Genomic DNA, 1,054,644 nt, shown 5'->3' on the forward strand with positions numbered 1-1,054,644 from the left:
TGTCCCACACCGCTCATTGTACCCCACACTGTCTCTCATTGCAGGGGTCCTCTAGGTCCCACGCCCCCCCTCACTGTCCCTTGCTCTCCCACTGTCCCATGCTGCCCTACACTGTCCTACTCCGTCCCTTGTATACCACGCTGTCACTCGTTGTCCCAGGTGACCCTGCTCTCCCACAGTCTCTTTCTGTCCCACGCTGTCCCACAACATCCCGGTCTGTCCCTCGTTGACCCTTGCTGCCCCACACTGTCCCACACTGTGCCACACCTGGCCCTCGCTGACCCTCCCACGCTGCGGCCTGTGGGCATCCTAGAGAGCGGGGCGGCGCCCTCGGACAGGGGAAAGCACGCAAAAACCGTCCCCGCGGCTGGAAATGATGGGAAACTCCGCGCGAGGCGCAGCGCCGCCTTGGGGTGAGGCAGGAACCGCAGCCGGAGCCGGGCTGCCCCCACTCTTCTTAGAGCCCGTAGGTGTTCCCGCGTTCGGCGGCGCCCGCTCGGGTCCGCAGAGCTGAGACGCGAGGCCGCCGCCAGCCAGATGCACCTCCCTAGGGGAGACAAAGGCGGCTTCCACGCAGGCCGCGCGACGCCGGTGGACCCCGACACGCGCGCGCGCGCCGCGTTGCCCCTTTAAGGGGCCGGCGGCCGGGATTGGCTGCCCCAGGGCAGGGGGCGGATCCGTGACGTCACGCACCGCCCACTGGCTATAAAAGCAGGCGGCGGCGACCGGGCGACCGCGGCCGAGTGCGAGAAGAGAGTGCGAACCGGGAGAGCCGCTGCGATCGGCCAGGCGCCTGCGCGGTGTCCGGGCCCCCGGAGCCCGCGGCGCTGAGCCAGCCGGGACGGACATGCGCGGGAGGGCGCCGTGGGGCAGCCGCGGCTCCGCGGGGTAAGGGGCCTGCGGGCTATGGGTGGGGAGGGCGGCGCTGCGCCCCCGCCGCTGTGGGCTGCTGGCGGCTTCCGACGCTGGGCGGGTCCCGGGGCGCGGAGAGGGTCGCCCGACGCGGAGTCTCCGCGGGACGGACGAGCGGAGGGAGGGCCGGCCGGGGCGTCGCGGCCGGGCCTGGGGGCGCCCCAGCCTCACCGGCCGCACACCGGGCCCCGGGACGCGCCTCGGCCCTGAGACTGCTGCGGAGGGCACGGGGCTTCGGAGCGGCGAACCGGGTCCTGCGTCCGCTGCTGGCGGCGGCGTCGCGCGCTCTGCTTGTCCACAATGGAGCTGCCGTCTCCTGGCGCGCACCGGGTGCCCATCAACCCTGTCCTGACAGCCGCGGTGGGCGATCGCTGCCCGCGCGCGGTCCCCTGCTCAGTCTTGGTGACCATGGTCCTCTACAGTCGGTTTTCCGTAATTCATCCCGTAGCTCCGTGCTCTCTTCCTCTCCTAGGAACGTGATTCTGCTCTGAGCGTCCTAAATACTGCTTCTCTAGGGAAGGAACTGCAGAATTCTCTGTTCTAAACGGGAACGCTCTTGGGTATTTCCCGGTGTACGTGTGTATTTATGTATATATCATAGTCTTAGTGCAAATGAGATGACTCCTTAGCCATGATTGGTGCTGTATGGTGCTTGCTAAGTCTTTATTAGGGTTTCGTCATTGCTTGAAAGAAACCAGTCTCTTACCTGATAAAAAATATGAATAGATTGTTAGTCATAAACTTAAGTGCAGTCAGAATAGAGACTGTAGCTTTAAAAGAGATGTGTTGGTGACTTTAGGTACACCTGCAACACAGGTAGGGCAGGACTGGTTTCTAGGCAACTGTCAGGGGTGAAGGAAGGTGAGGTTAAAACGCTTTTTTTTTCCTTGAGGACGAGTGTTCTGCAAAGTTTTAAGTTTTGCAGATCTGTAAGAATGCAGTAGCCATGTGTTTGTTGAGACTGAAACACCTATGTTCAGCATACCTAGTCTTGCCTTTTAAAAAACTCCTTTTTTTTAATGTCTGTAATTACACGGTTTTAAGTGAAGTGTATTTAAATGGATCAAAGACTGGCTAGGTGCCTGTTTCAGGGAATGACCAGATTTTGGTAAGACCAAAATAAAAGTTGGTTTGTTAACATGCTGACTCTGATTGTTATGAGTATGTTATCGACTGAGCTCTTTTTTTTTAAAGAGAATACATACAGGTTTTAGCGTGGACTTTAGCACACAGTCATCCCCCCTTCACACAGGTCTGTTTTCAGCTGTGCTCCATCGGATATACACTAATAGGTGAGGGAGGTCTTGAACAAACCATTTATAAACTAACAAGGACTAGATTGTAAACCCCTTAAGGGCAGGAACTCTGCTCCTGTCTTATGCACTCTTGCACAGAGTTAATGATTGATAAATAATTGCACAAAAGCAGATTTTACATTTTAAAGCTCAGCAGGATTGGAGCAGTCACTGATAAGGGCTGCAAAGCAAATCTGTTTTTTAATGACTGTTAGGAAATAGTAGGCAAAATTACTGTTTGAATGAATTGTTTATACTACTTCCAGCTCCCAAAAGATTCTGATCAGTCTTTCTGTGAGATTTAATATACCGTAGACTTGAATTTTTGTATGAAGACTCCTGCTTCTTGGCATCTGAACCAGATAATACTTCCTTTCTGCTGATATTGATGGTAGCTTTTAAAAGCAGTTGCTAAATGACAGGTACAATCGAACATGCTTGAAACTGACCTGAATGTCTGCATGCCATCAGGTTGCTTTAGAAAGGCGAGCAGAGGAGGGAGGAGGTGGTGCCAGGGTTCATTCCAGGAATTTGAATGTCGTAGGCTCCCTCTACCAGAGAAACCACTCTCTCGCAATCTAAATACATTGGAATGGCTCCTTCATCATCGGGGTTCTGTGGCGTCCGCTGGTGCTCGAGTGTGGCCTTGCTTTATAGAAGCTAATGAATAACGCACTAGGTAAACAAAATGCAGTCGCGGCATCTGGACAGTGTCCTCGGGGATACACACAGCTTTGTGAAGGCAGAGAAAACGGGAGTTTCGGGGCTCTGACTGTGAAGTTTAACAGAGAAGTTAGTCTGGAGGTAGGGAAAAGTTAGTGTTGGCCTCGAACTTCAGAAAGGAAACAAAAGATTCTGTGAGTTAGAGTCACTGTTGATACTTTAATTCAAGTCCTAATACCAGCAGTTTTCAACATTTCCATCTCACGACACATATAAACTAAGTACTAAAATTCTGTCGCACACCAAAAGTCTACTTTTGCCAATCTGACCCCAAAAATAGGTATAATTTTGATTCATTCACATCTGACCACTAGTGCTGTGTTGGCTATTGTCAATTTTTAAAAAATTGGACAGTCTAAGGGGAAAGAGGTCAGTGCCCCTGACTAAACAGTCAGGTATTGAATGTTTTAAAAATTCTTGCCGCACACTGGTTGAAAATCACTGCCTCATACTGTAAAATTGGGCAATTACTGAAAGGCCAATGTATACACTTTTAAAATATGGGTCCCCGGCTATATGGATTAGGCCTTTTCAGCTCCAAAGTGTGCTGCAGTTCAACAGGACATTACAGCGTAACAGAGGGAACCATAGGAAGATAAGAGTTAGGACGGCCCTGGCTGGTGTGGCTCAGTGGATTGAGCACCCGCCTGTGAACCAAAGGGTCGCTGGTTCCATTCCCCGCGAGGGCACATGCCTGAGTTGCAGGCCAGGTCCTGGTAGGGGGCACGTGAGATGCAACCGCACACTGATGCTTCTCTCCCTGTCTTTCTCCCTCCCTTCCCCTCTCTCTAAAAGTAAATAAATAAAATCTTTTTTAAAAAATTAAAAAGGAAAAAAGAGAAGGTAGTGTCCAATAACTCTTATTAAAAAGACCCACAGACTGGGAAACAACTAGATAGGTTGTCTGAAGGAGTATTACGCCCTGTGTGTGTGGCGTGTTCTCCTAACTCTGTGGCTGTCGCCTTTCCATCCTTTTACATGAGGATTTTTATATAAAAAGTCGCCTGAGAGAGGCCTTCCCTAGCCACCTGTTGGAGGTGACCGTGACCTGAAATGGCGGCTTTGACCACTGTAGCTCTCGCCACTAGACTGAGGCTTTAGCAGGAGGCAGCTGCGTCTCTTGCGCCCAGCATCGTATCTAGTCCAGAGTAAGCACCCGATAACTTCGTGAAAGGACTTCATCCTTGCCCTCTAAGAATTTGTGAGCTAAACACCACAAATTGAGTATTTTTTATCCCCAGCATTTCACATAGCCATCCTTTGCATCAGTTCCCCCATTTATAAACAAGAATGTGGGGAGGGAAAACGGGGCGGTCGCCCGAGAGGGAAGCGGCTGGGAAAAGGAGAGGCAGTGAGTGTAGTGGGGAGAACGCCGTGTCCATCCGTCTGTCTGTCTGAGGCAGAAGCGCTAACAGGAAGGTGCCACTTCATTTCCTCCTGTCTCTGAAATGGAGGTTATAATCCCTGCCTCTTCTCACAGGGATGCCGTGGGGATCAAGTGAGATAATGTGTTAGAAAGTGCTTTGTGATTTGTGGAGTGCTTTGCAAATACAAGATACCCGGTTATGGAAAGCCCACAGCGCTCCACTGTGGACCCGGCCCTGAGACCCAGGCCGTGAGCTCATACACTAGCAAAGGAGGCCTGGGGTGGGGGGTCACTAACCCCTTTCGCGGGTAAAGGCTGACCTGCAAAGTTGTGTCAAACAGGGTGCTGCAATGGATGTGGGGGCGGGGGGGGGCATTGGTGTATCATTAAAGATTGAGGGCTTCAAAAGAATTGTTTGAAGCAATTGAAGAATATAAACATAATTCCTTTTTAGAGAATAAAAAGGGCAAATCTGCAACTAATCACTTTTATCGGAGAATCTGAAGGAGTTGAAGTAAAACAAGAACTTCTGCAGGCTAAGGGTTACCCAAGAAAAATGATCCCCAAGCCACAAATCCCCAGCAAAGCCCGTCTGTACCACCCGACAACTTGAGCATTGTCGGGGTCAGAGCTCATCCTGGCTTCACTGCCAGGCGGCTTGAAGAGGTGGCACGCGTGGTAGGGGGGCTTTGATACTAGGCTCCCTGGATTAAGTCTTGCTCTACTGCTTGCCATACCCTCTGCAGACTTGACCTTGACCCAGTAAGGTGCTGACCTCTGCCTCTAGTTCCTCACCTGGAAATGAGGGTGGTAATAGTAACGCATGTCCCTGGGGTTGCTGAGGGTTCAGTACGTTAGTGTATAAATAAAGCACTTAGAACAGTGCCTGTCAGGGAAGCGTCCAGTGGATTAGTTGTTATTTTTACTGGTCTGAGTTCATTATAACAACTTAGAGCTACCCTCTGGGTGACTTAAGTGCTCATTAAGTAAATTTGAAGTTTTGAAGATACGCTTCCCATCATTAGACCACCATGCTTGTTGTCATTAAAATTAGAGTAGAATTTACACATGTCTTACAATTAGAACTACTACACACATGTCTGAAAGGAGTAATGTTTTTCCACCCTCTGTGTGCTGCCCCTGATTAGAGCGTTCTGCGGAAAAGGACAAAGGACCAGGTCTGTGGGGTCAGAGACCAACCGAACCAAAAGGCTATTGTGGTAGTTGAACGGATAGGTTTTGTTAGCTTGCCATTTCTTAATACTCGGCAAGAAAAGATTCTGAATGATTTAAGAGATCATGTCACTTAGTTTTGATTTTGACAGTCTGAAGATAAGTCACTTTCCTTGTTGCCGCGTCTACCCACATGGGTCATCACGCACCCGGTGTGTTGGGGACAAGTGTCGTCTGCCCTGGGTCCAGCTACACTTCCATCTTTACCAAAACCACCAAGCTCAGCTTGGACTCATTCACGACTATTTTACTTATGTTCTATTGACACAGTGTAAGCTTTTAAAAAGTCACCTGTGTTTTTATTTTTTTAAAGATTTTATTTATTTTTAGAGAGAGGGGAAGGGAGGGAGAGAAACACCCATCAGTTGCCTCTCGCGTGCCCCTTACTAGAGACCTGGCCGGCAACCCAGACATGTGCCCTGGCTGGGAATTGAACTGGCAACCTTTAGGTTCACAGGCCAGCACTCAATCCACTGAGCCACACCAGCCAGGGCTAAAAGTCACTGTGCTTTTCATGTGAAGGCTGTTTGTATTCTTCCCAGTGGCAGGATGCAGCAAAGGAAATATCAATAACTTGCTTGCTCCTCTCTCCTCTTCCCCAAATTACAGCCCTATTAAAAACCCTGGGAAGAAACCCTGGGTTGAGGCCTTGATTTTGAAGTCTTTTGCTCTTAGTAAATAACAGCTTTCGCAAACACTGATAAACATCAGATCAGTGCACTTTGTCATATTATTAATAAAGGCTGCGATTCTGTAAAAGAGGTCAGCTGAACGTCCGGTGTGTCGAAGGGCCTGGCTGCTAGTGGTTTAGACACGCCTCCCAGTAAAAACGGTGGGGTTGTGTGGGGGTTTTCCAAAGGTGATTATCTTAGAGATTTTCAAGGGAAAGACAGAAACACGCAGGTGTAGGCTGATCTGGGAGGATCTAAAATCATGGGATGTGTCACGTTCCTAAGTCAGTTTCTTTTTACACATTTTGCCCCTAAATGTAATTAATTACCTTATATGTCCTTGGGTCTGGGAACAGTTCTGTAGGTGATTGTTAAATGCGGCTGAAAAGACCATTTATCACCCTGAATAAACAGAAATCAGGTTCTAAAACCAGATTGAAAGAAGGAAATTACATCACACTTTTAAATAAGGAAGCACTGGGCAGAACTGGATGAGTGGAGTGACAAAAATGTGCCCCTCCCCCACTGTGGGCTGCTCCTGAGATTTATTAATGGGACCCGGTGGCCAGGTGAGCAGATCTAGGTTATTGTCTTAAGGTAGCCCGGTTTTTTCAGGTTCAAAGAGGCTGTCCTCCAGGTTAAGGCCTGTGGTTCACCTTAATAAAGAACATGCAGTGTGCTTACTGGTGTAGCTTTTGTGTCTTGTTGGGTTTTTTAGCAGCAGAAATACAGTAGACGCCTTATAATCCAGAAGAAATAATGTGTGAGAGCAAGGGAGGTGCAGCACGGCCCTGACTGCCTTAAGTGAATACACAGCCAGAGAAACCCATTCAGAAGGCCACACTGTTAACCGTTTAGGTTTACAATTTTTACCCGGTCTGCAGACTGTCCACTTTAGATTTGGGGGATGAATTTGAGGGAAATCGGCTGCTCCATACCCTAAATGTATTCCTTACAGTCCTTTGCTTTTTCCCTTAGTTCTTCGCTGGTTTACATTACATGTGAGTCTTTCACGTAGTTACTTTTTTTAAAAAAATGAGATGCACCTTTTCACAATGTCCATTTAGCAGCTATTAGAAATGAGTGACACCAGGCCTTCCAGGGAAAACCAGGCCCTGTCCTAGAAGGTTTGGAGGATGGGAAGCTAAGGCGGCACTGCACAAAGCCACTGGGACCGCTGGCTCTGCTCCGCGCACTCCTGGACGGGTGGGCTAGGAGCTGGCCCTCCAGGGGAAGCTGACAGATGAGGGGGAGAGAGAAGCAAGGGCCTGACTTGGGCAGATGGGGCCTTGTCGTGGCGGCCCCAGTGCCAGACCCGGGCGCTCTGGGTCAGAAGGTGTTGCGCAGTGACAGGTCTTCACTTCAGCTGCGGTCAGCACCGCTGACCATAGCGGCGCGCAGACGAAGGGGGCCTGGGAGGCCGTGGAGCTCTGTCACCGAGCCCTGTGGGCTGCAGCTCAGGTTTAAAGTGGCGCCTCTAGACAGTGTGGCCCCCCCAGACCCTCGCCTGGTTTGGGAAGGGGGGTAGGGTGCTGGGAGTGCCAGAGGACCCCCCCGAGTTCAAAGACAACTGCCAGACAATGGGAAATGCTGTGTGGAAGCCTGAGCCAGGGCTGGGGTCAAGATTCAGGGCTGTCTGTGCCGCTGCCGCCGAGAGGTGGGTCGAAACTGGGCGGGGCCGGGGCCGTGGAAGGATCTAAAAGGACCACCTCGAGGAACGTGGTTTTAAAGAGTATTTTTTCCCCCTTGAAGGAAAAAACATTCATGTGATGTTTAACAAGAAAAAGTAGTTCACATCAGGGATTGGAATTTAACGGCATTTTTAACACACTTAAAAGATGAAAGATTAGTTCATAAATTTTAGAAAAGTTATTATGCCTAAGGTTATTTAGACCCTGGTGTGTACCACACTGCCTGGATTGATTAATTAACATTGGTTCCTTTCAACCTGAGGCCGGCCAGTGGGTCGAGCCCCGCCCCCACCCCAGGAGCAGGCGGTGAATACTCAGACTTCTGCAAGTGGCTTAAAGCTTTCGGGTGGCTCTGTCACCTCAGTTTACCTGCCGTCGGAGGCACACACGCGCAGGTTTGTTTCCAAGCCCGAGGCGGGTTGCCCTCCAAGTCTGCAGTCAGTTTTCCGCAAGAAGAGAACACAAACTCGTGCTGCCCTGCTCGCTTCTCCCGTGCAAGCAAGTAGGAAGTTGCGACGGTTTCATAACGCGCCCATTCACAATTCCCCATTGAAATGGAGAGGCAGGTCACCTTCTATGAATACACAAAGACACTATTGTGGTCAGAAGTGAGCTGGCTCCATGAACACAATTCTTTTCAGACTAAAAAAATTTTTTTCTTAAGAAAGCTAACAAGTAGGTGATGGAAACAATGAATAAAAAAAACTTTTTCTAGAACATGTAAATGATTTTAAGGGACCCCGGAAACGTAAGCTTAGAACTGAGGCGGGCGGGCCCGCAGAGGCGGCCGAGGCGTGCCAGTCTGTGGAAAGCTTGGTAGATGGCAACCGGAGGCGGGCACAGGGGCGCTGCCGGCCTGCAGACGGGTGGGGGCGGGGCCCCAGGGGCCCCACTGCGCTCGCCTGTGAGCTCGCCTGTGATCTGCGTGGAACTGCGTGGACCGTCCTCAGACGAGCGCTCCCTCCTCCCGGCCCAACCCTGTGGGTGCAGGTCCACTCCCTGCAGCCCTGCCGGTGCTCCGGGGGCTCAGCACACGCCTCTTCTCTGAGCTCACAGGCTCATAGGAGGTGACAGATTTGTTCCTAAAACAAAAAAATAACCTGTGCTCCCCTGCCCTCACCTCTGTCCTCTGCACACCAGCTCACATACATTTGGTGAGAATGAGAAAGTGTACAAAGTCTGTTCACACACCTGAAAAGGGGTCACTGTTACACATGTGGTTGACAAATTATGTCCTAAACGTGTTCTAAGCCTGACATCGATGCTAATTAACATGAGCACTGATGCTCTAATGGCGAATAAAAGTGAAATTAAAAAGAGGCTCTGGGGACTCCGGGACATACCCACTGATGGGGGGGGGCTCCTAAAGTTGAGGATTAGTAGGTCAAGGAGAGGGCGCTTCCCTGTCCCTGACCCCCATGCCTAGCAGCCGGCATGTCGGCAGGAAAATGTGAAGAACGCACCTTTCTGTCTCTGAAAGGGAAGAGGAAGCTGTCCCGGGCTGCCACCAAAGCCAGTCACCTTGCAGAACTGGATTTTTACAGGATAATGGAAATTGGTACCTTCCTATATTCCTTTATTCTTGAACAAGTAATGACCGGAGAATTGTCTTCCTGAGGCCAACCCTGAAACGCAGAATCCGATGGATATTGGCTGTGGGCTCCCGAGGTGCCAGTTGTAGAGTCTGTGGTCTTCGGGAGGCGACGGGCTCTCAGGAATAGGAGCCCCGTGGCAGGGGCCACGGTGTGGGCGGTCAGACGCGGCCAGCAGGGGCTGTTGTCAGCTGTGGGCCCTGGCGTCAGGGGGTCCACTCTCCCTGGCCACAGGTTATTTCTCACTTTGCTCAAAACGTTGCAAATCTTGGATCAGGACTTTGGGGGAAAAATTACTTTTAATGTCTACATTTCAGTACTCTCACAAGAAGTACGAATGAGTGTAAAAATGTCAGAATTAAGCAAAAAGTCTGTCAGTTTTTCTGTTCAGCATCCCAGAAATTCTCTAGTGTTAGCCATTGTTAGACAATTTCTGAATTGTCCCTGCATCCTCTCGTCCCTCTCTGCCCCCTAGGGACCAACAGCTGCTGGCTGACTGAGACAGAGCCCTAGGGTCCGAGTGTGAGCACGATGTCAACCGCAGGAGTGGCTGCCCAGGAGATTCGAGTCCCCTTGAAAACTGGACTTCTGCACGATGGGCAGACCATGGGGAACCTGAGCACCTGCTGGGGCAGTCGCAGGGGGTTTGAAAAGTGAGTGTGAGACACGATGCCGTGGACTGTCTTGGGGCGTGAGAAGAAAACGAGAGTGATTGCTACCTGTTTCTGACCAAGATGTCTTTGTTTTATTTCAGTAACTTTTTAAACATTGACCCAATAACCATGGCCTACAGTCTGAAGTCTACTGCTCAGGCGCACCTGACATCTCTTGGTATGTGTCCTGTGGATCCTGGTGTTTGCCATTCGCTTGTCCCCTGGCACTGCCTTTTAAAAGGAGGACACGACCCAAGCTCCTCCAACAGTCTGACCCCTAGTGGCAACACACTCGGAAGACAGCCTGTTCTTCCAGGACTGTCGTCCTGATCCAAGTCACTGATTCCCAACTAGATCTACCTGTGGAAGTTCAAGAATTAAGTTCTGGTCCCAGTTGTGATACACACGAAACTTTCAGAATCTTTGGGTGGGACCGCTCATCTTTCTTAACTCACATCGAATGCCTGTTTGAAAGTGATCAAGGAGTAAAAATGTTGATAAAACCTTAGAAAGGGCCCTGGTTGGTGTAGCTCAGTGGATTGAGCACGCGAGCCTGCGAACCACACGATCGCAGTTCGATTCCCAGTCAGGGCACATGCCTGGGTTGCAGGCCAGTTCCCAGCAGGGGACACACGAGAGGCAACCATACATTGATATTTCTCTCCTTCTCTCCTTCCCTTCCCTTCTAAAGATAAATAAATAAAATCTTTATTAAAAAAAACATTAGAAAGGCATGTTAGACACCATGTAGTCCTTGTAACGTGGACATCACATGCCTTAGATTTTTGCAGGCAAGTCCACTCACTCCAATACCACCCTGGCTCAAACTGCAAGGGCTTCATCTTATCTCATGCAGGCCCTGCACACTGGGAATGGTCGCAGCTCGTAAGTGACTGGGCTGCCATACTGTGGTATTCATGTAAATTACATGCTGTTCATCTTCTGCAAATTTTGCACACGTCACAAAACCTGCCAGAGAGGTGTGGGTGTGTGCCGTGCACATGTCCAGAGGAGATAGAGGAGATAATTTGTTCTTTGAACCAGATCCTGTGCGCTAACAATCTCCGGGCTCTAATTACACCCGTGGTGGTTGCACGGGTGTTCTCAGGGTGATGGCGGCTGCCGTCCAGGCAGCAGTCCTGGGAGCCCAGGCAGCCGGGCTGTCCTCACGCAGGGGAGGGCCCTGCTGGTCCTTTATTCACCTTCCCATTCTTTCCAGGGCGCTCCGTGACATCTGCTCCGACCATCGGCCACCGCCTTGCAGAGCGGGGCGCCTCTCAGAAGTCCACCCTGCCCCCTCTTACTCTTCCTACAAGTGAAAACTTGGGACCCCATGACGAAGATCAAGTTGTAGGTAGTTTTAAGAAACTCTCAGTAAACGGAGGGTGTGCTCCCACCCCCCCTCTGACACCCATGAAGAACAGCCCGTCCCCTTTCCCCTACCAGGCGCTGGAGCGGGGCTGCAGGCCCCTCCCCCCGCTGCCCATCTCGGAAGGCCACCCTCTGGACGACACAGACTGTGAGGTGGAGTTTTTCACCTGCTCCGACACAGACCTGCTTTTGGAAGACTGCACACCTTCTGAGTTCGCCTACAGAGTCCCCGGCAGGCGGAGCTTCCGTGGGTGTGGCCAGATCAACTATGCCTATTTCGACACCCCGACCGTCTCTGTGGTGGATCTCAGCCAGGCATCTGACCAAAACGCAGGGGGGCAGCGCCCAGACCCCCCTCCACCTCAGAGCCACCGAAGGTTAAGAAGGTCGCATTCGGGACCAGCTGGATCCTTTAACAAGCCAGCTGTAAAGGCACACAGCTACGCACACAGAGCTTCTCCAAACTCCGATGAAGACAAACCTGAGGTCCCCCCCAGGGTCCCCATACCTCCCAGGCCCATGAAGCCAGATTACAGAAGGTGGTCAGCCGAGGTGACTTCCAGCACCTACAGCGACGAGGACAGGCCTCCCAAAGTGCCACCGAGAGAACCTCTGTCTAGGAGCAACTCCCGCACGCCGAGCCCTAAAAGCCTTCCGTCTTACCTCAACGGGGTCATGCCCCCCACCCAGAGCTTTGCCCCCGACCCCAAGTACGTCAGCAGCAAAGCTCTGCAAAGACAGAACAGTGAAGGGTCTGCCAGTAGGGTTCCCTGCATCCTGCCCATCATTGAGAATGGGAGGAAGGTTAGCTCCACACACTATTACCTACTACCTGAGAGACCGCCGTACCTGGACAAATATGAAAAGTTTTTTAGGGAAGCGGAAGAGGCAAACGCGAGCACGCGGGTGCAGCCCTTACCTGCCGAGGGCGGTGTCGGCCCAGCCGCAGAAAGGCTGGACCCGATGCCCAGAGCGGACCCGGGCGGCCACGGGAAGCGGAAGCACTCGGCCTACGTGGTCTCGCCCTAGGCGCCGGCTGGGGTCCGGCGGAGGTTCCAGGGAGCAGGGAGCCCTTAAGCCAGTTCCCAGCCTGCCCGCGGTTCACAGGAAGGCGTTCCAGGCTGCGGAACAAACTGCTGAACTCTGGAGAGAGAGGCTGAGAGGTGCTGTTGTGCTGGGGACCCGGCTTGCCAGCGCAGGAGGGAGTCTGTCCGCGCGCCGAGACGCGGCGGGGCGGGGCGTCACGTGCGCTCGTGGCGCAGCCTAGACCAAGTGGCAGGTCAGCCAGCTGGTGACTCCCTAAGAGTAACATGTATTCAGGACGTGAGAACTCGCGCTGGAGGGGGACTCCGGACAGACCGAGAACTGAGCACATAGAAGAAACCACAGTATTTAAATCGGAACCATAAAAATTATTTTTGCTTAGTAGTAAGTTTGCAGATTTCTGGCTCTTCGGTCTGTTATATTTTGTTTATGTTTGCCAGCAGTCTTTTCTTGGGGCGCGGGGTGTGTGTGCTCGCTGTGGCTGTGCCCACCCAGCTGAGAAGTCTCGCGTGCTCCAGGCTTCCCGTCCTGCGTCGCTGAGGGCAGGGCCAGCAGTGTGTTTGGCACCTGCATTCTCACCTGTACGTGTCCTTCCTTGGGCAATGAGGAGATAAGACGGCATCTTCCTCACAACTCCTGCTTCGTTCCACCTGCCAAAGCGACCTGTGGTCGCACGTGCCTCGCGGGAACGGTGGGACGCAGGGGACTCGAGCGGCAGACTGTCCACCAGGGCTCGGGACGCGGCTTTTACGCAATAAGGAAACACTTAGCTATGCGACTGAGAGTTACAGTGCAGGGGTGTGTGGCGGGGTTTTTGTCCTTTGTTTTTTTTGTTTGTTTGTTTGTTTTTAAGACTTAATAAACAAATCCAACACAAGCTGGCCTTGTGTTGCAGGTTCCTACTCAGTATTCCCTGAGGATTGTTTTTTAAGTAAAACCCTTCTGACCAAGGGCGCAATATATGTCTTACTACCAGAGGTCACATCAGCAGCATCTTTCTGCTTTTCACCCCCACGGCTGGCTGCTCCGCTTCGCTCGCCGAGACACACAGCTCTGCTCCCACTGCCACGGCTTGGACGCTGAGTCCTGCGTAGTCAGGCACACAGCAGGCGCTCGCTCATGCAGGCGCGCCGCTGCGGCGGTCTCGCAACAGTTAAACGGGCTGTTTACGGTTTAAGCTGCTGAGTGATTATTTGAGCTATTTAAAGCTATATTTTAGTCTGAACTAAATGAAGGTTAAAACATGCTTTAGAAAAATGCACTGATTTCTGCATTATGTGTACAGTATTGGACAAAGGAGTTTATTCATTTTTTTGTTGCATTATTTTGAATATTGTCTTTTCATTTTAATAAAGTTATAATACTTATTTATGATACCGTTAGTAATGTCTCTTGCCTGAACTCTCACCAAATTTTCTATCTCCAGCAATCTGACATCACCATTTTTAAGCACCCGGGGAGATTTTTAGTTTAATGCACACTTGAAACTTACTGTCATTCCCTAAAGTGACAAATAATATGAGCACGTTGTATTTAAATGGTATACAAGTGCACAGTGAAAATTAGCTGTTTGTGTTTACCTTTCATGAGAAAGTGAACTTGACTTGATGCCACACTACTATCCAAACAGGTGTCTTTGGGGAGGGGTGGCCCCTTCGAGGGGCAGGAATGGGAGAAACCAGCTCTGGTGGACTTGGTGACTCGTGTCTGAGATTCGGGACTAGGTCAGGATGACTCAGTCCCAGAGAGGCCACCGAGGGTCCCAGCTTGTCCCAGCATCATGGAAAGGGTGGCCCCCGGCAGCTGCGGGTGCAGATGGAGACTGCAAGGCTGGGTGGGTGTGCAAACACCTTTGCCCTCACTCTGCCTGCTCCCCACACTCCCCAGGCTCCCAGGCCCCCTGGGCTCCCCGGCTCCCCGGTGAAGCGGGGGAGGTGGGGCCCTCCTGGACCTTAACGGCGCGCCTGCAGGTGCTAGAACCCTCCAGGTCCCAAGTGAGGACTCGAGGACCAAAGGTCTGCGCTGGAAATTCAAGCGCACCTCTCCTGTGCGGTAGGTAGACGTGGAAACAGGTGCCTCAGTCTCCTCATTGGTAAGATGGGGGAGGGGTGATACCTACGACAGCACATTGTTGGTGACAACTGCAAAGGAGCCACGGTAACTACACAGTGGACTGTGGGGTCACCCGCCCCTCGCATCACCCTGAAACTCGGGTGTGGCTTCTGGCCTGGCCCAGATGCGGAGGGGCCTGGGGAGCTTGCTCTGCAGATGTCTGTGGAATGCCAACCACACGCTGGGCCCCAGGGGAGGAGGCACGTCCTTGTGCTGATGGCATTGAAAATAGTCCACAGGTACAATGCATAGTGAATGGTACAAAGGAATGAGCAGTGACAGTGACAAAGGGGCCGTCCCTCTCTGAGGTGTAAGAGTTGAAGGCTGGAGTCTATACGGAAGGTGGGGGGGTGAATGATGGGGAGAAGCAGCAGGGAGACCAGTGAGAGGCCGTTGCCATGGCAGCAGTAGGTGGGCTCCTCTGTGTAGGGGCTGGTGTGATCTAATTTGCCTTTAGAAGGTGATGGGGCTGTTTGGAAAACACTGGAGGGAAGCTGAAGGAGCCTTCCGCACAGAGCTGTCCTGACTCAGCTGAGTATTGGGCAGTGGGGATGGGGAGAAGCTGTCTCCTCCGAAACACACTCGGTGGCGGAAACCGGGCGGGCGACCTTGGGCAGGACACGGGCCAGCCCACGTGGCCCCAGAGCCAGGCGGAGCGGTGCCCGGCCCTCCAAACGGCCGAGTGTGGCCTTCCCACCACTTCATCAGCACCCCACATTTTTTTACCTTTTGTCGTCCTCTACTGCTTTCCCTTTGCACTGTGGTGGAAGCTATGAAGTAGTTACAGCTCCGTATTTGCTTCCCCCTTACCTTGGGAATTTCCCTTGAACTTAGGAGAACATACATCTTCCTAGTGTTTCCTGGTCAGGCTAATTTTTGCTGCCAGGCTAATGCCATGTGCTGAGGCCCTGTCCGTGACAGTGTTGACCAGCCCAGTCCTCAGCCAGCACCCCAAACACGCTGCGCTTTAAAGCGCCCTCCCGGCATGGGCTTGGCTGTGCCACTGGGGAAGCCGGGGGCAGGGGGGCTGCCACGTGGTGCCCTGCCACGTGGTGCCCCGCATTGTCAGGCATCACCTAGAAACAGTGTAGTCCTCAAATCGGGGAACAGGAGGCTCCAGTCTTGACTCTCGTGTCCCGGGGGAAGGGCCCCCTGAGCTCCCGGACCCTCCCTGCCCCAGCCACGCGGGACCACGCCAGAGCAGGACGCAATACCCTACAAACCCACGGGCTCTACTGTTAGGAACTTTCATGGCAGAAAGCAGAAGCTATGGTCAAGGGGACGCCTTTGTAAGTCAACTCCAAATTTGGATGATATTAAATGTTAAGTCTTCCCAGGCTGCAACAGTCAGTGTGCGTCACCCATGTAGCATGGCATTCCGTGTGCCGACGGGGGTGTAACCTCCTTACACATCGATTATGTCTCTCTAGGTCTCCAGGGAGTCTTCACTAGGGCTATGGAAAGAACTGTCTTTAAGAGGATGTTTCTCCACTGCCAGGGGCCCCATTCCGAAAAAGAGGCCCACAGATTCTTCTAGAGGGTTACACAGCTAAAGAAAATAGAACTATGTCCGTTTGTCTACTGGTTCAATGATCAAAATAGATATCAAGCTACTGTTACTTTAGTTCTTAATTTCACCACATAATTTATAGTTTTAGGGTATACGGAGCCTTTTTCCTAAAAAATAAGCTCCTAGCATGATTATTGCATGTACTATTTTTTTTACTTTTTATTTTGAAACAATAGGCTCCCAAGGAGTTTAAAAAACAGCACAGAGAGGTCCCCTGTGCCATTGCCGAGACTCCCCCACTGGTGACACCTCCCAGAATTACAGCCCCGTTATTAAACGAGGAGACACACGTTGTCACAACACACAGAGTGTTTCATCTGGAAACAGTCACTAGCAAAACGGACTTGGGTCTGACTTTTAAATTTCCAAATGAATGTTGGCATTGTTAGGCATTTTGTGCAAAGCCAATAAAGCTTTAAAAATACGGTGCCGTGCAATACGTCACGGTCACGGCAGCCGAGGAGGTAACGTGATGTTAACTTTGATCTGCCACGACTTTCTGTGCGACTCATCTGCCTTGGCCCTGGGAAAGAGCACTTCAAACCGAGGACTCGAGAGGGGCACTTCCCGCAGAGGCCTGCAGGCCTCCACAACCTGCAGGTTTCACATCCTCACCAACGTGACCAGGCAGGAGGTGAACGAATTTCCAAACCAGGACTAGAGCTCGCGGTGTTCTCGTCCTTAGGAAAATGCTTGGTTCAAACTCAAACCCACTCAGACGGGTTTTGTTTTGCTTTTGTGGACCAGACCATTTGACAAATGTTCTGGCCCTTTTCCGCTCCACACGGGAATCACAACCTTTAAGAGTGGTTTTGGGAATTCCTTGGGGGAGAGCTGAGAGAGGAGGGGAGCAGAGGGCAGAAGACTCCGGTGGGCCCTAAGCTGGCCTCGCCGTTCGCTCCTGTGGCTAAGGGAGCATGGGAGGCGTGTCCAGGGAAGTTGGGGGGTGTGACTTCTCGTGCTTTCTTTGCACTTGAAGAGGGGTTGGGAACATCTCCAGTTAGCCAATTTTAAGGGCCAACTTGAAGGCACTTCCACCTAAGACCCAGACAACCACTCACAACGTGTGTTTAAACAAGGTCAGCTCAAGCTTCACGGTCTCAGAGCTCAGGGGCCAGCGTGTGGTGGAGATGTATTTCCCTGAGGAAACCCCACTGCCACCTGAATGGCCCTTGGTACACTGCCTGGCAGGGGGGCCATGGGGTGTGGCCTGGGGACGGGCAGAGGCACCAGGAAGCCCGGGGAGGACACTTCCAAGGACTGGTGTCCACCTGCCTAGAAGTGCCGCTGTCTGACCACCGAGCCGTCGCCCCTCAATCTGTGATGCCAGAAAACTGCTGGGCACCCCCAGCAAGTCAGTCTGTAGCCAGTTCACTGAAACAGTCTCCGAGAGGACACCCAGTAAAAAGGCCAGGGGAGGGGCCAGTCCTTGGGAGAGAGTGTCAGTCCCTTGACGCTGTCACAGGCACCACCTTCATTCCCCAGAAATAACTCTGGACCCACGTCAAACATCTTAATCACACGCTTGGTGCAGATTTCATTTGCCAGTGGGCGGGGCCGGCCCGGTGCCGCCCCCGGGACTGCATGGCCCGTGGACACTCCCTTCTTGTGTAAGGCTAATGAGTGTCTTTCTGGCCTGAGCTGCGCTGCCTCGGGCATGGCACGCAGGAAGCTGCATGTACAGTGTGCCAAGTCCCGGTGTTCTTGCGAGAGCCAGTGTCCTCGTGCATGGCTTTCTGTTGAGTAATCAATGGAAGTTCTTGGCTGAGCAGCAGCAGCTTTGGACAGTTCTCTGGCTCAGCCAGGCCTGGGCCCAGATCAGCAGCGCGGCAGAGGGAGCTGTGCAACCACAGCAGCCCGGACGCGTGATAAGACTTGTCTGCGCATCACCCGGGCCGGGAGCCTCTAATTACACGTCTGGAACCTGCCGGAGCCCAGGCGGCCGGCTCACATGCTCCAGAACTGTGAAGCCAGCTCGGGCTCGGTTCTCACTGCCCGCACACCCGGTGGGGGAGGCGCCGAGTCCGTGCGTCACAGCCATACAAGTTGTAATAACCACATTCCAAAGACAACAGGAGTCCATTTACCCAGGCTGTTCTTTCTGCTCAAAGCATTGCCACAGCTTTATCTTCCCATCGATGTTCCAAGCCCTGCCTCTTTCACTGTTTCGTCTCAACTTCCCACCTGCCCCCGACTTACACAGCAGAGCACTGCTCGGCCCCTCAGCAAAGTGGGGAGCGGGGAAACGGACGGCGCTGGTCCCCAGGCCACTGCCGTGTTTTCTCCGCACTGCGAGGTGTCTGGGGTGATGGAACTTGGGTGGACTCACCCTGCTTGTGGGCGCCTAACTATAACCACCACCAGGTATCAAGAACTTGCCACTTGCCAGGGAGAGGAACACGGATGGGTGAGGTCAGCAGAACCACCCTGAGAACCAAGAGGTGTCATTCAAAGGAAAGAGCGCCCACACAGAGCCGGGGGGCGGGGGGCGGGGGGGTCGCTGCCACTGGCCCAGACCCGAGAGGGGACGTGCGGGACAGCCGAGGAGGGCGGCAGCTCGGCACGGGGCCTGCCGCTGCTGATGACGGCAGCAGCCAGGGTCTGGTTTTGGTTTTGGTTTTGAAGCTACGCTTTGTGTCCCCTTCCAAGCTGAGTGGATGCTGAATCAGTTCAATCGTTCCCTTTGCAAGAACCCACAGACTTTAACAATAATAAATAGATCGTCACAGGTCACCTGGTCCTTGATAAGGATCTCAAACATTGATTTATGGCACGGACATGCTCCTTTAAGATGTTTTCCTATAAAACCTGCAGTGTCAGTCTGTAGACAACTTGTATCCACGTAATTTTTTCTGAAACTGTATTTTTCTAATTTACTTATTTTCAGAAAGAGGGGAAGGAAGGGAGAAAGACAGGAGGAGAAACGTCCATGTGTGAGAGAAACATGGACCAGTTGCCTCTCACATGCCCCCCACTGAGGACCTGGCCTGCAACCCAGGCACGTGCCCTGACTGGGAATCGAACCGATGACCTTTTGGTTCATAGGCTGGTGCTCAATGCACTGAGCCCCACCAGCCAGAGCTAAACTGTACTCTTCAGGATTCTATGCGTTCAGTAATCCCCAAGGACAGTTTTCTGGACACAGAGTTGCCTCTGAACAGCCCATGGGCCAGAAGAGGCGTTGCCATCCTCCCGGCATGCAGTATGACTCTGTCCTTGCTTAACCCGCACCCAGATGCCCATGTCCACCGATACAAACTCACGTTATTCTTTCTGAATCATACATAGAGGCCACACCCTGAGTTGCACATAAAGCTCGGCCACGTTATTCAGACGTCGCTGTCTACCGCCACACGCTGGGCTGGCTTAGAATAAGGCTGCTCACGTGTTTCCGGACTTACATTTCACTTCTCCCCACGGGTTGCAGGTGCAAATTTCACCGGCGCACCTTCCTCTGAAATTGGCTAACTGGAGGGGGTGTTCCCAACCCCTTTTCTGGCCATCAACCCTGGCGCTGGCAGGTCTTTTTGCTTTAAACTCTGAACCTCACTCGAGACAGGCAGCGAGACTCAGAGCAGGGCAGACCCCGTTTCCGGTTCACAGCCAGCAACGCCGCTGACAGGCAAGGAGCGCGGGTCCACACACGGCCCGGGGTGTGCAGGCCCTGCCTCCCTGCTCAGCACGTCCTGAGATCTGAAATTAGGGGTAAATCTGCAAGAAAAACACAGAAATGTCCACTGGCACACGGGGCTACTTTAGGAATTCACAACGGGCACAGAGCAGATGGGTGGGGCTGGGGGGAGAGACGGAGTCAGAGGAAAAGGCTAACAGCGTCCCGGGGAGGTCTTCCGTGGAGGCCCTTCCAGGAGTTCCGAGAAAGCTCTGTGCTTATGGTGGTGGATCAGGACGGAGCCTGGGGCGGCGGTCACGGTGGCTATAGGGAGAACCACATTTAGGGTCCCAGCCCCTCCCCCACCCCAGCGTCTGCCTGTGCCAAGCTGCCTCCCCGAGTCCGCACCTACAGGCTAGAGCCTGGTGGCTTGACATGGCCCCAGTGGCCCGAAATCTCTAGGTGACATGGAGGGCTCCCATCCTGGCTCGCTCTGTCCCTAAGCCAGGCCCTTCCTCTCCCCAGCTATTAGGGATTTTGAAACACAAATATGAGCGTAAACTTTATAATCTTAAGGAAAATTAGTATTAAGAAAACCACAAATCAATCAACAGAGGCCAGCACCCATGCAAACGTCCCACAAATACATGTCCAAGTAATCCTCAGAGCTTACACAGAGTATTTCACCCGTGAGACAAGCACAGGCTTTCATGGAAAATGAAGAGCTAATGGGAAGCAAGTGTGAAGAAAAGGGAAACAGCACTTAGAGCTGGAGTAGACAGACAGACGGCCGAAGAAATAATCAAGATGTGGCCGAAGGAGAGCGTCCAGCTCTGGGGGACACACAGATCTCCACGGGAAAAGGACCCTCTGAGGCCAAATGACTTCCCTGGAAACAGGACCAGCCCAGACACATTTGCCAAAGCTTCGAAACACCAGGGACAAATAAATAAGTAAATAAAACCTTCCAAAGAGAAGAACCAGCAGAAAGTCAGCCTGCAGAGAAGTTAAGAATTGGATGAACCCCAGCCACAAGGGACGCAGAAGAAGACGGAGCCCTATCATCAAGGTTCTAAAAAAAAGTGAATTTGAACTCGGCCCAATCAAGAGCACCCGAGTGAGAGGTCAGAATCCAATGTTTCAGGCATACAAGCCTCAGAAAGTCTGTCCCTCCCAGACTTGCTCTCTGAGAACTTCTCAAGGACTGCAACACAGCAAGACAGACTCTGAGGAGGAGGAGGAGGAGGAGGAGGTGTCCCCAGTGGGCCGCGGCAAACAGAGAAGCCACCAGCAACTCTGAGTGACGTTTCCATAATTGTTCATGCAAAGTAACAAGTTGGTAATAATAGACAACCAAGACCCTGGATTAACTGAAGGAAGAGAATGAGGACGGAAGGGAAAGCAGACTAAGGTTTTGGTCTTTTTGGAGGAGAGAAGAGAGTTGACTAGTTGTGGATGGTCTTGAATGCCACGAAGCATACATTCAAGATTTAGGATAAGTTCCACTTCAGGTGACAGCGTAGAGGCGGTTCAGGAGAACCATCCTGCCCAGTACACGGTACACGGAGGACAGGGCAGAACCACGGGAGGGTCCCGCAGAGTGGCCACTGCCTGCCAAGAAGGCAAACAAGCTGGCAGAGGTCCTCGAGTCACCAACTTTACCAGGCACCTCCCTCACTGTCTCAGCACATGAGAAACCGGGTTTAAACAGAACGTGGCCATCTCATTGGGCTGAAAAGACAGGGCTGCCCGAGTAGCTGGGAGCTGAGGTAGGGCAGGCCCTGGAAAGGGGAGGCCCCCAAGTCTGCGTGCAAATAACCCTAAAATCCTTGGCGGAATCCTCAGCTGTCCATGTACAGGTCACACCTCCAAGGGGCCCAGGGGAAAGCGGCAACCAGAGGCCAAAACACTGAGCAGAGATTCTAGCAGCTGCTTGGTGCAGACACGGAGTTCGGAAGTCAAGTCCGGCCAAGTCAGAGATGCTTGGTCAACCTCGTGGGCTTTTCACTAACCCCACAGAGGGGCCACGTTTTAGAATGGAGGGCCCCACCCAGACTGAGTGCAAAAGTAAAATAAGCTGCCCCCGCAAAGCCAAGAACCAAGCCCCCGCAGGACTACATCATCTGTGGGGCCTCGAATGCCTTCTAGAACAAACTTCACCACTTTCCAGAGGACGGCGAGCATAACCATTGTTCTGAGGTGTCCCACCCATAACGTTAAGTATCTGACCAAAACGTGTGAGGCCGGCCACGCAGGAGAACGGACCCCGTAACCAAGGGAAACAGCAGTCGATAGAAGCAAAGCCACAGACAGGGCAGATGCGGGGACTGGCAACCACTCTGACGTGTGGGAAGGATTTCACAGGCTGAAGATGGCTGTAATAGATGGAGGCATAGGGAATTTGGGGACGTGATGGAGAAACCACAAAAGAGAACCAAATGGAAGTCTTAGACCTGAAAAATGCTGCATCCAAAGAAAAAATTTGTTGTAGGGAATGAAAAGCAGGTGGGATACCGCCAAAGAAAGGATTATAACAGGAACATGAAGACCAGGAAGTAGAAGGCATTCAAACTGCAAACCCAAAAAAGGGAAAGAGCAGGAAAGGGTCCCGGTTGGCACGGCAGAAACTGGGTGGAGAACTTCAAAGTCATTTGAAGAAAAAGAAAAGGAACTTTAAAAAAAATGAGCAATCCAACAGATGATAAGTAAAGAGAAGAAATTTAACATTAAAAAACCCGTGAAGTCTGGAGGGCTGGAGCTGCTGCAAGGCTGGTATTTCAGCAATTCTCTCAACTTTTCCCTCACAGTCACAGGATGGCTGCCAAGGCTCCAGGTGTTGCATCCGCATGGAAGGCGGGAGGGAGCAGGGAGCAACCCTCATCACATTGCTTCCTTTTCCAGGAAAAGCAAAAACCTTCCCAGAGCTCCCCAGAGACTTCTGCTTGTGTTTCATCAATCAAAATTGCTGTCTCCTGGCAAGAGAGGCGGCCCACCCCAGCCTCCCTAGTAAAAGAATACGAGGGAATTGGATGAGTGTCCAGTAGCCGGTGAATAGTGTCTCCCACAGGTTCAAACTGAGGGGGTGGGAAAAACACACCAGCAAATGCTGACAAAAGACCAGCAAGGGCCACTTGGTCACAGAGAGAGAGAGACTGCCGGGCAGTTCTGTCCTGTACACGATCACCGGGGCTGGCACATGTCTCCAACTGCTGCGTTGGGGTCAAGTGAGAGGTTCATTGTCAAGGCTCTTTTGCAGCGAGGTTCTAGCAATGAGGGCGCTCCTGCCCCTGCACAGACCTACGTGGGCTCCGGTAAACACACTGAGGCAGAGGCTGCTGCTGACCACCAAGGGCGTGGGGACGAGAGTGAGACTGTGTGGCTGGGCCGGACTGGGCAGTGCAGGGTCTGACCAGCAGCTGCGTGGGTAGACATGGCCACTGTGTCCCAGCCGCGGTGGCACTAGTGGCCTCCTAATCCCAGCTTCCTGGTGCCTGAGTCAAACCTACGGAGGTGTGGTCTCCAGCCCAACAGTCCAGGGAGACTTCCTGATTCCCACCCCTCCAGTCCTTCCAGTGATTTTATAGACGCCTCATCCCCCAGTTTAAATCCTTTCCTGCTGATGACGCATTGAGCCACTTCTATTTCCTGCGCTGAACTCTGAAACCGATACCAAACACACACACGTCTGGGAATGACAGGGCCCATGAGGAGGGCCTTTGGGGGGCAAACGCAAACCCTTTCCGGAAGAACCCAAACCTCAAAGGATTCCTACAGAAATAAATAAATAAATAAAATTGAGGAAAATAAACACATCCCAAGCAAAACACACAAAACCCCCAAGGAGACAAAGCACCGCAAGCAAAAACCGCAGGAACCACAGGACGCGGGAGCAGCACCGCCAGGACCTCGAGTTTTAGAACCACTGGCCACGGACACGTGAGCCTCGTGCTCGGCGTGTGTCAGCAAGTGAACATGTGCGCAGAGCAAACAGATTCGAGAAGGAATAAAACATTTAAAGATAAAATGTGTATGTGCTGATTAAAACGAATCGGTCAGTGGACGTACCGACCGCCAGACTGGGCACAGCCAAAGACTCAGGAACTGGACGATGGGTCTGGATGGGTCACACGGACACAGGACCAAAGACCCAGGGTGGAGGTTCGATGGGGCGGTTACAGGTGTGGAAGGCAGAATGAGAGGGAGTGACCGTACCATTGGGAAGGAGAGGTTCAGTGTTGTCCCCACACTGGCGACAGTTAAAACGTTGGACAGGAGCGAGTGTGTCAGGACACACAACATCCACCATTCTTATTCCCTGCTCCTGGGCTGGGACCCTCAGAAGATGGCACAGCCTCTGCTAGAGCAGGGTTCTTAACCCGGGGTGCGTGGCGATTACTGAGGGGGCCTGTGAACTTGAGTGGGGGAAAGACCCACGCCTGTATCTTCCATCCCTCCTCCCAGACTCGGCTTTGCCTTCTTTGGGGGTCCGAACCCAAGTAGTCTCAGTGGTACTTGTGACTTCCACCAGGAGAATACAGATGTTTGCCTCCCACAGTAAATGTGTCGCCGATGTCCCAAAATGCCACTGATGGTCACCGGGACTTCAAAAGGATGGCAGCTGTCTGACCGATTGCTACATATTACCACTTAACTGAAGAACAACATATTGCTTTACCATAAATTTGGTTTTTTAAATATTTTGAAAACTGCATTACAATGCAATTGGTTTCCCTCATAATCCTATGTATTTTATTTTACGCATTTTAAAATGCTATTCTAAGGTGTCTGAAGGCTCCCCTAGCGTGCCAAAGGGGTCCCTGGAACAATGGTGGTTAAGACCCCTGTCTACCATGGGATGTGAGTGGGACATTGCCAAGTGTCTACCCTGGAGAAACTCCTATACATGTGCGTCCGGAGGGTATGCATGCGAATACTGGAAATGACCCAAATGTGCGCCGAGCGTAAAGCGGCCGGACCGTGGGCGACTCCGCAGTGAAGCCATGAGAAGGGCTACTTCGGGGTAGGAGGTGGGGCCCCTGCCAGGGCCACTGGTCGGGCACTGGCAAAGTTTCTCTCCCTAACTCGGGTGGTGGGTACACAGGCATTCATTTAAAACTGCACATCTGCATTTTCATCCGATTTCTATAGGTAAGCTATCTCACAATAGAGATTTTAAAATAAAAAGATGGATAATAATCCGAGTTCTTGAGCACGGGGGAAACAGGCAAATTGGAAGGCAACTGTGATGTTATCTGTCAAAGGCACAAAGTGTGTGCCTGGTCTTTGATCCAAAAAATTCTCTGAAAATATTCACGCTTGTCCAAAAATATATGTACAAATGTATTCCCTAAAACATTTAAAAATATTTAACAACTATAGCCTTGGATGTACCAGTGGATTGAGTGCCAGCCTGAAAACCGAAGGGTTGCTGGTTCAATTCCCAGTCAGGGCACAAACCTGGGTTTCAGGCCAGGTCCCCAGTAGGGGGCGCAGAAGCCCCCCCAGAAGCAACCACACATTGATGTTTCTCTCCAGTTCTTTCTCCCTCTCTTCTTCTTTCTCTAAAAATAAATAAATAAAGTCTTTAAAAATTATTTAATAATTAAAAAATGCATTAATATCAACAAGAAAACTACACCCAATTTAAACATTAACAAAGGACTAGATAGACATTTCTCCAAAGAAGATGTGTGAATGGACAACAAGCACATGAAAAGATGCTCAACATCACTAATAATTAGGGAAATTCAAATCAAAACCACAATGAGATACCACCTCACAATGAGGGTGGCTACTATTTAAAAAAAAAAAGAAAAGAACAAGTGTGGTGAGAAGGCAGAGAAATTAGAAATGTGTGCGCTGTTGGTGGGGTGTGATGTGGCCCAGCTGCAGTGGAAAAGGGAACGGATGGCCCTCAAAAACCTAAACATCCAGTTACCACGGGACCCAGCAATGGTCACCAGAAGTGGCTACCCTTCAGGGTCCATACCCCAGAGAACTGAAAGCTCTCAGAGAAACCTGCACGCCCCGTGCTCCTATGAGCATTATTCACAACAGCCAAATGTGGAAGCAACCTGAGTGTCCGTCAGCAAAGCAGTGGATAAACAAGCTGTGGTCCATCCACATGGGGAGCGTCACTCAGCCTCAAAAAGGAAGGAAGTTCTAACACAGGCTGCAGCGTGGGTGGACCTAAAGGACATCATGCTGAGTAAGTCGGTCGCAAAAACACAAAGGCTGTATATGAGCCCATTCCTCTGAGGTCCCCAGAGGGGTGTGACTCATAGAGACAGAAGGCAGATGGTGGCACCGGGGGGCAGGGGCCAGGAGGCGAGTGTGCAGGGGGACAGAGCCTCAGTTTTGCACAATAGAAGTCCTGGGGACGGACGGTGGCAGCGGTGGCACAACAGGTCCTCGAACTGTACACTTAAAAATTAGAAGATGGGCCCTGGCTGGTGTAGCTCAGTGAATTGAGCACAGGCCTGCAAACCACACGATCGCGGTTCGATTCCCAGTCAGGGCACATACCTGGGTTGCAGGCCAGTTCCCAGCAGGGGATGCACAAGAGGCAACCATACGACTGATATTTCTCTCTCTCTCTCCTTCCCTTCCCCTCTAAAGATAAATAAATAAAATCTTTAAAAAAATTAGAAGATGGTAAATTTGATGTTGCTTATTTTACCACGATAAATAAAACTAGGGGGAAATGCATGAGCAGAGGAATGGTTAAAAATTCCGCAGCCCAGCGGTGCTGTGCAAATCTGTTCAACTGTTACATAAACAAGGCCGACCGCACAGGGCTTAGGTCTCTGAGACATATCAGGTGTCTAAACATTCAATTTGCAAGACAATGTACACAACAGGATCCTACTTATCCATTTAAAAATACCATTTAAAATGATAGCATGCCTACCTGTGAGCATGTACAACGTGTGAGGGTGTGGGTGTGTGCGGTCGCACGTTTGGAAGTTCACCAGAACAGACTGGAAGAGAGGAGACCCCCAAGCGGGCAGAGGGTGCAGGCACGAGAGGGGACAGGCAGGGGTGGCTTTACGCGTTCGTGCACCAGGTGAGTGTTTGCCGGGGAGCAGGTCATGCTGGATCCACTGTATAACTGAATTGGAGAAAGTGTTGTAAGACGCACACAGGTGGCATTAACCTTGGCTGGTGTGGCTCAGTGGATTCAGCACTGGCTTGTGAACTAGAAGGTCACTGGTTCAATTCCCAGTCAGGGCACATGCCTGGGTTGCAGGATAGGTCCCCAGTTGGGAGCTGCAAGAGGCAGCTGAGAGATCTCTCTCTCAGGGATGAGGGGCATTGAAAAAAAAGACGCAGGTGCACGGAGCTCGGGATCCCTTGGACCAATGACACAGTACGAGTACAATCCACGGTACAGCACTGACTCCGTCGGCCGGAAGCACACTGAGTGGCAAGCGGACTCTTGGAGTGAGGATGGAGAAACACACCGAGTTTGAAAGACAGAGTGGGCTCATCCTGCTGGTGAGCTTGCAGTTATTCTTGCGTTGATGCCCTGCTCACGGAGAAGCAGACGGACCGCTTGGGGTTGAAGGCTTCACTGCCAGTCCCCCGTCATCTTTTCACCTGCCTCTCACCTGGCGAGTTACCCATGACAAGGCTGCCACCGCACCACCCTACGTCTCCAGGGCTGGTCAGTCAGCACTGAACGGAGAGAACTCTGCTTTCTGTTTGAAACGACCACCCACCACACCTTGGTGGGGCCTGGAGGCACAAGGCCAGACGGACAAGGACAAGGCTTCACACTGAGACCTGGACGGAGGCTGTAAGCACAAGCCCTGGGGACGGGGACAGCACAGCAATGCAGGACTGATACACTGCATTCCATCCGGGTTTAAAAACAAAGCCCGACTTTCCCGTTGGTAAACTTGGTGAAATATTACTCTCCCTTTGAAAAAAAGAAACCCGAGCCAAGCACACTCTTCACAGCACAGTCAACTCTGCTTGGCTTTTGAAAAACCACTGGAGCAGACACGTGGACTGTGCTGAGGCCCTGACCCCGGTGGCTTTCCCAAGAGGCAGAGCCCTCCCAGTGTCTGTGTCTGCGGGTGGCTCCTGTGACCCACGACTTTTTTCGTTCCTGATTTTTTAAGACAATGAACTTTTCATTCTAACATTATTTGTAAGCCAAGCAAAAATCTCCAAGAGCAGGATGTGATCGCACGCGAAAATGAAAAAGCAAAACAGCCGCTGAGTGGAGAGGCGCAGCGTGAGGGCAGCGGGCGCACTGGCTGGCCCAGGACTTGGCTGGGAACCCGAAGCAGCCCCTGCCGGCCGCAGGAAATGAAGATGAGGGTGATGAGGATGAGACGATAGTGGTGATGGAGATGCAGTGGGAAAAGGGGTTTCCGGAAGGAAGGTAGCCTCACAGGGAGATCTGATCGTAAACTCCCGACTGGGAAGGTCACAGTGAGTAGTCATGCCCCATGCCTGCGACTTTTTAGTAAAAGGCTGATCTTTGGTGGAGCCAGCCCGGTCCGTGGTTTCTGTACACCCAGGTTAACACACCTTCGAAATAACCACCTCGGGAGCGCAGAGGGTCTTGTCAAGGACCCTGGAATCCAATCCCTGCACGCTTTCTCCCACTTCCATGCAAACGTTCTCATTTTCCCTGCTTCGTTTCAAAGGCATAAAGAAGCTGAAACTGTTCTTCTCAGGAGCATCCGGGGGCCTACTTGCCAGCCCATGTGATCTGTTTGGCTCAAAAATTCAAAAAATTTTTGATTTTTTTTGAAAAAATCTCCAAAAATTCTCTACAGGACTGGACGTTTTTTAACAATGGTGACAGTGGCAGTAACAGTCAATTCTTTGTCAGGAGGTGGTCCCATGAAAGCCTGGCCCAGGGGGGCCTTGAGGGTGGAGCTGGGTGTGAGAAGGGTTGGCTGTGAGCAGGGTGTGTCCTGCCCAGAAGCAACAGGACTTCCTGTGGCCCCTTCCTGCCACCTCACTGGCTCTGATCCCCCACGTCGCTAAAAAGAGGCCAGTAAGGGAGAGTGGCCCTGCCCCACTGTTACTGCGAGGGCACCCAGGTCCCTTAATTAGGGCAGAAGCAGGGAATTTTCCAAAGAGGGCAACAAACCCCAGCAAACTGTGAGATGATTCTGCAGGAAAAGGTTTCTCCCTTCCTCAGGGAACCAGAGTCCCCATGCAGCAGTCTCCAGCCTTTTTCATGTCCTTGCTTCCTGGAACGGACCTCCCCCTAACTCTCCAAGCGGCCATGGGCAAAGGAAACGCTGGAGCCCCCAGAGCCGTCCTCAAGTGAAAGAAACGATGCCCACCCTGACCAGTGTGGCTCGGGGGGATTGGACGTGGTCCAAGAAACTGAAAGTTCACCTGTTGGATTCCTGGTCAGCGCACACGTCACAGGTCCCCTGCGTGCAGGCCAGGTCCCAGCTTGGGGTGTGAGAGGCAACTGATGCTTCTCTCCCGCTCTTTCTCCTTCCCTTCCCAAAAATAAAGTCTTTTTAAAAAAGAAAAGAAAGGATGCCTGAAGGCCCTTGATTTCGGCCACCCAGGCTGAGGCGGCGGCTCAGGGCAGCAGAGTGGGCCGCAGGCCCAGACTCCAACTCCAGGTTGCTTCTGTGTCAGCAGCCCCTCCCACTTTGGTCTCCAAGTCCTCCTTCTCCCCACAGCCCCGCCCCACCCTCAGCCCCTTAACTTCCTAGATGGAAGGGGGCAGGTGTGTTTAGCTCAGAGACAAGCGAAGAGGAAGGGAGAGACTTTGAAATGTCATCGGTTTGCCTGAAGCCAGTAATCCTGGACTTGGTCAGAAAGGGCCCAGGCGGGCCACGCCGAACCCCCCCACACCACAGGAGGCTGGGGGGGTCTCTGAGAAATGCACTGTCTTGCCCAACCATCAGGGGTAATCTTCAGCAGGTCCCTTCTGGGAGGTCTCTCTGGAACTCCAGGGAGCTCATTCAGGGGCACAGGCTGCAGGGGAACTGCCTGTGCCTCGGGGCAGCTCCCAGCGCTCACCACTGAGCCACACCTTCCCTTAGAACTCCGTGGTCTCCATGGTAACAGGTCTCCAGGCTTCTCCTTTATGAAAGCTGTATTTTAGAGACATCTCAGATTCCTTGACCCAAACTCTAAATCTGCCCCGCTTGCCCCCCACACGGCTCAGGACGTGGACTCTCCATGTGCCCCGGTGTCCGAGTTGGAGCCTCGGGCCGTATATTCCTCTCACCTACAGGTGGGTGCCCATCCGCACCCACCAAAGCCTCCCACCTTGGGCCTCCTTCTGTACAGAGGGAGCCTTGGAGCCCAACAGGATAAGGGTCCTCCTGCATCGAGGGGGTTCCCATCTGAGTCAGTTCCGGTCTGGTCTCCAGCTCCCCCTCCAAAACTGCAGGTCCCCAGCCCAAGGGGCTGTTCCCTCGAAGCCCAAGCACTCCTGCCCTGGGGCCTTTCGCTCACAGGCTCTCCTGTCTGCGGTGCCCTCAAACACCCGGAGGCCTTCCCTAACCACCCTGTGGCCCGCTTCCCCTCACAGGATGTAGCTGTTCTTCAACTCGTGCTTTCTTCTCTCCCTCTCCTACAAGGCCCATGAGGACACTCTGTCTCCCAGCAGCTTATACCCAGCCCCGGGGACATGGGACATGCTCGGTACACAGTAGAATGGAACAGAGAGCCGAGAGGTAATGAAACCCAGCCCCCATCCCTACTTCAGGCCTCAGCTCCGGCGTTCCCCGGGGACCTACCCTACCACCCCGCCCCCCCCAGGGATGGTGTGGCCTGAGGCCTGCTCAGACCTTTGCAGTGCTCATCCCTGCGGGCTACTGCTGTGTCCTTATTCCAACAGTTACTGCCCACCTGGCCTTCCAGTCCAGGCTCGGCCGACCGGAGCCCACAGGCCACCCCCATGGCCGGCTCCCCCCTGCCCCAAGCAGCTTTGTAGATCGCCTACAGTGTCCACGACTGCTCCAAGGTCAGGAAGAGGCAGCAGCTGTGACCCCGACTTTGTGGCCCGCACGCCTATGGTATCTGCCACCCGGCCTTTTCGGAAAGTGTGTTGACATCTGTCCTGTCAGAGGAGGGAAAAGGAAGGAGGCAGGCTGTGGAGCAGAGGGCCCCTCTGAGTGCTCGATCGGCCTTCGTAGCTTCGCTGCTTTCAGAGGCCTGACCGCTGCCTCCCGCCTTTGCCACGGTATCTGCCCCTGGTGAGTGAGGAAACAATCGAGAAAGCCGGGGAACTGGGGCTCCTGTCCGCAGGGGCGCTTGTCATCTGTGCTCGGGCACAGCTGGGTCCGGCCCCAGTACCAAGCCACCACCGCACCCCAGGCTGATGCCATGCTCCAATGCCAGTGGCTCCAGACTCACCGCCGGCCCCCTCGCCCACCCAGCACAGGGAGAGCACACGGCGGTCCAGGCGGAGGCCCAGCATCAAGTTGCACTGGCTGACTGCTCTCAGCTGGGCCGCTCGGGCAGGGGTCGACAAGGCTCTGCCTGGTGGGGCCTGGGCCACCTGCCCAGCCCGGGGTGTGCGCCAGTCACTGCCATGGGAGCTGGGTGGCTCCTGTGTGTGAACAGCTAGGAGTTGTTCCCAGAGAAGGAAAAGCAGAGCTCACCCTGGACTCAGAGCTCCCAGCTCCGCCTACCACCTGTGACAGCCAGAGGGCAGCTGGTCCACACTGATGACCACTACAGCCCCTTACCTCGACGTGCACGTGTGGGGGCTTCCCCACACCAAGTAACACTCGGACCACAGCGGGGTGTCTGAGAACCCAGCTCCGCTGTGACACCACCCGGAGAAGCAACTGGATTCCAGAGGGAAAGGGCTCAGGCCCACAGGGCCGCCCTCCACTGGGCTGCCCCGTGCTTCTGACCCACCAGCTACAGGGGGAGGGCCCAAACTCCCCTCCTCCGTCCCACTGATTTGCTGGGGCAACTCAGGGAACTCAAGAAAACCCGCTCACTCACTAGATCGCCGACTTCTTACGAGGGACACTGAAGGGCGCAGATCAGCAGCCAGATGAAGACACGCACTTGGGGAGGTCTCAAAGAAGACGCTTCTGTACCTGTAGAGCTCGGGGCCGAGCTTGGTGACTCACGGAACGTTTTGCTTTCCCACCGTGGAAGCTCTCCGAGAAAGGGACCGATGACCTGTCCTTTCTGGGGTTTGTGGCAGCTTCATTACATAGTCACAACTACGTCACTGGCCATTGTCAACTGATTCAACCTCCGGCCCCACTTCCCCCCCCGGAAAACCCAGGGGTGCCCCTGAAAGTTCCAATCCTCTAACAATGAGCCGTCCCACAGGCCAGCAGCCCCCACCCTTGGGTGGGGTCCAAAAGCAGCTTTGTGAACCTAATAAGGCACAGGGATCACTCTGAGGAAGCCCCGAGGGTCTGGGAGCTCTGTGCTGGGGGACCTGACACACGTTTCTCACTGAAGAACGCCACACCACACGTGGCCACTGTGCCTTCGTTTCAGCAGCTGCGTCAACAGTGAAGGGTGAAGCCGGTAATGAATTTGGTCCCACAAAAGAAATGGGAGACAAAAAGGGACATCTGGTAGTTTGCTAAATGTCCTGTTTATTCTGCAATCGAGGCTAAGAAATGTGGGGACACAGCTGTGGGCAAGGAACCTGTGGAGGGTCCCTCACGACCACCCTTCACCAGAGTGGCGCCGCAGCTTCCGTGCCCAGAAACCGCCCGCCTTTGTCTACGTGCACATGACGGACGTGGAGGATGCGCGGCCTGTTTCTAACCCGTGATCTGATGCTGCTGCTCTAATCTTTAAGCACGAGCGGAGCCTTCACCTGCTGAGCCACCTCCTTGCCGCTCAGCGCCTCGACAATAGCAAGAGCGAACTCGAAGCTGGTCCCCGGCCCCCGGCTCGTGAGGATCAAGCCGTCCTTCTCCACGCGACTCTCTGAGTAGCTGTAATGACCTTGGGTGTAAAGACAAGAAAGGGTTACTTCCTGCTGGGCTCTGCTGGACAAGCGCGAGGATCACGCAGCAACTCAATTCCCTCGTTGCAGCCTATCACTGGTCTTATAGGAACACACTGAAAGGAACACCCGACACTCCAGCCAGCGGTTCAAAGCCAGGCAGGCGCTCCCAGCCTCCGAAGCACAGCAGGGAGATATGGAAGAAGCTGTCCCCGGAGGGCAGGGGCTGGAGCAGCTGGTGAACGAGACGAACGAATACAGGCGCCTGCAGCTACACAGGGCCTGCTCAGTGTGCGGGAAAGCAAACGTGAACTGCCCCATTCCCGCTGTGCAGCCCATGCTCAATTCTGTAACCGGAGGGGTAGCAGAACGTGGCCCCCAAGACGTGACTGTATGAGCTCAGGACACACCACCCCTAAGTGGGCCGCAGGGACATGTCATCCGAAAAACAGCCAGTGTGGAGGGAGGCTTTCTCCAAAGCCCCTCACCTGCACGGACACAGGTCCTGTGAGAGCGGCTCGGGGGCCATTAGTCCCTCCCAGGAGCTTCATGACCAGGGGCAGGTGGACTCTCATCACCGGAGAGGAGGCCAGAGCCGACCCACACCCAGACCAACGCTGCCGCTGACTATCATTCCCCGCCTCACCTCTCCTAAAGGCCCGTCCGTCTCCCTGAAAACCGCTTCCTCCCCGAGAGGCTTCTCCCCCCGTCCCCTGTCACTTATAATGGTATCTGAATCCAAACTCAAAGCCACATCAGGAAGTTACCCATTTTCCCCCGGGTAGCTCCCATGTATACATGAGTTAGACGTGTTAATACACTTCTTTTACTTCTTCTTTTGTTCATCGGCCTTTTACCACAGGGCTCTGGGCCAGGACTCAGCCAGGCAGAGGGTCAGTTGCTTCTTCTCTACAAAATGCTCGAGGGGGAGGGGCTGCGGGTGGAGCTTGCAGACAGGGCCAACCACCTGTGTCGTGCACTCTCGCTGTGTCCCACATACCAGCCACGGCAGCGGGACACGTGGGGTGGGAGAGACCCGAGGGACACCCCTTCCTTTCTCAGGGCCTGTGTTCCCGCTGCAGCCCTCACCGAAGGCGTTCTGCAGAGGGGAACCCGACTCTCCTCCACGCAGGTGAGACTCGGACCACAAAGGTGGGGTTCCTGCACATGGACTCCCAGGCTCCCTGCAGTCATCAGACCCCACTGTGCACAGACTGGCCTCCTGCGGAGAGCACCCCACCGCGTTACGGGCACGCCCCAACTTTCCTGCCCCAGGGAGCACTGCCCTGGCTGCTCCCCGGCCCAGAATGCTCCTCTCACCACCTCCTCCCTCACTCTTAGCGTTGACACTGAGAGGACGTCCGTGACCCCCTCCCTAACCAGGTCCCTTGGATCAAGGCCCCCACCCCGACCCAGCTATGAGCTGACCATCAGGCTCCCTGATCACTGGCCACCCTTTAGAAGGCTGGGCCTACAGTACCGATGGCCCCCAGGTACCTAGAGACACAACCTTACCACAGGCTCTGTGTATCACAGTCCCCTTCTGCTTCCCTTCCCCCCACTCCATGCTCAGCAAAACCAGAACGGTGACCTTTCCGAAATGCAAAGCCCCTCCGGTTCCCTCCCCCTTGAGAACATTTGCCAACTTTCTCCAGCACCGAAAGATGACTCCAAGCTCTGTGTCACGGGGTGCAGGCCCTCTGGGTCTGGCCTGACCTCAGAGACCAAACTGGAAGGAACCAGAAGGGAGCAGAAAAGAACCTGCCATCCAGGTGGGACAGTGGCAAAAAAGAGGAAGGGACAGTTTGAGATGTAGCTTAGAGAGAAGACACCCAGAACTTAGTGAAGGGGCGGTGCCACGCAGTGACGTGGAACACGAAAGGCAGACAGGTTCAGGGGAGGGGTTGGTGCTGAGGAGGGTCCTCTAAGGAACCCCACCACGCCCTGTCACTGCAGCTGGAGTAAGCAGGAAGGCAGCCCCACCCTGAAAGCAGTGCAGACCATGGCCCATCTCTCCCCACCACCGGAGGGGCCGCTTCCAGGGCCTAAGGAGGGCTCCCGAGGGGCCTGTTCAACGCACACACACGCAGAAACGCCACCCGAGTGAAGCAGAGGCTTTAGAGCCGTCACGTTACAGTGGGGTCCACCCTTTCAGAGGGGACCGGCGTGACCACCTCCAGGACCTTGCCTTCCTTTCCTCGTTAAAAACCAAGTTACCTGCTGAAGTAACACAACACAGAACATCAAGGATCTCCTAGGTACACTACTGGGGAGCTGAAGAGGACCCCTGGCCTGAGCGGAAAGGTCTTCACAGTCTAAGCCCCCTTGCTCATGGTCAAAGCAGGCCAAGGTCGTTCAAATGCTAAGCTAGAACACAGACTGAGCTGGGTCCTCCAGAGCTGTGGGGTGAGCTGCCTGCACTGGGGCAGTGTGAGGCGTGATTCTATAGAAGGGACTCACTGAACAATCGGGCTGCAGGTAAAATATTACAAATACCGCCTGAAGTAGTTAAAGATGTTCAAAGCTGCTCCACAGCACTTTTCAAAATTACAACCTGAGTCAATGGTCACTCTTGTCCACTACCGCCACCTGGTGGCAATCGGGAGAAAAACAGTGCAAGCAGCAGCTGCTGATTTGGTGCTTGGCAGTCACACCTCACAACTATCCTGGCGAAGAGCACTCATTTCCCTTAACTCTGAGCAAATACCCCGAAGTCAGGAGTCTCTTCAGAAATAAAGCACCTGGGGAGGCCAGGGGCCTAGGGTCAACCACTAACACAGCTCCTGGGCACGTGGTCTGGCTCCTTTGGTTGCTGAAAGCCTGAAACATTGACTATTTGGCCTTTCAAGGGGAACTGGGATCAAATCCCATGCCTGCCATTTAGTAACCTGACCTCTCTGAGCCTCGTTTTCTCTTCTGTAACATGGGGATGACACCAACCACACAGGACTGTGTGGGAACCCGACCAAACCGGCCACCAGGACAGAGCGGTGGCAGTAGAGTCTGCCCAGACAGTGGCCGGGCAGTGTTCTGAGTTGGAGATGCTACCTCGCTGAGCCACCAACAGCTGAGGTGCTACTGTCAACCGCAGACAACAGAGGAGGAGACTGAGGTTCGGGGAGGCCTGGGAGCCCGGCCAGCAGTCACCTTGCTCCAGAGAGCCCACTCCTTGTGGCAGGCACCAGGCCGTCGGCAGCTCACTAAAGCAACGGGCCAGGGGGAACTGAAACCAAATTAAAGTCAAGACTTATTTAAAAAGCGAGATATGGAAAGACTTTGCCCCTCCGATGGGACTGCTTACTTGAATAAAAGTTTCATACTGATCTGCGAATTCACGGTGATGCCCAGCGGGAAGACACCCAGGAAGTAATCCTGGCTCCATGTCTCAGAATGTCTGAAGGAGCAGAAACTTCACACGTTTCTTCTCCTAACAGGCTTCCTGACCCCATTCCATGCCAGGTAGCGTGGCTGCGTGCGGGAACCTCACGGGGAGGCCGCTGGGCCTGAGCTCCGGCCCGACTCCGGGCAGGCGGCCCGGCCTCTCCAAGCCCATTTCCTCACTGGGGAGGCCAACAGGATGGAGGATGGGAGATGGGGCCGGGGCCCGGGGGGCTCCACGGATGATACCTGCAAACGCCCTAGAGAGTGTACAGCCTCATGTGCGTCTCCACTCCCGATCAACCTCGGTGCTCCTCGGGCGTTACAAGAAAACAGAAGCAGCAACTACACCTTCAGGTCACGAGGAGTGTGCTCTACTCACGTCTTTGCTCTGCGGTGTCCCAACCACCTCGGGAAGCCAGATTCGGCTCCTCCCGGCCCTCCGACACCTCCCCCACTGGCCAAAGCCAATGAAATGCCTACATTAAAAAATGCCCAGAAGTAAAAGATATTTTTAGAAATCAGTTTTCGGAAGGGAAGTACAAGAGGAGTAAGTGGCAATGACATAAATAAATAAATAAATGTATGTATGTAAAATTTTTCAAAAATCAGTTTTCACGCAGATACTTCTGACAATTCAGTATCCTTCTAGCAACTACAACAAAATTATAGTTTTCAAGGAAACACCACCTGGAGCGAATTTAAGAATGTGCAGAATGTGCCGCCCCGAGAGTGACCCCCAATGTGAACTGTGGGCTTTGGGAGATGACGACAGGGCGATGCCGGTTCCCCGACTGTGACAGATGCCCCGCCTGGCACAGGAAAGGAAAGGGAGTGGAGGGAGGCTGTGGACGGGGGGCGGGGGGGGGGCACAATATATGGGACCACTGTGCTGTCTGCTTAGTTTTGCTGTGAACCTAAAACTGCTCTAAAAAGGACAATCTATTCATTGAAAAACACAGCAATATAACGAAAAACGCCATCGTTTTGCAGTGAGAAGGTAACACGCGTTAGTCGCCGTCCTCTGTTCCAATTCAGAGCGGCCCAGAGCAGGCTGAGTGCAAGGAGACACACCAGCCGCAGGGACCTCCAAGTCAGCCCCCAGCACTACCGACATCTGGTCTCGTTTCCCCAGTGACGTTTGGCCGGGTGGTATTTTAACTCAGTTTCCTCACTAGCTGCACACCGGCTGAACCACATTTGGCTTTTAACAAGGAATTTCTGATTCTCTTGCAATTATTTTGCACAGGTGTGATTTTTCTTTCTCTTTGCAAGTTCCAGGGTCTCTGCCTCTCTGTGACACCCACTCAAGGGGCAGATGACAGGAAGACACCACCTGTCTGACAAAAGGCACCTGGTTGGTGCTCGGAATGTCATGCTGAGAAGCAGTAGCTGTCACCGAGGAAACATCCATCATTAGGTAGTCGGACGTGCCGGTGCCTGGCCACCTTGTTCTGCTGTTAATTAGACACTACCCAGTATTTTGAAACTTGCCGTCTGTGTCTCCGTGAGCAGTTAACCCCTGCAGGGCAGGCACAGGGTCCTGCTGCTTTTACAGCCTCCACATCACAAGCCACACAAGGAAGTGAAACAAACAGTTGACAGATAACAAACAAAAATGTAAGACAGTGTCAAGGTGAAAAAGCAAGCTGCAGAGAAACATACTTAGTAGCTCTCACTTGAATAAAAATATTACACTACAAAGAATAATGCGTATGTGCAGAGAAAATTCTAGAGCTACACAAGAAACTGAACAGAAGTTACCTCTGGAAAGGAGAAAGGGGGTGGGGAGGTTAGAAGAGGAACATGCATTTACTTTACCCCCTTCTAGCCTGTTTTCGTTTCTTACCATGCAAAGAAATTCTTTTTATAAACATAAACTGATCAAAGTTAAATATCTAGCTGGTATTTTACAAAAGAAACGTGTCACTAAAGGACACGGGCCTCCCACCAGGCATTCTCTGAGGAAGAGGGCAATGTTCATTTTACTTTGGACTACAGGCAAAAGGGCACTTTCTGAAACTGCTGTTGAGGTTTAAAATTTACCCTCAGGCTGCTGGCAAAGTACCGGGTAAAACTACTAGTTACACTGGCACGTCGTCATCACCCCCACCTGCGGCCGCCGGGCGCCGCCCCCACCAGGCACGGCACGCAGGCCGCTCTGGCCCGCCGCCGGGCCTCTCCCCGGTGGCACACTCGCGGAGAGGGGGCCTCGGAGAGGCCACTGGGCAGCCCGAGAAGGCTCAGCTCTTTGAGAAGCTCTGTTCTACGTCCAACGCAAGCACACACTTACCTCCAGTCATCATTTTGTCTTTAGCAAGTGGGTGTGTTGTGACTTTGCTTCCAAAACCTATTTCATGAGCCAACAAAGCCGTAGGACCTAAAAAGAAGATGAATAAAAAGATTTAAGTGTAGACAGAAAAACCCATGTTTTGAAAATTACAAAAGCAATAGTAGTCTTCAAAACCAAGAGGCTCTTACCTAAAATATACTTACAATTCTGAAATTATATACTTCTTAGTATAAGAGATAAAATATATTTATGTATTTATTTTTAAAGATTTTATTTATTTTTAGAAAGGGGAAAAGAGGGAGAAAGGGGGGAAAAACATCAATGTGATGTGCCAGAGAAACACTGACCGGCTGCCTCTCACACGCCCCCAACAGGGGACCTGGACCACAACACAGACACGTGCCCTGACTGGAATCGAACAAGTGACCTTTCAGTTCAAAGGCCGGCCCTCAATCCACTGAGCCACACCAGTCAGGGCATGAGTATATTTATAATAAACCGTCCACTGAGCACTTCTGGAGAAGGTGCACAAATTCAAAATACTTCAAGAAGAGTAATCGGAAAGACTCACCGTGCTCGCAAGGAGCACACAGACAGACGGGCTGCCGCCCCGCCTTGGGGACGGGCAGTGCATGGGACACGGAACTGGGACGCCGCCGCAGCTCAGTGTCCTGCCTCGCTCTCAGCAGATGAAAATTTAGTTACACGTTAAAGGCAACTGGAACTCTCTGAACTTCTGGACTTGACTGCTATTTTACAGACCAATTTTATTTCTTTTTACTTGAAAATACTAGCACCCATCCATCCAAACATACCAGGTGGTAAAATAAATTTTGTATTATTTTATTTTTCAAATGATTTTATGTATTTATTTTTAGAGAGAGGGGAAGGGAAGAGGAGAGGAAGTGTGTGGTTGCCTGTCAAGGGACCCTATTGGCAACCTAGCCCGCAACCCAGACATGTGCCCTGACTAGGAATTGAACTGGCGATGCAGGCCAGCACTCGATCCACTGGGCCACACCAACCAAGGGTGGTGGTAAAATTATTAAAATGAAGAGAATACTGGCTAGCCCTGAAGGAGATGCCTGTGGAATGTCTGCAAGTCTGAGATATGAAGACATTACTATTTCTTTATTAAAACTAATTAAGAACCATGAACAAACGTCAGTGTGTAGTCCTCTATGCCTTCCCTCTTAAAATAAAAATGTGAAAAATATGCAGTTGCTAACAAGATTTATCAAAATGTACTCACTGAAATGGTCAACTTCACTGACAACCACAACATTTTTCGGGTGCAATGGCCCACCAGTAAGAACAGACCAGAACGGTTTTTAGACCTTTGTTACATTATCTTAAAACCTTTTGTTTTTGTTGTTGGTCCACTCACTGACGTACTCACTGACTGATTCTTGTGCGTGCCCTGACCAGGGATTGAACCTGCAACCTGGCATATTGGGACAATGTTCCAACCAGCTGAGCTACCTGACCAGGGCTTTAAAACTGAGTATTCTGCCTTTTTTCTCTAAGCCACACACACGAACTTTTCTAAGCCCTCATGTCACACCCAGAAAAACACGCGTTAGAACTGTCTCTTGACCCCGAAATTCGGGCACTGTGGCTGGAACACCAGGGCGGTCTGCGCACTCGGGCCTCAGCCAACCTGAGCGCAGGCTCTCGCTGACCTTTCATTCTGCAACACGGTTCCAAGGGAAAAGCAGTTACATAACAAACCAGCAGGCTGCCCAGACCGTAGCTGCTGCACAGGCAGGTCCAACAGTGTGCAATCACACGAGCCTCCTGCCGGCACCAGGGGTCAGTCTCGGACCAGGTCCTGACATCACTCGTAAACCAACAGCCTCCGGTATCTGATGTCTCTCTCCGCCTTACTCTCGTCCTCAATACGAGACAGCCATGTAGGACAGCAACTTTTAAAACTCTGTAAAACTGCATAATCACTCAATTCTTATTTGAATGAATCCATGAATTACCCTTTATTATAATTTTGTAAGACTTTAAGAAACAAGAAATAATTACCTACGTTATATTTTAAAGCAAACCTCAAGAGACGACTGTACTGTGAGCAGACTGATCACACAGTGACTCGGGGATTTTTAAGCTGCTCCTTTCAGGTGATAAAACTGCTGCCTGCAGTACCGTGCCAATACATTTACGTTACAGCTGAACACGGGGCTTTACTCACGCCTTACTCATGGGGTAAGCTCTTCATTGCTTCTGTGTGAGGCTTAAAAATTCTACTTGGAAAAATGAGAGAAGAGGTATTTAACCACTACCATTACCTCAAATTCTGCAGGGACTCAGCTCTGAGCAAGGGCAGAGGGAAAGGTGGACAACTAAGAGGGGAAGACATCAGCGCCACCATGTGGTGATTTGCAGAAAGAACACCCTGCTGGCTCACTTCTAGGCTTCCATCCCTTTCCCCCAGCCAGAGTGATATTTTATTTTGTTTTTGATTTTCATGATAGTCCCCCTTGCAGTTTCTGTCTCTCTCACTCACTTAGTATCAGGGGCTAAGCTACTATTCTTTCAGTTCAATAAACACCTTCCCGTCCATAACTGCAACACTTAAGAATCACCCGTTTCATCATACTTCCTCCTCTTCTCTGCAATACCCAGGAGAGCAGTCAGGATTCGTGACAGCACACATGCACTGCCAGAGCGCTGCCACTTTTTAACGCCGATTTAAACGATTCTAAGATCTAGGCACGCAAGCTCGCCTGAACGCAGCACAGTGACCCAGATGGGGCTGATGACTTGCAATCCTGGTGACACCACAGAGCAAACTGACATGCGGTTCCCACTTTTAGCAGAGTCATGAGAACGGCCCCAGCCCCAAGCCTTCCTTTCCTCCTCTGGCGAGGGCACCCCAGCAACCCGGGGTCGGGGGCAACAGGTCAAGTCCTCACACAAGTAAGAGGACCTTCGACTTCCTCCTCCCCAAAGAGGGATGCAGCTGCTTGGCTGCAGCAACTGCCCAGTCCTCCTGCAGAGAGAAATCCCTGTGCCCAAGGGCAGGTCAAGAGGCTGNGCTCGCCTGAACGCAGCACAGTGACCCAGATGGGGCTGATGACTTGCAATCCTGGTGACACCACAGAGCAAACTGACATGCGGTTCCCACTTTTAGCAGAGTCATGAGAACGGCCCCAGCCCCAAGCCTTCCTTTCCTCCTCTGGTGAGGGCACCCCAGCAACCCAGGGGCGGGGGCAACAGGTCAAGTCCTCACACAAGTAAGAGGACCTTCGACTTCCTCCTCCCCAAAGAGGGATGCAGCTGCTTGGGCTGCAGCAACTGCCCAGTCCTCCTGCAGAGAGAAATCCCTGTGCCCAAGGGCAGGTCAAGAGGCTGGTGCGGAGCCGAACCCAGGATGTCCATGGCTGGTCCCAGTCCCTAATGTAGCGGTTCTCAAACCCCGAGATCTTAGAACCCTTTAGTTTTTAGGGAGGTTATGTACCTCACTCAATAACTGCCCTGTTAGAAATTAAAACCGGGAAATGTTCACAACGCAGGAAAAGCCCACACGGCTGAAGAGCAGCACCAACACACTGTTGCTACTCCTGCGAGAACAAGGGAAAAGGCAAACGATGTTTTCACAGAATCTGCTTTGCCCTCTCAAACCCTCTGAAAGAAAGCCAGGAACCACGGCTCTGATGCAAAGTCCCGGGATCCCTAGCTGTTAACTTCTTCTAACGTCTACTGCAGCGAACAAAACATCGCTATGCCGTTTTATTAAATCCATCCATTTTTCATTTGTTCCACTCTCTCCTTTTTCATCCTCACCTGAGGACATTTTTTCATGCTTTCAGAAAGAGAGGAAGTGAGAGAGATCAGAAAGAGAGGAAGTGAGAGAGAGAGAAACATCGGTGACAGGAAAAAAACATCAGCTGGTTGCCTCCCATACGTGCCCTGAACAAGGATCAAACCTGCAACCTAGGCCCACGGCCTGACTAGGAACTGAACCCACAACCTTGGGTTGCAGGACAACACTCTAACCAACCGAGCCACACCAGCCAGGGCTATTTCACTCTTTAGACAAACACTTAATAAAGACCTATAACAAGGGAGGCACTGGTCAAAATTACAGTATGGAAAAAACACAAGGTGCAGAAGATCATCTGATATGAGAGCAAGAATGGACTTAAAAATGGTATCAGAAAGCAAAATACGACCATTTCAAAGACGTGGGACAGCTATGAAGCACCACTGGCCTCATTCTAAATTAGGAACAGATATGAGTCTCGCACTCAACGCCCAGGGTAAGGCAGGAAGTGCCCCGAGGCCGCAGGGCAGGCACAGGGCAGAGCGGGTATGTTTATGTCTGATGACTCCTGCTGACTGCAGGCAGAAACACTTCCTGGCCCAGAGATTTGCTGCAACAAGCTGTTTACTCAATTCCAGAGGGCTGCAATTTCCCCCAAGGTCAACCAAACACAGAAAACACTAAGTTTCACAGAATGCAGACCAAAGGCACGGAGAGGCAGAAAACAACTGTACTCATCTCTGAAATGACCCGTGTCATGCCTCCCAAACTGGACATGCTGTTCCAGATGCCCTTCACGCTTCACGAAGGGGAAGAAGTATTTTGAACAATGTCTCGTAAGTGCCAATCATCCCCCTTGCGTAGTTTTCGGAGAAAAGCAACAACACGCTGAACCCTGGGCGATGGGCGCGGTACCTGCACAGATGGCGGCTATGAGGCCCTTCCTGCTCTCCTGCTCCTTCAGTATCTCCTTCACGGCAGCAGACTGTTCAGAGAAGACCGAGAGCACGTCAAGTTCTCATCAAGCCACGAGTCAGTATCTGCTAGCAACTTTAGCAGAATCTGATTTCAGCTTAAATCACAAGATCTTAAATCTAACTCCTTTCAAGAATAGTTCTAAATGCTTAAAACAAAAATTATCAAAGTCACAATGTTTCTGCATTCCTAAACCCAATCAAGGCATTTATTGTAAGGGAAAGGAATCCTTTTCTTAAAACTATTTGAGGCTGAGATGAGAAACCTTCTCATTCCTTCCCTGGGCACGGTGATCGCGCCCCTCCCAGGGTCTGTACTGTAAGGAGGAAGCACTGGAAGTGAGGGACGTGGTGTTTGGGGCTCTTCAGGTGGCGGGGTCAGGAACGGGTGGCACAGCCCTGGTTGTCTGACTCCAGCCACTTCACGAGGCCGTCCACCTTCCCTCCTCTGCCCTCCCTCCCCCTACACTCTCACTGTGACCCTGTGACCTGTGGCCTCTCTGATACTGTTTTCGCTCAGGCCAGTAGCCCGGCCCCCAGGAGTCCCAGCCCCGACTCTCCAGGTGCTGAGGAGACAGCTGAGCTCTCTCTCCCCCTGCGTAGCACTTTACAGAACACACTTTCTCTCCTGCTGCTGAGTGGGGAACAAAGTAGCCTGACATTTGGACTGTAACCCCTAAATGTGTTCATAAATAATGTCCCCAATTCAGCTTACTGCTACGGTATGTATCACTGGAAATGGTTTTTAAAATTAAGTTAGGATTATTCATTTCACCTGTTCCTATTAGATTCACAACCTCCTTCCTGAAATATTTTAATACCAACAAAATCAACAGAACACAAGCAGATGCTGAAAGACACTTTGCATACAGTCCTTACCTCACATAAATTCTGTGCACCCACATTACCTCCTGGCAGAACCACTACGTCATAGGGTCCCTGTAACAGTTCAAGAAATAAAATAAGAGAGTGAAAACACTTCATGTATAATGTGCATTAAAGTGACAGTCAATAAAACGTTCATATTTTAGTCCTGACTGGTGTGGCTCAGGGGAACGAGTGCCTGCCCGCGAACCAAAGGTTCGCCAGTTCAATTCCCAGTTAGGACACATGCCTGGGCTGTGGGCCAGGTCCCTAGTAGGGGAGTGTGTGAGAGGCAACCACATGTTGATGTTTCTCTCCCAATCTTTCTCCCTCCCTTCCCTTCTAAAATTAAATAAAATCTTAAAAAAAAAACTTCCATATTTTCAATATGGGCCACAGCACAGCATACAGAAAATCTGTGCGCAGTGACATGGGAGACACTGTGCCCTGCGGGGCTGCGGTGCGGCACGACCTCACTCCTGTGAGAAAGACAACTGCACATGTGTGTATGCACACGTGTGGGCATGCCACACACTCCCATACATGTGTGTAGTGCACAGACATGTGCAGATGAGGGAGACGCCCCACATGTTAAAGGGGTGTGGATGGGGGCCAGGGGGAGAAACAAGACATTTAACACTGTGACTTTATATACATCTACACTGTATGAGTTCTTTTTCAACAGGAATGTACACAGTCATGAAATATAATAAAAAAAAACAAATTTTAAGTAAAAGGCAAAGAAAAATATTTTTTAACTTTCTGAAAAATGAAACAAGCCCTGGCTGGTGTAGCTCAGTGGATTGAGCATGGGCCTGTGAACTACAGGATCGCAGTTCGATTCCCAGTCAGGGCACATGCCTGGGTTGCAGGCCAGTTCCCGGTTCCCGGCAGGAGACAAATGAGAGGCAACCATACATTGATATTTCTCTCCCTCTTCCCTTCCCTTCCCCTCGAAAGATAAATAAATAAAACCTTTAAAAAAAACTAAAAAAAAAACACGAGAGAAATATGATGTACTCTTTTAGTGTCCTAAATACCAAACATCTGAAATCTAATGATTTCAAATTTGCTGAAATTACAAAACAAAAACTGGTTTAACAATATCTTCACATTTAAAAAAGTTTAAGAGATTTAGTCATTAAGCAAATTAGAAATGAAAATTTAGTATACTTAGAGCAAAATCTACTATTTAGAATTACTTTTAGAGACTACAAATATCCTGTTGTTTTAAAACCAAAGGAAACTGAATACTAAAAAAGAACACATGTGACGTACAGAATTTGTGACGTACAGAATTTCAGTTGAGATTCTGAACTGACCCATAAAAAGACACAAGAGGTAACAACTGTTCCAAAACACGACAGGATGAAAAAGAACAGAGAAAAAATATTTACTTCTACTTAGTTTTAGCATGCTATCTAGAAAGTTTTGACACTTGCATGTAAATAACATTCTAATGCTCCACAATTTACCACCGCAATGTCTGAACTTACTAGAAACTAGTAAACTTTTTTCTACGCATTTGAGGACTGCTAAGTATGGGGACTCATTCTCGCAGGTCCCTTAGGGGACACAGATGGCAGTCATGAGCTGGCCCTGCCTCCTTCTCCTCTCTAGAGGGCACAACCCACACGCCTGCCACACTGGCCAGGTAGGCCAGTGCCCTGTGAAAGGGCGTGCACAAGTGCCTGTGTGCACGTGGGTGGGCACGATTCTGAGGAGAGAGACTCCATCTCCACTGGGTTCCCACACGTGTTGGCTGCCCCCAAGAGTAAGGACCCAAATTCTACTGAGACTGAAAAAGTGACACCATTTAAGTGGAACCCCTACTCCTGCCTAATCCAACCACGGAGCAGCTGGAGCCGCTCCACGAGAACCAGGCTGCTTCTGCACCGCTGCAAAGGAGAGGGAAAGCGCTGCTCTGAAACACAGAACAGCAACGACTGGAACGCGCGCGCGCGGTGGCTGATGTCTTCGATCAAGGACTGAAGCTGCAATGGGAGGCACGGCTGCCTGTGTGCACCACAGAGCAGGGCTGAAGGTGTCCCATCCTTCTGCCTACCCTCCCAGCCACTCCTGAGTACACGAGAGGTCAGGGAACTGCCAGGTTCCAGCAGTGGAGAAAGGCAAAGTCCTGCATTACTAGGGCTTAGTGTGGGGAAGACAGTCAAGCACAATAACTTTCCTAAAATAAGACTGTACTAACAATAGCCTTAGATACACTCAAAGAATATCTCAAGAAACTGGTGAAGAAGCCACAGGGAGCAGTAATTCCACATTTGGAGAACACACCTCTTTTCTTGCATCTTCCAGACTGGCATCAGGGCAAATGACAACATCTCGGCTGCACTGTACGGGCTCTTTTCCAGCCAAACCCGCAACGGTGACCTTAATCTAAGACAAAGACATCATCGTGATATTTAAGAACACTGAAACGCAGAGTTAACATTTTCACAGCTACCCTGTGTGTTAAAATAACTTGGCAGGAAATAATGCAACAAAACCACGCTGACTTTAAGCTAATAAATTGGCAACGTGTATTTAATATTACTAGGTCTGTCTCAGTGTGTCTGGGTAGTGTCCTTTCCCCCACAGGTGTTCTGGTTTGGAAGATAAATTCTATGATCGTTCTATTCATAATCCACCCGCAGAGTTACTGCTGCCAATGAAAAAACGAAATGCCACTGCATCCTGCAAAAATCGACAAAGTTGACAATACCAAGAGCTGGAACCAGGAAAATGGGGATTTTCCTCCACGGCTGATGGGCCCACATGTTGGGTCTTTGGAGTCATTTAACAAAATCTAGTAACACCAGCCAGGGGCTATCCTGTGGCCTAGCTAATTCACTTTCTGACACCGAGCCTAGAGAAACTTTCACCGCACATTTGCACAAGGAAGCCTGTACAGGAGTTAAGAGTATTGTAATGCCATGAAACAAGGTATCAGAAGAATGAATTTACAAAGACAGACTGTGGCATGTTCACAGACTGTAACACCAAGCAGCAATTGTAAACAGACAACCCGGACCCACATGTATCGCCACTGCTGAGAACTGGAGGAATGCGGGTTTCATGGACCCCAGGGCCGGGCTGCTGGGGCCTGAGCACGAGCCCTTCACTAACTCGCTGTGCAGTGTGGGCACTGGGTCCGGTGCCTCCTGCAGCAGTTCCTTCGACTGGGAAATAAGGACGGTGATAACTCAGAGGGTCGTTGTATGACCGAAGCGGGTTTCTAGAAGTGCTCAGAATGACACCTAGCACTCAGTAAATGCTATTTAAGGGTTCACTATGGTTATATAGCACATATAGAGATATTTAGCACAGACACTCAAAGTGAGAACTAGTCTAACACTACTTTCCCTCCGGGTTGGAAGGGGAATGGGGCTGGGGAAATGTACAGAGTGCTGTGCAGTGCTTTATTTCTCTAAGAGCACGTGTTCTGCAAGAAACACTCTGAAGGAAATAGGGCAGAGTGTTAACAAGTACTGAATGTGGAGAGCAAATACAAACTGTTAGGTTCGAAAGACCTCATAAATTATTTTATTCCAAATGACTTTTTAAAAATTAAATTTATTAGGGTGACACTGCTTAATAAGATCATATGGGTTTTACAATTCTCCCACATCATCTGTATATTGTACCGTGCGTTCACCATAGCAAGTCAAGTCTCCCTCCATCACCACCAACCCCTCCCTTGCCCTCTTTCCTTCCCTCTACCCCCCCCCCCCCCCCGCCCAAAATGACTTTTAAAAATCAAAAAAGGTTTTGCAAAGCGGGAGAGCTAGGAAACACAGCGGGACTCACTCCAGCTCGCCTCATGACGTCCACAGGGATGACCGTCTCCATCTCCTCGGCTCCTTTAGCCAGGATAACCAGCGCTCTTTTGGAAGCCATTGTTATGAAGTATTTTGTCAAGACTTCAAAAAAAAAAGATTTTCAAAAACCTTTCACTGTGACCCTGGAAACAGCCAAGTTATTAAAGTTTAGACATAGATTAAAGCAGAATAACTAAGTGCCTCCCAGGGGGAAAGTTCTGCTAGACAAACACAAACGAGTCTGAAAATAGCATTTTAGGTGAGTATTGCTTCACATAAAATTCCAATTGCTGTATTTTTGAAATGAAAGCACATGGTTGCTTTCATTTGGTTTCATTTGGTTTCATTATGGTTGCTAACCCAGTTTGTATCAATTTCTCTTAATGTGTTTTTAAAAATCCAGTTTCTAACAATATACTGCAGATGAAGTTTTCTAAAACACCCGGACGTGGGTCTTGTGTTTCACACAATGCAGGGAGGCGGAGTCCTTTTTGAAGTACCATTTTGTAGAGGAATGACTAAATTTAATTTCATGGGCAAAAACCTAATTACACAGTCTTTAGCAATCAACTTTTAAGGTTTTGGGAGGGGATTTTTTTCTTTAGTTCTAATAGTACCAAAAATTCGGAGCGGGGTGGGGGGTTCACAGTGTTAAACAACTGATTACACGTTTTTTATTATGACGAATAAAGATGGAAACCCCCCCTTACTGAAAGCAACACGATACTTCTCATTGTAAACGACAGCTACACCAGGGGTAAAACAAATTTTAGCAGATACTTTTCTGCAGTGTTTGTTGCGCATGCAAAACATTTTAATACAAAGCGATTTCAATAAACACCGGGTCAACTAACTCCAAACTGGTGGAACGCTATGCACCAATTTTGAAAGCTTTAAAGTTGCTACCGCGCCCGCAGTCTAGCCTACATGCTTCCACTAGGCGGCCACACAGTCCTCGGACCCGGCGGAGCACGGTCAGGAGGTCGGTGTGTGGGGAGAGGTAGCTTCACGCCGAGGCCCCGCCCCGGCGGCCGGAGGCCCGGTGCCCACTCGCCACCCGCAGCGCCAAGGCATGCGCACGCGCCACACGCCCCAGGCCCAGACCTGAACCTCGCCTCTCCTCCTACAGAAGCGGCTTCTCGGCCAGTTCGCCTGTACTGCTGCCCCACGCACAACAGAACCAAAACCAGCCTAAACGGGCACGCACGGCGGGACGCACGCACGCACGCACGCACGCACGGCGGGACGCACGTGTGTACGCAAGCACGCACGCCGCCCTACTGGAGCCCTCAGCCCCGCACCGCGCAGACGCACGCCGCCGGGCTTATTTTCACTCACTGCGCAGACGCACGTTGCTCGCATCGCGTTACATCACGTCCGTCCATCCTAGATCACCTTGGAGAACCATGGGGAGTGGATCCTGTTTTTGCGTCAAGTGTGCGCTTAGCTTGATTCCGATTGGAACATCCAGCACCACGAGAATCCCCTGGCATCACGCATCCTTACGAAGCCCCGCCCCCTGAGTGGCGCGATCCCATCTATCCACAACACCTGTTAGATGCAACCTGCTTTGTTGCTGCAACCCATTGGTGCAATTCCCGACCGCAGAGTCGTGGCTTCTTAATTTAAGTTCGCATTTTCCAAAAGTAGAGTTGTTCTTTCACAATTAGGTCTCTGTACTATTCCTCCTGGAGCGCTTTTCCGTGTCGCCTCCGCTCTGGTAGGACTCTCATCAATGTTATACTGACTTTATCAACCCCACGCTCGGTCACCATTTTTTTAAATTGGCAATCGTTCTAGTTGTTTTTTTTATATATTATTATTAAAAAGGCACGGCCAGGAGGTCAGCTTTATTTTTAGAGAGAGGGGAAGGGGAGGAGAAAGAGGGAGAGAAGTATCAATGTGTGGTTGCCTCTCACGCGCCTCCTACTGGGGACCTGGCCTGCAACCCAGGCATGTGCCATGAGGGGAATCGAACTAGTGACCTTGTGGTTCACAGGCAGGCACTCAATCCACTGTGCCACACCAACCTAGGCTCTGTCCCATTCTTGGCAACTAATTTGGTAAATTCACGCGGGTTCGTGTATTCACGTGTATACGTTTTCAGAGTTGTGTTTTTAAAGATCCCAGTGCTGCTTTTGCATCCACAGAATTAGAGCAATACTGAGCACTTAAGTCTAACAAGTACTGGATTATATTTACTGCCTTTATAATCTCAAACTTTTAAAGAGCTTTTGAATGTTGATTCTTTTACCAATTTCAAAAACCAAGAGGATCCTGATTCTATTGAACAGACAGGCTCCTACCTGTCCGCATCCAGTTCCACTCCCATCCCCAACAGGTTGTTTGTTTGGGGGCATCTTTCCAGCGGCGATGCAAGCACAAGCAAATGCAAATATATACTGTTATTTCATTTCTCTACTTTCTCATCAAATTTTCCTCTTCCCCCAATAGTTTTTTAACTGGTGCCCTACTGATAACACTTAGGTTATTTCCATCGTTTTTTCTGCAGACAGCCCCGTGGGGAAACGCAGCACTGCCCTGAATGGCCTTATTATATGTCCTCTTGTGCAGACATAACTGGAGGGTAAATTCCCAGAAATGGGAAATACACTGGAGCAACCCCATCCAAGTTAAGTCACTTAGCACGCACACCAGTAATAGGTGAGGTCAAACAGTATTTTAGATGTGTTTATAAGGTTTCAATTTAGATGTTAAAAACAGGTTTATTTTCAAGAAATAGCTATTGTTCTTGCTTGGTTTACAGAACACTTTTATGTATCTCATGTGAACCTTATAATGTTGGTGAACTTTATAAAAATCGAAAACCTTTCAATTTTTAAAAACTGTAAATAGACTCATTTCTGCCACATGTTGCACTTGTGCAAAAATTTTAAGTGCCTGGAATCATTGTGCCTTCTCAGAATGAAACATTTTGGGAATTCTGGAATGACTTCGCCTTTGGCTGTTTGCAAAGAAAGCAGGCAAAAGCCACCCTCTTTCCGTTTGGAAGGAGTGTGGGGAATGGGAGAGACAGCAGGGAGAGGAGGCAAGTTGTAGGACACGGGCTTCAGGAACCGAGGAGGGATTTAGGTGGACGGAAAGAAAACCAAAAGAAGACAGGCTGTTTTGCTCCCCACAGGGCACTCTGGGAAAGAGAAAGCGATGCTGGTGACCTGCTGCAGCATGACAGCCACGACAGATAAAAATGGCAATGTGCTTCAGCAGTGAAAGAGAAAGAACCTGAGTTAACGCTCCTGAGACAACTGTATCACCATCCAGAACTGAAATGGCCCCAAGGGAGCATTAATTTTAATCAAATGACTAGATTACACACAGTTTTAAAACTCAGATATAACTCATGGTGGATTGGATTATATTTCAGAGATACTGGCTCTTTCATCCACACGAGTGGAAGGGACTGCTCCTTGACTTTGGGTCTTCCCTCATTTTGGCAAATGGAATGTTAGCGGACACAGCCGGATCAAAGGCGTGAAAAGCGCTGACCTGGTGATTAGACTTGCTCTCTTGTCTTTTCATTGCTGTAGGAAGAGCTTTCCTCCAGGGAAGGTGCTACAGGCTCCCAAACTGGGTTTCAGAATGAACACGTGAAACACAGCTGCCCCAGCCAGTCTGCCTGTATCTGAAGCAGATCACCACAGCCCAGTGACAGACTGTGGTACTCAGATTTTTAATACGACAATAGCTCATTGAGCATTAAAAGGCTCATAACAAAAAACAGCAGGCTTCTCACTCAGTCCTTCGTGCCCCTCAGCAGTGCTCTTCAGAGGCAAATATTTTCAACTCTTTAAATTATTTCATCTAGTAATTATCTCAGTATTTTTAAATAATATACTAATACTGTTACTTCTCACTTACTGGTTTTAGGCATCATATATGGACTTCCTGGCAGGTAGTAACAATTTTTATTTCATAGATGCAGAAGTTGAGGTCCTAAAGGGTGAAATGACTGTACAAGGTCCTGCAGAGCCTTTGCAGAAAATTCAGATACTCTGCTGCCAAACCTCACACTACCCACGGTAGACTCTATCAGTATTACTTAATAAGTCAGCAACACTCATGATACTTTATAGTTCATACCCATTTTCCATCACTTACAGTACAAAATAAAAAGTTAAACCACTTAACCAAAAACCATTGCTCTAGGGCTGGCAATGAACACGCTTCTTAGTTCAATCTCTTATTTCCAGGTAGAACAACCCATCCCATCCACCACATTTTTTATTCAACAATTCAGCACTTCGCCAGTGTCTATGCACTGGGGGAGGTACACACTAAAAGACTCACCAGATTCTTGCAGCACTTGCAACACTGAATTAAGAAATCCTGTCCTGCCCTGTGGAGCTCACAATCCAAGGATGGAGAAATGGTGTTGACAATGTGAGTGGTTTAGGACATGCCACTTCCAAACACACTGCCTTAGCATATGGATTATACTGTGTTAAAGACATTTGGGAAACAGCAGGTGCAAACAAGTCATTGCAATTCCATTTTTTTTCTTCCTGAAAGCAAAAAGTGAAACTCTCCTGTGAGAACAGCCCTCCCTATTAATACAAGTTGTTAAGACTTAACTTTTTTTTTTACCACCAGGGAGGGAGCTGAGTCTGGCGGAATTTGTTCAAAGAGATCTTGTTAAAATAAATAACTCTTAGCCCTGGCTGGTGTCACTCAGTGGATTGAGCACAGGCCTGCAAACCAGAGGATCATGGTTTGATTCCCAGTCAGGGCACATGCCTGGGTTGCAGGCCAGTGCCCAGCAGGGGAAGCAAGAGAGGCAACCATACATTGATATTTCTCCCCCTCTCTCCTTCCCTTCCCCTCTAACAACAAACAAATAAAACCTTTTATAAATAAGTAACTCTTGTCTTCCTTTAGTTGCTTCATTTTATTTTGCTTTTCCACAATCATCTCTCTCTGTTCAACCCAGTATATGAGCATTTGTTTTGCCACTTCTTGGGGTCATTTCCTCATGAAGGTTACCAGGTCATAATATAACTTGTATTAAATAAGTGTGTATGATTTATTCTTTCCAGGTATATTTAATTCTCAGGCCCAGCTAGAGATCCTAAGGTCGAAGTAACGTTTTTTGCCTCCCCTACATTAGCAACAGTCACCCATGGCCTTTCCCATCCCAGATCCAAAAGCAAATCTCCCTAGCATTAGCCTGATCACAATAAATGGCAAAGAAACTGCTACCGGGTTATTTTTTCCCATGTCATTTACATGTTGGATTGCATCTTACTAAATAACACAAGTATTTTCTATAAATCTACCCTTTTATTTCATTGATAACACTTCTTTAGCATTTGTTTGTCTTTTGTTTTACTTATTGTCTGTGTCTCCTTCATCCTGTGAATTCCATGATGGGATCTTCCTGTCTTGCTCACTGCTGAATCTCTAGCATCTGGTTGCGGACTATGGTGCAAAGCAGATGCCCAGTAAATGCTGCTAAGTGTCATCCCAATTTCACCCAGTAAGATGCTCCTTCCTTTCTTAGCCTAGAGATAGTTTACGATGATTTCAATCAATTTCTTATTCCTATTTTCATCTTATTTCCCACGTCAAATTCCTTTTACCAGACAGTGAATGGGAATTTCTTTGTGCTGAGGGAAGTTAACATTTGCATCCGTTTTCTATTCATTATAGAAATGGGGGCGAGGGTTAAACTGAAGTTACTGGGCGTAAGGAAGCCATTTGGGGCATTAAGTGAAGGGGTGGTTCAACATCCATTAAAGGCTGGTTCGGGGCCTCCATACACGTCCGGCAGAAACGGCGAATTTCCCCTCCGGAGCCCCCGAAAGGTTAGGTTGGCGAGACCGAGGAAGAGTGGGCGAGCCCTGACATTTGAGGCAGCGCTGGCGCATGGGGGAAATTCTGACACCGAAGCCTGTGAGGGGCCACGGAGGACGATTTAGCCCCTGCTCCCACCTTGGGTGACTGCCCCCCCAACGCGGGCCAACTAGCACAACTCCCACTGCCAGCCGGGCGCCGGAAGTGGGCGGGCCAACCCGCAGTGACGTAGGGTCCTTTCCGACCCCTGGGCGCGCGGCCCCCGGGGGCGCCGGTGATTGGCCGAGCCCGGCCGCAGCGGCGGACTGCGAGGGGGCGGGGCGGGGTACGTTCCCAGACGCCCAACCTTCTGCAGCCGGCTGGGGTCACGTTCGGGGCTGGGGCCAGCTGCCTGTGCTTGTTGGTGGGCGGTGAGAAGTATGTGAACGAGCTGGCCAATTCTGCTGGGGTTTCCGTAGCACCTCGGCGACCCCGCGGACTTCCGGGGAAAGCTGCGGCCTGGGAGTGCGAGGCAGGAAATCCCACCTCCTCGCCCCCCCCCCCCCTTAATTCTAGTTGACGATGAAAGATGAAGGGAACCAGGACTCAGAGCCTGTTCCCGGCCCCGGGAGCCTCGGATGTTTTTAACAATCTACATCCAGGCTCAGTTGCATTCAGTGTATTAACCACCCCCTCGATCGCTTAGGCACCGTTTTTTTCTCAGCTCCTCGAAAAACACTGCCATGCTCTACTGTTATTGGCATCTTATTTCCAGAAAAAGAGAAAGATCTGATTAGTGTTTCAGTAATGGGTTACGAAAAGGTTTAAAATCGCCTGCCCTTTGTAAAATGTGAATAGTAATGCCCGCCCATAGCTTGGCGAGTAACTAGTGAGATCATACATAAAACTTTTCACCAAACCCAAAGGAATTGAAATGAGTCCCTTCTCCTTATTTCCTACTGAAGTTTTTTTATTCTTACTCTGCTTCAGTGATGTTTTCGGATTCCAGTAATGTTGGAAACATAGAACGATCCAGGAGCCACCCAGTGTTTCTGCCAATGGGCAAAGTAATCAGCATTCCATCCAGGAGGACACATTCGCATTTAGCAAAACGTTCCTGAAGCCCCGCCCTCGCCCTTTGTACCTCGTTTCCCTTCCTGTTCTTGAGGCTCCACTTAGTCCGCGGATGGTTAGACCAGGACTGCTTTCAGGGTGAGAACAAAATATTTGGGCGACTTTCTGCATGTCGGCATAGTTCTGTGGGTCTGCTGACTTGACAGTGTGCTCCTAGGTAGGGGGTTCAGGTCACGGTAGGTATGCTGAGGACATTCAAATCCCCGTGCACTGTGTTCAAACATCTTTTCTTCCTGATCTTCCACGTTCTTACCTCTTCCTCTCCCTCACTCATATTCTGTGTTCCTTGCCCATAGGCTGGACTTTGCCTCCTTCATGCCTTCTGCCTCTGCGAGAGCAGTTTCCTCTGGCCTCGCCAGAATCTTAAAAGATTCTGCGTTCACACCTGCTTGTCAGTGTCGTATCATCCATCCTGAAAAACCCAATTACAGTGCCAATGCCCCCAGCAAACTCTTCCTGTATTCCCACAGCTCTTTGTCCTTTGTAGAATCTATAAGGCTGTGTGTTGGCTTTTTCGTAGTTATTTGTGTAAACTTCATTCTTCTCTAGGCTGTGAAGCCTATTGTGATGGTGCCTCATCTGTATATGACTCACAAGACAGAAAAACTCATTCAGGAAACATTTACTAAGTGCCTGTCATTACAAAGCCTGCCCAGCACTGCTTTGAATGTCCTGGATACAGCAGGGTAAAAATAACATCCCCTCTCGTGGGGTTTGTGTTTTTCTGGGGAGAAAATCGTAGTAGGTATTAGACTGGTGGAGTCAGAATAGATCTTGGTTCAGCAACCTCAGTACTTGAGTTCTGGTGGAGAAAGTCTTCAGAGCCAAGACTCAAACAGTAAGAGAACGTTTATTTAGAAGATCACAGAGGTAGAAGAATTGAGCTGTAGAAGAAATGGGCCCTGCAAACAAGGTAAAGCAAAAGAAGTGTGCCCTTGGAGCTTAGGAGAAAGAGGCAAGGAACACGCACCTGGGGGAAGGAGGTGGGGAAAGAAAGCCATGCTGGGGCCTGCATCTTGAAGGAATTTAGCTGGAGGTCTCAGGGGAGGAGCCGATAAAATATTGATCAGCTTTCCAGGTGTGTCCTTTCTGGGTGTGGTCTCCACTCATTGGTTGGTGCCAGGGGGTCATTAGTCAATACGGCTCGTCCTGATGTTGGCCATGGCGTTGCTGGTCTGGTTTTGCTGCTTTTCTAGGCCGGGCTGAAACACAGCTGAGACCTAGATGCATTTGAGAGAGAACCTCATTGTCCTGGGGGCTTAATGCTCAAGGGCTATTCTCTGGTCCCCTTGTTTGTCCTCCCTTAAGGAGATCTAATCCACAGGACTAGCAACATGCCCAGAGGGGAGAGGTCAGGAGGGCATCCTAATCGAATGACCAGCAATCTGAAAGGGCAGGGGGTCTAAACCGCATGCCCATCAATATACTACAGGAATAAAAGTTACCCTGAGGGTGAGGTCCTTGTCCCAGTTTTGACATTGCTAGAGTAACGGGGAGAGCTGTTCTGTCAGGGCAAGGAAGGCTTTTTTCCAAGGAGAAAACCTGAACAAGATGAGGGAACAAGTCACGTAGCAAGTGGGAGGAAGAGCATCTCAGACGAGAGCAGCAAAGACGAGGCCCCTCTGACACCTTAAAGAACAGCAAGCACGGGAGTCCGGCTAGAGGGGCTGGCAGGCTGCAAAGCAGAAGTAACCGGGGCAGATCGCGGACACGCTTGCATTAGAGCGTCAGTAAATGTGTGTTGAACCGAACTTACTGAATTGATAAGGAGTAGAGAAAAATGACAGTAACAAGGAAACCTGGAAATTACTTGAGTAGGATAGACCCAGCAGGCATGTATGATGTAGTCACAATTTACCTGTACGTTGGAAATCTCGCTTAGAGTGGCAAGGTTCAACCGAAAGAAATCATAATGAAAACTAGCAGTGCTGGACACGGTGATTTTCCATTGATAGGTAAACCCAGAAGAGGGGGCAGACTTGGTGGAGGAAGAAACAGATTGACACAGTGGGATGATTCGGTAGGTGATATTGAGGACTGTTGCGAAGTGTGGAAGGAAACAAACTCCATCTCCTGATGTTGTCTTACTTTTTATTTGGGGAAACATCCTTGACTGTTAGCTGACAAAAGCAGAGTTTATGAAATAATTGGATAAAATTGTACATTTATAACTTGAATAGCACTTTCCTCCCCAAGGGCTAAGGTGAATGCCAGGGTCAGGGGGCCAATACCCAGCAGGCAGTGCCTGGCCCTCAGCACAGGCATAAAATTCAGGGTCACGTGGCTCATTAGAGTGACGTTGCTTAGAACACAGTTGTCACTTGCAGCCCAAAGAACGTTTTTCCCCCAGTGCCATGTGGCAACTCTCCAGAAGAATAAAAACTACAGAGCACTTGTTCACTTAATAACTTTTAGTTACATGCTCTTAAATTTTTTTTTAGTCTGGCTCCCTCCAATAGGTGATTCCGCTCTTCATAACATTTCTCGAAGTTTAAATTAACCTTCAGTTTCTTGGCAATCATTCACATAGATGAGATCGAATGTGGTTTCCAAGTCAGCTCTCAAACCACACTGAGACAGCCCCACTCAGTCTCGGTTGCTTAGTCAACACACCTTTTGATTCATTCACAGGAATGAGTAGGTACACTGTGAGTAGCGCCTGACTTAGCCGTAGCTCTCGGCAGAATATTAAGCTGGCCTTTGAATGAGAAGGCCTGCGTTCCATCCCTGGTTTCTCCTTCCCTTAACGTGGCAGAGTGAGTGTTTTCACTCTGGGTCTGGCCGGTCTGGGCCCAAGGCCCGCTCTGCCCGGTGCTGGCTAGGGACACCTGAACGAATCACCTGCGCTTCGGGCCCCCAGGTCCCTGTCTAGAGCACAGGGACAACTTCAAAGGGGTGTTGCGAGGATTAGAGGGGTTAACGGCGATAGAGCTAGAACTCTGGCCTCCAGTAAACACTCAGACGTGCCACAGACACTTGGCTCAGTTACCCGAACTCTCTCAGCCTGTGCTTCCTTAACATTAGAAGAGTAACAACAGCCCTAGCTGGTGTGGCTTATTGGACTGAATTGCCAGCCTGGGAACCAAAAGGTCGCCAGTTCGATTCCCAGTTAGGACACATGCCTGTGTCGCAGACCAGGTCCCCAGTCGGGTGCGTGTGAGAGGCAACCAATCCATGTTTCCCTCACACAACGATGTTTCTCTCCCACTCTTTCTCCCTCCCTTCCCTTCTCTCTATAAATAAATAAACAAACAAACAAATAAATGTAAAAAAGAAGATCAATGATAGTTCTTACCCACAGAATGGATGAAGCTAAATAAAATGTTTCACGTGCTGAAGTACGTACAACATCCCCAGGGCAGGTGCAACCCACGTGGCTTAGCCCGTGTGAAGTACTGGAAACATTTATCAGCAGTCACAGATTATTCCATAAATTACATATTTTAAAAACTAGTACAATGTATTATTTCTGCCTTCATTTAATTTGTTATCAGTGAGAATTACACATCATTTGTGTTTTGTTGACAGCGCTGACTTAAAAGATTAAAAAAGTTATTGTATACTCAAAGTGTATAGAATTTGCATGTTGGTAATATAAATGAAGTATGTATAATTTTTAAATTGAAAGTACTTTTCCTATTTGTTTTTAGAAAGTCATTTTTCTTTGAAAATTGCCAAAATAACCTATTAAAATGGAAAAACCATAATTGATAAATAGAGAATATTTAAAATTGCTTAAATATAGATGAGACTTTTTATTTTTAGCAATGTACTAAAATGTTACTAAGTCTTTTTATAGCTAAAAACTGCCATTAATTCTGGGGTTTTAGTTGATTCAGTGAGGAGCCCATGTGACAGTTCTTACCCTACTTACGACCTATGGGGGGCGTGGGGGGCAGAAGTAGGTTACAGTTGTGATACAAATAAATAATACAATCATTAATCCATGATAACACAACTGGAACAACACATGAGACTACATGTATTAATACACGATGATACAGTTCCCATACAACTGTAAACCTACTTTTGCCTACCCCTGCATGCACACTTAGGAGTATTACGAGCTGTTCCGTACCATAAAGGCTTCCTCCGATCTCCCCTGGGCCTGTTGTGGATTCCATGCTAATTCGCAAGGATTTCCTGACCCACAAAAGGGGACATAAATAGGGCCAAGAAAACGGACACCTGGGACTTCTGGGAGGCCATGCTTCTTGTGAGTGTCTTTCACACGAGTGGATGGTGCAGGGGTCTCTTCCGCCCTAGGCATCTGAAAAGGACTTCACAAGCGCACCTATCTTTTCCCTGCTCCAGGACTTGGGTGGCTCCCTTGGGCGTGCTTGGCGGGAGCACAGCACGGAGATGCCGTCCATTGCTTTGTGTTTCTGAGACACAGAACGAGAACTGAGGGGTGTTTCCCTGGGGACCGACAGCACCATCCCCGAGGGCCAGGGCGATGGAGCTGGTGGCACAGTCATGTGTCCGCTGTGCCTGCACGAAGCGCCATGTCCCCGGTCACAAAGGCACCCATTTGTGATGGCAGGTATGTCTGTGACTTGTGGGCCCCGCCCTGGAGAGAACATACTTTATAACGGTGTGCTTGGCTGCCCTGTAGCATCTAGGCATCTGGACATGTGGGGTGCGGGCCTCCGTGTGCCCTTTCGCCCTGGCCGCACAGTCAGAGGGAGCCCGGAGTTGTATTTGTGAGCCATGGACATTCAAGGGGACAGAAGACAGAGAAAGTGTGAAGAGGGAGGAAAGTGGGTGAATCCGACGACTGTTCACGTCACCCCCTTGCCTTCCAACATGTGCTTCCTTCCCCCCCGCTGTTCTGCCTCCCTCCCTCCTCCTTCCCCACTCACTTTATTTTTTCTGGTTCCTTCTGAACTTACCCCTCCCCATACCTCCGACCAGCATCACAGGTATCCTCTGTCTCCAACAGTGACGACTGCCTGGCCTGGACAGAGGCCTGGAGTCCTGGTGGGGACACTGAGCCTTGAAGGAATCGAATCTTTGGGAAATAAGTATAAACGGTGAACGTTCCATGGACAAGGTCGCCTCCGACAGGTGCCCTGGGACAACAGAAGCATGTTTTATAGAAAGCTTTACCTGGAGGGGCTGTTTATCTTTCAGTTTCTAGATACTGTTTATCTTGTTTAGAGTTGAACCTTCGTGCTGTTTAGCCTCGAAGCATCCTTGCTTCAGATATTCAGTATTACACCTACCGTCGATAAAAATAAAACAAAGTGGACTCCAGGATTTAGGATGAGATGTGTAGAATGTGATGAAACATATTATTGCTAAATGTGCTAGTGCTGATGTTTGCTTGGGGTCATCTCTGGTTTTGTCTGGGAAGCCTTCATGGACGAGATGGAATTTTTGTTTGAAGGACTGGAACTCCATGACGAAGAAAGTAACGTGAAACAGATTTTAAAGCAAACGAAAGGCGTACAGAAAGAGCGCACCTTTGGCCAGCTCCGATGGCAGGCGTGTCTGGTTGGTCTAGAATTTGCCTCTGCTTCCCATGACAAGCTTATCAAACAGGACCGAGTCATGTGAACACTATTCTTTAAACACCTGCAGAAAACTATGCATAGCCTTCAGTAGGATGATTCTGAAGTAGTGCTTTTGTTTAACTGTAGGCTGTTAAAACTAATCTTGAGAATCTTTGAGCTCAGTAGAGACTTTTATGTCATTGGCTCAGCTTGAAAAAGTGAGCTAATTACTGTGCTGGGAAACTGCACATGTCATTTTCAGGGGGTGGCAATACCTCTGCCCACAGGATACCCTAAATGTAGATCAGTGAGTAGCATTTACTCACACGAGAGGAGAGTCCAGTTGAATGTCACGCTGCAATGTCAGACACAGACCGCCACAGAGAGAGGAAGAGGCCACTTGGTTAGGTCATGACTTTGAAAGCAGTAGGGGGTGATCAGCCATGTCATTTGTATGGAATGGCACAGAATTTGGGGATAAAAATCTGTAGATAGTCCATGCATTTTTCCCCCTCTCTTGCTACTTGCTCTGGGTTGTTTTACCGATGGGAGACTAGAAAAGGAAAATTTCAAAACAATAAATCCCAGTTACAAGAACTATTGTCTTGAGAACTGTGGGCCAGGCGTTGAGCCGAGTTCCCCACATTCACTGTTTGATTTACTCCTCAGTAAATGAGGAGGACATACAATGTCCCTGCATCTGTAAGGTGTGGCTGGAAAAACGGAGACAGGAAGTTCAGCAATTTGCCCAAGGTCACATGACCACCCACAGTCACAAGCCTAGATTTGACCCAAGCCCGGCTGAGATCAAAGCGTGGGCTCCGCACCGCGCGCTGTTGTAGTCCGCTGCTCCCCCGGGTCGAGGAGGGGTGGTGAAGTTGGGGTAAGGGTGCAAATCAAAACTGCAATGAGCTAGCAATTCACGTCTGCTAGGACAGATTTAATAATTTTTTAATTAAACAAATAACAAGTGGTAACAAGGATGTAGAGAAATTGGAACTGGGAATGTGACGTGGTGCAGCTATGGTGGAAACAGCCTGGTATTTTCTCCAAAAGAGAAGCAGACTTACCACGCGCTACAGCACCTCCACTCCTAGCTACCCGCTCGAGAGAACTGAAAATATATCCACACAAAAGCTCGTGCAAAGTTGATCACAACGGCGTTACCAGTAGGCAAAAAGTGGGAACAGCTCGAGTGTCTGCCAGCTGGCGAGTGGATAAACAAAATGTGGTGTCCGCACAGTGGAAAGTTATTCAGCGATCACAAGGAATGATGCATGCTACAGCGTGGATGAACTTCGAAAACACGCCGAGGGAAACAAACCCGATACAAAAGGCCAGATATTACGATTTCATTCATGTATGTGCCATGTCCAGAATAGGATCATCTATAGAAACAGGAAGTAGATTAGTGGTCACCAGGGACTGGGGGGTGGGGCTGGGGAGTGACTGTTAATGGTATAGGGTTTCTTTTTTTTTTTTAATTTTTTTAAAAGATTTTATTTATTTATCTTAGAGTAGAAGGGAAGGAGAGAGAGAGAGAGAGAGAAATATTAATGTATGGTTGCCTCTTGTGTGTCCCCTGCCAGGGGCCGGGAACTGGCCTGCAACCCAGGCATGTGCCCTGACTGGGAATCGAACCGCGATCGTGTGGTTCGCAGGCCCGCGCTCAATCCACTGAGCTACACCAGCCAGGGCAGTTTTTGGACTGAAGAATGTGTTCTGGAATTATGTCCCGGGAAGGGTTGTACAGCCTAGTGAATACACTAACATCCATCAAAATGTACACTTTAAAATGGTGAGATTTATGTTATGTGAACGATACCTTAACTTTCAAAAAGAGCAATTTTTTGCTCTTTTTGAGCAAAAAAGATCTCCAGATCCCGGAGGTCCTTGAATGCTGGACACAGGGAGCTGCTGGGCGTTTCCAAGGATGTCGGCGCAACGAGAGTCCCGGGAGCTTGGAAAGGGCTTGGCACAGAGCACATGTTCAGTGAACGCCGCTCTCCCACCCTCTCCCTCCACCCATCCCCAACTCAAGACCAAGCCCCCATGTCTCCTGGGGGGGAAAATAGCTGTTTTCTGTTTAGATCCTAACGGAAAACCCATCTGTTTTAGTCCAAACCACTCTTGCTGTTGGTTCCTCTGGGGGTCTTCCCATGGATGCTGGATACATCTTTGCATCTCTGCAGCGTCCTTCTCCTCTGCTTCCTCCCCGCTCCTCTCCCTGCCCTCCTCTTCTTCCTTTTCCTCCACTCCTTCCCCTCCTCCCCTTCTTCCCTCTCAGATCTCACTGTATCCACCCGTGTAATCCGGCCATCAAATTCTGTGCTTCCCCTTGTCTCCACTTTCCTGTTTCTCCTTCCTTCTCCTCCCCCCAGCTCACTCACGCAGCAAGGAGCACAGTACAAGCAAGTCAGGTTGTCCTGGCTTCTAACCCCAGCTCCCCACCCTGCTGACTATCTGGCTAGACGCATAGCCTTAATGTTCTCACTCACGTAACACTGTCCCAGTAACAGTAACTCCGGGGGTCCACTTGAGGACAGCATTCATGAGGGTGCTCATGGGACGCCTCGCACATCCGCTGCCCTCGGTAAATTATAGCAGCAGCAGCACCTGTCATCAGAGCGAAGGGACAGCGTGTTGCACAAGGGCTGGTCCTTATTCCTCTAATCGCAAATGTTTTAGGAACATATGAAGTGACAAAATCCTGTCTTCAAAGTCATCCGAGAAATGTCCTTACACTAGAGAGATGCTTCCAAGAAATGTCCCAAATGCCATTGTTAAGGGGGATTTTGGGGTCAGCAAATATCAAGTGAGCTGCTTCAGAGAGCTGTGGGGCGGGAATTTCCCCGTGAGGCCCGCCCCCGGGGCTGAGTCACTGGGGGGAGGTCTCACTGCAGCCAGTTGTTTCAGGCTGCAGAACCTTGCTGCTCCGCACAGGCACACACACACACGGAGTGGAAAGTCCTTCGCCAGCCAGCCCGGAGATCTCCAGGTTCGTCCATCCGGGGCAGGCAGGGAAGGGAGCGAGCTGGGTAAGGGTAGAGGCTTTGTGTTCTTGGTCCATTTCTAGACTTTTCCCCCTTCTAGTTGCTCATAACATCTCTTCCATAGCCCATTAAATAAAGATTAAACAAAGGTCTCTAAGGAGATTTTCTTTTTACTCCTTGGTCCTGTTACTGTCCGAGCTTCAAATCTCGAAATGGGCCAATAGGCGGATTAAGGAGATGTGTGCAGCAGAGGGGGTGGAGCCAGTGACATTGGGACGCTGCCAGGCAGGTGCCAGGCTTGGGGGGTCGCCTTGTGAGTTATACCAACGTCTAACCACTACGTTGTGCACCTGGAACTAATAGAATAACGAATGTCAACTGTCATTGAAGTATTAAAAAGGGTATTTTATTGTGATAAAGTGTTGAGCAGACAGGTGTTTCAACTTTTTAGCAATTAGCTGTTGAACTCTGTGCATGCCATTCAGGCAAGTGGTAATAGAGACAGCTTCTTATTCAGCTGAATTGCTAGGTGCCCCTGACAGAGTCTGTTTTTAGGGGTTATAGTTCAGGGTCAGCAAGCAACTGGTGTGGCTGAAGTCTGGATGCTAATGCCAAGTGTCCATGAAAGTCCCCAAAAGTTTTTGCCCTTGTTATTTCTGTATTTTGGCAAACGTGGTTGGGAACTGTACCCTCACACTGAGGCAAGCGTGCACGAAGCCCTGTGCTTAGTCATGGGTGTCTTCTCGTAGACATTTCTATGAATCTGTTGCCTTCCCTTCACTACTTGCTCCTGAAAGACTCTGAGCTGTGGTCTTGTGGAACTGCGAGGTCACGGCTGGGATGCGTCAGTCTGGAAGGAGAAGCCGCCTCATCCTCGTGAATTTCTGCCTTTTGCAGGGAGCTCCTGGTGAGACAGCAGCTCCGGTTAAAGTTCTTTCAGAGGCTGCTCTGACCCGCACCACGTCCGTGCAAGACTGTGCCATGAGAAGTGGGTATTACAGCCTCGTGGCCACCGCGCTGCTGGTCATGAACTTTGACAGGACGAGGTCCACGCGGGATTCCTGTAGCGACTGTCCAGCTGGTGAGAACCGAATTAATGCATGTGCTTGAGCTCTGTTTTAATGGCCTTTTATTCATCCCTTTACAGATACTTCTTGGATGCTGCATCTCAGCTGTGGGAACAGGGCCATGGCCCTTAATTCCTATGCCCCCAAGTTTGTCATCTAGAGACAATAAGAAAACCCATTCCATGGGATGGGCTCCCAGCACGGCAGGTGCATGAGTACCTGTGCTCCACTGGGGGGGCCCCACGGTGGGGGGGTGGGAGGCAGGGGTGGGGGCTGGGCGGGGGAAAGCAGACATGGGTGCCCAGGAATCCCGTCCTGTTGATCTAGCTCCATCCAGAGAAATCCCCGTGTTTCATTCCATAGATGAAGGAAACCATTTTCTTCCTCTTGGCTTATTTGCTGCAACGTCTATACTTTGCGATTCTTATTTCTGAGGTTACACTGAGGGCAATCTTGCAAATGTTTACTTTTTAAAAAGCCCATCAACAACACAAAGTGTATTGCTGTGGCGTCTAGAACACCAATTGTTGTTCCGTGTCCTAGTTTTCTTGTGAATGTCACAGTGCCTCGGGCGGCAGTAACCCACTGTCAAACGTGTGCAGCTGTCATCTGCCTTTCTCAGGTACTTTCTGTGGGAAAGACAAGAGTCAGATGTGTGTTCCCTGTCCTTCAAATAGCTTCTCCGACACCAGTGGACAAAAGGCCTGTGACATCTGCAGGCTGTGTGAAGGTATGAGTTGAGACATTGTCTTTTTTTTTTTTAGATTTATTTATTTTTTAGAAAGAGGAGAAAGGAAGGAGAGAGGGAGAGAAACATCAACATGTGGTTGCTTCTCGCGCGCGCCCCCTACTGGGGGCCTGGCTCGCAACCCAGGCATGTGCCCTGACTGGGAATCGAACCAGAGACCCTTTGGTTCACGGGCTGGTGCTCAATCCACTGAGCCACACCAACCAAGGCCCAAGATGTTTTCTTCATTCGGGTGCATGTTGGGAAGCCCAGATTTCCTCCTCTCGTGTACTGGCCTCTACTGAGAGCCAGGTGCCAGGTGCTGGTCGCCTGTCCATAGGCAGGTCCAGGAGAATAATGTACAGTAACGGCAGTTATTTGTGCATTGAGCTTTTTGAATATTAGAGGAAACACGCATTTTATAAGAGAAAATTTTCATCGGAAAGTATAAAAATGTCTTTCACTGGGATTCCGAAGGAAACGCTGTAACTCCGAGGTCAGTGGGAGTTTTTAAGTAGAGCGAGCGCGCTTTTTATGGTGGATGTAAGTTTGCTCCCTGGATTTGGAGGTCGACTCTCATATAACATCGGGGGGCCTTGCAGGTGTTTTCAGGACCAAGAAGGTGTGCTCCCCCACCAGCAACACAGAGTGTGAGTGCATCTCAGGGTTCCACTGCCGGGGGGCCGGATGCACCATGTGTGAACAGGACTGCAATCAAGGCCAAGAATTAACCAAAGACGGTAGGTGTGTCCTTCATCGTCTCGTGTGAGTCTCTTATGCAGACAGATGCCATTCGCTTGGGTCTTGGTCTTTATTAGTAATGTTTTATCTTTTAAAATTTTATTTAGCACAGATTTACTGTGGCAATTTCACAAGCTCATAGCAAACAGAATAATACCTCTTAATAAGCCAAAGAAAGAAATAACATACTCCACATAAGAGGCAGATTAATCACACTATTGTTGCAGGCAAGGGAGGGGAAGGAATAAAGCCCAGAGTTAAGGTGGGGCGCACCTTTTCGTGCTCGAAGGTGCTCGGGGAGGATGGCCGGCGGCGCCGACTTCCGGCTGCCAGCGCGCTAGCTCTCCATCTCCAAACACAGAATAAAGCACAGACATGTGGCACCTGAGAGTAACAAGCAGTGAGCCACTCAGTCGAGTGTCACCTATGACATTTACAAACTGTTTCTCGATCAGTGGCAGTAGTTGGGAGTCCCGTTTGTCACTCACCAGGACCATCGTTTTCATCCACTTTGCACAAACAGATGTGAAGCTGTGTCCGACTGGAGTGGAGACACCAGTCCTTAGGGTTTGCTTTCGAGAGTCAGTGGCCAGTCTGTGGAGGAGGAATTACGTCAATGGCTGTATGACGTGATTATTTCATCACAGGGATAGGGAGGAGAGGATGAAAATCCGTCCTTTTTAACTGTGGCTTTTATTTCTGTGCAAGGTTGTAAGAACTGTAACTTTGGAACATTCAATGACGGGAGATTCGGCACCTGCCAGCCCTGGACAGAGTATGTATGATTTCCTTTTGCTTACAAAACGAAGAATTTGGGTTAACTCTTTATAGACAAAGTATGTTATCGTGGAAGCTTTTACAAATCTGTCAAGTATGGACATAGGATGACACACTACTGGGCAGTGTGGGGACAGTGCAGGGTGACAGCAACCTCACACACGCCGTGGGCATTCGCTGTCTCGGGAAACAACACCCCGGGCGCCCAGATCAGGGCCACTGCTGGGGCTCTGTTCCCGTCTGCCCTGGGTGTCCTTCTGTTTCCTTCCGACCTCTGCACCCCTCTTTTTCTCTGCTAATCGGCTCGCCTTTCCGTCTGCAATGTCCACCGCTGAGAAGGAAATACGAGGATGTGACTGTCCTCCCAAATGTCACGTGTCCTCAGGCAAACAAGACCATCACAGGGAGTAGAGGCGGCCAGCAGTGCACTCGGGGATGTTCCCGTGGACTTGCACGGCTGGAGCTACTCCAAGCGTGGTCTGCGCCCAGGTGTGGGCCCAGTCTGTCCCGTCCACGGCGAGTGCACACAGGCCCCGGAGTCAGCAGGCAGACACTCTGAGGGCGAAAGGGCAGCCACGCACACCTGCCAACTCCGCTGAGAGAAATGCAGGTCTTGTGTTTTCTATGCCTTTGGCCTTGTTTCATTTGGGTTTCTTACTAGAAAATCATCTTCATTATTATTTGACACTTGTATTTTTATGATGTTTTACAAAAGTATTGGTTTGTAACAGATTGGAAAGTTGTGTGTGTTTTTTTAAGTCTTTCATCACAGATCATTCAGAACCGTCAAATGGGTCCGCATAGAAAGTGGCAATGAACTGGGCTTCGGGGGGGCGGGGGCAGGCTGAGGGACAAAGGAGGGACGTAAGGATGATGGTGGTGGCGGCTACCATTTACTGGGAGTGAGTCAGGCAAGTGACAGTGGTTTGTCAGTTTGCTCTTCGACACAGCCCTGGGAGCACGCACACCTTACTGTGCAGATGAGAAACAGGTTTAGGGAGATGTCCTCATTTGCCCCAGGTTGCTGTGCACAGGGACGCCCCCAGGGCTCCAGCCCTGGTCTGTCTGGTGACAGCACGTCTGGGTGTAGGATCTTCTGACCCTCGTCCAAATTGTCTGTCCTTCATGTGTCCAAGCAGTCAGGGTGGGGCTGAGAGACGGACCAGGCCGCAGTCGACACTGTCCCAGGACAACGCTCCGCAGCCGCGGAAGGAAGAACCCAGTTAGGTTAGGTCAGGTGGGGTGAATTGCGGAGAACCATGAAAGCTGAGGGAACCAGCTGGAGGAAGCCAGATGGTCAAGTGCACGTTTTTCAAAATATCTGGACGGAGCCAGACCCACACATCTTTGTGCCTAGGCTGATTCACTGGGTGGAAAATGTCAATGTTTTTAATGGGCATGATCTGTAGCGAAATTAATTATGGGAACTCTTTTCATTGGACTGCCCAGCTGTTCTCTGGAGGGAAAGACTGTACTTTTCAACGGGACAAAGGAGAGTGACGTGGTGTGTGCACCAGCCCTGCCTGACATCTCCCCAGGTACGTCCTCAGCCACTGCACTCATACCTGCGACAGAGCCAGGCAGCCAGTCTGTTGCTGTCAAATCAACGGGACCACATCCTGGCTCTTCCCATGGGAGCTGGACATGCCTCAGCATCCCGAGGCCTCCGGTCTCCACCCCTGACAGGCACCCCCAGCACACCTTCCTTCTCTTATCCTGCCATCAAGGGACTTGTTGGTTTTGTAGGTGCTTGTCATTTAGTCTGAGACACGCGTTAGTACACACAGCCAGGTGAGACTCTACCCGAACAGTACTACACCCTCAGCAAAGCCAAGTGAAGGAGAGGATGGAGCCCTACATTTTCTGTTTGAAATCCAGAAAGGCCCAGTATAGAAAAGCCAGAGCATCCAATTTCTGTAGGCCTCTAGGAAAATTACGAAGGCTTAAAGAAATGCTTTCTCAATATGCGGGCAAGTTTGCTAAGCCAGCTGATTGGAGAGGCCCAAGGGACCGCTTCTCCTCGCCGTTAGGGTTCGCAAATAGAAGTGCAAATGCAAGTGCACGTGCAAAGTGACAAGCACCTCTCCTTCCGCTCTTTCTTCCAGGCCACCCCTCCCAGGTCAGCCTGCTCCTCCTCATGCTGGCGGTGACGGTGGCGCTGTCCCTGTTGCTCTTCCTCACGCTCCGCTTCTCTGCAGTCCAACGGGGCCGGAGGAAACTCCTGTACATACTCAAGCAACGTAAGACTAACTAACCTAAATGTGTCTGTCACACAGGAGCTCTTAGGAGGCAAGGCTTTTCACGGGAGAAAGGAAAAGGTGGCGGTCTGTGGGAGTTCTAGAAGCTGGGTTAGGACAGCACTGTGGTTACCAAAGCATGGGCAGTTTTGCCTCCAAGGGGCCATGTGGCAACGTCTGGGGACGGTTTTGGCTGTCACTACCTGGGGGGTGGGGAGGATGGTGGGAGGGAGGCTTCTGGCATCCGGTGCGTGGTCCACGATGCTGATAAACACCCCGAGACACACAGGCCCGCCCTACAGCAAAGTTAGCTGGCCCCAAATGTCACTAGTGCTGAGGCCAAGAGAGCCGGCCAGAGCAGAACATAATCCAGGGGTTCTGGGGAAATGGTAATGGAAGTATGTGCCGTCTTGGATAACTCTGGGTGTGTGTACGGGTGTGCGGCCAGCCAGCTGTGCACACAGGACACGGGCAGAGAGGAATCCTAAAATAGCGTCCACCCCACTGAGCCTGGCTCCTCAGCCTGGCTGATGGCCTGAACCTGAGTCAGACCTGCAAGGGGAGGAGACACAGAGAATGTGGGGTGGGGTCGGGGGGCAGGGTATCTGAAGAAGGTTTAACGAAGTGGGTTAAGATCTGGATGAAATGAGAGACTTTAATAATGGTTTTCCTTCATTGAACTAAGATACTGTTTTCTTAAGGAATTTGGCACATGCCTACCAAGAGTGAGTATTCACAGAAGGAAACCTATTAGTATTTTTTTCAAAAAAGTTAACAGATGGGGCAGCCTGGTTTTTGTCTTCGTGGAAGACAGAACCAGAGACACAGGCCAGACTTGATCAGAGGGACTCGCCTGCAGGTGGAGCGCCCCGAGAGCACTGTGCTGGGCCCCGAAAGGTTAGAGAGAGAGCAGGGACCGGAAAAGTCAAGGCTTATCTAAAGACGCACCACACCGACTTGTGTAAAGGTCTTTTGAAAGACCCTTTGAAATGGAATCTCATGACACGGTACAATGTAACACACAGGAAAAACATGTAAAGTGTAGCCAATTGTTGTGGAAGGAGCAACTGCACCGCCCCACCCGTGTCAGGAAACAGGAGGGCCTCTGCTCCCCGAAGCCCTTCATGCCCCCCTTCCAGCCGAAAACCGTCCCTCCCCACCGGCGCTGGCCACGTCACAGTTCTATGGTAGTCACTTCCTTGCTCTTACAGGTTTGCTCCCTCACCACACAGTTTAATTTAGTGACTTGGGAACTTCTACAAGTGAAATCGCATGTATCTGTTCTATGCTTTCTGTTTAGCCTGTATTTTCTGTATCTATTCTGTATCTGCCTTTCATGCAACGCTATATCATTATGATGCACGCCTGTGTGGCATTTACCTTGCTGATTTCTACTGTGGAATACTTTGTATTGAATGACCATATCACTGTTGGTTCTCTTCTAATACTGAGGGATACTGTGATTATTTCCAGTTTGAGGCTGTTGCAGACAATGGTGCTCTGATAATTTCGCCTCCTCGGCTCAGCACACCTATGGTGCGTGTCTCTGTGTTGTTTTTTTCTTTTACCTTAGAAATAAAATCGCTGGGTCCTTGGTAGACCTACCAAGCTGTTTTCCGGCACGGTGGGACACCCCTCGTGCTGGCCCGGCAGCATAGGAGAGCTCCTCGGGCGCCGATCCTGGCCGACGCTCGTGTTATCAGACTTCCTCCCCGTTATCTGTGTGGTGGGTAGAAAGGAGATCTCACTGCGGGTTTCATTTGCATTTCCCCGATTTCTGGAGAGATGGGACTTTTGTCACATTATATTTCACATAAAAGAGGCAGTCCAGATTGCCTCTTTCGTGAAGTTTTGATCTAGTCTTTTGGGCATTTTTCTATTGGGTCGTCTGCCCTTTTCTTACGCGGCACAGGACCCCTCCGGTCCGTTTTCCTGCACAGCAGCCCTTCTCCCCCTCTGCGGTTTGCTCACCGATTCCCCTTCTGAGGTCTGAGCCTTTGATTTAAACTTCCGGGCTCCCCCCGAAACCTCTCACATAGAGAACTAACCTTCTCATCTTCACCCGAGCTGCAATAGAGTTCTTTAAAAATGATTTTCAAAAGTATTTATGAGTAATCTGTGAGTTGCAATGGAACTGCATTCCATTTAAACAAAGTTCAGGTCATTTTTAGAAGCTTTCTATTTTGAAATGATTGTCGATTCACAGGAAGTTATAAAGACAGAGCAGAAAAGTCTCACAGGGCCATTCATTGGGCCACATTTTATGTAACTATAGGGCAATATCAAAACAGGCAAGTGATGTTGGTGCATTTTGTGTGTGTGTACTCGTCTGCCGCCGTTACACGTGTACATTGGTGTAACCACTGGTGCGACCCAAGCACAATATTGCACGACCACAAAGATCTCCCTCCTGCTCCTGCCCCATAGTCACACCCACACTCTCCCCCTCAGGGGCAGTCCCGATGATGGCCCCTGAGCCCTGGCCACCACCAACCTGCTTTCTTACAATTCTGTCATTGAAGAATGTTATACATCAGTGGAATCATACAATATACAGACGGACCATGAATATAGAACCTTCTGAGACCGGCTTTTTTTCATGCAACTTCATGCCACTGAGACGTGGCCAAGCCGCTGAGCTTCCACAATTCACTCTTTTTACTGCAGGCTGGTACTCCCCAGCGTGGGTGTGCCAGTCTGCGCCCCGTTCACCTCCGGAGAGAGGCCGAGATTGTTTGCAGTTTTCGACTGTTGCCTTCGAAGCTGCTATGACTGGTTTTGTCCAGGTTTCATGTGGATATACGTTTTCGTATCTCTGAGATAAATGCCCAGGGGTGCAATTCCTAGTCATGTGGTAGGAGTATATTTGGTTTTCGTTAGAAACCACCAGACTAGTTCCCAGAGAGCTGTCCCATCCAACACTCCACCAGCGGTGCACGTGGCATCCGGTCTCTCCTCGCCCCCGCCAGCACTCGCAGGGCTGCGGTGTCTTACTTCGGCTTCCTAAAAGCTGACAGCTCCTTGTGGTCTCAGTCTGCCTTTCCCTAAGAGTCGAACACCTCTCCCTACACTTACTTTCCATCTGCGTGTCCTCAGCGGAATGTTCCTTCATGTGTTCCGCCCATCTCCCAACAGAAGTGTCTGCTGTTTTACCACAGACATTTGAGAATTCTGAGTATCGCCCAGCTGTGAGTCCTGTGCTGTGTGCATGGTTTGTAAGTATTTTCTCCCAGTCTGTAGCTTGCTTTTTCATCCTCCTCGCAGGTCTTTTGCAGAAAAAAAAATGTAATTTTGATAAAGTCCAGTTTTGCTTTGTTTTTTGCATTTATGGAGTCACAGCTAAGAAGGCTTCACCACGTCCTAGGTCACAAAGATTTAGATTTTCTCTTACGTTGTCTCCTACATGGTTTACATTTAACTCTGTGGTTCATCTTTAGTCAGGTTTTGTATAAGGCATGAGAGGGCCAGACCCAGACGCTTGCTGCTGCTGCGGCCTGTGGATGTCGGCGGCTCCGCCTCCCTTTGTTGGAAACGTCACGCATCCTCCATTGAATCGCTCCAGTGCCTTTGTTAGAACCCGGCTGGCTGTGCCCGTGTGGGGGCTGTTTCTGGCTCCACGCCTCCACCCCACTGATCTACATGTGTGTTCTTCCGCTAGCACGACACGGCCTGGCTTACTGCAGCCGCAGAACGCCTGAAAACTGGGTAGAGGTTAGATTCCTCCTGCCTCCTTCTTCTTCAAAATTGTCTTAGCTACTCTAGTCCCTTTGCACTTCCAGCTACGTTTCCGGATAATCTTATATGTATCTACTAAAAGTCAGCAGGGTTCTGGTGGCAGCCACGTTAAACCTGCACAGCAAGGTGGGGAGATGGCCATCTTTGCTGCCTTAGTGTTCTGGTCAATGAACACCGCGTGTGTCTCCATTTATCTGTAGTTCCTTTGATTTATTTCATCATCATTTTGTAGTTTTCGGCATACAAGTCCTGTACATGTTTTCATACTGACCTAAATCTAGGTCTTAGAATTTAATTTTTTATAACAACTCTAAATGGTATTTATCCTAAATTTTGGTCTCCATGTGTTCATTGCTATAGGGATAAAACTGATGTTTGTAGATTGATTTTGTATCCTGTGTTTTTGCTGAACTCACTTGTTACTTGCAGGAGTAGTATGTAGATTTCTTGGGATTTTCTGGATAGGCCGTAACGTCATCTGCAAATAGGGAAGTTTTGTTTTCTCTTTCTCTGTATGTGCGCTTTTATTTCCTTCTCTTGGCCTGCTGTGCTGGATGGAACTTCCAGAACTGCGTTGGGTATGAGTGGTGAGTGGACATCCTTGTCCTGTGTCTCATTCTAGGGGAAGCATCTCGTTTTCCCCAGTGTGATGTGTGCTGTGGGTTTTTGGTGGATCCTCTGGATCAGGCGGACAAAGCTCCCTCTCTGTCTCTCGTTTTCTGAGGAGTTCTTTAAGAATCACGAATGAGTGTTGAATCTCATCACATGCCTTCTCTGAATCAACTGATACAACCATGTGGTTTTCCCCTTTGTGCTGCTAAGATGATGGGTTACACAGATTCATTTTTTTAAAGCCTCGCCCAGGGACATGCATACTGACTTTACAGAGCGGGGAAAGGAAGGCGGGTGAGAGGGAGAGAGACATTGGTTGGCTGCCTCCTGCATGTGCCTTGACCAGGGTCCGAACCTGCAACATAGGCAGGTGCCCTGACTGGGAGTTGAACCCATGGCCTTTCAGCTCAGGGGATGATGCTCAACCCACCGAGCCACACCCGCCAGGGTCATGGATCCATTTTTCAATATTGAACCAGCCTTGAATCCCTGGACCAAACTCTGCTTGCTCGTAGTATATAATTCTTTTTCTAAGTTGCTAAATTGTATTTGCTAGTCTTTTGTTAAGAATTTTTGAAGCTACATTCCTGAGAGAGATTGATCTGCAGTTTTCTTTCCTAGTATTGTCTTTGTCTGGTTTGGGTGTCAGAGTAATACTGGTATCAAAGAATAAGTTGAGACATGACATTTCATTGGTATTTCTGAGTAAGTCTCGCCAGTTTTTCATAAATTCTTGGAGATAGTGCAGTTTGGGGGTTTCAGTTATTTTTTGGTAGTTAGCATGTAAAATTGGGGTAGGGCCTTCTCTTTGTCGGTCTATAAAAATGTCTGCTTAGGAGTAAATTTGATCAGCATCAACACAAATACTTGACACTGATGTGAAAGAAAACCTGGAAGCTGATGCGCATGAGTCCGTTCTTTACTTACTGACCGGTGGAAGCAGGGGCTTGTCTTTAGCATGTGGTGCCACGCACAGCGCACAGCGCTTGCTTTGGAAGAAACTAACGCGCAACTTAAGTAACCCTCATTGAAACTATGGTTACATTTGGAAATGATACATCTCACTTCCTTTGGAAGAAACTGGCTAATGTGTAACTTAAGTAACCCTCCTTGAAACTACAGTTACCTTTGGGACATGATACATTTTATGCCTTAGTGATTCATGCTCAAGAGTATATTTTTAGCCATTATATAAAATAGAGAATATGGCTTTTCAGAACCAACAAAAACATTTGGTAAAAAGAAAAAAATCTTAAATAATCCTGAGAAAAAAGTCCACGCTCACCATTCCCTCTTTTACTGAAGAGGTGGTTCGCACTCAAGTGGAGGATGTTTGCGAGTTAGAGATGTTAGTTCCACAACAAACACCTGGAGATTTCTGAGATCAACAAACATATGATTTCTAGAGATTGAATGTTAAATGATGCAAACAGACAACCAAAGATGAGTGTCTTTGAAATTACTTTTTAGCATTTATGAAACCAGTGCAAACCGCCCAAGAGGAAGATGCCTGCAGCTGCGGATTTCCGGAGGAGGAAGAGGGAGAAGAATGTAAACTGTGAATGGAAATCCCGTAACTGCTGGGGCTCTTGTGAGAAGAATCGAAGGAGCAACAGGAGGACCCGCGACCATGGCTTTTCCATATTGAAAAACACCACCCTGGACAATACCCAGGATTACCCACATTTCTTCTATAATGTTTACTTTATTTTATTATTTGTCTCAATTCACTGATTTTAGAGAGGGGAGAGGGAGAGAGAGAAAGCTCAATCTGCTGTTTCACTTCCTTATGTATTCCTTGGTTGGGTTTCATATGTGCCCTGATCAGGGATTGAACCCTTAACCTTGGCTCATCAGGAAAACACTCTCACCAACAGAGCTACCCTGCCAGGACCAAGTTTCTTCTAAATGCTAGTGAGTCAGCCTTTAAAAACACATCACTTGTGACGGAACAAGGATGGGACGGAGCTGGTGGTAAAGGGGCATTTTCTAGATAGTACTTGACAGACCTGGGCTAGTTTTTGTGAATTTCAAAGAGAAGTATATTTTAAATTTAACCATGAGGACAAATGGCCCAGCCAATATCATTCAGGGCGAGTGTATATATGGTCACAGGACACGTGGCAATAGGCTATAAGGTGCGGAAACAGCCCCAACCGAATGTTCTTTTGGCTCTGTCACTCTGCACAGTGGCCTCCTCCGCTTCTTCGGGCACAGGGGGACAGGGCCGGAGTTAGGGAGGGTTCTGGAAGGAGTTCCAATGTTGCAGTGTGCCCTGGGTGCCCTCCACCTTCGCATCCTCACTTCTGCTCCCCTCTGAGCCAAGGCTTACATTTTTTTAATTCTTAAACACTTTAAAAATAATATTTTCTGCCCATAAAGTGGTACATAAAACAGGAATAAAACACATTCAGGAAACAAAGACCCATGAGCCCAACCGGAGAGCTGAAGCAGGGGCGCCTAACTCCCTGGGCCGCCTGCCTTTGTAGGGCTCGGGAGCGAGGAATAGTTTCTATGTGGTTTTTACAATCAAGAGAAGGGCAATGTCTCACAACATGTAAAATTATATGATACTCACATTTCAGAGTCTGTAAATAAAGTTTTATTAGGACACAGAGCCACACCCCTTACTTATGCCTAAAGCAACCTTTGCAACACAATAGCAGAGCTGAATGGTTGTGACAAGGGACTCTGTGGCCTACCAAGCCTAAAATATTTATGATCTGACCTTTTCTAGGGTCAAAGTCAAGGTCAGAGCATCCGCCTGTGTGCTGCTTCTCTCCCTCATCTCCCGCCTACCTTCCCACCCCACCCCCACCCAACCTCTCTCAGGAAGGTGAGGTCTATCACCCTGGCTTTTAAAAAGATCATTTATTATTATAATTATACACTTTAAACTATTTTATTTACTTGTGTTTGTTTTTGAGATTCCTGAAAATGATACTGTGCCGTGTGGGGACCTCAGTGACTTTGCTTTAATGACTCAAAATTATATTTATACAACTCAGTCCTGTTGTGGTGTGCAGCTGCAAGGCATTTGTTTTGACTGCTTCATAATGTTGCAAATAAATGATGAATTATCCATCCATTTTCTACTGCAGGGCAGGCGGGCGGTTTCCAGGGTCCTGTGCCTGAGAACCATGCTGCTGCGCATGTTCTTTCCCGTATCCTGTGCCAGATGGCCTCCGGGAAACTTCCTTGGGGTTAAATTCCGGGTGAAATTTACTACTTATTTCTTACATGGTTAATATTTTTTTGTTTCCTGTTTAAAGAAACCCTTCCCTGCCCCAGTGTCATGAAGATATTTCTTCATATTTTATTCTAAGAGACTTAGAGTTTTGTCTCCCGTATTTAAGTCTGATCCATCAGGAAGGCTTATTGTATGTGTTGCAAGGTCATGGTCTGATTTTGAGTGTTGCAGATGGACAGCCGTGGTCCATTCCCATTCAGGCACTTGTTCCCTGGGCCGTCTCCCCCAGGGGTCTGCTGTACTGTCTGTCAGTCATCAGGCGCCACAGACCTAAGGCTGGGCTTCCATCCCATCGGCTAGTTGGCACTGTCTTTGTTACAGTAGCTTTAGAACAGCTCTTGACGTCTGGTAGGGTAGGTCTCTAATTTGATGCCCTTCAATAAAAGTGTTACAAAGTTTCTCCAGAATTTGTTTGTGCATTTCCTTTTTTGGTTAGGCTTCTTTCCATACTACATTGTTGCTTTTTAGACGGTTTGATTTGTTGTTGGAGTGTAGAGATGTTATGATTTGCTTATATTACTTTATATATGTCTCTTAACTAAACTTTTCTATGATTTCTAATAATATATATAGAGAGTATTTCTTGTTTTCTAGAACATCGTGTTATGTGCAATAATATTTTCTTCCTTTTCTAGTCCCTTGTGTTTTATTTCTTTTGCCTAATGCACTGCTCAACTTGTTGCTATGATCTCCAGTACAAGTTTTGGTTTTTTTTTATGGGGGATACTTTCAGAGTTTTTTGTTTGTTTTTGGAAATAAATGACCAGCTAAAGGAAGTTCCCTTCTACTCCTGTTTGTGAAGAGGATTAGTTTTTATTTTATTTTAAAATCACGAGGGGACTTCCAGTCAAGAAGGCGGCATGGGCAGACATGGCTCACCACTTTGCACAACCACATCAAAATTACAACTAAAATGTAGAACAATCATCACTCAGAACCATCAGAAATCAAGTTGAATGGAGCTCTGACAACTACAGAATTAAAGAAACCAGCTCCATCCAGACTGGTAGGAGGGGCACAGATGTGGAACAGGCTGGCCCCTCACCCTCAGGTGGCAGATAAAAATTCAGGAGGGATACCTCGGGAGTGAAGAGTCCCAGCCCCACACCACATCCCCCAACTTAGGGTTCCATGCCAGGAGGGTAAGGACCCACAAATTTTGTCTGCGGAAACCAGCAGGGATTGAGTCAGTGGAAGGAACTTCTGGAACCCCAAGCAGTGCCTCTTAAAGAACCCACACACAGATTCACCTACTCAGACTCACCCACTCTGAGCTCCGGCACCAGGGTGGCAGCTTGAAGGGCACCAGTGGTTCACAGGGTGAAACTGACGTGTCTGGCATCAAGGCGAGCAGAGGCCGTTGTCCCTTTTCTGGGCGATCCCCACAAAGAGCCAAAAGCTGCTGCCATAGCTGAGGCTCCATCAGCCTGGCTAACACTGATTGGCCTTGGAGACCCCCAGAGTCTCTGTCCCACCCAAGCTGCTTTTCCACATGAATGGCCGGTCTTGGTTCATGCTTCACAGCTTCCTAAATCCTATCAAACAAGCAACAGCGGGCCTCACTGAGCCCCAGGCCCGGCACTAGCAGCAGCCAGCCCAGATTCACAGCTTGGCTTCACCTGGGTCTCTCCGAGCCCAGCGCACGTAGCAGCCACCTCAGATCGCTTTATAGCTCAGGAAAGGGTGGCCCTGGTCAAAACATGGGTGGGGGCTGGCCTTGGTGGGTACCACCTGGGAAACCACAGGGCCAGAGCACCCAGTGGACAGCTACAGACCATGTCAGAGCACTACCACCCTGCCCCTGCACAACTGATCCTCCACGGAGGGCAGAGGTTGGTGGAAAGAGATCACAGCCAATTCTTAGAAGTGACTGCCCTGGGTAAATCCCTCCCGTTGACCTACTAACAGTGACTAAGAGGAGGGTGTACTCAGCCCACACAAAGCATGCACTTCAAGTACCCAGCCTAGGTGATAGGGGAGGCTGTGCCCCTGGACCCTACAGGACACCTACTACATGAGGCCACACTACCGAGACATAGAGTCAGAGTAGCTCTACCTAATACACACAAACAAACACAGGGAGGCTGTCAGATTGAGGAAACAAAGAAAGATGGCTCAAATGAAAGAAAAAAAAACAGAACAGAACTCAAGAAAAAGAACTAAATGAAATGGAGATAAGCAACCTATCAGATGCAGAGTTCAAAACACTGATGATCAGGATGCTCGAAAAACCCACTGGGTACAGCAATAGCATAAAAAAAGACTCGGGCAGAAATGAAGGTTGCAATAAGTGAAATAAAGAAAAAGCTGCAGGGAACCAACAGTGGGGAGGATGAAGCCAAGAATCAAATCAACAACTTGGAACATAAGGAAGAAAAAAGCATTCAATCAGAAGAGCAGGAAGAAAAAAGAATTTAAAAAAAAAGGATAGAATAAGGAGCCTCTGGGGCATCTCCAAATGTACCAACATCTGAATCATAGGGGTGCCAGAAGGAGAAGAGGAAGAGCAAGAAACTGAAACCTTATTTGAAAAAATAATGAAAGAAAACTTCTTTAATTTGGTGAAGGAAATAGACATACAAGTCCAGGAAGCACAGAGAGTCCCAAACAAGTTGGGCCCAAACAGGACCACACCAAGATGCATCATAATTAAAATGCCAAAGGTTAAAGATAAGGAGAGAATCTTAAAAGCATCAAGAGAAAAGCAGATAGTTACCTAAAAAGGAGTTCCCATTAGACTGCCAGCTGATTTCTCAAAAATACTTTGCAGGCAAGAAGGGACTGGTAAGTATTCAAAGTGATGAAAAGCAAGGACCTACATCCGAGATGACTCTATCCAGCAAAGCTATCATTTAGAATCGAAGGGCAGATAAAGACCGTCGCAGACAAGGTAAAACTAAAGGAGTTCATCACCACCAAGCCATTATTATATGAAATGTTAAGGGGATTTATTTAAGAAAAAGAAGATCAAAACTATAAACATTAAAATGGCAACAAATTCACAACTATCAACAACTGAATCTAAAAAACAAACTAAGCAAACAAGCAGGACAGGAACAGAATCATAAATAGGGGTATCATTTGGAGGGTTATCAGCTGGGAGGGGGAAGGGGGAGACTGGGGAAAAGGTGCAGGGATTAAGAAGCATAATTGGTAGGTACAAAATAGACAGAGGGATTTTAAGGAGAGTATAGAAAATGGAGAAGCCAAAGAACTTACATGCATGACCCATAGCCATGAAGTAAGCGGGGGATTGCTGGAGGGAATGGGGGTACTAGGTGGAGGAGTGCAAAGGGGAAAGACTTGGGACAACTGTAATAGCATTATCAATAAAATACATTTATTAAAAAGCATTCAGTTGCAGATGACTCCACTGGTGATTCTATCATGCTTGATTTAGATTTAAACTGCGGCAAGAAAATTACTACCTGAAAGAAATTCAATGAAATAATAGGTATCCCTCCCCTTTCTTTAAAGAATGTATTTTTCTTATGCTTGGTGTATGATATAATTGTATGTGTTCAGAACACTTTTGTTTTATTTATTGATTGGTTTTAGAGAGAGTGAGAGAGAAACATCAGTTTGTTGTTTCACTTATTTATGCATCACTGGTTGACTTGTGTGTGTGCCCTGACTGGGGATCAAACCCACAACCTTGGTGCATCAGGACAACACACCAGCCGACGAGCTACCTGGCCAGGGAAAACATTGGTTATTTTAGTGGGAATACAGTACCTTCACTTGGGTTTTTATCTTGTGCACCTGGTGTTCTGGCAGGAATACCATCATCAGGAGGCTGACCTTTTTAAACTAGGAGGCCGAGCGGACCTTTGGAGCTTGTGGGGCCACTTCAGGAACGGGGCTACGTATGAGCCTTCCTCCCCTTGCACACCAGGACTGCAGATTCGAACGAGGCTTCCCCCGCTGGCTTTGGACACCTGGAGTTCAATTCTCTGCTGCTCTTCGTCCACACTCGGGAGGAACGGCCCTGCCCCCGAGATGTGGGGCACCCGAGACAACCCCCTCCACCCCTTCGTCCCAGACCCCAGACACAGAAGATCCAGTTTGTTCTGCTTCCCTGACTGCACGGACTGTGGGAGGATTTCACCTAGTGGGTTTTGGTATAATGTGTGGAAGGGACAAATGAAAAACACAGGAATCTGGAGTATGAGTCACCTTTCCCCCCAAAGGACAGTTAAGAAGAAAGGACAGCAAAACAGAATAAAACAATACTCTCGGGGGGGGGGGTGTCTCTTCAGGAAACCCAATTATGGAGCCTAATAAAAAGGAATGTAACTTTCTGTGATCAAAATAAATGAACACATTTAGGGACATACATGTTGGAAATAGTTTTCTAAAAGCTTAAAAACAAGCTTAGGTTACTTCTGAAATAAATTTTGATTTTCTTCTGTGGTGGAAGATATCACTCTGATGGAAACTTCTGATATGAGGGGCGTCTGGGGCCAACAGTGGGTGTCTTCCTCCTGTGCAGGGCAGATCTTTCCACTGTGGGTGGGCCACACCCGAGGACCGCGGTTGGGGGTGAGTTACACGTGGTGGGGCTGAGAGAGTGATCGTTATCTGTGTTCTTAAACAGGACTCTTTAATAAAGCACAAAGCTGTCGTTTTCACCAAAAAAAATCTGAGAAAAATAGTTTATTTAAAAAAAACTTCATAACATTCTCGCAGTGTCAAATCATAAAGGCTAATCTGGAAATAACGTGCCATTCTCTGTGAGTCCTGGGAACAGACTTCCACGCTGAGGTACATGCACGACGCAGACTTTGGGATGCCTTTTGCTCTGAACAACTGACAGGCTGCTCACGCACAAACGAATCCTGCTTTAATGTCAGTATTGACCTCAACGGCTGTAGTTCAGATTGATTATCACCGAAGCCTCGCAAACACGTCTCGCAGAAATCCACTGAGGAGGCAGGTTCTGACAAACCCACCAAGGCGCTGACTGAAACACAAAGAGCCTCCCCCGAGCTGGGTGCTCTGAACCAGGCAAAGGCTCGAAGGTAAAGGACCCACCTGTGCCAGAGCGACTGACAAGTACAACCTGAAAAGAGACGCAATGGTACCCGGACCACTGTGTGCCAGGAACGGCTGTGCAGCCCTCCTGGAGCCCTGGGGCTGGGGGGGAGGGCTATGCGTGCACCTGTGCTGGGGGGGGAGGGGGCTTCCTGGGGGTGAGCAGGAGATACCAGGCTGTGTGCTTCCCAGGAGCAAAGGGCTCAGGAAAATGGGAGGGAGGGCCACTGGCTGGGACAGAGGAGACATGAAGGATGCTATGCAGTGAGCCAGGACTAGATACTCAGATTTTATCAGCCATGTTAAGAAGCTGAAATTTTAAACTATGGACATTGGATGAGGAGTCAGGGAAGGGCACTGACCAGATTTACAAATTAGGATGATTCCTCTGACTACAGTGAAGAAAAAGGGTTACACAGACTGGGGCTCCTCCAGGCGAGGGACTCATGGGAGCGGGCCCCCGGCTCCTGGCTTTGGGCATCTGGGGGCAGAGGTACCACCCACGGAGCCAAGACCCTGGAGGAGGAAGGTGCGCTCCAGTGTCAGCATGGGACACTGTGGGGTGCCCCAGTGGAAGGGCCACACGGTGGGGGAGAGGATGGGTGGGGCAGGGGTGGGGTGTCTCCAAAATCCAGCAGATGAGAGTCAGGACCATCAGAGGCCACCAAGAAGCTGGAGAGGGGACAATAAAATGTACACAGGGGGTCACAGCCGATCTGCGCAGCTGTCTGGCCTGCGTGAACCCTCCCACTGACCTGCTGACAGCAATCGAGACTCATCTGCAGGAGGAGGTGCACTCAGCTCACGTGCAGGCTGCACCTCGAGTGCCCAGCTTGGGGGCTGGGCGCTGTGCCACTGGACCCCACAGGGCACCTACTGCATTAAATAGCCAGGCTACCGAGACACAGAGTCAAAGCAGCTCTGCCTAATACAGAGAAACAAACACGGGGAGGCGGCCAAAATGAGGAGACAAAGAAACCTGGCCCAAATGAAAGAACAGAACAAACCCCCAGAAAAAGAACTAAACAAAAATGGAGATAAGCAATCTATCAGATGCAGAGTTCAAAACACTGGTCATAAGGATGCTCGAGGAACTCAGTGAGGACCTCAACAACATAAAAAAGATCCAGTCAGAAATGAAAGACACACTAATTGAAATGACAATATACAGGGAAATAACAGTACAGTGGATAAAGCTGAGACTCAAATCAATAATTGGGAACACAAGGAAGCAAAAAACCAAGCAAAACAACAAGAAGGAAAAAAAAAGAGGACAGTATAAACAGCTTCTGGGACAACTCCGAACGTTCCAACATGTGCCTCATAGGGGTGCCAGAAGAAGAGGAAGAGCAAGAAAAGGAAACTTCAGTCCAAAAAATAATGCAAGAAAACTTCCCTAATTTGCTGAAGGAAATAGACATGTAAGTCCAGGAAGCACAGAGAGCCCCGCACCAGATGGATGCCAAGAGGTCCACTCCCAGACACATCATAATTAAAATGCCAAAAGTTAAAGTTAAAGAGAGAATGTTAAAAGCAGCAGGAGAAAATAAGTTAGTCACCCACAAGGGAGTTCCCATAAGACTGTCAGCTGATTTCTCAAAAAAAAAAACACAAAAAAAAACCCAAAAAAACTTTGCAGGCTAGAAGGGATGGCAAGAAATATTCAGTCAGGAAAGTTGGGACCTACAGCCAAGACTGCTCCACCCAGCAGAGCTATCATTTAGAATCAAAGGGCAGATAAAGAGCTTCCCAGACAAGAAAAAACTAAAGGAGTTCATCATCACCAAGCCATTATTACATGAAATGTTAAAGGGACTTATTTAAGAAAAAGATCAAAACTAGGAACGATAAAATGGCAAAAAATACATATTTATCAACAGTTGGATCTAAAAACAAAGTCAGCGAAGAAGAAGAAGAGGGACAGAGTCATGGATACACAGAGGGTTTTGCAGGTTGCCAGATGGGAGGGGGTGTGGGGATGGGTGGGAAGGTGAGGGGGTTAAGAAGTACAAATAGGTAGTTACAGAACGGCCCGGGGGAGGGATGTACAGTGCAGCCTAGGAAACGGAGCAGCCAAAGAACTTATGCACCTGACCCATGGACATGAACAACGGTGGGGCACTGCCAGAGGGAGTGGGGGTGCTGGGTGGAGGGGGACAAAGGGGGAAAAATGGGGACAACTTTTTTGGGTGGAGGGGAAAAAACTGGGTAACAGCATAATCAATAAAAAATATACACTGGGTTTGGCAGCAAGGCAGCCACCTTCGTGGGAGCCTGCTCCTGGGAGTGCTGACCTCGCGGGAAGTGACTGCGAGTGTCCCCCAGCGAGTGTCCTTTCAGAAGTCACGAAAGCAGAGGGTGGGGAACTGGTGGCCACGTGGGGTCTGGGCAGGTCATCAGATTAAATCCAGACGCCCAGGAACATTCGACCTGCAGACAGACAACAACTAGTTTCTCAGTATAAACAGGTCCCGTGCATTATTCGGGACCCATTCTACTCAAAACTATGTTTCTTTCAGATCAGAGACCCAAATGTACCTGAGCATTCATTCCCTTTTCTATTTGCTAAAGTTGGCAACCCTAGTTAAAGGGCAGGTGCTGGCTCCCTTCCAACTGGACAGGATTGAGCAAGAAGAGATGCAGGTATCGGAGGAAGTCTGGAGTAGGGAGCAGGGGTGGGGTGCTGGGCGGAGAGAAGGGTTCGGGAAGGTCCGGGAGGTGCAGGGGAGGCTGCAGGGTGGGGAACAAGGAGCCCATTTTATTGGAGGCCTGGAGATCCCTTCGCCCCCGAAGGGCGGGTCCATATCTGCTGTGGGGCTGAGGCTCCAGCCAGGGCTCAGGAGGCCCGGGGGACTGTCACCAGGGAGGGATTTTCCAGAAGGGGGTGACAGGAGGTCAGCAGGACAAGGAAGTTGAAGATACGGACAAGAGAATGGAGAAAAGGATTCCAAGTTCAGAGTTTATGTGTTGACTATGTGCCTATTACAAAAGCTATTGGGATACACTCTTCAGTCTCTCAGAGGGGCTTTCTGAACACCTGTGCACACCGGGGCGGCGACAGGACCCCAACAGGCAGCGCAGCCCCCGCAAGCAAATGGGAAACGGAGTGGGGGGGGGGAGCCATCGGCTGAAATGTGCTCCTTCCCTCCTCCTCCACCCCATCTCTGTGGGACAGAAGAGGCACAGAGCCTTCTCAGCAGAAAGTGGCCTCAACAGTGACAAAGCTAAGCGGCACAGAGGGTTGTGTGCAGTATGTCCTGGAGGGAACTCACTGTCATCACAGGCCGACGCTGCACTGCTGACTTCCCCCTGTACCCTGGGAAATGCCAGTGGTCATGGGTGGAATGAGGGACTGAATGAGGCACATGGATGAGAGGTCCAGAGGGCCCTGCAGCGGTCCAGTCTGCAAAGACAGAATGGGAAAGGAGGCCAGGGCCTGAGGGGGGTGGGTGATGGGACAGTTTCAGTTTTGACAAGACTTCTGGGGATGGACAGCGGTGCTGGCTGCACAACAGCGTAAATGCGGGTAACGCCCCTGAACCGTACACTTCGAAATGATGACAATGACAGATTGTATATTACGTGTAATTTACCACAACTTTGAAAAGTAAATAATTTGTTTTTAATGTGAAGGGCAGAGACTGTGGGTTGTTCTGTTCACTGCTGTCTCCCCAGCACCCAGCAGAGTGCCCAGCACATAGTAGGTGCTCAATAAAAGTACAATGAACAAGTGAATGCTTTAATGACCAAAGGGCTAGAGAGTAAACGAAGAGAGATGGCCGTGTGGGCACTTTCCCTGCTTGTCTACTTCAGCGCTAGGAGAGATTTCTAAAGAGTGCCCATCGTGACAGACCTGTTACATTTTCCGGGCACTTCCGGGCGACAGACCTGTTACACGGAATCGAATACTCGGGGAAACACATGCTGGCTAAGAACTGCTCTGCTCTCTCCTTGGGAGCCCGCCCTTCCTCCTGCCCTCCTCCCCCACCAACTGCTTTTCCATTTTTCTGCAGCTGCGCTTCCCTACCCCTGGCTCGGCCCTCTGCCCCTCCGTGTGGGCTCAGGGCCACATTTCCTGGGATTTACATCCAAACCAACTCCCAGGATCACGGGGGCATGCCATTGTGCTTAGAGGCGCCACACTTTAGGGCCATAGCTTTACTTTTTATGTTTTATTTTTTGATTAGACAAATAGCTTTTGAAGATGACTAGGAAATACTTCTACATTTAAAATAATAAAACCCACCGTTCATCCCCGTGGCTTCAGGGCAGCTCCCTGCCAGTGTTCACAGCAGAAGTAAAAAATAGCTATCATAGTCTCTCAGTTTTCTTTTCTAGGACAATCTATCTGCTTATATTTGAACTGAAATTTTCCAATTCCTATCAGAAGGAGAAAATAAACATTTCCCCTGCCGGCCCCAAGCAGGTCACACTCAGAGCAACTTCCCTCCCCCTCCCTCCCTGCCTTCCTCTTGCTGTCACTAAGCGTGACACTCAGTCATTCATTGCCCATGCATTCACTGCTTGCTTCTTATAGGTGCCCTGACTGGGGATCGAACCACAGCCTTGGTGCATCAGGGGCAACACTCTAACCACCTGAGCTACCCGGCAACTGCAGGGGTTTGCTCCTTAACCCCGGATCTTTCAGATTTCATTAGGAACTTCTAAGTCAGACAATAAACTGAAAAGAATTAAAACCTTCTACCACAAGAGGGCAGTAGAGGCCCCTCAGTGTGGACGTCAGGTTTGGGACGGAGGGAGAAAGCACTGGGCTGCAAAGGAACCACAGGGGGTCAGACTCTACCTCCCCTCCTGTGGATGGGAAGAGGGAGACGTCTGAGATCATGGAGCTGGTCACAAAGTCAGAGTGTCCCTGAGGTGCCACTCTCCCCAAAGGTTAATGTGTCCCCAAATTAAAGAGAACGAAATAGGAGCTACCCTATTAGGAGCAGCAACTTAGCAGTCCAAATACGATGGAGAAGTCGTGCCCACGGATGGGAAATATGAACAGGGGAAAGCCATGCTGACAACTAAGGCCGTTTTTAAGGCCTCACAGAGGACACAGCGTTCACGGCAATGATTTCCAAGGACTTGGTCAGAATGGTAAAATTGTCCTGACTGACGCGACCTCCCCCAAGCCCCAGAAAACGACCCGTTCCCTGGCAGGACCAGCAAGTGGTCACCTCGATTGTTCCTCAGTCCAAGAGACAGTGTCCAGACACAGCCATTGTCTGGACGCAGTGCGGACTGCCAGAAGTGACGCCTCAACCTCACACTTCCCGTGCGGTCTGGGGCGGCAGGGACACAGCACTTTCACCTCCCGGGCCTTGGACGGGGCCTTGGGCGGCAGGCACTGAGAGAGACGGCCGGAGGACGCTCGGCAGCCAGATCCCCGCGTTGGCTCCTGCAGATACCGGAGCTTGGGAGCAGAAAACGAGAGGAAACCAACAGGAGGGCTTTTCGGGAAGCGCTGCCCTGACCTTGCTGTTGAGTGAACCCTGGCGGGGGAGGAGGAGAGCCGTGACTCATAGACGATGCATCTCAGGTTGAGGCCGGGGCGGCGGGTCGGGTGGGGTCAGGGGCACCGAGGCAGAGCCAGCCCGGGGGACTGGACCAAGAAAGCTGAGGCTGCCAAGTGCTGTTTTGGAAATGTATTGTGTGGCTGGAAACACAGGTTAGGTGAGAAAAGAGGTTTTAGAGAGACAGATGAGGACCATAAACAGAAGACGTAAAAGTTAAAGTTAACCCTTAAATACAGCCCACCAAGGAAAGGAAAGAATCCAGGTTTGGGGATTGTTTTGGTCTCTTCACTGGATGGAGAGAAGCAATGAACGTCTTAATTTTGTTACTGTGCCTGCCCTTCACGCGACATTGTGATTTATCACAAGAAACACATGCTGGTCTCTGTTTCCAGTGCCTGACACGAAGCTCCTGAAACCTGTCACTTCCTGGGTGATGGGCACACCTCTCGTTCTAATGAGCTGACTCCAGATGGGCTGCCAGAGCGGGGCTGGATGCCGGGAAGACCAAGCCGTGATTAGAATCATGGGACTTGCAGCCCCGCCCCCCACTCTCCGGAGAGGGGAGAAGGGCTAGAAAAGGAGCTACTAACTGACCCTAAGGAAGCCTCCACAAAACCCCAACAGCACCGGGTTCGGAGAACTGCCAGGTCGGAGAGCATGTGCACACAGGGAAGGTGACACCCCCCGACTTCACGGGACAGGGGCTCCTGCACGGGGGACCCTCCCAGACCTCACCCCGTGTCTCTTCATCGGGCCGTTCGTCTGTATCCTTTATCACATTCTTTAATAAACTGGTAACGTGAGCTTCCCTGAGTTCTAGCAAACGAATCAAACCCGAGGAAGGGGGTCGTGGGAACCTCAGATTCATAGCCAATCAGGCAGAAGCACAGGTGACAAGCTGGACTTGTGACTGGCCCCTAATGTGGGGCGGAGGCAGTGGCAGCCCCGTGGGACCAAGGCCCGTGGGATCTGCGCTGTCTCCAGGCAGGTGGTGGCAGCACTGAGCGAAGCTGCGGGATGCCCGGCTGGGGTCGCAGTGCGTTCCCTGGCGGGGAAAGGACCCGCATGTGCGGTGTCCGCAGTGGGAGTGTGGCGGGTGTGAGAGTCGGAGACACCCAGGAGGGAAAGACGCAGGAGGACGGTGCTGGGCTTTTCCAGCTGAGCTGGCAGGGTCCCCTGAAGTCTCGGCTCTCGTGGGCTGCAGCCAGGGCACGAACTCTTGGCATTTTCCACACACGCCCTCGAGGCTTTGGAAAGCGGCCCCCTTGCCTCTGTGGCGGATCATTTGTGCCTTTTCACCCAAATGGAAGTCAGTCCTGTAAAATATCCTTCTGAGTGACTTTCTTTCTTTTTTTAAATGGTCCCTCACGAGTTCACTGCTTTAAATTGAAGCTGTTTTTTAAAAAAAGAATGCATTTACTGCTACAGATAAAGATCGAAACTGATGCAATGTGTGATCACATACATTGTTAGAACAGTTTCACCCTTTTACTTCCTCAATCTCTGCTTTAGCCCCCCGATGCTAAATACGTGCCCAAGTCCAGAGGCGACACAGGGCTTCTTCCTCTGTCACGGACAACCTGCTGCGTGACCCGCACTGCCCAAGGGCCACTGCAGAGTGCCCGGAACGGAAAAGGCCTCCAGAAGCTCAACTCCATAGTAAAACCTGAAGAACTAGAAAAAACCCAGAGTGATGACTTTTGTGACATGCCAGGGTCACACTGACAAAACCCTGCCACACGCTACTTGGCAGTAAGAACGGGACAACGTAGAGAGAAAGAAATACAGGGTGGCCGCATATAAGAATGGCCACATGGGAACTTTCTTTTGCGATTGTCTTCTGACAACTCAAAAAAAAAACCCCGGCCAACAGGGAACTGCAGGGGGATGCAACGGCTGTCCTGAGGGCAGGGGAAGAGCGGAAAGTGAGAGCAGCACTGGAGGGCAAGAAGAACCCGCTCCAGGGCCAATGCCAAGGTCTTGGAGACTTAACTCATCTGGCAACTGCTGACAGCCCCTCTGTCATCAGCCACCCCCCACCCCGCCCCACCCGGCAGGACCTGCTCTCCTAAGCGCTTCTGTGAGCCCTGCCTTTCACGAGAACACGTGGAAGCCGGAGAGAGGAGATGCCTACTAAGAAGGACTCCTGGTGGCACCTGGACTCCAATTAAAAAAGGAAAAACAAACCAGAGCCTAGCAGCCATGTCTACACAGGAGCCTGTCACACAGATGGCACTTCGGGGACAAGTGTGCACTAAACTACTTGCCTTTGCACTTAACGGCCCACCTGCTCTATGGTTTTGATGTCTGAGCCAGCTCTTAAAATAGAGTTCCCAGAATCCCATTTCAACCCATGGGACTGAGGCTTGCCCCAGCCAATCAGGAATGCACAGGGACTTCTGGCCAAGATGGAGGTGTAGGTAGATACTCTTTGCCTCTTCACACAACTAAAAGAAGGACAATAACCAATTTAAGAACAAAAAACAACCAAAAATGCCCCCAAAATCGAACTGTGTGGAAGTCCGACATCAAAGAAGTTAAGAAACATTCATCCAGACTGGTATGAGGGATGGAGATGGGCAGTTGGGTGGCAGATGGGCCAGGCAGCAGCTGGCAGACAGGGTGGTCCCATATTTGCGTGCAGATAAACTGGGAGGAACAACTGGGCAGTGAGACAGACTGCACAACCCAGAGTTCCAGCGTGGAGAAATAGAGCCTCACAACCTCTGACTGAAAAAACCTGTGGAGGTTGTGGTGACAGCAGAAACTCCCTGCCTCAAAGTAGAGTTTGTTGGAGGGATCCACAGGGTCCTAGAATGTACACAAACCCATCCACCTGGGAATTAGCACCAGAAGGACCCAATTTGCTTGTTGGAAGCAGGGGAAGTGACTGAAATCCAGCCAAGAGCTGAGGAAGCAGCATTATTCCCTCTTGGACCCCTCCCCCCATATACAGTGCCACAACGCAATGATGTGGATTGCCCCGCCCTGGTAAATACCCAAGGCTCTGCCCCTTACTACATAACAGGAATGCCAAGAAAAAAAAATATTGCCCAAATGAAAGAACAGATGAAAGCTCTAAAAACAGAACTAAGTGATGAAGAGATAGACAACCTATCAGATGCAGAGTTCAAAACACTGGCAATCAGGATGCTCACAGAAGTGGTCGAGTATGGTCACAAAATAGAGGAAGAAGTGAAACCTAAGCAAAGTGAAATAAAGGAAAATGTACAGAGAACCAATAGTGATGGGAAGGAAACCAGGACTCAAATCAATGGTTTGGAGCAGAAGGAAGAAATGAACACTTAACCAAAACAGAATGAAGAAACAAGAATTCAAAAAAAGGGAGTAGGGGCTTAGGGACCTCTGGGATAACTTTAATCATAGGGGTGCCAGAAGGGGAAGAGGAAAAGCAAGAAATTGAAAACTTATTTGAACAAATAATGAAGAAAAGCTTTCCCAATCTGGTGAAGGAAATAGACTTCTGGGAAGTCCAGGCAGCTCAGAATCCCAAACAAGTTGGACCCAAGGAAGCACACACCAAGGCACATTATAATTACATTATCCAAGATTAAAGATGAGGAGAGAATCTTAAAAGCAGCAACAAAAAAGGAGACAGTTACCTACAAAGGAGTTTCCATAAGACTATCGGCTGATTTCTCCAAAGAAATCTTGCAGGCAAGAAGGGGCTAGAAAGAAGTATTAAAATGCATGAAAGTCAAGAACCTACATCCAAGATGACTCCATCCAGCAAGCTTTCATTTAGAATGGAAGGACAGATAAAGTGCTTCCAAGATAAGATCAAGTTAAAGGAGTTCATCATCACCAAGCCTTTATTATATGAAATGTTAAAGGGACTTATCTAAAAAAAAGAAGACAATCAAAAATATGAACAGTAAAATGACAACAGTCACAACTACCAACAACTGAACCTAAAACAAAAACCAAAACAGCCCTGGCTGGCGTAGCTCAGTGGATTGAGTGCGGGCCTGTGAACCACACAATCATAGTTCAATTCCCAATCAGGGCACATGCCTGGGTTGCAAGCCAGTTCCCAGCAGGGGAGACTCACAAGAGGCGACCATACATTGATACTTCTCTCCTTCCCTTTCCCTCTAAAGATAAATAAATAAAATCTTAAAAACAAAAATAAAACCCAAACTAAGCAATAGAATAGGAACAAAATCACAGAAATGGAGATCACGTGGAGGGTTAACAGCAGGGAGGGGGTGGGAGGAGAATGAGGGAAAAAATACAAGAAATAAGAAGCATAATTGGTAGGCACAAAATAAACAGGGGGAGGTTAAGAATAGCATGGAAAATGGAGAAGCCAAAGACCCTATACATATGACCCATGGGCATGAACAAAGGTGGGAGAATGCTAGTGGGAGGGGAAGTACAGGACGGAGGGGAATAAAGGGGAGAAAAAAAGGGACAACTGTAATAGCATAATCAATGAAATACATTGAAAAAAAAGAAAAAGTGCACACCTATGGCCTCACCCATCAATATCTTTACCAACCAATCAGAAGAGCTCCATTCTGACCAAACAGGAAAGTTTCTTTTGGACCTATCAAATTTTGAGGATTTGAAGTCCTCATTTACATGAGGATGGGCCAATCAGGGACCAGGGGCAGGGACTTGCGTCTATATAAGGCAGCTCCCCTGTGGCTTTGGGAGTGCTCTTTCCCTTTCTGTAGGAATTTGAAGACTGTTTCCCCAGCCAGACTGGCCGGAGCTGGAACACAAAGTCGTCTCCTAGGGTAGAGCAGAACCATCAGTTGCTTCATTAACTCCACAGAGGTGTGATTTCTCCACACCTTTAAGAAAACAAATACTACTGCTTTTCTTTCTTTGAAGGTAGAATGTTAACAGTGCTTCCAACTGCATCCATGGTAGACCCGGCTCACTGCAGCTGCAAATTGGTTTCCTAGTGTTCTCACCTATGGGATAGTTACATATGGGCTTTGGGGCTCCTGGAGGAGGTATATTGGTTTGGTTTTTTAAAAAAAGGAGGAACTGGAGAGAAAGGAAAACTACCCTGGTCAAAAACTTTTTAACTGCTTCTAAAGCTAATAAAACTTGAGTCCATTGGGAATATTTATTCTGAGCCAACATGTTATACGTAGAATACCCATTTAACTTTTATGAGATTTCCTTTTTATGGATTGTAGATGCTGGAGCCGTCATTATTTTAGATGTAACTTCTCCCCCAGAAACACCCAAAGGGACAAGTGCCCAGGGAGCCGACCAAGAGCTGGAGTCATGGGAAGAGCATCCCCCAGGCCAGTCACTGAGGCTGAGACCGTGTGGACTGAAAACGGAGCCGTGCTCTGGTGACGGACGCTGGGCTTCACGAAGATGTGCTCACGTGCCTCTGCCTCCACAGCCCCGCTGCCCGGCTGAGTCTGAAGCCCCCGCTGGGGCCAGCACGTGGAGAGCAGTGCTGTCACCAGGCAGTGATGGCGACCACATTAAGAGGACAGCCCTGAGAGCTGGCCCTGCCCGGTGCTCACTCCACACCACACACCGTGCTCAGCATATTTCCCCGTCATCTCCTGTAATCCTCCGGATGCCAAGAACGAATGCAATTCCCCTTTCACAGGTGAGAAAACTGTCACACTGAGAGATTAAGAAACTGTTCATGTCACCTAGGTAGTGAGCAAGTCATCAGACCTCAGACCCGAGCTTCCCCCATGATTCTGTATGGAATTCTATTCTCAACCTAAACAAGTTCCATCTGTCACAATTCTTAGGGAGAAATGATGTTTACAGAAATAATGCCTCTCAGGTTATAAATTATATATATGGGCTTATATGTTATATATATTTATAGATTATAAATTATATATATAGGCTTATATATTATATATACTTACATACACACATTATATATATATAGTGTGTGTGTGCATGGGTGTGTTGTGTGTGTATATATATATACATATACACTATTCTCACCCAAGGACACTTTTTCATTGCTTTTAGAGAGATAAGGGAGAGAGAAACATCGACATGAGAGAGAAATGTCGAACAGTTGCCTCCTGTATGCACTGACCAGGGATCAAACCCGCAATCTAAGTATGCGCCCTGATCAGGAATTGAACCCACAACCCTTCAGCTACAGGACAATGCTCCAACCAACTCAGTCACACCAGCATATATTATATTTTTTAATGTGTGTCATACTATTAAGTGGTAAGGAAGGGGAAGAGAGAGAAGGAAGGACAATTGAGTCATTTTTCACAGCAGGTCAAATGTATGCATGGAAATTGAGACCTAGATAAACCGGGGACAGTTTCTGATGGACCTGTAAGTCCTGCCCCCACCCAGAAACTCACAGGCTCAATGAAACCAGCCAGTTCCTCAGCGACACCTGACATTTCTCATTTCAAACCAATGTGTCTGTTTTTCCCTCTAAAACCTGTGGGCTTCACAAACAGCACACCTGGCCTGCATTGGGGGAGAGCGGCAGCCCCAACACCCACATGCAGACCCTGCGGAAGACCAGGAGCTGTGTTTAATGGAAGGGAGACCTCCTGTTGCAACGTAATGATATGCTAATGAAGGCAAAACACTACTCACCAAAATGCAATTCAGTTCCTACGTTGTACTGCCCCATGTATTTAGGTGAACAAAATGAGGAGGTATAGGATGCAGAATAAAGGTGAGGCCGACCTTGCAAAGGTCAAAAGAACAGTCGTTCTCTAGGCTTAATTTTTTTCACCATTCGCATAAGGAGAGTCTTTTCTTGAGAAACCCTCTTCAGGGGAGCTGGCCCACAAATGGGGCAAAGGAGGTAAGTGTGTTTGGAGCAGTCCTGTGTGCTTTGAACGCAAATGTTATTACCTGAGGGTTTGCACAAGATGTGACACTGAGACACCTGTGAAGACAAAGGGAGGAAATGGTCCGTTTTCAACCACACAGGATTATTATTTAGGTGGAGTGACTGCTCAGGCTTCTTAACATCTGTAAAGGAAGAAATCAGAGTACAAAGAGCAGCAGCTATTTGAGGACTCTGGGAAGTAAACCATGGGAGGGGACTGGGAGGGGACTGGGAGGGGACTGGGAGGGAGGGAGGGAGGCAGGGAGGCAGGGAGGCGTGCTGCAAGAGGCAACTTGTGTACAGGTGGTGGCGGGGATGGGGGGGGAGGAGTGACTTTTTAAAAAAATTCTTCTCTCTCTCCTGGCTTTGACCTGAGGCAGCCCCAGTTGAAACTGTGCAGCTCTGAGGTTTGGGTCACAGGTCCCAGAAACGGGGCTCTCACACAGCAGACCAAAGGTCTCTCGGGCAGGTGGCAGGGGGCGCAGCTGTCACTCCGAAGGAAAGTCAGGGTTTCTAGCCATAGGACTGAGGGAGGGGACCCTGGGAGCCACAGAGTGTCCAGGGAGTCACTGAGAGAAGAGACCGGAAAGGGGGAGAGGTGCATCTCCTAATTCTGTGTATAACTGGGCCCGAGTCCGCAGCTTGCCCTGGAACTCTGCATGTTCAGGCCAGGCCCCGGGCCACACGGCAAAGGCTGTGAGAACTGAACTACTAATGAAAACAGCTGCCTGCATCCCAGGCCAAGCTCTGAGCAGCCTGTCCGTGAGACAGACCCCAGGGCACAAGGCAAGGATTTTAAAAACTTAAGTGAACCACCCCTCACAAAAGGCAAAATAGAACCTGTGGTAAGAGCGTAACCAGGTGCCTGCTATACAATAATGTCTACAAACCAACACCCTCCTGAGGATTTTATCAGGACACAGAGTCTCCCAACAGAATCGTCAAAATGTCAAAAACTGCTCAGCCTAGCAGGAACCAGGAAAATGTGAACAATTCTCAAGGGAAACGAAAATCAATAGATACCAACCCCGAGCTGACCCAGGTACTGGGATTAACAGAGGTTTTACTGCGGCTGTTACAACCGTGCTCTGGGGAAAAGGTAAACACACATCGTATAAATGGAAAGAGAGACACTCTCAGCAGAAAATGGAAACTATAAAAAAAAGAAATGGAAACTGCAGAACTGAAAAATACAGTGTCTGAAACAGAACAGAGTGGGGTTGACAGAGGAAAGAGTTAGTGAATGAGAAGACAAATCATAGGAAATTATTCAATTTGAGGAACAGAGAAAAGATGATTAAAAACAATTGATCACAGAGCTTCACGGACCTCTAGGACAACATGAAAATGTCTAACATTGGTGCTATGGGAGTCCCAGAAAGAGAAGAGAGAGAGGTCGGAGCAGGAAAATATCAGAAGAAAGCCTGTCCCAAAACTCTCAGACTTGGTGGAAGATGCTGATGGACAGATTCAAGACAATGACACATCGAACAGGAGAAAGTCGAAGACTCTCGGACTCACACGCATCGTAAAAAATGGTGGAAACCAGAGACAAAGGAAAGCTTCTGAAAGCGGCCAGGTAAAGTGACAGGTGACTTACAAGGCAACGATGGGAACGGCCACGGACGGCTCATCAGGAAGTGTGGAGGACAGACGGCAGTTGGACAACATTCTGCAGTCAATGAAAATGTTCTTTGGGAATGACAGCAAAGGGGAGCCAGGCTCAGGAGACGGGAAACTAAGAGAATTCGCCGCCAGCAGACTTGCTGAAGAAGAAACGCCCCATGAAGTCATGCAAGCTGACGGGGAGAGATGGAAACTTGGTATTTCAGGGACAAAGGGACAGCAACAGAATCGGCCCCTATCTGACTAAATATGACAGACCGTTCTCTTAAGTTCTTCAGGACAAGATGACTGCTGAAAAAAAAACCCTGCAGCCTCGTCTGGTGGGATTTTTAGTGAATAAAGGTATAATACTGTACATAGGGCAACTAATTTAAGGAGAGTGAAGGGTTTGTACGTTTGTAAGATTTGTACACTTTATGTGAATTGGTAAAATATTAAATCTAAGTATTACTGTTAGATGACCTGTTAGAAGCGTATGTTACAATCCCTAGTGTGACCACTACAGAGTGATAATAAGAGGTATGGACCAAAAAACCAATGGCTAAATGAAAACAAAGAACTTAAAAAATCAAATAAAAATGTAGGAAAGGAGGGACAGAGGAACAAAGAACAGTGGACACAAACAGAAAACAAATGTAAATGGGGGCCTAAGTCCAACTCTCAACATGAACGGTCAACGATGCAAACACACCACTGGGGAAACAGACATGGTCACGTTCAATTCAATACAGAAGATGCAAATATGTGTTATGTTTAAAGAAACCCACCTTAAATATAATGACAGAGATAGGTTAAAAACAGAAGGATGAAATAAGATACTCTACAAAAGTACTAGCCAAAAGAAGCTGGAATAGCTACATGGATACAGACAAAGTAGACTTCAAAACAAGAATTACAACCAGGGACGAAAAAATCATTACCTAGTGATAAAAGGATCGGTTCACCACGCAGACGTGTCATCCCCAAATGTGCCTGCCAACAAAAGAGCTTCATAATATATGAAGCAGGACAGGAATGAACTGTTTAGCAGAAAGGATACATTGCACTGCATGATCTAAACCTGGTAACAGAAACACATTTTAAAAGAAATCCGCACTCCTCGTTGGAGTCCCACCTGCGCTCCCAGCCCAGTTCCAAAGATGGTGGGATTACAAAGCGGAGTTTCAGGTCAACGAGGGGACATTTGCTTTTGCTGCTGTTGTTTTTACTTTGATAAAACAATAAAGAAGGGATGTAAATGTGCTGTGCCACGTTATTAAATAGCATAGCAACAACTGTCAATAGATTTTTTAAAGTAGGAGAATATTTACCTTTAAAATAGAAGTAGTGACGAGCTGCATAAGGTGATACTTGGTTTCCTTGTATTACACACACAAGCAATTTCTTCCTCGGGAATGCTCCCATCGTTGGATTCGTTTCACTATTTTTCTTTTATTCCAAGAGGGCTACGGAAATCCTTATATTCCTCACCTGTGCTTGAAATAAAAATATAAAGAGTGAAACGCAGGCGGCCGGGAGCAGAAATAAGACCTCCATAGTGCCCCAAACCCGGCTGCAGCAGGCAGCCACAGTCACATCAATGCGTATTTTAGCTTCTATCTTTGCTACGTGACCCTTTGAACAGCACTTTGTCTTAGACATGGTGGATTAGATTGACGGGAGCTTGGTAAGGAGAGTGTTACGCACGCAAGTCTTCCCAACAGGGATGACCACTCGTGGGCCTCCAGTTGTGGCCAATTCTACCCACAAACGGCATGAGTCCATCCAACGGACCAGAACGTTAAGCAAAAATATGTCTCAGTGCTTTGTAGAAGGGAACGCTCTGTAAGGACTAAACATTTTTAAATTGCTTTTTAAAATGCCTTTACCAAAAAGGCAAAAACATATCATTTTCCTTAGCAATTTCTCAAAAATAAATTGTATTCCCATGGGATAAATTAAAAAAATTTAATAAGACAAAAATACAACTAAATGTCAAGTGTAAAAAAATATTAATATTGGCCCTGGCTGGTGTGGCTGAGTGGATTGAGCGCTGGCCTGAGAAGTGCCGCTGGTTCGATTCCCACTCAGGGCACACGCCTGGGTTGCAGGCCAGGTTCCCCAGTACCAGGCACTGGAGAGGCAACCACACACTGATGTTTCTCTCCCTTTCTCCCTCCTTTCCCCTGTCTAAATAAATAAATAAAATCCTTAAAAAATATGTTAATAGTGCAATAACTATGTATGCCAGGTGGGTACCGGAAATATCTAGGGATCAACTCTGTAAAGGATGTGGTTGTCTAACCACTATAACATACCCCTGAAACTAATACAAAATAATATTGAATGCAAACTGTAAATGGAAAATAAAATTTAAATTGAAAAAACTCTAGGCAATAACTAGGTATTATCTCAGTGTTTCTACCATTCAGCAGAGTGCTTGGCACATAATTTCTAATTAGCTACATTTTCCACGTGGTCACGGAGAATGGGTTAACTAATTGATTTAAACATACTATCATACTTTAAAATCTTAAAAAACAATCTCTGCTAAAAATTCTTTAATAAGATTAAAAAAAATACACGCCCCTGTAATTCCAAATGTGGAATTATTCCGTTTTTATTTACCTCTGACTGTTAGAGCCGAGTACAATTGTGACAATAACTTAGCGTCTATTATAAAATCCAAAGACCGGCCTCAAATAGCTTGAAAGCTTCCGAGGTCCCGGAGACTGCGTGGGCAGGAAGCACTGTCTCAGACCCTCCCCCACGTCAGTGTCCCATGAGGGGGGCGGGGGGGCGCAGGTCCGACGGAGACTTACACCTGGATACTTGGGATAACTAATACCGCGGGACAGGTTCTGTGCAGGTGACACCCGAAGGGCACAAGAGATGAGATGGAGCAGGAAACAGGGCCCCGCCCGGGCCTCACCAGTCTGGGTCTCTGACCCCCAGCACCCAACCCGGGGCTCCGACTCCCCACACACCTTCCAAGGCTCCGGCCAGAAAAGTGCCCCCTGCGTCTCCTGGCCAAGCCCCTCCTGACTTCCCACCTTGATCCTTCTGGCTCCGCCATTACCGAGCCAGGAGCTCTCGACCGGGCACCGACTAGCTCCGCCTCCAGCCCGGCCACAGGGCCGCGCCCCTCACCACGCCCTCCTATCCCCAGCCTTGGCCCCGCCCTTTCCCACCTCGCCCCGCACCTGTCCGACCCCGCCCATCCTCGGCCCAGGCGCCTTCCTGAGCGCTCAGTGCTACCACACAGCCTGGACTCCGCCTTGCAGCGTCAGGGTCCGCCACGCCCACCCCAGGCCCCGCCCCACCCTGGCCCGGGAGAGCAGGCGGCGGGACCCTTGGAGGCAGACGGTGCAGAAGTTGGCTCCGCTGTGTGGGTCCCCAGATGCGCCTCCTTACCCGGCCCTGGTGGTCTCCTGCATTTCCAGGGCGGCAGTACTTCAGGCCTTTCAAGGCCCGAGGGAAGTCCAGGCTCAGGCTGGGATCCCTCTTCTAGTCCTCACCACGCCCAGCCCAGACTAGGCCTTAGTTAATGAAATACCTGCCAAAGTGGTGCTATGGATACACAGTGACTTTTGAGGACTTGGACACACGGACAAGGAAGAAACAAGAAAGGAAAACTTACCTTTAGGAAACTTTCCAAAGATGTTCATTTTCCGAGTGAGATTTAAGTACAAACTAGTAAAAGCTGTGGGTGGGTAGATGGTGGGTAGATGATGGCTGGGTGGATGGATGGGTGAGTGGGTAGATGGGTGGTAGGTGGGTAAATGGGTGAATGGACAGTGAGTGGATGAATGGAGGACGACGTGTGGATAGTGGGTGGGTCCATGGAACTACTCTTAACTATCTCTTGGAAGAGTAACTCTGGGGAGCAGGACTTTGGAACATTCTACCAGAAAAAAAGCCCGTGTGTGACTCGCCAGGCATGTATGTATCATACAGATGAGCTCTTTAATTAATGGCCAGCATCGTCAACTGTTGGGGACCACTCTGCCTGGTTTCAGGAGTTGTAACTGCCCCCCATGGATAAGGCTGAATGAGGGACCTCCGGACTGTGAGCCACTAAGGGGACAAAGCTTGTCTCTGGCAGCAGCGCTGCTTCTGCGTCATCCATCTCTGCCCCCAACACTTGGTTGGTCGGTCAATGACAGGTACGGCCCCTCAGAGGGTGGGCAACCTAAGCTAGACACGATCATTTGGGAGGCCCTCAAGGAAGGACTTGGGGGGTTGCAGCAAAGGGGCTGATGGACCCTCGCCCCCCGCTATTCTGACATAATCCAAGTCCCCATTTCCATCTGGGAGAAGCACTTCCTGGCTCTAATCCACTTAAGCCTAAAAACCTATGATGGGAGAGGCGGTGCAGCCCCTTGCCCAGGCTAGAGCAGGTTCCGGGTGATCAGGCATAAGAAAGAATTCACAAAGTCCTGTGAAGCCTGCTTTGCTAAGAGTGCTTTCATTCATATGTTAAGGGTCTGAGCAGGAAATGAGTATGTCTCCGAAAGTTTCTGCAACCCCCTTTCCTGACAGACATTGACTCAGATTAAGTCCTTAGATTTCTTGAAATGTTATCTACTGTTTGATCCTTGCCACCTGTATTCCTGTGTATTACAACCCAAAAAAGCCCCTTGAGGAAGGGGCTCCTGGTCTTTCTCCTGTGAGAGATTGGCCACCTCTCCTCCCCAAGCAGATCGTGTCTGGGTGGTTTCACTTTCATCCGTGGTGAATGGGGGGACTTTTGGGCAAAGTTGCCCCCCACAGTCAACCATTATTGAGCACCAGCTGGCTCCAGGCAATGCGGCTGCAGCAGTGAGCAGAACAGACAGCCCCAACATTATGGAGCTTACCAGCAGCAACCCAACCACGAGCAAATGAGCCCAGTGCATGCCAGAGGGCTGGCGGGGAAAGCCAGAGCAGGCTGGGGGGGGCGGGGGGCGGGCAGGGGCAGGGAGGGTCCTGAGGCTGCATTTGATGAAATGAGTCCCTGCTTATGAGTCATCGAGTGTCCGTCAGAGAGAAGGTGTACCACGTTGCGTGTCGGAGAAGTAAGCGCATGAATGAACAGTAGGAGGAGACAGCCCCTGACAGCCGGGGTGGCCTGGCCCTCACAGCTGGGCCTTGGGGTTCTCCTGTGGGATGTGACGATTTCACAGGACACTATCAGGCAAAAGCACGCCATGTGCACCAATACAAAATGAGAACAGCCCGCAGTCGGGTCTGCTCAGATAGTCGGACCACAGACAGGGTCCAACATCCCCTATCCTGGCTGATGTGAGAGCTGGCTGCCTGTCCGGGTACCGGGCTGGCCTCACATGGTCTTCCACCTTCTGGCTAAGAATCACTAAGATAGCCAAGCATGAATCCTCCACTTCCATCCCAGAGCAGAACCCTGCTTCCCGGGGTCCAGAGCCCAGCCCTAACCATCCAACACAAACCCTCGAGATCTTTTTAATCCCTCTGGACTGAGACACTCCATGGTTCCCCTGGGGTATGTGTTTACGAAAGGAGGGAAGGAATCCATGTTACCTGGCAACAGGTGTGTGGTTGGTGGGTTTTGGCAAAGACATGGACACCACAAAGGTTAACACAAATCAATTCTTCCCAGACAGTGATTCAATATTCTGTCTTTTTTTAAACTTGGGGAAAGATTCTCTTCCCCCACCTGTACACGGGAGGACTTGGGTGGAGTAAGTTCTGGTCTCAGAAAAGGCCTGCAAGGCGCAGACTGAGAACCTGGAAACCTCAAAGTTTAGTTCCTATTCTGGGAACAAGCCGGCTTTCTCACCTGAAAACGCCAGTATGCCCGCAAAACGGGGACCCGGCGGCGCTGCACAGCAGCTGTTTGCAGTAAAGGATGTAGCCTGACCTCCCCTTCCATACGACGTAAGGACGGGAAACGGGAAAAATAGTCACAAAACTAAACCACCCAGCTCAGCACCGGGTCTCCTCACAGTGCCATTGCCTGGGCACAAATGCACTGAAGCTTTTCCACTCAACTTCACGTCCAGCTCCCAGCCAGAATTAATATTCCTCAGAAGTCTCCTCACATCAGAACTGTGGCCAAAGTGCTGGCGGAAGTGCCCGCAGGCCTCGTTCGGGGGACGTGTGAGTCATTTCCTTGACCCTCCTCCCACAACAAGCCTCCTGTGAAATTGGATGAATCAAATCAATAAATGGGGCTGATCTGCATTAGCCATTACCCTTCCGCCTCTGCTGTCACTCGCGGGGCCTGACGCGTCCCCTGGTGGATGACATCAGACCTGGAGTGTCATCCTTCCTGGCGAAGTGGCCTTCCAAGTAACAGGGATGGAGGGGGACGTCACTGCTAGAACAATGACACCTGAAAGAGAAGTATCAGTCCTCATATCCCCACGTCCTGCAGGAAGGAGGCCTTTTTAAGGTCAAGGTATGGACTTGTGTTTCAAAGCACATTATGGAGACCGAGGCCCATTGAACAGGGCTCTCTCATCACTAGGAATGTAGCCATTTTCTGGTGAAGTCACCCCGTTTCAGGAAGAGGTGGGTGAGCACCCCGGGCTGCCACCGAAAGGGGTCAGTCACACACCTCCCACCTTCCCACAATGTCAGGGTCATTGAGGGATGTCAGTGTGGCAGAACAAAGGGCCCAGCCAGACCTGGGAGTGCCCACGGCAGACCCAGCGCTGACCAGCTGCAGAGAGCTGGCAGGCCTCCTGCCCTTGCCCTGCCTCGACATGCCACCCGAAGGCTCCGGGGTCAGCCACCTGGGGTGAGAGACCACGTGGAGAGAGAGGCCCACTGCCAGCCAGCACCCGTCTCCAGACAGGTAGCAGTCCTCTTGGGAAGCGGGGCCGTGTGAGTGAGCCCAGACAGCCGTGGTGGGCCCTCCACCTACCACGAACCTGTCCAAGTTGCTGACGCCCAGAATCATGAGCCAATACGGTGGTGGGTGTCTTAAGCCACTAAGTTTTGGGGGTGGTTCCTCACAGAGCAATAGATGACTGGGGCGATAAGCTTCGGCTGGAAAGAATGCACAGAAAACCCGCACACCGGGCTAAAGGGGTGTCCAAAAATTCGTGCATTCGGTAGGTAGTGTTTGAGTACCTAGCATGTGCAAGCCACCGTGCTAGTCAGTCTCCCAGGGTACAGCAGTGAGCGCAGTAGAGATGCCTGCCACCTCCAGAACACCCCCCCCCCCCCCGCACAATAAGTAAATAAAACAGGCAACATTTAAAATGGACTAAGGAACGGGTGGGAAATACACAGGGAAGAGAGAGGGCAGGTTGTGGTTTTCAACAAAGGTTGTCACGGTAGCCCCACGAGCAGAGGCTCAAAGGAAGTGAACGAGTCAGCTGTNGCTCCGGGGTCAGCCACCTGGGGTGAGAGACCACGTGGAGAGAGAGGCCCACTGCCAGCCAGCACCCGTCTCCAGACAGGTAGCAGTCCTCTTGGGAAGCGGGGCCGTGTGAGTGAGCCCAGACAACCGTGGTGGGCCCTCCACCCACCACGAACCTGTCCAAGTTGCTGACGCCCAGAATCATGAGCCAATACGGTGGTGGGTGTCTTAAGCCACTAAGTTTTGGGGGTGGTTCCTCACAGAGCAATAGATGACTGGGGCGATAAGCTTCGGCTGGAAAGAATACACAGAAAACCCGCGCACCAGGCTAAAGGGGTGTCCAAAAATTCGTGCATTCGGTAGGTAGTGTTTGAGTACCTAGCATGTGCAAGCCACCATGCTAGTCAGTCTCCCAGGGTACAGCAGTGAGCGCAGTAGAGATGCCTGCCACCTCCAGAACAACCCCCCCCCCCAGGCACAATAAGTAAATAAAACGGGCAACATTTAAAATGGACTAAGGAATGGGTGGGAAATACACAGGGAAGAGAGAGGGCAGGTTGTGGTTTTCAACAAAGGTTGTCAGGGTAGCCCCACGAGCAGAGGCTCAAAGGAAGTGAACGAGTCAGCTGTCTGGGGCCCAGCACGCCAGGATGCAGGGACAGCCAGCGCAAAGGCCCCTGGGTGGAACGGTGTGTGGAGGGCCACGATCTGGGTGGGAAACCGCTGGGGGTGAGGTGGAGCCTGGCAGGCCGTTGTCAGGACTTTTCTCAGAACGAAGAGATCTTTCATTACAGACCAATATTCTAGAAACAGGCACCTGGGGCACCCTGACGTCCAAGCCCTGGCTACCACGGCCAAGAAGGAGTGTGAACAATGACTCGGTGCTGCTGCCCCACGTTCCTCACACTCAGAAACCTGCCAGGGGTGGGGCACAACCATCCCGGAGGCGTGCGTGCTTCTGCCTCCGGTCTGGGTACCGGGGCCCTGCAGTAGCCTGCTGCGGCTGGACAGGCAGGAGCCGGCGCCAGGCACTCGTCTCTGCCACGCGGGTCACCCTGGGGGTGCCCCGTGCAAAGGGCAGACCTGGTTGTGCGCCCCGCCCTCTGGGATCCCATCCTTCTTCCCCCACCTCTCCGGACCCCGGGTCCTCACCCAGCTGCCGCCCCCCACCTGCTCCCTTCTCAGCAAGGCTCCTTAGAGAGTTGTTCGTTCATTGCCTCTACTTCCTTATTTCTGTTCTTTCTTGAGCCCACTCCAATCAGCCTTTCAACCTTCTAGATGCCACCAAAACTCCTCTTGTTAATGTCACTAGGACCCTAGATTGCCAGCGGGAACCCACTGGTCATTCCTCATCCGCCACCTTCATCACAACTGATCCCTCCTTCTAGAAAGACTGACTTCATCTGCCCTCTCCCTCGGGTTTCCTCTCCTTCTCAGTGCCAGCCAAGTGGGAACTGTGCTGGTTTCGGGAGTTCTGAACTTGGACCCAGGTCTGCCTAAAAAGTGGCACAAGCGGTGCACTAATGAAGGGCGCGGACACATTCCTGAGAGAGCGTCCCAAATAACCAGATTGTTTGTCACTAACAAAGTTCTTAACGGGCGTCAAGAACCTGCCAAATTCCCATCCTATCAATTTCCCCTTGTGGCTCCTCACGCTTGAGGACAGTCAATATAAATAGTATGTTCAAAAGTTACGTCCACGTGATGAGAGGGCAAAGATGGCCGTAGAGCCCTGGCCGGTGGCTCAGCTGGTTGGACTGTCGTCCTGCACACCAAAAGGTTGAGGGTTCAGTCCCCAGTCAGGGTGCACACAAGAGGTAATTGGTGTTTCTATCTCCTCTCTCTCCCCGCCCCCATCTTCCTCTCTCTGAAATCAAGAAACATATCTTTGGGTGAGAATTTTATAAAATGATGGCGGTAGAGAGGGTGAGCTTAGACCAATTTCAAAGCAAGACTAAGAAGAGCTGGCCAATACTGGTGTTTTGTGGGCACAAGTTGCCCAAATATGTCCTGTTAGCTCTTTGCTCCTTCACGACACAAAAATACCTCTATATTTAAGAAGGTAATTTGCAACTGATTAAAGGGACCCCCTCATCAGTCAAATGTGCTCTGCCAGCAACATAAAGATAGTTCTCTCACACAGGGACCCAGGGACCGGTAGGGTGGAATGGGTATCCTCGGGACATTTCTGGGACAAGGTGACACTGTCATTGATGGGCTGTTGGAGGGAAGAAGCTAATTTTCTTAGAAGCTTCAACCTTTAGTAGTAATTTAATTAGGCCACGCTGTAAAATCATCACTAATAACTGTCAGAAGTGCTCGTGAGTCACCAGGGAATGACAAAGCTTGGCAGATGGCATCGGGCACAGAGGGAAGGCTGGTGTCCACGCCCTCTCTCTGGGCCGTCCCTGCAGGACGCCAACAGTGGCTCCTCGCCCGGCGGTGGACTTTCCTTCAGGAGCCTTGCACACACAGAGACACACACATACACACAACACAAACATGCAGAGACACACACGTGCACACACAGGGAGACACACAGAGACACACATATACAAGTATAAGTAGAATTTTAAGAAAAAATTCTTCTACCTTAACTATTCTGAATTTCTAATATTACATACCAGTTCTTGTCCAGTCCCCTTACACACAGTGTCAGTTACCTTCAATGTTATTCTATGTTCCAAGTTTTCTATAACCTTTAGCTACCACTTTCACGATTACTAAAATTACAGAAGCTCTATAAGCTACTAACTTGGACACAGATTGGGGCCATTTAGGCCTGCAGTGGGTGCCCGTAGATTGAATCACGGCTTGTGGATGCGTCTTGTTTGAAATATACGGGACTTTGTTGTAGCTGTTTCTTTTTTTTGTTTGTTTTTTTACTTTGAATTAGTGGACAACAGAATTCATGCATGACCCTTAAAATTCAGGATTCTCACATTCCAGCTGGGCCACGAAGTCCGAGTCACGGCAGCCTGCCTTTAACGCCAGCATCTGCTCTCCACTCTGCTGCAGTCCCCACCTACTGTCATGCCTGCCTATTGCCATCCCCGTGCCTGCCCTCCTCATTTATATCCTCACCTCTTGATTCCTGCAGGCATTTGAGTGGGCAACCTGTCTTGCCACTATAGATAAGGCTGTGGCTGATGTGCTCGGGTAATTTGCTTCTGTTGTGTTATTTCTTTAGGGGATATTTTGAAGGCAGACTCAGAATATTTTGGTTCCTGCTAAGAATCCATTTGGGGTGTCTGTTGGGGCCATGGCCCTCTCTTTTGCAGAGAGCTGCCCTTTTGCAGGGGAGTTAGCAAAAGCCTTGCTGAGCTGGGCCACAGACACCCTCTCTCCCTGGAGTTTGCAAATCGGACTTAAGGCGAAAGTGATGTGTCTGAGCTGATTGCTTAAATTTTGGCAGTGGGGCATATGTTTGGCCAAGTAGATGTGGGGGGCGGGAGAAAGAAAATCAAGTCTTGCTAAGAGAAAAAGAATTAGACATATATGGACAGAGAGATGGTAAGGCAAGGAACCATGGAGAGAGAGACAGACCGAGAGACAGATTCAGAGACAGAGGAGAGAAAGGAGGAGAGAGACAGGCGAAGTGGGGAGTCAGGTCACGTAAGGTGGAGGTCAACACAGTTCCCTGGGTTCTGGAAGCTATTGGTGTCTTTCTGATACGCTTTATTTTCTTAGGCTGGTTTCAGTCGGCCACCATCTGCCCTCAGGTTTTGGAGGGCCACTTTCTGTCCTCATGGTCCATAGCTTGTCCCCCACCGGGCTGCTGGCACACTACAAGCTGAGATGTCTGCTGAGCGGAGGAGACCGAAGACACCCTTGCCATCCCAGCAGACACGTGTGTGTATGAAACTGCCCGTGTGGCCCTGTCGAGGTCACCACTCCACGCTGCTACCCGAGTGTCCACGCTAGGCAGTTCCCAGGGGCTCTGGCCTGGCAGCTCAGACGCCTCCATTGGCGCTCCTCCAGCTGCCCTGGCCATTCTGTCTGGATTTTTCTCTGCAGGATCATCAGAACATACATTCCCTACTCCATCTGGGTCTCTGCTCAAAGGCCCCCTTCCCAGAGGCCTCCCACCCACCCTATCTGAAGCAACACCTTCCCTGACCAGCTGCCTTGTGGCACGGTGTCCAGAAAGTCATTCAGACTAGCTGGGGGGTGAGGGGCTGTAAGGACTGAGCAGTGTCCGGAGAAGTAAAGACTAAAATCAGGAGTCAGTGGAGATTAAAACACAGTCAACTTTATCCAGGTGTCATGTACATACAGTAACATGCATCGTGGTCAGTGGAGAGTGTGATGGGTTTTCTTCAAGATAGAGGACATTGGTGGATTGAGCGCAGGCCTGCAAACCAAAGGATCATGGTTCGATTCCCAGTCAGGGCACGTGCCTGGGTTGCAGGCCAGTTTCCAGCAGGGGACCCATGACAGGCAACCATACACTGATATTTCTCTCCTTCTCTCCTTCCCTTCCCCTCTAAAGATAAATAAAATCTTTTTTAAAAAGAAGTGACTTAAATACATCATCATAAAAAAAAGACAGAGGACATTGTCATTACCCCAGAAAGTTCCCTTGTCCCCTACAGTCAACCCTCCCTCCCCCACTGACCCTTTCTGACACCCCGCATTCATTCATCTTGCCTATCCTAGAATTTCGCTGAAATGGAAGCAGGCCCTACATCCTCTTCCGGGGCTGGCTCACTCCGCCTAGCAGGTAGTTTCGTGTTTATCAGTGGTTCATCTGCACGGCCAGGCAGAACTCCATGGAACGATTCAGCACCCCTGAGCTATTTGCCTGCTGATGGGTGTTAGGGCTGCTTCCAGTTCACACTATTGTGAGTAAAGCTGTTATGAACATCTGTGTACAAGTGTGTGTCAGACACACGTTTGCACTTCACTTGGTGGGTACCTAAAGAGGGATTTCTGGGCTCCACAGGTTAGTGCGTGTTTATCTTTATACGGAAGTGTCCAGCTCTTTCCCAGAGCAGTGCAATTGCTGTGTAAGGTCCCACCCTCTGTGTGAGAGGCCCACACGCTGCACCTCTGCCAACACTTGCTGTTGTCAGGTTTGCGGTGCAGCCGTGTGACGAGTGTGCAGGAGCACCTGACTGGGCTCTCGATTTGCATTTCTCTGATGAAATGATGTGAAGTGTTTTTTTAACATCCTCATTAACTACTCGTATACCTTCTCATGTGAATCAAACTGTTCAAAGTTTTTGCTCATTCTTTTAATGGGGTTGTTGGCTTATTAAGGTTTATTATTATTTTTAAATACCTTGGAGAGGTCTTTTTATTAGGCATGTGTTTTACGAATAGTTCTCACAGTAGTGGCTGGTCTTTTCATTTTTCTACCAGCGTCTTTCAAAGAGCAAATATTTTTAATTCTTATAAAATCCAATGCATCTGTGTTCTTTTGTTTTATTTTCCTGACATGGTGAGTCTCCTAGAAAATGCTTGCGTACCCAAAGGTTTGTGTGTCTGTTCATGTTGTTTTGCTGGTAATTCTGTAGTTTCAACTTTTCTGTCCAGATCAATACGAGTTTTGAGCAGAGAACTGATATGACCTGACTTATGTGCTAAGAGTGTCTGTGTGCTTCGCTGAGTGGAGGCTGCTGTGGCAGAAGGCAGCCTGGAAGGCTTTCAGGAGGAGGCTGCTGTCCCGGTATGGGCTTCCATAGGGCTGGGCAGTGGCCCAGAGCAGTGAAATCCTAGAACTTCCAGCAGGGCTTTCAGGCTTGCTCTTCGTCCTGGTTGATGAGTACTACCCAGCTTTAAGGAAGGTCCCTGCCCTGCTCTGAAGAGCCAGGTGCTGGTGGTTTTACCCGAGGTCTCAAGCATGCACGAACCCAGCCTTTGGCCTGGGTGTTCGCTGTGCGTCTTGCTGTAGCGTCACTATTTTATTAAATAACCGGGTTTTGGGTTTTTTCAAAAAAGATTTTATTTATTTATCTTTAGAGAAGAAGGGAAGGAGAGGAGAGAAACATCAGTGTATGGTTGCCTCTGAGTCCCCTGCTGGGAACTGGCCTGCAACCCAGGCATGTGCCCTGACTGGGAATCAAACCTCGATTGCGTGGTTCACAGGCCCTCGCTCAATCCACTGAGCTCCACCAGCCAGGGCCGGGTTTTGGTTTTAATCCACACACTGCCGCTCTTCGGGCACGGCAGCCCCGGGCACAACATGGCGTTCGCTGTGCACTCATGAAAGAGGAGTAAAGGAAGCCCCACACGTCCTGTGACACACGCTGTGTCCCTTGGGCTCAGACCCACACATCTATCTCTGTCTTGGCCACTTCAATTATGCCCGAATCCTTCATTTAACTCGTGATTCATTGCTCTAAGTCACTCCTCTTGCCAGATTTATAGACTTAACTGTTCTTTCTTTGTAATATCTACTTTGTACACTGGGCAACAAAACAGTGAATTTATTGTCTATGAGTTGTTACCTTGAAAAATTACATCAATGCAAAGTGATTGCCTTTTGGCCTCCACGGCCAATAAATCGATTTGACATTTTGGGGAGGGAATGGTATGAGGTCATAGGATAATATATACAGTCACTGATCACAGACAGAGAGGGGCAGATTGAAAGTTCTGGACAACAGAAGCCAGGAGGGAAGACTCTGTGGCTGCCAGTCATGTATAAGCTGGCCTCCTGCTGCTTGCTTCTCGTGGGATGCTTGAACTCTCTCTCCTCTCTCCCCGTTCCTGACTCCAGGGACAAGCCCCTGCGGCTGCTGGGTAAGATGAATTGTCTTCCCTTCCGTTAGTCTCGAAAGAGCCTTCCAGCTGGGGTCTTAAATGCAATGTTAGAGGGATGGCATCTTGTTACTAGTCCCGGCTATGGAAAGAGGGAGGGTCTCACAGCGTAGCTCAGATCTGCTGTTGGAGACAGCTGTTTTCTCCCCGACACGTGCAAGAAGGACGGTGGTAGAACTGCTTATTTCATGTCACTTCTAGGGTTCAAACGTCTGGTTTTGGCCAGTTTTTCCATTTTAAAATCTGACTTAGATTAGAAGCTTTATTTTAGTTTTTATTCTAAATTCACCGTTTGAACGTAGAAGTTGGTATTTCTAAGTGTAGGTTTAAAATATTTAATTTTACCTTCTATTACTTTAATTTAGAAAGTAATCATCTGACATGTGTTCTGTGGAACAAAGCTGCGTAGTAAAAAGCTTAGAAGTGACCAGCCGGAGACGTCCCAGACGTCCGAGCGCACTTATCTTTTCCTTCTGGTGTACGTTGCATTCAGCTCAGGTCTGAGTTGAATTTTTAAAGAACGTATCCGTCAAGCACACACACAGTTTGCTATTATCTCTTAATTTAGTTTAAGACATGAAAAAGTTGATGCTCAGGTATTAGGTTCCATAAGCATTTTTAACTGGATTTGATCTTATCTTTAACTCTGGGTACTTCTGGACATGTTTCTTTAAATTAAGGGAGAAAAGCCATTGATTTTGCCCTTTCTAGCCTCCGGACTGCCTGCCAAGCAGTTTCCTGACTGCTGGCAGCGCTGTTGCGTGTCCTCTGTGCTCTGCCCGTCCACTCCGAAGTCCCCCAGCTCAGACGCGCAGCCACTGGGAGGGCCAGGCCAGGCATGCACTGGACTGGCCCTCTCCTATTTAAAAAAGACCAGTGGAAAACACAAGATGGAATCAAGGATAAATATTCAGCTATTACTGTCATCTTCAAAGATCTGTGTGTCATTATTATGATTTTAACAGAAGTAGATGACATAATTATTTTTTTAAATAAAAACAAGCCCTGGCTGGTGTAGCTCAGTGGATTGAGCGCGGGCCTGCGAACCAGAGGATCGCGGTTCAATTCCCAGTCAGGGCACATACCTGGGTTGCAGGCCAGTTCCCTGCAGGCCAACTCCCAGCAGGGGATGCACAAAAGGCAACCATACATTGGTATTTCTCTCCTTCTCTCCTTCCCTTCCCCTCTAAAGATAAATAAATAAGATATAAAAAGAATACTTCTCTCTTTAAAAAAATAAAAATAAAAAAAACCAGATAGATAAAAACCTAGATAAAATGAGTATCTCACTCGAATTCTAAGCAGGTGGCATCTCACCTTAGAGTTTTGGCCTGAATTTTTTCCCCTCATTTATGTATTTCTCCATCAATGACCCTTCATGACACAGGCACCTATATGTGGCCAAGTTTCACAGATGTCCATTAACATTCTTCGGGAACGCCGTGTATCTGCTCAGATGCCTCTGTAATGGTCTGCGCACCACCCTCGGATGAAGGCTGCGCCTAAGGGCCTGCCAGCCTTAAGTGTGTGGGTGTCGTAAGAGTCCTGGAGCCTCCGGGCTCAAATAGCAGCACCGGCCACGGGACACACCCTGGCCCAGTCTCCACCCTTACACGCGCTTCCCATGTCGTGCGTGCACTTTCCCGGTGCCTTACTGGCATCTTCCATACATACCTTACATACCAAACAATTCACATGCCTTCTGTTGACCAAATTCACATTGGAAATGCTACTACCGAGCTCTTTGAAGAGTGTGTTCAGGCTGGCTCTTGTCTGGTAACCACCGCATCTCACTCTCAAAGGCCGGAGAGAGGCGACGCCTTCTTACCTGCCTCATGGGAAGAACACGATCTTTCAGAAAACGAGTCCTTTCCTTTCCTCTCCCCTTTTATCACCCAAGCCTCCAAAAGCAAGAGGCAGTGGCAGATGAATAGACTGGGGAACAGTCGCTTTTAAAAAGTGGAGACGTTTTAGTCCTGGCTAGTGTAGCTCAGTGGATTGAGCACGGGCCTGTGAAGCAAAGGTTCACTGGTTCGATTCCCAGTCAGGGCACATGCCTGGGTTGCAGGACGGTCCCCCGTAGGGGACACATGAGAGGCAACCACACATTGATGTTTCTCTCTCACACTTTCTCCTTCCCTTTCCCTCTCTCTAAAAATAAATAAATATTTTTTAGAAAGTGGAGACGTTTTAAACCGAACCTGTGGCTCAGCTCGACCCTCTTTGAGTCAGGCAGCGGACGGGTCAGCAGGTCACACAGGAATTAGGTCCATTCCTCTGAGCCCACTGTCCTTTTCTGTTACAATACCACTAATGGCAAATCACCAACTGAGCATTTGAAGTTTTTCTAGTATTATCTCCTTGTCCTTGGTATCCCCACCCCCGAAAAGACACTAGGAAACAGAAAGACCCAACTCAGGAATGAACTGTGTCACTAACGCTCCTCACTACTCTGCGCAGCACCTGATGGAGGCGTAAGACCGACTCTGGACAAGGGGGACAGAGCGTCCCCTCTGCACGGGCTGCTGCTGGCGTTAGGTGCAGAGATGGGAGATGGCCTCAGGAGAGCAGGTAAAAGGATTCTGGTGGGTAGAGGTTGTCTGATTTTATGGCTCTTGGAGTTACTCTCTATTCTCACCTCTCAGGTGAGGGAACAGCCTGCTCTGGAACATAAAGATGAGCTAATAAAATAATTACCCAACATTCCCTCTTCCTGGCATAGGGCCTCCTCCTGCCATCTTCTCTTTTCCTTTCTCAGCCGCTGCTTGCAAGCATCCTGCTGTACGTGGCGCCTTAGTTCTTTTTCCGTAAGGACTTCTATTTTGGTGGGGGAGGGAGCGGGATATTACGCCAGTTTCTATCAAATGCAGTTTTAAGTGCTGGTTTCCCACGTACTAAAATCTTCAACAAAGTACTTAATCCTTCTGTACCTCAGTTTCTTCATCAGTACATAAAGATACCCACCTCGGAGAGTGACGGTGACAAGTCAGTGAGAATATGAAAGTCCAGCACAGCCACGCACAGAGTAATGGACCAAGTGTCCGCTTTCACTCCGGGCAGACCTCGGAGGCTCCGTGGTTTCAGGTCCAGAGGCTGCAATGAAGCGGACGTTGCAATAAAGCGAGTCACACAATAAAAGGAAATTTTTGCTTTTCCAGTGCATACAAAAGTTAGGTTTACACAGTACTGTATTCTATTAGGCGTGCAAACAATGTACATAGCTTACTTAAAAGAATATTCCATTACTAAAAAGGGCTGACCTCCACCTGAGCCTTCAGGGAGTGAGACTTCTTTGCTGGTGAGAGTCTTGCCTTGACATTGACGGCTGCTGACTGGCCAGGGTGGTGGCTGTTGGAGGCTAACGTGGCTGCGGCAATTTCCTCTAAAAAAGACGATGACGTTTGCCGCCACGCACAATTTCTCTGTTGCATGTGATGCTGTTCGATAACATTTTCTCCACAGCAGAACATCTCTGAAAATTGGGGTCCTCTCAAAACCTGCTGCTGCCTTGTCAACTAAGTGTATGACATATTCTAAATCCGTTGTTGTCCTTTCAACCATCTTCACAGCATCCTCGCCAAGAATCGAGTCCATCTCAAGAAACCATTCTCTTTGCTCATCCACAAGAAGCATCTTTTCATCCATTAAAGTTTTACGTAAGATTACAGCAATTCGGTCCTATTTTCCAACTCCCATTCTAATTCTGTTCTCCTGCTATTCCCACCATATTTGCAGTTACTTCCTCCACAGAAGTCTTGAACCCCTCAAAGTCACCCGTGAGGGTTAGAACCAACTTCTTTCAAACTCCTGTTCACATTGATATTCTTCTGGCCTCTTTCCATGAAACACGCATGCTCTCGATGGTGTCTAGAGTGGGGAGTCCTTTCCAGACAGTTTTTGAGTGATGGCCCTGACCCATGAGAGGAATCACTACCTACAGACGCTGGAGCCTTACGAAATGTATTTCTCAAATGATGAGACCCGAGAGTTGAAATGACTCACTGACCCATGGGCAGCAGAATGGGGGTTGGGTGAGCAGCCATGAAAAGGTGTAAATCTCTGTCAATCTCCATCAGAGCTCTTGGGTGACCTGGTGCACTGTCAGTGAGCAGCCATGTTCTGAGAGGAATCTTTTTTGAGCGGTCAGCCTCCATCGTGGGCTCCAGCTATTCCGTAAACCACGTAGTGAACAGATGTGCAGTCATCCAGGCTTTGTTCTCCATTTGCAGAGCCCAGGCAGAGGAGACTGGGCATAATTCTTCAGGGCCCTAGGATTTTCGCACGGTAAAGGGGCGCTGGCTTTCACTTCGTCGCCAGTTAATTAGCCCCTAACACGTGAGTCAGCCCGTCCTCTGGTCAGGCACTGCCTTTTTCTCTCTGGCTATGAAAGCCTTAGATGGTGTCTTCTTCCAGGACAAGGCTGTTTCTTCTGCATCGAACACCTGCTGTTCAGTGTAGCCACCTTCATGGGTCATCTCAGCTAGAATTCTGGAGGACTTGTTGCTGCTTCACCTTGCACTTGGATGTTATGGAGAAGGCTTCTCTCCTTTCAATCTCATGAGCCAACCTCAGCCAGCTTCAGACTTTTCTTCCCCAGCTTCCTCACCTCTGACAGCCATCACAGAATTGGAGAGAGTCAGGAGCTTGCTCTGGACTAGGCTACGGCTTAAGGGAATGTTGCGGCTGGTGTGATCTTCTACCCAGAGTACTAAAACTCTCCCTCTCGACAATAAGGCTGTTTTGCTTTCTTCTCATTCGTGTGTTTACTGGAGTATCACTATTAAGTTCCTTCAGGAACCTTCCCTTTGCATTCACAGCTTGGCTAACTTTGGTGCGAGAGGTCTCTGTTGGCCTCTCTCAGCTTTCAACATGCCTGCCTCACTAAGCTTCAACATTTCTAGCTTTCAGTTTAAAGTAGGAGACTCATGACTTCCTTTCAGCTGAATACTTAGAGGCCACTACAGAGTTATTAATTGGCTTAATTTAATACTGTTGTGTCTCAGGGAATGAAGAGGTCCAAGAAGAGGGGGAAAAACCAGGGCTGGTTGGTGGAGCCGTCAGAACACACACAACATTTAAGTCACCACCTTATGTGGGTGGGGTCTGTGGCTTTCCGGATTACAGTGGTGACATCAGAGATCACTGCCCACAGATCACCATAACCAATCTAACAATAATGGAAAATGGTGGAATATTGGGGGGATGATCAAAATGAGACATAAAGACAGGAAGTAAGCAAATGCTGCGGGCAAAATAATGCCAATCGCTAGACGCCCTCAGTGCAGGGTGGCCACAAACCTACAACTTGTAAAAAATGCAAGGCTGGTCAAGTGCAACACGGCAAAGCCTGCCAAAACAAGGTCTGCCTGCGTTTCCCCCTGGACTGGACTTCTCTAAGCATGGACGCAAAGGCCGGGGGCATTCCAGGGGGAAGAAACGGAGGCTTTCAATACACAGATGAATGGAGAGGTGTTCAGTTTGTTATAAAATATTTTTGATAAACTACTGAGCTGGTAAGTTGCTGAGGAAAACGCAGAGCCCTCTGCGAGCTCTGTCGGTAAGAACAAGGGTGCTGCTTACCAGCCTTCAGGCAAATGCCACCACAGAAGGACAACCAGAAACCAGACAGAATTTAGTGACATACTGGTTGGTGTGTTTTGAATAAACCAAGCCTGAAGTAGTAACAATAGATCTGATGGTGAATGGTTTCAAAATACTGTTTTCCAGATCCCGACACCGACATTTTTAACCCAAGAGGGATTACAAGAAAGGTAAGTGACTATGAGTTAGGTTAAAAGGCGTGAGCATTCTGCACCTTCACTTCAGAGATCCTGAATTTATGAATTAGACTAGCGATCCTGGTAGAAACCACACCCTACAATCACTGCCAGTCGTCGTTATTTCGAAGCATTAACTTTTCCAAATTTTGACTCACATGAAATGTGTGAAGACGAGAGAAACTGATCCAGTGCTTGTTTTGGATAAGTTATTATAAAAGATAAGGTCCCGGACCTTAAGTTTGTTACCGCTTGCCGTTCTCACTCGCTGCCTCTGCACGCGGTCATGGATCTGCTGCTTCGGGGGGAGAGGCTGAGCCCCAGCGCCAGAGGAATCCCAGCTGGCAGTTTACCAGGGCGCCCGGGGGCTGTTTCAAGCTGAGGTTTGAAAAGCAGGGCAGTGCAGCATCCAAGAGGAAGGAGGAGCGCAACACTGGGGGCGGAGCATGCGCAGGAGCGAGCAAAACCGGAAGTTATTTTGAGTGACGATTGCCGCAGGGAATGATGGATGCTATCGAGTGGTTAGAGACGAGGCACAATTAGTGGAGGACTCTGAATGCTTAAAGAAAAACCTGTATTTGATCATTCCCCCCACCCCCACCCCACACCAAACTCTAACTTGGGGTTTTCCGGGTACACCAGTCCCCAGGGCCAGGCTACCGCCCAAGGCGCGTTCCAGCCCCTCTGGGCCATTCTCCGTGCACGCGAGCACAGGGAAACCCCAGGAAATGACGACATTGGCTTATTTAACTTGAAAGCAAACATTTCCCAAACATTTTGATTAGAAGCATCTTTTTCAGTGTAGTACCCATAATATCCTTGTAAAAATATACTCCGGAAGCACTGTGTGCTGGAGATGGAATACATGAGCCGAAGTCCCCCATGGCGGGGCACCACCCAGTCCGGGATGGTGTGGCTTCTGCATGTGACCAATTGGCAGTTATCATTCAGATGTTTCCAGTCTTCTCAGTAGAGAATTGTGGTTAAAGACTCTAAAATCATATGGGTGGTTAGTAAGATTTACTCATAAAATTCTAGGACTAAAAAAACCCATCCAAAACCAAGGTTCTAGGAAGTTAAGACAAATAAAAGACCTATTTTATACACAAGATAACAAATGTCCAGAACTCGTTACTGACAGACTATTTAAGCAGAAGGAAGTCGGCGAGCATCTAGGAAAATTCAGGGAGACCCCAGGACTTAAGAGACGGGACAGACCACCAGGTGGGTGCGGGCGCCCTGGGCTCCTCGTGCGATCACATCCCAGAGAATAAATGGGGAGGGCTGATGTCTTGAACCCAGTTCCTTTCTCCTGCAGGACCCTGCCTCCGCCGATAATCCATCTGTTTTTGTCTGTTTGGCTCTGGTTTCAGACGTTCTCTGGACAGGGGCCCAACGTTCTACTGAATCGCCTCTGGGCCAGAACCAGGAAACAGGACAAACGTGGACACCCCTCTGAATGCTTCTGGAAATACTGTGTCTGAAGGAAAACAGGCATCCACAAGTCAGCTCAAAACCCACCGTCTTGGAAAACTAAAGACAGAAAAGCTCGTTGATTTGAAAACAGCATAGAAGCAACGCTTGGCAAACTATACCCTGCTCGTTATTCCTCGGAAAATAAATCCTCTATGTTTTGCAAATATCATTAGTGGTTATTTTACGTATAAACACATCCTGGAGCATGTAATTCTCCCTCACATCAACTTATTTTTAAAGAATTCTCTGAAAATTTAAAAGTAAATAACAGAAGCAAATGCTAAGAAAAAGTCATGGGTAAAATTTAGTTAAACTAGTTAAACTGCAAATCATTTATTTAAATTGATTTAAAAATATCTTATTTATTTTTAGAGAGGGGAAGGGAGAAAGAGAAGGAGAAAAACATCAGTGTATGGTTGCATCTCACGTGTCTCCTACAGGGGAGCTGGCCTGGCTTGCAACCCAGGCATGTGCCCTGACTGAGAGTAAACCAGAGACCCTTTGGTTTGCTGGCTGGCCCTCAATCCACTGAGCCACACCAGACAGAACTAAATCATTCACATAAGCTACATTACCATAGCCCTTAAAAATGACAATGTGAGATATTGCCCTGAAAAAAAAATCAGTAACTTGGAAAAACCATTCCAGTAAAGGATGCCTGAGGGTTGGGGACAGTCTGAACACCCCTAGTGTCTGATGAGGGTGCCTCCCGGGGCTCCGATCCCCTCCCCTGCTAACCCAAGTGCTTAACATGTGGAAACTTGAGTCTCATAACACCAGACCTTGTGTGATCTCAGCTCCTGTGAGCTCACGGATCAGTTCACTTCTACCAGGAAAGTACCTTCACAACCTGTTTCGCATGTGTACTACTGTACATCCTATTCATCCATCTCTGTAAGTGTAGCTTATACACAGGCTGGGCAAAGTCAGGTTGACAGTGGTGAGTACACAGAACAGTCTATTCTTGTATTATTTCCTGATTACTGTACTATCTTATTATTTCATATCCTTCCGTGTGACGGGTCTTTTTCCACACCAACACTGTAAACCCACTTTTGCCCACCCCGGTACGTAGAGAACACCGTGTGAGCGGGGCGCTTCCAGCACAGAACTGGATTAAAATGTTAAGCACCCCCAGCGCACGCAGCCCCCACAGCAGCACCACTTTGGAGGGGCCAGGTGGTGCACCAGACTGCCACACCCATCGGCACTGACCTTGTCAACAATCACCAACGGTCTCTCACAGAGCACAGGTCTGATAAACCTTCACTGTCCTTACTGAAGATACCAAGAACCAACCTGCAGAGAGAGATACTTGAAACTCAGAAAACGGATGCGTCGCCCGGGAACAGGCTCACATTACGTGGTCTCTCTCACTGGTGAAACCGAATCTTTGAGCCCCAGGACTATTTCCCATTTATGACACCAGAGAGCGTGGAAGGTGGAGTCCCACGTCCCACGGCACGCAACCCTAAAATCGCCCCCTTGTTTCACTGACATGAGGCTACTTTCCCCACGCATGGGGCTCTGGAGTCCGATCGCTCCGTTCTGATTCCTGCTCCCAACGCACCCAGCCGGAGAGTCCTTGACCAAGTTCTCGGACTCTGGCTGCCAGACATCCTTCTCCGTAAAAGGAGGGCAGGAGCCCAGCTTCCCGGGGGACTGCGAGCATCACAGAGACAGTTCCCCGGGAGCACCTCGAACAGCTCCTGTGAGAGGGGTGCACACTCCACGCACCCTGGACGGTCTTTTTCTTCTAGCATTGCCGTTTGGTTACAAAAGGGAGCAGATGATTTACTTAAAAACCCTTGTGGTTCTCAGGATCTTGTTCTGTATTTTGAGATTTTGTTGCTACCAGTGACAGACACTGTGTAATACAGGTTCACTATGGAATCTCGAAGAATAATTTTGGTAACTGATTTTCCTAAATTCAGGATTAATATTAGTATTAAAAATGTGCACATATATTCAGGACCTAGTAAACTCTTCAGCGCTGAGGGGAAGACTCAGTAACAGCGAATCTGGGAACGCCGCACGGCCCACACAGGCGCTCACAGACTGGCGATGCCCACGCAAAGTGCTGTGGGGCAGCAAGCGGGCGTCAGCCCGAGTCAGCCCGAGTCAGCCCAAGTCAGCCTGAGTTGGCCCGAGCTGGCCCGAGTCACCCGAGCTGGCCCGAGTCAGTCCGAGTGCCGTTCAGCCCCTCGCTGCTGGACTCCCGAAGGACACCAAACCGAGCTGGCCCGAGTCAGTCCGAGTGCCGTTCAGCCCCTCGCTGCTGGACTCCCGAAGGACACCAAACACACAGCCTTGGCAAAGGTTTGTGGAAACAGTGCAAGAAAATTTCTTGAGTTTTACATGTACTTGGTTTATTTATTGTTTTTACTTAAAAAGATACCTAATAAAATATTAATAACCATTAAAAACAAGTGGATTCACACAGTTAATTGTATGTTCAGTTGAAACAAAATTTCATTTGATTAAGTCTGCCTGGTGAATCATAATGAAATTTCACCCAATTGCAAAACGATTCCATTCACACAGTGTTCTGTTTTTCATAAATCCTGACCTCTTTTCCAAGAAAATATAGCCTTTTGGGCAAAATTTATGTAAACATTGAAGCCTACAATACACATTTTTATTACCAATTTCTATAGTCATGAATACAGAAAAGTAAATGAACTTGAACAACACAGTGGACAGTTGGGCGAAGCCCCCGTGGGGGGCGGTGCTGAGCCTCCTCCCCCGCCGCCGGCAGGAGGACATCTCGGTCCAGCCTCTAAACACAGCGCTTGTCTACTTGCCAAAGTCCGAGGATGAGAATGGTCTGAGGACTCTGCCTACAGCGAGCACCGGCTTCAGAGGAAGCCTGGGGTAGCGCACACTCCATAAATGTGTCCCAAGGCAAAGAAGTGAGCACATTGAGATCAAATGAATCCCCGGAAAGAACGGGAAAGAAAAGCCTCTCCTGTGACAGGACAGAAGCTTTGAAACACACACCAGTGCAGGGGACCCCTGGCAGCGGCATGTCATTTTCGATTTGTGCTAATCGAAATCCAGAATTTTATCACTACAGAAGGTCACGATGGTTCTATTGATCGACAATATCCAGGATGATTAATTTTTAAAATTTGATTATTTTCCCCCAGGGGCAAAAAAATTAAAAAGTAGCACACAAAACAACACAATGAGGGCTTCAAAAATCACTGAACAATCAAGGTGGAGACGAATATGAGAGTTCTCCATTTGTAAAATAGGAATAGTTGCTTAACATTAAAAACTTCCAAGAAGTGTTATAGGTAGCATCTGAAAAAGGTTCTGACACCTTCAGACAGAATTACCTTCCAGGAAACGACTGCTTCCAAATGCGAATCTAAGCTACACTGAGAAGCAGGCCCGGAGGTCACCACGGACAGAAAAGTCGCTCCTCCTAGTCCCTCTCAGGGCGCATTTTAATAAAAAGCTACACATCTTGAAAGAAAAAGTATTTTCCTAAAACAAAATAAAACACAACAACACAACAGAAAAATAAGTTAGTTGGTGAAGATAAGAGTTTACCGTGACCTCTATTTTCCTCCACTTCCTCTTTCTGAGCCATGTGGGCGCAGCCTGCGTACGTCATCCAAGTCTGAGAAGGATTCACCACCTTCTCTAGAGAACAGGGCCTAACCAACCAGGAAACAACCCAGCCCCTTCTCAGAAGTCACAAGGACGGCCACGGAAAGAGCTTGGATTTCAGGGCATTCTGCGCCCACCCTGCCTGCTCCGGGCTCCCAAGCTCCCAAGGACCTCTGCCCACTGTGCGGCCCCTGCCAGACACTCACCCAGCCTAAGGGCAAACAAAGGCAGTGGCAGTCAGGCCTCGGGCAGCGGTGGAGACCTTCTTGGTGTACATTGGTTGAAAAGAAAGAGTTAACTATTAATTTTGGTTTAAACACATTTGAACACAGACACATACAAAGCCAGTATTAATTTTCACTAAACTTTTAAAAATCATTTTAAAAACAAAAGCATTCGAAAAGGGAAATGTCACTGGTGGAGTTAGAAGCTCTTTTGTCTTAAAATGATACATGCAAAAGCTAACTTCAACTCCCCAAGGGGTAAGTTCATTGTCAGTGGATCAGTTTTTAGGATGAGACTCCAAGTTTCTGTGGAAGGTGGAAAACCGAGGGGTAAGGCATCTGCGAAAATGAAGGCTGAGCTGCCCTCTTGGAGTGCGCCGTCCCCCACCCCCCCCACCTTGGCTCCAAACTCTAACAGAGGGGAAGCTGAATGAGGTGTGTGCTGATTACAGAGGGCAGATCACCTGGGCAGACGCTGCACAGATTTATGGGAACCGCGATGACAAGTGTATGGCCCACAGGTGGGATTTCTTCACATTCTCTAACAGGGAAATGATTTATGTAACAGCAGAGCAAAATCAGTGAGGCTGAGTTTTGGCTGGGGCTCTTTTCAGCTACTTTTCTCTTTACAGTATATTTTGGGTGACCCGTGAAATAAAGTTTTGCTGTACACATACCTTCTTCAGGGCCTTCCAATCTCTTTAGAAGACAGCTAAGCTAGGAAAACAGCCTGCGGACAGTTTTAATACATCAGGAACAGGGAGAAGGAGAAGACTCTATATACAAAGTCTGCCTTGGAAAAGCGATGTCTATGAAAAAGTCAGGGCGGAAAAACCTCAACATCCAACGGTAAGGTCCGGGCCATTTAAGAGCCAGGAGTGGACAGAGAGGCGCACAGAGGACCCCCGGCCAGCAGGTCCTGCGGAGAAAGTGCCACTGGCACCTCCACAGTCACTCAACTGCTGTCTTCTGCTGGGTCCTCACCACGGGGTCCTACAGCACCAGCGACCAGATCTTCGCTTTTGCAAGTGACACAGCCCTCCAAGAAAGAACAAAAGTAGGCAGGTTATTGAAGGCTATGTCACCTAAACAGGTGACATAGAATCAGTAAAATGCTGGCCAAACCAGGTCTAAGTCCCCCACCTGTTCCTATCAAGAATATCTGTTACGGCTTGTCCCTTATTATTAGAGGGCAAATGACGGCACCTTCTTAAACGCTTTTGCTTACAATGTCTTGCGGTTAATTCTTCCTATACCCTTCTACTCCAACACCAGAACACAGTATTTAAAAAACAGAGATGCTGAGTAACCAGCCCAGCTCCTGTGCTTTGGAGAGACCGTGTCCGGCCACCCTCAAGCGACAGGCACATGTGGATTCCCATGCCTTGTTTAACACACGAGTCTTACATGCCTTTTTTTGGATGCCTACCTTTCTATTTGCTGGTTTGAACTTTTAACTCCACTCATCCCCTCCCGTCACTGTCATGGCCATCACCCCAGACTGACCCTGGGCCCGCCAGCAAAGGGGACCCTCCCTGGGCAGGCTGCAGGCATCTGGGCTCACTGTGAAGACCTCTTGGGAGTGGAAGGCCCACCTGGCCCCTCGGAAACCCCCACTACGTGCAGATGCTGCCCTGGTGTGAAGCGTGTGTCTTGAGTTTGACCTCTTTTCATTTGTGCGTGCAGATCTGAGATGCAAACCTCCCGCACCTCCGGACCTGGTCAGTCACATGTTGGAGCAGGTGACTTCGCTCCTTGTGGCCCCAGAATATTCCAAGAGGTGGAATCAAAAAGTGTTTGCAGTCAGAAAGACCTGCACTGAAAATCCAGTGACCTGTGTAACCCTACGCAAATTCTTTAGCATCTCCACTCCTCGTTCTGTGTTTACCGGTGAAGCAGGGGGGACAACACCGAGCACAGCGGTGGCCATGGGGACTGAAGTTTTCAGTGGGTCATGCCATGCACATGCAGAGACCAGGACCCTGTCCGGACCCCCCTGACCTGTGACAGCTACTGCACTGTGCTTACTGGGATGTCTATCTCCTGGGGGAGAGTCTGGCTCTGGATCCAAGAATGCACCCGGGCAAGCTCCGCCCTCTGTCCGGGGGAGAAGTGCGGCTGTTGCCACCTCATGCCCTCCAGCTTTTCCAGGTCTTCTTTCAGGACATCTTCTGTGACCCTGAAACCAAACGGACACATGAAACTTCAACAGTCCCGAACAAAGCCCACCTAAGGATGGCCATTCTCCTTGGTCTGGAACAGGCTTTGCATCTTGTCATCACACACGAGGGACACGTTAAAGGCAACCGCATCATCTGCCTGGCAGCTGGTGAGGCTGGAGCTCTCGGTGGAGAGCACGCGCTCAGAGCTCTGGGGGGGCCCAGGGCCCTCCTCTGCCCGGAGTGCGAACGAGACCCAGAGCCTAGAAGGAGCCCCGCACTCAGGTGCCGCCTGGGCAAGCGGGCCCTCCTCCTCGTCCTCTCCTCTCACAACGGTGACGCGTTTGCTGAGCCTGGACCCATGTGCATGCGGCCCTCTCACCCCAGCCACTGCTTTAAGAGATCACTCGTCATTGAACTTCAAACGAATGAATGTGAAAATACATTTCCCCAAGAGTATGTATAAAAACATTCGAAAATCACTTTGTATTGAGAAACGTCTAAGAAACCACCCACAAGGCTTTCTCACCTCTCGGGCACCTGGTACGTCATGAGAACGCACTCGGGGGTCTCCTTTATCATCCTCCAGATGGACTCGTCCCTTAAGCTGGGAAGTGCTGCTTTTGTCTGCACACCCTGAGACTGCTGCCCACTCCGGGGGGTTTCGGAGGAATCCTCACTGCTAGCAAAACAAATGCTGCTCTCACTGGTTCCTGCCAAGAGTCAACATAACAAATTAGAACATGCCCATCAGGGACTGGTGTGCCAGGTTCTTCAGGGACCATGGCCATGACCTGATGTTCATCACCTTCCAGCACGGCCGTCAGCCAGGTAACCTCCGCCTGCGGTTCCTGGATCGTCTCCAGGCTTCTTCCTCAGCCCCCGGAGCTATGCCCTCTCATAGTGCCCCCAGAATGGCTCCATCCTGGCTCCCCCTCTTAAATCACCGATGTCTCAGCTCCCCTTTCTCACTGGCTTGTCCACTTGTTCATTTGCAGACCTGGGGCCGAGCCCTCGCCATTCAGCTCGAAGACCAGAGCCCATCGAGAGGTCACGCTCTCCGCAAAACCTCCGACTTCTTTCTCCTCAACTTGTGGCGGTCCAACGTCCGCCCTGATAGAGTCGGTGACCACTCTGTGCTTACCCACACCCACAAGAAAGCCACCGTCCCCAGAAGGAGCATCAGAAAGCCTGGTAATCCTGCTATAGGTCTCCATCAAGTACTATCGCATCAAATACGTGACATCCTCAGGGACAACTTCAGTAAAACATGTATGTGTGAGACTGGACACAGGAAACTGCAAACGCTGATGACAAAAATTAAAGACCTGCATAAATCAGAAACAGATCACGCAGGAGGGTCAGACTCAACTCTCGCAGGGTGGTAATTCCTCCGAAACTGGCCAGCAGAGTCAGAGCAACACCAGTCAAGTCCAGCAGGAGTTTTTTTGTTTGTTTGGTAGAAACCAAGAACCTGATTCTACAATTTACATGGACAAAAGACCTACAATATTCAAAATTATTTTAAAAAGAAGAATAAAGGTGGAGGACTCAAGCCAGCAGCACTGAAGACTTATCTGAAAGCTACATCAGAAGAATTCGGGGCAGCCCCACCGTTAGCCGGGAGGATCAACAGAGCAGAGACAGAGACAGACCCTGACACAGACGGCCGAGTTGTTTCCAGCAGAGGCGCAGCGGTAACTCAGTGGGGGGAGCAGTAACCTTCTCAGCACATCAGGCAGGAACAACTGGGTATCTGTATGTGAGGAAAGCACAGCGACCCCTACCTCACACTGTCTGCGAAAATCAACCGAAAATGGATCCCAGCCCTAACTCTAAAAGCCAGCACCACGAAACATCCGTCTCCACCGGACAGAGGCTGTCTGGCTGACATCTGGGAAGACGGGAGACTTCTCAGAGAGGGCACACAGAAAAATCTGATCCACCAGGTTTCATTAACATTATAAAACACTTTGCTCTTCAAAATGAGGCTAAAAACAAAAATAAAATGAAAAAGCAAGCCACACACAGGGAGGAAATTTTTGCAAAACAAATATTTGACAGAGGACTTATATCCAGAGTACGTACAGAGCTCTTACCACTCAACAGGAAACTAAGTCCCCCACATGGGCAGTCACACAAGACCAGAACACATACGATGGCAGGAAGTACATTGTAAGACACTCAACACTGCTGGTCACTAGGAGAATGCAAAGGGGAACCGTGAGGTGTCACTACACACCCCACGGGAAAGGCTGAGCTTCGACAACGGCAGTCCCCAGCATCGGGCAGGAAGTGCCAAAGCTGGAGTGCTCGGTCACTGCTGACAGGCACGCGCAGTGGTCTAGCCACTCTGGAGAACAGCTCGGCAGCTTCTTGTGAAGTTAGCCATACACATGACCCGGCAATTTCCTCCTGAGGTATTTACCCAAGAGAAAAGAAAACCTGTGTCCACAAAACGACTTAGACTAAAATGTTCATCACAGCCACACTGTGGCCACTAAGAGGCCACACTGGAAACCCAATGCCCACCACCTGGTGAATGGCCGGCCACACGGTGTCCCTCTGCTCCGTGGGGAAGAGGAGCAAGCCCCCGACGGGCAGTCAGGGCGGAACTCAGCAGCACTGTGGGCCCTGAGAGTCCCCACACAGAAGGCCGCACGCCGGGCAACTGCATCAGCGTGCGCTGCAGAAAAACCAACACTCGTGTGGCACGGGGCGGAGGGGCGGAGGCCCGAGGCCCGAGAGCCAGGGCCCCAGGAGTGCGTCCACCTGGCGACTATGGTGGTGGGGACCCTAGTACATTCATTTCTCAGGGATCTTGTTTTATATGCCTAAATGTGGTGCATCTCACCGTAAGTAAAGAAATAAACCCAATAAAGCTTATGGAAAAACGAAAAGGACAAGGAAAAACACCAGCGTGGAAACGAAGCAGCCCGTCCTCACGGTGATCCCCGGGGAGCAGAGCCCGGGGAAGGTGTCATTGGGACCCCACCTGATGCCGCAGAGGCAGGTCCAGATTCCCCGGGAGCCGACAGGGCACCTGCGGTAAAATGGTGGCTCCCCTTGCCACTGTGGTCTGTGACACACTGCTAGAAAGTAAGAACATGAGAAAAAAATGGTAACATGTTACAGAATAACTGGGAGAGCTCCCACTTCACAAACAGAATAAAATGCCAGGTAAAACTGAAATGCTAAATAGTGTCGGCCTGTCCCCAAGAATGCGGCCCAAGTTCCTCCGTATATAAAATTCAAGACACTGTTTTTTTGAGCACTTACTATGTGCTACAGGCCATACAGCTGTATGCATTGATGTCTGGTCGTTCAGAACAGATGCACCAAACACTTTATATGTTCTAAGCAGTGTCCCACAGACTAGGAATACAAGTGTAAACAAAACAAAGGTCCTGTTATCCTGGAACTCACACTGCCTGGGGGGGTGGGGAGATGAACTCCATAAATACTCGTTCATTTAATTCTCAGAATAAGCTATGAAGTATTAATCTTTCTGTTTTTCAAATAGGGAAACAAAGGCAAAGATAGGTTCCATAACTTGCCCGTCAGCTACCAAGTGGCAGGGCTGGGATCTGAACCCGTGTCTCTTCCGCAGCCCAGGGTCTGCTCCCTGGGATACACTGCCTGGCCTCGGACTTGCAGCAAGTGCACTCATGGTAGGCTTTTGAAATTACACACGTTCTCGATTTGCATGTGTTAAAATAAAAGGGTAATTACACCCTGAAGGGAAGACTGAGAACTTTGTGTAAATATTCACACTCATCTTGGATCCTATTCCAAAACATAACCTGGAAATCAGAGAATGCTTTTTAGGTAATGGGATGAAAAGTTAAAAAAAAACTGACCAAAAAATTCTCGATTTTTGAAAATGACACGTACAAATGTGAAACTGTAAACTGCCTTCTTTACTGATGAGTGCCGACAAGCTGCCAATCTCCTCCCCCTGCACACAACTGCTGTCCTCCAGGCCCCCAAAGGGAGACTGCTGAATTCCTGTCTTGTTGGTGGGCTTACTCCACTCTTACCAGACCACAACCTCAGTCACAGGTAAGGAAACGCATCTTACAGACAACGAACATGGTAAGTATAATGCATGGATATAAGACTTTAGAGAAGGATACAACTTAGATCACAAAGAAAATGGGGAAGTGCTTTGGGAAAACCACACGCAGTATTTGAGGATCCGGGACACGGCAGACCTGTCCTTCCTGTCTTCAAACCAGAGCAGGGAGGCCCGGGCCATTCCCGGGAACCATGGTGGCTGGCGTGGGGCCTGTCCTGCTCACACGCCTGCGCAGAGCCCAGGGTGAGAACCTCGATTTCAGTGGTTTCAGCAGTTGCGTGCCAACAGTGTGTCCCTTCCTGCCTCCGCTCTGGGTGCCACGCCTCCTCACCTGCTCTGCAGATGCGCAGGACCCAGGCAGGTCCTCCTGCAGCAAGTCCAGCTGCAGCGGCGAGCTGCCCCGGGAGCTGAGAAATGGGCGGTCGTCGCTCTGGCTGTCCCAGGGCTCCCCAGCCCTCTGGTCAGTGACTGGAGGTGGTACTGCCACGTGGGGAGCCACCGCCGATACTGAGGCTGGGGTTTCAGAAGGGCCTGCTGCTCCCAGAAGTGGACATGGAGGGAACGTTGGTGCCAAAAGATGACAGGCCGGGGGGTCAGGGAGAAAAATGGTCACGTAAGGCAAAGGGACAGCTGGGAAAGGCAGCCTGGGCAGACAGTCCAGTGCTGTCACTGAGGCTGCGTACTCTCTTCCCAGTGAGGTCACGGAGGGCAGGGGGAATGCTGGGATGAGGTATGGGGCCTGGCTGGGGGCTGCCACCACAGCCGGGAGCGACAGGCCAGGGGTGTGGAGAGCAGAGGTGGGGGCCGAGCACCAGGGCTGCGGGTTCTGTATGTCCACTCTGACATGGGGACAGAAGGCATCCTTGGTGCACTGGTCGTCAAGTGGCTCTCGCAGCTTCTTCCGCCTGTGCTTCCCCTTCTTGCAACCAGTTGGCCGGGTCTGCTTGGGAGTTGAGTCTCCTGAGAGGACAGAGAGGAGGCACGTGGTGGAGACCAAACTGTAGGGGGGAGGCTGCCTTGTGAGGGGAGGGGCGGGGTGACAGGGAGATTATGACACCAACTCTGTCTGCTCAGGGACTGTGAGCAGCTCCGAGGAGATGAACAAAATCCAAGGTACAAGTAATGCTAAAAATAACTGATGCCCTGGCTGCTGTGGCTCAGTGGACCGAACGCCAGCCTGCAAACCAAAGTGGAGCTGGTTTGATTCCCAACCAGGGCACATGCCTGGGTTGTGGGCCAGGTCCCCAGCAGGGAGTGCGTGAGAGGCAACCACACATGGGTACTGCTCTACCTTTCTTCCTCCTTCCCTTTTCCTCTGCCTAAAAATAAGTAAATAAAACCTTTAAAATAAAATAAAATAAAATAATGAACAGATGCCAGCACCTCTCCATCAGTTTCTCAATTCGTTTCATAGCCCCTACCTTCGGCCTACTGACAGGTGACTTACAAACCCGATGGCTACACACAGGAATGAAACACAGTTAAAAACTGAGTTACCTTGAACACAGAAATCTTTAGCCTTGCTTCTGCTTTCTTGCTGAAGATAGGAGCTGTAGGGAGACGACAAGATCTTTTCCCGGAACCTGTCCACGTAGTTCTGCTCCTCCTTCTGTGTGTGGGCCGACAGAACAGCCTTCGTGAGCCCCACGTGCCTGAAGTCTTCCGCAGTCAGCAGGGACACCTGTGTCGGGGGTGCCCCAGGCTCACAGGCGGCAGTGGCTTCCTCAGCTGGAATCAATTCTGCTGAGGAAGAAGAAGAAAGATTTAATTTCAATTGCTAACGGCTACTTGTATTTCTTGTTTTACCAATTTAACAACCTTTCAGGAACTTTTATGAACATTATTACAGCAGCCAGAACACAAAAACTTCATCAACCTAGCACACACACTCTGTTTTTCTGCCTGTCTTCATAGTCTTTGTATACTTGTGTATTCATTTCACAGAGCTGTAGTACCCGAACTTATGTATTTCTTTAAATTTTGCTTTTATTGTAAATATCTTCCTATCTCCCTAAACTTTTCAAAATATTCCTTTTCATCTTTGAATTTATTTTTTAATCTGTAATACATTCATGTGGTTTGAAAATCAACAAGCTCTCTTTGGCTCATCAGCAACACCATCGGATCTCACAACGGCTGGTCTCTGGCCTCTCCCCACCAGCCCACGGCCCCCTCAACGCTACACTCTCCCCTCAAGGGGGCGCTGTGAGGGCTACAGGAGGGTGCCTTCCCTGAGGACCACAGACCGGGAGGGGCGCAGGGTGACTGCTCAGCACAGGCTGATGAGCATACCATGGATGCAAAGGTCAATCAGAGCTAATCTGGAAACCTGATGTAACACACCTGTCACTGTTTTTTCCCTTCACCCACCAAACTGTGATGAGTAATGAGTAAGTCAAAAGAATAAGAGGCAGTAAAAAGGAATAAAAAGAAAATACCAGAGCTATTTACTAAGTTATTATATTGCTAAATGAACACAGTGGTCAAACACAAGATTTCTGTGTGTGTGTGTGCATTTCTGTAGACACACACACACACACACGTATGGTGTATCTAGGCCCAACTACAAAGTGTGAAACAGATGCCTTCTCTTGAGGTCAGCCGTCCGGTGGCCTGCCCGCGTCAGCAGCGGCCACACTGCCCGAGGGCTTGCCGCCACAGGCAGCATTCCAAGTGCTTCCCATGTGTCAGCTGATTTGACTGACAAGTGACATAACGAAGAAATAGAGTCTAAAGTACATGTATATATGTAACCAATATAACGAGACACTTCCCAAAATACTTGAACTGAATTAAAGAAAAAGTGTGTGTAACGCAGAAGTCGTTGCTCAGCAAAGGGTATAAATGACTTTTATTTCCTCACAGCAGCGTGTCTAGTGTGCAGTCTGTGTGAAGTCCAAGGTCAGTGTGGTACCTGGCTCTGGCGGTGGCACGTGGACCATGGTGCTGCTGTAACTGCACTGGCTGACGCCAGAGCCCAGGCTCAGCGCCGCGGTGGGCAGGCTCCGTGGAGCAGCCCCTTCGGCGTCGGCGGGCCGTCTGTGAGTGGGCACTTCCGACTTAGTCTTGGCTGGGAGCTGGGAAACAGCTGGGGACATGAGAACAATGGACAGTGAAAAGAGTTAACTCCCAGCGGGAAATCTATGTGAGACACCGGACAGTTCACAGACATTGGTAACTGACAAATGATAACCTATGGACCATAAAGAGGGGTTGAAACTGGGATCGGTTAACTACAATGAAAGAATTAATGCCACAAAATTAGAAAGAAACAGAGAGAAAGGGGTGGCTTTGTAATAATTCTTTTCATCTAACAATGAGAGGCACTGCTGTTACCTTGCAAAGCCTGGACATCATCTGCCTTGTGGTGCTGTCTGTCTTCTTCTGAGGATGATGTTGTATTTGTACAGGATATGCACTTCCTTTTCAAAGCGGGAATGTTGTAGCTCTTCAGGTATCTGTGACAACATACTGAGGTCAGGCAGTCTTACCTGGCCCCTAACTTCGTCACCAACCTCTTTGCTTTTTAACACCATTTCTGTTTGGGACGGACTGCACTTCCTTTTATTAAACAAATAAATAGAATACATTTGACATGTAACACTGTATTGGTTTAAGGTGTGCAGCACGTTGATACATTAATACACTGTAAGAGGACTGCAGATGTGGACACAGCTCACCTTACACAATGCAGTGTATTCATTCTACTGCGCATCACATCTCTCGCTTCTCCACCGCTCACTTTCGTTCCCTTAAACACCATCACACCCCCGTGCCCAACCCCCTGGTGACCCTCATTTTTTTTAACACGTTTAACTTTTGGATTCCATGTATGTGCTACCCTAAGAACAAGACTAACTTATCTTGCTTAGTGCTGACGGTCCATCCACATTGTTCCAAATGGGAGGATGCCTTCCTTCCTAATGGCTGAATTATACTCCACTGTGCACACACCGTGCTTTTTTAAATCCACCTGCTGGTGAGCGTTTGGGGTGTTCCCACAGCCAGGCTACCATGAATAATGCTGGGCTAGACACCGGAGTACATGTACCTCGTCGACAACCTGTTTCTGTTTCCTCTGGGTCCAACCCCAAGGATGCACTTCTGCAGTGCATGGCAGACCTCTCTTTAATTCTGGGTGAGCCTCCACACTGCCTTCCACAGTGGTTGGACTAGTTTACGTTCCCACCAACAGTGCATAAGGGCTCCCTTTTCACGTCCTCACCAGCACCTACCATCTCGTCTTCTCACCAATATCCACTCTGAAAAGGTGTGAGGTACTAGCTCATTACTGTGGTTTTGATTAGCATTTCCATAATGATTAGAGACGTTAAACATCACTTCACGCACTGATTGGCCACTTTGATGTCTTCTTTGGAAAAAATGTGTTTAGTTCCACCCATGTAAGTCAGATCTTTTTTGTTGCTGTTGTTGACTGATTCCTTTGTATTTTTTGGATATTAACCCCCTATCTGCTATAGGGCTCATGAAAATCTCCATTCTGTAGGTTGGTTTTAAATTTTGTTCTTTTACTATGCAAGAAGCTTTTGCGTTGGATGCAGCTCCACTTTGGGACTTCTGTTGTTGTTTGTGCTTCTGGCATCATTTGAAAAATCACTGCCAAGAACAGCATCAGTCAGCTTCTTCCCCATGTTTTCTTCCAGTTTTATGGTATCAAGTCTTATGTTTAGTTTTTCATCCATTTCGAGCTAATTTTTCTGAGTGGCATTGGATGGGGTCTAGTTTCATGGCTTTGAATATGTTTTCCCAATTTTCCCAGCATGATATGTTAAGGAAACTATCCTTTTCCTATTGGGTATTCTTGGCTCCCCATCAAATACTAGTCAAATATATTATACCTGTGTCTATATCAGCATCTACACATGGCATCACTGTGTTTATTTGTGTGCATACTGTTTTTTTATTACTATAGCTTTGTAGTATCATTTGAAATCTGGAAGTGTGATACATCTGGACTTGTCTTTTTTCCCCCTCAGGATTGCTTCAGAGTCTTTTGCAACTCCACACAAATTTTCTCTCCACACACATTCTTCCTCCTATTTCGGGGAAGAATGCCTTTGGTGTTTTGATGGGGGCTGCACTGAACCTGTAGGGAGCTTTGGGCCATACTTGGCCATTTAAACAGTATTACTTCTTCCTACCCATAAACATGGAATGTCTACATTTGCTTGTGTCAAGTTCTTCAGTCTCTTTCAGCAAAGCCTTGTAGTTCCCATTGCACAGATCTTTCACTTCTTTGGTTAAATCTATTCCTCTGCATTTTACTGTTTTGATGCTACTGTGAATGAGATGATTTTCTTCACTCCTCTCCAGATGCTTCGCCGTTGGTGTAAAGGAACGCAATGGACCGCTGTGTTGACTCCACACCCCGCCACTTCACTGACCCCGCTGCTTCATTCCGACAGGTTGTGATGGCCTCTTTGGGATTTCCTATATAACAGATCAGGTCATAGCAAATAGCAACAATTTTACTTCTTCCTTTCCAGTTTGGATGCCTTTTATTTTTGGATTTTTAGTCTTATATTGAATAGGAGTGGCGAGAGTGGGCATCCGTGTTACTGACCTTGGAGAAAACACTTTCCCCCCACTGAGTATAATGCTAGCTGTGGGTCTGCTGCTCAGGGCCTTTACTGTGTTAACGTATGTTCCTTATATATATATAATTTGTAAAGACCTTTTTTTTTAAATCCTAAAAGGATGTTGTATTTTACCAAATGCTTTTTCTTCATTCTGGGGATGGATCCTTGCATTCCAGGGATAAATTCCACTTGCTCATGGGGTATAACCCTTTCAATTTGTTGTTTAATTTGCTAACATTTTGCTAACAATTTTTGTACCCACATCCATCAGGAATATGGGTTTAGTTCTCTTTTCCTTTGGTGCCCTGGTTTTGGCACCCACGCAGTGCAGAATGCTCTACCTGGAGTGCCCGCTGTCCTCATGTTGACTTTTTGAATGGTGTCTGATAGCTCTTGTAGGGTTTATTCACCCTTCAAAAATCTTGGTTTTCTCTCTTCTTCAACCATAATCATTTTTAGATTCCTATCTCCACTACATTAATTCTTCCATCTGACCTGTTGTATTTCCAGTGCATTCTTTTTGTTTAAAGATTTTACTTACTTATTTTTAGAGAGAGGGGAAGGACTGGAGAAAGAGTGGGAGAGAAACATCAATGTGCAAGAGACACATGGATTGGCTGCCTCTTGCATGCCCCCAGCCAGGGACCTGGACCACAACCCAGGCATATGTCCTGACAGGGAATAGAACCCATGACCCCCTGATCCACAGGCTGACACTCAATCCACTGAGCCACACCAGTCAGGGCTCTGATGCATTCTTTATCTCATTTATTGAGTTCTCCAGTTCCAGAATTTGGTGCTTCTTTAGAATTTCCATCTTTTTGGTAATGTACTCCTCCTATTCGTTAGCTTCATTCCTGAGATCATCATGTCACCCTTCTGAGTTTTCTTGTAGCTTGCTGAATTTCTCCACACAGCTGGTTTGCACTTTTACCAGTTAGACAGCAATATGCCACGTCTCCACATCCGGTTGTTGGAAAACCGCTATCTTCTCTTTGGGGCCCGCCTTGCCGTGACGTTTCACGGTGTGTGATGTGAAGTGCCTCTCTCGCTGCCCCGGAGGCAGCAAACCCCTTCCTTACTCGGGCAAGGACTCGTCCACTTTGTTTCTAACAGTTGAACGGTTTGGTAATGACGAGCCCCCCTTTTCTTTCTTCCAGAAAGGGGTGCTACGGTAACAAGTTTGGGGTCTGTCTTACCAGTGCTAAGGCTGGGAGCACACACCTTTAAAAAAGCTGCCAGAAGGAAAAACTAAGCACAGAGCAGAGCAGGAGAACTGTGTACTCAGCACTGGGGCTTTAGGTGGGCCCGTGGCCTGAGAGAGGGTCCTCAGGCTGGGGGTGGGCATCCCCAGAGGTTCACGGACAACCGCCCTGCCAGAACCCCGAGCGGACATCTCCCTTCTGTTGTCTTTGCCTGCCCACGTCCTTTTCCTTTCCCTCCCCGAGGTCTCTCCTCAGAGAGCAACGGACCCCTCCAACTGCAGGACGCCCAACGAGGCCGACCCCAGCCCACCACGCTCCCTCTCCCTCTCCTCTGCCAGGAAGGCCGTGCGGGCTCCCTGCCGGCCCTGCTGCCACTGCTGTGGGCCCGCTGCCCATGTGTAGCTACAGGTGGACGGGCCTCCCGAGTGCACTGCTACGCCGTGCAGAGGTGCTTTCTCATAGTTAAGGATGCCCAAGAAATTGAAAATTGAAAGAGAGAGAAAAAAGGATGATGCTGACCATGTACTTCTTCCCTAATGGCATCTTCCCTGACATCCCAGCCTGAATTGCTGGGTGGCTGCCTCTCTTTTACTTTTACTGTGGGCGTGAATTGATCTCACAACATTAAAATTTGAAAAGTGCAGGTGTTGTCTTCTCAACTATTCAGTTGCTCCTTTAGAAAAGAAACGTAGCTTCTATTTTTTTGCATCCCCCCAAATCCTGCATATATTATAAACTGTATGTAGTAAGTAGGCAGTCCATAAATACCTATCAATTTATAGTGAAAAATCAAGACAACAGCTATAAAATACAGCTATATTACATAAAGGCTTCACAGACACAATGGTATGCGCCTTTGGAAAAACTGACATGTTATCTAAATGTGTTTCACACCTGATAACACTGTCGATGCAGTTTATCTGCTGATAGGACGGGCTATGCTGGTCTTTTCTCAAACCCTCACAAGGCTCCGTGTTCGTGCTGCTGTTTTTCAGTGTCCGTAAGGATGTAAAGGCCTTCTGCTCACCTAAAACAGAATGAAAGTATGTACAATGAAAACTAATCATTCTTTTTTAAAAAAGATTTTATTTTTACTTACATTTAGAGAGAGGGGAAGGAAGGAAGGAAGGAAGGAAGGAAGGAAGGAAGGAAGGGAGGAAGGGAGGGAGGGAGGGAGGGAGGGAAACATCAATGTATGAGAGAGTCATGGGCCGGCTGCCTCTCACACGCTCCAACCAGGGACCTGGCCGGAAGCCCAGGCATGTGCCCTGACAGAGGTCAAACCAGTGACCTTTTGATTTGCAGGCTGGAGCTCAATCCACTGAGCCACACCAGCCAGGGCTAAACATACATTATTCTTAAGGACATGTACTTATTCAGCAAAGTGAAGTCATGGTACTTCAGAATAAACACACTCCATAGAGTACCATACAGCTATTAAAAATGAGCTCCGTTCTGAATGCACTGACACAAAAAGATATGCGTATGACTGTATTTTTAAAAAGGAGAGAAACACTTGAGACGAACGGCATCCAGGAACAAAGCTACTGGGTGAAGGGTTGGTGATCTGAAACCACCTGCATGACTGGGCCGTCCTGGCACAAGTAGGTACCTGGCACTGTGCACACCTTAGGTGTCACCACGAGAAGTGCACAGTGCAGCCCATGCTGGCCTGGTGCCCAACGGCGCTTTCTGTGATGCCGGAGGGCAGATGGTAAGAAACTGAATAAAGCGGGACAGGACGCAGGATTTCTACTCTGAGAGCACACCCAGAGGTCAGGACGTAACACTGTGACCCTGATGCGAGGCCCTGGGACCAGACAGAGCACACAGCACTGACTGGACTGGGCAATAAAGAAAACACTTTGAAAACCTAGATTTTGCCCTGGCTGGTGTGGCTCAGTGGATTGAGCACGGGCCTGCGAACCACACGATCGTGGTTCAATTCCCAGTCAGGGCACATGCCTGGGTTGCAGGCCAGTTCCCAGCAGGGGACTCACGAGAGGCAACCATACATTGATATTTCTCTCTCTCTTTCCTTCCCTTCCCTTCCCCTCCCCTCTAAAGATAAATAAATAAAATCTTTTTTTTAAAAAGAAAGAAGTTTTAAAAAAACTTAGATTTTAAATCCGCCCAAAGAATTTTCTCTGCCAAGATGTGGGATAACGATACACAGCAAGAAAGACATTTAAGATGAACTCTCGTGGAGAGAGGGAATCCGACCCTTTCAAGGGACACAAAAAGCCGTCATTTCCACCTTGTTGCGCCCTCACATCACAGAAGGAACACAGAACGCTAAGCCCCCACCAAGGCGAGAGGAGCACAGCGAAGTGCGGGCTTGCTAAGTCTGGAGGGCACACTGCCGGCTCCGGGACAGCCCGGAGGAGCGGGCCCAGCCTTTCTGCTGTGGGCGCCACGTCCGGACCGGACGCGTGGCAGCGGTCACTGCCGACAGAGAGGAACCTCCCGCTACCGCGTGAACGGACAACAGTAGAGACCGCACGTCATGCTCAGGCGCCCAGACCTGTAACAACTCCCAAATCCACATTAATACTCAGGGAGGAAAATGAAGGGGAAGTCAGCTAAACCAAAAGCGAATAAAACTGGACGTCAACCTCACTGAACTCTCCTCTGTCACATAATGCAAGTAGGTTAAATTTTTCAAAAGAATGTAATTTATCATGATTGACCCAATTCCTATACAGTGCTGCTTACGTCATATTTGAAAAAAATATACATATATAAAGAAAAATGCCAAGTTTTTCATTCAACTTAGGTCATAAGTGTTCTCCATTTGTTTGTAATGACAGGTAGGGATTAGTATTTTACTATACTTTATTACCTGAAATGTATTTTCAAATGAACGTTTGGTTTATAGACAGTTCATGAGGGGGAATCTATGAATACGCTGGCATCAGAAACATCAATTCTTTACTAGAAGTACATTGCAATTACATTTTTTCTCAATTTTCTTTAATTTTTAGAGAAGAGAAGGGAAGGAGAAAGAGAGGGATGGAAACATCAGTGTGTGAGAAAAACATCCATCGGATGTCCCCAACCAGAGACCTGGCCTACAATCCAGGCATGTGCCCTGACTGGGAATTGAACCAGCAAACAACACCTTGGTTTGCAGGCCGGTGCTCAACCCACTGAGCCACACCAGCCAGGAGAAGCAACCACGCTCTAGTGCCCTTGAGTTTTGAGCATAGCCCTTGCTGCTGCCGTCATTATCATCACCATTACTACCCCAGCAAGTGACCCCCAGAGGGACAGCACGGCCTCGTGGCCTCACGCTCACACACTCACACCCACACCCATGCAGAAGAGTGCAGGGCGCGCCAGGGGCCCTGCCGACTCACCGCCAGGCTGTCCTGGCTGTGTCCGCAACGCTTGCTTGTTGGGTGATTTGGTCATTGACTTGATGTATAGCTGCTGGCCCAGATTTTTTATTTTGTTTACACTGGCATAGACCTGCTGCAAAGTCAACTTAGGGGGAAGAATAAAGTGTTTCAAATATTATAAAAATGAACATTAAAAGGTATATAACAAAAGACATTTAGCTTCTGGTTCTCTGAACACATGACAATGAAAAGCAGAGTAATAGCCTGAGTTCAGTCCCCACCACACTACCATAGTGCAGACAGAACTAAGTAAACCTGCTCACGGACTGGCAGCCATCAGAGGGGCGGGGCTGCGGGGGCTGGGGACAAAGGGGAAGGGAGTAAGCAGCAAACAAACAAACAGAAAACACAAACCCTCACAGACACAGATAACAGTGACTACCGGAAGGAAAGGGGGTGAGGGGAGGGAGAAGGTGAAAGGGGGTAACAAATGGTGATAGGCGCCTTGGGATGATGAACACAGAACACAGTGGACAGATGACATGTTACAGAATCGTACACCTCAAACCTGTATCATTTTATTAACCAATGTCGCCCCAATAAATTCAACAAATATAAACAAATCTCTTTACAACATGCTAATATATAGAAAGTATGCTATCAACCCAAATACCACTTTCTTTCCAAAGATGGTATTTTCTTTTCACATTTCCCAAACCAAACAAATGAGAATCTCTGCTAACACGGAGGGTCTTTATGTTAGGGGCCTGACCGAGAGGCCCAGTGCCAGGCTGCAGAACCAGCACCGCGGCCCAGGTACCGAGACAGAGGGGAGAAGGGTGCACACCCGCCCACTCACCGGCTCCTTCTGGGCGTCCTCCCTGGAGGGCCCGCTGGACTCACTCGAGGAGGCCACGCTGATGTGCTGCTCCTGGGACCCACTGCTCCCCAGGCTGCCGTAGCCGCTGGACGCGCTCACGTGAACTGGCTGTGAGGACAGAGCCGACTCGGGGGTTACTGGCCATGTGGAGGTCAGAGTTAGGCATCGGCTCCCCAGAGCTTATCTAAGTCATCACAAAATGAAGACTAACATTTCTGAAACCCTAAATTAGGGGTGTGAAGGTTGACGCTCCTCACTCTAACGCAGACATGAGAAACATTCCCCCGGCATTTCTGTAATTTTTAAGGGAAAAATCTAGTTTTCTAGTCTAAGTAGGTATTTCTGGAACAAAAAAAAAATTTTAAAGCTACATTGTGATTTACCAAAATCAGCAAGTAGCTTGTTCTTTAGGCTGCGTGTGGGACAGACAGAGGGAACGAGACACAGCGTGGCTCTTGCAGGAGCTCCCTCCGCAGGCGCCATGCGAGCCCCGGGGGTTGGCGAGACCGGTGACGCCCTCAGCACCTGCTTTCCAAGTTCACTGCTTGAATCTCTAATAGAAATCATTTTTGATATCTGTTTTCAACAAGCTGTTTTTCCTACTTCTGCCTTATAATAACCAGATACTGAGACTGGCCAGCCCTCTCCCCCACCTTAAAACTGGAATTATTCTAAAAAATACTCAAGCCAAAACCCAGAGGCTGAGCACACTGGTTGTTCTTGGAATACAAGAAGAATTCTCTCAGAATAACTTCTGTCCCACTGCTTACTCTGTTTTGTTGTCTGAAAATGAGTTATTACAAAATGTTCTGTGTATTTAATACAGAAAAAGGGAAAAGATTAATAAAATTTAATTTAAAAAACATCAGAGAGGAAGACAAAAAACCTTGGGAATACAGAGGATAAGGACTTCTCTCTGCAGTTTGTCTGTGAAGTGACCTTACTAAGACAGAATACTAAAATAAAACACTATCATGGGAATTTTGTGTTGTTTTTTCAAATCATTTGATCTCTGACCAGTGTGGCTCCGTTGACTGGGAGTCACCTGGCAAAGCACAAGGTCACCAGTTCAATCCCTGGTCAGGACACAGGCCAGGGTTGAGGGCCAGGCCCCTGGCTGGGGTGCGTATGAGAGGCAGCCGATCCATGTTTGTCTTGTACTGCCATTCCCGCTCTTCTCTTCCCCTCCCACTCCCCCTCTACCTAAAAGTAAACAAATGAAATCCTTTTAAAAACCTCTCATTTTACCTGTAACAGAAGTTTGTGAATTTGTTCTTGTAATTCTGTTATGTCTTTGTCATTGTTGTTCGCCTTTTTTATTCTGGTAGCAAAAACATCCTCATTCAATGGACTCCTACAAAATACCAAGTGCAGGTTGAGCCAAGCAATGTAAAATTCATTGCCAGTGAAGTCTAATGTGATTTTTAATATTCAAACAATAAACCTATGCTTCTACAAAGCAACTCTTTGACTTTGAATACAGAAAATACGAAGCTAAAATTCTATTCACAGAATAGACGAGAAAATACTGATCAATACATATTGATACCGATAAACAGGTTTCTATAGTCTCTCTGTAGCTGTAGTCTTTCTACAACTGTTTCAGCACCATTCATGTATATAAATCTAAATTCAGTGGCAAGGAACCTCCTTAGTTACTGAAACATCAACAACTACTGGTCTCAAGATTTAGCAGGAACTGAGTAATGCACTGTAGGGAATCTAGGACCCTAGGTTTGCCAAGCACCACTGAATGGCTGAAGCACCTAAGGACTTAAAGGCAGGTAATGAAGATGAGTTTGCAACACACCTTAGTGGTGACAATGTGGCTGTCAGCACTCCTCCAAGTCCTAACTCCGTCCAAATTCTAGAGCATTTTGCATCTCCTGCCCGCACTCAGTGAGGAGCAGACACGCCCGTGGAAGAACAAGGAAGAGGCCTGACGCCTCTCTGGGCCCCCGATGCGGAGGCAGTGGGCCGGCTCTACGTCGTGAGAATGGCCAGCGCTTTCTGAACCCCACGAGGTGCAAGTGCTCTACCAGCTGCCGTCTGCTTCACCTGCAGTGGACGCTCGTGCCAGGTCACCTAGCTGGTGTGGTCTGAGCAGGGAGTCTGGAAGGGACCAGACGTGCCCCCCATACTCTGCCCCACACAGAGATGGGGACGGTCCTGAACTCTCTCAGAGCCTCTCCCTTTCAACTGTCACTGTCCTAAACCCTGCTGGCCGTCTCTATTAACTGCCTCTCCACTGCCCTGTGGGCTTCATGACAGTCGCAAGACCATCTGTCATCTCATTCCCAGGGTCTAGCATAGTCCCTGTAACAGTATGTGATCTGTAGAAACTTATTTAAAAAAATAAATGCATTAAAACAACTTATAAATGTAACGGATAATTATTGTACAAGAGAGTAATACTAGACTCTTGAGTTCTTTCCCTTAATTCTAAATCGTGAGACATGAATATTGTTGTAATATATTTTTAATAAACACAGGTCTCAATTTACATAAAACTTTTAATTAACTTATTTTTTAGAGGGGAGGGGAGGGAGAAAAAGAGGGAGAGAAGCACTGATTGGTTGCGCCCTGACTGGGGACCCAACCCACAACCCAAGCATGTGCTTATTCCTAGTCGGGAATCAAACTGGCGACCTTTTGCTTTGTGGGATGACACCCAACCACCTGAGCCACATGGATCAGAGAACTGTTGTTAATTTTTAAAAATTAACAACAGTTAATTTTTAAATTAACTTGTGACAGCATTGTGAGTCCTTATATGTCAAGTTAATTTCATATGTATTCAATCAAAGAACTGAAAGGACGACTCGAGGAATCCAGGCCTTGTCGCCAGCACTGACTATGGAGAGCACAGAGACCAACCAACAGACACCCGGATGGACGTCTCCTATTCACTAGTCTAAATTCACGCTAAGCAAGCATCTGATTTTATGTTCATTTCCCAGTAAGTTTCCCTGCCAAGGAAAAAAGTCCTTTGTGACCAACATGCACAGCACTTACTTGGCAATCATATTTCTTAATTACTAAGTTAGCTTTTTGGCACATGTCAGTCTCTTGAGCTATGGTGGCAAGGAGCCCGTTTCTTCCATTAAGCTTCCAGCCCTGCTCTGCTGAGAGCTGAGCCCCAGAGGACAAAGAGGCAGGTGCGCTGTGAAGCCCATCTCTCACCATGGCTGTGCACATGCAACACAGTCTGAGATGTGGTCAAATGGGCCAGGAGGCAGACCAGCTGCTCTTGGGTTATGCTCATGCGCACACAGCCGTATAACAAAGTTCGAGAGACACCTCGGTCTCAGCACGACGATAACGTTAAATTCAATTTCCATCCTTAAAAAAAAAGACATCAAAGGGAAACCTATGGTCCAGTCGAGGAACCTACATGTCAATTTTAAATGGACCAAAAAATGAAGGGACGAGGAGCATTTTAGGCTCCGAGGGTGGTGGGCCAGGCTGCTCTCCATCCAGTTCCCGGATTATGTCAAATGAACAGGAAAGAGCAATCAAATAATCTTGAACCAGCCATGCAGGCAGGAAAACAAATTTTAAAGAATCTTTAAAATTTTAAAAAGGCAAAAAAATTTATATCTACAATCCCACTACCCGACACAAAAACAAAATTTGTATTTTATTTCCTTCTAATCTTTTTCATATTTCATAGTGTTTGCATTTTAGACAATTATAGGTGCATGGTATAAACAATTTTGTACACTGCTTTTTACATCTAACACATCACTTTCCCATGTTGTACAATCTATGTAAGAATTTTTAAATTGTATTTTATTGATTATAAAATTTGTAATCAATAAAATTTTTGATAGCAGACAATAATCAATAGCAGACAACTGCTATTACAGTTGTCTCAATTTTTCCCCCTTTGCTGCCCTCCACCCAGCACACCCCATTCCCTCAGGCAACCCCCCCCAACTGTTTGTGTCCACGGGTCATGCGCGTAAGTTCTTTGGTTTCTTCATTTCCTATATACTGTACTCTATACCCCCAAGGCTATTCTGTAACTACCTATTTGTATTCCTTAATCCCCTCACCTGTGCACCCATTCTCCCCCTCCACCTCCCATCTGGCAACCATCAAAATGCAATCCGTATCCATGATTCTGTCCTCCCTGTTCCTCTTATTGCTTAGCTTGTTTTTTAGATTCATTTGTTGAGAGATATGTATTTGTTGCCATTTTATTGTTCATGGTTTTTATCTTCATTTCTTAAATAAGTCCCTTTGATATTTCATATAATAATGGCTTAGTGAGGATGAATTCTTTTAGTGTTTTCTTGCCTGGGAAGCCCTTTATCCACCCTTTGATTCCAAATGATAGTTTTGCTGGGTATACGAATCTTGGCTGTAGATCCCTGCTTTTCATGACCTGGAATATTTCTTGCCAATCCCTTCTAGCCTGCAAAGTTCCTGTGGAGAAATCATCTGAGAGTCTTATGGGAACTCCCCTGTAGGAAACTACCTGCTTTTTTCTTGCTGCTTCTAAGATTCTCTCTTTATCTTTCACCTTTGGGCATTTTAATTATGATGTGTCTGGGAGTGGACCTCTTTGCATCCATCTGGTGCAGGGCTCTCTGTGCTTCCTGGACTTACATGTCTATTTCCTTCACCAAATTAGAGAAGTTTTCTTTCATTATTTTTTCAAGTAATTTTCAATTTCTTACCCTTTCTCTTCTCCTTTTGATGTACATATTGGAACGTTTACAGAGACACCTTACACTATCTTTTAAAAAAATTTTTTTTTCATCTTGTTGTTCTGATTGGTTGTTTTTTGCTTCCTTATGTTCCAAATCATTGATTTGATTCTTGGCTTCCTTCACTCTGCTGTTATTTCCCTGTAGATTGTTCTTTATTTCAGTTAGTGAATCCTTCATTTCTGACTGGATCTGTTTTATGCTGTTGAGGTCCTCACTAAGTTCCCTGAGCATCCTCATAACCAGTGTTTTAAACTCTGCATCTGATAGATTGCTTATCTCCATTTTTTAGTTCTTTTTCTGGATTTTTGTGTTCTTTCATTTGGGCCATGTTTCTGTGCCTCCTCATTTTGGCAGCCTCCCTGTGTTTCTTTCTGTGTATTAGGTAGAGCTGCTATGACTCCCTATCTTGATCGTGTGGCCTAATGTAGTTGGTGGCCTATAGGGTCCAGTGGCACAGCCTCCCGTCACCCAAGTTGGGCACTCAAGGTGCACCCTTTGTGTGGGCTAAGTATACCCTCATCTTACAGTTGAACCTTGGTTACCCTTGGCAGGTCAATGGGAGAAATCCACCCAGGCCAGTCAGCTGCAAGGATTGGCTGTGACCACTGACCACCAACCTCTGTCCTCCGTGGAGGATCAGCTGTGCAGTGGTAGGGTGGTGGTGCTTCAACACAGTTTGTCGCTGTCCATTGGGTGCACTGTCCCTGGAGTTTCCTGGGTGTTGTAGGCCAAGGTCAGACCCCACCTGTCTTTTGACCAGGGCCACCCTTCCTGAGCTATAAAGCAGTCTGAGATGGCTGCTCCTTGTGCTGGGCTTGGAGATTCCCAGGCAAAGCCAAGCTGTGGATCTGGGCTGGCTGCTGCTACCTGCCCTGGGGCCACTTAGCAAGAGGTATGGGGATTGGAGGCTCACTGAGGTCACAGCTGTTGCTCATTTGAAAAATTTAGGAAGTTGTGAAGCATGAGCCCAGACCAGTTATTCATCTGAAAAAACCACTGTTAAAACTTGTAAATTGGGTGGGACGGAGCCTCAGGGACCTCCAGGGCAGGACGGTGTTAGCCTGGTTGATGGGGTCTGATATGACACTTGCCTGCTGCCTCTGTGGGGGGAGGGTTGGGAAAAGGGACAATGGCCTCTGCTCACCTTTCCGTCCGGGAGAAAGCTGTTCCAGGGTTGGGAAAAGGGACAATGGCCTCTGCTCACCTTTCCGTCCGGGAGANATCTGGGCTGGCTGCTGCTACCTGCCCTGGGGCCACTTAGCAAGAGGTATGGGGATTGGAGGCTCACTGAGGTCACAGCTGTTGCTCATTTGAAAAATTTAGGAAGTTGTGAAGCATGAGCCCAGACCAGTTATTCATCTGAAAAAACCACTGTTAAAACTTGTAAATTGGGTGGGACGGAGCCTCAGGGACCTCCAGGGCAGGATGGTGTTAGCCTGGTTGACAGGGTCTCAGATATGACACTTGCCTGCTGCCTCTGTGGGGCGAGGGTTGGGAAAAGGGACAATGGCCTCTGCTCACCTTTCCGTCCGGGAGAAAGCTGTTCCCCAACTCTCACGTTGATGCCAGACACTTCAGTCCCCACCCCCCCCCAATACCACTAGTGCCTTTCAAGCTGCGACCCCAGTGCTGGAGCTCAGAGGAAGTGAGTCTGAGTAAGTCCATGTGCACATTTTTCAAGAGGAACTGTTTGGGACTCCAGAGTTTTCTTCCACTGACTCAATTCCTGCTGGTTTTGCAGCCATGAGTTACAGGCACTCATTTTCCTGGCACTGGAGTCCCAGCCCGGAGGGCCTGGTGCGGGCCTCGGACTCCTCGTTCCCGAGATGTCCCTCCTGAGTTTTTATTCACCGCACGTGGATGTGGGACCAGCCTGTTCTGCTTCTCCACTCCTCCTACCAGTCTGGATGGGTGTGATTTCTTTACCTCCACAGTCGTCAAACTTCCATTCAACTTGATTTCTCACAGTTTTGAGTGATGGTTGTTCTATAATTTAGTCGTAATTTTGATGCAGTCATGAACAGAGGTGAGCTGTGCTTACCTATGCCACCATCTTGACCAGAATTTGTAAAAATGTTTACTCACCAACATAATAACATGTCAAGCAAGTATTCTAGATTAGTTAACCATGTCCATTTAAGCTACTGTAAATCTGCCATTATGATTAAATCTCAAAATACATCTTTTCTTTCTACAGCTTTTCTGTGTTTACCCACTACTTCCTTAGAACATTTACGGATGAACCGTAAGGTCAAAGACAGAAATCTTTCAAGGCCCTTGATACGTATTGCTCAACTGTCCTCCAAAAGCACACAAAAAACCCTTTTGTTTTTTTCCATTTAGTTCATGTGTTAACTGATTCAAGATGGAGTAAGTGCATGAAGGAGTACTATTTGATAAAACAAGATTCTTTTAGACAATGTAAAAATGATGGGCTTACGTTCGCACTTTGTGCCGGCCCATGATGAATGAGACCTTCCGACTCCATGGGTTCACAAAGCTGGACCAGCTGGAGTCCAGGATGACGTAATCGCCATTCTGGGCACAAAATCTGATGGGCGCATGTTCAAAGGGAGGGTGGCCCGCATACTTCAGCACTATACAAAATAAGAGTTGAACACAAACATTACAAATATGATTTTCTGGCCTTTATTTATAAATTTTTAAGAATGTCAAAGTAGGAAAATAAGTTGTCTTAGCAGTTTCAATACATCATTGACCTGATTAAAGGTTAAGCTCTAATAAAAAAATGAAACAAAAAATCAGATCCATGACTAAGAAAATAACTTCCTCCCACAAAGAAGTCTGTCCTCACCTTTTTGGTGGACAGCGACCATCAGAGCGCGATCTTCCGGATGCAGGTATGTTAGGATGGACGTTCCGACCAGGTCCTGAGGGAGGTATCCCAGCAGAGGCACAGCTCTGGGCACAGACCCAGCACAGGCAACAGGTTACATGCAGTACTTTTTACACTCTACCTACTTTAACAAGATACTTGTTCACTTAATTTTAAATCTGGAAAAACGGTGCACAAATACTGTGGGAAAACAGTCACATAATCTAAGAAATGTCGGTTATCTGATTCACTCCATCAGAATCGTCTGGGGACTCCTGGGCTCACCGCAGGCTCTCAGGGCGGAGCTTCATGGGTGAGACCCAGAATCCACACGTTTCGCAAGTCCAGCTGAGGCCCTATGTCCTCCACTTCGCTGCAATTTAAAAAGCATACAGAGATCACATCCAAACACAGACAACGCTTATGACGTTAAATGAACACAGCACACTCTAAGTATGTATGGTATGATGCAAATGACACAAATGCAATATCCCGCAAAGGCCACACCAGACAGACAGCTGGCATGCGGCCGCTCTCAGGACGACAAGAGGTCTGGGGGTGAAGGTCGTGGTGAGGCCCTTGGGACAGCTTGGGAAGAACCACCCCACAGACATTTTCTGCTTCAAATTGAAAATAGTGTCTAATGTGGTAAAATTTAAGCTACTTTCAGAATATTCTTGGTTAAATTATCTTACTTTCTATAGATTAGAGTAATTCACCAACTACTATTACAGGGTATCTATTGTGAAATAAACCCATTTTCAGATGTTAAGATTTTTAAAAAAACAAAATTAACATATCATAACTGTACCAAGTTTGTAACATTTTTACTTTATGTTTATGTGTGATAATTGAGATTTCCCAAGAAAAAATTTGAAATAAATTGGGGGAAAATGGAGGGGTACTGATCAGGAGATGACATTTTATTTTTTCAAATAAAGACATTAAAAAACAACATCACTATTCTTTAAATAAAAAAGATTACTTTAACACTTAAAAAAGTAGGAAGGAGCTAAGTCAAAATAAATAACGATTCTTTAAATAAATTTAGTCTCATGCACACACACAATCCGTCTTTCCCCCCTCCCTTCAGACTAAAAAAAGCCATAAACTGGTTCGGGAAGCACCTGTCTGGTGGAAATAACCCCAGACCAGGTGCCGGGGCCCAGAGTCTTGGGGCCACCTTGTCTGTGATTATAGAGCACATCCGTGCTGGGGAAACAAGAGGATGTTCATTGTCCCTTTGTGTAAAGGGAACAGTAACTCCTGACTTACCTAAAGAGCAGAAATCAAATACAGCTTGCAAATCTTAGAAGTGTTTTATATTTATTTTTCTTACCCGAGAAGCTCCGCCCTGTGAGCCCGTGGCGAGCCCGTGAGTCCATCTGTTGGCAGGTTCCCCAGACGATTTTGATGCAGTGACTCAGATGACCGACATTTCTTAGATTATGTGACTATTTCCCCACAGTATTTGTGCACCTTTTTTCATATTTAAAAGATATTTATATTAAAAATTGAGACAACACAAATAATTTCAAACTAACAAAAATCAAAAGATAATGGGTAGGCAGCAGATATGTAATGTATAAGTATTAAGCATGAATAAACCTTTTCATACTTGTATTTATTTCCAGAAACAAATTTCTCTTAGGCTTAAAGAAGTACTTACCGTTCATCTATCTCAAGAAAAACACACCCTGGAGTGTGTGTTGTGGTAAAAATTCTTTTATCCACTGGGATTCGAGGAGCTATGGAAAACAGATATTCATTTAAAGGCAAATATGTAATTAATCATCCACTCAACTAATCACTTCACGCAACTGTTTTGTGAAATGGTGGAGTCTCACTCTGAGCAGACAAAGCTATAGTTAGATGATAATAATTTGCATCATTACCTACCTTTTAATTAAGTCAAAATGTCATGCCCACTAAAGCTAATTTCAGGGAAGGCCGTGTACACTGAAGAGCTCGCTCGTCACAAATAATCTTACAGTCAAAGCAGGAGCACCTTTCAGTTCACAGTCAGTTTAGTCATCTTTAGCGCTTGCATAGAATTAAACACAGAGGTTTTAAAATGTCAGTATGACACGAACATTTTATAATTTGCATGATAAAATTGGTATGGTCAGTTCTGCCACAGCTCGCTTTGAAAATGTGATTAATGTGTTAGAGAACAGTCAGAGCATAATACAAAGTCTGCATCTGCTTAGGCACGATTTCAGTGGCGAGCAACAAGAGGCGAATGCAGAAAACATCTAACCGACTGAGGTCATGCAGGAACACACGAAAACATGCTCACGCCCCAGACGGCCTCCCGCCTCCTAGCACACCCCGCGTTACAGGACATGTCTGTCTGTCTGACGCCGGAACTGCCAGACTTATTTCAGGAAAACTTCCTCACACTCCTCCCATCATTCCAACAGCCACTCCCACAAGCAAACTGTGAGGCTTTTTCATGGTGAGGAGCCCTGTTTACTGGATTGTGTGCATTTCTTTTTTCACATCTTAAAGTTTTTATTTTTCAATTACAGTTGACATTCAATACTATTTTATATTAGTTTCAGGTATACAGCAGAGTGATTAGACAATTACACCATTTACAAAGTGAATGCCCACCCCCCAACAACTCTGGTACTCACCAGACACCATCCACAGTTACTACACTATTCTGACCGCATTCTCGAAGCTGTCCTTTGGATCCCTCACGGCCGCCGATTTGTACTTCTCAATCCCTTCACCTTCCTCGCCCAGTCCCCCATCTCCCCCACGTCTGGTAACCATCAGTCTGTTCTCTGCACCGATGAGTCTGCTTCTGTTTCTATTTTGTTCATTTACAACACCCTTTAGATTCCACCTATAAATGAAGTCATATGTCTCTTTCTGTCTGTAGCTCACATAACATAACAGCCTCTAGGTCTATTCATGTTGTTGCAAATGGTAAGATTTTATTCTTTTTATGGCTGATTAACATTCCAATACACAAACAGGCGCGCGCGCGCACGTACCACCTCTTCCTTATCCAACTGTTTGTGGGTGGGCAGCGAGGCTATTTCCGTACCTTGGCTGTCGTGAACTACGCTGCAATGAACACAGGGTGTGTATCTTTTTGAATGAGCGTTTTGGATGTCTTCTGATATATACTTGAAAGTGGAATTGGGGGTCATACAGTAATTCTATTTTTAATCTTTTGAGAAACTTTCATACTGTTTTCCATAGTGGCTGCACCAATTTCATTACTTAACCATTAAATGTTTAAAACCGTTACTGTTTTTAATAGAGGCCTGTCTTACTTTTAATATTTGGTTAAGTTTTTGAGCACTGTGCCCCTAACTTCTTTTTCCCCATAAGCCCTGTGGTTTTTCTTTTGTGGATTTTTTTTTTTTGCATAGGCCTAGCATTTTTAGAAAAGCACATGCCACATTTCAGCAGAAGCGACTGTAATTTCAAATGATAATGGAAGCTGCTCTGCACTGGTGTGCGAATTTTAAAATGTAGTTCTGCCATCAGCCTAAAAAGTTTATATTTACACACAATAAAAACTAGGGGCCTTCACAACACTTTAAAAAATTAAATTCATTCTTGTGACCTCACTTTACGATGACTTCAATGCTCATAATTTCACACAAGACAGAAGCAAAAGGCCAGCGGACTGTCACCAGTAGAGAAAACATCCGAGAACCAAGTATGTGTGGCAAGTCCCGAGGCCAGGCCGTCCATGAAGGAGAGTACTGCGCAAGGCATCACGGTCAGTAAACATGGCCACCCGAGACCCGGCTACGTGTGCCCCACGTCCAGCTGCAGGCCTGCGTGCTCGCCGCTGTCCCACAGGCCCTTCCTGACATGGGGACACAGACACTCCAACTGACCTTCATAACCCGAGTGAATCTTCTCAGCCAGCGTGAGACAGCAGGGTTCCGATTCCGGCCGGGCAGAGCTGTGCACATGAATCAAATAGGGAATAATCCGGAACGGGTAGTAATGCTTCTCTTGCTCTCTGTTTTCACCTCCGCTGCAAAGAACAGAAATGGTTCATGGCCGAAATGACGCACTCAATCGGCTCAATGGGAACATGGCTGGAAAGATATTTCATTGGTGATTTCTAAAAGAGACACAGCCCAATCAAAATCACTTAAACGTACTTATTTTAGAGAGAAGGGAAAGGTTAGCTTAAATTTTCAATACCCAGGGCAACCCCAGCCCGCCGTTAAGGAAGAGGGAGAGGTTTCAAGGAGCAGAGGCGGGGCCCGCTGGGTGTGTCCAGACGGAAGGAGACGCCCCACGAGGCCTTTCCTGGCCCGCCCCGGGCTGGCTCCTCCGCTGGGGCCCTGGAGCCCTGGGCTCAGCACCCTCCCTGCGCTGGCGGCCTGATACCTGCCTCTGGCCTGGATTTCTCCCCTGAACGCCACGTGCACACACCAACGCCCAATGGGCACCGCGACACCTTATCGTGAGGGGAGCACCGGCATGAGTGTGTAACAGTAGTGAGCACGGCGGCAAATTCAGTAGAAAAAATCACTACTAAATCCTATGAGAAATTAACTACTATTGTAATTGTGGTCTATTTTCCTGTAGTTTAGTTATCTCTGGACCTTCCGAGTCTTTGTCGTAAACATACTGTCTTGCTTTTTTCAAGTTATTCAAAATTTCAAAAGTTAATTTTAAATGCGACCAAACAACAAAAAGCAAACAAATGAACGGGCCCCAACAACGGCCACGTGAAAGTGCCCTAGGTTACGAGTGTCTCTCTGATCTTTTTCCTGGCACATTATCTGCTTTTCTCATGAGGATGTTTCTTCCCCTCAATCAAATTATAAACTCCTTGTGGTAAGAACCAAGTCTTGTCCTTTGTATCCACAACAGACCTGGCGAACACAAGAGGGTCGAAGTAAGCGCTGAATAAAACCAAAGCCCGGTCCACCATGCGGCCTCCACGGGCCCCTGCACTTACCGGATCCTGCAGAAAAAGGACTTCACTGGAGCACAGTCATACTGCGAAGCTGCTGGGGACAATGGGAAACTGTCACTCACATCCCTGGAGACACCGCAGAGCAGCACTTCCTCAAACAATGGCACACAGTCACCACACAAACGAGACAGTGGTTTTTAAGAGAGAGATACTCTGATTAAAATAGGCCTCCCCCCACCCTTACTTTGAGATCTGGTCGCGTCCAGGGTTTTCTGTTCTAACGGGAGCCTCCAGGTAGGACGGTGAGGGCACTGGACTTAGTCTCCCCCTAACTACTTCCAACAGACCATCTGGAACTACCCAGACTCACTCCTAAGAAACGTCCATGCAATAATCCTTTGACACAGTTATTCTGGTGGTAACATTATATTCCACAGTGAGAGTCTAGATTCCACTGTCTCAAAAATTGAGAATTTGACTCCTTAGAACTTTTAGGTATATGATGTACAAATTTCTTTCACTGTTTCCTTTCCTGGTACAAACTCCCCTAAGTCGTGTCCCTCGGTGAAATGACAGTGTCATGACTCTCACCATGTGCTGGGAACTGACGTCCAGAAGTTGTTACCTACTGACGAACGCCATTAACCACACTGCTCATTAATTTTATTGATTTGTGAGGTGGTAATTCAGAAATGTTCACCTTTGTCTACTCTAGGATGGATTATAGGCTGAACCTTTTTCTAAGTGTTTGCTGACTGTATTTCCTGGGCTTAGAGTTCCCTGGATATATCATCTGGGTAAATATCTTGTTCACTGGAGCAAAAAGTCTTCAGTGATGGGAACCAAGGAAATGTTTAAAACCAAGAAGACATTAAAAATATATACTGAAGGAACATAAACAACCAAAATTCTAAAGAACCAAAACATGGAATCTGGTCCAGGTCTTTGCACTTCTAAGGGAAGGGTCACAGTAAGAATCAGAAAATGGGCTTCTGAAGGATCAAGGAAAATGTACATGAGTAAAAAACCAAAAAACTCCAGTTTAAAAGTCAAGGGACCAATGATCAAACTATCAAAATTCACGAAACTATGAAGGTTAGAGTCCCAGAATTCTGAAAGCAGAAAATAGTTTCCACAGCATGTCTGTGGGAAATAAGTGAAAGAACAACTCAATCAAGTAAGCTTAAGGAACTAATTGCGCAAAGATACACTCCAGTTTGCACGTAGGAACTGGAGGAATTAATGTAGGATGAGGACGTTTCACAAACATCCTTCATTTTTTGAGATGGTTTTATGAACAGGAACCCACCTCGGCGCCACTTCCAAATGCCGTTAGGTACAGTCCTGTTGGAGAGTAACTGTCACAGGCAGCCCTGCTGCTGAAGGGGTGAAGGGGCAGTGGCTATGAACAGGGGCTATGGGTCCCCCCCAAGGTGAAATTGGGCTCTGCGGTGTGACCATGGGTGAGTCACTCAGCTCTGTGCCTGAGGACTATGGTGGCTGAGACAGGACAGGGCTCCTGGCTTCAGGGAGCATCGCTTCCTGCAGGCTGCTCTGTGCACAGAGGGGCACTGAAGCAGGCCATCCCCTGGAGACCCAGGGCTCCTCCCATGCACACACACACAGCTGTGGCCTGGACTCCCTGTGGCTGCTGGGCCCACTGCTCTCTGAGCTGCGCTGCAGGCCAAGACTGCTCCTCCCATGGGGGTCAGCCCTGAACTGGGGGTGGGGGCTCCTCTCCCTAAGTCCTGGGCCTGGCTAATCCTACTGGACATTTGCTTCTTGGCTGACTTTGACCAACAGTCACCGTCTCTGTCAACTGGGGATGACGAAAGTATCCATGCCTCACAAGGTTTCTGTAAGATAAAACCCACTGACACATTAAGAAGAGTCTCTGTTCAATGGGGAATAGCAGTCAGGATGCTCCTTATGCTGTAAGATGCTCCCAGTCTCCAAAGAGCTTTCCAACCATTCGCTTTCTTGACCTTTACAGCAATTGTGTATTAGTACGCTGGTCAGAAACTATTATTTTTTACTGAGAAGCTAAATGGCCCCCAAGGTTTGTGAAGGGACAGAACTCAATTAAAATCTCAGATTTGCAGCCCTGGCCGAGTGGCTCAGTTGGCTGGAGCATTGGCCCCCGTAAACCGAAAGGCTGAGAGTTTGATTCCCAATCGGGGCGCATGCTTGGGTTGAGGGTTTGATACCCAGCCGGGGAGCCTACAAGAGGCAGCCAGTCGATGTTTCTCTCTCTCCCTCTTCTCATTCTAAAAGCAATGAAAAAATGACCTTGGGTGAGGATAAAAAAAATTAAAACCCAGATCTTCAGATTCCTAGCTTAATATTCTTTGCACGTAGAAGACAGTGCAACTCTATGTAGGCAAACTTCCTTACACTATTTGTACCTTACAGCAGGCACCTAATTCAACTGTCTCCATTCGGAGTCTCAAAACACAGAGCCAACCCCATGACCTCAAACACAGATGTGGCCGTTCTAACTTCCACACCTCAGCGGCAACATGCGACTGCTCGTTTTTTTAAGTGCATTCCAAAGAAACAACAGTCAGCTCCTTCTGAGGTCTGGACCACAACTGAAGTTGACACATGCTCTAATGCAGGGCCAAAGCCGACGACAGCTGAGGTTACAGCTTCCTGTGCCCTTGTTATGTTCTCGGAGCTCAAAAGAAGGGAGAGAAAGGAGGGGAACAGGGCCCAGCCCCCGAGTTTGAAAGCGCAGGGAGAGTGGGGTTTTGAGGATTATAAGGTAGAGTGCAAGGTGACAAGCAAACTAAATGCGCATCAGATCTTAATGAAGTAAATGTTTAGATTTAAAAGACAACAATTTCAGGTCAGATCATGCTTTCCAAGGAGGGGGCGTAGATCAGAATAAGTAATTAGCAAAGAGAAAAAGGCTGGAAGGGTGAGACAGCGACTCTACAGGCAAAGTGGAAGGAGAACACTGGGTGAGGGGAGTGACCCCGCCAACTCTGTCACGTCTGCTCCGCTCCCACTCTACCTCGGCATCTGGAACAGCTCCTGGCTCACAGTGATCGTGGGGTAAATGTTTATGGAGTGACTAAGTGACTGACAAATGCGGAGAAACAAACATGGATGCTGAAAGGCTGAATGTAGGTGTTCAGGAAAGGGGAAGAGGAGAGGAATCGATGTTTCTGAGTGATGACGGCAACAGGAGAGGGGCAGCCAGAGGAAGCAGGGGACAGGTCTGCGTTCTGAAGCTCCTGTACGACGTGCATAAAAGACGGGACAACGATCCGCAACTCGGAAAAGAAGCAAGACTACACTCTTCACTGGACCAAGCCCTGGATTAAAAAATAAGAATGGATATACAACTTCAGATTCGCAAGATAAGAAAGTTCTGGAGATCCGTTGCACAGCAACGTGAATGTGCTTAGCACCACTGAGCTACACACTTAAAAATGGTTAAGATAATCAATTTTGTTAATGAGGTTTTTTTTACAACAGTAAAAAATTACTGTATTTTGCTGTGTATAACATGCACCTTTCACCCAATTTTTGAGAGGAAAATAAGGATGTGCATTATATGTGGGTATAATGATTACATACCATGGGTATAAGTACAATAATCCCATGTACAATGCGCAGAAAAACATGGATGTGCATTATACAGAGCAAAATATAGTAATTAACATTTTTTAAAAATTAGAGAAAAGGGTTAGAATCAAAGAGAAGATGATCTCTACTAAGTTCTTAAGAGACATTTTACGAAGAACATGAACTAATAAAGAGCGACATAAAAAAGAAATGATGACTTGTTTAAAGATCATGCAGACTGTCACAAAGAAAATGGAGTAAACATGCCCAGGTCAGGAAAAGAAGCAGTTCAGAAGGAAAAGTAATGAGATTTGTGAACTTTTACGGACAAGAAAAAGTGGAAAAGAAAGCTGACCATCAGGTGTTTATCTCCAAAGCCAAGCTAAGATATAACGAAGTCATATAAGAGAAAAAACATTTAATTTTATTAACTTAAAAGAAACAGAGTCTGCATAGCAACTCACCTGCTTACTACACAGTATGCCAGCACTCAAACTATATTTACAATATGTAATCTATGAATCTAACTTGACTTCACAAAAGCAAATTTATTGAATCTTTGTTTTTAGAAGCATTTAAAATGTTTTCGCCAATTCTACTTTTTGGGAAAAAAAAGAAGAAAAGAAGCCCCAGTCTGCCTATTCCAAAAAATGCACACATTTCTGTGCTATTTCTAGAAGGATAAAACTGATCTTCACAAGGCAAGGCAGACAGCTGAACGTTGGTCGGCCCATTACCTGTTTGGGTCCCGTTGTCCCAGAAGGGAAGCTGAGTGTGTGCAGTGTGTGTGTAGAACATCCGCACGTCTTCAGGAGCAAGCAGTTCAACAAAATGAGAGGAATCCAGGAAATCTTTCTTACAATTCAGGATCGAAGTTGCTTGCTCGGAAATGTGCACTAACCTTCCAGACAGAAATGAAAAAACTGCCACAAAGGTATCCTATGAAAAACATTCAAAACAAATGCAAATATTGAGATACCAGCAATATCTGCTGAAAGGTACAAATGTCTTCTAGATTTCTACTGTGATCAATAGCTTAGCACGCACGCACACACCTGGCATAGGCAACACCGTAAAACCTGCGCGGCGCCTTTCGATGGCTCCATTTCTAGGTCAAAAAACCATAGCAGCTCATTTCACATTGACTAATAAGCGCATAGACCATCTTTTCCTTTTTTTTTTTTAAGGAGAGGCAGAGAAACATCAACATGTGGTTGCCTCTCGCACGCCCCCTACTGCGGACCTGGCCTGCAACCCAGGTGTGTGCTCTGACCGGGAATGGAACTGGCGACCATCTGGTTCTCAGGCCGGCACTCAATCCACTGAGTCACACTGGCCAGGACTAATACACAGACTTCTGAATCCTTCTCCTTTGCAAACTGTGCTTTAGACCTGGAGGAACTGCCTTCTCTTCACCAAAGCATATCCTAGGCTTGAAGACCACGCTCAAGAGTCACCTTGAAGATGTTGTCTTTAACCAACATCATTATATAAGCATTATTTCCTGAGCCCTGGCTAGTGTGGCTCAGTTGGTTGGACCATTGTCCCATAACCGAAAGGTTGCGGGTTCAATGCCTGGTCCAGGCATGTATAATCTCTGGTTCAGGCACCTATAGGGAGGAACAATCGATGCTTCTCTCTCACTGATGTTTCTCTCTCTCCCTTCCTCTCTCTCTAAAAGTAACGACAAAATGTCCTTTGGTGAGGATGAGAAAAAAAAGAATTATTTCTTGAATTTGTTCTATCAGTCATAAATATAACTTAGTTATTATAATCAACCTCTGTGTCTACCTGTGAGCATTGGCCGATGTTTTCCTCTCTAGCTTTACTCCCAGACCATCAAGGGGATATGTTTTTTACACTTTTTTGCCCTCAAATCTCAATAGCACCTACTACCCTACTATGAACACACTGGTTAGCAATGTAAGCACTGTTCTAATATTAGGGAGATAGCTCATGTACCCAATATTATAAAATCTTTAAGTTACAATTATGTTGAGAGCTAAACATAAAGTTATCTCCATCATTTCAACAAAACATGATGTGAAATTACTGAAAACATGAAGAGATTCAAAAAAGAAATACTAAATGTCTCTTCCAAAAGTTTGAAAAAAGGACAGCATCTCAACTCACCTGTTCTACCAAACCCAGTTGTTACAACTTGAAGTAGGAGGTATGGGAACTGAGAATGATATAAATAGAAATTAACAATTGGGAGATTAGGATAAGATGCAGGAATCACTCTGCAGGGCTCTCTCTGCTGTTAGTTTGAGAGAACGCAGGGATGCTTGGGAGACTGTGGAACCTCAGAACCAGAGCAAAGCCCTGCCTGCCACCTGCAGCCCTGTCCCCTGACCAGGGCAGGGGACACTGCACCATGCCTCTCTAGCAATTCTCTTGTTTACCTCACCCTGTGGCTACTGACACTCTCCATTACTGTTTTTAAAAACCTGCAGACGGACAGGTTTTTACCAGATGAGGCTGTTAGAAACATCACCCAGGTTCACGTGGCAAAATCTGTGAGTTCTTACTGTGTTTTTAGAAGTGTGCTCTGAAGCAATGGTGGCCAGCTCCTCAAGACTGTACATGGTCACATCTGCTTGAGGTGCTCCTTTTTGACTGAGAATCTGGAAAAACTCACTGTTTGCTAAGAAACACAGGAAAATAAACAGGGAGTCCAGTGAAAACAGTATCTTTAGGAAATCATTTTTACGACTAGTTAAGCTGGCTGCTTCTTCATGTGAGGACATGGCTCAGAGTCATCCTCGGAACCAGATCACTTTCTCCCTTCACCTCAAGTACTGATAGTTGTGCAAACTCAAGACTCTGAATTTTTCGGAATCCCGCATGTTCGAGATCACGAGGAACAGAACATTTCAGGTACCAGATAGGGGACCGGAAGCCCAATGGTGGCAGCATCACTCCAGCACTCGGGACCTACGTGTGACACTTGAGGCCACAGAAGTCTGAGCTCGAGACTGTGTACCTGGTGAAATCCCCCGAGAAGCAAAGTCAGAGCTAAAAAGGAAAAAGTGTTTACAACTGTTCATTTTTTAACTGGCTAAGTTCCTGACACACCAGAAGTGCATTTTAAAAGCACGTGTATGGCGGGGAAAGGTAAAATGTTTTCGGTCAAATGAATTTCCTCCCTAACATCTATAAGAGCCAAGGCTCCTTTTAAAAGTGAGTCTTCCAAAAGTGCTTATACTGAACTCTCCTCTCCTGCCACAGCTCAGCAACATACTGCAACGCCACCAATTCTGCCCAGATCAGGTCCTCCTGGTGCCCCTGGTGTGAGAAAACCCCGCTGACCATGCATCTGGCCTGGCTGACGTTTCTGAGCAGTGGCGGCCTTGCAGGGCTGTGTTCTCTCCCCCTCCCGTTTACCTTGGACGCTCTGCACACAGCGAAGGGCATAGTTGAGGGCATCGACAGTGCTTGGTTTATTGTGTCTCTCTGATGGGAAGTGTTTTTTCATTTCCTGGACAACCATTACCAGCTCTTCAGAAACTCTGTTTCGATCTTGCTGTTCACTGTGAGATAAAAATAAATTCACACTTTCCATTACTATAGGCCACGGACTTTTATTGAACGGGGTATTATGTGCCAAGCAACTTTCTAAGTGCTTAACATGTATCAGCTCTTTTAGTTCACAAGTTTATCTCTTTGTTACAGGCTAGGGAATCCCAGCCAAAGAGACGGGTCACCATCAAACATTTTCCACTCTCATTCCCACTTTAGCCTCAACTCAGCTAAACTCATTAACTACTTTTTATCTACTCTTTGGGAATTTTCTTCAGTTTCCCAAAGCATTTCATTCGAAGTTCCCTGAGTTTCCCCCTAAACTTCCTGCTAGACTTACTTAAAAACACACAAAAGAAAGCCTTAAACCCTCCTTTCCCTTTTAGTACTCGGGCCAAGAACAACAAACAAATCCGGCTATAAAGTATCACCTGTTGCTGCTCTCCAGGTATTTGCTCTTAACTTGGTATTTCTGGCTCCACATCTCATCAGCTTCTTTCCCCAGGGCCCCCGTGCTGCCGGCCTGTGGTCCCTTAAGTTCATTAGGTTCAACCCCGGGGGAGTCCGATTTACCGCTGGACATTTTTAGATCTTCACAAGGGTCCATGCTTTGTGTGCCAGTCCTAATCTGTCGCCTGCTTCTTTCTTACTTTGCAACCGGCGACAGCCATTTACTCCTCATTTTGATCCATGCCATTGCATGAGAGGTAATAGTCAACAGAAACCGGCAATTACTGATCTCTGGTCATCTGGAGGCACTTTTCTCTCTAGTGTTTCCATACAATTTTGGAGGTCTTCACTCACGGGAGGTCCAGCCTAGGGGGTGGGGTGGGGTGAGGCAAAGGTAACAAATGTCAAGTGGACAATCTGAATTTGGTGCAAGAATCTAGGCTGTGGCTCGCCAGCTGGGCAGCCCCAGGAACGACCCTCAGCCCCGGCGGCCACAAAACCTGACGGGCTCACCAGCTTGCCCGCCCGCAGCTCTGCACAGTTGCAGTGCACCCAGAAATGGGACCCGGCGCAGGGGGCAACTTTAAGCACAAAGTTCCGAGGACCCCAGGTTCCCGACCCGGAGCTCCACGACCGCGGTCCCAGAACTCACGGCAGCCTCTGGTTAACCTGCGGCCGGCGAGCCCCGAAGCCTCCCTGCCGGACCCGAGCACTCACCCTCCGTCGCCGCCGCCTCCGCTGCCGCCGTCGCCGCCCTTCGGCCCCTCACACAGTCTCTCGCCCTGCCCCGCGGGGCCCCGGAGTCTCGAGGCCCGCCGCGTGCTGGGCGGCCACTGGCGCCGCGCCCCCCGCGCGCCACGTGACTGGGCTCCGCCCCCTAACCGCACGATTGGCCACCGCCTCCGGCACTGAGCGGCCCCTATTGGTCCGTGGGCGGGGCCCGGGCTGGGGCGCCCGGGTTACATAATCGAAGGCGAGTGGGCGGGGGCGAAGGTCCCACAGCTCGTTACATAATGCGCAGAGGGCGGAAGGCTGGCCAATCCCCACAGGCTGGCTCGTAAGCAGGAGGTGGAGGCGCCGTGGCAGAGGCTCGAGCCCCGGCTGCGCAAGTGGAGTGCCCGGCCCTCTTCACGGCGCCGGGGGCGGGAGGGGGCGGTGGGTCGGCTGGGGCCTCTGGAACCTGCGCGTCCGTGATAGGGCGCTCCCGCGGTCAGTCACGGGGTGGGGGCGGGACCCTAGTTGGGGGGGGGTAGGCGGGACCGCCGGGGTCTTCCTGTGAGCGGCGCGGGGCGGGCCGAGAGGAGCGGGCGGTCCCGGAGTGGGGAAAGCGGGGCTGGGGGTGCTCCCTGGGGCGGTGAGGAAGGCGCTGGACTTCGGGACGCCTTTCTCTGTGTCTCCAACCTTTGAGGTTTCAACCCTAGTTTCAGCCTTTCTTTCCCTCGCTCTCCGTCCCGCCGGCTCTCCGTGAGGGGCTTGGAGGAGCCGGGCGGCAGAGCAGCCCTGGAAAAACCAAACCCCGTTTTTAAAGACGGAATTCTGGCGGTGGAGCGCAAACACGCCCCTGGTCTAACGACTGGAGGAGGACAATGTATGTAAAAGGGAGGACAACCCGCCCCTGGTTCAGACGAGGCGGGCGCGGAGAAGTTCCTTTCGGGAACAGTCGGGGCTCCTTGTAGATTGTGCCCCGACTGCTCCGAAGCGGAAGGCGCGGCGCGGGCCCCGCGCTCTCCAGTGCCCGTGCGTCCGAAACCCCCGTCTGTTGGCTGGATGCAGGGAACCGCGTGCGAAGGGAGGGGTGCCGCCTGCTGCTGCCCTGTATGGGCTAAACCCCTTCTTTTCCCAGAGGGTGGCCGGTCTCGCTCGCCTCCGGAGCGCCTTCGTCAGGCTGCGTTCATTCGACTAGTGTTTAGAGTGCGTATCCGGGGAGGGTGATGGTGGTCCCTGGGGACGTGGGGACAAAAGTCCCTGCCACTCAGGGAGTCTCCATTCTTTTGGCATACGACGTATGGACAACTTCATGAAATGAGTTCAGAAGGCTCCCTGAGAAGGTGAAACGGAAACCTGAGTGAGAAGGGGGTGGGGCTCCAAGCAGGTGTGTCGTCCAGGCGCAGGCAGTGTGCTTTGCCTGGAGAACGGTGAGAGGGTCGGGAAGTCAGGAAGGGCCAGATTGGGGCGGGGGGGGGGGGCTTTATCTCTATGGAAACTGGAGTTCTCTCTTAATGGTGGTGGGAAGAGGAGGGTTTTAAGCAAGATAGGGATTTGTATGGGTCAGACTGCTGCACAGGAAACAGTTCAAAGTTAAGAGACTGTTGATTACAAGGAGATACATTTGGGGCGCAGAACTGCCAAAGGGTTGAATGTACGCTGTGGGGGAACAATCGGGTGACTCCCTGGCCTGGTGTAAGCCGAGCTGCAGGTGATGGAACACACACTGAGATGAGCAAGGCTGGGGAGGTCTGAGTTGATGGAGGGCCGGCCAGGAGCTTGGTCTTCAAGTCGCGTTTGAGATGCACGCCGCACTTCCGTGGGCCCGGTGGGCTGCTGGTTTCCCAGCCATTCTCTGGGGTGCACACTGTCAAAGACAGAACAGCAGAGGCAGGGGCGTGCTCAGTTCTGCCTGGGGCGTGGTGAGTTTGAGGCCTATGTCTCGCAAGCCAGTAGACTGAATGGAGGTACCATGCGAAAGACAAGCTGGCTGAGGAATCAGGCCCAAGGACCCCTGGTATCTAAGGGAGGGGCGGAGCAGTGAAGCTCACATGTAGATTTTCCTTCCCAGTCTTGAAAATGATACCAGAAGTTCACACCGACATTTCTGAAGAAAGGCCCTGTACAAAAGGCACAGTTCTGCACATTTTCCCAGAACACAGCAGTATGTCAGACAAGGCAAGCAGTGGCCACTTGTCCAGGGCAACGGGGAAAGTCCACCTCTCCTCTCCCAATAGCTTTATAGAAACTGACATTTTATTGTGAACAGAAGCAAAAGTCTACTTCCACCCATACTGTACAGTTCCCTAGGGTTGCAGAATAAGTAGTATTTTTGAGGGGAAGATAGGCGGAATCACGAGAGCCGTGTGTTTGAAGATGTGCCTAACCCACCAGTTAAAGTCCCCATGTCCCATGCAGGCAGCTGTTGGATCACATACAAAGCCAGCTCTGCACATCGCTTTTGAAAGACCATGTAGTTAAGAAATTCAAAAGCCAAATGCTGAAGACAGGTATTCCTAAGAAAGCCAGTTCCTCACTCATCTACATGAAAGCACTTTCCCAACGCCCTGGTCTGCTTGGCTTCTGTTGACTAGCTATGGGGACAGGCTGGGGGTAGGGAGTTAGAGTACTCAGGGAGGGGACTGGTGAGAAGGGATCAGAGTGGTGTTTAGGGTTTCTAAGGGACAGGTGGGGGAACAGCAAAACGTGCCATTTTTTAGGACTTGGGTGAGGCGCAGCTACTCCTCCACAAGCAACACAGGTGCCAGGGTAATGTTTATAAACACTTTATTCAGCTCATTACAGTGGGCAAGTTCCCAGCTAAATGCAGACACAAGCGAGGTACTCCTGGGTTAATGTGGGAGCTGGTGGGTTACATGGGACTGAGCATCAAGGCCAAGGAGAGAGCACCAGCGTTTCAGTGTCAGACCCCGCCACAGACCCCCAAGCCGAGATGGGGCTACTGCCTCGACATTGACAGCTGCTTTCCTCGCCCAGTAGGGCGTGTGTTCACCATTACACCATTTTAGTGCTGACAGGGGAACAGATACCCAAGTACTGGAACCCGTGTCCTGGTGTGCCTCAACCATTGTTGCTTTGTAAGTCACATACTAGCATGTGGAAAACAATTTTAGAATATTCCAGTACAACGGGCCAGAGTGGTAAACCTCTGTGTTTCTCCCTCAGTGCCTCCTTGCCTGTGTCATTCGTATCTAATTCCTGTCCTTAGGCCACACAGCCTGATGTCGAAAGTCTCCACAAAAGTCTCTTAGATGAAAATAACTGTTTGCAAAGCAGCATCTTGTACAACAGCCCAGTGCATCGAAGAAGGTCTCCGGTCAGCTATTTCTGTGAAAAGTCAGCCACCCCTGACTAATACTAATTGAAAGCATAATTTAGGAGACAGACTTAGGAAGTGGAATATGAATAAAAATAGAAACAAACTCCAAAAAGCTATAGTCTATGAGGACTGGGCCAAGTAATGACCAGTTCACAGCTGTCTTACTTGAAGGCTAGAAAATTGTTGCTCACATAATTCTTAGAAACATGCTGGAGTCCACAGCTGGTGTTTGTTTTGCAATCTGTCTCTAGGCATGAGATAGGCAGAGTCTAGTTCGAGCTGTCTCTAAACCCAGGGAAATGCTGACTAGGCAGGGGAGCTGTACCACATACAGTATTTCACAGGCAGAAAGGCCTGTCAGGATACAGAAGCTCCACAAATAACATTACAACTTTAATTCTCAAGGGGCACCTTGAGTTCCATCTGTCCCTTTTCAAATTTATCTGTCAGGTCAGGAACAGACTTAAGGGCATTTTACTGGGATTTAACTTTTTGGCAAAATAGAAACTTTGGTTGTAGCCATAGTCCTATAAAAATGTTTTAAAGAGGTTATTTCTGATTAAAATATTTTTAGCAAATGATACAAAACAATAATGAGAAAGTAAACATCTTTGTGTCTAATGTAAGAGTAAAAATTCTTTACCAACATCTTATTTTAAATACTGCACAAAAGTCAGCAGTGCTCATAAACAGTAGAAGGCGCTCACAGGGCAGCGGGAAGGTAGCGGAATAAGGCACAGCCTGTCATAGTCACAGGCTTGAGTCAGACAGTAGTGTTTTCTCTGGAAGGCACAAACTGAGAATATGATTACCCAAAGGTTTAAAATGTGGTTCTAAAGATAAGGCCATATGACGAGGATAGCTCACTTAGCAAAAATTCCCCTGGCTGGAATTAATGGCAATTAATCAGACAATGTTACTTGTAAGTTACAACACTCTGGAGTTTACGAAGTCATCAGCCCATATGTAAATTTGTAAAGGCACTGTGCAAAATGTGGGCTGGACTGAGTGTACTTCTAGTTTGCAGTTATTTTTTTTAAAAGGCACGTTTTCTATAAATCAAACTTTACATTAACAGAAAATAAACATTTTAGATATTACAGTACATAAGCCTGATGATAAAGAAAGTTCTAAGTCAAAAATCCTGCAGAGGTTTCTGGAACGGAAGGCTGGAGCTTCACTGGTTCTTCACGGAGAAACGCTCAACACTAATAAGCAGGGAAATGCAAAAAATCAAGGAAAACAGCAGTTTAGTCTTTCAGAGCAAATCCAGAATGAACACTGAACACTAATCTATATGTGAACACAGATGCGATTGGCTTGTCTCGATTTTGTGGAGTGCTAGACGGGGCGATCCAAAGACAGGGTTGGAGAAGACGCCGTCCCGGGCTGAGATTGTCAGTGGGTTGTCCAATGCTGCACATGGCCCCATTAGTACTCACAGCGATGACGGGGCGTGTATTTATTTATTTATGTAACTATCGTCGTCATCACATGCCAGGCACCATCCTAAGCACTTTTGATGTATTCACCAGCTTTGTCCTCATACCAAACATATGACATAGGTCCTCTTATTACCCCATTTTAAAATGAGGAAACTAGAGTGCAGAGTTATGAACCTATTTCCCAAAGCCACACAGCCAGACGGCAGTGGGGCCAGGGTGGGACACAGGTGGCTGTGCATTCAGTCACTAGACTGCACAGTCTCTCACAAAGGGAAGAGCTGATGAAAATATAATCAGAGAGAAAACTGACAGGTCAGTGGAAGTGAGTGAGTTTTCTCTAATTTCAAAGCATTAATGTTTACATCAAAAACCTTAGGCTTTAATCGTACAATCATATTTAAAATATCAACTGAAGAAAAAGATCTTTGTACACCCACGTAGCTTCAGTGGGTTCAGAGCAGGAGCACTCACCGATGATGATGATGATGACGATGACCACGATGCTGATGCCTATGGCCCACATCTGAAACGAAACACACGTCCGAGTCACATGTCAGAAAGAGATTAGCGAGCTTCCTGATGAGTAGCAGACGGTACCATCCTAGTCAATGAAGGAGAACTTCAGGGGTGCTGCAATCGGAAATAATCCATAGTTTTTAAAGCCTAACTATAATGTTCTCCATGAGGACCTGAAGCTTCCTTACATGCTTTTCACAAGCTGTTCAAATGATCTGTGGGCCCTAAGCAGGCATGTTTGTGTACACAAGGTCTTCACACTGTGGGGGGAGGGGGGGAGCTCCTAAACACATCCATGTTGTGTTGGAAAGTGTCACTTCTACACCAGGATGGGGCAGGACATACTGGCGACTGAGGGCAGCACATTTCTTTGGTAGTCGTATAATATCTGCTTTGGTCTAGGCTCCTGGGTGGCTGCTTCCTGCTCTTCTGGAGCAAACTGTGGCTTTTGAGAAGCTCCTCCCTCGGGTGCTGGAGCCACTGACACAACCACACACAACCTGACCTCCAATTCCACCCTCTCCTGTCAGTCTGTGTTCAGGGTTCCCCTGGGGCGGACAGTGGGAAGGGGCGTATGTCTGAGATTGATTTTGGACACTCCCGTGTGCTCTGTAAGGTCCACCACAGCACGCGGAGATTCCCCAGTTGTGAGGAGAGAGCAAGGGCATACGGTCAGCGATCTGGACTTGGCGTCAATCCAAATTTCTATGTGTGGGGGTCCAGCTCGCCTGCAGGGCTGATGCAAATCCAACATTTAAGGGCTCTGTCGCCCCTTGGGGGTGTGGGGGAGATTCACTGTAAAGACAGGTCGAGGAGGGTTACCTTGCAGTTCTTCCACCAGTATTTTCTCTTCAACTTGGCAGCACTTGTTTCGAACTGGGAAGCTCCTGCCTGCAGTGCATCTGCGCGGTCGTCTAGCTCCGAGAGCTTCTGGTCTCTCTCCAGCACCTTGTCCACGTTGACTCTCATGATGTCCACCACCTGAACGAAGATGGTCACATCGAGTTTCACATGAAGAAATGGGGCAACTGAAGGTCAGCACTTTATTATTTAAGTCTAACTTTCATTAAAAAGGGGGCTGGGCCTCACCATTTCATCAAATAAGCTCTCAGTAAACTAGGACTAGAAGGGAACCTCCTTAACATGATAAAGGGCATTTATTTAAAAAAAACAAAAACCCACAACTAACATCCATGCTCCATGGTCAAAGACAGAAAGCTGAGATCGGGGAACAAAACAAGGATGCCCACTGTCATGCTGCTGTCCCATAGTGTACTGGACATTCTGGCCCGAGCAATTGGGCAGGAAAAAGAAAGAAAAGGTGTCCAAATTAGAAAAAGTAAAATGATCCATATTTGCAGACATTCCATATGTATAAAATCCCAAAGAATCCACAATATAAACTTAATAGGCTTAATAAACAAATTCAGCAAAGTTTCAGGGTACAAGATCAGCATCCATAAATACAGTGTTTCCATTTACTGAAATCAAACTGAAATTAATAAAATAATTCCATGTACAATAGAATCCCAGGGATAAATTGAACCAAGGAGGCAAAAACTTGGACATGGAAAACTACAAAGCAGCACTGACAATGGAATAGAAATGAGTGTCCAGAAATGAACCCAAACATCTACGGCCAACTGATTTTCCACAGGTGCCAAGATCAGTCAGTGGGAAAGAAGTTTCTTCAGCAAATGCTGCCGATACAACAGGAGAGCCATACAAAACAATGAGGTAGGATCAGCACCTCACCCCATATACGAACATGGATTCTAATGGGTCAATGACCTAAGTGTAAGAGCTAAAATGATACATTTCTTAGAAGAGTAACCCTTATTACTTTGGATTTGGCCATGGATTTGAAATCAAAAGTAAAAGCAACAAAAAAGTAGACAAATGAGACTTTATAAAAATTAAAACCTTTTGTGTATCAAAGGGCATTATCGAGGATGTGAAAACACAATGCACAGAATGGAATATTTGCAAATCATATATCTGAAAAGGAGTTAATATCCAGAATATTTAAAGAACTCCTTTTTATGACACTTTTTTTTCCTGTTTGAAGACCTTTGTGGAAGGCAATAGGAACCTCAGCTTCAGGCAGTGGCTTACTGGACACAATGTAGAAGTGACCCTGCTCACCCAAAGAATTTACAGACTCAAATTTATTGGGAAAGCTGCAAGCAGTGGAAGGAGGTAAAGAAATGGTGGATGGGGTGGGAACTAACCAGCGAGAAGGTGGCCGCACATCACTGGCAGCACTGGGTCACCAGACCAGGGTCACAGGACACGGAGCTTCCCTGCAAAGTCTAAACTATCTGCCATCAGTGGGCAGCCTCCATTTCCACACTGATTGACTTTGGAATTACATTCAAGAACGAGCCAAATCCAGTGAACTGATACCATGTCAACGCCCCCTGGTGGCTTTAGTTTCAGAATGTTCTGGTTCTCAGTAAACAGACTGGCCTGGTTCAATGGGTATGTGTTTTCTTTGCCTGCTCCAGAATGATCACAAGTGGGTAGCTAGTACCATAAGGTATTTGTGGTCATAAGAAATAAAAGAACTCAGTATTAATTCTCAGAATATGACTATTTTCTAATATCTCAATTAAATTTGATTATTAAAAACTGCATGATTATACCTAATTTGTTTTTATTAAAATTTTATCATGTTTGCATATTTTATAGGTTATTATTAGCTAAAATCCAGAATGATTATATAAAAAAACTCTTACTACTCAACAACAAAAGAGAAACTACCCAATTAAAAACTGCGCAGTGGCCCTGGCCGGGTGGTGCGGTTGGCTGGAGCATCATCCCAGTACACTAGTAAAGGTCGTGGGTTCGATTCCCCTCAGGGTGTGTACAGGAGGCAACCAATCAGTGTTTTTCTCTCCCCCCCTTCCTCTCTCTCTAAACATCAATGAACATATCCTCAGGTAAGGATTTTTTTTAAAAGTGCAATAGACTTAAATAGACATTTCTACAAAGAGTGTATAAAGATGGCCAATAAGCACAGGAAAGGGTATTCAACTTCATTGGTCATTAAAGAAATGCAAGTTAAAACAATAATGAGATGCTATTTTATACTTACTAGGATGGCTATAACCAAAAAATAAAAATAAAAAAGGAAAATAACAAGTGTTGGTGAGGATGTGGAGAAACAGGAACCTGTGGGCACTGCCACTGTGAATGTAAAACGGTGTGGCCATTGTGGGGACATATGCCAGTTCCTCAAAACGTTAGGTAAGTGCTACTCCTAACTACATACCCAAGAGAAATCAAAACATGTATACGCAGAAACTTGTGCGCAAATGTTTACAGCAGCATTACTGGTAAAGCTAAAAGGTGAAACAACTGAAAAGTCATCTAATGGACAAACAAGGTGTACACAAGCCCTGGAATATCACTTGGCCCTAAAAAGGAAGGAGCACTGATATCTGGTACAACTTGGACAGACACTGAAAATATTCTACCAAGTGAAAGAAGGCAGACACAGAAGGCCGCATGATCCCTTTCTTATGGTACATCTAGAATAAGAAAATCCATAGAAACAGAGAGCCGATGAGAAGTCAGCAGGGAATGGAAGGCGGAAGGAACGGGAGTAAGTACTAGACACATACGGTGTGTTCTGCGCTGCAGAGACAACTGTGAAACCAGACAGAGCTGATGGTTGCCCAACACTGTGCATACGCCCACGTGCCACTGGACGGTTCAGGTGAAAACGGCTCAGGTGCAACAGTGGAAAATTCACATTATATTATGTAATTTCAGCTCAATTAAAAAAAACACACAAACAAAAAAAACCCAACTCCTTAAAATTCCCTTTGACTAAGAAAAAGGACTCAATTTGATTTTGTAAGTAAACAAAAATCTCATGCAGGATGGAATTAGAATGGGTTTTTTAGCATGAAAATATAAAACTTTCAGACATTCATAAATAGCCATCACACCAAAGTATTGCCATGTTTAACCATCCACTATTAAACACAGCTTAACATCATTTTTATTTTTTAATTAAATTTATTGGGGTGACTTGGTTAATAAGATTATACAGGCTTCAGGTGTACATCTCTGACACATGATCTGTATATTGCATCGTGTTTCCGCCACCCCAAATCAGATCATCTTCTGTCACCAAACAGTGAGTTGGCCAAAAAGTTCATTTAGTTTTTCCATGCAGTGGCTCTAGTGGTGCTTAGCTGTCTTCAACTTCATTTGAAACAATTTGGTTAGAATGCACTGTGACAGCTGTCACAGCAGCATGCATTAAAAAAAAAAATCAAAATTGGTGAATTTTTGTGTAGCCATTTGAATAGTGAAGATGGAAAAAATATGCAACATTTTTGGCATATTATGCTTTATTATTTCAAGAAAGGTAAAAACACAACTGAAATACAAGATTTGTGCAGTGTTTGGAAAAGGTGCTGTGACTGATAAAATGTGTCAAAAGTGGTTTGTGAAGTTTCTTGGTCCTATTGACATTTTGGCCAAGCAATTCTCCGCTGTGGGGCCGTCTGATGCACTGGAAGACGTTCAGCAGCACCCCTGGCCTCCATCCACTAGAAGCCAATAGCAGGAGATAGCCGACACACTCAAAATACCGAAATCAACAAAGTTATTGGTGAAAATGAAAAAATGCGCCTTTATTCTATAGAAAAAAATGGACTTTTTGGCTAACTAAATATTTGGCCCCCAGTTTAACCGAAGTTTAATGCTGTTTTTTAAGGCAGCTCAAGGCAGAAAGACTAAGACCACCTTGCTGGCAGTGATGGCTTTTAGGAATGTGGAAATGCTAGTTTGAATTTCTCAGCCATTGTGAGTCTGCATATGTAGGGCAGAACAAAGACGCTGTGAGTGTCCTCAAACTTAAGAACTACAGATACAGATCCGCTGGGCTACAGCAGTTTGCCGGCACCCGCCCTCCCTGTGTCAGCGGGCAACAGCGGGGTGCATTCTACAGAGGCTCGCTCGGCAGAAAGGCCAGGCTACCGGCAGGGCATGGGATGAAGAGTCTGGTCAGAGCACTGGTCTTGGCTTGAACAGTCGACAGACCTAATTCTGAAAACTCTATTCCCCTATTTTATAAAGTGGCTCTCTCTTTTCCAAAAAAATGGGGTTTTTTACAGTGGCAAAATGTACATTATAAAGTAGTTTTTGAAGGAATGTTCTCAGGGAGGGGTATCTGTGCTTCAGGTGTGTGATGTGGTCACAGAAGAATACACATGAAATCAGGAGAACCTGTCTTCTGCTGAGATGACGGCTTCCAGAATAGTGGGGGCCAAAATTTTGTTACTTTCTGATACAGTCAAAATTTACTTCACGTCCACACTTTTATGACACTTTTTCTAAACAACTATTTCCACAGTGTTCTCCTGCTGATTTAAAATTAATCTTTTCAACATTTCAGAACAATACCTCATCCACTTGATTCTGAGTCTGCTGAAGTCTCCGATTACTGCCAGAGGCGGCGCTTGAACTGCTGGGCGCACCTGCCGACCTGAAAGGCAGAACCATTAGTAACTCATCACTGCAAGGACACTGTGGTAAGTGCGAAGATGTTGGGTGTTCCAGAAGTAAAGCAGAAAAAGAAACCCTTCCTGTAGCAATGAACCACGGGTCTTAATGACATTGCTTCTAATTCCTCTGTAACTCCCAAGATTCACCCACATGTTAAAAGTGATCAGGGTCTAAAGTAAAGGTGTAATAGGATCTACTCTATATCACTGATGAACCTGATCCTAAGATAGATAGACTCTACTTGCCAATTTTGGGTCATTTTAAAATAGCCACATATTTACTTAAATGCACTCAGTACTCTTCTGATCTTTTCACTGCAGCAAGAACTGTTTTCATAGTTATGAACAGTTACAGAATGCCCCTGTTCCACTGTGGGAGAATACAGTCATTTACAGAAGCAAAGAGCAACTCTCCCTCTCTTAAAAGGTTACTCATCTTTACATTTTTTTATTTTTAGAGACAGGGGAAGAAAGGGAGGGAGAGAAACATCAATGTGCGGTTGCCTCTTGCATGTCCACTGCTGGGGACCTGGCCTGAAACCCAGGCATGTGCCCTGACTGGGAACCAAACCAGTGACCCTTTGGTTTGAAGGTTGGCCCTCAGTCCACTGAGCTACACCAGCGAGGGCAAGATTACTCATCTTAAAAAACCTCATCAAATGCTTTATTTCTCCCCAGGCAGATCCTCCTTGACTACTCTGGGTTTGAAATCCTTAGTGTTTCCATTACTTTGTTGGCAATGCTTTGATTATTTATATATATGTATGTGCATATGTTCTCACCTTCCCTAAGAGATCACAGGCTCCTGTGTCTTAGAGGTCTTCCCGATGTCAAGCCAGCACCTAGCATGTGTCTTGCATACAACAGCCCCTGACTCACTGACTCAACAGGCAGCATTCTACCATGTGCCAATGACCATCTCGGCCCTCCAGTCTGATGGGTATTCGTGTGCTGGGGCGTTTTCTCATTTAGTCCTCATAACTGTTTGGGGGGAACACTGCTGTATGCCCATTTATAGACGACCACAGGTGAGTAAAGTGAGGTTAGAAGTCACCGCAGCTGGCGGTTGTGTTTAGACCCGCCGCCGCGTCATCCACGGATCTAGATCTCACCGCTGTGACCGGCTGGCCCGGTGACCTCGGTACTAACACCCCAGCGCGGTGTTCCCAAGAAGACACCGGGGCAAAGGACGCATTCCTTTCTCCTCTATGGGTGTGCCACGAACAGACCGCAGAGGGAACAGAGGGTTCTCTGATTCTTGACAGCGTTTTCTGAACCCTACCACAGGGAAGTCCCCGTGTGCAAGGGCTCCTCTGACCCACAGCCCCCTCCACTCGGTCCGACCGTGGGTGCCTCGAGGCAGCGCCGAGATTCTTTCCCTTGCAACTTCCGGAGCCCGGCCCAGCCTAGCCAGCACCAGGAAGAGCGCCCCCAGACCGCCCTAACTCTCGGGGACCCTGGGAGTGGGGACGGGGAGGAGTGACGGCAAAGGGGCGGGGACGGAGACCTGACCGCGGCGGGGAGGGGCCGCTTCTCTCCGGAAAGGCCCCAGCCGCCCAGCCTCGGCTCCTTCCGGGTCCGCCCGGCGGCCGCGAGCCCTCCAGGGGAGTCCGCAGGGCCGCGGGGTCGCTCCCCCTGCCTGTAGCCCCCCACTCCCGGGGCCACCGCCCACCCGCAGGCCTCGGGAGCTCCGCGCAGGCCCGTGCGGCCTCGGCCCGCGTCAGAGCGGCGGCCAGCGGGAACCGGGCCTGGCGGGGCTCCCAGTAGCCCACCGCCCGCCCCCTGGGCCCGAGGCCGCCCAGCTTAGCCTCGCGTCACTCACATTTTGGCGACCTCGGTGGTGGGCGAGTGTCGGCGAAGCGGCGGAACGAATCCCGAGGCCGGGGATCTGGTTGGGGCGGTGGCGGTGGCGCGGGACCGATGACATCACGGGGCGGGGCCAGGGGTGGGCGGGGCACGGAGGGCGTGAGGAGGTGGGCGGGGCCATGTGCTAGCGCAGGGGCGGCTGAGCTCCTGGGGCGGGGGCGGGGGCGGGGGCGGGGCGGGGCGGGGCGGGGGCGGGGCTGCGCTCCATCTTTCCGCAGCCTGCAAAGGGACTGCAGGTGAACGAGGATGGCCGTTTCTCTGGCGGCGACAATGCTGGAGACAGACAGCCTGTGTGTTTCTGCGCAATTCCCCACAGGAACCTAGTGGTCCCGCAGACACCGCGTTTTCCCAAGCAACCTGTTGAAATAGGGGAAGTCCATTGGGTGTACTCGTCACAGATAGTTGATTGGATTAGCTTCACTCTCTTTGTATTCGTGACAAATACTTGTCATTGTACAGTTATAATCTACTCGAGCCTTGCCCTGAGGCACTAGTTTCTCCACTGCTGTGTTCCTGGGCCCCGCAGAGAGTAGGTCCTCGACTTTCCATAGCGTGGAGGTGGAGGCAGGGGCGTCCCTTTGCACTGTCTTCCAGTTGTAACCGAAAGTATTCCTGCCAACAGACAACTCCTGCGTTAAAAAAACGAAGCACTAATGGGTCGACCGGCAGATTAGATGAGAAATGGGAATAAACGCGAACCTCTCTTTTCCACCTCTTCATGGAATAATTTGGAAAGGGAACCATTAGTGTAGAGCGAACGGCAAGGGAGGGTCACAGAGGAGATGGGATTTGAGTCGGTAAGTAACCAAAAGGAGGACGCTCCAGGCGAGGGTTGAACAAACGTCATGAAGGAAGATACCAGTGGAAACAGGCTAGCTTGCGCACCACCAGAGGGCGCAGGCGGGGGCACAGGTGAAGTAAAGCTGGACTGAAGGGTGAGGACAAAGCTGAAAATGTCATTTACTTGCGGCTGGCTGTAGGAACCACTGCGGCCCCGTGGAGGTGGGAGATCACGCAGACTGTCTGGCACTGCCATTGTGACAGGGTGGATGGAAGAGGGACCACCAGGGCACTGAGGCTCTGCTGTAAGAGGGAATGAAACGATGACAACGTCCTTAGAAAGGGAGACTGACAGTAGTCAGCTGGCAGGTGCCTTTTAACAAACTTCGGGGGGTTTTCACGGAAGGGGTGACTTTACACTGGTGTCTAGCTTTCAGACAACTGCCCGGAGACGAATGATTGACAGGCTATGTGGTGCCGGGAGCTGAAAAGCAGGAGTTCCAGGGACAGTGGCTGTACTAAGGAATTTTCTCCTTCGCAGACATGCCCCAGACCGTCCAACAGTCAGTATCGAAACATCGGTTCTGATACAAGGACACATTTGCGATGATTTCATATGGTTTGAAACATGCCCATCACCTTGTAGTATCAGGTCGAGTTAAAGCAACACACACACATAATATGGGGAAATTTTCTTCATTTTTAATTTACAGCAGAAAGAATATAAAGCATTCAGAAAACATTTTCCATATTTTAAGGGCAATTCAAAACATTTTGCATGGTTTCCAGCAGCTGAGTTCTTCAACAGATCCATTGATTCAACGATGCTTTACATGCACAATTACAAAAATAAAACTTACAAAAAAGAAGACATCTAGACTAGTTTTACATGCAAGTCTCAGGGACCCCCCATTGGGCGCCAACTACTGTGTGGAACTGCCAGAAGCGACCGTGCAGCCAGAGAGGGGTTCGAGTTAGTGTCTTTGTTTCGTTCACACAGTACAGCTGATTTCAAATGGGTAACAAGAATAGCAATTAAATCTTCAGGAGACAGAATAAGATTAGCTATTAATTTTATAATGAAATCCTACTCCTGGCACTTGGGAATTCAGATTATCCAAGAAAGCTGCGCTTATCTATCATCTTATATTCAAAATTAAGATTCACAACCGAGAAAAAGCGGTCAGAAATGCTTCGTTTCAGTGGAAGTGTGTTTGTACCTCACCTAGGATTCACAGTTGTACTGCTACTTCCTGTCCCTCCACGAGAACCCTCCTAATTCTATGTAAGTCTATATCTTCCGGAATTTTCTAACTTACTCAGCTAACAATGGAGCATGTGAAACATTTAAAAAAATAAAATAAATGTGAGGGTTAATGCAAACCCACTGAGGTCATTACTCTTGTCAAAAGATCAGTTAGTTGTTTGTACCGTAATAAATGGAATGAACATCTCTAACTTCAGTGTTAATGTAGGATATTCTGAGAGAGCTGGCTTTCACATTCTATTCCCACTGATGGATGCAATTGTGTTGGAAAGTTACTCAGTGTCCTCCTATAGGTCAAATTGTGGAAAACAATAGGTGTCCAGGGGGGACTGCAACAGCTGTAACACAACCCGCACATTGAAAATAACGAAGTCGAGTCAGCTCGGTTTACAAATGTACAGATGGCTCCTCATTGGGGGGCTGTCCGTGTTGTCGAAGCTGATCCCAAGCAGTGAGACGTATACTGTACAGTAATTTGAGGTTGGCAGTGAAAGGAAGGAATTAGAAAACAAGTACAATTATAGAAAAGGCACCAAGAGCACTGACCCCAGTTTTTACCATGATCTTTTTGTTTCTACCTTCCTTCTAGAGACACCAGTTTAAAAGCTTATTTGTGAATATTTTCAGGCTTCACAACAAGCCTGGAGTTTAAACTTACAGTTGGCAGCCAGAACCAAGAAAAAAAAAAAACTAACTTTTCAGCTTTACAGCAACTGGTCCTGAAACTTAACCCAGGGGCTTTAAACTGGCATCAGCAAATGCGAGCGTGATTCCCTCAATTTAACATTAGTAGTTTGATTTTTAAAAGCATCAGATTTCTTTGGCTCCTCATTATGTGAAATAGTAATACACCATGGCATCCTACAAGACCAGTTTGCATCTTCTTCACTTTTAGCTATTTTTGTGCAATTTTTATTACATATTCTGATTTCCAACAGGAGATATGAAAACGTGAGACATTTTTATGCCTTTCATACTATTTCTTTTGTCAGGTTTTGATCATTCTAAGTGTTCTTTGTTGGAGCGAGTGGATGGTGTTAAGCTGTATACTGATTCATCTTATGATTATCTGTTTAGCAAAAGTAACTTAATTTTCTTAAGCAATATTAGCATTCACATTACTTGGCACCATTGGCAAAAAAATTTTAAATAAAATAAAATAAACTCCTGGTAGCCAAAATTAAATGTAAACATATCCTTTTTTTTTAAGTAATGTTACTCTGCCTTTTTTCCCTAAGTCTAAATACAGTAGCTCTTTTTTTTAAAAATTTTTTTGCAGTTTAGTCATGCTTTAGCAAAATGTTCTTCTAAAGAACATTTAAAATAAAGTACTCTTATAGTGAAATAAAGTTTTTTGTTTCATTTTACAGACCATAGCCACTAATGCTTTGCTTTTGTTCGTTTCTTTTTTCTTGATTTCATGCACATATCTCTTTTGTTTTACTATATACAATATATACAAACAATACATCCACATTTTTCTTGCTCATTCAGACAAAACTATACAAATAATTTCATCTTGCCATGTTATTGACTTTTGTGAATAAAATATTTAGCAATTAATATAATCCCTTTCAAATATTTCTCACTTTCCATTTCTACCTTCTATATACACACGCTGCTCCGTTTGGATGAGATATAGCCAAAAATATGGAATTTACTGGCCAGAACGCAGCACCACACTGGTCTTTTAGGTGGCAAATGTCCAGGCAAGGTTTATGATTCCTTAGAATGACTAGAGTCTCCAAGGTTACTTAAAAAAGCTACGTGCTTTACCAATTCTCTAAATAATTCTCATTGCACATGAAAGTAAGGCAAAAAAATTAAAGTGCTGAACATGAGAAAAGGGACACGATGATTACTCGCAGGTTCTGGGGAGGCGGTGGGGACCAGGACATAAACTCTCACTCCAGGAGCTCTCCTTCTCCCCACACATCGCCCGCCCGCTGGCCACTCACCCGCCCCTCTGCGACTTTCCACAAGACGGTAAAACCTGCAGATTTTAAAAGTTGCATTAAGTGTGCTGTAGAGATTTAAACAAACAAAATAAATTAAACACAGTGAAGGAAATGAGAACACACAGACCCAATAAAGATCGGTACGATCAAAGCCCTCCACTGACAACGAGTCCCCAACATTCAGCTTCTCGGACATGACTGGCAGGTGTGGGAACAGCGTCCTCTTGTTGCTAGTGCATCCCCACCTTTTCTTAGCTATATTTTTGGTATAAATATTTGTACAGCTCCACACGATGTTTGAATACAGCCCTATGTGAGAAGGAAAACAGCTTCTTCCAAAGAAGAGGAAGCCTCTTTCGATTCCTCGTGGTGTCTTGTTTTCCCCGTGATCCAACAGAAGATTGAGTTCCAAGGTGTCTTGCTGATCAAATTAAAAGTTGTCCATGAAAGTGCAAATGCAATGACCAAAACATTCCTGTTAAAATCCTGCAGCTGATCTCCCCGAAACTGCAGAGGGATCGTGTGTGTGTGTGTGTGTGTGTGTGTTGTTGTTGTTGTTGTTGCATGTCTCTGCTAAAAACAGAAATGAAAACAGTCTGAGAAGCAATGTCACATTGCTAAGGGATGCTGCTGTATGTCTTCAAGTTCCTTGGCCTTTTTCAATTCTTTCACTCTGGAAGAGAAACAAAACAAAAAACGCCATGTGACGACTACATAGTGGAACTGGGACCAGATCCATGGAAGGACAATGCCACTCCCTCCAAAGTAAAAAGAAAAAGAAAGAAAGGAAAGAAAGAAAGAAAAAGACAATGACCACTTGAGGACTGAGGGCAAAAGAAATTCCTGTTTAACGGGGAAATTCTCTGAAGAGGAAGACATGGCCCTTCCTGAAACCTGATTCCATACCATCACATGCTCTGAACACAAACCGAAACCTACTGCACTGAATCGAGAGTGACAGCAACACACTCGTCTCAGAAAATGGTAACGGTTCAATAGCTGTCTTTTTAGCCTGCTGGATCACCCTCGGCACCCTATAATCCACGTGATGTGAGTTAGGGAAACTGCACACCAGTTTACGTAGCTTCTGATTCACCTAGGAAACGAACTGCTGCTGTGCTCACAGACTGGCGATTGATGTCTTAACCCTGGTCTTAGGCCTGCAAACCTCTCCGGCTCCATTCTCGTACTTTTCGTATTGCTGGCTCTCCTCCTGTTCCACGTTGCAGTGTTAAACTCCCCCCAGTGCTGCCAGAGGGGCAGCGACAGGGTGTGACGCCTATGAGGGGCTTACAGTCATCAAACATGGTGTAGTAACCAAGTTAAATGAAACTGCTTAATAGTCATGGAAAGTCTATAGCAGCAAATCATCCAATGATTACTTCTGGGCTTTATTTTTTAAATTAAAACTTTGCCTTGGTGTTTTAATATGGCCCCCTGATGTAGATGGGGTACAAGGAAGGGGCTGTAGCTATAAAGAGAGTTCTCTTTACTGACAAAGAACTCAGACTTTGCCTTAATCTCGGCATGATCAAATGTAAGTGTGGCTCTGGGGTCCAACTTCTGAAGTCCGAGTGCACAATGCCCAGCACCCATCACAGACGGTTTGCAGCACTGCCTGCCACGTGGTAGCATTTGTCTCCCAGCCGTGGGTGTGGAGGGTGACTGCAGCCAAAGAGCAGTGGCAGTTTCTCAGGACACGTTGCTCTACTTCAACAGCATGACCAGAAGTCCGGCTTCTTTTTCTAACATGGGCCTAAACAGAGGCAACTCCCAAATACAGTCCCAGTTCTCCAAGAGTAGGGCCTTGACTGTTCCCTGCAGTTACGCCAGTGCATCTAAATTTTATTTAAAACATGCTAGTTTACTTTCTTGATCACATGGAGCGGGAAGAAACCATTCAGAGGAGCCAGGAATGAGTCACTGCGACGTCACACAGGCTGGGACTCAAGGGAATGGCGGGGACACTGCAACAGCAGCTCACGAAGACCGTCACCCTCAACACCTCCACCCAGAACCGTCTCTCGGTGTCCTGCCAAGGTGGTCAGTCTCTTCAAAGAGAAGATGCTCTCATTCAGGAAAAAAGCTTCATCGTTTTATAATCAGTAAGATCACAAAGAATTACAATGCTTGAAAACTTGCTTGTCTGTCTGGTGTATTTTCCAAACTGGGCAAGCTCAGCGTGATCCAACAGTCTTCAGAACGGTTGCAACCTCCTTTTGTCACAGGCACATTCAGAACACATTGCTGTGTGCACACCTGGACCTAGGGAGTACTGAGTTATAAACTTTATCATTGAATGTACCATTGATTACTACATTTTCGGTTAATTTGGCTATTACCGTACAGAGTTGTGCATCATTATAGGTCCCTAATTTTGGATCTGCAGACTTGACAAATAAATGGCTTTTTAAAAACTGAATTTTAGAGAGAGAGAGGAAGGGAGAGAGAGGGGAAAGAGAGGGGGAGAGAGGGAGAGAGACATCGATCTGTTGTTCCACTTATTTTATGCATTCATTGGTTGATCCTTGTATGTGCCGTGACCGGGGATTGAACCCGCAACCTTGGCGTATCAACGACGCTCTAACCAGCTGAGCTACCCGGCCAGGGCTAAATGGCTTTTTAAAAATTGAAACATGCTGTATTCTGTGTTCAATTTTTAAACATGCAATATCTAAACTAGCAGCTCCTGGGCTGGAGAAATGCAAGGCATGCAGTGATGCCATGTGTCCTCGGGCATGCAATGTGTCTGCTCCGCGCAGACCTGGCTGCGGACTTGGGGCAGGTGTGCATGCTGCTGCCAAGACTCCGTCTCAGCTCCGCTCTAGTACCCGGCTCAGTCACAAGGAGGCGGCAGCGACTCCATCACTGCCGAGGCTTTTGGCCTGGGAACTCTTAACCCAGAATCTGATCCCGCACACACAAAGACAGCCGTTCACGGTTTTTCTACAGTGAAACAGGAATGCTTTAGAAATATTAAGTTCATCCCTGAGATGAAATAAAAGGAGAGGAAAGTATAACCGGAAATGTTTTATACCGTTTCATACTGAAGAATCTGCCATCAGCTGGTCATGATGGGTATCACCGAAACATTTTCCTTTTAGTTAAAATGGTCACACTTGTTTTTGTGGTTTCTTTCTGAACTAATTAAAAAGTCAACCAAGTTTTCCTAGGGTTTGTGAGTTACCATGTAAATACTCTGCTACAAAATGGGGCAGCTGCACAGCACCGAGTTCAGAGACGTGCGCGCCCGTGCCCAGAGGGCTGCGACTGTCCACGTGGGCAAAACGAGATGCTGGCATTTTCAGATAGATCTTCAGGTCTAAATTTAACTCCTGAGCCAAAGTGGGGAATTTGCCCTGGCATTATGGCGGAGCTCGAAATGACTGAAACGGCACACTTTTTTTTTTTTTTTACACCAGAAAATCACTGAAGGAAGGCTTGGGGAGGGGAGGAAGAGACCACTTGCGTTCCAACAGCCTACAGGTCTTTAGCGTTTGCTCCCTTCTCCAGCCCTCACGACACGGCCGTGGTGTGGGACGTGCAGGTGCAGAGCCTGGCACTGGCGGGCAGCGCAGCCTGCCCCCGTCGTGTGGCCAGTAAATGGCAGCGCTTGGACTTGAAGCCCCTGCTGCCTCTGATATCTCACTATAACACAAGTTTTTTCAAGTTCTTATATTTTTTCCCCAAAAGACTTGATGGATATCATGAATTTGGAAAATGTCCGTGGCCTGAGGGAAGTATGCTGTTGAGACGGACAATTACACTTTCTCAGCTCTGAGATGTCACCATTTATAACCCCTTGTTGATTTTATAACAATGTTTTAGAGAAAAAAAATGCAAGCCCATAAAATGTACTTCTCTATTTTCAACACAGATTTGAGATGCGAAAACAGTGGGTCTGAGAATGGAGGAAATGAAGGATTTTAAGCCTCATTCTCCAATTTGCAACGTGTAGACCAGGGTGATGATGACTTGCCTCCGAGAGTTCAGATGAAACCGAGAGCCTTTTACAATCGGCCCTCACTGGGGTCACAGGTGGAGTTAACGGGCCGTGAGGGCAGAGGATTAGGGCAAGACAGGACGCCTGGTTTTCTGTTTCATTGGGTTTTAAATCAAATGTCAGTCTAATAAAAAAAAATGTTTGAATGTTACATTGCCTCCAAAAAAACCCAGACAACAATAATTTCTATTACTGAGGTAGTTTAAAACAACATCTGAACCTAGAATTTTTGTTAACAAATTCTAAGAAACAGATTTTTCAAATCAGAGTGTTTCTGATAGTTAAAGAACTTTGTTGTTGCTTTGTCTTGGTCAAGACATGAATCACCTCTAAAGCACATAGGTTACCTACAAATGTATCTACCACAATAAGGACACACAACAGACGGCGAACAGTTATCGCCTCTCGGGATTCTCCTCGCTTATCTGTGTTTCCAGAATGAGCTATAATGAGTGCGTGCTCCATCTGTGATAATGGTTATTTGTGCTTGTCATTCTTTGAGGAAACAAGTTTATAAGTTGTTTTCTAGCTACCTCTTACCACTACTATGTCTAACAAATGTTGTATTCACATGACATAAAAAAAAGTTGAAAAAGTCAGTGGAGGGAAAAAACTTTTATAAACTAAAACCAAAGTCAACCAATTGAACTGGTTTCACTAATATTATCTGTATCGTCAGCACACGTTTTCAGTATGTGAGGTCGGTAAATATAGACCTGAGTTTCTGAAACTAGAATTATACTTGAAAATCCAGTACGTATGGCCACTATTTCTGTAGACCTTCGAACAGATGTTCAATAAACTTTCATTGGGTTAGGCCACACAAACTTAGCTTAGGGTTACTGAGTTTTGGTTGTCAAGGAATTATAACAGTTAAATTCATGCAGTGCTAAGAAGAAGCTGAACTTGACCATGTCCAGGTAAAACCACATCCTATTAAAATTACACTTACTCCTGACTTTCATCACACAGAAGACAGCAAAATGGTCTTCCCGAGTTGTAGAGACGGTCAACACGGGAAGGAAACTGGGGCTGCTGCGGGCACAAGGCTGTGAGGACTACGGGCGGCTGCGAGGACCGAGTTTCTGAACCTCTGATCGGTGATTTGGAAAACAGCACTCACACTGGCAACTTGGAATTCAGGGAATTAGGGCAGTGAGACCTTGACCTGTGACCATTCAACTATCAAAATTAAAGACAGTCCCGGGATTTCCCCAAGCATTCTAGGCTGAAGATACCTTTTTGGGATATTGTTGCAGTCTCAACCAAAAAAAGAAAAAGAAAAGGAAAAAGAAAAGTTGCATCATAATGTTCTGAAGTGATGTATAAGCAACAGCACTGAAAGCCAGCAAAAGCCCACGGGGTTTATTTCCATCAGACGTCCGGTGATAACTCATGAATCAATGAAGTAGGCCTGCTTCAGAAACTTGTAGCGAACAATGGCTCATGGGTAAAGCGTAGGCAAAGCTGCTTCATTACATCTACTCAGTAAGGCTCAGCCAGAGAAATGTGTCATGGGTCAGTGGATTTCAGCAGGTAGATTCTTGCGATGCTGGACGTCAAAAAGATACAGGGCAGCCGGATGAGGCTTTCGGGTTAGTTACCTGTTGCTCTGAGAGTTGCAATAGCTTGTGGGGGATTTAGGAAAAGAGAGATCTTGCCACTTTCCAGAAATCTCATTTGGATTGCAAAACAAAAAAGACAGAGAGGCCCAATAAGAATGACACAGAGCATGTTGTCTGCAATTTAACACACACCACTGTGTTCCAAAAATGTTCATTTCCTAAAAGAGGCAAGTGAGACAAAATTACTGGAGGTTTCAGTTACATCCGTGTCGACACACCCCACATTCAATCTCTTGCTCCTCCCTGAATATATTGGGCCACTCAGAAACTGTACCTCTTGTCAAACGGGGTTAAAGAGCTGAGATGTCACAACTGCCGACCTAGAACGCTGCTTACTGTTCACAGTTAAACAGTATGCTTTCAAGGTGTTGCTGGAGATCTGTCCCCTGGGCGAAAGCATCAATAACAAAGCAGACTTATAGCCGAGCTTGGCGATGGCCCACCGGAGACATTTCCTGGGGCCACGTGCAGTGCTCGGCACTGAAATCACTACTTACCAAGATAAGTGGCGGCAGCTGGCAAAGCTAAAGGTTTGGAAACCAGTGGTCAGATAGAGAGAAAATCTTTGGTTTCAAAATTTGTGCCCCAAAAGTGTTACCTTTTCTCCAATTCGAGTTCTCTAATTCCACTAGGATGGCCTCAGCCACCTTTACCGAACATGGGTAACCAAGCCAGCAGTGTACAAGAAACGGGGGGTCAAGAGCCGAACCCCCACTGTCTGCAGTGATGCCTGCTGTGGCGGTTGCGGTCATAGTGTTTTCACAGAAGTGCCGCCTCACGGGGGGAGAAAGGGCTTCGTCTGCGGTTGCTCTTCAGCAAGTGGTCTCTCTGAAGTATGGGGACGCTTCCTAATCCCCTGCCCCACACATACGAAAACGTCCCGAGGAGAGAAGGGGAAGCCATCTCCGACCAAAAAAAGAGGCACTGTCTTTTCTGTGCCTGTGCTCCTACCTGGAGGGCAGGCCGCTACGTAACCCCACGATTTTCCACCTCCTTTGTGTGTGTGGCCTCTGGTTGTCCGCTCTGAAGCGGGATGACACTGGGTCACACACACTGAAAACCCAACTGCAAAGGCGCGTTCTCAGCAGGTGTACTTGGGACGTTTCTTCAGCCTTAGAAGCCCTCAGTCATTTGCCTCGAGTAGTATAACACCACAATTAACTACTGAAGTAATTAATACTTTTGACTCTAATCTCCGTGTATAGTAAGCTTCTCTTACAGGGACAGCCACTGTGTCCAGGGCACCCCCTCCACAGGGCGGTATCAAGGACGGAAGATCCATGGTCAGGTGCTGAGTAAACTAAGGGCCGGGCTGCCAGAAAAAGGCAGCAGGACTCGGCGAAGAGGATTTGCTGCTTTTCCTTGGCCTTCCCCCAGTGACAATGAAAAGCGGGAAGTATTCTCTGACTGTGATGCAGCTGGAACCCTCCGACTGTGTCTTACCCCCACACCCGCCATGGCCCACCGTTCAAGGCAGCCTTTTGTTCCATTACCCTAGGGGCTGGGGGGAGGGTGTTTTACAGACTCTGTGCTGTAGAATTTAATTCTTCCAGGTTTTGAATATTTCTTTTGATGCGTAAACCTTACACGTCTTAAATGGTTTACCAATTAACAAAGCACATTATCTTCTTTGACATAAACTCCAGGAATATCAGTTCTCCTCAGAGAATGCTCTGCCTCCAAGAGCAATTTCAGCTTGGGGCCTACTGGAGGCGGGGGGACTGGTGACAAGGAGGGACAGAGAGCTCACTGGTGGTCAGACAGAGCCAAAGGCAGGCTATTCCTCAGTTCACAGTCAGATCAACATGGCCACTCGGGAAGGACCCGCGGCGTCTGGGCTCTCGCTCTCATGCCCCCTGCAAACTGGGAGGCACACGTAAGCCATGAAATTCTGACCGTCTGGTGGGGAGGGGGCGGGCATTTAGGGGCCAAGGACAGGATGCAACAGGCACTTAAAAAAACTAAGGTTGGGACTCTGGCATCAAAAAGCACCTTTTGAAAATGTGGTCTTAAAAATGATCCTTAACATACCAGAAACTAACAAGCCTCCAAAGTGCATAAGCAACCGCTTCTGCTAAAATGCTGGTTCTTTGCAGCAGACCAGTACGAACTGATACAACATGCAAGATAGTACAACTTTCAGTTCAAGTGAACAGTAGGGCATGCATCTGTTTTCTTCAAGTTTTTTTGACTGGACAGAAGTGGCATCTATGTACGCAGAGGATGAGAGGGAAGAGAGAGGAAGAGAGAGAGAAGGGGGGTGTTTGTCCCCCACTTCTCCTCTATTTCAAACACAGCCATCTCTGGGCCGGCCCCCCCCACGAGACATGAACTCTTTCAAGTGCCTAATTCTACACAGGATGCACTAGGCAAATGTTCAAATGAGTGAAGCTGCTCTAGTTTTTTAAACACGTCTCCTTTGATGACTAACCAATGTTTTAAATAGGCGACACTTTAAATCTTTTATAAAAGTAAGGTCTTGATTTAGGAAGAACTTAAAAAACCCAGTTCTCCTATTACCATCAGTTGGCAAATGGTAGCCTGTGGCCAAGTCCAGCCCCGTGCGTATTGCGCAATCACGTCTTGGAGGAGTGGCCACGCCCCCTGATTAGGAGCGGTCTGTGGCTGCTTGGGGCTGCAAGGGCAGAGCGGAGTAGCTGCCACAGAGACCATGGCCTTTTGAGGAAAAGCCTGCTGACCTTGGCTTAATGTGGAATGATGAGCATGAGCATCAACATACAAGTACTTGGGCGGGAACTACTGCTCCGGAAACATGTTTTGAAGCGTGCTGTCTTCCCGGGCATCCTTCGGACGGCTGTGTGAAGTGTCAGTGTGAGGCTGGGAAGGGGGACGTGGGCTTGGCTGAGCTGACAGAGCGAACTCAGGACAATGTGGAAGACAACAGTTGACAAGTTCATCTAGATTCAAGCCTGTATTTGGTGACTTCTATTCCTGGCTTTTAAGTCGGTTTTCTGGCACTAAATCCTCTATCGTCACTTAGGACGTGTTCCAGCCCCACCGGGCAGACACCCTCACGCCTCGTGTTCATGGACAGATAAGCCTCGTGTTCTCAAATCTACTGAGCACCTATCTGCCCATTGTCCTTTCCTTAAAATACCAGTTATTGGCCCACCCATTCTGAACGGCAACATAGCACGTACGGATTTAAGACACTTCACACCTTGTCTTTATTCAGCTTTGCCTTTAGATGCTGGACGTCACGCTTAGTCATTGTGTTACGACAACCGTCCCGGGCAGACTCTGAAAGGGCAGCTGCGTGCTGACTTACCTCAGAGCACCAGGCAGGGAGAGGTTTATGAACGAAACTATTGGGACAGGGCAATGGAGAAATGGTCATTCTGATCAAGAAACAGAGTAGTTTTAAAAAAGAGAAAAAGCCAGTATCGCCCAGTGAGCCTTCTTGACTTGGAAATTTGGACTCAGCAGGTGAGAAAATTTCGTGCGGCAACTGCTTCCTGTTTTCCTACGGTGCAGCCTTGCTGAGGCCCCTTCTCTACACCGGGGCTGCCCCTCCACGGCCTCAGCATGCCCGGCGGCCTGGTCGCAAGGCCCTCCCTTCACTTACTCATGCATCTGTCCGTCTGTTGCTCGTGACTGGTTTCCGCTCGTATGCAGTGGCAGTGTTAGTAGTTAGGGTTAGTTTTGCTTGTATCTCGTTTCATTCACAATGGATGTGAAACTCACTGGCAAACCTGGCTGCAGCCCCATGCAAGCAAGCAAAAAGCAAAATACTGAAATGGAAGAGAGAAACTGGCTAGCAGGCAGCTACACTCACCCTTTTGTACAGCCTATGGTCCACCAGGGGGCTTCAGACAGTAAAACAACACCAAAGAGCTATTAGCATGTGAGGGTCACAAAAGAGATCTTATCAATAGCTTTATTTCAACACAGAGGGGAGTCTAAAGCGGTCCTTCTGTGGAGAGAACGGCGAGCGGGGTCGGGTGTGTGACAGGAGCACGAGGGAACCGCACTGATGTATTTCTGAGTCTGAACACGTGGGGGCGTGTGCGTGACAGCAGGTCCTTGAGATGGGACACCCTTACCAGTCCCTGAAGCCTCGGCCCGCCGACCTTTCTAAGGGGGGTCAGGGGAGATTGTCCATTTAAAGCGTCTGAGGGACAAGCCGCACCGCAGCCTCTCTTACAACACTCAGTGACCCAGAACGGAAACACGCCCACGGGGGAACAGGAGCTCAACCTCCCGGGACAGGCCTGCAGGGTCCCTTCAAGTTCCTCCACTGAACACACAGGAGTGGGAAGTGACCGCTGATGGCAGGCAGTCGGGACCCGAAGCCCAAGGAGACCTGCCTGCACTCGCTCCTGAAATCTGACCTAGAGAGCGGCAAGTCACTGAAGGAGCCAACAGTCTCGAACCCCGAACAGCGAACAGAAGTTCCGCATCCACATCCGACCTTCTCTCCGTAACAAACTTTCTTGCTGGCCGAGGAGGCTGCTCCTAGTTAAGATGTGAGTGTAGAAGGTGGAAGCTTCCTGCACTCCTTCTCCCCGAGTTTCCGAAAAGACAGGTCTGAGCACCTGAGGGAGGCGGCCCTCTGTAACCCACCCAATGGAAATCCAGGGCCGGCTTTGGCCAAAAAGGAAAAAAAGAAAAGGAAATGCTCGTAACCACCAAGACTGCATTTCCCATCCATGTTTTCTAAGCCTGAGGATGAGACTAGTTCAAAGAGGAAAATTTAATGTGTGAACCTCTTGGTTTGTTCAAAAAGACCTAAAGAAGAGAAAGGGAAAGGCGATTTTCTGGAAAATGAAGCCTGCGGGGAAGGTGTGCGTGCAGCCTCAGCGCGCTGGGAGGGCCTCCTGCTTTCACTTCGTGGGGAGAAGAGAAGGGTGTGCCCCTGCGAGGGCCCAGGGCCCAGGAGCAGCCTTGCTATCGTTCCAAAGGAGAGGAAATGGCCTGCTCCGTGCGGAGGCTCTGACGCTCAGTCAGAGGCCTGCCCGCCCAGCAGGGACTGGCACTGGCGAGGCGGGGACCTCACTTCATTGGGGCGAAGCCACGACTCACACTGCGATCAGCCTTTCCCTACAGGCCTTGTGGCTGCAACAGAGCACCATACCGGCACCACACTGGTGAGCGAATCCCCTGGAGACCAAAGGGGCTGCAGGGGCACAGCTGAGCGATGTTACCTTTCTTCACAGCCTCTGGCTGACGGCACTGACTATACCCGAAAAGTGCCCTTTCTGAAGCTTCACTGCTGCTAACGTGTGGCTCTGGCCTGGTCCCTTCCACCCGCACAGAGAAGAACTCCTTCGTCAATTCAAGTGAAAACACAAGGGGCCAGCCGGCCCCTCGGGCGCCAGAGTCAGCAAGCAGATCATTTTGCAGTAAGAACAACAAAAGTAAAGTGACGCCTTGGAGGGGTCAACGTGGACCTGAACACTGGGGCTTTGGCGACAGCTGGCCAGGTGAAACAAGACATTAAGGAGCCTGCGTGGAAGCTGGCCTCTGTGAATGGCACAGCTCCCAATGCACAGAACACCAGACCACGGGGACAGTGGTCTAGACACGGCCCTGCCACCCCTCTTCCTGACACCGGACTGCATTCGCCTAAAAACAGACACTTCACCAGCCTCCCCCATCTAAGTAGAGGACCTACTCTGCCCGAGAAAGCTCCGACTCGAGGAAACAGAGCGACTCCCCTAGCTCCGCTCCACGGGAAGGTGCCGGGTCGCTGCGATGCGGAGCTGGGGAGCCCACTCACTCCTCAAGGAAAAGCTGCCTCTGCTCTGCCTGCGGGGCCTTTCTCGAAGAGCTCCTCAGCCTCCCCGCAGGCCTCGCTGTCCTCGCTAATTCCAGAGCCTGTGAGCTGCGGCACATCCAGCAGAGGGCAGCAGCTGCTTGGACGCCGAGCACAGCAGGACAGGGGGAAGGAATGCGTGTCTCTAAGAGGCCGGTCCTTGAGAAGAGGAACAGTTCATTTGCTGTTTGGACCACACAACAACTTGGTGCGGGGGTGGGAGGGGGGCTTTAGAGTGAAGAGCAGACTGCAATGGGGGCATAGAAACAACAGGGTAAAGAGAAACGTGGAATGACAAACTTGTCCGACTCTGCTGTCCTCACCCCTGGCAAGGGTCTCCACTGTGAACAGGTCTGAACGGCAACCAGAGTTCCAATGGCAGCAACCTCATCCCTAGTTAAGGAGTGTTAACGCCCTGATCCTTCGCGGGGTGGGGGTTGGGGGGCGCTTAGCCTCACACAGAAGCTAATGCACGGTTCAGAACACGGGGTGGTTTCCTTAGCTGTGATGCCTACAACGTATGCAGAGGAGGGTCCACGTACCTGTGACGACAGCGTCGTAGAAACCGCATTATTTTTCGAGCAGCTTGATCCTGCTTTTTGGTTAGCAAACTGCTCCTGAAAAAAAAAAGGGCCAGACTATTAATTACTGTCATAAGAAGGGTGCCGTGAAGTTTAATATGCAGAAGTTAGCGAGTTGGCGGGGTATAGGACTTTCCATTGACCAGCATGTGCAGCCCAGCCAACAGTGGGGTGCCTGCTGCTTCCGGGGCGAGTCCGGGCGCCACCACGAGAAGGCGGAGTGGAGGAGCACGGCCCCCACTCGAAGGGAGGCTGTGTAGATACAGGAAGTCGGAGGTCCCGGAACTGCTCTTCCTCCACTTGCGACACGCTTGCTCTGTTGAGAAAGGTGTTTTGGCATCATGCGGGCTTTCTTAGGTTGAAAGGTGACCTGGCTGACTTTGATACTCTTTGGGCTACTATTTTTTCTCAGCTGCTTTTCTCAGTGTGTGTGTTTTATTGCACAAAACGTTTTTGTCGCACAAATGGGATAGGTTAGCTGCACTCGCCCAAGGCCTTCCGTGGAGTACCGCTACAGTTCGGACGGGGTAGAGACTTGGGTCCTGCCAAATTCTGATATGGGTTGAAATTGGGCGAGGACATCAAAACAACTGGGTGGGAGGTAAAGAGAGAATGAGCTAAATAGAGGAAAGCAGATGAGTGACACCGGCGTGCCGCAGGAGGCCACAGCATTCGCGGTGGTCTGGAAGGAAAGTGCTTCAGAGGCCGCCAGGCCCTGACGTCTGCACCGGGTGGCCTTCCCAACAAGCCCGGGCTCTGTCCATGCAGGAAGCCACTCACCCACCTGAGCTTCTGCTGGACGATGACCGCCGTCCGGCGAGCCTGCCGCCGCTTGCCGCACTTCCGGTAACTGCGGTAGTACTTCTGTATGAGCACAGCGGCGCGCCGGCTCTGCTGGAACTTCTTCTGTTCATAGTAACTTCGGAATTTGCTCTGGATGAGTATGGCGGCCTGGGTCATCTTTTTATAAAGTGCATACTGCAGGGACGACAAGAGGATGCACGAGAGTAACACAGGAGCCACCCAGGCAGGTCCTGCGAGCTTCTGGGGAGGGCCTGGGAGAAGGGGCTTCCCCTTTACTCCCCGCAGTCCCGGCTTAGGCTTACTCACCAATGAGGTCAACTAGGAATCTTTTCACCGGCCTTTCCAAAATGCAAAATATCACTTTAATGGTCACCTTTAGACTATGTATTGCTTTTAACGTGCTTCCCCTCCCCCTCAAAACATCAAAATATATTGTCCTTCTTTAAAAAAAACTTTTAAAAAAGATTTTATTAATTTTTAAAGAGAAAGGGAGGAAAAGAGGGAGAGAAACATTGATGTGAGAGAGAGATACACATCGAGTGGTTGCCTCTCACACACCCCCAACTGGGGACCTGGCTTGCAACCCAGGCATGTGCCCTGACCAGGAATTGAACCAGTGACCTTTCGGTTTGCAGGTCAGCACTGAATTCACTGAGCGATAGCAGCCAGGGTGAAAAAAAGTTTTCAATATTAATCCACTTAGACACTTAGGAATCTTAAAAACATTTAGAGAAAGTAAAATTTTAAATGTTTACGATGAATATTTGTTCTCCAATTGTGAAACCTTTTCCATTAGCCCCTGTTATGCCTCCTGATCCCCACCACACACAAGTCTGCACAGCAGTCAGCACCCGACTCCTGTCGTCCCATGAACAGATTCCGAGTTACAAAGTCCCACTTACAAGGCTTATCATGAAACGCTGACACCTTTAAGCCATTTAACCTGCAAAAGGTTCCCACTCATAGGACCCACACAGTGGGGCAGGAGGGAGGCACAGAACCAGGACGCCGCGGCAGGCCCAGGGCAGCTCAGGGGCCAGGACCGCAGCCCTCGGCCGGCCTTCGGCGGGCTCTCAAAGTGAGGGATGAAGGCCTGGGAGAATGAGTCTCTTCCACTTCAGTCTCTGGGGGCTAGAAAGACAGCTCTCCCCACATTTAAAAAATGCTTTGAGTTGCTTGTGAAACAGAATGTGACTCGGGGGACAAGGAAGCACTCTGCTTACCAGAGGGCAACTTACCATCAGAGGGAGAGACTTTGCTGGGGACACCCTGCAACTACGCCTGCCTCTGCACGTATGAGGTGGAATGAGGGAAGGAAAGTGACAGCTCCGAGCGTGCGGCCCCAGGGCCCTTTGGCCAGAGCCACTCGGTCTTATCCGACCTGCTTTACACTAATGTTCGCCTGTCCCGGAGTCTTTTAAGAGGAGGACGCTGTATCCTGCAGAGTTGCCGTGGTTTGCGACAACTCTCATTCGGAACCGGGGGCCCCGCAGGGAACCACACTGGGCAAAAGGCCCGCTTACTGAGTGGCTCCCTGGGCTCAGGGGGCGTGGTTTGGATGGATTCTTTAGATTGACATTGGCCAAGAAAGCGTCCAAGTATAGTTCCTGGAAAATGCGCTCCAACTGAATAACTACGTGGTCCCCAGAGGAGAGATCCCTGCACTGGGGTGGCCTGGCCAGGGGGTGTGCCTGCCACCCTGACGGCCCTCTTGGAGCTGGTGATGGTAGGGAGTTTGTGACTCGGGTGAGATGGGCTGTGGGAGGGCTGGGAGGATCATTACCTTCAAGGCTATCCATGTCAGCTTGGGGGAGAAACAGAAAATACAAGGTTAACGTTAGATTGCTCGGTAGAATGACCTTAAAAAACCAGAACTGATAAAACTCCCACCACCACCAAAAAAAAAAAAAAAAAAAGAGGCAACCTGGCTGTATGAATGCACTCCACCTTCCAAAGTCTTTGTCTTATATCGATATTTTTAAAAAAAAAATGCCTTCCATCTTATTGGCTGTAGACAACACTTATTTGGTGGGAGATTTAAAAAAAAAAGCAAACTCATATTTTGGGATGAATACCTGGTATAATCACAGACTTGAAACTCCGATTCTGGGTATCGCTTGTGCTAACGTGAAGCCCACCCCCTAAAGGGAAGCCGGTGTGCGGAGCCGCGCCCGGCCTCCTCGGAGCTGCAGGAGCTGCGGTGTCAGCGTTTACACAATAAACCTTCGCGTTCTGGGATCATGAACTTGACTGGCTCAAAGCTGATGGCGTCCCCCAACCCCCACCCCACCCGTGATGAGGGCGTAATCCTCGAGAAACTTGCGACGATGGCAACCCCTATCGGAAATCAAAACCCTAGATCACAACAAGAGAACATAACCCCACATTTCTACACGGCTTTTACACATCTTGGCATTTAGCAATCCTTAAGTGCGAACTTAAAACCTAACGCCTAACAAAGGGTTCCCAAACCTACTGACGGGACTGGGCTTTATCTCATGAGCCATTCAAAACTCAATTAGGCAAGTTTTTATATTTTCTAACCACCTAGAAAGACCTACTATTTTCTTACTTTCTCTGAGCCTCGGCTTCTTTGTTGAAAAAATGGAAATAAAACTGTTTACTTTTAGTAATGGTCAGGAGTGGGTGAGACGCTGGGCCTAGGAGACCTGATGCCCTCCAGGGGCTCCGTGAAGGTCGGCCCCTTTCCCTGGGAGGGTGGTTATGGGGCCCCACAGGCTGTTCTGGACACAGTCATGGCCCGAAAGAGCACTTGGACATTCTTCTCACACCCCTAACCAAGCAACGCAAAAGCGCTTTAAGATTTTCAGAGATTTTTGTAATTCCTCATTATAACATGGATAAGAAGCTAAAATGGAACGTGTCTAAAGGTGAGGTAACTGCCTTGATCCAAGGCGGAGACAGCGGCCAGTTCTGCCTCCCCCGTCGCTGCAGTGGCTCCCGCAGCAATCCCGCTACCGTGCAGCTCGCAGTCCAGCTGGGGCGCGCAGACCCTCACCGACCAGTGTCAGAGGCCAAAAACCAGAACAGGACTCATTTTGTGGCATCGGTTTAGCTGCAGGTGGCTTTTTCCCTGCCCCTGTCCCCACCCCTGGAATGTCTTCCTCTTGTTTTGACAAGGCCACTCAAAGGCCGCCTTTGAGTGGGCCATGGACGCCCTGCGCCGGGCCAGCCCTGCACTCCCACCCTCTGGGGCCTGTGCGGTTGGCACGGCGCTCCTCTTGCCGAGACCCCAAACTTGGCTCACCTGTTTGTATTTCCTGTAGCAACGCTGAATGACAGCGGCAGCCACCTCCTGCTGTTCTCTCAAGGGTCGGCCCTAAAGGGTTAAGTCAGGAGAAAAAATCCACGATTTAGTGTATGAAACGTCAACTTGCCTACGAGTTAAAGAGAATTATCATTCATTTAATTAGCTTCCTCAGTGCTGAGACCCCAGGTTTACCAAAACACAGTGATAACTCCAAGTATACATGTAAAAAATTGAACGTACAGAATAAATCTCCAACTGCTGTTGCTTGTAACGGGAACCGTGACACTTGGATGTTTGGTGACCTGACCAAGGAAACCCATTTACAAGGCACGTAACTGAGTAGGTGCGGCTGGTCCAGAACCTGCCGGATCTCCTCTGCCCGCTAGGACACAGCAGCCCTCTACTCTCGCGCCTGCGAGTAATGCCTTTCACACCTCGCGGGGCGGTGGGTCCTGGACATCGGCGGGAGGCTGTGGACCCTCTGCCACCGAATATGCACGTACAGGTGCTTCGCCCTAAGCTGGGCTGCCTGCGGTCAGTTCCCAGGCCTCCAGTCAGAGCCCCTGCTTTAGGCCACAGATGCCTCGTGGTGGAGGCAGTGACTGGCTTTATAGGAACACAGTAATAGGTGTCCGTTTTCATGACCCAAAGTAAGTTATGATGACAACCACCACGACCTAGTGGGCTTCATTTCACTAGTGCGTCTCAAAATTATCAATAACTTCACGTGGCACAATTAATAATTTGCATAAGAATTCCACAAACTCAGAGGGACAAAAGAAATGGTCTATGCGTTAGCGGGAATGTTTCTGACTTCCACCGACCTCTGCAGCCCCCAGAACGTCAGAGCGCCAGGCCCGAGCCCAATTCACCTTGTACTTGCGGAAGGCTGTCTGGACAAGCCGGGCAGCTTCGTAGAGTTCCCGCTGCTCGTGATCAGACAGAGTGAGCTGAGCAAACTCGCTCTCCACCTTCTCGCTGGTGGACGCACTCAGGAACTCCGACCAGTCTGCTGCGGAGGGAAGGCTGGGTCTCTCGAAAGCTATTTCGCTGCCTGGAGAGCCTCCGGGGCTCAGGCTGGTACTGGAAGAGGGGGTCAGAGGCTCGCTGTACGCCCTTCTGAAACCGGAGGAGACACAAGAGACTGGTGATCAATGGCGTGACGCAAGCCCACACTGGTTCGAGACAAGGACATTCCTGGAGCCTCAGTGGGACATTGGGAATGTGCCTTCACTCAGCTGCTAAACGCACCCTGACTCGAACTGTCCCCGGTAAGTTCAAACCGAACACCTGGCACGAGTCCAGCACTACGCGACACACGAAACCCACCAAGTGACTGCCACACCCCTGTGGAGCCTCTAGGAATGTGGGGGAGGCAGGATGACATCGGCCATCCCATTCTCTGCTGTGGGGAGGGGTGGGCGTGAGCAGGGGCTCCAAACAGAGTGTGTCCCAGCACTGCCTCCTGGCCTGGATGGGCCCTCCCGCTACTTGGCGTCCCCACACCCTCTCTGTCTGCCAGGTACGCCCAGGACCTTCTCCTGGGGAGCGCCTCACCTGAGCTGCACGGCACTTGGCAGGTGGTCGACATCTGCCAGGTAACTGGCCAGCCAGCTCATCGTGCTGCTGATGGTGGTGGTCTCCGTCCTTTCCAAAGTCGGGGACTCCATGGGCACAAAGTTCTCCTGCTTGATTCGGTCAGGGGTGGCCTCGATGATGTGTTCTGCCAGGGTCATCATGTTCACCTGGAGCCCAGAGCCACAGAACACTCAGGTCAGAACGGGGCGGAGCCTTGGGCGTTCTCCAGGCGGGCCACCTACCTGACCCTGGGCGGAGAGAACTAAGGGATGGGGCTGCACCTCCGGCCGATTCACTCCAGTGTCATCGTGAGGCTCACACCACTCGTCCAAGTGGACTGAGACCTAGTCACATGTCCAAGTCAGAGTGTGGATAAAACCTTTAATCGAGTCTCAGAGCAGTGCTGGCTGATGCCCACCCTCCCCTCTCAGCAAGGGTCAACCACTTAGTGACAATGTGACACAAGGTGACTGGGCAGGTCTCCAGCAAGTTGTCACATGCACTTGGTGACAGCAGCAGTTACCTAACCAACGTCCACCCCCACTTCTTTGGAGAACCCCAGTTCTGCAGAGAGCAGAGATGACAAACCCCAGGAGACAGCCCAGCAATGATGAGCCAGTAATGCTAATGCCCTTCTCAATGTCCCCCCTTCCCGTGCACCGAGGGAGGCGACGTGACCCACTCTGGGCAACGAGACTCCACAGAAAAACAAATGACTTTTAAAAATTAAACCACTGTAGTTAGGTTACTGATACTTGCACCCCAAATACACCCCTATCGGAGACCTTAGGAACCCCCAAGACTACTCTGGAGAGAGACATCTATCAGAGTCAGGTGCGGCTGGCTTTAACAATTTCCTTGCATGTCTCTCAAAAATGGGAAGTGAAACACAGCAGCTGGAGTGTTTAAGTGAAACTGAGAATGTTCTGAGAGGAACTACACGGAGGTGACAACAGGCTCATCTTACAACACACATGAACCTCAGAAAAATTATACTAAGTGAAAAATGCCAGACTCAGAAGACCACATATTTTATGATTCCATTTACACAACATTTCTAGAAAATGTGAAACTCTGGGGAGAGAAATCAGATCAGGGGTTGTCTAGGGCTGGGATGGAGTGGAGACCAGTGCCTAAGGGCACTGGGGACTTTGGGGGTGACAGCAACATTCTCAACAGGGCTCTGGCGATGGCACAGAGCTGTGCTGTTGGCTAAACACATCACATAGGACACAGAAAGAGGATGGATGTTATGGTGACTTGTATCTCAGTAGAGCTGTTAAAACACTTATTGTGGCCATTTTTCTAAATTTTCCACACAGAGCCAGAATTACTTTTGTAATAGGAATAAAAATGAAGACATTCAGGGAAAAATTTCGAAGCTCCTCTTTCTTGATTTGTAACTCAGAGAGGAAAAAGTAGGCCCTGCCTTGATTTTTATCGCCAGAGACGCGTCCAGACATTTTATTAAAAGCGAAGTGGACTTTCTGGAGACTCCCTGTAGTCACACCCAAACCGTCCACTGCGTAAACTCGCACCCGTGTGAGAACACCTCACTGCCGTAGGCGCGGCACTCCAGGCCAAGCAGCTGCCTTTTTACTGTGAGGGCAGCAAAAGGGAAATGAAGTTTAAACAACTTCAAACCAAGTCTAAACACTCGGGTCTAAAAAAAGATCATGCCGTTCATTTCTCTGTCTTGGACTGTGGTCAGAGAAGATAGAGAGGGCCTCCGATGCGCAGCCTGGGGTTTATTTAGATTCTCTGTCTTTGTACAGGAGCAACATCCACAGATGTGTCTTGAACATCTCAAAGGAACAATCATGTAGATATTCGCCATGCGCATTCATCACCTACATCTGCATACTGGACCTCACCTACTAAGTACCTGGTAAGTGCAGTGAGTCAAGTCTTCCGATCGTGTGGCTGGATGTTCCCCGCCCTCCTCGCACCTGCCCTGTCACACCAACGCTGAGACGGCCGCGTGTCAGGCTCACATGCCTTGGGTGGTGGCTCCACACTCTCTGTGTTTACTAGTTTTTGCTTTAATGTTTAGAAGCTGTGTTGTTCACGACTGTCCTCTCTTCTTGGTAAATTACACACACACACTATTTCTCTTGAATTGTACTTTTTGTCTTTTTATACATGTCTGTTGTATCTTTTCTCATCACTTCATTTCCTTGTTTCATTTCATTTTAGTTGTGTCTTCTACAAGCAGCATATAATGTCTTTTTATCCTGAGAATCTTTTAATAGAATCACCAGTTACCATGGTGTTTAAAGATATTCCTACATTAACATATTTTCTGTGTATTATTTCCATTGTTGCTGTTCCCTTTCCATTCCTGAGATCTTCCCAAGTGAAGCAAATGCTCTTCCCCCGTCAGGACGCCCAAGGTCCGTAGCCGGTGTCCACGCCCCCGTGGACCTGGCTGTCTGATGAGCCGTCGCAGCCCCCACACCCCTCACTGACATCGCAAGGGCAGCAGACACCTGCCAGCTCCTGACCGCACGGGCTGCTTTACTGCATTTTTACCTTCTTCACTTCCCTCACCTCCTAGTTTTGTGAAAATAAATGAGAATTTTAGCTCTCAGTGATTTTTAGACATGATTCCCCCTCTAGGCAAAGAGCCCCTCGTAATGATGGCCTCACACGCAAACCGCACGGTCGATCGCCCCGCAGACGGGTCAGTTTTGCTGGTGGGGCTGCTCGCTCCTCGGTGAATGCTGGCTTGCCGTTTCCGGAATTGTTTCATTATTACTAATTGTTATTTTTCCACTGGCTAAAGTGCTTCTTTAGACTGCTGCTTTATCCAGAGACAAAGGACTTAATTTAGGAAAATATTAGGCTCTCAAGGCTCAGGTAAAACCTAAAGTGGATTTTTAAAGGTTATTTTCTCTCCCCTACATCCACTCTGTTTCAGCGAAGGCCAGCAGCTATAAAATAAAATTAGAAATTCAGTTCCTGGGTCACCCCAGCTCCATTTCAAGTGCTCGGCAGCCTCCCTGTTGGACAGTGAGATAAGACACCTCCATCACTGCAGAAAGTTCTAGAAGCTCAACTCAATTCCCCTCTTTGGAGCTACTGATTTTCATAGTCTGGTGATTTATTATTACATATTTAGAAATATTATTCCAGATGGCGTAATAGTGGTAAATGGTATGAGCGCCACCAGGAACTGGCAAATTATGGCACTAATCCACCTACTGCCACCTAATGTATAAATAAAGTTTTATTGGTATACATCCATACTTATTGGTTTAACATTGCTGAAGGCTGCTATTGTGTTATGAAGGCAGATTGAATAGTCACGCAGTCTGTATGGCCCACAAAGCCTAAAATATTTACTATTTGGGCCTTCATAGACAAAAATTGCCAACCCTTGTCTAAAATAGGATTTCATCTCCCTGGAAGGCCCCCCCACAGCAGCAGGGGTAGGCAGATCCGAAGTGGAGCCCCGCCCACCCACCCACCCACCCACAGGGAATGGGAGGGTGCTGGCCAGGGCCAGGTGCTCACCGTGCTCACCAGGTGGCGGGCAGGACGCCATGCTCACACAGGGGCTGCTCAGTGACGGCCCTCTGCCAATGAGCACTGGCCAGGCGTGAGGCCACCGGGCCCCTCACACGCCGTTTCTACAGGCGTGGGGGCCCTACTGAATTTCTCGTGGGAGCTTTTCCCCCTCGCATTTGTTTTGGGTTACATCGATGGGAAATCGGAGAGGGAAAAAGTCAAACACGCGTCCTCAGGTTGCTCACGCGGCTCCCCCTCCGTTAGTCCACCTTCGTGAACGGACTGTGTCTGCTGCACAGCCTAACCTCAAGTTCACTTCGGGATACACTCTCTTAACCTGTAACAAATTTAGTGCCCTAAAAGGACTCTGGATTTTCCAGGTCTATTACGAGGTGAGCTGACTACTAGCTACAGGGATATGTCACTGCATGTCCTAAGAACCTCACACCACACATGCCCTTTAGGTGAGATGGTGGCTGTGCCAATCACACCACTGAGATCGTTGAAATTCCCCCCACAGCCTCCTGTTCTAGCTATGACCAGGCCGCACCTCTGTTATAACTAATATATGAAACAGTGAACTCCGCCACCCTGGGCGGGAGGGAGGAGGGCCATGGGGAGCTCTGGGGGCTGGTGCTCTGCTGAGACCTGGGGTGCCTGGGCCCAGGCCCTGCCCACAGTGCTGACTCACGCAGTGAGCACGTGGCCCAAGGGGAGCGGTGACTCTCACCTCATGCACCAAATCGGACTGCTAACCCTTCGCTGGTGAGGACACCACACGACCTTTGGGAGTGGACCGCAGAGATGGCGGGAGTGAGGCCCCACGCAGCCTCAGCCGGCTTACCTTGTGTGCGCTCACCTGTATGTCATCCATGGGCTGGGAGCAGTCCTCGCTCTCCGCACTGTCCCGGTAGGGACCCATCTCTGCAGTCACCTCCCTGTGAGCCATCATCAGGACACTCACGGGCTCCCGTGGACGCACCTGTGCAGGTGCTGCCTCCTTTCCTACACTGGTCCCCTTCGGCTCTCCAGTCACCTGCACTGTAGACACACCAACGTAAAGACCTTTGGGGCGCCACTTCACTACGGGCTGAGGTCCAGCGGCTTGGAGTCCTGCAGCGCCTGGAGTGGGAGGGGAGAGTTCCCGGCTGCGGTCCCTCACTCCTTCACTGGGGCTGATTGTCTCGGGGGCAGACTGCTTAGAACTAGGGCTCTGCTTCCTGCTATTTGGCTGTTCCAGACTCAGTGCAGTGGACAGCAGCTTCTCCTGCCTCGCCTGGAAGTACTCGGGGTTCAATTTATGCTTTTTGGGAGCTGGATAATCTTTGTGGCTCTCACTGCTGTAGTAATTAGAGGGTTCAGACCGAGGTCTTCTCAGCTCTGCAAAGTACAGTAGAAAGGACAGTCAGGACAGGTGGCAGAAGTAGGAACCCTAAAGAATCAACACGTTCTCTAAGCCTGAGAGGCACAAAGTGCGAAGCCGGAACTCAAGAACCCTAACATTTAAATATTCCCCAGAAGTATACACTGTATTCAGATAATCCTCCTCCATAATCTGCATTTCTTTCTTGCATGGACACAGATTTTTTTTTTGCTACTTTCTGCATTGGGGGGCAGGTGGCAGGGGAGGAGCACTAGGCCTTCTTACCAGTAAAAGGCAAATCAGAAACACAAAAACCCCAAGCCCGTAACATCTGTGAGCACCCTATGGACTTTTCTGAGGGTCTCTGTGTGACAGCAACTGGGGAACCTGTCAAGTCTGAAATGTAATAATTTTGAAGTTTTACCTGGATTGGTACTTGCAATAACGGTGACTCCTTTGGGTATTTCTGGAGAGGTGATGGCTTCGCTGTGCCACTGGGTCATCCAGCTGTCTGTGCCGGGCTCTTCGTTTGGAGGACAGTGGACTCGGGGGGGCTGTCCAAGCTGAGCCTGCTCGTCTCTCTGCAGGTGCTCCAGACACTCGGCTAACTTCACGTGACCCCTGGACCTGGCAATTCCCAAAGGCAGCCTTCCGAGAGAGTCGGGGATGGAGATGGCCCGACGGTCCCACTTGTATAGCACGACCGCAGCTTCCAGGTGCCCTAGGGCACACGCCCACATCTAAAACACAACAAGACGGAGCCGCTTTCTTACTACGAGTTTAAGACACATCTTCCTTTGTCAGAGCTGCCAGTGGAAGACACAGACTCCTTGCCGGTGATCTCAATGGGGCCCGAGACATGAACGTTACAAGGAGCTGTGACGAAGGTCCCATGGCAGCGAGGCATGGCCAGGAAAGCCGGCAGGCATCGCTACGCCAGCCTGGGAAACGGTTCGGGGCCAATGAACACACGCCTTACCAGAGGGGTGCAGGAGAAGTGATCCACGTTCAGGGGGTCGACCTCCAGCTCCAAATCGATGCTGTCCGCGTGCTTCGTGCTGGAAGGGAGAGCGCCAGCGATCACTGCCCGGGCCCCCGCGTGGGCACGAGATTCCAGACGTGCCACATACCCCCCCCCCAGTGAGACCGCACTGAGCATCTAGAACCCCTGTTGTGAGGAAACAGGCTCCAAATCTCACAGGACGATGTGGACTCTCCATGTTGCTGGGAGCCCGGGGGAACCACACTGTGGTAGCATCTCACTCAGCACTCCTTGGGCGGTTCACAAAATGCCCTTGGAAACTGTCAGAGAAAGCCCTTTGCTCCCATGCTGGAACGTGCCCAAGTGGCTGGACTTCTGTCCACTGATGATTTGCTCGGGGGAAGCCGTACACTGATGAGTGAGCGTGCACACCCTCCCTGTGTGCCCTGGCCTTACCGCCACTTGATGAGGGTCTGGATCAGGGTGGCGTAACCCTGGGCTGCCGCCAGGTGCAGGAGGGTCATTCCGCGGAAAGTCTTTGAGTGGATCAGGTGCTTGGACTTTGCCCAGCAGGCCCGGCTCATCATCTTCTCACACACAACCACCACCCGGCTCTCGAAGCAGCTCCCCAGCGTCCCGGGGCCGGACGTGCACTGCAACGGAAAAGCCCACGTGAGGGTCGGCGCCCGAGGGCCCTCGCCCGGTTGGCATTCCGGTGTAGGGAGGACAAAGGCTTTGTGATTAGCGGCTCGGGAGACGCGACACGGAAAACGAAGGGACACTGTGCAACAGAAGAGAATGCACTAGGTCAGCTCTGCGGCTGGTGCCTGCAGCCCTGGGGCAAGGGTTTCCCACGACTCCGGAACACGTGAGTCTACCTTTTACTGCTGATGCCCGGTAATGAACTTCACGCCCGTCCCTCTTGGGGAAAGTGTGCACGGGGGAAAAATGACTGTAGCCCGGGCCTCCCTGTTGAAGTGAACGTTGCCAGCAGTGACCTGCTGTGACAGAGCACAGCTGGGCCACTTCCCTAGCGCCTCCCCCTCAGACACCTGGGCCCCTGACTCCCCCGCTCCTTCTGCAGGACATTCACGTCACTTAGAGGGGGATTTCACCCCCGTAAGAGACACCCAAAAGTATCCAGTGAGACATCTGGGACAATACTGATGGACCTTGAGGGCATCCTGCTAAGTGACAGGAGGAAGAGAAAGATAAATACTGTGATGTCACTTCTCTGAGAAATCTAAAGAACAAAACCAAAAAACAAACAGACGAAAGCCCCCAAGCTCATCATCGACACAGAGACTGGTGGCTGGCAGAGGTGGGGCTGCAGGGCGAGCAAAACGCTGAGGGGGTCAGAGGCGCAAACTCCCCGCTACAAAATAAACGCGCCCTGGGGACATGCTGTGTGGTGTGGTGGCCGCAGTCAACCCCGGAGAGCGTGTCTGAGGGTTGCTGAGAGTAGATCGTCTAAGTCCTCGCCGGGAGGAGAACACGTGCCACCGTGTGCGCCGCCGCCGGGCTGACGAGACGGCGGCGGCCCCTCAGACTGCCCCGGACCCTGAGTCGTACGTCCCCCGGGAACCTAACGCCGCGTGAAATGTCCACCACATCTACGTCTTAAAATACAACACTAACTCGGTCCTTCACACAAAACGAAAAGGACACTGGGGGAAGCATTAGATAAGATCATAAAACATAAGTGTTTTTTAGTAGTAACAGAGGAACACAGGAAAGACAAATCCACTCATTTTGACAAGATGGTTTTCTTTCTGTGGTTCAGTTTTAAGGGAAGAAAAAGAAAATTGAAGTCAGTAACTGCGATGGCTGATCTGAGTCTCCGTGGGAGCAGTTTTACGTGTAACTCTCCTCCTGAAGAAATGGCGTTTCTAACAGCATTCTCCCTGTAATAAACCCCGTAAGTCCAACTGCCACAGAAATATTGTTGCTCCTCCTCCTTTCGTATTTTTAAACCTGGAAAGAAATGCCTGCAAAAATAAAACAGTAGATGATGAACACACCGCTGCCTCCCCCAGAGATGCCAGGACACCTGGGAAAGCACAGCTGGGCGACCCCACCTGCAGCGGAAGGACTGGGATCGAGGGTCCCCGCTGAGCCGCTCGCCAGACGTGCCCGCGAGCACACGGGAGCCCCAGGGGGTGAAGGAAGAAGGGTTTGTTCTGTCTGCATTAACCAGAAGCAGCCACGCCTCCGCCACGTGAGCTGGACACAGAAATCCACTGAAGCCAACTCACACCGACGAGAGCGTGTTCCGCAGGAGCTCACGTGGGATCAGGCCATGACTGGCCAGCCGCGGAACGGGCGAACGGCAAAATGACGTTCTGTTCCATTCCCCTTATGCCACCTTGGTTGGTTACAGGAAAATGACTTCATGGGAATCGCGTATTTTAGTCATGAGCTACATTTAAGGACGACTTGTTCTTTTGCAAACTCAGTAGTCTCAGGTGAACGAGGGACCTATCCTAGATGCAGAGACACGTTACTGTGCGTCTGCTCTTTCCTTCTCCTCTGATGTCTGAAGGCGGTGAGAAGTAAGAAGAAGAAAAAGGAGTTAGTTTTTTAGGTGTGGTGTACTATGCTTTGTTTTCACCTATTCTTAAAACTGTTACTAACACCTGATATTCACGAGGATCACAAAACTCTAAGTGTTCAATTAAAAGTGTAGTTATCCGAGGAAAATCATCAACCGCCTTCAAGAGACGGAGGGGAAGTTACGTGGGTTTAGGCAATAACTCGGTAGCAGAGGGAAGGAACTGTTGGTCCCTTCGCATTTATTCTCGGGTCCCCTGAAGAACACTTTCTTCCTAGAAGACTTCCCTAAAATGAAGCTTCAAAAGGAAATTTATATAAAGCCTTCAAGACTAACAGGACTCTAACACAACCCTTGGTGATTTCTTGGTAAGTAGCGACAGGATACATTGTTCCTGGAATTTATAAAAAGGCATGTGTGAAAGATGAAAGAAGGTACAGCGTCATTTTGCACTGAAAAACCACAGAAACAGGTTTTCTGGGCCCTTTTCGCACCGATCTCCCCGAGTTTATAAAAGGTTTACAAATGACTGAATTCCATCACATTTTACATTTACGGTTAAGATGATGAAAGAACAGAAAAGACAAAGTCAGTTATCACCGACTGATAACATCCCACAAAACCAAGGGTGACTGTCGGTGCAGACGGGTACCTGGGCCTGACTTGCTCCGTTCCCGCTGCCAGCGCCCCCTCCGCTGCCGCCGCCCCCGCCGCCCTGGGTGTGCTGCTGGGACCCCGTCATCTCCGCCATCCTCCGCTCCATCTGCTCCAGGCGCTCCAGGATGGACATCCTGAACTGGTTATCTGGGGGGAGAGAGGGAGAGGGGCCGTCAGCACGTGGCCTGCTCCGGCCTGCAGGCCCGAGACCACCACCCACTCAACCGGCCCACGGGCCTGTCCAGGCCGGCTTTCTCCAGCATGGCGGCGAGGCGGTCACCTCGCACGAGACCTTGGCATCTACCACTGCCCCACGTGCTCAGCTGCCCGAATACAGACGTCCCTTTTTGTCAAAGTCCTGGTTTCAGGGTCCTGGCACCCCATTTCTGTCAAGTGCCCTGGTGAACCTTTACAGAGACTGGGCGCCGACAGCAACCAAACAGAGTGGTTGGGACCGAAGTGGTGTCAGGGGTTGGGAAGCAGCCACCGTGTCTCCGAGGCAGGACGGGTTTCTCGCAAACACTGGGAAACGGCTTTATTTCCTGACCCTGCCTCCGGCTTTTACAATTTGTCTTAGGAGTTGTGTCATTCGGTGCTGGAGACCCTTAGGTGTGACTCAGTCTTGTCATGACAAACACAACCGGGCACTTCCCCGCAGGCAGGAAAATCGCCGGGTGCTGCTCTTGGAGCCAGTCTGCAGCTCAGAGTCGCCTGCAAGGCTGCAAGCTGCTGGGATCGGAGCGTCTCTCCCCGCATTCGTGAGCGCGCACACACATGTGGACACACTCGTGCGTATAATAAAGGAGGGTTACATGGGTATGTGAACAAGAAATCATTAGTGCCTATGTTCACTCAACAGGTTTTCAGGAGTGCTGTGACAGGTACCAAATAGAGACCCGGACAGAGGAGGCGCAAGGAGGTTACCAACACAAGCAGGAATGGGTGGAGGGGGCACTGGGTTTGGCCGAATGACAAGGGGCCACACCTGCCAGGAGCTGGGGCGAGGTGACTACAAATGCCAAGACCCGAGGCCGGACATCTGAGAAGCAGGAGACGGGACAATGAAGGCGGCCACGTGGACAAGGGCCAGAGAGCACACAGCTGAGGGCCGTGGCTCAGCCACGTGACCGCCGTGCGACTTCACACAAAACGTGGTGCCTCAGTTTCCTCGGCTCTCAGACGTGGGTGGTCTCCCAGGGGGTGGTTGGGAGGATGAACTGAACTAACCCATGTCCGTGCTGAGAACACGCTAAGTTCCAGGGGAGTGTGGCGGCTGTCATCTTCAGGCGGATGAAGTAAGCGTCCTTGGAAACTGATGGGAGGACAGCTGTGACAACGTATTTCTCCCCCAAACTGCTAACGGCAATATATTTTCAAAATACGGCCATCTGAATCACAGAGAGGATTAACCCAGAAAAGAAGTATTTTATCAGTGTTCTCTGCCACCCTGACCCTAGCCAGCAGGGCTCACTGATTCTACTCGAGACGAAGCCAGAGACGGACGGAACGCTTCCCCGTGCCAGGCACCACCCTAGCCCCTCCGCAAACATCACCTCGTCCCCTCGTCCCAACAGCCCATGCAAGGTCCGTGCTGTTGTCATCCTTGGCTTGCGGGGAGGAAACTGAGGCCGAGGACTGAGCTAGCCTAACTGGCTCGGGGACCTGGAGCCACACCGCTATATGGCCACACCAGGAAGGACGGTTGTAGGAAGAGAACAGGCACAAGAATTAGACCGTCTTAGCCCAAAGAAGAGAACACTTTTCCATCAGCAAAAAGGCAGTATACATGCCTGTTTGCCCAGAAAACTTTCAATACCGAAGGTCGAATGGATCGCACTTTGCTCAACCACGAAAGCGAGAGGAGGAAGCCTACTTTCCAAGCGCTGTGGTGTGTTCTTACAAACTGTCTCCGGGAACAACGCTGGAAGGAAAACTCTTCCTCTTGGGAGGTGAAAGACAAAGTCTTTGTTCCAACTCCACACATGCAGACAGACGTGACAAACACTAGCGACCCTGCTGCCTCGTGTCACCATGGGACGCAACCCTGGGCGGTGCGCAGGGGAGGGACTGTACACAGCCGGAGTCATGCTGTCACTAGTGGCAAACAAAATGACTTGGGAGGTGGTACCAGAATTCTTGCTCCGTTCCCTTTCAAGAATGGGAAATTGGCAGGATGCGCAACACCTGCATTTGGAGCTGGCTGAAGACTAAGAATTTTACCTGTCGGTTAGAGTTGGATTCCAAGTAGCATGGCAGTCACCCTCTGTGGCACTTTTCATGACTGTCCCCCCTTATTAACCTGCTTGTGCCAGCCAGACAGCCAGCCCTGTCTGACCCTGCGCCCAGACACTCCTGCATCCCACTGACAGGGCTGAGCCCTGGTGGCTGTCTGGTTATTTCCTCAGCAAGCCCACAACTCTTGCATCCATTATGTGAGCGTCCAGAATCCCTCTCACTTGGTTCAGAGCACGGTCTGCAGTTGTTTGGAATCGGAGGCCAATATTAACGTTTCACGTCACGCGAAGGGGCAGAAGGGCGCAGAGAAGGCCGCCCAGCTGTCAGCCCCAAGCCAGCTCTGCAGGCGCGCCGGCCCGGCCACCGCTCCCCGTCCTAGGGAGGTGGCTTTGCTCGGGCTGGCAGTGCTGCAGTGCGCTGGCGTGTCATCCTGCCCATCCCCCTGCACAGACAGATTCCCTGACATCACGGGGCCAGGCCCTGCCCGTGGCATCTCCGCCCACAGCATCCAACAGTCACCACGACTCTGTGTCGCCACAGCCTGTTACTGGCTTTTGTTCCTGGGCTGCATGCTCGGCGCCAGAGGCCACCCCCCCCCCGCCCCCCGCTAACTACGCCCTGAGCTCTCTGACGTTAGTAAGCTGCTCTGAGAAGCACTTCATGAAGATACTAAAAGCAATTATTTGCCTCTTAACAAAATTATATCACAAATTACGGCATCTCTGAGCCTCTCAAGTCCCGAGGGGGAAGGGAATGATAAGTAATGTGAGAAATACTCCCCAACGGAAACGGAGGAGCTGGCACCCCTGCTGCAGGTCTGCCGGACCCTGCTGACCGGGAACCGGAGGCTTCGGCCGGCACAGCCAGCCCCGTCTCTAAGGCTTGCTCAGGAAAACGACGGGTGTCGCCTCTCCATCACTGCCATGTCAAACGCGCCAGCCTTGTGCCTGTTTCAGTTTTCCAGCTTTGTTATCACCATTAACACAGTAGCATAAAACCTTGGCAAATTCAGAGCTATCACCTGAGCACTATATTGTGTGTGTGAATAACGAGATAAAGGGAATACGATTTCTCAGGAGACATTTTTTTCTGATTACGTTACAGCAAAGAGAGTACATTTGAAGATTTACTCACTCACAGATTTCTGTGAGCGCCTCCTGCCTACTGGGCTCGGGGGTGGGAGCTGCCTTGGGCAGGAGCGAGGCCTCCCTGCCCTTGTTTTCGAGACAGCAAATAACTTCTGGGGCCCGAAGGAGCCAGGATTGTTTGATTCACATGTTGGGGGAGCGCGAGAAAGCAAATAATGATCCATGGGGCAGATTCGTTTGGCCCACTTCTCACCCATGATGATTCAAACCAAGACCCCTGTGACTGAGCTTTGAGGGGCTCCAAGCCCTGCGTCCCAGGCCAGGCCAGGCAATGCATGAAGCAACCGAGCCACCCCAGGTGGGAACAGACGGCCAGGGGTACACATTTCCACGAGCAGGTGGGGGCGCCCAGGGCCCAGCCTGCGCACGCACCCCCACGCAGCGGCCTCCTCTGGCTGCAGCTGCTGCGGTAGCTCCTGGCTCTCTGTTGCTGCCCTGAAGTGGCGGCTGCGCCCACCTCTCTGAAAGAACTCGTGACTGTTCGCACAGAAAGGCTCTCCCACCACCATCCCCAGGGAAGTCACGCTGGAAGTCCCGGCTCTACGGATGGGACGAGACAGGCTCCGAGTGCAGCTCCACTGCGGCGTCCCAGCTCCGGGCGTGCCTCTGCAGCCCAGCACCTGCGTGCTCAGCCCCTGGCTGGCCTGGCTGCAGGCCCTGCCGCCCTTCCCCATGGTTCTCTGACTCTGGTGGGTGGACCGAGTCACCCAAGGGCTTTCTAACAGACTGGTGGGCCCTGTCCCCGAAGGTTCTTGTTTTTAGTAGGTCTGGGGAAGGCCCAGAGGTTGCATTTCTCGCAAATTCTCCAGTGATGCTTGAGGCTTCTGGTCTGGGGCTACATTTCAAGAACTATGGCCCCAAGACCCCAGGCTCCTTCCCACCCAGGTAGAGAAGGGTTGGAGAGACACCTGTTGGGGCAGAAGCAGAGGTTCACCCACACGGACCCAGGAGACATCACCTTGTGAAACCGCGCCCGGCCCCTCCACACTGGCTCAGCTTGGTCCACAGCAGAGCTGGCACGCTCTCGAGTGTGCTAGGGGCAGGAAACCATTCGCAGTCTCCCACCTGTGCAGCTCCCAGCACCTTCTCCACCCTCCCACCAAATCCCACCTCTTCGGTGCCTCTTGTCTCAGCTGACTACATGGGAGCTCTTGCAGGCACCTGTCTCCGCCTCTGGCTTTTCTCTAAAGCTTTTTTAAGTACACGGTGTCAGGGGATGAGGGTTTCCCACAGTCACACAGCGGCTCCTTCCCAGGGCCTTCTGGGTGCCTGCGTCCACGCACCCTGCCCCAGACAGAAGGTCAGCGGTGCTGACGGGCCTGCAGCAGGGTCTGGCTCTGGAGCCGCCCATCCTACCTGTACCCGTTTCAGCAGAAGCAGCCTTTGTAGACCAGGCAGCTTCGTGGGAGTGGGAAGGGCGCCAGAGGGGAATGAAGAGCTGCAGGTTTAATCCTGTCACCACGTGACTTTGGAAAAGTAATGGTCACCTCGCGCCTCAATCTTCCCATCTGTACCACGGGGTTAGTACTATCTCTTACTGTAGTTTTGAGGATGAAATAAACTAACGTGTGAAATCTTGCTAGTGGTAAGTCTCTCTTAAGTCTGAGCTATTACATACCTATGGGGGCAACTAAGAAAATAAGTTTAAAAACTTTTAAATGGCTTTAGATTTATAGATGAGTTGCAGAAGGCAGAGCTCCCATATACCCTTCACCCAGTTTCCCCTCATATTAACATCTTACATAACCATGGTGCATTTGTCAAAACCCAGAAACTAACCTTGACATATCACTACTGTTAACTAAATTACAGGCTGAACTGGAATCAGAATTAATGTAGGCGCTCTGCTCCAGGATCCAACCGGACACCAGGTTGTACTTCACTGTTACATTTCTGTCTGCCCTGGGACAGGGTCTCATTGGTCCCTTCTTTTTCACGACGTTAGGAGTTTTGAGGAATGCTGGTCGGGCGCTCTGTGGCTGCCCCTGAATTTAAGTGAGCCTGATGTCTCCCAGTGACTAGATCGGAGCCCCCAGTCTTTAGGAAGAACAGTGTGGAGGTGAAATGCGCTGCTCAGCACATGCCACCAGGGGGTCGGGGATGACGCGCTGCTGCCGACCTCGATCTTCTGAAGAAGGTGGTGTCTGCTGGGCTGCTCAGTACAGCCACTGCTTTCCTCTTCGTCACTCCAAAAGCAAGTTAGTGACTAAGTCCAGCCCATACTCAAGGGGAAGGGAGTCAATCTCCCCTTCACGGGGGTTGGTATCCACAGAGATTATCTGGAGTTCTCCTATAGGGAAGATGTGTCATTTACTTATATCAGCATGAACTCAACGTATACTTATTTTACACCTTGGGTCAAAATCCAGTACTAAGTCATCTTCTTGCTCCAAGTCTTCGGCTTTGGTTACTGGGCGCTCTTCCAGGCTGGCTCCTTCTCTCGAGTCTTTCCTTACTGTCTTGACATTACAAGATGCTCCAGGTTCATCCCAGCCCTCCGATCAGCAATTTCTCTAAGGAGCCCTGGTTCCTTTTATTGGAGAATGGCATTTAGAAACCAAGATCCAGGTGCTGGATGTGCTCATTGCTGTCAGGGTGTCACTGCTTCTAGGCTCCCGCAGCGGACAGAGCAAGAAGGGATATGTAAGTGCAGCAGCCTGTGTGCACACACGTCTGCGATTACCTGTGTCTGCACACGCATTAAAATGAACACGAGTCTAACAGAGCACTGTGGTGCTCAGCCTAGCCTTCTAGGGGGCATGTACACAAACCCCAGCACAACTGACTATTACAAAGAGCAAGATGAAAAAACATTTCCAGCCAATCACTGGCCCAGAACACAATGAATGGTTAGTGGGGGGCTCATACCCCCTTTTCTTTGGCTGCAGTCATGGCCATCTTTTCATTTCTCTTTGATAGGATTCCTTTCCCTCAAAGTGACTCATTTTAAACATCCTAAATTAATGGTCACCTAAAAATTTAAAATCCCTAAGTAACCCCAGAGTTTTAGAGAGAGAAAATTTCATGAAGTCAGACACCCACAGAATGTTCTCAGTTTAGGAAGTTTGGGGTTTGCTGCTGGAAAAGCGGAGAACCCCCAGTACTCGGGCATCCGATGTAAGACAGCGCCTCCACCAGGAAACCAAGCACTGGCCAGACTCCTCAGGCTCTCAGCTGCACCACCGTTCCTCTGGGTTATGAACAACTCACTTCAAATCTCGGAACCTAGTTCATTCTCAGGGCCCTACTGAGCACGGCAACAGGAGGCAGTTTCTGACGTTCTATCAGATAATCTAGCTCAAAAATACGTAGATCTCTCCCCTCGGACCTACAAAATAAAATTTTAAACTCTTTGGTGTGGCATGGGATGCTCTCTCCAACAGTCTTCAGCTCCTTTTGGGGGGAGCGTTTCTTATCACTCACCGTCTCCCAGGCTCACCTGGAACTGACAAGCCTTGGGCGACGCCAGCCCTTCCCTGCGTCCACCTGGCAGATCTCCTGTTCTTCTGAGTGTGGCTCAGACTCATCTCCGTCTTACGATTTACAGCTGCTACTGAGCATCTGCAGCAGGCCAGGCATTCTGCATGTGTCATTCCTACTCCTCAAAATAAATCCAAAAGGAGAAATTTCCTCTTCTTTTCACAGGTAAGGAAACTGAGGCTCAGAATATGTGCTACCTGCCCCAGGTCACGCCGCTTGTGAGGACAGGGCAGGGATCTGAACGCAGATGGACCCCAGACGCACGCTCTCTCCAGTCCTTGGCAAACGCACACATCCTCCCCATTTCCCTGCACGTATTGTCTCCACAGAGTGCGCTTCCCGAGAGCAGGGCCTCCGTCCGGCGTCCCTGGCACCAGCTCTGGAGCAGGTGCTCCGTGAATGGAAAGAAATACTATTTTCTGGGTAAAGCTTCTCCTGGAAGCCCACTTACCAATGAGGTCGTCTGACCTCTGGGGCAAGGGCTCTGAGTGACCACTGCTCTGCACAGTGGCCTCCAGGAGGAGGACACCAATTAGTGGTTTTATTGCTTGTCCCAGTGGGGAGAGAGCCGTCAGAACCACCAAAACCCACTGGAGTGGACTGGAAAGCGCGTGAGAAGCTGTATCAGTTTACCTGGCTGGCTGCCACTTCCCTGGGGCTCAGGTAAGGGAATTATGTGACCACTGTGTTCGGGGCGAGATTGGCAGCCTGGAGGAGGCTTGCCGGACTCCCTCACGGACGCAGCTGTGCCATCACAGAAATGCCGCCTCGCCCTGCCCGAGGGGCTGCACATCACTCCCACGGGCCCCTGCCTCCTCGATGCCCCCACTTCTCCCCGAAATGAACCAGTATTCGGAACGCAGACGGCTGGCAGCGCACCTTAATGAGTGCCTATAATTAGCCACAAGAGTGCTCACGCAGTAGTCAGGTTAGGCCATTGCAGAAACGTGGCATTTGTATTGCATTATACGAGACACATTTTCCAGAGCAGTCTCGGAAAGTGTGCGTGGGCCGGAACACGGGTGAGTGAACAGAAAGTGTCCACGAGAGAACCCGTGAGGACGGTTGCTTGAGCTGAGCTGCCTTGGGCCTTGCAGCCAGAGCAGAAGGAAAACTTTTGCCTTGGCAGGTAAATGAATGAAGGAGCAATCACCAAATACCATCTGCTATTTTAAAACGCGTTATTTGTGGCTCAAGTGCACATGTGCCCTCCTGTTGCTATTTGGACCGGGAGCGAGAGGCCATCTCCCGTTCCATTTACAGCCCTTGGCCGCGCCGGCAGGAAGGGCTGATGAGACACAAGGAGGCATGACTGGAACTATTTCTGTAGAGAACTGTAATTGCTGCTTAGGAAGTCTCCTAAATTTTTTAGGAAGCTCGGAAAGATGGGGAAAATGAAGTCACTTAATTCCTTCCCAGAATAAACAGGGCCACCGGAGCGCATTAAGCCACTCCTGCCGGGCAAGCCATTTAAGATGTCCAAGTGCAGAGGAGAGGGTAAGGGCCGGCCGGAGATAAGGCACAAGCTGTACCACTCTGATTTTCCAAAGCAACGGCTAAATTTAGACTCAGGAAAGACGGCCACACTCCACTTCTTCAAAACTCCCGGCTCTGTGCCCCAAAACACAAGAAATGGAGCCAGCCGTTCTCCTTAGACTTCCTTCACCTGCAGTGCTTTTGGGTTCGTATTGCTTCTCCTTGGTCTGTGTTTTGCTCTGCTTGCAAATGCTGAGCCTCAGACACGTGTCGGGAAAAATCGGGGTGCCGCCACGATGACTCACGAGGCCAGGAGAGCAAAAGTCACAGCGCTGCAATCGACGACTACGGCTCATCTGAGGTCTCTCAGTACTGGGCTTGGAGGACCATGAGAGTAACAACCCACACGTGTTCAGGACTTGAGCTGCGGTCCCACTCTTGCTCCGCCCGCAAGCCTAATCTGCACGGACACGGAGGCTGACACGAGGAGCTCAGCAGTAGCAGAGCATGGCACCAGGCAGAGACGAGCCCCCCAAGTGACGCCAGGGCCAAGCACATGGTCAGTGAAGCAGCCACCCTGACCGGCATGCACAGCCGTGAACCTGCAGCCAGGGAGTGAGAGTGTGAAGGTGAAGGACGCCAGGGCCCTGACATTGTCTGCAAAAGAGCAGCTCTCCCAAATGCAGCCAGTTGGGAGGACCCTGCCGTTGGGAGGACTCTTTCCACACATGGTGAGGACGAGGGGCGGTATCGGCACGGATGGAGGCACTCCGAAGGAGGAATGGTGACACAGACGAGACTCGGGAGAGTAGAGCTCGTCCTTGAGAGAGCACCGGGATGGGTGAGGTCCTCATAAGTGCAGGAATGAGGCTCGGGATGCAGGATGATCTGACCGGGACATGCACACGTGGCAATGGAGTGACATCCAAGTGCACAGAGAAAAAAGGAAAAATACATCCATGAGCCGCCAGCAGGTTGGTCTGTGGGGCCGAACTGTGACCAAAAACCAAACCGCTTGACATCTGTCAGGAAGAACCACGGGGAACCAGGGCCAGACAGACTCGCTCTGCAAATGTCCCCCGAGCACCCCTGCTCAGCACGGAGACCATGGCTCTGGGATGCCACTGTGACCAAGACAGCTCAAGGTGCGACCACCACCAAATTCGATATGAGCCTTTATTTCAAGCACCTCCATCTAACACAAAGGTCAAGGGATACCCCGAGTTCCTTCTGTCCCCACTACATTCCCAGGGCCTAGCACAATGCCTGGCACATAGTAGGCCCTCTGCAAATATTTACTGAATAAGTGACTTCATTGCATCTGCTCAGAACAGACCATGTGAATTTCAAGAAGGCCAAGGGATAGGATGTTGGGCAGAACGAAGTTTTGCCTCCTTAGTCATTCCCATGAGGTGCTCTCCTCGGCCAAGCTGTGGAAAGCACAGCCGTGGCCTCTCCCACGGCCACCCCTCAGCTGATCCTAGGGAAGGTGCCTAGGGCCGGGCCCCAGAAGTCAGAGAAAACGTCTCATCGAAGCTGGTGCACAATTCCCTCACTTGGCAGTTTTCACCTTAGAAGTGTTCTCTGTCAAGGTTAGGGCAGAGGTAATGACAAAGCTCAAGAGAAAAGAAAACTGCTGGGAAGATGTGTTACGTGGTACCTGGGAAAAGATGTAAGAGAGAGAGAGGAAAACACTGGCCGCTTCTAGCTAACCCTCCTAAGTTATACCGGATGTTATCTGAGTTCCTGGGGGTTTTCAACATCTGACCGAAGAACCCACACGGGTTCAGGACGTGAGCTGCATCCCACTCTTGCTCCGCCCGCCGCCCGGAGGCCGCGCTTGGCAGCGCTGTGTGGTCAGAGCTGATGGTGGCAATGCTACCTGCACAGGCTTCCCGGCTCTCTTGCGGACTCGAGAGAGAGTGGAAGTCCAAGATGTTTCAGAAATACGTATTTTTTTTTAAATGCTAGATTCTACACAGAGAGCCTTCAGTTCCAGAACTCAACATTTATTAGCTACAATAATATTTGTTCACAATGCTGTAAGCTTTTGTAAAACGCTGGAATAAATAAAGGTGAAGTGCTTTCCAAGTTCAGAGGCTGAAATGCAGTATTTTAAAAGAAATAGGTGTATTACTTTAAAATACTGGCCACTTTATAATGTAGGTCTTAATACAGAAAATGATTTAAGAATACTATTTTACAATTTAGCACAGGCCTCTCTGACAAGCGATAGAGAATAAACTTTTTTTAAAAAGCCAAATTATACCACTTGAAACATTTTGTTCAGGAATAAAATACTTCTCCAAAGGAACCACCAGAGTTTTATTAGAAAGTTTTCAGCCATGTCACTCCTTCTTGGTGGTGTCGGGCTCCCAGGCCACCCAGGGACGTGAGGCTGCTCGATGCCTGCAGCCTGCCCCGCCCGCATGTGGCGTCAGGGAGCTGGGCTCGCACTCACGTCCCCCAGTAGCACTTGGCGCCCAGACCAGAGCAGTCTTCACGCTTCTGCGAATTCCAGATCAGTGAGGCCTGAATGGATGTATATTTGAGGCCAGTATTCAAACATCCCCTGGATTAGGGGCAAAGCAAAACACACAACAGTGTTTTCCACTAAACAGGGATACCCCCCGATTTCAGCCTGTCCTGCTGGCCTCAGGGAAGTCCCCAAACTGGGCTTCTCTAATTACCCCACTCAGAGTGTGGGTGGCCTAAAGGTTCTGGGAGCATTTGACAATGGAACAGAAGATCAATAACCAAGTCGAAGGGCAGTGGGCACTCTCCCTGGGAGCCACACGCCGCTAATCCCTAACCTATCCCAGGGGCCCCTCTCCTCCCCTCGTCCCCGCCAGCCCGAGTTCCTGGCCCTGACCCCTTCCCTCTCTGCCTCATTTCTCCCTCCCTGGATCCAGGTCCGTCTGTCTGAGGTGACTGACGAAAGAGGTGTCTGATTAACAAGAGATTAGGCAGGAGCAAGATTTTTCGATAAGACTACCATAAAGGTCAGGCAAAGGTGCCATCCAGAAGAGACAGGCTCAACTCTCCAGAACGGTTAACCGGGAGTCCCAGATCTGGCTGGATCAGCAGGCAAAGCAAAGGGGAAGCAATCAGTTTCAGGGTCAAGGTCAACTGCTTTGGATAGCGTGGATTTTCTTGGTATTAAGACCTGAAATCCTAATAAGAAAGAGACTGTCACTCTGACTGGGGCGGCTCCATGGGTTGGGTGTCATCCCGCAAACCAAAAGGTCGCTGGTTCCATTCCCAGTTGAGGCACAGGCCTGGGTTGGAGGCCAGGCCTCCAGGTTTGGGGGCACACAAGAGGCAACCAATTGATGTTTCTCTTTCTCCCCTTTCCACTCTCTCTAAAAATAGATAAATAAAATCTTCTAAAGAAGAAAGACATCATGACGTCAGTGTCTTTGTAACGAAGGCAATCCTGGGTTTCGAATGACGACGTCCGATGCCATTTGACTGTTAAAGGCCCAAGGCAGCACCTCATGAGGGTAACTTAACAGAGGCGGGGGTGGCCTTCACAACTCCTTCACAGTTCAGTGTGAGCTAAGGGTAAATTGAAGCATTTATAGGCAATAAATACTGTTATTTACGGCTTACTCTTTCTTGAACAATATTTTATGATCCTGATTTTTAAATCTAAAAATTGGCTAGTCGAGTGTTTTACATTTCTTGAAGGAAAAGCCTTCTACGCTTTATTGGGGTTTCAGCTGTTTATCATTAAGTAATTCCAACTGCAAGTCAGGGGCCCTTAACTTCCAAGCGTCTCTTTACTGCAGGGACTAGCACGTTTTCGTCTTTCCCTGCTTGGGAACAGAGGTATCTAGGGGTTTAGCAACAAGCAGTGTCCTGCATAGGTCATTTCTTCCCATGATTTCTCACAGAAAAAGCGTGGCGGCTGCCAGTAAACACAACGGTCAGGGACGAGCCGGCCCTGTTTACAGCCTGGTCCCTTCAGTGCCTCTGAGCGACCCTGGGCGACTGTCTGCTGAGGGCCGTCCCTGTGCTGACACAGGACAGACACGTGGGAGAAGTTTCACAGGGACCCAACATGGACTTCCCCAGTGAGGAAAGGACCCCTAACAGGGACTCTTACCCTTCATGCTGTGGCCCCTTCCCCAGACAGTACGCACATATACGACGAGTCCCATTCAATTTCCAGGGACTCCCAGACCCAGGGAGACCCATGGGTTCCAGCCTCAGGACCATCTTGTGGGGATGGCCTGTTGAAACATCCCCAAGCTGCAGACAGGAAATGCTCCCCAAGAGATGTTTGTAGTTAGCGGACCACACAAACCAAACGTTGGGTCAGAGATGCTTTGAAAATAACAGGTTAAATGAAACTAAACACATTTACATCTTCAGCGTACTTTTCTGAACCTTAATACGTATGCCTGTGCTTCCTAAACCTGCCTGAACACTTCGAATGTGGGAGAGTTTCTTACACGCCTTCCCTGTGACCAGAGCTCCCACACAGGAGTTTCAGAACTAAGACTAGTCCTGAAGAGCCCCTGGTGCAGACGGTCTCCGAAGTTAGGGAACTCCCTCCTGGTCCACACTCTTCTTCGTGGTGGGCTGGGCACTGCTCCAGCTTACCAGAGACCCCCAAAAGTGACGTGGGCTAAGGGGAGTGTCCCCCTGGGACCTGTACAGGAGACTGTTTGACCCTGCGTCTCTGCCCACCGTCTCCTCTCTTCCTTCCCAGTCTCTCCCCCCCGGCCCTGCTCACTTCGGACCGCCGCAGACACGCACAAGCACCCCTTAAACCAATTTTCTCCTTCCCTTTCAATTGCTCTAATGCTCCAGAAGGATTCTTCTCACTCTCTTACCTTTGTTCCATTTGAGAATAAAAATAAGGTTGTAACTATCATTGATAATAAGGATGCTAGGGTTATTAAGAAACTTATTCTCTCAGGGTTTAGCCTTATAAAAAGGTAGAGAGTTAGACTTTGAAATTTCAGAGAATCATGCAGAGTTCTAGCTATGAATTAAGAATCTTCCCCAAGAAGTTTCCATTTACTGGTTATTTTGCATATACACGTATTTCTATTCAAGCAACATCATTTAATATGCAAATGTGAAGCTCCTTGTTTCTTTTGTTTCGTTAACAGGAGTGTCTGCTATATATTTATATACCACGTAGATTATGCGTTGCACATAAAGTTTTATGGTATACAGGTGATATGTATATAAACACACATTATTTTAATTATTTCCCCCTGCAAAGCATAGATTGCTTCCTAGGGGTTTGGAAAGGGTTCTGGTCTCTGGGAGCCTGGGTCCTGCCTATCATTTGCTGTGCTGTTTATCTGGGACAAGTGACTTAGAAGCTTTTAGAATTTCATCAGTTTTAGGCTGAGTACTTCCTACTTTTCACATTAGAGGAAACATTTTTCATATACACACAAAAATGCCAGGGGCATTGATTCTGGCTAGAGCAGAATGAACGGTTTCTTTTGCTAGAAAAGACAAATGGCTATTTAAGTACATTCTCTGCTGATTAATCCGAACCACAGAGTGTAACGTGAAGGACACGGACCACAGTTCTAGAGACCGGCCCCAGGAACTGGCAGCACCACCAAAAGGCTTGCTGGAAGGGGACGGAGGTTCTGGTGTCACTGCACCGAGGTGGGACCACAGGGGGGAAACCGCGGAGTCCCGGTAGTGTGTGCCCCTGCGGTTTGAGAGTGAATGGCGGCCTCTTCAGGAATGGGACCATCACGGTGAAGAGTACAGCATGCCGGTCCCTGTACAGTCCGCCCGCCTAGCGTCCTCTCCCCTTCCCTGGGCCCTTGTGTCTCCCAGGGGAGCCACCCCCACCCTGGGCTCAGGTCAGGTGGCGCTGACCTCTGTCTCTGGCGCCAGGCCTCGCTAATGACAGCAGCGCCTTCTCTCATTCAAGTGGCTGGACGCAGGAGCCCCACCAGGACAGGGAGGACAGAACAGTTCCTGGAACTACCGGGAAAGAAGAGCCGTTTTCCCAGAGGTACCTGCCAAAGTTGTCCCGGCCGTCCTGCTGGCATTCTGGGAAATCCTGCCCGAGGACACGAACAACATGGAGGCGAGCCGGGGGAGGGGACGAGAGGCTCCTGCTGCCATCCTTTAAGTGTCCAGAACCAGCGGTACCTGAAGACGGCTCCGCGACAAGACTCCATCGGGGGCCGTGGACGCCCTTGTTCACAGAGGTCAGGTTCAGTTCTGACACAGCTAAATGAGGGGTCTAGGGTAAACCTATCAGTTGACATGTGGATCCTTTAGCTAAATAAAAATTGGGAAAGTCCTACTTCCGCTTACAAACTAAAAAATATTCAGTGTCATTAAATATGCCTTAGCAGTAGTACACAAATATCACCCGATTTCTCTATAAATCATGGGGTAAGTCGTGGCGGAAGTAAGCCCTCACGCTTATCTGAGCCATTTTGATCACCCACAGAAACAGAAACACAGGGAAAGGTGCCCCGGGCTCCCGCCTGGCGGGAGACCATCTGCCGCTGGATCGCACAAGTAGGGAGGCACCCTAACTCATTCGGCCTTGGGTTACTGCCACGGCGACTCTCATGACAGCCACGTCCCCCAGTGGGGACTCAGGACAGAGCCCGGATGTGCAGAGAGGACTCAGGAACTCGCTGGCCCATGGGCCATCGGCGGACTCTGACCGGGGCCACAGGAAGCCATAGGCCTCACACACATGAGGATCTGAGACAGAAACTTCCCAAATTGACACCCTCACTTGCTCAATGACCTGTGATTTTAGAAAACTGCCGACAGGGACCACTAAATTGATCTCCTCAACCACTACGGGTCGGTCCAGGAGACACAGCAGGTGCTGCAGGGCAGAGATGCAAGGCATTGACCTGAGATGTCTCATTTGGTTCGTGGCAGAGCTGACACGAAAGACCAGTGCTCACCCTACTGTGTTGCATCGAAGCAGACAGCTGCTGTCTACACACATTCCCAGACAGCAAGCTTCCGCCAACCCTGAGATAGCCGGAAAGATGATTCAGGTGTCGGGCCAGCTATCTGCTTCACACTGGTACAGGCCAAGACTTCAGGGCCACTTCAGTGAAAACCCAAGTCCACCGAGGACCTTGGACTGACCTGAAAGGGACAGCTGGTGGACCTGAAACGGACAGCCTGAATCCCCAACAGGCAACACTGGACTGAAGAACCCATTATGTTCTCACTCCATCCAGGGAGTAACACCGAGCATATGATCTTTTTGTCCAATCACATCATTGAGGAAACCCCGCCTCCCAGATTTCATCATGCTGGGGCGGTAGGGGTGCCCTCCAGAGAGGGGTAAATCTAAGGGGGGGGGCTCCCGGTGAGGGAAAAGGCTGCACTGATGAGGTGAGATTTGAGGCAGAATTCAGAAGGGAGCGTGGGGCAGGGGAGAGCAGGCCAGCCACAGCGCGACAGAGGCTCCCTGCCTCCTGCTAAGTAGTCGCTGCCAGGCAGGGGAAGGCCAGCAAATTGAGTAGGGTCAGATTTGGAGGGCGGTGCAAGTCAGGGGAAAGTGAAAAAAGAGAGAGACTAACTGCTTAATTTGAGAATTTGCTAAATGTTAACCTGTTTGGAGAAACACATTTCCATTAATGGCCATCTCTTTCCGCATTACAAAAATGTTATGTAAGTTTAGCATCAGCAGCTTAACTCCTATAAACATTTACCCTCCGTATTTTACCTTCCTCAAATTAATATTTAATCATTAATTACAATTTGCTTAACAACCGACACGCAGTAGGTGCTTAATGTATGTTGATTTCTCTATACATCTTATGTCTAAAGTGGCGATGTGCTTTCGAGCTTACAGGACAACACAGAATTACCCAACTTACAGGTACTGTGATGTACTTTTGAAACTAAAAATTTCAGTTAGAACTTGAGAGGCACTTCACTAAAATGCAGCATCCAGCAAGGTTACCCTGGCATTGTCTTACCCCCCCCACCCTGCTCCCCCCCAAAGTAGCACTGTGGTGGCAATGGACCCGGCCCTACAGGCTCAGGGGTGGAGAGCACATGTCTCCTGCCAGGAAGTAAAGGCATCTCCCCACCTGCCTGCCGTGCGTGCGCCCAGACCGAGGCATGTCAGGGAGGAGCAAAGAACTCTGGGCCATCTGACTTCAGGGCCATCCACTGGGGAGGGAAGAAGCCCAGCACTGTGGGTCCTCAGGGTCGTGAACTCGAGTATCTTTGTGGTGAGGTGACGGCACCCATGTGCGTCACTGCAGGCTCCTGAGCATTGCCTAAATGGTCAATGTGACTAACTGCTAACGTGTAGCTTTTAATGTGATTCAGTGCCTCTCACCTCCACGTCGCCCATCACCACTTAAAATTAATTGCTGGTTGTCAGAATGTACCTGGAAGATAGAAAAATGCACTGTCTGCAAGGTGTCAGAAAGACAAACCCCTGCATGGCTGCTTTTACCATAGCAACAAGCCTGGAGAGCAGCGCGCGGCCCGCCGCTAGAACGCGTGGGAGATTTTACGGAACGAACGTTGTTTCTGAATTAATTAGTCCCGCCCCCTCCCCCTGCCCCGTTTCACTCTCCTGGACCCTCACTTTCCTCTTGCCTAATCCTTGATTTCATCTCGTTTGATCTCGCCTCATTATGCAATGTGTATTTCTGTGAGCTCCCTTAAATCACTTTTTGAAAAAAAGTTGAGGTGTACACAAATCAACTTGTATCATGTGTGGGCGCCAAAAGCTTCTGGGCGAAGGAACACGTAAGTGAAATGAGCTCCCAGATACCGGGCTCACGGACTGCAGCGGGCACTGCAGCTGGTGTCTGACAGCGGAGGCTCGGAACCACTCAGAGTCTCCTTTTGAAAAGATCAATGGAATACAAATATTGAGTCCCTCTAAGGCAGAGGGAGCCGAGCCCTTAAAGATGAGAGGACACGGCAGGCACCTGGGAAAGGGGCGGGGCAGAGCACAGAGGGAAAATAAAGAACTTCCAGTAACCACTGCATAGGCTGAAGAACTGTGCCACCTTCAACAGAAACAGCTTTTTTCCCCCAAACCTCTCTGAGTGATACCTGAAGTTGTGTCTTAAATACGCATGAGCACTTCTCCCTCAAGCATTTAAAACACGGCAGCCTACAAGCACAGCTCTGCAACTTCATGAGTTCAGGACAGCAGTGACCAAAACAGCAGAGAAACTCGGAACAGCCCCAAAGGCAACTGCACCCCCACGTGTGCACAGCAGGCCCTGCCCGAGGACAGGGGCCTTGAGCTGAGCACTCGGCCCTTGGCAGTCAACAAGGGCTTCCCATCTTTCACTCGGAAACTTTCCACGTCAACCGATCCTTAAACGTCCCCATCTTTCTCATGTGAGGTAGGAATTCTCGCCCCACTGGCTGTCTGTGTCCCCTGGAATGGTCGCCGTGGAAGCACTGCAGTGGAAGTACTGAGCCGTCTGTAACCACGTCGTGGAAGTCCTGGCCACCGTTACAGACGGAGAGGCCCAGAGGGTCCCGAACAGAAGCCTGAAGAAAATAATACGTGCCTGTGTGTGTTTATCACAAAAACAGAAGACCTGGTGAAAACCCTTAAATGATACAATACTGCTATCAACTGTGGCCCTAAATACTGCATGTCCACTTGGACTGTGTGGACTGTCATGAGTCAGGGCGACCGAACTGAGGTCCCTGGGAACACGCAGCGGTCGGTCCTCTTGTTTGTTTTCACTACCAAGCTAAAGTTCTTTGGAGATGTATGTCCTGTGAGGAAATGCTACGTTCTAGAACACTAAATATTATTGCCCCCAAATCAAGTATGAAGAGAAACATAAGCTTGTTTGCTATCATCTAATTCTGGTCTTAAAATAATAAATATTTGCCTATAAACACACACCATGCAAAGTGCTACTGCTTCCCAGGTCTTTATCAGGTTCCCAGGCAACAGTTTCTCCCTATGACACAGACTTTAAGGGGAAAGAGAAAAGAGCAGCTAGATGTTTACCACATATGACAAAGTTTGTTGGAGCACACATTTAAAGTTCTGGGTTTGGGCCTCGCTGGTGAGAAAACTGCACTGCGCTGAACCAACTCCCAGAGGCCTTTCTGTGAGCTTCTGCGAGGCCTCGCCCCTTAATGCTTCGAGCTTTACTAATCAGAGGCTCCAGGCCAACCGACAGAAATCAACCAAGCACAGTGCGCAAAATACAAAACAGTTTAAAACTGTCATCACTCCCTTGTGAAGCAGTTGCTTAAGATGATAGTTTGCAAGAGTACTACAGTTTCAGAAACGTATTTGCCTGCCTACTTCGTGGAGAAATTTGTTTTGAGCCTGCAGAAATCGGTGGAGATAGAAAAACACCCCAGCAGCTCTGACAGCCTCTGACGTTCTGCAAGACCCAGGAAACCAGATCCCGAGGTCCTATAAATGCAAGAGGGCCCACCTGCGCTTGGCTGGGGGAAGCGAGGGTCACCTGCCCCAGGTGTGCAGGTAAGCAAAGCTCTTAGAAGTTCTTCCAAACTCAGTCTCTGAACTCAACCAACTTTCCCCACCGACTTCTACGCACGGATTAATAAAGCGTTCATTCACTCCATTGGCCTGCTAGGGAAGGCAGCCTCCAACCACCGCGTCCTGCGGAGGCGCCGGGCCCAGCCGCTCTCTTCCCGCGGAGGGGGCACCTATCCCGGCCCTTCTCGCTTCTCCCCGCACCCCACCAATCCAGCACCTGTCCGGACCCTTTACGCCGCGCCCGCCGAGGGCGAGAGGGCACCTATCGCCCCCCCTCTTCTGACGAAGGGGCACCTGTCCCCATCTCTCTCCCCGTCCCTGCCCGCCCATCTTCCTGCGCCCTGCAGTGGGAGGGAGTGCTTCTTCCGAAAAGCCCGCGGAGCCGCGCCTCGAAGACAAAAAACCAGCCGGCCGCCCACTGCTCCCGGCGGCCGCCGCTCCGCGGCCACTCCCCGCACGCGCGCCCACCACAGTCACTCACCCCAACACTCCCATTGCCCCGCGCACACACGTGTGTTCTCACGCCCACTCCTGCCCTCGGAGAAACACGCGCGCGCTTAGCCTCGCTCCCTAAACCCGCGTGACCTCACACCCACTCCGCGCACAACCGCAGACACACGCCCCGTCAACACACGCCCGCCCACAGTCCCTCGCGCCACAAAACGCACTCAGTACCTCGCTCTCCACCAGTACGCGCGCTTAGGCTCCCGCTGCTCCGCGAACACGCGTGGCCGCACACTCGCTCCTCAAACTCGCGCGCTATCCGCCCGCGCCTCGCGCACTCATCCCAACGCCCCTCCGTCACGCACACCCTGTCAACACACACCGGCCCCCACGCGCACTCACGCGTCAAAACACACCCCTCCCCCGCGTAAACAGGCGCGCCCCTCACCTTCCGCACCCCCTCCTCCACACACGCGCCTGTCCTCGCATCCACTTCTCACACCCGCCTGCTCAACGTAAACATGCGCGCCACCCGCCGCGAGCACGCGTGCTCCCCACTCCCCGGCCCCGGCGCGCGCGCCCCCGGCCCCGCCCCCGCTCGCCCCGGCCGCCCCGCGCGCCCCCGCCGGCCGCCGCCCTCGACCACACGCCCAGGGCCGACTCTCCCCTCCGCCACACGCACACTCACTCGAACTCGGGGAGCACGGCCACCGCTCCGTCGCGCTGGCGCCGAGCCGCCCTGGTCGTCCTCCTCCTCCCGCGCAGCCCCGCCCAGCCCGGCCCCGACAGCCCAGCCCGGCGCGACCCACTGAGCTCCACACACCGCAGCTGGAACACTCGGGCTCCGGGTACCGCTGTCTCCCCGCCACAGCCCGAGTGCGCCGCCCGGGCCAATGGCGGGGCGCGGCGGTGAGCTCACCGGCCTCGGCCCCGCCCGTGGGCCAATCGGAGGGCGCGACGTCACCTGGAGCTGGGCAGAGGCAGGTGTGGGGCGCGGAGCCGCTCGGCGCGGGGACTGCGCCGGAACTGCGCCGGACCGCGCGGCGCCGCGCTGGACGGCGGCGGGCCGGGCCCGGAGGGTGCGGGCGGAGCGCGGCGGTGCGGCCCCAGGCCCCCTCGGGCAAGGTCCCAGCGGGCCACAGCCCCTCCCAACGGCGCCGCTGCGGTCCCGGCGCAGATTCCGGGAGGCCCCCTGTGGGGGCGGCCGCGCTCTGCTCGAGGGCAGGGGCCGTTCGGAGCTCGACGGCAGCACCCGGGCTGAAGGCCCCGTGAGGCCTCCTTGGGGCCCCGCGCCCGGTGGCGGGGGTGCACGGTATGCGCGTTCCGAGCCCGCGGGGCCGCACCGCGCCCCGCCCGAGGACTCCCGGCCCCGTGGCGCCGTCGGGTCTGCGTGAGAGGCTCGAGCCCCGGGGCCCCTGCGTACCCGGGCTTTGGCTTCCGGTGCGGCCCCGGCGCACCCTGCGGCGGCGGCGTCTGCAATGCAGCCGCGGGAGGAGCGGCACTGCGCTGCGCGGAGCCGCGAGCGGGGGAGCGAGGAAAGCTGGGCGGAAAGGAGGGGCGCGGGGCGCGGCCAGCCGGCCGACGGCGGAGGAACCGGGCAGCGCCCAGAAGAACGCGAAAACAGCGGGCGGGTCTCGGGTCCCGAATGCGAAGGGGCCCCGGGGCGTCGGACAGGGCGGGGCCGAGGATGCTGAGGCCGTGACGGAGAATAGCGGCTCCGCTGGGAGTTCAAGAGCGTCCTAGGCTCTGGTTCCAAAGCTCCTGAGCTGGAGTTCCAGGGCCTCCGCCCACTCCTCGGGTTTAATCCTGGTGTCTAAAAGTTCTGGCTTCGGCTTTCTCACTTGGATAGTTCTGCATAACAGCCTCCCACCTCTCATCTTCCCGCCCCAAGCCCTTAGTTACACCTCTCCTTTAAGGCTACCTCCCCGCAGCCTTCGCAGGCATCCCAAGTGGACACCACCACCCCTTGTGTTTTGCGGATAAAATTTATAGCCCCGATATTCAGTTCCCTCCACTCCCCACCCTGGCCGTGCACAGAGAGTGCTTGACCCACACAGACTTGTGATGAAGCCATCTTTTTTCCCTTCATATTATCAGTTATCTTTGAAATCGATTGTCTCCTTTCTGCCATCTGGGTTCAAAGAGTCTCCCATCAAAAGATGGGGCGGAGTCTCTTTTCATTCTTTTGACCCTAGCCAAACACCCACGAAAACAACCACAGAATTTTGCGCAGTCCTTTAGCCTGTGCAACCAAAAATTAATGTTAGAGGCCAAGCCAAGGACACCCCAGGCGAGGCTGGGTCCTGTCCTGTGCCACACTTCTGAGCCAGGAACGCGTGAGGTCTCACTGTTGGGGGCTGACCACCGATTTTAAACCTCAGAAAGTCCCTCACCAGCCCTGGTAAAGTCAACACCCGAAGAGACTCGCAGCCCTGCTCTGACAAGTCCTCCTCTTGCTGTCCCCATCTGCCTCTACCCACTCTCACGGCAAAGGACCTCTGCAGCCCCATCTCTGTTCATGCACCCCCTTTCCCCTTTCTCTGCCAGACGCACTCCTTTCCATTCATTAAGGCCTGGCTCCAAAGCACCTCGCCCCACACCGTGGCTTTTCCAGACGCTCCCAGCAGAACTGCCCTGGGAGGGCTGTTTCAAAAGTGCATTCACATTTCAGCACAGAGTAAGCAGCTCCTGTTTATCTCGGGGGCAGCGCTGTAGCCAACGACAAGGGCTCTGGACAAAGCCGCCTGGATTCAAAGTTAGATTCTCCCGGCCGCCAGCTGTGCCCCACTCACCGTGCCTTCCCGTCTGTGGGTGAGAATTAAACGAGTCAACACATACACGCAAGGTGCCTGGCACCTAAATTAGCTCTTGTTGCTATTAGAAGCCAGGGCATCTTGGGGAGGTGGGTAGTGACTGGAAAGGGGGGCTGCTGGTCTGACCATGTTCTGGTTTTGCCCTGGGCAATGGTTTCAGTTTGTGGCACCTCAGTGTAGTTTGGGATCTGATGTCACATACTTATGAATGGGGCAATCTTCCATAAGTATATGGATATAGATGTTAATAAAAGGTGTTTTTGAAAGTTAGTTCTTACTACCAAAAACCGAAACAGCTCTAACCTCCTCGAGAGCAGGAATGAAGCCTTAACTCATCCTGGTACCTTGCATACATAGTGCTGGGTGTGCTGCATGTACTCAGCTAGTGGTTGGTGAATTACTTTGAACGGATTGGGAGCGACAGAGACCCGCTGGGGAGGTGGGCTGAGGAGGAGCACCTGGATCCCAGGTAAAGCGGAGGAGTCCCTGCAGACTTTTGTATCTTGCAGGTGGGGAGGGTGTTGTTCTTGTGTTCGTTGAAAAAGGCAGGGGCTCCGCCCTGGGTTCAGACCTGGGCACCCCAGCTGCCTGACAGGGGGCCTCAGGGAACCCCTGACCTTTCTTCGCCTTTCCTCCAGCAGCCCCATGCCCGTGTGGCATATGAGAAAGGCAGAGTCATGGAAGCTCCAGCCCACTGGCTGTGCCCAGGTGGCAGAGGTGGGCTCAGCAGCTGGGCGGTCTCCTTTCAGGAAACCTGAGTGGCAGTTCTGTGGGAGAAACGTCTCCCTAGTGCTGCTTGGGTGGGGCCATTCTCCTTCTGGGAGACCTGACACTCTGATTTCCCACTGCGCCCCCCGTCTCAGGTGGAAGCGGCCAGAGTGAGTGCCCTCCTTGGGCCTGGGCCCGTGCACGGGGGGTTAGGCAGAGCTGGGTGGGGGGAGCCGGATGGTCCTGAAGCCGGCTCAGAGCTCTGGCAGTGCGCCAGGACCGAGCACCCACAGGCTGTCTTTCCTTGTGGGTGTTCACGTGCCTCGTTTCAGGATAGGAAATGACAGGGTAAGGCATCGTGTGCTTCAAGCAAATTATTACACTGGAATTTATGGGGCTTTGAGTGTACCTGGGCCATTTTTTTAAAATAGAGAAAAGGAAAAACTCTGCCCGGTCGTGAGTCCACTTGGAAGCACCCAGACCACGTGCGAGTGTCGCCCCTAAAGTGGGCACGGTGAGTCCTCACCACAGCCCTGCCCCCTGCCGAGGGCCTTGTGACGAGCCGAGGGGGTGGAGGGGGTGGGTGGGCAGGAAGAGCACCACAGCGCCCGCCTGCTGTCGTGCCAGACACCCACCTACACTGCTGCTCTCTCCCCTGTGAGTTGGGTATTGTACGGAAGAAGACATGAAGAATTCCAGGTTGCAAGCCTGTGCTCCTTCTGCCCTACCAGCATGGTTCTCCGAGCTCCCAAAACTCTTGGATCATTTAGGTGCCATTTGTTGAAGAAGGCAGTCTGGAAATTCCCAAGAACCAGTGACCTGCCCACCACATTCTTTTCCCCAGCCCCAGCAACCTTGAAAGCTTGTTTATGTACAGATGTAGCCTCTGCCAGGCCAGGTCCCAGAGTGACTGGGGTAAGCAGAGCCCTCCTGACCAACTGGCATTGAACTTGGAGCATGAATGGGAAGTCAACCACTGAGACTGAGTTGCGTGCCATAACCTTGCCGCTCCTCTCCCAGGAAACCAAATATGTTTCTGCATATGTCAACTTCTAATAAAAAATCAAATAGGACTCCTCTCAAATGAAATAACAATTTAAAAATAAGTGCAAGATGTTATTTTGCGTATCTTTAAGGCATGAAGAATTTTTTTAAAGATTGTATTTATTTATTTTTAGAGAGAGGGGAAGGCAGGGAGAAAGAGAGAGAGAGAAACATCAATGAGTGGTTGCCTCTCTCGCACACGCCCTCCTGGGGTCCTGGCCTGCAACCCAGGTGTGTGCCCTGACCGAGAATCCAACTGGCCACTTTTTGGCTCACAGACTGGCACTCAATCTACTGAACCACACCAGCCAGGGCAGATATTTTTTTAACTGTTTAAAAAAACTATGGGTAAGGGTGAGAAAGCAAGTCAGTGGAGAAAGAGGAGTGTTTTCAGCAAACAGTGCCAGGCCGGCCGGCTGTCCCCAAGCGAGAGAATGAAGCTGGACGTCCTGCTTCACACCGCACATACAAATCAACTCAGAACAGACCAGTGACATGAATGGGAGGGCCAACGCCAAAAGCTTCTTAGAAAACACAGAGGTGAATTTTCCTCTCCTTGGATTTGACCACTGTTTCTTAACTAAGACAGCAAACGCATAAGCAGCCAAGGAAAGACACAGATAAACTGGACTTCATCAAAATTAAAAACTTCTGCCCTGGCTGGTGTAGCTCAGTGGATTGAGCGTGGGCCTGTGAAGCAAAGGGTCACTGGTTCGATTCCCAGTCAGGGCACACGCCTGGGTTGCAGGCCGGGTTCCCAGTAGAGGACACATGAGAGGCAACCACACACTGATGTTTCTCTCCCACTCTTTCTCCTTCCCATGCCCTGTCTCTAAAAATAAGTAAATAAAATATTTTAAAAAATCAAAAACTTCTGTGCTCAAAAGGCACCACAAAAAAGTGAAAAATTCAACTCAGCGAAGGGGAGAACATATTTGCAAATCATATCTGATAAGGGACTGGTATCTAGGACATAAGAAGAATTTCACAGTTCAAACATGAAAAGACAAATAATCCAGTTCCAAGGAATGGACGAAGAGTCTGAACAGACACTTCTCCAAGCAAGATGTACAAACAGTCGATAAACACGGGAAAAGACGCCCGACATCATAGCCAATGGGGAAGGGCAAGCCCAAATCACAAGGAGACTGCCACTCCCATCCGCGAGGATGGTGGGAATCTCAAGAAGGTGGAGGGATCGGAACCCGTACACCCTGCTGGTGGGGATGTCGAGTGAGCCGCTGCTTCGGATGGCAGCCTGGCAGTTCCCCCAAAGGCTACTTAGTCATGGAGTTACCATGAGACCCCACAACCCCACTCCTAGGTGTATGCCTGAGAGAAATGAAAATGTACGTCCACACATATGGACATTTATTTGGCAATAAAATGGAAAGCACTGGTAAAGCCTATAACTCGGATGGACCTTGAAGACGTTCCACTGAGTGAAAGAAACCAGACAGAAAAGACCGAATGTTGTGTGATTCCATTTACGTGAAATGTCCAGAATAGGCGAATGTATAGAGATTGAAAGTAGATTAGTGCTGGAGTGGGGGAGAGGCCTGGGGGGGGGGACAGGGCATGGCTGTCAATGAGAATGTTTTGGGGGGGTGGGGGTAAAATGTTTTCAAACTAGACGGTGGTGATGAGTGCGCAATCCTGTGAGTGCACCCAAAACTCTGCACTGTACACTTTACATAGGCGAATTGCGTGGTTTGTTCTTTGTATTTCAATACAGTTCAAGTCAGTATATCTCAACACACACAAGAAGAGGAGGAAACGAATGAAGTATACAAGAACCAGTGGGTCAGCTTTGGAAAGAGCACTGAGCAGTAGCAGAAAGAGGACCAAGGTCAGGAGGCCTGGTGACCCCGGTTCACTGTGCCCGTGTCCAGCCCTGCGTGGGAGGCAGTGGCACGTGGAGCATCCGGGCAGACAGGCCTTGCTCAGTGAGGAGACAAGACAGGCCTGGGAGGGGGGGGTCACTGAGCCACGTGATGGTGACCCCCCCAGGGCAGAGGTCAGAAGAGGGGTCTTTTCTAATTGTGTGTCTGAAAGGTTGTGAGAAGCCAGGGGTGGTCCTCCTTGGCATATAAGACCTTGAACTTGGGGTTCCCCTGGGAGAACTCCCTGACTTGTTGGGGTTCCCCCTGCAACGGCAGGTTGGTTTGGGGTGAAGGAGAGCTTTGCAGAGGTCGTGAAACGCCTCCTGCTGAGCTGCAGGTGTCCCTGCCTCTGAGCTCCTGAGCCCGATTCCATCTGAGGGAGGAGCTGAGGGGGAGGGGTAGGGGAGGGGAAGGGGCCAGGCCTGGGGTCAGCGGCTGGGCTCCTGGCCCAGCCCCACGGGTGACTACCCGTGTGGCCAGCTCCCTTCTCTTCCTGTGCCTCAGTGTGCTGCTCTGCAGATGAAGTCTCAGGGGGTGCTGGTGTGGTCTGGGAGCACACCCAGCACGACCTGACACACAGCAAGCGCCCCTGTGCATGGCCGCAGGGACTGGGTTTGACGGGACCAGTCCCCTGAATATGGCTGCATACGTGGACCCCTGCAGCTGCAGCAGATGGACAGCCCAGCCCACACACAGCACCAAGAGAACAAGCACGTGCTTGCTGTTTTAAGCCGATGAGCCCTCGGGGCGGGGTGGGGGTGGGGTTTACGTAGGGGACGGTGGTGCCAGGCTGCGTGCGAGAAGCAAGATGCTTGCTGGTTGGTGTTATCCTGGGAGAAGGCTTTCGGCTCTCATCTGCCGAGAGGAAGGAAGCCATGCGTTTGCCACCAGCTGAGGACCTGGGGATCTCCCCAAGGGACATAACGCCGAGAACAATGCAAAGAAGCTGGGGGAAAACTCCCTCGACTCATTCTCCCCCCGGGGCTCACACAGGCCCACCACTCCCTCCCTGGCCCTGCACCGGACGCAGGCGAGGTGATAAAACATGCCAGTCTCTGCGTTGGAGAGGGTGCACGCAGAGACACACTCTGCTTGCAGGGGCCATACATAGTGTCAAAAGGTAGGCGACCCAGAACGCACCCAGGAAGTGGTGACTCGTGGTGACACACTGATGGCCCTGGGAACTTCATCCTCGCCCTGGCCTATATTGTCCGCGAAACTCCAGCGGAAGCCCCTGGTCTGGGGGTCTGAGTCACAGGCCCCCCGTGAAGTCTCGAAGGGCAGGTCTGGGGCTTTGGAAAAGCCCTCAGGACAGTGACGAGTCCCCTGCGGGCAGGACTTCTCCTGTTCCGGAGAAAAGCTCTGGGACTGGCCGGACCATGTCCTTCCAAAGCCCCTCCATCGGCGCCCTGGCCCCCAGCACCGCAGCACGTGTCTGGGGACGGGGCTTTGCAACGGGGCAGGTGAGTCCCTATGAGGCTGGGGAGGGAGCCCTAGTCCAATCTGACTGGAGTCCTTACAAGAAGAGGAGACTTGGACGCACACAGACCCTGGGGTAAGCGCGCGCGCACAAAAACCGCAGGAGGACGGCAAGAACGCTGGCTGGCTGCGAGCGGAGGAGGGCCTTCAGGAGGAACCGAACCTGCCGACGCCTTGATCTGGAGCTTCCGGCCTCCGGACCCATTTTGGCCTCCTGGTCTGTGGCGTTTTGTTATGGTCACCGAGCTGACTGAGACAAACGCCTTCTTCTAAGCATGGCTCCCCGCTTGCATGCATCCCTGCCTGCCGATTCAGGAGCCGCTAAGGTCCCAGGTCAAGGCCACTCCTGCCAGGTCAGGGCCCAACGCCTGCACCCTGATCCTTCCCAGGAAGCTCCAGCATTCGGGTATGAGGCAGAATCGGGGTTGCTGTCGGCCTCTGCCCGAGGCGGGAGCCCAGCGAGCCTGCGGAGACGCCGCTGAGTGCACTGCGCCCGGATGGAGTCACTGCGCCCGGGAGTGGGCGTGTTGGCCAGAAAATAGCCTCTAAAGGCCCCTGTGGAGACTGCCCTGCTCGGCTGCCCTGTGAAGTCGGTACCGTTTTTTTTAAATGTGGGAACCTGCTTAAAGGTAAATGAATGGATGTATCGTCTTGTAGGTGATGATAGTCAAATAACCCAGTAGTTACGCCGAAAACCACTCCGAAGTCACTGAACTGGCAGTCGATGCCACCGAAGGCAGAAGCTTGTGCACCAGTGACCAGAGCTGCTACGTGCCCCTTTCAGGGAAGCCACTAGCTGGGACCAAGGACTGATAATGACTGAGGTCACAGGGGAGGAGCCCTGGGGTCACGTCAAATGGTGTTCCAAGTTCCCGAAGAGAAAAAAGCAATCGCAAAGGAAGGCGTGATTGGAGGCACGGGCACCTGGGGAGGCCGAGCTGCCACACTCAGTTCAGGGCGAGTCTGAGACACCTGGGTGTGTTCAATGCCATCAAGCACCACAGAGAGTGGCCGGTGAGCACCATGGCTGTGCTACGCGCACACGCGGATGGCGCCCTAGCGGGTCTCTCTTTGATACCCTCATCACGTTCCACTGTGCGCCCTCACAGTGCAGCCAGGACCCCACACAGGACAGTAGCTCCCTGGCTTTGGGGCCAATGAAGCCGAGGGACCAAGAAACACCTCCCACTCCAAAGAGCAGTCCCCTGGGGGAAACGTGGCCCCACCACGTGATCCTCCCGGCTTTAGCTCACTTTCAAGTAACTTAGAATAATGCCGGGGCTTTCCACCGACTCCCCGGGGGGCACCCTTTCTTCCTGGGAGACAGCGCAATCAGGGAACCCGCAGGTTCAAACTTCCTGCTGCTTGGCAGCTCTCTGCACAGAGCTCCTTCTTTCCTGCACTTTTCAAGAGACAGGAGGAAAGGCTGGTCATAAACGCACCGGCCATTTCAGGTGTGTGGGCTTCCCGTGCGTCAGGCGCACCTCCTGGGTCTGCGGCCTTCTGGGCTCACTCCACAGCACCTCCATGCGGGCCCCACTCGGCGCCACACGCTGGACCTTCCTCCCACCAGCTCCAGCTGTTCCCATGTGGCCTGGGCCAGGCCTTCTTCATCAGGCTAATGAGAGGAGAGCGTGGATGCAGTTCTATGCCCCCAAGAGTCGCACTGAATTCCATGTTGGCATCGCTGAAGATGGCCGAGTGCGGTGTCCGCATCCTCCCTTTTTCTCAAGGGTGAATTATTGAGCAGAAATGCTCTGCGCCCAGGTCCTCACCCTCGCGCTGAGATCCCTGTGTGCACCTGGCTGGCCACCATTTGCAAGGTCAGCTCCATTGCCATGGGTGTTGGGGGGACAGGGCAGGAAGCAGGGGGAGGAGAAGCCAGAGGGAGCCAGGGTGCCACCTGCGGGGTGGAGGCAGGCGGTAGGCTCACCATGCTCCGGGGCACAGGTGAGTGATTTAACAAGGTGATTGAAGTCATACGTTAGAATAATAACCTTAGCTATCAAAGGTGCCTAGAATTCTCATTAGTTTCGCATTGAGATGGACTGATCTGTAATCCAGTTAATTTCACATCTCTGCCCACAAAAGCGTGAACTTTGCACAAGATTCTCTGCAGATGACAGAGTGTTCACTCAAACCGTTTTCCATCATAAAGTGTGTTTTCTGGCGTAAAAGCACTGGAGGACTACAGGGGATCAGTGTAGGGGAGACACTGAAAGTAGCAGCAACAACAAGACACGTCTCCTCTGTCCACAAGGACAGCAAAGCAAGTTGTCCTGCCGGGCAGAGGGGGCGGAGGGAGGTGGGGGCAGGGGGCGGGGCACCCTTCTGCGCAGTAAAGTGTTTAACCTTGCCCCGGAGAGGTCTTGCTCTTGTCCTCACCTTCTGGGGGGATGATGGCTAAGCCCCTGGAATGTCATGCTTGGTGAGAGTGACTTTCTTTGCCTGGGGTCCTTGGGTCACCTGATAGTCTAACCGTATGGTTTAAGGGAGGGGCTAGCCACCAGGGATCGCTTAGGGGGCGTGGCCACACTGGAAGGACCAACTACATGCCTATGGAACCCTATGAAGACCCTGGATACAGAGGCCCAAGGGAGCTTCCGGGTGGGCCGCACCCCAGAAGCATCGCCACACATCCGAGCTGGGGGCGGGGTCACACTGCCCACGACCCCTGCGGAGAAGAGGAAGGAAGCTGGGCTCTGTCTTAGGCCTCTCTCCCTCGGCCTGCTCCCATCTGTATCATTTCCGTGGAATAAATGGTATCTGTGAGTGTGACGGCTTCCGTGGCTTCTGTGGGTCATCTCCGTGAGTTACCACCTGCATGTGGATTGTGCTCCCTCTCACTTGGCAGCTGGCCAGCTCTCCCACATTCTCTCTGCAGCTGAGGGGCACGCCTCGGGGCGAACAGTCCAGTTTTCACCCAGAATCAGCCCATCAGGGGCATCCTCTCCCTGACGGGGGCGCAGTACGGCTCCACCGGTCCCTCCCATGTGCTCCCTAAGGCGCAGAACCGACCCTGCCGAGCACGCGCCACACCACGTGTGTGGTCTCGTCTGCCTTGTGTCCTGTACCTGAGCTCCCAGAGGCTGGGCGTGACACGTACCCCAGGTGACACGTTAAGCCCCAGGCCCAGCCAAGTGACCCTCAGGTGGCTGTGCTCAGCGGGTACCTGTGACCACTCGGCTGCCTTCTACCAGGCCTCCTTCTTCCACTATGGCCTAGGACCCCTTGGTGGGGTGAGGTGCCTACCTAAGAATGACAGCTGGAGGTCACATGTGCCAGAACAGATGGGTCTTGTGAGGCTTCAACGGGGCAGTTAATGTGGAGCACGTGGCGTGGGGCCTGGCTGCTTCCGCCCACGTCACTGTCACGCCCTTGTGCCCGGGTACAGTGGGACTCTGTGGGGGTGGGGATGGAAAAACAGGTGCCGTGGCCCAACTCTGCTACCCATTCCTCTCCCCCCCTCCTCCCTCATTCATTCTCCAGGCTAAGGAGAGAATAGGTCGGCTGATGAGGGAGTCCGAGGGTCAGAAGAGGCCCTCTCCCAAGCCCAGGACTGTGACATACCACGCAGTGACTTGCTGAGGACCTAGCTGGCACCTACAAGTCCCCCTCTTTTCTGAGGTCAGCGGGTGGGCAAATCCGAGCAGCTCAGGGAAGAGGTTTGCTTGCCCCTCCTATTCCACCTCTGGTGAGTTGAGGGCAGAATTCTCTGTTCTCAGCAGCTGGCCCCTTAGCAATGAAAACGGCCGGCCCGGGGCACGCTTAGTAAAGGTGTTTGGGGCCCAGCTCCTGCGTTCTTGTCTTGGGTCATTTGCCTGAAGCAGGGGCCGGCTGGTTCGGGACAGTCCCCCCAGCCCAGTTCTGACACCAGGAATGCCACAGCCTTTTAAAGCTGAGGTCAGGTAGCAGTGAAAACAGCAGTCACAAAGTCCACCTGTCCGTCCACCCGTCCACCGGTCTATCCCTCGAAGGAACACCTATTGAGCACTTACTGTGTTCCCGGACTCTTGGGACACCATGATAATTAAGACTAAAGTCCTTGGCCTCAGGACTCAGCTTATTCTCCCTTTTGTCAGTTTTAGCCACGCCCCTTGACCCCTGTCATCCAATGCTACCTCCACAAAGACGCGTCACATACTTCTTCCTGCCCATGTGTATCTCTGTGCTCGGGAGCCCACGTCCGTGCACTTGCTATTGACTTTTTGCGTGGGTGTTCCAAAGGTTCCCACATCTAACCCACCTACATGCCTACTGATGCCACCTCCTCACTGCCTCTTGACTGTCCCCTTCTCTTCAGAACCTCCAAGTTCAACATCATCTCCGGCCTGGAGCACCGAGCGGTCTACCCGCACCTGTTCCGCACGCCTTCCGCCCACTCTCCGAAGCAGCTGTGAGAACTTCTCCAGCTGCAAACCGGGCCGTGTCACCGCCTCTCAGCCCCCCAGTGCCTGCCCCCTCCTTGGGATAAAGCCTGGCCCACTAGAGTGCCCCCTGCCAGGCCGGCCTGCCCCTCCCCTCCCTCTCCACCCCCATGGCCTTCGTGGGCTCCCTCCCACCACAGGCTCGCTGTGCAAGCTGCTCCCCCTGCCTGGAAGATGCCAGCTGCTCCTCCCTCTCCAGGGAGTTAACCTGGCTCCTCCCAAAGGGTCACTTCCTGAAGACATGCTCCCCAAGCAGTGGCCCCTCCCCCGCGTGGGTACAAGCTCCCCAAATGCTTCTTCACACAGAGGCTTGGTGGTCAGGCCCGGTTTCCCCCACTGGATGAGCACGAGACCCTCGCCTGTTTTTATTCATTTGCTCTGATTCCAGCACTGAGCCCAGCGCCCAGCCCCCGGTGAGGTCTCCTTAGCGAACACAAGACTGTGAAGAGGAGGCCTGGTGAAGCTGGAGCTACAAAGCGGGTAGGGAAGCCACGTCAAAAGAAGGCATCCTGCCCTCGGGGGAGTGGGACGAGGTGGGACTTCGGCTCCACTGTGGCGGGGGTGGGACTCAGGGTGGAAATTTTTGGCGGGGAAGCTCTTCAACCCAGCCCAGGGAGAAGCCCCGAGGCCCCGAGGGAGCAGCGTGTGCTCAGAGGCGAGAAACGTGGTTCACTCAGGGAGGCCCGAGCACTGGAGTGGAACGGAGGGCAGAGCATCCCGCAGGGGCAGTGAGGGCTGACCACGCGGGGGGACAGGTGCGGCTGGCTGGCCGAGAAGGGGCTTGTGTCCCAGGCTGGGGAGTTAGGGTTTGTCCTGACCTTCCCAAGGAGCGGGTGGCCACTCCCCTCCCAGCAACCCTGGGTGTCCCTCTCTAACAGACCCCACCACACTGGGTCCCAGGTGCTGGTGTTCCTGCCCGTGTCTCCCGGTGGGCAGTGCCGAGCGCAGCGCCTGGCACACCCCGTGCCCTGTCAGTCCTTTCTGAGAGCTTTGTGCCCTGTAGCGTGGGTAGAAGCGCAAGCGTCAGGAGGGCCCAGCCCAGGTACACAATGACACAGACCCGAGGGAGGAAAATGGCAGAGGGACCCAGGAGGAGGAAGCACTGTGGGTTTCGCAGGGCCAGACTGCAAACTGGGGAGAGGGGCACGGGGAGAGGGGAAGGGGGGGCAGTGGACACTTCCGGCTCTGGGGCCAGACGCATGGCTGGAGCTGGGAGCAGAGGCTCGGAGGAAGGCTCTCGTTATGTGGGGGTCCAGAGCAGGCTCGTGGGGTCGGCCACCTGGGTGTGACACTCTGTGTGCCACCCACTGGCCGCTGTGTCCGAGTGTCCTCATCTGCAGAGTGGGGACCTCACAGGTTGCTGAGTCCACACAAATGCTCTCCCCTGTGTTGCAGACAAGTAGACGCAGCTTGGTGCCGCCTGAGAGACACAAGATGTCACCAGCTCTTCTAAACGTGGCTCTATCAGACAGGCAGAGCCCCCTGCTCCCATCCCAGCACAGCTCTGCTTGGGCAGGAGAGAGGACGCTCGCTTCCCCGTCTGCCGAAGCCAGCGCAGGGCCTCTGCCCCAGGGGCCTGGAGCGCAGGGTGGAGCCAGGTGTGCACAGGTATTCAGTTGGTCAGGACAGGTGAGCATGGGCAGCAGCCAGGGCTCTCGCTCGCCTCTCACCCGCCTGGTGTCCTGGCTCCCAGGGCGCCGGTGGTTCTGGGTGCACTGGAGATGGGCAAGGGGACCGGAGGGAGGAGGGCAGGCCCAGCCAGGAACGAGGAGGTCCTTCTGTCTGATTCAGAGAAGGTGGGGGGCAGGCGCCGCTCTTCCCGCTGTGCAGACCCGCTCCAGGGGGATGAGGAGGTTGGAGGATGAGACAGCGGAGTTTTCCTCAAGTTCTAAGTCTCAAGATTCTAAGTTTGTTTCTGGCGTGCTGAGTATTTCCACTCCGCCACTGACTTTTTACAATGTCTCCTGTGATTCTTATTAAATATGGCAGGTGACACACACCTGCCTGTCCCTTTCCTTCTCAGCCAAAGGACCTCGAGCGCACAAGTGGAAAGCCTCAGCAGCTTACTGCGGTGGAGAAGTCACCCATCTATCTGACCATTTGGTGGAGTGCCCTGTCCTCACAGGAGCGGGGCTGCAAGGTCGCTGGGCTGCTTGGAAGGGATGAGAGACGTGTGTATTTTTAGGAGCTTTTAGGAGAGGCCTTGCTCTTGGCCCCAGCCAGGGGGTGTTTTGCCTTCTCAGTCCTGCCAGGAGCTGGACTTGGGGAGCGAGGGGACCTCCGGGACCCTGGTTCTCCTGGCGGTTACACCAGCCCCTGCTCCGTTTCAGCCTCTCTTCCTTGCTGCTGATGGGCTGAATCTCAAAGTCTCAGGCTGTGGGTCCCCTCCACTACATCAACAGATCAGCATCTCTACTCTTTCCCAGGAAGGTGGAGTCTGGGAGCCAGCTCCCAGGAAAGGCTGAGCCAGCCAGCCAAACACTGGCCTGGCCAGGCAGGATCCCCATGCCTGGTGGTCCCTCTGGTTTTGCCAGGAGGCTTGCCTTCGAGACTCCTGTCTCCGGCATCGCAGCTCATCCTTGTCCAGGTGACCTGGTTGGACGATGGCAGCCCAACACAGCTGACCTTGGAGCATGTGTCATCGCTCCTCGAGGTCTGGCAGGCAGGGTCCCAGCTGTGTGCAGGGCTCCTGTCTTCCACGGCAACTGTCTTCTATGGCAACCAGGCAGAAGGCTGAGTGCTGTCTCCTGGGCATCTCACATCCACACCCCGTTTGGGGGTGAGTCACAGTTTGTTCCCACTTTGGGGCTTGTTCCTGGTCCCTGCTCTCCGATGGGGACAACGGAGCGTTTTATCCCTGGCACTCAGAACGAGGTGGGATGTCACCAAGTCTGGGGTCCAGGGAAACGTCTCCCTGGGGCCCACAGGCCTGTCAGAGGGCTGACGGAGCTGGCACCAGAGGTCAGGCAGGAACAGCAGGCCCCAAGTCCGTTCCTTGTGCTTATGAGGAGGCGAGAGGTGGTGGAGACACGGGATCTCCTGGGCCCGGTGAGTGTGCCAGGCTCTTGGCCCTTTCTGTCGGCCCAGCTGGGGGCCAGCCACTGCTCTGAGCTCCCAGACAGGCTGGGCACCCTCTTATCCGGCATTTCCAGCCACTTCTCTGGGGTCTTCAAACTCATGTTGCTCTCTCGGGCGGTAAGCCTTCCCACGTGCTGCTTCCTTCACAAGGCTGCACCCACCCTCCCAGCCCTGCATGTGGCTGCCACGCCCTTCTCCTCGCAGTCTCCCCGGGATCACAGCCTTCCCGTCTTCCTCCTGGCCCGCTGGCTGCTTCTCCTCAGCCTCTCTGCAAGCCCCTTTTCTGCTGACACCCCCCAAAGTCCTGGGAAACCATGGCACCATCGCATGCAGTCCTGTGACTTTAAAGTCCCGGTCCGGGCTGCGGACTCCCAGGTGTCACCGCCACCCTGGACCTCTCCGTGGCCTGCAGACCCCCAGTCCCCACTGCACCCCTGGCAACTCTAATGGGGCTGCCAACCCAACTCGACCAGAACTGGACTCTGGTTCCCTCCACCCAGACTGCGTTCTCTCACTCCTTCACCTCGGGAGACGGCCCACGAGCCCCAGCTGTCCACGCCTAGTGTCCCAACGTGGCCCATCCCTTCATCCTCATCCTCTGTGTTCCAGTCACCAGCAGGACCCTGGGCTGCACCTCCAAACGTCCCCACGCTGTCCCCGGGAGCTGCCATCAGCTCTCCCTGCATGATGCAGGAGCGTCCTGTGGTTTCACGGCCCGTGGAGACACAAGTCAGTCCCTACACAGCATCAGGGGCTCGATAATGGACACCCAAGTGTGTCGGACCCCTGTCCTCCGGACAAACTCCCAGCTCCAGGCCTTGGCCAGTGGGCCCACGTGGCTCCTCCTCCCTCGCTGAGCTTTCTCCCATCGGCCCCACCGCAGCGGCCTCCTCAGCCCCCTGAACACACCAGGCGCCTCTCCCTGGGACTGTGTTCTTGTCACCCCCTCTGCCCAGAGTGTTCTGCCCATGACCTACGCCTGGCCAGCTCCCGCCTGTCACGCCGTCTTCCCACAGAGGCCTCCTCTGGACCCCCAACCTAAGGCAGCGCCCTGGCACCCTCTACCAGGTCACCCATTTTCATGGCCCTGGTTATGTTCCTTTGTGGTTGGTTTGTTGCCATAACAGGAAAGGCCCCGGAGCCAAGTACGGCACCTGGCATAGTGGACGATGGAAGCACCCATGGCCCAGTGGACGGAGCCTGGTTAGGGGTGTGAACTGACTCGAGGCTGAATGAAGGTGGTCCAGAGGGGACGGAGAGAAATGGGAGAAGTAGGGTGATGGGTTGGGGGAGTGGGGGGAGGTCTCAGGGGTGATGCTGGTCTTCCAGGTGGGCGGGACTGTCCCCCGAGGTGGGGAATGTTGCAGGAGATGTGGGGTTTGGGTGGGGAGCAGAAGTGAGGCACAGGTCCCATACGGGATGGGTGGATTTGCCCAAGAGGAATCCGAGCAGAGATGGCCTGGGGCAGCCAGACGGGTGGCCCTGCATCGGGAAGAGGTGCAGGGGAGGAGGTAGCCCCCACCTTTACACACGGCAAGGAGAGCCCGGGTGGGGATAAGCCCTTCAGGAGGGTGAGCCCAGGAAGCAGAGTGGCCAGGGCACACTCCCCAGGGCCTGTTTGGTCCCCGGTCGGTGTGGGCACTGTCGGCACCTCGGCCGCAGCTGGCTGCCCCCTTCCCCCTGTGAGCCCTCCGACTCCACCCTCTCCTGTGTCCCTCTGACTCCCAGGACGCCTCCTTCTCAGTCCCCATCACTGACACCTCCTCCTAGAATGTTCTGTTAATGTCCGTGTAGCCAGTTCTCCCCTGGGCCCTTCCTTCTCCCCTTGCTTAGGGATGTGCCCTTGGAAACAGGGTCTTTGTAATTAATTCATGACAGATGTAACTAGTTAAGAGGGTCCCGGCTGGACTAGGTGTCCCCTTCCCAGTGACTGGGGCCCCTGGGAGAGAACATGGAGAGAAAGAAAAACCTGCAGAGGGAGGGTGTCACAGGGCAACAGAGGCAGGGACTGGGGTTACGCTGCTGTGAGCCAAGGAAGGCCAAAGGCTGCCAGCAGCTACCAGGAGCTAAAAGGGGCAAGAAGGATTGTCCCCCTGAGGCTTCAGAGGCAGTGTGGCCCTGCTGATACTTTGACTTTGGACTTCTAGCCTCCAGACTGTGAGAGACCAGGTCCTGGAGTGTGTAGTCATTTGCTATATAGTAGCCCTAGGGAACAAATGCAAAGGTTGAGGGTAAGTCGGTGGACGCTGACCACCTGAAGGTCTCGGCCTCCCTCCTTGCACCTCCAGATGAGCCACCTGGCCCCAGGCGGCTGGGAAGCCCATCCTGCAAGAGTGTGCCCGGCTCCGGGGCTCCCCCCACAGCGCTTACTCAGCTTTCTGTCCCCACAGGCAGGGTGAGGCCTCTGCAGATGCTGAACCTGCTCCTCGGGGCCGTCCCTCTGCAGGGCACCGCTGGTCACTGCTGCAAGGAGGTGTGAGGCAGCCCCAAGGTGACCTGCTCCTTGGGGAGCAGCTGCAAACAGACCCTGACCTGGCGTGGCCCCAGCTGCAAACAGCCTGAGACGGCTTCCCCGGGCCCTCTGCCTCTGGCTCAGGAGCGCTGAGGACAGACACCCCCAGTGTGCAATGACGGGGCCAGCAGACCACAGAGGGGCTGCTCACGAGGAGGCAGGGCCCAGCTGGCCGGGCTGTATCTCCGAGAGGAGGCGTGTCCTTCCACCTGGCTTCCAGTCCCAAGTATAAGACTGGGTCACATCAGCTTCTTCCCCTGCCACCATGTCTCTTAGGTCCCTGCTGGGCTAAGAAGCAGGCAGAGATCCCCCAGCTAAAGGGCCCTAGTGTGCCCGTGGCAGGTGAATGCTGAAAGGCAGGCTCCTGTGTCCCTGCTTCTCCCAAGCGGCCTCCGAAGTGCCCCGAGGCAGCCCCTAGGCCACGACTGAGGGTGCAGCCCAGCAGCTCTGCAGTCCAGACAGGGCACCGCTGCGTGGTCTCACCCTAAAACCTCTCATGAATCTTGTTCTCTCCTCCCCAACGCCAACTGTGCTTGTTTCAGCGGAACTGACATTTGAGACTATGTGCAACCAAATTACTTTTGTCTTTCCTCTACACCCTCTAGCCAAAGTTCGGAATTTGTTCCTGGGTTCTGTACTCTCTCCCACGGGGACAGGTGAGGACACAACAGACCCAGATAGGGTGACTGGGTGACTGGGCAAAGGGCGGGCAGGTGCGCAGGAGGGAGGGACCAGGCCGGGAGGGGCGGGCACAGGCAGAAGCCCTGGGGTGTGTGGCAGCCGGAAGGTCCTTTCCTGCTGCCCCCGGGGCTGCCCCCGTGGTCCCTAGGTCAGGATGGGGCCTCTGCTCCGGGGGCCCGCAGGCTGCAGGCATGAGGCCCGCAGGCCCGTGGCCACGTGCCAGGGGCAGGCAGCTGGAGGTGGAGGGAGGCAGAGCTGGGGACAGGCCCAGCTACGGGTCTTCTGTTACCAGGGGGGTGGGGCAGCCCAGAAGGCCAAGAGGGGAGGCCAAACCGTGTTTGCTTCCTTTTCTCCCCTTCCACAGATGGGAGCCAGTCTTGTCGGACATCCAACCTGGAGGCCGGCTGCCCCAGAGGTCAGCTTACCAGACAACCCCCTCCACCTGGGAGCTGGAGGGGCAGGCTGTTTTGGGGTGTCTGCCCTGAGGCTACGCAGAAAGCAGGCACCTGGATGATGAGGGGTGAGACCCTGATCTTGTTCTCCCCTCTGCCCGAGATGGCGAGGTCCCTCACAGACCCCGAGGGTCACCAGGCCTGCCCAGGTGGTCAGCTGGCTGAACCCAAGAAAGCTGTACCCACGCCTCACTCCAATCCCCTCTCCCGGTGGGAGGCTCGGCTGACTGAGAGGCAATCGTAAATAAAGTGTAAGCGGCTTAGTGGGGTCCTGCGGTGGGGGCAGTGGGTGGGGGCGGGGCCAGAGAACCCTGGGGTCCTCTGATCCAGGTCCTAGAGCGAATGTGATGGCTACACGAGGATGAGCAGGGCACACAGAAGTCCCACTCACCTTCCCTCCCAGGGACAGGGCCGCCCTGCCCCCTCAGCTCCAGGGCCGCAGGGTGGAGGGCCTGGGTTTTTTCTCTTTGCAGACACAGGCCAGGCTGTCTAAACAGACGGCACGTGTCCGCGCCCAGCACAGCCCTGGCGGTGTGTGTCCACAGGACCCGTCGCAGGCGGCAGTGACGCTTCCAGAGTTGTCCCCCACCCCCCTCTGGCCCCAGGGTGAACCCTGCTGCCTGACTGCCTCTGCCCTGGAAGGAAGGGGTCCCCACGGCATCCCCAAGTGCACGATGGCCTACCGCCCCAGACCACCCAGAGTCCTGGTGCAAGTGGCCTGGGAAAATCTGCTCTACATCTGGGCCATGGGGGCAGGAAGTGGTGAAAATGGCAGCTCCCTCTTCCTGTCCCCTTGGGCCTGGCTGATGCCTGCGCAGCTTTGAGGTCTCAGCAAAGGGTCACTTACTCTGGGAAGCCTTCCTGACCACTAAGATCCTTTTGTGGGTCCCCGGGCATATATCCATTCATCCCCACGTGCGTTCATGACACACAAATTCCACGCCTGGGATTCTGGAAGGCAGGGCCTGTGCCCCCTAGAGCTCCCACTGGAGGTGGGAGAAGGGACAAGTCCTGAGGGGGGTGGGGGGCAGGGAGGTGTTGCAGCCCCGGGGACCCAGAGGTCTGAGCTCCCAAGGGCGCCCAGAGTCGCCTGGAACCACAGGGGTAGCTGCAGAGGCTGTGGCAACACCCCCACTTCCCTCCACTCCCATTTCTACACTCTATCTCTGCCTGGATGGCTGTACCCAGCTGAGATTTGGGGGATGTGGCGCCCCTGCACTTAAGCCCTTCTGCAGGGAAGGTCTCCCCCCGAAATGGGCTGGCTACCAGACAAAGCTTACTGGCCTGCTGCAGCCGGCTCACAGTCTCTGCGCACCGCCCCCACCCCACCCCCACCCCCGCCTCGAGTCTGGCAAACAAAGCCATTTTAAAACATCAAATGAAGGCAGAATCTCTCTTCTCCAAACATTCCCCCACCCCCGGGATGGGAGTAGGGGGAGGGACGGCAAGGAATGCTCCTAGGATCTCGAGCCTGGCGGCTGAAGGAGGGAAACGACCACGCAGAGCTGGTGTCGGCTGTCACTGCCTCTCCCCAGGGCCGGGAAGGCCGGCCCTCCCCCACGCGGAGCCCTGCGGCAGTCCTGGCGGGCTCTGCGGCCGCGGGTCCGCGAAGGCCCTGCATTGCAGCTGCGTGGGGCGGGTGTGCGTGTGTACGTATGTATATGTGTGTACATGTGTGTGCCTGCGTGTGTGAGCGCGTGCCCGCGCGCGCGCGCACTACCTCCTAGCTGCTGCGTCCTGGTTGGCTCGGCACTGCAGTCCCTCGCCCCCGCCCCTTTCCAACCTCCCACCCCCCACTCCCTGCCGAGCGCACTTCTCCACCTTCCACTGGCTCCCACGCAGAATTTACCCAGCAACCCGGGAAGAAAGGGCTGAGGACAGGAGCTGCAGAGACCAGAGCGGGGACGGGAGGGGGAAAGGAAGGTTTCCGATAGGCCCGTTGCATCATCATCCCCTACACCAAGTTCACTGCCAGGCCTCAGGGCTGGCCAGAAGCCCGCAGACCCCCACCCTTAGGGCTGCCCCAGCGGTCCCCGTTGCCCGGCGCTGCGGTCCTGCCTGGCCCTTCCCACTGTTATTTATCAGCTGGTGAAAGGTTCAGAAACGATCCCTGGGTGGATAAGTCACATGTATCTTTTGTTCAGGGAAAAAAGGGGAGGGGGTTTTCATCTTCCCCCGCTGCAGGGTGTGGCTCCTGGTTCCTCTGCCCTGGCCCCCCTTCCCCTCCTACGCTTGAAAGGACACCTGGCCAAGTCCAAAGGGAAGGGCAGCACGAGGTCCTTCGGGGCCCCAGTCTGTCTCTCCCAGGGGTGTCTCCCCCAGAAGTGGCGCTGCCAAGTCCCCTCCCAACTCCTGCCATCTCTCCTGTGTATGCCGCAGGGGCCGGGGGTGCTTATTTCACCAGAGGCCTGCTGGAGGGTGGGCAGAGCTCCAAGTCCTCCCGAGTGGGTTTCTGGAGAGTGGGTGGGTGTGCTGCCACGAAGCAGGCACGGTGGCGTACCCTTCCTGCCCGCAGCCTCCTCCCCTGCCCGCAGCCTCCTGGTACAGCTGGCTCCAGGGGCTTCCAGGGGGCCGGCTGGCTCTCCGAGGGGCTCCATCTACCAGACAGGTCCTACACTGGCCCCAACACCCTACAGGTCACCCTAGTAAGGTGACCTGGTCACTCAGGGAGAGCCAGGGCTCTGCAGAGCTCCCGGCTCCGTTTCCTCTGCAAAACTGAAACCGGATTTCCTGAACGGGAGCCCCCGGTCGTCCTGCCCTTCTCCGTTACACCCTGCAGGCCACCCTCACGGCTCCCGCTGGCTCCAGCCTTAGCCAGTACAGCTGCCAAGGCCAGCCTGGTGCTCCCAGGCAGCCACGGCCAGGGTGCANGCAGCCTCCTGGTACAGCTGGCTCCAGGGGCTTCCAGGGGGCCGGCTGGCTCTCCGAGGGGCTCCATCTACCAGACAGGTCCTACACTGGCCCCAACACCCTACAGGTCACCCTAGTAAGGTGACCTGGTCACTCAGGGAGAGCCAGGGCTCTGCAGAGCTCCGGGCTCCGTTTCCTCTGCAAAACTGAAACCGGATTTCCTGAACAGGAGCCCCCGGTCGTCCTGCCCTTCTCCGTTACACCCTGCAGGCCACCCTCACGGCTCCCGCTGGCTCCAGCCTTAGCCAGTGCAGCTGCCAAGGCCAGCCTGGTGCTCCCAGGCAGCCACGGCCAGGGTGCAGATGCCTGTTGACCCGACGCCACCTCTCAGAATGGCTGAGAAGGTTCAGTGGCCCAGGCGGCTGCCAGGCACCCTGTCGCTGCTGCTGGGGCCTGGATTGGGACGAGGCCGAGGTTTGCACGCTGGGTGGCCTGCGGGGGGAGGGGGGGCGGGGGCTGGCCAGGGCGCATGCCCAAGCCTGGAGGGCCTCCAGCAACCAGCATCAAGGGGAGTCTGAGGTAAGAAGGCAAAGGGCTCTGTGGACAGGCGAGGGCGCTTAGAGACTGACCTCTGCAGAGGTCCGTGGTCAGCTTGGCCAAGCCCCCATGCCCCAGGCTGGCGTGGTCCGCAGAGAAGTACCAGGCACCTCTTCGAGCTTCCCTGATGGCGAAGTCATGTGCTGCCACCCCTCCCACTCCGTCCCAGCAGGGAGACTGGGCCCAGCACCCCAGGCCAAGCCCGGGGCTTCTTCCAGGCACGTCCAGGCCTGAAGGACAGCCTCTGACCTTCGCGTCCCCCGGCCGTCTTTGGCGGCTTTCCTGTGCAGAGTCCCTCGTGCCCGGGAGCCCTGTCCTCGGCCAGCAGGTCCGGTCTCCTCCCTTGGAGCCTACGGGGGCTCCCCGACCCTCCCCACTCCGCCATGATCATAGCCCTGGGCTCATTCCTGATGCTCTCCAGGGCAGAGACCAAAGTGAACCCAGCTTGGAGACAGCAGGCGATGGCTGTCTGAGGGCTTCCCTGAGAAGGTTTGGCTCGTTCTCGATAAGGGGCAGAAGCACTGAACACACAGCCTCTCGGTCCAGGCCTCAGAACGGGAGCGAGTCCTGGCCTGTGCCCTTGCCCAGCCACCCACATTGCAGTCATCTCTTAAGAAGCTTGGGGCTCAAAGGTGGCCTCCAGGAGCTTCTGGGGCACCTCGGAAACAGCCCTGGGGGCTGGCAAGCAGAGGACACTTGGACCGTGCTTCCCGGGGTCTGTCAAGAGAAGGGCCTCTCAGCAACCTGGGGGCTTACGGGCCACTCAGACCCCCTGCCAGGAGTGCCAGCTGCAGGCCCAACATCACATACTTTACTCCCTCCCAGGGAGACACCCAGGTGCGGGCACAGCCCCACCGTGTCCTCCCGTGGTGGACACTTGCACCTCTCCACCCTCTCTGGCCAGAAACGTGGAGACCTGGCTGCTTCCTCCTTCTCCATGCCTTGCCCTCCACTGCCCCTCCCCCCCGGAGTCCGGCGAGCTGACCCGTGCGCTGCTCTTACCGTCCAGGGACAGCCAGTCGTGCTGGGAGGAGGGGAGTGTGGGCAGGGCCCGAGCTTTGTACTCAAACACCACCGAGTTGGAGATGATCTGGTTGTTGAAGGCAACTTGTAGGGTCACGAGACCAGTGTCATGGGCTGCAAGCAAAATACGAAGAGGTCAGGCTGGGGCGGGCACCCTGCGGCCTGTGTGCCTTCCTTATGCCCCTCCCTGGGCTCTCTCATCCAGGGCCTGCTCATCCCTCCAGGCCCAGAAGGCCTTGCTTGTTCTTCCAGAGACCGTCTCTGGACCCCTGGCTCCACCAGGCGCCCTGATCACTCCATGCCCCGAATTGTTGTCGCTTTGCCCTTTGGCTCCCCGGTGAGGGTGGGAGCTGGGAGCTCAGGGCAGACTGGCTGAATGGATGAATGAAGAGTGAGGAGGGAATGAGTGAACGCCCCTGTCCCTGCCCCTTGTCCTCCTGCCCGGCCTGGGCAGGCAGGGCTCACTCCTTTGTGCTTATTCCTGTTTCACCTTGTCCTACGGGCTTGTCCTGGCTCACGGAGCACGGCCTCCCCTGGATTTTCAGCAGTTCTTCCGCCTCCCCCGTGCCGACAGCGGGAGCCTGGGCTGCACCTCTGGGCCCCGAGTGCTGTGCTGCGGGTGCCGGCACGAAGCGTGTGCCTCTTCTGGCTCCAGGACAGTAAGCGGCAGGAAGGTGGCCCGTGTGGGTCTCATGAGCTGCTCTGGCCCCCACAGAGGCTTAGTGAAGGCTGTTGTTTGAAGGAATGAGTGAGTGAGTGAGTGAGTGGACGTTCTCATTGCCAGCAAGAGGAAGGCCCGGCCCGGGCAGAGAGCCGCTTCACTCTGGGGCTGAGGCTGCTGCTGTGGCGGGTTCCCGTTGAAATCTTGGGGGCTGCGGCCATGGCAATGACCTGGAGGCCTGTGCTGGGCACGCAGGTGGGCTGCCCTGTCTGCAAGGCCTTGTCCGCTGGTAGGCACCGGGGCCATGTGCTCTCTGTCCTGCTTTTCTGGAACACCAGATACCAGTGCCCAGGGCCTCCCAGGCCAGATTTCCAGGGAGGCCCGACAGGGGGATCGGGTTACTGTTTAGACTGCGGGGCTTCAGAAGCTCCCAGACTGGAGGAAGCCGTCCACATCAGCTGCTCCCCAGGGCAGAGTAAAGCCCCACTTCCCTCTGAGGACGTCTCATGTACACCTCACTTCCCGTGGGGACACCAGCTCATTGACCTGTGGCCTGTGTCCATCCCAGGTGCACGTATTAGGCCACCATCCCCAGAGCAGGTCTCCAGGAAGTCACTGCCCAAGGATGACCGGTGGGTCTGTTCTCCTGTGTGTTCTGCCCTGGTGTGGCCCCTGGGCTCTGGGCCACGTGCTGGATTATCTGGCTCTATGGCGGGTGCGGCCCCCTAGGACCCCCCATGAAGCGTCTCTGGGCAGGGACCTCCAGCCAAGTCCAGAACCTCCGGAGCTCTGACAGCGTCTCCGGGCGGATTTCCAAGCTTGTGGTTACCTGCCTGCCCTGGAGAGGAGCCCGGTTTACCAACAGGAAGGAAGGGTGGTCAGCACACACGCCACCTGAGCCCGCTCAGCTCTGTCCCTTGCCTAGCAAGCCTGCTGCTTCTTGGCCAGCCCCCGGGCAGCTCAAGGCTTCTCCCTACCAGGTGTCCCAGCCGGAGGGCCTTCCTCAGCTGTTGCTCTTCTCCCGCCGTCTCCTGGCGCGGGCACACCCTGCAGTGATGCTAGGACGGTGGCAGATTCCGAGGCATGCCTTCCTTCCCCGGAGAGATGGATGGGGAGGACCTGCCGTGGACCCCTGGGTGCCAGCCCAGCAGCCTGGCTCACACAGGCCCACCCCACGGGTGGGACGCTCCCTGGGTGCTCTCTTTCCCTTTCCCTCCCCCTGATTCGGTCCATCAGCAAGTCCCAGGTCTCCATCTGCTTCCCTCCATCTCCACTGGTCCAAGCGGCCATCATTGCTGGCTCAGACCCCCCTGTCAGCCTCTGCTGAGGACAACTTCCACACCCCCGAGGCCTGTTCCTGCTGGCATGGTGTCCAGGGCCACAGCCCCACGCTCCCACATCAAGCCCGTGGGAGCGCACTGCCCACAGCAGCCCTTCTCCGCAAGTCAGGAAGGGTGGCCCTCTGCCGCCTCCTACGGTTTCCGGCTTCCGCTCTTTCCCCTGCAATCCTGCAATCCACTCTCCCACACACCCAGAGTCAGCTTTTACGGACAGAATGTACGTCAGGGGTGTCCAGCCTTACGGTGTCTCTGCACTGTACCGGAAGAAGAGTTGTCTTGGGCCACAGGTTAAATACACTGTGACACACAATCACAAAAAAAACCTCGTGACATTTTAAATTTATGATTTTGTGTTGGACTGCATTCACAGCCATCCTGGGCCGCAGGTGGCCTGTGGGCCGTGGGTTGGACACCCCTGATTTACACCAAGTCACTCCCTACTCAAGACCAACCAACCCAGTTCTTCTTTGTGACTCAGGAGGAGGGACACGCCTTGGTCCTTGCTATCTTCTCCACCTTCCCGCCTCTGTATTCCTCCCACTTGCTAAGAAGCCTCTTCCTGCCTCAGGGCCTTTGCACTTTGCCTGCTGCCTGGGTGCCTCCCCCCTTCCCACGCTGGCTCCACCCATCATTCGGGTGTCAGCCTGGGAGAGCCCTCCCCTCCTTGGTCTCCCCGAAGACTGCCCTCCTCCCGATACTTCACCGCGTGACCCGTGTCCTGATGGAGTTTTCTCCAGTTATCTCGGCCATTTGTGTGTCCTTGTTTGTTGCCTCCTGCAGCAGAATGTATGTTTGGGAAGAGCTGGGAATGGGTCTGTCTCGATCTCTTTATGCCCAAGGCCAATATCAGTGCCTGGTATGCTGTGGCCACTCAGTAACTGATTAATGAATTGCTACAAAACACTCCTCATTTTGAATTTCATCTTTTGCCTTTTGGTGACTTGCCAGCCATCCAGGGTGGGGCTGTCCAGAAGCCCCAAAGTGAAGTCTTCTTGTTGGTGGCTCCTGTCTTCTCTTCCTAGCCCGGCTACCTTTCCTAAGCCCTGAATCCTCCCTACCCGCCGCTTCCCCCTTCGCTCAGGATGGACTTGCCCGTTTCCCCCTGACCTTGGAGCGCTTGGAGTCTCCGAGACAGAGCCTACAGCCGTGTATCTTCTGTGGCTCAGAAGACCAGTGTTCTTGGTCAGGGCTGGACTTTCCTCCCACACTGTGCTCGGGCAGGTGTGCTAGGCTGGTGGGCAGTGGTCATCCGTGTTCCCCGTGCCCCTCCCCCACTCCCTCCAGGTGCCCCTCCTCCCAGGCTGTTCCCAGCCCCTGCGCTGGCCTGCTGGGGCTCAGAGGCCTCTGACCTCTTCTTTTCAGTGAGGCTGGTTGGGTTCCAACTTCAAGTGCTCCTTCTCCGGGCTTAGTTCTAGTGTCCTCACGCCCTTGGGAGACCAGAATGATCCCTTAGGCAGCCAGCATTGTCCTCTACAGTCAGGGTTAGGGGTAACCCCCGGTCTCATGCTTTGGTTCCTTCCAGGCACCTACCCAGTACCTGGCAAACTATTTGATGGATGAAGAAATGAATGGATGAAGAAATGAATGAGTGAGTGAGTGCGTCCAGAGCTGCCTTGCAGAAGGTCATGTTTCCCTTGGGGCTCAAAGTGAGACGTCCCAAGGGGATCCCGTGTCTGCCGTGAGCTGTAGGACAGAACAGGGCCCAGCAGCAGGGCCCAGGTCTCTGTCTGCCTTTGAGGTGGTGCCTTCTCCTCCCCTGGTGTCTGCTGGTCTGAGCTGCAGTCTGTTCAAAGAGCGCACGGGGCGGTGGCCGGGGCCGTCTGCCCGCCAGCTCTGGGGACTCGGACGCTCTGCCTGCGAGGACCTGAGCGGCCTGGGGACTCTCCCACTCCCCCTTGGGCGAGCCGGAGTGAGGGCCTCACCGTGGAGCACCTACAGGGACGGAGCCAGCAAGCCAGGTGCTCTGGGGACGGTTCCTCATCTTGCACTCTCAGCTGCCTGGCAGGTTTTTAAAGATGCAGAAACTGAGGCCCAGAGATGTCAGCCAGAGAACTTGTCACATGGATGGTAGCTGGCTGATCTGTGCTGTGCTGACCTGTGTGACTGACCTGGCCCCCAGGATTGGCTGGGTCCTGGCCTGGGACATCGTCCAGAGGGGCACACAGAGGCCAGTTATTTCTTTCTTTCTTTTTTTTTTTTTTTGGAGGGTCAGATAGCTTAGGACAGGCAAAGTCTGGGTCCTCCGCCAGGCAAGGGCCAGGTATAGGAAGTGGCATCTATTTATAGGCCAGGCGAGTCCTGTTCCAGCAGCAGGTGATAAGTGGACAGTTTAATAACACGCTGCCCTCTCCCCGTCTCCCGTCGGCAGGGCTGGGGGCACCTCGTTAGCCTCACACAGCCCCCAGAGCAATGGGCTGACCCAGCCCGCTGGCATGCGGGATGGCTGCGCTCCAGGCCAGGCAGGGCTGCCAGGAGCCAAGAGGGCTGAGCGGACCCAGTGGAGCCTGCCAGGCAGCTGGTGGGGGCAGGGCCAGCAGGGACACTGGCCGAGGCTCCCTGGGATGTTTGCAGTGGAGGAAGTGATGGGTTCAAGTGGAGGTTGAGCATGTGAGCCCAGCTAGGCGGCATTTGGCAGGGGAGATGGGGAGAGAAGAGGAAGCACCTTCCCCATGAGCTCTGGAGCCCAAGCTGGGGGGATGGGGAAGGCCCAGGAGGCAGGCAGCTGGGGTGGCCGGAGGCTCAGGAAGGTGCACCCCGGGTGCAAACTGGCACGTGGCACCTGCTGGATCTGCTGCTGCCCTGGGGACTCCCACCCCCTGTCTCCCCTGCCCACAGCTCTCCAGAGAGTGTTCTCTTTCTCCTTCCCAGGCCTTCTGACTTCAGGTACCATGGGGTGGAGCCTCTGCCCTCGTCTCCCCACCTCCCGGATCTGTCCCCAGTCATGGCCTGGGTACGCTGGACAGGCTATCCTTGAGCCAACAGGGTGTGGGAGGGGCCGGCCAAGGGGCGCCCCCAGCACTGCCTGGGGGAAAGAAAGCGCGAGTTCCAGCGAGTGACTCTGGCCCAGACACCACTCTCCTTCTCTGGTGCACCAGGCACTTGTTGAGCCCTGGGGAGACTTGGACTCTGCCTTCATGGGGCCGACAAGGCCCTGGGGAGGTGGTAATGGCAGAGGTCAAGGGCAAGTGGATAAGACAGGGACACCCAGCTAAGCAGATGAAGAAGCCCCGAGGGACAGCCCCTGAACCCAGAAGCAAATTCTCCGTCCACACCTTCTGGGCACGGGGTGGACGGGTCATCAAACCTCAATGGAGTCCGAGTGGACTATTCTCAGTCTGACATCCCCCTCCCCGGTCGCCCACCAGGCCTTCCCCATCCCTTTCTGAGTTGCTCTGGGCCCCAGCGGGCCTGACCCGGCGGACCCCACCTGTGGGCTCTCTTGTTCTTATGGCTCTTGGTTGGCCTGGGCTATGGGTGCAAGGGCAGGGGCGAGGTCTGCCTTGCTGCCCTGAGTGGCTTAGGACCCCGGTGCAGTGCCTGTTGGGCCCCTCTACCAGCTCCGGCAGCCTGTCGGGTCAGGGGAGGCAGGGAAGCTGGAGCTTCCTGGGGTGGCGGTGTGCTGGTTCCCTACCCAGCCCCTCACCACTCGGAACCCCGCCAACAGCATCCGTGCCCTGTCTGATACGGGGTCCATGAGCCAGAACAGATGGCATGATAATGGCCAATTTGGGACGCACTTCCTCATAGCTGAGGAGAGTGAGGCCTGGAGTGACGACGCAGCTCTCCTGGGGGTCCCCCCAGTCCCCTCAGGCCCCCGGGGAGAGGCGGCGCCTCACCTGGGCAGTAGCAACGCAGCACACCAGGCTGGATCAGGGACGCAGGCACTGAGATCTGGTCAAACAGGCAGCTGTAGTTATTGCTGGCTTCCTGCCACGGGCCTGTGATGAGAACCTTCACTCCTCCCTGGAGGGAACAGACAGCAGGGACCTGTGTCAGTCCCCCAGGGTGGGGGAGGAGGGGCAAGGGACGCAGGCCTCTGAGGGCAAGCCCTGACTGTTCCTGACTGCAGCAGGGAGAGGGGGAGCCCAGTCAGGCCTCCTCGCCTGGTCCCTTGGGGGTCCCAGGTGCTCCGTGCCTTCCTCACTGGCATCGGCACAGGGACTGGCAGCTCTGACCTCTGACCCTCTCCGGCTTAACCTTCAGTTGTACACAGAAGGAGCACAGGACTTTCCAAGTGTTTTCAGCTCCTGAAGCACCCCTGGAAGGAAGCAGGGGAGAGGCTGCTTGTGGATGGATGGAGGGACCTTCGAGTTGGGAAAAGACGCCTGAGCATCTCAGTGTCAAGGCCAAGACTGGGGCTCTGATGGGGCAGCGGGAAGGGACGCAGGATCCCCAGGGCCTGGTGGGAAGAGCCAAGGAGGGGACGGGGAAGGGGGGATGGATGAAGGCAACCAGAAAGACAGCAGAGCTAGAAAAGGGGGGATGCCTGGGGCCAGAGAGGGGCTTAGAGTGGGGGGCTGTGTGGGTCTGAGCCCCTGTGTCTCTGTGCTGAGCCTCACGGAGGGGAGGGTGGCCTGGGCTGGAAGAGGGGGTGGGGCCTTGGATGATCTTGCTCCAGGGGGAAAGGCCCGCCCCCAGGGGCCCAGAAGAGCCCAGGAGCAGGAGAGTACAGGGGGAGGCGGGTACTGCCTGCCCTCCAGCTCTGGCGGGAACCTGCGGGGCCATGCCTGGTCAGTCCTGCTTTCGGTGCTGTCCCTGCGCTGTGACTCACAGTGCCTCTTGCACTGTGCCATGTCCTGTGTGGGTGATGGGGGTAGGCACTCCTCCAGGATTCAGACTGTCACCAGAGGAGAAGTCTGTCCTGGGGGATGGAGAAGGGACAGAGGGCAGGGATGCTGGCCTCTCTGGCTCTCCTTGGGTGGGCCTACCACAAGCTTCGTCCACCCTTCCCCGTGAGGGGGACCGAGAGCTGCCCAGGGCAGGGCCAAAAGTGCCGCCTAGGGTCTGGGCTGGAGGAGACCCAGAGGCACGCCTACTGGGGTCCAGGTGGTAGAGGGAGCGTGGAGTGTGGGACCCAGCCCTCCTTCCCCCACTTCTCCAGCCCGCAAAGGCCAGAGCCCAGCTCTCCCACGGATGCCCCCAGGCTGGTGAGACACACTCTTCTGCTCAGCCACCTGCGCTCAGGTGACCTCTCCTTGGCACCGGCCCATCCCTGCCCTGGACCCCATGCCTCAACATGGGGCTTGTTCCTGAGGCTCCCACAGTGTTCCTAGAACCCAGACTGAGACCTGGCCCAGGGCTGGCCTTGGGCATGGGAAGCAGGGGTGGTGCTTTGAGGAACGAGATGGAAGAGGCACCTTGAGCCTGTGCAAGTGCAGGGGGGAGGGCTCCATGCTCCTCCCTGGAGGGGCTGTCCCAGGCCGGGAGGAGTTCCTCCCGTGCCCCTGCGCCCCTGCGTGGGGCTCCCTCCTTGTTTGGCTAGAGAACGAAGTTTGAAGGGCAGGGGAGGGAGCACAAGACCAGGAGCCAGAAGCAGGAGGCCTGTCCTTGTCCCTCCGTGGCCATGTGTTCTCAGGCAAGTGGCCCAGCCTCTGTGGGTGGCATTGATCTCCAGGGTACCCTCTGGCCTTGCTTCCTGGATTCTGACCTCAGGCTCCATGCGGAGCCCTGGTGCCCTGCCAGAGCGCCAGAGCTGAGGGCGGGTGCCGGGCCCGGGAGCCGGCAGAAGCTGACTCCGGGATGTCTGGGAGCACCAGAGGCCAGCCCAGGGCACCATCCTCCCCGGTTCCTGGGAAGTGGAGGAGCAGTGACTTGAAAAGGCCACAGACAGTTACCATGTGAGAAAAAAGGAAAAGGAAAATAACGCCAGCCAACAGCCACTGGCTGGAAGCCAGGGCTGCGGGGGGCGGGGGGGTGGACAAAGGAGCAGAAATTACCGGGGCCAGCAGGCCCTTCTCCATGGAAACCGCTGCAGGAGGGGCTCAGCATCCTCCAGTTCTGGGGGGTGTTTCCATGGCAATGCTGGCCGTGCTGCCCTGGACTGGTGTGACGCAGGCACCTGAAGGCTCTTAGCTGCAGCCTCCTCTGCGGGTGCCGCAGGAGTGGCAGTGGAGGGAGATGACGCAGAAGGCTCGGGGGAGGGGGGGAGGGCGCAGCAAATGCCATCTGAGGTCACCGTGTGCTGGGACTCCTGAGACAAAGGACCCAGATTTCCCAGGCACCTAGGGCCCAGGGCACTTACGCACGTGTGCATGCGGGTGACCAGCTGCTGCTGGGGGTGAGGAGGTGGGCAGCACACAGAGGTGGAAGCTGCCTGTGGGAGTGGGGGCCCCTCTGAGAAGAGATGGCAAGATGGCCCTGGCCTCGGCATTCCTGAGAAGTGGGAGCCTGGCACCATCGGATTGCAGAGTGGAGTGGGGATGCTGGGTGGCAGCTTAGGGTGCCCCGTGTTTACAGATGGAGGCATCCCAGGCCTGTGCATCTCAGCACAGAGCCCTCCATGGGGTGGGCAGAGCCTGGCTAGAACGGCTGGGACACAGTCAGCAAGCAGGCCCCTGGCTGGTGGCAAAGGGGAGCAGCAAGATGCGGGCAGGGGGCAGGGGGTGGTTGGAGGAATGGGTGGGAAGGGGAGAGGGGGGTCAGTGGGGCTGGGGGGGTGGGTAGGTAGGGCCCCTGGGACCTCTGCAGAGAGAGGTCTCACCATTCGGCCACGCTGGCCCCAAAGGGCCCAGCTGGGTAGTGTCTGTGCATTTTCCAAAATCAAACTGAATTTGAGCTGCTTTTGTTTTGGGGCAGCTGGAATCGCTGAGGGGCTCTGGCCAGGACTGGCATTCCTTTCCTGTTCCCTTGCCGCCCTCATGTGGCCAGTGGCTGAACTGACTTTCTCCAGGCCCGGCTTAGGCATCTGAAGGCCGGTATTCTCCAGGGAGCCTCCAGGTGGCTGAGCACACAATCTCCCAGGCCCTAGAACTCAGAGGGCCTGGGGGCCCCTCTCAGCCATTTACAAAGGAGTAAATGACGCCCAGAGAGCCAGGTCACTGCGTCACTACGATGGCACTCCAGCTCCTGGCTCAGACCTCATGCAGCCCGGCCCGGTCCTTTCCCTCTGAACTGCTTTCTTAAGCTCCATGGAGGTGGGAAAGGCAAGCTGCTGGGCTGAGCTAACCTTTCACCCTGGAAAAAGTGGGGGCTGCTAGGAGAGTGGGGGTCTCAGGGTGACCCTGAGACCAGCGGTGCTGTGGGAGTCAAACTGAGCCACGTGAGGAGGAAACCAGTTGGAAGCTTCGGGAGTCCTGGAGGGCAGCGGGAGAAGCAAGTGGAGGCAGACGGAAGAGACAGGTGCGCCCGAGCACCTCACTCAGCCCTCACGCACCCCAGCGAGGCAGAGACAGGACAGGCGGCTCCCTGCCCAAGGTCACTGGCTAGTAAATGTGGGGCCAGGCTTGGGATCCAGACCCCTCCCCACACAGGGTGGCTGCCTCTGGACATCGGAAGGCTTTATAAACACCCTGTCCACAGAGGTGGGCCACTGGCTGGGCTGGTGTGGCGTCTCTGAGCCGGGGGTGCAGGTACATGCGTCCTTGCTCCACCATAGAGGTGGGGCAGGGCAGGTGTGTGCTTCCTGGTCGAGACTGTGACACTGAGGCCCACAGTGACCTCTCCAAGGCCGAACATGGCCAACCAATGGGCACCCTCTTCCCACGGCCACGTGGGAGGCCATGGACAGGAGGAGCACAGGACGCTGCGGGCTGTGTGGCCAGGGAATGATGGCCAATCCTCCCTGATTACGTGCCGTGGGCCCGAGGCTTTGCTGAGCGCGCCTGGCAGCACACCTGGGGCAGGTACTGTTACAGCCCCATCTCCCAGGTGAGGAAACGGAGCCACAGAGGCGAAGTCACGGAGAGCCAGAATTCACACCGAGGACAGCCCCAGAGATGGGCCCGGAGTCCCTCACCAGAGCCCAGGGGAGGCTCCGGAGCAGGGACTGGCTCTGAGGGGCAGCCCACGACCCAGGGCACCCCCCACCCAGTCCCGAGCTGGGCATCCTCTCCGGCCAATGCCTGGGTCTGGATGGAGCCGGGCTTTGTCTGCGCAGCGCCCCTGCATGCCCGTGCCCAAAGCCCTCTGGCCAGGTCTGCACCGGTGCCTCGGTTAAGCTGACCCACGAGGTTCAGGGTCACCCCTCCCTTGTCTGGAGCTGCACCCCCTGCCCTGGCCTCTAGGGAACGTGGCAGTAGCACCAAGGGCGCCCCGAGGAGCCACCGAATGGGGAGACGGAACCAGTCTGGGCCCCGGGCCCCAGGCAGGTGGGCTGGGAGGGATCGAGCAGGAAATGCCCAGGCCACCGCCCCTTCCTGTGTCTCTCCAGTCGGAGAAAAAGCAAAGCTCCTTTCCTTAAACGCTGTGCCGCTGTGGCCCAGCCAGTCTCCCCGTAGTCCTGGGCTTTGGGGCGGTACTTCCCTCTGTCAGACCTGAGACAGCGGGTGGGGGCTGGGGTTTGGGGGCTGGTGGGAGGTGCTGGGTCATAACATGCTTTTGATTTTGTAGAAGCCAGATTTACCAAGAAAGTCCTACGGGGGACGATTCGGAAGCTCTGCCCTCCCTCTCACTGTGTTGGGAGTTTGTTCTGTTTCCTTTCGTTTTGTTTAGGGAAGCAAATCGAGAGCAGTGGCTTTGGGGGGTCTATGGTGGTGACTTCTGAATGCTTTTTTCAGCAGACCCAGTATCCTTCTCCCCACCCCCTACCCCCAAAGCAAAGCAAAACATAGGTGGCCTCTTAAAACATAAGTCAGGGGACAGCAGACTGTTCTGGCTGGAGCTGGCAGGCCACTTGGCCTCCAAGGAGACTCCCGCCTTTATAGCCGCTCTGTGACGAAGACTGAGAACCACTGTTGAGGTGGGTAGAGGTATTTCAAGTGACCTGGGGACAGATGGAGGGGACAACGTGGCCTGTGTGGTCTGGAGGGCCACATGCAAATGGGGTCCCCTCAGCTTCACGGCAGAGGGTGAGCAGGTGGGGCAGGTGGGGAGGCGAAGCTGCCGCTTACCTCCGGGTAGGACCACTCTGGGGAGTAGTCGGTCACCATGAACACCCGTCCGCTCTGCTGTAGCAGCCCCAGAGCGCCCTGGGCCGAGGAGGCCGAGACCACCTCAGCGACGTGCATGTAGGCCATGGTGCTGGCCCCGCCCTCGGAGCTGCTGAGCTGCAGGCTCCCCTGCTGGGGGCTGCAGCAGGGGATGCACATCTCCGCCGGGGCGAAGGGGGCGGCGCGGGCCCCGTCCTCCGACTGCGAGAGCACCGCGCTGTCCCCCGACACCAGCTGGTGCCCGTAGATGGTGCCGCTGCTGCCCTCCACGGAGATGAAGTCGTTGATCAGGTCGGAGAACTGGTTGCTGAAGGAGAGGTCGAAGTGGTCCAGGCTGAGCTCCATGTTGGAGGAATTGCCAAGGCCGGGCTGGGCCACGGGGTACAGTCCCTGCACCACGTTTCCGGGGAGGATGGGGACGCCGCCCGTGCTGCGGATCACCCCGGGGGTCTCGGGCTGCAGGTAATGCTCGGAGCTACAGGCCTGCAGCTCCCCAGACTTGAGCAGGCCCTCGCCCCCTTCGGCCGCCTGCGAGGTCTCCATGGTGACCTCCCCTTCTGCCGCGATGGCCTGGAAATTGGCCTGAAACTGCATGAGGTGGAGGGAGGAGGCAGACTCTATTCGCGTCTCCACGTGGCCGCTGCAGGAGCTGGTTTGTGACGAGGCCTCCGTCTTCACCGTGGGCATCACGAAGCTGCCCCCCGAGTCACTCAGGCTGCCGTGGGTGTTCTGCTCGATGGGGAGGGGCTTGCTGGCATCCTGCAGGAAAAAGCTCGGGGAGGGGGTCTGGTGGACGTGGGGGCTGTGGCCCGTCTGGCTGAAGCTGGACGCGTAGTCCTTGTTGGAGTCGATTGCACTGAAGTCCATCTGCTCCAGGGTGGTGCTGGGGCTCAGGCCGCCACCTGAGGGCAGCAAGCCGGAGCCCGCGGTCAGGGTGAGGGAGCTGGAGGCCGCGGCCGCCGCGGAGGAGGAGTACGCGTCTTTGGCCATCTGCTGCTCGAAGGAGGTGTCCTCGGTCTTGATCTCCTTGGTGAGGACGGTGGTGAAGCCAAAGCCCCTCTCCACGGGTGGCGAGTGCCGGACATTGGTGCTGACCATCTCGGCTTTCAGGCCTCCACCCCCGTAGGTCTGGCCCTGCTTTGGGTTATTGAGGAAACAGTCGGGGTCAAAGTTCATGGTGGTTTCTGGAATCTTCCGGCCACCATCGAGGGTGGTGGAAAGGACCAGCTCTTCAGAGACGTTGCTGGGCAGCATGGACAGGCTTTCTGAGCTGCCCGTGGTGGGGAAGGCGAACTTGTGGCCATCGGAACTCATGGCCAGGACGAGGCCCTGAGAGGCATCGGGCGAGAGGAGGTGGTGGTTGGGGCCGGCGGTGGGGGACATGGTGTACACAGACTCGCTGGTGACCTCAGACATGAACACCGTGGCGCTCTGGGACAAGCTCCCCATCACCGAGGCCACCGCCATGCTGGACACGCCTGTGACCACAGGGCTGTCCACCATGTCGGGGTCGCTGTTGAGCCCGCTGCTGATGGACACGGGGGAGCTCTGGGTGGTGTCGGGGACCTCCACCTGGTTGGTGGACGAGACCTCAGTGCTGTTCTGGTGCAGCAGCACCGGCTTGGCCACCTTGCCGTTCCTCTTCTCGCGGCCGGCGCCCTTGCCGTGGCCGTGCTCGTGCTTGCCCTCCGACACGTCGTTGTGCTGCACCTCCGCGTGGCCGCCGTAGCCCCCGGCCCGCGGCTCCACCTTCGGCGAGATGATGCGGTGTTTGGCACTGTTGCACTTGTGATGGGCGCTGCTGCCTGCTCCTGCAGAGGTCAGAGGCACCACGCGCCCACGCACGCACGCACACGCATGCACGCACACACGCACACACACAGGCAGAGAGTCAGTGCTGGGCTGTGGCAGACCCCGTCTCTGAGCAGCTGGGACCTATGAAGCCCTGCCTGGGGGACTGGGCCCGCCACCAAGCCCCGGTGGGTGGCGAGTGGCCATCACTCAGGGTCTGGGGCCCTCTGACCCCGAGCCTTGGGGCTCTCATGTGCCCCGTGTCACCATCCTCCAGACCAGGCACCTTTGTCCTTGACTCACTTTTCAGGTAGTGACAGTAGTGTCCTAGTATGTGGCGAGCAGGAAAGGAGAGGCTGCAGAGAATGTCAGCCTCCAGGGAAAGCCCCCCCCCAACAGGTGTGCTCCCTGGGAGGGCTGGGGCTCCACTGGGGGCGGCGGCCGGGCCCCTCTCTGCTCCTGAAAGTTTCCATCCCTGCTCAGGCCAAGGAGCAGCACTTCAGGACGCCTCTCGGGTGGGGACCGTCACCATCTTGGGGCAGTGAGAGGGGCTGGAGCAGGGCGTGGAGAGCAAGGCACTCTCCCTGGATTAGCCCTTGGGCCCCCGGGGGCCAAAGGGTGGCCCAGACTTCGCTCCAGAGCCTGGGAGGTACTTGGGGCCACCACCTCTGCTCAGCTACCTGGACCTGCCCTCAGCTCTTTGCAGGACTGAAGTCTTTCCAAAATACAGCAAGGGCAGCACCTTACGCCCCCAGTTCAGAGTCAGAGAAGGAAAATGCCCCCGCGGGGAGTGTTTCTGAGCTGCACAGGTCAGTTCGCCCCTGCCACACTGCCCGATGGCTCCTCCCCCTTCCCTCTCCTGCCCTATCCTGGCTTTCGTTCCATCTGGTAAGGGCCACTTTGCTTTTGGTCAAGGGGTGAATTCTCCCCCGATCCCGTGACAGCCTCCTCACCAAGACTCCTCTATGCACAAAGATGTCATAGGGAAGTGAGGTGCCTCTGTAACGGAAATACCTAACGAGGCAGCCCAGGGAGCAGTGAACGCCTGTTTTAAGGAGCCAACACCACTATCAAAACAGGCAGAGGAGAGGGCAGACATTTCATGTCAAAGGGTTTGGCCTGAGTGGCCCCGAAAACTCGGGACCCAGCTCCCCAAAACTCCTGGCTGGGCCCGTGTCCGGGGCCCTGGGCTTCCTGCTGATGCAGCCCAAGGGCCCTGGAGGCCTGGAGGGCGCTGTAGTGGTCGGACAGGGGCCTGGAGCTCCACCCCTGGACACACCCCCCCAACTCTGCTGCCCCCACTTCTAGGAACTTGCTCTTTCCTGCCTGAAGGCGGGGCAGGACGAGGGTGAGGCTGTCCTGGGTCCATGCTGTTGCCTGATTCCTCGCAGACCTCCTCCCCTCACTGGACATCGTGACGACCCCCGAGTGGAAGAGCACCCTCGGCCCCGCCAGGCCCCCGCCCGCCGGGGGCCCCACTCACCCAGGCTGCCGGTACACAGGCAGTTGTGGGTCCGAGGCGGTGGCTTGGTCTGGTGGCTGTCCAGGATCTGCTGTACCAGCTGCTCCACCGAGAAGCCCGAGCTGCTGCTGCCATTGCTGCAGGTCCACTTGATGCCGTGGACTGGTGGGGACAGAGGCAGGGTGGTCAGGGGCCGGGAGGGGCGGGAGCATGGGCCCGGTACTCCGGGAGCGCAGTGGCTCGTCTCTGCTGGGAGGCTGGCTCTAGGGACCGGGAGGAGGGCAGAGGGAGCACCCGGCTGCCCCACCGGACCCCCGGGAGCTCCGTGCTCTTCCTCAGCAGATTCTGCCTCCCCCACTCCTTCCCCCATAATGCAGCCCTGGGGGCGGACTGGAGATTTGCTTTGGTTTTCCCCAAGTCCCAGTGCACCGGGGTGGCTCTCGGAGGGGCTGGAGTGGAAAAGAAAGGGACCCCCTGAAGCTGCATGTCACGGAGACCTAGAGAGGAGATGGAGGCTGGGGCCCCCCAAGGGGGCACGTTAGCCTCCTACTCTCACCGTACCTCTCAGCATTAAGGGGCTGCAGGGGACAGGACAGACAGGCCCCCGTGGCCTGGGCAGTGGGGGCCCACTAGCGACTGGCTGCCTGCATAGCTGCCCTTGGGTTTTGGCTCAACCCTCCTGACCCTGGACCTCTGCCACCCCTGGTATTGCAGTGGGGTCCCCCAATGGCTGAGGGCTGTCTCCCCACCTGCCTGGAAGGATGGGGCTGGAACCCTAAAAGAAACCAACTTCCTTCATGGAGTGTGGGGACTGAGTTTCATGCCCACTCTCTCCACTCTTTCTCAGCTGGAGCAGACCCAGACGAACCTGGGTGGCATGTCGGGTACCGGACAGCCCCCAGGCTCCAAGAGGGACCCAGGCTGCTGGGAAGGGGGAAGGGGGAGCAGACGTCTGGGAGGAGGAGCGGGGCCCAGCGTCTCGCCAGGGAGGCCAGTAGCTTTACCAACGTGAAAACAATTCCTCTCTTCTTTGGCCAAGCCTCTCTCACAGGCTCCAGAGTGAGGAGCCATCACAGTCACCTGCCCTCGTCTGCGAGGGACTCCAGGACACAGTGGCACAAGGAGATAGTCGACACAGCAGGTAGGAGCTGGGTCAAATTCACACCTGCACTCAAGTCCAGATTTTGCTCTTCACTTGCTGTGTGAATTTGAGCAAGTCTCTAAGGCTCTCTGAGCCTCGGTTTCCAGATCTGTATAATGGGAATACGATGCACCTGCCTGACATGGTGGCCAAGAGGCACCCTGACTCATCTCCCTGGTGCTTTGTCTGTACCCAACAAAGAGTTGCTGTGGTCAAAGGCGTTCACGGTGACGGTGGCGGCGGCGGCAATGGTAACGTGGAATGCGAACTGCTGGCCTTGCCCTGTGGCAGCGGATGCCACAGGAAAGGGGGTTCCTGCTGTGAAACCCACAGACAGCTCGGCCTTGGAGCACGGGTGGGGGCAGAGCCCCACGGTGCCCACCTCATGTTTCTGTTTCTCACCAGCACCTTCGTGTAGTTCTTCAGTGGTTTCACGAAGAAAACCACGCGTGAGGGTTGTGAGCTCCCGGGGACCCCTCGTGGGCACCGCTGCCCTCCTCTGCACACCTGCCCTAGGTGTTTGCTCGCAGTCCTTGCCCTCTGCTCCTGCCACAGGTTCCTGGGTCGCTGCCGCCAGCACTGTCACTAACTCTGGGGCCCATGGTCCTGGTCCTCACGGGTCTTGGATTCTGGTGGGTCATCCAGGGAATGGGGGCGGTGCTGGTGGCTTCTGTTCCCAGCTGGCTGAGCTGTCTGGATGGATTCTGGGTTTGAAGTCACGTGTGCCTGTTCAGAGCACCACCAGTGGGCACACACAGGGGTGGCGGTGGGTTTACAGCCCACCTTTCCTCAGACGCGCGGCCCCCGCCTCGGGATTCCTTGGGGAATTCGCCACCAGTCCCAGGAGGCCTGCGCTCCTGCTGGCTCAGGCCGCCTTGTCCTTGGCAGCTAGAGGCGAAGGCCCAGGCCAGGGGTTTGCAAACCTCATCACGGCTCCGTAATCCTTGTCTCAAATGAACCTTCGCCTGGAAATCCAGTATAGAAGACAGCCAATAGCAGAAGGGGCCTGGCTGAGGCAGGAGTGAGGGTCACGGTCCCCCCACCTGTCCCCATGTCCTGCGCCCCTTGGCGGAGGACCTTTTCTGGGTTCCTCATTTTATAGAGAGAAAAGAGAAGCTGGGTGGGGAGACAGAGTACAGGACCCCAGGACCTCCCTTCCTTACACAGGATAATGGTCCGTCCCAGCGTCTGGCCCCAGCCTGGAGAGCCTGATGCCCCCGGTCTGGGGTGATGCCCAGGTTTTAACAAAATTACTGGGGTGACATTAGTTAATAGGGCCATATAGGTTTAGGGTGTACATCTCTATGATACGTGGTCTGCATATTGCATCGTGCGCTCACCACCCAAAGTCAAATCATCCTCCGTCCCCATAGACGAGGACCCTTCTGTCTGCCACCTGCCTCTAAGCCCCTCCCTCTGGCCCACGAGTTCTGTGCTCTGTGCCCACAAGTTCCAGTTTCATACACCACATATGAGTGAGATCACATGACTCAGCTTTTTCTGGCTGGCTTGTTTCACTTGGCATAATATTCCCAAGTCCTTTCGTGTTGTCGTGAGTAGCAGTATGTTGTCGTTTCTGATGGCTGAGTGGGACTCCACAGCATACATGTTCCGTGTCGTCTTTGTCCAGTCCTCTACCGAAGGACACTTTGAGGGGCGCCTTGTCATGGCCACCCTGAGTAATGCTGCAGCGAACGCAGGGGTGTGTGTAGCTCCACAAATGCGTTTCCGGGTGTTTCGGGCGCTCGGGCTTCCCGAAAAGGCTCTCCAGGAGCTGCTCGCCTGCCGTCAGGGCGGTGGACAGGCAGCTCGCTCCTGAGCCTGCATCTTCGGGCTGCAGGTCTGGGAGTGGAACTGCCTCCCAGGCTCGTTGCCAGTCTGTCTACCTCTGGGCATCTTGGGCTTATCACAGAACCAGACCACAGGTTCTCAGGAAAACCCCCACCCAATCTGACCCTGGCCATTGTCTGATCTTAGCTGTCTGAAGAGATGCGTCCCACCTCTTTGGGTTTCGGCTGCATGGCCACACCTCACCCAAAGGTCTTGGGGGCAGGGGGGCTTGCTAATACCGAAGTGGAAGACACCTCTGTCATCCCTGCCCAGGGCCCCTGTGATCCCTGACACTGGGCTCAGACCAGGCCCCTTCTCCGGTCCCCGGGGGGTACGGCGACCGAATTCTCTCTGCTCTTCCTCTCCTCCTTCTGTTGTGAAGGTTATAAAACAAAAACCCGGTGAAGGGTGACAGATTGCCAGCAGAGGATTGCTGGATGCTTCATGCAAATTACCCACTGTCCTGGAACATCCGACATGCAGATTTGCCTCCCGCCCTCTCCGGTGGGAAGAAGCCCCCTCCTCGGAGGTGCTGAGTTGTTAGTACTGAATATCAAATACGATCAAGACGGCTTTTAAGATGTCACGCTCTGCTTCCTACCAAGTAATGAATCAGCGGGAAAGGAGATTTCCACGGGGGAAAAGAGTGCTTTGTAAAAGGAAGGTTAATAAATGCGCACGGCCCATCCCCTCTCTGGCCCTTTCCCCCTTCCTAAAAGCAGCAGAGGGGGAACTGCATTAGACATACGCTCAGTGAAAGGTAAGGTCATGACCTGGGGGTGGGGCACAGGAGGCCAGGGAGTTCCCAGAAAATAAGCTCCTGCTGGCTCCGGTCACGTGGGCTCTCTGCTCGCTGGATCTCGGCGCCGGGCCCCTCATTCCCACGGTCGGCCACCTCACCCAGGGACGTCTGGAGTGTTCCAGCCTGGCGGGGTGTCTGGGCTGCTCAGATGGTGGAAGGGGACCCGAGTGCCAGGAAGGCTGGGACAGGAAAGGTGCCAGAGAGGGCCATGCTGGTCACTGGAAGTGGGGTGCTGAGGGGTGCTCCCATGGCTCCCCCTGCAGTCCCACTGCTGCCCCAGGACACCTGTGCCCTGGGCCCCGCCCGGGCTGTGGCTGGGCCTGCAGCCGGCCCTGCCGGAGGACTGGTGCTTGGAGGTGAGGCTGGGTGGCTGTCACAGGGACCCATCAGCCCACGCCAGCGCTGACCTGGCCCGTACCCAACACTTACCCTAATTACCACCCATGGCTAGACAGCAGCCTCCCCCTAATATGAATAATCCAAGTGAAATCAACGGCAACAGCATGCGGCCCTGCTTTGGAGAGCATCTTCTGATGAACAATTTACCCAAGAGGCGACCGACTGCTGAGAGAGAGTAATTGAGATCTGGGGGAGCGGTGGGGGGAGGGGTGGCGTGAGCCCAGACGGGGCTGGGGACCGGCCAGGGACCACTTGGGTCTGGCTGCCCCACCCCCGCCCCGGGGGAGAGGTGGAGAGCCTCGGCCAGGTGCACGTGGCCTGAGCCCAGGTCAAGCTGCCCTGCTGCCCTGTGTGGACAGAACTGCATCCCCACAAAACCCTTAGGTCGAAGCCCCAACCCCGAGGTGACTATTTGGAGACAGGGCCTTTCAGGAGCTTCACGAGGTCAAATGAGGTCCTAAGAGCGGGTCCTAATCCAACAGGACCCCTGCGTGTCCTTGTCAGGAGAGGAAGGGATGCTGGCAATGTGCACTCACAGAGGGGTGGCCGTGCGAAGTGACAGGGAGAAGGCAGCCTTCCGAAAGCCAGGAAGAGCGGCCTTACTGGAAACCAATCCTGCTGCTGCCTTGACCTTGGATTTCCAGCCTCCAGACTGTGAGAAAATTAATTAATTTAAGCCACCCAGCCTGTGTCATTCTGACCCCCGGGCACAGCGAGATTTCATCTCTAATCTCTCAACAGTCCTTTGAAGAATTTTTGTCCCATTTATTAATTTGAGAACCAAGACTCAGAGTTGCGCATCTCGCCCACAGCAGAGAGGTGGGCGCAGGGAGGGGCTGCAGAGCCAGGCTCTCTCTGCCTCCCCGGGCCTCCCGTCCTGCACCCCTCTCGGGACTGGGAACGCCTGGATGGGTGACGGGTGCCGCCCCACCCAGCCGAGCTTGCTTCCGCTCACAGCGAGACTTCCCTCACTTCCTAGAGAAAGGGAGTCCGTTTTATGGGGGTGGAGGTGGGGTGTGAGGGCTGTGTAGGAAACCCAGAAACCTGACACTGGGCCCCGTGCTGTCCCCCGAGCCCAGCGCCCACCCTGCTGTCTCCTGCCCTCTCAGACTATGGAGGGTGCCAGTGTCTCAGAAGTAGGAGGGGGGTGGGGAGGGGCAAAAGCTCTCACGCCCCTGGCTTTTCCCGTGTGACCTTCCTCCCTGGGGCCAGGACACGGGGCAGCTGTGCAAAGAGTTTGGCCGCTGAGCTGGCCTGGCCACGAAGCCCAGGGCAGACGAAACCGGCCAGGCCCCTGGGGCGGGGCCGGAGGTGGGAGGGAGGACCTGCACCTGGCAGATAAGGAGCTGGGCAGAGGGACAGGGAGGCCTGTGCTGGGAGCAAGTCCTAGTGGCTGAACCTGTGCTGCTGGGGTCCTGGGAGGCCTGGCCACGTTCATCCCAGAGACGGCGGCCTTTAGGGGTGACCCAAAGCAAGACTCCTCCCAGAAAAGGTGGGATTTGCAGGGGGGCAGCCTTTGACTCTGAGATGGGGGCCCTTTGTCTCGATTTCCAGTCGTCGGGGATGGGCATGGGGCTGGGGAGGTGACCCAGTCAGAGATGGGGACCCAGGGGGAGCTTCTTCTTGGTTGTCAGCAGAAGCCATGGACGGTCTTTCCTGGCGAGGCCACCCCCAGCAGTGGTGGGACCTTACTGAGGAGCGGGGTGAGCCCCCGAGCTCATGCCAGAGCTGGCTGTGTGGGAAGAAGGGGCTGCTGGCCAGACCATGGTGGCCTTACATGAGTAAGATGTAAGGAACATCTTTGGTTTCTCTTGGCCTCCGTTTCCTCGTCTGCAAAATGGGTGCCTCTCCCTGGTTCACCTAACTACATGTCACTGTTCCCTAAGGGACTTGAATGACATACAGGCAAGTGTGTCCAACACCCAGGATTCTGGCTCGGTGGCATCCATGGGGGACCTGAGGCAGGGCAGGGTCCAGGGCCCCGAGGAGAGGCTTTTTCTGCTCCAAGATGTCAATCCTGCAGCGCTGGGAAAAGGAACTGGACAAGGAGCCAGGAAGGAGAGCTCTGCAAGGTCCCCACCCCATGGCGGCCCAGGGACTGGGAGAGCCAGCTGCCTGCCCCTCTTTGCTCTGTAGGGCAGTGACTTCTTGAAGGATGACAGGGCGTGTCAGCTGGAGCTTGGGTTGGTAATAGCACAGGTGGTACCCGCTGCAATCGATGTTTGTCCCTCTCTCCCCGGGAAGGGCTTTCTTGGCGCCATGTGGGCAAGTGACAATAACGTGTTGGTGGCAAAGATAATCCCACCCAACAGGGGCCTGTGGGTGCTCCTTCCTCCCGCCCCACCCGCCTGGGCCCCTCCAGCTCCCCGGCAATGTGCTCACCACTCAGTGAAGACCCACAGAGAGGGTGACCGTTTAGCTGGCTGTCCAGACAGGTCACCTTGGAGACAGACAGGGGTGCTTCGATCACGTGGCTGGACAATGGTACAAACTGGGACACTCCCAGACAGCCCGGGACATGTGATCACCCTATTTAGGGACCATGTGATGGAGACGGGCGGGGGTGCCATGTGCCTCTCGATGCATGAATGAACCCAATCGGATTCCTCCCAGTTGTTGACATTGGAAGGCTGTCTCCATGGCAACAAGGTCAGTGGGAAACGGCCGCAGTGCTGGTTTAATTTTCACTGTATTCTTGTTGACAGGAATAAAGGCCCTGCTTCTGGTTTCTTGGTTCAACTGGATAACATTTTCATTAGATTTAACTTCTCATATCCAGACACCCACATACTATTCAATTTCCCGTCTCGCCCTCAACTTGTATTCTCCCCCTGGTCCTGAGGACATTTTCAGAAATCTCATTTCAAGGAGTTCGGAGGCTGACTGGGGACAGGATGGCACGTGCGCTGGGGGACAAAGGTACTGTGTCCTGAACGAGCTTGCCGTTCCTGGGCCTGGATGTCTGGGGACCTGGGACACCAGGACCTCCCTTCCTGTCTTCCGGCGGGGGCACGGGCTGGCTCCTGTGGTCACAGCCAGGAGAGGGCAGAGGGCAGGGGACTTAACACAGCTGCTGCCCTCTTGCAGGCGGGACAGACCTGACCTTGGGGAGAGCACAGGAAGAGGGGCCCCCAGTCAGGAGCCATTACGGCTCTGATGTCAGGCCACGCAGGCCACGTGGGCACAGCGCTCCCCACGCTTCCACGCCTGGCTGCACAGATGGTCTCCCAGGGGCGCCTCGAGGTGACAAACCGGCTGGGCCCTGCGGCACCGGGCCTGCTGCCTGGACGAGACGTGGCATCAGGGGCCCTTCCAAGGCCCCCAGACTCTCCCGATTTGCCTAGTGTTGTTGTGACCGAGGCTGGGAATTCTTCATGGCGTAGGAAGAGCAGGGAACATGCTCGAAGGTCTCTGATTGTCTAGTGATGTCAGAGGTGCACTTTGGCCCCGAGAGGAGGAGCTTCGGCGGTTACCCCGCACCCAGGAGACACGTGGGCCCTGGAACCCTCCCCTCATTGGGGCTAATGCAGCCTCCCCTCCCAGGCCCTCGCCAGGGCCAGAGACAGCAGGAGCAACCCCTCTGGGCCCCCGGCCATGCGGACAGGGGACCAAGTAGGATTCAGATGGTGCCCATCTTGCTTCTTATGAGACCTTGGACTCAGAGGCCTCCTCCATGTGCCTGGAGGTGTCACCCGCAGGGAGGCAGGTGTCCCTGAACAATGTGGCCCAGAACCTTCGATTTTCAAAGAGAAGCTGAGAATCTGGAGATTTCAATGCTGGCAACGCATTCTTAGTTTAACAAAACCACCCCCCAGGACGAGCAGGGCTGTGTCAGCTCCCGGGACAGTCAGATATGGGATGTGGGTGGGGCTGCTGTGTCCCCAACACCAGCGCAGAGGCGCTCCCTGTCCCCGAGCTGGGCATTCCTTAACAGCAGGGCCGCGTGGCCCCCAGGCTGCCCTGAGTGGCAGGTAGCCAGGGAGCAACAAGAAATCAAAGGAGCGTTTCTCTTTTAGTTCTCCTACTTGGGGGCCAATTCCGCTAAACACAATTTAGCCAGAGGGAGAAAGGCTCATTTGCAAAACAAGCCTGGCTCCTCGCCGCTCAGCAGGAAGCAGAAACAAGCCCCTGGCCGAGACCAGCCTGCCTCTGCCGCCTGCCGCCTGCTCCCCTGTCCTCCTGGCCAGGCCTCTGGGAGGCACCCAGGAGGCACTGTGGCTGGAGTGGGGACTTAAGGGGACCCACCTGGCTTGATCCCTCAGCCAGCAGCTCCTAACTGAAGGGACATCCAACATGGGCTCCTGGGGACTGAGCTGCTATCCAGTTGCTGGGCCAACCACGGGACACAGATGTGCTTCCCTTCATGGCATTCCAGCGTTTGTGTCTCATGACCTCAAGTCAGTGTCTGGCAGGACCCCAGGATGTGTGCCCAGCCATACATCTGGCTTTCAACCCAAGGAAACTCCAGGGTAGCATGTCTTATCCCCGAGTCGACGGAAAGGCCCGCAGCACCCTGGAACGCCCAGAAAGAAGCGCCCCGTGCTTTGTGCCTGTTCGAGGTCAGCACTGCCCCCGGTGTCTGCCTCCCTTTCAGGGCTCTGAGGGCCCACTGTAACCCGTGGGGTCAGGATGTCTCGGAGGGCAGCAGCCTGCCTTTTCAATAACCTGCCTGGGTGTTTGTGATGTGGAACGCGGCTCCTTGCCCAGCCACCACCTCTGCCTAGGCTGGGTGGGCCTGGGGGATGAGGGGAACCTCCGCTGCTCTGGCTGCCCTGAGTCTCAGGGGTGGGGGGCCTGGGCCTGCCCCAGCTCATTCCTGTCCCCTGACCCCTCACTCCTAACCTGAGTCTCACTTCAGAGGTGGGGACACTGGAAAATGCATCCAAGCGAACACATCTGGCCAGAAAGAAACCCTCCAACCATTTCTAACAGCAGTCTCTCCTTCCCCAGACTGACCTCCTTTCCTCCCCCACTTTCACCTCCCAGCTCATGTGCCCCTGCCTGCAGCTCTGTGGGGGCAGCGCCTCTGGGACTTGCTTTGTTAACTGCCCCTCTGCCGCCCAGACTCTGGCCGAGCCCTGGGAGCACACCCTCCTTGTCTGGGGCATACGCCAGCCCCTCCACCTTGTGCCAGCCAGGTGAAGTCTGAGGCAGAGAGGAAGGGAGGTGCACATGCCTCTTCCCAGGGCCCCTTTCTGCTTCTTCCAGCCCCACCTGAAGGCCCCTGCCTCAGAATCACAGACACTAGGTCGCCAGCCGGGGCGGGGAGTCCCCCTCTTCCGGAGCGTTAGCATCTCTGAACCGCTCTGCTGCCACAGGCCGCCAGGTGGCGCTAACCGACCAGGAACCGGGTTTGGTGCAGGGTCAGGAAAGGCAAGCCTTTGTTGATTTTACTTCTTGATATTTCTATAATCACCAGGATTACAATCTAAGCAAAAAAGCAAAACAAGTAAACACTTCCCCTCTTACTGGATCTTTGGTCTTTGGAAAATTATGAGAAAACAACAGACGCACGGACTAGACCGCCCAAGGCCTGGGCATTGCAACAGCGAGGGCCCGGGACCAGTGGAGGAGGGGCAGGGGACATTGCAGAGGGAGGCCCCGTTGACCTAACTTGCCGGGCGGGGAGCGGCTGGGAGAGGCGGGTGCCTGCTACTCGGCCTGCTTCCCTCCAGTTTCTGCCACATCAGCCCCTTCTCAGCGACGTGTCGTTCTGTCTCCCGCTGCGCTGGCCTTTACTGGTCCCTAATGGCTTGTTGCTCAGAGGCGAGGAATGTGCTCTTCCTGAGAGCCCAGGGTGAGAGGCAGGCTTCAGGGCCAGAGGACCAAAGGTGACCGGGGCAGCCGAGGGTGGCTAGGAGCTGGGAGAGCACGCTCTAACTCACACTGAACATGGGCTCCACGCCCCTTCACGTGACCTCTACCCACCCCCACTCACTTGGCCTCCATCCTCACACAGCATGGTGCCGTCCATGTGACTTTTATCAATTTATATTTAACATAGCTCCCTCCCTCACACTCAGCATAGCCTTTATCACCTTTTCAACCTGGCTTTTGACCCCTCAAATGCAACATAAGCTCCACCCTCTCACACTCAGCTAGGTATCCTCAACACGGCCTCTGCACCCTTATACTCAGCAGGGCCATCTGCCTCCTCACCTTCAACATGACCTTCATCCTCTCACCCTTGACCTCCATCATTGCATATCATCTGCCCTTGAAACCACAGGCGTGACACGCTCCATCTCCTCAGTGCAATGCCACGTGTCTGCTTTTGCTTCTGTTTCCTCCGTCACGCTGCCGCACACAAGCCTTCCTGGGATCACCCACCTCTCCACCCCCCGCCCGTCTCTGAGTGTCCAGGCCAGGGGAAAGTCTGCCCCCCCAGGACACCTGGCTGACTGTTCCCGTGCTCGGTTTCCTGGATTTCTAGGTCCTTGAAGGCAGAACCATCTACGTTGCCCTCAATGTCATCTTTCTGGACCCATCCGCGGATGCGGCCTCTTTAGTTTGTCTTTCTGGGGGCCGGGCCTGGGCTTCCTCCCTCCTGGCAACTTCTCCAGGGCCAACGCAGGGCTGGGCTCAGAGCGGTCACTCTAGAAGCTTGTTCAGGCCCAGTGTTATGGGTGCAGGAGCCCCTGCAGGACTGTCCAGGGGCCTTAGGGTGCCCATCCTTGGCCCAGAGCTTGGCACGGCTCAACCACAAGAAAGAGGGCCGGCTTTCTGCCTCTGGAGGACTTCCCTGACCACGTGCAGCTGGGCGGTCGCAGCCCCAACACTTGCGTGCTTTGTCATTGGACAGCCACAGGGCCATAGGGCGGGGCCACCTTTCCTGAAGGAGGACGACGAGGCTCAGAGAAGTCGGGGGACTTGTTCAGGGCCACCCCACTGCTGTCGCACTCCAGCCCCAGAAGGCCTTTGGCACATCTTCCCCTTGTCCTCGCTGCTGCTCGATCCTATTCATTCGCTTTCAGGGGGACAGGTCAGGCACTGGCTCTGGTCCAGACGGCACCTGCCTCTCCACCCGAGTGCCCTGGCCTTTGCTCCCAGGAACCGAGGTGAGGCGGCTAAGTGAGTGTGGGGGATGAGGGCAATCATGTTATGAACGTGTGAGTGCGTGTATCAGTGTGAAACTGGGCACGTGTGTACATGGGGAAACATGTGTGGGTGCAGATCCTGGGGCTACACAGGCTCCCCAGCCAGCCCTTCTGCTCGGTCCATACAGTGCTACTGAGGACACCACCATGGAGGTCAGGGGACCTTGGGGAAAGAGCTGCAGGACCCCCAGGGAGGCCACTGTTGTAGAGCCAAGCCCAGAGGAGACTGGTGGGGCTGCCTGAGGATCTCTGGGGCCATGAAAGCTGTGGGAAGACCCGGGTTTTGCCCAGTAATGCAGGGCCATCAGGCCAGCCAGGGTGAAGCCCCCATCCCTCAGTCTGGACAGCAATAGCTCACTGACAGCTGGCTTGGATGTGGCTGGCCTGGCTGTGCCCTCCCGAGCTGCCAGGGGCTGGTGCAGGGGAGAAAACCGTGGGTACCCAGAGGAGCAGGTCCACTCCAAGGGGAGGGGTCCCACCTGGCTTCCTGCTGGCTTAAACAGACCTGGGGGGGAAGGTCCTGGCACAGTGGCCCAGAACCACTGTGGTTCTGGGCAGCCAGAGGCCAATGAGCGAGTCTCCCACAGGCCTGGCAGGACACAGGCACGGAGACTGTCTCATACTTGGCCCTACTCCAAGATCACCTGGGAGGAGAGGACCCCACCTGCCCGACCCCTGTCCCCCGCTACGGCAGTCTGCTGGGCCCAAAGCTGGTGCTTGCTCAGCGCAGCTGCGTTGGAACAGGCCCCAGAATTTCCAGGATGAGACACGCTGAGCTGCGGATCACGTTTGCTCCAATTCTGTAAACTCCAACCCGCAGACGGGAACTGAGTCAATCATCCTCAGGCCTGAGCTGAGATGAGCAGCTCTCGGCTGAGGTCCTACAGGGGCACCCGGCTGCGCTCAGGTCCCCTAGGCCCTGAATGGCTCACACACGGAACCCTGCTCCCCAAAGCACGTTAAGGTGGCAGTGTTTAGCAAAGGCTACACCTCCCAGACTCCCTTGCAACCAGGGTGACTATATGATCAAATTCTGGCCAATGACATAGGAAGAGAAGTGTGTGCAACATCTGGGCCCTGTCCTCAAAGGGAAAACAATTGCCCTCCACTTTCTCCTCTCAGCTGCCACAGGCTGGAATGCAGTTGTGATGGCACGAGCTGGAGTAGCCATCTTGGGCCATGTAGGAGAGGGCAACATCCCAGGAATGGTCCCTCCTTCCAGAGGGACCAGCTGGAAGGAGCCCGGAGGGTCTCTGACACTGGGGCTACCATGTCAACCTCGAACTGCTATGTGAAACAGAAATAACCTCCTATTTTATCTAAGCCACCAGTCTTTCGGTCCTTGTCACAGTAGTAGGACCCATATTCTAACTACCACTGAAGGGATTGCAAAAGACAGGAAGCATGCTGGAAACACAGGGGGAATTCCTATCAGACACCACAGTTAAAAAACAGATCTGGTGGAGGCATCCCTCAGATTTCAGGTCAAAGGCCAGCCCCCAAGGGGGCAAAGGACACAGCCGCAAGAGTCAAGGTGGGGTTCTCGAGCTCAGGGCTCAGTCTGGCTGCCTTGGCAACGTCTGGGAGGCCCCCTCCTCTTACAGCAGGTGAGGCAAAGGCTGCAGATCCGAGTTTCCCTTCACCACCGATAAGCACAGCATTTTGATTAAACCAATGACAACTCTGCTGCAGGGGCAGAGAAATTGGGAAACATCAGGAAATCAAACTGTGACGTCTTTGAAGGAATGTGATTTATGTGAAAACGTGATGAAGCTAATGTGTTTGGCTCCAGCACCGGGTGGCATGCCTGATTCTGGAACCAAACCTGACGCCTTCTTGGCTCCCAGCACCTCTGCTCTCCCCAAACACTGTTAGCTGTGCTCTGCACGCATCCCGAGCCTGGCCCGCGGTGCCAGAAGCTTTGGTCGGGGCCGCGCTTCCTGGGCTATTTCCAGGCTGGTGCGTCTGTGACCAGAGCCACGGGTACACTGTGTTCTGCGTGCACTGCTTGGCCTCCATCCCACACCCCGGAGAGCGCAGGGTCAACGAGGTTTATTTTGTTGTAGTTTTACAGTGTTCTGGGTGCACTGCAGACTTTTGGGCAGGCCTTTGTGTCCCTCCAGGAAAGCACCAGGGATCTGGTTTCCATCCCCTGGAGTTCGTGGAGCTCGCCCCTTGTCCACCGGGAGGTGACACAGCCTGAGCCCACAAGGACCTTGGGCCACCTGGTTCTAGGTTCCTGGTGGTGGCAGCCCTAGCAGCAGGGGCAAGCTGGCCGGGGCCTGTCATGGTCACTTGGCACAGGAGGGTGGCATGAGAAGGAATTGAGACAGCTGGGCTCCATCTTGGGGTCCAGCCCCTAGGCCAGCTGGGCCATTGACCTCCCTCCCCCTACGGACTCCTCTGTCTCTCCTAACTCCCATCCCCAACCTTGGGATCAGGGGAGGGTCCCCCAATCTGAGCACCAAGGAACTCCCGAGATCAGCTGGTTACTGCAGGTACTGCCTGGCCTTAGTGTGGACGCTCATTCCTTCCAGGGAGGGATTTCTCCTGCCACTCCCTGTATATGATGCCCACTGGCCTCTCCTCTGCAGCCCCATTTCCAAGGGTGGCGTGGGTTCCAAGGGACCTGCTATGACGACAGGTCTTTGTCCTGAGCCTGAGGTCCGTGTTCCAGAACCCCCGGCCCTGCGTCCAGCACTGGACAACCCATGCTCTCCGCGGATCTGGCAGATCCATGTCTGTTCTTCCTGAGCCCAGGTGTCCTGGGGGCAAACGAGGCCCCTAAGACCCCCTAGTGGCCATGGGGAGCCCTGGCCCACGGAAACAAGGCACCAGCCGAGGCCCACTTTCTGGGCGCCCTCGGTTTGGCCTGCGGTGATCAGTGCCCGACAGACGCTGCGGAAAGCCTCGCTTTGCCGACAAGAGGAGATCTGGCTCCAGGATCATCACCCATGTGCCACGCAGGCCGGGAGCCGAGGCCTCGTGTCCAGGAGCAGACGGGCCGAGCGCAGAAGGCAGCCAGCTCTGGCCAGCAGCCCCTCCTACGTCCCCCCAGGCCTTTCCCTCCCCGGACGGCCACCACCCGCCTTCCCATCTGCCGCCCAGGAGACCGCAGCCCCCCCCTCCGGGCTCTGCTCCTCCCCCACGTTGCTCTGTGTTCCTGGACCTCACTTTTCTATCCCGTGATGTGGCCTGATGCTCTGTGCCCTGCCCGTCCCACAGGGCACTTGGGAGGATCAAGGGCAAGTCGGGTGGGAGGGACCCCCTCCAGGCTAGTTCCTGTGCCGTGTGAATGGAAGGGGGCTCCCACACCGGGCCCCTTCCTGCCCCTGTGCCGGCGGCCGGGCCTACTCACACATGGGCTTCAGCTGCCCGACGAGCTCCTCCTTCGTCCACTTCGCCCACTCCTTCTTGTCGGTGTTGATGGAGCAGAGGATGGGGCCGCAGGGCTTGCCGCAGTCCTCGATGGCTGGGACGTTGAGATAGTGCACCAGGACGATGTCGGGGTTCTGGGGGCAGAGCACGGAGACTGGCAGCGTGAGGAGGCACGGAGTCCCACCAGGGTCCCCCCCAGCAGGCACAGGCAGGCTGAACGGCCCCTCCCCAGGTTCTCTCGACCCCGGCACCACTGGCGTGTGGAGCCAGAATGTGTTCTGTGGGGGGGCTGTCCTGTGCTCAGCAGCATCCCTCGTGTGTCTACCTGCGGTGGACCCCAGTGTGCCGTGGTGACCACAAAATGGCTCCAGACATTGCCCAGTGTCCCCACTTGAGGGCCACTGCTCTGTACGTGGTCTGCTCCGTGTGCGACGTAGGACCACACGTGGCGTCAAACACGTCTCTAGTCCCTCTGCCCGTGCATGCGGCCCCATCAGCACGTCGTCCCCTCCACCATCCCCCAGATGGCAACTGTCACTCACAGCCTCTGGGGACTCCTCCCCAAAACCTCCCTTCCAAAAACTGTCTGCAGGGAGACATGGAAGGCACAGTTTGTCCCCAAACGGTTCTCCTGAAATAGGTCAGCCCACTCCCATCAGATTCCACTCAAAACATCCTCTGTCCCCTTTCATCCACCACCAGCTCTCACAGCGACACGCCAGGGGGCATCTGTGGGGGTGGCGGCTTCAGTGCAAAGAGCTCAGGGCTCCCTTGGGCTTCTTGTGGCCCCCAGGAGGCAAGGCCAGTTTTGGTCACATCAGGCCCGACACGTTGGCCAAACAGCAGCCCCTCCCCCTTTGTAACACCCAGGAACGCCCCCGCCCCAAGCAGAAGGCATTCCGTGAACAGCAGGGGAGCTGAAGACGACAAAGCAGGGTGCCTCGGGGAGCTGCCGAAAGAGCCATGTGGAAGGACGCTTCCTGCACTCTTTCCCCAGGTGAGCGGCCTCTTGCTTTTTCCGTGTGACCCCTGGCCATGGGGCCTCGGTGGGCACGAGGACCCCAGGCACGGAGGAGGCTGGGTCCGCAATCACCTTTTTGCATGCGGTCAGAGCAAGTGTAATAAATGAATATGGGGATCAATCAATGCGTTAATAAATAGGCTTGAGATGACACATGACCAGTGCAAGAAAGTCGCCTGGTGTAATTTTAAAAGATTTTCAATAAGGTTGAAACACAGGGTTTTTTTTCTTGCCAACGCTCAGTTAACCAGGAAATTAAATCAACACGACCTGGAACCTTCTCCTTAATGGCGGCGGTAATCACCCTCCTTAATAACGACGATAATCCCCAACCCTGGGTGCGTGCTGTGCTCTTTCAAAAGCCCTCCCCGCAGTCGTCCCCTTTGGGTGCCTGCGCTGGCCGCGGAGCATGCCGGGCTGGGCCGGACTGGGTGCCCTCTGTCCACCACGAGGAGACTGAGCCCAGAGAAGTTGCGGCCTGTCCAAAGCTGTGTCTGGCAAGGGACAGAGCCTGGGCCGGGAGCCAGTGTTCTGACTCCAAGTTCAGGTCTTCCCAAGACACCTCGTGGCCCCTTCTTGCCTGGTCTCAGTGCTTTCCTACCTCCAGTTCACTGCATCCTTGCCACAGGCCCAAGAGGGGGGTGAGCTGGAGACCTGCTCTGCTCAGCACAGGGGCAAGGTGGCCCAGGGGACCTTCACGGTTTCTATCTCCACCACAGAGTCCCCGCCCTGTGGTCTCCCTGCAGCCCAGCACACTGCCTCCCTGAGGCTGCGTCTCAGGCGGGGCTCCTTCTGCAGCTTGTGCCCAGACAGGATCAGCACTGGCTGCTGAGCAAGACAGAGGAAGGATCAAAGGGCTGCAGGGCCAGCCGGCCTCCCAAGGCTTCCTCTGATCCCGGCCTCTGGAGCAGGAGCTGGGCCCTGCAGGAGGGCGCAGGATATGGGCTGCCTGGGAGGTGAAAGACCTGCAGCTCCTGCCTCCCAGCCCCACTGAGCGCCTGGCAAAGGCCGTGGGAGACCCAGGCCGCAAGCAGGGCGGCAGGCCGGGGCCCGGGGAGCCAAGGGCTGCCTTCACCATGCCCGGAAATCCCCGAACCAGGAATCCCTGCATAGAGCAGCCCGAACTCTCCTAGTTTGGAAAGCTCTGTCCCTTCCTTCACTGCCCAGCTCCATTTCTGCATGACCAGCCTCCATCTATTCTTTGAGGACAAGCATGAGGCCTGCCTCCTCCTCCAGGAAGCATTCCTTGATATCACATCCTCTGTATCTCTACCATAGCAGGATGGAGATTGGGTTGGCATCTTAACAGTCCGTACATCTCCTCTATCCCCTCAAACAGGGGCGATGCCCTGGAGCTACCAGTGTGTGGCAATGACCACTGCTCAGTTCACATCAGTAGAACTGAATCAGACTGACTTTGGACCTCCTGTCCTTACCCTCCCCAGACCCGTGTGCAACCGACAGCTGGCCTTGTTTTCTGGGTCTGTGAAGGGCAGGCAGCCTTTCTGAACACGGCGTTCCTAGGAGGCTAAGAGGCAAGGCTGGTTCTTAATCATTTCCGGGACTATGGCATCCTAGAATTCGATGAAGCTGCTGATCCTCCATTCCCACCCCTACCCCAAAATGCCCAAAGCTCAGAAATACCACACGTTAGGGGTTCACAGGCCCCCTGGTTCTGGATCCTCTACTGATGCTCTTGCATCGGGGACCAGGCCCCTCCCTGGAGCCCCGACTCCGGACCCGTGCTTCTCAGTGGCTTTGGCAGGACTGGGAGGAAGTCCTCACTCCTGCAGGTTCAGGAGGCTCCGTCTGGGGTCAGGAAACACAGAAGCAGGCAGCTTCACAGTTTCTATCTCAACCACAGATTCCATCCCAGGGCCTGGAGTTCCTGCTGCTGAAAGTCCTCAGGTGCATTTTAAGTACCGACTTCCTGACTTGGGGCTGGTTTTAAGACACAGAGTGATTGAGGTATTTTTGGAAATTTAGGACACGCGTTGCTTCTTGGCAACATAATCTCATTCATTAGTTGTACATTTTATCGGGCATTTTTGGCAGGAAAATGTATCAACCGTAGGGACCCAGTGTGTCAGTTTCCCAGACGGCTCACGTCAGATCTCACGGAGCCCTGCCCTGGGGGTCGGCAGGGCAGGCTGGAGGAAGGCTCTGGTGGCACCCAGCTCAGGGGACACGGCCAGCAGACCCTCCAGGACTCTGGGGTCCTGGTTCTGGATGACCGTGGAGCCGGCCTGCCTCGTCTTCCCTGGGCCGCTCAAAGGCTGCCCTGGAGTTCGCCGCCCAGCACAGGTCTTGTGGGCAGGCTGGACAAGGGAGCTCGTCCACAGGCTCCTCCCTGTGCTGCGGAATTTACACGAAGATGCTGGGGGTCACCCCACCCAAAGAGAGCGTGACCTTTGAAGACGACCCCTCAGAAGTCCCAGAGGCCTGGGGGAAGGAGCCCAGTGGGGTGGTCTGGGGCTGTGGAAAGGACAGCTGAGGATAAATAAGTCTCAGAGAAGTTCTAGAACCTTCTGGAAAGAGCCATGGACAAGGAAGTCCCATCCCTTCTTTTGTGCTTCAATCTCCTCATCTGTAAAGCCCCTGCCCTTCCCAGGAGCTGCTTTAAGCAGCCACGCTGGGGCTTTTGAGAGACAGAGGTTCTGTGTGGACAGACAGAAGCTCTGATTGTCCAACCTCCACCTGGTGCCAAACCCCAAACCAAACCAAACCAAACCCTGGTTGGTTTCCTGAACAAGCGCACTTCAGCTTCTGGCCAGCAGTCCACCCAGTGGAAACATACATGTTCTCTGTAGGCAGCCCTGTCCGTCCTGATTTCCTCTAACTGCGTGCAGACCCCTCCCTCTATGAACAAGCTGAGGACCCTCACGTCCTCAAGGCTGGATCTCTGTCCCCCCCAAGATGGCTGCCCACAGGCCAGGCCACCGACCTCGCCCACTTGAATGGGTGTTCAATAATCTGTTCCCAGTCCGAAAGTGTGGTGGGAGGTGTTCCAGTTTGCAGGAGGTGCCTGGGTCCTGCACGTCCGAGTGCCAGGCCCCACCCACCCCAGGTCTGCAGAACAGGCCCTGGGGCTGGGTGAAGGTGCCGCTGTGTGCTTTCCACCAGAAACCCAAGTGACCCAGAGCAAGAGTCTAGGGGACTCACGTCCTCCTTGTGGCCACTGCCAGGGGTGGGCTCTGGGCCGTGGAGGCTGGGGGGTACCACAGCCCGGTCCCCACCTCTGCCGGGGAGGATGAGGCCCAGGGGCGGGGGCACCCCTTTCTGTGGAGTAAGCAGGAAGTAACTGCGAGAAGTGGTTAAAAATGCAAAAAGCTGTTGTTTTTGATAAAGAAAAATGCAGCTGCAACATCTGTTTGACTCTTGTTTGCAGCTTCATCAACGCTAAGTGGTCAATAAATCAGAGTGGCATGGTGTTCCGTTTCTTCTGGGGCTCCGTCATTAATCTCGTGCCAGTTCTCATGAAAAATGGAGGAGAGGCTGTGCGATAGTGAGAATGTATACATTACCCAGAAAGTCATAATAGCATGTAATAGTGCCACACACCCCCCCAGTTGCCGCCGGGGCCCGGGGGCAGGCCTGCACACCCCGCCGGCCCGGGAGGAGGGAGGCTCCGGAGCGTAAATCAGCACCGTTTGCACCGCAAGCCCGTCTATTACTGCAATCTGTCCCATTAGCGCTGAGCCCCTCAGGCCCGATCTTCAGAGGCAGAGCCTTCCCCAACCCTGGGTGCTTCACAAACAGGGAGGCGCCCGTAAAATGGGAGTGCAAGGCTGGTAGAAAGGAGGGCAGGCTGTGTCAGGGAACGAGTGAGGAAGGGCGCCAGGTGGCGCAGGGCTGTGGGCGTCACTGCATCGCGAGGTGCAGAACAACGCCTGGCCGGGGTCCTCGCGGCCCTGGGTGGCTGGCCCAGCACCTCTCCTCTGCTCTGGGTAAAGGCATGAGGTGGTTGGTGTCCCCCCTGGTAGAGAGGCCTGTTGTACAGCCCTGGCAGGCTCAGTTCTGTGCCCCCTGTCCCCTGCTGATGGCTGCCAGCAGGCAGGGCGATGGTTAAGCAGGCCTAGGCAAATGGAAATGCAAGAACTGTTCCCCCCCCACCCCAAGGGCCAGGGTGGGTGGCCTGGCTGCTCAGTTCTCTGGGGATCTGCCACCTCCCTCCTGTTCTCTTCCCTGGCACAGACGCGAAAGGGAACCTGGCAGGCTCGTGAGCACAGACTGCCACGCGCATGGCCATCTCCGGTGTGTACTGGGTGATCCTTGGGAGCAGGGCGGTGCCTGCACCCCCAGCATACACCTCTGAGCGGGTGCCTCTCTGTGCAAAGATGACTTTCTGGGTGTTGGCTGTGTCCCGGACCCCCCCACCTTGAAGCCCCACCTGCGCCTCCCAGTTCAATCCCTTGAAGACCCAGCACCTGGGGGCTTGTCACATGTTCCAGGGACACAGAGTCTCACCACTCAGGACTCCAGGGTCCAAACCAGCCCGGAGCCCCTAGCTGCCTGCCTCTCCAGCCTCCTCCCTGCAGGGCCCCTGGGGCGCCTAGATGGTGGATGAGTGCTGTGTGCCCTGGGCAGCCATAACCCAGCTCGAGTCTGTGCTGGATCGAAAACAGGTCCAGGGAGCTGGGCGGGACCCGAGGGAGCAGGGAGCTGGTGGGAGTGGGGATGGGCCAGAATCCTGACCCCGCCTGGTCTGTGAGCACCTCGGGGCATCGTCCAGACAGCACAGTCCCATCTCCACAGCAAGGGGCTGCAGGGCACCCTCCTTGGTCAGGGAGGGGTGTGGAGGGGGCGGGTGGGACAACTAGGAGCTGAGCACCTGGCGATGGGGGCAAACCCAGGTCCCCAAAGTTGAGGGTGGTTAAAGAAGCAAAAAAATTAGAAACCAAAAGGGGGACCTGGTGCCCCAGTGGTAGGCAGAGCTAGCTGCCAGCCGTGTGTGCCCTGCAAGCCAGGCCTGGTTGCACAGTCTGAGGTGGTGGGGGACACAGGCAACCCCCCTACGGCCTTCCCAGGGCTCAGCAGGGTGGGACCCTCAGGATGACACCCGCGAGCTGCGTGGAAGGCCCCCCTGGGGCCTTCTCTCCTGCTGAATGGGGGGCGGAGGCGGCTACCCGGGGAAGCCCCGTGGCCCCTTCAGCCACCGCCCTCATTAAGCCCACGGGCACCAGAGGGAGTCTGGGCCGAAGCCCTTCCCTGCCTCGAAGGGAGGCTGGGAGACTTAATTAGTTGACGCGGCTAAAGTGGTCTGAAGATGAGAAACCCTGGGTAATTGCTGAGTGTTGCCGCCGCCGCCGCTGCTGTTATTACACAATTACAGAATTTTCCAGTCACGGGAACGTAGTTAAACAATTTCCACCTGGTGCAGGGGTCTGGGAGCCATGCGGATTTCAGGGCTGGCCGGCTCTGCCCTCTTCTGCCCACGGGCGATGTAGGAAGGACACAAAGCCTGCCTCACACAGCTGCGGCACACGGGGTGCGGGGCCATGGGGGGTGGTTGCCAGCCCTTCTGAGCAGCGAAGATGCTGAGCTTGAGGGTGGCCGTCGGCCCAGACGTCCCAGACGCCCCTGAGGAGGCCCTCCCCACGGCCACAGGACACCAGGGACAGTGGTTCACCGTGCGGCCACACCTGTGGGGCAGGGACTCCTGGGCATGCTCTGGATGGACACATGGAAGCCACGAGGTTCCCATAGGCTCAGGGCCAGGCCCCGCCTTACTGACAATTGTTATAAGTGATCCGGGGAAGAAACGCCCAATGAAGTCTCCATGTTTGCAGATGACACTAAACTTCTATGGGCAATGAAGTGTCGGGTAGTTTGTGACCGGTCACGAGAGGGGCTCGTGAGGTCGTATGAATGGGTGGAGAGGGACAATGGACTTCAGCGTGGGTGAAGTGCAAGGCAGTGTGCAAACTGATCCCACAAGTGGGTCTGAGGGCCAGCCAGCAAGCCCAGGATGAGCCCTGTCCAAAGCCACCAGGGGGACTAGAAGGGACGTATCCTGGAGAGCTGGATTCGCCTGAGCGATGAAGGCTCCTTATTACAAGCCGATCTCTGGAACAGGGAGTTCAGGGCCTGGGCTGGGCGGGCCCAGGAGGGGCAGGTGACCACGGGAAAATGGGGAAAAGAATTTTTTTGGCCAGAAAGACATGGCTGAGAGGAAATGTGACTCGAGTCTTTCAGGTCAGAAACGGGGAGAAAAGGTGAACACGCTTTTTCTCCAGATCCTTGGACGCTGACTATGAGGGTCCCCTTGGAGCACAGGAGGCAAGTTCAGCACACACTCTGCACAGATGAGGTGCCTCATCCGTGAGGAGCTGTGGCCTGAGAAGTAGAAATAGATCTTAAAAAAAGGGTGGCGTTAGTTCCCAGATGGCTGGTCCCCAAGGAGTTGTGGAAAGAGAGCAGGATGTTTGGGGTCTTCTCTTTCTGGGACCCGGATCCAGGAAGCACTGTGATGCGTGGCGCCCCTGCCAGGGCATGGCCCAGAGCTGGAAGCGTCAGCTGGGCGTGCAGAGTCTGCCCCTGGTTTCCTGTTCGCCAGGCCCTCACCAGGCACACAGACGGGCCTGAGTTTGGAGGAGCCTGTGGGTCTGTCTCCTGCTCCCACCTTGGGCTCCTTTCTTATTTATTCAGAGTCGCTGCAGGCATTGCTCTGGCCAGCCCTGAGACACAGAACTCCAGGGAAGGGGCTCTGCAGGGATGGAGAGGTGGCGGGGAGGGGCCGGTGGCACGGAAGTTGGGTGAGCTGGTCTCAGAAGGTGGCGGTCCCCACCTCTCCTCAGCCCACCTCTCCCCTCCAAGGAGCCAAATACACAGGTCACACAGCCCGCTCAGCTGTGTCCTGCTCAGCTTGGACACAGGACCCTTTCCTCACCAGCCTCAAAGGGGCCCTGCCAGAGGCGCAGACGTGGCCATGTCATCCTGGGAGGCTGGAAGCCAGGCTCGCTGCTCCCCCTCCCACTCCCTGGCTCTTGGAACACATGTGCCTCGGCGTTGCTCCTGGGGCTGCTGTGCCCACGCAGAAATGTGCCCTATTAGGCCGTGAGTCAGCCTCATCAGGCGACAGTGGCACCAGAGTCACACGGGCATCTCCAGAGGGACCCGGGTGCTCTGGAGCCTTCCCTGTCCATCTGCTCTTCGGATCCGGAGGAAGCTGGGCACACGCCAGCATCCCCATGGGCCACGTGAGTCCCCATCCGACTGAGAGGTGCCACGTGATCTGCTCACGCCCACGTGGCTGCTGGCAGGCAGAGCTGGGCACGGTCCTGGCACCTTTGGTGTTCTCGTGATAACAGCATCCAGATGCTCTTCAGTGAACAGAGCGCCTCTCCTGGACCCAGGCCGGCCAACCGGAGTGCCGCATTCTCTGGGCCGTGGTGACCGCCGTGTGTTCCTCCAACCAGGGGCAATCGGAGCTAAACCCTGGACTTGGCTAGAGGCCCCGGGAAGCAGGGATGCCTCTTCCTGCTCGACTTGAGTCTGGGATAATGAAGGCTAGTGATCTTGGAAGCCATCTCTCACCAGCACGTGGAGTCCAAGGAGGAAACCAACACGGAAAAGTCAGGACCCAGGGGGTAAGGCGCTAAGCCTCCGCGCCGTCGAGCTCCTGGTGCAGTCTCGCCCGAAGCCGGGCCGCCTCGAGACCTTTTCGTTAACGTGAACCGTCCAGCTACCCCTGGTCCTCGAGCTGGGTATTCTGTTGCATCAACCAAGAGCCCTTGCTCATCAACAAATCGTGTGGATTCCCTTTGCTACACCAGTCCTCACCCCACCTGACAATTCGGACTGTCCTCTGGTTACTATGACAACAACAGTCACCATGATTGCCACTCATTCGGCACCGGTATGTCCTGGGTGCTTCACAGGACTTAGCTCGTTTAACCCTCACGGCGTGAGGTGAGTGGTCACCTCCACGTTGCACATAAGGAACATGAAGAGGACAGAATGAAGTAGCCCGGCAAGGCCCCGCCCTTGAACCTGGGTCTGTCTGGTGCTACAGGCGGCGGTGAGGCAGAGCTGGAGTCCGGGGGCTGCTGCGTCCTTGGCCAGCACACCTCTGCCTCTGCTTTCTCAGCTGTGACACGGGCAGAAGAACAGTCCCCACCGCACGAGGTCGCTGTGGACACTCGGCCAGAGAGGCCTCTGTGCCTGTTGGGGTGGCACCTGACTCCTCGGACCGAGCCTCCCTTAGAGCTTACACAATGCACGTGGAGGGGAGCCAGGTGGATCCAGGCACTGCTAGGTTGGGGGTGCGGTTCTTTAAGACAGGAGCCCGTCCCGGCTGCGCTGAGCAATGCTTTGCAGACATCGGGGCTGCACTGTCGTCCCCGAAGGAAACTCAGACCCTTGGAGGGTTTGCATGAGCTAAACAGTAGTCAGTCATGCTGACAGGGTCTCTGGGACACTCCTCGGCTGTCTTCCAAGTGCTGGAAGACAACAACCCCCCCCCAAAATACCCTGTGACATGCATGTCCATGGATGCAAAGAGCTGTCTACCTTATCCTGCCACAGTATCTGAATGTGTGACTCTCCAGAGCCACTGGGGCCATTTCCAGCTGGAGGACATAGATGTGAGGTGACCTGCAGGTCCTTGAGGAGCCCGGGTCTTTCGTACCCGTCTCTAGTAACCACTGCTCACCCCTCACCCGCACGCTTTGTATGCTGCCATTTGTGCGTGGAAGCCCCCCAGGGACCCCTCAGATCACGGGCCTCCCCACCTCTTACGATTATTCCTCTCGGAGCAGAGGGTGATGGGTGGGAAGAAACTTAGGGGTCGTCCAGGACAACTTACCCATGCCCTCCCACTTCTGGTCAGGAAAACTGAGCCGAGAGTGACTATGACTCATGTGGTGTCCCCCACTGGACAAAGAGAGGGTGAGGATGGGGAGCCGCCCCCACCGCGGGCACCGGAACCACCATGCAGCAAAGGGTTGCCTGTCCCTTGCTTCGCAGGGAGAATGTGCAGAGAGGCAGAGCTGGACGCTGTCCACCCAACATGGCATCGCAGGGAGGCTGGCTTCCCGGCCCAGGTCCTCCTTCTAACCTTGGCCGTGAATAGGCTGTGAGGTCCTCGGGGGGTGGAAAGGGGCCCTGCTCCCAGCCCCCAGAGCCTGTGCTTTCTGTTCTGTGTTGTCCTGGTGACGGCGGTGGCCGGGAAGCTGCTCTGAGCAGGGAGGCCTGGGGGGCTGGGACCGGGCCACCTTCCCTCTACTCTGAGGGGGCATCAGGGGAGCCCCTCCCCTAAATCCTGTTAGAGACATAAGCCCCAAAGCTGTCCCCTGATAAACGGGCGCCGGCGGGGCTGCAGAGGAAGGTCTGTGCCAGCCCGTCAAGTGTCCGTGGGAGTTTTACGCCGTGGTGCCTGGTGAGATTCCAGCGACTGTTTGAGAGGGAGTCGTGATGCAGTCGGGCTGTATGTTTCCCTAATGTGCCCCCCAGCCCCTCTTTAATGCCTCGGCGGGACAGGGTACAGTGCTGTCACAGAAGTGATTGTAGCACTCGACAATTTGTATCTTCAAGGAGGGACTGGGGTTAACAAAGCCACTGCAGGGCCAGGTTTGGATTAGAAATTATGTTTTTTCTTTCTGTTACTCTCTTTTTTAAGACCCCCTTTATCTTCCTCCTTTCTCCAGTGGCTCCGGGAGCTCACTGATAACTTGGAAGCCTCGTGGGGGAATAACGAACCTGCTGTCCCAATGATGCAGGCCAATGAGGGGCTGCCTCCTCGGCAGAGCTGCTGGAGCAGGCCCGCCCCTTCCCCAGAGCCTGTGCCACCTTGGACTTGTCCCCAGCCCAGCGGGTCTAGGCATCCTGAACACCAACACCACACTCGGGGACCACTGACTGGAGACAGCAGCTGGGCTGTCAGGTGCCAGCCCCTTGCAGCTGGCAGAGGAGGACGAGCTCGCCAACCTTGACACTTCCTTACAATGTCCCTCTCTCCTGGCAGATGCCAAAGGCACCAGTGGGGAGGGGGCTGTGGCCCACGGGGACCCTGAACTCTCCAGATGGTGTGATGGGGAGACCTGGGCCTCTTCCAGCTTCCTCTGGGCATCTCAAAGCATGGCGCTTAGAGAGTAAGACCCACACCCGACAGTGGGCAGAGCTGAGCTGCAGAGCTGGGAGAGGTTGTGGGAAGGCAGCCGTGGCTCCCGGGCACGCAGGTCTGAGGTGCCGTGACCGACAGAGGAGAGGAAGGAGGGTAGAGTTGTGGAAAGGGGTGAGGCTTTTCTCTCTGTCCCCGCGGCCACTGCCCTGGTCTGGTCCTCACTGCCTGACCCATGCAGCCCGGCACTGGCTTTCTGACCGGTCTTCCTGCACTGAAACCAGCATTGTCCTTCTGACTCCCAAGTTGAAGCCCTGGTGGTGCTGTCTGCTGCTGCCCTTCCCTGGCTCCTCGTGCCCCCGAGTGTGGTCCATTCCTGAGAGCGAAGCCCCCATAACTGGCCAGACCCACCTCCCACGTGGCTCCCCTATCCCCTTCTTGCACCCTCGGCTTAGTCTTGGGGACTGCTCAGCCCGCTCTGCCCACCCGCTCTGCCCACTCTGGCCCCGAGGCGGCAGTGCCCGTGCTCACCTCGGCAAGCCCCCTTCCACCTACCTGCCAAGGCCCAGCTCCCGTGCCACGTGGCCCTCGAAGCCTCCCCTCTTCCTCCTAACCAAAAGCAACTGCATTCTCTTTGAACCCCCAAAGCAGCCCTCTGTCCCTCTTGCTCCTTTGCCCAGCCTGCCTCCCTCCCCTGATCTTCCCAGGCGTGTGTCCCTCCTCTGGACCCCAAGATGCCTGAGAACAAAGTCCTCATCAGAAGGAAATCCACCCCCCAGCAGGCAGCCAACCAGTACCGGCCGAGCACGTCTGCCCTTGGGGCAGTGTCAGCCGGTGGGTGGCTCCGGACTCAGGGCCCAGCCAGCACCCTCCCCCTTCGTTCGCCAAGGCCCTTTCTGGGAATTTCTGCGTCCGAGCCAACGTGACGCTTCCTTTTAACCTGATGTCACCTCTGTTTTCACCTGTGGGGACAGAGGCATATCGGAGTAATTGGTTCTAACCTCTCACACGCAGCCCCCCTCCCCACCTCGGCCCTTGGGATTCCACACAGAACCACGGTGCCTTTCCCTCTACGCTCAGAGGGGGGGTCCCAGGAACCTCAAAGCACAGCGCCGGGTAGCCACTGTCGATCGCTAAAACATGCTGTCTGTATGTGTGCACGTGTGTGCTCGCACACACGCACACATATGTGGGCACACACATGCGCACACACACACCCCTCACATGCATGTGCACACACATGCGCACACCTCCTTCAGTCGCAGGCCCACAGCTTCCTCCCCTGTTTGCTCTGGTCTCACCGAGGCTCCTGGGAAGCAGACAGGCGCCAGCCCAGGGTGACGGGGACACCCATGTTCGCAAAGAAAGCATTGGCCCAGTATGAAGAAGTCAGAACTGCACCGTTCGAAATCTGCGTTTAAATTTTGTTCAAAATGTTCTGTTTTGTGTCAGGCATAGAGCCCATTTAGAAACCTGCTTGCTGGCACTCGGGAGCCATTGACGCCGCGGGGCTGTTACGAGAGGGCTGCCCCCAGGGACGGCCGTGCGTCCCGGGGGTTGTGGGTCAGGAGGACGCTGGGGGGACAGAGGGCGAAGGTAACAGGCGAGCACTGAAGAAGCGCCTCCTCTGACTGAGGGTCAGGCCTGCACTGGAGCGGGGTGCCTCCCCTCGCAGTCTCTGCGCTTCCCTCGCTGCCCGGGAGAAAGGGGCCGGTGTGCGGGGCCCAGGCAGACAAGCCTTTCTCACCCTGAACTTGAGCCAAGGGGTCCCAGCTCACCCACTCCGCAAGCTAGGTGCCCTTGGGCAGGATTCTCAGCCTTTCAGAGGAAGTTACCTGCCGCACCGAGTGGAGATAGCTACAGCTCTCCCTTCATGGGGCATTAACTCATTCATTCATTCATTCATTCAGCAGATCCATGATGGTCCAGATCTGTCAAGAGCCACGATGTGCCGGGGCTAGTCTACGTTCAGAGTCCATGAGATTTGCTCTCAAAAAAGCATGGAAAAGCAAAGCTAGAAGTACTTGAAGAAAGAAGAAGGTGACTTTGGGTCGTGCTGGGTGCTAAGAGCATGACTGGGTGCTGGGTGCTGGTGGGGTGCTGGTGAGAAATTCAGCCAGCGAGCTCAGGGAAGGCCTCAGAGAAAGTGGCCTGGCCTTGGCCTGAGCCTGAAATGATAGGAATCCACCACAGGCAGACCTGGGGAACCAGGGGTCCAAGGGAGTGCGGAGAAAGGGCCTAGGGCAGCTGCCGGCCGCTGGGGAACATTCGGAAAGAAGGCTGAAAAGAAGAAACAGTTTCAGCCTGAACGAGCCATGCTGTGGTTGCCAAGGGTCACCTTGCATGAGGGTGTCTGTGCGTCTGTCTGCCTGCCCGGCCTCCAGCCTGGTGTCTGGCCTTATGTGTATCGAATAAGCAGAACTGTCTAGGAACACAGTAATGCTGAGCATAAGCATCGCCCTGGAGTGGAAGGGAAACATCCACATTCTATGATTAAGCCACTGCAGGCAAGGCAGAGTGTGGGAAAAAGCACACGATTCTACCTGTTCGTAGGAAAGTCAANGGGCAGACCTGGGGAACCAGGGGTCCAGGGGAGTGCGGAGAAAGGGCCTAGGGCAGCTGCCAGCCGCTGGGGAACATTCGGAAAGAAGGCTGAAAAGAAGAAACAGTTTCAGCCTGAACGAGCCATGCTGTGGTTGCCAAGGGTCACCTTGCATGAGGGTGTCTGTGCGTCTGTCTGCCTGGCCGGCCTCCAGCCTGGTGTCTGGCCTTATGTGTATCGAGTAAGCAGAACTGTCTAGGAACACAGTAATGCTGAGCATAAGCGTCGCCCTGGAGTGGAAGGGAAACATCCACATTCTATGATTAAGTCACTGCAGGCAAGGCAGAGCGTGGGAAAAAGCACACGATTCTACCTGTTCGTAGGAACGTCAACAGAGTTTAACTCGTTTAAAGCTTTCTGGGGAAGAAAGAAACGTTTTGATGGCTATCGTTCAATGAAGGCATAAAAGATGAGTTACAATGAAGTCAACTGTTTTCAGTAACTTTGGAATTAAAATTAGATAGAAGGAACACACCAACCTGTTATCTCGCCTGCAGCCAGATGATGGAGCAAACATGGACTTGGACTTGGACCCTGGCTCAACCCCCATCTGGGCCACTTTAAACGCTGTGTGACCTTGGGAAATTGACTTAACCTCTCTCAGCCTCCTACCCCTCACCTGTAAACTGGGAGCTTCACACATACCCAATGGGGTCAGCATGAGGATCACTCGAGAAAATGACAGCGCACACCCAGCACCGTCCCCACGGAGCCGTGCCACACAGTCACTGGTTCATGAGCTCACAAACCAGCCACCGTGGCCCCCGCTGCCCCCATACCTCTAGGGTCATGAACCAAAATAGCAAAGTCTGTTTCCTGTGCCTTTGGGGGAGAATAACTCCCCATTTGATGCTTGTTTCTGTAAAACCAGAGGTTTGGCAGTGACTCCGTGCCACACGAAGTCACCCCAGAGAAGACACCTTGCTTTGTCCCTAGCACGTTCTCTCTGGAGGCACAGAGGTGAGGTGGTGCCTGGAATCTTACAACCGACCACGACCACGTGAAAATGAAAGGGACGTCAGACGCCAGCGACTGCTTGTGCTGCTGGGCACGCTGCCCTGCCCTTCCAGGAAACTTCCGGAAGGGCCGGTGCAGCACCCGGCACCCTGCCCCTCCCCCCTTGTTATTTAAGCACACTCCCGATAATGCTGTCACTGCAGGGTAGAGGCACCTGACAGGGAATTGATCTTTTAGTCTCTTATTAACTTTGAGGGGAGCATTGCTACTGAGCAGCCTGCCAGGGCAGGGTGGATCGGGGACCCCAGCACTTCCAGAGTTGGAGACTGGCACCCGAGCTTGATGCCCGGCTTCCCCTGCCACCTTCTCAGGCTGGCACCTGGCTGAGCAAATGTCTCGGGAGCAGAGAGAAAATTCTGGCCATGGAGACTGCAGCTGCCCGTGAAAATTCTGCTGACGCTCCCAGGGGACAGTGACAAGATACTTCAGCTGTGGTGTCTTGCTGTGAACTGGGAGGGCTGGGCTCTTTGGTCCCTGCCCTTGTGGTCTTCCCTGAGTCCTCCCGGCTCTCTCTGGGTGGCCTGTGGCCGCCTCTCCCTGCCCCACCCCCTCCTTTTCCTGCTCAGCCCCTGCCCAGCTCCCTCCCTTCCCCTTCAAGGCTCTGCCGCCTCCGGTGGAGTGTGCCTCTTTCCCCTCCAGGGGGCGCTGCTCTCCCCATCAGGAGCTGGAGCTCTCAGACTCGGTGACCTCCCCGAAGGGCGCTCTCTCCTTGCTCCACCTTCTCTGGCCCTATTCACCTCACACCTGCCCTGGAACCTTCTCTTCTGACCTCCCCACACTTCCATCTCTCTTCCCAGCACTTCCTCTCGAGGGAGCCTTTGGCTTGGTCTGATTGGTCAGGTTCAATTTCTCAAGCAAAGCCTTTGAATCTCTCTGACCCTCCTCTTGAATTGTCTTTGTTCCCTAGCTAAGAATCCGCTGATCTTAGGCCCCCCGCTGAGGTCCCCCGCCCGCCCCCCCAACTCAGTCCCAGCCCTTGCCTCCCACCCGCTCTACCCTGCCCTTCTCCTGCCTCCTTCCACCCACGTTCACGGAGCACCTGCTGTGCGAGGGCCAGGCTGGGCTCAGGGCTGAGCGAACAGGACTCTGCTCCCCAAAGGGTGTAGTTTCCTAGGGAGACACTCGTGTGGAACAGGGAAGGGTAAAGTGTATTATTATTATTATTATTATTATTACTAATATTATCTTTCCAGCAACAAGAGACATTTCTGTGGGGGAAGGGGAAGGAGGGGCGAGGGCTGGTTCTGTGTCCTCCAACTCCTGTCCCCTCTAGTTGGGAAGCTGCCCTCTTCTCTCCTCTCCCAGGGAGCAAAGCACCATGGGAATATCCCGGATGCAGGCCAGGCCTAAATTCAGTTTCTCAACCTCACAACTGCAGACATTTGGGGCTGCATAATTCTTCTTTTTTTTTAAAGAAGGCTCAATAGTTAATCTTTTTACTGTTCTATATTCAAAAGAGTCAACCCTTCCCAAACAGTTGAGGAAGGCCCCACCCCTCTCAAATCCATGCAACTACCTGAATCATCCGTGAGGAGTGGGTTTTGGCTCCCAATGGCACGGAATACACAGCTACCACCGCTTGTGACCATTTCTATTTGTCACCACGTGTCCCCTGCTACTGTCTACCAAGGCCATCTTTAATGATCACATCTCAGCAAATATTTAGGAGACTTCGTTTTCCCCTCAAAATCTTAGAAGGCAAGTAAAACTCATGTTGTGCTAGTCATTACATGATCTGATAGGTTGTCAAAAAAAAATAGGCCCTTCCCGCTCCGGGGACGTCCCGACTGCGGGTCCTGGCTCTCCCTGTGAGTTCAGATGTGCTGATGAACAGGAACGAGTAAGTTTTAAGAGAAAAAAACCGTGGGTCCTTCTGCTATTAAAAACCACACCATGGTTTTAAAACGTGAGTCATTTTGGCTGAACATGGAGTATTTATTCCAACAGATTTGAAACTGCTTCTCGGAGCGTGGGTGTCCATGAACTCCATGGTAACCGCGGGGAAGCGGTTTTCTTCAATCTGATCTTTTCTCGTTTTTTCCCCCTTTTCACTCAAACTGGCCTCATCCTGCACCCTGGCTCACCCACCTCCCTCACCCTTGCATGTTCACGCCCTTAATCAGTAAGCCCTCAGGACAACGAGGTCCTGGTCAGCATCGAACAATCTTGGGAAAAAAGCCTCAGGCCAAGTGACCGCAGAGGAAGGTGATGAACGCCTAGGCCTCAGTTGTATTTCAGCTCTGGGCCCAGGAAAGCTGAAACATCTCGCAGACGAAATCCTCGTGGAGCTGGACAGAACAACGCCATGGCTGACACCAGAAGAAGGGACAGTGACTTACCCCTCCCCCAGCACCAGTCAATGGCGATGACGCCCCTAACCCCCTTAGTCACCATGATGAGTGGTTTTCCCCTCCACAACGCCTCCCCTCAAAGCCATCGGGCAGCCAGGTTTGAGGGCAATAGCTCACCTGTGCCCCTGGGCACTTCCTCAAATAATAAACCCTTTTTTACTGCAAGTGGACCCTCTTGGTTAGTAACACTACCAGTTGGTCCAAAGTTCCCTGTCTTGCCCTCTATCCCACACGTCAAGCTTCCAGGGAGAGGAAGCAGGGGGTCTGCATGTGTCCACCAATCACTGGCCATCGAGAAATACCATGGCTGGGGGTGGGAACTGTTACCCCCAAAGTTTAGAGGGTAAAGATCCCATCTGGGCCCAGAGAAAAGCAAATGCGACTGAGGGCCTGCCAACCACCTTCCAGGCTTCACACCCCCGATGAGTTCCCGGTGCCCCGCCATGGGGAAGTGATCACGTGCACTGCGGCTAGTTCTCCGTTCCGGACTGAGCAGTGTACTGTGGAGTATTCAGAAGCATCCCTGGTTTGAATGGTGACAACCGAAAGTATCTCCGGACATGGCCAAATGTTCCCTAGGGAGCAAAAGCAGTCCTGCCGGAGACCCACGGGGCTCCACGGTGACCCCAGGTCTCACGGACTCTCCGGGTACCACGTTGTTCAACTTCCAACACTGCGAAAGGGATGAGGGGAGAGTCAGACTGTCCTCGGAGGAACCTTCAAGGTGCTGGGTTTAGCTGTGGTCTGACCTGGGGTGCGCTTTATCGTTACTTCTCATTTCTTACTCCTATACTCTTTTGTGTTTGACCTTTAATAAGAGTGTTTCATGATTTTAGAATGGAGACTGCTGGGCCACATACACCCCATTTCTTGCCCATTCGAAACCCTTCCTCCCCACAGAGCCATAAGCCCTGGGTTGGGGGACTAAGAGCGAGCATGGGGGTGGGCCCGACTGGCCAGGCTCTCCCATGCCCTCAGTGGGGGTTACTCAGGAATGGGTGCATGACCCCGTGTTGGCTAAGGAGGCAGGAGATGCGTGTGGGATTCCTGGGGAGCGCTTCTCACTGGCAGGCGCAGGGGGCCGCTCACCACTCCTTCCCCGCGACACAGCTGGGTGCAGACCGAGCCGCTGCCGCCACTGTGCTCTCCGCAGGCCCATGAAGCCACCGTGAGAGGTGGCCGAGTGAAGACTCGGACAGAACCAGGTCCCAGGAGACACGCTGAGCCCCTGAGCATTGTCCCCAGTCTGCTCTCCCTGGGACCTTCCTTGTTGCGGTGTCACAGACTGAGCCGCCCCTTGGTGGCCACCTTGCAGCCACCGCCTGCCTTGGTTTGAGATGTCCATTTCCTAACCAAACTAGAATAAACCCCTTACTTCTCTTCCTGATGTCTAAGACGGGATCAGGTGGAGAGAAAAAGGAAAAAACCTTCCTGGGAGGACTGGGTGGCTCCGCACTGAAATCCAAGTCACACAAGAGCTTTCCAAACGGCATGTGCACTTGGCCTGAGCGAACCTAACTCAGTCCCGAAGGGATTTTAATGACCTTGTCTCTTAATGGGGGAGGACACTGGTTCTGTGGGAGGCAAACACCCTAAGCCCCACGGTGGCCCTGTAAATGACAATGCTCAACTTGAGCTGACAAGGAGAGGAGGTGCGTCTTCCTGTTTGATGGCATCCCCCGACAGGTGGCCTTTTACTGTGGCCGTAAAAAGGGTGGTAAATTAGCAAGGCGCTGTAAAATATCATCGGAACCGACTGGGGCCAAGCAGAGAGGCTGCGTTTCCAGCCAAAGCCTAGAAAAGGAGGGAGGCGTAAACTGCAGACGTCAGTCCTCGGGGCTGGGCCCCTGCCAGCGAGAACGCGGGATGCCACTTCAGAAGGGGCAGAGTGGCAAGTGTGCAACCACACACCGAGCAAGGGGACAGGGGCCACAGCCCTGGAGGAGAGGGCTGCCCCTCCCAGGAAATGGTCCCCTCTGGTAAGCGTCTGTTCCGGTGGGGTTTTGGCTCCAGAGCCAATTTGGGCTGAAGGGCCATCTTTCCATCAGTGACTCAGTGACACCTTCTTGGGTCACTGTGTGTTACTGAGTGACGGCTCCTGGGCGTGTGGAGATGGGACGCGCCCTGCCCGCAAGGCCCACGCGGGGCAGACAGAGGAGGCGCTGATTGCACAGTCTGACGTGCTCAAGGCCTGCGGAGCAGACAATGTGGGAAAAAAGTGACAACAGCCGGGTGGAGCAATGCCCGACTACTAGGGCAGCAGAGTCGAGTCCAGCTGCTCAGTCCAGGACTGCCACCCTGTGTGGGGGGCACGTCTGAGTTCTCGCCCCATCAGTGCGAACAAGAGCTTATCTGTGCCAGGCCCTGGGCTGCAGGCTTTCAGCACCTTCTTGTGTGGAATCTTCCTAGGAACCTTATCAGTCACTATTGTTACAATCAGCCCCACTTTGGGGCAGAGGGAACGGGCTCAGAGACACCAGGACAGCTGTTTCTGGTCACAGTTTCACGTTGGAGGTGCTGGCACTGGAAGCCAGAGCGATCTCAATGTGCCCTGATCACCTGGCTCTCCGACGAGGGCCGTGGGCATGGCTGAGACTCTTGACTCTGCAGCTGTTTGATTTGGACCCGAGAGCAAATTTCTCTGGGGGACGTGAGTCCTGGTCCTCTGGAAACAGTGCCTTACACCTTGAGCGTGAGTGTGTGTGTGTATGTGTGTGCCGACGAAGTTCTTCAGTGTGAACCTGACTGGTGGGACAGCCACCTGCTCCGTGGCCTTTCCTGGGAGTTGGAGTGTCTGATTAGCAGGGAAAGATGTCACTCCAAGAAGGGAATACTGGTCAGCCTCGAGGCCTTATTTGCTTCGCTGATGTGTTGGCCCAAGAATGGGGGAGAGAAGACTCAGGTGCTTCTGGAAATTCCCCCAAGCTCCTGCGGTCTTCCCATCCTTCCCCGAGTGCCAGGAAGGGCTGCCCTGAGCCACTTCAGTCAGAGTTATGTCTGCACTTTCAAAAGCCTGCAGAGGGGATGATGCGCCCTGGAGTTTTCTCCCGCCTCCCCTGACTCTGCAGCTGCACTGCTGAGTCCTGTTGCTTCTTCCTCCATTGGAAAGGGGAGGGGCCTGGCAGCCGCACCCTCCTGAGGGTGGAAGACAGATTGAGACCCTCCTCCACCAAGAACAGGCCTTTCATGACCCATGTCCCTCAGTCTCCTGGATTCCAGGTCACAGCTCAGCTCCCGCTGCCCCTTGGCTGGAGACAGAGGTCAAGGCCGTGGAAGAAGTCCAGAGCCCAGCCCAGAGCCCAGCCCAGGGAGGCCCCAGCTTCAGACTTGGCTCCCCCTCTTGGCTCCTGGCAGCCACCCTCCACCCTGGGCACTCCACCCACCACGTCCCAGAAGGGCGTCTTCACTGCAGGTGACAGCTGTGAGACGGCGAGACTCCTGCTGGAGACAGCTTTGTGACAAACCGCCTTCTTTACAGAGCCCCGGTATTTGCACAAACACGAGTCCTTCGCATAACTTGCCCCATTTGTCTCCCTGCTGTCACCAGGTATCTCTCTCTGTTTTATTACTTTATTTCCTAGTTCCTCCGGCTTCTGCTCTCACCTCTCTCTCTCCTCGTTTCCACGGCAGCGGTCACTCCCAGGCCCCATCTTCTCTCCCCTTCCTGTTTCCCTGCCTGCTGCTGCCCCACCCCCACCATCTCAGGGACTGGGCCTCCCCCAGCCCCTCCCTTCCTCCAGGATCCTAGGGAGCATCAGGAACTTGTCACAGAAGGACCGCTCTCCCAGAAGCTCCCGGATGACAGCTGGGGCCTGCCTTGCCTTTTCAGCACTCTGGACAGCGACCCAGGCAGCGGCCACTTCCACAGGACGAAGAGTCTCGCTGTCCTGTGGCTGGCACCTGCAGTGAAGGCGCCCCTCTAAGACGTGGTGGGTGGAGCACCCAGGGTGGAGCGTGCCCACGGCTGCTTCTTCTGTTTTACGAATAGCCCTTCCCCGAGGGGAGGGTGGCTGCGGCCTGGGCTACCGCCTCTGGGGCCTTAATAAGGCCTCTCTGCCTCCTCTCTCTCCACTTCTTCTATCAAGTAACCCCCCAGTGATGTCTAACTTCCCACCATCTCCTCCAGACAGGCTCAGGAACAGAGAGGTGCGGGGAAGAGGAGCCATTTGGATTTCAAAGTCCTGCTGACTTCTGAGGGCTCTCGCGGTTGACAGGGACAGGGCGCCCCGCTTGAAGTATCCCTGCGAATTCTGCCCGTGCAGCTGCGCCCCTAATGTGCTGCTGTTTTGGTTTCTCTCGGCGATGGTAGCCCTTGTGTTTTAATACCATTCAGAGGCACAGGAAAGCTGGAAAATTATAGCAGGGACTCCTGGGCTCGGTTCTTCATCGTCCAAGCTAAATTTGGCTGAATTGAGGGAAAGCACCCTTTTAAAGGGGTGGCAAATGGGAATGATGATATCTGTCACGAGTGGAACACTGGGTGTGTGCACGGCCCTCTCGAATTCGCGGGCTCATTAGGTTTCCATAGGGCTCCTGCTCGGACAGGCTCCACAGACGGCCACGGTCGGTGCAGGGCAGGAGCGGCCAACCCCAGGAAGCCAGCCTGGCCACCAAGGCAGAGGGCGTGTGACTGGCTCAAGGTCAGGCTGTGGTGGCCGAGGCGGGCAGGGCTGGGCAAGGCCAGAAAGTGGCAACACCGCCCCCTTGGAGCAGGCTGCCTCCTGCTCTTTGCCTCCCACACTCCAGAAGCGACCTTTCACCTCTTCCCCCGTCCAACACAGCTTCTCCAAACTGAGGCGCCATGTGAGCCCCTCCCAGGGACGTCTGCCTTTTTAGGAGAACTACAACCCAGAGGAAAAGGGGCAAATCTCTGAAATTAGCAACAGTCGCCAACAACTAAGTGTTTACTTCATGCCAAGAAATGTGCTGTGAATGAGTGAATGGACAAGGGAGGAAGAGGGCCTGACCCTGCAGGGGTGCAGAGGGGTCTCTGCGGCAGGAAGGTGGTGGCGGTCAGGCAATGTAACCCCTGCCCTGGTCCTGAAGGGAAGGCTCCCCCCCAGCACAGCCGTGTGTCCTGACGGCCGAGGCGAAGCGGATGCAGCTGGGCCCAGGGCTTCCTGCGTCCAAGGTGAGTGAGGCGGCTGAGAGACTCAGGGGCGGCACCGCGGCCGTCAGGTCAATCTGAGCGCATGTTTGTGGTCTAGCTGGGGCCGGGCGGGCTGACGGTGGATGGTTTCTGGCACTGTCCGGGGTGGTGTCATTTATGGGTTCTTGAAATTTGTTACTGTTGGTAACAGTGAGCAGCCGTAAACATCTCCAAGGGAGGAATGTTAATAACATGAGAGGCATTTTCTAAATGGCGGCTTTGGGAGCCTTCCTCATGTCCGTGCCCATGGGCGGCTGTCGTGGCTGCCGTGGATCCGGGAGTGATTCTGGGAAGGTCGAGCAGTGGCTCCATTGTCATCACGTACAAAATATTTCAATTTCCCAGAATAGAGTTCAATTTCCCAGAGTTGATTCTGGCGTCAGTGAATCTTCATCTGTTATCCTTTCTACGTTTCCCTGTTTGTCTCTGGGGTCTGGTGTGAGCAGGAGAAGACGGGTGGGAACAGATGGCTCAGGCGGCCACGGGACGCACCGCGTCAGGGCTGTGAACGGGGAGGATGCCAGGGGGTGTGGGCTGAGCCCCCAAGGCCCTCTGGAGGGGCTCAGGGGCCAGAGAGGAGCCCCCCCCCCACAGGCATGACCCCAACTCATCCATTCCAGTCACGCTGTTCCCGGATGCGGCCTGAACCGGCCTTGGCTTTTGTTTACATAGTCACTTCTCCTGCTGAAGTCCCCTCTCTGCCCGCCCACCCCGGGAGTCCCGCCTGTCCCGCCACCGACGCCTCCGACAGAGCCTGAGAGCTGGGTGTGATTCATCTGGCCCTCGATCACATGCTCTCAGTGCGGAGCTCCCCTCCCTGCCTGGCAATGGAGCTTCAATCTTGTTCTATTTAACTCGCCCCCAATTTGTCACCACCTCCTCGAGGGCAAAGGACCGTGTCACATGCGTTTGCACAGGACTGGGAAGGAACGGCTGCTGCTTCTGGCCAAACCTCGCTCTGGCTTTGTGGCCCCCCGGGGACCACCCCCGGCTGGGCTGGGCCCGCCTGCGGACTTCGGGCCAGGTCGCTAATCTGCAGGCCATGGGTCTGGTCGGGTACGTGCTGATGCCATGGTGGGGGACGGACGTGAAGATGTCTAAGTAGGTCCCTGTCCTCAGGACACACACACCCGCAGCAGGAGGCCAGGCGAGTGTACGCGGACGGATTAACAAAGAACACAGGCCCTTGCTGCGGAGACAAGCAGCCCAAGGGTGGGGATCCCCAAGAGGGGGCACCCCCAGAGGAAGGGGTGCCGACTGTGGTGCTTTGCTTCCACAGGTCCCAGAATCACTTCCATCGCCTTCTACACCCCTGAGCCTTTTGTCTGAGATGGCCCCTCAACCTGCAAAGGGCAGCGGTGCCCACAGCGGTGCCCTGGCGGCAGCTCCAGCCCTCCCCGTGCAGCTTTCCTGAATCCAGACCCTCCCGAAATGTCAGCGTGGCTGTGTGAGGCAGGCAGCGCTCCACTGGCCCGCAGGGAGCTCCGGGTGGGAGGGGCCGGCACTGCTGCAGGCCCAGGCCGGGCCTGGCAGGGCACAGGGCAGTGAGACCCTCAGAGCGGCCCTCACACGGCAGGCTGAGGGGGAACTGGAGGCAGCAGCAGCCCTCCCCTCCACCCAGGCTCAGGCGTGCAGCAGGCAAAAGGCACCCGACAGGCTGGGGACAGGAACGAACCTTCTGCTCCACGCAGCATGTCACACCCTCATTAGCGACTTGGGCCTGGCTGAAGTCTGGCTGCCCCAGGCCACCCGTCACATTCCAATGTCAGGCGCAGCGGGCCTCCTGCTCTCTCACATGCACCCTGGTCAGGCTCAGGCCCCTGGGCTCGGGAACCTTCCCCTCCCCTGGGGACCTGGGTCAGCACTGCAACCGGGGTTACATATGTGGTGTCCTGCACACAGGCCATTTAGGGAGAAAGTGAAAGCTGTTGGCTTCCCCAGTGGGACCGCACCCTTCTCCAGGGGTGAGGCAGAGGCTAGGTCTGGTCTGCAGGGGGTCTGTGGTTCTAGGTGCCTCCCCTCTGTGGGGTCAGGGCTGTGTATAAGACCCCTGTCCCCCTGTAGGCTCTGTGGGAGGGGCGCACCCATCCCTTTGAACAGCAGAAAACAGATCGGGCGGGGCGTCAGGGGTCTCCCATCTGGTCTCCTGCTGGACTCCACAGGGGAGACAAAGGCCGAGTGGGAGCTCCTGGCTGCTCGTACCACATCCGTCTCATTCACGGTGAGTCCCCAGGGGTCAGGACACATCTGCATCTCCTTTCATCTGATCTGTATTTGCTGAGTATTAACTCTGTGCCCGGCTCATGTACACATGATTGGGGCCTGCGGGAGTGATCACGGAAGACCCCCGCCTGGCGGAGGGACAGGCACGGGACAGGCCAGGGAGCGAGGGGGACCTGGAGAAGCCATGTTCTCCCTGGGGCACTGACTCCAAGGTCCCTCTGCGCTGACGGAGCTGCGTGGGCGTTTGAGATGTCCTCGTGCTTGGTCTGCTGCTGCTCTGCGTGTGACTGTGGGCATGTGTGTGTGAGCGTGCGTGTGCATGAGGTGCCTGCCTGTGTGTGAGTGTGCACGCAGGATCCCTTGCTGGGTCGTGCTTTTGTTAAGGAACGTTATCCAGAACCCGCTTGCCAGGCCGAGGCCGCACGGCTCCTTCCTGAAACTCACTCCTGGGAGGAATGAGCAGAGAACTGCTCCTGACTTGGGCTGAGAAGGAGGCCCGGGTCCACCTAGCACAGCCCTCTCTTTGCAGGTGAGATGGGAAGGCCGGGAGAGGTGAGGTAACAGAAGCGAATGAGCCAGGAACTGTACCCCTGGGAGCTCATCTGCGTCCCCTGCTGCCCTGTGGGGAAGCCAGCCCCAGGTGGCTTCACAGACAGGAAAGAGGAGCTTGGAAAAGCCAAGTGACCTGCTCAAGGTCACATGGACTGTGGGTGGTGGAGCTCCCGTGGGGTCTTGGGGCTTGAGCTCTGTCCTTCTCAGCAATGTCACCGGGTCACCGTGACAGTGGCTGGATGCCAGTCCCCCTTCCAGTACTGGGCTCTCCTCCCTGTTTGCACCGTAGCCTGGCTGGTAGCCAGCTCCCCCCTACAGGGCTGGGTCTGGGGGCGAGGAGTCCTGAGGGAACCCCAGGTCCTGAGCATCCCTGAGGGGGTGGGAGGCCAGGGCGCCCTTCCCGCCGCCTCCCTCTAGCTCCAGTGCCAAGGGGCTTTGATTTGCTGTTAACACCCCAAGTTGAGCAGAGCCTCATGAATCATTCATGAAGGTGCTCCAACAAGATCATTATTTTGAGTGCTGAGTGTCAGGAAAACAGTGTCTGACGGGTAAACACGATGTCTGATGACAGAACAGCCGATGGGGTGACCCGGCAGCAGGGCGCCTGCCACGCTGCTGGGAATTTTTAAACATTAAAAAAAATTCAACCCAGGATCAGGAAGAGCCATGGACTCATGACAAACCCTCTACGGGGGCGCTGGGGGGAAGGGTTAGGCGTGGGCGTGGACGCCCTCCCATAGGATGACTCAGCCCCATGGCCCGGCCGCCCCATGAGTCTCCTGAGCAACACAAAAAGCTTCCTGGTCAGACGGCTCCTGCCCTTGCCTTCGCTTGGAATCCCCCAGCAGACTGTCCTCTGGCAAAGCCCTGGAGGCCTCCAGCTCCCCGCCATCCACCTTGGACCTGGCCAAGGGCCTGGGCAGTTCCTGGAGACCCCTGCTCACCCAGCGGGACCTGGGGCTGCTGAGGGCTCGGGGTCCCTCCCAGGCGGCTGGCTGTGTCGAAGCCACTTTCTAGCAAATGACAGGTTGTCAATAGCCTCACCACCTGCATTATTTAAGCAGAACAAGGTGAACCTTGGCCGCACCCTTGAGCTCCGATCAAACTCATGGCTGGAGTGGAAGCCACAAGCAATTAGATTTTCTAAAGAGAAAGAGATGTTGAGGGGGACGACAGGGGTCGAACGTGGTCCTGCTGGGAGGGCGTGGCTCCTTTCCTGCCTCCTGGGGACAGGCCCTCCTGCCGTCCAGCCGGGAGCCCCAGCTTCTGTCGCAGGCCTTCTCCTGACCCTTCGGCCGGCTCTGACAAGGGGAGGGACGGCCAAAGACAGGCCCTGCCCCAGGAAGGCAGCCTGGCTCGGAGAATGCCCCAGGAGCCAGGCCCGGGCAGGCAGCTCTGCCTGGCTCTCTCCACCCCATCCCTTCAAAAGCTTTTCCCGCAGCCCCTTCTCACCTCCCCTCTGCCTCCCACACTCCCCCCCTCTGCCATGGCCGGGACTGCCTGGCTGCCTCACGCTTTCTGTTCTCTCTGCCCATCACTGTCCAGCAGGCATGCTGAGGGGACACCAGGCGCAGCATCTGGGGCGCTGCTGGCACGAGAGGAGAGGGACAGGCACACCAGGGCTTCAGCCAGGATGGAGTGCCCGCCCCGCCCCAGGGCAGCGGCGGCAGAGGCCAAGGGCAGGGCCCCTGAAGAGCCAAGGCCTGACCCGGTGGAGGACACAGCTCGAGAGGACTCACGTGGCTCAGAGATGCCAAGGGCCTCCTGCCAGCACAGGGACACCTCATACTGCAGCCAACACGCTCCTGTTCTTGAATACTTCCAGGGACAGGGGGCTTGCTCCCTCGTGCACCATCTATTCCACTAAAAGCAATGCCAGGCTTCACAAAGTTCTATCTCAACCTGAGGCCGAATCTGCTACCCTAGAAATCTGCCATGATTCTTCTCTTCTGGGTTCACGGAGAATGGGACTGTGCTCTTCAGGAAGTATTGGTCCTTTAAATATTGGAAGATAGATTTACATCACCCATCCATCCATCCATCCATCCATTGATCCATCCATTGATCCATCCATCCATCCATCCATCCATCTACCCATCCATCGATCCATCCACACATCTATTCATCCATCCATCCACCCACTTATCCACCCACCCACCTGTCCATCCCTCCTTCTTTCCGCTGAGCATGTGTTGAGAGCCTGTTAAATGCTGATGCCACCGTGCACACTGAAAGATGCAGCCTCTGCTCAAGGCACTTCCCCTCCTGGTGCCGAGGCGGACGGAAGCGGAATCGCACTATAGCCTGGGCATCAGACTAGAGGACTGAAAACGACATCTAAGGGTTCTGCAGCAGAATGCTCCCGATTCTCCCCCGATCATCCTGAAAACCCCTCCTCATCCGATCAGCCCGCCCTGGACGGCTCCCAGGCGGGGCGCTGCTCTTCAGGGGTTCAGTGCCTAGGGTCACGGGGGGCACTGTCTGGTTGGGACAGGGTCCCCTCCCACTGGTGTGTGCAGGCCAGGCCCGAGGCTGGGGTGGGGTTCTTGAGCTCAGAGAGGCTGGCAGGATACTCCCTGGGGTGTGAGGGGTAGGAGCCATCTACCCACATTCCCCCCCGCCACCCCCCGGGAGAGGAGAGCGTTAACGTGAAACACTCTCCTCCAAACCCCTCCGTAGAGCACGTCTGGTTGTTTTTCGACGCACCAAAGAACATTCAAAGGAGTCCCAGGCCGGCTCAGTCGGGAAGTTCTTTTGGCTACTTAAGATCCCACCCTCGGACTGTAAGGCATCCTGGTGGTAATTGTTCAAGAAAATCGAATGGAAGCAGATACAGCCAGTTTCTGGCTGTTTATCAGCCGTAGACGGAGGCCACTTTCATCACACTGCGCTCCGAGAAAACACAAAGAGCAGGAGAACTGACCTGAGTCTCTACGGGGGAGAGGTGTGCGTTGCTGGCATCCGCGTCCCATTCTAAAGGGACAATTTCCTGGCCAGTGTCCTGGCCTGGGTGGCAGCTGCCGGGTCTCAGGCCCTTCCCCACACTCCTCTGTGGAGGCGGTGGTGGTCTTTGACCTCTGGTGTTAGTTTGGCTGCTTCCTGCGAGGGCCCCACAGAGGCCCCTGCCAGCGAAGCCTGCCAGGGGGGGATTGTTGCTCCACGACCAGGGCTGGGGGCCTGTCCTGTGCTCCACTGAAACCTGGCCACTGTCTTCCCTGACCAACGGGGCACCCTCCTGAGCAGAGGCTCAGGGCTGGGCCTGGGTGCCACGACTCAGAGGGCAGTGGGCTCTGGTGTGGGGTCTGCCCTTGGCTGAAGCCCTCCCACTCGCCCCCCGCAGGTCAAGGTGAGAGAGGGAAGACCTGGCAGGGTTGGGCCGTGTGCCTAAGGGGCCATGGTAGATGATGGCCAAGAACACCGGGCTCCTCTTCCCTGGGACGGCTAATGTAATGGGTCGAGTTGGCTCAGCTGCAGCATCCAGGTATTTGGTGAAGTACCAGCCTCGACATCGTGGTGAAGGGACGTTTCAGATGAGATGAACGTTTACGTCAGTGGGCTTGGGGTCGGGGAGGGTGAGCCCCATCCAGTCGGCTGGGAGGCCTTACAAGACAGAGGTTGAGGTGCCCCCAGGAAGAGTACAGAAAGGACTGAGTCAGGAAGGGACGCTGCCTCCAGGCCCGAGATGGCAACATTAGGACGCGCCTGTGTCTGCAGCCTGCCTGGTTGCTTACAGGACGTGGATTCCCAGGCCCATACACGTGCGGGCCAGCTCCTTACCCAGCTGGCGATCTCTCTTTGTAGACACACAGGAAGCTACAGCTGCAGGCACAGATGCAGATCTGGGTACGGAAATGGATGTGGATACAGACAGACACACACCTCCTACTGGTTCCGTTTTTCTACAGGACCCTGACGCAGGTCGTCCCCACCCAGGTAACCCATGCTCTGCTCCACGGACCCCATCAGACCCTCAGAGGCTGCCCAGCCCAGGTCCGGCAATCTCCCCCTTCCCTGGCTGGTCCTGGACCAGGGCCGGCCATCAGTCAACCAGTGAGTAAAACGAGAAAGCCAAGGTGCTTCCTGCTGAGGGTTGAGCACTCATCCTGTGCCAGACTCCTCTCTGGACTGTCTCCCATGCCAGCTCATCCCCTCACACCCGCCCCAGGGGGCACATACTGTCATCGCTCCCATCAGAAGCACAGAGCAGACAAGCTCAGAGAGGTCAGCATCTTGCTCAAGGTCAAGTGCAGCTGGGAGCTGGTGGAACCAAATTTGAATCCCGCTTCACTGGAGGCCCTTGCCTGTGCCCTGGGTTCTAGTACTGGTATTCTTCTGGGAAAGCCTGGGTGTCATGAGCAAGCAGGCCATTATCTTGGGGGTAACGAAGAGGGAGGAGATGCCAGCAGAGATGAATGCCCAGGACTGAAAGGGGATCCAAGGTGGAGAAACACACATGGGGGACCTGGCCCCACCCCCTGTCCTTGGGGCCAGGAGTTCCACTCCGGTGGGGAGTCACAGAGGAGTACTGTTGCCTTGCGGCGGCGGCTCTGTCCTGCAGATAGAGACGTGGCGGGGGCAGGCAGGGGGAAATGAAATCAAAGAGCCGTGTCAACTTGAATGATTCTCCAGCCGCTGGCTGCCCCTCGCTGCTCTGAGAAAGGCAATAAAGCCAGGAGAACCTATAAAACCGGGTGGTGTGGAGCTTGACGGGTCTGGCTGTCCTCGGCAGCTGACAGCTGATTCAACCACGGAGGAAAGCGAAAGCAGGAGTCAGCTGTCCCAGGGAGGGGGTGACCCTGAGGACCCTGATCCCTATGGCTTGAGGAAGGGACTCTTGGTGGCATGTGTGGTGCAGGCTACATGTGGCCCCANCAGATAGAGACGTGGCGGGGGCAGGCAGGGGGAAATGAAATCAAAGAGCCGTGTCAACTTGAATGATTCTCCAGCCGCTGGCTGCCCCTCGCTGCTCTGAGAAAGGCAATAAAGCCAGGAGAACCTATAAAACCGGGTGGTGTGGGGCTTGACGGGTCTGGCTGTCCTCGGCAGCTGACGGCTGATTCAACCACGGAGGAAAGCGAAAGCAGGAGTCAGCTGTCCCAGGGAGGGGGTGACCCTGAGGACCCTGACCCCTATGGCTTGAGGAAGGGACTCTTGGTGGCATGTGTGGTGCAGGCTACATGTGGCCCCAGGGGGAGGGTGGGCCACCGAGCCGAGCCATAATTGGACAAGAGTCCTAGAGTCCTTGTGGATGTGGAGTGGGACAACGTGGGAGTGAGCAGGTGCAGGGGACTTGAGGAGATGCTGGGTGGACCCTGGGTCATGGACCCCAGCGTTCTGCCAGGGTTTGCTCCGAGTCAAACTGCGTCTCCTGAGAGAGGACCCTGCTTTCCAGGATCGAGCCAGCCCTGGCGTGGAAGCGCCCTCTGCAAACCTCCGCCATTTCCGCCCAGGCTCTAGCTGCACAGCTTGGTTGACACAGGGCAGGCCAGCCCCTCTGTGCTGCCCCAGGCCCCATCTCTGACTGCAGTGGGTGGACCGACAGGCAACCAGCCTCTGCCAGTACAGTGAGCCCGCCTGCCTCTCGCCCAGGTGGCTCCTGGTGCCGTCAGCCCCACCTGCATCAGCTGCTCAGCTCTGCTCCTCCACCCCCACCTGTAGGCCCTCAGGCCTCGTCACTTATTGTGGTGGCCTCTCATGGACTTGAGCTCCTTTCTAAGGATAGAGGGAGGAGACAGGGCCTGGCCAGCTTGCTGCTGTTGGGGTGCAAACCCCAGAAAGCCAGTGGGGGGGGCCAGCACTCAAGGGTGGCCAGGCCTTTGCACTGTCCTGTCTTTTTCCTTGAAAAGGACACCTTTTGGGGCAGACACCTTGCCTCCCTGGATGGCTGCCTGGAGGCTGGTCCAGGGCCAGGGAGGGGTGTCTGCGAGAAAAAGGCTCGGCATGCAGGGGTCAGGGCCTGGAGTCTGTGGGCCTCTATCTCCTCAGCTGTTCAATGTCATTGAACTGACACCCCCCTGCGGAATCTTTGGATCTGAAACCACACTTTATGGAGTGTCAGAATCACCCTGGGAGCACCCCAAGCGTCTGCTCTGGTGACCCCCAAGTTAGCCAGGGGAAGCTGCATGCTTTCACAGGCACTGGGGTGCTGGGGAGCTGGGGCCTCTCTGAGAACCCCTGCTGCAGCACTCCTGTGGTGAATCGCAACCCGGCCCCCACCCTGACCCTGACCCAGGGAGGTGCCAGGCATCCGGGTTCCCCGGGCCAGGGGGGAGCTCCTAGCGGGATTACGAGCGTGGTCTTTCAGATACAACAGATCAGGCCCCCCCCAGCCCCCTGGACTCTGTCACCTCGGACACGCATCCTTCGCTTCCCCTCTTCACAATGAGGCTAAGCCTGTTTAGCTTTTTGTTAGTCTGGGCCCCAGTCCCCCCCCCCCCCCCAGGAGGGCAGTTATACCCCTGGTTTCCCTCCTGGGACTGCCATGAAGATTAAATGGCTGAGCAGTGTCTCCTGTTTGAGCCGTGCCTGCCTGTACAGGGTGTCCCTGGAAATTTCCGGGCTCCGGGGTGTGGAGCGGGAACCAGCCTCCGCCTCCAGCAGAACCTCGGGGGGGGGGAAGCGGCTTCCCACCTTCTTTGTTTAAAGCCGAGCCAAGTTACGGCGCTAAGTTTACACACTGATTTAGCTACAGACGGGAGAATTTAAATAGCTTTCCGAAAGGTATTTTTAAAAACTGCCTGTCAGTGCTCTATTAAAAGGTTCTCTGCCTTGCCGGGTGTCTCTGCAGCTACCAAAAACACTATGGAAATTAATACTGAAACGCAGTCTATGTTGGCCCGACAAGGGTTTGCCAACTTGCTTCAAAGAATCTAAAAACGGATCCGTCTGAACTGAAACACAGGTGCTCATTTTGCTCAGTGCCGGGAGCCTCTCGGACACGGACACGCGTCCTCGTTCAGAAGTCGGCCCTGGCCCCCCTGGCCTCCTTCCTGAAAAAGCTCCCCTTCTTGGTGTATGGGCCCCACACCAGTCCGTTCGCTCTTGCCCCTCCTCTCACGACGTCTACTGTTGGGTGTCTCTGGGCTCAGTCTTTAGCCCCGTCTTTTCTCCCTGGTGATCGATCCCCCAACAGCCGGAGTCTGCACTCTCCAGTCCCCGACGCAGGTCCCGACTTCCCCACCCAGCTGCCTACAGCGCCCCCTGCCGGCCTGCAGACCAGACAGGAGCCCCTGAAGCCCATGTGTTGAAGCCCTAGCCTCCCTGTGTGACAGGACGTGGAGGAGAGGCTTTCCGGTGGGGGTCAGGGTTAGATGAGGTCATTGGGATGGGGACCCAGGATGGGGCTAGTGTCCTTGGAAGTCAGGGAAGACAGACCAGAGCCCCTCTGGCCACCACGATAGGACAACAAGAAGGTGGCTGTCTGGGGGCCAGGAAGCAGGCCCTCAGCAGGAACTGCACCTGCCGGCTCCTTGAACTTGGGCCTGCAGCCTCTGGGACTGTGAGACATGTGTGTGTGGTGTCGGTGCCCCCGTCCGTGGAACTGTGACAGCAGCCTGTGTGACCGAGATGACATGTCCACAGGGACGCCACAGGCACCTTGATCGCAACGTGGCCAGAGCAGCACCCGGAGTCCAGCCCTGAGTCCATCGGCGCCCGGATTCCTCGCTTCACCTGAGCCTCACGGGCAAACTGTTGCCGAACGGTGCCAAGCTCACCTCGGGACGACCTGGACCGCCTCCTCCCGCTCCCTCTCACGGCGTCTGCCCGGGCTCGGCCGTCCCCTCTCCTGGACCTGCAGGGCCTCCGGCGTGTCTGCCTGCACCCGCGCCCCTCCTTACAAACGCCTGTTCTGCCCTCACCAGCCAGAGGGGCTTTTAAATAAAGCGCATCAACCAGCTCCTGTCACCGCCCTGCTAAAACCGTCCCCAAACTGTCCATCAGATCCTGTCACCGCCCTGCTAAAACCGTCCTAAAGGTGCGCCCACACGTCAGGTGAAACCCGCACCCTTGTCCTTCCTCCGAGACCCAGGAGGTCACCCCGGCAGCCGGCTGCCCTGCCTCCTGTCCTGCACCCCCGCTTGCTTCCCCCCCCTCCCAGTTTTGGTGCCTTGCACTGGCGGGTCCCTCTGCCTGGAGTGTTCTGTGTCCTTCCGTCACTTCCTGACCCCAGATGGGTGAGACCACAGGCCTGACGCACTTCTCACGTGTTCCTGTTCATCTGCTTGTCTTCTCTGCTTCTTCCCATAGGACCCCGCTTGTGAGAGCAGGACCCCGGGCCCTAAGTCCCTGGATCTGGGATGGTGTCCCGTCAGTGTGCTTCAATAAACACAGCTGGATGAAGGACGAACCAGGGCAAGGGTCCGATGTCCCCTGCATGTCACCTGTGTGCTGGACGCCCCCCACTTCTCACCTAGTAGCAGGACCCGGGCCTCCACTGAGGGTCTCTGAGGCACAGGACTCAATGGCATCACTCCGTTGGCAGGGTGGACGCCAGAGTGCGGGTCTGGAGGCAAGCCCGGCGCCCACCGCTCGGGCGCTGGGACAGACGCCCTAAACTCTGTGTCGCCCTTCTCCAGGGCACGGCAGCCCCAACCGGACAGGCTCACTGAGGCTCAAAGGTGACACACTGTGTGAGGTTCACGGTGCTCGACCCTGCCCAAATGCCGCCCCAGTGACTGCGGCTATGTTCTTACTGTTGGTGTGGACGAGACAGCGAGGTGTCTGGGGCCAGGGAGAACTCTCGGAGAATCCTCGCTGTCCAAGGAGAGGGCCCCGGAGACCCAGCTGCCGCAGGGAGGGCACTCGGGGGCCCCCGGTAAAGGGCACAGACAGGCGTGCTTCTGACCTGATCCAAAGCCCCGGGCGGCAGCCCACTGGCGGGCAGCTTGTAGGACAGCAGGGACACTCCGGGGCCATGTTCCCCAGGGGTGCTGGCCTCTCCAGTGGGGCACTAACTGTGACTCAGGCCTCAGAGCTGTCACCATGCGAATGTTTGTTTCTCAGGTTCCACTAGGAAAGACCTGGGCATACGCTGGGGAGGGGGGCAGGGGGCAGTGCAGGTCCACGGGCAAGAGAGAGGTAAAACGAAGGCGGAGACACAGGAGGGGGGCCAAGGGGCGACCTGCCGAAACAGTGAGGAACTGACTAGCAGCTTTCATTGTTTCTGGAAACTCTGAGGCCTTGAAGTGATATGAAAGGCCACCTTCCATGTTTTACAATCACGGTCTTCGATGAACCCCAGGCCCGACTGTCCAGGAACTTGTTCAAGTTCCCTCTGTGCAGGCCCCCCATGGACAGTGCTCTCAAGACCCTTGACTCACCGATAAATTACAGTGGTCTGAGATCGTTAGCTGCCAAGTGAACTGTTTTCATTGATCTGAACTTCATTCCGACCCAAGGACTCCGTTTCTGCCCAAGTGCTCTTTCCGGAAGGGCCACCGTAACGGGATCTTTGTGGACTCCTGCCCCCACCGCGCTGGTCCTGCTGCTCAGAGGCCATGGAGGGGAGAGTCAATGGTGAGGGGCGGGCTGTCCCCAGACCCATCCAGAAATACTTCAGTTTGGGGGGTGGGGTCCCAGCCCTGGTTACTCCATCTCAGGGGAGAGGCACAGCTCACAGCGCCAACCACGCTCACATGCGTTATACCGATTACCGGGCCCTCCACGTGTGGGCTCACTCACCCTCTGCACGTACAGTGTGTGTGGTGATAACAAGGGCACGTGCAAAAGTGAAAACATATAGAGAGCTCAGAGGGTCTGTGTCCAGAACTGTAAAAACCCGGCCATTTCTGGTCTCCTTCCTGACTCTGCCAGAGCCTGACACCCCACGCCCGGTCGTGCCCGGGGTGTGCAAAGGTGCTGGCCACTTTGAAAACAGGACTTAAGTGACCGGGGCCATGCTTCGGGCCTCCTCCGGGTCCTTCAGAATTAGCCCTGACTGGTCAGCAGGGAGGAGAAGGGAGGCAGGGTAGCTGTCAGCTGCCACCCGCCCCAAGTATGGTTGTGAGAGGGCCCCTGCACTGCAGCCCTCGACAGCCACCTCCAAGTTGTGAGTGTCAACAGGGCCAGATTGTCCCGAAGCACAGTCCTGTGCACAGAGACCCCAGCTCAGGAAGCCGCTGCAGGGTCCCTGGACTGCTCTGCCCTCAGTTCTCTAGGACCAGACTGGCCTGGTTATATTGGGGGGGCACGGGGGGTCCCAGCATCCATGCAAGCTCCCTCAGCCTATGCCCCAGGCCCTGCCGTCCCTTTGGAATCTGCTGCTTTTTCTGCCTGGAATATTCTTTCCTCTTAACCCATTGCTCCCATGTAAGAAGCTCAAGATGTACCCACCAGGCACCCTCAGGGAGCAGCAGGCTGGATGGCCCCTGCCATGGGTGAGCCCTCCAGGGCAGTGGCTGAGGCCGCTGTTCCAGAGATCCCTTGCTCCCACGCCAGGATGCGGGAGCCCAGGGATGGTCCGCACGGGCCAATTGGGACCTCGGGGTGCAGGGTGGGGACCTCCAGGACAAGGGTCAGTTGCTGTTTCCAGAGCCTGCTCTCTGCAGACCCACCTGTGAGCACCCACCAGGGGCTCCACGCGCAGTGAATCCCGCCCACCTGTGCACAGCCTGCCAAGCGCACACGAGGGGCCAGGCTGCAACCACACAGCCAGGAGGGTGGCTGGGTGTCACTGTCACAGCAGTTCCTCTTGCTGCCTTGATGGAGGCTACGGAAGGGGGCGGTTAAATCTACAAGAACCACTCACATCTCAGCAAACGCCCCTCTTACTATCCCTGGAATAAAAGGAGAGACAAAGGGTTGGGGGTCTGTCCCAGGCCTTGCCTGCCTCCCAATGTCAACACCACAAGAACAGAGGGACGCGGGGGGGGGGGGCCCTGCCCGGTGGGGTGGAGGGGACTGAGCCCCTGTTGGGGCACCCTCTCCCTTTCATGCCCCAGGGCGTGGCCAGGTCTCCACCTCCGCAGGCACAAGGCAGAAATAAGGCAGGGGGACAGTGTTACGAGGGAGAGGCGGGAGGACCCAATGCCCCTCACCCTGTGGCCCTCAGGACAGAGGCACAAGGAGGTGGGAGCAAGATGTCTTCCGAGCAACGCCCCTCCCTCGGCCAACCCCGATCTCAGGGAGGAAACAAATGTTAATGGAAAACACTTAAAATGGAAAGGGAGTCTATTTCTCCTTAACTGTCTCTGGCGGCACAAAATTCGAGAAGCGATTGAAGGTAAATTGCTTGGTTTTCAATTTTAGGCTGCACTTACCCAAGCACGATCCATCTTCCCCGATAGTGGCAGAAAGCGATAAGCACCTCGCTTGGAGTTGCCCCGGTGCCCAGTAACATGGGGAGGATCGTATCCCATTTCATTATGGGGAGACAGAGTGCGCCTTAAGCAAGTTCACCGGTGTGATAAATTTGCCCCATCTCTTCCTGGTGGGTGACCCTCCTGCCTGGAGGCCGTCGGCCCTGCCCTGAGGCGGCCCTCAGCGGCCAGGCTCGAATCTCCCTGGGCCCGCTGCGTGGGGGTTCAAAGTCCAAATCCTGGGAATCTGCCAGGCCTGGGCCCAAACCCCACCCCCAGCCCTTGCTCTGCCACGTGACCCTGGGCACGCCAGCCTCAAACTGTCTTCCATTGTGCAACACAGGTGGTGAAGGCAGCAGAGAGGGCGGCATGAGGCAACCACGGAGAACCAGGAGCGCAGCGTAGCTCCCCGACACTACAGGAGTCAAGAGAAAAGACTTCACCCCGCCTAGGGCCCTGGGCCACACCTGTCCAGCCCTCAGCCCAAGCCTCTGAGCAGACAGCCCCTGCCCCCAAGTCCAGCAGGACCACGCTGGCTGTGGGTTTTGGAGGCAGCCGAACTGGGCGTGGGGGTGCCAGTCCAGTCCCTCCTGCTTGGCCTCCCGACCGTAAGTTGAGTCGGGGCCTGCCCCAGGCCTGGGCTTCCTCTTGGATGAGAGGACCAGCTGGCTCAGCTCCTCCCCAGCACAGCTGCCACACTCTGTAAATGTGTGCATGCATGCACACATGCATGAATGAATGAATGCATGAATGAATGAATGAATGCTGAGTGAATGAACGCTGGAGACAGACACGAATGGGGGGCCGAGGGTGTGCTTCCCCAAGAGCCGCAGCTTCCCTGGGTTGAGGGAGGGAGGCCTGCGAATGTGCTGGTGCCTTTTATGTTCCCCGGTAGCACTTTCCTTCCAGGAAAAAAAAAAACATTTAAAATCTGAACCTGACTTTGCAGTTCTGGCTCCCTCTGGGGGCTTCTGTGCCCCCACCTTCCGCTGGGGTGGGGGTGCCTCCAGGCCACAGCTGGCCCGGGAAGGGACACTGCCAGTGGCGCAGGGGATGGGAGAGGCACCCGCAGCAGCGAGCGGGCGTGGGGAGCCCAGGTGTCTGGGAGCCGCCTGCCACTTCATCTCCGGGCCCTTAATGTGCAGATAAATGGAGGTAAAAGGAGCTTTTCCCCCTCAACCGTGTGAACACAGAGCGGCAGCCAAGTAAGTAACATTAGGCCTGACATGGGGAAGCTGTGAGGTATTACTCACCCTGATAAGTTTAATGAATAATTTAGAAACATATCATCAAAATGGGAAAAAAGGGAAGAACCTCTTAAATAACTCTGAAAGATATTCAGCTCTGAAATCACGGGCGGTTAGAGGCGAGGGTGTGTACCACACTCCCATGCCTGCGCTTGGAGTAATCGGATTTAGATGGATCCTGGGACAGACTGCTTTAGGGGGGGCGGCGAGCGACCCTTCCTGGAGGGGGCGCAGGGGGCACCCTCCTGACCAGGGCCTGCTTGGGCCTCTGCTAGACAGCAGGGGCGCCTGTAGGAGGCAGGAGGATGGGGACAGGTTCAGCCTCGCACCTGCGGGCTCTACGCCCCGAGGACAGGGGTGGGCGGTGGGCCCACTGTGGCTCCTCTGCCCTGCTCCTTCCCCGGGGGCCTCTTCCCTCCCACCCGGAACCTGGGCGTAGCTGGGGGCCATGGACAGGCTGAGTGGCCTGGGAACAGGAACAATTCCTGGCGTGTATGCTCCTCTGCTCCTGGGAGCTGCTGCTGGGTGTGTGGGGGTCTTCAGGGAGCTAGGTGTGTGCAGGTAGTATATAAAATGGGATATAAGGGGGAGACTTCAGGGACACCCCAGGCCCCAGCCCTGAAATATCTGGGCTACCGGGGTTAACAAGAGCTTCTTGGGTGATGCAACCCCCTCCCCAACAACAGGATAGGGAGCCCCTTCCAGGTTGCTGTTGTATTTATCCACCCACCAGGCTGCCAGGCATCAGAACACTGGTCCCTGGCTCGGCCCCTCAGAACCCGTGTGCCCTCTGTGGTGTTTCCTCGGGGACAGACCACTGAGTGCCTGCTGCCTGGGGCACACAGCCCGCAGCTGCAGGGCCAAGACTGCGCACACACGACACCCCTCCTATGACACTCCTACTCCTGATGGTGTGAGGATGGAATGGGGACCCCCGCTCAGGATACAGTGCCAGGAGGGGCAGCTTCTCTCCTTTTCAGGTGCTTCTGTCTGACGAGCCCAGGGCAGCGTGCTGACCAGAGGGGCAGTCTTCAGGGCCAACGGGGGGGGGGGGGGGTGGGGAGGCTGGCTGGGGCTAGGGCTCCCAGTCCCTGCAGCTGCAGACCTGCCTGGGGCTTTATGTAACACTCTGCTGTTCGGGACAGGCTCTGATGCTGCTAGTGTCTGGACGCTCCCGGGTGGTTTTAATGAGGCTCCCGGGTGCAGAAGTCCAGTCTGGAGGCCGTGCAGTGCCCTGGGGCCCCTGAGATGGACTAGGCTTCGGCTCAGGCTCCTTTTCTGATAGAGGGGAGGACTCGAGTATTCGAACCAAGGGCATGCCCCTGGTTCCTGGAGTTCTGTCTTCAGAGCAAGTCCACAGCCACCATCTGCTTGGCTTTGACAAGCTGCTGACACCACGGCCTGGCTCTGAGGTGCAGCCACAGGAAGGAGCTGCTGTGGGCTGGGGCCCAGGTGTCCCAGGGATGGACTCAGAAGGTGCCTGGTCAGAAGAGGGCCCTGCTGGAAATGGGGTCCTCTTCTCTCCTGCGGACACCTCTGTCTCCAATTCCACCCCTTCTCCCCAGTCCCTGATGCCTCCCTGGACCCGCTCTGACACCCCATCTCTGCAAATATCTTGAGGCTTGCTGGTGTGAACCGCATGCCAGCACCTCTGAGGAGCCCTGCCTGGCGTGCGGGAGACCCAGAGACCCAAGGCTCAGCCCGGCCACCAAACAGCCCGAGCCCAGCTGGGGAGCTAGACATGTTGTCATCAGCAGGCCCGGCACAGGCCGGGGTAAGGAGCAGCTGAGCAGAGAGGCGGCAGGTGGGTTTGGGGGGTGGGCTGACTGGAGCAAAGGCCTGCAGGCAGGCAGCTTGTGGGGGATTCCGGATCTAGGTGTCGTGCCTGCCAGCTTGTCTGCGGGTCAGTAGAGGGAGCTGCTTCCCTTTCCTGCCCAGTGTGAGCCCTGCCCCAGCATGCATGAACCGGGGCCCCTGGTTCTGGCAGTCCCCACTTTGCCCCTTGAGGCCATCTGCTCACACCCCCTTGCAGCCCATTCTCCACCCTACAGCGAGCATGATCCCATGTTCTCACCCCCCACCCCCCGCACCCTCCTCACGTACACAAACCTCCACGTCCTTACAAGGGCTCCAGGCTGGGCCCCCCGCCCCTGGTCACCTCTGCAGACTCGTTCCCCACTTCTCTGCCCACCAGAGGAGCACTGGTCTGCTGGCTGTTCCTCAGACACTCCAAGCTCACTTCCCCCACTCCCAGGACCTTTGCACATGCTCTTCTCTCTGCTGGGATTGCTTTCCCCGGATGTAGTGCGACCGATTTCCCCCTTCACTAAGGTCTCTGCTCAGATGTCACCTTCACGGAGGCCCCTTCCCAGCCACTCGGTCTAAAACCCTGTGTGACTGCTTCCCTACTCCCCCTTGCTTTCCCTACAGCATTTCTCACTCCCTGAAATCACGGTGCAGGCCTGCGATCCAACTCCAAAATCCATGAAGCTCTGCAAACCAACACCGCGGTCGTAACTCACTTGGTGAGAAAACAGGATCTGAACTGACGTGGGGCTATTTATAGCCTCGGCCCATCCCTCTTGGGGTGCATATTCATACATTTTGCTGCAGAAATATTAATGCGTTTGATTATGGAGTGCTACTCCATGCCCCGCTGGGGACATTCCGTAATATGTGGTCTCTGTCCTGGAGCACGTTTCTGCAGTGCAAAGCCCGAACACCCAAACCAGGCTCCCAAACCTAGGCATTATTGGCATGGTGGGCTGGATCATTCTTTGCGGGAGGAGACTGTCCTGCGTGCCGTGGGATGTTCAACGGCATCCCTGGTCTCTTAGAAGCTTTCCCCAGTTGTGACGACCAAAAATTTCTCTGTATGTTTCCAAAATGCCCCCAACTGAGGACCACAGGCTGACACACATCTGGCCTAGGAGTTTCAAAGGAAGGAGGGTTTGCGGGCTTCTTACATGGAAGCATATTTGCATACTTATCTGGAACCCACTGGGGACAGAGCTGTATCTGTTCTGTTCTCTGCTGTATCCCCAGCACAGAGTTGGCACTCGATGAATAATTGTTGTGCAAGGAAATGAAGGACTCTGGTCCCTCCAGCAGGCACCTGGGGTCCTCGCCCCACGCGTTCACCAAAATGACTCTCAAGTCCCTCCCAACAGCCTGCAGTGACACCGCGCTGTCCATCCTGGCTCCTCCCCAGTGAGCAAACAGTACCCCCGCTGGGCAGAAGAAGCTGCCCAGCTCCGTCACCTGACCCCACTGCCACTAGGAAGTCTGGACATTGCTGACCTCAGACTGCTGATCCCTGGAGTAGGGACAAGGACTCTTGCCCACTTCTTGAGAGGGCCTTATAAAAGGCTCGACGATCACTTCCCATACAGAGTTAAGCTTCCCTTACTCTTCTTGTGAGCATGGGACAGGCCTGGGTGCACAGAAGGTCCTTGCAGACCAGGGCGGACTTGTGAAGGGTGACTCTCAGAGGGAGGGAGGGTCAGGGATGAGGGTCCTTGGTGAGCAGACTACATGAGGTAGGAAAGGTCACCTGGGTTACAGTCGCATCTCTGTCTAGTGGTAGTTCCAGCTCTGCTTGCTCACTCCTTGTTATGGGGATCTCATCCCCTCTGGGGGCAGCGGAGTACACCAGTGAATGGCTCTCACAGCTAAGACCTTCCTTTCACTGAGCTGAAATCCAGTAGCTCTACCTGCTGGTCCACCTGCTTTCCAGAGCTGAGCACTAGACTGACGCCCCCACACAGGGCAATGCTTCTCGCATTCTGGGGCTCCTGTCTCACACCCACACGGGCACCCCAGGAGAGTCCCAGTTTTAGTCTCTGCATTTTACTCACTCTCCCAGGGAGGCCACCTTTCATCCTAGTGTCCATCATTCCCACATTTTCCTCTGTAATGTGGAGCTGAGCTCCCTGCTCCCCAGTGCAGTGGGCAGGTCAGGAAGGAGAGCCACTTAGGAGACAAGACTTCCTGCTGAAGACAGAGCCCAGCCCCTCTCCACCAAGGGCACGCCCTGTCTTCAGCCTCACTTTTGTGTTCCTTCTTAGCCAACTTCCACTGGAAGGTTCTGGAGAGTGTGCACTCAAGGCCTGGGTGGAGGTCTTTTATACCCTGGGGGCCGACAAGAAGACGATGCTGAGCATAGAGGGACGGGCACGGGTGGCTCTGCCTGGGATACCACCGTGGATCCCATGGCAGAAGCTGCAGTTGTTCCCGGTGACCATTTCCTCCTTCTTCCTCAGTGCCCAAACTCCTGGGCACATAGCCACCTGTACTAAAATCACATTTCCCAGCCTTCTTTGTAGCTAGGTTTGACCATGTGACTAACCTCTGACCAATGGCATGCAAATGGAAAGGGAGCAAGTTTCAGGAAGTGTTTTTAAAAGGACGGCCTGTGCCTCTCCTTCCTGGTGGTGGGGATGCAGACATGACGGCAGGAGTCAGAGCAGCCACATTGGACCATTGTGGGGGGCAGAGCAACAAGACAGAAGGAGCCTGGGTCCCTTGGAGACTGAGAAGCTATAGTGCCAGCTTCTTAGAGCCTCTGTTAGGATGGGTTTTCGGCCACTTGCAGCTGACCCAACCTGATGCATCCAGAGACCATCTGCATGGCCTTTCTCCTGGAGAGACTCACAGAAGGCTCCACTGTGGCCACATCCAAGGGTGCAGGGCAGGGGGCTGGTGAAGTTAGGGTGGTGAGGCCCTCAGGAGTCGGGGTGGGGAGGGAACTAAGAAATCAGGAGGTCACTGCATTATCAGAAGGACAGGAAGCTCCACGCAAGCCAACAGGATACAGCTCTTTCTTCCAGCCCCTTCTGCTGTGTGGCCCATGTGGGCTCCCGACTATGGGAGTGGCCACTGCCTGGGAAAAGTCTCTGCTTCCCCGGACACGGGCTCCTAGAGCAGGCATCCCAACTGCGGGGGCATCAGAGCCAGCTCCACCTCCTGCTCAGAGTTTCAGAAAGAGCAAATGCTCCTCTGTCCTCCAGGAAAAGGCATCTGCCCAGAGACTGTGGTCAGAGCTGAGACTCGTGGCACCTGTCTGCCGCCACCGAGGGAGAGGGGGCTTCCATTCACCCACCAGCCCTCCCGTCCAGCTGTGACACCCGGGACACTGAGGCACAGGCTAACGGAGCTGCTAGAGGCTATCAGGACAGAGTTGGAAACCAGGGCTAAGCTGTTTAAACTCCAGAAACAGTGCTCCTTTCATTCCAGAAAATTCTCAGAGCCAAGAGGGAGGTGGAGGCCCAAGGAGGGTGGGGGATGCTTCCAGGGCACACGGCTGGTGGGAGGCTTGTCCCTAAAGGCCTGTGGCAGTGCTTAGCCTGTCTGTCCCTGAGGTGCTGGCCCCAGGCCCTGGCTCTGGGGGGCCTCGCCTCCTGTTTCCTGGTGCCCAGCCTGGCCATTGTTTCTGTACATTCTCCAAATTAAAAACCCATTGCTGCCCTTTCCTAGGTAAAAAGAGTTAATTTTCAATTCGAGTGTGTGGGAGGGTGTCCCTGGGGAACAGAGTAATGAAGCCGCTAGTGCTAGTTGCAAAACAAATAGATAAATCAATGTTTCAATTTTCTCCATGTGAGAGAACGGCTGCGTTGCTTAGCAATTCAAAGAACATTACTGCGGAGCTCGGAGGCAGCCATAAACGCAAAGGAAGTCGCTGGGGTTTGAGCCGTGTTAGAATGACAACTGAACACACATTCCCAGGGCCGCGGCCAGCTGGAGCCAAGGGGGGAGGCTGTTTCCAGGAGAAATCCCTTTGTCATAGGGCCCAGCGGGGTGGGGGTGGCAGCCCCCCAACCCCAGAGCTGGCAGGAAGGGCAGGACCAAGCCCTGCTCCCACCTGTGGCACCAGCGACACCCGGCGGGGGAGGGCCCTCTGACCTTTCTGAGCTGCCAGGGCGCCTCCACCCTCCGTCCTACACCTGCAAACATACCACCTGCCTCCACAGGGCCCCCGGCCTCAGCTCCCACACTCCCATGGCTCCCAGCACCCCGGGCACCCAGGCATCGGGAAGGACAAGCTGCACGTGACAGGCACAGATTAGCATCTTGTTTTCTCAACAACCTTTCAAGGTAGCTTCTACCACTGTCCCCATTTTACAGATGAGGAGCCTGTGGCTCAGCAAGGCTATATGGCTTTCCCACAGTCACGTGCTCAGGACATGGCATTGCCCACTATACCTTCCCACTATGTATGGGGAGTGCGATGGGAGCAGGGTTGCGGGTGATTTTGGTTGGGGGAGGGATACGCAGACCAACCCTCCTAAGGGAAAAGTCAAATCACAAATTCACCTTCAACCAGTAGCTGGATGCAGGGAGGCAAAGCACCTGAGGGGTCAGGCCTCAGGCCAGGTGCTAGGGACCTTGGACCTGCAAGCCATGGCAGCCATTGGTGTTATTGAGAATGAGTGATATTATCACACCCTGACACAATAGTCCTAAATCCCATGTGAACCTGTGTCCTGCCAGCCCAGGCCCTGTGTCAGTGCATCTGTCCTTCCCAGGCCCCACATCAGTGCACCTGCCCCTCCAAGGCCCCACATCAGTGCACCTGCCCCTCCCAGGCCCTGTGTCAGTGCACTGTGCTGAAGGCCCTTTGGAGGCTGTGGGTCTGTGATGAGACATAAGAGACAAAGCCCAACTCCCTCGGCCTGGTATCCCTCTCTCTATCTCTTCCCTCCCTGCTCCTCCCCCTGAATCTCTGCTGTCCTCATTCCCATCTCTGGTCACACTGTTCCCTGCCCAATATCCCCCACCCAGGGCCTCCTGAGGACCACTGGGAGCTCACGATTCCCCAAGCTGGCCAGCCTCTATCACCCATGTGGGCAACTCCACCCTTGTTAGTGGCGGCTCCATGTGTGGCTGTTCCATCTGCCACTGGCCCACGGGAAAGGGGCCACACACCTCTGTGGTCTCCCGTGCAGAGACAGGGCATGCTGCCCACGTGACCCCATCATGACCCCCCCATGCCTGGTGCTCAGACCCCGTCCACCCCTTGCTGTCCCTGCCTCCCCCAGGCTCCCCACACCCACAGGGCTCCCTGTGGAGAAGGTCCCTCCCTTTCCTCCACTTGCCCCACTTGAAAGCTCCCAGGGTCCTGTCCAGGTGTCACCTCTGGTGGAACCTTCCCCATCCAATGGGCACAGAGAAACTTCTGCTGGGAACTTTGGCTGCTTCAGTTCACATGTCTCTCCTCTCTTATCCTGTGAGCCCCGGGAGGGCCAGGAAGCCTCAGCTCCCAGCCTTGCACCCGGCCTAGACATGGCCTGAGAGCCGACTGGGCATGGGTTGGGACCGAGAGCCACCACCTTTCACGGGAAACGCCATGACTTGGCTGTTGTGTCCCAGACCCCAAGAACCGCACCAACGTCAGTGACGAAGAAACCCCTGTTTTCCTAGATTTCTGTCCAGAAACTTGAGAAAATAGACTTTGGAGTAAAACCGACCAGAACCAAGTGCTGAGAGCTTGGGAAATGCCTGATGCTGTAACCCTTGCTCTCCCGTGCACAGCGGCAGGGTACGACTGCGTGGTACAACTGTGCCTCCGCAGGGCCGTCGGGAATGAGGTCAGGGGAGCGCATGCTGTGATGTCCCGGCCCCAGCGGTGCCACCATGACTGCTGGGGGGCATGAACCGGCATTCTTTCTGGAAGGTGTTCTGACTGCTCCAGGCCAGGAAAGGTGGAGCGGGCCGAGGGTGGGCAGAGCTGCCGGGACGCTCATCTGGGCGGAGAGGGAGCCGAGTAAACAGCCCTCCCTCTTGGGAAAAATGATCCTGCTGGTCCCGGAGTTAAAAATAGAGGAATATCGATCGGGGCTGCGCCTCGCACAAGTTATCAGAGTTTCATTGGCAAAGTGACTGGCGAGAGTCAGAAGCTCAGGTAATTTACTTTTCTACTCAGCTGGCCAGGGATTGTCCCCTGTGCCCCCTGGCTGTGCAGAACGAGGCCTGCATGCACCCTGACACCACTCACCAGGCCTCGAACCTGGGGAGGAGGGGCTGCCCTTCCTCTCCAATTTTGTTCCAACACTGTAACTGTCCCCCAGTCACTGACATCACCTGGAAGTGTCTGCTCTGAAGGCCTAGTTCGCATGTTTAGGGACCAGCTCACAGCCCCAGCCCGAAGCTCAGAGCTCCGCACATGGCACTGCATCCCCTTCTGTCACGCCTGTGTGGACAAGTTACTGTCTCCTGGGCAGGCACCAGCATGGGCCCCGGTGGTGGTCAGACCTGGCCTCCAGCCTGGTGAGCTCTCAGGCCTCCTGGATGGGCGCTCAGGTGGTGGGGCTCGGGGTGGGGCATAGCAGTGGCTCACGCAGTGAGGATGCTGGGACCTGCACGGTGCCCGTCCTGAGGGCCACACCTACCTTGTGGGTGCGAGTTCCCTCCCCAGCTGATTCTCTCGGCTTTCCTTTCCCTGAGGGCTCTCCCCCGACAGGAACGCAGACTCTGTCATTTGGCTGGTACCCCAGGTGAAGTGGTGCCTCTGCAAAGTTCATGTCTACCTGGAACCTCAGACCATGACCTGACTTGGAAGCAGGGTCTTTGCAGGAGGAATGGGTTGAGGAGAGGCCATACTGGGTTAGCTGAGTCCCAGATCCAGTGACTGGCATCCTCGAGAGAAGAGGGGAGGTGGTCTGGGGGAGGGTCCAGGGGGAGGCTCCATGGAGACGGACACGGCAAGGAGAGAGACGCAGCTCTGCGCCAGGAAAGCCGTGGTGGCCAGGAGCCCCCAGCAGCCGCACAGGCCTATGCGGAGTCTCTCTCACAGCTTTCAGAAAGAGCCAGCCCTGGCGACACCCTGATTTCAGACTTCTGGCTTCCTGAACTGAGAAACAATGTTTCTGCTTTAAGCCCCGGGTCTGTGGTCACCACTTCACTATGGCCACCAGGATCAAAGAGCCCTTCCTGGAAAGTCCACAGAGCCCAGGGCACAGGGTAGCTGTTGTCCCCAACCCTCCCTGCTCCCCCAGCAAAGGCCAGGCCTCAGGCCACGGCTGCTCAGATGGTTCACTTTCCAAAGCTGCAGCTTCCATGACCCTCGAATGGGAAGGTAACCACCATGATCCCACTCGAGGGAGGGCCGTGCACATCCCAGTGAAAGGGCAACGGTGACACAGGGGAGTGGGGCTCAGCACTCGGAGGATTAAGCGGGGTGCCTTGCAGAGAGATCGCTCCTGTTCAGTTCCCACCCCCCTGCAGGGCGCTAACCTGCCCTAGTTCCTGCGAGCGGCTCCACTGCGCTTGCCTGCCGCAAGGGTTTCAGGCCTGGTCCAGGGAGACCCCTTGGAACTACAATCAGGAATACGGCTTAACATGAAGACATCACTTCCCAGCAGAACACAGGGCAGGAGTGAGGCATGAGGAGCTCAGACACCAGCTGCCTTGTCCGCCAGGAGAGGGAGGGAGAGGTTCGGGGGAGGGAGGGAGGCATCTGTACACATAGCCAGAGCTCAGACTTGGTCTCTCGTCAGACCGAGCCCTTGGCCATGCCACGGTCTTTTATTTTTGCTTTTCCTTTCTCTTCTGTCTTTACCAAAATTCCTTGCCTTCTGAGATAGTGGAGTGGGGTAGAGAAGGTAGTGGATGGCTGCTGAGCACTTACAGGCCTGGATCTGCGAGGGAGTCCTTAGTTAAAAACCACCATCAGAACAGTTTCCAGGGCCCTGGCTGAGGACACATGCAGCCAGACTCCTGCTTCTGCTTGTGACTGCTGGCACCTGGGCCAGCCCTCAGCACATGCGCAGATTGGCAAGAGTCTGCCCCTGACTTCCTCCTCTCTGTTCTTCCTCTTCCTACCCTCCTGGTCCCTAAGCACCAAATTTTCCCAAACGTCTTCCAGTGGGCCCTAATTCATACTACAGTGTAAATGACTCCTGTGAACTATGGGAGCCCTGTCAAGGAGGGTTACATCTTATCAAGGATCAAAACCAGAAGCTGGGAAAAGACGCTCTTTGATATGAATTTCAGGATTGGGTCAGAGAAAGGAGGCAGAGTGAGGGGTGTCTGGTCCTGCAGGGAGCCTCAGAACCCACACAGGGCCCACTAGGGGGGCCCTGTTCTCCCTCCTGACTAAACATGGGGGCCCTAGGGCCTATAGAATCTCTAATTATTAAAGCAGCAGTCGTTTTTAATTGACAGCTTGCATTTTATAATAGAGAAATGGATACATGATTTTAGAAACTTTCCTATTGTTAGTTAAAAGGGTTGGGCAGGACAGTTAGCTGATGGTGGTGATGACGGTGATGGCGACGGTAATGGTGATGAGGGTGATTATCAACATTGATTGGTCACCTTATCATCTGTCAGCAATGTAAGAACTTTTCGAATATTAACTCACTTAATCCTTGCCACATCCCCATTAGGTAGGGGATGATGTGGAAGCAGACCCCGAGACCACACAGACCAGGGAGGCAGAGCTCGCCTGGATCCCCTCTTCGCCGCTGGGCAGGTGGTGGGCAGCCGGATGAATGCACAGCATCGCCATGGGAATTCCCTGAGCTGCTCATGAGAACATAGACGCCAGGGCCCCTGCCAGCTTCTTGGTGGCGGAGGCCTGGGGACATGCATTTTCATGAGCTCTTTAGGTGCCCCTGAGGCCACCACCCAGGAACCCACTGTGGTGCCAGCAGCCCCGAGCCGCTGTCTCCAGCCTTGAGGGAGCCACTGGCAGCCCGGGGTACAGGAAAAGCTCTATCCTTTTTTAAAAAGTGCTTTCAAGGGCAACACAGACAAGGCAAAGCAACCCCCAGAGACGGGCCCTCTGGGGCAGTGCCTTCGCCCCGGGCAGTCGCCCAGCCACTGTTCCTGGCCTCCTGATGCTGTAGCATGTGGTCTGGGAGCCAGGCTGGGGGAGGCAGGGTGCCGTCACCAGTCCCTCTTCCCCCACCAGGGGCCTCACCCTCAATGTCCCACAGTCTGTCTCTACCGTGCCTGGTTCTGTGTCTGCCTGCATCTGTCTGTGGGGAGTGAGGACAGAAGGAGGCCCCACCTTGCCCCAGGGATGCCCTGGGGGGCAGGGTGTAGGATCCAGGCAGCGCAGAGGTGCTCAGAGACATCCTGCCCAGACCTCGTCTCCCTGCCGGCACCCACAGCCTTTCTCCTCCTGCCCCTTCCGTCCCCTCCCACTCTCTCTCGGCCTGGGCCTTTCTCATCCCCACTCTTCGTCGTCTCGCTCCAACTCTCCCTCCCCTTCCCTTTTCTCCTCCTTTCTCTTCTCCTCCACTCTCCTCTCTCCCCTTTCCTCTCCCTCTGTCTTTTTTCACACCACTTTTCATTGTCACTCTCCTTCTTGCTGCCTTCATCTGCGGCTCCTTCTTCATCCTCTCCTCCCCCACCCTCTTTTCCTCTGTTCCCAGGCCTTCCAAGGTTCCAGGGCACCTCTGTCCGCCCCTGTCCCTGAGTTCCCTCCACATGAGATGTGAAGGGCAGAAGTCTGGAGAGCTTTCTGGGTGCGGGCCATGTGTGGGGATCACACACAGCACACATGCACACCACTCACATGTATGCGTACACACATGCACATGACATGCACACAAGCACACACATGGTCCATCCCATGCTGGTGCACGGGGCTGTCTTGGGAAGCAGAAGGGGAGGAGGATGCTTCCTGACGGCGGCGGAGAGTCCAAGGAGCTTTGGACTGAACGAGCTCTCTGCTGGCTGCCGGGAGAAGACCTTGCCCTCTCTGATTAATGTCACAGACTTCCCCAAATTTGCAGCAGCTGTCCTGCCTCGGGTGCCTTTACAAAGCCTGTCAGTGGTGCTAATCCGGCCCTGTGCCATCTCCAGGACCGGGACGATTAGAGCTGAGACAGGGGCTCCCTTGGAGGGGGGCCCCGCTGTGGGAGCTGCCGGTCCTGCAGCCCAGGCTGCCCTCTGCGCAGGGCCTGGGAGGACCGGTGGGGAGGACGGTGCCCAGGGTCAGCCTGAGAAGCCTCTGGCCCGCTGCCCTCACATCCCATTCGGTACAGTGACGTTTAAGAGGAAAGGGTTTCACTTGTCTTCGCTTCTCCTCGTTTGAATTCTAAAACCTGGGGTCCGAAAGGGCCCTTGTCGGGCAGCCCCGTAGGCGCCCCTCCGCCTAAAAGTCCCCTGGTCCTCACACCGCCCACCCCTCCCTACTTTATTCTGTCTGAGGCACAAGCCACCGTGGACACTCCGCCTTCTGCTTGGCTCTCTCTCTCCTAAGTCGCCTTCTCCACGGGGCAAGGGTTTGGGCTGGCTTCATCCTCACTGCCAGTATGTAGTAGGTGCCCAGTGAATATGGGTTGAGTGGATAACTGAGCCCCCATTTTTCGTAGCTCTGTAGCATCCGGCAAGTCCCTGAATCTCTCTAGGCCTCAGTTTCCCTGATGGGCATAAGAGGTGCAGAGCAGGGCACTGTGGCTTCCCCGTACTTCTGAGTATCACAGCTGTCCCTCAGCTCAGATGACATGGCCATGGGCAGCACCCTGGACGCAGGCACTGTGGCCATGGGCAGCGCATGAGTTGCTGTCTGGTCTCAGGATGGCAGTGTGAACCCAACCCAAACCCAGGCTTCTGACACCCAGACCCTCTTTGGTGAAGACAAGACTTGCTGTAGCCACGGCACTGGCCCCTCTCCACATGCGACCGGCCATGGCCTGGGCAGCTGGCTATAGGCGGGCCCCTCCCAGCGTTGCTCACCTCTAGCCACCCCACCGATGGTCGCCCCCAGCGGGCCTGTGGGGCGGCCTGGCCTCTATCTCCCCGTGACGGATCCTTGAGCAGACTCAGTACCCCCTGGGTCTGGCCGGGCTGAGGACCGGCAGGAGCTCTGGTCATTGGCTCACCAGCGCCACGTGTGAGGACAGCCAGGAGGAAAGGGGCGGGGCGATGGGGGCACGGATGCAGCCCTGGTGCCAGGGAGGTGACTGGGACCCTCTGCCTCTGGGCTGAGGTCACACTTGGGTGTGTGTGGTGGGGGCGGGGGCAGGAAATATTCAAAGGCCACAGCAGGAGAGGGCTGTGGAGAGCTCTCTCTGGAAGGTGCGGAGGGCCACCCAGAACAAAGGGGCCCGAGGCCCAGGATTCGAGGCCCAGTGGGGTGTGTGAACCTGAGCTCAGGCTAAACCCAGACCAGGAAGCCCGGGGAGCTCTGGGAGGGGAACACGCACAGCAGTCAGGTGCGTGGGATGGAAGGCTGCTGCACCTGGCCATCCTGGGGAACGGAAAACAATTGGGCAGGGAGGGGACTGGGCGGGCCTGGCGAGGATGCCCCCTGGGCTGACGTGGCTGACCCCAGACCTTACCGGGGGCGAGCGCAGCCTGGGTGCCACCTGAGCAACATCATGCAACATCTCCGGTATCTTTGCAAATGGCAGAGGTGAACATCTCCGAAAAAGAGGAAATAACATTCTGGGAGGCGCACGTAGCATGACGGCGGAGTTGGGACAGCCTGGGGGCTGGGGGCAGGTGGCCGTGAAGGCGGGGGGCGGGGTGCTCGGAGCAGAGGGCGCAGGCAGAAGGAGAGGCAGGCAGAAGTCTCAGCGTTGGCGGCAAACAGAGCCTAAATTACCCAAACTGCCGCGGCCTTTCCAGTCTGCTGCTACAGGCCGCTGGTATCAAACTGAGTTATGCCTCTCAGCCAGCCCTGCCGCAGAGCGATGAATTAAACAGCTTAGAGACTCTGCATATGCAAACCAAGGCAAAACACCATAGAATATGCTGAGTAACAGTTGTCTAAGGGCCCCGGGGGTGGCGGGGGGCAGATGTGTGGTGGCCAGGGTGGCCTGGGCACCTTTTTCTGGGGCACAAGCTTCCTCTGAGTCCCTTCTCTGAGGCATCATCTTGGCCATGACCTTCGACAGGGGACATCTGAGTAACACTGCCCTGGTGCTCCTTCCCGAGATGCTGGGCTTGCTCTTTGGAGCAGGACTGGGCCCCGGGCAGGCCAGGGGAGCGCTGGAGCCTGGGCAGCCGAGTGCTGGTGACAAGTGCTACAGACAGGTAGCTAGGAGTCATTCTGGGACTGTGTCCTGGGGCCTAGGGAGGGGGTGGGCGGCTTCCGCGCATCCCAGAGATCCTGCAAGCCTAGCTACCGACTATGCAGCCAGCTCTGCCTCGGATCCCTGTCATGTCCCCTCCTCCCATGAATGGCCCCCTCCTGGCCTGCTGGAGCCAGCAGGGAGGGCTTCGCCCATCCTACAAAATGAAGCCTGGGCCCCGCAGGTGGCTCCAAGTGACTCCAAAGAGTAGCCTGCTGCCCACTGGCCCCACTGCCCACTCCTCTGCCCTCCCTCACCCCAGGGGCCTCGGAGGCTCCAGTGAGAGTGCGAACCTCAGGCCTCTGATGGCTGAACAGAGGGGCCTGAGGGGACCAGGAATCAGACGCTGCTGGTGAGACAGGGCTGGGCCCCCTGCCTTGCCTGGGGCCAGGACTCTTCCCTCCCACCAGGGCGTGGCCACAACTGGGTCGAGGAGGAGAGTCGCCCTCTGCCACCCGAGGTCAAACCCCATTTGGATCCATGGGGGGGGTGTGCTTACTTGACAAAGAATTCCAAATGACAAAAACAATCTCGTTTTCCTGTGAAGAGCAGAAAACCAAGAACCTGAACATGTTCCAAACTCGCTGGGAGTCTGACTTGTGCTTCCTTCTAGAACTCTCTTCAGCCAGGACCTGGGGTCCGGGCGGTGCCTCTATCTCCCGGAGGAGGGAAGGGTTGGCTTAGACCCCCTGGGACGGTGTGGTGGGGGCAGGTGCTGCGCCCACCTGGCGTCTTGGGGGCCTCCAGCGTAGCCCCCCACCTCCCCACACTGGTCAGCGGCCTCCCTTCCGCCCTCGCTCAGGCTTTGCTCAGTGTGAAGGGAGGAGCGCCGGCTGCCAGGCCCCCTGCTTGCCTCTGCTCCCTGATCCTTTAATCTGAGACTATTAAAACTTCATTCCGCTCCTATTGGTAAACCATCAATCACCGTCACCAAGCAGCCTCTGGCTCCTAGAGCCCAGTGGGGGAGGGCGAGAGGGAGGGGGAGCCACAGCCTTTGAAGGCAGGAGGCAGGAAGGACCCCGCCAACCTCCTCCCCTAGGCAGAGCCCTGGGCTTGGGGACACCGGTGTGACCTTGAGCAGGACAAGGCTGGGGCCAGCAGGCCCTCAAGAGCTGCTGCTCAGGGCCTCTCTCAGGGCGGGGCTGGCAGAGCCCCCCCCCCCCGTCCCAAGGGCACGGACTTCAGCAGCAGTTGCGCCCCCTCCGGGGCCACAGACAGTGGGGGGACCTTGGCCTTTCCCTCTGAGCAGCCTCCGAGCGTCCTTCCTGGCTTAGACCCAGAGCCCCTCTGCCCTTTTCCCAAAGTGACCGTGGCCTCAGGCAGGAGGGACGGGGCTTCTGGGGTCCAGCCCTTAAAGAGTAACTTATGAAAAGGCAGCACCAGGCCATGCTTGCAGGATTATGGGCCTTTTTCTTAATTAAAAAAATCCAATTAAATTAAGATATCAGAACTAAATAACGCACCAGTCATTAGTGTGACTTTCATCGTAATGACTGCAGCTGCCGAAATCGCCTTTAACTCCAGCATCCCGCTCCTTGCTACAGTGCCAGGGAGGGGCTTTCATTGGCGGTCTCGGGCAGCAGATCTGGGTGCGTGTGTGGGGGGGGCAGGGGCCGAGTTAACGGGAGCCCCTGCTTGCCCTCTGCCCCTGACAGGGGTGCAGCCCTGGCAGGCAGCAGGTGCTGGGGCTGGGTGCTCCCTTCCCATCACTTTCATTGCTGTGCCTTGACCCCACCCCGCTTCCAGCCCTGCAGAGGCAGCAGGCCAGTGGGGGAAGGGGACCGGCACTCACAGGCCCCAGGTGGCCCTGGCAGGCCTCATGGGAGTGCTCTGGGCAGCGGGAGATAAGAAGCTGCCTGAGAGTGGCAGGCCTGGCAGGGTTCGAGTGCCAGGAGGGGGCTGGGGGAAAGCAGGGAGCTGAGCACGGAGACGGAGATTTTTTGGTTGTCACTTGACCTCAGCAGTTCCAGAAAGACAGAGATGCAGAGAGAGAGTTTGGCAGTTGGAGGCCCCCCAGATACCTGGCTCCTCAGAAAGAAACGGTCCTGGAGTCTGATTAGGCTGATCCGCCTGCCCCCCCTCCCCTCCCGGCGGCCCTGGCTGGTTCTCCCACGACTCTATTTCCTCCTTCCAGATGCTCATGCAAGGCCCAGACCCTGGAGATACCTCCTGCTAACTCTCCCCACCATGATACCAGCAGGATCTGTGGCTGCGTGTGCCCCCGGGGGCAGTGATGCACTCCCTGTCATTCACCCCATGCCCCAGTCTGTGCCTAGGCTGGAGTCTGGCACACAGTAGGCACTCAAGAAACATGTGGCGACTGACTGATGGATGGCAAGGAGCCACGGTGAGAAATGGAGCAAATCGTCCTTGCATTTCCACCGTCTTACCGGGAATGTGTGTTCGCCAGTACTTTTAAAGCACAGTGACAACTGTATCTTCCATTTGCTTGTCCACTAAAAAACGAAGATCTACAAAGAAAGAGGCTGTAGAGCATTCTGGGTCTTAGAACGTCACTGCTGGGTAACAGCTGGGAAGTCCCTGGTCCAGTCCTCAGGGCCCCGCCGAGGAAGGCAGGCCTCAGGGAGCAGAGGGAGCTGGGCCTGCTGCCGGGCAGGGCTCGGACTCCCCGCCCAGGCCTCTCACCTGCTCCGACAGCCCCAGTGTTGGGCGTGGTGGGATCAGACAGGGCCCAGGTTAGGGCCCTGTGTCCCAGGTCCTGGGACACATCCAGGAGACACACAGGGGGAAGAGAAGATCCCCCTGGACTGGCTTGAGTTGGGTCCCCCCCAAATCCACGTGGACTCGGAGTCTCCGAATGTGACCTTATTTGGAAACTGGGTCTTTGCAGATCTAATCAGTTATACTAGGATGAGGTGGTACTGGACGAGGGTGGGCCCTAAATCCAACATGGCTGTGGTCTTCTAAGAAGGGCTGTGGACACACACACACACTCAGACACACAGGCTGTGCGGCGATGGGGGCAGAGACTGATGCATCTATGGCTGAGGAGTCTAGGGATCCTGGAGGCGAGAAGAAGCAAGAAAGCACCCTTCCCTGAAGCCCCCAGGGACTCCTGGACTTTCAGCCTCTAGACTGAGGGAATCACTTCCTGCAGGCCTACGCCCGGCACTCTGTGGTCCTTGCCACGCACTGTGAGGATGCTAATACCCCACCTAACCAGCATTCGGCGGGGAGAGGGCCCCTGCCTGCAGACCACTGCAAGCCCACCAATGCTGGTTCTTTGCCCAAAACAGAATACGGAGTCCAGGAGGTGGGTAGAGGGCACAGCCACCATCTCCCTGGGGGCTGGGCCTGGATGGTCCCTACAAGAGAAGGCCCCTGGGGGTGAGTGCAGCACAGGTGCAGACAGGGAGGTTAGGAACCTAGGAGCAAGACCGGCCTGGCGTGGAAACCTGGCTCTACCCCCCTTTGGACTGTGCGGCCTGGAAGCCGCTGAGCCCCCGAGCCTCCCTCTGCCCATCAGACTAATGGGGGAAAGCAGGAATGCCTCTCTCACAGGGCCACGAGAGGCTTAGGAACCTGCCTGCAAACATCTGCTACCAGTTTCTGCTGTGAGCTGCGCCTGCGATGGAGTGGGGCTGCCCTGGTGGGGCAGATTCTCAAGGGCAGGCGCTCCTGGACCTAGAATGCCACCAGCTGAGGTCCACTCTGAGACAGGGGCCTGGCTCTGGGAGCACCTTTCCCCAGGGACCGCAGGGAGGGGCAGCCGTGGCCCAGGGAGGAACAGGGAGGGGGAAGCAATTGTTTAGCTAGTTTGTGATTGTTTCAAAAAAGATTTTTTAAAAGACAATTAGTAATTCCAAAAAACACAAACATAATACTGGATAAGCAACTTACGGTTCAACTAAAAAGCAAGAAAAGTGAGACACAAGTGACCGCAATAATAAGTGAGACACAAGAGACACAAGTGACCGCAATAACACTTACGTTTTGGTATAAAGGCAAACTTCGGCTCCACAGTCCCGTGGGGAACTGCGGCGGTTCTGTGGCTGGCCACTGTGTCACTCGGCATAGCGGGGCCCACGAGGTCACCCCTCAACCTCTGCTCTCATGGGGACTAAAGACCCTTGTTGGTTCCAGATGGCCCTGACCCCACACCGGCAGGCAAGCACTCCGTAACCAGGCTTTGGGCCCAAGGAAAATGGGGGCAGCTTGTGAAAAAATGAAAAATTTCCTGAATGGGACGGTGGACGGTCAACCAAGTGCGGGGCCCCGTGTGACCGTAAAGATCGCACACCCAAGCCGGCTCTCACAGTGACGTTTACCACTGGCTGTGGTTGTAAGAACTGCCTTTCGGTAACGCTCAGGGCTGGGCTGGGAGTTCTATGAACAAGGTGGGTCATCAGAGGAGTATTCATAACGCTGAGCCCCCGGAGGGTCCTAACTGCGCAAAGAGAGGGACTGACTGTACAAATCACAGTCTACCCATAAGATGGAGTATTATGCAACCATTAAAAACCATGTTTTGAGGAAAACTGAATGACAGGAATAAATGATACAATGGCAAGTGAAACATTAAACTGCACATACATCACATTACCAATTTTGTAATTAAAAATTCATGTCTGTGAGATCAGAATGCCGGGTTACACCAACACGTAACCTGGGATTATCACTGGGTGATGGGATTATAGGTGAATTTTATTACCTTTTTAATAGCTTTCTGCATCTTATAAATGTTCTACTATGTGCATATCTAATTTTTATAATTAGAAAAATATTTTTAAATATTTAAAAATAATGTATTCATTTGTTATAATGAGCCTGTTTGCTTTTGTAATTAAAAATTTTTAATAAAGATGAAAGTGAAAAAAAAGCCATTCATTTCCACTCAGCCAGTGTTAACGGAGTCCCCCCCGCCCAGGCGTGGCGCTTGGTTCTGGAGGCGCCCAGAGGAACCGCAAGAAGGAGAGGCAGGGTCCGCCTCGCCGAGGTCATCCTCTTGTTGGTGAGGCAGCTGAAGGAAGAGACGCCTTCCAGGACCTGCCAGGAACCGCGTCTCGGGTCTGGGGAGGCCTGCAGTGGGCAGGGCTGCTGGTGTGCGGTCACCAGGGCCTGCCAGCTGGGCCTGGGGGCAGTCAGACAACACTGGGGGTGAGGGCGACATACCGTGTAACTTCTTTGTCTTCTAACAGTGCACGTCGGGGAGATTTTGTTGAATGTATCACCCTTTCATAGACTATAACTTAAAAAAGCAATGGCAGGTTCCCAGTAATCAATACCACATGGCAATAATTTCAAGCAAACAGAGATTTATATTCCGCGCACCTTGGACAGCAATTACTTTATGCTTCTAATGTACTTGCAAACACTGCTTTATTTTCGCTTAAACCAATTTGCTTTATTGACCAAATCAAGTCCTCGGCCCATAATAATATCAACCTTTCTCCCATCCTCGAACTCAGTCAGTCCAGTTTACATCGATAATTATGACAAGTGTCCCAGCCCAGACGCACTGATGAACTCTGTCTAGAGGGACCTTTTCCTGTGCCCCTGCTCCAAGCTCAGAGGAAGGCGGGGGGCTTTCCCACACAGCGGCCACCCGCCAACACGTGCAGACCCGGAAGGAAAGGGTGGGGAGTGAGAGAAAGAACAGAGGGCAGCTGGGAGAAGGAAGAAAAGCGGAAATTCCTGGCCACCCACAGTTGGGGCAGCAGGGGGGCCACCTTGTCCTGTTCGGCACAGCCCCCGAGTCCTTTCTTGGTGAGGGCCAGTTTGCAGGGGATCCTGCGCCCACCCATCTTCTGGGTCGCTGCTCCAGGGCCACTGGAAACAGCCCACTGGTCACGCCATTAGCTAAAGACCAATGACCTACTCTCTCCTTGTGGAGGTCAAGCAACTTTATGCAACTAATCAACTAATTCATTAGACTTCAGAGAGCTAGGTCAAGGCCCCTACGACTCAGTCAATTAATCAAGGACCAGAGTTTCACCTGGTATTTGGACCTCAGCAATAGTTTTCTTCACCTTTTTTTTTTTTTTACTATATAAGTATCCCTCAGAAGCCTTCAACTTTCCACATTTTTCACCCTCAACTGGTCCGTGGGTTCCCACTGCACACTAGGAAGGGCCAGCACCAAGTCCGTGCGTGCAGGCTGGTGCCCGTGAGAAAAAGGGAGGGTGGAGGGCCGGGGCCCACCTGTCCTGCAAAGTCAGAGCTGCGTGTTTCCTGCAGAGACCGCACACTCCCCTTGAGAAGTGGAAATCTGCGCGCGCAGCCTGGTGGCCAGGGAGCAAAGCGGACGCCTGGGAAGCAGGGCTCCTCACCGGCCGGCTGCTGCTCCCTCAGCTGGGGCCACTGTGGCAGGTTGGGGGGGTGGTAGGGCACAAGAAACTCTCAGCTGGGAGCTCAGAGATTGTGGTAAAATTTGGCCTTCTGGTGAAATTTGGTCCCCAAAGTGAACTCATCCCGACTAAGCCCTGCCTGTAGTTCAGTTCTAGTGCTGGGCCTCAGCCCAGGCTCCAGGGCTGGAGTTCTTCTGTCTCCCTTCCCTCCCTCCCTTCCTTCCTTCCACCCACCTAATTAACGGTTACCCATTGAGTCCCCGCTATATACCAGGCACCATCCTTGGCGCTGGGGCATACATGTGACCCTGGCACACGAACACGGCAGTAGGCCAGATCTATCTACAGAATCACAACACACAGAGCGGTTTGCACGATGTCTGCTGCGTGTGTACGGGGTACAGAGGAGTCCAGAATGGGGCGTGGCAAACTCCCTGGAAGCTAAGGCTTTCTGGAGGGGGCAGCGTCCTAGCAGGGTTGTGTGGGAAGAACAGAGGTTTGCCAGGTAGCCCATGCGACAGCAGGAGCCCACCGAGTGGAGGGGGCTGCGTGGGCCCCTGGCTGAGGTCTGCTTTGAGGCCGACCTTCCCTCAGCCATCTAGCTCCACTGACTTGGCCTTGCCTCTCTGTCCCTTCTCATGCTGCCCTGCAGGACCTTGCCCTACAGGCCCTGCCCTCCCACTCGGCCCTCGCCACGCCCTGCCAGGATTCCCATGAGAGCCTGGGGGCTGCACAGCTATGCAGACCACGCATGGGTAAGGTAGGCCAATGGTGTGCAAGAACAATGGCCATTTTAAGTGGTGTCATTTTGCACATTAAGCACAAGGAAGTCACACCCCAGGAGGCGCCATTCCCACCGACTGCGGGGCGAGTGTGTCCCCGGAACAGTGCGGTGCAGTGTCCCCAGGAGGAACAATTCTTCACTCCCACCAAGAAACAGGCTGTGGCATTTCTCTCGAAATGCGTGGCTGCTTGCTCTATCTTTCATTCCTCGAGTTTGAAAGACACTTGGGTAGGGGAAGTGCTGCTCTCAGGAAAACTGCAGTGTGGATGCCGGGAAGGGTGGTCTGGTGCACCCCAGCCAGGGCACTGGGGAGGTGGTGGTGGGCTGCGGCCCAGGCCCGAGGGTCCCAGTCCAGCAATGCTGCCTGGGGCTGCCAGGTGCAGATTTAGGCCAGCGAGGCGAGGTCTACTGGTTTTTCAAGAAAAGTCAGAGGTCTGTTTTTGTGTGACATTTATAGATTTGTATGTGCTGGCTCAAATCTTGACAAAACACTTTTTTAGCCAAACACATTGGAAGTTCCAAGGGCTTCAAGTTTGCAACCCTGGCCCTAGGCCGGCAGGGGTCGGGGGGAGGGCAGGCTGTGCGCATGAGGAGGCTGGCTCACAGGAGGAGCCCTGGGCAATTTGGGGAGTTGGCGGGGCCACAAAGCAGGCTGGGACCCAGGATTCAGACCCCTCGACCAGGGCCTGAGAGCAGGGCAGGGCCCCAGTGCATTTTGGGGAGGTTCAAAACACTGGAGGCCTGGGGACCACACCTCCCCTGGCAGAGCAGAAAGTCAGGCCCCTGCGTGCACAGGCCCACGCTGCCTGGTCTGAGCACGGCCTGGCGGGTGCCGTCGCCCGGGGCCAGGGGTCTCCCACGTGACTTCCTTAAGAAACCTCACTCCCACATCATACCCAGGGGCAGCCTTGGCCTGTTGGGGCCTGAGGTTTATGCAATTTGGGGACCCTTTGTTAAGAAAAAGAACACATAATTTAGCATGCAAATTCAGGGGCTGTGTCCACTTGTATGAGAGCCAATCATACTTACTTGATTGCTTTCCAACCTTGCTTTCGTGCTGGTAGCCTGACACTGGCCAAGCGGTGAGCATTTACACCTGGCCCATGAGACAAATCAGGCCGCCCTGCCCTCGAGCCGAGTGTGACCCCCTTGCCAGCACACCACTGCGCGCCCAAACCCAAGCTCCCTTTGCTGCGCTGTGGACCTGACCCTGATGGGAACCCAAGGCCAGGCAGGGTCCACTGACGGACAGAGGGAAAAAGCCAGAACAGGGATACCAAAAAGGAGGGAGGACTTTTTTTCTGAAACAGAAGAAAATAAAAAAAGATCTTTCTGAGAGGCAGAGGTGTTCCCTTCTCAGTTTGAGCTGGGGCGGGGAAGAAAAACCCAGAGACAAAAAAGCCTTTCTTCAATTCCCAAGGGCCCCACTGAACCTGGAGTTTCCCTTTGAAAAATGCATGGTTTGGGGGCATTTGCAGAATAAAATCATCCCAAATTAAAATCTCATTTCTTTCAAGGGGCAGGAGAATGTGTCTATTTGTCTGGGACTAAAAGATTAAAAACCTTTCAATGGAAAGAGAGTCATAAGCAGGGACAGGTTGAGAAGCTTCCATGTCCCGAAGCAAGTCAGCAGAGAGCGGTCCCTTCAGGGAACCAGAGCTGGAGGCAGGCGACCCCAGAATGTCCCTGGCCTGGCTCCCAGGGGATGGCCTCCTGGGCCCAGCCCCCCTGCCTCTGAGGCTCAGCCTGGCTGTTCCAGTCAGTGGCAGCCCTGGCGCACAGAGACACCATTAGAAAAAGGCCGTCAGGGTTTCTGTAGCCGTGGCCCTGCCGTGCACCTCCAGGGGCGGGTCCTCTGGTCATCTCCTGCCCCTGGGAAGCCAGAGGGTCCAGGGTCTGCAGGCCACTCTCCAACGTGGCTCATGCTGAGGGAGGGGGAGGCCAAAGGAGGTTAGGGCTTAAAGCGCCCCTCACTGGGCAGGGTCGGGGGACACTTGGCTGACTGCTGGAGTGGGGACTCTGCTGGCTCGGACAAAGGGGTGTGGGAAGGGTGTCCTCTTCCCAGAAGGTCTTGCTCCTCCATCTGCTTAATCATGCTTCGGCTCACAGATGGAGGGGCGATGTGTCCCTCCTGGCCAGGCTGTATGCCTCCCACTTTCCAAATGCTGTGCTTGTCAGCTGTGGGGAGAGGCCACCGCTGCAGCTGCTGCTCAATGTCACCCCCCCACACAGCCCCTGGGCATCTGCCTAGCAACCTCTCCCTGGGTGGATGAGTGAGCCCCTCTCAAGGGTAGAGAGGGCCCAGCATCACCTGACCATGGCTGATGAGGAGAGGTGGTCCTGGGAAGTTCCCTAGGGTGGTCGGTGTCTGAGATAGACCCAGGGGACTCAGCAGGACGAGGAGGGGTGAGCAGAGTATGGGAGACCTAGGCCTGGGGTGAAGAAGACCCTAGGGGGGTTGGGGTCACGGGGACCGGCTTAGGGACCCTCAGGTGATGAGGGTTTCACACGACAGGCCTGGGGTGGGGGTCGAAGGCCTTGGCCAAACCCATTGTTTAGAAAGAGCTTCATGCTGCTCAGAAGTCTGCCCTGGTGTGAGCCCCTGGCCTGAGACACACCCCACATCTGCCTGGGGTCCCACAGAGACCTCCCTTCACACACTTGGCTGGAGGCACCAGCGGCCTGGGCCCCGGCCCTGCCCCAGCCGCCCTTGCTCCAGGAACTGCGGCCAGGGCCCCTCCTAAGACCTGCCAGCCCCGGTGAAACCTCCTGCTGACGCTGGGGCCTCCGCCTGCTGTTCCCAGGACACCTGCCAGTGCCTGGCGCTGGGGGAAGCGGGGCGGAGCGAAGGCTAGGGCCAGCAGATCCCGAGAACTCGGCCTGGAGCCCATCCTTTGGTTGGGCCCCGAGGCCCCTCGCCACGGCCCACCCTCTTCAATGAAAGCGTAGTGCGACTTATTTGCTTGAGCATCTCCCGCTATCTGCCCCCCTGGGAGTCGGTGTGGGACGGGAGGGCGCCAGGAGTCCTGTGCAGACTTCATGGGAGCTGCAACTCGGCAGGGAGGGGCGCTCAGCCGGAGGCTGCCTTCCTCGGCGGGTAGCTTAATACCGGGTGGAGGTTATTACAGGCCAAGTCTATAACTACAGGATTTACAATCAAGGTTATGAGCATCAGGTGAGACCTAAACTTGGTAACCTTGCACTGCTCGAGCAGAAATCATCTTATACTGGGCTTTCTCGTTCTGATTTTAAAAATACTGACTAAAGCACCGGGGAGCTGCCCACTGAGACATGGCGTTCCCACACCGCCTGGCAGTGCCACGTTCCCATGGGGTCGGCGCCTCTGTGAATGATGCCTGTGGGTCTCAAAGAACCTGCGGCTGGCTGGATGTCACCTCCTGGGACCCCAGGCTGTGGCCGGGGGTGGCTGCAAGGCCCACTCCCCTAGACACCATCTTCGGTCGAGCCTGTGGGCGGTGTGCATCCATGGCCCAGCCCCAGGATTTCTCCGGGCGAATGTGAGGTGGTTCCCAGTCGCACACCCAGAAAGCACTGGGCCAGAGCAGCGTCGACCCCTCTCACGGGTGCCTGACCATCCTTCAGGTCCTTGCTGTAGGATAATGTCTCCGAGGCCCTGCGCCCACCCACACACTCCGATGGAAAAGTCAGCCCCCCCACCCCGAAAACCAGTGCACTTCTGTATAGAACAGATAGGGCTGTGGGAGCTGGGCACGGGCTCCTAGGGGCGTGCTCTCTGCTAGGGTTGCCTGACCGTATGAGTCACATGCCGGCCTATCAGAGCCCAGTGTTGCCAGAGCCATCCGTCCATTCATTCATTCATTCACTGAAGTTCATGGAGCCCCTCCTTTGGCCCCAGCCCTCACCCCTGGCTTGACTGGCAGTTTGGGGGTCTCAAAAGGCCCGAGTGGGGGTCTGGCCTGTGGTCCAGCCACCCCCATCACATGACTCCTCCTCCTCGGGCAGAATTTCCTCTTCTCAGCGCCCTCTTTCTTCCATTCTCTCTCTGTCTCCCTCCCACTCTTCCTCCTCTCACTTCCTTCATTTCTGCTAAAACCAGTCTGTCCCGAGCCGAGGCAGGCCTGCTCCCTGTGACCTGGAAGCCAAGGCACAAACGACGCTTTCTGCTGACCTTGCTCTAGAGCTGAGGGCCCCAGACAGGCCCCCTGCCTGCGAGTTCCCAGCTCAGCCATTGGTGGCATTTTGGGGTCTGAGGAGGGGGCCCCACTGGAGATTCAGCTCCTCTCTGCTGTGACCGTCCAGCGACTGCAAAGGGGGCAGGGCGCTGTGGTGTCCTCTAGGAGGTGGGGGCACATGGGGTGGGGAGCAGGCAGTGGCACCCCACAGGGTGGGGCCTCAGGTCAGCTTAGCTGCTTAGGAAGCTGGTGACTGCAACTTGTTTAAGGGGAAATGGATTTTGCATGGAAGGTGACGCAAATTTATCTGGACAATTAATACACCATTTTAAGCCTCTTCCCCTCCTTGGCAGCCTCCCCTCCCCAGTCTGTAGTGAGCAGGCTCTCCTGACGTGGGCAGAGGAGGCCCTGGGGTGTCAGGGAAGATTTAATTCTTCTCTCAGTAAAATGAACGCTCGGAGTGGGATGCCGGAGCAAACTAAAAATAGCCCTGCGGCCCCCAGCCTCGGCCTCCAGCCAGCTCGGGCTCTGCGAGGAGTGTTATGATGGTTCTCACGTAAAGCAAAGACTAATGGATTTCTTCCTCGAGGCAATTAAAAAGTGATTTGTCACACACCAAGATGTATGGCTTACGCGCTGGCAGATAGGAGGCTGCGAGAGGGCCAGGGCCAGGAGAGATGGTGGGCGGGGAGGGGTCTGGGGGCCTCTGTGTGGCTGAGGGGTCCCTGGGCTCAGAGGGGCTCCCAGCTACACAATGTGGGGCAGGGACAGGGGCGCACAAGGCCTCCGACGGTCCCTCTGGCTTGGCCACGCGGCCTCTGGACATGCGCCTCCCCTGGCTCCTCACGGCTCCTCCAGCTGGAAAAGTCCAGGAGCCCGTCGGCTCCCCATCTGTTCTCACCCTCCCCGTTGCTGGCCGCCCCAGGCCGTTCCTGCAGATCTGTGTGCCTTCGGGGGGCCCTTGCTCCCTTCCAGATGCTTCCCTCCTTGGGGAGGAACCTGTAGAGGATGAGAGTGAGGCTTGGGCCCCCTCCAGGTCCCCCTCACTCATGCCCCAGAGGGGGTCCCCAGACACAGGTGTTTGGGAGCAGTACAGGTGCATGCAGAGGGCACAGCTGGCCTACTCTCACCCTGCTCAGAGGCCTCCAGAGGGAGCCTTGGGACATCCAGGGGCAGGCCAGGGAAGTCCCGGCTGACTCTGGGGGCCTGGGTTCAAAGCCTACTGTTGCCCCACACCTGGGCATGCCCACTCCTGCCCCACACCTGGGCATGCCCACTCCTGCCCCACACCCGGGCATGCCCACTCCTGCCCCACACCTGGGCCTGCCCCACTCCTGCCTCACACCTGGGCATGCCCACTCCTGCCCCATACCTGGGCCTGTCCCATTACTGCCACACACCTGGGCATGCCCACTCCTGCCCCACACCTGGACACATCCCACTCCTGCCCCACACCTGGGCATGCCCACTTCTGCCCCACACCTGGGCATGACAGCTCTGTCAGGAATAAGTTGGGTGTTCATCTCTATGCTTTACACTTCCGTTTCTCTCCACAGGTTCAGAACTCAGCTGGAGACTAAGATGTTCGTTATCCTCAATGGCCCATCTGAGCCTACACTCCTGAGTTCCAGATGCAACCCCCCTTTCCCAGAGTTCTGCCCGCCCTGGCCCCGAGGACTGCTGGGGTCTTAGGGCCAGCTTCTCCGGGCCCCTCTGCAGCACCACCCTGCCAGGACCGCCTCTCTCACCAGCCTGCCTTCCGTCTCCAGTGTGTATCACAAACCTGCGCATTCCTCTTTCATTCTCTAGTTAATGATCAGTCTGTGCCGGGCCAGTGGGAGAAAGCACCGCCTTCCAGAGCCCCAGCAAGAAGACGGAGGACGTCCAGCCCTGTGCTTGTTCGCAGCCTTAGACACCCCCCCCGCCCCCGCCCCGGGTAAACCTCGCTGGCTGAGCAGCGGCCTGAGAAAGCAGCTCGGCGGACGGGCCGGAATGGAGGTCTTGGCCCATCTTGTCTGGAGGCACTAGTGGGCAGAAGGCCCCTCCTCCGAGGTTCTGAAGCCACATGGGAAGGAGAGCGCTGGCCTTGCTGCCCCCGTGGGGACCCAGAGTGTGGGCTCTCCGCAGCTGGCCACCCCCGCACCTCAGTGACAGCTGCAAAGCCTCCACTTTCGGTGTCACCTGACACCCTCCCTCCACACACTTCACCCCCTCTGCTTCTAGGGCCTTCGTTTCCCTCGTGGCATCAAACCTCTAAAACACCAGCGTCATTGGCAGCCACCAGACTGAGCCAGCAGCCTGTGGCCTCCTGTAGGTGGACTCAAAGGTCACTTTCCTCCACTGTGAAGCCAACGTCTGGCCCGAAGTTTCCACGGCTGCTGTCCACGGACAGCCCACTGGCCTGTAGGGTGACCCACTCCATCAAGGCCCCTGAAGTCACATTGAACGAGTCCACTGTGTGCCGGGCATCCAGCCCCAAAGTGGCAGGGACGTGACCCAGACAGACCTGGGGCTGAGTCCCAGTTTTGCCACCGACCAGCTGCGTGGCCTGGACAACTTCCTCAGCTCGAGAAGGACCCTCAGTATCATGTGTATCGGGCTGCAGGTGGCCTCCGGCTGGTGTCGGACGGTGACATTTGCGAGGCTACAGGGCTCTGTGGGGCGGGCTTGCTTTTCATAAATCACGGGGAAAAAAATGTGCATTCCCCAGCTGCGAGGGACCAACCTGAGCACCACTCTGAATTGAATCAATAGACTTAATATTTAATAATAATCCGCTGAAAGGCACTTCGGTCAGCTCAACGCACCACTGCCACACTAATAACAAATTACTTCTTAAATCATTAGCCTCGGTTCCTTTCATGAAGCTCTGGTTCAGTCTGTAACAAAGAGGGAGGAGGATGGGCTGGGGCCAGTGGTAGCCCGAGGGGCCCAGGTGGCTGTGCCCGGCGGAGCAGTGCACGCCCGAACCTGCAGCGGGGGTGTGGGTCGGGGTGGGTTGGGTGGAGCGGCAGAGCCCACCTGGCTCAGGAGCACCCACCTGTCCTGAGCCCAAAGCGGCCTGATCTGTCAGACACCCACCCCCTCTTCTGGACAGTGCTGGCGTGTGGCCCTCCAGGACAGCTTCACCTCTGGTTTGACCACTGTGCACTCCATCCTCTCCCAGGGCACGTGTCAAGAGAATGGGCCCTGAGGAGGCCTTTCTGAGTCAGGACAGGCCCCTGCTGGGACAAGGACAACAGTCCTGGCTGTAGTTAGGGGCCTGGGACCGCTCCCTCCGGCCAGTGTGGTGTGCCGGTTCCAGCTCCCACAGGGCCGCTCCCGGAAGGGAAATGCAAGGATGGGCTTTTGTCAGGCCGCGGTCAGAAAGGCAGGTAGTCCTGGGGGCCTGCCTGCATTTCCCCCCTCATCCTTTGACGTATGTAAACGTGGCCCTGAGCCATCAAGCCAGCATCTCCCACTCTCTGCCAGATCCTCTGCTGTTGCATCTGCTCCAGGCCCTGCCATGCCCCCCACCCCCTGCCAGGATCTGTCCCCAGTCAACCTGGCTCTCTGTGGTCATTGACTCCCTGCTCCCTGGCCACCAGGTCTGGACCTGGGACAACCCCTTCCCATCAGTGGGGCCCCTGCAACTGTGACTAGAGGACAGTCTTGCTGTTACCAGGGGCCTGCCTGTCTGTGCACCACTGCCTTGTCCCACATTTGTCCTTAACCCACTGTCCCTGACTGCTCCACTCTCCAGATGCTTTGGGGCCTTCGTGCTGAACCTCCACGGGCCCACCTAACAGGCAAGATCAGAGTGGAGTGTCCACAGCCTCAGCTTCCTCCGTGGTAGGGCCCTCGAAGCGGCCCTTGTCCAGCCTGTCCCTACCCTGCTGGCCGGGGAGGCAGGAGGGTGCAGGAGCTGTGGGCTAAGAAAGGAAGGTGTGGCGTGCACAGGTCTGCTGGGCACAGCGCTGCAGGAGGGGCGCGGGTCCCGGAGACCCCAAGACACGGAGGAGTCTGATTATACAGGGGAGCGGCGGCCGGACCAGGAGCCCCTTCCCCGTATCTCTCCGTCCTGCTTGCCTTTCTCCAATGTGGCGTAGTGACGACGGCCCTACTCTGGTCGCTGGACCACTGGCTTCCTTACAGTTTTGGTCCTTTGTTCATCACAATTTTTTTTACATTGACTTTGACGGTTAAAAATACCGTGTTCAAGTATTCGTTGGCTGCACTATGGAGTTTCGGTGCCCCTTACAGTTTGTGCCCAAAGTGAGTGCCGCACTAGTCTCCCCGGGTCCCAAGTCCAGGGGGGTGGATCCCACAGGCCCTGGGCTGGTGGGGTCCCGGAACTGGACGCACACCCTGCTCGGTTCAGCCCTCCTCTTCCTCTAGACTGTGAGCAGCCACCACCATCCCTGCCTCTACCCATGTGGCCTGGGCGGCCACCGGCCCACAGTGAGCAGGTGCTCAGTAAACGCTTGTGGAGGTGGGCCTGGCTCTGGGGAGCCTGCTGGCCAGGCTCATCCAACCTTGGCCTTGGCCTGAGCAGGAGGAGGGGCTGTGCAGGGAGCCGGGGACAGGGGATGATTTCTCAGACATTCAGAACTCAACAGCCAGGTATCCCGGACACCTGCTACCGTCTTTCCAGCTGACACTGTGTGAGGGGAAGTGGGCCTCCCCGTGCTCCCGGGCACCTGTGAGATGATTCTCGGAGCCATTTGTGCTGAAAACCATGAACTCAGCAGCTCCATCCACTTCAGCCAGACTCTGCCTGAGGCCACGGTGATAATGATATTATTATTATTATTGGGGAGATTTGCATATAGAGAAACTGTTCCCTTGATTAGGGGGAGAAAAAAAGCAAGAACATCAAGAGTATGTCATCCTGTGGCCTTGAGTGAAAGGTGGCTTGTGGCTCTGAAGAGGGTTCCAAGGTCAGGGCTGGGCTTGGGGAGTGTGGGAGGCTGGGGGCTCTGCCATGTGAGGGCCAGCAGGCTGCCTCCCCTGGGCTGCGGGGCAGCCAGGAGAGGTGGGCTCTGGGGGCTGTGTGGGACACACATTTCCCGGAACAGGAAACAGGTAAAGCTGTCCTGGAGCCACAGCCCTGGGCAGTGCCAAGGGGAAGGAGCCTTTGACAATGGGATGGGGCTGCGGTGGAGGGGCCAGTGGAGTCTGCATACTGGGCCGAGGTTCTCTGGGGCGAGGTGTGCATGCCTTCCTTCCTGTACTCCAGGGCCTGGAGGGCTCAGAGCTTACCGAATGAGTGCGGTGTGTCAGAGCTCCTTCTCCTGACTGGCTGGGAGCCTAGCCGGGTACAGAGGAGGGGCCTGGGCAGAGGAGAGCAGAACGGCTGGGACAGAAGATACGAGTTGGGAACCTGAGCGGAGAGTCCCGGACCCTCTTCCTGCCACGGTGGACCCTGGGGACGGAATGAGAGCCTGGCTGAGTCCCAGAGCTCCAGGTTTTACAGACGGCAAGGTGTAATAAACGAGGGACCTTGTGGTAAGCTAGGAATAGAAACGATCTCAACCTGATAAAGAGCATCTACAAAGAGCCAACAGCTGGGGCAGGGCAAAGGAAGGTTTGCAGTTCTGAGTGTATTCTCGCACGTTAGCATCCAAGAACACTGCGAGCCGGCTTTGGCCCCGCCCTGCACTCAGTGGTGAACGAAACAATTTCCCTGGACCATGACCTTGGTGCTGCCCAGGACAGAGTCGTTTCTGGTAACACAGCAAGGAAAGGAAATAAGAGGCTTAGAGGTTGGCCAGGGGGGAATCAAATGGCCCCTATTTGCAGATGGCGTGATTTCTACAGAGGAAGTCTCTAGGAATCTATAAAATCCACACAATAAATTTCCTAAAACCACACGCAAGTACATTAAAATTACTGCGTACATGGTCCACACGGAAAAAGCAATCGCAATTCTGTACACTGGTAATGAATGTGTGGAAGCTGAAATTAAAAACACTACACCATGCACAGTAGTGCCAAGGAAAATTAGATTCTTACCCATACACTTCCTGAAACGTGCACGCGACCTACATGCTGAAAATCACCACACACTGATCAGCGAAACCAAAGCAGAGCTAATGATGGAGAGGAACGCCTTGTTCGCGAATCGGAGACTCGGCACAGTGAGGCCGTCGCTTCTCTCCAAGTTCATCTACAAGTTCAGTGCAACTCCTATCAAAATCACAGCGACAGTTTGAATCGTCATAGACAAATGTGTTCTATAATTTCTGTGGAAAGGCGTGGGCCCTAGAACAGCTGTAACTTGACGAAGAAGAACAGAGCGGGAGAGACGCCTTCGCCCGACGCCAAGGGCAACGCCGTGTAAACACAGCCGAACACACACAGCAACAGGGCAGCGGAGGGGGGGCAGTCAGAGGAGGGGCAGACTCGCGGACCGGCGCAGAATCCAGAAGCGGCCCCGTACCACCCTGCTTGACTGATGTTTGACAAAGGCACAGAAATGAAGGGAGGAGGGATAATTTTTTCAACGCATGGTGCTGCACCCCCGGACAGCCATAGGCAACTAAAATAAAATAAACCTCTACCTAAACCACACGTCTGATACAAAAACTAGCCAAGAATGAATCACAGTTTTAGACATAAAAAGTAAAACCATAAAGCTTTTAGAAAAAAAACAGGAGGAAATACTTGAGACTGAGGGCTAGGCAGAGAGTTCCGGGACTGGATACTAGAAGCATGATTCATAAAAAATTGATACATTGAACCCCATCAACATCAAAAACTTGCATTCTGCACATGCCTGTTTCAGGAAGGTGAAAGGACAGTCCCAGACCGGGGGAAACGTCTACACGGCACACGCCCACAGAGCACCACTGCCCAGAGCACGCGAGGACCTCGCCGTGCCACGCTCAGATCCGTTAACCAATCCAGCTCGGAAACGGGCAGAAGGCAGGCAGAGACCGTTCCCTGAAGTTCATGGATAGACGGCGAGTGAGCACACTGAAGAGAACCTGCCCTTCACCGCCATCAGCTGCAAAGACGTGCGAACCAAAAGCACAATGAGACGTCAGACGCACCCATCAGAGCGGCTCGAAGGAGAGGCAGTGATACCACCAGATGCAGGCGAGGAGGCGGGTGCGGGGCCCTCACCCCTGCTGGTGGGAACGCCAAGTGGCCGGGCCCCTCTGGAAGCTAAACGCACAGCTACTGTGTGCCCAGCCGTGGAACATGTGGGCAAGGGCCCTGGGGAAAGAAAGACTCGGGTTCGCATAAAACCCGGCACGCGCTCTTCACAGCCTCTGTATTCGTTTACCCCCAAGCTGGAAACGTCCAGCTGCCCTTCCGAGGGGGAGCGTCCAACACAGAGGGACACTACTCAGCCACGGAAAGGGATGAGCTAACGCTGCACTCGGCGTGGGTGTCTGGCCACTGTCCTGACTGTGGGGGCGGGCACACAAGACGCATGTGAGAAACTCTGTAGGGCTGAACACAGCCACTCGCACCCACAAGTAACACGTGAACATGGGGAAAACTGAGACAGACTGGCAGACTGTATCAATGTCAGTGTTCTGGCTGTGCCATTGCACCAGCATTTTGCACAATGTTACTAGGTAAACGGTATTGGGGAACCTCTCTGTACTGTTTTGTTTTACAACTGTATATGGATCTATAATGACCTCAATAAAGATGTCCCGTTAAAGATACGGGCGATGCTGCCTTTTAATTTTGCCAAGTAAGTCCTTAAAAACAATCCCCTGGATGACTGCCACCATGGGGGAAAGGGTGTTTAAAGTGTGAAAAAGCAGGAAGGTCACACTCTCAGGATAAAAGACTGTCCCTTGAAAATGAATGTTTCGCTCATGAGGAGCTCACCCGAGTATTCACATCTCTCACTCCTCCATGTGGGTAAGAGCATCATCATAAGCCAGCGAGGACTGACGGCATGGCTCTGGGCGGAGCTTATGGACTGGCAGGCAGACACCACGTGTGTGTGTGTGTGTGCGCACGCGCGTGGGCACATCTGTCTGCTGGGAGAGATTCTGTGCTTGGGGAGGCTGGTCCAGAGACAGGCCCTGGTGCTCTAAGGCTCCGTGGGTACCTGGATAATCAGGGTGGGAAAGGGACCAGGACCTTCCTCAGGCTGCAGAGATCAGCCCTGACGTCCTCCTTCCACATTCTGCAACAAGATGTGGGCTCTCTGGGTCTTCAGCACGGGAGCCTGGGACACCCAGGGAGGGGCCACCCTCAGCTGCAGTGCCCCTGGGACAGCTGCCCCAGAGGGGCTGGTGAGCAGATTGTTCGTCTCTCCTGCTGTAGGAAAAGGGTCCCCATCAACGGGATCCACCTCTGCCCTGGGACACTCGTGACTGATAGCTCAGGGAGACCGGAACCCGACACGAGAGGCCCTGGTCACCCACCTTCCTGCCAGGAAGCTCACACTCAGCACTTCTGAGAGGGCCTCACCCGGGTGCCTGGCCACTAATTGAATCACTCTCAGCTCCAAGCTGTTCCATTTGGCCAGGAACTAGATTTCTCCCGGCCTGCTCCCGGCACCGTGACAGCAGGGCTTTCTCGAGGAGAGTTCCCGGAGGAGGCTGTCACCAGCCTGCGCCCGCTCCAGGGGGGCTGGTGGACACCACCCCCACACCAGCAGCCTCCCTTTGAGCAGGCCTTTGCCAGGACCCTCCTCGTGTGGGCTGTTGTGTGGCCGAGGGGCAAGGCCGGGCCCTGAAACGGCTGGAGAGGCTCGGCACCTCACTGTCCTCAGGTGGAGCAATGGGCAGAAGGCGAAAGGCAGTGGTGGGGACTGATGTGTCCTCAGCTAATGTGGGGCCTGTGTCCACGTCCCGCCTAAAATAGCCGTCGTGGGTGGGAGCAGTGATGCTCTGACCCCGAGCCCCGGGCCCGAAGCTGGACTGAGTATGTTTACTAAACACAAACATGCGTTCCTGCATCCAGGCAAGCAGCCTGTCCACCCACCCACCCACGCCTCCATCCATACATCCATGCGTCATCCATGCATCATCTGTTACATCCCAAACACCAGGAGGGAGTCCATCAGGATGTCTGAGCTCAGACTTGGAACTAGACTGCCGGGGTTCAAATCCCAGCTCCACCACCTACCAGCTGTGAATTCAGGCAAGTCCCTAAACAGCTCAGTGCCTCAGTTTCCTTGCCTGTCAAGTAGAGAGAACAAGAGTTTTACATTCTTGGGTTGTTTAGAAAATTACAAGTGATCCTGGAACAACACAGAATTGAACCATGTGGGCTCACTTATATGCAGATTTTTTCAATAAACACAGAAGATATATTTTCGCTTCCTCATGATTTTCTTAATAACGTTTTCTTTTCTCTAGCTTACATATATATTGTGCATATAACATTACAAAAACATACAAAATACGTTAATCGACTGTTCATATATCAGTAAGGCCTCTGGTCAGCAGGAGGCCATCAGCAGTTTAGTTCTGAGGGAGTTAAAAGTTAAACACAGCCCCGGCTGGTGTGGCTCAGGGGACCGAGTGCCAGCCTGCAAACCAAAGGGTCACCTGTTCGATTCCCAGTCAGGGCACATGCCTGGGTTGCAGGCCAGGTCCCCAACAGGGGGTGTGGGGGAGAAAACCACACATTGATGCTTCTCTCCCTCTCTTTCTCCCTCCCTTCCCCTCTCCCTAAAAAGAAACAAATAAAATCTTCGAAAATAAATAAATTATTAAAAAGTTAAACACAGACCTCTGGCTTCACGAGGTTTTGGAACCCGTAACCCCCACGTGGTTGAAGGGTCAACCGTGCATGAATCACGGAGTTTGGTGCAACGTTTGAGAGAATAACCCCCAAAGGAGGTAAAACACGAGGGTGTGCCTCCATCAGGTGCTGAGACACGGAGAAGACAAGACGCCACTCTGGCCCTAAGTAAACCCTAAATAAACGTACAGTCTGCTAACACCCAGCAATGGCACCCGATGGTGTTTCTGAACTTCAGTGCAGGGCGGGGTCTGCGAGGCTGGTTCTGGGCCCCAGCGGCGGAGGTTCTGATCCCATAGGCCTGCCTGGGCCCAGGACTCTGCATTGTAATCATCTCTGAAGTGCTTCTGATGCAGTTCACTGACCCCATGGGAGCCTGGCAGCCAGGGGGTGGGGGGAGTGGGTTCAGATGCTTGCCCAAAATTGGTTATCTTTTGGTTTTGAGATGTTTCTTGATAAAAGGAGAAAGAGGAGGAGGAAGAGGACGTAGGCAATCCAAGTCGGGGTGGGGGCTGCTGGTGGGTACAGGGGGAGTCCACAAAGGGGGAGGCCCTGTGTGGCAGCTGCCTTTTCTCCTATAGGACAAGGGCCTTTGTAGACTTCTGGGTGGGGAGTGATAAGAAGTGACGTGTTTTGGAAAGATCACCGAGGACAACAGCCGAGGGGGAGGAGGGCGTGGCCGTGTGGCTAGAGAGGTGGAGACGCACTGGGGAATGCTTAGGACAGAACTGACAGGGTGAGTTGCCCAGAGTGGGGGTGAGACAGCAAGGAGGGGGTGCAGGTGGGGGGAGAGGGTGGCTGATGGTGGGCCTGGTGTCGTTCTGACGAGTGGTTGGTCTGGAGCCTCCAGAGGGGAGTCCAGCAGGTGGCTGGCTGTGCAGGTGCGGCCTGGAGGTGGGCCAGGCCTGGAGACAGACACTTGGCCATCGGTAGCCCAGGCAGTGGCACAGGTGCTTCAGGTCAGTGCACAGTGAGGTGGAGACCAGGAAGGCCCCTGGCTGAGGACAATTCAACGGAGTCACAAAGCCAGGGAGAAGCCCTGCCTCCAGCTCCAAGGATTTCAATCAGGCTTCCCGGCTGCCCCGGGTCGGGAGCGCTCCAGGTGTGTGCAGCTCCTTCTGCCAAAAGGGCCCCCTTCCTTCTTCTCTGCCCCCTCCTTTTACTCTTCCTCTCCCTTCCCCTCCTCCTCTCCTCCTCCTCCTCTTTCGACTCAGCACAGAGCTGCTGTGAGCAGGAGCCACCCTTCCTGGGGCCTGGCCCGGGGCCCGGCCCCTCCTGCCTCTCCTAGCCCCTGCCCATCTGCCAAGGCCACAGGGAGACAGGTCAGGGTCTCCCCCAAACTCCTTATCAGCTTCGAGCTCCGCACAGGCACCAGGACACCTCTGGCATCTCACCCTGTAAATGAGCTTTTGATGATCTGAGAAGACTTCTAATTAGAGCATCTGTTTATTATCTCAACTTCAATTGCATATTAACACTTTTTCTTCCTTCTCCCTTTTCATCTGGTGGCAGGTGGGGAGGAAGGCAGGCTGGAGATTTCCTCGGGGACCACATTCCTCGCACTAGTCCCAGGCCCCGCCCCCTGGCACCCGGGCATCCCCGTGCTTACTGCTGGCAGGCGTCTCAGGTCATTTTCCTGGAGCCCCAGATGGGGTATTGTGCAGCTCGACCTCAGAGGGAGATCAGCATTCACTAGGCTCCCTTGCGCACAGGATGTGTGGGCCTCCTGCATTTTTGTTAGGGCATTTGGCTTTCAGACAGATGGCGGCTCTGAGAGGTGGGCACTTTCCGTATCAGGAAGTGTCAGCTAGACAAAGCTGTGAGCCACGCTGGCTGCCCCGAGCAGGGCCAGCCTGGCCCCTTCCCCAGAAGCAGCTCTGGGGGGCAGAAGCCCACCCCTCTGAGGGCAGGTGAGAGGGCCCAGGTTCCCCGCCCACCGGGATGCCTGACCCCATGCTCTGTTCACTCGGCTAACTTTTGTGGAACGGGCTTCACCTGCAGGGACCCCTCCTCTCTACCCTCGTCACCCAGCACTGGGGCGGTCACATGGGCACCCAGTGAGGGTCAGGCCCAGAATGAAGAGGCCCGGGTTCAGAATGGGAGCGTGCCTGCTTGTCCCGGGAACCTCTGAGCTTGAAGGCTCAAGGACAAACCCCAGCGATCCCCCCTCTGCCTAGCAGCTCAGCTGGAGGCGCCCACCCAGGAACCGAGCCAAGCCCTTCTTGGGCCTGCCCGTCCCTTTCACTTACTCTTCCCTTTGGAATAATGAGCGTGGAAGAGATAATGTGCGCTGAAGGGCTTTGAACACGGAGTCAGCACATGACGACCGAGGAAAGGAGACGACGTCAATGGCAGCACCCACTAAGTGCTGGCTCTGGGCTGGGCCCTGCCATCCTCATCGCACCTTGAAGAACAGCTTCACAGCAATTAAAACACTTGTCTAAGACACACGAAGAAAAAGCCCCCAGGGACCCAACAATACCACCTCCAGGAACTCCTTCCGAGGGTCTAACCAGGCCAACGTAATGAGTGAGATCAGAGGGTCCCGACTACCAACTAGGAGACGTGACAAGTGACCTTGTGGCCGACGACTGGAGGCGGGTGAAATAAACTACAGCACATCGGTACCGTGCAACCGCGATGTGGCCACCGACAAGGGCCGCGCAGATTTCTATCCGTTCGCCTGGAAAGATGCTCATGAGATGGATTCAGTGAAGAAAAAGCCAGATTGTGAGAAGGTACTATGTGATAGTAATACATTCTAATGAAAGTCCACACATAGCTATATGCCTAAAAATAGCTTAGAAGTTCATATGCTAAAAATATTAAGTTATTGTATCTGGAAGGTAGAATTTCACGAGATTGTGAATCGCTTTTTAAATGTCCTGTACTGTTGGCTTTTAAACATGGCCACGGATGACTTTCACAGTCAGAGCCTCATAACAGCGCGGTGTCCTGTCTACAAAGGAGAGACCACCAGGGGTCGCCCCCCAGGGCTCCCTCTGCTGGCAGACAGGGCTTCCTCTACTGTCTAGAAGCAGGCACAGCAGGCACTCTCTCCTCCAAGCGGGCCCCTTTCTTTGGACTGTGGGGAGTGGGGAACAGCTCTGTGATGGTCAGGTGGTCCTCTGCTGCCCCTGGGGGTGGGACAGCCGTAGCCTCTTCTGCTTTCCACACAGGGTTCCTGGGATGGTGCCCTGGAATTCCTCCCATCTTGGGGCAAGGAAACTAGGAATGCAGGCTCTTTGAGCATCAGAGCAGGAAGGAGCCTTGGGGGGCCATCTGGTCTACCCTTCCCCCAACTCCAGCTGTGCCCACCATCAACCCAGACGTCTGAAGCGTCCGTCTCTGAAGAGGCTGCTCTGCGGCCAGGGGGAAGCTTCGCCCAGGCCAGAGGAGGAGCCAGCGGGCTCTGGACCCCGGCCAGCAAGCTGCCCGGCCTCCCGCCACTGGCTGCCCCCACGTCCCTACCTCCTCCCAACCCCAAATGCCACAGTGTGACTTCAACAGGGGGCTTCGGGACAGCAGAGATTTAATTCCTGTTACAGTATAACAATTAATAACATTAAAATGTCATGATCATCCCACACTAATTAAGCATCTAATGAATAATTAGCTGTGGACACATCTGACATTTTTGGTCATTAATTTCAGCAAGTGTTTTAAGTTCTAAACAAAACCCGTCTGTGGTGGAGCTGCACTGTGTGTTAGTGACAAAGACTTTCAGGAGTGAGCCAGTCCGTGTCACGACAGGCTGTGTGGGGGGGTGTGCAGGGGCGCTGGTGCCCATCAGGCGCTCTCTAACCCAGGGAGGATGGGATGCAGGGCAGAGGCCCACGTGAAGACCTGGAGGCCCTCGGCGCCCTGGACCCTTGGTCCAAGCCATCAGGCTCTACAATCCCTCCACACAGGCGGTTCCCTGCCCAGAGGCCAGCATCAGGCAGACCCGGACAGTCTTACTGGGGACCTGTGCTCCCTGACTGTTGCCCTCAGGGCCCGTTAAATCTCAAGGAGAGACGAGAGTCACTGAGCAGTCCTGCCGTCTCCAGCAAACAGAAGTCAGGCCTGGTGCAGACTCATACCAGGTGTGCTGAGCAGGGCTAAAAGAAGAGTTACTGATACTCGGGAGACAGGTGGAGCCTGAAAGGCCCGCTTGCAAAGGGACTGCCTGGCATCCCAGTAAGAACCCTGGACAAGGTTTAAACCTAGGGGTCCGAGCCAGACTGAGTCCACCCTGACTGAGCCCTTGAAGTGGGTGCCGAGCTCCACTCAGTACTCACAAGTGTCACCCCTGGGGACACTGGGGCACAGAGAGGTTCTGTGACACACCCTGGGTCACAGAGTAGACAGCAGCAGCGCCTAGATGGGAACCAGACAGTCTGTGTCTGAGATACTGCTTCTTAGGGCCACTTTCTAACATCTTACAAAAGCTTCCAAGGTCCCAAGAGCAAGGAATTTTCAGAGCCAGGTGAGCAGTGCTGACGAGGGGAAGTGATTGCAGGTGGAGGGAGCCTGCCAGGACCCTTCTGGGCTCTCAGAGCAGAAAACCACAGCCGTGCCACTCAGCTGGTGCGTTCAGCCGTGGAAACAGCCTCTGATGCCCCAAGGCCCCCAGCGCTAGGATCTGCGCCTGGGCACCCCCCGTGGGAGGATGGCTCCCCTCCTTCTCCTGTCCCCCCATACCCCCTGTCTCATGCCTGACGACAGCTCCCATGGGCCTGTGCCCTGCACCCTGGGCCTGTGCCCTGCACCCTGGGCAGGGGCTCTGCCTGGCTGTGCTCCCCAAATGGCTGTTTCTCAGCGAAGGGCCTGTTCTTTCCTCTGAGGACAGATGTCCCCTGTCCTTCAAAGTCTTCTAAGGAGGCTGTCCCCCAGTCCTGATGCATCCCTAGTTCTCCAGGGTGCACAGCGCATAGTAGGTGCTCAGTGCTATGGGGGAGAACAGCAGCCTTTGTCTGCCCATAATGTCCCTGCTGGGGCTGCTCAGCTCCCGAGAGCAGATGGAGATGCTGGCGCCTGGTGCTGCCCTGTGTCCTTCCTGGGGGGGGGGGAGGGGGGCTGACCAGGAAAGCTACCAGACCCCCAGTCTCAGCCCTCAGTCTCACCCCCAACAAGGCCCAGTGACAGGAAGGTTCTGGGGAAAGAGAGGGTCCCAGAAACACCTCCAGCCTTTTGGGGTCTGACTCCAGGGCTGGCCCTTCTCTGACACCAGCCTGGGAGGTCACCTGGGGATCGTGGGACAAAATGGCCCAGACTGATCCAATCCATCCTGGCATGGGGAGGGGGAACCTGTTTCACAGGCCTCTGAGCCTGGTCTTCACTGCTCCACTTCCTGGGCAGGTGACAGTAACCAGCACGTCAGTGCCAAAGGGGATGTCAGTTTGAGTCCTGCCACCCCAGCGTGGGGGCTCTCCCAGGGTGGGACTGGTCTGATTGGGGTGTGTCGGTCCCTGGGCAGAGCGCTTGCTCCATATAACCTGGAGGAGGCATATTTTTAGGCAGGATGACTTAAGAGTGACGGTCAGAGACCGTGGACCCAGCAGACTCCCTGGTGGGCAGGGCAGCTTTTTCGACACTGGTCGCCGTCCGCCAAAAGGCATCCTGGCCTCTCCACCTGGCGACTAACCTTTATGGGCGNGGATGTCAGTTTGAGTCCTGCCACCCCAGCGTGGGGGCTCTCCCAGGGTGGGACTGGTCTGATTGGGGTGTGTCGGTCCCTGGGCAGAGCGCTTGCTCCATATAACCTGGAGGAGGCATATTTTTAGGCAGGATGACTTAAGAGTGACGGTCAGAGACCGTGGACCCAGCAGACTCCCTGGTGGGCAGGGCAGCTTTTTCGACACTGGTCGCAGTCCGCCAAAAGGCATTCTGGCCTCTCCACCTGGCGACTAACCTTTACGGGTGGCGTGTGGTGCACGCAGCGGGCCAAGGGAGGCCCTGGTTTCATACCCTCTCACACCAAGATGTGCGGCCCTCGTACCCCAGCCTTTTGTCCTCTGCCACACTTGCTGATGTCCCTGTGGGGGACCTGGAAGGGACCCAGGCAGCTGTGTCTGCACCGTGCAGGCCTCAGGCCTTGGAGCATTTTTATGATCAAGTTATAAACCTCTGAGAAATGGGGTTTGTAATGGAAACTCTGACACCACCCAAAATATATCAGCACTGCTGGGTGCTCCCAGAATACAGCTCTAATTTATAAACCGCTCAGGGGTCCTGGGCCATTTTGAAACTTATGGACAATAATCCAGAAATAGAGTAACCAGGAGGAGAAAAAATGGTGCAAGTGTCTGTGGACTATTAAGTCTGCTGCGGCCGACGGTTCAGAAATCAACCCGGTGCCACAATGTTTGGTCTCTGCTCTGAATCTGGCCTCCCCTCCCCAAGCGACATCAGCCCTGGTGCGGGCATGGGGCTGTGTCCTCTGGCCGGGCGCCACTCTGTTCAGCTTCCAGCTGTATTTTTAGCAGGATGATTGGACAGAGGGGAAGAGGGAAAACACGGTCCTCCGCTTTGTTTGATGGGACACGTGTGTTTGTCAGAAAGCCCACTGTGCTGTGATTTAACCAGAAAGAAGTGGAGGAAGCAGGCGATTCCTCCCCAGAGACACAGGTTTATCACTAAATGGGGGTGGAAGCCCTGAGGCGCACTGGCCTTGTGCCTTGGGCCCGGGGACACGCCTCATTCACAGGGGACGCTCTCCTGCCCTCCTGCCTGGGACAGGCCCACAGGGGACTTGAGGCAGGGAGGCTTGGCCAGCCTCCCTCAGAGCCGCAGGCCAGGAGGGGACCCCTCGACAGGCCCAGGATGGATGGCCAGGCTCCGGGCTGCCCACCGCAGTCAGTCCTGGTTTCAGCACTCTGCTGGCCCTTTGAGGGCCTCGCCTTCCTATTCACCAGCTGGGCAGGCTACAGAAATCAGGGTGAGGACAAGTGCCCAGGGGTCCCCCAAGTGTAGCAATTTCCTCCTCTTCCTCAGGGGCTAGTGCTGGGTGCCCTCTGATATTCCCACTTGTTCTCTTGCACTGGGACTCCTCCCAGCCCTCCTGTCTGCCTCCCTCCCTCCTCCTTCTTCATTGATTAATTCCCTTCAACACGCATCTGGGGAGCAGGCGCCATGACACAGAGGGCTCAGAGCCTGCTTCGTGGAGGGGCAGCTGGTAAATGAACAGAGGCACGAGTGTGGCTTCCCCACCCACTGCAGCCCACGCCCCCTTTGCTCTTCTCCTTTAATGTGGATTCTCAAAATTACTGCACTAACGATGAGCCCAAGTCACGGGCACTTTGGGGAGGTGGTTTCAAACCGTGGCAGCCCCACAGCCCAGTCTCCAAAGGCTCATAAATGCCTCTTCTGATGGAGATGTAGCACCGTGGCCAGGACAGGGGTCTGCAGGGGGTTCTGGGGGGCACCTGGCCTGGCACAGTGAGGGCCACCGGGAGGGCCCTGCCCTGCCTCAGAGACGAGTCCAAGGCCTGGGTCAACACCCAGTTCCACTTCCTCTTAGCGAGGGGCTTCTCTCCTCTGCACCAGCAACATGGCAGCAGTACTGATCCTCACCTCCTAAAGGTGCTGGGCAGGTCGCATGGGATGAGCAAAGTGCTTAGCTCCCTGTGCAGAAAAGAGCACTCCACAAGCTTGCCGGTATTGTCACGATTTGTTGCAGGGACTCGTGAGAGGGAACCTGCTGAGCAAAGGCCCCGAGGCACGAACCAGCACCGAGTCTACAATAGGTACCCACCGTCTGCTGTGTGCCAGGCAGAGCTGCCATTGTGTGACCAGCCGGGGAGACAATAAAGGCCCTTCCTGGATGAAACCCATTAGGAGGCTGGCACTGGGGGCTGGGGGTGGGGAGAGGGTGCACTTGCCCGCTGGGAGCCTGGACGCTCTTCGTGGGTGGGCAGCCCCAGGCACACTTCCGGGGATACCTCTGCTTGCGGGCCCCAGAGCTCCGCCACTGGGGCTGCTCGGTGCGGCAGCCGCCGCCACTCCCTCCACCCCCACTCCCCTCCCGCACTCCCACTCACGGCTCCTAGGAAAATGCAATTTGAGTCAAGCCACTTTCAATTACCGCGATGCAGTGTTCTGAGCCCATGAGGTAATAAAGGGCCTGCGTTCCCTCCTGGGAATGTTTGGGGTTTTCCAGGCGCCAAAGGAGACAGAAAAAGGAAGTGGAGCTAAGTGCTGCCTGGAGGAGCAAACAGCTTCGACGGACGCAGGGCTGGGCCTGTGCCCTCTCCCCTGCAGGCTGTGCTGGAGAGGGTGTGAGCGCACGGAGTGTGAACACAGGAGTGTGTGTGTGCAAGGGTAGATGACAGGCGATGAGTGTGTGAGTGTGCAAGTGAGCATGTGACCTCGAGAGGGAGGGTGGATGGGTATGCTTGAGGGAACATGAGTGTGTGAGGGCGTGCCCCTGGGGAGGATGAGCGTGTGTGGGTGAGGGTGTGCTGGGAGGCCTGGGACTCCACCCCCCAGGGCAAGCCTGGCAGGGTGCTCCCAGGGTGGGCTGCTCACCTGCCCTCCTCAGGGCCACTGGCTCAGGGCCCTCATTCTCCTGGGGCAGGGCCCCCAGCCCCACTCTCCCTCAGAGCACTACCAATATTCCTTCTGGTGTCGGGAGCATTTGTTCCACTCCTACCCCAAATCCTGACACTGAGGCCCCGTGGGGCCAGGTGGCCATGGGGCACACAGGAGGGCCAGGCCCGAGGGAGGGGCGTGGGAAGACCCAGATGGATTGCACATGCAGGAGACACGGGTGGGAGGTGCCGTCGGGATGTTCGGAGGAGAGGGAGTCTCTCGGGAGGGCCAACTGCAAATGATGGGCCTCCCTGCTTTCTGGCAGCTGCGGACCCAAGAGACGGTGAGCCTAGCCGCCCTGTCAGAAAGGGAAGCTGCTGCAAGAGAGGAGCTAGGACAGTTTCTCGGAGCCCAAGGGGACGCCTCCAGAAGGCCTCCAGCTTGGGGTTTGCTCCCCACCTGCTCAGCTCTCACACAACTGGACTTAGACACAACACTGGCCCCCACCCAGCTCAGCTCAGACACAAGCACTGGTAGGAAGTAGGGAGGGCAGCTGTGAAGGAGCTGGGCCTCCCCCCCGGGCTCCCTGCTCTGTGCTTTACAAATGTGACCCCACCGAATGTCTGTCGATGTGCAAATGGGCTGAAGGGCAGCAAAGGCCCTTACTGGGATCTGAGATCAAAGCCCATTTCTGTGTCCTCACCACTGCTGTCCTCGTGATCTGCTCCTGGGGGCCGTGGGCTAGGGTGGCAAGCGTTCCTTGCCCTGCAGGCTTCCGAGGGAGACCCAGCCTGGTTCCCCAGGCCTCTACCAGATCCTCCTCTGAGAGCTGCCCCTGCTCCCCTCACTAGAGAAGCAGACTGGCTCCTCCTCAGGGAAGCAGGGGCTGAAGACAGTGCTTGCCCCTCAATCCGCACCCCTCCCCCCACACACACACACCTGAACAGGCCATTCGCAGCCTGTCTCCTGGCTCCCACCCAGGCCAGGGACCAAACAAACACTTGGAATTCGTAAGGAGCTTCTGCTGAGCTGCCGGAGCCCATCAAATTTTTATTGAATGCATTTCCTCTGGAGAACTTCTGTACTAAATCCTGCCTAGGCTGTATTAGAGGAATAAAAATTCCATGCACAGACTTGACTGCAAATGTTTCTTCCCAGAGCAGGGGACACGCTTTCTCAAAGGCCGCTGCTTTGCACAGAGGCTGGGTCTGGGTTTGTCCTTGGTCAGGGGCTGAGGGAAGCTGAGAGTATGGGCTCCTGGGGGCTGGCTCTTCCCTTCCATCCCCTCATGGTGATCCCTGCTGGCCCCCACCCAAGGTTCCTGCTGACCTTGGACCTGCCCTGGCAGCCTGCAGTGTCTGGCTGCGGCACTGCGTGTCCTAACCCAGGGTGGAAACCTGCCTGTGGGCTGTCTTGCTGGCCTCCTCCCCAGGGGCCTGGGGTCACAGCTGAGACGAAGGAGCCCACAGCTTGCTCCCAACCCCCTCTGCAGCTTCCAGAGGCACAGGCTTGCTGGGAACACAGGGCAAACGCCCTGGGCTGGACACAAGCACCCCTCGGAGCTGCAGGCAGCTGAGGACCCTGGGGCGGGTGTGCATCCATCATACAGTCACCGAACTCGAGCTCAGTGTGGAGATGGTGGGCAAGCAGGGGAGGGGCAAGGAGAGAACCCAGAGCCGACCAGCTGCCGGCAAAGACAGAGACACCAGACCCACATGGGTTCCAGGCAGACGTAAATCTCTTTTCAGTGATATCCGTCCCAGATGTTGCGCGAGACGAACCTACATGACTTAAAAAAGTTGGTTCTCTAACATTCACATGTAACTGGGTATCTGCGACGTTTATTGGCTAAATCTGGCCTCCGGGATTTACTGCCCAATCTCTGTCCTTGTCCCACAAAACCCACACCCCACAGAACATGGCCACAAAGGGCTGCCTGGGCAAGCCCTCTCCCTCCGGTGGGCTCCATGAGACAAGCCCACAAGGGCGCACCAGCTGGCCCACAGCAGGCGGCATGTGTGGTCCAGGGGGTCCGAGAACAAGTCGAGGGTCCCAGGCCTCTCCCTTCATCTTGTGCACCAGGCCCATGGCCCACGTCTGCCACTCTTCTCATAAAAGCCCCCACCCCAGCCTCTGTTCATCTTTTCTCAGACTGCCGCCTGACTCTGGGAGGGCTGACTCAGGAGAATGCTCTAGAATCTCTCTTGGCTGTGGTTCCTGGCTCTCCAGCAGTGGCCTGTAAGGATGCCCATAATGACAGCAAACAATGGCAGGTGTCATGGGCGATGGCTTGCTTCTAAGCACCTTCCTCTAAAGGGGACAACAGGATGGGGCAGGGGACACGACAGTCCCTCTGCCTTTATTCTCTGAAACACTCACTTTTTAATGACGGCTGATACCAGGTGAGCAAGGCCTGACTGAAACGCTGGCGATCTGCTCCCAGGGAGATGCTGCAGTAGCTGTGACGTTTCAGCACAGTGGCAGTCACTAGGGTGTGGAGCCCATGCTGCACCAGTGAGCTCCCCTCTGCCCTGTCTGCTGCACAGGGACATGGACACATGTGAGCACACATGTGTAGTCAAACACACCAGCCCATGCAGTCTGTGACGGGCTCATGGTCATACCAGCTCACACGACACCCGCCCCACCCCCCACACTCTTTGGGGTGGACACAGCCATAGCCACGTGCTTTCTCTGGACTCGGAGGGGCTGCCTGCAGGCCGCACCGCACCCAGGAGGCCATGCGCATACGCCGTCCCACAGGGAGCCTGACGCCAGCTCTCAGTGCCCCCATCTCTTCCTCCCGTGCACCTTCCCACATGTGGGCTGCTTTTCAGACATCCAGCCTATTCAGGCAGCTCAACGACTCAGGCTGACCTCAAGCAAAGAGGGGGACAGCCATGTGGCTCAGAGCTGTCCCCCCGAGTGCAGCCAGCCAGCTCTGCTCAGGCTGCTGCGTGCTGGCTGCCAGGGGAGTTCAGAGAGCTGGCGCTGTCCCAGGAGAGACAGAGAAAGAGAGTCCCCAGTGCCGAGGGCCAGGCAAGGAGTTCTCGTCTACCTGGGATAAAATTATAGCCCGGAGACACTCTGAACAAGACCAAACCAGATAACTGGAGATACACATTCCTACTATAAATGCCCAGGGTTTGCTGCCTTTCCTGGACTGCTTCCTCCTTGAGGAGCTCTGGGAGAAATTCTGTTTGGATGAGATCCATGGGCCCCGCGTGAAAGGGTGCGGCCTGTGGTTAACAGAATCCTTGTCAGCAAACCTCCCCGACAGACACGCGCGTCTTCACGCCATACCTGGCCAGGGGCTCCTGGAACCACCAGTGAGGAGGCAGGCACAGGTAGAAGATATGGCTCCGAGCCCTCCACGGATGCTAGCGGGTCCCACCAGGCCTGTGGTGGCAGGCCAGATGTCCAGAGCTCAGCTTGAACTTGGACCCTGCCACGTTCCAGCATGGTGGACACTGGCAGGTGGTTGGAGAATAGAAAATTGAGACCCAGAGTTTGCAGAAGGGGCTCTTAGGTCACAAGTTCATGGCTCCCTCTCCCCACTGCTCCCCACCTAGCTCTGAACTTGGCCCTCCGCCTAAAGAACCCAGAATGCAATGCAGGAAGCAAAAGAACCCTAAAAATAATGACCTAGGAATGACAAAGCCCAACGAGAAAATGTGCTCAACTATAGTTTGTAAGCACACTCCTGGTCCCGTCTCTCCCTGGGACGCAGGGCACCATTGGGTATGAACCATGACCAAAGTCTTCATTATTTGTGAGCTTACATCTCTCACTCATCTGCAGCCACCGAGGAAGACTCTGATAAGTCTGAAAGAAGGCTTTAAAAGATGGGGGCTGTCTTTTGGGGGTGACAGCATGGAGCTCAGCAGAAGCTGGGATTCCTTCTGTCTTGTCAAGAAGCAGGAGTGGGGTTGACCCAAGTCAGCCCCCACCCTTGCCCTGACCCCACTCTAGGGACATACAAGCAGGGCAGGGTCAACGTGCTCTGATCCAGGACAAAGTGAGCTTACTGGCCAAGGCCAAGGCCACCAGGCTCGGGGGGCCCTTGCTGCTGTCCTTCTGGCTGATCCCTTGCTTCCTGTGTGGGACCCAGGACTCTTGACCCCTGGCCTACACAACCCTCTGCCCCCAGGAGCCTCCCTCAACTCCCCCCGGCCCCCCCCTCCCCCACCGCCGCCAGGCCTTCTGCACCAGGGAAACAGTGAGCCCTGGTGACGGGGCCTTTCTGGCAGATGCCCGAAGCTCAGGAGATTGAATTCATTCATATTTCCAGGTGCTATACATTCAGATGAAGTTCTTTGGGTCTCCTGCCCAGAAAAGGATAAATATTTCTGATCTATAGCAAATGTGTTTTCCCTTAGCTAACATCTTGGCAGGCAAGTACACTAATCTCCCAGGAAAATCTAGGGCCTGAATAGCAAGCAGATTTTTTTTCCCTGAGCAAATAGAAATTCTGAGTTGCTTTTTTAATGCTGCTTTTTTTTTTTTTAAGCTGCAGATCTGGAGAAAAATCACAGTCCATTAAATCTGCATCTCTTGAAAGAAAAACCCAGAAGGCCACCTTCCCATCAAAGGCAAAAGGCACCGAGTTTGAAAGTGTGTTTAAAATGCATCGGGGGACCAGCAGCCGTCCTGAGCTACCTCGCTGGCCAAGACAGTGGGGGCTTCTGGCAGCCCCCACGAGACAGGACAGGAGACGCCAGCAGGTCCTGCTCAGCCCGGGGAGCTGACGTGAGGAGCAAGGCCATGTGTCCCCAATGGCCCTTCTGTCACTGCCAAGGCCTCTGCTGCTCCCTGCCCCCTCCAGGTGCCATGTGATCTCAAAGCTTAGCAAAGAGCACACTCAGCAAGACCAGAGTCCCTGAAGTATTCTGCAATAAACAAGAGGTCGCAGAAGGACTCACAAGGTGTAGACCCACTGAAGTGCGCCAGGCGTGGGGCCGCGCTGCGGGGCAGGTGCTGTCGTCTTTGTGTTACTGCTGTGGAAAGGTCTCTCCGACCCACTCTGCCGCCCCTCGAGCTGCCCTGGGTTCTGCCAGTGGGAGCCAGGCGGGCGGAAAACCTCCATCCCACCCAAAACCTGCTCGTGTGCCACTTTGAGCTGAGGATCCCAGGCCTGCAAAGGACTAAACCAGTTCTTCCAGTCTGCACATGTGCTACCCATGTCCGCCCTGCCCAGCCCAAACCAGGGCAGGGCAGAACCTTCTGGAACAGCACCTTCCTTCCCTTCATCACACCCGCTCACTGGGAGGTTGGTTTCTCCGCCCCTTTTACTCTAAATGGGAGTCAGCTGCTCCTGCTCTACCTACTCAGGCCACAGGAAACAGCCCTGCCCTACCAAGAGGACCTGCTTGGCACATGTCCGCCTGGGCTGGCCCTGGTGTTCTCTGTGGGGAGGGTGTCCCTTGGTCAAAGAGGTGACTATCCCACCTAGACAGAGCCTCTGCTCGACCCCCCAGGCCAGTTGGTGGACATGAGCATGCAGTTCAGAAGCTCAGACCCCCAGGTGGAAGTGCAGCATGAACAACATGCACTGAAGCCTCTGAGAGACAGACTCAACTGGAGGCTCCGTGGGAGGGGGCGGTCCACCTTGCGCTTGGCACCACAGAACAGGTAAACAGCCGAGGAGGAGCTGCCCGTCACCGCGCTGGCTTCCCGACAGGAAGTGGTATGAGTGACTTCGTTTTTAAACATTATTATCCTCTTGAAAGCAAAAGATAAAGGACGCCTCAGAGCAGCCAAATTGCTTTGGCTCAAAAATCATTTTAAATACCATTTCCTTTAACAAGCCTATTGCCTGGGCAACGGATCAACACTATTCATTTTAACCTTAGTCAGTAGGAAAAAAAATCACTGAAGTGCTTGTAATTGTTTAGCTCCCTCCCTTCCTCCCCACCCAGGTATGTTAACTAGTGACCAAGACCACATCTACCCTAATCCCATTCTAAATGATGGGACAGTCAACGGGCACACTGCCTGGATCGGAGGCCACTTCCCTCGGTGTCCACTCCAAACCCAACACTGGGGTTCAGGGCTCTTTTTGGCTGTTCCCAGAAAGTGCTGGAAGCAGCCTTGAGGTCTCTATGAGGAGGGGGGAGGGTGGTGGATGGAGCCAGTCTGCCTCTGTCCGGGGCAGGGCAGGTGTGGGGTTACCACGCAGGCAAAGGCAGGGGGTGGACAGGGTAATCTTGGGGTGCAAAGTAGAAATGCTAAAAAAAGCTTGGGGGACTTGAGACGTACAAGTGAAATGTGCTACAGTCTCCTTGTTGGTTGGGAAAGAAAAAAGGAGTTTTCACCGGGGTACATGCAAACCAACCAACCAAAAGGCTCCAGTGCAGAGTAAACGGCGCCCGTGAAGAAAGCCGGGCTGGAAGTGGAGCCAAGTGGATGGGTTTGCGCTCGGCCGGTGGAGACACGTGTGCCGAGCACAGAGCAGTGCTTGGCTACTGAGCCGGGCAGCCGGACCCCCTCGGGGTCAAACCCTCGGCCTGGAAGGCCCAAGGTCTCCCCAGGGAAAGCTGTGTCCCCTGGGAGAAGGTGGCCCCTCCGGCTCAGGGAGGCCATCCCCACCTTCACGGGCCTGACTGAGCCCACCAGTCCTTTTTCCTCACGGGTGCAGGGGAAGTCCCCTGCAGGCAGCGGCACCTTCCAGCCCAGACCCGACACAGACAGGACACAGGCGTGCTCCGGTGCCAGTGCTCTGGCCCGCCAGCCCCCTCCTGCTGCCCCCCGCAAAGCAGAGAGGCGGTGTTCAAAGCCACTGCAGGTGTTTACAGTTTCACTTCCAGGAGGGCTAACTTGTGTTTCCTGCATCATTGCTGGACACAATGGCTGCCCAATTTTAACCGTGCCTGTTATAGAAATAAGCGGTTAAACTGCCCAGCGAGAGAAGCTTGACATCAGGTTTACGAGGAGAACAGACTGATTTTGGGTCTGGGAAAGAGCCATTTCCATGGACCACGCTCTGAGACACGGACCAGAGCACTGGGTCTATCACAGCAGAAAGCAGCCACCTGGAGTCAGTTCTTCAGCGGCAGGCGCACGGCGGGGCCAGCCTCCGAACATGCGGCTTCTCCACTGGGGCCCTTCGGTAGCTGCTGAGAGTCACCCATGTGGCTGCTGAGCAGCCAGAAGCAAGTTGATGGCGCTAGCACCTGTCCCCACTCCTGCTCAGGGGACTGGGCATGGAGAAGTATATAGGGACACGTCCCCACCTCATCTGGGTCACAGAATGTTGCTGTGGGATCTCGGTGTGGAAGCCACCCTCTCGAGCAGGGACCCCGGCCCTGTGGGGAGGAATGGACAGGGGGGCTGTGGGGTTGCCCTCTACCACGGCAGCCTCGGGAGGGTGTGCCTCACTTCGGAGAGTCCTGACGTGTGAAAGGATACACAGTGGTCCCCATTACGTGTTCCAGGACCCCCAAGGCATGCTTGAGACCACGGGTAGTACCGCACCCCATAGATAGTATGTTTTTTCCTCCATAAACATATCTTCGATGAAGTTTACGGCTTCTCTTGGGTACGCCTGGATCGCTACTCTCGTGCTTTGGGGCTGTTATTAAGCAAAATAAAGGTGACCTGAATGCAAGCCCTGAGGTATGGTGACAGTTGATCTGATAACTGAGACAGCCACCAAGTGACTCACAGGCAGCACAGAGGGTGGGGACACTGGACGAGGGACGATTCACATCCCAGGCAGGACAGCGAAGGGTTTCATTGTATGTAAGTTAGGCACAGTAAGAGATTAATAACAATAACCAATGATAAAATAGAATAATGGTAACAACCTACTGTCATAAAAGTTATGCAAATGCGGCCTCCCCTCCTCTCTCAAAACATCTCACTGTACTGTCTGGGCGGCATGGAGATGCTGGACGAAGGGGTGATTCATGTCCCGGCAGGGCACAGCCGGGCAGCAGGAGATTTCATCATGCTGCTCAGAATGGCAGCACACAGTTTAAAATTTATTCCCGGAACTTTCAATTTAACATTTCTGGGCCACAGTGGACTGTGCGTAGCTGAAACCATGGAGAGCAAACCTGTGGGTGGGGCAGAGGGCACTGAACCTGCTGGGCAGTAAGCCACAGGAGTGCCCTGAGCCCTGGGGGACGTGTATGCCTGCCCCACCCCTGACCAGCTCCCTGAGGTCAGGGACAGCATCTGCCTTGTGTGTCCCTGTGTCCTCAGCACCCGGCATGGGGCCCAGCTGCTCATGACATACACGGATGCTACAGTGTATGACCAGATCTCCAGGACCAAGCATTCCTGGGGTCCCTTCAGTTACCCGGACATAATCCTTATGAAGAAGTCTCCACAAACAGTGGTGGGTGAATTTTAGGAAGGGGACAGCAGTCCCACAAGGCCACCAGAAGTTCCGCATCGTAGCATCTGGGCCAGAAACACCTTCTGGACCATGCCCTCCAGCCCCAAGTCTTCTGGCCGTCAGGTGGTGAGTGTGGCTGTTGAGAGCTGCCACACTCTGTGACCTGCCCTGACACGGGCCCGGTGGCTCTTGGGTTTGTGGACCACAGAACTCACATTCAGTGGGCTTGTGGGGAGAGTGACAGGAGAAAGCAAAGGCTGTTCGGGAACACAAAAGCAACCTGGGCCAAGGCCAAGGCTGAAGCCAGGCCCCACTGGGAGCCTGAGCAGTTCTATTTTTTCCCTCCTTCTTCTGGAGGAAGCAGGGAACCTCGTGGGACATGTGAAGACTAACGGGGCCAAGCAAAGGCAGCAATGCAGTGGGGAGAGGCACCAGTGGGGAGTGGGCACTTCGGTTCCAGGCTTCTCCTGGCCGTGGGGAGATGCTATGTGATGCGGGGCAGTCCAGCCTCTTCGGGCCCCCGTCTCTATCTTTCAGATGGGGTCGCCCACGCTCTGAGGGGCAGGAAGGAGGGAAGGGGTATTGCTGCTCCCTCTCAGTCTCCCTGCTCATCTCCGCAAGCTTTGCGGCTCTGCCCACCCTTCCAAAGCCCTTTTCTGCGTTAGGAGGGACTCTGTGTCCAGTGTCGGTTTGGTGAATTGGCCCCCTCCCCAAAGCCCAGAAAGAGCGTGTGGTGCACAGTCAGGTTCTGTCTGCATTAATGTCCGTCATGCCCAGAGCAGCAGGTGGTGGACTGTCAGTTTGGACAAAGAAACCAGGGTGTGACATGCAATCAGCAGACAACTGGCCAGGTGATGTTCACACTGAGGATGCACCGGGCTTTCCTGGGACCCGCTTACCAAGCCTCCCCCCTTCGGAACCTGCAACCTTCCACTCACACAGCCTTTCCAGCCAGTTTCCGAGAAAAATGTAGCCTAAGTGTTGATGAATAATGTACAAAAACACCAGAGAGAAAACCTTGCTCCGTAGACTGTTTTCAGTCTTTGAGGCAGGACTCCCCTGCGTGCCTACACCCCCTCGTTGAGCAGAAACGGGACTCTGTGCACCCTGCCCTGTGGGCTGGGCCTTCTGCAGGGTGTGGGTGGTGGAGTTACGTCTGTGAGTCTCTGTGCGTGTCTCCATGTGCATCTGTGTATGTCTATGTGTGTCTGTGTCTCATGTTTATATGTACACATGTCTGCATGCATGTCTACACACTTGTCAGTGTGTGTCTTCATGAAGAGATGGGCAGAAAGGCTGGGTAGATGAGTTGTAGTCCCCGACTCCACCTCGTCCCCTGTCCCTTTCATCCCGGACACCCACGGAATGGAGCTGGGGCTGGTGTGGGCTCTTTGGAGGGGTGGGTACTGAGCCCAGGGTCTGGACCCGCCGCTGGCTGCTCCAGGCCTCCACTGCATCCTGCCAGGCGCACGCGTGGGCCCAGTCTCCAGATGCTGCTGGTAGAACGCCCCTGGTCCCCTGAGGCATTGCACTTGGAGGTCTGGGGAAGCTGGGCCCATGAGCTGCTACAGGACAGTTAAGTGGCAGCCACAAAGGGGACAGAGACCGCCCTGGAAGCCAGGTGTCAGGTGCCCAGAGCAGGCGCTATTCAGCCTCCAGAATCTCCAGGGGGGCAGCTTGCTTGTCCCAGGAGGGGGCTCTAGTGGAAGGCCCTGCTTTTCATTCCCCAGGGCCTGAGGTCTGTGCTGGGCAAGGAGTGGAGAGGCCCAAAGAGGTCCGGGGATGTGGGCCGACATCTGCTTGTCTGGGCTACACCAAGACAAGAGGGCGGTGCTGAGCGGGAGCTGGCTCGCACTGGCTTGTGCGAGCTGCCGGTTCGGTTTTCAAGAATGTCGCAAGCCGAGGGACATCGAGTGGGAATCTTGGCTATGGTGGGAGTATTTACACCACGGAAACTGGCAAGTGCTACCGATGGGGCGTCTGTTTATTCCTGGAGAGCTGGGTGTTAAACATTAACCCGCACACACTGCATTACAGGGTGAGCCCTAACCCCCAGGGACCCCTGGCCACCTCTCTGTCGCCCGACGGAGGAGACAGGGCTGTGTCTCTTCCCCAGCGGCACTCGCGATCCTGGCCGGCTCTATGCCAATGTCTTTTTGGGAGCTGAAAACACAGTCTGCCTCTGGCAGCAGGATGCCCTTTCGTTGGATTGCAGTTGGCACGCTCTGAGCAGGCGCCGCCGGCGGGCGGCTGAGCTGTGTGCTGGGGTGGCTGGGGTGCTGGCTTAGGATGTTAGGGTGCAGTGACTACCCTCAGTCTCCAGGGAAAGGGGTGCCCGGAAAGAGGTCTGGCCATCAGGAAGCAGGGTTCAAGCTCAGTTCTTCCTGCAATTCTGGGTACCCCGAGGTAAGTCACCCAAGGTGACAGCTTTCCAAATGGGGTTGAGCTAGCTAGTTTCTGAGGTCCTTTGGGCTCTGTCTCCAATGGAGCTGAAACCTCCCAAATGCAGTGGGGCCTGGCCTGGTGCGGGAGACTAAACCTGACTTAGTGGGAGGGGCTCTTCTGGACCCCCATCCACTCGGCCGTCCAGAGCCTCGCAGGACCCCTGCAACCCAGAAGCCCGCCGGTGCTGCTGACCAGGGATGGCGGAGTGTGAGTGCGGAGGCCCCAACTCCAGCGGCTTGGACCCCCTCTCTGCTGCTGCCGTCCGCCCAGCATTGCCCCGGCTGCTTCACTCGTCAGGACTAGGGCTTGGCTGAAGCAGTGCCCTGCCATTCCGGCACCTCTAACCCGTCTCACCACCCCCTGCCACCCGAGGCACCTGCTCCCAGGAAGCAGAGAGCCTGGTGTGTCAGGGAGCATCAGGGCGGCTGTCAGCACTGTGACGCCTGCCAGGAGGGCTGGCAGAGACAGGCCTCCTGCCCCCTCTGCCTAGGGAAGCAGAGCTGATGGCTCCCACACACCTGGAGACAGGGGGTGTGATGGAGCCTCAGGTGACACATGGCAGACCGCAGCCGCGGACGCCTGAACACAGGGGCTCATGGTTTCGGTTCCAGAGGTCAGTGAAGACCAGGAGGGCACCAGGGGAGCATGGGGCTGAGCTTCGGGGTCAGGCAGGACGAGATCTTGGGTCAGGATTTCTGAACCCTCACCTCTGGGAGACAAGAGAAGGAGCTGGTCCAGGTCTGGGCAGCTCAGGAGACATCGCCAGAATTAGCTGGGCCAGGCCTGCCCCACAGTGAGTGTGGACCCAGGCTCAGCCAAGGCCTTTGGCTGTGAATGCCGGCAAAGGGGTTAGCCAAGGCAGAGTTGCTGGCCAGGGAGGGTGGGGCCTGCTGGGCGTGGTGGCCCTGCCTGGGTTAGCCGGGGTTTGTAACAGTGTAACAGGGGTGGTAACAACTGGCACAATGTGCTGAGTGCTTGCCCATGTCAGACTCGGTGCAAAACGCTTTAGAATCTCTGAATCTTCACAACACCACGGCACCATTTTATGGGTACAGAAACTGAGCCCCAGGTTTGGGTCCATTGGCCCTAAGTGACACAGCTCCCTGGGCCTGTGGAAACAGGGCCGGAACCCAGGTCAGCCGAGCCGCGGCCTTCAGAGCTGGGCTAACGCCAGCCGACTGGCAGAGAGGCCTTCTCGTGGCCTCCGCGGGGCAGAGGCTCGGTTGCCTGGGAGGGTGGGCCGGCTTCAGGGGGCCTGGGGACCCCTCCCCGAGGGCAGAGCCTTTCCTGGTTGCTGGGTGGCTCCATCTCCTGCCCACTCTCAGGCCACCAGAGGGGGCTCGTTGCCACTGTTTTCCCAGGGACAACTCCAGGTGACACCCAGCACATTCATAGGCAGCTCACCCCCCGTGAGAGAGGAACAGGAGCCCCTGCAGGACCCGTGTGCTGCCACCTGCCCTCTGACTTCAATGCACACCAGGGACTCGAGCTGGGGTGTCTCCCCGCAGGAGTCTCCCGAACCCCCTCCTTCTCGCCACCGAGAAACGAGACGCGCAAAGGGCAGAATGGGCCCCACGGGAGTCCATTTCTTTCGAACTGACAGTGTTTTCTGAGAACTTCGCCTCTAGATGAAGAAATCTCCCAGGCATTCTGGGTCACAGACCCAGCTGCGCCGCACTTCCTCCTCAATCCTCTAAGCTAACCTCGCGAAGGTTCTCGGGCCACGTGTCCCCGGGTCGCCCTTCTGGGGCACAACAGAGACTCTGATGGCTTCCCTCCAAACTAAGCCGGTTTCATCTGGGTCTCCAAAGGGTGAACTTTCTCCCGTTTTGGAAGGGAGGAGACAGGAGGGAGGAGGAAAGAGGGCATGTGCTTCCGGAAGAGCCTGTCCACTCCGACTTCCGTACCAAGCTCTGCCTCTCCGAGCTGGGGGCCAGCTGGGGCCTGGGCCTGGTTGTGGGAGAGTCTGGGAGCATCTGGAAGTGTGGGGGGGGGCGGCCCAGCCCTCAGGAGGCTGGCCTTGGGCGTGGGGATGAACACTCGCCCAGTGAACAGGGATCCGTGTGCCACACGTGGTCCTAGGCATTCGAGACACGGCAGCAAACATGATGCAACGTCCCTGCTCCCCCAGAGCTCCTTCTGAGGGATGGGGGTGGGGGCGAGAGGACAGACAGGAAAGAAATAACACAGTTGACGTGGCAACAGCGGGACTGAATCGCAGGAGATGCGTCTGAGTGACCGGAGCCTCCCCCAGGAGTGCACGCTGTCGGGGTCCATTTAGGTGAAGTTCTAGAGTGGGAAGAGCTAACCCGTGGTGGGAAGCTGGACCTCTCGGGCGTGGAGGCTGGGAGAGACAGGAGGGAACATTCTGGGGTGACGGTGATATCTGGTATCTTGACATGGGCTGGAGGCATGTGGGGATGGGCACCGATGAAAACTCACCCACAAGCACATTCGAATTCGTGCATTCAGTGGTTCTCACTGTGTGTGCAGTTTACCTCAAGGCGAAAATAAAATAAAATAAAATAAGAACTGTACAGAAACATTGAACTCTGGCTAATGACATACATGCTGAAGTACTTGGGGTGAGGTGCCCTGCTGTCTGCAACTTAGTTTGAAATGCATGAAAAGTAAACAGGAGGGATCGCCGGAGAGACGGACACACGGTGATAAAACACGGTAAGATGTTCGTGCGGATCTGGGTGGTAGGGGTAAGGGTGCTTGTCTCAACTCTCTGCACACACAAGCACTCACACTGACAAGCTGAGGGGGCACAGTGGTGTCCCCTTCAGTGGGGTGCCAGCCAGACCACACTGAGGAGCTGACAGTTGAGCCGAGACATCAGAGACCCAGGTGGGCCTCTGGGCAGCAGGGGGAGCAGGCGCAGAGGCCCTGAGGCCGGAGCACTGGGCTCACCTGAGGAGCAGGAAGACGCCAGCGAGGCTGCAGAGTGCTGAGTATGGAAGGAGCAAGGCGTGCAGGCCCTGGGGGTCCCAGTAAGGGTTTGCTGTCATTGCAGGTATCAGGGAGATGTATTGAGCTGACCCACCGAGAGGGACATGATATGACATGACTTGGGAGGCAAGGGGCCCGCTCTGACTGCCCTGTGCGGAATGGACCATGGGCAAAGGAGAGACTAGAGCTGGTATGGGAGAACAGAGGTTTCAACCCAGTAGAAAACAGAGTGGGAGGAGGCCACACCTTTAGAACATATTTAGGGGAGAAGGAGGGAGGAGGGAGGAGGAAAGGAACGGAGGGGAGTCAAGAACAGCTGGCCAGAGCCCCGTGGTGGCTGGCAGTGCGTTTGCTTCAACAAGGGGATTGGAAGGGGACGGCTCACAAGGGAATCAAGAGTCCTGCTTCGGAGAGAGAAGCTGGGGAGGCTGACTCCGCATTCAGGAGGGAAGTGCTGAGGGCACAGCTGAGCCCGGCACTCCACAGTGAGGCCAGGGACCCACCCAGGGGACAACACGGAATCACTGGCATGAACGGAGCTGGAGAGGGGAGCCGAGGAGACAGTGCAGATGGAGAAGGCCTGGGATGCCCGGGGATGTTCCCCTGGCAGGGGACACAGGAAGTAGGGGGGCGGGGGAGCGGCAGAGAACAGGTGGTGCAAGAGAGGGCCGGGCATGTGACAGCAGCAGGAGAAGAGAACATTCTAGAATAAGGGAATGGCCAACCTTGGTAACTGCTGCTGGGAGGTCCAGAAAGATGAGGGCAGCAACCGACCTTTGGATTTTGAATTTGGAGGTTGTTGGTAGCTCATGACAGCCTCCTGGTGGCCCAGAGGACAAGCTGGACAGTGCAGGGCGAGGTGGGGACAGGAGGTGGGCGAGGGCTGACAAGCAGACACACAGCTGAGAACGTATGCCCTGAAGGAGAGTTTTCTGTGTGCCAGGTGACAGCGATGATCTGGAGGGAGGGACAGAGACCAGGGCCGAGAGAGGGCGGAGCAGCAGGAGGAGCCAACAAAGACACAGGCAGGACTGCAGAGGACAGCGTGAGACCTCGGCGAGGGCTGCTCTGCTGGCTGGAGGGGGCCCAGGCCTCAGTGCACCTCTCACTACATGTGTGGGCCCATCAGGGCCTGAGGAGGGGAAACGGTGGCCCGCGCTGCCTTTTCCCAGGAGCAGGGAAGACCGGAAGTGTAGATCCCTGCTACTGCACCTCTCCCCACCAAGGGGGACCTGGTGTGTTCGGGAAGGAGAGGGAGAGCCCCCGAGGAGTCTTATCTGTTTCTGGAGTGGCACTGGGGATGGCAAGAAGTCTCCTTGGGGTCTCCCGGTGCCCTTCACTGGGAGGGGACGAGAAAACCAAGTGGGGAGGCGTGAAAAGCAGTGACGCCTACACGTAGCTGTGCTCACCTGTGCACACCTGCCTAGCTGAACTCTTTGGCTGTAAGTCTGGAGTGCGCGGTGCATGCCGTGTGGAACTTCCTGCAGCCAGAGGGCCTCTGGGGAGCTAAGGGTGGTCAAAGAACTTGGGACGTAGGGTCATAGCTCAGAGCCTGTCACACGCCTGAGCTGACCGATGTCAGCTGCCCGTGCTGCTTGGGGGCCGGGGCCAGTGGCTGACACCCACACTTGGAGCTTTGCACCGAAGACAGGCACTTGCCACCTCACGCGATCGTATGACATCTGGATTTCAATCGTGGCCCTTTGAGTTCTTTCAGAGGCAAAAGAAAAAGCATTTCCTTGAGGCAAACTTGTGTCTTTTCTTTGGAAATCACTTTCCCCTTTGGTCCAAAGAGGGTTCGGATATTAAGGAGAGAACATCAGCAGAAATTACATGAAAAGGATAATTAAACAAAAGCCCCACATTATAAGCCATCTAGAAGGGAAATTAGGCAGCTTTTGCCTTTTCCCCATCTTTGAAGGAGGCTCTGTCAAAGGGGAGCCAGAATTGTTTGGCTTGATAAATAAAGATAGTAACCAAACGTATCGCCCATTGTTCTGAGTCCACATTAAAAGCAGCTGCTTAGCCAAGCTGACAACAAGCACCGCGTCGCACAAACCCCTCTGCAAGTGGAGGGATTAAGAGGCAGACAAGTGCTGGATGAAAAGACTAATTAATAATTTCCATCTCTCAGCGACTGCAGCTCCGGCAGCCACGTTCTGCCTCTGTCCTCTCAAGGCTGAAGGACAGAGGAGGGTTTGCGAGACGGCTGCAGAGATGGATGGGGGCGGGCCCTGGGGCGATGACGAGGATGCGGAGGTTCCATTTCACTCACCACGTGTCAAGTTCCTGCCCGAGACTGCAGAGTTTATGAGCCAGCGGGGCGTGCCCTCGCATGGTCCCGTGGGCAGGCCTGGTGTTTTGCCACCTGAAAGGTGGTCTGGACAGGACTGTCTCAGGGGCTCTCCCTTCCTGACTGTGCCCACCCAGTCCCCTGGAGCAAACGGCGACCACAGACACCACTGCTGGGGCTGCCGTGTGCCAAGCATGACACTAAGACCTTGGAGGGTTTTAGCTCGATTCATCCTCCCAGTGATCCCAGTAACGAGGTATTTGGTGCCCATTTTACAGACGAACAAGAAGGTTTGTAGGGGCGAACCCGTCTGGCCAGGGTCACATGGCCCAGTAAAGGGTGGAGCTACTCAGATCACGGCCCGGGTGGCCCTAGAAGGCAGCCAGAGGGGGCGCTTCCACTCGCCTCGCTGTCTTCCCCATACTCGGTGCCCCCGCATCCACACGGGGGTGGGGGCAGAAGGCCCCCCAGGGCTCCCGCAGCACGGGCAGCTGCGACCTGCTCACAGCAGACCCTCTGCGTTGGTGGCCAGCTGAAAAAGCCAGCTGCAGCCTCTTCCTGGATGTCCCCTGTCCTCGGATGAAGGAGTCTGCTGGAAAATGCCCAGTGACTTTCCTTAGAGAGAATAATGGTGCTTTTAGGGAGAGGCCCTATTTTTCTGGAGGCTCTAGGTGGGTCCGGCAGAGGCTCGGCACCGTAAATTGCCATCAAGCAAAGATGTCTAAGAAGGAACTAACATTGGCTGCGCATGCAGCCTTGGCTAAGATCCCGAAATCTTAATGGAATTGAGCAATTTTTTGCATAGCACAGTAAATTCCCGGTGTCTGCCTTGTCACATCATTCAAGGCGCATTAAACGGAGAAGGAAGCGGAGGCTGCTACTTGGAAAAAACCAAACCAGAAGGCAGCTCAAGATTGCCCCCGCTGACAGCTCTCTGACCACTCATGCTCCAGCTCTCTCGGACCCCCTGGTGTCCACTGCCCCGGAAGGAGGTTTTCCAGGGGCTGCCAGGGTGGCGTTGGCCGAGGGACCCAGTCCTGCAGCCCCCCTCCCTTACCACATCTCTCCGGCCTGGGGGCCTCCTTCCACCTGGCACGCCACCCTGTCCTCCCCGCCCCACGCTGCCTCTGCCTGGCTGGGCGCCCTCCAGTCACATGTCCTTCAGTGTCCATGCCGCACGTGGGGCCCTGTCCTGGGGCCCCGCAGCCCCTCACCCTTCTTTCCCGACCTTGACCTTCTCCCTAATTAGCTAACCACACAGTGTTTCCTGGAAGTTGGTCTTTCCTGCTCAACTGTCAGTGCCGTGAGGTTGGAGGCGGTGCCCGCGCAGGCGTCCCGCCCTGCCTGCCGAGGCCTCTGACCGGCTGAGCAGCGGGCCCACAGCTCGTTCCCTGGCACACCAGCCTCGTTTGCACGTGCTGACAATTACAAGGAACGGGCCTCGGTACCTGGGGCATGGAAGCTGCTGTGGATGGTGGCTACAGATGCTATAATAGACAACGAAAATGGTGATAACAGACTACTGCTATCACGGTCGCCTGGAGACGCTTTCACAGAGGCACTGACTGTGCAGCCTTGGCTGGCCGGCCCCGTCTCTACCGCTCTGTCCTCCTTGGCCCAAGGAAAGACTGGGGGTGGCGGAGGTGGCACAGGCCTCCCCACACTCCCTGCAAGTCCTTGCCTGGCACCAGGCCCAGGACACCTGTCCAGAGGCCTTCTTCTCTAACAGCTCTGGCCCACAGACCTGGAGCCCATGGAGGTGGGACCCCACCACACTTGTTAGTGTCACCTGTTGCTGTGTACCTAGCCCATGTCCCCTCCCTGTTTTTCCCACCCTGAGCTCGCCTCCTCCTCCAGGAAGACCCCTCTGATTGCCCAGCCCACACTATGTCCCCTTCTCTGGATCTACTGCATTGACTGGCTTCAGCTGCCACATACTAGGCACACAAGTCCAGGGTCAGAAATGACTTTGATGCCACCAGGTGCTGCACCTGCCACTTCTCACAGCCAGCCTCCCCAAATGCTTGGGGCCCAGCCGCTCCCTCCGCAGTGCTACCCAGTCCCTGGTAGACTGCAGGGGACCTCTACTCAGCTGGGAGGTGGCAGTCGGGAGCGAGGAATAAAGGCCCAGCACCAGATTCTCTTGTCCTTCTTGGCATCAGGACCCAGTCCCCGTGAGGTCACACCCAGGACCTGTGAGTCGTTTCCCTTCTCAGCCGTGCTGGCCACCGCACCTGTGCCCCTTAGACCTGGCCACTGTGGCCTGTGGGCTCTGGAGGAAGGGGCTGCACCTGTACGAAGAGCCTCGGCTCAGCCCTGCCCTCTCTACCCTCTGGGGCTCCCTGTTTCTTTTTCTGTGAGAATCAGGGTGAATTCACTCAATCCTGACTCCCTACCCAGGCAGCTGTGAGAACGAAAGACAGGTGCCGTGGGCTGCCCAGTGCCACCTCACTGCCAGGAAGACCCCCTGCCCCAGCCCAGCCCACACGTGGCATGTGCCCCGTCCTCCATGTTTTATGGCTGAGGGTATGACATCAGGGTGGGGCTCCTGCTATCATGGCGCCAGGTCGGCAGGTTTGCAGAGGTCTGGCTGCCCTGAGGCACCTTCCCTCCCCGCTGACTGGGCCGGGGACCCCCGCCACCAATTGGCTTCCCTTCCTTGAGACACATGGGTCGAACGTCCCCTTTGGGACAGAGAGTCAGCTTCATGAACACGCCCTGTCTGTCCAAGCCCCATCAAAGCCTCATCGGGTGGTCAGCCCTGTAGAATCTCAGGGTCTCGAGGTCACATGGCACCACCCACCCGCAGAGTGTGCCCCTCGGTGCTTTCCTTCCCAGCTGCTTCTGCCTCACCCTGGTGACACATAAATACGGCCACTGAGCAGGAAGCCTGGAGTGTTGTTTATGAAGCTATAATGCCCTCCATTGAAAAATATGAGAGCAAAAAGGAATAAAGGAAGAGAAAGAAAAAGGGAGGCAGGTGGGAAGACAGGAAGGAAGGAAGAGGAAAAAGAAAAGAAGACAGGAAGAAGGAAGGAAGGAGGGAGGAAGGAAGGAGAGAGGAAGGAAGTGAGGGAAGGAAGGTGAAATGGGGCCTGGGGTGAAGGCTCAGTGTGCGGCCTGGCCGGCAGTCAGTGCCCAGGGTGGCTCGCTGTGGTCACAGCATCAGAGGCTCAAGGTCATCAGGACTATAACCCAGCTCCTCATAACCCAAACGTCCTAAAACTCGGAGCCCACACATCCGCCATTCTCCAGTGATCCAGGAGCCCCGAGTCCCCGGAGCCCCTGGGTGTGCACAGCAGTGTTCACGGGCCCACAGGCATCTGTGAGTGTGGCCACGGTGGGCAGGGAAGGAGCCCCCATGGCCTGCACCCCAGAGAGCTGGTCCTGGATTCCAACAGCCCCTGAAGGGCAGTGGCAGACACAGAGATGCGCCCCTCTTCCGATAACGATAACCGAGCATTTTGGAGAACAAGGCAAAGAGGAGAACCCTCGTCGGCAGCAGAAAGTTTCCAAATGAGCCACCCAGAGCCGCCGGGCAGTCTGCAGGGGGCCCGCCCACCTCTGGAGTGGCCGGGGAAGTACACAGAGGGAGAGGCGGACATGGGAGGAGTGTGGGAGTCCCTGAGCCAAGTCACTCGAAAATCCCAAACAGGAGGGGCTACAGGGGGAGGGAGGGACAGAGGCCACTGGCCCTTGCTGCCTGGCTCCGCCAGGAGTTGCCCAGTGGGCAGGAGGGGTGGCACTCCCTCCAGGCCCCCCCAAAACTCAGGGCCCGACAGCTACAGAAATGACTACACCCAGGTCACACAAGGCCAAGATGAGAAGGCCCGACCCCAGCCTGGAGGCACCGCCCACCAGGTGGGGGCCCGAGCCTGGTCCTTCCCTCTCCAGGCCACGTGGCGGCGGAGCTGGATGCTGCTGACCTGCCGAGAGGGGGCGCGCGGGCCGGCCCAGAGTGGGGGCTTCTCAAGGTCGAGAGGCACATCTGCCAAAGGCCCTGATCCGGCTGGGGCAGTGGCCCAAGTGCCACTTGGTCATATGGGATCAGAGTGGCCTGGGGTCTCAAGATGCCATTCTGGGCAGGTGGCCTCATGGGGTGCAAGCAGTTATAGCAATGACCTTATGCAGCTAAGGGCTAATAAAGTGGCCTCAGTCCCTCAGTCCAGGGGAGGCCCTGCTCACATCCTAATAAAATACTTATTATCGATACAGACAGAGAGAGAGAGAGAGAGAGAGAGCACGCGCGCACACACATGTATTGTCCCCTGAAAGCCAGGTCACATGTGGAAGCTCTGTGTGCCACAGAGCTCCTCATAACCCAAATGTCCTAAAACTCAGAGCCCACACATCTGGGAAGCTCTGAGTACCACCTCAGGCCCCGTCCAGCTCCCCGACCCCATCTTGGGTAGGCCTGGTTGACCTCTGTGCTGGGTCGGGTCTGGCAGGCCCACTCAGCCCCTGTCAGGCTGACAGGCTGTCTGCAGCAGAACCATGGCCCCGCCCTGTCTGGCTGAGGCCTTGGGCTGGCTGCCTGGGGGATGGGGGCTGCTGGTGCCCCTGAGGTGAGCTCACAGTCTGGCCTGGCTGGGCACAAGTCCCGCTGTGCCAAGTGGCCTTGGGAGAGGCTGTGTCAGTGTGCGGATGGCAGAAGCCTGCCGGCTGGCACAGACAACCGTGAGCCGAGCCAGGACAGCAGCGGGGACAGAGTGACTGCTCCTTGAGGAAACCCTCCTTTACTAGAAGCCCACCCTCCCCGCCTCCTTTTCCTCCAAGCCCCCTTCCTTTCTGGAAGGCTCTCCATCCCAGCCCGTCAGCTTGCCCTGGGCAGTGGGGTGTTCGGTGTGTGGCGGGGCCTCTGCCCCTGCCCCCGGCAGCGTGTCCTGTGCAGGGTTCTGGTTGGCTTCTTCGGAGCCAGGCCGCACTGAGCAGCCCCTTTCTGGGCTCTCCGGCCATCACTGGGCTGCCCCCTTTGCTCCCACCCAGGCCTTTCTTGTGGTGATTGGTGTCAGAGACAAACTTGCGCCAGCGTCTCATAGCTTCTTTCCTATCGGACGTGGAAGCTGGCCCCGCCGTCACTGCCCTGGTATTGCAATCAGCACCAGGACACACCGCCCTGAGTGGCTGGCTGCCACGGGCACTCTCGGCTCCTCGAGGGACGTGAGCCACGCTAACTGCTTTGGCCTTCAGTCCTCAACCTCCCACTGCCCAGACTGACCACGGAGAGGAGCCCTGCAGCTGTGTGCCCCCCCTCCCGTCACCTGTTGGCAGAATCAAGAGTGGCACCCGAGGATGCAGCAGAGAGCGGGTGGACTGACAATTCCCCCGGGGACTGGAGAGAAAATAGAGGCCCAGATTAGCCCTGAAGAAACTGAATCCAGCGACGCGGCCTTTGGGGAGGCCTGGACACCTCCAACCTTCTGGAAAGTAATGAACTCAGACATACAGGATTGCCCCAGGTGTCTCTCCAGCCAGGACTGGAGCCCTAGGGACGGGGGCTGGGACAGACCAGCAGGACCCCCCGACTTCCTGCCTAGCCCTAGAAACAGGGCAGGGGCAAAAACATCTCAGAGGAACCTGGCTCGAGGCGCCCAGCTGAGCGGGATCCAGTGTGGGGAGTAATGAGCTCGAGCCCCATGGCTGCCTGATGGTGTCTGATTCCGGGAAAGTAAATTCAGGGGAATTAAAAAGCCACAAGAGCGTGATGCAATGAGAGGCAGAGGCAGAGGCGTGGGCGCGGGAGAGCAGGCCTCGGAGAGCAGACTGCTGGGGCTGCTGGAAGGCGAGCTGGCGGGGACGCTGCTCCGCCGCTCGGAGGTGCCGCTCCGCCAGGCGGGCTGCAGCCAGAGCAGACGGAGGGCGCTGGGCAGGTGTTCTCACGGGGGCACGAAAACCGCGGAGGGAGAAAGCCCAAACAGGCCCCACCAGCGGTTGGGAGGCCCAGGGAGGAGTTCCTGAGGGACAGAGGATGCTCTGGGTGCGCAGCCAGAGCGGGACCCTGGGTACACGGGGCAGGTCTAACCCCACCAGAACCCTGCTGTCCCCCACACCCACCCTTGCAGCCAAGCACAAGGAAAAGTCATTTGCCAAACTGCAGAATGCCTCAAGTTTGTCCTTATGAAGCAGACAGGACAAGTGTCATCCCACAAGTAACTGAAGGTCCCTCTCCCAAGGACACAAGGCGGAGCCATTATAAAACCAGGTGCAACCGGGCCACCCTCCAGGGGACACAGACCCTGGGAAACTGACAACGAACGGGGCAGGTCGCTGGGGAAGCGGTGTCTTTGCCCATCAGCATGTCCTCAGATAGTCTCGGGTGTTGTCTGCCCATCAACTTGTCTGGACGATGGACAGTGACTTCTGGGAACTTAAGAAGAACGGAAAGAGCTTGGAGGTGGGGAAGCCTTGGCATTCACACCAAGATGGCTCTGGGCCCTGTGGACACCCTCCAGGTGCCTTCCCCCGGGACTGGAGGCCTCCCTGTGCTCCACAGCATGTGTGGTTGTCATCTCTCTAAACACGTGTCGCTGCTCAGGGCAGGAGGTCCCCAGAGCCGTGGGGCCTAGGGGTTGGCAAACCTGAACAACAGGGACACAGACCGTGGGGCCCGCAGCGGGAAGGGCCCGCGGCGGGAAGGGCTGGCAGCAGCAATTCCCAGGCAGAAGCAGGAGCAAGAATTTGGACGACGGGTTCTAAAAGCAGCTGCAATCAGAGGCTACGCTTTGAGAAGGACCCAGATCCAGCCAGCCTGGACCACCCCACTCGCTGGGCAAGAGGACCACCTGTGGCCACCAATCAGCAAGAGGCTGGTGGCCCTGGAGCCGGCCAGGCCTGGCTCAGCAGGGCTGTGCCCAGCACCACCAACAGAGATCTGGGAGCCCCAGCCACCCTCTGCAGCAATGACACCCAGTGGTATCCCCACCCTTTCCCCATCCTCTACATGCAGACATCAACAATTGATCACAGAGCTCTTTCCTGCTGAGGCAGGAGCTCCTCCTCTCCCAACAACCGTCCAAATCAATCCGAATCAATCCAACAGCAACTGGCAAGCCTCCAAAAGCGATTTCCCACCTGCTAGTGACTGACCCACAGGAGACAAAGAAGGTACAGCTTCCAGCCGACAGGCACTTTGCTGTCGGGGCAGGATGCTCAGCCTTCCTTCTGCCCTCACCCAGAGGACACAGAGGCACCCTGGAAGCACCTGGTGGGGCTTTATTCCCACGGGGCAGGTGAGGACTTCTCCCCACCAGGCTTTCTCCACTTCCCGGCACCCACCACTGCGCCGTGCCGGTCACACAGCTGGCCTCAGCACCACACACCCATGTCCCTACTAGGAAAGCTGGCCAGGACCAGGGCCATGGCGTCGCAGCCCAGGTCACCTCTGCCACACGCAGGAGCCCCACCCCACTCAGTGCCCTCCGCAGCCCCTTCCCCACACCAGAGGCGGAAGAAGAATGCCATGCCAGCCACCTACCTGAAGGAGCCAGTAGCACCTCCGGTGGAAGGTGGGGATGATGGAGGAATGGACATAGCAGCCGTACAAGCACTAAGGAGAGAGGAAAAACGAGAATTCAGTTGGAAAGAGGAAAGGAAGGGAGGGAGGAAGGCGGCGCAACAGAGAAGGAGCAAGAAAGGACCACAGACTCGGCCAGCCCCCGAAGGAGACAGGGCAGGCGCCTCTGCGTCTGGCCCCGGGACCAAGAACCAGGTCTAGGTCTGAAAAGCACAGCGACAAACTTGAGGGACAGCTGGGGTGCTTACCCTTTGGGGGGCCATGGAGGTGTGTGAGAACCCAGAAAAACCAGGGGCCAGGGGAGTGCACACATGTACACATTTTGTCTGTAAATTCAGGGGCTTGGAGTTACTGAGTTCACTCACAGGACCTAGGTTAAGACCCCTTGGTGGACGGGGCGGGGCTGAAGGTTACAAAATTGACTCAAATACACGCACACTCCAGAACTTTCTGACCAAGGAGTGTCACGCCAGACAGGGCAGCCCCAGCTGGCAGGAGCCTCTAGGCACATGGGGCTGGGAGGGCGGCAGTCCCAGGTGGCCCCTCAGAGCCCAAGTGGCCCCGATGCGCACCCCCACTTTCTGCTTCCAACATGTAGTTCGTTTATCCTAAGTATAAACCTGCATCTTCTGCAGATGGACTTGGTCTTAGAAAACACCCAGAGCCAAGGTGGATAAAAGGTGGATATGAGTCAGGTGGGCGGGAATTCAAGGTAAGGATCTCTGTGCAGGGCCGACATGAAGTGTGGAGGGGCACAGACCTGGGGGGTGGAGCTGACTGGTGGGATGGGGGCTGGGCACTGCCCATGCACACAGCACTGTGGGGACACCACAGTAGGGACCTGCCCGTGGGCAGAGCTGCGGAAAGAGTGGGGAGGAGTCGCCGCCATCGAACTCTGTGTGTCTGAGGGCAGTTGAGGGGATTTGGCCTTCTCCTCTTGCCTTCAGCTTGGAATTGGACCGCTCTCCTTGCATCTCCACGGGGACCCCGCCTTCCCAAACCACCCGGTCCAGCAGGGAGGGGCAGAAAGAGAAGGCAGGGCCAGCAAGGCCTGGGGAAAGGACAGGCAAGGTCCGCCCTCCCCCGAAGCTGCTCCTTCTCCTCCCTCTCACCCCTCCACCCAGCGCCAGCGCCGCAGAGCTTTTCAGGGACACCCCTCACACGCTGCCACACCCACCCCACCAAAGCACCAAGTGTGTGCACTGCCCCGAGAGGCGCCCAGCCTGCTGGAGCCCTGCCTGTCTGATTAGCAGAGTGGGAAGAGAAATAATTTTGGACTGTGGGATTCTGGCTGCAAGGAAATCAGATTTCCAATATGTTAGAACTTTTACAGATCCCTGTCAGCTGGGACTTAAGCCCTGTACAAACCAAACAAAGCGGAAATTAATTTAAACGATTCCTTTGCAATTCTTGCCCACGGAATGTATTTATTATTAAGAAGGCAATATTCTTCCCTGACTTTTCAATACACTTTTTCTTCGTTTTTATTTTTCAAAAATTTTCAGTAACTCACTCCTTTCTGCCTAAGGAGATTCACATTTGGATATTTTTGTCCTGTAATCGTTTGGTTGCAGAGAATGAGCAGCCTACGGGCAGCTTCGATCGGCCCCTTTTCTTTGGAATTTGCATGTTGGCGGGGGCAGTTTGGGGACCTTTCCAACGACATCCATTGCTGTGAGAAGTGTCTCCTGTCCCTTTGAGATCAAAGGCTTCCCGCCTGCTCCTTCTCACTGCTCCTTCTCACTGCTCCTTTCTCTGGTGAGCTCGCAACGCCTTCCCCTCTTCACCCATCTCTCTCTTTCCACGGCTGTTTCCTGAACTTGAAAAGAACACAGTTGATTTGCAGCGCTATTTCCCCCTCGACTCGCCGCAGCACCCTTGAGCTGATTGTGAAGGGACCCTTGAGAATCTACCCAGCCCCTGCGGCGTCCCTCTGTGCAGGACGCCTGCCCTCCCCTGAGCACGGCCACCGCCCCCACTGGGAACTGCCCAGAACCACCCAATAAGCAGAATGATGTTAACAAGAAAAACTGCCGACTCTACAGCAAGGCTCATACATTTTAATCAGAGCCCGTGGGGTCTCACTCGGAACCCAGTTACTCTGTTTATAGATGTTACTCCAACCACCCTGGTGCTCTGAGGTCTCTGGGCTCCACAGATGAGAAGCACAGTATTAGGAAGGCGGGAGAGAGGAGGGGAGGCCGGCAGTGGACCCGATGAAGCCAGCTACGTCACAGGCACCCAGGGAGGGGGAAAGGGCAAGCCCCCCAGGGAGCCCCAAGGACTGGTTCTGTCCCTGTCGAGGTGGTGTCTGTGGTGAGCCAGTGGCAGTCAGCGAGGAGAGATGAATCTGACCTGCGGGTCGGAGGGGACCCTGCTCAGAACCTCTGCTCACCAGCTGGGGGTCCTTGTCATTCCAGGCTGCAGAATGGGCACCATCCTCCTCCTGTCCCCTGGGTGGCTAGGGGGGGTGAGAGCTGATGCCTGGAATGGGATGCCAGGACAGTCTCGGTGCGAGGGGGGTCAGAGGAGGCTGCGGAGCTTTTAAGATGGGCCCCACTGGCCAAGAGAATGGCAGGAAAAGCAGGAGGGGAACAGGAGGTAAGATGGAGCACACTGGGCCTGAGGAGCCGCCCGTGAAGACCAAGGATGTTGGGATGGACTGGAGTGTAACGTGCACGGGTGTGGGGTGGGGGTGGCGGCTGCCGGGCAGAGAGACAAATCTCTCAGTCACAGAAGGCCACGAGAGCCATAGCAGGGAGTCCGGCTTTACCCTGGAGCAGCAGGGAGTGAAGGAATGTCATGCGATTCAGAAGCTCACTGTGGCACCAGTGTGGCCAGGGACCGGGGTCGGGAGCGGGGGCGCAGGCCTGCCCTGTGAGTCAGAGGTGCCCCGCCCCTGACGGTGAGGGTGCAGGGGAGCTGCGCCGGGTGCTAGGACGATGCCCAGCTCTCTGGCTGGGTGGATGGGGTGTGGTGGTCGCATTCGTCGGGACAGGAAACATGGGGGTGCAACGGGCTGGGGAGAGGGACTGACTTCCCATGTCCACTTGGTGACTTTGAGGAGCTCCTAAGACATCTGAGTGGTGACACACAGAAAGTGATGAGCTGCAGAAACCTGGGGCTCAGCCTGGGTTGGAAATACCAGCATCACAGGCGCTGAGATGGCACTGGAAGTTGGGGAGAGGCCGGGGAGCAGGTGCCCACTCGGGCCAGTTTCCGCGATGCAGGGCCAAGCCCTTCAGGTGGACAGCACAGGCAAGGGGGCCTTGCCATCACGTGGACCTGCCTCACTGGGGACCCCCACCCCTAGCCCTCCCCCCCTTTCGCCCACTCTGCAACTCCTAGCCATGGCCATGGCGGCTCCCTCCCCAACTCCTGTTTCACCGTCGTCCTCGTGGTGCAGGCTTGCCGCCAGTTTCCAGTCCGTATGACAATGTCAGCACCGAGCCGACTGGGGATTAACTGCACGCCATTTCCCCAGGTAGCATATCCAGCCCCTTTCCTTTATCCACTGATCTAAAAAGCAGTCGGGTTTGTCCGGAGTGGTCTGTGTTGTGCAAACTCCTGGAGCTTTTCAGTCAGGCTCGGGAGTCCCCCTGGGGGCTCCCTGGGCCGAGCTTTTCATTTGGGGCCATGATGGGGCTGGAGGGAGAGAGAGAGCCACATCCTAAGGCTGCTGGATACAACTGTGTGTGCGCGCACACCTGCACACGCGTGTGCGTCCCCCGTGTGTGTACACAAAGACATAAATAAGAAAGCGGCCAGCTATTTATAGCAAACTCCGGAGAGCTTCACCTTGCAGAGGAAAGCAGCGCTCACATCCTCTCGTTTCAGGGAATTAGGGCCTGACAGCTTCCCTTTCTCATGACAGTTGAGTGAGGAAGAAGTTTTTCTTAAACATTCACTATTGCTTTTGTGACTCTGTGGGGCTCTGTTTCTTCTTTTCTTCTCAGACAGAAAGGAAAGACAGACTCAGAGGGGAAACCAGCTGCAAACAAGAGCTCCTTCAGCTCAAAACCGACACTCCCCTAAAGAAAGAGATGTTTCTAAAGCAGGCTTCGGCCGCACATCTCCCCGAGCCAACTTCTCCCCAACAGATTCAGCTGCCGGGGGTCCCCATGATGCAGAGGGTCCCTGGGACCCAAGAGCCGATGGCCTCCGAGGCCCGAGGACCGAGGCCCCAGCGTGGCTTTACTGGTTGGGAATCAGGCACAACCAGTGCTTCCTGTCCAGCGTGCGGTGGTCATGTGACTACGTGGACTCCCCCCTCTCTCTGCCCCCCCACCCTGGGTCGAAGCTCAGCCCTCCTCCCGCCCCCTCCGCTCTGGGCTCTGGCTCTGAAAACAGCTGACTCCCGATCCCCAGACGGACCTTCCCACCTCCACGCTCCTCCTTGCACAGTCCCGCACTTCAGGTCCTCCCTCCTCCGGGAAACCTTTCCCGACCAGCCAGCGGACAGGGTCCCTGGAAATGTCCCACTGGGGTCACGGGGCATGTGGGGCCTGCCTCGCGTTTGTGTACATCAGTCATCACTGTCATTCGACCTTCCACGCCCGCTGGCCTGCCTCACCCACCCAGGCACAGGCTGGGTTTCTGGAAAGAACCAGAGTCGGTACTTCCGTGAGTCACGTGGTCTCTGCTGTAACTGCTCGACTCGCCTCTGTGGGGCATCAGCGGCCGCAGAGGACAAGGTACCAGTGGGCTTGGCTGGGTCCCAATGAAATTTCACTCATGGACACGGTAATTGGAATTTTGCATACATTTCACTTGTCGTGAATATTGTTCTCCTTATGATGTTTTCCCCAACCATTAAAAAATATAAACAGCGTTCTGGCTCACAGGATGCACACAGGGAGGTGGCCAAGGTCCCTGGGCCGTAGGTTGCTGACCCCTGGACGTCAGATTGGAAAGTCAGAATTACACGGTCACAGTGATTTCACAGAGCAGGTGCTCAATAAACCTCACCATTTCCACAGGAGGCGAATACCTACGCGGGACAAGCTAGGGGCAGGGAAAACCGAGCACACGGAAAATACAGACCGTACACTTAGTAAACACGCGCGTGAATACTGGACAAATCATGTCTCCCCACAGCAGCCCCTCACCCCAAATGGCTTGTGTGAAATCGGCCGGCACCCAGGCATGGGGCTGGGACCAGGGACTTCTTGGCGGGTAGAGACCACTCCGGCAACGCAGGGTCTCCTCTCCCTGGTGAGCGCCTTCACTCTAGAAATTCCACGGAATCCGGTGAGCGACAGGGCAGGCCGCTGGCAGCCGCGCCTGGGCAGTAGGCGCGACAGCCCCTTCCCTCCGAGGGCAGAACACCCCCACGACCTGGGCCTCCCGTGAAATTTCCTCTCTGAGAGTTTTTCACTCTGTGTGTGGGGCCACCTCCCACAGCAGGCAGAGAACTGCCACAGTCAAGGCCTGCTGCTGACCTCCATATCTGGGAAAGTGTGAGCCCAACATCTTACCCCATGGATCTCGGGCACAAACGTCCCCTGTGTTGTTTGGCGGGCCTCTTCAGAGCAGGGACATCCAACGTGGAGGCCACGAGCTACGTGTGACTGCTCAGATTCGAATGCAGTAGAACGAAACAGAAGAGAAACTTCTGCTCCTCCACCACACGAGCCTCGTTCCAAGTGCTCAATGGCCACATGCAGTTGGTGGCTACCGCCCTAGATGGCATGGGATGTCCCGTTGTCACAGAACATTTTACTGGACTCGGAGGCTCTGGCGAACAAGGGCCGGGGGTGGGGTTCAGTTCAAGGGTGTTTGGCTGAGACCCTCGGAGCCTGAGAGCCCAGAGGTGGAGACCTGGGGAAGCCGGGGTTGGGGCAGACGACCTGGGGAGCTTGGGACTTTAAGAGGGACTGCGCTTTGGGGGGGGCTGGGATGTGCGAAGGCTGGGCCAGGGTGAATCAGTCAGTGAGTGTCTCCCCAGTCCCCTGCGCCCAAGAGCTCAGTCCCCCAGGCTGCCTCTAATTCAGGGATAACACCTGCTGCGTCCTCAGACTCTGGTGTTTACATCAAATCTCCATCCGTAATCCTCCTCATGAGGGTCCCCCGCTGCCACCTGCGCTGCAGACAGTCCTGCACCCACCCCAGGAGCGGGCTGCAGTCTGGGGCTCAGAGCTCGGTTGGGCTGGTGGGGGTGGCCCCCAGGGGCCCCCAGTGGCCTCACCTCTCTCCCACTGGGGAGGTAACCGCACAAAGGCAATCAGTGTGAAAACGGACTTTCAGGAGCCTGGCTTGCCTTGCACGCTAAATTTGATGGGCACATGACAGAGATGAATAGGGTTTAAAAATGTGTTCTGGTATAAAGGTGACAGGAGAAAACAAGATAATAGAAGGGAAAGAAAAATCCACAGAGAAGATAATGATTTCAGCCTGCTCTGAAGGGATTTAGGTGCAGTGGCCATTTATTCAGAGTGGTCCAGGCAGGGTCAGACAGAGAGGCAACCACGCCCCGCAGAAAAGGCCACCCTGGGCCGGGCTGGCTCCGGTGCAGGAGGCGGTGGTGAAAGGGGTTTCCCGCAAACGAGCTGCTCTGCAGTCCACCCCGTGCAGGCCTGCAGGCCTGTCCCCTGCCATCCCCCAGGCTCCCGTGGGAGAGAGGCTGGCGCATTGATGCTAAGCTCAAAGGGCCCCAGGAGGGGGTGGGATGGAGCCCCAAGGAGGGAAGAGCCCCCGTGTTCATGTTGAAGGTCAGCCAAGTCATCTAGGAGGAAGTGACATTGTGATGAGTCCAAAAGGGTGAGGACTTGGCCAGGCGGAGAAGGTCAGGCCGGGTAGACAAGGAGGGCATCTTTGGAAGTGGGGACAGTCTGCTGGGCAAGGCTGCCTACAGCTCCCTGGCTTTCCCATCTAAACCCTCCATTCGGGATGACATGGTGTCCAAGTCCGTGAACCCACAGACCGTCCTGCAAAATTCCCCAAGGGACCTATGATGAGTGGGAAGATGGCTTTACACTTGAGGCAAAGGCCCTGTGATTTTTACGGCGCGGCCCTTCTCCTCGGGTCCAGGCTCTGCATGTTGAGGCAGATTTCCTGGAAGGACCTTGGGAAGCTCGGAGAGTTCAAGGGACAAGTGCAGGCACAGGGCTGGAACTTCAGCTGCCCCACAGCCCCCCCCCCCTCCCTTCCTCCTATCGCTGCCGCGTGTCTCTCCCATCCCAGCCGGGCAGGATCGCATAGTCCATTGTGTGACTCAGGAGGCAAGAATGTCTCTCTTCCAGATCTGAGACGAAAGCGCCAGGGTGGGCCTCTCACCCACCTGGGACTCTCTCGGGGGCAGGAAGGCACCTGACTGGGCAGAGCTGAAGGACTTCAGGTGGAAGTTAAACACGGTCCTGGGGTGCCAATGTTCTGACAGCCTCAGGAGAAGCAGGTGACCCCCAAAGAGCAGGTGGAAGTGAGAACCACCCGGCGCCGTCCAGATCTCCCCAAACTAGCAGCAGAAGTCTGTCCCAGCAGCCCTGCTGCCCCCCAGGCACCCCGAGTCAAGCCGAATGGATCCAGGAAGGCACTAGGAAGGTCTCCTGTGGGGACAATGTGGGGATGACAGGGACTTTCCCTTGCTTCTTGTCTCATCTCTACATTTGTCCTGCACAGAGGCGTCCCCTGGGAAGACCCACACAGCCTAGCAGTCTGCCCAAGGTCACGTGTCTCAGAAGAGGCCCAGGAGGACTCCAGCCCACCCTCGTCTGGGCCAACACCCTGGCTCCTTCTCCCCCTGCATGCCTTCCCTGGCAGCCTCGCCCGGCGTCCGCACAATGGCTGAGGTCAGGCCGTCTGCAGGGCCTGTCTTTGTTAAAGAATGAAATGAAGTCCTGGGCTGCTCCCGGGACTGTCCTTGCTGCAGGATCTGGTTCATATTAATCTAAGATTAGACCAAATGATTCGATTCACATGCTGCCTGCAAAAGCACTGGGCCTCAGAACTTGTTAAACAGTGAATTGCTTTAAAATTAGTTTGCGCTAAATGGATTGTGGTCGGATTTGGCCTCCGGGGCTGGGTGACAGGGGAGATCTGGAATATTAGATCATTGACCAAGCACGCAGAGCAGCCTCCCTCCTCAATCTGTGACGGCATCTCCCAGAGCAGCGAGGCCCTGACACATCAGGGGACTCTGGCCACAGGGCCAGGACCCTACCCTGATGCCTGTGGGCCATGTAGGTAGATGCCAGCCCTGGCCAGGCTCAGGCTGCCCCGGTGGGGCCAGACCTTATCCTGGAAACAGCCCCTGAGCACTGCACTTCCGGGGGTGGATCCCCGGGCAGGGATGGGCAGGCTCCCAAAGGCTCATTCTCCAGGGCCTTGGGACCTCCTCCTCCCTGGGAGATGGCTACCCATGGCCTGACAGCCTGGTGGCCTGATCTGCTGTCACATCAAATCAGTTTTTTGGCCAAGGAATCGAATGTCCCTATGCTTGGTGCTGTGGGTGACCCAGGGAGCTGGGGTCTTTCTACAACCCTGGAAGAGGGGTGGTATGAGCCCCTGCCTGCAGATGTGGGAGCTGGGGCTCAGAGAGGCCAAGACCTTGCCCAAGGTCACCTCTGTCGGAATCTGACCACACGAGTTCATCCGCATTTCATGGGGCAGAAGGCCTGGGGGCACACAATGGAGGGACAGCCAGGACCAGGGGCCCAGCCGGGCTGTGGCGGTGGGGTCCTCGGAGCTGGAGGACTCGAGGGGCAGAGGGAAACCGGCAAAGGGCAGCAAAGGTTGGCAATTCTGCACCCCTCCTAGGCAGGCAGTGGCCCAGGGACAATGCCAGGAGATGGGGCAGCGCCGGGCAGCCCAGGACAGGGGTGCACCCACCCCAAGCCCTGCAGAAAGTGCCGGTAGACCCCCAGCCCCGGAGGCAGGAGAGCCCTAGATGACTCCATGGGCAGCAACTCAGACGCAGCACACAGGGGAGGGCGGCTCCTTGGGTGAGCAGAAGGGCGCTGCCACCACCAAGGCCCCTGGGACGGGGCGAGGGGCAGGAGAAACCCAGAGAAATGCTATGGGGCGGACCATGGAGAGAGACTCCCAGTGCTCACCCCGGAGGGTCCCCCATCCCCACAGAAAGCTCTAGGCCATTTTTATTACACAGGAAATGAGCCGCAGAGGTGAGTGGACAGACAGGTCTGGGAGGGGCCAGGGAGGTGGCAGTCCTGCTCCAGGGCCACTGCAGGGTGTCACACCCGCCAGGGTCACCTGGGCCACCCTCCCAGGCCTGCAGAAGCTCACCCAAAGCGAGCGGCTGCCGGCTTGCCATGATGCTATGAGGAGGCAATAAAAGTCAAATGAATTTTTAGATAAAAAGGCATAAAAATCATGCTTAAAGATATAAATAAAATCCCTGGAGCTCAGCTTTATTGTTTTGGGGGATCCAGGATTAATAAATTAGTGGGCATAAAATGGAATGGAAGCTAAAAATTGATAATGAGGTAAATTTAGATTTAGAGAGGAAGCTGATCCAGGCCATGAATCTGCAGTCTCAGAAGAAGGACCAGCCGGAAGGGCAGCAGGCTCGCTCTCTGAGGTCTCGAGGGGGCTGTTGCCCCAGAGACTGAGGGGAGGAGCTTCGGCCAGGGGTCCAGTCCACGTGGTTTTCTGCCCCTGAGCCGCTCAGCCTGGTCTACCTGGGCTCCTCCCCATCTCCCCTCCCCAGCGCCACCAGACTGCCTTGGGGAACCAGGCTACCCGGTCGCTTCCCCTCTCAGAACTCTCTCCCGGCACCTGGTCCTCCAGGGCCCCGGCGAGGGTGTGTGCCAGGCAGCCCCACGCCTCTCCTCCGGCCGTGTATGTGTGTATGTACCGCGCCCATCTGGTTACCTCCCCACCTCAGGTTCTCATTCCCCCAGCCCTGTTCAAACTGTCTGCGCTGTGTCTACCTCAATAACTCCCTAAAGGTACTGGGCATAAAGAATAAATACTGTAAATAACACAAAACTTCCTTTTTCTTGAAGTCAAAGTGTATTTGCTGAGACCTATCTCCTGGAGCCTTGCCAAGTGGCTGGAACTGATCTTGAAGTGGTTCACGCTGATCGTGGACCCCCACCCTGCACCCCCCCCCCCACACAGGCAGTTCCTGAGCACGCCCCCCCCAGGCATATTAGGCAGCCAGCACTGAGGACTCCAGGAGGGAGGTGTGGCCCCATGTCACTTTTGGCACGGAGTCCCCATGCCCCATCGCATCTTAGCAGGGCTTGCCACACTGGAGCCGAAGAGACTCTCCAGTCTCTGGGGATAATAACGGGGAGACGCTGAGTCTCCAGGGAGGCCAGGGGCTGTGTCCTGTGGGGCTGGGGGTTGTGGGTGCATATTCCATGTAGCTGGCTCTTGTCCTTACTCATCCCTGTGTCTTGGTCCCCTGTTCCCAGTTGGAAAAGGGACTTAGGGGATTTGGATAACACCAGGAGCCAGTCCCAAAGCCCCCAGAGGCCAGAGGCAAATTCTGCCCCCGAACCCAGCCCACCCTGCCGTGCGTGGGAGGCCTGGGGTGCTGGCGTTTCTGGCTGTAATTACTGCTTCCCTCCAGAGCCGCTACAACCCAGCCATCAGCACCGCCCCGTCCGGGCCCCGGTGATGCCGTCCAGGTACTCAGAGCACACTCCCACACACGCAGCTGCGTGCAGCAGGGGAGTCCGGGAAAGGAAGCGTTGCTCAAAACAGGCGACGGGGTTTTGTTTATTAAGAAGGTGGAGGGAACTCCGGGACCGAGTCTGTGGCTGTGTTAATGTGAAGCTGGGCTCCCTGCCAAGACATTAAGCGGAATCGAATTCCTGAAACCAGCTTTAATCAGCAGATTTTTAAGGTTAGAATTACTCTCTCCTCTCGAAGCCTTGCCAAGGTTAATTCGGGCCCGAGCATGCAGAATTAATGGGCTGGACAGAGGGAGTCGGCCTTTTTCTGGGTTTTTCTCAAGTTCACAAAAACATCCCTATGAAAGAGACAGGGCAGCAGGGCAGAGCTTGCCCGTGGAGGAAACACCCAGAATCAGGCAGCCGATCTGGGGCCCACGTCAGAATCGCGCCCAAGGGCTGGCTCTGGCCAAAGACAGATGACAGGGTGGGCGGCAAGTCTGGGAGCCTTCGGGGCCTTCAGAACACACCCTGTGTGGGGGGTGCTTGGCCACGCCCTCTCTCTAGAAATGAGTAAATGTGCTGAAAACACCTGCGGACAACCCCTCTGAGCTTCCACGGCCCTGGTGGGCATTGGGTAGGGGTGTGAACCTTGGCTAAGTCACTCAGCCTCCCAGGGCCTCTATTTCCTCATCTGCAGAATGGAATAATAGCCATGCTGCTGATGGCGACAGCGACGTGTACATGATAACCGCTTCACAGGGAGGTACCTGTGGTTTACCAGCAAGAAGGGCTGGCACTGGGGGTGGGGGTGGCCGTGTGACCTTGGACAAGAGGCCCTCCTTTGAACAAAGGGCTACAAAGGGCTTTGAATGCTGGCCCTCGTGGGAGGAGTGAAGGAAAAGGACCATCCTCAAGGGCCTGTGTCCTCAGGCCCGGCATGCTGGAGCTTCTTCTTGGCTGCTGTCCAGGCCTGGGCACCCCTGCAGGAGAGTTGAATGGGGGACAGGGGCCCCTCTCCGCCCTTCCCGATCTGACCCTTGTCTTTTCTGGGGGGACCGACATGGGTGTTGGAGCCAGACCTGGGCTGGAAACACACCCGCACTTCTCACAGCACCACTGACCAGGACTCAGGCTCTGACTCTCAGCAGCCCTGTCGGGAGAAGGCAGTGAGTGGGTGCTGACCCGGATGCTGTAGGCCCGCTGCACTGTGTGACAGCGTGTTTCCGTGACTGGCACGCAGGAGGCCTTCAATCAACAGAGGCTTCCTCAGTTTCCCCAGATGCATCCTCCTCCTGGAGTCTGAGGATGGTGTTCCACAGGGACACCATGTCGCCTGTCCCTACCCTGTGATCACAGCTCTATGACTCAACTGCCCCCAGGCAGACAGCTTGGGGTGGCTGCCAGGACAGGCCTGGGCTCAGGCTGTGTGTATGTGTTGGGGGCCATGACTGTCCTTTCTCTGCAGCTTTGTCAAAGCCCCAGGGCTTGTTATAAAATAAGCACCACGCAGGTGGACCGGGAACCGGCCAACACGCAGGTGGGGTGGAAGGGTCAGAGATCCCTCTGGGACCAGGGGCCGTGCTCCCTGTCCTTCACCGAATGAGCCAGAGACCCTCCTCTTGGAAAGAAAATCAGATTCTCCTGAACTCTGTTCAGTTCCCCCCCCAAAGTTCCCGACTTTCCTCAGGACCAACCAGACTGAGCCAACCCCATCCCTGGCCCTGGCCTGACTGGGTTGTCAGGGGCCAGTGCAGAGAGGGGAGGAAGCCTAGGGGCAAAGACCAGGCAGCAGCTCCCAGGTGACAGGGAATCCCCTGCCTACCTCCCTCCGGAGACAGAGGCGAAGGCCAGTATGGCCAGTCTGCTGACCAGACCACGCCTTGCACATCTGGGGTCTCCAGGGTGCCACCTGTCCAACACCGGCCCTCCAGGGCACGGCTCTGAAATGCAGCCCACCAAACCCTCCTCTCACCTCTCTCCCCCACTGTGAGCTCCCCTCCTATGAGTCCCCTCACTCCACCTGCCCCACCAGGACCCCTGCCTGAGCCCTCTCCACCTTGCCCTCCCCCAGGAACGCCAGCGAGGACTGCAGTTCGAAGGCGAGAATCTGCTCCCACCCCTCCCACTGTCAATCCCATCAGGGGTCCATTCCCTGCCTCGCAGGACCAAGTGCAAACCGCACTCCCCACCAAGTGGCCGGGCTCCCACTCGGTCTCCCCTTGTTCCCCAACGACACGACCCCCACCCCACATCTAGTCCTGTGAGCGGGGCTCGCCCTCTCTGTGCCCGGAGCCCAGCAGTGCTACCAGCCGGAAAGCTACTCAGAAATCACCTGTGGACGTCACAGAGCAACTGCAGCCTGACCTTCAAAATGCTGAACACAGAACCACCACATGGCCTCGCAATTCCCAAAGAGTTACAAGCAGGTACGCCACCTTGGCCGGGGGCGCAGCCGATTAGAGCTTCATCCTGATACAACGAGGTCACGGGGTCCATCCCAGTCAGAGCACACACGAGCACCAGCCAACGAGCGCACGGACCAGCGGAACAGCAAATCGACACTCCTCTCTCTCCCCCTTTGCCCCTCCCTCCCCTTCCTGTCCCTTCCTCTCTCTCTCTCTCTCTAAATCAATCAATCAATCAATCAGTATACATTTAAAAGCAGGCACTCCAGCGAGCAGTGCACACTCCTGTTCTCAGCGGCTCTCTGCACAGAAGGTGGAGACGACCCACGTGCGCGTTGGCCACGGGGTGGACGGGGCGCGGCCCAGCCGCACAGTGGAACACTGCTCTGCCATAAACAGGACTGAGGTGCTCACAGACGCTAGGGCTTGAATGGACCTTGGAAACTGTATGTCCCACGAAAAGCCAGACCCAAAGGTCGCGTGTTGTAGGGTCCCTGCCCTCCGAAAGACCCGGAGTGTCAGACAGAAGAGGCCCGGGCACTGGTGGAGAGCCCAGAGGGCGGCGACCCTGGTGGTCCCGGGTCTCCTTCGGGGGGGGGGGGCGGGGGACACAATGGTTTGACAGCAAAGGGGATGGTTGCACAGCCCCGTGAATGTACTAGATGCCTCTGAACTGTTCTCTTTCAAATGGCTTACTTTATGTTACGTGAACCTCACCTCAACCGATAAAACAAGACAAAACCGAGGCCCAGGCAGAGACAAGGAATAAGAGCCCCCTGCACCTGGCCCCTGGAGAAGCTGCCTCAGCTTCAGGAACCCGTGAGGATGCAGGAGGGGGGCCACATGCGAGTCCACGGCCCAGTGGACACACACTGACTGAGTGTTATGTGCTGAGCCCTTGAAGTCACCAGGGATTTGCTGGGGAATGAGGAAGTCAACCCTGCTGCCCGGAGCTTACTCCTCGGGGCAGGGGATGGCCCACCCTCTGGTTTCCTGTCTAGCTGGCCCCCTGCCCAAATCTCGGCCCTGAAGCAGGAGCTTCGCTGCCTCTCAGCATCCCCTCTCCACCCACTAAGGGTCTTGTCGTTATAGTGAGACTGGCCACTCCTCATGGGTGTGGGCTTGATCTTGAACTTCCCCTCTGCTGACCCACCTCCTGACCCCTGTGCCACCAGGCAGGAAAGCAGGACTGCCAAACAGCACTTCCGCAGGAGCCTGCACGTGGAAGAGGGAAGGCACAGTGGCTTCCCGCACCATGAAGAGCTTCTCAGGGAGGTCGGGCTTCATTTCTGCCTACATCTCCCCAGTCTTGACACTGAGTGTCAAGGACCAAAGGAGGAAACGTCACTCGGGAGAGTAGAAGCCCCCGGGTCTCGGTGGCCCTGGGGCAGAGTAGAGCGCTTCTCGGTCAGAGCCGGTGGCGGGTGCAGCCAGCTGGGCTGCTCCGCGAGACCCGGAGCTCTGCAAGTGCGCCCCCCAAACCCACCCCTGGGGTTCTCAGAGGCACAGTGTGGATGAGCAGGGATGGCACGGGGCATTTCCCTGGAATGGGGACTGGTTGGACACACGGCAGGGACAGGCAGGACCAGGAGCCTACCCACAGTGTGTGTGTGTGTTGGGGGAGGGATCTCGGGGCTCAGCAACGGGTGCTGAAGTGTACTAGCTGACCCTACATCCATTAAAGCTGGGCCTGCCTGGGCCTCTGCAGTTACACCTGTTTCTCCCTGGCCAGCACACACCTTCGACAGCCTCCCTGGGGAAATGACAGATTGTCCTACAGCCTCCCGGAGCACAGCCTCTGGGGCGGGGGAGGGGAGGGCAGACAGCAGGCTGCATCCTTAATGGGGAGATCAGGCACCCCGAATTTAGCTGCTTCCTCTGGGCCCCAGGAGAGGGGCCCTCGTTCTTGGCCCTGCGTTTTCTCTGCCTTGTGACAGATCAGCAGGTTCTGGGAAGAGAGAATGCCATATTCTGATGTGTGTAATGACATGCAGGCCACATGCGGTACAAACTTCCTGGGTGTATAAAATGGGAAAGAAACAGGTTTTCTGTCGCCTGCAACTATTTGGCAGCATTAAAATATGACTCGTTGGAATCCAATATGCTGCTACTCTGCACGGGGCGGTGTTGAATCTCGCAGGCAGGGTGAAGTGCCGGGGTGGGCAGCCCGGGGCACATGGATAATTCAGTCCCACCTGTCTCCAGTTCGGCATCTGTGCTGCTTATGAGGCGGCACCCGCGGTGTCTCTCCCTCCCCACCGCCTCCTCCACCCGAGGTGGGCGGAGGTCCTGGGCCCTGCTTCCCTGTCACTGCTGCTAAAAGAAATCTCGTGACTCCACACTTGCTGAGTTCGGCTTGGCTACCCGGGTCATGCCCTGAGAGACCAGGTTCTATCCCAGCACATGGTCCTTTCTCCAGGACATGGAGGCTCAAGGACATTCCAGATTCACAAATGCATCAGATTTTGTGCCTTCTGGCCTGTCAGCCCAGAGAGGTAGAGGGGGTCCGCTAGTCCTGTGGCCTTCTCCACACCTCTGGGTCTGCCCTGGAAGGAGAAGGGGCTGGGGGGGAGACCTGGGTGTGTCGCCCAGACCCCGGACTCTACAAACACCAGGGCTGGCTCCAGGGGGGAGGGAGGGGAGGTGGAGGCCTGCTCACCTGCTGGGGGGCTCCGTGACATGGGTGACAGGGGTGGACTTTACTGAGAGCATGGGCTCTGGGGTCAGAGCAAACCTGCATTCACAGCGCCTGTGACCTCGGGCAACTAGCAAAGCTTCTCTGGGCCCCCGAGTAAGTGCCTCACCCTCCTGTGGCTGTGAGTGCTGCCCCGGGACCCTGACGGCCATCCCTCAGGCCACCAACCTGCCTCCGGGAGGCAGGAGATCACAGGGATCCTGCCCTCTGAGTGCTGCATTTGGGCTGGGGGACCCTCTCCCCACTGCAAAGCTCCCCCAGACCTCTCAGGATGGCAGAGAACTCGGGGCTCAGCCATGGGTACTTAAGTCTAGCAGCCGCTCCTACAACCATTAAAGCCGAGAACACTGACGCTAGCTGTGTGACCCGGGTGTCACTTCATCTTCTAAGTCTCAGTCACCAGTCAACAAGCCTGCGGTCACCCAGACCCCTCACCATAGCGTGGCCTCCTCTGTGAGCGGAGTTCCCTGAGCCCAAGGGAGCCGAGCCCCACACAGCTTCCCACCCTGTCTGAGCCTCTGTGCAGCCTTTGTCATCCAACATTGTTATATTTACCTAAGGATCTGGTAGGAAGCAATTTTTGAGATGATGAATATTTAATACAATATTTAAATATTTAATAGGAACTTTTCCCAACCCTGACTCAATAATCCACGTCACGGGGAGAGGAAAATGGAGATTGTGTTTTAACATTCTTACTTCCTCTGGTTCCTTCAATGTTTGCTGGTCTTTTTTTTTCTTCCTGTGGCAGAGTTTTAATTATACTTAATATTCTAAGAAATGCTTTTCTCATTAAAACTTAACCATCACTGATAACAAGGTGATCAGGGGGCTGAAGGTGCATTGAGGAGGAGAATGTTTGGAGTGGAAAGGGCCCTAGCCTGACCCTTCCGCCTTCCAGATGAGGAAAAGGAGGGTCCCTGTGGCCATGGCCTCTGGGGGCGGGGCAGGCCTCTGTGGACATGCCCAGGCTCTGGTCCCTGGGGTGCCCAGAGCTCCGTTCCCAACACCATCCTGACTCCTGAGTATTTGCACAAATCCAGGCCCAGCCCCCACCCACCAGGGCTGACCTCGGGGGACAGCCCAGCCTCCGTCCCTCCTGGCCACTTGGAGCAGCAGCAAATTGAGATTTTCATCACTTAGGAGGTGACCTCAGACCTTCCTGGAAGACTTGAGAAATTCAGGCCCAGTGCAAGTCTCTTGTAAAGTGAGGGTGGGTGACCGGAGGCCGGACCCCTGTCGAGGGCCAAGCCCTTGCCTGTGCTGAGCGCTGCACCTTCTCCTGGCTTCCACCGATTCAGGCAGCCTTGTGCCTCCCAGTCAGGGCTCAGTAAGTCCTCCAACCCTGTGAGGAGCCTTGGGACAGCCCCACTCCCTACTGGCAGGGCCTCTTCCCCATCCGGCGTCACCTCGAGCAGCTCCGCTCTGGTCAGGCGCTCAGCCCTCCAGGCCGCCCCACACAGCTCACAGCCCCCTGGGGGGACCCGGGCCTCATTCTACTGACCACGCTGCAGACCCAGCTGTGACCACAGCTCCCACGGGCTTACCCTTCGTCACCAACTCCACCACCACCTGTGGGACCTTCCCACGGTATGCAGCACACAGTGGGCCCTCAGAAGCTGCTTGTGTCCCTCTCCAGTGCCGGGGCAAAGGTTATCCTTGGGCAGGGCACCTGGGTGCAGCTCCAGGCCACACTGCACAGGAAGGGTATGATGGGTGAAGAGCTGGTATGTTCGGGGTGCTCACTCTCTTAATAAGGGGCCTTTAACTGTCCAGCAGAACAGTGGAAGAGACCAACCAGCGAGGAGAGGGGGTTTTACTGTCACTGACCACTGGTGGGCATCCTCCACGGGAGGGAGTCAGCTTCTCCCTGCCCCACCGCACCCCCAGACTCCTGCTGTCTCTTCCCAGGGGCCTGAAAGACGAGACTGCTGACTGTCCACAGTGTGTGAGCCCAGCCGGCTGGGGAATGATGTTTCCAGTTCTTGCATCCAAGCACAGAATAGGCAGCAGGCGAGGCCTCCTCCGGGCCTGCGTAGCCAGGGCCCCTGCAGCAGCTCGGCTCCCTGGAGACCCTGAACAGGAGGCCAGGAGGTCAAAATGGGTGGAAAAGGGCACAGGGACCTGAGGGGCAGGGCTGGTTTGCGTGTGCCCACCCCCTGCCTCGCACCTTGTCCTCCCCTCTCCCCAGCCACCTCATCTCCTACAAACCCAGCACTGGCACCCCCAGCCAGAAAGCCATGCAGCTGCCCTGGGGTTCCTCCACTGATGTGACCCTCAGTCCCTGCCACTGCCTATGTCTTTCCCTGTCTCCTGTCTCACTCGAGGCTGCTGGAAGACAGGACCATGCTCCCAGAGCCTTCGAAGGGCACATGCCAAGCAGGAGCTCACTAAATGCCTGGACCTGAGGTGGTCCAGGTCCTGACACCCAGAAGATGTGACCTGGAGGCCTGGGGCTGGGCATTCCTGCCCTGCCTGCTCTCTTTGGCCCGCCCGTGGTCGCTATGAGGCTTCCAGAGCCACCTTGACTCAGCATCCAAGAACTCAGCAAGCGTGGGCGAGGCTGGCCATGTGCCAGGCCCCACGCCAGGCCCCATACCGGGTCTGAGGATGCATGGGACCAGAGTGGCCCTGGGCCCTGCCTCCAGTGGCCTCCAGCCCACGGGTGCAGGGAGCAGGCGTCCGGCAGACCATCATGCACGTGGAGGAGTCGCACCTGTGACTGGGTCACACAAGAGGCCTCAGTGCTCCATACGGCTGCCCTGGGCCTTTGACCTGGACAGGGAAGCAGTACACGAGGGCGTCAAGGAGTCAGGGAGGGTGCCACCGGGGGTGTGGGAGGCAGAAACACTGGTGGGAAGAGGTGTGCGAAGACCAGGGACTGAGGGGACAACAGGTGTCTGGGGCCGGAAGGTCCAGAGAGGACGTGGTGCCTGGGCGGGCGGGGGAGGGGCAGGCCCGCTGCAGGGGGGTGGGGCGGAGCCCCTCCCACTCCCCAGGTGGCTGCTGACTGGGGAAACCCAGACCTCAGCTTGGCCAGAAGCCCCAAGGGACCGGGCTGTGGTGTCAACCTCCGGGCCCCTCCCTACTCATGGTGTCCAGCCACCCTGGCCTCCTGACGGCTGCCCTCCGCGCCCTGCTCCTTCCTGGGTCAGCGCCCCCATGCCTTCCACTCCTTTTGCTCCTTCTGGAATGGTCTCTCGCCCTCTCTCCACCTGCCGCTCTCACGGTCGGCCCTGGCTTCCCTAAGAGCTCCTTCCTCAGGAAAGTCCCCTGGCGCCTGAGGAGGCCAGGCCCCTCAGTGAACACCCCTCCCTCACGCCTGTGTTCTTCACGGCCCCCACCTCTGTGGCGAGAGGTACAGGAGGGCCTGTGTCCGATGTCAGCTCTGCATGAGCACACCAGCTCCGTGAGGGCAGGGACTGCCCATCTCTCTAAACACCAGGCCAGCATGGACCTCATCTAATCAGCCACCTGACCGGGGTGCCAGGACCACCCACGTCTGACCAGCATGGGTGCAGCAGCCCGGGAGGCCGCGGTCCTCAGCCACCGCGAATGAGCCCCATGTGGGGGCAGGCCCAGCACCCAGGGGTGGACCGACTCCCAGGAGCGAGTATTCTGTTCTGACGCCCGGTCCCTTCAGCGTCTCGCCCCTCCGGAAGCTGCCGCCCCGCCCCCCGGAGCACAGCCCGGCATGGGTACGCACGCCTGCGCCTCTGCGCCCTGTCTTCCCTACGCTGGGGACACTGGAACCTCCGCCTCGTTTGTCTTCGGGGAAGCTCTGTCCCCAGGCTGTCTCCCTCTAAAGCCCCTGGGAAGCGGGCGCCTGCTTGGGATTCAGGCCGTGACTTCGATCTGCCAACACGTCTGCCTCCTCTATCTGCCATCTCTTATTTATAATCCCGTTCAGATTAATGAAGGACAGGAGTTCTCATCACAGGAAATTTGATTAATCAATTTAAGTGCTTAATCACCACAGCCTGGGTGAGCACTGAACATAACGGATCTCGCTTTGATGTGGATGGGTTCCAGAAACAACAGAGCAGAAACCGGGGAGTCAGCGCTTCTCCATGGAAACACAAGGGGGGGGTGGTGCTGGGGGGGCCTGGGGGCCCCCGAGCCATTGATGGGGCCCTTGAGAGGGGACTGCTGGCTGATGTGGGCATGGGGCAGCCCTCTGAAACTTCTAGAATTGGGGTGTCCCCCGGGGTCTACCCTTTGGCCGGGCGATGGCGTGGGTGGCAGACAGCACCCGCTGTTTAGGAGAAGGGAGAAGCATGCATGACTGGGCCACCGTGCTGCACCCCGGGACCCCGCCAGCATCTAAGGGACTTACTGCCCGGCTGCTGAGCAAGGCCAGAGTGCGGGGCCGCTTCCACCCGCTGCCCCTCAGCCACGCCCAGTCCCACCTCCAGGCCTCACTTCAGGTGCCTTGAGCTCCTCGCCTCTTAGCTCTTTTCTGCGCCACCAGAGACGGGGCTCTGTGAGGACCGTTGCCCTCGGGGTGGCCCAGCTGGCGCTGCCCGTGGCACTAGCCGATTTTCCCTCTCACACCCAGGCGACACAGGTGCCCACCAGAGCTCTTCCAGGGGGCCTGCGGGGTGCATGCCCCCGGGGGAGCAGGCCAGGGCGCACATGTGGGGAGTGGCTTTATTTCGGAAATGCAGAAAGGACCGACTATCTCAAATTACCGATGACAGAAATAAAAAACGACGACAGACAGTCTTGGCTGGTAGGGAAACTGAGGCGCCCTAGAAGACGGGCACCCACACGGTGGGCTGGGCGGGGCCCACTGGGCAGGTTCCCTTTGTTTGTCCAAAGGGGATGTGAGGTAGAAATGAGGATGGAGAACCTGGCAGCAACGGGGTTAGTAAAACCAGCCGGAATCAGCTTTCCAAGCCCCCTGGGGGGGGGCGGGGCAGAGGAAGAGGGTGAAGCTGCCACTCGCTGGACACCCACGGAGCAACTACTGTGCATGGACTCGCATTTACTACCTATTTTAAGCCCTAGTAGCTTCATTAAACAACTTTACCCACTTCCCTTGTGCACATGAGGAAGTGAGGTGCAGAGAGGTGGTGTCACCTGCCCCGATCCATGGGAAGGGGGCAAGAGGGGGCTGCAGTCAGGCAGGCTTGGAGCGCCCAGCGCGTGGACCGGACACTGCCCTGCGGGGCACCGGGCTGGGACGGCACCTCCCCCTGCCACCCTCTTGAAGGAAAACAAACATCCACCACTGACAAGCTAAGCGTGTGTCTGATGCTGTTGTGGTTGCTGCTATACAGAGAAACACTAATTTTAGAAACAGATTATTTAAAAATATATGTGCACTCTGAACGGTGCCATCCATCAGGCACGAAAGACGCAGACTCAGAGAGCTCCAGGCCCCCCCACCCGCAAGGCCTGCTCCCTCAAGGCCAGATCGGCCCTGGCCACGCCCCCTTCCTGCCAAGGACACTGTGGCTCCGCCCCCAGGGGACTTTTGCTCCCCGACCTCTCTAGGCTGCAGCGAGGATGGAGAGGAGGCCAGGACTCCCTTTTGCGTTCTGGTCTGGAGCGTGGATGGTCAGGACTGTAGCCACATGGGCTGCCTGCTCCAGACCCCTGACAACCTGGGGGATGCAGCGCCAGGGCCTTGCACTGAAAACCTCCCTCCCCAGGTGGTGGGTGCAGAGAGCCTGCGGGCTGGGCCAGAACTCTGTTCTCAGTCGTGTGTTGAGGGCACTGATGATGAACCAAGTGCGTGTGGCACGTGTGGAGGTGCAGGTGTGGTCTCCGCCACCTGCTTTCCTGGGAGCTGCCTCCCTCCCTTGCTGAGACAGACCCGCAGGGACTCCACCAAACCTCCCTCACTGCACGTTCCCCAAGGCCAAGATTCTTGCCACGTACACCAAGCAGCGGGTATAGGTCAGGCCCCCCGTCTTTGCTCCTCCGAGCTGGACGCCCAGCTCTTCCTTCCCCAGTCTCACCCACACCAGGGACTCAAGGCCCCTGCGCCCTGGAGGTCTCCCACTCACGTTCCTGCCCATAATCACCATGGGCCAGGCGGTGTCTCATGTGAGGTTCTGGGCCTGGCAGCCCAGTCCAGGAGCAGGCTTCTGAATTCGGCAGGCTCTGCAGGACGGTTGGCCCATTTCTGCAAATCCCACACTGCCCTTCTCTCCAGAACCACGGCTAACGGCCCAGTGGGCTGCAGAGGGGACATCTCTGGTCCTGCTGCGTGCAGGCGGTGCCGAGTTCCTCCAGTGGCCCCAGGGGGGTCCTACACACGGTGCCCCTGGAAACCAGCCTTCCAGCCAGCGCTTCTCTGGTCCTGCAGATGGGGGAGCCACAGCACTGCCTAGGGCCTTACCCGCTTCCAGCAGCCTCCCCGCCTGTGGCATCCGCTCTCCTGCCTGGCCCCCTCTCACCAGCGTGGAGAGCTCCTGGGCCTGGGGGATGATGGGGGGGGGGGAGGATTTCCTCAATTGGTATTCATACCAGACTATGGCCTGAGCTGCCACAGAGCTGAGAATCTGCTGGATAAATAATGGGCTAAGAAGCCTAGAGCCTCCCTCTTCTGCTTGCAAATCGGGCTTGTCTGCTGTGGGTGCAGGTGGTGCGGCGCCTCCCGCCTCCTCCTCTCCTCCTGTGATACCTCTGCTGGGTGGGGAAGAACCTTCCCCAGGGCCCAACACAGCCAGGCTGAATGCCGTGGGCTCCGTGCCTCCTAGGTCCCACCGGAAGCCGAGTTTGCCAGGGGAGGGCCCTCCTTGTGGACCACCCCCACAGCTCACGGGTGAGCCCCAGGCCAATCCGACGTCCAGCAGCCTGCACCCTCCGCCAGGTGGGACCGCTGCAGGCAGTTTCCACTGCTGGCTGCTTCCCCTAGGGCTGAGGACTCCGTTCTCGGAAAACCAGAGGTTCTCCTTCAAAATAGGGGGGAGAGGCCAAGGGCCCAGCCAGGAGCCAGGGCAGGATGCGCGGGCAGAGGCCTGGGTGCCGAACAGCACTCTGAGGCTTGGCTTTCTAAGCCTTAGATTTCCAGGATTGTGGCCTGGGCTAATGCCTGACAGAGCAGGAGCTGTGGTGGCCTCTGAGCTTATCGGGGGCAGGGCAAGCCAATGTTGGAGAGGGTCCTGGAACACAGGGCAGGTCCAGGGGCATTTGGGGAAGGAAGGAATGAATGAATGAGTGAATGAACGAACAGACGGATAGACAGACGGTGCCTTCCTCCCAACTGCCCCCTGTGAGCGCTGTGCATGCGCCAGTATCTGCCCTTGGCCGAGATGCAGGAGGCAGGCGTCCCTACTGCAGTCCTTTGAAAGGGTCCGTTGCACTGCCACTGTGAGCTGATCCCCAGGGAAAGAGCAGAGATCTCTGCAGAGGCTCGAGCTGTGGAGGGCGGCCCTTCCTTTTCTGAGAACAAGTTTGGAAAGGAAAAGAGAGCAAGAGAGCTGAGCACAGGGACATTGGAGGCGGGGCTCCGGGGAAGGGGGTGGGGACCAAACAGAGAAGAGGCCCCAGGTGGACCCACGGCCCTCTCACAGACATCACACTCCCCCGGCACCACAGCCGTCCCGCCTAGGCTGAGGAGGGCAGGTGGCAGTTCTGTCTTTGGGGTTGAGAGCAGGGCCACCTGCTGTCTGGGGGCCACCGCATTCCCTTTCCATCACGACCCAGTGTCAACACAGACGAACCTGCCCAGCCTTTTAGCCACACCCACTCCCTCCCACCCCACCCCTTCCCTAACCTTGGCCCCATTTCTGGCAATTCCATCAAGGTCTAGGGATGCACCCACAGAGCTTGCAGCCTTTGGGACTGATGGTTTGTGCTCTGTAGCTCTCCAAGACTCACTCATGTGGCTGTGCGTACCAGGTTTGTTCCTTTTTTCCTCCATCCCTGAGTTCCCAGCGGCCCCTCCTGGCCACTGGCTTTGCAGGAACCACCCCCTCCTTGAGAAGAGGCACCTGGAGGGACCCTTCAGTAGGAAACTCCCAGGTGGTCCTTAGAGACCTCGCAGCGCAGGTGTGGCCCTGGGCAGGGGTGGGAATCACATAGGCCGATGGCTTCCAGAGCCCCCAGCTGTAAAAGTCCCATCTGCATGGATGCCAAGGAGAGAAAATGAGGTGTTGCAGAGCCCCCACCTGTCCAGAGGCAGGGGGTCCAGTGCTGGTTGCCTAAAGGGAGGCAGAGATGGGGGTAAGGTGAGGAGGTAGGTGGGACGGTTCTTTCCCCGCCCCTCCCTTCTTTCCTGACGCCTACAACCAGCCTGCTGGGACAGCTACAAGCCTCAGGATGGAGAGGCCTCTGTCAGCAACCTTCAGGGCAGGAACCAGGTGGCCTGGGGTCTAGTGCGAGCATGGGGACTGGGGGTACCAGGGGCTGGAGCACAGGGAGGCTGCCTCTTCCTTCTGGGGGGCCGATTTTCCCCAGGCTGGGGGCCTGTCAGGTGTGAAGACCCCTCTGGGGCAGGCCGTGGTTGGGAAGGGCTGACTGCCCGGCTGGCGCTGTCTCCCCGTGGGGCTTGGTCTCAGCATTTCTGGCAGAGAGTGAAATAAACAAGGACCTAAGTATTCTCCCAGGGAGGCTGAAGGACAGAGGCCCTGGGTGAAGACACCAGGAGGTGCAGGGTCACAGGGCACCTGAAATTTTTGTTCAGGTGCGTGGAACTCAGACAACAGACATTGCTGTGTCATGCAGAGGGGCCCGCCACCCCTCCCAGGACACCTGCCCTGGGCCCCTCCACTAAGGCCAGGGCCGAGGCGGAGCCACGGCTCCAGCCGCCACCCCTATCCTACCCAGCAGCGGGCACCCCAGGAGGTGTACTCGCCCAGGTGAGAGCCCACATTCATCTTTCCGGGAGGGCTCTGTGCACCCTGTCTCCCCCACTACTCCTGGGACATGCTCCTCCCACCCTGCAGGGCCAGTAGCTCACAGATCCTGGCTTCTCTACTTCCCGGCTCTGTGACCTCAGGGTGGTCCCTTTCTGGAAACTCCCTGGGCCTGTTTCTCCTCTACGGGAATGGGCATCGGTGCCCAGCTCCCGAGGTTGGGGGTTCGACAAGCGAGGGGAGACAGCCGTGGCACCTGCACAGGGCTGAGCGCCAGCGAAGGTCTGTGCTCCACCCTCCTCTCCAGCCCCCTCCGCTCCCCACAGGTCAGCTTGGCAAGGGCACCTCTGCGCTGCCCCTGAGGTAGGTCATACTCTGTAGAACTGAGAACTCGGGCTGCCTGTGCCTGGTTCAAGGCTCAGGTATTCCCCTGGCATCACCACTGCAAAGGGCCTGTGTGCCCACCACGCGCTGGGTGCTGTCCACTGCCACTGGAGGAGAGCCAGTGACCAGCACGCAGTGTCAGAGTCTGGAAAGACGCAGAGCACCCAGCCCACAGGGGCCCCAGACAGACACCTCGGGGTTCTGGGGGAGCAGCAGCTGGTGCAGGTGCAGGAGAAGATGCTTCTAGGGGCTCAGATACCAGGAAAGGCTGGCAGGCCTAGGTCTCAAAGATCAGGAGGGGCCTGGGCAGTCGGAGGGACAGGGGTGCCCTCTGTAAGGGTGCGGGGTCATAATTCTCCCCAAAGGTCCTGATGGGCAGATGGGCTGGGACCAGCTCGAGAGGCACCGGGGCAGGGGCAGCAGAGGCCCCCAGCTGGCCTAACTGCCCGGCGCCCACCCCAAAGTTGTGTCTGTCCAGGGAGAGCTGCTGCACGCCCGCCCCAACATCCCCCCGGGGTCTGCCCAGGCCACTGCAGGGACGGGCAGGGAGCTGGGCTCGGGCTGAAGGCTCCGTGGGAGCTGTGCTCCAGGTGGGACCTGGAGACCTGGATGCCCAGGTCTTCTGGGGCAGACTGTGACGGGCGTGGCCAGAGGCCATGGCCCTGGGCGCTCCACCTCCCGCTCCAGACCGAGCTTCCAGAGCAGGCTCCCCAGGGTGTGGCTGCTGGTCAGTCCTGAAGGAGGCAGCCCTGAGTCTCGGAGATGGTCCAGGGGGAGGGAACATGGAGTCGCTGGAATGGGTTGCCCTCACAAGGCCGAGATGGCCCCTGTGAGTCGGCAGAAAGCCGCTCTCCCTGAATAGCCACACAGTGTCCTGGGCTTCCACTAACTCATTGATCCACAGGCTTTCTCAGGCCCGAAGATCTCTTAGCTGTCACCACGGGGCTGGAGGGATTGTGAGCCAGAAAACCGTGCAGCATATTAAAGTCAGGCTGAAATACTGCCACAATACAGAGAAATATTTTATATTTATTCTCTTTTAGAAATTGTTATAAAGGGAATATAATGAGAATGTTGCAAACGAGCAGAATATTTTCTTCTAACCTGACAATAAAAATATGTCACAGGGATGCATGAAACTCTAATAGGAAACAGCTGATGGGCTCTGGCAGTGCAGGGTTTTGGCACAGATTTTACTCGCTACCTTTGCTGGCCCGGAAGGCGGAAATAGAGGCTTCTAGAACAGCCTTTCCTGTGGCTGAAGGCGCAGAGGACATGGGGGGAGGGCAGGGTGGTCAGGGAGCCTGATCGGGCCCTGGCGCTGGTCAGACGTCAGAGGCCTGCAAAGTCCTGACGGCGAGGGGCCTCAGCGAGCCCCCGAACGGCAGAGACATCACCACTACCCTGGCCCCATCACTCCCATCCTCATGGCCACCATCCTCCTCCTCGTCTCCATCCCCACGGGGCCGACAGTTTCCATCTGCTGAACACGTATAACGTGCTCTACACTGTGCTAAGGGCTTTACTTAAGTGATCACATTTCTACTTCACAATGACCATGTGAACTGCCCGGGTTTATCAACTGTCAAAAACAGCGTCGAACTGGCTTAGAACCTACCAAAGGCACACGCCCTGTAGCAGAGAGAGTGCAAACTGAAACTCGTTCTGGCTCCGAAGTCCTGATGATACTTGATTCGTACGGAACGAGAGCCTTTCGTGGGACCCGAGAGCACTCCGGCCAGCTAGTGGGTGGTGAGGAATCCCCTCCGAAAAGCCTCTGTGCTGGGTGTGCATAAGCCTATGTCTTAAGCCTTCATGGCCAGCAGACCCTAGGCCAGTGTCCGGGCTAATGAGGGAACCAGACGTGTGGAGGCTGTGCAACGTGAGACACAGAATGGAGGTGTCTTGATTCGGCACACAATGGAGCAGTGGGGGGGTGCCTCTAGGGGAGAGAGAGCCCTTGAACATGGCTTTGAAGGACTGGTAGAAATTCACCAGGTGGATGGGAAGGGAGGAGTCATCCCCATGGAGAGGGCACTGTGGGAAAGCAGAGAAGGAGCCCAGAGCTCCTAGGGGCTTAGAACAGGACGCCCAGGAGGCTGCTGGGGGAGACCCTGGAGGGAAATGAGGCTGGGCCCCTGCTGTGGAGGAGGTTTGGACTGGACTCCGTGTGCCTTTGAGAGCCCCCCAGGGCCGCTGAGCAGGGTGGGGGACCGGCAAGGCCTAGAGACAGCACACACACTCCTGTCTTCGCCCTCCTTCTGCGTCGCCACACAAAGATTCTTTAATACAACAAATATGGCGTGCCTACTCAGGCTGGGTGCAGTTTGGTGTGCAGCCATTGGGAGGTGAGGGAGCCAGACAGGGTCCCGCCCTCTGGGGGCCCACCTTCCAGCACACAGAGACAACATTCCCAGGCCAGGCTGCCCTGACCCCGGACGGGGTCCTGTTCATCTGTCCTCAGCAGCAGCAAAGTCCCCATGACTCCCCAGGGTCTGATGGGTGCCAGTGGCCTCCCTGCCCCCACCCTCCTCTCAACAGCACATCTACAAGCCAGAACCTTCCAGAGACAGTATTTTCTGCAGCTGCCCACTCTGGTGTTGGCTGTTCTGGGTCCACAGTGAGGGGAAGGGGAGCCTGTGTGGGGGAGTGGGGGGTGGGCAGCAGCAATGCCCCTCTGCTCTGCTTTGGGCCCTTTCTCTAGGTCCTAGTCCATCTCCATAATGCCGGAGGAGGACAGATGCAAAAGGAAGGATGAGCCTCAAGGGGCCTGGAGAATATTCTGGAACCCTGAGCTAATTGTACCGCAGGGCTGATGCTGGAGAACACCCACTGTCCAAGGGGCCAACCAGCCAGCAGCAACTGGCCCTCCCCCAGGGGCTGTGCTGGGATTGTAACTCTTCTCCGGGCTCAGGAATGTGTGCACAGGGCAGGAGGGGCCGTCCTGGGGGAAGACTTTCTCAAATTGACATTCCATTTCCCATTACTAAAAATATATCTGAAGCCAAGCCACTCAGGATTATAAAAGAGATGCGAGATTGAACATCAAATACGTATGTACTCAACGCTGGGAAGGATGTGACCTTCAAAACTTCGTTTCGATGAATTCCCAAATAAAATACTATTTATATAGCTTAAAGCAAATTATTGTGTAGCCCAGTACTAAATCTTCATGTTCCAATTTAGACTCGGCTCTGGGAGCCAGCCCGACAGTCGAGAGGGGCGGTGGGGAGTGGGGATGGGGGTGGGGAGAGGGGGGGAGGAGGTCTTTCTGAACCCACTGCTGTAGAAATACTGAGTTCGGGTCGTTCACAATCAGCTTATAAATACTGCATTCGTGTCCCTCGACCCTGAGCAGCTGCGTGTTAATCTCTGAAGATTAGTGACTCCCTGTGCAGGAATTCACAATGCGCACTGAGGAAGAGAGCGTTCCTGACATTTGTGGGCCACTTAGAAAGCAGCCAAAAGGGCGACATCATCCCGGGATGAATTTTTTATCAAAGGTAGCTAAGCTCATTTTCAGGATTTTAAAAAACAGCCCTTCTTAGCTTGGTCACCCCGTCCCCCACCTGCTGGCACCTGACGCATCCCTGGGAAGGCGGATGCCACCTCCTCTAATCAGTGCTCTGCTTCCGGAAGGCCCATGGGGGACACCTTCGGGGGGGGACACCTAAGAGTGTAGAGTAAGGAAATGCGATTTTAACGCGCCACCACTGAGAAAAAAAGCCCTCAGCGGTGTCTTGGTGAATTACTAAAAATGCAGGCCAGATTTAAGGAGCAAGTTTAACCCTGGCCTGCGTCCCAAGAGGACACTTGTGTGGGTCTTCCCACCTCTGGCTTCCCAGCTTTCCAACAGGCCTTGTTTATAAGTCATATGCAAGTGAACCCACAGAACCTAAGCACAGGAATGATCCAGTTCTGAGCTCCCGTGCCCGAATCCCAGACTCCGCCCCCTCAAACAGGGCGGGTGGAGGAGCCCGCTCTTCCCTCTGCTGCTTTTTGGCAGCGTCATCACAGCCCCCAATTACAGAAGCTCTGACCACGCTGATTAATTATGCATTTGCCAAACCTTGAAGCGCTCAGTGAAGTTAATCTCTGAAATGTTCTCTGTGCAGCTCGGGCCTTCCCCGGCCCACCCAGGGCCCCTGCTTTATACAATGACTGCTATCCTTCGAGTGCATGGCCTTGCTTAGCAGGTTGTGGGCTGCAAGCCGGAGACCCCAGGTCGGCAACTCCTGCTGGTCTCTGGCAGCACCAGGACCAGGGTCAACAGCCAATGATGCTGCCCCCACTGTCCTGTCCCTCCCTGGCCTCAGGCCCCCACCAGGCGGAACTGAGTGGGCAGAGAAATGTCTTTTAGGATTTCCTGAGCTTCGGGCTGTGCAACTGTCTCTGGCCCCTGTGCACGTGGACAGAGCAAGGCCTGCAGGAGGTGCTGTCACCTTTGTCAACTTTTCAATGACAGGTCCGGAAGAGAATCCACTGTGCGCACTCAGGGAGGACCAAGAGTCCGCCTGGCGAGTGAAGGTGAAGAGGCGCAGAACGCCTTCCCTTCCCACCCCCACGACCCTTTCCTCCCGTTCCTACTCTAGTTTATTTCTCGCAGTACTTTCTCCACCTGACATGCTAAGGTGGATTTGCCCAATGAAAGAATGAATGAACAAAAGAAAGAAAAAAGGAGTCCACACGAAATCCTGGTGGCCTAAACCCTGGCTGTAGAAAGCCCCAACCCTGGTCTCAAACAACAGCCTATGAGCCAGGCAAGGAAGGCAGGGGCCCGTGTTACAGATTAGGAAACCGAGGCAGCGAGATGGAAGAGTCTGGCCACCGTGGGGCTCAAGTTAGGTGACAAAAGCTGGGTATAAAAGCACAGTCCCATGTCCCTAAGAACCGCAGGTGCAGAGGGAGGGAAGTGCCCCCGTGTTAACGGCCGGTCAGCCCCAGGGAGCCCCGTGCGCCCAGTTTCCGTTTTCTCAGCTGCACTCGTGGGTGGTTTTGGACAAAGCACATCTGGCGGGGGTGGGTGGGGGGTTTAGCGCCCCCGCCTGGCACTGGCTCTCAATCCACAGGCAGGTTTGGTCTCCCCCCCCCCCCCCGCCCCCTCCCGCCGCCAACGCGGGGCTCTTTCTCCTGAGACCCTGCCTAACTCACGCTGTGTTTTCATTAGCCTTGTTGGTAGTAATTGGCTTCCGATCAAGATTAATAGAGAAAATATTTTCCAAACACTTAAACATGCACTTCCATTAATCTATGTTCTGAAAATTAATCTTGGAGGGCAACCTGTGAAAAGTGTTAATTGCAGTTTCAGACACAAATCCATGGAAAGCCTGAAGAGGGCCATGCACAGCCACCGGCCAGCCCCTGGGAGCCACAGGGAGTGTCTGTCTGCGGCCTGGCTCCTGTGGACGCAGGGCCCTGGGTCCACGTGGAGGCTGCAGGGGCTGCAGGCAGCGTGGCAGCTGGCACCACGGGCTGTGAGCTGCCTGGCCTGGGTCCCACCCTCTCCAGCCCCCACCTTCCTTGCCTATAAGAGAGGGCTATTAAAACACTTACTTTTAAATGTTTAATATTTTTAGTCCCTTATCTAGGAGATGTGTCTTCATCACAGCATCCTATGACCTTCAGGCTGTGGGCAAGCAATGGAGCCACAGGCAGAGGGTCCCACCTGTCCTCAGAGGCTGTTACTGACTGAACATTTGTGTCTCTCCAAAGTCCCTAGCTGAAGCTCCAACCCTGAATGTAGTATTAGGAGGTGTGGCCTTTGGCAGGTGACCAGGATGGGATGAGGTCATCAGGGTGGGGCCCCATGATGGGATTAGTGCCCTTCTACGAGGAGACACCAGATAATCCCCTCTCCCCGCACTCCCCCCCTTCTCTCTATGCCACATGAAGACCTGGTGAGAAGGCGCTCTCTAAGCTAGGAAGGGAGCTCTCCTCACCTGCCGGCACTGTGAGCTCCGACTTCTAGCCTCCAGAACCACAGACTTAAACTAGAGTGAATAATGTCTGTACTATAGGCCACGCTGTCTGTGGTATTTGTCACAGTAGCCCGAGCTGCTTAGAGACCCAGAGCAGATGTCTCCTCCGGGGCAACTGTCCTGAATGTCCTCACCTGCCAAGAGCAGGGACCAGGCCGTCTCTCCACAGGCAGTATGGCTCCCAGCCTCCCTTGAACTCCTGCAGCTGCCTGCACGTCTACAGCTGTCTGCGGAAGCCGGCACAGGGGTGGCCATCAGCGCCTGCGAGCTCCCACGCAGCTCCACGCACCCGCCGTCGGCACCAGGCTTTCGGCATGTGGCTGTTCTCCCCCGGCCGACTGCAAATGCCCCCCAAGAAGGGTACAGGAATGCTCAGGAGAGCCCTGGTGCGCGAATGGAGGACTTCACTCTCCACACTCCCCACCAGCCTACCCTGGTCCTGAGGAACGAACGGGGCAAGGTCGCCCTCCTCGAACACCAGGCTCACTGTGGTGAGAGCGTGATGTTACACACCTTACTGCTGCTCTCAAGAGACACCAAGATGCACACTCATGCACACCTTCCACGTGTGCTGGGAGCCCCAGGCCCCTGCAGGGCCCCACAGAAATGCCGCTCGGCAAGTTCGTGGCACGCCGGCCAGCATCTCTGAGCAGAGCTGTTTGGGTCTGGGTTTCACGTGGCATCTGAGTTCTGACCCCGGGACCCTGCACTCTCGGCCTGGCCGGGCGGATGGTGGGGAGGTCCAAATCGGCCCGCACTCTAGCACATTCAGGCCCCGAGTTCCTCAGCCCAAGCCGAGGGCAGTGCACTCAGGAGCCTGTGGCCCTGTGCGTGCATATTTGCCAGGGCTGCCTCTTCCTCTGTGGGTGATGAAGCCTTTTTTTTTTAGGAGAGAGTTCTCATTTTTATAGGTGTCAAATCTCCGAGGACATGGCTGAACCAGGGAGTGTGGTTTATCCTGTTCTAACTCGAAGCCACCTGACAGTCTGTCCCTTTGTACCCCACGCGTGCTTGTGGCTATCCAGAGGCTGGAGCCAGGGGAGCGTGGGGGCTGAGATGCCCGCTCGGCAGCTGTCAGAGGCCACAGCATCAGGGTTTTCCCAAGGGCATGTCTGGGGTCTCTGGCTCTTTCTCCTCTGTGCTGTCCCTGTGTATCCTGGGTCTCGGCTGTACTGAAAGAAAGAAATCCCATCCTGTCCTTGTCCAATTGTGCCTTACAAATGACATTTTCCCATTTCCTGCTCACATGAAAATCAATGGTAATGTATCCTTTCTATGTCCCTTCAAGGAGGACAGAGCCATGAAAGAAAAGACTCAATGTCACCCTCTGCCCTCTGCGGAAACACCAAGCCTCTGGCCATGCCCCCTGCAGAGCTCCTTGTCCCACGGCAGTGGCGGAGTGCCCACCATCACAGGGCAGCAGGTCCTCCCTGCTCGGTAACCCCATCCTGTTTGTGACCAGGCCCTGGCTCCCAGGTCACCAGGGAAGGCTCCCTGAGCTCAGAACACTGTGCAAGGATTGGGCTGACCCTGAACAGCTGGGGTACCCCCTCCGAAGGTGCTCTGGAGAGAAACTTGGGCTAGGGATCTGGGGGTTCCCCTCTGAGAAGAAAAATAGCGTATTCTTCATTTGAAAGCTAAATGAGATACCCAAGTCTCCCGTCCGGGACAAAACACTTCACTTCTAGGCCCTGGCTGGTGTAGCTCAGTGGATTGAGCGTGGGCCTGCAAACCAGACGATCGCGGTTCGATTCCCAGTCAGGGCACATGCCTGGGTTGCAGGCCAGCTCCCTGCAGGCCAACTCCCAGCAGGGGATGCACAAAAGGCAACCATACATTGATGTTTCTCTCCCTCTCTCCTTCCCCTCTAAAGATAAATAAATAAAATCTTTAAAAACAACAACAACAACAACAACAAAAATGCTTCACTTCTGACTTCACGCACTAGCACTTGACCTTGGGCAGGTGAGCCAGCCTCCCTGAGCCTGTTCTTCTCTCAGAGATGGTGTCACCGCACCCCCAACAGGGCTGCCGGAGGGGTCAGTGCTGTCACACACGAGTACTGAGCACAGCACCCGGCACAGGGACCATCACTCCACGTCAGCCTTCAGCACTGCTGTGGCCCAGGGGCTCTTGGACCCTGCCAGGGAGGGCCTGGGCAGGGGGGGTCCCATGCTCTTCCTTTCCCTCCAGGGCAGCCTGGCCGGGCCTCTGTCAGCCTGTGGGGCCGAGGGACCAGCGGCTGGGTAGCTGCAGGGACAGGGCTGGAGGCCTTTCCTCAGGAAGGACTAGGGAGGGCCGACAGTGGACCCTCAGCCCTGCAGGCAGAATCCTTCAGGTGAGCAGCTGCCCCTGCTCCTCGGATGGGGAGGTGGACGGACCTGCCTTCCCTCTCTCGGTGGCAGATCTGCTTGCCCCCTACGGCTCCCTGCCAGGAGGGCAGGGCCACCAGCTCAGAAGGCACAGCTCCCTCTGTGCCTCCCACAGAGGCCATGGGCAGGTACTGGAAGAAGCTTCTAATTACTGTCTGCTGAAAGCCGGGAGCAGCACACGAGAGCTACGCCCAAGGCAGGCTCCGGCTTCCACTGCATCAGTGGGTTACAGAGGAGCTGGGTGGGGAGAAGGGAAGAGCTGGGCAGCCAGGCATGGAGGCGTGGACCCACGGCAGGGGCTCCTCCGTGGGAGTGGGAGCCCGGGACAGTGCTGCTGTCTCTGGGCTGGTTCCCCATCTGCCACTGAGGCAGGCACGAGGGTCCGAAGAGCCCTCCAGGCTCTGATGTTGGATTGGGAGGGTGTGCAATGGAGAATGGGGGCAGGAAGGCTGCCTCCGGCCCAGGACGCACAGCAGACCTCGTGCCCTGAAGCCTGTGGGGGCGCACACACCCCTGGGCCTGTCACTGAAGGTCAGAGCTGGCTGTGGGGCCCTGTCTCTTGCGGGAGACTCCAGCCTGGCAGAGGAGCTGCCCGAGCGGCTGCCTCTGCCCCTCCTCCCCGTGGCACAGATCACAAAGGCTGGGATGTGACCACAAGCCAGGGCCAGAGAGAGCTGAGGCAGAATGAACCCGTTCTGAGTCCCTGCTGAGCCACCTGGTTTAAATGGGAACCCAGATGGCCAAGCAGCACTGCCAGCCATGTCCCTCAGCTGGCCCCCTGGACAGGGCAGAAGGACAGAGTGGGCCTTGGCGTGTCACCAGAGGCAGCAGCCCAGCAGCCTGGGCGCCAGCCTGCTCTGACCTCCCTTGAGGGCCAGAATCTGTGGCTCACTCCTTCTTCTAGTTACTGGTTGTCAAGAATGCCTGGCTCCTCTGTGGACGAGGACAAGTCCCTCACCTGGGAGGTGGGACCATCTGTCCTGAGTGCAGAGATAGCCCAAGGCAAAAATGGGTCTCAGAACGAGACAGCTTTGTCTCTCTGCCTTCCTGGGGTGCCAATCCCAGACCCCCCCCCAAAGCCCTGTAACAGCCCCGATGGCTGTGGTCCACACCTGGGCCTGGGCCCACATGTCAGACTCCCCCTGGCCCCGGGCCCAGCTCTGATGGCATCTGCTCCCCCTCCCCAAGGTACTGCCCTCGCAGCCAAAAGCCCCCCAGTCGTCTCCTCCAACAGCCCTGTACTGACAGGCTCTGTATGGGACTCAGGTAGCAGCACAGTGTTGAAAACCGATGCTTGGGATCGTGCAGCGATGTCACCCGAATCCACTTCAGAAGGGTCTGCTCAATCTGTCTTCACTGAATCAAACGGTGTTTAGCCATGACAGCTGTCTCACTAAGTGCCCTCGCATGCCCAGCTGCACCAGGGGCGCTTGGTTTAAAGCAAACCCCAAGAGCAGGCCAGTTGGGGACCGAGATTCAAGGGCCTCCTTCCCATGCAATCCTGCCCTAACCTCCCCTCTCTCAGTTGCATGCACCTGCCTGAGGGATAATTTCTGCACAAATAACTTGGAAATAAAACAGACAGAAACTCAGGTGAGGTTTCCTGAAAGCCCCAAGATCTACGCATCCGCTACAAGGGCAGCAGTGGGGCATGAGGTTTGGGGCATGAGGACACGTCACTTCCGGGCAGAACGGCCGCACCGACACTCGGGAGCATCGGAGGTGGTCCCCTTGCATGTGTGCGAGTGTGTGCACACGTGCACATGAGCCCTAAGAGGGAGAGAAAAGGCAAGGCCAAGGGCACGGTGGTAACTCAGAGACATCCTCAAAGCACCCACTTACAGAAAGCTTTGCAAAATTCTCCCCGCTCCCGATCGCACACTTCGGACTTGGAGCATCGCCCTGTGCAGCGGCATCTGGCCTCGCACGCCGCCTTCCAGGGGTACTCAGTGCTGCTCTGCTGCGGTCTCCTCCCGAATGGCCTCTTCCCCCTCTGCCAGACTCTGGGGTGTGGGGCATCCCAGTGCCTGGACGCTGTGAATGCTGGCCCGTGCTCACTGAGACCACGTTGCGCCTCCCCCGCCACGCCCAAGGGCTTTTCAGAGACCCCTCCTTGGGGCTCCCTTCCCACCCTCCTGGTCCCAAGGACTCTGGACACTGGACTGGATTTGCTTCTCGTGGAAGGGATGGGCACCACCACACCGTGCCGTTGCAGGAGCCCCGCCCACACGCAGACGGAAGCCCCGATCCTCACAGCTGACCCTCTGTCCCAACTGCTCCCCCCACTCCCGCTGTAGTGCCGTGGCCTGGGCCGGAGGTGCGAGGGCTCGTCCACCATCAGCGGCACAGCATTTCCAACAGCGAGGTGGCTGCCCACAGAACGGTGCCCGGTCCCATCCCCCCAGAGTTGGTAGCACCGGGTTTCCCATGCAACACCAGGTCACACTGGTCACGTTCCGGGGCCGCGGCACTGGAGTAGTGTAGTCCTACTGTTCGTGGAGGCCTTGCATGCACTCAGTGTGGTGTTATCCCCATTTACAGACTAGGAAACTGAGGCCTGACACACAGCTCACGTGTCTACGGTCACAGCTCGCTGTGAGTGAGGCACCAGGCTCTAACACCCGTCTCGCAGAACCCACGTCCGGTCCTCTTTCGGGGACGCCTGACTCCACTGTGGAGCCAGGAGGAGGTGCTCCCTGGCGTGGAAGCTTCGTGGGGGTGCACTGCTGCCTCGCAGGAGGCAGGGAGAGGGCGGGCCTGGACACTCCTCCTCCCAGGAGCGGCCTCTCACCTGGTGGGAACCAGGTACAATAGGTGTGAAGATTAATGCGGCCCCATCTTCAGGATGTTTCCACGTCAGCTCAGCCATGAAGTTAACAGATAACTTATCGGTATAGTAAAAAGCCCTTTATTTTATGCTGATCATTAACTAGGCAGGCTTCACACTCCCGTTTGCTCACAGAAAGACCTGAAATTGCTTACATCAATCGCCTGGTTCTGCAGGGACCGACTTCTTCAAAATGTGCTTGAAACTGCTTTCCAGTCACAGGGAAGGAGGCCTGCTCTTCCCCGTAGGAAGGTCTGGCAGCAAGGGTGGCCCTGGATGCCTGAGCCTGAATCCTTAGCAAGATTCCTGGGAGTCCCTGTGGGGGGTCAGGGGGGCCTGCGGCTCAAGCTAAGGGTAGGGTCCCCCCAAATCCTGTGGCACCAAGGTGCCCACCACCCAGGGGATGCAGCCCCTTCCACCCAAGAGCTCCCACTGCCCATCAGCTTTGTCGTCAGCGGCCAACTGTGCAGGCGAGCAGCACTGAAGGGCAGTCTGTGCCACCAGGGGGTACTCGCCACCTATGTGGGGACACCGCAAAGTCATAAGCACCAGGGGGTGTGAAAAGCTTTAGAACTATGCAAAGTTGCTCAAAGGGAAGTGGGGGGCCTTGCAGGCGGTTTTGAAGAGGCTCAAGGGGAAGGGTCAGAGCCTGGTAGGAAAAGCAGGGGCGGGGGAGGGGGGCTGAAGGGAGTGTCTGGGAGGAGTCAACAGCCCTGGGAGGGGCTCAGAAACGAGACCAGGATGTGCCCCTGGCCTGTGAGGCCACGGGCCAGATGAGAGCCAAGCGGGTGCCAGGAGGAGTAAACTTCAAACTGGGGTCAAAACCGTGACGTCAGGAGAGGTAGACCTCAGGTCAACCAGCCAAACACGAGGCCAGAAGACACATGATTACGTCAACAGGTGCAATTCCCAGGGAAGACACAACCGTCAGGGGCCAGATAACGAACAGCCGCCTCGACAGAGCAGACGTTAAAGAAGGTGAACGGGAAAGTGCGAACCGCAGGAGGCTCCGATTCCCTCCCTCAGTCCAAGGAGATAAAGGAGACAAAACCACATAAGGGCACGGAAGACCCAAGCAAGACAGGTCGTGATCGTGGAGCTGGAGAGCCCCCTTGGACCGAGTGGGCCTGTCTCTGGAGCTTACCCTGCAGACAGACTCGCACAGGCACCGAGTGACACACGCGGAGCCATTTCCCACCGTGTCTGTCACGGCAAAGTACTAGCAATGGTAATAAACGACGGTGCGCCCGCGCAGCGGCGTGTCATGCCGTGTTAGAGTAAAGGGGGAAAGAACACACAAGCTCCCCCCACACGAGGGAAAACCTTTTCCGGGACATGGTAAATGGCAAAAACAACAGCTGGTAATTGTGAAGGAATGTGAATGAAAGTGTGCGAAAAGGAACCTATGAACATACACGTGCATTTGGACAAAGAAACAATGGAATGATTAATACAAACTGGTCAGTGTAAAAACATCACCTGGCGTTTGGAGCCAATGGCCATCCCAGGATGTCTGCGTCCAGATCCCTGGAGCCTTTAAAGATGGGATCAGGTAAAAGACCCTGAGAGGGGAGATCATCCCGATCACCCAGGGGCCCAAGTCATTACATGCGCATTGAAATGCAGAGCCACTGCCAAGGGGCTGTGGTTGGGGGGAGATGTGACTACGTAAGAGCACAGAGCGAGGCGGGACTGCTAACCCCGCAGAGGAGAGAGAAGCCAGGAGCCAAGTCGGGGGAAGTGGCCTCTGGCAGCCAGGAGAGGCAGGGGATGGAGTCCCCTCCGCCGGAGCCTCAGGAGCTGGCTCTGCCCCTTGCCTGGCCCACCGAACTGTGACAACAAGTGGGTGATTTGAAGACACTGCGTGTTTGGTTATTGGTTACAGGAGCAATAGGAAACAAAACCAGTAGTTATTTATTTTTAAAAATGACATTGACAACATCAGGAAGGCATTTGGGGGCTCATCCTGCTGGTCAGATTTGGACATTGCTGATAGCCAGCGACCCCTCAGGAAAAGTTGAGCAGGCGGCTGCACAGCTTGCTGGTACGCCCTTGCCACACTACCCAGACAGGACAGTCCTGGGCCCACAGCAGGACTGGGGACAGGTGGAAAGCAAGGGGTCCTTCCTATGTGGTGCCTGGTACCTAGCATTTGGTCATTCATTCACTCATTCATTCACTGAATGTTCTTTAAGCGCTTACTCTGTGCTGGGGCAATTTTGTGAATGAAGGAGTAATGAATGAAGCCCGCCTGCCTGTCTGCTCCACCCCCGCCACGGACAGGGTGTGGGCAAGGGTCCTGTCTGAGAAGGGACCACTCCTGAGGCTGCTGGGAGGTATTCTGGGCTTGACTTCTCCGGTTTCAACAGTAATGTAGAGTGTAGCTCCCCAGCTCTCTCTAGCTTCTGCTCCCACCGCTTCCTACCAAAGTCCCTGCTGGCTCTTCCCACTGGTGCTCACCACCAAGACGACAGATGTGCCTCCCAAACCGACTGCAAACCATGAAGAAACGAGGAAGGAGCTGGAGACCCCGAGAGGCATGGCACCACTTGGCATAGTTGAGCCCATTCCATGATGGGACAGCTGATAGGCTGTGACGGCCACAGGCAGGGATTCGATGGCTTCCTGGTGCCACAGCCTTGGGGGGTAGGATGGATAACCAACCAGGGAGGATGGTGTATGATGGGCGCTGCTTTGGGGAGGCTGGTGGATATGAGGTTATATCGGAACACGAAAGAAGGTCAGGAGGGAAGGCTCACCTGAGTCCTCAGGAGAGAAAGGGGGAGGAGAAGGTGCTCTTGGGTGGGGTGGACAGAAACAAGGGAGGGCCCTGGGCCTGAGGAGCACCATGGCTCACTCCTCCCACATCTGCTTTCCCCAAGACACAGACGACAACAACCGAATTAGAGAAAAAATGGAATGACTGGGTCTCAGCCATGTCACACTCTTCATGCCAGAGCACTGAGGGCCTCAGTGTCCGAGTCCCTCGTCTTTATGTTCCTGGGGGCGACAGAGAGCAGGTGTCTCAGTCCTCCTGTGAGGGAGGCTGGTGGCTGGGGGGCTGGGGCTGACAGTGACCCAGCAACCCTGTCCCCAGCCCCTGCTCCTGGTGCCATGGAGACAGTCTGGGGCACAGGGGGCTAGGGACTGGATGTGGAGCCAAAAAGACCTGAACTTGGATCAATATACAACAACCAGAAATCAATCACACATCTGTATACCAGCAACGCACAATTGGAGATGAGAAAAAAAAGACAGTATCATTTATGACAGTAACAAACAATATGAAAAAGGAATAACTCTAAGGAAACACGTACAAAATACGTATGCTGAAAACGACAAAACACCAGAGGAAGAAATAAAGGAAGGCCTGAAAAATGGAGACATGTTCCCTGTTGATGAACTGCAGGACCCAAAAATGTGAAGATGTTAATCCTCCCCCAACTGACGGATGGATCCAATGTAATTCCAATCAAAACCCCAGCAGGATTTTTTTTTTTGGTAGAAATCAACAAACTAATTCTAAAATTTTTAGGGAAAGGCAAAGGAAGTCGAACTGTCCAAACAATTATGAAAAAGAAGGATGCTGGAAGATTCCCACTACCTGATTTAAAGTTCTGCTATAAAGCTCCAGTAATCAAGGCAGCAGGGAATTGGCAAGGGGCTAGATACCAATGAAACAGAGTCCAGGAATAGACTCAATTGACATTCAACAAAAGTGCAGTGGTAATCCAATGGAGGAAAAGATAGTCATTTCAATAAATGGTGCCAGAAAAACTGGATATCCACATGTAAAAAAAAGAACTTCGATCCGTACCTCATTCCATACACAAATATTAATGCAAAATAGATCACAGACATAAATGTAAAACCTAAAACTAGAAAAAGCATTGAAAATCTTTATGATCTTGAGTTAGGCAAAGACTGCTCAGACACCACATCAAAAGCATGATTCATAAGAGAACAAATTGATGAATCTGACTTCATCAAAAATTGGAACATCTGTTCTTTGAAAAACACTGTTAGGAGAATAAAGGATAAGCCACAGACTGGGAGAAAATATTTGCAAATCACATGTATGATAAAGACCTTGTTGCCAGAATATGAGGTCTGTCTGGTAAAAGTCCAGTCACTGTTAATATAATAAGGATGGTTTGCATGACATCAAAGTAATCTGGCAGCCAAGGCGAGTGGACTGGGATGTGAATGTGTGAACAATGATGACTTCACCGTACTAGTCAAAGCTGGTGGTAGATGCCACTGAGTGAGTGTGTACTGGGAGGCTGTCACATTCAAAATGACTGAGCAAAGAGAGCAACAAATCTGCATCAGATTTTGCATTAAGCTCGAACATTTCTCTGTGGAAACTATTTGGATGATTCAGGAGGCCGCAGCTCTGGGTAACTGGTGGTCGGCAGCTTCATCACAACAACACACCCGCTCATGCATCACGTCTCATGTAGAGTTTTTTGGTGAAACATCAGTTCACCCAGGTGACCCAACCCCTGTACAGCTCAGATTTGGTGCCCTGTGACATCTGGCTTTTCTCAAAACTAAAATCACCATTGAAAGAGAAGAGATTTCAGATTGTCAATGAGATTCAGGAAAATACAATGGGGCAGCTGAAGGCAATAGGGAGAACTGCGTGTTCCCAAGGTGTCTACTTGGAAGGGGACTGAGGCATCGTTGTCCTGTGTACAATGTTTCTTGCATCTTGCAATGCCTTCAGTAAATAGCTTTATTTTTCATATTGCATGCTGGATACCTTCTGGACAGACCTTGTATATAAAGAACTGGCAAAACTCAATAGTAAGAAATAAGAATACAATAACCCAGTGAAAAATAGTCAATAAAAATTTGAACAGACCCCTCACTAAAACAGATATACAGATGGCTAAACACCTATTAGAACTAAAAATGACAATACCGAACGCTGGCGACTATGTGGGGCACCCAGATGCCTACACGTGGCAGATGGGAATGTGGTACAGTCTCTACGGAAAACAGCCATTTCTTACAAATTAGATAAATTTACCATATGACCCAGCAATTTCACGCCCAGGAATGTGGGCAAGAGACGTGAAAACTTACATGTACCTAAAACCCTGGTTAGCGGCCCGTACCCGTGACAGCACACGCAGACGATAGCCTTGCTCGCCGGTACGAGGGCCTGGATTACGGATACACGCCGCGGGGTGCTTGGACCCCAAAGTCATTCTGCTCAAAGGGCTACACGCTGTATGATTCCATTAATATGACATTCTGGAAAAGGCGAAGCTATAGGGGCTGAAGGCAGACTGAGGCGGTCTGGGGCTGGGGTGCGGGTGGGCTCGGCTACACAGGGGCACAGAGAAATCCTTGGAGCTAATGGCAACATTCTGTATCTTTTTTAAAGTCTAGTCAACACCCATCACTATTCATAGTGACAAAAGATTATTTTTTCTTGTGATGAGGACGTTGAAAATCTGCTCTCTCGGCCCCTTCCAGACACACAACGCACACTGTCAACTGCAGCCACCCAGTGTGTGTCCCATCCCAGGACCTGCCCATTTACAACGGGAAGTCTGCACGTTTGAGTCCCAAAATGTTCCGGATTTTGACTGCGGTGGCGATCACACGACTACATGTATTTGCCAAAGTTCTCAGAACTGGACTCAGACGGGGGACTTCATTGTATGTTAATTATACCCCGTGAAATGCCAAAGACCACACACTACCTTCTGGTCATGGGACTTGGGGCAGGTGACTAAAGTCTCTCCAAGCAGCAGTTTCCTCCTAATCTCTACAAAGGGGATAATTAAAAATTTACAGACCACCAAGGGGCAGCTGAAGGTGTACCTGCATGCTCTGTGTGAAGGGTCACGTGAAACACACAGATGGGGGGACCCGGGACACTGCACCCAGCAACAGGGAACCAGCGGGATGTGGCCCCCAGCCCCTGTATCGGAGGGCAGACCGCCTTTCCAAGAGGGAGCACAGAAATGATCGTCCTGAGGGAAGTGGCCACGCCAGCCTGGCACCAGACAGTGCCAGGGCCCAGTCCGGGCTCGGGCAGGGCGTGATGCCCCTGGCTGCAGATTCGCGGTTCCTATGGGAGCACATTGGGGTGGGGTCGGTGCGTTTTTCTTTAGCGACGAGGGGGCTCCCTAGCACCCCTCGATCTGTCTCTGGTGCCAAGTGCTTACCAGGGGGTGGGGCCTCTGCCACGAACTTGTGATGGACTGGGTATCTGTGTTCAACATATTTTTATTTTCTGTATTCTTGATACCCAGGTACCTGCAGCCCTGCCGAGCTGACCTGGGAGGCACTCTGGGCCCCAGGGCTAGCTGTTCCTCGCAGGGAGTTAAAAACTCACCTGGGAGTGTGCCTTTCATACTCGAACTAGCCAACCCAGAGCCCTGCTTAGAATCAGCTGCTCCATCAGCCCGTCTGGGGGAGCCTCCAGCCTCCCCCCTTTCACGGAGGAGCACCTGTCCAGTGCCGGGAGGCCTGGAGCATGGTGCTGGGACGCAGCCACAAGACACGGGCCCTGCCCTGGCTGCGCGTGTTCAGCAGGGACAGAAGAACAGCGTGTNGACCTGGGAGGCACTCTGGGCCCCAGGGCTAGCTGTTCCTCGCAGGGAGTTAAAAACTCACCTGGGAGTGTGCCTTTCATACTCGAACTAGCCAACCCAGAGCCCTGCTTAGAATCAGCTGCTCCATCAGCCCGTCTGGGGGAGCCTCCAGCCTCCCCCCCTTTCACGGAGGAGCACTTGTCCAGTGCCGGGAGGCCTGGAGCATGGTGCTGGGACGCAGCCACAAGACACGGGCCCTGCCCTGGCTTCGCGTGTTCAGCAGGGACAGAAGAACAGCGTGTGCCCCACACCCCTGGCAAGGGGAGTGTGAGCAGAAGCGCCTGCTCTGCTGGAGGGCGGTGGCTGTGCAGGCTGAGGCCCTCCCTGCCGGGCACCCTGTGTGTGCTGGCCAAGGGACAGGCCTCGCTGGAAAGGAAATGGAGCTGCCAATGGAAGGAACAAGCAGCTCCTCTAGACTCCCGGTCACCACCGAGAAAGTGTCCCCAAGAGGAATATCTGCAGTGGGAGCCACAAGAGCCCACCCTGTGGCTGGCAGCTGAAGCAGGTCCAGCCCCGGACTCAAAAGTCCCAGCTAGGACATTCACCAGGGGCCCAGGGACAGTGCCTCCCACCAGTGCTATGCTTTAAGGCTGGGCCAACTGCCCTTCCAGCTTCCTGACACCAACCGTCCCAGGCCACCCCTTCCGGGATATCAGTTCCCATCCCACCTGATGGCATCGACCTTGGCAATTACCGAGCACTGCCAGCTGGATATGCGTGCGCCTCTATCCAGGCCAGCCTGGCCCACTGAGTGTTCCTGGTCAGGAGGCTGCTTGGACAGACGTCCCTTTTGTCTGGCTCACCAAGGACACAGGGGCCCTGGGCCTCCCGTCCCTGCTGCCCAGCAAGGATGGGGCTGGATAAGCCGAGGGCGGCTGCCGAGACCATAAACCTGAGGGGCACCTGTGTTTTCAGCTCAGTGGCTCACATTCAAGGTCACAATGTGACCTTGACAGAAACGGCAACACCTACCGAAGCTAACATGTCCCACCTGCTTCTACTCAATTCTCACAACAGCCCGGTGAGAAAGGGACTTACAGCCCTGTTTCCCAGATTTAAACAACACCCCCCCCCCCCCCCCCCCCCCCCCGCCAACTGATCCTCAGGACGGCAATTTGCCCAAGGTTGCAGCCAGGGATGGGAGTTGAACCTGAGCCCCTCCAAGGTCAGCAAGTCACAGACACAGACAGGGACGGCCCCGTGGGCAGGAGACAGAGGCAGCAGCCCTGGGCGTGCATTCTGAAAGCCTCCCCAGCAAACGGCCCCAACAACAAAAAAGGGCTTTCCGTGCATTAGCTGCAAAAAGAGCCAAGCGAGGGGAAGGGAGGAGAAAGGCAATAAAAGCAAAGATCAATTGTGTTGAGAACGATGTGGCAGGAAGACAGACCTCCCCGGAAATTCCTTCTGACGGGACCCTGCCGGATCGGCGTGTTTTTCATTCCAAGATTAGGCAAAATTCTTTTCTGTCATAACCTCCTACCCATCTGTGTCCAATCTCCCACTATCATTTTTGTACCATGCGCATTTTAAAGTCTATTTTGCAGCTTTCTCTGTGCATTAGTTGAAGGATGCCACTTCCAGCTTTACAATCAGCTCAGAAGCACAGGAGGCCTGGGGAAGCAGGAGAGGGACAGCCCCGGCTGGAGCCTTGACGTGACAGTGACAGGGGGCCTTGGGACCTGGGACCCTGCCTGCTGGCAGGGGTGGCTGCAGGCGGAACTCAGAGACCTTGTGGCTTGGACAGAAACAGAGAGCAGATGGCAGAAGGGGACTGAAAGTTTTTAATGAGGTACAGAACTTGGGATGTGGAAGCCAAGGGGAAGCTTGGGGTAACTATGTGGATAGTGACGTTGCTGTAAACAGGGGAGAGAGGAGACAGTTGTTTCCTGGCCTTGGTGGGGCATGGGGGTTGGTAGAAAAGGGAAGTGTGAGAATGAAGCCCGGGGCGGGGCCTGCAGTCATCAGAATGGGTGGAAGCCCCCCCCCCCCGCCCCCCCGCCCCGCAACATACACACATCGAGCAAGTACAGAGATGCCTGGAAGGAAGACAGCCAGGGCAGGATTCTGTGAACTTGGACTATCAGGAGAAGGCAGCAAAGGAGGCTGGGAAACAAAAAATTAGCAAAAAAAATGGGATCTGAGAAGCAGCATCATGGAAACCATGGCAATGAATCTGCAGGCAGACGTGCACAGCACAGATATCATTGGGGGACACACCCCGTGAGGACTGAGGCCACGGGCCTTGGCAGAGGGAACTGGTCAGAGCTGTTTCAAGGCCTGTGTGGCTGCTGGAGGGGAGTAGGAGCCACGCTGGTGGGCGCAGTGTCTTTCACACAAACACAGGGACGAGCTGCTGTCCTCGCTGAGCCCGTGCTGGAGGCCAGGACAGGGATGCGAGGGCGGGAGATGGGGAGACTTTGGAGCAGGGCTGCGGAGCCACACTGGCTGAAAACCAGGCGTTGTGATGGGGCCCCTCAGCAGGGCTGGTGTCTCCACTGCCCGGGCCTTGTCACCAGGGCCTTGACTTGGAGGCTGAAGCTCCCCAGGGGGCAGTGTATCCCTCTCTATGCTGGCTGGAGGTCAAGGGTGTGGGTCAGACACCCACTCAGGCCCGTTAACTGAACTCTGCAGCTTGAGCCTGTGCAGTTGAATCGAAACCAAGCCCTTGGCACAAATGTGGACCATTCAGTGCAGACTTGTTCCAGGTGGGAAGATGGCTCAAAATGTAGCTTTTCTGACAACAGATCATCTTCCCCCAGCCCGTCAGAGGATGGACATCAGTGTCTCTGCTTGACAGCGGTCGCTATGTGACCAGGTTTCCCCACGGAAACCTGTGTCTGCCTCTGACTCCCGAGGGCACTGGGGAGCGAGTAGGACAGGCTTCCCAGACGCCCTGCAGGGTGACCTATTAGGGCGACACAGTACCCAGCTGGGTGCCCAGGGACCTGCATGGCCCAGACTGGAGACAGATAGCCCCAGGTGTGGGGAGAGCAGCTCAGAGCCACAGGGGACTGCACAGAACCACCAGATGCCGCTCTGACCGTCAGGAGCTCCTGCAGCCAGGAGGGGGATGTGGATGGGACTGACTGGCAGGTGGGGCCAAAACTGGCAGGTGGGGAGGGTCGATGGGGGAATAAAGTATACCCCAGAGTTTCTTTGGAAGTTAGGGAGCTTCATACCCAAAGGAGGGTAACTGAGCTGTCAGCCCAGAGCATGTCCATGTCACTGCCCATGCCCCTTGGGGACATGTCTAAGAACCCAGGCTGGCCTGGTGCTCAGTGCTTCCCCTTCTCAGCGGGCTTCTCCCGCAGAGATGTCATTCAAACAGCAAGGCCAAATGCACACACTCAGATTGAAATGTAAAATGCCTAGAGCCATTGTCTTTGTAGCTTTTATTTGTTCTAGAAATACTGCTTGCAGCTCTCTGGCTAAAATCCAGTGTCCTGTTACAGTAAACAGTCAAGACGGATGGGGAACAGTAAGAGGGGACAGAGGGCCCCATGCTCAGGGAGACGTCCTTGCTGAAGCCAGGAGGCCAGAGGCCCACCAGGCAGAGCACCGTCTGCCACACCCCAGCTGCTGCATCCCGAGCTCAGGGCTGGGAGCCTGGGGCCATTCCCCACTGGACCTGGCGGAACCAGCCCTGCAGGGATGCTGAGTAGTGTGTGAGGAGGGGGGGGGGTGCAATCCCTTTGTGGCTTGAAAACAGATCATGTGTGTCCCCAGAGTCCTTCTGCCCCTTGTCACTCATGTTTTGTCAAAGAAGATTCTAGCTCCCCCCTGCTCCGTTCAGCCCCTCTGGGTGAAACATTTAGAGCAAGTGGACAGGTTCAGGAGCCCGATGAGAGTGCAGAGGCAGCTGGGGCTGGCAGGCCGGCCCTTCCGTGGCTCTCATCCCAGGGCTGCCACGCTTGCCTGGGGGTGTGACCCAGCCCCGGCCTCTTCTCCCTGGACCAAGCATTTACTGTAAATGAAGGAGCCAGGCTAGCAGATGTCCAAGGGGCTGTCCAGTGCTGGCACAGAGTGGCCTCGGCCCCCCTGCCTCATGCTCAGGACCCAGAGCGGGAAGTGGGTGGAGGCAGGGGGTGGCAGCGGACCCTGAGTTGGAAATGAAGTCAGCAGCTTCCAAGGGAGGAGAGACAGGTGGACGTGCTAGAGAGTAAGACCCCCCCCAATGGAGAGGAAGCCTGCCCCCCAACACAGAGGCTGCTTGGCCTCAGCTCTCCTTAAGTCACCAGAGTGGCTTTGAGAAAGGGACACGTCCACAGGACAGGAGGGAGCACCACACGCCTTTGCGGGCGAGGGGCAGTAGAGAGAGGCCGCTGCTCTGCGGGAGGCTGGTCCTGGGGAGGGAGGCGGGCGCACGGGGGCAGCTGGGAACTGCGGGGCAGGCTCAGGGGTCCTGCCTGCCATTCCGAAAGCCGCAGCCCGGACCCTGCTGGCTAACAACCGCCCCCAACCCTGGCCACATGCTGAGGTGATTCACAGTTTGGGGTTTGTGACGTAGCACACCTGCACTTGACTATCTCTATCCTAATTAAATTAACACAGAATTAAGAGCGACAAAACGGCCAAGCTTTCTGATTTATCTGACATGCGCACTTGCTGCTTAGATGGGCACTAACTCCTCTTAACTCTAAATGAAAGAAAGGAAAATATCAGGCATTCGAGCTACTTGTTGGCCAAAAAGTTGGCCAGCACAGACCCAGAGAAGGCTCTCAAGGCCCACACGCCCACCTGGGCAGGCCGCCGCACGCAGCGTTGGCCCCTCTGGGGCCCGAACAGCAGTGTGGAAGGACCGGCCCCGGGCTCTAAGTTAGAGAGGCGAGGGGTCCAGCCGGAGGCACCCTGGCCACTGTCAAGCTCCATGTGAAGCCGTGCACGTGAAGTGTACCACTGCAGGTAGTAGTAGATGGACGCTACGAGATGGCCTGATGGGGCCACACCGGCCCTTCCTCATCACCACCACCGTCATCAGCAGCACCCTCCTCTTCCTCGTCCTCGTCATCATCCTCCTCACCCTCCTGGGCCAGCCCAGACACAGGGATCAGCTTGTACCACGTGTCATTCTTCTAAGCGCTTTAATCGCAGTAACTCGCTGTGATACTCTCCACGGCCCTACGAGTACTATTATCCCCCCACTTTACAGGTGAGAGGCCTGAGGCACACAGGAGCTAGCTCGACTTGTCCAAGGTTAGTTACTAGGCTACTAAGACAGAAGCAGGATTTTCACTGGTTTGAACGTCTGTCTCCGGAGTCCATGTTCTCAGTCACCGGACCACACCGTGTTGACGGAGCGAGAAAGGGATGAGCAAACAGCATCCAAGCACTTGGGTGATGCTCCGTGGAGCCAAGCAGTCCTAGGGACTCAAGGCTGTTTCTCCCACTCCTCCTATTTGGTGACCACCTCCGCCTCGGCCCCCCTCCTCCTCTCTAACAAAGGTCTCTGTCAGTGGTGTCGGGTGTCATGCTGTCTCCGCTGTGCTATGTCAAAGTGTGCCCTCGTTTGTGACAATGTGCTGACCTTGCTTCTTCCCTCCCTAGAACACGCCAAGCCCCACACAAGCACGGGGGTGGCCTGTTTGTTCTCCGCTGTATTCCAGTGCTTAGCACAGGGCCTGGCCCAGAGGAGGCACGGTACTTAGTAAATAGATACAAGCTATGAACTGACAGCAGAAAGGGAGGCATTCTGCCCAAATTTCTTGGATTCGAGTTTTGGAAGCCATAGAAATATTTATATTCCTGCTTCCATGTGTCCACATATGTATGCGTGTTTTGGCTAATACATCACTGCCACAAAGTGGCGTGTACTTTCACGTCCAACGCATGTTTCCCTTCTATCCTTCCCATGTGCAGGAAGGTACGTCAGCACGTGGAGAGAGAAAAAGAACCCTGGACTTGACATCAGAGCAAAGCGTTGAGTTCTCGGGCCTGCCTCTCTATGTTGGGAGCAAGAAGACCCACACACAGAATTATTATGGAATTCAAATGTGGCCGGGGATTTGGACATGCTGTGTAAACTACAAAGTGTAAAATAAATTACTTGGCTTGACAATTCCCCATACCCAGTAACAGAGCCTGGCCTCAGACCGAGGACTGAGGGGCTGGGCCTGCCCCGGGAACCCCGAGAACTCTCACCGGCTGCCCGGCCCTCTGCACAGCACACCACACAGTGCCTGTCGCAGGTAGTCTTCGCAACAGCCCTATAAAGCATGGGCTTGGTCTCACGGAGAAAGACGTGGTATTCAGAAAGCGGATCCTAATTAGCCCATGGCAAACAAACAGCTGGGTCTCTATGGCAGAGACGGCTGACCACTCCCCTCCCCCATCCCCTTCCTCAAGTACTAGAGACCCCAAACTGAGCTGGGCATATGGCCACCCACAGTGAAGATTCCATTTCCCAGCCTCTCCCAGAATTAAACATGGCTGTAACTGATTTGTGGCCAATGGGACACAGGCAAAATTTCCTCCCTCCTCTTGCTGCTGGAATGCAGGCACTACAGCTTGAGCTCAAGCAGCCACTTTGTGCCCACGAAGTGGGGGCATGTATCAAGGATGGTGATGCTGTAACATGGGAAACTGGGACTCTGACCAGCCACTGGCTACCCTGGGAAGTCAAACTACCATACATTGCTGTTGTGGGACTTTGCAGTTGAACTTCTAACTAACACGGGCTGCCTGACGCCAGAGCACATGTTCTCAACCACTTTCTTTAGAAAGGGGCTTATGTTCACCAACCTTCTAAGAGCTGAGGATGTTATGATGACGCCCTTGGCACAGTGTCCGGTCCAGGGTGAATGCTAGTAACTGCTAAATAGCCACTCACTGTTCTCTCTATTCTGTGGCTGCTACTGCTTCTCTTTGCAGACCCGGGCCACCGTGACCCTCGAGGGTGGGCAGGCGGGCCCAAAGTGCCTGCCCCTGCCTGGCATCAGAAGGGAAGACTATTATTTCGTCTCCAGAAAGAGTCCTCCCACTATGTGTACCAATCAGGTCTCTATGCCAGAGTCTTACTGGGCTGGAAAGAGGGAGATTTTGTAAGCTCGGCCGCCCCGATAGAAGGGTGGCCAGGAGTGGTGAAATCGGGCCCAGCCGTACCACCTTTTGAGGGATGCCCAAGGAGAGGGCCAGGCCAGGCCGAGGGACAGTCACCTACTGCGCTTGCAGGAAGAGGAGCCCAGGGGTCTCTAAGGAAATCCTTCCCAACGAGCCAGATTTGCATATAAACAACAGACATGTCACACCACAGGATGTCTGGATCCTGGTATTCATCCTAAGACTTGAATGCACAATTGAATAATTTCCTTCAGTTCGAGAGGAGCTTGTGCAGGCTCTGTCCTCAGCACTGGCACTGGGCAATTAATTATACGGCCATTAACATTTCCAGAGGTGGTGACTGCTGGTGAGGAACGGCCCTGCCCACGCTGCTCACTTGGGTGGTTTGATCTCAGCCCAGCACCAAGTCCTCAGGTCTCTGCAGGCAGACACAGGAAAGAGGGGCTTTCCTCAGCGCCCCCACGGTGCGGGGGGCGTGGTTTGGAAACCAAAAGCACAAGGAAACATTTTCTTAGGAGCAGGAGGCGGGGAGAGGCAATCAGGAGGATGGAGAGACCAAAGTGAGGAGTTGAAAACCCAGATGGTCAAGTTCAATTCCCTTTCCACTCCACCTGCTAGTTCAACCGGCTACTGCCCTTGCCTTCAAGGGGATTCTGTTGGCTGGGAGGCTCAGCAGCTCCCCAGGATGCCTGATGAAGACCCAACAGGACAGAAATCTGCAGACTGAGAAAGCATTTTGTTTTACTGTTTCCTGGGCACCGAGCACCAGCAGCCTTTTGTGCCACCAGCTTAAAATATGAGACGCTGGTGTTTGTTCCTGGCTCCCTGAATTTCAATTACATCACCAAGGAAGAAACTTCCCGAAGGAAACGCATCTGCAGATAGCGATCCCTCACAATGGATTACAAACTGTAATAAAAATATAACTGGAATGTTAAAGGTGACCTTCAATTAAGGATCCCATCACACAGTTTGCTCCAGTCCACAATAAAAAAATGAAAAAAACAAACCCCAACAACTTAGTTTACTGCCAACAGCAAGCCTCCTGCGACATCTCTTTGAAAACCACTATTTTTGAAAGCCACATTAGAAAAACACACGCGCTCAAGGGTGCACAGAAAGCGGCACCGTGTCTAAAATGCAATACGGAGAGGCAGATCTTAGTATACTGACATTATAAAACCCGGGGAGCAGTGGGAAATAATATTTTCACAGAGGTGGCAAACACAAATGCCAAACCTGCAGGCAGACGTATAGGCCCCGTCATGCACCGGAGCGTTTCACCACCAGGGTCCTAGAGGGCAGGGTGGGGAGGGTGCCCGTGGGCCCCCACCCAAGGCACGCAGACCACACAGTCAGAGCGCCCCTGGGGTGGGGGCCGGGGGCTGCAGGCCACGAGGGGCACTATCAGGGAGGCTGTGGGTGACCTGAGCCCCACCCGGGCTCCTCTGACTGTCCACAGAGCCTGCCAGTTTCCCCACACGGTTTAGCGCTGATGCGGGCTCTTGGTTTTTGTTTTTAATTGAGATCAAATTCCCACAGCACAAAAGCTGCCATTTGAAGGTGTGCCATTCTGTGCGGTCCAGCACACTGGCCATGTGCGGCCACCTACAGTGTGAAACCATGACCACGGTCTAGTTCCAGAACATTCCCATCACCCTCAGAGGAAACCCGTACCCCTCTCTTCAGTGGCTGCTCCCGGTGCCCCCCACTCCCACGCCGGCAACCCCCAATCCGCGCCCCATCTCTGTGGGTTTGCCCCTCTGGATGCTCCACAAGAACGGGGTCTCATACATCTGTGACCTTTCGTGCCCAGCCGCCTTCCCTCAGCGCCACAGGTTCAAGGCCCACGCCTCCTGTAGCGAGTGTCGGGGCCGCATTCCCTGCAGTGAGTAAGTAACGCTCGACTGTAAGGACAGACTACGTCTGTCTGTACGTCCTTCCCTGGAGGGACCCTGCTCACTCTCACCTTCTGGCTCCTCTGTGTCACGTGGCTTTCTTCTTCCTCTCTGCATCGGGCCTTCTCCGGGAGAGCCCGGGGGCAGGTTCCCCGAGTCGCCAGGCTCCACTTGCTGAGCGACGCATGAACAGGAGGTGCTGAGGTGGGCGGCGCTGCCCCTTCCCACTCCCCATCACGCAACGCCCTCGCAGGTCGGGGGTGTTTCCTCTCACGCCCTCCTCCAGGACACCCTCAGATATGTACGAGTCAGGCACTGGCAAGCTTTCTGCAGGAGCTCACACAGTACATGTCATGGGCTTTGTAGGCAATACAGTCTCTGTTTACCTTCTTGACTCTGCAGTCTTACACGATGTGTAAACATGTGGGTTTCAATCAAATTTTGTTTACAGAAACAGAAGCAGGCTGGATTGGGTCCACGGGCCAACCCTTCATTTCAGGGATTTGAATGGCATCCTCCCAGGCACGTTGACCGGTTCCTGGGGGTCTGAAGCTCCCCGTGCCTGCCTCCCCCACCCCGCCTTCACAGTGAAGCTCAGGACTTTTTGCTCAGAGGTTGAGAAGAGAGAGTTCTCTCTTCTTTTGGATGGTGGAGTATGTTTGTGAGGTCTGAGATGTCTGCAGCAAGCTGAGAAGAAGGCAGCCCGGAGGTGGAGGGAAGAGGAGGGAAGCCTGGAGAGATCACAGGGCCGGCCCTGCGCCTGAAGCCCCACTGCCAACCACAGCTCGGCTCGCCTGCCATCCCACGTTCTCTCCTTACCTGCCCCACCCTGAGAACTTGCCTCACTGCTAAGTCCCCTGCCCCGGGCCCAGCACTTTCTAAGCCCTTGGAAAAATGTGCCAAGTGAATTGAACTCTTGGTGATTTTTGGATCTCTTCTCTGGTAAGGGACTGAAGTCAGGGGACGGGGGGAGGCCTGTGAGCCCAGCCAGGCTGGTGTTCCCCTCAAGCTGCAATCAGGCGCCCCGCCGCCCCCGCCAGAAGCAGCAGGCCCAGCACCCCCAGACTGATCCAAAGCCGTAATCCAACCTGTGCTCTTCTCCTCCAGAGCCTTTGGACACAGGCTCAGGACAAGGCAGCTCCCATCTGAGCGGTGGCCTTTTTCTCGTGGGTTGGAGGGGTGGGGCAAACGGTAACCGATACCGGGCAGACAGTGCGTTGGGTCCATCTCCAGGGCAAACAGGGCCCAGAGTCCAGACAGCAGAGGGTATGTATAGTCCAACAGACCTGGGGTCAAATTCTCGCCCTCCCCACCCCACGCTGCCAGGTTCGTGACTAGGAGCTGAAAGGTTTTCCTCTTAGGTCTGCAGCACAGGTGGTTCTGCCAACGCCCACTTCTCAAAAGGGCAGGATTTTCGAGGACGGGGAGGGAAGGGGAGAACAGCCCGTTATGCCCTCTTTCCCAGGAACTCATGGCACGTTAGGGCCAGGCTACTTGGGCACGCCGCCTGCGCCGCCTGCCCCCCCCCCCCCACCCCAGGCACCACATCCAGCCCGTCTTCGTAAACTAGCTCCAGGTGTCGGGCTGGGTCTCCAAGACGCCGCCCAAGCCCTCACACTCACAGGGGTGGCAGCCCCCTCTCCTCCTGACCCCTCCTTCTCGTCGCTGAGGTCTGACTGCAATGGGGCCTTCCATTTAGGCTCGGCCCAAGCAGGCGGGCCTCTGTCAATGCCCACAGGCACCGACGGGACCGACCAGAGTACAGTCGCTTGCCATCTACTCACTCCCAGGCCCAGCTGGGCAGTGGAGGAAGCAGAAATAAATAAATTCAGATTCAAATAAATAAATCACAAAGAGCTCCGTCCTACTCCTCAGACAGCTGCAACTGGAAACATTTCTAGGCTGAGGTGGCCAAGATGCTACAGCTAAACGAGGCCCAAGGGAGCCCTGGGTGACCTTCAATACTTATTTGGCCTCTCCAGGAGCACTATAAAAGCAGAGGGCTCATGAGGCAGCTGGGAGGCCCCCTTGCCGGGGCTGCTCCCGGGGGAGGGGACACAGAAGGCAGTCCCTGCCCCCAGCCCACTCCGTTCTGTCCTTCCAGGCTCCTCGCTCCCTGTGACGCTCCCCTCGAGTCCATCTTTGCCCACACCGTGCGGCTTAGAGGGAGCGGACCCCGCACAGCCTCTCGGTTTGCATGAGGCCGTGGAAAGGCTGCTGCCGTGGGTTACATGATCCACAAATCCACAGATCTGGGGCTCACATCTCTTGTCTGGAATGAAGGCCCCAATACTTACTGCTGTCCTCTAGCATGGGCGACCGTGGGGACACGGCTCCCCCAGTCTGAGGAGACAGGCCTGCCTGGGGGAAAGGCCCCGCCCTCTGTGCCTGCCCCATCAGGTACCAGGCCTGAGGTGGGTGCCTGTCCTTTATCTGCCAACACACTTACAGGTGCTTGTCTCAGACCCCCGGGTGGCAGCCAGGGGACCCCTAAAGCCAGGCTGTCATAGCACCAGTTACTGTTTGAGACAGGAATTTGCTTCTGCCTGGGGGGGGCGGGTGGTTACCTGAGGGCCCTGTGAGAGTCAATAGAGTGTGGCCAGAGGCAGGCAGAGGGCTGTGGGGCCAGCACAGGATGGGACCAAGTGACCCTGAGCGGGCTGGTCGCAGGCTGAGGACAGTGGCTCTGCTTGCTCTACTGTCTTCTCTAAATGTGCCCCAAACGCCCTTCGTCAAAAAAGGCCATCTTGGCTCTTTCCACGCCCCCAACGAAAATGACCCAGGCCACGAGCTCTTTAGTCCTCTGCTTCCAGAACTCTCCAGGACCTTCCAGAAGCCCCGTCCCTGAAATCACACTGTGGAAAACAGACCAGTATTCCATCCCTGGTCAGTGCGGCTCGACTGGAGGCAACGTGCTACTTCAGGGCAAACGGAGGCCTAGCAGCTGGGCCTGGAGACCTGGCCCCCCCGAACCCTGGCACCTGACGAACACGTGCACCCATGTCGGTCTACGGGCCACCCCTCCAACACGTGCAGAGCCTCGGGAGCCGTCGCTCGGACCCAGGAAATGCCAAAGACTGCTGGGCCCTTCTCCCCCTGCCCCAGCGAGGCTGAGATGGGGCAAACTGCCTCTGTGTTTGGGAGATGAAGCTAGGCAGGATCTCTTGTCCTTGGCCCTTCCTCCTCTCTCCGGACCCGCATCCTCGGCCCAGCACCTGCCTTCCCGAGGGCCTGAGATCGCAACAATCCCCTTTTGCATTGTGTGTGAGAGTTCCGTCTACAGTCCAAGGCTCCTCCTCTCACTTGCCCCCTGGCAGCGGCCTGTGCATTTTCTGATAGGAGGAAACAGCGCATGGGCACGGGCACACGCATTCACACGTCACCCTCCCTGAGTCGGGTATGGGATGAAGCCTCTGCTGGAACCCCGCCCCCAAGAGGAAGGGGCAGGTGGGCAGGGCAAGGGTGCGCACTTGCTGTCTTGCTGAGACGGGTGGTCTTCCATCAGGGCCCGGCTGCTTCCTGGGCAGTTTGTCAGAGATGTGTGCTAACTCCGGGCTTCCCCCAGAGACCGAGGCTGCCCGGGTACAGTGGGAGGTGGGCTCTGGGACTCTCCCTCGGCAGGGACCACCGGTCAAGACCTTGCCCGCTCTTCCTGACGTTGGCAAGCTCAGAGCAGCCTGTGGTCCCCGCTCGCGCCATCCGTGGGTGCATTCTTTATCACCTAGGGAAATTGAGGATGTCCAGTGGTGAGGGAGGAATACATCATTGTTCTCGGTTAAACGGAGTAAGGCAGATCTGCTGAGAAGGCTGCCTTTTATCAACAGTGCAAATAATGAAGACTCCATGCGCTGAGAACAATGAAATGAGCCACTGCACTATTGATGGGGTATTTGTACAACCCTGTGAGTTATGTTTCAAAACCAGGCTCTATTAAAGATGCAGAACCCTTTTCGGAAACAAAAAGACTAATATCACTCTCCAAATAATTTATAAGTTTCCTCACGAGGCACAAAAGCAAAGTTGCCTGAAAGCAGGGAATCATTGTTTTGGGTTTCCCGCTGTCCCCGGGGTCCTCTGCTCCGGGGGCTCGGATGGGTCTGTGTGTGACACTCCCCAGCCCACAGTGTGGGGGAAGGGCAGCCTGGGGCGGGGCGTCGGCTGGGGCGGCATCCCCACCTGCTGCCTGTGTGTGGGGTCCAGGCCTAGGCCGCACATCATCCGACGGCAGCCAGCTCGGGGGTGCAGGGGGCGAGGAGAACTGACATCCACAGAAAGTCAAACCTGGCCTTGAGCAAACGCCTTCCTTATACCAAAGCTTTGTCTTCACCTCCAGAGATCCTGCTTCCCAGGGACAGATGGCGAAGCCTGGAGACGTTCTGGGCTGCCATGGCTTAGGGGTGTCGGGGAGTTGCTGCTGGGTAGATGTACGCAGCAGATGGAGGCCGGGATGCTGCTGACTGTCCCGCATCGTGCAGGACGCCCCACGGCAAAACCCATCCAGTCTGGACATCGACGGGGACAGTCTGGACTGGAGAGGCCTCGCCTCGTTGCCTCCTGCTGGCTACGTGTGCGGTACAGGGAGCCAGCAAGGACCTGTTGTGTCAGCAGGGACGTGGGGGGCTGGTGACAAAGCTCTGGAGCCAGAGGGCACTGCAGAAGGGCCACCACTAACCCAGGACCACGTCGACGGGGACTGCTATGCAGGGCTGGGGGCGCAGTCGCCGAACACCAGACTGGCTCTCGGGAGTCGTTCCAGCCCTGGCCCTGCTGCCGACCGGCTCGGGGACCCGGCTGCAGTCCCGTGCAGTGGGGTGGCATGGGCCCTGAAAGCACGATGACAGCACCAGCACGTGTGAGTGCCCAATGGCTGTAGGCTGTTCGAGTTGACCCTGACCTTGATGATGGGGGTTGAGAAACACAGAACAGGGGTCAGGTTTAAGGCTGAGTAAGAAAACGAGACACCAATCACATGACTGTTACGTCTCCAGCCCCCCAGTAATGTGCCTGCCATAGGCCAGGCCAGGAGGGAGGCATGGTGCCCCCACACTGCGGGCTGGGACGGAGACTGCTGGGTAGTTGTTGTGTTTTGAGAAAGAAATCAACGTAGGTAAAATACAACAAAACACCCCAAACACACCAGCAGGAACCGTCACGAAAACTGGGAACCTCTTCAGCCTCAGAGTGAGTTTCGGGTCTTCCCTGGATTTGTGTGGCACAGTCGGGTCTACACGCCCCCAGGGAGCGGCAGCGGCCTCACTGATACTCAAGCAGCTGCCAAGGTCACGGTCAGCACAGGACAGGGACTGTAGGGACCCGCCCTGGTGGGGCTAATGATGCAGGAATGTCGGGAGAGATTTAAGCCAGGGGAGTGGCCACCACCGAACCCTCCCCCCCAGACAGACAGGCGGCTCTTCTCGATGCCTCAGGGCCAAACCACACCGACGGGAGCAGCAGCAGCAGGGACTCTGGGCACAGGCCAGAGCAGGGGCCCCGACACAGAGAGAGGTTTGCCATCCCCGAGGGACTTCCCCAGGAGGGCCCCTCAGGTCTGGTGCGACACGGGGAAAACACCGGGCAGACTCCAGAAGGGCCCTGCCCCGTCCCCACCACGGGCACAAATCCTTCCTAGATCTCAAATGCCAGTAGATGCCAGGAGCACCTCTCCCACCCCAGGCTTGAGAATGAACAAAGTCCCCAGGTGTGTCAAATGTCCCTGCGGGCAAACCCCCACCTCCTGGCCCGGCGGAGACCTTCCGAAATAGAAGAGGTCCAGGATGCCTCACAGTCCAGGACCGTGGGAAAAGGCTCGTGTTTCGGAGGAATCTGAAGCTACGTGCGGCTTTCTGCAGGGCACCGCTTCACGGCCAACAGAGGCAGGCTTGCCCCGAGAGTTCGGGCCGTCGTCGCCATAGATCCAACCGAGCAGACTGGGCGGGGTGGGCAGCGAGAAGCACAGAGTGGTACGACGTGCTGGACCCCAGGACACAGGGCTGAGAAGAGCGACCTGACTGGTCAGGACAGCATGGGTACCGGGGACACAGTCGGAACACATTTTCGGTGAAATGTAAGAATAAAAATTGGCATTGTTTTTCAATGAACATACTAACTCACATAGTGTGTGATTGGAAACGTATATGAGTAAACACACTAATAAACACCAAGAATCCAATGACAGGAGTGCGAAAGCCCCGCCCCCCCCTTGCCTTTCTTTCCATCCTGCCTACACGGCGACACGGAAAAACACGGGTCCACGCAGAACGGTCTGTGGGACGCGGGGCGTTGAAAGCGTTTCCAGTAAAGTGTGTCTCCCCTCAAATCCGCCAAAATGGATCATTTTCCTCCCTCTCTGGGTGTGCGTGCCTCTTCCGTCTATCTTAAAACCCATGGATTCAGACGTACCTCATTACACTTTTAGAGTCTTTGGATCGCAGCAGGGAAATGTTCTGCGCAATAAAACGTGGAGTGCACTTGAAGTTCGATGGGTTTGCTTCCATTTGCGACCCCACAAAGCGCTTTCTAAATGCCATTAAAATTTAGCATGCACCGTAATAACCAAGCTGCATTTGTTTCATGTTTAAGTCAATTGGCTGCTGAGTTTTATTTCTTTCATATACATCAAATCAAGTAAGTTGTTGCCGCAGCCAGAGGTGAGGGGCACGGTGCCCTGCTCCTGAGGACCAGCCCTGTGGCCATGCGGGGCTCAGAGATGCCACTGCCCACGGCGGGCAGCAAGCAGGGGTTCTGGCTTCTCAGTCCCGGGGAGGGAGGGGCTATGATGTTACAGAAAGGAGGCTTTGCACTTGGCGTCAGAACTGAGTGTGGTCTTGTGGGAGCCTCGCGACCGCCACATGTGGAAATTGGGGTGTGGTGGAAGGCACTGACCAGGAGTCCCAAGTTCAAGTTTCAACTCTGTTCTGCCCTGGTCAGCCAGGTAACCTTATGATAGAACCCGGGTAGCTGCACCTGACACCGTCCTGGCTTCCAACGAAGACCAGTGTGACAAATGGGAGTCCCCTCTTTGCTCCTGGGCCCTCAGTTGAGGGCCCAGTTCAGACACTTCTCACCAAGCACATGACCCTCCCTCTGCTGGGTCCCTGGGATGGGGGGGAAGGACGGGCAAGAAGCAAGTCACCCAACCCAGGGCCTGGCTGAGATCCCTTGCCTCCACACTCTCTCCCCTCTAGCCTTGGGAAACATGTCCACTTTGAACCCCCAAAACCAGAGGCAGAGGGGGAGGAGGCAGAGGGGTGACATATAGAAACACATTGTGACATTGTGGTGTGATAGGAAGTCAAGAAGAGGCAGCAGTTATGGTATGGGCTTTGTAGAAGGACAGCCTGGCACTCAAATCCTGACTCCGTGGGTGACCAACTGGGCCCCTGAGCAGGAATTCATCTCATGGCCTTGTCATCCAATCATTTATCAGAAGTGTGTGCGTGTGCACCTGCCACGGGCCAGGTAAGGAGCTGAGCACTGAGGCAAGGACAGCACTTGTGACAGGTGCCACCCCAGTAGACCGAGTGAGAGCACACAGCAGGAGCCCATGTGTGGGGGAGTCTGAAAGGGCACCACCACATGTGCCCTCACTTTACTGGCCCCTAAAATGGGCAAATAGGGCCACTTCATGGGCAGGATGTCTGTGCCCACCGAGACAACGCACTCAAGGTCAGTGTCCAGGGTCTACCACAGTATTAGCGTCCCTGGCCCTTGAGGTGGTCCTCTGCTCTCTTGCAAGGGCCCAGACCTGGGGAAACAGCAGGAGGGTGCGGAGAGCAACAGACCTTGGGCCTTCCTCCAAAGGTGCCACCTCCGCCTGGGGCTGGGCTGGGCGGAGTCCCATGAGCAGGTCACTGAGGGGCACTCAGCTGGCCCAGCCAGCCGGGCCTCACCAAAGGACCGGCCAGCTACCCGATGAGCTGGGACAGAAAGGAAGCACAAATAAACGCAATAAATCTGGCGAAGGGCCATTATGGTGTGGAGGCGGCAGCGGAGCTGGGGACGGGGCGGTCGGGTCTCCTTTGTGTCAAGCCAGCTTACAGCCAGCCCTTCCGTTTTACCTGCGGCTCTGTTCTCTGCAGCAAATTGGACCTTTCGCTCTGAAAGAAATAATTACTCTCCGAGGAGGAGAGGGCTGGCCATGAATGCTGATATGACATACAATGTCACCTTGCCAGTCAAAGGAGCTCCAGCTACTCGGCTTGAGGCCCGTCCAAGTCCCCGTTTCTCTCTCATGATGGAGGTCACCTCTCTACAGAATTTGTTGATGATCTCCAAAATGACAAGTCAGAAAGCTCCTATCAGCAAGATTTTTTTTTTAAGAGGAAAGAATAGCACAGAGATGAAGGAAGCAGGCAGCGTGGAGTGAGAAGGGAAGGGATCCAGAGATGAGGTCAAAGGTCGGGCTTTGCGGAAGCAGGAGCCAGATGATGGTGAGTTTCCATCCAAAATTAGCTTCTGGAACCAGTGACCCAGACAGATGGGCCGGGTCAGCAGTAAGGGTCTGTCCCATGCCCGTTCCAGGGAGGGACGCCGCCGACAGACCCCTGGGGAGACTGCAGCCTCACGCGAAGCCTGGGGCAGGAGCTGCGTGTCTGCAGCCCGGACTCCCAGAGCCTGAACCAAAGACGTGAGTCTTAGATGCTGACCTGACAGGGAACCGGAAGTGTCCATGGCTGCACCTCTGAGGACACACTGTAGTGGGGGAAGAGCTGAATGTCACCATGAGCTCCAGCAGGTAGAGAGAACCTACTGCACCTCCCACGAGTCTCCTGCTGAGCACAGAAATCTTGGCCTTGGTGGCTGTAAATAAATCCGTTTGCCCAGAGTCCGGAAAAGAATTCTAGCCACATGTGCACCCGACAGGTGCCTCTGGGGGTGCCCAGAGCTACCTGAGTTTTCACCAAGGCAAAGAGTGGCCTTGGCAGAGCAACCCCCAGAGAGGAAGGACTGGCTCCTCCACCAGGCCCCCGTTAGCCAAGGACCTGGCCGGGGCCTCCCCACCAGGCAGCCCCCTGGGACTATGCGTCCAGGCAGAAACACACTGGGAGGTTTTAGGTCAGTGGAGTCAGGCTATGAAGGAAGGCGGGTGGCTGGATTGGCCGAGTGGGATATGTGTGGTCTGAGGGACCCAGAGGGGCTGAGCTCTGAGCTCTGCTTTAGGAAACCCTTGGTGCACTTTGGGGAGAATCCTTCCCCAAACCCGCTCTGCTCTCTGGGTGCTGGTGTCCACGCTGCCATGCCTCTGACGAACCCTTCCCGAGTGCTGCCTGCCTGCGGCTGTAACCAGGGTAACGGCACAAGCAGAGGCTGGAGGAGAAAGGACCAGAAAGGAAGCGTGTGACGGTGCCAAGGGAGCCCTGTGGGGACGACCCCAGGTTGGGAAGTCAGACTCGGGAGGCCCGGGGGGTTTGTGGGTGGTGGGAGCCCCTTCTAAGGCAGAGAAGGCATTTCCCGGGAGCGCCCCGTCTACAGCACCCTGCCCGGGCGCCATCGGGCAGGGAATAGGCCCTTCTGCTTTCCCACAACTGTCCTGCTAGAGAAGCCACCCCAGAGCTGGCTCCAACCACAAGGACGGTTGCCCTTTGGCCCAGAAGAGCAAAGAATCTTATGTCTAATCTCCGCATATGCTTAGAATATTAATGAAGCAACCAAATCAGAGGGAGAGAAGGGGAGCGCCCTCACTGAGAGGGGTGCAGGAGGGGCCCAGCCCCCCAAGCCCCAGCGGGGCTGCTTTGTCTACCAGCCCCACAGGCAAGGCCGTACCCAAGCACCAGGCCCAGGGAGAGAAGCTGAATGCATGTTTAGACTTTAAGAGGCATATAAAAATAGGTCGAAGTTGTATTTTAAAAATACAAACAGGAGGTTTTAATCAGAACAGGAGAGAGGAATTCCTTCCGAGTAATGGCCTAGCAATATTGCTTCCTAAAGTAATGAGGTTTCAGTATTCTACAGTAAAATGTGATCTATCCAAGATTTGAGGAAATAAAACTCTGGAGATAATTTTTAGGGTGATTTTAAGATGCCTGAATTGGTGTTGCAGGTTCAGGCCATTAGCCCACCTGGGGGAAGGGCAGCTGAGTGCACGATGCCGTGAGGTCTCGCAGAGGCTGGGAAGCAAGTCCACTGTCGGCCTCATCCTCCAGGGGCCGTGGCTCTCAGGACCCTCCAGGAGAACGTTGCCCTCTAAAGTGACTGGCAAACCGAGGTCATCCACTGGAGAACCCACCAGCCCCTGACCTGACCCACTGGAGAAGTCAGGGTCAGACACGTGGGCTCATCACTCACTCATTCATTCCACAAATGGGGACCGGCCCTCTGCTCTGTGCCGGGACTCTGACAGGCGCTGCAAGGGCCCCACGAGATGCTTCCACCAGGCTTGTCCAAGCAGCACAGACAGGGTGCGTCTCCGTAGCCCACGGTGCACAGCACAGCGGGACACAGCAGGCCCCAAGGACTTCCTGCTCATCTTTGTGGCTCACCTTCAGCAGTCTGTCCTCTGGGAGGCCTCCCTGCAGGGCCCCCATGCAACACCTGTGTGGGAGCAGCCTCCCCCAACCCTGGGCGCGTCTGGGAGGACCACTCTGTGCTCCCTGGCAGAGTGGGCACCTTCTGGGAGGGCAGGGAACCCAGGTCTGCCCCACTTTCTGGGTGTCCCTACGGCGCTCGATAAAAATGGAGTGACTCCAGAGCCATCTCTTCATGGACAGCACCAGACATGGAGCGACAGTTCCAGATTCAACTGAATTGGGCAGACCCCAGGTGACCTGGGGACTGGCCCTCAGCTTCTTTGAACCCCAGTTCCTCTCTGCAGATGGGCTGGGCTGGGCCAGATCAACATTCCAGGGCTTTTCTGGTGCTGTGCCTCTGACGGGGGCTAGTGAGGCCCATATGCGAGAGCCCATTGGAAAGACACCCACACGTGGTCGCCGGCCGTGAGGCTACCATTGTCCCCACGCAGAGAGCCCCCACTGGGGCCACATCATTTGCTGCCTTGAGGTCCCAGGCCGAGGCTCCTCCTTCCCACACTGCATGGTCCCCAAGCAGAACTGCAATGACAGGGCCTAAATCCTCCTGTGGCCACAATATCACCCATCCTGTGGCAATATCCTTGCTGGTGCAAACCAGACCCCTGGCCCCAAAACTGCCACACCCTGAAAGCCAGCAGACAGTGTTAAGAAAAGGATGGAGTGGAGTCAGCTGACAGGTGAAGCACTACAAGGGGTCACCCCTCCATTCATTACTGATGAACAACCTTGGAGACATGAGCATCACATCAAATGTCCAGCGCCAGGAACAGGACGAAGCGATATTTTAGAGCTGGAGGCCTCCTAAAAGTGTTAACACAAAGCTTACTCAGTGATTTCAATGTGCTACAAAATAATTTATTAAGAATTCACTGCAGCTGAACATGTAAAAAGATATTAATCAGCAAGTGAAATGGATGTAAGAAACACAGCCCGGCCCACGTCCACGAGTAACAGGAGTGAGCGCCACGTCTGGGCTGACTGGGTGCTGGGTCAGACAGGGCGCGTCTGCATGTCGGCATGTGTCTGCATTCAAAGCTCTCCTCAACCCCCTTCGCCTGTGGGCAGCAGCTCTCTGCTGGGTGGGCTGGCAAAACCCGTCACTCACATTCCACTGACCGCCTTTGCCCCATGCCTACCCACTCTACCCACCAGCACCCACTCCAGCAAGCACAGTGGCACAGGACAAGGCCAATAAGACAGAGTGAGTGTAGGTCATAAAAGCATGTGACTAGAATGTGTAGTAGGTAGGGGACATGCGTTATGGCCCTGTAAGGACACCTGGTCACTTGGGGAGAGGTGTGACTACTTGTAGACAGGCAACCTGGCCTTGCCCAAACATAGAGAAAAGTTTCATGGTTGGTTTTTCACAACAGATGGATTGTGGCCCACACATTTTAGCAACGTGAGCTCCTCGGGGGCGGATCTCAGGGACTCTCCCTCACAGAGGAGCCGAGGTGGAGGGCCACCCCAGGGCGCTGGGCATGTGGAAAGCAAGGGGGGGCAGGGCATCAGAGGTGGCTCCTGTCCACAGGCCCTGCCCGGAAGAAAGGGGGTGCATTCCCACCACAGGAGTCCTCACCCAGCACACCCTCTCTTGCATAAGAAATTAATTGTGATGTATAAAAGTTTAATGTACCCCAACCTTCCAGGTTAATATTTATTGCATGAAATGAGATTCACCTTGACTTTTTAAGAAGTCAAGCTGTCAAAAGGACACTGAGGCAACCGGATACATCCGACCTATAAATTCTGGTTCTTCCTACGCAATAAACTAGGAGACTCCTGGAGGTCCTTGAAGGAAGAGGACACAGTTCCTTAGGGGTCCCCGGCTCTGCTTCTCTCAGCCCTGCCAGCTCCAACTCACCCACCAAGGTCTCCCTTTCCTGGGAGGTGACCATCACCCCTCCCCCTGAAGCTTCTCTGCTTGACTCTAAGTCCCTCCCATGAGGCTGGCTGGAGACCCAATCTGTCCTGGTCAGCTCTGTGTGTCCACTACTAGGGACGGACCTGGCCAGAAGCTCAGGGAATGCTTGCTGAACAAATGAATGGATGCATGTTCAGAGAGAACCGTGGGATGTACGTTCAACCCTACACGTTCAACCCACTGGTAGCAGCCTGTTCCAAGGAGGGACCACAAATTCCGAATGAGGTGTCCGTCCCACTTTCTGTGGAAGGCAACCCCTTGGCCAGGCTGGCAGGCAGCCACTGAAGAGCCAAACCCAGGGTCTGTTACTAAACTTCCCGTGAGCTGCATCCATTCCCAAGAAGAACACCCAGAGTGATGCTCTAACGCCCACAGCCCCGTTTTCCAGGGCAAATCCCATTAACACTGGCTGGGGACCAGTCGCCTGGGAATCTCAGCCGAGCACAGACAGATTCACGTGCTGCAGAAAACGACCCTATTAAGTTCAGCAGTAAACTCCCTCCCACCAAGCCCTTGTGCACCCTGACTGCCGAGAGGCTGCACACGGTCGGTGAAAAGAGGGTACAGGCCTGGCCACTGGGGGTGGCCTCTTGCTTCCACTCCCACGTTCTTCCCTTGCTGTGGCTCCTGGCACCTGCCATGGCCAACAGTGACTGACAACAGCCAGGTGAGGAGGAGGCCAGGGGGGATGGGACAGAAACCGTCTCAAGGACCACACATTTCGGAGGGGAAACGCACACAATCTGTGAGCATCTACTATGTTCCCGGCACAGAATGGGAACACAGAGGCCTTCCATCTGTTATCTCCCTGGCCCCCAAATCAGCCCTCCAACGTGGGTGGTCATCCTCACAAACAGGAAACTGAGTTTTGTGGAAGTCACTGACAGAGGGCACCTGCTGGTCCGTGGCAGAGGTCTGAACTGTGGTTCGCCAAGCCCACCACGTCCGCACAGGGGTCCTGGGGGAGGTGCCCTGCCCCTGTGGTACACTCCAGCTTCCATGGCAACAGGTGGCATCGCTCCTTCCAGGCTGTCACATTGATAAATCGAATTGTGCCCCCTGTTCCCCAAAACTTATATGTGAAAGCCCTAACACACAGCACCTCAGAGTGTGACCCTACTTGCAGACGGGTGTTTTGCAGAGGGAATCAAGTTATAATAAGGTCACTAGGGTGGACCCCAATCCAAAGGACTACTGTCCTTACAGGGAGAAGACATTTGGACCCAGGCACACAGGGAAAATGCCATGTGATGATGAAGACAGAGACAGAGTGATGCTCTGACAACAAGGAATGTCAAGCATGCCACCAGCTGAACAGAAGCTAGGAGACAGGCACAGGACAGATTCTCCCTCAGTGACCTCAGAAGAAACCAAGACTGCCAGCACCTTGGCCTTGGACTTCCAGGCTCCAGGACTGTGAGCGGGTGAAGTGCTGTTGTTCAGGCCGCCCACCTGATGGTTCTTGGCTATGGCAGCCCTAACAGACTACTGCACTAGCTCTGAAAATCTCCACCCGGCCCTGGTTCGGGAGGCGGCAGGGGCTCCCTCCTCTTTGCTTTTTGCACTGTTCCCCTTCAGGGCTTTATTCCAAGAACACTGGGAGGACTCCCAGCCCCCACCCACACATACCCCAGCACGAAAGCAGCCACCCATTCCGAGCATGGCCCACTGCAGACAGCCATATCTCTGCCAACGACAATGGTCCAGAATGGTTCCTGCCACGAAAGAGCTAAGACACTGCAAAGGGTGAGCAGGGGAGAGAGAGGACCTTGAAGCTAAGGCTGAGCCCAGGGGCTGCCTGGGTCCCTGCAAGGAGTACTGGGGCCCCACAGAAAAGCGGGGCTCTCCAGCCTCCTCCAGAGCACGACTCAGTGAGGCCCACAACTGCCCCCGTGCTGGGAGAAAGAAGACAGAAAGAAGGGGTGCAAACAAACCCTCAGGGAGCACCCCTTGTGCAAACAGGTGAGCCTATTCCTCCCCAGGCTCTGCGGGTAGGGCAAGCCTCCCAGAACTTTCTAGAAAGGAGGTAGGTACCCACTTCCCTGAGTGCCTCCGGGGCTGCTGAAGGGTGAGATCTGACAGCCGAGGCAGCCAGGCTGCCATCTCTGGGACGGGCAGCCTCTCCATCTTTCCGAACAGTTCATGCTGATCAGAGACGTGTTCTCACTGCAGGGCTGAGGAGACAAAGCCAGGGTGGCCTGGCGGTCCATCAACAATGCAATCTGTGGCGAGGAGCCCCGTTAACAAGACCCCGAGGCCTCGTTCGGCCCGGGAACAGCCGTGCTTCCCCTGACCGTGCGCCCACCACAGCACAGGAGGGCAGCTGGCCCACAGGGGAGGCTGCAAATCGCGTCCTCCCGAAGGAGCAGGAGGGAACCAGGTCCGTGGTCAGCGCCTGTGACTCATTTCTGCTCAGAGGCAGCTGTGTCCGAAGGGGCGCGTGTGAGTGCGGTGAAGGCGGAGCAGCAAGAGCGCGTGGAGGGGGGGTGGCGCTGGAGTGCAGAGGGACCAGGGGGGGTGTTGTGGGGGGGAAGGGACCGCAGGGGTCTCCTGGTGAGCAGAGGGACTGCAGGGGGGTCTCACGGGGCAGAGACAGACCGGGTCTCCTGGAGAAAAATTGAAACTCAGCACCATGAGCGGCCCCTTCCCAGCCTGACGGCCCAGCTACCTGAGCGTGACCACCTCAATAAAAAACACAAACAGTGTATAAAGTCATCAAGCAGAGAGACTTTATTACTAATTATGAGAAGCCTGACATGCTCTGACTCCTCGTAAAATAAATGAAGTCCGTTTTTAATATCTGCTTCCATGACTTCTAGATAATAGGCAAATTTACCTCAAGGTCACATCTCACTGATCAAGTCCAGGTTTCAGCTACAGATTCACAAGAGCAGCCAGAGACGGAGACCCCCTCCCCCTCTGCCGGAGAACGAAACCCCGGGACCGGCCCTCCTGCCCTTTGTGGTAAAGAGAGGAACACCCAGGAGCCGGGAATAGAGGGTGTTTCCCGTGTCCACGAGCCTTCCAAACACCTGGGCTTGGCCCTTCATTTTGAAAATGAGCCCATAATCCCCAAACAGCCTTACACAGCCCTGTTTGGAGACATCCAACGAGTCAGTGAAGGTGAGGGTGGCCTTCTGGGGAAGAGGATGGTCTCCCCCTCATTCCAGGGTGATAGGGGTAGACTTGGGGATCAGGGCACACTGGCACCCTGCTCAGACACTCAGTGGAAGCCTACCCAGGGGTTCTCCCCAGTCAAAACGAGCACGTGGCATAGGAAAGTCCAGACGCATAACTCACAAGACCCTAGAAGGCAGCACATGAATTTCGAATGGGAGTTGCCTTCGAGGGAACGGGAACAAGGAGGGGCAGCGGGCCAGCTCCCTTCATGAATTGGCAGGTGGCTGTGTCTCTTGGTGGTGGCATGGGGCACAGTCCACCATCGTCCAAAATGAAGTGTGAGTCTCAGTTTGGCCATCAAGAGCAGCCACACATGGAGGCGGCACTTAGGACCTCCATGAAGCTTCTTGTAGGTAATAGCGTTTATGTTTATTGAGCAAGTACTAAGTGCCAGATGTTGTTCATCGAATCCTCATGCCAAGTGTAGCAGGCAAGTCTTCTCGTTGTTCCCACTTTCACATGCGGAAACTGAGGGGTGGAGGTGATAAGGAACAGAGCCAATAGGATACAGAGTTATAGCTCAAACCTATGTCTGCTGGGCTCTCACCTGAACTTAACCCCTGTGCTACTTCAAGGAGGGAGCGAGAGATGGTGCGCAGGAGAGAGGGGCAGAACGAAAGGAGAACGAAGGAAAGGGAGCAAGAAAGGAATAAGAACGATTGAAGAAAGAAGAATCCACACCAGTGACCCACGTGGCCAGGATGTCAGCAACAAGGGCAGGCGTCCCAGCCAAGGTTCCTGCCAGAAGCTGGAGGGGCAGGAAGGAGGAGCTAGAGTGAGGGAGACCACGCATGGGGCTGAGCCCCCGGAAACCTAGAGCTAGCTGAAGCTACATACGTCAGCAGTGCACCAAGCGCAGCTGAGCAGTGGAACATCACAGCTCAGCCCAGCCCATCCGGCACGTGCTCAGCACACCCGTGTTAGCCTCCCGCTGGGCAGAATCACCCAACACGATGGATACACTGCAGAGCGTGGGCTTGGACCCAGGATCGCGAGGCTGACAGCCTGCTGCAGCTCGCAGCCGCTGCTTGGCCCCAGGAGAGAGCGGTGTACCACATACCCTGGCCAGGGAGAAAAATCAAAATTCAAAATCTGAATTACGGTTTCTACGGAATGTGTATTGCTTTCGCATCAGTGTAAATGTCAAAAAGTGAAGTCAAATTATCGTAGGTCAGGGACTGTCTGCAATAGAAATGGGAGAAAAATGATGTCCTCAAACTAAAAACTTTTCCAAAAGTTCAGAAACAATGTGCTAGGAAACAATAAAATAAACTTCAAGTTCCGTTCTTTGAATTCAAAATGCTCTAAGGTTGATTACATGAAACTGGTCAACGTGAACCCACTGTATCTAAATTCAGTGAAGGCGGGAAGACCTGCTGCTGTTTCCTGAATACGAGGCGAAGTCCCGCGCGTGGGAGGGCCTGGCCCCCAGCGGCGTTCCAGCCAGCATCCACCTGGGACCCGCGTCCACTCACCGTCTGGCACACAGATACTGAAGCCCCCAGCCTCCGACCCGACCAGCTAATGTTTCATCACGTGTCACTGGGACCTCAGTCTGGGGGCATAGATGGCCCAAGGATCCGGCAATAAAGATTAAGTCCGTTTCTTCGAAGCAAAATTTCCTAATCTGGTGCTTACAACTCTGAGTACAAAGAATGGTCGCCTGTCCAACAACACTCGTCATCATCACGTGGCGATCGGAGCCAGCATGGCTGAGTGCTTGCTGCCTGCCAGGCCCGTGCCGCACACTTGGCATGTATCTCACTCGTCTGGAGAAAAGAAAAACAAACTAAAGAGAAAACGAAAACAAACTAAANAACATCACAGCTCAGCCCAGCCCATCCGGCACGTGCTCAGCACACCCGTGTTAGCCTCCCGCTGGGCAGAATCACCCAACACGATGGATACACTGCAGAGCGTGGGCTTGGACCCAGGATCGCGAGGCTGACAGCCTGCTGCAGCTCGCAGCCGCTGCTTGGCCCCAGGAGAGAGCGGTGTACCACATACCCTGGCCAGGGAGAAAAATCAAAATTCAAAATCTGAATTACGGTTTCTACGGAATGTGTATTGCTTTCGCATCAGTGTAAATGTCAAAAAGTGAAGTCAAATTATCGTAGGTCAGGGACTGTCTGCAATAGAAATGGGAGAAAAATGATGTCCTCAAACTAAAAACTTTTCCAAAAGTTCAGAAACAATGTGCTAGGAAACAATAAAATAAACTTCAAGTTCCGTTCTTTGAATTCAAAATGCTCTAAGGTTGATTACATGAAACTGGTCAACATGAACCCACTGTATCTAAATTCAGTGAAGGCGGGAAGACCTGCTGCTGTTTCCTGAATACGAGGCGAAGTCCTGCGCGTGGGAGGGCCTGGCCCCCAGCGGCATTCCAGCCAGCATCCACCTGGGACCCGCGTCCACTCACCGTCTGGCACACAGATACTGAAGCCCCCAGCCTCCGACCCGACCAGCTAATGTTTCATCACATATCACTGGGACCTCAGTCTAGGGGCATAGGTGGCCCAAGGATCCGGCAATAAAGATTAAGTCTGTTTCTTTGAAGCAAAATTTCCTAATCTGGTGCTTACAACTCTGAGTACAAAGAATGGCTGTTTGTCCAACAACACTCGTCATCGTCACGTGGTGATTGGAGCCAGCTTTGCTGAGTGCTTGCTGCCTGCCAGGCCCGTGCTGCACACTTGGCATGTATCTCACTCGTCACCTGGGGGTAGGAGCGATCTTATGAAAACGCAGATTGACGAGGACAGTTGCTTAAGCATAACAAAAACAATTAAGAAAACAAAAACAAACTAAACCCCTTGCTGTGACTGTCCAGAGCCCTTTGGAGAGTAAGCGTAGGCCTGTCCCTCTGAGCCTTGTGGCTACCCTCTAACACGGTCAGACTGAAGAATCACTGAATATCCCTGAGCTGTGAGTCACCGTCCCGACTTCACCAAAAAGGAAACTGAGGCCCCAAGAGGTTAAGAGACATGCCCAGGGTTGCGCAGCTCCAAGGGTAATGTCTGGACTGGAGACCTCGGTATCCAGGCAACTTAGTTCCTCTGCCTGGCTGCTTCCCTGGACCCGGTCACTCCCTCCTTCTCATGAGGAGCCCTGGACGCCCCCTCACGAACCAAAGGGACAGGCGTGGGAAGGGAGGTGGCATCTTGGGCTCTTGGGAACCGGTGCTGCTGCAGCATTCGGGTGGAAGGAAAGGGACAGGGAGAACCCACAGACGCATTCTCTTCACCCTGGCCGGGTGCTCCACGACACTGGATGACATTTCCGCACCCTCCGCTTTACCCTGAGACCCGCTGTGAGCAGAACCCCACCACGGCACGGACAGGGTCCGAGTACAGCAGCATCTTTTACCCGGGCCTGCGAGACGCCGGAACAGATGGACTCCAGGGAGCCCCTGCCTCAACTGTGAGCTGGCTGGGGCTACGTGGGGGTGTGAGCGTGAGGACAGTCACAGAGATGGTGACATGCTGAGTGTGACGATCACAACAGCAGCTAACGTGAACCAGGGGCTTTGCAGACGGCATCTCATTGGGTCCTTAATCCCGCCCTGGTAGGCGGCACCACCTGGGCACCTGCACAGCTGGAGGGACCCTGTGGACAGGCAGCCTGATGGCAGCCCATGGGTTTGAGGACCCCCCTCACCCAGGTTTGGGGATCCTGCATCATCCAGGAGATGCTGGTGGGGTTGCTCGTGCACATCTGCAGATTCCCGGGCACCTTGAGGAGGGAGAGGCTTGGAGGTTCTGGGGAAACAGGTCCCCATGACAGGTCTCTCTCAAGGTCACTGGTGTGGCTGAACTTGGTTGGAGCCAAATGGCATCAGCAAAAGCCCAGAAAACTCCACAGTGAGTGTGCAGGGGGCACCCTGGCCTGTCCTCCGCGGGCACAAGGATGGTGCGCCGACCTCTGAACACGCATGCCCTTCAGCCGTGCAGGGAAACCCTCCCAAAGGAAGAAGGCTGAGGGAGTCTGGCTCATGATCCTCTGCGTCCACCTCCCCGCCCCCCGAAAGCTGGCCTACCCTCCCTCCCACCAATGGCAGCCCTGACACAGAGTTTCCATGACTTCCGTGGCCCCCGCTTACACTCTCTCCGGCCTTCCAGACCGTGGGCAAACCTTTCTGTCCCTGGGCCGTGGAGAGTGAGACCACCCTAGATCTTCCTGGGGCGTGGAGGGGACATTCGTGCTGGATGGGCAGAGCCAGTTGTGCAAAATCTGGGGTGAGACCATTCCAGGCAGAGGGAAGGGCACGTGCAAAGGCCCTGGGTGAGGTCAGGCCTGGCAAGCCTGAGCGCCCGTGAGACTGAAGCCATGGGAGTGGGAGAGCCCGGTGTGACAGGAGGCTGAGGTGGGGGCCGGCTGGAGAGGGGCAAAAGGCCACCACGAGGAGTCTGCCTTTATTCCAGCCACAACAGCCGCTGGAGCATTTTGAAGGGGTGGAGGGGGGTAGCACAATCTCATGCATGTCTTGGCTGTGGAGTGGAGAATGAGTTCCCGGGACAGAGGGCTTCCGCAGGCAAGGGGCAGAGGCGAGAACGGGAGTGGCTTCACTGGGGGAAGAGCAGTTGGGGCTGGCTGAGCGGCTGAAGGTGGCTCAGTTTCAGAGGAAATTGGTTTCAGAGGAAATCGATGGGTTGATGGATGGTGAAGATTCGGAGGGAATGAGTTTGTGGACTTTTAGAGAGTTTTGTTCTACTTATATTCAGCTTGGGAGACTCATTAGACCCTCAGGAGAAGATGCAGAGTGGGCACTGGGTACAGAAGTGTGGGGTCCCGGAGGTCAGAGATGAAGAAATAGCTTTTGGTGTGGTGTCAGGCGTGGTGTTAGCATGGGTCAGGCGTGGTGTTAGCAATGGTGATGATGAACCTGGAGCTTCAAGAGCTCAGGTAACTTCGCTGGAGTCACACTGTGATCCATGCTGACCACGAGGTCAAGGTCGATGACTGGGAGTGACTCACACTCTACCTGGAACCCACAGATGCTCCACAACACACGAGGCCATCGCGACACGCTTCGTCAACCCCCAAGACTGATCGGAGAGGGGTCACCCTGGCCTCTCCCCCTGCTGCTTAGTGAGGCTGCCTTGCTCAGAGAATGAGATCAGGGCCTTGTCCAAGGTCACGAGTCCAGCCAGGGAGTGGGTGTAGCTTCTCCAGGATCCACAGGTGAGACACTTGGAAAGGGGACCCCAGCCCAACTTGGACACAGTGCAAGCCCATGCTGAGACCCCACACCACTTCCCTCCAACCAGAAAGTTCACCCACACTCATGGGGCCTGCCGGGAGCGGGCTGGGAGGAATGAGGCCCAGAAAACACATGGCTCATTGTGACCGACTTTAAAAATTCTTTCCCAGGGACAGGGACCGCTACTGATGGCCATGGAGCCTCCTGGAGAGGAAGTCAGTGAGGACACCTTCTGAAACAAACCCTGCAGCTCAGAACGGTCGTCACCTTGGCTGCTTGGTCCTGTCCGAGACCCATCGAGACGGTTCCACTCGGGAGACTTCTGTGCCGACACCAGGACAAGCACACTCGGTGACACCACAGCACATCTGTCAGTGGAGTTCATGGCCCAAAGAACCCTCTCAACAACCCACATGTCAAGCACACAAGTGGTCAAGTTGTGTGGATGACAAAGGTGACATCCCCTTCCCCTGGGAGCCGCTGATGAGACTGGGGTGGCCGCACTGGAGGAACATCAATGCTGACGCAGGGATGCGTGGCAGCCTCCTCTCTCCTCCTGCTTCCACTTAGGTTCGGCTCCACCCTTCTCCCCCTCCCCAGCTTCTCTCCTGCTCCCCACCTTCTCTCCCTCCCCAGCTTCTCTCCCGCTCCCCACCTTCTCTCCTGCTCCCCACCTTCTCTCCTGCTCCCCACCTTCTTTCCCTCCCCATGCCTCCTCTGCCCTGTCCGCCCTCCTCTCCTGTCCCCCGGAACCCAAGCAACCCCTCAGAGGGGAGCCAGTCCGCTCACTGCTTCAGCGCAGGCTCCTGTCCTGGCTGCCCCGGGCCTGAAGGACACCCTCCCAACAGTTTCAGCGTCCTCTCCGCGTCCCGGTTTTGCAGTGGTGGCATTAGAGCAGGAGGGTATCACTTTGTCCACTTCTGTACAGAAGCTCCCCCCACTTGTGTGCGCTCTTAGCGTGCTGCCTTCCTCTTGGTTGGAGGCTCATGATTCCGTAGTAATAGCGCTCTGTTTATTCTTGCCATAAATGCCAAGTGCAAATGATATACTGCAATTGCCTCTTCTCCCGCAGCTGGGGATTTATGGACAGTTCCAAATGCAGCGTGAAGAGGCTTCCCACATAATGATCGCTCCCTCTGACCCACGCGCCCTGACTGGACAGGTAGGCAGGAGGGGACAAGGCCCTGCACAGAGGGTGGAATTGTTCCCCCTCTCAGGTTCTGAGTTCATCACCCGGATGGGCCTGCCTCCCCCAAAATCTGGGCGCAGGGCACAGCCACGAGGCCAGACCATTGACCTGCAGACCAGGCAAGGCCACCGTGATTCCCCTGCTGAAGGAAGACTCCCCTAGATGGTGGGACTCGCTCCCTTTCTGGTGGTGACCCCTGAGCTTTGGGAGGGGCTATGGCCCTTTCTGACAGCAGCTCCGCCAGGCTCTCTGCATTTCAGCTGGGTCAGGAGCCCGGCAGCATCTCCAGCCTTTATCTCGCTAGACGGTCCGCCCCGGGTGTTCACTGCTCCCCACCTGCCTGGAACTGCCCTCAGCTCAGAAGGCAGGACATTAAGGAATCTGGCACGTTCCCCAAAGGAAAGGAACTCTGCAGACATCAGGGCGGTGCCTGGGCAAAGTAACCCCACCCCTGAGGAAGTGCTTGCTCTGGCAGGCGGCCCCGCCAAAGCCCGCAGGTCACGCTGCCCCCGCCCCCACTGAAGTGCTCGGAGGGGCTGCACCGTGTCATAGCAGGAGTGGACCCCTCCCCACGACAGGCCTGGCGGGCCCAGCATGCTCATCACCCCAAGGGCCCCCTCCAGAACTTGGCGGGACCGAGACCTGATTCTAAGAAGTGCCCCACCTTGCACGACGTGTGTGCACGGTGCATGAACACACCTGACCACATACTCACACACGCGGACCCACCCGTCCTTCCGATGGCCTCTATATAAAGCCCATGCTATACTGTACCAACGGCTCCATAAGAAGATAAAAGTCCTGGGAAATAGATTCTGGCTCAGAATAAATAAAAGAAAACTTCTGGACACAGGAGATTTCCAGCTCCCGAAGAGGCTGCAGGTGAGGACTCAGGAACGACCCATCATAGGTGGTTTTCAAACAAAAGCCAGTGGCCGGCTTCTCGCTGGTGACATCAGAAAGCTGATCACACCACCACACAGTGCCCACCTCAAACTCCCCCTGAGCAGGGGAGGCCAAATGAGAGAACGTTAATGGTCCAAGTCTCCCCCAAGTCGCCATGTGAGTCTGTCTTTGTGGGAGCTTCTGTAACTGGAGGGACTGGGGACCCTGGGAGGACTAAGGGTGAAACAGCGTCACCATTATGAGACCCCCGGCCCCTCCCGACCCCAGGATGCAGAGCTGAGCACAGCACTCACAGTTCCTGAGTCCGGGTGTGGGGAGATGAGTGGGGGGGGAGGGCGGGACTAGGACGGAGGGCACACAGGGGAGGGCACCCTCCCCGGGAGTCTGGAGCCTGGTCATGGGTCCACGAGGGAGGGGTGGTGCTTCTGAAAGATCCACAGGTGAGTCGTTGGAAAGGTGTCCCCCTGCCCCTAATGAGGCCGCAGCACAAACCCATTGTGAGACCCCATACCACTCCCCTCCAACCAGAGTCCACCTGCACTCGCAGGGCCTGCCAGGAGTGGGCCTGTCGGACGGAGGCCTAGGGGCCTGGGCCACTCTGTGGCATGTTACAGCTGGCTTTAGAAATGAGGTCACTGCATCTGCCTTTGGTGTTCTTAGGGGCTAACTTGTGCCCCTCTACGAATGGGACCTGATTTGGAAATAGGGTCTTTGCAGATGACTGAGTTAACTCAAGGTCATTAGGGTGGGCCTTAACCCAGTATCACTGGTGTCTTCATGAAATGGAGACATTTGGACACAGAGAAGGACACACATGGAGAACAGATGGAAGACACTGTCTACTGGCCAAGGAATGCTCGAGGCAACCATAAGCTGGGAGAGAGGCCTGGAAGAAATTCTCCCTAAATGTCCTCAGGAGAAACCAACCCACCCACCCACATCCCGATTTGAGACTCTGGCTCCCAAAACAGTGAGACAATAACTTCCTGTTGTTTAAGCTGCCCAGTCTGTGGTACTAGGTTAAGGCAACCCCAAGACATTGAAATGAGAACTGAAGTCACAGCCACCCAACCTGATTCTGTCATCTACGTTCAGTTTGCAGAAAGGGAAACCAAGGCAGCCCCAGACAAGATAAGGGCTTTGTCTTGATTCACTCACGCATCAGAGACGAATCACATGGCCTTTGCAGTGGAAAAGACCTTGCTGTGTGACTTTGAGCAAATTACCTGACCTCTCTGGCTTCAAGTTTCCACACCCAACAACATGGGACAGTAAGAGTGCACTCTCAGCAGGACCACGGTGCAGACACTAAAAGAACGTGTGTACACAGGTGTCGCACAGTGCCTGGCCCATACCAGTGGGCCAATTTTTCAGATTAAAAAAAGGGTAAATCTATTCAGGTGCCCAGCCAGTGCCTGGCACAAAGTGGGGACCGCTGACACCCTCTGAACCTGCAATGAGGTGGCCACTGCTGTGCCCCTGAGGTTTGGAGAAGTGGCCGAGGGATCCTCTGATTTTCTCCACCCAAAAGATGAGGGACTGTGTGATGTACTGTTCAAACCAGAACCTGGAGGTGAAAGGGGTGTGATCGACCGCTAGGCAGGTCGACAGGCACAGCTGGGAGGTTTGGTGTCCCCAGACCCCCACAGCTCCACAGAGCACCGTGCTTGCTCTGAAAATGTACCCCAGGGCCCATGGGATTTGGTTGTGTGTTGTGGGCTGAATGGCACCTCCAAATTCACACATTGCAATCTTAATCCCTGTACCACGTGGCGTGACTGCTTTGGGAGACAGGGTCTTTAACGCAGTGATTAAGGTAAATGAGATCACTAGGGTGGACCCTAATCTAATCTGACCGGTGTCCTTACAAGAAGAGGAAACAGGCACACACCACGTGGGGTCACAGGGAGAAGATGACCACTGCAAGCCAAGCAGAGAGGGCTCAGAAGACACCGCCGGGACTTCCAGCCTCCAGGACTCTGAGACCACGCGTTTCTGCTCTGCAAGCCGCCCCATGTGTGGTGTTCTGTGTGGGAGCCTGGGCTGACTAGTGCAGACCCCTTGGTGGCTAAACCGAGCGCACACTAATAAGGGTCCTAGTTAGTGGAGGGACAGGAGGGCAGGCAGGAGGGTGGGCTGGCCCATAGATCCCCAACAGAGGCTGGAGGTGAACACCGGTACGGCGGGCCCGTGGGCAACAAGCCTCAGTCACAGGATGGCACTCTCACAGGACGCCTGGGGACGTGGCACAAGCCTCCATTTCGCTGACTCGGGAGAAGAGAACGGCGATAAATAAATGTAAAGCATGTTGCTGATGGTGTGAAATGATGCTTCATCTAATTATCACTATTCCGTGGTGTCATTAACATCTACTTGAGGAGAATGATAATGACTTTTACGTCCCTGTCTCAGCGCAGATTGGCCGTCGTGAGCCCGCAGCACAGGGACCCGGTATTCCCCGGGACGGGGCAGAATCACTTACAGGAAACGGGAGCGTCTCAGCAGCAGGGGAGAGGAAATGGCTCCCTATGGCCGAATTTCAAACAGCCTGGTGATAACCCCAGTGTCCAGGAAACCCAAACAGGGCCCAGGAAGTCAGGAAATGGGGAGCAGGTGACTCTGCTGCACCCCACGGGGGTTGGAAAATCTGTCCTCCTCGCAGACGTCCCTCCCCCGCCTGTTGAGGGTCACCACACGGTGAACAGGCCTGCGCCTTTCCTTCATGCCTGAAGGGCCAGAGCGCCCTTGAAAGTCGCTGTTCTGAAGTGAGGGGGTGAGCGAGGCCTGGATGCATGCTAGAACGCTCCCTGTGCTTGTTTTTACCTGGGTTCCTATTACACGGTTCTCTCTCCCCTCCAGCTGGAACCAACTGGAAATGTTTCAGTTAACTGGCCGTGTGGGCATCCTAGGCTCCACTACGTGGCTGCCATGCTCATGCCCCTGGGCGGTGGCCATGCTTGGGACCACATCTCCCACCAAGAGTGGACTCACAACCCCAGGACAGACAACCAGTCCACAGGTAGCCCGGGAGCTGGCACCGGCGCTCACGCGAGAGGGTGGGCACCACCAGGAGGGCTTCCTCCCAAGGAATCGGGCCGGAAGCAGCCCAGGAAGGAAGCAGGGAGGTGAGAAACCGGAGCAGAATCACTGCTCAGAGGGAGGTGGAGTGCTGGCCTGGAACCAGGGGGAGCGAAGACACAGTGTGAGGAAGAAGCAGAAGCAACCATGGGATGGAGGAAAGAGAGACACTAGAGAGAACCAAGATGCTGGCGGCAGCCTGACCCACGGGGCCACCCTGTCCCATGGCCTCGTCACAGGGTTGAGCCTCTGTCTCTGTTTATCAAACCACAGTCCTGCTCAGGAGGTGCTGTGAGTGGGAAAAGATACAACCTCACCCCTGGGAACCTCTGAATGGGACCTTGCTTGGAAACAGGGTCTTTGCAAAGGGAATCAAGAATCAAGGTGCTATCATACTGGATTAGGGTGGTCCCTAAGGATAATGAAGGTATGCTTATAATGGACAGGAAAGGACACAGAGACAGAGATATCACGTGAAAAGGGAGACAGTGATTGGAGTAATGGAGTGATGCATCTGCAAGCCAAGGGATGCTAAAACCTGCTGGTGGCCACCGGAGAACACGTTCCTGCGTGTCTAAACCCCCCAGCTTGGGGGGCCGTGTCATGGACCATAGGGCTGCTGGTGCGCAGGTCTTGGCTCCTTGTGACCACCCGGGGAACACCTCTTAAAAAATGTAACCAAAGGCCATGACCCAAGGGGTCGGTGTGACAGCAAAGGCCCGAGGTGGCCGGGCCCCAGACCTGCCTGGGCGCCACCCTCTCTGCAACCTGGGCGAGTCAGTCCCCACAGGAGAGCTCGGTTCCCATTTTAGAGAAGGGGGGTGGGCCCTGAAGCCCCCTCCCGACGGAAGTGTGCAGGCCTGGCTGCAGGTTTCTAAGGAAAAGCTGGAATGGTGACAGGCCAGTGGCATGGGGGGAAATCCTGAACCGTTTCTCAGGCTGGTCTGCACTGTCCTCTCTGAGGACCGTCACCTGCACACAGCACGGGGACGAGGTGGCTGACCAGTTCCTACTGTAAACTGCTAGCATCTCCCGTCTCGCTCACAGAGCTGGGGAGGTGCGGTGGAACCTTTCAGAGGCTGTCCCCAAACAGCTGAGCTGCATGGGACAGACCTCCCTGTGGAGCTGTGGACACCATGCTGACAGCTCTGCTCGAATCGTGCCACGCTCCTGGCCCTGACGGTCCTCAGGGGCAACTGGGACCCCGGCCCCTGCCTGCTCAGCACAGCCCCCCCAGGAACCCAAGACAACCCACAGGCAGGAGCTTGGCCTCCTAAGAGGAGGGGGCCTGGGCACTTCCAGGGTAGCTACACGCCTTTGGATACATGGACGCCCCCTTCAGACCCCCCCACCCCAGCACCTCCTCCGCCAGGCCCAAGGGCTGTCAGGACGCACAACCTCCACGTCAGAAGTTCCAGCTGAACTCCCCACTTTCTTCCTCACGGATTCCACTTAAGAAATGTTTCAGGGTAGGAGAAATGGGGAGGTGTGGGTCAGCAGGCACAAACTGCCAGGGGTGAGGCAGGTACACTCTGGGGACCTGACATACAGCACGAGGACCGCAGCCAGAGCTGAGCTGGGTCATTGCCGGAAGCTTGCTGAGAGAGGTGGTCCTACGTGTTCTCAGCATCGACAAGCTGGGAACTGGGTGAGGAGACAGCTGCGCTAACTGGACTGTTGTTGGGAACCACTCTGCCTGGTTTCAGAAGTTGTAACTGCCCCCCATGGCTAAGGCTGAGTGCGCAACCTCCAGACTGCAAGCCACTAAGGAGACAAAGCTTGTCTCTGGTAGCAAATGCTGCTTCTGCTCCACCCCCTGCCTCCAATGCTTGGTCAGATAGTCAATGACGGGTAAGACCCCTCAGAGGAGGGGCAACCTAAGCCAGATATGATCACTTGGGAGGCCTTCATGGAAGGACTCGGGGGGCTGCAACAAAGAGGGAGCGATGGACCCTCACCCCCTGGCTATTCTGGCATCTCCCATCTGGGAGAAGTGCTTCCTGGCTCTAATCCACTTAAGCCTGATTTCTTTAAAATGTTATCTACTGTTTGGTCCTTGTCGCCTGCATTCCTGTGTATTCCAACCCGATAAAAGCCATTGAGGAAGGGGCTCCTGGTCTTTCTCCTCTGAGAGATTGGCCACCTCTCCTCCCCAAGAAGATCGTGTCTTGGTAGTTTCACTTTCATCATGGTGGACGGGGGGACTTTGCGGGCAAAGTTGCCCCCACAGACTATGGTAATCATTTCACGGAATATATTGAATACATGCATCAAATCCCCACGTTGCACAGCTTAGGTATATACAATTTTTACTCGTATATTACACCCTGATAAAATTGGGTGAATACAAAATAGAAAACAACAACATATACTTCGAATTTTCAAACAATACCTGGCCACTGTTGTAATCAAGAAGGGGGCAGTCTCACAGCTAAGCCCCCGACCACGCCTGCGCCCTTGCAGGAGCCCCTCCCACACCAGCCCTGTGGTCTGACACAATGCGGGCGCACTGCGCTCTCCTGAAGTTCGCCTAGTTAGGGAGCCAGCTCTCAGGGGCTCACATTTCCAACTGCAACTCAGGCTTTTCCAGCTTTGGGTCCTTGTCCTCAGAATGAGGCAGGTCAGCATCAGCAAACCCCTGCCTCCCCGCAGATCCTCAGGCCGTTGTCAGGAGGAGGCTGCTGAGAGGATGGCTGGCCCCAGGATGCCCCCTCCATTCTACACAGAACTCAGGGATCAGAGAGGGACAGTGACCTGTCTGAGGTCCCACAGCAAGGCAGAGGCAGCGCTGGGACCAGCATCCAGGACTCTGGTGCCCTTTTCTCAGTCTCCAGCTTCCAAAGACACAGGTTCCGACCCTTGAATAAGAAACAGACTTAACTCGCCCCAGAGGCTTTCAAAGCGCAATGTGCTAAAAGCCAGCCTCACGCAACCACTATAACCAGACCCTCTTCAGCTGAACTCCCAGATACGACACCAGCAGTGCTGGTCCTCAGATTTCTCGGGCATTTAGGGGTGCCCCAGGGCTGAGGCCAAGGTGGGGTTCCAACACAGAACTTCCTTGGTCGCCTGAAACGCCTCTGCCGGCTGATGCTTCAAGAGTCTGCCCAGCTGCCGGCATTGAGCACTTCTCTCATGCTGAGCCCTGGACACAGTGAACTCGATTCAGCCTTCACGGTGGGGTGGGGAAACAAGCAGCCCACACAGACTGGGATGGGTTTGAGGTTGAGCAGTCAAGAGGTGGGGCTCTGGGTTCACCCACCCAACAAGCAAGAGAGACGCAGAAGGTGAGCCAGGTGGTTTTAAAGGAATCTTCCCATAGACCAAGTCGGTCTCACACACATCACCCTTAAAGGCTTCTGGACACAATGGAATGGCCAGCGGGAGTGCCCACTGTCACGGATGCATCAGAACCCATCCCAGACCACAGGAAGGAAGCCAAAGGATACAAAATAAAAATGGAATCGACTCCACACAGATCCAGAATTCAAATCTCAATGTCAAGACCTCAAGAAAAATTGTGGCAAATAGCCTTCTGACGGTGAGATAGGAAAGGATTTCTTTCTTAACTATGATTGAAAGTGCCAACTGCAAAATAAACTATTAATAACTTTGCCTGTATCGAAAGTAAGAATTTCTGTTCATCCAAAGGCATTTTAACTCACTTCCCATTTACAAAAGGGCAGCTTGCTGCTACTACTAAACACGGGTGACATACACAGAACGATGTCAGTTGTTTCCAAGGACTAACGCCACACTAGAGCAAAGCAAAAATAATAAAGGGGCGGAGGGCGGTCAGGGGTAAGACAAGGACTGTAGTCCATGAGTTTTCTTTGGGTAAATGCTGTGCTCACAAGGGCCACTGGCAAGTCTTCTCGGGACAAACGGGAAATGGGTTAAAGAAATGGAAATGCTACAAAGTGAAAGTAAAAGATGTGTAACACACAGAAGAGACAAAGGATTGATGAAAAGAGAATATAAAGAATTCTTACAATAAGAGACAATTGGAGAAAAAAATGGGCAGACGGCTTGACCAGGAAAGGAGAAAAACATGTGGATGGTAACCCTATGAGCCAATGCCCCACCTCACGTACAGCCAGGAAGATACGGAGAAGGCTGTGGCCAGATCCCATTTTACACCAAGTGACACCAATGACAAATCTGACATTGTGTGCAGAAGGCAGACACCTTGGGAATCAGCATTGCTGGGGGGCTGTTGAGACCCCATCACTTGGGAAAACAACTTGGGCTAACATGGGAGTTCTCATCTCTCAGGGCCCCGTACAGGCAATGCTTTTGGATGGCCGGGCAAGACGGAAGCGTGGGTACACACGTTCATCTCCTCGCACAACCACAGCAAAGCACAGCTAAACCACAGAACAAATATCTTTCAGAACCCGTCGGAAAATCAAGCTGTATGGAAAGGTGACAATCGAGGCATTAAAGACACTACATTCACGCAGATGGAGAGACAGAGGGCGGAGATGCAGAACCAGCTGGTCCCAAACCCGGGGGTGGTGGATATGACACAGAGGGATATCCTGGGAGTGAGGGGTCCCAGCCCCGCAGCAGACCACCCAGCCCAGGGTTCCAGTGCCAGGAAGGTAAGTCCCCCAAATTTCTGGCTGTAAAAACCAGTGGGGTTGGGTCATTGGAGGAAACTGTGGGATTCTGAGCCTTTCGTCTTAAAGAGCCTTGCACTGCACACAGACTTGCCCATTCCCTCCGGCTCTAGCACCAGGGCAGCACCTTGAATGGCACCCGTGGCATGCAGGAAGGAACTGAAGTGTCCGGCACCAGGGCAATGGCTGGGGTCAGCTTCCTCCAGCTGAACCGCACGGTGGCCGCCGTACCTTTCCTGAGCCCTCCCTCGCACAGAGCCACAGTGCGGCGGCACCCCATCTGAACCTACGCCAACCTGGCTCACACAGTACGCCCCCACTGACGATTACCTAAGGGTCTGCCCCGTCCAAACCCAAGCTGGGAACAGAGGCCCGTCCACATGAAGGGCTGGGCTAGGCGCAGGCTTGGGGACCTTCTTCAGACCTCCCTAAAACTGCTCAGACCAATAACCGATGAGCCCACACCTCTCGCTGAGTGGCCCCGGGCCTGACACTAGCAGCAGCCGCCTACGGATCACTGTACAGCTTCTGCCAAAGGGCCCCAGACGGAACACAGGTGGGGGCTGACCTTGGCCTGCACCTCCCCGGAAACCTCAGAGCCTGCACACCCAACAGAAAGCTCCAGACCACACGGGAGCACCACCCAACCACCTCCATAAGCCATGGAAATGGCTGCAGGCCAGGGGTCACAGCCAGTCCTACCAGCTGTCTGGCCTGGGCAAATCCCTCCCATTGACCTGCTCATCTGCAGGAGGAGGTGCACTCAGCTCACGTGCAGGCTGCACCTCGAGTGCCCAGCTTGGGGGCTGGGGGCTGTGCCACTGGACCCCACAGGGCACCTGCTGCATTAAACGGCCAGGCTACCGAGACACGCAGTGCAAGCGTCTCTGCCTAATACATAGAAACAAACACAGGGAGGCGGCCAAAATGAGGAGACAAAGAAACCTGGCCCAAATGAAAGAACAGAACAAACCCCCAGAAAAAGAACTAAACAAAAATGGAGATAAGCAATCTATCAGATGCAGAGTTCAAAACACTGGTTATAAGGATGCTCAAGGAACTCAGTGGGTACTTAAAGAACATGAAAAAGACCCAGGCAGAAATGAAGGATACACTAATTGAAATAAAGAAAAATTCACAGGGAATCAACAGTAGAGTAGATAGAGCCAAGAATCAAATCAATGATTTGGAACATAAGGAAGCAAAAAACAACCAATCAAAACAACAAAAAGGAAAAAAAAATTAAAAAAAAAACAAGGATAGTATAAGCAGCCTCCAGAACAATTTCAAGAGGTCCAACACTCACACCATAGGAGAAGAGGAAGAGCAAGAGATTGAAAATCTATGTGAAAAAATAACAAAAGAACACTTTCCTAATTTGGTGAAGGAAAAAGACACCCAAGTCCAGGAAGCACAGAGGGTCCCAAACAAAATGGATGTAAAGAGGCCCACTCTAGGACACATCATAATTAAAATGCCAAGGGTTAAAGATAAAGAGAGAATTTTAAAAACAGCAGGAGAAAAGAAGTTACCTACAGAGGAGTTACCATACCACTGTCAGCTGATTTCTCAGAAGAAACCTTACAGGCTAGAAGGGACTGGCAAGAAATACTCAAAGTGATGAAAAGCAAGGACCTACAGCCAAGATTACTCTTTCTAGCAAAGATATCATTTAGAATCGAAGGGCAGATAAAGAGCTTCCCAGGCAAAGTATAGCTAAAGAAATTTATCATGACCAAACCATTAATATATGAAATGTTGAAGGGACATATTTAAGAAAAAGATCAAAACTCTGCACATCGAAATGGCAATAAATATATAACTATGAACAACTGACTCACACTAAGCAAATACGCCGAGCAGAAACAGAATGACAGATATGAAGGACAAGGGGATAGTAGACAGTGGGGAGAGGTTCTGGGAGAACCGGGGAAACGGAGAAGGGGTTAAGAAATACAAATAGTCACAGAGTAGGCAGGAGTGTGTTAAGAGTAAGTACAGGGAATGGAGAAGCCAAAGAACTTACATGCATGACCCACGGACGTGAACTAAAGGGAAGGAATTGCCAGAGGGAGTGGGGGTGCTGGGTGGAGAGGGGCAAAGGGGGAAAAATCAAGATAACTGTAATGGCACAATCAATAAAAATAAAATAATAACATACAAGAAAAAAAGTGAATGCTTCTGCTCCCCCTTCCCTGACAGACGAAGCCCAGGGCCCCACCTCCAGTCCAGGCAGGTCCCAGTGTCTCAGCTCACTCACAGAACGTGGTGGGATGGATGATCGGAGGTTCCAGGACTAGCCGTGAGAAGCCTCGCACCTCCAAAGGGCGCACAGGAAAACTCGCTCTGGGAGCCCTGAGCTGCCACACGGAACTCCCCGCGTGGGGAAGCCTGGACTCTGTGGGGATGGAGGTGCCCGGCTAGGCCCGGTGCTCTGGCCCCCACTACTCAGGCCACCCTCTGAGCCCTGTGAGCAGCACGGATCACATGGTAGTGTGGGCTGGTTTTGTCACCGCAGTAGGTGACCAGGCCCCCAGGAGGACCTCCTGAGCACGTGGGGAGACGCGCAGACACACACTGTGACTCCACAGCACTGTTCACAACAGCAAAAACTAACAACCACCAAAGGCCACACCCAGGAGGAAGGTTAAGTGAATTGTGGCAGAGACCCACTGTGGAACGTTGCACGGCCACAAAAATGAACGAGCTGCACTACACACCAACATGAGTGGGTCTCAGTGACACAATGCTGAGTGGCAAAAACTAACCCCAGAACACCACACGGAGTATAAGACCATTCATTATAAAGTTCAAAGACAGACAAGACTAAACACGGCATGATTTAGGGAAGCACTGAATCTCATCATTAGTGATGAGACGAAAACTATAGGTAATTCAATAAAGCACGCATTCAAGATCAGGACGGCACCCAGGAGACAGAAGGTGGGGAGGAACAGGGCACCCCTATGGGCACAGAGGGAGGCACCCCAGTTGTCCTGATAGTCACAAAAACCCTCTCAAGTAAACAATGAGCTAAACAGTCATGAGTGTCACTCTAATGAGTGACATAAGCAAAAGATTATTTTAATTCTCTATTTGAAAACCAACTCCCTGCGGGACAGACCACCAATGTCGAAGCCTCTAGGGGTGGGTGATGGGTAGGCTGTCACTGGCCACCCCGGGGTGCCATGCACCCACAGTCTGGGAGGACTGGCACCAGGAACCCCCCCACCATACAGGCAGCATTCACACGCACACCACAAGCTGCTCGGGGTCACGGAGCCTTGTGTTTTATTTCACAGTTGTGTGCCTACCACTTAAAGCGGAGAGATGCTCCTTGTAAAAGATGATTCCTGAAAGGAAAGTCTGGGGTTTTATTACGCCTCTGGGCTAGATTGGGCGATCTTTGAAGAAATAAGGCTATGCCCTTTTCATTTTCTATCCACAGGACAACATTTCAGCAGAGTGCGGGGTCAGGGAGGAGGAGCTGAGGGCCGGCGGCGTCATGCCAGGGGCAGAGGTCACTGGTCTCGGGCCTTTGCGAGAGCAGAAAGTCTGATGGTTCCTGAAAGTCAGAAAGTCCCTGGATGGTTCCAGGGACCACAGGAAATGCCTCTGGAAGTACGGGTGTGGGCTTGCGGCAACCATCGGGGGGCGGACAGTCTGCCCACCAGCCCCCCAGGGCCCTGAGCTCGCTCCGCCATCAGCCACCCGAGGTTCTGGTCACAGCCGCCCAGCAGCTCCCTTCCCTTCCTTCTTCCCAATCTCCTATTTCCAACACAGGGCTCAAATTATTTGTTTCCTGAAATGGCTTCAGCCTTAGACTCTAGGACCTAAGTGCTGCAGGAGTTTAAGAAACAAGGAACGTTCTTCCAGAACCAGTGCTGGCCCCTGCCACGCACACCGCGAGCCATTCCTTCCCGTCTCGACCCCCCAGCCTCCCAGCCCCACTCTTTCCCACGGCCCAAGCCCTCCTGGCACAAGCTGAGCTGGCTGCAAGTTAGCTTCTATGCAGGTGACAGTTCAGCAGGGCATGAACTCAAACTCTGCTGCCCTGTCCTCGGATGGCTCGCCAGGGCACCCCCGAGACTGCAGGAGGAACAGAGAACTGGTCACTGCTGGGAGGCTGCAGGGGGCCTGCCCCCATCCTGGGACGCCCAGAGGACCCCCTTGGCTCTGCATGTGGACAGGCCATGGGGCCTGGAGGTCACTGAAGGTCGCCTTGCTGTGGCACACCCCTCCACTCTAGGCCGTTGAAGACCTGAGACCGCCAACGGAGATGGCCCCCACATGGCTTCGACGGCACCCTATGCGCAGGCTTAACAGATTCCAGGCTCGTTTTCCGGAAGGAACACTGTGTGCCTCAGTTTCCTCAGTCAGGGGATGGAGTTGGGTGAGTGTGAGGGTGCCACTCGGGAGGCATGTAAAGAGCCCCAGGACACGGCAAGTGGTGAAGTGCCCCCCGGCAACACCAAGGACCACTGCTTGTGGCACTCACTCTCTGCACCTTAGCCACCAGTGGCTGGAGGGAGCGGAGACACACAGGCTGGCCTGTGCCCTCCGCTTGCCCTCACTGCTCCCCTGGAGGCCAGCCTGGAGCTCCTTCCAAAATGTAATCCTCTTCCCCCCCGGGGTGCGGGCACCACACGTCTTTCATCCCATGAAAACAGTCACGACTCGGTGCTCGGTGCAGAGCGCTGGACCCTGGCCAGCCCGCCGAGCCCAGCCTGCCTGCGACAGCGCACACACAGATGATGTTTATGGCAGCGCAGTCACGCAGCCGTTAGGCTGGTGACAGTCACGGGGACCCCGGGCTGGCAAATGCCCGCGGGGATGCCTTCACCGTTATTTGCAGGGGGGCCAGCGCAACCGGAACGGGGACAGCTCAATTCAGGGGAGGAGAGCAGAGCACGCGGCCTGTCCTTTTGAACAACCCTGGCCTGCTTTGTTTGCTCACAGAGAACAAAGAGAAAGGAGGTATTTCCACTTCACTGACGGGAGGCAGCTATTCCCCACCCCTGGGAGGGGGTTCTGATGTGTTCACCGCGCAGGGGCCGGCCACCTGTTTCTGGGGGTGGGGAAGAGGTGACTTCGATTCGGTTCCTCGTGACTTCCCCCCACCCACCCCATCACCAGCCACTCAGCACAGCCTCTGTGTCTTGGGAACCGGCTCCCCTCCCACGCTGAAGCACAGGCAGCTGGCAGCCTGCACAGCTGCACAGAGGCCCTCCGCCCAGGACCGGAACCCAGAGCTCGGGTGCAGGTGGGGCTGGAGCCCTCCAGAAGAGTTCTATCTCAGAGGCCCTTTGGGGTCAAGGAGCTGGTGTCCTGACAAGGACAGACTCTGCACCCGCCACGAGTTGAGCCACAGGCCTTCAGTGGGGAGCAGGACGCCTTGCCTGCTTCCCAGGAGTTCGAGCCACGAACAAACCTGCAGAGAGTCCATACACCGAGGGAGAGAACACCAAGAAAAAGGCATGGCAGGCTGTGGCCTCGGCAGTTGGCCAGGTGCTGGTCGCTCTGGAGGCCCTTGCAGAGGAAGATGGCAATGTGGTGGCTGGGTGGCCGCCTGGCAAAGGCTGCAGGGGGAACGCAAACCCGTGGTGCCTGTCCTGGTCTTGTGGTCAAAGGCACAGATCGCCTATCTCCAGGCCAGGCTCCTGGAACTGCCGTTGTCAGAGTCAGTGAGCCAGTGGTTACCTTTTAATTAGTTTGACACATAATTATGCCTTGGAGACACCCAATCTGCCTTACGGGCTCTTTTCCACACCACCAACAGATTAATCTTATTTAACCAGATTGCACTTATTACACAAACCTGTGTGTGTCTACGCTGTCAAGGTTGTGGAGGTTTTGTGTTCAGCATCATCCGGAAACACATCTGCCCCTACCGACCGGCAGCGTCCCGGCACGTGAGCCTCGGGCACGTGAGCCACCGGCAGGCTCACGGGGGGAAAGGCACGGGGGTGCCCCCTGCCCATCCCTCCAAACCCCGGCCCGGCTCTGCCTCCACGTGAGAGCCAGGCCTTCGTTTCCCCCCAGAGTGAGGCATGGGGGGCTCTCAGGTGCAGGTCGTCCTTTCATCCACAGCCAGCTCCAGGGCAACAGGCCGGGAGCGCTCGGCTGCTGTGACGGGTGTCCAGGGGACTGTCAGAGGGAACGGACAGGTGGCTGCGGGCAAACTGTGACCTCACCTCTCTGTTGCCTTTGATAGGAATGTGCCGCTGCCCACGCACCTCAGTCCTCGGGGAGAGAAAGTGCTTCCGTTCCCAACACCGTCGGTTTTGGCCATGGCCTTCCTCATCCCCCCGCCTCAAAGGCCAAGGCAGGAGGGCTCTCACTCACTTCAAACTTATGGGGACTTTCATGGAAAAATAAAAACCACACCGGGGAGGGTAGCTTAGCGGTCTGACTTGCCCAGGCCACCGTGTTGGTGTCTGGTATGGTGGGTGCCTGGTGGCCCTTCCACCCCACTGCTGTCCAGTTACGGCAGGGGTGACGCGGAGCCTGGATGCAGTTTAAGAAGTGGTTTGTCCTACAGGGAGCCGTGGGAGCTTCGGCGAGCACAGTCGCCCGTCTGAAGTGCCTGCAGAGTGCAGTCGGAGCACCGCTCTAGTTAGGGAGCGCAAGTCCCGCACTGCGGATGCCAGGTGACAAGAATCACTGATGCTTGGCTTTCAAAGCAGTTGGTTTCACGGCTCCGGGCTGGCAGTGGCAGGCTCACAGAGCCTGCAGGGGCCTCATTTGCATTCCGAAGGACGGTGTAGCCAAAGGCCAAGGGGGCCCAGTCCCGTTAGCCTCTTCTCTCTGTTGCCAGTTACAGGTCACTTTAAACTAACATCTGGTGGGTGTGCTTTCAAACCACATCTGTAGCTTTAATTAGGGAGCTCCCAGGAATGTCAGGGAAGGAAAAAGAGAGACATCCCCAGGGGAACATTAAAACATCGGCAGTTCCACCGATGCAAAGCCCCAGAAGCTGCCTCGGCCCGGTTTTATTGTACTGTGCGATCCACTGTGATAAAGGAGCCCTTTGCACAGAAAACCTCCCTATTAGCAACGTGCTGGGATAAGCAGAAACTCCGGTTTCACCCCCAACAGAGCCAGTCGCCTCCAGGAAGTAGCTTCTGAGGACCAAGATCAAAGCGGGGTTTCCCTCACGCAGCCACAGAAAGCACATCTGTCCCTAAAATGCTCCCAAAGAGGCGAGGTCACCTTAGGAGTCTCTTGCCAAGAGCGCTTCTGACAAGGAACCAGTCAACGGGCTTCTCTGTCCTTCCAGGAAGGTCGGTCCCCCACCCCTTTCTTGAGGGTGAGGATGATTCTTGAATGGTACGTCACTAAATAAAACATTGTACTTTCCATGAAGGCCAATGAGATTGAATATTCTCCTTACACATGTTCCTTTCTCTCAGCGACGTGTGAGATCTAAAGCGCTAGTTTAAAATTCAGAAAATAAAAACGGCTTTTCCTGCGCTTTCTGCTTGCCCGGCCAAATCGCCCCAGCCCCCCCGACGAAGGGGGAAGCCGGGGCTCTAAAGAGAGGCAGCCGAGCACTAGGTGGCCTCCATCCCCACCACTGCTCCTGATAGATGTAAGTAATAAAAAAAAAAAGATCCTCCGTTTCTCTGGAATGCCCATTAAAATGTAAACACGGGGAGAGGATGTCGAGGAGGGCTACAAAAATGCTTTATTCACGAGGCTGCAAAGGCAAAGCAAACCTGAAGTTGAGTTTTAAGCCTGGGGTGTAGGATGTGAAGAGGCCGGGCCCTCTGCTCCTCCCAGGCAGGCAGTGGAGAGGCTGCTGTTCGTGGGAAAATCGGCAACATAGTGTCGGGGGTTGTAAGGACTCCTGCCAAGAGCGGCTTGGCCTTTTCCCGTAGCAGGCCCTCGGTCTGAACCCAACTCGAAGATTGCCGCAAAGTCTGCCCGCGGCAGGAGCTCCGCCATCGTCCTCAGTGACAAAATATGGGGCTTCCCCAGAAGCCCCCCAACAAAAACAGGATTTCAGAGGAGAAAGAACGGCGTGTTGTGTCTGTCCCCACCCCGGACACTTTTCCCCCGTGGGACCCAGGAGGGAGGTGCACCTGCTCTTAGTCGAAGGGGAGTTCGGTGTCGGATCAGAGAGTGGTCCCAGGGTCTTTTCCTCGCTGACAGAGCGACAAGTGGATTCAACTGGTGCTTATTTCTCAGAACTGCCAGGAGCCAAGGCTCATCGTCACGGTCAAGGGGGGTCTTCCGACACGTGTTTGCCATCCTGTCTGAATCTCCAAAGGGGGCCGCCCGCAAGTCCCCTGTCGGTTCAGCTCCTGAAGGCTAAGAGGCTGTTGGGCGCCCCCCTGCGAGGGTTTAGAGGCACGCTGTGGCTAGTACCATTTCGAAGGGGTGCAGGGAGAAGTGGCTGAGAAACCAGAGGGAGTGGAGCGCCAGGGCCCCCGGGCTTGCGCCCCCCTCCTGGGGAAGTCCTGTTCCCTCCAGCTCTTCCTAAGCCCATGGCCCTGGAAAGGGCTGGCCACGGAATCCACTGCACACACACCGTACCACCTTCCCCACCCATCACGGGAAGGGAATCCGTGTTTCCTGCAGCCAAGAGGGCTGCAAGCCTACTAACAGGCACTGTGTGCGTGGATCTGTGGATGTGTGCATATTCATAAAATCTGTGAGCAGGTTCTTTATTTTTACTGCCCGCTTTGCTCAGACCACAAACAGCACTAAGACCATCAGCAGCCTCCTGAATCGTCCGTCATCTCGCCAGTCCCACCACGTCACTCATTAGCCACATCAGCTCGCAGCTCCGCACAATAATGCATCAAGTAGCACAAGAGCTGCGGGGAAATGGGGTGAATAATTCTCACATTATCCTGAAAAGTTTGGGATGCCTCTGGTTTCTTCCAGGCCGCTCCTGAGACAGGGCCGCCATACCACGACCAGGCAACCCACGTGACTCCCAATTCCAAGGGTGCAATTCTTCAGAGCGAGTCAGGTGTGGTTTACATTAAAAATAGAACAGGCTCCCGCAAACAGACTTGTATTTATATAGAATGTTGCGACAACTGTCATTTTACATTAGTCAGAGAAATCCCACAGGACCAGTGTAAGTATTAAATGTGGCAATTTTTTTTGTTTACCGACACAACATAATAAAAAGAACACAGCCTCCTGGATGATTTTTCCCCCTTTCCCTGAAGTCATTCATAAAATAAACATGTGTTCCCCGTCTGTGCAGGACTTCTTTATGAGGGGCTCCTGACAGTGAACGAGGAGAGAGGGGCTGAGCAGCCCCCCAGCGGGCCCCTTGCTGCGCTAGGGTTAGCGGCCCCAATGGCGGCCACAGAGCCCGGAGGTCACAGAGCCCGTCCCCGGGCCCTCCCTGCGCCTGCAGCAAGGACGGAGTTCCGGGGTTTCGCCACCGGTGCTCACAATGTAGGGGGGCCAGCCTTTCTGCCCAGACGAGTCAGGGGGAGGCGTCCAAGTCACGATTCCCAAATGGCTTCCTGCAGCCAGGAGGATCTCCATCTTCCTGACGGAGATCTCCAAAGAGCGCCACAGCCACGGGGACAAGGACAGAAAGGAGGGTTAGGGACGGATGAGCTGTTCCAACGAAGCCGGCAGCCCTCGACGGCCAGCCTTCCCTTTGCCCCAGTCCATTCTGGTGAGAGGCTGCTGCAAGGCCGGTCACCTCCGGTCACCTGGAACGTGGTTCTGAGTGGAGCCCCTCAGCTATCCAGGCGTGTGACTGGGCACCGTCGCTTCCTGCAATGACTAAGACATGACTGACCTTGAGCGGGTGGCAGCATGATGGGATGACGTGGCTGCTCTGACAGCTCATGGGGTGTGCAAGGCCTGGGTGTTCCTGTGGTTTAAAAATCTCCCCAGTTTGGACTCAGGTGCCGTGAACATCGGCAGGTGCAGCCCGCACAGCCTCCAGCTCTCTGGGACCCCCTTCAGGGCAGCTGCGGCCTTGGGGGCAGCAGCTGAGCAGACCGGGGACCCTGGCCTCACGCTGCCCCCGAACTGGCGTGAGGACCTCCCTGCATTTGAACTCTAACTTCGTGAGCCACCCCTGTGACAGGGCCTCAGCCTGCCCCTGGTGGGTACCTGCTGATGACAGAGATGCCACCCTGTCCCCTAGCATCTGGCCTGGTCTGTAGAGCCCGTCTACATCAAGGAGATGAACACAGGGATGCCTTTGGTCCTTACTCCCTTCAGAGCCTGAACGCCCATCAGTACAAATAAATGTGACCGGATCGTGGCTGTGTAGTTGCTGCTACACAGTCATCAGTCACGGGTCCCAGGGAATATCTTCACTGACAATTCAGGTGTCACCTTAAATTGACACAGAAAGATCTCAGCCAATGAGGCAAAACGCCCGAGTCCCAGGCAGGGGTCACTCGTGGTTCCTGCGGGTACCTCTCCGGTTTCACCTTGGCTCTCAGCTTACGTCAGGTCCTGAAGGAGCCTCAGAGGAGAATTCGCACTCCGTCTCCCAGCCAAGCTGGAAGCTGCTGAGGGACCGGGGGAGCTTGGGGTTGGGAAGGCACCCGCCTCTTCCCAGTGTCACTGCGGTCGAGACCAGAGAGTGCTGTGTTTCAGGCCCATCCCCACTAGCCGTGTGGCTGTGGGCTGGACATTTGCTAACAGAGCCACCCAGCGAGCCACTCTGAGCAGTGCTGACCTCGTGAGCAGAGCCTTGGCTTCGTGCTGGCGAACCACCGGTGCTCTCGCCGGGCAAAGTCCTCTGCCTCCCCCTTCCTGGCAGCTGGGGCCTGAAGCGGAACCTCATGACCGTATCTCCCTGCCTCCTACCCGCCTAGAAGCCAGGAGAAAGGGGGGAGGGGAGCAGAGGGCTGGGACGTGACGGCCAACAGCCTGCCTCCACAGTGGCCACTGTCGCCTCTGAGCGAGGGTCTGGCTCAGACAGTACAGAGACCCCTCTGCCTGCATATCCTTCCATATTATATGTATTTGTACCTGGTGTATGTGTGTTTCCCTAATAACAAAAAAAGGGAAACTTTTCATATTGGCACTTCATCATTAAATGGGACTTCGCATAGACACAACAGTGTGGTTATGGCCACAGGGAAGGCAGGGCAGGGCAGGGGCTGGTTGGGGGTGAGCAAAGGGAGAAAAATGGCGACATCTGTAATAGTGCCAACAATAAAAATAAAGGTTCAAAAACTCTTTAAAAGGGGATTTCATTCCACTGTCTCATAAAGTGACACTTTTGCAAGCATTGGCATTACAGAGCCTCAGCAACAGTGAGCCTGGGGTTACACCCAGAGGACAGGGAGCCTCGAGTCGCTCCTGTCACCAGAGGGGCCCTCCCACCGTCCCCATAGCCCTGCACACACGGGTGTCTGTCAGGAGCATGTTCTCTGTGTGTCTGGCTGTCAGCGTTTCGGGGGGATGTTCTCTAAGCCCCTGTGGCTCTCGGGTCTGCAATTCTAGGCAGATGCACCATGGCAGGAACAATAGAGGGGTCCCTACTCAGAAAATGAGCTCTGAGAGCCAAATGTCACCGATCAAGGGTGGACGGTTTAGCACCATAATGTGGCAACATTTTCAAAAAGCAATCTGAGAATCTCTCGGTGCTAAGTTTGGGTTAAAATGTGGGCATCTCCTTTCTCAAGTGAAAAAGGTCTCAAAGCAACAGAAAAAATGATTAATTATGAATGCAACTGCAATGTCCTAATTATTAAAAAACATTAAATTTAATTATTTAGAAAACATTTAGCCACGATGTATGTTTATCTAGGAACGGAAATTAAGAAACCCCAAGATAATTAGAGTTAGATTAAGTTATTAATTTGGACTTCGGGGCTCTTTTCCCCCACGATGTCTTTACCTCCTTTGACGTAACAGTTGGATGGCCGGGTGTATAAGGGAGCCCATCACGGCCTTGGGTCTGGGAGGCGGGCACGTTCAGGAAGGACGGGGGTGCATGGGGTGGAGTCGGCAGTTTGATTTCACCTCCGGCGAAGCTTTAGGAGCACGGGGTCATCGGGAAAACACCGCCGAGCACAAGAGGAAACCGGCCTCCGTAAGCAAGACCAGCGCGGGCAAGAGAGCCATGCATCGGCGCAGCAAAGACTCCAATGTTGGAATAATCGGAAATACATCACAAAATGAGTTTGTTTATTCTGTTTAAAGGAAGGAGAGGAGAAATGGAAGTGTGGTGAAGAAGCAAGATAATCTCAGAAATGACAATGCAGATTTAGGGAAAAAAGGAAAATGACACTTCTAGAAACAAAAGTACAGGGAGACCTCTGAGATGCTGGGGGTTTGACTCCAGACCACAGCAGTGAAACGAGCCGCACTATTTTTGCCTCCCAGTGCGCATAAAGCTGTGTTCACGCTACACTATAGTCCATTAAGTGCACAATATCGTTTTGTCTAAAAGAAAACAAGGCATGTAGCTTAATTAAAAATGCTTTCTTGCTGCCCCGACAAGTGTCGCTCAGTTGGCTGGGCGTTATTCTGCAAAGCAAAGGCCTGGTCACCGATTCGATTCCCAGTCAGGGCGCATGGTGGGTTTCGGGCCGCGTCTCTGGCTGGGGCTCGTGCAAGAGGCAGCCAGCTGATGTCCCTCTCCCTTCCTTCCTTCCTCCCTTCCCCTCTCTCTAAAAATGAGTACATAAAACCCTTTACAAAATGCCTTATTGCTGAAAAGTGCTGACCGTAAGCTTCAACAAGTCATATCTTCCTTCTAGAGGAGAGCCTTTCTCCCAAACACAGTATCTGCGAAGTGTAATGCAGTGAAGTGTAGTAAAACGAGGCATGCCTGTGCAATAATTAAAAACAAAAAACTCAATGTAAAGAAAATATTACTCAAAATTAGAACTGGTGAATTGAGAGAGAGTTCAAAAGATGTTACTAAGCCCAGCTGGTGTGGTTCAGTGGATTGAGCGCGGGCCTGTGAACCAAAGGGTCGCTGGTTCGATTTCCAGTCAGGGCACATGCCTGGCTTGCAGGCCAGGTCCCCAGTAGGGGGCGCATGAGAGGCAACCACACACTGATGTTTCTCTCCCTCTCTTTCTCCCTCCCTTCCTCTCTGACTAAAAATAAAAAAATAAAACCTTAAAAAAAAGACGTTACTAAGAGAGCCAGCACAGAGGGAAGTACTGGAAAGGGGGAAACGGAGGTAAAGGTGTGCGGGGCATAATTCTCCTGGTCTGAATCCCAGAGGAAAAGGCCAGTAGCAGGAACTGGGTTTCTCTAAGAATTTTCTAGAATCTGAGCCATCCACAGATTCTAGTAGCCCAACAAATCTCAATCAGGAAAAGTAAGAACGAACTCTCGCCCGGCACATTGTAGTGAAGGGCAGGACACAAAGACGGAGGGATGATCTCAAAGACGGTCCGAAAAAAGAAATGACAAGTAGACCAATGGCTGACTTCTCAACTGCAACAGTAAGTCCTGGAAGACACTGGACTCGATTTTCAAGTAAGAGAAAATAATGATCAACCTAAAATCATATCTCCAGCAAAACAGTATTTCAAGAAGGAGGGCAACACAAATACACGTTCAGCAACAAAACCTGAGAGCCCATCGCCACCCAGATTCAGCGAAGGATGCGCCTTGAAGATGCACCCAGGAGCACGGGAAAGGGTCCCAGAAGCCGGTCTGAGATGTGAGAGCAGACAAGGGGAAAGGACGTGGTAAACGGAGAGTGCATAAAAGTCGTTCTGCTCCTTCCCGCCCGATCTAGGACGCTTCTTGACTGGATCTCCCCTTCCGGCTCCCACACTCTCCGTGTTTCCATCGCTACCACATCTTCCCCGTTTGCATTACCCATGCTGCCGTGTCTCCCGTCTTAAAAAAAATCTTGTCGCATGTATCTGACAGCCATCTCCTCCTCCCTTTCCCTTCCTTTGCGCTTAGCCCTAAGCACAGCACCGTTACTTTCTGTCTCCCATTTCTTCCCCCCTGGTCTCTCTAAACCCAGCTCCAGACAGACTTTCGCCCCCTCCAGTGCGCCAAAGCCGTCTCTGCTGGTGGTCTCCGCATTGCGCAGTCCTACGGGTCATTCTCAGTCCTGCCGGAGCACGACCTGGAGGTAGCATCGTACCTGCTCCTCTTGGGTCTGCCTTGTGCAGGAGGCAGCCAGAACACGGCCCTCCCCAGGGCTCCTTCTACTGCAAGGTCACGACCTCTCCACCCACCTGCCTGGATCTCACCTTTCCCTGACTCGCCTCTTGGGGCTGACCCCACTGTTCTGAAATAAGACCGCACCCTCCCTTGTTGTATTAGTTTCCCACGTTTGCCTTAACAAAGTAGCACAAACGCGGATGACTTTGAGCAACAAGTTATCATTTCCTGGTGCTGGAGCCTACCAGTCTGAAATCCAAGTGTCAGCCAGCAGGGCTAAGCCCTCTCTGAAGGCTGAGGCAAGAATCCTTCCTACTCCTCCCTACTCTTTCCCAGCTTCTGGTGTTTTCTGGAAATCCTCGGTGTTCCTTGGATTGACGTTGCAACCCTCCAGTCTCCGCCTCCATCATTTCATGCCCTTCTCCCCTGTGTGTCTGTGTCCAATTTTTCTTCTGCTTATAAAGGCACCAATCAGGCTGGACTCAGGACCCACCAGAGTCCAGAGGATCTCACCTAAATTTGATCCCATCCGCAAGGGCCCTATTACCAAATAAGGTCACATTCACAGGTATGGGAGGTTAGGTCTTGACTACGCACAACCTCATATCATGAAATACTAGCTCTGTGCTAACAACATACACGTTTAGACTTCCAGTGTGAACTGCACCCCCAAAGAGGCAGCTTTCTTGTTGAGCTAGTACAGATAATGTTTCTGGGTCTCTCTTGTATCTGCTTTTTCTGTAATTTTGCATTTTCTTTTCTTTAGTAAGCCCTTGAAATTGTATAAGCTTCCAGCCCAAAACACTTGAATCTGCCTTTGAAACCCCCATTCTTGGGAATCCAACTGCCCGTCAAAATTCTGAGGCGTCTCAAGTCTGAAATGGAACTCCCGCCCGTCCCCCCCTCCGCACCTCCCACAGCTTCCCCATCTTGGTTGATGGCACTCCCTCCTTCTAGCTGCTCAGAACCCCCCCCCGCCCAGAATCATGCTCGACTCCCCACCTGGTCCATGAATAAGTCTATTTGTGCTTCAGATTATACCTCATATAATCTTCTCTCCACCTGCCTAGCTATACCCTGGTCTAAGTCAGCATCGTCTCTTTCCGGATTACTACAGGAACCTCCAGACTGGCCCCTATGCCATGGATGGAATTATTCGTGTGTCCCCTCCCGAATTCAGGTGTTGAAATTCTAACCCCATGGGATGGTACTGGGAGATGGGGCCTCAAGGAGGTTATAAGGGTAGAAACTCGTGAGTAGGATTAGTGTCCCTGGAACAGGGATCCCGGAGGCCTCTCACTCTATTCCCACCAATGGCACAACCAGAAGCTGGCAGTCTGCAACTTGGACAAGGACCCTCTCCGAGACAACACCCTGATATCGGTCTTTGGGCTCCAGTACCATGAGAAATTTCTGTTGTTTATAAGCCGCGCATCTGTGGTCTTGCTCCAGCAGCCCCAGCTGACTAAGACACCTTACGTCGATGCGTCCTCCTCCCCCCAGTTTATTCTCAACAAGGCAGTGAGAGGAAACCTCTGAAAACATGCGGCAGCTGCCCCCGCTGTGGCCAAAGCCCTCACACAGCCTCCTTGGCCCCGGGGCTGGGGCTTCCTCCTCCCCTCTGCTCTCAGTCCCCCGCTCACTCTGCCCCAGCCACACTGTCCCCCTCGCCATCTCTGAATGTGCCAAGCATGCTCCCACCTTAAGACTCTGCAGGGCTGCCTTGCCACTCTCATGACCCTCCTCCAGGTGCACAGGGCTCCTGCCCAGCTCCCTCCACGCTTCACTCAGCTCTGGCCCCTCCCTGGGGTCAGCCCTGACCACCCCACAGTCCCTGGGACTTGCTTGACCATTTTATCAGAGTATCACCCCTTTTGGCATCTGATATAATTTACTCATTTAATTTACATGTTTATTGTTTAGCATCTGTCACCCCTCCAGCCAGAATGGAGAGTTCATGGTGGGGTACCCCAAGGGCCTAGAACAGTGCCTGACACATAGTGCATATCTGTTGAAGGAAAGCATGAAAATATTAACTGTGTAGGTGACAACGATAATAGTGTCTATTTTGTGGGACATAAAAAATCAAAAGGCAATGAAAATGCAAGCCCATACTGGTTGGATGGGGAAGGGCTGGGTTGGTCATGGTCAAGTGCCGTACGCTGTTTCCTGCGTGGCTGGCTTACACTGTTAAGTGTCTGTGTTAATCTTCCCAAGGTAATCATTCAAAAAATAGCAATGAAGAATGCAGCTTCTAAACCACAGAAACCTTAACAAACGAAAAAGGGAAAACACAAACCTCAGTCAATGGAAAACATGGAAAGAAAGGAGAAAAAAAAAAGAATCTCACACACAAAACGCCCAGAACACATGGAAAGTACTAGGTGGTAAAACCGAGTCCAACAGATTGATAATTCCAGCCAATACAAATAGACTCACTTCTGGGTGTATAAGAAGCGATTGCCAGCCTGAATCAGGAATAAAACCTTGCTACATGCGATGTAAACCTGGCACATCTAAAAATAAGGGAGTTAAAGGTAAGAGTAGAAAGAGGGAATACAAATCAATAAAATAGATAAAAGAGACTTTAAGGCCAGAGCGTTACTGGAGGTAAAGGGATCGCTGCACACTGGTGGGACACTCAGTTCAAGAGGAAGGCAGGACCCCCAGGACAGTGCACTCGAAAACTCGGGAAGATGAGACTTGGAGTTGCGTCAAAAATATTAACTCCCTAAGAATAACCCTGACAGAAGGTGCACGAAACTTCACTCTTGGTTTTAACTCATCGAGAGCAAGGACCTTATTTTGCTCACTGCCGGAACATGTCTGGGACAACGTGGCTGCTCGGTAATTCTTTTCTGAGTGGGTGCGTACGTGTGTCTATTGGATTTTCTTTTTGCTGGCTGACGCTCACCCTTCCTTCAGATCTTCATGTGAATGCCAGACAAACCTGTCCTCACCCCTGTACCACATTAGGTAGATCCCCATATTTTCATAAATTCCCTTCTAAGGTGCCCACCACAAGTGTACTCACGTAGTTAATTGTGTAGCTACTTAATGTCTATTTCCCCAAAAGAATGTGGATTCCATGAGGAGAGGACATGGACTTGGCCTAACAAGGTATCCCCAAAATACTCTCTGAGTGACTAATGCATCGACATTGCCCACAATTCAGTAAGGACTTTGAGGCCCTCCGGCCACCCATTCCGTCCAACCAGCACCCGGGACCTCAGGCTGCCTCCATCCCCCCTAGTTGTCCCCGCCGGGTGCACCTTCATCACCAGTCACCCCCATTCACTCAACAGATTCGTTCTGACACACGAGCACGTGCCAGGCGCTGTGCCGGGTCCCAGGGCCACAGCAATAAGAAGTGCCACACCCGAGGGCAGTGGGTGGGGCCACCACGCAGCCACGGGGAAGACCTTCTTGTCTGGCTGCAGAAGAGAAGAGTTCTCCCTTTTTACAATATTTTCTGTAACCCCCCCCCAAGTAGCTTAGGAAAAAACACCCCTCTCCGAGTCGCTGCACTGATATCCCTCTCCTGTGGAATTCCAATTCGGTGGTTCTCTCGCTGAGCAATCACCTAAGGAAAGCCCATTAATACAGTCAGAGCTTGTACCAGCAGTGATCCATTTAATACCAGAATGGAGGGGGAATCAATAATGCTTAGCTCTGGTCACAGTCCATTCTTCTTTAACCAAGGTCTCCCATAAATATCCCCCCAAACGGGTGTGGCACTGACGCCCCCTCCCTGAGTTTAGTGTGCCCGACACCGTGTTCCATTCGGAACACGCCAATGCCCATCCAGCAGAGGCTCCCAACCAACTTGCCATGACCGAGTCCGCACGCCCCAGGGAAGCCCAAGCAGGAAAGCCACGCACGCCGGTCAGTAGGGCGTTGCGCCCCCTGTATCCGTGCCCAGTGCGATTCCGCCTCACTGGCAGGGGCCGGCCTGCCCTCGAAGCATCCTGAGCCGGGGCAGGGGTCTTCCTGGGAGGAGAGCTGCACAGGAGCCTGGGCTCTGACGTCAGCCTGCCCCTTCCCCCGGGCTCCCTCCCACCCTTCAGCAGGCACGGGGGCAGCAGCCAGCAGGGCCTGGTGGCAGGTAGGGCCTCCATGAACAAAGCGTTTGCCTCTCCTTGGAACTTTAAGAAGATCAAGAAATGTGCCCCAGGCAGGGCAGAAACAACAAAACAGCAGTAATTCTCAGCTCCGGTCACATTAAGTCCTTCAATCAACACTGAAGAGCCTCTCGTACACATCCCCCCAAAAGAGGTACGGTACTCACTGCCCTCCACATCCCTGTTCGGCTGCCAATGTTATGCTCCAGTAAGGGAACACCAGCCAAACACCCTGGAGGGGCTGCCAGCTGACCGGCCACTGGCCGAGACTGTGGGCTCAGGACCATCTCAGATTGACCTGGGTGACCTTGAGGAAGTCGTGTCTCCACCCCGTAGCAACCAGCCCTCATCTGCAAAGTGGAAATGGCAAGGGCACCCCTTCAGCAGCGCCCGACCCCCGGGCACGCCCATTTGCTCACATTGCTGTCGGGTGGACGGCCACATCAGGGGGGTTAAATGAGAGGCACTGATGTCTTTCCCGCTTTGCAGATAAGGGCAGCTGGCTACACAGAGGCTAAGTACTGCCTCCAGGTCACACGGGTGGCTCTCAGAGGACCCTCCCTTTCAACGGCCGGAGCTAACAGCTAAGCCAAGTGGCGCTGAGCTTCTCGGGCCCGGGCTAAGCGCTGGCGAGAGCAAACAGAACGCTGCGCTGAGGTCAGCTTGCAGGGGCCCAACTCCCCCTCCGGAGCACACCGTGGCCCCCTTCCTACCCTCGCAAACTGGGTGTTACCCCCTTCACCGTAGGCCACCTTCCCTGGGCTGATAGCACAGGACCCCTTCCCTGCTCACTGGATGGATCCCTTGGAGGGACAGGTCACCAGGCTCCCCTGGGGGACACAGTTCAGTTCCAGGAAGAGGGTCCACATCTCAGCCCTTTGTTTCCACCTCTCTCGCCTCCAGAGACAGGACAGACTCCGCCCACGTTAGGCCCTCGGACAGGAGACAAATGAACACACGAAGTTCTTCCGCTGAGCCCTGACTTGGACTCCTGGCCCCCAGAACTGTGGGAGGATGAAGCACCGCTCTAACCCCCATTTGTTCTGGTACGTTACCGTGGCCCCAGGAGACAGACACAGCCTCCTAAGAAGGAGAAGGCCCACGTCTGGCAGGTGAGGAATTTAAGGCTTGAGAAAGCTTTTAGGGTTGTCCACGTTGACCCAGCTACTAAGCAATAGACCAAGGACAAAGACAGCTTGGCAGCTTCCCAAGCGCTGCTCTGAGCTGCTGAGCCAGTCCCCACCGGGGGACGGCTGTGGAGAAGCCTACCACCTCCCTCCCTCATCTCCATGTCTCACACCCTTCCCATAAAAAGGGAAAGGGAGGCCCACACTCTGCCTCCTCCACCTATGGGCCCAGGCCAAGCCCTAGGCTTCATACCCGGACACGTGTCCATAGCTGACAACAGAGAAAAGGAGCCTGCAGCTCCAGCCTTGACTGCACCTCTCCTGGGAAGCTCAGAGACCTGCGGTGGGGGAGAAGATGCGACATGAAATGAACCCCAGCCCCCGGGCCGCTGTGAAAGTCAACAGCTGCCAATTGCTTTCCAGGAGAAGGAACAATGAAACTGAACCTTCTGGCTTGTTCTCATTCACTCTTCGCAATCGCTGACACTCATCACTGACCTGCAGATCCAAAAACCCCTCAACGTTCTCACCCCTGGCTTCTCTTTCTCTGAATCTAATCACTCCTTTTATGGATGTCTCCGGGTCACGTCTGCCCTTCACCCAGAGAGTCTCGGGATGATTAAAAGTTGGGTATTCTCTCTGAGACTTGCAAGGAGGGCGAGGGTCCCTGGGGGTCGAGGCTGTTGCTATCAGATCTCAGACTCACAGTAAAGCACTTCAGGTTTTTCTGGGGGTTCACCTGAAGCTCGGCCTCATAAACGCAGAAGCGGGGGCAGCGGAGTGGTACCCAGAGGGAAACCTGTAACTGTCAGAAATGTGGGAGATTTGTCAACAGCACATGAACCAGCTGCCTCAATTGTGAGAGCTGAGTCACAGTTTCATTTGTTACATGATTCAAACACAACTCTCTTTGCCATTGTCACCTTCACCTTCCCCATCACAGCCTATTTGCTCATTTGGCCGAGAACTATCAGAAGCCAACCCTCAGAAGACACCTGGGTTCCATGATTAAAAGAAGCAACCATGTCCTACATGGAAACTGTGAGTAAGGACCACGGACAGCAGCACGAGGCTGTGGTTCAGGACCACGGACAGCTCTGTGAACACACTTCCCTTGTACACAAACCGGTCCCTGGGCCCCCTTCCCTGTCTGGCCCTGGGGGTGACGCCTTTGGGACAGACGGGGGTGTGTCCACGCAGCACGAGGACCGCTGTCCTCTCCAGAGCTGCCATTGGGAAAGCTGCTGATGAAGGGCTCTGCCTTCTGGCACCAGAACAGCTGCCACAAGTATGGAGAGGACCAGGCTTGCGGGGACCCCAACTAAACAGTAGCAGCACCAGGGATACATGTATCTGGGAGACCTTGCTGGTCCTGAATCATCGAGCCCTGGAGTGGACCCTTCCTGAGGGAACAAGGTCCCTGCCCCTACAAATAATCACCCCTTGAGAATGCCGGAGTTGGCGTCCCAGACTGCCCTGGGTATTCATATACCTGGCACGAAAATGCCTTTTGAAAATAGAATCCTTCAATTCAATGGCTGCTTGGTGCCCCAACAACTCTCCCTGCCCACACGTGACCCTCTGGCCTGCTCCCACCGCCTACCTGCGGGTGATGATGGCTTCGGCTAAGCAGCTCACCCTCCAGGCCTATCTTCCTGCTGTCTCCCACCGACTGTCTTCCCACACGGCTCTGCCCTAGTACCTCAGGTTACGTTTACAGAGGGAAATTTAAGGACATCTAAGATTTTTGAGGGCAACTCAATGACATGTATCACAAACTTTAAATGAGACTGCCCGAACTCTGGCTGCCACACGGTGGTGTGAGTAGGATGCTACCCCTTCTCTTCTGAGGAAACGCTTCCAAACACCAAGGAGAACAAGTGAGAAACAAAGTCCGACTGGACATCTAGAAATGATCTCTATCTCTTGCACCTTGTCTGAGAGAGGGCTGCCCAACCCAACAGAGGTCCAGCAGAGTCCCGGGAAGATGCAGGCAGAGCCCACAGAGCAGAGTCCTGCACAGCGAGAGCACGGGCCTGGGGGGCCAAAACCCACATCCCTGCGTCTGAAACAAGGAGACCAGGATCCACACACCGGCGGCACAGAGCAGCCAGGATTCACAGACTGGCCCGGGGAGCGGGATTTGGGAGAAGGTCACAGAAGAGAGTAGACAGGAGAGCTGTATCCCCATGGTTGCTGACTTCTGCTGTCTGGGGAGAAGTAAAGGCTCATGGGCACAGCCACAACTCTGTGTGGTAAGGGCCCTTGTCTGGGATTCAGGAAGACTCATTGCTAGACAGAAACAGTGCCCTGGACCATCTGCTTTTGTTATTTAAATAATTCCTTTAAATAACAAACACAGGGGTGTGGGTGGGAATCCACTTCACTGAAAGACTAGGAATTATAGGAAATAAACAACAATCAAGTGAGTATAAAAATACAAAAAAAATAGTAGGAACAAAATAGAAATAAGAAATATAGAACATTCACAAGAAAAAATGTCATGGAGTCACTAAAAATTGTTCAGAACACATTATCACAAATTCAAGAATATTAAAGAACAAATAGCTCTTTAAAACAAAAACTCAAAGCAGAGATACAAAAGCTTAGGGAAGGGATGGCATCAATGGGAAATAAAACATGACTCGGCAGAACTCTGGAGAGAAGCAGAAAGACAAAGTAAAGCCACACTGGAAGCAGCCCAGAGGACAGTTGGTTGGCTGAGAAGGCAGCAAGGGTCAGAGAGAATAGCATCGGGAAAACGAGCGAAGGTAGTGGGAATGCAGTCCGATCTGCAAGGGACACATTCCAAGACCCTCCTCCTCCCTCGCCGTGGATGCCTGAAGGCACAGACAATACCAAACTCTCTATATACCTTGTTTTTTCCATACATATATACCTATGATAAAGTTTAATGTCTAAATTAGGCACAGTGAGATATCAACAACAGTAACTAATAATAAAACAGAACAATGATAACAATACAGTCACACCCCAGTATTCGTCAGCTCCAGAACTCATCAAACCTGGTAGTCATCTCATGCTGATGAGAAAAACAATTTTATCACCTGGCACTTGCTCAGGACTCATCACACTTGCTAGAATTTGTGTGAGTCACGACACTGCCCCACCAGAGAGAATGCGTCATTGCTTGGTACTAGTTGGCTTTGGCATTCACCATGGGTTCCAGAACGAATGAATGACAAGTGCCGAGGTACCACTGTATACTATAACAAAAGTTATATGGATGCGGTCTCTTTCAAAATACCTTCTTGTACTGTACTCACCTTTATGGCTTTTCATGGGCACATCCACATTGCTAGCATCACTATACTTGGACTTCGGGGCCATTATCAAGTAAAATAAGTGGTAGCTGAATACAAGCCCTGTGATACTGTGACAGTCCATCTGACAACTGAGACAGCTTCTGTGTGACTAGTGGCAGGGAGCATCACACAGTGCAGTATGCTGGACAAAGGGATGACGCATGTCCCAGGTGGAATAGAGCAGGATAACATGAGATTTCATCACACCACTCAAAATGGTGCACAATTTAACCAAGGAACTGTTAATTTCCAGAATTTTCTATTTAATAATTTTGGACCACAGTTGACTACAGGTAACTGAAAACCACAAAAGGCAAAACCACAGATAAGGAGGGGTTGCTGTAGTTCTGCTTCCGTAACTATTAAATAAATTAAATCAATAGTTAAAAACCTGAAAAAGAATTCTCTAGGCTCAGAAGTTTTCACTGACAAAATTTACCAATCATTGAAAGAAGAAATAATACTCATGCTACACAATCTCTTCCAGAAAATACAAGAGGACAGAACACTCCATTATGAGACTAGCATGACCTTAATAGCAAAACCAGACAAAGATAGCACAACAAAAGAAAACTACAGCTCAATATCCTTCAGGAACATAGAGGCAAAAATCCTCAATAAAATGGTAACAAATGAAATTTAGCAACATGCACAATAAAAATAACATAGCATGACCAAATGGATTGTATCCTAGAAATGTAACAATATCCATAAGTCAATGTAAACCACCATATTAATAGTTTACAGGAGAAAATCACATGATTCTATCAACTGATGCAGAAAAAGCATTTGACAAAATTCAACATCCATTCATGAAAAAAGTATCAGCAAAATAAGAATGGAAGGGAACTTCCTCTCTTTGATGAAGGGTATTCATTAAGAAAGTCTACAACTGACACCACACTTAATGATGAAAGACTGAAAACTTTCTCTCTGAGACTGGGAACAGGGCAAGGAGTCTCATGACTCATAGTCAGCATTACATGGAAGTTCTAGCCAAAGGAATAAGGCAAGAAAAAGAAACAAAAGTCATATAAATTAAAAGGAAGAAGTAAAACTACCACTATTTTCAACATGATTATCTACATAGAAAATGCCCCCCCCAAATCTATCTAAAAATTAACATAGCTAGACCCCAAGTAAACTTAGCAAGGCCACACTTACAAGGTAAACACACAAAAATCAACTCGATTCCTATACACAAACAACAATCAGTTGGAAAGAAAAAAATGTTTAAATACCATTTACAATAGCTTGAAATTTTTTGAAATACTTTGGTGTAAATCTACCAAAGTTATATAATCTGTACACTGAAAACTACAAAATTCTGGTGAAAGCAATCCACGCAGACCTAAATAAATGGAGATACTTCTACAGTCATGGATTAGAAGACTCGACATAGTGTAAGTTTCAACTCTCCCCAGAGTAGCATGTGGATTTACTGCAACGTCAGTCACAACACAGCAGGACTTCTTGTAGCCATTGACAAGCTGATTCACAAATTGATGCCAAAGCAAAGGAAATACTCCAAACAATTTTGAACAAAATCTAGAGAAATTTCATTACATGATTTAAAGAGTTATTATAAACCTAAAGTAATCAAGATAGTGTGGTATTGGTGAAGGGACAAACATATGGATCAATGGACAGAATATAAATCCAGAAATAGACTCGAATTTATTTTTGACAAAGGTGCGAGGTCATTCACGAGGGAAAGGTGTTTTTTTCCACAAGTGGTGTCATGACAATTGGTCATCCACATGCAAATAAAACCAAAACAAACCAGCAACCTTGACCTAAACCTTTACATAAAAATTAACTAAAAATAGTCCATATGTCTAAACTCAATACACAAAGTCATAGAATTTCTAGAAAGAAACAAAGGGGATAATAATTGTGACCTAAGACAAGGCAAAGATTTCCTTTAAATGACACCAAAAGAAAGATCCATTTTCAAAACTGATAAATTGGATCTCATCAAAATTTAAAATTTATGTCCTGTGAAAGGCGTTCTTAAGAAAATGAAAAGTCAAGCTGTAGACAGGGAAAAAATACCGGCAAATGACATTTATGACTCAACAGTAAGGAAAAACCCACAATTAAAAATGAGCAAAACGTTGAATAGACACTTCATTAAAAAGAATAGGGAAATGAAAATAAGCATGTAAAAAGTTGTACATGATTAGCCTTTGGAGGAATGCAAATTAAAACCTCAATTAAATACCAGTATACATCTACTAAAATAGCCAAACACACACACAAACACACAACCAAAACACTAAGCATGGCTTATCAGTGTCTTACAAAGTCAATCAGTTACCACGCGGCACAATGATCACATGCCTGGGAATTCACCCTGGAGACAGAGACACTTACATCCACACGGAACATACGCACAAATGTTCGCTGTGGCTCTGTCTGTAATCACTGAGAAGTTTATTCATTTGGTGAGAGAAGAAACACACAGTGGAGCCGGACTGAGCACAACGACCCGGGTGAGCCGCAAAGGCAGTCTCCAAGGCTCCGCACCGGATAAGCCCATGTGTCGGACGTTGTGCAAGAGACAAAACTATGACAATGGCGAGCAGATCAGTGGTCCCCAGGGTTTCAGAGTGGTGTAAGGGTGTGACTACAATAAAAATAACAACCAGGGTTTGCTTTTATGTCTGGACGCTTATTCTAATATTTGCTAGAAAAGTGAATGAGCAACGTAGCGTTCTGAAATGGAAGAGTCAGGAGGGCTAGCTCCATGAGCCTGAAAATGTGTTACGTAACTACCAGCAGTGAGAGAGCACGGCAGGAAGGTCTGGAGAAACAGACAAATCACTGAAACGCTACAAACAGTCCAAAAGTAGGTCCAAATACAACCCGGACAGAGAATGCACATACATGCCCGTCAACAGATAAAAAGGTGGATTATTTGGTTAGCTTAGGGATATCTGAGTGGCTATCTAGAAAAACGTATACTAACGGTAGCCCTTCTACCCTAATAAATTCCAAATCAATCACAGATTTAAATTAAGAACAAAATGAATCCTTTGTAATATTAGAATAAGTGTACTGTGTGTAATTTTGGAGTAAGAAAGGCTTTTCACCATGCCACACACTTAGGAAGCCAGAAAAGAAAAGCAAAACTAATACATGGGACTACTTGAAATTCTTTTTGAATAGGTAGAAAATAATTTTTAATGAAAAACTTAGAAATTATTTATAATACATTTCCATAGAAAAAGGGCTAATTTCTGTAATATAACAAGAGCGTCTTCTAATCAGTAAGACCAACAACCTAACACAAAATTTTACAAACATGTAAATACACAGTTCATAGAAAAAGAAAATATGCTCAACTATCTTGATAATAAAATGAAGGCAAAGTCAAACTATAAGACAGGCCTGGTTGGTGCGGCTCTGTGGACTAAGCACGGGACTGTGAAACAAAGAGTCGCCGGTTCAGTTCCCAGTCAGGGCACATGCCTGGGCTGGAGGCCAGGTCCCCAGTAGGGGGCGCGTGAGAGGCAACCACACATTGATGTTTCTCTCCCTCTCTTTCTCCCTCCCTTTCTCTGTCTCTAAAAATAAATAAGTTAAATATTAAACCAACTATAAGACAACCACCTTGTACATGCCAGAACCACACAAATAAAGCAGTATGACAATGTTTGGGTAAGGATGTGAGGAAGCAGACACTCCCGTATAATGCTGGTTAGAATGCAATTTAATTCAGCATTTATCCATCAACAGAGCGATGATTAAATTAAAGGAGGTACATTCACTGGGTTGAATACCAACCAGCTCCCAACTCAAGGCGTTTCACTCGCTGTCACACGTGGGAAGCTTCCCCCAGGGGCTCCCACGTGGCTCCTCGCTCTCATGTCACCTTCTCAGTGGGGTCTTCTCTGACCCCCCAGTTCACAAGTACCTACTCCCCGTGCCTTTCAGCTGCTTTATTTTTCTTAATGACACCCACCACCATCTGACACACTACGGTGTACACACGTTCGTGTTACTTACTACCCACTCCCCTGTCTGGACTGTGTGCCAACAAGGACTGCTACCTCTGCGGCACTGAGAACAACCCTAGACAGGAAGCTGCTCAGCCACACCTCTTACTAAGAAGGAGGCACCCTTCCATGTACTCACAGAAGCCAAACCATGTACTCACAGAAGCCAAAGCTGTAAGTTATAATGTTACATTGAAAAAGCAAGGCATGGCACGTGTGCGAACGAACAGACAAGAGGAGTGTCTGTCTCTGGAAGGCCAGTGAGAGGGAGGGGCCCACAGCGGTCTCGGAGGGGAGTGCGACGACAGAGTCAAGGTGGGCGGGAGACTTCCCCTGCCTTTTGAATTAGGCATTACTCCTTCAAAGGGTGCATGACACATCGCTTAAAATGCTGAATTTAAAAAATACGGAAGTCCTTTGACTGACAACACCATTTATAGAAATTTATTCTAAGAAAATAATATGACAAATACACAAAAACATGTTCGAAAAATCTGGAAACAATATAACTGAGGGCGACGCTCCTAACAAGGAGGAAGTGCTCTCGCCAGGAGCTCAGCTGCAAATTTTGGTCATCAGACAGCAAGAAATCAAGTCATAAAAAGGGTGGCTATAACAGTTAACATTTACTGCATGCTTAATTTGCGCCAAGCACCGCTTTAAATAAATGCTTGTACACGCAGGGTCTCGTATGATGTCCCCGTGAGCGCAGAAAAGGAGGCCAGGGTGTGCCCACTCACCGACCAGGAAGCTGAGGCACAGAGTTTTCTCAAAACCACCCCGGCCCCCCCAGCACCTGTGTGCCCTCCCCCTGGGCCTCACCACCCCGCATCGTCACTACTCGGTAACCTTCTGTCTCCCCGCACAGATGCTCTCGGGTGACTCCGGCTGTGGAGTGGCAACCTCACACCGCTCTGAAACGTGGTGGGTGCCCCTGAACTTGGCTAGTGAATCCATGCAGACAGCAAACCAAGGAAGGGCACCCAGGAGGGAAGCCGAGCCCTGGAGAGGGGGCTCCCTGCAAGGGCTCCCCTCGACGGGAGGGGCCCCCATGAAAGACTCCCAGGAGAGATGCTCCAATGGGCTCTAACCAGGAAAGAGACGGAGTCCCCAGGCGCTCCCCACTCACAGCACACGCAAGTGGAACCACACACCTCACCACTGCCGAGGTTCCAGGTGCGTCTTTCCTAACTCTCAGCACTGCGTGTTTATAATTTAGCGCGTGTAGAAACTGATGAAGGCACCACGAGGGGTCGGTTAATGACAGCTACCATGGCAGTGCAGGGTTAGCGCATTTTTCGCGTCACAGATCTGGCCTGGAACAGAACGCCACACGCACAGAACAGTGATGAAAAGAGGGGGAGGTGGGTTAGGGACGTCGTGACAAGACATTCCCAGTCTCACCAGGGCCGTCCCTTTGACTGTTGGTGAGAGGTGAGGGTGGACGTGGAGGGGGTCGAAGAGCATCTCTGGACAGGCCAGACACAGGAAACTCACTGCCAGCCAGGCTTCAAAGAGAAAAGCTTTCCAATGGAGAATAATTAAGACAAGAGACCCCCAAGAGAGCAGTCAAAGCGACTGATGTGCTGACAAATGCATAATTTTACCTTGGAAAAAGGAATCCCCTGCCTTTCCAGAAGTGAGTCCTAAAGTAAGTGCCTTCTAAGGACCAGCATCCTAATTGGGTTTTTATTCATTGGTGGCTGTAGATGAGCCAGGGTGGGCCCTGGAAGTTCATCCCCGAAGCCACAGGTCTGGTTTTGCAGCTCATCAATCCCACGTGCAGGATGCCATGGGGCGACGAGGCGGCCCTGGGGCCAGGCGAGGCCCAGACCCCTCAGGGAGCCCAGAGCAGCCTGGCTCCAGCTGGGGCCCAGAGAGCAGGAGCCTTGGTGCCACAGGAGACGAGCGCCGGCTGGGCAGCCGTGGTGACCGGCAGCCCTTGAGCGGCAGATGAGGCAATGGTGGCTTTGCAGCAGGCCTCCCAGGAGCAGCCCTCCATTGTCCCACACCGCCCCTCGTCCCTGCCCTGCTCTCCAAAGATGAGGAGCGTTTTGGCTCTTCCTGTCCTGTCTACACTGTGTAGAAGATGGGAATTACGGGCGGTACTTCCAGGCAGCAGCCACGGAAGCAATCCACTGACAGTCTCCTCTGAGGTCACACGAGGGTCAGGCAGAGCCTAGAGGGCTGCCTGTCCAAGCTCGGAGGGACTGTCCCAGCCCCCACCTGGTGAACCCCCTACAGGTACCAACAAGGCTGAGAAACCAACCAATAAGGGCCCCTGTCTTCCCCCAGCACAGAGCCTAGAACTGTGGCAAACGGTTCTCCGTTCTCACTCAGCACAACAGTTAAAGCAGACCTGTATTTTCAAACCATCGCCCGGAACAAGTCAAAGCCACAGTGCAAATCAAAAAAGAATAATTAAGACCCACACTTCTCACAATACCACAGAGGAAGGCAATTATGAGGCACTTCTAATGAGCAATTTATGTGATTTAGAAGTCAGCGTCGTGATGTGCGAAGGGCACCTCAAGTGAGCGACTGCCAGTGACTCACTGGACTTTGACCCCCGGGCCTGGCCCCTGCGTGCCGCGACTTCTCTGCCGCCCTCTCCTCGTTTTTCTGGGCTCCTGGGTTATGGCCTGGAGGACCTCCCGCATCAGCTCCGACTGCGACTCACTCACGCTCAGAAAGCGCCCTCAGTGCAGACTTGCACGACGTGGCAGCTGCTAGCCTCCAACGCGTGTGCCGCATCTCGTCTGTGACATGCGATTTAGGGGCTATATTCTAGTAAGAGAACTTTATGACTTGCTGCCACGATAAATAAGAGTTTATGGCATCATGGAATTAATATTTACTTTGAGTGCAACACAGACTATTCAAATAAAGTTACTCTGGAATAACGTTAAACCAGGAGAGTTTGAAAATGTCACCAACCAGTAACAGGACTTGAATTTGCTTCCCCTTATTGCCTGCCAATTACTTTCAATCTTTCAATTTTCTGGTTCAATCAATTCCTATGCAATTTTCTAAACAATTACTGTAGTTAAAACCATGGGCGACGAATATGGAAGGTACTGCCTAGCGGCCCATATGTAGGGTTGGGGCAGCAGGGGAGGAGGCGGGAAAGCCAGGGCGGGGACTCGGCGCCAGGGTCAGGAAGAGGTGCTGGGGGCCGCAGGTGGCCCTGGAAGGGCGAAAGAGGGGGTTCTAAACACACCCACAAAAGCAGCTGTTGTCACAGGGGCTTCTGTGACTCGTTGGACACTCACCCTGCTGCTTTAATGTGAAGGGAAGTTTTAAAAAATAACGTTATCTCACATCTAAACTAGACAGTGCCTGCTTGATTCTAAAACAAATCGGCAGCAGGCAGTTCTTGCTTGACTGTAAATGGTAACTTCCTCAGGTGCAGGGCAGTCAGTCCCGATTCTAAGTGAAGCAGAACCACACGTTTATTGTGAAGCTAACAGCATTGAAGCCTCAGGACCCCTCATGTGGCATGGACCCCTTCTGAGATGCTTAGCCCTGACCTTGTGTTCATTATCTTGTTGCTTTTTCTTATACAGGGCCCCCAAATTTTATTGGCTTCAGATCCCATTAAATTGGATCTGCCCCAGATCAGAAATAAACTGACATTTCAAAGCAAAACAAAACGATCCCATGGGAGGGGCTGGCTGTTGTGTCCCGGGTCAGGGCGGGGACCTCTGGGGGTCTTGGCACAAAGCCCTCCCCATCAAGACTGTGTCTCTGTGCCTGGAGTGGTGGGGGTTGGGGAGGGTGCTGCCTGAAGGTGACCAGGGAAGAGATGGAGACAGAGGGCTTTATCGGAAGTTTCCAGGAGACAAGACAATAGCCAGCCTCTGACTCAGGGGAGCTGCTGGCTTTGGGTGAGATTGGAAGCACGCCGAGTCTGAGTCACGAGGCGGCAGGAGGCAGAGTGCCCAGACTCCAGACAAGCGGGAGAACTCCCGAGCAAGTGGGGGTTGTCGGGGTGGGCCAGCCCCCACCTCCCTCCCCCTGCCGTGGTCCACAGAGGATTGCCATAAGGGGAAGACTACCGAGGATGCTGTTGCAAGGCCAACACCGGAGCTCAAAGGCTGAGATGATTTTAACAGTATTTCTACATGCACAGTGTGCCTTTAACGTAACAAAATCAAGCCATTCCTTCATTCCCTGCTGCACTATGAAGAAGCACTTTGCCACTGGTCCCCCTAATGACAGACTGTCCAGGAACACATGGAGTGTGCTGGCAGGGAACCAGGGTCTCTGTGTCTCCAGTTCCGAGACCTCTCTCAGAGGCCTGGCACAAAAGACTGGGAGGCCAGCGGCTGAGCAGCACGCTCCACGTGGCCCTGCTCACTCGCTCACCCCCACGCTGTGCTGCGCGTGGGCTCTGGAGGGACCACAGGCAGGTGCGGGCGGCGCCCGACACACAGCTGGTGAAGAACTGAAGTCTCATCCACCAGCTCATGAGACAGTGGATCCCCCCCCCCCAACCACTGGGTCGGCCTGGAGGAAGAGCTCGGCCCAGCTGGATGTGGAGATGACCGCAGCCCCAGCCATCACCTCACCTGCAACCTCGAGAGGGGCCCTGAGTTGCCAGGCCCGGCTACGCCGTGCCCAGATCCCGAGCCCATGTGAAGGGTTAGGTGATAGCTGTGTGCTTTTGTAAGCCACCGAGGTTAGGGGTCATTGTAACACAGACACAGGTAACTGACACACCCTGCCTTCTGGATGGCGCTAATCACCTCCTGGATGGGGTTTGTCCCTCGCCTGTCTCTGCAGCTGCCAGGGCAGTGATGGGGCATGGGTATGATCTGTCTCGCTCACTTCTGGACCCGCAGGAACTAGAACCATGCCGTGGCAAACTCTCAGAAGTATTTCTTGAACAGATGAATAAATGTCACAAGGCTGGCCGTTTCCCTCATGGCTGTGTGACGCTGCAGTGACGAACGTCTGGAAGTAATTCGGTCTAGGCTTCTCCCTCCGTGCTCCCAGACCCACAGTGTCACCCGCCATTCAGCCGGCCAGCACGCATTCTCCGATCCTCACCATAGGCCGAGAACGCTGCCAGGCACTGCCGAGCACACCAAGGAGAAACCCACTGAAACCCTCCCGGCGGAGCCACAGCCTGCTCGAAGGGAGGGGTCTGCTCTGGGGCCCGAGGCTCTGAGGGCAAGGCCACACGTGGAGGTGCCATGCGGGAGGCAGGACCTTGACAAGGCTGAGTGCATGTCCGTGGGCCCCCCCCCCCATTCCCACCTCCAACCCCGGCAGGTGGGCGCGACGGAGACCCCTGCTCCACAGACAGAAAGCCAACGCCGAAAGGAGTGCAGCACCTGCTCATGGTCACAGGGCTGGTTTCTGGGCACCTGCAGTCGGCCATGAGCCTGGGCCACTAAGTGTGCTGAGGGACGGCCTGCAGCCAGGAGGGGTGCTCCTTGCTGGGCTGGGCAGGGGAGCACGGAGGACACCAGCACCAGGATGATGTTGGAGACCGGGTCGTGTGCAGAGGGAAGCTGCGGGGCACGCCTTGGAGGCCATCTGGGGAAGGACCCGGCAAGGGTAGCCAGCCAGTGCCTCCCCTGGCAGGGTGGGTCCTCTCCTGCAGGCTCCCAGTGTGACTACAGAGTCTGAGTGACTGTCTTCCCCTTAGCAGGGGTCACAGGAGAATGCCCACTTATCTCTGGCCAACGAGAGCTCATTGCTCCAGGGACCAGGAAGTTGTATGATTTGCAGTGTTCTCTCTGGAAAACTGAAGGAGAGGTGGGCAGTTCCTACATTTAAGGCATCTCACCATAGAATGGGTGTGAGTGGGCCACTGCCCAGACCATCACCCTGACCCTCTTCTCTATCCCTCCCTCGGGTGCCATCCAGTCCTGGGGCCTGAGGGCCACCATCACAATTAATGCCAAGAGCTGTTGGGGTTCCTTCCCTCCTTGCTCTGGGGAGAAGCTCAGTGTGGCCCCCAATACTGACCTCGGCAAGTGGCCGACAGTATACACGCGGATCAGACCTGGTGGAACAGAGTGGCCACATCCACAGACAGACAAGGGCACCGCCCACAGCCTGAAGGGTTCTGATCCCCACTGACCTCTCCTACCCCTGCACCTGTAGGGATAGCTTGTTCCAGGGTGACCTGCTCCGGGCACCCTGGACTAGCTGGTGTCCTCTGCACAGGAATGAGGAAGGCACAGCTTCCTCTGGGCTCAGGGCTCCACTGTTCCTCCCCAAGCAACACCAGGCGACACTCTGGTGCTGCCAGGTGAGCTCTGACGGGAGGGCAGCAGGAGGCTGCTGGCAGGTCACGGAGATAGGATGACGAACACCGGGTGCTCGTGGCTACGGACAGAATCTCCTCTAACAGGCTCCGGGGGCCCCATCGGGTGTTTGAGTTTTTGGAGGAAGGTGGGGGGCAGGCAGAGCAGAGCAGAGCTCAGGGTCTGGCTACAACATGAAAATGTGGCTTGCCCTCATCCCCAGAGGAACCCCAATACACTGAGGCATTGAGCTGGGGTAACTCATGTCTAGACTCCCCATCAAGGGTCCTAACTGGGATACGACCCATTTTCCCCACCCCCTCCAGTCGTGTTGAAATTTTTGGAGCATTTTGTTGCAGCAGAAGAAAAGGAACCGCTGCATTTATGAAAACGGTGGTGACGAATCCATTTCCCAGTAGATGGTGAGAAAGCAAAAGGCAGACCAGAGCAGGCAGGGGCGCCCACGGGCCACAGAACCGCCCGGCCCCACCCCCCACGCTCTGTGCACTCCACAGATCAGCTCATCGTGACCCTTCCGTCTCGGATGAGAAATGACCAACTAGACCCACTCACCCAATACCAGATCAGCCCAGCCCACAATGGCCTCCTGGTGCGGAGGGATGACTCCCGCAGCTGGCTACCTGCCTGCACCCGTCATCCCGCCACCGTGGGCTTCACAGCACCTTCTGGGGACAGGGTCTCTGGTCGCTGGGACAGGCTGTGCTGGTGGCTCTGCCCTTCATCTTGCCTCTGATCTCCAGCCCTGCCTTCCTGTCTCCCAGAAGCAGCAGAGTCCCCATGGAAATGAGCTGGACACCAGACCCCCACGGCCCAGGATGGGCTGGACCCTGTGGCGAGTGCTGGGTGCCAGGACAATGGGACCAGGACTGGCGTTCCAAGAGCTCACCCCTGTGCCTCTCTGATGGGAAAGGGGCAGCGGGCTGGGGAGCAAGGGCGCTGTAGGCGGCCCTGTGCCTGTCTCCCAATGGGGCAAGCCAAGCTGCAGAGAACACTTGATTGGGAACTAGGAGTCAGCCCTCGACGGGAGCTGGGAACAGGACCGCGGTAATACCAGTGGGCCTGGGCCAAGTGGCCGAGCTTCCTCACTGGTCCGTGGCTGCGGCGCAGCACTCAAATGCAGCCCTTGGTGGCTTCCGAAGGACTGGGAAGAGGTCTCTCCAGAAGGAACTCACTTGGGAATCAATTCAGAAGCTTAAGCCAGAGCTGAGTTTCAGCGTCTCTCTCCTGCGTGCTTGGGAGCTGGGGGTTCGGCATCCGGGCTGACGGGCCCAAGACGGAAGCAGTGGCAGCGAGGACCAGCCCTCAGAGATACTGAGTCTCGGAATGAACAGCAGGGCTGGGTGGCAGAGCTCTGGGGGTTTGATTCCGCCCCAGCCTCTCTAGAGTGTTCAAGCAATTCCCGTAAAGATCCTCAAGAGACACGCACATTTGCCAGAGCCAGAATGCAGGGTGACTTCCAGAAAACACAGAATCTGGCTCTGCCTGCTAAATACGTTCTCTCACAAAACTTTTTTTCCCTTTGTTCAAACTGCCAGTGTGCAACAGCAGTTCCGAACAGATCCCCAGGGGGGGCTGCGACCAATAAGCCTTCCCTCTCGCTCACGTCCCAGGAAACCTCAGAACAAGCCACTGCTGCAGCAATTCAATCTCCATATATTTTATTTTTAAAATATTTCATTTCTGGCCACCCATCCTTAGATCTCCAATTTGATTTGGTTTCTATAAATGGATTTTTCATAGTGTAGGTGGAAAGTATATTTAATTTCAAATTTCTGCAAACTAAAATAGTCAACGTAAACGTCAGAGTGTGTTTTCACCAGCCGCCGGCCCCGCGATGTGCGGGCTTGGCTTGGAGGTGGGCGTGCGTGCCCTTGGACAGCATTCTCAGCTGTTTCCATGTACAGAGCCCGGGCAAAACAGCGGGGGAAGCTGCCATCTGGTTCTCTTCCCCGCACCACTCTCTGTTTCCAGACAGTTGCTGGAAAGAGGAACGCACCTCTAGCGTTCCAACTAAAAAGCCAAATTTGGGTGGCAACCAAAAACGTCTGATGGTACTGCGGCCAGTGGAATGGAACCAGGCTGGCTGCCCCATCCCCACTGCCACCCGTTCCTGGGCTAAGCTCTCTGCTCTTCCGAGTCTGCCAGCCCAGGAGTGAAGCACAAAGCCCTGTGCGGTGGGCACCCCTCGCTAGGAAATAACTTGGGCCCAGAAGACGAGCAGGCCGTTGGCTCGGTGTGATGAGGAGGGTGCACCTGGAGGAACAGTCGGCCCGCTGGGAACAGATGCTTAGCGTGCACCTTCTCTCCACAGCTCCCAGGAGTCACCCGTTAGTGAGTCCACTCCAGATGAGGGGGCTGAGGGTCAGGGAGGCCCACCGTTGCTGCTTAACGACACTGTGGCCGAGCTGGGTCAGGCCGGCCTCCCTACCAGCGAGCCGGTGCTCCCCCCGCTGCACACAGCTCTGCAGAGGCCTCTCCCCCACTAGGGTCAGAGGGCGGACCCATCACGGTGCAGCTGCCTCCACACCCCTGCCTGCCTTTGTCCCCACCTCTGCCAGTGGTGGGCACCATGCTGGCTCCCAGAGTGAAGGCCCACCTGGGCCTTGAGCAGGCGCACTGTGAGGAGACCAGACCGTACATTCCCTGGCCCAGCATGGGGCTGAGGTTCTGGCAGACACAGAGAACGACGGACTTGGGAGCCTATATTGTGCACGCAGCACCTGAGAGCCAGGGGTAAGTTCCCGTCCTGCCATCACGGAGCTGAGCAACCCTGGGTGTCCTTCCACCTGTGAGCCTGCTTCCCCGTCTTCCAAATCCTGGGAAATCCCCGAGCAGCCGAGTCTACGGGAACCTCTGAGGACATGTCGGTAAAGGCACAACTGAGAGCTCTCAGAGGTTTTCCAACGACCGGAGCTTCATTCTCCCACTGTCCCCAGTCCCTGCACTGATGTCAAGATGGAGATGACAATGACAAAGATGATCACACGGATGTGAAGGGTGTACACGGATGCGAGCCAAGCTGAAGACAGCAGTCTGTTTGAAAGTGGGGAAAGCCTTTAACATTTATCTCAGTACAGGCTGGAAGAGTAGGGTGCCCGGCGCCCTGGTGAGGTCCTTTCAACACACCTGCCCGGAGATTCAGCGTGGCCTCACGGAGCGGCACTGGCACGGCGCCCTCCGCGAGCCCCACGGCCCCCAGGTACCCTCACTGAAGGCCGGCAGGCGGCAGCATGCGCCCCACCTACAGCCCCATTTCCCAACCCACAGCTGCTCCTGCGGAGGGCGCGGGCAACCAGGAGGGAGGAAACCATGGTTTACGGTCCCCTCAATCCACAGAGACCGTGTCTAATGTGGGAGAAGGCCTCCACGCCACGCGGGGCCCGTTCAAAGGGAGAACTCTGAGTCCTTCGCCTCCGCTCCCACTTCTGCCAGGCCATGCCTGTGCCACGCTGGCTGACCCCCTTTGGGGATGACTTTGAGGGGAATGTCACACTTTTCATGGCCATTATACAGTCCCTGCTACTTTCAAACACACCTTGTGTGTCGCCCCATGTCAGCTTCCTGGGGCTGCGGTACAAATGTTGCCAACTGGGGACCAGAAGCCCGAAATCAAGGTGTGGCAGGCTGCTCACCCTCTGGAGGCTCCTGGGGAGGGGACGTCCTCCGTCCTCCCTTCCGGCGGCTGCCGCAGTCCTTGGTGCTTGCAGCTCATAAACACACCGCTCCGGCTCCGCCTGTCTTCACACAGTCTTCCCCTACAAGCCTGTGTCCGAATTCTCTCTGCTTTTAAGGATTCCAGTCACTGGACTAGGTTCACCCTCACCTTGACTTGATTAATTCCGCCTGCCAAGTCCCTATTTCCAAAGAAGGCCACATTCTGAGGTTCTGCGAGAACGTGATTTTGGAGGGATACTATTTAAACCCAAACACCCCTGACAACCACGAACGCCGCAGGTACAGGAGAAGGATCCTCACTTTACAGACGAGGCAACGGGGCTCGTGTTCCTCTTTCTCACCTGTCTCACAGGGAGGGGTGTTCCTTCCTCCCCAAGGCCAGCCCTTCACCTATGATCTGAACCTCATGCCGTGGCCTCTGGGACTTGCTCTCAGAACTGACCCTTTCCACCGAGTCTCCACTCTCGCCCCTTGGACTCACTCCCCACCCAGACACACACAGGAGACTCCCAGCCTCAGCCCAACTTGGACTCCATGCCCCGCCTCTCCCGTCCCACCACCTGTTCCCCAAGAGCAGCCTGCGCCGACCGCCTCCACCTCTTTCCACTCGGTGCAGCCCCTGAGGTGCTGGCTCTGCCCGTCACCTGCGTGCTTTCCAAGGGCACCGGTGACCTCTGGGTTACTGTCCTCTTTCAGTCTTCCTGCTCCTGCCGCATTCGACACAATGACCCAGCTCCTCCCTCGCCTCCCTCAATCCACCCTTGGCCCTCCTGCGTCCAGCACGTTGCCCTTCCTCTGGGTCTTCATCTGCCTTCTCCTTTTCTCGCCTCTTGCCTTCCAGGCCTGTGACCCCAAATTCCCTGCTGACTAATGACCTACCTCACAGCCACTCCATTTAGCTGCCGTTCACTAAGCGTCAGGCTAAGCACGATGCAGAGATACACACCTGAGATTGCTTCTGAAACTTAAAGTCCAACAGAGAAGACAAACTGAACAACCAACCACAGTGCAAAACAGAGGTCAAGTGTTCTGGGGGCACGGACATGAGTGTGAATCTGGGGATCCCACGCTCCTAACCTTGGATCCTGGCTCCACCACTTACCAGAGTAAGTCAGGTAACCTCCCTGTACTTCAGGTTCCTCATAGGTGAACAGAGGGAATACTGGCGACAAGTCCACGGGGCTCTCTGGAAAACTCACTGAGATAATATTCCGGGGGGGGGGGGGTGGCCAGATGCTCAGCCATGTCGTTTCTTTTTCCCAGGTGAACGAAGACCACATCCTAGCCTCTCTTGCTCTTAGATTGGTCCTGCGGCTGAGTTCTGGCCAATGATATGAACACAGAGTAATGGATACCACGTCCAGACCTGGCTCTTAAAACACCTTCTCTGTCTCCTTTGTCCTGGGGGCTATCAGGACTCTGTGATGGTGGAACCATGCCATGGAGGGCACTGGGACCCCTGAGTCACTGGCTGGAGGAGAGTCCCTCTGGAGAGGTGTCTGATTCAGCCTGGGTTGTACCATGAGTGAGAAGTAAACTCAGACCAGATTCAGCCACTGGTATTGCAGGGTTTATTTGTTAACAGGGTATGGACCATCGTATCCTGACCAATACAATATGTATAAATATTCCTTATGAAGGTGATGAAGGAGAAGGAAAGAGGGGAGGAAGGTGGACGGCCTTGGTCATAACAGGCCAGCCCAGCCTTGAGGGCCGTTTGACACACACAAGTTAGAAATCTCGTGAGACCAGGCATCCTCCGAGGTCTCTGTCCTCAGGTGACTACAGTGGCTCAAACCTGCAGCATCACAATGAGACCCAATTTGAATAAAAAAAAACCATATTACCAGTGAGGATCACGCTCAGCCTCACTCACACTAACCCGCATTCCCCAGCCAGTGAGTGCCCTGGCTGGGGGCTGGGAGCCTCCCACACAGGCGCCCTCTGCCCTCCCCTCGCTGGGTGGTCTGCTGGGTGGTCTGCTGGGTGGTCCGCTGCTCGAGCTGTTTCTGCACCTGAAACCCCTCTGTAGCATCTGCCTCCCTCCTCCCACCCCAGAGCCCATTGTCATTGCCAAGTGTCTCATGACAAAAATAACTTAGCTTTGCCTCATTCCCTGAACTCCCCCCAAAGTCGCAGAGTAGGGCGATCTCTAGACAGAGTAAGAAAAAGTTCACTTACGCCAGCGGAGGGAGTCTCGGGGTGGTAATCCCCGTCTTTGACACCCGGAGTAGAAACAGTGGGGNGGGGGGGGGGGGTTGGCCAGACACTCAGCAATGTCGTTTCTTCTTCCCAGGTGAACGAAGACCACATCCTAGCCTCTCTTGCTCTTAGATTGGTCCTGCGGCTGAGTTCTGGCCAATGAAATGACCCATTACACAGAGTAATGGATACCACGTCCAGACCTGGCTCTTAAAACACTTTCTCTGTCTCCTTTGTCCTGGGGGCTATCAGGACTCCGTGATGGTGGAACCATGCCATGGAGGGCACTGGGACCCCTGAGTCACTGGCTGTAGGAGAGCCCCTCTGGAGAGGTGTCTGACTCAGCCTGGGTTGTACCATGAGTGAGAAGTAAACTCAGACCAGATTCAGCCACTGGTATTGCAGGGTTTATTTGTTAACAGGGTATGGACCATCGTATCCTGACCAATATAATATGTATAAATATTCCTTATGAAGGTGACGAAGGAGAAGGAAAGAGGGGAGGAAGGTGGACGGCCTTGGTCATAACAGGCCAGCCCAGCCTTGAGGGCCATTTGACACACACAAGTTAGAAATCTCGTGAGACCAGGCATCCTCCGAGGTCTCTGTCCTCAGGTGACTACAGTGGCTCAAACCTGCAGCATCACAATGAGACCCAATTTGAATAAAAAAAAACCATATTACCAGTGAGGATCACGCTCAGCCTCACTCACACTAACTCGCATTCCCCAGCCAGTGAGTGCCCTGGCTGGGGGCTGGGAGCCTCCCACACAGGCGCCCTCTGCCCTCCCCTCGCTGGGTGGTCTGCTGGGTGGTCTGCTGGGTGGTCCGCTGCTCGAGCTGTTTCTGCACCTGAAACCCCTCTGTAGCATCTGCCTCCCTCCTCCCACCCCAGAGCCCATTGTCATTGCCAAGTGTCTCATGACAAAAATAACTCAGCTTTGCCTCATTCCCTGAACTCCCCCCAAAGTCGCAGAGTAGGGCGATCTCTAGACAGAGTAAGAAGAAGTTCACTTACGCCAGCGGAGGGAGTCTCGGGGTGGTAATCCCCGTCTTTGACACCCGGAGTAGAAACAGTGGGGGCAGGAGCTCCAGCTCCCATGTACTGAGGGCCAAGTGGATGGCAGGCGGGAAGCTGAACTCTGCACATGCAACCTGGAGTCCTTCGAGCTCCTCCGGCCCCACTTCCGGAGGGGGAAACTGAGGCTCAGGAAGGCTCATTAACGTGCCTGAGGTCTCACTGCTCATGAATGGGGAGCGGGGATTTGCACTCGGGCCAGGGTCAGCCTGCACACCACAGGGCTTCCCAAGCACGTGTCCAAGGAGCCACCGCAAAACGCAGTGCGGATCGTGGACGTGGCTGTGGAAGGGCTGCAGCGCTTTTGCCTCTGGGATGTAACTACCGGCCACGGTTCTGTCTGTCTGCTTTCAAATCAAAGGAAAACAGAGAAGAGGAAATTGGCTCTTGCTGGTCCTCATGGCCGACTTCCTCCTCAGCAGCTGTGCCTGTGGGTGACAGGGAAGGGAGCTGCCTAAACGTCTCCCCCACAAGCGGGACAGGCGAGCTGAGGATCCCACTCCACCTTGCCGTCCCGCCCTGGACAAGCTCTCTGCACTCACTGGGAAGGAGCCCCAACTCCAGGGCTGCGTGGCCTGGCCAGGGAGGAGCAGTGGAGCTAAGGCCTGAGAACATGTTAATTCTGGAAGGGGGGGGCGTGTCCCAGGCAGGACACGTGAGTGAGTGGGGACGTGGCAAGTCGACAACCACAGGAGCTGTGTGGAGCACAGGACAAAGCCACTCCCTGAGCAGAAGGGCCCAGCGTGAGGCTCAAGGAAGGACAGCAACGGCTGCCTTCAACTGGGCGTACTCTGTGGGTGTGGGCCTGGAGTGTGTTCCCATGTGCACTCATGGGTCTCTTACCACAGTGCCTGTTCCACAAATGACAACAGCAAGTTAGTAATAACAACAGTGAACACACAGTAGCCTTTCTAGGTGTCAGGGCTGCCTAGGAACAGTGTCTGTGACCGACTCACCTGACCCTCGTGGAAGACAAGATAACTAGAACGCAGGAGAATGGACATAACATGCAAGTGGCCTCCAGGCGGAAAAGGAGACGTGGGGACCCAACCCCGGGCAGTTTGGCTCTGGAGTCCCAGTGTCCAAGAGCCAAAAGATGGCTCTGAATCTCCTGAGAAGGAGGGACTGATGAGGTTTGCCCTGTGCCAAGACCCCCAGACGCAGGGTGGAGAAAGGACTGGGGTGGGAGCTGACCCAGATGGCCACGGGGAAGGATCATGTTAAGTCCAGGGAGTAGCCTGGGCTGGTGGGGAAGGGATGGATTTGTAAGCGTCAGGAGGTCAGAGGACGGGACTTTTTGGACAGGGGCTGATGGAGAAGAGTGTGTGAGATCCGCTCCCAGGCCTGGATCATGTAACCGGATGGACAGTGCTGTCTTTCGCTGAAATGAAGATGTGTGAAGACGAAGGTCGTGAGTTTAGTTGGGCTCTGCTGAATCTAATGGGAGAGGTCAAGTGCACAGCAGACTGTCCTGCCTGCCACTCAGAGAGGAGATCTTGGGGGGCGGGGGCGCCAAGAAGTGAGAGCGGCCAGTGGGCAGGAGCTCATGGAGCCACAGGGCTGCCTGAGACAGCCTCAGGCCAGGGGGGACCCACACTCGGTGAGCTGCACGGCCCAGAGCAATACACAGCCCCTGGAAGTCGGGACTGCAAGGAACAGTCAGGGACTCGGAAAACCTCGCACAATGTAACACTGTGGAGGGTCAGCACCAAGGCCCGTGCGGAGTGTCTGACAGGCTGGATGGTGGTACATACTCTGTACTTCCTAGAGGCTGGGGGAGGGCAACGTCCAAACCCTAAAAAGTGGTGATATTGAGGGACGGGGTTAGAGATGATTTCTTTTCTTTGTTCCTCTTTATGCTTTTCTACATAATCACTTATTTAATAAATATTTGCAGCGGACCATGATCTATTTAACCAGTTCCTTACCATGGAGAGCGTGGTGATTCCAAGTCCCACCATTATCAGTACTGCTGTAACGAGCACTGCTGTACATACTTTGTGGACTCTGTCCTATTCTCCCACTTGTTCCCTATGGCCCAAGGGGACAAACCCTGACCACCCCCCCCACCAGTGATATCGAAATGCAGCTGATCTTCCTTTCCCACGAGTCCCTCAGCCTTCAAGTAAAGTCACCCTCAAGCCGCAGCCCACATCCCCAATGGCCAAGGAGAGGTGAGGTCACTAGGCCCAGACTGCTGGGTGGAGGGCACCAAGGAGAAGGAGTTTCGGGGGGCGGGGGGGGGCGAGACTCCTGTGCTCCCAGGAGCTCCGCTGAGGTGAGAGGTGCACACCTGGCAGCTGGATAAACTGGAGGTCACTGCTCACTGCTCTTCCTGATGGGAGAGGGGCCGCTGTCAGACTGGCGAGAGCCACGGGGAGAGAGCGAGACAGAAGGAGGTTTATGGGGGAGAGAGGAGGCCAGACTCAGGCCCGAGGCCTAGCGTCGATGGGCTGTGTGGCGCAGGCCAGCCCCAGAGCTGCTGCAGAGCCAAGAAAGCGCCGCCTCGGGAGACCCGGGCTGTGGGGCGGCAGGATCTGTGTGGGAGAGTGTGCGGACAGAGACCACCCGGAGCTCTGATGCACAGGTGTTTCTACTGCGCTGTGAGTCAGAGAATTCACGAGACAGAAGCCCCCTTCGACCCCCTCTCCTGGACCAAGGGGGCGGTCATCATCTGTCTCGACTGCACAGGGAAGGGCTGGCCTGGATGGGGCCCCACTCTGCTCCTGGACTCTGCAGTAGCCATACCCCTAGGTCAACCAAGCACTTGTCCGAATAACACAGAGCTCTGGCGGGTAACGCGCCCCGTGTGGAGAAATGCTGACTCCTGGCACAGCTGGCCAGAACGAGGAATCGGTTCTTACTTGTTCTACAAAGTAAGAAATTTGGATTCAGACTCATTAAACACACACACGCTTCTTTCTTAGTCCTTCCATAAACAAAACGTACACACACAAAAACCCCACGTGAATGTGGAAGATTTTGCCAGGACAATTTAAAAACCACTTAATACCCCATGAAATAAACACAAGCTGGTAAATTGAATGGACAGTGATATTAAAATATTTCACTAGCTGCTTTTTATGCCAAATTAAGCTCTGCAATTATATTGACATTCATGGTCGGCATTAATCTAAAACTATTTTAATACTTTTTCTAATTTAGCATGATTAATTTTTTCATTTAAGAACACACTCATTTTCAAGTTTTTGATTGTTTTCCTCTCCTGCTGCTTTGATTCCTCTTCGCTGGAATATTTAATTCACCAGGAATTCGTACGCAAAGGGATGGTCTGATTTTTCAGGACGTTTTCCTGGCTGGGAGCAAAGGTTTTACTCTTGTTTCCACAACAGTGACTTCCCCCACGCGGCAGACCAGGCCTCTGACACATTAGCTGTAAAGGACTTGAATTCACTCTACGTACACCTGCAAACTGGACACCCTGAGGCCGTTTTTAAAAAGATTACTGAATTGGTTGGCTAGGTGAATATTCTGCCTAGTGATAAATTTTAGAAGTTATGAGTCTGTGTTTTAAAAATTAAACTAATGTCTTTCATGTAATTTCTGCTGCCAGCAGGGGACCAGAAGTCGGGGGCCCTGTGGTCAGGTGCGGAAATGGGGACTGTGCGCCAGTGCCAAGCTAATAACTTTCCTGTGGTAAATTCATCAACAGAATCATTAATTCTGTGCTTGTAAAGAATTTGGCTCTTTAAGTCAAAACAAATGTGTCACATTTTGGATTCTTCTTCATGAAATATTTGTTTTCGCTTTTCAGCAGTTCTCTGCTAATTTGGTTTTAATAATACTACTACTAATAAAAAGTATACAAATCACAGTGCCAATTTCTTTGTCCAAGATGCACCACACTGTTGTAGCATCAATGACTCAGACTATTTCAGTCCATCCAGACACTAACGTCATTCGTCCATGGAGAACTTTTCGAGATAATTTACACAGAAACTGCCTTTACGTGCCAAGTGAAAAACGTGCAGCTCTAGTCAGTGGGATCTGAATTACAATCCTACCACATGCAGGTTGGCTTTATTCATCCTATTTATTAAACAGGAAGAAGGCGATGCAGTCAATTACGAAGCAATTACCTGAACAGTTACTGCAAACCTGGGCCACACGGCAATCAGAACGCTGCCTCCCCAGGAAGAGCACGCCCTTGACAGCTCTTCTGGATGTTCACGTGGCGCCGAGCGCACACCCGAACTTCAAGTTCCGCCATCGTGAGTCCACAGAGAGGCTGCCTCTGCAGCAGCCCCTTCTTAGGGGTGCAGGTTTCTGCATCCTTGGGACAGGAAGGTCTTGCCATAGAAGCAGGGGCCGGGACAGCGTCGAAGCACCCAGAGCCAGGAGAAGCGCTCAAGGTGCCTCCTCCGTGGTTTCCCCAGCGGGCACCACACAGACACCCAGAGGGCACGTGGTGACTGGCCAGCAGGAGATCAGTTCACGGCCAGGACCAGTGAGCAGGAGGCCTGGCCGTGCGTCAGGCTGGGGAGAGACCAGCGCCGGCTTTGCTGTTACCGTTTAAGGCCAGGCATGTCTGGCATCTACAGAAGGAAAGGCGGTCGGTGAGGGCCCAGCGGCCTTTATAGATGCCGCAAGGTTTCTACAGCAACCAAGGGCCCCTCCAACGCCACGCACCTCCTCCATTCTGGGCCGGCCTGGCACAGCTTGGGGGGCACCCCTGTTCTCCCTTCCAACCTGGGGGACTCTGATTGCGAAGGATCATGCTCAGCAAGGCCCTCCTGTCTGTTCCAGGGACCCCCTCAGCTCAGCCTCCCTCTCATTCCCTGGAACAGAGGCAGAGAGAGTAGCTCTTGGGGCCTTGCTTCTGCCTTGGCTGGCAGTTCGGCACTCAGACCGGCGTCCCTGAGCCCCGCACGGGGGGCTTTGGAAGCACCAAAAACAGATGCTGCAGGAGAAAGCCTGGCCCGTGGCGCAGTGAGGTGTGGGCGGAGGCCAGGAGGGTATCTCTGCGGAACCCTGACCGCTCTGTCTGCAGTGCTCTGACAAGGCTCAGAGCCGCTCGGAGCAGATGCTCCTGGTGCCGGGCTGCTTGACATTCTGCCGGGAAGGGAGCTACGGCGCTGTAAGGATGACTTGTGTGACACATGACAGCTTTCGGGGCTGCCGGTCCCTCAGCTTCGCTGCTCTAAGACCCCAGCCATCTGTAGACTCTCACTTCTAAGTCTGGGGCCCAGAATGTAAAATGGAAGCAGAAGATACTAACCAAAAAAGAATCAGAAGAAATTATAAAATAGAGAGAGCGAGAGGAGCCAGACCACCTGTTTTGAACAATGAAAAGAGAAGTCCCTCTGATTCGAATCTGCACTCCACCCTCAGTCCACTCCCCGCCCCCCCCCCGCCCCCAGCGGCAGCCTGCTCCAGATTTCCAAAACAGTATCATGGTGCTGCACCCCTGCAAGCCCTCCCCATGGACCCTTTGCTCTTCCAAAGGCCTTAACACAGCCCAGGAGGCCCGTGAGACTCAGTCCCACCCTCCTCTCCAGCCTCCCTCCTCACTGCCCCTTTGCGCAGCCCTCAGGACACTAACTGGCTGTCCTTGCTTCCTTTCTTGTGCCCCAGGGCCTTTGCGTCGGCTCCCCCTGCTGGGCCGCCTTCCCCCTTCCCCTCCCTGCCCTGCCCCCCTCACTCACTGGCACTCTCAGTGAGACATCACTTGTTCAGAGATGCCCTCTCTGACCCTCAGATTAGATCGGACCCTCCTGCTTCAAGGTCCTTGAGTTCCTACACTTTTCCTTTCTAGTTCCAATCATAGTTGTCTTCCCACAATCAGGAGATGACATCATGTCTCCTCCATCAGCCTAGAAGCTCCCGGCCCTGGGAAGGGGCTCAAAAATAGGTCTAGGATGAGTGAACCCCAAAGCCAGGGCTGCCAGGAAGAGAAAGACCTAATTGGAGTTGAAACTCTATGGCTGGAGGTAGGGGATGCGTCTGAGCATGGGGGCAGGACGGCCTGCGCTCCAGTCATGATGCTACTACTCACCAGCTGAGCCACTGGCTATCGATCGAGTCCCCGAGGCTCAGGGTCCCTGCCCGAAACATCATGGAGTTGTCGTGAAGTGAAGGTCATGCGTGAAGAGCACTTAGCATGATCAACGGTAGCTACCGCCAGGACCTTTACTGTGGCGGTTACTATAACTCATGGCTGAACGGCAAATGGAGAACTTCTCACTACAAAACCTTGAGCAGGTGGCTCTTCCATCCCACCTGAGCTAGAAGAAGCCATTAGGCCACACATAATTCTCGCTCAACCAAAGACTTCACCCATCACTAAGTTAATCACACTACCACCAGCTATGTGCCCTGTCTGTGCCCTTCCCTGCGGGGTGGAGATGCACTCACCCTTTCCAAAGGACGAGCTACCGTATGGATGGGATGTCTCAGTGCACACACCGCCTGACCCAGCCTCACTGCTCCGCTTCTGGGAACCTGCCCAAGGCAATGGCTGGACAAGGCTGAGGAGCCTGGCGCCCAGCAGGCCCGTGAGCAGCCACTGAAGGGTTACTGGGCGACCACGAGGCCGCTACCGTGCGGTTTCTAAAGGCAAGCAGGAGCGTCTCGGCGTCTGACGGCAGTGAGGGGCGGAATACATGGGGCCGCACAGAGCCGGGAACAGTGACGCAAATCACCTAACGTGGAACCCGGCGCAAACAGCAAGTGCAAGGCAGTGCGTGTGACACAATCTCCCATGTTAATGAAGTGTGTGCGTGTGAAAAACACACAGAAGGGTGTGCAGCACAGTTTCAACGGTGGGGCTGTGGGTGAATCCCATCTCTTCCCGCCTTTCCAAGTCCTCTGATTGTGTGTGTTCATTTCGAAGCCCCAGAGAAGGGGAAGGTGTTTTCCTTTTGAGGAAACGGAGACAGAAGAGACGACACAAACGCTCTGCTGAGAGGGCTTCCTAGGGGGCTGAGAAGTCTGTCTGTCCATGAGGCGATTTGAGAATGAGTCTGTCCTGTTTCTGTTGTATTTTCTCCATTGTGGGGGCGACTTTCTCACAAGTTCCCCCCNTGTCCTTTCTGCCCACCCTGCTCTGGGCAGCCCCCCCCCCCCCCGTGTCACAGATGAGAGTGAATGTGGCGGAGACATGATGCAATCTGCTTGGGGAGAAGTGGGCTGTGGCCAGTTTCTCTGAGGAGACAAAGGCCTCAAACCCTCTCCTCCAGGGCCTTTTATTGGTTTCTAATACACAGGAATACAGGGCGGCCAGGATCAAACAGTAGACAACGTTTCAAAGAAATCTGAGGGCTTACTATGAGCCAGAGTGTGTCAGGAACAGAGTTTTAGGGTTTCCTGCTCAAACCCTTAATGTATGAATGAAAGCACTCTTAGCAGAGCAGATTTCACAGGTTTATCAGCAAGTCTTTGTGATGCCAGATTTTCCCCAGGACACGCTCTAGCAAGGCAAGGAGCTGCACCCCTCCCCATCAGGTATTCAGGCTTAAGGGGATTAGAGCCAGGAAGCGCTTCTCCCAGAAAACATGGGGACTCGGGCTGTGTCAAAGCTGGGGGGGCGGGGGCAAGAGTCCATTGCTCTTTGTTGCAGTCCCCCCCCCCAGTCCTCCCATGAAGGCCTCCCAAGTGATCAAGTCTGGCTTAGGTTGCCCCTCCTCTGAGGGGTCTTACCCGTCATTGATTTCCGACCAAGCTTTGGGGACAGGGAGAGGAAACTGAGGCAGCGTCTGCTACCAGATACAGGCTTTGTCTCCTGCGGCTGGCACTCCCAAGATCGTCCCTCGCCCTTAGCCACAAGGAATCGAGATACAATTCCTAAAACTAGGCAGAGCTGTCTACAACACTCCATAGTATGATGTTTGATGTATTTTTATAAAATACTTTGTAGATGTGCAGCTGACATGTACAAAGCTGTAAATATTTAATGTTCACGAGTCAATGCGTTTGCAGATAAACACACACCTGGGACTCCACCACCACCATGGAGGCCACAGGCACCCCCATCACCTCCCAAAGCTGCTTCCTGCCATTATCATCATGATCATTTTCATTATTATTTTGTGTGCGTAGCAGGAATGTTTGACATAAGACCTGCCCTCTTTTAAATACACGACCCAGTATTGCTAGCTCCAGGCAGTATGCTGTAAGGCTCCAGAACATACTTTTCTTGAGTAACTGAAACTTAAAAACCTTTCTCCTGGGGCGGGGGGGGCGGGGGGGGGGGCGGGCTTTCCCAGGGGAGTTAGCTAACCCATGGAGATTGGAGAGGGCTCAGCCTGGAGCAAGTCTTTGATATGCAAACCAACACTGCTCCCCTCCCACCCCTCGCCCCCGCCCCAGGCAGCCAGCTTCCCTGTCCCTTGCATCCCAGGAGGCCATGTTCTTCTGCCTTAATAGCTTCTGAGCCAGGCAGCAGGCCACAAGGGACCATCCCTACAGCTGGGAGCCCACGGAAATTATTCAGACTGCCCAATCTCAAACTGCACACCCTGCCTGCCTTACCTTTCCCATGGAAACCCTGGTACAGACCACAGCCTCGGCCTCCCCCACTGTACCTTCTGCCCCTCCTGGGCGGCTGTCTTTCCCACGTGGCCCAGCACGGCGTGCCCCCAGTTCCTAGGACCTCCAGGTACGATAAACTGTCTTCGTGAGCCTTTCTGTGGCATCTCTCACAGTCGAACCTCACCGACCATCATGACCCACCACTACCCACCACCCCCACCTGGAGACCTGAAATCGCATGTCTGAAACATTGACTCAGTGATCCCCATACCATACTGGCCTGTTCACTGTAACTTTAGGTAAGTACGGACTCAAGCGATCAAACTCCTTTAACTTCACTTTTACAAGTTATTTTAGCTATGCTAGGTCTTTATTTACATTTTATATATATTTTAGTCCCAGCTTGGCGATTCCCACCCCAAGGCAAGTCCAGTAGAACTGGGACTGGAACTGCTCCGAGGCTGTGGATGTCCCTGGAGGAAACTGCCGTCTGGCCCGCACGGAGTCCTCCGGCCCGTGCACAAGGCAGATCCCTCCACTGACTTCAGTCTTCTTTAATTTCTCCCAGCAGCGTTTTATAGCTCTTCGGTTGACACATAATTCGCTAATTTTTCCTAAAAGAGTTCCAGTTTGCATGCTATTCTAAATCATACATTTCTCTAACTTGTTTTCCAACCACTCATATATTGATCTTGTTCCCTGTGGCCTTCCTAATTTCACCCACCAGTGTCAGTCGGTTTCCCACAGGGTCCTCAGCATTGTCCGTGCGTCTGTGCGTGTCGTCTGAGCTCCCCTGCTTTCTTTCCCGTCGGGGTGCACTCTGTTTCTCTTCCTTGCATCGCTGCCCGACGCAGGTCCGCCAGTGCCCCGCTCAGTAGAAGTGGTAAGAGTGCATGCGCGGGCCACTTCCCAATCACAAGTCGGACAATCTTATCGATTGTTTATAACAACCAACTTCTGGTTTCATCAGCTTTATGTATTATCCTCCCGTTTCATTTAAGCTGATCTTTACTGTTTCCTCCCTTTGGCACAGGTTGGGTTTATTAGTTTGCTTGTCCTTCTCCTTGTTTCCCGAGGCGCAAGCTTTGGTTATGGTTGAGCTGCTCCTTCTCTGTTGGAGGTAGGCATTAAGAGCTATAACTTTATACGTTTGGGCCAATTATTTTTTAAAGAAAATTGTAAAAACATGAGGGAGGACAGTTTATATTTTCCCACATTTTTACCACTTCGCTTCTCCTTCCTTTGTGTAGCTGGTGTTCCCACCCTACTGACACTCTCCTTCGCCTGGGGGACTTCCTTTAATATTCCTGTAGTACAGGTCTGTTAGCGGTACATTCTCTCAGCTTTTCTTAAAAAAAAAAAAAGGCTTCATTTTTCACCTTCATTTTTGAAGACTATGTTCAGTTAATATAGAATTTTAGGTTGAGTTTTTTCTTTCCACAATTTAACATGTTCCACTGTCTTGTGACCTGAAGTATTTATGATGAGATATCAGTTGTAGTTTCTAGCTTTGTAATGTGTCTTTTTTTTCTTTTCTTGCCAAATTAAAAGTTTCTTTTTTGTTCCTGGCTTTCTGTAATTTGATTATTATATTTCTTGGTGTTCTTTTATTTGTATTTTTCCCGCTTTATGTTCAAATTCATTGAGCTTGGATCTGTGATTTTATAGTTTGCATGAAATTGAGAAAAGTCTCCACCACTATTTCTTCAAATACTTCTCTGATGCCCCCACCCCCCACCTCCCCCGGCTCTGGGTCTCCACTCAACACTATTTCCCAGTTCACTGAGTCACTGTTGCTGTTAGTTTGATCCCACCCTTTCTTCTCCGGATGCTTCAGTTTGAGCAGTTTCTTATTGCTGTATCTTCAAGTTCACTCATCTTTCCTTCTAGTGTTTAATCTGCTATTAAGCTCATTGTGATCATTAGACTCTAAGATGGCCCTGACTGTCTCAACCTCCTACCATTCATAACCTTGTGTAATTGTCACCTCCTTCCGGTGAGCATATCCAGTGAGCGTATTGGTGACCCGCTTCCACAGGATACATCACGGGTGATGGGACATTATTCCTAGATGGGACAAGAGGTTATAACTTCTGTTTTGGTAGCCAACTCTCTTTATTATATTTCTGGCTTATATATTTGATAAAACAAGCTGCCACTTTGGAGAGATCTATGTGGCAAAGACATGAAGATGACCCCGTGGCAAAAGCCATCTGGGAACTGAAGCCCTGGGTCCAACATCCATCCAGAAACCCAATTCTTACAACCAAGAAAGCTCAGCAGCAGGTCCTCCTGGCTGAGCTCTCAGACGAGACCTTGGCCCTGACTGACTTGTTGATGACAGCCTTGGGAAAGACCGAAACAGGGGAGTCAGCTGAGCCGCTCCCAGATTTCTGAGCCTCAGGAACTGTGAGGTGATAAACAGGTGGTATTCTAAGTTGCTAAATTTGTGGTAATGTTGTACACATCAACCAATAACTAATACCCTCATCTGGTGAAATTCTCACTTTAGATACTGTATTTTTCAATTATAAAAGTTGTATTTGGTTCCCTTTCTATCTTATGACTCTCTTCTCACACTGTCCCTCTTTTCCTTTAAATCACAGATGATATTTATAATAGCTGTTTAAAAATCCTTACCTTCTAATTCCATATCTATGCTATGTTAGGTCCCATTTCTACCGTCTGATTTTTATCTTGGATATCGGCCATGGTTTCCCACTTCTTTATATGTTTAATCACATTTTATTGAACATGGGGCATTGGGAATGATACGTCATTGAGCGTCAGTTTCGCTGTCTTATTTGAAGAATGCTGGGTTTTGTTTGTCCGGCCCTTGCCGATGAGCTTGCTCACGTCTAGGTTTGCTTTTATGCTTTCCTGGTGAGGGGGGTCTAAAGTATTCTCTACTCCAGGGAGAGTTTGGCCCTATGATTAAATGGGACCCCGCTGGGGCTTCTACCAGATGCTCCGGGTGTTTGATAACACTTCTTCTCCCGGTCTAGCCCAAACGTGAACATCTCCCAGTTCTGTGTCAGTCCTGAGAATTTTTAGCGTGTGCCTGCCAGTGGTTGTTTCATCAACCGACCTTGTGGAGTTTCCTTTCACACATACTCAGCTCAGCATTCAGCCAAAGACTCGAGGGACCTACTGTGCAGATTGCTGGGCCTCTTTCTCTGCTTACCTGCCTTCTCTCCAGCACTCTGCTCTGCAAGTTCCAGTCGCCTTGGCCTCCCCAAACTCTGGTCCCCATCTCAACTCAGCGGGGCTCCTGGGCTCTGCTTGTTTGCCCCCGTCTTCATGCCGCTGGAAAAAGCCTCCGGCCAGAAAGCCAGAGATCACCATGTTCATTTACTCCTCTCAGTACCACTGTCCTGCATGTCTGATGTCCCAGGGACAACAGTCGCCTCTCTGCTTCGTCCAGGGATCTAGTTGGTTTTAGTGGAACGAGAAGTCTGCTGCCTGTCACTCTGTCATTGCCATTAGAGGTCTCTGGGCATTTTTAGAGATGTACGAGAGAGTGGGATCGGCATTTAACTCCGTCCTTGGGTTCCTAAGCTTTTTGCAGACACCCAGTAGCTTATTCACGGTGCGGGTATTGGGGGCGGTAGGAAGAAGCACCGGAAATGCTCTTCACCGGCTGTGTCATACGCTCAAAGCACTCACAACAACCAACCCCTTTGTTTCTCAGCAAATAATTTGTCAGTGTGAGACAAACACCCACCTGAAGCCCCTCAGTCTACCACAGACTTGTTTACTCTGTGGATTGTACCCAACTCCCTTTGTGAAAAGTGATGTGATCAGGATTTATGAACTAAGACCCTTGCTCTGATGGTAGGTCTGGAAATTTGAACTTGGAGGGGTCCCAGGAGACCCTGTGAGTCTCAGACATCTGGCATACTGCCAAAGAACCTCTGGCCACAGGGACCCTCTTCGTCCCCTTATAGAGGTACAATCTCCAGGGCACCTCCAACCTGGCTGATATTCAGAATCAATCACCTGGGAAGCTTTTTTTGAAGTTACGAATGCCCAGGTGCCCAGGCTACGCATCAGAGCCTTGGCAGCCCACAGTGACTCTGTTGCACACACGGGGATCACTCTGCTGTCCTGTAGTTTATAAAGCCAAGGAGCTCACAGCCGTGAACTCCGAAGACTTACAAAATGCCGGTGCCCTGTAAGCCATCCAGCATCAGCCCTAGAGGGATACAAAAGTCGCTGACTGCAAGGAGGGGAAGACCGGGCCCTCGGTCAGCATCTGTAATACAAGGAACCTTGCAGAGCGTCCTGGCCAACTTGACTGCCCCCCTCCAGCCTTTCCACTTCACAGAGAGAGAAACCAACTCCAGAGAGGATTAAGTGACAGGTCCGGTATCACTGGGTCCAGGGACACGTCACCCACCCCGAACTTTCCCTACTGCCTCCTAGACTTCTCCTAACCTTTAGAAGAGGATCCCAAATCCCCACCACACCTGAGCCCCACGTGACCTGGCTCCCGGCCCTTCCCGCACTCTTGTCTCTCTGTCCTGTCCCTGCTTTCCCGGTACACTGGTCCCTTTCTGTCAGTGGGAAGCCAAGGCCCTCCAGCCTAGGAGAGCCATGCTGTCCTTTCTGCTCAGAATGTCCTCCAGCTCTTCCCGGCCATGCCACTTTGTTCTTCGAGTCGCAGGCAGAATGTCCCTGCCTCAGGGAGGCCCTTCCAAACCTCTGAAGCCGGGCACCCAGCCATCACTGTCCTAGACGAGCCTGTTTGTCACCTGCAGCACTCACCTTGGAGGTCCTGAGCTGCTCACTGCTCACCATGGTCCTGTCTGACTCAGTGCCCAGCAAAGTGCCCACAGGCAGCGGGCTTATTACCATGTTTCTTGGATGAACAGGTGGATGGAAGAATTAAAGAATTCATCAACAACCAGCAAGTAACCAAAGTTACTTTGTCTCTAACATCCCAAGTGCTGTGAGAACAAAGAACTTCGCTGAGACCCAACAGAACTGGTGGCTGGAGGACAGACCCTGTGACCCTCCGCGGTGGGCTCCGGGGTCCAGGCTACACCCATGGCTATCCCCCAAAGACCCTGCAGCCAGAAGCTCCACTGGCAATGCCAGCCACGGGTTCCATTCTGAACACACTGCTGTAGGAAGTCCAGACACCCTGGCACATGGCAGGGCCCAGTTTCCCCCACGTGAAATCCTGCGCGGCGCCCCCACCAACAAGCGTGCCCAGCCCTGCAGGGCAGCCCTATCCCCCTGCCGTGCCGATGGGTCTGCACAAGCGAGGGAGGAGAATTTCAGACTCACCGGTGTCTACTCTGAAATATCCTGGGAATCGGGCTCCTCCCTCCATAGGCAGCAATTTTAAGCAGAAGCACCAACCAAGCACCTTTGAGGGACCACAGCCCAATTTTCTTCCATCACATTGTTCTCCTGTGGGCCCTTCAAATCTCCAACCACAGCATCCAACAAGACCTGCTTCCCACAGCATCGCATCCCAGCTTTCGATGTGGAGGCCGCCAGATGCAGGGCCAGCAGAATTAGAATCAGCATCTAACTAATGGGCGAGCTTAAAAGTAACCCAGGCCTCCAGCCTCCGGGTTAGACGGCGTGGCCCCAGCACTGTCCAGTACAATACCAGCCACATTTTAAATTTCCCAGTAGTAACGGTCACAAGGTAAAAAGAAACTGTTGAAACTAATTTTAACATACTCTATTTATTCAACATACTTAAAATATTGTTTTAACATGTAATCAGTGAAAGTATCAATGGGTTCTTTAACACGCTACTCTTCATACTAAGTCTCAGACAAGCTGTGTGTACTCTGCACCTCAGGCATACCGCGTTTCAGGTGCTCCACAGTGACATGGGTTTTGGACAATGCAGGACTCCAGCTACTCAGAGGTGGCACATGGGCACCAAACCCAAGCTGCCTGAGGACTTCCGCAGCAGAGAAGGCAAAGAGGAGGCTTGGGAACCCTGCTCCCTGCTCCCTGGTCCCTGCAGCCCTGGCCCATTCTGCCAGCCCTGGGGCTGGAGGAGGAACAGGCAAAGCTGGCGGAGGAAGCTGGGACTGCTGCTCAGGTTCTCTCTGGAGACTTGCAGTAATTCACTTGTACTTATTTGGCTTTTTGTAAACAACAGCCACACAATGCATCCCATTCGGCGTGAGCCAAAGGCACTAACCCCAAGGGACTCTGTCACTCAGACCCTCTTTCTGTAAGTAAATAACAAGGGGACTGCACGAGGGAAGGAAATGACACTGAACCAGAATCTGGGATCTCGTTTTTCCCTTTTAGATCCATAAGCCAAAATATTGCTAAAGCTTTTTATAAACAAAGATAATGAGTTGTATAATTTATGTAAATGAACTAATGCTGTTGCATTTTTCTGGAAGTAACATAAACTGCATTATTTATTTGACGTGCCTTTTGGAATAAAAATAATTATAATTGGATATTATACCTAACAGGTTTCTCCCATTGTTTTCTCATTTGTGTTTGTGGTTTTGAGTATAAAACAGGGACTCCCTGAATGCACTACTGGTGTGGCTCTCCTTTTGCACGTGTGAAAATGACAATGACCTTCAGCCAGACCAGGGCCCTGGACCACAACTCTGGGTTGAAGAAAATGCATGGGCCATGGGCCAGGCCTCGTCAAGCAGGTGGTGGTAATTTTCAACTAGCATGGGCTACTAGTTAATCAGCAGCCCATGGGGTACACCCAAGGTCATTTTCACTCCCTAACGTCGTCCCATCCTCATCACTCACAGGATGGTCTGTGACCAGCAGCAGCAGCACGCTCCTAACTCAGGCACCAGCCAGCCAACGAGTCAGAATGCCCAGGGGACACACATACACACACACACACCCCTTCAAGCTAGAGAAACACTTCCGCACATCATTTGCAAGGGCCAGCCCTTCCCAGACCCTCCTGCAGGAGAGAGCCGCGCACAGGAGGGCCCAGGGCGGGATCCCCAAGTCTCTGTCCCCAGTTCAGGGCATCAGCCCACATTCCCTCTCTCATCTCGCACATACTAAAACGAGCAATACGTAATCACACATTGTAATTCCTAATATTATAATATTAAGGGTACTAAAAATGCAAGAAAGGATAATTAAGCAAACTAAATTAAACAAGGATCTTGAAATACACAGCCTTGGAAATACTTTTGCTTATCTAGATGCCTGCTAACACGCCTGCCACAGTCACGCTCGCTATCCTTTCCTGACCAGGCCTGACCCTTTGCTATCTTTTTCTGATACTGAAAACACAAAATATGGTTAACAAACAAATGTAAATAGCTCTGATTCCTCGCAACCTTGTTTACGCAGAGAAGGACAGGCCTGAGGTGGTGGAGGGAGCTCCGTGGAAAACCCACGGATCTTTGCGAGGACCAACTGTTTGTGAGCAGCGGTGGGGCCCCGCTCCTGCCCCCGCGGGAGGAATAGGGCCCATTCACTCAATAGCAGGGTGAGGGAAACAAAGCAGAAGTACCTCAGACCAAAGGGAATGGAGGGTAATTAACTGAATTTATTTCATCTCATCCCCCTTAATCATGTAAAAACAAAACTCAGAAGTGTTCTACATTCTGGTTTGTGTCCAACACAATGTGCAAACTAATTGAGTGTAAAAAGCGTTGCTTTGCATTATATCAGTTAAAGTGTAACAATCGCTCTTCCTACCCCCAAGCTCTGTTTCATTTCTGTTTTCGTTATAATTCAGTCCATTCACAATATGTCATTGCAAACACTATTTGCAAAAGAAAGGATAAAAAAGCAGATTCTCTATTTCTTAGCGCATTTATTTTCATTTCCCCTCCTCAAGCTCTCCACATTTATACTGCGCTTCCATCTGGAGGGCTTAGAAAAGTTATAGACGGAGTTACCAGGCATAATGAGGCGCGCTCATCTGGTATTTAGCCTGAGAATTTTATTGCCAGGTGTTGTGAAAGAAAAAAACACACAGCCAAAAAATACTGTGCAGCGTTTCGTTTCCAAACATTGCATATCGTGGTTGAAAGTGTTCATCAATTTGGAAGGGAAGCAACTTCAGGGGGTTCACTTGCCCACCTCCCAGGACAAGGCAACCACCCGGCCCCGAGCCCAAGCCTCAGCCCCTCAAAGCGCCCGGGGGTGCAGTCCCCACGCAGGCCCGGGGAGGCGACCATCTCCAGCAGACCCTGGGAAATCTATGGGCCTGCTGACCCCATGCTCATCCAGTTGTGCAGGAAATGTAAAGTGAGTCCCTACTGCGCTTGGTGCTGCTGAGACCGAAGCTGAGAACGCCAACCAGGGCAGGGGAGAATCATCCCAGCCGCCGTCCCTTCAGGGAGCCCGGAAAGCTCAGTGAGAACAATGCCCACCCACAGCCAGCTGGAGAGACAGAGCTGGAGGGAGGTGCACTCTGCCCACCCTTCGGCCGGGGCTGCCATTTAGCCTGTATCGAGGATTTCACGGCCATTAAGGAACCAAAGGTCAGTAGCAAAGCACGCTTCCTCCCGGACTGATTAGGCTCGCAGAGCGCCGAGCACGCTCTGTTTGCAAGGAAGGACTGATGCGCAGTTTGGTGTATAGGCTTTGGGGAAACTGGCCTTCATATGGCCTTACGCTGACCACTAGGTCTAATTCCACATACAGAAGCACATGAGAAATGAGGGGCTTAAGGAAAATATCATTTTAGGTTGTCCACCATGGAAAGGGTTAGTTAAACGTGTTTCAGCTGCACTGCACAAGGGCCAGAAAGGAATCTTGGGGGAAACAAGGCATCTTGGGGTTTCCCAAGTTTGTTTCCCACGGCCTCATACAGAAAAGGTCACGGCACTTAACCGTGTGTCTGCTGTGCTGGAAAGATGAAGAAGTCATGAAGTGTTTCAGACTCAAGCTATCAGACACCGATACCTTTGAAATGTCCCCAGAAGGCATTCATTCACACTTGTCATCCTCACTCACCATCACCTGGCAGCTCCCCTGTACCACCCGTCCTCAAGTGGCGAGCTGGACGGCCACATCTGCCAAGCACACTCCGGCTCCGTGTGATCTGAGAACGAGCACAGCCCTGAAGCCCTCCCACCTGGGGTCCTTGGCACCGGCGGGATCCACCAGGTGGCCTTGGCTGCCTGCTGGCCTCTGCATGACTGGGCCCAGGGCCTGAGCCGGACCCTGCGTGCGCTGACCACACTCCCAGCGGCGTGTTCAGGTCTGAGACTCACTTGTGGTCTCCCTGAAATGTCACACAAATCTCCCCAGAAGTTTCAAGCCAAAGGGACACTACTGTGGTCTCCACCAGCATCTTAGGTGCTGAAACACAGAGATCTCAGCGGAGACTTTGGCCTGAGAAATCGGAAACGAGAAGACAAAGACATGGAGATTAAAGGACCGTGAGCGCTAGACACTGGCCATGGGACAGAAGCAGATCACCCAGGAGAACTGGGTACAAGGAGCCAATGGGCGGGGAAACCACAGCCACTCGCTTAGAATTCATGTAAGTGAAACGCTGGGACCCTCCCCTGGAGAAGAAATCACTGACACGTGGGCTCCCTCAAGGCAAGCTTCTCAAGAGGCCCATTCCAGACCGAGTAGCAATCCATATTCTTCCCCAGAAACAGCCAACCGAGCCTCAGATTTCCTTATCACCACAGATACATGAATCATTAAGCTGCAAACCAGCAGAGGTTCAGTTTATCACACGCCACCTAGAATATTTAATGAAATAAATTCCAAATAATCAATTCGTGAGGAGTCAACCTCTCCCACACTTTTGTAATAAATGTCTCCTCCTTGCATCCGTCATAAAGCTGCTCGTAAGCTGTGGCGGCCGCGATGAAAGAGCAAGCCCCTGGTTTCCTTGGGGCGTCGTGCGAACACTCGAACGCGGACAAAGAGCACCTGCACCCTGCCTGCGGCCTCCACGCCAGGGGGACATTGCCACTCAGCACCTGCAGGCTGCTGCCAAAGCCCTGCCAGCCTGGGGACACAGGCGGCTCAGCCTCTCTCTTCCACGGCATCCTGACCTTTAACCCGCCTTTGGCTCAGCTGTCCCGGAACAAGGGAGCTCGGGGCGCCTCCTCGGGACTCACCCCGCCCTCTCCACAGAGCCACAGAGCGGAGCCGCGGGCACGCGGGAGAACCAGGACACTTCCCAGCCCCACTTCCAAAGCGCCCTTTGCGAAAGACGCTGCCCCTGTCTTCAGGCTGAGCACAAAGAAGCCCGTGCCCCCTGGGCGTGCTGCTACTGAAAGAAGAGACCCTGCCTCTCCCAGGGCAGCAGGACTCACAGTACTGATGCGACCGTTGGCATGTCATGATGAAAGCGTTAATTCATTGCAGAGTTATGAGCTGAGTATGAACACCCTCAGGCTGCAAACACGAGTTCAAGGACATACCACTGTGTGCAGATTCAAGTCCTTAAAAGGCTTGTGGCAAGTCCTTGGTCATCCCCCATCAATCTCTCACCAGCTCCCATAGTGCCCTGCTCCTTCCAGAACCTGCTGCCATGACCCAGAACGGGGGGGGGGGGGGGGGGGNCATCCGTCATAAAGCTGCTCGTAAGCTGTGGCGGCCGCGATGAAAGAGCAAGCCCCTGGTTTCCTTGGGGCGTCGTGCGAACACTCGAACGCGGACAAAGAGCACCTGCACCCTGCCTGCGGCCTCCACGCCAGGGGGACATTGCCACTCAGCACCTGCAGGCTGCTGCCAAAGCCCTGCCAGCCTGGGGACACAGGCGGCTCAGCCTCTCTCTTCCACGGCATCCTGACCTTTAACCCGCCTTTGGCTCAGCTGTCCCGGAACAAGGGAGCTCGGGGCGCCTCCTCGGGACTCACCCCGCCCTCTCCACAGAGCCACAGAGCGGAGCCGCGGGCACGCGGGAGAACCAGGACACTTCCCAGCCCCACTTCCAAAGCGCCCTTTGCGAAAGATGCTGCCCCTGTCTTCAGGCTGAGCACAAAGAAGCCCGTGCCCCATGGGCGTGCTGCTACTGAAAGAAGAGACCCTGCCTCTCCCAGGGCAGCAGGACTCACAGTACTGATGCGGCCGTTGGCATGTCATGATGAAAGCATTAATTCATTGCAGAGTTATGAGCTGAGTATGAACACCCTCAGGCTGCAAACACGAGTTCAAGGACATACCACTGTGCAGATTCAAGTCCTTAAAAGGCCTGTGGCAAGTCCTTGGTCATCCCCCATCAATCTCTCACCACCTCCCATAGTGCCCTGCTCCTTCCAGAACCTGCTGCCATGACCCAGAACGGGGGGCAGCAAGTATCATCAGTGGTCTAAGTCCGGCCCTCAGCTTGTCTTTGTAAGTAAAGTTTTATTGGAACAGTCACATTCACTTCTTAACTATCATCTACGACAACTACTGTGGTAACTGAGACACAGAGTGTCTGGCCAGTAAAACTGAAACTATTTACTGTCCAGCCCTTTACAGAAGAAGGCCATCCTTTCATCCATCCATTCAAAAAACAATGCTCCCTGGGCCCCAGATGTGTACCAGAGACCACGCCGAGCCTGGGCTGCAGCGGCGGCCAGCAAGGGCCCTGCTGAGCGGAGCCGCACAACGCAGGAGGGGACTGCTTCCTGCGGAGAAGACAGGCCCCGGGGAACTTCTCGGTCACGGCCAGTGGGGGTGCTCTGCTTCCACAGCCCTGCTATTCTCTCCTTCATGGCCAAGGGCAGAATGAGCAGTGATAGCTGGATATCTAAGTTTAAGTGCTGGGAGTGAAATAATGAATACCAGACCAACCTGTGAAATTTTCCTTTGGACTCTTTCTAGGATTAAATAAAAACAAACCCTACCTGCCTGGGGCTGAGCCACCGAGGAGGACCCTGGATGGGCGTGTCACTCCTTTGCAAAGGGCCTGTGCCTGTGAATCAAGAGGCACCTTCCTGCAAGGAGACTGTGCCTGGGCAGATCCAGGTGTGGCCCGGGGGCCCACACTGCTAACAGGCTCCCAGGCGAGGCTGACACTCTGACACATGGACCACACTGCGGGGAGCAAGCAGCCACAGGGCCACAGGTTTTGTGTGAGTTCTGAGCGTTCTGCAACAGGAAATTAAGGCATGCCCTGAAGGGCTCACAGCATTCACTACAAGGTGCTGGAATTAAGAAATTCGAAGAGAAATGGAAGGCCGTTTCATCTGCCTAGGAGAGAACCTCCGGAACCAGCAAGGTGCTTTTTCATGAAATCACCCGCCTTCCGCCCACAGTTCTGGCCTCATATAGAGGCAGGGGAAGCAGAGAGCCACTCAGCAGCCAGAACCCCCACAAGGGAGAGCCCTATCCAAGCAGCCTCCCCCACCCTCCGGCCCAGCAGCTGTGCCCTCTTTCATCTGCGAAGTGGCGAAGTAAAGCTTCTCTGCTCTCACTCCCACTGGGAGCACAAAAGCCCTTCCCTGCGCCTCTATTTTCCCGTCTTTTGGGCTGGCCCGTGGGAAGCAGACAGAGCACAGTGGGCCCGATGAGTTCGCAAAACATATCCCTTCCCTGTGTCAGTGACTAATGTCAGCTAGAGAGGGTTGGGAGTGACTCTTCTAGGACAAGCCTGGGGATCTGCGCCCTCTGCACAGGGACTGCCCCATAAAGAGACAGCCCCAGCGCCCGTGACAGGAGAAAATCTCACCAGCAACATTAGGGAATTGAAAGACGCGGAGAAGATCAATAATTTACTATTCGGCCAAGTGAAGGCCGGAGACACTCTTCACCCAACGCAGACAACCGTGTCTGGTCACTGACCGCGGGGGTGGGACATCGGTCATGCCCTGAAAGGCGTCCCCAGCTGCTGACGCAGCCATCCGTTACGCTCACAGAACCAAGGCTGCGTCCTGGATAACTTCAGACTCTGCATCTGCTGCGGACTGAGGCCCGGCGGAGGAAGGCCCCCGGGTGCATTCCGACAGGGCCGGCCCAGGGTTTCTGCGCAAAGTGAACGCGCTAAAATTCCCCTTCGTGGCCGCACGGGCTCATCAGCAATGACGTCAAGGGGCTGTTCCGGTAATAATCAAATACAAGTTCAGCATACCAAGTTGACAGCCCGCTGCTCTACCTGACAGGGAGTTTCTAGCTCCATAAGGCTCAAACTGAGTTTTAAAAAGGAAACTGCAAAGTGTTTCACCTATTGTAACCTACCAGGAATAGAAGGAAGGCACAAACTACAAACACATTGCCTTCGCGATCTTCCCAGCAAGCCTTTCACTCACACACGCGGCTCACGCAGCTCTTCCTTTCTCAGGGTTACAGCCGCCGAAGGTGCAGAGGAGAGGCCCCCGCAGGACTAGCACCTTGGGGTTGAAGAAGCAAGAGGGTCCCCGGGCCTGGTAGTGCTGGGCTTCACTAGCACACGGTCAAGGGTGCCTCCTCGGCAGCAGCCGGTGTCCACGGTTCCCGCATCAACAACGCATCTGCAGATAAACCAGCTCACCTCCTCAAGTCTCCCATAAGGACAGTACCGAAGCAGCCAACTGCCTGCAAGGACTCAAAGGCAACTGCCCTGACGGCCGGGGGGCAGCCAGGTGAAAACACAGGATGTCCCTAATCGTGGGTTTCAGACAACGACAGACACTACTCCAGTGCAAGTATATCCCAAACACTGCACACAACACAGTGTACTGAAAAACAGTTTACCGTTCCTCTGAAATTCAGATGTAACTGGCATCCTGTCTCATATGTGCGTGCACGCCTGTGCAGGGCGAGAGAGCACGCAGCCCTCATGCCCAAAGGGAGCAGATCCTGGAAGCTGAAGGCTGCAGCTTCAGGACAGTTCATAGCAGGAGAAGATGAACACAGCTCGTTACCCTGAGTGCAGGTCGACATGGGAACATCGAAAGCTCCCAAAAGGCCTGGATGAAATCAGAGCTAAGGGGGCCCAGTCCCACAGGCAGGTCCCACAGGGAGCTGGATGACAAACCCCCAACCACTGAGAGCGTGGCCAGGGCCCCCCACCCTCTCCTTGCAGCCCCTGGTGGCTGAGGGAGCGGCAGGTTCCTGGCTGGAGAAGCTGGGTGGTAGGGGCTCTTCCCCCTGACTGGCTGGAGGTAGAATAAAGGGCGGCCTGGTGACCAGAAGGGACCCATCACTCCTACTAAAGACCCTCCTCATCTCCGGTCTTACTTGAAACCTGTACTACAGGGCACAGCGCTGAACTTTAACCCTTCACTCCCCGGCCTCCATGATCTAAGGACACACCTTCTGGGATCGGGTGTTTGGAAGCCACAGTGGTACAGTGATGAGGAAACTGGAAATCTGGAATCAGACAGACCTGGGTGGGATCTTGGCTCTGTTCCTAACCAGCTAGGGATCGCCGGAAACACTTCGTACCCTCCTGGAAATTAACTGCATCCGCAAAAGCGAGGATACTGACAGTCCCTCCCTAGCAAAGATGTTGCCAGTCGCCGAGTGCTGAATGAGATGACGCCCGTGAAGCGATGGACACAGGGCCAGGGGTTCAGGAGGTGTTCAGTCACTGACACTGTCTCTGTTGCCGTCACCGACTGGCTGTGGTCAGGGAAGAGGGGGCCTTGGGAGGGAGAAGCCAAACCGCCAGGCCGGCCAGGCCTCCAAGAGCCCAGCAGCACGGAACAGGGAGGGCTGCTGCCACCACTGAAAAATGCAGCCAGCGTAATGCTATTTATTAGTTAAAATTTTTATTTTAACTGTTGGGTAGAGACCCGTCGCCAGGGATGCCAGGTAATTAGACATTAAGGAAAGACTATGGATTGGAGCTCCTGAATTGATTCTACCCCAACACACATCCAGGTAACAGGAAAGTAAGTGTTAACATGTTAGCACACCAGCGGTTGCTGCACAAAAATTTGGATGATTTCAAGTCAGAGGAAGCCCTGGGAGACCTCCCCCCTCCACAAGGTGCCACTGCACGGATGGCCCTCCCCACTGGAGCGGGTCACGAAGTCAGGACCCCACTGTCACAAGCAATTGGCACCAGGCAAGAGAGGCAGCAAGACTGGGAATCGAAGACCTGGGTTTCAAGTCCCAGACGTGCGACCATGACTGCATCGCAGGGTGGGGGAGTCCCCGCTGAGGGGCACCTATGAGGACTTGGTCAGTCTCGCCGCTCAGAGCAGTTCCCGTGGTGACCTGCCCTGCACCGTGCTCAGGGGACCACATTCATTTGAACTCCAGAACCTGTGCAGTAACAATCGCCAAGTCCTGTTGAAACGACCAGCTTTATGTTTCTGTAAGTTTTTCAGGCATGATTCTGCCTTACTTGCCTCTCTATTCTGTACTTAACAGATCATCGGAGTCTAGAAACTAGGCTTTCTAGCCCTTGGAAAATGCCAGATAACGTATGTGCATTGACCTGAGCAGAGCTAATATGAAGCCAAGGAGGACACTTCCGTAAGGAAGGTATCGGATGGCCTGGTGGGCACCTGCAGGGCAGGAATCGCGACTCTGGCTGCCGAAGACCCAGGAAGAGACCCCAGGCGGCGCCAGGGTCACAAGGCCAACACGGGCTCAGGCAGACACAGCAAGTTAACAGACTCTGAGCCAGGACTGCTGACGTGCAGACTGACAGGCACATGGTGACTGTGAAGGGGCCTGGTGTGAAATAACAGGTCCACAGACCAAAGCCGCACAGTGGGTTACAGAGCAAACCTATGTATTCTCCTTAAAGCCTACCGTGCAGCACGCAGGCTCACTGGAGCAGGGAGCCTCCGCTGCTGAGCTGGTCCATCCCCAACTTCCTCCTTGTCTGCTCACTGCTCTTTCCCAAACTGGGCTCGGGTGCCACACGTGTTGCGGCTGGCTATTTTAAATGTTTTTCCATCAGCCGCAAGCAAGATACCTATTTATCTTATGGCTGCAAGCAGAGCTGAACCGATCTGGCATTGCCACGAGGCAGACAGTTATTTCATGCCCTGTTAATTCCTAATGTGGTAACTACAATATCATCCCTACTTTTAAAAGAGGTGTTTTTTTTCTTTTTAATATGTGTCCTAAGTGTCCAAATAAAGAACATCAGTCCTAATGAAGCTGAGTCCAAAAACACAACCTCGTTACCGCTGCCGCCGCGCTCACAGTGGGCTCGGAGCTCGCAGGCTCCGTCACGTCAGCAAAACTAAATGCTCTTCACTGCTGAGCAGTCCGACTGGAGATGACGGCTGGCATTTCTGCTGGGCAGACGGTCCGGGCCGGGGGGTTCCTGTCCACCACAGAGCAGGCTCGGTGGGGAAGGATGTCTTCGTGCAACCACAATTGAGCCAACAGCCTCTGCAGTGACCACCCACGGTTTCGAAGGCAGGACACCCAGCAAAGCCCGCCCCGCAACCAGGGCAGAGGAAGCCCTGTCCCCGCAAGGTGAACATCTGGTCTGATGGGGCTGGACGATACTGACACCACACTGCTGGCACCAGCTGCTTCAAATCACGCTGCCTGTTTTCCAGCGGCCTCCATCACTGCCCAGGGCGACTCCCCATCCAGACCCCGGTGCTGCCTACCTCCAAACACTGCCTGGTCCCCTATGTCTATGCCGCCTCCTAAGCCCAGATCGGCCTGGGTCCCCCTCCTATGTGCCTGCTCCACGGGGGGCCTGTAACCCTCTATCCCAGCCCTCAACACCCTGCGTTACAGTTGCGTGCTTGACCTTTGGCCTGCCTCCCCCAAACCATGAGAGTTCTTGACATCGCTGCACCCTCAGCACTTGTCCCAACCAAGGTAGACAGCCGGCTGATGCATGAAGGGAACACGCGGACTGGACCTGAAAAAGGACACGTCCTGCCCAAGAGCCCAGGAGCAACTGGTGTCAGGGAGGAGATTACGCCGAGTGTCGGGTACACCTGGCTCAGTCCCAGCTCCACGGTGGCTTATGGTGGGAAGTGGGGAGAGAGAAGCCCTCTCTGAGCCTCAACCCCTCATCTGTGAAATGGGCCTAATCAGCGCTTTGTGTGGGTGTTTTGATGGGGGTTGAGGAAGACAGTGCATCTGGTATTCGGGAGAACTGTCAGCCTGTGGCTGCCGTTGTACTTAGCACACGGCTCCTCTCTACAGCAGGAGCCCAGCAGTGAAGCAGCCGAGAGGTAGGTGGCCCGCAGCCGGCCTGGGCTCTGACCCCTCACACTTCCCTGGGAGAAGCGCAAGAACAGCCCACACACTTCTGAGGCCTCTCAAGTGAGCCTGAGATGAACCCTTCTGTCTTGGACCCAAGAACAACACCCTCTCCGACTGGCTTCAGGCAGACCACTAGACCCCTGGAGCAGCAATCCAGGAGGCAAGGGGACACTTTAGGGGTGCCCTCTACTCTCAAGGAATCCCCCCATCATTCCCCCTAATAAGCAGGCATAAGTCTGAGTGCGGGGCAGGACCGACTTCAGGCCTGCTGAGACTTCATCTCATAGATACGGACACCGCAGCACCCTCCTGCTCCCCCCTGCCAACCTTTGTCATCCCCGAATCCTTATCGAGCTAGCGTAGCCTTGGCTCACAGACAAGACAAGTCATCACGGACCTAGCGGCTCATCAGCTTCAAACGTGCTGCCCCATCCTGAGCCTGCTTGAGAAAATCAATGTGCCTTTGAGTTGCCTGTTACCCAGGGCCCCAGCCTCTGAGAACAAAAGAAGCTAGACTGCTGAGCTGTTCCCAGGACGGGGCTGGAAGTTTTCCTGGCCTGAGGGGAGACTTATAGCAAGTGATATGTTAAATGGTACATCCAATATCTCTATTGTGTCCTTGAACTGAGGCAACCCGCTCAAGTGGCAGAAAATCACAGCTCTGAGGCCCCACGCAGGGTGGTCTACCCACCCCTCCCCCTGCCCCAGTGATAGGGGTAGTTGGCTGGCACAGCGCCTGGCGTGAGGTGGGTGCTGAGTCGCAGGAAACTGCCTGAATGAATCCACGGGAGAAAGCAGGGTCCAAACCAGGCAGCCCCTCCTCCTGCATGACACAACCCCCACTGCCCCGCATACCCACAGTGCAGTTTGCTGGGTGGGAAGGACCACCTGCCTGCTGTCTCCTGCATGACCTGGGCTGCCCAGCCGCCAGTCCAGATCGGAGCACCTGCAGGGCAACGTCAGGGGCATACACAGCCGCTCCCGCCAGCACAGTCTTTCTTTGGGGCTGTTTGCACAACATGCCCATGGTAGACAACACAAGAATGTGTGCATCTGGAGATGATGGAAGAAAACCTGAATTTGAACCAAGTGGGCTCCCAGCTCTCATCCATCAGTGTGTGACAGGCTGAAGGACAAGTGGCACTTCTGAGGGCTGGTGGGCAGGTAGCTAGTGCAGCCACCATGGAGCAATTTAGCTGCGTCCAGGACGCCTGGACCCACTCAGCCCTCACAGCCGGCAACTCCAGGTCCGGTCACACACGTGCACAGACAGACGTGAAGCACCGTGATGCAGAAAAACGGGAAGGAATCTCCGAGCCCGCCCACCCGAAGTGGCCCAGTGCTTCCACAGTGGACACTGCAGAGCGGTTAAAAGGGGTGCGGAGACCTGAGTGTCAACACAGACACGGCCCCACCACGATGCTAGGAGGAGGCAAGCTAGGGAACGCTGTATAAGTCACACACACACCCCCCACCCGGCTTCAGGAGCTTAGCTGGCAATCCCCCGACCTGGGAAGCCTCTCTGGCCATCGTGGCCACTCTGACCTCCCAGCACTTTCTTCCCGAAAGTGCGGGGCTCTGCGGTCCTCACACCATCTGTGACTCTGAGTACAGACAAGGCTGTCTCCTCAGTGTAACTCAGGCTCCCGTTTCTCTGTGGCTCCCATGGGGCCCTGTGCAGAGTGGGGCCCCCATCAGAGCTTGCTGGAGGACTGGATGGGACCATTTCCTGAACCCCTCGGGAGAGGCCACCACACCATGCCCTTGCCTGGGGGCCTCTGTGTCCCAGGACCTGAAAGCATACCTCCCTGCTGCTGGCCAACGCGTGTCCAAGCCCACCTGCTCTTCCCACTGTTCCTGACACTCACACCCGGGAAGTCCCTCACGAGAGCCCCTCACGGTCCTGTGCCTCCCCTCCTCTGTGTTCTGTGGGTCCAGATGGCCCCCACCCATGTGCCTACGTGTTAGCCTCAAGTGTGGGAACCACACTAACTCCGAACACAAACGTGGCCTAAAAATAACCTGAAATCATTCTGACCACATCCGGGGACACTCCTCACTTACAGCACGGGGAGGAAAAGGGGCACGGACTTTCTTCCCCCCGGGCGCCTGCATGGCTGCTGAGGACTGATTCCACCTCACTGTCACCTGCAACCACATTCCCGATTCACACGCCACTGAAAGGAGACCTGTGGGCCCAGGGGCCGTGTGAGTTCCCAGAGACCCCACCCCTCAGGGGAGCGCCCTCGTTCTTGGCCCCCCGCCCTCCTCCACCTTTTCCTCCACTCAGATAAGGACAAACCCACACACCCCTCAGGCCCGAGTAACAAAGGCTGATCTGTGTACACAGTCGTGGCACATCCCGGAGCTGGTCCGGACCAGCACATTCGGGGCGATCTGTGTTTTGCTGTTTCTCACAGTTGATTCAACCATGCTGTGCAAACAGCGGATGGAGGAGAACATAGGAAACTGGAATTTCTCATATCAGGACTTTTCTTTGTTCATCATCATAAAGCATTGTTATTGGGTGTTCAAAAAAACCACGGAAAACATAAAACAAAGTTCTCTCTCTCTGCAGGGTAGTACGACAAAAGCCATTGGATGCTATTTTTAACGTGCAGAGAAGTGCATGATTAATCTAGAGAAGGTCATGATGACAAGTTCGTCACACAGAACGTCAGCATGGAGGGGGAGCGGCCGAGCCCACGTGGACTGACGGTCCCTTCAGCCACGTGGCACCAGCGGATTCCCAGAGCCCTTCCTGCGACCGCTTCGAATAACCAGGCGATCGCAAGCCAGCTTCTTGGCTCTTGGCTTAAGACAGCACCTGCCCCTCCCAGGAAGACCCTTCACGAGGACCCACAGACACGAAGAAGCAGGTGCTCGCTGCCGAGCAGGCTGCGAGTGCACCGCGGTCCCCACCCTTTCCTCTGGCGTCGTGGCACGGGGCTCGGGCCCTGGAACCCTGGGAAGAGGCACCAGGGGACGTGCCTGTGGCGGCCCAGGGGAGCACCTGTGCCCTCAGATCAGCAGGGAAACTGGACAGTGCCCCGTCTTCCCTGGGACCCGGACAGAGTTTGCACGAGATCCCACGATACATCCCGCAGTCCTACCACCACCCCAGCCCGGCCCGCAACAACCCTGCACACCTTACCAGCCCATCAGATTACCTGCAACACCTGCCAGCTCCCTGAGACTGAACCACACCGAGGGGCGCGGGCGGGTTTGTTGGTAGAGGGGGTGCGGCCACACCCCACTGGGGATCACCGGCTCCCTGGGACCCACCCAGGCCACCTTGGGAGGGAGACCCCCGCGGCGGCTCCCCCTCCCCAGCACCTGCAACTCTCAGTGCAGGTGGAGGCCCCTCCGAGGGAAACACAACACACGATTCTGCAGGAACCTTGCTGACCCCGACCTACACTCCAGCGGCCCCTGAGGGGCAGGAGCGCTTTGGTGAGATCGGTCTCATGGAGAGCCCGATCGGGGGAAACAAGCGGGGTTGGCAACCAGGAGTGCGCTGGACAGGGCTGTCGGGCACCCAGACCCTGCAGAGCAACCCATCCTCGGCGTGGCCCGGAAAGGACAGCGCTGGGGCAGGAGGGCCGGCCCGCTCTTTACCTCCACGCCCTGGACCTTCAGCTTCATGTGGTCCTCTCGGGTCGTCTTCCCGTCTTTCCTCTTTTTCCAGCAATACCCGTCTTTCCTGTACTTCACTTTTTTCCTGTTGTAGAGTATCATTGAGCCATTCTGTGGTCTGGAAACAACAAACAGTTAAGTTACCAAGAGAACCAAGCAGAAGACAAATTTATGAAGAAAGATATCGCGGACCAGTAAGAGTCTCCGCAGAAAAGCAATATTCCACAGTTGCTGGAACGTAATTTTTCACCCTTTATTGCAGCTCCCTGGATTAACCATGTTTTATGGCCAGCCAAAATTTGCTTGCGGATTTGGTACCTAATGAATTAAATGTGTCAATGATAGGCTAAAAAACATCCCCTTAGTAATCGTCACCATCTAATCAGGATATACGATGCTGGGGCCTGAGCTCCGCACTGAAAAGTAGGGAAAACAGAGCAAGCAAAAAGAGCCAGGCTGTCACAGCAGCCTGCAATATCTTATCTCTCCTCGAAAGATTTTCCACCTATCTTCTAATCCATCACCCAGCATTAGGAAATAAATAAGTTTGCACGGATGCGGGATGACTATGTTAGGAACAGACCAATGGAAGGCGCGTCGCCAGGCCGAGTGCTCCTGATTCATTGCCTGCATCAGATCAGGGCTGCGACGGGAGCGGCCAGCGCGCCCTCCCCGGCGAGCTAAGTACCTGATTCTTCCCCATTTGGGCTCCAGCTGTCAGAGGACCCAGGAACCGCCAGGCAAATTTGTCTGTTCGGTCCACCACCGCTGTATCTTACGAAAATAGCTGCTCTCTTGCTAAATGCTTACGAGTGGGGTGGCTGTTCCAGCGCCATTTACGAAGGACACATAAGAAGAACCTTAAATTTTCCTCCAAGAAGCCATGCACGAGCCACAGGGAGCAGAGGGGCTCACATCCCCCACCCGCCGCAGTTGCAGCGGCCACAGATTCTGGTTTGGAAACACCAAGGCGACCAAGAGCTGAACTCCTGCGGCAGCGGTGGGCAAGTGCTACGGGAAACCACTGCCAGAACGAAGTCTGGCAGGTGTGGGTGGACCCCACCTTCAAGGGAGACTCCCCTGAGAAGTGACAGCGCCACCCGCATCCTCCATCCCCGCCCGCGGCCACTTCGTGTCACTCTGCACCTAAACGCTCAGCACAGAGGAAGGAACAGCAAGCCACTGGGCACACACGAGACCCGCTCAGGTGGGCATTCCACTCCACCCCTAGCTGGTGCAAAGGAAGTGGCTTCTGTGAAGCCAGTGGGCTCTGCTGCCCTGCCGCCGCAGAGGTGAGGGGGTGACCGGCCCTCCTCCCCGGGGCGCGGGTCAGGAGCCTCTGCCCTGTCCTTCTCTGCTCCTTTGAACGCCAGGGCCATTTCACAACCAGGCACAGGACACTGGCTATTGGTGGCGTACTATTCTATTGCGTAGGGGAAAGAACACCAGGCCAGGATTGCCACGCCATGACACCATGCAGGGTGTCAGCACCTAACTGCAGTTCCTCCCCAGCAGGGCTGTGCCCATCAGCCACAGGGCGACGACCGAACACCAGGTCAACAGGAATTTTGGACTCCAGACACTTCCTGGTTTGCCAGTCATGGCGCAATCAGTTTGTGTCTGTCGGTTTCTTCCCTAAGTTGGCACAGATGACAATAATTGGGAAACAGCTCCCTGTGCTTGTCACAAGGCTGTCACCTGATGGTCCCTGTATCGCCCTGACAACCTTACAGCCCTTTCCCATCTCTCTGCAGCAGGCAAGCTGGAACACGGGGCCGCTGGGCCTGCCTCCCCCGGCTTCAGCCCTGCTCCAGGTGTTGGTACCTCAGCTTCAGAGCATTGCGAGCCCCCACCCCTTGGAAGACCCAGTAGGCAGGCCCCGAAGTCCCACCGCTGCGCTCACGGCCACAGCCTCAGGAATAAGCAAAGGGCTGTGTCTGATCCACTAGACGGCCCTGCACTTGTCTGCACCCCTCTGAGCCTGCTGAGAGTGTGGCAGGGAGCCCGGGCCCCCCAAACCCCATCTGCTGCCAGACACAGCCTTGCTGCAATCCAGCAGCCTGTGAGCTAAGACAGGGCCCTGCCCTCTTGTCCTCCTTCTCCTGGTCCAGAACCTCAACAGTACCTTCAGGCCACCTGTGCCCAGACTGTAACTGCTGAGACCCCCCACAACACCGTCACATTCACAGAGTCACAACTGCACCCGCCCAAGGAAACCCACCTCCCTCTGGTGACCTGACCTTTGTATTTGAGGGGGGAGCAGACTATGTAACCCCAAAATATGCCACTTGGACATACAGATTATTTTGAGCTGAAGGCAATCAAGGCCTAACAGACTCAAGAAGAGTCCTTTCTTTTCCACCTCTCTTCCAAGTAACAGAGGGGCTACACAGGGAGCCCCAGGAGGCGAGCTGCATGGCTCCTTTCTCCTCGGGGCAGAGCAAGCATCTACCTCCCCAGCGCGGGCGCTCCCCATCTTTCTGGGCGCTTCCTCCCTCCCCTCTGTGGTCCGGACCCCTGCCTCCTCTCCTTAGCTCAGGACAGCACCGAAACCTCAAGTACTAGACCCTCTGGGAGCCTCATGTTTGGAGGGCTCTCCGGTGTGTACAAAATTAAATTGGGTTTTTTTTCTGCTGTTATTCTGTCTTACATCAACTTAATTATTGGACCAGGCAAAGAATCTAGAAAAGAGAAGGGAAAAGGTTTCTCTTCTTCAGTTCCGGTACCTAATGTGGGGCTGGACCCCTCCAGGGCCACTGCAGCTGAATGGCCCTGGGACCCAGGACAAGTGCCAGCAGGAGATGAGAACGCTCACCACCTCGGGCCCCCAGATCTCTGCTGGAGGGTCCCACGGAAGCGAGAGTGGGGTAAGTCCTGGTCCTTTCTAACTCTAGATCAGCTGGGAGGAATGCCCGGGTAGCCGTTCCCGGGGTACAGAGACTGTTTTCCTGTCATTGTGCTGCTTGTCGGAAGGAGGACAGCCACACGGTAGCTCGCAGGCACTGGGTCCTGTAAACCTACTACTGGAGCCCTACTCCCAGTCTGGTGAGTCCACGGCCCTCACCAGACCAGCGTTTGTTTAGGCCAACTCTGCCATGGGCCCCCTATGGGAAGACTGGGCGAGGTTATGTCCTGGGAGCTCAGCTTTGTGACCAGCGAGAACATTCTCTCTGGTCTCCACCAGCCGGCAGGTAATGTACCAACGAGCATTTGGTGGCCAGTCCCACGGGAAGGGCACAAGGAGCATTCTCTCTGACTGTGCCACCTCGCAGGGGAGCTTGTCAGAAGGGGTCCCGGTCCACGAGGGGCCTTCATCGTCAGAAAAGTCCCATTCCGGTGGCGCCTGCCTGGTGTCTCCGATTAGCAGGTCTGGACAGGAGACACCTCACATCCTCGTGGGAGACTATACTGTACCCCGCTATCAACATTTGTGACAATGAAGGTCATTTCCTTCCTGAAGATAAATGAGAATGAACTTTCCAGATCTTGTCAAAGGGCCACATCCTTGGGCCTCTTTTTGGATGCCTCTCGGGCCCACGGTTAAGCCATAAAAAGGCTTACTGGTTTGGGTCCTTACTGAGGTTAATATAAGATCCTACTTATCAATGATCAAACAATGCGTCCTCTGAACTGACTATAATTAACATAAAAATCTTCTTTAGAGAGAGCTCTCATTCCAAACAATTGTCTTATTGATACCTATGGAAAGACCAAGTTGAGAAGAGAATACAAGGGAACATAGCCTGAATAAGAGAGAAAACAGAAATAGGCTTAAAACCAAAACTAAAGTCCCATCCAACACAAAGTCCCCTTCCTCAAATCTGGCTGCACCTCCTCAGCAAATCTTAGCTCCCAAACACCTGCACTCTAACCTCCCACTCCCACTTTACGTTACCCGGTAAAATCAGAGAGCACTCCGGCCTAACCCCCAGGCCCCGGGCATCCAGGCTGCCCGTCTAAATGGAGGAAGCAGGGAGTGTTGGAAGGGGATTAGCAGAAGCCCCGGGGGCGGGGCAGGGTGGGGGCAGACAGAAAGGTATTCTCTCACTCTGTGGGCCCTGTCACCAGGCTGTGCCAGCCTCCAGCCTCCCTATGCAATGTCCTTCGCAGGCAGGCATGGGGATCTCAGACACCCACCCGTGGAACTTGGGCGCCCTGCAGAGGGCACAGCAGCAGGTCTTTTAAATCATAAAGCTCTCTAACCTTCACTTTCAGAAGACCCAACCAAATTCAAAGAGGAATTTTAAACCATGAGTGGCCATTCCACAGCCCCATTGACAGGGGCCTTCTCAGTGGGGGCTATTCCCACCCATGACGGACAAGCCAGAAGCCCCCAGAGGAAACGCCCCCAGGGAGGAGACAAGCATTCTTCCAGACCCTCCTGTGAAAGACCAGGGCGGGCTTAGCCAGAGGCTGACACTCAGGGTGAAGAGCAAGCTTAGTGGAGGCTTCTCCCCTCCACTTAGACCTTAGGTAAATCGGTCTAAGGTTAAACCGAGCCCCTAAAAAGGGAGAACCTGAGACACTGGTTGAACGCTTTACAAAGACTTTTCAGAGATGCACTGCACTAAACCCTGAGGTTCCAGGACGTGGACATCCTTTAATGCCCACCTTAGTAGAAAACTCTCTCCCTGATATAAAAAGGCAAATTCAAAATCCTCTGGCTGGGCAGGCTAGTCAATCTTGAAGCCTTGTCATGGAAAAGGCTCCCCAGTTCTTTGAGGACAGCTCGAGGGACAGAGATGAACAAGGAGTGAGAACCACAGTTTCTGATTTTCGACGAGAGTGCTCCGGGAAGGAAAAGCAAAACTCTGAGAGCGACCCCCAGTCCGTGCAGACGCTGCCGCCTGCAGACAGTGCAGACACTGGGGCCTCGTGACGCTGGAGGTTCCCCGAACTCTGGTCACAGACAAACGTGCCCTCAAACTCTGGGGGGAAAACTTGTGTTCTTTCCGTAAATCTTACCACATCTCTGAACCGCCCCCCTCCAGGGGGTAACTAAAACAATGACTTAAGACTGAAGGAAAAGGATGTGGCAGGGCGGGCAGGCCTTGAAATATAAACTGCTAAAAGCCTGTCTCACCCCAAATCTAACTCAAAGCCTCCTTAAGATTACTTGTCAAGAACAAATACAAATCTTCAAAGTATTCTCCACAAACATTAGTGCAGAGCTAAAATAAGAGCTTTATTTAGTCACTGGAGCAGATAACCTTCCCTTGTTGCATCCGCCGATTTGCATTTAGCTGTTATTTGTTAACTAGTGAGTTTGAAATTGTTGTACTTGATTCATGGCCGAAGGCTTAGAATGGAAGCTCTGTGAGGTCTCTGTGTGGGTCTGTGTGTGTCCATATGTCCATGGATCTATGTTAACACATGTGTAACTCTTTCCTGTCTCCGGAGGGTATTGCCAAAAATTGATTTGTAAAAGAGCACTATTTAATTATCTTTAAATTCAGCACTTAAGAGTTAAATATTCCTGAAACTCAAATATAAAAACAAACCCAAGCTGTTCTTCAAGTTTACATGTTCTAAGATAGTTTTCAGCAAATAAAAGCTAGCTTGTTGGCTGGTTTCATTGCCAAAGGCATGTCTTTATAGTTACTAGCATTGAGCGTGATACGTGCATCCTACCTAGATTTACTATGGTCACGTGAGCTCAAGTTATTTCAACCACAAAATCTGTCAGCAAGGAAAGTAATTTAAGATGATGGCTAACTGCTTTAGCGTCTCATGAAATTTTCATGAGTAATCATCTATTAAGAACAGGAGAATTAGATAGATGTAAGTGGGATAACAGTTCCTAAGCGAACTTTTCAACAATAATTATGTTTTATAGTTAGTCTATTTAAATAGTTTCCCAGATCTTCTTTGGTAACTGGAAATCTCAGAGTTTTACTAAATTAACTTCAGTGATGGGAACTTAGTGACTACTTAGATCGCTTCCAAATCAGATAAAACACAGAAACACTGATGAATGAACGTGAGTTGGTCCACTCTTGGCTTCTTATCACAGAGACGCTGAACGTATTTTCATCTGCAGTAACACGTCCTGTGCCGTGTTTCAAAAATGCACAGTAAGAAAGCAGGGGCTTTTAGAGACTATAAAATAAATATATCCATAAACTTGCCAACCTAAGAGAATGCTGGTATAACAGGCAGGTCACAATTGCCTAGTTTTCACTAGAAATTAAGGTTTCTAAGGGTTAAGACTTCTAATTGCTATATGCAAATAAAACTTGCTGAGACAGTAAGGGAAGTATCTCCACGTGCCAAGGAAGTAGAAAACGTGTTTTCAGGAAAAGAAGGTATGAAGCATGGAGATGAATTTTTGTTGAGGGAAAAGAAAGTAATTTTGTCCTGGTTTTAAACTAGTTATATCAGAATGGGAAAAAGGAACACCACAGCACAAAATCTCAGTAAAAGAAATCCAGAACTTTGTGAGAATAAAACTCTTGGGAAAGAAATTTTATGTGTGATTAACTAGCTAAGGTTGGAATGGATACAACTGGTTTTTAAAATGAAAGAATGAATTTTAACATTACAAGTACACTGCTGCAAAATTAGAATTTGGTTATCTCTTTGTTAAAAGGACATTTTCTTGGATTACTGATCTGCTCTGAATAAGAGAGGGTGAAAGGTTGAGGTTTTGTGTTTTTTTTTAACCTTCTGGATAATCTGCCTAGAAAGCAAAGATTTTGTGTTTTATCAGAACAATTTCCTATGCTTTATGTTAATTTTATCACCAAGTCTTTGATTACGTGAGTAAACCTAGTCTTTTCAATAGTGAGAGCAAGTTTTGCTCCGAACGAAGCAGCCTCTGTGTTCGCCTTTGAGATCTTTCACTACCACTTTGCTTAAACAGATAACTAAGCAGTGCTTCCTAATCAGCCGCAGTCTCGTTTAATCAAGTGTCCAAACCTTTGATGGTTTTGATGACTTCTCTCCAAATCAAATTCGAAATAAAGTCCTTTTGGCCTTGAAATAACTTGGGGTTTTTTTTTGGGGGGGTGCGGGGAGGGTCTCTGGAACATCTTAAAAGAGTTGTTCTCTCTCCTTATAAAAAGGAAGATGTTAAACTCATCAAAAACATTCAATATGTTAAATTACCTAGGAGGCTTCTTCAGATAAGAAGTAATACTAAACCTTCTTCCTTATATCACATTTACGTAGGCATGTAAGTGTTCTGGCAACTGTATGAATTCCTTAGAAATAAGATGTCCTGGTATAATGTTGGCACTTGTAATTCTAGTTATTACCTCAAAATTTTGTGCTGCAGAAACCGACTTTCCCGTCATTACATTGAAACTCATCAGAAGCTCATCAGAAACTCTCATCAGATTTCTGACGGTGCCCATTTTAAAGATTTTTGTCATTTTCAGAAACTTATTCTTTTACTCTGATGCTTTTGCAAAAAGCGTTCCTGCAAAGTGTTCCATCTTCAAAGAAAAGTGTGAGAAGAACTCTGGCAAGCACCCTCAGAAACAGTTTCTGGGAACTTCCAGGCCATACCACTGAACTGGGTAAGAAGTACCGAAATTCAATGAAAAAAAACCCTCCTGATGCTTCATAAAATTGCTAACAAAAAAGTCAACAAGAACTAATTACATGGGGCTGAATGAACTAATGAGGATGGTTATACCTTTTATCACTTTTTGTTTAAAATATTGCTGTGTCTTTAATCTTTACTTTTCCAGTTATAAGAAAACCTTTCCTCTTAAGCTATGACTTATGGCAATTGAGTCACATATATTTTTCTGAACAAAGATGAAACTTTTATCATTTTCTCTCTGCCAGATCCGCCCAGAATCAGGAAACTCTTAGCGAGTGTCCTTGTTTTCAGAGTGCAGGGGGAGTGAGAGATGCAATATGGCTCTGGCAGCAAAGGCGTCTGGGAAATGCTGGGCTCTCAGTACAACTCTCTGTGACTCTTCAACTCTCTGTAGCCTCAAGCTTGGCTGACCATCCAGAAAACCCAGAATGCCACCAAAGATAAACGCCAGGCCCCAAGGAAGAAGGTTAATGAAAGTACAGAGTGTGAGTAACTGCCTGATGCTATCTGTTAACTCAGAAATGCATTGTTCTTCCTGGTGGTCTACGTGACTACCCTCCGCGTGGTTTCACTAATAACCCCCTATAAACAGGGGTCCTGTCCTGGGAGGGGTGGATTCTTCTGGGCTGGCCACCACAGGGCGCAGCTGCCTTGCCCACGTGTGTGAGTTTCTCCTGTTAAAGCTCCTATGAATTCGAATAAGGCTACGAGCCCGTTCTTCAGAAGTGATCCTGAATTTAGACCTTGGGGGCTTTCTCCCAAAACACGGCAACATAGTCAATCGGATCTGCTCTCCTTCCAACAGGACACAGCCGTACACACTGGTTACATTACCATGGCTTTGCCTGGATTGTCACATTTGACAGGGATACACAGACTTCGATATGACCAGACAGCTTTAAGGGATTCGGGTTGATTTTATGGGGCCAAGAAAGCCCCTCAGAAAATTCAGCTGGTGCCTGGCTTACATGGTTCCCAGCAGCCGAACCAGGTGAGTAAGAGAGGTCACTTCCTGGATAGTTTAGGGACCTTGAGAAGAGAAGGATTTACCCAAATCTATAGGTATTGTAGGTGACGCGTGGCAAGTCCTTGGTGTGGCTTCCTAGCCTGGAGAGGATGTGAAGCATTCCATCTGAGCTTCTTCACGAAGAGTTTCGGCAATGCAACCCTAGAGCCTATATGGTTAGTCACTACTCTTGCTGCACTTACATAAACAAGCAGGCCAAGTTTACTAAAACTAGACTTAAATTGCAAACAAATTTGTCCTAATGCGGCTATTTCTGATAGAAAAGGGGCAAGTGCAGAAAGAAAAATAATGTTTCAACAACACACCTTTGTGGGTATGAAATTCTAGTGCCATTCATTGTCTTCCCGGCTTTGTTTCCTACCTGGAAACTGGACTAGACCCGGCATTCTTCGGGCTCCCTCCGATGCTCAGCTACACTCTCCAAACGAATGTTTCTGACTTTTCTCCCACCCTCTGACCCAGGGTCCGTGAAAACCAAAACTGCCCTTCCGGCAGCCCTGGAAGCCGAGGGGGGACGATGAGATGTAAACTTCCGAGAAGCCCCCGCATGACGCACAGACAGACCTGCCTCGGCACAATCAGAAGGCTCAGCAGAGACGCGCAGACTGCGACCCAGGAGAGCCCCGCGGCTAGCCGCTGCCCACCCTCACCGTCTCCGAAGATGCACCGGCCGGCTGAGAAACCCGCACTGGCCACCCTCTGAACTCCCAGTGGCCTTACGGTCAGACGTTCCCGGCATGAGCCATACTTCTTTTTGTCTCCATAGACACGCCTCTTATCAAGTACCTGACTGCTTGCTGGACGTGAGTGTAGCCGAGCTGCCCTAGTCTCAGGACTGAGCCTGCAGAGACCTACCAACTCAACTTCTGCCCTGGAACTTCTTGGTCACGTTTCAAAGGCAGGACTGAGGGGGAACAGAATACAAGACGCCCAAACATGCCACTTGGCACATGCATTATTTTGAGCTGAAGGCACAAGGCCTAATGGACTCAGGAAGAGTCTTTTCCCACCCCTCCCTGGACCAGGAAGAGAGCTGCTACACAGACAACCCTTCACAGCAGAAAGACTTCTCCCCATGGCAGGGCCGACACCTGCTCACTGAGCATTTGCGCTTCCCACCGCCCTGTGGTCCTGGGACCCCTCCTCCTCCCCTCTGCTCAGGACGGCACAGAGCCTCAGTTTCCTTACTGTGTGAGGGACACTACCCATGGGGCTCCAGTACACACAAAACTAAATCTGTTTTTTCTCCTCCTGTTAATCTGCTCTGTATCAACTCACTCAAATGCAGCAGCTGCACTCAAATGCAGCAGCTGAAGAACCCAGAAGGGAGAGGGAAAGGCTGTTCCCTAGGCATTTCGAGAACGTGAGCATGGCCCTGTCTTCTTTCTTTGGCAGAAGGTAACCCGCCAGGGAACTAAAGTGTACACTTTATTTTTTTAATATTTTATTTATTTATCTTTAGAGAGGAAGAGAAGGAGAGAAATGTCAATGTATGGTTGCCTTTTGTAAGTCTCCTGCTGGGAGCTGGCCTGCAACCCAGGCATGTGCCCTGACTGGGAATCGAACTGCGATCGTGTGGTTCACAGGCCCACACTCAATCCACTGAGCTACACCAGCCAGGGCCAAAGTGTGCACTTTAAATGGCCTTAATAAATGGAATCATCATTTTAACTTGTGATAAGGAGCAACCTGATCATATCTAATCCACCACTCTGATGCCTGAGGGGCGGGTCCCCTCCACGGTTCACAGGTCCTTGGCACAGCAAAGGGAAAACCAGGCCAGCTGCAAAGGGAACCAGGGCTCCCCAGCACGAAGAAAATGAGGCTGCACTGCCATTTCAGAACGTAATACAGAACAGGTGGAAGGTGGTGGGAGGGGCTCTGAGGAGGGGGCGAGCAGCCAGGTGCTGCTCTGGGAAGAAAGAGAGGGGGCCACTCTGGGAGGCCTCTAAGGTAGCAGCCACCTGAGAAGAGCAGAGAGGTTGAAACAGAGTCGAGGACAAAAGGTAACAGCAACTGCAAGCAGGCACGCAAGTCTCTTCATTTAGTAAAGGCCACCAACTCCAGCCAAGTGCCTGATGCTGGGCAAAGCACACCACATGCATGTTACATCTCGATCTACGTCCACCTCCACGTCTACATTGGCGTCTGCGTCCACTCTGCCTACTCTATGTCCACCTGTGCACCTCTGTGCATATTCACACCTACATCCTCCTCCACGTCCACATCAATGTCTACGTCCATCTATGTCTACTCTATGTCTACCTGTGCACCTGTGTGTATACTTACACCTACATCCTCCTCCACATCCACATCGGTGTCTGCGTCCACTCTACGTCTACCTCTACTGCTATGTGCACATCTGTGTGTATAGTTATATCTACACCTACGTGCGCACCTACACTGACACCTACACCTATGTCTATGAGTACATCTACTTCTACTTTTTTGCATTCTCACAACCTGAGAAGTGGGTGTCGCTAGCCTCCCAACACACAGATCAAGAGGAAATCCAGCCTTTCTAGCCAGAAAGAGTCATTTTGACTCCAGATCCACCCCTAAGGTCACTGGTTCATCACAGTCTGCAGGGCCTGTCCATGTTAGACACCCAGTTCCACTGTACCACTTATGTGACCATTAATGTCCCAGAAGCATCCCTCAGCCAGAGGATGGGGACTTGTGGGCGAACTGCTAGTTCCCTTGCCCTGTGGGCAGGACGACTCTGAGGCGACCCCGGCCTCCTGCCCTGCAGTTAGAACAACTCTGGCTGCTCTACGCAGCGTGCCAGGGCCTGAGCTCCCGTTGCCCACCGAGGAGACTTGCTGGAAAAAAGAGGCCCTTACTATGGCCCTCCCCTTCCTTTCACACCTCACACTCCCCTGCTGCTGTTTTCTGGGGCCACCTCCCTCATGTCGAGGTCCTCAGGGACGCAAGAGCCCCACTGCAGCGTCAGAGGCACGTCAAGGAAGAAAGGCGACCTCAGGGAGCTTTGTTCTCACCAGGGATGCTTCCAGCCAAGTGGTACCTTTTAATCCAAGAAGCCGATAGCTAGCAAAACCAGTAACAATATGGTAAAAAGATCATGGGATCCATGGAAAAACTACTGCAAATTTTAAAAGTAAAGAAGCAGGTATAAGATTAAGATACACAATCTATAATTTACATACATAATACCTTATATAAATGTGTGGGTCAATGCTCACCCACACAAATAGAACAGATAGAAGGAATGATGGAAGTCTCCACTTACTATCTACACAGAAAAAGAAGATTAAACACCTAGGCAAGAATGTAATTAAGAAATTCTCCAAACTATAAAACCTGGGTTTTATAAAAGACACAAAAGTAATTTCCAATAAATGCAAAGACATAACATGTCCTTGGTTAGAAAAAGTGTAGATTATAAAAAGTTAATTTAAAAATATATTTAATTTATAAATATAATGTAATGATGATGAGAACCCCATGAAGATATTTTTTTCTGGGTACAGACAAATTTATCATAAAACTTCTTAGGAAGGAAAAAAAAATACCAAGAACAGCCAAAAACCTCCAATAAAGAATATCAAGGTGTGGGACTAGCCTGACCAGCTATTAATATATGCTATAAAGCCTCTATACTTTAAAAAGTATGAAATTACCGACTTACAAATAAAACAATAGAATAGAGTGGAAAAACCCAGAAATCTCCCCACTTCCATAGACAGAGTCAGCGCACACTAAAGGAGGCACCTCAGTTCAGTTTCGGGGAGGCGGCTGGCTTTTTAATACATGGTATTGGAATAACAACAGGCATACGGAGGAAGACAAAATTGGATCTACCCCTCCTATCATCCAGCAGCACAAATTCCAAGGGAACATAGATTTAAGTGTGAAAAATAAAGTCAGACATACTCGAAAAGTAAGTAGCTACATTTCTCCACAACCAGAAAGCGCAGGAGACTTTCCTACCCATGACTAAAACTCACGCAACAGTATCTTTCATTTATGTATCATTAAATAAAAATAAAACTGCCAGGCTGGTCTGCAAAGTGGCAGCACCATTCTGCACTCTGGCTGGAAGTGCACGGGGTCGCACCATGCCCACACCCCTGGCAGCTGGCACTGCCTGTCCCTGGACGACAGCATCCTCGTGGGCGTGGGGTAGGGTTTTCATGCGCATCCCCCTAATGACTGAGGATGGTGGACATCTTTTCACGTGCTTGTTAGCCACTCAAATAATTTCTTTGGTGAAATGTCTACTTGAATCTTCTGCCTGTTTTTAATAAATTATTTGTCTCCTTTTTGAGTTGTAAGAGTTATTTATATAAAATCTGGATATAAGCCCTTTATCAGACACCTGATTTACAAAAAATTTTTCCCACTGCCTGACTTTTCTTTTTCTTAATAGCTTCTTTTATTTTTTAAATATTTTATTTGTTTATCTTTAGAGGGAAAGGGAAAGAGAGAAGGAGAGAATACCAATGTATGGTTGCCTCTCATGTATACCCTGCTGGGAACTGGCCTGCAACCCAGGCATGAGCCCTGACTGGGAATCGAAACGTGATTCTTTTGTTCTCAGGCCCGCACTCAGTCCACTGAGCTCCACCAGCCAGGGCTCCTTTTTTTATTTTTAATGTTTTTCCATCACTATTTATCCCCCCACACCCTCCTCTACCTCCTCCCACTCCCCTCCCCACGGTAACTACTATACTTAAAAAGCAAAGTTTTTTATTTCCGTGAAGTCAAATGTATCATTTTTCTTTTATAAAACATGTTTTTAATGTTATATTCAAGAATTTTTTGCCTAACCCATGGTCACAAAAATCTTCTGTTGTGTTTTTTTCTAAGAGTTTCATAGTTTCAGCTCTTACATTTACATCTGTGATGCATCCTGAGCTCACTTTTGCGTAAAGAGTGAGACTTGGGTCAAAGGTGGTTTTTGGCCCATGGATATCTAATTGCCCCAGCACCACTTATTTTCAGTTTTGGTTTTTTAAAAAGCTATTCTTTCCATCGTGGAATTGCTCTTGCACCTTTGCTGAAAATAAATTGCCTATAAACACAAAGCTTCACCTCTGGACTTCATAATCTGTTCCACTTTCCAGCCTATGACAATACTGCGCTGTCCTGACTGTTGCAGCTTTGAAATCAGGGGGTGTAAACCCTCCAACTTTGCTCTTATTTTCAAAATTATTCTGCGCCTGCCTGGTCCTTTGGATGCATATTTCTGTATACGTAAATTTTAAGGTTAGTTTGACATTTCTGCAACAAAAACAACAAAAAACCTGCTAAAGTTTTGATGGGGGTTACATTGGAAATAACCGCCATGTAACTATATTGCTGAATCTTCACATCGCTTCAAAGCGATCACGGAACATGGAGCATCTCTCCATTTAGGTAAGTCTTTACTGTCTCTCATTTAGACTTTGTAACCCAGGTTTTATATTTTGTAAATCAAATTTATCTAAGTACGTGCATGCTATTATGAATGAAATTGTTTTCCTAATTTCCTTTTTGGATTCTTCACTTCCACTACATCAAAATACAATTCATTGTTGTCTATCGATACTGTAGGTGTGATCTTGTGAAACCCACTTATTAGCTCTAATAATTTTTTACAGATGATGTAGAACCTTCTGCATATATAACCCAGTTGCCTGTAAGTAAACATAGTTTCACCTCTTCATGTCCATTCTAGATGTCTTTAATATATTTTTTCTCACTTTATTGCACTGGCTAGAAGTTGTGGCGCAATCTCAAAAGAAGTGGTGAGAATAAACACCCTTGTCTCATTCCTCATCTTAAGGGAAAAATATTCAGTTTCACCATTAAGTATGATGTGAAAAGGATTTGGGGACTGATATGAAGAGGCTCCCACTGACCAAAGATGGGACAATTTGAGCATCAATAAAACAGTAAATGCTGTGAATTAAAACACATTAAATATGTTTAAATCCATAAGTTCATAATTATCCTGCAGTACCCAAACAAAAAACTACCTGGTCCCTGTATGTAGGATGCTAGTGACCTAACACATTGTTTTGAAAACTAAAAAAATAAGTAAAAGAATAAAGATGAATAAAGAATTAGACATTTATCTACTTCCCATTCAAACTGTTCCATTGAGATAGCAAATAGGGAGGACTTGTTTATAAAAGTATTCCAGCCAATAAATGAAGAAGTGAAAGAATGTTTTATAATCGCCTAATCGATTAAAAAAGCAAAGACTTTCCATCTTTCTTACCTCACTGCACACATAAACTAATTACTCAAATTCTGTGGCACACACACAAAAATACAATTTTTTGCCAATCCGACCAAGGAAACACATAATTGTGATTCATTCGCACCAGATGGCTATTGTTGACTTAGTTGTTGTAATTTTTTTACTTGACAGTCTAAGGAAAAAGAGGTCACTGCCCCTGATTAAATAGTCAGGTACTGCATGTTTTAAAAATGCTTGCCACACACTGGTTGAAAATCACTGAATTAATGGACCATCAACAGAGACTGACATTTTGCTGTAGAGAAAAAGGAACTTGAAATGACTGGGACCTATTGATCTAACTGCCACTTCGTAAGAGCAGCCACAGAGGGCAGGATAACACAGTAAAGGACACTGCAGGGTATAGCCAAAAACCCCGGACTGCGGGACACTGTGTAGGACAGATGTCCTGGATTCTTCAACAATTCCAGGGAGAAAGGGAGTAGAAGCCATCTGAAATGGGAATATATAGGTTGAAAGAGAGGAAGAAAAACATACAAGAACCAGTTGCAATGTGTAGACCTTACTTGAATACTGAACAAAAAAGAAAAAAAAACCTCTTAAAAATATATAAGGCATTTGTGAAACAACTGGAATTTTGAGCAGTGACTAGATATTTCATGTGATTTAGAATTATTATTAGTTTTAAAGAGTAATAATTGTGGTGCAGAAGTATTTTATAAAAACAGACCTTACATTTTATATATATACTGAAATATCTACTAATAAAATCACGGAGTGTCTAAGATATGCCTCAAAGATACGCCTCAAAATAGTGTGTGTGGTGATGGAAGAGGTGATGAAACGCGACCAGCCACGTGTTGGCCATAGCAGAAAGTGGATGATGAGTATACGGAAGTTCATTATAGTAGTTTATCTACAGATGTACATAGTTGAAATTTCCCATAGTGAGTCATTAAAAGGAAGACGATCATGAGATTTGAAGGGAACTCAAAGTTACATCTTAAATCTTGGCTCAGCTCCTATGAGCTGCATGACCTTGAGCAAGTTACTTGACCTCTTAGTTTAGTAGACGTGATGTACACACAGTGTACAACACAGTGCCTGACATATAATACACGTTCTTTGTGACTAATAATGACAAACTCAGCACCTTTTGTAGGGCTCCCTTCTGGGAACAATGATGGAAGGACTTGGGAAGTAATGAAATGGTACGTTGTCAGACATGGCTGGAAAACCCGCCCACCGGAGAGGCCACCCCTGAACACTTGAGGCACAGACACTCACTCACCCATCACTTTCAGATGCGGTACACTGTTCCAACTAGGTAGCTAGAAGACAGCGGCTAACTGAAGTTCAGAGGGGCCACGTGTTCTGGGGAGGTTTTGCGTGTAGACAGTGAACAGGAACTTCTGGAACAATGTGGGGTTGCATCCAAGACTAGGTTAATCCAACGGTCTGGATTCTCTTTCCGGTGCCTGAGTCAAGTTTGGAAATCATGTACCCACTACAGCCCCGGTCCATGGCTCTTCCCCCTACAGCCTTCACTCTCCCTGCCACTAACCAATCCGTTACGAGACCTTCGCAACCACTGGAAATTCCGTGCAGACAACCACGGCCCAGCTCGCTTCTCCAATGACTGCGGCTCCTCAGTGCTAGCCTCGCATCAGCCTACCACCCAGCCTGGGCCAGAGGCCCCGGGTTCTGAGCAGCGCACTCTGTTTTGGTTGACCAGCTATGGCTCCACTGAATTTATAGTGTGTCCTTGCCGCTTCCCCCTGAAAGCAGACGATGTCCCTGCTCCTAGCAGAAGTCTATGAATAATATCTGGGTGGCTTCTCAACAGCGAACATCTGCAGAGCATTTCCCTTTTTTCTGGCTGGAATGCAAACCCTGGGCAGGATTTCCCTTTCTTCCACTTGGCCTTGGTCCCATCCCTCCCACCACAGGGCACATGGAAGGGCCTGGCTAGTGGGAAGTAGGGTCCCTATGGTTCCAACCACCTCCAAGCCCCGACCCCGAAAGTAAAGAGGCCCCCGTGACAGGCACGAATTGCTGTGTCAAGGGCAGTGGATGCCTTCCCGAGGCCAGCACTAACGCTCTGCTCCAGGGGGCAGACGGGAGCTGGGAAAGGCCGTCCTTACGTAAGCTGTAGCTTACGTATTTTATGTACCCACACTGTTCTTTCTGGACTTCCAGCACAGAACCACCTGATTTAAATGCATTATTAGAAGCATGGAGCCTGGTCCAACATGTCAACCATAAGCATGACAACAATTACTATGACAACATGGGCAGCCATCTCTCAGGCACACGGGGTGTCAGACACAGGGTAAAGCCCTTTACACCCCTTCCTTATTCTTGTCCCAGGACAACTGTCATCCTTGTTTCACAGAGGAGACAGGGCACAGAGACAGAAACAACCTCCCCAAGGTCACAGAGCTGCTGAGGACAGAACCAGCGACTGCCCCACTGCACCGCTTCCTGGCGTCTTGCTACAAATCCCTGGCACATCCAAGGTGCCCTCTCCCCTCCTGCCACAGCAGCGACCCAGGGCCCTTGCAGAGCCTGTAAGAACCGCTCACGGCAGACGGCTTCTTACAAAGGATCACTTGGGCCTGATTGAAATTGTTCCTATAGCCCTTCCTTTTGTTGCAAGGGAGGAAGGACATCTGAAAAAGGAACGTCTCCTCTGCTTATCTCCCTCACACACAGACCCAGCGACAGTGGTAATTGATGGCCACGGCACAGCTAGGTTGATAGAACGCCACCTGGAAGCCCAAGAAGCCGCTACGACCGCCCAAATCTCACCAGGAGGGGCTGGTTTATGAACTTTCAACCTGGCGTTTTCTTCTGACTTGTTTACAGGGTCTTCACGATTTGGGGGACAAGGAACTAGAAAGCTGGTGGGGACCGCTGCACCCTCCACTCCCCGCCCCCAACTGGGCCACTCCGAGCTATTTATGGAAAGATAGGGAAGAAAGGGCTGTCAGGCCCAGCCCAGGCTGCAATCTGCCAGATATGAAAACCAATTGCTTTTCATAATAAATTCCAGCTGGAGCCATAGAAATAATAAGGACGAGGAGAAGGTAACACCAATTTGCTTTATTTGATTAGCTCCTTCTTGGGCAGCGCAACCCTGGCTCCTTTTCATTAAAATAAGAGCAAATTGAAAATTGTAAGAGAGGCTTTCTTATCAGGGAGCAAACGACTGGGTACCCGGCATGCCTAAAAGCCCCCCAGAAGCCACAGGATGCCGGCACTGTCCCTGTTCGAGCTGTGTCAGAGGACAGTGCCCAGAGCCCGTGCTCCCAGGAGGAGGCAGCTCCTTCCAGGACCTGCCGTGGGCACATCCAGTGCTGAATTAGAGCAGCCTCACCCAGGCCCCACTGAGATCCCTGGGGAAGGCCCACCCTCCAGCCACACGGGGGACCCCAGGAGGCGCGTGCACCTGAATTCCTGTGCACCTAGACCCTTGTCACAATGACCAGGACATAGGAGTGGGGGACTGAAAGCAGAATGAGGGGCTGCTCAAGCTCCCAGAATTCGGAGACAGCAGCCAGTTTGTATTTCCCAAGGACCATTAAATGCGGGCTGCTAACCACCACAGTTCTGTTCCCTCCTATTGCTGCTGGAGGTCACTGGAAAGAAAAGGCCGCCCATTCGGAGACACAGGCAGGGCAGACACAGGCTCCAGGGCAGGTGTGCAGGGACCCGATAATGCCTCCCTTCCTGGAGGTCCCCGGGTGCTCAGCTGGAAGTCCCAGCATGGCACTGAGAGGCACAGTTGACTAGTATTTACTGAGCAGGTATTACGGGCCAGACCTTCGTGCAAGGTGCTCTGGGTGCTGCTGGGGACAGAGGGCCCAAAGCCCCGCTTTTAGAAAGCTTGGGTCTGGTCAAGGGGGACGAGGCCCGCCACATGCCGGCCTGGAGCTGGAGGAGAGAAAGGACACACACGGGGACACACACAGGTGAGTGTGTCCTGCAACAGCTGGCGGCAAGGTGCTGACGGCAGCCGGGGAGACTTCTTCCAGGACAGAGCCCCTGGACAGAAGCCTGGACGCAGGTGAGGGCACGCCTGAAGGCTCCGCAGCAGAGCTTTCCTTCGGGGCCAGCAGCGAGGTCAGTGGCATGAGAAATATACCTGGGGGGGCAGCTGGAGGGCAGGGATGTGAGGGGAGGCCCAAGATAATGCCAGAGGACAGGGCAGGCCTGGGTGTGGGGAGCCGTGACCGAGAGCGGACTTTGTTCTAAATGTGCCAGAAGACACAATTAGCCCGGTCACACCAGTGTGCGTTCGCAACGACGGAGACGTGGAGTCTGGATTTTGTCGTGACAGTAAGTGCCATGAAGAAAAAGCACAGGCAACACGAGAGGCTGCACCTAGTTTGGGGCGGGAGGGTCGCCCTCTTGCCCCAGCCCCCCAGCCCCTCCGAGGATCCCGAACTTCACCTTCACAGGGATGGGAAGCGACTGAGGGTTTTCGGCAGAGCAATGGGTGACGGTTTGGATTTGGCACAGACGTGCCAAGGATGGCAAGTGCCTCCTCCACTGGCCATCCTAACAACTTGTCAACAGCAAACATTCCATAAATGCTCATCCAAGGAGTGAGTTCATCGGGCAACTTGGTGGCTGGAACAAAGGAAATCCTTTCTCTTTTCTTGAACGCAAACGGAAAACACCTCTTACATGTAAAGTGTGTGATCCGTGATAAAGCAAAGGAAAGAAAGGTGGGTGAGCAAATGCCGCCCCCCCCCCCCGGACTCAGGACCACCGGAGAGGAAGGACGTGCATCCNGTGCCATGAAGAAAAAGCACAGGCAAAACGAGAGGCTGCACCTAGTTTGGGGCGGGAGGGTCGCCCTCTTGCCCCAGCCCCCCAGCCCCTCCGAGGATCCCAAACTTCACCTTCACAGGGATGGGAAGCGACTGAGGGTTTTCGGCAGAGCAATGGGTGACGGTTTGGATTTGGCACAGACGTGCCAAGGATGGCAAGTGCCTCCTCCACTGGCCATCCTAACAACTTGCCAACAGCAAACATTCCATAAATGCTCATCCAAGGAGTGAGTTCATCGGGCAACTCGGTGGCTGGAACAAAGGAAATCCTTTCTCTTTTCTTGAACGCAAACGGAAAACACCTCTTACATGTAAAGAGTGTGATCCGTGATAAAGCAAAGGAAAGAAAGGTAGGTGAGCAAATGCCGCCCCCCCTCTGGACTCAGGACCACCGGAGAGGAAGGACGTGCATCCCTGCTGCCCAGTGCGGCCGGGGAGTGGGAGCCGAGGCCGTGGGAGCAGCCCCCAAACGCCACTGCTCGACCCCACCGACGTCTCATTTGGCCGGTGCCATGGCCCTCGATGGAGCCTGGCACTTGCATAGGCCCTCGCTTGTCATACTCCAACACCGATATTTTATTAATAATCCAGTGTAAATCTGAGAGAAAATTAATGTGTCACCTCCTAGCAGGAAGGACTAAACATCTCAATGTGACGGTCTGTTAGAGTTGTCATTTATCATTAGCATGCGACTCAAGGCAAGCTCCCCACATTCTGGTGGGAGCTCTCGAGACAATGAATCTCTGGGAATTAGCTCCGGGTCCAATTATTTCTGTTTCCCCCCACCTACCTGAGAGATAAATTCTGTCTCGGTGGGAGGGAAAAAAGAAGAAAAGGGGGAGGAAGGCGTTTGCAGTTCGCCTGCCTGGCTGAATCCATTTTTCTCAAGGAGACAAGGCAATATTCATTTTGTGAGAAGGGAATAGGGCTGCACGCCAAAGGCCAATAAATGGAGCCGTTCTGATGAAAACTTCCTCAAATCAAATGTAGGGGAACCTCTTAATGGGCTTTGTTCTTCTTTTCCATAATCCATAACTATTAAGAGAAAGACGGGCAGAGAGGAGACGCTGCCGGGGTGGGGCGGGGGGTGCTGTGTAAACACCAGGCAGGGCCACCTTCCAGGAAGATCCAAAGAGGCCACGGCCACCCTGGTCCCTGTGCCCCGACACGTGCTTCCTGTGGCCGCTCCCTGCCAGGCACTGCCACAGGCTCGGGGCACAGCACAACCCGGCAGGCCCCTGGGGCAGGTCCTCAAGGAGCTTACCCTCCAGTGAGGAAATCTTCCAATAAACAAATAAACCACTAACAGGTAAGTGCCTCAGAGGACATAATCCTAGATAAGAATTCTGTGCATTGAAATAGAACTGTTTTGACCAGTCACTTTTGTTTTTAATATTTAGTGCAAAAGAGCAGAAGGCACTGTGGAGTGAATCAGACTCTTGGTCCCCAAACAAACAGGACAGCCGGCACAAAGACATGGGTTTGTCCTGGCCAGGGGGAACTGGCCGTGAGGGCCTGCGGAGCCCAGGGGAGCCCTTCCCCAGCTGACCGCACTGTCCAGCACAGGCACAGCCATGCCTGTGGGTGTCCAGGGTGCCTTGGCTCAGGCACTGCAAATGGAACTTGGGGTGCAAGGGCCATCCCTACACGTGCTGGCCTGGGGCAGGAGGGCTCGGGATCAGCAAAAGAGGGCTCGGACTAGGAGGCCCTCGACAGGCCCTGCTCCCTACGCTGGGCCCGTCACCCTGGCAGGTGCCTCCCCTCGATTCAGACCCCACCAGGTCTTCCACCAGCACCTGTGCGACCCCATCAGGACCCTGGCAGGCTGAGCGGCCTCGTGGGAGTGGGCTGTTTTGTGGAGCTATAAAGGGATCCCATCCTTTAACCTGCACACTCCCATCAGGCAGCTGCTGGTGGCTTAGGAAACCACACATCAGAGGTGACAAATGTCTCAAGGTCACAAAGCAGCCAAGTGGAGGCTGAATTCAGCCCTGGCCTGTCACTGCCTCCCTTCCCCACACCCTGGTCTGATGACTGTGGAGTCACACATCGGCATTTTTAACACCTCACACCACACGCACATTAGCTGAGCACCTGACCAGCCCTGAGACCTGAGACAGGCCTGCCTGTCCCACCCCCCTCTCCGTTCCACCCGCCCCTCCCACCCAGACCTGGCCTAAGTGACTTCTGGCTACTTCCCAACTTGAAACCCACCATCACCGGGGGAGGACATTGACTGGCACCTCCCCCAAGGGCACTAAGTCAAGGCGCTTGCACCACCCAGAGAGAGGCACCCACGGGGCCCTGGCTCTCATTTGATGCGCAGGCTCAAGTGCACCCTCAGAAGGGAGCCCCCCTTTCTGTGTGACCATATCCGCCTCTTCATTTGAAATGCAGGTGCCCGGGGGCACAGCTCTACCAGCTACGTCCCCAGCACCGAAGGCTCCCACCAGGGGGTCTGGGCTCTGTTGCTCTCAGAGGAGCCTCGAGAGGGAAGACTCTACCTGCCCACGGTAGGACAGGCCTCAGTGGCCGCAGCCCTCGGCTCTCAGATACGCCTCCCTGCCTGCCTGGATGGCACCCAGAGGCTGTGGGGTGCATCCGGAATCATCTCAGCTGCTCTCCTGGCCGAGAAGGGACAAGTCTGCCCCTGGTCTCTCGACGTGGCTCCCAGGCAGAGAGCGGGAGCGATGCCTCCGCCGCAGGCCAGGACCTGCCACCTCGGTCCGTCTGAGCAGAACAATGACTTCCTCCCAGCGCAGGATGCAGACCCGAGCAAATGCTGCCAGGTGATTAACAGAAGCAGGGAAACGCCCTTTGGTGCAGATGGAGGGCCGATGCAGCAGAGAGACTCGGGACGCTCCAGATGGCAGGAGATGGGCAGGGGGGAGCTTTTCCACCAGGAGGGACCAGCCTGGGGAGGCAGTGGGGGAGCAGGGTCAGCCTAGAGGGGCAGGGTGAGGACGCCAGGACACAGGCCAGGGAACGGCCTTGGGAGCCTGGGGCGAGGTGGCGGAGGGCGCAGGGGCAGAGCTGGGGCCATCAGCTTCCTGCAGAGACCCTCTCTCCTCCCTCATCACCACTCATCCCTGACCCCAACCCTCATTCGTGCTGCCCGGAAGCCCCGAACCAGCGAAGGCTCATTGTCCCAGGAGGGCTCTGGGACCACGGCGCAGAAAGTGCAGCTGAGAGTCATGAAGCCGCTGCTTTGAACCCAAAGCTTCGGGGCCGTGAGGGAAGCCAGGCGGGGGCTCCCCATCCAGGGAGGGGACTGGGGCCCTCCTCTGGGCACCCAGCATCAGCACCGGAATCTTCCACAGGTTCATGAGCCACAGCCCCTTGACCCGGATGCACAGGCAGGGCCAGCAAGGTTCCCATAGGCCGGAGAATTTGCCCAGGTCCCCATGGCTGACAGGGGACACCAGGCTTCCTGTGCAGACAGGTGTCACTCCAGGCACACTTTCTGACCAGTGTCCTATGTCAGCTCACTCAGAAGGTGGTTACACCATGCAGACTCAAAATGCCAACCAGGCCACCAGAGTGCCCTATGGGGAAGAAGTCTCCTGAGCTGGAACACGCCCGACGCAACACGTGTGCCCCCCAGACGGAATGCACAGCCTGACTTCCCCGTGAGCTCTCGGCCCGCCCTCGGGCTGCAGGGCAGCGTTACCTGACGGAGTCATCTCCCATGTTCATTACTGTACTGTGAACTGTGCTGAAGGTGTTCTGATCAATAGAGACCTCTCGCTGCATCTCTCCAGGGCTCGTAAATCAGAGCCCTACGGTCTAACGGCCATGATGTCCCCTAATCATGTTACTGCAATATTAATAAGGCTGCTTAATGCAACCGGTTCCTTTTAAATTGTCACATAAAATTTTGGTAAATGTCAGACACATCATTTAATAGAAAACGATGTTTTACTGCCAGGGGATTGGATGGCAGAGAGGGGGATGAAAAGCCCCATGATGACCTTAAGGCACAAGGCGCTCTAGCTTGGGGCTCCCGCCTTGGGTCCTTCTTCCCTGCAGTCAGAGGCCACCTCAGAAGCCACTGTGTACAGAACAATGGGCAAGGACTCCTGGGGCAGGGTCCGGCTGACAAAGAAGGAGGGGTCCTGAGGACACAGACCCCAAGACCGTGTCCTCAGGCAGCACACAATCGTGTAGCAGAGTCGCTGCTCCCAGGGCCCCTTGTCATAGGGGTTGGTACCCTCACCTTGGGAAGCAGAGAAAGCCTCCAGGGTCACCAGCCCACAGAGAAGCAAATGAACATGGACCAGGGGCTCACAGCAAAAATTCAGTGTCACGTCAACGGCCTGCGAAAGGACAGACTGGTCCTGCCAATCAGGACGGCCAGCGGGACACAGATAAGCACAGAGGGGTGCCCATCACAGCCTCACTGGTGATGGGGATGTACGGGGGCCATTGACACACTGCTTTGGGGAGCTGCCTCGGTGCGTGAGCCACGATGCGCTGATCCGATGGGAGAGGACACAGTCATTAGGGGGAAAACGGTGCCTCTCTGTATTTACTGACATAAAAAAAGCAATCGCCAATGAGCACGTGCAGCAGGGCCTCGTTCGCACAGAACCACCAGCACGCCTGCCCCACCGCACCTGCATGGGCACTGGGGGCTGGGTGCTGGCAGGGTGAGGGTCAAATTTGGCCTTGGCTGCCCCTGTGGAACGGGGGTGAGAGGATCCGTGGGGTTTTGCTTTCTCTTTCCGTGGGGCCCAGAGTGTTCTCCCATGAGCAATGAGAGAAAACCGTGAATTCAAATAAAATTGACGGAGCGGGCTTACTGGGTCAGCGCAGCAAGCATTTAGGGGGTACCTACTCCATGCCATGTCCAAGGGACACAGGGGTGGACACATGCAATCTGGCCCGGAAGGACTTGCAGGCCAGTGGGAATCACAAAGCAGGAGCAGGGATTACAAGTCCACTCGGGGCAGGTGATGATGGAGGACAGGCACATGGGACTCGGGGCAGGGGACATCAAGCCCTGTGTTATCCCCCTTTGGCGTGAACACCCACCACCTGCCCACCCACGAGAGCGGGTTCTTTAGGGGCCGGTGCTGGCCTGGAGGAAGGTTTTCAACAAGCAGAGCAAGAAGCCCCTAGATCCTCACGGGATGTGGGGACAATGAACTTGAAGCTGGAGAAGGAAAGGAGCAGATGTTTACTGACAGTAGCCATGGACCGGGCAATGGGCTGCACAAAACGTGTCCCTTCTAGCCCTGTGCCAAGTGATCGGACCCAGGACGGACCCACAGTGGGTATGGGGGTCCAGACCTTGGGGGTGAGGAAGCAGTGCCTCAGACAAGTTTGGAGCTGGCCAGGGCAGTGGGTGAGCCCGTGTGGCAGGGCCGCACTCAGAGAGGTGAGGGAGCAAGATCCAGTACTCGCCACCTCCCGGAGAGGTCCCCTTGGGGGACAGAGGGCCTCAGACTGCTACACTGGACAGGACTCAGAGCCTAAGAAAAGTCTGTGCAGTTGTGACTGTGACCTTCTCCGGAGACGAAACCAAGGCAGAGAAGTGACCCCAGAATCGGAGCTGAATGTCCTGCCACTCTGCATTTCTCCTGGGTCATTACCCTTGGGGGTGACTTGACTTCCCAGGGTTCTCATCCCCTTGGGAAAGGGAATGTCTAAGCTCCAGAAACCCAATGCCTCAGAAAAGTCATTCCTACTGCGGTCAGAGACACCCCCAGGATGTTGTTTGGGGGAGAGGGGGGCAGGGAGAAGAGGAAGGTTCTGTGGCAAAAGATTTGATCATTAGTGAGAATCTGCACCAGCATGAGTCCCCCACCCCCGTCTAGCCGGCACCCTTTAGCTCCTTCTTAACACCTCTAGACTCTTTTCCAGCCTCCCTGAGAATGCGGGGAGGGCCATGGTCCGCTCTGCCCATCGCTCCGTCACTCCGCTGGCTGCAGGCCAGTGGACTTGCCCCTCGGGAGTCAAGGCTTGTCCCAGTGGCAGCCTGTGTGGAGGCAGCAGGTGAGGCTGCAGAGTGGTGGGCTGGGTGGCGGGGGTCCACCCGCACGGCATGGAGCGGCCGTGATGCTGGGCAGCTGGGCCAGCAGGGCAGCCCGTCCACCGACACCCATGCCCATGCCTTGCCCTCCACGCCTCCAACCTGCTTCTGGGCAGCAGCAGAACCCCACTATCATGGCAGAAAGCAGCAGGCAGAAAAGCTTTAGAGTTTTAAAATGATGATGCTGTTTAAAGATAAAACCAATACACAGCAGATTTCCTTTAAGAAATAATTTTAGCACACGAAAAACAGCTTTAGGGAACTGTTGTATCGTGAACCGCGTTGAGAGCGCGAACACAGTCGCTGGGATTTGGCTGCTCCTGGCCCCTCCTCTGCCTGCAGGGTGAAGCGGGGCCCCCACCACAGTGTCCCTGCCAACAGGGCCAGCAGGCTGCTGCCGATCCACTCCATTCAGCAGAAAGCTCACCGAGTGCCCTAGTCCCTGGCTTACTGCCTGACCTTGACTAGCCTGACCTTGAGCAGCCTGACCTTGAGCAGCTGTTACATTCCCAACTAAAGCACAGTCTCTCCTGCTATAAAGGGAGGCCAGCAAGACCTAAGGCCTCGCCTTGCAGGGAGCTGGCCTGTCTCCCACCAGGGATGCACGAGACTGGTCTGAGTTCTCCAGCTCCATGTAAAGGCACTGCACACATCAAGGGGCCCGAAATAAGACTGCACATCATGAGAGTTTATGGTGCTGATGGTGATTATGACTGTTCCGTGGTCGTGAGAAGCCCAGCTGCAACCTGGTCCTCGGGGCTGACCCGGTACCCGGGAATCTACCACCTGGTTGACTGCCTGCCTGCCTCCTCCTACCCACCGCCCTGAAGAAGGGGCAATGCCCGCGTTAAGGTTCTCACAGATCCAAACAAAGAACTGGAATCTAATAAATTAATTAAAACATATCTAATAAAACCAATTTGAGATGAAAAAGAAAGTTTGCTTGCACATGCATGAGCCAACCGAAAGCTCCGACGAGCTCCCCCAAGCTCCTCACTCACGGGGAGTCAGAGATTTAACGTTTGCAGGGAGACTTGTTAGCAATGTAAGCCCGACAAAGGCACATCCATCCACGAACTTACTGAGCAAGCATCTGTTAACCATTCCTTCGCAATACTACTCATTTCGCATCTCCATCTCTCTCTGTAACCCTGGTACCTCGTACAAACGGTAGGCATTCAGTTCATCGCCAGTTGGTGAAGCTGGTTTTCTAAAACCCTAAAAACAAACCTCCGTCCTCAAGCTGCTTACATACAGTCAAGGGCGCAGGACTCACTTCCTCCGCAAAGCCTTTGGACGAGGACCGGTGATGCTGCTATCCACTTCCCAAGCGGTCCTTCCTCTCCCTGCCCAGCACCTGCCTTCAAAACACACTAACGCACGCACACACTCAACTGTTTCGTATCTTTATTCCTATGTTGGACTGTAAACTTAGTGAGAGCACAGACGGACTCTGCTTTACTTCTGGCAGCCTGGTATGTACATGAAGGGAATAAATCACTAGATAAATAAAGCCAGAGAATGAGTGGAGGGATAGACAGATGGGTGATTGATGGGTGAATGGACGGATGAAGAGATGGGTGGGTGCATGGGTGAACAGGTAAGAAAAGGCAAGATAAACACCTAAGCTGAGGCCCATGATAAAATATACTCGGGGGCGGCCGGAAAAGGCAGGGAGGAAAGAGAGGGCTACCCAGCAAGGGAGACGGAGCTAGAAGGAAATGGCTCAAGAACTTAGGAAAGCGAAGGGCTTGCTCGGAGGAGCAGACTGACGTTTCCGACCCCTTCTCTGTGGGTGGCAGCACACCGGGCACCTCGCGAGCGCCGCGTTGCACCCTCACACTGTATCTGAGGCTGGTGTTTCGCCCCTGCAGGAGAGGAAGCTGGCTTCTGCAGGACAGGCCTGTCCAACTGCAGAGCCAGCACCTGGCCGACCAGGACGGGTCCGCGGAGTCGGCCTGCCACAAGCCCCCTCAGGATGGCTGGAGGACCAGCAGGCATTCCCTGGCCCAGCCTGGGGTGGGGCCAGGGAGAAAGAGGTATCTGTCAGGAATCTCTGCAGAGAGCTCGGAGACAGAGCTGCTAGCATGGCAGCCACGCCCCTTGAAACAGAAAGCAAGGGGTGGGGGCACTTCAGGGAGGGGCCGGGATGCAGGACTCCCCCCGCCCCCACACACAGACATATTTCATGGGGGAAGGAGTGGGCTAAGGAGGCCAAGTGACTTTCCTAAATGACATTCTGCAGGTGCCAGAGTCAGACAACAAGAAGGGAGAAAAGGGACAGAAGGGAGGAGGAGAACGAAGTGCAGGAAGGACCGAGTGCTCCGTACAGAGCAGATCCCCGTCCCCCCTCAAGTCCGTCAGGGTGAGGTCCAGGCCCTCACAGCCAGAGGCACCCAAGGAACCGTCCCAGTGATCGGTCAGCCACCTAGATGAGGACAGACGAGGACAGCCTCTCGGAGCCCCACCATCTGTCTGACCCAACATTCCAGGGATTTTCCCCAAAGCGTCCTCTATGTAGCCGACGGCCCTGAAATGTTTCATCCAGCTGGAAATCACGGTTGGTCCACTTCCCGGATCTAAGTGACATGATGAGAACCCTGCACAATGCGTCTGGCAGCAAAACAGTTCAATAACCCATCAAGGGGCGGGGGGGTCAGCGTCCTGCCCCCCCATCTGGGGACCCAACAGTCTAGACCACTTCTGAAAGACACAGCCATGGCTGCCTCCCAGGCTAGGGTTATGGGAAGCCTGTGTTGTCTGTGCGCAGGCACCTGTGCGCATGCATGTGCACATGCATAGAAACACGTGTGTGTACATGTGTACACACATGCTTTGAGAGGGGGCAGAGGCTGCCTCGTGGCACAAAGCAGTCACTGTCCTTCCTGACCATGGGGCAGAACTTCCAGTTCTTTACCTCACACCCATGCCCACGAGTGCGGGAATCGTCACCCAGACACAGCCCACGAGAAAGCCAAAGCCCGGCGAGGCTCACGTGGCCCCGGTTCCTCAGCTGCAGGCAGTCGAGCTGAGACTTGAACCCAAATGTGTCTCCACGCAAGCCCATGCTCTCAGCTGTGACTCAGGGCCCCCTGGGCAGACCCTCGGGGCACTGGGCAGCGAGGTCGTGGCTCCGCCTGTCGCAGTGTAAAGGAGAGTCGAGTCCACAGCCAAAGAAATTGACAACATTTTCAGTTTAACAAAGTTGGGCAGGTTTGCTATCTGGACGGACTCCCTCCTTCAAAGGCTAACACACACTGTGAACTTCCCAAAGTCACGGGGGCCACGCTGCTCCTCAAAGCTCCCTGAAGGCATGAGCTCTGAGCCTCGCTTTGATCCTCAGCGTCCAGCAGTTTGGGGTGCAAAGCAGGAGAATGCAATATTCATTGAACGCGTGAGTGAGTGAATGAATGAACAAGGACGTAACTGCCACGGATGGCAGTTCTGCCCACAGATTTAAGAAATAAACAAGGCTCTGGGGGAAGGGCCCGCAGCGCCACCCATCACGGACCACCTCCCACCCCCATAGCCTCTCGCACACTGTGCGACCTCCCAGGGCTGCCTCAGCCCTTCCACGGGAGGCGTCTGGAGGAAGCCACACGGTGCGTTTGTGCTGCTGCCCATGGGCCCGTGGGCCCCGGCTCCTACCTTGCGGGGGAGGGTTGGCAAACGGAGCTTTCCCACTTTCTCTGCCTCGCTCCATTGCTCCTCCAGAGCCCGAGAACAGACCCCTTTACAAGCTTCCCCTCTCCTTCGAGGGGGCTGGGATTTTCTACTACAATAACTCATAGGTGCTTTGTTTTCAGAACAAAAACACTCAATTCATTTCTCCCACAGGCATCCCTGTGCTCCTGCAACGTGTCGGGCACTGAGCTGCCCCCTGTGCCGCGCAGAGCCGAATCTGCGCTTTGGGCTCTGTGTGAAGCTACAAATACGGTCGGATGAGAGCGGTCCGTTCTCGACAAGGACCCACACGTATGCACGTCACAGACTAGACCACGCTGGCCTCTGGCAGCAGAGTGGCAATCCTCGCTCCAGGGCACCGCACCACCAGTAAAAGTCTCGCAGAGCCTGGCTCCAAAGTGCAGGAGTCAAGAACTCCCCCATATTCTCCTGAAGTATCGGTGTGTACGGCTGAACTGACAAAGAGCACGAGCACACTCACAGGGGGGGTGCTTAACGTTCCTGAGGGAACATGTCTTTTCACGCATGCCTTCAAGATTCACGGTGTATGTTAACACGAAAATACTTCTATTATCATACTGGAAATCGATGTAACTGCGCACTCTCTTAAACTGCTACCTAGGCATCTTCCCGGGAGCCAAGACAATGATGGCCACAGAAATCTGAGTGTCCCAACACACTCCAAAAGTGACCCAGGTCAACCAGGAGAACCAGTAAAACCACACACAACCCACGACTCTAGCACAATCAGGAGAGAGAGACAGTATAAACATAAAATAAACACCAATCTCCAGTGAAGCTCTTTCTTGAGTTCCACCCAAAACCTTTGAGAAGAGCAAGGAGGGCAGTAAGGGTCCCAACGCCATGTTAGGAGGGCTTGGGGGGGAAGGAACATAACCTGAAGAAAGACAAAGCTCACCCCAAGTGGAATATCACTGAAGGATGCAGAGGCCAGAACATGGGCCGGAGGGAAGGGGCTGAAAAATGGGCCCCACTTCCGGGGCGCAGGGAGAGGGGAGGGGAGGCTGTCCAAGGAGGGGCAGGCACGTTGGGAAGCACACTGGGAACAGAGAGAAAAGAGGAAGTCCACACTTAGGAACCCCCCAACAACAATGGTATTAAGGTAAACTCAAGGACACACACTTCCCCTCCCCCCTGCTCCCCACTGCCACAGAGCCATTAAAGAAGCTGCACTACGCTACACTGACAGAAGAGGGGGCTCTTGAACTACAAATCACATAAACCATACACTCAAAAAGCCAGCCTGACCTGTGCAGCGCAGAGATGTACACAGCTCCATCCACGTAAAGGCTACTCTGAGGAGAACACGCACGAGAGGCCAAATATCTCAGCGGACGAACATTATTCCAAAGACATAACCATAAAGCAGAAGAAACTGAAACTTAACAGTGCAAATGGAATTAAAAATCTCAGAGACATGTTTGAGAAAATGCCTCACAGCCTGCAAACCAAAAGATCAAATAACTTACAAGGGCAAGCGATCTGACTACCACCAGACTTCTCCAAAGCAGCCGACAGAGCCCGGCAGTGACAGCACGGCATTTCACGAGACGCAAAAAGAAGGTGTGAATTGAAGCGTTTACAGCCAGCAGAGCAGACCCTCAAAAGTCAAAGCCACAGAAAATGAGTTTTAAACAGGGAAGAACTGAAGGAATAATGTGCCCGTGAGCCTCTCTCAAGGAATCTGCTTGACAATTCACTTCCTCCAACCAGGAGACGACTCTTTGGCAAGTGAAATTATGGGAAGCAGTTAACATAGTTCAATTAGATATCTAAATTAAATATGGAAATAAGGGTGAAATAATGTATAGATATATTTTATTAAAGTAAAAATACACAACTACAAAATGGTAGACAACAAAAGAAAGGAAAACAAAGCCAGAATAAACTCAATGATGGTTGTATACCAAACTGTATAGAATGTATAGAATGATGGTTGATGAGAAACTATATACCATGTATCAGTTACGTAGAACAATGGTTGGGTAGGAAACTGTATACGGTGTACAGGTGTATAGAACGATGCTTGGGTAGGAAACTGTACACAGTGTACAGTGTATAGAATGATGGTTGGGTAGGAAACTGTATACAGTGTACAGTGTATAGAATGATGGTTGGGTAGGAAACTGTATACAGTGTACAGTGTATAGAATAATGAATAATGATTGGGTAGGGAGTCCAGGGATCCCATCAACAACCGACAAACCAGATAGTAAGAGTTTACAGAAGATTAAGATAATTTCTCAAAGGTAATAAGTACAAATGTAACCATTAGAACAAAAATAAAAACATCTTATATACCAAAAGAAATTAAACAATAAGTGAGCAAAGAATATACATCATGTAGAGAAAAGTACAATAAACAGAACATAATACATAGTTTATATTACAAAAATATTAAGAAAATGTGGATACCAAGAACATCAATCATATAAATACTATACATAGAAATAATTGGGAATGAGTTTAATTTACCTATGAAAACAGATTTTTGATTTGGCTTATAGAGCGAGGTCCAACTAAATGTTGCATACAAGAACCGCACTTTTAAAAAGGGTTAAAAAGCCTAAAAATAAAGAAATGGGCAGAGATATATCAGGCAAATGAAATAAGAACAAAACAATCTTGGTATCAGACACAGTGGAATAAATGCTATAAAACCACATTTTATCATGAAAATGTAATAGCAATGAATATCAATGCACCAAACAGGACCACGACTACACTCGTAAGTGGAAACTGTAGGAAAGCATACACACAATGCATGGAAACACACCAGTACCGGGGCACTTCATACACACAGATACATGACAGTCGAGTGCGTGTCTTCTTAAACGAACACAGACTGTCCCCCAAAACTGATCCCGTGTTAGCTGACAAATAATCAAGGCCCTATTATATAGGAGAAATATTACGAAGTATATTTTCTGATCATGGCACAATGAAACTAGAAGTTAATCTTTTAAGTAAAACCTAAAATAGAAATTCCAAAAAATGCATATATGATAATTAAAATACTACACATCAGAGTTTATGGGATGTATTTAAAGCAGCAACCAGATGAAAATGCATAGCCTGAAGCACACATTTCAATAAAAATGAAAGGATCAAATTTTTCAATGCCAAAGGCATCAACCTGAAAGGGGAAGAACAGTAAGAAAAGCACGGGAAAGGAAAATAAAGTTAGGGGCAAAAATAAGGAGGTAGTTCAGGTCACAAATCAAAATTCTGGGTTTCTTTCAACAAAACAGGGTAACCGCGAGCTAAACTGAACTGAAGAATGAGGACGCAGGAGCGCACCACAGAGGGAAGGCCAGGGAGGCCAGCAGCACCGACCTAGACGAAGGCTCCCCCAGCCACAGTGACAGTGTTGGCAGAGCAAGAGGCCCGGAGACCAACGGGACCACACTGACCGTGGTGGCTGGGGGCTGAAGAGAGTTCAGAGCGGGAAGGAAGTGGGTGAGACTGAGGACGGCACGACCAGCACCCCGGGGTGCCAGAGGCGTCCTGTGTCTTGGCCGTACCAGCTTCACGGCCCTAGTCATGAGATGTCATCATCGGAAGGGCTGTGTACGGGGCGTGAGGATGTGGGTTTCTGTTTCTTACAATTGTGTGTAAACAAACAAGTACCTAAAAATAAAGTTTAATGTTTTTTAAAAAGATTTTATCTATTTTTAGAGAGAGGGGAGGGGAAGGGAAGGAGAAGGAGAGGGAGAGAAACATCAATGTGTGGTTGCCTCTCATGTGCCCTCTACTGGGGACCCGGCCTGCAACCCAGGCATGTGCCCTGACTGGGAATCGAACAAGCAACCCTTTGGTTTACAGGCCTGTGCTCAATCCACTGAGCCACGCCAGCCAGGGCAATTTAATGTTTTTAAAAGTAATATGCAAATGAGTATCTTCCTTTGTACATGAAAAAAGAAGAGAAGAAAACACACATGAACCTGCTTATCTCAGCAGAGGTAACAGGGCAAAGAAAAAACAGAGAGATAGGTCCCCTGCACAGTGGGACGGATGAGTACAAGGACACTTCCCCGGGTCCAGCTTGTTTGCAGTATAACTTTTATAAACATGTTAATATTTTATATACTAAGAAAAAAATCAACAGGGACAGAGAGGGACCATGAAACCCAACACAAAGGAAAGAACCAAGCTGCCTTTGAATTCCAGCAAAAACGGAACCGAGTAAACAGGGCAGGGAGAGGGGGAGTAACTTTAGCAACTTCCGAGCACAGTGTTTCCACTGAGTGCCCTCGAGTTGATGACAAAAAGTGCTATAAACAAACTTGGAGCTCTGGTTAGCAGGCTTGTTTTCTTCCATGGTATGGGTTAACTCATATGGAACTATTTTATATGTATTTTAGGATTCAGAAAATAAGTCAATACAGCCCGGAACACATCTCCTTGTTGAAGAGGGAAGTCCCACGTATGGGAGGTAAAAGGCTAGAGTGAGCCCAGTGGTGCTGGGCTGGAAGGGGTATCATTATGAATGTGTGGTTTTACACACACACACACACACATGCACAGGTACAGAAACAGAGGTGGATGTGTTTCTGAGTATGTACTCACACACGTGGCTTTCAGTTCTTTGCATTAAGAGAGAAAGTGCCTAGAAGCAACGGCAAAGCACTGTCAACGAACACACCCGCCATCCAGAGACCGTTCTCCGCGGGACGGAGGAAAGGAAAGGGTGACCGTGGAACACTGTGCTGTGCCAGAACACGAGGAGGTGCCCCACAAGCGATGGGACGAAGGGACGACTGACACAGTCGGCAGCACGGTGAGCCTTGGGATCTCCGGGACAACGCAGTCCTTACACAAGAGACCACAACTGTGCCGGGGCCATTTAAACGGAATTCTAGAACAGGCCCAAGTAATCTGCGGGAGGAACAGAATCAGCACGGGGGTCGCTGCTGAGGAAGGTGAGTCAGGGCTGGCTGGAAAGGGACAGAAAAGCACCTTCTTGGGGGCGACTTCACTGTCACTCTACGACTTGACGGGGGTCTGAGTTCACACGGGGGCATGTGTTCGTCAAAACTCGTCACACGGTGCACTTCATAGTCACATGCCGCACCGCATGCACATGTGACCTAATAAAAGAACCATAAACAAACCCCGAACTCCAGACAACGCCGTGTCTGCAAAGTGGCTAAAGACCAAGTGCACTGATGTCCACCTTGGAACGCCACTGAAAACTAAGACGGCTTGCCGGACAGCCAGATGGACACACATGCGGTAAAGCCAGCGTGGGAAAACCTTCATCACAGAACTAAGTCACAGGTACATGGGTGTTCGCTGAAAAAAAATCGGTCAGCTTTCTGTATCTTAGAATAAATATTTTCATTATAAAAATTTATTACAAAAAAGTTTATAATAAAATGTGGTGAAAAAATATTGTAGGGGTTTATCAAAAGGACACAGCAGCCACATGGACAGGGCTCCCACTGGCCAAATCAGTGATAATTTAACCTTCAAAATAGCCAGTTTATAAACCACTGAATACTCACATACAACCCGGTGAAAGTAACTTAATCAGTGTCAGTCAGTCAACGCAACCCAGTGACCAAAATAGGAACATATAACTCCATACAGGCATAAAAAAATAAATGAGTAAATTAAAAATGTAAGAAAGAAAAAGCTCTTCAAAACGGGAGAAAGTATTAGAGAATATATAAATGTAGAGGAAAAAACACCATCTGGCAAACATTGTAACAAGTGACTCAGACGAGAATTATCAATGGATGCTACCGCAGGTTTAATGAAATGAGGTATTTACATAAACCTAAACTATCTCCCCACAAGTACTAATTAACGACAAAGGGAAAGTGATAACTTGACGCTGGAGCAACCTCGCTGACGCCATCTGACCCACGATCAGTAACAGCCCCAGGAACAGGAGCGCCCCTTCCCCACGTCCCCCACTACGAAGTCCCGAACAGGACCCCACGTTGTTGCTGTGGCCGCCCCCCAGACGCACACCCTCAATCCAGTCGTGAGTGACTCTCCGACGGACCCAGCTTAAAGAACTGTCTTCAGAACGACTGGCCTGTGTTCTTCAAAACACAAAAGGCAAAGACAGACTAAGGAACTGTTCCGAATGAATGGGGACAAAAGAGCCACAGACACCGAACACAACGGGAGATCTTCAGAGGGAATCCTAGACCAGATGAGGATGGCGGTGGTAATTACATTTCGCTATAAAGACCATGGGTGGGACAGAACGGGTTAGAGAAATAAAATCTGTAGATTGGATAATAACGTGTCAGTGCTATTTCCCTGATTTTGACCATTGTACTGAGCTGTGCGAGGGAATGAATGTCCTAGGCCTCAGGAACAGACGTTGACGTATCGGGAGCAATGGGCAGCGTGTCTGAAACGCAGCTCCAAGTGGTCCAGAAAAAAAGGCGCACCCAGAGAGAACGACTAAAGCAAAAGTGATACCATGTTAACAACTGGGGAATCTGGATGGAAGGGATATGCAATTTCCTCGTATTACTCCCACAACTTCGGAAGTTTAAAACTATTTCAAAATTAAAAGTTTTTAAAATATAAAATAAAAACTAAATGCTATAAATTGTAGGTTATTCTCTAATTCCAACCAGTCTCTCCTGGTCCAAAACGGCGAGACGCCGCAGACTCCAAAACCTCTGAAGACTGAGAGCTACCGTGGCCACTGCACACTCCCTGCACAGACAGACGTTCAAGGTGTGGACCGGAAGCTGCGCACAGGGGTGACCTGCGGCGGAGCAGAGAGGCAGTGCTCTCGGGTGGAGGAGCGAGGCCGGTTCCGACCTTACTCTGGCCAGTTCCACTGCTGACAGGGCCCTGAGTCCTCTCCAAGAGAGCGCCAAGAAACGGGCCTGGCAGCTGCCTCCCCCGCCCAGTCCTGGAACCCGCGCCCACGTCGCAATTAATATCCCAGGCAGGACTCCTCTCTCTCCCACAGCCTCGGATACAAATCAACCCCAAAGCGGTAATGGATCAACAGTTATCTCTCATATCAAATTCGATTTGCATTTAAGATGACATCGACAATATTCTGAAAGCCCAAGTCTAAAACAAAAAACTTGGCAGTTTTTCTGAGTAGCAATTAACACAGTGGCTAATCCTACCAAGGGGACAGTAATTGGCATGGAGCTATCCCTGTCACACCAACAGCCGGCTGCAGACCTCAATCCTAACCTCTTTTAACAGCACAGACTCTGAGCACCTCTGCTCATCAAGGAAACAGGCAATTACTGAGGACCAGGGCAATCGTCCCACCATTGCAACGCAAAGGAACGTGCTCTGACGGCAGCCCCACAGGAGAAGGTGGAGGCTTGACTTGGGCTCAAAGGCTGTTTCTGTGTCATGGCCACAGCGGGTCAAGGCAAAGGCACCTCCATGGTCCTACCACAGTGCCATGCCAGCCAACGCTGGCCAGCACTGCACTGTCCAGAATACAGCTTCTTACACAACACTCCTGAGTGCTAATCTAGTCAAGCAGGAGGTTCCAAGGACATGATAAATGACACTGACAGATCCCAGCCAGCTGGTCCCTCTAATGTCTCCAACACCCGCGATGCCCCTCTGAGCATGCTTAAGCAAGGGATCCTCCCCAAGTGTCACTAGGATGCACGCCCTCCAGAATCTGTCTAACGTCTCCCCACCCCTCAGGGCTCAGCTCAAGTTTTGGGAAGCAACCCTAAATTACTCCAATCCTCAGTGAATACCAAGCAACTCAGGCCTTTCTCATCCAAACCACGACAGCAAAACGCAGAGGTGCGCACGGCAGCTCACTGCTGCATGGGGGCTGGCTTGATGGTAACCTCAACAGAACAACACAGTCTTCAAGAGTCTGGTCCCTCCACCTGGGCCAAACAGGTGAGGCTGTGGCAGCAACTCCACAAGCTCCGAGATGCCCTGAGATACCCAGTGCTCTGTGGGCTAAAGGGGGAGAGGCTCTCCGCAGGGGTGTGTGCTTTGTTCAGTGAAGCCAATGGTTTGTGCTTAACAAACAAACGAGCAAGCGAACGAATGGAAGAACACGCCAACTAGCGTGAGCCTGGGCCAGTTGGCTGGGTAAGCTGGCAAGTGGACCTAGTAAGGTCAAGGCTACAGACAAGATATCCGGAAAAGCCAGCTGGCTTCTCCCCAGAGAACCACTGGGCGTCAACAGTGCACACCCGCAGGCCACCAGCTGTCTCGCCAGTGTGCTGCTGGGCACAGAGGACCAGGAGGTAGAGGCAGGCTTCCAGCTCCAAAGAGGTGTGCGCCCTTCTGTGAAGTGAATGCGGTGACACCTTATTGAGCGGGGAAACTTCTTATCCACGTGCCGTAACCAAACCTTAAGCACATGCGCAGCAGCAGGAGGAAACTGCTCGCTGAGGAAACGCCTGGACCTGGCGTGTGTGGCGCTGGGCCCTGCAGAGCCCAGGAGGGTCAGCAGGGCCCCGGACCCAGGAGGAAGGGAAGCCTGTGCTCGGAGAGGCAGGTGAGATGGCAGTAGGCAAGGAGCCAGCCCTGGCAGTGCCAGGAGCTCAGCGACGGGCTCGCGAGAATCAAGGGTGAGGCACCCGGTCCTGGGTCACAACTGGACCAGCCACCAGATCTCATGACACAGGACCCTGACGTTCACTCACTCGGGAATAAGGCTGACCCCAGATGCACCCACCAGGGGTACAGTGAGCTCAAAGGTGAAATTGGTGACTACAGGTCGGAAAGAGAGGGGCGTCTCGGAGGATGCTCGCACTTTTACAGTCAGGCGAAGTCAGCCCCTTTAAACCAAGGAGAAAGTTTGACGGCCATCGCTCCTCCTGAATTTGTAACACGACCATTCATTTTATGGAGACCCTTCTGTCTGCACTAGCAGCCTGGCACTTAGTGTCCCCACAGAGAGTCACTGATGTTGTTCTCTCTTGGTACCTTCTCTTCCAACTGGGCCATAAGCCCTCTGAGGGTGGGAACAGGTCTCATTCATCACTAACCCTGCACAGAGCCTAGGAGAGCGCCAGGCGCAATTGTTAGTCAGTAAATGCTGATTGTTGATAAGTATATCAGTTATAACTGCAAATGACTCGGCCAAAAAAAGCCACTTGGGGCCCTGAACACCCCTCATCTGGTGGAGGGTACATTGAACATCTGTACAGGCGCCTCTCCCTCTCAGGCACCCGCGGAGGCAGGCCAGTAGCTCCCCATTCCTGCCAGCAGCCAAACGTTGCTGCGTGAGGGGACAAGACGCGGGGGAGGTGTGCAATCCAGAGTCCGGGCCTGGTGGGAGTGGACCGGCTGGTTCATGCGGTGAAAGCATGAAACGGCAGGGAGCCCACTCAACGGCGGGAGTGAGAACTGGTACCGTGACTTTGGAAAACTACTTGGCAATTTGGACAAACAGGAAGCAATCGAAATGTCCACTCACATATGAATAAATGTTGTGGTATATTCACACAATGGAATAGTATGTAGCAGTGAAGATAACTAAACTAGAGTTAGAGCTATCCACATAAGATGAATCTAATGAACATATGCTGGAAAAAACACATTTACAGCTAAATGAAAAAAAAAGAATCAGTAAAGTAGCAGAATATAAAACTGACATTCAAAAATCAATACCAGAGATTCCCAGTCAGGGCACATGCCTGGGTTGTTGTCCAGTTCCCTGCTGGCCAACTCCCAGCAGGGGACGCACAAAAGGCAACCATACATTGATGTTTCTCTCCCTCTCTCCTTCCCCTCTAAAGATAAATAAATAAATAAAATCTTTAAAAAAAAATCAATACCAGAGAGAAAATACCACTTACAACAAGAGACAAAATACGGAGAAATAAACTCAGCAATACATGTACAAAACTATTATAAGAAAGCTTTTCTAAACTAACACAAAACACAAAAATATTCTTGAGTAAATGAGAAGACATAAATTGGTCTCAGATGAGACAATTCAACATCATAAGGACATCAGTTCTCCCTAAGCTAGTTTATTTATACATTTAATGCAATTTTATGGAGATAGACAAGTTGATACTAGAATTTACATGGAGAAAATAAACCTTCATGAAGAGCTGGGCAAATATTGAGAAAGAAAAGCTTCGACAACATGGGTGGATCTTCAGAATATCATGCTAAGTAAAATAAATCAGATGGAAAAGTCGAGAACCATATGATTTCACTTATGTGTAGGACATAAAACTGAAAGCAATAAATGGACCCACCAGAGAAACAGACAAAAACTTGACGGACACAGACAACGGTATTGTGTGACTGGAAGGGAAAGGGGAGGGGGGACGGGGAAGGGTAAAGCCGGTCCAATCCATGGCGACGAAAGAAGACCTCCCTCTGGGCGCCGGACACGCAATGCAGGACACAGATGATGCACCATAGAACTGTACACGTGAAACTTTTATAATCCCATTAACCAATGTCACCCCAACACATTTAATTTAAAGACTTAAAAAATAAAAATTAAATTATAAAAAGAAAGTTCCAGTGGGGAAGTGAGCCCTGCCAGACACTACAAACACTACAGACCCTCCAGAACTAAAACAGCAGGGCACTAGGGTATAAAGGGACAGAGCAGTGGAGTAGATGAGGGAGATGGGGTCTAGATGCGGCTAATTTGGAACTTTTGTGTGTGATGGAGATGGCCTCTCAAGTCACTGAGGAAAAGAAGGGCTTTTGAATGCATGCTGCTGGGACAGCAGGCTAACAAAAAGATAAGATAATATCCATAGTTCATGCCAGACACAAGAATAAGTTCTAAATGGATCAAAGACATAAATGTAAAACAATAAAACCATACAAGGACTAGCAGAAAAGGGGGGTGAATTCCTTCACAATGTGAGTGTAAATAAGATTTTATTACTATGATTCGAAAGTAAAGATGCAGTAAAAAGCTCATAAATATGATTACATAAAATAAAAACATTTCACAAATGAAACACACTTTAGGTTCAAAGGTACAAATATTGAAGAGATTGAAAATGAAAGGATGAACAAATACACCACGCGAACAGCAACCACCAGAAAGTCGAGTGGCCATACTAATATCAGACAAGATAAACTTTAAACAAAGAATGTTACCAAAGGTAAAGAGGAATGTTTAATAGTGATAAAGGGGTCAACGAATCAGGAACTATAACAGTTATAAACACATATGTACCTAATAACAGAGCACCAAAATGCATGAAAAAAACAGACAAAAATGAAAGCAGAGATAGAGAATTCTACAACAGTACTTGGAGACGTCAGTGCCCTGCCGTCAGTAATGGTGGAACAACTAGATAGATTATTGACAAGAAAACAGAGACCTGCATGACACTGTAAACCAACCAACCTGGCGGACATCTCTACATCACTCCACTCAACAACAGAATATACGGTCTCATCAAGGCACACGTTCCATTCTCTAGGACAGACCATACACTGAGCCATAAAATAAGCCTCAGTAAATATAAACAGTTAGAAGTGATACAAAGTATGTTCTCCAACCACATGAAATGAAATTAGAAATCAATAGCAAACAAAAGTTTAATGCGATTTTATGGAGCTAGACGAATTGATACTAAAATTTATATGGAAAAATAAACCTTCATGAATAGCTGGGGGAAACTCGGAAATATGTGTAACTTATATGAGACACCTAAACCACCAATGGGAAGCCAGAAAATACATTGAGATGAATAAAAATAAAAAGGCAAGGTACAAAAACTCATGTGAAACTGCAAACGCAGTCCTTATGGGGAAATATATAGAGGAAAATACATAAAAACAAAAACATCTCTAATCAATAACTTCTACTTCCTCCTTAAAACTGGAAAAAGAACAAAGAAACCCGAAAGGAAAACAAAGGTAGGAAATAACGAACATCACAGTAGAAAATTAATGAAATAGAGAACAGAAAAACGAAGAGAAAATCAGCACAACAAAAAGCTGGTTCTCTGAGAAGATCAACAAAATGGATAAATCTTTGGCTACACTGATGTGTATCATGTGTGTATGCATGTGTGTGCATATGTGTGTGTGCATATATTGTATGTGTGTATACACTGTGCATAAGCCTGTGTATAGTGTGCATGCTGTGTGTATGTGCGTGCACTCTGTGTGTACACTGTGCATGGCTGGATATATATGTGTGTATCTAAGAGAAAGAATGATTAAGCACATATAGATGTTAACTGTGGAGTCTGGTGAATGATCTATCAGTGATATCTTCCTTATTTTTAATACTTTGGGATTGAAATAAAAATTTAATTTAAAAAGTGTTCACGGTGCATGCAGTAACTTACATATGAAGTTTGAAGACATGTGGCAGAGAACCGTTCAAAAGCACATGTGCCTGTAGCAGACAGAAGCGCAGAGCCCCCCACGCCCCGGCACACGGTGAGCTCGGGTGGATACATGGCCAGAGTACACAGGGCTGTGTCTATTTCTCAAGCCAGTTCTCTGGGGCTGTGCATTTTATTGTTAGTCACATTTTTGTTTATCTACAATACTGAACAATAATTTTTCATTAGAAAACCACCCCCTCCCTTTATGCACCCACTCCCTTTCCCATTGCCGTCCACTACCCTCCCTCCCTTCCTCCAAAGATGCAGTGTTACAGACCAGCTGTTTCCTCTGCCCTTAGCTGTGCCTTAGTAGTGATGAGAAATTCTCACTGCACATGGGGGACAGATTCCCTGGAGAAAGGACCAAGGAGAGAGAGCACCACACACAGAGTGTCTGCCTCGGTGGGAAGGAAGACATTGCGCCAGACGGTGGCTGGATGCTCTTGCAAAGGACAGGGGAGGGGAAGGCTCTGCACCAGGGCTGGGTGTCTGGGGCCCCAGGAAGGAGCCTGATGAGGGATGCCCGGGTCTGGAGGCAGGACGGGGCTCCCACTGCTGCCTTTAGGAGCAGGCATTCCCACGACACTGAGCCATCACAGTGTGCTCCTTAAGCCGTGCTCCCACCACCACCACACTTGGACTGTAACAAAAGAGACATCTGCCTGAAACACAGCTGGCCCTCTGAGTCTGGACTTCCCTGTGGTGGCTTCCTGACGGTCAGGCTGAAGAAGGAAGCCCAACCTGCATGGAGGAGGGAGGGCTGGCTGGAACCCAAGCCCCACAGCAGGGCTGGGACAGGCCCCCTCCTGCCCTCTGAGCAACACTGAGTGTGGAGCCAGCAAACAAGGGAAGGTCCGTCCTTTGACAAAGATGGACAGGGCGCCTACTGTGAGGCAGGCCGTGCTCCAGGCTCTTGAGAGAGGAGTGGAAAAAGCCAACAGGAGCCTTTGTCCTCCTGGGAGGACCTCTGAGCAAAGACAAGAGAAGGCAGAGCATGTGGGGAAGAGGAAAAATTGGTTCCAAGCTGTGGCAACAGTGAGCAGAAGGGCCCCGGGTGGAGGCTGCCTCCCACCTCCCAGGGGATCAGGAAGCAGCCAACACGGCCAGTGGAGTGAATGATATTGAGACCACCAAGGTGCCGGGGGTCCTGGTGGGCCATGAGTTTTGCTCAGGGTAGTGTGGGGAGTGCTGAAAGCTGCAGAGCAAAGGAGTGACTGAATGTGACAAGTTCCTAGGGACTTCTGGACAAGATGGAGGCTTAGGAAGATACAGTGTGCCTCCTTGCACACCCAAAAGAAGGACAAAAACAAATTTAAAAACAAAAACAACCAGAACTCACAGAAAATTGAAATGTATGGAAGCCCAACAACCAAGAAGTTAAAGAAGAAATATTCATCCAAACCAATAGGAAGGGTGGAGACAGGCAGCTGGGTGGAGAGGACTCACACAGCAAGGCAGTGGCTGGAGGACTGGGGTAGGCAAGGCGGCAGCTGGCGGACTGGGCAGTCCCACATTTGCGTGTGGATAAACCGGGAGGAACAACTGGGGAGCAAGACAGACCGCACAACACAGGGTTCCAGAGAGGGGAAATAAAGCCTCAAAGCCTCTGACTGAAAACACCTGGGGGGTTGACGTGGCGGGAGAAACTCCCAGCCTCACAGGAGAGTTCACTGGAGAGACCCACAGGGTCCTAGAAGGTACACAAACCCATTCACCGGGAGTCAGCACCAGAAGGGCCCAGTTTGTTTGTGGGTAGCAGGGGAAGTGACTGAAAACTGGCAGAAAGAGTAGCAAGTGGCACTGTTCCCTCTCAGACCCCTCCCCCACAGTGTCATAATGCAGCCACACCCTAGTGAACACCCTTTAAGGCTCCACCCCTCACTGTGTAACAGGCATTCCAAGACAACAACAACAACAAAATGGCCCAAATTAAAGAACAGATCAAAACTCCAGAAAAAAATAAAACTAAGCAATGAAGAGATAGCCAACCTATCAGATGCACAGTTCAAAACACTGGTGATCAGAATACTCCATGAACTCTCTGGGTACTTTAACAGCATAAAAAAGACCCAGGCAGCAATGAAGGTGGCATTATGTGAAATAAAGAAAAATCTACAGGGAGCCAACAGTGATGGGAAGGAAACCAGGACTCAAATCAAGGGTTTGGAGCAGAAGGAAGAAAAAAACATTCAACCAGAACAGAATAAAGAAACAAGAATTCAAGAAAATGAGAAGAGGATTAGGAAACCTTTAAACATTCCAACATCCGAATCATAGGGGTGCCAGGAGGAGGAGAGGAAGAGCAATAAGTGGAAAAGTTATTTGAACAAATAATGAAGGAGAACTTCCCCAGTCTGCCAAAGGAAAAAGACTTTCAGGGATTCCAGGAAGCTCAGAGAGTCCCCAAGAAGTTGGACCCAAGGAGGAACACACCAAGGCACGTCATCATTAAGTTACCCAAGATTAAAGAGAAGGAGAAAATCTTAAAAGCAGCAAGAGAAAAGGAGACAGTTTCCTAAAAAGGAGTTCCCATAAGACTATCAGCTGATTTCTCAAAAGAAACCTTGTAGGCAATAAGGGGCTGGAAAGAAGTATTCCAAGTCATGAAAGACAAGGACCTACATCCAAGATTACTCTATTCAGCAAAACTTTCATTTAGAATGGAAGGGCAGATAAAGTGCTTTCCAGATAAGGTCAAGTTAAAGGAGTTCATCAGCCCTTATTATATGAAATGTTAAAGGGACTTATCTAAGAAAAAGAAGGTCAAAACTATGAACAGTAAAATGACAACAAACTCACAGCTATTAACAACCAAACCTAAAAAAAAAAAAATCTAAGCAAACAACTAGAACAGGAACAGAATCACAGAAATGGAGATCACATGGAGGGTTATTGGTGGGGAAAGGTACAGAGAATGAATGGTAGGTAGAAAATAGACAGTGGGAAGTTTAGAAGAGTATAAGAAATGTAGAAGCCGAAGAACTTATATGTACAACCCATGGACATGAACTAAAGGGGGTGGAATGCAGGTGGAAGGGGGTGTGCAGGGCGGAGGGGAATAAAGGGGGAAATGGGACAACTACAATAGCATAATCAATAAAGTATATTAAAAATAATTTAAAAAGAAAAACAACAGTCCATAGTATAGATATATCAGAGTTTGCATGCCCATTTTGCTTCCAGGTTCTAGCAATCATGAATAAAACTGCTATAAACATTCAAAAAAAAAAAAAGAAAGAAAGTGACAAGTTCCTGAAGCCTTCTCAAATGTCCACAGCCACCACCATCCGAGGAGACACTGGGGTGCATGCTGGGTTGGTGCCTCACTTTGCAAAGGGGCTCCTCACTTACGCCTTGCCACGTTGCTTCCCCTGAGGGTCAGGGTCAAGATGGGGGGCAGGATGCCTGGGATGCAAACTGTCGGGAGGTGCTCCTTGAGGGGGCCCCAAACGCAGACTCTGCACCCGAGAGTACCGCCCCGTGGAGTGCTGGGTAGGAGCTTCCAGGGAGGCCCACACAGGTGGGCAGTTCTTCCTCCCGTGCAATGAAGGGCGTGTGCAGAAACGACTCCTTTGCTGGGGGCGAGAGGGCAGGGCATCCCAATATCCCGGGACTCACTGAGAGGATAGGCCTCGGCCTGCCGTCTTTGAAACGCCTCCAGTATCCTGAGGAAGGGTGTGGCCAGGACTGGAAGGCCATCCTGCAGGCTCCTGGCTGGGTGCCTGGGGGCAAGGATTCCCCGAAGTCCCCATTCTCACAACAGAGGAACAGATACCCAGCTGTTGGAAGGGCTCAACAACAGCGTATACAGGACCCACAGAGGGGTCCCTCCTTTCCTCCTGTGTCCCCACCTTTCCCAAGAACATCCCACAGTCCAGTAGCCACAAAGGCCAGTCACCCCTCAGGTCCCTGGATTCCTCATGAAATGAGGTTAGGCCTTGGCTACAAGAAACGCCCACGTCTGGTGGAGTCAGACACCTCTAGAGCCCCGCTCCTCGGGCCGCTGGGAGAACCTCGCTCTGTCCTGGGGAACTACAAAAACTCCTTCCTGCAAGCGGTTCTGGCCACGGTGATTCTCCAGCCCGGAGGGCAGACCCTCTCCCAGCACCCACCCGCAGGCAGGTGGAGCCAGTGCTTGAGGACATCACGGCCTCAGCTCCCTGGGAAGCCCCGCCAGCCCCCGCCAGCCCTGGTGACCCCTCTGCTCTCCTGTTCTGGCGAGTGTTCAGGTGCCGCATCAGAAAGCCGGGTAAATTCACAGCTTAATCTTCCCATGAAATGTACTCTTCTGGAGTTCCAGAACCGTAAACGTACTCTACTTCCGGCCTCTTGGGCTCATGGAACAAAGCCAGCCTTCCAGTACGCGTATAATAGGTGCTTGTGGGCTTAGAGGTAATAAAATATATATTCATTTAAAAATTTTAATTAGAAAAAACGACTAAAATTAGATAATAAAAGTTCTCCCTTGCGTCCCAAATTTGAACTTTTTCTGGAAACACTTTGTTTATGGACTTTGCAGGGAACCAAGCAATTAATGCCTTTTCATTACAATTTAAGGCTGGAACTGGGATATTAGAATTGCCGTTCACTGGAATGTGCCTGAAATGCCGAAAGTCTCCTGGTGAGCGATTCCTAGTGATAATGATACGCTGTGGACTTAAATCTTTCTCCTAGACACACAAAAAAAGGACAGTTAAATCAACTTTGTCCATTTAAATATCACTTTAAGATATCTAGAACCCATCTCTTTACTGCTCAACAACCCTGAGCAATCTCTTTTGCCCTCATTTATTTCCAGTTCCCAAGGGAATCCAGTCTGATTTATTGGAAATTAGTTCTTACAGCTAGTAAATGCTTTAAACTGTTTTCACATAAATCACTCCCAAATCTGCGAGTGCACTGGAGCCCGGTCACTGTGATTTCCTCCAGCAAAGCTGAGCGCCGCCACCCCCAGGCCCCGCCACGAGGGGCTTCCAGGCACCGGCACAGGCACGGAGCTCCGTAGAGCAGGCCGACAGGTCTCCAAAGAGACTTATGTCCTCTCCACACACACATGCACACACATGACACCTGTGAGCACACACCATGCATATATGCACACATAGAGATATGCCCCACACACCACATTCACATATGCACACACTTCACACACGCACAGACATCCGCACGACACTCATGCACAAACATGTTACGCACACTCCCTTAATCAGAATGGCCTTTGCCTTCTAGTCTCAGTCAAGGACTGGCTATTTGTCAGCACGTTAGCAGGCCAGCTTCCGCACCAACAGTGGCCGCGTGTGGTGGGTGAGCACACTGTGTACAAAGAAAGCACCGCCAACCGGTACTGTGTGCTTTAACAGACCGGTGTCACTCAGGGGAGGTCAGAGGCTCTGCGGTAGCAATGAAGGCTGATTTCTTGCTCACAACACCGCCACTCTAGCTCGGCTAGGGGCTGTGCTGTGCGCTGGCCTCACCCGGGGAGCCCCACCGATGGGAGCTCGTCTCTAGGGGGGCTCCCACGATCACGACAAATAAACAAGCGTGGTGAGTGACTCCGGGCCTCTTCAGATGTGTGCCTTCAGGTGACAATGTCATGTCCACTCACGCTTCACTGGCTAACGCAAGTGACATGCTCCTCCCAAACATCCAAAACCCAAGGAAGGAGAAGCCCACCACACATGCCCAGAGGCGAACACACCCCACTACGTGATGGAGTTACCCAGTCCTTCTCTGCGTGCTAGCGGGGCAGCACGCCGCCGTTTCCGGGTTCCGTCCATCTGTCAGTTTTCAACAGGCATCTTTCCGCTCCGAGAAGTCTGGCAGTTTGGCACATTCTAGCCCTTGGGCTGCCTAATATACTCTTTGTAGGCATCAATCTTAACAACAAATGGCTGTTATCTAGATAACTACTAGGAATAGGAAGAGAGCGCTTCAAATTGACGTAGAAGAAGGGAGGCCTTGGAGGCATGAGTGGGAAACAAACACCCCCAAAGTCCGGGCTCTTAGGAGAAGAGAAGAGCCGGTGTCCCTCGCAGCCTGGAGCCCAGCGCAGGGCCTCAAGGGAGCCGGGGGTCGGACCGGGGTGCGGCGCAGGCCTCCAGTCCCCCTTGCAGGGCGCCAGGAACACGAAACACAGCAGGCTCTCTTCCCTGCCTTCTCCCCTTTCAGTTTTCCACAAATAAAAAGCTATTTTTGGAAGAAACCCTCCACGCGCTGCTGTAAAACAGCAGGACAGAATGCGCGCCACAGTAACACATGCACGGAAGCCGCCGTCTGCAGAGATCATTTTCAAGTTCAGATACCACTCAAAGGCAAAAATGATGTCTGTGCAGAAAGACAGTGCACATGTGTCATTCAGAGAAATGACGGGGCCTTATTCAATGATTTAAAGAACAGCACCGTAAAAAACTAATTCCCCATATAAATATTTAAATATAGTTTATTATATTCGATGCCCGTCCGAATACATCCTCCATAGAGATCTCTCTCAACCGCAGTCAGAGCTAGGGGAGTCCGAGAGGGTCAGGAAGCACTGAAAAACACCGAAGAGGAGACCTGGCCGTGCTTTGGGAGACAGGGCTGTTCTTAAAATCCAACTTACCAAAAAGCGTTGCTGTATTTTGACCAGATATTGAGGACAGAAGGCAACTGCAGAGGGAAAGAGCTCAGTAAAAGTGTTTAGTATTTTTTATTTGTTTTCGACTTCTCAAGACCGCATTTCATGAGCTAAAAACGCTTCATCGTATTAGGTACAATTCTGAACTGGAAATGTATACTTTCAATTTAGGCCACACACAGCACGTGTGTATCTGGCCACACGTGGATGAGCCAGGGCATGAAGGGTAGCGAAAGCTGAATACAATGCACTCTTCCGTGTGTTCTCTTGCCGTCTTCAAGGGCCCTGTCATGTCAGCATCAGAGATTGTGGCAATCGTGAACAGAAGTCTGACATCTGGTGACAACTTCAAGGCATGAGCCTCTTTCTGCAAAGCCTACCGAACGCCTAAAGGGGCGCCCGGGGAAGATCACCCGAAGCCCTCCTCTCCTTGCCCACTGCCACCATGGGACCCCGGGCGCCCGAAATGTGCGCATCCGCACCACGCTCAGAAGAGCTGTGCCGGGCTCCGCATGGGGCCACGGCTTCCAACCAACTCTCCCTCCGGTGTCATTCTGGATCTGGGGGACAGTGTCCTTCCACCCCACTGATGTCCCTTCTACAAAACCATCCCCAACATCAGCCAGGAAGTTCACTGGAACGTATCTGCAGTTCTCAGAAACATCGACAGCTTCTGAGAAACAGATGCACTTGGGCTGCAGTAAACCTACTTAAGTGCCACAAATTCCAGAGGAGCCTGGCTTTCACGGGAGACGAGGACTTGAAAAATGACACGCTCTCGGGAGAGCGGACAATGGTTTTGAAAGGACCAGACGAAGACGCTGGACTCCACAAAGTTCCGGCACCTGTGAGGGTCTGTTGCTTGGCACAGAGCCCCCCCCCCAGGCCGCCTGGACCCGAGTGCTCTGAATGAGGACATAGCGAGTGACTCAGCAGGGGGACACAGACCAGGATTCAGGACCTCAGTCTACTGTCTAACAGAGAGCCCCTCACATTCTCAGGTCCTTGCATTTTCAGCTCCTGCTTCTCTGAGGATTCTGGGCTGGCCCCTCGCCACCTGCCCCTGGGGGCGGATCCTAACCCTGCCGTGGATTCATGCTCATGGAGTGGCTTTCAGCGAGTCACAGAACCCCCTTCCCCTCGCTTCTGCATGTGCAGAGTGGGAGCCGTGTGCCTCACCTAAGAGGGGTGACTAGAGGCCACGCTGGCACCAGACCTTGGGGGGGCGGGCACTCGAGACCTGGTCCTCACCACGGTCGTCACTGCTCTAGCTTGGGGTACTAGTCTCAACGCTCAGCCATGGAGCTGCTTTTGGCCTCGGCTGCAGCCTTCACTCAGGAATCCCCAAATATGAGACCCTAGGGGCTTCTTCCTGCAGGGACGGGATTTCCACTGCCACGCTCGCCTGCTTCAGCCCTTTCTCACACCGGGGTCTGCCCACAAAGTAACTGCCACGTTCCTTGATGAAAAAATGCAAAAGCTCCTGGAGGTTGCAGCCACTTGTGGTGAAGAAAGCGACGCTGTCCCAGCTGAAGGCCAAGTGCCTGGGCCCTTGGCCAGGTCAGACACCCACACAGCACTGAGCAAGCTTGCAGGGCTCGTCAAACCTTAGCCTCAAAGCAGAGGAAATTGCAGCCAAAGGGGCCTGGCTGCTCACCCAGGCCCAACACCAATGCCAGGGTCTGACTGATCTCATCCCGCAACCCAAGGTCTGGTGCGAGAGAGTCAGGAGGCTGGCAGCAAAGATGCCCAACGCACTGACCTGCGGTTATCCAAGCAACGCCCCCGGACCTGCCCGGCAGTTCCCCCACCAGCCCCCGAGGCACACTGCAGGGACAGGATCACGGCAACAGCCCATTTCACAGATGGGGGTGCCAAGGCCCAGACAAAGAGGAACATGGGCTCAGGGTGACACAGTGAGTCCCCAGGGTTCTCAGGGAGTGAGCCCAGCTGCCTTGATGCCCAGCTGTCTGTAGCGTCCCACCCAGCACAAGGAGAGAACGTCTGGCCCAAGGCGTCACCAGAAGCTCATTCCTGGGGGGTTGCAAACCAGTGGTGCAGAAACCGTCCATGACAAAGTGTTTGCTCGCCCTCCTCTGCATTTGTTACTGCCACGCTGTCCTCGTCCCTCATGCCTCGCAGCTGCACCAGATGTGGAGAAAATTGCATGTTCCCTGAAACTTAATGACCAAATTTAAAGCAATTTCGAGCTAATCAGGGTTCTGTTAAGCTGATTTTATTAATTTAACAGTTTTAAGAGTTTAACAAAATGATGCACTTGGCAATCTTTGTTGTGGAAGCTGCTCATTTAGGTGCAGAAGGCATGGTGCCACCCAAGAAATTCTCCTTCCAAGAAAAGGATGATTTATAAAGTAATGAAATAATGCTCCTCAAAAATGCTGCTCAATTATTAATAACACAGCGCATGGTGGGACACCATACCCACCTCTTAGGCTATTGGGAACAATTTATACACGGTGCTTACACAGAGGTGGATTAATAAGAGGCTTCCACCCAGAAGTGGAGACTTCAACAGTAACTTGAGAATAATCTGTCAGGTCTCCATCCACATCTACAGCTCAGAAGAAAGCTACGCAGTTTCCTGCCTAGTGATTATTTTATTTAAAATAGAAACACAGACCCTTTCGGTTCTGATGGACACCCCTCCCAAGCCCCAGAGTCTGATAAACAGACCTGTGTTCAAATGAAGTCAAACAAGAACAGAAACAAACAAACAAACAAAAACAGACCCTAATGGTCCTTGACTCTTGCATACAGAGTCTGAAGCATCTCATTATTTTTAAAGACAAATTTGAAATTAAAATCCATATTTTAAAAAACCACCTGTGCACCTTGTCTAGAAGAAAGTGGTCTTGTCATTAAAGAACTAAATATGCACCTCTCACTGGCTGAGTGACTTCCAGTGAGGGACAGCACCTCTCTCTCCCTCCCGCCCCCTGTGGACTGCTAGGGTAAGGAACTTGCACAGGAATGGAGCCTGGCGGTGGCAGGCACCTGAATGCGTTTGAGTAAGTCTGACGACCAGCAGTAAGTGTATCTAGACTATGTTGGTGCCGTGACAGAAGGTCTGTGCTTTGTGACTTGCACATCAAAATTACTGAATTGGGGCTTTTCTTTAATGTTTTACTTTTTCTATTTTCTTACCCTCACCTAAGGACATTTTTTTCTTTGCTGTTAGAGAGAGAGAGAAGGAAGGAAGGGGAGGGAGAGGGCGGAAGAAAGAAAGAGAGAGAGAGAAACATCTTTTTGAGAGAGAAACATCGATTGCCTTCTGTACATGTCCTGAGCGGGACTGAATCTGCAACCTTCTGATGTATGGGACAACACTCCAACCAACCAAGCCCCGTCAGCCAGGGCTCTTTTATATATTTTAAATTACAGAACTAATACATTCTTATGAAAAACACTCAAATGATTGGAACACAGAGTAAAAACTAAAATTTCCTTCTCCACTAACCTTGATCTCTTTCTCAGAAGTAACCATAATGGTTAAGGTGGCAAATGAGACATTATCTATACTTTATCAGAGTTTTTTAAAGGTGTAACGGTTTATTTCAGGTCCAGTCCAATGTCCCTGCATCAAAACAATTGTGCCAAGGTGTCCGCTCACAAAGACTTCTGCAGAGAACTGTCATTCCCTGGAATGGGGCCCGGCCCCTGCCTCCCACCGAGTCACACAAATAGGCTGGAGGAAGGATGACCTGGTAAAGAAACTGCCACCACCAATGAAAGTAACAGCGCCAGTGGGTATGAAAGTCTTTTCTGAAGTCCAGAGGGCAGGCGAAACCGCGTTCCTCTTGGGTCTCTGTAATTTTTGTACAATTAAAATATTTTATAATAACAACCATAAATGCATTTTTGAAAACCAGAAAGTGCTATGAAACCCTGCTCAGGAAATCCAGAACACCTAATTCCCAGATGTTTCAGTTTTATGACCCAGTTTTTAAAACTGCAACAAAGAGACAAATACAGGACTGACAACTTTTTATTTTGTTAGGTAAGGACATTTGTAAAAACTGTCCATCTGCTTTCAAAGTTGTTTGTAAACAAAGGTCTTTTTACGTTTAAAAATAGGAACTCGGACATAATGGACTGTCCTTCCCAAGAAAGAGGAGTAGGCGACCCTTCCTGACGTGAGTTTTCTGACACCGTATCACCCCACGCTCCTGCATTTCGCCACAGACCAGTGTGAGCTGCTGCAGAGGCTCAGCCAGCTAGGGTTCCCGGATTTGGGGCGCCACGTGAGCCCACATCCTCACCTATAGCCCAGGCTCCTTTCCAATCTCAGCTCCAAAGCCCCGTGAGCCGCTCCTGCCCTAAGATTCTACTGCCCGTGGGGCTCATGACCAGTGCTGCCCCCCCACCCCCAGTCACTGTGCTCCAGCCATTTTCCCAACTGTCCCAGCCGGACGTTCAGCCCAGTCCCACCCACATTCCTCTCCAACAGGGGGCACCTCCATCTCTCCTCCCAGACTCACCACTAACATTAACTCCCTAGGGAGGCTCTGAACACACCCACGGGGGAGACTCCTGAAATACACCCTCCAGGAACTATTGTCGGGCCATGTGCTTCTCTGCATTGTGTCGTTTGCATATTTCCCTTAAACTGCAGTGTTCGATCCCTCAGGTGCCGGCTCAGGCAAGAAATAGCGCCTGCTAGCTCACGTCCGTAAGTGATGTCTGCTCACTGAACAATCTAAACCGTGAACGACTGAGCCTCGCTCTAACGTACTTCTATCAGAAAGATCGCCTCCAAAAATGGAGGGCTTCATGGGGCTACCCACCTGCAGGCACGGGGGTGGGTGGGGATCAGAGCTGAGCCATAAACGAGGCTCCTCCATCACCTCCCAGCCACAGACACCGTCCAGCTGAGCCGCCTCTGAGCAGCGTAGCACCGAGGTTAGGGAGGGCTGACGCTGCCTGGGGACTTCCGTGGCGGAGACCTGGCACTAAGCCTGTCCGTGTGTTATCTCACTTAATCCTCCACACGCCTGGGAGCATGTTACTAACGCCTTTTTATATGTATTGAAACACTATGCAGAAATAGTGTGCTCTTGCATAGGCTTCACCCAAATTCACCCAAGGTTAACAGGTAACTTATATGCTTGCGCTCTCTCGTGCTCTCTCTCTCTCTCTCACATACACACACACAAATACACCCACATGTACATGTTGTTTCTGAACTGCGTGAGAGAAAGATGAAGCCACGATGCCCTTTACCTCAAATATCTACTTTTTCCTGAAAGTCAGACCATTAACACTGACTAAAACTGGCCTCTAATCTCCAGACCTTGAGATTTCACTAATTGTCCTATAACGTCCGTTAGAGCAAACGAAGAGCACGGGAACTCGTCTGGTGCAGGATCCAACCCAGCATCACCACCATCGACTTTTTATGTCTCTTAGTCCCTCCACGCACGGCCTTCACATTCCTCGTGGAGGACAGGCAGTTATCTCGTAGAGGCCCCTCAGTTTGGGTTTGCCCAACACTTCCTGATGACTGGATACATTTTTGGCAGGAAGACCCCGGAAATGACGCTGGCCCCTCTCAGTGCACTGTCTCTAGAAGCACGGGATGGCTATCATCCCATGACCAGTGACATCAACTTTGGTCGTTTGACTAGGGTACAGTCTGCCATCTACCTCCACGGTAAATTACAATTTTCCCTGTGAAATGAGTGAGAAACTGCGGGTAGATATGTTGGGACTTTATAAGTTCCTTCTCCATTGGCCATCTGCTATAAGGAAACACTTTCTTGACTTCTGCACTTGCGAGCTGTATTAATCTGATGCTCAGTGACCGGGATCTGACCCCTGCGAGCCTGGCTCTCGGGTCCTTTGGCCACGTCCCCATCATCCTTTGGGCACTTCCCGAGGTTCCGGCCCAAACTGTCCCCACTGCAGAGTCACTGCTTTCAGGCTCTCTCAGCCAACAGAGCTACCCCAGTTCCCTCATCCGTATTTCTATGTCCACCTGCGTGTTCATACTACCAGCCCGAATTCCCACGCAACTGCAGCCTTCCCTCTTCCTACAGGAGTAACTTTTCTTCACTGATTTGGAGAAAACTGCCTCCCATCACTCACACACATTTCCACAGTCCCTCACCCCGACTACAAACAGTAAATTCCGAATTGCTAATCCACGTCACTAGGAAACAAGCCTGCCAACCAGGGTAACAGTGTATGTGCTGACAGCTGTTTTCAGTAGTTAACCTGGGACTGCATGGCCCCAGCACCACATGGCCCCGAAAGCCACTCGGGTGCCGTCCTCACCTTCGGAGTGGTTTACTGTCTATTTGGAACACGGCTGGGTCCACCGCGACTCTGCTTCCATTCCTCACTGGGCTTCCTCTCTTGCCCTTGATGCTTTTTTTTTTGAGTTGTGAAATATTGACATGATCATAAATATCAGAAATATACAAAAGTGTGTCTCAGAGAAATTTCACTCCTCATGCCTTCCTTCGCCCTCACAGCCCTACCCCAGACCACACCCCCCACCGCCCCAGGTAATCAATCTCATTAGATTCTAGTCCCCCCTCCTATGGGCCTTTTTTGCTAAACTACACAGATACATATATATATATAGGCATTATTTTTACTTTCCTTACTATGCAGCAATCGCATAGGAAATATTTTTTGTTTAGGTATACTTTTATGTGATANATGCTCAGTGACCGGGATCTGACCCCTGCGAGCCTGGCTCTCGGGTCCTTTGGCCACGTCCCCATCATCCTTTGGGCACTTCCCGAGGTTCCGGCCCAAACTGTCCCCACTGCAGAGTCACTGCTTTCAGGCTCTCTCAGCCAACAGAGCTACCCCGGTTCCCTCATCCGTATTTCTACGTCCACCTGCGTGTTCATACTACCACCCCGAATTCCCACGCAACTGCAGCCTTCCCTCTTCCTACAGGAGTAACTTTTCTTCACTGATTTGGAGAAAACTGCCTCCCATCACTCACACACATTTCCACAGTCCCTCACCCCGACTACAAACAGTAAATTCCGAATTGCTAATCCACGTCACTAGGAAACAAGCCTGCCAACCAGGGTAACAGTGTATGTGCTGACAGCTGTTTTCAGTAGTTAACCTGGGAATGCATGGCCCCAGCACCACGTGGCCCCGAAAGCCACTCGGGCGCCGTCCTCACCTTCGGAGTGGTTTACTGTCTATTTGGAACACGGCTGGGTCCACCGCCACTCTGCTTCCATTCCTCACTGGGCTGCCTCTCTTGCCCTTGATGCTTTTTTTTTTGAGTTGTGAAATATTGACATGATCATAAATGTCAGAAATACACTAAAGTGTGTCTCAGAGAAATTTCACTCCTCATGCCTTCCTTCGCCCTCACAGCCCTACCCCAGACCACACCCCCCCACAGGTAATCAATCTCATTAGATTCTAGTCCCCCCCTCCTATGGGCCTTTTTTGCTAAACTACACAGATATGTGTGTGTGTATATATATATATATATATATATATATATATATATAGGCATTATTTTTACTTTCCTTACTATACAGCAATCGCATAGGAAATATTTTTTGTTTAGGTATACTTTTATGTGATAAAATTCATAAAAATGCAGTCTGATAAATTTTAATAGGAGTGTGCAGGGTGTCACCCTCACCCCCACCCAATTTTAAAGCACCCCAAAGCGCCCTCGTGTTCATCTTCACTCAACCCCTGCTCCCTCCCCTCGGGAAGATGCCCTCTGTACTCTGCTCCAGCACTCCCCAGCACACCCTGGAGGGCTCCCTGGCCAGTTCATGGTGAGCTTCCTCCATCTTTTTCACAGCCGCCTAGTACTCCATCGTGTGGATGTACCGCCGGTACTCAACCACTCCATCATGTCTGGACATTAGGGAGCTTCCAATATTTTGCAATTACAAATAATTCTGGAATGAATAATCTTGTGCATGAATTTGTTCAACCTTTTTAAGTATGTCTCCAGGACTCTTAGCAACAGGATCTCTGCGTCAAACGTACATGCACAGGTGGTTGGGATAAATGTCGCCAAGCCCCCTCCACAGGGCTGCGCCCCTGGCTCTCCTGCCAGCCATGCAGGTGAGCACTTGTGTCCCCACAACCTGGCCAGCAGACGCGTCGTCCGTCTTTTCAATGTTTGCCAACCTGACAGGTGAAAGTGATTTCCCAGAGTCATTTTAATTTGCATTCCTCTAATTATGAGTTTAGTTGAATGTATTTTCAATGTTTAAAGGCCATTTGTATATCTTTTATGCAAATTATCTTATGTTTTCTGCCCATTTTTCTATCAGCTTCCCTCTCTCCCAATTTTAACAGCTCTTTATATATTAAGAATATTAAGCATTTACAACATCTGATGCGTGTCGCAAATGTTTTCTCTCACTTTGTCATTTGCATTTTGATTGTGCTTATGGTGCAGTTTGGGGGTTGTTTGTTCTGCAGGTTCATGAACTCAAACTTGTCAATCCTCCACCACACCGGGATGTTGAACCACAGCTACAAAACCTTTCCCTGTGCCCACGTTAGAGGGAACTTCACTCAGGTTTTCCTATAGGGATTTAACGATACCATTTTTTTCATATTTAGGGCTCAGATCCATCTGGAGTTTATTCTTGCACATGGGGTGATAAAGATCAATGCATCTAATTTTGTCTTTTCCAGAGGGCCACCCAGTCTTCACAGCACAGTGGACTGGAAAGTCGATCTCTGTCTCTGCAATTTGCAAGGCCACCCGCACCGTGTCTGAGATCTCTGTACATAGTCAGATGCACGTCGGGACTTTGCTCGATTCCACCACTCTGTCTATTTCTGCCCCAGGGCAGGAATAGACACTATCTTAATCTTAGAGGCTTTACGATTCTTGTTAATGTCTGGTAGAGCTATTCCCCCAAGCAGCTTTTATTTTTTCAGGAATTTCGTGGTGGTTATTACATGTTTGCTTTTTCACATGAACTGAAGTATTAATTGCCTGGCTCCATATAAAAGCTTATCGGTATTTTCACTGGGTTGTGTTGAAATCATAAGTTAACTGGAAAAAAACATGATGTTTTTATTATGTTGAGCCATCCCATCCAAGACCAGGGGTATCTTTTCATTTGTTCAAGACTACTTCTGTGCCTTTCAGAAGTGACCTGAAGTTTTGTGTTTCAGGCTTTGCCTGGTTCTGGCTAAGGTTAATCCTAAGTATTTTATCTTCTTTGTCGCTGCTGTGTCCTCTAACTGGCTCTTATTCATGTACAACAGAGCTATTGTTTCTGGGTGTTAATTTTCTGTCCTACGACCTTAGTGATTTCTTTCACTGTCTGATTCACTTTTAACATTGAGTTTCTAGGGTTTTCCCAATACATTATCATCTCTACAAACAGAGACAGTGTTGACTCCTCTTTTCTACTCGGCGTCCAGCCTCCACTGGGTTTCTTTTATCTCACCACTAACAGTTCCAGGACAACTGCAGGATCAGAGTGGAGACGACAGCCATCTTTGCCTTGGTCCCGATCTTCCTAAAAACGTCTCTGGTGTTTTTCCATCAAACAGGATGCTGGCCTCAGAGTTCAGACATATAAAAGTGCACGTGTCAAATTCTATAAAAGGCTTCTCAGCACCTATGGAAATGATTTCATGATTTTTCTCCCGTAAGCACACTATTGCATCCATAGATTTCCTCATGTTGAACTAACCTTGCATTCCTGGAGAAAAGCATTATTTGGTCATAGTGCATTGACTTCCTAATGTTGTGTTAAATTTGGTTTACAAATAATTTGTTTAGTACTTCTGTTTCCATATTTACTAGTGATATCGTTCTGTCATTTTTCTACTTGCTTTTTTCAGATTTAGGTATCGGGGTTATACTGCCTTTCAAAAAAGAATTAAAATCTATTTATTTTCAATACTCTGAGACTACTCATAAAAAATGGAGGCTGTCTGTCCTTTGAATACTTGGTGGTAGAATTTACCTGTGAGACCGTTTAGCTCTGGCCCTTATTTGTGGCTTCGTTCCTCAAAGATTCTCGTGGAAATTTATTTAAGCTTCCCACATCCAATGGAGCTAATTTGGGTGTTATATTTTATCTAGGCTTTCACATTTACTTTTATGGATGTCTGCAAAATAGTCTCATAATGTATTCAATCTCTTCTATTTCAATGGTTATGTCCCCCTTGTCATTTCTTATTTTATTTATTGTGTTTTCTCTACATTTTTATTGTTAGCAAGTATTTTGTCCATTTTGTTAATGCTTTTAAAGTTTGATTTTTGAGTTATTAATTTGATCTATTATGCCTCTATTCTCTACCCTATTATTTCCTGCTTTGTCCCATTAGTTTTTCTAGGGCTTTCTTTAGTTTACTTTAGAGTTCTTTTCCTAGCTTTTTGAACTGAAAATTTAGTTCATTTCTTTTCTTTTTTTGTGTGTGTTTTTATTGACAAAAGTATTTAGGGCTGTGAATTTCCCTCTGATCAAGACTTTAAATGTATTCCATAGATTCTGATAGGAAATGTTTTCATTATTTCTTTTTTCACTTTTAATTTTTTCATTTTTCCCCTTTCATCCATGTGTTGTTTAATGGAGAGCTTTTTTAATTTCCGGATTAAGTTTCCTTTTTGTTTTTGTTAACAAATGTCCAGTTAATTGCATTGTGATCAGAATATTGTTTGTAATATTTCTACTTTATAGAACTTACCAAACTTTTTTGTGACCTAATATAAATGTTTGTAAATGTTCCAGATGTACTTGAGAAGAAGTTATATCCTATGTTATTGTGGCATAAATTCATACATACAAGGTGTCTAGAAAAGGTCCAACCACTGTTAATATAATGAGAACAGTTCGTGTAACATCAATACAACCTGGCAGCCAAGGAGAGTGGATGGGAATGCAGATACATGAACAATGACGACTTCACTGTACTAGTCATTGGGGGTGGTAGATGCCACTAAGTGAGCATGTGTACTGTGTGGCCTTCGCATTCAAAATGACTGAGTAGAGCAATGAATGTGCATCCAATTTTGCATTTAGCTTGAACATTCCTCCGTGGGAACTATTCGGATGGTTCAGAAGGCCACCGCTACGGGCATCTGGTGACTGGTAGCTTCATCATAACAATGCACCCACTCACACATCATGTCTCATGCAAAGATTTTTGGTGATTTGTCACCCAGGTGACTCAGTCCCCCTACAGCCCAGATTTGGCACCCCGGGACTTCTGGCTTTTCCCAAAACCAAAATCACCTTTGAAAGGGAAGAGATTTCAGACTATTGATGAGACTCAGGAAAATATGATGGGGCACCTAATGGCACTGGGAGAACTGGGTGATATCCTAAGGTGCCTACTTTGAAGGGAACGGAGGCATCATTGTCCTAGGTACACTGTTTCTTGTATCTTGTATCTTCTTCAATAAATGTCTCTATTTTTCATATTACGTGGCTGGATACTTTCTAGACAGGCCTCATATATAAAAATACATATCTATCCATATCTATCTTGTCTAATTGTGTCATTACATTTTTGCCCACTCGATCTGTTTTGTGCTCAGCACAGACTGTCAAAATCTCCCATTATCAGTGTGTCTCTATCCAAACCTCCTTGTTCTTTGCAGTTTCTGCTTTAGAAAGATGGTTCCTGTGTAATTTAGAGCACCGACCTCAGAGGGACACAGGGATGCCTTGCCTTGGTCATGAAGACACTCTAGGGCCCCAGTACGAACGTCCCTGTCTTTAGGGCACTGATTGTTCTAGAAAGAACTCACGACTCCTGGAATATTCCCACTCAGCCAGCACCCTGGAGAGCATCTCCAGAGCCAAGCCAGGCACCCTCCCGCAGCTGACACAGGTGGCTCCAGTCTGATCGCGTTTTTAAATCACCACAACATAAACCAAGAAAAACCCGGAGTTATGAATTCTTGACACGACAGCATGTTCTGTCTAGCTGAATCATGGCAGACGTCCAATGGGAAGACCAAGGACAGCTTCACTCCGCTTGCTCAGAACTGCCGGCAGCTCTGTACACCCTTCAGCCCCCGTCTACACACCCTTCCCTGCCCACTTAGGGAGCCAGTACCCTCCACAGAAGTGGCAAGCAAAGAGGCATCCTTTCTGAGCACAGAGAGCATTTTGGAACCAAGCTGGTAGCCTGTGACTGAGTCAAAGCAGGATGTAAATGCAGACAGCCAGCGAGATCTCAGGGTTAGTGAAGTACCAGACGGGCCTCAAGTGACCCTGGGGTAATCCCGGGAGGGGAGGGGTGTGGCTTAGTTCAGCCATGCACATGGGCTCCCTCTCCGCCCTTCCACGCAGTCAAAACTGCCACGTAGAACTTGCCAACCTCATCAGAAGTGCCGAGCTTTCATTGGTGGGCAATTAATAGTCACTAGAAATATAAAGCAGACAGAGACAAAAACAGGATAGGTATTCACAAGCCTTTTTAAAATGTCTTTTAAAAACATCAGCAAAGACACATGGTGGCCTGGGGCAGGGATAAAGAGGGGCATCTCCTGTCCCAAGCAAGCACTACACCAATTCTGCAGCCCTGAGCACAGAGAGAGAGAAGCAACAGCTATGGGAATCCTCATGCTTTGGAAGTGCTCCAGCTTTTTCCTCATGCGTACAGGACTTTGCAGGAAAAGAGGCCTATCAGTCTGTGGGAGGAGCCTCAGGGTGTGGGAGGAGCCCCGGTGTAGAGGAAGAGTCTCTGTGCGGGGGAGGAGCCTAGCCTATTGGCTGGTCTGTCCCAGATACACCATTGTGCAGGTACGTGCTCAGCAACGTGTTTTCCTCCTCTTCTTTCTGGGCACACTACAAGATCGCATCTCCCAGCCTTTTGTCCTCTAGGGTCATGGGACTGACTTCTGGAATGTGGCAGGAATGATGTATGCCACTCCCAGGCCTGGTCCATAACAATTTCTCCCCCGTGGTGGTCCATCTCACTTCCCTTCTGCAGTGAGGTAGAGTCCAGCCTTTAACACAGTGGCACCCAAAGGCGGGAGGCGCCTGGGTCCCTGAATGACTGTGTGGAGAACCATCCCCTACCCCCCAACGACGGCACTGGACCGTGACAGAGGGCAGCACACTATGGCCCGTGGTTTTTGTAAATAACATCTCACTGGGACACAGAGACCTATTCAGTGAGGACTGTCCACGGCTGCGTTCACACTACAAAGGCAGAGGACTTTTGGACACAAAGCCCAACGTACTTACTATCTGGCCCTTTACAGAAACACCTGTGAACCTCTGGACTAAAGAGCAAACGATGTCTTTTTATACAGCTCCTGAGATCTAGGGGTGCCTACCACTTGTTGACATAAGTTTCCTTTGTGAAAAGTCTTGAAAAGGGAGCAGCCCCTGGAACGGGTGACCCGTGCACTAGCGCACCCGGGAGGGGCTGTGGGGAGGGGCGAGCTGACTCGGCCCCGGACCTGGGTTTCCAACACCTTCTCCAGTGAGAGGAACCAGGGCTCCACGGGGAAATGACTGGCCGTGGGGCTGGTGCACGAAGCGTACACGAGAAGCTGGGACCTGCTGGGAAAAAAGGAAGTTCTAAAAAACCCACACACAGTGATATGGGTATGTCAACACGGAGACAGGAGACAGGGACAGAGACAGAGACAGAGACAGGTGATGACTGAAAGAGGCCCATAGTACGGCACGCTGAGCAATAATACATCCAAAGCTTAAGTCCATGTCGATACAAACAAATGATTACATAAGTACAGAGGAGAGAAGAGACAAACCTCCCACACCAAAAGTCCCAAGTAATTTATGTAGATACCCTGCCCTGAAGGGGGTGGGGCTCACAGTCCTCCAAAAATAGGAGCCAGAACGTTGAGTGGGGGCTGCCTAGAGACCTCCTCCCAGGAGGACGGTGTGGAAGGGGGTGGGTGGGGCAGGGAAACTTCACACTGGAGACCCCTGGCAAATACCACCTGAGCCAGGGGATCAAGGGCAAGAGCAACAGTGATGAGTCATGGTGATGGAAGGCCCCCCGTAAGACATGCCCCTGAGAAGGGCGCTTCACCACTGTGGTCTTCCTTCAAAAGACCCAGAAGCCCAGTCTAGTCATGAGAAAAACAGCAGACAAATCCCAGCTGAGGGGTATTTAAAAAAACACCTGACCAGGACTCCCCAAAGCTGTCAAGGTCATCAAAAACAAGGAGAATCTAAATAAATGAAATCTTTAAAAAAAAAAAAAAAAAAGAGGCCCTGGCTGGTGTAGCTCAGTGGATTGAGCGCGGGCCTGCGAACCAGAGGATCGCGGTTTGATTCCCAGTCAGGGCACATGCCTGGGTTGCAGGCCGGTTCCCTGCAGGCCAACTCCCAGCAGGGGACGCACGAAAGGCAACCATACATTGATGTTTCTCTCCCTCTCTCCTTCCCCTCTAAAGATAAATAAATAAATAAAATCTTTAAAAAAAAAAAAAAAACAAGGAGAATCTGAGAAACTATCACAGATCAGAAGAGCCTAAGGAGACATGATGACTAAATGTTAGGTGATGCCCTGGCTGGAACCTTGGACAGAGAAAGGACATTCTTCCAGTTTTTACTAAGGAAATCTGAACAAAGGAGAGATCTCAGTTAAGGGTCAGGTATCAGCATCGGTTCACCAGCTGTGACAAACGCACCCTTCCAGTGTAAGATGTAAACCACAGGAGGGGTGGAGTCGGAACCTGGGAACCCTGCATGACCTTTACGACGTTTCTGCAAATTTGAAACTGGTCTAAGAAACACAGCTTATTAAAAATTTGTTTCACTAAGTGCTCTATGACCATCAGGCTCAGGCTAAATATCTGACCCACGTCTGAATCCCTCATCAACCCTGTGAGGTGAGCATTTTTGCAGCGTAAGTTAGGAAGGGGTCCCCCCGTTGCCGCCCTTTGATGGAGACCTTAGGAAACTGCTGCATCAGTGATGCCTCCGTAACTGTTCGGTGGGATTCACTAGCAAACCCAGCAACGCCTGCCTCTCTGTTGTAGGTTATTATTTACTCAACCTCTTTAATACCCACAGGTCCATTCAGAGCACTCTTCCTCCTGGGTCAGTTTGGGCAGCCTGTGTCTTTTAAGGAACCGGTCCGTCTCATTTAGGTTACCAAATTTTTGGTCACAGTGTTGTTCATAATGCTCCTTTATGATTCTTTGAATGTCCACAAAATTAGTAACCATGGCTCCTCTTTCTTTTCCGATAATTAGTTATTTGAGCCTTCTTTTTGTCCTAGCCTAGCCAGAGGTATATCAATCTTATCGATCTTTTTTTAAGAAGTTTTGGATTTCTTTGTTTCCATTGACTTCCTCTTGTTAACTTCAGGTGGGTATTTTTATCATCCTCACCTTAAAGATGAGGAAACTTAATTTGAGAGACGAGACTCAAGGTGGCCCGACCACTGATGCAATTCACTTTGTCACTGTGCTGCCTCCCAGCTTGTCACTTCCAAAACTTCCTCAACTGAATATTCTATGCCAGGATCTGGTCTAGAAATCACAACTACTCCCAATGCCCCAGAGCAGACACCCAAACAGGGGGTCCTGGAGAGTCCCCTGGGGATGTGCTTGTCCCCATCCCTGACCCAGGCCAACGAGGACAGTGAGCAAGCAGGTCAGACGCAGCGGGAGCGTCGTCCAGAGGGGCTGCGTCCAGAGCGCCCGTGGACACCAGCACACGGGAGCCCTGGCCCCGAGGCCCAAGGACAGCCTCTGCACAACGGTGCCAGATTTTCTGAGAAGCTCAAGAACAACATCTCATCTCCTGAAGCCACCTTAGTGCTTCCAGAACACAAGAGCCCTGCTCCCTCGGAGGAGGTCCCTCTCGCAGGCTCCCAGCAGGTAGTAGGAGTAGCAGGCCCCTCCGGATCCCCAAGCCCCCCTGGTGACCCCGGGAGCACAGGTTCTTGGTCATCCCAGAGCTCCGGGCACCCGCCATGTGGGATCTTCTTCCCTTTGCTTTGCCCCGCACCCGTCCCCCCGAGCCGGGCAGACTCCCAGCCGCAGCGCCTACTTTAATAGAATCCTTACAGCAAAACCTTCATCTTACAAAATGCGGCAGCAGTGGCATCACAAAAGGATTCCGTCAGTTTAATTGGAGTCGAGCTGCCCCCACCCCACCCTGGTGTCCAGAGAGAAGGGATCTGGGTCAGAAGGGGCAAAGGGGAGAGTGTGCGCAAGGCACTGGAGGCAGGAGCCGGGGCCCAGGAGGCAGTGTGGAGGTGCCCTTGGGCCAAAGGCGGCACCTCTCCCCAGAAGCGCTCGTTCTGATGTCTCAGGGTTTTGCCCATGGAGCATTAATTCTATAAGCTTCTATCATCGTAAGAGCAGAGAAACTGGAGATCAGTAACAACGTATTTGTGAAATCACAGTTTGTGGGTCAGCTTTCCCTGACGCCCCCTTTTCAGAAACCAGGACTGCATTCAAGGAGAGCCTGCCAGCCCAGGACCTGCGAATGGCCCGAGGCTGCAGCCCCCTCAGCCCGCCAGTGCAGGACACTGGGGTGAAAGACCCCATTCTGGGACAGGGCTGCGCTGGGGGCCACATTCCGCTGACTCCAGGATACACGCTGCTTTCAGCGGCACAGCAGGGGGCACTGCAGAGGGTTTCAAGTGCCCTCACAACAAATGCCCTCTCGCCTGGACAGAGCAGGAGCTCTCTGGGTAGCACGAGGGTGGGTCCAGGCTCATCCCCCCACACCCCTCCCTTGCTCAGGCTCAGCTCCACAGCACTTGGGTGTTGCCACGGAGCCCCAGGGCTCCTGAGAAGAGCTACTGAGAAGAGATCCTGAGAAGAGCTACTGCCCTAGTGTGGAAGGACCTCTGATCAGAGAGGGCGGGTCTAGGCCCAGCCTTTCCCAGCGTGAGCTCGAGACACTGACTTCACCTTGGCAGGCCTCAGTCTTTGCTTCTAAAATGGACCTGCCCCCGACACGGTGCCTCATACATGCATGTCCTTCAGCAAGCATTTATTAAGCACCTACTACAGGATAAGCCCCTGAAATATTGAGATGAATACAACTCAGAGGAGCAAATGTCACTACATGTACGAGGGGAGGCCAGTAAGCAAAGGCCACTTGAAAGCCAGAAAGTCAGGGGACACCAAGAACCGAGGAGCAGAAGGGACCAGTGAGGGCAGATTTAGGGTGAAGAAGGGCATTCTGAGGCACACACATCCACTCATGAGCAACCACACATGGAGATGCACACACAGGAGCACGCTCAGCCCAGAATTGGATCCCAGCCCCAACCTGGGAGCAGGAGGGCGCCTCCTCAGACATTCGTGTTGAGGATAAAGCGAAACTGCAGCCGGGAAGGAGCGCCCTCTAGATGGGGGGTCCCGTGGCCGGGCAGCAGGGCTCTGCCACAGCAGTGGGGGCCCTGAGAGAAGAGTGGGCGGCCTCCAGGGCACCCGCTTCACACCCAGACAAAGTGTGGGCACCCACACAGGCAAGCCTAGCAGCCCCGCCCCCCCACCCTGAGGCACTGCATGCCGCCCCTCCCCCAGCCACTGCCTCTGTGTGCCCACTCACTCAGCCTTGTAAAGAAAAGCACACTTTGGAAAGGTCGGGATTCCACATTTTAATTCTGATTATGGCTTAATGCAACACATAGACCATTTGGCATCGTGCCTCTGTGCTGAATGTATGACCATTCTAATGGAATTGGGTTACCGAGCGCATGTGTGACCAACTGTTCAAACAAGACACTCTATCTGCTTTCTTGAAGAACAGAGCAGGTGGCGGGAGCACAGACGACGGGGGGATAGTAATTCTGGCACAGGGCCTTGACACAGTGAAAAAATTCCCATTATTTTACTGACATGCATCGAATGTCCCGCCACACATTCCAGGGCTGCCGCTAGCCTCACAGCCAGATGCCGATGACCCTGTCTATTGTCCTTCCCAGTGTCCACGGGGACAAAAGGCAGCACCTGGACATCTGAGAGGCGCCAACATCCAGGCGTGTGTTGTCACCAGGCCAGTGTCTGTCTCTCTCTTACCTCTCTCTTACACACACGGACACCAGTCTTTCTCAATTTCTAATTGTTTCAATCATTTCTAAAAAAGAACAATAGGGTAATCCTGGGAAAGGCAAACCAGTGCCCGAAGTCTGGCGGCAGGCGGCCCAGGGCTGACGTGGCCTGAGCACCTGAGAGGCCCTGTGGTCTGGCCCAGCGGTTTCTGCACACGGCTCCCCGTGACTGCCCCCGGCCGAGACGCTCAGCTGAAACACAGAGCCACAGAGAACGGGCTTCCTCCTGCTCGTCCTGGGAAGCTGCAGGCTTCACAGTTGAGGTCCAGGCTCCGGTCCCCACTGATGTCCCCACACGGCAGCCACGCGAGCCCCTGGCTGTACGGTGGGAGCAGGCTCCTGGGTGGGCAGGTCATGCCCCTCTGGCTCCAGGTCTGTGCTCATAGCCCCAACACTCAGCTCCTCCCCTTCTGGAACCTTCTAGTCACACAAGGGCTGTTTCGGTTGCCTCTTCCTTCATCCACGGCCCTTGTAAACACTGACTTTTTGAAAAAGGGCCTCTGTGTTTTTATGTACCCGAGATTTATGGAAATAATTAAGAAATTTGATTACAATTCCATTGTGGCTGTTTACTTGGAGAACAAACCTTTCTCGTGAACACTTCCTCACACTGACGAATGCACTTGAGTTTCTTTTTATTTTTACGGCATAAATTTTCCTTGTTGATATTGACTTTGTATAGCGGCTGCAGCTGCAGCTGTTTTCACTAAGTTCGTAATCTAATAAGTCCTGCGGAAGAGTGATACCACCGTTTTCACCGCCTGACAGAGCCGTCCTTCGGGGACACAGGCCCGGAGAGCTGTCTTCCCACTCTCTGCCCTGGGCCCTTCTTCCTTGGGAGAGGGAGGCGGGAGGAGAGGGGACACGTGCAGCGGCCCCTGTGTCCACTGACTAGAGGGGGTGACAATCACGACAACAAGGGACCGAGGGACCAGGCAGAGTTCCCAAAGACACCTTTGAGTGTGGGACTGGAGGAACCTCAGGGACCACGGTGACCCACAGAGAAGGCCGGGTGCCAAGGGGCTTCCCTGGGCCCCACTGGGTTCCACTAAGTTCCGCTGAGGCCTATGGGGTTTTACTCGAGAAAGTCCCGCTATCTCGCCCTACAAAGGGTTACGTAAAGACGTCTAGAGACAAACACGTTTCTCAACAATTATTCTGTTCCTCTGCCCTGCATGACAATTTCGAAAGGGAGCCAGCATCTGCCGAGCACCTGTGAGCTGCCCCGCTCACCTCGTCCTGCCTTCACGACTCCAGGATGCAGAGGCACGACTCCCGGTCTGGGTGCCTGTGCCCAAGGTCGGGACCGGGAAGCGGTAGGGCTGCGACTCAAGTGCAGACATGTTGGTCCTCCAGGGGGTGTGGGCAGGGCAACACTTTCTGTGGCCTCTGAGGACAGTGGGAGCTGAGGGGGACCTAAGAGAACAGTGTCCAGCCACTGGCGGTCCGGAGGCTGCCCTAGGCCTCTCCTTCCCAGCTGTCACTGGTCACACCTCCACACAGTACGGCTGGACAGAGCTGGCCCAGCCCCTCAGGCACTGGGGACAGAACCGAATTTTAGCTGCAGAGTCCCAAACTGCCAGTGCAGAAGATCATTAAACACTTGGCAGCGTCCAACCGAGGGGGCCGCAGGCAGAGAGTCTGCAAAACCCCACGATGCAGGGCTCGTGTGCCGTGTCCCTGCCCCTCACACCTCGCGGCCCAGGGCCCCAGGGACGCCGGCTGTCCCAGGAACCCAACGTCCTTCCTGCTGCCGAGCACGAGTGTCCTCCTGCCTCCTCAGGGGAGGCCTGGGGAGAGCGAAGACGGGCTGTTGGAGAGGCAGCAGCCTGCTGAGATGTCTTCTGAAGACCGGGAAAGGCCCTGAGGCCAGGCCTCTCACCAGAAATTTGGGCTCTCGTGCACTTTCTAACTCCTTCCGTGCCCTCGCCTCCTCTGATGACACCCTAGTAATTCCAGGTCCAGTGGCTCCTGCCATTCCCCAGGCCCCACATGCGGCCCCCTGATGCCCCCACACCTTCCGCCCCTCCCAGGCTCTTTGCAACTAAGAAGCAGTGGGGGAAGATTTCCATGTCCCTTGGCTTCAACTCGCCCTCCCCCGTGCCGGCAGAAAACAAGTGCTGAGTGAAGGGGCAGGTGACAGGAAAGGAAAAACGGGATGGGACACTAGCCCCATGTCCATCAGCGGGTGCTAGGGAAAAAAGGCGTCTGCCACCCAGTGGGGCAGCAACCAGCTATGAAACAGAGGGAAGCGCTGACTCATGCGCTTCCCGCTCAGGGGGAGAAGCCAAGGTCACCTGCTGTGTGAAGTGTCCAGAGTGGGTCAGTCCACACGGACAGGAGGCACACACGTGTCTCCTGGGGTCTGGGAAGGGCAGGTGGGGAGTGACTGCTTCCTAGGTTCAGGGGTTGACCCTGGAGTGATGGAAATGGTTGTTGCACACTTAATAAAATACTTTAAAATAGTTTCTTTTACGTCATGTGAATTTCACCTTGATAAACAGCAAAAAACTCTAAGGGGCCCTGGCTGGTATAGCTCAGTGGATTGAGCATGGGCCTGTGAAGCAAAGGGTCCCTGGTTCGATTCCCACTCAGGGCACATGCCTGGGTTGCAGGACAGGTCCCCAGTAGGGGGCCTGACAGAGGCAACCGACAATGATGTTTCTTTCCCACTCTCCTTCCTTCCGCCTCTCTCTAAAATTAAATTTTAAAATATTTTTAAAAAAATCCTCTAAGGGATGGATTTGCTTTGGGGGGAAATAACTCACAGGAAGGAGTTCCTTGCGGCAGAAACTCATTCAGTCCGATCAGTACTTGCTGACCACAGAGTCCACATCGGCCCTGTGCCCGGAGAATGTGACAGCGGAGCACACAGCCTGGAAACAGGTCACGTACCTGGAGGCAGGCGCTGAGCAGAAGGTGGGAAATGAGGAGACCACAGGCCACCAGGGCAGAGAAAAGGGGTGCTAGGGCACTCTGGGTGGGGGGAGCATGTGAGCAGAGACACAGAGTGGTGGACACAGTGAACGCACTCCTCACAGCTCACAGCTGCGGGCAGTGACAGATGTGACGCCAGCCTCCCGTGAACTGGCCACTGGACAAATGGAACGAGGAATGACTTGTATTTTCCTTCAGTTCCAGGAGAACAGGTTGAAAACAATTTATCAAGAAGTAAAGTGGTCGATAAAGGAAAACTCTGACAGGAAGACGGGGAGACCCTGACAAATCCACCATTGCAAATGCGGGGGGGGCGTCTTAGCACAACTTTCTCAGTAATTTGTAGACCCAATAAGCATGTCAGTAGGGATAAATAGACTTTAAATAACACGGTAAACAAGCTTGACCCAAGGGCCGTGGCTAGAACATGGCACCCTCCCCACACGGAGAATGCACATTCCATGGCCCAACCCTGGGGCTCAAAAGGTTCAAATGGACTAGCGTTATATGTCATGTTTTCCAAAGGCCAATGAACTAAACTATAAATCAAAAATTGAATTTAAAATCAATAGTCAGATTTCTAGAAAAATCTCTTTATGTGATATAAAATATACTGGAAGTCATAAAATATTTAGAACTAAAAGGTAAACAGGATACTACATACTAGATGTGCAGGATATGGTTAAAACATAGCGAGAGAACTTTAAAAATGTAAATACTTATATATAAAACCTAGAGGTTTAAAAATCAATGAGCGAAGTTTCCAACTTCATATATTAGAAAAGGGAAAGTAGAACAAACTCAAGGAGTGTAGAAAGCAGGAACTAAATATAAAAGAAAAACTAACGAACTGGAAAACAAATGGGAAGGGCAAAGCCCACAGCTGGTTCTCTGAAAAGAGCAATACAGTTCCCTGAATCCCGATGGTAAAAGGCAGCCACATGGGGGGTGAGGGCGGCATCGCCAGAGAAGCTTCAGAGACTGAAAAGTCATCGCGACACCGGAGGACAATCTCATGACAACAAAGGGGACCCTTAAATGAAGTAGACAAGTTCCAAGAAAACGATGGTTAAAACTGCCTCAAAAAGACAGAGAGACCTGAATATTCTTGCAAATACACGCAAAATAATGGAAGCAGTAGGTAATTTAAATAGTTCTGTGAAATATTCAAGTAACAATTTTAACCTTACACAAATTACCCTATAGCTTCACACTGACATGATGTAGACACCAACTCGGACGGAAACGTCAGAAGAAGAGAGACGTGCAGGTTGGTATCACGCATAAACACACATGCAAGACTCAACAGAGTCGCAGGAAACCTAATCCAGCGATGCATAAAAAATGACACCACAGATTTATTCTCAGATTACAGAGTCAGCTTAATATTACAAAATAAATTAATGCAATTCACTGTATCAACAGATTTGGGGAGAAAAATTACGTGATCATTCTTAATAGCTGCGTTAAAAGCATTCAAAAATATTCAACATCCACTTGTGATCAAAACTCTTAGAAAACTAGGAACAGAAGAAAAATTCCTTGAATGTTTTTGAAAAGCATTTGTAGGATACCGACAACAAAAACTTCCAGCCAACACCACTGCTAACCACGAGCATTGGAAGAGTCTCCTTCAACATCGGACGTGAAACGAGCAACCATGCCAACCACATGGGCCTGGCACCGTGTGGGCGGCCCTAACCTTCCCAGTAATGCAAGGACAAGAAGCAAAACCTGCACGTTCTGGGAAGTAAGAAGTAACTCTCTCGATATTCACAGATGAGGTGGTTGTCCACACTGAATCCAGAAAAATCTACAGACAAGTATTAAATTAATAAAAAATTTCATCAAAGTATCCGGGTATAAGATTAATATAAAAATCAATTACATCTCTATACAACAGTAACAAGAGAAAATATCATTTCAAAGATACCATTTACACTTGCAATTAAAAGTATGAAGTTTCTAAGGATAAGGTTATTCATAACTATAAAACTTTATGGAAATACATTACGGAAGGCCTAGATATGTAGAAAGGTATAATGTGCTCGAACGTAGAAGACTCAGCATTGTGAAAAAGTCAATTGTCAACGAACTGGTAGATTCGATGTCATTCCAATCAAAATTTCCACAGAAATTTGATGATCTTGACAAGATGACCTTCCAGAATGTTTATAAAACAGCAAAGGCCACGAATAGTCAGGACACGTCTGAGGAACGCCAAGAACATAAGAGACGGGAGGACCTGGTTTGCACTGGCCGACGCACATCGAAGCTACAGTACATCGTGCAGGAGCTCTGGGGAATACGGAAGTGGACACCGGGGCAGGAATACACACACCGACCGCTCGCAGGAAACCAGGAATCCAGAAGCAGACCTACCCGCATGAGACTACCAACTACAAAACAGATGTCACATATGGAAGCAACATATGCAGCCCTTCAATTCATGGTATGGGGACAACTGGCTTTCAACATGGAAAAAAAAAAGAATTTTCCTACACAACATGAATTCTGGATGGATAAAACTTCACTGTGAGCCCTGGCTGGTTTGACTCAGTGGATTGAGCACCAGCCTGTGAACTAAAAGGTCGCCGCCGGTTCGATTCCCAGTCAGGGCACTCCCCTGGGTTGTGGGCCGGGTCCCCAGCTGGGCGCGTGCAAGAGGCAGTCAATGATGTATCTCTCACACGCCAATATTTCTCTCCCTCTCTTTCTCCCTCCCTCGCCCTCTCTCTAAAAATAAATAAAAATAAAATCTTTAAAAGTTAAATGTGAAAGCCAAACTCCTTCATAACTCCTTTAGAAGACAATATTCATGGTTTGGGAGAGGAAAAGATTTATTAAGCAAGAACAAATAGCACTAACCATGAAAAGTAAGACTGACAAAATTAAACTACGTCAAAACTAAGAATTCCTGTCCATCCAAAGACAACAGAAAGAACACTTTTTTTAAAGTCCAAAATGGAGAAGACATTTGTAATACATATAACTTAGGATCTGTGTGTAGAACATACAAAGCATCCCTGTAAGTTAATCAGTGACTAAATAAAAGACAAATAGTTCAATAGAAAGGAAAAAATGGGCAAAGGGAATGAGTGAGCAATTCACAGAAGACGAGACCAAGCTGGCCCATACGTAATACAAGTGAAGAGGCTCAGCGTCACTGGCAGCAAGGGAAGTGGCCCCTGAGACCCACCGAGCTGGCTCGCGCCTTCCAGGGGTGACAATGTACAGTGTGAAGTGGGATGCAGGGGTGGGGACGGCACACTCTGGGAGGTGGGAGCATAAATAAGCACAATGACCGTGGAGAGGAGCTGACCTTGCCTGGTGAAGCTGAAGGCGTGGGCACCCCACCGCCAGGCGCACGGTGGGAATGTGGGGACACCCAACCCACACGCGCACAGCCCACCCCCAGGAACACCAGCGCCTCAACGTCAGGGCGGCGGCATTGTAGCCGCAGTCACGGTAAGTGAACTCGAATCGCGTGTGTGCATCGGTAAGGGTCAAACTTCCAAACAGTGTCGCAAGAGGACAGCAGATGGTCTTGTCCGTCTTAAGTTTTTTTAAATATATTTTTTATTTATTTTTATCTTTAGAGAGGAAGGGAAGGAGAGAAAGAGAGAAACATCAATGTATGGAACTGGCCTGCAACCCAGGCATGTGCCCTGACTGGGTATCGAACCGCGATCGTGTGGTTCGCAGGCCTGCGCTCAATCCACTGAGCTACACCAGCCAGGGCCCCCAACTTAAGTTTTAAAACATGCAAGACGGTGCTATGTATTGTGAATGAATTCATAAACATGTGGTAAAAGTATGAACACACATGAGAACGAAAACCAGCATGAGAGTAGAAATCGCTGTCCCTGGGGCGGGAATAGGGTCAAGACGTGTCGTTTCAGTTCTTTTCAAAAATATCAGATGAAATGGGCAAAGCATAAGACTGATAAGGCTGGGTGGTATCTAAACAGGTTTAATTGTATTGTTCTCCATATTTATCTGTAGTTATCGTATTATGAGGCAGTGAATAACCCATTTTAATCAGCTTAACAATAACCCACAGCCTTCGGACCAACTTAACCCATTTTAAATGAAGCTCTCCATCACTAGTTGATAGTATTTATAATTGTTGGCCATCCTAGGGTGATTTGGTCATCTTCACCAATTTTAAGTGCTGTGACCCACTCTGATTTAGTTTTCTAGTTTAAAAATAGATCTTTTTTTTCAAGCCAGTGAGGTCAACTTTATTATTGTCATACGTTCAACACTTTCAGTTATATTGTGTGGAAGCTGGTTTCCAAACACTTTTTCATAAAGAAAAGTGACAGTCCCAGAAAGGGACAAAGGGACCACCATCCGAACGCAGGGTGTGCCCGGCAGGTGTGTCTGCTGCCCAGACCTCAGACGGGGGGCGGGAGTGCCCATCTGAATCGTTTCCCTTGGCGTCCCTGGGCCCCTGCCCTGAATACGCTCTCACACAACCTCTCCTCTCAGCTCCGTCGGTCACCCTTCATAAAGGCAGAAAAACCTCACTCCTGCTGAAACACTGCAAAACCAAGGAACAGCTTTCATTTTCCCTGACTTCCAAAGGAACAAATGTGAATTCAGCTCTTCCTGCGGGGTCTGGCCTCAGATCCTAGCGCAGCACGCGACGGCAGGGGCCGGTCCTGGGCACAGGACCCAAGACCGGCTGCGTGGAGGCGTTGCAGGCTCCCCAGCTTCGGGTTAATAAAGCGCCAGCAGAGCGCGGGCGGGCGCCAACAGGCCGCGCTGGCCGCTGGCCGCTGGCCGCCGGCCGCCGGCCCATCAAACCCCAGCACTTCTCTAGCATCCTCGGATTAAATAAATATTTGGCAAAGTACTGCTGGCAAAAACGATAATAAACTCAACTCTCAATTCCCACCACACACTGGAAAACTCCTTCAACAACCCAGTTCAATCTGTGTGCCTCAACTTCCAAGGCACTAGTCGTGGGGCCGGCTGGGGCTGGTGGGACGCTCGTAGTTCTATGTCGGTCTCTGATGCCCTGTCGTCTGCCAGCAAATGCTGGGACACAGTGCAGGGCAGACTGGACTCCTACACCAGGTCAGAATGAGGAGGAGCTCGGGAGAGGGGAAGGGGAAAGCCTGTAACGTCAGACCCCTTCTCCCAGGATCCGGCACCACAATGCTCGCACCGGGACCCCGTTGTGAGACGTGTCTCCACCAAACCCCCTTCCACTCATTCAACAAATATCACGGGGCACCTGCCATGTGCTAAGCCTTGTGCTAGCATTGGGGACACAGTGGAAAATGAGGAAGACGTGCTCCCTAGAAAACTGAAGTCACAGGCTACAGGGAGGACAGTTACACCAGCGTCACCCTGGACACCACCTGCCGTGCCCCGAGGACCCTGTCTCCCCGTGGCCTTCCCAGGTGCTGCACTTTCTGATGCCCCAAACCAGAAGCTGGTGCCCTCCCTGCTCCCTACTACCAGCTGCTAACCATTTCCCCTGCTTCCTGCTCCAACACCCCAGTCGTTTAGAGCCGGCACCCCTGCATGCTGCCGCCAGGGCACCCCCTTTAGCACGGCCGCTATCGACCTCCTGGCCATCCGCTCATTCTGGTCTGCGACCCCCGGGTCACTGTTCCTCTCCAAGCCCATGTCTGCCACCATTCTGAGTGACCTCAACACCCAGCCACCCAGCCCCAGCCACCCACTCCTGCAGACACCCGCAGGCACGCTCAGGAGCTGCCCCCGCAAACTCCCCTTCTCTGACCAGCAGCTCCGTCCCCTCCGGCACTGCCGGGCTGGCGGACACCCAGACATTCTCAGGTTGGGATCTCCCCCACACCACTCCTCACTCTCCACTGTGCCCCTCGCAAACCCCCCTTGCTCCTCACCTGGGTTTTAGGGGCTGTTGTTACGTCCCTCCTGGACACGCTGACCCCCTTGGCCCTCTCCCTGCACTGGGCTGCAAGGCAGAGTAGAGGAAGGGAAGGAGGGGTGAGGGAGTGAGGGACAAACCACCGCATCTCAGCCACCCTTGTGTCCGGACAGCAGGTCACTGCTGGGAATAGTCCGTGCCACTGGGGGGACCAGTCTTGGGTAAAATGATCACACATCCTCCTCGCCTTCCCTGTAGGGGTGCTCGGCCACACTTGGACAACAGCATCGCACGTCCTCTCGCTCGAATACCCCATACCACCCTGTGAGCCCAGTGCCCAGGCGATGACTCAATTTTACATTTCCCTCAGTCAGGACCAAACTCCCCGAGCTCCCACCCGGCCCCCACACCCTTCCACCCTGCCTGCAGCCCCACCTGCCCCCCATCTTCCTTCCTGCCCCAGGAGAAAAATCACCCTGCTCCCACCAGGGGCCACCTGGGCTCTGGGTCCGGCCCCTCTCACCTCCTCAAGGGCTTTTCTCCTCCAATGGCCCCACCTCCTCCAAATGACCAAGTGCTCCCTCTAATGGGTCGCTCCCACCTGTATTTAAATACATTCTGGTGCCTCCGTGTTACAAAAACCTCCCGAGACTTCGTATCTCCCTCCTCGTACCAGCCCCCTTCTCTGTCCACCTCAGCAGGAAGGCTCCCTGGAGAAGCCCACTGTTACCACTCCCTCCCTTCCTCCCCTCCACTCTCATTTCAACGGGCTCTCCACGCCCCCAAAACTGACATGCATGTGGCCACACAGAACGGTCACATCTCGGTTAGGAAACAACTATGACTTTCAGTGGCACATGACCCTCTGTTTCCATAACAGCCATAGTCTCCTAGAGGCTCTTCGTCCCTCACTAGAGGCCACTTCCCCACCCCGTTGGTGGGTTCTTCTCTACCTGACCCTGAGGTTCAGAATATACCGAGGCTCAGTCTCAGACCCACTTCTGTGCCTCCGCCCCTTTTGCAGGTGAGCTGCCCTCAGCTTTAAGCAGCCTGTGCCGATGACCCCAGATGGGCTTCTCCAGGACTCACAGGTCCACTCACGTGTCAACTGCCTTCCTCCCAGCTCCTCTTCCGAAACTTCATTGCCCTGAATCGAGCCTTTGGTTTACACCCCTGCCCTCTCTGCCTCACTCAGGGCTGCAAACACCCTCTCCATTGCAGAGTCCAGAGTCACCCTGACTCTTCTTCCTCTCACGTGACATCCCGTCCCCAGGACGCTCCATCAGCCCTGTACAGCAGCCTCTCTGACACCCGGGGCACGACTGACTAGTCCGTGTAGGTCGAGGGAGCTCGTTCGGCTTCAAAGTCGACTTCCGGCTGCGGAGCCTATGCAGCTCACGTGGGCCGGCCACTCGCCTCTGTCTCTGCTCCCATGTGTACGTGTCCATCAGGGCCCGTCCNACTCAGGGCTGCAAACACCCTCTCCATTGCAGAGTCCAGAGTCACCCTGACTCTTCTTCCTCTCACGTGACATCCCGTCCCCAGGACGCTCCATCAGCCCTGCACAGCAGCCTCTCTGACACCCGGGGCACGACTGACTAGTCCGTGTAGGTCGAGGGAGCTCGTTCGGCTTCAAAGTCGACTCCCGGCTGCGGAGCCTATGCAGCTCACGTGGGCCGGCCACTCGCCTCTGTCTCTGCTCCCATGTGTACGTGTCCATCAGGGCCCGTCCCACCTACAACCAGCCGTACGGGCCACGTTGTCCACTAGACGGGGGCCCCTGAAGACAGAGACGACCTCTCCGGTACCTGTGTGTCTCCTTTCTGACGCAGAGCTCGACCTAGAAGAGGTGCCCAGCACACAAAGAACTGAATGAAGAAATGAGGGGAACACGATACATGCATCATGCCCTCCCAAGCACTCATGGGGAGACAGGACCTGGGAGATGTAAGGTCTGGAGCTAGGGGTACACCAGGGGGTGGAACCCCAACCCCTACAAACGAGAGTCTCAAATGAGGGTTACTACCCAGGTTCAATCCATTTGTCTTCTGACTCCAGGAAAGGGCCCCCTGAACTACACAAGGGGGTGAACCCCACATCTCCCTACATCTTCCCCAGCTCTCTCCTGCGAGGACCTCCCAGAGAACCCCCCGCAACTCCGTGCAGAGGAGCCGGAGGGGAAACAAGGGCTCCCCTGCGGGCGGCCTTCTGGACCTGCACCCCAAGGTACACCCGGAACACCGCAGGCAAGGTCTGCTGTGCCCAGGACCACACAGGAGGCCAGTGGCCAAATCGGGACAGGAGCCCAGGACTAGTGGCTCCTGGCTCTATGTCACCACATTACGTTCTTAAGGGCTACGTCTCAACACCAACCTTCTAATGGCATGTGCACTGTCACTCGCAGAAAGGACCCACCACCCGGAACGCCCCCCTCACTCCCTGAGGACCCCAGACAAAGTGGACAGGAAGAAGGCCACAGAGCCCAGGACCAAGAACCTGCCTCGTGCAAGAAGCCCACCCAGGGCAGGAGGGGGGCTCCACTCCCCCCCAACTCACCAAACACCTCACATGGATTGCGGCTGGGAGGAGGGAAGACAGAGGTGCTGGTCACTCACCACCTCCTGCCCCACCCAAGGCCTTTGCCCTCACATACTCTGCTGCTTGCCTTGGTTTATGTCATTTCCTCCGAGACAGCCTCACCCACCAATGCAGGACAGCTGGTGTCGGGGTGGGGCCAACCGTCCCCTCCCTCCAACTAAAACACAGCTCGTACAGTGGAGGCTCCAGGTGGACAGCGATGTATGCCTATAATGCTTCCAATCCGGTCTCTGATTTTCCTATACCAAGTGACAAAGATCCCTGGCTCCTGTGTCAATGTTCATGTCTACACTACATCCAACCTCCCTGAGTAGCAGGGGATTTGTCTTCTCCACGAATACAGAGTATTTCCATTAAAGGGGTGTGTGTGTCAGTGTGTGCGTTTTTCATTCCAAACACTGAGAGAGACAGACACGAGTTCTGGGCATTCATCACGCATCCCTTCCAGGCCTCCGCGGCCCCCACCTGCCGAACTAGCACGACTCAGTGTCACCACAGCCCGCCTCACTTGCTTTGGTGTCTGGGAAGTGGCCTCGTGGTTCTGCTGCGGAGGCAGTATGCAGATTTTACAAACGAGATTTCGGTTCACAGCTGGTTTTCAGAACAGCTTAGACTCAAAGATTCAAAACACAGAACACAGTGAATGGGTTCTTATCAAAATGTCAAAATCGATTTTGCCAGAAAACCTTGGCCTGAAACATCTGTGAAAGGTTAGGGGAGAGCGCCACTCTCTCTGGCTCATACAGACGCCAAGTTAATCAGGGCAAATGAAACATGACAAAGCCACACGAGGCTCCCTGTTCCCTGAGCACACCCACCCCTGTCCCACGGAGTTAGTCCTGGGCTTTCCTTGGTCACTGGAAGGGCCACCAGGGAGGCAGAGCAGCTGCTGGGAACTGAGCAGGGAAGGGCAGCCCAGGCCTCCAGTGCCCTCGCCTAGAAGGTCCTGGAAATGTCAGAGCAGGGACCAGACATCACCACCCCTGTCAGCGTCCCTTTTCCCTGCATGGCCTAGAAATGGCCTCAACACAGGAAGAGGGAAACATGGGAATGCAAAACAAACAAACAAACAAACAAACACCCAAACGGAAGCATCTGGACAGGTCTCCAGGTGGGCCGCACCAACTGTCAGAAACCTCCCTAGAGGGGAACCCAAGTCTGGGGCCTTCAGAGTGTGTGTCTGCCGATGAGCAGACACCCCACCTGCCCTGTGTGTCTCCTGAGAGCACAGCCTGGACGAGAGAATCTCCGGGACAGAAGAACGTCAGCTACTGCCAGGGAAAAGGGGAAACCAAGGTGCTGGAAAGACGGACACGTCTTGCGGTTCTTCTGTTACGGAGACAAAGGGCTCTGCGGCCTTTCCAGAAGATTCTTTAAAAGGCGGGCACTTTGATTGCCGAGCTGGCACTGGCTCCTGCACAGGGTAGGCTTGTGTTGAGGTCGCAGCTAATTACTGAGCCTCATTTTTGTCACTTCAGACGGAATCATAACACTATTAAGATCTAATACGTTAATGACTAGGATTCTCAACCGGGCAGCATTAAAACTTGTGAAAGTGACTTTGCAAATTACCAAACAGTCACCAAGCTAATGAAGCAGGACTTTTAAAGTGACTGAGAAATAATTCCTATATTACAAAGACAGCAATCTGTGAAGGGAGATTTGGTTTTAAAAAAACACATTATAACTTATAATGGAAAATGTTAATCTGTGGTGAATCCAATCAGAGGCAGCTGAAGAGAAAACAGAAGGAGAGTGAGACACAAATCACGTGTGCACTTGAGCCCATGGGAAGGACACCTTCCAGAAAGGACGTTCCCTCCAAGGGCTCCCAGTGGCCACCGGGCACTGCACCTGCAGCCTGTGACGTCCCCCAGGAGACTTCCCCAAAGCTGGGGGAGGGAGGGGATTCGACCAAGAAAGCACCAGGGTCCCCGCTGGCCTCGGCCCCTGGGTAAAGGCCTGGCCGTGGCCAGGAATGGGCTCTGCCTCCGTGGCGCTCTCTGTTACACGGCTTAGGCACTCTGGCAGGAAAGGGGCACTCACGTCACACGGGGCAGTATTAGCCACAATGCTGGCCATCAGCAGGTGGCCATCACCAGGGGAATCCCCCGACACCCAAGGGCCCGACGGCTTGCTAGGCAATCAGGGCTGCTCATACTACAACGGGAGGAGCCGGGCCCGCATCCGCGCTGACCACGAGTAACCAGGCTGGGCGCGCCCTTTCAGAAGCAGCTCTCTCAATACTGAAAACACTTTAGAAGGCACCGCGTCAAAGCACAGGACAGAAGAAAGCCAAGGAGACGGGCGCACAGGCCAGCACCGGCCAGAGAGGGGAAGAGGCCCACGCTTCTCCTTAGCGTCTGACAGCCCGAACGGTGTGGGACTTAGTGAACCAAGTCCTCCTCCGTGCAAAAGTGCTTTCCTCTTTCCTGGCCCAGTAGCTTCAACGGTTGCTCCCCCCAACAGATTTCAAATCCTATTATACAGTAAACATCTGTGGCATTAATTTTCACCCTGTAAACAAATGGAGGCAGCTGGGCAGAGCATTTGATGAGTCAATCAAGGCGTGAACAGCACACAAAGCCTGCTTTCTCCGCTCGGGCAAAATGAAACGGTGCGCCCTCCCTGCCTGCAGCACCCGCCGCAGGGACAACCCTGGAGGGGAAACGGACTTGCCCTTTTATGTCCGACTGGAACCCAGGTCCTTCGCCCAGAGTATCTGGACGGGAGGGCCACTGACTGCCCCGGGGCTCCCGGTCCTGCCCTTTTGCACATACCTGTACTCAACCCCCAAAACCCTCGGAATCTTCATCTCCACATCAGGCAGAGTAGCGGTTATGCCCCCTGGGAGAACTAAGCACCCAGGGGCTTGTCTCCTGTTCTTAGGGTGTGTCGGGGACCAGCTAGGAAATCAAGCCCAGTGTGCAGACGGATACTGCCTTCGTGGACGTTGACCCATTCGGTCCTCGAACAGCCCTGGGATGTGGTGTTGTTATCCCAGTCTCACAGGGGTGAAGCCACTGACCCAAGACCACACAGCGATAAACACCTTGCACCTGGGCTGAAGCTGCATTTCTGCAGCAAAAAAAAGCCATAGAGGGGAAGAAATTTCTCCCGCTACATCTGATCACAATGGACAGGCAGGAAATGAGTGACTCCCTTAGGTGGGGGGCCCGGGGATTTGACTCCTCCCTGACCAGGCTGCCCAGGAGTGGTCTTCAGAGTCGGGCCCCCCTAGGTTCCACTGGTTTGTCACTGTTTGCCCTGCAAGGGGCAACTTCTGCTGCTCAGAAGCAGAGGTCAGTGTGCTCAGATACAGACACTCCCGTCCTCCAGGGCCCAGTGCCCCTTTCTGAGTCCAGAGAAAGGCACCTGGGACCCCAGCTCCCTGCAGGGAAAGCTGCCGTTCCCACCACGCCGAGGCCTGGCTGCGGAATGGCAAGAAGGGACTCCGCCTCCCCCTGCTCCTCACAAGTCCCCAGAGCGGCCCTTGCCCCACCTCTGCCACAGCCTTGTCCCTAGGCAGTTGGCAGGGAGGGCATGGTGAGAATGCCAGCACTGGGTGACCTGCCTAAGATGACAGGCCCTCCCCCCCATCTCTGACTCAGAGGCGTGCCCATGTGTCCTGAAGCATCTGCCAACAGGGTGGCCAGCGTTGCCACGCCCCTCTCCGTGCTCAGCCCTGCGCCGAAGCTGGGCCAGCAAGGCTGGGCAGAGAGGCCGGAACCAGACGTCCTGACAGTGGAGTGGACAAGAGTGGAAGCTGCCCACGCTTGCCAGTCAGTGCTGGGCAGGGGCCATTTTTCAGGGCACTGGGAAGTGGTGGCCACAGTCAGGGACCCCAGGGACCCCCAGATAAAAGGGGGGAGGAGCTAGAACCTGCTGGGCAGGTGACATGCTGGACCTCTGGGTGTTCCCATACTGAAGGGGCCGGCTGGCTGCACCCCAAAGTGGAACAGGGTTGCATACCCAGAAGGCAATGAAGCTGGGATTGGCCCCCCTTCCACCCTCCGACAGGTAGAGATGTCTGGTGGTAAGTGCAGATGCCAGACTTCTGGGCAGGGGGTGGGGGGGAGGGCGGCACTGAGAAGACAAGAGAACACCTCCCCAAAGAAGATATACAGATGACAAGTGCAGAAGACGCTCACTTCGGATGTCTTCAGGGAAGTGCAAACTCAAACAGCAAGACACCACAGCACACCTGTCAGAAGGGCCAAAATGCAGAACTCGGACAACCCCAAATGCAGGCGAGGATGTGGAGCGGCAGGCATCGCACTCGCTGCTGGAGGGCGCGCAACGCGGTGCAGCCACTTTGGGAGACAGTTCCGCACTTTCCCACAAAACTAAACATACGTTCACCATATGACCCAGCAGTCACACTTCCTGCTGTCGACCCAAAGGAGCGGAGAGCTTATGTCCACACAAAATCCTGCACACGGATGTTCATCGCAGCTTCATTCAAAATCGCCAGAACCTGGAAGCAACCAAGTTGTCCTTGGGCAGGTGAGCGGATGAATAAACTGCGGTCCATCCAGACAGTGGAACGCATTATTCGGCATTAAAAAGAAATCCGCTGTGAAGCCTTGAAAAGAGACGGAGAACCTTCAATGGATGTTGCTGAGTGAGAGAAGCCAGTCTACAAAGGCTGTATCATGTGATTCCCACTACATGACCTTCTGGAAAAGGCAGACGTGCGGAGGTGGCGAAAAAACCAATGGTTGCTGGGGTGGGGGCGGGGGCGGGAGGGCAGGCAGAGCACTGAGGCTATTCGGGGCCGTGCAAATCCTCTGCAGGAGACCCCACTGATGGCTACCTGTCAGCAGACATTTGTCCAAGCCCACAGAACAGAATGTCCAACACCAGAGTGACCCCAATGTGCAGGTTCACCAACCGTAACACATGTACCATCTGGACAGGGATGTTGAGAGTGGAGGGGCTGAGCGTGTGTGAGGACTGTGGCTATGTGGGGGACCTCTGTTCCTTTCCTTCACTTTTGCTATTGAACCTAAGACTGCTCTAAAAAGTAAAGTCTTGATTCTTTTTTTAAAAGGCAGGAAAAGAAGCAGGACTAAGATTTGGAGAGAAAGCCTTCTAGGTCCTCCTGAGAAGTCAGCAAAAGTGGGAGAGGAAGTATGCGTGTGCACACATGTGCAGGCGTGTGACGGACACCCACTGTGCCATGCCCTTCCTTCCCTCCCCCAGCTGACACCCAAGCCGTCCCTTCCCCAGCTGTCACAGTGAGAACCCAGCCCTGGGCCCCAGGACAGACCTTTGTGACCCAGAGGTAGGTGTCTGGGGCCCTGCGCGGAGCCCCCAGAGGAGGCTTCCGGATGCAGTGGGTTTCCTGCGTAGAGGGAAAGGCAGCCCCGGACAGAGGGCGTCCTGCGTGGAGGTGCCCACACACCACCAGACACCGTGGATTTCTGTCTCAGCAGCCAATGAAATGGCCAGACCTAGACAAGACCCTCAACGGGAAGAAGGGCTGCCTTTCTTAATGAAAGAGGCCCCCTGATGTGTTCCCCTCTCTCCACCTCTTTCACACCTGCTTCCCCCCCGTACTCTTTGTGAAAAGCAATGCCCAAGACTCCAGGCCTGGTCACCTACATGGCCAAGGGTGACACGTGCTCGGGAGCAGCTCAGGGCAGGGGGGCCTGCTGTGCGCCTTTTGCTTGGGGCACCTTGGGCGGGATCGTAGGCCCGTGGCTGCTTCTGGAAGCACCAGCTGCCCAGAAGGCTTCCGTGGCTGCCCAGTCCTCGGGGCAGGAAGAAGGAACCGTCATTATTACTGAGCATCTCCCAGCGTGAGGTACCAGGGTTTCTAGAGACCTTGAGGATGCTGGGTCTTTAGAAACTGCTTCCCACCGAAGGAAGACGATTCAGTGCAGGCACTGGGCATAGTGCCCTGCACACAGTAAGTGCTCAGTGAACGAAGCGATGACTCACGTTCACCACAGCTGAGAGTGCAGGTCCCACCTCTGCTGGGCCGACTAGGAAGCCGAGGCTCAGGCAGGTCCGGAACCTGGCACAAGGTCACCCAGCTCATAAAGAGCAGAAGGGGTAGGAGCCCGGGACATGCTTTTCCGAAACTCTCTCCTCTTCACTATAAAACCCGCTCTGTTTCCCTTGAAGGCAACCTGTCACCATTCTCAGTCTGAGGCTTCACAGACCCCCCAGGACGCCCTTGTTCAACTGCCGGCTGTGTGCGTGCCCGGGTGACCACCGGGTCCCCGAGGGCTCCCAAACCCATGGACTCATCCTGCTCCGGCCCATCATCCTGGCTCCTGCCACCAACCCAGAGCCACCAGACACTGGCTGCCAGTTCCCTGCACCCCTGCCTTCCCAGGGGCCGCTGTGGGTCCGGGAGGCCTCTGCTGGGCTCGGCCCCCACTGTGTTCCCAAGCCACCCTCCTTCCCAGCCCAGTGGCTTCACCGGTACTTCCCAATCTCTATTTCCATTTTTTCTTTATGTTACAGAGCAACTATGCTCCTCCTATATTAAAGGCCCAATTTTCCCTGCACTATTAAACAAATTTCTTCAAAGATAGAGCCTCACATTGAACTAAACCCTCTTTTGAAGTTTTTAGTGGGTTCCATAAATACAAAAGATGGGTAAGCTGACAGCTCACTAAAACCCTCATTTAAGGGAAGAGGAGAGGGACCTGAGCCCATGGGAGCCCTACAGGAGCAGCCGGAGGCATCAGCCCTGCCCCGGGTCCAGGTGGCCCCTCGGGGGAGGGTGCATCTCCTCACTGTCAGGTTACCATGGATTTCAGGGGGCTGCAGGGAGAGGGGCCCTGGACAAAGAGCTGTCTCGGCGGAAGGATCTTGGCCGGTCACTGAACCTCCCTTTCCTCCACGTCTGCCCCCTCCCCGTCCAGTTACGCAGCAAATGGGACACGACTCTGGGGGAAAGAACCCGCCCAGGTTCGAGTCTAGCTGTGTGCCTTGAGCAGGACACTGCACCTCCCCTTCTCTGCTTCCGCGTTTGTGAAATGGGACGAACAAGCAAGGTCACCTCGCGGTTTGGTGGGAGGGACGGCGATAACATACAGCCACCCAAACTAGAGGGGCGAACCTCAGCTGCTCTGGTTTGACAAAGTGCTACTCCAAGAAGACACGCCAGCTCGCTGACCTCGGCCAGTACCAGTTTGGGAGGCTCACAGAGGCCACTGACAGAACCAGTAGTCACAGCAGTTTGACTCATTATCTTGGGTGGCATCACGTCACAACTGCCCGTTCTGAGGTCTGCAGAGATAAGCCTTATAACAAGCTCTTGAAACAAGGGCAAAGCTCTTACAATATGGAAGTCACAAGCATACGCCTACCGGGCCAATTTTAAGATCCCGCCAGTGGAGTGTGTATCGGGGCTGGTGGCGTGGTGCCGGGGACTAAAGACTATGCCCTGCAAAATTCCTATCTTCGGCCCCAAACCGCAGTTTGGCTGTATTTTAGTAGGTAATTACGGTTTAATAACGTCACAAGGATGGGGTCCTCACCCCAAGGGCCTATGGTCTTGCAAGGAGAGAGGTAAAGGTCACTGAGGACACAGCAGGAAGGTGGCCGTGCGGTCTGTAAGTCGGGAAGGGAGTCCTGTCAGAGCCTGACCCTGCCAGCACCTGGAACAGTCGACGGTGACCCAGGAAGGGCTTTGCATCTCCTGGAGACCACTCCTGGAGGAGGCTGCTGACACAAAATCTGCAACAACTGATTAGCAGGAAGCCTGCTACCTGTGCACCGCGTCTGACCTCCAGCCCCGAAGTCTAAGGCCCTGCTCCCACCAACATCCCCCAGGCCCAGGCTTGTCTGAGTCTTGGGGCTCACCTCACCCTGCTGCTGACACTCCTCCTCCCACCAGGGAGCCATGGCCCCCCTTCCGAGCCAGCACCCCATGAAGCCTGCCTGCTCCCAGAAGCATCTACAGTAGAAGCGGCCTGGTTGCAGACAACGCATCGCCTGCCCCTGGTTCACACGCGTGTGGTTTGCTCCCCAGACCAACCAACCAACCAACCAACCAAGAGCCCCGAGAGGGCAGGGGAAGCTGGAGTCTCTTGAGCCCCTAGAGCGCTCCAGGCCGAGCTCCAAGAAGAATCCTTTGACCAAATTCCCTCCCACACCCAACCCCACAGCACAAACCTCCCACAGACACCGGGTACCGAGGGGCTACAGGTCCCGGAGCAGCGCTTTCGCGGAGCCCACCACGACGCCACCCAGTGCAGGGCAGGCGCGGCATGTCCCGGAGCGTGGTGTGGAAAGGCTGCTGCACACCCAAGGTTCTTTAACATCCAAGGAGACCCTCCTTGGCCAGCCGTTCTGCCTCCAGCCTGGGAAGGGGAGCAGCTGGCAGGCCTCTCTGGACTGCAGCAGGTGCGTGGGCAGTGGTCCCAACAAAGTAACCGGGGCTGTGAGGAACAGCCAAATCCTAGCAGCGTAGCCTTCGCCCTCCCGGTGAACGGGAAGCTGGGATAAGGCGAAGGAGCCAACTCCGCCTCAGCCCACTCTGTGCGCTAGGCAAGTCCCCTCTCTGCTAGGGGCCCCTGCGTTCTGTTCTGAAAATGTGGGGGCACTCAACATGACCATCCCTCGGGCCCCATCCTTGTCTGAATGCCACCAGGTTTCCCCGGCCCTGCAAGGAACTGCTCGTCTCCTTTCCTTCTGCTTGTTGGCAGGTTCCAGAAGGATCCTAAAGAGGACCCACCAGGATCTGATTATAATTAGAACAATAAAATATTCATAACCTCAATAATAGCCAATATTTACTCAGTGCTTGCTGGGTGCCGGGTTCCATCACGGGCACCTTACAAGACGGATCTCACTTAGAGAGTAACACTGAGTGTGTTTCCCGCTGTTAATTGGCCAAGCCAAGTGCGGGGAGGGGTCCACCCCCCCCTCTGCCCTTCTGTGTCCTCTTCTCTCTGCAAAGACCATTTCCTGGCCACCGATCCCACTGTCTTCATGGTCTTGAAGGATCTGGGGGTTGATGTCTGATGAATAACCACCTGTCTGGCAGTGGTCTGTATTTTAACAGAGAACAGAACACCAAATTAAAGGGATAATGTTCCCGGGGGGGGGGGGGATCAGTCATTAGAAAGTCAGTAAGAAAAGCTTTTAGGGTGAATGTGAGGATCCCCCCAGAAATCCTGACGTGTCACTCTGGGGGCAGACGCCTCCCAAAGGCTGTGCACACCTTGGCCAGGTCAGGAAGAGTGGGGTGAGCATCGGCCCCGGGCTCTGCAAAGACCCATTACTCTCATTGCTTCTGGCACTGGCTACAAGAGGGCGGAAGTTTTGACCCACCAAAGGCGTCACAGCCTGGACAACACCGGATATGGGAGGGCTGCCCTTTGGCCTGGAGAGGGGCCACAAAAATTAATATTTAATTGGAAAGCGCTTTCCTCCGTAAACATCCCCACAGATTCACAGGACGGTCATGCGACTTCATCTGCTGTCCGTAAATTTTAGGAAAGAGGTGAAGAGGTAGCAAGAGTGGGGACGGTTCAACTTTAAGGTATATTTTTAATTAAAAGAAAAAGATCAGAGCTGTGATACGGCATCGTAAAGCTGATAATTTTACAGCTGGATGGGCCCCCTCTGATGTAGTTGAAAACCATTTTCAAGCGACATAAAGTTTAACATACCGGTACATCTGCCTACCCGCTAGATTCTACATGGAATTTAAAATTTAATTATATTAAAGCTTTGTTACAGTGTGCATTGCAAGCCTGCTAACCAAGTGGAACTTGAACAAAATCTCTGCAGATAGCTTTTTTGTTTGTTTGTTTCTTTTATACTCAGTTTTGTAGAACCCAGAGTTTGACAAACAGTTGATGATTCTGTCCAAAGTGTTTACTGCTTACATAACAAACCACTTGGGGCCTAAATGTTTATTCTCCTGGGTGTAACTCAGGAGAATGTCTTCTTGCTAAAGCAAAAAACGGCAGTCAGAAACCAAGTAGTCAGGGAGCTGGCTTGACCTTCTGAAGCCACATAAAGGATATCTGGGGTTTTTCTTCCTTTTTTTGCAGAGAAGAGAGAGAGCTAAAAAGAGAATTAGTAACTTTGGAGCTGGAGAGAGCGTCTTCACTACTCATTTTATGTTTAAATTGAAGAATTATTTTTGTTAGGGGGGAAAAGTTGCCATATTAATCTATTGATCACAAGTTGGGTACCTCCTACAATTAAAAATGCAACCAGTTCCAACTGGAAGGAACGACGCCGAGCACGCCTGGCTCCCCATCAGAGCGGGCGAGGCTGGGCTTGAGAAGCCGGGCTCTGGGTTTGAATCCTGGCTCTGTAACTACTAGCCGTGTATTCTCGAGCAAGTTACTTCACCTCTCTGAATCTACTTTACAAAATGGAAATAATCACGGTGTCTAATTTATATACATCGTTGGAAAATTAAGGGAGACAATGTATATAAAGCATTTAGGCGCAATGTCCACTGAGAGTAAACAGCCAGTAAGTGGTAACTGTAATTTTTACTGTTGTTACATTGTTCTTGCTATTATTTGTTTTCTGAAATGCCAACAACTTCACCTGACGGACTAAGGTAAGAAAGCTCATGCCCCAACTAGCAACCCATACAATTCGAGTTATAAAGCACTGTGAGGTGTCTCTTGGGGGGAAAATGAGAAAAGTCGATCTCTCCACTTCCCACTCATCCATCCGTCCATCCAGCACCTCCTGAGTCCACACCTACGGAGGACACAGAACTACAAAGGATGCGCAACGCCTGGTCCCAGAGGGATGTGTAAGCTGACAGATCAGAAAAGAACGGAGCAATGCTACAGGCAGAAAGGAGGCAGCGGAGAGTAACAGGGGCAGCGCCAGAAAGGAAATGTCCCCCTCGGAGAACCCAGCCTTTCCAGGGAGGGGCGTTGTTTGACACAGAAATGGGGCTCACCCCTGGGGAGGGGGGAGGGTTACACAGCCTCCAGGGGTCGGTCACAGAAGATCAAGAGGCGCCGGCACAGAAAACATCTCTGGTATAGGGCTGGAAGTGAGAAAAGCGGTCCACGTGTGACGGAACAAGAAGCGATGGTAAACGTGCGTGTGTGCGACCCGCTTACAGAAATGCCGCACACGACCTGTCGACGGGGAGAAACGACTGTGGAAAGTGTGGTGGGAACACGGAGGGGTGGGGGAGGAGGAAAAGGGGCCGTCTCTCACCCCTTAGCACGCATTTCTGCACAGTTTGAGCCGTTAAAAATTCGCGTAAATTTTTTATAATAGTTATTAATGATAAAAATGCACGTTCGAATTTTAAGTAATGTATTTCTTTTCAGACATTACATTTAATTTCTGAAATTTAGATTAATATTAAAGAAGGGCAGGGGATTTTCATGTTTCTTACTCAAGGACGAAGGTTAGCACTGATCCATTCTAAAGGTCTGCTGAGTCCCCACAACAGCCGCACACTCCGGCAGGCACCGGGAGCAGAGCCACCGCACACTCCGGCAGGCACTGGGAGCAGAGCCTCGGGCGAAGGAGTCAGAAGACTGCTCTCTGTGTTCCGCCCGAGGGACACAGAAGGTAGCGAACGCAGAGCCAGNAGAAATGCCGCACACGACCTGTCGACGGGGAGAAACGACTGTGGAAAGTGTGGTGGGAACACGGAGGGGTGGGGGAGGAGGAAAAGGGGCCGTCTCTCACCCCTTAGCACGCATTTCTGCACAGTTTGAGCCGTTAAAAATTCGCGTAAATTTTTTATAATAGTTATTAATGATAAAAATGCACGTTCGAATTTTAAGTAATGTATTTCTTTTCAGACATTACATTTAATTTCTGAAATTTAGATTAATATTAAAGAAGGGCAGGGGATTTTCATGTTTCTTAATCAAGGACGAAGGTTAGCACTGATCCATTCTAAAGGTCTGCTGAGTCCCCACAACAGCCGCACACTCCGGCAGGCACCGGGAGCAGAGCCCCGAGCGAAGGAGTCAGAAGACTGCTCTCTGTGTTCCGCCCAAGGGACACAGAAGGTAGCGAACGCAGAGCCAGGTGACAGGTGAGGGAGGAGAAAGAGAGAAGGGACAGGTGCCGTCTTTTGGAGGGAGGCCAAGGAGAGCTTCCTGGAGAAGGTGGCACCCGAGGAGACGTGTGCAGGAGTAAGGGAGGGGCCCCGGGGATGCCTGGGCGCACGGCACTTCACGCAGAGGCTCTGAGGCAGAACGTGCGAAAGCTCGAGTCAGGAGGACGCTGGCGAGTTTAAGTATGTGGCCGAGGAAGACACGGCGAGGGAGATGCGGTCATGAGGGTGGCAGGCGGCAGGCCCAGCAGGACTTCGTAGCCCTCGAATCAGACGGGAGCCACTGGGGCTTCTGAGCAAGGGGTGGACTGGGCTGAATGTGAGGGTAAGGGAAGTCCTGAAAGAACGCTCTAAGGATCACGCAGGAGGAAGGTGTGGGCGGGGGCGGACCCCAGCAGTGAGGGTTTGGGAGGCACCGTGGCTCCTGGCTCCATTTAGCAGGTACAGACGACAGGATCTGCTGATGGAGGGGATGAGAGAAGAGACGGAAAAAGGAGTCCAGGGTGACTTGTAGGCATTAGGGCAAGCTGGAGTCAATGCCTCCTGAGATGGGAGGGCTGCGGGTGTGAGCATTTCAGGAGGGAGCAAGCCGACTCCTGTTTTAAACACGCTAAGTGTGAGATGCCTACTTGACATCCGAGCAGACAGAGGAGTCTGAGGGTCATGGGAAGGTCGGGGCTGGGGTCATCAGCACATAGTTGGCGGGTGAACCTAAGGGCCTGGCCTGGAAGAGGTGTCCAGGGAGCGTCTGGGCAGAGAGACAGAGACTGTGATGGCTGCTGAGTCCGGGCGCTCTGCAGTGGTCACAGGCTGGGGGTAAGGAGACGCTCAAGGGAAACAGGAAAGGACCCGCAGGAGCGCCCAGGAGAGGGGACCAGCCAGCAGTGGTCTGTAATCTTCTCCAGTTTCACCAGGCGGCCTGGATGCAAACCTTCAGAGGCACTAACATGGATTTGCCTGGTGAGAGCCAGGAAGACATGCTGGGTGCAGCAAAGAAATAACCTTTGACTGAAAGAAGCAACTGAGATTCTGAGGTTTGTCCGTACCTTCAGAGAGTGCTACTTACTGTAACGTACTCCTGGGTTTTAAAAGGATCTCTATGTAGATATTAAAACCTCCAAGAACTATGACAGGCATGGTGTTCGAAAGAGACAGTGATCAGGTGCTAAAATATTCACGGGATGAGAGGCAGGGAGTCCGGGAATACGAGTTAACTGCAAGGAGAAAGGATATTGGGCAGAGGACCTCCACAGCATGAGCTTCGGAGGAGTGGGGGCCTTCAGGGAAGATGAGATGACAGTGGGCAGGGCTGAGAGCGAGGCAAGCTCCTGTGGTGCCCAGAGGGTGGAAGACAGTGACCACGTCCACATAACTTTGATTATAGTGTGTTGTTATAATTATTTCATTTTACTGTTAGTCATTGCTGTTCATCTCTTTCTTGCCTGATTTATAAATTAAACTTTATCCCAGACATGCACATATAGGAAAAAACACAGTTATCTACAGGGTCTGGTCTATCCACGGTTTTAGGCATCTACTGGGGGTCTTGGAATGTGTCCCCTGTGGAAAAGGGGGGACCAGTGCAGTGCCATTAAATGCTTGATTCTTGAGCCTTGTGAGAGTCCTGGGAGGAGGTCCGTAGACAGGAACAAAGAAAATCAGATGAAAAGGCAGCCTGGGTGGTAAGACACCACAGTCTAGTCTCAATGAGAAGGGCAAAGCCAAGGTCAAGGAGTGGGCACAGAGGCACTCAACGGCTAAAGACCAGTCTCTGACCCCAAGGGGGCAGTTTCAAGCTCAATGAAAACAAAAAGCAAAGCAACCCCAAACTCCCTCTGGTCTTCCCTTCATACCACAGCCAGAGGCACCCAGGAGAAGCCGAACAGTCAGATAATTCCCTTGGGGTTCCCCACATCTATGGGGTTCCCCACATCTACTGGTTTCCACATACAGAAAGCCACCTGTCCCCAAGGCGCCACTCTGGCCAGTGCCCCCCCTCAAGAGTGGCGGCTCCGTGGGGGAACAGGAGAGTGAAGACAAACAGACACAGGATTCCAAACACCTTTGCAACCTACGCACTGGTTGGATCTTCAGCTATTAGAGAAATAAAATTTTTAAAAGCATCCCAAGTTCTAAGGATTACTCAATTCTTTTAATACAGCCAGATACTGCATGATCAATATGAATCCTTGTATTTTTAATGTGAATCATTATTCAAAATATGTCACCGCCCAATCAATACAAAAGTTAAAACTCACCAATATTTAAATTTCCCCAATTGACATCTTATCATTCTGTCCAGGACAAAGCTCGGCAGATCACAAAATCCATTATTTAATCTTCCAAGTTTGCAGAGTTCAGAATTAAACTCTGCTCTGCGTCGTGAGCTGCCTAAGCAGAGGGCAGCGGTCAATCAAATCGGGGAGGGGGAGGGATGGGAGCAGGTGGGGAACCTCTGTCGGGGCCCTCGGTCGGAGGGGGTCCCCGAGGGCAGGAAGGCCTTCGCCCACTGTCTGCAGGTTGCTGGGCCTCAGGAAGAAGGTGGAGGAAAGACCCCTTGGAGCATCTGCCCCGTGACCTGGCTTTGGGGCCAAGCTGGAATGCATCTTGGGTGACATGTGAGGCCCAACCTACAGCCCCCCAGAGACCCTATGCTGTGGTCCTACTGAACCCCACGCCCCCAGTCACTCCAGGCTTATTCTCTTGCCTCTAGACCTGCCAGTCAGTCCACCCCTCCCCAAATACCCTTTGCCCTCCTCTTCTTCCCATTATCACAGAAACTGGTCCTAACCACCATCCCTGGATCATTGTTGCCCAGGATGGCACCTGGGACACAGGAAGGACTCAATCTGCATCAGATGGATGGATGGATGGATGGACAGACGGACGGACAGCACCCTAAAACCTGGCAGATCTCCTTAGGTCCCTGAGGTTGACTTGGAGGAGAGTGGCGAGGGGAAGGGACAGCCCTCTCTCTGCAAGCAGGCAGAGGCTGACTCCCACACCTGGCTCAGCCTCCTCAACAGATGAACGCGTGCTCCATCTTCACGTGGTTGGAAGCAGAGAAACTGTCCCCTGGGGACCCTATGCAGGGGGCAGGTAATGCCTGGGGTAGAGAATGGAAGACAGCTGGGGACTTCACACTCTGAAATGGAGTATTTGATCTGATGGGGGAAACGAGACTCAGCACTCCCTGCAGGCTTGCAGATGAGAGAGCAGGGTGCAGACGGCACTTAGAGTAGAATCGGGGCACTAGGAAAAGCTCCCACCCGCAATCTCTTCCCCTTTCCCCTCCTGACCCCACTTCTCTAGGTTTACAGCAATAAAAAGTCATTTCTTTAGAGCCTGGGGTGGGACAGGCTTTGTTCTCTAAGAGTTCCTCACTAAATTGCACAAAACCTGGGAAGGCAGATGTTACAGCTTCTCAGACAGCGACTTCATTCATTCCATACACACTATACTGTCTGCACCGGCTTCACCACAGGGACTCAAGAAGGAGACCCACGGAGAACTCCAGGCAATCTGCTGAACATTTACCAATATGGCAAAGCCTAAAAAATCAGTCAACAAATCTACTGGGTGCCCCCAGGTGCAACATCAAGTATAAATATCCCATCATCCCTGACTTCAATGAGTTCACAGGCAACTGAGGGACAGGCAGGGGACAAATGTCTACTGAATGCGTTGCGGTTGCTCGGGTGTCATCTACAAGCCACATCAAGTTTCCTCACAAGGAAGAGCCACTGCATGGGGTGGTAGGCATGGAAAGGGCATCGAAGGGCCGGGCAACAGGTCCAGACACAAAAGGACGAATAGCTCTCCCGGTCAGGAACTTGCTCCAACAGCAAGAGGGAGCCCAAGTTTGCTTCATCCATGGCCCCTGGGGCTGGAGAGAAGAATGCGGCCCAGAACAGGTGGCTGGGAGGGAGGGGCTCATCCCAGGAGGAGGGAAGCAGCCCAGGAAGCAGGTCGGGACCCCGGGCCAAAGCATGTGCTGCCCAGTGCAGCCCCCGGACACAGCACTCTGAGCTCTCCTGCTCAATGGAGTCACCCACTGGTGACAAAATACAAAGAATGACAAGGTATCCAGCAGGCCAGCCAGAGACAAGGTAACGGATACGGAGTGGCAGGCCTGTGCCCCCCAAACCTGTTCCCATCTGTGAACAACACACCCCTACAGAGGAGAAGCAGGAGTGACTGGGGTGGGCACGTCCTCAGGGCTCATGACCAAGTTCACACTCTCAGGCTGACCCATGAAACACCTTCCCAGCCAAGCCCACAGCCCCTCCCCCGGCTGGCCTTGCATGCAGCCTCACAGGCCTCGCCCACAGACAGGTGGAGGTTCCCACTACACCACCAAAGAGTTCAGCTCTGAAAGGGCTACTGTGTCCCCCAGAAGAGGCTGATGTCCTAACCCCTGCACTTGGGAATGTGACCTTATTTGGAAATCGGATCTCTGCAGACAATCAAGTTAAGGTGAAGTCACTGAGGTGGGTCTGATCCAAGATGCCTGGTCTCTTTACAAGGAGAGGAAATGTGGACACAGAGACGAACCCAGTCAGAGGGGGACGTTGTGAAGACACCGGGAGAAGAAGGCTGTCTGAGAGTCAAGGAGCGCCCAAGGGCCCCAGAAACCAAGAGAGTTTTCGCTCACAGCTCTCAGAAGGAGCCAGACTTCTCACCCCCAGAACCGAACAAAGGGTTTCTACTATTTAAGCCACTTGGCTGGTGGTGCTTTGCCACAGCTGCCCGGGAAGCTAATGCAGCGTCTAAGACCACACAGGGGTCAGGGAGGGGAGCACGCTGGGGCCCGCCTCCAGGGCTTGCTAGGGCCATTGCCTCGGGAGCTCCATCCTGGGAAAAGCTAGAGAGATACGGTCAGAACCACCTGGCTTCAGCAGGAACAGCGGCTGTGGCAGGCCCACCGCAGTGTCCAGCTGGGGCCAGGGCAGGGGCAGGCATGGTAGAGGACGACAGCCAGAGGACTCAGGGATGGTGCCAAGCTCCGGCCCAAGCCACTGGGCTAGGGTGGAGGGCCCGAGGATGGGGTGGCCGGGGCAGTCTCACCCTCAGCATCAGGGTCCAAGCCATTCTCAAACCCGACAGCCTCTGAGGAGAGAAACCCACTCACTCCAGAAATGTTCCTGTGAGCTCGCTTGGATTGAAAGTGAGTGGGAATTTCTCGCACCCCCATGGGGAGGGGCACGGGGTCTCCATGAGGAGTGCTGGGTGGAGAGGAAGAAAGAAAGAGCTTCTGTCCCCCCTGTGCCTTGACACGTGCCATCCCTTGGCTGCAGGGGCCCGTCCCCTGCCCCAATGACTTTGCGCAGATTCTGCGGGAAATGATTCAGAATCCTCTGGAGAGCACTCGTGGCAGGTCCCCAGTGATGTCCCCCCATCCCCGCCTTTTATATCCTGCCTCAAAAGCTCTCTGTCTATTCCTCCATGGACGCTGAGCTCCTTGGGGACAGGGGAGCCGTGTCCAACTGGGAGATACCGCTGTCTACTCTAATCTGGCACATCCCAACTGCAGGGAGCCAGGGTGATGGGGAGGCAGAGTTCAAGTACTGTCAGAGCGAGGAACATCCGAGGACTGCAGCCCCTGTAGGGGAAGGGGACAGGGCAGACACACAAGCAGCACCTGCTCCCCCTCGGCCACTCTGGGGCCCAGCTCACTCTCCACTGAGTTTCCGAGAGCTTCCTGCTCTGCTGGTAGGGGTTCCCGTGGGTGCAGGGTTCCCACGGGTGCAGGGGTTCCCATGGGTGCAGGGGTTCCCGCGGGTACAGGGTTCCCGCGGGTGCAGGGGTTCCCTCGGGTGCAGGGTTCCCGCGGGTGCAGGGGTTCCCGTGGGTGCAGGGTTCCCGCGGGTGCAGGGGTTCCCGCGGGTGCAGGGGTTCCCGCGGGTGCAGGGGTTCCCTCGGGTGCAGGGTTCCCGCGGGTGCAGGGGTTCCCACGGGTGCAGGGGTTCCCGTGGGTGCAGGGGTTCCCGCGGGTACAGGGTTCCCAGGGATGCAGGGGTTCCCGTGGGTGCAGGGGTTCCCACGGGTGCAGGGGTTCCTGCGGGTGCAGGGGTTCCCGCGGGTGCAGGGGTTCCCGCAGGTCCCTCCCTGAAGCAATCCCAAGGAGTCGGGTGAGTGCCCGACACGCCAGAGGACAAGCCACTGGGAGAAGGCAACAGCAGTGAAGGAACAAAAGGATGAAAGCTGGGCCTTCCCTAAACGGGGCCTCTCACCCCATCAAACCCCAAAAAGACTCAGGGGCACAGAGTGACTCCCAAAGAGTGACCATGCACCCACCCCATGGCTTCCTTCCCTCCGCCACATGTCACTTCCCAAGCCTGAGCAACGACCAAGAACAGGGAACAAGTCCCAGAAGGGCTGTGGGACCTGACATGCCAGCCTCCTGTCCTGGCCAGGAACCCCCCTCCAAGAGCACAGAGGAAGAGCCAGGTTGTGACTTCTTTCTGGTAGCACCTCAGGCCGGAGGTGACGTAACGCCCCCATAACAACACTGCACGTTCAGAAACTCAGAAATGTACCTGGTGGGAAGGGCACACCCACCAGTGCCCGTGAATCACCAGGGAGAAGTGAGTTAGTGGTCACTCGTCACAGCTCTTGCGTACACCTTCACTCATGCACGACACCCAGGACCCTACGGTTTTCTACCTCTTTCAACACTGACCGTTTCTACAACTGTAGATGGCTGCTCTCTAGTAACCAGAATATTCCACTAACAGGAACACCTAATTACCAAATTAGAGCTTCATTTTACCCACCGGATTCACCTACTGCACATTGAACACTGCGGCTAAATTTTTGGCCCCTCTACAGTATCTAACAGGATGTCCCAGTGGGTCCCCACGGGGTCCCTTATACGCATAGCTCAATCACACTCTTTCCCACCACACCCAGTCCTGGGCTGGCCCAGGCAGGGAGTCAGGGTGACTCGGAGCCGTGGGAGTGAACAGAGACCTTGGACTCAATTCTCCCACTGCACTCAATTCTCCCGCCGCCATGCTTGACTTGACTTCTCTTGGAGATTTTTTCCCCCTCACATTGTGGCACCAGGCCCCTGGGAGGCCACCTGGATGCTCACCACCACTGGCAGAACCGCAGGCGTCCCTTAGCTGCCAAAAGTGAGGGAGCTTCTGCAAAACCACCTGTGCCCTTGACTTCTCTCCTGGAAGCGGCTTCACTTTCTTTGAAAGATAATTTTATGAAATGTGTAATATTGCATCTCATACATTAATCAAAAGCGTGGCTCGGAGATTTTAATTCTGTCCCTGATAACATCAGAACTGCAGAAAACAATGGAACCCGAATCACCAAAAGCAGACAGTCTAATTAAACTCTCAGCCAGCGCCGCACATTGCCAACCTTCACCATGCCAGGTCCTGTCCACTCCGCAGAGGGGCTGGCAGGGCCTGGGCAGTGGTGGACAGGCTGAAAGATGCCTCCGTTGCCCTGCCTCCCAGGGATCACACCTGCTAGAATCCCCTCCCCTGGAGAGTGTGGAGAAGGGGTGCATTGCCTCCAACCAAGACAGGGCAGCAAGGCAATGGGGCATCATTCTGCAATTGATTTGCACGCCACTGTAACCTCTGTCTTGCTAGAAGACTCCCTATTGCCTTCTTGATGTACACGCTTTAAGGAAACATGCAGCCACATTCAAGGGGCCCCTGGGGCAAGGAGCTAAAGGCCATGAATCCTGAAACAAGCACGTGAACTTGGAAGCTGACCTCACCCCAGCTGGACCTTCATACGGGATTGTGGCCCCAGCCGACTCCAGGGCTGCAGCCTCATGAGAAACCTTGAACCTGAGGACTCAACAGAGCTGAGCCTGGATTCTTGCACCACAGAAACCGAAAGATGTATTCTTTTAAGCCACTCAGTCTGCAGCTTAAATTTCTTACACAGCAACAGCTAATAGAGTCAGACCAATCTGGGTTCCTGTCCTTCTGTTCGCCAGCTGTGATCTCCAGCAAGTTATCCAGTATCTTTAAGCCTCAGTTTCTCCACCTGTAAAATGGCGACAGTAACCACCCCTATCTCAAGGGGCGACTGGCTGTAAGGATTCAATGAGACAAAGCATGAAAGGGTGGAGCTTCTTTAAGTAGCTGCCAGCCACCAGGGCTCCCTGGGGGAACAAGCCCTACTGCCTGCAGGCTTCTGCAGAACTAGGAAACTAACCGCTGCCCTGTGCATCAGAACGGCGCTAGCTACGCACCAGCCTTGAAGGAACCGAGGGAAAGCCACACACACCACTCTGGACGGCTCAGTTCTCACGGAGCAGCAGGAAAGAATCCCTGCAAGTACTCAACAGGAGCTCCAAGTCTCCTCACTGCTGGGTGTTACTACCCAAATGACACCATTCCCCGAAGGCGGAATTTCAGTATCGTCTGCTGCAGCACCCAGGGACCTCTGCCTAGCCCCTTTCTCCTGCTATAGAAACAGTTGCCCAGTCTACCCACCAATGAGCCCAGAAGACCCCTAGAAGACAGCTCTCAGGACAATGCAAGGACAGCAGTATTTCTCGCCAACAATAAGCATTTCCCCCTTGGTTGTGGGATCAGGGGGTCATCCACCATCACCCTCTAGAACTCAAACTCAGCAGGAAGGAAACAGAGGCAGCTCGGCCGCCTCTGTTAACCGCCAGGCTCTCCACGGACCACACAGGTCTGGAAAGGAGTTGGGGCGTGGGGAGGTCATGGGGTCTGGGGGTTTGTTCCTTGCACTGAATGCTTTGGGCTTGTGCCTGCCTGCTTCTGAGAGGCTGCCCCCACACCTGACTGGCTTTCGTCTGGGTCCCAGCCTCGATGACAGCTGGACCTAAAGGCAGGGCCTAGGCAGGGCCGAGATGGCCCTTGATTGGTTTTGTGGGGACACTGCACCGAAGGAGTCATCGTAATGAGACAGATCGAGTGCTATCTGGTCTTCAGAGAAAACAGAAAGCGTTTAATCCTTTAATTTCTGGAAATGGAACCGACATCAGGGGTCCTCTAAGAGCTCTGTGAAGCAAGGCGATCTCCTGGGCTCCAGACCCCAGGCTGTGCTCAGACTGCACGGGAGTCTGGGAAATACAGAAGCTACTGGCTTAGCAAGTTATTTCTCATTCCACACAAAGATAAACTCTGTACGTTACACACGCCACACTCTGCTCTTCAGCAAAAAAATCAGCTTCTGAAGTCGGCTCATCTTCCAACAAACAGCTTTTCACACAAACGGGTCTGTATTCAGGGCATCTGAAGAGCAAGCTCGCCATTATGTGAGTTCCTCAGCCAAGGTCTCTCGCCCCAGCCCCAGCCTGACACGCAGACGGTTCTGGGGCCGCCTAGCTGCACCCCCACTTCTGATGTTCAGTGCATGTTTGCAAAGCGGGCGAAGGGCCTTTTATCTAACACACCAGGGCATGCATTTTTTTTCACAATGAAAAATTTCAAACAATGTGTGAAAACACGGTCATAAACATTTCTGACTCCAAAACCACCTTTTGATGAGAATCAAAAGCATCAAAGCCCAGACGAAGCGGGATGCCAAGAATCCGAGGTCTAATCCTGACCCCCGCTGCTCCCAAACGAGGAGACCCTGCTTCAGCCAGCACCCCGGGGGGACAGGAAGAGCGGTGCGGGGATTCCAAAGTGGGCTCGGGGCCCTCAGAGGCAGCTGCCTCCGTCACCAGAGACAATCATGGTCACGGGAGGATCTGAGCAGTGCCCTGGGACCTGAAACACGTGACGCGTCAGCCTGTCAGCCAGGCAGGGCACAGAAGTACATGAAGGCTCTTTAAGCTAACACCTTGGCTGAAAATGCTTATTAAATTAGTCAGGCAACCGCCTGCTAGGACCCTAAGGGGTTGGGACACAGAACAGAGAAATTCTGCAGGAAGAGTAAAAGCCAGACAACCTCCAAGTGCCATCTGAGGAGGGCAGGCCCAGCGGGGATCCCTGACAGCAGAAAGCAGCGTGAAGGGCCTGGAGGATGAGGCAGAGGAGGGCGGTGGTGAAGAAGCAGCATCGCGGGAGGAGGAGCTGGACGCTGCGTGAAGACAGTGAAGGCTAAGACATGCGGATTTCTGGGTTCAGTGAAAGCTCTCAACTGCTCCGTCCTTCATCCAGGAGTCAGACAAACCACCCCTCTCCATCCCCTCGGGAAAACCCAACGCCTAGGCCGCTGCCTGCCCAAGACTGCAGGGAAAGGGATGGACGGGCAGCGAGTGCTGGAGTCCACGCTCACCCCTCAGGACAGCCAGCTGTCACTTGTTCGGGAGGGTCTGAGTTGGTTGGTGTCGGACCATTGGAAACTTGAAATCCGCACGTTGGCGTTCATGCCGTGGAAATTGGCAAACACTACGGATCAGCACCGTTCCCCACACTGAACCTCTCCCAGCGCTTTCACGGCAGGTGGTAACTGCACCCCAGAAGCCCCTGCATTTACTGAGCCGTGAGCTGAGTCTGCACGTGTATCAAATGTCAGGGGTGGGCCCTGGCCGGGTCGCTCAGTTGGTTAGGGCCTCATCCCAACACGTCAAGGCTGTGGGTTTGACCCTCAGTCAGAGCACACATAAGAATTAACCAATGAACGCCTGGGTAAGTGAGACAACAGACCAAAGTCTCTCCCTCCCTCCCTTCTCTCTCTCTCAATCCCTTCCTCTCTCTAAAACCAATTTTTTTAAAAAGTCAGCTGTGTACATTTCCAAAATCATTTGTGTTGGCCATACTCTTTATTGAAATTATGTAGCTACATCATACATAGAATAGTGAAGTATGACGATAAGAAAGATGGCTGTTTCTGTGAAGCCGCTTAAAGAAGGCTGCCGAGTCAGAGAGGACCGGCACGGCCCCGCCATGTTGGTGGAGGCATAAAAGGCTAGAAGGGTGCTGCACCCCGGTTGCTTCCCAGCCGTCCTGGTCCCCCTCGGCTTTGAAGAAATCACAAGCATTCCCAGGTCGCCTGTGCAAAACGGTGGACCCAGCAGACCTGCACAGGGAAAACCAAAACATCCCTGGCCCCAAGTCAAAAGACCAGTAAGTCAGCACCTATCTTTAATGATTTCTAAAAAACTAAATAATGTCTCAGTGCAGCTGGGTCAGTGATCCAGCATGAAAGCATCTGCCTCGAGGTGCCGGTGAAGGCGCGGGAGTTGAGGCAAAGAACAAGAGACCAAGGCAAGTGGAATGCCGAAGGTAGGATGCCGCCCCTGGCTGCTCCTCACTCCCTCTGCCACGCTTCCCTCTGACCTCCCACCCACCTTCATCCCGGCCCCTCCCTGCCCCCTCTGGCACTGCGGTCTGGGTGCACGCGGCCCCCAGCAGACCCGAGCTCTGCAGGTGGATGAGAGCCTCGTCCACCGCACTGGGCATGTGTCAGGCGCTCCACAGATCAATCGCAGAGGATTTTGGCTATGCATCAGTCTCGTCTGTGGGGTCAACAACTGCAGACAGTCGAGGGGAGTGAGGATGGAGGGAAGGTCCCTTCACTGGCAGGTCAGCCGGTCATGGCCACAGTGAGAGGGGCCCTAAGGAGCGAGGATAAGCAATGACTGATCAGAAACAGCGGCTCCCATACTGTACTGATCGGAACAGAGGTCCCCCCAGCCACAAGGCCAAGGGCTCCTGTGGTTACTTTCCTAATGAGCCCCTGCCTCAGACCAGAAGTGCTGAGGGGTGGAAACCCCTACGTCAGCGAGACTTCACTGTTGCCAGGCATGAGAGGTAAGAAGCACTGACTTCTGTCTGTCACATTTTCGAAGCATGAAGTCTATTGCTAAAGCCAAAGAATATCATTAAAGGTTAATTACAAGAAACCGAAAGGTTATTTTTGCATATCTCACCTCTTGGACAAAAGCCACTTCCTCATTATCATGTTAGAATATAAATTAATCGGAAAACCCTTGAAAATGCCACAAACTCTTTCACTTTATTATGATGTTAAATACCATGAATAAGTCTGTGCCACCTGGTCTGCCTGTGGTGGGAGGCGTCGCCTGAGACCCTCCTTCCCCTCTGCACCCCCAGGAGCTCTGACCCGAAGACACTGCAGCCCCCAGTCCGGCTCTGAACAAGGGAGTGGGGTCGGGGCCCTCCTGCCCTCGGGAGCTGCGCCTGCCTCCTCCCGCCCCCCGCAGCCCAGCCTGGCCGAAGGGGCCGCAGACTTTCACCTGAGCACAGGCCGAGGGCCCCCCCACGCTGGGACTCGGCCCGGGCCAGCCACAGTCCTCAGGCCCCAGAAGCCACTGGGTCCCAAGGCCTCCCGCTGAACCTGCCCTGTCTGTGGTTTCTGACAGAAAGGGATGATTCTGGCCTTAATAAAGTTAGACTGTCACTGAATAATTTATCTGCACACATTACATTTCAGAAAGTTGCTGCTTCTCTTGCTGATGCTACACTTTCCTGGATGAACCAGGAGTCCAGTGGAAGAACCAGAGGAGCGAGGGCCAGGGTACCCAAAAGGGGGCACGAGGCTACGGAGGAAAGCTCCCACTGATGGTGCAAAGGGAGAAGGACGAGGACTGTGACCCGACACATTCCACAGGCGGCCACAGAAAACCGAGAGTCCTGAACCCAGCGCACCACCCGCCACGCACAGAAGTGAGTCCTGGAAAGCGGAGGAAACAGACGCACGGGGCCTGGGCCTTAGCATCACACCCCGCTCTCTCCATGAGCAGGCGCACGAGAGCCCCGAGGAGCGCGGTGTCCAGGAGCCCCAGAGCCTGAGGGAGCAGTTCAGTTCCAGGGACTGCCACCTTGCCCTGCATGTGTCAGGGACAAGCGCAAACAGGAGGCTGGTGGCCCCAGAATGTGCTGCCACACAGGGAGACAGAAATAAGAGGGGGAAGGAAGGGAGGGCCCCAAAGCTTATCAAGAGCAGCCACTGTCTGCCGGACGTCCGAGGAGAGGACGAGCTAGAAGCCAGAGGAAAGGCTCTCGACCTGGATCAGAAACCCTTAGGGTTGGTGTTCAGCTCCACCACTTACCAACCACAGAGCCTGGGACAGATCATCCTGTCGTCGCCTTCTGTCTGCCAAACGGTGACAACAGTCTCCACCTCCACCAGTCATGGTGAGGAGAACATGAGTCGGCACAGCCCAACTCTTGGAGGATAGGAGAGAATGCAGATATGGAGATTCCGATTACCCACAGGGATCTTGAGAGTGACAAAGAAAAAGGTCTGCCCGTGCTTCTAATGGACATATGGTCCCATGTCACGAAAGTAAGAGAATGAGTTTGAATGAAGCCAGACTCAAGGGACAAACAAAGAGAACCGGCAGCCACAGCCCCGTGCCACAGTCCCACAGGCAGGGCACCGGCTCCTGGATCCCCACATGCCCCCAGCAACCCTGCTCATCCTGCCCTACAGAAAGGTCAGGGAGGTCATTAACAAGACACGGCGCCCACCTCCCAACAGAGCGATGCCCACCCACGTAGGCCAGAGACAGATACATGACAATCACAGCATCTGTTACCACAGATTGCTTTTCTACATATTATCTCACTTAATCTTTGCTAAGGCACGAAAGGCAGGTATTCACATGCCTGCTGAGCAGAAAAAATACTGGGGCTCAGGGCGACAGAGCAGCAAACCCGCTGGTCATCTGCTGTCAGGCGTCCAACACCATTCTCTTAGCTCATGGTGGACAGAGGTATGTCTGTCCCCAAAGCCGACACTTAAAATTACGCTAGACGGCCTGCTCTCAGAGCTCTCAGAGGTGTTCTTCGCAGTGGAAATTTCCATAAAACCAGGAACAATGGAGCCAGAGCACAGATGAGAATAATGTTCCCCAAAGATGTCCACGTCCTGCTGTTTGGAAGCTATAAGTGTGTCGGGACACCCGGCAAGGGGGAATCAAGGCTGCTGGTGAGCTGACCTAGACATAGGCCACTTGCCCCGGTTTTGCCAGGTGGACCCAATGTAATCGTAAGGATCTTTAAGAGTAGGAGAGGGAGGCAGGAGAGGAGATCAGAGACAGAGACGGGGCAGGGAGGTGCCGTGCTGCTGGCTCCTGCGATGGAGGAGGAGGCCGAGAGCCGAGGAGCACGGGTGCGTCCAGCAGCTCAGGAGGCCAAGAAACGGATTCTGCCCTGGAGCCTCCCGAAGGGACCGGCCCCGCTGACGCCATGGTCACAGCCCAGTGAGGCCTGTGTCACGCGTCTCACAGGCAGAACTGGAAGATAGGAAGTGTGTGCTCTCGCTCACCACTACACTTGTGGTGATTGGTTACAGAGGCAGTGAGAGCGGGGTAAGTGGGGGGAAACCAGCTGCAGCAGAGTCCCTAAGCTGGGAGGGACCTGGGGCCACCACCTGCTGCCCCAGGGAGAGTACCAACCTAAAGGGAGCCTGGATAAGCCCGAGGATCGGTGCTGTCCCTCCGGGACAAACCAGAGGACACACCAACCTCCTTGAAAAGGCAGAATCTGACCCTTTTCCAAAGAACACCGTTCATCTGCCCGAGGTCAGCAGCAGCTGTCTGTAAAAATGACGCGGGCCTCCCAGGTTGCTGATTAGATGTTACAACAAGGGGCCCCTCTCGCCCCAGCTGAGGGCCTGAATAATTCATAGCAGACTTATCTGAATGAAGCCACAGAAGGCAAGGAGCTGAACTGGGTCGGGCTGGCCCGGCCTGCACAAGCGATTCAGCTACTAGGTCATTTTAAAACCAAAGGGATGAGCTGTAGAAAGGATTAATTACTGGCTTCTCAACTCTCCTGAAGCACAGTGGCTAAAAATCATTGTAAATCGATGTCTATTAAACTGCCTCTGAACATTCCAGCCCTTCAGGAAAGGAAACTTTAAAGGGGGGGTGGGGAGGGTTGCTGGAAAGTCTAATGGGTTGGATAAAGGGTTGCATAGCCTAGAAAATGTGCTCTCCTCCCGTTGACAGAACACCCCAGCAGCTACTGGAAGCAATGAACCGGTGCTATGGAGACCTCAGAAGCAAATTAAGCCAACACCTGGAGCCCTGGAGCACATTCCAGGAAGGAACAGAATGAATCACTTGAAAGTCAGATGCACTGAATGCAGAAATACCTCAGGCCCCTGGAGCTCATTTCCAGAATGACCTGTGCTCCCTTTTTAGGCTGCCATAAGGCGGCAAGTCATTGGAGTCAAATCTGCCACCAGGAGGAACCAGACGAAAGCTCAATGGAAGGCCAGGTCAAGCCAACCCCACTCTGGGCTTCAGGCCCCACGGGCTCCTGGCCAACAGGAGGACAGTCCATCTTCCTTCACTGTAACATCTCGATAGACTGCCTGAGGTGCCATAGCCACGAACTGTCCCTTTACAGATGGCTCAGAGAGGGCAGATGGATGTCAACACAAGTAGCGCTGGCCATCAGAAACCAGCGCTGTGCATTGGCGAGGTCTCGGGGCTGCCTCCGGCCGGCAGGGAAACCACATCGGGATTGGTGACGCTGCCCTGGGCAGTGATGGGCCACACAGGTCTTCCCTCCCTGAACCCAGTTCAGCTGCCATTTTAAGGGGGAGAAAACTGAGTCTTAGAGGGGCAAAAGCACTCTGCCCACAGTCACAGAGAAAGTGAGTGTCAGCGCCCTAGCCAGTCACACCCAGCCTTGGTTCCAGCCTCCATGTAATACATGACAGCAGTAGGCAGAGTCTAAGGGAGCCCCCAGTGATCTCTGCTCTGGGCTCCGTGCCCCTGTGAGATCCCCTCCCCTGGGTATGACCTGGACCACGTGGCTTGCTTCTGAGACACAGATTTCAGCAAAATGACAGGACGTCACTTAGGGACCAGATTCCAAAGAGACTCGGGCTCGGTCTTGCTCAGCCTCCCCTCCTCTCTTGCCTGCCCGCTCTGAGGAAGAAAGCTGCCGTGGGAACCTCTGGCCAGCGGGAGGGAGGAACTCAGCCCCGCAACAGCACCACAAGGAGGCCTGGGATGAGCCGCACCTCACCATGGTCGTCAGAGGAGGCTGCAGCCCCAGCTGACCCCGGGGTGCAGTCCGTGAGAGACCCTGGGGTGGAGGCATCCAATTAAGCTGTCCCGGATCCTGACCCAAAGAATATTTGGGTGCAATAGATCGGTACAATAACAAATATTTGTTCTTTTTTGCCACTGAGTTTTGAGGTAATTTGTTACACAGCAATAAACAACTAGCATGGTGATCAATAAGTATTTTTTGCATGGGTGGATGGGCGAGTTCATTTATTCAACACAGGGGCTCTGAGCTTGGCCTCCGCGCAACTTTTGACTCTTGACAACCGCCTCGTAATTAGCGCTCTTCTCTGCTGGGTTTTCTGACGAGCCCTCCCTTCCCTCCCTCTGCCCTCTCCTCTCTGAAACTTGCTTTTCCCAAGGACCGCTCAGTCGTCCCTGGTAGTCGAGGATGACACGAGACCGCCACGCTGCACAAGCACAGGAACAGGAGTGGGACGCAGGTGAGCTGTGTGGCCGGGCCGTCTGGGGCTGCGGCTCCGAATGGGTTCCTGGCGAGACAGTCCCAGGAAATTCACCAACAACACTGCGTCCTACGTGCTCGGTATGAGTCACCCACGTGCTCCTCACAACAGTGGGTGCCATTATAATTCCCATTACACAGATGAGGAAACTGAGGCAGAGAGGGCAGGTGATAGGCTGCCAATAAGTGGTAGGACTAGGAGCGAAATGCCAAGTCTGCCTCATGACCACGCTGCTCTCCAGCGTGAATTCTCCTCCCTGGCGGCAGGGTTTCTCAGCCCCAGCACTCTGACGTTTGGGGCCAGATGACTCTCCAAGGTGAAGGGCTGTCCTGTGCCCTGCAGGATGTTTGCCAGTGTCAATGACCACTAGAGGGCAGAAGCATGTCCCCGCCCGCTGTGACCGCCAAAAAGCATCTCCAGACTTGCCAAATATCCTAGAGGTGTTGGGGGGCACGTGCAGACCAAAGCCAAGACAATCCCAGTGGCCCATCAGATGACCTTGCAAATAGCTCTTCCCATGGCCCTCTGTGCTATGCGAGTGCAGAGGGACAGACAGAGGCTTTCAAATCAGAAAGCCAGGCTCCAGAGCCCAGCGGGGAGGCCCTCGAGCCCCCAGCTAGCCATTCAGGCTGGTCCTGCCTCGGGGGCAGCTCTCCAGCATCTCCGGCAGCTGTGCTTCTGCACTCGGCCTCGGCAGGCGCCGGAGACCAAACGCACACGAAGACCAAACGCACATGAAGACCTCCAGCCCATCCCTCCTCCCAACGTGGCTTTCCTGCCATCGTTATGCAGTCCATGGCCCCTGGCGCCCCTGGATCATCTGTGCCAAAGCCCCCGATTAATCTGCTCCCCCTGTGGTTTCAGGATGAAAAAAGTGGCAGTGTCATCCCTCCTGTCCCTCATCAGGGACCACCGTCCCCTCACTGAAGGTCATGGTTTTCTGATTGAAACTCACCCTTCCCAATGCTGCTGTGCTGTTTCTCTCAATGAAATCAATTGATCTTGGCCTCTTTTGCATTCCTCCTGCATCCTCTGTGTGTGAGGATGCGTGTGTGCACACACACACCCCAGGCTCTCCTGTGTGCGCTGTCTGGAAATTACTCCCAGGTTGTCTCAGATATGCAAGCCTTGTCTCTCCAATTGGATTGGGGGCCATGTTTTCTACTGCCCTTGGAACCACACAGTGCCTGGTACAAGCCCATGCACGCAGCGGGCACTCAATAAAGGCCTGTTGACAATGACTAGACATTATGGAATTGCATTTTGATGCCACCTCTCCTCACCCCACCTGCCACCGGACGTCCCTGAAGGGACAGGCTTCCCCTGGTGGTTTCCACGCCACCTCGCCTGAGGCAACACTTCGGTCTTTGCATCAGTGACGGGGCCTTACCCTCCAGGTTAACGAGATCACGACCCCACCCCAGACAGAACCCTGGCGCCTCCCTCAGTCGCAACCAGAGTCAAGGTATTAAGCCATTTGCCTATTGGAAGCCATTTTCCACGCCAATTAGTGATAATTTTAGGAAAGCAGGTTCATGAGACGCAGCGTCAGATGCTCCCCTCTGAGATGAAGGCTCACCAAAGGATCAACTTCTCCAGAGCAAAAACGTCGCCGGAAAATTATAATGAAGACTCGGTGATGCAGAGAAAACTGTTCCACTGGGTTATAAATACTCCCAAGGGCCCCACTACTCGGGGTGGTTCAAAAACTATTTTAAAGCACTAGGGTACTGAGGTTGAAAAAAGCACTCAGATGGAATCAGAAAGATCTGGGCTCTAGTCCCAACTTCTGAGGCTAATTAGCTGAGTGAACTTAGGGCAGGTAACATAATCTAAGACTGTTTCCTCAACTGTGAGCTAAGGGGAGTGGCTGGACAGGGGGAAAGGGGGGCTGCTTGATGTGTGGTGCTCTCTCTCCTCCCCCTCCTGCTCCTCCTCCTCCTCCTCCTGCTCCTCCTCCTCCCCCTCCTGCTCCTCCTCCTCCTCTTCCTCCTGCTCCTCCTCCTCCTCATCCTCTTCCTGTTCCTCCTCTTGTTCCTCCTGCTCCTACTCCTCCTGCTCCTCCTCCCTCTTTTTATGCCTCGGTACCCAATACTTTGCCCACTGTGCAGGGCTCTTATGAGGATAGAGACCCCAGATTTGAAGAAGCTTTGCAGTCATCAACGGCCCGTGAGGTACTAGGAAACCTCAGTACTAGTCTATGGATCGCTGCTCTAAGCAGTTTTACAAATTAATTTAAACCGGATCTAAAAGAAATCAGATAGCTAGAAAAAAATGCAAATAGAAATGGATTCTACTGTTAACCCTTGGCTGATAGCAGTAATAGATAGGAAAACACAGCACCAGTCTCCTGAAACTCCTTGGGAAAGCCCAAAGTTATTTTAAAGTTGACTTTGAGGCACACGTATTCACTATTCTTTTACCAGGACGTACATCTTCATCACATTTGGTTTGGGCTAATATTAAATTCTGCTGCAACTCCTGAATAAACAACAAAGAGCTCAAAGCCACAGGCAGAAGCTCGCTGCAAAAGGTCCTGACCTGCTGCCCCCCCGCAGGCCAGCCTCACCACGCTCACGCTCACCTCGCGCCTGCGGGGAGGTGGGGCTATCACGCACAAACCCTCAGCAGACTCAGGGAGTTTTCCTGAGCTAACGGCAATGTTACTTCTGTGAATTCAGATACTTAGCCAGATGATGAGGCCCTAACTTTCTGGCAGGGGGGTAAACTCACAAAGCAATGACCTTAACTTAGTAAATTAATTCCAAAGCACAATTGTTTTCAATCTTCATTGAAAATCAGCCTTTGTTAATCTAGATTTAATGACATAGCAAATGGAAATTCCCTTAATAAAATAAGTTATGAATATTTATCACCCCGTTTTACCTGAAAATTGAATAATTCATCAATTAACTTTACTATTAATTACTTAATGCAAAATTAATAAACTGCACAACTCTTACGTATCCTTGCAGACCTGCTGGCACTGGGCCAGGAAATTAGGCACCAGAGAAATAGCGTAACTACGGATAACTCCAGACGTGGCTGACGGGAAGCAGGGGTGGAACTTCTCTACAAGAAGAACCAAACGCTTTCTCAGAAAGTGAAGGGGGAGTCTTTCTCACCTTCTGCGCCACAGCCACAAAGGACTCCAAGTGTGGCGATTACTCCGAGAGAAGACCTCCCCCACCACTCTCTCTGCCACCCAGCACCATCCACGTCACCATCAGTGTTGTTCTCACGCAGAGATGGACCCACGGGGCGAAGCTCTCTCACAGCCTGCAGAGCCCCTCCCTCTAGAGACTACGCTGTCCCACGGGGCCTCAGTCAGGACCCCGTCTGAAGAGGAGGGACTGAGCAGCAGAAGGAGAGAGAAGGATGAGCACAGAATGCAAAAAGACAGAGGGACGGGTGGGGTGTGACACCGGCCAAATGCTAAGCAAGTGACATCCTAGGAGGACCAGAGCTGTGAGCTGCGGACACCCAGTTCCTCCAGGGCTGCCCGACTCACTGAGCATCCTCTGACTCTCCACACCGGGTAGGTCAGCTCTACTCTGTCTCCTGAGGGACAGCAGCTGACGGGGCATGGAAACTCTCAGCCAGTGCCTCAGGCTTCCCATCCCTGAAACAGGCACCTGCAGCAGCAGGTCAGCACGTCAGCACACCCTCCCAGTTTCTCTGAACTTCCATTCTTGTCCATCCAGTCCAGAGCAACTGAGACCAGCCTGTTCATCCTATCCACTCGCTTAATCACCCTGCTGGGAGGGCAAAACCCTCCACTGGGAGTCTGAGCCTGTTCCACCCGGCCCCAGCTCCCCCAGCCCCGCCGGCTTCTCCAGCTCCACCGTTCAGGGTCTCCCCGGCCTCACCATCTGCAGCTGCAGGCCTCGCTGTCTCATCTCACACTCCCCTAAGACCTTCCTACCTCGGATCTGCAGGTTAGCACCGCACGCCCAGGCATCAGGTACTTCCCTTCATAACATACCCATTTATCAAACCCTTGGCACACACGTTCATACACATGCTCACACTCTCACACGCCCATGCTCATATAGTCTCATACACTCATACATATACTCACACATGCACACACTCATATATATGTGCTCGTGCACGTACACATTCACACACTCATGCATACACTCACATACATAGATACACTTGTATACACACATTCATACATACACATGCATGCATTCTTGCACTCACATACAGGCACACTAACATGCACGTTCATGCACTCACTTATGCTCATACACACTCCTGCACACATTCACACACTCACACATGCACACTCAAACACATGTACACACACATTCAACCTTTGGGTCTCTGCCCAAAGCTCAGCCTCTAGGGGAGGCAGCCTGCCTGTCACAGCCCCTCCTGCCCACCCCCACCAGTGGGGTAGCCTATGATGGCACTTGTCCCTGTGGCACTCCTCAAAGTCGCCATTATTACAAAGTCCCTGTCTCGTTCTCTGCCACATCCCCAAAGCCTAGTATGGCGCCTAGCACACCCTGAGCAATTAAAAAGTATTCAGTAAATAAACAGATGACTGGAAGCAGGCCAACGACAACATGAGGTGACCATTTGGGATCATCTGTCCAAAAGCAGAGGGCTCACAAGTAACCCTGGAGAAGACCACACCCCTTCCCCAAACAGAGCACCACCCACCCGGGTCAGAGGGACAGCATGTCTCAGAGTGGGTGGGCTGAGTTGATTCTCAGGAGCGCAGGAGCCTGGAGGTTGCCTGTGGAAATACATGGAACCGGCACACCTCACAGTGCGGGCTCAGCTCCTGGGGACGTGCCTGGCCTGCTTTCGCTCCCCCATCACTGCGCCTGAGGTTTGTTCTCTCCCGAATTTCATTACTTTCCCCTGAACCCTGGCCGTGGTGTGATCTCCCAACACCTCAGCTCGGGCACCAGATGCCCTTGTCCACAGAAATCCATCTCTGCTGCAGTCGGAAGGTCCTGGGCTTCAAGAATTGCCAACAAGAAAAAACCCTCGTCCTGAACTCCTGCCGACTTCATCAGGGCAGCGATGGGAGTCGCACACTGGCCAGCCTGGAGGGACTTGGCCGGTCCCCCAACCCTCGGCATCGCCAGGGCCCGCCCCCACCCATGGCTGCCCAGCCTGAACCTGGGCTCCCTCTGCCCCCAGAGTCACCTCTAACTAAACAGCTCAATCAACAGTGAGTTCCTGCCAGGTGAGGTCAGGGCAGCCAGCACAGAAGAACTGATTTCCCTCTTCAGGAGTAATTTTCCTCTACCCGAAATGTTTCAATGTTCCATCTTATTAAGTCATTGAATAAAAAGAAGGAATTGTTCCCAGAAATGTTTTCCTTACAAAAGAAAACCACAACTGAAGACAATGTGTCATGTGTGCACATATATTTGCATGTGTTATCTGTACATGTGCATGTGTATCATGTGTTCTATATTGTACGTGTATGGTATGTGCCCTATGCATGCATGTGATGCGCATCTGTGTGCATGTTTCTATACGTGTCTGTGCATGCCTGGGTCTATGGGGGTGTTGTATGTACATGTGTATGTGCACGTCTGTCTGCATACACATGCATTGCCTGTGTGTGTGTCTAAGTGTGTGCATGTGTGTTACATGTGTGCATATACACTTGCACTTGCATGTACCTGTGCATATGTCTGTATGTATCTATACATGTGTACTCTGCATTTGTATATGTGTTTTGAATTTCTTTAAAACCCCCCAATGAAGGACTGTGGAGGACCTAAGAATAGCACAGACAGTCATACCTCCTGGCCAGACTGAGAGCAGCACAGAATACCCAGTGGACTTGGCAATGACTCACTGCACAGAAAATTATGAATTGTGCAAAGGGTCTGCCTCGAGAACATGGCTCTCCACCTTCCGTGCTGCTGGGCACTCAGGCAGCTGCCTTCCCTGTAGCCAATAACAATTAATTAGATCAGCATTGATTCAGAGAAAATACCACAGATGCCAGTCCAGCCCATTACAGAAATAACAGTCCTAATTTTCCAAACCCAGGATAGGGGAGTGAGGATGCTACGAATAAATTCCCAGGCAACAGAAACAAAACAAGCCCACGACCCATGAATGCTGACGGGCAGGCTATGCAAATGACTATCGATCTGTGTGCGCACAGTGCCAGCAAGCCATTTCGTTCTCAGTCACCGTCGCCCCTGCCAGGCTGTGCTTAGAGACACCAGCAGACGTCACCCTGGGGGAACAGCCTCTAATAAGGGCACCCCAGCACCCCCCCTGCCTCACAGGTGCCCTGATCAGAAGCACGCAGCCACATGGGACTTCTGTACCATCCAATGGAGACACCTTCACACCACTGACATAAAGGGCATGGAGAAGCCATCGTCAGGTGGCACACCGGGTGGCCCTGGCCACCCCCTGGACCCTGAAACTCTGCCCAGGGAGCGGCCAAGCCGCTGGGCCAACATCGCAAGGGGCTCTGAACAGAGGGCAGCGCTTGGAGCAGGTGGGGAAGCAGATGCGTGGGCTGCACTGTTAGCTGGGCTGCAGGCCTCTGCGGCTGTACCCTCGCACCCAGGGAGCATGCGCGTCTCAGCAGCAAGGTTTCCTGGGCCCTGAGCAGCGGTGCGTTTAGAAACCTCAAAACTGCATTATGAGGCATTTCTCCCCCCAAAAAAGAGAGAAAAGCAAGCGAGAAAAACGGAAGTCAGACTGAGGATGAGTGTGAGGGGGAGAGAGGGGGAGTAAGCGAGAGCCAGTGCAGCAGCGGGGCCAGGAGACGCGGAGGACTGAGCATCGCACCTCTGGTCCAGTGACGGTAAAGGGACGAAAGCAGGTCTAGGCCCACAGGGACAGAGCAAGAGGGAACAGAGATGAGCATGGGTCAAAGGTGTGGACACATCCTAGAGAGCTGGGAAGCAGACGTGGCCAAGTGGAAGAAGCTCAAACCCATGTGCCCAGAGGGGACACTGGGAAAAAGCCAATTCACCTGCAGAGCCCCAGAAAGACTCGGATGCGAGAGAAGGCAGGGGCGAGGGATGGGGCCGGAGGCAGGAAGGGGCCGCGGACCCATGTGGGGAGCACCAGACACTCCCTGCCCTGCATGGGCCTGAGCAGCCAGACCACCGCCTGGCCTCTGTCCCCACCGGAGCGGCGATTATCCTCCGGGGAGAAAGCCCGAAAGCCCCGGACCTGCAGGCCACACAGGAGAGACAAGAAACACTCACACATGCCAAGAAAGCGAAGTCGTGTCTGGGGAAATTCCAAGCCTCCCCTGCCTGGTTCCCCAACCCCAGGCAGCTAAGCCAGCCCACGCCACCAGGCAGCATGGTGACGGGTCCCTCTACGGAGAACCCAAGTGGCACCCAGATGTCAGCCTCTAGAGATATCGAATGTCAGAACTGCCCAACACTGGCTACTCCATTAACGAGCGCTTCCATCATAAGGAAAATGAAGCGGAGGGCAGAGCAGGACTAAAGCCTCACTGAGCACACGAAGAAGTCACAAGATAACATCTAAAACAGAAAAATCAAGTAGTAGCAGAATAAACACACTAAGAAATCCGGGGGTAAATATCAGAACTAAAAGAACCAAAAGTGGCCACTCCTGGGAAACAGGGTTGAGCTGTAGGGCAGAGGAATGCTGTTTTTTCTCATGAGCCTTTCGACCATTTAACTTACTAAACTATGAGCATGGCTGTTTTAAATATAACAAAAGAAAGTAGAGGCAGGAGCTGACAGCTGTCCAACCCAGGGAGGCACACGATACATACACCCCCTCCCCTCCATCAGCCTCCTCCCACAAGGACACCCAGGGCGAGATGAAGGCTGGCACAGCTGGTGGTGCCATTTCAACCAGGGGCTGAGTACAGCTGAGGACACGTGAACCTAGGTGTGCGTGACAAAGTCCCCCTGCCCACCCAGGTACCAGATGCACTGCCCCTGCCTCGGCCCCTCCCGTGCACGGTGGGGACTTGGGGAGGTGGCCTCTGCCAGCTCTGGCTGCTCTGCCTCCTCTGCGGTCTGCAATTCCGGATAATGACCTAGAATCTGGGACAGACCCACTTCTGCAGGGAGGCTTGGGATTTCCCCACCGCCGTGGAGACACCAGCCGCTCTCAGGATCCAGGTCACAGCTAATTCCCGCCTCATCCAGAAACCACGGGACCCCTGAGGCACAAGCTTGGGGTGGGGAGGGTCCCAGGCAGGCTGGGGCTCCTCCTGAGCCCTGAGTCAGCAGACCCCCGGTGAACTCCCCTCACACTACACCAGCTCTGTCGTTAATGAGGATAGTTGGGACTTCGTCAAGGATTTGCTCAATACATTAGGCAAATGCTGAACTGGATGCAACATGACACATCATTATGTTAATTTGAGAGCAGTTCCCCAATTCAGCATAATGCAAAGGTCACCGCATTGAGATGATTGCTGACCTAGTTTATTTTTCTTCCGCGGTTCCAAAGAACAGAGTCCCTGAAATGATCTAGGTACAAGGCTGCCCTTCCAAACTCTGTCCTCAACAGCACCCTCCTCGCCTGCCCCCCCACACACTGAGCCCAGCCCCACCTCTGCCCACCTGTGCCAACGGGGCACAGAAAGACCTACAAAAGCAGCTCTGGGAGTCTTTTTTCTAAGTGTTGTAAAATATACATAACATAAAATTTTCCATTTCAACCACTTTTAAGGATTCAGCTCAGTGGCACGAGGTACATTCACAGTGCAGTGCAGCTGTCCCCGCCTTCGTCCCCAGATCTGCTCACCTTCCCAAGCTGAGACTCTGCCCCCGTTAACCATTCACTCCCATGTTCCCCTTTGCCACCCCTGGCACTCTGCATTCTGCTCCGTCTCCAAGAACTCCGCATCTCCCAGGCCCCCCGCTCTGTGCCATCAGACCTCACTATCCTCTGGCTGCCAGCTTGCCTCACGGAGCCCCGTGCCCTCGGAGCTCGTCCACGCTGTGGCGTGTGTCACAACCCCAGTCCCTCTTAGTTTGGGAGACGTCTTAATCATCCAGACGGGATCTCTGCAAGACCTAAGCAATTCTATCCCGACCCCTCGAGCAGCCTCCCCAGGAATAAGGGCTTCCTTAGAAAAGCGTTGTAACTTTCCCAAGGAGCAGATGCCCCAGAGATGGCCAACAGGTCACCCCCACACGTCACTCGCAGAGGGGCCAGCCAAAACAACACCACTGCATGGGAATCACCCCAGAGCCAGGCCAGGTTGGCTCCTAGGTGGGCTGTCTGCCCACACATGGGCACCACTGCCCCATTCCTCTCCTGGTCTGTGCTGCCGCCACCAGCCACTTGACCAGGAGTCTGCACAGAGCCCTATGCCCACCCCACCCCCCCATCAAGGCTCCTGTCCCTCTGTGCACAGCCATTCAGAAGCAAAAAAGACAGCAGAACCCACGGCAGGGGAGCTGGCCATCTCACTGAGGAGGCAAGACTTACACACCAGCACAGCTACACTGTCAAACGATGGAAGACAAGGTGATGTGAAGGGCGCTTTAGGAGTGGGCATGTTTGCAGAGGGTACCCAGGAAGAGGGGGATCTGAGGACGGGCAGACTAGGCTGGACAGACGGATTCAAGGGGAAGTCAATGGCCGAGTGATGGCAAAAGCAGGGGACACAGAAGGTGTGTTTGGAGGGCATTAAGCAGCCCCCTAACTGGAGTGGGTCCTTTGAAGGGAGTCACAGCAAAGCACTGAGAAAGGTAGGCCCAAGCAAAATAATGACCTTGACTTCAACACCAGAGTGTGGATTTGATCTCGCAGGACATCTGCAAGATTTGCAAGTGGAACAGCGTTGGGGTGAGGGCGTCCGGCCAGGAGAGAGAAGCACAATGGGGGCGCTGCTCTGATGCTCAGCCTGACGTGGAGGGTAAGGGCTGAGCCCGGGAGACACAGGAGTAAGGATGTGAATTCATCTGGACACTGGCAGAGCTGGTGACTAATTCCACTCAGGGGACAAAAGAAAGAGAGGCCAAGAAGTAGAGGTGTGAGTTGGGAGTCTTTAAAGTGAGGTGGCTCTTCCGAGAAGCAGTGAAGTCAGCAGTGGCCCTGGGTGGGAGGGAGGGCTTCCCTACTTCCTTCTTAGGAAGAGGAAAGATGACACATTTGAGATGATACGACATGCATGTGACCAGGAAAGGGACTCAGACTTGGGGAATGGCCCACAGAGAGTGAACCATCACATCCTTGGAGCTCTGTGAAGGGGTCACAGTAAGACAGAGTAGAGGAAATACCACGCAGCAGAAAGAAAGAAAGAGCTCCTACCCTTCACATCGGCATGGATGGAACTGGAGAGCATTATGCTAAGTGAAATAAGCCAGATGGTAAAAGAAAAATTCCATATGATCTCACCTATAAGTGGAATCTAATCAACAAAAGAAACAAATGAGCAAAACAGAACAAGAGGCATGGAAACAAGGAAGAAACTGACAGGGACCAGAGGGGTGGGGAGAGAGGGATAACGGGGGAGAGAAGGGGAAGGGCCTGGTTAAAGAACGAGTATAAATGAGCCACCCTCCGGGACTGACGGGGGAGCTGGGGAGGTGGTGTGGGGCACGGGAGAGCAATGGGGAAAATGGGGACAACTGTAATAGAACAACAATAAAAAAGAAAAGAAAGAGCAGAGGAGCCAGGCCTTGGTGTCTCCTGGGGGGAACAGGTCCAGAACGGAGGGAGGGGCTCCCGAAAGCTGAGGGCAGGAGGGTGGGGTCTCTCAGCATCCCTGGACCTTCTTGAAGTTCAGGTCTTACTTTTCTTCTCTTCCTTCCAGACCTTCCCTCTACTTGACTGTTTTACTGCGTCTTATTAGCCAAAAAGCATTTAGTGCTCATTAAAAGAAAATTCTATTACTAGACCTTTAGTGCTTCAGTGTTAAGGTGCTATCTATATACACCTAATTAATTAATTAAACAATTAATAGCATTTTCCAGCCTCCTTTCACCTAGTCACACAGGATTCCTGGGGAGGAAGTGCTTTCAGCTCCATCGTGAGCCTGCCTGCCCCAGCTTCCAGGGACGGTTGCTCATTTCCCAGGAGAGGAGAAATAAATCACTGGGGTTGCTAAATTCTGCAGCCCGCCTGTGGGACTCCACTTGGCCCTGCACTCCGCCATACAGGGGACAGTGCCTTTCTCCCATACTGCCTGCCACCTCAGGGCCAAATCCAGTTCAGGAGGCAGCCCAGGAACACACCTGGCTGGTGCACCTGAGCCACACGCACTAAGGGAGGCTCTGCCTGGTGCCTGGCCGCCCCAGGGGTTCGGAAGTCATGGAGCTGGGAGGTGGAGAGGCGGAGAGGGTTGCCTTCGATCCCCACACCCACTGCGAGCAGCAGAGGTGTATCATAAACGTTGAGACTGTGTTGGCTTTATCCTGGCTTCAAATTCCAGTTCTGACCCTTGCCGTACAACCTGGGCAAACCCGGGGCCTTCTCCGAGTCTCAGTGCCTGGCACAGCTTTGAACAAACTTCAAAGTACAGCACTGGGGGTAGACAAGCTGTGGTACGTGTGCACAGTGGAATACTACTTAGGCATAAAAAAGGAAATCTTACCTTTCGTAATGGCACGCATGGACTTGGATAGCATTACGCTAACTGAAATGAGCCAGCCAGAGAAAGACAAATACTGTGTGATTTCACTTATATGTGGAATGTAATAAACAAAATAAACTAACAAACAAAATAGAAAGAGACTCATAGATACAAAAAACAGACAGCTGCCAAGGTCGGGGGGGGGCGGTGTTGGGGACTAGGTGAAAAAGGTGAAGAGATTGAGCAAAAAAAAAACCCCTCATAGACACAGACAACAGTTTGGTGATGGCCAGAGGGAAAGGGGGTGAGGAGAGGTAGAAGAAGGTGAAGATGGGGTACGGGGTGATAGAAAGAGACTTGACTTGGGGTAGTGAATGCATAACACAATATACAGATGATGTGTTACAGAATTCTACACCTGAAATCTAAATATTAACAAATGCCACCCCAATAAATTTTTATTTTTTTTATTTTCTTTTAGAATCTAATAATGAAAAATACTTTGAGCAGGGGGGAAGGAAAAAAAGCACCCCACTAGCCCACCGAGGGCTTGCTCCAGAGCTCAGTGTTAGTCCGTTAGCCAGTCCTGGGCGGGGAAACTCAGGACAGAACTAAAACCCGGTAAAGCAGGTCTGTTCCTTCCCAACACCCAGAGCCATGCTTTCTGCCTCCCATCACACATATAGGGCGGGGCAGTGTATGTCCTGAGCACCCGCCATGTGCCCAGCCTGCAGTGAGCGTGGGGGACACGCCACCCACAAGGCAAAATCCCTCTCCTCGTGGCACTTCTGCCCTGGGGAAGAGGAGGCCAGGCAGTGAGTAAAGGAACCAACAGACGGGCAGGTGAAACGCACGCTGTCAGATGGCGACACGCACTCCAGAGAAATAACACAAGAGGAAGCGGGACCTGGTGAGTGGAGGGTGCAATTTTAAATTGCGTGTTCAGGGAAGGCCCGGCAGAGAACATGCCCCCTGAATCAGGCCAGGAGGAGGAGCTGAACGATCATTCTACACAGAGGCAGGAGGCTCTGGGTCCCAAGACTGGAAAGCCACCTCATGGGGTGGGGAGCACGGAGCTCCCCAGGGTCTCCAGATGGGATTATTCCCACGCTGAGCACACAGCAAGCGCCACACGAAGACGTCCTGCAGGGCGACTTTTCAAACTGCCACCTCCACAAGGCCCCAGTTGCTGATGCTACTATACGGCTGTTTGAACGTTCAGCTCTCGGTCCTGTCTCAGTGCCATGGCTGCCCCCCAGCCCCCAGCCCTGGGATCCCCCGCGTAGCACACTTCATTATTGGACGGGGGGCGGGGCTCCCGGGGCCTTCTCTGTACTTAGGGCAGAATCGGAGCAAGGGCTATGTTTACAACCCCTGGCCGTCACCCAGCCACCGAGCCAAGGGGTGGATGCCGTGCAGCTCCTATACCAACATCTATATGTGAGCTGATTACCACAATTAATTTAATAGGGATTCCTCCACACAAACAATGTATCATTTTATTAGGAAACTCTATAAATGTCAGTGGTGCAATTCATTTTTATTAATTTTCTAAAATGAAATTAGCAGTGGCGGCGGCAAACAGAAGTTGTATTGCCTTCTCATTCAGCAGAGTATTGGTGCCATTAATTCCTTAATACCAGGAGGCCGGTTTGTATGAACTCAGCAGCTAACTGCACCAATTAATTTCCATTGCAGAGATGGGCGGAGGGATCCAAACTCGACTAAACAACTAATTTAGGAAGGTCCTTGAACAACCGCAGCAACTTTCCTCCTCCTGGGACGAGCAGCATCCGAGTGCAAACAGGGAGTGGATGTCCTGATACCGGAGGAAGCGCCCCCATCTTCGGCCCCTGCGTTCAGGAGGCAGCTGTCCTCCCCAAGCCTGCAGAGATTCTGGCCGATGCACCCTGAGGCCTCCAGCCACCGGGAACTGCCCTTCGCTGACAAGAGGAACGGCGGCGTCCCCTGCAGCAGCATGGCCCCCACCAGCATGCAAAGCAGGGCCACAAATATCCTATCGTTCAATCCCTGTGATGGCCCAGTGAGGACGGGGCAGTACCGGCTCCACTCCACACATGAAGAAGAAAAAGTGCGGCTTTTCAAGGGGCTCAAGTGACTTCTTTAACACCACAGAGCTGCTCGATGACAGCCAAGTTCAAGCCCAGATGTGTCAACATCTGACATCCACATTCCTTCTCTTTGCCACGCCTTCCCCTTGTGCCTCCGGATGGGGAGTCTCTTGCCTCTAACTATACTCCACAAAGTCATGTGAGTCAGGTATGGCCGTGAGTGGCACTCACTGCTCATTTGGAACCCAAACTCTGAGGGCTGAAACGTGAGGGTGAATCCCCCCGCCCCCTGAGGCGTTCGACTGGCCGTCAAACCGTGGCTGCAGCAGAGCTCCTGTCTTTGCGTCTGAAATCAGCTGGCTGGCTGGACTCGGCCTGACACGGCCCCTCCTGGCTAAACAGAAGCTCCTCCCTTCCACTTGGACTCAAGGAGCATTTCGCTGAGGAGCGAGGAGCACAGAGCAGGGCTGGAGGCCGCTCGAGAGGAGAGCTGCTGCTGGAAGACAGGGAACGGTGCAGAGGCAGAAACCAGACTGGCCCCCTTCTCCCCGAAGAAGATGGGGCAGCGGTTCTCGAAGCAGGGTCCCAGGTGGGCCACATCCCCCATCACTTGGGATCTCATTAGAAATATCAGATGCTCAGGCCCCAAACCAGACCTACTGAATGAAGCGCCAGAGCTGAGCCCCACATGCCGCCCACTCGAGTCTGGGAATAACCACCGTGGAAGGAAATGGCCCCAGAAGAGAAGCCAGATGAATGGGCCAGGCTCCCCATAGTCTGGGATATGGCTGTGCTCACCGAACAGTAAACTGTGTCACCCTTCACTCTCCACCCGGCCCCCAGCCCACGGCCTAAGGAGGAATGCTCCTTTTGGCCCCATTCTTACTGGGTGTGGCCAGTGGGCTTGTGAGCAGATGTGACACAGACGCCACACGCAGCAGGGCGTTCCACTCTGCCTGCGTGGGTTGCCTAGGGCTTCTAAGCCCCTGCCACCCTCCAGGAGGACCAGACGTCCCAGACAGGGAACAAAAAGATACGTCAAGTGCTCCTGAACCCACCCTAAAGCCACAGCCAGCCCAGAGACCTGTGAGAAGGACATAAAGGTCTATTGTTATAAGCCACAAAGTTTGGAGATGTTTCTTACATAGCATTATCTACATAGCAAAAGCTGACTGTTACAAATCACCTGATTTTATAGCAAGGGAAAGCATGGCCCAGAGAGCTGAGAAGAGGAGGGCACACTGTGGCATTCAGGTAAAGCTGCTCAGAGCCGGCCTCTCCCCCGACCCAGCCTCTCCTACAACCTCAGAGTCAGCCTCTCCCCCGCCACCGGAGATGGCAGACTCTGGGAAACAATGTCCCTTTCCTCATATCCTCCAACCGCTCTGCAGAAATGGCCGTTCTGTCTGAAGGATTCGAACCACTAAAACCTAAGCCTGATAGAGTCATCTTTTAAAGTGACTTCTAGAATGAGTTAACATTCTAGGGGACAAGACCCTCTTCCCTCCATGGCTCAGAAAGGATGAATGGGTCAAGCTGGTGGCCACGGGGACAGAGGATACACACCACTCCTTTCCCTGGTCCCAGTTAACAAACAGAAAATCCAGTGCTTCTGCCTGAAGTGGGTCAGACTGGGCATTCTACCTCTTCAATTCAGTGCACAGCCTAGGGCTCCTGCAAGCCTTGCTCTCGGAACTAATAAACACCTGGCCCTGTCACCGCTGACAGAAAAGCTATGGCAGTTGGAAGAGAGGAGCCACATATTCCTGAAGCTCTAGAATGTAGCAAACCAGCACATAAAAGCTGAGGGCTGGAGAGGAGAGGGGAAACTGCCTTTAAAACGAATCCTAAATCTCTATTTCACCATTCAGCACAAAATAATACCACCAGCACAAGCAGAACACAAGTCGTGGTGTCCTCACTGACTCCCCCTCCTCCCAGGGCGGGGAGAGGAGCTCCGTGCTTGTGGCCGTCAGCAGGTTCAAGGACACGGACCGCACAGCGAACTGCACACTTAGCCACCGGTTCTGATCTGAGAGCTCTCCTCCCCACCACCAAGAATAACAGGACTTTCAGTTTGTAAAACACATTGGGATGAAAGTTTCCCTTTTAAAAAGTAAGTTTCTGGTCAATATGGGAGGCAGGTGGGCACGTTCCCTGAGAGAAACGCCCCCTGACATTCCTGCCGACCAGGGCGGTCAGAGCGCCCGGCAGAGGGCTCTAGCGTGAAGCCGCCAGGTTCAAAGTCCCGACCTAAGTGCCAGCAGCTGTGTGGTTTTTAATCCACCCCACGCAGTCACTCCCACGGTCTCAAGCCACTCGGTGAGGCCTCAGTGTCACAAGCTATCCAACAAAATGTGGCACTGTCAGCTCACCCAGGAATTGACAGGTCCGAGCAGGTAATCAATGAAAATCAACCCATTCGCTGTACATACGTGGAACACCGCAAGAGCTGGGGGCACTTACCTTGTCTTAGGGGACGTGGTCAGCCATTCTTCATGTTTCTCAAATGTGATCAAATAAGCTGCAATTTCCTGAAACAGAAGAATAGAGAGATAATAACAACAATTAGCTCACGTTGGATCCTCAGAGGCAAGAAAATGTGTTGCTCCCCAGCTGCTTTCCCCCCCTGGCGAGGCCGGAACCCAGCTCTGCCAGGAAACGCGCGACTGGACTGCGCTTCTATTTTGATTTTTTTAAGCCTTGTCCATTCAACCTGCCTCACGATCGTAATCAAAGCACTGGGTTTCAAAAGATGAGTCAGTGGCGAGGACAAAGGTGTTTATTTCTCTGTGGGGGGAAAACATCAGACACCATTTCAGAGTCTAAATGTCATTAATTTAAGGAGGGGAAAAAACGCATGCCAACAACAGGTCTCCGCTCGTGCGAGGTCGTAATTGGAAAGCTCAGTCTGTCTTCCTCTGAAGCTGGACTAATCTTTCATCACTGTCACGGGAGACAGTGCGTTCTCTCAGCTGGATTCCCAGCCCCCTGAGCCAAATCACACAAAGATTAAAATGAACCAATAAAGCCATATTCCAAAGAGAGAGAGAGGGGGGTGGGGAGTTAACCTTTTGCACTGCCGATAACTTAATCTACTGAGCTGGGCTCCAGGAAGAAGGGCCGCGTCAGCAGAGTTTAAGGCCGAGATGGAGAAAATGCGGGCACCTGAAGGTAAATTAAATATTTATAAACACAACAGCATCGCTGCAGATAGAATTACTGATTTATTAATAATTTCCATGAAAAGCTAGTGGGCGACATCCACATAAGTCACTGCTCCAGCTCAGAGGCATGATACGGCCCATTACTCCCAGCCCCAAACAGGCCCGCTAACGTGAAGTTGGCAGGACTGGAAGTTAAATTAAGGTTGCGGCTGTACGCACTTCCCTTGATCTTGGTGATGATACAACACGGAGCTGCTGCCCTTCACCATGAGGAGCGTGCGGAGAAGAGGCCCCGGCCTGAACTCTCTCTGCAGCCAGGGGCCCTGGGAGCAGCCCTCTGCCCAGAGGCTCATGGCCTTTTTCCGTATCAGCCTCTCCTGGGCTTGGGCACAATGCAGTTGCCACCTGTGACCTGAGATGCTAAACTTGGCTTTGAAGAAAAAGCAGAGATTACCACCAAAACCAGGTAAGCAAAGCAGGTTAACGTGGAAAGTGCCAGCCTGCCACGCCCTGTGAAGACCTCAGGCCCCAGTGGAGATCGGCATGTGATGTGATCGTGGAAACCAGCTGCTCCCACGAGGTGGCCAGTGACCGGTAACAAGGAGCCCAGGCCACCTCGGTCTGGAAGCAGAACCTGTGGCCAACACAGGCTTGCCTCATTGAATGGGTTTCCATCCTTGATTACAGCTAAAGAGGCTGATGAACTAGCACACTGTCCCCTCACATCCCCGAGCCTTTCATATTCGATTTCCTCTCCTTAGAAAACGCTTTCCCTAAGATCTCACGAGAGAGAGGCATCCGATGGGCTGCCTGCCCATACCATGTGCTCCCCCGGCACCCGGTGCCCTCCACAAGTGCAGAGGATAGATCACTGTGTGTCCTAATTGCTTGTTTATCTGGGTAGCATCCCCCACTGGCCCATGAGCTCCTCGAGGGCAAAGAGTATGTCATCACTGATGGATCCCAGGACCTAATAGTGTCCTGATACATGTTTGTCCGGCAGATGAATGGCTGGGTGGGCAGATGGATGGGAGGAGAGAGGGGAAGAGCAGGCATTATAGGGATAAATGTGCATATGTAAGTGAGTACTCGTCTGTGTGCGTGTGTTCGGAATGTGTTGTGTGTTTGTATGCGTTTACCACTGAAGACAGATGAAGCAAGAGCTTAAATGCAGCGAAACCACTTTTCCTGGGTGTGCTCGGGCCAGGGACTTGACTGGGCGGCTGCAGGAAGGTGACATGCTGCCACAGCGAAGCACGTGGGCTCCAGAAGCAGACAGACCGGCACTGGCTGCCGGCTCTGCCCCCTTTCAGCTGCCAGATCCTGAGCTCAGGACTCAGCCCGCTTAGACCTCGGTTTGCTATGAAACCGAGCTACCAAACACTCGGGCAGTTACAAGGAGTGACAAGTCTTCTTAATACACACACTACATCAGCAATGCCCACAACCGTGTCTACCATTATTGTTGTTACAAGGTCTACACAGTGTGAGCCGCCTGTCCAGAGGCCTGTGATGAGGTAGCAGGTACCAGTGGTCCATCAGAAGTTGCCGGCGCAGCTGGACTTCCTCTCATTGATCCCTGACCTACACCCTCTACCCCCTGGGCGCACAGTGAATGGTAATGTCACAATGGCTGGCCCAAGTGAGCTGCAATAACCCTTCCATCCGTCTACGGTGCCCACTGGCTTTCGCAAAGCACTGAGGGTAGACATGGCTGGAGCCAGAAAGTGGCTAACCCAAGCCCGTGTGTGTATTAGCCCACCTATCGGAATTTTCGGAGGCTTGGTATCAAAGAAATTGTCTGTGCCAACTGGAGCCCCTTGGGTCCCTGCCCTTGCCCAGGATCATGCTGAGAGCTAAGGGACCCCTTGACCCAGAGGATGAGGACACGGTGCATCCAAGCCACCTCTAGGTTTATCACACAGTGCCCCGATGACCTAGACACCCAAAGACCTTCGTGAACACCCCCTAACCCCCTGGATTCACCCGAACCCAGCAGGATCCTCCCACGCCAACTGCCCTTCGCAGAGAAAAGCTTCCTGGACCACTCATTGCATCCCTGATTTACTCTGCAAGTGTTTATTGAGCACCTGCTATAGGCTAGTCAGTGAACACGACCACTATGAAGGCTGCCCTGAAAGAGCTCACAGTCAAGTAGCGGGGAGACAAGCCACTGTAACTGTTCAAGGTTAACCCTCTTGCAGGGCCAGCCATACAGTCAGCTCTGTAACCAGAGCAAGCAGGTCACTGCAGTCTACTGGGCTGCTGTACAAGTAAGCAGAGGCCGCAGGAAGTCACATGGACTTAGGAACTACCTTTGAGCACTCCCTCCCACCCCCAGACTACAGTGACACCCCCACAGAGAGCCCCCTTGGTAGACCACCCACCCCACTTCCAAGCAGCTTTTCTGAGCTAAGGAAACAGAACGCCTTGAGCCAGGCTCCGCGCTGTCCTGTTCAAGTTGGCTAGGCCCTGGTGCTGACCTCGGCCACCAGGAAACATCACCACGCTGCTGCCTGGCTCCCGGCTGACCTGGGCACGTCTCAGTCACCTGTCTACTCCCAGACCCATGCTACCCAGTCTTCCCAGCCCATTTCCTTCACCCACATCTCGGGTCAACTCACCATCAGGTGGGCAGACCACAGGCTGAAGCCTGCCTTCCCAAAGCTTAGGAGCAGGTCGGAGAGAGGGATATGCCCATGCCAAAGAACCACACAGAACATTTAGATGCTGAGCAGTGTGGAGCCAAGTAAGTCATCAAAATTCAGAGCAAGAAGGTAAGAAGAGGGCTCTGGGCTGAGCAGGGAGATGACAAGGGGATGAGGACATCACTGCCTGTGTCATCACCACCCCCCCAATGGCTGACACTGGTAAAGGACGACGCTGAAGGCCGACCGCTGCTCCGTGAGCCTGTGGAGGCTAACCTCACGCAATCCTCATCAAACACTACAAAGTGGGAACCATGCCCATTGTACAGGTGGGGAAACTGAGGCCCAGGGTCCCAGGGCTAGTCTCTGTAGAACAGGAGCCCAAACGCGTGCACAGTGGTCCCAGGGCCCACGCTCTCCGCCGCTGCTCTGAATTTCCTAAAGGATAACCACGGCAGGTTCAGATGGAGACATGAAAAGCTGCAGGTGGAAGACCACGCTTCCCCCAAGTGGCTGACAGCCTCCTGCTCCCCATGGACCTCGAGTCGGATCACCACCCCGCCTCCTGTCAGGAGACCAGACAGAGCTGCCAGGAGCAGAGGCCTCTCCTTCCAGCAGGACCAAGCCTACTTCTACCCGCAAACCCTTGTATGACTCGTCTCCTTCGGGGAGAAGGAAATTCCTTCCATCCATGAAACCTTTGCTTGAGGCAGACAAATCAGACCGGAAGGGGGGGCTGTATGAGAGGAAAAGAACTTTGGAAAAGAAGGATCACAGCCCCTTCCTGGCTGGCCTCCCTCCCTCCCCAAAGCACCCCCAGCCTAGGGCCCCAAAAAGGGTGGGTAGAAACACGAGTCTGATCTATCTCCTTTTCACAGCACAGGAAACTGAGTCAAAGAGAGCAGAAGGGAGTGGCCCGAGGCCGGCATGGTTGTGGCCGACCCCGGGGCTCCTGGGGCCCAGTAGGTGCATGATTTTCCCACACGCTGCCTCTCACACCCAAGTCCGGCCCAGGAAACCCACAGGACACCCCAACAAGATGAGTGTGTGTCCCAAGACGTGAAAAGACACGCAGACGAAAATGTGCCCATGAATGTCTGGCAGCTTCTTGTCCCAGCAGCCAGAGCGTGCAAGCAGCCCAAGTGTCCGTCGGCAGATGGATGGACGGACAGAATACGGTAGATTCTTGTAACAGAATGTTGCTCATCCAAGAAAAGGAACAGAGTCATCATACATGCTACATGGATGAGCCTTGAAAACATGATGCTGAGTGAAAGAAGCCAGACACGAAGAGCACACACCGTGCGACTGCCTTTCCATGGTGCGTCCAGAGTAGACAAATTCACAGAGACAGAGGAGAGGCGTGGCTGCCAGAGACCGGAGGGACAGGCGTGGGCAGTGGTTTCCAACAAGGCGTGGTTTCCCGTGGGGTGATGAAACGACCGAGGTGAAGGTTACACAACATTGCGACTGTTCTAAATGCCACGAGTGGCCAATGTCACGTGCATCTGGTTGCAATACAAAGGTAGAAGGGAACGTGGACAGCCTTGCCTGCCTACAAAGAGGGACCCTGGACCTTCGGGCTTCGCCCAGCTCCCTGGCTCCCTGAGCATTTCTCCCTTCCTGGGTCCCGAGCCCTGCGTCAATGCTGAGGAGAACAACTGGACTGTCAAGATGAAGGAATTCGCTGCAGGTTCCAAAGCTAAGACTGTCCAGCTTGCAGATTTTAAATGTTTAGTTTGTCCTTTGGATGCTCAAGCAGAAAAGCCGCCGCCAAGCCCTGATGTCTGTGTGTGGCAGGGGAACAAACGGGAGGAGGCTCCCAGGCCCCTTTAATCTGCTCACGCCAGGGAAGCGAGTGGGCCCGTCCCCAAGACACTGAAAAGCCCCAGCACGAAGGGCAAGAAGGGCAGGCCCCGGGGGCAGCACAGCCCTGCCCTTGGCATACGTGCCTCGCCACACACCGTATCACCGCTCATTGCCACCACCCACAAGCGTGCCGATCGCCCACCAGATGGGGCCAGGCCTTTCTGCCCTGGGCCGATGCGTTCAGATGGAGGAATGCAAAGGCCATCTGGGGTGAGCCAGCTGTGGGCAGGCGAAGCTCAGGGGACCTGCGTGGAGGCTGCCCTGGTGACTAGCACGTGCGGATGCACTGTTGTGCCACCCTGGCTCCTTGCGGCCTTTTCCACCTCAGCCCCCGTGCACTGATTCCACCAACATAACCTGCCCGGCCCTGTTCACAGACCATCTCCTCCAGGAAGTCTGCCCTGATGCCCCATTCCACAGTGACCTCCAGCTTCTGGAGCCTTCTTGGCAGTGGCTGCACCAGTCCTGGACCCTTAGCTTTGTGTCGCTAGCATTTGTGTGCGTGGTGGGTGCCCTCCTGGGTTCTCAGTGTCCAGGGAGGCTCCAGGTCTCAGTTCCTACACCCTGGAGAGCCCCATTGAGATCACGTGTGCGGGGATGACTGTTGGCACGGATGGCAGCCGAACGAAAGAGCACAGCATTCTCTTCTCTCGGACGCAAACAGACAGAACCTGCTTCTGAGGCAACTCTCACTGCCGTTAGGGCTGTAACCCCACGTGAAGAGGGGAGCGCCCCCACTCGGAAGGCAGCCCCCAGCCAGGCCCGCGGCGGCACAGTCCCCTAGAAACGTGACAAGAGCCACCAATGCCAACCACAGGAGTGATTTTAACACCACCAGAAGCTATTTAAAAAAAAAATAAGTAAAAAGAAGCAGGAGAAATTAATATTTAGAATGCATTTTATTTATTAATATGTTTTCTGCTTTAAACCAATGTATCCAAATATGATTTCACTAATTTAAAAAAAGGGTCACAAGCCATTTTGCATTCCCCCCATACCACATTTTCCAACGCTGCCATGTGTTTTCCACGTACAACCCGTCTCAATTCAGAGCAGCCGTGTTGCACATGCAGCCGAGCCCTGTGCACGCCCGTGGCCGGCACGGGGTCCTGGTATGAAGGCAGGTGTGCGACGGCGAAGGCTGACTGGGAAGCAGAGCTCCTGCCCCACTGGTCCGCGTCAGAGTGCAGAGCAGCGTCCGGTCTCTGGTGTGGAGGAGCCTGCGTTTCTCCAGGAGAGGGGGTGGGCTTCTCAGAGGGACTGAATGCCCCTCCATCTCTCAGCCCAAGCTGCTGTCACGTCCATTCCCTCTCCAGAAGAAGAGACCCCCCCCATGGACACCCCAAAGAAACACCCTCCCAACCCTGGAGAAGGCAGCTTCCCGGCACAGTTTCCCCTGTAGCCGCCCTCAGACAGGGGCAGGAACCCCTTTCCTTCCATCGTCCCCAGTCAGTCCTCCTGGTGCAGCCCACCCTCACCCTGTCTTCGAGGCACGGGTCCAACTTCAGGGAGCGGAGGGCCAGTCTCCAGGGGCCCCGAGTCCTCATTGGGACAAATCAAACAAACAAAACAACAACAAGCTATGCTTTGTTTTTTATTCTCCTGAGTCCAAGTAGTAAAAACATTTGTGGGCTACAAAATCTCAAGTATTTTGCCCCCCCAAATTGGAACTTTCAACCAAGGGATGATTTTGTCAAGTTAGCTTTTTATGAGAGTTCCACGCAAGGGTTTTAAGGGACGAAAGCTGAGTGGGGAAAAAGCCAGGACTCTCCTAGCAGCTGGACCCCGCATCTGCTAGAACCACAAAATGCAATTATATTACTCCCAAACGAGAAGTAAAAATATCTTGTTTCCAACACTCTTGGTTTTAAGACGCATACTTAATGTCCTCTGGGTATTTCCAAGGTGCCAGATCTCTGGTTATGTACTTTATTAGGGACGTGTGAATGTCATATTAATGACTTCTAACCAACATGTTTACAGTGGAAGCAAGTTTTCCCAGAACTCATCACTCACTGCACTTGACAAAAAATAACTGGCCTTGACTTAAGTGAGTGAGTAGCCGTTCGGTGCCCAGCCGCCAACAGCCCCTCTCACCTGCTTTCTCCCTGACCCCGGCTTTGACCCCGGCATTTAGCTGGTGGGTCTTCTCCTCTGAGATACATATTCTAACTCCAGGTTCAGCAGTGCAAAGCCCCCTCTACACATCCCTGTTCCCACCCATTGACATACTTCTGAGCACCCAGAGGACCAAGACAACACCCTCTCTCTGCAAGATGTTCTGGGTCTCCACCCACAGGTCCAAACCAATGCCCAAATCATGCCTTCCAAATGACCAGCTGTTGTTCTAAACAACGAGCTCAAAGAATAACGGTCTGTACGTTTGTGCTAGGGGTAGCAGAGCTCTGCTCTGATCCACGTGTCTGGAGAACTTCCTACAAAATACTAAGAAGCAATTCAGGATAAACTCCTACCAGCCTGGACATGCAACATAAAGCCTGGCTCACTTGGCTGCCTGTTCTTCAGACACAGTAAAGCACTCTCACGACCAGATTGCCAATCAGGGCAGACACAATGAGCCATCATAAAAATGGAATTTGGAGTAAGATTCAGGCAAGAGGCAATCCAGTTAGTCTTCATTCATTTCATTATTCACTCATTCGTCCAACCCTTCAGCGAATTACTGAGCATCTACTATACGCCAAGCACTGCGTGAGGCCCTAATAATACAAAGAGGTGTGAGTGATGATCCTGGGAAACACGGCCGAGAAGGCAGACAGGATCCAGAGCTAGTGTGTCAACTGCAAAACAGACGATGGGCACTAAATTAGCAGCAGGAGTGATGTGCTCACGCTGAGAAGACAGGCAAAGGTTGCAGCAAGGAACTAACACCTCAGCCGGGTCTTGAGGACTAAGTAGGAGGTTGCCAGGCTGACGCAGGATCAGGGCATCGAGGAAAGGAAGCAGCGTTGCAAAAGCAGGAACGTGGGAAGAGCAGATGTGTTTGGGGGGCTTTGGGTCACATGAAGCAGCTGGAGTCTGCTGGGCAGGGGGAGGTCAGGGTGCAGAGGTGGAACGGGTAGGGATTAAAATGCGAGGGGAGTGGAGCCTGAGCCGCAGGAACTGGGGGTCCCATAAAGCTCTGAAGCACAGGGGAGACACAGAAGCACTGTGCTGAGGGCCCACGGTGGGGAGGAGACCACGACGGGACACTGTGATTACAGCCCAGGAGAGAGACAATGAGACCTGGACTATGACAATGACAATGACAATGAAGAGAGTGGGACAATGTTGAATTTTTTCCAAAAGTGAAATAAATGCCGCTTGCAAAACAACTGGCTGCAGAAACCGAGGGACAGCGAGGCCGTGAGAATGCCTCCGACGCGAAGGAAGCCCAGGGCGAATCCGCCCCAAGACGCACTGGCTGGGTGCATACAGTACACGTCCCCATCCGGTTTACTTGTCAATATGTAAAGCCTGGGAGGGGGAAATTCCCAGCTTCTCCTGAAAAGAGAAGGTCTGGCACCTCTGGGCCCACCTCCCTGCAGAGCACGCACTGGCTGGAGCTGTGGAGCAGCTGCCCCTTTGGGGGGCACCCGCTTCCAGGTGGCCACCTTCCCCACCTGGCTGGCTTCACTCACCTTACCTGCTCAGATTTTGCAGGCACAGGACTCTGGGACTCCCACTCTGATGTTTCTGGATTGGAAACTGAGTGCATTGCAAGAAGACCCCAATGATCCAGGTCATCCAGAAATACACACATTTAGAGCAACAGACGGGAGCAGAGAGACAAGGAACCAGAGCCCTCACTGAAAACCCCTTCGTGAAACAACATTCGCTGATCGGGCTGTTCTCAGGACTGCCCAACTTGTATTTCAAACGTGTGCCCGTTGCCAATTCACCATCTTTTTGTGCTAATCTCACCCTTCTGTGCCCTGCTTTGTGACCCGGAAGCTGGGCCCTATAAACATTTCTCCTGTACCGCTCCGCAGAATGGGAAGCCTCATCAAGAGAGCAATGAAGTGACCCTGCAAAGTGACAGTGGCAAGAGGACCCCTCCCTCCTGGTTCCGTCCTCCATTGTCCCCATCGTCATCACTGTTATTCACAGCAGGTGCCCAGGGGCCATGGAGATGAGCTCCATGATCCCCCGAGTGCAGCCCCCAGTCTACCCTCAAGCGACCCCAGGCCCCTGCTGCGCACCCCTGCTCCTGTGCCCCGTGGTGGCAGCGCCCGCGGCGGTCTGCCTTCCAGCCTACGGGGACGAGTACTAATCTAGTCCTCGGCTTATTGGTTGTCTACTCTTCCTCAACCCAGAAGAGTAGTGGTCTCAGAAAATTCTTTCACTCCTAGTAGTGGTTGACCACCTAGGATTTACTAGTTAACAATGTCTCATGCTAAATTTCTCTGTTCAAACATCCAGCATGGTTCCTGCGACCTGTCTGGACCCTGACTGATACAAGGATCACCCACAGCCCTGAAGATACTTCACATCCTAGAAAACATGCTAAAGGGGGGTGCGAAGACCAGGTGAAGAACAAGGGAAATATCTGAATGACACCAGGGAGGAGCCCCCACCGAGTCTCCTCAGTGCCAGCCACGCAGTACTGTGAAAGGCATTGGGACAGGGTGCGTCCTACACTTCAATTTGTGGTAAGAAATAACCTGCCAATTTAGGGAGATAAGGAGCATTTCTCATAGAGCAAAAAAAAGGTTACTCCATCTCTCTTCAGTTGCATGACATGGGTAAGGCATTGCCCTCCCCTCCCCTGACACAGGGGGCAACACATATGTCACATGAGGTGATGCGTGCAGACTCCTGGCCCCTGGAGGTCACTGGGTTGAAGCTTTTTTTTAATCAGCTCCACTGAGCTACAATTTGCATACAGTAAAATGCAACTCACTTCAAAAGCTCGATGCGGGTGAACAAACCAACCCACTGCGTCTATACTGCCGCTTCGAGACAGGGGACGCTCCCAGCAGCAGGAAAAGTGCCTTCGTGCCCCTGTGCAGCCTCCAGCCACCACGGCTCTGCCTCCGTCACCGAGGGCTAGCTTAGCCTGTTCCACAGTTTCACACAAAGGAAACCAAACCGTATGTACTCCCTTCGGGTCTGCCTCGTTCACCCAAAGTCAAGTTTCTGAGATGGACCCGTGCTGCCGTGTGAAGCACTAGTAACCCGTTCCTTCCCACTGCAGAGGGTAATTCCACCGGATGGGCATGTCATCACTGGCGTACCCACTCAAATGTCGAGTAACGTCTGTGTCGTTTCCAGTTGGGGGGCTGTTACAAATAAACTGTGATTAACATTCATTTACACGTCTTCGTGTGGACACAGATTTTCATTTTCCTTTGGTGAAAATTCAGGTGTGGAACCTCTTGGTCATGTGTTAAGTATGTGCTTAACTTTATGTGAAACGGCTGAAGTGTCTTCCGGAGGGGCTGTGCGGTGGTATAGCCCCGTCCGGAATGTATACGAGTCAACGCTGCTCCACTTTGCCAACGCTACTCGCTGATCTTTGCCAACACTCGGCACTGCTCGTCTTTTCCATCTCAGCCATTTTAGTAGGTGTGTAGTTAACTCACCGAAGTTTCCATTCGCTTTCCCTTAATGACTGAAAATATTTAACATTTTTCATGTGTTTATTGACCATTATATATCTTCTTTTGTGAAATCCGTTTTAATTCTTGCCTCATTTTTAATTAGGCTCTTTGTATTGTTGCTGTTGCATTATAGTAGTTCTTTCCGTATTTTGGATATGAGTCCTTCATCGGGTTTGTGCACTTTTTTCTTCCAGTCTCTGGCTTACTGTTTCACTTTCTCCAAGTCCTATTTCAAAGAGCGGAAGGTTTTCATTTTGCCAAAGTCCAATTTATGACTTCCCCTCTTCTTGTCCAATTTAAGGAATCCCTGTCTACTCCAAGTTCTGTGCTTTTTATTTGGGATGTTTAGACTGTTTGTATTCAGTGTAATTACTGACGGGGTCAAGTTTGAACAGATAGTCACACCATTTGTCCCAGTTGTTCTCTGTCCCCTTTTCCTCTTTTTTTTTCTGCCTTCAGCTGGAATAACTGATTTATTTTCAGTGTTCCATGTTAACTCCACTGTTGACTTAGTAGGTTTGCCTCCGTCTTATGTGTGATTGCTCCTGGACTTACACTAGGCTTCCTTAACCTAAAAGGATGTACCTTCAAATAATATTATCCCACTTCACGCATATCGTCAGGGCAGAAAGGGCACTTTCACTGTGACCCTCCGTCATTCCTACTACTGCTTGTTGTCACGCATTTTACTTCTGGACGTGTTATAGACCCCGATGCAGTGATGGAAGCCATTAACCGCCTCTGAAACAAATGAAAAATGGAGGCAGCATATTCGCCTGCATATTTACCACTCTCAGCACCCCTTGCAGTTTAGTGCCGTTCCAGGTTTCCTTCACGTGAAACTTCCTCTAACACTGCCCACAGTGCAGGTCCCCCCAAGCAATGGAGCCTCTGACGTGTGCGCATGTGTTGATCTGTGTGCCTCTCTGGTTAATGAAAAACATCTTTCTCCCCTTTAATTTTTTTAGGGCAATTTCACTGCATATCGAATTCAAGCTGACTGGCTTTTCTCTTTTCCGCACTTAAAAGCTTTTGTTCCAACTTCCGCCAAGATGGAGGCATAGGTGGAAACACTGTGCCTTCTCCCACAACCAAGTTTGAATACAACAAAGGTTTGGAGAAACAAAGGCACAACCAAAGGACAGAAAATTGAATATATGGAAGTCCGACTACATCTAACCGTTCAATGGGGACGGTAAGAGGGGCGGAGCCAGCAGCGAGCAGGGTCGGGCAGGACAGGGCCCCCGACCGAGGCGCGCAGGCAGACGGGAACCAGTTGGGGTGCGGGGCAGACTGACCGCAGGCACACATTCGCGCACAGTGAGACGGACCACACAGGCCCCAGGGGGCGAGGGCTGACGGCGGTGGCACACTCGAGTGCAGTGGGACGAAACGCTTGGGCCCGGTGACGGCAGCAACTGCGGCACCAGTGAGGGCCGCGGCGGCAGACGGGATGCCAGAGTCCCTCTTTGACCCCGCCCCCACATACAACGTCACAACCCAGCGACTTAGTTGCCCTGTTCTAGTGAACACTTTAGGGCTCTGATCCTGCTATGGAACAGGCACAAACAGCCCAAAAGATGGTGCAAGAAGAACTCAAAGTCCCAGAGCCAATAACTCTAAGTGACCGAGAAATTGCCAGCCTCTCAGAAGCACAATTCAGGACACTATTTATCAGGATGCTCACAGAACTGGTAGATTATAGTCACAAATTAGAGGAACAAAGTCACAAATTAGAGGAACATATGAAGGCTAAACTAATTGAAATGAAGGGAGATGCACAGGAAACCAATAGTGATGGAAAGGAAACGGGGACTCAAATCAATGGAATGGACCAGAAGGAAGAACAAAACATCCCACCAGAAAGGAATGAAGAAATGAGAATTCAAAAAAATGAGGAGAGGCTTAGGAACCTCCAGGACATCTTTAAACGTTCCAACATCCGAATTATAGGGGTACCAGAAGGGGGAAAGAAACAGCCACGAGTGGAAAACGTATTTGAACAAATAATAAAGGAGAACTTCCCCAGTCTGGCAAAGGAAATAGACTTCCAGGAAATCCAGGAAGCTCAGAGAGTGCCAAAGAAGTTGGACCCAAGAAGGAACACACCAAGGCACATCATAATTACATTAGCCAAGACCAAAATGAAGGAGAGAATCCTAGAAGCATCAAGGGATAAGGGGACAGTCACCTACAAAGGAGTACCCATCAGACTGTCAGCGGATTTCTCAAAAGAGACCTTACAGGCAAGAAGGGGCTGGAAAGAAGTATTCCAAGTCATGAAATCCAAAGACCTACAGCCAAGATTGCTTTATCCAGCAAAACTTTCATTTAGAATGGAAGGACAGATAAAGTGCTTCTCAGATAAGGTCAAGTTCAAGGAGTTCATCATCACCAAGCCCTTATTATATGAAATGCTAAAGGGACTTATATAAGAAAAAGAAGATGAAAAATATGAACAGTGAAAGGACAGCAAACACACAGTTATTAACAACCACACCTAAAACAAAAGCAAACCAAGAGGACAGCTAGATCAGGAGTGGAACCATAGAAATGAAGAACACATGGAGGGTTAGAAACAGGGGAGTGGGAGGGGGAGAAGGGGGGAGAAGGCACAGAAAATAGCATAGATGGTAGGTAGAAAATAGATAGGGGGGAGGGCGAGAATAGTGGGGGAAATATAGAATCCAAAGAACTTGAGACACGTGGTTATAAACTAAGGGGGGGGAGAATGGTGGGGGAGGGAGTGTGCAGGTGGAGGGGAATGAAGGGGGGGGAATAGAACAACTGTAATGGTATAATCAATAAAATATATTTGAAAAAAAAAGCTTTTGTTCCATTGTCTTCTGGCTTGCATGGCTTCCATGAGAAATCTGCAAAACTTCTTATCATTGTTATCTTCAGCAAGTCCCCTTCCCCCCTCTGCTTGATTTTAAGGTTTTCTCTTAATTGCTGATTTGATGTAATTTGATTTCAGTGTGCCTTGCTGTGGTTTTCTGTGTATTTATCTTGCTTGGAGTGTGTTGAGCTTCTGGAATCACTGGCTTTACAGTTCTTGCCACATCTGGAACCTTGTCAGCCGTGATATCTCTAACTACAAAGTGTAGGGCTTTGCTCAGGCAGGCATCTGTGTTACTCGTGGATCAACCTGATCCTCGAGACATTTCCAATCTTTGCAAAGGTGGGTCTAAGCCCCACTGCTACCCCTGCTCTCTCTGTACTGAGTGTCCAGTGTATTTGAGGGGGACTCTGCAGTCTGGCTGGTCAGAGTCTGAAGACCTCTCAGTCATGTGTGAGCTCCAGGAATTTCTCCCCTGACAGCCCCTAGATGCTTTGAGCCCAACCTTGTGGAGGGTCACCTTATACTTTAGCAGCTTAGGACCCAACAGAACTCTCCATGAGGCCCAGGAAGATTTCTGGAGAACTTTCTCTATAAGGCCCTCTCTTCTCTGATATTTTGCCTTCTGAATTCTTACCATTTCAACCTCCCCCAAATCTGATGTCCATCTCCTCAATCAGCAAGATGACTATACTCTGCATAGGGTACATCTCCTGAAACCACAGGTCTGAAAAGCCTTCGGAACCAGCCGAAATACAGAAGAGAGATTTCAGGACCCACAGTCTCCTCTTGGGAACCGCAGTCCTACCTTGACTATTGTATAACATCTGAAAATGTTTATTTCAGATATTTTGTCCAGTTTTATAATTGCTGACGACAAGAGGACAAATCTGGTTCCAGTTAATCTATCAGAACAGCGGCAAAAGCCCTGCCATGAATTTTTAGATTTCCACTTTGTTCTTTGAGACGTCCGCGACCTTTGATAAAGGACGTAGCTAGCCTGAGGCAACAGGGTTAAAACTTTGCGGGTGTCCCTGCAGCCTCAGAGAGTGGCTACCACAAAGCCCATGGGGATCCAGGCTTTCTCAAAAGAGTTTGGGCGGGGAGAGAGTGTCCGGGGACAACTGAACACTGGTTCTGCTAAACACCACCTGCCCCTCACCTCCACCCCAGCTGGATAGAGACGCTGATCGGACACATTCCACTCCAGAGTCAGAGGAGCCTAAGCGAGCCCAGATCACTGCTTAAGTCCTTCCAGGTTGTTACAACCCTCAATATAAAACAGAAGCAGTGTTGCAAGCACTTGGCTTCTTTTTCAAGCTTGGCAGGATTTTATCTGCACAGAAAGTGTCGCTGACAGCTATACACTGCCAACTCCCATTAAGAACCAGGGACAAAGGACAAGCTATATAAAAATACCCTGCACCCACTTGGTCTTTGTGTAGCCACCACCCTTTGAGGTAAATTCTGATCTCTTGGCTAAATAAATCAGAAATTCATATGACAGCATGTGTGTGTGTGTGTGTGTGTTCTCTTCCTAGCAATAGATAACCCCTCCCACAAAGCTAAAAATCGCCACCTCTGCTCTAACGTGTCACTGAGTACAGCCCTCTGCAAGTGGGCCTTAACCACTGAAGGTGGTCAGAACAGGCTCTGAACGGAGCCAACGGCCCTCAGAGGCCGCACACAGGTGGGCAGTATGCCTTACACCAGGCCCCTCCTGCCTCCAACGAAAGCAGAGGCACCTGGCTCTGAATAACTAAATTTCCTTGCAGAACAAACCCCAACACTGGTCCTAGCCCCTCCCCCTCCCCCAAATACAACAAAACTAATAAAAACAGAAGCGAGCAATCTTTAAAATTAACACATCCAAGATACAAGCAGAAACCATCGATCCAAACCTCCTATCTTCCTTCACAGCCGACAGTCCTGGAACAACCCTAACACCCCATCATGGAATCCCATTATCTGCAGAGGAGACTCGTTCCAGGGGGGAGCCACGAACAGAGGGGCACAGGCGGCTGGCAAAGGGGAGGCTCCTCAGCTCCCACAGAGGGGCTTCAGGGCTCCAGGGCTCCAGCGCTCCAGCGGGGAGGGCCACGAGAACTGCAGCTGGGGGCGGCACCTCCCACCAGTCACAACACTGTGGGTGGAATTAAGGACGAGTGCAGAGGGGAGGGAGGCTGGAGAGCCACAGGACGAGTGCAGAGGGGAGGGAGGCTGGAGAGCCACGTGGCCCCATCTGGGCCAAAGCAGAACAGACGCCGACCTCACGTCGGAAGGAAAGAGAGTCAACAAATACCTTTCCTTAAATTCCAGAACTGCCTGAATTCGGAAAACACGGGGGTTGCAGCTAAAGTAGGCAGCAAGTAAGATTAATTAGCAAATGCCTCAAATCCTTAATTCACACTTCAAACAAACAAGTTAATTGTGTAGCTAACAGAGTGTGACTGGATGACAGGCCACTGGCGGCCATTAGTAGATGAAAGGTGTTTGGATTTCATAACCCGCCTTTCATAGGAGAAGTTCAGCTTAGTCACCGTCTTCATCTGCCAACACCTGTGATCGCGAATCCCATGTGGTGAGCAAGCACCCCGGCTTTGAGCCTTTGCAATCGAAGAGTAAACACACGGAGAATTCACGGATTTCCAAGAGGTAATTGTTCCGTCTGCTTTGAAGAGCAATTGAGTGTACTTCTCAGCAGACCTTAACACTCGCGGGAGCACAGCCCTCCCGGCTGCCACACTGGACCCCTCGGGGAAAGCGGAACAGGACTGGGCTCCCACCCGCAGGCCTTGCCGCTTCGCCACGCACAGGCCCTGTTCTCAAGGGCGCGAGCCTAGGTGCAGCCGAGGTCTTAACGAAAGGACAAACGGGAGATGCCGCAGAAGGTGGCTGCGGAGAAGTCTGTGCCAGCCCTCCCTCTGACCATGTGGGCTCCATCCTCGGGGTCTCGGGTGGCTTTGAAAGCAAAAGCTCCGCCTCTTTTCTTCTGCCGTGGTAATGTCAAGCAGGAAGGTGAGCAGGAGGAGCCCGCGAGCATCACCTTTGTCACCTGAAGAGCAGCATGGGCTGCAGGTCGCGGGCACAGTGTGCCGAATACACCCTCCTGAGAGCCTTGTGACGTGAAGGTGCATACAACTTCCGGACGTTCGTGCAAAGGCAGCCTGCTCTCCAGAGCATCCTCACAGGCCATGGCAACAGGACCGAACTGGCCTTTTCCTCTGGTGAGGTGAAAAAAAGAGATGCCGACACAGGGGGCCCTCCCCAGCCAACGTGAAGACAGTCCACAGAGTCAGTCTCAGGGGGGCCACAGCCCCAAGGGAGCAGCCTCAAGGCTACATTCTGATCCTCACTTGTGGAGCTCCCTGCGTTCCTGGCAGATCTGGGCCAAGCATTAGGGGAACCAAGGCCGCGGACAAGACCTGGGCCTTCCTCTCCCGAAGACCAGGCACGCAAGTTGCACACTGACGTGAGACTCGGACACCCCTGACATCCCGCAGAGGCTGGAGGAGTCACGATGAGAAACCACCGTGGGACAGTGGGGAATGGCAGGAGCGGGGGCCGCTGTCCTTGGTCCTGAACTTGTTTTGCGTTCCAGAGAGGCTGTTTCTCACTGCATGTGAAAAGTCCTGAAACCAATCTAGGGTGGATATTGTTGTTGTTGTTTTAATGGCATTGAACAGCATGGGGTGAAGTAGAAAATAACACAGTGCGCCACAGGTGGTGATGTTCCTGGAAACTTTTGTTCAGATATTTCATAAGTACATACATCACACATACATACATGGGCTCCCTCGTCCTTTGGTCCTCACACTCAATGAAAAGCTTTCACCACGTGCCAAAGGGGTTAACTGTACACCAGGAATAATGGCCATTCCTATGTCAGAGTCAGTAATGAGGATTAAATGAATTAATTTATGTAAAGTACTTAAAAGAGAGCCTGGCTGAACTAACAAGGAAAATAGGAACAGACTCATAGATGGAGAACAGGACGACAGCTAGTGGGGGTGGGGAGGTTAGGGGGTGGATGGATTGAGGAAAAAGGAAAAAGGACCCATGGACATGGACAGCGGTGTGGAGACTGCTAGGGGCAGGGGGTATAACGGGACTAAAAGGTAATGTAAAAGATACGATAATTTTTTAAATAAAGTAAAATAAAACAGAACCTGGAACTCAGTAAATGCTATACAAGGGTTAACTACTATTAATATTTTACTTTGATGTTAGTTTAAGTGGCAAAAATTCCATATTACGCAGCCATTTAAAAAACATAAGAATTGAATGCTTATCATACAACACTGCAGAGGAAAACCAAGAAACAAAGTAGCAGTGTACAATCTAAAATAGGTTTTAAATATGTAAACAGGATAATAATCTCAAATATGTAATTAAAGAGTTTCCGAAATTCTGGAAGAAAATTTACTACAATGGTAACAGCAGTTGGATTTGGGTGTGAAGCCTCAGATAAAGTTCTCTTTCGTACATTTTCTTCAACTTTCCATTTCCCCCTACAATTACTGTGTTTTCATCATCAGAAAAGAAAAACCTATACTTCAAAGCCTCTAACTCAAAGTCAAAGTGGCTTTCACCTTGGGATGCGCCATTCTGCAAAGCAAGCACTGAAGCCCCCCATAGGGACGGGGAAGGCAGCACAACTCGTTTGCACAGTCACCCAGACGAGCCACGCACTGTGCTGGAACATGGCGCTTCTGACTTTCTGGTCTTTCTATGACACTTCATTACTGCTGAGATGGGAATTTCACCCAAACTCTTGATTTACTTCTGACCATAGGAGGGCAGAGTAACAGAGATTACCTTAAACAACCCAGAACCCGGACTCCCCAGCTCAGGGCCTCCTGCCCACACCTCGACCACACAGGGCCAGTCACAGCACTGGCAAATGCCAAGTACCGAGTTGCCAACAACATCGCATGGAATCTTCCCAATAACTCCGTGACATAAGTCCAGTCATTGTCCTGTCTGATAAAATCAGAAAACTGAAAGTTTTTTAATTAAGCGACTTTATCGTTCCCTGTCTAAGCGCCCCTTCACGGCAAACCTCCTTAAACAGTGCCTAGGCTTGCTTCCTCCCACCTCTCATCCCTCATTAAGCCCATTCCTGTCAGGTCTTCTCCACCCCCCATGCCCCCTGCACTGCTCACTCCATCCACATAACTCTTGATTCCCCATTGCCAAAGCCAATAATAAGACCCAGCCTTGACCTCACTCGCCCCGTCAGCATTGCCTAGTATCACTCCCTCCTTGCTGAAACACTATCTTCACTCAGCCACCAAGACTGCCCCCTCCCCCCTGTGTCCCTGGCTGTTCGGGCACTCATCCCCCCCCACCCTCCGCACCCTGCCCCCTCTACAGTGGTCTGCACCAAGCTCGGCCCGGGCCTCTTCTTTACCTCCACTCACTCCCAACATCTCGCCGAGAAGCACAGCTCTAAACATCTCTACACCGACTGCCCCAAATTGGCATCCTCAAGCTGACTTCCTCCCTGAACCTCAGGTTCGCACATCCAACCGGATACTAAATAACCCCCCCAATACTTGCCAGGCACCTTCAACTGCACGTCTCACAGGTGAACACACACACAGACACAACCCCCATCTTCTCGGCAGACGATGGCTCCCCCCGCCCCCCAGGGGCTCTGGCCCAGCCTCTGAGAGTCACTGTGGTCTCCTCTGCTTCTCATACATCTCATATTCTGTTCATGAGCAAATCCGGTCACTCTACCTTTGAACTGTGTCCAAGCTCCAAGTCTGCTCCCACCTTCCTTGCTGTCCCCTTGCTCAAGCCACCAGCGCTCCCGACCTGCAGGACCCCATGGTCTTATCTATCTGCTCACAGTCTTGCTCCCCTGTCACCAGCCAGGGCAAGCCTTTCAGACGGCTCCCACCTCACTCGGGTCGAAGTGTGGCCCTCCAACCCTACGTGTTCCGGCGGCACGGCCTCCCTGGTCTGTGCCCTGCCACTCTGCTCCCGCCACGCTGCACCCCAAGCAGTCCCACACGCTGCTGCCCGGGCCTTCCCACCTGCAGTTCCTCGTGCCCAGAAGAGACTCTTCTCCCAGAATTCCCCCGAGTTCACTTTCTCACTTCCTCTGGGTCCTGAGGTCCCTTGATCAGTGAGGCCGTCCCTAATCACTGTACGAAAGCGGCAACACCCCCTTATATCCCCTGCCCTCCGCACCCACAGTGTACGCCCCACAGTGTACGCTCCCCGTGATGCTCAGCAATCCACTAGACAGACTGCCACACCGTTTTTGGGGGCCCCTCTCTGGTCCTTACCACCACCACCCCCACACTGGGAAACAGATTTTCTCCACCTCGATCATGGCCATATCCCCAGCCCCTAGTGCTTCACTGAGACTCAATAAATATTTATTGAATGAACAAAAATAGAAACAAAAAAAGCCCATCCAAGGCCATCTGGCTGATACATTCTGGTGGCACATTTCAGACCTAGACCTTGTGTCTCAGAGCCCGCACCCCTCCCATTGACATTCTCTGCTTCTGGTTGTCAAGACCTGTCTCCTGACGACCTTGCAGAGTCAGAAATATCCAACCAGCACACAACAAAGTGGAAGCTGGTGCAAACCCCCATGTAGGGACCAAATATTTTAAAACAAGAGGTTTGCGCTGGGAAACTGAGTGCATCTGACCAGGATGCTAATACCGCCTATCATTCAGCATAGCGTTGATGAGTGCAGTGTGGAGGGAAGGTGGGCAGGTTGCTGATCTCCGTTTCAACAGACTGCAACCAAAGCCCCAGGGAGCACAGAACCAGGATTTGCCCTTGGTCTCAAGAAGGTTCAGGAGGCACAACACAGGTAAGCTAGCACGGACCTTCACCACTGGGGAGCTGGCTCCAAACCCCAATTCTGCAGAGAGAGCTCCTGGCCTCAGTCCCCTCCCTCCCAGACTCCGGGGACACCCACCTCCATCCTCCCCGCTCTCCGTGGTCATGACGCCCCGGGCAGCACGGAACGGACATCTTCCCGCTTCCGGGCCCAAATGCATTGTTTTACTTGGTCTCAGGCATTTCTACTTTCAGAGCTTCCTTCACTTAGTTGGTTTAAAAAGTCATCTCTACTTGATCTAAGAGGAACCCAGAGAATAGATAAGATAGTAAGACTAATCTATAGCATTTGTGTTTAATGGTTAGATATTAATTGGCTTTTTAAGTGTGTAAATCGGTTCATTTTCAGTCTCTGTAATCTGTTCGTTCTCATTAATGGAGGAGCAATACTCGTCAACAGCTCTGCTCTCGCATCACCTTGTAAAACCATAGTCCATTTATTTTAAAAAAATAAAACAGATTTATCACAATTTGAAATACAGAAAGTCATTAAAATAATAATTAAAAACACAACTACAAGCACAATAAAAGTTCCATGATAATAAACTACATTTTAATGTATATTAATCCCCTAATGATTTACTCCATACATCTTCCAGGGTCAAATCAATATCTGCACCAAAAAAAAAAATTCAATTAAATTCTATTCACTGTATCTTTCAAGTGAGTCTATTGTTTGCTCTTGTTTCCTATCAGGCCATTTGTCAGTTGTTCTAGCCCAAGATTACAAATAGAGGGGATGTGGCCTCATCAAGGTCAGAAGAGACGCGTGCCCAAACCCCACCCAACCCCACTTCCCCATCTCTCATTCATTTGTCACGGGTGACCTTGTTGGAGGAGGGGACCAGACAGGGGAGGCACCGTCCGCTCCGGCTCCTGAGCAAGCGGGGGCCTGTGGGCCCTCATTGACACACTGGCCGGCACATGCATCCCTGCAGAACCAGCAGGGACCCACTGAAGGCAGGTCCGCCAAGAGCAAGTCAAGTTGCTTCTGCCAGAGGGACAGATTGGCACTGAGAGAGCCCCTCTTTGAACTTGCTTTTGCTCAGAAACAGTCCCCCACTTCTGCAGGGCCCCAGGGGCTGCTCCCAGCCATGTACACCAAAGCAAGTTACTTACCAAGTCTTTACCGGGCCTCAGTGATCTTTCTAGAAATCAAACACACAGAGACTTTTTCTCTCCTTGGAAAAAATTGGCTGCTACTGACAATTTGACGAGCTAGAGGAATGGATGGTGGAATCAACTGGGGCAGACGCTCCTCCCTGTCCCCTACCTGCCACCATCAGAGACCAGCACTGCCAGAGACGTGTCTTGAGCCAGCAACAAGACCTCCCTGGTCCAGGCCAGGGTCTGAGCCGACCACCCGCTGCTGTCACCACTAGGGGCCACTATGCACACCTTCGGGTCAGGGGTAAGGCCAGGCCCTCGCAGGTATTTGTCTCCCAAAGCCCAGGGGGCTTCAGAATCTGGAAAGGGAACGGGTAACCCCAGAGTGTCACTCTGTAGCAAAGGGCAGCTGACAGTGACCACCAGTGGCACCCGAATCACGCCCACTGTTTAAGTGATGAAAAAGAAGTTGCTGGATGAAAAATTATTTCCTTCAGGACCCAACGTGAATTCACGACAAAACTCAAAGGAGAAGTGACTGTCGAGACCCAGGCTCTTGCCCGGAAGTCCAGACAGTCCAGGACAACATGCATCTCCTCTCTGGCCCCTCCCAGGCTCTCACCTGAGCCGGCCCCTCTCACCTGAGCTGCCCTACTGTGTGGTTTCCCTGTCTGACGATGGAGGGGAGGAGAACCGGTGGCCCCCAGAAGCTTTCGCACCGGGGAACTGGTGGTCTCAGACCCTTCCAGACCCAGAGTCTTCCCTCCACCAAAGAACAAAGGGCACTTTCTTCTGAGTCCCCTCTCCCCGGCCCTAGGCTGGGGCGGGGGTGGCTGGGGGAAGGGGGGAAGGAGCAATGCAGCAGAGGCTCTCACCAACCGAGACAGCCTCCTGCTAGGGCCGCCTTTAGAAGTCTCGGCTGCACAACACTTTTTAAAAATACGGGTGCAATTTCAGCCTGTGGTTAATACTGTTTAATTTCATTCTGTGCTGTGTCATATTTTCCCAAGCTGGGCCAAGAGGGAGTAAGTCTGGAGTCTCGGACTTACTCCACACTTAAGTCCGAGAGTAAAAGCTGGCTGGCTGGCCCAGCACACCCACCTGGGTGGGCCAGTGCCCAAAGCCACAGCCATGTCAGAACACTGCGGCCCTGGCTCCGCCCCCCACCCCGCAAAGGGGCCCAGAACAACCCCTTGACACGAGATCCAGCCTGTCGGCTGACCCGTGATCCAGTTTGTTCATTTATTCCTCCAACAGCCACGGAGCTGCCTCCCTACGCTGTGCCGGGCAGCCTGCATCCAGTTTGGGGGTTGAAAAATGCTATCACGGTGGTCCCGCTGGGAGGCGGTTGATGCTCTAGAAAGGAAACTGCAGGTTCTAATCCCGATGCCCCCACTTGTAAACTGTGTGGCCTTGGGCAAGTCACTCAGCATCTCCTCTGACCCCGCTGTGGTCCAGAGGGGTCAGAGGGTGAGGTCAGATAACCCTGCGCATAGAGCGCGACCACAGCAGGCGCTCGGCAAGTGACTGCTGGTTCACGGCTAGTGAGAGTCTTCCCCGTTGCTTTGGGTTACAGGGACCATCATAAAATACAGATGCTACATGAAATGGGACATCAGGGACCGAGTGAGGTCAGGAGTGAGAGAGGGCCCGTGAGAGTGGTGGGCATCCCAAACCTCTCTATCTTGCTTATAGCTCTGTGCAGGCCCAGCAGCTCCCAGCTCCACGCCTCCCACTGTCCTCATGACAAAGGAGGGTCCCCATGATGGTGAAGGGTCCCTGTGATGGAGGAGGGTCTGTGGCAGACAGGGGTGCAGGCAGTTTTTCAGGAGCTATGGGCCTGTGGCCATGAATCTTTCTGAATCCCAATAAAGTGCCTTTTATTTTATTACTCCAGATTACTTATAAATGGATTTTCCAATAAAAACAGCTCAGGACACATGACGAATGTGCTCTGGCACCTCTTAGGAGGTCCGTTCATCCCCACCGCCGGCGCCTGGCCCAGCAGTATGTGCCTTGATCAGCCCGTCCACCCCTTGGGCCACTGATTGGCTTCCAATACATTCTCAGATGCCCACGGGTAGTCACTAGATTTAAACTCCTGTTCTAATACCTCAAATTCAACTCGCTAAGCACTTACTGATATCCTCCCACATGCAAGTCATCAGGCCAGCCAGGAGCTGTGCTGGAAACGGAATGGGAGAGAAGCAAAGATTACCACGGGCACCTGAAAACCTAGAAAAGAATATACCTGTGCACAAGACAGAGCACAACGCAAGGAAGCTCACTCAGGGTCAAAATGAGGGCTGGTGCTGACGGGATGGGGAAGGAAAGCGTCTGCCAACAAAGGTAATTCTGGCTGAAAAAGTACAGCGAATCCAACCTAAACCTTAGACAAGAAGGAAAACATGTGGCCTCGTGCCCCTGAGGCCCAGAGGTGGGGCAGACGGCAGCAACATCATCCGGGACCTGGGTGAGTCCTCCAGCTGGGCCAGCCTCTGGCCTTGTCCGCACTGCAAGGCTGCAGACGAGCACCGCGCCCCGCCCGCCGTTGCACTCCCCTGTCCTCACAGACGGCAGTCTCACACCCCTCCTCAGAAGCCAGGCGATGCCCCCAGGAGCTCCTACACAGCTCACTGGCGATCACTGAGTCATGGACGCCCTTAAACCAACCATGGACCCAGACTTACTCCCCAGGCCTGGAGAGGGCCCGCCTCTCCCAAAGAATCTGCCCATTAATAACCTGTTAGCAAGAAGGAAAAGGGGTTACTGCTCGGCAAACCACCCAAAGTTACTCCTGCGGAGAAGCTGACACTCTCCAAAGACGCTCTGCATGACACCAGCAAAACACGCACCCGACAAAAGCAGGGAACTTGTCTGGTGTGCTCCTCGCTGTATCCTTTGGAAGTAGCACAGTGCCTGGCCCACAGTACTCAAACGAAAAAATGAGTGAGATGGATGAGTAAATGAGTGATGAAATTAAGCTGAGAGGCTGCCTGGGAGTAGAACAGAGAACATTCAGCCCCCCTCAGGCCTCAGGACAGCAAATGCAAGTGCATTTGCTAAGCCCCTGAGCCCCTCTGAACCCTGAGCCCCTCTGACTCCCCAGGTGACAACTTGAATTTGGCAAGCAAAACATTCTCTCTCTTAATTTCACCCATTACTCAGGTCTGCAGCCCCCGGAGCCCACCTGGAGACATCTGGGAAGCTGTCTCTGATGCGGTGGGCACCACGGAGTCCGAGAGGAGGCGACAGCTTATTCACGTGGACAGGCTGACCTGCACGTGCGGTCTGATGTCAGTTCTACCCGACCCAGCCAGATGGCGGGAACCAGGTAAGCCATCCACCTGCAGAGGCCGCTGGTGCTGTTACCACAAGCATGTACATTCGCCTCGAAAGCGGCACAGTCTGGTTGATCTGTAACTAAGTCAAGGTGATGCTCAGAGACCCGAAAAACCAGTTCCTACTTTTCTCAACGACACATCCTATCTGTCATCAACAAGTGTGCACACAGGGGCAGATGTGCCTTTCATGCTCCATGTGCCCAGGGGGACAGCCCAGCTAAGATGAGACCCAGGGGACAGAAGGGCCCTGGGCATCAGGCAGGACAACCAGCTGAAGCCACCAGGGCAGAGAATGATGCTGGTGAGGCTGTCCCCACCCCAGCCCCCACCCACCCCAGAAGAAGAAATGATTTGTAAGAGCAGGAAAAGACAAGAGAGAGAAGATCCTGGCAAGAGTGGGGCCCAGAAGATGGGGGGCAGGGCAGGACAGGAATTAAGCAATCAGAACAGGAACAAGTGTGAAGTCAAGGTCAGGCTGCCTGCAATCTAGGGCTCAGTGTCCCCCACGTGAGCCGGTCTGTCCCGAGGTCAGCACTGACAGCCTCATTGCTTTCCTCCAGATGTGCAATGCAGACGCCCCAGCCAGCGGGGACCCCCCAGGCAGAGACAAACGCTCTGTCCTCGTCTTCTTACCCCATCTACACACTGCTGCACGTCCAGATGCAGCAGGGGGCGGACACTGATAAATGCGTGGGAGGCCACCTGCCCTTTGAAGGGAGGACATGCTTCGCCAGGTGGGAAGGGAAAAAGCCGTTTCCTGGTTGGCTGGCTCTGCACTCAGACGTTGGGACTTGGGGCTTCTGCCTCCCCGCCCGCCCACCGCCCTTCCCTGGATTTCTCAGTCAGCGGACACAGAGCCCAACAGCAAGTGTGCCCCACCCTCCATTCCCTTCCTGCAGCCATGAAGGGCACATCCCTCCCAAGCCAAGTCAAATCCTCAAGCTTGGCTCCATCTCCCATCTTCTCCAGCTTCCTCAAGGACCGCCAGCCCTCGCTCTATGGGTGCCTCTCTGCACCGTATTCAACACAGAACTTCACGGCCGCCTTTCACTGCCAGGCCACCAAATACAGCGACACCTTTTTGTCATCTCAGCTTCTCCACATCCATCCACTGAGCTGATGGCTGCCCTCCCTCCCCTGTCCTCCCCTCCTGGCTTCTGTGAGCCCACAGGGACGTGCTCTCTCCCGGGGCACCCGCAGCACCATCGCCGCGTCCTCCCCTTCCCTGAGCTCCGAACGTCCCAGCCCGGTGGCCTCCCACCCGGCCCTCTGCTCACGCTCTCTCTGCCCTCCCTCCTGCATGGTCCTCAAGGCTTTCAACGTGGCTCTTTGCTGAGCTGACTCCAGTCCCACCCGGCCTGCTCAGCCTCTCCATGGGGACATACAATAAAAACCTCACACTTAACATGTCCAAAATCAACTTCTTTTTTGCTTCCGTAAACCTATTTCTCCTCAGGCTTCACCCTCTCCATACCCTGCACTGCAGACCACCTACCTACTCAGGTTGAAACCCCAGGAATTCTCTGGTTCCAGCTCTACGGAGTATCACAGAGCTGCCTGCCCTCCTCATCTCCACTGTCAGGCCCTGCCCTCTGTTACCCAGGCAACGGGGACAGTCACCCTACCAACCCCAACTACACTCCTGCCACTGTCACCGACAGAGACCTAGAACCCACGCACACCCCCTGAGCGGCCCCCCGAGGCCCCACCACCTCCCGACCTGCGATCTCTGCGCTGCAGGTACCAGCAACCTCCGCTCTCCTCCCCGGAAGCGCTCCTTCCACTCCTTTCCCAGCCTTCCCCGCTGCCCCCGCCCCAGCTCCTCAGGGACCAGCCCGAAAGTGAGCACTGCCCCTCTTTTCCCTAGCTCACCTCACCAGCAGCAGTCTCGGTTATTAAGTCACCAACTGCTGCAGACGGAACTATGTCCCCCTCACACCCCAAATTCAAATGCAGAGGCCCTGACTCCCAACATGATGGCAGTGAGGTCATGCGGTGAGTCCCCTGTGATGGGATCAGTGGCTTTATAAGAAGAGGAAGACAGAGAGGGGGGACATGGTGAGAAGGTGGCCATCTGCAGGTCGGGAAGAGAGCCCTCACCAAGAACCGAACCGGCCGGCACCCTGGCCTTGGACTTGCAGGACTGGGAGGAGGGTCTGTGACGAAGCCGCCCAGCCTGCGGTGCTGTGTTACACAGCAGATCGAGCCGACTGAGCCCGATTTATTTTCCTCTGTCCCACAGGAGAATATAAACTGGAGGAGGCGAGACGTGTGTCTGACGCATTCACCGTTGTGTCCCAAGCTTTCAGGATGCCGACAGACGGCAGGTGCCCCAAAGTGAGGGTGTCCGACTCGCTGTCTCGTGCAAGAAAAAAACGTCTAATACCCTAAACCGAAATATGACTGCAAATCGGCACCAGGGAAGGCACTTCAGTTCCAACAGCTTTCAATCCAATCAAAGAAGAAGAAAAGGAGGAAGGGGGATCGCGAAGCAATGTTTCTGAAGAAGAAACCTTCCATTTCAAGAGCTGGAAGGTCTTGTCCGTCCCAGCCTCCAACCTGCAAGGTAGCTGAACCAGCATTTCCTGTAGTGGGAGCCCCGGATGTCCCCTTTGAGGGTGCTCCCCAAATAACAGGCAGGTGCTCGCAGTCAAACAAGGGAGTGGGGAGCCCCAGATGACACGCACCTCTGGGGAGGCCGCACCTGAGCACAGGGGTGCGTCTGAGATGGGCCGCAGTACGGACACCCTTTCGGAGTTTCCCACCAGATCTTGCAGACAGATGGGACCTGCTCTGATGGCTTTAGCTGTGTTCCCCAACGATTCTGTTGAAGTCCCAAATGTGGTACTGTGACCGTATTTGGAAATAGGGTCTTTGCAGATGTAATCAAGTTAGAATGAGGTCTTACTGGGTTGAAGTGGGCCCTGCTTTATGTGACTGGTGTCCTCATGTGTGTGGCCTTGCAAAGACAGATGCCCAGGGAGGAGGCCACTAAGACAGGATGCAACGGTGAGCTAAGGACACCGAGAACCAGTGGCCACCACCAGAAGCCAATGGCGGAGCATCCGCTGGCCATGCCGGTGGTCTGATTTTGCACTTCTAGTCTCTGGGACGGTGAGAGAACAGGTTTCTGGTGCTTTAAGCTGCCCTGCATGTGGCACTGTTAGAGCAGCCAGAGAAACAGGCACACCGTGACCTCAGAGCAACAGTGTGGGCCCTCAGGGTAAGGCGGAGGCTGCGGGAGGCCCATACAGCCTCCCTCTCTCTCCTGGGCCCAGCACACTGGTCACCACGCCCCCCCCGCACTGAGCGCCACCCCCACGGTGGGTGCAGCCTCTCCTTGCGTCACCTTCCCAGCACCCCCTCCCTACCCTTGGTGATCATGTGGTCCATGCACAGGACGCTGGACACTCATAGCCACATCTGATGGTCACGTGTTGCACATTCTATATTCACCTTGCCATTCCTCAGTTTTTGCACCAACAAAGAAAATATTGGTTTGATCATATGTTTCTTTACAACTTATTTTAAATACATAAAGTATTACACAGCTACTTGTTAAGCATCAGCTATGGGTTGGGAACCCTGAATCCCTTATGGAAGGAGTCAGGGTGCAAATAAATAAATGTACACATTTTACAATGTCATGGGATCATTACGTTGTCAAGTTACACCCTTTCCTCTCTCCTCTTCCTGGCCCTCAGTGCCGCGGCGCAACAGGCAAACCCCTGTGTTATCAGAATCCTGCTGTCCTTTCAGCCCAGTACCTCCCCTGCCCCGTCACCAACGTACCAAGTCCCCCATGCCGTCTGCTGCCTCGGCGCCTTTGCACAGCTGAGATCCTCTGCCTCCTCCCTGGTCCGGCTGCTGACCTCCTACTCCAAATCCGACCTAGCCTTGACCTTCCCAACACTTGACAAACGCAACCCCTCCTGTCCATGTGCCCTCCACAGGGGTCACATTCAAAATATTTATCAACGGGTCTGGCACGGGCACACTATCGGAATGGACACGGGCCCAAGCGGTGCATACTCGGGGAGCTCGGTAGCACCTTGTTATCAAGTTACAAAATGATTCTGGTGGGTCAGCAGCCTGTGGGCACGGGTGGCGAGCAGCCCAACCAGACACGCATTCTGCGGCCAGCTGGGGCCCAGCCCGAGAGGCAGTGTGCGTGCGTGCCCGTCTGCCCTGCTCGGGACGGGACGGCGGGGGCTCACCCCGTTTCACAGCCTCCACACCCAACATTGTAACACTGTTCCTGGCACAAAAGAGCTACTCCATTAATATTTGCTGAACTGAACCGAACTCTCTTGGGCAAAAACAAAACGGAAAGACCGGGGTTTTTCCCAGACTGTGACAGCGCCTCGGTGAGCCGAAGAAAACCTGCTCCCAGACAGTCTGTGTGCTCAGATGGGGAGCCCGTCAGATTTCACAGCTTCGAGACCTCGTGAAGCTCTGACCTGAAACTAAAGTGAGAGGGAATAAAAAAAGAGAAGGAAGAGCAAGAGAAAATGACTGGCTCCTTCTGAGGCGTTATTTGGCAAGCACACTCCAGTCAGTTCCAAGAAACAAAGGGAAATCTTCGTTCTGTCAGAAAAACCGACATAAATCTCCAATGATTCTGCTTTCCTGGCAACACTTTAGGCGTTCCGAGGAAACTGGAACCCTCTTCCTGGACAATTGCAATGCAGAAAGCTTGTCTTGTGTTATACGAGAGGCCACGAAACTTTCCACTGGACAGAAAATAGACACTGTTCTGAACGGAACGCAAAATGAAGGGTTGAGGGGACATGTGGCCGTGAGCACTTGGCATGCCCTCTGGACCTCATGGCCTGCAGCTCTGGGCTCACTTGCTCCCCCCGTGGTCTGAAGACCTGTGTGCAGGTGGCAATGGGGCCACCCCGAGGAGACCCCTCCAATGTGAAGTACAAGACCTGTCAGGGGCTGGGCTATATCCCCCCAGAGTCGTATGTTGAAGTCCCAACCCCCAGGGAGCTTAGATGTGACTATGGGGACAGAATGTATGTGGGGATAGGGCCTTCGAAGGGGAGTTAGGTTGAACTGAGGCTGTGTGACTGGTATCCTGATAAGACGAGATACGGACACAAAGAGACCACACAGGGTGCAAGCGCACAGAGGGAGTGAACCAGATGTGAGCCTCTGGGGCCAGAAAAGCAGCAGGGACCCTGAAACTCCAATCCAAAGGAACCTGTGCACCCCAATGTCCACAGCAGCACAATTTACAATACCAAGTGTTGGAAGCAAACTAGGTGCCCGTCAGGAAATGAATGGATCCAAAAACTACGGTACATTTACACAATGGAATTCTATGCAGCAGAAAGAAAGAAGGAGCTCCTGCCCTTTACAACAGCATGGATGGAACTGGAAAGCATTATGCTGAGCAAAATAAGCCAGGCAGTGAAAGATAAATACCGTATTACCTCACCTTTAACAGGAACCTAATCAACAACAAAAAAAACAAATAAGCAAAATATAACCAAAAACACTGAAATAGAGAACAGGCTGACAATTACCAGAGGGGAGAGGGGAGGGAACTTCCGAGGAAAAGGGGAAGGGTTTGCAGAAACCAGTATAAAGGACACACGGACAAAAACAAGTGGGGGTGGAAATGGGAGGGAGGTGGAGAGGGCTGGGGGATGGGCTGGGATGGGAGTAAAAGGCAGAAAACAATACTTGAACAACAATTTAAATTAAATTAAAATAAATAAAATAAAAACTATAGAACCAGTCGATAGAAAACTAGAAGCAAACAAAAAGAATTAAAATACTTATACCCAAAAGGAAAGAGAGAGAGAGAAAAGCAGCAAGGAGCTCAATGGAGCCCTCCTCCCGAGTCCACCTACAGAGAGACATTTCTGGGTGGCAGGGGGCAGTCTGAGATGGAGAGGAAGGCAAGGCGACATCAGGGGAGGCCCGGGGAGCAGGTGAAGAGCAGAACCCAGGGACCATGCAGCGATCCTGCACCCTCCAACGGCCCGGGGGGGGGGGGCACCCAAAGGTGAAACCCTAGCCCAAGCACTCACAAAAGGAATTCAGCCTTCAGAGCCTACAGAAATGGCCTGGGAGACGCACAGCAGGAAAGAAGAGGCAGGACATGTGTGTGTGCATGAGTGCACACCATTCTCCACACCAGGGCTCCCCAAGCCCCCGGGGCCGCACCTCGAAGGAACCAGGCCCCAAGCGAAGCTCACCTGAGCTCTGCCTCCTGTGCCCCGCCCCATCTCCCACGAAACCAGTGCCTGCCGCCAAAAAGGTCGGGGGCCGCTGCTCCACACTCGCTTCAGTCACTGGAAACTGATTAACCAGCAATGTTTTTCATCCTTCCTCGGGACCAGGATAACATCTAGAATGTGCTGGTTTAAGGACAAGAGGAATTTCAATAAGCTCGGGCCTCTGTGCCCAGGCCCTGAACCTGGGAGATGCTATCAGTCCAGATGCCACCTCTGGCAGAGGGAAGCCCAGCTGCCAGTGATGCCGCCACGCTCAGGACCTGGCTTTCCACTCCCCCTTCGCTTGTCCGCTCACCCCACCCACACCCGCTGGGCCTCGCTCTGCACAGAGAAACTGCAGTGATGCCTAGCTTTTCGGGCAGTGGCACCATCTGTATAGCAATGCACTGTATCTGGTGTCCGCCCACCCAGAAAGGAGGGTCCCAGGTGCCCGGGAATGCAGTGCCTGCTTATCTTTCTCCACTCTTCCTCCCGAAGAGACATGAGAAAGCCTAAGCCATCTCCAGCCAAGGAGTGCACGCTGAGAATGAAGTAAACCAGCAAGGCCAGAAAATGTCTCCAGTTCCAGAGGAAAGAGGCAAGAAGCCCTGGATATGGGGGTGCAGGGAGACGGGTCCTGGACGTCACAGAGGTGTCACACATGGGGACTCTGGATAAAGAGCCCCAAGCAGGCAAAGCCGGGTGCCTGCGGGGCTGCTTCTATCTGATGTGAGGAGAGGCGGAAAACCCTTCTCCCACACTCTGGACAGGAGCTGCTCCTGGGAATAGCAGCCAAGGTCATGCAATCCCACCTGGACAGTGCCAACCGCCACAGCGTGGGCCACCTGTGAGAAAGCCTCATCTTGCTGGCAGTGTCCCCTCCCTGCCTCTGGAATGCAAAGTAGCCCTCGTCCTCCCAGTACTGCCACCACCAAATGACCCGGCCGGGCCTCTGGGATCCGAGGACCAGGGAAGGAATGCCCTCAGACAGGCCATCTTCCTAGGCCTGGCTCCGAGGTGCCAGTGTCCATTCCTGCTTAGAGGGGAGGCTTTACGACCGGAGCACAGGCCTCATCGAAGCACAACGACCCATCGCAAGCCAGGGGACCCGCTGCAGTCAGACCTCATCTGTATTTCAACCAGGATGTTGTCAGGACCAACTGCCAAATGGTTCCAAGAGGGGCCTCACACCACGTAAACAAAACCACAGCTCTGCATTTCACCTGGGTGGGATTTCACCCTCGGGTCGGACCAGTCCAGGCAGCGAGACACCTTCCCAGGCACCTAAGGGGGCTCCTGAAGTTCTGGACCCTCGTCCGGAGGGTGGGGGGCAGGGAGACGTAGCCTAAGCAGGACTTGAACACAGCAAGAGCCATCCTGCCAAAAACTAAGACTTTGCCAAATGCTGCATAGAAGTATTGCAAAATCCACTTTAAATCTGTGTTTAAATACCTGTAAAGTTGGTCCTTCCAAATACTTTTGTTCTGGCAGAATTAGAAGCTCTTTCACAGACTGATCCCAGGACTGCTCCAATAAACAGCCAGTGAAGGAGAGGGTCTGTGCACACGGGACTCGGGGAGACAGACGGCCAGTCCGAGAGAGGGTTGGCGCACACAGGACTCGGGGAGCAGGGCAGGGAGCCCTGAGCACACCGCCCCCCCCCCACCTGCGAGCTCAGAAACCCAAAGGCAAAGGGAAACAACTGCCTTTGTCTTCCAGACAGGCAGACTTCCAGAAGGACCTCAGACCACAGAGACAGGAGAAAGGCCCCTGGACCCACTCTGAGGCTGGAGTGGGAGAAGAGCAGAGAGCTGGGGGCTCAGTCTGTGTGCACTTTCATTCTGTGCCAGACGCTCCACCACCCTGCAGGCTCAACCCCAGGCTGTGAGGGCGGGCAGAAGCAGGTGAGGCCCAGGGACAACGTGAACAGAGCCAAGGACCATGTGAGCCTGGGAGCTGTTGCCGGGCCCATAACAGGATCTCCCAGTGGGTCTCCCTGTGGGCCTAGTGGTCCCCACCCCTCCACCTGTGTCTGTCCCCTGAAATGTCACAGGCCCTGGGCCTTCTCAGACTTCTCGTAGCAGAGCAGGCCCCACTTCCCAGCCACCGTCCCATGCACACCTCATCTTCGACACCTGCCGGGTGTTCCCCAGCCATCTACCATCCGGCCCCAGACCGTGAGCGCTCCTCCCCCAGGGGGGCCCTTCCTGCCCACCTCTGCGTCCCAGAGCCAAAGACAGGGCCTGGGCTTAAAAGCTGTCCAGTAAACACTGGCTAATGCACCGAGCTGTGATCCCTACGGTGGGTATTCTGCAACATTCTTTATATCTCTGTTTTAAGAGTACTTTATTTGCTTTTAAAGATAAAAAGAGCCGAAAAAGAAATGACTCCAAAACACTGTCCAGATCATCGCAAGCAGCTGAGGCAGAGAGTTCAGGCCACAGCCCCTCACCCACCTGGCGGGCCCTTCCCCACCTGGCGGCAGTGCGTTCCATGTGTTCCCATGGTTTGGAACGCTTATTTGAAAACAGCTATTGGTTCAATTATTTGACTTGTTGGAAATCAATGATTAAAGCCACCCATTTAAATATTCAACCGTACCATGGTGATATCAAAAAGGACATCCAACTCTGCATGTTTGTGAAGTGCCATTTCCAGCCTGACGCCAGGCCAGGAACCGTCTCAGAGGTGTGTGGCCCGCAGCCTCCGGCTCCCGCTGCAGGCTGGCCCTGGGCACCAGCTCTCCGCCCCTGTGTGTCCACACTCACCTCCTCGCCCTACTGAGGCCTTGTCTGAGTCCCAGGACCCGAGTGGGATCAGCCCAGAGAGTGGCAGGAAGCACAGAAACCAGGGGTAGGAAGGAAAAAGGGCCCGCCTTGCACAGAGTGAGGAGCAAGGACACGATGGGTTTTCAACGGACGCTCACAGCATCCGCCATCCTGCCTCAGGGACACGACACTTGCCGTGCCCTCTTGAATGAATGTCCTTTCCCCAATGCTCACGTGACCTGCCCCCTCCTCTCCCGAGGCTTTACCCAAACATCGACTGGGGTGGCCTTCTGACTGCCTGGCTGCCCCTTTAATGCTGCCACTTGCTCTTTATCCCCTGTCCCTTCCTTCATCTCGGGGCTCAGGTCACCCCGAGACTTGCTAAAATTCACCTGCTCGTCCTGTTGACTGTCTGAGCCCCTCCTCCCACCAGGCCAAACACCCCTGGAGGCAGAGGTCGCAGGCTCTCCCAGAGGAGGCAGCTGGGTCCCAGCTCCTGCACAGGGCCCGGTCTACACTAAGGGCTTAATAAATATTTGCAGGAGAGCTAAACAATTTGAAAAGCATCTGATCTTATTGGCTGTTGGTTGTTTCTTTGAAAACCAACACAAAACAAGGAAGGAATGCATCAATACGCATAGTATGACCATCACAGAAGCCAGTATCCGTGTGAAGGTGAGGAAAGGGTGGGCGGCTATCAGCCCTGCCCCTGCCCAGGCCGTCCTAACCAACATCCCTGTCTGCAGGCGATGCACGCTGCCCATTGTGGCCAGGCAGTCTCCCCCTCCACCATTCATAACGACCCAGCTGGATCTGCAGTTCCAGCAGAGACCTCAGAACCCACAACGGGTGAGGGTATGGCCCCCAGCCCTGAAAGGCACTGAGCTCACAGTCCAGAGAAGGGCTGACGTTCCGTGCCAAGTTAACCAGCTGATGTTCCGTGACACTCCCTTCAGGTTCAATGTCGGGACGCTAGTTGTTAAAATGAAGCTACATGCTATACTTTCCAGAGTCAGCCTGGGTCTAGGGAGATCTGGCCTGTCTATAACTTTAATTTTAAACTAATTCCTAAAGCTGGAGGAGATGCACAACACCAGTTGGTGGGTCATCTTAAAGTCTCCAAAGTCCTATGAACAATTCCAATGCATTTGGGGAAGGCCTGATCCCAAAGCGCAGCTTTAGGTGGCCATCCCACCCTCTGAGCACCAGGGTCTGCACACGTTTGCAGGTCCACAGGCTCCTGTGTGAGGCAAGCCACCCTCTGGCTGGGAATGAGGTCGCCCCTGCAGACTCCGGAGCAGCGGAGAGAAGAATGGAAGGAAAGCAAGAGCTTGGCCAGAAACCTGCGGCAGGGGTGCTCCAGACACCCCCAGAGGAACGCTGGGTTTCTGACAGAGCTAGAATGGGACAGAGTTTCTCCAGACCAAGGCTGCCAAGAGCAGGCCCCACCATGCTGCCAATGCCCCACTGCTCCGAGCAAACAGCACGCTCCCTCCTCCAGCGAGACCCATTCCTCCAGCTCCTCACTTACCGATTCCATCAAGTGTCCAACTCTTCACTGCGTTTTGCTTTTCGAGTGACTCCCGCTGTGACTACCCAGTTAGTGTTTGTCACACCTGGACCTTCCAACGGCAGTGGCCTGTTTCACCTGGAGCGACTCTCTCCCTTCCCCTTTCCAGAATCAAAAACCTCTCCTTGTCACAGAAATCAATAGGTCCTGTTCCTGCAGTGGTGATACTCAGATTATCTTAACAGAGCACAGCTCCGAGTGCCGTTCCGTGTAGTCCTCTTCCCCTCACCACCAGAAAAACTCTGGGTCCCAGGCCCCCAAGTCGGTTGTACAATTGTGACCAGTGGCCTCCCCTGCTCTCAGGATGACTTAGCCCAGAATTCACCCACTAGTTAAACAGGGAACTCACTGGAAGGCAGGGGTGAGTGACATCCTGTACTCTCTCTGTCAACGAGAGAGAAAACCAGAGACAGTCACCTGGCAGGAGAAACCCGGGGTTTACAAAGAGCCTTGCCAAGCCAGGGGGCCTCTGCTCCTGGGGGTGCACTGAACATGGGTAGTCTCCAGCTCAAAGATGCCCCATGTGTGGCTGACACCGAATTTAAGACCGGAGCATCGCCTTCTCACCAAAAGGAGAAAATGTACCCTCTCCAAAGTTTAGTCAGGACGTGTGAGGTTACAGTGCAGTAACAACCAACCCTAAAATTTCAGTGCCTTAAAAGCAAAGATGTTTGCTTCCTGCTCACACACCTCACAGGTCCAATGCACGTGGGGGAGGGGACCCTGCTCCTTGCCATCACTCAGGGATCCAGGCTGATGGAGGCGCAGAGTTCATTCAGGGAAGGACACAGAGCAAACTGCATTTTGGCTCTTAAAGCTTCTGCTCAGAACAGACCCACGTCACTTCTGGCCACAGACAGCCGTACACCCACCTATGACTTCAAAGAGGAGAGGGAACAGCAGTCCCACCAGGGGTCTCAGGAGCAAATGCAGAATCCTGACAACCAGCCCTGGGGCCCCTCCCACACCTACCAGGCGCTGGCAGGCCCCGCCCAATAGCCTGTATATTCATTCTGATGATTTGCTGTTAAAAAAAAAGCCTGAAGGAAAGGCATCACTGTGCATATTTTTCAGATGAAGAAACCAAGGCTCAAAAAAGTTGAATATGTTTCCTGAGGCCAGACATCCAGTGAGTGGAAAGAGCAGTATTCCAAAGTGGTCCCGGGTGAGTCCCAAACCCATACTCCCTCCCAGCTGGAACTACCCACTCTCTCGTCTCCCCCACTGTTTCTCCCACTGGACCGTGAGTTCAAGGGGAAAACAGGGCCTTCTTCTGTGTCTGGCAAGCAAAGCGTCAGGCACTCAAGAATGCCCACAGAGTGAGCACGTCAGATCCACCCCAGGCAGGAGGAAGCCTGTGCCCCTGCAGGGGGCCCGCTGAGCGCACGGGGAGCTGTTCCAGAGCCCGGCCAGCGGCACCTCGAAAAGCTCCTGTGTGGCCCGCACTGGCCTTGCAGGCTGCTGCCCGGGGCACTGTCAGGAGACTTGGGAGTCTTGCAGTCCCGCCTCCCTGCTGCTCTGGATCATGCTCAGACCCAGATAAGCCACCAGAAAAATCCAGGAGGCTGCTGGCTTATTAAATAAAGTAAATTAGGTCTCAATTATTTGCTTGCATACCAAGCAGGGAAAATGAAATCTTCAATATAAAAGCAATATTGCTCTTAACGTGCAGAAGTCGGTCTGCAGTCGGACTTCCCGTGCACTCCTGCCACAGGAGCCCGCGTGGGAGATCCTCACGGAGGGGCCTCTTGTCCCCACAGCAGGGCACCCGGAGGAGAACCCCCGGCCATTCCAGAGGAGCTGGGCCCTGGGCACCTGGAAAAGCAGTCTGGGAACCAGCAGCAGCACCGGAACCTCTCGTTTCATCTTCTCCTGCATTGTATTCAGGTTTAAGCACCACGTCAGTGCCAAACGCCTTGATTAACATTGCCGTTCGGTATCAAAAAATCTACCTCGGGCGAATCCAAGGCCTCTGCATTTACATTCTTTAATGGAAAGGGGGAACTAGCACCAGGCAGGGACGTGTGAGCGTCTAGCCCCGTCAGTCCCACGGCCCACGAGCAGACGGTGGAGGGCTCCTCAGAGGGGACACTCGGAACCCACTCCACTGCTGCTTTCCAGCCTGTCCACACGGCGTGCCCCACGAAGCCCACTTCCCATCTCGGCTTGAAGGAGCCAGGATTCAGCCACATCAGTCACATCCCAGGCCCCCCCTTCCAGAAACCGTTTTCCCTCAAGGGCACCTGCAATAAGCACATAATGGTTCTAATGGAATAAAAATAACCTTTCAAGTGTGGAAATATTTAAAAGTTTAAAGAGTTCCAGGCAGGCCTGGGGCAACCTAATGACTAGTCAGACTATACAAGAACGGGGCTTCCTGGCACGCAGGGGCCAGCTGAGTTCTGTTTCAGCAGAGGGTAGAATGAGCTGGGACGAGTCTCCCAGCTGCAGCAGAGGGACTCAGACAAGCAGGTGTGGCCAGTGACTGCCGGGCCTTCCCAGGAGAAGCTGACCCCGTGCCTGCAGGCAACAGATCGCAGGGCATGAAGGATGCAGGCCTTGGGTGCGGCCACCTTTCCCTGGGTGACCTCGGGCAAATCATCTCTTAAATGCTCTGAATTTCGATTTTGCATCAAAAACTGGGGCTGGTATTAGTCCTGCTGTCTTGGGGTCCCTAGGAGGACTGAAGGGTGAGCCCCTAAAACGTTTGCTCGGTATCTGCATGGTTAAAGACCGGGCCACCTCATCATCAGTGCAGAGCATTCAGGCGCAGGCTCCCCTCACAAGGCCTCTTCCTGCAGCGGTTCTCCCCAGTGGAACAGGTCTACTCGCTGCGTCTATACAGACGGCTGCCTCCAAGGAACTCCAGAACCTGGATAGAAAGCCCTCACACCATGGGTTTGGGTTTCAGTGTTTAAGTCAAAACAATGGGATGACGTAGGGAGAGCAGACGTGGCTGGCAGACAGGAAGAACAGGAAGTGGCAGGAGGGGGAGGCAGTGAGAGCGAGGAGGAGAGGCAGCAGGCGGCAGGCAAGAGGACCACACGCAGGGATAAGCGCGTCTCCGAAGCAGGTGAAGAGCGGAGGCTTCAGGTTGCCTGGAGAGGGAGAACTGAGAACTTCCTGCCTCCGGCTCAACCAGCTCTAAATGCCGCGTCTTCAAGGTCGGGGCGCACTCGCCCTCTCAGCGCCCGCTACCGCACCTCGGTGCCGGAGGCCCATCACCCCCTGCCACCGTGCCTGTGCCCTTCCGGCCTCAGGTCCTTTCAGACCTGCTGAAGCCCCTGAAGTCCACACCGTCCATTGCCCCGGAAGGCACATTACGACCACCATGGGCCCCAGCAGCACTGCTCTGTCTCACCACGTCTCTCCACCTACCCCAACAATCAGTCAGAGCCTGTCTAGATGGGGTCACAGCCCCAGCAGCTACAGCACCTGCTCTGTGTCCGTAGTGGTTGTCTCTGTGTGTGTGTGTGTGTGTGTGTCACCTCTGCAGAGACATCAGGGAAATTACCACTGAAGGCGATGGCAGCAGCATGTCCTGTAGATCACTGCTCCTGACCTCCTCCGCTGGCAGCCCAACGGCCCCCCAGAGGACCCAGGGAGCGCATCCACCTTCCCGAGACCCATATATCCTCTAAATGTTCCTGGTGAGCAACGCGAGCACCTGTCCCCATAGCCTGCCTCTCCCCACGCCACCCGGCTGCTTGCGGAGATCTGCACGCTCCTCCGGTTTCGCTGTGTGCAGGCAGCCCGGGCCCTCGGAACCGCGGGAGACACCAGTGCACGCCAGGCTCTGCATGCCAGTGCAAGAAGGGCACCAGTGCACCAGTGCACACCAGTGCAAGAAGGCTCTAGCCCGACGGCCCAAGTATTTGCTCACTGCAGGTCCCCCAGCCTCCCCTCCAAGCCCCAGAGTTCTCCTGCCCACCACCCACCGAAGATGACAACACTGCCCTGGGATGAACGTGCTTCAGGAACTGCTGTCTACGAAGACAGGCTTTTCTTCCTTCTCCCGATGGCATCGACGTAAGAAGATGACCAAAGAAGACAGGGAGGGGAGTGTCTTGGCTCCCCAAGAAAGAGTCCAAGACACTTCTGGGGTGTTAATGTTTCCACTGACCTTCCTCCAAATAAGAATATATTATGACCAACATTTACTGAGCACTAGCTGTGAGCCATGCACTCGGCCCTCAAGCCCTACATCGTGCCTCCTCTCTTTTTAACACTAACCCCTCTAGGGGACAGTACTGTCACTGGCCCCCTCACACACACATGCACACACATGCACACACGTTCACACATTTCCTAAGACAGCCTAACCCCAAGACTGCTGCAACAAACGGATTTTGAGGACGGAGCTCAGCTGTGTGCTGGGTGAGGCAGGGAGGAGACCCTCCTGCTGAGTGAGGAGGGGCCTGCGCCAGGGGCCTGGGGAGGCCGCCTGCCCTGGTCCTGCCGGGGCGCTGCAGCTGGGCAGCCCTTCCCCAGCGAGGAGAGCGCTCAGGCTGCAAGCCCACGCCCCAGAGCACACTGCAGCCCACTAAGGCCTGGTAGGAAGTGTGGGGGATTCTTGCCGGTTTCCTTTTATTTATTTTATTTTTTTAAGCCAACTACCAATTTAAGACTCTCTGAAACACCTGCTTTCTACCTTATTACAGTGACCTCTGGTGGTCAATAACTAGACACTACAGGCCCAAATTAGAATTACACTGCTTAATTTCAAGCAACTCTAAGAAACAAAGGCCTTGAGGTCCTTGAAGAGCTTCGGAGAAGAGCAGAAGAAAAGGAAGCAGAGAGTGGAGCTACCACTGCCCCGTTTCAGGCCTGAGGCGACTCTCACCTGACCGTGAGTCTAACCCAGCACGGGGCCTCTCACAAGGTGTTCCCTGTACAGGTGTGAGAGGCCTCTGAGCTCCAGCCAGGGTGACACCTCAGCCTCTGCTCCCCCTCCCCTGCCCCCACTCCCATGCCCACCCTCACCCAGGCTGGTGGCATCTCAATGCCAGGCTTAGAGGGCAAAGGCCCAAGGAGGATTTGGGGGGATGCTTCGATGTGCCAGGGGACCTTCTAGGAGCACGGGGCGGGGGGGGGGGTGGCGGCAGGAGAGGTGGGGAAGATTTCTTGAAGGCTTGCATCTATCTCAGAGCTGCATCTATCTCAGAGCTGCAGCCAGCCGGGCCCAGCTGCCTGGGACCACTTGCCGACCTGAGGATTGAACCCAGGAGGCAAAGAAATACTGCTTCCTTTCTCCTCCGGCATCACAAGCCCCAACCAAAAGAAGCAGTTCTGCCAGGAACACGAGGGAAGAGGCTTCCACCCACACCGTACCCACGTGGAGGGCCCAAGCAGCCCAGCTGAGGGGCAGCATGAGGCATTTGTTTTTGAGGTCATTTTGGAGACTGGAGCTGCTGGCTTCAGGGTGGGGGGAAGGAAGGACACCTCCAGGGGGTATAACAAATAGCCATTTAGCCCTAAGCCAGGTGAGTGGGCATACGGGGGCGGGGGGAGTCTCCCATGGGAAACAAAGCCAAGCAGTGTCTCCTGTGGGGTGTGTGGACTGCAACCCTGCCCCCAGCTGAAAACAATGAGGCTCAGCCCCAGATATGAGTCTCCACCACCTGACCCCCAAGACCACCACCAAAGCAACCTAGACAGAAGCTTTTGCACCCCAGAAACTCTTCAGAGAAAAAGGATTGACCACCTCAGTGTGACCCAATTCAGTAGCTTCCAGAAGCTTCCAGTTCAGAGCATACAAAAGTTAATCTTTCCACATGTCATTTCAACTTCTTGGTCCATGCATGGTGTGTAGGCGTCAGCCTGACCCCCAGCATAGACGGCAGAGCCTGTCTGCTGTGGTCCCCACAGGCACCCACTGAGACAGGACGGGCCCCGAGGTGTGGACTAGGAAACCAGGCTGGGTCGCCAGCCCAGGAGTCTCTGAAACTCAAAATGGATGTAGAATATCAATGTTGTCTCAATTTTCCTTTATCTACAAGGAGACGTCAGCAAACCTTTCTGCCAACGATTGTACAAGGATCATTAAAAGAAAAATGTCCGTGGTAATTGTGCCTTTATGCATATTTCTTCCCTCCAATATTCTATAACATAATAATGTTTCACATTTCTACAGAACTGTCTTTTCAGCATGTTTTCACATTATGCTTAATTTCGTAAGAGTTTCTCAGCCCCACATAACGACACAGTTCAATGCAAAATCAGATATAAATCTAGCTTAAGAGACTCTCAACAGGAATTTCATTTAAAACTGTAAATGTTAAAAGATTCTGGCTCTGATTTATGTTATGTTGTGTGTGTGTTTTCAGAGAGAAAGCTTAACTGGCCCCTTAAACAATGGATGGACACGCACACGTGGCTGTCTCGGTCTAACCTGACCGTCCCCGCCCCTCCAGAAAGGAAGCGGGGCAGAGGGCAGACAGGGACCTGGGGGCACGGAGCCCGCGCCCAGGCCGGCAGGGCCGCCAGCAGAAAGGCGCAGCCCATCTGACCCTACTGCCCAGGAGGGCTCGGGGGCAACCTTTAAGGGATCGTTTTCCAGCTTCTTTTCTTCCCCCCGCCCCTCTTGACACAGGGGCAACACGTAAGGGCCCTCCATGCCCCTGCCTTTATAAAACATGGGGGAGGGATCAAAGGGAGAAGCAGCAAGTCCTGGGCCCACATGTTAGTCGGCACTCTCCCTGGTGATGTTGGCGACCTGCATCCTTAAAGGCAAACCAGGAAGCCCCGATCCTGCTCTCACACGGACAGGCAGTGCCAAGGGCCGGTTTGAGAGGACGCAGGCAGGTGCCTTCGGGAGCTGGGAGCTGTCCTTCTCGATGGAGATGATGACCCTGGAAGAGGCATTCCCACCCACTGTCTAAGCACATCCGAGCCAATTTTAAAATGTGGACTATTTACACGCCAGGCTCTGACGACTCAGAAGCAACTATTAAAGCCCGTCATGTGAAGCCACGTCGAGGAGATCTTACTGCAGCCCGTCACACACACACACGTGTTTAGACAACATAGAACACACAAGTCACTCACATCGTGACATCTCTGCGGCCCTGGCATCACGCTATCAACAAGAGACAACGCAGCAGCGGTGACTCTCAGTGACATACGCTGCCTGCTTATGAAACTTCGAACTTGATTCCAAAATGCTAACAGCCAAGAAATTCAGTCAGCATTTTGAAACCCACTGCGTCTGAAATTTCACTTGAAAGATGGGGCTACTGCGAGTTGCAACCCCCCAAAAAAGAGCAAGTCGCCACTCTGCGACCGCCAAGTCCCTTTACTGAAAGATGACTGAGGGAGCCGGGCCCTCCCCGTGCATTTAACGTATTAACAACATGCACAGCAAGACTCTCAGAGTTGCTGAATTCCTCCACAAGAAAATGTTTTCGCCACTTCTAATGGACTCCACCCAACTCCACTCAGGATGTATAGGGTTCACGCCTCCAGAAGAAAGCGACTGAAACGACTTGACTATATATCTTTCCAGAAAAGTAAATTATATATAGGTCTGTACTCACGCCTCCGCTCCCTTACAGGTTACCCATTTTTTTCCTCCCACACTGAACAGCCCACGGAAATGAGGAGAAAATTATCAAGTGAGTTTAAGCGCTTGGATACCTAATTACAACAAGCCTAAGAGCCTCATCTTTCTGCCTTTTAGAACTTTGGTTTCAGGCTTTAAATCAAGTCCCATTAGCCAAGTTGACACCTGCCAATTAGCTTCATGCCTCGCACAGAATAAAACGCCCTTGAGATAAATCACCCCGCATACCTACACATCTTCCGCTCAGTATCTCCATCTGTGTTTTGGGATTTGGTTAAAATCAGGCTCTGACGTGACTCTGCAGGTGTTGACAGATGCGCTATGAGCTGCCCTTCAGAGTCCTCAGGTGAAGCCATCAGAAAGGACTCCAGACTTCGGGACAAAACGGGTGTCTCGGAAAAGAGCTCCATGTCCCCTCTGCCGTGTGCACGCAGGGGTTGTGTGAGCACTGTGTGCAACAGAAGCAAAGCTTTCTAAAACTGTTTGAGGAGGAGGAGGAGGGAGGGGGAGGAGGAAAAGCCACAGTGCCATGTCCCCAAACTATATTAAGTGGCATAATTCAAACTTGATATACTTATAGAGCAGAAGTACATCGCTCAGTCACCCTGCTCCTAACAGGTCACCACCAAAGCGGTTTGCTGTGGTCTGCACAGAACTGTATATAGAAATGTCTCTGTTTTTACAGAAGTGGTCTCATAGACTATCCGTACTGTTATAAAAACTAATTTCTTACAAGAACTGTACACAAATGATGAACTTTAATTAGTGACATGCATGCATGCCGAAACATTTGATGGGGAGTACTGGCACTTGCAACTTTCTCTAAAATAAAATCAAAACACTAAGACGAATAGATGGGTGGATGGAGGGGCGGATTGGTGATAAAGCAAGCAGAACAAAATGTTCATTGTGGAGGCCAGTTGGTGGGCATACGGGTTTCGCTGCAAAATTCTCCCAGTTTTACTGTATGTTTAAAGTGTTCAATCTGAAATGGCATAAAAAACTAATTTTTTCACTCAGTAACGAGGCACCGGTTTCTCCCCACGTCAGCACATACAAACCTCTTCATCCTTCTTAGAGCTGCAAGGACTACGCTCCACGGTGCGCCGCAGCCCGGGGAGCCAGGCCCGCCTTGGCGGACACTAAGGAGAGACACTAAGGAGACATCTCAGTGACCGCGCCACAGCAAGTGTCCATGCAGGCGTGTCTCTGAATGTCTGTGGCTCCTTTTCTATGGGATCAATTCCCAGATGTGTAAATGCTGACTCAAAAGAACACATAGCTTTATTCTGATGCATTATAGTACCAACAGCTAACACCTACTGCAGGTTCACACCATGTAACCGTTTCGTGTGTTACCACTCACACTCCTCACAACCACCTAATTAAGTGGGAACAGATGTCCCTCACCACAGAGTTCCAGGAGGTGGGGCACAGGGAGGTCAGACGACTCGCCCAAGGTCTTCCAGCCAGAAAGTGGCAGTCTGACTCCAGAGGGGGCACTTTTAACCCTCATGCTTACAAATTATGGTCACAAAAAAATCAGACCAATGTATATTCCCACCGACAGTGTCGAGGGTTCCTGTTTCCCTAGGCTGTGTTGTTTNGGGTGGATGGAGGGGCGGATTGGTGATAAAGCAAGCAGAACAAAATGTTCATTGTGGAGGCCAGTTGGTGGGCATACGGGTTTCGCTGCAAAATTCTCCCAGTTTTACTGTATGTTTAAAGTGTTCAATCTGAAATGGCATAAAAAACTAATTTTTTCACTCAGTAACGAGGCACCGGTTTCTCCCCACGTCAGCACATACAAACCTCTTCATCCTTCTTAGAGCTGCAAGGACTACGCTCCACGGTGCACCGCAGCCCGGGGAGCCAGGCCCGCCTTGGCGGACACTAAGGAGAGACACTAAGGAGACATCTCAGTGACCACGCCACAGCAAGTGTCCATGCAGGCGTGTCTCTGAATGTCTGTGGCTCCTTTTCTATCGGATCAATTCCCAGATGTGTAAATGCTGACTCAAAAGAACACATGGCTTTATTCTGATGCATTATAGTACCAACAGCTAACGCCTACTGCAGGTTCACACCATGTAACCGTTTCGTGTGTTACCACTCACACTCCTCACAACCACCTAATTAAGTGGGAACAGATGTCCCTCACCGCAGAGTTCCAGGAGGTGGGGCACAGGGAGGTCAGACGACTCGCCCAAGGTCTTCCGGCCAAAAAGTGGCAGTCTGACTCCAGAGGGGGCACTTTTAACCCTCATGCTTACAAATTATGGTCACAAAAAAATCAGACCAATGTATATTCCCACCGACAGTGTCGAGGGTTCCTGTTTCCCTAGGCTGTGTTGTTTTTAAACATATCTAAAACTTAAGAAACACACTATCCACACTTCCAGACGCCACGAAGACAGATGCAAGAACAAACGCACAGAGAAAGCAACGGAGAATGCGCTGGGCCGGGAATGAACGCGGTGTTAATCAGAGCAAGGGCCCGACGCAGGCTTCTGCCTGCACTCAGCTCACCGCCTCTCTGCAGAGCGCGCCCTCTCCGGGTTCTGCACTCATGCTGGCAGGTACACACACCTGCAAAACCCTCAAGCTGCTGTTTTTAAACCCTAAGAGCCCCTGCCCCATCCCCCAGGTGTACTGAGGTACACTCCAGGATGCTGCCTCCGTTTTTTTTTATCAGACAGCTGCAAGAAGAAAGGACTACAGGAGTACATATATCATCTCTCTTTCCATCAGCTACTCAATTAATCCAAATACATCTCCAGACAATGCTTGACGTGTCAGTGGGATATTATCGTCAACAACCTCAAAAGGTTCTTTTGTTTTACTACCTGAAATATTATTAATGATCCCCTTACAAGCTGATAAAGAAATCTTCCTTACCACAGGCTATCGGACCAGCCCTAACCTCGGCCCTAACCAGTCCCAACCTGGCCTTGCCAAAACACAGCCTTGACACTACTGGCTTCAAAAACAAGAAAGCTGCAGCTGCTGGAGAGAGCCCTCTGCAAATCGGGGGCCTTGGCCAAGCTGAACCGCACGGCCAACAAAACAGTAATAATGCCTAATACCCCCGCCGCACTGTTGCTGGAGCAACAAGCACAATGTAACTGATATGGCTGGCTCACATAACAAACTACAAAAAAGGGGGGGGGGTGTTGAAGCAAGAGTTAGAAGAGAAATAGAAACAGAATCACTTCAGATAAAAAGTCAATCATCTCAGACATTAACAGGGTAGAAAAGGCACAGACATCGAATCCAAAAGACCTGGGTTCCACGTGTGACTTCAAAACTAACGGCCTGAGCTTGGGCACATTAAGCATTTTGAAGGCTGCAGGGGCTAAGAACCCCCACTTCACAGGGGCTCACAAAGCTCAATGTTTAGCTTGTGAAGTCCCTGGCAGACTGCAGTCTCTCCGTAGACGGGGGCATTGGCGCTGTGACACCATGGTGAGCTCACCAACCGGAACTCCCTGGGACTTTCGCAGACAAGTGGTGATCTATTATGTGTTGACTCATCTTCCCTTTTTGTGTGTTGCTTGACGAGAATGAGGATTAGGAAGGATTTCAAGCTTCCCCCAAACTGTACAGGGTAATCTCAAAAACCTACCTGCCAACCAAAGAGACTTTCAAATCTAACAACTCTGCTACATTTTCTCAGATTTATTGTTTAAAAATAAAAAGTAGGAATTAGAGCCCGGACTGGCGACTGGCGTGGCCCAGCTGGTTGGGCATTGTCCCGCAAGGCAAAGGGTCGGGGGTTCAAGTCCCAGTCAGGGCACATGCCTGGGCTGTGGACCGGGTCCCAGGTTGGAACGCGTGGGAGAGGTGACCGATCAATGTTTCTCTCCCTCTCTTTCTCCCTCACTCCCCCTCACACTGAAAATAAATAAATAAATACTTTGGGGGGAAGTAGGGATTACACACATTGCCAGGGTTCCTGGTAACCAGCCCATCTCATTCTCCTCCCTCCCTCTAAGAGGTAGCCGCTATTTTTCACTTAGTTTGTGTTTGCTGCACATGTAGGTCTCCATCAACAACATATTTTTTTTACATTTTAAGCTTATACAAATGGTACCATACAATACATCTCTTTCTGCAATTTGTCTTTTTCCCACTCAGCTCTTTTGATCTCAATACATATAGATACACACAGCCCTAGCTTATTCATTTTAACTGCCACCAACTATTCACTGTATAAACACACTACAATTTATCCACTCTTCTGGCGATGACCAGCAATTTTCCAAGCCTGTGACAGTGTGCGCGATGCTACCAGGACACCTGTGCACACACATGGGCGCACAGGTGGCCTGCCTGCAGGACAGCAGTTCTCCGAGTGTGGTCTGGGGGCCATCGAAGCCAAAACTACTGTTGTAAAATACTAAGAAGTCATTTCCCCCTTTCCCTGTGTTGGTGTTTGCCCTGACACAGCAGAAGGAATGGTGGGCGAAACAGTTGGGGCCTCGGCACAGAGGAGGACAGTAGCAACAACCTGTGCTAGTACCCGCCTATTCCTCATCACCGTGCAATCACAGAAACACACACCAGTTTCACTTAAGAATTCCTTAATGAAGCAGCAAAAATTATTAATTTTAGTAAATCTCACCCTTCGATCACGTCTTTTCAATGTTCTGCCGCAAACCACAGTGTGATGACGGCCTTGAAGAGACCACCTGTGTAACTGTTGCAGCGTCCGGCTAAAGCAGCCACCGTTTCCACGGGACACCCTTTCCACTTAAAAGAACGACGGACAAACTACGGTTATTCGGTCCTGGGCGTCTGGCACAACTCCTTCTTCTGGCCAAGGTACAGCAATGGGGGCTGGGATGTGACCTCCTGCTTGGAACAACTAAAAAGCTGGACAATGTATGGAAAATGCCAGCTTTCTAGCCACTGGACATGGGGAAATNAGTACCCGCCTATTCCTCATCACCGTGCAATCACAGAAACACACACCAGTTTCACTTAAGAATTCCTTAATGAAGCAGCAAAAATTATTAATTTTAGTAAATCTCACCCTTCGATCACGTCTTTTCAATGTTCTGCCGCAAACCACAGTGTGATGACGGCCTTGAAGAGACTGCCTGTGTAACTGTTGCAGCGGCTGGCTAAAGCAGCCACCGTTTCCACGGGACACCCTTTCCACTTAAAAGAACGACGGACAAACTACGGTTATTCAGTCCTGGGCGTCTGGCACAACTCCTTCTTCTGGCCAAGGTACAGCAATGGGGGCTGGGATGTGACCTCCTGCTTGGAACAACTAAAAAGCTGGACAACGTATGGAAAATGCCAGCTTTCTAGCCACTGGACATGGGGAAATGAAGGACAGCGATTCTGAGAGACGAAAAGCAGATAAAGTGAGACCTATGATCACCCCAGCTACTCTCTAAAGAAAGTTTCAGGCCCTGGAGCAGGAAGGAAACCCGGGCACAGCCCAGTAACCTCCCTGAGTTGCGGAGAAGGAACCAAGACCCGCAGGAGCCAAGGCAGCTGAGGGTAAGGGTAGCAGAGAGAGTGGCAGAGAGAACTCCAGAGCCGTCCAGAGATTCCCCCCTGAGTATTCTAACAAATACAGACCAGTGCATGTGTGTGAGGAAGCTTCTGAGCACATGTAATGTGAATCACTCAAAAGAATTAGAAAAATCACCTCCATCCACACTTGGGCCTGGAATAGCGCACCTGTTCCCACCACCGAGCAGGGGAAAGCCAACCCGACTCAGTGCTGCAGTGGGCCCGCCCACCAAAGCGTAAAAGCAAGACCTGAGCAGATCAAACTGATTCCAAGTAATAAAACCACGTTGTAGGGCACACTCAAGGCTATTTACAGGCCCCGGCTGGGTAGCTCAGTTCATTACAGTGTTCTCCCAACACACCATGGTGGTGGGTTTGATCTCTGGTCAGGGCATATACGAGAATCAACCAATGAAAGCATAAATAAGTGGAACAACAAATCAATGTTTCTCTCTCTCTTTTGCACACACACTCTCTCTCTCTCAAATCAATAAACTTTTTAAAGACTATTTATAGAAATAAAAATATACACTGTACCCCAAAAGTGGAATTCATAATATCTCAGATCAAAGAGAAATTTTCCAAGCATGCAAACAAGCAAGAAAATATGACTCACCAAGAGGAAAAAAAAATCCATACAACCAAACCAAAAATTATACGTGATAAAATTCTAGATAAGAAGATTAATCGTGTTAAGAAGAGGCACAGGGATTTTAAACAGACCCAAGCAAACCTTTTAACAAAGAAAACTGCGACGAAAACCTAAGATGCAGTATAAGATGAAAAACACACTGGTTAGAATTAACAAGAAATTAGATCAAAAGAAAATATTAGGGAACTTAAAGACATAGCGATAGAAAATTTCCAAAATGAAACACAGGCAGAAAAAAGAAAAAAAAAAAGAACAAACATTAGTGATCATATACGCATCAGATTCCCAAACGAGAAGGGACAAACAATTTTTAAATAGCCAAAATGTCAAAAATCGATTTTAAAAAAGCTATAAATCTACAGGACCAAGAAGCTCAATGAGCCCCAGGCACAAGAAACGTAAGAAAATCGAAGCAAGGCCCATCATTATCAACTTGCTTAAAACCAGCGGTGAAGAGAAAATCTTAAAAGCAGCCAGAGAAAAAGGGCACATTACAGACAGAGAAATAAAGATTAGAGAACTGCGGATTTCTCGTAAGAAACAATGCAAGCAAGCCAAAAGACATGAAACACCTTCTTTTTTTTTAAAATATATTTTATTGATTATACCATCACAGTTGTTCTATTCCCCCCCTTCAATCCCCTCCACCCACACCCTCCCTCCCCCACCATTCTCCCCCCCTTAGTTTATAACCACGTGTCTCAAGTTCTTTGGATTCTATATTTCCCCCACTATTCTCGCCCTCCCCCCTATCTATTTTCTACCTACCATCTATGCTATTTTCTGTGCCTTCTCCCCCCTTCTCCCCCTCCCGCCCCCCTGTTGCTAACCCTCCATGAGTTCTTCATTTCTATGGTTCCACTCCTGATCTAGCTGTCTTCTTGGTTTGCTTTTGTTTTAGGTGTGGTTGTTAATAACTGTGTGTTTGCTGTCCTTTCACTGTTCATATTTTTCATCTTCTTTTTCTTATATAAGTCCCTTTAGCATTTCATATAATAAGGGCTTGGTGATGATGAACTCCTTGAACTTGACCTTATCTGAGAAGCACTTTATCTGTCCTTCCATTCTAAATGAAAGTTTTGCTGGATAAAGCAATCTTGGCTGTAGGTCTTTGGATTTCATGACTTGGAATACTTCTTTCCAGCCCCTTCTTGCCTGTAAGGTCTCTTTTGAGAAATCCGCTGACAGTCTGATGGGTACTCCTTTGTAGGTGACTGTCCCCTTATCCCTTGCTGCTTCTAGGATTCTCTCCTTCATTTTAGTCTTGGCTAATGTAATTATGATGTGCCTTGGTGTGTTCCTTCTTGGGTCCAACTTCTTTGGCACTCTCTGAGCTTCCTGGATTTCCTGGAAGTCTATTTCCTTTGCCAGACTGGGGAAGTTCTCCTTTATTATTTGTTCAAATAAGTTTTCCACTCGTGGCTGTTTCTTTCCCCCTTCTGGTACCCCTATAATCCGGATGTTGGAACGTTTAAAGATGTCCTGGAGGTTCCTAAGCCTCTCCTCATTTTTTTGAATTCTCATTTCTTCATTCCTTTCTGGTGGGATGTTTTGTTCTTCCTTCTGGTCCATTCCATTGATTTGAGTCCCAGTTTCCTTTCCATCACTATTGGTTTCCTGTGCATCTCCCTTCATTTCAATCAGTCCAGCCCTCACACGTTCCTCTAATTTGTAACTTTGTTCCTCTAATTTGTGACTATAATCAACCAGTTCTGTGAGCATCCTGATAAATAGTGTCCTGAATTGTGCTTCTGAGAGGCTGGCAATTTCTTGGTCGCTTAGAGTTATTGGCTCTGGGACTTTGAGTTCTTCTTGTGCCATCTTTCGGGTTGTTCGTGCCTGTTCCATAGCAGGATCAGAGCCCTAAAGTGTTCACTAGAACAGGGCAACTAAGTCGCTGGGTTGTGACGTTGTAGGTGGGGGCGGGGTCAAAGAGGGACAATGGCTCTCACTGGTCTTGCAGGGCAACTCAGTCGCTGGGTTGTGACGTTGTATGTGGGGGCAGGGTCAAAGAGGGACTATGGCGTCCTGTCCGCCACCTGCCGCCACGGCCCTCACCGGTGCCGCAGTTGCTGCCGTCGCCTGGCCCACGCGTTTCGTCCCACTGCTCGCGAGTGTGCCACCGCCGTCAGCCCTCGCCCCCTGGGGCCTGCGTGGTCTGTCTCACTGCGCGCGAATATGCACCCGCGGTCTGCCCCGCACCCCAACTGGTTCCCGTCTGCCTGCGCGCCTGGGTCATGGGACCTGTCCTGCCCGACCCTGCTCGCTGCTGGCTCCGCCCCTCTTACCATCCCCGTTGAACGGTTAGATGTAGTCGGACTTCCGTATAATTCAATTTTCTGTCCTTTGGTTGTGTCTTTGTTTCTCCAAACCTTTGTTGTATTCAAACTTGGTTGTGGGAGAAGGCACAGTGTTTCCACCTATGCCTCCATCTTGGCGGAAGTTCATGAAACACCTTCTTTTAAAGTTCTGAGAGGAAAAATTGTCAACCTAGAATTCTTTACCCATTGAAAATATCTTTTAAATACAAAGACTTTGCCCCAGCTGGTGTGGCTCAATGGATTGAGTGCCAGCCCGCAAACCAGAGCGTCACCAGTTCAATCCCTAGTCAGGGCACACGTCTGGGTTGTGGGGGCACTTGAGAGGCAATCACACAGTGATGTTTCTCTCCCTCTCTTTCTTGCCCCCTCCCCTTCTCTCTAAAAGATAATAGAATTTCTAAAATTATAATAATAAAAATAAAGACTCTTTCCAGCAATATAAAAGCTGAAAGAGTTTATGACCAACAGATATGAGCTATGTGAAATGTTAAGGGGAGTCATTCAGGCTATAGAAAAATGATCCCAGGTGGAAATCTGAACCTCCGGTGGGAAATGTGGAGCATTTCCACATTTGGTAAATATTTACCATTTCCACAGAATGGTAAATATGTGGGTAAATATAACGATGCTTTTCTCATTTGTCTCTTTAAAAGATAATCAACTATCTAAAGCAAAAACAATAAAAACTGTGAGGTTTTGCATTTACCCAGAAGTAACATATACGAGTGGAACAGGGAAAGGATGGAAGGACGGGACTCTGCCCACTGCTGCAAAGTGCCTGCACTGTGGGTGAAATGGCACAATATCATTTGAAAGCAGACTGTGACGCGTTACAGCTAAATACTAAAAACTCTTTAACAACCACTAACACAACAGAGCTATAGCCAATAAGCCAATAAAGTAGATAGAACCTGAAAGAGGGCAGGAAGGGGGGGCAGATGGATAAAACAAAAGTCAAATGGAAACATCACCACATTGATAATCACATTAGATGTAAACGGCCTAAAAACTTCAAATGAAAGACGGAGGTTTAAGATCAGCCTAAAAAGCAGGATTCAACTATACACTGTCTACCAGAAGCCTACTTTAAATACAGAGACAAAAAACAGGTTGAAAGTAAAGGGATGGAAGAAACTATACCACACCAAAACTAATCAAAGGATCACCCAAGAGGATTTCGGAACAAAAAATACTACCACTGATAAAAGGGGTCATTTTATGATGATAAAGTTGATTCATCAAGCGGCCTTAGTGATCACAAGTGTGTTTCTATACCAAACAAGAGTGTTCCCACATATATGAAGTAAAACTGATGCAAACAGACAAATCCATAATTATGGGCAGAGATTTCTAAAACTCTCCACTAATAACGGACGAAACACATAGACATAAAAAGTAAGAAGTACAAGACTGGAACAGCACTATCAACCAATGAACTTGACCTGGTCGCTACTCTAGAACATTCCAACTAACAACAGCCAAAGACACATTCTTTTCAAGTGTGCAGAGTGTTTACCGAGACAGACTATCTTCTGAGCCATGAAATAAGTTTTGATGGATTTAAAAGACTTCGATTCACACAAAGGATGTGCTCTGACCACAACGGAATAAATCAGAAATTAACACCAGGCAGGTATTTGGCAGGTAGTGTTTCATAGCGAACGTACAAGACTATCACTTCAACTGACCATATTCAGTGCCGACGGCAAAATTTAAGTTTTTAAGGAACAATCAGAATTTGAGGAAACCTGTATTCACCACAGGGAACTCAACAGCTTACAAATCTTAATGGCTTTTCTGATGACATCCACTGAAGTGATATTACAAAGGAAATTTTGTGGTGCTGTACAGTGAAATACACCAACATTGCTAAGATGTGCACATCTCAGTAAACCAGCATTTTCAAAATGACCAATGTAATTTTACAAAACCACGGCTGGGTAGAAGATCTTTTCAAATATCTATATGAAAAGAGAGTTCCCTGCCCTGGCCAGGTGGCTCATTCATTCAGGTGGCGTGTCATCCCCTGCACCGAAAGGTTGCTGGTTCGGTTCCCAGTTAGGGCACGTATGTAGGTTGCGGATTCGATCCCAGGTGGCGTGCATGTGGGAGCCCACTGGCTGATGTTTCTCTCTTACACGCGTATCTGTCTATCTATCTATCCATCTGTCTATCTCTGCCCCTCCTCTCTGTCTCTAAAATTAATAAACATTCCTCATGTGAGGATTTTTAAAAATGTAGTAATAAAAATAAAAGCTAGCACCCCCCCCAAAAAAGAACAGGCTAACAAACTTAAAACAGGGTATAAAAATTGTTGATACAGTTTCAGATTCCACATTGCAACTAACCTCTAAGAAAGTACAACTTGCTAAGTTTTGGTGTAGTATCAAAGAATACTTGCAAACTCTGAAAAGGAAATTAAAATTCTGCACTTCTTCCTTTTCCAATGAGGTATCTGTGTGAGGCTCCAGTCCTTCATTTATTTCAACTATCGCAACAGATTAAAGGCAGAGTCAGACGTGAGAATTCAATTACCTTTCATTAAGGCCAGATGTTAAAGGGAATGACAAAAACGTATAACAGTGCTATTCTTCTCACTAAATTTTGTTTTGTTTTGGAAAAAGAGCTATTTTCCATCAAACAATAGGCTATTTATGTGAACATGAAATGAATTTATTCCTGTTATGTTTTAATGAGTTAATACAGATTTTAACAATCTCTCGGCTTTCATTTCTAATGCAGTAAATACCATCACTCTCTCCCAGACACAAAATGTCTCTAGAGTTCTCAATCCCCATCAGAGTGAAGAGCAGTCCTTAGACCAACAGTACCAGGACCACAGGCTTTGCCAAACGAGAAGGCACTTGTCAATGTTTGCAAGACCACTCTCAACAGACTGCTGGACATGCGCGACTGACAGCGTCCTTTCTTTCACAGGAACAACCCCAAAGATGATGGCAACAGCAACCAAGGCTCCCACGTATTACGTGCCAATCACACTCACACTGAAATCCTTGTCATCCTCAACAGTTACCCTGGAGAATGAATATTGTTCACATGCTGAGCACCTGAGGTTCAACAAGCTTAAATTAGTTGCCTCGGAGGATGAGGGAGCCAGGATTTGAACCCAGATCCGAATCCAAACCAATGACGCCTCCCACTTCGGAATGTCTCTCCAACTGTGCCGTGAGATTGTCTTTTTCTCTGCTGTCTTTTCCTTCTTCGCACTTGCCTGACAGCATGTCACACAGCATTTGGGTATCATCTCTCTCTGCCCATCGGAATGTAACTTCATGGGTTCGGCAGAGATTTCTGTCTGCCTCCCTACATCCCACAGCCTCTCTCCGTAGCTGGGCCGTCAGAGCAGATGGCTCACTTTTGCTGAATGAGTGAAGGAATGAGTCACCATGGTCACAGACAATTCTGTCATCTGCGGTGCTCAGAGCCCCAATTGCACTGGCATTTCTTTTAGTCCTCATCAAGTTTTTACATTAAAAAAGTTCTGTAGGGCCTAATCTATGCAAATCACACATTCATACAGTGGAGAAGAGCAGGGAGCAAACGCCCCGTGTTGTGGCAGGAGAAAGCGAAGTCCAGATGGTTGGTTTGCTCCGGGTCTTGCAGGCTAGACGTTAGCCCCCAGATCTTAGGACAGCCCTCAGGGGGTGGAGGTGGATGAGTCCGCACTCTCAGCTGGATCTAGGAGGTAAGGGGAGGAGGGATCGGGAGCTAAGCACTCAGTCTTCACAATCATTAAAAATCCTAACTTCAGAAGGCTGCGAGGGTCTGGTCAGAAAGAACAAGAGTGTGCACTTGTTCTCCTCCCACAGGCCAAACACTTACAGAGCACGAGCAAGTTCCAGGTGATGCCCTGGGTAGGAAAACAGGCCAGAAGATGGGCCTCAAAGCCGAGAGGTGGGAACACAGAATGACGAATGACAGTACTGAAATGCCATGGGGACGCCACTGGACAAGTGCCACAGGGAGTCCGGTGCCAACACGGTGGCCAAGGGCTGGAATGATCAGAGAAACATCGGGAGGAAGGACAGCCATGAAAGCAGGACTTGGGTCCACAGACAGGAGCAAGGAGGAGATGTGGGAAACGACACTGTCATTGCAGAGAGAAATCAGGGACCCCCACTCACTGCTTGCTGGTCTACATTACACACTCTTTCTCTTCAGCTCTGTTTCTGCCGTAAACTTGGACCCAGGAGTGTGTCAGGAAGAAAATGCTAAAGGCTATTTCTGGTTGACATTAAGTGCACATCCAGGCCTTACTATCAAAGGGAACAAATAAAAAGTCAAAGTCACCACAACTGCCAGGAACACCAGTGACTAAGTACACGAGAAATACAGGGGCAAGTGAGGGCCAAGATTAAAGAACAGATAGGACAATGTCGACTGGCACAAACGGACCTCTGGGTAGTGAAGTACATAACTAAGGCTCAATGACTCCCTCCCCCTGCATCCAGTGGGCCTCCCCGGGGTCCCACTTTCGGGCTTTGACCTTAATTGCCAATATTTAAACGCAGCACAGTGTCCTGCTATTGAGCCTCAGAGCAGCCTTTTCATGCTGATATTCAGGATGTTATCAGGAATCTCAGCACCAAGAAGGGGTGTGTGGGTGTGTATGTGTGTGCAAACACAAACAGGAAATGAGGGTCAGAGGGCAGAAACTTCTGGAAGCGTGAACTCCAGCCACGGCTTAAAGATTCCCGGCCAGGAATGCACCCAGACCCTCTGCTGTGAACTCTCGGGAAAAGCCACCAGCACCAGGCCAAACCTACCGGCATGGCCAGGAAGACTTCAGGCCGGAGGTGGTGGACAATAATCGTTGCCCCCAGGCATCAAGATCTCGGTCTGTTCAGAGAAATGCCACCCCCACCGCTATCTTCCTGAATGGGAAACTCATGAAGGTCTCTAAGCCACTTTGAAACTAATTTCATGGTCTTAGCTTGTGTCCAAATTCTGACGGGAGTCGCGGTGCAGCAGCAGGCCCAGAACCGCCGCCCCCAATCCTTCCTCTTCTCCCTCTGGCCTCTCCCTCCGGGACACATTTACCTGGGTCACACACTGGCCGTGACACACGTGCCCCCCTACGTACAAGCAGAAGGGTAGCACGCTCGCAGCCCCTGGCTATGACGGCACGTCTCCTTTCCAGGCCGCTGCCCAGGCAGTCCCACGCCACCGCCCTGGGTCAAGTCTCAATCACTCCTTGGAGGCAGCTCAGACACCACTCCTCCAGGAAGCCTGCCGAGACCCAAAACCCCGCCACCCTCCACCCCACGAGTGGGTAAGCAGCGCTCATCTGCGCGCTAATCAGATTCTCTACCACTTCACGGGGTGGCTCCACTGAGATCATCTGTTTGGGTCTCCGCCCTCCCACTCCTCTGGGAGCATCCTGAAGGCAGAGGCCATGTCTCAATTCCTGAGGTGTCTACCCAGTAGACAGCCCGACACCTGGCAGAGAGATGCCCCCCAATTCCTGGTGAATGCAGCTACACCCACCCTCCTCAACAACCGCGCCCCGCTGAGGCCAGAGAGGCGGGTGAGACGTACCCAGAAAGAGGCCGATACATTGCACCCCGGTCTCCCACAGTTCCTTGCGCACCTGGGGCCTCGACCACCCCCTCTCCACAGCACAGCTGCACAGCCCGGGCCCCAGGCCTGCAGAGCCAGCTCGCGGGTCTCCTGGCCCGGACCCCCACAGGGGAAAGTCATTGCATTCAGATCAGCTGCCTCGGCAATAGGTCAGGCTCCCAGAAGCCTCCCCCAAACTCTGATTAACGAGCAGGAGCAGGCCCCGCGCATCTCATTACGCACATAGCGGCAATGAAACCACCTCTGCTTTACAGTTGTGCGCAGGCCATAAAAGTGGGCACTATCCCAGCCTTCAGAGGGAACAGGCTGTGAATACTGAAGCAGCCCCGGGCTATTAATCCGGCACCATTAGTCTTAGGGAGTCACCCTAGCCCTGACCCCCAGAAGTGAATTTCTCTTGCTGTCCATTTCTCACTTCAAATTATCCACAGAGCCACAGTACCTACCACCTGTGAATTATTTGATATTTTGGAGAGGAAAGTAAACAATATAAAAAATCAGCAGAACTTAGGGGATCTATAAATTCTTAGTAAGTTATTTTCGGAGTGAGGGAAGCTGATTCATATGGCACTTTACTTCTGAAGATTAATTTAGGTTGCTTTTTTCTTTTATTAATAGGAGGTAAGCACCCTGGAAAGATCCCATTTCCATTCTCCGCAGCCCCTGTCAAGGGGATCCCAGGCCCACAGCCCACATTTGAAGGTTTATCCCCCAAAGGCATTCGTGGAGCAGACACTGCACCAGCGACCCGCCAGGCGAACAATACATCACACGGCACCAGCGAGACATGCACCTCGGCGGCTTTGTTTGTGAAGGCGGCGGCACACTGCCGGGGCCGGCGACGGAAGACCGGAGCCACACGTCTGCCCCGCCAACTTTCCTCGAAGGACACGGGAAGCGGCGCCTACCCTGCACGTTCCCTACTTTACACCTACGCAAACCGACGAGGCCTGACTGGCCACTGCTCTCCCCGTCGTTTTTGAAGCTATTTCCCTCTCTCTGGGGATCCTTAGCCCCGCCATGCTGTTCCCACACGTGGGTTCTGCTTTGTTTGTTCCGTTGGGGCCCTGCCCTCCTTTTCCATAGCAGGGCGCGGGTCTTCTTTGTGCCCTCAGCCACAGTTCTCTCGAGCACGCCTCCTCGTTCGACGGCAGCTCAGACTCCCATTACACGTGTGTTGGACCTTCTTCCCCACGTGTTCCATCGGCACACCCTGGGGCTGCCGCCCGGAGGAGCTCCTCGGGGTCGCCTGATGCTTTGTGAACTCTCTCTGAGCAGAGCGTCCATTCGCTCACCCCGTGTCTCAGGACTTGGTGGGGGGCGCTTTTCTTTTTAACTTTCAATACTATGTATTTGTATTTTTAGAATAACCAATGGATCCACCTTTTTAAACTGCCCCATTATCTCCTAGTCAGGTCTTATGGATTTTACTTCTTATTTCATCTCTTCAAACAGTTTACATGTTCGGTCTAACATCTTCTGACTGCTCTGTTTTATCTGGTTCCTAACATGTGGGTCCCCCTCCACCTCATCCATCTGTTATCTCCTGGGATGGTGGATTTACTGTTTGACTTATAATTCTGGTCTGAGAGCTGATCTACATTGAGAGTCCCCCAACCCTCCCCCCGGGAGTCCCATGTGTGCCCCGAGTTGAGGAAGCTCCCCACGGGTGTAAGTTTCACACATGCAGCTGACAAAGCCTTGAGGCCCCGCCAGCTCTAGACTGGATATCACGTGAGGGTCTCAGCCCCGCGTGGCCAGGGCGTGATTTGCTCTCTAATCTATGTGTGTTGTAGGCTCGGCTTCCCGTTCTAGCAACAACCTGGACGTCCAGAAACTCAGAAACCGAGATCTGACCGAATCTGACTTTTTTTAAGGGAAGCTGCTCTGCGTCGCCCTAGACGACTTAGGGAGGCTGAGCCGAGATAAAAACCTTGCTCCTCAAGTTCCCTGTTTCACAGCCAAGGCCCAGCACTGCCCCCACCTCCCATCCACCTCACACCCATCCTTGGCCCTTCCCGTGGGTCGCTCTCACCAGCCAACCAAAGCCGTAAAGAAGGGACAATAAGAGAGATTGCACACTGCTGGGGACGGGGACACAGGAGAGAGGCGAAGGGGCGATGCCCATGAGCAAGAGAAGGAGAGACCATCTTCTCCAAACTCCAGCCAAATCTCAAAGGTACATGACTGGCGACTTCCAACCCACTCTGCCAATCGTCCTGAGTGACATTTCTGTCCCAGACGTGACTGGTCACAGAGGAAAGGACAGGCCCTGGAGCCTGGGGGTGACGCAGAACTTGGCCCCTGACCAGCTGTGTGGCCTTTCCCAGGTCACCTCCCTTCCCCTCCCTGAGTGTCTGGGGACAAACAGAAGCACAATTTCCGAGGTTTGTCATGCAGACTAAGCTGCTCCCCAGGGAGCGGTCGTTGGTGTTGATGTTGATAATGACCTTGGAGCACTCAAACCCCAGAAATAACCCGCCCTGGCCCAGAGCTCAGCGTCCCACCCTCCACCCCCGGCTTTACAGGGAAGCAGAGTACAGGCTCTTGTTCAAGCTGAGTGTCCAAAAACATTTCCTCACTGCCCTCCCACTGCAAATGGGTGAGGCTTTCTAACAAACGCTTCATTGGAGTAGCACCGAGAGCAAATAAACCGGGTACATTCAGTGTGTGCAGCTGACTGATCCTGACGTATGTCTACACCTGAGGACAGCACAAATCAAGACAGCGAACAAACCTGTCATCCTCCCTCCTGCCCCTGCGCACGTTGTCCAGTGGGCAGGGTTTGGTTATCACTGAAAATCAAATGAAAAAGAAGGAGAGAGAAGGTGGAAAGGGAGAAAGAGAGACAAAGGAAAAGCGAGGCAGCAGGGAAACACGTGTGTAGCGCCACGCTCCGGCCTAGAAAGACGGGAGAGAGAGCCGACTGGTTCACACGCAGGGAGAGACAGGAGGGAGGCTGAGGCGGGCACATCTGTCCGCTGGAGGAGGCACCCACTCCTCCGGTGGCTCGAGATGCCTGCTCAGGTGTGGGGCTCCAGCTCACCAGGGACCCCACACCGCTGGGCTCCATTGCACTGCCCCATTTTTCACTGTCAAGGCCCTGCTGGAGCACAATCCATCACAGGCACGCTCGGAAACCACCCGTGTAAATGCAGAGTGGTCCCACCTGGCAAGGGCTTGCGTGCCCAGAAGGGGGTTCTCAGAGCACCTCTGACCCCGGGGTCTGGTCAGCCTCAGCCACGATGGCCACTGGCCCCTGGGCAGGTCCACAGGCTTCTTCCTTGGCCTGAGCATAGAGAAGGGTTAAGAGCAGAGAGTGAGCAGGCCTGCGAGACCCATGCTTCTGCAGGATGCAGCCACCATGGCCTGGAACCCGAGAGGCTGGTCCAGGGCAGGTGAGGCCCCAGCCCAGAGCACGAGATCTACCCAGCTTTGAGCAATGGCCTGTGAGAGCAACTGCCGAGCTCCGGTCCCCATGGAGGAGGACGCCCAGGTGCTTCCTGAGGGCTGGGGTCAGCCCTGCCACTACTCAGCCCTGTGGCTGGCCCTGATCATCATGCTGTCCCATGTCACAGCTCAAGGCTCAACTCGCACCCCTGAGTCTAGGATGAATTACTTCAGGACTCAGAACAGAACTGCCCATTCCACGCACGCGCCCTCACAACTCTTGTGGGAGAGCAGACCGCGGCCATGCCTGTGTCCCTGGATAACAAACCAGCAAACACCAGCCAATCTGGTGTTTGGGTCTAAGCTGTTTCTGGAACCACAAGCCACATACTTGGGAACGAGGAGAAAGGGGAGCGCTGGCCCTCAAGGCTGTGGCGCAGAACGTCTGCCCAGGAGCTGGAGCAGGGAGGGTCCGGGAGGAACAGGGACTGAGTTTCTCCGGGAAGCAGTCTGGGTCGGAGACAAGGGGCTTGCAGTGCTCTGCGTCCTTGTTTCCTGTCTTGATGAAAATTTGTCCATGTTGACACGGTACCAAAACAAACAGGTCTGGCCTGTGGTATTGTCATTTATGTGGCTGCTCTCTTGTTCTCTGACGCCCTGCAGCATTTGTGACAGTGAAGCACTGTCCCCTCTGGGAAGCTGAGAGGGAACCTGGAGCCTGTCACTCCACAGTTTTGGGCCTGGTCACTGCCGCCCCACACCGGGAGCTGCCCTCACCCCTGCATCTCCTCCTACACGGTATCTTGTTGAATTCGCACGCAGCCTGAATCCCAGCCCCAGCCCCAGCCCGATCTTCCTCCTTCGGAAGGTCTGCTCTGACAAGCAGGCTGGAGTTCAGAGGGAACTGTTCCACATGTCCCCAACACACCTTTACAGAAAAACAAAGACCCGACCACCAAACCCCTTCAGGTAGCTCCCCAGGCCCACCCCTGTCTTCAGGGAGCCCCACCCCCCCACGTGCCAGCCAGGGAACCCAACCAAGGCCCAAAACTCCGGGGAGCACTGGACTGAGGCCACAGCAGTGGTCTCAGGCCTTGCAGGACCTCGGCCTGCACTCGGTGCACGGGCCAGGTGCGCCCTGCCGCTGGAGCACCAGGGCGCGCAGGTGCCCACTCTGCCTGCCACAGCCGTCTGGCCAGGGCAGCAGCCCACAGAGTCAGAGGTGGACCGGACACCCTGAAGCAGGGAGGCACGGTCTTCTCCTGTCCCCAGCGCCCTCTCCTCTGGGTCCCCGGGCTGCTTCCCGGATGCTGAGCACAGACAGCAGAGCCAGGGCAGCAGGTCGAGCTGGCTTCTCTCGGGGTAAAGCGATGCCAGAAGAGGCTAGAAGCTTTAATGTCTAGGAAGAGAAAGGATCGACATTAAAACTGAGAAACGACTCCAAAAATGGCTTTGACCCCAAGGACGGGAAACAAATCTCGCCTCACATATGCACGCTCTGTGATTACCATGGCTACGTGACTGGAGGAGACACCGCTACCGTTTGGTACCGAGACCATATTGTCCCTGCTAAAAAGACATCTATAAAAGCAGCCTTCCCTCAGAGCTTGCTTTGCTAGTCTGTCTGCATCATTGGTGGGATAAGTCTGGGAGGGGCGGGGCAGGGTTCAGAAAGAGAGGGAATATTTCTAAACTGACCACGGAGTTCCCAGATAGGGAGAAAAGAGCGTCCTACTGAGTCTCATCCCTTCCTACTCTTTCTGGAGTGAAGACAGTAGTGCAATGTTGTCCCCCCTTGGGGCGAGCACACTGGGCACAGGAAGCGCCCACCAGGCCTGCACCAGAAGCAGTCATCACAGGCGGGCCCAGCACTTCCCTGTCGCCTCCAGCTGGGTCTCACTCACTGTCTCCATACCCCCTTTGTGGTCAACCCATTTGAGACCATAAAAAAGTGTGCCCCACGGAACCACTCTCTGACCTGGGAGTGGACAGAGGATCCAACCCCCCAGCTCCACCCACCAATGTGATCTGGGCGTGACTCCTGGCCCCAAAGGGCACGACAGGACTGGACAGGGTCGGTGCAGAGTCTGTGGAAACCGTGGCGGGGGGACCCAGGAATGCTTCGCAAGTCTGTCTGACTCTGATGCTCCGGAGACTCTGTCTGACATCGAGGCCTGGAGGGGGGCCACACCGTCATGTGAGGACAGAGCTGCACCCAGGGCCGCACCAGGCCCCCCCGGGGAGAAGCCCCGTCAGATTCCTCACTCTGCTCTTCTGCGGGAGGCAGAGCAAACGGTACAGAGAGCACAGCAGGGCTGGGCTCAGGCACCCACCCCTCGGACACACGTTTCCGGGCCACCTGGACAGTCCCTCCTCAGGAGGTTTATCCACAGGACGCCCACCTGAACCTGGTGACCCCAGGGAAGGAGGCAGAAGAAAAAAGAATGATCCACAAAAATTAGATGGGGCCCCATCTACTTCTTCCTGCTCTCCCTTCGTTTAAAGAAAAGACATCAAACAGTATTCCCAAATCCTACGAACACGAACTCTCAAGTTCAAGCTGACACGGAGCGGGCACCTCACAGACACATGCGGAGCAAGTGCAGGTGCTAATGAGCAGGGACCTCACCTGCGTTTTTCGGACCGTAAGACACACCTAGGTTTTAGAGGAGAAAATGGGGAGGGCGGGGGTTGAAGCAAAAAACGTGGTAAAATATTTAATACATAAATAACATAATATTTCACCAATGTAAATGTAAACAGAAGTCAACAGCAGCGTTAACAACCATTATTCCTCCCAAATCCGGGGGTGGGGGTGGGACGGGGGGGTGTCTTATAGTCCGAAAAATATGGCATGTCTCACACAGAGGGCAAGCTAGTGCGTGCGCGCGCCCTCCCTGCACGTCTGTGAGTGTGTGGGTTAGGTCCCATAGCCTGTCTCAGAGTTTGAAAACACCATACACATCACCTGCTCCAGCCTCCTCACTTAACAAATGGGTGCAAAGTAAGGTAAACAAAATAAAGATCAGAGAGGGAAAGCAACCGAAGCAAGGCCACACAGCTGGGATTGCAGGGCCAGACCACAGCCAGGCTGCGCCTCCCTCCCTCCCAGGGAGGTTCAGAGTCCTCGTGGAGCCACTCCCACAGGGCCTGGTGGCACCTCCTGGGGATGTGGCCCCGTCCTAGACACGAGCTGTTGAGGACTATGACGGGGGACCTGAGAACAAGAAGGACATGAATACAGACCCTGCAACTGAGCCCGAGAGGTGCTCACAGAGATGGGGAGGTGGGTAAGCAGGGGGAGAGAAACCCCGTTATCAGGTTACCTTGACTCCCTTCTCCTGTGTCTCCCACCGACAGAAAGCAGAGAAAGAGCAAGCGCTTTCGATTCAGGAAATTGACCGTTATGTTTATCAGAGAATTTTTCACAACGGGAAAAATCCTAAAGTTTGAAAAATTGATTTCCCTTCCACATCACTCACTGTGGTTCACTCATTCATCCGTCCGACAGCCGAGCGCCCACTATTTGCGCAGCACTCGGAAGGTTATAAAAACGAATCCGTGACCCTGCCCTCTTGCTCTAGCGACACAGGACCTGCAGAAAAGGAGGTGGAATTCACCGAGGGAAGGTGCAAATAACATGCGAAGGCCATGGACCCCGCAACCAAGAGGAACCAGCCCTGCTGCACACCTGGGATGAGTCTCAGAGGCCTCGGGAGAGGGGAGGAGCCAGCTTAAACATGGTGCTCTCGAGGGGACCAGCCCGGGAGGGTGGGCAGCTGCTGAGTGACTGCCGGTTCGGCCGAGACTGGGGGGACCCAAAGGAGCAGCACCAGGGAGTTTGGGGCGATGACGCGGTTCTCTACCCTGATGGTGGTGGAGGCTCCATGCATTAAGGTTCGTAGAACAACTGCACACACACCGCAAAAAGCCAATTTGACAGTATGGCAATATAAAAACAAAATTTTTTAGAGTTGAAAAAACATAATACCACGTGGATTCAGAGGAATGACACAGTAGCTCCGGACTCCTGGAAGATACCTGGTCAGACCCTGAAGGCTGCCAGGAGCGGGAACCGGGGCAGCCGGCCACTTCAGGCAGAAGAGGCGAGCCAGGTGCTGTGGTGGGGACGCACTGCAGACCCCTGGACTCGATGGACAGGGAGATGAGGAACACAGTGTGGGGGGCTCAGGACACACGGCAGAAACCTGGTGGTTACCAATCGCCTCGAACCGTCTCCCCTCAGCCCAACTGCTGTGCGGTGAGGACAACACAGCGCAGGGCACAGGAGCCAGGGCCTCTGAAGACCAGAAATCTCAGACATGCCAAGGCGCCGGTCACCTAGCAAAACCCACAGTGGCACAGGGATGGAAACTTCCAAATCTGTTCTGAGAGTGAGTTCAGCTTTCACACTGTCTTGACCTAGGATAACAGCATCTGAGACAATTAGTGCAGGATGAAAACTTACAGATCAGCCACCTCTTGAGAGAGGTAGCCTTCAAGAATTTGGAAAAGAAAGCTCCGTACTTTCTCCAGAAAAAGACACACAGAGACCCAATTCTGCAAATGATTTCCAGATTTTCCTCAACCCCGATGCTCACCCCAGATGCATTGGGGCTCTCACTGTCCACATGGCCCCAAAGGTCACAGATCTCCCCTAGAACCTGTAACCATCGACACACTGAACCAGGCCAGTCCCCAGTCTCATGAGGGGCCTGGAGACGGCTCCGGAGGTGAGTTACTGGGAGAGTTACCGGCTTCGAATGCTGAGTTACTGGGAGAAACTCAAGGCAGGCAGCCAGGGCAAGCGCTCAAGGCCCTCCCGCATTAAACAGGAGCTCCGGCATTTTGTCCTGCAGTCTGGTCGAGCTCAGTTGCAGAGGGCTGGTCCCTCCAGGCGGCCCTGTCACTGCAGTGTGTGACCGTGCAGGGAGCCAAGACAGCTCACATTTCTGGAGGGCGTTGGGATCCCGGAGAAGGAGCCTGTCTCCAGCTTGTTCACAGTTGACTGAATCTCCAACCCCCTCAGGCCTCCTGGCTATTTATAGCTTCACACCCCAAACACAAACTGTTGTTTGCAGCTTTTCCAAGGCCTCGCTCAAGGCTGGCTTCTATTCAGATTTCCATATGTGCAGACATTGAACAGACAAGGGGTGTCAGGACCAGAGGCCGGTGAGGCCACCCCAGAACCCGAGTGCCTGGGAGCAAAGCCCAGGCCTTCCCTTCCCTGGTCGGCAGGGAACCAGCCCCTCCCCCAAGGCACACCGACCCAGCCTGTGAGCCAACCCCAGTAGGCCCTGTCCCCTCCCCCCGGTACAGCGGCCCCTCAGAGCCTGCATGGTGGGCACACTCCCCTCCCGTGCAGACTGGTCTATTTTAAGAGCCGTATTTTTAGAACAAGCACATGTGCCAGGTTTCTGTTTCAAGATCACGGCCTCACCTCTGGTGGCAGCGGCACAACCCGGCCTCCTCACCCTTGGCTTTGGAGGATGCTCTCAGGACCCGTTTGTGGTTTGGGCTTTAAAAAGGGACAGTCTGTAGGGCCTGGGAGAGGAGATGCACGACATGAAGGACAGTCCCACCGGCTCCTGGAAGCTGAGAGCTGAAAAGTCACCCTTACCCTCACCCCCCAAAATATACGCATGAACCAGCATGCTGTAAAGGGCCAGATGCACACCTGGGAGGCAGCGAGTTGGGTTCTCACAACTCCGGGTCCCATCCTGACCTCCTGCTACCTGCAGCCAGGATCAGAACACACTTGTGAGGTCCCTACAACAGACAAACTCATAGAGACACAAGGCAGAATCGCAGCTGCCAGGGGCTAGGGCAGAGGGGAAAGGGGTGTTATCATTTAGTGGGAACACGGTTTCAGTTTGGGGTGATAAAAACGTTCTGAGCACGGCCCCGTCCCGGTGGCTTGTCTGGAGCATCAGCCAAATACACCAAGGATGCAGGTTCGATCCCCAGTCAGGGCACATACAGGAGTCAACCAATGAGTGCACAAATAAATGGAAAAACAAATTAATGTTTCTCTCTCTCTCTCTTTTAAAAAGTTCTGGAGATGGATGGTGGTCGATGGCTGCACAACAATGTGAGTGCACTACACCCCACTGCCGTGCACACGGGAAAGTGTTTCAAATGGTGGACTTTACGTTACGTGTATTACAGCACAGTTTTTTAAAAGACCGCTTCATTCCCAGTTCTACTTCGAAACCGGGCTCTCCAGGAGCCGCCAAAAGGTCCACTGTGGTCCTGAAACACACGGGTACCACCTTACTTCTGCTCAGACGCTCCCTCTGGTGGGGGGGGCAGGGGAAAGGCTTCCCATCTATCACTTCAACAAATCCATTCAAATATTTATCAAGTACCTGCAATGCGTAAGCCAGCGACCTGGGTGCTAGGGACATAGGGACGGAAAGAGAAACGAGCAGCCCTGGGCTCACGGGACTAGGACTTCCACTCAGACAAGGAGAAAGAATCATCAGCATCACCTGCAGTTTATTAGACAGCGACAGCGCTGCGACGAGAAACGAAACACGGGAGAGATGGGAAGCACCGGAGGGGCGGGGTGCACCTGTTGCCGTGACCCGGAAATGCCTGGGCACAAACGTCTTCCCTTTTCAGAGCTGAATCACATTCCATCACACGGATCTACCACACTGTGCTTACCCACCCATACCCCTCTGTGGGCACGGGTGTCACGGCCGCCACTGGGCTAATGCTGCTAAGAACACAGGTGCATGGATGGTCTCCAATACCCCGCCTTCAGTCCTCGGGGATAGACACCCAGAAGGAGAATTGCTAGGTCACAGACATCCTGGTTTCCACAGCGGCTGCACCACTTTACCTGCCCCCCAAAAGTGCGCACGGGCTCCCAATGCTCCACACCAACAGGGGCATTTTTCAGATGGGACAAAGTGTGGCACGTTTGCATGCTGCCAGGACAATCCAGGAAAGAGAGGAGAACAGATGACTGGGAAGGCGGGAGACCAGGATCAAGACCAGCAGAGCCGGTCACCCGGCAGGCCACTCCCTCCCCGACCACGCTTAGCTCGCGGGTGCAGGCAGGTCCTAGGCAAGCCCTGCCTTACCCAGGATTGTGGTCTTTACCAGCTGAGCACTGTGAAGTGAGAAAGGACCAGAATCAGAAGGAACAGAATTCATGGCCCTTAATCAAAGAGGGCAGGAAGTGAGAAGCAGGGTTAGGGCAGGTAGGAAGAGGCCCTCGTGGCATTGAAGGCTGGTAGTCCCGGGGGCAGCAGGGAACTCGGGAGGTGTAATGTTGGTGAGGACGAGGTCACACACAACATACACTAATGAGTGTCTCCATCTGCCAGCCTCTGAGTGACAGGACATGTTCAGTTCCCACCTTGCGGAGCTCACATCCCAATGGGGGAAATGGACCAAAAAGGAACAGAAATGCAGGGCCACAGGGCTTAGCACACACGACCTGGCCTGGGGCCCTGGGTGAAAAGCAGACCCAAACCCACAGCCTCATCAGTCGGACCTGGCTCCGAAGCAACGCACAAACCGCCTCACTGCTTGCCTGCGGGGGCGCTAGGCGCTTGCCATGACTGAGCTCGGCCATCCATCATGTCTGGCCACCGCCACGATGTCCCTCTTTCCTTCCTGTCCTACGCTCACACTGTACCATTTCTCCTTCAGCCACTATAAAAATCAAACATTGGCAATGCTGTACCACAGCAAATTGGACACAACCCACGACCCACGACCCATGACCTGCGACCCATGACCCAACTCCCTCGCCAAGGGTCATGGATAAACAGCACCTGCAGACCCAGTAAGGGGCAGATGGGCGTGGAGCCTCCTGAGGGCCCCCCACCCAGGACAGCAGTCTGAAGGGGCTGTTCATTCCCCCCAGCTCCTTCCCCGGCACTCGATGATAACAATACAAAGTAGGGTAATTATTTCATTCACCAAATAGCTCAGATAGTTTCAGATGCTACCAGAAGTGAGTGAAAAGGAAATTCTCTGCACTTAGTAATACGAAATAATCACCACCCAGCAGCTCGCCCTGGCTGGCCGTCCAGTTCCTTTCAAGGCCACTTGTGAGGGGTCCCAAATTCTTATGAGAGTTCAATGAGCAAGACAAAATCATCCACTCGTACAAGTTCACCAACCGACTCAGTACAGACACGGGGTCAGAACGCGCCCACCTGGTCACTGGCCCAGGGGCTCTGGGGAGGTTGCCTGGGGCCCAGCCACCTCAGCTCACCCACCAGGCCAGACCCAGCTCCTCCCTTCTCCAGGGACCTTCTGCTGAGACACAGGGGTCTCCCCCACCCCCCCAGAGCCAGCCTCATCCCTGGCCCATCCACACCCTCCCACCTTGTGTCGTTAATTAAAACCAGAAATAAACAAGCCACAAAGCTTCCCTTCGGCATGTACTCCGTGCAAGGCCTCCGCCCCATGACACGGCTGTCACCATCAAGGCCCACTGACATCTTTGCCGATGGCTCCCATTCCCAGTTCGCTCTACCTCCTCTCATTTCTGCTCACGCTACTTCCCTGCACTCTCTCACCCGGTATCCCCGTGTGGGGTTCTAAGAGTTTCATTGGTGTGAATCTGAGGCCCCAGATAGGAAAGAACGGTTATCTAAATGTCTGGTTGCTGTGTTGCATATCTGAAACTAATACAATAATGTGAGTCAACTGCACTGAAAAAACATTTTTTAAATTTTAGTAAAAATAAAAATATTGTGCCCTGGCATCCATTAAAAAAAATGGGTGTGTTAACACCCATTTTTTTTTTAAAGGTTCCTTTTCCACATGCTTCCATTGCCCAGACTCCGGGGCAGCACCGACGACAAGGTCGGGCCTCCAGGCCCCTGCGCTGCAAACCCAGCTGCCGAGAGGTGAGAGGTCACGTGCACTGAGGCCCCACACCTCCCTTTGTCTCCTCCCTGCCCGGGAAGGGCGCCCACCTGGGCCTCCCTCTGCCCACTCTCAGGGCCCGTCCACATCCGGGACTTTGTGCACCAATGGTGAGGGCACAGTTTTTACAAACTCTAGGTGTCTTCTAGGTCAACTCCACAAATAATCATGGAGTATCTACAACGTGTGAGGGTGTTGGGGTGGGGAGGGAAGTGGGGTAGAGCTAAAGGCAGGACTGCACACTGAGTCCCGACCACGAGGACCATGAAAGGCGTCCTAAGACCTTGAACCGGTTCCTGGGGAAAGTGGGAACACCGTGGGGGTCCCGAGGCAAGGAAGGCCCTAGGGAGGTGTTTTGTGTCCTCAGCTGACCCGGGAACCCCTCAAGGCTTGCCTCCTCCGCAAGGCCATTGGCTGCAGTACAAGCCACAGACGCTCTGAACCCTGGCGTCCCCGGCACAGGCCCCACGTTCAGACCCGGCGCTTCCTGAATTCTCTTCCCTGAGGCCTCAGCTCTGGTTAGCAGACAATTCTGGGAAATGCTCCGCACCCGAGGCCACTGCTGATGGCAGGGTCGGGGTCCTTCCTCCTGAGATCAGGGTCCCTCATGTAAGACACTGTGTGATAAAAGATCCATGAAGGGCTGGTGGCAGAGAGGCCCTCTTCTCAGTGTGGGTCTAGTTCCTTCCAAACCGATAACCGTCCCCTGATCACCAGGCCCGTGCAGCTAAAGGTAAGGCCAGTTACGGTAATGTCTCAAATGCTGGTTTTTATATTTACTTCGCTCTGGCAGCCTCATTGAAAATGTGAGTGTCATTAAAACCCATCACTGGTGCTCGATAGAAGCCAATGGGATATAAAGCAAAGTAAATACCTAAGTCCTCTGGTAAGAAAAACAAATCTAAAAATGGCACAACAATGCCAATGTTCAATTTCCTAGTGGCTAAAGGAGAAACAGTAGAGTGTAAGTGTGGGACAGAAAGGAAAGAGGGACACGGTGGAGGTGGCTGTACATGACAGGTGACCGAGCTCAGTCACAGCAAGCGCCCCGTGCCACCGCAGCCAAGCTCTAAGTCCTCCGCTCAGCACCCCGAGCAGCTGCCCACCCCCTCCCCAGCCCACTGCCCGCTTCCCTTGGGGGTGGGGGTCTTCTCCCACATCAGCTCATCCCGGTCACTACGCTAATTTTCGGTGCCTGGGCCGCAGGGCGATTCTGGAAGAAGAGGGTTGTTTGTTTTGTTCTGTCTTTTCATTAAATGAACAATAAAAGGAATCCAGGCAGCCCTCTTCGATTCAATAGGATTTCTTCAACTAACGCCACAACCCTGTATAAGAGCCCCATTCACTTTTTCCTTCTTTCCTCTCTTCCGTACTTTCTGAATTTCCTATGATAACCATGTATTAGTAACAGGGAAAAGGAAACTACGGTCTTACAAATCTCTGTGCTCACAGGCCTTACTACCCAGGGTTTCGAAGGCAGCGCTGGGAGAATCAGAAGACATCCCACCGCCCAAAGCAAGACTGGGTTCAAATCCGGGACGTTCCAAACCCAGAGCCCGAGGACAGATCTAAGAAGCAAGTCACAGTCTGACCCCAAGTCTAGCTAAGCCACGTTGACAGCGTTCATGGATGGTGAGAAGAAAGGAGACAGAGGAGAGAGAAGGCAGGAGGGAGCGGGGAAGAGAAGGTAATGAACCCGTCCATGGGTGGGCTAACTGGTTCTTTCCCCACAGCTGACTCGGGGCCCCTTGGAAGAACGCCCCCCACCTCATGTTCCAGGAGCCTTCAGATGGGCATCTGGCATCGGTCAGGCTCAGCAAATGGACTGCCCGTCTGGCTCGCTGGCCTCCGTGTAACCAGATGACCCAGAAGCCTGGTGAGGCTGGCATCTGAGAAGTTCTCGGGTGAGAAAAAGTAGATGTGCGCATCCCCAAATGGTACGGGGGCCCATCACTTTCCTCTGCAACTTCTCTGAAGGTTTAAAAGTTTTCAAACTAAAAGGAAAAACTGAATTACAGTGTTAGAAGTCAAGACTAAGTAACTCTCTCTAAGAAGGCGGGGAACGACTGCATCTGGACCTTTTCGCTAAGATCCGGTGTGGAGGAGGGGGCCGAGGAGGGGGCCAAGGAGGGGGCCGAGGAGGGGGGGCCTCTGAAGAGGCTGGCCCATTATATTCTGAAATGAGATGGTTTCCATACTTCCACCGCGGGCACAGTTTTGTTAGGGACACTTTTTTGCCTATATGCTGGCCATCATAAAAATGGCTTACAATTTTTTTAATGCAAACAAAATACACACATTTCCAAAGGTTCCGTGGGATCATGAGAACATTTAGCCCAAGTATGGGGTCACCGGAGCTCCGCCCAGCTGACCGGCCAAGCCCCCAGGCGGGCCTTCCAGAAGCCAGTCCAGGGCAGAGGCCCCCCCTCCTCATCCCCTCCCAACCAGTCCTGGGTTCCCTGACACAAGTCCTGCGACTGAGGCCCCAGCCGCCACGTTCCGAAGTCTGAGTGCAATCGACGCCAAACCCCCCACTTTGCAGGAAAAAACAGACATGGGCTCTCTGCTCCTTGGCAATCACTCTCTCAGACAGATAATTTCTCAGCATTAACCGGATGATGGGACTTTAGTGCATAAGGTGATCCACGCAGAAAATAACGCAGTGTCCACCATAACCCTACTTCTTAAGCATGCTGGGCTATTTTTATTTCAAAGAAAACGAGAGAACTCGTTTACTGTAACTGGGGTTCCAGTGTGCTCAGATCATCTCAAAACAGCCTACGTTTCAAAGCGGAATATACTCAATACCTTTGAGAAACAGCACAGCCCGGACCCTTTGGGGAGTTCATTTTCAAAATAAAAATAATAATGATGAATAACCTCATGTTTGACAAGTAATGAAAGACTTTGACATAAACCAGACACTTTGTAAAACTGGAGATTTCCCATCATTCTCTCCTCGACCTGTGATAACATGGGCCCACTCTTGGTGGCGTACGAAAATCACTTCTCTAACGGAAACAATCAGCCCTGAACAAAGCACCCGTGTGTCCTCCCCTGACCACCACCCTACGTGAGTAAGAGGTTACTTAAAACCAAAGAAATGGAGAAATCCCCCTTTATTTGGTTTTGCTGCCCCTCACAGTAATAAAAGTCCCAAAGCCGCCTTTGCCATAAGCGTGCACTGGTGAGGTCTGGGATCCCATCGACATCTCCTCCAAGAGCCGGGTCTAACTGCCACTGTTCTCACGGGGACCTCCCACGTACCCAGTGACCTATGCCCCTACATCCCAATCTCACACCCCACCCCCAACTCCCAGTCCCCAGACATGCTTCTGGATCCCAGTGTTGACAGAGCAGAATCAAAACAATCGAACTCACTTTAATACTATCCTTTGCAAAACCACAAGCCTGTGTTATTCTGAAGCCGAGGTCAGAAAAACACAGTGGTGGTCACGGGTATTGTTGTTCTAAACATTTCTGCCCCCCTGCTTTAGGAGACCCGAGGTCCTCAGCCACAGCAATTTTCCCCACAAGGGGCACTTGCCAATGTCTGGACATATTTTTTTATTGTCACAGCTGGAGACAAGTGCTATTGGCATCTAGTCGATAGGGGCCAGAGATGCCACTGAACATCCTACAAGGCACGGGACGGCCTCCGCCTCACCAGCCCCCACCCCCCACAGCAAAGAACAACCCAGTTCAAAATGTCAACAGCGGCCGGGTTGAAAAGCCTGGAGCTGAACAGAGCACCAGCAATTTGCCCCGGACCTTATCATGGGCCTTCGCAGAGTTGCTAGGACTTGTGTGTTTTGTCCTGTGGGCGGAATGCTGAGGACCAGGGGTTTAGGGAGCGCTTAGAAGCTGTGACGCCTGGGCCAACACAGCGTCCTCAGAGTGAGCCGTGACAAACCGGCACATTCCCTGTGTGACAGCCCTCGCACCCACACGTCCCAGAGCCTCTGGACCTCAGCAAGGCAGCGGCAGAGCCCCCCAGGTGGTCCTTATGCATTACATCAGCTAAGCCCTTACTGGCTAGATAGTAGGAGAGTCAGGTAGATTCATTGTTGGGTGAATAACAGAACTTGCAAATATGAAATACCAGATCCTGGTCACCCCAGAGGGAGGCCTCCAACAGCGTGCCATGGGCTTGGCCCTCAGCCCTACCCTGTAGGACGTAGCTATCAACACTTGAATAAGGTCACAGAAAGTACTCTTATGAAATCCCATGAATAACAACATCGAGAAGAATGCTGATACTCTGGCGGGCTGAGACGCGATTCACACAGACCTCAGCGGGTCTAGAACAGAAGAAACCGGCTCCATTGCAATCAGAGGCAGCCTTTCCGGCTCCCAAAGCACTTTCATACTAGGCTATTCCATTTGATCGCTGCCACCAGGCCATCGCGTGGGTGGGTCTCCTGACCCCCAGCCCAGTGTCCTCTCTGTTTCCCACCTGGCTCAGTGGTCAGGAGCCTGCACCTCGGTCCAAAGCCTCTCCTGGCTGGAGTCCAGGACCAGGGAAAGAATCCACTGGAAAAGGGTTTAGTTGAGCACAAACTCAAAAGGTGTCAACTTGGTGGCACTGAGGTGAGGGTAAGGTCAAGGGAAGGAGAACGGCAAAGCCACAGCCCTCCGGCTCTGATTGGCAGCCACGCCGGTGGCTTGGTGTTGGTCTGGCTGCCACATTTCAAAGCAGCACTGAACACAGAGCAGGACAATTAAGATGGAGAAGAATGTCAACACCAAGTTCTACGAAGCAGATGAAAGAAAGGGGACATGTGCGTGTTCACGGCCCCCTGGGAGCCCACGGTGGCCGTCTTCAACAGCGGGGCTGCTGTCATGGACAAGACAGGCTCGAGGTGTCCTCTGTGGTTCCAGAGGACTAATTCAAGGGGAATAATCTAAGCTCAACAGACAGAAGAACTCGCTGACCATCTGTACCACTCAGAAGTGACAGGCAGGTCCCCTGCCAAGTGGTGAGCTTTCCAGCCTTGAAAATATTCAAGCTCAGGATGGAGCTAAGAAAAGGGATTCAGACAGAGGCAGGGGCATTAACTGCCATGTGCTCATTCGGTAAATATGGACTGAGAGCTTTGACCTAGGTGCTGGGAGCGACAGCAGTATGCAAATGACACAGTCCGGTTCCGGGTTCCGGGTAGATTTGAGGGTCAGGGAAGATGAAGTCGTGGGAAGTGCTGCAAAGACATGAGTTGTTTTCGATAATTACGAACTTCCAATGGAATTTTCCCCTGATACTAGGGCTCCAATATTGAGGTCCTTAAAATGTAAAAGAAGTTGCAGTGTAACAACAAATTAGCTATAAATATTTAAGTGTGCAGCCAAAAGAAATTGTAGGGGATTCCCAGCAGCTTGGGATCTGTATTCCTTAGATGAGTAATTAGTGAGTCACTATAAAAGAAGCTGAAATCAACAAGACCTGTCACCTCCAAAGCCCCCCTTCCTGTCAGAGACACTGGGATGCTATAAAAATACGTCTCTGGCTCCCCACAAAGTCTCTTTGTGAATCAAACCTGACCATTTTAGACCACGAGCTGCAAACTGGGGCATCAGCAGCCCATTAGCCAAAAGGAGAGGCAGGACTCGGGAGAGGCTAACAAGTTAGGGTGGGGGAGTAGGGAAACCGAGTTTGGAAGTAAACATGCAGTGAACAATGAATCACTCAAGGTCAGAGCCAGGCCCCCAAGGAAATGGTCTGCAGGACCCACCAGAACAGGACTGTGGCCCTATGGCCTGGCCTGCTCCCCAGGATTTGGAAAGACTTCCAGACTACTCCACTGCTTGCTTTCCAGGTACTTCCCCACAGGACGAGCTCCTGAGTCATCAATGACCCTGCTCCGCAACTTATACCCAATCAAGGCCACCGGGAGCCAGCCCCATGCACCAGTGACCTTTAGAACAAAGACCTTCAAAGACAGAGGAAGGTCACAGGAAATGCACTGCCACCGGGTGCTGGCTCTCTTTGCAGAAGGTGCAAGAAGTACTAGACTGGGAGGTGGGAGAGGAGCCGTGTCCACGATCATCAGGGCTGCAAGGAAGAGGTCCAGTGTCCCAAAGCCCTCCTACATCTTGTCCCAGAGTCACTTCCCATCCTGTCTCTAGGGCGAGGACAGAAAAGAGCAGAAGCACCAGCCCCTCACACAGCACCAGCTGCAGTGACAAGGCCCAGCGAAGCTGCGGAGTTTACAACAATGGCAACAAGCCACCAGTGGCCCCTGAATGCACCACCCCATGAGCGAGGAGACTGCAGCAAAGGCCTGCAGCTCATAGAAAAGAACCTGCCAGGCCAGGATGGCCGGAGCGTGGGCAAGGACCACCTGAAATCGGAATGAGCAAGCCCAGACGTTCATATCACCAAAGTTCTCCACCCTGAGGGGTCCCCTGACCCCGTCCATCCTCCAAAACTCACCAGGAAAAGCCCAAGTGCAGCTCTGGGCGTCACCCCTCCCCCTGACTCCGAGGGAAATACAATGAGACCTCTAGGAAGCAGCCGCCCTAAAAGCAAGACAGGAGACACCTTGTATGTGTCCACAAAGCAGAAATAGTAGATAAAGCATAAGAATTCAAACTAAGCAAATAAATATCCTCCAAGAAATCAGAGAAGACCCCGGGACTATAAAGTGGGACCAGGCGGTTGTACAGCAGAACCAAGTGGAAATATGGGACATGAAACACACAAAGGCTTTCCCGAATGGCCGGAGTTTTGGTTTGCGGACACGAAAACCGTGCTGGAGGGGACGGTGGGTGGGATGGCTGTACAACGGTGTGGCTCGATGCCAACGAATGTCCAGTCACAAATGGTTAAAACGGCAAGCTGGGTATTATGTATAATTTACCATAACCAAAAAGGATATATTAGTGGTTATTTAATATAATCAGTATTTCAATGATACCATGACCGAAGAGACCCTGGCATTTTTTCCAGCACAAAGATGTCCAATAAAAGGGAGCTCTTAAACAATAATAGGTAAAATGACAAGAATGGTCCAGCCTCCACTCATGCAGCAAGTCTTTACTGAGCACCCACTACGTGCCAGAGCACGAAAGACAGCACGTGCCGCCTCCCGGGCCTCCTCCCACCCTGGCAGGAGAGTCAGAGAACGACTAAGATGAAGACATCAAGTGGCACGAGTGCAGCGTGGGGACAGGGGCTCTGGAGGCGGCCCGGAGAATGGGAGCGCGTCCCCAGGGGAGTAGGGAGGACAGGTGTCCCTGGGGAGGGTTCCTGGGAGTCAGGGCTCCTCTTGGTGACCGACGACCGGGGCAGACAGGGGTGGTGAAGGGATGACGACGCCCGGGGAGAGTTGGGGGCACGTGCCCAGCACACACGCGCTCCGGACCGCGCTCCGGACTCAGATGAGGGGGTGAAGGCTGCCAGAGGCTCAGACTGAGCATATTTTATCCCTAAAATAAATCACTCAAAAAACAGACAAAGAATAATTTAGTGAACAGAAAGATCACTCCAGGAAACTTTCTTGGAAAGCATCGAGAAAGAACGAAGAGATGGAAAATGTTTTTAAAGAAAGGGAAACACGAAGAACAGAAATGGACCTGTCGACATCCATGTTCTAGTGGGGCAGGGACACACATGGAGGGGACACAATGAAGAACCAACCACCGAGAATTTCCCAGAATTAAAGGAAGATGTCAAACCCTCACTGGAAAGGATGCTCTGAGCACCAGAGGCCAGATGAGCGAGACAGAGAAACATTCGACACTTCCGAAAGGAACAATTACTCAAGAAGACAGATGACCATGAAAGACATGCACCGAAAAGTCTGCCCCCCCAAAAACACAATGCACAGTAACAACTAACAGAGCTACAAAAAGAAATAGATAAATCAAAAAATTCTGTTGCAGACTTTAACATACTTTTCTTGGAAATTAACGGCTGAGACAGAGAAAAAGCAAATAACAAAGATAAAGAGATTTATGAAGGCTGAACTAAGAAACACCTGGAGAATTCACCCAGTGGAGAACACACATCTTTTCTGAGCACACATGGATCAGTTACAAAAATTAAACATGCACTGAGCATAAAGGAAGATTCAGTAAACACAAAAGAATCAATATCAAAGAAACCATGTTTGAAAACATAGCATAATACAATGTAAAAATATTAACAAAAGGGTCACTCACAAATCCAAATATTTGGGCACTAAAAAGCACTCTACTGATCCTTGTTGAAGGAAAAACTGGAAGGGACACTTTCATATACTAGAACACCTAGTAAAATCACTATCTGTCAAACTCACAAGATTTAAAGCAGGAATATGTAACCCACGCTCAAGACAAAAGGCAACCCATGGAGACTGATTCTGCGATGACACAGATGTTTACACTCAGCAAATCTTTTTACTCTGATGCTTTGACATCCTGTGGCCTTGCTGGCACCTGGAAGAGACTGCCCCTCCTATGATTAGCTAATTCTAGGGACGGCAAACAGCTAGGCCAGCTATGCGCCCCTTCCATATACAAGCCAACAACCTGAAGCCCGCACCCCCACCAGTTCCCGTACTGGGACCTCACAGAGCTCACACATGCGTACCACCATCCTCCTGCCCGAACCGCCTCTGAGCCAGGAACCAGACAAGCAAGGACGGACCCCAGAGCCCAAAGGCTGCTGGAGTTGCTCAAACCAGCCCACCCTACCCACGCATACCCTGCCTGGCCTTACCCTTTCCACAGAAACCACGGTGAAGGCTCCTGGCCGCATCTACTCCCCTCCGCCTCCTGAGCAGCCCTGGTGCTTCCCCGTGTGGCCCAACATGGCACACGGTGCCCCTTCATCCTGGCAACTGTGAGTAACAAACTATATTCAAAGGCAATCATCTTCTGATCTGTTGGGCGCACCATAGCTGAATAATAATGACCTATATTTTAAAACAATTTGAAATTAGAAGACAAATATTTTAAAGCAATTATTACAACTATATGCAAATAATAAAGGCAAATAAGTTTCTAATGAATAAACCGATAGGTCATCTCAGCAGAGAGGTGGAAACTACAAAACAAAATAAGCAAATTAAAATTCTATAACCAAAAAAATAAAATATCTGAAACACAATCATTCGATTGAAGATAATAGAAAAAAGAGTTGGTGAACTTGAAGACTTCTGTTCACTATAATTTCTGTTGACTTATCTTGGTGATTCTTAACTAGAGTTGTACCCTGGCTGGTGTAGCTCAGTGGATTGAGTGTAGGCCTGTGAACCAAAGGATCTCGGATCGATTCCCAGTCAGGGCACGTGCCTGGGTTGCAGGCTGGTTCCCAGCAGGGGATGCATGAGAGGCAACCATACATTGATATTTCTCTCCCTGTCTCCTTCCCTTCTTCCCCTCTAAAGATAAGTAAATTTTTAAAAAATCTTAACTAGAGTTGTTTTTGTACCCTTAGGGACATCTGGAAATGTCTGGAGACATTTTTGGTTGCCACAGCGGGGGGGCCATGCCACTGGCATCTAGTGACAGAAGCCAGGGATGCTGCGACACATAGTACAATGCACAGGAAACGCGTCCCACAAACCGAAAATAACAGTCTGACCCAAAATGTCAACTGTGCTGAGACTGATAGATTGTGATCTGAAAAACAAAATTATTTTTAAAAAGTGAACAAATGTCAGTGACTTGTGAAAAGATAATTCAAGATCAAATTTATGTACAATCGGATCCCCACCAGAAAAGAATGAAAATAAGGCAGAAATATATTTGAAGAAACAAATATATTTCTTCAAATGGATTTCTCCAAATAATACACAAAATTTTACCAAATGTGTTGAAAAACAGAAATTTTCAGATTCAAGAAGACAAAATAAACAAAACAAAGCAAAATACCTAAGTACATCATGGGCAAAGTAAATAACACCGAAGATAAAAAGAAAACCTGGAAAGCAACCAGAGACAAACAACACATTTTGTAACGGAAATAAATAACTTCTCATCAGAAATAAGAAGGCAGAAGAGAGAACATCATCTTTAATGTGCTAAAAGAAAAAAAACTGTCAACCAAAAATCCTATACCCAATAAGAACTTCCACCAGTAATAAAGACAAATAGAAACATATTCTATTCTATAAAAAATAAAATATAAAAAATCACCACCAAGAAAAGTAAAATGCATTACAGGGCCTATAGCACATATAGATGTAATACATGTAACAAGTGTAGCACGAAGAAGTGCATATACATTAAACTATACAGCTGCAAGGTTCTCACAACTCACATGAAGGTGCAAACACTAATTCTAAGCAGACTGTGAGAAGTTGAGAATAGGTTTATTATACTACCTACTGCAACCACCCAAAAAATGCAAAACATGCAAAGAGCACAGCAAAAAAGTCACAGAGCAATTAAAATAAAATTCATTTTAAATATTCAACCAAAAGAGCAGTAAAAAAAGATGAGACAAACTGAAAACAAATGCCAACATGATAGACATATAGTCGTCCCTCGCTGTATCGCGGTTCACTCATTGTGGCTTCACTGTATCACGGGGTTTTATTAAAATCTCTTGATGCAGTGAAGCCACAATAAGTGAACCACAATACAGCGAGGGACAACTATATACTTCACTGGTGAGTACCCATATAGAATTTTATATGCTATTAAAATTATGTAGGCTTATGAGTGAAGAAAGTGTTTAAGAGCATATGAAGTGTTCATAAGAGTGTGGCAAAGGTTAATAAGAGTGGGAAAGGTTTATAGGAGTGTGGGAAGGGTTTATAAAGCCTTATAAATATATATATATAAATATATAAATTTATATAAATATATATATAAATATATATAAATAACAAAATAAATATAATGCGCTACTTCGCGGATCTTCAACTATCATGGGGGTCTCTGAAACGTAACTCACGCAATAGGTGAGGGGTCACTGTAATTCCAACCATAGTGATAATTACATTAAATGTAAGTAGACTAAACAATCCATTTAAAAAGCAGAGATTGTCAGATGGATGACCTAGCTACATGCAGTCTACAAGAAACATACTTTAAATCTGAAGACAATGGAAGCAACAGATGAAAAAGATATACCATGCAAACCATAAGCATAAAAAGGCTGGGGTGGCTATATAAAGTTGTCTTCAAGGTATAGGGTGTTCCCAGGAAGAGAGACATTCATAATAATAACTGAGGGAATTAATGAGAGAGATTAGAACTCTAAATGTAATATGCTCAATAATAGAGCTTCAAATAGAAGAAGTAAAAATGGACAAAAATAGAGAAATGGACAAATCCATTCTCTTAATTGGAGATTTTAAAAATAGTGTCCGAAACGCATAAAACACCTAAGAATAAATTTGACAAATGATATGTAAAACCTTTCCACTAAATACTATAAAACAGGGAAATTAAAGAAGACTTAAATAAATGGAGATATATATCACATTTTTGGACTGGCGGACTTGGTGTTTTAAAGACGGCGATTGTTTCCAAATTGGTCTCCATCTTCAGCACCATCCCATTAAAAATACCTGCAGGATTGTTTTTGTCGAAACTAACAAGTTGATTCTAAAATGTATATGAAAAGGCAAAGAAAGTAGAATAGCCAAAGCTATTTTTAAAAAGAACACGGTTGGAAGACTAAATTTAAGATATATTCAATACTCGAAGCTATAGCAGTCAAGATTATGAGGTAGTGACCTCAGGAGAGACAAACAGGTCAGCAGAAGAGAGCCCAGGATAAATCTACTCTGAATGTCAATTTGGACAAAGGTGCCACAGCAATCCAAGGTGGAAAGAAAAGTCTTCGACATACGGTATTGACATAACTGGACGTCAGTGTGGAAAATAGCAAATGTCTTCAATCTTGTATCACATACGAGAAGCCATTTAAGATGAATAACACAGACGCATGTAAAAGCTAAAACTATAAAGCTTCCAGAAGAAAATACAGGAGAGTATCTTCATAATGAGACGGTGAGCAGACATCTCTTAGAGAGGACAGAGAAAGCAATAACTATGAAAGAAGAAAAACAAATAAATTCAATTTCAATAGACTTTAAAACTTCTGTCCCTGAAAAGACGCCATTATAAAAAATGAATAAGCAGGCCATGTACCCTTGGGGAAAATATTTACAAAACATATAGGTGACAAAGGACTTGTGTCCATGCTTTATAAAGTGTTTCTACGTGCCAATAATAAATAGAAAACCCAAACTCTTTAACAGGCAAAATGTTAGACAGACACTTCATAAAGGAATATGTACAGATGAAGATGAACGAGCATGTAAAAAGTATGGTTAGTGATCAGGGCGACGTGAAACTACAGGGAGGCCGCTGCTCACCCACCAGAACGGCTAAAATCAAAGACTGACAGCATGAGCTGGTACCAAGTATGTGGAGCAACTGGAATGATCAGACGCTGTTGCTGGAAATGGGAAACAGTGTGGTCGCTTTAGAAAAAAAGTCTTCCAGTTTCTTTTAAAAGAAAAAATGGCATCCAACAACCCTCTCCCAGACGTTTACTCCAGAGATACAAAAAGTGCAGCTCCCAAAGCGCCACGCATGAAACATCCACGGCGGCTTTATCCCACTAGCCAACCACCGGAAAGACCAGATGCCCGTTAACGATGGATAAACAAACTCTGGGACAGTCCCACAACAGAACACCACTCGTCAATAAGGAGGGAAAAACTACCAACACCTCCAACAACACACATAAATCTCAGAAACACGCTGAGTGACGGAAGCTTTACCCCAAAGAATACACGTTATATGAATTCATTTATATGAATTTCTGGAATTGGTAAAATAATTTATGGTCAAAACAAAATCAGAACAGTGGTCGCCCGGGGGAGGGGAGTGCTGACTTGGAGGAACGAAGAGAGTATCTGTAGGGGTCACGAGTATGTCTGTGTCTTAATAGGAGTCTGGGCTACACAGGTGTACGTATTTGTCAGAAATCATCGCCTGGCACACTGAAGGGTGCACATTTCACTACATATAAATTCTACCTTAAAAAGTAAACAGTTCACAATACGCATTCTGAACCATTTAGGGGTGACACGTACTGCCAGTTTTCGGGGCATCTCTATGAAACGTCTCAGAAACTGAGATGGATTAGCGAAGACGTACATGAATGGGTACGTGACCACGCAAATACAGTAAAATGTTAATATGATGTACATAAGGATGTTAACTGCAATTCTTTCGATTTGGGAGCAAAAAAAAAAAACCCATGAGACATGGTTCAGGAGTATTTACTGGGAATTTTACAGTTTGAATGCATCTAACAGAAGACAAAGGAGATTACAAGTAAATGCACTAAGCGTTGGTGCTCAGACTGTGGTGGCCTGCCGATACCTAGTGTCTCCTTCTTCCAAATAATACACGGTCATGGGCAGGAAAGCAAGGACAAGGTGAGCTGTTGTCCCACCTCTTCTGCAGACCGAGTTGGCCGATGAGACGTCAGCAGAAGTGGTCGGGCGGAAGCTCCACGAAAGCTCTTTGAGAGGCCGGCAGAGAGCTGGACGGGCCCTCATTCATTCCTGTCCTGCCTCGGTTCCTGAAGTCATACTTTCCCTCTCCTCTTACCTTCTCCTTTGCTCTGATCCAGCTGTGTCCCCACATTCCTCAAGGCCAGGGCCAGCCCACCAAGCTCTGGGGGCGGTAAATGACGACAAATAAATTTTTCAAAAAATGTTTTAAATATTCGGGTGGTAGAACTATTTAAATCTCTTTTAGGAGTTGGCACGCAAATGGTGTCACCCTCAGAGTCCAACGCAGGTGGCTCTCCCCCGAAGACTCCATGCAGCACCCGTGGCCCTGGTGGGAGAGGGTCTCCTTAAGGCCTGAGGACCCCACGCCAGCGAGGAGGTTTGCTGCCTCCCTTAGGAGCAATAAGGGAGCAGATACCTGAACCGCGGGTTCTCATAAATCTTGTTTGGGGGAAGAAAACCTTTCAATTCCCCGTGGAAATATGCAAAACAGCCTCTACAGTGTAAATCTTCCTTTTCAGTTCTAAGGAGATAAGTTGGACCTATTAACCTTCCGTGTTATTCCCAACTTCATTATTTGAGCTGACACGGCAGGAGGGCGGTGACGGCTCTTTCTGGCAGAGTGCATGTAAATCGCTTTCTCAAAGGAAATTACTTCTCCAGCCTGAACGTTATTAATCTAAATTCTCCGTTAGTCAAATTGTTGCCCATAATAAATATGGAACAGCTTGTGATACTTATCGAGTGTGGCACTGTCGGTGGAGGCCGCAGCCGCTCCTAACCCCCTCCCAAGAGGCTGGCCCCAGGGAAGAGGGCTGTCCCCGGTGGCTCCCTTTGCATCGGCCCCGAGGCTGGAAGTAGGCAATGGCTGAGGGGTGGTCCTTGGCTCTGCTCTGGTCTGCCTAGGGCTCCTCCACCCCACCCGTCTCCCTGCCTCTGCCACCTGGTCAGAGAGGAAAGCAGTTCCTGGCCGAGTGGAGCCCTTCCAACAGCCTCTCCCACTGCAACGTCTTTCAAGGAAAGCTACCAGGAGGAGGCTGGAGCCACGCACGTCATGGACTCAGCAGACTCTGCCAGCCCAGTCTTCGAGGCCCAGGGCTCCCTGACCCCACAGGCAGCCAGCCACATCACTCACTGGTGACACCATGGCCATGGGCTGAACTCCTCACAATACCACGTAAGTCACATTTTCCTCAGCACCGCAGTCTTTGCAAATTCCACTCCTTTCTGAATCTGGAGGTGGGGGACGGACTTGGCTAATTTGCCTGTGGCCCAGCCCTACCGGTTGGCCAGGCCCCAAAGACCTCTTCACAGGAAGACACTCATCTCCGACAAGGCAAGCGTGAGGATGGGGAACACTGGCTGTCGTGAAGCAGGGGTGGGGGAATACAGAAAGCTTTTTTCAGATTCTATTAGGGGTTTTTTTCCGGGATAATTACAATTTAGGATCCATTCGGGGACTTGTAGTTCATTAAATGAATTTCCATCTGTGTATCCACCACCTAAGAAGTATCACTTGGTACAATACTTGGGTTTTTATTATGTATAAGTCAGATTGTTAATTTGCAGCATGCAGGACTGAAAGGACCGTTTCAATAGAGCCTGATTATGCAAAATGAAGCTGGATTTTCATTAGGCTTGGCTCCTGTGCTCCGTAACACTTGATGGGGCACCAGAATGCACAGGCGCCCTGTGCAGTACCTCGGCCCCTCTCCCCGGTGAGGCCGTCCTGCATGGCCACCCACAGGGGCCACTCCCCCAGCACAGCCCAGCACCCACCCCTAGGAGAAATCCGACCAGAAAACAGAACTTGGGAAAGATCAGAGCTTCTCGATTCCAGGCATGTCCTGGGTCTATTGATTGCAGTTCAGGGATCATGTTCCCAGGGAGGAGGCATGGATGCAGAGCAGCCCCTGCTAACAGAGCAGGGCTGGAGTCGAACGGAGCCGGCTGAGCCCCACAGTTGCAGGCGGAGATCAAAGATGACGGAAGGCAGCTCGTGCTGCAGCTGAAGCTTGCCCAGGGACCAGGGGCTGGGGTGGGTACCACATGGCACAGTCTGCAGGGATGGAGCAAAGGAAGGAGGAGCAGGGAGGAAGGGGAACCTGGATCCCTAGGACCAAGGGCAAGGTGTCCTTTTCCGTGATGACCCACAGCACTGGGGCCAGTGTGTCCCATGTCACATCTGAGAGCACTGAACAGCTCCAGGTTGTCAAAGGAGAGCGAGGGGGAGGAAGGGGCTGTATAAAGGCATCTCCATTTGTGCACCTGTGTGTTCTGGGCCGACCACTTTCATCCAGCTGATTCACCCAAAGGCCAGGCCACCGGCCTGAATGGTCTCGGGGCCCCTCAACTGCGGTTGGACACTGGACTCATTTGGGGAGCCTGAGTCCTACCGCAAACCATTTAAAATCAACTCTCCGAGGGTCCCTGGCACCAGCAGTTTTAAAGTTCCCCCAGGTGATGAAAATGCACAGACAGGGCTGAGAACACCTGGATCAGATCAGCTATGAAAAGTTTGCCAAAATCCTGGCCTTACGTCAGAGACATAAAGAAGCATTGGAGTGAACTGACCCTGGGGGGAAGGGGGGAAGGGGCAAGAGTCTCATGTGCCATTGGGAGCCCAATCAAATTGCAAAATCTGCCCAAGAGTCAGTTTATAAAATAATGATCCCTGAGTCACCAAGGGTTTGTGTCCCAAAACAGAGGTGCTTCGGCAGAGAGGCTGGGCTGCAAACCGCTGCTCTGAAGCCTGGGGGAAGGCAGGGTTCACTCTGCACTAACTCCCCCGCTCGGCATTCCTCTAACACGGTGCCAGGTATGGACAGCGTACCAGGAACCATCTTCACTGAGCCCTAGTACCTGCAGACTCTTCCAGGAAGCCTCCCCTGATTAACGGGACAGCAACCATCAATGTCATTCTCCGCATGCCCCGGCACTCACTCTCACGCTGCAGGCATCCACTGACAATTGTTGGTATCAAACGACCTAAGAACACTGTTGCTTCCCTCACATTCTCTCTCGTTAGGTTCTAAGTCCCCTGGAGCAAGCAGTGTGGTGTCGAAGTCCTGTGAACAACAGCCAGCCTCTCCCAGGACAGGACTGTGCCCTTGGGGTCAGTCCACCTGACCAGCGTCCACTTCCTTCTCTCAGGGGGGCACTCTGCCCAGTGAGCCCTCCCTAAACTCCCTCAGTCACAGCTTGGGCTGTGTCCCCTGTTTCAGCTGGAGACAAAAGGCCACTACCCCCCTTCTTAAGAGGAGAGCTAGACTTTGCATCAAACAACCATCCGCTGAGGCTGAAAGGATGCCATGCGCCACCTGTGACCCAGCACCTGAGCCGGGAGTCTCCGGGAGGAGGACACCCCGCAGGGCAACGTGCGGCAGCAGCCTGGCCCGGCCTGGTCCCCTCAGACCCAACATCCTCTTATAACCACTTGCAGGTACCAACCGGGAGATGGGGAGCAAGCCCCGGCAGCAGACCCTTAAAAGTATGGGAGTGCTAAGCCTGTGATTCCGGAAGGTTCTCCCATCCCTGAAGGAAACAGGTCCGCCCAGGAAGAGTTAACCCTCCAAAGGCAGAGGCTGGAGGAGGCGGCCCTGCCCAGACGCAGAGGTGCAGGGAGCACCCACGCAGGATCGCAGGATCGATCTGGGAGAGCAGAGGCCCTTCTCCTCATTTGCTAGGCAGCGATGTGTGAAAACGTTAATGAAGGGAGTTATCATCTGAGAGAATCCCACCATCGGCACGGAGCTCGCGTCGGGGGCCGCTGCCTCCACGCAGCTCATCAGTCCTCCCCGCGCCCGGCTAATAGCACACGGAGTTGCCTCGCTCTGCCTAGCCACCTTCACCCTGGCAAGGCTAAGATTTGCTACAACTGTTATTGTAAAAATTATTTTCATGCTATTAACTTGGAGTTTTATTATATGTGTTCTTAAAAGAAAATAAAGGCAGAGAGATTGTAAGGGTACATCGGGCCCCCGATGAAAGTATTTTTAAAAATATAACATAATGACAAGGAGCACTGAAGGAGGGTGATATAATGGTTCCTTCCCTTATTGAAGCCTAAATTAGATTCTGCATTGTAAAAGTGCATAAAGAGGTTTCTCCCTTTTCACAGAGAAAATGTCTATTCTGGAACGGCAGCACACCGCCTGTTGCAAACCAGATTAAGGCAGAAGAGCCAGGCTCATCTGAAAGGCCAGGCGCTGGCTCCTCCCCGTGTCCCCGTGCGTGTCTGACGCACTGGGGAGTGGTGGCGAGAGGAGGGCACCTCACTTGGGCAAACCCAGAAAACCTTTACTGGGGGGCCACAGCGTCCTCTTCCCCAAACCAGGCCTGGCTGGCGTGGCCGGCTGATCTCAGCTCTGCAGGGCGGCCCGCTGCACTGTGTTCATGGCTCCAGACGGGCAGCATTCCCAGGCTTGCAGGCCAGGCCTCGCCGGCATCGGGCCAGACGGTCGTCCAGTGGGATACATGCACGTCAGCCCACTGGAAACAGGACCCACTGGGCGGCCTTCGGAAACCCCATATATAGACACAATGACCCCTCTCTGGGAAGTAGCTGCACAACACGTCACAGCCGCCTGCCCTCGCAGTCCAAACATGTAGCCCTGGTTCCCCTAGCAGCAGACGACTCGCACCGTCTTCCCCAGGAATCTGGGACTGGATTCCAGGGCCTGCCAGTTACCTCTTCCCGTGGCTGACCTGATGCAGGCACACCCAGCGCTGAGGGTGTCGCTGTCCCGCCCTGAAGACAGGAGCAGCCAGTCTGCCGAGAGGAGACAATGCGAGGCGCAGGCAGGCGGGAGAGGGAGAGTCTTGGTGGCCTTCCAGCCCCCGCTCCACCTCGGACCTGAGCATATTGCTCCCCGGGACGCCCTCACGAGAAGTCCCCTTTCCTCTCAAGCTGGCTTGGGCTTGTTCTGTCACTTAGGAGAAGAGTCAGAGCACAGCTGGCTAGTGTGGGATGGGCCCAGTGATGCTGTGAAATGCTTAGCTCAATCTTCACGGGCTGGCCCAGAAATACTTGGTGTTGCCATCCACGCATCCATCCCTCCACCCACCATGCACCCATCCAACTACCCAACCATCCACATCCGCCCACCCTCCTAACCATCCCTGCATCTGCCCAACCACTCGTCCACCCAACTGCCCATCCACCCAGCCCTCCCTCCACTCATCCATCCACCCATCCATCACCATCCATCCATCACCATCCATCCATCACCACCCATCCCACCACCCATCCACCCAACAGGTCTATTTTTTTTGAGTACCTACCATGTGCCAGGCACTGAGCTAGAGCAGTAAGACTATTTGTGAAATGTGCTTTCATGAAGTACTATAGGGTAGAGAAATACAAAATATAACAAAATAAATAAATATAATAAAACATATCAAGGCAAGTCACGGTAAATATTATGAGAAAGAACACATAGTGTAGTGACAGATTATCCCAGGGGTGTCTGGTAGATTTGGGGTGTTGAGATTCAAGCTGAGACTTCGAAAGAGCTGGCAGATGAGGTGGGGGAGGGGGAGGGCGAGGGCACCACCGGCCTGGGCCTGGCACGGTGTCACTGCCTTGGGAGCTAAAAGGCAGCCAGAACAGCTGGAATGTGGTGGGGCAAAGGGTGGATGAGGCCGAGGAGGGTTACCCAGGGCTTAAAAAGTGGCTCGTTTTGAAAACAAACATATTTTCTAAAAAATATCAAGATAGGAAGTGTTTACAGAAAAGTGCAGGTTTCCCAATATACACCCCAATCACATTTGGACAAGCAGTCTTGGGGGAGAGTAACACAGAAAAGATAGCAGACAGGACACGCACCAGACACACTCCGTAAGCCTTGCTGACTGTTCCCACACCCCGAGCAGAGTTCTGGAGGGTGAACCATCTAGAAAAGTACGAACAGGGCAGCTCAGAGGTCTCCCTACCCAGAACGGCCTTCCAGGCCGGTCGTGTCATCTGAAAGCCACACCCACTCCGGACTGGGACCAGGACCCCCAGTCTCCAGCAGCCTGCTTCGCACTGAGCCCTGGCCAAGCAGGCAGGCTGCACTGGAGGCAGAGGCCACCCAGGCCAGCATGCTCACCTGGGACCACTGCTGCCAGGGAGCCGAAGGAGGCTCCCTGCAGGCAGAGGGGAAGGTGGCAGGGTGTCCTCTCAAGAACCGAAGGCCTAGAGCCACTCTCTGCCACCTAAGGACAGGGAGATGGCATCAGGGTGATGCTGGCCGTGACTTGGAAGGACACTGGACCATGGGAAAAGTACTTGGGACATGAACAGAGTGAATAAGGGCCTCCTGAGTGTGAAATGCGGGCAGGACACTGGTGCTCCAGGGCTGACCCTCCTTCCCATGGGGGAAGCCTGGTGAAGACCCCACCCTGTCCCCTTCTGCCCTGTCCAAAACCTGCCCTCCTGTTCCAAGTTCATGGGATTCCCAGTTGCCTATGGAAGAGAAACCACTCCGGAAACAGCCCCCTGACTGCCCACCCTTGCTCAGCTCCCAGAGGCCGCAGCCTGGCCGTTCCCAGGGGACTCCCCGAGGCTAGATAGCAGTCTTGAAGGGTGGTCTGCTCACCGCAGAGAAAGAGCTTATGTTGCAGGGAGAACAGCTCCAGCTTCCAATGGACCCTGCGTGACCATCAAAAGGCTTAAGTGTTTATTATGTACAATTAAGTTAAAAAAAAAGGAGAATACAAAATTGTACACAGTAAGAACTCAGTTATGTAAAAATACATAGACAAGAGTCTAGAAATTGGTAAAATTGGGCAATTGCCATCACTGTCTAAAAGTACTCTTTTTGAACCTTCCCCCTTCCTCGAGGGCACGTGTCCCTAACAGCCACAGCCACGTCCTTTATTGGAAATGCCGGAATCCAAAAAGCTCGGGAAATCCAGTTTGCTCCTTCCATGGGGTGCCAGGTGGCGGCAAGACAGTCTGCATGGACACAACTGCCAGTCCTCGGTCACCCCCCGCAGTGTGGGTGTGCTTGTGCGTCACTGCGGAAACATCGGTGTTCTGGCTCACAGATGTCGCTCCAGAGGCCACCGGGGTTGTGCCCACAGCTGCACTGCATGGCTCTTCCAAAATCCAAGGGCTTCTGAGTGCTGCAAACAGACACTGAACACGCACACGCAGCACCGGACAGGAAGCCCAGGGGGCTAGGCCGCATCTCACTCCAGGGAGTCACATGGGTCTGGGGCCTGTCTGCAGATTTGCACCACAAAGGAGGAAGATCTAAAGTCTGTCCTGGGTCCGTCTCTCTGCACGCTGGTGACTCCCGGCATGATGGGAAGTGGAGAGGCCTCCAAGGGGACCCATCTCTTCAGCTGACCTAACGCCTCCTCCAGGCTGTGCCCCAGGCCTGTGGAGGACAGGAAGGCTTCCCCGTGTCTGGTGTGAGCAGAATGGTAACTTCCATCAGGGAGGCCAGCGCCTGCCCTGATCCCGCCTCAAACCGCAGGCCCGGAGGGGCACGCCCTGTGCGGGCAGCCTGCGAGCCCAAGGACCCCTGCTCCTCCGGCTGTGCTGCGGGCAAACCCCAGCCAGGGGTGACGGGCGGGGGAGCGTGCTGCCTGTCCAAGGGGCTCCTCTCTGGGAGAAGGGCCCAAGGGAGCCAAGCCCCAGCGGTGGGATCCGAAGGACTCGCGAGTGACAGAAGAGCGGGGGTGGAGGGTGTTCCTTTAGGTCCCACAGTCCAAAGCACCACCGCGCCCTCCTTCCCAAGCACTTCGGGGCCCTGCTCCCAGCTGTGGTGTGCGAGGAACGCTCTGAGAACACCAACGGGCTGGGGCAGAGCAAGTGGCCCGTGCCCCACGGGTCCTCTCCCCCAGATCACACTGCTACCACCACAGCTTTGTGACTTTTAATTTTCTTCTAATTTTAGGACTGCCGCAGCGCTCCAAGAACCCCTCTAAGTGTTTTAGGGAGCTGCTAATGGTCCCACACTAAAATAATTCAACCAACACTATGATTTTAGTGCCACCATCAAAATGAAATAATGGCTGTTTACTATGTTACACCTTTCAAATGACCTTCATTTGAATACAAATTGTGGCTTGAAATTTGAAAAGCTGCTCTGTTCCAGAAGGCTGCGGAATGCGGGCGCTCACTGCAGGCTCCTCTTCCGAGCCTCCTGCCCAGGACGCAGTGGAAAGGCGTCTCTTGCTCTGGAGCCGCTGGGGACCTTGCGCAGGCGCCTCCTCCCAGGACAGACCAGCTCCGACTGCACCAGAGGCAGGAGGTGGCGGAGAGGGTGGGGTCACCTGGGAAGCCCCAGTAGGCTGGGGCTGCAGCACGGGGGGCTAGGAGGGTTCGGGACCCCTCCTCAAGGGAGACAGATGCTGCTGTGCTGCGGCTGGTCCACACCTCACGCCTCTCACCTGCTTAGTCCCACGGCCACCCGCCCACCCCCGCCTCCACCCCCACCAGACTCCACACACGGTGCTCTCTCCCCTCTGTCTTTGCTCAGACGCCCCGTCTGCCAGGCGGGAGAGGGACTGGGCTCCTGTTTGTGCGCATGCACATCTGGTCAACAGGTGTTCCCTGCGAGGCAGAGGTGGCGAGAACCGGGCAGGCGATGTGTGAGTGTCCTTTCTCTGAAGGACAGGGTCAGGGGCATGTCCTACTCAGCATCGTATCTCAAAAGTGCTCAGTCCTCAGTGCAGACTTGAATTGGAATCTCATCTCTAGAAGCTTCCTAGACTCACCAGTGGAGAAAGTCTAGCCAACCTAAAACAGGCTGTAATCATGACCACCTTGCGTTTGAACAAAACTAAAGCTCTTTAAGAACCCAGCAGCTTTTAGACATGTGACTTGGGGTGGGCATTTAGTTTCTCTAAATCCTAGTTTCCACATCTGTACAGCAGCAGCAATAATACAACCTGCCCTGCAGGTTGCTGTGAAGAGCAGCTGGCGCCAGGCGCTCGAAGCGTGCGCGCTGCTGTCAGGTGTCACCCTGCCTGCCTGGCTTGTGCTCTGTGTCCTCTGCAGGCGGTGGGTTCCAGGCCAGGTCCGGACCCACACCGCTCTCCCATCCCCTGCCCCTGCTCTCTGCCTGGCCTGCGTCTGGAATATTCCCTGCCCCGCCCTCTGCCCAGGCACAGCTCATCCAGCCTCCAGGGAGCGGCCGCCTCCCGCCTACCAGAAAGCCCTCCTGGCCCATCCTGGCTCACCGCCTTGGAGCACTTGGCACGGACCCCAGCTGTGCGCCCCGTTCTGAGGGCCTGTCTCCCAGGTCCCCCCCGAGCCCTGCAGCTGACCGAGCACTGTCCCCCCATCAACTCTGAAAGGGAAGGTGCAGGTGTAGGCTCCTCTCTTCCCCATCAGTCACCACCGTTTCTTGTCTCAGGCCATTATGGCACCTTGCCCTCTAGGCCCTGTCTATGCGCCACAGAAGGGCCTGCTGATGTGTCCTCCTCACTGTCCCGCCTGTGCTAGTTTCTCTCCGTTCCCCGGTTCTGGGCCTCATCACTTCCTGCCAAGACACCCAGGACAGACGCCACCCTCGTCTCTGCCCCCAGACGCACCCTGCTCCGCTCGATCCAGCTGTCCACTGTGGTCTCCGAAGCTCTGGCCAACGGCTTCAGTCCAGGTGCTGGGCCTGTGTCGCATCCCTGGTGCCCGGTCTACATCCACGCCGTGGATTATCACTCAGCAACAGAACGAAGGACACCCAGACACACAGCCAACATGGACGAGCCCCGAAACGTCACAGTACATGAAAGAAGCCGGGCACAAAAGGTCACATGTGTAGGAGTCCACTTATATGGCGCGTCCAAAGCAGAAAAATCCACAGAGACAGAAAGCAGACAAGTGGTTACCGGGGCGGGGGGAGGACAGGTAAGGCGTGTGGGGCTCCTCCTTGGAGTGAGGAAAATGTTCTAAAACTGGCTGTAGTGATGGGTGTGCAACTCTGTGAACACACCTAAAACCACTGAACCGCACGTCCTAAGTGGGCGAATGGCACCGTGGGTGAAGGGCACCGCGATGAAGCTCCCTTCTAGCTCTGCGTCCCCTCTCCCCACCACACCCCCACCTGCCTACACTGGTGTTTGTCTTCCCTTTGAAGAATACCCAATCTCCAAGGCCCTGCTCCTCAAATTCCTAAGGTTTTCATTCATTCACTCACTCATTCGTTCGTGTGGGCATCAAACAATAATGTCTGTACACCTCTCAGGAGTTCAAGAGAAGACAAGATACACACTCTGCTCCCAAGACACCCACAGTGAAATGAAAAGTATCAGCAAACAGAAACGCAAGCAAAAGGGCCGGCACAACGTGGGGGTGCTGCTCAGAACACCCCACTGGCCCTTAACTTGGTCACCTGACTCTTTGGGTCTCTTGTTCCTCCTGAGAAGATCCAAGCCCCAAAGGGCAGGGCCAGTGCCCCGTGCGCCCCCTTCCCCCACAAAGCTCCCACTGCTGGCGGCGGCAAAGCTGGAACTGGCTTTAGAAGAACTGGGATCAGCTTCCAGCTCCACGGACGGTGTGACTCTGAGCAGCCACCTCTTCTCTGCCCAACAGTGTCCCCCAGAAAACAGTGACAGCCCCTCCTTCACAAGCAGAGCCAGCCGTGTGTGCCAGGGTGATTTATTGGGAATTTAATCTGGCAGGATAATCTGTTGAAAAATTAACTTGTATCTTGTAGACTCATCAGAAATGAAAAAAAAGGGTGTTTTCCATTTTTCCCAGGAAAATGGCAAGTACCTGATACTAGTTGGATGAATGGATATGTTTTGTGGTTATTATTATTTACTCCACGGAGAAGGAAATAACTCTCCCCGGTGTCGGGGCTGGGAAGAGAAGCTGAATGCCGTGAAGGAAGACCCTGGACAGAGGTCTTCACCTCCGCCCCCTGACTGCTGGGATGGGCCCTGAGACGGGAGGAGCCTGACCCTGCGGCGCTGGCTCCACCGAGGTCTGGAGAGGACACAGGCGGAGGGTCTCGGTGCAGGTTCTGAGCTGGATCAGACACAGCAATGCGGAGGGAGCAGGACCTCAAAAGGTGTGGGGGAGGCGGGGAGCGGTGACCCTGCTTGGCAAGGAGTGCAGCCACCAGAGGGCGACCCAACCCGGATGGCCTCCATGTTGCTCTGCCGGGCTCAGCAGAGCTGGGGAAGCAGTGCTGGCGGGGGGGTTCTGAGCTCTCACACAACCCTGGAGCCGCCCGAGAACCCCAGACTCGGGGACAACCTCTCCTTGTGGCAGATGAGGCCTTGAATTGGATTTCCTTTGATTTAAATAAAAACATGGAGCCTCCCCTACACTCTAGCATCTTGGAACAGTTCCATCCTGACACTGAGGGGGATTCCAAGAGATGATTAATTCATAACCACCTCATCGGCCGAGCACAATTCCCAGGCTGGGAGGCAACTGAGCTTGTATTTTTTGAGATGACGACCAGAGAACTGGGGCAAACAGGAAAGTCTTGTCTCTCAAAGGTCCCACTGTTTGGGGCAGCCTAGGGAAGAAATTAAAAAAAAAAAAAAACAGCTTAAAAGGATTGTAGAGAAGGTTTCAAAACCCAGGGACAGACAGACACGGCGCAGAGAATAGGATGTACGAGAAAAAAAGGCCGGGAGGAGAAGCGAGTGGACATCTTACTATGAATGAATGAGCAAGAACCCTGTGACTCTTCAAGTGCCTTTACCCGAATAAAGGGTGAACAGCTCAGTAACGGCACACAGATTAACGATATCTAAATCACAGAAGACTGAGACGATCTTGAAGACAGCCTGTGACTAGGGCCCTGTCCAGAGGGGTTGCCAGGGCTGAGGCAGGGGGCTGTGAACCTCAGTGGGAGAGCCTTTTCCGAAACAAATAGGCTCAAGCCGGCAAACGGTCGGGCTCTAAACCCACGAGAGACTGACCGAGAAAACTTCCCCTTGGATGTGGTTCAAAGATCGCCCAGCCCAGCCCTGCTTCCAACCAACCTGCAAAACACCGCGTTTCTTTGCCAAACTGAAGCCTTCCATACTCAGTCTCAGAGCACCAGGAAACCACAGTCTGGACACCCAGGCGACGCTCGGGACACCCAGCTGTGGGTGCGGGGTCTTTCTCAGGAGCCCCCCAGCCCTGAGGGTCCCAGGCAGGACAAAGTGGACGGGAGGACATGGGACTAGCTTCCCGCTTTCAACTGCCCAGCCGCCACCCAGCATCTCAGTTCACGCAAGCCCTTCTCTCTGGGACAGAACCCAACCCAGCAATCGCTTCCATCATTCCTCAGCTTGTACAAGAAAAATGGCTTGCCCGTCACTGTCGGTCGTCATGCTGTGTGCCCCCTCCTTCGGAGTTTATTTTACATTAAGTCTCTAAGCCAGAGATCCTCCAGTTGGTCTGCATAAAGCAGAGTTATTGGTCCTGGTGCTTTTAAAAATAGATGCAACTCCGGACCCCAAGAAACTGAAGGGATATTATGGGAATACACAACTGTATTGTTTTGTTACTATATGAAAAATTGGATTCTCGGCTCCTGTCTCCCCCGCCCCCAGCCACCACTCCCTTGTTCCTCCCTCCCCTGGTCCCACACCTGGGCACTGCGGCTCCCAGCACCAAAACAGTATTTATTGTCTTACAAGCGAACTCCCCCTCAGAACAGCCCCGCCCACGCTCCAGGGTCCCCAGCTGCTGCACGAGCTGTGCTGGGGGCCCGGAAAGCACCAGCTTCTGTCTTCCTTCACACCAGAATGCCGCTGCAGGCCAAATTCTAGACAACGGGTACCCTGAAAACTGGGGGGAAAGGGAGGGAAAGTGGGGGACATCTGCAATACTGTCAACAATAAAAAATTTGTTTAAATGTGAACCCCACAAGAAACCAGCCGCAGCATCAAACCTCAAACTAGATTTGGGGACCATACGTCACCGTGGGCCTCCCGAGTGAAGGGGCCTGATAGGGAAAGTTCGTTTGGCTCTGAGATTTGGAGATGTGAAGGTTGCTTTCTGGGCAGACATTCTCGGTGTGACGGGCAGTTTCTCCAGCTTAAATCTCCCACCAACCAGCCAAAGATGTAAGAGGAGAGGGATCTTTCGTTCACTCCAATGGCCACAGGGACAGGGATACTCATGAGCAGGCGCAGGGTCTAGGCACTGGCTGACTGCTGGAGGTCACGACCCCCCTACAAGCTGGGTTCGGCCTGGCAGACGAGGAGACCGAAACATGCCCCATCAGGCTGGGTGTGAATTCAGAGAATAAACTCTACCCCAACCCTGACTTCCCTCTGCTTTCAGCCCCTGCTAGTGTCCTCAACACTCACACATTGCAATCTTACGCTCCAATGTGATGGAGCTTTGGGGAGTGACTGGGCCATGAGGGTGGGGCCCTCACAAATGGAATCGGTACCCTTAATAAAGGGACCCCAGAGACTGAATATTGTTTATAAGCCACCTGGTCTGTAGTATTGCTTTACAGTATCTGGAATGGACTAAGACAGTCCCCTAAATCTAAGATTTCCTGGGCGATCACCAGCCTCTGACAGCGGGATGGGACTTCCCTCTTTCCCTCAACAGCATTCTCCTTAGAATATGAGCTTAATGAGGGCAGGGACCACGCTTGCCCAGTTAGGTACCCCAATGCCTGAAAAGACTGGCCTGGCACCCCGCGGGCACTCAATGGAATCAGACGGAGTGAATAAAGGCTTCCGGCAGACACGGGCACAGAAAGTGCTCGCTAAACATGGATCCTTGCTCCAAATGCAGAGAAGGTAAAAATGCAAATGCTTGTCAAACATCAAACCAACATTAATCTACTCAAATACATGAGCATCTTCAATGATGCTGTTTTGTGTTTATTACAGACAGTGACCAGGTGTGTCACTGAGAGTACACACAAGACTTTAAGATGCTTATCATTCTGCCCTGCAATTCACAGAAGCTTGCGGTGTGCAGACGCGCTAGAAACCGAGTTCCCCCTTCTCCACACAGGACCGTCTCAGCTTATCGAACCCTCGCCGTGCACACGCTTCTTGCTGGGAAGTAGAGAGGACGCAAAGGGGACACCAACCAAGTGTTCCTTCTGGAGCCTCCTGCTCTCCTCCCTCTGAACAACGCCCCATGCAAAAGCAGGGTCTGAACTGGCTCTGCAGGGCCCTGCCCTACGCACACAACGTCAAGATGACCCACCTCCTGCTCACAACCTGTCCTGGACACTCACGGTCTCCCCTTGAGAGAGCAGCCGCCAGCTCTTCGGGGAGGCGGAGCGCCCTGAGTCACACCTAGGTGGTAGTGATGATGTCCAGGGCGCCGCAGATGAGCCCGCCTGCTTCTCCAGCACAGCCCCGCCCTCCTCCTCCTCCTTCCCTTTCTTCTTTGGAGAGCAGAAATCCATTCCCACCTCGTTCCTGACAGCGACGGGGAACGGCCATGGGTGCTTTTGTCCCACCACAGACACCACCGCCCTGCACCAGGGAGGCGCCAGTGCAGTAAGGTTTCAAAGCTATTAAGCACCTTTTAACAAAAGGCCTGCCTGTGGACCTGTTCTTCAGCGAGAAACCTGCCCACAAGGTGCTTCAGCCACTTAGCAGTTAAGACCCAAGGGCAGCGTCTGCAGGTGGGGTGGAGGGAACAGCACCCTTCTGCCCACGTGCTCATAAACTCTTCAGGACATTATTATTCCAAGTTTTCTGCTTTCTACTTATTTGTAATCCTAATTAAAGTTGCAGAATGACGTGACTACAATTGCACATTCTGCTGTTTGATTACCTTTTCATAAGCGTGGTGCCACAAAGAAGAGATTTTGACATTCCAGCAAAAGAGGAGCTGCTATAAATACTCCCACCGCCGACACCCACGAGTGATTACTCACAAAGCTGAGGAGGGTGAGGGAAGGGCGAGGACCCATTGTGCGCTCTCCTTCCAGAACTTCTGTGCTCACGCTACTCACTACTCTCAAGGTTTTCTCCAGCCTGCTTTATGCTGGGTGACAGTCCCGGGGCGACAGAGTGCCAGCAGCTAGGAGACGGAAAGCCAGACAAGGGGGATGCTGGCCCCTCGGGAGGATGGCAGGTGTGGCTGAATGGGGCCCCATCGCCTCTCCTGTGAGGCCTGGTCTGGCCAGGAGCTCTCCTGCCACACCGTGGTCCCTGCCACCCAGCAGTCCCTACCCCAAATGCTATTAGCGTCCCGCTCTCTGCTCCAACCAGCGTGTACAAAGAACACTTACGGTGTGTCAGGCAGAAAGGCAGGATATAAAACCCTGCATCTACGTGAGGGCTGCAAAAACAGAAACTCTGCACACATGCACGAAAGAAGGCGTAGAAGACGCTCACCAATTGGACAATGGCGGCACTTTGAGTGTGGCCAATAAGGAAAATATTTTCATGTTACTAAGTTTCTGGGAGCGTATTATGTTATTAAAATAAAAATAAATAAATTTACATCTTAAAATAATCTTGCAGAGATAGAAAATCAATCAGTGGTTGACTGGGGTTCAAGGCCACTGGGGGGGTGGGGGGCTGGCAGTGAAGGGCAGCGGGAGACCTCCGTGGTGGGGGACTAGGTCTGCATCCTGAGTGTCCTGGCTGTACGCAAACCTACACACGTGTGACATGAGTGAGGCAGACACACACACGCACACCGTCTCAGCATCAAGTTCCCTGTGTGACATGGCTCTACAGTCCTGTGAGACGCTGTCACGGCAGAGTCTGGTGAAAGGATGAGTCAGCCTCTTTGGACCATCCCGGCAACTTCCCCTACTGTTCCGGTTTCAAAGGAAGGGTCAAACGACGCACGGTCTGCATCTGACGCAGAGGGAAGAGGGGCCGAAACGGCGGACGCGAGCGGGCTTCCGAGTTCAGTACGCGCCACTCCAACCTTTATCTCCCAAACAGGGGCAGGCTGAGAGCACCCACCTTCCCACCGTGGTTACCCTCAAAGAAACCCCCCCAAACACGCCCAGCGCTCCTTCCCCCATGGCCTGGGCCCTGATCTGGGATCCGGAATGTGATCCCACCCTACAGTGACCACGCGCCATGTGACTCTGTCCCAGATCCGGGATGGGGGGGGGGGGGGTCCTGGGGGCCGGAAGCGGAACGTGGACGGTGGCTCACGGAGAGGAGCCACTACCCTGGGGGCGACAGGGTAGAAAGTGTCCTGCCTGGCACGAGAGGACCACATATTCAGCAGTTCATCTGGGGCTTGGCTGCTGGATGGGCATGGAAAGAAAGCCCAGGAAAACCTAGCAGCCTGTCCCACCACGCACAGTGACACCTGTGGAAGCAATCGGGCACCACCCCCGCGCCAGTGCACCCGGACAACGGCGGCGACGCCGCGAGGGGCAGCATACCCGGTGAGCGCCCAGTGGCGAGTTGTCTGTCCTCCAGCGCAGCGAGTTTCACCCGGCGCAACGCAAGGCTTTTTAAAACACGCACCAGACTATTCAGTCAGGGTCACTGACCTCCTTTCCCTCCGATTGTCACATAAAAAATAACAACAACAATAATCAAAATTACACCTGTTTTTTTTTAATTGGCAACTATATCTTTCGGTGTGCCGAAGAATTTCCAAAATTACTTTATGACTACTGTGACTCGAAGGTTGAAAACTACGGGTCTCTTGGAACTTTTCAGCCTGGATCGTATTCAATTTGATTTCAGCATAAACTGCAGCTTTATCCCACGCAGGAAAAAGAGAAATAAAAGCAAAGAGAGGACCCCACTGTGGGTGCCCGCGTTGCGGGTGAGAACAAGGGGCAGGAGGCAGGGTGGCAGGGGTGTGGCTGGGGCTCTCAGCGGCACTGCCTACGACGCCAACGCAAATGGGCGTCACCTACCACAGTCCCCGCCTCCACGTGAGGAGCTCCTCCCCCTCACCCCCCCACCCCACCCCACCCCCGTGGCAGAGTGCACAGCGCATCTCCCCGCGGCCTCCCACAACTCTCCGTGGCTCCTTGCAACTGCAGGTAGAGATCGTACAGAGGTATCTTGTACATGGACCAGTTTCCTGCAACAAACCAGACGGCCTGTTGATAGAGGACTGGAGAGCCATGGGCGCTCTCCAGGGACCGCCGGACCCTCCAGGGTAGGAGCGCTGGCTGAGCACCATGAGCGTGCCCCCATCCACCACCATGAGGAGGGCGGGGCTCTATCCAGGGGCTCTGGACTGCCTGCTGGGTTGCCACAGGGGAGTACCGACCAAGTCCACTTCTGCCCCAACAGTGGGAACAACCAGGATCAGCTGGGCAGTGCCACAGCGCCTGGCCTCCCCTCCCGGAGCTGCCGATCCAGCTCCGCAGGCCAGTGCCCGGACGTCTTAGGTACCCGCTGCTCAGGTCCTAGACGGCCAAAACCACCCAGAACACACAGTCTACACAGAGCCGCGTCTACATCAGGCCTCTCTTCCAAGACTGGAGGAGACAAGCATCTTTCCCACCAAAACGGCATGAAACTAGAAATAATTACAGGAAGAAAGCTGGAAATAAACACAAATATGTGCAGACGAAACAAAATGCTACCAAACAACCAATGAATCAAAGAGGAAATCCTACAAGAAATCAAAAACTATCTTGAGACAAATGAAAACAAAAACACAACTTTACCAATTTTATGGAATGCAACAAAAGCAGTTGTAAGAGGGAAACTTCATAGCTGTTCAGGCCTACCTCATGAAACAAAATTCAACACCATTTTGTGATAAAAAACTCTCAACAGAGTGCACACAGAAGGAACATATTTCAACATAATAAAGGCCATATATGACACACCACAGCTAACATCATACTCAGTGGGGAAGAGCTAAAAACCTTTTGTCTAAAATCGGAAACAAGGATACCAAGATCACCATTTCTATTCAACATTGTATTGGAAGACCTGGCCACAGCAATCGGACAAGACAAAAATACAATAAAAGGCGTCCAAATTGAAAAGGAATAAGTAAAACTATTCTTTTTAAATGACATGATACTACATGTAGAAAACCCAAAAGACTCCACCAAAAACCTACAGAATTAATGAGTAGCATGACTTCAGTGACGTTACAGCCAAAAGAATCAGTACACAGAAGAACGGTGTACTTCTGTACATCAACAATGACAAAACCAGAAGTTAAGAAAACAATCCCTTTACAAGTGCACCAAAGTGTTTAAAATAACCTAGGGATAAAGTCAACCAAAGAGGTGAAATAACTGTACTCTGCAAACTATGAGACATTGAAGAATTGAAGAAGGTACAAAGAAATGAAAGGATGTATCTTACTTATGGATTAGAAGGATTGATATAAAAAGTCCTTATTACCTAAAGCAATATACAGATTCGATACAATCCCTAGTAAAATACAATGGCAACTTCTCAGAATTGGAAAACTAATCCTAAAGTTGATACGTAATCACAAAGACCCCAAAGAAATCTTGAGAAAAGAACAAAGTGAGAGGTATCACGCTCCCTGATATTAAACTATAAAGCTACAATAGTCAAAAGAGTATGATGCTGACACAAAAACCGGTATATAGATCAATGGAACAGACTAGAGAACCCAGAAATATATCCTCACTCATGTATACAATGGGGTAAAGACAGTCTCTTCAATAAATGATGTTGGCAAAACTGGTCAGATACATAAAAGATAAAGTTGAGGCATCTTCTTACACCATACACCAAAAGAAAGAAAAAACCCACACCTCAAAATAGATTAAAGACTTAATTCTGAAACCATAAAACTCCTAGTAGAAAACATAGGCAGTAAAATCTTTGACACCACTCTTAGCAATATCTTTTTTGGATATATCTCCACAGCAAGGCAAACAAAAGAAAAATAAATAGGAGTACATCAAACTAAAAAGTTTGTGCACAGCAAAAGAAACCATCAAAACAAAAGGCCACCTACTGAATGGGAAAATATATTTCCAAATGATACATCCCATAAAGGGTTAATGGCAAAACTGTATAAAAAAACTCATACAACTTAACACTGGAAAAAAATCCAATTTAAAATGAACAGAAGACCTGAGTAGACATTTCGCCCAAGGGGACATACAGAGGGCCAACAGACATGAAAAAATGGTCAACATCACTCATGATTAGAAAAATGCAAATCAAAAACACAATGAGATACCACCTCACACCTGTCAGAATGGCCATCCGCAACGAGTCAGCAAACAACAGGTGTCAGTGAGGACGTGGAGAAAAGGAAGCCCTCGTGCATTGTTGGTGGGATTGTAAATTGGTGCAGCCACTATGAAAAACAGTGTGGGTGTTCCTCAAAAAATTTAAAATAGAGCCGCCATATAACCCATCAATTCCACTTCTGGGTATTTGTTCAAAGAAAACAAAAACACTAATATGAAAAGATATGCACACCCCTATGTTCATTGAAGCACTGCACACAATAGCCAAAATATGGTGGCAAGCTAGGGGTCCACTGACAGATGAATGGATAAAGAAGGTGTGGTACCTATGAGTATGTACAGCAGAATGTTATTCAGCAATAAAGAAATGATATCTTGTCATTGGCAACAGCATGAGTGGATAAAGAGGATACTGTACTAAGTGAAATAAGTCAGAAATGTGATATCACTTATAAGTAGAATCTAAAAAAAGAAAATAACTGAATCAACAAAACAGAAACAGACCCATAAATACAGAGAACAAGTGGATGGTTGCCAAAGGGAAGGGGGTGGAAGGATGAGAATTAAAAAAAAAAGACGGCGAACCACACGATCGCGGCTCGATTCCCGGTCAGGCCACATGCCTGGGTTGCGGGCCAGTTCCCAGCAGGGGACATATGAGAGGCAACTGTACATTGATATTTCTCTCCTTCTCCCCTTCCCTTTCCCTCTAAAGATAAATAAATTAAAATCTTTAAAAATAAAAATAAAAAAAAGAAAACAGGAGCTCACCTCATTCCAAAGTGAGCACTAGTCAAAAAGGAACCATTCCAGGACCCACGAAAGATACTTTCCTTTTAAAAAATGTGGGGAACAGGAAAAACAAAAGGCTCATAAAAGCACTCAATAGAAAAAAGTCACAATGAAATATTACCAAAAACCTCAACAAAATAAACAGTGATAAACCAAGAGAACAAAGGGGCAATACAGGAGATAATAAAAGATTAAAACATTAGCTTTTAGAGCTCAGAAAAGAAGCAGAGATTTTTTTTTAAAAAAAGAAAGGCCAGAGTAGAAATGAAAGCAGCACAAAGAGGAAAAGACACTGCTGACTGCACAGACACGGACAGGTGAAGGTGGAGAAAGCACGCACTGAGGGATGGCGATCGTAAAGAGACAGTCGAAAGAAAACACAGATGGGAGAGGAAGTAGATACAACACAAGCATAATTGGAAAAGAGAGTATGTGTTTTGTGTACATAAATATTTTATATATATATTTGTATGTGTGTTTTTATACATAAAACGTATATAAATGGTTTATATATCATAACTTTTATACACATCACACATGCCCTAGGAAAAGCGCAGAAACATTTCCCGTTGAGGTTTCCACAACGTGACACAGGAACTGGGCATTCGGCTCGCCTCCAAGCCCAGGAATTGGGTGGCTGGGGAATGGCCTTGAGCACCTATTTAAAAAAAAAAAAAAGCTCATCCCCTGGGGGTACCACTTATATTTAGCACTTTGTTCAGCCTCAGCACAGTCCTGAAGCAGGTGTGATTAGGCCGTTTTCCAGTGGGAGGCTGACCAGGTTACGGGGTAAGCGGCAGCACAGCCCTGGTGGTGTCCAGGACTCAGCGGTCCACCCCCCACCTCACTCTGGGGCGTCCCTGCCCGAGCCTGGCTCCACTCGTGCATCCCACTGGCCCCTCCACAGACCACAAACACCACCTCCTTCCTGCCCAGACTCCAAGATCAGGCCCATAACCTACATCCTGTTCAGAAGCTGCCTAATATTAGCACAGCTCAGGCTGCAGCGCACTTGGCCGCGGGTGAGGAGGATGGAATAGCCCACGCTGCAGCACACTTGCACCCTGCCTCCCGTCTGCTCAAAGCCTCTGTGGGCTCTGTTCCCTCTGCCTGGCATGCTCTTCCCTGTACCATATTCCCACCTCCACTCTGTCCACCCACTTCCTTTGCCAGGGTGTCTCCAATCCACCCTCTGGTCTCCCCTTAGACAGCACTCCCTCCAGGACTCAGCCCCGACCCCCCGGGACTGAATTATCTGCCCTACACAGATGCTCCAGCAGGCCCGCCCCACTTCCCAGGGGCGCGGTGACCACACGCATCAGCATTGCCTGCATGCTCATCTGTCTCCGCCAGCAGCCCGTCACCTCCCAGAGGGCAAGGACTGTACGCACTGCCCGGCACAGCACCTGGCACACAATGGTATGCGGTGGGTGTGCCGTAATATTTGTTAAATTAATTCACTTCAGTTGTAGAAGCTGACATGACTTCCCAAGGCCATGTTCGTCGTGGGGGAGCTGGGACAGGAACTCAGGCAGTGTCCACCCTGACCTCTGTGACCTTTCCAACTTATCCAAGGACGAGGAGTTGGGCAAGGGTCATCCCTCCAGCCTTACTTCTGATCTTGTCCCAGCACAGAGAGAAGCAGAAGTCAAGGCCACACTCGACACAGCCTGTTTCCCCAGGAGAGCCCTAGATCCTGGAGCATACGCTCAAAGCCGCAGCGAGAGCAGTTCCCTGGGCACACAAAGCCCGCAGCCAGCCCTCTGTGAGGGCCATCTGGGTCAGCATGGGCAGAGGGAATTCTTGGTTCCACGGTTCAGGAGGGGGGTCAGTCCAGGAAGCAAAGGGAACAAGCTGCCCAATGCTTTAGCCTGTTTGGCAATTTATCAATGTTCCTTAGGTTACAGCATTATTACTAGTTTGCGTATTTGTAATGTACTCTCTAGTTATTAATGATGATATATATAATGTCAACCAAAAAAAACAAGAGACCTCAGAAATATTTACATAGCAGCATAATGAAAACTAAGAGCTGAGTCACCCAGGGGTCCTCCTGATTTTCTGGGAGAGAAAACAGAGGGTGTTCTGACTGCATGCCCTGCCCGAATGCCCTCCCCAAGTCTGGGCCAGAGAGATCCCCACCATGCCTCCCCCAGGCTGCCCTCCGACATCAGCAGAACACCAGCGGTGGGGGTGAGACCCTCCTCAGCCGACTCAGCCCAGGCCTTTGAAGTGACTGCCCCCCCCCCACGCCACTGGAGCTTGTGGGGAGGAGGGGCCGAGGCAGAGGCACTGAGACCCAGTCCAAGCTGCTCCAGAGCCTTGGCCACACTGGCGTCCCCCAGGGAACCTCAGGTGCACAGCCCGAGGGTCCCCTTGGATCCAGAAATCTCTCTGGTGACAAGCAGCAAAGCCCTACACCCCAACGTCAACTGCGGCCAGAGGCAGCCCACCCCCACTAAGCCCCTCCGCTTGGCCAGAGGGCAGAGAATCAACTCTGTCTCTTCCAAAGGAAATGTCACTCCTCCACCCTCTCACCTTCTCCACTTCCCCCTCCCCCCAAAACTCAGGTTTGCTCACAGGGGCTCGACCATAACTTTGTCATGAGTATCTTTCAAAATAAAAAAGGAAACACATTTTAAAACCGGGAGAAACCCACTCATAAAAACACAAATAAAAGGCAGCCCACCCACACGGCAGGGTGCGGTCTGGCCACAGGAGGGACTCAGCACCTACTGTGTGCGGGCCTCGAAGTGGGGCAGCCCTGAAAGTGCTGCGGAGTGGCAGCAGCCACCGGAAAGTCGCCCTGTTGTTGGAGTCAACAGGCGTGAAATGTCCAGAACCAGCAAACCCACAGGGGCAGAGGGTAGGGTGGTTGTCATTAGGGCAGGAAGGGGTGAGAGGCTTGGGGTGAGAGCAAGGGAGGAAGGGTTCCCTGTGGGGGTGACAAAAATCTATCATTGACGGCAGAGAATTTCTACACAAGTCTGTGAACAGACTGGATTGGTCTATGCTCAACGTACGATTGACTCGTACGCTTTTATTAAATGGGTGGATGGGATGGGATGTGAATTGTATCTCAATTTTGTTTAAAAACTGTTGGAAGAAATTCCTGCTTCTCCTGATATGGGGCCTGACTGTCAGACCAGCAGTCACCCCTGTGACAGCCCCATGCAGGTGCCTAGGCAAAGTATAACCGGGAAAAGCCTTCCCCCTTCTGCCTCGGGGTGCACCCCCTCCCCCTACACCCTCAACCCCCACCTTCAAAAACGCTAGCTTGCTCTTGACACAGGAAGCAGCTGCCGGGAATCACAGACAGATCCCATGACTGAAAATCTACACTCCACAGGACACAACCGGCAGTGACTAATGCCAAGCACAGGGCTTCCAGCCTGCAATAAATGTCCTGTTCGGCCTCAGGAAGGGTCTCTGATACGCAGTTACTGCTGCAGCCAGCCTCCATCACCAGTGATATGCAAATGCGGCTTTTGTCACAACCCGCACTAACTCTAATAACTCCCCAAATGAAAATGTTCCCATAAAAACCACCATAAAAAGCCCCTGATTTTATTGCCAGCTAAGTTTTCTTTACTTGTTGTCAGGACTTTCTCCTCAGTGTTGATTAGCGAACAGGCGGCACATCATTCTTTTCCTTCGGAGAACTCGGGGGGCACACGGCGCCAACCCGTCCCCCCACCCATCTGGAGCAGCCTGGCTTGGGCTGCCGCGGCTGCCCAGCCCACTGGGCCAGGGGGCTCATAAACCACAGTTACCTTCCCGTGCAGGCAGGCGGCTGGAACGCACTGCCTCTGGTCTGCAGGCTGCACTCGCTGGTTGGCTGGGAGTGCGAAAACCAGACTTATTTGTAACAGCACTGCCTCTGCTGCCCGGGTGAGCCCGGGCTTTGTGCTGTACACACTGGTGCACATGCACACTCGTGTGAGAGCACACCAACACACATGTAAGCACACACATGCGCACACGGGCACTGTAGCACACATGTGGGTGTACATGTGTGTGCGCAGGAGGACACACACACACGCTGCTGCTCTCCCAAAGCAGCACGCATATGTCATACACCCTCCAATAAAGGGCCTGGCCAGGCCCTCCCAGCTGGACCTTGGTGCAGAAAGCTGCCTCTCCTCCACCCGGCACCACGTGCCCAGGTAGGAGAGGACTGTGCCAGTCTCCAAGCCAAAACCCAGATTCTGTGTGTGAGGCAACACAACCAAATCTCCAAGGTTCTGAGACCCTTGGAGGGGGGCCTCAAACCCGAAGGACAGCTGTCTCCCCAGGTTTCCCCAGCAGCCCCTGCCTGCTCCCCCAAACCCTTACAGAGGGTGTCGAGGCAGAAAACCAGCCCACAGCCTCACAGCGGACTTGTCTCTGCAAAAAAAACCCTGGTCCTCCTTCCAGAGACTTCCTGGTGACATTCTACTAGCAAGACATGCTTCCCGCAAGAGGCCCCCTGGCAAGGAGAACCCAGCCACTAAGCAAAACAATGTTGCAAAGTTTCCTTGAAAAATGTGGAGGGGGAGGAACAGTCACCCTTCCATTCATGACCCTTTGGCTGTGAGGGCAGGAGAGATCAAAGGCAGCCTCTTCGTGCAGAGTGCCTGTGTGGGCTCTCCCAGGGCCTCCGCCAGGGGCACGCGCACTCCAACATCACGGGGAAGCATCATGACCAGCCACATTTTCTGCCCAAGCAACAAAGACCTGAGGTCTCAAATGAAAGGCAGCACCAAGGTACAGGAGTCTCCCAGGTGGATGCAGAAGGGACATCCAGAGTTCCCAGAACTCTGCACCCCAACCTGTAGCTCCCAGGAAGCTGCTGCCCCCCACCCAGGCAGTCCCAGGCTAAGTGTGGGTGCCCTCGAGGATGAAGCAGGCCCACCCCCCCAACTGCGCCATCAGGGCCTGGACCGGGGTGAGACGCTTCCTCTTGCTCCCACCAGAGCAGGGTCAGGGTACAGTCACTACCTCCCACCACCCACCCGGGCCTCAGGGCTGGTGAGGATGCCCCCAGTGCCTCTGGCCCCTACATCCCAGGGGAACACGGCCCCACTAGCTGGCATGGAGCCAGGCTTGGGGGAGGGTCGCAGGCCCCACAGGCAGGTGGCGTGCTGTTGAGGCCCCTCTTTGCCCCATTCTTCTCTGGGCAGTGCCGACTCCTCTACTCAGGGTTTTAAAGGTCATGTTCTCAGTTAGTGGAAACGTCCTGCATGACACTCTGGAGGCAAAGTCTCCTTCAGAGGCGGTTAATCCCAGAACAGGCACCTCTGAAGAACAGGGTTTATAGGTCACCACTCAGGCCTGTAAATCACAGGGGCTCCTGCTCCCGCACGGTGGGCGCAGTGGCGGGGGAGGAGGAGGGAGGGGCTGACAGGTCAGGAGTGTGGGGTTGAGGGGTGAAAGACACTAGGACGCCTGGCCAAGAAGGGACTGGAGACGGAAGGGCCTGACAGGAAGGAGAAGGGTAGAACTACAGGGAGGCACCAGGGCCCCCCTGCACCCCCTCCTTGGCCTCAGATATAAGGCATTCACTCCTGGGCCCACCTGCCAGCAAGGACAAGCTGACCTTGACAGCTGAAGTGAGGCAGGCTCAAAGAAGGGGCTTCAAGCAGGAGCAACACAGCAGCCACGCAGTGGGGGAGACCTGGTACCACGCGTCTCTGGGTAGAGACCCTGCCTGCCTCAGCCCCACTGCACTTCTGCCCAGCACAGAGCAGACGCTCCAAGCGTGCTTGTGTGATGAGCAGAAACAGGTGCCATCAGACCAGCAGTCCCTCTAGGACCAGGACCAGCCCCAGACACAGGTGGGGGGACCCGGGCAGGGCCAGCGGATGCACATTAAGGGGACAGTGGGGAGGCCCACCTGAGCTGAGGGCTTGGGTTTGACAGAACAACGCAAGATGATTCCCACCCCAGACTGCCCACCAGGAAGCCACGCACAGCTGCCCCACCTCCGCCAGCCCCGACCTGAACTCGGGCAGCAAAGCAACGTCCACTGTGTCTGCCTATCTCTCCTGGAACGCCAGCCAAACCCCACCTGCCCGTATTTTAAGGGCTGGCGCATCCCAGTCAGAGACACAGGGTCTAGCCCTCATTTGCACCCCAGACCCCACACCTCCGAGCTGGGCCGACGCAGAGCACTCAGGTCCTCTGGAGGCCGAGAATGAACAGGCCTGGATCGATGCAATCAATCGCTCAAAATGTTAAAAACCTGGGAAAGGTCACTGCCAGTGCCTCTTCCTCTCAGCAAGGTTCCCCACCCCTGCCCCCCATTCCAGAATGAGTCCTCCCAGAAATTCAGCCGTGAGCCTGGAGTCCTCAGGCCCCTCAGCCCCAGGACCACAGGGCGGGCCACAGAGGGTGGCCATGAGCCCACTGAAAGAACCTGAAGGACAGGAACTCACAGCAGCAGACCCCTTCTTGCCCACCAAGCACCCCTCCCTCGTCACAGCCATAACAGCACCCCAGTTTTGTTTGGTGATGGGCTGCCAGGCCAAGGAAGCTGAATCGGGGCTGGGACGACATGAAGACCGAAGGTGCTACCACCAGAGGCGACAGGCCCTGAGAAAGCTCCCGCCCCCCAGGGGCCCATTCTGCAGGTTCCATCTCACGGCAGAGCCACTTCTGCTGGGTTTGGCCAGAGCTGGTTTCCGCAGCTACGACAGAGGAGCCTGAACTGCCTCAAAGCCCAAACGCTTTCTCCAAACCCTCCTAAATTTAGACAAAGTTTTTTAAAAAGAGAAATAAGAATGAATTCGAGATTCCCCTCGTAAGAACCACTCCTCACAACTGGAACGGGGCTTCTCTGCAAGATCGCTGTGAGCAGATGTGTGTCTGGCCGCCGGCGCCTCCCCACCCAGGACTGCGGGGGTTTCAGCCCCAGCTCGGCCATGCGCCAGCAGGGCAACAGGGCCAGTCCCACAGCTCGGCCCCTCGTGAGGACCGAGTTCCTCCACGTAGGGGGCTGAGCGCTCTGGAAGGGTCCACTGAATGAAGGCACATTCAGCCACCTGGCCGGGCAGGCAAGTTCACTCACTCGTCACCATTTACGGAGCACCCACTGTGTGCACAGCACTGCCCCAGGCACAAGGACACAGAGGCTGCGTGTCAGGGGCCCTGTCTTGAGACGTCCCCGTCAGCTGGAAAGAGAGACCTATACACGGAGTGCGATGCGATAAGGCCGCTCTGGAGGGACCCACGGAGCTGTGGGAGCACACAACGGGGGTGATTAATTCTGTTTCGGGGGCTGGAGGAGTCTGTGCAGAGGAGGTGACATTTGAGCTGGACTTTGAAAGACGAGCTCTCCACAGAACTAAATCTGGACCCAGTGCCAAGAGAGGCAGCCTCAAAAATCAATCCAGCCGCCCCGGGGAGGGGCTGTCAGCCACAGACTGGCTTCCCACAGGCTCCTGCCTGGAGGACAGACAAGGCCTCAGCTCCTGCTGGCCCTGGGAGTCCAGGCTGTCCCTGGAGGCCACACCAGGCCTCTGTGCACAACCTGCTGTTGGCTCCCCACCCCCACTGTCCAGCTGCCTGCTCACCTCCAGATAAGAGCTCCCTGCTCCACAAACTCCCCTGGTCCCCACCCTCGCCCCCCACCCCACCCCAAAGTAACTCGCATTTGCTTTCTCCAAGAATAAAAATAGCCATGATTGCTTTTAGGTTACATCCTTCCTTTGCAGAATGCTTCACAGATTTCAAGAGAAGAATGCAGAGTATTGGTCAAGGGCAGAGCTTAATTAATCTGAGCTCTGCTGCCAGCTACACGGTGACCTTGGGCTGGTTCTTCAGTTTCTCACACCTCAGCTTCCACATCTGTGAAATGGGGTAAAAGGGCTACCATGGGGAGAAATGACTCCCAGATGGGAGTCTTTGGAGCATGATCAGCCTGACAGTGGGTTCTGGGGCTCCCACCTACTTCCTCCCGCCTGAGGTCTCTGCTGAAGCCATGCACCCAGCTACTTTGTGGTCCCAAGCAGGGCTCTGAAAGAGGCCATACCTGAACTTGGATCCTGGCTGGACTACCTACGTGCTGACTCCGCACTCTGTGCCGGAGTGCCTGACCCTCCTCAAAGCAGAGGGCCACCCCGTAGATGGCGGAGAGGGCGGGCACGCAACATGCACTCAGCAAACATGAGCTGCTTTTATCAGCAACAACTACTTTCCCAGCACCTGACTTCCCCGTGCCTGGTGTCCCCAACCAGGCTGTGACCTTCTGGAAGTCTGGAACACATCTCCCTGGTCCTGGCATGGCTGACAGTCTGATTCTCAGCCGTCCTGGGCCTGCTCTCAGCAGATGCCTCCCACCGGCCAGGGCTGTAGGGGCAAGCGGTGGTTGCTACCACAGCTGCTTCCAGTAGACCCTACCACGGTGTGTGCGTCCCCCCCTCCGGGCCTCCCCTGCCTCCCCGAGGCACGGCACCTCTGGTCAGCAGCATTGGGACTGNCAAAGCAGAGGGCCACCCCGTAGATGGCGGAGAGGGCGGGCACGCAACATGCACTCAGCAAACATGAGCTGCTTTTATCAGCAACAACTACTTTCCCAGCACCTGACTTCCCCGTGCCTGGTGTCCCCAACCAGGCTGTGACCTTCTGGAAGTCTGGAACACATCTCCCTGGTCCTGGCATGGCTGACAGTCTGATTCTCAGCCGTCCTGGGCCTGCTCTCAGCAGATGCCTCCCACCAGCCAGGGCTGTAGGGGCAAGCGGTGGTTGCTACCACAGCCGCTTCCAGTAGACCCAGTTGGGAGAGGGCTGGCTCCTCTCCCAGTTGGGAGAGGGCTGGCTCCGGCTGCCCTGCCCTCCCCCTGCACACTGTACACAAATCCGTGATTTCCCCTGGATATCTATATCATTTTCTCAACACAGACAGAGCCGAGGAGGAACATGTTTTCAGGACTCTCTGCAGAATTGCTGATGTTATTTTCCAATTGTTGGCAGCAAGGACTCCGCCAAAATACTCAAGGTCAAGAGACCAGCATGGTTCTAGGCAATCTGTACCTCTTAAAACAGTGACAAATATGTTATTTAATTTTAATGAGCTTTTTTGCATCTCAAATCTAATTACAGCATTATCAAGTACTGCTTTGAACTGCAGGTGGCTTCTCATTACGTGTGCGAAGCCTGCCACGAGCATTTTTCGTGAATACTAATAACTGCTTAATTTTACTATCCGCTAAAAAAATAATAAACTTTCAGCAACTTATAAGGCTGGGCTGTATAAAGCATCTGTGGAGGGTGAGCACACAGCCTCGCGGCTTAATTAAAAAAAATAAATACTGTATGTGGCCACCCTGGAGGCTGACGGCGCAGGGAGCTGCAGAGGCGCGCGCGGTGGACGCGGGCTGGGAGAAGCCACGATCCGTGTACGTCTTGGAGGCTCTGTTTCATTGCAGGCTTATTGCATCACATTCAAATTTCCCAGTTTGCTTGCAGTTCAGAGAGAATAGTTCCGTCAACAGATTTTCTGGGTGAAGGACTTCAGTAATAAGCCTGGAGCTGGAGGTCCCTGAGGACATGCTCCAGAAATCTGTTGTGCGGACAGGTCCAGGAAGATGCCTGCAAATCATCTCGAAAGCTGCCCGAGAGGCCAGGACGGGACCAGAGAGGGAGGAGGCAGCACGTCGGTCCGAGGCTGCGGGCGGAGAGATTTGCAGTCCCAGAATGGCGAAAGCCACAAAAGGCCACACCAGGGTTCCTGCAAGCGGGTCTGTGTGACGTCTGGGATTTGTGTGGTGGTCACCTGGTTAGAAAGTTGTTACTGCTGAACTGAACCTTTTGGGGCCGGCTTCCGGGAGTGCACCTTGCCTGTGGAGGTGGTCCAGGAGGGCACGCTGCCACGGATGCGTTCATCCCGGAAGAACCGGCACCGTCTCTGATGCTGGGGGCCACATCTGGTCCCGGGCTTTGGGTACGCACCTCGACACCCTTCTCTGGGGGGAGTTAATGGGGCATGTCGACTGTCCCCTGTACAGACACGCCATGCTGGTGACCCAGCCACACTTCCTTCTCGCTCTGACTTCCTATAAGACCATCGCCTCAGCAGTCCTTCCTCGGGTCCAAGTTCTGCCTGTGCCCAGCTCAGAGGTTACAGAGGCCCAACTGGCTGAAGGCCCTGCGTTCCACCTGCCTCTGCTGGGGAGAATGACATCCCCCTAAAGATGTCCCGTCACACTTGCATTACATCATGTGGCGAATGGGAATTAAGGCTGCACTGTGTAATCGCACGGGTCCGTAAGAAAGGACTCAGGGAGAGGGTCAGGGAGAGAGGACATGCTCTACCCGCCGTTGCTGGCCTTGGGGACGGAAGGAGGGCCCACGAGCCAAGGAATGCTCACAACTCTGGAAGCTGCCCTGCCCACACCTTAATCTTAGCCCCGTGAGACGTGTGTTGGCCTCCTGAGTCAGAGCTGGGAGACACTAAAATCTGTGCTACTTGGTGCTGGCAGCAGCAGGAGGTGGCTGTGTGCTAGGCGGACACAGGCGGCAGAGCCCCCGTGACGGCAGGGTCACTGAGTCAGGTTGCCAACCTTTGTTGGAGTGGGTGAGGCAAAGACACTTTTAACTGCTGCTCAGTCTTCACCCTTCTTAGCCACCTGGAAGCAAGATGCCACCGCCCCCCACACTGAACTGTATGGCCTGCCGACTCCCAGACCCTCATCCAAGGTGCCTTCGGCCTCGGGGACCTGGCTGTTTAGTGCCCTGGTAAGCTTAGGAGTGGTGGGCTCGCTCACTCATCCAGGGAGACCACAGACACTCCCCCAGGCCCCCCTCAAAGGCCACGCGGCCCAGACTCTGGCTTCCAGAGCCTGCGCATGGGGCTCTGACAAGGCCACACCTGAAGGCAGGAGAGAATCCCTGATGTCAGCCTGTCAAACGCACGGTCTGCCCCCACGGCCCCGACAGACAGAGGGGGTTAATGGGCCAGCACTGAGCTCTTGTCTTTGTGAGAGAACGAGTGGCTTAGGACAAAGAACTAAGTCCCCTCCTGCACGAGGCCATCCTCGGAGCTCCCTCCCAAGCCCATTAGGCCTAGTTATCACTCGCACGACCGCCACACAGGTACCGTCGCCACCGACAAGTTCGTTTCACAGAATTTATAGCCTAATTGTGCAGCTGTTGCCTTCTGAGTCAGTTTTAAGAGATTGTTACACAAGCAATGTCATAATTTAGTCATGTTTTCATCTCACGACTATACTGTAATTACTGTTGTTAACAGTGAATGGTAAACAAGAGGGCGAAGGGGACCAGACAAAGAGAGTGCTGACAAACTATGGGGCAGAGGGAGGGGTGACACCCAGGACCCTGGGAACACCCCGCAGACCCCCAAGACCTTCAGGTTGACTGTGAACTTCATGCATGTGGCAGGCCACTGAGTAAACACCTGGTGGAGGTGAGGGGCAGAGTACCCCTGCCTCCCAAATCCCTACTAGGGCCCGAGGCACTGAGGGGACTCCAGGGCCAGAACCCAGCAGAACCCCAGGACGGTTCTGGGCTGAAGGACGGGGCAGTCCCAGGCAGTGCGCCTGGTGGAGAGGAGATGCTCAGGTCACATCTGCCCGGCGGAAGGGGCAAGCACTGGCTGCCCGGTGAGGGCCTGCTCTGTACAGCGCCTTCTCGCACAGAAGACGCTGGAACGACTGCTGCGGGGAGCACTTCCCGGGACCGAGAGCCTCCTGCAGCTGTGCCTGGAGGGTTACAGAGAAAATCCCTCCAAGTGAGCTGAGTTTTCTCCAGTGGGCTTCTGGCAGGGCCCAGGCCAGATCCCACAGTCCTGGCAGCCAAGTCCCACCCAATCCAAACTGCTTCTCCCCAGGCAGCAAAATAGACGAGGAGCGAGGGGCGGGAACGCAGGTGTGGCCCAGGCTAGGCCCTTGGGAGAAGCTGGTCCTACTCCCCGACCCCAGGACAGTGCCACCNGGGACCGAGAGCCTCCTGCAGCTGTGCCTGGAGGGTTACAGAGAAAATCCCTCCAAGTGAGCTGAGTTTTCTCCAGTGGGCTTCTGGCAGGGCCCAGGCCAGATCCCACAGTCCTGGCAGCCAAGTCCCACCCAATCCAAACTGCTTCTCCCCAGGCAGCAAAACAGACGAGGAGCGAGGGGCGGGAACGCAGGTGTGGCCCAGGCTGGGCCCTTGGGAGAAGCTGGTCCTACTCCCCGGCCCCAGGACGGTGCCACCACGCTCGGCCAGGTGGGCCCCAGGTGCTTGCATCTCCCCAGTGCAGTGCGCTCCCCATCTGGGCCCAAGGCCAGGTCTCTGCCCAGGTCTACCTGACCCGGAGCCCGGCTCCATCCAGGGGACATCTGTGCACCTGGCCTTTGGGCTGTACATGAGGAGGAGTCCCCACCCCGACCCCAGGCCTGACCCTGAACCTCTAACATGTGAAGGGACAGGCACCTTCGACCCCAAGGCAGAGGCAGTGATGGGAGAGGCGGTGAGGTGGCAGCGGACTGTCGGCCTCTATCTCTCGGGGGTTCCTGTGGACCCCCAGGCACGCCCCCTGGTATGCCCTCTCACCTGAAGCCCTGGCCACGGTTAGCTGGGCTAATCAGGAAAAGGGCTAAGGTTTCCAGACCAGCGGAGCTGCAGAGAAAACCGAAGGTCGGAGATGGCAATCGATACAAACAAAGAAGTCCTTCTGACAGAGGAGGAGGGACACAGCAACCTGGGGAGGGGCATGCGCACCGAGAGGAGTCAGGGTGCAGCTCTCCACCAACCCCCTAGCCCAGGAGCCCCTGCCATGGACCAGGAGGGGAGGACACGTCCAAGGAGGCGGCAGAGCCTCAGCCAGCCCTGTCGTCATACTCTGAGACAAGCACCCACTGGTGCTCCCTGTTCCTGCCCCAACTGCCCAGGCCCGGCTGGGCTTCTACAGCTGCTCGTCTCTTATGGGGGCTACTCCAGGCCTAGGTCCCGTGTGTGGCCTTGGGCAAGTGACTTAAGCTCTCTGATTCTCCTATGGTCTCACTAGTAGAGTCCCTACCAGTGGGCGGCTCTGTCCCAGACACGACCCTGGACAAAGTGACCATGCCATAAGCAGAAACTCCTATTCCCATTCTGAAAAGCAAAACTCGGACCTCAAGTTCTGAATACTTGTGCGCTGTTTGAGGGTTTGAGAGGTCATCAGAGGAATCCTTTGGACAATGAAATATCGGAGCTTGTGGGACAAGAAGGACCATGTCTGGGGGGACAGAAGAGTTATGATTTGGAGGAGAAATGAACCAGAGCCCCCACCCATGCCCCACCCCCTGTACTGGAGCAGCAGGCGAGTTCTAACCTGCACTGGGTGCCTCATGGGGGTAAATGCCACAACTTGGGACAGCTTTCCCAGGCTGGCTGACAAAAACAAGGCAAATTTCCCATGAAATAATGAACACGTGGCCAAGGACAAAACGGCATGTGTAGCTGATGCTGGAGGTCAAGGTCAGAGGCGCAGCGGCCTCATTGCCCAGGAAGGGGTTGAGCTTCCCACCCCAAGGCCCCAACCACCAAGCCCTGCCCTCGGGGTCAGCAAGGGCACCTGCTCTGGAACCCAAACCCTCCGTGGACTAGAGGCCTGAGACGTCACCAGCGCCACCCCCGCCCCCAGCCCCGGAAGCTAGCCCACCACTCCACAGACCTTCACATCGACATGGGGCTTCTATGCCAGCATAATGCTCAGCCATTTTATGTGGGGTTATGTGCTGTGTGTATCAAAAAGCTCATAAAAAAGAAAAAAAATGAACATTGTTTTTAAAAGGGACTTAAAAGGCTATAAAGTGCAGTGACTTTCACACCCTTGGGTTTTTTCCGTCTTGTATTGGAGAGTTCCTCAATCAAAGCAGCCTGGGCACAAGGAGGTAACAAGGAGCTGGATTCCAAGGTCAGGGCCATGGGAAATTCCGGGACAGGCTGGCTCCCTGAGGGCCTGGGCTTAGGTCCCAAGCCAATCAGCCACAAGCCAGGAAGGACTTGTCACTGGGTTGGATCTGGTGCTTCAGGCATGTGGCTCTGCGAAGCCACGGCCTCAGAGTGCCTACCCAACCAGGGCTGAGAGGGGCTGTGCGCAGGGTGGGGACCGAGAGAACAGTCACACAGCACAGACCACTGTGGTCTTAGCCAGGTTCCCTAGATTGGACCCTGGACCCCCCACATTCTTCCAGGTCTGCCCAGTTAGAGATGTGCATGGTGAGGGGAAAATGCTCTCTAAAGTTTCTAGAATCTTATCTCTCTCAGACTGGCTAGATTCCACAAAGGGAATATACACCAAATTCCTCAAAGCTAGAACAGCAATGTGGAGAGAGAGTGATGGCACAGCCACAAGATGGCTATTAGGCAACCATGAAAGATCACGTCTGCAACAAATATTTAGTGACGGGGAAACGCTCACCATATGTCATTAAATGAAGAAGGAAGCCATCAAAACTGTGACGCCAATTTTATGAAATGAAACAGAACAAACACACGCTGGAACAGGCAGAACAGGACCAGGAGGAAACAGCCCACGACCTACGACCTCTGGGCAGTGAGATCTGGGGTGACCCCCATTTTTCTCTCAGTTCTTTTCTGTTTTCTCCAAATTCCCTGCAGTGAACCCTTATTTTCACAATTGAGATTGGTCGTGGTAAAACAAATATTTGAGTATTATTTCTTCCCAAAGAAAACTCTTGACCATTTTTCCCCCATTTAAAATCAGAAACATCTGAACAGTCCAGTGTTCTGTTTTCCTTTTCTGTATGACTGTGGCCCTAGACAGAAGGCACCAGAGGGTATGGACAGCAGGCTGACAAGTAGGGACCTGGGGGACAGAGGCTGGGGCAGGGGGGTCACAGCAGCAAGGTGCTGTGGGGGCAGGGAAGCCAGGCCAGACAAAGGTAATGAAAGCCACACCCAGTGCCACTGGCCCCTCACAGTTTGTGTGGCATGCTGCCTGTGTGCCCAGCACCCCAGAGTTCATGAAGCACTCTCACCGTTGAACTTCACCCCACAGTGGGCGAGGCACACCTTGTAGTCATTACCTCCTGAATGTAGAGATGAGAAGGCCACAGCTCAGGGAGGTCAAGTGACTCATCCAAATGCACACAGTAAGATGCAAATCTAGCATTCAGTAACGGATAGATGGATGGATGGATGGATGGACAGAAGGATGGATGGATGGATGGATGGATGGATGGATGGGATGGATGGGATGGATGGGATGGATGGGATGGATGGGATGGATGGGATGGATGGGATGGATGGGATGGATGGGATGGATGGGATGGATGGGATGGATGGAATGGATGGAATGGATGGAATGGATGGATGGATGGAATGGATGGATGGATGGATGGAAAGATGGACAGATAGGAGGATGGATGGACAGAGAGATGGGTGGATGGGTGGACAGACGGATGGGTGGGTGGGTGGGTGGGTGGATGGGTGGATGGATGGACAAAATAGGTGGATGGATGGACAGATGGGTGGATTGATGGACAGACAGATGGGTGGATGGATGGATGGATGGACAGATTGGTGAATGGGTGGACAGACAGATGGATGGATGGGTGGGTGGGTGGGTGGATGGGTAGGTGGGTGGGTGGACAGATAGGTGGATGAATGGACAGACAGATGGGTGGACGGGTGGATTGGTGGACCGATGGACGGATGGATGGATGGGTGGACAGATGGATGGATGAGTAAATGGGTAGACAACAGATGAACAGATGGATGGATGGATGGATGAACGGATGGATGGATGGACGGATAAACGGATGAACAGATGAACGGATGGATGGATGAATGGATGGATAGATGGATGGATGGGTGGGTAGGTGGGTGGATGGATGGATGGGTGGGTGGGTGGGTGGATGGATGGATGGATGGATGGGTGGATGGGTGGACAGAAGGGTGGATGGATGGATGGATGGATGGATGGATGGACAGATGGGTGAATGGGTGGACAGAAGGATGGATGGATGGATGGATGGATGGATGGAAAGATGGACAGATAGGTGGATGGATGGATGGAAAGATGGACAGATAGGTGGATGGACGGACAGAGAGATGGGTGGATGGGTGGACAGACGGATGGATGGGTGGGTGGGTGGGTGGATGGATGGATAGATGGACAAATAGGTGGATGGATAGACAGACAGATGGGTGAATGGGTAGACAGATGGATGGGTGAATGGATGGATGGACGGATGGATGGACAGATGGGTGGATGGGTGGGTGGGTGGGTGGGTGGATGGATGGATAGATGGATGGGTAGACAGATGGACAGATAGGTGGATGGATAGACAGATGGGTGGATTGATGGACAGACAGATGGGTGGATGAATGGATGGACAGATGGATGGATGAATGGGTAGACAGATGGGTGGATGGGTGGGTGGATAGACAGATAGGTGGATGGATGGACGGACACATGGGTGGATGGGTGGATGGATAGGTGGGCGGGCGGACAGATAGGTGGATGAATGGACAGACAGATGGGTGGATGGGTGGATGGGTGGATGGGTGGATGGGTGGATGGGTGGATGGGTGGACGGATGGACGGATGGGTGGATGGGTAGACAACAGATAAACGGATGGATGGATGGATGGGTGGGTGGGTGGATGGATGATTGGTTGGATGCACGGAGACCATCTGGTCCAGATCCCAGCCCTGCAGCCTCTGGCAGGCAGCGACATAGTCGGGTCTTCACTATCCCTCACAAGCCCCTCCACTGCTTGACCCCACAGAAAAACCGGTTTCCCTCCTCAGGTACCTCATCCCTGGGCCCTTTCAGTATTCCTCACACTGAATCGGCAAAGAAAGGTTGTCTGCAACTCCCAACCTAAAACCATTAAGAAAAGCAAGAAGGAGCTGATTCTGCAGCCTCCTCCTTCTACTCCAGGCCCCCGCAGCCCCTCCATCAGTGGAGACCTTGCAGACCCTGCAGGAGCCCATCACAGGAACCAGGGGCATCTGCTAGACCCCTGTCCCTGCTGGGCAGCTCCATGACAAGGACTCCTCTCCCACATGTCATAGCCCTGTTGCAATTTTCCTCACCGCGTTTTGTGGGTCGATCACCTAAGGCCCACCTTCCCCTTTGCAGCACACAGCAGGATTGCCCCTCCCCCACCCTCATCGGGAGCACCAGGGGATTAGTCCTGGCCAATAGCTCCGAAGCAGTGCATCACTTGTGCTGGAACATGTAATCACCAGGTCAAGACCCCCAGGGCTCTCCCAGTCCCTCCTGCACAGGGACCACAACCCTTGAGATGCACCATCCGCCAGGTCCCAAGAGGCCACACTCAGCCCAGCCCCTGGCCGCCTGCAGTGGGCCTGAGTCAGGTGGGAGAATCGCCCTCTGCTGTGTAAGTTGCTAAGGCCTGGGGGCCACTGTCCCCACCAACAATTCCGACATGCCACCTGGAGGCAGCCTGGCACAGAATGCATGTGGGTTCCGTTTTCCCCAGACTCCTCAAGCTCTCAGTCCTGGACGCGGGGGGAATACCCATCTATAATTTAAACGTATAACATGTAACACCCAGTCAGGATGGGAGCTGATGGCCTCTAGGGATCCTGGGTGTCTCTCAGCAATGAGGCTTGTGTGCGAAGAAAAGTGTGGGGGGTAGTCTGGGAGCAGAAGGCCACCCATCCTCACTGCCCCCTCCCTAGGCTCAGCCAGACAACGATGTCCCCCCCCCGGACGGATGAGGCCCTTCCCGGCATCCAAGAGGCAATGGCTGGGGGCTGAGCGGAGAGCAGCCAGTGGAGAGGAAGGCCCTTCCTTGGGCATTGAGGGACCCTCAGTAGGCCTGTGGTCGGCACACACAGGTTCCAGTCTGCCTCTGCCATGGTTCTGATGGGTGGTCTCGGCAGAGCGACGCCCCCATGTGAGTCTCTGGGTCCTTTCCTGTCAAACAGTCCAAGGCTGATTGTGAGGACTAGATGGGACAATGGACACAAGAATGTGCCTGGCCAACCACAGCACTCGACCCACGTCTCTGCCCCGCCCTCCTGCCACTTACCTGTTCTGTAGCTTTGGGATGACTCCAAACTTCAGTGCCTTCTTTTGAACAATGAACTTGAACTGAGCTCTATGATGAGAAAATTGAAGTGCAAAAATACCACACCATGTGCAGCAGGTCCTTCAGGGAGCGAGCTGCCAGGGGACTGACTCCAGCACCCAGGTTCGACCTCCTCTGGTCTAGCTCTCCACAGTAAGGGCCTAACAGGGGGGCTGGGGGGCGCAGACTTCCTCCAGCAGCCTGTCTGCAGCACCCCCTGACTTTGTCCACTCTGTCCCTGCCTTCAGTCACACTGGAGCGAAATACTGGCTCTCGGGATGGGACAGGAAAGGAAAGTCACAAGGGAGCCAGCACCGCCTTCCCAGAGGTCCTGCCCAGAGCATTGTCCACGAGGCCTGTGAAAAGGCCATCACCCTGCACACGTCTGTCCCAGCAGCATACGGCACTGCCCTGGGCGTCCCAGTGGAATCGCCCACGATGTCAGCGGAAGAGTCTGCAGTGTCCACATGGGATCCAGGCCCGGCCCCTGAGAATGGAGACCGGCGGTGCAGACCCTCACGGCCGTGCACTGGTGCTGCCTCCCTCACCTGTGCCCCCTGGGGAGCAGCCAGGTTGGGGGTGAAATGGAAACAATGTGACCCATTTCAATTAACTGTCGGTTCCAAAGAGCAAGCCAGGGAGCGGCGGAGCCGCAGACCAGTCAGATCGCTCGCTGGAAAAGCAGGAGTCACGCAGGCAGGCTTCTGCTTCCCCTGGACCACAGCTCTGCCTCTCCCAGGAGCAGCTAAACGAAGTGGGGAGGGACGCAGCGAGAGGACAGGCCCCAGGCAGTGACAGAATCTGGCAAGGCTTGCCTTCTGGGGATCAATCTTTTTCCATCCTCATTTCCCTTGGATGAACTTCCTTAATCACCTCCAGCCTCGTGGCATGAGGACAGCGGGAGTGGGCGAGGCCAGAGCCAGGGTTTGCTGATGATGAACGGTATGCACGTACATGCTGCTTGGTGTCCTGGAGGTCACAGCCAATGGCCAAGCAGAGAGCGGCCACCAACTTTCTGAGCAGTAGCAAAGGGACAGTGATGCTGAGTGGGGATTAAGTAGAAGGTTGTAGGTAAAGTGTCCAGCGGATAGGGGATGTTCGATCCACACGACCTCCTGCCCCATCTCTCCCCTGCCAACGTCTCCCAGAGGCCACGCCTCGGCCTCATCCCAGTCCCTCATCAGTAAAACGGGGACAGGAAGACTGACCCTTCATACATGACACAGGGCTCGAGGAGGGAATAAGACACCGAAGAGGAGGACATGCCCCAGCAGAATGTACAGGAGTCCCAGGCCGCACGTGCCGACACGTGTGTGTTTGGGGGCCACCAGCCACACCGAGGGGCGGGTAGTGCCGCTGGCAGGGCTCCTAGAACCTGCCGTGAAACCCTCTGGGTGCCATCAGCCGGGGCCGCTCTGCCCGGCTCTCACGTCGTGGAGAGAGGGCCCGGCTCAGAGAGGAAGCGCTCTGGCAAGGGAACGGCAGACGGCAGTCCTGGCCCCACAGCCCTGTCACCTGCCAGCGGCGCGTCCTGGGACAACTGACTGAACTTCTCTAAGCTCCAGTGTGCCTGCCTGTCAAATGGGAATAAAAATTGGGATTACTGTACTGGAATAATGTAAGGATTAATTAAATCGTTTATTCCTTCCATTCACCATTGTACTTGAGGTTCTAGCCAAGGCAACTAGAAAGAAAATTAATATAATATAATATAATATAATATAATATAATATAATATGATATGATATGATATAATATAATTAATATGATATGATATGATATAAATAGTAAAACAAATAAAACAAAATTAAATAAAAGGCACCCAGATTGGAAAGGAAGAACTAAAACTACCTTTATTCGCAGAGGAGATGACCTTATCTTACAAGAACATCCTAAGAAACCTGCGCACTCACACCGGAAACCTACCAGAACTAATAAACAAGTTCAGCAAGGTTGCAAGACGCGAGAAGAGAAAAATCACCTGCATTCCTGTACACTCGTAAAGAACAAGTTCAAAAACGTAACTAAGAAAGTGATCCCACTTATAATGGCATCAAGAAAGATAGAATATTTAGAAACAAACTGAACAAAAATAGTTAGCCCTGACTGGTGTGGCTCAGTTGGTTAGGCGTCGTCCCACAAAGCAAAAGGTGGCCTGGTCATCCCCAGCCAGGGCGCATGCCCGGGTCGTGGGTTCAGTCCCAGTCAGGACACTTCCGAGAGGCAACCAATCGATGTCTCTCTCAAATTCATGTTTTTCTGCCTCTCTTTCTCCCCCCATCTTACTCCTCCCTAAAAATAAATAAATAAAATCTTTTAAAACAAACAAAAAATAAAAATAGTGAAAAACTTATCCTCTGAAAACTACAAAACATTGTTTCAAGATTTTAAAGAAAACCTAGATTAGTGGGAAAACATCCTGTGTTCATAGTTCAGAAGAATTAATACTGTCAAGATGACATTATTCCCCCAAATTGGTCTACAAATTGAACACAATCTCTATCAAAATCCCGTTCGACTACTTTGCAGAAACTGACAGGCTGATGCTAAAACGTATACAGAAACACAGGGGACTCGAACAGAACAAAGCTGGGTCTCACACTTTCCAATTTCAACCTGTACCACAGAGTTACAGTAATCCAGACAGCGGGTTACTGGCATAAAGACAGATACCCAGATCCATCATTGAGGATGGAGAGTTCAGAAATAAGCCCTCACATCTAGGGCACAACATTTAACGGGGAGAAGAACAGTCTTTGCAACAAAGAGCACTGGGGTGAGTGGATAGCAGAAAAGAATGAAGCTGAACCCCTACCTCACGCCATGTGCAAAAGTAACTCAAAATGGATCACAGACCTAAATGTAAGAGGTAAAACTATAAAACTCTTAGAAGAAAACATACAGATAAATCTTTGTGAGTTGGTATTTGGCAATGGTTTCTGATATATGACATCATAAGCACAAAGAATCAAAGAAAAAATAAATAAATTGGACTTCATAAAAATTCAAAACATTTATGCTGTAAAAAACACCATCAAGCCATGGCTGGTGTGGCTCAACGGATTGAGTGCCCTCCTGTGACTCAAAGAGTCACTGGTTCAATTCCCAGTCAGGACACATGTTTAGATTGCAAGCCAGGTCCCCAGTAGGGGGCACATGAGAGACAACCACACACTGATGTTTCTTTCCCTCTTTTTCTCCTTCCTCTTCCCTCTCTCTAAAAATAAATAAATAAAATCTTTTTAAAAAAAGAAAGTAAAGTGACAGAATTGAAGAAAATGTTTCAAATCATATATCTGATAAAGAACTTGTAACTAGAATAGAAAGAACTCTTACAACTCAATAATAAAAAGACAAATAACTAATTTAAAAATGAGCAAAAGAGCTGAATAGACATCCCCCTCAAAAAATAAAAATAAGCAATGGAAGATATACAAATATACAGATGGACGATGCCCAAAATCGTTCGGTCGTCAGACACGTGGGTCAAACCCCCACGAGACGCCACCTCGCACCCACAGGGATGCTGGAAGCACGAGCAAGGCGCCACCCGCGAGGCCGTGGAGGCACTGAGCTCTCCTGCACAGCCGGTGGGCGACTGCCGGCCGCTCCCGAAAGGGTTAAACACAGAGTTAGCACATGACCCAGCGGCTTCGCTCTGGGGCAGACACGGAGAGAAACGAAACACCGGTCCACACGAAGGGGTCTGCCTGAGTGTTTACAGCAGCATCACTGTGAATAGCCCCAAAGCGGAAACAGCCCACTGCCTATCAGCTGATGGGCAGATAGACAGAATATGATACATCCACACAATGGAATATTATCCAGACATAAAAAGTAATGAGTCATAGCCCTGGCTGGTGTAGCTCAGTGGATTGAGTGTGGGGCTGCGAACCACACGATCGCGGTTCGATTCCCAGTCAGGGCACATGCCTGGGTTGCAGGCCAGTTCCCAGCAGGGGACTCATGAGAGGCAACCACACATTGATGTTTCTCTCCTTCTCTCCTTCCCTTCCCCTCTAAAGATAAATAAATAAATAAATCTTTTTTTAAAAAAGTAATGAGTCATGATACACACACCAATGTGGATAAGCCTTGAAAACATGAAGCTAAGGGGAAGAAGCCGGACACAAAAGACCACAGAGGACTCCACTTCTATAACATGTCCAGAGTAGGAACATCTGTGGAGATAGCAAATAGATTACCGGCTGCCCAGGAACGGAGAGACTGGCTTTTTGGGGGGGTAAGAAAAATGTTCAAAAATTGGCTGTGCTGATGGCCTCACAGCTCCGTGACTACACCCAACCCACTGAGTCATACACTGTAATGGGTGCCGTGTACGCCATGCAAATCGTATCACAATAAAGCTGTTACCAAGAGAATTGTGACCATTCAATACACTCACTGTATTGACCCAGTCAATGTATTTATGGAGTAACTACTCTGTACCAAGCACGTTCTAGGTCAGCAATTCACAACCAGTGTGACACAAGCATTTTTAAAACACAAAACACCTGACTACTTAGTCGGGGGCACTGACCTCCTTTCCCCTAGATCGTCAAATAAAAAGATGACAACAGCCAACAAGAGCAGTTGGTGTGAACAAATAAAAAATTATAACTATTTTTTTCTCAAATCAGCAAAAAACACAATAGTTTTCAGTGTGCCGCAGAATGTAGTGATTGGTCTAAGTGCCATGGGATGAAGAAGTTTGCCCTTGGTGCTCAGGGCACATCAGTGAGCAAACCAGAAGAGACCTTTGCCACCCCAGGGGAGGGGGAGGCCAGTGAAAATTAAACTATATGCTACGCTGAAGTTTATACTATACTGAAGTGGGGAGGGCTGGAAGACACACAGTGACCTGGGTGGGGAAGCAGGCGTCGTCCCGGGAACGGAGACTGGAGGGAGGTGGAGAAGACAGCCAAGCTCTCGGAGAAGGGCATCGGGGCAGAGGGCATGGAGCACACAGCCCGTGTCTGCACCCAAAGGCAGGAGCAAGGGTATGTCTGCGAAGGGGCAGGGGCCCCACGTGGCTCCAGGGGAGTGCGCAGTGAGGGTGGGTGCACGGGCAGGGTGGACGGGTCCTCGTGCCGTTAGAAGGGCTTGAGCTTCCGGGAGAGAGATGAAGGCCATGGGTAGGCAGGGGACTGTCATGGCGACTCGTGTTTGAGAATCGTCACTCCGCTCCTATACACCCATGTTCGTAGAATAACATTCACAGGAGCCGAAAGGCGGGGCAGCCCAAGCGTCGTTGACGGGCGAGTGAATGAACAGAATGTGGTCCATCTGCGCAAAGGAATGTTATTCGGCCTTAAAAAGGAAGGAAATCGGTCACGTGCTACAACATGGATGGACCTGAAGGACATGATGCTCAGTGACACGGGCCAGACGCAGAGGACAAACACTGCAGTCCCACTTACATGAGGTCCCTGAAAGAGACAAAGCCACAGAGACAGAAAGCAGGATGGCGGGCGCCAGGGGCCAGGGGCCAGGGGAAGGAGTGTTTAACAGGGACAGAATCTCAGTTCCGCAAGGTGACAGCATCCTGGGGCTGGAGGGTGGCCGCAAAACAACTCAAACGGACGCTCGAAAATGGCGGGACGGCCCGTTCTACACCATGTGTGCTTTACCTTCAGACCGTGTCGGAAAAACGCCCCGGCTGCGAGCTGAGACGAGCCATCAGAGAGGCAAGGGCAGAGCCGGAAAGGGCTAGGAGGCTGGACATCACTAGTGGCGTCCACGCCCCGTGGTGGCCCATGGGGGCCGCACTTCCCTGCCCTCTGGAGTGGGGCGTCGCTGCGTGTGAGGACGGGAACCTCTCCTTCACGCACCTCTGGATCAGCAGCATCTCAACTGCAACGGCGTCTCAACTGCAAATGACCTCTGTGGTCGTTCTGCCCAGAGGCACCATCTCACACCGTGCTCGCGCAGAGCAGGCTCCCAGGTGTGTACTGGTGGCGTCCCTGGCAGGGTCCAGTCCACTGACGTCACTCTGAGTCAAGGTGTGTCCAAGGAGGCCCCACCTACCAGCACACTCAGAGTCTGCCTGGGGCAGCCTTGGGAGGGCAGAGCACACTGGCATCGCCAGGGAGAAGGGCCGCCCCAGGCTGCTGGGCCTCAGGGGACAGGACCAGCCTGGCCTGCAGGTGGTACCCCCACCCCCTGCAGAGCGCACCCCCTCCTCTGCTGGTTACACAGAGACCCCACGGCTCTCAGTGTAGGGTTTATCCACCAGCCAAATGAAGAGGAATAGTTTATAAAATTGTCATGCTGCATGAAATTGCTAAGTACATATATAAGGCTAATGTCACTGTAATATTAAAATACTAAATTCATTTATATACTTTTTATTTAAATTGCTGGGGCAAGTTGCCACAGCTGATTAAAAATTCTGAACAGGATGTGTTGTATGGGCCAATTAAGAAACAGGGAGCAAGCGCTGGGAACAGCACTTGTAATGCACAGGAAACCATTTGTAAAGTGAGATTTTAAAACAGGTGGGAAGAGAATCAGTGCTTAAGGCAGGCTTGCAGGTAGCCCATGGGGTGACTGGGGGCACCAAGCCCCAGTGGGCAAGGCTGCCCCTGAGAGAGATGGCCACTCAGCCCCAGCTCAGCCCTTGACCCCGGGGCCGTGCTGCACCAGCAAGGCCAGCGGCCTCTGCTGCCCACCACATTCCTCTTGGTCTTCGGTGGCTGAATTTACAAGACCAGAGCCTCCCACCTCTCCTTCTGGAGTCCTGGAAAGAAGCCCTGGTCATGCCTGAGTGCCCACACCTGGCTTCTGGCCCATCCGGGGCACCGGCTGGCTGGACAAGGTTAGAATGGGCTGGCCTGCCTGCATTGCCCCCAACCCTGGTCCAGAGGTCACCGGCAGGCGTCTCTGAGCTCCTGACCACTGCTCTCAGGCACAGTTGTTCTGCAGGACTGCTCAGAACTGCTAGGCCACCAACACGCAGAAGTGACCCTCAGCCCGTGAGGGACAGGAGCTGGTGGGTCGATGCCCCGGCTCCACCCCTCCACCCACCCCGAGGGACCACTCTGTGGCGTGCTCCTGTCATGTCTGAGCCCACAGTGCTAACTGCTCACAGACACCTGCTGCGTCGACTCCCAAATGAACCACCTACACCCAAATCCATGCCAGGGAGCAATTTCGGGGAAGCCAAAGAAGGCACCATGTCCCCATACTTTCTGGGACAGCCCAGAATCCACCCGAGGGACTTGGATCAGGGACAAGCTGCTGCCGAGCTGAGACCCTGTGCGATCCAGGACCTGCGGGTTGCTAGGCATCCTTCTGTCGGTGACACCACAGTCTCAAAGTGATGTCCTCAGCTTTAAGAGCATCAGCAGTGCCCAGTGGCCGTGGGCAACTGAAGCTAATTGAGAGTCGCTGCTGGGAGCCCCTACAAATTGTGAGAGCCCCAGGGTGGGGGGCTGTGCCCAGAGAGGCAGCGAGGGGGCAGGGAGACAGCAGGATGGGGAACCAGCCCTGCCCTATTCGTCCTGGCTGTGCGAGCCCCTCCTCAGGAAAACGAGACCAGCACAGTGCCCAAGGGTCAGGATGCCCCCCACACACCTGGGGCAGGGCCAGCCCTGGCACGGGAACAAGTGGGGGACGAAGAGATGAAAGCAATGATGACACTTGCGGAGCAGACACCTGCCGTGGCCTTCTCTGTCTTCCCCATAACCCACGTCACACCAGCAAGCCCTGTTCTACAGCTTCTCAAGTCCTCGGACTGCAGCTCGTTCCAGACTGTCGGCTCCCCTGAGGCCCATCTCTTCTTCACACTTAACGACCCACGGCCCCAACCCAGCCCAGGTCCCCAGCTGGGCTCTGTCCCAGCTCTCGGGTTAGAGAGTTCAAGGCCCTGGGATGCACAACCCTTGAGATGCACCATCAGGTCCAAAGAGGCCACACTCAGCCCAGCCTCTGCCCACCTGCAGTGGGCCTGAGTCAGGTGGGAAAATTGCCCTCTGCTGTGTAAGTTGCTAAGGCCTGGGGGCCACTGTCCCCACCAACAATTCCGACATGCCACTTGCAGGCAGCCTGGCACAGAAGGCATGTGGGTTCCGTTTTCACCAGACTCCTCAAGCTCTCAGTCCTGGATGTGGGGGGAATACCCATCTATAATTTAAACGTATAACATGTAACACCCAGTCAGGATGGGAGCTGATGGCCTCTGGGGATCATGCAGCCACGCAGCCAAGGAGGGGCTGCCCCTGCCCTCAAGGACCTCAGAGTCTAGAGGAGGAGACATTCATTTGCTCATTCGCTCATTCAGTCATAAATGTTTGCAGCACGACTACTATGTGCTGTGTGCCATGCTAGTCGCTAGAGACTGCAAGACAAGCGGATAAGGCCCCTGATCTCATGGAGCTTTCAGGAAGCGAAGAGACAAATGCTCAGCTGAACCCTCAGAGAGTGAGCAAGTGCGTAATGCTGTAATGAACACAAAACCTTGCACTGTGACAGAGTGACCAAGGCTGACTTCAAGGTGGGCAGGTGAGGAGGGCTTCCCTGAGGACACACACGAGCAGCGAGAAGAACCTGAGTAATGTGTCCAGTCCCAACAGCAGAGAGCCCGGGGGGAGGGACTTCCCACAGGGACGGGGCTGAGCGCCGAGGCCGGCTACCACTGCTTTCCTGTGCCTGGGACGCTCCGGGTCCTGAGCCCCGGCTGTGGGCAGTGCTGGGGGCTCTGACGCCCACCCTCGCACCAGCACGGGGACCCCTTCCACTGGAGAGCAATCGTGTTTGTTTGCTCTCCTACTTTCTGGACGGAGGCCATGTGATAATTACAAAATGCACAGCCCATAATGTGTCTAAACCGCCTCTACGTACTCTGTGGCTTTGGAACAATACATAAAATGCTTAATAAAAATTAATGTGGGAAGGAGAGTCATCAGCCTCACTCAGAAATAAAATCGGTATTAATTTCTTGCCCATAGTTACCCCGATGAGCTAGTCACGCCATGTCCTGTCTTTTCAACCTTCGGTACAATCCCAGTGCCAACACCTGCTCCCCTTGCTCCAGCCTCAAGTCCCCACAGCTACACGGCCTGGCAACAACACATGTGAACGTGGGGACAGTCCTGTGAGCCACCATAGTCCCCGAGTTTCCCCAAGCCTGGCGGACAGCAGACACTTAACAAATACTTGTTGGAAGCTGTTCTCAGAGAGACCCAGATGGGTCAGACCCAGCGGCCATGGGGAGCTGGTGCGAACCCCACAACCCTCTGTCAGGGTGGAGCCGTCAGCGCTCAGGACGGGACATGTGGAGTGAACACATGTCCTCTGTGCTCTGCGACCCTGTTATATGTCCAGGCCGCTTGGCCATGAAGTCACAATCCATCAGCCAACACTGCAGTCCCGCCTCAAACCCAGGACCCCCATGGGCCACAAGTAACAGAGGAGGTCACAAAAAGCCAGAAACACAAAGGTCAGGCCTCCTGGAGACCATGTGGCCAGGTCAGAGTGGGATCAGAGTGCGCAACACCCACAGGACAAATGCCCAGCAGGGGCAGGGTGCCACCACCCTGCCCTGGAGGAAAGGCAGTGACCACTCGGGAGACCTGGAAGGACAGCAGGGCTGGTGTCTGTGTACTAGGCCCGCCAGCCCAGCCTCCATGAGACCCGTGCCTGTCCCACTCCAGCAGCGAGGGCTGCCTTCCCCTGGGCTCCCCGCTAGCAACTCTCCCAAGTTCCTGGTGCCCGGACCACGCAGCTCCCCTTCCGTGTCCCCTCACAGCTCTGCACTCCCCTAGCCAGCCTCCTCTCGTGGGCCCTAGACCCAGAGGTGAGGGGCGTCAGCCCCAAGGGAGCCGAAATCCCCCAGCGTCGGCCTTCAAACTCGACACTGGCGATGGCCTCCAGCTTCTCCTTGGAAAGAGCAGAGTTGGCTTTCCCTCCCCTCCCTTCATCCCGCACAACGGGACCCGTGGGTCTAGAGCTACTGAACGAGGGCTCTCGAGAGGGGGCTCCAGGACCTGGCGGGAGGCCGGCCTCTGCTCCTTCCCTCGCCTGCCTCCACTTACAGGTGAGAGCACTTCCCTTCGTTTTCCCACCTGCAAAATAAACAGAATAGCGTCTGCCTCCTGGGATACGAGGAGATGACGGATTTACAGAGACTTAGTCTGGCCATGCCAAGTGGCAACAGTGATGACGATGGTGATCATGGTGATGGTGGTGGTGATGGTGGTGATGGTGGTGATGGTGGTGATGATGGTGGTGCTGACGAGGTGGCGGTGATGATCTGACAGGGCGATGGGGTTGGAGTCACTCTAGCTTACAGGAAATATCAGATCGATACGCGGAAAGCTCGGTGGCTAAGCGCCCTACTCAGAGCCCAAATCCATAAGCCAGAGCTCTGCTTCCTCCCCAGCCTCCGCTGTGCCGGCTCAGCAGATGCAATCTCGAATCCTTATTCATCAAAGAGAAGGTCAGGGGAAACGAGCCCCTCCCCGTGCCGGCTCGCGCTCACAGAAACCTCATCCCCTGCGCCCCCTCCGCAGGCACGGCTCGGCCGCCACCCACCCCAGCAGCACCGTCAGGGACTCCCAGCGTCCCCACTGCCCGTATCTCAGCTGCTAAGCCCATTATTCTATTTTACTTTCAGTGGCAATTCTATCGCTTTGTACTGAATCCCACTACATACAAAACATCGAGTGGCTTCTCCTGGTCAGAGATACAGCAGGAAACTGCACGGCAGATACTGCCTATGATCTGGCCATTTTTCTTGAAAACAGCGTCCCCTTAGGTGTGGGCTAATGGCACAGACTCCCTACAGCCAGGCCACAGTCCTGCTGCCACGAAATCTGACTCTCCACCCTTGTCAGGCGCTCTGCCCGGGTTTTCTTTTCCAGAAGGTTCCAACAGAAGGCAAACAATAGGACAATTCTGTGGGGTCAGGCTCACCGCCCTTGGTCCTCTCACAGCCACAAGTCCCAAGGACAGGGGGGCTCCATCCCAGAGCCCTCCCCTCCGAGCCCCCAAGCCTGCCCTCTGATCCCTGTGGGGCACCCTCTGGTGAAGGAGAGGGTCCAACCAGGGCCCCGGGGGGGTCCTCCCCGCCGAGATCCAAGCAACAGCAACTCCCAGGCTTCGGGCGGCAACTCAGGCACCCACTGTCAGCTGGCCCTTCACAGCACAGGGAGGAAAACCATTCATTTCGGCTCAGGAAGGCCATGGAGAAGTTTGCTTCTTGCAAATGTTTTCTTTACAAAAGCCAAATCCCTGGGCTGATATGATGTGGGGCGGACTCGACAATTAAAGCGGACGCACAGAATACAGATCTGCGTTTGCTCAGCTGGATCCAGACCTCGCTAGCCCCTTCCTCCCACAAGTCAATTTACTGGGAGAGAGCAACCTGCACTACAGATAAGCGCACTGACTTTAAAATAGAGTGCGTGCCAACAGCTGCAGCCCTGCGACAGGGCTGACAGAGACGTGGCATGGAATGATAATTAAATACATTTCCACCGTCCGTCACTTCTGTGCCGCAGGTGCCAGGGCAAAAAACCTGGACTCGCCTCTTCTGTCAGCTGGCAGCGAACACATTTGAACGTGAAATCTCCCGGGAGGGATTAAGAGTCACTTGGCCTTGTAAAGGCAAAAGGGTTTTACTTCCAAACTGCCGAGTGGGGTGCTCACAGCGGACTGGCCTCATAATACTTTATTATGTGATGGTATATACGCCTCAGGCTGTATTTCAGAACACCACACCTACGGGACAACCAGGGCTCTGGGTGACCTGTCATCAAATTCCCAAATAATAACTGATTTGGGGAGATTTTCACCACTATTTCTTTTTATGAATCCCAAATTTAATGTATTACTGACTAGGTATATTCCAATATTTTAAAACTTTCCCTCCATTCCTTAAATTCCATCTGTCACCTTTGCTGCCTGTCACCTGAGTTAAGTGCTTTCGATTGGCCTAAGCAGTTTGCCTGACTTTCCATTTTGACAGTTTAACGGCCCCTTCTCCCCAGGGGCAGTCCACTGAAACGCACACCAGCGCTTCCTCGGAGCCCCGGGGAGCAGGGATGGGGAAGTGGGGGAGGAGAGCGAGGACGCCTGCCACCGGCCAACCCTGGAAGGACCTGAGGGATTCCACAGCTCACCTTATGGCTGGGGACACACAGAGGCACGTGGCCAGGCCAGACAGGGCCGCACTACCAAGTCTTCTCTTTCTTCCTCAAAGGAATATTCTAGAAAGAAAAGCCCTGCCTGGTGCCCCTTCAGAGGGTCATCCTGAGGCTCCACCCAGGGCGGGCATGCATTTACACCTGTGCAACCTAAAGCGCTAAGCCTGAGGCAGATGACAAGGAGTGGGTTAAAGTCAGCCATGCGCACTTTTCGAAGGCAAGTGCTTTCTCTGCCGAGCCTTGACACAGGCCCCGGAGCGGCAGAAACTTCCACGGCACCTTAGAATGTCAGGTCTGCGTTTCTCAGCAGAGACCCCAGCTCAGCCCAAAATGTCCCGTCCTGCCTCCCTAAGCCAGGTCAACACACAGAGCATCCCCAGGTGCTTTGTAAACACTAGCACTCTCTTTCCACGGAAGGCAGGTGCTGTCCCACCTGGTCGCCCATCTGACCACCCGCTGACAATTCTGGAAGACAGGCATCCGCCATGGGGCTTGATCCCCTCGAAATCCCATCAGGCTCTGCTCTAGAAACAGGAGCAGATCCTAAAATCCACATGGCAATGCAAAGGACCTGAGCAGCCCCAGCCACCAGGAGAAGAACAAAGCTGGCGAGTTAACGCTACCGAAACCCAGAGGATTTCGGGACTGTTATGAAACTGCAGTAGTCGGGACAGACAAGCAGCAGATCAATGGACCTGAACGGAGCCCAGAAACAGACCCGCATCTGCAAAGACAAGCGGCTTTTTGCAAAACCGAGTAAGATGAGTCAGTGGGGAAAGGAACGAGCTTTCAGCAAATGCTGCTGGGCTACAAAAAAATGACGGAGTCTCACCCCACATACAAAAAAGTAACTCAGAATGGATTATGGAGCTGGGTTTACATCTGTCAGACGTAGGAAAGAATATTCATGACCTTGGGTTAGGCAAAGGCTGCTTAGACATGACACCAAAATGAAGTTCCATAAAAACAAACAAACAAACAAACAAACAAAATGGATAAATTGGATTGCATCAGAATGAACGTCTGCCCTTCCAAAGGTACTCTTAAGAGGCTGGACAGAGAAGTCACAGACCAGAAGGAAACATTTGTAGAGCAGCTACCTGCTCAGAAAGAGCTCTCAAAGGTCAGTCAGAAACAAACCAATTTTCTGAAATGGACAAAAGAGTTGAACAGACGTTTCACTAGGAAGTTACAGAGAGGGCATGAACATCATTAGTGATTCGGAAATGCAAATTAAAGCCTGACCAGATACCATGACATGCCTATTAGAATGGCCACTGTTGGAACGGGCAAGGCTTGGGGGGCAGGCTGGAGAGGGTGTGGAGAAGCTGGACCCCCGCTCCACCGGTGGGAACGGAAGACGGCCGGCCACTGGGGACAGCGGCGGCAGTTCCCACACAGTCCAGCCACTCCACTCCTCAGTGCTCACCCGGGGGGAGAGGAAGCGCGTGCCCTACACAGACGCACACACAAGCGCACACAGCAGCTCCATCTGTAACAGGCAAACACTGGAAGCGACCTGAATGTCCACGGACAGGTGAGTGGGCGGGCAGCCTCACAGCCACACAATGGAGCCCAGCTCCACGACAAAACGAGACGAGCTGGTCCACGCAGCCCAGATGAGGTGCACGACACCCGTATGGCGTAGGAAAAGGCAGGCCAGAAAGAGTACAGACTGCGAGATTCCACTGCACAAAACACTAGAAGATGCAAACTGAGTGCAGTTGCAGAAAACAGCACAGCAGCCGCCTGAGGAGGGAGGCGGGTGGGCTGGAGCGGGAACCACAGGGGCTCAGGGCACTCCTGTGGGCAGTTCACGCTCTTGCTTCGGTGATGTTTAAACACGCGCAGTTTATCATGTCAATGAGGTCTCAATACTGCTGTTTTTAGAAAAAGACTAGACCGTGAACGGTGTGCAAGAGGCTCAGAATGGGCAGGTGCCATGAACCAGGAAGGAAGAGAAGGAACAGCAATCCGCTCACTAGTGGTGGGAGAGCTTGAATTAGAATTCCAACCTTCCTCATTCATTTCTTCGTTCGTCCATCCGTTCATTCGTTCATTCATTCATTCAGCGTTCGAGCCTGAGGACAGAGAGAGATATGGTTGCTCTCCTGAAGAGTTAAGACAAGAACCCGGACTGGTGGGCACACTCGTCACTGTGTCTTGGCCACAAAGATTTGCACATGCACACACCTGCATGCACCCCACTCTAAGCTGGTGTGAACACGCTGATGGACCTCAGGCGAATGACACTTTGTGCCTGGTTTCCTCGCCTGTAAAATGAGGGTGCAGTTGGGCCTGCTCATGTTATGGTTTAATAAATTAGTGTCTGCAGGGTTCGCACAACAGCCTGGCAGAGCGTGAGCACTCACACTCACTAAGTGTGCGCCTCGCCGCACTGCCGTGACCACTAGCCATCACTGAGCTCTCTGTGGAGATCACGACGTGAAGAGGGCCCCATGCACAGTTCTGTATCTCCTCACTGGTCCTCACTGAGATGTGCTCCCTCTGAACTGAAAGTTTTAATACAAGTGCAGAGGTAAAAATTAGCTGGCACCGACCACGGCCCGGGCACATCTAGAGCAAGCTCCCCATGGTGCGCTGCCCGCACCTCCTTCCTCCCCAGATCCCCTAGACGTCCCCTCACAAAAGCCCAAATCAGCACCTTCTGCAGCAAGTGCACTCGTGGGGATGTGAATAGGTTCTCGTACCCTCTGTCCTGTAGCCTTTTATTCTAACCTGACCAGGGAGGGGACACCTATGTCCTGGGCAAGGGCTGGTACATGGAGCAGAGAACAGGAGGTGTGAGTCCACCTCCTCCCGCCCTGGTGATGGGAATGTGAGACCCCCCAGAGACCTGTGCACCCCAGGAGGGGCTGGGCTGTTCCTCCAGTGGGGCCCGTGGCATTCGCCCTGCGCCCAGAATGGCTGCTCAGGCGGGGTGGTTGAAGGGTTCCTCATCCCACAAGAGGGGTGCAGAAGCAGCTGAGGAGGGCCAGGCCTGCTGAGGACTTGCATGGGGACGACAGAGCACAGTTATGGTCCACTGGCAGCAACACCCAGGGACCCCAAGGCACAGCAGTCACTGAGGGCCGGAGCCCTCACCTCCCCCAGCAGGGGGTCAGTGGAGGCTTTAAAGTCACTCAGAAAGCCCAGAAGTAAATGTGATTATGTTTCTGTGGCCTGGTGGAGTGAAGGGTTAAAAAAGAAATGAAGTTCAGTAATCGAAAGAGAGAGAACACTCCACACCACGTGTCCCTGAGCTATGTATGGCCTGAGGCCGGTCCCGCCACATCCTCGGGGGTAGCCAGTGGCAGTGGGTTAGGCACGCCAGCACACAGCGAGGGCCGCAGCGTGCAGCGGCAGTGGGGGGTGGTGTCCTTGGTCCCGTCCAGGGAAACTCGTTCTCCGCCAGAGAGCCCCACGTGCAGACGATGATGAAAATGTCGCAAGTTGCCGAGGAGCCAGGGCGCCCGGGCAAGTCTGGAAGCATCGAGGCCCCACAGAGCCTCACAGCAGAGGCAGCAGCGTGTGCAGAGGCAGCTTGGGTCCAAAACCTGGTTCCTGAGCAGGAGTCCCTCTGGCTTAGTGAAGGGGACATGACAGGGACGGAGGCTCACTGATGGGCTCACATCATCTCATCCCCCATGAGACGGGAAGGGACAGCGCAGCACATTTTCAAGAAAGCTGAATTTATTCCATTTACAGACCTGTCCTTTATTCTGAGATACGTCCTTCCAACTTTCCTTTCATGAAATGCTGATGATCTATGGCTGCTGGAATTTTTCTAAGTCTTACTTGGCAAAATTAAGAGTTGGTGACCCTGTGAATTCCTTCTATTCAAAAAAAAAAAAAAGCCCACGGCCCTATGAAAGCACTTATTCATCAGGACACATTTACTCGGCCCATGGAGGGCCAGGTGCTGAGAACACACCACTGAACCATGGAGACACGGTTTCTGCCTCGGCGAAGCTCAAGTTTAAAGGGCTGTGAGGAGTCAATGAGGGGCTGGGGCTTTCTCTGGGCAGAATGCTTGGGGGCAGCCTCTTTAAGCAGCAGCATGCAAAGGGAGACCTGGGAAAGGCACCGTCCGGCCACGGGAGCGGCTAAGGCAGGGTTACAGGTGGGAGAGAAGGGCAGTACAAAGGGCCTGCGGTGAGAGTGAACTGAGATCTCGGCACTGGCAGAGGGCCGAGGAGGGGGACCAGTGCAGGGGCTGAAAGCGCAGGAAGGGCCTGTCTGGGGACAGGGCAGCCAGAGGTGGCTTCCCCAGGGGAAAATGGTGCAGAGAACACTTCCCTGAAGGAGAGGTGGGATGGGGGAGGCAGGTGGGAGTAACAGTAAAGAGAGGCAGTATCAGAACCAGAGCAGCAGAAGGACCCCGGGCTGAAGCACAGCCCTGCCCACCTGGTTACAGTCAGCCTGTACCTGCAGGACAAGAACATGCAGAACACCTGGTTCCCTCTCTTACGCAGTGGGCACAGCATTTCAAAACCCTTCCCAGACTCCCTGTCTTCCCAATGGAATGGTGTAGGAAGCTCCCAGCCCATGCAGCAACAGGGCTCAGCACTTCTGGTAGAGAACCTACCCAGGAGGACCACAGAGGGAACCTCAACCCTGAACAGCAAGAGCGACTTCTGTTGGTGTCAGCGGCGGGGCCGCGGACTAAAAAGCATGCTGACGGAGGGAGGGTTGTCCGAATCAGTGCCCTAGAGACTCTTCCCACCCTTGACGGCTGGACCACAAGACTGTGCCCCAGGCAGAATAAGACGCAGAGGAGGAGGGGCACAGAGCACACCCCTTCCTGTCCTGAGAGAGCAGGCAGGGTAGGGGAGACGGTGAGGAAGAAGGTGGGACACAAGATTCTTGTCACCTGCAGAGCACCCCCCCACCGCACCCCCGGAGAGGCATGAAGCCCTGAGCGTCAACAAGCTGCTGCTTCCTGTGTTGACAGGGGGAAGCCACAAGGCTTTAGGGACCAAGTTCCCAAACTGCACCAGGGCACCCAAGAGCCTCCGNAGAGGAGGAGGGGCACAGAGCACACCCCTTCCTGTCCTGAGAGAGCAGGCAGGGTAGGGGAGACGGTGAGGAAGAAGGTGGGACACAAGATTCTTGTCACCTGCAGAGCACCCCCCCACCGCACCCCCGGAGAGGCATGAAGCCCTGAGCGTCAACAAGCTGCTGCTTCCTGTGTTGACAGGGGGAAGCCACAAGGCTTTAGGGACCGAGTTCCCAAACTGCACCAGGGCACCCAGGAGCCTCCGCACGCTCATGAAACCCGCAGAGCATTTGCCTTACGGAGGGAGACGGGCAAACTTTGATGTCTGACCCCGCTGGTGCCACCAGCTACAGGTAGTTTACAGTGCCACCACCGGAGTCACGAAGTGACAGCCCTTCTGGGAGGTCCCGTCCTGGTGACGCTGGGTTTCCTGTGGTTAGAGGTTAGAAGCGAGTACCTTGCAAAAATCAGTATAGATTCCCAATTTGGTTCCGGATTTCAAAAGCTGCCCAGTGCCTGATGGGCACACATATCCCGTTAGCAAGTAACTTGGTTATTTAAGAATGAAATAAAAAATTATGTGTACTATATTTTCAAGTGGCTATTAAGTTATTAGGACTCAAATATTTATTAAGGTGTTTGGATCTAACTACTTAATAAATGAAACTATCAGGTATTTCTTTGGGCTCTGGAATGTCATGGAAAAAAATCACCAAGGCACTCGGGCAACCAAGATAGTTAGGGAACTTCTCTGGGGGAATCTTGGCCCGAGGCCCCTCCCAACACGGGCAGGTAGATCAGCAATAGTGAGAGAGATCATCGCTTACAACCCTCCACCTTTAAATGAAATCGGTACACACGTGGGGACACAGACGAGTAAGTGATCGGTAACTGATCGCTGTCACTACTATCACCACTTTTTTATCGACATGATACCCACAGGAGTGGGGTGAGGTCTCCCAAGTGGTTCAGAGGGTGAGGGGCTTCACTGACCCCACACGCTGCCCCCGGGTGGACTCATCAGGTGAGGGCGGCCCCGGAACCTCTGTGGGGAGCAGGGAAGGCTGAGACCACTGACGGTCAGGATGAAAGGCCTCTTGGAAGTGCCCTTGGAAGGGTCGGAGAAGATCAAAGTGTATCGGGCTCCGTCTATTCGAAAGGTCTACATGGGCCTATTGACTCCTGGGGTTCAATAGTCCAGCGTCTCTGCAACAGGCACCAGGAGGGTCCCGAGGAGACACCAAGTGCAGGGACCCTCTCCCTCAGCTACCAGCAGGTCACAAGGACACACCGTCTGTACCCCAAGGTGCAGAGGGGAGCAGGGCAGGGGTGCTCAGGGAGCCTGAACGTGGATCCCAAACAGCCAGGCAGAGACGGCTCACCTCCTCAGGCCCAGCTGGTTAAGCCCGCTGGCCTGGATCCAACGTCTGGGACCCAGCTCTCACGTCTTTGAAGTGGGGTCAGGCCCTAACGAGAGGGAGAAGCTACATTTTCTCTGCACATGGGGTTCGAGTGAGTGAACATGACCCCACGCCACACAAGGCAAGGCACCAGGGATGGGTGGATGCAGAGAAAGTGAGCTGTGGCCGCCTGCAGGACCCGCCTTGGAGCAGCCCTGTGGCCCAGTCCACTGAGGAACAGAGGGTTCCCAAGTAGCTTCCCACCCGCCCCCCAGGCTTTGGGCCCACCTTCCCTCACACTGCAGCTGCAGTGGGCCCCGCATGGCTGGCTCTGACATGTGCAGCAGGAGGGCAGCCCCCCACCACGCCCGAGAAAGGGAGACGGCGTCACGTGAGGAAAACACCCAGAGAACTCAGACCGGAAGGCACACCTGGGTGGCCAGCGTTCACCCAGGTCCCGATCTGCCAGGCTGCCCTCTGCCCTCCTTGACTGGCTTCCCTTCCGTACAGCGAGGCCCCTAGTAGTAACAGAGGGGGGTTTACAGGCGCTCGGCTGCCAATAAGATGTAAAAACTTAGCTCGCGTTTTCTGAAGTTTATAAATAGCCTCGGAAAAGGGCTGGAACATGCTTCTTAGTAAATACAGCTGACCCATTTTCCTCATTCTTCACCAGGAATAAAGCGACTGTTACCACGGAAAGTACAGAGGAGTCTAAATATATACCTCCTCCTCACAGGCAGTGAGATCAGAAACGCGGCCAGCCCCGGGAGCTGAAGGAGAAGCCAGGCCAGGGTACCTCCCGCACTTCAGAGGTGACCCCGGTGGAGCCCCGTGTCCCAGCTCAGGAAGGGGGCAGGCCCCTGCTCTCAGGTCACCCAGCCCAGCAGGCTTTGCCGCCCTGCCCCACCCCCCAGCAGCTGCCTTTTCCCACTGTCTTCTTGGTTTCTGCTGTCATCTCCCCAGCCAGAAGGAAAGCTCGGGAAAAGCAGATGTTTCTTGGGTTCACTGTTTATGCCAAGCCCCGGGAATGGTGGCTGGCACGTAATGAATCAACACTTACCATGCGAATGGCATAGTGCCCGTGTGCCCAGGCCTGGCTGAGCTGTCACTAGTTTGATTCCGACCCCTCTTTTGTGGAGGGCACAGACCACCCCCCTGACAGCTTTGAAGGGGTCCTTGCTCCTGGCAGGCTCTATGCCTGGGGGTGCTGTCTGCCCCCTGCCTTTTGGCAAGAGCTGTGGTATAGACAATTTATCACCCAAACACAGCAGGCCTTGGTGATCCAGAGAGAAAGAACGTGACCTCTGGGCAGGCCCAAGGGAAGGCAAGAGTCTGTCTGTCCACACCCCGCCCCTAACACCTGGCACATGGCAGGTGCTTCATCAAGCTGCACAAAGGGACAGCTGCTTCCTGGGGGCCCTGGGACACAGCCCTGTCCCACACGGGGGTCTGGTACAGACACACCTGTCTGGAAGACCTGTGCTCAGAAGGGCTGTGGGCGGGCGCCAAAGCCTCCCACACTCCGCTTCCCCCAGGAAGTGCAGAGACGAGGTGGCCGACACGGCAGGGCCAGCTCGGGAGGACATCCAGGGGTGGGGCTTGTCACTCTGGGGAAACTGGAAGGTCCCCCTCAGATATTTCAAAGCATTAAAGTCTCTGGCCACGTAAGAAGGGGGCCACCCAAGGACAGGGACACACAGAGCCAACACAGTCAGTGGGGGGCAGGGGGGTGGCAAGGGAGGCTTAAGGCAGCTTTCCATCAAGGCCAGGCCGCAAGGCCGGCAGAGAGAATTAGCTGGCGGCTGGGGAGCCCGAGTCACCACAGAGGCACGATGCCGGGCCAGACCCAAGCAAAGAGCGCCTGGTTTCAGTAACTGGGACGCCAGGGGCCAGCAGGTACCCCCACCCTTCTTCCTGCGCCAGTAGCCAGCATATCATTGCCAAGCGACACTGTGTGGCTGCCACTTCTCACCCATGAGGGCCTGCCCAGGCTGCTCGAAACCTACTCCCCCACCCCACCCACCAGCCTCCATTTCGCACACTGGACCCTGAAGAGGCTGGGCCTGGGGACAGAGACTGGGGAGGGCTGCCTGTTAGTCCTCCTTCCCCTGCCGAATCCTTAAATCCCCTTCAACAGAGGGACACCCAGAGCACCTGTCCCCAGAACCAAAAGCCAGCCAGCCCCCTAGCCCACATGGACAGACAGCCCGCTATCTGTCATGGACATTCGGAAGTGCAGGTGTGTACCCCCTTCACCTCCCCACACCACTGGACCCCACAGTGCTATCCCAGGGCCCTGCATACAGTAGGCGCTCAACCAGGGCTGAAGGCTGGCTGCCTTCCCATAAAACGCAAGCGAGTACTGGGAGCTCAGCGAGTTCATGCTGCATTCCTGAAGTCTCTGTTCTTTTATTGGGTTTTCCCTCTAGATTGACTTTAATTCATCATGTCAGCTACGATCATAAAAGAGCTTAATTGATACTTATTTGATGGCATCTACCTTACCCACGGAATTTATTGCTTCACAGAGGAGCAAGCAGGGACCATCTCGAGAGCCACCTCCTTTACCGCCCACCAGACTCCTGGCACATGTGGTGGTGGGGGTGTCATTCCAGCCCCAGGATGAACACCTGGCTCTCCAGGGAGCCTGGGGGCCCGGGGGGGGGGTGCAGTGAGGGAGTTTGAAACACATCTGCAGACCCTTCAAGCGCCTTCCCATCAGGAGGGGGCCTGGCTCCTTTCTCTGTGAGCGATGACTCCCGGAAGTCACACTGTGAGCCCACGGGAGGCCCTACAGTCCCACTGGGTCTCTCAGGACAGACACCTGTGGGCCACACGGGATGCCTGCTGTCCCGAGAGCCTCGGGGACCACAGAGGGAACGGCTGGGGAGCCCTGCTGTGCTGTCTGCCCACCGAGGCGGGGACCTGGGCCCAGGTAGCCCAGAGCCAGCGGAAGCGCTGACAAATGATTTCGTGACGTCTGGGGTGGAGTGTTAGGGAGCAGAAACAAATGGGACCCTACTCCAGCCTCGCTGCCTGTGAGGTTCAGGGCAGGCCCCTCCCCTCCTTTCGTTCAGCTAAGTGATGGCACCAGGGACTAAGGACAGACTTTTACCAGCCTTTTAAGAAATGAGAAAGAGGGAGAGAGCAGATACAACAGGAAAAAATTCTTCATCAACTAAACTTATTCCACTTGCAGCAATATCCTCGATCTTCACATGATGTCCCTCACACTGCCGTTAAAGGGTCTTCCATTTATGAAACGATGACACGGCGGCTGACCATTGGCTTCTAAGGGTCTCACATTGACCAGTTTGTGATGTCCACGGTCAGGGAACAGCCTGGTTATTAGGTGGCCCCGGATCACTTCCACATCCAAAAGGCTGTGGTTTAGGAACTTCCCCACAGAATCAGGGGAGCAGCCTCTTCCCCACCAAACACACTTGCAAGGTCCCACCCCCATCCTTAACAGGCCCCTGTAAACCTAGGGCCTCCTTTCTCAGCTTCCGGGGTGCCTGCTTCTGGTGTCCACTCCTCCCGCTGGGCCCTCAGGGCTCCAAGACCACTGAGGGGTTAGAGAGCTTGAGGCTCAAACAAAACAAAATCCTTCAAACTCCCGCAAAACACGCCCTGCTTCCCTCAGCTCCACCAGCAGCACCTGGCTGGGCTGAGGCAGGGCACTGGCCACAGACAGACACACACACCCCTCCAGAAGAAGGCGTCAGCAGATCTGCAGTTTCCAAAAACGGAGTGTTTTCAGGTCACGGAACAGAAAGACACCAGCCAAAAAACGCTGTGGCCTTCATTTCCAGACCAGTGACGTGGCCTCGCAGTGCTCTGCTCTCGCTCCTGGCTCGCTGGGCCCCACCTGGCCTCTGCAGCCCATGCACCTGCAGCTGAGGCTGTTGTAGCTGCCGGCACGGCTGGGCCAGGGTCACACCCTTTTCTGGTCTGGGCCATGGAGAGGAAGGGCACAACCCCTCCAGCCACGGGATGGCGAACGGCCTGGGTGGCGCAATGGACTGCTGGGTCTGGGGCGTTTTCTAACTCTCAGGGCACCGTCTGTCTCCATCCACGTGCCCCCTGCTGCGTGGGCCACACCCCTGGGCCTGAGGCAGGACAGGAAGTAAAAGTAGGGGTGTCCTTGGGGAGGCGGATGGGCTGGTACTCATGGCTTCCGGATGCCAGATAAACACCATTTTGAAGCCACAGTATTTCCCGAGCACAAACAGTACAGTAAAGCCGAGACATTTATATGCAATTGGGAGACATTTATCCTGTGACAACATTCTATTCCAATGACTTTTCTATTACTGCCAATGATTAATGATGTAAATTCTGTCACTTCCGATGATGGATGCAGGGCAGCCGAGGGGCCTTTGCATAGATTACCCAACCCAGGCTTCCCATGGGCTCTCGGGACGAATGTGGTCTGTGCTTCAGTTGAGCACAAAGGTGAGGCTTTCTCAGATTAAGGCAACATTCTTCTTCAGGACTCAACAGCAGCGGTTGGGGCCTGGGCGAGAGGGTGCTCCTGCTCACACACACACCGGTGTGTCTTTGGACGCAGGGCTTCCCGCACGCACTGCACGTAAGGATGACAGTGTGATGCTTTTCACCAACAGGAGCCGGAAAAGGCCTTCTCCACCAGTGCCACGGCTGGAAAGTCAGGGGCAGGTGAGCAGGGCCCAGGCCTAGGGTGGTGGGGCCCTCTAGGTGCCGAGTCTGACGTAGCCCCATCCAGCCCAGGCTTCTCCCTCTCACCCTGGTCGTGCTGGTGCAGGGACCTGCATGTCTCCCCGCAGCGCCTCCACCACCACCCATGAGGGTGTGCCAATGTCCCCCCGATGCAGACCTTTCTGATACTGCTTGGGGGTTCTGCCTCTGTCCCCCTTATATGCTGGGAGTTTGAGGGCTCTCTGCGTGCTCCGCTATACATACATACACACACACACACACACACACACACACACACACACACACACACACACCACACCCCCCCCCTTTCCCTGGGTGGTTTCTACCTGCTCCCAAACCTGCATTGCCTGGGCCTCCTACATGCCACTTCTGCTCCCAGACCCCACTGTGCGAGGTGTCCCCTGAGCCTCCACAGAAGTCCCTGTGCTCCTGGGGGACGTGCGTCTCAGGAACACCAGCTCCTCCAGCCACTGCCCCACAAAGAGAGCCAGGAGTTGTTCTGGACACCCTGCCCCACTGATGACCGAGCCCCGGAGACTCCTCGTCTCCATCTCTCGGACCTGTCGCTGCTGTCCAGCCCCGCTGCAAACAACACTCTGGCCCAGCTGTCGCCTGGGTCAGCAACAGCCAGTTCGTGGTCTGTGAACAGCTCCTGCTGTCTCGCCGCCCTGGCCTTTCCTTCCGAGCACAGAAATCTCGCTGGCCGCCCCTCTTCTCTGTGCGTTCCCAGGCACATCGTACGAACTCTCCACCCACCAGCTCTGGCTGGGCGGCTCCACTGGTTGAGGCGTCGTCCCACACACCAAAGGCTTGCAGTTTGGGCCTCAGTTGGGGCACTTATGGGAGGCAGCCAATCGATGTCTCTCTCTCTCTCCTAAATCAATAAACATAACCTCAGGTGTGGATTTAAAAGTATATATTTAAATTATCCACCACAGCCAACTGGACCTGCCATCGCCTGGCACCTGCAGCCAACTCCAACCCCGCCTTAGGCCAACCTCCCTCTTGCCCCCGACGCCACACACACTCTGGACCGCCTGCAGTTTCTTGGACACACCACGCTCTCTCTGGACACATCTTCACAGGGCAGCTCCCCCTGCGAGAACAATCTCCCCAAGCCCCTTCGCCTGGCTAACTCCTGCTCGCCCTCCAGGTCTCGGCTTAAAGATCACTTGCTCAGAGACACGTTCCCTGGCCCACCCACGCACCCACCCATGGCTGTGCTGTGGGTCCCAGCAGTGGCCTGGGACTGTGCCTTCATGCCTCTGCCCTCGCACTGGGTCCGCGGTGGTCTCGGTCGGTGGCAGCGGCCTTGCACCTCACGCAACACTGGCAGAGACCAAGTGTCCACTACATGGTGCTCAGTGGCACACAGCACAGGGAACCTCTGTGCACAGCGGGCTCCCTACCACTCCTCCCTGAAAGGCCAACTCCGCCGCAGAGCCCAGGACGGTGGGGAGCTCGTCTCCGGACCCCCGGGGTGCCTGCCACAGACCGCAAACAGAGCAGGTGTTCAGAACACGTTTGTGGAGAAACTGGCAGGAAGAAAGAATGAGACCTCATGAAAGCGCAGGGCACCTAAATATTCAGTGGCCTCATTGGTAAGGCAAGGGCTTAAAAGTTTAAAGGAGGAGAGAGAATTGATGTGAAGTGTGCAGCGAGCGCGCGGGCCTGTAAATCAAGCTGTTGTAAATGCCACAGGGAAAGCGCCCAGCCTCCCTGCAGAAGCGCGGAGAGCAGCTGTAATTCAGAGCAGGCGGGCCTTACAGGAACTCAGCACGCCTGCTCGTGGGCCTGGATTCCTGGCACTCCTAACTCAATTTGGCCATCTCTGTCAGCATCCTTTCTTGGAAAATGAATGAGCTTTCTGCTCGGTGGTGGCTGGGAAAGGCCCGGCTCTGTGCTGACAAGTGGAGAAGCCTGATCCAGTCCAGCCAGGGGAACACTAGGGATCTTGGGGTCCTGGGGGTTCCCAGCAGGGACGAGAGAAGGCCGAGGAGAAGCACAAAGACATGGTCCCTCAGCCCCCTGTGCCGCCCCTTCCCTGGCAGCGCGGCTGCCTCCCAGGGCACACCCTGGAGACTCTGGGGCTCCACGCCCACGTCCAGTGTGAGACGCACATCCAAAGGCTCCAAACGCACAGCCCAGGGCGGGGGTCATGCTGAGCTGGAGTCTTGGAGAAGCCTGATGGGGGAAGCAGACTCTCGGCGGGAGGGTGAAGGGCCTGGGAGAGCTCACGGGGGACAGCCCGCCTCCAGGCCCTGCCTAAGAGACAGGCTTGGTCAGCAGCAGGGCTGCCAGCTCACTTTCTTAGTGACCCTGAACACCCCGACCCCCTCGCCCACCACCCCAGACCCACACTCCACTGGGCCGAGGGGCTGAGGCAGCAGCAGGTCAGAGGCCAGCTGCTGCTTTCTACACAGCCACCACGTCGACCCCCTGCCCCCACTCTGACCCCTGCCCTCGGCACCTGCCCCCAGCACACCTCTTCTCTGAAGCCACGTCCCAGACACCCCACTCTCCTTTCAGGTCTCCCCTACTTTGAAAAGCGGTGTTTACCGGGATCTCCCCAAATTCTTCCCACTTGATGGCTCTTCTCCTCCCTGTGAAACTTCTGAAACTACAGTTTGCACCAACCCCACCCCCCACTCCCCCGTGAGGAGGCCACACAGGAGAGGAACACAGCCTGAGTCCCCAAGAGCACAGGACAGAGAGAGGGTGATGGGCGGAAACTCGGAGTCCTTACAAAAGGGCTGAGTGAATGAATATACACACCCACCACCAAGATTGTTTTCCGAGTTTGGCTTCTAGGTTCTTGGAGTAAAAGGAGTGAAAAATCTAATTTTTGAAACCTTCATAAGTATATCCATTAAAAAAAAAACAAGTTAAATGAATCTACTTTTGCCTGACAAAGTAGAAGAGTCCAAAGCTCCTGGATTTTAAAAGCTTCCATTAAAGCAGCTTTTCTTTTTTCAAAAAATAATGAACTGGAAAACAACTCAGAAGGCTCCGTGAAGCCCCGGGCCCACAGGGCCTGGAGCAGGGCTGCTCAGCCGTCGCCCCTGCCCCGAGGCAGCTCGGCCTCTGCATCCGGCAGAATCAGAATTCTACCGTGTCTCTGCAGGAGGCGCGGACATCTTCATCAGTGTCACGGCGGGCTCATGAATTAAGATAAAAGGCTGGCAAGATGGAGACAAGAGTGTGTTCCTGGGGAGGGAGAGAAAGCAGCAGAACAGCACCCCAAGTTTGTGGCTCCCAACGCCCCCCTGCCTAACAAGGCCCCCGCATTCCCTCAGACCAACTGAACCAAAAGCCCAACTTGTCCAACCCAGGCCCCGCCTGGCTGCGTCTCAGCAAACAGAAGGTTTGCGACTCACCCCACCGTGCCCACGTGTCACCCCTCCCCCAGACCTTCCTGGGCCCAGCCCTGATGGGGGGGGGGCAGGGAGACAGTGCCCCAGGCAGCTGTGCCAGGCCCAAAGGCCCAAATCAATGGCTGGGGGTGGCCATTAGGGCAGGGACTCTAGCTCTGTGCGTGACTTTGCTTCACCCAATTGAAGTGCCTGCTCATTCATTCCAGAGCTTATGCGGCACCTGTGAAACGTATCAGGTGCTGCCCTAACACCAGACACAACAGCAAAAAGCCAGAGATGGGTCTTGCCTCTTTGCACCCTAGGCAGCAAGGGAGACAGACATCACACAGACGGCGCAGGAACCACTGGTGGGGACTCGGCTTGGCCCCAACGCCTGTATGGGACCGTGTTAGCGGGATGCCCTGCACCCCGCAGCCTCTCTGACCCTCTCACGATGCCCCGGGCCAGGTGGACTACTCACTCGCCTCCGTCCTTGCCTGCCCGGCCCCTCCGTCCAGACACCCTGCTGAGAGCCTGCCCTGGTCTTCTCCCCGCCTCCCTGCCGTCAGCAGGTCCCTCTGCTTGGCCTCTGCCCGGGAGCCCAGGGCCTGGCACAGCGTATTGAGGACATCTCACAGCGCGCATATCCAAAAAGCAACTTGAAACTGGGTACGAGGAATGAGTGGACTTCAGAGCAGGAAAACAGTTTGCTGGCAGAAGCTTCCAGGAAGAGGCCCATCGGAGTCTATCCAGGAAGAAGTTAAGGGGGTGAGAAGGGGGGGAGAAGTAGGGCCAGGGCCTGGGCAAGGGTTCCCGGGGGGTCACACAGAATGCCGACCACCAGGGGCAGAACGCCTCCCTTCCCACGATGGCACTCTGCTGGCGAGGGCACCCCCACGGCGCTGGAGGAACAGGGAACTGAAAGGCAAGCGGCTCTAGGAGGTCCCCGTGGGTTCACTCAGCAGAGCACTGAGCAGCCTGACGAGGCAGCTGTCCTGCCACATGGGACACACGGGAATACGGGTGTGGGTGGCCCCCTCAGCCGCCCCGAGCATCGGGGCCAGGGATGTGAGGGACACAGTGGCAGCCAAGGCAAAGAGGAGGGCACGCATCTGGAGCCCAGTAGGAGGCACTGACCCCTGAAATCTGACCCTCTCCATCACAGACTTTGTCCCCAGAGTGTTCACTGGTATGAAGACAAAGGACAGCCCTCATTTCCTTTTCTAGAGAGGGGCAGAAGTAGGAGTGAGGTGGCTGGCTCCAGGTCACACACAGCACAGTGATGGCACTGGGGGATGGGCCATTCAGGAGTGTGCCATGGAGCAGGCCTCACAGCCACCACGCCCAAGCTTCCTCCCTTGCAAAGTGGGGACAGAAATGCCTCCCCAGGGGCCCAGCTGGGTGGGTGGGAGGATTCTGTGACACACGCATGGTGATGGGCAGTGGGCCTGGCAAAGTCCAGAGCGGCTATGACAGCATACCCTGTGACCTGGCGTCAAGTCTGCTGCCAAGAGGGAGGCAGAGGTGGGCACGAGGGACCTGGGAGAAGGCGGCAGTCTGGAGGTCAGGTGGCTAGAGGGGACAACCCAAGGTACCTCCCCAGGTAACACACCCCTGCTGAGAGACAGCACCTCACCCAGCCAGGCTGTCACCGACATAAACCATCAACTCCTGTACGGTGGCAGCGGAGGCTACAAGGTCATTCAGAATGGCGCGGAGAAATGGCAGTTCCCTGGGGCTCGGCGAGTCAGGGCAGACCCCAGCAAGAAGAGTCGGCCGGCGGGAAGAGAGATGCACCTTAATATTTCATTAGTGTCCCATTAGCTACACAACACACGTCTTCACACGTGGTGACTTCTTGGGGGTAATGTCTCATTCAGAAACCAGCGGGAACCCCGCCCGCCAGCAAAGCGTCCTGAAGCAGCCAGTTGGAAAGGACTTGACCTTCAGGGTTACAGCTACCCACGCTGAACTCGAGTGTTCCTCAAACCTGCTCATCTGAGACCCAGAGCCAAGCAGCCGAGCTGAAACACCGTGTGCTTCAAGACAGGCGCATCCCACTCACCTCTCCGGCCTGTCACAGCAGAGCCAGCCACCAATCAGGGGACCCTAAAATCTGGGCCACCAAGGCTGCTCACCCTTCAGTTACTGCGCAGGACAGGGGAGGGGAGGAGGCAGGGACTGAGAAAGACAAGGGGCAGGGTGTCCTCAGCTATCACTGTGCAAATCACTGTCACCTTCAGGTACGAGGCACCTAGCGCGCACCAGGAACAACACGCTGGGTGCGGGGCCCAGGGCAGGAGCGCGGACAGCGAAGGAGGCGGAGAAACGATGCGGATTTTACAGTAGACCCAAGAGGCGGTCTCGGTGCCTCGTTTCCAAATGATGAACCACTCAGGGAAGTCAACTGCCCTCAGCAGCTCCGACCACCCACTCAGCTGCCCCTCCCTGATGCTGGGGCAGGAGCAGGGGCAGAAACAGGGAGGGAGGGAAGGAGGGAGGGAGGGAGGGATGGGGGTCCCAGATCTGCTCTCTTCTCAGACAACGGCCACCCCCGTCACAGATGAGGACGCACAAGGAAGACGCTGTGCAGAGGGGCCGTTGCCTGGTATTCAGACTTGCCTGTCACTGCCTCACTCTGGAGGGACAACTGCCAATCACAAGGGCACGAAGAGTCAAAAGAAGCGAGAATAGGCAGTGCCCTCTGGGCTCAGGTGGGCCGCCTCATGCACGCGGCCCCCTGGGTCCCTGCACTCCCTCAGAGGACCACCTCACAGAGCCGACCCATCACTCCTGGCCCCGAGCAGAAGTCGACATCCACAGCCAAGGAGCAGAGGGCACCTGGCCTCCAGGGTCACCTCCCGGCTCCCTCTGATTGGGTCTAACTCACAGCACAGGACGCTGGCAGGAGTGATTAGGCACAGGGGACGTCTGAGAGGATGTAATCAATGCAGCTGTTCCGAGTGGAAGGTCACGCCCTGCATCCTCACTAGCAGGTGTACCGCACTCTAGGATGACATCCTGGAGGACAGCAACGGGGACACATCGCACACTTTGGGGCCCACGGCTCACCCGCCACTTCAGCTCACTCACTGCTGAGCCATCTCAAACAAAGCACTCCCAGCAGGAGGAGGTTCTGGATCTGGAAAGGCTGGTGGCCCAAGAGCCAGGCCCAAGAGCCAGGCCCAAAGCAACCTGGATTCAGCAACCACAGCTGAAGGCAGTTGACTTCCCACAGAGACCAGTTAGGTGACAGGAGGACACCCCCTGTCTTTTAAACATTCCCCATTAACCATTCAACATTCCACCTGGGTTCCTGCCCGTTCGCTGGGCTCTGTGAACACAAGAGGCCAAGACGACCTTCCCAAGCCGTGCGGGAGCGACCGAGGGGGCAGAGAGCACTTCTCCAACGGCTCAGGCGCACGCATATCAGCATCTCCCCTTCAAAACACAAGACCAGCACTCCTCCAAAAAGACTATTTGAGCTGGCTTTCCCCTTCAGCCTCGGATGCAGCAGAAACGCCCCCGGGGAGAAGGCAGCCCTGTGCAGCCAGACTCCAGCCTGGCTCAGGAGAGACACTCGGGGCTTATCTCCCCCATGACTCTCCCCGTGCAGAAGCCGGAGGAAAACTGAGGGAGAAAAGAAAACCAGGTGCCATGTGGGTGTCTGGACATCACTGCCCTCCTTCGTCACTCACTGGTCACCCAGGGACAGCCGACAGCAGCTCTGGAGTCATCTGGGTTGCGACCTTTAGTTATGACACAGCAGAAGATAAAGTACCCCTCTGACGGCTGAACAGCCATCTGGGCCACCCAACAGGGAACACTGACTTAGAGCACCCAGCAAGGGGCTCTGCCTGGACCCCAAAACCTACTCATTATCCATTCAGATAGAGCCAAATGCCAAAAGGGGTCCTGCTGACTCCATGATGGCACATGGCACATGGCAAGAAAGGTGCGTGGATGTGAGGTCTGGGGAATAGGACAGGGTTGGCTATGCAGTCTGCCCTGGGCTGGGCTACCCCCAGGACAAGCAGCTGAAGCAGAAGCAGGAAACCTCCCCTGACTTCAGGCAAAGGCCAGAGTGGGACACCCAAGGATGGCCATTGTTTCTCAGAACTGAGCCTGAAAAATGAGGCCTGGGGAGTTCATTTGTGTACACTGGTTCACACTACTGGGGTCATACTCAAGACGACCGGTCAGCCCTGAGCAGTGGGTGACCTGTTCTGGGGCCACCTCCTGGTGCCACTCCACCCCACTCAAGTCCACATCGCAAACTGACAATCTCCCAACCTCCCCAGCTCCCCGGGACAATTACAGCCTTCTACACCCCTCCCCCACGTATCTGGACCTCTGCCGGGCACAGCCCACCCCTTCACTGCATCAAGTGGCCCGTGGGTCTGCACTAGGCCCCCCTCGGGGGGAGATCTATCCACCTGAGACCTGCATGCCCCATGGGAGAGGTCCCTAGGCCCAGCAGCACTGACCTGGGTCCTTTCTGGCTCTGAACTTCCAGGGGACGCCTGCTCCCCACCCACCGCCCGGAGCCTGCAGCCTCTCTTTATGTGTCATTACAGGGAGTTCTGAGAACAGACGGCGACTCTGCTCGGAAAGCGCACAAGTTTCTCCCAAGTGCGGCTGGTGCAGGGAGGCAAAACTGACGTTTGACGTACACTGTGAACTGGCGAGAACTCTGTCCAAATGCAGACTACCAGGTGACGCAGCCTCATGTGCCCTTTCACGGATATTACTAAAAGCCCTGAGGATTCTCCAGTGGATGTCCAACAGCTCGGGTGACCAGAGCAGACAAGTCAGATGAGCTTTCCCTGCAGGCAAGGAGATCCTCGTTTTCCTGAAGAGCAAGGGAGAACATGGCAAGCCAGCCTGCTTCACCCTCCCTGCCCCCACTGAAAACACGGAAAAGGGATTATGATACCAAGGGACCAGGATGCTTGTGGTTATTATTGTCCTCTACCACGTCATTCTTTGATTCAGAGCCTTTTAATTAATTTTGAATTGATTGAGCAGTTTCAGCAGTGATTCCTCAACCTGCGTGCTCCAACTGTGCCTAATCCGGAAAGGGTGACAAGGCCACTGTCCTAAGAGTCTCAACCGGATGGGGATGAAAACAGGAGGTGAGCAAGTTACCAGTTCATGGACATAGAAACCTTCCACACTAAACTCTTATTTCACGGATCTGTCTCAAATATCCAAGGTTAGCATCTGTAGCAGGCAGGAAACCGAGCTATCGGTGGGACAGACGGTGAGAGCGAGACCACCAGCCTGCCCACCACAGGGAGCAGCGGGACCCCACTGAACCCTGGGCGCCCCCTGCACCAGGCCCAGGCCAGCAGCCACACAGGTGGTCAGAGAGGAAAAGCCCCTTCCTCCCGGGGCTCAGCCTTCAGAGACACAGACAGCACACAGAAACGGAGAGGACACGGTGCCAGGAGGCCGAAACCCTGGAAGAAAGCTGACGTGCAGAGGGCTGGGGAGGAAGCCGTGTGAAGGGGCGTCTGTGCAGAGCTGAGGGGCCAGGATGCGGTAACCGGGTTCCAGGCAGAAGGACCAGCAGCAGGTGCGCAGGCGTGGAGAACTAGGAGGCTGAGGCCTGACCGCCTGAGGCCTGACAGGCACGGGAGGACTGCACATTCGAACGGAGGCGTGACGGGGTCGGAGCCTGGTGTGAGGAGGACTGGGCTGGTGCCTGGGCGGGGCAGGGCAGAAGGGCTGGGTGGCTGGCCGCTCACCAGGGCTCTCTCTCTCTGAGAAATGACGGCCACAAGGTGTGCTGGGGTGGCTCTGGCCCCAGGGCTGCCACCCATACTCCCTTCGGGCTGGCCCAGTTCCTGCTGTCAACTCCGTCTTCCATGTGTCACCAGGAAGGAACTGTCATCCCAGGGAACGGTGCAAGCTCGCTGTCTGGCAGGAGGCACATGAGCCTCAAGAAGTGCCCTGGCTTCTGAAGGTCACAGAGCAGTGGTTTGGACAAAGCCCAGGACCCCTCGGTTGCCACCCTTTGACCTGAGTACGAGTTGCTCTCAAGTGCCCTGAATTCGACTGCAGCGACCCACTCTCACTTTCCAGTTTCCGCACCCTGTCCAGAAATACGGGACCGGGGAGGCAGGGGGGGCCACAGGGAGGGCACCGCTGAGGCTGCAAGTTCCTTTGTCAGGTCTCCTTCCAGCGTGAGCACCAGAGGTCAGGGACTGTGTCCCTTTGTCCGTCCCAGAGCCCAGATGTCTGGCGACTCAGCAAACAGCGAGTGTTGATGCTGCTGCTCGGGCTGGAGGACGCCCGCAACTCCTGTTCCACGGCTCAAGGGCACAGTGGGAACCACACACCAGGTTTTCAAAGAGCAAACAGACTGAAATGCAATCGGAGCACACCGATCACAAACATTTAAACACTGAGGCCTATGAATGGTGTCTGTTATGGAGACAGACCTGCATCTCCTCTTCAGGCCTGAGGACCTGGCCGGACGGGGTCTGGGCATGGGCTGCCCCAGCTCCCTGGCCCACCGTGGCTCGGGCAGGACAGCTTCAGACTTTGCTCGAGCACATATTCTGATTTAGTGCGGGAACCTGCTCTGGCCCCGAGCAAATCCTCACTGTACGAAAATATTCACACGGCACCTTCCCCTCCCTCTGTTTAGGGAAGGACTGCCACACTCAAAAACGAGGGGGAGGGAAAATTAGACAGAAAATATATTTAGGTGGGAGGCACAGATTTCCGAGCCAATTTCCAAACCCATGCCGCTCCGATCTGCCTTGGAAACAATCTCGCTCGGCCTTCTGTTGCCCGAACACTAATTATTAAAGGCATCAATTAAAAACACGCCACTCGGCTGTTCCCACGGCCGAGGTCCCTGGCATGGCTCCGGCCCTGCCTGCAGCCCCCGCCTCCCAGTGCGGTCAGGCCAGTCCAGAATCAAGCCTCTCCTCCGGTTCTGGGGCCACTTTGTTTCAGGCGGGGAGTCAGGGGAGGAGCAGCAGCTCACAACTCGAGGCTCTCCCTCCATCTCTAACCAGCACTTGCGCCCGACAGCAGGCTCAGGTGGGCATGGCACTCACTCCTCAGTGAGGGACCTCCCCCCAGCCTTCTCCCACCCCACACCCACAAGAGGACAACCCTGGAGAATCGGATCACCAGGACCATGGCAATGGGCCACAGAGGAGGAAATCCCTCTTCTTGGCATCAACTCTGGGAAGCTTCCAGATCAGAGTGGTCCTTCCTGACTTGTCAGGAGGTCAAGGGGAACTTGGAGGGCCAGAGCATAAACTTTCCAATGTCATGGCCACAAAGTGCCCTAGCTCTTTACCCGGCAGGGCGTCCAGAGGGGCGGGGGCGGGGGCGGGGGCGGGAGCAGGGCCTGTCAGGGAGGCTGGGGCTCCCTCGGGCTGCGCTGCAGCCACTCTGCACCTCAGTGGCCCTTTACTGAGCGCCTTCTGCGTCTGAGGCCCTGCGTCTGCCCCCACCACCCAGCACACAAGAAGTGCAGGCACCATCCCCAGTATGTAACAGACAAAGGCACAAATTACTAATAAGGAAACATGCCAAGCAGCACGTGACAACAATCCATTGTGCCGGGGGAGGAGAGAATAATACCGAGGGATAACATGACCGAAACCGAAAGGTGTTCCCCAAGTCCCTGACCAGGCAGGCGGGACAGGCTAAGGGTTTCACTGCCACTCTAAGGAGCTGAGGCTTTCTGCAGAGCAGGGGTCACTGAGGGCAGGAGTGGGTTGTAGAGACAGGAAGAACAGGGCGGGGAGACCCAGGAATGGTCTGGGGGTTCACAAGGGCCCATGCTGGAGCAGTGGAGGGGGACAGGGAGAAGACAGGAGGGAACGCCAGTTTACGGGCCGAACCAATGGATCATCCTTCACTCTCCAGGAAGCACCCCGGATTGTGAGCCTCCGCCACTGGCCTCAGGGACACAGGGGTCAGGTGCTGCAGTTAGAACGTTCGGTGTGAAATGGGGCGAGAGGCAGGGCCTACAGATCCAGATGCGGGTGGCATCAGCGTAGAAACGAAAGTTTAAGCATCAGAAAGGAAGACAGGCGTGCATTCTGCTACAGGGGAGAAGGGGCCCAGGCACGCGGTCGGAAGCGCTGCAGTCTCACAGAAGAGCCAGAGACAAGGCGGAGTCTGCATCAGAGCCAGCGGAGAAAAGGACACCAGGACACAGGCTGGGGAGAAGCCAGGGACAAGGAGGGGCCAGGATCTAAGTGTTCCAGGGGAGTCCCAGGTGGGGGACTTCCTCCTGAATGGGATGAGGAGGCAGATGCTTGGCTTCTGTGGTTGAGGCAAGGATGGGAAGGGAAATGGAGAGAGAAAACCTACAGAAAATGAGAGTAACGGTACATTTGTGAGTGGAGGGGAGAGACAGCACATACAGCAGGTATCTAGATACACAGTTTCAACTCAAGAAAAGCACGAGCTGCAAGTAACAGCGGACAGACTGGTGAGGGCTGAAGCCGCGCCCGAGGGCAGCGCGGAGCGGCCCATGGCGGCCATGGAGAGGGCAGAGGGGAGACAGACGCTGAAGCAAGAACCCTGGCACTTGAAGGCGCTGGCGCAAGGGCTGGTTTTCCGTCCCTGTCCCCGCCCCACCGCCACCGCCATCCCCTGCCCGGCTCAGTCCATGCGGCTGGCGTCCAGCCACAGCAGCTTCTCGAAGCGGTTGCCCCTTAGGATTGAGGCAAAGTCTTCAAGTTCCTTGCAACAATGACATTCTATAAATAGTGAGCTGGGAAAAAACAAAGGTAGGTCCTGAAGGACCCAGAGTCAAAAGCACGGGCTACTTACTTGTACCTCTGATATTGTGAAGCTCTGTGCAGTGTCAGGCGACCCTCCTGCCCCAGCAGAGCTCTGGGTAATGTCACCAAGATGTACACACAGAAACATGGACTGTGACAAAGGCACAGAATGACAACCAACAATGCACGGCTGAAAAGCAGTCAGCACTCAATAAAATGCCTACGAAAGCCGAGTTTCAAGGGCACTTTTTAAAAAAATTTTTTTAAAGATTTTATTTATTAACAGGAAGCTAAACAACAAAGCAAACAAGCAAGCAAAATATAACCAAAGACACTGAAATAGAGAACAGGCTGACAGTGACCAGAGGGGAGAGGGGAGGGAATTTCAGGGGAAATAAGGGAGGGATTTAGAGGAACCTATATAAAGGATATATGGACAACAACTGAGAAGGGGGGAAATGGGAGGGAGGGGGGAGGATGGGAGTAATAGACAGAAAACTGTACTTGAAAAATAATTAAATAAAAAAATTGGAAAAAAAAAAGATTTTATTTATTTATCCCCAGAGGAAAAGGGAAGGAGAGGAGAGAAATATCCATGTATGGTTGCCTCTGCTGGGAACTGGCCTGCAACCCAGGCATATGCCCTGGCTGGGAATCGAACTGCGCTCCTGTGGTTTGCAGGCCCGTGCTCAAACCACTGTGCTACACCAGCCAGGGCAAAAGGGCACTTTTAACGAGGTATAACTGACACACGACACAAGGCACAGACCATCGGTGAGTCTGAACAGTTACGAACACCTGGGTTTTCACGGTGCCAGGTGGGATTCGGAACCCTCCGGGCACCCAGAAACTTCCTTGCTCTCTTCCCCTCCCTGCCCTCAAGAAACCACCTTTGACCCCCACGGGTGGGTTTCGTAAATACATACAGCTGACCCTGGACAACACAGGCTTGAACTGCACGTGTCCGCTTGACCCGTGTGTGGATTTTTCCCGACAACAGCTGTGCCGTGATCCAAAGATGCATAGGGCCGACTGCGCATAGGAAGCTACGTGCCATTTAGTACAGGGTCTCGGGCCTTCTCGTACTCTGGTATCCAAAGGGGTCCTGGAAGCTAACCCCACAGGTACCGACGGACAACTAAGTGTTGTGGGAGTCGAATGCTATACGTGGATTTCTATGGAGGGTGGGGGGGTTGACGTCCCTAATCCCTGTGCTGTTCAAGGTCAACCGTACTTCTGTTTTCAAGATCCACCTGCTGGGTTTTATCAGCTCATTCTGTCTATTGCTCGGCAGCATTCCACTGGCACAGCTTACTCATCCGTTTTGCAGACGATGGACATTTAGACATTTCCAGTCTGAGGGTTTATACAAACAGTCTTGTTCGTACAAGTCCTTTTGTGAACATGTTTCCATTTCTCTACAGTAAATACTTAAGAGCAGGCTTCTTGGGTCACACCACAGACGCTCGACATCGTAAAGATGGCCCAACGGGTCTCCAGAGAAGTTACACCACTCAGCGCACCTACCAGCCACACCACAATCTCACCAGTACTGGATGCTGGTGGCTTTTTATTTCAGCCATTCTAATAGACAGTATCTCCTGGTGGCTTTTAATTTGCACCTCCCTGCTGAGTGAAGATGGTAAGCGTCCTTCCACGTTCATTGGCTATTCACATACCTTCTCTGGTGAAGTACCTGTTCAAAGTGTCTACACCTTCTAACAGGCACACACAGCTGTGCGACACAGTGATCAGAACATAGAAAACTTGCACGCCCCACAAAGTTCCCTGTGCCTCCATCGTCAACCCCGCTCCGCCTCCAGTCCCCAGCAACCACTGATGTCTTTGCCCAGTTCTACCGTTCCGGAATGTCACGTGAACAGAATCAGGCAGCACATGTGGCCTTTCCATTCTCTTGAGGATGCTCTTCACGAAGCGTAGCGCGTGGGGAGGTCCATTCCTGTCGTGCAGTTTGCTTGTGGCTGAGCCGTACTCCAGCACCGCTGCTGAGGCCTTCGCCGCCTGGGTGGCTCCTGGGTTGGCAGCTTTTGGAGACCATGCACCAAGCCACTGTCATCGCCCACACACAAACTCTGTGTGAACAGAACTTCTCATGCGCTTCACTGCCTACAAGTGGGACTGCCGGGTCACGTTGTGGTACAGATTTGAGGTTGTCCTGAAGGGCGGGCCTGTGAGAAGTGGCCGTGCGGCTCTGCATCCCCACCCGCACAGAGGACCCGGTGGTAGCAGGGCCTCTGTTCTGACCACGCGCCGACAGGTGTGCACGCACCAGCCATCTGACCGCAGACTGCGGTCTCATCTCCCTGATAACTAATCGGGCCAAACATCCGTCATGTGCTCAGTTGCCGTCTGTGGATCTGTAAGTGTCTCTCCACATCTCTTGCCCATGTTTAAAGTGGGCTGTTTTCACATTACTGAGACTGAAGAGTTCTTCACATATCCCGGAGACAAATCCTTTATTAGATACGTACTTTGCAAAGTTCCCTCCCACTCTGTGGCTTGTCTTTTCACTACCTTCACGGTATCCTTGGAAGAACAGGATTTTAAAATTTTAATGAAGTCTGAAATCCATTTTTTTCTCTTATGGATTGTGCTTTTGGAATCTAAGAAATCTGTTTATCCCAGGCTCACAGAAACTTTCTCCTGTGGTTTTTTCTAGAAGTTCCTTAGTTTTTAATCTAAACTTAGATGTCTGATCCATTTTGAGTTAATGTTTATACACAGTAGGGGGAATGGGCTGGCGTTCCTGGTTTTTCGCATATGACATTCAAATGTCCCACCTGGCGTGTCAGAAAGACCGTCCCTTCTCCTCGGAATAGCCTTTGCGCCTCTGTCAAAAAATAACTGGCCATCTCTGCAGGGGTCTCTTGCTGGACTCTCTACTCCGTCCCATTGATCTACATGTCTATTTTTTTTAATACCACATGGTTTTGATCATTGTAACTTTATAGGAAGTCTTCAAAATCAGATAATACAATCATCTAGCTTTGTTCCTTTTCAAAATTGATTTGGTTTTGCTACACCCTTTGTATTTCCATATAAAGTTCACAATCAGCTTGTCTAAATTTTCACAAGGATGGCATCAAATTCATAAATCAATTTAGGAAGATGGGCATCTTAACAATATTGAATCTCTCAATCCACAGTATACCCTTCATTTACCCAGATTTCTCTCACTTTTCCCAGAAACAGGTTGTAGTTCTCAGGGTAGAAGTATTACACAGATTTATTCAGTCTAAAATACCCAATAATTCTGAAGCTATTGTAAATGCTACTGATGTTTTAATTTCATCTTTTATTATTAATATGAAGAAATACAACTGACCTTGTGTCTTTTTTTAAATATTTTATCTATTTATCTTTAGAGAGGAAGGGAAGGAGAGAAGGAGAGAAATATCAATGTATGGTTGCCTCTTGTGAGTCCCCTGCCGGGAACTGGCCTGCAACCCAGGCATGTGCCCTGACTGGGAATCGAACCACGATCGTGTGGTTCGTAGGCCCACGCTCAATCCACTGAGACACACCAGCCAGATGACCTTGTGTCTTATAGCCTTGTTGAAAAGTCACTCATCCTTTCGGGTGGCATGCATATTTGTATATATATATTCCAAAATATTTTTTATGATCATGTTGTTTACAAGTAACGGTTAGTTAGCATCTGGAGTTAATTTGTCTGAAACTCCAAAAGTTAGCTTCTTTTCGATGACTGAGAAGTGTCCAGAGTTTCAGGGGAAGAACCTTGGAGAGAATCCCACTCAATCGCACAGGCTAAGATGACAACACTTTGCCTTGGTGCTGCATTCCCTTCCTGGTCGACTGACGCCCTCCTACCAGGGACGACGGGTGGCTGTCCTCGTCAGGGAACTCTGGTGGCCATGGTGACTCGACCGGTTCTGAAGCGACTCCCTGTGCTCTCGCTCCTCAGCAAGGCTGCAGAGCGCCGGCGCACCAGGGAGCGAGGCAGGGTGTCTCCGGCCTCAAGCGTCAGGGCATGTGTCATAAGCTCTGGTAACAGGGTCTCCGCTGGCCTGGCAGACGAACTTGAGATTTCATGTGTACTTTCCAAAAAGCTCTCAACTTCCCCTTTTAAAGAGCTCCAGGGAGTGGGGCTGTGGAGAAGCGTTTTGCACCAGCACAAGAGGCACATGCAGAAGCCTGGGTCACAGGTCCCCTGCAATCCAACAGTGACACACACACAGCAGCACGTTTCCGCCAAGGCCTGGAAGCGGCCCGAGTGCCCGTCAGCAGGTGAGTGGACAAAGAAGCTGTGGACATTTACGCAACGGAATACTACTCATCTGTGAAAAAGAAAACCTTCCCCTTCTGTGACAGCACGATGGACCTGGAGAGCATTGTGCTGAGTGAAATAAGCCAGGCGGAGGAAGACAAGTATCCCAGGATTTCACTTACACGTGGAATCTAATGAACAAACTGAACTAACGGGCAAACCAGAAGCAGACTCATATACAGAGAACAGATGGACAGCTGCCCGGGGTGGCACCTTGGCAGGTGGGTGAAAAAGGTGAACGGATTAAGGGAAAAAACCACCTCAGACACAGGTCAGCAGAGGGTAAGGGTGGAGGGGGAGGCAGAAGAGGGTGAAGGGGGCCTAAATGGTGGTGGAAGACTTGACTTGGGGTGGTGAACACCCCATACAGTGTACAGTGGATGTGTTACAGACCTGCACACGTGAAACCTATATTATTTTATTAACTAATGTCACCCCCAATAAATTCAATTAAAAAAATACTACAAAACAAAAAACCTCCCTGGCCAAAAAAAGAAAGAAAGAAATATAAAAACCCAAGACCCTGTTCAACAGGGCGTCAGCACCATGTCCCTGGCTCGGTCGCTGAAAGACAGAACGAGGGAGCAAACTGACCGATGAAAGGCTTGGCAAGGGCTGGGACGTCAAGGGTGTTCCTGCCACCGTCTGACTTCCTCCCACCCCGCGACATTATGTGATTTGACCAAGGTCCTCCGTCACATCCGCGGTATCACTCCGGATCTGTCTGAAGCTAATTACTGCCTCCATCACAAAAGTCAAGTCATTATTCATCATGCCAGTGTTTCTGCCCCACGGTTGCAGACATGACTTCTTCATTAGGGGACAGTAAAACGACACGTGTGTGTGCCTGTGTGTGGTGTTATCTATGTAATTTTTCAGCGGAGAAATAACTGCGGAGCACTCCACTGCCATTCTATCAAATGCAGGGCAAGTGACTGCTGAGTTTCCAATTATGCTCAACCTTAAATCATACTGTTTGGCCTGGTTGCATACCCAGCCCTACAGGGAGTTGTGCAAAGACATCCACTTGGCAAGCTTTCAAACCACGGCTTACAAAACATGTGCTGAAGAAAATGATTCAAAATATTAAGAAAGCAGTCATTTACTTCAGCAAGCCTGCTCACGTGAGACAATAAGCGGCTTCCCAGAACAGGCTCCGCCCGCCAGGGAAGCACATGCGCCAGCACCGGCTGGCCGGGGTCTGCCTCTCAGCCACGGCACCACGGCACCACGGCACCACAGCAAGGGCGGTCCGTCATCCGCCACACACCCCGACGCTGAGCTGCAGCCTAGGCACACTCGAGGGACGGCGCAGGCCCTCCCCTCCACGGGCCAGCACCTGGGCCCTCCCTGGTTCTCCCCGGAGACACGCACAAGAGCATGCATGGAGCTCAGGCACATGGAGGGATGGAAGGCAGGAGCACCCTGGTGCTGCGTCTACAGCGCCTACTTTTCCATGAAAAAAACAACGGCCCAAACAAAACAAACCAGGGGCTCTGAGTCCACCGGGCACCTCTTTGGAGGCTCACCACAGAAGGCCCATCCAGGAAGCACACGAGATGAGCTGCTGGAGCAGAGGAGAGTCCCGCATGTCTCCTGAACTCTCCCCGGAACCGTCCACACCACCCCGAGGGCCAGCACGCAGGCCCCTCCCTCCCAGAACTGCCCCGGTCACTGGCCTGTGCTCCCCCATCCCGCAGCTTCGCCTTCTTTGATGGAAACACAACCTGTAGCGCCCCCTTCCGTCACCACAACCTGAGGAAGGCGTACTGGGTGGATCTCACAGAGTACACTCAAAAATTAGTCTCCTCTAAATCAGGACTCACTAAAAGTTAACACTTAAGTTTCTCGATTATCTTTAAGAAGCATTTGCTAGCCAACCACAAAACCAAGGCAAGCCATTAAAACCGCAGGTCAGCCCCTGAAGCAGCAGAGCCCAGCCTGCCCAGGCCACGCCTTTGGGGGTACAGAGGGTCTCTGGGCACCGACTGCGGCATCGGGGCGGGGGGGCCAGAAATGCCTGCAATTACCTCAGACAAGAGAGGGCGGACATGACAAAGAAAGCCAAGCAGCTGGCAGGCAAGAAGCCATTTGGGTTCTGCTAAGGACGTGGAAGCCGTGGACAGCAGTGAACGCATGCTTCTCCTGGACGACCACTCCGCACCAGTGAAACAGCCGGCACACCCATCCCAAAGGGTCACACCCATCCCAAAGGGTCACACCCATCCCAAAGGGTCACACCCATCCCAAAGGGCCGGCCTCACTCCCCCAGGCCAGATCAGGGGCCCGGTCTGCTTCCTTCCCAAACAAGCCACTCGATGACAGCCACCACGCACACCAGCTGCACGCCAGTCAGGACGAGCCCCCGACACGCTAATTCCAATGGTGCCTGAGGGAAGGCCCTCCAAAGACTCACTCAGGCCACCGACCACCAGCGGCCAGGCATGAGCAGGAATACTTTAAGAGTGTTCAGTTCACTAAGCCAGAGTGTCACCTTCATAAGCAGCCGGCCACAGGGCATCAGAGGAGTGACACAACATAGGGGAACACAGTAGGTAGCGTCTCACAGTTTCTCATAAGGGGAAAATGGCTTCTGGTAACTAGAAAACCGCACGTGACATGTGCTGCCTGCCACCCGCTGACCCGAAACACAGCCCCAGCTCACCAGCGTGGGACAAGTGCCCACTTCCTGCATGCAAGGCCGTTCGAAAGCCGGCTGAAACCCCGTTCCCAGTCCTATCTACCAGCCTTCACATCTACGTCTCACTGCTGCACAGGCCAGGGGCAGGCCTCCCTCCAGTCAGGCAACGGGGCCGCACGGTCACGGCACCCCGGCCAGGGTGACATCAGGCGCCAGCCCCACCCCCTCCAGCTCGAGGGCTTTGTGCTGGGCCTCAGCTCGGAACAAGTCCCCTGCGCTGGGAGCTCCCAGCAGACACGTTTCACTCCCGCGGCCCAGCCACAGCAGCAGCGGCATCCAGGTAAGGGAGCAGCACCACGGACAGCGGCCCGGGCCTCGCCAGGCGGCCTGCTGAGCTCTCAGCCCCGCCCCAGCCAGCACGCCTGAGAGGGAAGGAAGCGGCTCCGGATTCAAAGGGCCGCAGACGGAGCCTTTCCCTCCCAGGGGATGCTCCCCTCCCGAGAGGCAAGCCCCGAACTACTGAGCACCGGCACCAACGTTCCCAGTAACAGTAACCTTGCCACACTTCCTCCAAAAACCCGACGTAACGCCAGGAGGAAAACCAAGGAGGCTAAAAGCTGCTCACCAAAGTTCAGACTTCTGCAAATACCGACATCCTGGCAGACCTGTTCCCTAGCCCAGAATGAACACTTGGAAAGAGGCCCCTCACGTTCAAACCAAAACACAGAAAAGGGGGTCTGGGTGTCACGTGAGGCACGAGTGGGCTCAGTGGAGGAAGTGCTGGTGCTCCGCCCAGCCAGGGGGCAGACCACCTCTTAGGTGCTGAGAAGGCTGGGAACGCGGACGTTTTTCTGTGACTGGGGGCAGCAGGGGTGGGGGCTGTTAGAACCACGCTGACACCCTTCCTGGGATGCAGGCTCATTCTATGGAAGTACAGCCATCCTGCGAATCCCCAAATTTCAACTCTCAATGCCAAAAGGCACGGTTTAGAGCAATGCTTCCTAAACAGTTTAAAAAACCATCAGGGACAACCAGGACTTAAGGACCGTCCCTGCAGGTATTAACACACAGGTCAGCGCCCTCCTTAAACAAGAGTGGTCTCCACGGTTCCTCTCTGCATCCGCCTCATCGGCGACTACCTGGGCACTTTCAGGCCCTTCTAACTGACAGGAACACAACTGAAGAGGACACAGGCAGGTCCCTGCTGCCCTGAAAGAGCTTACGTGAGGCTGGGGGTGGTGACAAGAAAAAGGAAAATTGTCTATGCAATAACTGACAATAAATGCTATTTTTTAAAAAACTGCCACAATAGAGTGATAGGGGACTACGCCAGGCTGGGTTGTCTGGGGAGGGCCTCTCCAAGGAGGTGACATCTGAGGGGAGACCCAAGTGACACAAAGCAGCCAGCACCCAAAACTGGGGGGCTGTGGGAGAGCAATGTGCGTAGAGGGCACAGCTAATGCAAAACAGAAGCATGTGTGGTATGCTTGCAAATGGCCACGGTGGAGGCGCCAGAAGGATGGGTGGGTGGCGGGAGCTGAGGGCTGAAGCAGGGACCGGGCCACGCAGGCCGCTGGCGACAAGTGGGTGGAAAGTCGCCACAGGGTCTGGGCAGGCTGGTGGCCCACCCTGGTTAGAGTGAACAGGTCGCCCTGGCCCTGGCACAGGGCGCAAGCCTGGAGACAAGGCGTCTACACCGGAAAGGGGGAGGGCTGTTCCAGCAAAGGCTAGGGGCACAGAAGCACGCACAGGTGGGCTGCACGTTCAGGATGCAGCGGGCAGAACCCAGGCTCTCCTCGGCCTTGGCTGGAAGTGCTGCGGAGTTCCTACGTCAGCCCTCATCCTCGTTTCCGCAAACATTCTCCCGGGCTCTCTTCACCAACACTGAAACTCAACCTTCACCTCTCACAACTGGGAGCACCACACCCTCCCTAAAGGGAGAGGCAGGTTTAGGGATCCGAACTCTTAACCATCTCAGCATCCAAGAGCCTCTACAGAGCGGCCTGAGCTCATGCCTCCCCCCACCCCCCTGACAAAAATGCCTCGGGTCCCTGGCTTTGCAAAGGCCTCCAGACAAAGCAGCTGCCCCCGAACGCCTTCGGCGTCCTCTGACCAGGCTTTTTTAAACACGTATTTCCTCCACCCCGAGTTTGTCACCACTTAAAATGCTGTGCTAGTTAGCAGTAATTATGGAAATGCAGCAGCCATTTCTATTTTTAAAGGGAACCCCATTTAGCATTCTTACATCCTGAAATGTTTAAAATAGCCAGCCCAGTGCTGTTTTCACTTTATTCAAACTGTTTGCGTGGATTTAAATACAGGTTCAGGAGAAACCAACGCAAGTCAAACACTTACTTTCTATTAAACATCTAAACCAGAAGATTAAACAGCCGTTTTACATTTACAGAAAGCAGCCGTCCAATCAGCAGAGCGGCAGCCTCACCCGCTCCCTCGGAGGGGCTGCTGTTTGAGGTAATCAATTTAGGGAGACAGGGATGGATTTCTTTAAACTCTTCAAAAAAGGAAGGATACTTTTGAGCAAATCTTTTAATTATAGCATCTTCCAAAGAACCTATAAAGCCTTTATTCTTTCCAAACCTAAGGCTTTTTAAAGGCAGCTCTTGCCCCGTAATTCCACATGAAATATTCAGTACAGCATAATTAAATTTTATTCTGTGCTATTTTTATTGGATTTTATTGGGTTCACAGAATTAGAGGGGGCACCATCTTTAAGGCAAACTTCCCAGCAACTTCGCATTCGGAAGGAATGGCTGGTTCTCAGAACTGAACTTAAAATGCAAACTCTACTTCAAATGCCTATTTTGGTCCAGGACAGACGGCGGGTGTGAGGGAGGCAGGCTCGCTCCCAGGCCACGCCCAGCCATCAAGTGCTCACCAACCCCAGGCTCACTTTCTCAGCTGTGCTGGCCCCAAGGCGCCTCGGGCACAGACGGTGCTTTCCAGCTCGTGAATGTGGAGCCGGGTTCGTTTCTGAGTGTGGAACTATCTTGGGGGTAACGCAGAGAGAAAGGAAAGAAACAGGGAGACAAAGCCCACCCGTGGCTGAAAGAAGTATGTAAGCTGAGCAAACATTCGGCTAACCGGGTCATTTGTGGGGCATGGGCTTGACGTTTGTGGTCAGTACTGTAAATCACACAACCAAAATCTTACTGCGTTTTCCAGTCGGTGCCAGTGAACTGCAGATGAACACAGAACACCTCCCTCTCACACCGGCGACCCAGGTCACAGCACTCCCAGCACTCAAGGACTGGGGAGGAGTGACAACCTCTCCAATGACCCACAGCCAAGTCCACAAGCCAACGGCAGCCGAGGGACCCATCCAGTCTAACTTCTTGGGATCAGTCCCAGGGGCGTCCCAATGGGACAGGAGCCAATCCTAACACGCGCTCCCCTACAATGTGCATGTGAAACGGACACCTCATTCTGAGTTCTGCAAATATATCAACAGGGACACTCTCGGATAAGTGGTTACCCAACTTCTCGGTCCAGCCACACGGCCCATCCTACAAGCTTCGAACCTGAAGAGGGCGACGGAAGCACCACCAACAAAGCTGCTTGTCTGAAACTGCTGCAACGCAGCAGCGTGCGTGCCTACCAAGGTGGAGGCGTTGAGAAAGCCCCCAGGCTGTTACCGGGATGCCGCCCCAGAATTCCGAGGGGCCGGGCCAGGACCAGGCAAACACTAGGATGCTTTGCCAGTTTAAAAAAGAGAAGAGAGGCCCTGGCTGGTGTAGCTAAGTGGATTGAGCGTGGGACTGCGAACCAGAGTATTGCGGTTGGATTCCCAGTCAGGGCTCATGCCTGGGTTGCAGGCCAGTTCCCAGCAGGGGACGCGTGAGAGGCAACCATACATGAATATTTCTCTCCCTCTCTCCTTCCCTTCCCCTCTAAAAATAAATAAATAAAATCTTTAAAAAAAAACAGAAAAGAGAATGGATCTTCAATGAGACTTCAAAAGATTAAAATGTACCTTAATTCTTACATTTGACTTTGGCTTTGTAGATTTGTCTGTGTCATTGATTTGAAAAGAAAAAACACCACCAGACTCAGCCCACGTGGTGAGGCTGAGCAGCCTGAGACAGCTGCCACTCACGGTTTCAGGAAGGATCTGTGAGACGCAGTGAGAAGCAAAACCAGCAGGACCACGGACTCAGGGTTTAAACCCCAGAAACAGTTCTCCAAGTTCATGCAAGAGCATCTACCCCCACCACACTGGCAAAAACATTCTCATGACACTCCCTTCCGTTCCTGACCAGAGCCAAGTGTTTATTAAATGAGACGCCCACTGATCTCTCAAGACCCTGGCCCGCTTATCCCCCTCAGCCTCTCTTGTCTTCCCATTAGAGAGTCTCCGTGGCTCTTGGAAGAAAGATGCCGCACGAGCCTCTGCTGTTAGGGCCGCTCTGCAGCACGACACACAGCCCGGAGCTCGCGGACCGCACGCGCCTCCAAAGAGGCCGCAGCCCCCCCCCCCGCGCCCCCCCNCCCCCCCCCCCCCCCCCCCCCCCCCCGGGCCCTGGTGCGGCTCCGTCAAACCAAGTCCAAGGACGCCCACATCGTGATATTCAGTAAGGACCTGGCTGAAACAAAATACGTAAACTGGCAATTAGGTACTAATTGTTATGCATTTTAAAAGCACAAACGGGATCACTGGGTAGAATGTGGCCAGTTTAAAAGGGCGGAAGCAGCATCTTCAAAGCCACATTCACGGCAGGAGTGCTGGAGGAGGCCTGGAACGGGGACGCAGCCTGCATCTGTGAACTCATGAACTTGGGCTCGAATTCTTGCTATGTGGCTTCGACCAGGTCCCTTCTTGGCCTCCCTCACTTCCTCAGGGACGTGAAGGCAGTCGGGACTGTGAAAAGGGCAAGTGCTTCTCCAAGACCTAACCTGGGAGACTTCGAGCATGCCCCCTGAATCACTGCCAAGAACGGCCTGGCCTGCTGTCCCTCCGCAGGTGCTGGTGCAGCTCACTACCTGCATAAACAGGAAAGGACGTAGGTGTTAAGATCCCAGGGAACCCAAGGTTACTCTTCTATCAGGTGGGCATGGACGCGGACCAAGGTAAAACCAGAAGGACCGGCACGAAGCACACGCCGCAGCAGAACTATTCAGACACTGAGCAGTATCTGAGCAACCTGCCAAGTGCCAGACTGGCCCCTCGAGCTGACCTGACCGAAGTTCCCAGGGACTAAGAAAGGGAGTCAGGAAAACCCGACAGCATCCGAGTGAGGTTGGCAGGGATTAGGTGAGAGGTATATGGAACTCTATACCATCTTCGCCACTTGCTGTAAATATGAAATTATTCTAAAGTAAAGGTTTTCTACGTGACCTTTTAAATTCAAAAAGGGGGAGGAGCTTTTCAGGGCAGAAGGAAATTAACGTGTACTTAATAGCACCGTGAGCCATTCGGTTTGTTAAGACTTTTTCACCCATCAACCCATTCCAACCCCACACCCACCATGTCTTGGCAGAGGCTGGACTCAACAGCAGCCCCATCTCACAGCAGAAGAAACTCACCCAAGGCTGAGTGGCAGCTGTCCCTGGGCCCTGCCCTCTCCGAGGTACAGATGGGACCCCGTTCCGGGGTGGACCCCAAAGCCCAAAGCATAACCGAGTCTGGCTGAGTGCCCTAAGTGGTAGAGGTGGGGCTGTCCACCAAGTGTCTGCCGGCAAGGTGGGCTCATCTCAAGCTTCACCCAAAGGCCATCACAGTCCAGGAAACGACGTGGTCCGCAACTCTTGAAAAGGTATCTAAATGCACCCAAAAATGATGTCCTGGTCCCCCATGGAAAATCTGAACACGCTGGCGTAACCTTCCTACGGCAGGTTCACCTGAAAACTCTCACCCAGAGGTTTGCCCACAGCCTACGCTGCAGGAGAAGGTTCACTGCAACTCCTGGAAGGCTGGTGAACACCAGGGCCAGGCTGAAGGGAGCAGGAAACGGACCAGCCCCAAACATGAAAATACAGCATTCCAGACAGGCACAAACCAACCACCATGGGACTTTTCAACTGCCACCAGAAGGAAGGCCCTGGGACAGAACCAGGGACGAGGGGCTCGTGTCCAGGAAAGCTGTCTGAAGGCTCCCAGGTCAATCCCCCTCCACCTGATGCCCTCTGGGTGCCAGCAGAGGGCACTCACTCATGTAGTGCCCCCTCTTGAAAAATCTTATGTCGCACATTTCAGCAGCAGGAATGTCGAATGAAAACTAGATTTCAAATCAATGAAGTGCCAAGTATGTAATTCTGACAGTGGCTTTAAGCACTGGTTAGTCATAAATTCCCACCCAACTCTGTGGAACTTGGAAGTACACACGAGCAGCGCTGGGGGGGTGCTAAAAACGGTACGTGAATTGCATTTTCGCACCATGGCAAGGAAACCAGGAGGCACACGTTTGCTCCCACACCTTTCTGTCACTAAGTGTGTCATCTGGGCAAACTGCTGTGGCATCCATCACATGACCGCCCGGAGGAGTACCAAGAAAACCCTTCGGTTTCTTCTGCACTTTGAAAAGCTGCTCTTGATTGCATTACACTTGGACGTTCAGCACAATGAAGTCAGAGAGCACAGTTTATCACGCACGATTAAGCCATGATCTAATCTTCCCCACTAGAACCCTTGTAAGAATAAATACGAACATTTACCGGGGTTCATGACGCCCTGCGTTGCTATTCTGAGCACATCACGTGCAATACTCACAATGTCCCTCTGAGAGGCTGCAAAGTGCTATTTTGGTAAAAAGTTCAACCTTGCATTTCTGGAGTGCAATCAAGAATTTTTCTTTACAGTTGTATCTCCCACTGATGATTTATTTGTCCACCAAACTAGGAATGCAGATCGGTGAGTTCTGCCTCATAACCACCGCCTGCAATTGTTTCTTCACCCCAGAAGTCACACTGCTGACACTGTGATGGCTGGGTCAGATCACAGGACCAAAACAGTGCAGCAAGAAGTTTAATGAAAAATGCATTATGCCCTAGAAGGTTTTCTGCTTTTGTTTTGCTTCGTGGTGCATAAAAATCTTATCTTTGCTTTTCACACTTTCTTTACAAGAAACTGAAACATATTACTGAGTTCATTAGAAATGCTGATCAGAAATATTTCTTCTCTATGTGAAATACAATTCAAGAGCAATGAGCCTTTGTTTTTTCTGATTTTAGTTGATTTCTTCAGTGAGCAATAAACAACCAAAGCTTAAACTGAAATGAAAAATATCTGACAAGTAATATATGCCATACCTGAAATTAGTGTGTTCTTTAAACAATCCATCACAAGTTAGTGCCACAAATAACCTCACCTTGAGATAATGGCCTACACCACAGGATACCGTCTCCTTGGTTTTGCATTTACAAAAAAAACACCCACAAAAGTTCTCAAGAACAGCATCAGCATCAGCATCCGGCCCATCCCAACACACACACTAAAAACGCAGCGACAGGAAGTCCAGAACCAAAATATGCGGGTGAGTGGTGCCTGAGTGACCTCCTCCAGGCTGGACCTTTGTGAGTGCCCTTCTGATCTGGAAAATACTTGGGGGGCTTTAATTGATGCCAAGATTTATTCTTTTTTTTAATATTTTATTTATTTATCTTTAGAGAGGAAGGGAAGGAGAGAGGGAGAGAAATATCAATGTATGGTTGCCTCTGCTGAGGACACACAACGTATCATGTGTCCCCTGCCGGGAACTGGCTTGCAACCCAGGCATGTGCCCTGACTGGGAATCGAACCGCGATCCTCTGGTTCGCAAGCCCGTGCTCAATCCACTGAGCTACACCAGCCAGGGCCCAAGATTTATTCTTTTAAGTTATTAAATACCAAAGAACATGTTACATGTCTGCCTCTTTCGTTTTATTTCTCGATGCCTCTCTAGACTCTGATGGCTTGGTGTTCAAGCGGCCCGGAGGCGTGACCCACGCTTCTCCTCTGGCTCTTCGTCCTCACCAGGAGGCACGGATGCTGCCGCACAGAGCGGGCCTTGCTCGGGCGTCTCCCAGGCGCCCTGCCTGGGCCCGCCAGTCATTTCAACCACAAGAAAATGTGCACACTGGCCCCCAAACCTCACTGCCCAGTCATTTTAGTAGGCCACACAGACAAGGCCAATCAAAAGGTAAAGGTGCAGGAAGGACCCCTGCTCGCTGACCCCTCCACTCGCTCACCAACAGCACTGACGTGGACTCTACACGGCACCGGCACCGGCCCGCGTGCTGCGGGAACCAGGGCGATGAGACAGAGGCCCTGCTCTCGTGGAGTTTCCATTCTTACAGGCGACAGGGGCAACAGCACGCGAGTACCTAACCATAGGTGGTGAGTGCTCTTGCGAGAAGAGGAGCTTGTTGAGGGGCTGGGAGTGGCCTCGGGGTGCGAGGGTGGTCACGGAGACCTGGCGACCAGGCGGCACGCAGAGACCTGCTCTTCCGGGGCCAGCGCAGGCCCTGGGGTCTCCTTCACAGTAACACTGGATGAAGCAAGAGTGCGTCACTTGAAACTCTTTCATTTTTACTAACATTCGGTTCAAATCAACTTCGGGTTTTGAGTACAATTAATTCACTAACAGCACTGTCTTGAAGCCAGACACGGAGCTGGCAGGACGGCCACACTCTCCCCAGGAGCTCGGCCAGCTGTCACTCCAACGTGTCAGCCCGCCCGGCTCCAGCTCGCGGAGCCTCTTCTTGCTGCGCCCATGAACAAGTGTGTGGTGAGAGCCTGAAATAAATAAGTGTAAAATGGGTCAAGACCATCACTTCTATTTCTGTGTTTAACTGAAGAAAATTTGCCCCATTTCCAGAGGCAGAGACGGGGGAAACTGGGTAAGGACAATCTGAAGTGCACATTAAACAAACACATGGACATGGACATAGGTAACCCTGAACACCACACACACATATAACCACGTCTGACTTATTTCCCTACAGTTACTCAAAATTGGATCTTTTATCATTTTTTACAATCATTACAAAGTTATGAAAGCATAACTTTTATTGGGTTGTGGGTTGTATCTTTATAAGATACAACTATACTTTTTAAAGGATCAAATTAAAAACTAAAGGTTCAAAGATGGTCACAGTTCAGACTCAGTGAACACTGATTTTAGAATAATTTTTACTGACGAAGCACACTCAGTGATCCACCCGTTTCTGTTCTGTCTTCCTGCCGCAGCGTCCCCCGAGAGCCACCGTGCACAGCCAGCCCTCTGAGCCAGGTGAGTGCATCCAAGTACACACTGACCAGCAGAACACAGGGCTTCCAGAGGGTCCTCCGCTCAGACTTTTTAGCTGGAGCCCAGGACTGAGGGACGGACGTCTTAACCGTGATCCATAGTGCTTCCCATCGCTGCTTCCTGGGCCGGTCTCACGGGCAAGAAAACTACAGCGTTTCAGAGGGACCCTGAGTGAGGAGCAGACCAGCGCTTCTGACCACATGCGATGGCACTGAGGGACAGGTGGCTCTGAGCGCAGCCCTCCGGACGGCCACGATGCACGCTGACAGAGGCCTTCCAAGACCTGTTCTTTCCAGGCTGCCTCTCACTCCCCTCACTCAAGTACCACTGGAGGGAAAAGCCATAAAGTGAGGGATGTGGGGTAAAACACTGAACACTGTGCTAATGAGTCTTATGGGGCAGGTTGGGAGCGTGTTGGGAGGGATGCTGTCTAATTGGTTTTCCCAGTTTGGGACTGGATTTCCAACCTCAAAATGACAATGTAAGCGTCACCACCGCACTCCAGTGGGTCCAGCTCAGCAAACAGGAGCCGCCACATGGGCATGCGTGTCTCGTGCTCAGAGGCCAGTGCGTTTCACAGCCTGGAAGTGGTGCAAACAAGGACACGTCATGGAGAGAGCTGTGGGCTTCTTAGAGGAAAGTCCCCGTGACAGTTAGGATCTATTTCCCTAGGAGTTATTCAACTAATTAAGTAGTTAATTAAGGCACCAGAACAACAAACTGAAGGTTTCAAGGCGATCAAATGTAAATTACATTTTTTATATAAAATGCGATCGTCTCTGTGGAACCAGAGCAGCTTCTGGTCCATCTTCCATTACTCTCTGCATGTTTGCCCTCTGCCATTGAAACTTTAAGGCCTATATAAACAAAAGCAGTATTCACTCTGTTCCCCAAAAACAGTTCAGTTTACCTCTTTGGCTTGAAGGTACATTACCCTTCCCGAGTTCCGGCCGCTTCCCCCATCCATCCACTCCCATTCATGCCCCACAGCCACACACAGGCGCTGCGCTGGGCTGGGCTCTAGGGAAACAGAAACAGGTGAGGCCCAGCGCCCGCCCCAAGGCACCCCCGTTGAGCACATTAAGGGTTCCAACCGCAAGGTAAGTCACACGACAGCACGGCCCTCACAGGGACACAGAAGGCAGTGCCCAGGATGAGAGCAGAGCGAGGACAGGACAGGCCGCACAGCTGGGGTGCGGGGAAGAAAGGACAGCTAGGCAGGCCTCCCGAAAGGCTGCCTGCCAGGAGGGACAGAACGGCGGACAAAGGGTGGGGTGGAGAAGGAAGGAGCCTGTGTGAAAGGCCAGAGCTGTGAAGGGCCTGCTTCTGGGGATGGGAGGAGACAGGGGAGGCTGGCTGGTGGGGGAGCAAGGCTGGATTTGACCATGAAGGCCCTTGGGGTTTGGCATTTCTCTACCTTCACCTGCATGTACACCCAGAGGTGGGGTTTGGGGTTAATGAATACTAATTAACGAACACTTAGCAAAGACAAATCCAGGTGACAACACACGGCACCATGCAGAGATCTGGGTGTGTGGTGAGTGCTATGCACCCGAGCACGAGGCTGGGTGACTGCCTGCTGTAGGTCCCACGTCTGCCTTGGTCAAGGTACACTGGCTGGGTTGGCTCAAGTTTAACTTTCAGCAGTAAATTTCTCAAGGAATAAATTACAAGCTTAAATGCTATAGTTTGTAATTGTTGAGGCAGAAACTGTAACAAAAGCACGCTAGTGGCCCTGGTGTACACAAAAACAACGAACGCGGGTCAAATGCACACTGTCCCAGTCTCCTGGACACACTGCCCTCCACTTGCGAACCAACTAAGTATCCACGTCAACCATGCTTTTAGAAAGCTAATACTTTGGTTCTCTTGCATAACATGTTATAATTTAAAAGTGGCATCATAAAACATCTCTTCTTTTGCTGGGATACATTGTGATGTCATGAAGATTTATGTGGAAGGAGTGACTTTATAAGCAAAACACCATTCAGTGGAGAGAAAAACCCCAAAACAAACCGCAATAAGGCCACATGAATGTTTTTCTAATCTCTTGCTTAATTTCCAGTTCTTAGTGTTCCTGCTCTCCTCCATCAGACGAAAACACTTTAATTAGAATAAAGAGAGCTTAAGAAAACGGATGTAATGAGCGAGCTTTCATTATCACTAAATTGTGCTCTCTGGGTTTTCTGTCGCGTGCGCAGAGCGGTGCGGGAAGGACTCTCGGGTGACAGTGCGCGGCAGTGACCAGACGGACTCTCCACGGGCCCTCGCAGGGCAGCTCCAGGCTGGATGCCAACGACACACACTGCACCTGGGTCTCGCAGTCGGGGGGACGCCGGCTCCCACAAACGCACACGCGACCACTCCTTCAGCACAGAGGGTGCCGGGCGCACGTGGTGCACGCACACGCGGCCCCAGAAGGGCTCCTCCTCAGCACAGGGGCTGCAAGGGTTTCCAGTCGATCTTCACAGGGCAGGAGACAAACTGAAGAGGACACGAAGCCACTCAAACCTGATAAAGGGACAGGGTGGGGGCGTCTGCCCACCTTCCTCTGGGGCTCCCGACCTGAATAGGAGGTCGAAGTCTGTGTGCCGCTGAGCTGGTCCTGCTTGCCCCTTCAAAACGTCTACGCTTCCTGGACTCCACGGCTGAAAAACAGCTTTCTGACCTCATCATCAATTTTTATGAACCTTTAAAGACCCAACGTGGATCAAAATAGATTAATTTTCGCTGCGTGGAGAAGGCTGATCACACCTGCCTCTCCAAGCCTTCGAGGGCAGCAGGGGCGGGCGGGCACCGGCCTGTGTGAGGAGGGACGGTCTCAGAGAAGACAGGCGGCCCCACCGGGACTCACACGCGGCCTGCTGAGCCATGTGCCACCGACGGATGTGCCACCGACGGAGCTCGAGGATTGTGCCGAGATAAAGATAAGAATCTAAAGATACAACCAAATGTGGAGGAGATTCTAAAGGATATTTGTCCTGGGGTCAGAAACCACAGGTGTAATGAGTTTCTTGCACTCAGTTCACGTTTCATTAGTGATTCAAGAAAAGGTCTTACAGATAAAAGTGAAAACCCAAATGAAAAGCTGCCAGTATGGGACGAGCCTGTCCAAACCATGGCCTGTGCGCCCTGAAATTTTACTCTGACTCAGAAATCTTGCCTGAAACCTATGATTCCGAGGAGGTGCCATTTGAAATGAGTCAGGACACCCACGGGTGCTTGAAGAAGTAGGGATGGGGTCAGGCCAGCAAGCACTTGCGGTGACAGAGGTCGCAGAAGCGTCCCTCCTGCCTCTCCACCCTGCTCCTCTCACCAGGGGTCACGGTGGCTTGAGATCCATGTGGACAATCTTCATAAACCTTGGCCTCTCTGCTCCGTGACCCCGTCCCCGACAACCTTGGACTCACCTCCACCATCATCCCCAGAACCTACACTGTCCAGTACAGCAGCCAGGAGCCAGTGGCTAGTGAGCACTGGAGCTGTGTCCAGTCTGAGCTAAGATGCACTGGGGGCGTAAAGCCCACCCAAGTCCAAAGACTCCGTACAAAATAATGTACAACACTCGTACCTCCACAAATCTACACTGATGACATGCTCACATACGTTACATATATTGGGCTAAATAAAACAGGTTGCTGACGTTAACCTTGTTTGTCTCCGTCCACGGTCTGACGACAGTGCGACCAGCACACGAAGCGTGTGGCCCACACTGCATTTCCACGGGCCTGTGCTGCCCTCGGCCTTGGTGTCCCTGAAGTGCTCCCTTCATCAGACCGAGCACAAGTGCTCCACCAGGCCCCTCCAACAAGTCCTGACCTGACCCCTGGAATCCGCGGACCCCCAGTGTCACTTCGCCTGAGGGCCCCCCTGCTCCGCAGTCCTCCCTGGAGCAATTCCAACCCCCGGGTGAACCCAACTCTGCCTCCCCCAGAAAACAAAACCCCTTGAAAGCACCAGCCCCGCCCCCATCACCGTCCTTTCACGGGAACCAGTTCGAGCCAGGCCTCTGTCCTCCCCACTGCACTCAAAGGACCACTGTGCCACCGACCGGCGCTCAGTCTGGCTCTCGCCGACCGTCAGCAGCACCTGATGCCCGCTCCTGGCACCTCTCCTCCGCTGCTTGCCCCCTCCCTTTCTCCTTCATTCCTTCTCCTCCTGCCTCTTCCCACTGGGCCCCCCCTGACCTTCTCTGCCCGTGCACACTGCACACCCCCTTCAGGATCCCACCAATCTGAGAGCTTGGAGAACATTCCACGTGCTGGAAACACTGAGCAGCCCAGGCCAGGCCCCTCTGCCCAAGCACAGACGCACATCACATGACTGCCTAGCCAGCACCTGCACTTGGCATCCTCGAGTTGGTGCATCCACAACACAACCCTGGCTGTGTCTGCACCCTTTCTTCCCGGCTGGGACTCCTCCCATTCCCCCAGTCTCAGTGCAGGCCACTCGCGCTCCCCCAGTAGCTCAGGGCAAGACCACCACCCCACACCGCACACCGCACGTGCCTACCAGCTCTCCTCCGGAAGCACTTCCGGCAGCTGACCACTCCCTTCCACCCTGCTCCCAGCACCACCAGCACCACCAGCCCTGGCACCGGTGGTCTCCTCACAGTCTCCCTGCTCCCATCCTTCTCTCCCTGCGCCAGGGTCAGCAAACTTCTCCTAAAGGGCCACAGAGGGAATACCTTAGGCTCTGTGGGCCACACGGTCTGTCACGACCACTCGGCTGTTGCCACTCAAAAGCAGCCTCAGACAATACGTGAGTGAATGAGCGTGGCTCCGTTCCGACGAAACTGGAACTGAAGCGGACAGTGACTTCTGGAGTTCGTATCATTTTCATGTGTCACAAAATATTATTATTCATCTTATTTTTCTCAACCCCTGGAAAATGTAAAAAGCTTTTCAGTTTGCTGGCCACACAGAAGCGGACGACAGGCTGATTTGGCCCTCGGGCCGTACCGCGGCAACCCCTGCCGTAGACTATATTGTCTGCACTGCGTTCAAAGCGGCCCTTTTAATCATGTCACCTTTCCGCTCAAAAACTGTCAAATGGCTTCCCTTCTCATTCAGTAAAATCAAAGACCTGCCCGTGACGGAGGGGCCCCTTCCTCTCCACCACCCACCCTCCAAGCAGCCATGCTGGCCCTCCGCTCTTCCCCTCGCTTCTCCCGGTTATTGCCCAACCAGCTCTACCTCCGGGCCTTGGCCCTGCTGCCCCCTCTGCTGGGAATACCCGTACCTCGGATCCCCACAGGGTGTCACTTCCTTCCAATCAGCCGAGGGGAGACCTACGCCAAGTCACTCCATCTAAACAGTGCCCGCACTCGGCAAACCATTTAGACAGTTAGGACCCTTTCGATGGTGTACCTGGTCTCACTGGTCTTTGTACACACTTACTAGCTCCTGACACTCATTTCTTTGTTTATTCAGAAACACGCAGACTAGGCCGCTTCGTGACAGAAACGATACAGCACGCGTTTAGGAGCATGCAATCTGGAGGCGGCGACCTGGGCTGGTGTGCCGCCAACACCACTCACCGGCCGTGCGACGCTGCGGGAGGTGTGCCTGCCCCCTGTGCCCAGCACCCCATCTGCGGGGTGAGGAGACAGCCCCTGCCTCCTCCAAGTGCAGGCGGAGGGCGGGAGTGACGCCGCTGGCACGAGCAGCCACCCCCTCAGTGTCCCTTGTTCTCTGTTTACCGCCCTCCCCGTCCCACCCAGAAAGTCAGCTCTGGGGGGGATGGTCTTGCCTTGATCATCGCTTTGTTCCTGGTGCACGGGACAGTGCCCGGTGCTGGCACCCGGTGAACACCGACCGGACAGATGAACAGTGTCTGAATGCTGTCACTCTGTGGGCCAGGAGAGCACTCCCTCATCACCCAAGGACCGAGGAAGCCAAGGCGTTCTCCAAACCCACTGCAGAGAGAAAACGGGACCCTCCCAGTCCAGGGGGTCTGTCCGCTGGTGCTCCTCCATTCTCCACCAAAGGCAGGCACAACGGCTGACTGCATCCCCTCACGAGAAACCTCCCACACCTGAACCTGTGCTGTGCACTCAAAGGTCCCACGTTCGGTCCCTAACCAAAGTGAGGACGTAGATTTCATGGCAGGTTCAAGTTCCACACGGGCAGTGCCAACCTAATCCCTTGCAGCCCAGCTCGGTGTCGATCTAACAGTGCTTCCTGGACACAGCACAGTGGGCGGCTTACTCAAGTAGCTGACATTTAACTCACTTCTAAACACAAACGTCTTGCGAAATCAAAGAAGCCTTCCCCAAGCAGAAGGAGGAAGGAATGCTCCTGCCGGCCGTCCTCCCCACGCATCCCTCGGCAAGCCGCGGCTCTCAGGAACTCGGCGCTTTTGCTGGGACAGAGTTCCGACTCACAATGGCATTAACAGTTGTTACAGTACTTCCAGGTTCTGCCATTTTGGTGACAAGGTCTTTAGAGTAAAAATACTTATTCATGTCCCTGTGTGACACAGGCCCTTTCTGATATAACAGCCTTCCCTCCTTTCAAAGAAAGGGGGGAGACAGGGGCGCCCGGAGTTAATTAAGTGCAGCAGAAACCACCCCCTAACCCTCTACACTGAGACGCTCCCCAGTGACACAGAAAACAACCCTCTTCGGCAACAGCTCCACCCAGGAGAACAATCGAGTGAGGCGAGGGTGGTAAGGGCACATACTACCAACCAGCACGCACTTCAGTTGTGTGACTGCCTACCTGCCCTGAATGCCGGCAAATCGTGGGCACGGCTGAGCAAGCGGTTATGAAGGGCAGGAAATCTGGAGTTAAGGAGGACCTCTTGGGAGAGGTCAAGGTGAGCAGGTATGGACCCCACCGTCAGGCACCAGAGCAAGTGGCTGTGGCTCACAGGGGCAAGGGTCTGAGAAGCAACAGGTTTTTTCTCTTATCTCCTGCGGGGCTTGTTTTTCAAATGCTGCACTTTGTGGGGCATTAAGGTCGCGGTGACACAGACAGCACAAAGGACCTGCCTGAGCTAGGCGGACACACGTCCCCTCTCAACACCGCACTGCTGTGAGGTGGCAAGACCTGAAAACCCGGGCTAACACTCTAATTGAAAACTGCATTTAGCTGCTGATCCTAAATAACACTTCGTCAGCTTTTGTGATCTAGCAAAACCACATGCCTTGTGATATACCAGCTGGCCCACGGTAATGCCCTTGACTTGAGCCTTAAAAGCTTTGGTCGGGACCTAACTTTGATGTATTGTATTTCCATTTCAAACTGCAATGATTACCCCTATATTCGGCATCACCCAGAATGCTCCCCAAATTAGATTCCGGCTCATTAACGGAGCGCCCCTCCCCTCAGGAGCGCCTGCGCAAGCGCTGCCCGCTCCTCGCTTTGCTGGTCTGTGGAGGGGAAAGCAGCGGCTTCTGCTTCACGGGGAGTGGGGACAAGAACCATCTGCCCGGCCTGGTGTCTCTTTAATTAAAACTTTAATTACAGACACATCTCTGCACAGATACGTGCGGTCTATCAGCTCCTGTTCTTAATTACCTGTGCTAACGAGCATGGCAGGCAGAGGAACGTTTGCTGAGCGCCTACTACATGTGAGCACCGGCACGGGCGAACCGAAGCAGAGCAAAGAGCCGCAGCCAGAGCACCGACGTCCCCGACAGTCCCCCCGTGTGGCTGGTGACGACAAAAGAAGGGAGAGCCCCCCGTTTCTCTCTGGGAAACTGAAGGAAACTAAAGGGGTAACTTCCTCAGAAGGATCAGCGCGGGGGAGCGAGAAAGGGCCGGATGATCAAAGCCTGAACATCACAATTTGGGGCAAGCAGCGTTCTACTTGACTACCCTGTGGCCTGTTTCTGAACCCACCTAAAGAGAGGTGTGAGCCCCGGCTGGCGTGGCTCCGTTGGCTGGAGCGTCGTCCCACAACCAGAAGGTTGAGGGTTCGATTCCCAGTCAGCGCATGTATTGGAGGAAACCAAATGACGCTTCCCTGTTGCATCAGTGTTTCTCTCTCTCTCCCTCCCCTCTCACTAAAAGGAACGAAAAAATGCCCCCAGGTGAGAAGTGAAAAAAGGAAGAAAAGGCGGGTGTGGAAGTCTGAGGCTTGCGGCACAGCAGCACAGGGACCAGCAGTGCCGGCTCCCAGGGGCACGCAGGTAGTGATCCTGCTGCTGCCGCCGCCTCCCACTTTCTGGCCAGGGCAGGGTCTCACTGAAGAAGGACAGAAATGTCCCCGCGTCCTCCTCCCATGCGATCGACCTCGGTCCCCTCACTGAACCCAGAAGGGCTGAGGGCTGTCACAGCCGACTCGCTGGTGCCTGCTCGGAGCTGAGCCTACCTGCTGGGTGGGGGCCACATGCCTTGCGGTTGCCTGGGGGCCGCATCCACTTGCCCTAGGAAATCTGTCCCTGTGAGAGGGGGCAGGGAGGATAGTGACTCTGACCACTGCTCTGTCCCTCTCAAGGCACTGGGGTGTCACGGCCTGCACTCTGCTCCCCCCAGGTTATGTGACGGAGGAGGCGGTGCCTGAGCAGCCTCTGGAAGGGCTGCCCATTGGGAACAGGTTCTTCACCACCGAAACGAGGGCACCAGCCCAGGACCCCAGACCTCCCAGCTCTGCGGACTGTGCCGCAGGGGCTCTGAGAGCCGGAGATTCGTGCCCCTGCAACAGACCCATCTGGCCTACAGCCGGCCCTCTGTCCTGTCGGGGACTGCCGCCTGGCATTCCTCGAACTCTCTAACTCACTGGGGCCAAAAGACCTCAATTTCCATGATAACCCACCCGTGTTAGGACAGCCAGCCACAAACAAATCTAACCATTTTTAGGCTGAGGGGTAGTACCTACTCCTTTGAAAGGTAAGTTCTAAGACAAATCAAGAACTGTTCCAAGAACCTATTATATGCCAGGCCCCTAGAAGGATTTACTTTCCTGTCTGATGACAGATGTGCGCCCACCAGCATCTGCTAGACAGAAAATGAGAAAGGAGAGGAAGAGGAAAGAATGAAAAAGTAACCTCATTAACAAGGGGGAGGAAAAAGAAAGGTGAAAGTGTGAAGGAGGGAGAAGTGTGGTCCTCGACTTCACTTGGCCCTGGGCTCATTTCCAACCTGGTTTTTGTGGGGGTCAAACACCCATTTGCAGGAGACTATATTCATTCTACAGGGAAGACGGCTGGGACTTTCCCCACAGAAAGGGTGCTGACTATGGGCGGGTGAACTACTAAACTGGCCCACAAGGGCCCGCTCTAGGTTACAATGCAGCTACCTGTAACAGAATTAATAGCACTGCTCCAGGTTCTGGAAGCACAGGTCAACACGTGCACAAATTATTCACTTTTCTCTAGTCTACAACGTACACTTCCTGTATTTCTGTACCAACTGGCCAATGGTTCCCTGCTAAGCAGCCGCACGGGAGTCTGGGATGGGGCTGGCGCTCCGCATTCTGAAGCCGTACAAGCGACCCGGATGTGCAGCCACAATGAGGAAGTCCCTACAAGGACCATGTGAAGGGCAGGGCCTTCCTAGAGGGCGTGGTGGTGGCAGCGGGCGGCTGGAGGCCTTACTAAGTCAGGGCGCTGGCACTGAGGGTGGTAGGAGCACAGCTGAGGTCCCTGTAACCAGATGGCAGAACCGTTTCTTGTTGGGGTGCAACGGGGTTTGCCAGGCGCAGGTGTCAGGGCAAGGGCAGCACAGGGTCTGGGGCCCAGGTCTGTGCCTGACGAGGGGTGTGACCTGCGAGGGCTGACTGGCTGGACCTGAACATCGGTGTTCTCGGGCGCAGACGGAGGTAACACACCACCTCCCTCCCAGACTCAGGTAACCAGAATGCATGGAAGCCCTGGGAAGGGCGTGGACGGCAGACGTCCTTCCCACTCGTCTGGTGGGGGAAGCACTGAGGCCTCTGGGCAGAACCTCTAACCAGTTCAATGCACTCTGCCTCCCCGAAAGCTAGTCAGCTTACATCGGGCAAAAGGGACAGAGTAAGTGCTGACTCTGGGTCTCGCCCACGGGCCTCTTTTCCTATGTCTCCACAGCCAAAATCAGCCAAGACAAAAGCACCTGTCAGCAAGGGTTAAATAGCTCTTAATCACCTAAACTTTTCTTCCCAAAAGGCTGGGAGCCCAGATTCAACCCCGGTACCAGCACCGGCACCAGCTCCTTGCTCCAGAAGCACCAGGGGTTTCCGAGGCGACGGTGGAAGACGAGCAGGGAGAGTCTCTTGAGTGTAACTGTGTGGGAGGCGTGTGTGCCCGCCCAGAACTCCGGTTCACTGAACGCCCTCCTGCCTGGACTTCCGCTGGTGAGCGGGCCTGGCCGGGACCCCATAGCCACAGCCACAGCCACGCTGCACGCCGTCCTGGTCTGAGTACCTAGCACACATCACGGCCCTGGAAGCAAGACATTTTTAAAAGGAGGAAACTGAGGCACAGAGAGGTTAGGGAACCTGTCTCAGTCAGACCTCTGCAAGGGGTGGAGGTGTGATTTGGCCCAAGGCAGCCAGCCCCAAGCCCATGCCCCTCACCCTTCCCCACAGGGTTGGCTGCCCTGCCCCTCAGCACAATGACTGTGCCTGCCCTCGATCCGGCCACACCAGGATGCAGCTTTAATGCAAAAGTGCCTCCTCTAAGTTCCCAGTGTCTCCGTCATCAGTGTCTTATTTATGCTGCCAACAACCCTAGAAAGCAAGTCGGAGACACGCAACACCCACCTTCACACAGGTACAAGTGAAGCAGAACCAGCAAAATGGTTTCCAAATCCTACAGAGGAGGCCAGATAGCTAATTCACTGTTTCAAATACCAGCATGGAAGTCTTTCAACTTGGGTTTTTTTAGTTTTACGTGACTTACTTAAAAGGTATCAGTGGCTACCCAGAAACCCTGCTAGTAATAAGCAGGTTCCTTGGCTCTCACACTAAGGTCTTCTCATTGAATCCTGGTTATAAAAACTATATCCACGTGGCCAAAACCTACCAGAATTCCTAAGTACTAACCACACAGGCAATGATGACTGATACAGTAAGTCATGTGCCCATACACAAGCTGTCTTAGAAGGACTAGACTATCTTAGAATGTATTAAGCAGAAAACGTTAAAGAAAACCTAACTGACCTAAACACAAACTAAACCATCACGATTAAAAACACAACTTTCTCTTCCACTCCCACTGGACTTCTGAGGAACGTGTTGGACTCTCTCCAGATGCCATGAGAGCCTGAGAGGACATGGACGAGGCCCTCTCCTGCCAACAGGGAGCTGTGACTCTCTGGGGACCACCAGATGGCTCGCCCTCAGGCTCTGGCAAGTTCAGGGCTGCCTGAGCAAGAGGAGCGGAGCCGCCCGCCCAGCCTGTGAGTCTGTGAACAGGTGACCGAGCTATGTGGCACCTGGGAGTGGGGTGGGGGTGGGGAAGGACATGCTATCAGAGGCACGAATAAAAGATGGGGCAGGGAAAACATTCCTACACAGTGCTGAAAGCTTTTTCATTAAAAACCACCTTAAAATGCAAGCTTGGATAAATGAGTCGCTCCCAACTACTGGGACATTTACTCCATGTACTTTCTGACTTCACAATCATAACATGCTTTACCTATTTGCATTTCGCAGCTGATGCTTCGCAATTCTGTGAGAAGACACCCGACAGGCCAAGGCAGTTTCCCAGGTACATAAGGAGCACAGACAAAACGAGCTGGTAAGCCTGGAGAAGGGTTCGCAAGCGTTCCCATCACCAACGAACAGCTCACTACAACTAATTTTAATCTGTGATTCTAATGAATGACATAAACTTTTATAGGTATCAACAAAGCTCAGAAAGGACTTGCATCCATTTCAGTGCTCATTTAGCAGCTTCAGCTGTGTGCAATCAAAGCATCAGCATTAAGTGTTAGACAATAAAATAATGAGACACTTAGAAAATAATCTGTGCTTTGGTAGGCCGTGCTCAGAGAGCTCACACGATTTTTTTCAAGAACACAATTTCTTGGGAGTATCTTTCCAGGTCAAAGAATAAACTCAAGACTGACTTTCGTTTTTAGATTTGGGTTGATTGCTTTGGAGTAAGAATTTTCTAAAAAGAAGACAATAAAAAATGCATCATCTGAAGAACAGTCCTAACACAGCATATGGCCTCAAGCAATCTGGTACACGGACCACCACAGCTGACCAGACTTCAGCAGTTACAAAATGACATTTTTGATCATGTTAGTAAAATATTGCTTATTCTTAACTTGTGCCTCAAATAAATAAATAAAATATTAAAGGAGAAAGGTGAATTTTAGAAATGAGACAACTTTCTTATCTTCTAGCCCATACCATACATGTAATTAAAGGGCTAAACCTTTTCTCCCAACAACACCCGAAAACACAAAATGTAATCTAAGGTTGTAGAATGTAGCAGCTAAGAGTAATAAATTCAACTCCGGTTTCTGAAAGAAACAGGAGTTAATCTGAAAAAAGGCGGAGGGTGTGGTGATGATGAGGGTGTACATGTGGGAGGGAAGGGGTTATGGTGCCGTGCGTGTGGTGTGGGGTGGTGTGGGGTGTGTGTGTGGGGGGGGAGAGAGAAACAGACAGAGAGGGAGAGAGAGGGGGGTGAAGGGAAGAAGAGAGAGAGAGAGAGAGAAGGAAGGAAGGAGGGGGTGAGAGAGAGATCTGTGTGAACCACAAGTTAATTTAGCTATTGCAAAATATGAATAGAAACAGATATACTGTATGGGGAAATGTACTCATTAAACTAAAATTTTAAAAGGATGAAAACACAGATTACATTTTATTTTAAAAACTGAAATGAATTTTAATACAGAAAATGAAGACAGCATTTTGCAAATTTATCGCTCAAAGGGATATCTCTATTTGAGGAAATCAGCGCGTTACACTTTGAGAGATGAAATGTTACAGCTTGCACACCAAAATTAAAAAATGAAATTAAATTAAAAAATGAAATGGTTACCAAGGTAATGCAGGTCAGGGGATCAAAGGTGAAGGGTCACACATTATTAAAAAGAAATCCAAAAGGGCGGCTGCATCATGATCTCTGCAAAACAAAGGAGCTCCAGTAAGTAAAACTGACATCTCTGAGAAATTAAAACGCAGTTCTTGAAAAGAAGGCTCCCTGGTAATTGAACACAGTCATTCCTGATTTCATGTAGAGCCATTTTATTTAGGTACAAAATCACATTTTAATTACCTGTTACCCACAAAATTTTTGTGCGAAATTAACCATTCAATCACATTAAAATGCAAAAGACCCCACTGTGACTGAGAAGCACTGACACTCCCACCAGCCCCCACACCCTGGCCTCTGGAAACAGTGCGGGACAAGTCGCCAGCACACCAGAGATCCAGTTTGGTCACAGCGTGGTGAGTTTTTTTCCTCTCCTCAAGGAACAGTTCCAAAATTGAGTTTTGCAAATTTGTTTCATTTGAAGTAGCTGCATAAAATTTCCATTATTGGAACATTTAGTATAACAATGTTCTAGAAGACAGCAATAAAGTGATACATGATAAAATAAACTGTGTAACTATATCTATTAAGATCTGTTCTCACATCAACTCTCACAGCACAGGGGCAAGAACACATTTTAAGCAAAATCACTTGCTAGTTCTACTGGAATTACATGGGACTAACAGAAACTTGACACCAGGACTATCTTACAAGGGAAAAAAAGTATCTGACAGGTTAGGCTTCAATTTCTTCAACCAATGCTATTACTTATCTTTCCCACTAGCAAACTAAAAAAGATTATGTTTTAAGAATACGGAGAGCTAAGATTTTGCTTTGCAACATATAGCAACCACCTAAGTCATGCCAAACACAACTCTGCAGCAACAGCAAGCCTAACAATTAATAGTTACATTAATTTCCACGTCCACTTTGCTAGCAAATAGGATGGATGCCACCATGATGACATCATCTTTAGTCGCCTACCTTCCCTGATTCCAGCACCCTAATCCCTAGCAGGCAGTGTGGACAGGGCTCCCCGTTTTGAGAGTAAAGGGGAGCACAACCAGCGGAAATGCACTTATAAGTTCCATCTCGCCTTCCAGCCTCCTCGTTCCGTTTCATCCCACAATACCTATCAAATTCCAAAAATACCTAGATATTTCAACACTGACAACTGCCCAGAATGATTCTATTAAAAGGAACAGTAAGTGTGTCTATCCTTTCTGGTGGCCTAGAGCAATCGATAAATCCAGGCAAACCTCGTTTTACTGCGCTTCTCTTTATTTGCATTTCAGATGTTGCTTTTTTTTTTTTTACGAAGACCTCCGCCAGCAAAAAGATCACATTACCGCTCACTTCACTGAGACGTCAGACCCCAGCCCATAATAGCTCCAAGATCTTGCCTGTCAACAAACTCCATAAACATCGGGTTTCTGTTTACCCTGATCGGGTTTTGTTAAAAATAACCTGCAGTTTCCTGCACTAGATACACGTGTGCTGGCGCCTTGAGGCCTTGTGTCTAAAAACATGTTTTTTTTAACTTCCACAGCTACTGAAAAGTAAACCAGCATTTCATTACTCCGGAATGCTCATCTCCCATAAAGCCTGTCACATACGCATTTGTTGCTGGGAGCCAAGCGGGCAACTCCGCACGCTACAGCAGGAATCAATACCCCATCAGAGCGAGGCACATGCTGTTTTAGCAGCATTGCTATTCGAACCTCTTCAGCATCTTCGTAAGAAAAGGCAAGAAGAAGCCAGCGGTGTAACATTCGTCAAGTTTTGTTTTACTAAAAAATTTCCTATTAAGAATGAGAAAAAGAGGCCCTGGCTGGTGTAGCTCAATGGATTGAGTGCAGGCCTGCGAACCGAAGCATCGCTGGTTTGATTCCCAGTCAGGGCACATGCCTGGGTTGCAGGCCAGGTCCCCAGTATGGGGTGTGCTAAGGCAACCACACATTGAGTTTCACTCCTTCCCTTTCTCCCTCCCTTCCCTCTCTCTCTAAAATAAATAAAATATTTTTTAAAAAAAGAATGAGAAAAAGTCTATGTATTCAGATCAAGTATCTCTATGTAGCCCTTTTTTACTAAGACACATTAATTTATTAAGTAATTTTTTCTTGAAAACAGGAGTCTAGAGTCCTCACACAAGCTTTTCAAAAATCTAAATCACTTCTAAAATTCACCAACTCACAAAAGTATGTTAGCCCAAATTTCAGGTGATTTAAAAGCCTCTCTGAAGGATTTTAGTCGCGTTTTCCAGCTGAGTTTACTCTAGGGTGGAGGAAAGTTAAGGCTTCCAGGATTCACTGTGTCCCCAACAGCATGGGTCCTGGACACGCAGCCAGTCACGAGAGGCCTGGAGGCCAAGCACCCCGGGGAGCACCTGACTCAGCTGCGACAGGACCACAGCCGGAGCCTTCCCGCTGAGGCAGGCGTCTGGGGTGCACACACTCTCCACAGACACAACGTGACAACTGTCTGCTTCATCCCAGACCTGTTCGAGGGACATTTCTGCTCCAGACTCCAGAAGCTGTGGGGCCTAAGGAGCTTTGTATTTTTTTCCAAAAGACTTGGACACAAAACATTCTCCTGGGCCCCAGCCAGAGCGCCTCGTGGAGCGCTATGGCCCGTCTTCCCCTCCCCAGAGCCCCCTTTGCTTCATCAGGGCCAGGTGTGGACTGCGGACGGCTGACCTGATGAACGCTGCGCATGCCAAGACTGCTGGGGCTTCTTCAACCTGAACCAAGTCCCCACCTGGTAGCACCGGCGTTTTTACATCAAGGGAAAGAGGTCAGTCCACTGCACGAGAGTCCCCTTCCAAAATGACGGCCAGACTCCAAAGTACACAGCAGATGCTCAGAACCCCACCAACCCCTCAACGCCCACGTGCGTAACGAGCACACGAGCTTGCCACAGTCTAACCGGAAAACTGGACACCACACTGGTGTCCCTGAGGTGAGGAACACCCCGAGTGTCACTTTCACGAGACCCTCAAGTCATCGGAGTTCAGCCAAGAGTGAAACACAGTACTTTTCCAGGGAAATTCTCACCCATACGAAGCTCTCAATGTCTGAGCAACTTTTTACATGAATATGCTTTCCAACACACTCCACTTGTACTGTGTCAAATTATTTTTGGTGCCAAGGACCAACCAGCACTTACAAGCACAGAGAATTAATTGGTTCACTTCCCAACTAAACAGACACAGAACGAAGAGCGCCATTTCTAACAGGTTCCATCACGACAGAGTGCTGCCGTGCTCACCACAAGCATATAAGTTTCAAAACAAAACTCACTAATTTTGTTCCGAAAAAACTAGAAAGAGATGAACACAAAGAGCCTAGAAGAGTCAGAGAGCCAGAGAAGCTGGAAGACAGCTGAAGGAACCCATGCCAATCACTGTATATATTTTACCAATTCTTTACAGAATGGCTACTAACTCAACAATACAATGCTTTCTGCAGCAGAGACTAACATCAGCAGATGTATTCAGAGAAATGTCCAGCCAAAAACTCATTACAGGCTTGGACAGAAAAAGGGGCAACACACCAAACCAGACAAGCTCAGGGGCAGCCTGCAGCACGGCCTCACTCACAAGGCCAGAGACCTGAAGTAACCGCACAGTCAGTCTGAAACTCAAACGTCCTAACTCGAAACCATGGCAGCCAGGGTCGGGGCACACACAAGAGGCAACCAATGGATGCATTAATAAGCGGAACAGCAAATCAATGTTTCTCTCTCCCCCATCCCTCCTTCCTCTCTCTCTCTAAAAATCAGTAAATTAATTTTTAAAAATTCCTAATTAAAATCAAGTCATGGCAGCTAGTCATGTCCTAGGCCAGTAGATTCCTTGACAAAGGTCAATCTTTACCTTAACAAACCTGTCTGCTGTCTTTTTGTATCTATGGTAACATACCTTCATAATGTCAAGGGAACTTTTGCCTTTGTGAGCAAGGCCCACAAAACACCTCACTGTGTTCACAGTGTAACTGTTGACCATCCTGTACCCACCAACATAAAATACAGTGCGTGTCTATTCACTTTACTTTTCATCCAATCCCAGAGGTGGCCCCCTTTGCTCTCTCCCACCCCCGCAACTGATCACCAGTGGATTTCACACAACCCCCCTGCGCCTTCTCCTTTGGTTCTAGTGCAGGGTCCCCAACCCCTGGGCATCAGCCTGGCACTGATCCGTGGCCTGTCAGGAACCAGGACACACAGCAGGAAGTGAGCAGCAGGTGAGTAAGCAAATTGGTCCCAAGTGCCAAAAAGGCTGGGGACACTGTCCCAATGTAAAAAATAAGGTGCAAACTGCCGCTCTCTGGAGCATTTCCTCAATCCAATGAGGTTTTGCTTCCCAGCAACTGTCAATTGGGCTCAAGTAAACTCAAAAATTTTCTACCCAGGGATGGAACAAAAAAAATTAATCTATAAACTTAAATCTCAATCAGTAAGTGAATCGCCCACATGTCATCCAGCAGAACAGACAATCCCCTAGAACAAGCGCACTTGAGCGAAGTCCATCCCCGGGTTCAGGGAGGATCAAGTTGCTGCTTTCCGTCCAGGTTGGAACTGATGTTGGCTTTCCAGCACGTCAGAAATGGCACACACTGAACAACCGAGACAAAGGCAGTCGCTCTTCTCGAGTTTGTGGCTCCTACCCCTGGTGCACTCCCCCTTCCTCTCCCTGCCCCACCAGGAGCCACCCTATCTGTCGACCTTTCTGAAAAGGGACTTCCTGTGTCAAGCTTCTCAAACAGGCTGCCCTATTTGTTTCTCACACACTCTGTAAATGATCAGCGATGTATCCCTACAATCATCACATTGTTTCCACTCCAGCCCTCAAAAAGAAAACAAAAGCTGACACTACAAATTAAATAACTTGCCACCTAGTCCTTTATCCTCAACAATGGAATTTTTTTCCTGATAGCATCAAAGATGCCACAAAGTGATAAAGGAGGGAGGTACAGAGCACCAGAGAACTTCCAGAGTGATGAAAATGTTCCCTGGGGTGGAAGGGGACGGCTGCGTGGTGTGTGCGTGTGCACACCTGTCAACCATTCACTTTAAGTATTTGCAATTTATCAGGTGCCAACTGTACATCAAAAAAGCTGTTTAAGAGCGGGGAGGCAGGCAAAAGTCGGGCTTGGCCTCCCCCTGCGGTCCCACGCAGAGGAAGCTGAGCCCTGGGAGAGACACCTTCCCTGAGCCAGAACCCCACTCTGGGACCAGTCGTCTGCTGCTGGTCTTCTTGGTAGGTGATGTAAAAGAATCCTCCTTGTTTGAAATGAATAAATAAGTAAATACTGTATCATTAATTTATTTAAAACTGATCACTAACTTTCGCATTAGCCACAAACCTGAAATTACCATATTTTCTAAATCGAAAATCAGGGCAATCTGACACAGCTTCTCTAAGAAGAGACTATTCGAAATCAACTTCCAACCTGGGCCTAGATTTGCAAGTGACATTTAAATCCATCAACTACCCTTCAATTTTCTGTCAGACTTCTATGTGTTAAGTCAACTGTGTCCCAGCCAACACCCCGTTCCTTTCTGGCACTATCTCACTAGGGAACAGATGAGCAGAACACGTGCCCAAGTCCCCCAAACACCAATTTGTAAGAAACGCGACACAAGGGAAACAGACGGGCCAGGTTGACTTTCTCCCTGTCCTGGTGGCCTCCGGGCCTGCTCACCGTGCAGACGCATGCTCACCTCGCAGACGCATGCTCACTCAACATGCTCACGCAACACGCTCACGCGGGGTCATCGACGACCCTCCACTTCCCGCCGCCTCTACTGGCTGATTCTCAGACTTCAGGCTGACTGACAACCCCTATTTAAGCCAAGTCATTCGTAGAAACAGTCGCCAAGCCCTACCCTACAAGAGTGCAGTTAGCACATCAAAAGAGGGGCCGCACCATGGGCATTTTCAGTCCACTCCCAGAGGAGCCCACGATTCTCACATTAAGAAAACTGCACAGGTGGGTCCAACCCACGCCCTGGTCCCCCAGCGCCCTGCCTCCTTCTGTACCAGTCACAGCTGGCGCAGCTGCCAAGGTGGAAAGTAAGAAGCAAGTTCCAGCTGGTGAGAGCTATATGCAGTCCTCCTTCCCAAGACTGTCAAGAAAACTTTTAAATGCCAACACACGCCTAGAAAGTCTTTAACACCCGAAAGAACAACACTGCGCACACAGGCGGCGCGGCTGCGCAGGAAAGCTGGGCCCCCTCAGGCGTCACAGGCACGCCCAGCGATCCTGCGTTGAGGTAACCGCGCTGCCACTTCCTCCTCCTACAACCTTGAGCAAATTATTTAACTTTTGAACTAAGACTCACTTTCTTCACTGATAGCATGAAGATAACAACATCCCTACCTCACAGGGGAGCCAAGGAAATTAATGAAAATAAACGATAAACACTGCTTAGCCTGGTGCTTAGGACCTACAAATTAATAACCATCAGCTCTGGTTACCACAACTGCAATGCTGATTGGCTCGTGTTTTTCTCATCTTATTCTTCCCAAGCTTCACAAGCAGGGTACCACTACCCCTGTTTTTACAGATGGACAAAGGTTAAGTTCGAGACATACGCCTTACATCTTAAAAAGAGCAGGGCTAGAATTCAAGCTATGTCTGTCCAGACCTGCCGACGCCACACCTCCAGCCCTGAAGGGTCAGGAAGATGCTCACACTCCACGGCCCAGCCCTGAAGGGTAGGAAGATGCTCACACTCCACGGCCCAGCCCTGAAGGGTCAGGAAGATGCTCACACTCCACGGCCCCACAGGCTGTCGCGCCCGTGCTCCACACAAGGAGCTCCAGCACATGGTGCGAGGACGAGCGATGAGTGAACAGCTGGGTCCTCAAGGGTGAGACGCACTTTCCAGACTCACCACTGTGCCTATCACATACACAACACATTTAAAAGGATACATGTGGGATTTAAATCAGTGGAACAACAGAAATAAAGACAAGGACTCATTTGCATGTTTGTATGCAAAGAAGGAAAAGTAATTGTTTTCCATTCTGCAGTTCTACTACTTTAATTAAGAGATAAATTCAAACTTCCGGCCAAGACAGAGGTGTAGGTAAATATGCTTCACTTCCTCTCACAGCCAAAAGAAGGACAAAAACCAATTTAAAAAGGAACAACCAAAACTGCCAGGAAATTGAACTGCATGAAGTCCGACAACCGACGAGTTAAAGAAAAAACATTCATCCAGACTGGTAGGAGGGACAGAGATGGGCAGCCGAAGAAAAGAGGATATGCAGCAAGGTGGCACCTGGCGGCCAAGATGGTCCCACATGTGTGTGCAGATAATTTGGGAGGAACAACTGGGGAGCGAGACAGACTGCGCAACCCAGGGGTCCAGCGTGGAGAAATAAAGCCTCAGAACCTCGAGCTGTAAAAACCTGTGGAGGTTGTGGTAGTGGGAGAAACTCCCTGTTTCATAGGAGAGTTCGTTGGAGGGACTCACAGGGTCCTAGAATGTACACAAACCCGCCAACCCAGGAATCAGCACTTCCCAAGCAATTCCCTTCCAGGTAGCAGGGGAGGTGACTGGAAGTGGGGCAAGAGCACAGCAAACGGCACTGTTCCCTCTCTGACCGCTCCCACAGACAGCGACACAGCACAGCAAAGTGGGCGCCCCGCCCTAGTGAACACTTAAGGCTCCACCCCTTAACAATGCAACAGTTGCACTGAGACAAAGAACTGTGACCCAAATCAAAGAACAGATCAAAACTCCAGAAAAACAGCTAAGTGAGGAAGGGAAAGCCAACCTATCATATGCAGAGTTCAAAACACTGGTAATCAGGATGCTCACAAAAATGACTGCGTACAGCCGCAAAATAAAGGAAGACGTGAAGGCTATACAAAGTGAAATAAAGAAAAATATGCAGGGAACCAACAGTGAAGGGAAGTAAACTGTTGCTCAAATCAACGATTTGGAGAAGGAAGAAATAAACATTCAACCAGAACAGAATGAAGAAACAAGAATTCAAAAAAATGAGGACAGGCTTAGGAACATCTGGGACAACTTTAAATATTCCAACATCAAAATCACAAGGGTGCCGAAGGAGAAGAGGAAGAGCAAGAAATTGAAAACTTATTTGAAAAAGTAATAAAGGAGAACTTCCCCAATCTGGCAAAGGAAAAAAGACTGATCTCAGGGAGTCCAGGAAACTCAGAGAGTCCCAAAGAATTTGGACCCAAGGAGGAACACACCAAGGCACATCATCATTAAGTTACCCAAGATTAAAGAAGAGAGAATCTTAAAAGCAGCAAGAGGAAAGGAGAGTTACCTACATAGAGTTCCCATAAGACTATCTGCTGATTTCTCAAAAGAAACCTTGCAGGCAAGAAGGGGCTGAGAAGAAGTATTTGAATCATAAAAGGCAAGGACCTACATCCAGGACGACTCTATCCAGAAAAGCTATCGTTTAGAATTGGAAGGGCAGATAAAGTGCTTCCCAGATAAGGTCAAGTTAAAGGAGTTCATCATCACAAGCCCTCATTATATGAAATGTTAAAGGGACTTATCTAAGAAAAAGAAGATAAAAACTATGAACAGTAAAATGACAATAAACAACGATCAACAAATGAATCTAAAAGAAAAGACAAAAATGCAAACAAAAACTAAGGAAACAACTAGAACTGGAACAGAATCAGAGAAATGGAGATCACATGGAAGGTTATCAGTGGGGAGGGGGAAGGGCAGAATAGAGGGGAAAAGGTACAGGGAAGAAGAAATTGGTAGGTAGAAAACAGGCAGGGAGACGTCAAAAATGGTATAGTAAACGGAGCTCAAAGGACTTTCAGGTACAAGTCACGGGCATGAACTAAAGTGGGGGATGCTGGAAGGTTGGGGGGTGCGGGGCAGAGGGGGGATAAAGGGGGAGAAATTGGGAAAAGTGTAATAGCATAATCAATAAAATATACTTAAGAAAAAAACAAATCACTCATCCACAAGTATCTACTGAGCACCCGACTTTTGACAGACTCAGCACAGGCTCTGCACTGGGCACCAAGCTGCTCCGGGAAGAGCAGAGAGGGCCAGCCTCGGCAGGCCAAGGAGGCCCTGTGAACGGTGAAGGAGACGCACACGGTACCACGGAAACACACAGCAAGGAGGCCTCACTGACACCGTTAGGGACCGAGAAATCTCCCAAAAAACACCAAGTTAGCTGAGACCTGAGTGGTGGCAAGGTGGAGGGCAACCGTCTTCTAAGCAGAAGAAATGGTATGTCAAAGGCATCGGGGCGATGCGGGCCTGAGAGTGCAGAGCGAACTGAGGGGGAGGACCCATTGGCTGCACCAGGGCACCAGGGGCTGGGCAGGAGGCTGGAGGGTGACAGACGAGTACACGAGCCCTGTGCACCACGATGAGAAGCTGACATGGCATCAAGTACAACAGGAAGTCATCCAAAGGCTCAGGAGAGGGGGCACCAAAACCCAACTGGCGTCTCTGAAAGACCACTCTGGCATCTGAGCAGAGTCTGGGCTGCGAGGGGACAGAACAAGGGCAGAGTGGGGACAAGAGTCGGGAGACCCCCAAAGCCGCCTGCCTCGGACTGGAGGGCTGGCTGTAAAGAGTGATCTGGACAGGACGGAAACTTGGGAACACAACCGCAGGTCTGGGCTCAGCATGGAGCAAAAGAAGGGGATGTCAAAATGGCCTCTAGGGGGGAAGGCAGCACTTCAAAGGCAGGCACCTCCAGAAACTGGAGCCAGCTGGGGGGTGGGGCCAGCGTGCTGAGCGAGGGGTAACACTGCCAGGGCCTGGCAGGAGGGCGCCGCAGCCCCAAAGTCCTCCTTCGAGGACCCGCAGCCCCAGCCTGACCGGGAGCAAAGCAGCAGACAAACCCAGACTGAAGGACGTCCCACAAAACAGCTGATCTGTCAAGGTCAGCACAAAGCCAGTTTGAGAAACTGTCACAGTCCAGAAAAGCCTAAGGAGATATGATGACTAAATGTAACGTGACATCCTGGATGGGGTCCTGGAACAGAACAGGACCCTGGGCAAAACCAAGCAGCCCAAATAGCCTGAGTTTCGTCCATAGCACATCGGTGCCGGCCGACTGGCCAGGACAAACACAGCACAGCGACGTGACAGGGAGACTGGATGTGGCACACGAGAACTGTACCGTTCCAGCGATTTTCCTGTGACTCCAAAGCTACTCTAAGTGTAAAAGCCGATTTAACACTACCCACCAGGTCTGACTCGGGCCCCAGGAGTGAGCACCCTTCGTGGGGACAGAGAGACAGAGAGGAAGGTGGCAGGCTCCACTGCAGGCCGCGGAGAGGGGCGGCGGCCGGACCCTCCACGCACCAGGCAGGCGGCACTGCTGCTGCGTTCGGCAGAGCACTGAGCTCAGAACAACTTTCTGAGTTCTGACTGACAGAGGGGAGGTCTCGTCTCAAGCCCTGACAAGTCGCTCCTCTCAGATGCCAGGCAGAGGAGCTCAAGGAGGGACATCCAGCACGAGGGAGAAAAGCCAGGGGCCAAGGAGAAAGGCGTGGCCAACTGGCTTAGATAACACTTGAAACAGCAAATAAAATACACACTGAAAAATACTCCTTATATTTAACAGCTCTGAGATTACTGGTGAGCTAAGAAGGAGGTTTCAGCAGAATAATGGAAGCCACATTCAGACTGGAGTGTTTGACTATGAGGTGAGAAAATGGAGGGAAAAACAACCCTCCCAAGGAGCCCGGCCCTCGGATTCGAAACCAGGGCCACGGCAACTTTAGCCACAAGACCCAGAGGTGGAAGCACCCCAGGTGTCATCGACGGGTGAATGGACAAAGTGTAGCACACACCTGATGGAGTATCACTCAGCCTTAAAAGGGCAGGCAATCCCGGCACATGCCACATCGTGGATGAGCCCTGAGGACACGATGCTACGTGAAATGAGCCAGTCCCAAGAAGACACGCGAAGCAGTAAAACTCATACAGACAGACCATAGACTGCAGGCTGCCAGGGCCTGGGGGAGCAGGGAACGGGGCGGGAGTGTTTAATGGGGACAGAGTCTCCCTCCGGCCAAGACGAAGAGTACAGGACAGGGATGGTGATGATAACTGTGCAACAATGAATGTATTTAATACCAAAGAACTGTACACTTAAAGTGGCTAAATGGTAAGTTTTATGTTATGCATATTTTACCACAGTTATAGAATTTAAAAGAAAAAGAATTCTAACTTAAATGTGAACTCCAGACCAAGCTACGATGCCCTACAAAGGGGAACGGTTAAAGCTGGGGTGCTCCAACCAGACCGGCACTTCCCAAACCTGTCCCCCACGATGTGCACGAGACAACGTGCACACGCGTTCCACAGGGTCAGCCCTCGTGCTCTGCAAAGGGGCGGGGCTGCCCAGACTGCTGGCCATCGGCCTCTGACCTGAAGGACACTCACCCACTAACGCCAAGCGCCCTGCACGTAGTTTTAGGTTTGACGTGTTCTCAGACACAAGAAAAGCTGGGAAACCATGCTAGGGAAACGAAGGTTGCAGATTACAACAATTCAATTTTCAGTCCCAAGAAAAGTTGCTTTAATTCATTTTCTTCATCAACCCACAACTTCCGCTGCCAAAGGAAAAAAACAATTGTGGTCTCAACTGAAAAAAACTACTAATAGATCATTCGGAGAAACAAATGAATCTCTGCTACGAAATCGCACTCCATCTGACAGACATTTCATAGGAGAGGAGAGACAGTTTCCCTTCACGTTAGACTGATGGACACCAAACCCATGTGTCCGAAGAAAGAGAAAAAACAGTGTGGTGCTGACGCGGCGCCGAACAAACAGATCAATGCACGAGAACATCCAGATAAAGCACAAGGTAAAGACCACATTTCAAATCAGTAGAAAGGATAAATAATTCAATAGTAAGCACCTAACAGAGGAGGGCAAAGGGGCTGGAAATCGGAGCTCTATCTCACCTTGCGCATATATGTGCTCATTGTTTATATATATATATATATATATATATACACATACATACATATATATATATACATACATATATATATATACACGCACATATATATACAGTTATATATAAAAATGTTTATCTGTATCAAACACCTAAGGATGGAAATTCAAAACAGGAAAGAAAATCTGGGGAGAGTGCTTAGTAACTGGTGGGAAAGACTTCTAGGTGTGCTATCAAGGCCAGAAACATTCAAAGTGTGATGGCAAGACTCAGAGGTCTGCCAGAAGCACATAACGGGTTTAAAAGTTAAGATTAAAATACAGGTGGACTAGCTAGGAAAAAACTAATCCATTTTTTTTCCACTCAGTGATTTTAGAGAGGAAGGGAAGAAGGGAGGGGGAGAGAAAGGGAGGGGGAGAGAGAGAGAGACAGAAGCATCAATTTATTTATGCATTCACTGGTTGCTTCTGGTATGTGCCCTGACCTGGGATGAAACACAGAACTTTGACATACTGGGATGACACCCTAACAAACTGAGCGCCGACCTGCAAATCAAAGGGTTACTGGTTCAATTCCCAGTCAGGGCACATGTCTGGTTTGCAGGCCAGACCCCCAGTTGGGGGCAAGCAAGAGACAACCACACATTGATGTTTCTTTCCCTCTCTTTCTCTCCCTCCCTTCCCCTCTAAAAATAAATAAATTCTTTTTTTTTTAAGGAGAAAACATGCCCTGACCAGCATGGCTCAGCGGGTTGCAGTGTTGTCCCGTACACCAAAAGGTTGCGGGTTCCATTCCCAGTAGGATTACGTACAGGAGGCAACCACTGGATGTTTTTCTTCCCTTTTCCTTTACTTCTAAAATTAATAAATAAACTTTTAAAAATTTTTTAAAGAAAAACAAAAATCAGAAAGAAAATGGATGAAGCACTTATTAGAGAAAAGGGCAAAAGAATGAAATGATTCAAAAAAGTCATCCAAGTGGTCCACACACTCCGCGTCTCAAGAACACGGAGAAACGCATGATAAAGACGCCACTGACTTCAACCCAGTCGACGGAGAAAGATTTCATAAAGCGCTAGAACCCGGTGTAGCTGGGGTCTGAGGAGATGGGCAGTCTCCCATGTGGCTGTCAGGAACACAAGCGGGTGAGGCCTGGGTGCGAGACAAAGTGCAGACGTTCCCACTCTCAGGAGCCGCTCTCCGGCAGGCCTCTTCCCTGAGACTAACTGGAGGGGCGTGCAAAAACCCACGAGAAGAGCAGCAGGTGCCTCGCTGACCCTAAGAGCGAAATACTGGGCAATCAATGAGGATGGATTTCAATTTTTTACAGAATATCCATGCTCTGAAATTATGTACATCCACACCCCCATATGTGCACAGGCATGGGAAGTGACCCCAACAGCCCTGGCCAGAGCCCTCAGTGACATGGAGTGTCGTCCTGCAAACCCTGGGTTGCAGGCCAGGTCACAGGGTGGGGGCATGCGGGAGGTAACCAACTGATATTTCTCTCATACAATGTTTCTCTTCCTCTTTCTCCCTCCCTTCCCCTCTCTAACAAACAAACAAATATATTTTTAAGTGGCCTTAATAACAGACTGTGGTACAGGAGAAAAACAGTGTGCTGGGGCAGCGCACTCACACACATCTACAAGTACGTGTACATATACATACACACATACATACACACCTTCATACACACGTGCAATTTACGTATGCTTTTTTTTTAACATAGGCATTTTTTAAAGTCCAGGGAAGGATACAAATCAAATGGTTATTGACTATGGTTATACCCTAGGGTGTACAATTTTAAGAAAAAGCTTTAAATTTTATCCTCTACACTTCTATGTTCCTAAAATTTTCCAACGACCGTTTATTCCTTTTATAATTAAATGTTTATATACCTTTCTATGGATAATATAATAAAGCAATTTCTATGGGGGGTACACTACCTGTGACAAAAGGATGCAGGCGATTTTGGATGTTCCCTTTTCCTTGTTAAGAGGTGACGTTCTTCCAACACAAGCCACTTCCACCTGTGAGTGTGTATGGTCCTACAACATCCGACTCAAGTTCTTTTCGGCAAAGAAGGCCCTGCACTCCGCAGTCAGGAGGCGTCAGCTCTCCAGCCATGACGAAGTTTTATGTGGCACCAGAATCCGCAAATAAAACGCAAGACTCAGGTAAATGAGAAGGAGGAGTTGTATGAATGCAAGCAAACAAGATCTTCATGAGGCTCAACTCAGCAAGAGCCACATGAAACGCCGTGGAATTGGCCCAGTTAACAGATCGGGAGAGCAAGTGCAAGCAGCGCGACTTTGAATGTGACTTTGAATGTATCGCGTGCAAACTGCAGCTGCACTGGCCTCCCTGCAGAGATGCTCCCGCGCCACCACCTCCAGGCAACACAGTGTTTAAGAAAGGCAAGGTGTGACCAGAAGGAAGAAAGAAACAACCAAACAGCAAAGAATGAAGAAGCAAGAATTCAAAAAAGTGAGGAGAGGCTTAGGAACCTCCAGGACATCTTTAAACGCTCCAACATCTGAATTATAGGGGTACCAGAAGGGGAAGAGGAATAGCAACAAGTGGAAAACTTATTTGAACAAATAATAAAGGAGAACTTCCTCAATCTGACCAAGGAAATAGACATCCAGGAAGTCCAGGAAGCTCAGAGAGTCCCAAAGAAGTTGGACCCAAGAAGGAACACACCAAGGCACATCATCATTACATTAGCCAAGATTAAAATGAAGGAGAGAATTCTAGAAGCAGCAAGAGATAAAGGGACAGTCACCTACAAAGGAGTGCCCATCAGACTGTCGGCATATTTCTCAAAAGAGACTTTACAGCCCTGGCTGGTGTAGCTCAGTGGATTGAGTGCAGGCCTGCGAACCACACAATCGAGGTTCCCATTCGAGGTTCCCAGCAGGGGACTCACGAGAGACAACCATACATTGATGTTTCTCTCCCTCTCTCCTTCCTTTCCCCTCTAAAGATAAATAAATAAAATCTTAAAAAAAAAAGAGAGAGAGAGACTTTACAGGCAAGAAGGGGCTGGAAAGAAATATTCCAAGTCATGAAATCCAAAGACCTACAGCCAAGATTGCTCTATCCAGCAAAGCTTTCATTTAGAACGGAAGGACAGATCAAGTGCTTCTCAGATAAGGTCAAGTTCAAGGAGTTCATCATCACCAAGCCCATATTTTACGAAATGTTATAGGGACTTATCTAAGAAAAAGAAGATAAAAATATGAACAGTGAAAGGACAGCAAACTCACAGTTATTAACGACCACACCTAAAACAAAAGCAAGCCAAGAGGACAGCTAGATCAGGCAGGAGTGGAACCACAGAAATGAAGAACACATGGAGGGTTAGCAACAGGGGAATGGGAGGAGGAGAAGGGAGCAGAAGGTACAGAGAATAGGTAGCATAGACAGTAGGTAGAAAATAGACAGGGGGAGGGCAGGAATACTATGGGAAATACAGCATCTAAAGAACTTGTGGCACATGGACATGAACGAAAGGGGGGAAATGGTGGGGGAGGGGTGTGCTGGGTGGAGGAGAGTGAAGGGGGAATGGGACAACTGTAATGGCCTAATCAATAAAATATTTTTTAAGGGTGTAAAAGAACTTCGGTATGTAAATCAATATGTAATTCCAATTTGATTTTAAAATTACTAAAAACAGTCACCTCTCAATGCCCCAAAGGATAATAAGTAGATGTGTAAATTATATTAATACAACTGAGAAATATACAGTGAACAAAACTAATACCATGAAACTAAGCTACCTCAAAGAATTCAAAATATAATTGAATAATTAAATCCTGTAAGAGCAAACATAATGAAAGTCTGAATGGGGATATCGGCATCACTCCCCCTACAATATGCAGGCCCGCCTACAATGTGTCTTCATCCACAGCTGATACTGTTTTGCACCCTCTGTGACACAGGAAGATACACGGTCCGGGAGAAGTGAGGCTGCCTGAGTGTGGTCGGTAGGATACTAACAGGAGTGTAATAATTTACAGTTTCAATTTGCACATTTCCCCTACAAGGTCCTATGGTGTGCTTGAGTGTGATACTGTGATGTTACAGAAGGACAAGCTTATGACTTTGTAATAAAAGATTTTTGCCATAAACAGGGCCGTTATTTGTACCAGACCCTGTATACAGGTCTCCAGCCCTGGTTCCTGCCACAGAGCCCCTTTGTGGTTTCCCAAGTAATAAGAGCGCCTTTTGTTCCAGTGCCTGGTCTCTGGACCCGGTCTCTGATGCGGGGCTCTGAAAACCCCTGTGGACTCCTAAGCAACAAAAGCACTGGGCACATCTCTGTTCTAATGAGCTGACTCTGGGTGGGCTCCCTTAGGGCCACTGGTCACTGGAAAGACCAAGTCACGATCAGAACAATGGAATTTGCAGCCCCGCCCCCCACTCTCCGAGAGGGAGAAGGGCTAGAAATGGAGCTACTAACTGACCCTAAGGAAGCCTCCACAAAACCCCAACAGCACCAGGTTCGGAGAACTGCCAGGTCGGAGAGCATGTGCACACAGGGAAGGCGACACCCCCCGACTCCACGGGACAGGGGCTCCTGCACGGGGGACCCTCCCAGACCTCACCCCGTGTCTCTTCATCTGCATCCTCCTCTCTCGTAGCAGCTCCTATCCTTCACAACCCTTTGTACGATTTGTAAATGCCTACCTGTTTGTATGATTATCTGCTTAATGGCTGTTTTTCCTGGAAGGTAAACTGAGTCTTGATTGCCGCTCTATAGATCCTTAGGGACTAGAACAGTATGTGAAATAAGGAACTCGACAGACCAACTGAATGGCTGGCTGTCCTTCTAGATGATAAACTCTGCAAAGGCAAGTTCAACATCTATTCTGTCTGCTCTTGTGTATCTGGTGACATACTGCCTGGCATAGAATGTTTAACAACATTTATCAAAGAAATGCTGAATTAACACAAAGAAAGAGGGACACCATGATCTATTTTCCAGGGAGAAAAATACATTGTTCCCACCGTGGCATCTTGACAATACAAGCATACCACAGCCTCCCAGGTGTTTTCACTCGAACGTGCTACTCCACAGCACCCACCTCCGCGGCTCTCCCGGCAGCCGGCTCCCCCGGTGGTGCACTCTCACCAGCGCCCAGGTCCTGCGTGGCATGTGGCTTCTCAGGCCTCCAGAGACAGCAGAGCAGTCAAAGGCCCGGCAGCCCCCAGCAGCAAGAAGCTTCCCCAGCACCCCCACCTCGGGTGGCTTGGGAACTTTTCTAAGACACACTATGGTGACTTCGGGCAAGTTCCAGAGGGCAGACTTCGGCCAGGCTCCACCGGTGTGACACCACGGCATCTTCTCCACCATGCAGTAGACCAGTGTGCCCTCCAAACGAGGTCTGCGAGGAGCGGGACTCAATTTCAGCCCCACAGGTAGCAACTGCTCTGTGCAGCTGCTCTTCTTACACGCTTTGGAGTGCTCTTCGCCTGTCACTAGCCCAGGCCCCACGAGCATCAATTCCCTATCAGAGTTGAAAGTTCTGCACATTAAACCTTTTCTTCCATTTACTGTTTGGGTTTTCTTTCTTGATTGGATCCAGACTGATACAGACTTGCAACCATCTGTGTATGCGGTGTGGGCAGGGGTCACCTTTCTGTTCTGTCCACGGGAGCCCACCAACCACCACATGTTGGGAAGGCCGTCCTTCCCTTCCCCACTGCCGTCAGTGCTGCCCGGGTGACACTCGAGAGTTCGGGTGTGGGCGGGACTGTGTCTGGCCTGCTCTGGTCAACTGGTTCACGTGTCTCTTTCACTAATATATCTTCTTCACTAAAATAACTTTAATGTCTTGTTATCTAGTAGAATAAATCAGCTCGGTTTGTTGTTCTTCAAAATTCTGGCTATTCCTTGCTGTGTACATTTCCAAGTTTAATTTAATAGCAGTTTATCAAGTTCAACACACACGCAAAAAATCTGCTGGCATTTTAATCAGTATATTTAAAGTATAGATGAACTTTTTACAATATTGGGTCTTCAAGTCCATGAACATGGTATATCCCTCTATTTCGATCTCTAAGTTATCTCGATAATGTCTACTGTTTTCTGTACAGATTCGTTGCATTTTTAGATTTATTTGAAAAATCTGACTTGTTACTGCAAATATTTTATTGCCTTTTCTATTTGTTGTTGGTCTATAAAATGGCACTTGTGTCCAGCAATACCTTGAATCTTGTGACCTTATTCATTAATTATAATAAGTTATAAGGGGACTTTTTGGATTTTCTACATACACAATCATATCATCTACAAAATCAGTTTTAATCTGGCCGTGCTGATCCTTGCGCCTTTATTTTTCTTATCTTGTTGAACTAGGTAGGACTTCTAGTAAAATAACGAATGGGCATGGAGAGTAACACTCCTTCCTCCGACTTAGGAGGAAAACCGTTCAGCTTCTCACCGTTAAACATGACATTTGCTACAGGATTTTTCTAAGTAACCTCTATCAGGTTAAAGGACTTACCTTTTACCGTAATGTGTTAAAGTTCAATTTTATCAGAAGCAATTTTTGCATCTATTGACATATCATGTTATTTTTCTGCTTTACCCTCTTTAGTGATTTATACTGATTGATTTTTCATATAATAGGCTTATCTTTATAAGTCTGATAGTCTCCTTTCAACCTTTTCAAATTTGTCAAGACCCCCCTCCAGATCCACAGCTGTGAGAAACGTTCTCTGGTCACATGAAAAGGGTGTATCACCGACTGGTGCTGGATGCAGCGCACTGTTTCTTCCCTATTTCACTGTTACACATGTATTTCGTTCTTACTTTCACTTCACTAGTTCTCTCTCCTGCGTCTAGCCTACTACTAAACCCACTGAGAACAATTAAGTCGATTTTATTAAATGTTTTACTGATATTTTTATATCCCTGCTGACTCTTCGTTTACTCTGTTCGTTAATAAAGTGTATTAACATGTACCACTATGACTGTGGATTTATCTATTCTTTGTTAGCTCTATTTTTGCCTTGTGTATTTTGAGGCCACGCTTTTAGGCACATACAGATACACAATTGCTGAACTGCATATTTCAACATCATAAAGTTCTCTTTATCCCTAGGAATGCTTTTCAGCCCTAAATCCCACTCTTTTAACCTAGGTGTACGGTTACTTGTTGGTGAGCATGCGAGTGATACATCCTTTCCTATCACTTTCCTTCCCACTTTCCTAAATCCTTGAAGCAGTACAGAGTTGTGATCTGCTTTGTTTACCGAGTCTCTCAACCTTTCTCTTTGAATTCAAAGTTTTGTTCGCTTTTATTTACTACTGGTGACCGACAGCCTGGATTTTAGTCTGCCACCTCATAGCTTACTCCCTCTTTCCCACCTGCTCTCTGCTCTTCCGTCTGTCTTCCCGACTTCCAGCTGACCGCCACCGTCACCGCTACCACCGCCGCCACAGCTGCTGCCACCAGTGCCCCTCCATCAGCGGTTCGTACATACCCTCTACTGTTCTTTCCATGAACATCCCAGAGATCACAAAATGCACCCTAGTTTATCGCAGTCGTGAGTAAATGAGTATTTTTACCACCTCCTGCACATGCAATGACTGCGGGACACCAAGGCTGCTCACATCCCAACTTCCATGCTACTGTTATGCACTTTTAATTAACCCACACAAGACTTTATGACTGTTGTTTTATATATTGATATTAATTTGCATGTACCCTCACTTTGCTCTTCACTTTTTCTTGCAATTTAAAGCACTCACCTCAGATTATCCCCCACCCCCCCAGCCCCCCCAACCCCCCCACCCCCGCCAAAGAAGAATCTTCATCATTCCCTTTAGTACGGGTCTGGTGTGATTACTTCTTCCCAGTGTTGTTGACATAAAAAGGTGATATTTTTTCTCACTTTTTAAATATATTTTATTGATTATGCCATTACAGTTGTCCCATTCCCCCTTCACTCCCCTCCACCCTGCACACCCTCTCTCACCCACATTCCCCCCCTTTAGTTCATGTCCATGTGTCGCAAGTTCTTTAGCTTCTACATTTCCCAGACTATTCTTGCCCTCCCCCGTCTATTTTCTACCTACTGTCTATGCTACCTATTCTCTGTACCTTCTCCCCCCTTCTCCTCCTCCCACTCCCCTGTTGCTAACCCTCCATGTGATCTCCATTTCTGTGGTTCTGCTCCTGTTCTAGTTGTTTTCGTTTTTGTTTTAGATGTGGTTGTTAATAATTGTGAGTTTGCTGTCATTTTACTATACATGTTTTTTATCTTCTTTTTCTTAGATAAATCCCTCTAACATTTCATATAATAAGGGCTTGGTGATGATGAACTCCTTGAACTTGACCTCATCTGAGAAGCACTTTATCTGCCCTTCCATTCTAAATGAAAGCTTTGCTGGATAGAGCAATCTTGGCTGTAGGTCTTTGGATTTCATGACTTGGAATACTTCTTTCCAGCCCCTTCTTGTCTGTGAGATTTCTTTTAAGAAATCAGCTGACAGTCTTATGGGCACTTCTTTGGAGGTAACTGTCTCCTTATCTCTTGCTGCTTCTAGAATTCTCTCCTTCATTTTAATCTTGGCTAATGTAATTATGATGTGCCTTGGTGTGTTTGCCCTTGGGTCCAACTTCTTTGGGACTCTCTGAGCTTCCTGGATTTCCTGGAAGTCTATTTCCTTTGCTAGACTAGGGAATTTCTCCTTCATTATTTATTCAAATAACTTTTCCATTTGTTGCTCTTCCTCTTCCCCTTCTGGTACCTCTATAATTCGGAGACTGGAACGTTTAAAGATGTCCTGGAGGTTCCTAAGCCTCTCCTCATTTTTTAAAATTCCTGTTTCTTCTTTCTTTTCTGTTTGGTTGTTTCTTTCTTCCTTCTAGTCCACTCCATTGATTTGAGTCCCAGTTTCTTCCCATCACTACTGGTTCCCTGTGCATTTTCCTTCATTTCACTTATTGTAGCCTTCACTTTTCCATCTAATTTGCGACCGATGTCACCCAGTTCTGTGAGCATCCTGATCACCAGTACTTTGAACTGTGCAGCTGATAGGTTGGCTATCTCTTGGTCGCTAAGTTGTATTTGCTCTGGAGCTTTGATCTATTCTTCCATTTGAGCCATTTGGGGGGGGGGGGTCCTGTCACACCTAAGGCGGAGCCTGAGGTGTTCACCAGGGTGGGGAAAGGGGAGGGGTCCAAGAGGGACCAATGGTGCTTGCTCTCTGCTAGATTTCAGTCCCTTCCACCATTTCCCCCAAGCAAACTGGGCCCTTCTGGTGCGGATTCCCAGGTGGGTGGGCTTGTGTACGTTCTAGGACACGGTGGATCTCTCCAATGAACTCCCTGTAAGGATGGGAGTCTCTCCCAGCACCTCAACCCCCACAGGTGTTTTCAATCGGTGTTCTGAGGCTTTATCTCCCAGCGCTGGGACCCTGGGCCGCATGGTCTGCCTCTCTCCCCAGCCCCACCTGGTTTACCCGAGTTCGAACGTGGGACTGCCCCGGCAGGCCTTGCGCACTGTGCCCTGCTTCATGATTGCCACCTCGCCGGATTTGCCCGCTGCCACCCTGCGCCTGGGGTCTGCCAGCAGCCGCCTGGGTGCCCAGGATCCACCCGCTGCCGTCTTGCGCCCCCAGGTTTGTCAGCAGCTGCCTTGTGTGCTCTGCAAGCCACCACTTTTTTTGCCGCGACCCCTCTCCGCCTCGCTGCCCCGACTCCGCCCTCTTACTGGTCTGGATGAATGCGTCTATTTTAACTCCTTGGTTGTCAGGCTTCCATACAGTTCAATTTTCTGTCAGTTCTAGTTGTTATTGTTTTTCTAAATTGTTGTTATCTTTATTTTGGTTGTGCGAGAAGCCACAGTGTGTCTACCTACACCTCCATCTCGGCCGGAAGTCTTGTTTCCATTTTTGAAGGTATCTTTGCTAGATACAGATTCTAGTCTAGCAGTTTACCTTCTTGTTTACATTTTGAAAATAACATTCCTTTTAACTTCTTCTGTTGAGATGTTAGCTGTCATTCTTACTGCTCTTTTAAATGTAATATGTAAGTTTTCCATTTTTTCCTTATTCTCTTGGCTTTCCCACAATCTTGTGTCTGAGGGAGATTTTACTGAATCTCTCTGTCCACTTTGGAGTCTTTACCTCTAGAGTCCGTGATCTGACGTTTTGCTACAGACAATCCTGAGCCATTTCCGCTTCTCACGCTGCCTTTGCGCCGCTCCTCCTGCCTTTCCTACTGAGACTCCAATTACAGGTTGTTCAAGATCATCACTGAATTATCACGTCTATGACATTCTTTTATGCATTTCCCATGCATTCTTTCCATATCTCATCATTTCAAATACTTATTTTCAAGTACTAATCTATTGTTAAACCCCATCAACTGAGATCTTAATACTGTTTTATTTTTAGTCCTTCAATTCTAGAATCTTACATTTGATTCCCTTTCTTAGTTCCAGTTTCCTGATTCTTAATCTTGTCTTCTATTTATTTAAATATATTATATACTGTAGTCCCCCCATTATCTGTGGTTTTACTTTCCATGGCTTCAGTTACCTGTGGTCAATCACAGTCCAAAATATTAAATAAAAGTTTCTAGAAGTAAACAATCGATACATTCTAAAGTGCACGCCACTCTGAGTGGTGCAGTACACTCACTCTCACATACACCACCCTGCTCTGTCCCGTGTTTCCACCTAGGAGTCAGATCGACTGTCACGCTATCTCAGGGCCTGCATGCAAGTAACCCTCATTTTACTTAATAATGACCCTAAAGCTCAAGAATAGGGATGCTGACAATTCAGATGTACCCAAGGAAAGCCATTAAGTACTTCCTTTAAGTGAAAAGGTAAAGGTTCTTGATTTAATAAGGAAAGAAAAAAATCACATGTTGAACTTGCTAGATCTATGATAAGAACAAATCCACTATCCATAAAAGTGCCTAATTTATAAACTTTATCACAGGTATGTATGTGTAAGGGGAAAAGGGCAGCTGATGTAGGGCTCAGCACTCCACTTTTCGGGCATCCACTGGGGGTCTTGGCATACACCCCATGGACAAGGGGAAAGACCACACTTCACCCTTTCCAACAACTTCGTTAATCCAGATCCCTGTGCATCCACCGTCTGTTGATTCTCTTGGTTTTCAGACAAACTGTCTTAAATTGTCATCTGCCCAAGTGAATGTGAGACGCTGTAAATAAATGCAGAGATCATCTGAGTCTTAATAAGGAAAGAAAATGTTATTTTTTCCAGAAAGTATTTACAGTTGCTTCTGTCCAGATCACCTTGATTGAATCAAGGATTGAGAAAATCTGCAGCTGGGCTTCAGGACCTGGGAGAGGCTGGTCTCTCAGGACACGGGCCCGGGGGACCTCTGCTCAGAGCCTAGGGAGGTTCCCAGGGGCCCCCTTCCCAACCTGTACCAAACTCCAGTTTCTGTCCTTCACCCACCAGTCCTGAGTCCACCAAAACCTCTGTTCAGCGTCCCAGCTTCTCATCTGCCTGCCTCTTCCTGAGCCAGCAGGTCTGCCAGCCGGTCCCACATCTAGGCGCTTCCCTCCTGCCCCAGCTCTCGGTCCCACAATGCTTCCCTGTTTTGCTAAGCTCTCAATTACCTTCACTCGAATTCTGCTTTAAACTCGGTCCAGCTTTTCTACTTTCGGGAAAGAGGGTCCAACTGCTTAGTCTACCATTAACAGAAGTTCCCCATTCCAGTATTTCCTATCTTTGTAGGTTTATACCTTTGATTCCTTCTGTAATTTATAGAATTTTGGAAGTGGAGATAAATATACCTTCAGTGAGTAACTGCTTACCCAACTCAGCACTGCTTAACCAGAAATCTCCACTCATTTTTACTGATAGACCTCGATATTTTAAGGATATTAAACCTTAATTTGTCAAACCTATGGCAAATGGGTTTTTCAGTATGCCATTTACATTTTAATTTTATGCTACTTTACCACATGGAAATGGTGAATTTATATACAGTACATTGATCAGTATTTTCCTTTCTGACTTTGGTGTCATGATAAAAACATTGAATGCTATGCAAATATGGGCCCTATTTCCTTTTAGTATTGTATTTTTACTTTTTACATTTAATGCTTAGATATACTTTGGTATAAAGTATGGGTTAGAGACCTAAGCTTTTTCATGTTGAAGATTTTATTTATTTTTAGAGAGAAGGAAAGGGAGGGAGAAAAACATCAATGTGTGGTTGCCCCTCACGCACGCCCTACTGGAGACCTGGCCTGCAACCCAAGCATGTGTCCTGACTGGGAATCCAACCAGAGAGCCTGTGGTTCACAGGCCAGTGCTTAATCTACTGAGCCGCACCAGCCAGAGCTAAGCTTATTTTTTTAATTGGTAAGCCAACTGTCCCAAAACCATTTAAATAAATACCCTCCATTTCCTCCTAGGACCTTAATCACATATGAATCAAAAATATTTTCTTACTATTTCTATAACTACGTTTGCAATCTAGCACTGCTGATTCCCGGGGTTCCTGCTCCTGGCGACCTTCCTCCCTCAGTTTCTGTAACTCAGAGCCCAGCCCCTCTTCTCTCCAGCTACTTACTCCCCTGAGTCTCCTTCGCACACTTACTTCCCTCTGTTCTCCTCATCCTCTCTCATCTTCCAGGCAGGCGCGGAGAAGCAGTTCCTTTCTAGGAGCTCTCGTTTCCTGTTCTCCCCACGCCCCTCGGGAAATTTCACCTGCACTGTCGGCCTCATCAGGCTCTCTCTGGAGTCCCCAGATCCACATGCAATTACCTTCTGGGATCTCCACCTAGACATTCCCCTGGCACTCTAAGCTCGACTACACAAAGAGAAGTTCAAGGTCTCCCGAAACTGCTCTTCCTTCCATGTGTCATTACCTATAGTACCACTATCATTCGAGCCAGAATCTCGGCACCTTCCTGGCTCCTTCCCAGCACACCTCAGAGGTCACGACAAATCCCACTGATTCTAGCTCTCTGGTCAGACTCTTCTCTACCACCACTGCCAAGAAAACAGGTCTTAATGATTTCTGGTGTGACTGCCAGCTTCCCTCCAAACCATCCTGGAAACTGCCCACAGAGTGACGGTGTGAAATGAAAATCTGATCACTTCACTTTTCTGATTAAAATCTCTCAATGGATCCATATGACCTAGGAAGCAAACAGGCAAAAATGTCAGCCCAGCATGGCACACAAGGCTCTGTGCACTCCAGCTACTGCCTGTCTCTCTTAACGCTGATGCATCCGTCTCCCTCCTTGAGCCCTGAGCTGGCCACGCCTAATTACCCAAGCAAGCCAAACTGCTGTCTTCTGTCCTTTGCACAAGCACTTCCTTCAGCCTGGAGAGTTCCCGTGCTGATTCTTTTTGCCTAGCAAGCTTCCAGTCACCTCCAAAGTGCAGTTTTCCTGTCATTTTTTATAGAACACTCACCACTTACACGCATCAAATGCATGTTGTCTGAATGTACTCCATAATTCCATTACATCCCTCGTGGTACCACACTGCAGCTCTTCACGTCTGTTTTCCCTCATGACCATGACCTCCTTTTATTTACTTCCACAGCCAGGCTGACCTCAGAGCTTAGGGCACACAGTGGGCACTCAAAATGGTTACTGACCAAACAGATCAACACATACAATGTTTAGTAAAATGGGTTTATAAAATGTATCAAAAATGTATTTAATGGGTCCTGGCTGGTGTGGCTCAGTGGATTGAGCACGGGCCTGCGAACCACACGATCGCGGTTCGATTCCCAGTCAGGGCACATGCCTGGGTTGCAGGCCAGTTCCCAGCAGGGGACTCATGAGAGGCAACCACACATTGATGCTTCTCTCCTTCTCTCCTTCCCTTCCCCTCTAAAGATAAATAAATTAAATATTTTAAAAAATGTATTTAATGGAAAGAAATACAAAAACTAGAGTGACATTTCACTCAAATCATAAAACACTCAGAACCTCACTGTGTAACAAATATATCTCTGAATTTTACAGTTCAGAGGCACTGTAAGTAATACTAATACGGCTTCATATTATAAATTTAACCCATGTGGATGGAAATAAGGGTTTGGCGGCTCCTGTCAGTTAAATGAAATCATCTTATTCTGACAGGGGTGAAGTGGTATCTTGTCGTGGTTTTAATTTGCATCTCTCTGATGGCTGGTGATGAGAATCATTTCTGCATGTGTCTCTGGGCCCTCTGTATGTCCTCCTCGGAGAATTGTCTATTCAGGTCCTTTGCCCACTTTTTAATTGGGTTGTTTGTCTTCTTGGTATTGAGTTGGATGAGATCTTTATATATTTTGGAGCTTAAACCCTTGTCTGATGTATCATTGGCAAATATGTTCTCCCGTACAGTTGGTTGCCTTTCCAATTTGATGATGGTTTCTTTACCCATGCAGAGACTTTTTAATTTGATGCAAACCACTGGTTTATTTTTTCCTTTATTTCCCTTGCCCTAGGAGATTTATCAGCAGAAACACTGTTATGTGGGATATCTGAAATTTTACTGCCTATGTTTTTCACTAGGACTTTTACAGTATCACGACTTATATTTAAGTCCTTTATCCATTTTGAGTTTATTCTGGTGTATGGTGTTAAGTTGGTAGTCTAGTTTCTTTTTTTTTTTTTTGCAGGTATCAGTCCAGTTCTCCCAACATGATTTATTGAAGAAATTGTTTTTACTCCAATGTATGCTCATGCCCCCTTTTGTCAAATATTAATTGACCATAGAGACCTGGGTTCATTTCTGGGCTATTATCATTAATAAATCAACAAACAACAGTGCTGGCAAGGAATGGAGAAAAGGGAACCCGGTGCACTGCTGGTGGGAATGCAGACCGGTACAACCGCTGTGGAAAGCAGTGTGGAATTTCCTCAAAAATTTAAAAACAAAACTGCCATATACCCCAGAGATCCCACTGCTGGGAATACACCCTGCGAATCCCAAATCACCATCCAACGGGACTCCCGCACCCCTACGATCACTGCAGCACCAGTTACAACAGCTAAATGCTGGAAACAGCCCAAGGGACCATCAGCAGATGAGTGGATTCAAAAAGTGTGGTACTTCCACACAGCGGAACACTACACAGCGGAAAGGCAGAAGGAAGTCCTACCTTTCAATACAGCATGGATGGAAATGGAAACTATTACACAAAGTGAAATAAACCAGTCAGCAAAAGACAAATACCACATGACCTCACTTGTAAGTGGAATCTAATGAACAAAATTAACGAGGAAAATAGAACCAGAGACATGGAAATATGGAACAGACTGAAAGCTGGAGGAGGGGAGGAGGGAGGGGGGAACAGTGGGAGGTGGAGGAAGGACTAGTCGAAGAACATGTATGAAGGACCCACAGACATGGACAACGGAAAGGGGACTGACTGTGGGCGAGAGGGGTGGGCTAGATAGAGGGAGACAAAAAGGGGAAAAAATTAGGACAACTGTAATAGAATAAACAATTAAAATAAAAATAAAAAATAAAATGAACAATCAAAAATGTATCTCAAAAACATGCTACTTATGTTCTATACCAAAAGGAGCTAAAACCGTACATAACTATAGTAAAAATACTTCCAGTGTTTGCCAATGGTACAAATACTCTCGTTTCCAACTTTGATAAAAACACTCGCGTCCTCTTCCTAGCTGTGGTAAGACCACAGCCCTGGCAGGAAAGCGGCATACCTTTATTCGGGCAGCGGCAGCCTCATTACACAAAGAACTTTAAAAGCCGTAACAAATGTTCAAATGAAAAGTGGTTCCATGTAAATGGAGAGCAAACACAGGCATTTTCCTAAGTTTTAGATGGCGAGGATGTTTTAATTTCTCAGATTATCAAAACAGATCTGATGTCAAAGTCTTAATGAATCTGTAAAATCTATTTTTAAATACAAAGAAATCTTACTATTTCAAATTTTGAAATCAAATACGTATAGTAAAAAGTGATAGAAATATCCCAGTAACCAATTTTCAAAATGTCCTCCCACACCTGCCAGGAGCCTTGGAGACCGTGTTAACAGACAGACCACAGCCGCTACCCTCTAGCATCCCTAGCAACAGACGAATAACACACACACAAACTGGGGAAGCAATCACCACCCCACTTCTGGACCTCAAGGAAGACCATGTAAAGCACCACGTTAACATCTTCTGACCACCACAAACCTAGCTCGCAGACCACAGCACACCGTGCCCCCAGCCTAGGTGAACTGCCCTGACTTCACACCTGCCTGCCTGCCTGCCTGGCTGGACGCGGCACATGGCTGTTCCGTGCACTGCAATGTGCACCTAAGAAGCCCATGTGACAGAGCAGACACTTGCGGAAGCCCCAGCCTACCAAGGGCCAAAGTGTTCTCACCCCTGAACTCCTTTCCACAACTTCCCCTTGCTACCAGAGGTAACCGACTTCCTGTCCTTTGCACTGCTGCCTTGCCTTTCTTTAGCGGTTTCAACGTGTGGCAGTTTTTATTTAAGTAACAGGTTTATTGAGGTATCATTCACATACCACAGAGCACTTTCAGGATATTCAGACTTGTACAATCATCACTGCGGCAGTTTCTACCCCTAAGGGTTTGGTCAAGCAGGAATTTCCCAGGATTCCCTTCTCCGAGTCTGCCCGGCATTTAAGAGGCAGAAGTGGACCAGCCTCCACGGAAGGCCTATGCTATCAGTGGCGGCAACAGAAAGAAACCGAAGTGTCAGAGGGTTCCAGCTTGTCCACAGGCTTCCTCCCCTGCGATGAGCTTTGTTCCCCAACCGCTGCCCCTACTGACCAAGAGAAGAACCCCTTAGCCTCCCCTCCCCCAGCACCCACGCGCCCTGGGCACTGGGTGGCAGACCTCAGAGAGCAGCGCCTCCCAGAGGCAGCAGTTTACCCTGGGTTCTTCGTGGTCTCCCGGGCAGAGGTGATGCTGGCTTCCGAGACCCTCGAGACCTCACGCAGGTGGCCTGGGCCACCCATGCCGGCCCTGCAGGACGGTCCGCACCTCCCCTCTGACCCTCCAATTCCTCCCCTGGGCTCTATCATCTTCCACTTTTTCCACAGTTGTGTATGGTCGGATCCCTACAATAAACGAATCCCTTGTTCCACAACACTCACGGTAGTTCAGCTCCCCTAACCAAATCCTGACTGATACCCATGAGCTACTTCAGTTTCCCTGAAGGGCAGCTTAGCGCTGACTCTTTCCAGCTCTACAAAAATAGAATCGAACACTGGATCCTGAGAGACTCCTCCACGCTACTGCACACGGCTGTATGTTGTTCATTTCTCACTGCTCTTTAATAATCTCTGCACTGCATGCCGTTTTCATGGACATACAATATACAAACAGGAAAAGAGGGCAAATCCTCAGGGTATTTGTGTGTCTGTAACACAAATCACACTCACGACCAACAAAGAGAATATTCCCAGCCCCCAAGAAGCCTCACTCATATATCCGCCCGACTCTCCAAAGTTACGAGTTCCCACTAATAAATGCTCCTTTCCCATTTCTGAACCGTTTTGAACTTATGTCCTGAATCATACACTATTTAAATCTGAGCACCTGGTTTCCTTCACTCTACACGACACGTAAGAGTCACCCACGTCTTGAACAGAACATCAGTTCACTGCTCTCCGTGGCTGCAGTTTGGCACCATGTGGATAAACCACAATTAATTTCCCTATTCTGCGGCTGGTGAGCGTGTGGGCGGTTTCTGGTTTTCAGGATGTGGCTGCTCGCCCCTGAGAATGTCTCTAGTGTGCACATGTGACAGTGCCCGCAGAAATCCCCAGGAGATGGGGGCCTGCCGAGGCCACGGGGTCTCCTTCTCCACCCCCCACGTGGACGCCCCCGGGGCAGAGCGGGGAAGTTCTGCTGCTCTGCTCCCCGCGACACATGACGCTGCTGTTTTTAATTCAGTCACCGGGTGCGTCGAGGTGTCTTGCTGGGGTGTTACCTGACAGTCCCCAGTGACTCATGAGGTTCAGCCCTGACCTTCTGTGAAGTGCCTGTTCAGGTGTCTTGCCCATTTTTATTGGGCTTGCCTTTTTCTTACTGACTTTTAGGACGTCTCAAAATACCCCAATTATAGGCCTCTGCTGGCCAGTCCTACTCTATGACTTGGCTTTTTGTTCTCTCACTGGTGTCTTTTGAAAAACAGAAGTTCTTTTAATGTAATCCAAAGTATCAACCATGCACTTTACATAGTTTGTACTTTATGTGTCTTAGTTAATATATATTTAGTCTACAAATGGGCACGTGAACTAATGTTTTGCAACGTATTATGTCGGGTGTTATACCTGCTAACTCGCTGAATCCTCCAAACCATCTTTAAAAAGCAGGGCAACCCCAGAGGCACAAGGTGCTGGAGGCACACTGGACAGAAGGGCAGCGTGCCAGGTGCAGCAGAGAGCCCCTCAGAACGCCAGTGCTGTGCACCGAGCTGTGCTCACCAGTGTAAGTACACACTCCCACCAAGAGTGCTTACAACCACACCCAACCCTCACCCACATGACACAGGTACATATACATACACACACATAACATATACCCACAGGAACAGGACACACACGATACATAAGTACATATAACATTTCCAGCCCACAATTAAAAATTAAAGAAGTCGACCTGACTAAAGAGTGCACTGCATCTCCAGTACAATTTCATAAAGAATGAAAAGACAGAGGGCTACGCTGTGAAGACTGACATCAATTTATAAAACACACAAGTAGATTTCCGTAGTACAGATGAGTAATACAAAAAAAAAGTCAAATGGTAGGAAAACTGAAAGTGAGTAAGCGGGCTTGGGAAAAAACAACTATTTTGGCAAAAAACAGAATACAAAGTGGAATTAATCTCCTCTACACATCTGTGAAATATTTGAAAACCACACTGAGTTTGCTGACATTGTGAGACTATGTGAGTGTCAGACAGGACCAGGACAGTGAGAAAAATTGAGAAATTTACAAAGAAGACGGTTATAATTACTCTGACACTAACAAGATGAGCCTCAATGAAAAACTTACGAGAGACCGTCAGCAGCCATCAGCCACTCGGAGAACTCCCTACATGAAGTCTCAGCTAACCTCTTGATCATTTCCCCAGACCCTTCCCTGACTACGCCAACATTCTGAAGTTCCTAACATCCGAAGTTTCTCAGAAACTGACCATCTTGCAGAACACTGTCTTTCCAGGCTGGATGAGCACGCTATCAGGAATGCTCACTGTCCCAGTGTTCTGGGGTTGGGGGGGAAACGGCACACACATTGAAGAGCCTCACAGTAGGGACTGATGGAGATGAACCACGGGAAAGAGAAGAGAGCAATTCATCACAACAGGCGCTTCATCATACCGGGCAGAAATACTCAGAAAGGAAGGAGGACGGAGGGGGACGGAGGGGGCCGCAGGGGGGCCGCAGGGGGGCCGCAGGGGGGACGAAGGGGGCTGCAGGAAAACCAGAAATGGACAACCTCCGCCCTAGCAGGTCCCAGACTGACGGTTATCCATCGCTTAAGAGATTTACCCCAAATTCAGCAGCGTCGGTTGGTTCTGAACGATCTGCGTTCTAATGACGTAACTATATTGAATAAAGCCCGCTTGTCTACTACAGATGTTCCCCTGCAGACTGCCTTCTGCTTACTTTTAGCCACGGTGTGTCTAATTGCAATTCAAACTTCTGAAAGAGTCAACAGTGGACCGAAGGCGGTGGTTCTAGACCCTGGCTCTACTCTAGAGTCTCCCTGGGAGCTTGTCACAATCCCCAGCCTGGGCCCCACCCTGAGACCTCAGTTTGATCTGCCAGGGCTGGGGCCCAGGACAGGGATGTTCAAAAAGCCGATTCTCCTATGGGGCCTGGGGCCCGACCCACCAACATAAGGAGCACTGGACTAAGCAGAGGCTGGTTCTCAAAGGTCCTCAGTGAGGGCATTTTTGCCATTTTGCACGAAATACCCCTCCCCGTGCATTCATTCACTATAACACCCAAAAGTTCTCCCACCTTTTTCTAAAGACCCGCTTCAGGCTCAGCAGCAGCAGCGCTAAAGAGCCTCCGCTCCAGAGAAGGACAGACCCGGTCTGCGCTAACCTGTACTAACACGTAACTCCAAGCTGCCTTGTTCATCCTGCGTCTAACCCCACATCTGGCACATGGTAGGAATTTTGTAAATAACTAGGGAGTAAATGAAAGAAAGAAAAGGAGTAATAAGAAATCTGAGAAAGTCGTTTCCTCCCCTTCTCTCAACCTACACTTCGGAAACTGCCCATGACTGTCTGATACTTCACATTTTCAGGAGACGGACTCAGCTCCCGCATGCCCAGGGCATTCTGCCCATGAGGCACTGCTCTAGAGAAGTGCATGGAAATTCTACTTCTTCTTTCAAGGACACAGACAGGAGTACAGACAGGTGCAGTAACGGGTGGAGTGGGCCTAGGGTTCCACTGTAAACCCCTCCAGAATGTGGACTCAACTCAGGGGTTGATTCCAAACCATCGGAACTCCGCCAAGTGATGGGGCACCAGTGGTTCCGAGAGATCACATCGCTAAACTGAGTCCTCCTTCTTGCTGGGACACCTTCTCCATTGCTGGCTTTGCGCCAAGAGGCCATGTTGGGAGGGCACAAATAAAGAGGAGCTGATGGCCATCTTCAGCTGATCACCAGCGAGAAACTGAGGCTACAATCTAACAGCAGCTCACCCGGAGTGCCGCCAACAACCCGACAACCATGAACAGGGTCCTTCCACAACCAAGCTCTCCAATGAGCCCCCAGCCCTGCCTAACTCACTCCCTGGCTGCAGCCGGGGGGACCTTAAAGGGCCCAGCTCAGCCCTGCTGGACACCAGACCCGTAAAACTGTAAGACAATAAACGCACATAAGTGCACGATGTTTAAAGCCACTGAGGTTGTAGCAATAAGCATGCAGCAATGGACTGCAGTGTGTGACAGGGTGGAAACAGCGCATGTCGTAGTCCTGTGGCAGGGAGAAGAAAGCACAATAAAAGAAATGTGAGAAAAGCAGGGCTGGGCTCAGGGAACATGGGGACAAGGAGCTGGGATGAGGCCAGGCTGAGCAGGGATTTGACAGTCATCTCAACGTGTTTAAATTTAGATCCAGAAAACAGTGGAAGGCAATTCAAGGTTGTAAAGTTGGGTGGAAACCCTATTTGATCCACATTTTACTATTTTAAAAAGATAACTGGCTGGGCCCTGGCCGGTGTGGCTCAGTTGGTTGGGCGTCACCCTGTAAACACAGGGTTGGGGGATTAATCCCCAGGCAGGGCACATGCCTGGGCTGCCGGTGTGGCCCTCTGTCTAGGCACAGGTGCATGCCACCTCTGATCTGGACACATACTATCCCTGGCCCAGGAGTTGATCCCGGCCCAGGGGCATACAGGAGGCTACCAACAGACACTCCTCTCTCACTTCGATGTTTCTGTATCCCCCGCTCTCTCTAAAATGAAAAGAATGTCTTCGGATGAGGATTAATACATACACAACAAAAATAAATGGCTGCCGTGGAGACAGAGGAGATCCAGGGCAGAGGCAAGGAGGTCACACAGGAGCTCCTGGGGTGTCCAGGAAAGGGGCAGCGACAGTGACAATGGGGAAACAGGAGGAGTACAGCAAAGACAGCACAGGGTCCATGGACCTGGGTGAAAAAAGAACTACACCCTTATTTCATTAACCTCCAACTGAAATGGAGTATTTGTATTCCATTGTGGATACAGGCAACAGCTCTCAGCAACACAGGCATTACTTGTGACTTGGTCATCTCAGACTCTTCTATCCCAGTCGCCAATGTGGTAACAGGAGGCACCAGCTGTGGGTGTGCCACTCATGCATTCTGTGGCAGTCACAGACCCACCACCAGATCCGCAGTGTGTGTGCACTGTCACGGAACAAGTCTGTGCTGTTTCCTGTCCGGACAGAAGTGTCAACACACCTAGCCTCCTCTGTACCCACACAAACACGGTGTGCCATAGCGCACGCGTCTGGGATGGCGTCCACAGGCACCTTCGCTCCACTGTAAAAGACCTGAGCAACCCGTGACACGCACGGGCAGAGGGAGACCTGGTGGGGGTACGCAGAGAAAAATGAGGGCGACTACAGGGCCACACGTACGGGGACAAAGTCAGGAGTCCAGACTGCCCGCGCAGCACCTGCATCAGCGTCCAAGGAAGCAGGCTGAATCTGAGACACAGAGATGGCGTCCGAGCGGCACGCGCAGATGAGCGCACTCAGCCGAAGGCTGGACTGGGACGGAAGGCCTGACTTGGGGAGAAGCGGGGGAAGGACCACCCAGAAGATGGCGCCATCACCGAGAGGGGCATCTGGAGGGAGAAAGGGGCAACCGCGGTGAAAACTGTGAAGAGGCTACAGCGTGTCCATGGGACTTGGCGATTCGTGTGACGTTGGCAAAGATGGACAGGGAGCGCCAGAGAGTAACTGGGACATGTGACAGGAGAGGAAGTAAATGGACTGCTTTCTTGAGAAGTTGTGCTGTTGCAGCCTAACACAATGGGGCTATTGGCGGAGCAGGAGGCTGGTTGCTCTGGTGCAGGAAGGGCATGCCGGAGGCCTCTGCACGTTAGCCTGCATGGTCCCCGGGAACGACGGGTCGCAGGACAGAGGGTGCAAGCCAGCCCCTGGACTGAAGTCCTTCGGAGAGTAGGCTGGGCTCCAGAGCTCCTGTGAACAGACTGGCCTCGAACAGAAGGAAGGAAGACCCCTTCACGGTTCGGTGGTGGTGATGGCACAAAGGGGTGTCTGAGAAGAAGGCAGAAGGGACCGGGTGGTCCTGAGTTGGTGGAGAACACTACAGAACTGTGGGCAGTGCTAGCGGCCCACGTGAGGCTGGTGATGAAGTATCTAACTAAAGGTGCAAGCCTGACTCATTACCCTGTTTCTCTCCAGCAGCTGGGCTGCCTGGGGTGGGCAGAGAAGCCAGGAGTCGGGGTTCGTTCAAGCGGGACTGTCCAGCGGGCGCGACGGGAGGAGAGTGGGCAGGGAGGGCAGGAAAGCCAGGGTATTTGGAAGGCAGCGATCATACACCGTGGACTCCTGCAGCTCCAGAAGGGGCATGAGGAGCCATTAGGTAATTAGCTGGAGAAGCGAGGAGTACCTGCAGGTACGGAGTGGGAGCTCGGCCAACAGCCGGGAACGCTGGTCCGCCCCAGCAGGTGGCCACAGTCATGAGGCAGACCGAGGGTCCGCGGGCGGGCTGGAGGGCCGGGCGCCCCAGAAGAGAGGGGAGCGAGTCTACTCGATGCCTCGCCTCCGGAGACGACAGCTCAGACGCCCTGTCAGTTCTGAGGTGAGTCCTCTAGCATGCAAGCGCCCCAGGCCAGGGTTCTGTGTGGCTCACCCTGTTGTGCCTGGAGCCCAGTGTTCAGTAAAGACCACTGAGTATGAACGTTGCTAAAGCATAACGAAGTAAAGACAGAAACCCGGAAAGCGAGGCAGGAAAGGATGGCAGTTGCGCACACAGGACGGGTGCTCTCCACTGCAGCTCGGAGTCGTGGCCAGACCACGGCTGGTCCACAAGGAAGAAAAGGCTGAGGTTCTGCGCTGACCTCAGAGATTCGGCCACCCACCACGGGGTGCTGGCGACATCCAACGGGGCGGGAGGAGGCTGCACTGGCTACTGACAGCGGTCTGGCCACTGACCGGAGGCCACCAGAAGCACCACCAGTGCGCTCTGCTGATTTCAACATAACAGTACTCACTCCTTCTTCCGCTAGCTCCCCCTCCACAAACCATTCCTTGGTTTCGCTCTGGGTTCTTCACCCAGGTGATCTGTTCCAACACACAGGGGCACACTCACGTCCCTTCCCTGGAGGTCTCCGCTGAGCCTCTGGCCTACGCCGGGGCTCCCGCTTCACGCTCTCAGGGCTGTGCTCAGCATGTGCCCTTACCCCGATACTTGCGGTCCCCACGTCCTCACCACATTCCTTCTTCAACCCACTCCAACTGGGCCTCTGCACTGAATGAACACTCCACACCCAGGCGCCCAGACCCAATGCTGACCTCTCCACCTTCACTGCATCAGCTTCCCAGTGACTTCCGTGGTAAGAGAACAATGTCCCTCACAAGGCAGCCACATCCTCACGTGGATGTCATCCTCACGTGTGCTTCCGTCACCTCTCACCAAGACTGCCAATTGCTACAAACAGCCTCCTACCTAGTCTCTGCTTTCTCTATCAGCCACGAAGCAGCCAGAGAAAGGCTTTGAAAACTAAAAAATCCATATTCCGTCACTCAGAATCCATATTCCTTCTGTCCAACAACAGATCATCCAGTGACTTACTTACGATTACTCTTCAAGTAAAATCCCAAGTCCTTCTGCCTTGCAAGGAACTTCAAGATCCAGCCCCCTCCTACCTTGCCTTGTTCATCTTCCACATGTCCACTCTGGTCCAGCCACAATGTCTTATTTATTGTTCCTCAAACCAAACACATTCCTGCCTCAGGGCCTTTGCACGTGCTATCTCCTCTAAAACATTCTTCCCCCAGATCCTCAAGCAGCTAGCCCTCTTTTAGCATTTGGATCTCAGCTCAAATGTCCCTTCCTAAGAAAGGCCTCCCATAACCAACCCACCTGAAGTGCTCATACCTCAGGATCCTGTTCTATTTTCTTCTTAGCATTCTCTGAAATTCTTACTGACTAGTTTATGTATGTACTGTCTTTCCACCTAAACTGTAAGATGCATGACAACCAGAACTTACCTGCCTGATATCCTCGTCATCTGTAACCAGTGCCTGGCACATATTAGGCCCTCAACAATACTGCTAAACGCATACATGACAGCATGAAATTCAATGGACTACGTATGGTCTGTGGGCAACAAACAGGATGCCATGAGTCACTGTCAAAAAGGCCTAAGAGGCACACAGAAGCTCCCACAGATCCGCCTGGCGCTGTCAAGGACAGCTACTCAGCCAGGCCATCTACCTCAGGGACAAAGTATCAGCAGCACCACACTGGAGTTGCAGACCTTAAGAGTATCTGCCACTCAAGTCTTCACACATTCACTCACCAGCAGTCACTGAGCACCCACTGTGTGCTGGGCAGTCCTCTACGCTCCCCAGATATACCGGTAAACAGCGCAGATGGAGATTCCAGTCCACGCAGACCTCACTGTCTAGCAGGGGCAACCAGACAACACACAGTAAAAAGAAGTGAATTACACAGTGTATTAGGTGATGATAAATGCTAATTCCCAAACACTTATGTCTCACTACCCTCATTTATGAAATAAAAAATACATAATCATCACACAGCAGGTGCTCTGAATTGCTTGAGAAATGGATTGTTAAAAGTCACTGATAAATGCTTAAATATAAAAATTTTAATTAATAATAATTAAAGCATTTAACAAAAATGATTCTTAAATAAACCAATTAGAGTTAGGAAGTCTAAATTTTGTTCAACAGCACAAATACAAAATAACACTTTAACAGGCACATTAACAACAGTCTCTGGTGCCAGGAAACAGGAGACTGTTGCTACAGCCAAGACCTGTCATGGACAACAGAAAATGGCTACACTCTGACCTCAACTGTAAAGACCCAGCTTCATTTCAAGCTCTTTTAATGTATCTTCTCTCAGAAACGGGAAGCAAATGGCATCTTCCCTTTCTTTCAACTCTCCCCTTACTAGTAAAAAGGCAAGTGTGGTTAAGTGTTCTTTCCCTTCTCCTTCCGAAAACAGCCCTCTCTAAATAAGAACCTCAGCTTCCAAAGGAACAGCCTGCAAAGGCTCCTGGCCCCCACAAGAACGCCTTGCCCTTGACCTTCTGGGTTGGGACTTTCCCCTTCCCTGCCGTGCCGCCCACACTGACCTCTTTAAGAGGCACTACTTCGGTCACGTACAGAAGGATGGGCTCTCTCTGTTCAAATGGCTTGGCCTCCTGCAAAGCTCCTGGAACTAAAAACCAATCATACGTGGTTGGTATACCAAAGTCTAAAAAACTATTAGAAACAATAAACAAACACATTAAAGTTGCAGGATATGAAATCAATATACAAAAAATCACTGCTTACCTTTATACTGACAATGAAACTTCAGAAAAGGAAATGGAAAAAAACAACTATTTGCAGTTGCAACCAAAACAACCCCAAATACCTAGGAACAAACAAAGGATATGAAGGACCTATACACTAAAAACTACAAAACATTATTAAAAGAGACCGGAAAAGATACGATGAAATGGAAAGATATCTTATGTTGATAAACTGGAAGAATCAACACAATTCATTTAAAATAGCCATAGTACCCAAAACAATATACAGATTTAATGAAACCCCATCAAAATCACAATGTCATTTTTTAAGTCCTTACCCAAAGACATCTCCATTGATTTGGGGGCGGGGGAGCGGAGAGAAACATCAATGTGGGAGACAAAGATCAGTCAGTTAGCTCCCGTATGTGCCTGAACAAGGGATCGAACCCTCGACCTAGATATGAGCCCTGACTGGTGATCAAACCCACAACCTTTCGGGGTACAGGATAATGCTCCAATCAACTGAGCTACCTGGACAGGGCCCAATGTCATTTTTTAAATAACTAGAACAAAAAAATTACCAGATTTGTGTGGAACCACAAATAACCAAAACAAACCCTGAGAAAAAAAAATGAAGCAGGAGGTATCACACTACCTGACTTCAGATTACACTACAGAGCTCTGATAACCAAAACAGAGTGGTATTGGCAGAAGAACAGACACACTCACCAATGGAACAGAACTGAGAGCCCAGAAATAAAACTACAGGAATATGGGCAAATAATTTTTGACAAAGGAGCCAAAAACACATAATGGAGAAAAGAAAGCCTCTTCAATAAATAGTGCTGGGAGAACTGGAAAGCCACATGCAAAGAATGAAACTAGATTATAGTTTGTCCCCTTGGTACAAGAATTAATTCAAAATGGATCAAAGGCCAAAATATAAGATATAGAACTATAATAAAGTATACAGAAGAAAACACAGGCACTAAATTTTTGGATCTTGGTCACAGAGAACATTTTATGAATTTGACCCCAAAGGCAAGCGAAATAAAGGCAAAAATGAATGGGGCTATAGCAGACAAAAAGCTTCTGCTCAGCAAAAGAAATCAACAACAAAACAAAAAGGCAACCAACTGAAGGTGAGGTGTCATTTGCAAATAATAGCTCAGACAAGGGGCTAGTATCCAAAATTTATTAAGAACTTATACAACTCAACACCAAACAAACAATCCAATTAAAAAATGGGAAAAGGCCCTGCCTAGTGTGGCTCAGTGGGACTAAGTGCTAGCCTGTGAACCAAAGGGTCACTGGTTCCATTCCCAGTCAGGGCACACACCTGGGTTACAGGCCAGGTCCCCAGTAGGGGGCGCATGAGAGGCAACCACACATTGATGTTTCTCTCCCTCTCTTTCTCCTTTCCTTCCCCTCTCTCTAAAAATAAGTAAAATCTTAAAAAAAAAAGGGGCAAAGAACCTGAACAGACACTTCTCCCAAGATGATAGCCATCAGATATATGAAAAGATGTTCAAATTCACTAGCTATTAGGAAAATGCAAATCAAAACCACAATGAGATACTGCCTCACACCTGTTAGAATGGCTATTATCAACAAGACAGGTAATAACACCTGTTGGAGAGGTTACGGAGAAAAAGGAACCCTCATTCACTGCTGCTGGGAATGTAAACTGGTGCAGCCACCATGGAAAACAGTCTGGCAGTCCAGACTATTTAAGTCCAAAACATTAAAAATAGAGTGACTGAAAGACCCAGCAATCCCTCTTCTGGGTATCTACCTGAAACACTCAAAAACATTTATTTGCAAAGATACACAAACCCCTATGTTAACTGCAGCATTACCCAAAACTTCTGGTGGGCCAAAGTGACGCACCCCCCCCAAAGGGTCCTTCGGCAGAGGATGGGACAAAGATGACGCGGGCATGAACGCTGAGGAGTCCCACTCGGCCCTCAGAAGAGAGGAAATACTGCCATTTGCAACAACATGGAGGGACTCGGGAGTATCACTCTAAGTGAAATAAGTCAGCCAGTAACAGCTAAGGATCACATGATTTCACTCGTGTGTGGGGTATAAGACTGAAACTCAGGCAGACAACGGTACAGTGGTTACCAGAGAGAAGGGGTGGGGTTGTGGAAGATAAAGGAGCCAAATAATGGTAGCAGAACCTGATTTGACTATGGGTGGGCCACACACTGCAATATCCAGATCACGTGTCACAATAATGCACATCTGAAACCTGTATGACTCTGTTAACCAATGTCACCCCAATAAATTTAATTTAAAAGTCTATTGTTTTCCTGTGTATCTCTAACGAGCAAGTGGAATTTGAATTTTAAAACACAATACTATTTATATTAGCACTACCCCCCAAAATAAAATAATTAGATATAAACCTAACAAAATATGTACACAATCCATATGAGGAAAACTATAAAACCCTGATGAATTAAATCAAAGAACTAAATAGCCCTGGCTGGTGTAGCTCAGTGGATTGAGCGCGGGCCTGCGAACCACACAATCGCGGTTCGATTCCCAGTCAGGGCACATGCCTGGGTTGCAGGCCAGTTCCCAGCAGGGGACTCACAAGAGGCAACCGTACACTGATCTTTCTCTCTCCTTCCTTTCCCCTCTAAAAATAAATAAATAAAATCTTTAAATATATATATAAATAAATAAATCAAAGAACTAAATAAATGGAGGGATATTGCATGCTCTTGGATAAGAAGATCTAATATTGCCAAGATATCAATTCTTCTCAGCTTGATCTGTAGACTCAATGAAATCCCACTCGAAACCTCAGCAAGGAATTTTGTGGGTATTGCAACCAACTGATTCCAAGTTCACACAAAGAGGCAAAAGACCCAGAACAGCCAGCTCCACACTGAACAGGAGCGAAGTCAGGATGCTGACACGCCCTGGCTTCCAGAGCTACGATGAAGCCACACACTCAGGACAGTGTGGAGCCGTCCAAAGAACAGACACATCAGTGGGACCGAACAGAAAGCCCAGAACCAGACCCACAGAAATACAGTCAACTGATCTTTGGCCAGCAGGCAAAGACAACACAGTGGAGCAAAGTCTTTTCAACAAATGATGCTGAACAACTGGACAGCCACATGCAAAAGAATGAATCTAGACACAGACCTTACACCCTTCACAAAAATCAACTCAAAACAAATCAGAGACGCCCTGGCTGGCGTAGCTCAGTGGATTGAGTACGGGCCTGCGAACCACAGAATCACGGTTCGATTCCCAGTCAGGGCACATACCTCGGTTGCAGGCCAGTTCCCAGCAGGGGCCTCACAAGAGGCAACCATACATTGAGACTTCTCTCCTTCTCTCCTTCCCTTCCCCTCTAAAGATAAATAAATTAAAATGATCCATGAAAGAATTAATAAGCTGGACTTCATTAAAATTAAAATTTACTGCCCTTTGAGGCAGTATCAAGAGAATGAGAAAACAAGCTACAGACTGGGAGAAAATATTTGCAAAAGACACAACTGCTAAAGGACTATGAGCCAAGATACACAACGAGCTCTTACAATGAACAATCAGAAAACAAACCACCTGCCACACACTTTCCACACATCTCAGTCACCCAGCCCATCAGCCAGGCTTTCTCAACCATCGACAACAGATTTCTCTTTGTGCTTTTTCCTTTTCATTGTTTTCAAAGCATTAAAACTGGGAAACTTAGATTATGTTTTAGGAACTCCTTTTTAATTTCCACAGAACTTCGTTAAGTACCAAGCTAACAGAATTTATCATTAAAAACACTTGGTAGGTAGTACTGAAAGGATTGGAAGGAGGGTAGACAGACAGGTAGGTAGTTATGACATTTAGCTTTAGAGTTTAGCTACTTTCAGCTATTTGGGCCAAATGGAGGTGGAAAAAAAGGTGGGTAGAGTCTATCTTTCATGTTACTGCTTTAAAAAAAATCACAAGAACTGGAATATGCTTCCATACCTCGACCACTGCCACCATGCTTAACAAGGGCTTCCTAGATAACAAGACTTTAATCAATGCTTTAGATAAATACCAAAAATGAATGCTGCATTCCCTTACATTTAGGTACCTGAGACATGAGAATAAGACTCTAGAAAGCTCAACTGGACCCCACAGAGCCAAAGCAGGGCAAAGCCTTCCTCAGCGGCACGGAGGGGCACAGCTGAGACGCAGGTCAAGTGAAGTCAGAGTGCCTTCTCAGGGACTATTCAAACCTCACAGAGGCGTCTTTCCCGGGGAACGTAGCAGAAATGCACATTCGCAGGCTCCACAAACTCAGGGGTGGAGCCCAGCCATCTGAGTTTCAACTCTCCAGCCAAGATGATTCCAAGGCCAGCTCAGCCTGAACACCACCAAACTAAAGAAGGCCAACCTTCCCATGCACTGCTCCCCACCCGTCTCAGCTGAGCTTTCGGGACTCACCTCTCCTTAGGGGCGTCACCAGCACCCAGGTCTCCAACCACGACTGAAGAGCGTGGGGTGCTTGCTCCCCACGTAGCGCATTGACGGAGTCTGCGCAGAACACGGTTCTGATGCAGCGGACTCCACTCAAGCCCTCCTCAGCCAACTGAGATCGGCTGGGCCCTAAGTGGACCCTCACTCGCCCTGTAACATTTTCAATAAACAATCTCAGGAAACAGCACTGTGTGTTGAGACCTTGGCAAAAGAACATCCTGTTCAAACGCCAACTCCAGTACCAGACAGGTTAAAGAAACTTGGAGAAGAGGCCAAGAAAGGGCCTAGAGCCCCTGACAAGCTGCCACCTGCCCCCGTGGGAGCCGACTCCACTGTATCAGAGGGACAGCAGCCCCAGCAGTGCAGGGGCAGAAAACGCTGCACAACTCCATGTACGCTGGGTGGCACACTTGAAAAATCAAAATAAATTAAAGGATAATTAACAGTATAATAAATAAATAAATAAACTCCTAAACCAGACCAAAGCCCACCTGTGCTCCCAAACAACTCCAAAAGCCGAAACGGCAGAACTGAGTCCAAGGCAAATCTTTAAAGGTCTCCAGGCACAGTCACCAGAGACTCGCAGAGGGCAGGCCCGTGTCCGACCCGACACTCGGCTGGCGGTGGCACAGCCCAGACGAGCGGGTTTCTGACCGCCAGCTCGGTACCTTTCCAAGAAATCAGTGACCCTGGAGTTCACAAGTAAGCTCGAATTTCACGTCGTACCACCTGAAAAAGTAACACCCACAACAAACAGACTCTAACAGGTAAAGTCACTCAGGTTGACTGGTGAGCACAATCGCCTGAGTCCCCAGTAGGGTCACTGAAGTTGTTCTTGGACTAACGACAAGAACCAGAAGCGAACTGAAGACTAAGTGATGTATTTGTGCCTGGGCCCAAGGGCAGACTTACAGCACGCTGGCTGAGCAGAAAGGGTTTCTGAACAGCGCAGTGGGGGAGGGGTGGGACAGGGATGGGGCCCATGGCATACCAGGTGCCAAATCCAAAGGGACCTGCCTGAGAACCGTTGGGTGCTCCATTCACACTGCAGGACACAGTTTCGAAGAAACATCACCCACCGTATTTAATTGATGTCAATATACATTTTATTAGTTTCGTAATTTCTTTTCATGTAATGTACATATCTATTTGAGTTTTATATTTACAGAAGAACTCCAAGAACATATACTGAGTTCTTGTGTTTTTACGTATTTCATCCATTCTGCAAATACTTACTGAGCACCAACTATGGGCCCAGCAGTCCTCCGAGGGCTACATTTTGAAGTGATACTACAATAAAACGAGTTACATCCAAATGGAGGTGGGTCCACAGGAACCTTCTTCCTTTATAGAACAAGTTCTTTAGCATCTTGTTCCAATTTCATGAACATCACTCTGCTCTCCGCAGGTGAGATGTTCTTCCCCACCGTTCCCCAGAGGCAAACCTGCCTGTACTGACCCCTCCTCACCTGTCAGCCCAACTGCTACAAAATTATGTTTAATTTGAAATCTGAGCCCTGGCTGGTGTAGCTCAGTGGATTGAGCACAGGCCTGCGAACCACATGAAATCTGGTACCATATATCAAAATCAAAAATCAAATGGTGTCGCTCTTAAAGCTTGGCTCTCTGTGTTCCTATCTGCATTTTCCTCCTTGCAGTTGGGTTAACCAGAATTCCTCTGTTGAACTTAGTATGAAGTCAGACAGTGGATCCCAAAATTTCCTCTGGCACTTCAACCAGAAAAGTGCCGCGTGGCCTCAGAGAATAACCTGGGACCATCCCAACAGCCGGCACCACCAAAATCTAAAACAAAACAAAGGTCCACCTCAGGGCTAACTCCCTTCTGAGTCATCAAGGCTGAAACAGCTTTATGTGCTTGTTAGTTTTGGAAGTCTGAGAAGTCCTAAATGATCCCCCCAAAATGTGGGCCTACTTTCCAAAAGATAACATATAAATATACTAGCAAACCCAATCATTAAAAAAACTGCATCCCTGCTCTGGCCAGAGTGGCTCTGTTGGTTAGGCACTGTCCAGCAAAGCAAAAGGTCACAGGTTCGATTCCCAGTCAGGACACACACCTGGGTTGCAGGCAGTGTGTCCGTCAGGGAGCACATCGATATGTCTCTCTTACATCCATATTTCGCACATCGATATTTCCCTCCCTCTCTTTCTCCCTCCCTCCTCCTCTCTCTAAAAAAAATTGTTTTAATTACATCCCTAAATCTATGACCTAAAATCTATGCTTTTATCAGTTATAGAAAGAGAAAAATTAAAAAATACAAAACACCCAAAAATATGTCTACTATACAAAAAAAGTGATTAATGGAATTTTTTAAAATAAAGTGGCTTCTTGTTAAAATAGCTTAAATGAAATATAATTTAATAATTCTCATGGTCTCAGAGTTCATGTTTCTTACCTAAATATAAAAAGTTGGTGAAAATGTATTCAGAATTTAAAAGGGTAATTTTCTCCCTATGAAAGGCATATGGGGAGTTTTCTTCTTCGGGTTCCACGATATGGCTTCAGATTATTTGGTCTATATCTGTACTGCTCACTACACAGACATTTTTACCAGTAAAAAATGCATTTAATGAGAATTTCTGAAGTCACCACCAACTAAAAACCTTCAATGAAACTTCCTTTAAGATCAGTATAAACTAGAACTCTATTTTGTTTGCTTACTCTAGAGAAACTTGGTATTAGAGAAAAAACAAGCAAAAGAAAGAGAATTAATAGTTCAGAAGCGGTAGCACACAAGAACTGATCTGAGCAGATTTCAGGACATTTGCATCATAAAGCGTCCGCAGCAGCAGCTCACTCGCTGCCTTTGGAGGGGCCCGCCCCATGACTGCGGAGCTATTTTAAGTCAAACGGCTAATTAATGACTAAACAAAAGAAATTTCAGTCCCGACAACACACATGGAGTACTAATATGTGTAATTATGAAGTAGTCATTTGTGCAATCAGAAAGTTACATTAGCATAATTATTTCTGGCTCTGGGCCTTAAAAATATTAACTTAAAATGCAGAAACCTTGTAATAGTTCACCTAATGAAGATGTGAATACCAAACTGATTATGAAGTAAGAATTGGTTCTTTGACAAATGTGCTGTGTTTAATACATTCTTTCTCTCCTGCCCTGAATACAAAAATCAAGCCTAACCTTCCAGTTACCCAGAGGTACAAAATTTCTACTTGTAATATATTTTCTTCATTATCCATGGTATTAATATTCATTATTAAGACTCAAAAGTGTTTCCCTAAAAGTGTTTGCTACTTTTTAAAAAAATCATCATGCAGCAACACCTTAGGTTTATGTGTAACATTTAAAAATGCAAACACATAAAGAGGCTGAACACCCCGGAACACAAAGCTCACTGAACAGCAGCAAGACCCTGGGCAGGTCCGTCTGAAGTTCCTCTTCGGCGGACCTGGAGGGCACGCAGGCTGCAAAATCAGGCCGTGGGCTTGGACTCCCAGGTCTACTCCCCCAGTCTCCCCACCTCTGGTATGATCACATAACCCGCCTCACAGGGCTAATCCAAGCAGGGCACGGGATGGCTCATGCCCAGCACCCCCGTGCCCCGTCCGCAGCAGCCATTCTGCAAATGTTGGCAGCCAGAATCACTTTTGTCATCACCCTTGTGTCCTCTACCGTCTTCGGAACCTGAGGGAAGGGCGTGTGTGGTGGAGAAAGTGTTACCTAAAGTTGACTTATTTTTAAATGCATTTACTTAAATTGCATTCAAGAAGGGAAGGAGATTTCACCAATTCCAGTGAGTGAGAAAGGTTAACAGTAGGCCCTAAGATCGTTCTCATCTTATGATAGTCTCCCTTTTCGGTGCCTTTCAGCTTCACCAAATATTGGCATGTGAACCCACAGTACCAATCTGTATTAACTCTTTTTAGTCCAAAACTGAACCACAGAATGGTTTTGCCAAGTACACCAATGCGGCTAAGAGTTCCAGGTCTTTGATTAAAAGCCCAGATAATACATAGTAATTAATACACAACAGAACAAATATTCCTAAAGAATCAAAAAGCAAGAATTCCTAAGAATCAAAAGCAACACACAAATTAAGGTCAGACCAAGACAGGCTCTATCAAGTGTGCTATCTTGACCAAATTATTTAACCACTTTTTTTTCTTTCATTGATTCTAGAGAGGGGGGAAGGGAGGGGGAAAGAACAGAAGAGAAATACCAATGTGAGAGAGAAACATCGATCTGTTGCCTCTTGCACATGCCCCGACCAGGGATCAAACCCACACACAACCCAGGCATGTGCCCTGACCAGGAATCGAACACAAGACCTTTCAGTTTGCAGGAAACGCCCAACTCACTGAGCCACAACGGCCAGAGCTTATTTAACCACCTTTAACCAACACTCCCTCATCTGTCAAATAAAATATCACCCATCTTGGAATACTGTCACAAGGCTTAGAAGGAATTATATCCAGTCTCCATCACTGGACTAGCGAAGCGCAGGGGCTCCCTGAAAGGCGGTGCCAACAGGCACAACGTCCCTCTGCCTCGCTCAGCAGACACACGACGACGAAGCTGGGCCTTCCCAAGTAATCACAAACACTGCCACACAGGTGTGGGTCAAGGGATGGCTCCACGTTTCCCCCAGGAATTCACTCCATACACCTCAGTGCGGGGCGAGGGAGAAGATGAGAGATGAGGACAGCCAGAGTCGCCCCAGGCCACCAAGGCACACGCAGGGCGCAGGCGGTGAGATGAATGTGGGTCCCCAGAGGCCTCCGCAGTGACACTGCCGGCAGAAACGCGGCCGTGCACCACACAGCTCCAGAACACAAGCCGACCAGTGCCAGTGGCGGGCCGCCAAGACACAGCCGTCTGCTCCAGCCCGAAGGAAGGGGCCTCTGGCAGGGGCAGTCGGGCCACACCTCGCTCCACGAGCCCACTTCCTGGGCAGTTCTGAGTAACGGGACTCTGCCTTCCGGGGGACCCCCAGGCCCCAGGGAGACGCGGGGTGCTAGTGGCAGGCTGAAGGGCGCGGGGAAACCACGGCGCCCAGCTTGCTCAAAGAAGTGTGCGCCCTGCACACAGTAGTGAATCTGCTCCTCTTGTTAGCCAAGCCAGTCAAAAAAATGAATGGGAAGGGGGTGGGGGACCAGGTAAAAAAGGACAGGCTCAAAAAGTACAAACTGGCCACTACGAAGTTGTCACAGGAACGTAAAGAACGGCCTAGGGTACGGTCAATAATATTGTGGTAACCATGTGGTAACCAAGTCGGTCCTCGACAGACTTACGAGGACCCCTCCGTAAGGCGTATGAATGTCCAATCACTGTGTTATACACCTGAAACTAACATAATACTGAATGTCCCTGTACTCGAAAAACATTTTAAATAGAATAATTTTTAAAGAAAAATTACTTATTTAATTTTTGTTTTTCTCCAGTACTGCCCACCACTCTACAGAGCGAATGACTCCTAATCTGAGACTTCTGCTGTCACTCTAAGATTCTCCTATTTTTCCTGAAGCCCAACACAAACAACAAAAAGCCCAGGTCCCCCCCCCAACCAACAGAAACGCGGGCCAGCCTTCCAGCCGGGTGCTCCCAGGCAGCGGCCCCCAGTGCTGAGCAGCCCGGGTCACAAGGGCAGGGCACTCGCTCTGCTCCCCACTCCAGCAGCGGTGAGGCTTCTGCACAGCAACCCGCACCCCTCAGACTTCAGCTTCACACCTCACCCATCAGAGACAGGGACGGGGTCCTCTCTTTGGACTCGGACTTGGACTTCAGTAACGTGTGACCTAAACCAGCAGTTTCCAGGAAGCTATATGCACTAGGGTCCTGGGACAAAATATACAACTTACTTTCCCTTTAATCTCATCCTCTATAAAAATTGCATTGGGTGATTTATAGCGCATCTAAAGTATTAAGTAAAACATGAAAATAATATAAAGGTAAGTAAGCCCGTGAGCTCAGTGGAAGGGCTATGCTCCAAGTTCCAAAGCAGTTTTGAAATCAAGAATCTAAAGAACCTCCCAACTTACATTTCTAACACTACCTCCGGCCTTATCAAATTCTCAAGACCACTGATTCTAATTAAGCAATAGCTGGTTTCAAATATAACTTCAAACTTAATTAAAATAAATTGCCAACTTCATATAAAATTGAAAAAATACGTACCTATTATGTGTTTTAATACATGTCAATAAACTGGAGATAGTATATAATATGGTATCAAATGCATGTTTCAGGGAATACAAAGAAATACACTAGATTTTTAAAGCATTCATGACCCAGTTGTGACCTAGTGAATGGCTCCCAAATTATACTGTTTTGCTGACAGAGTAACAATCTATTATTAAGGCTAATTTCCCACATATCTACTTTGTTTTCATATCTTAAATGTTTAAAATAGTTAATAAATGACCGACTAAAAGAACAGGCCTCTAAACTAGCTGATGCTTCTCAAAGTGAGTTGAGGGTTCCGTCTGAAGGGGAAATATCATTTATGCAAATAATCAAAACATACATACCTTAAAAGCTATTTAAAATCAGCTGAGATGAGGTAACAAAGCTATGAGGCCCTAGTATTTCAATCAGTAAACTGGGATAAGTAAAGACACTTTCATCCGTATAAACCTTACAACTCAATCGAAAGCATTCCAAATCAAGAAGTCAGAGCAAAATAATCTTTAAAAACCACAGGTGAACAGGCACCACAGTTTTCCTGTCGTGTCTTGTAACAAACTGTGTACTCAATACAGGGTAGGGTATTACACTGAACTGAACCTGTACGTCAGTGTTGAGCCAGCAACACAAATCGATTACGAGAAACTCTGCAAAACCAGTAACCCCAGTCACCTGAACCAAAGGAATGGAATTCTCTGAGATGGATACACAGCCAGTTCTCACCACCACACGGAATGAGTATCACCCTAAATTCAAATATTTAGAGTCCAAACTAAGAAAGATGACAAAGCAATCTACCCCTACTACTAAGACTCTCAGATTCAGATTTACCAAAAAAAAGGAAACATCATTCAAGAAGAAAAACTTTCATTCATTCTAGTTCATCAAACTTCTTTCTAATCGGAGGCCAACACCAGGGATTGGCAAAAGTCAGTTTACAGTTGTGAGCACGTGAAGCACAGTTTACTCCTGAATTATTATCTATCAACCATCGTACTAGCTTCCATATGAACAACTGCAAAGCTACTTTTGCCCCACCTCACAGCCAGTCTAGTACACAGCCTTCACTCTTAATAAAAAGCCCTGCCGTTACGGTAAACCGGTTAAGCTCCACGCAACCCCGCTTCCTCACAGAAGCCTGCCCATCCCAACTCCAGAGGAGCTTCACATCGCCAAGGCACCGCACGTTCCGTGGGCACTGGGCTTATCTCACCCGCTCGTGACAACAAAGCACTGAGGTTCCGTGGAGATGCAGGCAGAGTCAACCACCAAAAGCAAGACACCAGACGCAGAGAAACACAGACAAACTCACGCTCCCTCAGCAAGTCACTCGGCGTGCACATCTCACCATGTTCAAAACACGCAGGTCAGAGAGAGTTCAGGGCCATGTCGGTTTCTGTCAAATCCAGATTAAATAGTCTTCTCGTTTACAATTCCTAGTTTATTTCGAATTAAAAGCTAATATAAAGTAGTACTAGGCAAAATAACCTAACAAGTTTGCCCTTCAAGAAATTATACCCCTAAAAATAGAAATTTATCTACCTCATTAGTGTTCCATCGGTGCCTCTCTTTGGGTAAACTTGAACATTTCGGCAGACATTCAAGCAGCTTTTTCGGTAAAAAGATTTTTACATGACTACTATTGCTGTTCCCATGATCATCTATAAAGAAGAAAACAATAAATTCAGAGAAAATAATAGAGAAAATCTCCTGTTAAGTATACTGGCAAGATCAGAAACAGCCGCTCAGGTCAGTCACTGAGAGCCCAGGAGCACCCGTCACGTCTCGGTTAACACACTCGCTACACACTCATCAGACGGGTGGCGGCAGGGGTCTGCCCAACAGACTAGAAGATCAAGCTTTCGCTCCCTGCCAAGCTGGTGAGCAGGGGCCACCCCGCAGCTGCCCGTGACCAGAACGTTACTTTTAAAGGTTCTTGCATCAGGTTTCCTTGAAGACCATCGAAATTGCAAAATTATTTAACCTCACAAAACCCAAAAATCTTCTATTAACCAGTTGAAAAGTTTTAAGTTGTTTTCAGGGAAGAAGAATTCTAATAAAATGGGACTATTTTATTGATAAACTAATACTATTTCATCCCCTAGAACACAAATGAGACTTACCCTTTCAAAAGCAAATTACAAATCTTATAGACATAAGGAATTCAAAACCCCAGTTAGCTAGGTAATACAGAGGCTGGCCTTTCTAGCCTAAATGAAAAAATATATCACTTCAATTAACTTGATTTACATATACATATCTGTATCATTAATGTATTTCATCAAAATATAACTGCTAAACTAGTGAAAGAAAAACCATCCCACTCTCAGACTAGACGGCACGTCACCTGGTAATCAGCTTCCCTGAGACCTTCTGGAAGAGACAGTTTCCTTTATCATGTCATTTGTTTATTTATTTACACATCATTTCCTATTTCATTCCTGTAACAAAGTCCCTTTGCCTGGCTCAAAATTTCTTGACAGTTTTGGCACATTTAGTTCCAACTTTCAAATTACACACACCAATTTTTTAATTGTTAAATGGAAGGCCCAATACTCAAAGGGCGCGATGCATAACCAGATACTAAGTGCATTAAATACCAAACCCTGAATCTGCCCCAGAAAGTCACAGTCAAAACAGCTTATTCTGATATTAACGAGATAGAACAGAAACACTGAACTCCAAGTCAGGAGTCCAGGATTCAGGCCCAGTTCTGCTCCTCACTAATTGTGTGACCTTGGGTAAGTTACTTAATAACTTCAGTTTATGAGAGCATCCCTAATTCTCCTCCCGGCATAAGTCTCTACAGAACTGACTGTCATTCAACATCCACCTATCTCCCAATTAAACGGCCTTACGTGGCATCAGGTACTAACAATGTTAAAGGTGAACTACAACATCATATTTTTCTAGTCATTCACTTAATGTGGCTCAGCATAGTCTCTTCTTGGAACACATGAAAAGCATAAAAGAATAAAAAATATTTTCTATAATCACAATAAAATCCTCTCCAAACATTTTTCATCTGATTTACACGTTTCTTCTCAAGGAAAAGATCTTAACAGGAAAATATTGGGCAAAGAAATAAAGTCTAAAAAAATTTACTACATCATATGGAAATATTTTATAGGGAGGAACTTAGGACCAAGTTTTAGCATATTAAATCTTTTTTGGTCCATGAACTGCACAACCAATTGAATTATAATGCCCATCCTCTCTTTCTACAAGCGATATAAAACTTGAAAAACTTCAGAACTGACAGCTTTTAAGAATCCAAAATTTTACTTTAATAGTAAAATCAAATTAAACTTTAAAAAAATCTTGCTACAGAACCAAAAAGAGTGTTCAACAAAGAGAAGTTCGCAGAAAGTTCTGTATTAATTACAGCCGATGAAGCCCTGGTAACTGCGTGTGCTTATGCACGCTCCCTCACTCCCCCCCCCCCGAGGGAGGGACCACAGCCCATAATACTCCAAGTGCAGAACACCAAATCACTTGAGCCTTTACCTCCTTTCCCTTCTCTCTGCCCCTGCAGTGGTCTTATTCTTATTTTTTAAATCTCCCATGATGTGTACAATTCTGAAAGTAGAGGAGAAACTCTGAAATCTACACTCCATTCAAACACTTACCAACAACAGGGTGCCTTTTATGAAAGCAGTGTTCTGCTAAGTACTCAATCAATGGCACATCCCAAATCGTATTCATCTAGTCATATCACTAAGAAAAAGCACTTAAAATATAATTTTGAACAATAGCACGAGAATATTAAACCTCAGCTTCTCAGGTTCTAGTCACAACCTGACGTCAATGATCTGTCCTTCCAGCCTCTTTGAGGAAGCTGCTGTGTCTGTGACATACGAAGTGTATCCATCTGTGTACAGGAGTGTCTACTTGTGTGTGCGTGCAAGCGTGCACACATGTGGAGAGGGAGCAAGAGGGACGGAAAACTCTTCTCAACAGCATGGGTCCCCGCTGCAGGAGAGCCTTCCGTCTCCCGCTCTGGTGTGGAATCAGGCCGCGGGAGCCGCCTGAAGGCTCTCAAAGAAGAGGAGGAGGAGGAGGAGGAGGAGGGCTGTGCGGGCACCACCTCGACCCAGGTTCTCAACACAGCGCCTCGCGGGATGTTCAGCCCTGGGTTCGAAGGGCACGGGCACAGGGGTGTGACAGGCCACTGAGCGCCCCTTAACCAGTTTTTAAACTGTGCTTTCCCAGAATCTTAGGTTCACGCTGAATATAAATTGGACGTTTTGAAGAAACATAACAATGGGTAATTTTCCCACTGTGCATTATGAAGATGGCAATTTTAATACCAAAAGAGTATTAGGAACTCAAACAGGCAAAGTGTTAAAAGATTATTTTCAAATTTCAGTTTTCCCAGTTAAAAGTGGGATAGAAAGTAATTTTGCTTTTCCCCTAGAAAAGCACTGCTCAGACGGCCATACTAAGCGAAGCTGTGGTTTTGAATGAAGAGCTGCTTTCTCCTGCTTGGGGATTACACACGATGTAACTACGAAAGAGACACGTGTGCCCGTCTCCGGAGCCTCGCCTCGGCCCCCCAGCCGGAACAGCAACCTGAGTGCGCAGCGAAGGCGCATGCGCACTGCACGGCCCCCGGGACTGAACACCGACAGCGAGACGCTGCGCTGGGAAACAGAAGTGCCAACGGAGTGCAGGGAAACACTTCACTATCGTTACCTGGCAGAACAGTCACGTGTGACACGTGGCTGCCGAAAATTATCTCTAACCTCCTTCACAGTAAAAATACCGGAGCGAAGCTCCTGAAATTGGCAGATGGTTTGCTTGGCCGACAGCTGTCATTCTAGACAATGAGCCATCCTCTTCGGTCAACCCTCAAATATTTTCCAAATAATAGTTTCAGAAACACAGTATAATTTAACTAAAACTTTCTAAAACACACAAAAATGCTCATTCGCTTAATCAGGCAAAAAGTTAAATCCCTGTTTTCCTGTTTTATTTCTAAAAATTGAGATTCACATTGCCAAATCCTTCATTTAAATCCAGAGAAATATGTTTGCCCTTTTCCTTGCAACACACTGTTGACTTCTGCAAAGTGAATTGTTACTGTATCAACTCTAACCTGGAAATGATGCACCATTTTCTTTTAAGTCATAATTAATAAAAATTAAATAACTTTGGTTCTGTGAATAATTACAAACACTGTTATTCAGTCAAGTTGATTACGGTAAATGTCTCAACCAAACTGCTCAAAAGAAGTCAGTATAACAGTGTATCAAATTGCTGGATCTTATTGGGAATGTATTTGATCAACAACTTGGAGTGGTAAAATTAAAAGGAAGCTCTACAATTTTCTGTTTAGCTCTAATTATTATGTGCTTCGATTTAATTAGTAGGATAGGAACTGATTCAGGAAAACATCACCACACACTGTTCTCCTCAAGTCAGCACAGCGCTCACAGCAGCTAACACTGCACTGCTAATGTGAGACCTTCAACTCACTACTCATCCAAAACAAATATCAATTAAGCACCAGCAATGTGCCAGCATTGGTATGATTTCTCTTTATTCTTTTCCAAAGAGATTCTCCAAAATGAGTTAAACTCAGTTATAAGTATCCAAAAGATATTTACAATTAAAAAGACAAAAAAAATGCCCTGGCTGGTGTAGCTCAGTGGATTGAGCACAGGCTGCGAACCAAAGGGTCACCAGTTCGATTCCCACTCAGGGCACATGCCTTGGTTGCAGGCCAGGTCCCAGTAGGGGGTGCTCAGGAGGCTACCACACACTGATGTTTCTCTTCCTCTCTTTCTTTTTCCCTTCCCTTCTCTCTAAAAATAAATAAATAAAACCTTGTTAAAAAATAAAATAAGTTTTTAATAGAAAAACATAACTACTTTTGCTGTTTAACAACCCCTTTCCTCTTAAGAGTGTGTCATCATCAAATCTTACCCTTTCTGTGTTTTAGGTGGCCCAAATTTACTCTTTTTTCCTGTCAATCGTATTATCAAATCTATGGCCCAGGTTTAGGTCAACTCATAACCCAGGTTCAATAAACTTCTATTTATCTGCATTTACAGTTCTGGTCTGGAAATAGGTGGGTGAGGGCAGCTGGGGGGCAGCACAGGAGCCTTGTGATCAAGAACTCCCACTTGGACTCGGGGCCTCTCCTGCTTTGTTCCGTCCCGTGTCCCTCAGAGCCGCCTGGGGTCGGGTAAAGAAACTCCCGAGGGCACAAACACCTGTGGGACTCTGTGTCAGGCACCCAGAAAGGAGTCTGCATGGCGCGCTCTCATTTAATCCTCACAAGATCCCATCAGGGCGTAACGACCCCCATTTTATGGATGAAGAGCTGGAGGGTCAGATTAACTTGCCCAAAATGGACAGCTAGTAAATGATTCAAATGAGATTCACACGTGCCCTGTGGCTTTTCCCATAAGACTCCTAGCTAAGTCATCTGGAATTTGACACCAGAATTATAGAATCGTTGTTTTGGAATCTAACATTTGCAGAGCGCTCTGAATTCCCCATGTGGTTAAACCTTTGCCGTTTTAATCCTCACAGAAAGGTTATGAGGGGAGTATTACTCTGCTACCCTCAGAAGGATTAAGTAACTCATCTAAGATCACACAGCAAGTTAAAGGCAGAACCCAGGTCTTCTAAAATCCTGGTCACAGGCCACTCCCTGCACTACAATGACGGAAACACTCTCACTGCCAAGCCCACCCCTTCCTGTAAGTCAAAAGCTTTTCAAATCCTACCTTCTAGAGGTGGCACGGTGTTGAGAACACAGTAGGTGCTAGTTCCGCAGAATACACTTTGGGAAACGCTCTAAGGAAACAGAAAATAAAATGTAAAACTAATCTTTGAAAAAGATATACACTGGCTCTTCTGTGGTCTTCCTGCCAAAGACGTACAACCTGGATCAAACCCCAAAGGAGAACAGTCTACAAAGTGACCGGCCTGTGCTCTTGCAGAGTGTCAAGGTCGTGTGAATCAAAGACTGAGAGGATGCTGTGCGTGAAAGGGGAGGGGAGAGACAGTGGAGCTCGGCCCAGGGTTCTGGCTGGAGCTCGCTGCACAGATGTCATCACTGGGCCGGCCGCACGGCGGAGCGGCATCTGGGGGTGAGATGGCGGAAGCGTCTCGGTGCGAGCTTCCTGATTCTGACTGCTGCTTTGTGGTCATGGAGAAGAATGTTCTGGTTTGTAGGAAATACAAAAATTCTGCGGTGGGGGAGGGGGGGTGAAACATATCGGCAACGTATTCTCACATAGTTTGAGGAGAAAAAAGTTCTTTGCACCACACGGTTTTTCTGTAGGTCTGAGTGCTGCAAAACTTAAAAACTATGTGTGTGAAAAAAGATACATGCTGGGAACACGTATGGTGTGTAAAAAGATTAACAGGGAGCACACGTGTGTAGACAGTACATTGTTACTAAGAAGAACCAACGCCATATTCATTTTGTAGCTCGGCCCACACTGAGCGACATTATTAACCGTCTCCCAACAGTAACCCCAACTTGTTCAACATATTTCTTCCCATGATGATGAACATGAAATGATGAAAGTACATTATGACCCACCTCACTCAAAAGGCCCAGCTGACCCCAAACGCCCTACCGAGTGCCAGCCAACGCACCACACGGCGGGTGCAGGGGGGCAGGAAGCAGCTGAAGGGCAGGCGTCTGCTCTCGAGCTGCTTCGTGTACATAAAATCAGTTTTCATACAAAAACCTACAAAATGGTAACTTTAAAAAAAGGAAGTTTTCTGTGAGTCTTGCCAGCCAATTATTTTTGGTCCTAAGAATATCCTTTTCTTTTGGTTACAGTATTAAATAAATGTTTAGATCACTCATCCTGCATTATAAACCACATATTTATTATATATTAGAAATCCAAGAACTGTTTAGAAAGTTTGACAACCACCCCAACATTTTATCTTTACAATATCGATAGCTCACTTCTTTCACTTACTAGCCGTCCTTGAGAAAGTAATTTAACCTCTCTACTCCCTCATCTCCTAACTCCCAGGGCGGCTGGGAGGACCCGAACGGGATAAAGCATACGACAATGCTTTAAATCCCAAAGTACTGCATCAATGTAAAATGTTACCACGGTCAGTAAGAATAATCTTCAACAATGGTACCATTTTCTAAAAACAAACTAAAGATGGCCAGCTTTTTTTGTGCCAAAAAGAGACCTGAAATCTAATGTTGGCCTCCCTGAATTTTTAACTTTCCTCCTTACATCCATGATCAAATGCTTCACCATAAATAAGTCTTTCTCCACAATGTGACTCCTAGCTACCAGGATAAGTATCCTAATTACTTATTTTCTGTTTCTGGAAAGTTCTTGTTCTAAGACTTTTACTGGCCTTCCATTTAACTTAATCAATAATGGTAACAACTGATTGGCAACCTGGGGCAGCACCTGTGGCAAACTGCGAACTACGGACAAACCTCAGAATCGATGCACCCTTTGGGAAGTTCAACATATTTCTTCCTGTGATTATGAGCGTGAAATGATGAAAGCACGTTATGAAAACTGGTCCATGTGAAGTCAGCAGTACTGACTTCACGTAACATGTGCAAGAGCCGCCAGCAACTGCTTTCTAACCACATTAATGTAACATCTCATTTTAATGTGGCTTCTGAATTGAAACTTGAAATTTTACAATGTTAAAAAGAATGTCTTACATTCAAAGCTTAACATTTTCTAGTTTCCTATCACCAAAAAAAAGGTAGCATAACTTTACCACTTACCAAGACATCTTAATGGCATTAACACCCAACTTTTACAGATCACTAACGTGCAGCAGTACACACTAATTAACAGCTTTGGGGGAAAACAAGGACTGTTAGAGCAGACTTCAAAGTCTGATGATAGGTAAATCAATGGTAAAATATACCAAATAACAAATCAGAAGGATTAAACACCCAAAACAACATGTAACAGAAATATCACAACCAACCAACCACCCACGATCTCGCCACAGCACTGACATAATAGTCTTAATGGTTTAATTTAATGAGAATGGAAACTCAGACAAGTTGGGAGTGAAATCAAATGTCATTTTATCCCCCCCCCAAAAAAAACAGGCTCTCAAAACAGGTAAGCCAAAAACCACAAGGCAACACACATAAGAAATGGCTACCTTGTGTCAAATGCCCAGGAGCCGGACTCTGAGAAAGGTCCTTCCTCTGGACTCCTTGAGGCCTGTTTCCCAGAGGAAGAGGAGGCCGCCCTGGAGCCAAGGGTCTGGAGAGCTGGGGTCCCGCATCCCAGCTACACTGGCCCAGCCGAGGAGTCTGGGCAAACAGCTGACCTCTCTGCCCAGGGAACCACACGGACAGGAAAAGCACAGGATCAGTGTCGGGGAGGGCTGGTTCAAGCCTTCCCAGGCCTCCCTGGCTGCCTCTGACCTCAACTCCAACCTCTGGCCCCTCGGGCGCCTTCCTCCCACTGTCCACAGTCAGTGCTGTCTGAGTACCCTCTCAGAAGACACATGCCTCCCTATTATAACCCCTCCCGCCTTCACCCTGTTCTGTAAACAGCAACAAGTACCTACCTACCACGTGCCAGACACTGTCCTAGGAGCTGGGACCCAGCAGTCAGCAAGACAGACAAAAGGCCTTCCTACCTTTGTGGGGCTCATGCCGGGGAGGGGGAGGGAGTAGGGAGACAAAGGCTGTGAAGGAAAGAAAAGGGGGTGGTGTGCACAGATGAAACACCAGGTAGGGGCAACCCTGTCTCTGAACGTACATCCGTGTTGGGGGAGGGGCTGCATGCCTGGAGCACTGAGACCTCAAGCAGTGCGTGCGGTTCCACCTTCAGTGCGCATGCGCGTCACCTGAGGCTCTAGGTAAGAGGCGAGTCCTGACTCACAGGTCTCAGTGGGGCCTGCACTGTGCCCCATGCATGATGTGGGGTCAGGCCTTGAGTGTCAGGAGCTGGATGATCTTGAAGATCAGGAACATGACCTAAAAAAGACCCTGCTGGGCCCTTCTTCTGCTTCTTTAACTTTCTAAACAAACTTTATCTTATAAAATAAACATACAAAAAGATGCTTTCAGTCCTATCACTCCCTGACTGCACAATTCCATGAATCCCTAATAGACAAAGTGAGTACTTCTGTCTGTTAACACACACTGTAACATAAAACTACACCAGAACATCCAAGCAAGATAATTAAAAGAAACTATAGGGATGGTTAGTTATTACAGTGTCCAGCAGCTCTGGAAGTGGTCAAGAGGGGAAAACAGACCCCCTATAAAACAGACCCCCTGCGTCCCGAAAGTGCACTGCCAAGTCAGAAGTGACGCCAAAACAAGGGACGGAGAAGCGCTGCACGACTCATCACAGGCGCCAGTGAGGGTGGCGGCGGCGGCACGGAGCTCCGGAAGCTGCTGGTGCGCCAGGCCCAGAGTCTTTGGAGACACAGACTGTTTTATCCACTTCCGTCTCCCTTCAGGGGGCTGCACGTAGCCACATTCCTTAGGCACGTATATAGTCTTTGGGTGTTGGAATAAATGGAACAAAATGCTATGGAATAAGAAGTGATTACAGGCTTTTGAACACAGAAGTAGCATGATGAAAACTGTATTTACAGTGCTTTGAAATAAGGACTGAGAACATTTAAGTCTCCACAGAGTCCTTTTAAAGCTCGCTGAGGACGCACAGGGCTTATTAAATCAAAGACGGAGAGAGGCCACACTGAACGCAGTAAACCACTTGTATTAATTAGAAGTGATGTGTTGAAAACAACTTCTTCATAAACCTTACCACGACGTATACTGATTCTTAAAATTCACTGGTCAGTACACATTTATTACATGATACACACACAACCAAACTTGAGCAGAGTCCGAAACCCTGAGCCCCTCCACGGCACCTGCCAGTCTCGCGGAGCATTCCAGGAGTCATGCCTGGATCAGGGAGGGAGGCTGACTCGGAACAAACTATCTCATGGCTCAAATACCATCCATATCTACTCCTTGCTTGTGCAGAGCCCCACACAGGTGTGCCAGTCCGTCAGCGAGCCCTCCTCTGGACAGCAGCTCGGGGGCGGGTGCTCCCTCTGTCCCGCAGCAGGAGCCCTCCTGGGTCACCAGGACCTCTGCACTGGCCAGCAGGAAGGGGAAGGGCATGGACAGCTGCACGCCTGGAGGGTTTTACAGGCCAGGCCCGGAAGTGGCCCACTTCTCGGCTCCCGGCTCCACTGGTTCAAATGTGGCCACAGAGCCACACCTAACTGCAAGGGAGGCTGGGAAACGCAGTCTGGCTCCGTGCCCAGGGAGAGAAGATGGAGTTCACAATCAGCTGGCAGTCTCTGCCACAGTGCCATTTGTCATTGGGGTTTTTTTTAAATTACAGAAGAGTCTTTCCTTTCAGAAATGTCTTCTGTTAACCTACAACTCCACCTTTAATTCCTAAAGCCATTCAGCACCTAAAACCAATCTAATAGTTTTTCTTCTCCGATAAAAGTATTTTTCTAACATAGTCAAAAGAAGACTATAACAAGGGCATCCTTAAAGAGATGTCTGACTTTCTGTTCTGGTATCTCAGGTACTTAATGGCTAGCTAATAATAGAAACTCGAGTATTTTTTAAATTCACAACATTCCCAGAAGTGCATGGAAAGAAAAAAGACTGGCCCATTGTTTGCCTTGGTGATGATGGTGAGATTCGCTGAAGGCCATCAGCCAACTTAAGAATCCCTTGCCCTCACTGAAAGCTGCCCTGAGTCACCTGGCACCCATCCTCTGGTCCCTAAACAATTGAACAGTAAGACAAAAGCTAACTTAGACCCACTAAAAACTGAGTACGTAAAAATACTCACCAGTGCTCACAGATACCAACAAAACGCACTCATCATCTTTGTGGCAAGAATACAGGCCTGCCGGAAGAGAAAGGGCCCAGGCTCTGCCCCAGGCCACGCCCTGGAGACCCTCCACAGAATGGGGCTAAGAACCTCTGAGCTGGGAAGACCAGCACGCACTCCTGAACAGAAGTAACTATCGTTTTTTCTGAACCACAGAAGGTTAGTGGGGGGAAAATATGTGATACGGCACTAAAATATTTCCTGCTCACATATTACCTCTTTTCAAGATGTTTAAAATATACCGTAAGTGCTACTATAAAAACCCTTGCAACATTCCTACGGGATAAAGACAAAATTAAAGCGTCCGCCCAAGTTAAAAGGGAAAAGTCCAAGAGGTGGCTGACTTCACACTATGAAGGCCAGCTAGTAAAAAAGGCAAGGAGTAACCTCCAAGGTATTTAGGGCACAAACCATTTTAGGCTCTCAAATTGAGTTCAACACCTAGAATTGAGTTCAAAAGCAAACAAGCAGCTAAAACAGACCACAAAACTGCTGAAGTTCCAAGGGGCTTACAGAGGAATTAATGCTACAATATTTCAAGCCTGATTTATGACCTGAGAAATCATATTAATTGATTCACTATTACCAGATTCATGTAAAGCATACTTAAAGTGATTTCAGAATGAAAAAAATAATTCTTTCTAGATATGAATCACAGTATCATCAGGACTTTCATAAATTTAATTTGGCTACAAAACCAGAATACTCAATATTCTGAAAATAATCAAAGAGCACTTATTAAATGTCTACATTTGTACAAATACATTCCAGTAGAGCATATTCAGAAAAAAGCCACAAAGAACTTAAAATGTCATTGTTTTAGTAGCCCTTTTCGTTACTAGTACCAATGATAATAATACTTTTAATTCCTCAAAGACAGAGCATGCGAAACACCAACAAAACCAACCCTACAAAGAGGCACTCCACCTGGTGTTATGTATTGCAACAAGCATTTGCCCACAGAAACTCCTGCTGTGGTCCCACGGGGAGCAGAGCAGACTTCATGCAAACCCTAGAAAAGGAGACATTAAGACACGTGGGGACATACTCTACTCTTGCCAAGGGCACGGCCAGTAAGGAGCAGGCCCCCCCAAACCCCTGTGCCGCTACCACAAGAACACAGGCCCTCTCCAGGCACCCATGCTTCCTGGAGGCAACAACGGACACAGAAGTCCAGGCAGGAAAAGTACCCCACTGCTCTGCCAGAGAAGCCCAGCACCAGGAAGACACTGAGGAACCTCAAACACTATCTAGTGATCTGAGCTGGACTCCTGTCCTGAAGGCAGGCAAGCACGGACCTCCTGCATGTGCCCAGGTGTCGAGCTGGGGGAAAAATTTCCCTTGCTCGTCTAACACTTTTTGGTCCACAAGCCAAAGACTGACTACCCGTCACCTACCACACTACTTGCTAGTGCCCCAAAAAGCTAAAAGCTCATCAAAGCTAAAGGAGAGCACGCACTGATTCTCACAATAGAGCCATGAGGCAGGCACAGGGAGAGTGGCAGCCACGCTCCCCAGGTGGAGCTCCACAGGAACCGCACCTAATCCACGCGCGGCCAGCCCAGCAAAGGGGCCAAGATGCGCTCTGAGGCCAAGGAGGTCTTTACAAAGTCCACTCACAAAAGCTCACGCACGTCACTGTGAGAGGGCTCATTCCTGGCTTGATTACTACTGAACAGCTCACAGTACTCATCAGCTTACTTATCAGGTTGCCAAGCCAGAGAAGATCAGAAGCCACAAATCAGAGAGAAAAGAATAGCTAGAAAGTGACAGGGAAAAGCAAAGGAGTGACAAGGAATAGCAAGGACAGATTTTAAAAAGAAAAAAGAAACAAACAGTAAAAACTGGATAAAAAAGTACTTGAAAGGCACAGCAGTTTGGGGTCACTTATCATGAAAGCAAACACTCTACTCAAAAGACCCTGAAAATACCACAGTATTGGATAAGGGCCAGTTCACTAACTCAGTACAACACAGTGAACCCAAGTTAACGAGGGACATGGACAGCAATGTCCGCACCTTCTACCGAACGTGAGCAAAGGAGCACAGTTAACACCATTTGCCTGCATATCACTTTACTTCCTGTAGGATACTTCCACATGAATTACCTTACTTGACCCTTGACACCCTCCTAAGGCATGCAGTAAGGACACCTGCACCAGCCAGGAATGTGCTGGTAAATCATTCGGCTTCAGCAAGGCAGAGAGCTTAGCAGTGGCAGTTACTACAGCCTGCTAACTCATCTCGCAGGGGAGGCGCCTGTCCCCCTCGTTGGTGTGGAGAAGGTGACCAACACCAACGGGGCTGTATCTGAACCTCCCCTGCAACTCCACCCCCCAAATTTCCCTCTCTAAAAGTTCCCATCATGCCATCTGCAGCCCCTGGGGCCTCTTTCAGAAGAACTGTTCCAGTGCCTTCTAGTGCCACCATCCCTCCTTACTCGTGGACAAGCTTCGCGGTAGGCCACCTGTGACCACCGGCTCTGAGTCAGCACACAGCTTTGCATGACGCCCTCCCCTTAAGAGCACACCAGAGCCAGTGACTTGCTCCTAACAACAGAACGTGGCACAGGTGAGGAGACCTCGCTTCCGTGATCAGGTGACACTGATGACTTCTGCCTTGCTGGCAGACTTCCTTGCAAGCTCTGATGAGGCAAGCTGCCACGATGGAGGAGCCCACGTGGCAAGAAAGTGAGGGTGGCCAACAGCCCACGAGACGGAACCCTTCACTCTATGGGAGCTTGGCCAGGGATCCCTCCCCAGTCGAGCTTTCAAGTGAAACGAGGCCCAACCACCGCCTGCAGCAGCAGACCTGGCAGAGCCCTGTCTGGACCCCTGACCCACGGCACCAGATGACAAACGCGTCCTGTTCTAAGTCACTAAGTTTGGGGTGATTTGTTACCGCAGCGATAGGTAACTAACACACCTACAGTCCATCAGGTCCCAGGGGTTTCTTTTCTCAACTCGGACTTGATCAGTCATTTCACTATCATTTTTACTAGCACTCTGTATTTACCACAAAATCCTTGAAAGAATCATCCACCTTCTCGCTACCTCTTTCTCTCCACTCACTATCAAACTGACAAAATCATCACCTTTCCCGTGGTCTTCATTTCATTCAAGCTCTGCAGCATCGCAGCTAACAAACGCCGCACAACCCTCTGCACTTTGCACCGCTGACTTTACGTCTGGTTCTGCTACTTTGCTGACCACTCTTCCCGGGTTCCCACTGCCGCTCACCCCGCTGGTGGCATTTAAGTGGGAGCAGGGCCTCAGACTGAGAGAAAGCACGGCGCCCCGCACAACCAGAGTCTGAGAGAACTGGGCTCGGCTGCAGAGAGGGGTGGGAGCTGCAGCGGTGGCCCCTCCGCAGAGAACTGACCTTTCCCCAGCCAACGCCACTCACCCACACACATGCACCTGAATCCGGCCACTCCCCGTGCCGTCCTGGCTGCACGCCTTTCCTCTGCCCGGGTGGAATGTCTTCTCCAAGCTGCCAGTGACGCCAGGTCAAATTCCATCTCCCTCAAGGAGGCTTCCCGGCTCCTCCCAGAGCTTCATTACGGCGCGCACGTGAGCAGCCGGGAACCCGTCACATCCACACGTGCTCCCCGCATGTGGGAGGGAGGCTTCTAGAGAATGTAGGAACTGAAGTGAATCCTAATCTCAAAGAGTAGGGGAAACGTTCGGGAACATACTCAATTCACCAAACTGCATTCCCAAGAAACCAACCATGGAAAAATCACAAAAAAATAATGATTTTTAAATCATACTAATACAATCAATCAAAAAACTAGATTTCTGTATGTTTTCATATATATATGTTTTATTTATCTCTAAACAAAAACAGGTACACAATACCTTTAATAAGATTAAAGAACAATAAGTAAATAAGCTCAGAAAGACTGAGTTACTTGCTTAAAGTCACAAGGCACTTAAGGGGCAGAATGAAGATCAGAGTCAAATCTTGAGATCCTCTTTCTCAAAAAGAATAAACAGCCAGAACAGCATCAAAGTCTCCCCACGCATCTCACTAACCAGCTCATCCAATTAACTGGAATTTCTCTCCCTCATTTTTCCCACAATTAATTCCCATTTTCCTTCATAGCTTAATTCAAGAATCCTCCACCAGCCTCTCAGATCAGTCAAATCCCTTTATGATACACTGCCCTTCCCTTCACAGTACTTTCGCCTTCCTAGCACTGTGAAAGTTGTAATTTCACACGGCACCTGGATTAATGTCAGTTTCCCCATTAGCTCCACGAGGACAGGGACCACGTCCTTCTCTGCACCTGGGCTTCATTATTATTTGTTGAGTAAATGAACTGACTTGAGAGCATGGTAATAACTGATACTCACGTGGCCCCCACAGGACTATGAGATCTTAAAATACCTGACACCTCCAATAATAATAATAACAATTGTATCAATTTTAATGTCAGTTTTGTTGTAACACATTCTAAGTCTTTGATAATTAAATGTTCATATAAAATATCTGTTAATTCTCTATTAATCAGAACAAGTATTAACCAGAATACCATATTTTTTGTAAGCATTCAAGACATCAGCAAACTTTCACATCAAAAGAACACATTACCAAAAGAAGCCAACCTACAGGCTCTATGAATTAGCTCTTTGCTCTCTTGCAGCACAAAAAGTCCAATTCCAGCCTATCAGTGAATGATATCAGCCTATCATTACAGTGTCTCACCACAGCAGCCTACAGTAGCACTACACAAAGACAACGATTTTTTTTTTAAGGCAGGAAGCTTGGGTGCTTCAGTCAGCTAGCAGTTCCCAAGCAAATAGCGGATCCATAGAGAAGCTTTAGAGTCTTGAAACTGACACACAAAATGTAATCCCTATCAATATCAAAACTGTCCGTTTTGTAGAAACTGACAAGCTGATCCTAATATTCACGTGGAAATTCGAGAGACTTACAACAGTTAAAACAGTCTTAAAAAAAAGAAGAGTTGGAGGAATGACACCTCCCGATTTCAAAACTCACTACAACACTACAATGACCAAGACAGTGTGGCACTGCCACAAGGACCGCTGCGCAGCTCAACAGATTAGAACTGGGACTCCACACGTCTACGTCCAACCGATGACTAAGGTGCCGAGGTACTCCAACAGGCAAAACGGTCTTTTCTACAAATGGTGCCGGGACAACCAGATAGCCACATGCAAAAAAGAATGATGTTGAAAGCCTGCCTACCTCAAAACATACACAAAAATTAACTCAAAATGAACCAGAGACCTAGACACAAAAGCTAAAACTGTAAAAATTGTTTTTTAAAAAAAAATGACTGTAAATCCAAGATCAGACAAGACGGGGTGGGTTAAGTGGAGTGTGGCCACAGACAACCGTTTCTCAATGGTGACACCAAAAACATAAGCAACAAAAGAAAACACAAATAAACTGAACTTGACTGAAATTGAAAACTTCTGTGCTTCAAAAGACATTATCAAGAAAGTGAAAAGACAGCCCCCGGCATGGGAGAAAATATTTGCAAATCATCTACCTGGTGAGGCATTTCTGTCCAGAACGCAGAAAGAACGCCCATGACGAGCAGGCACCCCGGACACTGGTTTGGCAGCTCCTCCACCAAACCCTGAGATACCCTACGACCCAGCAATTCCAACACCAGGTACACACCAGGAGAACTGGAAACGTGTGTTCACACAAAACCAGGGACACGATGTTCACGGCAGCATTATTAATGATAGCCAGAAAGTGAAAACAATTCAAATGCCCATCAACTGATGAATAGATAAATAAAATGTGTGTCTATACAGTAGAGTCTTATTTCACTATAAAAAGAATGAAGTTCTGATAGATGCTACAGCATGGATCAACCTTGAAAACATTATGCTAAAGGAAAGAAGCCAGTCACAAAAGGCCACATATTGTAAGAGTACATTTACATAAAATTTCCAGACCAGGCAAATCTATAAAGACGGAAGAGGTGACTGATTGCCTAGAGATTGGACGCGGGGAGAATGGCTACCAGCAGGTAGAGGTTTCTTGGTTTCTTTCTGGAGTGAAGACGTTCTGGAATTCGATAGTGAGCAGAGCTGTGCAACTGTGTGAATGTGTTAGATGCCACTGAGTTATATATTTTAAAAGAATGAATTTTATGGTATGTGAATAATATGTCAATAAAGTCGTTATTAAAAAAGGCATCAAATCCCTTAAGTACTAAAAACTTCTTTGATGGCTATGGTTTGTTTGTTTTTTATCCTCACCCAAGGACATTTTTTCATTGCTTTTAGAAAGGGGGAGGGGAAGGGAGGGAAGCCAAAACACTGACTGGGAACCAACCAACCCACAGCCCCTTCAGTGGACGGACGACACTCCAACCAACGGGGCCACACAGGCCAGGGCGGATAGCTGTGGCAGTGGTGGTGTTTTTTAACATTACATGCCTCCCTCTTTTGGTAAGCAGGACACACTAAGTGTTGCTTTTCTGAACACATCCAAGGTCATCACCACGAGACATCAGTGACTAAGCAGCTGTGCATTCAGAAGACTCAGTGGTGGACAGGTTGTCGGCCTCACTCCGTGCCTCCAAGCTGCTGCTCTTTCAGCCCCGACCTGTCTACTGCAGTTGTTTGCTCCGCCCTGAGAACTCGAGGAAAGACGGGGAGAGAGACAGGAAGAGAGGCCGAGGAAAAGTCAGACCAGGTGCGCACCAGCGGCCACACGGGCACGAACAGAGGCGGCTTTCTTCGTTCTCGCCCGTACTCCCTCGTCCAAGGCAACCTCTCTCTTTCTTACTTCAGATGTCCGTCCCCAGCCTTTCAGGTTTAGTAGGCTACAACCGGGAACAGTGAGGAAGCCCACCAAGTGCCCAATCTGTGGGAAACCTCAGGTGACACTGACATCCCCCAAAGGGCCCGAGAACCTGCCCAGGACAGAGCACCACAGACCAGTGTGCCCCCGTCCCAATGCGCCCTGACTGCTTCACCACCACTCAGAACAGAAGCCTGGGGACAGTGACGTGCTGGCTGACGACCCCTGGCCTCGTGCGGCAGCTACAGTGGATGGGTTCTGCAGCAAGTTTACCCACCACAGCAACTGAACGTAAGAAATCCAGTTGGGAGTTAATATTCTTCCTTTTGCATGTTTGATGGAACCGGTCTGAGGGCCCAGGACCCCCACTGTAGTCTCCTGCTCACATAATCTTTCGCCCTCCACCCCTGAAACGATCAGCAGGCAAGCAGACCCTCACCAGCTCTCCCAGCGTCGACTGGAACAGGGTGAAGAGCAGGCCCACGGAAACAACGCCAAGCAACTGGCCGAAGGTCCATCGTGAGTGTTTTAAACTCGAGCCCTGGAGACTAGCATCAAAGGAGAGGGGGCGCAGGAATGGAGTCGGACGTGCAGCAGCCACAACTGGGCCACGGCAGGTCGAGGTGCCATGTGATTATGGAGGAGCAAGGACGCTCCACGTTAGGTGGGGACACCTGGTCTGTGAGGAGAACTGAGGGATGGCGGAGATGGGGCCCTGGTGCCCCAGAAGAGACCCCAGCCCGGTCTGGGGCTCCAGCGGAAGACCCTCCGCCAGCCTCTCCAGGTCCAGCCCCAGACCGTTCATTTCAGTTCTGGTCCTGGGAGGCCGAGACCACGTCTGCTCTTCCTGCACAGAAACCGCCTCCACGGGACCTAACCTGATGGCTTGTGTTCCTTCCATCCAAACTGCCCCACTACCCAGGGCCTGCTGACTGTCCCTGTGTCCGCTGCCTGTGTAAATGCACCTCAGAGCCTGCTCGCCACCGTGTGTGAGACGGACGGCGGGGGAAGGGGACAAGCAACAGGTGGTGGTGGGGAGGAGGATTCTGACACCTTATTTAAGGCACAACTTCCCCCTTGGGGTAATGAAAACACTGCCATGTATTTACTGTCAGGACCTCGCTGCTATTTTTCTCATTCACTTTTTAATGCACTCGGAGTCTGTTTTCTAACTGTGGTAAAACATATGTCACATAAACTTAGCATTTTCACCCTTTTGGGGTACACGGTTTCGTGGCATTCATGTTGTTGTGCACCATCGCCACTAGCCACTGCTTATTTTTAGCAGCACTCTGAAAATCACGACTTTCATTCTTATTAAACAGACGACTGGTATGTTCACTCTTTCACCCTGTGACAAGGACGAAGAGCCCCGCTAGAGGCGAGGCTGTGATGAAGGCGGCGGAGGCCGTCCACAACAACCTGGAGCGGCCCCAGAACAGCCCGACTCCTCAGTCCCTGCAGACACAGCTATGGAGGCTGGAGACTGAAGGTACCTGGAGAGGACAGATAACAGCTGTCAGGGCCCCTCAGCCCAGGCAGAAAGGTTGCCACTATCACCAGATTTGCATCAGAAGACACCCATACAGGCAGCACGGGTCAGATGCAGAATAATCAGATTCAGGAGAGAAAGACTGACGTTCCTCGCCTCCCAGGACGTCTGGAGTAAATCTCTGGGCCTTGAATCTGGTCAAGTAACGTGTGATCAATTTCTGGAGGACCCCCCAGGAAGAAAGATGAGTACTTCAAAATACTGAGTGCCCACTCACCCCCTTCTGCCTGCCATACTTTCCTTTGAAGCTCAACAGCCTCTATCAATAAAATTAAATGAAGAGACCTGCATCAGAAGCATTGTCAAAGCAAATAACTCAGCCAGCACCTTTCATAATGGCAGAGACAGAAAGGATCAGGCAGAGAACCTTGGCAAGAACACCGGGAACATTAACTTGCCCCTCAGTAGCTTTAAATATGAACAAAACATTCAAAAATAAATTATATTCAAAGCCTCTCCAATGCCAGGCTTGCAGCAGCCCAGGGAGCACGGCCAGTGCAGACCCTCTGAGGTCCGTCACCACGGACCCATGGCAACTCCTCCGCTTCTTCGTAGGAAATTAGTTACTGAATTACTAGCCATCAATACGCTTTAATAACAGTTATATTCATCAACTCCAGGGAGAAAAACTCAATACACATAAATAATACAATCTTAAACATAAAAAGTCTGGGGCTAGCAGACACTTTTCCATCTGTAATTGTGTGTTATTTAAGTGCACTTTTCCGAAACTAGGAATGCTCATCCACACCGGAATAAAGAGCTTAAATGTGTCACAGGCAGTAACTAAGCAGAAGGAACAGTCTGTACTGTTCGTCTTTTCCACAACTTTAACAAACTTTTACACTGTTTCAGGTAAACACCCGGGACATGTCATCCCTGAAAAACCAGGCCCTCTGACGGCCGCCAGAAGGAGGCCCTGCGGGGACCATAGTGCAAACCCTCCTCCACAGCTCGAGCCCACACGGTTGTACCTGACCTGAAGCCGGTGCCGCACAAGAAAAAGACAGATAGACTTGTGTGGGACACCAGCAAAGCCAGCTAGGACGTGTGGTTCTGGACAGCCAACTTCACATCTCATAATCCCGAACCGGATGGACAGAGTCTTGGGGTCCGTCGCTAGCGCAACCCTTTACCAACACATGAGTCCCCTCACCTTAATACCCACGGACTCCCTGCTTGGGCACCCGGGTCCGGGGACAGCAGGTGAGAGACAGTGCCAGAACCAAGAGCAGTGAAGTGGTACCTGGCAAGGAGCGAGGCAAGGGGCACCAGCACTTGGCCACCACAGAGGCACAGGGACAGCAGAAAAGTCACACCTAGCTGAGGTCCCTAGTCCCAGTCCCAAATGCTCCTGGACACTAACGAGAAGCGCCGGGGCTGGGGACAGCAGGGGGCTTGGTCAAGAGGCCACGTGGGCAAGCTAAACCTTCTCGGCCAGGGGACTCATCCAGCATTGTTTGGTTCAGAGCAAGACAAAATGAGATGCTGATGCTACGGCTGGTCTTCGCAGTATTCTGAAATCTGACATCAAACCCCCAAACTTGTCATAAACCCTAGTGATGCGTGGTTTTAAAGTTTGGAGTGTTTATGGACATCCTCCACCATTAAATATTCCTTTCTTCATTACTCACAATCAAAATCTGCCCTAGAAATTGTATTTAAATAATTTTAAAGTGATTCGGTTCTTAGAGAAAGTAATAAATGTCGTTTACGTCATCTTCGAATGCTTATTCAGGTCTCCGAGCTCTGATTTGTCTTTCTTAGGGCGCCTACCAAAAGGAGAGCGCCAAGCAACACGCCACACAGGTCTGCTCCCCGCCAGACGAAGCGCTTCAGCCTGAAGGAGCACAAAGCCCTCATTTCATTAAGGCCGGGAGGAGCCAGTACCTCTGAGTGGTCGTGAGCTCAAAAGTCACTCTAGGACTAACGCTGGGTGTCAATCAAAATGGCGGCAGTTTGAATCATCTCCTCTCACCATAAACTGTAACTGAGCTACGATGATTTCTCAATAGAAGCATCTAAATGTTTCTCGGCAATTAAATATATAGAAAGTCAACAAACCCCCAAGAAAGCAGAGAAAGTGAACTTCTGTAAAGCTCACCCTTTATCAACTACAGGAGGCTCGGCAGAGGCCACAATGCCAGAGGCCGAGCCAGAGGCCGAACCTCACGCGTGGCCTTGCAGAGGAAGCTCCAGATAAGACTGCTTCCTGCAGGCTCTCACGCAGCGCCAAGCCCACGCAGCGCCAAGCCCACGCAGCGCCATCCCTGGAGGAGACGCTGGAGTCGACAGCCCCTCGAACGCACAGCCTCAGGGAGATGAAATCCATCCCCAACACAAGGCCGCCCTCTGCTACTTCCAGAGTAACAACTACGACACACATAAAACATCAGTATCGAGCAAAGCCACTTAAAATATTCCGAGAGCAACGCAGACTGCCCCCGAAAAAGTCCAGATGCATTCCAAAAGTAATCTCTGTAGAAGCTAATCTAATCTCCAGGCCCAAGCTCTCCGAAATAAAGCAGAACGCTCCAATTTGGTCAGATTACCACAGAAATGCTCCTTCCTAACAAAGAAGCTACAGCCTCGCCCTCTGAACTTCACGGGAGCACAAAAATGGGGCACCGTAAGTTCCCAACACGGCTCCACCCACAAAACCATGAGATAATTAAATGGACTGTTTTTAGGTTTTAATCTGTTTCACTCAGAAACCTTGTCCAAACTGCACTGATGCGATCAACCTGAGCAACTGTAACCCCGTGGACACAACCCAGCATCTGATCTTTTGTTTTACCTTTTACCTCTGATTTATGGGCTGACGACGGGAAACTGATCTGTGCAATGTGCCAGAGGCAGCTCAGGAATTCAAAACAAGAGAAGAGACTCAGAAAAATCAAATTCAAGAATGGGCACGTGGACGTCATGGTTTAGATCCCAGCAGAGCTCAGGGGAGTGCGTGTCTCTGGGAAGACATGGTGTCTTTGGGATGTTAAGTCACCAGTCCTGTATTTACTGAAGGAGATTTAAAAAAAAAAAAAAAAAGCCGTTGCTCAGACCAAGGGAAGGGGGTGGGGGGGGGGGAAGAGAAAGAAATAAAAACTGTATTAACAGCCTTTTCCCTAAACCAAAAATGAAAAATACACTAAGTATATGCCACAAGCAAGCATAACTTCTAAACCATGGAGCTATTTCATATTATTGTTAAAAACAGTATTTTCAAAGACATGACTAGCTGCCGCTAAATCAGAATAAAACAGTCCCATTCCCACCTAAATCCTTCGCCCACCACATGCCACCTCTTTCAGAAAACAGTGCACAACACACCCAGTTTCTGTTCTCCACTCCAAACTACCTGGCCCCGACACTCGATCCCTGATCGTAAGCAATTCTGAATATAACGGGATGGGGAGCATGACCTCCAGCAAACTACTGGAATCTTTCTGTGAGAGGAGAAAAATGCTTTTATCTAATGATGTAGTATAAACTAATAAAAAAGATTATACAAATTTGATTTACTTACAACTATTAAAAGCAGCTAGTGGTATGGGTTATTCACATGTTTCACTCTTGGCAGAACTAAAAATATAGCCAGTGATAAAACTTCTGTAAAGTCCAGACACAAGTTACTCAAGTCCTTTTATTCAGGACACTTAAACGCCTGACTTCTAGATTCCTAATGTTTCCCACAGAATTTACGATTATTCCTCTCTTAGAAAATAAGTGACCCTCAGATCTTGGTAATGTCTCCGAAGCATACAACCACAAGGACATTCTCTCTTCCTTACCATTCAGATGGCTTGAAATAGCCATTCTCCCAAAATAAATTTTTTTAAAGTTTAAGCAATAAAAAGTTTTGCCAATTTTGCCAAAGATTTGAAAAAGAAGATCTTATTAAGTTAAAATGCAAACAGACCAGCTTAATCTCTAAATCTAGAATGTTAAAAGAGATCGGCTCACATTTCCACCACAAGTATCTTTGATAGAACATCACTACCCCCTTGTGGATTCGCAATAAAAAAATCCTTATCTCCAATCTCTACTTCTTAAATGTTTCATTCTGCTGAACTTCCATTAGAGTTTACATTTCCTCCACTAAGAAGGGTTACTTTATTTCAATTACTTTTTAAAAAGAGAAAAAACACTTAACATTTTAAAATAACCAATCCCACTGACTTCTTCATCTTCTCAGCATCCCCATTTTGGGGAGTGTTCTTTGTACGACAGGAGTATCAGCCAATTTCAACATGGTGTGCACATCAACACTCCGTTTTTCCTCAGAATATCTGAATTGACACTTCCAATCACCACTTTGAGATTATTTTAACGATAAATGGGTAATTTCTTCACTACTGCATCTTTCTTCCTCTATTTGATCATTTCATACTCTGTACCAATTTCTTTTTATCTCTTCCAAATGGTGTGCTATCCAAATGCCCCAGAAAACCAATGGCGCACGTACACCCTCAGAAACAACTTCTCAGACAAGGACTAAAAGCCAAATCCAAGTTTTAAAAAGATTAACTCTTGATTGTATTACTATACCTCCAAAAAATGCTTCCTAGCATTTTAAAGCAGCCCTGGTGAAGAAAAAAATACCTATTTTTCAAAAGTAGAAGAAAAGGATTTGTTTTTTTCTTTCTTTCTTTTTTTTAACCGCAGGAGTACTTCTGCTTGTATGTATGTATCATTCTAGTATAACACACAGACACACCTTGTCAAATGTTCGGTGTGAAAACAGATGAAATAAACTTCACTACCTGGGGCTTTCTCACTTGTAGCAGCTACCGCATTTGGCTGCAAGTACACATCGTGTCCGCGATCACGCACGGGCTGCAGGGGCAGGCACCCGAGTCCCGTCGGCCTGCACTCCTGGGAACGAGGTCCCGTTTCCTCGCAGGTGTTGAACACCAAAGGAGAGACGTGGTTATCTACTATTGTTAGGAGAAGCCAAATTCCAGTATTCATTCCAACGATCAGGTGGGAACAAAGGAGGAAAAATGATCTACTTTGCAAGTGTTTTTATGAGACTGAATACGTAATCTTACCTGTGGTAACTGATAAGGGAAATGGGAAAGACAATGACTAGTCTAGTCACCGCTGGAGCGCTCTGCGTTCCAACAGGCTCTTCCTGTGTCAACCGCCGAAGACCCCAGGTACGGAAAGTCTCGCTTCAGCAGCACGCCCACAGCTGGTGGCTGCGCCGCAGAGCGCTCAGAGCGGGCCTTCCGGTTGGCTGGGCTGGGTTTGGGTAGGACTGTCGTTTTGGGGTATTTTTGTTTGAGGAAGCAGGGAGGAATTTTCGATGACATCAGGGAGTGAGATTAGTGATGAGAGGAATGCCACTTAGTCTCCGGGTGCTAACAGGTTTAAAACTATCAGGAACTCGGTCCCAAACATTTCTTCCAAGGAAGGCCACTGTGGGCCCTTGTAACCACAAAGGCGCCCTGCCGAGGGCAGAGGGGACCGCTGCCCCGGACCTGCACAGCTCCCTTGCAGTCACCCTCTGCTAAGAGTCTCAGGAAGGCACACGGTGTGTGACTGAAAGGCCTGGCTAAGTCTGAAAAAACAAGGCAGAATGAAACTGCACTTCTGCCAACGAGCAAAGGACTTGTGAGAGCGTGCAGCCCTACCAGGGAGAAAAAACATGGGGTAAACGCAGGAGAATCAGTTTTAAAATACCGCTGCTCCTTCCGTCTTATGATATGTCGATCAGCTGAAAGTAAACGAATGCTCTTCCAAAAACAAACAGTGAAGAGGGAGCGATGTGGCTGACACTTGGCCTCCGTTTGCAGTGGGGTGCATGATGGTCCTTTTCTAGTGCAGGGTAATGAGCTAGCGACGCTCAGGAAGCATTCCCAGCCTTTACACAAGGAGGCCCATGACCTTCTACAAGCAATGCCGTTCGTGCAGAGCAGAAAGATGCAATACAACCTTAGAAACACACAGCCAGCATACAGATGGGGAAAAGAAAAAAGAAAACCATGTTTTACTTTGCCCCACAGTGTAAAAAATTGGGACTGCTGTCCAATGTGAGTACATACAGAACATTCTCCTTGCGAATACATGACAAGTGTCACTGCATGGAAGGCCATCAACACATACAGCAGCCCCTCTTTCTATGACAGACGGTAATACATCTTAACACAGGACTGACGGATACACGTCCTCTGCTAGCACAAAATACAGGGCATCTGATCACAAAATCTGATAGCATCTGATCAATCTACACCCTGACGCTGGTTAGGTGGGTGTTCCGAAGAAAGAAAGAAGAAAAGCTAGACTACACACTATAACCTGAAGACAGAGTGAAAGACTGTGCCCTCTCATTCATGTTATCCGGACAAGGCAGTGGAGAGCAAGAACACTCCTTACTCGAACACACAGAGACCGGCGACAGTACTGTGACAGGCAAAGTCATGTTGGAAGACCCGACACGTCCCTGTGAACGAAGGCCCCAAATGAGTAGTATATTTGGCTGTGCCCAAAGAAATTTACCATTATCGAACCAAAGAGACAGAAGGAAGACTAAACACAGCAAAAACAAATTTCCAAAATCCTAAAACGGGGAAGCCCAGATGCCTGAAGGACACTGTGTTTCATCAGGGACACTATCCGGTTACAAATGCTCCTCCCACCCCTCGCCTTGTGGCTTAACCCCCATCCCATCCCCTACCCTCCAGGAACCAAGAAGCAACACTACTGCCCACTACAGGACAAAAGGGACAGGGCCCCTCTTCCCTGCATGACAGGAAAGCTACGGATGGAGCTACAAATACTGTTTTATAACGATGACGCCAATAAAAAAGACTCTTTACGTGGGAGACCGAAGTGGGACTGAAGTCACCTAGAACACCAGAAAAAGGGCATTGTAAGTGATTCTAGAAGATACAGAACATTTTAGGAAGTGATCTGTTTTAATGGCAATGAAGAAGAAACACATATGGCCTGTCACCACAGGAAATACTCGACACGAGTAAAGGACTGCCAAACCACAGAACACGACAACCCTCAGCAAGAGTTCTCCCTGCGAGGGAGACACGGGCAGTGATGGGTTACTACAGACGTGGAAGGAAACCTGACTTAAGACAGAAGGAAAGGAAAAAGTGCATTTCAGGTCAATTCTTTACTATTATCGCCATCAATATATATACCATAACTACATCTAAAAATAATCTGAGGCTATTACAAAAAAAAAGACAAGACACAAATAACAGTACCATTAAAAAGTACAGAGAACTAAGAGCCGCACAACAAACAAAAGCAAAGATGATCACATCAGACCCCTGGCCTAAGAATGGTCACCCCCACTGAGCCCTGGCTGGTGTGGCTCAGTGGACGGAGCACCGGCCCGCAAACCAAAATGTCCCCAGTTCGATTCCCAGTCAGGGCCAGGAGCAACCGATGGATGTTTCTCCCTCACATCGACGTTTTTCTCCGTCCCACCCTCCCCTTCTCTTTAAAAAGAAATAAATCAAAACTTTAAAAATATATTTTAAGAAAAGAATGGTCACCAAAATTAGCATTAAATTTAGATAGAATACTTCCCGACAGTAAAAATGTAATAGAAGCTCGTGTAGTCCTTACTCTCTGACACTACGACACGTCCCACCGGGTAATGGTAAGAGAAAATTATCTCCCCGCCACCTCCTTCAGTGAAGGACACACCTGATTGGGGTCCTACCCAACGCCCAGTACGCTGCTGTTCAAACGTCGGACAGGCATTCCAGCCAACCACACACCCAAACGACCTCACAGTGACACCTAGACATTTAAAAAGAAGGTTGACTTGACTTTTCTATACACACACACACACACACTCACACAGTCTGAGGGAGAGCTGCCAGATGCCTCTCCCGGGATGCCCTCCACCCTCTCCACACCCCCAGTCCTGCAGGGCTGGGGGGAAGCTCGGTGGAACAGTACACTATTAGAGTATATTTTTATAAGACGATAATCCAAATGATTAAATTCAGAAAAGAATTCCCTACAAAAACGTAGAAAAAGACAAACGCGAGATACAGTGAAGTACTATTTGCATTAAAAGACTAGCAAGACCCCGACGGTCTCACGCAGTCACGGAACACCCCCAGATGCACACACGTCACAGCAGCAGCTCTGGAGTGACGTGCGCTCAGTGACGGAATGTGGATGTAAAAACAACTTCCCTCCAAAGTAACAAATTCAAGGGTCCCACAAAGGAGGCAACAGGCACGATAAGGGGAAAGGAAGAGAACATGAGAATCACCTTCTGTTGCTTTTTCCAGAAGGAAACTGGAAAGAAATACGACTGCACACAAAGAGGTCTTTCCCCAAAACCCCAGGAAGTGGGGACAAAGAGCGGCCCAAGGAGCGAAGAAGGCACGCGGAACAACACGGCCCCACATGGGCCCCACACGGGCCCCACACTCAGAGAGTCAAAACCCCACCAGCACAGGGGCCACACCCCACATAAACAGAGAACCAAAATAACGCCAGTTGACCCCAAAGAATAAGCTATTTTAGGGGGAAAGCTAAAGAAACGGAAAACTAAAGAAATGGAAAAACACGGATAAGCAGATATATAAATACGTCTCGAAGAGCAAGCAAAAGCAACCCTCGCCTTTTGAAAAGGAAAATCCAACCCAATCAGGGCTCAAGTAGAGGCTGCTGTGGCCACATCAACATTCCGAACCCACTGAAGGCCAAAATGGAGAAACCCAACATTTCCCAGAGGTAGGGTGTCAGGTCTTCAAGAAGACCAGGAAGTCCTGGGATCACCCAACCTTGTCCAAAGAGCTGGGGCCCTGGGAGTCAAGGGGACAAGATAGTAATGGAGGTCAAGAGAACCGATGTAGCCTGACCAGCTGCAAGAAAACACATCACACTGGAGGAGCAGGAGGAACGCGGTCTCCAGTGCTCTGTGGGGACAGGCGACGTGAGAGCACAACAGCATCACACTCAAGGGAAAGAGCCTAACGTTACCCACTAACATCAGGTGTGTTCTTCGGACCCTTACCATTTCCTGCCACCGCCCACTGGATCGAGCACCTGCGTAGCAAGGGACACTCCCGAGGCATCTCTGGGATGGAGCCGGGCAGGCAAGGATGCCCGCAGGAGGGTGCCTCTGCCGGGAAAACACCGACATCTACAGCAGGTTGCCGTCTCTTATTTTCCAAGGGTGAGTAATACTACAACCTAAAATACACAATTCCATCAAGCTGAGAATAGACACTGACAGAATAAAAAATATGAAAACTTTTAAAAACCTACAGAAAAGAAAATTGAGGTCGAAAGCGCTACTTGAGGGCAGTGGATATCATGCTCACGAGATAACCAAATAGTAAGTGACGGGCACAGTCTGCAGGTGGGCCTAAGCTGACCAGTCCTCTAGATGACCTGTCTCCTTACTCGGTAACCCAGGTGGGGAGTCTCCTTGCTAGAAAAGCACTACCAGGTCCAACTGCACCCTGACTGGTGTGGCTCACTGGATTGAGCACCGGCCTGCAAACCCAAAGGTCGCCAGTTCGGTTCCCAGTCAGACCACAAGTCTGGGTTGTGGACCAGATCCCCAGGTCGGGACTTGAGAAAGGAAACTGATCGATGTCTCTCTTGCACAACGATGTTTCTCTCCCTCTCCTTCTCCTTCCCCTCCTCTCTAAAAATACATTTTAAAAAATCTAAAAAAAAAGTCCAAATCCTTCCGAGTCCCGCAGAGCTTGCTGGGGAGGGTGAAGCTCCAAACTCGGCCTGTCAGAAAGTAAGTGACAGCAGCTAACAACCAAGTTCTGTGAGGACAGGAAGTGGGGGGTCAGGGGAGACTCACATCACTGCCTCTGCCCCAGAGCCGAGGGCAATCAGCCAAATACACAGAACGTGACACTCAGGAAAAACCTGGAGAACAATTCCTCCCACCCTGTCACAAAGTGCCACGGGCCCTCCCAAAGGTGCCTTTTCTTAATGCGCACAGCCTCTCTCGATTACTTCAATGGCCAAAACTACACAGCGACATATTTACGGCTGTTCACTTCTAGTGCTGTCACAGAAACTCATGTTCTTCTCACCCACTCCTCGTTTGCCCCAAATACATGAAAATCTCTGCCCCTACACGGCAGGAAAGAAATGAAGATGAGCACTTTTAACCCTGTGAGGAACCAAGCTGAGAATACCACCCCTTGACTCAGAATGCCTAAGTTTTGGTGAGCTTTGGCAAGCCCTGTACACTTCGTGTGAACGTTCAGGATGTCATTCCGCGTATTCAGTACTGTGCGAATGACAAATGAAGGAGTGATAAGAAGTGGCCATTTCTCAATGAGCCTTCTGATTCTCCTAAGCCTGAAGAGTTACCAACGACAGTGAGAGATATATATACGTGCGTGCATGCATCTATCTCAAAGTGCCCACATGCACCCAAAATGTACAGAGAGTCATCTAATCCTCACAAATTTCTGCACATATGTAATGGGTGTGATTTCATCTATGAATACAATCCTACATGCACATGCATGTATATATAAACATATGCATAGCATCATAATCATCTTTTTTGCCAAAAGAGAATCATAGCAGCCAAAAATAGTAAGCGTCAAATTTCCCCTCCACCTGGAAGTTACGAGATCAAAAGAAATGTTTGGCTCCCACGAGGGACAGGGCCAGGGCCAAGGGAGGTTCTAGTACAAGGAGCACACTAGCAACCCCTTCCCGAGAGGCACGTGGGCGACATGGGTGTCTACACTCCCTTTTCTGGATGGAAAGGCATATGGCTTCTTCTTACCCAGCCAACACGAATACAATTTAAGAAAATTAGAAAAAGTCAAGGTAACAGGCTCACTAAATATGGCTGACTGGGAAGCAGAAGCCATAAGGAGGATATGAGTTCTCCTAAAAAGAAATGGGAAGTTTATTTCCAGGGAAGGTTCAAAGACTCTTGAACGTAGGGTGTACAGAGTCTGGTTCTTACTGCAAAGAAGACAGTAATTGGAACACCAAAAAACAAGGGCCCATGACGCGTCTTCCTGCTGGGGTAGTGTCAACTGGTGAACACTGCCACCACCTAAGAGGAAAAAGTAAACTGGAAGCAAAATTATAACACGGTTTTCCTCAGACACCCAAGCAACTACCGTGGTCCCTCCTTACTCCAGTAGGAGGCACAATGGAAGCCCTGCCCTACATCTGATGGGCACCCACCCTCATCCAGACCAGAAGTCCGAGGAGAGACTTCTGGTCAAGGGAGACAGACAAACGGAAAAGGGAGCCCTGGCATGTTCAGTGTATCCCGAAAGAAAAAGAGGGCAACTCAAAGGGTAATCGGGGAATGCGCTCGCCCTAACCCAGGAAAGTGTGTGGAGTACGCATAATCTGTACCTAGTATCTGCTTTCCCATTTAGAATGACTTCAGCACTGCACAGACCCCCCACTAACCACTGGGTGAGGGAAGAAGAACGTGGGTGGCCCGAGTCCCCTTGTCCTGGCAAAAGGGTCAATAGATGGTGTGCAGAGGCCCCAAAAGAGTACACGGAAGATGAGAGGATGAGACAGACCCCTGTGCCAAAGAAGGATCAGGGTCACAGAAGGTAAAGGGCAAGGGACTATGAAGATCCTCACTTGCCATAGAAACGGAGACCCCACCCTCCTAGCGGCAAGGGGTGCAAGGGCAAGAGTAGGATGGGAAAGGGATGGGGATGGGGATGGGGATGCCAGGGGTGGAGATGCTGCGCAGGCCCCCTCCCAGGAGGGGGAGGGGTCACACGAGGCCCGTCTGCCCGGGGACGCTCAGCGGGACGGGGTCCCCCTGGTGGGGAGAAGTGCGGGGACCCCACCGGCCCTGGGAGGCGCCCACGGGGCCGGAGGGTGATGCTGGACAGAGTCAGCCTGGCCCTGCCGCTCCAGAGCCAGCGGCGGCGAGGGTGAGCGCCGGCCGTGCCCCGACGGGGACTGGCCCGGGGCAGTGGGGCGCGGGGCCAGAGGGGGCCCGAGGCGGATAAACTTTCCGCCCCGCGGCCCCCACCAGGCCGGCGCGGGGGGCGGGAGGCGGGGGCCGCGCCGCGGGCCCGGGAGCGGTGGGGATGCCCGGTCCGGGTGGGGGAGGCGCCGGCCCTCCCTCCGCGGGCTCCTCCTCCTCACTGGGCCCGGCCCCCGCCCGCCGGCCCCCCGCCCCTCCGGCCCCAGCCCGCCCCCGGGTGGGGGGTGTGCGGCGCCGCGCTCCACCGCCCCGCGAGTCACCTCAGGACCGGCCGCGCTCCGCCCCCCACCCGCCACCCCCTCCCCGACTGGGGCGCCCGCCGCCCGCCGCCGCCGCGCCCCCGCGCTCCCTCCCGGCGCCGCCGATGCCCGGGATGTCCGGCGGGGCCAGGTCCCGCCGCCCGCCGCGCCGCCCCCGGCCCTCATGCTCCGGCTCTTACCTTCCGGCTTGTTTTCGGCAGCCATTTCCCCTCCGCGCGCCACATCCTCCTCCTCCTCGCGACCGGGACCCCGAGCGCGCGCCTCGTACCGCCGCCGCCGCCGGCCCAGCCACCCCGCCGCCGCCGCGCACCCGCCCTGGCCCCGCCCCGCGGCCCACGCACTGCGCCTGTTGGGCTGTTCAGCTGCCACTCATCGCTTTCACCACCAATCGCCCCTCACCAGGGGTCTCACTACTCTCCGGGAGGAGCGTCCTATTCATCTGGCCCATTGGCTAGTCACCACCCAACGGAATGAAAGGATTGGTCAAGGGTCAACGCCCCCTCCCCACCCACTCTGAGGAAAGCCCGCCTTTCAGACCTAAACAAAGCTTCCCAGTAGTCAGAGCCCGAAGGGACTGCCCAATCAGGAAGGGTTCCACACGGAATATTTCCTCGAGGCCGAGACGTGGCGTTTTGATTGGGCGCTACTACAGTGTTTCCCAGGCCGTCCAGACCAATCAAAGGGGGTTCCCGGAACTTGGGAGCGGCGAAGAGAAGCCCCGCCCCCGAGCGTGACCGTCACGAGGAAGGCGCTTGTTCATTGGTGCGCCGGGGCTTTTCCCGCGTGCTCCCGGGGCTGAAGGACGTTCCCGGGGAAGCCGCTGCTGGCGCGTGGGGTCCCGACGGTCGTGGAGAACGCGGCAGGGCCTCCGGGTTCTCGCAGTCTGTCGCAGCCAGGGGACGGCAGGGACCAAAGGGCTTCGGGGCAGAGGTCAGCCGGGCGCCCCTCTCCCGAGCCTACCGGCCGGGGAGTCCTGGCATCGCTATCAGCCTTGGGGGGAGGGGCGCGCCTCCTACCAGAACCCGCCCCTTCCCCTCCTCCCAGTTTAACCGGTGCCCCGCCCCCTCGGCTGGTGACGCCGCATCCCCGCTCTCCGGTACACGACCCAACCCGTGCCCGCCGGTGCCCGCCTTCCGCTCCCCACCCTTGGTGTGTTCGTTGTCCCCTTTTCTAGCTGCTTAAAATACTGAAACTTTATTTTGGTCACGTTGGCCATGTGACCCACAGAGGAGCCGATGACTCATAAATGCATGTCCCAGGGTGAGGCCGCTGAACAAAATCTTAAAAAAAAGATAAACCTCGGCGCGCCTGCTCGGAGGGCTAAGCGAGCCAAGTTTTCTTCAATCCTAGGCTTATATTCGTGGCTTTTCCAAACAAACATTACAGCGTCCACTTCACTAGCGCTCCGTGAGAGGTGGGGAGACCAGCTAGGTGACAGTCGAGAAGAAACAGCCCAGAAACAGATTAGTTAGGATCCATCCTATGGGGGACAAACGCGGCTGCAGCTTTTCTGGAAATCCGTCCACACCTAGTGGGCCAGCCCACACTGTACAGAGAAGCTTAAAGCCAGATGCGATGGCAAAGACGAAATGCTCCCTCCTAGAGAAATTCAGGAATTGTGCACGTGGGCAGGTGATACTGGAAACAAAGGAGAGGGCTGACATCTCAAAGTTTAAAGAAAAAGAAGAAAAGTTGAGTGAAAAACAGAGCTCCAACCGTTCTGTGGATCTTGTACGGTTTGCATGGAGAACTTTTCATTCCTTTACATTTTTTTCCCTTTGCTACTGTTGATGACAACTAGCAGAATCAGCAAAAGGTCCTCCCCGAAGTGTTTTGGCATCAAGATTGGCTGTCAAAGTGAATTTTGTGCCAATCTCAACATGTGTTCTTTTTTCTGGTCTTCACAAGCAAAAATTTCTTAAGTTTCCCAAAAATGAAGATGTCCCAAAAGAATGTCTTATACTACACACTCATTCTTCAAGAAACTTTAATTTTATGAGCTTCAAAATATACAAAATCTTAACAACTAGGGTACAATATTTTATTGATTAGCATTCTTAATAGCACCTATGTCGACAATTTGTGTGGTGAAATGTGTTCTTAAAAGTGCTGGTGGCAATGAAAATTAGTATAACCTTTTGAAAAGCAATTTTACAGTATGTATTAAAAGCCATAAAAAATGCCTGCATCCTTTGACCCAGTAATCTTACTTCTGGGAATCTATTTTAAGGAAATAACACTAAATGCCAAAAAAGCTGTATGTGTGAAGGTATTCTTCACAGGACCACTGTATTTATTACAAAAGAAAAAAAACGAAAGCATCTCAAACTAATGTTGGCTATTTAGTAAGTAAATTGTGTAATTTTGTGCCAATGTTTCATCCCCACAATGAAACACTATACTAGTTGCAGACATCAGAACAGAAAGAAAAGCGTACCTTTTGCTAGGTGGAGAGAAAAGTCAAACTCATGGCGTTCATTTATTGTCTATGGTATGAGTCTAGGTCTTAAAAACCAGCATTTTGTTTAAAAGACTGATATAAAATAGCACACCCTTTGGGCAACTATGAATGGGGTTTTTTTCACTGTCTCTATTTTTTGTAATACAATCATAACTATACAGCTATTATAATTAAGATGTGTATTTAACTTTAAAAATAATTGTAGCTGGTGTCTACTGCAGACTAGACCCTGTTAGACCCTGAAGCTGTGATGGTGAATGAAGTTGCGTCTCCCTCCGAGGGGCTAGTACCCTAGCAGGGCTTAACACACACAGATAGCAGCAGGTCAAGGTGCCGTGGGGACACAGGAGGTAATGAGTGTCATTGGGGCCTCCCGCAAGCGTCACCATCGTCGTTGAAATCACCTTTGGAGAGCACCTTAGACTCGGGCAGTCCAAGGCAGTTCTCACTTTCTGTGAATCCACAAGGTCAAGACTGCTTTCCTAATAATACTATGGCAATCTCTCATGTGTGTATGGTGACGTTTTTCAGAGGCTGCATAATACAGATGGAAACAGACTGAAAGCAGAAGAAGACAGGAGAATCCAGCACTCCTCTACTGAGATATTTAAAAGATTAGCTGCTCTATAAAATGATGCCATGCTTAACACTAATTTTGTTCTGAGATTTTTAGTTATTAAAAATAGGGTGTACATTAATGTAAGGGCTGTATTATTTTTTAATGAGCTCATAAATATTTTTAAATTCCTGTACAGTACATAAACTATAGCTAAATCACATAAACAAAAGCTCTCTGGGGTCCTCCCTGATTTTTTGGAGTTTAAAGGGATCCTGAGATCAGTAAGTTCGGGAACCACTGGGTAGAGGATGAGATGGCTGCTGAGGCAAAGCACCCAACAGAGATTTCTTTCCCACGGTTCTGGACCCTGGGAGTCTGAGACCAGGGTGTACCCTCACATGTCCAGGAGCAGAGACGGGCACCAAGCTCTCTCCTGACTCTTACAAGGTCTCTAATCCCTGCCTCGGGCCCCATCCACTTGGCCTCAGCTGATAATCACCTCCAAACCCCCTGCCTCTTATTACCATCCTTCTGTGATAGGTTTCACCTGTAAGTTGGAGAAAGACCCAAAGACTTCGTCCATAGTAGCTGTTGTTTGTCTCTGCATGGGAGGGAAGCCAAGAGGTGGGCCTTTCAAAGGGAATACACACTGGATGGCCCCCACTTTTGAGTCCTTGCCCTCCTGGGACCTACTGTTCTTCAAGGGAAGAAGGCCACTGTTGAGGAACAGATGAAAATAGGTGAATAATTGGAATACTAAATTGTTAGCTTTTAACCTCAAACGTATTTTTAAAAGAGCATTCTTTCCTGATAAGCTTTCTGAAGTAATTATAGTGACTGTTTATTATTACTGGTGATGATGATAAAATAAAAGTGGTTGGACTTGGCTTCCATAGATGGAGAGTTAGTGAAGTCCCACATTGCTGGATTGAGAAAAGAAATCTGGACTGAACGCATTGCAGAGGCTTAAAACTACTCAAAGGGCCCTGACCTGTATGGCTTAGGCGTCATCCAGCAAAGCAAAAGGTCATTGTTTCAATTCCCAGTCAGGGCACATGCTTGCGTTATAGGTTCAGTCCCAGGTCAGGGCACTTATGGAAGGCAACTAATCAATGTTTCTCTTTCTCTCTTTCTCCCTTCCTTCCCCTCTCTCTAGAAATAAAAAAAAAAAGAAGTTTAATCCTTTTTTTAAGACTCCTTAAAGGAAAACTGGTAATACCAGGCTCACTTTCGCCCAACACAGGACAAAGAAGAAACAAATCGTTCTCTCTCTTTGCCTTCCTTAGCTTTGAAAGTCTGCATTGTTCAACATGATGATACCCCAAAATCCTACTTCCAAAAAGTTTCTCCCCTTGCCTTTTCTTTAATTAAATTTTTATTTTGAGATCATTGTAGATTTGCATACAATTGTAGGAAATAATACAGAGAAATCCTGCATCCCCTTGCCTTTCAAGATAAAACATAATGAACATTGGAGCTTTGCTAGCATGAGCATTGCACGATCCTGTAAACCTTCCTCTTTCCTCCTGTCTGCACGCGCCCACGTCCACCCGTGACTGTGCCAGCTGTAATGTCTCAGGGTGTCCCCTCTGAGTGTGCCAGGCCGGCGGGGAGGGGCTTGCCAGACACTCCTAATATAATGAGATCTGTGGGCATCAGAGGGCGGAATTTCAACTCCGACCAGAGAGCACTTGAGCATTAAAGACCTGATTTGGGGACCAGGAACAGGTTGACGTTTAGAAATGAATAGTTTCATGTATTCAATATTTACTGAGCGGCAGCGTCCAACGACGCACCACACCACTTTGGCGATTTTGTCTTTCCTGTGGCAGCAAAGTCCAGAACACATTGTTCGTCCTGATGGGGGTCTCAAGAGACATTACTTAACCAATAGTTATAATCATAAAACCTTTCCCACATCGTTCAACTACTGCGTAAAAAAAAAAAAAAAACTGAGTGCGTCTGAGCTCCAGGCAGCCTTGGAGTTAGGGCTAAATACCTTTGATGGGATGTATCTCACCTGTACGCCCCACTAAAGTAGTCAGTCCCATTTTTTTCTGGACTTGCCCTTCAAAACTGGAGTCTCTCCCCTCTCTCTCAAGCCTTCTGGTATTACAGCCTGATAGGTTTTTCTGTTGAATTTGAACTCAGGGCCAAAGAAATGGCTTATTTTTCTAAAAAAGGGAAAAGGTTAAAGAGATGCGGGTTTCCTAGTATGCAGAGAGCTCCTTGGTTTTGGAAGCTGACAGATACAGGAGACCAGGATGCCACCTCTGCTTCCTGGAACCCAGAGGGACCTCAGTGCGGTGGCTCCAGGAGGCTCCTGGGGTGACAAGTTGGCTCAGGTCAGCCCCTGGCTACCACCAAAGGCTGGCGAGGTCGTTTGGAGAGCTCATAAGCTTCGCTCTGTCGTCTTACTTGTTCGCCTTTATACTTTGCAGCACATTTCATTTTGACCCTCAGTCTTCCAAGGAAACTTGTTTAGTTGTTGAAACTAAAATGACCTGTTTACACGCCTGAGGGAAAAGCTGCTGGTGTGTGGCACTACTGTCTGTGACGGGCCGTGAGGAGCCCAGAGAGAAAGCCCACCACCGTCTCCTAGAGTAAATAACAAGTACGTAGTCTTGGAGGCATGGCATTATCACTAGTTGTTCTGCACTGCAAATGAGGTGAGCGGTTTCTTCTTCTCTAGGTGTTAAGCTGTAGGATATCACACAGCCATTAAAAAGCCGGAGGGGAGGGGGGGAGTCAGTGCGTGCTGCTGTGGAAGGTTCTCCAGCCTAGATGTTTACCTGGAAAAAGGAGGGCCCGGGCATGCTGTCCTGCTCTCACGTGTATGTGGATGAAATGTTTATCACATGTATAGATTTCCTTGTATACACAGAAAACGTTTCTGGGGGAATAACAAGAAATTTAACTTCTACCTATAGAGACCTTTGAGGGTGGAACAGAATAAAAATAAGGCTTATTCTTCACTTGATACAGTTTGATTTTTTTTGCCACGTGCATTCATCCAACAAATATTTGTTGGACGCCCACCACGGGCCAGACACTGGTTCTAGGTGTTGAGGACACAGCAGAAAACACAACAGACGGAAAGCCCTACCCTCATGAAGCTGATATGGAGCTGGGAAAAGCAGATAGTAAACAAACATAGGATCGAAGGTTAGAGAATGTTTGAAGGCAAATTGAGTAGGAGGAGAGGGTGGAGTGAGGAGGGTGCTATGCCAGGTAGGATGGGGTCTCGGAGGCTGAAGGAAGTCTGTGCAAGCCGTGCAGTTATGGGGGTGGAGGGGTGTAGGGAGAGCATCGTAGGCAGAGGAAACAGCACATGCAAAAGCTGTGAGACCAGTGCACAGCTGGGGTCTTGTGGGTTCTGCGATGAGGCCACGCAGAAAGAGACACGAATATGGAGAGAAATCTAAGGACCAATCGCCGGGACTTTGAATTCCATGCTACAATCTTTGGATTTCATGCTGAGGGTCCTACAAAGCTGGTGGAGGGTACTGAGCTGGGAGTATGATCTCACTGGGGTTTGAAAGGGTCACTTTGCCGTGAGGTGAAGAACAGATGGTAAGGGGGCCAGAGAGGAAGCAGACGGACTTGCTGGCAGATTATTGCAGTCAAGACCTGGTAGCGGTTTAAACAATGTGTGTGTGTTTCCTCTGGATGCTCTAACAAACTACCTTAGTAGCTTAAAACAAAAGGAATGTCTTCTCTTGCAGTCCTGGAGGCCAGATCCAAAACCAGTCTCACTGGGCCAAAATCAAGGTGTTGCCAGGACCGTGCTCTCTCCCCAGAGGCTCCAGGGCAAACCCATTTCTCTCCTTCTTCCAGCCTCTGGTAGCTGCTGGCACTCCTTGGCCTGTGGCCACGTCAGTCTCCAAGGCCGGCGTCTTCACACTGCTCTCTGTTCCATCTTCACCCTCTCTCGTGTGTGCATGTGTGTGCACTAAACCCCCCTCTCCTCTCCTCTCCCAAGGACTTTGTGATGGCGTTTAGAGACCACCCAGATAAACCAGGATACTCTCCCCAACCTCAAGATCCCTTACTTAATCCCACTGGCAAAGACTTATTTTCCTAGTAAGGCAACATTTACAGGTTCCAGGGGTACTGGTATCTTTGGGCAGGAGGGAGGGGGGATTATCCAGTCTACCACACCAGGAATTGGCTTCGGTAAAGGACTAGATAGTAAATATTTAAGCTTTGCAGATTCTGTGGTCTCTGTCACAACTACTCAACTGTCACGAGTGCCATTGCAATGCAAAGGCAACCAGGGACTATATGGAAACAAATGAGCGTGCCTATATTGCCCCCTCCTGCAAAAAAACTTTCTTTATAAAAACAGACAGCAGGTCTTAGACCAAATAGGAGCTTTGAAGAGGTAGGTGGATTTGGAACATGTTTCGAACATGGAGCTATTGCTCAGGTTTAGCTGAGTCATCCAATGTGAAGAATAAAGAAATGCTCTGGACCGGGTTTGATGACAAAGATTTTGCCCTGAGCAATTGAGTGCATGGTGTCGCCACTCAAAAATTGGGGAGCCAGGGGAGCCAGGTTAGGACAGGCACCCAGAGTCCCATTTAGGACACACTAATTCTGATGTGTGCGAGATGCCAAGTGGAGACATCAAGGAGACAACTGGATAGAAGGACACCTCTGCGGCCCGAGGAGGTTGTGGCTGATGGGACACACGTGGGCGTCATCGGCATCCACTAGTATGCAGAACCGTGGAGCCAGATAAGGTCTCATGGAGAGGGAGTGCAATTCATTTTTTCACTCCATCATACTTTTCAGAGAGTTTCTTTAAAAATCACAACACTGCCCTAGCCAGGTGACTGAGATGGTTCGAGTGTCATTCCTACACCAAAAGTTCACAGATTCCATCCTCGTTCAGGGCATGTAACTAGGTTGTGGGTTCAATTCCCAGTCAGGACGCCTACCGGGGCAACTGATCAATGTCTCTCTCACATTAATATCTGTCTCTCTCTCTCTCTCGCTCTCTCTCTCTCTCTCGCTCTCTTGCTCTCTCACTCTCCACCCCCCCATCAGTAAACATATCCTCAGGTAAGGATTTTTTTTAAGATTTTATTTATTTATTTTTAGAGAGTAGGGAAGGGAAGGAGATAGAGAGGGAGAGAAACATCGATGTGCTAGAGGAACATCTTTTTTTTTTTTATTATTTTATCTTTAGAGGGTCAGGGAGGGAGAGAGGGAGAGAAATATCAATGTATGGTTGCCTCTTGTGCGTCACCTGCTGGGAACTGGCCTGCAACCCAGGCGTGTGCCCTGACTGGGACTCGAACCGTGATCCTCTGGTTCACAGGCCCACGCTCAATCCACTGAGCTACACGAGCCAGGTCAGGTAAGGAATCTTTTTAAAAATCATGACACTCATACAAATATAAAGCAAGTACGTGTCAATAATTTTCTTTAGCTCTCACATTAATGAGGAAACCAGTAAAATGTTAAAACTGCTTCAAAGGAGAAGTCAAAAAACAGAGGTATACCCCCAGGCAAACAAGAAAGCTTGTGGAGAGGCAAAATTGGTTCCTATCTATAGGACAATAAAGTGTCACATTTAAGGTTCTCTCTCCTACAGGGCAAAACTCAGCAACGCACGTGGGCAAGAATCGTTCGCCTTGCTCTGCTTTCTACTTGTCCGGAGTCCTCAGAATGGCAGTCGGAGGTGTCCCCTCCTGTGCGGTCAGATCCTCCCAGAGGATCCACTTGGCAACACCCAGAGCTTGGCCAAAAGGACACTCTTGCTTGTTTCCGAACCTTGGCCAAGTTTTCCCAACACCGTCCTTCAACATTTATTGAACAACTACTAGGTGATTGCAACACTCTGCAATAAAAGCGCATGGCTGACAGAAGCACAGAGCCCTGGGCCCTTGCCTTCCACCGGGGGCCGGAAAGAGAATGAAGAAATTTTAAAGAACGCGAAAAAGCCGGCCATGGAGGGATAGAAAAAATTAGAAGTGGTGCAGGTCAAAGGGAATTAGGAATGCTGCTGTCTGAAAGACGCATTTTTTTAATTATTTTTTTTAAACAATCCTTGTGTGAAGGCTGACTTCCTATAGACCGCAGGATGGAACTGCACAGCCACCTACAAGACCTGGACCCAAACGCAGGTCATCTAGGAATGACAGAGCACCAGGTTCCCAGGGATGTGGTTGCCTGACTGGCTCGGGTGCGGTTCTCTTTCCCACCACCGTGTGCTCCCACTGGGCAGTCTTCACCAACTCGAAGCGGCAGCCCTGAGTCTCCATCCAGGCCAACCCGTCCCTACGCAGGGCAAGGTGCAGTCCCAGAGCTCCGCCTGGGCGGGACTCTGACTTAGAGGTGTTTGTCTCTAGTCCCACAGGTGGTGGCTTCGCCCCATTGGCCAAGCGCAGGCACCAACCGGAGGCACCTGTGGTGGGAAGACGCAGGAAGGAAATTGACATGCGGGCAAAGACTGCAAGGTGAGAAAGTTGGCCGTGTGGCTGAGAAGGTGGTTTAAAATATAAAAAAGAGTTCAGAATTTTTCCAAGGAAGGTTAATTTTGTGTTTAATTAGGGAAGGAAAGAAATGAAGGCAGTAAAATTTGAACCCTAGATTGAGTCAAAACCGTTTCTTTTCCTGCTGGGATGTGTTTCCTTCCAGGTCTGAGCAGACTGTGATGCTGGGGGCACAAGATACACGTGACCTTGGAAGAGGAGTTGTAACCAACCCAATCTTGGCCCCTCTCCGAAGGCACATGGGCTCTCCTTTCCTTTCCCATTGAAAGACAGCTCCATCTGCCTGGCTCTCCCACCCACAAAGAATTCGACTGCATGTGTGACCATACTTAAAGGCAGAAATAAACTTTAGTAGCCAGAAGCACTTCAAAAGTAGGTTCCTTAGAGCAGTGTTTGCTAGCTAATGAAAGTGCCGCTCTGGAGGAGACCCGGAGCTCCTGACCCGGTGTCTGCAACTCCGCCGTAGGAAATGCGGGCAAATGTTCTCTCCTCTGCTCTTGATTTGGGGGGATGCGGGGCTGGAATGATTTTCATTTTAATTCGAACCGTGTCAAGCAGAGCCCAGAGACGCGTGCAAAAATTTCTCAAAGCACAGTTTTCCTCGGCGACAAAAGATTTCTTTCTTTTTCATCTTGTCGAACATAATCACTCACAGATAAAGTCCGTTGGCTCCTTCTGCCACTGTGTTGGGCTCTTTCCTTTGGCCAGCTGACTAATGTTTTTCTAGGGCGGCTTGGAATTCATCATTCAGCACCCCGAGATTTTTGGTTTAGGATTATGAAAAATCAAACCTCAGCTCACACCCCAACAGAACTCCTGGCACCTGGCAAGGAGTGGACCGGCAACATCAAGAGAGCAGTTGGGGGAATTTACCAAATGGTCTGACTTGATTCTCCAGGTCTGGAGAATCATGCTCATTTGTCTCCCTAACTAGAAGTCCCTTGTGCTAATTATTCCGGATCTGGTAGCCCTTTGCCTCTCTCCCAAGAGGCATCACCATCAAGTGCGTGCACATGGCATCGATGTTACCTCTGACGCCCCTTGGGCCCCCTCGGGACTTCACTGAGTGACCTCAAGTCCCTCTTGCGTTTTCTGCTCTAAGGCCCTCGTGTTGACCCTCCACTCAGCATCCTCAGGGGACCGGAAACGCCATATTCTTTCCACCAGGGTGGTGTCTTAACGGGCCCCCCTCCTGCAGACCCAACCTCGGTCCGTCTGTACTCCAAGAAAGAACAGGCCCCTTGCCCTTCTCACGTCTGGAGCTTCAAGACCGAAAGGCAGAACGTGGTCCCCGGCACACGGGCGCAGCAGGCTGGGGCCAGCCAAGCACTCTGGGGCCGGCCGGCCAGGGTAGTAGAACAAATGTCAGGGGATATTTGATGCAGAGAAGCTCCAGAAATAATGTAAAATTGTTCTGTCCTTTTAAAAATGGAAAATGCCTTGGCAGGATGATGTATTATTTGCCTGGCTGCATTTTCTCTCTGTCTCCGTCAAGGCTTGAAAAGGACTGGCACTTCTGCCTTTTCAAGCGGAGCTCGGTGTAACTGGACCACATCTAATGCCTGTACAATGCAAATGAAGATGGAAGCTGGTGTTTCCTCCGATGTGTGTGACTACACGCTCAAAGGTGATAGTCTCTTTCCGATCCTCCTGTGGAAAGAGCCTCTTTAAAAATACCTGTTGGCTCCCTCTTCCCATTGGCAATTGAAGTAATTCCTGCACTGGAGACGAAGGCTGGTCTGGGTGCAGTCGTGATGAATGACTTTCTCTGGAAAGAATCCCCTGCCTGCGTTTGCCGTGATTGTTAAACTTCTGGAGGGAATTAAGAAGCGTGAAAGGCACGTTAATGATGGGTATCTGCAATGAGCCGCTCAGGCTCGCCTGGAAAAGGCTGGAGAACACATTTTGAGAGCAAAGCTAGGGAGGCGGACCAGTCATGGTGGGGGTTCACCAGGGCTCTAGCTCTCCCTGGAACTGGCTGCCCAGGGGCCAGGGAAGCGGGTAGGGCTGCTGGACCGGAGAGAAGCAAGCCCACATGTTGGCCATTTGGTCTCACCCTTCTATAGTCTTCTGTGCCAAGAAGAGAACTGATTCCAAACAGCCCGGGTAGAAACCAAGCCCTTCTCTGAGCCTGGGCTATAATCAGACACATGCGAGGAAATCAATAGCTCTGAGCACTGTCAGAGCCGCCAGCCTCCAAATTGACTGGGCCAGGCTCTCTAACCCGCCTTTGTAACAAGAAGCAGAATTATAATCCACCTCGGCTACTTTGTCTCACATGTCCCCCCCCCCCCACCCTTCAGCACAGCGATCTATAAAAGAAGCTTCTGTTGAAAAGCAAAACAAAGAAACAAACAACAAAACACTCAAACAAACATTTGGAACCGTCTATAAATCACGATTTGGGTCATTTCACTTTTGACGTCTCTTCTTTCCCCTTTTGCCCTGGTAAATGTTTGCAGGGTCTTCTTGCTCAGGTCATTTGGGGTGGGGTATCAGATGGTGGTCCCAAGACAACTGGATTTCATCACATTTACTGCTGTGTGCTTGGCACCTAGAACAGACCAAGCACCAGACGGTGTGCAATAAATGCTGAATGAATGAGTGAACGAATGAATGAGTGCTCAGCAGGAAATTCACGTAGAGGAGAATTAAAAGTAGCCCTTGGAAGGATACTGCAGTACTCTGCTCAGGCTGCCATAACAAGGCGCCAGACACAGGGCGGCTCACACAACAGACATGCGTTTTCCTCCCGTGCTGGAGGCTGCAAGTCCAAGGTCAAGGCGTCAGCAGGGCTGATTTCTCCCGAGGCTCTATCCTTGGCTTGTAGGCAGCCATCTTGGTTCTGTGTCCTCACATGGGCTTTCCTCTGAACACAAGTATTCACGGTGTCTCTCTCTGTGTCCAAATTCCCTCTTCTTATAAGGCCACCAGTCACACTGGATTAAGGCCCGCCCTAGTGACCTCGTGTTGACACGGTCACCTCTTTCAAGGCCCCATCTCCAGATACAGTCACATTCTAAGGCACTCAGGGTTAAGGCTTCAACGTACGAATGTGGGGGAACACAAGTCAGATCACAACTTGTATGAACCAAACTCAGTACTCTGGTTCTTCTTAAAACAAAAGCATGGGGCCCTGGCCAGGTAGGTCAGTGGTGAGAGTGCCATCCTGATTATTCCCAGGTCGGGCTCAACCCCAGGTCAGGGCGCATACAGGAGTCAACCAATGAATGCGTAAAATAAGTGGAACAACAGTCGGTGTCTCTCTCTTGATCCCTCTCTCCCTTCCTCTTTCTCGAAAATCAGTAACTTAAAAGAAAAAGAAAAAGAGAAACTCTGGGTCCCCTTTCCTACCACGTAACCGAGGCTACGTTTCCCAGCCTTTCACCCCACTTTCAGCAAAACATGTTGTACAAGTGTCCCGACAACGTAGAGCCTGCTGCACCTGGCTTTCAAAGACCCCAGTTTTCGATCTTGGCCTGTATCCCAAGAGGCAGCGGTGAAGTGACGGGTGCTAGGGCCCGCCTGGCCATGCGGCCCGGGGGCCGAGTCACCTGGGGCAAGTCACTGGACATTGCTGAGCGCCAGTCACTTACTCTCAAGAAGGGCTGAATAATTCCCGCCCGGCCTGCCTTGCCACGTCACCGAGATGGCCCCCGCTGGGGCACGTTTCTGTGCTCGACCAGGGCACCGAGCCTGCAGAGGTGCGTACGTCTCAGCGTGAACGAAGTCCACCTTTCCATGGCATCCGCTCTAGAATCCGATCTTTCCATCCTCATAGGCAAACGCATTAGGAAGCAGGGGGGGAAATGGCGTAAAATGCAAACACGCCTGAGAAGGTCAACTGAGGTGCGCCCGTGTGTTTCTGCATCCCAGGGAGGGGAGTTGGCTAGGGCGGCGCGGGCAGTGGTTCCCGTGCCTGGTGCGGAAGGGGCGCCGCTCTCCCTGTGCTGGGAGGGAGCAATTGCTGAGACACATCACAAAGCGAGAGGATCCAGCCACAAAACAAGGTGTTGCTGTTTGTTTTTTAATGGGGGGAGAGGCATTTATAAATGCCTTTGGAGTGATACATGGGAAACTAGTAACAGGGGGGTCACGTTTCCAATAAAGACCCAGGGGGCTGGGAGAGAGGGGTGAGGAGGAGACTTCCATCAACACTTCCATCCACCTGCTTTTTTAACACACATTTTGAAAATGCATTGTTTTTATTTCTTTCGTATTTCTTCCATCACCATTTATCCCCCTTACACCTCTTCCACCTCCCTCCATCCCCTTTGCGCCCCAACCCCACACTGCTGCCCACATCCGTCCATGCATCCTTTTTCTTTTTGCTCGACCCCTCCATTCCTAACCACCCCCCTCCCGGAGCCATCAGCCTGCTCTCTCCTCTCTCTGAGTCTGTCTCTATTTTGCTATTAGTCCAGTTTGTTCATTAGATTCCACATATGAGGGGAAATCCTATGGTATTCATCTTTCTCTGGCTGGCTTATTTCACTTAGCATAATGCTTTCCCAGTCCATCCACACTGTCACAAATGGTAAACTTTTCTTCTTTTTTTACAGCCAAATAGTATTCCATTGTGTAAATGTACCATCAAATGCATTGTTTTTAAAAGCAGTGGTCCTGATTTTAAAATGTACTCATGATCGTTATTCAAATAATAGCGATCTTCTGAAGAAAGACACAAAATACTGGACAATAATTATTAAATATGAGTTACTTAATAGTGAAATCAAACGTTTAACTTCCCTCTTATTGACATCAACAAATTATTTCTCTACCCAATCTGCCTCATCCAGGAAAAAAAACAAGGCACCTGATCCCACACCCTGTGAGATTCTCCCTCCAATCCCATTTAATCATCACATTTTAAATTGAAGTCAACAAAAATAGAAGGACATTCATTTCCTGAGCAGAAGCCTGCGTGTGTGTGTGTGTGTGTGTGTGTGTAGCAGGGACATCGGCACTGGGCGGTCACAAATAAATGCCGCACAAGGCACAGGCTATCCACACCCAAGTTCATCTATTAAAGAAGCACGAACTGGGCCTGTACTCTGATGCCAAGCATACATTTGGGCCTGTGACAAAGAACTAGATAGAAATGTCCAATTAAAAATTTGTTCCTGTTCTCAGACACTCCAGTCCAGAGAGACAGAGAAAGAGGACAAGAGAGAGAGACAAACACATCATTGCAACTCCAGGTGAGAAGGGCTCAACCTCAGGAGTCTGGAACGGCGGGTCCCAGCCCTCTGAGGGCAGGCGAAGGCGTGGACTTGGAAGTGAAGTGACCTTGAGCAAGTTCCTTGTCCAAGCCTCAGTTTCCTCCATGGTGACATGGGGTTGATAATGAAACTGGTGAGCGTGTCAAATGACTAAAATCAAAGCGCTTGCAAACCTCCCATCCCATTTGGGCAGACACCCCAGGCCACTCCCGTGGGGCCTTCTTGCTTCCTCCAAGCCCCCCTGCTCCTCCCGCTCTCTTTCACTGTGAATATTCTTCCGTTTCCTGTGGCTCTAGGCTTTCAAACACAAGACCCAGGAGGGGCTTGCAGCTGCCCTTACCACCTGCCAGCCCCCCGCTTGTTGGCAACAAAGACAAGCAGAGCCAGCACCTACTTGGAGAAGGGGAGGGAAAGGGAAAAGTATGAGAATCCCCCAGTGTGTGTGCTCCTTATGTTCTCGAGCCGGAGACACTTCATGGCAGGCCTCGGCCACCGAGCCCAACAAGTTCAGTGTGCTTTCCATCTGCTCTGATGCACAGACCTGACCTCTCATCCTCTCCGCCTGCCCCGCTGCCTCACCCCCGTGTCGTGGCGTTCCCAAGGATCTCATTCCTTGGCCGTCCTACCCTTGCACTTGACACTGGAATTCGCTCAACGAACATGTATTAGCATCTCCCAGGTGGCAGACCCTGTAAACAAAAGAGATGGACATTCCTGTCCTTGTGGATTTTCACATTTGCAAAGCAGTGGGAGACAGATGATAAAATTTAAAAGTTAAACACATATGTCAGATAGTGGTGCGTGCCACGGGCAAAAAATAAGGCAGGAAATGGGGGTCAAGGGAGCAAGAGTGAGGGATGGAATGGCTGTTTCCCAAAGGGCAGTCCGGGAAGGCAGGGAGGGAAGCACAGTTTGATATTTGAGCAAAGGCTGAAGCAGGGACAGGGGTTTCTGGGGGAAGAGCAGAGGAAAGAGCAGTGCAAAGGCCCTGAGGCAAGCGCTCCTTTGCAGACTGGAGGAAGAGCAAAGAGGCTAAAGTGCTGTGGGTGAGTGGGCACAGGGAACACAGTGGGCTATGCGCTGAGTGCAAAGGAGAGAGCCAGCGAGTCTGGTGAAGACTTCAGCTCTCGTCTGAGTGTGATGGGAAGCCAGCGGGCGGGACAGAACCGAAATCATGAATCTGACCACAGTGTGTAGAACAGACAGCGCAGGGGGGTGGCAGGGGGACAAGCAGGGACACCAGTTACAAAGCCATTGCAGCATCCTGGCGAGAGGTGCTGGTGGGTTGTACCAGAATGAGAGTAGTGGGCGTGGGTGGCGACGGTCGGGCTATGGATCGACTGTGAAGGCAGAGCAGTCGGGACCTGCTGGCGGGTTGCACATGGAGAACAGGAAAAAGGGAAGAGTGAAGAATGATCCTCGAAGGAAAGCGTATTGGCGGGGGGAGAATGAAGTTCGCCCCGGAGGCCGCACTGTCCCCTGGGCCCGTCCCCTCTCTGGGCACGCTGACTCCTTCCCAGCCCCAGGTGGTGGGGAGATATGAGCCTGGAGTTTCTTTGCCATGTCACACAGCTCAGAACTAAGAATTTACCTTCCTGTTCTTCTGCCATCGGTACACAGAGAATAAACCTGGTGAGTAATGACAGTCGCGTAGCCAGTCCCTTTTATTGCAGAACCAGATGTAGCCATGACACAGCTCTGTTGTTCCTTGATCGTCAAAGTCAGTGTCAATGTGGCTTAGGTGCCAGGAAAGAGTGAAGGGTGGGCTTCAGCTTTTCTTCGTTAAACGTAGACAGTTCTGTAAACACCTGTCTATGCCCCGAATATTGAGGAGTCAGATATGCCATAGTGGGGGCGGGGGGGGGTGCCTGAGCGAGAGACGCACCCTCAGCTCAAGCGGGATATGCCTGTAGGTCAGTGGTTCTCGCACTGGGGTCCCTGAGTCGGCTGCGTGAACGTGTCTAGGACACTGTCACTGCTGCGGGTCCTGGGGTCCCGCTCCAGACCCACTGAATCGGCAACTCCCAGAGAAGGAGAGACCAGCAATCAGCGTTTGAACAAATCCTCCGGTGATTCCCACACGCACTTCTGTTTGGTTGCTCCGGATCCTCCACCCGCCCACACCCGCCAGGAGGGAGAAACACAAGGCAGTCGGAAGGCCAGGGGCAGAGGGAGCTTTCAGATGCCTTTGCCCTCCAGGCTCCCTTTCTGGAGATTTCTTAATTTATAGATTGCCTCTGCTTTTATTTTCCCTCACCTGAGGATGTGTTTATTAATTTTTAGAGACGAAGGAAGAGAGAGAGAAGCATTGGTAGGCAAGAAACATTGATAGATTACCTCCTATACGCGCCCGGATGGGGGATCAAACCTACAACCTTTTAGTGCACGGGGACGATGCCCCAGCCAACTGAGCCACCCGGCCAGGGCACCTCTGCTTGTTTAATAAGCTTCGGGGACCACATCCAAGCATCCTGTCATGGGCTCCCAACCGGTTACAGGCAGACACAGCCAATGGCCTGGCCAGCATAACACAATGGAATGACTCACGGTTTCTCATGTAAGAATGGCGATGTTGAAACCCTTTCCCTCTGTGCCCGTCACAGCGCTCCTCGGCAAATCTCGGTAAAAACTCCGAGTGCTGTTTGTCAGACACTCGTCCAACACAAGGCTCGCTTTCTCCATGTTCGTGGATCCAGGTGAAGGCAACTGCTCTTTTGGTAACTCAGTCCTTTTTCTTTTTTGTGGTAAAACTCTGAGTCCTTACGGCAGTCCAGCTGTGTGCTTAACAAGACAGGCTGACCTAACGCGTGCAGAACCACGTGGAATTATTCCTGCCTGCCGTCCCACAGGCCAGGGGCCCATCCACCCAACGTGACCATCTTGCCGTTCGCAGCTCTGTCCCCGGGGTTCAAAGGGAAAGGCTATGCCGGGAATCCCACACGAGCGTGGGTGCTGAGTCAGCACCGAGTGGGCATAGATTTCCTCACCAGCCCGATGAGACGGGTCGCCAGGCTACTCCCCGCCTCCCGCAACTGGAAAGCCTGGATCACAGAGGGAGGCTGCACATTCCCGGGGAACCCCGGGGTCTGTGTCAAGAGCAGGGAGAATGGCCACTTTCACACCACTCCTCTGAGGCCACTTTCTCTAGGTGACAATCATCCCAGGTTATGATGACAGGCTCTGGGAAGGGAAGAGACACTCTGTCAGAGCGCTGCCTCCCTGGGGGGTACAAACTGAGTCCTCTCCTGGACACAGGGTGGGGGCGGGGGCTTGAGCATAAGGAGGAAAGAGACTCTGCCCCAGAGAGGGGCCCTGTCGGGGAGCCACCAGGGCCCAACATAATGGTGTTCAAGTGCACACAACCCTCTCCCTCCCAGCATGCCCCGCCCCCAAAGCACCAGGCTTTGTGGACACCCAGTCCCAGAGCCAGGATGAGGGGAAGGCTAGAGAGATGCCCAGGGTGCCGCATTTCCAGAGGTGCCCACCCTCAGGTGCCCACCTGCACAGGCACGGCCCTGGGAGCACGCACCTCTCAGCTGGGATGGAAGGAGCTGGACCCATGGCCTGGATTCTTGTCCTGCCCCTGCTGAAGTCACACAGCTTCTGTGAGCTTCGATTTCCTCATCTGAAAATGTGCGTAACACCCACCGCAGCGCGTCCCAGGTTGCTATGAATGTCAGAGAATGCCCGTCAAAGTTTCCATGAAAATGCACGATACCGTAGAACAGAAGGCACAGCAGTTGCCCCTGGCTCTTTGGCAGGCCCATCCTTCTCGTTTGGAAGTGTCCGTGCCCCCCTTGTTGGAGGTTGCAGGAATTAAACAGCCACGCCCTGCAGACTTCGGTGGAGACTCCCCAAACACGTTTTGTTTGCTTTTCCCTGTGCGACGTCCTGGTTTACAAAGCCTATTTAACCCACCATGCTAAACGAATAAACGAGGCTGCCCTCGTTCTGGCTTCGGAAAGCGAGAAGGAAATGCGTGCCTCTCACGTGCCACCTTTTGAGTAAAGGGTGGGTCACACGAAGAGCCACTGACCATATGCTCGTGATTTGTGAGGGGAAAGGCTGTACACAAATTCCAGAGACTCAGCTCCACTCATTCAGCTGCATTTGTTTATTCACTAACGCCCCAGAAACACTCTCCCCTCCGGAGCCCCAGGAAAGCTGGAGATTTGCTTCAGTCGCAGTCCGAGGCCTGAGGAGCAGAGCGCCAGGTGGCTAGAGAGGGTGAGATGGGACACCCCCACTGGAGCAGCAGGCTGGAAGCAAAAGGAGGTGAATTCTTCCTCCCTCCGCTTTTTGTCAGCTCAGGTCCTCAGTGGACTGGACAGCGCTCACCCACACACATTGATTTTATTGAGTCCCCCGATTTCCAACGCCATCTTCACTCACACGCACCCCTGGAACCAACCTTTAGTCTGGGCATCCTGTGGCCCAGTCAGGTTGACACATACAATTAACCACTGTCAGGAACCCAACAGTTGCATTGTGGGTATTCCAACAAATGTCACACTAGCACACAGGGGAACAAAGAAGAGATGCTTTTGTGTGAGGACACCGGGCAGCTTCACAGGGGAGGGCTGACCAGGGTACGAGGCCAGTCTGAGGGACTGAGCCGTCCCATAGCATGGCAGTGGCCTATTCACTCATCCGCTGGTCCCACGCACGGGTGTGGCCCTAAGGATGTCGTGGGAAAGCACAGAGACAAGGTCCTACCCTTAGAGAGCTGAGGACAACAAAAGAGAAAACACATAAACAGGTGTTCTGAAGGCAACAAAGCAGGGAAATGGGGTGGAGAATACCTTTCTGGGTGCGTGGGACGGTGGGTGAAGGTACTGTTTTAGCTGGAGATTTGGGATGAGCTGGGGGAAATATATATCAGGCCCTGAAAGCAGCCTGTGCAATGGCCTGGAGGATGGAAGGAACTTGGTTTGGGGAGCTGATAGGACCAGCAGACAGGGAAGGCAGGAGCCAGGACTCAAGGGCACTCGTTGGCCCTGAGGAGGAGTTTGGGTTTCACTATAAACATAGTTGGCCCTGGCCAGGTGTCCCAGTTGGTTGGAGCATCGACCTGTGCACCAAAAGACTGTGGATTTAATTCCTAATCAGGGCACATACCCAGGTTGTGGTTTCAGTCCCTGGTCAGGGTGCATCCTGGAGGCAACTGATCAATGTTTCTCTCTCAAATCGATGTTTCTCTCTCTCTCTCTAAAATCAGTAAACATATCTTTGGGTGAGGATTAGACATACGTATACGCACACACACACACACACACGTAACTATAGTTGAAGTCCATTGGTAGGATTTGCATCAGGGGAAATCTACGGTCTAAACTTTGTGAGACCCAGGACCCTGTCTCTCAAGTGCGTCCAACCATCTACTGAATTGAATTGCATTTCATCCACTCATGCAATGTGAGCCGGATGACCTTGGCCCAGGCGCATCACCAACAACTCCGCAGGGTCTTCTCTGTCTTCTCTGGGCCCGGTATTTGCTAAGATGGAGACTTCCAGTTGCCTCACAGTAGGGGGAAGGCGGCGGGTGGTTGCCAGCACGTTCCAGCGCCAGCATTTACACGAGTCTGTGACCTCAACCTGCTAAAATGGTCATAGTTACCCAAGCGTCTCCTAGTGCTCGGTTCCAATTGGATTATTACAGCCCATTTCTCTCCAGAACGACCCAAACCCCTCCCTCAACTCCCAGCCACAAAGGGGACATTAACAGTCCCATAAAAAGTGAAGAAGGTGAGAAACATTATCACTCTTGTCAACAATAAAATCAGCTGCTGATCTTCAGTTGTGAAGACGGGCACATCTATTATTTATAGATACAGATTGTTAAATATTAAACACTGGAGCCCGGGACAGTGTGAGGGTAAAACCAGGAGTGTGAACTGGTCCAAATCATAAAAATGGTAACTCTTTGCAAGGGTGGAGTGCACCTGCACTTATTACTGCCTTTATCGCACTATAAATTAAGAGGGGACACCCATGGTGTGTCCATTTCAAGTTCTAAGAGATGTGCGTTATCTCTGGGACGGCATCTGTTTCACTCGGCTTCACAAATAGCTACGAGTCCACTTGCCTAGCACAATTAACTATTTCGGCTGGGAAGGTGCTAAAAGACAAGGCGTTCCCCTTTATTTACTGCCTGAGGGAACAGCAGGTGAGTGAAACAATTTCTTATGAGCTGGCAATTTTTCTTGTACTCACTTGCACGTCTGACCTCACATTGGTCCAAAGGTCTGTGTTGATGAAGGCAAAAAAGACTTCCTGAAAGTCTTACGCATCTCATGTGATGCCGAACCTCTTGGTTTTTATGTAATTTTGACATCCTCCAATTTACCCGGAGACAGGGCTGGCCTCAACTTTTCACGCAAATGTAAAAACTTGAATCACCGTCATTTGCTGCGTCATTTGAAGTGAGGGGCACCATGACATCTGTCAGAATCTAAGCATCTACTCAGCCTGGCCCTAAAGCGCATAGTCGTAAAAGCTTGATTTCTTGATTTACTGCTGGTAATAAAATGATTTCTTTCCCTCTTCTTGCAAAGATGATTTGCACATCCAATTTATTTTCCCCTTTAAAAAAAAAAAAAAAACGTGTTGAGGTTAACCAAAACATTTCCAATGAAGCACTCGACTGGGGTACAAATTCTGCCCATTCATACACACAGTCCCGATGCTTCGTAAGTGCTCAGTGAAGGTTGTGCATTAAATTATCTTCCTCAAAAACTTGCTGATGGACGTATCAGTATTTGGATTAATTTTAATGTTAGAGAAGTAAACTCTTAACAGCTCCCTTTGAAGAGGAAAGGAAACCCTATGACTTAACTCTACAACAAATTTAACCTTGATTATCCCTTTTCCTGATTGAATGCTATACAATGATATTAAATTCAAAAGTTAATCTAGCCTGCAGGTTGGATAATTAGTCAAAACCAGGGGAAAGTCACAAGAAATTAACAATGAAATCAATTCCTTGATTCTGGGTCACACCTCTTCCTCCTGGGCATTGGCAGGCAGATTTTCAATAGACACTTACTGCCTTCTTTTAAATTCTGCTGAAGTTATATTCTGGAAGGATCGAGGTGTTTCCTTTTAGAGATGGGAAAACTGCGGTAAAGCAAAGTTCCATGATGGCGGGGGCGGGGGGGAACCCTGAAGAAGAAGTGATTGAGAAAGAGACATACTAGGGAGGAGGGGAAAGCCAGAGCTCAGAGGAGCTGAGATGACCTCATCGAGGGGACAGTGGTGAGCTCAGTGGTTAGTAGTGGCACAGGGAGACTTGCTTTCAAAGGCTACTGGAATCTACCAGGAAAAAAAAATCTACCGGTCTGGAGCAGGAAAGCAGAGAACTCCAGGAGAAAGTGCTCTGGTGAAAATAGACGGCATAACAGGGAGCTTGGAAAAGAACAGAATAGAATTAAAGCAAGTCACACACACACAAAAAGAGAAGAAGGAGAAAAGAAAGCCAATTAGACCCTGTCTAGGCAAAAAAAATGAAAAGTATATAAGAGATAATGGTCCAAATACAAAGCAAACAAAATGTGTACCATTTTAAGCAATCAATGTAATATATATCTTTTTTTCATTTGGAAAAATAACATAGTTTGCTCTTGGATCAGGTGTGAGTCACTTCTGAGGATGTCATTATAACCTAAAGCCATTTATTGGTTTCTAACTTTTCAATTTAAACAGCAGATCTAGCGCCCAAGACTTGTTTGTGTTGCCAGGACGGAATACAAATGTCACCAACCTTGAAGTCATCACAGTGTAAACAGCAGACGTTATCACGAGAACAGCAGGGGGAAAGGTAAAGTGTGCGTTTCCTCACCTGACAAAGTGAAGAATCAAATGATATCACGGGTAGTTGGGGTTCAAAATAGTCAAGAGATAAGCCCGTTACTTAAAGTGAGAAAACTGACTGACAGAAGAATTTTAAATAATGTAAATATCAGAAAATGAAAAGAAAAAGGAAAGCTCATAGAGAGACTCAAAAAGAAAGGGTGGGAGGTGAGGAATATGGAGACAACTGTATTCTAACAACAATAAAAAATTAGTAAAAAAAAGAGAAAATATAAATAGGCCTATAACAAGAAAAGACATTGGATTAGTAATCAAAAACTCCCCTTCTCTAATACACACACAAAAGCCCAGGCTTAGATGGCTTTGCTGGTGAATTCTACCAAATGTTTAAAGAAGAATTAGTACCAATCCCTCACAAACTCCTCCTAAAAAACAAAGCAAGAATGAACACTTCTTAACCCACTCTATGAGGCCAGCATTCCCTGGTACTAAAAGTGATTTAGAACATCACTTTAAAAAATCACATACTGATATCCCTTTTGAATAAAGAGGGGAAAAATCCTAAACCAAATAATAGCAAATCAAATCCAGCAACATATGGAAAGGATTATATGGACTTCCGGTCAAAATGGCAGAGTAGATAAACATCGTGCTTGCCTCCACCCACAGCCACATCTGAATTACCACTAAATTATAGAGCAGCCACCCTTGAGAGCCACAGAAAGCCTGGCTCAACAGAACTGCTCTAACTAAAATGTGAAGAAGAGGCCACCTTGAGAATGATTAATGGAATCAAAAAGGATTCTGCGACTAAATAGGATTTATCCCAGGAATGCAATGTTGGCTTAACATGTGAAAAGTGAGTGTAATATGTCATACTAATAGCATAAAAGACAAAAACTATGTAATCATCAAAACACACACAGAAAAGCACTTGACAAAATTCAACGTTCTTTTACAGCAATAGTACCTAACAAGCCAGGAAAACAAAGGGGCTTCCTCAACCTGATACAGACCCACGGTTAACCCTGATTTAAGGGTGAAAGACTGAGTAACCTGCCCTTAAGATCAGGAATGAGGCAAAGATATCCACTCTCACCACTTCCACCCCACACTGTACTTGAAGTTCTAGCCAAGTCAAGGAAGCAAGAAAAAAAAAGGGGTATCTAAATTGGGAAAGAAAAAGTAAAACTATTTTTTATATGTTCACAGATGCTACCATCCTGGGCAATCCTAAAGAATACATGTATACATACACATTAGAACAAATAAATGAGTTCAACAAGGCTGAAGGATACAAAATCAATATATAAAAATCAGTTATACTTTATACACTAGCAATGAACAATCTAAAACTGAAATTGAGAAAACAATTTCATTTACATCAATATCAAAAATTGAGACATCCAAAATATTGTTGGAAAAAAATAAAAAGATTTAAACCAATAGAATCCACATTCATTGACTGGAAGACTTCATTTTATTGAGACGGCAACTCCCCAAATTTGTTCACAGATTCAATATAATCTCTATTAGAGACCTAAATGTGAGAGCTAGAACTATATAAATCTATAAAAAAAAGAAAACATAGGAATAAATCTTCATGACCTTGGACTAGGCAATGATTTCTTAGACATAATACCAAAAGCATGAACAACAAAAGAAAAAGTAATTAGGCTTTGTCAAAATCTAAAACATGATTCAAAGGACACCATCAAGAAAGTGAAATGAAAGTCCATAGAAGGATAGAAAATAAAATATATTTTAGTATCTAGAATATATAAAGAACTCATATATAAATTAAAATGTATTCTGGCATCTAGATCTATATCTAGACATTAGAATATATAAAGAACTCTTATACCTCAATAATTAACAAGCAATCTAACTGAAAAAGACAAAAGACTTATATAGACATTTCTCCAAAGAAATCTGTAAGTGACCAATACGCTCATGAAAAGATGCTCAAAATCATTAGTAGTGAGGGAGATGCAAGTCAAAACCATGATCAGGAACCACTTCACATTCACTAGAATGACTATTTGGGAGGGGGAAGACAAACAGTCAGTGCTGGTGAAGATGTAAAGAAATGAGCAGTTGCCAGAGGCTGGGAGGAAGGAAGAACGAAAAGAACAAAAACTGGCTGCTAATGGGCGTGGGGTTCCTTTAGGGGGCGGCATTGAGAAAATATTCTGGATTTAGAGAACGGTGCTCACTGGGTTTAGACATAGCTACACAATTCTGTGAATACACTAAAAAAGTCACTGAAGATACACACGAACGGGGCATTTACAGTATGTGAATTCTAGCTCCGTAAGGCAGTTGTAAAAATGAAAGGAGAAAATTGGGTATTGACATTTAAAAACAAGTTACATTTTTTTTGCCAGAAAAGTGGGTTTATTTGGGAATAACACAGGAATTGCAATTTGGGACAAGCGAAGCTATGGGGAACCGTAAGCAAGTCTGAGGAACAGAGGAGAGGGGCCAGCTTTTTACAGATCCAAAGAAGTAAGAAAGGACTGTTTCTTTTTTTATAAGTATATTTTATTGACTATGCTGTTACAGTTGTCTCAATTTTTGGCCCTTTTCCCCCCTCCACCCAGTACCCCCATTCCCCCTAGCATCCCCCCTCCCGTTTATGTCCATGGGTTGTGTGTGTAAGTCCTTTGGCTTCTCCATTTCCTACACTATTCTTAACCTCCCCCTGTCTATTTTGTCTACTGATTATGCTTCTTAGTCCCTGCACCATTTCAGGAGGGGCAGTTTCAAACAGTTTGGGGTGGTCGGGACTTTTCTTGGCTGAGCAGTAGTTTCTTGTTGGCTGGGCCATCACCACCAGGCCAAACTTGAAGGCAGCAGGCTGAAGGGGTTCAGGCGATGACTGANGTTGTCTCAATTTTTGGCCCTTTTCCCCCCTCCACCCAGTACCCCATTCCCCCTAGCATCCCCCCTCCCGTTTATGTCCATGGGTTGTGTGTGTAAGTCCTTTGGCTTCTCCATTTCCTACACTAGTCTTAACCTCCCCCTGTCTATTTTGTCTACTGATTATGCTTCTTAGTCCCTGCACCATTTCAGGAGGGGCTGTTTCAAACAGTTTGGGGTGGTCGGGACTTTTCTTGGCTGAGCAGTAGTTTCTTGTTGGCTGGGCCATCACCACCAGGCCAAACTTGAAGGCAGCAGGCTGAAGGGGTTCAGGCGATGACTGATCAAGGTGCGGGTAGTGTCTGCAGAGCAAGGAGAAGCTCTTACTGTCTGCCCTGTTTGGGATCTTCCAGGCAGTGGGTGAGAGTACCCCCTTCAGGGCTTCCTCCCTCCAAAGGTTTCCTTTATTTATTATTTTTTAAGATTTTATTTATTTATTCTTAGAGAGGGGGAAAGGGAGGGAAGAAGAGAGGGAGAGAAATATCAATGTGTGGTTGCCTCTCACATAGCCCCCACTAGGGACCTGGCCCACAACCCAGGCCTGTGCCCTGACCTGGGATCAAACCGGTAACCCTTTGATTCACAGTGCACGCTCAATCCACTGATCTACACCATCCAGGGTGGTTTCCTTTATTTTTAACACAGGTAAAGTGCGAGGTTGGGGTACATGAGCGAAATCCTTACATTTCCACTTAGAAGTCAAAAGATAGTGCCCCAAACTGATAAACCAAACAACAGGGGGATAACCGTAGCTCCTCAGAGGATGTTCCAGAAGAATTCAAGCAAGGAACACGACAAGTCACTTTAGGAGAGGGCCCGAGTAGGACCGCCCCTTCGTAACCTTCCCCGTTTTCTACTTTCTTATTTGTTACTCTGTGTGTGTGTTACTCTGACATGAATTTTTTTTAATTATTTATTTTAAAAATGCAAGTGTTTTCTTCAAAGCTCCTAAAGATCAAGGCCAGAGAAAGGGGAGCTTTAAAAGGGATGCGTGGCTGCGAACCAGAGGATCACGGTTCGATTCCCAGTCAGGGCACATGCCTGGGTTGCAGCCCAGGTCCCTGCAGGCCAACTCCCAGCAGGGGACGCACAAAAGGCAACCATACATTGATGTTTCTCTCCCTCTTTCCTTCCCCTCTAAAGATAAATAAATAAATTAAATCTTTTTTTAAAAAGGGGGGGGATGCGTGGGACACGGAGATGGAGCTTCTGGACCGAGCTTCTTCCAGGGAACTGTCCCCACTCTGAAATCTTGTCTCAGCTCCACGCTGCCTCCTGCTGGAGCCAGATGACCCTGTCTGGGCTGGGGCGAGGGGAGTGACTGATTCAGAGTTTTTGCCAACGAGCGGAGAGATCAGACAATGACACTGTCAGAAAAGGCACAGTGCGAAGAATTAACTGTAAAATTAATGAAATGTCAGGCACTCAAAATCTCAGCAAGATCGGAACGAGAACGTGAGCTGCAGCATGAGCCTTTGGCGCTCGACTTTCCCACGCCTCGTTAATGTTCCCACAAGTGGGCCAGGAGAGCGGGGCTCCCACGGCCACCAGTGGTCTCCGTGGCCTCGATTCCAAATCACTTCTTCTGGGTTGACTCTGTTGTTGAGCTGACACGCAGCTCACAGAGCTCTCCGTTTGATCCAACACTCAGGGGGAAAAAAACGTTCAGAAAACAGTGCGCAAGGTAGTTTGGTCCCATATCTTTCCATCCAAGTCATGAAGGTAATAGATGTGACTTTTTACACTGGGCACCCCCTAAGAAGCATAAAAGAAAGGTTACATTGGCAGGCGGCTAGAAACGAGTTTAATTAATCCCAACCTTTGTGCTTCATTTGGAAAGTGCATCGCGAAAGAATCCTGTGTTTACTGAACTAGATCCTTAGGGCTATTACCCCCCCCACCGCTGGTGAGGGTTTTTCGGGGGGAGCCTCTGTCCCTTGTGGTCCGGAAGGTAGTACCATTAAAACTAAGATCCACACTGGGAGCCAGAGCGGAAGATGCTGAGGATGCAGGCACTCTCCCCTTGGCAGAGGGAACTGGCATCTCGGCATTTGTGGAAAGATGTCTAAGCCCTAATCCTGCGGACTTCACTCTCCGGCTGCTGGTGCCAAGCCAGCTTCCCCAGACTATTCCTGTGAAGGAGCTGAGGGGTGGCGGGGCCCTTGCCCACTCCTCATCGGCTAGCCCTTTTCTGGGGGCAGATGCTACTCTGCCTTAGCAAGTCAGACGTGCGCTAGGATGAATTGCAAACAACTTGCCTAAACCAGGAGATGGACTTGGGCTTCGATGTATCGTTACTTTTCTCAGTTAGAGTTGTTTAAAAAAAAAAAAGAAAGAAAGAAAGCTTAGGATGCAACCTTGAACCCGTTCGGCTAAGTGAAATGGGCCAGATGCAAAGGACAGTTACCGGATGAGCCCACGCCTGTGACAGACCTAGAGGAGTCAAATGTATGAAGACCGGAGCGGAGTGGCGGCGCCAGGACCTGGGCGCAAGGGGTGCGGGTCAGTGAGTAACGGGACAGGGCTGCAGTTTGGGAAGATGGAAGACTTCCGGAAAAGGACGGTGGTGACGGCCCCACGGCGATGTGCGTGTGCTGGATGCCCCTGAACTGGGCACTTAAAAATGCTCACAATGGGAACGTTTCTGTTATGTATACCTGACTACGATTTTAAAAATCAATTTTCTAAAAAAGCCTAGGGCTTAGTCTATAAAAAGAGAGCACAGTGCAGTGTGGTGTGGTAGGTGTTACCGCCACGCTGAGCTCAGAGACGGCTTCGAAGCCCAGGGCGGCAGCCCCTCGGTGGGCATCCGAGGGCGAACCTGGACTCTTCTGGAGACTGGGAGCGGGGAGACTTGCCCTGCTCATGAGTAATGACTGTGGTTTTCTGGCAAACATTAAGGAGGAAGGAACTAAAAATACTCATTGGCCACTCTGCCAAAACTCCACAGTGCTCAGGACGTACCAGGCCAACATGTTGAGGCACTTTCAGAGTGAGAGGGGTCGGACTAAACACCAAGGTCAAAGCCATTCCACACTTTCCCCTCGCCTCTGGTTGGCACACAGGAAGAGGGACCAGGCTCCCAGCACTGCCCTGGACAGCTGTCCAGCTGCTGGCCAGGAAAGAGGCAGCAGCAGGAGGAACTGGCGGGGTCCCCGGGGCATGCCGGCCACACACTCACCACCCCCACCCAGCTGCAGGGCTCAAGGAGCACAGCCAGGTGGTGCCTTTGCTGCTGCCAACGCAGGGAAGCTAAGACAGAAAGAGCGGCAGAGCCATTTCCCTCCTGCTTCTCCCAGGCTGCCAGAGCCAAAGCCCCAGGCACCTACCGAGGGGCTGAGAGAGGAAATAGGTGCGGAGAGAAGGCAGTCCTCGTTGCAGAGCGTCCTCCAGGCCCGTGTGTTTCAAACTTTAAGGTGCACGTGTATCTCCAGGGGAGCTGGCGAAAGTGCAGGTGCTGACTCGGTGGGTCCGGGGGAGGTGGGGGCAGGGCAGAGACTCTGCATTTCTAACAAGGTCCCAGGAATGCAGGCATGGATGGCAGCACACCACTCAGGTGTGGTGAGGTTTGGAAGACGGAGAGCGGTGTTTGGGTCCCGGGGTTGCTGTGCATGCAGATCGGCCTCGGAGCCGGCAGCCATGAGTTTGTATCCAACACGTGGGAGAATATTACTCATCGTGGGCACGGCCCAGGACCCCCTGTGGGTTTGGGGGGCTCAGGGACATAGTAGCTACTGGGGGGAAGTGTTCCGTTGCAGAAAGGGCACACACACGCCGAGCCGAATGAGTAAACCAGGGAATCTGGCACACTGGGGTTCAAGGGCCGGTGTTCCACATCACCCATGTGACCTTGGGCAAGTCCTTCTGAGCCTCAGTTTCCTTGCTTGTAAAGTGGGACTCATAACAGTACCTTTCTGTGGCGGATGGCATAACGACCCCTGGAGAGGTGCATCTCCGGAGGCTGGGACTCTGTGAGCTTACGTGGCCAAAGGTTCTTTGCAGGTGTGACTAAAGCCCTTGACTTAGGAAGATGAGCCTGGATTATCTGGGTAACCCAACACCATCACAAGAGTCTTTTTTTTAAAAAAAGATTTTACTTATTTTTAAGATTTTATTTATTTATTTATTTTTAGAGGGGAAGGAGAAAGGGAGAGAAACATCAATGTATGGTTGCCTTTTGTGCATCCCTTGCTGGTAGTTAGCCTGCAAGGAACTGGCCTGCAACCCAGGCATGCGCCCTGACTGGGAATCGAACCGCGATCATCTGGTTCGCAGGCCCGCGCTCAATCTACTGAGCTACGCCAGCCAGGGCCAGATTTTACTTATTTTTAGAGAGCGAGGAAAGGAGGCAGAAAAAGAGAGGGAGAGAAACATAAACGTGCAGTAGCCTCTCATGCGCCCCCTACTGGGGACCTTGCCTGCAACCCAGCCATGTGCCCTGACTGGGAATTGAACTGGTAACCCTTTGGTTCACAGGCCAGCACTGAACCCACTGAGCCACACCAGCCAGGGCACAAGAGTCTTTATAAGAGGAAGACAGGAGGACAAGAGTCAGACAAGGCGGCGTGACAATGAAATCAGAAGCCAGAGAGACAGATTTGAAGATGCTGCACTGTTGGCTTGGAAGATGGAAAGAGGGCCCACAAGCCAAGGGATGCAGCAGCCTCTAGAAACTGGAAGGAAAAGGAAATGGGTTCTCCCCTGGAGCCTGCAGACAGAAAGGAAGCCTGCACATGCCTCGATTTTAACCCCATCTGGCCCATTTCCTCCAGAACCATAAGATAATAAATGTGCATTATTCTAGCCACTGAATACATAGTGATTTGTTATAGCAGTAATAGGAAACACGTACCCTTTCCCACAGGGTGGTTGCAAAGACCATTAACGAAACAGCGTACAGCTATAGCTGCCAGCACAGTGCCCAGCACTTGGTGGCGGCAACCATTAGCAGGGTGCACAGCAGGGATGTGCGTGTTTTGTTGTTGTTTGGGGGGGTTTTGCTGTCATTCGCGTGGGTGCAACCCTACAAGGTAGCAACCTCACCCCTCGCCCTGCACCAGGAGGTCATCACTAAATGATGACCAGAGGCTTCCTGCTTCCAGGCACTACTGATGACTGTGAGGTTAAACAAGCGTGGGGGGCGGGGGGAGGCAGGGGAGGCACCCTGTGAATGGAAAAGGGGCTGTGTAATAAACCTAACAAGGTCAGGGAGGCCACATGGCAAGCTGGACAAGCTTAGTGACCCAAAATAACTAACCACACAGGATGTTCTGATCAGAAATTATCCCTGCGCCTCCTCAGTAATGTCACAAAGCAGTGTCGCCTTAGGGGCAGGAGGAAAGAGTGTGAAATGGGCGATCTGGAGCCTGGGTCTCAGGTGGACGCAAAACGGACCAGACACGGAAGCGAGCCCCTCAAGAGACGCGCTGGCGGAGACGGTGCCTGCAGAGTCCTGGCCGGCTGAGATCTTGCTTGGCTCCGGGGTCACCACACCTGGGCCTGCGCCAGGGCGTAATGCGTTGTAACTGGAGAGTAAGTTATTCAAATTATGATCATTTCAGGAACCATTTTTTATGAGAAAATAAATTTTTAAATAATAGCATTTTAAACTTTTGATGGTTCCATTTGTCGTGTGACCTGGGGCAAGGCATATTTTCGAACTAAAATGGGATGCATTAATTATGTCCCAATAACAACATTAGCAGGGTGGAGTGACAGGCTGAATCAGAGAGCCGCTCTTTCCACCTGAGACACATCGGCACACTCCCATACACACACACACGCACATACAGAAGTCGGTGAAAGGAAGGACAGTGCGGCCTGTGGACCTGAGACGGGTCCCTGAAGGGCGGCCGATTTAATTCTCTACCATAGAGCGTGTGTGTGCGTGTGGCTGCGTTGGCTCAGCTGGTTTGCTTCGTAGTTAAACAATCCTCCAGTTAAACTTTTACTTGGGGCATATGCCTCCCCAACCCGTGCAAATGGAAAAGGAACTTCTACGGGCAGTGACTCCCCGCCCCTCTCTCCACATTCCCATGAGAGCCCGGGGGGTCCATGCGGGCTATTGGGGGTCCGGCAGCAGACAGCGGGATGGAAACTTCCTGGCAGGGAGACTGGTGACAGTAGACATGGGAGGTCCCCACAGTATCTTTTGTCCCCGTGGGGAGGGATAAGAGGCTGATAAATAATAACAAACAATGCTTTGTGTAACACTTTACTGTTCACGATTCCTTCTCCACCGGTTATATCACCTGCCTGGGACCGGCTATATAATTTGCAAGGCCAGCACAAGATAAAAATGCAGGCTGTCATTGTTAAATGTTGAGGAATGTCAGGAGGCAGCCGCTGAGCATTAAGGTAGGCAGAGGGCACAGGGTGAAGCGGGCCCCGCCCCCACAGATGCTCAGGATTAACCAGACGAAGCACGGATAGCACCCATGGCCCCCCCAGGCCCAAAGACCCCCCACCTCCTACCCCACTCATTCAACACTTTCAATGGCAGATTGCCACAAACTGACTTAGACTATAAGGAAATGTATTTGATCACGTGACTGGAGGTCAAGAGAAAAGGCAGACTTCCAGACCTACCTAATGCTTCTTCAGCTCAGTGTCCCTGCCTTGCTTGGGTCCTGCCCTCTCAGGCGGTGACATCGTCCTCGAGGTGGACGCACAAAAGGCTCAGCAGCTCTGAGCCCAACGACTGTGCACAACAGAGTCCTCAAAAGAAGAGCCCACCTTCCCCCACGGCTCCGCCCCAAGGGCAAGGGCACCTGGGCGTCCCACTCTCCCCCACTGCAACGCGGCACTGATTTGTAAGCCGCCCCGGGCCAGTCCCTGCACGGAGAACCCTGGGTTCTCTGACCCAGATCCAGCCAGGGTGGGGGAGGGAAAATTGCCTTGGCGGGCTTCAGCTGCCCTTTCTACCACCAGCCTTCTGAGGCTCAGCCCGGCCCAGATGCGCTGCTGCTACGTGATAAAGGGTGCGGCTGAGGCCACTCTAACTGACCAGCCCAATGCCCCACCTACATCCCCTGGGGAGAGCTGTCATGGGAAGCCATTGTTGCTAGCATATGACACCGACCACTAGCCACACTTTCTCACTGAGCCTCGGTACCCTGACCCGGGGACTGCCAATTCATGTTGACCAAGTAGAGAGAGGAGCGGACTAGATTGTTGCCATAGGCGTGGGAAGAAAGAAACCATAGGATGGAGCGAATGGGGCAGTTAATGATCGAAGTTGACCTTTAAACATGACAACGTAGAAAGAAGTCAGAGGCCGCAGTAGACCTTCCTTGGACAACTGAAGTTATAAAGGAGAAGAACCCGTGGGCAGGCAGGAGAGACAGAGGAGAGGAAAGATGTTGGTACTGACAGGTGGGAAAAGGGAGGAGTATAGAGGCGCGGAGAAGCCTTGGCTGACTTGGGTTAATGGCAGAGCACAGTAAGACCCCCACACTCCTGCACCCGAGGTCTCTGGGGCAGCCCTGGATCCAGAACATCCCCACCCAGCTCTTCCCAGGCTCCTTGCCAGCAATAAGCCACGCCCTCCACCCCTACTCCATGAGTGGGGTTTTTGGGGGTTGGGTTTTTTNCACAGGATGGAGCGAATGGGGCAGTTAATGATCAAAGTTGACCTTTAAACATGACAACGTAGAAAGAAGTCAGAGGCCGCAGTAGACCTTCCTTGGACAACTGAAGTTATAAAGGAGAAGAACCCGTGGGCAGGCAGGAGAGACAGAGGAGAGGAAAGATGTTGGTACTGACAGGTGGGAAAAGGGAGGAGTATAGAGGCGCGGAGAAGCCTTGGCTGGCTTGGGTTAATGGCAGAGCACAGTAAGACGCCCACACTCCTGCACCCGAGGTCTCTGGGGCAGCCCTGGATCCAGAACATCCCCACCCAGCTCTTCCCAGGCTCCTTGCCAGCAATAAGCCACGCCCTCCATCCCTACTCCATGAGTGGGGTTTTTGGGGGTTGGGTTTTTTTCCCCCACAACCAGTAGAGCCCTGACTTCAACTAGGGATTTTAGATTTCATTGCAATCTTCAGCTGAGTAAGAGGAGAGAAGTATAAGAAAATAACCATCCATTCATTCAACACATATGGAGAACTATGTGCTCTGAGCCATAACCCCACACTCTGGGGGTGTGACAATGAACTTCAGTCCCCCTGAAGGACTTCGCTGAAGGGTTAGGGGAGAGAAGAAGACAGATAATTAACGAGTCATTATGCCCCGATGTAGTGAGCGTGATAGGGAGAGGAAGGGAGTGACTGAAAATGTCCCCCAAACTCAGCCACCTCAGAGGGATGCGTCTCCAAAGCTTACACCATATTCAGAACTCCTGGTCAAGATGGCAGCGTAGACTGACATGGCTCGCCTTTTTGCACAACCACATCGAAATTACAACTAAACTACAGAACCATCGCTCTGAACCATCAGAAATCGGGTTGAATGGAAGTCTGACAACTGTGGAACTAAAGAAACCACATCCATCCAGACTGGGAGGAGGGGCGCAGATGCAGCACAGGCTGGCCCCTCACCCCCGTGTGGGGGGTAAAAATTCAGGAGGGATGTCTCAGGGGTGAGGAGTCCCAGCCCCAAACCAGAACCCACACACGGACTCACCTACCCAAACTCACTCCCTCTGAGGTCCAGGACTGGGGTGGCCGCTTGAAAGGCACCAGCAGCACACGGGGAGAAACTGAAGCATCCAGCATCCGGGTGAGCACAAGCTACTGTTCCTTTTCTAAACCTTCCCCCCACGGAGCCAGCAACCTTGGGCCACATCTGAGACTCCATCAGCCTGGCTAGCACTGTTTGGCCTGCCCTGGAGACCCCCAGAGTCTCTGTCCCACCCAAGCTGCTTTTCCACTTGAATGGCCAGTCTTGGCTCTTGCTTCACAACTTACTCAATCTTCTCAAACAAGCAACAGCTGGCCTCACTGAGCCCCAGGCCCGGCACTAGCAGCAGCCAGCCTAGAGTCACAGCTTGGCTTCACCTGGGTCTCTCCGAGCCCAGCGCACGTAGCAGCCCTCTCAGATTGCTTTATAGCTCAGAAAGGGTGGCCCAGGAAAAACACAGGTGGGGTCTGACCTTGGCCTGTATCACCCAGTCAACCCGAGGGCCTACGCACCCAGTGGACAGCTACAGACCACATCAGAGCACCACCACCCTGCCCCTGCACAGCTGATCCTCCACAGAGGGCAGAGGTTGGTGGTCAGTGGTCACAGCCAATCCTTGAAGCTAACTTGCCAGAGTAAATACCTCCCATTGACCTGCCAGCAACAACCAAGGCTCAGCTACAAGAGGAGGGGGTACTTAGCCCACACAAAGGGTGCACCTCAAGTACTCAACTTGAGTGATAGGGGAGACTGGACTCTATAGAATGCTTACTACATTAGGCCACTCAACCAAGATAAAGAGTCAAAGCAGCTCTACTGAATATGCAGAAACAAACACAGGGAGGCTGCCAAAATGAGGAGACAAAGAAACATGCCCTCGTGAAAGAACAGCTCAAAACCCCAGAATAAGAGCTAAATGAAATGGAGATAAGCAATCTATCATATTCAGAGTTCAAAACACTGGTTATAAGGATGCTCAAAGAATTTTGCGAGGACCTCAGCAGCATGAAAAAGACCAGTCAGAAATAAAGGATACATTAATTGAAACAAAGAACAATTTACAAGGAAACAATAGTAGAGTGGATGAAGCCAAAAATCAAATCAATGATTTGGAACATAAGGAAGCAAATAACAACCAATCAGAACAACAAGAGGAAAAAGAATCCAAAAAATGAGGATACTATAAGCAGCTTCTGGGACAACCTCAAGAGTTCCAACATTCACACCATAGGGATGCCAGAAGGAAAAGAGAAAGCAAAAAATTGGAAATTATTTGAAAAAACAATGAAAGAAAATTCCCTAATTTGGTGAAGGAAATAGATATGCAAGTCCAGGAAGTACAGAGAATCCCAAACAAGGTGGGTATAAAGAGACCCAGACCAAAACACATCATAATTAAAATGCCAAAGGTTGCCCTGGCTGGTGTGGCTCAGTGAACTGAGTGCCAGTCTGCGAACCAAAAAGTCACTGGTTCAATTCCCAGTCAGGGCACATGCCTGGGTTGTGGGCCAAGTCCTTAGTAGGGGGCATGTGAGAGGCAACCGCGCATTGATGTTTCTCTCCCTCTCTTTCTTCCTCCCTGCCTCTAAAAATAGATAAATAAAATATTTTTTAATGCCAAAGGTTAAAGAGAGCATCTTAAAAGCATCAAGAGGAAAGAAGTCAGTTACCTAGAGGGGAGTTCCCATAAGACTGTCAGCCGATTTCTCAGAAGAAACTTTGCAGGCTAGAAGGGATTGGCAAGAAATATTGAGAGTCATGAAAAACAGGGACCTGTAGCCAAGATTGTTTTACTCAATAAAGCTATCACTAATAATCAAACAACAGATAAAGAGCTTCCCAAACAAGGAGCTCATCATCGCCAAACCATTATTATATGAAATGTTAAAGGGGCTTATTTAAGAAAAAGAAGATCAAAACTATAAACAATAAAATGGCAAAAAATACAAATTTATCAACGATTGAATCTAAAACGCAAACTAAGCAAACAAGGACAGAGGCAGAANAAATAGGTAGTGGGGAGGGTGAGAATAGTGGGGGAAATATAGAATCCAAAGAACTTGAGACACGTGGTTATAAACTAAGGGGGGCAGAATGGTGGGGGAGGGAGGGTGCGGGTGGAAGGGATTGAAGGGGGGAATAGAACAACTGTAATGGTATAATCAATAAAATATATTAAAAAAAAAAAAGCTATCACTAATAATCAAACAACAGATAAAGAGCTTCCCAAACAAGGAGCTCATCATTGCCAAACCATTATTATATGAAATGTTAAAGGGGCTTATTTAAGAAAAAGAAGATCAAAACTATAAACAATAAAATGGCAAAAAATACAAATTTATCAATGATTGAATCTAAAACACAAACTAAGCAAACAAGGACAGAGGCAGAATCATGGATACGCAGAGAGTTTTGCTGGTTGCCAGCTGGGAGGGGAGTTGGGGAATGAGTGAAGAGGTGAGGGGACTGAGGAGCACACAGACGTAGTCACAGAATAGCCGTGGGGATGTGAATCACAGTGTAGGAAATGGAGCAGCCAAAGTATATACACACACGACCCATGGACATGAACAATGGTGGGGGGATTGCCTAAGGGAGTAGGGGGTGCTGGGTGGAGCGGGAGGCAAAGGGAAAAAATCAGGACAACTGTAATAGCATAATCAATAAAATATAATGTAAAAAAAATAAACCATATTCAAAATTTATGCTCAGCATGAGGATGAGATGGAAATGTTTGATAATAAACAAGCATATGGCAAATTTGTTTCAGTTCCCCTCCCCACCGCTTCCCTCAGATCTGTAGTCCTTCTGCTCCCGTGGAAAAGAATTAAAAACAAACAAGGTTTATCCCGAGAGCTTCGTACGGGTTAGTTCTCACAGTGAGTGGAGCCCACAAAAGTACAGCTTGCGGTTACTGAGAACTGTGATAACCAAAGCCATATCCATGGTAACGGGTCCGAAACACAGGAAATCTATGACACAGGGATCTCTGATGAAACAGAGCAATCAGAGTAGCTGATACTGACTTATGAATCTAGTTACGGGATTTTATGAAGAAAAGAATTACACCCTCGGAGAGAAGGAAGGGTTCACATCTCAAAATATCATCCATCTGCGTCAGAATAAATAACCTCACCTGGCTCAGAGGGAGTTGCCTTTCTCCCTGAAAATATCCAGGACTCAAAAGCTGTGTGTCTCTTGGCAGGCTGGTGGAGAGCTGGGAAAGAGGAAACATACGTGTATTTCCCTGGGGAAGATTGGGCCACACTTTCCCGATTAGCTTACCCACGGACATTCAATAAATCCGTGGGCTCACGGACTAACATTTGATACTGAAGGGCTGGTTTAAGGAAGCAGTCTGTCCTTTGGGTAGGCGATCTGACCAAGCCTCCGAAGCAAAAAGTTCCAAGGAAATTCGCTCCAAACTTTGGAGAAAGGCCTTAGCTGGATTCTCAGAGGACGTGATTATAGATGTTCCCCCACGAGCCACCGCATGGGCACATTGATAACCTGGGGGATGTGCCGCTGCCTTCTAACGGAAATAACACTGCACAAATCATAAAGACCGGAATTTAATTTTATGTTACAAGAGAGAAAAGCAAGCCTGGGGAGGTGGCCCCAAGGGCAACGGAAGGCAGCCGGAACGGATTTCTTCCTGAAGCCGTCCATCAGCAAACCCCTGGCCAAATGTGACCCGGCAAATGTCCGCATCTGTGTCGGAGACTCCCAACGGCCGTCCCCCCAAACTTCCAAAACAGATTGACAACGCGGCAGGCTGTGATGGCATTCACCGCGTAACGGCCGCCTGTCTGATAAATTGGAATGGGCAGGAGTATATGGAACGTACATTTTCAGAGTCAATGAGTTTTGATAATTGAGTTTATCCCTCGCAATGAGTACAGTTCTAGGAAATCTAGATAAAAGCGTTACGGGTTTTGTTTGCTTAAGTGTTTCCTGAGCAAGGACCATTAGCTTCCTATGAGTTTTTTGGACATTTTGTTGTCATTACATCCTGGAGAGGATGTTCAGTGTGCTCTCCAGCCCGATTTTCAGCCCCCAGAACCCTGTTTAAAGTAATATATCGAAAAACAAACAAATCCCCCAGGGGGGAAAAAAAGTCAGGCAACTCTGCTTGGTGGATGGGCAGAAGGCTTGTGGCCCCTGTCACACACAGTGGCTCCCCAGGGAGGGTCCTGGGAGCACACTTTGAAAACCACTGTGCAATCCACAGTGAACCCCAATGTCTCTTTCTGAGTTAGTAAAAAATCGTGAAGCTACAGGGAAGAGCTGAACTTGGGTCAGCCTTGGTTTGGGTCCACATGGGTGAAGGAGAAAGTAAGAGCTATCCGGAAAGAGAATGTACCAAGGGCAGAGGCCGTGAAGGGGGTGGGAGGGTATCTGGGATGGGAGGAGCCTGGGGGTCCACTGAACCGGTGCGGGGGGGTGGGGGGGGCGGGGGGGCAGGAGGGCAGGGGGCTTGGCTTCAATTCAGAAGGAAGAAGAAGAAGACGGGTTGGGAATGTGAGATGGGACAAGGACACAGAGGGTCTTGAATATCAAGCTGAGAAATTTGGCCTTTGTCTTTTGTCACTGGGCTCTGGGACTAGTGGCTTTATTAGTTTACTAGGGCCACCAGTACAAAGCACCACAGAGAGGGCAGTTCAAACAGCAGACATTTATTTCCCCACAGGTCAGGAAGCTAGAAGTCCAAGATCAAGGTGTTGGCAGGTTGATTTCTCCTGAGACCTCTCTTCTTGCTCTGTCGATGGCCGTCTTCTCACTGTGTCCTCACATGGTCGTCCCCCTCAGTGTGTGTGACTGTGTCCTCATCTCTTCTTCTGAGGACACTCGTCATTCGGATTAGGGCCCACCCCAATGGCCCCATTCTTTGGGGGTTAGTGTTTCAACACATGAATTTGGGGGGCATGCTGGGGCCCATGACATGGAGATTTCCATTTATTGTGTATATGTTCATACATGCATGCTTTTATTTTTTATATATATATGCTTTTTAAAAAAAATCTGGCAGTAGCGCAAAGTCAATTGGCTGGCTGTGGGCAGAGGGCAGAGTGGCGAGAGTGAGGGAGGACCCAGCGCAGCATGGAGGCGCGGGCCAGCAGCAGAGCTGTAACGCCCGGGCAACGGCAGAGAGAGTGCACGGCTGTAATTAAATGCTGGCTGGGTCGGTGCAAGCCATACGTACCGCGGGAGGTCAGAGACCAGAGAGGAAGCTGTGGAGAGAAACTCGTGGAGGGGTTGCCGCTGGAAGGGTGGGGAGGTTTGGTATAGGAGTGTTGAGGGAGGGTCTGAAGGAGTAAACAGTGAAGGCAGGACCACCGGGCAGCAGTGTGCAGGCCTGAGGGGTCAAGGGCTGAGCAATGCCGCATTGCTGGGCTCTCCTCGGCCACATCCCAGCGCCCAGGGAGCCACAGCTCAGAGGTGGTGTTTGAACAGCAAGGACTTCGCCCTTGGATCTCAATTGATCCTGAAGAAAGGCCCAGAGGGAATGCTGAGAACCCCTGCCTTCCTTCCTCGGTTTGGTTTCCTGCGTTTTCGTCCTCTCGTCCACTAGGCGACCTCCCACTTGCCTCAGTGCCCTGCCGCCCACTCCCGCCCGGCCGAGGGTGAAGGAGGGGGCGCATCCTCTGAGCAGGTCCACCGCCGAGGGCGTGTTTCAACAACACTGATTTACAAAGAATTTTCAGACAAGCTCAAATGACAATCCGGAAAAGCCAGACTCCAGAGAACAATGAGAATGTAGAGAAGCCAAACATGAAAATACTGCACATGCAGAAAAGAAAATCAATTCCCTTCCACAGATTACAACTAGAAATTCCCAGAAGGACGGCAGATTTGGGGAGAGAAAAGGAGATTATATTTTATGGGAAGAGATACAATAACCATTCTCTCCCCATAAAGCAAGTGATGGAAGATTGTCTCTGCTCCATAGATACACACTGCACATTTTCGGGATGATACTAACAGGAAATCAATAGCATCTTTTATATGTGAAAAGACATTATCTCTCTGGAATCCCTGAACGGCTAACTGGGCTACAGATCGTCACGAAAACTTGCCACTCACCATTAATCTTGGTCCCGAGACAGTAAGTAGCCTTTAAATCCAGACCTTTTGTTTATTTTTAAATTACCCTCATTATTAATGTTTTTTTTTAGAAACAAGCACATTGAAGTCTCCACCCTTCCCTAAAGCCTAAGGACCGTCAGATGACACTCCGTGACAAAGTGTCTTCACCGGCAGCCAGACGCCCCCCATCCAGAATCCCCCACACCCCCGCCGGGCAAGCAGCCGAATCATTAGCCACCAAAAGCTTCGTCAGGATGTAATTTGGCAGCTATGACAGGCTCAGTGGGACGGATGGCATCTCCCGGTTTCTGCCTCCATTGATCTGAAAGAGAACCAAAGTTAATATTAGCAAAAAACACTTTATGCTGGGGTCATTTTCCCATGAAAGGCTCGGGCGACCGGTGGTTTTGAGCATCTATTACAGAAGCGGTCTTGGCCGACTCGGGTCGTGAGGTTCATGAGACCCCAAAGACTAAATGCCCTTGTCTCCCCTCTCACATGAGCATCAACCCACCATCCTGACAAATGTCCCATTTCTCTGAGAGACTGATTTGACTGTCAAGGGGCACAGACCCCATCAGTACCGATTCGGATTGAACACTGGCTCTGCCCTGTGTTACTTCCCTGAGCCTGTCCTAGCAAAGTACCCAAAACTGGGTGGCCCACAACAGCAGACACTTAGTCTCTCACAGTCTGGAGGCCAGAGCTTCAAAATCGAGGTGTCAGCAGGGCCAGGCCCCCTGAGGACTCGATGGGAGGACCCTTCCTGCCGCTTCCGCCAGCTTTGGTGGCTACCGGCAGCATACGGTGCTCCTTGGCTCACGGCTGCATCATTCCCGTCACACAGCCATCTTGTCCCTGTGTCGTCACACGGCTTCTCTCTGTGGACTCTTGTGCCCAGACTTCCGTTTTTAGAAGGACACCAGCCACATTGGGTTCAGGTCCACCCTAATGACCTCATTTTAACTCAATTACCTCTATGAAGACACTGTTTCTGAGGTCACCTTGCGAGGTACTGGGTGTTGGGCCTTCAACATGACTTTGTTTTGGAAGATGCAATTCAACCTAAAACAGCCCTCAAGGAACCCTGAGGACGAGGGAACTCCTAGTGTGATTCAGGACCACTGACATTTTGCCAGGAAAATTCTTTGCTGAGGGGAGCATTGTAGAACACTTAGCAAGCTCTCGGGCCTCTACCAACCAGAGATGCTGGTACATGCCTCTTCCCTCCTCTCACAACCCAAACTGTCTCCAGATACTGCTAAACGCCCCCTGAGGGGGTAGTATTGCCCCTGATTGAGAACCCCGGGCTTGTATGAAGTGTAGGCCAGACTTCCCAAGGTGCCTCAAGTAGACCGAATGCGTACAGAGAGGTCAGGGTGGTTAGACATCCATCCAAGCTTTCCTGAAAGGGTGGCTCCTGAGCCGCTTCCCTGAACGTGGGGACTTTAACAAATGTCCCCAGGAATTTTACAAATGTTGATTGAGTGGCAACTATATGTGGGGTGCGGATCTGGGCACTGTGGGAAAAGCAGAGGACAAAAGAGATTTTAAAAGCCTCAAACATCATACATTTCAGTGGGGAAAATCAGAAACAAATAAACATTAGATAGTAATACATATGAGTATGAAAAATCGAAAGCAAGGAGGGATAGGAAGTTTCGGGAGCGCTGCAATTTTCCACAGTGGCAGGTGAAGGGCTCACTGAGCTGTGGGCACACACCTGAGCAGTGAGAGGAGCCGTGCAGATGTGGGGGGAAGGGCACTGCAGGCAGAGGGAACAGCACGCACAATGGCCCTGAGGCAGGAACATCCCTGGGCTGTCTGAGCACAGAGGAGGGTGGAGCAGCGGAGCAGCGGAGCAGCAAGGCCCGGGTGGGCGATGAGGACAGCAAGGTGATGGTGGGGAACAGGGCTCGTGCCTCGTGGAAAGGACAGGCCGCCACCCTGAAGGATGTGAGGAGCCAGCAGGGGCGTGTGCAGGTGGGGGGGAGTGATCTGAGGACCATGTGTTGGGTGGTTTGAGATGTGGAGAGATCGTAACTATAGGCATTTGAAGGAAGAGTCGAGAAGATTTACTGACATGCTGAACAAGAGCCGGAAGAGGAAGCAGGGGGTCACTGGCTTCACCAAATGGAAACCTAGAGTTGGTGTCCATTGAGATGGTTAGCGGGCAGAAGGAGCAGATTGGGGGGGACCAGCCGAAGGGCTTTTCGATTATTATTATTGCGGTAAAATATACACAACAAAATTTACCGTTTTAATGTGTACAGTTCTGTGACATTTAATGTATTCACGCTGACTGCAACTACCTCCACATCCCACATCTTCGCCGACTGATACTGTATCCTCACCAGACACGACCCGGCCCCTGGAGGTCACTCGTCTGCTTTGTCCTCCTCTGGAACCTCACCGAGGAGAAGTCGGCATTTGTCCTCTCGCGACTGGCTTGTTGCACTGAGCGTAGCGTCCTCAGTTCATCCACAGGGTAGCATGTCAAAATGACCTTCCTTTTCTAAAAAACATTTTATTTATTTATTTTTGGAGAGAGGGGAAGGGAAGGAGAAAGAGAGGGAGAAAAACATCAATGTGTGGTTGCCTGTGATGTGTCCCCTACTGGGGACCTGTCCCGAAACCCAGGCATGTGCCCTGCCTGGGAATCGAACTGGCAACCCTTTGCTTCACAGGCCCGTGCTCAATCCACTGAGCCACACCAGCCAAGGCAAGACCTTCCTTTTTAAGGCTGACTAATATCCCAATACATGAGTGGACCACATCTTGGTTACCCACCCACCCACTGATGGACCCTTGGGTGGCTTCCACCTTTCAGCTGTTGTGAACAACACCGCTGTGAACGTGGGCATACAAAGGTCTGTTTCAGTCCCCATCTTCGATTCCGTCCGGTGCACACCTTGGAGCAGAGTTACGGGGTCATGTGGTGATCCTGTGTCAGTGTTTGAGGCAATGCCTCCCCCTTTCCCACAGCAGGTGCACCTTGTCACACTCCCATCAGCGGTGCACGAGGGGTCTGGTTTTGCCAGATCCTCGCCAACACTTATTATTTTCTGTTTATTTTATAAAGGCCGTTATAATGCGTTTGGAGTGGAACCTTATTGGGATCAGAAGGATAGTTTTGAAAATGCTAAGTTTGAAGGGCCTATTAGACATCTGAGTTAAGATATCAGATGAGAAATTAGACATACAGCCTAGGTTTTTAAGGAAGAGACTGGGAAGGTGAGACAAATTTAGGAGTCCGGGCCGATAGACGGTATTTCAAGCCATAACTGGATGAAATTATTTAGATCCGTGCTGCCCGACATGGCCACTGGTTATACGTGGCCGTTGAAATTTGTATTGATTAAAATTAAGTAAATTTGAGCCCTGGCTGGTGTGGCTCAGTGGATTGAGTGCCAGCTTGTGACCAAACGGTCACAGGTTCGATTCTCAATCAGGGCCCATGCCTGGGTTGTGGGCCAGGTCCCCAGCATGGGCAGGGCAGGAGGAAACCACACATTGATGTTTCCCACTCTTTCTCCTTCCCTCCCCCTCTCTGTAAAAATAAATAAATCAAATCTTTTAAAAAGTGATTCGTTTTAAAAAAAAAATAAATTAAATTGAAATTTGACCTCCTTAGCCACACTACTCAGTAGTCACACTTGACCAGCGACTGCCGCCCTGGACAGCACGGATAAGGGCCATCGTCACAGAACCTCCCACTGGACAGCGCGGGTCTGGGGAACACTTGGGACATAACAAAGAGAGGGGCCAAGTGCCGAGGCCCAGGGCACTTCGACACCGAGATCTGGAGTGGAGCCGGCTACAGGCTGGCCTAAAGCTGGGCTTGCCTGTGTCCCTTTCTTCCAGGGATGGTCCAGACTCTGCCTATGTGCCTGGTTATGATTAATAGTGGCTCCTTTTACTCTGAAAAGTTTGGGTGATAATAGGGGCGCCCCACCTGCTCTGCAGTAACAGTGACCAGGTGGCATCTCCTATAAACAAGGGTTCAGCTTCGGTGACTCAGCCTCCCTACCTGGGACCCATAGGTGCACACCTCGGCTCCTGGGAGCCACTTTGAGGTCTGCGTCTCCCCACGGCCAAAGCATCTTGGAGGAGAGGCTGTGCCTTCGGTACTGCAGGAAGCAGGAGTCGACTCCCAGCCCCGGCCCCAGGGCCGTGAGGCCAAGCACGTAGCCTTGGGTCTGAGCTCGTTCCCTGGTTCTGATGCACTAACCGAAGAATTCCAGGCAGCATCTCCTGCTAGAATGTTCATCTCAACGACAGCCCACCCTGGGTGGGGGCGGGGGGGACATCTGCCTATTTGCAATAAATCTCACTTCACCTGTTGGCATTGACACAGGCATGCCGAAACTAAGAGAAAGCTGGAAGAGTAAGAGACTGAGGGTCCGAGGTGTGCCCCGTCTCTCCACACGCACTAGCCAGGTGGGCTGCGCCGTGGCAGGAGCCCGGGACGTTCCAGGTGTACACTCCAAAACCCCTCTGCATCTTCGGAACGAGTGAGGCTCCCAGGCCAAACAATAGCCCTTGTTCAATTCTGAGGTCGACTTGCACATTGGCACTATTTTATCGCCACCTTTCGTTGCCATGGAGACCATTGATGATGCCACAAAAGAGGATTCGGACCAGAGTGAGAAAAGAGTAGGAGCCATGAAACTGGCTTTCATGTGAGCTTCTGGTAGTGGGAAGGACCAAGGGAAACCTCGGGAGCTGTACCGGGAGCTGTTGTTGGGAAGAGGGATGCTCTCAGGAGACCCAGCGCGAGCTCTCCGAGCCCAGGCAGAGCCCGAGTTGCCGCCGGTGCTCGGCTGGCTGGGTGACCCATTCAGATACCGACTTACTTTTTTGTGTTGCTCCACTAAGAAAAAAGCGTGCGTTCTTCAGTCCATGGTAAGGGCTCTCTGCTACGACTCAAGCATGGAGAGGCGCGGGATGGGGAGCAGAAGTCGCCCACGGTATTATGCTCCTGGGGCTGCCGTACAAAAACTGGGAGGCTTATAAAACTGGAATGTGTTCTCCTGTGGTTCTGGAGGCCAGAGTCCAAAGCCTGGGTGTCAGTGGGATCACGCGCGCTCTGAAGACTCGAGGGGAAAATTCTTTGTCGCCTCTGTCAGCTCCTGGGGGCCCCGGCATCCCTTGGCTGGTGGCTGCACCACTCCCGCCCCTGCCTCCATCGCCCTGTGGCCTCCTTCCCTGTGTCTCTGCGTCTCAGATCTCCCTCTGCCTGTTTTACCAGGACATCTGTCATTGGATATAGGGGCCTTCATCCAGGATGATGTCCTCATGGACACCTTTATATACAAAGACCTTCTATCCCTCAAAAAAGGTCACACTCACAGGATCCAGGACTCAGGCGTGGATTACGACTTGGACATATCGTTGGGTGAGGGGACGCTCTTCCACCCAGTACACCCACGAAACAGGAGGGTTTGCCCTGGGGGCCCTGAGGCTTTGGCTAATTGCAGAGATGCCGTGTCCAGCTCCCGTCATCCTGAGACAGGGGCCTGGCAGAGCACCTGAGACGTTGCCATGGTGATTCCATCCCTGACGCTTTTGTCCCTTTGTATTGTTTACAAGAAACTAATTACTCTAACATCACATGAAACGCATGAGTCCAATAGGGGGGCCGTTTCGGAAGAAAACTCATTGCTCAGAACTTCCCTCTTCTTTTGTGAAACGAATGGAATCTGTGACATTCTTAAGATTTGTCCCAAAGGACCATTGTCCTAGGCTTAGCAACGGCCTTAAGCCAGACACATTTGAGAGGAGGACAGAAGAGTTAGAAGAGAAAAGAAACACTTTGAACGCTTACCACCCTCCACCACCCCAACTTGGAAGAGGTATTGAAAAATCTCGACGCTACAGAAATGGTCACGTGGCCAGGACAGGGCCAGCCTCTGCAGCAGCATGAATAGCATGGGTCTGTCCGGCACGGGCGCCTCGGGAGCTGGTAGGAGGAGGGCTGGGCAGCTGGGGAGAGTCTGCTTCTCTAGGAAATGGCACCAACCTGGGGAAGTTTTTTGTTCATCTTTCCTGGGATTTTTCCTGCAAGTAAGCACGTGAAAATGAAGATTTGAGTAAATTTGTCAGAGTTTCAGCCTGGACAGAATTTTGGCTGAACGTTGCTTTGATAATTTCCTTCTTTGTGACATGAAGACCCGGGTGACCGTCCTGTTTTAATACGCCCATCACCTGCGGATTTGCATCCTGCCTTTGGGAGCATGGGGAGGCCTGAGCAGGAGGGCCCCACACTGCAGGCGCCACCCCGAGCCTGAGAACCTGCCAAAAGGGGGGGGGCAGCAGGAAACCTCTCCTTTTTTTCTTTTTGAAGATTTTATTTATGTTTAGAGTGAGAGGGAGGGAGGGAGAAAGAGGGGAAGAGAAGAATCAGTGTGTGATTGCCTGACACAGGCCCCCATCTGGGGACCTGGCCCTGCAACCCAGGCATGTGCCCTGACCAGGAATCAAACCAGCGACCTTCCGGTTCTCAGGCCGACACTGAGCCTCACCAGGCAGGGTGGGAAACTGCTTGTTCTTAAGCATGGCTCACCATCAAAGTTTCCATTCCTGTATTACTTGCAGAGTAAGGTCAGTCAGGAACAGGACGGCAAAGCTTAGGTGGTCTTTTAACTTCCTATTATCTTTATGGAAGGAGGCTATGCACTTTGAAAGATGCAGCTAAGTAAACACATGGTCCGCAAAAACATAAAAACCGGCCCCATCTCTGGACATGCGGGGGAAGCCGCTGCCATTATCCCGAAACCGTCCCCTCTCCGTTCCAAACCTTCAAGAACAATTGTCATCACTGCTGCGGTGGATTGGGACCCAGGTCTGCCCTCTGCTGGTAAAGGGACGCTCGAGCATTGTTACAACTGGGAAGGGGATGGCTGCTTGGCCCCTGAACCAGCTGTCTCCCCGCCGAGGCTACTCACCTCCTAATTCAGACTTTCCCTCGTACTCAGAACTGGTGAGTGGGCAACAGCATACTGTCCGCCTCTGTGGTCCCCGCTGGTATCTTCACACACCGCACACCCGAGGGAATTCTAAAGTGGAGCTGGCGTTCTCAGACGGACAGCTGAAAGTTCTCTGAAACATCATTACACAAATTAATCTGAAAGAGAAAAAACAAGTGAACGTAAAGGCAGCCGCAGGAGGGGACGGACGTGTGTGGGAACCCTGCTCCCGCTGCTTACGAGCTTGTCCCACGAGCTGGAACAAGCAAGCATTCGACTTCTTTCTCTACACCCGTTTCTCAGCTGGGACGTGAGGCTCCTGGTAATTCCAACAGAGAACTGTTGGAAAGGTTAGATGTGGTAGTGAATCAGGTCGCACAGTGTCTGGCGCCTAGGAAACATTCCGTGAATGGAGGCCGGAATAGATTCCTTCTTCGGTTCATTTTGTTCCAGAAGCTGGAAAATGCTACCCAGGGCACCCCCGGTTGGAGGGAAGAAAAGTGGTCATGGGGTCCTTGTGGCTGGGGAGCAGTGCCATCTCCTCTAGCCCCACCCTTGTCCGACGGAGCCATTGGTCCCCCGCGGGGGCGTTCGGCAATGTCTGCGGATGTTTTTGGTTGCCACGACCTAGTACCCCACAGTGCCCAGGACAGCCCCATACAAGAGCGTGGCCAGCGCCAGATGTCAACAGCACTGAGGTTGGAAACCCTGTTCTGGCCTTTCTAGAAGCGTCCTCAGCTTTCACCCCGAGGCACTAAAGCCTCGGCCAGCCGCTGTCTACAACGGAAGCAGAAGCTGTGCTTCCCTCAGATTGAAAGCCCAGTCACACCTGCGAGCGACGGGCCCTCACTCTGTCCGCCAGGTGCCATTAAGCACTGGTGACTGCTGAGGTCTGGACGTTTGGACCCCTGAGTGACAGGCAGCCTTTCCGCCTGCCGCTTGGCTTCCCCGATGACAGCGAGAGCAGGAAGGAGGTCTCGGGATTCAGAAGCCACCAAAGTCAAGAGGTCCAGATGCCCAACACGGTTACGCGTAACATAAAAATCACCACCTCAACCACGCTGAGTGTTCAGGAGTGTGAGGTGCACGGTGGTTGACTCCCATCTTCAGGACCCTTTCCGTCTGGCCAAACCAAAACTCCACACCTATTAAACAGCTCCCCCACCCCCCTCCCTCCAAGGAATCCCTCCACATTTCTCTTTTTTATTCCATAAAACACAGATTTTTTTTAATGACCTGCAGCAGCCACCTAGGCACCAAAACAGGATCCGGTCCAACAGACGCAACTCCCCAAAATGAAAGGAGGCAACATGGCAATGACCTTCACCCGGACGGTGCAGTGGAGCAGCTGACCTCCATCCACTTCTGCGACTACCCACCTCTGGGCCTCTTGTTGTGTTAGATACTGAACTCCTTACTGTCGGAAAGGAGAATGACTGTGTAAAAACAAATTAAAGCAAACTGAAAAAACCCAGGGGTTTTCTTTTGAGTTGGCACTTAAAGGGAGCCATTTCTTCCAACCTGGCCTGACTCTGTGGTCGAGGCACGTCACACTCAACCACCCCGTGGGACAGCCAGCTTCACTTGTCTCTTCTCGGGGCTCCCGCTGGATGGCGTAGGGGAATCGACAGTTTACCAAACTACAGAGCCTGGTGCTTTGTTCGATCGGGGGTGTTGGAGACGGGGCTGATCCGGCCCAGTTAGGGGGCCCCGAGCCTTTCCTGGTCATGTTCCGCTCCTGGGCATCCGGTCTGAGCTCTGCCCCTCTGCCCGCCAGTGGGGAAAAGCATCTCTCTGCTCCTCCACTTCCATCACCTTTCTCTCTCTCTCTCTCTCATTCCCCTCTCATTTTTAGCAAACCTTAAATACGTGCATGGCCTTAAGTCCTTATGTGCCAGGCACACAATGCTGTTGGAAGGAAAAACATGGAATGTTTCAGGCACTTACAGCCCAATAGAGGAACCAGCTGTGCCCGCGATGGAAATCCGTCGGTGCCCGTCAGGGGTTCCTGTGCGAGAGTGCCGTAACGTGGTGTCGTGCGATGGACGGACACTGCACCTGACGAAACACGTGCAACAGCTGGTCTCTGCTCCCTCCTGAGACCCTAATAAAATGATCAAGGATCTCATAGGTGTACATGCAAGTGGAGAGAATGAATGGGAGAGGAGACAACGCCAGGCAAACTATGCCCAAATTTTGGAAAATGTAAAACAGAGGGGCCCTGGGGGAAGTAGACTTAGGTTACAGCTTTCTCGCTCTGCTACGTACCTGTGGGGTATGGGAAGGCAACTGAAAATGGGACCAGTTTGTGCTTCAGGGTCCAGGAGCGGATCAGGAATTGGAAGTGGGACGGGTGTTCGTAATCTGTACAAAGAACAGTCGGGAACCCCACATCCCTTTCCGCAACCTGCTCAGCCAGGCTGCTACGTCGCCTACAGGACACTTATTATCAGTTGAGGCTCAACAGAGAAGGCTTTGGAGCACAGAACACCCAGTGTACTGAAAACGGGAGCTTTGTAAATGCCTGGGTACTAAAATGTCATTCTCATCCCTCCCCCCTGCAAGGCTTTTACTACTCCAAGCAGGAGAAAGGAGGACTCCTCTCGGGAAACTGATTCATTCAAAGGAGAAGACCTACAGATCTGAAATCGGGGGGCCCCTACCTGACAACTGACCAAGAGGCCCACTGGAAGACTAGCCTTGAACGTGTGCATGGAATGCCCGTGAATACCCGGCCAGGGAATACTAGAGCTACGAGGGAAGTTCCTCACAAAAAAAGAAATCCAAACACACAGGAAAAAAATAACGAGGAGGAAACAGGAACGGTTAGGAAGTGGAATAAAACTTAAGTATGCCCTCAGAGACAGGGGAGAACATGTTGCGTCCATGAAACGATTTGAAAGGAAAAAAAATCAGACCAAGAAAGAGCTCTGGAAAATTTCAAAATGTGACACATTTTTGAAAAATCAAAAGGAACGGTAGATAGACTTGAGATCTCCAACAAAAACTAAAAAGGCAAAAGAACAGAAATAAAAAAGGAAGCGGCATGAGAGTCAGTCCAGGAGATCAAGCCTCACAACACACAGTTCCAGGAAGAACGAACTGAGAAAACTCACTTACCAAACATAAATCTCTGCAGAAGAGATGAGCAGAAATTTCCTGCTTAAAAGAGTCCACAGATAGGGGGTGGAGGGTAGGAGTGGAGGTGGAAGAGGTTATAAGGGGGATACATGGTAATGGAAAAACTACAATAACAATTATACAAGAGCCCACTGAGTGTAAAGCACAGTAAATTTTAAGAGATCCATATAAGATGCCATAATGGAATTTCAGGACACCAAGAATGAAAACAATATTTCCAAAGAAAGAGCAAAATAAGACAGTTTCATAGCCTCAGGAATTAGAGTAAAATCATTCCTAAGACCAGCAATACTGGAAATTAAAGATGGCGAAACAACACCTTCAGAATTCTGAGGAAATATGGGGCATGACCTACACTTTTATACCCAAACAAACTACCCATCAAAATAGCGATCAGATATAAAGGTAGGATCCAGGTTCTCAGAAAACTGTGGGGAGGTTTGCTCCATCAAAACAATGGGATAAAACAAAGACAACGAAAAGAAACCTGGGCATTGGGGGACAGGGGTGTCCACACTGGAGAGGGGAAAAGGGTCTCCCTGCAGTGTGGCGCGGGGAGAGGCAGGGCGACTACTGTGAAGCAGGCCGTGTGGTCCCATATGAAAAATTCCAGAAAATGCAAACTAACCCATAATGATAGACTGTGGGTGGGTGGCCTAGAGATAGAAGTAAGAAGAGGGATCGATTATAAAAGGGCATGAGGAAACTTTGGGGGCAATAGGAATACTCTTTTTTTTCATTTTTTAAAATCTATTTTATTGATTATGCTATTACACTTGTCCCATTCCCCCCCTTTAATTCCCCTCTGCCCTGAACATTTCCACATCCCTCCCATCCACATTTCCCCCCACCATTTAGTTCATGTCCATGGGTTGTACATATAAGTTCTTTGGCTTCTACATTTCCTACACTATGCTTAACCTACCCCTGTCTATTTTCTACCTACCATCTATGCTATTTATTCTCTGTCCCTTTTCCCCCTCTCTCCCCCTCCACCTCTCCTGCTGATAACCCTCCATGTGATCTCCATTCCTGTGGTTCTGTTCCTGTTCTAGTTGTTTCCTTAGTTTGTTTTTATTTTAGGTGTGGTTGTTAGTCATTGTGAGTTTGCTGTCATTTTAGTATACATGTTTTTTATCTTCTTTTTCTTTGGTAAGTCCCTTTAACATTTCATATAGTAAGGGCTTGGTGATGATGAACTCCTTGAACTTGACCTTATCTGAGAAGCCCTTTATCTGCCCTTCCATTCTAAATGAAAGCTTTGCTAAACAGAGTCATCTTGGATGTAGATCCTTGCCTTTCATGACTTGGAATACTTCTTTCCAGCCCCTTCTTGCCTGTGAGTTTTCTTTTGAGAAATCAGCTGACAGTCTTATGGGCACTTCTTTGGAGGTAACTGTCTCCTTTTCTCTTGCTGCTTTTAAGATTCTCTCCTTATCTTTAATCTTGGCTAATGTAATTATGATGTGCCTCGGTGTGTTCCTCTTGCGTCCAACTTCTTTGGGACTCTCTGAGCTTCCGGGACTTCCTGAAAGTCTATTTCTTTTGCCAGATTGGGGAAGTTCTCCTTCATTATTTTTTTAAATAAGTTTTTAATTTGTTGCTCTTCCTCTTCTCCTTCTGGCACCCCTATGTTTCAGATGTTGGAACATTTAAAGATGTCCTGGAGGTTCCTAACCCTCTCCTCATTTTTTGAATTCTCGTTTCTTTATTCTGTTTTGGTTGAATGTTTATTTCTCCTAGTCCAAACCATTAATTTGAGTCCTAATTTCCTTCCTGTCACTGTTGGTTCTCTGTACATTTTCCTTTATTTCATTTAGCATAGCCTTCATTTTTTCATCTAATTTGCGACCACATTCAACCAGTCCTGTGAGCATACTGATTACCAGTATTTTGAACTCTGCGTCTGATAGGTTGGCTATCTCTTCATCACTTGGTTGTATTGTTTCTGGAGCTGTGACCTGTTCTTTCATTGGGGCCATTTGTTTGTTTTTTTTGTCTCGGCATGCCTGTTATGTAGTAAGGGGCGGAGCCTTAGGTGTTCGCCAGGCGGGGCAACCCACATCACTGTGTTGAGATGCTGTATGTAGGGGAGGGGTCTGAGAAGGGATGAAGCCGCTTGCTCAGCTCTCTGCTGGATTTCAGTCACTCCCCCCACTTCCCACTATCAAATCGGGCCCTTCTTGTGCTGATTCCTGGGTGGGTGGGTTTGTATATGTTCTAGGACCCTGTGGGTCTCTCCAACGAACTCTCCTATGAGGCTGGGAGTCTCTCCTGCTGCCACCTCAACCCCCACAGATCTTTTCAATCAGAGGTTGGAGGCTTTAGGTCCCCACCCTAGAACCCTGTGTTGTGTGGTCTGTTCCACCCCCCAGTTGTTCTTCCTGGTTTATCTGCATGTGAATGTGGGACCACCAGTCTGCAATCCCCCACCTCCCTGAGTCCACCAGCTGCCTTGCCCACCCTGGCCCACCAGCCACCACCTTGCCCTGAGTCCTCTCTGCCCCGCTGCCCAACTCTGCCCCTCCTACTGGTCTGGATGAATGTTTCCTCTTTAACTCCTTGGCTGTCAGATGTCCATATAGTTCAACTTTCTGTCCATTCTAGTTGTTTTTTAATTTTTTAATTTGTTTGTTGTCCTTCTTTTGGGTGTGTGAGGAGGCACAGTGTGTCTACCTATGCCTCCATCTCGGGCAGAAGTCCCCCATTATTTTAACTAGACTAATGGATTTATGGGTGCATCCAGTGCCCAAACTCATAACTACGTGCATTAGATTGCCTATTCACTATACCTTAGTAAAGCAGTAAAAAAATTAGGCAAGGAGAGCACTGGTGGGAGATTGGTCAGAGGGAGCCACCCACAAAGAAGCCGTGGAGATAAAAAGAAGGATGTAAAAAAAAGACAGAATAAGAAGCACACAGGAGGCACTGAGAAGGATGAAGGTGTGTAACTGGGGTCCCCAAAAGAGACGAGAGAATCACTTCCCAATAGCAATGGCAAAAGCCTAAAGGAAGTAAAATGATATTGCCAAAGTGCTGGGAAACAAAATAGCAAACTAAATTCCTCTGCCCTGAGAAAACATTCTTTAATATCGATGAAGGCAGATAGAGACATTTTTAGATTAACAAAAGCCGAGAGTTCTTCAACAGCAGGCTCACACTCGGAGAAATTCCACAGGGTGTTTTTCAGGCTGATGGTCAAGGGCCTACATGCAAGCTCAGAGGTGCAGCAAAGAGTGAAGACCAAAGACGTTCAAGGAATATTTCTAGAAGAATAATATTTTTGGGGTGAGACCAAAAGACCCATCCCAGAAAGTCAAGGGATATGAACCTGAAAGATGTGTGAACTCAGATCACCAAAGGTCCTGGATGCCAGCAGGAGGAGGAATAATGGGGAACCCATCGGAGAAATATTGGGATGAAGAGGGGGAGAAAGAGAAGCGGTTGGGGACAGGGAGGTCACAAGGAACAAGGTGGAAACACTGAAACAGTGCTGAACATCCAGGCAGCCAGCAGCTAAGCAAATGCCATCGGCTTCGAGGTTTACGAAGTCACTGGAAACTGGAAGGGAGTTTTAAGGAAATGATGGTGAGGAGCACCTGCCTGTAAGAAATGCGTGAGCGGCAAAAGAAACAGAAGCAGCAGGCGCCACCTCCACCTGGATGTCGAAGGAGGACCTCACTCTGCTTCTCCAAAGCCGAATTCAGGGTTACCTGCCTCCCAGGCTGGCCTCTTCCTCGCCTTGCTCAGCTCCACAGGTGGCCTTACGACCCAGAGTTCGAGCCCCAACGCCAGAGGAACTGCTCGTCCTCCTGCCCCCATGCCCCGGACTCGACCTATTGGCAGTTTCTGCTGATTCCATCCTGACCTGCCTTCTATGTCTTACCCTCCCCATTGCTCCGCCCAAGTCCCGGGCACCGTCCTCTCTTCCCCGGCCCATGGCAGATACCTCCGATGGTGTAGGGCCGAGAGGAAGCTTTCATTCTTGCTCCCTCTAACCCAGTCTCCTTGGAGTGATGCTTCAGGGAAAAAGATAACCAAACCATGTCCCTTCCTGCCGAGAATCCCTCTGGGGTCCCCCGTGCCTGACCCCTGCCTTTCGGGCCCTGCAGGAGCCCACCCAGCTGAGGGTTGCAAGACCTCTTCCTGCAGCTCTCCCCACCACGTCACCCTCGGGCTCACGGGCCTTCTCCCTGTTCCCAGGGCACACCAAACTTGTTCCTGTCACCAAGGTTTGCACAAGACGCTTCCTCCTACAGGTCTCGAAAAGCCACGTCCTTTTCATCACTCATTCAGTTCGAAATTACTTCCTCAACTAGATCTTCCATAACCAACCAACTCAAGGTGAGCTGCCTCCACCTGAGTCGTTCTGCTCTCACACCCCTCGGTCGTACTTGACCTACAGCACGTAGCATCTGAAAGCGTCTTGTTTATCAACACACTGGCTTGTTGCATGTCCCCTCCATCCCTGGCGGAGTGTAAGTTCCATGAGAGCCAAAGAAGCCATCCCCCCCCCCCCCCCCACCCCCCCCCNCCCCCCCGCCCCCCCCCCCCCCCCCCCCGGTGAATTGCTGAAATGACAGTGCCCGTTCCCGAGGCATTGTCGCGGATGGACTCGGTGGCGTGGGGAGATTTTGCAGGGTGTTTGTAAGAGGCGTCTATGCTAGGACTGCCAGGTAACACCAGGCAGGCGTTGAAGTCAGACAGCATCAACTTCGAGTTTCCCAAGCCTTCCCCCGACGACTCTGGACAGCCTGGGAAGGGTGCAGAAAGATAAGGGAGCCAGACCAAACCGGCAATGGACGGGGCCAAAGGTCAAAGGATGATGCTATCCCTGAGTGGCTGAGAAAACAGACAGACATGGGACCCCAGGTGGGAGCCGGTGGATGAGGATGGATTAACACGCAAAGATCAAGGACCTGAAGTCAAAAGCAGCAGAGAGAACCAGCGCCTCTGGCAGCAGGAGGGGAGGGCATTACAGGTCGACGAAGGCTGAGTCCCGAAGGCATGAGTTCCGAATGGGAGATGTGGGGAATGCGTGCTCCCTCGGGGCGGCGAGGTGTAAAACAGGGGAGGCCAGAGGCCGCTACTCTATCCCTGCACTGCTGCCCTGCCCCCCGTGCCCCCCCCCCCCCCGAGGCTGCCTCTGGGGTGAGCTCTTCAGCCTCTCCGGGCGGCTCGCTCAACAGGAGCAGCGGTGGCCCTTCGGGCGACTCGAGCCTTCTGCGGTTACCATCTTGGCTAAAGATGTCAGTGACGAATGACTGAAGTGCTGAGGGAAGAAAGGACATCAAGGAAATCTAATTCTTGAGTGCCTGCAAATTCTCTTTTCTTCAGCTGTTTTTTTGCCTAACTCCTCTTCACAGGCTTATCAGAGCTCCTGGGGGGAAGGGAGATCAGGCTGTCAAGGGCAAGCAAGCACGAGACCCCAGTCTGGGCTCGGTGACAAAGAGCGTGCTGAAGAGAACACAGGTGAGCTCTCCTCCTGAGTGACAGAGAAGGGGCGGGGACTGGAGCCTGCTTCGGAAGGCTCTCCTGGGCCCTCAGGAGCATTCCTCACAGAGAGGGGAAGGATTGAGGGGTCTCCAGGTGGAGTCACCAGATGTAGCAACTAAAAACACAGGATGCGCAGTGAAATTTGAATTGCAGATAAACAATGAATTTTAGTATATGTATATGCCCTGCGCAATATTAGTACCCTTACCCTAATGATGATTCATTATTTGAAATTCAAATTTAACCGGGCATCTGGCAAGCCAGGTTCTACATTTCAGAGGAAGGGCTCTGAAACAGAGCAAACCTCCGGAGCAGACACTTGGTCCCAGGGGGGGCAAGTGTCTGGGGTCACTCTGAATGTGAATGATGGTGGTGTTCTTATATTTACTACTAAGCTAAGAGAATCAATGAGTTATATATACATATATAAGAGATACGTATACATGAATGCATAGTTATAGAAATGGATTACATAAGTATATTAGGCTTTGTTTTACAGCTGAGTTTCCAATTGCTTTCTGGCTATGTCAGCTAAGAAGAAAACCCAAAGGCAAGGCAGTGAGTTAATGGGGAGAGTTTTGTCAGATGTCCTAGTACGGGTAGTCTGTCGGACGTAAGTGTTTACGTATCAGTTCGTACCGCTCCAGATTTTCATTTTTTCCCATCCTAGATTCAGATTTGGGAGGAAAGAAACCAAAGGAGCCAACCCCTGAAGTAACTGTCTTCTCAGGCATGTGGTGTATCTAAGTTTATTCTCCACGCGTCACAACCACTCTCCACGTACCCACGGAACGAAATATCGTGGGCCCGAGAGAGGACAGATGCACAGCATCCCTGAGTCACTATTTACTCCGTTGGGGCGGTGATAAAACCCAGGTCCTTCTCCGTCAGAGAAACCCGGACCTGGGCGTCCGGAAACACGTGTTCTGCTCCATTTAGGCAATTCCTAGAGGCAGTGTTTTCCAAAGCAGAAGAAGGATGGCAGAGAACTCTTCTACCCAACTGAGCATTGTGGCCCAATTACTGTCTACAAGCCTAAGGAAAAAAGGAATGTCTCAACATGGTCATTTTCCCCCCAGCCTCTCTGTAAGAAATTCTTAAAGGCCAGCAAATGCCATCATGCGGTCCAGCCCCTAATCACTGCTCTTCAAAGGAGAAAAAAAAGGAAAGACTGTAAACCAAAACTGCTGGAATAGCTGATGGAACATGAATATTTGAGAAAGCCATTGTGGGGAAGCCTCACGCGGCTAAAGAAAAAGCTCTTAATTTACAGCCTGGGCTGACAGTCTGCTCCACACCGACTCAACGCTCCTGAATACCCCATCTCGGCACACCTAAGTGTCTCAGGCCAGAAGAGCCAAAGAAGACCGGTAAACCGGGAAGGGAGAACACAGAGGCCCAGATGGCACACATCTGGCCAAAAATTAGAAGAGAAAGAAATCAACTTCTCAAATCCACGGGCAGGCGTTGGAGGCTTCCCAGGAGGCCTGTTTAGGAAGGGCAACAGGGATGGTTCTAAACTCGCGGCTAGGTAAAGAACAACACCACAAGAATAGTGGGGGAAATATAGAATCTAAAGAACTTGAGACGCGTGGTTATAAACTAAGGGGGGGGCAAATGATGGGGGAGGGAGTGTGCGGGGGAGGGAGGGGAATGAAGGGGGGAATAGAACAACTGTAATGGTATAATCAATAAAATATTTTTTTTTAAAAAGAAAAAAGAACAACAAACGTTCTGGAGAAATAAGGGAGCATTGGTCCAGATTGGCACGAACCAAACAGGTGGCGAGAGCACGGGAGCCCAGGGTCCACCCTCTCTTGANTTTAGGAAGGGCAACAGGGATCGTTCTAAACTCGCGGCTAGGTAAAGAACAACACCACAAGAATAGTGGGGGAAATATAGAATCTAAAGAACTTGAGACGCGTGGTTATAAACTAAGGGGGGGGGCAAATGATGGGGGAGGGAGCGTGCGGGGGAGGGAGGGGAATGAAGGGGGGAATAGAACAACTGTAATGGTATAATCAATAAAATATATTTTTTTAAAAAAGAAAAAAGAACAACAAACGTTCTGGAGAAATAAGGGAGCATTGGTCCAGATTGGCACGAACCAAACAGGTGGCGAGAGCACGGGAGCCCATGGTCCACCCTCTCTTGATAACTGCATCATTTCCAAGACATTTAAATTATTTAGGTGATTGTAACCGAGACATCTTCAATAATGCACCAAACAGCAGGCACCAGGTTGAAATCAATTAGGCTCCACCGCTAAATTATAGGGTAGAAATTGACAAGAGAACGGCTCTGGGACGGGGGTTGTAGGTATACGTGCCTGCCAGAGAAGATTATATTAGGAACCAAGTGGGGATTGCCTCCTCACTTAAGTGGCAGAAAAACGGCCTGATGCTTCTAAATATAGGGCAATAATAGAAAAGGAAACAAGGTGTCCCACCCTCTCATCAAGGTTCTGTGCGGTCAAGACAAATGGCGAAGAACAATGGCGGCAGAGCAAACCCCATTCTGGAGGTGTCCTGTGCAAGTGGATCCTTGAGGAACCTCCGGCCCCGGTGGGCTCGCAAGTCGGCCCAGGTCGGGCTACCTGAGAACCAGGTACGCCCCACACTGGGGCCCTGGAGGGTAGACAGGGAGTTGTTGCAGGGGCCTTTCTCTGCGGCACCCAGGGGGCGACGACCACCGACCGACTGCGGCTGCGAAGTCTCCTTTCCAGCCCAGGCACGCCCTTGGGCGTGCACACCCGCTGGGCTGGAGCGCACAGGCAGCCTGCGGTGGGGGCCCGGTGCCGCCTCCGGCCCTCGGCCGCGCGGGGGCGCAGGGCGCAGGCGCAGGCGCACGGTACCAGGCTCGGGCGGAGGCGGCAGAGAAACTCCGGGCCGCCAGGGGCCGCTGTGATGCCGCCGGGCCAGCCCACGCCGTGCGCGTGCTGATCGCCGGTCCCTCTTGAGCACCGCCTTGCCGGTTTAGCGAGGTGAAAGGTTGCGAAGATGGCGACGGCCTTGAGCGAAGAGGAGCTGGACAATGAAGACTATTACTCGTTGCTGAACGTGCGCAGGGAGGTGAGGCCTGCGGCGCAATACCGTCGGGGCTGAGGCCGGGCTCGGTCGTTCGGGAGGTCCGGACTGGCGGCGATTGCCCCGTTCCCGCCACGGGTGGCCAGGGAAGGTGGGGAGGCCGCGTGACCCCGCCAGACGTGCACCACCGCCGGCCGAGCGGGCGGCCCCGAGCGCCCAGACCCTCTTGCCTGGGGTGCCCCAGGCGGTCTCTGCCCCTGCTCTCGGCGACCACTGCGCCGCTTGCGTAGGGTCCAGGCAAGGCCGGAGTCCTCGTACCCACAGGAGGGCACAGGGTTCCCGTGGTGGAGAGAGCAGTGGCGTTCCCAGGCCTCCAGGACCTGGTGTCACGCTCGGGTCACACACCTGCCCTGGCTGAGTGCATATGTCTACGTCCCCGACTGGCAGGATGGGAAACTGAGTATCGGGTATCAAGGTCAAAGCTATCAGGCGACCTCTCCAGGGGTCTGTCCGGCCCCTGAAGTGAGTCCAAGCTCAAAGGCATTTGTCTTGTGCCCTTCTTTCCCCTGGGCGGGAGGAAGTTGAAGGAAGAGCCTCCCGGACTTAAGCGCCAATTCTGAGGCTGCAGATAAGGACGAAGCTCTAAAGCCGGAAGCGAAGTGGCGCCCCAAGCGCGGCCTCAGCGTGCGTGTCTGTGTCCACACTAGTGCTTCCACCCTGTTCTGTCTTCCAATAAAACACAGTAAGAGAGTCTCACACTGTCTCAGGTATGTCAGTAGGGGCCAGGTACGTTTCCTGGTTGACTTGCCCAGTCGAGATCATCGTGAAGGACAGGAAGGCTTCCAAGGTCAGGTCAGAAAGTGGAATATTTATCTCTGAGCTGCTGGGTTCGATCTTCCCAGGCCTGCCAGGGAACCCCTAAGTCCCGCGCAGGTTTTCCAGTGATCAGAACTATCCAGGTTTGGCTCTCCTAGGCAGAGTTGGTCAAGTCTGCGTTGTCAGTCATTGCTGATCTGCGTGGTATTTAATAGCTAACGTTTGGGGGGTTGTTTTGTTTTAGTTTGTTTTTGAGTGCTCGCTTGTGCAGGGCCACTGTGCTGAATGAACCTCTATATTCATAGTGGTTATTCAATTCTCAGGTCAGCCCTTAAGGTAGCTGTTATGATAGTTCTTGATTTATGGCTGAGAAAACTGAGGCAACCACTAGGAAGTGCAAGAGCCTGAGTTCAGCCTGGGCAGGCTGATTCGAGAGCCCCAGCCCTCAGACCTCTCTGCTGTAACCCTGGCTTACTGGTCCTGAGACGACAGAGCTACTGCTTCCGATACCGTGTTCTTCAGCACCTCACATAACCTCTCAACAGTGTTAGCAACCATTTACTGTAAAAATGTCTAGTGAATTACTTTTGAGAATTGGAATTCATGTTAAGGCTGCCATAGGGCACCTGGATGTTTCCATAAGTGATCAATAGTAAGGTTTTGGGTGAATCATTTTGGCCTTAGGTTTCTTTCCCTTGCAGTGAAGTTACAGGGTCTGGCAGAAGTAAGGCCTGCCTGAGTGTGGTTGGAAGGGCAATAATATGGGTGTAATAATTTGTAGTTTTCATTTGAACATTTCACCTAAAATAGTATATGGTGTGCTTGAATATGATATTGTCACTTTACAGAATTACATGCTTATGATTTTTAATTTAAAAAATTGATAATAAAAAGGGGTATTATTTGTGCTGGACCCTGTACTTGGCTAGTTTTCTTCAGTTCTTAGGAGCAGAGCAGTAAATGAAACCGGCGTTTCTGAAGCCAGCCTTTCGTATCACTTCTTTACAGTTAATCTGAGTTGTCAGTAATTGAACAGCCACCGACCTGTTTACCAGACTTACTGAATCTTAGCTGCAAAGTATCAGAAAGATCTATAATAATAGGCTTAGCCAGAGTCCTCGGTAAACATTTGTCAAAAGTGTCCCTTGAAGCTGCTGGAATCTGGGGAGTTGTCATTGTTACTGGACTGATTGATGGGTGAGAGCCCGAGAATTATTTCTTTAAAAAATTGTTCTGTTGTTCCCAGTGAGTGAAGGCACTCCCCATATGTATGGCTATAAGTGAAATCTCCGTAAACATGTCCTCTTGCAAAGTGTTGACTTTGTCAGAAAAGCTCTGTGAAGGGTGTGCTGTGCAGGTTTCGTCTCCAAATTCCGAAAGAGAAGCTCTAAAGGCCATCTCTGGACTTGATCTTTTTACTGGGATTTGTGTGTGTGTGAAATCAGAAAGTGACCAGAAGTTACAACGCCATTTAGCTGGAGAATGAGAGAAAAAGTAGAAGGAATCTTACATGTGTGCTCAAAGGCGGGTAATGGTACCTGGTCGCACATTTGCTGTCCGTTCTCCAGCCGGATGCCATTTCCGCGTAACTGGAGGAGGTCGGATCCTCTTCCCACCAAAAAGGCAGACTACCTCGTGTTCAGGGATTTCTAGAAACCCCTGAAATCTCAAATGGAAGCAACCTGATACAAAAACTAGCGAATTGTATCTAAAAATTAGAATCAGAATAGAGTTACAATTGGAGTAATTAGAAACATCAAAAATCAGCTTAGGAATCTCCCTTTCTAGCCCTGGCCAGTGTGGCTCAGTTGCTTAGGCCTCCTTCCATGAGCCACAAGGTTGCAGGTTCGATTCCAGGTTGCAGCACGTGCCTGGGTTGCAGATTTGGTAGGCAGTCAATGTTTCTCTCCCTCCTTCCTCTCTCTCTAAAATCAATGGGTATGTCCTTGGATGAGGAGTCAAAAAAAATTCCCAGGTTTCAAATTTTAAAATATCCCCTGAAATTGTGTCCCAGGTAGAGTAAAGCGGGCAGGCAGCTAGATAGGACCACCTAATTCTGCTATAAAGAAGACTCACCTGATCTTCGGTGACTTCCTGTCTCTAGTGTTCTGGATTTCCCCTTTACAGGGTGGAGCCACTGGCTGGCCCACACGGAGGGGAGGAGCTTTTGGTCATCACCCGGGCACACCAAAGCCTGTCTGTCTCTGCCTTGGCATGGTCAGGTGCGTCCCAGGTGCCTAAAATCTACCTGAGCTGAGATTTCTGAGATAGGTTTCCCAAAATTTTTTTGGAAAAAGGATTCCTGAACAGTAAATCAGAGTAAAATTTTCTTGATCTTTATATGTTTTTTAGACATTTTAATTGGTACTTTTTAAAAAGATTTTATTATTTTTATCTTTAGAAAGGAAGGGAAGGGAAGGAGAGAGGGAGAGAAATATCAATGCATGGCTTCCCCTCGCGCGTCCCCCACCAGGAACCAGCCTGCAACCCAGGCATGTGCCCTGACTGGGAATCGAACCGCGATCCTCTGGTTCACAGGCCCGCGCTCAATCCACTGAGCTACACCAGCCAGGGCTTAATTGGTACTTTTTAAACCTAATTTATTCCTAAATAACTGGCAGTTCCTACTTTATCAGGTGTTGAATTACCTTTAAAAGAGTTTCAGTTTGCACCTGAAACTCTGTCATTCAGCAGAACTGATACCTGGTTTTAAGATCTCTGGTCCCAACCTATTTAGTCTTGAAGGCACCAGTCTCGTTTTGAAGTTTTAAACAAACAAAAAAAACAGTTAAGTAAAAAAAAAAAATTACACTTAATTCAAAAGGCTTTCTTGTTGTGGTGCTTGCGTGACGACCCATGTTGTGTGATCTTCCCCCTTCCTAAGTTAACAGCCATGAAACTGCAGTCGTCACCTACCCATAGAAGGTTTTCCCAAGGTCCCTGCACTTGCATTCCCTCCCTGGTACAGGGCACGTCGTTCTTCCCGCAGTCTTTGGTTGTCTGGGTTTCCCTAGCTTCAGCCCGCACCGAAGAGTGGGGCTGCTGATGGGAGGAAAGGGCCATTTCACAAAGTGACCCAACCCCGGCGCCAGCCAGCAGGGGTGGTCATCTGTAGAGAGGGAGTTCAGAGGGTCAGCTGAGCCCTGGGCACACTCGGGCCCTCCACAGCAGGGAGGTGCTGTGTGTGTGTTCCCTCCTTGCTTATCTAACCTCATGATGGGTCTTAAGGAGCCATGCAGAGACGGGTGTGAGGAGGCCTTTGAGTTTCCCAGCCACGACGTTACACTCAGAGTTTCACATTGAAACCTGGACTGAGGTTAAACTGCCTGGGGCAGGTAGTGTTGAGCCTTGGTTGTTCAAAAACCTGACTTACCCAGATGATCACATTCTTGCAAGGGAAGAGGCCAAGGGGCTTGGTCACTAGGAGCAGAAGTTTCAGCCCACACTACCCCTTGGATGACCTTGAGCGTGTCCTTGCAAAGTCTCCACTGAATGATGTGCCACAGTCCCCAGAGCTGTTGAGAGCCCGAGGAAGCTACACTGGAGCACCAGGGCCGGCCAGGCCTGCATGTGACGCCTTTCGCCCGTCTGGGAGCTCCGTGCCTCTAGGCTGTGTCGTTGGACCACTTTGCCTTTTCTTCGACATTGAAGTGCCGGCTAATGTGGAATAAATAATGTGTTGAGCACTTTCTGCGGCTGGGGTGCTCTACGCTGGAGTATTGCAGTGAAGTGAGGGGGTAACAATGCCTGGTGGAAGCAGGTATTCAGAAAAATGTATTGTTATTTCTTGAATTTTGATAAGCATGAGGTTTTGCTGAATTTAAAAAGACGTACATGCCCACAGAAAGCAGCGGCGTGCTTCGTCCTGGCCAGACGTGCCACCTGTCTTGTGTGCTGATAAAAAATGAGGTGCCAGAGCTCAGGATTAGCACTAGGTATGACTTCCCAAAGCTTTCTTTGCTCTTTCTGTTCAAAACCCCAAGTTGGGGGGGGGGTTCTTTTCAAAAGACAGTTATCTCTCTGAACTCTGCTTCCTGCATGGTCATGAGTTTGACTTGGAGGGCAGAGGGGAGGAGTTCCCAGAAGTTGGGGCTCACTGAATGTGGGAGCAGGGAGCAGGCGTAGTCCCTGAGGGGTCTGGGTGAAGGCAGAGTGGGGCCCAAAGGGTTAGTGGTGAGCCATGGGTTCTGACGAGGCAGGCAGGGAGTGGAGGACCTGACCAGAGGCCAAGGCCCTGCCGGCCACTGACAAAGGGACTGGGCACTGCTGGCCACTGTGCCAGGCCCAGTCCAGGAAGGCATCCGGTGGTCTTGACTCGGGGCGGGGAGGGACCTGCCGGGATACTCGGTTACGCTGGTTAAGCTGATAGGTCAACGTGATCAGCGAGCACCATGCTGTTAAATTTTAAAATGTGTTTTCTTTAATGAACTGTAAGCTGGTTACTACCTTTCCGCTTTGGGCATTTCAGTCAATTGCTTCCTGAAAGTTTAATGCTTTAGTTGTGCATTATCTGCCAAAATGCCTTTCTTTTCTTTTTGCTTCCTTACCGAGAATTCAATTGAAAGCTTTTATAGTTGCTGTGGGTTCAGCAATAACACAATGGAGGAGAAAATATGGGCACACAAGCAGCACGTTTTGCTGTCTCTGGAATTTTAGTTTACTTTTTATTAAATGTTCTTTTTTTTACTTTTAATCCCCACCTGAGGACATTTTTTCATTGCTTTTTAGAGAGAGAGGGAAAGGGAGAAAGAGAGGGAAACATCAATCAGTTGCTTTTTTGTACCTGTCAAAATGAGCCCGGACTGGGGACCAAACCTGCAACCCAGGCACATGTCCTAACTCGGAACTGAACCCTAGACCTTTCGGTTTGCAGGGGGACGCCCAACCCACCAAGCCACACTGGCCAGGGCTTACATTTTTATTTTAATCTTATTTGTATATTTTACTTGTGTCCTGCCTTGTTCAAGAAAGGATTTAAGGCAACTCACAGATGGATGAATCAAATAGCAGAAGTGTTTAAAAGGGTCACCAAAAAAGGAAAGACCCCTGGGAATCTTGCTGCTCTGTTACTGCCGTCCCAGTGCACGCCGCGGCCAGACCCTGCTCCTCTGAAGAGGCTCAGAGCTCAAAGTGGACCCTGCACCCCCACCCCCCCGGGTGAGAACCTGCCAGTTGGATCCTGTTTGGATCTCAGCATGCAGTCAGTGCACAGCGTTCCCTCCTTGGCTTGTAGGAGCCAGAACACCCCTCAGTAGCAGAATGCCAGCAGACCTCAACCGCAAGAAGTCTGCACGAGTGGGCAGGGTATAGCAGATGGACACAGATGAGAGAAAGTATAAGGTCAGGCTTTTAAGGGAAAAATAAGCCAAGCTCTGGATGTGAAGATAGGATCCGAACCATTAATTTTGACCCAGAAAGGAACCTGAGCTCATTTCTCTAAGATACTGGCCTTTTTAAAAAACTGTTGTGTCTCAAGGGCACCAGATAAATATGGACGCGACCGGGAAGAGAAATGAAACAAAATTGTACAGTGGAAGGAAAATATTTTCTGAGCCCTTGGAATGACCTCCGACCAGGAATCAGACTGTCTGCAGCTCCGGCCCAGCCGTACCCCACGCGCGGTTAGCAGAGACGGGCGCTGGGGGGGGGGGGGGGGCGGAGTCGCCCTCTGCCCCGGAAACCTTGAATGTCATGTGGGCCCAGCCTTTCTTTTTCGTGTTTAGAGTTCTGTGGGTGCTAGTTGCCTAATACTTTTTGGAACTTATTTGCCTTGGGGGGGTTAATGGGTTCTGTCAACTTTGTAATTTTTTTCCTGACTTCCAGTCAAAGATTATTCCTAGTTATAGAAACTTGGAGTTGTTTGATCAGTCTCCCGTTTTGCTTTTCTAACTTATCCGTGATGTGATTGTTTCTCTCTTAAGCCCACGTCTCCAAAGCGAAGAGTCTGAAAATGGCCGCAAGAGGCCAACTTTCCAAATACTGTGAAATGCAGCGCGTCCAGCCGGCGGCAGCATGGCGTTGCTCGGAAGCGCTGGAGAGGGACAGCTGGAACCCCCAGCCCAGTGCCTGCATGTTAGGCACCTGTGAGCTTTCGTTGGTGATCTTGGGGAAGGCCAGAGATGGCCGTGGAGCTTGGAAACTTGTCATCGGCTTAAATAGCAAGGCCCTTGAAGTCGGTGTGAGTTGACTTTCTAGTGGCCTGGTCTGGGGCGAGTTCCTTCACCTCCCTGGGCCTGTTTCTTTGTCTGTAAAGTCCAGACAGTAAGTTTATTGTCACGGGGCTATTGCGTGGGTAATGGGCACACTGTTGTGGCGAGTACACGGCAGAGTGTTTGTATTGTTACCATGAGCCTAAAAGTTAATAAAGAATGCTCTTGTAAACTTGTTGGAGCCCTCTGCCTGGGAGAACTTTGTAAATATCTGGTCCCTCTCTGCAGGTCGCCTGTCACTCTCCTAAAGCCACCTGTTGTCTGGAATGAAGTTCAGTTTGAGCCAAGTTGCCATGTTACTCATTTCTAGCCAGCTTTTGAGTCAGGGGTTCATCCTCAGGTAAACTCCCCCATCTTACACGTGCATCGAAGATCGTCACTATTTTTACCTGTAAAATGGCAGTTCTGGCACCAACCTTAAGACACACTGTGACTATTAAAATGCTGAATGAGGACCTCTCCAGGGTGGCCTTTTTAACTGTGAATCTGTATGGACGCATTCGCGGCACCACGGAAATCGGCTCGGCTCCTGTGCTGCCCTGCTGTTCCTCCTTGCCAGGTGCTCATCCTCTCTCTCCCTTGGAATTTGCCCAGGTTCGGGCCTCAGCAGCACAGCTCCTTCTGCCTTGCTTTCGCCCAGCGTCCTGGTCTGCCTCCTGGGCATTGTGCTGAGGTGCTCCGATACACTGCTCCAACACCGGACTGCCTCCCACTTCTCCCGAACCCGAGCGTCGGAGCCAGAAGCTGGAATGCCCGTTTCTTTCTCTTCTCCGGGTCCCGTGGGCCACTCGGTCAGGAACCCCCTTGCCCCAGCCTACTCCTCCCCTTGCCTTTCTGACTCCAGGCTGCCACCCCCCCTCATCCCCACAGCTCTGCGTTTGTGGGGTAGTTTTCTGCTCCCTCTGGTTTTGATCTTTGTCGGTTTTAGTCAAGCTGTACAGTTAATATTAACAAACCATCCTGATCATATGATTTCCTACCCAGAAACCTTTTGTGCCTCCCTGTTGTCTAATGGGTAAGGGTCAAACTCCTGGCTCCTTTTTTAAAGCTCTGTACAGTAGATGTTTTATATACTTTCTGCCTCCTCCAAGATGGTGTCCTGCCTTCTTCCACGTAAGCTCCGTGTGGTCAGACATGTGGCCGTCTGGTCTGCTGTTAGACCCCCGAGCCCAGCATGGTACGTACTGATGTTTACTGAGTGAATGAGCCCATAGATTGATTTCTTGCCTCCTTCCTGTCTACTTATATTGTTTTCTTTAGGGTATTTGTTTCCCCGGGAAATGCCCTGGCCTGTTTGGATACTTTAGCAAATCAAAATCCATGTTTTGCATTCCCATTTAGATCCACCGCCTCTGGGAAGTGTTCTTTGCTTTCTGACTGCCCTGAACTAATATGTCCACACCAGTAGGGTTTCTTTTGTATTGTTCATTTGAACTTGTGTGTGAGTTTTTAGGGGAAACACTCACACACACACACACACACACACACCCCTAGTTTGTGATGTCCTTGTGGGCAGGGACTAATTCTTTTGTACCTCCTGCCACACTTAGGCCAGGCTGACATTCCACAAACGTGTTGCAACCCTGGCCTTGCCTTGGGGCGTTTTATGTTGTGGTTGTGGAATCCCTTGTGTTCTGGGGGATCACATTGCAATTCTGGCCCCAGGTCATTCTGGGGGAACTCATTGGAGTCACTGAAAGGAGTTCATCAATTANGTATTGTTCATTTGAACTTGTGTGTGAGTTTTTAGGGGAAACACTCACACACACACACACACACACACACCCCTAGTTTGTGATGTCCTTGTGGGCAGGGACTAATTCTTTTGTACCTCCTGCCACACTTAGGCCAGGCCGACATTCCACAAACGTGTTGCAACCCTGGCCTTGCCTTGGGGCGTTTTATGTTGTGGTTGTGGAACCCCTTGTGTTCTGGAGGATCACATTGCAATTCTGGCCCCAGGTCATTCTGGGGGAACTCATTGGAGTCACTGAAAGGAGTTCATCAATTATCAGTTTGGAAAAATCTGAATTTTCCCTTTTGGAAGTTTAAAGTCAGGTACAATAGTAAGCAAATTCAGGCCCCCGTGGGCCTCCCCCTGCAGGGCCTGTCCTCTTCCAGTCCAGCAGACAGCGACCGTGCCCCGCCCCACATAGTTCTACACCAGGAATGGTATTTGTAGGAGCAAGTAAGTTTCGGATGCATCAGTTTTATTCGTGTCCAGTTTTTGCCTTTTTCTGTTGAATGGGGCGGAAGGGCTGCCGTCGCCCTGGCGTGGCCTCACCGGAAATCCCGCTTCCTTGAGACGCTGCCTGCGCTGAGGGCTCAGGCCGAGCGAGCTGCTTCCGCTTCCGTCTGCGCAGAGGGCGGGGCCTCCCGCGTGGCTGGGGCTCGTCCAGCGTGTGGGTGCGGCCCGTGCTGGAAGCCTATCTGCAGGCCGCCAAAGGGCTTCTGCGTGTCTTATGCGTGTCGGCGAGGAGGGTGAGGGTTGAGGGTTGCGTCGGTCGGGGAAAGTGGCAGAGGCGGCAGGGCGGCTTTGAGTGCGAAGCCCCAGGCCGGGCGGCGGGGACCTGTCCAGAGGAAGGAGGGAGCTCGTCCGGGGCCGCCCGGCGCCTGCGTTTCGGCGCCTGGCGAGCGGGTGGCCGGGCTCCCGTGCGATCGGTGCCGCCCAGGGTGCCAGTGCTCTTGGGCGCCCGTGGAGACGTCTTACTCAGCGCAAAGCACTGCTCTCTAGGTGGTGGTTAGTTCTGAAATCTGTTTTTTTCTTCAATTCCATGAGTACCGAGTATCATTAAAAGTTACAGGTTTTTATTAGCTGATACATCTATTTCAGTCGATTTTCCTGGAACACATTATGGATGGTAACGAATCTTCAATTGTGGTAATTAGGCGAACATCCCCAAATCCAATTGAATATGGTTTGTGGAGACTTAGTTGCTAAAATGCCACAATACAGAGACAGCCTGGAAGTTCGAGCTTTTGAAATGACAGGCTTCGGCCACGGGAGTCCGAGTGGCTGTCCTGGCCCGGCAGCGTCAGTGGGAGGTGTCGCTCGCGGGCTCAGGAGGGTCTTCCCGGTGCTGAGGGAGGCGCTGCGCCCGGCCAGCGCACGCGGCCCTGCGACCAGCTGCGGCCCGTGCTGTGAGTGGAATGTGCGTCAGCTCAGGCGTGTCAGTGCCACTGTGCGCCCACGGGTTTCCGGCGTACTGGGACCTGAGGACACCGCCCAGCACATGACTCGCTGGCCTGAGGTGGGCGTATAACGTGAGGGAGAGATGAGCCTTTGGAATTGTTGGATGGCTCGCTGCTGCCGGGTCCTGAACCCAGCAGCCCCCAGACTGTCCGCTCTCGGGACCCTGTGACAGCCTCAAGTTCCCGTGGACCCCTGAGAACTTTACTGCACGTGGGTTGTAGCTCCCAGTGTTTCATGAGAAAGGGAACTGGATAACTGATAAAATATTGTGAAACAATATTGTGAAACGACACAAAGTATACTTCTTGTATGTCCGTATATTAAGCACAAGGAAGAGTTAAGGGTTTAAAATAGCTATATATTGAAAAATAATGAATGTATACAGGTAGATTATATACGGGTACCATAGCAGATATTATGAGATAGCTGGTAAGTACATAGTAAAATAACTGAGAGCCCATTGAGTTAATCTCTGAAAACTCTCATATTTATACTCTGAAGTTATCACCTTAGAAATTTCTAGAAAACATAAGAATAAATAGGTACACGTTCCATTAACCATCAAAACAGTGATAACACCGTCATTATACATCACGTGGCCTCTTAAGAAAATGAAGAAAGGGAAAAACCAGCTTAGTGTTATAACCAACGTAGTTTTGACTGTGGACCCGGTAAAAGGATCTCAGGGACTCCCCAGGGGCCCACACACACTTGGGAAGCCGAGCCCTACCCTGTCCATCAGCCAAGGCCTGGTGCAGCCACCTGCTCCCGGAAGCTGTGGGCTGTCAGGTGGGGCTGGGGAGTCCGGGTACAGCGGGGCCTCCTCTCGGAGCTGCGGTCCCATTGACTCTGGAGAGGATCTCCCATGGAACAACTTCTTCAGTTGCTTAATTATTTAAGGGAAGTGAATACAATTAGATTGGAGTCAGGAGACATTTCTAAGCATGGTGCACAAATCACAAAAGACACAATTGATAGCTTTGATTTTTTTTAAAATGAGAAACTTCTGAGTTTGTTATAGGAAAAAAAACTAAAACATAAAAAAAATCAGACACAAAGGATTCAGAGGAACCTATAATACATTTATTTGATAAAAGATTCATGTTTCTAATATATATAAAAAACTCTTGGAAATCAGAAAGAAAGATGAATGCCCTGGTAGGAGAGCAGCACAAAGGAAACGAATAGGTTATTCCCGAAGAAGAAATGCAATGTGTGGGAAAAGCCCAGCCTCACTAGTAAACAAACAAATGCAATTTCAAAATGGGTACCTTTTTTTCTGGCTACCAGGTTGACAGGTTTTTTCCTTTTTCTATAATTTTTTTAATCCTTGCCTGAGGACATTTTTTTCATTGCTTTAGAGCAAGAAGAGAGGGAGAGAACCATCGATTTGAAAGAGACACAGTCGAGTTCCCTCTCATAGGCGCCCTGACCAGGGACCAAACCCACGACCCTTCGGTTATTGGGCAGCACTCCAGCCAACCGAGCCACACTAGCCGGGCGGGTTTTTCTTTTTCGTGACAGTTCCTTCTCCTTGCTGGTTCTCCGTGCTGGTGAGATGAGATGTGTGAACAGCCTGCGCGGGAGACAGGAGGGTTATTCCCTGGAGAAGTGAACCAGAGTCTTTACAGCCCAGACATAGGCACAGCAGAGGGTGAGAGGGGTACCCCAACCAAAGCAGGACATCCAGGGGTTCTCTGGGCGCTTCCCTGGAGAAACCTATCACGGGAAAAAGACTGCCCCGTGAAGCTCCCAGGGCCCCTCCCAGGCTTCCCCCAGTTCTCCAACCACAGGGGCTGTTTGCACAGAGCTCCCACATGGCGACCCGGGTGACTCAGTCGTGGAGGGCATAGGTGTTGAAGGAAGGTTCCAGGGCCAGGTCCTGGGATCACACGCACAACATGGGGAAATTACAGGGTGAGGACAGGGTAGGGAGTCGGAGAACTCAGGTGTCCTCAGAGAGAGGGCACGTGTAAGANAAAGCAGGACATCCAGGGGTTTTCTGGGCGCTTCCCTGGAGAAACCTATCACGGGAAAAAGACTGCCCCGTGAAGCTCCCAGGGCCCCTCCCAGGCTTCCCCCAGTTCTCCAACCACAGGGGCTGTTTGCACAGAGCTCCCACATGGCGACCCGGGTGACTCAGTTGTGGAGGGCATAGGTGTTGAAGGAAGGTTCCAGGGCCAGGTCCTGGGATCGCACGCACAACATGGGGAAATTACAGGGTGAGGACAGGGTGGGGAGTCGGAGAACTCAGGTGTCCTCAGAGAGAGGGCACGTGTAAGAAGTAAGAGCATGGTGACGCTTTGGAAGAGTTCTATTTAAAAGGAGCACTTGGAAGTTAAATATAACAAAAAATTCTATAGAAAGGCTGGAAGATAAAGATGAGGAAATTTCCAAAGCAGTAAAAATTTTAAATTAGAAGATTAATTCTTACATATTAAACAAAGTAAAGTGAAGGGGGAAGACATTACTCAAACAATTAATATGAGAAAATTACTTAGAATTAAAACATAGGAGAGTTCCGGCCAAAACGGAGGTGTAGGTTGAAACCCTTTGCTTCCTCGCACAACCAAAAGGAGGATAACAACCAACCTAAAATCAGTAAACAACCAGAAGTGCCAGATGATCAAACTGCGTGGAATTCCAACAACCATAGAATAAAGAAACAGTCAAGCAGACCAACCAGGCTGGTAGGGGGCAGACGGACAGACAGAGAGAACGTCGGGGCAAGCCAGCGGGGTAAGGGGACGTGGCTGGCTGAACGGGAAACTGAGACTCAGAGCTCACTGTGGGCTGAGGCTGGGGTTGCCGCAGTGGGGTACATCCCAGTCTCACCTGAGAGTCTGTTGGAAAGGGGGGGCTAGAGCTGAGCAGGTGAGCTGCATTGTTCCCTCTCTGGCCCTTCCCCCCCAGACAGCGCCACAACACGGCTGAGAGGGTTGCCCCGCCCTGGTAAACACCTGAGGCTCCACCCCTTACATAATAGGTGCGCCAAGACAAAGAAATGTGGCTGAAATGAAAGAGCAGATCAAAACTCCAGATGGAGAAGTAAGTGACCAGGAAATAGCCAACCTGTCTGAGGTAGAGTTCAAAATACTGGTGATCAGGATGCTCACAGAACTGGTTGAGCTTGGTCACAAAATGAAGGGAGAAAGGAAAGCTTATACAAAGTGAAATAAAGGAAAATACGCCGGGAACCAACAGTGTGTGAGATGTGAAGGAAGGAAATGGGGGCTCAAACCAAGGATTTGAAACAAAATGAAAAAATAAACATCCAACCAGAACAGAATAAAGAAACAAGAATTCAAAAAATGAGCAGAGGCTGAGAAAGCTCTTTAAATGCTCCAACATCCAAATCATTGGGGCACCAGAAGAAGAACAAGAGCAAGAAATTCAGAACTTATTTGAACGAATAATGAAGGAAAACTTCCCCAATCTGTCAAAGGAAATAGACATCCAGGAAGCCCAGAGAGTCCCAAAGAAATTGGACCCAAGCAGGAAGTCACCAAGACACATCATAATTAAGCTACTCAAGATTAAAGATAAGGAGAGAATCTTCAGCAAGAGGAGAGTTACCTGCAAAGGAGTTCCCATAAGAATGTCAGGTGATTTCTCAAAAGGAACCTTACAGCTAAGAAGGGGCTGGAAAGAAGTATTCGAAGTCATGAAAGGCAAAGATTTACTTCCAAGGTTACTCTGTCCAGCAGTTACTATTTAGAATGGAAGGGCCAATAAAGTGCTTCCCAGATAAGGTCAAGTTGAAGGAATTCGTTATCACCAAGCCCTTATTATATGAAATACTAAAGAGACTTATCTGGGAAAAAGATGAACCGTAAAAAGTATGAACCATAAAATGATAAGCTCACAACTATCAATAACTGAACCTAAAAAACAAAAACTAAACAAGTAGAACAGGAACAGAATCACAGAAATGGATTATATGTACAACCCGTGAATGTGAACTCAGGTGGGGAATGCTGGAGGGTTGGCGGGGTGCAGGGCGGGGGGAGGATAAAGGAGGGAAATTGGGAAAGCTACAGCATAATCAATAAAATATACTCAATTTTTTTAAAGTAAGAAGAAAAAAAGATAGACTCTGTATGAAAAGGGCCAGCCAAGTGACCAGTACAGTGGATGGGGAAACCCACACTAAGGGAAGCCAAGGGTTAAGGAGAGTCCTGTTTCTCAACAGCTCCCAGAGGATCGAGAACTGGCCTGACACCAGTGCCTCTCCAGTGGCGCTGTGTAGGCTGGAAGGCAGTGGGGCAGTGCCGTGGGAGTCCTCAGGGGGGGGTGTCCCCACACCAGGGGTCTGCACCAGCTAACTGGGAAGTGTGCAAGCGGAGTCTAAATGTTTGATCCCAACCAGCCTTTGCAAAGGAAACTGCTGGAGATGGTGTCCACCAGAATAAGGGGGACAGCCAAGAGAGAGAAGGGCATCTGGTAAAGAAAAGGGGGAGCCACCCAGCCGAGGTACCTTAGAAGAGGTGATGGGAACCCTGGGGCGAAGTGCGATGCATGGGCCTGCCAGCTGTGCAGTGCAGAGAGCCCTGGGGGGGGGGGTGCCGCGTGGGGGAAACCATGGAATTGAGGCGCCATTTGGCATTTTTGTGCCGAGAGAGGTACTATCAGTCTTCAATAGGAAGGTTTTCCCATGAGGGTTTGGAGAAGTACCCGTGGTACATAGAAAACCAAAGCCAAAGGAAAAAAATGAGGCAGTTATTAGCTCCAGGAACAATAAACAGTTGTTCAGGAAAATGAAATGTAGTATGTTGTTTGACTCCGCTTTGTATTGTATTTACATAGTCATTTTTTTTATTTGCAGTGGGTCGAATCCGCAAACACAACCGGCAGAGACCGAGGGCCGGCTGTCTAAGCGTATTGTTTCAAGTGCAGCACTTGCGTCTGCGGAGGCCGGTGAATGCTGTTCCGGGTTCTGAGCTCGGTAGTTCTGTTCGTAGTACTTTCGTGTTCCTGTGGCATCGTCAGCAATATCCCCACTTTCATTTCTGAGCTTAGTAATTGGAGTCTTTGGTCAGTCGACTACGGTTTTGTCAGGTTTTGAAGAACTTTTCTAAAGAACCAACTTTTGGTTTCATTAGTTTTTGTTTTTGTTTTTTTGTTTTTTCCATTTTTTTTCTGTTGTTTTCCTCTTGGTTTCCTTTCTCTCTGCTCTCATCTTTATTATTTCCTTCTACGAGCTTTAAGGGTTTGTTTTTCCTGGTTTCTTAACTTGCAAAGTTAGGCTGTTGCTTGGGGATCCTTCATGGTTTCTGCTGTGAACCTTTGCAGCAGTCAGCTCCCCCCTAGTACTGCAGTCTCGCGTCCACTGAGTTGTGGTCTGTTCTGCTTATTTTCATGGGTCTCTAAGTATTTCCTAGTTTCCCTTGTGGTTTCTCTGATCCATTGGTTTAAAATGTGTTTCATTTCCACAAATTCATGCATTTTCTGGTTTTCTTTGCTGGTTTCTGACTGCATCCCACTGTAGTTGGAGAAGATGCTTCGTATATCTGCATTTTTAAACCTGTTGAGACTTAATTTGTGGCTTAGCATATATATGGTCTCTCCTAGAGACTGTTCGTGTGTACTTAAGAAGACTGTGTTCTCTTGTGGGATGGAGGGTTTTATGTACCTAATATCTATTAGATCCAGCTGATGTGTGCGACAAGCGTCTGGCTGTTGTCACCATCACTGAGAGTGGGACACTGAAGTCTCCAGCTACATGTCCCGCCCTTCGAGTCTGTCAGTTTTTGCTTCCTTCTGTCTGTCATTGGATACGTTCTATCTTCTTGCTGTGTTGAGCCTTCTGTGTTGTGTCATGCCCTTTGTGTCCGGCTACGTGTTTTGATGTGAAGTCTGTTTTGTGTGGTAGCCCGCAGGCACCCTGCTCCTTTCCGGGTACCAGCTGCAGGCAGCGTCCTTTTTCGGCCTTTCACTTCCAGCCCGTTTGTGTTTGCAGGACTAAAGCAGATCTTTGCAGCCGGCAAATGGCTGGTCTTTCTTTCTTATCCGCCCTGCCAGGTCTGCCTTTTGATTGAAGAATCTGATCCATTTAAAGTAATTTAAAGCATCTAAAGTAATTAATAAGATGGTCTTATTTCTGCCACTTAGCGATTTGTCTTCAGTGTGCTTTGTAGCTCTTTGTCCCTGTCCCTCGTTGCTGTCCTTTGTGCACAGCTGGCTTCTGGTAGTGAAACGCTTTAATCCCTCCTCATTTCCTTTCACGTATATTTTATAACCATTTTCTTTGTGGTTGCATTTGCATCCTGAAGTTATAACACTCTGGCATGAGTTTATACCAGCTTAACTTGAGTAACATTCAAACTCCTTCTTTTCCTGTCATTGATGCTGGGTTTCCAATTGGACTGCACCGAATCCATTCATCACTTTGGGAGATTTTGACATCTTAAAACACTGAACCTTCTGGTACATGAGGATGGTTTCTCTCTCCATTCGCCCCGGTCCTGTTTAACTTCTGCCCGCGGTGCGGTTTGCAGTCCGCAGGCTCTGTGCGTGCTTGTGAAATTTGGCTCTGAGTAGTGCGTGCGTGGATGGCACTCCAGACGAGACTGTCCTACATTGCCAGCTTGTGTGTTGATGTTTGCCTTGCTCCATTCTGCGTGCCTTTTTATTTTTTGTGTGCCTTATTGGAGAAATTTTGTTTTCACGTGGCATAGCAAACAGTCTAGCAGGGGTTTTGGTGGGGGGGGGTTAAGATTTTATTTATTTATATTTAGAGAAGAAGAGAAGGAGAGAATATCAATGTATGGTTGCCTCTAGTAAGTCCCCTGCTGGGGGAACTGGCCTGCAACCCAGGCATGTGCCCTGACTGGGAATCGAACCACGATCGTGTGGTTCGCACACCAGCACTCAATCCACTGAGCCATGCCAGCCAGGGCCAGTCTAGCAGTTTTAACAGACCACTGACCACTACACTCGACAGTCAGCTCCCCGAGTGCCTTTTCATTAGGAATTTATGATCTGCATAGGTTGAATTTATATTTACTTTTTATTGAAAATATAACCATAGGATTGAGACAAAACTCTTCATACGTAAATCATGGTACATCTCTTAATTTTATTATAGAATTTTAGAACTGTGTAACTTTAGGTATCATTTTTAATGATAGCACATTTTGAAATGATAATAGGTATTTTTATGATAATGATAGAGTTTATCTCTTAGGAAGTACTGAGCCAGTGACCTTGGCTATTCAGTAGTGATGAAAGGCCCAGTCTAACCTTTTATTGAATGTGGTATTTATTAAAAATGAAACTTCTCGTCTCTAGTACTTAATTAATAGCACATTAAGCCATTTATTACTGTGATTAAAGAAGGCCTTGCAGACTGATATTCTACTTCCTCATCATCTAGTTTAATTTTATTTTTGATTCTGTTGAATTTATTGGGGTGACATTGGTTAATAAAACTATACAGGGTTTGAGGTGTACAATTCTGTAATAAATTATCTCTATATTGTATTGTGTGTTCACCACCTGGAGTCACATCTCCTTCCATCACCACTTACTTCCCCTTTATCTAGTTTAATTTTTTAATAATCGGGAAGTAACCATTTAACCCAGGTGCATCAAATCCATCTAATCCTGCACTTGTAACTTGATGAGGTTCTGCACTAGATGAGGTTCTGGAAGGAACCATTAACGTTTGCAGAAAGAAAATAGTTTGTAATGGTTCTTCAGGAAGGAAAAAGACCCTTTTACGTTTCTCATAGTTAACCCTGCCTTGAGAAAGTGCATTTTATTTTGTCATTAGTTAACAGGTTTTTTAAAATATATTTTATTGATTATGTTATTACAGTTGTCCCATTTCCCCCCTTCACTCCCCTCCACCCCAAACACCCTCCCACCCACATTCCTCCCCTTTAGTTCATGTCCATGTGTTATAAGTTCTTTAGATTCTACATTTCCCATACTATTCTTGCCCTTCCCCTATATTCTACCTGCCGTTTATGCTACTTATTCTCTGTACCTTCCCCACCCCACTCCCCTGTTGCTAACCCTGCATGTGATCTCCATTTCTGTGGTTCTGTTCCTGTTCTAGTTGTTTCCTTAGTTTGTGTTTATTTTAGGTGTGGTTGTTAGTAATTGTGAGTTTGCTGCCATTTTAGTATACATGTTTTTTTTTTAGTCTTCTTTTTCTTTGATAAGTCCCTTTAACATTTCATAAAATATGGGTTTGGTGATGATGAACTCCTTGAATTTGACCTTATCTGAGAAGCACTTTATCTGCCCTTCCATTCTAAATGAAAGCTTTGCTGGATAGAGCAATCTTGGTTGTAGGTCTTTGGATTTTATGACTTGGAATACTTCTTTCCAGCCCCTTCTTGCCTGTAAGGTCTCTTTTGAGAAATCAGCTGACAGTCTGATGGGAAGTCCTTTGTAGGTGACTGTCCCCTTATCTCTTGCTGCTTCTAGGATTCTCTCCTTCATTTTAATCTTGGCTAGTATAATTATGATGTGGCTTGGTGTGTTCCTTCGTGGGTCCAACTTCTTTGGGACTCTCTGAGCTTCCTGGATTTCCTGGAAGTCTATTTCCTGTGCCAGACTGGGGAAGTTCTCCTTTATTATTTGTTCAAATAAGTTTTCCACTCGCGGCTGTTCCTCTTCCCCTTCTGGTACCCCTATAATTCAGATGTTGGAACATTTAAAGATGTCCTGGAGGTTCCTAAGCCTCTCCTCATTTTTTTTGAATTCTTGTGTCTTCATCCTTTTCTGTTTGGTTGTTTCTTCCTTCCTTCTGGTCCACTCCATTGATTTGAGTCCCAGTTTCCTTCCCACCACTATTGGTTCCCTGTGCATTTCCCTTCATTTCAATTAGTTTAGCCTTCATTTGTTTGTCTAATTTGTGACTAAAATCATCCACCTCTGTGAGCATCCTGATCACCAGTATTTTGAACTGTGCATCTGATAGGTTGTCTATCTCTTGGTCACTTAGAGGTATTGGCTCTGGGGCTTTGAGCTGTTCTTCTGCTTGAGCCATAATGTTTTGGTCTGTTCGTACCTGTTACGTATGAGGGGCGGAGCCTTAGGTGTTCACCAGGGCAGGGCAACCCAGGTCACCGGGTTGTGATGCTATATATGGGGGCAGGGTTCGAGAGGGGAAAAAATGGCGCTTTGCTCTGCTCTCCGTTGTTGCACTTCAGTCCCTTCCACCGCTTCCCCCAAGCAAATAGGGCCTTTCTGGTGCTGATTCCCGTGTGGGTGGGCTTGTGTGCGTTCTAGGACCCCGTGGGTCTCTCCAACGAACTTTCCTGTGAGGGTGGGAACCTGTCCGTGCACCTCAACCCCCACAAGTGTTTTTAGTCAGTGTTTTGAGGCTTTATTTCTCAGCGCTAGGACCCTGGGTTGCGCAATCTGTCGCACTCCCCAGTTATCTGCACATGAATGTGGGACCGCTGCCCAGTCAGCCATCCACCTTGTACACGGTACCCTGCTTCTCAATTGCCACCTCGTTGGATCTGCCCATTGCCACCCCGCACCCGGGGTCTCCCAGCCGCAGCCCAGGTGCCCAGGGTCTGCCTGGTGCCACCTTGCACACCCGGTGTCACCGCTTCCTGTGCCGCCACCCCTCCCCGCTCGTCCGCCCAACTCTGCCCTGCCTGACGGTCTGGATGAATGTGTCTATTTTAACTCCTTGGTTGTCGGACTTCCATACAGTTCAATCTTCTTTCAGTTTTGGTTGTTACTTTTTTCTGAATTGTTGTCCTTATTTTGGTTGTTCAAGGAGGCACAGTGTGTCTACCTACGCCTCCATCTCGGCTGGAAGTCCCAGTTAACAGTTTTTTTATTTGTTTAAAACAACGGGGTTTGGTATATTGGTAAGGGGGGCAAACAATGCATTGTATAATTGGTGTCGGCAGGGAAAGAAAATTATGGTAGGGAAAAGAGAAAGGAGCCTCAGGCGGGAGTGTTGAGGCCCATCTCTTCTGTGGAGTCGTGTCTCCACCGGCGGAGAGTGCATCTAGAGAACAGGACACATGCCACAGGAGGCGGCTCAGTGCATTGTCACCAGCGGGGACTGTGGTGTCAGTGAGTGGGTGGGTGTTCCTGCTTCCCTTGCACCGGGGAGGTGCCTTCTCCAAATGGTTCCAGGTTCGGTGTGCGTCCTGCCAGAGAAGTGTCGGAATTGGAACGCAAGCAGAATGGTAGCAAAGCGGCGAAACCCGCACTGCGTGCAAGGCCCTGCGAAGCCCGCGTCCGGGCACCCTCTCGTTTACCCCTCACCGGTGTTGGGAAGAGGGGCTCTGCTCACTCCGGCCCAGAGGAGAAGACGGAGGGAAGGTTTGAAAGGGCTGCAGTGTGAGCTTCTGCTGAACGCAGGGCACTGTCTAAAGCGCTGCTCAGTCACCTGCTCCGCGCCCTCGCGCCGCCCCTAGCGGTTGTCACTGGCTCTTTGCTCACCAGAGAGCCCAGGGTCAAGAAGGTCGTTGGCCTGACTGGCATGGCTTGGAAGTGGCCGATCCCCAGGCCACTGGACTCCAAAGTCTGTGTTCCCGACCCCCAAACGCAGAGCGAATCACACAGGTTCCCTCACACAGGTGACCGACCAGGGACAAAGGAAGCAGGCAGTCAGCTAGGAATGAGTCCGTAGTGTGACTCCCGATGGGCACACCAAAGGGAGGGCCAGAGAGTCGGGTCAGAGCCTGAGCAGACGGGCGTCCACCTTGCTCCCGGAGGCAGGCGATGCGCGCAAGAGCCTTGACCCTTTCCCAGTGAAGACTCATGGGAACCTGCGGGAGCTGCCGGTCTGAAACCCTAGCACGCGCGGGTGAGCCTACGTCTAAGCCAGCAGCGACAGCCTCCTGTCTGGTGTAAAGGACAAGCCGAGTGCGCGGGTCCAGCTGTTTCTTTTCTGAGTAACAGTCGTGTAAAGGTAGACAGGCTCTGAGAGGCCGCCGCTCCTCGAGGACACCGTGACATCTTTCTATTCCCATTCATTGTCTTCCTCCTGGAGTTCCTCAGAATCCCTTGTGGGAAACGTCTGGTGAACCTGCACAGGCTACCTGGTTTTCTCACGTCTGAATAAGTTAGTCCATTATAAAATATTTCAGTGACATGCCAAAAATTTTACTAAAAAGTAAAGTTTTACCATTTTTCAAAGATTTTATTTATTTATTTTTAGAGGAGAAGGGAGGGAGAAAGAGAGGTAGAGAAACATCAGTGTGTGGTTGCCTCTCGAGCACCCTCTACTGGAGACCTGGCCTACAACCCAGGAATGTGCCCCGACTGGGAATTGAACCGGCAACCCTTTGGTTCACAGGCTAGTGCTTAATCCACTGAGCCACACCAGCCAGGGAAATTTTGCCTTTTTTCACTGGTGAAGAAACTCATTGGTCCTGGAATTAGAAGCTATTGAAAAATTGTAGAAATTATAGAAAAACATAATTTACTGTGTTCCTTCACAACCTTGATCCTTGCCTGACTCTGTCCCTGTGACTGCCCTTTTGTGGACATGTGTCGGAGGACACGGTCCCAGAGCACCACCCACTCTGGCCTCCTCACTGACTGTCTGCCCAGGGGCTGGTCTTCCAGGTCCCTACGGCATGTTGGCAGTGACCCAGAAATGTTGTCAAAATGGTGGGGTTCCCTCGCCGAACAAAATGTTTTCTACTTGACAGATCCTCTGGACAGAGCTGGTCGTTCAACTCCACCTGATAGACCAGAATGGTTTCTGAGACTGATACAGAATCAGACACAATGTTCCTAAAAACAGACTTCAGGGACCAGCCGAGGAGCGGGTCCATGTGCCTGGCCTGTGAGCGAGTCTTTCTGAGAGCACCTCAGTGGCCACGAGGCGGGCTGAGTAGAACGAGGACTTCTGTCCTCACTCTCCTCCTCCCTCCCTCCCATGTGGTTGAAACATTGTCCTCGTCGTCCCCTGGGCTCTTCGTGTGCCATCTTCCCCCTCACACTGACTGCTCAGGAGACCTGCAGGGCGTGGGGGTGGGGGGCCCTGTTTTCCCTGTAGGGCGGTGAAGCCCTTCCACCTGCTCTGTGCGATGCCCTGCGGAGCTCGAGGCTGAGTTAGACGTGCGTGTTGGCCTTCCAGTTTTATTGATTTGTCTTTGACTCTTAAGGATGGTGCTCAGTGAGTTTCCTTTGACAGGAGGCTGACGGAACGCGGGGCATCTCTGTCTGGTAGTGCGTGGTTTTTCCCTTGCAGACAGACTCCCCACGGAGAGCACATCGCTTAGGTTTCGGAGTAGGCGGCTTCCACGGGCTTTCCTGTGTCAGCCCAGACCCCACTGAACCCGGGGAGGGAAACACAGCTTCCATTCCTTCCGAAAGCAGCCTGCCCCACAAAGCACGCCTGCCTTCGATGCACACAACTGATCACTTTATTAACGGTGGGAAAGAAGGCTGTGGGCCTAATAAAGCACAACTTCACTGTGTCCTGGCGGAGAGAGTAAGCACGCTGGGGAGGGCTCGCAGGTACCGGTTTCGGGGCTACAGGTGATGATGGTGATGATGGTGATGGCGATACTGATGTGGAAGGAGCTCCGACGGCTCGCTAACGCGTTCTCCCTCTGCAGGCGTCTTCGGAAGAGCTGAAAGCCGCCTACCGGAGGCTCTGCATGCTGTACCACCCTGACAAGCACAGAGACCCCGAGCTCAAGTCCCAAGCGGAGCGGCTGTTTAACCTTGTTCACCAGGCTTATGAAGGTCAGTGGGAGGCCTGGGGCTTGTAGAGATGCCCCAGTAGCGGGCATTCAATTTTTAAGAGACTTGATTTGTAGAGAAGAGCAAAAGAGAGTCCTTTGAGGTGTATAAAAGAGGTGGTTAGTTGAGTCCTTTCTCCTGACAGGCTCCTTTGAAAGAGAAGTGTTTTCTTTGGAAATCAATGTGTGTCTGGTCGGTACACAGTGAGGGCCCGGGTGAGGTCACAAAAGGGGGGTGAACTGCGGGGGGTCCCGAGTTTTAAATCGTCGGCTGGTCCCTCCTAAAGGGAGCTCTTAGGGGTAAAAGGCCGACCGTTACAGACAAGCTTGCTTCCTTCTGCATTTTTGCGAGCAGACAGAAGCACATTTTTCTGTCGGAAAGGTATTTTATTGGCTCTGTAGTATTCAGTTAAAGAAAGTTCTAAAGAAAGAAAGAAAAGGATTGTGAAGCAGGTTAAGAGGAAATAGAATCAAGTAATTTGGGTTTTTATACTGATGTATTTCAGAAAACTATTCTGTTAAGACTTAGACTTTATTTACCTATTTTTAGAGAGGGGAACAGAGGGAGAGAAATATCAGTGTGAGAGACAAACATCGATCAGTTGGCTCTCGTGTGCCGGTCACCCAGGCGTGTGCCGACTGGGGATCGAACCGGGAACCTTTCCGTTCACAGTCCATTGAGCCACATCAGCCAGGGCTCAGAAAGACAATTTTGTGATATATTTGTGCATAAAATGTTAAAGTCATTAATAGTTAGAGTTTCTGTTTGTAATAATGAAAAAGTTCTAGAAATGGTGATGGTTACACAACATTGTTAATACTTAATGCCACAGAACCGTGCGCTTAAAATAATTAAAAGGATCAGTTCTCTCTATGTATGTATCACCACAGTTTTAAAGAAACACATATTTAAAATAGTCAATCACTCTTAGGATGTACAGGAAATAAAGTAAGTCAGTCATTCCAGAGCCAATCGGTGGTCTGCTTCTTAATTAGACCTATAATTAGATCATGTGTCTTCAAAACAAAGACTTCTTATTGTCATAAAACGTATGCTCTACTTCACTATATAGTTTACCAAAAAGTAAGATTTAAATGACCAGTGACACCCGGGCTCTGGCTTATGATATCCGTGCGGTCAGCATGGTGTCTTTCCTGCACATAATGCTGCTCAGGCCTCTCCTGTGGTGGTCCTTTACTGGACGCGGTTGTCCCGATGGCCACCTTCCTACGTTCTCCCATCGTCTGAATCACCTGCGTCGCCAGTGTGTGCTGTCAGAGACTTGGGGTGAAGTTGGCGGGGAAGCCCCCGGGGCTGGTGGAAGTGCCGCAGTGGCGGTCCCGGCCCGGGCTCAGCCTGGAGGGAGGCTGGAGTCACACACTGAAGACACCTCCTTGTCAGGTCCCTTGTCAGCTCCGGGAGACAAACTCCAGACGTGCACCACGCCCCTCCCCCTTTCCATGGGGTCAGTGTTGCTTTCTTCCCCATTAGATGGGCTTGTTTATGTCGTTTTTTAAATTAGACCTAAAACTACTTGGGGAGTCTCAGGGGAGCAAAGGTTCAAAGGTCTCAGACCGGAACTGGCAGAGCAGGTGAGGAAGTTAATGACCCTGAGCTTCACTGGCGTTTGGTTTGGGGTTGGACCTCCTTTGAATAGCTCTTGCCATGCTGAAAAACCTTCTCATGTTCTTTAGGTTCCAACATAAAAATGACAGGTCTTTGTGTCTTTGTAAATGATTTGCCAGTAAACAGGAGAGGTGTAAAGAAAAAAACAGACATCTTAGGAGTTAGACTCCGCAGAATGAAGAACCAGATTTTTCTACAAACTTGCCCCTAGTTTTACATTACACTCCTTTAGAACTGGAATTAACTCTCACGCCAGGGTACTCTACAGACTGCTAGAAACCTGCTAAATTCTTTTAAAAACTCCTGTCCCTTAGTGATCCGGGGTGCACCTCGCAGCTCAGAGTAGCTCAGGCGCGAACTCTGCCGTTCCCCACCTGTGGCCGCCCCCAAAGGCGTCCTGGCTCAGACCCGAGAGCAGTGAGGAGGAGGACGCGCAGGAAGTGAAGCGCGTCTCTCTGGGGGGTTGGGGGGTGGAGGGGCTGTGTGGCCGGCCTGGGGGCACCACTGTTGGGGCTGCAGGGTGGGCTTTGTACTCTCTCACCGTGCCCGGTTCTCATTGGCAGTGCTCAGCGACCCGCAGACCCGGGCCATCTATGACATCTATGGAAAGAGAGGACTGGAAATGGAAGGATGGGAGGTAAGAGAGAGCCCGTGTCTGGTGTCCCAGGAAGGTTACCGAACACCTGCAAACAGCCAGCCCAGGCCCTGACCCTGCGATGGCATCTGTGGGCGTATGTGAGCACAGCGGCATCCCCTCCTCGCCTGCATTGTGGTTTAAGAGGTGGAGGTCTGGGCAAGTCACTCGTCCACCGTGTTCTCTGCTTCCTAACCTGCCAAGGGAAAAGGAAGAGGGAGGGTGGGCTCTCCAGGAATTCTAGCCCGAGGGAGCCTGCGAGGTCTGCGAGGGCGCGGTCCTGTCTCCTGCCCCCCTTGCCTCTGCGCCTTTCCCCCTTGATGTAACTGCGTCCCGGAGGCATTGATGTTGGCAAAGTGCTGTGCTCGTGAATGAAATGCAGGCCAAGGGGAGCTGGGGACCAGTGGATTCACTTGTCTGTGGCGGCCCTTCCGACTGTAACTTGCTCCGGTATCGGAGCATNCGTGTCTGGTGTCCCAGGAAGGTTACCGAACACCTGCAAACAGCCAGCCCAGGCCCTGACCCTGCGATGGCATCTGTGGGCGTATGTGAGCACAGCGGCATCCCCTCCTCGCCTGCATTGTGGTTTAAGAGGTGGAGGTCTGGGCAAGTCACTCGTCCACCGTGTTCTCTGCTTCCTAACCTGCCAAGGGAAAAGGAAGAGGGAGGGTGGGCTCTCCAGGAATTCTAGCCCGAGGGAGCCTGCAAGGTCTGCGAGGGCGCGGTCCTGTCTCCTGCCCCCCTTGCCTCTGCGCCTTTCCCCCTTGATGTAACTGCGTCCCGGAGGCATTGATGTTGGCAAAGTGCTGTGCTCGTGAATGAAATGCAGGCCAAGGGGAGCTGGGGACCAGTGGATTCACTTGTCTGTGGCGGCCCTTCCGGCTGTAACTTGCTCCGGTATCGGAGCATTGTCAAGTGCAAGGAACACACAGCGGCGTGGGGAGAGTGTGTGGGAAGCGGGGCAGCCCCCGCACTGCACAAACAATCCCTAGAGTTCAGAAGCTCCGTCTTTTTGTGTTCTGCCATGGATGGCCTTGCAGCCGTGTTATTCTCTGAAAAATGGAGGTGAACATTAGTTGTGAAACTCCAAGTTGCTTTAACATACAGGTACTGTTACTTAATTTCATTCAAGGAACTTGGTCCGGGAGCCTAAGAAATTTTGGGCAACTGTTGACTATGGTTGAGTTACTTTTTCCTCGTTGTGTAAGATTCCCCTTGAAGTTCTTTTGGTGTTTCATCTCCAGCCTGTGTGCCTGTCTCGTCATTCTAGCATGAAGACCTCCCAACGGTCGTCAGACGAGATGAGCAGAGCGGGCCCTGTCCTCTCCACCGCTGCGCCGCCTTGGAGGCTCGCGGGCCACGTTCGATCCGTAGCCATGTTTTGGTGGCCTGCTTTGATGCTTTGCATTTGCTAATATTTAAAACTTGGTAGGTTTTGCATACAAATCCAGTCTTCTGACTCCTTTAAAAGTCAGAAAATCTGCCCTGGCTGGTGTGGCTCGGTGGATTAAGTGCCAGCCTGCAAACCAGAGGGTCACCAGTTTGATTCCCAGTCAGGGCACATGCCTGGGTTGCGGGCCAGGTCCCCAGTGGGCGTCACATGAGAGGCAGCCACACATTGATGTTTCTCTTCCTCTTTTTCTCCCTCCCTTACCCTCTATCTAAAAGTAAATAAATAACTTTTTTTAATCACAAGATCAGGTGACACTGTGTCTGAATTCCCCTGAGACTCAGTCCACTCTGCCTGTTCTGCTGCCCAGCTGGTCCCATGTCCTGCCCCCTACCTGCACCCCCCTCCTCTCATGTCGGCCCTGCACTCACCCACACGTCTCCTGCCCAGCTCCAGCGGACACTTGGTTCGTGGCGTTTGCCTCGGTGGGAGCAGCAGTGCTTTGTGTCACGTGAATGCATCACGGCTCAGTGGTGAGTCTGACAGCTTAGCGTTTTCACCCAAAAAGAGTAAAATCACACTGTGTACACTGAGTCTCTGTTCACGGCGAGGTGGCAGTCACGCAGTCTGTAGGCAGTCACAGGTGGGGACTGGATAAGCTTCTGCATTCAAAGCAAACAGTTGTAAGGAAATAAGTTCTCGTGGATCCGAACTGGCTTTTTTTTTGGGGGGGGGGCAAGGAAGCCAGGCCTTCACTGCAGGTAAAAACACCTCCCGGGAAGGCTGTGAAGACTCTCCCCCAGGTGTCACGCAGCGAGGCCTCGGAGCTGACGGGCGGTGGGGCAGTGGGGCCCGGTGTGCGCACTGCCAGGGTCAAGTCTCGCCAGGCTCGGGTGCGGTTTCTGGAGCTGGCATCCTCCTCGTTCCTTCAAGGACAGCCTCTGCTCATCGGAGCCCCCACCCCATTTAGTGCAGTCTGTTCGTCCGAGCTCCCCGGTGGTCCTCGAAGGGTGGGCTGCCCTGTGAACTGGTGTTGGGGGTGTTGGGGCACTGTGCCTGCAGCCTCCCCAGCCGGCCCGGGTTCAGCTCTTCCTGTCGGTGGACACTGCAGATAAAGTGGCGCTTTGTTAGGCCGTGAAGTGTTGGCCCTGGGTTCAGTCTTCTTTTTTTTATCCTTCAAGAGACTGTCGTTTTCTGGCAGCATTCCAAAGGAGCGAGAGGCAGCCGCTTCCCAGCCTGTAGAACGAGCCACGCTAGTGCTGGAAGTCGGTTCGCGGTGTCTGCCTAGACCCCCACGCTGAAACTGGTAGGGTCTCCTCTGCAGAGCAGCAGGGACCGGCTTTGAGCCGAGCGCGCCCGACAGGGCAGACTCCCCAGCTGGCAGGGGTGTGGAAGCCCGTGACTTTCATCGCGTGCTCGGTGTAGGGCTGCAGCTGGAGGAGTGTCATCTGCGGCCCTGTACCCATGTTACATTTTCCTCGTGACTCTGACATTGGTCTCACAGAGTCTAAGGAAGGCGGCCTGCTCACATGCTCAAGGTCACGAGAACAGAGACCCTCGTGGATTAGAGGAGGCTGTGGAGACTGATGACTGAACGCAGCCTGGATCCTAGATGGGATTCTGGAACTTCAAAGGAAAGTTAGTGGGAGACCAGTGGAGCCCAGAAAGCCGGGGTCTAGTTTGTGGTGCTGAGCCTGCCGGTGGTTTCGCAGGTCCGAGAGCCCGTCCGTGGTTTTAGGAGATGAAACAGGAGGGGCGCACGTGAGCTCCCTGCTCTCTCGCAGCCATTCTGAGCTCTAGGTAGTTGTGTGGATGTACGTAGACGCTGCCTGGGAGAACAGGTGACACCTCGGCCTTTGCTGTGCTGTGCCCTCATTTACAGTGGGGTCCGAAGGCGGCGGGGCCGGCCCGGCTCCCATCCTCCCCCACAGGCCTCCCCCCCAGCAACCACCCTGCTCTTGCACAAGGCTGGCCCGTCTTCCCGGCCAGCACAGGGGTAGGCGGGTGAGCAGCACAGGCGTGTGGGTCCGAGGGTGGCATTGGTACGCCGCTGGTGGAAAACATGAGCGTGTTGGTTCAGTGTAGGATGCCGTGTTTCTCGGTGCTTGCATCTGAGGGCGACCAAGATGGAGCACAGACGATTTGCCACTGGCTTGGCCTCCTGTGCTTCATCTGAAGGCTCTGGGTGAAAAAAGCCGCAAGTCGCCAGGCTAGAAATGAAATAACAGCGTTACAACATTCGCCTCTTTAGCTCATCACAGTGTGGCAGGAGTAGTTTGCAGCTATTAATTCAGTTGGTCGAGGTCAGGCGGCTTGAGTTCCTGCAAACAGATCTCGTTCTGCTCTGCCCTCTGAGGCCCGACGCTTTTACAGTCTTTTGACTCCTGGATCCCACAAATCTGTCTGCCTGTCTGTCTGTCTGGTTTTGATCAGTATGGAGCATATTCATGGCGTCTGTGTCACTGGCTAATCACACTGGTCTAAATCTTCACCCTCAACGCTAGGGTCCTGCTGCCTAGACTATTCGGGATGGCACCTGCTATGCCGGGGGGACGCCTGGCGGCGCCGGACCCTGTGGGGAAGCGCTTGCCGTGCAGACCCCTCAATCTTAGTCGTGAGGTCCGAGCTGCCACCGATGGGCCCAGGTGCTCCGTGCTCCGCAGTCACGGTGCCACCGGATTGGGCGTTAGGAGGCGTGAACAGGTTCTGAGGGGTTTTAAAGCTTTTTTTCTTGGCCTTTCTTGATCTTCAAGGTAAAATGGAATCCTTGATTACATTCCCATGAAACTCTTTTATTTCTCTTTCCTTTTGATGAAGGGCGAGGCTGACAGATTGAGAAGATAATGCAGTTTGCCAAACTGCACCTCGCTTTTTGCACAAGCAGGGGCAACTCGGAGAAGCGAAAGTTCCGTGGGCTGGGGCGCGCGCCCTCCGGCCTGTAAGCCCCAGCGGAGCGGCAGGCGCGCCCTTGCAGCCCGGTGAGCCGTGCGGCTCTGTGGGGCCTCGGAGCAGGCCCGGTTCACAGTGGGCCGTTCGTCTGATTCTGGGCAGCCGCACCAGTGTTTTCATTTTAAAGCTGCCTTTGAAAGAACCACCCCCAGTTTTCATTAGTGGGCAATTCGTCCGGGTCATTAGAGGAGAAAATGCCATGTCAGGGGGTTTCCTGTGCACACGTTTCTCGGAAATGGCTTTGGCTGGGCCAGTATTGGGTTTATTTTTCAGTGTTGTGAATAATAAAATCAAGTTGCCCAAAACCTGTAATATGACTCCATTGTTGTTCAAATATATGTACACACATGTAACGTATTTACACACATACATACACTCACGTATATACCCACAAGAGTTTAGGAAGATAAACAAAAACGTAAGTGTTAGCTGTGACGGGAGGGGGGCGGTGGCACTGGAGCAGTTTTTGCTCTGTGACCTTCTGTGCTGTTCTGACTTTTTGCTATGAGTGTGTATTTTTTTAAATAATTTTTAAACTTGTGATTTCCAAGATAGCTTTTTCTCGCATCACCCACCTTCGTAGCTGTTCTCTGAGCAGCCTCTCAGGCACCCCGCATTTCCCCACCGATGCAGGGACAGGCTGTTAGGGCTTCTCCGGCGCCTCTGATCCCATGTGTTCTGCTCCCACCCTCTGCGCATCGCACGGGCTGTAGGGCTCGGGGCCCTTAGAAAGCACACGGACCAGTTTCCTCTTTCCCAGATGTGGCACCTGAGGTCCCTGGTGGCCTTTCCCTGTCCCTTCAAAATCTCTCTAGATTGTCTTCCTGGTGAGCCAAGAACAGCCAGGATGAGACACCTTGTTCTCACATAGACTCGGCATCCTTGTGCACCCCTGGGTGCCCCTCCTACCACAGTCTGCTCCTCACTGCCCGCGTGCTGCTTACGCTCGGGTGTGACTACTGTCTTCATCCAAGGTTCTTACCATGTAGGAGGGGGAAGAGTCCCATCACTGAGGAGCACCCAGACCTGAAGGCATGATTCCTTGGTCTAAGAAGCTCAGGGGCCTCTCCGTGACAGCCCAGCACACCGGGGCACGGTGGCCCCGTTGCCTTTGTCCTGGTGTTGAACACTCATTACCTGGAACTCGTTAGGAAATCTAAACTGTGTGACTTAAGGTGATATTTTCTGGATAAGATTCTTGCAGTCTCAGACAAGTTACTAAAATGAAGGGGATTGTGCTTAAGGCTGTCTGGAGACCATGACCTTGGGAGCGGCTGGGGCGCAGAGCTAAGTGGCTACGCCGGGGAACCTCGCCTAGCCAGGGTCTGGGGCAAAACTCAGCCCCGTGTTTTCACTTCTCAAGTCCTGGGCACCGTGCCCACACCCAGCTTGTGCCCATCAGCCCCGGGTGTGCATCCCCCCTTCCTATCCTTAACTGTGCTTCCCCCTCGGTTCTGCCCCCAGGTCGTGGGAAGGAGGCGGACTCCAGCCGAGATCAGAGAGGAGTTCGAGCAGCTGCAGAGAGAGCGGGAAGAGCGGAGACTGCAGCAGCGGACCAACCCCAAGGTGAGCCGCCGCCCGCCCAGCGCGGCCAGGCTGTCACACCGCAAGGCCAGCCGGACTCACTCGGCGCTGGTGGTGGCAGGAAGTGGTCACGTGCCAAACTGAACCAATCCTGTGGTCTTCCCAGAAGCCAAGGAGACTCAACTCAGGCTTGCTCTCAGACATTCCCCCAGCCATCCCGTCCAGAGCCTTGCCGGGTGGAGATCTGTTAGGGGACATGTCAAGAAGGGACGGCCCCCGCAAGCACGCACTGAGGCGGCAGGGCTCCTTGCACTAGTCAGAGTGGGCTGGGTAATGCAGAGGGTTTGGGACGTTTCCAGACCGCACTACGCGGGGACCCAGGAACCACATCCCAAGACAGCAGAGCTGCACACACCGGCCACCGGGCTGTTTTGGCAGGGGTGAGGTGTCCCTCTTTAACTCGGTCAAGTCCCAATAGAGTTCACATCTGTAACCAGTGATACTCCTGAGTCTGGGAGTTACTTTTCAGTCCTGCAAATGATATCTTTTTGTTTTAATTTGTTGGGGAAGCAAATTGTTCTCAGTGTGTGTCCCAGCCCTGTGGCCGATGGACTGTGTCGGTCAGGCTGAGGTGCCGGTTGTACTAATTGCCTAATTGAACGGGGCCCAGTGTTTAATCAGGGGACTCAGCAGCCAGGCTCTGTCGGTGTGGCCAGGCTGGCCTGGTAGGCAGCCTTAAAAATCTTCTAAAAGATTTTTGTTTTTAAATTTTCATAGAGTGGGGAAGGGAGGGTGAAAGAGAGGGAGAGAAACATTGGTCAGTTGCCTCTAGCATGCCCTCAGTTCGGGACCTGGCCCGCAACCCCAGGCATGTGCCCTAACNAGGAACCACATCCCAAGACAGCAGAGCTGCACACACCGGCCACCGGGCTGTTTTGGCAGGGGTGAGGTGTCCCTCTTTAACTCGGTCAAGTCCCAATAGAGTTCACATCTGTAACCAGTGATACTCCTGAGTCTGGGAGTTACTTTTCAGTCCTGCAAATGATATCTTTTTGTTTTAATTTGTTGGGGAAGCAAATTGTTCTCAGTGCGTGTCCCAGCCCTGTGGCCGATGGACTGTGTCGGTCAGGCTGAGGTGCCGGTGGTACTAATTGCCTAATTGAACGGGCCCAGTGTTTAATCAGGGGACTCAGCAGCCGGGCTCTGTCGGTGTGGCCAGGCTGGCCTGGTAGGCAGCCTTAAAAATCTTCTAAAAGATTTTTGTTTTTAAATTTTCATAGACTGGGGAAGGGAGGGTGAAAGAGAGGGAGAGAAACATTGGTCAGTTGCCTCTAGCATGCCCTCAGTTCGGGACCTGGCCCGCAACCCCAGGCGTGTGCCCTAACCGGGAATCAAACCTGTAACCTTCCAGTTCACAGGCTGGCACTCAGTCTTCTGAGCCACACCAGCCAGGGTCTGAAAATCTTCTAAAGAAAAGAACAGGTGCTAGCTCACAGCTGGAAAACATGATAATATGAACTTCTGACCAAGTACATTCTAGAAAGTAGAAGACCCCCTCACAGCATTTAGAGGACTGGATATTTAGAAAGCTCCTGTCTGTTTGAATCTTACATTCAGAGTTTATTTGTGCAGCCAGCACCTCCCCTCCCACCCACCTTCCCCTTCAACAGATGATGCCTTCAGCGGTGCGCAGTTGTCCTTGGTCAGATGGAGGTAGAGGAGTGAAGCACTGGCTGAACCAACCTGGGGCGTAGGCAGTACTTAGCGTTGAACATCTCTGAGGCACTCTGAACTCAAGGGCTCCCTCCTTGGCTTTCCCAGCTGGTGCTGGGGCAGGTCTGGCTTGAAAGGTCAGCACTGGCTGGTGAGGGTGGAGGAGGTGAGCATGAGCCTGGCCGGAGCAGGCTATGTATGGCCTTGGTGCTTTTGCCGTTCTGGCTGGTATGTTGCTGCATTTGGAGCAAGGAAGGGAAGAAAGCATCCCAGGAGCCCGAGCTGGTGGCAGAAGTGGCCATCTGGGTGTGCGCAGGGATCGCTCATCCACGGAAGTCCGTCCCCAGGCCACGTTTGTGCAGTGGGGCTGCACAGCGGGGACCGACCCACACAGGCTTGTGAGATGGAATCGCAGTCCTTAGTCCTTCCACAGGCCGCTTCTGCGTACGTAAGACGCGGTGTAGCCAGAAATACTGAGTGACCCCCAGGTGTTAGTTCTGCGCATTTTGAGGAGAGGTTTTTTTGTTTTTAATTTTATTTATTTATCTTTAGAGTGGAAGGGAAGGAGAGAGGGAGAGAAATATCAATGTATGGTTGCCTCTCGTGCATCCCCTGCTGGGAACTGGCCCTCAACCCAGGCATGTGCCCTGACCAGGAATCGAACCGTGATCCTCTGGTTCTAAGACCAGTGCTCAATCTACTGAGCTATACCAGCCAGGGCCCATTTCTGAGTATTTTGCTTTTCAAGATGAGCAGAAAGATTGAGAATGTTCTTATCCTAAGAAGAAAAGGGTGATCTCTTTAAAGAAGGCCATGGGGAGCAGGACCCTTGTGATGACCCCCAGGCTCAGCACTGGCCTATTCCCCAGGCCCTCAGAAAGGATCGCAGTTCACGGGGGACCGGCCAATGAGGTACCGTCTGAGATACTGCCATGTGAAACCAGGGTGGTTACTTCTGTCCATTTTCATCAACAGGAGATCGTTGGCAGGGGTTTCTAGGAGTATGTGTGTGCCAGGAACAGGCAGAAAGGTCAGGTGGGGGAAATCGTAGGTCAGAAAGTCTGGCTCTGGTACAGGCACGAACCAGACCACTTGACTGACATAGTTTCTCATTTATAGAATGAGGGTATAAGTCCCAACTACCATACCAAGTTGTTGGATGGCCGGAAAAGATCGGAAGTAGACACTAAATTATTAGAGAAAGGCAAGCCTGCTAGATAAATGCAAAGTGGTGCTGGAGTTGGGTGGGGCTCACATCTGTTTCAGTGCCGCAGTCAGCACTGCGCAGGCAGTACTCAGCCTGGCCAGGCAGTTTCGGGGCCGGGGCCGCTGGGTCTGGGTGGGGCCTTTCAGTCGGGATTTTCAAACTGCCCTCTGACAGCGCTGTCCGCCTTCTCCTATGGCCGAGGCCCAGTGCTGGGTGGGCGTGGCCAGCCTCCTGTAAGTCTTGGCTCATGTGAAATGAGCTCTGGATGGCACTGCGGGACCCAGAAGGGATGAGTGTAGGGCACGCGCAGATGCACGCTTGTGCACGTGCCTGCTGGAGGCAGTGAGGGAGGCTTCCGGCTCGGAGTCACGGGCCCCGGGCTGGGGTTTGGGCCCTGCCATCCAGTTCTGTGCTCTGGGCCAGTCACGCCCCAGCCTGCACTCGGTTTCCCCTTTGTGAAGTGGGAGGTTTGCCGTGAGGGCCACAGCTCAGGGTCAGAAGACCCCAGGTCTTTAGTTTGATTGCCTCTGATTTCTGCCCCTGCTGTGTGGGAGTAATTTCCTACGTGTTTCCTGCCGGAAAGGGGTCCTAGGGTCTCCAGGGCCGGCCACACTGAGCCAGTGGGGCTGGCACCTGCGGCTGGAGAGACGCACAGCTCCTCCGCACCCTCCAGGGCTGCGCAGCCAGAATCCATCGGGCTGCCCTGGTCTTCCTCCCTGTCTCCAAGATCTCTTTTACTGGCTCAGGCCATCTGCATGTCTTCCTTTGAGAGACAAGGGTCGTGCAGTAGAGCAGCTTGGTGCCATCTTCCTGCGTACTGATTATTCCAGCGCCTTCTTTGGTAATGCCTGTAAATGGTACCTCGAGGTGGGTGGCGGCCGCTTTGAGAGTCTTCAGAGACCAGGAGGCCCCGGGCATTCCTGTGGGACCTTGTTGCTGCCTTTTCAATGCGTTCATTCAGAGCCCGTGTGAGGCAGCGCCTTTGGTGGAGGGTTATTTGAGGGGCTTGGTCGTCTGTTTCCGAGGGTATAGCCTGCTTTCTTTTCTGAGCCTGGTATTTAACAGTTTCATGGCGATTGTCACAGTATTTCCTGGAGCATCCCGTCACCCTCTGCCATCGGACAGGTTGACATACACCCCCTGGCAAGACCACCCTTCTGGTTTGAGAGAGGCCGTCTGATCAGCGTGGCTCTTTTAATAGCTTAAAAACACAATTCAGCATTATCAGAAAAAAATAAATAATGTGTCGAGGAAGCCATATAACTATAAAAACATTTTTTTATCCTAAAATGTCTTTGTAAAGATGTATGAGCACATTACTCCGTTACTGCTGAAGGATTTGCTTCGGTTGCCATGGCTGAGGATTAGGGCCGCCCGCAGGATCCCGTGGCTGTGACCTCAGTCTGCCCTGCGGAAAGGACGCTGACGTCACAGCCCTCCCCGGCTTGGCTGACGGGGTCCTCGAGAGGAGCTGCTGTTGAACTCCTGTGCTCGCCGTGCCGGTGGCAGCAAGGGCCGTGTCCCGAACACAGTGACGGGCTGCCGTCGAAGTGGAAGAAACTGGGAAGTTGTCCTGTGAGGAGGGGGCTCCCGTCTGGGCCTGTGCTGGCAGGTAACGCGGAGGGGCCTCTGCAGGGGACAGGAGCGGCCGCGGGAGGCACCCCTGACGAGGAGGACTGTTCGCCCCCTGCTGTCAGCGCTGTCACCTGCGAGGGAGACGTGGGGCCACCGGACGGGTGGTGGCTGGAGCCGAGTTGCTCCGAGAAACCCTTGGAAGTTGGAGCTGGGTCCTCTGGCGCTGGGGATGGTTCTGCCCCGGCGCTCAGAGTGAGTCGGGGGTCGTCGGCCGTCGACACCAAGGCCTCTCCGTGGAATTTGCAGTGAGCAGGTAGCTGCTGTTGAGATGGCGTGTGGCAGAAATGGCTGCCATTATCCTCATGGCCACGTAACGAAGCAGGAACACAGAAACGGTTCGGGTGAACGTTCCTGACTGAGGAAGAACGGACTCTCCTCGAAGAAGGGCGATGAACGCATCCTGTCCCACCTGGTGGGGGCTTCTCGTCCGGGGACAGGGGCTCTAATCGTGTGCTCTGAATTTCCGAGAGCAGTCACACAAGATGTGTCTGTCACACCGACGGGCGGCCCGTGGTGGAGGGACAAAGCCGAGGTTCTCAGGCCCCAGTGAACTAGAATGGAAGGGATGGAAAATTCGAGGAGGGGAGGCGGGCGGCACGTGCGGTCAGCAGCAAGGGAGGGGCCGGCACGGAGAGGAGCTGGCTCTGCACGCGGAGCTGCCCCAGGCGGACTCTTGGGCTTCTGGGAACCGCGCTTTTGGTTCCCGCCTCGCCGCCCGTGGAGGACCGTGTACAGAACTCGCCACCACTGCCCTCCCTGCATCTGAGCGCGGGGCTGGGCGCCTTGGAGCCAGGGCAGCCGCTGGGGCCTGCTGCCTGTTTTTGTCCAGCCCGTGGGCGAAGAGTGGTTCTTACTACACTTTTAGTGGTTGTTAAGAAATCGTTATTTTGTGACACACCCAAAACAATCTGAAACTCAGCTTCCCACGTCCGTAAATGAAGTCTTACTGGAGCCCAGCAAAGCTGCTTCGTTGTATGTTTAGTCCCCGTGGCGTTCTGCGCACAGCAGTTGCCCGCGGGCCCCTTGCAGAGAAGGCTGACCACCCTGCTCCGGGAGAGAAAAGTAGAGTGTACTCGTAGCAGGGGAAACAAAAGGCTTTAAAAGTTTCGTGATTTGGACTTGATAGCAGAGATTACTTAAAAGTACTTTCGTCTGTAAACGTGCTTTATTTGGAAAATGTGATTTAATAACAATTTAGTAATAAAAGGACATGAGCATGCTAATTAGAAATTGTTGGAAAAACCCTAACCCATTAATGTATTCAGCGTTAGAATTCAGTTTATCTTTTTCTTTATTTTTTCCCATATTCTTTTCAATCCTCTGTGGAAATTCAAATCTGGCTTTTGTCCCCCTCAAAGGCGTGACTTCTCCGCACGTAAAAGTAGATTGTCTTGAAACAGAAAACGAGCTTAAGTTGCCACCCGACCCCTCCCTGGTGTACAGAGGAGACCCTGTTCGCTTCTGGTGCTGTCATCCATTTTCAAAGGGTATTTACTTGACATGGAAGAAGAGCAGAGGACAGCCATCCAAACCACTGTTTGGATGTTTTAATGTTTAATCAGAAACATTGAAAGACATGTCCTCGTCCACTCAGAGGGACCGGACCAGCCCTCCTCAGGGGCAGTCGGCCCCTCTGCTCTCCACCCCACCCCCGGCCAGGTAGTCCCTCTCCGTACACACGGGCCGGCACCCAAGGCTGCCGAGCCCCAGAAGCCCGCGGCTCGTGAGGGTGCTCGGGTAGGGGGGGCTCGTCTGGAGGAGGGACGGGGTGGCTGGGAAGCGATGGCTTGAACGGCGTCTTCAGACATCTCAAGATGACTCCGCCCGCTGGTGACATCTGTTGTTGGTTACCGTAGACATTTGTCATTGTCAGAGTTCTTTCAGTGAGAAAGGGGAAGGAAACAAAACCCTGTTTTATATTCTGTACATTTTAGTCAACACAATTAGACAAAGGATGAAAGATACGAACATTGAAAGGGCCACCATTACTTGCATGTCACATGATTGCCTGTCCTTAAAGAACCAACTAAAAACTAACGACCAGTGAGGTGGACGAGGCGGCTGGTTGCAGAATGCATGCACATGTCAGTAGTTCCTGCCATCGGTGCCTTGTGTCTTCGGGGACGCTGGAGTGGCCTCTCTGGACCGCTTCCCTCCTTGCTCAGCACAGCCAGAGTGAGCCTGCAACACACAGGTCACACCGGTCATTCCACTCGAAAAGTTCCAGTGGCCTTGCCATCATCGGTTGTGAGCCAGCGTCCCCAGAGGGGCCCGTAGACAAGGTGGCCCTGTAATTCACCATCCAAGCCAGGAGTTTTTGAGAGCAAAAAAGGGTACTTAAAATAATAATTTTTTAGAATATCGGCCAACACTGGTTTTATTATATTGAAGGACCTATAAGAAGCTTTATTCAAAACCAGTGTCAGGCCCTGGCCAGGTACCTCAGCTGGTTAGACCATTGTCCTGATGCTCCAAGGTTGCAGGTTCAATCTCCAGTCAGGGCACATACAAGAATCAGCCAGTGACTATCAATAAGTGGAACAACACATCAGTGATTCATTCTCTCTCTCTCTCTCTCTCTCTCTCTCTGTTCCTCTCCCCTTTCTCTCTATAAAGTCAATCAATAAATACTATTATCAAAAATATTTCTTGGGCAGGCTGCCCATCTTTTTGTGTTCAGAATCAGCTTCATGAAAATTACTCCGTTACTGTGAAATACACAAGGATATTTGCTCAGTTTAACACCTACAGCTTTGTTCTCCATAGGAGGGCTGTCACAGCTTGTTGTGACATGGCCATCCATTATTGCACTGCAGCTAGTTCGGGAGCATCCTGACCCCTGGGTTCTTGGTTCAGTGAAAACACTCTCATCACGACGCTGCACCTCACCACAACTGGTGTTGGAGCATCACCACAAACCAGTCTTACGTTCAGTGCGGCCCTTTCTGACCCAGCTGATGGGGCAAGCTGATCGTAGCCTGTCACCCTCGACAAACCGGTGGGTGTCAGGGCTGCCTAGCTGATGCTCCGTTCGGAGCCTCGGGCTGGTGCCCATGGAGCACCGGCATCACTCGCCTGCAGTCGGGAGGGCCTCCCGCTCACAGGACCTGCACCCAACATCTCTTGCTTATCTTTCCCTGGGCGCTACAGACCCCAGAATGACACACGAGTGAAATTAACCGAGGAACTACCGTTCGATGTAAATGAAGTCATCTTTACAGTTAGGTGCAAATACACCGCAGTGCTGCTCACTTTAGGTGTGTGCTTTTAAAGAACAGCTGACTATTGAGGAAGGTGCTAGAGCTTCTTTAGCAAATCTAAGACTTGATCTTCAGCCCTGTCCAGGTAGCTCAGTTGGTTAAAGCGTTGTCCCAATGCACCAAGGTTGTGGGTTCAATCCCTGGTCAAGGCACACACAAGAAGCCGCCAATGAGTGTAAATAAGTGGAACAGCAAATTGATGTTTCTCTCTCCCTCCCTTTTTCTCTCTAAAAAGACTTCATTTTCACGTTTGCGGTTAGCACTACAGATGGTCAGTGTTGAAAAACATTCGAGTTACAAAAGTTCATTAACTTTCTGGGGAAATGAAAACTTAGTACCTTTTATTGTTAAACTACAGTGTGTTTAATCACATTACTGCCTAAAGAGTTCATCAAAACGAAAGCCTTGGTTGTGCCCCCCACCCCCGAGAAAGAGGCCCTGTAGGTTCTATCAGGAGGCGCCAGGTTTGGCCCACTGTTTGCTCTTTGTGTGGCCTGTGGGGCAAGAATGTTTCTCACATTTTTAAATGCTTGAAAACAAAAGAATAGCAGTATTTTGAGAAGTGAAGAGTATGTGAAAATCAGATTTCAGAATCCATGAATAAGGTGTTTATTGGACCACAGGCCCGGTCCTTTGCTGGGTAGTCTGGCTGCTTTCCCTACAACAGCAAAGTCACGTTGCAACAGAAACTACAGTATATGGCTCACAACACCTAAAAAATATTTTTAATTTTTGTTTATTGATTTGAGAGAGAGGAACATTGATTTGTTATCCCACTATTGATGCATTCATTGGTTGATTCTGGTATGTGCCCTGAACGGAGATTGAACCTGCAACCGTGTTGGACCGGGACGATGCGCCAACCCACTGTGGCCACCCTGGTGTCAGTGCACATTCGATGACAAAACACTGGCAAGGGTGTCGGGACTGCCCTTGCGTGTGCTGCAGGACTGGCCCGCCTCTGTTTCCCACACGTGTTCTCATCCCCTGCAGCTTCCCATGGATGTGGCTGACTGGTGGCTGGACAGCTTTATACGCGTCACAGGCCAAGGCACTGGCCACCCAGGTGCCTGATGCGCCAAATGGGCGGCAGCATCCAATTCCTCTCCCACCACCACAGACTGGCAGGAGTTAGGTGCGCGGAGCCCCTGGACCAGCAGGAGGCACCTGCGAGCAGGTCCTAGGGTGGAAGGGGCTGCACATTTCACCTGGAAGGAGACGGGAGAAGAGTGTCGGGCAGTCCTTGTCATCTCCCGAAGTCACCATGCATCTCATGCAGCATCAGATGGGACAGTGGCAGATGCTAGAGGTACAAGGTGAAGGCCCTTCCACCAGAGCCACTCTGGCTTCTCAGTCCGAGGCCCCTGTTGACCGCATCTTCGGTGATGACAGTAACGGTACCTTAAATGTGGAAACCTGGTGTTACTGCTCCACCGGCCTAAACCAGAGGGTTCGCTGGCATCGTCCCCCGAGCCTTCCCCGTGTGCGGCCCCCTCCCAGTTCCTCACTGGCCTCCCTCTGCCCCGGCCCCACCGGCCTGCTCACGCCTCTGGCTACCCGCAGGCTCCTCCCTCGTTCCCCTCACGTCTGTTCACGTGTCCCTTCTGGGGGAAAACACCCTCCCGAGCCCCTTGCGGGGTGGTAGAAATGTTCCGTGTCGTGAGTTCAGAAGTGGTTTCACAAACGTAGATGAATCTGTGAAAGTTCGTTGTGCGCTTCAGGTGGGTGCCATTCATATCGCACGTGAACTAAATCTCGTTTTTAAAAATGGGCTGCAGGAAACGTAATAAAAATATGTGTGGTCGTGGCCTCACATGTTAGATTAGATATACACTCATTTGGAAAGTCTTAAGAAAATAATACACGTTGATTTTCTGAGTAAGGGGTATTTTTACCAGCAAAATTTTAACTTAGTAATTCTTAAGAATATTGGGTTCTGTTTCTCAAAACTCAACTCTGAAATTAATTTGAGCAGGTGGAACAATTTTTCATTCTCCCAATTGTTCATAATTTATTTTGCTTGCACTTGTTTGCCTTAGAAGGCATTTTTGGGTTTTAAACCGTTTTAGGTAGTTTTGTGATGTAAGAGTATTTACAAGAAATTGTTTAATCCGTGCAGCTAGTTTTGAGGTTGTTTTATACGTTCCTGGGTTGTTAAATCTGGAGACCATCTGTTTATAAAGGCACGAAATGTGTCCTGTTCGGCATGCCCTTCGTGGCCAGCATGACGGGTTTTCAGACTCAAGGTTGGTGGCTTTGCCCTGTGGGCCCCTGGCGGAGCCCTGCCTGGACCCAGTGGCCCCGCCCCGTGCCGCCGTGGTGCAGCTCGCCGTCTCACTGCACAGAGCCCTCCGCTGGTGCTGACTGCTTGTTTCTCCGCCCCAGGGGACCATCAGCGTTGGCATCGATGCCACTGACCTCTTTGATCGCTATGAGGAGGAGTACGAAGATGTGTCCGGAAGCAGCTTTCCACAGATTGAAATTAACAAGATGCACATATCACAGTCCATTGAGGTACGTACAGTGGGCAGGTGCCCTGAGCAGCTGGGACGAGGGTTTGTGCTCAGGGTCTCTCCCAACGTATTTGGGAAAGGGTGCAGCGAGCCACCGAGAAAAGAGCCCCCGGCACAACCTGTGGGTCCCTGCTTTGCCCCAAATTAGCAGCAGGAGTATGGAGGCCGGGCTTGGCTTCCAGAGTCCAGACGTGGTAGTGCCGGGCCACTCGGCTGAGGGTCACAGTGGGCCCCTGCCCCCTCAACTTGTTTATTCTCTAGGGCCTGAGGCCCCAGCTCAGTCAGCCCAGGCGCAGGAAGGCCCGCAGTGAAGTTGCCGTGCAGACAGTCAGTGCCGGCACACAGGGAACCAGCGTTCAGCCCTGTTGTTTCTCCCGGGTTTTTGAAATTCCGCAGTTAAGGCTCTAATAAAACGGCCTTGGTGACCACCTGCCCCTCAAATGGGACAGAGGAAGCCATTGAGGTAACTGCTTCCCGACTCCCTTAACTGTGGAAGCGCCTGCACTTTGGGCCTCGCTCTTTCGGATTCGTTAGGCCGCTGTTCTTGGCACTTCCTGTTGCTGTGACTGATGTTACCAGCAAATGTCATTTCCTAGGCACCCTTGACAGCTACAGACACGGCCATCCTGTCGGGAAGCCTCTCAACCCAGAATGGGAACGGAGGGGGCTCCGTCAACTTCGCGCTCAGACGGGTCACCTCTGCGAAGGGATGGGGAGAGGTGAGAACACCAGTGGGCCGCCATGCCGTCCGCCACGAAGCTGAATTCTGGATCACTGATGCTCTGAAGCCGGACCCTCAGAGTCCGTAATAGGGTGCCGGCTGTCAAACTTCCCAGGTCAAGTCCCCCAAGAGAAAAATGCCTCATGTCCGAGAGCTCCCTTGGCCTGCCCAACAGTTCGGAGTCAGGCTACCGCCAGACTGTCCCCGGAGGCGCCAGCTTCTGGAAAGTAACCTCTGGAAACCCAGCGAGACCGAGGAGGCTCTCCATTTTCCTAGATGATTCCGAAGGCAGTGCCTCTGTCTGGGTGCCCTGGTCCACTGATTGGCGGCCACTTAACAGCCGGTTCTGCTGAGCGAATCGAGCTGTATTACGTTAACATTGAGGAGTTGCCCAGAAAGTCACCTGGACTAGTCAGTGAGGCGGCCAGGCCTGGCAGGGTGCCCAAGGCTGTGAGTGCAGAACTGTGGATGGGTTCAACATTGGGCCCCTGAGAGCCATCTCCAGTCGCCAGGGAAACCTGTAGGCGGTGAAGCAGAGCAGAAGGAAAAGGCAGAAATGAGGGCCCTGGAAGGGAGGGCAGGGGGTGAGGGGCCCACGCCTGGCTGCATGGGCAGGCGCTCTGCAGACCCAGAGCCTGTCTCCCAGTGGGGCTTGAGCGGGGCAGATGAGGAGTGTTTCCTTGGAGGACGGGGCTCCTTTCAGGGGCAGGGAGCTGCCTTCTGTGGGTCAGCGAGCCCAGTGCCCTCTGGCAGAGGTGAGGACGAGACAGCAGGCCTCTGCTCGCCCCTCCTTCAGAGCCCCAGCTCGGGCCTGTGACCGGGGAGCCATCCTGAGATAAGACACCTTTAATGCATTTCCTTTTCCTGTTTTGAACAGTTAGAGTTCGGAGCTGGGGACCTGCAGGGGCCTCTCTTTGGTCTAAAGCTGTTCCGAAATCTCACACCAAGATGGTAAATATAAAGAGAGAACCCTCTCTGGTGGTCTTGTGGATTTAGGACACCGGAAGCTGTGCACTCCCTTTGTCGGGGTCCTCTGGAGCTGCCCATCCGCCCTGCGGGGTCACTGGGGCAGGGGGCAGGGGCACACGGGTGGGCTCTGCTTCTGCCCAGTGCTCCTACCTGGTGTGGTGTCCTCAGCGCCCCGCCCGGTCACATGGGCTGTGAGGAGCGGAGGGGGGGGCGTCTTCATAGTAGGGACAACAGTCAGCAGTCAGGCATGTGTGAGCTTGTGCAGTTTCTTTGTCCCAAGAACACACAGAAAGCTCTGAAAAGGGGCTTCGTGGGCAGTGGGCAGCTTGTGAGACCGCCCGGCCTCAGGGAGTGGCCATGCAGAGCTTCGATCCCTGTGGTAGTGATGTCACAGTCCTGTCCCTTCCAGAGCAGTAGGGTGGCCCTGACTTCATGTGGGGCACCAGGGTGAGCTCAGGTGAAACAGTGCAGGGCAGCCTGGGATGGGGCAGGCCCGCGTCCCATTGGCTCTGTGTCCGTGCCGGCCGCTCTGGTCCAGTAGTGAAAGCAAGTCCTCAGGTCCGTCCAACGTGTGGAGCGGAAGGGGAGTGTTAGACGGAGACACAGCTTGTGCAGATGGTCAGCTTGGGCAGGGGCTAGGGGAGGAGCTGTCCTAGGTCCGACGTCAGGTCGAACCCGGCCTCTCCCGCCTCTGCTCTGGGGCTTGGGCTGGTGGTTCTGGGAGGGGACACGGATTTGTGCTTGTCACCAGCACGTGGGGTGAACAGAGTATTCCCTGCGCATCTGCGTTGCCCTGCCCTGTCTGCTCAGGGCTGTCACCTGGGATGCTGGCTGAGAGCCCAGATCCCTGCCCCCAGAAGCAGGCCCTCCTGGGGAGGGGGGCAAGCAGAGCAGGTCGTTCTGAAGGTCGGGCACGTGAGGAAGTACGTCTTTGAGGGAAGTCTGTGGGCCATTTCGTTCTGGTTGAGCCTCAAAGCATCTGTCCACAGAGGGTTCACGTGGCTCCAAGGCCTGCTGGTCAGGAGCTTTTGCAGGTGTGGAATTTCCTTCAGAGTCTCTAGGTCATTGAACTTGAGCGAAGCTTCATAAACAAGGACACCGGTTTACTGATTTGTCCTGGGGCGCCTGCATTCCAGGGTCACACTCCCTGGCCGTCCAGACTGATGGTCAGAGTTGGTGCGGGGCGGCCTGGAGAAAGGCAGAGATGTTCTGCAGAGTGGTCTCGGGCTCCCTGCATGGCGCCTGTGCTGCCGGTCTCTCCCCAAAGTCTGTTCGTCTCTCTCGGACACGCTGGATAAAAACACAGGGACCTCACTCTGTGTGTTTGGTTCATTAAGTGTCCCTGTGTCACCCTGTCTTAAAATTCTAGGGGTGACTTTTATCCCCCTTCCAGCTTGCTCCCCTCACCCCAGTGGAGCCGAAAACAGCCTCCATGTGCAACTCAAGGGTCTGCTGGCTTCGAGGTCGGGTCGGGGGCTGACGAGTGTGAGGCGCTCGTGCATTGGGCCGCGGGGAGATACTGGAAGTCTGTGAGTGAGGACAAATAGGGTTCGAGTTATCTCACTTGTTACCATTTTAATGGCAGAAGTGACACCTCCAGAGCTTAGGAAGAGGAGTAGGGAACTGAAAGGGGGCTGCGACTGGAGGCACAGTGGCTCGCTTTTAACACCCGAGTCAGCCGTGTGCTCTCCTTTGCCGGTGAGATGAAGTACCCCTTTTTAACCAGAAGATGGGGCTGCCTCCCAGGAAACCAGCTCCCGAGGCCTTTCCTGGGAATGGTCAGCTGTGCCACAGGCGCCATCAAGAAGAGAAGGCGTGGCCTTGACCCTGGTTTCACTGCTAGCAGATGAGATGCCTCAGGAACTTCACTCCTGCTGACATTAGCTAGCCTGTGGGAAAGTTGGTTTTGTCATACTTCGTGTTACTTAAAGCCACAGGATCTATCAAGGACACTGAGGATTTCCTGTACCAGCTTTTCAAGTGGCTTCAGTCTGTGGGTTTCCATCCCAACCCCGTGGGCAGCCTTTTCATGCCTGGGCCCCACCCGGAAATACTGGCTGCATTGGTCTGGGTGGGCTCTGGGGGTTCTCAAGCCCCCTACTGCACCCCTCAGCACCTGGGGAGCTCTTCACACTCTGACCAGAGTTCCTCGGGGCAGGGGCCTGCGGGCAGCATTTTCTAGATCAGCAGGTGATTCTAGTGTGTGGCCAGTTTAGGGGCCTCCCGGTGACTGACTGTGGCTTGTGGTAGGATTGGCCCTCTGGCAGGTTCCTCTCTGGTTGCAGCCGAAGTGGGAATGGACGGGACGGGCAGTGCAAGTGAGCCGGGCAGTTGCTGGAACAATTCCGCCGAGTTACCCTTGTCTTCCTCTTGGGATAGAGCCTTGGGCTCCTGCTTTCTGGGCCGGGAGCTGGCCCAGGGGTGAGGGAAGGGATGTGAGTAGGGTTTTAGCAGAGAGGATGGGGCCGGGAACAGCTGAGAGCCAGGCGTCATCCAGGACTCTTTGTCTGCCCCCCCCAGCTTCGTGACGACCAACTGTGCTCTGCAGTTTTCATCTCGCGGAGTCCGGCCTGGCCTCACCACTGTCCTGGCTCGCAACCTGGACAAGAACACTGTGGGCTACCTGCAGTGGCGGTGGGGCCTCCAGTCGGCCATGAACACGAGCATCGTCCGGGACACCAAAACCAGCCACTTCACCATGGCCGTGCAGGTGGGGACCGTGCACGCCCTCACTCGGGTGTTGACATGCCGTGGTTCTTGGGCTCCCGGGGAGCTGCGTCCAGTCATCCTAATGCCGCATGCCTTTTTCATGTCTTTGGTGGAAGGAGCCCACAGAACCAGGGTGCGGGCAGCCTGGTGGAGCCCAGCACTCAGATGCCACTCTGGCCGGCGGGGACACCGGAGCTGCTGGCATAAAGGACTGCATGCTCAATGGTGCAGACTTTTTTTCTTTTTAACACGATAAGGCAGAAGACTGGGTTTTATGTGCAGTCTCCCAGTGTTTAAATATCGGCTGCAGGGAAGTTTCCACACACTTTGTGCAGCCGCCAGACTGTGGCCCAGCCTGGGAGGCCTGCCATGCGGTGTGCTCGGGGGCCCCGGGGCCCGGCCTCCAACCTCGGTTCCCGCCCTGTCTTCTCAGCTGGGAATCCCTCACTCCTTTGCACTGATCAGCTACCAGCACAAGTTCCAGGACGACGACCAGACTCGCGTGAAAGGGTCCCTTAAGTAAGTCCTGGCTGACGGGGAGCCAGTGCGGGTCTCTGGTGGTGGAGCCGGTTGGTGGAAGATGCCCATCCGCGTTCATCTGTCGTGTGAGATGTTTCTCAAGCGCCTCCCGCCGAGAGGTGGCGGGAGTTGCTACTGTGCAGTCCAGGGGTCGCAGGACTGGGGGTCGAAGGGACCAACTGGACCATCAGGGTCCTGGCTCTGTTCTGCTCACGGGCTGCGAGTGGCGCAGAGGGCTGTGCGGGACGCGGGGGCGGGCCCAGCGCTGTGCCCGTGGGTGGAGCCCAAGGCCCCTGTCCTCTCACTGCCGCCCACTCCCACAGGGCGGGCTTCTTCGGGACGGTGGTGGAGTACGGGGCCGAGAGGAAAATCTCCAGGCACAGCGTCCTCGGGGCAACTGTCAGCGTCGGGGTTCCCCAGGGAGTTTCTCTCAAAGTCAAGTAAGTCACATCGGAGACGGGTCACAGGCGAGGAAGGCAGCACCAGTAACCGTGCCCCCAGGCACCGCACAGTTGGCGAGGACATGGGTCTGGGGACAGGAATGCCGTTCAGACTGTGTCATGTGACATCTGTATTGGAAAAGTATTTAAAACAGACCCGAGCCACAGGGCTCTATGCCTAGTTGGTGACCCAGTTTGGGAGGGGGCAGGAAGCGATTAGAATGCAGAAAACCGGACAGTGCTCTGTATGCCTTTTGTGAGACCTCCGCTGCCCTCAGACCTGAGACAGACGTGACTGCAGGTAACAGTGAGGACGACGGTCCGACCAGAAACCGCAGGGCCCGGCTGCTGTCCAGCCTGCGGTTCTGAGTGTGGTGTCCTCACACGCTTCCTTCAAACAGATCAGCTGAGGACTGAGATAGGTCTGTCTCCTGGACCCCTGGAGGCATGTCCCCTCCTCTCTTCTAAGGCCACATTGGCTCTAGTCGGGCGTCGATCTGGTGCTTTGCCCTCGGAGGTCAGCAGGACTGGGGCCTGTCTTCTGTACATCAGACGCAGCAGCTAGTTCTGAGCAGGGACCGGCACCGGGGAGTGGGCCGTGAGCGGGCCAGGGCTCCTTCCGACNGCTGAGGACTGAGATAGGTCTGTCTCCTGGACCCCTGGAGGCATGTCCCCTCCTCTCTTCTAAGGCCACATTGGCTCTAGTCGGGCGTCGATCTGGTGCTTTGCCCTCGGAGGTCAGCAGGACTGGGGCCTGTCTTCTGTACATCAGACGCAGCAGCTAGTTCGGAGCGGGGACCGGCACCGGGGAGTGGGCCGTGAGCGGGCCAGGGCTCCTTCCGACTGGTGTCCTGTGTCTCTGAGAGGCCCCCCATCCCCCGTCCCTGGACCCCCGCCTCATCTTGGAGGTTTGGTTTGGTTTGGTTTGGTTTTCAGGTTGAACAGGGCCAGTCAGACGTACTTCTTCCCCATCCACCTGACGGACCAGCTTCTCCCCAGCGCTGTGTTCTACGCCACCGTGGGGCCCCTCGTGGTCTACTTCGCGATGCACCGTCTCCTCATCAAGCCGTACCTCCGGGCTCAGAAGGAGAGGTGAGCCCGCGCGGGCGCAGGCGGCACGAACGCCTCTGTGCCTTTCAGGTGGGGGAGGCGGCAACGGCAGCCCCCGTGGGTGTTGCTGTTCCATTGGAGGTGCCGCTCTCATCCTTCATTCGTCATCCTCCCCACTCTCCGGAAGGGTCAGCATGAGCGCACAGAACTGCTGAGACTTCAAACCAGGGCAACAACAAATAAACAGTGGGGGCGGGGTACTGTTTTGTGTGTTTCTCATACTAACCGTTTATTTTCCTGGCACTGAGTTCAGGAGAAATGGGGTCTGAGTCCCGACAGAAGGGGCACGCGTTGGCCGTGCTGTAGACGTCGTGGAAGCATAACTTACTCCGCAGCTTTTGTGGGTGACCCGTCACGGCGTAGTGATCGCATTTCGTAAATCACGGGGCTCCGGCGGCCATTTCCACCTGGTGTGCTGTGCGCGTTTGTAAAACACGCAACCCCTGACTGGTCAGTCAGGGGTACAACCTCTTTCCCCTTAGACTGTCAGATAAGCCAAAAAATGGCACCAGCTAATTTAACAGTGGCCATCCAGTGTGCACGAATCAAAATTACACCTATTTCTTTAGTCAGGTCAGAAAAAAATACGTAATGTTTTGGTGTGCCATAGAATTTTAATAGCTGTGTGTGCCGTGGGTTGGGAAGGGTTGGACATGGCCGAGTCCAGGGAGTCTGAGGGGAAGAGCGAACTCTGCTTTGGGGCCCCTTCTGCCTTTGAATCCGTGGAGTTCAGGGTCCTAACTGCCCAGGAGGCTTGATCCTTGAAACAAAGGTGTGCTGTGTGTCTTCTTCCCACGGGGCAGGCGTGTGCTGCCCCAATCCCTGTGCTTTCCCCAGGGAAAAGTGTACTCATGTATCTCGGCTCTCATGGGCATGGTGGCCTTCCTGGAAGAGTCCATAATGATCCCGGAAGGTGGGTGGCCTCTCCCAGAGTCTCTCCTCTTCCTCTGACCTCCCACCTCCCCGAGCCCTATCAGTGGGGGCTTCTCTCCAAAGGGACTGGCGGTGGCTTCCTGCTCACGGCACTGAGGAGGTGGGGAGAGCCCTCTAGGGACCGAGGGAAAGCTGTACAGGCCTGTGACAAACAGATTTGCTTGAGATTGTCTGGGAAATATTTTTTCAAGTTCCAGATCCAGGAATGTCGTCGGACCCACAGACTGTTTGATGGACACGGGTCCAGCGAGGGTGAGACCATGCTAACGTGTGGCTGTGCTTTTCTCACACAAGGGAACTGGAAAAGCACAGGGAAAGCACGGCCACCAACATCCTGCAGAAGAAGCAAGAGGCAGAAGCGGCGGTAAGTGCTGCGTCGGGTCGCCAGGGAGTCCTGTGCTCTGCGTGCGTTTCCGAGCGCCCACCGTGGGCGGGGCACACACTGCACCCCTCCTTCCAGGACACACTCACTCCAGGCCTCAGCCTTGCTCAGACGTCTTCCCCTGCAGTTACCCTGGTCACTGTGGTCTTGACCTTGCCACTGGCATGCTACACTGGGACATCAGTCCCACTTCCCAAATTCAGTGAACCTCACAAGGCATTGCAAGGTTATTTCAAAAGTGGTGGGGCCCTGGCCTGTGTGGGTCAGTGGGTTGGGCATCGGCCCGCAAACCAAACGATAGGGGTTTGATTCCTGGTNGCCCACCGTGGGCGGGGCACACACTGCACCCCTCCTTCCAGGACACACTCACTCCAGGCCTCAGCCTTGCTCAGACGTCTTCCCCTGCAGTTACCCTGGTCACTGTGGTCTTGACCTTGCCACTGGCATGCTACACTGGGACATCAGTCCCACTTCCCAAATTCAGTGAACCTCACAAGGCATTGCAAGGTTATTTCGAAAGTGGTGGGGCCCTGGCCTGTGTGGGTCAGTGGGTTGGGCATCGGCCCGCAAACCAAAGGATCGGGGTTTGATTCCTGGTCATGGCACGAGTCTGGGCTACAGGTTCAGTCGGGGCTGCCGGCTGGTGTTTCTCTCTCACATCAATGTTTCCCTTCCTCTCTTCTCTCACTCTAAAAAATAGTGCTGCGTGTTTTCCTTTTTTTCTTTCCCTTAAGAGAATTGTCTTTGTGCGGGAGACATGCGAGGTTAATGGTGGCACTGTCAGGTCCTTTGCGGAGGGCTGCAGTGACGCCAGGCGCTCTGCTGTGGCTCTGAACAGCGAGGCAGAGCCCGGTGAGGGCCCTGGTGGCCGCTGACCTCATCCTTTGCAGGTTCGGTTGATGCAAGAATCTGTCCGAAGGATCATCGAGGCAGAAGAATCCAGAATGGGTGAGAAGGCATGGCCTCTCCTGGGAAAGGGCGGGCGTGGGGGTCTCCATGGAGCTCGCTGCTCCTGCAGTCCAGTGGCGGGGGGGCGGGGCCGAGGGTGCTGGGGGCCTGCCCCTGCTGACAGCCGCCCGCAGGCCTCATCATCGTCAACGCCTGGTATGGGAAGTTTGTCAACGACAAGAGCAAGAAGAGTGAGAAGGTGAAGGTGATTGACGTGACCGTGCCCCTGCAGTGCCTGGTGAAGGACTCGAAGCTCATCCTCACGGAGGCCTCCAAGGTACAGCACCTGGTCCCCACAGGGGTCAGATGGACAAGGCTTCTGGGGACAGCCCCTTGGAATGGCCATGTCATCGCAGCGAAACCCTTCACGCTGCCAGCCTGCCCCATGCGGGATGCTGCCCGGCACCTCAGTGATGTCCACACTGGAGCAGTTTGCTCCACGTGTCACTCATTCATTCACTCACAAGTGTTTATTACGCACCTACTATGTGCTGGGTACCGCAGCAAACACACACACATCCTGCCTTCATGGAACACGCCTGCCACTTACTTCTCCCCTTGTTCCAGGCGTGCGAGGTGGCCTAGCACACCCGAGGCTCACGCTGGAGCCTGGGGCACAGACATCAACAGTCAGATTAAAGTTCACACTCGCTCAGCCCGGTGGCGCCAGGCTGCCTGGGAAGCCTTGCAGTGTCTCCATCTTGGTGGGGCTTCTGTGAAGATGAGGGTGCACTGGGGCAGGGGGAGCTCTGTTGAGAGGGTAGTAGTCTAGGACTGAATAGACTTCCTTTTTCAAATGTTCATTTCTTTCTCCTCACGTGGCAAAGTGTGCTTCTTCCGAGGGAAAGTCAAGGCCCCGCAAAGGGCGTTGCGCCTGCCTGGGGCAGCAGGTGCTGGCCGTGCTGGGGAAACGGCCGCCTCGAGTCCCGTTTTGAGCCGGAACCCGTCTGTTGCAGGCTGGGCTGCCCGGGTTCTACGACCCCTGCGTGGGTGAAGAGAAGAACCTGAAGGTGCTTTACCAGTTCCGGGGCGTCCTGCACCAGGTGATGGCGCAGGACGGTGAGGCACTCAGGATACCAAAGCAGTGTGAGTAGCTGCCCTCTGCAGTCGCCTGGGACCCTGTTGTGCTGCCCTGAGGGGTGCAGCTCCAGGGCCCTCCCTGGCCAGGCAGCCGCTGGTGCCCGAGGGCCGAGCCCCGCTGAGTCTGTCTTTTCTCTTACAGCCCACAGGATTGATGCAGACGGATAAGCTGCTTAAGAAACCAGATTAAAGAGGCTGCAAAGATCTTTTCCTGGGAGTCTACAAATTTGGAAGCAGGGAAAAACCCAGACATAAGATACGTTTATTTTGCATTATTCCTCTAGAAGGTGGCACGAATCAATTATGTGAAGGGACAGAGACAGCCCGCTTCCCTGGGGCCTGTGGGTCGGAGGGCAGCAGCCACACCAGGACCAGAACCACGGCACAGCTGTGTCTTTGTCCCCAAGGATCGTGTCCCTGAGGCAGGGGTCCCTTCCCAGGGTCCTCAGCACATGCTGGCCACGGCCACCCCGCAGTTCCTGGTCTGTCTTGGGGTCCTTGCGGAACGCCCTGCCTCGCACGCAGGGCCAGGAACTGCTCCCCAGAGCCCTGGGCCGCACGGGGAAAGGAGGGAAGAGCGGAGGTCTCCGGCCAAGTGAGCACGTGTGGTCAGCTTCCCGCAAACCGCCTTTTCCTGATGAAATATGGAGAGGAGTGTGGGTTTATAAATCTGCTTTTTATCTGATAAGTGATTTTGGAAATTAGTTCTTTTTTCCCTCCCAGAACTCAGATCATTCCACTGGCACCTGGCTTGGGACAGAGAATTGTAACTGGTTCCCAGGACCGTCCCTGTCATAGGTCACTTCCTTCCAGGACCCCTGTCCTTGTGGGAAGAAGCGGGTGTCCTTCCTTCTCACCATGTCCCTCACGGCTGGGCCTGGCCCTCCTGTGGCGACACCACAGTGCAGAGTTGGAATGAAGAGTCGGAGAAGGGGACCCACGGCCCGCCTCAAGCCATGCAGTGGGCCCAGTGCCATGCTCACTTGTGGCCAGCAGGTGGCACTGCAGCTCCCCGCACCTGGCCCGGCCCAACCCGCCGGGGCTGTCAGCTGGGATGAGCAGAGACCCCACAGACAGTGGTTCCAGCAGCCCCCGGCAGGCTTCACCCTCATGCTGGTGCCAGCGGAATCACTGATGGCCACTCCCTCCTGTTTTTAAAAACAGCTCAGGTGGTCCAGTCCTGTAGTATTTATCTCCTCCTGCAATGTAGTAACGTGAGAAGTTCTCCAAGCTGCTGCCCTGAATGCGCACTGTGCAGTTGGTGCTGCGTTGGACGAGTCCGAACTCGGACACAGCCCTGTTCCCTCCGCGGCTGGTGGCTCTAGCAGGCACCAGTTCCCTCTTGGGCCTGAAATGGACTGTACAGGAGGCACTCAGCACAATAAACCTTTCCTGAAAGCCGGGGACAGTGTCTCGGTGCATCTGTGCAGTGTCAGGAGGAAGCACAGTGAAGCAGATGCCCCCCCACCTCAGGCCTCGCCCCACCCCTTCCCTTCCCGTCACTGTTTGAACTACGTGCAGCTGCAAGGTAGCTGGAAGCTGCGGAAGAGTCCAGAGTCAGGCATCTCGGAGGCCAAGCTGTTTCTCATTTTAGCTAAAGACCTTTTCTTTGTGGCCATGCCCTCAAATTAATGTTTGGTTTTAAAGAAAGGAGGGAAGCCTGCAGTGTAGGAAGACGCTTTATTCCGTAGTTCCATCAAACGAGGCCAGGAAGAGGCCGTCCTAGAACACAGGCCAGTCTCGGCCAGAGAGCCAGTTGTCCAGGCTACGGATGGGCCACTGTTGCTGCCTGAGAGTTGGCTGTCCCCCCTCTGCTGTGGGTGGGACCAACCCACCCACCCAGACCCTCCTGGGACCCAGCTGCCCCACTGGGGGAGTGTCTGCCACCTTAGCCCAGCGGCTATAGTTCCAAGGACACTGGCTGGTGGAGAGAGGACAGCTAGGGCTGTCACCCCCTGGATGACCAGGGGTTTCTCAGGCTCACGGCTCCAGCCCCTCACGGCCTGATGCCAGACTTCACCTGAGGCCGCACTGGGCTTCTCACCAGGGCCCTGGCCTGGCATGCCTCTCTGCCACTCAGTGTCAGCAGCAGGACGGAAGGGTTCACGACCAGACCCCCAGAACTGCGGCTTCGTCTCCGGGGCCTCCGATGGGAAAGCCCAGCGGCCTGGCTCAGCTCCGTGGCTCTTGCCGTGGCCCGGCCCGGAGGGCTCGCAGGCGGCTGCACATCCTCCGCATCACCAGCCTCTGGGCCTTCAGGCGCTTCCGCAGCCTTTCATTTTCCTTCAGTGCCACAAAGAGTTTCTTTTTCAAGGCGTTTAAGTCCAAAAGGGCGTAGCTGTGGTCAGATGGATGTGAGGGGCCAGCCCTCTGCGCAGGGGTCTCAGCCGCTTCTGGTCTTGGGGACGATGCCTGCAGAAGGAGAGTGGAGGGTAAGCAGTGTCAGAGGCAAAGCTCTTCCCTGGAAGGACAGGAGGGAAGGCCCCAGAGCCCCATCTCGCAGCTCACCTGACCCACGTCTGCCCACACCAGGGCTCTTCCTGTTGCTGGGAAAGCCTGCAGTTGGGGCCACACCCTGTGGTGCTCACAGTTTGTGAACCCATCTTCCTTCGTTTGAGGCAAATGCCCCCTGCGAGCACCAACCTGCCACACGCCACCTTGGTGCCTGGGCTTACCTGTCCTACAGGGGCTCTAGTGCTGGGGGGCGGCTGCCGCACTTCCATGGCAGAGTCAGTCTTCCCCCCTGGGCCATGGTCCCTGGCCCCCTCCTCAGGGAGAACCTAGAAACGCAGGACATGGCTGCAGTGTGGACTGGCCACAGCGTGGACTGGCCACAGCTCAGACTAGTCCCAGTGCAGACTGACCGCAGCAGACTCACCTTCTCCTTCTCAGAGTCAGCATCTCCACCCTCAACGGCCGGGTCTGTGTCCTCCGTCACCAGCTGCAAGAAACACAGAGCTACTGTGGATGGGCAGCCCAAGGTTTGGCCCAGGTGGGGTGTGAGAGAGACCTGCACCCCGAGAACCTCACACTTGGCCCCATTCTCAGCCCAGGTTTATCCAGTTAAACTGGGCCTTGAAGCCGGACCCAGCCCCACCTGCCCCCACTGTTATCTTCCCGACAAAGATGGTCCCAAATCTTGGGCCGAAGGACCTAATTTGCAATATCACCCCAGGGCCTGGCATTGTCCTAGACGCAAATTTTGCTCACAGCTGCAGCCATATGGTAGCAAACACCTGACTCAGAGCCCGCCACCCCCAAGCACTAAGGCGAAGATCAGAAATGCGCCCCCAGGGGTTACTGTGATCGTCTGGGACAGCCACAAATGCATCAAAGTGACCAAACTAACAGATGTGCACTGATGGGGGTGGGGGGTTGCTAGCAGGGGGCACGAAGTTTCAGTTAAGCAAAACGGTGACCCCCGAGAGCCCGCTGTACATCGTGCCTACAGGTCACAGCACCGTACTGTGCGTTCAAGTGTTTGAGGGTAGCTGGCTGGAGTGGCGCGGTGGATCGAGTGCTGCCTGTGAACCACAAGGTCGCCACTTGATTCCCAGTCTCGGGGCACATGCCTGGGTGGTGGGCCAAGCCCCCAGTAGGGGGGTATGAGGCAACCAATCGATGTTTCTCTCCCTCTCTTCCCCTCTAAAAATACATAAAGCTTTTTTTTTATTTTGAGGGTAGGTCTCTTAGCGTTCCTCCCACAATAAAATTTTACATATGTATAAATAAAAATAAATGGCCTTCCATAGTACAGAAAACAGCCAAACAAGCCCAGAATGCACCAGGCAGCATTCAGGTGTGGGGACCAAGGCAATGAAAGGAGACCAAGAACAGGGAACCCACCGTGCAGCAGGTGGGGGCAGGTGCTAGAAAGCCCAGCAGGCAGGAGAGGGAGGAACGGGCCTGCCTGCAGAATCATGAACATGAACGTGGACCTGGAAAAGGGGGCAGCTGCCTGCATACGGATCTCTGAGCGAAATCACTAGGCAAAGGAGAGATGGCAGGCAGAGGCCGCACCTGTCTCTTCGCAGCTGGCGCCTGTTCTTCCCGTGGCCTGGGACTGCTGGCCCCACCAGCTCCCTCTTCTCTCCTTCCCAGTAAAATCAAACTCGCAACAGGTGTCCGCCTGCCTTCTGTTCGTCCCATCACTTCTTTGCCTTCCAGGTTCAAGCAGGTGGGGCCCACACTCTGGGACTCTGTACACCTCTGAGATTTACCAAGTTCAATATAACCCCCCTCGTGCTTCAGCGACCTGCGGTCCACAAGCTCCCTCCTGAGCCTGCCCTGCACACCCCACCAAGACACGTCCACTCCACCGGGGCATCAGATTCAACGTGCACAGGGCCACACGCCTGGGAATCAGGCAGCGAGGGTCCCCAGGGGTTTGGTGAGCTCCCGCCCTCTCTGCCCACAGGCTCTACAAAGCCCTTCTATGGGGTCCTCTCATCACTGACTCACCTGCAGCTCGGGCTGCCATAACTACACTCACCTGTGCCAGGGCATCGGCCCTTGAACGGTTTCCAGCCAGGTAGAGCCCTCTGTAGCCCCGCCCCAACACTGAGCTCACCCGAAAACCAACAGCGGTACCCAAAGCCCTCCCCACTGCAGGCCTGTCCGCACTGTCCACACCCTCCCTCCAGCGCTGCACCCGCATCGTCCTTTCGGGTTGGACAGCGCTCTCAGCCTGCACATGGGGCGCACAGTGGGACCTGAGCAGGGACCTGCTGAATGGCAGTGGCACAGCCTCTGGCTTCTCCATCAGAGGTGTCCGAGCCCCAGCTGACTCCCTGGAGGAGGACGAGGTCTGAATGAGGCTCAGCAGCTGCCTTCAGCTGGGAAGCCTTCGCTGCACAGCCTCGAGCCCACCTGAGACCCGGCAAAAGTGAGCCGCGGGAAGGGCCAGGCTCTTGCCACACTCGCCAATTGCTGCTTCAACAGCACCCAGTTGTGAAACATGACTCATTCTGAATTGGCTTTACATTGGGGATCCCCTAAACCGAAGGTCGTGGCCATCAGGGCTGGCTGGGCTCCTACGGGAGGCTGGACAGCACTGCCCTCACTGCAGCCTCCGTCCCTGCCAGCGCCACCCCCGCCCGCCCACTGCTGCTGGGTGGAGCCAAGTAGCCCGGCTCTGCGGAGAAAAGAAGTGTGTTCACCTGCGTGGCGTCCTGGAAGGCGAACACTGTGGGCACCGCGTTGTGCTTCAGGTTCTTGCGGTTTCCAAAGGCACTGAAGCACTCCGGGCGGAAGTGCTCTGAGCAGATGACCGTGTGCTGCTTGGGCTCAAAGTTGCCCCGACCGATGTTCAGCACCCACTCCTTCAGGAGCTCGGGCCGGCTGAACGGGAACCTGAGGGGCAAGCATAGAGCGTGCAAGAGTGAGGCTGAATTCAGCACTTCCGAGCTTCCCGGCATTTTCACACCATCACACGGTATTCTGGAGGGCGTGGATAATCCGGGAACCTCTCTCTGTTCAACCGCATCCAACTTCTGGAAGGTAAGGCATCCTTAGCAGAAAACGAGACCATGAGCTTGCCCTAAGAGCTGTTTCCGAAGCTACACGTACCAAGTAAGCCTTCACTCGTCCCCTCGGGAGCCCACCAAGTACCAGGCCTGTTAAGGGTGCCGGGGGGGGGGTGGGGGGTGGAAGTAAGACAGCCCCACCTTCATCAAGCCCACATTCTAGACAGGGCAGACGGACAGCAAGCCAGACAGATGAAGACTGTGTAGGAATGAAGAGCAGGATGTGGTCAGGAAAGGCCACCTGTGAGATGTCGCTGAGTGGGAGCCTGACCCTGCGGGTATCAGAAGGAAGAGCAGCCCTGGCCCGGCAGATCAGTTGGTTAGAATGATGTCCTGATATGCCACGGTTGCAGGTTGTGGGTTCAGTCCCCCGTCAGGGCACATACAGGAATCAACCAACGAGTGCACGGATGCATGGAACAACAGATCAGTGTTTCTCTCTCTCTGTCCCTCCCTCCCCCCTTTCTCTCTCCCTTAAAAGTCAATAAATCTTTTTTTTTAAGATTGGATTAAACTCTCTCTTTAAAGATTTTATTTATTTATTTATTTATCTTTAGAGGGGAAGGAGAGAGGGAGAGAAACATCAGTGTATGGTTGCCTTTCGTGCGTCCCCTGCTGGTAGTTAGCCTGCAAGGAACCAGCCTGCAACCCAGGCATGTGCTCTGACTGGGAATCGAACGGCGATCATCTGGTTCGCAGGCCTGTGCTCAATCCACTGAGCTACGCCAGCCAGGGCAAAAGTCAATAAATCTTAAAAAATCAAACAGCCAAGGTTAAAAAACAAAGGGAGATTGGTGACAGGCATGTGCCCGGCATGTCTGAGTAGTGATCGAGGCAGGTGTTGGCTGAAACGGAGCAAGAGGAGTAGGGACTGAAGGACGTGGGTCTCAGGCAGATGGGGGGCTCCCTGGAGTCTGTGGACAGGGGTAGGGGGATGGGGAGGAACAACCGAGCCCACCCGGGCTGCTGCGGGAAGGCACAAGGTGCCTGGGGTGTCAGCAGGAGGAGGGAATGAATGGGCAGATCGGGATGTATTTCAAAAGCCATGCAACAAGGGCTGCCTGTGGGCCATGAAATAGAGAAGAGTCACACATTAAAATGGAAGGAGGCAGTAGGAGGGGCAGCTCTGGGACCTGGGAACTTTGGTTTTACACATTAGCTGTTAAATATGAGGTGCCTTTCAGACGTCCACATGCTGAACTGGGTGGCAGCTGGACACACGTCTGGAGACAGCCATGTTGGGGGGCCACCCCACCTCAAGGGTGACAAAGTCCTGGGTGCAGTCGGCGCCCTGCGGAGCGGTGTGGGCAGGGACGGTGCATGCCACGGCCCCCACGACCCCACCCCAAAGTGCTCCAGCGTCTAGTGTGGAAACGAGGATCCAGCAAACGAGGCTGAGAAGGGACACTGTGACCAAGGAAAAGGCCGAGTAGCGTCCTAGAAGTGAGTGTCTCAAAGCGTCAAAAGTCACTTGTGTCAAATGCCGCAGAGATCACCTGATTCTGCAATGAGACCCTGCATTTGCCATCATATGGGCCACTGGGGATGTGACAGCTCATTTGTGGAAGTGGTGGGGGCAAGAGTCCGATAGCAATGAGCTTGAGAGCGAATTGAACGCAACTCCGCCCTCAGGTGTGCACCTGACAGAAACATACAAATGGATCCCGGTCAACATGCCAGCAAAAATGTCCAGCCATGTGCTTGCTACGGCCAGAACACAGGGGCACCCAAATGCCCGTCGAATCCACAACAAATCAATTCTGGTTTGCGCGGTCAACAGAATATGACGCAGCAACGAAAAGGAATGAACTGCCACTGAATGAAACAAAAGTGACTCACAATTGTGGACAAAAACAGGGGGTTCAATGGAAAGCAGCCTCCCAGGGTGACCTGATCATAAATTCCTAACTAGGCAGGTCATGCTGGGTCCTCACGCCCCAGGCCTGCAACTTCTTGAGCAAAGGTTTGTCTTTGCCTTGTCTCTCTGCATCTATGTTAACTCTCCCACAGGCAGATCCCCGCCTTGCTGTCTCCCACCCTCCCATGATCTTTGCATCCCCACCTTAGTTTCACATGCATGAAAGAAATCTGAAGCCTATACAGTTCTCTACAGGTGTGGACATTTCTATTGATGACACAAACATAGTGGTGAGGGAAAAAAAACAGGAGGAAAGTGCACTGTGTGAGTCCATTCCAAAAGTTCAACACGGGCCAGAGCAATCCCTGAGAAAAGGCAGGGTGGGTGTGGGTTACCCCAGGGGATGTGGGAAGATAAGGGACAAGAGAGGGGTGCTGTTGGGGGCCTCCTGGGGACTGGCGATGGGCTGAATCCCCGAGTCACCCAGGGTGTTCATTTACTTTAACTTGGTTGAGCTGTGTACCTGTGATTTGTGCACTTTCCTGGGGATCTGGGCCACTGGGGATGTGACGGAGCTCGTTTGTGGAAGTGGTGGGGGCAAGAGTCTGATAGCAATGAGCCTGAGAGCGAATATGTGTTATATTTCAAGAAGAGCATTTACTTTGAAACAGCAAGTGGTAATAGAAATAAAGGCGAGTGCAGAAGCCCTTTGGAGCCCAGCTGTAAAGGAACAGAAGCGGGCGTGTGAGGACGGGCTCGCTGGCAGGGACCTACCTGTTCAAGGGCCAGGCCCTGCCCAGGGCTCCACCACCACCACTCCCCACCCCCGCGGACTCCCGCCAAATCGGCGTCCCACACACACCCAGGACGTTCTCACTCCCGCCTTCCAGCCTTCCTCCTTCCGGATGCGGGGCCTGCTCATGGCTCTGCACGGGCAGGAGGCACCCCAAACTAAGGCGGCACCAGCTTCATAGTGAACACCTACGGCGTTCCGGGCTGCGGCTGTGAGCGGCATCAAGTCCCCAGGACATGGAGAGTACGACCGCCCAAATTACTGCAGCGGGTGCCAAGGGCTGCGGAGGTACCACCTGGATAGACCTGGGCTCGCATCAGGCCCGCCCTCGGCCTTCCGCGACAGGTTGGCGCGAGGCTGCGTGCCAAGCGTTCCGACCACATTCCCGTGCGCCCAGGCTGCCGCAAGGCTGCGTGCCAAGCGTTCCGACCACATTCCCGTGCGCCCAGGCTGCCCGAGGCGATGCGGGGTCCTGGGCCCTTGACTGCGCCAGTCGCCGGCCCGCAGGCCACCCTGCCTCCGAGGCAGCGGGGCACCGACCCTGGCGTCCCGGTCCACCCAGCACCCCAGGCCTCAGGCTCAGTGGGGCCCCCGGGCCCGGGCGAGACGGGCCCAGCAGCCAAGCCCCTGGACCCCCGGTGTCCCCGCCCCTCACCGGTGGAAGGTGAGCTGCTTCCTGCGGTTGCTGTAGCGGTTGCAACACTGCCGGGCTGCGCATGATTTGGGCATCTCCACACCCAAGGCCCCGCTGCCCCTAACAAAGATGGCGGTGGCGAGGTCTTTGGGCGCAGGGAGGCCAGAGGCAGGACTGGTCGGTGTGGGTGGGCGTGGCCTATCGCTCAGGGCGGGTCCTATGGGCGAGAAGGCGTGGGGTTGCTGGGAGGTGCTAGAGAGCCTGGTTGTGCTCCTGGTCAACTCCCCGCGCTGTGCCCTGCTGTGCCCGCCACCCATGTCGCACGGAGTATGGAAGGACTGCAGGGTTTTGCCCCAGTTCGCTGAAGCCCAGCGCCTTCACCTCGTTTTGGGGTCCCCCCAACTTACATCCAGAAACAGCGCTGGACAACTGGAAACCAGAGAAAGGCCTAGTGCCCAACTTGGCCAGTATTTTCAAAATTTTAGGTGCTGAGACACAGATTTTGGCATCTGGAACTAGGCAGCCCCAGATTGGGGTGAGGCAGACACAGATGGGGGAACAAACTGGCACTGCAAACCCCAGCTGTAAAGGGGCTGATACACCAGGAGACCCCAGACCTGCCTGCAGAACCTCAGAGGCCGCGGCTTTTACAGAGCAGGGTAACCCCCCAGTGGGGTTTAAGCTCAATTTGATGAAGAAATTGTGAAAGCTATTCCTGTCTATTCATACAATGGTTTGCTTCTGAATAATTTACTAGAAAAATAGATTAAGGGCTGGGGGTGTTTTTCATCCTGCTAAACCAGACTCGGACTTGAACTTCCCAAGTGTTCCCTTATAATCATGGTTTGGGGATGTGGTGAGGGGAGAACACAGTCGTCCTTGGGTACAGAACACAAACACCTGAAGGTAGACATGAACCTCAAAGTAGCAATATCTTTATTTACAAAATATACAGTTTCACAGAAACAGCTTCGTTTTTACACATAAACTTTATAATTACACAGAACCACGTAAACGATGTTAAGTGTCTGGCCTGGCCAAAGCCAATGAGAGGGGCGTACTTTTGGGGTGACACCTTTTCCCTCCCCTCACTCCATCAGCCACCAACCAGGAGCCCCTAGATGGGCCATGCCTAATTTGCATAAAGCTGATTGCAGCTGCTGGCTCAACCAACACAAAACCGTGATGTCCAGACTCCTTAGACACCGCCCACAGGGACACAGCCATCAGAACAGAAAGGAAAAGAAACAGAGATGAGTGTCAAAGCCTTCCAGGGGTCACAAGGCATCAAACCTGAGAGCACGTCACAGAGCAACTGCCAGCGCTGGCCATCCGCTGTAAAACCACACATACTCTTACATGCACTTTTAAAACTCTGTGGACTTTAAAAGAAACACTTTGGAACTTGGGCCACTCTCATGGTTGGAGACACTGGACAGGCAATGTCCTGGGGCAGATCTTTGGCAAATTCCTCCCCCGACTTTTGCACAGCTGCCCTGGTCAGAGCCACAGTCAGCTCTGAGGACCAGTTCGTTTCTGACCCAGCTTACTGCTCTTTCTACAGCTGGGCTTCTCCCTTGGGGGTCTCTACAATAAACTGGGTTTCAAAAGCTACGTCTAGTTTTGTGTTAATAAAAGCAACAGAATTAAACACAAAAAAGGCAGTTGGCTGGTCACACATGAATGACACCAGGACAAAATACAGGCTCTGCTTAGCCAGTTACAGCTCAAACCCCAGGTGCTTCAGTGAGATAAGGTAGAGGGAGCCCACTGCTGGCCGGCACAGGGTGCCCTGTGGAGAAGCCCCCCAACAGGGAGACTGGGCTCCCTCCGGCTGTAAACACACATGAGCAACTTGGGCATTCTTCCCTCTTCATGCTTTTACAAGAAACAATGTTCATGAAAACACACCCATCCATTAAAAAAAAAAAAACTCTGAGAACACGTATTGGAGCTGCTAAAACACCATCGGTCTGGGACAAAGGTGAAGCCCTCCCCGTTGGAGCCCCAGAACCACCAGTGCCCCAGGGCTCACTGGCGCAGAGCCTGGCGAGGCTCCGGGACAGACTCCCAGGCTTCTCCGGAACTGGGCCCCTGGGGTCTCCCCAGTCCAGATGCGAGCAACTCTGCACAGTTCAATGGCATGTAACTGGAGGCCAGTGTTACCATCTCACTCACCAAAAAGGCTTTGAGTCCTAACCTTGGCCTGTGGAACCAGCAGGCCAACCTGTAGTCGGGGACACTAAGAATCTCCCATTTTCCTTTACCCATTAAGCACAGGAACGCCCTTCCCGAGTGTCTGCCTAACTTTTATGCTGCTACTGGGAACAAGGTAAGGGGAAGAGATGAGGAAGGACCCCAAGTGCCCCTGTGCCTGGGCAACCACAGGCTCCCACAGGCCAAGTGGAGGGAAAGGGCGCCCAGGCAGAAATCTGCCAATACTTCTGGCTACATCGTGCAAATAGACAGGAGTTTTACATCGTGCAAAACAGGAAACTTGAGTTACGAACATGGGCCACTTCCACCCCCCAAGCAGCCCTCTTTCTACAGTGAGGCGGCCACACACTCTCCTCGGTAATGAACAGAAGGAACCTAAGGATCAGCAGCTTGCCCACGCCCCCAGCTCCTCTCAGAGGCAGACAGGAGTCCAGCAGGCAGCCCCTGGGGACAGAGGCAGCAGCGAGGCAGTGGGGAGAAAGAGCCACTGGGGGAGGGGCAGCTTTGATGGTTGCTGTACAGACATTTACGGTCAAAGACTTACACTTGAGAAAAACTTTGCACGTATGGCTGTTTGTTCACGGGCCGAGGAAACATTTGTCCCCAACACAGCGGAAGCAGGAGTAACAGCACTTATTCTAGTCGGGGGGAGTTTAACAATAGCACAAATTCACGACTACCATGGACCTTCCTCTTCAGCGGAAGCAAACCCACTGCACCGGAGCGCTGAGCCCGCCTCCAGCGCAGAGGACGCAGCTCTAGCAGCGGCTTTGGCCTGCGAGGACTTTATTCAGTTACCGGCTATGTACAGATTATACCTCGGACAGCCTGTCCTTTTGCTTAGGCACCTGAATGGCAGGGGTCTGCCTGCACCAGAGCTGAGAGTTCTGTGCTCAACTTAGAAAAGGGCCAAAAAGCCCACCATCCCTTCCGATGCTTCACCCACAGTCTCCTCCCTCGCCAGCAGTCAGTCCAGAAAAAGCTTCCGAGAGCCCATTCGGGAACGGTTGGAACGGCGGATGTCGAACTTGGAGTCCCGGCACTTTTGACAGACAAACACTTCCGGAACATTGGATTTCCGGATTTTGGCACAGGACAGGTGAATCCAAGTATGGCACTCATTACACTCGATCATCGGGCGTCCGGCAAATGGCTTCATGCAGAAGCAGGTGACGAGGTCCCACGAGTCGTCGTCTGAAAGGAGAGAAACACATAAGGGGAAGGAAAACCGCCTCGTGACCCCCTGCACTGGGAACTCCTCTCCATCAGCAAAGCCGCCCTCCAGCGGAGCAGAGCAGCCGAGTCGCAGCAACTGAAGAGGTTTCGGACTCTCACTTAAGGGAGCTACTTCCCTCCCTCAAACCTCACGTAGTAAGCGCGCAGGACTCCAAAACCTGTGGTCCCGCGGCTCATCATGGTGCGTGGCCTTAGGGGCTGCATTGTTCTTACATGGTAAGGTCTGCCTGGGAAGCTCAGTCCCTCTGGCTGCAATCAGCCCCACTCCCCAACACGCCAGTATGCACCTTCTCCCGCCCTCCTCCTCAGAGGTGGTGGGCACACTCTGAGGAAGCGACAGCTCCCAGACTCCTGCTCCCAGTCGCCCCCTTCCGCCCACCAGCCGACAGTGCGGCCATCCCTCTGGCCCCCACCTGAGTCCACCATGATGTCCTCATCGTTGCCGGTGCTGTCCTCGTCGCGGAACACCACCTGCTTCCCCTGCCGGACGACAGTCCGCTTGCCTTCAGTCTTTATTTCTTTGACCTGGTCAGGTGACACGGCGGCACAGGACCCGCTGGAAGGAGTATCGGAGTCCCAGCCCGAGCAGGGATCGCCAGGGGCCTGGGGGATACCCTGCATGGCGGGGCTTGTGGGGGCCTCCACATACGGGTCGGAGGGTTCCAGCTTCAGCAGACTGCCCATGTACCCCTCCTTCACAGGCATGTCGCTGTCCCTTCGCTTCCTCTTCTTCTTTTTCTTCAGCTTGTCAGTCTTCTTTCTGTCCAGCAGGAAGTTGCTGGGCTTGGCTCGCTGCAGGAGGGCGGGCTGCAGGTGGCCGAAGCAGCGGTCGGAGACGGGCAAGGGCACGGTGGACGAGATGTCAGTGAGGCCGGCGTCCCAGCCGTCGCTGTCAATGGTGCCCGCCGTGCTGTTGGCAGGGCTCGGGCTGCTGCGCAAAGGGAGCTCCTGAAAGGGCAGAGGCAGAGGTGGTGGGCGCCCACGATCCCGCCCAGTCCCCAGCAACAAGAGCTGACCCCAGGCAGAACTCCCCTGGCCGCACCGGGCCTGCAGACACACACCCTCAGAACCGAAGCCTCCCACCTCTCGTCAGCATCACTCTTTAGGAACAGCGGCACCTGTACGACAGTGCGACCTTCCAGAGAGAAGGGGGACCCCTGAGGCGACCTCCTGCCCTGACTGAACCCCGGGAACCTGGCTGACGCTCAGTCAATCTCTGAAAGGAGTGAAGACACACTCTCCAGCTGTGACACCTCCCCCGTGCGTCCTCTCACAGGATGGGTTTTTTCAATTAAGTGAATTGAAGTTAGTTTTGAGAATTTCCCAATGCTTTTTAAAAAAACAAGACATACCCCAAAATATTACAAAAATCAAAGCAGGCAATCATTGCCCTAAAGCAGTGAGCGTGCTACAGTCCGGCCCCTGCAGACCCCCGAGCACTTCATTTCCAGCGACAACAGTCTGCGTGGCACAGAGCAGGCCCGGCCCACCGGGCAGCAGGGCAGAGGCTACGCCGAGGCTGGCTGGCACGTGGCCCCACAAACTTCGGGACCCTTCTTTTTAGCCTCAGTCAGAGCGAACGAGGCCTCTGAAGATTGAGGACCAAGGCGGTGCTGGTCTACAGTTCTGCCCATGTCTTGGCAAAAAACCACCCCTGGAACTATGTGAGATTTTGGCCACGGTCCCTGATGATTCTGTAATGTATGCACAGCAACCAGGAGGCTGCCCTCCAGACAAGTAGCCGTCTGGCTGAACCCCGGTCCCACCACTCATTAGCCTGTGCTCCAGGGCAAGGGGTTCCCTATCTGTGCTCAGGTCCTCAGTATGAAAATGAGAACAAACAGCCCTAACTGGGGCTCAATGGATTCAGTGCTGGCCTGCAAACCAGAAGGTCACAGGTTCAATTCCCACTCAGGGCACATGCCTAGGTTGCGGGCCAGGTCCCCAGCAGGGGGCACGTGAGAGGCAACCACACAATGATGTTTCTCTCCTTCTTTCTTTCTCCCTTCCCCTTTCTCTAAAAAATAAACAAAGTCTTTAAATGGGGACAAACAATACCACCTACCTCGTCCCATTATAAATGCCAAAAACAGTGGCTGGCTGTAGACAGCACTCAGTAAACACCCGCCACGGAGCGCAGGCAGAACAGGGAGTGTGGGCACTAACGCTGCGGGACTCTGCGCAGTGCCAGGTGGGCACTGGACACTTGGGAGCAACACTGTGTAAGGCGTGTGACTGCCTAACCACTGTGCTGCACGCTGCAACTAACAAAAAATCATACTGAATATAAACTGTAACTGAAAAATAAAAATTTTTAAAGAGCAGGCAGATAACAAATAGTAATTTTCAAGCCAACTCTGAGAGTTTACTAATCATTTCTAGACAAGCTTTCATCTTATTTCCCACCAGAGTCTGAGGAACCATTTCCCAGGCTGGTCTACGTGTCCAAGAAGACTTCTGCTCAACTACAGTCTGAAGTCCTCCCGCACAACCCCTTCCGCACGGCCTCCTTGCCAGACACCCGGTCTCCCCGCCAGCAAGAAAGGACTCGCGAGTGCTGAAGAGGACTCATTACCTCCTTCGGATAAGGGATGTAGCCCGCATAGGCCAAGACAAAGGTGCAGAATTTGTTGAAGTCCTCCACGGTCCTGCGCCTCTTGTAGCCGGGGGAGTACTCCTGTCAGGAGACCAGAAAGGGGCGTGTTTGAAAGCAGACACTTGCAGGTGGAACCGCAGAGACAAACCAGGCAAGCCCGAGCTTGTGTTACTGCCACTCAAAACCACGCCACGAGATTTACAAACACTCCGACAAGATACGGGAGGTCAAGAAACAACACTGCATTCAGAAGGCTGAGAGCGGGGTGTCAAGACATTATGCCAAGAATACTGGGAAGCTGGTTAGGAGATAAAAGCTCGTGCAGAAGCCTACTTCTTAGCACACACAGGCTTTTTCTGGCATTATCTATTTGCTGCTACAGGCCTATCAGCTCTAATAACTACTTTTTTTGCTACAGATTTTCCATTTTGAAAACAGTGCTCCTGCAGCTATATCTGAAGCACTTAGTGATGTCAAAAGTCAACCATTTCTCATCCTCTTCAGATCCTCAGGCCTGACCCCTCCCCAGCCTGGCTGCCCGTGGAAGGCACCCTAGGCCCCACCACGGGGCCTCAGAGGAGGAGCTTCCTTCTGGTCCTTCTACTGCTCCAACACCCAGGGGCCGAGCGCCCAAATGTTTCTCGACTGAGAGAATAAACCAGAAACTTCCCTGCTAGTCTTATTTGCACGTTGAAGATAAAATACTAGTGGTTTTGGCTTGTGAGTTGTATCCCCATTCAAGCTAGAAATACCCTCAACAAAAATGGACTTTCTCCTGAAAAGAAGAGCAGCGCAAAGAGAAAAAGCCTTTATTTCCTACTGAGCAAAACAACTGCACTTTATTCTGGTTTATGTGACTAATGTATCTACTGAGACTTTCTTTAAGCATTTCATCACCCACCCCAACCCCATCTTTAGGTGCTGAGGTGGCATTTACAGAGCCTAGGGGCCCAGTGCCTCGTTAAGGTGAAGGGGGGTGGGGGGGTGGGGATTGGGAGTGGACTCCTGAGCATACCCCACCCCAGGGCAGGGCCGAGAAAGTGGCGCTGCGCGACCGTGCTGCCTGCAGGCTTCCTTCCAAGAGCGCCGCTCCGTATTTTTTCAACTTGGTTCCTTCGAACCACCTTCTCCCCCAACCCCTCCACCACCGGACCCCGAGAGGCACGCAAATTAGCGGAGCACAGGCTCGGCTCGGGACCCGGTGCAGGAAGCCAGAAGATCCTCCCTCTCCCCCACCCCAGGAACCACTGACCGCCCTCCCTCCAGCTGCGGTGGGAGGGCCGCAGCCCTTGGCCCTCAAACTCTCGGGAAGAACAACTATTTCGGCGGGGAAGTGGGTCAGGGGCCGGGACGCCGTGTGGCAGGCGGCAGCGCCCTCCGGCGCGGGCTGGGGGACGTGCACCGCCCCCACCCTGTCCGCCCTGCCTGCCCCGCCGACTTTAGGAAAAGCAGATGGCGGTACGGCCCCCTCCCACCCTCCCGCGGAAGCCGCCCCCCGCCGACACTCGGCCCCGGAAGGTGCGGGGCCCTTGCCGCTGGGGAGGGGGCGCGAGAAGCCGGCTAGATATGGGCTCCGGGGCTGGTAGAGCCCGGGAACCCCAAAGGCGTCAGCTTGGCGGGAGATACCCAGCACTGCCTCCGGCGGCCCGACCCGCATCCCGAACCCCGGGCCTCAAGCGGGGAGAGGGGACCGCGTCAGGGGCGCCAACCGGGAGAACCGAGAGCCGATCCCCGGAAGGAGGAATGGGAGGCGGGGCGAGCAAATCCCGCGGGCGGGGGGCGGGGGCCCCGGAGAGGGATGAGAGCGCTCGGGAGGGGGGGACTCGGCTGGGGCCCCAGCTCTGGTGAGAACCCCGAAAGACAAGGCTCCCCCAAGCCGGAGGGGCGGGGGCCGCGCGGGAGTCAGGGGGCGGGGCGCGGGCCACTGGGCCTGGGGATTAGGGAAGCCGGCGGGGGCGCGCCGAGCAGAGTCTACGTCCGAAGGGGGCCACGAACCCCTCCGGGAGGGGGGCGGGGGGATTCCTCCGAGCAGCAAGCTCGGGGCGGCGGCCCACGGCCCGAGTCCCCGGGGGCGGGGAAGGGGTGAATGAGGCAGGCGAGGCCGAGCCGGGAGCAAGGACAGGTCCCGAGGCTACCGAGGCCCGGGAAGGGTCGGCGCTGACGCCCGTGGAAGAGACGCCGAAGCAAGGGCCGGCAGGGAGGACCGGGCGCGGGCCCCAGTGGGGGGCGGGGTTGGGAACGGGGGGGGGGCCGACGGCGAAAAGCTGGGGGAGGGGAGGGTGGAGCTCGATAGCGGGGGTCCGGCTCCCGGGAACGAAGGAGAGGGATGGGGGTGGTCGGGGGCGAACCGAGAGCAGGTCTCACTCACCTCAGGGTGGAAGGCGGCGGCGCAGGAGTCGGAGTCCATGTTCAGGGTGGGGGGCGGCGGCTGTGGGAGTGCAGGGGCCGGAATGCCGCCACCGAACGGTGGAGTCTCTCGGGGCTGGGGGCTCTGGCGGCCTCCTAGGACTGGGGCGGACCGGGGAGGGGTCGCCCCGGCTAGAGGTGATGGGGGGCTCGGCTCGACGCGTCGCGTCCAGAACTCTGTGCTCCCGGGCCAGCGACTCCACCGCCGAGCAGAGTTAGCAATGCAGCTCCCGCAGCGGGAGAGGCGGGAGAGTCACTGCGGGGGCGGGGGGGGCGGCGGCGGCGGCGGCGAGCGGGAACCCGACCGGCTCCCCGACCTGACGCCCAGTTCGGCTCGTGTCTCAGGAGGGAGGGCGGGAGATCCGCGGGGCCTGTCGGGAAATGTAGTCTGAGGGGGACGGAAAGCCGATAGGGAGGGGGCGTGGCGCGGTGGCGGGCGCTGGGCACTGTGGGAGTTGTAGTCTCAGGCTTCGCCGCTGCAGCACACAAAGACCGTCAGGAGGACTCCAACTCCCATAGAGCGCCGTGGCAACTGCGGAGGCTGGTCTCCGGACTTGAGACCGCCGGGGCGGGGGCTGTGCGGGGGCTCGTGCTGCCTCGGAGATGGGGGAGGGGCGGTGCGAGCAGTAGCGCCTGGGTCTCTGCGGGGGCGGGGTGGGCCGGGTTCCTTTGGGCGGGTGGGTGCTGGGCGGACCGCCTTGGTCGCAGAGTACGGGGTCAGACACATCTTTTTTATCCTTGCTTACTACGGGTTCTTTCCCCTTTGTGGGGTCGGGGTCCCCGCAGCCCGGCCGATAGTGGGGGCGGTGGCGCTGACGTCGAGGCCACCTCCGGACTCGGCTTCCGGCGGGGGGAGCGAACTTTCTTTCGCGACTGTGGGTTTTCTGGCCCGGCCCTCCTTGCCCTGGGGATTCGAGACCGCGGGACCGAGACTCTTGGTATCTGTAAGGTCCACTCTGAGGTGTCGGGTTACGGCAGCCGAACATCTCTCTCGGTGTTATCGAGGCTTTAGACCGTGTTTGCTTAAATGCGCTTTTCTTCCCTCTTCGCCTAACCTTGGGACCGTCCCTGTTTTCTTTCTGTATTTCCTGAGTCTGTTCCTCACAGGATTATAACAGTGGGGCCAAAACGTGATCGAGTTATTGGGAATTGCCATTGACTCTGTGTATTGATATTTAATTGAGGAGTTTGCATTTTACAACTTCATGCTGAAGGTTGGTTGACTCTGAACACCTAGTGGAAGATGAGCTGCTCCAATCGAATCACCGGGAGGAGGCCTGACCTTCTTGAACATTTTTGAAAGAAAAAGCCCACATGCAAAATGCAAATGACCCAATCGCATATTCTGTACCTTCGCAGACAAAAACTGTTGAAGAGGGGTAACATAACATTTCAAATTCAAATCATAAAGGAGGCTCTGCTATACTGAATCTTCCCTGCTATACTTTCAGGGAAGAACCCCTGAAAGATAAAGTTATTTCCAAGGGGGTGAAGGCTACTCGGGTTAGTTGTTGCTCTTTAGGTGGTTAAGGGACTGGGTTTATCTTCGAAATACAAGGTCCAGCAGAAGTAACGCCTACGGAAGTGTGGGTGGTCGGGTAATAACGTGGGTGTAATCATTTATAGTTTTAATTTGAACACTTCACCTACAATGTCATGTGGTGTGCTTGAATGTGAGAGTTATTTTACATGTTCATGCTTTTGTAATTTAAAAAAGGGGGCGTTATTTGGGCTGGACCCCTGCATTTTTCTGAGCCGCAATTTTCTAACCTGTAAAGGTTGTAGTGGAGTACCGGCCTGAATAAATGCTAGTTTACTGTTGTTTTTTAATGTTATTTCAGCAATGCCTTCGAGGATTGGAAGACTCCCCAGCTGTGATAACAGACTGAGGTGCTTTACAAAGCTAGTAAAATAAAAATAGACATTGGACTTGGTCTGTGGAAACTTCGTTAACAACTTCTTAGCAGAGTGCGTGGTCTTTTTCTGGTGATTTAGCCAGAGTTGAATGTTCCCTGACCATTGTGGCCTGGACAGTGTCCTGAGCGCAGCCAGTGTTGCCCTGGGCCAGATTCAGGAGGAGGCACTTAGTTTGCTTGAGTAAGGAAGGGACAAAAAAGATATCCTGTTGGTGGTTTAAAGGTATAAATATCAAAGAATACTTATTAGAGGTGGAATCCGAAGGAAAACAATGGAATTTTTAAACTGATCATCATTATTCCCTATGGTATGACTTTCCACAATACAAACGTTAACACCCATCATCTATTAAACTGAAATACTGACCCTGGCCAGGTAACTCAGTTGGTTAGAGTATTGCCCCCAATACACCAAGGTTGAGGGTTCGATCCCTGGTCAGGACACATAGAAGAATCGACTGATAAATGCATAAGTAAGTGGGACAGCAAATTGAGGTTTCTCTTTCTCTCTTTCTCCTGTCTCTAAAATCAATAAATGGAAAATTTACCAAAAAAATAATAACATAATAATAATGGACTGGATGACAGAAAAACAAAAGCCCAAAATTCAGGGATGACTCACACTAGAAGGAAAAATCCCAAACTTGGATTGTCTCGGGACAGTGATCATTCTTTCTTGATAGATGTCCAATAGATACTGTCTTTATTTATTTACGGATTTGAGAGAGAGAAACATTGCTCCTTGGCCCCACCTTCTGACACATTCACTGGCAGTATGTGGCCTGGGATGGAACCCACAACCTTGGCGTATCCACAACTGAGCCACCAGCCAGGGCAATTTTGAAGTTCTTAGTAGACTTTAGTTCTTAATACACGGGTGTGACCAAGACTGCCGTCTTGTCTCCCTGCCTGACACTCCAGAGCAGCAATTTTCAACCTTTTTTAAAAAGATTGTATTTATTTATTTTTAGACAGGGGAAGGGAGGGAGAAAGGGAGAGAAACAGTGTGTGGTTGCCTCTCATGCACCTCCAGCTGGGGACCTGACCAGCAACTTGGGCATGTGCCCTGACTGGGAATTGAACCAGTGACCCTGGTTCACAGGCCGGAGCTCAGTCCACTGAGCCACACCAGCCAGTGGCATAATTCTCAACCTTTTTCATCTCATGACACACATAAACTACTAAAATTCTGTGACACACCAAAAACTATAGTTTTTGCCAATGGAAAAAAAGGAAGTATAATTTTGATTCGTTCACACTGGGCAGCCATTGTGTTGGCTGCTGTCACTTTCTGTTCGACAGTCTGAAGGAAAACAGGTTGGCGACCCTCACTCAGTAGTCCGGTGTCCCATTTTAAGAATTCTTGCCGCACGTCACTTGAAAACTGCTGCTCCCGTGACTGGAAAACTTCACAGAAGAGGGCCTTCCTCTGTCCTTCCTTTGTTTGCCCTTCAAAATGTCGCCCCTCGGAGCAAGTGTAGAATTAATACTTGCCATCCATACCCTAGTCTCGAAAAAGGACCAAGGCTAAGAACTGACTGAGACTCAGTCGTGATGTGGAGCTGTGGGGTGGGGAAGCCAATTCTGCGTGACAGGTTCGGGCGTCTTCCGTGCATCGTTTATTTCTCAGGTGCGCTGCCCTGCTCCCCAGCTCCAGGGACCAAATCGAGAATTTCATGATTGATGCAAGATCCTGGCCACGGTAGCCAGAGTACTGGAGTTTATGATTTTTTGTTTTCTGCTTTAAGAAATAAACTGTACCTGCTGCTGAATGCTAATTCTCAGGTGGTTGTAATGATTATAGTTACTTAGGAAAGAGGAGGAAAAGAGCCCACATCAGCACAGGTTGTGACAAGTTTAAAAATACTAAGAATACCGTGGTTTCCCAGTAAGTAACTTGAGAATGCAGTTATTTTAATTGGGTTACCAAATATAGCTTCACCTTCCTTGGTCTCCCTGTGGGGGAACGTTCAGGAAGGGTTCTGCCTCCCACTTTAACTCTGGGTTTGAGTGTGGGTACGAGCATAACTAAGGATTTCTTTTTCTTTTCCTGAAGTTATTTTCTAGTGTTTCACCTTTTTGTTCAGTATGTTCTTAGGGATTTTTCCTCCCCTCCCTTCTCTTCCATTTTGACCGGAAGAGGAAAAAAATGAAAACTCCTCAAAACACTATTTCAACTTTTAGTGCCCTGACTACTGTATTAATATATGTGTGTGGATAATTCATGAATAAATAATTTCCACATTATGTACTTTGAACATTTCATGGACTGAGGAAAGTCACTTCTGCACGGAAAAACCAAATATATTTCTTTTTTTTAAATACATTTTATTGATTATGCTATTACAGTTGTCCCATTTCCCCCCTTCACTCCCCTCCACCCTGCACACCCCTCCCCCACCATTCCCCCCTTTTATGTCCATGTGTCACAAGTTCTTTAGCTTCTATATTTTCCATACTATTCTTGACTTCCCCCCGTCTATTTTCTACCTACCGTCTATGCTGCTTATTCTCTGTACCTTCTCCTCCTCCCACTCCCGTTTCTAACCCTCCATGTGATCTCCATTTCTATGGTTCCGCTCCCGATCTAGCTGTCCTGTTAGTTTGCTCTTGTTTTAGGTGTGGTTGTTAATAACTGTGAGTTTGCTGTCCTTTCAATGTTCATATTTTTATCTTCTTTTTCTTAGATAAGTCTCTTTAACATTTCATATAATAAGGGCTTGGTGATGATGAACTCCTTTAACTTGACCTTATCTGAGAAGCACTTTATCTGTCTTTCCATTTTAAATGAAAGCTTTGCTGGATACAGCAATCTTGGATGTAGGTCTTTGGATTTCATGACTTTGAATACTTCTTTCCAGCCCCTCCTTGCCTGCAAGGTCTCTTTTGAGAAATCAGCTGACAGTCTGATGGGAACTCCTTTGTAGGTGATTGTCTCCTTATCTCTTGCTGCTTCTAGGATTATCTCCTTATCTTTAATCTTGGCTAATTTAATTGTGATGTGCCTCGGTGTGTTCCTTCTTGGGTCCAGCTTCTTTGGGACTCTCTGAGCTTCCTGGATTTCCTGGAAGTCTATTTCCTTTGCCAGATTGGGGAAGTTCTTCTTTATTATTTGTTCAAATAAGTTTTACACTTACTGCTCTTCCTCTTCCCCTTCTGGTACCCCTATAATTCAGATGTTGGAACGTTTAAAGATGTCCTGGAGGTTCCTAAGCCTCTCCTCATTTTTTGAATTCTTGTTTCTTCATATTTTTCTGTTTGGTCACTTTTTTCTTCCTTCTGGTCCACTCCCTTGATTTGAGTCCCAGTTTCCTTTCCATCACTATTAGTTTCCTGTGCATTTCCCTTCATTTCAATTAGTTTAGCCTTCATTTGTTCCTCTAATTTGTGACTAAAATCATCCACTTCTGTGAGCATCCTGATCACCAGGATTTTGAACTGTGCATCTGATAGGTTGGCTATCTTTTGGTCACTTAGAAGTATTGGCTCTGGGGCTTTGAGCTGTTCTTCTGCTTGAGCCATAATGTTTTGGTCTGTTTGCGCCTGTTATGTCTGAAGAGCAGAGACTTAGGTGTTCACCAGGGCGGGGCAACCCAGGTTGCTGGGTTGTGGTGCTGTATGTGGGGGGGGGGGAGGGTCCTGAGAGGGGTAATGGCGTCTGTTCCGCTCTCTCTCAGATTTTTGTCCCCTCTGCTCCTTCCTGCAAGCAAATCTGGCCCCTCTGGTGCCGACTCCCAGGTGTGTGGCCCTGTGCACCCTTCAGGACCCTGTGGGTCTCTCCAACAAACTCTCTGTGAGCCTGGGAGCTTCTCCGGGAACCTGAACCCCAGAAGTTTTTCCAGTTGGTGCTTTCAGGCTCTAATTCCTGTCGCTAGGGCCCTAGCCTGAGCCATCTGTCTCACTGCTCGCTCCTTCACCTGGCTTATCTGCATGTGAATGTGTGACCTCGGTCAACCAGCCGCCTTGTGCCCTCACTAGGTCCGCCTGTTGCCACCCCACACCTGGGATCTGCCAACCGCAGCCTGTGCGTCTGGGTCAGTCTGGCCATTTTTTCTTGCCGCGACCCCTCTCCGCCAGCTGCTGACTCCACCCCTCTTACCCATCTGGCTGAACAGTTCGTTATCGTCGGATTTCCGTACAGTTCAATTTTCTGTGTTTTGGTTGCATTTTTGTTACTAAATCTTTGTTGTCTTTAAACTTGGTTGTGCGAGGAGGCACAGTGTCTCCATCTATGCCTCCATCTTGGCCAGAAGCTCTATCCCAAATGCATTTCTTGTGTCATGGTTCGTACAGGAAAACTAAGGGTTAACAGCACCGTGCGCCAAACACTTTATGTGTTTTCATTTACGCTACCATTTACATGCAATATTCTTTGTCCATGAAGTGATTATAAAATTCCTAAAGAAAAAGGCTTATATACAATAGGTACATTACAATCCACACCTCAGGCAGCCCAGAGTCAGAAAAAAATCACAGTCTAGTAAGAAAAAAAAGTGCAATCTCTTTTTGACTGAATGCTAAGGTGTGTGGTCCCAAATGTTCTCAGGGGAAAAGGAAAAACAACAGCAGCTTTTAAAATTAGTCACCTCTTGTCCTATCTGCCAAAGATTAGGATTTAAATATCAAAATTAAGTAGTTTGAATTTTTTAAAATTAAAAGGTACCATTTCTTTGTTCAATTGCACTATCATAAAGAAATTACTTAGGCAAAGATGATTTTCATGATTTTAGAAAGGGTAAACTGCTAAAACTTCCATGGCTGAGGTTTAACCTTTAAGTGTATTTTTCCCACAAACTACGACATTATTTTTCAATAAAACTGGAAAAAAATAAAACTATTGCTTGTTTGGAGAGAGTTGACATGTTCCTCACGGAACAGTCAGATGTCCACCAGGCCAGGGCACTAGGTGGTAGCTGAGAACTTGAAACCCCCTTAACTAATACCGTTTGCTGACTGCTTGCCACACCGTCCTAATGCGACGAATGAAGTTCTCACATTCCTATTTTGAACTCAGGAGATTGATTTTAAAAAAAAAAGAAACTAAATACCGTGCCTGGGTTAGTAGGTTATTCACAATTCCAAACAGCTGGTAGGTCTAAATCTGTTCTTTTTCTAACCATGTTCATTTATGGACTTACATACACACACGTGGTTTCCGATGCTTGCCTCTTAGGTTCAAGGTATTAATCATACAGCTTTTTCCCCAACAACTGAATATTTTAACGTTCTTTTTAACTTGCATTATTTGTTCAATATACAGTGTATATGTTTGGTATATTGAGAATATTATCACGGGGGGGTGGGCAGGGATGGGTGAAAAACAGAAAACTGTACTTGAACAATTAAATAAATACATTTAAACAATTAAATAAATACATTTAAATACATTTAAATAAATACANTACACACACGTGGTTTCCGATGCTTGCCTCTTAGGTTCAAGGTATTAATCATACAGCTTTTTCCCCAACAACTGAATATTTTAACGTTCTTTTTAACTTGCATTATTTGTTCAATATACAGTGTATATGTTTGGTATATTGAGAATATTATCACGGGGGGGTGGGCTGGGATGGGTGAAAAACAGAAAACTGTACTTGAACAATTAAATAAATACATTTAAAAAAGAGAGAAAATTACAGAAGCTTTGAGGCAAGCAGAAAGAAGCCTAAACACCTGGAGGAAATGTTGCCTTCGCAATTTTTCTGTTAGCATATAGACCCAGATGTGGGTCATATTATGGGCAATTAGATTTCTCACTTGATTCCACAGCATGAACATCTTTCCATTTCAATACATTTCTACAGTGTTCCTCACAGCTTCCCAAGAAGACTCAAACACGATTTGCTGAATGAAATAAGCCCTCGCTAGGAACACACAAAACTGGAATCAGTTCTTAGCTATAGAAACATTACTGGCTTCCGGGAGATGTAATGTATGCAAGGTGGGTGAGTTCTGACCTGAGGGACTGTAGTACTTTTCGCTACAAAAGCCCCACTTCCTGGCTACCCAGACTTTTCTTGTCACAAAGCCTGTGCAGCTAAGCTATTGGCCAGGCTCCTGGGCCCAGGAATGCTGCTGCTGCGGCTGCACAGAGCTGTGTGAACAGTCCATCTATGGGCAACAGGCAGCCCGCCTGGTACCTGACTGTTTTCTTACTCAGTCCTGTGCTTCCCATGCTGAAATTTAGACCAGATACATGCTCAGGGCAGGCTGATGAGAGACACAGGAGAAGAAAAGGCCTCCAGTTCTCATTTCAGATAGGCAATGAAAACAAGATGTCTTCTGCAAAGGCCCTGCAGACCTGGCTGGAACTGACTCCCCAGTGCGGACCTAGGCTGGGACATTCCTGGGTGGGATGGTTCATCAGGAATGTCTCTGCCAAGCCCACAGGGCACAGAGGTGGGAAACAAATAACAACAAAAACAAAGGCGGATTTCACCTGTAAAGGAAGGGAGTTGGAGGCAAAATAGTCTTCTAAAACTCAGAGCGTAAGTTAATGGAAAAAGAAATGGCTTCCAAGTGCACAAGTTTTTGCATACCCTTATGTTGAAAATGCAGTCCTGCCTGGCAGTGTCTTTTGGAACCAAAATAAAACATTCTTTTCTTAAATAAGGCAGATTTCTCTTTCTGTCACCCACAAGTGACTAGGACATTTCTGAACGGCCACATTCCCCGGTTTTTAAAGCAGTCTCTTATCTGACCTTGGGCTGAATGTCCCTGACATTCCCTTGAGGAGACACCGAATGTCCCTCTAGCAGTGTCCCCTCTGAGAATACAAAACGCTGCTATTTTTCCTGGAATTATCTGCTGCTGCTTTAGCTTTTTGTCCAGCTTAATAGTATCTTTTTAGGAATTTCTCCTACCCTCTGTTTTCTGCCTTTCTCACCTCCAGGAGGCAAGGAGGCCTTGATGAGCAGGGTGATCGAACCAAGAGCAGGCCTGCCCCCTCCGGAGGGCAGCTCGGGAGCCTAAAAGAGTCTGTGCATCGGAAATTGAAACTGCGCCTCGCATACTGATGGAAGTTAATGACCGATTTAGTCAAGTTGGAAACTCCCGCAGGAACACAGAGGAACGGATTCCTGGCACCTGGCCCCTATCACTTACAAACGAGCTAAGAAAAAAAAAGTCATCTAAAAACTTTGTACTTGCTCATACGTTGGTCCTGAATTGTAAAGATCCTGTTTGAAAATTTGCCAATGACAGGGTTAATTAGCATCCCCTAAAACTAGCTAAATAATAATTTTTAAAAAGCCGTTGTACGGAGCAACCATAGGGGTTGGGCGGGCCGGCGGGGGGGTGGGGGGCGGCAGTGCGGACGCAGTTAGGAAATCTGGCGCGAAATGGGTGACTACCCTTTCGGGCGCCGCGCT

The 1,054,644-nt window shown here is 52.4% G+C and overlaps 9 protein-coding genes and 2 long non-coding RNA genes across 25 annotated transcripts; 4 read left to right on the forward strand and 7 right to left on the reverse strand.

Moving 5' to 3' along the window:
- The first annotated feature begins 718 nt into the window (after positions 1-718).
- ERRFI1 (ERBB receptor feedback inhibitor 1) lies at positions 719-13,460 on the forward strand. 2 transcript variants are annotated; one of them, XR_005068809.1, is made up of 5 exons: positions 719-888; positions 9,959-10,136; positions 10,238-10,314; positions 11,356-13,015; positions 13,104-13,460. XR_005068809.1 is itself a non-coding variant. In XM_037062040.1 (4 exons), exons 2-4 carry the CDS (start codon positions 10,015-10,017, stop codon positions 12,534-12,536), a joined length of 1,380 nt encoding a protein of 459 aa, XP_036917935.1. In that variant the 5' UTR covers positions 719-888; positions 9,959-10,014; the 3' UTR covers positions 12,537-13,095. The 2 variants fall into 2 exon arrangements, 1 of the variants encoding a protein (XP_036917935.1); XM_037062040.1 differs by lacking the exon at positions 13,104-13,460 and having other exon boundaries at positions 11,356-13,095.
- Positions 8,865-17,437, forward strand: LOC118998124 (uncharacterized). The gene is made up of 3 exons (XR_005068810.1): positions 8,865-9,619; positions 16,011-16,015; positions 17,425-17,437. It is a non-coding gene; the product is annotated as an uncharacterized LOC118998124 (long non-coding RNA).
- A 14,949-nt stretch (positions 17,438-32,386) lies between these two features.
- Positions 32,387-49,093, reverse strand: PARK7 (Parkinsonism associated deglycase). Of its 2 annotated transcripts, none has more exons than XM_037062042.1 (7): positions 48,981-49,093; positions 47,860-47,972; positions 46,348-46,449; positions 44,068-44,127; positions 43,130-43,199; positions 38,440-38,526; positions 32,387-32,767 (listed from the first exon to the last, which is right to left on the reverse strand). In XM_037062042.1, exons 2-7 carry the CDS (start codon positions 47,947-47,949, stop codon positions 32,607-32,609), a joined length of 570 nt encoding a protein of 189 aa, XP_036917937.1. In that variant the 5' UTR covers positions 47,950-47,972; positions 48,981-49,093; the 3' UTR covers positions 32,387-32,606. The 2 variants fall into 2 exon arrangements, with proteins under 2 accessions (XP_036917937.1, XP_036917936.1); XM_037062041.1 differs by having other exon boundaries at positions 48,975-49,092.
- A 14,124-nt stretch (positions 49,094-63,217) lies between these two features.
- TNFRSF9 (TNF receptor superfamily member 9) lies at positions 63,218-76,835 on the forward strand. 2 transcript variants are annotated; one of them, XM_037062044.1, is made up of 8 exons: positions 63,218-63,287; positions 64,180-64,363; positions 64,972-65,079; positions 65,679-65,816; positions 66,526-66,592; positions 68,044-68,132; positions 68,700-68,834; positions 74,649-76,835. In XM_037062044.1, the coding sequence occupies exons 2-8, from the start codon at positions 64,264-64,266 to the stop codon at positions 74,738-74,740; spliced, it is 729 nt and encodes a 242-aa protein (XP_036917939.1). In that variant the 5' UTR covers positions 63,218-63,287; positions 64,180-64,263; the 3' UTR covers positions 74,741-76,835. The 2 variants fall into 2 exon arrangements, with proteins under 2 accessions (XP_036917939.1, XP_036917938.1); XM_037062043.1 differs by lacking the exon at positions 63,218-63,287 and having other exon boundaries at positions 63,936-64,363.
- A 16,385-nt stretch (positions 76,836-93,220) lies between these two features.
- Positions 93,221-98,531, reverse strand: LOC118998127 (uncharacterized). 2 transcript variants are annotated; one of them, XR_005068811.1, is made up of 4 exons: positions 98,403-98,531; positions 96,747-96,906; positions 96,357-96,408; positions 93,221-93,867 (listed from the first exon to the last, which is right to left on the reverse strand). It is a non-coding gene; the product is annotated as an uncharacterized LOC118998127 (long non-coding RNA). The 2 variants fall into 2 exon arrangements; XR_005068812.1 differs by lacking the exon at positions 96,357-96,408.
- Positions 98,532-119,325: 20,794 nt separating this feature from the next.
- On the reverse strand, positions 119,326-158,701 carry PER3 (period circadian regulator 3). 7 transcript variants are annotated; one of them, XR_005068813.1, is made up of 23 exons: positions 158,588-158,701; positions 157,852-158,236; positions 157,286-157,431; positions 156,430-156,545; positions 154,636-154,837; positions 150,368-150,419; positions 149,286-149,428; positions 147,089-147,167; positions 145,399-145,505; positions 145,024-145,180; positions 139,114-139,219; positions 137,833-137,973; positions 137,004-137,130; positions 134,539-134,671; positions 130,176-130,297; positions 129,754-129,927; positions 128,337-128,582; positions 127,171-127,799; positions 125,757-125,853; positions 123,291-123,474; positions 122,631-122,781; positions 120,585-121,641; positions 119,326-120,252 (listed from the first exon to the last, which is right to left on the reverse strand). XR_005068813.1 is itself a non-coding variant. In XM_037062047.1 (22 exons), the coding sequence occupies exons 2-22, from the start codon at positions 158,025-158,027 to the stop codon at positions 121,558-121,560; spliced, it is 3,369 nt and encodes a 1,122-aa protein (XP_036917942.1). In that variant the 5' UTR covers positions 158,028-158,236; positions 158,588-158,701; the 3' UTR covers positions 120,344-121,557. The 7 variants fall into 7 exon arrangements, 6 of the variants coding, with proteins under 6 accessions (XP_036917942.1, XP_036917943.1, XP_036917944.1 ...); XM_037062047.1 differs by lacking the exon at positions 119,326-120,252 and having other exon boundaries at positions 120,344-121,641; positions 150,368-150,416; XM_037062048.1 differs by lacking the exon at positions 119,326-120,252 and having other exon boundaries at positions 120,344-121,641; positions 128,337-128,579.
- A 2,644-nt stretch (positions 158,702-161,345) lies between these two features.
- Positions 161,346-171,323, reverse strand: VAMP3 (vesicle associated membrane protein 3). Its single transcript, XM_037062052.1, has 5 exons — positions 171,221-171,323; positions 169,298-169,379; positions 164,699-164,857; positions 163,832-163,883; positions 161,346-163,123 (listed from the first exon to the last, which is right to left on the reverse strand). Coding segments are annotated over exons 1-5 (315 nt in total). The 5' UTR covers positions 171,223-171,323; the 3' UTR covers positions 161,346-163,103.
- A 3,285-nt stretch (positions 171,324-174,608) lies between these two features.
- On the reverse strand, positions 174,609-897,355 carry CAMTA1 (calmodulin binding transcription activator 1). 4 transcript variants are annotated; one of them, XM_037062053.1, is made up of 24 exons: positions 896,680-897,355; positions 892,448-892,517; positions 887,253-887,371; positions 651,827-651,894; positions 529,620-529,755; positions 378,281-378,352; positions 273,748-273,901; positions 259,142-259,282; positions 255,829-257,678; positions 250,618-250,744; positions 244,760-244,894; positions 201,966-202,117; positions 199,219-199,415; positions 198,760-198,838; positions 198,205-198,520; positions 197,277-197,797; positions 192,887-193,074; positions 192,202-192,448; positions 191,327-191,398; positions 189,842-189,862; positions 188,039-188,232; positions 187,216-187,290; positions 184,694-184,724; positions 174,609-175,942 (listed from the first exon to the last, which is right to left on the reverse strand). In XM_037062053.1, the coding sequence occupies exons 1-24, from the start codon at positions 896,833-896,835 to the stop codon at positions 175,910-175,912; spliced, it is 5,154 nt and encodes a 1,717-aa protein (XP_036917948.1). In that variant the 5' UTR covers positions 896,836-897,355; the 3' UTR covers positions 174,609-175,909. The 4 variants fall into 4 exon arrangements, with proteins under 4 accessions (XP_036917948.1, XP_036917949.1, XP_036917951.1 ...); XM_037062054.1 differs by lacking the exons at positions 184,694-184,724; positions 244,760-244,894; positions 250,618-250,744; ... (7 more) ...; positions 892,448-892,517; positions 896,680-897,355 and adding an exon at positions 221,922-222,116; XM_037062056.1 differs by lacking the exons at positions 184,694-184,724; positions 244,760-244,894; positions 250,618-250,744; ... (7 more) ...; positions 892,448-892,517; positions 896,680-897,355 and adding an exon at positions 222,057-222,105.
- Positions 897,356-976,860: 79,505 nt separating this feature from the next.
- Positions 976,861-1,029,491, forward strand: DNAJC11 (DnaJ heat shock protein family (Hsp40) member C11). Its single transcript, XM_037062058.1, has 16 exons — positions 976,861-976,974; positions 999,702-999,831; positions 1,002,018-1,002,091; positions 1,007,892-1,007,993; positions 1,018,152-1,018,280; positions 1,018,876-1,018,998; positions 1,019,878-1,019,951; positions 1,022,490-1,022,679; positions 1,023,112-1,023,197; positions 1,023,521-1,023,637; positions 1,024,574-1,024,729; positions 1,025,975-1,026,044; positions 1,026,953-1,027,010; positions 1,027,145-1,027,287; positions 1,027,967-1,028,096; positions 1,028,233-1,029,491. The coding sequence occupies exons 1-16, from the start codon at positions 976,903-976,905 to the stop codon at positions 1,028,256-1,028,258; spliced, it is 1,680 nt and encodes a 559-aa protein (XP_036917953.1). The 5' UTR covers positions 976,861-976,902; the 3' UTR covers positions 1,028,259-1,029,491.
- A 265-nt stretch (positions 1,029,492-1,029,756) lies between these two features.
- THAP3 (THAP domain containing 3) lies at positions 1,029,757-1,037,097 on the reverse strand. Of its 2 annotated transcripts, XM_037062060.1 has the most exons (5): positions 1,036,922-1,037,094; positions 1,033,250-1,033,442; positions 1,030,969-1,031,031; positions 1,030,766-1,030,870; positions 1,029,757-1,030,502 (listed from the first exon to the last, which is right to left on the reverse strand). In XM_037062060.1, exons 1-5 carry the CDS (start codon positions 1,036,993-1,036,995, stop codon positions 1,030,263-1,030,265), a joined length of 675 nt encoding a protein of 224 aa, XP_036917955.1. In that variant the 5' UTR covers positions 1,036,996-1,037,094; the 3' UTR covers positions 1,029,757-1,030,262. The 2 variants fall into 2 exon arrangements, with proteins under 2 accessions (XP_036917955.1, XP_036917956.1); XM_037062061.1 differs by lacking the exon at positions 1,030,766-1,030,870 and having other exon boundaries at positions 1,036,922-1,037,097.
- Positions 1,037,098-1,037,818: 721 nt separating this feature from the next.
- Positions 1,037,819-1,045,604, reverse strand: PHF13 (PHD finger protein 13). Its single transcript, XM_037062059.1, has 4 exons — positions 1,045,318-1,045,604; positions 1,042,929-1,043,030; positions 1,040,767-1,041,301; positions 1,037,819-1,040,311 (listed from the first exon to the last, which is right to left on the reverse strand). The coding sequence occupies exons 1-4, from the start codon at positions 1,045,354-1,045,356 to the stop codon at positions 1,040,085-1,040,087; spliced, it is 903 nt and encodes a 300-aa protein (XP_036917954.1). The 5' UTR covers positions 1,045,357-1,045,604; the 3' UTR covers positions 1,037,819-1,040,084.
- Between the last annotated feature and the right edge of the window lie 9,040 nt (positions 1,045,605-1,054,644).

This window comes from Sturnira hondurensis, unplaced genomic scaffold, assembly GCF_014824575.4.
Source record: "Sturnira hondurensis isolate 20B ecotype Veracruz unplaced genomic scaffold, ASM1482457v3 Scaffold0013931, whole genome shotgun sequence".
In the NCBI taxonomy this organism is placed as follows: Eukaryota; Metazoa; Chordata; class Mammalia; order Chiroptera; family Phyllostomidae; genus Sturnira; species Sturnira hondurensis.

Coding starts and splice junctions, on each gene's coding strand:
- ERRFI1 (XM_037062040.1), top strand. CDS start 10,015: ATGTCAACCGCAGGAGTGGCTGCCCAGGAGATTCGAGTCCCCTTGAAA. Junction 10,137..10,237: donor AGTCGCAGGGGGTTTGAAAA/GTGAGTGTGAGA, acceptor GTTTTATTTCAG/TAACTTTTTAAACATTGACC. Junction 10,315..11,355: donor GGCGCACCTGACATCTCTTG/GTATGTGTCCTG, acceptor CATTCTTTCCAG/GGCGCTCCGTGACATCTGCT.
- PARK7 (XM_037062042.1), bottom strand. CDS start 47,949: ATGGCTTCCAAAAGAGCGCTGGTTATCCTGGCTAAAGGAGCCGAGGAG. Junction 46,450..47,859: donor ACGTCATGAGGCGAGCTGGA/GTGAGTCCCGCT, acceptor TCTTTGTCTTAG/ATTAAGGTCACCGTTGCGGG. Junction 44,128..46,347: donor TGGAAGATGCAAGAAAAGAG/GTGTGTTCTCCA, acceptor GAACTGTTACAG/GGACCCTATGACGTAGTGGT.
- TNFRSF9 (XM_037062043.1), top strand. CDS start 64,123: ATGCGTCAGTCTGGAAGGAGAAGCCGCCTCATCCTCGTGAATTTCTGC. Junction 64,364..64,971: donor CTGTAGCGACTGTCCAGCTG/GTGAGAACCGAA, acceptor TGCCTTTCTCAG/GTACTTTCTGTGGGAAAGAC. Junction 68,835..74,648: donor CCTGTACATACTCAAGCAAC/GTAAGACTAACT, acceptor ATTACTTTTTAG/CATTTATGAAACCAGTGCAA.
- PER3 (XM_037062046.1), bottom strand. CDS start 158,027: ATGGACCCTTGTGAAGATCTAAAAATGTCCAGCGGTAAATCGGACTCC. Junction 147,168..149,285: donor GATTCACTCGGGTTATGAAG/GTCAGTTGGAGT, acceptor TGTTTTCCATAG/CTCCTCGAATCCCAGTGGAT. Junction 121,642..122,630: donor CCCAGGAGATAGACATCCCA/GTAAGCACAGTG, acceptor TCTTTCTTGGAG/GGCTGTGTCACTTGCAAAAG.
- VAMP3 (XM_037062052.1), bottom strand. Junction 163,884..164,698: donor ACTGGTGGAAGAACTGCAAG/GTAACCCTCCTC, acceptor GTTTCGTTTCAG/ATGTGGGCCATAGGCATCAG. Junction 163,124..163,831: donor CGTCATCATCATCATCATCG/GTGAGTGCTCCT, acceptor CCTGCTTATTAG/TGTTGAGCGTTTCTCCGTGA.
- CAMTA1 (XM_037062053.1), bottom strand. CDS start 896,835: ATGCCCTTCCCCTTCCTGCTGGCCAGTGCAGAGGTCCTGGTGACCCAG. Junction 189,863..191,326: donor GCTACAGGAAATACAAACAG/GTGAGCCAAGTT, acceptor TTCTCCCCCAAG/CTGACATGGATAGCCTTGAA. Junction 184,725..187,215: donor CTACGACGCTGTCGTCACAG/GTACGTGGACCC, acceptor TACTGTCTGAAG/CCCCCTGGTGGACCATAGGC.
- DNAJC11 (XM_037062058.1), top strand. CDS start 976,903: ATGGCGACGGCCTTGAGCGAAGAGGAGCTGGACAATGAAGACTATTAC. Junction 1,019,952..1,022,489: donor CGAAATCTCACACCAAGATG/GTAAATATAAAG, acceptor TGCCCCCCCCAG/CTTCGTGACGACCAACTGTG. Junction 1,027,288..1,027,966: donor TCCTCACGGAGGCCTCCAAG/GTACAGCACCTG, acceptor CGTCTGTTGCAG/GCTGGGCTGCCCGGGTTCTA.
- THAP3 (XM_037062060.1), bottom strand. CDS start 1,036,995: ATGCCCAAATCATGCGCAGCCCGGCAGTGTTGCAACCGCTACAGCAAC. Junction 1,031,032..1,033,249: donor CCTTCCAGGACGCCACGCAG/GTGAACACACTT, acceptor TGTTTCTTGCAG/CTGGTGACGGAGGACACAGA. Junction 1,030,871..1,030,968: donor CTGACTCTGAGAAGGAGAAG/GTGAGTCTGCTG, acceptor CTGCGTTTCTAG/GTTCTCCCTGAGGAGGGGGC.
- PHF13 (XM_037062059.1), bottom strand. CDS start 1,045,356: ATGGACTCCGACTCCTGCGCCGCCGCCTTCCACCCTGAG. Junction 1,043,031..1,045,317: donor CCGCCGCCTTCCACCCTGAG/GTGAGTGAGACC, acceptor GTCTCCTGACAG/GAGTACTCCCCCGGCTACAA. Junction 1,040,312..1,040,766: donor GGACATCATGGTGGACTCAG/GTGGGGGCCAGA, acceptor CTCTCCTTTCAG/ACGACGACTCGTGGGACCTC.